The sequence below is a fragment of the Lynx rufus genome, unplaced genomic scaffold (assembly GCF_022079265.1).
Source record: "Lynx rufus isolate CCGP_SWC_20201006 ecotype Redwood Valley unplaced genomic scaffold, mLynRuf1.p SCAF_6, whole genome shotgun sequence".
Lineage (NCBI taxonomy): Eukaryota > Metazoa > Chordata > Mammalia > Carnivora > Felidae > Lynx > Lynx rufus.
Window position 1 is genome coordinate 91,936,427 of NW_025814878.1, and position 1,106,186 is coordinate 93,042,612.

General features: G+C 37.9%; 3 protein-coding genes, 2 non-coding genes and 2 pseudogenes across 10 annotated transcripts; 3 read left to right on the forward strand and 4 right to left on the reverse strand.

Moving 5' to 3' along the window:
• Positions 1 to 225: 225 nt before the first annotated feature.
• Positions 226 to 34,500, reverse strand: BEND6 (BEN domain containing 6). Its single transcript, XM_047101407.1, has 5 exons — positions 34,381 to 34,500; positions 17,293 to 17,470; positions 3,432 to 3,652; positions 1,206 to 1,398; positions 226 to 353 (listed from the first exon to the last, which is right to left on the reverse strand). Exons 1-5 carry the CDS (start codon positions 34,498 to 34,500, stop codon positions 226 to 228), a joined length of 840 nt encoding a protein of 279 aa, XP_046957363.1.
• Positions 34,501 to 60,017: 25,517 nt separating this feature from the next.
• Positions 60,018 to 556,515, forward strand: DST (dystonin). Of its 6 annotated transcripts, XM_047102584.1 has the most exons (104): positions 60,018 to 60,198; positions 60,796 to 60,830; positions 127,740 to 127,940; positions 185,191 to 185,398; positions 292,005 to 292,066; positions 327,751 to 327,840; positions 328,366 to 328,464; positions 330,113 to 330,190; positions 332,110 to 332,202; positions 357,112 to 357,278; positions 374,333 to 374,445; positions 374,538 to 374,644; positions 376,802 to 376,921; positions 379,265 to 379,360; positions 379,469 to 379,596; positions 382,953 to 383,046; positions 383,359 to 383,513; positions 384,792 to 385,257; positions 385,346 to 385,474; positions 385,636 to 385,713; positions 385,817 to 385,978; positions 386,069 to 386,173; positions 388,485 to 388,580; positions 389,183 to 389,308; positions 389,922 to 390,074; positions 390,471 to 390,625; positions 390,831 to 390,957; positions 391,439 to 391,622; positions 393,251 to 393,408; positions 393,901 to 394,079; positions 395,067 to 395,205; positions 395,959 to 396,152; positions 397,542 to 397,704; positions 398,423 to 398,506; positions 399,266 to 399,373; positions 399,901 to 399,999; positions 409,810 to 409,938; positions 412,122 to 412,210; positions 413,184 to 413,319; positions 414,397 to 419,877; positions 420,005 to 420,154; positions 420,341 to 420,556; positions 420,744 to 420,893; positions 422,214 to 422,447; positions 423,675 to 423,827; positions 425,503 to 425,736; positions 426,177 to 426,443; positions 429,750 to 430,298; positions 431,361 to 431,537; positions 438,209 to 438,332; positions 441,676 to 441,884; positions 442,509 to 442,826; positions 443,351 to 443,517; positions 445,126 to 445,282; positions 446,194 to 446,320; positions 448,826 to 448,885; positions 449,721 to 449,962; positions 451,167 to 451,296; positions 454,107 to 454,306; positions 456,232 to 456,727; positions 458,261 to 459,732; positions 475,747 to 475,908; positions 477,638 to 477,808; positions 480,381 to 480,547; positions 482,905 to 483,064; positions 483,260 to 483,586; positions 484,121 to 484,205; positions 485,418 to 485,659; positions 486,558 to 486,764; positions 496,501 to 496,620; positions 496,821 to 496,928; positions 498,951 to 499,169; positions 503,049 to 503,252; positions 504,932 to 505,163; positions 506,049 to 506,275; positions 508,192 to 508,314; positions 508,445 to 508,546; positions 511,083 to 511,184; positions 513,086 to 513,259; positions 513,593 to 513,748; positions 517,194 to 517,391; positions 517,739 to 517,867; positions 519,854 to 520,021; positions 520,856 to 521,011; positions 521,213 to 521,419; positions 524,958 to 525,077; positions 527,848 to 528,017; positions 529,689 to 529,848; positions 532,246 to 532,440; positions 532,955 to 533,083; positions 536,302 to 536,445; positions 537,554 to 537,742; positions 538,961 to 539,090; positions 540,948 to 541,111; positions 542,559 to 542,721; positions 544,027 to 544,181; positions 544,351 to 544,425; positions 545,316 to 545,333; positions 548,057 to 548,174; positions 549,492 to 549,563; positions 550,499 to 550,698; positions 551,124 to 551,234; positions 554,353 to 554,476; positions 555,297 to 556,515. In XM_047102584.1, exons 1-104 carry the CDS (start codon positions 60,018 to 60,020, stop codon positions 555,557 to 555,559), a joined length of 23,445 nt encoding a protein of 7,814 aa, XP_046958540.1. In that variant the 3' UTR covers positions 555,560 to 556,515. The 6 variants fall into 6 exon arrangements, with proteins under 6 accessions (XP_046958540.1, XP_046958541.1, XP_046958542.1 ...); XM_047102585.1 differs by lacking the exon at positions 549,492 to 549,563 and having other exon boundaries at positions 60,796 to 60,857; XM_047102586.1 differs by lacking the exon at positions 549,492 to 549,563.
• On the reverse strand, positions 232,008 to 232,178 carry LOC124528774 (40S ribosomal protein S29-like; annotated as a pseudogene).
• TRNAW-CCA (transfer RNA tryptophan (anticodon CCA)) lies at positions 340,725 to 340,809 on the reverse strand. The gene has a single exon. It is a non-coding gene; the product is annotated as a tRNA-Trp (tRNA).
• Positions 556,516 to 586,966: 30,451 nt separating the features above from the next.
• On the reverse strand, positions 586,967 to 589,587 carry LOC124529155 (eukaryotic translation initiation factor 1-like; annotated as a pseudogene).
• Positions 589,588 to 724,488: 134,901 nt separating this feature from the next.
• Positions 724,489 to 724,593, forward strand: LOC124529487 (U6 spliceosomal RNA). The gene has a single exon (XR_006966378.1). It is a non-coding gene; the product is annotated as a U6 spliceosomal RNA (small nuclear RNA).
• A 49,000-nt stretch (positions 724,594 to 773,593) lies between these two features.
• Positions 773,594 to 948,209, forward strand: COL21A1 (collagen type XXI alpha 1 chain). Its single transcript, XM_047102772.1, has 30 exons — positions 773,594 to 773,742; positions 821,756 to 821,881; positions 825,192 to 825,743; positions 842,545 to 842,713; positions 842,825 to 843,041; positions 845,589 to 845,762; positions 846,811 to 846,888; positions 848,674 to 848,682; positions 848,987 to 849,070; positions 856,422 to 856,484; positions 871,236 to 871,289; positions 871,380 to 871,433; positions 888,149 to 888,202; positions 889,313 to 889,366; positions 890,639 to 890,692; positions 890,810 to 890,863; positions 907,174 to 907,227; positions 926,847 to 926,891; positions 928,927 to 928,980; positions 930,179 to 930,232; positions 933,060 to 933,113; positions 934,712 to 934,783; positions 936,932 to 936,967; positions 939,831 to 939,875; positions 942,749 to 942,781; positions 943,361 to 943,507; positions 943,598 to 943,652; positions 944,146 to 944,346; positions 945,530 to 945,607; positions 946,930 to 948,209. The coding sequence occupies exons 2-30, from the start codon at positions 821,794 to 821,796 to the stop codon at positions 947,115 to 947,117; spliced, it is 2,874 nt and encodes a 957-aa protein (XP_046958728.1). The 5' UTR covers positions 773,594 to 773,742; positions 821,756 to 821,793; the 3' UTR covers positions 947,118 to 948,209.
• Positions 948,210 to 1,106,186: the final 157,977 nt, after the last annotated feature.

The window sequence follows — 1,106,186 nt, forward strand, 5'->3', positions numbered from 1 at the left end:
GAGAAACTCTGGGAAAGGAAAATCTGTATCTGAACTTAGCATTTCCCAAATTGAAATCCCCTTCCCCATCCTCACCTTCACCCCCACGAATACCTATTAGTGTTTCACAGGCCACTAGTATTCTCTAGAAGAGTGTTCACGGAAATCTACTCCAGGGATAAAAGTATTACATCTTTTGGCCCCATTGAGAGGATTGTGAAGATTGAGCAGACTTACCAAAAGGATCTACTTAATATCCTGAGAGTTCAGATTTTTGCTTAAATTTGGCTTCTTGGTACAGTTGTTTAGCTTTTGCCCTATCATTCTCCTAATTGAAACATCATCTGTGTTGGGAAATAACTGTTTTGTGACTCCTGTAAACAACAACAACAACAAATACACAAAAACACTTTTTGAGGCCTTTGCATCATAAGGTATGAACTGAGATAAAACATCAAACAATTCACATTATACTTTTGTCTCCACTTTGCAAAGGCAGCCCAAACACCCATGAGATATTTAAATAGATGAGTATATAGGCAGGGTTTTCAAAGCAAAGCAAGAGATATGGAAGGTCTATGTCTTCCTATGGTACCACTCAATTTTAACCTTGCTACTTGCTCTTAACTCTAGATCCCCTTGCTCCACAATGTTAGGAATTTATTTTTATCCATTCCCAGCAAACAGTTGAAACAACTAGATTCTGACTGATCCTTTTGTAGCTAAGAAATGGTATATTAAAATACAGAGAGCTCAGATTCAGTGATTTCCTAAATTTGTTTGACATTTGCAAAAAAAATTATTTGGTAATCTAGATTATTATATTTGAGGAGATTCATTAACTTAAAAACCATAAATAGGAAATTAGCCTCTATTTTTCTAGCATAAAAGATAAGGGATCTACAACCAAGATAAGAAACAGAAAATAAGATATAAACTGCTACTTGAAATTTTGTTTGAAAGGATTTTGAAAAGCATTTTTCTAAAGCTATGAATTTAAAAAGTTCAAACATGTCACTGAAATAAAATTTAGTTTTATTTTAATGACTGCTTTAATATAAAATTTTTCTGCAAAATACACCATATTTAATAAGAGGTTTAGGCTATCTTGAGATTTTCCTTTCATAGAAAAATAAACAACAAAAAGACCATGAAACGATGACTTAACTTGGAATGATAAAAGAATTTCAAATTAATGTGACAATGTACTACAATTATATTATCACCTATGATTTCTTGAACTTCATTCTGATTCATAGCTGGTTTTACAGCTTTGTCCCTCGAAGTAGAGGACTTTGCGCCAGTCAGGCTGTGTGTGGCCATGTATTCGTTCGTGTAAAGTACTTGCATTAAATCATTAATAAACTTCTGAGGCTTGCTCTTGTTACAACGGGCAATCTGCCATTTTTCAATCTTGAACTAAAAAATACAAAATAATAATTGAACCTGAACAAAGAAAAGGAAAGTATCTGCAGAAATATATTACTGATTGAGTTAAGACACACTAGAAAACACAATTAACGTTCTTTAAGGTGATGAATTTACTTTAAAAAAATTTTTTTTAAGGTTTATTCATTTTTCAGAGACAGAACATGAGCAGGGGAGGGGCAGAGAGAGAGGGAGACACAGAATCTGAAGCAGGCTCCAGGCTCTGAGCTGTCAGCACAGTGCCCGACAAGGGGCTCGAACTCACGGACTGTGAGATCATGACCCTAGCGGAAGTCAGACACTCAACTGATTGAGCCACACAGGCACCCTGGTGATGAATTTACTTTTAATATGTATTTTACATTTCAGGGGTTCAAGTTCAATGTTATCTTTGATATAACTCCCAATATTTATGTAGTGTTTGTCCCAGAGTACATACAAATTCTTGTATGTGATCTGGATTTGATGGTTTAAGAATGAGTCCCATCCCCAACACCTCCTACTAAATGTGGTAGGCAGAATAATGGCCCACTGAAGATACCCCCATCCCTGGAGTCTGTGAATATGTTACCTTATAAGGGAAAAACAACTTTGTAGGCGTGATTAAAGTTAACTACCTTGAGATGAGAAAATTATCCTGGATTATACAGATGGACCCAATTTTATCACAGAGCACTTAGATGCAGAAGAGGGAGGCAGAAGAGTGGATCAGAAAAAAGATGCAGGGGGCACCTGGGTGGCTCAGTTGGTTAAACGTCCAACTCTTGATTTTGGTTCAGGTCATGTGCTGACAGTGCACAGCCTGCTTGGGATTCTCTCTTTCTCTCTCTCTCTGATGCTCCCCCCACCTCTCAAATATAAATAAATAAATATTAAGAAAAAAATGCAGAAGAAGGAGGACAGAGTGGAAGAGTGAGAGAGGCTTTGCCTGTCATGGTGGAATGGACCACAAACCAAGGAATATGGTTGCCTGTAGAAGTGGGAATGGACTCCAGTGTATAGTCAGCAAGAAAACGGGAACCCAGTTCAACAACAACAAGAAACTGAATTCTATGATAACCTAGATGAGCAGGAAACAGATTCTTCCATAGAGCCTCCAGAAAGGAATGCACCTGCTGACTCCTTGATTTTACCATACTTCTGACCTATAGGACTCTGAGATAATGCATTTGTATTATTACAAATCACAAAGTTTGTGGTCTTCTGTTATATAGCAAAAAGAAACTGATATACCAAGATTCAAATATTCTCAATGTTAGATTGGTAGTATTTAATTATTGCTCTGGAAGGCATATTTTAAAAGCTGATACCTCATTCTAATGAAACTCTGTCTTTTCAGCTTCTGTTACTTGATGAAGAGAAATTAGGGAAGTAGGAAAAGAACTATGTTTATTCAGCATGCAGAGGCTGAAATTTACCTTCTCCCAATGATGTAATTTTGTAATCCTTAATGCAAAGTTACCTATCACTGGCTTAAGAGTTTTCTGGTTGGCTCAGTCGGTTAAGCATCTGCGTTTGGCTCAAACCATGATCTCATGGTTTGTGAGTTCAAGCCCTGGATCCAGCTCTGTGCTGACAGCATTGGAGCCTGCTTGGGATTCTCTCTCTCTGCTCCTCCCCCACTTGCATTTCTCTCTCTCTCAAAATAAATACATAAACTTAAAAAAAAGAGTTTTCCAGTTTAATAACCTCATCATTGACCACAATTTGACTTTAGTTTTCTAAATTGGATATTTGTGAAACAAATGTTGTTTTGATTTATTGTAAAAAAATTGTTTTATGTAATTGCAGTGTTATGGTCATGACCTAAAGTTACCTAAAGTTATCTGATAAAACAATGATTATTTTGTAGTCTTTTTTTTTTAGATTTAATTTTTGAGTAATCTCTATACCCAACATGGTACTCAAACCGAGTCCATGGACCACGGACCGAGCCAGCCAGGAGCTCCATCATTTTGTAGTCTTCTTTTAATTTTTGTATTTACTATATCCCAGAAAAAGAAAGGGCGAGTATTCCAACTCACCTGTTTCTCATCAGTATGATGCTCTTCTTCAGCCTTCAAGGAAATTGGTGAACTGGAATTAGAATTAGAATTACTGCATGTTGAGGCAAATGAATCTGGTGAGGAGTTGTTTGTTGCTCTCCAGAGGGTGGACGCAGATGTAGACATAGTTCCTCCACCCTTAAGTAGGGCCTCTGCCATACCAACCAATTCTTCAAACTGGGTGACTGCCTGTGGTAACACTAAAATGGCAAGAAAAAGTAACAGTTTACAAATACTTTTAATAACAGGGGCATGTATTCTTATTTTTTATTGTGGTATACGTATATTATATTGCATGTATAGAAATAGGTGGGACAAATTGTTAACATTTTCTACTTTTAGAAACTAAGCATGGCAAAAAAAGTGATTGGGACATACTCACTTTTTATTATTTAATTTAACAATGGCTTAATAATAGTAAGTCAATTTAAAAATATTTGGTTATTGGGGGTGCCTGGGTGAGTAAGTCAGTTAAGCGTCTGATTCTTGATTTTGGCCCAGGTCATGATCTCATGGTTTGTGGGTTCAAGCCCCATGTTGGGCTCTGTGTTGACAGTGTGGAGCCAGCTTAGGATTCTCTGTCTCTCCCTTCTCTCTCTCATAAATAAATAAATAAGTAAATAAATAAATAAATAAATAAATAAACAAACTTAAAAAAAATATATGCATTACTTCATAACTAAAATAACTAAATGAATTATAAAATAATGAAAATGAATTAAAGAGTTGATTCTTTTTTTCTAATCGTTAATAGTATTATCTGGAAGTTTTAAATCTCATTTGGAGACATTACTGATTCTATTATCAATCACCTTCCCAATATATCAGGCCAATTTAAGTGACCAGTAAAATAAACCATTTCTATTTAAATTTATTAAAATAACATTTCAATGATGCTTGTGTGTGGTTTTCCAAGGAGTCAAATTTCATCAAATTAATAAAAATCTATTGCCATAATTCTAAACTATGTTTTCACATATTAAAGATGAATTTTGGTAATCAGCTGAATGTTCTCTTTGTTCCTTTTTAAATGGAACTTACACATTCAAAGGTGATCATGTCTCCATGTAAAATGGTCTTCTCTGTTGTTATATCTAGTTTGTTTCCTAAGGACAAATAACATTTTGTTGGAGTTGGAAGACACACTGAACCCTATCTAATTTAGCTCCCACTCTATGGTTGAGGGTACTGGATGTTGGAGAAATAAAAAGACTCTAAACCACTTTTGGACTTTTCTTAAGCACATTATTAAGCCATAATCTTTAGACCAATATTTGATTTGAAAGCTGAAAACCAGCATATTGATAATATGTACAAATCAATACACCTGGTACCATATTAATAGAAAAATAGTAAAATCTACTAAAGAAAATCTTCTTTTATATTCTTTCAGTTGATATTTACTAAGCATCTCTCATGTGCCAGACACTAATTCAATAAGCATTATTTATTGAGCATTTAATAATAAACATTTATCTAGATTTTACTCTGTGTCAGGCACTATTCTGAGAACTTTACTGATGTTCATTCATTTAATCCTCATTGCTCTCTGAGATAGATATTATCATTACCCCTAGTTTACAGATGAGGACAATTAGGCAGTGAGACAGGTTAAAAAACCCATCCAGGGTCAACCCAGTCAGTGAAAAGAAGACCAAGATTCAAATTCAGACTTAGGCAATTCCATGCCATAAACAACTATGTTAGGTAGATTGTCAACATTTGCTAAACACCATATTAAATGCTAAGACTGAGACTGGGAGCAAAACCAAATGTGATCCTGGCCTTTTGGAACTGAGGTGGAGGAAAGAGGGGGAGGAGCACTATTTACCCAACCATGGTGTGGAGTAAGAATTTGGCCTGCTTAGAGAGAGATCTGGCCTCCACCTAACCACCTAGTTCCTGAAAGGTAGCCTGTAAACCCTTGGAATTTCCTGAGTGACAGGAGGCATGTCTTTGTTTTTCAGGGTAAGCCTCTCAGCCCACATCTGATAGTTTATGCTAAGATATATCTCAGTGTGTGGACAATCACACCCAATAGTCTTAGTGTAGAAGCAGACCACAGCCAGAAAGCTAGAATGATTTAGAGACTGAGTTCAACATACGCAACCAACCAATCAATCAATTAATCATGCCTACACAATGAACCTTCAATAAAAACTCTGAACATTGGAGTTCCAGTGAGCTTCCTAGATGGACAATACTCCATGCATATTGTAACATATAAATGCTAGGAGGGCAATGCATCCTGAAGACAACAGAAGCTCACATTTGGAAGCCACCCTGACTCTGCCCTATGTGTGTCTTCCAACTTTGGCTGGTTCTAATTTGTATTCTTTTCCTGTAATTTTCAGTGAGTTGTAAGTTTCTCTAGAAAATTAATGGAGCTGAGGGTGGTTTTGGAAAATGTCTGAGCTTATAGTTGGCATCCGAAGTGTTAGGCAAATGTAGCAGTCTAGAGGGCAGTGCCCTTAACTTTGCAGTTGGGTTAACTTGAGGTACATACAAAGAAATGAAAAATTACAATTGTTAAGTGTCACAAGAGAGGGGCATAATATGTTTAACTCAGCCTGGGGAGGGGAGGCATATGGAGGGCTTCTCTGGGGACATCAAGATTGACCTGAGAGCCAAAGGCTGAGCAGGGATTAAATAGCTGGAGGAAATGAGGAGGTCATCAGAGGCAAAGGAAATGCAAGTCCTATACTTGAGGAACTGTAAGAAGGCAGCTAGAATGTAAAGAGAAAAAGGGAATTTTCTATAAAGTGAGGTTTGAAGAATATTTACTGATTTTTTCCTAATAATGAAAGTTGGACATGTTCATTGGAATGTATCCTTCTTGTCATTTCTGTGTATCTTCACCCATATTCATGTATTTTATTTTAAATAACTAGGACTGTACTATATACATAGCATTGTGTCATGGTTCTTTTTTCCAATTAAAACTGTAAGTTTAATATTTGCCTATTTCACTAAATCTTCTTGGAAAATATGATCTTTTGAGGTCTAATTTACATAGACTCAAAGGCAAGATCCTACACAAAGTGTGAGCAGAAATTAAGTAGGTAAAAGGGGATAAGTTTGACAAAGTGATATACCCAACAAGAGTTGGACACCCAACAAGATATAGAACATTTCCATCCATCCAGAAAGTTGTCTCTTGTCCCTTCTGAGTCAATCTCTAGACTTGCCTTAGAGGCAACCACTGATTTGAATTTTTGGTCAGAGATAAGTTTTACCTGTTCTAGAATTACACATAAATGGTTTCAAATGGTATATTCTCAGTTTTTTTGGTCTGACTTTTTTTTTTTGCTCTGCATAATGTTTTGAGATTCATTCATGTTGTTGTATGTATCAGTTATTCATTCCTTTTCATTGCTAATATTTTAATATGTGGATACTCCATAATTAAAGTTTTCATTCACCTGTTGATGGGTTATTTTCCACTTGAAAACATGATTTTAATGGTTCCCTAATATTCTGAGGTATTGATGTTTTATAATGTATTTAAATGCTCCCTTTTTTCAAATTTAGGTTGCTTCCAATTTTTCTTTATTTCAAACAAAACTTTTATGACTTGCCTAGCACATACATCTTCATATGTATCTCTGATCACAACACTGCTACAAATTCCTGAAAGCATAATAATAGGGTCAAAGGTATAAATGTTATCCAACCTCAACTAATACTTGCTCTCGAGAAAGATTCTTCCAACTTATACACCCACTAACAATGTAAGAAGTCAGCATTTCACTCCAGCATCAACAACAGGTGTTAACCACTAACAATAATCTTCACTATTTAGATAGGTTGAAGTGTTAATAAAATTTAAATTGCAATTATTTTATTGTGAAGTTAAATATATACTTATTTATTGATTATTTGACCTTCTATGAATTATCTGTTAGACCATGGAATATTAGTACTTAAAAAACTTTTTTCTAATGTTTATTTAATTTTTGAGAGAGAGACAGAGACAGAGCATAAGTGCAGGAGGGGCAGATAGAGAGGGAGACACAGAATCTGAAGTAGGCTCTAGGCTCTGAGCTGTCAGCACAGAGCCCAACTTGAGGATTGAACTCATGAACCACAAGACATGATTTGAGCCAAAGTCAGCTGCTTAACCGACTGAGCCACCCAGGTGCCCAGTATTTTTTTTAATGTAATCTCTATGCCCAATGTGGGGCTCAAACTTATGACCCTGAGTTCAAATGTTTCATGTTCTACCACCTGAGCCAGACAGTACTTTTTCTATTTTTGATAATTCAGTTTTTGTGAAGTGCTTATAATTGTGCCTAATGTGTTATAAGCACAGTGTGTTAGCTATTGTTATTTACTCCCTTATATGTTAAGCATTTTAACCTTTTATTTGTCATAAGTTGCAAGCATTTTTCTTAGAGTGTTTATCTTTTAATTTCATGATATTTTGAAAGCATACACACATTTTTAGTTTTTATTGTAAAGTAGCAGTCTTCTTCAGTGTATTATTTATTTTATGCTTACAAAGTCATTCACCTTTCAGATCAGTAAAATAGTCATATATTTTGTATGGTTTGAATATTTTTTTACAAATGAGCTTTTTCCACCTGGATATATTTTTTAAACTTCTAATGGATAGTTCTGAACATAAACAAAAATTGTAAACTCCCATATATCCATCCCCCAGTTTCATCTCATAGCCAGTCTTGTTCTCTTTAAACCCCCATCCACTTTCTCTCCATCCCCAAGAATACTTCCAACAAATCATAGGCAGCATCTCATTTATCTGTAAATATTTCCATATGTATCTCTAAAGGCAAGAAAACATATAAACATATATGTTTAAAATATAAAAATATTACATAAATATAAAATAGAAACACCATTGTGACAATCAACAGTTCTTTAATAATGTTAAAAAAAACTAGTAAATGTCCAAATTTCTCTGATTTTCTCATCACTGTTGTTGTTTTCTTTATTTGAATCAGGATCCAAATAAAGTCCACATGTTATGATTAGTTACTGTCCTTTTATAAACTATAGATTTTTTTTCCTCTCTGTCCTAGTTTTTTCTTTTTTTTAATTTTTTTTTCAACGTTTTTATTTATTTTTGGGACAGAGAGAGACAGAGCATGAACGGGGGAGGGGCAGAGAGAGAGGGAGACACAGAATGGGAAACAGGCTCCAGGCTCTGAGCCATCAGCCCAGAGCCCGACGCGGGGCTCGAACTCACGGACTGCGAGATCGTGACCTGGCTGAAGTCGGACGCTTAACCGACTGCGCCACCCAGGCGCCCCTGTCCTAGTTTTTTCTTTGGAATTTATTAATTGAAGAAATTGGGTTGTAAGTTTTACAGGGTTTCCTGCAGTGGGATTTTGCTGATTGTATCTACAAGTCATGTTTAACTTATTATTCTGTTCCCTGTATTTGCTCTAAATTGGTAATTACATATAAAGTCTTGACAAGATTTAGGTAGTGTTTTAAATTCTATCAGATAGTGATAGAATGCATGGTTAATGTTTCTTGGGGTATTAGCTGTCACTGATGATCACCATTTATATTTCATTACATCATAAGGGGTTGAAAAATGGTGATATTCTAATTCTTCTTCAATTATTGGCTAGAATTCTTGTACAAAGGGAAACTTCCTCCCATCAACTGTTTGGTTATGCTTAGGTTCATTTCATATAATAAATAATGACAGGGCAAATACTTGACTTTTTATCTATATTTGCCAGTTTCCAGATGATCATTAAGTTTTTTCTTTTTTGAATACCATTATGAACTCATGCATTTAAATATACATGATAACCTGTTGCGGGTATCATTATTATTGAAACTCAAATTGTCCCATCTTTGGCCAGTGGGAATCTCTTCTGGTTGGCATGTCTACATAGTCTTTGCTAACTGCCTTGCTTGCTGGTATGACAAGATTTTCATCTATATTTCCTGTTCTAGGCCCCAACAAGGCTCATTTTGTACATTTCCTGTGCAAGTTCTGGAATCAGCCATTTCTCCAAGGAACCCTAGCTCCTTTTAGAAGGAAATGTTATTATAAGACCATATCTAGGTGCTAGAAGGGCTCTTTGCTCTTGAGTTCATGTTTCTAGGCCTATTCAATGAACAAACAGTATTAGAAAATACGTATTAATTTTTAAAGATAAATTTCATCATGTTTTTAAACCAGTACTTCCCACTCAAAATTCAGAAGATGGCATTTTTATTTAAACTGTATAGCTATGATTTTAGTGTGCCATATGGTGTGAAATGACCACCTAATTTGAAGCTGCCCAACCTTCCCCCCAACACGCACTGGAATATCAAGTTCCCCAGGGCCATTTGTTGAATAATTTATCCTTTTTCTGATTAACTTGCAGGACTTGCTACATAAATTGCCAAGCCCATTGCAAAAATGATAATGCAGCACTCCTTGTTCAAACCTTTTTAAAAATTTTAATATGGTGACAGCAGAGCTTTTAACCAGTATTTGGGACCTTTCTAAGAGTAGGGTTGTCAGGGACTGTACAGGTCAGGCATCCAAGAAGCTGGCCCTATGATTTGTGATTGTGAACCCTGGAATAGCAAATACTTACACAGCCAGGTTCTGTTCTGAATGCTTCACATGTCACCCAGCTAAGTACTTTTATTATTTCCAGTTTTGAGATGAGGAAACTGAGGCACAGAGCAGTTAAACAACTTGCATATGGTTACACAGCTAGTAGGTGGCAGAGCCGGGGTTTGGACCCAGGTGGTTTGGCCCCTCTAAATCTATACTCTTTACCTTTACGCCATATGGCCTCTAGGATAGTTTCTGTATCACATATAAGGTTCTGTTTGGGGGATATAAATTCTGTTCCACTGATCTGCTGATCTTGCACTAGCAAGTCACTTTTAATAATTGGAAATTTATATGATTTAATGTTGATAGGTTATACACATATTCTTTTTCAGAATGGTCTTTATTGATTTTGCCTATTTATTTTTGCCTATTATACTTTATAATAATCATTGCCAAATTCCCAAAAACAAAACAAAACAAAAAATCATTAGTATTTTTATTGGAATTCCACTCAAAGTATTAGTTATTTGGGGATGAATTGGTATCTTCTCCTCTCATCAATGAATGTGACAAACCTCTCCATTAATTTAGGTTTGTATATTTATCCAGTGAGGTTTTGGGTTTTTTTGTTTTGTTTTGTTTTTGTTTTTGTTTTTATTTTAGAGAGAGAGAGAGAGAGCACAAGCTGGGGATAGGGGAGAGGGAGAGAGAGAAAGTCTTTAGCAGGCTCCATGTCCAATGCAGAGTCCTGACGCAGGGCCCAATCCCATGACCCTGGGACCATGACTTGAGCTGAAATCAAGAGTTGGACATTCAACCGACTGATCCACCCAGGAGCCCCTCCAGTGATTTTTTAATTTTTCTTCGTTGATCACATACATTTCTTATTAGGGTTGTTAGTAGATATTTTATAGTTGTTTGTAATTAATGTGACTAGATTTTTTTTCTCTTCTAGAAATATAACTGGCAATTTCTGACCTATAAGGAAATTACTGATTAAAAAAAATGATAGCTGCTAGATTTGAACACCTATCATGTACTCGTTATTGATCAGTTTTTAAGTAAAATAAGGCTTATAATGAATAACAGTAGTCCTCTGCCCTGTCACTCACCTCTCTTGACTAACACTCTTAGAGACCACCAATTCCAATCCATTTACATGCTTCTTCTGGTATTTACCTTCATAGTCTTAAATAATAATATGCATGTACAACTATCTACTGTTTTTTTTTCAGATCCATATAATTCTTTCTTTCTTTCTTTGGTAAGCTGTACGTGCAATGTGGGGCTTGAACTCATGACCCCAAGATCAAGAGTCACATGATCTATGACTGGGTCAGCCAGGCAACCAACTTACTGATTTTCAACTATGTAGTATGACAATATTGCTCTCTTTCAAATCCTCCCCCAGCCACACAGAAACACACACACCTGCTAATCACATGCAAACATGTACACACTCTTCTCATCACCCCAGAATAATGGTAACACAATTGTTAGTTCAATAAATATTGTGCTTACATTATTATAGTGATGCAAATATTATTCACAATTACTTTTCTTTAAAACATTTTTCCATAGAGTTAATAATTACATTATTATTATTATTATTATTACTATTATTATTTTACACTATTTCTCTCACTTATACATCTCTAAACTTCCTGTCGGAGGTGTAAAATCTCCTTTCATTATATTTGGATACATCATGTCATTTATCAATTTCATATTTTTCTTGGAGTTCTCTCCCCTGGAGCCCTCCATACCCCTCCATAATCTGGGCTAGCTGCTTCTAGGCCACTGTATACTTGTCATCCTGGAGCTTCCCTTCACTATCATTCTATGGCCCCTCTTTGTCTTTCTCCTGAATTGGACCACCTATTTTCTGGATATCATGTTTTTATTTTTCTAGATTTACTCTCTCATTTGGGAGGAGTGCATCCTCTGTTACCTTTGAAAAAGAAATCATAGGAAGCACATTAGTGAGATTTTATAAGTGTGAAAGTATTATTATTCTACCCTCAAACTTGGCTGATAAATCACTGTGTATAGAAGTCTAGATTTGGAAGGCATTGCATAATTATCTTGGAGCTTCCTTTGTTGTTGGTGAAAAGGCCAATGCTATTCTGATTTCCAGTCCTTAGCCTGGGACATGCTTATTCTCTCTGAAAGCTTTTGGGTCTTCCCTTTACTTCTGGTGTTCTAAAAGTTCACAATGTTATGACTTAGTCAAGTCTTTTGGCTTTTGGTGGTATCTTTTAATCTAAAAGTTTGTGTTAGTCAGTTAGCTTCTCCTTCTTCTTTCATCTTTTAGAATTTTTTGTCTTTGGGGGCACCTGGGTGGCTCAGTCGGTTAAGCAACTGACTTTGGCTCAGGTCATGATCTCGCAGTTCATGAGTTAAAGCCTCGCATCTGGATCTGTGCTGACAGCACAGAGCCTAGAGCCTACTTCAGATTCTGTCTGTCTCTCTCTCTCTGCCCCTCCCCTGCTTGCACTCTGTCTCTCTCTCTCTCCCTCTCAAAAATAAATAAACATTAAAAAAATTAAGGGGTGCCTGGATGGCTCAGTCTGTTAAGCCTCCAACTTTGGCTCAGGTCATGATCTCACAGTTTGTGGGTTCAAGCCCTAGGGCAGGCTCTGTACTGACAGCACAGAGCCTGGAGTCTGCTTTGGATTCTGTGTCTCCCTCACTCTCTACCACTTCCCCGCTCTTGCTCTCTCTCTCAAAAAGAAATAAAATATTTTTTTTAATTAAAATAAAAAAGAACTTCTTCTCTTTGAGCATTCGACTTCCAGGACTAATTCTTTATTTTTCCCAATCTTCTCTATTTTCCTTTTCTTGGTCTTCTTACTCTAATATCTACAAGATTTTCTTAACTTTAACTTCCAGACATTTTATTGAATTTCTAGGTTTCTCCCTGCTTGGTCTTTGGATATTCATTTCTTTTCTTTTTCTCCTTTTTTTTTAAATTGTTTTTTAATTTTTAAAAAATGTTTACTTATTTTTGAGAGAGACAGAGACAGAATGCAAGTGGGTTAGGGGCAGAGAGAGAGGGAGACCCAGAATCCAAAGCAGGCTCCAGGCTCTGAGCTGTCAGCACAGAGCCCAATGAGGGGCTCAAACCCATGAACCATGAGATCATAACCTGAGCCAAAGTCAGATGCTTAAGGAACTGAGGCACCCAGGCGCCCCTGGGTGGATGTTCATTTCTTAAATTACCCTGTTCTTATATCATGTATATTTCTTCTGCTCCCTGAATTATCTGTTTCCTTTGACTTTATTTTTCTCTTAGTTTGTTTTGGTCTGTTTTCCATGATAGAAGATTTCCTCAAATAATCACCTTCCCTCAGGTGTGCCCAGTGTCCCTGAGTTCATAGCTCTGGTTCAACCCCTCCTGAGAGAAAACCTCCATCTTTTGCTGTGGTGAAGAGTGGTAGTTGCAGACAGCATGGGAAGAATATGTAACTTTGTGGTCCCAAAGTGTCTTTGTGTAGGTCTTTCAGTGACTCTTCCTTTCAGTGACCTCTTCATGTAGGTCTTTTCACACTACCAGCACTATCCTAATCCCTTTCACACGGACAATTCCTAAACCATTTATAGTTCTGTGGTGTGATAGGACTTATTTCTTTTTAATTTCTCTACCTCTATCCCCTCCTCACCCCCATCACAGACACTGAGTTTTCAGATTTCTACAGAGTTAGTCACTACTCATCCATCTGTTTTTCAGGTTGTAAAATTTTATTGGTATCTTTTATCTCCTGTGGTCTTCTTTCAGGTTTTCTTGTCATTTCCTTTTATGCATTTTAAGTTTATTTTTAGCAGGATTTCAAGAAAGAAGGGAGAGTCACACATATTTCACTTAAGCTTTATATCATAAAGAAATCTGGGCAAAACTTAACTAATTTTTTATTCTTCACTGTAATCTCATTAGTTATGAGACTTGAGTTTTTAGTCAATGCTTTCCTTTTTATGGTACACATTCATTTTCTAAAAATAATGACAAAATAAATGGATACCTTCTATACAATAGATATGTCACCTTTTTCTCTTTTATATCTTCTTTTTTTAGTGTTTATTTATTTATTTTGAGAAAGGGAGAGGCAGAGAAAGAGGCAGAGAGAGGATCCCAAGTAGTCTCAGTGGTATCAGTGCAGCACCGATGTGGCACTCATTCCACAAACCGTGAGATCACTACCTGAGCCAAAATCAAGAGTCAGGTGCTTAACCAACTAAGCCACCTAGGTGCCCCTTCCTCTTATATCTTATGGTGTTAGTCAGTTGTGGTCCACAAGATAAGTTTCAAATGCTTAACACATACATATATAGCACAAATACATTTGCCATTCTGAATGTCTAAAGTGGCATATATATATTCTGCTGTTTTTCTTAGTTAGTAGGCTTTATAAGTTGAAAAAGATCCCTGATTATTAGTTCAGAGAGTTTTAAAGAATTACTGAGCAAAAGATAACCACTTTGCAGTCTGCTCTTACAGGGTAGTTAGATGATCATTGAGAAATGGATTTCGAGGCTAGCAATATGTAATGTTATGGGTTGAATTGTGTCCCCTCAAGAAAGAAACTTTGGAGTCCTAAACCCCAGTACCTCAGAATGTGACCTTCTTGGGAAGTAGGGTCTTTACAGATGTAATCAATTTAAATGAGATCATTAGGGTGGGCTCTGATCCAGTATGATTGGTGTCTTCATAAGAAGGGGGACTTTTAAACATGATGAGAGAGAAGCATACAGGGAGAATACCATGTGAAGACTGGCATTATGTGGCCTCAACCCAAGGAACAACCAGAAACTGAGAGAGAACTTACCTGGCACCTTTAGTGGGAGTGTGGCCCTGTTGACACCTTGATTTTGGAATCCTAGCTTCTAGAAGTGGGAGACAACACATTTATGTTGTTTAAGCTACCCAATTTGTGGTACTTTGTTACTAGCAAGCTTATATATGGAGGTTATTGCTGATCAAGAGAAAAGAAGTTACAATAGAAGGAAAAGGAACTAATTTAAGTGGAGCCAGAGAGAATAAAAGGGGAAAAACTGAACACAGTGTGTAGTGTCAAGTCATTTAGGGAGTTCTTCCTCTAAAGGGAAGGAGACAAATAGGGTGGAAGGTGGAAAAGCAAAATGCCTGAAAGGGGTTTTGTTTTGTTTTGTTTTTTAAATGGGAGAAATAATGGTATGTCTGATTTTAATGGGAATGATTCATTAGAGGAAGAAAATTTTATCTTGTAGCAGAGAGCAGGGAGAACCTCCAGAGCTCTGTTCTTAGGTAAAAGAAGATGGTATCTGATGCACAGATACTGCCTTTGGCCCTACAAGAGGATAGGTCATCACGAGCGACAGGAGAGAGTGAAGCATTAAGCATGGGTACAAGGATAGGGCATCCAGCTGACTCCGTTGGTAGAGCATGGAACTCTTGGTCTTGAGGTCATGGATTCAAGCTCCAAGTTGGGCAGAGATCCTTACTTAAAATATAAAAAAATAAAATAAATAAAGCATGTGTGCAGGGAGATGACAGTCTCTTTCATATCCTCCAATTTCACAGTGAAGTTGGAAGCAAAGTCATCACCTGAAAGCGAGGATATGGGAGGAGGTATGAGAAATTGGCAGAGAGAGAAGAAAATGAAATGGCATTTGGGAGTATGGGAGAGAGAAAAAACTGGTCATAGTGATTCCTTTCATATACTATTGAGACTCATTTGCTACTCTTTCATTTAGAATTTTCTCATCTAAATGTGTAACAAAGATTGGTCTAATAATTTTCTTTTTGGGCTTTATGTGTCAAGTTCTGGTGTTGATAAAAACAGAGACAATAATAATAATAAATGCCATTACTGACCACCTATCATGTGCTCTGGGGAAAGCATTTCTTCCAATGATCTCTTTTAATCTTCATAGCAGGAAGGACATGACAGATTACCCTCATCCCCATTTTGTAGATAAGAAGATTGAAGGTGGGGCCGAGGGCCCAGGAAAGTGACATGGCCAAAGTTGTATAGCTAATAAGCAGAGATGGGATTCAAACTAAAGTCTATAACTCAAAAATCAATACTTCGAACCAGCAATTTATGCTATGTTTATAAACTAGCTTTTAATCATACTCTAAGTTCTGGAACAGATTAAATAAAAATGAAAATTATCTATTCTTTGAAATTTGCAAAAACCTCACCAGAAAAAAACATTGGTTACAAAAATTCAATATTTAAAGTCGAAAAAATAAAGAGATAATGGCTTGGTGATGCAATAAACATATTTAAGATGTAGCTGTTTCTATATAAAATTATGAAGTCTTCAATTTAATAAATATACTTAGGAAAGCATGTGAGTCATTACTTTGTAAATCTAGCTCATCACCATGTTCTATCTGTCTCTGATCATTTCTGCCTCCAAAAATATGTGGAACTATCCTCTTTGCATCCATGCTATCACCCTGGGCTAGGCTGCCATCTTGTTAGTCTGGATGACTGCAGTACTGTTAGAGAGTGGTCCTTCTTCACTTTCTTCCTTGTGTTATTTGCACTCATTTTGTGCAGAAGCCAGAGGGATTTATTTTCAGAATGTTCTGTGTATTTACTGTTTTACAACAAGATGCTGCCCAGCATAGCATATGATTGCCAAATATTCAGCAGCACAAAATAGTGCCTAGTGCTGAACTGCAAATGGAAAACATAATTTTTGAAAAATAAATACTTAAATACAATATAAGACCATACAGAAGGCATTATACCAAGTGGTTTTTAATTTGCAAAGATGGATCTTTCTCATTTATCAGTCTTCAAAGGAATGTGATTATTTCTCAATAATTTGTGATTATTTTCTTAAACCACTTTTCCCAATTACAAAACTACAATTTAATATATGGGATCTTTAATTCCAGTAATTCTGTAATAGATCATAACAGGCCTCATTTTCTAGTGCTTTCCCTGGCAGAGGGGAATGAGATCAATACATCATAAACACCTTTGTGTATTTGTTCTGTCTTAGTAATCTTTTCTTTCTGGGGCCTACCACACTAAGTAGCCTCTATTAAATGCTCAGTAAGTATCCACTGAATGTTATTAAGTGAATACAACATTTGGTATTTTGTAGGAATAATCTAAAATTGTCTAAGCTATAAATTAAAGGCTTCAATAGAGTGCTTAGAAAATCACAGATTTTTTTTAAATGTGATGTTTGATTTTTTTCTCTAAGGTAGTCATTTTCTTTTTCATTCTTGACAGGTGATTTGCAATAATTTTCATTTATCATATATTTTCCCTTTCATCTAAAAATGTCAGTTTTCTCAAAGTTTACCTTGAAGCATGACCAAAGACTGTCGAAGTCGGCTGTTTTCTTTCCGGGTGTTTGTTAGTTTTTGTTTCAGGCTTTTTATTTTCGTGCACAATTCCTCCTTTGACAATTCTGCTAAAGGCTCTTCTTCCTCACTGGAGCTCTCACCAGGCAGAAAGGCATTTCCTGAATATGGGTCTCTCTAAAATACAAGGCAGGCACAACAAAGAAAGCTTCAAAGTGACTTTAATGGTTTATCCCATGTTCTGTGTGCTGAAGGGACCTACAAAACCCTCATCTCCTGGGCATTTCCTGCTACAGATGTCTTACCTAGTGAACTAGCCTCAGCTTTGTCTTCCTCTCTCCAGGAGAGCTCAGAAAAAGGTAAGACATCAAAGTTTCATGCACACATCTCTCAGATAGCAAAAATCAGGATTCTGTCTAACTTCAGTGAAGAATATAAAGTAGGAAAATAGTATAACAGAGAAGGATCAACCAGACTGCCACTCAAATATTTGTAACTCATCCCCACCCTCCATTTTTCCCCTAACTCTTCACTCACAGTCTGTCTGTTGAGACTGTTAGAAATTTTGGGGTTTATTGCATCAGAGAAAAGAGAGGGAAGATTCACCTAGAACAAAACATTCATGCTTTCCTTTTAGTTTTAAAAATAATTTTTAAGATCAATAGCAAGACAATACTCTGAAACATACACATTTGAGTTGCAAAACACAGGCTGTGTTGAGACAGAAAAGGATTTCCTCAAATTACCAAATTTGCCTTGGTAATGAATTTATAAAGATCCAAACCTAAAAGGCTGGAGTATAAAGTTTTTAAAAATAAACATTAGAATATAAGAGATAAAGGTATGACATAAAGAAAGTTTCTGTTGTACAGGAAAGGAAGAGACATTCTGGTGCCAGGAGGAGCCTAGAGAATAAGTAGCTGGAATGGCAGGAAATCAGATTCAAGTGTCTTTGCTCTTCCTGACCCCACTATTTGAGGGGAAGGGAGAAGGATCACGGGGTAAGGGTATATGTTAGAAACATCCAGATAAATGAGGGGCAATCTTAGAGCAACAGGATTGGCTCGTTCCCTCTCAGTGCATTAAAAACTCCCCAAAGAGGCATGATGTCCAGCATTAGCATCATGTCAACATGGTCTTTCTCAGGGTCATAAATCTGAAATGGCCAATATTAGTATCTAGACAGTTGGACCAGAGAGAGCAGCCAGACTCTCCAGAGTTCTTACAAAGCAGCTAGAGAATCCAAATGGTCCCTTTGTCCTTGTCAGGAAACAGGTAAGTGCTGAGGAAACTGGTGAAACAGAAATAGTTCAGTGTGTAGACAGATCACACAATTCCAGAACCTTTTAGAAGGTGGCAGTGGGCCCCACTCCTGCTAGGGATCAAACAATGCCCACAGTAGGCAAAGAAAACTTTTGCAGACAACTGGACTGAAGGAAGAAAAGGCCAAGATTCAACAGCAGAGCACATGCAACACACATAGGAGACACTCCTTGAAGTGTTAGGCCCTGGGGAATAGGGAACACTGCAGTACAGAGCAATAGAGGACCTCTTCTTTGTAACGTTATTATTGTAAATGGCAAGAGAAGTAGCTGAGTTTTCTAACACAGAGAAACAGACACAGAGAGTTAAAATGAGGAGATGCAAGAATATGTCCCAAATGAAAGAAAAGGAACAAATACTAGCAAGGGACCTAAGCAAAATGGATATGAGTAATATGTCTGATAGAGATTTTAAAGTAATGATAAGGGGTGCCTGGGTGGCTTAGTCAGTTGAGCATCTGACTTTTGATTTCAGCTTAGGTTATGATTCCAGTATTGTAGGATCAAGCCCTGTGTCTGTGCTGAACATGGAGCCTGCTTGGGATTCTCTCTCTTACTCCTTCTGTCCCTCTCCCCTATGCATGCTCTCTCAATCTCTCTAAAAATAGATAGATAAATAAGAGTCCAGGACCAGATGGCTTCCCAGGGGAGTTCTACCAGACGTTTAAAGCAGAGATAATACCTATCCTTCTCAAGCTATTCCAAGAAATAGAAAGGGAAGGAAAACTTCCAGACTCATTCTATGAAGCCAGTATTACTTTGATTCCTAAACCAGACAGAGACCCAGTAAAAAAAGAGAACTACAGGCCAATATCCCTGATGAATATGGATGCAAAAATTCTCAATAAGATACTAGCAAATCGAATTCAACAGCACATAAAAAGAATTATTCACCATGATCAAGTGGGATTCATTCCTGGGATGCAGGGCTGGTTCAACATTCGCAAATCAATCAACGTGATACATCACATTAACAAAAAAAAAGAGAAGAACCATATGATCCTGTCAATCGATGCAGAAAAGGCCTTTGACAAAATCCAGCACCCTTTCTTAATAAAAACCCTTGAGAAAGTCGGGATAGAAGGAACATACTTAAAGATCATAAAAGCCATTTATGAAAAGCCCACAGCTAACATCATCCTCAACGGGGAAAAACTGAGAGCTTTTTCCCTGAGATCAGGAACACGACAGGGATGCCCACTCTCACCGCTGTTGTTTAACATAGTGCTGGAAGTTCTAGCATCAGCAATCAGACAACAAAAGGAAATCAAAGGCATCCAAATTGGCAAAGATGAAGTCAAGCTTTCACTTTTTGCAGATGACATGATATTATACATGGAAAATCCGATAGACTCCACCAAAAGTCTGCTAGAACTGATACATGAATTCAGCAAAGTCGCAGGATACAAAATCAATGTACAGAAATCAGTTGCATTCTTATACACTAACAATGAAGCAACAGAAAGACAAATAAAGAAACTGATCCCATTCACAATTGCACCAAGAAGCATAAAATACCTAGGAATAAATCTAACCAAAGATGTAAAAGATCTGTATGCTGAAAAGTATAGAAAGCTTATGAAGGAAATTGAAGAAGATTTAAAGAAATGGAAAGACATTCCCTGCTCATGGATTGGAAAAATAAATATTGTCAAAATGTCAATACTACCCAAAGCTATCTACACATTCAATGCAATCCCAATCAAAATTGCACCAGCATTCTTCTCGAAACTAGAACAAGCAATCCTAAAATTCATATGGAACCACAAAAGGCCCCGAATAGCCAAAGGAATTTTGAAGAAGAAGACCAAAGCAGGAGGCATCACAATCCCAGACTTTAGCCTCTACTACAAAGCTGTCATCATCAAGACAGCATGGTATTGGCACAAAAACAGACACACAGACCAATGGAATAGAATAGAAACCCCAGAACTAGACCCACAAACGTATGGCCAACTCATCTTTGACAAAGCAGGAAAGAACATCCAATGGAAAAAAGACAGCCTCTTTAACAAATGGTGCTGGGAGAACTGGACAGCAACATGCAGAAGGTTGAAACTAGACCACTTTCTCACACCATTTACAAAAATAAACTCAAAATGGATAAAGGACCTAAATGTGAGACAGGAAACCATCAGAACCTTAGAGGAGAAAGCAGGAAAAGACCTCTCTGACCTCAGCCGTAGCAATCTCTTACTCGACACATCCCCAAAGGCAAGGGAATTAAAAGCAAAAGTGAACTACTGGGACCTTATGAAGATAAAAAGCTTCTGCACAGCAAAGGAAACAACCAACAAAACTAAAAGGCAACCCACGGAATGGGAAAAGATATTTGCAAATGACATATCGGACAAAGGGCTAGTATCTAAAATCTATAAAGAGCTCACCAAACTCCACACCCGAAAAACAAATAACCCAGTGAAGAAATGGGCAGAAAACATGAATAGACACTTCTCTAAAGAAGACATCCAGATGGCCAACAGGCACATGAAAAGATGTTCAGCGTCGCTCCTTATCAGGGAAATACAAATCAAAACCACACTCAGGTATCACCTCACGCCAGTCAGAGTGGCCAAAATGAACAAATCAGGAGACTATAGATGCTGGAGAGGATGTGGAGAAACGGGAACCCTCTTGCACTGTTGGTGGGAATGCAAATTGGTGCAGCCGCTCTGGAAAGCAGTGTGGAGGTTCCTCAGAAAATTAAAAATAGACCTACCCTATGACCCAGCATTAGCACTGCTAGGAATTTATCCAAGGGATACAGGAGTACTGATGCACAGGGGCACTTGTACCCCAATGTTCATAGCAGCACTCTCAACAATAGCCAAATTATGGAAAGAGCCTAAATGTCCATCAACTGATGAATGGATAAAGAAATTGTGGTTTATATACACAATGGAATACTACGTGGCAATGAGAAAAAATGAAATATGGCCTTTTGTAGCAACGTGGATGGAACTGGAGAGTGTAATGCTAAGTGAAATAAGCCATACAGAGAAAGACAGATACCATATGGTTTCACTCTTATGTGGATCCTGAGAAACTTAACAGGAACCCATGGGGGAGGGGAAGGAAAAAAAAAAAAAGAGGTTAGAGTGGGAGAGAGCCAAAGCATAAGAGACTGTTAAAAACTGAGAACAAACTGAGTTGGTGGGAGGGAGGGGAGGGTGGGTGATGGGTATTGAGGAGGGCACCTTTTGGGATGAGCACTGGGTGTTGTATGGAAACCAATTTGTCAATAAATTTCATATATATAAAAAAAATAAAATAAAAGAATATTTTACAGTGCTAGGAATCTTGACCCGTAAAAAAAAAAATAAAAATAGATAGATAAATAGATAGATAGATAAAATAATAAAGTAATGATCATAAAGATACTCACTGGACTTGAGAAAAGAGGGCAGGACATCAGTGAGACCTTTAACACAGAGATAAAAAAACAATCAGATCAAGACCAAAATAATTGAAATTTAAAATACATTTGATGGAATAAATAGCAGTCTAGATGAAGCGAGGAATGAATTAATGACCTGGAAGACAAAGTAATGGAGAGTAACCAAGCTGAGCAAAAAGTAATTTTACTAAAAAAAGCTCATTTTCTTTCCTTCCTTTTGCTCAAATTGAGAATAGTCTTTGGGAACTCAGTGACCCCCTTAAGCATAATACCATTCATGTTATAGAGATCTCAGAGGAAGAAGAGAGAGAAAAGAAGGCAGAAAATTTACTTGGAGAAATAATAGCTGAAAACTTCCCTAATCTGGGGAAGGAAACTGATATCCAGATCCAGAAAGCACAGAGATTCCCCTAAGCCCCCAAATTCAACCCAAGAAGGTCCATACCAAGACACATAGTAATTAAAATGGCAAAAAGTAATGGTAAAGAAAAAAAATTTTAAAGCAGCAGGAGAAAGGAAGACAGTTACATACAAGGGAAACTCCATAAGGCTATCAGTGGATTTTTCAGCAGAAACTTTGCAGGACAGCAGGAAGTGGAATGATACATTCAAACTCCTGAAAAGAAAAAGCTGTAGCTAAGAAAACTCTATCAGAGAGTATCATACAAAATCGAAGGAGAAATAAAAAGTTTCTCAGACAAAAAATAAAAGAGTTCATGACTACTAAACAAGCCTTCAAGAAATATTCCTTTGAATATAAAGGAAAGACCATAAAGGAGAGTATGAAAAGTAAAATACACAAGAGCAGTAAAAGTAAGTATTTTTGTAAAAACCAGTCAAAGGTATTCATAAAATGAAAGGATGTAGAATATGACACTATATACCTAAAACGTTGGGGAGGAGTAAGAAATGGTTTCAAACTTAAGCAATCATCAACCTAATATAGACTACTCTATGCAGAAGATGTTATATAAAAACCTAGTGGTAACCACAAATAAAAAAACAGGAGATATGCAAGGAATAAAGAGAAAGGTATCCAAGTATTTCACTAAAGAAAGCCAACAAACCATGAAAGAGAGCAAGAGAAGAAAGGATCAGAGAAAATCTATAGGAACAACTACAAAGAAGTAAAAAAATAAAAGTGACAATAAATACATATCAATTAATCATTACTTTGAATGTAAAGGGACTAAACACTCCAATCAAAAGACATAGGGTGACAGAATGGATAAAAAACAAGACCCGTCTATTTTCTGCCTATAAAAGACTCATTTCAGGGCTGCCTGGGTAGCTCAGTTGGTTAAGCATCTGACTCTTGATATTGGCTGAGGTCATGATCTCATGGGACTGAGGCCCAGTGTTGGCTCCTCCATGCTGGGCTTGGAGCCTGTTTGGGATTCTCTCTTTCCTTCCCTCTCTGCCCCTACTTTGCTCATCCTCTCTCTCTCTCAAAATAAATAAACATTTAAAAATACAAAAAATTAAAAGTCTCTTCTTTAAAAAAAAAAAAGACACCTGCAGATTGAAAGTGAGGGGATGGAGGGCACCTGGGTGGCTCAGTCAGTTAAGCATCTGACTCTGGCTCAGGTCATGATCTTATGGTTCGTGAGTTTGAGTCCCACATCAGGTAAGCTCAAGCTCCACTTCAGGTGAACATGAGCCCCGCTTCAGGTGAGACCCACTTCTCTCTCCCTCTCTCCCTCTGTCTCTGCCCCTCTGCACCTCTCTTATACAACAATAACAACAGCAGCAAAGAAAGTGAGGGGATGGAGAAACATTTATCATGCAAATGGATGTCAAAAGAAAGCCGGGGTAGCAATACTTATATAGGACAAAATAGATTTTAAAACAAAAACTGGAACAAGAGACAAAGAGGACACTATACAATAATAATGGGGACAATTCAACAAAAGGATACAATTGTAAATAATTATGCATTCAAGATCAGAACACCCAAATACATAAAACATTTAATAGAAAACATAAAGGAAATAATCAATAGTAATAGAATAATAGTAGGGGACTACTGTGGTAACTAATGTAACACCCCACTTATATAATGATGGACAGATCATCCAAACAGAAAATCAATAAGGAAACAGTGGCTTTGAATGACACCCTGGACTAGATGGGTTTAACAGACATATTCAGAACATTCTATTCTAAAATGGCAGTATTCACATTCTTTCCAAGTGCACATAGAATGTTCTCCAGAATGGAGCACATATTAGGCCACAAAACGAGTCTCAATAAAATAAAAAGAAAATCAAAGTCTTACCATGCATCTTTTCTGACCACAATGCTATGAAACTAGAAATCAACCACAAGAAAAAATCTGGCAAGAGCACACATACATAGAGGTTAAATAACATGCTACTAAATAATGAATGGGTCGGCTAATAAATAAAAGAAGAAATAAAAAATTACATGAAAACAAGTGAAAGTGAAAATGCAATGGTCCAAAATCTTTGGGATGTAGCAAAAGTGGTGTTAAGAGGGAAGTTTATAGCAATACAGGCCTACCTCAAGAAGCAAGAAAAATCTCAAATAAACAACCTAACCTTACATCTAAAGGAGCTAGAAAAGAAGAACAGACAAAACCCCAAATCCAGGAAAAGGAGGGATGTAATAAAGATTAGAGCAGACAATGTCACTCCTCATCAGGGAAATACAAATCAAAACCACACTGAGATATGACCTCACACCAGAGTGGCTAAAATGAACAAATCAGGGGACTATAGATGCTGGAGAGGATGTGGAGAAACGGGAACCCTCTTGCACTGTTGGTGGGTGTGCAAACTGATGCAGCCGCCCTGGCAAACAGTGTGGAGGTTCCTCAAAAAATTAAAAATAGATCTACCCTATGACCCAGCAATAGCACTGCTAGGAATTTACCCAAGGGATACAGGAATGCTGATGCATAGGGGCACTTGTACCCCAATGTTTATAGCAGCACTTTCAACAATAGCCAAATTATGGAAAAAGCCTAAATGTCCATCAGCTGATGAATGGATAAGGAAATTGTGGTTTATATACACAATGGAATACTACTTGGCAATAAGAAAGAATGAAATATGGCCTTTATAGCAACATGGATGGAACTGGAGAGTGTGATGCTAAGTGAAATAAGTCATACAGAGAAAGACAGATACCATATGTTTTCACTCTTATATGGATCCTGAGAAACTTAACAGAAGACCATGGGGGAGGGGAAGAAAAAAAAAGTTAGAGAGGGAGAGAGCCAAACCATAAACGACTCTTAAAAACTGAGAATAAACTAAGGGTTGATGGGGGGTGGGAGGGAGGGAGGGGTGGGTGATGGGCATTGAGGAGGGCACCTGTTGGGATGAGCACTGGGTGTTGTATGGAAACCAATTTGACAATAAATTTCATATTAAAAAAATTTAAAAAAGAAAGAAAAAAAGGACATCAATGAAAAAAAAATTAGAGCAGAAATAAGTGGTATAGAAACTAAAAAAAACTCCAGTAGAACAGGTCAATGAAGCCAGGAGCTTGTGCTTTGAAAAGATCAACCAAATTGATAAACCCCTATCTGGACTCACTAAAAAAAAAAAAAAAAAAAAAGAGAACCCAAATAAACAAAATTACTAATGAGGGGGCACCTGGGTGGTTCGTTTGGTTAAGTGTTCATCTTTGGCTCAGTTCATGATCCTGCGATTCGTGAGTTTGAGCCCCACCTCAGGCTCTGTGCTAACAGCTCAGAGCCTGGAGCCTGCCACAGATTCTGTGATCTTCCTCACCCTCTGCCCCTCCTCTGCTTGTGCTCTGTCTTTCTGTCTCAAAAATGAATAAAAATTAAAAAAATAACTAATTAAAGAGGATAAATATCAACCATTACCACAGAAATAGAAACAAGTGTAATAGATTATGAAAACCTATATGCCAACAAATTGGACAACCTAGAAGAAATGGATAAATTACTAGACACATATAACCTACCAAAGCTAAAGAAAGAATTGGTCTGTTCAGGCAAATTACCAGGAATGAAATTGAATCAGTAATTAAAAACTCCCAAAAAACAAGAGTCCAGGAACAGATGGCTTCACAGGCAAATTCTACCAAACATTTAAAGAAGAGTTTATACCTATTTTTCTCAAACTATTCCAGAAGATGAAGAGGAAAGGAAACATGAAATTCATTCTACAAGGCCAGTATTATCCTGATTCCAAGACCATATAAAGACACCACAGAAAAAGAGAACTACAGGCCAATATCTGTCATGAATCTTCAACAAAATATTAGCAAGCTGAATCCAGTGATACATTAAAAAAGTCATTCACCACAATCAAGTGGGTTTATTCCCAGGATGTAAGAGTGGTTCAATACTTGTGAAACAATCAACATGATACATCACATCAATAAGAGAAAGGATAATAGGATCATTTCAATAAATGCAGAAAAAGCATTTGACAAAGTACAGCATCCATTCATGATAAAAACCCTCTGCAAAATACATCTAGAGGGTAACCCCAACATAATAAAGGGCTTATATGAAAAACACACATCCAACATCATATTCAATGGTGAAAAACTGAGAGCTTTTCTCCTAAGGTCAGGAAAAAGACAAGGATATCTGCTCTCACCACTTTTATTCAACATAGTACTGGAAGTCCTAGCCACAGCAATTGGACAACATAAAAAATTAAAAGGCAACCACATTGGTAAGGAAGAAGTAAAGCTCTCACTATTTGCAGATGACATGATACTATTTATAGAACACTTTCAAGACTACCAAAAAACTACTACAACTGATAAATGAATTCATGAAGTTGCAGGATACAATATCAATGGAGAGAAATCTGTTGCATTCCTGTACACTAATAATGAAGCAGCAAAAAGTGAAATTAAGAAAACAATCCTAGAGGTGGCTGGGTGGCTCAGTCAGTTAAGCATCTGACTCTTAATTTCTGTGCAGGTCATGATCTCAAGGTTTTGTGGGTTCAAGCCCCGTGTCGGGCTGTGTGCTGACAGAGTGGAGTTTTCTTGGGATTCTCCCCCTCTCTCTGCCCCTCCTCCCACTTACATTCTTTCTGTCTCTTTCAAAATAAATAAATAAATAAATAAATATTTATTATTGAGAGACAGAGAAAGACAGGGCATGAAATGGGATGGGCAGAGAGAGGGGGAGACACAGAATCTGAAGCAGGGTCCAAGCTCTGAGCTGTCAGCACAGAGCCTGAAGTGGGGCTCAAACTCACAAACCACAAGATCATGACTTGAGCCGAAGTTGGACCTTAACCCACTGAGCCACCCACGCACCACTCAAAATAAATCAACTTAAAAAAAAAAGAGAGGCACCTGGGTGACTCAGTCGGTTGAGCTTCCGACTTTAGCTCAGGTCATGATCTCACGGTTCATGGTTCAAGCCCCACACGGGGCTTTGTGCTGACAGCTTGGAGCCTGCTTCGGATTCTGTGTCTCCCTCTCTCTCTGACCTTCCTCCACTCATACTTTGTCTTTTTCTCATTCAAAAATAAACATTAAAAAAAAGAGAATCCCATGTATAATTGCGCCAAAAACAATAAAATATCTAGGTATAAACTTAACCAAAGTAGTAAAAGACCTGTACTCTGAAAACTATAGAACACTGATGAAAGACATTCAAGATGATGCAGACAAATGGAAAGACATTCCATGCTCATGGGTTGGAGAAACAAAATATTGTTAAAATGTCCATACTACCCTAAGTAATCTACAGATTTAATGCACTCCCTACCAAAATGCCAAAAGCATTTTTTACAGAACTAGAACAATCCTAAAATCTGTATGGAACCACAAAAGCCCTTGAATGGCCAAAGCAATTTTTTTTAATGTTTATGTACTTTTGAGTGAGTGCAAACAGGGGAGGGGCAGAGAGAGGGGGACAGAGGATCCTAAGTGAGCTCTGCACTGACAACAGTGTGCCCCAGGTGGGGCTCTAACTCATGAACTGCGGGATCATGACCTGAGCTGAAGGCAGACGCTCAACCGAGATACCCAAATGCCCCAAAAGTAATCATGAAAAATAAAAATAAAACTGGAATTATCGCAATTCCAGACTTCAAGTTATTATTACAATGTTTTAGTAATTAAAACAGTATGGTACTGACATTTAAAACTATACACATGTATCAATGGAATAGAAGAGTAAACCCAGAAATAACCCCTCAGTTATACGGTCAATTAATCTTTGACAAAGGAAGAAAGAATATACGATGGAAAAAAGACCATCTCTTCAACAAATGGTGTTGAAGAAGCCACATGCAAAACAATGAGACTAGGCCACTCATTTTCACCATATACAAAAATAAACTCAAAATTAGATTAAAGACTTAAATGTGAGACCTAAAGCCATAAAAATCCTGGAAGACAGTACAGCCTGTAATTTCTTGGACATTGGCCATAGTAACATTTTTTCCTGTGACAAGGGAAATAAAAGCAAAAACAAACTGTCAGGGCTACAAAATAAAAAAGTTTCTGCACAGCAAAAGAAACAGTCAACAAAATGAAAAGGCAGCCTACTAAATGGTAGAAGGCATGTGCAAATGACATATTCAATAATGAGTTAGTATCCAAAATATATAAATAACTTATAGTATAGGAGTGCCTGGCTCAGTTGGTTGAGCACCTGACTCTTGATTTTGGCTCAGGTCATGATTCCAGGGTCATGGGATTGAACCTTGCGTCGGGCTCCACATTGAACATGTAACCTGCCTAAAATGTGATCTCTCTCTCTCTCTTCCCCCCTCTGCCCTCTCCCCCACTTGATTTCTCTCTAAAAAAATAATAATAAAAGAAAAAATAATTTATACAAGTCAACACCCCCAAAAGAAATAATCCAATTAAAAATGGGCAGAAGACATAAACAGATATTTCTCCAAAGAAGACATACAGATGGCCAATAAACACATGAAAAGATGATCAACATCACTCATCATCAGGGAAATGCAAATCAAAACTACAATGAGATATTACCTCACACCTGCCAGAATGGCTAAAATCAAAAACACTAGAAGCAACAAGTATTGATGAGGATGTGGAGAAAAAGGAACACTTGTGTACCATTGGTGGGAATGCAAACTGGTACAGCCACTGTGGAATCAGTATGGAGTTTCCTGAAAAAATTAAAAACAGAGCTACCCTATAATCCAGTAATCATACTACCGGGTTTTTACCCAAAGCATACAAAAACACTAATCAAAGGGATACATGCATCCCTGTTTACTGTAGGATTATTTACAATAGGCAAATTATGGAAGCTGCTTAAGTGTCCACTGATAGATGAATAAATAAGTAAGATGTGGTATATATACACAACGGAATACTATTCAGGCATAAAAAAGAATGAAATCTTGCCATTTACAATGACATGGATGGAGTTAGAGAGTATAATATAAGTCAGTCAGAGAATGAAAAATACAATATGATTTCACTCATTTGTGAGATTTAAGAAACAAAACAAATGAGCAAAGGGAAAAAAAAGTGAGAGATAGAAACCAAGAAACAGACTCTTAACTATAGAGAACAAACTGTTGGTTACCAGAGAGGAGGTGAGTGGGGGGATGGGTGAAATTGGTGAAGGAGATTAAAGAGTACACTTATCAAGATGAAAAAAAGAATAAACAAGAGTATGGCAGTGGGGGCCAGGATGGCAAACTTTACCTGCTGTGCCAACAGAACCCTCAAAGGACCTGGAAGTGACTAAAACTAAAATACTAATAGTTCAAAGGGACTTTTAAAAACTAGAAAACTCTAAATGTAATTCACTGTGAATAAGCAAGTTGAAGCTTTTTTCTTTCTTGTTAAGCAGGGATGGAGAAATGAAAGCCCAGTAGGATCAGTTATAGAAAATACAATTACATTTTTGCATGATTTATAATGTGTACATTCAACCTCATTCCTTATTTTATAAATATACAAGTATATGTATATGTGCATGTATTTCATTATTATATATATGCATCTATGTGACATATATAATATATATAAGGCTAATGAAAATTACTATTATCATATGTAGGCAAGTAGCTAATGTACTCACATTAGCTACATAAATCCTAAAGGAAAAAAAATGATGGATTTAGCTAAATAAAAATGAAAGATTTTTTTTTTGAAAACTGAAGGATGCCATAAATCTATGGAGAGAAATTCGAAAAAATTAGAATCTGTGGCCTAGTTCTTACCATTTTTAGCAAATTCCTAAAAGAAATAAATGAAATGAGGCAAAAGCAAATCTATTTGTAAACATCAATGGAAAATATAAAATTAATAGACAAATATCAGATTGGGAGAAGATAATTTGCAAAAACAAAAACCATAAGGAACTAAATTTCTTCAGTAGAAATGGTATTTGTGCAAATCGATAAGAATAGAACAGGAAACCCTCTAGAATAGACTAAAAAAACCAACAGAAAAGATAAGAGTCCAATAGAAAAGTGGACAGTGACAGAGACTACTACTTCTCTCCAGGTATGTGTTCTCCCATTTTTCTTAGAGTGATAGGTTTTTACTTGGGCAGGTAGCTGTCAGCTGAAGATTACATTTCCCAGGCTCCTGTGCATCTCAGTGTGGCTATGTGACTAAGTGTCCATCGATAAGATAGAAGTAGAAGCAATGTGTACCACTACTGGATCATGACCTTAAAAGGAACGGGCATGTCTGCCACCTATATTCTTCTTCTTCTGTTGTCAGAGAGGAAGGCATGATGGTGGAAGCTGAAGTAGTCACTTTGGACCCAGAGATAGAGGCTCTGTGTTGAGTAAGGTAGACCAGCAAGATAAAAGAAAGCCCCAACTTTGTGGAGCTGCCATAGTAAGCCTGAACTGCCCTTGTTATGTGAAAGGGAAGTAAACCTCCATCATGTATAAAGCCACTGTTATATTTGGGCCTTGTTATAGCCTTTGAAACATGCATCATAACTAATACAGATTTTGGTACCTAGAAGCAAGATATCCAAAACCTGACATATGTTTGAATCATTTAGAGATCAGGTTGTCGTCCAAAAAAAGCTGAGATATAACGTGTTGGAAAGCTGTTGACTCTTGTCAGACCTTGTGACATATTTGGTAAACCTGTCATCTGGAATACTTTGGAAGGCAGACCAGGTGTTTACTGAGCCTGGAAAAAGAAATGTTGGTGTGTACCAGGGACTTCTTGTCAGTTAACCAGTTTGCAGAGAGGAAGGTTTTCTCTTTCTACCTCCTTTCACCTGAATGTAGCCTACAATCTAAATTTACCAATAATCAGTAATGTTAAATCTTCAAGGTTTGAAAAGCCAATTACTGCCATGTCTAAACAGCAGGAGGTAAGACTGACCTCGAGGCTTTCTCAAGAGCTTCTCTTGATATCTGTTGAGATCTGTCCCAATGGTAAGTATCAAATTCAGTGTGTTACCTTTGAGCTTATTGTTACGCATGGCCATTAGATAACTGCCATAAATTGGAGAGAAAAGAGGATGAACACAGATACCATAATAAAAGAGGAGAGTTTTCAAGCTTATTTATGACCAAATCTCTGGTCCAAGATCTCTGGCTGTAGTTACTAACCATGGAATCAAATAGAAATAAGTAATCTGGAAAGCTATTAACTTTCTGAAGAAAATAAATTGCTAAAGAAATCACAACACTGGCCTGCAAGATCTTGTGACTTTTTTACTCCTCAGTGAACTACTGAATCCCCGAAATCTGCACCAATAAATTGAAGAAAGATGTCATTTTCTCCCATCATTGCCAGAAATATAAAATATGAGTATAAATGTTAAGTGATGGTAGGGAAGTACAAATATAGGAGTCCCTCGTGTGCTGCTTCTGGGCATGTGGACTGATGTGGACATTCTGGAAAGTAATCTTATAATATCTGGTCAAATGAACTAGAAACAAACATATAACTTATAAGCCATAAGTCATCCTTCCTATGTGTTTATTCCAGAGAAACCCTCACATTGTTTCTTTTTTTTTAAAATTTTTTTTTTCAACATTTTTATTTATTTTTGGGACAGAGAGAGACAGAGCATGAACGGGGGAGGGGCAGAGAGAGAGGGAGACACAGAATCGGAAACAGGCTCCAGGCTCCGAGCCATCAGCCCAGAGCCTGACGCGGGGCTCGAACTCATGGACCGCGAGATCGTGACCTGGCTGAAGTCGGACGCTCAACCGACTGCGCCACCCAGGCGCCCCCCACATTGTTTCTTAAAAGGACAGGTATGAGGGTATTTTTTTTTCATTGTTTGTAGTAGCAAGATGGTGCAGGAAATTTAGGTATTCATCATTGGAGAAAAGGACAATGCAAGTAAAATCTGGTGCTATGCAGTGGTTAGATATGATGAATCAGATGTATAATAGCAATATAGATAAATATTAAAAACAGTGCTGACTGAAAAATCTGACACGGGTTGAGGTATATATTATACCAATGTAGTACTGGTAAGTAAAGACCAGTACATAGACACAGTGGAATAATATGGAGTTGTGAAAAAGAGAAAGTTCTGGGGCACCTGGTCGCTCAGTTGGTTAGGCATCTGAGTTCGGCTCAGGTCATGATCTTGTGGTTCATAAGTTCCAATCCCGCATCAGGCTCTGTGCTTTGGATCCTCTGTCTCCCTCTCTCTCTGCCCCTCCCCCACTCTCTCTCTGTCTCAAAAATAAATAAACATTTTAAAAAAAGAGAGAAACTTGTTTATGTACTAGCGGAAAGATCTTCAAAAAACATTAAATAAAGGGCTCAGTCAGTTACTCATTCTCTCTCTCTGAAAATAAATAGAGGTGCCTGGGTGGCTCAGTCGGTTAAGCATCTGACTTCAGCTCAGGTCATGATCTCACATGGTTCATGGGTTTGAGCACCACGTTGGGCTCTGTGCTGACAGCTCAGAGTCTGGAGCCTGCTTGGGATTCTGTGTCTCCCTCTCTCTCTGCCCCTCCCCCACTCATGCTCTGTCTCAAAAATAAACATTAAAAAACATTAAAATAAATAAACTAAAAAAATAAAGTAAAAAAGCAAAGTACTAAGCAGCATGTCTGGTAAGTCACTTTTTTGTACAAAAGAGGGGATAAAAATATCTATGTTTATATTTGCTTTACTCGAATAAGAAACACTGGAAGAATAAACAAGAAAGCAATAAATGTGGTTTACCTATAGGGGGTGGATGGGAAGTGGGAACAGGGTGGACGGGAGACAGGGATGTGAGGGAGACTTTTCACAGTTCCCCTTAAAAAATACACACACACACACACACACACACACACACACACATAAATGTGTGTATGTTTACATATATATATATATATATATATATATATATATATGCCTTTTGATTTTTTTAACTCAGAAAAGCTTTATAATTTATTTTGCTTTCTGACTCTTCCTGTGCCCTCAACACTTTCACAATGACTTTCAGCTCCTCAATAAAGAAAGTGCGCTTGATCCTGTCAAGCACACATTTGGAAACGTGGAACCACCATGGGCCCTGCTGACATGTCTTTTCATTTTAGAGAACCTCATAAGAACTTTAGGTCTTGTCTCACAGCACAAGCTCCTTAAAGATGGACCGAGCACACTCCACAGGCAAATTTTGGTGATTTACTAACTTTCTTAGTATAAAGGTAAACAATTCCATTACCAGGGTTTTGGAACAGCCTAGTTTTGCTAGAGGCTGTGTTGTACGCCTATGACAGTGTGTCAAATGCCAGACCATCCTGAATGCCCCTAGACACCATCCCCGGAGGACCAAAAGATATTTTAAACTATGAGAATGTATAGTATGTATTTAAAAAATTGTATAAGAATACATGCACATAAACACTACATGTATTATAAAGGCATACACAAATATATATATTGCAAGGACACACAAATAAAAAGATCCAGAATAAACACACTGATAGATTGTCCAAAGCATAAGAGGAGTATGGGAGTGGGGAATTCCAATCAAAAAGGAATAAACGAATAAAAATAAGAAAGGATCCTAGACCAAACCAGTGATGAACGTGGGCCACAAATTGGAGTTACAAAAGAAAAGAAACTGAATCCTAAAGAGATATCTCAATTTCTTCAGTACTTTTTGAGAGGAAAAATAGTTTCTGACAGTTTGCTGCTCTTTCATTTCCCAGAATATGAGGGAAAGTTTGAACAATGGCATAATTGGTCATACTTATATGGAAGGAGGTAAAATGACTTTTGAGTAAGTTTTTCACTCAACTTGTTCAACATCACAAAGAGAACAGGGCATTTTATTCCCTTAGTTGAATAAAGAATTAAAGGGAAGCATAAGTTAATAGAAGACGGGAAAGTACTAACTCATACATTATGAAAAGAATTATGGAATTGTGCTGGAGCTAGATACAAAAATGACACTGAGGTAACAGAACACCAACCTGTCCTTTATCCATGTCACTATTTGCATTCTCTGAGTCCATTGTCTCTGTCCTTTTCCTTTTTCCTTTTCTAAGAGCTTGGGTATTCGTAATGTCATCTGTTTGCAAGATCTTCTGCATTTTCTCAAGTAGTTATCAAATATTTTCTGAAATTGTAGGAAGTGGGAGTGCCCATGTAGATGATGCTATTCTGGACGTAGCCCCAACATCAATGTTTTTCCTTAAAAACAAAAACAAAAAGGGATACATAATATATTTAGCAACTATATGTTTCGTAATGGCACTAGCCACTCAAGTAGTACTTTTACTAAATGTTTCTTATCTTTCTCCCACTGACCAATTTATTACACATTTTCATTTGATTCAAAAGTCTTCCAATTTCATCATCACGAGGCTGTCATGTTTCCGTGATGTGACTGATATGCAGTGAGTTGTCACTTATAAAATGAAATAGTGTAAGAAAAATTTCCATTTTTCCAAGTTTTTTCTTGTCAGTCAGTTATGAGGAGTCTAAAAACCAACGTAGAAACATTATAAATTTATGCAAACAGTATTTCACAGGACGAAGTTGTAAAAGGCATTAATAATAGCAGATTTCATCAAGATCAAAATATTCCAAAGGAAATCAATAAGAATTGCTTAAAGGTTTTTTTCTTTTCCTGAAAACCTAGAGTTTTGAGGTGGAAGATTTTCCTTGGTGTAACTTTAAGAATTGTACCATAAAGAATGGAAGAAAAATATATCTCAAAGGCAAAAATACATTTCAAAAAAATTTTTGAGGGATAATCATTTTTTAAAACCTGATAAAGCAGATGATAATTCTTAGGTAGAACAGGGTTGAAATGTTCAAATTTAATTTTTGCTATACACAGATGATATGGTACATTTGGTCTTAGCATCCTTATTACTTGCATATATTGGTTTATTTCTATGAAAAGATATTTAATTATAAATAATAAAACTTTAACTACAGAAGGAAGTGAGCTCAAAGGGACTTCAAGAAATATGTACACTGTTGAGCAGAAGGTAATATATGCTCCTTACCAAATCACACTAAATAATCCTTTTATAATAAATATGGTACTTGTACCTACTTTAAGAGAAATTCATCATTCTCTACTCCAAGTGTGAAATAATATGTGGGATGGTCTTGCCAAAATTGCTTATTGTGACTCTTTGAAAACTTACTTTGTGTTTTCAAATATATGAAGAATACTCAAGCTCACACATGGGACTGGGCTATCATATCTGAACCACAAATATCAGAGATCTTATCAAGCATCAAGCTTTATTAACAATTTCAATTATACAAGCGATCAAGAGGCACAGGTCAAGTAGGGTGCACTCTAGGGCATTTTGTTGGCTTTGTAGGTCCTCTCTTTTCAGATCACATAGGTACTCTGTGGTCTAGAATAAGTGAGGCCTCTACATGAGGTTTGAGGGTCATCTCACACAGTGAGGAGTGTTTAGGTTGTGACACATCACCATTTTATAACCTCAGAGTTCTATACCTCGCGTGACCTTTTCCAGGAAGTTATAAAGCCATAGATTCTAGGTATGTTTGCCATAAGCAATCCTAAATCAAGGATATACAATTAAGAGCATTCCATAGATAAAAATTCCACTGCTAGCAAATATCATTAAACCATTTACCAGGAGCAAGTTTGACAAATATTTTCTGTTAAAGGGGTCACATAGTTTAGGTTTTGCAGGTCAAGAGGCAAAATCGAGGATATTATGTAGTTCTTATATAGCAAAAGAAAAATAAATTTTCACAAAATTTTTATTCACAAAATTGAAAATATACTAATGATAATTGAATACAACTTTTTGTATGACAATTCTAATGAGAATAGAATTTTTAAAACTAAGATCTTGTTTAATTGGGGTTCAAAGTTTTCCTTACCATCAAAATCATTTACAGGTGTTCATTGTTAATGCTGACCTGCAATGACATTTTATAAATTCCAGATCTGAAAATGTCTTTTACACCAATAGTTGCTGTCATATACTGATATTAATCCATGAGTTTGTAATTTTCTTAATTGAGGTAAAATTCACTATTTTAATCATTTCAATTGTATGTTCACTGGTTTTTTAGTATATTCACAATATTGCACAATTATGCTAGGAAAGATAGGATTCGGTAGGCAGAGAGGGAAAGGTTACAACCTGAGGTCCCTGAGTGGGGAAAAACACATTTTAAAACATTTCTTCTGGGAATGTCTGACCTCAAGCAAATTCCCTCAGCTGTAAGTTTCCTCTTAAGAATGTAACAGATACCACCGACTCCCCCTTCAGGTTCCCCTAAGGAATTTGACAATGACAATACCTAACTAAAGGGCTCCTGGGTGGCTCAGTCAGTTAAGCATCCAACTCTTGATTTCGGCTCAGGTCATGATCTCACAGTTCAATGGGTTTGAGCCCTGTATTAGGCTCTGTTCTGACAGTATGGAGCCTCCTTGGCATTCTCTCTCCATCTCTCTGCTTGGGATGCTCTCTCTCTTCTCTTTCTGCCCCTCACCTGCTCCCTTGTGCACTCCTTCTCTCTCTCAAAAATAAATAAACAAAATACCTAATACAAAATGCCTAACTAAAATAAATAAACCATAAAACTTATGTTATATGAAGGATGGTATAACCATAATCTGACTCCTCACACAATGAAGTCGAGCCAATCAGGAATGAACAACCCACCACCTAGTTATCATGCCATTAAGGGTAGAACCTGAAAAGGAACAAGGGAGAAAGGAAAAGGGAGGTGACCAAAACCTTATAAAACAAGGGACCTATAGTAGGCAAGGGACTATAGTGGGAGGGTATTCACTTTCAAATGTCTCCTCTCTGCAAAGAGAGCTTTCATAATATTCTTATTTATACTTATATAGGTAAGATATTCTTAGTTAGGATGTTCTTAATCTTATACTCTAATAAACTTTTGCCTGCTGTTCATTTTATTTTGTGTCTACTTCTTCATTCTTCAAAGCAGCAAGAAAACAAATCCCGGGTATTGAGTTAAAAAAAATCATGTAACACAATCATCCCCAAGATAGTTCATACCTCCCAATATAAGCAAATAATTTTAATTGAGGATATTCATCTCCTAGTAGACTTTTTAAAAAAAATTTTTTTAATGTTTATTTATTTCTGAGACAGAGAGAGACAGAGCGTGAGTGGAGGAGGGGCAGAGAGAGAGGGAGACACGGAATCTGAAGTAGGCTCCAGGCTCCCAGCTGTCCGCACAGTGCCCGACGCGGGGCTTGAACTCATGAACTGTGAGATCATGACCTGAGCTGAAGTTGGTCACTCAACCGACTGAGCCACCCAGGTGCCCCTCCTAGTAGACTTTTATAGAATTCTACTAAATTCTTTTGATATTTGCCTTTAGTGTGCGACTCCATTGCAACAATTAATTACTTCCAATTAAAGGTTAGGTGGAAGCTCCTCGTTGCACAGTTAAATGTATTTTGAAATAGGTTTTTGCATTTCTTTGCATTTTCTTTGCATTCATTGAAGTCTGAGACACAATACTGGAACTGTAATTTGAACTGGAAAATTACATCTGGTGTAAATCTGAATGGGGATGAACATCTCATTTCTTGTTTTAACTTATGGCAGCAGGGGAAGTGTATAAAGTAGCTGGAGACATTACGTATGAGTGACATATTTGTTGTTATTGAAATGAATTTACCTGAGTGTAAGTTTTGCATGTAAGTACATGTTTTGTCTTACAATTTTGTCTTGTAGTTTATTAACAAATTCATTAAGAAACATTCAGTCTGCAGCAAAAGCTAATTTCCCTTAGCCATTCAGGATTCCAAAAGCCATTCAGCCTTCCATAGGAGTGGTTGAGGGCAGTTCTCATTCACAAAAAATTTCAGTCTTGGCCCTGAATTCAAACATTTGCAGTGAAACTTCACCATTGCTAAGGTTACTGAAATGCTGTACAGCAGGGCAAGTTAGAATATTCAACTTCTACTTCTGAAAAAACTCATGGAACTGATGATGGCCAAGTCCACAAGAATGAAATTCACCATTGACACTATTGGTTCAATAATGATAATGATATTTTCACAAATTGCAAAATGATCTTAAAATTATAAGAAAATGCAAAAGATTGGGAATGGCCAAAACAATCTTGAAAAAGAAGAAACTTGGAATATGCTCACTTTCCAATTATAAATCTTACTACAAAGCTACAGTAATCAAGACAGTGTGGTACTGGGGCACCTGAGTGGCTCAGTCGGTTGAGCATTCATCTGACTCTTGGTTTCAGCTCAGGTCATAATCTCACAGTTTCATGGGTTTGAGCATTGGGTCAGGCTCCACGCTGACAGTGTGGAGCCTGCTTGGGATTCTCTGTCTCCCTCTCTCTCTGCCCCTCCCCTATTCATGCCGTCTCTTTCTTAAAGTAAATAAACTTAAAAAAAAAAGTGTGGTACTGGCATAAGGATGGACATATAAATCATTAGAGTAGAATTGAGAATCCTGAAATAAACCTTTTACATCTATGGTCAATTGATTTTTTTTTTTAATTTTTTTTTTCAACGTTTATTTATTTTTGGGACAGAGAGAGACAGAGCATGAACGGAGGAGGGGCAGAGAGAGGGAGACACAGAATCGGAAACAGGCTCCAGGCTCTGAGCCATCAGCCCAGAGCCCGACGCGGGGCTCGAACTCACGGACCGCGAGATCGTGACCTGGCTGAAGTCGGACGCTCAACCCACTGCGCCACCCAGGCGCCCCAGTGGTCAGTTGATTTTTGACAAGGAGGCAAAGACAATTAAATGTGGAAAGAAGAGTCTTTGCAACAAAAGGTACTGGAACAACTAAATATTCATATGCAAAAGAGCACATCTTACCTCACACAATACACACAAATTAATTCAAAATTTACATTTAGATCATAGACCTAAAAGTAACTAAAACTATAAACTGTTAGTAGCAAACACAGGAGTAAATTTTGTGATCTTGGGTTAACCAATGATTTTATAAATATGACAACAAAACCATTATCTTCACCATCTTGATGAGACCATCAAGAAAGTAAAAAAGGCAACCCATGCAATGGAAGAAAATATTTGAAAATAGATCTCATAAGGGGCTTGTATACAGGATACATAAATAACTCTTACAATGCATTTATAAAGAGACAATCCAGTTTTTTAAATGGGCAAAGGATTTAAACAGGCATCACTTCAAGGAATATATACAAATAGCCAATAATCACACAAAAAAGATGGCCAATGTCATTAATCATTACAGAACTGCTCATAAAAACTATGATGAGATGTCCCTTCATACCCACTAAGATGGCTATAATAAAGACAGCAAATAATAAGTGTTGGAAATTGGAACCCTTATACACTGCTCGTGGGATTGCAAAATGGTGCAGGCATTTTGGAAAAGTCTGGCAATTCCCCCAAAATTTAAACATTGAGTCATCCTGTAACACATCAATTCTACTCCTAAGTATATACCCAAGAGAAATAAAAAACATATATCCACACAAAAACTTGTATCCAAATGTGCATAGCTATATTATTCATAATAGCTAAAAAGTAAAAAACAAAAAACAAATGCCTATCAACTTATGAAGAAATAGATAAAATGTAGCATATCCCTAGAGTGAAATATTATTAGGCAATAAGAAATAAAGTTCTGATGCTACAATATGTATGACCCTTGGAAACATGCAAAGTAGAAGACACCAGTCACAAAAGATCACACATTATGTGATTCCATTTATATGAAATCTCAAGAATAGTCAAATTTATAGGGACAGAAAATAGATTAATGGGTTCTTAGGGATAAGAGATTGTGGCAAGGAAGGAGATATGATTGCTAATGCATATAAGAATACCCTTTCATGTAGAGAGAACAAAAATGTTTCTTAAAAATTGGATTGTGGTGATGGTTGTGCAGCTCTGTGAATATACAAATAATATTGAATTGTAAACTTCAATTGGGTAAATTGTAAGGTATGTAAATAATATTTTAATAAAGCTATCTTAAAAAGCATGGAATATGTTCAAAATATTTTCTGTGAAGTACCTGCTGATAAATTATAAAATGAATGACAGTAGCTTTAAACACCTTATATTTTCACGAGTTTGTAAATTTTTCCAGTGAAACCTTTTTCTGCTGCACACACATTTCTACCACCATCAATTGTAACACATCTTAGTAGATTCCACTTCAGGTTGTACTGAATCATTGTTTTCCCAGCCTCTTTGAAAATATTCTCTCCTGTGGTTGTTTCACAAAGAGTATTTATAGAGGCTAATTTGTCAGTCACTCTAAATTCAGCAATTCCTCCCAAATAAACAAGAACAACTGAGCAGTATCAGTAGCATCTGTTGAAATCATCAAGTGCCAAGAAAAACTCAGTCATTTGCCTTGTTTTTATTTTTATTTTTTTAAATTAAAACAATTCTTTTTTTTTTTTGAGAGAGAGAGAGAGAGAGAGAGAGAAAGAGAGAAAGAGAAAGAGAGAGAGCATGAGTGGGGGAGGGGCAGAGAGAGAGGGAGACACAGAATCAGAACCAGACTCCAAGCTGTCAACACAGAGCCTGACGCTGGGCTTGAACTCATGGACCGCGAGATCATGACCTGAGCCAAAGTTGGACACCCAACCAACTGAGCCACCCAGGAGCCCCTTATTTGCCTTGTTTTTAAATTGATTATTATGTTGTCCCCAATGTTCTCAGTTCTTTGAACACCTGTTTTTTGCTGAAAGTCTAATGGTCTTAAGTAAGTTTATTTTCTGGGCACATGTCTTCAGCTACTGGCATGATCTGTAAATGGTTTTCCTTGCTTGGATATCAAATGAACCACTCAGAAACTTATTTTGGTTGCATTTTCACTTCATTTTGTTTCATTTGATTGTTTAGTAAGCTCTATGCCAAATGTGGGGCTTAAACTCATGACCCCAAGACCAAGAGCTGCATGTTCTATTGACTGAATCAGACAGGAACCCCCCATTTCTTACTTTTGTGAAGAAATTCTACTGGGATGAGATATTTCATTTTACATTTTCTAATTTTTCTGACTGTTGCTGTCGTGTGAATTGTGAATATTGGGACGAATGCTTAGTTTGGTAACGTTGACATATATCATGTTCTTTTAGCACACCTATGGTGTCACTGTATCATAAATGCAATGCTTTGCCCAATTTGATGACAAAATAATCCACACTCCACTCTGCTTTAAAAGCATGAAACACCCGGGGGGGGGTGCTGGGTGCCTCAGTTGGTTCAGTGTCTGATTTGGGCTCAGGTCATGTTCTCATGGTTCCTAAGTTCAAGCCCCTCCTCCAGCTCACTGCTGTCAGATCCTCTGTCTCCCTTTCTCTTTGCCCCTCCCCACTCATTCTCCCCACCCCCCTCAAAAATAAATAAGCATTTAAAAAAAAGCATGTAATACTTGGGGCGCCTGGTCAGTTAAGCATCAGATTCTTGATTTCTGCTCAGGTCATGATCTCACAGTGGTTAGATTAAGCGCTGCTTAGGGCTCTGCACTGAGTGTGGAGCTTGCTTAAGCTTCTCTCTCTTCTTCTCCCTCTGTCCTTCCACCACTTGTTCTCTCCCTCTCTCTCTCTCTCTCTCTCTCTGTCTCTCAAAAAGAAAAAAACCTGAAATGCAGTTTTCTCTCTTTTTCTTTTTTGACATGATTGTCATGCACTGGTAATAAAAAATAAATAAAATAAAATGCCTTGGTATGACAATATGCATGACACTAAAACACTGTGAAGTTATTGTAACTGCATTACTGTGATTTGTGGGGTACTGAGCAGCAGTACAAAATGATGAGATTGCCTCGTATAGTTTCTGTCACAGCAACTCAACTCTGTCCTCATAGCATGAAAGCAGCCATAATAATACGTAAACATGTAAGTGTGGATATGTTCCAATAAAACTATTTATGAACACTGAAACTTTAATTTTATATGATTTTCACATATTATGATATGTTATGCTTATCTTGATTTTTTTCAACGATGTAAAAATGTAAAAAGCATTCTTAGCTTACAGGCTGTACAAAAATAGGTGGCGAGCAGATGAGCATTAGTTTGCTGAACGCCATAGGGGCTCAGTTACAGTATTTAAATGCAGTTTAAACCGTGTCACCTGCTTTCTTTTCTTCCATCTTCACTTCTTTTCCTGTAGAACAAGCCAGCTGCTTTAACTTTTCTCTCCTCAGTGCCTTACTTCACTGTACATTATTACTAATAAATTAAGATCAGTACTTGAGAGACATAATACGTACATAGAAGATCCTACGGCAAATCGTTATTATTTGATAAAACTGAATTTTGCCAGATATAACTGATACAGACCTGTTAAGTATCATTTAGTGATGGTAACGGATATTAGACTCCGAGGTCACTGGGGTTGAGGATAACTCCAGGATGGAGGGAGGGGGAATGGGGAGTTACTGTTTAATGGGTATAGACTTTCAGTTTTGCAAGATGAAGAGTTCTGGAGATGGATGGTGGTGATGATCACACGACAATGTGAGTGTATTTAATGCCTCTGAATTATATACCTTAAAATGGTTAAGATGGTAAAGTTTATGTTATGTGTTGTAAACACAATAAGAAAATTGGAGAAAGTTAGTTTACAAAAACGTTGCTTTTGTAATAACCTTACCTGTAATAAAATTTTCTCCTGCTAATATGACTTTTTTATATATAATTTATTGTCAAATTGGTTTCCATGCAACACCCAGTGCTCATCCCAACAGGTGCCCTCCTCAATGCCCATCACCCACTTTCCCCTCTCCCCCACCCCCCATCAACCCTCAGTTTGTTCTCAGTTTTTAAGAGTCTCTTATAGTTTGCCTCCTTCCCTCTCTGTAACTTTTGTCCCCCCCTTACCCTCCCCCCTGGTCTTCTGTTAAGTTTCTCAGGATCCACATAAGAGTGAAAACATATGGTATTTGTCTTTCTCTGTATGACTTATTTCACTTAGCATAATACTCTCCAGTTCCATCCACATTGCTACAAATGGCCAGATTTCATTCGTTCTCATTGCCAAGTAGTATTCCATTGTATATATAAACCACATCTTTTTATCCATTTGTCAGTTGATTGACATTTAGGCTCTTTCCATAATTTGGCTATTGTTGAGAGTGCTGCTATAAACATTGGGGTACAAGTACCCCTATGCCTCAGCACTCCCGTATCCCTTGGGTAAATTCCTAGCAGTGCTATTGCTGGGTCATAGGGTAGATCTATTTTTAATTTTTTGAGGAACCTCCACACTGTTTTCCAGGGTGGCTGCAGCAGTTTGCATTCCCACCAACAGTGCAAGAGGTTTCCCGTTTCTCGACATCCTCTCCAGCATCTATAGTTTCCTGATTTTTTCATTTTAGCCACTCTGGTGTGAAGTGATATCTCAGTGTGGTTTTGATTTGTATTTCCCTGATGAGGAGCGACATTGAGCATCTTTTCATGTGCCTGTTGGCCACCTGGATGTCTTCTTTAGAAAAGTGTTTATTCATGTTTTCTGCCCATTTCTTCACTGCATTATCTGTTTTTCAGGTGTGGAGTTTGGTGAGTTCTTTATAGATTTTAGATACTAGCCCTTTATCCGATATGCCATTTGCAAATATCTTTTTCCATTCCGTCAACTGCCTTTTAGTTTTGTTGATTGTTTCATTTGCAGTGCAGAAGCTTTTTATCTTGATGACGTCCCAATAGTTCATTTTTGCTTTTAATTCCCTTGCCTTTGGAGATGTGTCAAGTAAGAAATTGCTGCGGCTGAGGTCAGAGAGGTTTTCTCCTGCTTTCTCCTTTAGGGTTTTGATGGTTTCCTGTCTCACATTCAGGTCCTTCATCCATTTTGAGTTTATTTTTGTCAATGGTGTAAGAAAGTGGTCTAGTTTCATTCTTCTGCATGTTGCTGTCCAGTTCTCCCAGCACCATTTGTTAAAGAGACTGTCTTTTTTCCATTGGATATTCTTTCCTGCTTTGTCAAAGATTAGTTGTCCATACATTTGTGATCCAATTCTGGAGTCTCTGTTCTATTCCATTGGTCTATGTGTCTGTTTTTGTGCCAATACCATACTATCTTGATAATTACAGCTTTGTAGTAGAGGCTAAAGTCTGGGATTGTGATGCCTCGTGCTTTGGTTTTCTTCTTCAATATTACTTTGGCTATTCAGGGTCTTTTGTGGTTCCTACAAATTTTAGGATTGCTTTTTCTAGCTTCGAGAAGAATGCTGGTGCAACTTTGATTGGGATTGCTTTGAATGTGTAGATCGCTTTGGGTAGTATTGGCATTTTTACAATATTTATTCTTCCAATCCATGAGCATGGAATGTTTTTCCATTTCTTTGTATCTTCTTCAATTTCCTTCATAAGCTTTCTATAGTTTTCAGCATACAGAGCTTTTACATCTTTGGTTAGGTTTATTCCTAGGTATTTTATGCTTCTTGGTGCAATTGTGAATGGCATCAGTTTCTTTATTTGTCTTTCTGTTGCTTCATTATTGGTGTATAAAAATGCAACTGATTTCTGTACATTGATTTTGTATCCTGCGACTTTGCTGAATTCATGTATCAGTTCTAGCAGACTTTTGCTGGAGTGTTTTGGTAATATGATTTAAAGAGTAAATCCTCAAGTTTCCTCAAAAACACACAATTCTTTCAAGACCAACCAGAAGGGACATATCAAACCTCTTTTAGAATGACTACTTTTCAGGAGACTTCAGGCCAATATTCTGTTACACCATCTACAAACAGATGATTCAATGTTTATATTACCTGCCAATTAGCAAGTTCAGAAGGAATATTGTGAATTTGGTATTAAGCACTCTTAGTTCCTGATAGTAGAAGATTCACCTAGTAGTTATCTGCCCTTCTTTATTTTTTATTTTTTGTTAGAAGAAATCATTTCATTAACTCCCTAGATAGTACATGTAGAATGTGAAATTAAACATAAGCACAGCCATGAGTACACCTATGATATGTGGTTGGTTGAACAATATAAGTCAGTGGCTTTCAACCTTTTTTGGAGGCTTTACATTTTGTTCTGGGAAACAAACACACAAAATTAAAAGAAAATTTCATGAAACACTCTCACCCTTACTATATGTGATACACTCTCTCCATTTCTAGTCTATTTACTATATTGTTTTATTTTTAAAAGTGCTGATCATAGCATATTAAATTGATTTCACAGCTCACTAATAGGTTATAGCTCATAGTATGAAAAACAATGTTTTAAGCAACATCCAAATTATGAAAAACATACTATCTACAAAATGAGGCATAGAGAAAGGGTAGCTTTATAACTAAAGAAAGCAAATGAAGTTAATAAAAATATAAACTCTTAATGCATTTAGGTTTACTTTTAATAAGTTGATATAGTTAATATCGGAATTCAAAAGGCAAAAGCCCACCTCTGAAATTGTAATAAACAAAAGTCACCAAATTTAAGAAAAATAGATGAATATCAAAATATAATTCAATGTAATTCTCATTGGCCTTTGAATCGCAATATAAATTCTCTATTATGAACTGAATAAAAAATGTGAAAGGCAAGTACAGCACTATAGTAAAGCCTAGTTGCCCTTACATAATTTTCAAAAGTTTCAGATTGTTTTCTATACATATCAGTTTTGGAATGTTCAGACATAAAATGTCCTTTGCACTACCCAGGTCAGAATACGGGCTGAAGTGTTCCCTCTAAATGAGTTCCAAAGTTCCAAGAAGATGGTGCCAACATAATTCTAAATATTCACAGGTCAGTTTAATGTTCTCTGTGAAATGGGCTCCCAGTTTCAACTCAGCCTCTAGTAAAGTGGGACATAGGGGAGGAAGATCCATAGTATTTTTAGAAAATTATATATATGCTAGAGGAAGAGAAATCAAGATCAGAATGGCTTCTCCTGCAATACCCACAACACTCTATGAGCAAAACTGGGGTTTGTATGCCTTTCTCATCAAAGTGCTCTTGATTTCTGCATAGAAATGACTAGGTTGTACTAATGTCCAATAGGGAGCTTTTCAACTCACTCTTTTTACTCCTTCCATTTCCAAAGAACATCTAACCCATTTTCAATTTCCAAGTTATTCCAGCAATATCCTGATTAAAAAGATGATCAATATACTTTAGGATGATTCAGCAACACAGCCAAACTATAATGACATTACTTAGACTAGACTGAAGACTACGTGTGAGCCTAGGAAATGTAAAATATGTTTGAAGGACTATATACCTGAAACATTTTTAACTTTCCATGATGGGAAAAGAAAAAGACAATCCTACAGGCCCAGGGTTTGCAGAAATACTTTTAATAAAACTAATTTAACTAGTAAGCAGTGATACCATGCAATGGCATCTATGTAATCACTATCTAGGAAAGGAATTAATTTTGGTCACCCTACTGCCCTATATGACATCCTGCCCTATATGACATTTCTCCAATCCTGTCTCCTTCATTTAATAACAATAAAAATACAGCTAACATTTACTGAGTGCTTACTATACATAAGGTACTGTGCTAGCATTTTACCTCTACTATCTCATTTAATTCTCATAGTAGTTCTCTAGGATATGTACAATTATAATTCATACTTGACAGATGAGGAAACTGGGTTTCTAGTGGACCCTGACAACCACTCCTAATTGCTAACTCGTAAGCAGGCTAAAGAAGGTCTCTAGAGCCAGAACTTAGAAACTAATCATCAAATCACCTTGCAAAAGATTCCGTTAACTCCAGTAACTAGGTTTTTTGCTTTCTTTGCTTGACTAAGTCCTTTAAAGTGTCCTCCTTGCTGAAGTTTCTGCTTTGTAGTCCCATTCCCTGAGAGACAAGTCTTGACCTGCTTCTTAGGACTGTAGTCCTGCTCAGACACAAGTTCTGGAGACCCTCCCTTTATCCCTCCATCTCCCTTCTCTAGCCATCTCTATTCTGCTGCCTAATTAGGAAGCTGACCTGTTTGGGCTTCTTATCCTCTTCCCAGTTGGATTTAGCCAGTGGGGTGTCCAAACAGGAGATCAAAGGGAAGGAGGACAAAGAGTCAAAGAGAATTTAACCTCTTGCCTCCTTTCTTATGGGGTTATCTCAGACTTTTATAGTAGCTTTGTCTATATGATCTTCTCCTTTCATATTGGAATACCATTTCTTTTCCTTTCCCTTTGAGCCTATGTCTGTAAACATTTCCATTATGACTAACCCTGGGGTACAGCATTGTTCCTTTTGGTTTCCCCACACCCAGCTGTTATGGTCTGAATGGGTGCCCTCCACATACATTCGCCCCCCACCCAAATTTGTATTTTGAAATCCTACCCCACTTAGGTCACGGTATCAGGTGATGGGGCCTTTGGGAGGTGATTAGGTTATGATGGGGAGCACTCCTGAATGGAATTAGTGCTCTCATATAAAAGGCTTCAGAGAGATCCTTATCCCTTCTACCAAGTGAGAAGTCAGCAGTCTGCATCTTGGAAGAGGGTCTCACTAGAACCTGATCATGTTGGCCCTCTGATCTTGGACTTCCAGCCTCCAGAAGTTGGGGAAATAAATTTCCATTGTCTCTGTAAGTTACCCAGTCTCTGGTATTCTGTTATAGCAGCCTGAATGGACTGACACTAGCCATCCACATTAGCTTCATCATCTATACTAGAGTTTCTCTGTTTCTCTTGATCTGGCAAGAGAGCCAGATGCTAAATGATCCAGCTTTTGTCTTACCTGAAGTTAGATAGCTTACTTTCATCTTAATGTGTTTAGGAAGAAGACTTTTATAGCAGAGAGGTATTAGCACAGAAACCAGAGGCTGGGAATGGTGGAAGACAATCTTTACCTCCTCTACAATGTTACTTATCCCTATCAATTGTCTATGAAAAGCTTGTAGCCATGCATGGAGTTATTTGAAAGCCTGCACAAGAAAGTATATGCAAAACTTAAAAGGACTCTGGACAAGGCTTCCTGTGGTTCCAGGGTCTCCAAAATCTCTAGGAAACATCAGTTTTTGTGAGAAGTTGTGGCTATTTTTCTGTTACCATCTTCCCTGCACATCCACCAACCGTTGGTATTTATGTGACTTTTCCCCATTTATCAGAAACAGATGCAGAGTTAAGCATAAAGGAAAGTAAATCAATTAAAAGTTACATTTTAGAATAACTGTAAGTCATGTAAATCATCTTCCATTTCACATTTTTTTGATTAATGCAGAACATTCTATTCATCTTGAAAGTTTGAGGGCAAGATGAGATCATTATGCTTTTTACTTCAAGTAATCATATTCTAGAACATTAAATTTTAGACCAATTTCTAAAATTCACAAAATGTAATAATTCTGATGCAAGAATAAATGTCTATGCATAAAAATCAGGAGTGATTCAACTTTCAAATATTAATTTATCATATCAATTATAACATGAAAGGACAAAGTAATTTCTCTTTGAAATATCTGCCCCATTATACCCTATATTATATCATATATTAATGAAATAACTGGTTAGCATTTACAATGTCTCTATTAATTTTTTACTTTTATGGTCTCAAAAGTTGAGGTCTAAACATAATTAATATGCTGAGTCATATACTTGAGATAATTTACTTAATAAATCACCTTAAGTGGTTTGCCCCCTCATCTGCTACCAATAACTTTCTCATCCTAATATTTTTTCATACCATGTTAAAGCAACATTAAAATTAAAAAAATGATCACCTACATTTCACACTTTTTATTAAGTTATTTCCCTACCTCCTATGTATAGGTCATTAGAAAAATGCATTCATCTGTCTTTACAACTTATAGTATTTTTCTATCAATAAATCCATAGAATGATAAAAAGGGAAGGAAATATAAAGGGCCATGTCATCTCTGTTACTTGTATTGCCAAACCTGGGTGTGGGCAGCCATAGGGCAAGTCAGGACTAGGAAGTTAGTTAAGGGTGGAGAATGCAAGTATTGATCAAAGAAGGAAGCCCAAGGAAATGGAATGGATCTACTCAATCCAGCTAAAGTCTAGAGAGCTATATAAAAGCAAGGAAGGGTAGATGGGTACAGTGAGTTCAAAGTGTGGAAGTCAACTTCAAGGTTCAAGAGTGTCAAAGATTGAGAGGAACAGGAGGCTCAATGGTGGTGGCATTTTGGGATAATGTTGTGAATCCAGGATTCTGAATTCCAGTAGAGAAATTGCTCAAACAGTCAAGGGGGGACAGAACCTCAGGAAGATGTTCATCCTATTCACAGCAAGAGGGGGAAGACTAAACATCCTCCTACCAAAGGATAGAAAGCTGACTGAAATACCTTTTTCTGTGTTTTTTTTTTTTTTTGGTAGAGGTAAAGTCTTGCTACGTATGTCATTTGAGAGAGTTTTCCAGTCTGAATCTCTTCTAAATATATTAGATAATAAAGCAGTGTCACATAAGTGGTCACAAACACAGGACCTGGTATCAATCAAACTGTCTGGATCCATAACCATAGATCCAATACTTACTAACCATGTCACATGTCTGTGCCTGTTTCCCCATCTGTGAAAAGGGGACAATAACAGTATTATGTCTCATAACACCATTATGAGACTGTATGTTAGGTATATTAATAGCATATTTATTAATTTATTAATTTAGTTTAGTTTATTAATAGTAGCATTTTGATTCTTAATTGAAGGAAAAAGACCCAGATCCTCTTCATACAGCTTAGATTACACATATAGTGTGTGTGTGTTTGGTGAGTGGTGGCTTACAAGGGGCAGCAGTGGGGGAGGCATTAAGAAACATAGTTAATTAACTTGGATGCCTATGAACTATATAAGACAAACCACAATCTTACTTAAAAGTATAAAGAAAAATTATTAGACCAATCCCACTCCCTTTTTTAAAGTAGGCTCCACAGCCAATGTGGGGCTTAAACTCAAGACCCAAGAGTCACATGCTCCACCCACTGAGCCAAACAGGTGCCCCTTTTATGAAAGACAGAAAGATGGTCTCTAATAGAGGCCCTTTTCCAAAGTGGGACTCTGCTTGGCCCCCCAAGCCTGTTTAGCTTCCTGGAGGTGCTGGTTTGAATTTACCCAATGATGGGGCAATGAAATGGTAATTTTCAATAAAAGAAGTCTTGCTAGACTGAAGGATAGAGGAAGTACTCTAGGAAAATCCCTCAAAGGGGAGGAGAAGATCTCTTATGTGCTGGGAAACAGCTGATATACTGCTGGAGTATCTGGCTGGCCCTCATTCATCTGAGTTGGGTTAGCCTAAGGACAGTCAGATGAGAGAAAGGGTAGCTTCCCAAACCTAACTGGGAGGAATTCCTTCAGGGGAGGGGCTGCAGTGGGCAGGGAGGCAGTGTAAATGAAAAGCATGCAACAGAAACCATATGGTTTTTGAAGTGCTGGAGAATCATGGCACTTGCTGGCTGTATGATCTTGGTGGAAATTCTGTTCTCTATGCCTCAAAGTCCTTATCTATAAAATACAGATGAGTAGTACCTATCCATTGTTGCTGTGAAGATTAAATGAGTAAATGTATGTAAAGAAACATTTAGCAGAAGTATTAGCTACTTACTAAAACAACTTGGTTGTCCACCCCAGGACAGCCATTCAGTAATGCAAAAGTCCAGGACATGTTGTCTCATGCCCTTTGATTGAGTGAGAGGGACAGATGAATAAGATTGGACCAACCAACTCCCAGGGTGCTGCTGGTGGTGTCTCTTAATCCAGGCACTGAAACCCAGACTTCAACAGCTCACAGAAGGCAGACCACCAGGGGGTCTGGTACACTAACTGCAGTCCTATCGTGTCTTCTCAAGGTGGATTCCTGCCTTGTTTCAAATGGACACAAAAAGCAATTGTGCTTACTTGCAAAGAATAGTGCCTGCTAGACTCAGAGCGGGCTGGGACACTTAAGTAAGTAATGGCATCAGTTCAAAGTCTGTGTGGAACACATAAATGTTGTGTCACTAAACCCTTCACAGTCTAGAGGGTCAGAAGGGAACCTGGAGGAAATAGAACCTGAGAGATCAGAACACCCCTGGAAACTGGGCCTGTCCACTGGAATGAGAAAGTCAAATGATGAAATAACCAGCCTCGTGATGTGGCAGAATGGGATCACAGTGATGAGACATTGGGGCCAAGTGTTCTGAAAATATGGTGATGTTGGGGGGGCAGGGGAGTCAAAGTTCATAAGCATGGCAAATGTGGGAAGCTAGACGTAGGAGTAGATGGAGCTGAGTGCTTGGTATGGACAGGCAGTCTTCTATACCAAATGAAGGATTATCCTTGTTGGATTGAGGGCCCTAGTTACCAAGTTTCCACAGAAGGAAGAATGTTGAAAAGCCTCAAAGATTGTGGGTTGAGGCAGGATTTAGTAAGAGTAATTGCTACATTCACCAGGATGTCTAGGAGTAGTTTCGGGGAGCTGGATACTAAGTCCTTCTGCCTTTCTTTTAAGCCTTAAGACTATGGAGATCCTTGCAGACCCTGAGCTCAGAACTAAATTTTAGGACCAGTGTTTTTGGCTCAGAATAGACTTATCTATCCAAACATCTAGCTATAAATTGGGATACTTAACTGGCCTGAAGACAGCTCAGGAATCAAGTTAGCCCTTCTTTCCATGATAGAGGTCTATGGAAGTGGTCCTAGATAGTTAACCCAGTCTTCCCTTTCAGTGTTAGAACTGGCATCTCAATGAAAATTACCTTAGGGAACTCACTTGCCTCTTTCCTAACCTGTTCAAAGTTGTAAGAGGACAGGAAACTCACAGCAGATCATGTCCAGTTAGTCTCAGGGTGGACAGCATTTGCCTGCATTTGGGAGATGTCCCTGAAATTTTATAGGTTAGAGTTGAGAGTTTCCTCAACTCATCCTAGACTGACAGTGTTTATGACACTTCTCCCAGTCTCAGGGGAGGTACTTAGGTGATGCTAATGTCGATGAAACGAGAGAATCATTTGATACTGCAGAAACGTGGTATCTGTATGGTTCTGATGATTCTCTCTCTCTCCCTCCCTCTCTCTTCCTTCCTCTCTCCCCTCCCTCCCCTTCTTCCCTCCCTTCCTTCCTTTCTCTTTCTATCTCTCATCTCTCTCTCCTCAATAATTCTTTAAGAACCTGATGAAAACTATGGATCATGGTCCCTAAAAGGGACCCACATTTTTATGCATAATTTCAGGACCCTAGAAGTCTGTTTATGAATTCCAGATTAAGAACTCCTGCAGCAGATAGGACCAGCAAGAACAGGCTTTAGTTTCTTGGCTTTCTTCATTGAAATGCAAACTTTACTATATTCTAATATGGTGTGTTTGCTGTTTTGTTTCCCTATTTTACTCCAGAAAGTGTGTCGAGGTTAATCAAGACATTTTAAGATATACTTTTCTTTCTGTTCTAGATCTGTGGGATGTCATTATATTGGGATAATTTCAATAACCTGTGGAATTGTGTGTCACTGAAAACAGTTTTTCTAATCATCAGTTACTCATTAAAATTCTCTGTTCTTCTAGAGTGTATTATGCTACATGAAATAAGTCACTCAGAGAAAGATAAGTATCATATGATTCACGCATATGTGGAATTTAAGAAATGAAACAGATGAACATAGGGGAAGGAAAGGAAAAATAAGATAAAAAGTGAAGGAGGCAAACCGTAAGAGACTCTTAAATACAGAGAACAAACTGAGGGTTGCTGGAGGGGAGGTGGGTGGGGGATGGGCTAAATGGGTGATGGGCATTAAGGAGGGCACTTGTTTGGATGAGCACTGGGTGTTATATGTAAGTGACGAATCATTAAATTCTACTCCTGAAACCAATACTACATTATATGTTAACTAGCTTGGATTTAAATAAAATTTAAAAATAAAAAAAAATGAAAAAAAAAGTTCTCTGTTCTTCTTGGGATATTTGTTACCTCTGCTTAGTGACATTATTCTTTCAGGCTATCAGCATGCTGATGAATTAGCATATAAATCTATTAGCACAAAATATTTAATGCAAAAAGGCTACAAAATATTATTATAAGAAATGGAGGAAATTTAGCTGGAAATGTTGCTATCATTTCATTAAGATAATATGGGATTTTATGCAGAAACATTAGTCAAGATTTTATTCATCTCAAGGCACCTGGGTGGCTCAGTTGGTTAAGTGACCTACTTCGGCTCAGGTCATGATCTCATGGTTCCTGAGTTTGAGCCCTGTGTCAGGCTCTGTGCTGACAGGCTCTGAGCTGTCAGCACAGAGCCTGACAGCTCAGAGCCTGGAGCCTGCTTTAGATTCTGTGTCTCCCTCTCTCTCTCTCTGTCCTTCCCTCACTATCTCTCCCTCCCTCCCCCCCTCCCTTTCTCTCTCTGTCTCAAAAATAAATAACATTTGAAAAGATTTTATCATTGCATATTTACTATGCAACTATAAACCTCCTATCTTTTTTTCTTCTTTTACTTGAGAATGCAGTACAAATGCTTGTAACTTATATGACAAGCCTTACCTTGGAACTCGAAGGCACTAACTTCAGCTTTCAAACTTGCTTTGTAAATTGCCCTTACTTAGAAATGGTGGAAATATTTTACACTCTCTGAATAGTAATGAACAATGCTGCTCAGTGATTTATAACTCTAAGAGCTTTATAATTTGATTTATGAACAGCTCTCAAATTTTCCATTGGCAGTTCATACAACTATGAGTAAATTTTCTGGCCAAATGACTTAGTATTTTGCTGCATGACTAATCCCACACTCAATGTTAGAAACTACATAAATGAATTCTATTTGCTTGTGGATAATAAATGATTACTTTCCAAAAACTGTCTGCAAAGCATTCTAGAGTAGATGAATTCAATTACACTGACATTTTTAAAAAAACTCTCAGACTCCGTAGACTTTTTTTTGAGAAATCTGTAATGTTCACAAAAAATAACTTTCCCCCCATGCCCCAACAGCATTATTCTAGATTCTGTAACCCACAGGACAATAAATCCTAATTAGTCTCTAAAATTCCTAAAATGTCACAAGAACAATTTGGAATGAGTCACTTGAAATATTTTCTCTTACAATGATGCCTGTAAGTTATTTCAAAAGTTTTTATTATGGCAAGATGAGTCCTTTCCCATGTACTGAAAATAATATTGGATATTACTGCAAATAATCATTTTTCCTTCATAAACACAAATTTTAAAAAGACATCCACCCACATGATGGCTCCCTTGGTTCTGGTGGCTAGAAATTGCCTCCAAGATTACATTAGATGATGTAGGTTCTTCTAGATAATGAAGCTCCTTTACCTTTCAACACAAGAACATGTGCTTTGTTGGCACAGGTCTTGGTCTCACTCTGTCATGAAAAGCCATTTGTGAATAAATAGGTGATACAACACATTGCCTCAGATACCTCTCAATTTTCCTTTTATGTCATTTAAATTCTTTTTTTAATTTTAAAGAATGTTTATTTATTTTTGAGAGAGAGAGAGAGAGAGAGAGCACGCACAGGAAGGGGAAGGGCAGAGAGAGAGGGAGACACAGAACCCAAAGCAGGCTCCAGGCTCTGAGGTGTCAGCACAGAGCCCCACATGGGGCTCAGACCCACAAACTGTGAGATTATAACTTGAGCCTAAGTCAGACACTCACTGACTGAGCCACCAAGGCTCTCCTATGCCACTTAAATTCTGAGAGTGAAAAGCTTCACCAGTCCAAACTCAATAAGATCCATTTCTAAAACTTTGTTGCTAGAGCCATTCTTACCTACACTTTTTGTTTCCAAAGGGGTCATATTTTTATGTAGTGTCATTGTGTGATTATCAGTTGGGTAATACACTCACTTCCATTTAAGTTGTAATAAAAGCTTACAGATAACCTGGGCTACATTCCAAGACATTCCTTATCTTTGTCTAAAAAAAAAAAATCACTCTCCTAGTTTGAGTGTTAGTAGTCAGGGATGGTGGGGAGGAGACCATGGGCAGGGAGCCATCCTAACCAGTCAGGGTGAGTGTTAACTGCAGAGTCAAAAGCAGCTGGAGAGCAGAAAGAACCCATGGGGGTGGGGGTGGGGAGAAGACTGCAGGTAAGTTAAAAGAAACAGCTAAACCACACCTGGCCAGAAGAATGCCTTCTTCCCTCCTCTCTTTAACTCTCAATTTCCCCTCCCTCTGTTGGTTCCATTTCTCAGGTTCCCTGGAAACTTGTTTAGGTACCCCTATTCTGACCAAAAAAACAAAACAGAAACCAAACCAAACCAAACAAAACAAAAAACAAACAAAAACCAAAAAACCATTACTCAGGCTTTAATCCAGGTCTCTCTACTTGTCCCTTTTAGATGAATTAACTTTTAGAGTTAGAATTTAAGTTTTAGGGTTAAATTTCTCCAAAGATTGTGGACAGAGGTTCTCTACTGTTTTCACCTCCTACTCCCTCTTCAACATGTTGATGTTTGGTTTTAACCTCTCCCACCCCAATGAATCAGTACTCTGGAAGGTCACCTCATCACCAGTCCTCAGTCCTTGCACACCTTCCCCTCCCATTTGTGCCTCTGTTCTAGTGTGCCACTAAATTGGAACACTTCCTACTCTGGCTTCCGTGGACTTGCCTTCTGCTGTCCTCTGCAGTCCACAAATGAAAGTTGTCTCCAAAGTTCTGGTTCCAAAGTTCTGGTTTCCTAGTTCCTCTTCCTTAGTCTTTTTGTCCATCATGACCTCAACTATAATTCATGTTCATGACTCCCAGTCTGTCTCCGGTTCTGACTTTTCTACCCATGTTTCCGTGGGCTTGTTGTATAATTTTACATGGACATTCTGGTGCCTCTCTCTCAATGGGTCTAAGATTCAGTTTGTCCTCTTTTCCTACAGAATTGTCCTACCACCCTAGCTCAAAGGTTGAGTCATCTTCATTCCTCCCTTTCTCTAAGTTGGTCACCACAAAGCTTAGGGTGGAGCCTCCTTTTCTTCCTGATGCTTCTCCTGACCCATGAATTAGGAATTTGTGCCACAACTTCCCATCTCTTAGAGAAGTACCACAGAGCTTCTATCTTTATTAAAGTCCGTTACTCACTCTTACTTTGGGAGGCAAATGACTCAGTGATGGGTGAAGTTGAGGAGGGCCTTCCAGTTGATATATGAAAGGTCTCCTTCTCACATATGGTCCTGTCTCTTGTTCACTAATGCTGCAAACCTCATGACTGGGAGAGTGTCACACTCTTTTTGGCCTCTGGTCTCCTGGTAAGAAGTAGAATCCTAGTGCCCTAGCGTTGGGAAGGCCTGTAGTTCTTCAGCTGTGACTGGATGGGTGTGCAGAGTTAGGAGAAAAGAAATAAGATATCTCATTTTGGCCTTGAATCTAAGCCATGTTCTTCAATCTGACTTTACTCTGAATAAAGTTAATATTTTTGTTTCCTTTTGGTTCCTCATGTGTGTTCTCAATCCAATTTGGCTGAGAATCCAAAGGGAAGAAGGGCTGCGTGATAGGTCATCTTCTACATTCCTGACACCAAACACTCCTATTTTTATCAACTCATTTGTCTTTTCTTGGGTGACCATGCTAACTCACTATCATAAAAAGTCAAAATATTATATATACTTTTCCATCTTGATTGCTCATTTCTTCATATGAAACATTGACCAAGGACCTTCCTCCTCCATTCCTACCGACAAACCTTAATCTTTTTGTTACTTTGATACAATGTCAATTATTCTTTGTAATGAAAACCTAGCAGAAAGAAAATATATGAATTCTATTAAATTAACTTCCAAAAAGGATTGATTGGCTAATTTAATATTTATTAAATTCCACAATGCATTAGCATTACATAAACACACAGAAAGAAGCAATTAATAACATGCCATTATTTGGAGATGGAAATGATAAATTAGCAACAAATCAGAAAACAATGGAACCTAAATACTAAATTCTATCAATGATCTGGTTTCCTTATTATTAGTATCCTTGAGGTAACTGATGTAAAGAACAGACACAAATGCATCTAAAAAGAAATATCTATAATCCTACTGCACGCAGTTAAAGCATTTGTCTGCCAAGAGAGATAAATGATGTTCTTGTGTATACTTGAAACTTATAAATGGCTGCAGCAAGACACAGGATGATAACAATTGTGCTAAAGTAATAGCTCAGAAAACCATAATTGCTATTTAGTTGCTTTTTGTTGTTAAAAATGCAGAGTTTGGAGCAAATTGGTTACTATGCTGTGTTTGTGGTCTTAGACATGTTTCAAGGATATTTAGACCATTTTAGCTCACTCACAAATTTTAGTCAGTGAGAAGTATCAAAGTAAAACTGACCTTTCTAAATTCTATTAGTCATTTCTCCCAATGTTTGCAAAAGGTTAGTTCATTTTTGTTGTTGTTTTAAATTACTCTACCGGGCCACTGGGAGTCAATGCAGTACAGAATTCTTCCTTTCCTGATGTGCCACACATTGTGGACAGTCTTCAATACTTCTGCACAATGGACAGGAGTACAATCTCTCACTGCAGTGGGCTGCGGTATCAGGAGACCTTTGAGCAATGTGAACATGAGGCTATCCTACCTGTCAGACCGCGAGTGCCGGGGGCCTCTGAAGCCTATCCTCCTGACTTGTAGTATATAGCCTATTCTCTGACGTTCAACATTCCCATATACAGCATCTTATACAGCATCTGCAAGCAAGGTCCTTGCATCTTCAAACCCAAAAGACCGAATGTGATACAACATGTCAACAACTTGACTGTTTATTTTGTTTTAGGAAACATGTTGTACATAAGAACATTTAATCCGTGGTTTCCCACGTTTATGAATCTGGCATTTAGGAAATGCATTAGCCAATGCCTTTTGGAATTTCCTTTAATGCTTACACATGGTAACGTGTTCTAGGCCTTAAGAACATCAATGGTTAAGCTTTTATGCAGAGTTGCACTGTTGATTTTGTATAGTTAGAAAACAATACTGATTTTAAATTCCTACACGCAAATAAAACTTAAGTATTGTCATCTATTGTTTGAATGCTTTTCAGAATTTTACAAATTACTTTTCTATGACAATTTCTTCAGTGTCTCAAATGTTCCAAAGTAAGAGTCCACCTTTGTAGTTATTAGAAACTCCACAAATGCAGTAATATGTTACTTTATGTCACTATAATTGCAGTTGCCTTATGCGGGTAAATAAAACAAGTTAAAAACAGCCCCCCACAGGAAACGCCTGCATTGCCTAGGGTGCAGCTTAACGCGGTATAGCGAGCGCTGGGCCTGCCAAGGCCAACCGATGCCGCAGACTGCAGCCGCAGCGGCGTCCGGGCCAGGTGGCGGTGGCTGTCCGCAGAAAGGCACACTGCAGCGCTCCCGCCACACCTTCTGCGTTGGCATTGCACCAGCGACCACTGTAAAATCTCCCGGCATCAACAATATACTTTTTGCTGGTTATGAAGAAAGGGGAGGGGGCCGGAGGGAATGTGTTCATTTTGAGTGTGACAGATCATTATTTCCTCACACTCCCTGAAATATTTCTCCTCAAAATATTTACAAGCCAATCTCCAACTTCCTTTATCTGCCAGGTCCCTAAATCTTAAATTGCCTCTCTCTCCAAACGCACTAGATGAGTCAGGGCTTGACGGTAAATGCATGGAAGTGCCCGTTTCTCGGCTCCGAAATAGCACCTAGATTGGGGGTGTCACAGTTCACGTCTGCAGACCGGAGCGTTCTACCGGGGAGCGCTCCCACTTTAGAGAGGCTTGGAGAGGGTGGGCCTCCCGTTCTTGGAAAACCCCAATTCCCAGGGAAGGCCCTTCCCGGCATTCACGCTTCAGCGTGCGAGGAACCCCCCGCAAGCAATAGCTCACCCGGCTGCATCCTCCAAAGCCCCAACCTCGGGGCGGGGCGCGGGGAGGTGGGAGGTGGGGGTAGCACCGCCTGCAGGCTCCCGCCAGCGCCTCACGGTTTTCCCCCTGGCTCCTTGGCGCCCCCTGTCGCCGGGCTCCCCAGCAGTTCGGCCCAGGGAGGCTGGATAGGTGGAAGCCCCGGTGTCGGGGAGCGGAGAGGCGCGCGATCTGTGCACCCGCGGACCGCGCGGACTGGCGGGCGGCCCCGCGGGAGGGCGCTGGGCGCTCAGGCCCGGGCGCAGCCCGCGGCCGCCGCCGAAGCCGCCGCAGCCATGTCCGCGCGCCCGCGTTGCCGCAGCCCGGCCGTGATGTCATCAGGCGAGCCCCCGCCGCGGCGCCCCATTCCCGCCCCCCGCGGGCCGCCGCCGCCGCCGCCGCCGCCGCAGCCCGGGCGCCGAGTCCCCGCCCCGACCCACGTGCGCCCGGCTTGTGGGATGCCGAGGCCGGCGGCGGCCGCAAGACGATGCGCGGGACCCGGGTGGCCGCGGCGGCAGTGCTGCTCCTCCCAGCCCGCCGCGTCCCTGGCGGGGCTGCGCCCGGGGGCTGCGCACGGACGGGGGCGGGGGCGCCTGGGGAGAGAGGGGGGAGGCTCCCCGCCGCCAAGTCCCTGCCTCGTCGCCGTCTGCTGAGTCATGGCAAGCGCTCCCCGCAGCCCTGGATCACTCGCATAGCGCGGCTGGCGCGGGGTGCGCAGCCATTGGGCTGGGCGCGGGGCCGCGAGCGCCGGGCATGACGCGCTGAGCCGCGCTCGCCCGTGCCCGCCGCTCCGTGGTGCGCCCGGCGCGGGTGCCTGTGCCGCCGCCCTCCAGCCCCGCCGCCGAGCCGCCCCCGCCTCGCCCGCACCATGATCGCCGCGGCTTTCCTCGTCTTGCTGAGACCCTACAGCATCCAATGTGCCCTCTTCCTCTTGTTGCTTCTGCTGGGCACCATCGCCACCATCGTCTTCTTCTGCTGCTGGCACCGCAGGCTCCAGAAAGGGAGGCATCCGATGAAATCGGTCTTTTCGGGTCGTTCAAGGAGCCGAGGTAAGACACGCCGCGACGGCTTTCTTTCGGGCTAGGAGGAACATTTAAGCCGATTTGGAGAGTGAAGCGGGGTTCTCTCTCCCTTCAGCGCTGCGGTCCCTACCCCCATCGCTGCCCACTTCGCAAGCTGAGTACGTTTATGTATATAACGTTCTTTGCTTGCCCTTTTTGCCCTCACCGCCTTCCTCCGGTCTCTGTTGGGATACCCACGGTGATGCCCAGAGCTGGGAGGGGAGGAGGCACCGACGCCAGTTCTTAGCGGCAGTTTGCTAGAGCCCTAAGGGTAATTGGAGCGGAATCCGGGGCTGCGGCAGCCTCCCTCCACCCATCCATCGCTGGAGCTTAGGGGTAAGAAAGTAAGGCACGGAGAGTTCGGGGCTCCCCAACTCTCCCAGAACTTTCCCTGAAACTTCTCGCGGAGAACTCACCTAGAGATCGATGGCCTAGTAACCTCCCCGCCCTGTAGTATGTCCCCACTGAATTTAAGGCGTCCGGGATGTGTCTTCCCGACCCTTGTCCCTCAGGTAAGTCCTTAGTAACTCGGCAGGTGAAGAGCAAGGAGTTAAATGAAGTCTCGTTTTTCTCTTTTCTCCCCAGATGCTGTTATGAGATCCCACCACTTTCGTTCTGAGGTAATTTATTTAGCGCGCACGCTCAAGGTCAGAAGAAGTTCTCTTTCCTGAGTACCAATATTAATCATATGCGTGTTAAGAAACCAGCAGGGCATTGAATGGCGAGCATGCTGCCCCCAAGCCTAAAGTGACGTTTCTTTTTAAGCGATTCCCCACCGTTGGTGCCCGCCGAACCGGCGGTGTTAGCGGATTTCTTGTGTGGTGGAGCCACTGTACCGGAGGGAGAAAGACGGCCCTTAAAAGCGCTACAGACCTTAGGAAACTTCGCCACGGGGTGGATCTCAGTTTCGTTTACAATATGTAATTTGCGGGTGGAAGCTGTCTGGGTGCTGTGAGCTGGCTGTGGTGGTTCCCTTGGAGAGCCAACGACAGAGGGGAGCTCTTAGGAGGTTGGTGCAGAGCAATTTGATCCATATGCATTTCATTTTAGTCTTTCCAGTGTACATTCTTACTCACTCATAAAGCTGCCCATGTTTTATTCGGGCCATCTGATGCTTTTTGCAAAGGACGGTGGTTGTGATCCGGCCTTATCTGATCCCGTGCGCTGGTCTTTGCTCTCCGAATGCGGACCATCCCTACGTGAGCAGGTGATGTGGGTGCAGTGATTAGGTGGGGCTGTTATAGGACCAGCCCCACTGAAGGTAGGACAAAACGAAAAGCACAAGCTCTCCCAGGCCCAGCATTCCTTTATGAATTTCCAGGCCAACCCCCTACTTAGTGTGAGACAATTTTCCCTCTTTTTAGGAGAGTTTCACACAGCCAGGCTTGGAGGTTACTAGTAACGATGCTTGCTCTGGTTTACTCATTTTAGCAAAGACTTGGTAGTTAGACACCCTCCATTTACTTGCTATTTACCTGAGACGTTATTTCACATTTCGTTTCACTAGTTAATCAGATGTTTTATTGCACCATAGATGTTTTCTTGGACTCTGGTTGCTTGAAAGCTTTAATTGAATTATTACAACATCACTATAATGTTGCACAGTGAGTAATCCCACTGCACGTAGCCCTGGAGGGTGGGTGAGAACTCTCTTCTCAATTTAGGATACTTAAGAGAATAAATTAACCAGTCAGATAATCAAGAGGTTCCATTTCTGTCTTTTCACTAACTAGCTGTGTGGTTCTGGAAAACTCTCTTAACTTCTCAGCATCTCAGTTTCCCTATCTGTAAAATAGTACCTTGCAGGGTTACAGTGGGAGGGGAAATTTACAAGTAATTATGTTAAAAAAAAAAAAAACCAAAAAACAACCCACTTAGCTCATAGTAAATATTCAGTAACGGGTAGCTACCATTACAGGTTATAAAATTGAATTTAAAAATGTGTAAAAATAAAAATCTTTGCACAATTTAAATGAAGTCTTAATTCAACTAATTAATTCAAACTTAAAGGAAACAACATAAACTCTGTTATGAAGCAACATTTTTGAATATCTGCTTAATTAAATAGAATAACTCATTTAGATGTGACAAAAATAAATAATGGTCAGGGTGCAAACATCAAAATTTAGGATTTTTATTTTAAGAAGAGATTACCAGCTCCATACAAGTAAGTGATAGAACCACAATAATCCTGTTATGAATTACTTTATTTACCATTAGGCATTTTAGCTAAAACACAAATGAAAAAATGCTATGGGACTATGTCTTGTTTAGTTATCTCTCAGTTAAGCATTTATCCTGTGCTTGCATTTGGTTAGGAAAGCTGGGGACAGTTGTTTAATGCTTTAACTCATTTCACACAATTCCTAATCCAATTTGACATCTTGTCTATACTTCATATTTGCCTAATCTGCCAGCATATGAACTCTTTGAGGACATGAACCATGTCTCTCCTTTCAGGGCTGTATCCCCACTGCCTGGTATATAGTGGGTTCTTAATAAATATTTATTGAATGAATAAAAAAATTTCTCAGTGTGTGCCAGTTCTCATAAATTGGCAAATAGAACCCAGAGTTGGGCAGAAAAAAAAAATGCACATTCTCAGGATATTGCTTGGAATTCAATATTTGCTGAATCTCTTTCCAGCTTTTAAAATTGCCCTGGAGTTTGTATTAAAAATGTAAGTCACTAATTATAACAAAATGAATTTGGTTAGAATGTTTTTTTCTCAGGAAATTAAATACAGTATTAGCTTAATTTGTTGATGGGCTATCTGTGTGTCTTTCTGTACCAAGTTTCTTTGGTAAACTACTCAAAGAAAGTTATGTGAACATCCCAAGTGCATAAGAGTGCCACATTTTTTCACTGTTTTATGCTTACCACAAATAAAACATTTTCCTTTAAGGAAAACATTGGGAATTATTTTTTTTTTTTACTCCCTTTTTATCAAAATGCCATTTCTTGCAGGATTTTCTCCTGGAGAAATACCTCTGAATTTTTTGGATTCCAGCTTTTCAAAAAATTAGAATTTGAGTAGCATAATGGATATTCTTGTTGCTTTTTAGCAGTAGCTGCTGCAAAATATTTCTCAAAGAAAATGTTTTGAGTTTTTGACCAGTCATAATCATACTGAACTAAGAACTTAGTGCCTTCTTCATTCCAATCTCAGTAAGTAGATAATTCACTTTCAGCATTTCCATTGTGGTCAAATAAGGAAAATGAGTTTAGGATATGCTGACTCATTTGGAAATGTGAAAGAGCTTTGGGAAAGCCCTTGAACATGTGAAGAAGTTTGTTAGCCCTGTGCTGCTTTGCTTGGCAGAGGTTATTGCTTCTGCTACCTACATGCTCAGGAAGGAGTCCAACTGGACAGGAAATTTTAGGATGTTCCTTCCCAGATAGTCATACTTGTCCAGAGGGGAAAACCATGGCATCAAGACCCACTTTGCTTTGTGAAGAAAGTCACATGCCTCACCCGAGGAGCTCCAGCTTTGTTTTTCTCACAAAGTATATAATAAACAAATTTCTTCAACATGAAGTTAATTTCTTCCTCATGAAGCTACAACTAAATAACATAGGTGTTTATAAGATGTTTTGGAAGTGTAACCATCTACCAACACTTGCAAATTCATCTTTACTGCCTTAATAGTCCTCTAAATTTTTCTTAAATGTTTATTTATTTTTGAGAGAGAGAGAGAGAGAGAGAGAGAGAGAGCTCAAGTGGAGAAGGGACAGAGAGAGGGGGACAGAGGATCTGAAGCAGGCTCTGTGCTGATAGCAGTGAACCTGATGTGGGGCTTGAACTGATGAACTAGAAGATCATGACCTCAGCTGAAGTCAGATGCTCAACTGACTGAGGCATCCAGATGCCCCAACAGTCCTCTAAATTTTAACAATAGTATATGAAAATGTGAAATTATTAAACCAGCCAGCAAGGTCTGAACACTATAACTCCAACTTACCGACAGATATAAAGACCCAATAAGATAGATAGAAATGTGTGTTTTATGTCTGAATATAAAGAACTTGTGTAGTTTTTGTTTTCATAGCAAATGAAGAGAAGTGATTTCACATTGAAGTAGGACACAGTTTAGAAACCCAAGTATTCAATCTGAACATCTAAGAAGTGTACTTTTCCTGAGGATTTATAATGTTTTATGCTGTGACTTTACACAATGGTTAACTGTTACACTGGATTCCGGTGGTAAAAATCAGGCAGTGACAATCCTGATTTTAAGGAAATTTCAGAAAGTGATACGGGTAATTGAGGTACCATGAGATTTCAAGAAAGAGCCTTGGGAGTACTTCAATAGGATGAAGACAATTATAATGCCCTTTGAGAATACCCGGAGTGAACAGTGGTAAATGATCCCTATTCATCAGCTCAGTGGAATAAGGGGAGCCTTGTTTCATATAAGGAAGGGGACGAGTGTGTTGTGTGTCTATCAGGATTTGAGTAAATATCTTCACTTCCCGTTTCAGGTTAAGGAACCAAAAGAGTTAACTCAAGCTAAGCAGTTCTCAAAGAGTCACATAGCAAGATAAGTACTGAGTAAGACAAGAACTCCCTGGCTACATTTTGTCTGCCCTATGGTGTTTAACTGTGTCACTCATAGCTCAGAGAATAATATGCTCAACATTCTCAATGAAAGAGACAAGCTAAATTGAGTGAATTTCTTACAAAGCTGAATTAGGTAAATCCTTTAGACTTCCAATGATTATCCAAGTTATCGTAGATGAAAGGATAGTCCACACAAACTCTCTTGGCCTCATTATGTTCTCAGAGTGTTCCTTTAACAAACTGTGCAAGAATAGTCAGCAAAATAACCATATTTCATAGCTTCTCGTTAAACTTGTGTATTTCATTGAGAATTACCCAATTTAGTGAATTAGAGAAAGTGATAGTTTATTATTTAGCTCTCTTTTAAATTGGATTATCTTTATAAATAAATTCTTTGCTTAGAATTAAATTCTAGGTCTAAATTAATTTATACTAATTAAATCAGTCATAAATTGAAGTCTACACATGATATGGTATTAATTTAGCTTCACTCAGTTATTTTCAAAATAAATACATTTACATTTTTGTTCTGTACCAAGGGTGACGTTAGATAGTAGGGCTAACCGAAGGTCTGAGGTATAGCCCTGTCCTTGACGATTGCTTCTAGGTCATTTCCAATATCAGTGCTGAAATTGTATAGTTGCTGGTTTCTTCTGTTACGGTAACTGAACTGCTGTGCTGTTTCCAACTATGAATCACAAATGTGGCAAGAGCATCAAAGGCTAGGGTGTACAAGTACAGCCAATACATTTGTAAAAAAAGACAAATTCACCCTGTTCACAGAGCTTTATTATGCCAGAGTCACCACTACCATATAATTTACCCTTATATTAGCTACATGGCAACCAAACAGAATGCTAAAAGAAAAAAAAAGGAGAAAGAATAGAAACCCATTTTTTCCCCCTTGCAATCCAAGCCAGTTAAATGCATCTAGATAAAAGTTGTAACAAAAGCTTTTCCAGAGAAGTTTGAATCTTTGTCTAATCTTAAGGCTCAAGAGTGACTCTTTTTTGAGATTTGGATTACAAAATAGAACTAGGCTAACAACAAGTATTGGTTTAAAGAAAGGAAGGTAAGCGTAGAGTTTAAAATCCTGATTTGGGGTTCCAGCTGTGCCACTAACTGGGTGATCTTGGTCAAGTCTCTTAGTATCTCTGAGACTTAGACTTGGTGTTCACTGGTAACATGAAGATGATATCTGAAGCTCCTCCAGAAGTAATAGGCCATGTTTCTGCTATGTGCAAAGCATCATGCTAAAAAGGCATCATGTAAAACATGATTCCTGCCTTCTAGGAGATTAAGGCAGATGAAGATAAAGATATAATTAACAAAAATACCAAGGAACAAATTATGTATAGAAAAGGAATGGTTGGAATCGTCCTGGTGAAATGACTGCTTCTAGCTAGGGTGATCAGAAAGGCCTTGCAGGAGGCGGTGATATTTACACTGAAGCATTCAGGTTGGGTAGTATCTGGCAAGACAGAGAGAAAATGAGAGCAATCCCCCAGCAGAACACGTGAGGATAGGCAAAGATTTAGGAAGGCATGTGCCTCTTTTCAGAGCTCAGAATATGCTAATATGATTAGAAAAAAGGGTTCCTGAGATTGCAAAAAGAAGTGTAGAGGTAGAAATATAAGTGGATGCCAGCTACAATAACAATATTTTTTGCATATTACTTGACAGTTAGCAAAGGACTTTGACATGACATTATTTTGTTTGAACACTTTAGGAAGGCACCTGCTATGAGCCCTCTCAAGAGAAGCAAAAAAATCACTTTTTGATTTCTTTCCCAGCAACTATAGCAAAACAGCCCTATCACTGTTTTTTTGTTTTTTTGTTTTTGTATGCTCAGTCCATGTCCACTGCTGCAGAGGGCCTGGGAAAATGAGTGGGTATGGGCTTTTCTGGTCACCCAGAAGCTGCACTTTTGCAGGATAAACGTTTTTCAGGTCCAGTGCTCAAGTATCACTGGGTTGTATCTTAACTGCAGATACCATATGTCCGGGAATTTGTGACATCCTGCTCATGTGTTCAGTGTGGTCATTACAAATCCTAATGCCAAGTATAATAAACTTGCAGGTAATTTGTTATGTACAAGCCCATTTTGAACAGCTTTTGAAATATATTACAGTTTTTTAAAGTATTCGAAATATGTCTCTGCTTTTAAACTTCTTCCTTGCAAATATGTCTCCCATAGGAATTATTCTAAGTGTTTATGTCCTCCTTAAATCCTCAAGCTTACTCCTTCACCCTCAGCCTGTGACTTTTGTCTCCTCCTAACTCACAGAGAATATCAGTGCCATCAAGCAATAAACTTTTTGGCTCCTACAAACAAAGTATATCTTAAACTTTCCTCCTAGTCCGATAGACAACCCATCTGTCCTCCTTTCTAGTATTTCATGCTTATGTGGTGAGTTCCTTTTCTTCCTAGCTCTTGGGGGATGTTGGTCCATGAATCATCCCCTCCTCTGTTAACTTCTTTTGCTTCCCCTTTGTAGGCTCCTTTCCTTAACACATAAGGATCATTTGTACTGCCTTTTTTGTTTTTAAGTTTATTTATTTATTTTGAGGGAGAGAGAGAGCATGAGCGAGGGTGGGGGGGAGGACAGAGAGAGAGAGAGAGAGAGATCATCCCAAGCAGGCTTCATGCTCGGCACGAGGGAGTCCGGCACTGGGCTTGATCTCATGAACCATGAGGTCATGACCTGAGCTGAAATCAAGAGGCAGTCACTTAAGTGACTGAGCCACCCAGGAGCCCCTGTGTTGCCTTTTGAAAACAATACAAACCTCCCTATACCACCAGCTCTTCTCTTGGCAAGAAACATTTCCTGAAAAAGATTCTTTGTCACCTTCTGTTCCTCAACTCTCATTTATTCCTCAACTTTGTGTAATCTGGCTTCTGCCACTGCTACTAAAAATCACTTACTCTTGGGGCACCTGCGTAGTTCAGTTGGTTAAGCATCTGACTCTTGATTTTGGCTCAGGTCATAATCTCACGGTCATGATATCACAGTCACGAGAGAGAGCCCCTGCATTGGGCTCTGTGTGCTGAGCATGGAGCCTGCTTGGGATTCTCTCTCTACTTCTCTCTCTGCCCTTCCCCTGCTCATGCTCTCTTTCTCCCTCAAAATAAATAAATAATAATAAAATAATAATAAAAAAATAAATAAACAAAAAATATCACTCATTGTTAGCTCATCAATGATTTCCAAATTGTTAAATATTTCAGCCAGTGGGTTTTAGTGTATCTGCAAGGTTATGCGACCATCACACAGTTTACTTTTAGAACACTTTTATTACCATCAGAAGAAACTCCATACCTGTAAGCAGTCACTCCCCACTCCCCCTTCCTAGTTCCATCCCCCAGCCCTAAGCCACAACTAACCTACTTTTTTATCTTAATAGATGTGTGGGGCCTTAGTTTTGCCTGCCCTATTCAAACTCTCCTTGCAGGATCTAGCCATACTTACTGTTCTAGTTTACTTACATATAATGGTTACTCTGAAATCTGTACCTCAAATTCAGACTTCACTCTTGACCTCCAGATACAGACAGTCAACGACTCTTCCCTCATTTTCACGTGGAGATACCATAGGTATCTCAAACTGAACAGTGAACTCAGCAGTCCCAAACCCTAACTGCCACTGTTTTGAAGAGTGGCACTACCCTCACCCCTACCCTCTGCAGCTGCTCAAACTAGAAATCTGGAAGATATGACAGATCCCTTCCTGTCTATCCTGTCCTCTTTTAAATCTCTCTGGAGTCCATGCCTCCTTTACTACATCCACTATGGTTACCTTAGTTCAGGCCCTATAATAAGCCTCCAGAGCAGCCTCCCTGCCTCCTCATCCCCAGTCCATACACACTAATTTAATAAGGATCATTCTCAAATACAAATTCTTAAATTTTTTTTTAGTCAGGGAGACAATCTTATTCAAGTAATCCCAACATAAAAATGGATTATTAATAAACAGGAATTTGTATTCTCTCATAGCAAGAAGTCTGGAGATGCTGCAGCCTTTGCTTGAGCTTCATGGTTGCAGGATGGCTAGCATGGCTCCAGACATCATGGCCAAATTCAAGGAAGGGAGAGGAAGGGACAGGAAGGATGTTCATCAGGATCAAAATTTTTGCCAGAAGCCTTTCACATTAAGTTTTTTCTTACACTTCACAGGTCAGAACTGCGTCAGAGTCCATCTGAAAGGAAAGCTTGGGATATGAGCTTTTATTTTTCCTAGTTTCTGTAGTAGAGGTAGTCAAGGGAGGAAGGTTGGATAAGCCATATTCCTCTTCTATTTAATATCTTTCAGTGGCTTCCCACTTCCTTCAAGGTAATTCAACTTTTTTTTAGGTTTATTTTTTATTTTTAAGTAATCTCTGCACCCAGTGTGGCTCTTGAGCTTACAGTCCTGAGATCAAGAGTTGCATATTCCACAGACTGAGCCAGCTAGGAGCCCCAAGTTCGACTTTCTTTATTTCTTTTTTTTTTTAATTGTTATTTATTTTTGACACACACACACACACACACACACACACACGCACACACACACAATCTGAAGCAGTCTCCAGGCTCCACACTGTCAGCACAGAGCCCAACATGGGGCTCGAACTCATGAACTGTGAGATCGTGACCTGAGCTGAAATCAGATGGTTAACTGACTGAGCCACCCAGGTGCCTCCCAAGTTCAACTTTCTTAATATAACATCAAAATGATCCCTATACTGATGTCCTTGTGATAGTTCTATTCTAACCATTTGTCTACAGTTACAATTCTTGAAACAGACCATGACCTTTTAGGATTATTGTTTTTGTCCATATTATTTCCAGCTGAGAAAGCCTCTCTTTCTCTTCCATTCCTCTCATTGCCCACTCACTGCCAATAAAAACAAAAATACTCAGGCACGAAAGGCTAACTTCTGGCTTTCCTTAAAAATTTAGTTCATAAGTCATTGCTTTGAGAAACTTTCCTAGCTCCCTCTTCATAATAGTAATTGAGGTTTTTTGTTTGTCTCTTCTGCAAGATTTTGAGTATCTTGAGGGTAGTGTTAAGTCCCTAGTTCTTAGCTAACTGTCTGGCACAGACTAAAGCTCAGTAAATGTTTGCTAAATGATTGAATATTTGATGTTTTCTAAAGTCAGTTTAACTCTCAATTTTCATGGATTCTGTAACTTTCCAAATATTCCTGTATTTGGAATATTTGGAATATTTCCAAATATTCTTGTATTTCCAAATATTCATTTTACTTAAAGAGAAATATATGGTTTTCATTTTTTTAAATGATTTTCATTTTTTATTTCAGATAGTTATGCCTTAGTTAACATCGTGTGTTTACTTTGAAAATACAGATTCAGGCACTTTTAAAAATGAATTGAAAATATTCCCTGACATTTTTGTTTGTTATTGAAGGGATTTGCATACTTTGATGTGGGAGTTTTGAGCAAAAATTTTAATATTTAATGTTTTTACTCCAATTTATAGAATGAAAAGTCAATGTAAGTATATTCTGAATTGTCTTGTAATCAATATACCTTATCACCAGTATTGTCACTCAGTTCCAGTGCCAGAATTTTATGTTTTGTTTATAATCACATTGGTGTCAAGTGGTATTTTTTTTTTAACATTTATTTATTTTCAAGAGACACAGAGCATGAGTGGGGAAGAGGCAGAGAGAGAGGGAGACACAGAATCCAAAGCAGGCTCCAGGCTCTGAGCTGTCAGCACAGAGCCCAACACGGGGCTCGAACCCACGAACTGTGAGATCATGACCTGAGCTGAAGTCGGCTGCCCAACCGACTGAGCCACCCAGGTACCCCTCAGGTGGTATTGTTTTAACTGTCATGATCTTAAGGGAAAAGATTAGGGCAGTTTTAATGTGTAATTTATGCGTTCATGCCACATGAGGACCAAATGTGGTTTGGTAATCTCTGCTCAACTAGTTTTGAGAAATGTGGTGCTAAATTTGAATAAAGAGCATCAGATCAGAAATACCAAATATATAATACTATTTCATTTCTCTTAATTTCTTTGAAATACATTGTTTAGAGCATGAATTGTAACATTGTATTGGGGGATGTATGATGTATATATAGAGATTTGACAATATAGTATAGACCAGTACAGGGGAGTAAATGGACTCCCTATATGATTGTAACATTTCTACATTTTATATTAAGGGGCATATTAACTCTAAGTAGAGTGAAAAGTTAAGAATGCACATTATAATTCACAGAATAACCAATAAAAAACAATGCAAATCTGATGGATAAACCCAAATTGAATCCTAAAAGATATCCAAATGATCCAAAGAAGGAAGGAGTGAAGAAACAAAGGAACAAAAAAACAGAGAGGACAGGCTGAAAATAAAATATAAAATGTTAGACCTAAATCCATATTAATAGTTGCATTAAATATTAGTGGGCTAAACACTCCAACTAAGAGACAGATTATCAGAATAGATACATAGTAAGATCTGATTGTATGCTGTTTATAAGAGATTTACTTAAAGACCCAGTTAGATTGAGAGTGAATGGATGGAAAAAATAAATGATGCATATGATAATGAAAAGAACGTCACAGTGGCCATATTAATATCAGATGAAATAGGTATCAAGGCAAATAGAGATAGGTAAAGAGGGATGTTCCATAATGATAAAAGGGCTAAATGTTCTGGGAGACATAATCATGTATGTATCTAATAATAGAGCCTCAAAATACATGGAGTAAAAATTAGCAAATTTAGAGGTAATTTTAGGGGCACCTGGCTGGCTCAGTCAGTAGAGCATGTGACTCTTGATCTCAGGGTTATAAGTTCAAGCCCCATGGTGGGTGGAGAGATTACTTAAATAAAATCTTAAAAAAATATAGAGGGAGAAATAGACAATTTTGTAATCATGCTTGATGATTTTAACATTCTTTTCTCAGCAATTGATGGAATATGCATAGAGTAAATCAATAGAAATATAGGTGATGTTACTAACCCCATCTACTATCATTAACTAACTGATACTTATAGAACATCATACTCACATGACTCATTCACAAAGGCAGACTATATTCTGGGCCATAAAATATTTGGAACTAAATGGTAATGAAAACACAACATCTCAAAATAGTGGGATGCAGCCAAAGCAGTGCTTAGAGGAAAACATATAGCTTTAACTGCTTATATTAGAAAAGAAGAAAGATATAAAATCTTAATAAATTTTCAATTTTAAGTAGCTAAGGGATAAAAAGGACAAAGTAAACACAAGGTAAGTAGAAGGAAGGAAATAAGAAAGAGCAGACATGGATGAAATAGAGAAAAAACATACAACAGAGAAAATAAAGTTGGTTCTTTGAAAATATCAACAAAGTATTTAAATGTCTAGCTAGACTGATCAAGAGAAAAACAAAAATCACTGTTGTGATACATGGAAGAGAGTTTGTAACTATAGAACCCACAGACATTAAAAGACTAAGAGAATATTCTATACAATTTTATTCTACACAACTTGACAATGAAGATGAAATGGACAAATGTCTATATATAGCCTTAGGTTTTCCATCCTGAGCATATTTCATCATGTCTTAGAACTGCTGTAACTCCCAGATCTTGAATTCTGAAATATCTCTGATTACACAACCTCCTTTCTCTGTACTTCATCACATATTCCTGATGAGTTTCTTCCTTACCTTCATCAAGACCTCTGGTCTCAGTCTCTCCTAACTTTCAGCCTATCTGACTTAACTTCACTTGCCCTTCTGCTCAGTACAGACCCTTAGCTGACTGTATAAAGAAGTTTTTACTGTTATTCTCACTTTGCTCTTGCAGTGACTTGCTCTGCCACCAGTGACTTTGACAATTCCCAGACCTGAGTCAATCTCATTGACCCCTTTTCTATTTCTGTGCCTAGGAGGTAGAGATTGACAGTTTGGGCTCTGGCTGGGCAGTGGTTCTGGTCTGAGTCAGGCTTGGCTCATTGCAGCCAGAACTCCTGTGTCTTTGGTCTGCCTCAGGCACATTCAGTTTTCCTCGACAGGTCTCTCCTCTTCCAGTAAGGCAACCCAAGTTGGTTCACTTGTGGCTAGATTTGGGTTCCAGATGTGGAATAAGCGAAGCCTCTTGAGGTCTAGGCTCTGAACATATGTAGTGCCTCTGTTCACACATTATTTTGGCCACGGCAGGTCACAGGGAGTGGGGGAAATAAGAGTCCTGATGCAGAGAATTGTGGTCACATTTGCAATCTACCATAGGTAATCTTTTGATTTCTCTCTGGTTTGCTTGTGTACTACACTCCTCAAAGCACTCATTTTAAGGTTTTTCTATTGTTTTCCTTGGACAGCCTATTCCAATATCTCAGATTTCATATATATGTAAATTACTTCCACCTGAAATTTCTAACCCTGGCTTAATTTTTCAACATTTTTTGACATATAATTTCGAGTTTTAGAATATTTTCCATCACCTCAGAAAGATTTCTCATGCCTGTTTGCATTTAATTCCTTTTCTCACCTCTCACCCTATAGTGGTTCTTTTTTTTTTTAATGTTTATTTTTGAGAGAGACAGAGAGAGAGAGAGAGAGAGAGAGAGAGAGAGAGAGAGATGCAGAGAGAGAAGGGGACGGGGGATCTGAAGCAGATTCTGCACTGACAGCAGTGAGACTGACGCAGGGCTCAAACTCATGAACCTCAAGATCACGACCTGAGCTGAAGTTGGACACTCAACCAACAGAGCCATCTAGGCTCCCCAACCCACCCCTCACCCCATAAAACCTCTGATCTACTTTCAGTATTTATAGATTTGCCTTTTCTGGACATTGAATATAAGTAGAATCATATAACATGTAGTCTTTTTGCCTCTGGCTTCTTTCATGTAGCTTAATGTTTTTGAGGTTCATCCATGTTGTAGCATATTTTAGTACTTTGTTGTTCATTTTTGTTGCTGATTAGCATTCCATTCTATGAATATACCACACTTTGTTTATCCATTCACCGGTTAATGGACATTGAATTCCCCCTGCTCAGTTTTTAGCTGTTTATAAATAATGCTGCTATGAAGATTTGCTTAAAATCTTTGTGTGGACATATGTTTTCATTTATCTTAGGTAGATACCTAGGAGTAGAATTGCTTATTTATATGATAAAATTATGTTTAATTTTTAAAGAAATTGTCAAACTGTTTTCCAAAGTGGCTATACAATTTAATATTCTCACCAGCAGTGTATGAGGGTTCTAGTATCTTCACATCCTTGGCAGTACTTATTATTGTCTGCCTTTTTAATTATAGCCATTCTAGTGGGTCTGAAGTGGTATTCTACAAATTTAATTTGCGTTTCCCTGATGACTAATGATTTGAGCATCTTTTCATGTTCATATGGTTCAAATCTTTGGCCATTTTTATTTTATTTTACATTATTTTTTAAAGTGTATTTATTTATTTTGAGAGAGAGAGAGAGTGAGAGCAGAGGAGGGGTAGAGAGAGAGGGAGAATCCCAAGGAGAGAATTCCAATCCCATGTGGTGGGATCACGACCTGAACCAAAATCAAGAATTGGACGCTCAACTGTCTGAGCCACCCAGGCACCCTGGCCATTTTAATTTTTATTATTTTATTAAAATACTGAGTTATTTCACCTGTATTTTTTTGTCTCCCACCATTTCCATTTGTCTGACCACCACTAGTACAATATCCTGTTGTAACATTCCATACATACTTAAAACCAAGCAAAGCATGGACTTCCATCTTTAAAAATTAAACAGGCATTTTGGGGGTGCCTGAATAGCTCAGTCAGTTAGGCATCCAACTCTTGATCTTGGCTCGGGTCTTGATCTCAGGGTTGTAGGTTCAGGACCCGCGTTGGCCTCTGCACTGGGTGCGAAACCTACTTAAAAAAATATTAAACAGGCATTTTGGACAACACAGTCTTGGCAATGGAACCTGGACTACATTTATCAAACATGGTAGGGAAAGTTTTCACTCTGCATCATAAAAAGGACAGCCAGATAGAAACTTGCACAGCAGTGAAATAAGATGGGAGAATTTTAACAACTGTTTAGTTTATTAAAAAGAGACTTCCTGGGGCATCTGGGTGGCTCAGTCAGTTAAGCGTCCCACTTTGGCTCAGGTCATGATCTTGCGGTCTGTGGGTTCGAGCCCCGCGTTGGGCTCTGTCCTGACGGCTCAGAGCCTGGAGCCTGCTTCGGATTCTGTGTCTCCCTCTCTGTCTCTGCCCCTCCCCCGCTCATGCTCTGTCTCTCTCTCTCTGTCAAAAATAAATAAACATTTAAAAAAATGTTTAAAAAGAGACTTCCTCAGGGGCACCTGGGTGACTCCGTCAGTTAAGGGGCTGGCTTTGGCTCAGATTATGATCTCACGGGTCTTGAGTTGAGTTCGAGCCCAGCATCAGACTGCTGTCAGAACAAAGCCTCCTTCAGATCTTCTGTAACCACTTCTCTCAGCCCCTCACTGGCTAGTGGTCACCCTCTCTCAAAAATAAATAAACATTAAAAAAAATAGATTTCCTACACTGCCAGAGATCTTGAATATGCCACCTGGCCAGTCATCCAAAGCAATTCTTCTCATAATTGATGACTTTGGCTTCCACTTTGGGAAGATAACCACCTTTTTCTGAACTTATTTGCATTTTGCATTATTTAATGTCTTCTATGGAAGTAGGTCCTTTCTGTGTTTTAAGGTTTTTTTTTTCTTGTTTTTTTGAAGGATTCGTAACCTTTTGATCTTGGTATTAATGATCTTGAGTTTTTTCATTCTTGGTTTGATTTCTGTGCATTTTTGGCTGGAATATTTCATATAGATTTCTTTACTGGGGTTTTCCCTTTAGCTCTCTCATCAAAATCATCATCATTATCATCCTCTTCCTCCTCCTCTCCATCATATCATCATCTTCACTAGCAACAAGTTTTACCTTTTTCTGTGGAACTTTACTACCACTTCCAGGGGCAGATCGCTTTCCAGGTATATTTGGGAGTTTCACATCTTCCTCCTCTTCATCTTCTGACTGTGCATCTTCCTACATAGTACTAAATGCTATCCACAGAAATGCACAGCCTTGAATCACAGACCACAGGTGGTGTTATGCCAAAGCACCCAAAGGAAATCATTGACTGTACAGACAGTTTCAAAGTTGCCAGTGTTACTGTAATTGAGCTGCCTTCATAATTCATTGTCTCTGCCTCAACATTGTGCAATTCATCTCTTTTTTTAGACTGAAGATCAGATATATTTATTGTCACATACATATAAATTAATGAAACATACCAATGAAAAGGTAAAAGGCTATATAGGATTTAACAAAAAATAATGAACAATGGGTTATGTCCTACATATAAGAATCAAACATTTATATAATGTTCTCAAAATAAATCAATTGTGTAGAGGAACAGATTAATGACTTAACTTGATTTTATTATTTATTTATTTAATGTTTATTTTTTGAGAGACAGAGAGAGAGAGACAGCACATGAGCGGGGGAGGGGCAGAGAGATAGGCAGACACAGATCTGAAGCAGGCTCTAGGCTCTGAGCTGTCAGCTCAGAGCCCGACACAGTGCTGGAACCTACAAACTGTGAGATCATAACCTGAACCAAAGTCATATGCTTAACTGATTGAGCCATCCAAGCGTCCTTTATTTTTAATTTTTAAGTAGGCATAATGCCAAGCACGGAGCCCAGTGCCAGGCTTGAACTCATGACCCTGAGATGAAGATCTGAGCTGAGATCAAGAGTCGTAGACGCTTAATCGACTGAGCCACCCAGGTGCCTCTTAATTTGATTTTTTTAAATTGAAAGACAATTGACATACAACATATTAGTTTCAGGTGTACAACATAATGATTCAATATTTATATATGTTGTGAAATGATCACCATAATAAGTCTAATTAACGTCCATCACCACACATAGTTACAAAGTTTTTTTCTTACGATGAAAACTTTTAAGATTCACTGTCAGAGCAACTTTCAAATATACCATACAGTATTATCAACCGTAGTCCCCAGGTTGTGTATGACTTCTCCTTGGCTTGTTTATTTTATAACTGTAAGTTTGCATCTTTTGACCCCTTCCCATATTTTGCTTATCCTCCACTCCCCCTCCTCTGGCAAGCACAATCTGTTCTCTGTGTTTATGAGTTTGATCTTTTGTTTCGTTTTGTTATAGATTCCACATATAAATGGGATTATAGGTACAAGAAAAGAAAGCTCTCTGTTCAGATCTGCCTATTTTTTAATTGGGTTGTTTTCTTTCTCTTGAGTTGTTTGAGTTCTTTATATATTTTGGATATTAATGTGTTATCAAATACATGATTGTACAGTTCATCTTTTGCACTGGTCTCTAAACTGACCATTCTTTTTTTTAAAAATTTTTTTTTTCAACGTTTATTTATTTTTGGGACAGAGAGAGACAGAGCATGAACGGGGGAGGGGCAGAGAGAGAGGGAGACACAGAATCGTAAACAGGCTCCAGGCTCTGAGCCATCAGCCCAGAGCCTGACGCGGGGCTCGAACTCACGGACCACGAGATCGTGACCTGGCTGAAGTCGGACGCTTAACCGACTGCGCCACCCAGGCGCCCCTAAACTGACCATTCTTAAAGATAACTGGTGTTCATTTTCATCATTATCCATCTTAAACTGATAATTTTTGTCAGCTTGTAGTTCATACCTGGAAAGATAGTTCTGGGGCTTCAGTCCATACACAGGTAGGAGAGAAGGTGGATGGAGATAAAGGACTGCTGCTCTAGAGAATAGCCACACAGGGTGGACTCATACCAGGGCTGATCTTTGCCCATTTTTAAGCTGGGTTCTGTGTCTTCTTGTAAGAGTTCTTTATATAATCTGGATATAAGTCCTTTAACAGACATAAAATTTGTGAATGTTTTCTTATGGTCTGTGGTTTGTCTTTTCATTTATTTAGTGCTACCTTTTTAAGTGTAAAATTTTAATTTTTTTGTTAAGTCTAATTTATCAATTATTTTCCTTTATGATACCATATCTAAGAATTCTTTGCCTCCTAGAGTCATGAAAATTTTCTGTTATTTTTTTTCTGGAAATTTTAGAGTTTTGATTCTTACATGTAGTCTCTGATCCATTTAGAGTTTTTCTTTCTTTATTTTTTTTTTTTTAAATTTTTTTTTTTTTCAACATTTATTTATTTTTGGGACAGAGAGAGACAGAGCATGAACGGGGGAGGGGCAGAGAGAGAGGGAGACACAGAAACGGAAACAGGCTCCAGGCTCTGAGCCATCAGCCCAGAGCCCGACGCGGGGCTCGAACCCACGGACCATGAGATCGTGACCTGGCTGAAGTCGGACGCTTAACCGACTGCGCCACCCAGGCGCCCCGAGTTTTTCTTTATTTTATCTGAATTATTGATATTCTTTTAAATATTAGTAGAGTTCATCAGTGAAGCCATGTGAGGCTGGTGTTTTCTCTGTGGGACTATTTTAAGTTATCAATTTAAAATTAAATATTCAATTTCTTTACTTTTTATATGCCTACTCAAATTTTCTATTTCTTCTTGAGTCTGTTTGATCATTTGTATCTTTGTAGGAATTTGTTCATTTCATCTAAATTGCCTAATTTGTTGGCTTAATAGCATTCCCCTTTAGTTCTTTGTCTTTCTGTATAGTTGGCAGTGCTTTCAGATTTCTTTTTTCTTCTATCTGGTCAGAAAGTTGGGGCTTTCATTAAAAAGTGTGTGTTCTGTTGCACACTTCTGTGACTATGCCTGCATCCAGGGCTAAATGGCAGGAAGACAGAGAGAATATAAAGTGGTGAGAGTTGACCCCACTCTCTTGGGATCAGAGAGGAAGGTTTCCTTCCTAAGAGTTTTAGTTCCTATTCTTTTGGGACTTCTAATGTCACTGCCAGTGGGATTGCTTGAGGGCTGGAAGTTAGGAGAAAAAATGGGGGGATTTTTGCACTCCCTTCCTCACTCTGCAAGTCAGAATAAGGGGTCTTCTCTTGGAGTTCTCTCTCTCTGATCCTCAGTACCTAGCTCTGGGTTTCAGGGTGTGCAGCTGCATTGCATTCAGTCTGGGGGATACTGGAGACGAAAAATGGCAAACTCATGATTAGTTTGGTGATACTTCGAGTTCTGGCAGTTTTCCTTCAAGTTCGTTGTTACTAGTTGCTTTTCAGAATCCTCAGATAGCTAGTTGCTCTGTGCATTCTGTTCAGTTATATAGTTGTGTTCAAGGGGAGACATATGCTTATTCTACTTTACTGTACTCAAAACCCTGATATGTTTTAATTTGTCTATCCTCCTTCCACCTTAAGCCTGTTGCTTTTCTCCCTTTTATTTTTTTTTTTTTTGGAAAATCTTGTAGAATTTTGCCATCTAAAATGAAGTGTGTATTGCTACGTATAACTCATGTAACACTGCAGATTCCATTTATTTAATCATTATACAGAATTTTTAGTAACTTAACTTTAATATGTTTTCATTTGGAAAAGTTTCTTTTCTTTTCTGATCAATCTCATCATTCTCCAGATTGATGTGTTCTCTAGATTTCCTTCTAATTTCTGGAAACGAAATAGACTGAGATTAAAGAACACCCCTCAGATTTTGGAGAAAACAATATACATTTTATCATGTTATTGAAGTTACACAGAGAATAGAATTCTCACATTAAGAATTAGGCAGTCGACCATTAACAAGCTTTAAGTAACTAACTGGCCAACTCTGGAGAATCATTAACAAACGTTAAATAAGTAAATTCCTGCCACTACCCATTCTGCAGTGAACTGTATGGAGGAGGAAGCAGACATTTTCAAGCATTTCAGACGGGTGTAGAGTGTAGCTAACTGCCTTTTGTTTTAAAAGCTGCTAAAGGGCATCCCAAAGGAATCCCAAATATATTTGAGAAGATTTGGTGAAACTATCTAGTTTTTGTTTGTTTGAGTTCCTTTATTTTGAAGGAGAGAGCAAGTGGAGGGGAGGGACAGGAGAGAGAATCCCAAGCAGGCTTCACGCTGTCAGCACAGAGCCCAATTCTCCTGTGAACCGTGAGATCATGACCTGAGCTGAAATCAAGAGATGGATGCTTAACCAACTGAGCCATTCAGGTGCCCCAAAACTGTCTGGCTTTTCAAAAGTGATGTAATATAACAGAAATTTGCAATGAAAAAAGAAACTTAAAAGTTTAATAATTAATTTATAATCATGAGGTCTATTTCTACTGTTGAAGTCCTCTTGTGGGATCTCAACTTCTGAGGGACATTGTAAGAATCTGATGAAATCTATGGTCTATATCTCCAGAAATGTTAGGGATACATAGACATATACGTTTGCATATACGTATGCAAGTGACTAAGGAGGTCCTTTTAATGCTCATGTGTGAATTCCTAGGGCAGAGATAGATTCCAGTTAAGAAATCCTGCAGTATTGGGGCGCCTGGGTGGCTTAGTCAGTTGAGTGTCTAGACTCGTGATTTTGGCTCAGGTCATGACCCCAGGGTCGTGGGATCTAGCCCTGTGTGGGTTCCATGCTGAGTGTGGAGCTTACTTAAGATTCTTTGTCTCTTTCCCTCTGCCCCCTCCCCTTGCTTGTGCTTGCTCTCTAAAAAAAAAATAATAATAATAATAATTAAAAAAAGAAAAAAAAGAAGTCCTGCACTAAGATAACCAGGTATCTTTGTCTAGTTAGGGTTGGGATCATTTTCAAAAATCTCTGCCAGGTAAAAATGTGTCCTGGGTAATGCCTTCGGCAGGGTGAGGTGAGTTGAGCTTTAATTCCCACTATGGTTCAGGTGTGAGATGTTGTAGATAACTTCCTGTATATTATCTGTAATGCTTGGAGAGATAGTAATTCATAAAGTTATTTTCAATCTATAGTGTACAACTGGAAATTCTAGCTCACATCTTTTACTTACAGCATGGACGCTGATGTGCTCCAAGTTTGTTTAACAGTGAAGACATACATATTCAGGGACTATATGGGGCTACAAAAACTCCCTGGGGCAATGTGTCTCTGCTTGTCTTTACCATGCTGCAGTAATAGGGCTGCAGAAGTCAAGTGGTATAGTGGACATGATCCCAACTTAGTTGTTAAAAGGCCTAAGGACAGGGGCGCCTGGGTGGCTCAGTCGGTTGTGTCTGACTTTGGCTTAGGTCATGATCTCACAGCTTGTGAGTTTGAGCCCCGAGTCGGGCTCTGTGCTGACAGCCTGGAGCCTGGAGCCTGCTGAGGATTCTGTGTCTCCCTCTCTCTGCCCCTACCCTGCTTGTGCTCTCTGTCTCTCATAAACGAACAAATGTTTAAAAAAATAAAAAAGACCTGAGGACAAGTCCCATTCTTTAGCTTCCCTAGCATAAATCACTTAATATTGCCAACGCTTACTTTCTTCTTTGGTAAACCAGAAATAGTAATAACTGTTCTTTTTGCAGGATATTCTGAGGATCCATGAAAATAGTACATGTATGTGATTTTTTAAAATATATAAACCTATCGATTGAAACGTAAAGAGACACATAGCTGTGATGAATGGAAACTTCATTCATTCACCCTGCATTTTTTCATTAGCAAGTACCTACAAATCTAACATGCATAGGGAATTTTTTTACCTCCTTACACTCCTGGCTGGAAATATGGCCCTACTATCTCTCAGATACTTTTTAGAATCTGTCCATCTTGTATAGAAAAAAGAGAATAAAAGGATGCTTAGTGTTAGAGAATGAGGAAGTCAAACGATCTATGTAATATTTGAGTTGAAGAAAATCAGTAATCAAGTAGTTTATATTAGCTCTTAAATTGATAGTCAAAAAGAGCAGGGTGATTTTAGGCTTTCCTGGAAATAGTGAGATCTTATCCTGCCCCACGTCCTGGGTCAGAGATGGGGAAATGATAATAGCTGCCATTTCCTGAGAGCTTTCCTATCTTTACATATGTTCTATCTCATTTAATCATCACTTGCCTAAGGTCCTACAGAGGTTGTTCCAAGTTGAAATTCCAACTCTGGTCCTTTTTTTTTTTTTTTTTAAATTTTTTTTTTTTAACATTTATTTATTTTTGAGACAGAGCATGAACGGGGGAGGGGCAGAGAGAGAGGGAGACACAGAATCGGAAGCAGGCTCCAGGCTCTGAGCCATCAGCCCAGAGCCTGACGCGGGGCTCGAACCGCGAGATCGTGACCTGAGCCGAAGTCGGACGCTTAACTGACTGAGCCACCCAGGCGCCCCCCAACTCTGGTCCTTTCACCTGCATAGTCCATGCTCATAGCTACCCATCAGAGGAATGGGGCTGAATTAGAGCAAGCTGAACTGGCATTTGCCTCTTCTAAGATTCATAGGGATCAATGTTAATTCACATTTTTGAACCTTGAAAGCTCAGAGCAACCTTTGAGCTTGCTCTTTAGGACTTACAGACGGTGATAACTGCCATCTGAACACAAGATGGGATTCAGATGGGATCAAGTTTTAGCTTTAAGAAATATGGATCTCTGAGCTCCACTTACTAATTTTTGAAATTCTTAAATGAGTGAATTTACAATATTTAATCTATTTTCTGAGAGGTCGTTTTCAAGCATATTGGAATTTAAATTTCTGAGTTATTAGAATATATGAAGCAATATGATTATTATAACTTGTAAATATAGTGCATTTTGTCCATTATTATTAGAAAGAAAATGTGCTGGTGTTTTCCACAGGTGCAGTCAGATGCAGACTGAGGGGCTGAATTCCCCCTTGGTCTGCTCTTTTAGCTGTAGTCTGCTGGTTACAATACTGATGTGGCAGAACAGAAGAAACCAAAGGCTGAATTTTAAATAACATTCAGTTGTTTAGACTCTCTTAAAATATTTAGAATATCTAGCTATATGTCTGAATCATATGCTGTACTGGGTGGGAGGTAAAATTAGGAAATTTTGGCTGGCTACTGCTACATTATAATTTCTCTAGAAACCTCAAGAAAATAATGGACTCAAGCATGCCTTGAGCTGTTCTCTGAGAAACTATGGCAACAGGGCTTTTAATTAAAGCTGAACTAGTGTGTGTAGCTTAGAAAAACAGATACTGCCAAACTGATAGCAAGAGTGTATGGGAATAATCCAGGAAACTAAAAAAAAAAATCTTTTTAGATATATTTGGTAATTCTTTGTTATCTATATTGTTCAAAGAAATAGTAGGAAAAAAAAGAAACAGTAGGAAAGTCTTTTAGTGGATGTCAATATTTGGCCTTGGAATATCCTGTATTGATTTTCTGTAAGCAAATATAGTTTCCTAATTATGCTTTTTAAGGTTAGTATTCAAATTATGTTTCCTGAGTGCAGGTTAACTGACCTTGGAAGGGCTAGCCTGGAGGCCTCCTCCTTTGCAAGGGCAACCAACCCGGGATAGTCAAAAAGGATGATCTTTCCATTTTGATAACGGAGACTATATGTGTGCCACAGTGAGACAGCTCGTGGGCTGTTGATCAACAAATTAGTAAACTAGCCTCCAGCTGAGATGAACCATTTACAGCCAACATGCTAGAGTTTGTAAACTCAGAGCATACCAAAAAGTAGTTAAAAAACCCCAAAAAGTAAATGGGAAGTCAAGAGTTGCCATTTTTCTAGGATCAAAATATGTGTTATGCTCATAACTCCCAGTGATGGAGAGATTTTATCACCTTCTTTGCCATGGAAAGTTTGAGTTTATGTCTATTGCTTTGATATCACACCTGATTAGTGCTCCCATTCACTCTTAAAAATGTATGTTGTTTGGAGCATAAATTGTAAATCACTCGGTAAGGGCAATAACAGAGAAGATGAGCCTCTAATGAAATAAAATGCAATGGTGACAAATGTAAAGTTCATAAGCCAGAGACAGTGTAGGAACTGGCTCTTAAAATAGTCTGTTATCCAGTCTCCTTGGTTCTGGCTTGCAGTTTACCTTTTATTGTACTGTTAGCAGAGTTAGCTAGTATAGTATAGTATAGTATAGTATAGTATAGTATAGTGTAGCTAGTAACAGTATAATCAGATCTGATCTTCCACACCTTTTGCTTAATGGCTTCCCATTGCTTACAGAATTAGTATACCCTTTCTCAGTCTCAGCTTCACCCTACCTCTAATGCGTACATTACCTAAACACAAACAAGGCCCAGCTGTTCAATGTTCCCTGTCCTCCTCTGTGTGTTCCTACTTTTCCCAGTGCCGGAATTCCTCTACTCTTTGTGTGTGTGTAGCGAACTCCTACTCATACTTAAAAACGAGGACTGAACATCACCTTTTTCCTTCCTTTATCTCACAATCCCCACTTAATTCTCTCAAACATTCTCCTCTGTGGGACTAGGTGTAGGGATTTACACATCTGTCTTCCTAAGGCAGGTGCTCTGTACACCTTGAACCTTGATGCAGGGGTTGGGACATCAACCCCCACAGCAGTTGAAAATTCACGTATAACTTTTGGCTCCCCCCAAAAACTTAACTACTAATAGCCTACTGTTGACCGGAAGCCTTACCAATAAAATAAATAGTTGATTAACACATATTTTGTATGTTATATGTATTATATACTGTATCCTTATAGTAACATAGAAAAAATGTTATTAAGAAAACTCAAGAAAGAGAAAATGCATTTATAGTACTGTGCTGTATATAAAAAACAAAACAAAATTGTATGACCTGTCAGAATGGCTAAAATCAACAACTCAAGAAACAACAGGTGTTGGCGAGGATGTGGAGGAGGGGGGAAACCTCTTGTACTGTTGGTGGGTGTGGTCACTATGGAAAACAATATGGATGTTCCTCAGAAAGTTAAAAGTAGAACTACCCTATGGTCCAGCAAAGGCACTATCAGGTATTTACCCAAAGAATACAAAAATACTAAGTCTAAGGGATACATGCACCCTGATGTTTATAGCAGCATTATTACAATAGCTAACTTATGGAAACAGCCCAAGTGTCCATGGATTGACGGGTGAATACAGAAGATGTGGTATATACACAATGGAATATTACTCAGCCATAAAAAAGTACAGAATCTTGCCATTTGCAACAACATGCATGGAGCTAGAGAGTATTATGTTAAGCAACATAAGTCAGTCAGAGAAAGACAAATACCATATGATTTCACTCATATGTGCAATTTAAGAAACAAAACAAATGAACAAAGGGGGAAAAAAAGGAGAGAGGAACGCAAACCAAGAAACAGACTCTTGGGGCACCTGGGTGGCTTCTTCAGTTGAGCGTCCTACTTCAGCTCAGCTCATGCTTTCGTGGTTCATGAGTTTGAGCCTTGCGTCGGGCTCTGTGCTAACAGCTTGGAGCCTGGAGCCTGCCTCAGATTCTGTGTCTCCCTTTTTCTGTGCTCCTCCTCCGCTTGTGCTCTGTCTCTGTCTCTCTCAAAAATAAAAAAACATTAAAAAAAGAAGAAGAAGAAACAGACTCTTAGCTATACAGAACAAACTGGTGGTTACTAGAGGGGAAGGAAGGGGAGGAATGGGTGAAATAGGTGATGGGGATTCAGGAGTGCACTTGTGATGAGCCCTGGGGGTTGTATGGAAGTGTTTAAATCTCTGTATTGTATACCTGAAACTAACATTACCCTGTGTTAACTAACTGGAATTTAAATAAAAATGTAAAAAAGAAAAATCTGCGTGTGGACCTGCGCTGTTCAAACCTATATTATTCAAGGGTCAACTGTAGTTTTTATCTTGTCTCCACAGCCTTGTGTGGCGTGTGGCACAGAATGGGTACTTACTATTTGTTGAATATTTGATGTTTGGTAAATATTTGATGAATGGATGAGTGGGCTTAAGTGGGTAAAGTAATCGGAGTCACTAGGGCATATTTGAGAAAACACAGAGTAGTTGAAATTTGGTTCTGCTGTTTTCCCTCTTCCCTTTTTCTCATTCTTCTGCTCCTCCAGGTGCCTGTTTCTTGGCTTCTCGGAACACTTTCTTCAGGGTCTCACCTGGGCTTGCCTTACCCCTGAATTCTCCTCAGCTTCTAAAATCCCTTTTGCCTTTCTTCCCCAAACTTCTATCTTCACCTCCCATCAGAATGTCATTTCCATACTGAAGAATGCAGCTAGATATAATTAGAGGATAATCACTTCAGCTTAATTCATTCCAGGTTATAAAAGACTGACAGGGAGACAGCAGGAAGTGTCTGATATTTGAATTCCACAATAGAAAGGCTTGCTTTGTCTGTTCAGATTTCTGACTGTGTATAACCTTCCCTTTCATATAGTATATTAATGCCATCGCTAAACAGGTTTTCATGCCAGGGTTTCGGATTATGTCATTCAATCTTGACAAAGGAATATTTTGAGAGAGGCCTGACTGTAACCAGTTTCAGCAATATTAATGTCTTTGTTCAGCAGCATTTGTGCAATTATTTGGATATTTTACTGCTTTTTTTGGTATTTTTTTATATACATGAACAAACATTGGAAATACTAATGATGGTGATAAGGAAATTAAGTTTTATTCAGCTAATGAACTTCAGGCAAAGATATAAAAAAATCATGTGAGGCAAGAGTTGATTCTTAGTCTCAAATGGATGCTCACCAATTTTAACCCTCCGTGTAGTCTTTTATTATTTGGAAAAAAAAGCAAAAGTAAGGAAAATGTATGGAATTCTGGAACTCTACTTCAAAATTGTATACAAAAGGGGAGCTATAACTAAGGATTTTTTAATTTTATATTTTGGTTTCCAGGCCAGAAACCTAAGTCTCTCAGTGTGACTTTGCACATTTTATATCTTCTGTGTTTTCAAAAAACCGTTCGGTACAATTGAGGGGCCACCTGTAAAAGGGAAGGATATGCTTGGGTTTCCTTCAAGCTGCCCCTTCAACGTTGTTAGCTCTTGCTTTAAATCCTTCTAGCAGCTGAAATCTAGCTAATCGATACCTTTGCTGCAACTACTTTAGTAGATCCCCAAATCAGATCCCTGCAAAACCAGGATATGACACAGGCCCCTGGACTGGGTACTGAGATTTATGAGATGAGGCCAGAGGTTCTGAAACCATCACCACTTCCCTTCCCTGTTTTCCTCATCCATCCAGGAACCACCAGAGCCTGGAGGGCAGTTTACTCTGGGGCACGAATTCTGAAGGGCTCGGTCTTACTAGAAGAGTGAACTCAACTGACTGAGAGAGGCCTTTCTGTCAGAAGCTTAAGTGGAATAAAATCAGATTGAATAAGACCTGCCCTTGCCTTTGTGGAACTCTCTTTCCTCCCTTCATCTTATAGTGATGTATCATTCGTGGAGAAATTTGTCATTCATGAAGTTAGTGTTCATGTTTTCTTTTTTCTCTTCTTTGGCTATACCTGCATTTTCCTGAGAGTTGCTATACTTGTGCATAGAATCAAAGGGTAAATGGGGTTTGTTGTTATTTGTTTGTTTTTTCTGGCTTTGCACATGGGATTTTAGTAATGGGACTAGGAGAATGGAAAAAAGTAACCGGAAAAACTTTTTGTGTGCTGGTATCTCTTCTCTGTAGAACTTAAAGATTTAGTTAGGCAGTATTTGTGGTTAATTGCCTATTTATTTTAATTTTTGTTTTATTTTTGCATGTAAAACATTCACATGGTTCAAAAATTAAAATATAAAATAAAAATATATCAGTGAGAATTCTTATGCCATTCTTGTTCCTCATATATTAGGAAATCTTAGATTACCACTGTTCTAAGTTTATTGTGAATCCTTTATTATTTTTCTTTTTACAAGTAAATAAATATATATTTTGTTTTTCTCCTTTTTCATATGCATAGTAATGTGCTGTATTCACTGTTGTGCATCTTGTTTTATCCACTTAATGTATCTTGGAGAACTTTCTATTGAGAGTGCTCTAATTTTTTTTTATAGGTGCATAGCATCCCCTTTGATACAAATATAATTTAGTTAATCATCCCCTATTTATGACATTTGGGAATTTTCTAATCTTTTATTACAAACCATGCTTAAATATAAAACACATTTCACATGTGTGCAAATGTTGTCTGTAAGATGAACCCCCAGAAGGAGAATTATGGTGTCAAAGATTTATGTATTTCAATTTTGATAAATACTATCATATGGCCTTCCATAATGGTTTGTCTTAATTACTGATGCTTCATAATATGTCCTCTCTTATTGGGATGTTCTTTTACTTGGCTATTTTTTTTAAGTTTATTTATTTATTTTTAGACAGAGACAGAAAGAGAGAGAAAGAGAGCTGGGGAAAGGCAGAGAGAGAGAGGAAGAAAGAGAATCCCAAGCAGGCTCTGTGCTGTCAGTGCAGTGCTGGGCTCGATCTCAGTAACCATGAGATCATGACCTGAGTGGAGATTAAAAGTTGGATACTTAACCAAATGAGCCGCCTAGGCACCCTTTGCATTGCTGTTTTTATTTTTTCCTGTTTTATATGAATATTAGAACAAGGTTGTCTAATTCTAAGAGAAAGATTAGTATTTTTATAGAGATCATGTTAAATGTAAATTTTGTTAAAGGAGAACTGAGTCTTTGTGATCTTGAGTTTTCCCATCTAATAATTGGTATGCTTTTCTATTTTAATTTATTTTTTAATTAATTAATTTATTTCGAGAGAGAGAGCACGAGTGGGAGAGGGGCAGAGAGAGAGGGAGAAAGAGAGAATTCCAAGCAGGTTCTATGATGTCAATGCAGAGCCTGACACAGGGCTTGAATTCACGAACTCTGAGTTCATGACCTGAGCCGAGATCAAGAGTGGGATGCGCAACTGACTGAGCCACCCAGGTGCCCCTATGCTTTTCTATTTTAAACTCTTCTTTTGTGGAAGAGTCTTTTTCATGTATTTTCCCCACATTTCTTGTTAAGATTATTTCCAGTATTTTATCTTTTCGGTTGTGATTAAAAGTGGGTCTTTTTTTCATTATATCTTCTGTTTGTAGTTTCTATATATGAAAACTATTGGTTTCATTATCTTAACCTTATAGTCTGCTTACTTACCTATTTTACTGTTTGTAATACAGTGGAATCACTGTAGATTCAGTGGAATCTTTTGTGTTTTCCAGGTATACAGACATATCATCGGGGGTGCTGGCTGGCTCAGTCAGTAGAATGTGTGGCTTTTGATCTCAGGGCTGAGCCTCCTTGGGTGTAGAGATTACTTAAAAATAAAATCTTATAGTATATGTGCTGCCAAAGCGAGCACTAAAAATAAAATCTTAACAAAAAACCCCACAAAACCCCCAAACATATCACTTGCAAGTAGAGATTATTGTACATTCTCTTTTCCTATTGTGAATTTATTATTTCATTGGTATGTGTGGACATCCAGGAAAATGTTAAATAGTAGTAATGACAGTAGGTATCCTTTTCTAGTGCCTGACTTTACTGACGATATCTTTGGTATTTCCCTGGTAAGCATAAGCTGGGTATTGGGTTTAAATAAATACATTTTATTATGTTTCAGGACCATCCATCTGTGCTGGTAATTTATTTTCTGTTCTTTCAGCTCCACCTTGACCTTACATACTATAGTCCCTGGAGTTGGGGTCCGGGACTCTGCAGGCTACTTTTCTCAGATGCCTTTGACAGCTGCTTCCTATTGGGATCTGTCAATAGGGGGCACTAGAGGGAGTCTGGAAGTTGGGAGGAGGGAGAAGCACTTCCTGTCTCTTGTTGTTCCTGTCAGAGGTGCCCTTTAGTAAAGGTAGTTCACCTCAGACCTCCAGCTTTTTCTCAGGAATGCCAGAACCAGCTTCATCACCTCCCCTCATAGGTATCAGCCGAAGCCAGGCAGTGATCCCTCTTCAGAGGAATGAGCCCCAACTGAGAGGCACTTTCCTCCTCTGAGCCCCTGAGGAACTAATGGCCCCTGAACAGTGTGCCCCTTTCACCCTCTGAGCTCCAGCTTTGTGGAGCCTCTCCTTTGAGCGCCCACATTCATGTAACCTAATCTCTTCCCACCCTCACCCCAACTAATGGGTGGCAGCTGCATTTATTATGTCTGGGTTAGCTCAGTGTCCTCCTTTTGCTCTTCTAGTCCTCCAACACCTGTTTCACCAATTCCCTTTATTCAGTCCCCTCTGTTGAGCTTGCTGATGAGCTGATGAGCTGATGAGCTTTCTGCTTTCCTGAAAGGACCCAGTCTGTGACTCATCTATTCCTGTCTTACTGAATGTTTTGATCCAGATTGTTTTCCGAATCCTTTGCCCCAGTGCTTTTTCTGTGCCAATGGGGATGATTGTGTGGTTTTTCTTTATAGACCTATGAAATATAATAATGGATTTTTCTAACTAACACTGGACTCTTCTTGAATTTCTCTAGTAAGTTCCCCTTCATCATGTGTTCTTTCACTGGGCTGCTGATCCTTCTTGATGATATTTTCATTATGATTTTTGCATTAATCTTTATACATGAGATTGGTCTGAGGTTTTCTCTTTTTGGGTAGCCTATGTCAAGGTTCTATTTCAATGCTGTATTTGCTTCATAAAAGTTTTAGGTTTCCCATTTTTTTTTCTGAACTCTGGAACAGTTCCTATAGCATTTTACATCAGACTTTACAAGTTTCTGTTGTTTTGTCTGGTTTTTGCTTCTTAAAGTTTGGTGGCATCCCTTTAGGAGATTCCCTGATACTGGTGCTAGTTTGGTATCATATACTAGGAGATTATTTTATTAAATTAATCCAGAATGACTCAAAAAATGATGTTTGATGCTCCATTAGCTGGTCTGGTTGAGAAAAGCTGGTCCAAACCAAACTGAAATAGGCAGTGTGTCTCTGGTGCCCTTTAATCCCATAATTTTTGTACTATGTCTTTAGGTAATTCTGCCTCTTACCTGCTCCTCTTTTCCATCCTATTCTGATGCCAATGCCTGCTGAGGTTACCTACTCTGAACTGATACAGTTTTTGTTATATGACCCTGCATATATCACATATTTGCATTTTAATAACAGAATCATAAATATGTTCATGACAGAATCTTGGGTGCTGGTAGTTTATGTTTTGTGTCTCTTGTGTCTTCTGTTTTAAGTTCTCCAAGTGCACTTAACATCTGAGGTGAGACATAACTGTACTGGGTTGAGGAGAGTGTATCTTCCCACTGACTCAGTTAAATAGGTTTAATAAACTTAGCACTCAGAAACCTGAGGGGGGTCTCTAGCCTTCTTTTAAAAAAACTCCAAAACATCAGGGTCACCTTGGAGTGAATAAGGGAAAAATGGAAGAATGCCTTATTAAATTTCTGATCCCATCTCTAGATTCATGGCTCATCATTTATTTTCAGTGCTGTTATGCATCCTCCTTTCTCTGACCAGTGGCCATTTTCTTGCCCTTGACCTTGTTGACTGCTTTGCTGTGACCCTGGCTTTTCTTACACAGTGGATTCTCCCCTCCTCCCGCCATGAGCAGACCACCTCCTCCATTGCCCCATAATGTCTCCTGAGCATACTTCTTTATGTCCCCTTCATTGCATCACTTGTTTTTAAGTCTGTGTTCTCCTTTGGACTGGTTGTTCCTGAGGGTGCATTGTGTCTATTCATTTTTGTTTTCAGTGTTTAGTACAGTGCTGCACACATAGGAGGGTTCAGAAAATATTGGTTGAATTATTGAATGACTAAAGCCCAAGTAAAAGTGGAGAAAAAAGAAAAATAAATGGCGAATGGCTACATGACTTCAGTACTATGTGCTAGACGCTAAAAGGTAGGTTCTGAGTAATCTACTTGCACTGTATGAAAAGTAAGCATAATGCTTTCATTCAGAGTGGATTTAACTTATATTTGATTTACGCTTACAGTGCAGATGCTTTTCTGGCAACACACCTTTCTAAATCTGCTTCCTCAGAAGGTGTATATCAGAATAAATCAGAAAGACAGTTTTCAAGGCTATGGAAGTCTAAAAATCCTCTGGTAGCTTTATAATAATCCACCTTTTGTATCAGAAAATTTGTGTTTATTTTCCCTGCATCAGGAAATTTGGTCCTGCTTCAGGAAATGATAGTAGAGATAAGAGAGTGAACGGGAATAATAAGAGATGCTAAAAATAGATCCACTGGGAGATCGAGATGACCTGAAAGCAGAGGATTAAGTTGAGGGGTTTGAGGGAAATTAAAGCTCTTTCCATGGTGCCTCCACCTGGAAAGTATAAATATGGAGCATGGGATTATGTTTAGCTTGAATGTTTTTCCATCTTGAGCAGCTAGAAAAATTTTAATTGGCAATCTGTGTTTGGATGACAACGGGAGGATTTAGAATTCTTTGGACCCACTTTAGCTACAGAAGTTATTCATGAATATATAAATATTGTCACCCTTATCTTACTGCTGCACTGATGCTACCTGCCCAAGGTAGACCTTAATGTACTTAGGTATTCTTTATTCTTTATCTCTAGGTAGATATTTTATGTTTTAGTTTTCTCTTTCTTATCAGTGTACTAAATTATGTTTAGTTATGCTGAATTGTGTAGGGAGAGTGGGACAGTTTTGGAGAAAATTTACATATATGTGCTTACCATTGAATTACATTAAGAGTTAAAATTAATCTTTGTAAAGAGTTTAGCATTACCCCCAAATAAGGAAAAATTGTTTGACAGGGATGGTATAAATTCGCTGATTTTATAACCTTATTTCAGAAGTGTTTATTCCTTTTGGTGAGACAGTTTGGTTTTATCAACTGTGATATAAGAAGGCTGATTCTTACCTCTAAATCAGTATGAGTGCCTTCATTCCTATCCCACAGAGTTAGTATCTGTCTTCCTTTAGGGAGTGGGGAATGTGAGTGGAGGAGAGAAACCAAAGGGACTCTATCTTATGGTTTCTCCAGCTGGAGTGTCCTTCCCAGGGAAATGTGCCTCCTCTCCAAAAGGTACACAATGTGGAGACCACTGCTGCTGCCTTTACCTGAAATAAATGCACACTGGATCCCAGTAAAAGTTTTAGCAGTGTAGGGTTTAGGTGAATGCTCCAAAACTGTGGGGGTGGTGAAGGGAAAGGCCAGGGCTCTGTCAAGGTCAGGCCAGAACTCTTGGCCCAGGCTGTTCTGTCTCTTATTCTTTAACTCTTCTGTTTTTCTTTTTCTTGGTCTCTCTACATCCTAAGCAGAGGAATTTTCTCTTGTTTCTCTGTGCTAGACTTTGCATCCTGCTCCTTCCCACCTCCCACCACTAGGGTGAAGGTCGATGCCTTTCTCCTTTTCTGCCATCTCTGAGAAGGGTAGGTGAACTTTGACTTGTGACTGTTGGCTTTGCCAATCTCTGCAGGATCTAGATGGGAAAGTAACATCCTTCCTATTTAATGCTATTTTGACTATGTATTTTTTGTGACCTGTTGCCCCAGCATGACTATGCCAAGACAACTTTTTAAATTAGCCAACCATTAAGGTGCCCAAATCACTGATCCTTAATCCCTATGAAAAAAAAAAAAAAAAAAAAAAAAAAAGCAGGCACAGCTATGTTAGCCAATTCAATCAAAGTTTGGCCTGAAATAGAATATTGTAATCCATACCTTCTCCTACCTCATAAAATTAAATAAACTTTTTTTTTTTTTTAAGCAAGCATTTGTACTTTAAACTCAAATGACCACATCCAGTACTTGGTAGCTTCTTTGCATGTGTTTCCCACAATGCTCGTGGATATGTAGTTTTCACTCCTTTGTTGGAAGTATTCTAACCACAAAAGGGGTAAGCAGGGTCAAGTCCCTTTCCATCTTGCAAGAACATTGCCTCTCATTTTAGCTTACCTTTTTTTTTTTATTAAAAAATTTTTTTATACTATGAATGAAAAGTTATTTAGGAACATTTTAGGGTACACAGGTGAAATGAGAGAACTTTCTTGCATTGTGGAAACAGCTTATACTTCTGGTGGCTAAATTAAAATAAGGGACATGTTTAAAAATGAGAAAAGATGATTTTTGTACATTTGGTGCTAAAAATGTCTTCCTCTCTAGATATGTTTAATTTATTGCTTTCATCAAATATCCTCCACCATAAAAGAGTATTATTAAAAACCTTAGATGGCCAAAGCTGAGATAAAATAATATAAATTATGTCAGCCATCCTCTTAAAGCATGTTGACCTTAAAAAAAAAAAAAGCCAGCTCTTTTGCCAGCAAAATAAACTTTTTTGGGGAATAGCAGAGAATGGCATTTCAGGACAAGCAAACCATAGCAAGTCCAGAGAACAGGAGAGAGGGGCTTGCTTTTATAGGGGAAAGAAGGAAGCTGGAGGGGCTATTATGGCTTCTCACTGGCTGAATGTGGCAGTTTCCCATTGGCTGGGCTGTTGCTGGGCAAGTTATTCCTTCTTACTGCTGGGATAGGTTAAGTAAGCTTTCTCCTGTTGAGGTATGCTTCTTAAGGTGGGTAGTAGTGCATGAGAACTCTCCTTTCAGGGTTTCTCAACTCCATTTTTAATGAAATTTCCTTTATTTATTTTCACATTTCTCCCTTTGATCAAGATCTTTACTTGAAAGCATTGCTTGCTGATCAAGAGTTGGGGTTTTTGTATTTAGTGGTTTCGAACACTAAAGTGATTTCATCCCTTAGTGCCAAGAAGGACTTTTCTTGATTGTTATGGCCCAATTGTAGGGAAAGTGTGCAGACTGAAATCACTGAGGTCACATTTCAGTAACAGGGAAGGGTAGAAGGGAGAATTCTCAGGCATTTCCCATCTGAGGTTTGTATCTTAAGCGTTTGAGATCATCTTGAAGCACCAAGCTAACATCACCGTATTGGGCATGTCATTTTTACAAAAGTTTGACAGTCAACAGGTATAAAGCTTAAAAGCGATAATACAGAACAAGATAAAGAGCAGACATTCTGCAGGGAACTATCCTAGCTTAAAGGAGTCTTTTCTAAAAGCCTTGCAAAGTGGAGTTAGCTCGTTTACATTTCCCTTGGATGCAGGGGAACAGATAGAAGACTGAGGGATCTCCAACATCATGAGCAGATCAGAATTCTTGGTCACAGATCCAGTAGACAGAACGGTTTCTCCCTTTTGTGATGGATTGGGCTAAGAAAGAGAGGGAAGAAATAAAGTAAAATGCAATAGTGAGAAAAAAGTATACATGCTTGTTCCAGTCATCTTGGGAAAATGGTCTCTTTCAGCTATTAACCTGCTTCAATTCCTGGAAATCTTTATTTTCAGGTCACCACTTGGTGTGCAGGTCCAGTTAGGGTTTGGTGCTTTCTTTAGCTGTGACACATGGATCCAAGAGTCTTTTCCTTGGGGTTTGGCAGCACAAGCATTGGTTCCTTTGCAACATGGTTGAGAAGAGTCTTTGTGAAGATATCTTTTCCAATAGTTGAAATCTCCAGGCTGCAATCTGTGATGTTGTTGGTCTTTGTCTCCAGGGAACATGCTTTTGAGAGACTGTTCTGCTAAAGTATGGTTATTCTCAATAGAAACAAATAGAAGTATATCCCTCTTAACCAGCTATGGGTCAGAAGAAGCATGACCCAAGTGCATTGGGCATCCTGTGATTATCTCAAAGGGTGAGAGTTTATGGGTTCCAAAAATGGTAGACCTGAGATTCAGAAGGACTAATGGCATTGCTTTTGGCTAGCTTATTTGGAGAGTCTACAGATTTTGCCGGTTGAGTCTTAATAATGCTGTAGTGTGTTCTACTAACCCTGAAGATTGAGAGTGAAAGTAAGACTGGCCAAATGGCACAGGCTTGTTGAAGCATTTGGCTGGTGAAGTGAATTCCCTGGTTATGAAGTTTCAGGGGCATTCCCCAGGTAGAAGTGATATTTTAAAACATACAAGCCATTGCCAAGACATATTTATATCCATGAGACAGGGGAAGGTGTGTAAAATCCATCTGCCAAACCTCAAATAGTTTATTGGGAAATTTAAAGTGTCCGGGGGCAGTGAGGACAGGTTTTCTTGAATTGTATTTCGGGCATGAGGTGGCAAGCAAAGTAGGCACTCTTTGTGGCCTTAATATTTCCCCAACCAGTATTGGTTCATAAACGTTATCATTTCATCAGTAGACCAATGATTCAATGTCTGTTTAGTAGTCAGTAATGGAAATTTTAGTCTCTGGTGGGCCTGGATTATTATTTGGTCCAAGTTTTCTTTCTTTCTTTCTTTCTTTCTTTCTTTCTTTCTTTCTTTCTTTCTTTCTTTCTTTCATCAAACCAATGGTTTTTAGCTTTCCAATTTTTTTTTCCTTCCTTGGGCTGATTATTGGAAATCTGTAGTTGGTTCTTCTACATTATCATTTGGGGGAGCATCCCTTAGGATCAGGACAGAGATATGGTCATTGATTCCTTTGAGAGCAGAGTTCTCTGTGGAAATATCTATTAGGTTGTTTCCTTTAGCCTCTAAAGAATCAAATTTGGAATGCCCAGGGACCTTGATAATAGCTAATAATTCCTGGACATGAAGGCCATTTTGAATTTTGTCCCCACTGGAAGAGAGGAAGCCTCACTGTTTCCCATAGTATTCCAAAGTGATGAGCTACTCCAAAGCATGCCTGCTTCAGAAGGAATTGCAGTAGTATGCTCAGAATAATATTTATCATTTTCGTCTGTTAAATAAGAACTTTTGGTAAGCCATGAAAAGTTAGCATTATCAGGAGGCAATTTGTCAGAGTCAGGCAGTCATGAGGAGCATTATTGGCAAAAGAGGGAAGAAGGTTGGCAGGGTTTTCAGGAGGGAAAAGAAGAAAGAAAGTTAATGTTCAAGGGAAGTGGTATTTAACATTCTTTCCTTTAAGGCTTTAAGGCTAAGTCATCCTGATCTTCCCAAATGATAGTGTCAGGTTTGTTTTTTTTTCCCAAAACTTCATTTTGGGAAGTTCATGATGCCATGATCTAAATGGCATCTTGGGAAAGTGCCATTCCTGGAAATGACTTTGAGATCATGTGCCACAAATATCAAATCTGAGTTTGAGGAAACTGAAATTTTTCCTTGGATTCTTTGTGTACCTTTAAGTTTTAACATTGGGGCACCAGGCTCAGTTGGTTGAGATTCTGACTTCAGCTCAGGTCATGATCTCACCGTTTGTGAGTTTGAGCCCCAGACTGGGCTTGCTGCTATCAGCGCAGAGCCCACTTCGGATCCTCTGTCCCCCTCTCTCTTTGCCCCTTCTCCGCTCACACACACTCTCTCTCAAAAATAAATACTTTAAAAAAGTTTTGGGGTGCTTGGGTGGTTTGGTTGATTAAACAGCCGACTCTTGATTTCAACTAAGGTCATGATCTCTTGGTTCATGAGATCAAGCCCTGCTAACAGTGGGTTCCGTGCTAACAGTGTGGAGACTGCCGGGGATTTTCTCTCTTTCTCCTGTCCCCCTCCCTCCACCCCTCCTCTGCCTGCACTCTTACTTTCTCAAAAATAAATAAATAAACTTAAAAGAAAAAGTTTTAACAAGTGGATACTGTCTTCTTGTGAAGGGGTCTGAGCATCTAAGTCAGTCTTTAAAGGCTGGGAGAAATATGAAGGACTTTTTTCCCTCCCAAATAAAGACAAAGAGATATTGGCTGCCTTATCCTTAGGGATGGTAAGAAAGGTGCTACATAAATTAATTACAGTGAAAAATTTGCTTTCAGTGGGGATGTATGCTGACAAAGTATGGGTATTTGAAATAATAGGGTGACAAGGGATACTAGTACAGAGGATAATAAGGCCCTGAGCCTTATAATCTGTTGTAGGCTTGATGCCTTATGGCTGATCCAATAGGGACAAATAGTATCTTTAAAGTTAGGTGTAGTGTTTTCAGGGGTAGAACACACAAAATATGTTTAAAGGTCATTTGATTCACCTGCTTGGCTATTTTGGTTCTTGGTATCAAATTCTAGAATTACCCCTTTCAGGAGGAAGAAATTCTGGCATGATACTTCCCTAAGAAATCTTGTCCCAATAAATGAACAGGGGCAGAGGAGCTAAGAACTGTTTTAGTCCTCGGAGGCAGGGGCTTTTTAATGGCAGTGAGGCTGAACACCTAGAGTGTAGCTCTGGTGTTGATAAGATTCATTCCCCATCCGGAGAGTTGTTTCTCTAAGCGGAGTAAGAGGAGGGATTGAGAAAAGCTCCTGTGGTTGCTCAGGGCCCCATCATTGGGAGGGCACTGGAGAGACTGGGTAGAGGGCTGAAGGGACTTGGTGTGCTTGAGTTTTGTAACAATCCTTTTTCCGGTGTCCTGGCTTTTTGCAGTAATGAAAAAGGCCAGGAGAGATTTGGTTTTGTTTAGGGGCTTCCATTTGTTGGAGCTGAAAATTAAGGGTTTTAGTGGTCTTCCTTTTAGTTGAATCACCTAGGGTGTGGGCGAGCTGATTTACTAAATTAAAAAGCTGGAGTGGAGATGGTTTACCATTCCATCCCAGTCCTTTTAACTAGAAGGGGAAGGTCCTGGTTCAGCGCTACCTGAATGGATTTGACATCTATAGGAAGGCCAGATTTTTTCTTGAAAACTCTTTCCTTAAAAACAACAGCTATAATAATAGTAATAATAATTCAAGGGCTTATTGACTTTTTTTGTTTATTTTTTGAGAGAGAGAGTCAGAGAGCCAGCAGGGGAGGGTCAGAGAGAGAGATGGAGAGAGAATCCCAAGCAGGCACCGCATTGTCAGCACAGAGCCCTACGTGGGGCTTGAACTCACAAACTGTGAGATCATGACCCAAGCCGAATACAAGAATCAGACGCTTAACTGACTGAGCCACCCAGGCACTCCTCATTGACTTTTTTCTTAATGGCCAGAGTATTTTATTTTATTTTATTTATTTTTTTTAGTTTTAATTTATTTTGGGAGAGAGAGTACAAGCTGGGGCGTGGGGGCAGAGAGAGGAAGAGAGAGAATCCCAGGAAGTTCTGCACTGATAGTGCAGGGTTCAACGTGGGGCTTGAAACTACAAACCATGAGATCATGACTTGAACCGAAACCAAAAATCGGACGCCCAACCAACTGAGCCACCCAGGTGCCCCTCATTGACTCTTATTCCAATGAACAGGTTTTGAGAAAGCCCTAGGGATTTAGTCATTTAGTGATTGCCTGAGCCTCATTATATAACAAGGCAGGGGATTGGGTTCCTATCTGCAATTCCAGAGATTTTTCAGCATCAACCCAATTAGCTGTTTTCATCCAGTTGGTGGGCTTGACCTTCACCAACGAGCATGTGAACCATCTGGGTAGAAATCTGAGAAACCTGCATGTAAGTTTGAAACACTATATCAAATTCCTCAGCAAATCTGTGGGGATCCTTAGTTACTTTGGGAAATCTTTCACTATGGCTCATAGTTCAGGCTTAGTCCGGGGGACATGGGTTTCGTGTTGTTGGGTCAGCCTCTAATAACTGGACAACTCTATTTAGTCTTGGGTTATTAGTATTTTAACTCACTGCCAGCGTTTTGGTAGGGTTTTATTTGGAATCTCTTTATCTTCAGATGTTAGATTGGTCTACAGTTGCTTCTCTTGGATGTATCAAGGTTTATTTTTAGGCTGTGGTAGCATCTTAAAATGAATTAAGACATTTTTCATCTTATTCTGTTTCTTGGAATACTTTGAGTAATAATTATCTGTTGTAAGCTTAGATAGAACTTGATGATGCATGCATAGCCCTTTCCAACTCCTGGAAATGGCGGTGCTAACTGAGTCAGTGCTGTTGGGATGTGTTTCCTGCCAGTGTGAGTTGGCAATCATTCCCCTCTTCTCTTCAGATTCTGTGGAATGAACTATTTGTCTTAGCCATTCTTCTAGCTATAGTTCATCAAAGTGTTGGTCACTTTTTCTGTCAAGGATCTCCATAAAGTTGCAGTTAGTTTCAAATCTTTGTTTCCTATTTTTGCAGTCGTTTCTTTGAGGTTGCCTTGAGCCATTGTGAAACTCACATTTTGTTGCTCAGTGTATCCTACTTCCTTTGTTTCTCTTTGGCATACAGGGCTAGAGCTATCACTGGCACACTTTTTCGTCAATAATTGTGAATCAAAAATTTTAGCCAGAACTCTAATTAAAAACGGGCTAGAGTGGAGTAATCATTACATGTTGCAGCATATGCTCAATATACAACAACATGCTCTTTGGAGGATTTGTGGTAAAGGGCACTCGTATTTGTTAGCTTGGAGTCCATTTATTGTCTGAGAGCTATGCTGGCATACAGCATATGGGAAACACAGGAATTTTAATTGTTAATGGCAATAGGAACTTATATGTGTATTTTTAAAGGGATTATATATGATAATAATTTCCTTAAATACATACATACACATATATATGTATAAAGGGATATATATAGATGTATATGCATATTATATATGTAATATATAATATATAGCATTATATAATTGTATTATGTAATATACAATATGATATTGTGTGTTATATTGTATGTTATATATTACATAATATATGCATATATATAGAAAGGGATATATGAGATATATGATATAATTATATATAATATAATGTACATATAGATGTATGTGACTATATTTTTGAGGAAATTAATTCAGAAACAAACTGTAGTATAATAATTCGGTGCTGTGTAGTTGGCATTAAATGGGGGCTATGTGTGTAATATCTTTGTGCCTAGAACCATTTTTCATGTTAGAGCTTTCTTTTACCCTCTTTAGTACCTTCTATGATTACTGGTCCATTTAGAGTTCTTCCTCTTTTATATGTTAAAGACAAATACACAAATAATTGAAGTCCTTTTCTACGAGCAATCCTCAGTTTTGATTGTATATACCACCAGGAAAATATCAGCATGCACATTCAATATATATATGTATTTTTTTCTAAATTATATACTATATCCCCATATTAATTTATTATAAAAAATTTCACTCTGAGAAAAATGTAGTTAAACATGTTTAATCTTAAAAAAAATCTTTGCTTAACACTATGATTTAGAAATTCAAATATTATTTTAAGCTCCATTTATTTTGATATTTGGTTTTAGCCATTGTCATAGCTGTAAAAGATAACTTAAAAAAAGATTCAAATGGAAAAAGTGCATTGATGACTGCTCTTAAAATTATAACAGTTTTTAATTTTCATTCGTTGATTATGCAAAATTATTTAAAAATAAAATTTGGTAGTAAATTTTCATATTTCTTGTCAGTTGGTTTTGTTATGAACTAATCTGAAGGAATTGATTTTATATATTTTTTTATTAAAAAAATTTTTTAACGTTTATTTATTTTTGACAGAGAGAGAGAGACAGAGACAGAGAGAGAGAGAGAGACAGAGCATGAGCGGGGGAGGGGCAGAGAGAGAGGGAGACGCAGAATCTGAAGCAGGCTCCAGGCTCTGAGCTGTTGGCACAGAGCCGGACATGGGGCTGGAACTCACAGACCGCGAGACCATGACCTGAAATTGGACGCTCAACTGACTGAGCCACCCAGCCGTGCCTAATTTTATATTTTTAAACAGGATTCTAAAACTCACTGAAAATTTTTATTTGGGTGGTTTTTAAACTGACTAAAGAACTCTTCTCAAATTTTAAAATCTATAAAATTAGCTTTTCTAGATAATGAATTTACTTTTTTTTAGGGGAACAAAATCATATGTTAGTAGAAATATATTCAAATACCCATTTTCAAAACACCCTTTTTAATCCACAAATTTAAAAAACCAATTACTTTCCTGCTAATTATTCAACCATCACTTTTATTTGTTTGGTTTATTTGAAAATATCTGCTACTGATGGTCTCTTGTCATCACTGAAAGTTAGCAATTTGGGAATTTTGGACTTCTTGTCTTTCTATAATATAAAGCAGCATAATTTATTTCTATATTTGACAACTCGTTTAAGTGCCTTTAAAGATAATCAAACTCTGTGGTACATAAATTTTTTACACTCACTTTTATAGTAAAGACTGTGAATTTTTCCTCCAATTTCAATCTTCCCCTATTTTTGTAATACAAATACTCTATACTTATGAGTGGGCATATGGTGAAACAGCTAGAGCCTCCATTTCTCAGCCTCTCTGGCAGTACTGTTAAGTTCTGTCCAATTGGATATAAGTGAAAGTGATGTATGAACATTCTAGGTCAAGTCCTTAAAACAAGCTGCTTGTCTCCACAGTCCCTTTCTTTCTTTCCATGCTTGGAAAGGAATTGTGTGGTATGTCAAATGTATGGACAAGGAATACCTGAGGGGAAGGTAGAGCAGTGATAGGATAGAATCCTGGCTCCTTATATGACCTCATGGCTCAGAGCCACCTATCAACTGTGAACTGGCCACAAGAAAAATGAATTTCTATCTTGTTTGAATCACTGTAGTTTTGGATCTATTTGTTATAGTAGTTGGTCTGTATTTTACTATATTTTTTATTTCATTAGAATGCAGTATAAAGAGTATATTTGTATTGTTTTATGAACAATTTGTATTTATGTATGTATCATTATAAAAAAAACACACTGACTCAAGTACAACAGAGTGTTCAGATACATATCCAAATATATGTAGAGGTTTAGTAAATGATAAAAATGGCATTTGAAACATTTATTTATTAAAAATTTTTTAAAAATATTTATTTATTTCTGAGACAGAGAAAGACAGAGCATGAGTGGGGGAGGGACAGAGAGAGAAGGAAACAGAATCAGAAGCAGACTCCAGGCTCTGAGCTGTCAGCACAGAGCCCGACACAGGGCTCGAACTCACAAACCGTGAGATCATGACCTGAGCTGAAGTCGGTCGCTCAACCGACTGAGCCACCCAGGCTCAGTTTTTTTTTTAAAAAAAACAAACATTTTTTTAAAGGTTTATTTATTTATTTTGAGAGAGAAAGAGAGCATGCGAATGGGAGAGGGGGAGAGAGAGAATCTCAAGTAGGTTCTGTGCTGTCAGTGCAGAGTCCAACATGGGCCTTGATCCCATGAACTGTAAGATTATGACTTGAGCCGAAATCAAGAGTCAGATGCTTAACCAACTGAGCCACTCAGGTGCTCCCGAAAATGGCATTTTAAATCAAGAGGGATGGAATGATATGATAGTTCTTGAAGCTGGGTGGTGGGTACTTAAAGTTCTTTATTCTCTTTTACCTTCTTTTTTATATTTTGAAATTTTTTATAATAAAAAATGAACACATGTAAAAAATAATGGTAGAAATGGTTGTACATTTTTAAGGTTTTTTTTTAATGTTTTGTTTATTTTTGAGAGAGACAGAGCGCGAGCAGAGGAGGGGCAGAGAGAGAGGGAGACACTGTATCTGAAGCTGGTTCCCGGCTCCCAGCTATGAGTGCAGAGCCTGACACAGGGCTCAAGCTCACGAACCGTGAGATTATGACCTAAGCCAGAGTTGGATGCTTAACCGACTGAGCTACTCAAGCGTCTCAAAATGGTTCTACATTTTTGGAGACAAATCTGGTAGTATCTTTGCAATGTGATTTTTCTGAGGCCTGGCCATTCCATTTCTTTCTTTAAAAAAATATATTTTGAAAGAGAGAGAGCGCAAGTGCACGTGGGGGAGGGGCAGAGAAAGAGAGAGAGACAGACAGAGAGAGGGAGAGAGACAATCCCAAGTGTTGATGGTGCAGATCCTGATGAGGGACTTGATCCAATGGACTGTGAGATCATGACCTGAGCCAAAATCAAGAGTTGGACAAGATGCTTAACCGACTGAGCCACCCAGGCACCCCCTGGCAATTCCATTTCTAAGTAGAGATGTAGTTAAAGATACAGAAGTGTCTTGTTGATTGCACTGTTTATAATAGAAACAAACAGAAATACCCCAAATTTTAATCAGAATAGTTAAAGTATGGCATACCCATATACTAGAAAATCAGTTGTTAAAAATAATGTACTATCTGTATAATTTTGTTTTCATGTTTTTTTTTTTCTTAATTTATTTTTGAGAGAGACAGAGTATGAGCAGAGAGGGGCAGAGAGAGAGCGGGACACAGAATCTGAAGCAGGCTCCAGGCTCCGAGCTGTCAGCACAGAGTCCGAAGTGGGGCTCAAACTCACAAATTGTGAGATCATGACCTGAGCCGAAGTCAGACGCTTAACAGACTGAGCCACCCAGCTGCCCCTGTATAATTTTAAAATCTATATCTATGTTATTGTTAAATGAAAAGAGCAAAGTATAAAACAATATATATGTATATATAGCAAGATCCTATTTCTTTTAAAACTTTTTTGTACATCTGTAGGTATCTCTGCAAGCATAGGGACAAAATCAGGATGCTATTTACTAACTTTGCAGTTATTACTCTGGAGGGATGTGTTTGGAGATACAAAACAGGCACATTCATTTATTTATATAGTTCAGAAAGAATGTGGTATGAACTCTTTTTGGTAGGTTCAAGTTTCCAATTTGTTCTTTTCTGAAATTTTTAGACAAATGCGTCTTTGAAAAAGGAAGATCAAACCCAAAACATACTAAGAATATACTTGTGCCATATCTATAGGTAGGAACAAAGAAGGATACAAAGGGAAATGAAGCATGTCACTGCCTTTATATCCAGGAATGCATTTTAGATAAGTCAAACTGTAATAAATACTGTGAAAAAGCCACATTGAAATAAACACCACTCAAATCAATCAACTGGGAAAAGTCAACAGGATCATATGATCTAGGTTAAAAAGTTGATAGCTCTTGCCCGAATAACTGCAAGAGAGAGTAATACAATCTCTTTAAAGCTTTTAGCTACTATATCACCTTGGGAAAAAGGTGACCTCTAACAGATTTTTGCTGATGTCCATGTGATAGATGTCAAAGACAGAGCAGAAATAAGCAGTAAAAGATGTCATAGCTACCCTTGAAATGGACTAGCCACAAACATTTCTCACAATCCTCTGATTAACTGTCTTTGTTTGGACCTTGGTCCTGTTAGCTCTCTCTGCTCCTTCTTCTCTTTCTCTTTACTTAGTATAAATTATCAGAAGATTTTAGGTCATGAAAACGTTTTTTTTTTTTTTTTTTCTTGCTGATAAGTATGTCTTGAGAGTAAGCAGATTTTGAGAGGGCATGTGCTGCCAGAAAAGCATTTAAGACTTGAACACAGACCAAATACACATTCAATTAGTATCATCAGGGCAAAGGTTCAGCTTTCAGACTGGGGGCAGAAATGGCCAGTCCTTCCTGTTCTGTGCATCCTCAGTGGGGACAGTTTCTGAGACCTGTCTGATCAGAGCGGTGTTTGCTGGAAGCCTCTGCCCATGCTGTTTTTAGGCTTGCTTTACAGGCGTTGTGCCTGAGGCTTGCTGCTGGTGAGCTTGGCAAGCATCCATCTTGCCACTTCTTGCTTGGGGGCTCAGTAAATGACTATCCCACTTTACTGTTTTAGTCTGTAGCTTACCATTGGGACTTGAAATCCTGCCCTGAACTCGAACCCAAAAGCCTGAATAGCTTTTGTTAACTTTATACATTGTCAGGGTTGATGTTCAAAATTCAAAATATTTAACAACCTGTAGAAAGTAGGCATTGACTAATCAGAACATTTGACAGCTGAAGGGCTAATGCCTTTTATTTGCTAGATCCTGGGCAGGGTCAAGAGTGCAGTGTGAGGCTCCTGGGTGGCTCGGTTGGTTAAGCAATCGACTCCTGATATGAGCTCAGGTCACGATCTCACAGTTCTCGGTTCTATCCCCTGTTGGGCTCTGCGCTGACATGCGGAGCCTGCTTGGGATTCTTTCTCTCCCTTTTTCTCTGCCCATCCCCCACTCATTCTCTCCCTCCCTCCCTCTCTCTCTCTCTCTCTCTCCCCCCCCTCCCCAAAATAAGTAAAGTTAAAAAAAAAAGAGTTCAGTGTGGAAGGGAGGCTGGCAACAGTGAGGACGCTTATGGGTCTTGGGGCCTTTACCCATTATGGCTACCCAGGTCCTCTGCCTGAATCAGTCACCTAGTGCCTGCTGAACTTTTGAGTATTTGATGCCTGAAGCTCTCATGGTTGTGCCAACTCACTGGCTCTTGTCTGTTCCATACTCATAACTCTGACCAGGTCTGGCTTGCTGCTTGCCCCCATTACCTGTCTGCCCCTCAATCTAGTGAGACTCTATTCGTCTTGTGGCTGAATTGGCCTGAGTCATGATAGAATCAGCCTCAATTTAGGAATTTCTCAAACAATACTTTATCAGGATTGTTGTTGGACTTTAAGACTAAGCTATTACTTGAGAATAGCTGGTTGGGGATGATGCTATTGATGTAGCTGTAGTTGTAACATTGGTTTAACCACCCATTCTTCCTTGGTATAGAGTGTTAGCTGTTCAGCTTGCATATACGGTTAGGTCTTCATTTTGTCCTTTCTTGGGTCTTGAATTGTTTCTTTTTTTTTAAAAAAAATTTTTTTTTTCAACGTTTATTTTTTTTATTTTTGGGACAGAGAGAGACAGAGCATGAACGGGGAGGGGCAGAGAGAGAGGGAGACACAGAATCGGAAACAGGCTCCAGGCTCCGAGCCATCAGCCCAGAGCCTGACGCGGGGCTCGAACTCCCGGACCGCGAGATCGTGACCTGGCTGAAGTCGGACGCTTAACCGACTGCGCCACCCAGGCGCCCTTGAATTGTTTCTGATTCACAGTCTGATAAATTGACTCAATATTCTTAAAGGCTTTGATTTTACAATGGTATTCAGGATGTCTTTGAAGACTTAGTGACCATATCAGGACTTTGTTAGGACTTTGCTGTGACCTGTTGCAAATTAGCACACTTTTCCTCCCTTCTTTGTCTCTTGTTTTCTTTCCTTCCTTCCCTATTTTCACCCTTTTCCTTCTCCCCCATTTTCTCCTGCACTTATGGGCTGCACAGCCTCACCCATCTCTCTTGCCTTTCCTCCAGTGCTTTTCCCATGGCTCTCTTTTTCTCTCCCCATGCCCCTTTACACTGCTTTCTTTCTTATGATTGGTCTTGTGGCCTTTGCTTGGTGTGAGTAATGGTCTTTGCATAGTGTGGATACCATTTCAGAAGTCTTGCTGTTTGGGGGGGGGGGGGCGCCTCAGTGGTGGCTTAGTCAGTTAAGCCTCCAGCTTCAGCTCAGATCATGATCTCTGGTTGATGAATTCAAGGCCCACATCGGGCTCTCTGCTGCCTGCACAGAGCCCGCTTTGGATCCTCTGACCCCCTCTCTGTACCCCTCCTCTGCTCATACTCTATCTCTCTCTCTCTCAAAAATAAATATACATTAAAAAATATTAAAAAAAGAAATCTTGCTGTTTGGGTGGTATCTGGCTTCTTAGCATTTGCAACTGGGAAGTTGTAAACACCTCTTAAAACATGATTCCTTGTTTTATATTTCCTTGCTTCTTGTCTTGAAAAGGACATTGTCTCTGACATAATCATGTTTTAAACTGTGACTCTTTTTGTTTTGTAGACATGCTGTTAGTGATGATGTCTCTGAGTAGGTAGCTCAGAAAAGAGCTGCATGCAAACAGATTGTGCTCACATTTAAAGAATCATCTGTAGGACCTCTTGATCTGCAATTATGAAGGCTAGGTTATGATTTGCTGGTTGCTCTGCTATTTATAGAGCCTGTCATTGCGCATGACCGTCTGTGCCCAGGGCTGGAGCCTCGTTGCCAAGAGGCGCTGAGCTGAGCTCTGGCTGCAGCGAGAGCAGATTGCACTGACTGCTCCTGTTTCCCAGGCAGCCTTCCCCACTTGCCCTCCTTAGCTTTGAGTGGAGCTTCAGCTTCTCTCTAGGACTCTGTCTGCTCCCTGCTTCACTTCCCAATGACTGCTGCTTCTGCATCGTGTTGCCACTGATGTATATACACTGCCTGATATTTTGCTGTTACTCTCATTTTTTGTATTGATAGATTTTCTGTCTTCTGGGAAGCTCTTTATTGCTGATTCTTTGTTTTCAGTGAGTGTTAAATATGGCTCATAAGTTATCGATGGCACTGTTTAGGAAATCAGTCTCATGTTTGTTGCATGTCAGCTTCCTAGGGAGAGACTTGGAGATGGAGATTATATGCAGGGGATTGACTGGGGAGTGCCCTTGGGAACAACACTTAAAGGGATGGAGGGAAGCAGGATGGTCAGAGAGAGAAGTAGGATTGTGATGCATGTGCAACAGAGGCCTCAGCTGATCCCACAAGTTCTGCAGCTGAGAGGCCCTTCAGAAATGTCCCTAATTGAGGTGAGCGCTCACCTTTCCACGGACCAGCATTGGCCCTTGGAGAGGGGCGTTGACTCTAGCTAAGCTGCTAGCTTTCAAGCTGAGGGCAAGCTGTTTCCACCATGGGATTCTGCTAAAAGCCAGGATCTACCATCACTCCTGGCACCTGGGGAAATAGGCATCTGGCTCACAAATGTGGGATTTGGGTGGTGTCCCACAGCATCCTTTAAAATGTTCTTCTTATAGTTCCGCTATGGTGGATGCAATTTCTACCCTACTTCTAACTTGATTTTAATAACTAGTGCAAGGCAGGTTTCATACTCTGAGAGTCTCTTAAAAGTTAAGATATTTATTTTCTTCTTACGGTTTATTTTGGTAAAAAACATGATGTTGATGAATCCTAAGAGAAAAATGAGTATAGGCCAGTTTCAACAGAATAAGCCTTGCCTTACTGGATTGCCATTGCCCACAAAATTCACTGTCACTCTGTGCTGATGGCTTTCTCTCTAAAAACTAAAGCAGGAGGTGGGAATGCTGAAGGATTGAAACCTGTTGTACCAAAAACAGCTGGGTTGATAAACTTGTATAAACCTTTTGTTTGATAGTTATAATACTGATATGAAAAATATCAGGGAATAGTTATAATCTTTATTAGAAAGATAATGCAAATGCCTCCTTGAGTAGTATTGTTTATATGTTTGATGAAACAACATAACAGATGTTGTTTAATCTGCATGTGAAACCACAAGCAGATGGGGTAGACATGGCTGCCAGAGGGAAATTAGACGGACCTTATATTTCACAGACCAGGTTGTTGATGGAGAGCACAGATTAGCAGACTAAAACACCGAGTCAAAATTACTTTTTTCTCTGTGATAGAAGCAGAATGCTTAAGACCCTATGGGATATGGTAGAGCAGGGGTTGGCAGAGTTTTTCTGCAAAACCCCAAATAATAAAGATTTTTGACTTTGAGGCCACATGAACTCTTTTGCAACTATTCACCTCTGCTTTTGTAACACAGAAGTAGCCATAAACAATACATACATGAATGGGCATGGCAGTATTCCAATCAAACTGTGCAGAAAAAGTGGGTCAGATTTGGCCATAATTTGTCACCCCTGATAGAGAACATGGGTCAGGTTGCCTGGGTTTCAACCCTAGGGTAGATACTAAATGTCCATTTTCTTATCTGTAAAATGGGCATCACAATAGTATTTACCTCCTAGGCGTATTATAAGAAATAATGAGATCATGCATACACAGTGTCTGACAAATAGGAAGTGCTCTATGACTGTAAATTATTATTATTTATGCAACTGTAAAGAAAGTTGGAAAAAAAAAGAATTGAAGTTGGATGTAGTTTACAGCTGAACAATGTTGGGAAAAAGTTAAATAAATGGGGCTCAAATTATGTTTAACTATGTAATAAGAGTAAATGGAACTCTTCTGGCCTGAGTTTGCCCTGAGAGATGTGGTTGGTAAGGCTCATGTTGCCAGAGAGAAGAGCTAGACCCCTTCTTCAGGACTTGCAAAGGAGGTGGCTCTAAAATGGGTTTTGCCACTAGTTCTGTGGCAGTTTGCTGTTCCTCACCAAGATCTGTGCTCTCTTTTTCTGGGCACATGACCTAAATACATTTTTTACTTTTCTTTGCAGTTAAGTGATGGCCATGTAACTGAGTTCTAGTTAATGAAATGTAAGGAGAAATGATGTGTGCCATTTATAGGCCTGGACCTTTGCAACCCTCCCACACAATCCTGGTTCTTTCTCCACAAACTAGCAGAGTGGAGAGGACGTTGTGGATCTAGAGTCACAACATGGAAGGTGCCTCGTGCCCTAAATGACTCTCTGAAGCAGAGCACTTATCCTGCTTGCTGATCTGTGAGTGAAACAAACTTTTATTGTGTTGGTGTACTGAGATTTGGTGTCGCTCACCTTGACAGTTAGCCTACACTTCCATTTATGATCACCCATCACCAGTTTTGAGCTAAATGGATAAAGGCTGAGGATCAAGTTATGAGAGGTTAGAACAGTGCTATTAATAGAACCTTCTCTGATAATGGAAAAGTTCTATCTGCATCATCTGGTACCACTAGCCACATGTATATTGAACAATCGGAATGTGGCTAGTATGCCTGAGAAACTGAATTTGTAGTTTAATTTTAATTAAAATTTACATGCAAATAGCCACATGTGGCCAGTAGCTAGTGTATTGGGTGGCTCAGGATTAGAGTCTGGAAAATTCCTTAGCAGTGCACCCACGTCTCGCCCTAAGCCCTCTTAAGCCTAGTGAGAGTGAATTTAGGGAGACCATGGGGAGAGCTTGACTTGTGTCCTCAGAGTGTATGTGCCAAGGCTGGTGCCAGACCACGTGGGATGATTTCAAAGATTGTGGCTGGCGGGATGCTCTAATGATGGAGTGAGCAGAGTTGGCTGCATTGGGAATAGCCTACTTTCCCAGAATGTGTTGGGGCAAAGGATGCATGAGAATTTCTTACGGATCTCTTGGGAAAAAGAGCCTAGAGTCACTTTAAACTCTGTGTAAGAGGAAACCAGGAAGAGTGATATGACCTCATTGAAATGGCACTGGTTTTGTGACTAGAAGTGGCTAGAAGACTTTTTAATTATCTGAGAATGACCAGAAAAATTATAGAGTCCATTCAAAATTTTGTGTAGCATTGGGAGAAAACTAACTCTTCATCGTGGATTTGAAAGACAGCAGGGAGAAAGAATATAGTTGTTTTCTGAGTGTACCCTATGATCCCTGCTTAGGTTAATCTAACAGTTATAATTAAAAAGCACTTTAAGCTCCTTACAGGAGACGTATTTCCAATAGTTTTAACCTCAAAGTCTCCTTTTACTCTCTTCCCTGCCCCAACCATGGAGGCCATGTTTTGTGTCTTAGGCTCATTTGGGTGCAGAATCAGAGACCAACTGTATTTTAGGGTATGTTGTAAGGATGTATGTGTCATTTAGTGGAATTTAAGAAAAAGATTCATAGTTGATGCTGGCTTCGCAGGGATGCGTGGAGAGCTGGTGGTGGTTTCAAGGCTTCACTCCTCCCTGTAGTGAATGCCAAAGGTGGGGCTCAGAACTACTCCATTGGCTTCAGCTTTTCCTTCTGTTATCAACTGATTGTTCTCTCCTCACCATGGTTTCTATGCCCCATTCCTGTCAGCCTAGACAAGAGCCACAGAGTTTCTATCAGGCTTCTACAACCTTGTGACCCAAGGTTAGCTCTGCAGATTAACAGCATTAGAAGCTTGGAAGCTTGTTAGAAACTCAGAATCTCAGGTCCCACAATCTACATTTTAATAAGAATATAGGGGCTCCTTGGTGACTCAGTCTGTTGATTTTGGTTTTGGCTCAGGTCATGATCCTGGGGTTGTGGAATCGAGCCCTCAGTCAGGCTTCACACCGAGCATGGAGCCTACTTAAGATTCTCTTTCTCTCTTCCTCTGCCCCTTGCCCCCCTCTCTCTCTAAACTAAAAGAAAAGAAAAATAAATAAAAAAGTAAGAATCCTAGGCTATGCATGTACATATTAGAGTTTCATCACTTGTCTACAAATGATTTTTTTTTTTTTTTCAGTTTTAACTTCTGTGCTAAGTGGTCCAGGCTCTTGGTATTTCTCTCTCAAACTCTAAGGAGAGGTACACAGCTCAAGTATCAAGACCCAGCAACCATGACCGAGAGGGGTGGGATGCCATGGTACAAAACATGCTTTCCCAGGCAGCATGTGGGTGGGGCATGGGTCCAAGAAGGGAATGATTGACATCTGTAAGATATTTTAAAAGATTTCTGTTTACAAAACTGCATTTAAGTTAGAATTCACTTGCAATTAGAAAAATTATCAACGTTCTCTGTCCCCAATCAGAGCTTCTGATTAGCAGGAACTAATAACCAGTTGATAGCATATAGTCAGTATAAAAGAAACACTACAGTGCTAATCTGGGAAACCTTATCTAAAATAAGTGTTCAATTCCTTAGACTTTTTAAAGATTAGAAACTGACTTCTTGCTATCACCATACCTCTAGAAACTATACTAAAGAATGATTATTATAAAGTAAGACTTTAAAAGGGTAATATTTTGCCCCATTATCCCTTATTTGTCAGAGAATACATTCTCTGAAAACAAAAATGTAGCTCTAGATATATTATTTCTTACCCAGCTGATAGAGTGGCTTCCATGGCCATTCTTTTTTTTTTTTTTTTTGAGTGTTCACTATTTTTTCTTTTTCTTTTCTTTTATTATTTTCTTTTATTATTTTTATTTATTTATTTTTTTTAAATTTTTTTCAACGTTTATTTATTTTTTGTGGGACAGAGAGAGACACAGCATGAACGGGGGAGGGGCAGAGAGAGAGGGAGACACAGAATCGGAAACAGGCTCCAGGCTCTGAGCCATCAGCCCAGAGCCCGACGCGGGGCTCGAACTCACGGACCGAGAGATCGTGACCTGGCTGAAGTCGGACGCTTAACCGACTGCGCCACCCAGGCGCCCCTATTATTTTTAAATTAACATCCAAGTTAGTTAGCATATAGTGCAACAATGATGTCAGAGGTAGATTCCTTAGTGCCCCTTACCCATTTAGCCCATCCCCCCTCCCACAACCCCTCCAGTAACCCTCTGTTTGTTCTCCATATTTAAGAGTCTCTTATGTTTTGTCCCCCTCCCTGTTTTTATATTATTTTTGCTTCCTTTCCCTTGTGTTCATCTGTTCTGTGTCTTAAAGTCCTCATATGAGTGAAGTCATATGATATTTGTCTTTCTCTGATTAATTTCGCTTAGCATAGTACCCTCTAGTTCCATCCACATAGCTGCAAGTGGCAAGATTTCATTCTTTTTGATTGCTGAGTAATACTCCATTGTATATATATATACCACATCTTCTTTATCCATTCATCCATCACTGGACATTTGGGCTCTTTCCATACTTTGGCTATTGTTGATAGTGCTGCTATAAACATTGGGTTGCATATGTGCCTTTGAAATAGCATACCTGTATCCCTTGGATAAATACCTAGTAGTGCAATTGCTGGGTCGTAGGGTAGTTCTATTTTTAATTTTTTGAGGAACCTCCAGACCGTTTTCCAGAGTGGCTGCACCAGTTTGCATTCCCACCAGCAATGCAAAAGAGATGCTCTTTCTCTGCATCCTCACCTACATGTGTTGTTGCCTGAATTGTTTTTTTTTTTTTTTTTAAATTTTTTTTTTCAACGTTTATTTATTTTTGGGACAGAGAGAGACAGAGCATGAACGGGGGAGGGCCTGAATTGTTAATGTTAGCCATGGTCATTCTTTTAATGTAGGATTATTAAAACCACAAATGACAAAGTTGCTTTAATCTTGAAGGTCCTACTGCACATAGTACAATAAGGAACAGTGTTATCATGACCAACATCGTTCACTGATGATACAGCAAGGGGCAGGAGCTGGTATTAGAGCAGGGATTCTCAGAGTATAGTCATGGGGTGGCAGCATCAGCATTACCTGAGGATGTGTTAGACATGCAAATTCTCAGGGCACCTGGGTGGCTCAGTTGGTTAAACTTCTGACTTCGGCTCAGGTCATGATCTCATGGTTTGTGGGTTTGAGCCCTGCATCGGGCTCTGTGCTGACAGCTCAGAGCCTGGAGCCTGCTTCAAATTCTGTGTTTTCCTCTTTCTCTGCCCCTTCCCTACTCTCTTTCTCTCTCATTCTCTCTAAAAAATAAACAAACATTAAAAAAAAAAGAAATGCAAATTCTCAGCCACCATCCCAGATGTACTGAATTGGAAGATCCAGGGGTGGGGACCAGCACTTGGTGTTTTAATCAGTTCCTGGTGGTTCTGATTGTTCATAAAGTTTAAGAACCACTGAATTAGGGTAATGCAAGCTTCCATAGCAAATATACACTTTAATAGCTCAAACAGAGTAGAAATATGTTTGTCATTCATTTAAGGGTGTAGTGGGCGAACAGTTTGGCAAAGTGGCTTCCTCCACGCAGGTATTCAGGTATGATAAAGTCACTACTGTCTTCAATATGTGACTTTCAAATCTGCTCTGAAGGTCATCTCAGCCCAAAGAGAAGAGCATGGAGAAATGGCTGTGGGAAGTATTCATGGGCTAGTTTCAGAAATGGCATAAATTGGGGTGCTTGGGTGGCTTAGTCAGTTAAGTTTTCAACTCTTGATCTCATCTCAGGTCTTTATCTCAGAGTCGTGAGTTCAAGCTCTGCATTGAGCTCCTTTCTGGGTGTGAAGTCTACTTAAAAAAAAAAAAGCATACAGGGTGCTTGGGTGGCTCAGTTGGTTATGCGTCCGACTTCAGCTCAGGTCATGATCTCGCAGTTTGACGGTTTGAGCCCCACGTCAGGCTCTGTGCTGACAGCTCAGAGCCTGGAGCCTAGTTTGGATTCTATATCTCCCTCTCTGTCTACCCTTCCCCTGCTCATGCTCTGTCTCTCTCTGTCTCTCAAAAATAAATAAATGTTAAAACAAAATTAAAAAAAGCATACATTACTTATGTTCATATTTCATTGGCTAGAACTTAGTTCTACCTGTTGGTTCTACTTAAGTGTGAGGGAGGCTGGGAAATGTCCAGCTTAGCTTGTGCCCAGGAAAAAGAGGTAAGCATGGGTTTTGGTGAGCAGCTAACATATAACAGTATTTGTCATAAACTCATTTCTGAGATTTTCTCTATTCTAGACCCATTTTATGCCATAAACCTCTTTGGCAGTCTAGTGAAGCCCAGGGACTCAGTTTCAGAATGTTTTAAATGCATAACATTGTGTGTGTGTGTGTGTGTGTGTGTGTGTGTGTGTAATTATAAAGGAATCCAATTATATTGAAAGATTATAAATTATTAACAGTTTGGACAAAGCAGTATATGTACTTCTTTATTAATGAATTAAATAATAAGTTTTAGTGGCAGATATGTTGACTACTGTGGTTTTGAAGTAATGATGATTATAAATGGTATTTTAAATACCTGCAGTGACTATAATTAAATATGTAAATATATTTGATTCCTTTTGGTGGCAAAAGTCACCAATACTGCTAATAGTGTCAGGTTTATAGCCTACATTCATAATTGAGTGATGGCAAATTTCAAGTAGCAGTCAGTGAAAGTAAAGACATGATTTTTCCCCATCCAAGTAAATAAGTTGTCCTCTTGATTTGCCTAGAATTTTATCCATGGACCCAAGAACTTCTGCTATACACTATTTCTAGCTTGGATGAAGAGAATCAAAGAGTTTTTATGAGGAATTACTATATACTTTATGAAAATATCAGCTTATTGAGTATCATAATATTTGTATATGGTCAATTTGTATCATGTATACTTAACCTCAACCTTGGTGTTCTCAGGTATAGCAACAACACAAAAGCAATTTTATTTATTTTGTTGTTTATTTAAGAAACTTTTTAAATTTAAATTTTAGTTAGCTAACATATAGTGCAATATCAGTTTAGGAGTAGAATTCAGTGATTCATCACTTACATACAACACCCAGTGCTCATCACAACTAGTGCCCTCCTTAATACCTATCACTCATTTTTAACCCATACCCCACCCACACCCTAATAACATCAACCCTCAGTTTGTTCTCTATCATTAAGAGTCTTTTGTGGTTTGTTTCCCTCTCTCCTCTTTCCTCTCCTTCTGAGGAAAATAAATGTTTTTAATGTTTATTTTTGAGAGAGCGCAAGCAGGGGAGGGGCAGAGAGAGGGGGACAGAGGATCCAAAGTGGGCTCTGTGCTGACAGCAGTGAACCTGAAGTGGGGCTTGAACTCACGAACTGTGAGATCATGATCTGAGTCAAAGTTGGTTGCTCAACCAACTGAACCACTCATGTGCCCCTCATCTGTTTTGTTTCTTAAATTCCACATGAGTGAAATCATATGGTATTTGTCTTTCTCGTCTAACTCACCTCACTTAACATATTACCTTTTAGCTCTATCCACGTTGTTGTGACTGGCAAGATTTCATTATTTTTGATGGCTGAGTAATATTCCACATGTGTACCACATCTTCTTTATCCATTCATCAGTCGATGGATATTAGGGCTCTCTCCACACTTTGACTATTGTTGATAATGCTGCGATAGACATTGGGGTGCATTAATCCTTTGAATCTGTACTTTTGTATCCTTTGGGCAAATACCTAATAGTGCAATTGCTGGATTCTAGGGTAGTTCTATTTTTAGTTTTTTGGGGAACCTCCATACTGTTCTCCATAGTGGCTGCACCGCTTTGCATTTCCACCAACAGTGCAATAGAGTTCCCCTTTTTACCAACACCTGTTGTTTCTTGTGGTGTTAATTTTAGCTATTCTGACAGGTGTAAGGTGGTATCTCATTGAGTTTTGATTTACATTTCCTTGATGATGAGTAAGGTGGAGCATGTTTTCATGTGTCTGTTTGCCATCTGGATGTCATCTTTGGAAAAGTGTTTGTTCATGTCTTTTGCCCATTTCATAACGGGGTCATTTGTTTTTTGGGTGTTAAGTTTCATAAGTTCCTTATAGTATTTTGGATACTAACTCCGTATCAGATTTGTCTTTTGCAAATATCTTCTCCAGTCAGTAGTCTGCCTTTTAAGTTTCATTGGTTGTTTCCTTTGCTTTTTATCTTGATGAAGTCCTAATAGTCCTAATAGTTGTTTGATTTTGTTTCCCTTGCCTTTGGAGGTGTGTATAGTAAGAAGTTGCTCAGGCTGAGGTCAAAGAGGTTGCTGCCTTTGTTCTCCTCTAGGATTTTGATGGTTTTCCTGACTCACATTTAGGTCTTTGATTCATTGTGAACTTATTTTTGTGTATGGTGTAAGAAAGTGGTCCAGGTTCATTCTTCAGCATGTTGCTGTCCAGTTTTCCAACACCATTTGTTGAAGAGGCTTTTTTCTATTGGATATTCTTTCCTGGTTTGTTGAAGATTAGTTGACTGTATAGTTGTGGGACCGTTTCTGGGTTTTCTATTCTGCTCCATTGATCTGTGTCTTTTTTTTTTTTTTTTGTGCCAGTACCCTACTGTCTTGATGACTATAGCTTTGTAATATAGCTTGAAATCTGGGATCATGATGCCTCCAGTTTTGTTTTTCTTTTTCAGGATTGTTTTGGTTATTCAGGGTCTTTTGTGGTTCCATACACATTTTATGACTGTTTGTTTAGCTCTGTGAAAAATGCTGGTGGTATTCTGATAGAGATTGCATTAAATGTGTAGATTGCTTTGGGTAGTATAGACATTTTTTTTTTTTTATTTTTTTTTTCAACGTTTTTTATTTATTTTTGGGACAGAGAGAGACAGAGCATGAACGGGGGAGGGGCAGAGAGAGAGGGAGACACAGAATCGGAAACAGGCTCCAGGCTCCGAGCCATCAGCCCAGAGCCTGATGCGGGGCTCGAACTCACGGACCGCGAGATCGTGACCTGGCTGAAGTCGGACGCTTAACCGACTGCGCCACCCAGGCGCCCCAGGTAGTATAGACATTTTAACAATGTTTGTTCTTCAAGTCCATGAGCGTGGAATGCTTTTCTATTTCCTTGTGTTCTCTTCAGTTTCTTTCATAAGGGTTCTCTAGTTTTCAGAGTACAGATCTTTTACCTCTTTCATTAGGTTTAGGTATCTAGGTATCTTATTGTTTTTGGTACAATTGCAAACAGGATCAATTCCTTGATTTCTTTTTCTGCTGCTTCATTGTTGGTGTATAGAAATGCAACAGATTTCTGTGCATTGATTTTATATTCTGCGACTTTGTTGAATTCATGTATTGGTTCTAGCAATTTTTTGGTGGAGTCTTTTGGGTTTTCTGTATAGAGTTTCATGTCATCTGCAAACACTGAGGGTTTGACTTCTTCCTTGCTGATTTGGATGCCTTTTATTTTCTTTTGTTGTCTGATTGCTGAGGCTAAGACTTCCAGTAGTATGTTAAATAGTAATGGTGAGAGTGTACATCCTTGTCTTGTTTCTGACCAGAGAGGAATGGCTCTCAGGTTTTCCTTATTGAGGATGCGATTTGTTGTGGGTCTTTCATATATGACCTTTATGATGTCGAGGTATGTTCCATTTATCCCTACTTTGTTACAGGTTTTTATTAAGAATGGATGGTGTAATTTGTCAAATGCTTTTTCAGCATCTATCGATTGGCAAGATCACGTGGCTCTTTTCCTTTCTTTGTTAATGCAATGTATCATGTTGATTGATTAGTGAATATTGAACCAGCCCTGCAGCCCAGGAATAAGTCCCACTTGATCATGGTGAATAATTCTTCTAATGTCTTGTTGAATTCGATTTACTAACATTTTATTGAGTTTTTTTGTATCTATGTTCATTGGGGATATTGGCCTATGAGTCTCCTTTTTTGTGGGGTCTTGATTTTGGAATCAAGGTAATGCTGGCTTCATAACCATTTCCTTTGATTACTATTTTTTGGAACAGTTTGAGAAGAATAAACCAAATTCATTTTGAACCAGCCCTTCATTTTCATTGATCTGTTCTACTGATTTTTTGTTTCTTTGTTTCTGTATCATTTATTTCTGCTCCAGCCTTTATTATTTCTATTTTTTGGCCGGATTTAGGCTTTCTTTGCTGTTTCTTTTCTAGCTCCTTTAGGTATAAGGTTAGGTTGTGTAATTAGAACCTTTTTTACTTCTTGAGGTAGGCCTGAATTGCAATATACTTCCCTCTTAGGGCTACCTCTGCTGCATCCCAAAGGGTTTTCACTGTTTTTTCATTTTCATTTGCCTCCATGTATTTTTTTAAATTTGTTCTTTAACTTCCTGGTTAACCCATTCATTCTTTAGTAGGATGTTCTTTAACCTTCAAGTATTTGTGGTCTTTCCAAATTTTTTCTTGTGGTTGACTTTAAGTTTCATAGCACTGTGGTCTGAAAATATGCATGGTATGATCTCAGTCTTTTTGTACTTGTTGAGGGCTGACTTGTGACCCAGTATGTGACCTCTTCTGAAGAATGTTCCATGTGCACTGGAAAAGAATGTGTATTCGGCTGCTTTAGGATGGAATGTTCTGAATACATCTGTTAAGTCCATCTGGTCCAGTGTGTCATTCAAAGTCATTGTTTCCTTGTTGATTTTCTGATTAGATGATCTGCCCATTGCTGTAAGTGGGGTGTTAAAGTACCCTACTATTATTGTATTGTTATCAATGAGTTTCTTTATGTTTGTTATTTATTGTTTTACATATTTAGGGGCAAGTTGGGGGCATATATATTTACAATTGTTAGACCTTCTTGGATAGACCCCTTTATTATGATATGGTACCCTTTTTCATCTCTTGTTACAGTCTTTGGTTTAAAATCTAGTTTTTCTGATATAAGTATGGCTACTCCAGATTTCTTTTGACATCCATTAGCATTGATAGATGGTTCTCCATTCCCTTATTTTCAATCTTCAGGTGTATTTAAGGCTAAAATGAGTCTCTTGTGGGCAGCATATAAATGGATCTTGGTTTTTTGTCCATTCTGATACCCTATATCTTTTGATTGGAGCATTTAGTCCATATACATTCAGAGTGATTATTGATGGATACGAATTTAGTGCCATTGTGTTACCTGTAGAATTGGTGTTTCTGGTGTTGTTCTCTGGTCTTTTCTAGTCTTTGTTGCTTTGGTCTTTTTTTTTCTTCCCTTCATAAAGAGTCCCCCTTAAAATTTCTTGCAGGGCTGTTGTAATGGTCACAAACTCCTTTAGTTTTTATTTGTCTGGGAAAGTCTTTATCTCTCCTTCTATTCTGAATGATAGCCTCCCTGGGTAAATAATTCTTGGCTGCATATTTTTTCCATTCAGCACATAGAATATTTCCTACCACTCCTTTCTGGCTTGCCATGTTTCTGTGACAGATCTGCTGTGAATCTGATATGTCTTTTCCTTGTAGGTTAAGGGCTTTTTTCCCTTGCTGCTCTCAGGATTCTTTCCTTGTCATCGTATTTTGTGAATTTGACTGTGATATGCCTTGATGATGATCTGCTTTTGTTGAATTTAATGAGGGTTCTCTGTGCTTCTTGGATTTTTATGTGTGTGTCCTTCCCCAGATTAGGGAAGTTTTCAGTTATAATTTGTTTGAATAAACCTTCTGCCCCCTCTTCTCTTTTAATCCTCTGGGACTCCTATAATACGAATGTTACTATGTTTTAGTATATCACTGAGTTCTCTAAGTCTGCCTTCGGTTCCTTCGTAACCTTTGTTTCCTCTTCATTTCAGCTTCATTATTTTCCATAATTTTATCTTCTATATCACTGATTTGCTCCTCTGCATCATCCACCCTCATTTTTACGGCCTCCATTTGGGATTGCACCTCAGTTATATAATTTTTAATTTTGGCCTGACTAGATATTAGTTAATATATCTCTGCAGTAAAGGATTCTCTAGTGTCTTCTATCCTTTTTTCAAGCCCAGTCAATATCCTTACAATTTTGTTTTAAATTCTAGTTCAGACAGCTTACTTAAATCTGCACTGATTGAATTTCTGGCTGTCATTTCTTCCTGTTCTTTCTTTTGGGGTGAATCCCTCTGTCTTGTTATTTTGGAGAGAAAGAATAAGAAAAATAGAATAAAACCAAATAAAAATTTAAAAATCAAAGAAAAAAATTTTAAAAATGAAATATGTATCAGAAGCTAGATCCTAGGTATGTTTTGGGGTGCTTGTTATGAGAAGCTTGACAGAAAAGGGGTAGAAATAAAGAAAGAAAATAAAAGAAAATAAAAAGAAAATTAAAAAATTAAAAAAATTGCTCTTTCTGTATCAAACAAGCAAACAAAACAAACAAAAATAAAGATAAAAACAAAAAAAACTCAAAAAGAAACAAACAAAAAACCCAAAGGATGCTAGATCCTATTTCCCCTAGAACTGAAGCTTTGCAGCACTCTATCATCAATACACTTGGTATGCGTGAGGGGTTTGTGCTGGTCTTCAGGGAGAGGGGTCTGCTGCTCTGATTATTATGTGCAATCGCTCTTTTGGAGGGTGCAAGGGGGTGGGGCTTGGTGTAGCAGCTCCCTTCTCCACTAGGTGACGCTGTTTAGCTCACTGAGGTGGATCAAGCTAGGCGGTAGGAGAGAAAACGGCTTCACCCAGTTCTCTGGTCTTGGGAGTGGGAAATGGATGGCCACCCCTGTTAGGTAAGCCCTCACAGCTGGGAAAACAGTGACTTCACCTCTGTTTCTGGTTTCAGTCAGATCCCTGCCTTCATCCTGTGTCCAAGCTTTCCACCTGCCAGATGGTGCAGGACTCCTGTGTTTTAACTCAGGCACAGCTGTGTGTCAAAACCCCACACTTTAGAGACCTCCATGGCATGGATCCACACTGATCTTCTGGGGGAGGGTCTCTGCATTGTGTTGGGTGTTGGCTTGTTGCAGAAGACGGCTGCGCGACCGTGCAGTGGTTTGGATTTTATGATAAATTGCACCATACAGCTGGCACTAGGGATTGCTGCCCTCAGCTGGTGTGTTTGTATCTGTACTGGTGAATGGGACAGTTGGATGTTGGCTGCAGGATCCTTTGCTGGTGGAGAGGCTGTATCACCTCTACCAAATGTACTCAAAGCAGAGCAACCGCTTCTCCCTGTGTGACCCTGGGGATACAGAGCACTGCTCAGCTCCCCTGGGGGTGAAACTGGCAATGTCACAGACCTCTCAAATGTTGGAATCTGCACTCCGCTGTTAATAGAAAACTGGTGATATTGTAACCCTCTCCTTTTTCCTTGTCAAAGGTTTTGGGGAATAGTTTTCTCGTGCAGTCCCTCCCCTGAGTGTGTTTTGCTCTTCCCACCACCTCCATGCTTTTTCTCTCTTTGTTCCCTGTCACTGTCCCCACCATGGTCAGGGCTCCCTCCTCTGGCTGCTCTTTTCTCCCACAAACTCTGTGTAGTTTCTGTCTTCCATGGGTCTTTCTTCTGGTTTGTAGATATGCAGTTTTGTTCTCTAAGACCACCAATAGATTTCTTGGCTGTTAAGATTGATTTGATATTTATCTGTGTTCGAGGGAGGGGGCAAGCTTCTTACCTCCTGCCCCTCAAAAGAAATTCTATTTAAAAATTTTTTAATGTTTATTTTATTTTTGAGAGAGAGAGACAGAGAGAGAGAGAGAGAGAGAGAGAGAGAGGGAGAGAGAGAGAGAGAGAGCACAGGTGCGGGAGGGGCAGAGACAGGGAGACATAGAATCCGAAGCAGGCTCCAGGGTCCATGCTGTCATCAGAGAGAGCCCGATGTGGGGCTTGAACTCACAAACCATGAGATCACGACCTGAGCCAAAGTTGGGTGCCCAACTGACTGAGCCACCCAGGTGCCCCGAAAACAATTCTATTTAAATGCTCAGTGATTCAATGTGTTAAGTTTCCATTTGTTCAGTTGCTTCATCAGTAAACTAGATGGTAGTTTGATCTTATCCAACAATAATTCTCACCTGAAAATGTTAACTTTTTCAATTTCTTCTTCACTTATCTAAATTGTTTACAGACCCTTTTTTTGTTTTAATCAACCTACATATATTTCTGAGCACTTCCTTGGTGCTTAGTCCTGAGAATATATGTAGAACACTATCTCTGAATGCATTACTATCCTATATATAATCTGTGCTTCATAGCAGAGTGCTAAGGGCACTGGTGTTGAGTTGGAATTGGATAGACCTGAATTATGATCTGGGCTTTTCTAAGAAATTTCTAGTTTTTGCCTTATGTAGATTACTTAGCCCTGATAAGCCTCAGTTTGCTTGCTTAAGAAAGGCATATAATAGGCTTATGACCTAAGTGGTGTTAGTAAATTATTACTATTAATGTGTCCTCCTTTTTTATGCCAGTCTACACAACTAAACTGGGTTAGTCAGAATACTCAGCCTTCAAGGGAAAGAGCTAACCATCTAAAAGCGTAACAGAAGAGTATACACTGGGGTTTTTTGTTTGCAGGCAACAGAATCTGATGTAAACCAAAAGAGAATTTATTACAAATACATTATTAAACTCACAGTCAAGACTGAATGATTGGAACAGATTAAACCAGGCAGCTTCAGAAGGTCTTTGGCATAGTCACTAGACTGATGAATTCCTACTGATTTTTTTTTTTCAGGCTTTACATCCCTCAATTTAATATTCATTGTCCAAGCAGAGAAACTTTACTTGGTTGAGCCTTGGCCATGTGTCTACCTATTAACCGTATAGGTCATTAAGAGGCAAAATCTAGAGTGGGCTGTGGAGCATTCTGTATCAAGACTGCATCTCTTGAGAAGTTGTTACCCAAAAGGTGCTGATAAATTGGGGTGGTCTAAAAATGGCAGACATTCACTGCTGAGAGACTTCCAAGTGTTTATCACCTACTGGTTAAAGGTATCCAGGCAAGATCAAGTGAGTAGACAAAAATGGACTTTATACTGACACCATCAAGTCCTGTTAACATCTGTAAAAACCTGCTGTTTTAAAATTTTTTTTATTTTATTAATAAAATAGTATTTTTCAGAGTATTTAGGACAAGCAAATCTAATAAACATAGAATCCTATAATTCCAGGAAAACCATTAGGGTGATTGCCCAGTGATGACTCCATGTTGTTCATATGTTTGTAGTCATAACTGTGACCTAATTATGTGTGAATTGCTGCTGCAACGTCTAGGAAAGGATATAGTAATAATAATGGTGATAATTTTTTGACTTACTGTATTATTTGTACTGTTGTGAGGACCAAATATAGATTATCTCATTTAAGCACCATCAAACTCCATGAGAGAGTTATTATTATATGTATTTGACAGATGAAGAAATGGAGACACAGAGAAGTAATTTGCATACCTACTCAGTGACACAGCTTATATTCAAACCCAGATAGTTTGACTCACTAGGGAGTAAGTGCTCTGAATTCTCTGGAGAAAAGAACTCTCCCCTAATAATTAAGGGTGATTGGTCTCTCAGCCGTGCCTCATGTGTGGCAGTCAGTAGTGCACACCTGTGGTGTGATTCATTTTCCTGTTTACATCTGATTAATAACATACTTTTGTTTTCAAGAATATCTTTTATTCACGCAAGTGAAATACATAATAATCATAGCAACACTTACGTATCACTATATGCCACTCTTTTTTTTTAAATATATGAAATTTATTGTCAGATTGGTTTCCATACAACACCCAGTGCTCATCCCAAAAGGTGCCCTCCTCAATACCCATCACCCACCCTCCCCTCCCCCCACCCCCCATCAGCCCTCAGTTTGTTCTCAGTTTTTAAGAGTCTCTTATGCTTTGGCTCTCTCCCACTCTAACCTCTCTTTTTTTTTTTCCTTCCCCTCCCCCATGGGTTTCTGTTAAGTTTCTCAGGATCCACCTAAGAGTGAAAACATATGGTATCTATCTTTCTCTGTATGGCTTATTTCACTTAGCATCACACTCTCCAGTTCCATCCACGTTGCTACAAAGGGCCATATTTCGTTCTTTCTCATTGCCACGTAGTACTCCATTGTGTATATAAACCACAATTTCTTTATCCTTTCATCAGTTGATGGACATTTAGGCTCTTTCCATAATTTGGCTATTGTTGAGAGTGCTGCTATAAACATTGGGGTACAAGTGCCCCTATGCATCAGTACTCCTGTATCCCTTGGGTAAATTCCTAGCAGTGCTACTGCTGGGTCATAGGGTAGGTCTATTTTTAATTTTCTGAGGAACCTCCACACTGTTTTCCAGAGCGGCTGCACCAGTTTGCATTCCCACCAACAGTGCAAGAGGGTTCCCGTTTCTCCACATCCTCTCCAGTATCTATAGTCTCCTGATTTGTTCATTTTGGCCACTCTGACTGCCAGATGCTCTTCTAAGCACATATGTTAATTCATTTGTTCTTCTCAACAGCCCTATGAAATAAATTCTAGTTTTCATTACTATTTTACAGATGAAGAAATGGCTAAGTAACTCTCGAAAATCGCACAACTAGGAAGTGACAGAGGCAGTATTTGAACACAGAGAGTCTGGCTGGTGTCTGTGTACTGTATACTGTAGTGCTTATAAAGAGTTATTTAAAAATAGTGCAAGTGTATTTGGCTATAATAGAAATCACATGGTGGTGCTCAGATCTTTGAAATAATATGAAGGTGTAAAGAAAATTATGAAGTTTAAGGAAGGATGCTTTAAACTTTTAAAAAAATTTTTATTATCACAAATAATATGATACCTTAAATACCCTCATACTTGTTAGAATTTCTCTAGAGTAGATACAGGGATGCAGGTTTATTGGATTATTGCTGTCTGGAATGACTGCACCAACGTCCAACATGTTTTTTTTTTTTTTTAAATTAAAGTTTACTTATTTATTTTGGGAGAGACAGAGAAAGTGTGAGTGGGGGAGGGGCAAAGAGAGAGGGGGAGAGAGAGAGAGAGAATCCCAAGTAGGCTCTGTATGGTCAGTGAAGAGCCTGAGGTGGGACTTGAACTCACGAAATCATGAGATCATGACCTGAGCCCAAATCAAGAATCTGATGTTTAACCAATGGAGCCACCCAGGCACCCCTGCACCTACATGTTTTTTCTTAAACTTTTTTTGAGGGCATCTCATTAAGGGAGTTTTATGGTGCTTTTTTCCCAAGTGTTTTTAGAATTTGTAGGCCAGCAAGAAGTATTGGTAATAATACAGGTTAAACAAAATTTGGTTGCTTATTACTCATAGAAACATAAGAGAAGGAGGATCTACATTCTTACCAAAGAAATATACTCACTCACCCTCTATGACAGAAGTTAGTGTATTAGCAAGTACTTTGTTAATTCTACCAGTGCACTCATTTCTGAACCAGAAAGAATGCAGCGGATCTGGAGGTTAGTGCCACCTTGTGGTGAGACTAAGCTCTGACTCCTAGAAGTTCTCAATCTTCAAAGCACAGAAAAATTACCAGAGGAGCTTGTTAAAAACAGAAATTCTTTGTGCACTTGAAACTAATGTAAGGTTGTGTGTCAGCTATACGTCAATAAAAATAAAAATAAAAGAGAAAGAGAATGACCAAAAAAAAAAAAAAACCCCAAACCAAAAACTGATGCTCTTGGCCTCACCCCTACAGAGTCTAATTCAGAAAGAAGAAAGGAGAGGGGAGAGAGAGCATGTGCGTGTGTTCCTGTGTGTGCGGGGGTGGGGGTTGGGGGGAGGATGTCCATGAACTTGCATATTTAAAAGGCAGCCTGCGTGATTGTTGGTTCTGTTTGGTCCTAATTCTGATCTAGAAGGCATTTTAGTGATTGGCCCAGCTCCCTCTTTGTAATCCTCTTCTCTCCTAGCTGCTGTAGTATCTCTTGGATTATGTGGGAACTGTAGCGATCTTCTGGGACTGTTTTGGGCACAAGAGGACCCAGCTGAGCTTGCACACAGAGAAGGGATGGGAACAGGCTAATGTGTTTTGCCAACTCCATTTGCATCTTCTCCTTATTGATTTTTGATGACCTCAGTGCTTCTTTTGACTCTGTGGGTCACACCCTACTTTTGTCTTTTTTCTCCTTGTTCATGTCCTTCAGTTTGGTATTCGGGGTCTCCATAATCAGACCTCAGATCTTCTCCCATGTCTCTCACCGGGAATCCCCCATACATATTAATCTTTCATACTGCTTCTTCTCCTGAAATTCTTACCCTCCATCTTTTATGCTTTTACTGCAGTCTTTAAGTAGTTTTTATAAATCTTTTAAAAATCAGAAGACCTGCAACCCTCCTTGAAGCATTTAGCACCCCCTACACTCTGGTCTCCCACCATACTTTGTGCATAGCTTACTTATATGGTTCTCCTGGTACATCATGAAATAGTGTTTCCTATTGCTGCATAAATACGTTATCCATCCATCCATCCATCCATCCATCATTTTACTTATTCATTCATTCCTTATGTTGTTTTCCTTGCCTGGAATGTAAATTCTATTCATTCTTCAGATGCCACCCACATAACTAAGCCAAATATAGACTATCTTCAGCTTCATTCATTGATTCCTCCTCTGAGATCTGCTAGCACTGAGTGTCCTCAGTTGCCCACTTTAACTCTTAATTATACATGCCAATGTATACATGCACTTCTGTTCTTCAGTAAATTGTAAGCTACATGAGGACAGAGACTATTTTATGTAATTCTTTGGTATTTTCCAACGTTCTGTATTTCCAGATGCATAATATGGTTTAGCTAAACTTGTACTCTTTGCTTTACTGCATTGCCTCCATTTAGTTTTAAATCTTTATGGTGTTTTATAATGATGTTTTATATTCCTGCTTTCTTACCTTCAGAGTCTGCTCTCAGGAATATAGAGTAACACTTGGCCATGTAACAGTATTCAGTCCTGCTCGTATGCCATGCTTCATGCCTGAGTGGAAAGAAATATCCTTCTTCACATGCAGTCTGACTTATATACACAAAAGTAAATCAATGTGCTCACTTGCTAGTTTTTTTTAAACTGAATTAAAAGCATTTCTTTTTTTTTAATGTTTATTTGTTTATCTTGAGAGAGGGGGTAGGGGCAGAGAGAGGGAGGGAGAGAATCCCAAGCACACTCCTCACCGTCAGCGTGGAGCCCGATGTGGGGCTTGATCCCATGAACCGTGAGATCATGACCTGAAATGAAATCAAGAGTCAGATGCTTAACTGACTGAGCCACCAATTGCCCCTAAAAGCATTTCTTTTTTTTTTTTTTTTTTTTTTTTTTTTTTTTAAATTTTTTTTTCAACGTTTATTTATTTTTGGGACAGAGAGAGACAGAGCATGAACGGGGGAGGGGCAGAGAGAGAGGGAGACACAGAATCGGAAACAGGCTCCAGGCTCTGAGCCATCAGCCCAGAGCCTGACGCGGGGCTCGAACTCACGGACCGCGAGATCGTGACCTGGCTGAAGTCGGACGCTTAACCGACTGCGCCACCCAGGCGCCCCTAAAAGCATTTCTTAACATAGAGTAACTCTGGGCCCTGAGACCCTGAGGTGCTTGACAGAATACACAACGTTGCAGGTTGAGCCTCCTTCTACGTATATACTCCCTTTGGGATTGTAAATGACCTCCTTGAGCTTGGTGACTTTTGGAGCCCTTTGTGTAACTAGCCCCAGAGGATCACCAAACTAACTCAATACAAATCTGGATTTGTTTGGGTTTGTTTTCTGCCACAGGGATTCAGAGCAAGCCCTCGGCATCTTAGAAGACGTGCTGCTGCGGCCGCAGCTGCTCGCCTGGAAGAGGCCAAACCTGTGGTGGAAGTTCACCATCAGAGTGAGCAAGAAATTTCAGTGAGGAAACGAAGAATCAAGAAAAATAGCCGAGTCCAGCCAGAATTCTATCATTCCGTTCAAGGTGCTTCAACCCGAAGGCCTGTAAGTAGAGAACTTTTAGAAGATTATTAAATACATGGCGTGGTTGTTCTTTGAGAAAATTGCCAGATTAACTAATCAGAGTACTGTCTTGTCATCCTCAGCAAGTGCTATGAACCCATACGAATTCCAGGGAGTGTAATTTCACAGAAAGCACTGGGCCGGAGAGTTGTCAGAGAGGCCAGAGTTGATCACTGCAGATGGAGTGATTTAAAAACTGGTGGATATTGAGCCCCATTAGAGCCAGGGTCTAGATTTAGAGCAGGCACCACAGAGTCAACAGGCTGAGGTGCAATAATGACAGGGTCGGAGTTGGTGAAGAGGGGCAGCAGCCAACCTAGTATCAGTAAAGGAGAAGCAGTGCAAGGAAAGGTGGGGCTCCTCTCCAGGAGGAGGCTCTTGGGCCACTCAGGCCTGTGCTGCTCTCTGCAGCCAGCCAGGGTGATGGTAAGGGTGCTAGCCTTCTCTGGTTTGGCTTTTGTTTGGGTCCACGGCAGCAGGCAGCGTTGTCCTCTTCTAACTAAGTGCTCTGCGTCTCTGTTGGCTGCAGTGCTACCTTATCTGGGAAAAGCCCTCACCTGGGAGCCGGTCTCCACCTGTTGACCCCATTGTTCTATGTGTGCTGATATTTTTTCTTGGTTCAGGTTCTCACACGTGGACTTTTGACCAAGGCTGTGGCAGTCAAGGATTTGGGGCTTAGAAATGCCACATGAAAACTTTGTAAAAAATATTTCATAACTGCAATAGTTTTACATTGCTTTAGCATTTAGAAGAAGTTTCCCTGTGGTTCGCTTTTATGTTGGGGGGAGCCTATTTTTGTCGTTCCTTATGCCAACCTAGGGGAACCATCAAGATTTGACTTTTTAATAAGTTTTTGTACATTATTAAAGTGGAACTGCCCTTCTGTGGAGGTAACTGCATCACGGGCACGTGCGGAGATTGCTAGAAGGCCGGGAGAATGTCTGACTCAGTGAGCAGGCCAACAATGATGGCAAGAAGCTAAGTTCCTTTACAGAAGAGGTCCTGTTTGTCTTTAAACAATTATAAAATAAGCACATATTTAGAAATGAGAGTCTTCATGATTTAGTGAAACAAGCTATTAGGTATCTATGTGGTATCTAATATGAAGTGGTAGGAAGATTTATTCACTCTCAACAAATATAAGCTTGTTTATTTGGAAATAAGGGATACACAGTTATTTATTTATTCAAATAAATAGTTATTTGAATAACCAACAGTTATTTTTTTTAATGTTTATTTATTTCTGAAAGAGAGAGAGAGAGAGTGAGTGAGCAGGGGAGGAGCAAGAGAGGGAGATAGGATCTGAAACGGGCCCCACGCTGACAGCACAGAGCCTGGTGCATTGCAGGGCTCAAACTCATGAACCACAAGTTCATGACCTGAGCCTAAGTAGGATGCTTGACCGACTGAGCCACCTGGGTGCCCTGAATAACTAACAGTTATTGAGGGCTTACTGTATAATAGGACTCACTTGACAGCCCTATCAAGTAGATGTTGTTATTATTTGCATATTATGGGTAATGAAACTGTGGCTCAAAGAGGATAAATAACATGCCTACATTTACCTAGCTGTTTGCAGCAGAGTCTAGGATTTGGATCTAGGCAGCCCACTTCTGGAACCCAAGCACTTACCTCTGCAGTCTGCCACCTTGCTATAGCACATGGCCTCTAGGAACGCACAGCTGAGTCCATGGCCAGCATGCAAGCAAGTAAATATGATGCATGATTGTGTTACGAAAATGCTATTGTAGAGTTAAGGACAAGGTACCATGGAAGCATGTTGAGCATCTTGGAGGGCCAGCAATATTTACAGAGAAGCAGACACCTGAGATGAATTCTGACAGAGGAGTTTGTATCTCTGATGAGAAGCACATGACAAAAGCTCAGAGGTGTGACAAGGTGTGGCGTCCTCAGGGAACAGCTGGAGGTGGTGCTGGTTGATGAGACTGGTTGGGTCAGGCAGGGCCAGATCATCAAGGGATTGTATATTATGCTAAACAGTTGGGTTTATCTTCTGTGATGGGGATCTGTTGAAGGTAGGAAATAGGCACATTGATTCTTTTGACCGGAATATAGTGAATTCTTTGTTGCTTCTAATCTCAGATTTCAGGTTCAGGTTGGGTAAGTGAGTATCATCACAGTTTTGAAACCCTCAACCACCATTATTCTCTCATGAGCACTGTACATAACTGCCTTGGGTAATAAGACATATTCCTCTGTGACTTTTTTTTTTTAAATGTTTATTTATTTTTGAGACAGAGAGAGAGAGACAGAGAGACAGAGTGTAAACAGGGGAGGGGCAGAGAGAGAGGGAGACACAGAATCCAAAGCAGACTCTAGGCTCTGAGCTCTCAGCATGGAGCCTGATGTGGGACTTGAACTCACGAACCCTGAGATCTTGACCTGAGCCGAAGTCGGATGTTTAACCGACTGAGCCACCTGGGTGCCCCAGCTCTGTGACTTTGAAATTGGCATCCATTTTGTCCTTGAATGCCTGTCTTCCCTCTTTGTTTGCCTGGTGAATTACAATTCACCTCTTAAGACTGACCCATGATCAAGCAACTTGTTCAGAAAAGGCTTTTCCGGTCCTTCCTATCACAGTGAGATACCTTTTGTTTTGATCCTCAGCATTTTGTACAGATCTCCTGCATAGCAATTATCTAAGTGAAAAAGGCAGGCATGGGGCACCTGGCTGGCTGAGTCAGTGGAGCATGTGACTCTTGATCTCGGGGTTGTGAGTTTGAGCCTCACACTGGGTGTAGAAATTACTTAAAAATAAAAATCTTAAAAGAAAAAGTCAACCTCTGTAGTAAGAGGGACATGGGTTCAAGTTCTTCTCTGTGTACCTGGCAGGAAACAGGTAGCACGTAAGATAATTTAACTGAAGAGAATTTTTTTTTTTCAACGTTTATTTTTATTTTTGGGACAGAGAGAGACAGAGCATGAACGGGGGAGGGGCAGAGAGAGAGGGAGACACAGAATCGGAAACAGGCTCCAGGCTCCGAGCCATCAGCCCAGAGCCCGACGCGGGGCTCGAACTCACGGACCGCGAGATCGTGACCTGGCTGAAGTCGGACGCTTAACCGACTGCGCCACCCAGGCGCCCCTTAACTGAAGAGAATTTAATGAAAGTACTGTTTACAGAGGTGTGGGCAGGGCTAAGTGCGTCACTAACCTTCCGGTGGAGGCTGCCTACCTAGTATTCCTAGCCTGAAGAGGTGGCAGATGGCACTGGTCTTCCTGCATCCTGGTAAGAATGGCTGGGGCCATGAAAGAACCTTTCATAGGAACTGGGATGGAGGAGTGAAGTCACAGCCAGAATTCAGTGAGTCAGGAAGGGAGCAGGGCGAGTGTATATAGGTTGTAGGTTTCCATTGACCTACCCTAACTAGAAGCCAGAGGGCAAAGGGGCTTGGATGATTCGAAGTACAGAGATCATCATCCCAAGGAGAGAGCAAGGGAGACGTGGGCAGAGAGTTTGAGAGGGGTCAGGGACAGTGGAAAATAAAAACAAAAAACAAAAAGCGTATTAGGTAATCTTTGCCAGGTTGTTTAATTCTGTGAGACTCAGATTTCTTATTGTAAAGTGTAGCTACCTCAGTGAGTTGTGAGGATGAACCGAACTGACACATGGAAATACATCGCACAATGACCTGCTTAGAATAAACAAAAATTGGTAATATCTTCTCTTCCTTTCCTTTCCTACACCTTGACTTATTTGGGGGCTATGTCATCTGTCTAGAATATCTCCTGGAGAATGGCATCTGAATGCATTTTAATGAACACATGAATGAGTGATATTTATATATGACATATAGCTTATGCAATATAGGAATTCAGAGAACAGAGAGCGTCCACACCCCGCCTAGGGTGGTCATGGGATAACTGTTTCACAGATTGGGCTTTAAAATATTGGCAGGGCCCCTGGGTGGTTCATTCGGTTAAGTATCTGACTTCGGCTCAGGTCATGATCTCACGGTTTGTGAGTTCGAGCTCTGTGTCAGGCTCTGTGCTGACATCTCGGAGCCTAGAGCCTGCTTCAGATTCTGTGTCTCTCTCCCTTTCTCTACCCCTCCCCTACTTGTGCTTTGTCTCTCTCTCTCTCTCTCTCTCTCTCTCTCTCTCTCAAAAATAAATAAACATTAAACAAAATAAAATATTGGCAGGAATTGACTAAGCAGCAGAAGTTAGATATGATAAGTGGAATTAGTAAAAGTACTGAGAACCGTTGGACTGGATTTGGGGATTTATATGAGAGAAGTATAAGGTAGAGCTGGAAAAGAGGCTGGGGCCAGAACATTCTAGATAGCCACTGTGTTTAAACTCCATTTTTTGTGCTTGTGGAGGTCTAACTAGAAGAGGTATGATTAAAGCACAATTTTAGGAAGATTAAACATGAGCGGGGTGAGTCCGTGGGGAGCAGGAGAGGGGTCAGGTAAGTACTGTAGTACTGTAGGTATAATTAGGGCCTGAACTTGGGTCTAACAGGTGATGCTATGCTGGCATCTGGTGATCACTGCTTCTGGGGAATCAGATGATGACCTTGACTCTCACTTCTTCAGAAGGAATTGGAAGGGAGAGAGATGAGAGGCAGGAAATAGCAGTGGAAGCTACTTGGTTGTTTAGGGCAAAAAAAAAAGAAAATTCTGGAGAGGGTTCTTTGGGGGCAGGTAAAGCTCACTTCCCCCCTCTATCTGCAGCTCCTAGGGTAGCTTCATTTAAAAAACTTTTTTAATGTTTATTTATTTTGAGAGAGAGTATGCACAAGCCAGGGAGGGGCAGAGAGGGAGAGAGAGAATCCCAAGCAGACTCCTCACTGTCAGCGCAGAGCCCAACATGGGGCTCAAACCCACGAACTATGAGATCATGACCTGAGCCAAAATCAAGAGTTGGACACTTAACTGTCTGAGCCACCCAGGCACCTCTCTAGGGTCGTTTTAGAGATTGGAAATTGTCAGAGTTGGTGAGGAGGCTGTTGGTATCTTATGTCACATGATTCCTGTTCAACCTTCTGGAAACTTAGGGCCTCTGCTGACATGTCCATGTTTTTATTACCATATGTGGACTTGAGCTAAGGCCTTGTGCCCTCTTCTGGATTTGGTTATAGGTGCAGTCAGTAGTTCTTGCTAGAGCCACCCTATTCAACATGTGCCCAAAGCCTGTGCCTTTTCTAGCTTACACATTTGGAGAAAGTCATGGGTTGCCATCAAGTCAACTCTGATTGTGTCTTGGAGATGGAATAAAAATAAATCAGCTATGGTGATTCAGGATTATTTCGATGACTTTATATGAAGCACTCTAGGCATTTCTAGTAGCCATCTGAATAATAAACAGCCCTAACAGTGAGAAAGCCTGAAATAGGATGTGGCTGTGAAGGATGATGTGGAAATATTGGGGTTCAGAGAAAATGGTAAAGAAAGAATTCTTGAGACGTCTTTGGTGCAAAGAGGTGGTTTTATTAAAGCATGGGGACAGGACCCGTGGGCAGAAAGAACTGCACTGGGGTTGTGAGGAGCAATTGATTATATACTTTCAAGTTGGGAGGGGGTTAGGGATAGCGTAAGTCTTTTAGGAATTTTGGAAGCAAGGTTTCCAGGACCTTGAGGGGGCTAGCTATTGTTAGGAAGAGGTGGGTCATTTATTACTGTCTAGTAAAACCTCAATCAAGAGACCCTTCAGATGTATATCAGTAGGCCATATGCTTAGAGGATGATTGCTAACGTATATCTTGGGGGTTTGAGATAAAGAAAGTTTCCAAAGGTATTTTTCTATATTAAAGGAGACTTACAGGATCCTGGAGGTTAGGATAATATTAAGCTAAGATTGCCTTTTGCCCTTAGCAAAGTATTAACATCGAGGCACTTGAGTTCTTAAAGGAAGGTCACTCTGCTTGTCTCAAGGACTCATCAATGGGCTGTAAGTTGTAAGGAAATTTAAAAGTTGTAAGGAAAGTTTTTCTTTTGCCTTTGATTCCCACATCAAAGGAGATGGATAAGAAAATGTGACAGTACAGTTTCAGCCAACCTGCATTGGGACTAGCCCCTTGATGAAGTAGGCCACAGGCCACATAGAATGCATTATACTTTTGTATCCTTGGCTTCTCTAACCTATTTTTCTGATTCTATAATTAAAAAAATTTTTTTTAAATGTTTATTTTTGAGAGAGATGGACACAGTAAAGGCAGGGGAGGGACAGAGAGAGAGGAAGACACAGAATCTGAAGCAGGCTCCAGGCTCTGAGCTGTCAGCACAGAGCCCGACGCAGGGCTCGAACTCATAAACTGAGACTACGACCTGAGCCAAAGTTGGACACCTAACCGATTGAGCCTCCCAGGTGCCCCTCTGAATCTATAATTTATACTCAAATGTGCCTATATGAATTTGTAATAGAGATCACTAATATAAACTTAATTAATAATATATGTGCATTTTATTTCACTCCTTTGTAATGTTTCTAAGAGTGAGTTAGCTAAAAATTTATCCAGATTTTTCTCTTAGTTAAATATGTCTTGGGACTTATGTTAAGACATGTCACTGGAATACTTAGGAATTTTCCACCACTTTGGAGCAGAAAAGATACTTAGCACCAGATCTCCCTTTGTCCTTTAGTATTTTGACATTAGAAAACTTTTGTGTTGGAATCCTAGAGTTTTAAACCTCCTTTTCATCGTGATAACACACAATAGCAAGAGCTCTCACATTTATGGCACGTTTACCATGAGAGCACAGTCACTACCACGTGGGCAACAGTGGGCATTGTTCTCCTGTGTTTCCCTGTTTTTTCTCGCTTAATCTTCCCAGCTGTTCTCTGGGGTAGGTGCTCACTTTTCAGAAGGGAAAACTTATCAAGGTCACACAACTGGTAGATAACAGAAATAAGATTTAAGCCTAAACACCCTGACTGGACAATGGAGAAATTCACATGATCATATTTTTAGTGCTAGATGTTTATCCTTAGGAACCCTCCTCATGTATTTTAATCACTTTGAGTCTCAGTTTTCCTACCTGCACAGGTGGTAGAAATGGTATCAAAAACCGTAGATAAACTCCAAACCTCATTTTCGCCATGCATTTTATTGAATCTCCCTTTTTGTGGTAGGGAGTAGTAAGCTTGTCCTCTCATAGGAACCCGTTAATGTATAACAACACTCAGCCCCAGGAGGTATTTATGTGTTTGTGTTGGGGGTGGGATGAGGGGAAATGAAAATTTTACATCACTTGCAAATAATCAGGCACACTGAGTCCATTCTTGTTACATTTCGCTGCTTCTCATTTTTCGTACACTACAACAACATCGCCTCCATTTCCTTGTGACTTAAAATTTCTGAGACTTTCTCCCGGAGGTGCAAGAATATCTGATTAAAAATTGCTGGTGTTCCCAGGTCCCAGCCCAAGCTGTAGCTTGCTCCCCCTGCTGGCAAAACTTTGGCCCATGAGGCTTGCACGGCAAGTAACTGAATTATTGAGCCTGATAATATTGCAGGATTTCTTTTACCACAATACCCGGGATTCGTTGTCTCGCCACTTTGAAGAATGAAGAGGTGGACACAAAATGAGCAGCAGGGCAAAAGTTTATTAGAATATAAGATTAGGAAAGAAGAATAGTAGGAACGCTTTCTTTCAGAGAGGGGACATTCAAAAGTGAATGCCGGAGGACTCTAGGCAAGGGTCCTTGTTTTATACGGTGCTGGTGAGCCCTCCCTCTTCTTGCCTTCCTCCCTGTTCCTTCTCAGGTTCTACCCTTATTGGCTGGATAGCTTGAGGGGCTGGGTTGTCCATTCCTGATTGGCTCGTTTCCAGTGTATGAGGGGTGGTCTATGGCCATTCTTAGGTCTTGTGTCAAATTCCAGAGGTGAAACCTGAGGGGGAGTAGGAGAGGTCTGTTACATTATTAAGAGGAACCTTATGCCTGAGAGGTCTTGCTGTGGTCAGACACTCCCAGCATTTTTCAAAAATAGGTGTTTTTCCCCACCTGGGGACCTCAGGCCCTAATCTTTCCCTTTCTGCCTACTGACTTCTGTATTGTCCTATCATAATAATTTTGGCTCAGGAGTTAGAGGGCAGGTGGGCTTAGCACAGACAATTGGTGGTCTGGGTTTCTGAAATGGTGATCACTGAAGAAGAAGCAGGTTTGGGCTGATGGGTGGAAATCAAATTTCTGATTTGGATATGTTAAGTTAGAAAATATCTATTAGATATCCTAGTGTCTGAATTTCATGGAAAACCTGAGCCTGGATTGGGGGTCATGAGTACAGAAACGTTACCAAATTCATGAGACTGGATGGGATGACCCAAAAAGTGAATGTTGATGGAGAGGAGACTTGAGGACTGAGCCTTGGGGTTCTCCAGTATTGAGAGGTTGGGAAGAGGACTAAGGTTCATTTATAACTTCTAACTCTTCCTCAGAAATAGATGTAGGGGCGCCTGGCTGACTCAGTTGGGAGAGCATGTGATTCTTGATCTTGGGGTTGTGAGCTTGAGTCCCAGATGGGGTGTAGAGATTACTTAAATAAAAAAAAAATTTAAAAAGGGGGCACCTGGGTGACTTAGTCAGTTAAATGTCTAAGCATCTGACTTTTGACTTGGGCTCAGCTCATGATCTCACAAGCCCCATATTGGGCTCCTCACTGGTAGCAGGGAGCCTGCTTGGGATTCTCTCTCTCTCCCTCTCTCTCTCTCTGCTCCTCCCCTGCTTGTGCGCAGGCATGTGCTACATTCTGTATCTCAAAATAAATTAAAAAACATTTTAAAAAGTACTTAAAAAAAAAAAAATACAGATGCAGAGAACAGATTGGTAGTTGTCAGAGATGGGAGGTAGGAGATTAAAAAAAAAGTACACACATCTGAATACAAGTGTTATTTTCAGTGACACAGAAAAGTGAATCTTTGTGATATATACACACACATAAGAAATACAGATACCTTAAGGAGAGATGGGTTTAGGGCCCTTGAATTTCATTTAAGGATATTCATTTTTGGCCAAGAAAAGGCAACTCAGGTAGAAACTAGAGAAGGTAGCAGAAAAGGATTTCCCAAACCTACTGATTATTCTTTCCTGTTCTTTCTCCTACTAAACTGCTTCCTTGACTTCAGCCTTCTGTTGTTGGATTCTGGTTTCCAGCCTTGGGGAATTTTTCTGCTTTTCTGATTGCAGTTCAGGTTATTATAAGGCTGCAAAATATTTTGGAACATTGCATAGTTTTCATTTAAAAAAAAATAGTGTTAACAGGATTTCAGGTCATCTTTGTAGTTGGGAGCTTGCTGCAGTGTGGAAAAGATTAACCACACATCCTTGATCTCACTGAAAATATAGTAGGATGTTTCCCTGTTCCTTTCCTGCTTAAATTATTAAATGGTCTTCCTTTTCCTTTTCAAATATGTGGGACCAGGCAGCTTTATTTGCATAACCTCAGGACACTTCCCTTTCTGTGGAAGGCTTGACTATACAGCTTATACCTTACTTTGCCTTAATTAATTGGCAAGTATGAAGCTTCTAAAGGAAATGTTTGTTTTCTTTTTCTCTTTGGAGTTCTAGAGAGTGAATTGAATTAATAAAGTCAAATTTCTTTTGCTAACTGCCTCAAAAGGATTTTTTGAATTATGCCCATGCAACTTACTGAGTCTGCTATATATTGCTATGCCTCCCTTACGGTATCTTACAAAAGATTTTATGTACTATAAATTTGTTAACAATAGGTGAAAGAATAATTAGCACATAGCATGCCAGGTAGGTGGACTATGTTGAATGAACAGTGCTCATACAGGTAGAGTTTAATTTCTCAAACATTTCATGAAACCAAGATTAACTTGGTGAAGGGATTCATGCGCTTTGCTTGGAGAAGAGTAAGTGTATCTTTCTAACTCGTGATTCTTTCCTAGGTCAGCATTTTGACGACATCAAGGGCTGTTGCCATTCCATTTAAATCTTTCTTGTACTCTGGGTCATCTGTTCAATTCTTTAAGCTCAAGCAAAGGATATTTGAAGAAAACTCAAGTGTCAGATAGTCTCTGTTAGATAGTCACTTAAACTTTCCGAGTTTTCATGAACAACTGTGGATCAAAGGACTGAAAAGAAAGCCCCTTCAAAGATGGTCTAGTTTATTACTTCTAACCAGAACAATCTTTAAATTGTGCTGGGAATGTGGGTGGGGATAAATTCCTTTATTTTAAAGGACACACTCCAGTAGCTTCCTTTGGCATTTAAAAGCCCTCTTTGCCTGAGGTGACTCCTTGATCTTTGTCCTCAATCCCATGGGTTACAATAGAAGATCCTTCCCTGTTTGTATTGTTTGTAGAGAGAGTGAAGCTAGGCCCACCTGCTACTGTGTTACTGTCAGCACTTGTGGAATCAAAATGTTTTGAGGGGATCTTAGAGCTTAGCTGATTCAAAGGTTCTCCTAATGCAAGATTCTCCTTTGCTCCAGTCCTTTGAATGATAAGATCTTCCATTGTTAGATACCTCTAAAGTAACAACTTAATGTACTTGGAATCAAAAAGCTGTTTGTTTTCTAGGCTCATGGTTACATCTCTCTGGACCTTTTCTCTTTTTCTCAACTTTTCTACATATCACTTTCATTGCACTCCTCCAGACCATCTCCTGGTGAGTGACAAGGATCTGTTTGATTTCTCTCAGTAGTGTGCCCCCCTCCTCACCACCCCCCTGGGTGTGAAGTGATAAGTGTGGTTCCCGAAAATCAAACTATAGAAATTGAACATAAGCAAAGAGAGCTTAGTTTGTGCCTTGGGAAAAGAGAGGTCAGTTCTGGAAATGAAAGTAATGTTTCTGGAAAATTATTGTTTTGCAGTAGCACTTTGTCGGTAAGTAGTACTTCATATTTTTTAAAAGCATGTTCATATTCATTAGCTCATTTAATCTGAACAACCAATTTATGCATTGAGTAGGGAATATGTTGTTAACCGAATCTGACAAAACTGAGCCTCAAAGAGTAATGGACTGACCCAAAGTCATAGGTCTAAATAGAAGCAGATGTCCCTTATCCCTGTAATCTGTTTGGGTGAGCTCTAACTCAGATAACACCTGAGGAATTAGGTGAGAAATTTCAGGGACAAGACTATAGATTCCAGTAGATTGTAGGAATTAATCATTTTCTCTACCTGATTCACTCCTAGGGCGTATTAGTTATATATTTTTGAGAGCCTGCTCAGTCTGCATTGTCTGTACCGGCTATCCTAGGGCACCAATGCATTGGCAGGTCTGCCTTAGACTAATAGTACCTAGTTCGTGCCTCAGCCTTCACACATCCTGCTCAACTATCATATGGTAATGTAGGTAATTGACTCTGATGCTAGGGAATATCACTGACTTATCAGCATTGACCTCCACTGTGTGCAGCTCAGTGTCACTACGATGAATGAAGATTAGATACATAATTTAATCTGGTGTTAAAAATTAGGTTGAAATATTCTTGTGCATTGTTACTGGAAATGTAAAATGGTGCAGCTACTATGGAGAACAGTATGGCAGTTCCTCAAAAAATTTAAAATAGAATTACCATAGGATCCAGCAATCCCACTTCTGGATATATAACCAAAAGAATTGAAAGTAGGGTCTCAAAGAGATACGTTTATACCCATGTTCATGGTAGCATTATTTATACTAGTGAAAAGGTGGAAGCAACCCAAGTGTCCATTGACAGATGAATAAATTAACAAAATGTGATATATATGTACAGCTGACCCTTGAACAACACGGGTTTGAACTGCACAGGTCTTCTTATATGTGGATTATTTTCAATAAATACACGGGGAATTTTTTTGGTGGTTTTTGACAATTTGAAAAAAATTTGCAGACAAACCTATAGCCTAGAAATACTGGAAAAAAATAAGAAAAGTTAGGTATTATTGTAAGAATACCTTATATGGTAGGTACAACATATAAAATATATGTTAACTAACTGTTTCTTATTGGTAAGGTTTCTGGTCAACAATTGGTTATTAGTAGTTAAGTTTTTGGGGAGTCAAAAGTTATACATGAATTTTGATTGCGTGGGAGGTTGGTGCCCCTAACTCCTGTGTTGTTCAAGGATCAACTGTACAATGGAATATTAGCCTTCAAAAGGAAGGAAATTCTGACATGTGCTGCAATATAGATGAAACTTGCAGGCATTATACTATATGAAAAAAGCCAGTCAGGAAAAAGAATCCATACTGTATGATTACACTTCTATGAAGTACCTAGAGTAGTGAAATCATAGTGATGGAAAGTAGAATGGCGATTGCCAGGGGCTGAAGGGAAGAGAGAATGGGGAGTTGTTTAATCAGTATAGAGTTTTAGTTTTGCAAGATGAAAAGGTTTCTGGAGGTGGATGGTGTTGATGGTTGCACCACAGTGTGAATGTACCTAAAACTGCTGAACTGTACACTAAAAAAGGTTAAGATGAAAAATTTCTTGTGTGGTGTGTTTTACCACAGTTAAAAAAGAAATTTAGTTTAGGGGCGCCTGGGTGGCTCAGTCAATTAAGCATCTGACTTTGGCTCGGTTCGAACCCCATGTCGGGCAATGTGCTGACAGCTCAGAGCCTAGAGCCTGCTTTGGATTCTGTGTCTCCCTGTCTCTCTCTCTGCCCCCTCTCCCCCTTATACTCTGTCTCCCTCTCTCTCAAAAATAAATAAACATTAAAAAAAAAGAAATTGAGTTTAAACAGCAACTGCAGGCAAAGAGGCAGAAGAATTACAATAAAAGTTAATGGAATAAGGACTTGAATGATAGGAACATCAGAGGAGATATACATTTAGCTTATTTTAAATAAAATTATCACGAAGTAGGAGAGACAAAAGGTAAATAAGAGGTAATCATAAGTAGCAAATGCTTGGAAAAGGACTTAACTGCTAATGGGAGGATATGTCCTTGTAGGCACAGTGTGGGCATGACTGTGGATCAAGTATCAGGTGGCAAGACATATTTCATATAAGTGAAGTGACACTTGGTAGCATTACTCTTAAAAAAAGAGAAACTGGGGCGCCTGGGTGGCGCAGTCGGTTAAGCGTCCGACTTCAGCCAGGTCACGATCTTGCGGTCCGTGAGTTCGAGCCCCGCGTCGGGCTCTGGGCTGATGGCTCAGAGCCTGGAGCCTGTTTCCGATTCTGTGTCTCCCTCTCTCTCTGCCCCTCCCCCGTTCATGCTCTGTCTCTCTCTGTCCCAAAAATAAATAAACGTTGGAAAAAAAAAAAAAAAAAGAGAAACTACTTAGAATGAAAATTCTTAGTTGAGGTTTTAAAGGCTACTGTATGATCATTTGCATATGAATTAAAACATATTAGAATAAGCAATATTGATCTAAAACAATGTAAACCTGATATTAATTTCAAAGATTGTATTCTTTCATGATTGATTGATGTTCTGTATCGAAAAACTTGAGAAGCTTTATTTAGCAAATAGCTATGTTGATGTTTTTCAGTGGGGGAGGGAAGAGATGCAGGTATAATAACATCAGAGAAGTAAACCCTTATAATCGTAAAATTGAATTGGAAATATCAGTTTGAACTCATAATGAATTTTTTCATTAAAAAAAAGTATTTCCTGGCTCCGTCCACTGAACAGGTCTAGAGACAACGACCAATCCAGTAGTAATGCCATATTATAGTTTCCTAAAGTCATTTCTTATGTAAACAAACTAATGGTAGGGTTTTTCAAGCAGATCCTGAGGAGGGGACATCCTTGTGAAAGTGATTTATTGAAGGACAGCTCTCGGGAGGAGAATAAAGGAAGCAGGACAGGCCAGAGAGCAAAAGCTAATAAGCAAGGACAAAAGCTTGGCGGGAAACTAGTTACAACCTGGTCCTGTATTAGAATTTGGTGCACAAATTGCACTCCAGAATTAGTCTCAACTGGAAGTGACCCTTTAGTCCCCCACTTTAGTTAGCCACTGGCCATTGGCCACCAAGGTGGAAGTGGGAGGAAGCTGAGTTTAGCCCAGGGGAGTTCTTTGAAGAAGGAGCAGCTGTGAGCCATTAGCAGTCAGGACCAGCTGCAGCTGGGAGTGTACTGGCTGGGTTGAGGGGATCCAGTTGGGGCATCCTCAGAGGCCTTGGAGAAATGGCTGATGCAGATTTGGAGCAAGAAATATAGAGTGAAAGTGGCACGTCCTGTCAAATCAGAAAGCAAGGAAGCATCCAAGATTACTGAGGTCTTGTCAGAAGGACCAGGAGTAAACTTGGAGAGGTTCCTACTGCCTGATCAATAAGAATAATGATCACAGTGGATTGACACACATCAGTATATTTAGAATCCATGAATTTATGATATAAAAAAAACCCCACCTGATTAATGACCTTTGGAGAATGCTAAATCAACCAAGTCATTTTTCTGAAAAATGGTAAAGGGAAAGGAATCAAGCATTATCTGGTCTTGGCTATAAGAATTATTCTATACAGTAAATCAGATAGTTGTTGAGGGAAGAAAGCATGATGAAATTCCAGTGTCACCATTTTGCAGACCCTAATGAAATAATGAACTGGAACATTGATCAGCAGTGACTGCTAACCCCAACAATACACATTAGGTGCCTTATATAACCCTTAAGATTAATATTCTTGTGAAAAACAATGAACCTACATCAGATCAAACTACTATTTCTAATTAAAGACTTACACAAAATAAAGAGGACAGAGGAATATGTTGAACAATTTGCTGAAGATACAGTTAGTAAAATCCAGATTGTGGGAAACCTTAGTTGATAAACACTCTGATTTCTTCAAGAAACAAATTGTAAGGAAAAAAAAAAGCAGGAGGGGTAATCTATAGATTAAAAGAGATTTTAGAGACCTATCAACTAAATGTAATGTATAGGCCTTGTTTGGTTAAACAAACCACAAGTAAAAGAAGAATTCTTGAGAAAATTGGGGACTAATGAGATATTTGATGGTATTAGGAAATTTTTATCAATGTTTGAGATTGGTAATGGTATTACAATTTTGTTAAAAGTAGTCCATATCTTTTAGAGAGATGTACTAAAATAGTAATGAAATATTAAGATCTCTGGGATTCACTGGGAATCCAATGGGGTGGAGGAGGAAAGGTATGTAGGAATATAATCCCAACAGCACTGACCAAAACTTGTATTGGTGATGGTGGACAATGTGTAAATGGTAGTACTTTATACTACCAAATTTAAGACATTAAAAAAAATGAAACACTTATTTGTGTGAAATTTATATCATCACCACTTGGCTTTATTATGTCTCTCCTGTGACTTTTGTTTTCCAGAGAGTGAGCCTAAAGTTTTGTTAATAACGTTTCCAAATTTTAGATAATTTACTATTAGAAGGTTTTTAGAAAGACAGAAGGGGGAAATATTCCTATGGCCATCTTTTGAGGCTTTTTATTTCTTTTTTCTTTTAACAAAGGACTATTGCTTATTTGTCAGCTTTTTTGCTCAGAAAATTTTATAATAGCATGTTGGTGAATGGTGTAAAAGTGTGCTATTATTTAAAACTTGAACAAATAATGTAAAACAGGTGAAGAATTATATAGGCATATTCTTTCATTTTAATATCGAAAAACTGATTTTGTCTGAGATTGCTGTTTTCATTCTTGGTAGATTTATTGATATGAAAATAGAATCATTATTAAAACAAAACTGACTCAAAAGGCAACACTGCTTGACTTTGTCTTGCTGAAACTTAAAGTGATACCTCATCTTAAAACTTTTTCTTGGTAAACAGAATTCTTCTTTTGCAGTATTACCTTCTTCCAGCAAATTATACTTCTATCTTCTTACAGAGCTCATGAAATTTTGATGATGGTGGAAATGCAAGCTATTGAACTGCCTAATCGATTTTAGTTAATCTTTAATATTGACATTGCATTCCATTATGTGACTTTCTGTTCAGGAGATGGTTTTCCTGAAGTAGATTCTTTACTTTCATTTGCTGCTCATACTTCTATTTTTCTGTTGTTTAAATCGAGAGGCAAGCTGATGATTTACACATTTCTAGTTCTGTTTAAAGCTTAAGAAAGCTTGAAACTATTTTAATTAGGATGCTTTAGAATTATCTGTGAATTTTACTTATATATTAGCCCTATTAGAAGTAGGCATGGATAATTGAGAAAAGATTATAATTTTTAGCTGCTGTGCTAAATGCAAAAAAATAATTACTCTGTTCAGTTTTGCAGAAACTGGACAGCTAGGCATGGATCTTTAAGAAGCAATGGGTCCTTGGGGCACCTGGGTGGCTCAGTCGGTTAAGTGTCTGACTTCGGCTTAGGTCATGATCTCACAGTTTGTGGGTTTGAGCCCCGCGTGGGGCTCTGTGCTGACAGCTTGGAGCCTGGAGCCTGCTTCGAATTCTGTGTCTCCCTCTCTCTCTGTTCCTCCCCTGCTCATGCTCTGTCTCTCTCTCTCCTTCAAAAATAAATAAAAACATTAAAAAAAATTAAAAAAAAAAAAGAAGCAGTGGGTCCTTATAGGGCATGTGCTTTCATGCTATGAATTTTTATCACTTGCAGAAAAATTATTTTTAAATACCCAGCATAAATGTTGAAAATGAGCTCCTTTTTCTTAGCTATCAGAGTAACCATGTCCCTTGGACTGTGATTATAATCAGTTGTGACATATCAGTTTCAGCCTTTCCTGCATTCCAAGAAGGTTAAACATTATTTAGTATGATTCTTTGTCCCAGGAGTTCAGAAGGGCAAAAGTCATACATTCAGCATTCAAGCTGACCATATACTTTAAAGTGGAGTGTCATGTGTTCATTCAGCTCTTTGGAGTTTAAAGAAGAGACGTTAAAGAGTCATTAGTCAAGATTCTTGGCACCATGTTCCATCCTTTTGCTTGGTCCTGTTTCGTTTCATTTCGTTTCATTTCGTTTCCTTTCCTTTCCTTTCCTTTCTTTTCCTTTCTTTTTTCCTTTCCTTTCCTTTCCTTTTTCTTTTCCTTTCCTTCTTTCTCTTTCTCTCTCTTTCTCTTTCTTTCTCTCTTTTTCTTTCTCTTTCTTTCTTTGTTTCTGTGAAACAGCATATTAATCTCCCATTTAATAAAGTGTGAACTATAGTCAGACTTGATTTCTTCCACTGATGACAAATTAGAGAAATTTGTGATTTTCACCAATAAAGAAAAACCACCTGGATTAAATATATCTGATTGGTGTTGTCCTTTTGAGTTGTGTTATTTTTAGGAGTCTATTTTTTAGGAGTGAAAGACAGTATGGTTGGAGAGTTTAGAATTCTGTGGCCCATGGCCTACTCCTAAAAACTTAGATGGTTCATTTTGTAATATATATATAAACTGGTGGTTTGAAGGTGGGAGCTGGGGTGGGAAGATGAGTAAATGGGATATCAGACATTGTCTGATTCTTTAAAAAAAAAATTTTTTTTTTAATGTGTATTTATTTTTGAGAGAGACAGAGCATGAGCAGGGGAGGGTCAGAGAGAGCGGGAGACACAGATCGTGAAGCAGGCTCCAGGCTCTGAGCTGTCAGCATAGAGCCCGATGTGGGGCTCGAACCCACAAGCCATGAGATCATGACCTGAGCTGAAGTTGGACACTTAACCGACTGAGCCACCCAGGCGCCCCAACATTGTCTGATTCTTTTGGCAGTTACTTAGTGTTTGCTTTATATTCTCAGTTATTTTTGCTGGTTCTTTTTATTTCCCTAGGTATATATAACTTTGAGTAAGAGGCGTTTTTATTACAAGGCATTGTAGAAGTATTTCATTAGTTGATGTTTTAAAATATCTCTAATGGAAGAGCCAGATAAGTCAAAAAATAGAATTGCACTGCTTTCTTAGAAGCGTACTAAAATTATTTTTCCAAAGTAATTTCTTTGTAGTAGCTCTGTCTCGTGTTTTGACTTTAATAATGAGAAGAATTATGTTCCCCGAGGAGAAAGAGACTGTGCTCTGTGTTCTAACCCTTAGCCCTAGGGCATTGTGGAATTTCAATAAATTTTTAATAATGAATCTCTGGTCTACTTTTTTTCCTGAATAGTTATGTTTAGCCATCATGGAATAGGAGAAAGTCGTACGGTGAGAAATCAGACTGAAGAGGAATAGAAGAAAGAGAAGGAATACCAAGTTGGATTGTATTTTATACATCCAAAACAACTGTTCTTGATACTCTTTTGAAAGTTATTTCTCATGGGAACAGAAATTAAAATCTTTTTATGTCACATGCTATTAAGAGCACCTGGTTTATTAATGGGTTGGGCCCAATTTATTTTGCTTGGGCTAAGACTTAACCTTTCTGCAAATATAAACATTATGATGGAGTGGCTAAGAGTGCATATTCTGGAACCACACAGCCTATGTGAGAGTAAATTCTGGCTTTAGCACATATTACCTCAGTGCCTTTGGGCACTGTGAGTTATTTAGCTTCACTGTGGCTCAGATTCGTCAACTATAGAATTGGGGTCATAACTTCATAATGTTATTGTGCTAATTCATCTTTTTAAGGTGCTCAAAACAGTACTTGGCAGATAATGGATGTTATATCTGTTTACTATTATTACTTACATAGAACCTAGGTATGGAATAAGGTTCTAGATGTGTTGGAGATATGGAGGTGAATAACATAAGGTCTCTGACTTTAAGGATATTATAGTCTTATGGAAGGGGACAAACAGATGGTTACCATGTAGTGTGATAGAAGGTGTTCTAAGAGAATATTAGAGAGTCACTTATTTCAAAATAGGAAGTTCAGAGAAGGCTTCCTGGAGGAAGTGTGGTACTGAGCTGAGTATTGAAGCACTGTTGAAGAAATAGGGGAAAGCCTTCCAAGCAGAGGGAGCAGCATGTCCTGAAGGAACAGTATGAGAGAGCTCTGCTCCTTTTGGGGAACTAGAAATAGTTCCTAACGAAGCAGGTAGAGAGTTCGAGGCTGGAAATGGGTAAGGTCACAAAGGGCTCTGTTTGCCCTGCTAAAAAATTTGAACCTTTATCTTTTGGCATTGAGGGCCCTAAGGACAGTGAGTAAGGGAGGGTTATGACGAGAATTCCTGTTTAGAAAGATTAGTGCCAGTGTACCAGTTGGATTGGAAGGCTACAGGGTTAGAGTCAGGAAGACTAATACTTTGGTCCAAGTAAGAAATGATTAGGGCTTGAATTGAGTAATAATGTAGGTGAAAAGAGGAATTAATTTGAGAGCCATAAAGCAATAGATTAAATATAACTTGGTAACAAATAATATGTGGGATGAGGAAAAAAGAAAAATCTTTTAGTTGGTGTCTAGCTTTAGCAAACGGGTAGATTCTGGAGTCTCACTAAAGTGGGAAGAAAGCAAGATGAGAGGAACAGGGTGTGGTATAGGGGAGGGGGAAGATATGTTGGATTCTGTATGTGTGGTATATGAGGGTTAACTGCTGGAAGAGGAATCCATCAGGATGAAACAAACAAGACACAACCAGAGAAGAAAACCAGAGGAGAATGGTGTCACAGAAGCCAAGAGAAGACTGAATTCCAAGAAAGGAGTGGTAATGATGTAATATATTGCCAAGGAATTAAGAAGGGTGAAGACTGAATTTGTGTTCTGAATTTTAAGCAGCAACAAAGAGGACTTAAGTGTTTTTGAGGCGAGAACATTTTAGATGTATAATGTTGGGCAGAAACTAGATTTCAGTGTATTTACAAGTACCTGGGACTTTTGATTTCAAGGTGGCAAGTAGATGGATTTCAATTCCTGATTCTTCTTGCAAGATTGCTCCAAAATAACAAGGGGAACAAGAAACTGAGAGACAAAGTCAATCTTTGAGGAAAGTGAGAGACATTTGTAACCTTGAACCACAGTACACGAAGATGAAAGCAAATGGAGAAATGTAAATGACTTAGCCAAGGTTAGGTACCTAACCTCTGTTAGGTACAGAGAATCTAACTATTGCCCCCTTCTGAGCACCCGAGACATGGTTAGGAATAGGAATCACCTTGTTTTGTTTCAGGTGGAAATGAGGTGAGGACCACAAATAGGAACTGTTTGAAAGTCTCCATAAGGAGCATTTTGACTAGGCACGTTTTTTATTCATTCAGACACCTTCTTCCTCACTCCTACAGGAGATGAAAAGTATAATTTCTGAAGAAATTGGGTCAGAGAGACTATGGATTTGGGAATAACAGGTATTGAAGAGGCAGGAGTGAGATGTGGGGTGTGTAAATGTGATAAGACTTCTACACCTCAGGAACTTCACTCCCCTCCAAAATGCCAGCATCCAGGCTCATAGTTCCTAGGCAGGAGACTGGAAGACCCTTCTCTGAAGAAATCAAACCACCCTGCGGAAGGCAGATTTTAGTGGGTATCCTATGAAAAAGTCAACTGCTACCTTATTGCTTGGTAATGAATCCTACCAGTTGACAGATTTCATCATATCATGCTTTGGCCAAGCCCACTAGTTGGACAAACCTAAATCATGTTTCCAGAGTTTTCAGTGAGTTTTTTAGTATCTCAGTCCTGAATGTGAATGGGTGGGTAATCATCACCAAATATTGAAGAAAGCCTCCAACATAAAGGAGAGAAAACAAAAACCCCAGACTAACTAATAAAAAGAGGAACTCAGAGGAGATAGTGATAATATAGAGAGATGAAGAAAATTCTTAACATTCTTGAAAGAGTAAGAGGTTATATCTATTTAAATATAATTAAAGAATTAAAAACATGACCCTCCATAAATATAAACTGAGCATGTATTAAAGATTTTATTCAACTTATTAATGAATTAATGCAGGAGCCTGTTAGATAATAAGGTAAATTCAGACGAGAGTCTAAAGGAGATATATAATTAGTCAAGACTGCAGAAGTAAATTTGCTAATAGATGCAAAACAGATTAATATTTTACTGGTGAATAATATGTAATATTGGGGTTGTCATTTTTGCTGGGTGGAAATTAAATCAATTGGATCATTGGACAAAATTCATTTGCATTGCTATGGACAAGAATCATTTGTTTAAGGGGCGCTTGGGTGACTCAGTCGGTTGAGCATCTGACTTCGGCTCAGGTTATGATCTCAGGGTTTGTGAGTTCCAGCCCTGTCTCAGACTCTGTGCTGACAGCTTAGAACCTGGAGCCTGCTTTGGACTCTATGTCTCCCTCTCTCTCTGCCCCTTTCCTGCTCACGCTCTGTCTCTGTCTCTCTCTCTCTTAAAACTAAATAAACATTAAAAAATTTAAAAAAATAATAATTTGTTTTATTACAAGTTACCTTTATTCTTACAGGGTTATAAATAGCTTGGTCTAGTAGTTCTCAAAGTAGTCCAGAAGCACAGAATCACCGGGGAGCTTGTTCTTTGTTCTGATCAACTGAATCAGAAATTCTGAGAGCAGAGTCTGGCAGACATTTTAGCAAGCCCTCCAAGTGCTACTGATTGATACATTAGTAAGTGGGACAACCACTGGTTTAGTCAATAGAAAGTCAATCAAAGGTGCCCACCCCTATAGAATTAGATCATTCCCTGAGGGTTTGCTAGGCAGCACTCAACGCTCCATTGGAAGAACACCTAATATTCTCTTTTGCCCATTTCCAAGTCTTGAGCAGTTTTTCATGAGACATGCATGAAATGAAAACAATATGTAATTAAAAAATAATAAGGAGCAAAGCATAGCAAAGAGTTCTTGGAAGTTAAAAATGAGGGGTGTCTGGGTGCTCAGTTGGTTGAGCATCCGACTCTTGATTTTGACTTGGTTCATGATCCCAGGGTCTTGGGATCAAGCTCCATGTCAGGTTCTGCAGAATGTGGAGCCTGTTTAAGATTCTCTCTCTCTCTCTCTCTCTCTCTCTCTCTCTCTCTTTCTCTCTCTCTCCCTCCCCCCTTCCCCCACCACTTGCATGCTCTCTCTCCCTAATATAAAAAAGGAAGAAACTAAAAATGATAGCACACCCACTCTCTTGAAGTTTATAGTTAATGAAATCTTTCAGAAAGTAGATAGACAATTGGAGAGAAAAGATAACTTTATCGAATGGTTCCAGATGGTCCCACATCTGAAAAAAGAAAGAAGAGGAAAATAGTGAGGAGAAAATTATCAAAGAAATAAAACAACAACAAAGGTCTCAGAACTGAAGGATGTGAGTCTTTAGATTAAAAAGACCTACAAATGGGAGTGCCTGGCTGACTTAGTTGAACATGTGACTCTTGATCTCAGAGTCATGAGTTTGAGCCCCACATTGGGTGTAAAGATTAATTAAATAAATAAATAAACTTAAAAAAAAGACCAACTGAGTACCTAACACAATGAATGAATAAAAGACATTATGCTAAGGCATTTCAGTGTATGATTGCAGGACACTAGGGATAATAAGATAATCCTATAGAAGCTGAGAGGAAGAGGGAGGGGAGAGGGAGGGGAGAGGGGAAGGAGAAGGGAAGGAAGGTAGAAGGGAAGAAGACCTCACACAGAATGACTTAAAATGGGTATATTTATTGTATATAAACTATTCCTCGGAGCTGACTTAAAAGAGAATGAGGAAACAGAGTGTTATTGGACTTTAGAAAAATATCAGGAGCTTTAAGACAGTGGAGAATTGCTCTTAAAATTCTGAGAGAAAATGACTTCCAATCCAGAAAGTTAAGCCCAAGCTGTCAATAAAATGTGAGGATCAAGACATTGTCACATTTGCAGGGATTTGCAAAATTTATATCAGGTGAATCTTTTCTTACTTGACTGGTAGAAGATCTGTTCTCTCAGATGACCTAATAAAACAAGAAAGAAAAAGATGTGGGATCTAAGAAACTGGGGATTAACACAGGAAGGAGGTGAAGAGAATCTGTAGGATGATATAGAAGATGGTCCCAAACTCCTATCTGTGCAGCAGAGGTAGGTAACAACTGGCTGAGATGAGAGGATGGGAAATCTCCTGAAGAGATTTCTACAGGAATAACAAAGGGTCAGATTTGGCCATATGGAAAATCTACACTGAGACGAGTTGTACACAGCTCTTGGTATGTGTCAGAAAGCATAGTCAGAGCGGCAGGCAAACAGCGTTTTTCTGGGATGGGTGTTGAGGATGGCAGTCCAGGGGGAGACCTGGCACATCTTTGAAGCCAGTGTGGCTGCAGGTGAAAAAGATGCCAAATTAGGGCATTGCCTGCTCTCCTACCTCAGCATGGCCACTGTCTTCCTGGATGGCAGAGGAATTGGGTTCATTGGGTCCAGGCGAGTCTCCTCTGGGCATCATCCTCCAGTGCTGATGGGGCAGTTCTGCTGTGATGCCCTCACCAGGTCCCCTGTAGTTTCCCTGAGCCTCTCTAGTGTCTGGTTGGGCCTGATCCTTCCCTTCCCCATCCTGCTTTGGTACGCCAGTGCCTGAGCTGGGTCCCTGGAGCAAATCTTAAAGACAAACTGGAAATCATAGAGATTAAAATAAAGAAAATAGAAATAAATGAGGCAATTATTAACTGTAAGAAAAATGGAAGTTTGAATAAGCAAGGAAATTTAATCATGATATGCACTTGATTAAATCGTGAATAATATCAACATGAAATCAATCATGAAATCACTGAATGTGGATTTAAGCAAAATGTAAGAAAGGTATAATTTGTCTACCATGGTGGGAACTCAGTAGATAATACCTAAAACTAATGAATCTAGGGGCGCCTGGGTGGCTCAGTTGGTTAAGTGTCCGACTCTTGATTTCGGCTCATGTCATGATCTCACAGTTCCTGAGATCAAGCCCTGAGTCAGGCTCTGCACTGTCAGCATGGAACCTGCTTGGGATTCTCTCTCTCTCCCTCTCTGCCTCTTCCCTGTTCTCTTTCTCAAAATAAATGAATAAAACTTAAAAAAAATAAAATTAATGAATCTAGAGATACCACTATGTGCATATTATTCTACAAACATGTAGAACTAAAAGATAAATGTGGTAAGAACCAAAGATTTGGAAGTGGTTACATCTAGGAAGAGAGGGAGGAGAGCCCAAGACCACCATTTTTGTGTATAACCTGTTTATTGATTAGAATAGAAAGAGAAGTCAAACTTATTCCTTCTTCCCAATATCCATTTAAATCACTATCTGCTTCTATGGAAAAATGTAAGACAGGTTTCACAACTTTTTTGCAAAAGTGGAAAACCCCTGGGTTTCTTTCAAACATTAAAGATTTTAGCACAGTCTAGTAACAGCATAACCCCAGTCTGGTCTTGTGCATGATCACAACTCCTATTTGAAGTTAATATTCCTCTTTTCCCTCAGCCTGAGCTAGAATTGGGAAATGGCAAAGGACATAGTTGGCTTCTCTTTTTCTTCTTCATTTTCTCCCGTACTGTCCAGTTGTCCTGACTGTTCTAGGATTGGCCCAAGGAGAAGAGGGGACAAGACTAGGTTTGCACAGCCTATGTAGTTAAGATCTGGCATCGATACACTCTGCCTGTGTTGCAGTTCCCTTCATTGTGGGAAATATCTTTACTTCGCTTGTGTATTCTCCCTTGGCCCCCTGAGCTTCTGATAATTCACCTCCTCTATTTGGTCCCTTCTTCCATCCACAAAGTCCTTTTGGATAGGATCCCCTTGAATAGGAATCTAAATTAGGTTCCTCTCCCTTGGGACCCATGTTACATCCCCAAAAAGCTTGTGCCTTTGTCTGTCAGGATGGGCAGCTCAATCCCGGGCAGCTTTTTCACTCCAGCCACAGTCTTCACCTTTAGACTCTCTTGGTGAGAGTTATATTGTAGTCTTATATTCTGTAACCCCAGGGAGACATGTTTAGTCCTTCAGGAGATCTCCTTGTACTCTTTCTTATTATAAGGTGTAGGGTAAGCACACCAACTCCTTTTCCAGGAGGCAATGCTCAAGGCATCACTAGCTTCCTCCAAGGCAATTTCTCTTGGTTTTTGGCTTTGTCTGCTCTCTTGGAGTGGATGATGGACTCTTGTTGCTCCGATTCATATTACAGTGACTTAACATGGCTTTCATAGATGCTCTAGCAAAATACTTTTCACACACTTGTGGGGAAGGATTTTTGTTTTTCAATTTTCAATACATTGAAGATCGACATATGGTCCTTTAATGCATGACTGATTGTCAGCTTATGTCACGGGTGACTTACCACATGAATTCAGCAGCGCCTGAAATGATCTGTTCAACAAGGCAAGTCTACTGACCATTTGTATTTGCCGAGCAATGTCAAATTATTGAAAAAGTTTGTAAATATTCTCAATTTCTGTATTTACCTTGTAGCAAACTAGTAAAATAGTTCTCAGACTGGCATCATCCCATGGGAATATTTTTAGTTGTGCTGTTCTAGCATTTTTCTTTAGGATCCTTTTAGGATTGTAGGATAGGGGTCCTTATGTATCATTGCTGGCCTTTGGGGCATTAGCTAACACAAAACAAAAAGTTCTAGTTTAATATCTTATTACAATTATAATGTATCTTCATTAATCCCACTAAATATATTTTACTACATGTCTGCTCTGTGACACAGATCTTATAAAAATAGAGTATGTATTCTAAAAAGGGGAGACAGATAATAAACAAATAGCTAAATATACACTATGTTAGGAAATGATAAATGGTATGAAAAAAAGTCTTGAGGTAAGTGGGGGGAAAGATGGGGGTAGAATGGTGGGCTGAAAAGTTTTATATTGCATGCTCAAGGAACATTTTTTGATAAAGTTACATTTCATCAGAGATTTGTATTAGTGACAGAAGCATATATCTGCATAAAAGGCTTTTAAGCCAAATACTTTTTAGTGTTATTTGCTTCCTAGATTATGGGCTTGTCTTACTTTGATAAAGATGAAAGTAAATTTAAAAATGAATGGGGAAAAATGAATGGGAGATGAGGACATGGAGAGAGCATTCGTAGATTACCTAAGGAGGGAATGAGGAATTTAGGCGGTAAGCTAGGGAGGATGTAGGATTCAGAAAGTTCTTTCTTAAGATGGGAGACATCTGAGATGTTTTGGTAAGAGGAAAGGGAGGCCTTCTTTGGGCCTACACAGAATGAAGGTGGAGGTAAGAGCAGAAATAGAGACATTTTGGGATTGATGGAGGTTGTTAAATAGGAACAGTGCTGACGGCCTAATTTGACATTAGAAATTTGTACACTTGTCAGGGGATCAAACTGACTGGTTGAATAATATTTTCAAAGTAGGTTTTTGCAATTTAGGATCAGGAGTTAAGGTGAACATTTTGGTTGATACAACATGGAGGATGGAATTGATAGCTCTAGAAAAGGTGGCTAGGATATTGATGTCAAGAGAATGCTCGAAATGATACACCAGGAGATGAGGAAGATGAAGAAGAACAGGAAATCATAAGGGCAGTAATGGATCTGATGATGAACAAAGAGGGTTGGAGGTCTGATTAACCTGAAAAGTGCTGAGAAAATTAGCCAGAAATTTGAGGTCATCTTGTTGGATTGGAATGAGAAGTTTCAGAGTTGGTTCAGTTCCAGTGATGTCATCCAGAATGGGGCCATGGGTCAGAAGAGGAGAGAAGGTGAAGATTATTTGAGTTCAGAAGGTTAGGAACTTTTATGATCGAGGTGTTAGATGGCTCATCCAAATGATGTGGAAATCTTCCTGGATGATGATGACACTCAATGTGGTGATGAAGCATTGAGTCAGATGCCAAAGTCCTTAGTGAATGAGGAGGTGTGGCCAAAGGTTGGACAATTCAGAAAGGAGAAGGGAGTGGCATTGGATGATACTGGGATGTAAGAGAGGGGCAGGCTTTTGATGGGATACACGGGAAAAGGAGCAGCCTCTGGTAGAGGAATGCAGGGATGCCGGGAGTGGGCGCTTAATAAGTGATTAAGGTAAGGCAAGCAGTGGAGTTGGTATTTTTCTGTGAGAAGGTGGAGTTTGTTGACTGTGAAATGGAGGTTCCAAAGGGCATCTAGAAAAGTTGACAGGGAGGGCAGTGGTGGAGGAGGTATAGATAGGAGGATGATAGTCTTTGAGAGGACAGTTGCCCATGGGGCTTGAATTTGAGGCAGTAGCCAACGATGGCAGAGGTGAGTGAGTCCACCTGTACAGAGATGTCAGCGGCTTGAGAAATGCACCTCAGTGAAGTCATCTACACCAAAGGTCTTCAGCCTTGGTGCAGACCAGAAGGCCAGGTGGTCTGTCCCTTAGATTCTAGTCTGTTCGTAGTCTGACAGACTTAAATACATTATTGGTTCTAAAAAGGTTTGGAGCTTGAACTTTAACAGTCTTAAATTAAGTGACTGCAAAATAAATCACTATTTCAACAGGCAGCTGTAATTCAACGTTTATATAATTGTACGTAAATGAAATTTAAAATCAATTCAAAAAGTTATTTTAGCAAAATTTATGGAAATAAAGCTCTTTCAAACATTTGATGAAAAAATATGTAAAATGTATCTAATTGTAAGTCTGATGTGATATGGGAAGAACTTCTAAAACAGTCATAGGCCTGTAAACATCTCAAAACATCTCTGGTTTGGGTTCTAAATATAAGCTCCGTGAGGAGTTGTTCAGAAGGTGTTAGTAAAGATAGGAAGGGGATCCACTAATCTGAGGAATTGTCTCTCTCAAACACGTTAATTTTGGTATCTGCCTTTGGTGATTTGGAGGCTTAATTTATTATTTCTTTGAGATCTTTTCAATGTCATGTGATTTGCAGTGGGGGTGGGTGGTGAGAAAGGTTAGAAAGGGCAGGTATTCTTCAGGCTCATGTAGGAAAGGATAAAGAACTAGGAGTTTTAAGACCTAGATTTAAGCTAGAACAATCACTTTATCTCTTTGAGCTGTAGTTTTCTTAGATGTAGAATGAGAACAACAGCAATATATATACCTCATACGATTGTTGCAGAGAGTCAGCAAGATAATATTTTGACAATATGAGCTATAAAATGCCTCACAAATGTAGTTATGATTGACAGGGTTTTGGGTGGCATGATGGTAATAAAGAGGGGTAAAGAAAAGTAAGATGACTAATACCTGACACCCTCTTATCACTGGCTGCATGCCTGGCCTGGTTTGCCTTTCTGTCTATCTATCTATCTATCTATCTATCTATCTATCTATCTAGTACCCACAACCCATTGTTCAAAACAAAAGCTAGGATCTTGGCCAGGATCTCATCTCTGTCTAACCATATGGTCTCTCCAGCCACCTGTCAGTACTCAAGGTAGCCATCATTCAGAAATATTTATATCATTCTCTTGTGTGCCTTTTCAGAGTTTATTGCCTCTCTACGTATTCTTAAATAATTCATATTTAAAATTTTTTTTTCAACGTTTATTTATTTTTTTTTGGGACAGAGAGAGACAGAGCATGAACAGGGGAGGGGCAGAGAGAGAGGGAGACACAGAATCGGAAACAGGCTCCAGGCTCTGAGCCATCAGCCCAGAGCCTGACGTGGGGCTCGAACTCACCGACCGCGAGATCGTGACCTGGCTGAAGTCGGACGCCCAACCGACTGCGCCACCCAGGCACCCCCATATTTAAAATTTTTAGGTGTTTTTAACTTAATAAGAAAGATGACCATACCTTATGTAATTATTTGGAATGCACTTTCACTTAATATTGCGTTGCCAGTGTTCAGCCGTGCTGCTGCATGCCATTGCAGTGTATTCATTTCGACTTTTGTGTGAATGTGCCAGTTTGTTCATTTACTCTTGTAGATGGGCATTTGTTCCCAGGCCTTTACTTATTTCAGTGCTACTCTGCGTTTTCTGGCATATGCCATTTACACTGCATATGTAGGTTTTTCTTGGATATATGCTTAGCAGAAGTGCTACATCATAGGGCATACATGAAAGTTAAACAGTGAAATGATGTCAGACTGGTTTTCAGAGTATTTGTACCACTTATACTTCCATCTACCATGGGTAAGTGAGCAGGAGTAGTCTTGATATTAGACTTGAAACATTTTTGCCAACTGAATTCATGTAATGTGTTATCTCACTGTCGGTTTGATTTGCTTTACTCTGATCAGTAATGATGCCAAATATCTTTTCATATGCTTAGTAGCCATATACGTTTCCTCTCCTGCAAAATGTCCATTTCATTTGCCCCTTTCCCATTTGGTTGCTAATGTTTCTCTTATCGATTTGCGGGAGTTCTTTATATATTTCTGTCCACTGGGTTTTAACTTAAATTATTATATTTTTCATTGCTTTGTTCTTTTTGGTAATTTCTTATACCTAACTCCTATTTTTAATGTCTTTTCTACTTTGTTTATGTGGATAAAATACACTTGTTTTATATTTAGTGTCTGATAATATACCTGAAGGTTTTGTCTATGGGTTTGTGTCTGTATGTTGTGCTTGTAGTCCCACCAGTGGGGCCTTGTCTCATTATGCTTTGCAGCTTTTATTTATTTATTTACATTTATTTATTTATTCATTTATTTATTTTAAAATATTTACTTTTGAGAGAGAAGAGAGAGAGAGAGAGAGAAAACACGTGCAAGCAAGGGAGGGGCAGAGAGAAAGGGAGACAGAGGATCCAAAGCAGGCTCTGTGCTCTCAGCAGGGCTCGAACTCATGAACCATGAGATCATGACCTGAGCTGAAGCTGGGCCCTCAACTGATTGAGCCACCCAGGAGCCCTGTTTTGCAACTTAAAAAAAAATTGAGGTACAATTGACATACAACATTATATTGGTTTCAGTTGTATAACGTAATGAGTCATTATTTGTGTATATTACAAAATGATCGCCACAGTAAGTCTAGTTTAAACCCCCCTCCCCTTTTTCCAGAGTGACATTTTTTGTGTGTGTGATTAAAGCTTTTAAGATTTTTTTCTTAGCAACTTTTTCAAAATATGCAATACTACATTAGTAACTATAGTTGCCACACTTTATATTACATCAACATGACTTACTTTATAACTGGAAGTTTGTACCTTTTGACTCCATTCACCCATTTCACTCATCCCACCTATCTCGGCTTTGCAACTTTTTATCATGAGCTTTCCTCTGCTGGAATTTTGTGGGGGTTTTAGAGTCCTGGATTGAAGGTACATTTCTCCAGAGAGGATCTTCTTTTATTTTTGCCAGGCTTTAGTAACTGTGGGAAATCTAAAAGTAAACTTTTAGTGTCAGAGTTTTTCATACTGGCTAGGTGCTGTAGTTGGCCACAAAACACACATGAGAACCAGCTTGCAGTTGTGAAAATGTTTTTCCTACTGTGTCCAGCCTCAGGCCTCAGACAGACAAGTGTCCTTGCTCTCTGAGGGTATTTTGTTTAGTATTTCTAATTCATACTTCCCCTGGCTTTATTTGTGAGTGTTCTGATTAGACTGCCTTTCTTCTTTGTCTTCTGTCCTTGCCCTTGGTCATCAAAGTGAACCTTTAGGTCTCCCAGATTAGTGTGTCATCTCTGTTTTTGTGTTTTTGCTTCTTCATCTCTCTGGCTTCTGAGGGTTTCCTTAACTTTCTTGCCACCTCACTGATGCATTAAGATATATATATTGTTATTTTATCCAGCATTTTAATGTATTGTATAGTAGGAAGGCATGTTAGGATGCCAAGTTTGCAATATGTCTGGGAAACCCTCGTCTTATTTTTCTGACTAAATGGGTTCCCCTAAATGGGTTCTCTTAGGTCAGAGCTGTGGGTACCCCAAAGTTCTAGCTTCTGCCCCTAGAGCCATCAAGAGTTAAAAAAGCTGATCATTACAGTTCATTCTCCCCCCATCTCTGGCCAGGGGGTCAAGACATGACTTTTAGCATTTCTAGTATAATTTCATTTCTACGGAGGGCTGTGCAGTACACTGAGCCAGCTGCTTCTCATCTCTTATCCTTCGAGCAGATGACACAGCACCTTCATTTCCTGCAGACAGTAGAATTCATGCTCATATAGGGTATTGAGAAATACTCTAGTGACTCACTGATTTTCAAGTGTCCAATTTCATATTGACAAATACATATTTGTCATTTCAGTTAAGCCAAATCAACTTTTTTTTTTTAATTTTTTTTCAACGTTTATTTATTTTTGGGACAGAGAGAGACAGAGCATGAACAGGGGAGGGGCAGAGAGAGAGGGAGACACAGAATCGGAAACAGGCTCCAGGCTCCGAGCCATCAGCCCAGAGCCTGACGCGGGGCTCGAACTCACGGACCGCGAGATCGTGACCTGGCTGAAGTCGGACGCTTAACCGACTGCGCCACCCAGGCGCCCCAAGCCAAATCAACTTTTTAACGGTATAATGTTTTGTTACAGTTGAACATAAAACGTCAAATAGAGAAAATATTTCTGACAAAAAAATCCAGATAAATGAGTGAAATAGCAATTATGGTCATCAATTTATTTTATTTCTTAATTTTATGTATTGTTTTTGGTAACTAACAACTTTAAAAAAAATGCTATAGTCCAAAATACACTTTTTTGAGGGACGGATGAGTTATGGGATTAGGAGAGGATATTTTTTGTTTTCTTTTTTCTTCTTTTTTTAATGTTTATTTATTATTTCGAAAGAGAGAGGGGAGAATATGAGGAGGGGAAGGGCAGAGAGAGAGGGAGAGGGAGAATCCCAAGCAGGCTCCCCACTGTTAGCGCAGAGCCCAACACAGGGCTCGATCTCATGAACCATGAGATCATGACCTGACCTGAAATCAAGAGTCAGATGCTTAACTGACTGAGCCACCCAGGCGCCCCTATTTTCTTTCTTATATGTGATACTCAGTATATGCTATCTCTAATCCACTAGATTTTAAACTTAGTTCAGGATAAATTTATTATGTAAACAGGCTGTGTATAACTTTGAAGGCAAAACTTTAGAGATATTGGAATTTGGGCATTAAAAAAAACTTTAGAGATGATGGATCCATGGACAATTTAGAAATCTCAAGTCATCCAGCCTGAGTTGTCACTTTAAGGAATCAAGGCTCAGAAAAATGACCCAAGATGCCACATATCATATGTCCTGAAACCTTCAGAGTCACAACTGGAAAGAGGACCTCTAGGTTGAATACTTTTATGCTGTATTATTTCCCTGTTTATATGCCATGGTGAGCTAAGCTTGTCAAGTTTTTTTATTTCTATAAATTAAAAACATGAATATTTACATGTTTTATAAAATGAACTGACTCCCTCCCCATGTTTACAATTAATTTAGAAAACCTAGACATTTCACGTTAAAAAAAAAAAAACAAACTAATAATCTTCAGAATTTATGGAAGTATTAAGCAGGCAACAGAGATTTCTTAAGTGTGTTTCTAGAATACATGTAATCTCCATGACTCCAGGCAAACTTGTCTGTTTATTAGAGAAAAGAATGAGGAAGTCTGAGATGTAGACATTTCAGGATACTAGGGAAGCGAAAGCTATACCTTCTTCTGAAACAAGAACACTGCTTTTTATAAACAAATGACTACCATTGTTTCCTGTTTTAAATTGTCTCCGGTTTGGAGACATTATCAGCTCTGTGGTTCCAGAGATAACCATAAATAAGTGAAACTGTGCAAGAAAAGAAGTTATAAAGACACAGACATTTTATGATGGCAGCATTTTTATTGTTGCTCGTTAAGGACAGTAACAGTGGCTGGCATTTCTTAAGCACTTCCTGTGAGCCAGGCACCGTGCTAGGCAATGGGCAGTAGCTCACTTAATCCTAACAGCAACTCTAGGAAGTAGATTTTCTTTATACATTAGAGAACCCAAACTTAAAAGGGTTAAGTCCAACAGTCACATAGCCAATCAGTGGTGAAGCTGGACAAGGAGACATTGTTCTGTCAGACTCAAGACCTCAGTTCTTTATTTTCCCTCCTATAAGTCTGTGTTTTTTACAAGCCTGTCACAAGGAGAGGAACACTGAAGAGTGAATCTCTAATGGGAGAATTTCAGACATTATGGCACCAGTTTTGATAGATCTTCTGACTTCATTGGATCACGTGAAAGATTATGTTCTCACTGGAGAATGAGGAAGGCAGGTGAGAAGATAAGGCCATCATCTGCTTCTATGACTCTGCAAAGAGGTGATGAGGAGGCTGTACTCTGAACTAGGGAAACAGAGGAGCGGATTGTTGCATTTAAATGAAAACATGTGCCCTACACAGTATTTCCCTTGAGTAGTATTCTGAATTAGGGCCAGACTGTATTTCTGCTAGTATAGAGACTTGTTTGGCTCACTGCATCTCTGTACTGTGATAGACTGGCTTTAGGAAAAATTATGAGGTAGGCAAAGCTTAACTTGCTTTACCTCTAAGAGTGCCAGTGTTCCCTCTTCCTCTTCCTCTTTGTTTGTTTGTTTGTTTCTTCCTTTTTCTTTTTTGAGAGAGAGAGAGAGAGCGAGCATGTGAGTGAGGGGCAGAGACAGAGAGAATCTCAGGAGGGGCAGAGGGAGGGAGAGAGGGAGAGAGAGAGAGAGAGAGAGAGAGACAGGAGAAGGATTTACCCAAAGTGGGGTTTGTGTTTACCTGGAGCAGGGCTTGTGTTCACCCAAAGTGGGGTTCGAACTCACCTGATGTGGGACTCGAACTCATGAACCATGAGATCATGACCTGAGTTGAAGTCAGATGCTTAACAATTGAGCCACCCATGCTCCCCCTCTTCCTTTTATCAGAATATTTCTTCAGGGGGTGCCTGGGTGCCTCAGGCAACTAAGCATCCGACTCTTGACTTTGTGTGCTCTCTTTCTCAAAATAAATAAACTTAAACAATTAAAAAACAATATTTCTTTAGGATGTAGTCCGATGACCTTATTCACACTAAAGTATAAATGACTGATACCACTTACTGTTTTCTATCTATGAGAAGTTTGATTAGAAATAAAAAGCTTTAAACCCAAAGGATGAATCATTATTACTGGAAATTTAGGCATCAGTGTGTAGGTGATATGAAAGGGGGTAAAGTTTTTTTCAGGGTGATAGCACCAAGATGATGGCATAGGTCATTCCTGACTTTGCTTCCCCTCACAAGAAGAACAACTAACATATAGTCTAGAACAAGACATCCCTGAGAGGATCCTAGAATACAGGGTTGAGGTTGAAGCCCCCCTACACCTCAGAGACCAAGACAGACACATTAGAAAAGTAAGAGAAGCGGCTACTCTGTGACTGCACTGCCCCTCTCCCATGTCAGTGCAGTACCATGTAGATTGGTCTGCCCTGAGCCTGTGGTCTCTCCAGGGGGAAAAGAGAACCCAGGGGGACAACTAGCCTCTCCCAGCATTGTGGGTCATTTTGTAGGAGTGCCTACTCTGATCTTGCACTGCAGAGACTGCAGGGGAATCTGCATCCACTAGGAATCTGACTGATGGAGAATGGGGAAGGGTTTGCTTCAATTAGCACACGAATCTTAGCAGACTGACCTTATAGTAGTGCCTGAGTAGTAATCCCAACCAGCAGTTTTGTTTTTTGTTTTTTGTTTTTTTTTTTTCAACATTTATTTATTTTTGGGACAGAGAGAGACAGAGCATGAACGGGGGAGGGGCAGAGAGAGAGGGAGACACAGAATCTGAAACAGGCTCCAGGCTCTGAGCAGTCAGCACAGAGCCCGACGCGGGGCTCGAACTCACGGACCGCGAGATCGTGACCTGGCTGAAGTCGGACGCCCAACCGACTGCGCCACCCAGGCGCCCCCCAACCAGCAGTTTTGTTAATCTGCAGAACCAAGTTGGACATGTACTCTGACCAGGGAACTTGGCGGAGTGCAGATCTGCCTGATTGAGTTCCTCACATGAGGCGTTTTTCCAGTCCTAGAGCTCAGTTGGCACATGTCCAGGCAAGGTGCTGAGCCACCCACCCACTGTGGAGAGTGCCTTCCAGCTCCATCTGACCGGAAGGGCTAGCAACAACTCCTGGAAGCTGGGTAGCCCAGTGGCACTCAAGCCAAGAAGTGGGCTAGCAGAGCAGATTGTCCTCAGAGCAAAGCCAGTACTGGTTATGGAGCGTTCTTGTGCTACTGCCCAGGTAGGGAGATTAATTCATAGCCAAGATTGAGGGTAGTTCTCAGCCCCTGCTACCTGGAGAGCTTATTTGGGAAATTGAGAGGAGCCCAGAGTGGCCCTGTCCCTTCCTGCCCAGGCAAGGGAGCTGAGACTGCCTGATTCAGATTCTCAAATGAAGTTTTGCTGGCTCTAGAGCCCAGTTTGCTCACACCCAGGCAAGGTGCTGAGTCACAGCTTCACTCACTTGGAGAGAGAATTTCTGTCTCATCGGATCAGAAGGGCTGGAGACAGCTCTTGGAAACTCTGTAGGCCAGTGGCACTTGAACTGAGAGAAAGGCACACAGAGCCAATGGTTTGCAGAGCAAAGCTAGTGGCCCTGTTCAGCTAGGGAACTTGGGGTGCAGGTCAGCTTGAGTTAAGATAACAAAGAGCTTTACTGATTTTCAAGTGGCTTCCCCTGCAGTGCCTGGGCAGGGAATTGAATTCATAGTCCCGTTCATGCCTGTCTGACCATGGAACCTAACCAGAACGTTTGGGAAGCTGTGAAGCCCATATAGCAGTCCCATATACACTGACACATGAACAGAGAGCACAGCCCATGGATTTCCTTGTCTACAGAGTGAAACCAGTGGCCTCACTTGACCATGGAATTCAGTGCCCACCCAGGCCTGATTTGGGCTCCCAATTAGTGGCACAGACCCTGGGTTCTGGCCTGCTACTCTGTAAGGGCAAAGAAGTCAATTCATAGCCTCATCCATTACTGAATACAGTCCCCAGTCCTGACCATCTAGCAAGCCTCACCAGAGAAGTCAGGCAACTGCGGAGCCCATCCTACAGCCTCACTTGGGGACGGAACCAAGCCAGCAGTCCTAGCTAACTGTTCGCAGCCAGTGGCACATTCTCCCATCCCCATCATCATAGCTTGAACAGTTGCCTTGCCCCAAAATAGACCATAATAGTAGGTCTCTTCTGTCCAAAGACATTACCAGCAGACACACCCAGAAACCCAAACTGAGCTGACTGGTGAAGAACTGTCTCTCCCAAAGCAAATCTACAAAGTCTGAAAGAAGAGCCTCATTATTCAAATATTCCAATGTAATGGATGAAGGATCATGAAAAATTAAGTAAATATGATACCACCAATGGAAACTAATAAAACTTTAATAACTGACCCTAAAGAAATGGAGATTTATGGGATGTCTGTTGGTACGGGGTATCTGGCTCAGAAGGTAGAGCATGTAACTCTTGATCTCAGGGTTGTGAGTTCAAGTCCTATGTTGGCATAGAGCTTACTTAAAAAGTAAATAAATAAAAATGTGAAAAAATGGAGATTTATGAACTGTCAGACAAAGAATTTAGAATAATCCTCTTAAGGAAGTTTAGTGAGCTACAAGAAAATACAGATAGATAACTACATGAAACAAGGAAAACTGCACAAGCAAAATAAGTTTGATGGAAATAGCAACCATCAAAATAAAAAAACAAAAACCAGAGAAATCTTAGAGTTGAAAAGTTAAAAAAAACTGAACAGAACAATTCAATAGAGAGTTTCAAAAGTAGATGCAGACTATGCAGAAAAAGAATTACCCAGTTAAAGGAGAAAAAGAAAAGAGTGAAGAAAGCTGACTGGAATTATAGGACACAGTGAAAATAAACAATATTTGCATTATGGGAATTCCAGAAGAGAAAGGGAAACGGGCAGAAAATATATTTAAAGCAACAATACCTGAAAACTTCTCAAATCTGGGGAGAGAAATGGACAAACAGATCTACAAGGCCCAAACAACTCAAATAGATTGAACCTGAATAGGGCTACACTGAGACACGTTATAATTAAATGGTCAAAAGTCAAAGAAAGAATTTTATGAGCAGCAAGAGAAAAGAGAGAAGTTACATGCAAAGGAACTCCCATAAGATAATTGGTGGATTTCTCAACAGAAACTTTTTAGGCCAGGAGAGAATAGGATCACATATGCAAAATATTGAAAGAAGATAACTATCAACCAAGAATTTTGTTCTGAAGGTGTCCTTCAGAAATGAGGAAGGATAAAGACTTTCCCAAACAAACAAAAGGTGAGGATGTTCATGGCTGCTAGAACTGCCTTACAAGAAATGGTAAAGGGAGCTCTTTGAAGGGAAGTAAAAGAATGCTAATTAACATAAAAACACAAAAAGGTTATATTAATCTCACTATAATGGTAAATATATAGTCATAGTTAGATTCTGCAACATGTTAGTGTAATGGTACGTAACTCACAATTTTAGCTTAAAAGGAAGAAAAATAAAAATAGCAAAAGTATCTATAAATACAATAATTTGTCATTTAGTTACATGATATAAAAAGCAGGTCAATTGTAAAGCAATAACTTAAAATGTGAGGGAGAGAAGGAGTAAAAGTGTTGAGTATATGAATTCTATTGTAAGTTGGTATCAGTTTAAAATAGCGTGTTACAAATTTAAGATGTTTTTATGTAAGCCTTAGGGTAACCGGGAGGGGAAATTTTATAATAATTAGACAAAAGAATACGGTAAAGAAATCAAAGTATACCAATACCAAAAGATATGATCACACATACAAAACGACAGCAGGATAAGAAACCAGGAACAATGGATCTATGAAATAAGACAACCAGAAAATAATTAACAAGAAGGCAATGGTAGTGGTATCTTGTATGACCTAAATGGCAGGAAATCTATATAGATTTCAATAACAGGAAGTCGGTAACAAGAGGAAAATTGGAAAGCTCACAAACACATGTTAAGCAACACTCTTCTGAACAATCAAGGGATCAAAGAAGAAATTAAAGGATAATTAAAAAGTTTCTTGAAGACTGAGCCCATGTGCTCACCACTCAGTCTTTCCATCCGGGAACACCCATGACTGTGACCACGTGTTCAGTGATAAGGGAAATGGCCGCCAATGTCACAGAATCGGTGTGGTACAGCCCTTATTCTCTGAACACAGGGCAAGTGCACTAGAAATCAGCACTTAAAAGACAGCTGAATGCCCCCTAGATGATGGAGACTGGAGAATGCACCCTTAATGACTCATGCGTGAGAAAATCCAATGCAGGTTGTGAAATATTTAGACCTGAACAGCCCAGTGCCCACCTGTGGGAGGCAGCCAGAGCACCTCCGGGAGGACAAGAGGAAAGACAAGCTGGAGAGATGTCAGACACACAGGGGCAATGCAGCCGCAGCGAGACTGATGCGTTTCAAACCAGCGGGTAAACATAGAACCCCCTCTCTCTGATCCATTCTGGCTGGTATTCCCCTTGCACCAGTTAAATCTTTGAAATATCCCCCTGACTAGAGGAAACTTCCTTTCCCCAAACGTATTTAAAAACAAAAGGGATGTAAAATAAAATGACTTCAGTACTCAGCCCTAGGAGGGAAAAAAGGCAAATCTGAAGGAAGCAGAAGGAAGGAAATAACAAAGAGCAGAAATGGGGAAACAGAATCCTATGGATCAATAGGGAGGATCAGTGAGACAAAACTGGGCAAAATGGGCACACCACTGAGGACGACAGGCAACCCCGCTTTCCTTTTCGTAGCAAACTCCCTGCTGAGAGGCGTGTCTCACCATCCTGAGCCTGCATCCCGCACTGTGCTGCAAGGTCACTAAGTTTGAGCCAATGAGATGAGACTAAGACTGTGAGCTCCGCCCCAAGGGCAGAGTCACAGGGACTCAGTCACGTGCTAGGGGATGGGCAGCAGGACCCAGTGATCCAGGGGAGAGGTGGATGCCTGGCTTATTGAAGCCCCTGCATTTCTGTCACAGCAGCTTAGCATCTTCTCTAAAAAAATAGCAAAGCTGTGGAAGGCATAAGTAACAGCAAACAGCAATCCCAGGGCATTAAAAAACACCAGGGATACAGTGTGGTTTATGATCAGAATACCTCATCATGTGTCTGGATGTGTTAAGAGAAAAGGGAGGAGGAAAAACTCCTGTGATCTTTTTAATGAAAAGCAGAAAAAAACATTCTAAAAAAAAAAATCAGTATTTGTTCATGATTAAGAACCCCCCCGCCCCAAACTCTCAATAAATTAGGAAGAGGAAAACTTCTTAACCTGATGTGGCTCATCTGGCTTTTGTTCTAGTGTCTGTAGTGCTTTCCTGAAGCTGAAAGCCTTTTCCAGACTTCCCTGCGACCTGGGTTACAGCCCAGCAGTGCGCAGGTAGAACTTCCAGGTGGCAATGCCTGGAGGAAGTGGGGCAGGCAGGGGGAGCAGATTTTGGGGAGAGTACCATGGCTAGTACCCTGGTTCTTCAGGGGCAGCTGTACCACATTTGTACCCAGTTTTGTGTCTTCACCTAAACATTGTTAATAAACTTCTGTTTACCAAAAAAAAAAAAAAAAAAAAAGTTTCTTGAGACCAACAGAAATGAAAACACAACACACCAAACCTTAGAGGATGCAGCAAAAGCAGTTCTAAGGGGGAAGTCCATAGCAATAAAAGCCTGCATTAAGAAGCAAGAAAGCTCCTAAATAAACAATCTAACTTGATGCCTTAGGGAGCTTGAAGAAGAAAAAAATGATCCCAAAGTTAGCAGAAGAAAAAAAAATAATAAAGAGTGGAGCAAAAATAAATGAAATATGGGAGAGAAAAACAATAGAAAAAATTAACCAAACTCAGGGTTGGTCCTTTGAAAAGGTAAACAAAACTGACAAACCTTTAGCTAGACTTACCAAGGAAAAGAGGGAAGGCCTAAATCAACAAAATTATATATTAAAAAGTACACATTACAACTACACCTCAGAAATCCAAAGGATCATAAGATGCTAGTATGAACAACTATATGCAAGGAACTGGACAACATATAAGAAGTGGAAAAATGCTTAGAAACATACACCTTACCAAGACTGAATCAGGAAGAAAGAGAAGTATCAGTAGACCAAATACTAGTTAGGAGATTAAATCAGTAATAAAAAATCTCCCAATGAAGAAAAGCTCAGTACCGGATGCCTTCACTGCTAAATTTCAGCAGATATTTATTTTTTATTTTTAAAAAAGTTTTTAATGTTTATTTGTTTTTGAGAGAAAGAGACAGAGTGTGAGTGGGGGAGGGGCAGAGAGAGAGAGAGGGAGACACAGAATCAGAAGCAGGCTCCAGGCTCAGAGCTGTCAGCACAGAGCCCCACATTGGACTGGAACCCACTAACTGTAGATCATGACCTGAGCCGAAGTTGGACACTCAACTGACTGAGCCACCCAGGGGCCCATAAGCAGACATTTCAAGGAGGATTAACACAAATCTATCTTAAACTCTTCCAAAAAATGGAAGGGGGGGGGGTTGAAAACAATCCCAAACTCATGTTTCAAGGCCAGAATAATCCTGATATCAATACCAGAAAAATACACTACTAGAAAGGAGATCTACGAGCCAGTATTCCTGGTGAATCTAGATGCAAACATTCTTAATAAAATAATAGCAAACTGAATATAGCACATTAAAAGGATCATTCACTATGAACAAGTGGGACTTATCCCTGGGATGCAAGGATGCTTCAACATACACAAATTAATTATTGTGATAAATCACAGTAATAGGATGAAAGAAAAGAATTATATGATCATCTCAATGGATACAGAAAAAGCATTTGACAAAATTCAGTATCTGTTCATGATAAAAAGGTCTTAACAAATTAGGCATAGAAAGAACATATCTCAACATAATAAAGGCCATATATGTAACATACTCAGTAGTAAAAGGATGAAAACTCTTCCTCTAAGGTCAGGAATAATACAGGGTGACTACTCTCACCACTTGCATTCAACATAGTACTGGAAGTCTTTGCTAGAGCAGTTACTCAAGGAAAAAAAAAAGGTATCAGAATCAGAAAGGAAGAATTAAATTGTCTTTATTTGCAGACAACGTAATTTTATGTATAGAAAATCCTAAAGACTCAACCAAAAAATGGTTAAATCTAATCAATGATTTCAGTAAAATTTCAGGGTACAAAATTAACATACATAAATAAGTAGCATTTCTATATATTAACAACAAAATTTCTGAAAAAGAAATTGATCCCATTTACAATAGCATCAAACATAATAAAACAGGAATAAATTTAAGGAGGTGAAAGATCTCTACATTGAAAATCGTAAGACATTGAGGAAAGAAATCAGAGTAGACAAATAAATGGAAAGGTATCCTGTGTTCATGGATTTGAAGAATTAATATTGTTAAAACATCAATACTGTTTTTATAGAAGTAGAAAAAACACTTCTAAAATTTATATGGAGCCACAAAAGACCCTAAATATCTAAAGAAAACCTGGGAAAGAAAAGCAAAGCAGTATGTATCACACCTCCTGATTTCAAGCTATAGTATAAAGCTATAGTAATCAAAACAGTATGGTAGTGGCCTAAAACAGACAATTAGACAAGTGGAACAGAATAGAGAGCTTATAAATAAACCTAAGCATATACAGTCAACTAATATTTTACAAGGGAGCCAAGAATACTAAGTGAAGATGGGGCACCTGGGTGTCTTACTTAGGTAGTTAAGTGTCTGACTCTTGATCTCAGCTCAGGTCTTGATCTCAGAGTTGTGAGTTCGAGCCCGAACTGCATTGGACTCCATGCTGGGTGTGGAGCCTACTTAAAATACAGCAGCAACAACAACAACAACAACAGCAACAACAACAAAAACAAACTCAGTGGAGAAAGGATAGTCTCTTTAATAAGTTGTGCTGGATATTTATATGTAAATTGGATATTTACATTTAAAGAATGAAACTGGACCCATATCTTACACCATTCACAAAAATTAACTCAAAATGGATTAAAGATTTAAATGTAAGATGTGAAACAATGAAACTCCTGGAAGTAAACACAGGAAAAAAAACTCCTTGACATGGGTCTTGGTAATGATTTTTTGGATATGACACCTAAAGCACAAACAACAAAATAAAAATAATCAAGTGGGACTACATCAAACTAGTAAGCTTCTGCACAGCAAAATAAGCCATCAACAAAGTAAAAACAACTTATGGACTGGGAAAAACTATTTGCAGACCATATATCTCATAAGGAGTAAATATCCAAAACATGTAAATACTACAACTTAATTGCAAAATGAAACAACCTCCAATAACAAAAACCTCCCCTAAAACTTGCCCCTCCAAAAAAAAACCCTAACAACACAAAAATTAAAACCAAACCCCTCCCCCATATAGCCCAATTAAGAAACAGGCAAAGGATCTGAATTGACATTTCTCCAAAAAAGATATACAGAAAGCTAACAGGTATATGAAAAGATGCTCAACATCACTAGTCAGCAGAGAAATGCTAATTAAAACCACAATGAGATGTCACCTCAGGCCTGTTAGAATGGCCATCATCAAAAAGATAAGAGATGATAAATGCTGGTATGGATGTGGAGGAAGGGAACACTTGGGTACTGTTAGTGGGATTGTAAATTGGTACAGCTGCTATGGAAAACAGTATGGGGGATCCTCAAAAAATTAAAAATACAACTACCATATGATCCAACAATTCTACTTCTGGGAATATATCCAAAAGTAATGAAAATACTAACTCAAAAAAAAAAAAAAGGTATCTGCACCTCTGTGTTCCTAGCAGTGCTATTTATAATAGCTAAGGCATCAAAATGAACTAAATGTCCACTGATGGATGAATGGATAAAGAAATTATGGTATGAATATAAAATGGAATATTATTCATCCATAAAAATGAGGAAATCCTACCATTTGTGACAACATGGATGGGCCTTGAAGGCATTATGCTAAGTGAAATAAGTCAGAGAAAAACAAATACTGTATGATCTCAGTTATATGTGGAATCTAAACACACACATAAACACCGCAAAAAAACTCTAACTCAGGGGCGCCTGGGTGGCTTAGTTGGTTAAGCGTCTGAATTGGCTCAGGTCATGATCTCACGGTTCGTGGGTTTGAGCCTCACATCAGGCTCACTAATGTCAGCCTGTCAGCACAGAGCCTAGAGCCTGCTTCAGATTCTGTATCTCCCTCTCTTTCTGCCCCTCCCCTGCTCATGCTCTGTCTCCCTATGTCTCTCAAAAATGAAAAAAAAAAGTTAAAAAACAAAATATAAGGGGCGCCTGGGTGGCTTGGTCGGTTGGGCGGCCCACTTCGGCTCAGATCATGATCTCGTGGTCCGTGAGTTCGAGCCCCAAGTCGGGCTCTGGGCTGACAGCTCAGAGCCTGGAGCCTGTTTCGGATTCTGTGTCTCCCTCTCCCTCTGCCCCTCCCCTGTTCATGCTCTGTCTCTCTCTGTCTCAAAGATAAATAAACGTTAAAAAAAAAAATTTAAAAAAAATTAAAAAGAAAACAAAAAACCCAAACTCAGAAAAATACATCAGGCTTATGGCTACCAGAGGTGGTAGGTGGAGGGAGGGGAAATTGGAGGAAGATGGTCAAAAGTTGCAAATTTCAATTATAAGATAAATAAATACTAGGGATATAATATACAACATGATGACTATAGCTAACACTGCCGTATGATATATAGAAAAGTTTAAGAAAGTAAATTCTATGAGTTCTTATCAGAAGGAGACAATTTCCTCCCCTTTATTCTTTTTATTGTATCTGTTTGAGTTTTTTTTTTTTAATTTTTTTTCAACGTTTATTTATTTTTGGGACAGAGAGAGACAGAGCAGGAACGGGGGAGGGGCAGAGAGAGAGGGAGACACAGAATCGGAAACAGGCTCCAGGCTCTGAGCCATCAGCCCAGAGCCTGACGCGGGGCTCGAACTCACGGACCGCGAGATCGTGACCTGGCTGAAGTCAGACGCTTAACCGACTGCGCCACCCAGGCGCCCCTGTTTGAGTTTTTAAAAAATGTTTATTTATTTTTGAGAGAGAGAAATACACAGTGCAAGTGTGGGAGGGGCAGAGAGAGAGGGAGACACAGAATCTGAAGCAGGCTCCAGGCTCTGAGTTGTAAGCACAAAGCTGGACACGGGGCTCGAACTGCTGAAGTCCTAAGTTGGATGCTTAACTGACTGAGCCACCTAGATGGTCCTATTATATCTGTATGAGAAGATGGATGTTGAATCTATTGTGGTAGTCATTTCACACTATCTGATAATCAAAGTATCATGCTGTATGCCTTAAACATATACAGTGATGAATGTAAATTATTTCTCAATAATGCTGGAAATTTTTTTCAAGTCCTCAAAATGGTATACTTTTTGGAAATATAACTATAATCATTGCTATTCTAAGTACTCTTTACTTTGTTTTCATTTTATCTTTTCCTCTTAGAGTGAAATGCTGTAAAATATATTGAGTGTTATGTGCTAGGCAGGCATCATATTAGATGCTTTACATACATTATCTCATTTTTTAGGAAATGTTTATTTATTTTTGAGAGAGAGCTAGAAAGCACATGTGTCAGTGCATGGGTGAGGGGCAGAAAGAGAGGGACAGAGAGAATCCCAAGCTGGCTCTGTCCTGTCAAATGAGGAGCCTGATAATGGGGCTAGAACTCAGGAACCATGAGATCATGACCTGAGCTGAAACCAAGAGTTGGATACTTAACCAAGTGAGCCATCCAGACTCCCCCATTATCTCATTTTATACTGCCTAACATTAGTGAGGAAGATATGATTATCCACATTAAGAATCTGGGAAAGTTGGAGAAGTTAAATAACTTTCTAATGGTAGTATGGGTGGTGAATAGTAGAGTTGGAAGAACAATTGTAGCCTTCTGACCTGGCCTGATAAAAGTTCTGTATTGTTTTTCTTTCCATTAAAGTGTAAAATGTGTTTCTAGTTCCCCGAAATGCAGGAAAGGTGATTTATAAAACTCTGAGAAAGTAATATTGAAGCCAGTTGTATTACTTAGGGTTCTCCAGAGAAATGGAGCCAATAGGACAGATATACATACAGATTTATTCTAAGGAATTGGCTCATGTGTTTGTGGGGCTGGCAAATCCAAAATCTTAGGAGAATTTGACAAGATAGAAATTCAGATAAGAGTTGATGTTACAGGCTGGAAACTCAGGCAAGTTTCCTGTGTTGTAGTCTTGAGGAAAATTCCTTCATTTACAGGAAACCTTAGTCTTTGCTCTTAGGGCCTACAACTGCATTGCTGAGGCTGACCCACACCCATGATCTGGCCAAGTTGATATATAAAATTAACCATCACGCCAATAAACAATGATTTTCGCTGAACAGACTTTTGAAGATACCTGGATTCTTCACTGCCAACTTTCCAGCTGGTTCCTGTGCTGTGGATACATACACAGGACCAGTGCAGGAGGAAATGAAGTAGGGCACAAGGGAACAGCTCTCTGTTTATTCCATAGTGTGCATGTGTTTCTGCTAGAATTCATCATAGTGTTTTCTGGATGTGGAGCAAGCAAGTGTATTCCCTTCTACTATGGTTCTAGAGTACTTCAAGGTAGCCTTAAAAAGAAAAATGATGCTGGAGGAAGAAGAAGGAGGAGGAGGCAGCTGCTGTGGTGATTTTGTTGGTGGGCTGTGTGTGTGTGTGTGTGTGTGTGTGTGTGTGCGCATGCGTGAGGGGGGGGGTAGAGAGAGGCAGACAGATAGATACTCAGGACATTTGTAGCCCTAGTTGACAGAGCTTCCTCTTTGATTCTGTGCTTACATGAGAACCAGCTACTGAAGCTGAGCTACAAGCCAGTGGATCCATTCAACAGATAGTCATGAGGGGCCCACTCCCAAGAACTGGAATTCTAAAGTAAATATGAAACAGTCATGCTCATGCAGGGAGTGTGAATCTGTAAACTCTGGTGTAAGATATATCACTTTCTCTCTCTCTCTCTCTTTTTTTCATCTCAACTTAGGTTTTGACTCCCATTCTTCCATTATGCTGGGTTGGATGGTCCTTGCTTCATCCATCTTGGAGTTGTGTTAATGTTCTGGGTTCTTAGAAGATGCCAAAGTGTCAATGAATAGGAAAGAATATTTGTGACTCTAGGTTATGCTGACATACCCCCTGTGATGTGGCTGCCCCTTTGGGCCCTTTAGGCTGTTTCTGGGTTACTCTCTGGACACAGGGATCTTTTGAAAGGTGCACCATAGAGTTGGTACCCCTAGACATACCAGGCAGCCATGTCTGTATGGTTTATTTTCTCAGATTCAAGAAGTCCCCTGCTCCAGGATCCACAGATGTTCCTTGTAGCCCAAGTGGGCCTCTTTTTTAGGCTGGGGCAAGTCCTTTTCTCCAGAACTTTCTACCCTTTTCTATGCCCTAGTCTCAACGGCCAAGTGTTCTTGCAGGCTGTTTCTGCTGCCTGCCCTGACACATAGCTTCCCCTAGAGATAAAGCAAAGAAGGGACAGGCCCAGATTACCTTCTGAAAGAGACATCTGTTACAAAAAGAAGATGAAGTCTGAGGTAGCCCTTAGTGCAGATGTAGGGGCTTTGAACCACACAATTGTTCCAGATGGATCTCAAGTGTTCTCAGAGTGGGATGTACAGTGCATCTTTGGGAAAGCCCAAATACTACTTAAGGGCAAATGGAATGTACTTGGCATTTATTCCCCAGAGGAGAGGCTGCCGTTGGACTGGACTGCCGTCATCCACCGTGAAACATCCCAGCTGGGCAGAGTTTTCCACCAAGTCAGCTCAGAGGCATTGGGCCTCCTATGTTCAGTCAGTGATCCATGGTTCCAATCAGATGTGGCTCATGGTAGCAGGATCATCTTCACTTAACACACTGGGATCAAGCCCTGTTTTTCTCAGAAAGGGACAGTGGAAGTGCCAAGCACTTAAAATGTCATGTACTTGGTTTCAGTGCAATAGTAAGGCTCCTTTTTTAAATTAAAAAGTAATTTTTCCACTTCATTTAAGCAGTGACTATTTGAAGTGAGAGAATAACTCTGTAAAAGCTATTATCAAAAGCAATTTTCTGAAGTCTCATTAATGAAGACAGGTAATGAAAATGAAGGTATAAAGACAACCCTGCTTATGTTTCTACAGGGAAGAATTGAATACCTATAATTGCTTTTTCTTTTAATACTAATGTGTTTGTCTAAGTTTTTGTTGTTGTTTCCAACAATGGGGACAATGAATTTAAAAGAAAAAAAGAGGAATGGAAAGATACAAGGACATCTCAAAGAACTGAAGGTTCAACAACCAAGCTTGGGATGGATAGGAAGGATAGATACGGGAACTACATGGACCTTGTGTGCTGAGAGCTGTTACTTACGTGACCTAATTCCAATAACTTCCAGTCTCTGTCTCTGTTTGTTGCTTCAAATTCCCTGAAATGACAAATCATGTTGGCTTAACTGGAGTTAGTCATATACCTCTGGATCATGCCAATGTGATTAGCTAACATCACTTAATGCTAAAATTTACTTAATGCTTTCTGCATGTTGGGCATTGCTATAAGCACTTTTCATGTATTATTTATTCTGCTCCAACAACCTTATGTCTTATGCACTGTTACATTTCCCATTTCTCAGATGAGAGAACCAAAGCCCAAAGAGGCCAAACAGTTTTCCCAAGGTCATATAGCTTTTACCCAGCATTCAGTCTTTGGTGTGATATGCATATACCTTGAACTTTATGACTAGTCAGCATAGATAGTAGTTGGGGTTTGGTCTTTGCAAATGTCCTGTGCTTATATCTTAGGGCCCCACATGTGTGATCATAGCCCACATCTTCTTTTTAACAGAAGCCAGAGTTCTGTACTGGCTATTGAGAGTATTTGGAATCAAAACCTCTTCCATGACCTAGACAAAGGTAGGAGAAACATTTGGTAGCAGATTTGACCATGGGGAGGGGCAGGAGCGAACAATAGTGGGAGTCAGCAGCAGTAGCAATGGGTGGGTGGTCCTGCCAAGTTCATGGAGATCATGAGTCAGCATTTACCAAGGCATACGGTTCACTTCCATTTCCTGGGCATTTGAAATGTTAACCAGAGTTTTTGGGAATGGAGCAGAATGAGATCAGCACTTGGATGTCAGCAGGAACATAGAGTCCTCTGTTTCTGTTTGACACTAATTTAACTGAGATATTTTGATAACCCTTTCCTTTGTTTTGTCCCCTCTTTTCTGGTTTTCTTCTTATTGTTTTTTAAACTGCCATCCCCTTTCTAAAAAATTTTAAATGTTTATTTATTTTGAGAGAGTGAAAGAGTGTGCACTAGCAGGGGAGGAGAGAGAGAGAGAGAGAGAGAGAGAGAGAGAGAGAGAGAGAGAAAGAGAATCCCAAGAATCCCAATCCCAATCCCAAGAGAATCTGTGCTGATAGTGCAGAACCCAGTGTGGGGCTCAATCTCACAAACCATGAGAACATGGCCTGAGCCGAAATCAGGAGTTGGAGGCTTAAGCAACAGAGCCATCCAGGCGCCCCTAAATGGTCATCCTCTTTTTATTGATTACCATTATTATCCCCTACTTTCCTCACCTCTGTGGTTTACTTTCTGAATGCAACAGTATCACCCATACTTTCATTTATGCCTTAATTTATGCTGGATCCTATGCCAGGCATCATAAGTAAATGAAGTGGGCCAGGTACGGACTGTGTCAGACTAGAAAGCACATGTCCTTTCTGAAAAGGGGAAATACTATTAGGCTCAAAGCTCCATATCTTAATTTTCTTGTAAAACTCCCAGTTTTTAAATGTCTGTCATTAGTTTTAAAAAATGAGTAGGCCAGTCACAATGCATCTGTAGGATGGCTGTATCAGCAGTTGACAGTTTTGGATATGATACTGTTGGACGAACGAGGCAGGTACAAAATGCTTGCATCTCCATCGTGGCTTCTAAAGAGACTATAGATGCAGTAAACTGTTTCCTGACTCAGCATCTCTCTCCCAATTGACTTTATATTATTAATCATATCTTTATGTACACATTTACATTATCTTATGGAAGAGATATTTTTCAGCCTAACACATTAAGATGATAATATTTAGGGGCGCCTGGGTGGCGCAGTCGTTTGGGCGTCCGACTTCAGCCAGGTCACGATCTCGCGGTCCGGGAGTTCGAGCCCCGCGTCGGGCTCTGGGCTGATGGCTCAGAGCCTGGAGCCTGTTTCCCTCTGTGTCTCCCTCTCTCTCTCTGCCCCTCCCCCGTTCATGCTCTGTCTCTCTCTGTCCCAAAAAAATAAATAAACGTTGAAAAAAAAAATTTAAAAAAAAAAGATGATAATATTTAAATATAAGTTGGCTATTTTATCACCTCTGCTCTGCCAATTAGATTTTAAGCTCCTCCAAGGCAGGAGCCAATGTGTACTTCAGACATATTTATTTTTAAGATTTTTATTTTTAAGTAATCTTTACACCCAACGTGGGGCTCAAACTCACAACCCTGAGATCAAGAGTTGAATGCTCCACTGACCAAGCCAGCCACGTGCCCCTACTTAAGACATATTTTTAATTGATTGATATAAATAAGTAGCCATTTAAAATATAAGATTATGTATTCTCTGGTTAAAGAGATGTTTTTGGCATTTGAGTTTGTCTTCCTAATGTGTTTCTGTTATGTGGGGCTATTTTCAGCGTTGCATTTGCTTTTTCTTTAGGCAAATTATTGGAAATGTTCTTTGTCAGTTTGGAAAGACTACTTACAGGTCCTCAAATGCAGACTGTTTTTGATGTCTCTATTTCTATAATTTTAATATGACCAAATTAAGCAGGACTTGCAAAAAAGTCTGTGCTATTTTTAAAAGATTTTTATAATTTTAGAAAATTTTCATATTTTGATACCTAATATAATTTTTCTTTTATTTGTAATCCTTTTGGGGGGATGATTGGGGCAGTGTCAGAACACCTAGGACCAAAGAATCTTAGAGTTGGGAGAGACCAGAGTAAACTCAGTGTTCCCCTCAGCACAGACCTGGTCCCTTGCAGTAGGAAGGTGCTCAGTATCATACAAAGCAGTCTTTCCCAATTTTTTTTTCGAATTTTTAAAAAAAATTTATTTATTTATTTTTGAGAGAGAGAACGGGAAAACACAAACAGGCGAGGGTCAGAGAGAGAGGGAGACAGAATCTGAAGCAGGCCTCAGGCTCTGAGCTGTCAGTGCAGAGCCTGATGTGGGGCTTGAACCCATGAACTGTGAGATTATGACCTGAGTCAAAGTCGGATACTTAACCGACTGAGCCACCCAGGTGCTCCAAGTCCTTTCCACTTTTAAGGGTTGTTTATTTTTGTATGGTTTTTCTTTGTGAACTGACAACTGTCTCTGATCATTTCTGTCCTTTGGGCTTAGTACTGAGCACAGAACAAGTCTACTTATTTTGAGCTCCCCAAATAAATGGTAAGACCTCTGAGGGCTGTATGTTAAGATGTTCCTCCCAGTGCCTAAGACACATTTTAGGGCATTTAACAACACATGGTTGAGAGCACAGGCTTTGGGGTCAAAGGACCCAGATGGAAATCCTGGCTCTAATTTGTACTGATGGAATGACTGTGGACAAGTTACTTAGCGTCTCCAAACATCTGTTTCTTTCTTGGGTTGCAGTGAGTATTAAATAAGATATGAAAGAAAATGCTTAGTATTTTTCCTGACTATGGCCATTCAATAAATGATGTGTGTAGTTAGAACATGATGGTTATACTGAAAGGAAGGAAGTCTTGGAGAATGTTTTAGTACGAAGCCAAGACTGCCTAGAATCTCAGCCATACTCCTCCCAGAAATGAGTCTTTGATGCTTATCTTGTAGAGCTTCCTACACAGCTAGAGGAAAATGATGTGTGAGCTCAGTTTCCCCAGAAACATAATATCAAGGAACACTCTTTTTTTGTTTTTATTTTTTTTTAACATTTATTCATTTTTTTTTTTTAAATTTTTTTTTCAACGTTTATTTATTTTTGGGACAGAGAGAGACAGAGCATGAACGGGGGAGGGGCAGAGAGAGAGGGAGACACAGAATCGGAAACAGGCTCCAGGCTCTGAGCCATCCGCCCAGAGCCCGACGCGGGGCTCGAACTCCCGGACCGCGAGATCGTGACCTGGCTGAAGCCGGACGCTCAACCGACTGCGCCACCCAGGCGCCCCCATTTATTCATTTTTTTGAGAGACAGAGCATGAGTTGGGGAGGGGCATAGAGAGAGGGAGACACAGAATCCCGAGCAGTCTCCAGGCTCTGAACTACAGCACAGAGCCCAATGTGGGGCTCGAACTCACGGACCATGAAATCATGACCTGAGCTGAAGTCAGACGCTCAACCGAGCCACCCAGGTGCCCCCCATGGAACACTTTTAATGCACAATCTTTCTAGGAAGAATTTGTGTCCTGAATTCCAGTGTTCTTCTTTCAGAGACTGATGAACTCGCCCTGTCCACCTAAAAGAAACCTTTGACTTCCTTAACTCTTTGCCCAAAGCCTCCTCCATGGAGTGAGATCCAAGAGCCTTCTAGCTTCCCTTCCTTCTGACCTCTCTTTCCCCCTAACTCCACCTAGGCTCTTCTTCCCCTTTCAGTTAAGGGCTCCTGCAAATGTCCCCTAAAAGGAGAGAGTGGGAGATAGCTGATGTCTCATCAAAGCAGAAGCTCCCTCCCTCTTACTGTTTAAAAGTGGTTTCCAGTTGGGAGGCTAATTAAAAACTATTTATTTAATGAGATACACTGAATTGTTCAAATAGGTTTTAAAAAAATTTAAAACAAGCACATAGTCTCCACAGTTTATCATAATTCATTTGGTTTTCAAGGGTTTAAATACACTCTTACATTTTCCTTAACTGTTTTCATCAACATCTGTTTATTTGTGGTAGAGATTGTTTTCTCTAGGATCTGTAATATCAGATAATGGGCCCTTGCTTTTTTGACTTGTTTCCCAATAAAAAACTAGCATACAAGTTGTTTTGGGTCTTACTATATATTTACCTAATCAATGGGATTTTAAACAAAATTAGATCTTCATGGTTTTAATTTAATTTAATTAATTTAATTTAATTTTATCATTATTATTTTTAATATGGGGCTTGAACTCATGATCCTGAGATCAAGACCTGAGCTGATATCACGAGTTGGACGCTTAACCAACTGAGCCACCCAGGTACCCCAGATCTTCACGTTTTTCAAGTTTTGATGTCTTTTATTTTGTTTATATAAAATTTTTTTAAAAATGTGATTTTGAACCAACTTTGTGTTCACTGGATTGTATATTAAACGAATACTGGTGAAGTCTCTTTTATATCCTTTCATCTAAAACTATACTTAGGACTAAGGCAAGCACATCACCTTTCTCTGGTGTCTTGTTGATTTAGGCTACTGCTTTGGTGCTTCTCAAAGTGTATATCAAGAAATACTATGAAAAATTACTGAGATGGACACTATCACTGTATATTTGCAGTCCAGGGATCTCGATGTTGTGAGAACAGGCCTAGATTAAGCAACACTCAGAGAAACCGAGAAAGGTCTTACTTGTGTGTCCACCCCTGTCCCCCACCCAACTCTTCATTTTGAAAATATTCAAATGTGTAGAAAAGTTGAAAGAGTAGTATTGTGAATACTTATTATTTTTTATGTTCATTATTTTAGTGTATTTATTTTGAGAGAGAGAGAGAGAGAGAGAGAGAGAGGGAGAGAGAGAATGCCTGTGCATGAGCAGGGGAGGGACAGATAACCTGTTGGGCCATAACCTATTGCTATATTTACCAGTTCTCTCGTTTTTTTTTTTTTTTTTTTTTTTTTTTTTAACAATTGAAAATAAGCGCAGACATCAAGAGTTTCTTCACCCTGGAAGATAAGGATAAAGTGTCCCAGGATAAGGCACTTTCCTATACAATCACAATATCATTATCACATCTTAGAAAATAAACAATAATATCCCAATATTATCTAATAAACAATCCATAATCCATGTTCAAATGTTCCCAGTTGTCCCTAACATATTCTTTTTAGCTTAAAACAAAAGTATAGAATCTCATCAAGGTTCACAAATTTGTTAGTATGCTTCATTTATTTTAATTTTAATTTTATTTTTAAAAATTTTAATGTTTATTTTTATTTTTGAGAGAAAGAGAGACATAGCATGAGCAGGGGAGGGGCAGAGAGAGGAGACACAGAATCCGAAGCAGGCTCCAGGCTCTGAGCTGTCAGCACAGAGCCCAACACGGGGCTCAAACCCATGAACCGTGAGATCATGACCTGAGCCGAAGTCAGACACTTAGCTCACTGAGCCACCCAGGCGCCCCTGCTGTATTTATTTTTAAATTTATAACATGCTCTGTTTGTTTGGTGTGTATATTTCTCAACATTGACCATTATGAAGAGTACAGAAGAGTTATTTTATAGAATGCCCCACAATCTAATTGTTTATGTGTTTTAGTTTTTAACCTTTTGGTAAACTTTTGGAAATATATTTGCAGAAGTGTGCATAAAATATAGGTATGCAGGTTTGTGGAAGTCACCTGTCCAGTCTCTGGGATCCTAAAAGTCTGGCTCTTTTACAAACCCTTATCTCTGCACTTGTTTCTCCATTGCATTTAGAGAATGCCTAGTGCAGAGACAACTTCCTGGCATTTTCCTGCGGATCAGGGTGCTAAGACTGGGCGGCTTCCAATTTAGGCAGTTCCATTGTACTTATCTCAGATCCCCCACCGGGGTTTCAATTAGAGAAGTTATTGTTTAGATCCCCTTCTAAAAATGTTGCATTCTCTAATTATCTTGGCTTTAAGACATTTGGGTTGTTTTTATACCATGTGAATGCACTGGCTGTTAGGAAAGTCATTTTAGAGTTTTGGTGATCTAATTCAATTGTTAAGACTGCCTTAATAACTAGGTTGTAATAAGACATAATACAGGGTGTTTAGATTTCTCACAACCTGGTGTTTTTGGTTAGAGACCCAACATCAGTCCTGAAGTGGTTCACAGTCCTTTATTAAAAAAAAAAAAAGGCCAAATGTTAAAAATATTATGACCCAGGCCAACTTTGTCTTTACCCTCCTAATTACCCTTTCTTCTTCTTCTGCACAGTCCACAGTGCTTTCCTATTTCTTTTGTACTCAACATGAATGCCAAATGGTGATGACAGATGATGGTGTAAATTGGGGTCCTTAACCTGGAGTCAGTGTGTCAGTGAACTCCATAAAATCATGTGCAAAGTTTGTGTATATTTGTCCATGTGTTCTGTTCTAGAGAGATGTTCCCATAGATTTCTTCAGCTTTTCAGGGGTGCCTGTGAGCCCCAAATGGTTAAAAACACTGGCTAACTAGTTACTTCTTCTCAGGGCCTTTGCTATTTTCTCTGACTCTTGGCATAGTAGCTTTCTTTTTAGTAATATTTTTGTGTACTTGTTTTGAATTTAAAAATTATAAGGAATAAAATTAAGTCCATTTATTTATAATATTAGTCAACATTCTGAGAAACCATTGTTTATACACTGGTAAATAGTTATCTATCTACCTATCTTCTGTTTACCAATTTATCAATCACCTATCTATTTATCTATCCATCTACACACACACATACACACACAGACACACACACACACACAGACACACACACTTTTTAAAAGGAATCCTAGTGTAGATGGGTAACATTTTTGTTTAATTGCTGCAGTGTAGTTCATTAGTTCATTGTATGGATATACTGTAATTATCAAATCTCTTATTCATGGACATAGATGTTTATATTTTAATAGGAATCAAACCTTAGGCAATAAGAGATAAGATCTTGGGGCTTTTGCTGGTCACAAGAGCCCTCTTCCTTTGTCTAATCCCTGCAAACTCCACATCAAACGTGAGGCTATGGATTTGGGGCCAGAAAACAGGTTAGCTTTTTCGAAAAGAAAACTGTATTCTTTTTTTTTTTTAGTTTAATCATTTTATTTTGAGAGAGACAGAGAGAGAGAGTGTGTGCGCATGAGTTGGGGAGGGGCAGAGGAAGAGGGAGAAAGAGAATCCCAAGCAGGGTCCATGCTATCAGTGCAGAGCCCAATGCGGGGCTCAATCTCATGAACTGTGAGATCATGACCACAGCCAAAATCAAGAGCTGAACGCTTAACTGACAGAGCCATCCAGGCACCCCAGGAACTATATTCTTACACTCTTCCCTCCAGTCTCCAAGATACTGACATGAATCAAATCATTTCAAATCAATAAAAAATATAACAGTTTTATAGGATTGATTACCTTCAAAGCAGCTTCATTTAAATCCATTCTCAATTTTCAAGGTTCAAATGGGCCTAATTTTGTATAGTTTACTTACATTTTTAAAAGTGTTTATGGAAATTATTGTGTAAAAAACCCTAATACGTTCTTAAAATGCTTTTGTTATGTAGTTTGGGAGACTTGACCAAAGAGAAATATGCATGATTTCCCTTGGTCTGTGTATCTGTGTCTATATTTTCATATGATATATTGCTGAAAGAAGTGTTGCTGATGGTCTTTTCTTCCTTTTCTCTCTTATCTGTTTACCAGTGACACTACCAGATTAGAAGCTGCCCCAGTCAACACCCTTGGGTCCAGGGGTAGTAACTGTTCCCATCTGGCTATGTGTGATTAATGGTGTTTATGTCATGGCATAAATCACATTTTGCTGTTCAATCAGCTGAGACTCTGGCCATTAAAAAAAATTACTCTATCTACAAAAATCAATAACCAGTGGTTTTTGGAAAGGAGCAGTTCTTTAACAGTTACTCCCTAAGTCTGTCTGTAAAGATAAACAATCAAATTACTATAGTCAGTGAAATTGTGCGGGCAACAGCAAGAAATATAATCTCGCAGATAAGGGATGACCTTAAGTAAGGACAGGTAGGAAGCCATTTTAAGGAAGACAAGGCAACCAAAGAAACCCAATACCCTTTTGAAAGTCTTTAAGAATGTCACCCTTTTCCACAGATGTAGCCAATAACACGACATCAGAGAGTGCAAGATGAATTTTCAGAAAAGCATGGAAAATAAATTAGGTTGATAATGGCATTCTGTGACTGACTTAATACCCACTCACAACTCTCTGTGGACTCTAGCAACAATTTAGAAAATCAATTTTATTTATTTACCTCATGTTTGCCTCATACATTATTGCCATGAGGAAAACACACAAAAATCTAAATAAATAAATTAGCCAAGGCGATGACATTTCAGGTAAAATAAAATGGAGACCATTTCTTTGGGAAAGAATAGGGCGCAAGATAAATCTTAGACACTTTACTTGCTGGGAAATATTATGTGTACTTTTAAAATGGTGGTGTTGACCATGTGTAGCAACAAGCCTGAATAGACGGAGGCAAGATTAATAGTCCTGATTCACTTATAGTTTGCTTCACAGGCCGTGAGTGAGTGCTTTGGGATGTTGCTCACACAGCCTGTTTTGCTGCAGTCGCCACTGCTTTTGTGAGCAGCTCAGTGTTTTTGCTCAAATTGGAGTATGCCTCACTGATTCCGGTCTGCAACTTGCTTCTTAGGAGTCTGTGACTGCAAGATCCATTTCGGGAATTTGAGTTGCACCAGTTTGCCATCTTTACAACGAGCCTTACTTTTTTAGCAAGTGGAATTCTAAATGGGAAAGTACAGATTCCCCCTCGGTACTTTATTTATATCACTGTTCGCAGCACAGATAACATCCTTATTTCCACAGCAAGCCAGCAGCTCTCTAAATAATCACAAACCTACCTCAGTAAAGAAGGCAGGAATAATATCTCGTGCCTTTTCCCTGTGTGGAAGGTAGAACCTTTTGATGCAAGATATGATCCTGCAGATTTGTTCCTGCTGGACGAAGGGAGGACTAACCTTCAGGCAAAGTGCTTTGGTAGAAGCATCCTGTTTCTCATTTCACTGTGTAATGACCAGGAGCTGAGAAGAGCTGTTTCCTGTCACTGAGCTGCATCATCCTCATTTACATTATTGGCAGCTGTTACTTTGCTAGAAGTTTAAATTATCTGAAGAACTCTCAACTGAGTTCAGATGTTTGTTTATTGGATCTGTCTTGGGCTTCTGAAAACAGTCTTTTGTGTTCTCCCCAGTCTTAAGAAAAGCTCTTCTCAGAATCTGTCCTTCCTCCCTCCTTGCTCCTTTCCGGGAACCTGCTTCAATCTCATGAAGAAAATTAAGTAAAGAGGACAAGGGGCTTACAACTCATCAGAAAGGAGACTCCAGTTGTGAGGCGACTTGAAACGGAAAGGAATTGGGACTCAACATCCTGCATTTGTGCTTTGTTTTTGAAACTTTGAGTTAGTTGCATTAATGAATTCACCAGCAGTCTAGTAATGGAAAATGTTTCTCCTGTCCTGCTGGGGGAGCCAGATACTATAGATTTGTAACAGGAAGGCTGTTGATTCTGGCTTCATTGTTGGGCCAGTCATTTGTGAGCCGGTGGCCGGACCGCAGGCCACACACTTCTGTGCAAATCTCCTATGTATTGGGACCGCCTGGGTTTTGTTTCTGCCGTCCGAGACACGGCCAAGAAAAGATGGTGAGCCCTGGGTTTCATTTCTTGTTTGTGTTTCCCCTCAGCATTGAGGATGGTGCAGAATGCCAGACTCAGTTTGGGGGCAGGGAGGGGACTGTTGAAAGCGATGAGCATATGTGAGTGTTTTGCTATTAATGCTTTTTTCTGTGTCATCCTCTGTAGAGTTCCGGGAACGCGTCCTATCGCTGCTCTATGTCTTCCTCTGCGGATTTTTCTGATGAAGATGATTTCAGCCAGAAATCTGGCTCGGCATCTCCAGCGCCGGGAGACACCTTACCCTGGAATTTGCCTAAACATGAGAGATCAAAAAGAAAGATTCACGGGGGCTCGGTGCTGGACCCCGCTGAGAGGGCAGTGCTTAGGATAGCAGGTAAGCGCATCCGGGGAGAGGATGGAGCCTAGAGAGAGTTGCGAAATTCACCCTCTACCCCCTGGGGCCGGGGCTGTAGCTGGGAGCTGCTGATGCACCGGGCGGGCGTAGATTGGTGCTCTAGGTGGGGGAGGAGGATGACCATGTTTACTTTATGCCCGATTTATATCGAGAAAGCAGTTTGCCCAGCCTGCTGGTGACTAAGCTATTTGGCCTTGTCTTCGGGTTGGATGAATTGATACCTTTGAAATGCAAGGGGATATTTACAGACATCTGCATTAAACTTTCCTATTTACACGCTGTAGCTACTGTGACATTCTGAAAGTATTAACTTGTGTGATTCCTAGTGCATTTGCTAGAAGCTGTGAGAAAGCTGCCTTCTTTTCCATTTTTGCCCAGGGACACTGAGCTACGCAGATTTAACTGGGGTAGATTCCTGGCTTTTGGTACCCAGGATTGTAGAGGGTACTTCAGCAACTTGGATGCCATTTTTTTTTTTTTTAAATGTAGCATCTCTGTCAGCATCATGTGTCCGTAGCAGCTTTCTGTCCCTGGTGCTTTTCAGGGCTTAGCCATCATGCATTCCTGATTAATTAATTTATGGGAGGTGCCAACATTTCTGTTCTGTTACCGGTGTTCCCTTGCATTGGCTGTAAAAGTCGAACCAGAAGGGATGGCTTGTTTTACCCAGCTGAAAGCTGAGAACACTGAGGAAACCAGTCCTCCAACCTTGCAGTGCTAGTGTGGTTCTCTCTTCTGTGTTCTGTGCATGAGACTTGCTTCCTGGGGTGATTGTTCCTCAATTCCCTAATTCCCTCTCTCTCTCTCTCAGAAATGGTATAAGTCTTTTGGGGCTCTTGCAAAGGCCAAAGGTCAGGCTTTTTCCAGAGCTAGTTTCTGCAGTCAGTGGATCTGGCCTTCTTTCCTCTCCACTCCTGGGGTGGGGGTGCCCACCCAGTTTCTTTTGCCTCCCACTATAATGCAAAGTTGGTACTCTATCTTCCTCTGAGGGGGCTGGTGGGGAATAGTCCAGATCCCAGCCACCACAGCAGCTGAGACTCCCCCTATGGTCCCCCCAGTGGGATTTTCTGATTACGGGAAAAACAAACAGCGCCCAGCCAGCCATTCTGTAGTCTGGGTTTCTGGGGCAACAGCCTTGAGCTTCTTCTGTCTGTTGTGAGATGCTGGCTGGTCTCTTCCAGGCCTTTGAGAGGAGGGGTGGAGCCGGGAAAGGGTAGGAGGAGGGAGGATCTAGGAGGGAGACTGTTCTGGAGCCAAGTGAGAGTGAACAGGGGTGGCTTGGGGGAGCTGGGACAGACCTAGCTCTCACCGCCTTCCTCAAATACTAAAAAATGTTTAGTCACTGAGGCCTGACTCCTTGTACCTCCCCTCTTTTCCCCCAACTACATGCAGGTCCGGGGCATGGAGAGGAGGAGACGGTGACTCCACCCTATCTTTGGCTGTGCAGAAAGGGAAGATAGGTGAAAAGAGGGTACTGAGAGAAGTTGTTGGGTCTTTGTGGAAAGCCTGGCCCATCAGAACAGGATACCTGTGTTCTGTGCATTTTTGTGGAAGGAAGAGGTGCTTTTGGCTCGAGGGTTTTGATAGTGGTGGCAGAAATGGATATTTTGCTTTCATTAGTGCAGGAAGGGGTTATGGGAGCAGGACGGATCAGGTGTTTGTCATGGGGAATGACATTATATAAGCTGAGGAAGACAACTAGGCAGGAAGTCAGGAGAAGTTGGGGAGACTGTCATTGTACCCTGCAGATGGGGAAGAAATGGAAGAATTGGCAGTTCTGGTGGGATGCAGTGGGCAAGTAGCTGCTGATGTTGGTAGACTGGAGACTCTTTGAGGGCAGGAGCCATGTCTTACTCGTAAAATGTTTGTCGAGTTATTTGTGGGGATCGCTGTGAAGTTAGTGGTTATTAATGCACTTGAGACTTCCAAGTTACATACTTATAAAAATTTCTTTTAATGTTTATTTATTTTTGAGAGAGAGAGACAGAGTGTGAGCAGGGGAGGGGCAGAGAGAGGAGATAGAATCTGAAGCAGGCTCCAGGCTCTGAGCTGTTAGCACAGAGCCTGATGCAGGGCTCGAACCCATAGACCATGAGATCATGACCTGAGCTGAAGTCAGACACTCAACAGACTGAGCTACCCCAGGTACCCCTCAAGTTACATACTTTTAAGATATTAATCAAAAAGAAAACAAAATTATGAATAGAATAAGCAGCCCTACTATGGAAATGTGCTACTGTATTTAAAATAAATATTGGTAAGTTGCTGTTTTCTACACAAATCACAATAATCATACCTTGGGAGCAGAGACTTGGAGGCCGGTCTTCGAATAGCTATTTAATAATAATGTGGCTAAAATATGAAATTCAGATATATTATGTATTAAATACACTGCTGATCACCCCCATGTGAAGATAAGATCACTGCTGATCACCCCGTGTGAAGATAAGTGGAGGGAATTTGATGCTGTGGAGTTTGAAAACATACTATTAAAAGATTTTGACTCTTAACTTTATTAGACATTTTCAGTCTGCCCAAAACTCACCCCGTCTTTGAAATTCATCCCTAGTAAGACATGGGATGAGGTTCAGAAATGGTATGAGGCTGTCAATAGTGTTCATTACCTAGTAATAAAGGAGTTGAAAGTCCAATATTTTTATTTGTTTTTAAGGTCACAAAGATAGAATTGAACATGAAAATGCCTAGAGTCAAAAAGACCATATGGTCTGTGGGATACCTTAATTAATTCATATTTAATAAAAATTTATCGAGTCCTGGAATAAAATGAAGAAAAGCACATACTGTTGCCTTTAAGGAAGTTTTTGTTCAGTATGATAACTGGATGTGTTGTCAGATACTTACAACACGGTGTGAGAGATTAGCTGTAATGACTATAAGTACCTAGTATGAAAAGAATCTAGAGGAGAGTCTAACTAGCTTGGACAGAGAGGGAAGGTTCCTGAGAGGCTTCTGGGGGGAAGTGCCACTTGAGGTGAGATTTGAAGAGTTTGATGGAAATAGAGGGAACGGGAACACCACTTCAGAGGGATGGTACCACAAGAACAAAGGTAGGGAGATGTGTTTAAATGGAAACTTTAAGGCAATCTAGAAATCAGAGTTAAGTGCTTAAAAAAAGTGGGAAAATATGATAAATGGAAACTTCAAGTAATATGCGTAGTAAAGCATGGAGTTTGGTAGGGAATAGCAGAAATTACAGAGGAGCTTGTGTGCAATGTTGAGGAGATTGGACTATTTGTGTCGTAAGGGGTGGGGGAATTCTTGGAAGATTTTTCAGCAGTGCAGTGACATAATCAGGTTCACATTTTGGAGAATCTTATTGGTGCTGGTGTCGCATGTCTGACACTTTATGATTTTAAAAGTGCTTTTGCACTTGTTGTAGTTCTCTCATTTTAAAATCTGAGACTGTATACCTTTCCTTTCTCTCACAGGGTCAATGTGAGAATAAGATGACGAAGTGTGAGGAATGGGGCTTTGTAATATCCATTGTATAAATGGCTTTTACATAAGAACAATATAGATCTGCTGTTCTTAGTTACAGGGTTCCCTGTAAGTTGGGTGTTTTAGTATTGAAGTGCCCATAAAGGTACATGGTTTGTTGGTGACAGTGCTGTTTTAAAATAGGGATTTTTGTCCCATGTAAATTCTTTGAAGTGGGAATTGAAGGATCTAAGCAGAGTCAGACTTTGGACTCAGGTAAACTTGGATTTTAATTCTCCCTCTATCATTAGTCAGTTGTATTTTCTTCAGCAATTTCCTGAATTTTTCTCAGCTCCATTTTCTTTATCAAAGGGGGTTATAGCTGTGGTGAATAAATAAAGTAGTGAATGTAAAACCTTTTGTGAATTCCTTGGCACATGGCAAATGCTGTATAAATGAGTTTGTTGATGGCCAGATGCTCTTAGAAGCAGTTACTACATTATCTCATTTCGTCTCCCAACAACCTTATGAAGTAGGTATAATTATTTTCTCCATTTTCCAGTGCAGAAACCTGCTGAGAGAGGGAGAGACTCTTCCTAGGAAGAGGTGGATCTATGATCTGAATTCAAACATTCTTGACTCCAGAGGCCAGCCTCTTAACTGCTGTGCTTAACTGCTGCTTCCATATGGAATAGACTATTATTATTAGCAGGTTGACCCAGTATTACCATTCCAAGCATGCATGGGGCAAAGGCTGTTTTTACAGAAAAGCCCAAATGCTGCTGCTGTTCATTTTGACTGGTTCCTTAAACAGAGAGTTAAAATCAATTAAGAGAGCACTGATTATATTCACAAAACGGAGTGCTACTGGGTTTCAGTCTTTGATGAAGACTCAGACTGTACCCTCAATGACCCTACTCATTGTGAAGGACACAAAACAGTTTTGAGAGATCTGTGTACCTGTATGGTCTATAAATGGAATGAGTCTCAGGGATCTAATTGCTAACTCTTTCATTTTAAGAAGGTGTCACAAATAACGCATGTGTATTACTTCATGCACTAATGTGTACATAAACGCATATCAAGTTGCAAGAAAACTAGTGATCCTAAGTGCTTGGTGGGACATGGGCTCAAACTCAGATTATAAGCCAGTGGTCAGGGTAGAAAGGCGAGATAGGGTTTTGCTTTGTTTGGAATAACAAAAGTAGGCCAGTTGCTCAGGAGAAGTAAAGATTTCCAGTTATAACTCAAATAAGTCTTTTTCGAGAGCATATAGTTTTTCAATGAGTACTCATTCCCATCTAAGAGTTAATGGAAAATGTTCCAGATTCGCAACACTGAAAGGGAAAGGAAAAAAATATCATCAAGGACAAAAGGTCAGTACATATGAAGGGAAGAAATAGGGAAGGAAGATGTGGGCAAAAGGTGAAGCTGTCATAAGTCAGATGGTCAACAATGAGTTGATTTATCTATTAATAGTAGCTAACACGTATAAAGCCACAACTTTATAAGGTAGGCACTATTATCCCCCCATTTTACTGATGGAGAAGTTCTGAGAGGATAAGGAACTTGGCCGCGTCACACAGAAAGGAGGCAGGATGCCATCCAAGGCAGCCTGACTTCAATCAGTACTCTTAAACACATCCATTTACATGATCTGCGTACCCACTGGTTCCACCAATGGACCCTTAAAACTCACCACTTTAGTATATGACATGCCAAAGTTAAGAGAATTGTATCCATTTTACTCAAATTCAGTGGCTACCAGTACTGTGTGGAATGAATAATGGGTAGAGAGAAGAAGGGAGGGGACACAGTAGCCTGGGGGCGTTGTGAACTGACCTGGCTGTGGCCGCTTCCTAGGAGCCCAGCGGCAGATGCGCCGACAGGCTCTGGGGGGCGGAAGGGAGGGACCGAGGGCTGGTCCGCCGGCTGCGCAAGCGCAGTAGCTTCCAGGCTGTCAGGCCCTGACGCGCAGGGCCACCTGCAGAGGCCGCGCCGCCCCGCCCCCGAGATGTGCCCAGAGCAGGGACCCCCCCTCCCCCCCCCCACCCGGCCCCGTCCCGTGCTGCTACCACTGAGTGACCTGAGTCCCTCTATGCCATAAGCTGGGTTGAAGTGTATTTTCCACTCTCCTCCGCGTCACCCCTTCCCCGGGGAGAACTGCAGACTGCTCAGCGAGGGGCTGAGGGGGTGGGTGGGGGGGTATCCTGCGCTCGTCAGTGACCGCGATCTGCGGCTTTGTTTCCCAGGCACCTGTTGTGGGTCCCAAATAGAAACCTCACCCTTGGGGATCCGGGCTGGCCGGCCAGTGTCCGGGGGTGGGCGTGCTTGGCAGCAAGACCGACCTAGGTGGGCGGGCCGGGGAGGGGGCCACGGGGCGCCCGGCGCTGCCTGGGAGGGAGGGGCCGAGCCGCGCCGGGGTCGGAGCCTAGCCAGCCCGGGCGCTGACCGCCGCGCTTGCCCCCTCCCTTCCGCCCTCCGCCCTCCCCCTCCCTTTCTCCGGGGGCGCGGGCGAGTGTCTGCGGCGCGGCGGCCAGGAAATGCCGCAGATGCGCCGCGCAGCATCCCGGGCGGAGGCAGCGCGCCAGTCCTCTCGCACCGCCGCCGCGGCCTCGGCCCGGCCCGGAGCAGGCACCCATCGCAGGGCCAGGGTGGCGACCGCGTTGGCCGAAGAGGGTCCCGGCGCCTGCCGCCCTTCGCCTGTCCCCACCGTGCTCCAGGCTCCTCCGCGTGGTGTGGCGCTGCTTGTCGCCGCCCCCGGGCTTGCCGAGATTTGCTGCTGCTGAAACCTGAGAGGGACTCTGGCTCCCCGGAGCGGCAGCTTGGCACCCGCAGCCCGCCAGGGGGCCTGGGCGTTTCCTCTGCCGGCTCCGGCGCCCACCACCCCCTCGCGCCCCGGGCTCTGCGTCTCCGGCTTCAGTGCTCTCCACCAGCGTGCCGCTCCTTCCGCTTTTCCAGTTCCCTAGGCAGCGTCTTGCTGACTCCCGGGGTTAGAAGGGGGAAAGGGGAATTGGCCAGTCATCGCTTAGATAAACTTCGGCATGGCGGGGTACCTCTCGCCAGCTGCTTACCTGTACGTGGAGGAGCAGGAGTACCTCCAGGCCTATGAGGATGTCCTGGAGAGGTACAAAGGTATGTGGTACCCGGTGCTTGGGCTGCGGGGCTTGGCACGCACCAGCCGGGTAACCGTTATCTTTGCTTAACCAGAGCCACTACGGCTTGGGCATAGGTAAACAGGTGTCTGGACCAGTCTTGGGAATGGACCAGGTCTTTTTGGAAGGGATTCAGTAACCCTGACTCACAGAAGGGTGGGCGATGGTCTGGAGACGCCCTTTGATAGGCTGTGGCGTGGGGGGAAGGGGTTTGGGTTCTGAGCACATTGCATTTTTCTTTCCCTTGTAAAAGCTGTTAAGTACTATGCATAATCATAATTCTTCCTGGGAGGGTGGGTACCGATTAATTCTCCATAGAATTACTAAGGCATTGCTGCTCTTGCTTTGCATGGGGTATTGGTTAACCCTATACAAAAGGTTCTGGGGTTCTTAAATACATGGGCTGTTTCACCACTGAGTACATCACCAAATCATTTTTCTTAGAACGATTTTATTTGAAAAAAGTTTATGGTTTGTGACTATATACCTGTTCTTATGTGTCATAAAAATTATTTGATTGTGATGGATGAAAGACTTAAGTCAGCGACTCTTGTAAATTTAAATATAAAGCAATATATTTTGAGATTTTTTTTTTTTTGCCTATACTTTATGTTGGGGAAATTCTGTGCCAACCTGATAAATTTTTCATATTTTAGTATTGTTTACTTCGATCTTAAAGTGCACCATCTCCTCTTAAAGGGTCTTTTTGTCTCTGGAAATCATTTTTCAGTGCGTACAGAGACACAGTAAGGAGACCGAAACACTGCACACCCAAGGCTAGCTCACAGAGTCTTAATATATTAATAGTGAATAGTGGTCTGATTCATATCTTGGATTCAAATGGCTTTAGATCTTTCGAATATTGGCTTTGGGCTCAATTTCTGTAATTTGAATGGGCATTATATGGTTAAAAATGGCCCGCATTAATAGTTTTCTATTAGTAGAAATATAAAATGCTGAATTGAATAATTAAATTCCAAATCTCCAAAAATCTCAAAACCCATCCAGTAATATGTTTTATCTCTTTCTAGAAGGTGTTTTATTATTGACATTCTTTTAATCCACATAGAATTTTGTAAACAGCACAATCAGAATTCCTTTGTGCCAAGACTCTATTGTGTATAATACTGCCACTGAGCAAATGCAGTGGTATTTTAGGCGAAAGCACATTGGTAGCATTTATGTCTGCGTACATGTGTAATATTCTCATGTTTATGTCTTTCTTAATCAGTTGTCTCCAGAACGTTAAAAATGAGAAACATTGCAATATAGACTAGTAAACCTTATTGAAGACACACACCTGTGCTCTTTAAAATCCCAAAGAAAAAAGTTGAAAGTTCTAAAGCATAAACATTTTATACTTTCGAAAAAAATTATAGCCATATGAATTTTTGTCTCATCGAGTTTTGCCTCAGTGATACGTGGCTGTTTTCAGGTGACTTTGAAAACAGTAACTGAAGTGCTGATTAGACTTATCTTGCAGAAGCAGACATTATTCAAAAGCTTGTTTCTATTTGCCTTTGGAAATAAAAGAAAACTAAAGATCTGAAGGCCATTGCAGTTTTCATGACACTTCATTTTAATTATAACCTAATGATCAGTATTGCACTTAGGCATACACTTTTTCAAACACATCCAAAATTTCACAGAAAAAAGTGAGGATTGTTTCCTTCATTTTCTTTGTGGTTTTAAAATGCTTAGGTCATCAATTTGTACTTGGCCTTATAGATGTTCTATGTTTCATTTAGTTTTGTAAAGGAAAGTAAGAGTATTGGTTAGTGTATCATGTGAAAGACTGGAGACCTGGAAAACTCATTGTTTCCCAATGTGTTTTGAAGCCAGTTATGATTTCCCATCAGTATCCAATATGATGACTTCACTATAGTGCTTATGATCCCAATGACTTGCTGTGGGGGCTGATCTAATCAGGAAAGAATTGTAGGCTTTGAATAGGGAGTGTCAGTTCACTAAACTTTCAAAGTACAGTTGCTCATTTTCTGAAATCATGCATTGTTCAAACATCTCGCATTCCCATTTGAACTTAAGAGAGGTTATTTTGACTTTCATTTCTGACAAAGTTCCTTGGTTACAGAATGAGTTTGCATTCAGCTAGTGTATTATCAGGTTGCCAAGTTATCATATGCCCCAGCTGTTGAATAGTGTAAGTGGTGGAGTCAGCTGGAACAAATTCAAAATTTGTCTGTTGTCAGAAACGTAGAGTTGTAATAATCTATACTGTCAGCAATTATGAGTACTGGGTTTAGGAGCTGAGAGTTTTGTCAGGCTTAGTCCTCAGATGGCCTTGCAAGGACTTCCAACCTAGTCCTTTGTAGAAAACCCACTAGTGGCAAGTGAGTGAGCCCTAATTACTTACGGTGTGGCCTATTCTCGTGTCTTGCTTTGGTCCGTTACTTCTGAGTAAAAATAGGCAACTGTTTGCTGAATTAGAATAACACAGATCTATTTGCTGCAGAGAGGAGTGCAGTGCTCTGATTCATATTGTAGTCCTCTTATAAAACATACGGTCAGAATATTCAGGGTATCCAATTAAAAAAACATCACATTACTTCAGCTAACAGCACAGTCAGGGGGAGTAAAAGCATTTATTTACAAATAAAACATATTTACTTATTGTTTATGCTAGAAATTGCCCATGTCAGTGGCTTTCTTTAATATTTATTAGCTTATCTACTGTATTTACCATGTAATACAAAACATGTTTAGTAGCTTAGCATAAAAGGACAGAATAATCCCTCTTGGTTTTTTTTTTTTCTGGTCAGTGTAAGGAAACTAACCTGTATACTGTTATACTTAATTATATGTTTTTATGTTATTCATACTAATTAGCTGTCACTTTAATCCGTGAAATTCTGCTAGTTAGCTCTGTCATTGGAAGCTTTAATTTTCTCAATGTTGTTACTTTTTGAAAAGGATGTTAAATGTGAAAAATGACATCATTAATACGAACCCAGCAAATCTTATTTTATACAGTTTAGACTTAAAAAGAAGGTAGTTTATTTTGGTGCAACCAAATGAATGCCTTCCCATTGATCTGGAAATTAATTATCCCCACACAACTGTAAAAAAATGTTTCACTATCATTCTCTTTGAAAGCTGCATGCCAGATTTGTTACTTGTAAAAATCGTCTTTGATTACTTAGGAAAAAAAGGAAAAAAAAATTTTGTTTTTCATGAAAACTTTGAGTAATTGCTTCAGTCCCTTCTCTCAGGGCTATGTAATTCTGCTTATGTGCTTGGTGACTGAGAATCACTGCACCTGTAGTTTTCATTTCAAGTTCAGTTTTATGGCCTGCATAGATGTGTGGTTGGCAAAAATCCTGTCCTTTTGCTGTGTAAACTACTCTGGTGCCATCTGATTTGAAAGTTGGAGTGTAAAGGTTTCCAGGAACTTTCTTCCCTTCATACTGTGTAGTCTTTGATGATCTTGCTCAGTGGTTTTCACTTGGATTCCAGGATGCTGCAAAAACTTGATTTCACATTTCACCTGCTTATGCTCTGCTCACAGGTTAATGTAATAGTTGTATAATAGTGCACTTCAACTGTGCTGCATCCTGATAGTATTATATTGTAGCTAGTTATAACAGTATTAGTCTTGGTTTTTTCTTTTCCTTTAATGAATGAAATAGGCCTAATCTGGTAGTAAGTGTTAGGATTGTATTTGATTCTTTGTAACAGAAAACAGATGATAGTGTTTCTTTGTATCAGGTACTGAGAGGTCATGGTAGGCAGGTAGGCAGACCAGGGTTGAAAGATACCTGGATTTGCCAACAGGACCTGGACTTCTATATTGCTGCTTAGCCACTTGTGTATCATGTGGTCATTCTGTCATCACAAGATGGCTGCTCCTTTTCTATCCCTTGTGTCTTACTTCCACATGGAGGAAGAAGTGCAAGGACAAAGGACAAAAGGTGCAAACTAATTGAGTTGGCCTCCTTTTAAAGAGTTTTTTTTAGAAGCCCACTTAGCAACTTTCACTAGTATCTCCTTCACGGGAACTATTAAAATGGTCACTGCTATCTGCATAGCAGACTAGGAAAGTACCCGCTTGAACACAGTTGAACTTGTGTTGGTTTAAAGGATAAGAAAAAAATGGATATAGAGTTTGCAACCAGCAGTGTCTGGCACACAGACGGAAAAGTATCTGCCCTGAAATTCAAAACTTAAAGTTTAGGCACATGTTAACGACCATAACACAATATATTTGACTTTGCTAAAATTTAAGAGAATATCTGAGAGCTCTGCTGAAATCTTTGAGGATTTTCAAAATGACACAGTTGAATGTTTTATAATGTTACAACATGGATTTGAAAGTAATTTCAAATTGGCCAAATAATTTATTCATTGCCTCCTACCATAAGGAATACTATCAGTCTAGGAATGTTTGCAGTTATTAGATATTGTTAGTGAATTTAACATTGAACCCAAAATATCAGACTGATGCTCCTTTGGTTTCTTTTGTTTTGACTTAGACTTTTGTAGATTTCTCAACATTTATTTACCCAGGGACTTTTAAAAAAGCTTTATGCTTTTGAAAGTTTTTTTATTTGAGCAATGTGGAGATGCTTATTATCTGGCTCAGTGGTGATGTTTTAGGTAATAAATGACATGTAAGGAGAGGCAGTGGGAACAATTTATTGTCTTACAGTTAATTTGTAGCCAGGCAAAGAAACTTCAGTGTTTCTGCGTTTGGGTCATGTGTGCCCAGGAGCCTGGCTCTGGAGAGCTGGACTGTTTGACCAAAGTGTCTTCATGAAATTGAAGATTGTGAAAACATCCGAAGCTATAGAGGTGACAGAAAGATGGAGAGTATCGAGGCTGTTGGGTGTTCCTTTCTGTTTTAGCTCTACAACTGAGTATAAAAATGTGTAAGATTATCTGACCGTTTGTCTGATGAACGAATTGAGTGAGAGGATTTGTAGTTTAGAATATTTATTATTTCTTATTAATTAAAAAGAAACTTGGGTACTTCTGTTACATGGGACTTTTCTTTTGAAAAGAAAGGCTTTTGTGTCCATTTCTCAGCTCTTAGTAAACTAGGAAATCACATGCTACTTACTTCCAAAAAGGAATTTCAGGCAGCTATCTGCTGAAATACATCATTATTTCTATAACAGATTGAATAAGGATTTATTTATTTTTTGGTTTATTTCTTTTTTTATTGAAAATTTTATTTTAAACGTTCACTTTTGAGAGACAGAGTGTGAGTGGGGGGAGGGGCAGAGATACAGAATCTGAAGCAGGCTCCAGGCTCTGAGCTGTCAGCACAGAGCCTGACATGGGGCTCGAACTCACGATCTGAACTGAAGTCGGATGCTTAACTGACTGAGCCATCCAGGTGCCCCATTTGTTAGTTTATTTCTTTAATGTAATTTTATTTGCTGTTATTTTTCAACCTACTATTATCTCTTTCAGAAGAGGAAGCAAATAATTCTGCTCGCGTTGGATGTTGTACTTATGGTTGGAAGGGATTTTACCCTGTGAGGTGAAGGGTACCAGGGAGGAAAGCTCCAAGAGGAAAGACTAGTGTGACCATTCCATTTCATTACTATAACCATAGAATCCATTTTGAGCATTTGGCTAAAGTGCACAATAAGTTTTTGAGATGCAAGTGTGTAGAGGTTGTAGGAAAATGGAAGTGGGTGAATGTGGAGGGTTACGTTGGGGCAGATCGAAAGGGTGTTGAATGCCTCACTGAGGATCATGTTTGGGCTTTATTCTGTAGGTAGGGAAGGGAACCCTAATGATCTTCAGTAGAATGTTACCAGTGAGAATAGCTTTTAGAGAGATAACTTTGGTGACAGTAGGGAGACAGGCCGCTGTATAATTATGGTGGTTGGAATGGAAGGCTGATTCAAGAGAAATTATAGAAGTTGACAGGATGGCTGACTGGTTGGTTCTGTGTATGGGACTGGGAAGGGGTGCAGCAACTTTCATTGTTGAAGTTACATTTGAAGAAGCCTGGAGTGTTTTCTTTTTAATTTGTGTAAAAAAAAATGTGTAGTGTGTTAATTAGAAAGTATCTTTTTGAAACAGTTTTTTTTTTAAAGTTTATTTATCTTGAGAGAGGAGAGAAGAGTGTGAGTGAGCAGCGGAGGGGCAGAGGGAGAAAGAGAGAGAGAGAGAGAGAGAGAGAGAGAATATCCCAAGCAGGGTCCATGTGTGGACAGTATAAAGCACCATGCAGGGCTCGATCCCATGACCCTGGGATCATGACCTGAGCTGAAATCAAGAGTTGGTTGCTTAACCAACTGAGCCACCTGGGTGCCCCTGAAACAATTAAAAAAAAATGTTCGTTTGTTTTTGAGAGAGAGTGAGACTGCAAGGGAGGGTCAGAGAGGGAGACAGAGGGTCTGAAAGCGAGTTCTGCACTGAGAGAGCAGAGAGCCCGATGCAGGGGCTCTAACTCATGAAACTGTGAGATCCTGACCTGAGCTGAAGTTGGATGCTTAATCGACTGAGTCACCCAGGTGACCCAAAACAAATTTTTAATATAAATGATTATTAGATCTTCTTTGGTAATGAAATGGTATGAATGCTGTTTTGCTTGACTTTGGAAATACAGGAAGTAGTGTGACCTAGAAAACTGGAATGTTCCATTTAATGTAGGGCTCCTGAAGTAATGGCTTATCAATCTTGTTGGAATACTCTGAGCAGGATTTGTAATATCTTAGAGCAGTGAATTTGTTTTCTTTAAGCAAATAAAATTACCGGTTTAAGATCCTTTGTAGAAATAACTAAGTTATTAAAAACAAACCTTTCAATATATTTCAGTAATTCGTAGTGTTTGGTTTTATTTCAAAAAGTCTTTTTTTCCCTCCTATGTAAACTTCAGATTTGTAGTCAGTTTTGTTTGGTATATAAGAAGTGCAGTAGTTACATGATCTTGTAAGTTCTAAGCCATCCTTTAATTTATGGGTGAAGCTTTTAATTTCTAACTGAAAATAGTAAAAATAATAGCTACCATTTATATGCTTACCTACTTATATGCCAGACAGTGCTGGGTATTGCGAATGAATTATATATGTATAATTTCTAATTCTCATAACTCTTTCATCTTTGCTACAACTACTGCCATTTTGCCCATATGGAAATTGAGGCTTAGAGAAGTTAATTTTCCTAAGATCATATTGGTGTAAATGGTGGCCATGGCATTTGAACATAAAGTGTATATTTGACATACTATATATTTTGAGTTTCATTCCATTGGTAAATGTTGCAGAAGTTGTTTTTATGAAAAAATTTTTATTAAGATTGTGATTTTGATTAATACTACAACTGCTTGGGATGTGTTAAATGGATGCATGACATTAAAATTAATAGCTTCAGGGGCGCCTGGGTGGCGCAGTCGGTTAAACGTCCGACTTCAGCCAGGTCACGATCTCGCGGTCCGTGAGTTCGAGCCCCGCGTCGGGCTCTGGGCTGATGGCTCAGAGCCTGGAGCCTGTTTCCGATTCTGTGTCTCCCTGTCTCTCTGCCCTTCCCCCGTTCATGCTCTGTCTCTCTCTGCCCCCCCCCCAAAAAAAATAAATAAACGTTGAAAAAAAATTAATAGCTTAAAAATTGATAGACATTTATTTCAATTCAAGTGTTAAATAGACTTTGGAGATTGAACTGTTATATATCTTAGCTGGATTATAAATTCTAATTATTAGATATCCATGAAAGGAAAATAAAATTTTAAGATGAGCATTTTCGGTGTGTATTTAGGTTGAGATTTTGAAAAGAATTAAGTTTTGTAAATGTCACCAATGAATGTGGCCGCTTTGATACATGCCTGAAATGTTTCCTGGAAAGAATCGTCAAAGCGAATTGACAAAGTCTTGATTTTTCTCTAGTGGGTGAAAATATTTCCCAGTGAATCCTGGTATTAAAGACATTTTACAAAGATACTATTGTCTCAGTGAATTAAAACATGCCCTTATTTGCAGTGTTACAGTTCTCCATGCTGGCCATGCCAGTGTGACTGTATGCATTCTTGATTCTTGGCATGGATACTACTACTTGGTGGCTTATTTTGTCCTGCCTTTATTAACCTGGTGAGGTCTGATGCATCAAGTCTACCTCACTGGCTCAGTGAAGGTGGGATAAAGTAGTATATATGAAGTATTCTGAGCAGCAGAGATTACATAGATGACTCAAGTCCTCTGGCTCCTCCTAGGCCAGTAGCTTTTATTTTATTTTATTTTATTTTATTTTATTTTATTTTATTTTATTTTATTTTATTTTATTGAGTGAATAGACTACTTTGAAAGTACTTTTAATTCATAGAAAAATTGGGCAGAAAGTACAGAGAGTTCCCATATACTCCTTCCTCGCCCCTTACTGTTTCCCCTTTTGATATCTTGCATTGGTGTGGTACTTTTGTTATAATTGATAAACCAATATTGATGTATTATTATTAAGATCCATAGTTTAGATTAGGGTTCACTAATGCATGTATCACGTGTCTACCATTACAGTATCATACAGAATTGTTTCACTGCCCCTAAATACTCTGCATTCTACCTATTCATCCTCCTTCATCCCTGAATCTCTGGCAGCTACCGATCTTTTTAGTCTTCATAGTTTGCCTTTTCTAGAAGTTCTCTAGTTGGAATCATGTAGTTTGTAGCCTTTTCACAGTGGATTCTTTCACTTGGTAATAGGCAATTAAGGTTCCTCCATGTCCCTTCATGGCTTAATAGCTCATTTCTTTTTATTGCTGACTAATATTCCATTATTTGGATGTACCGCAGTTTATCCACTCATCTATTGAGGACATCTTTCTTGCTTTCAGCTTTTGTCAGTTATGAATAAAACTGCTATAAACATTTGTGAGCCGGGTTTTATATGGACAGAAGTTTCCAACTCATTTGGGTAAATTCCTAGGAGTACAGCTATTGGATCGTATGGTAAGGCTTTGTTATCTTAATAAACTGCTAAACGGTCTTCCAAAGTGGCTGTACCCTTTTGCATTTCCACCAGCAATGAATGGGAGTTCCTGTTGTGCTGCATCCTCACCAGAATTTGGTGTTGTCAGTGTTTTGGATTTTAATCATTCTAAAAGGTGTGAAATGGTTTTGAATTGTTTTAATTTGCAGTTCCCTAATGACATATGATGTGGAACATCTTTTCATATGGTTATTTGCCATCTTTACTCTTTTGGTGTGGTGTCTGTTTGGGCCTTTTGCCCACTTTTTAATTGGATTGTTTGTCTTATTGTTGAGTTTTAAGAATTCTTTGTATGTTTTAGATAATGGTCTTGTAGTAGATATGTTTTTTGCAAATGGCTAATGACTTTTTATACAGTTGCCTCCTTTTGACACTTATAAACCATTGCATATTATAGATATTATTTAAATAAATAAGGCCCTGATTATTTCCTTTCATACGGTCATGTTGTTTTTAACTACAATTTTTTTTGGGTACATGCATTAAATGTCGCCACTTCAGAGGATTGCATGTGGTGTCTCAGAGTTCAGCTATCTGACAGTTTGCTCAGTTATCTGCATATGCTGCTGCTACGATTCAGGTATCCAGTTGGTTGGCAGCTATGATGCTTTATAGCACTTGAGTCTAAAATTAGTTGAACTGTTCTATTTTAAGGATAAACTGCAGTTAGTAGTCCATGTCCTGCAAAACATATGAAAGTTCAACTCTTAGGATATTGGATTACTTATTTAAAATGTGATCAGAAGTAGGGTTACATAGATAATTGTTAGCTTTAGTTGTTTAGCAAGTTTTTGTTGTGGCGATTTGATTATAGCCTGGGTGTAAAGCTATATGTATGTAATATCTAAGAACACAAAGTTTTACTCTTGTCCCTTAAACTGAAGACAGTGCCTTTAACTAAGTGATCATGTTTGAGTTTTAAAATCATGTGAGTTAAGAGGTAGAACAAGATTACCTGATTTTTCTTTCAGCGTATTTTAGAAGAGCCACAGACTGTGAACATTGATGAATGCTGGAACACCATCGACTACTTTTGCTAGGGGAAAGAGGTGAATGATGAAAGAAATATTTGGTGGTTCATTTTATGATCTTCCCCACCCCCCTGACCAAAGCTTGTTTCTTTGTTTGTTTGTTTGTTTATTTATTTATTTATTTATTTTGAGAGAGACAGAGAGACAGAGCAAGGGAGGCATGGAGAGAGAGGAAGAGGGAGAGAATCCCAAGCAGACTCCATGGAGTCAGCGCAGAGACCAATGTGGGGCTCGAACTCACAAACCGTGAGATCAAGACCTGAGCCGAAATCAAGAGTTGGATGCTTAATCGACTGAGCCACCCAGGCACAGCTGGAATATGTGGTTTAATTCTAAATATTTGTTGATCATATGCTTTAAAAATGTGCAGAGGAACTAGGGTCTGCAGAAGGAAGAGGAACATAGGACTACAGGACTGTAGCCTCCCAAAGACACAGTTTTGGTGAGGAAGGTGGACCAGCTCTACGCATTGTAAGTGAGTGCCACAAAAGAGGAGTAATGTGAACATTCCAGGGTTTTACTAGCCGAGTTGGCTATTTGAGGAAAGCAGAATATCAGTAAGGGGAGGAGACTTGGTGTTGTTTGTGAGGGGTGTATGGCATCAGCAGAGGGCTTTCTCCACCTTACCATTTCATCTGGGCAGTATGACCTGGTGTTTCATTCACTCTGCAATTGTAGGAAAATATTATCAGAATGATTCAATCAATACTGAAAAATTTTTTTTTACATTTATTTATTTTTGAGAGACAGAGTGAGACAGAGCATGAGCAGGGGAGGGCAGAGAGAGAAGGAGACACAGAATCTGAAGTAGCCTCAAGGCTCTGAGCAAGCAGTCAGCACAGAGCCTGATGCAGGGCTTGAACCCCTGAACCGTGAGATCATGACCTGAGCTGAAGTCAGACGCTCATCCGACTGAGCCACTCAGGTGCCCCTGTTTAATCAATACTTTAAACCACACATTTCATTTTTAGGTATCAGTGTTAAGTCAAAAATTTTATCTTCTATTTTTAAGGACTCTACTAATATCACACATATTATCAAATCTAAGGACTTGGTAGTGAGAAATAATTCTAAGGTGTGGCTCAGCAAATGTAAAGGTTGAATGAGATACTCTTAACATGGTTTAGGAAACTCTGAATTAGGCTGATGATCATAATAACTATAGTACCTTATGTGTTTGTCATATCTTTATGTGTTTGATATAATATGATTCATATAACAATTCTCTCAGACAAGTAACATAAAAGCCAGTGCCCTTATTTTATAACCAAGGAAAACAGGTTCCTATGATTGCATTGATTCAGTGGCTGACTGGAGACTAGAATCTTGATTCTCTGATAGCTGGTCAGGAAGAGCACTCTACTATAGACAATTATGGCCCATCTTTATATACAAAGTTATTAATAATATAGATTATGAGTAATGTATCTGATAAGAGGTGAATATTCTTTGTTTGAGTGAATAGCCATTGAATATGTGCTGGGATTGGTACATGTCCATGTTTAGGAAGGAGAGAAGTATGGTTTACTTTTTTTTTTTTTAAAGTTTATTTATTTATTTTGAAAGAGAAAGAAAGTGTGAGTGGGGGATGGACAGAGAGAGAGAGACACAGACAGACAGACAGACAGAGAATCCCAAGCGGACTCTGCACTGTTATCATGGAGCCTGATGTGGGGTTTGAACCATGGGATGATGACTTGAGCTGAAGTTGTATGTTTAACAGACTGAGCCACCCAGGCACCCTGGTTTACTTTTTATGTAATGTAGATATGGGCTCTCCATAATCCGTAAGCTTTTATTTTTAACATGGTTTTGGTCTATCCATAATCCATCAATTTTAGTGATAAATTCTATTCCTGACTGTTGAGGATTTAGTTACTTGAGGGAAAAATTCTGTTATCCTTTATTTCCATCGTTAATAGAAGCAACTCTTAAAATTACAGGGTTTAACATTTAGGTGGAAAAACTGTCCTATTCACTAAAGGGTGTAATTTCTGTATTACTCAATGGAAAAGGAAGAAATGTGTAAGTACTTGGGGGAATGTGAGAAGAAAAATCTGATAGAAACTTGCTAACATTTTTGGAAAATAAGGAAATATACAAAATATGAATAAAAATAATATGTAGTTCTGTTATCCAAATATGTAATGTTCTGACATATTTCTTTATTTTTTTTTTTCATTTCTCTTTTCTCCTTAATATAGAACATTTAAGATTTTGGGCCACTGTGTGTAAAGCTCTGTATCCTGCTTATTATTCACTTAATATATCATGGCATTTTCTAATGCCATTAAATATTATTTCAAAACATTTTTTTTTTAAAGTTTTTTTTTTCAACGTTTATTTATTTTTGGGACAGAGAGAGACAGAGCATGAACGGGGGAGGGGCAGAGAGAGAGGGAGACACAGAATCCGAAACAGGCTCCAGGCTCTGAGCCATCAGCCCAGAGCCCGACGCGGGGCTCGAACTCACGGACCGCAAGATCGTGACCTGGCTGAAGTCGGACGCTTAACCGACTTAACCCAGACGCCCCTATTTCAAAACATTTTTAATGACTGATTTGTGTATTCCATTATGTAGTGGGATAAACAGTGTCATGAAAGTTTTGTATCCTGGTGAATTTTGGTTAATATTATTGCGGTGATATCTTTTGACCTAATTACAAACTTCAGAAATAAAAGTTTTCAAGATAATAAAGAAATCATAGATTATATAAGCCACTTAACAATGAACTACTTCTAAGGAAGTGCCTAATTCATGATTGAGTGGATTCTTGAGTTTTATATCTAATTTAAAAATTCTAATTACTCTGAGTTTTAGAAATTCAACAATAAAGAAAGCAATGACTAATAATCAGGTTTCCATTCCTGAATCTTATGATAACTAACTAGATTTGGATGAGTTTATAAATTAAAATAAATGATTGCCAAGGTTTCTTATCATCCTATAATACTTTAATGAATTGATACATCATTTATTCATTTAGAAAATACTTATTCTGTGTTTTTGTGTGACAACAAGTATGTTAGATCCTTAAGTGATAGATACAAGAAAGTTAGTGATCTTTTATGTTTTTGTTGAGTTGTGAATGTTTCACTTTATACTGGTATGATCTGTCCATTTATCCTTGACATCACTTTCTGACATATTTTCCATTTATTGTTTATGGCATCTGTCTCATTTTTAATTTTTGAAATGTTTACCATATTCATGATTTTTGTTTTTTTCAGAAACTATTACTGATTCTTTTTGAAACTTTTTTTTTAAAGTAGGCACCAAGCCCAATGTGGGGCTTGAACTCACAACCCCAAGATTAAGAGTTGCATACTGTACTGACTGAGACGGCCAGGCACCCCTGAAAACCTTTTTTAAATGCCTTCAGGGTTTTTGATATAGTTTGAAAATCATTGATTGCATGTGTATTTCATTTCCTTGTGCTTAGTCTTCAAGACTGTATTGTTTATTAATGGTACTGAATTAACCAGTGCTTTGGAGGATTAGGTTTATCTGTAACACTGATTGGTGTAGAACTTTGGAAGAAATTCATATTTTTAAAAGTTTTTTCATTCTCATCACATGAATTAATGATATGTAAACTTGGTGACTTCAGATGTGTGCAAATGAGCTCTTTTTGGAAGTTTTAAGATTGTCATCCGTTCTGTCACTATGCACTGTTCTTACATGTCTAGGTCTGTGTTTCTTTTGGGTTTACTTAAATGATAACCATACGTGATTTTGAGGAAAGGCCTAAAGTGTTGTTTCCTTCGAGCTTCCTTCTCCATCTCTGGTTGAACGGAAGATTTCTTTCATGGTACTTAGTATTCTTTAGTAATGAATGTGAGCAAATAGTTCCTGGATGGCCTTTTTTTGAGTCTGAGATGGAGCTACAGCCTCAGGATTATGGATTGTCATGTTTAGTTTTGAAGCGCCTTCATTCTGGGGGATTGCTCATGCCCATGCTTTTTAGATTTGTTTTTCCCTTCCATTGTTCTCCCCTACCTCCCAAAGGAACAGAGCTATTGGAGACTTCTGTATCTAACCCTGACTGTACTTTCCTACCTGCCTGCCTTTGAGAAGTACATAGCTTATGGTTGATGTATGGAAAAGATAGAAACATTGAGTGTGCTCACTTTCTGTCCTTTCATTTTACACTCGAGAAAACTTAAGTCCAGGGAAGTGGGACCAGCAAAGGGTAAAGCGAGATCTAATTTGGGGTCTCCTGATTTCTGGTTCTCCACATTGCTTGGTCTCCTTCTTTACTTGCTGATAGATAGAAGGGATGCTTTCATTGGGTATATCTAAGTCACTTAATGAAAAAGCCATGGCTGGCTAGGGAATTAGTAAGGAAATGAGTGGAGAAAGTCAGGCAATAGCAGAAGTCGTAATTACCGTGTTATTCTAGACATGCAGCAAGAAGAATGCTGAGTTTTCAGTGATGGATTTGATGTGTTTTTTTTTAAGTTTTTATTTAAGTAATCTCTACACCCAGTGTGGGGCTCGAACTCACAACCCCGAGATCAAGAGTCACCTGCTCCATGAACTGAGCCAACCAGGTGTCCTTGATGTTTGTATATTTTAGGGTCCCGTGTTAGGTCAGTAATGCAGCAGGCTCATCAGTGTTCTGGGGCTCTAAGAAATAGATTGGGCTTAATATAAATTGGAATTATAATATGCAATTAAAATATTCCTCCATGTTGAAAGGTCCTGTGACAATTTGGCTGCAGCTTTTTGATCAGCATGTAGATTTGGCTGTTTCCTAGTTAACTATCAGATGCAGGCTCCAGGAAGGTGGTATGTGGGCCACTGAGCACACCCATACTTTACCCCTTCCCTGTGGCCTGCATTCTGAGGATTGGGTGGAATCATACCCTTCCCTTCTGCTGTGGATCAGGACTGAAGAGGAGAATATGATGGTATGTGGCCTGAATTCTAATACATTTAGAAGGTAGGTAGGAATGGCAGTGGAAGGGATGGAAAGTTTGCTCACAACTCAAATAGGCCTGTGGTGTGTGTGTGAGGCAGGGCTGTGGAGAGGGAAAGAGTAGAGAAAAAAGGAGAGGGAGGTTAGCTCTTGGTATTTCTAGGAAGTTGGGAGATAGGGGTTTTTAGATGAATGGTGGCCTGACTCCATTCCTCATCTTTTACCCCCAACTCCTTCCCTGCTCGTATGCATTTCTTCTGAGGGTCCCAGTCTCCTCAGTTCCTTCTATGATAACAGCAGGTAAGTATATGGTTGGGAAGGATGTGATTTGGAAAGTGTATTTCCAATAGGAACATCCCTATTGTATGTATTTATGAAACTTTTAGAAAATAGATCCAATGTTATATATTTTAATTATTCTAGATTAACTACAAAGTGTCAGTATATATTATACATCAAGAATTTTGTTTACCGTTTTTTAAATTAAAAATATATCTCATCTTTATTTAAACAGCATTTTTAAGAGAAAATGTGTTATAAGTTGGTTGTTTGGAACTTATAAGTAAATTTCTATAGCCCTGCTCATTGGTTAACTGAAGATAACTGGCAAATTTTTGACAGTGGGCAAGTCTGTGGAGAAGTTTAAGGATTTTAGAAAACAAGAAATACTATATATTTTTAAAGTTAGTAATGACTTGGACTCCTGTCATCATCTTCCAAAAGCATTTAGCATAGTGTAACATCCAGTACTAGCAAGAATGTAGGGAAACACTACTCTCATGCATGCTTATAACGTGATTTGCTGCCATCTTTGGGGAGGGGAGGTTGCTGCTGAAAACACATTTACTCTTTGACCCACCACAATTTTAGGATCTTTGTGGCAGGTAAAACTCAAGATATTGAATATGACATTATTTATGATAGCGAAATACTGAAAACAACCTGAATGACTCTCAGTAGGGGAGAGTTGAATAAAATTTGATATTTCTATGTTAAACTAATAAAGAATATGAGTGAGGTCTCTAAGTATTTCCCTGTAACATTTCTCTGATATATTTTTTAAGAAAATTAAAAGAAGACTGATACATATGGCATTTTTATAAAAAAAGAAAAAATCTGTATTAAAACATAGAACTATAAAAGATAGGAACCAAACTGTTAAAAATAGTCAACTCCAAGGGGTGAGATTTTATTTTTCAATCTCTGTAGTTAACAATTGAAAAAAGTATCTGTTACTTCTGTAGTAAATATAAATACCACCACAAATAAAGTGGAAAGTTTAAAAGAAGAAAATTATTAAATATTGGCTTGTATATGATGAAACAGTGCTGGTTTTTGAGAAAAGATTCATCCATGGGATCTTGATAGGTATAATTTATAAGCAACATTGTGGGTATTAAGTGACATTGCCTTAATAGACCATCTGGCACTTTCATAAACAATTTACAGACTTATGGTTTGTGTGGTTGTTTATGGCTGAGGTGGTTCATTATGACCTCAGCTATCATTTTCGTCATTTGATTTGATTGTACACTTGCAGGCTGTCTTCTTAGGCAGAATCCACTGGGGCGAGAAGGCCCTGACTTGAGTAGGGCAGAGAAATGTAATAATGGTCTCTAAGAAGTGGGGCCCTTAGCCAGAGTTCCTGTTTGTTTTTAATCTCATTTAATTTTTCATTCATTTATTTAATAATATTGGGTGCCCATGATATACACAAAGATGAAAAGGGTGATGTTGCTTTCCTTAGGAAATCTCAGTCTATAAGGGAAAACCAGTAAGATGAATTCTGGAACAATTAAGGTGCAATATATTCAGTAGGAAAAAGTATCTTATGAGGAACTTTGTATGCTCTTTACCTGGTGAAGCTAGTATGCCCTATATTCCTTAGCTTGTTTCATCTAGTTTTATTTCTCTAACGAGTAGGAATAAAGAAGTTATGGTAGAGCCCCATTATAGCACAGTTTCTTTTTCTTTGGATTGGAATATAACCTAACCCCATCGTTATAATATACTTACTCTAGTACCTGATAGTAAACAATGATATGGAAATACAATGGGGAGATTAAGGAAAAAACAAAATGCATATTTGTTTATAAGATCATCAAATAAGGGAATATTGAAAACTCTTGAGGTTTGCAAAACTAAGTTGGGAAACTGTGGAAAATATTTTTTTTAATTTAAGTCTTTTAAATCTTTCCAGTGCTTATCATGATATTTGGCGTATTTTAGATACTCACTAATTATTTTGTTTTTTAAATTGTTGAATGAATGAATTTCCACTGAGGGTTTTGACCTTAAAATTTTCCATATTCAGTTTCTTAACCTAACTAACTAGAGTTACTAGCTTCAGGTTTATTACTCTTTTCTTTTACAGTGTCTAATTTACTGTTAATCCAACCAAGTGTATTTTTTATCTCTATTAAGTTCAGTTTGGGTCTTTTTAAATTTCTTCTGTGTCTTAATATGCTTTCCTCTATCTTTTTTAACATATGAAGTGTATTAATAGCTATTTTAATATCTTTGTCTACTACTTCTATTATTTGTTCTGGATCTGTTTCTTTGATTACTTTTCCTCATTATAGGTTTTACTTCCCAGCTTTCTTACATGCCTGGTAATTTTTTATATAGATGCCAATTTATTTTTTTTCTTTTTACAAAGTGTTTGTTTATTTTGAGAGAATGAGAGAGAGTGCAAGTGGGGGAGGGGCAGAGAGAGAGGGAGAGAAAGAATCCCAGGCAGGCTTCCTTCTGTCAGTGCAGAGCCTGACACAGGGCTTGATCTTACAAACTGTGAGATAATGACTTGAGCCAAAATCAGGAGTCAGGTGCTTAATCGACTGAATCACCGAGGCGCTCCACGTGCTGAAATTTTTTTTTTAATTTTTTTTTTAACATTTATTTATTTTTGAGACAGGGAAAGACAGAGCATGAATGGGGGGAGGGCCAGAGAGAGAGGGAGACACAGAATCTGAAGCAGGCTCCAGGCTCTGAGCTGTCGGCACAGAGCCCGATGCAGGGCTCGAACTCATGGACCACGAGATCGTGACCTGAGCGAAGTCGGACGCTCAACCGACTGAGCCACCCAGGCGCCCCCGTGCTGAAATTTTTTAATGTGTTATTTTAAGTGTTTCTCAGTTTTGTTTTGGGATATAGTTAAATATTTAGAATGAAGCAATCTTGTCAAGGGTTGTTTTTAAGGTTTTGTTAGACAGGACCAGAGCAGGCTTTAGTGTAGGGTTGATTTTCCCCACTACAGAGGCAATACCATTTTGTGTTCTGCCTGTTGCTTTCTGATGGTTCTTTACCTGATCTCTGTTAGTTTCCTTATGTATAGTGTACACAACAGTCAGATAAAGATACAATTGCTTGCATATCTCTAGAGTTTGCTCTTGTGCAGGTTTTTCTGGTTCTCTGCCTTTCAAATTCTGGTTGTCTTAACCTCTTCAGATTAACCCTTGTCTCCTCAACTGAGGGAGACTACTGGCTCTCTTCTCTTCCCATCTCTAGCTGTACCCCCCCCCCCCATACACACACACACACACACACACACACACACACACACACACACACTGTAGCCTGGGAACTCATCCAGGCAGTAAGCTGGGGTGATAGCAGGGCTCGCCTTGTTTTGTTTCCCCTTTCTCAAAGATCATTGTCATCTGTTCTGCCCACTGCCTAATGTTCAAAAGTTGTGGTTTCATAAATTTTATCTCTCTTTTTAATTTTTTTTTAATGTTTGTTTATTTTTGAGAGAGAGACAGAGCATGAGCAGGGGAGGGGCAGAGAGAGAGGGACACACACAATCTGAAGCAGGCTCCAGGCTCCGAGCTGTCAGCACAGAGCCTGACGCGGGGCTCAAACTCATGGACCATGAGATCATGACCTGAGCTGAAGTTGGGCGCTTAACTGACCGAGCCACCCAGGTGCCCCTTATCTCTCTTTTTAAAGGCAAAAATAGTTTTGTAAAGTGGAAAAGTAAATCCAGCCCCTGTTACTTTATGATGCTCAGAAGTCGAAGGTCCTCCCTTTCTCTTTAAGGCTCATGTGCATTTAAATTTTGTATTGATTTTTTAAAATTATAATTAGATAGACTATAGAAATGTAGACTTAAATCTTCAAGGTCTTTTATATAAAATTTATCCATGTTTATTAAGTTCTTTCTGTTTGATGGAAGTTCTGGAACTCAGCTTTGTGAAGGGTACAGAAAGGAAAAAAGTATGGTCTTTGTTCATGCATTTGCCTCTGTGTTGGTATAACCCTAAAAATGTAAAAGTTGGTAGCTGGAAAATTAAGATGGGATACATAACATTTCTATATTTTCACATTAAATGTAAATGTTTCTGTTTATGTGGTATTTAAATTTGAGTCAGCTTAATAAAACTATGTTACCATAGTAGGCCAGGCAGAGAGGAAAGATTCTTTAATAGTGACAGCACATTTATTCAGAACAGTAGATCAGAATCATAGAGCCGAGATTGTGTAATTTAGCTCTTGCATTTTATGTCTGAGAATTAAGCTCAGAAATATTAAGCTCATAGAACTAGTTAGCACCAGAGTTGGAACTGGAGCCCAGATATTCTGATTTCTAGATTAATGCTTTCTCTACTTAATCAAGCTGCCCTGAGAGAGTCATTGTGCTACTTAAGCACCCAGATAGATGCATGTGCTGTACTTCCCCTTCTCTCTGGTCCTGACCAAGTAGGGTAAGTCTCAAGGGCCCAGCCAACCTGTTTCCTTGGCAAGCTCCATTCTGTAAACATTGCCACACTTTTAACATAACTCAAAACATTTAGTTGGTCTCTTTGAACACATTATGTGTGTATTTATTGCATTAGGGCCTAACATATGACATGCAATGGGCAGTTGAGTACTTGACTGTTAGTTTGAAAGTTAATATTTGTGTTTCAGTTAGACTGACTGTGGGCTTGTTGATATTGACTTGAGTTGCTAAGTAATGTCAGAAGGTCAAAACAATTTTAAGAGATGTGTGGACTATATCTGATGACAGTTTGGCACTTAACTTTTATCTCCTTAAGGTGGCCTTCATAGTGAATCATGGCAGATTAGACTTGTTATTTTTAAAGAATACTGAATCTCTCTTGCTTTGGTAGACAGAAAAAGCGAGGCCCCTGTCTGGTGCAGTTAGAGACAAAGGTATGTGGTCCTTTAGGGACACAGTTTTGAAAAGGAACCTGAGCTTGGCAATCAAGTTTGCATACATAGTACCAACAGGGATAAGAAATAGACTACTGATAACTAACATTTTGATTTGTCACCCTTTTTTTTCCTGTGAAAAAGAAATTAAAGATGACTTACTATAATAATCGCTCGAATAACAGGCAGTGGTGTACTGATAAATATTTGACAACCAGTTAAAAAAAAAAGACTTGATTTATAGCATTTGCTCTTTTCTATAGTATAAATACTTTGACCGTGGTCGATTTCAAGCTACCTAGTTGACACCACTGACTGCCCCCAGTGACACCACAGATTGAAAAGAGCTGCGCGGTAACACGCTACGTATGGTGGATGCAATAGATGCAAATGAGTGCAAGATCATAGATAATAGTAACATGTAGTCAATTAGTGATGAGTTTTGAATATTTATTATTTTTTAATTTATTTTTGTTAATGTAGTTTATTCAAATGTAGTTTAAGTGTAGCTTTATGTAATTTAATTTTTAATGAAGTCTATATTTAAAAATTGGCTAACAAAATCCTGAAAATTCAACAGTCAGCTCTCACTCAAGCTGTTATGAGTTGGCACTAACATACTACTGAAAATAGGTAATACTTAGTGAGCACATATCTGCTGGGCATAGTCTAAGTGTTTTTTGTGCATTACATCAGCCTCAAAGTAAGCATATGAATTAGGTGCTTGAATTATCTCCATTTTGCAGTAAAGTTGAGGCAGATAGAGGTCAAATAACATGCCCAAATAGAAGTTGGCAAAAGTGGCAGAGCTGGGATTTAAAACTAGGCCACCTGTCTCAAAAGCCTGTGCTCTTAACCATCTTGCAAACTATCTCTTGAGAATAAAGATACTCTTTTTTTTTTTTTTTTAAGTTTTATTTATCTTGAGAGACAGAGTGCATGAACCAGCGGGGGTGAGAGGAAATCCCAAGCAGGCTCTGCACTGTCAGTGTGGAGGCCCATGTGGGGTGCAGACTCACGAACTGGGAGATCATGACCTGAGCTGAAACCAAGAGTTGGATGCTTACCTGACTGAGCCACTCAGGTGCCCCAAGTGTAAAGATATTCTTGAATGTGAGGCAGTAGTAGGTATGATAAATTTTAAGTAAATTACTCATGCTTCAGAATTATCTTTTGACTTGTTTAATTGCTTAGATTTTATTTGCATTTTTATTTATGACAAAGTACTACTATCCTTACTATATGCTATGTTTATATAAATAAATATGTTTATTTAAATCAACAAGAAAAGAGATACTCTTTTCAGCGGAAAAACAGACCAGAGACTTCAATAGGCAGTTCATAAAGACTAACAATGGCTTGTAAACATTGAAGGCAAGGACAGTATCTATTTTGTTCATCACAATAGTAACCCAACCCTTGCAGAGTGCCTGACACACAGCGGGGCTCCATAAATACTATTTTAGCACCTGTTAATTTTTGACATGTCTTAATGAAGCACATATAAAGATTTCTTGACCTTTTGCATATATAAAGCTGTTTCCTAATGTTGCCTTAAAGAATTGACATTTTTTAAAAAGGCACTTCTGATTATATTGTTAGAGACATTATTACAAAACCCTAAGTTCAAATAAGGGTGAAGAGGCCCAATAAATTATTTTTTCCTTAATTATAATTAAGAATCAATATATGCTGTCTTATATAATTTCAGTAAGTAAAACTGATACTCCTAAATTTATGAGACATAGTGGAATTATAAGAAATTGCTGTATAATTCCTAGAACCTTTAAGTTAGAAGTAGTAATGTGTTACTTCATTGAGCTGTTTTTCTGAAGACCTTTTTGACGAATGTACAGTCTCCCCTGGACGGTTAAGTGACTAATGCTTCACTCTGCGGTTTTCCCCAGTTGTCCATCTCTTCCTTCTCTCTGGTCAATGTTGTTTTGGCCATTTCAGAGCTCACTTGTACTTCTGGTGGATGTTGTGAATTATTTTCAGGAATGATGAAGCATATCAGAATAACATTTTTGGTGCTGACAGATGAATTCTGGAGATTAGGAATGTGAGACTTCTGAATTGGTTTGAACGAAATGTTTTTGTTGTGTTGATATACATGTCATCTAGGATTTGCTGTAGTATATCATTCTGAAGATGGAAAAGGCAATAAGGGGGGAGTAGAAGAGGAAAAGAGACAAATATTAATTGGATAATGACCCAGGGTCAGATCCAATGCTAAGTGTGTACATGTATTATCATTAAAGTAAAAGCTTTCTTTTATTCAGCAGCTGGAAAAAGATTGGGGGAGGTGGTGGAGAACTGGTTCCTTTAGAAAATGTGCAATTCACTAAAAGGTGGTGATATTGCTCTGTGTAGGTGGTTATACATCAGAGTACTTGAAACCCTTGGGATTAGGACCCTTCTCTGTATTCCAGAAACATCCCAAATAAGGTTGGCCAGATTATCAGGTTGCTTTGTTTTTGGCAGAGTTATATTAATTTACTCTGAGTTTTTAGGTTGATCACCATATCTGCTTGACAGTACAGTATATCAAATTAAAAAGGAAAATTATTTGTTAAATGTTCATTTGGGAGATGACACTCTCTTCATGGGACTCATGAGGGTGGGGCACAAGCTGAAGTAAAAAGGGTATTTAATATTGAAAAGCTTAATGACTCTTGCCCCATTTGGTTTGTCTTGTGACTTCTCGTGGTGCCACAGAATGATACGTTAAAAGATAAAAACATTCATGTTAATGTGTCCTTTGCTGAACCTTTAGGAGGCAGAAACCTTGCTCTCCTCCTCTTTTCTTCCTCTGGCCCTTCCTTTCATAATAGCATGATTCTTGTTATTAACAAAAGAAAAATGACAATTTGCCCTGGAAGGAAGTTGTATTAGCTTCCTTCTGCTCTATAATATATCATCACAAATGTACTAGCTTAAATAATACAGATTTGGTATCCTACAGTTCTAGAGGTCAGAAGTCCAAAATAGGTCTTAGAGGTTAAAATCAGACTGTCAGCAAAACTATTCTTCTAGATGTTGTAGGGGAGAGAATCTGTTTCCTTGCCTTTTCTGGCTTCTAGAAAGTGCCCTCATTCTGTGGCTCGTGGCCACATCACTTACACTTCTGTTTCTTTGTCACATCTTCTCTTACTCTGATCTTCCTGCTTTCTTCTTACGAAGACTCTTGTGATTATATTGGACCTAGCTGGATGATCCAGGATAGTCTCTTTACCTTAGGATCCTTAACTTAATCACAGTGGCACTGTCCCTTTTGCCATGTAAAGTAATGTATTTACAGGTTCTGCAAGATTAAGATGTGGGTATTATTGGGGGACTTTTATTCTGCCTGCCACAGAAAGTTTTAGAAGTTTCTGGTAAAATACCAGATAGCATAACTTTTCCTATATTAGTTGATCATAATGGAGACCAGAGGTGATGTCCACTAACCTTTAGAAAAATCATCGGGGCGCCTGGGTGGCGCAGTCGGTTAAGCGTCCGACTTCAGCCAGGTCACGATCTCGCGGTCCGGGAGTTCGAGCCCCGCGTCGGGCTCTGGGCTGATGGTTCAGAGCCTGGAGCCTGTTTCCGATTCTGTGTCTCCCTCTCTCTCTGCCCCTCCCCCGTTCATGCTCTGTCTCTCTCTGTCCCAAAAATAAATAAACGTTGGAAAAAAAAAAAAAGAAAAATCATCATGATTACCTTTAACACAAAAATATTTAATAAAAAATAAAATATGATAAGTTTGGCTAATTTGTATTATGCTGTTTTGAGTAAGAATGGGGGCAAATAGTCAAAGGAAATATGACTTCATTTCTTGCCATAGAGGTTAGTAATAAAATACTATTGCTATTGAAAAAAAAATAAAACCGAATGTTTATCTCACAGTACTTCATCAAAAGTCTCATTTTCTCAAATTGTTTTTCGGATATCCAACCTGCAATATAAACAATATAATCTGTTTTCTTCTGAAAAGAAAAATAAAATCAAATCAAATGTCCCTTAGATTCACTTGGAAAGGCTATGCTGTTTTCTCAGTTGGTTTAAACTGTGAAGTTGCCTTTAAAAATAAATTCTTGGGGCGCCTGGGTGGCGCAGTCGGTTAAGCGTCCGACTTCAGCCAGGTCACGATCTCGCGCTCCGTGAGTTCGAGCCCCGCGTCAGGCTCTGGGCTGATGGCTCGGAGCCTGGAGCCTGTTTCCGATTCTGTGTCTCCCTCTCTCTCTGCCCCTCCCCCGTTCATGCTCTGTCTCTCTCTGTCCCAAAAATAAATAAACGTTGAAAAAAAAAAATAAATTCTTCATCCAAGGAAATGATTAGATCAGTAAGGTTACCTGAAGAGAAGTATCTTTAGAAAGGGAGATGCCAAAGTGAAAAGTAATAGTCCTCTTTGAAATTTTCTTATAAGTACTTTTTAGGCGGCTGCTTCTTCTTCTTCTTCTTCTTCTTCTTCTTCTTCTTCTTCTTCTTTTGTTTTCTCATTGTTTTTCAGTATCTATTCCTTTTTTTTTTTCAAGTGGCTTAAAACAACACCCATTTTTTGTCTCAATTTCCATGGGTCAGAAGTCCAGACATTGCTTGGTGATGAGTTCTCTGCACAGGATCTCACAAGGCTGAATTTGTACTTGGTTTTTAGAACAGTGTGGAATTAGAAGTAAGCAGAGACCACAAAGATCTTGGTAGGACAGAATTAAAAAAAATTTTATATGAACATTATTTCTGACAAGCTACACTGTATATATAGTGTAAAGACCTTGGAGAGTATATATAAAAAGCAAAAAAGAAGTGTCTGGTTGCAACAGCTTCCAGAGCGCCTGGGTGGCTCAGTCCGTTCAGTGTCCGACTTCAACTCAGATCATGATCTAATGGTTCTTGAGTTCGAGCCCTGAGTCAGAGTCTGTGCTGACAGGTTGGAGCCTGCTTCGGATTCTGTGTCTCCCTCTGTCTGCCCCCCCGCCCTTAAATGAATAAACCTTAAAAAGGTTCTTGGGTGCCTGGGTGGCTCAGTCGGTTAAGCGTCCAGCTCTTGATTTCAGCTCAGGTCATGATCTCATGGTTCATGGATCCAGCCCTGCCTTGGGCTCTGCGCTAACAGTGTGGAGCCTGCTTGGGATTCTCTCTCCCGTTCTCTATCTGCCTGTCTCCCACCCCTCAAAAATAAATAAATAAACTTAAAAAAAAAACCAGTTTCTCTTTCTACTTAAAATATATGAAATTTGAAATTAAGGGAGGCATAGATTGACCAGGCTTGGACGTTTGAGCCTCATTGAGTGTTTCCTGCTTACTGTCACCACCACAGTCCTGCAAGAGAATAGGGGATTCCTTTCGTACTGTTTTTTCATAGATAAGGTCTGTTAATAATCTGCCAGGATGCTTATAATGAACAAGCAGAGCAATTACAGTAGAGTGCTATTGCTATGCAGTTGAACCATAGGCCTGTAATAATACTTGAGGGATGAAGATAAGTTTCCTTACACATGCCATAGCTCTTGGGTGCCTGGCTAACTCTGTGTACTTGCCTGAGTCTATAAATGGTGCAGCCTCCTCTCCTTGAAAGTGGGACATGTATAATAAAGGAGCTGTAGAAACACAGGTCTCCCTGTTCTTCTGAGGGAGTATCAAATGACTTTTTGCATTAGGTTGATTTTTACAGGAAGCTGAAAAATACCAGGTAAGCAGTTTCCCAAGGTTTGTAAATTTTTGTCAGTTCATTAACACCTTACACCCTGTGACTTTGGGTTCATCTCATGCTATGGAACCGAATTCATTAAATAGGGGTATAAAACTGGAACTAAGCCAGCAGTCAGGGAGAGAGGGGTCGGACTGTGACATTAATGAGATTGGGGCATATTCCTTTGTGTTATTTATTTTCCTACCTTAAAGTTGTCCTTTGGTCAAAACGCAGGGATTCCTTGTATAGACATTTTATTGTTAGAAACCCCTAAGTTCTTATGTAAAGCAGAGGAAGAAAGGAAAGTTAAATAAATTATTCAGTCTTAACTTTGTTCATAGCTGGGGAATGTGGCCATAAACTTCCACTGTTTTATTATCAAATACCTAAATTATGTGGAATAATCACTGTGGCCTAAAAGTCCGTATCTATCTAGATTTAGCAGATATTTGTAAGAGTAGATTATACTACATTTTATATAATTTTGCAGAGTTTTTTTTATTGAAATATAATTGAAAATACTGTTTGGGCCATCATTGGTTAAAGTGTTTAAATTGGAAAAAGTGGGAAATCAGATGTTTACAATATTTTATAATTAACTTTCAGGATTAGCTGTTTAGTTTAACCTCATTTGCACTCCTGTTGTCCTCTGAAATGGCCTCAAGCTCCAAATTTGGGAGAGCAGAGGTGCTGGGATTTAGGCTTCAGAGGTATCTTCTCCCCTTTGTGGTGATTGTTTTTAAAGGCACATGCACAGACCTTTCACCCAGTTCTCAAAGTGGAACACTTCCACTGTGCTATAAAAATTTCCTGAATTGGTCAAACTTCTTTGGCAAACTCATGCCGGGTAAATACCGTGCTTAATTAATTTGGCCAGCATAGACACCATCTACTAAAGATGTCTTGTCCTGTAAAAATGTAATGAGTATTAAACACACCAATTTTAGCTTTGAATTTTTATACCTTGGTGTAATGGGTAAAACTATGGCTAAGATGAAAACAAGTCATATATGTTATAAGGGGCTGTGTGCATTGGCCTTATTTGTGGATACATTTTCTATTCTACCTTATTCTCCTCCCCACCTCTCCCTTTTACGCCAGCATTTCTACGCAATTCTTTACTGGCCAGGTACTGTTGTAAATGCTTTATGTATGTTAAGTTAATCCGCATAACGGCCCCAGGAGCTCATTTTACAGACGAGGAGATGGGTGCACAGAGAGGGTAAGTGACTTACCCAAGATGACACAGGAATTGTAGTGAGCAGCAGGGCTGTGATTCCAGTGCAGGCTCTTTGCCTATGGAGTCTGTACTCGTCATCTCCCACCTGCACTACGCTGTCTTTACCACAGTCCCATTTCTCATTTATGGTATCTGGCTGTAATCTTACAAGTAACTTCAGATCATCTTTGCAATGTACATGGTGAATGTACCAGTGAACAAATAGTAAAACCCTTTAGCATGTGCTTTGCCTCTGACTATTTTTGTTCAATAATATTTTGATTGAGCAATTATACTTCTAAAATATCATGAGACACCTTGACCGAAATATATTTCTAGAATCAGCTTTGGAGTCCAGTCTTCTCCTCAGCTGGCAAATGTCTTAAGAGAATTTTTTGATATTTCTATTGTACAGTGCAATTAGGTTTTCTTTCTCTGAAAGCACAGCTGTAACTATTGTTGTGACAAATGTTGTTGGAGAAAACTGCTGTGTTGCAAACAGGGTTGAAGAGATAGGCTTCAATTAAGTGTTTTCTTTGGTCTGTCATAGACTTAATAGGAGGTCAAATCCTGCTCTGAAGGACTGTTAGCAGCAGGTGCTATTTTTGTCACCAGGATGGTCTCTGCTGATTTTTAATTCACTGACATCCCCAAATAGAAGCATTCTGTCATTCTCTCAATCCTTCGATTTGTGGAAGGATTTTGATCAAAGAGTGCTTTTTGCTTTTTATTTTTTTAGTGAGACACAACATCATATTTCATATAGAAAAACCTTGTGTAATAGTAAAAATAAAATAGCTTATTTTCTTTCCTCATTTTTCACATACTTGAACGTTATACTTTAAAAATGAAGTCCTATAGAAGCATACTCTCCCTATATAAACCTATTCATTTGTATAATACATAATAATTAGTAATTTCATTTGTGTGTTGGTACCATCGCAGTTATTGCATTCATATTCTTAAATCATTTTCTCTTTGGGAGTCAACTTATTTTGAATTGATACAAAAAGCATGTTTATGCTCAGTGATTTTTTTTTAAGTTTATTTTTATTTTGAGAGAGAGAGGAGGGGGGAGTGGCAGAGAGAGAGGGAGAGAGAGAATCACAAGCAGGTTCTGTGCTGTCAGCGCAGAGTTGATGCGGGGCGGGAACTCACAAACCGTGAGATCATGACTTGAAATCCAGAGTTGGACGCTTAACCAACTGAGCCACCCAGGTTCCTCTAGGTTCAGTAGTTTTTAAAAATGGGTAGTGAAAGATACTTATTTCATTTATTCTACTTGTAATCTGGTAAAAGATTGGTTGATAGAGGATAAAAGAACTGGAATTTTTTTAGTATTTATAGTTCATTTAGGCAAATATATTAAGTAGCATAAGAATTAAATATATTAAAACAGAATTTTAAAAATATTTGTTTCTTAAATGAGTGGCTTGAATGAGTATAGTTATAGCAAGGGTTGTGTAAATATCTGTTATTCTCAGGTTTGAAGATAAACATGTGATTCTTTCAATTCACTGTTAAAGGCAGAATTTGAGTTTTTGATAATTTGTCATATTTAAAACATTAATCCACTTTATTTAGCATAAATGTTTTAGAATATTAAAAGTTGTTTTTTGGCAAGTAGATATTAGTTTAGATTTGCCCTTTGAAAAATTTTGCGTTTTATAGGGCCTACCTCAGTATATTTTCTCCTTTTGTGGAATACAGTTTATGTTTCAAGTTTATATTTTCTTCTACTTTTTAGACTTTTTTTCTGAAAAAAATTTAATTAGGCTTATTGGTAAATTCTCATCTTAATTAGGATTAGTTATGATCTTTTTCTTAAGCAGGTAAAACATTAAAAAAGTAAATTTTTAAAAGACTAGAAATAGTTTCAAACAAGCAGTTGAAAAGCCTAATTTAAAATTAAATAAACTGTTAAAAAGATATGCCTCCCACATCTGCTGAGAATTTTTGTTAGACTTCAGTCATTTGCCATAATCATTAAGCAGTGCAGCATGTTTGTTGTTTGCTTACCCAGGAGTTCATGTTCCTCATCGCATCCATTTGTAGACAAGTGAATGTTTTCTTCTGTTTTCAGCACAGCCTTGACATTGACATCTCAGATTCTGACTTGTCCAAAAGGAGAAAGATCAGGTCACTTACTGTGTTTACCTGGCAAAAGGGAAAATGAAGTTGACACACAGTTTCATTATCAGCTTGTAGAACACCCCTCCCCCCCCCATTTAAAATGAACAACAGTCAGTATCTAATTAACAAATGGATTTGTTTCAAAGTTTCTTTTTAGATAGGGTTTCAGTACCACATAGCATGTTTCCTTAATTGATACTCTAGGAAGCCAAGGTGTCTTTTGTTTTACAACATCCTGTGGTTTCTGTGGGAAGAGTACATCTCCTAGTTCCTTTCAGAAAAATCAAACAGCTGGATATAGCATGGGGAGAAGAGCTGGCTTTTCTCTGGATCCCTCCCTTGGGTCAGCTAAGATTTGGCTTCCTGTTTTATACCCCACCAGGGGCCTAATACTTCCTGCTTATCCCCCAGGTTGGGGCTTTCCCCCACGATGACAGCGCTGCCCCCAGCAGCTGCAGGGGAAGTCTGGACAGGGTCCCTTGTAAAGCTGAGGCTTTCCAGCCTGAGGGGGGCCTGTGTCCTTATACTTTTTAATGAAGACAATATGATGTAGCAGTAGGAATGAAACGTGGGGTCAGGAAGTACTTGGAGTTGACCTGAAATGGCTATTTCTTCACTGTAAGACCTTGGGTAAATCTCTTAACTTTTTGTTGTTGTTGTTATTGTGGTAGTAGTTTAGCATATCTGGTGAGTGGATTTTCTTGTTACTTTTGTTTTTATTTAAAAAAATTTTTTTAATGTTTACTTATTTTTGAAGGAGAGAGAGAGTGTGAGCATGGGGAGGGGATGGGGTGGAGGTGGGGGGCCGAGAGAGAGGGAGACACAGAATCTGAAGCAGGCTCCGAGCTGTCAGCACAGAGCCTGGCACGAGGCTTGAACTCACCGACCATGAGATCATGACCTGAGCTGAAGTCTGGCACTTAACTGACTGAGCCATTCAGGTGCTGCCCCTGTACTAAGTTACTTTTAATGTTCTTTCCTGCTTTAACATTATATGCAATGATCATATATTTCTGAATGGGGATTACAAATGATTAGGTTCTTAAAAGATAGGAAAATAATTTTTTACATAGACCACACAAACATTTACCCATCGCTGAATGCAAATTAGGATGTTTAGAGTTGCATAATTATGAATAACTGGCATTATAATCTGTTACTAATAAGATGCCACAGTGTCTGGTGGGCAAAATCATGTTGCATAGAAATATGATGTTAATATTACATATGTTTTTAGCAGACATACACATTTTAGCTGTTTACTGAATATATAGGTTGTCATTCTTTTATTTTCTTCAACCTAACATTAAGTACAACTGGGAGACACACATACAAAAGTAAATTAATATTGATAAATAAAAATGGTATATTTCAAATTCCTAAAAAATTGCAAAATTTAATGGTTCATGAAATTTGTTATGTGAAAAGGAAGCAAAAAAAAGATTTTAAAAATTAAAAAAATTTTTTTAAATTTATTTTTGAGAGAGAAAGAGAGACAGAGTGTGAGCAGGGGAGAGGGAGACACAGAATCTGAAGCAGGCTCCACAGAGCTGTCAGCACAGAGCTTGATGTGGGGCTAGAACTCTTGAACTGTGAGATCATGACCTGAGCCGAAGTCAGACACTTACCCGACTGAGCCATCCAGGTGCCCCTGGAAAAAAGATTTTTAAAAGTTAAAGTCTTGGAATTGAAAGTCTATCTAAAATCTGTCTCTTTTCTAGTGTTAGTTCAGGGTGGTAGACCTAACTGAGGCTTTCAGAATCTGCCACTGAGTGAGTCAGCACTGGGAACATTTACTGTGATTTTACCAGCTGTCCAAGTGGAAGATGGGAGGTTGTGTTAACTGTGTGCTAACACCAACCGTCAGTTTATATTTTAATTATTTGCATTTTTTCTTTCTTTCTTTCTTTTAAAAATTTTTAATGTTTACTTTTGGGAGAGAGAGACAGAGTGCGAGTGGGAGAGGGGCAGAGAGAGAGGGAGACACAGAATCCGAAGCAGGCTCCAGGCTCTGAGCTGTCAGCACAGAGCCCGACACGGGACCTGAAATCACAAACCGTGAGATCATCACCTGAGCCGAAGTCGGATGCTTAACTGACTGAGCCACCCAGGCACCCCTGCAATTTTTCTTTCAAGTAGAGCTATGAAGATAGTATACTGGAAGCTCTAGTTTGTTGGGTTTCTGATGTTTTATTACATAATAAATTAATTAAAGGGGGGCAATATTTTAAAATTTAATTTATGCTACCACCCAAATGGCTAGGTTGTGCAACAGGTTTGTTTAATATAGAATTGAAAGATCCCTAGACTCCTTTCAGACTGCACCCTCAGACCTCCATGGGAAAAGATGCATGGAGCCATCCAGAAGTTATGCTTCACTCAGGGAGGGGCAGTTGAGGTTTGTTCCCTGAGGCCAGCCCCATTCCAGGAATACTTGTGACTGATGGGACTGACTTGGAGGAGGAGAGATTGAGGGAATTTGGGGTGGGATGGTATCATGGAGCTTAAAAGAGAGCATAAAGGAGCAAATCTAGGGGGCAAAAGCGGGATTAGTGCCTTTCAAGAGAGGGTGTGGAGATTTGGGCCAATAGCGTGGGTAGTCCTCACACACTCCTGCCTCCCAGCTGTTCCCTTTGCCATCAGATGCTGAGTGATTTGACATCACTGGCAGCCACAGAGGATGGTGGGCAATAGAGAAGGCTACACAGCACCATGGGATCCACATTGCAGTCTGGCATCTGCTTCATGTTAGGCCTCATGCAACAGATTTGCCTACTAACCATTATTCAGAAATTACCGAAATCCTTATCACTGACTAATAAACACAGACTACCAGCAGGTGGTAGAAAATGTCCAGTTTCTATTATTAGATTGTGCTCCATCTGCTAATTGTAAAAATATCAGTGGTTCTTTTTTTTTAAACCTCTCAAATGAAGCATACTAAGGGAAAATGTACTGTAGAATATTTTTTTTTTTACTGGTTATGTGAAATGAGCTTAATTAGAGTAGCATTAATAAATAGAATGATGTTTCATGCTGATTCTCGTAACCACTAGTCCATAGTCCATAGTTTTCTATGTTAAACAAATGCTGGTTAAATGCAGTTGTGTATAATTTCATTATTTAATTTAGGAAATGATCACAAGATATTAGGTAAATGGTGGGCCATTTTTTTCCCTACTTGTCCATTATTAATGGACTTATCTTGTCCATTATCCTACATGATAATGGCAAACCTGCATTGTAAGGGTTTTTTTTTTTTTTTCCTCAACTATATCAGATTTTGGTAACTTATGACTCTGGTTTTCTTTGTTTTTATTTCAAACTGTTCATTTCTCTTTGTTCTTTTTGTTCTCAGACTTGCTGGAGCATTTAGCATCAAAGTCAACTATTACATATCTTTGTTCTTAGGATATTGACACTGACGTATTTAAGAGTATGGGGAAATCATGCCTGTAACTTTCTCTCAAATGGTTTAAAAATTTTATACACACACATACACACGTGTATATATAGATATAGATTAGGTAGATAGGTATAGATATAGATAGGAGGAGACAAAGAAAATATGGTAAAATGTTAACACTTAGGGGAATGTGAGTATACAGAAATTCTTTTATTATTTTTGCAACTTTTCTGTAAATGTGAAGTAATTTAAAAAAGTTGGGATGCCTGGGTGGCTCAAACTCTTGATTTCAGCTCAGGTCATGATCCCAGGGTCATGGGATTGAGCCCTGCATTGGGCTCCACGTTGAGTGTGGAGCCTGCTTGAGATTCTCTCTCTGCCCCTCTCACTTGTGCTCTCTCTAAAATTAAAAATGATAATAATTTTAAAATGTATTTAAAATTAACCATTTCAGTAGACTGAAGCCAAATGTATCTTTGGGGGAAAAAATCAGTGTAGGAAATTTCAATTGATTTCTTAGAGCACCAGCTTGCAAAAGTACTGTTCATTATAGATAAAAAATAGATAGGAGACTTTACTGGGGTTTGAATGGGTAGTTTGGCAGTCATTGGGGTGTTACTTGGGTGAAGTTGCTGTAGCCCAGGATTTGGGTTTTAGTTTTTTTTTTTTTTAATTTTTTTTTTTAACGTTTATTTATTTTTGAGACAGAAATAGACAGAGTATGAACGGGGGTGGGTCAGAGAGAGAGGGAGACACAGAATCTGAAACAGGCTCCAGGCTCTGAGCAGTCAGCACAGAGCCTGATGCGGGGCTCGAACTCACAGACAGTGAGATCGTGACCTAAGCCAAAGTCGGACGCTTAACCGACTGAGCCACTCAGGCGCCCCGGGTTTTAGTTTTTTAGGTGTAGAGACTACAGCCTTGTCTCCAGTCAGGAAGACTGACCCGTTCCAGGTAAATGCACTCTCAGGACACTGATGTATAAACCAGGATGTCAGTTTATTAACATCCAGTGGAAAGAATGCAGTTGCCAAGTGGATTGGATATTCTTGCTAGATCGAAGACTAGTGCATTCCCCCTCTCCCCGGAGAAAAGCTACAGGAAAAGCCATGGTGTATATGGAAGTGGGGATGACATAGACCATTTTGAAGAGCAAACTTTTTTTATTTTAATGAAATCCACTTTTTCTTTTTTTTTTTTTTCTTTTCTTGTGTGGTTCATGCTTTTGATGTCCTATTTAAGAAGTTTTTGCCTAACCCAAGATCATAAAGATTTTTAGGATCACAAAACTTGGAAAAAAATTAACATTAAATATTGCTGGGAAAATTAGTGCACAGATAAGAAGTAAAACGGGAATATAGAGAATATTAAGGTAGAAACCAAAATTTAATTTTACCTGCAAAAATATAGTAGCAAAAGTTGTTTATTCTACTAGTTATGAATCAGGCATGGGGAAAAAGTATTTTTGTCAGGGTCTACTGATAATTATTATCATTAGATTAAAAGGCTTGCTCTAATAAGATCTGTAGAGGGTCTGTATTTGGTTTAATACAGTTATGATCCTCTCCTTTGTGAAAATGTATTTACTGGAGTTACTTCACTGTGGTCATTAGGTACTATGCCTTCCGTGTTAATGTTTCTTGAGAAATGTACTATTGCAGTGGGTTTCAGGGAAATAAGTATTTATTAACTTTCTCAAATTTTAATTGTCAGGAGACACTGATAATATATTTTAAAGCCCCAGGATGTTGGGAATTTTTTGGAGTAAGCAATACAATATTTCATGTATCTTGTTTTTAAATTGGTATATTAATGAGAAATTTCAGTGCTGCCAAAACACTTATCTCTGTTTTCTGTGTAACTAGGGCCAAAACTACCTTAAAGTATTTTTTTTTAATATTTATTTTTCATGTTGTTTAATGACCCATTTTTGCAGAACTGAATTTGAAAGTAATTGCAATAACCTGATGTTGAGAATTTGGAAATTTTCTAAATCCTTCAGATTGCAGAGTCACAGATGATCTATATCTGGTTACCATCCATTTAATCTTTAAGATAAAAAATAATTAGAGCCCTTAGCATGTTCTGCTACTTAATTACTGAGTATACATATATTAGTGTAGCCTGTGTCTTGATAACTTGATTTCATGAATGAAATCTAATTTAAAGATGTTCAGATTCATGCACTGAAGAAAACAACTTAATTGTAATAACTTGAAGATTGAATTTGGTCATGTGTTAGATACTCAAGACTTTAGGAGATTCCGTGAAATGGGATCACGGCCCTTGGCTTCAGCCCTTTGTGTTCATGTGATGGGAAAACCTTGCCTTGTTTCCTACACCATGATCCCCACTTTAGGAGAGTCGGTTACAAAGAAATTGTATCTGTGTTGTCCAGATTCCCCATGAACCACAGAAATTCCTGTGGCACTGCATGCTAGGGAGTTGTCTTAAAACTTTAACAGGAGGGTGACATCTTGGAATACTGTTAAACAATGTTTGAGCACTTGCTGTGTTAGAAGGAATGTGGACTTGCTGGCCAGCTTGGTCTGCCTGCTTGTAAGATCCATATTAGGGGCTGTATGAGATGGATTCTCTTCTCATAGCTTTCTGATGGGAAAGGGAGTTCTGCCTCTGGTTGTCAGGAAAATGGTTGGTGGAGATTCGATAATTATATCAAAAGAAAATGGCAGTGATGAATTTAAATAAAAGATGGTAGCACTCAGATTCAGTCCAAGACTATCTTATACATCCTTTATTATATTTTGCAGTCTCCTGAACACTTAAGAGACTGAAGGTATATTTAAGCAGTAGTGTTGCTATTATAGAGATTGAGGAAATTTTTAAAAAGCCTCCTTTAGAAAGCAAAGCAAGGTATCAACTAAGATTATAGGATGAATTTTAAAAGTAATTTCCAAAGGAATAGGCTATTTCCAAATAGTTAATGTCATTGTCCATGTTTTAAAGTCAATGGTAAATATGCCATAGTATTTTAAGAGCTCAAGGGTTTTATGACCTTGCTCTGCCAGTGTACCTAAGTTTTACTTTTCTTACCTGCAAAATATGGATAATATCCACTTACAGGAGTTTTTGAGGATGAAATGAGATGACGTATGTAAAGCGATTAGCTTAGGGCTTAGCACATAGTAAAAACACCCCCAAATGGCAGCTATTATTGCATAGATTTTCATGTCAGCTACAGTATTTTGGATCATTTGCCAGTATTGTACTGTATGATATTCTTACTATGCCTTGGACCTTCCTAAGTATAATGATTTTCCTCTTTTCAAATTGAATTTTGACCTTTTCAAAAGTCTGGAATTCACTGAAGACAAGGAAATATCCAATACTCCATGAATGGTGATGTTTATATTGGCTTGGCTGGAGGCCAGGTGGCAAACAGCATTCAAAAGCAGACATAAATTTTTTTCTTTAGAAGAGGCCACATGGTGCTCTTTCCCTGCATCAGGCTCCCATGGATATCAATGGGTGTTATGTGTGTAGAGCAAGGGAAAGGTCTTGCTCCTAAAAAGTAGAGCAATGTGCTATCTGAGATAAGTTAGTATGTTCCCATGAGCTCATGTGTGTCCTAAAAGATGTCTTTGTCTTGAGGTCCTTAGGGTCTGGCTAGCAGTGAAGAGTCAATATTTGGTATATTTTTCAGTGGTTGAGTGTTACTAGGATGTTCTGAGTTTGTCAAAAATCTAGTGGTATTAAAGTCCAAACAAAAATATTTATCAAAATCTTACATGCCTCTACTTTGTTTAAGTGATATTTGCTGAATTTGTTCCTCTTACCAAATTTAAATGATTTATTTAAATATCTTTTTCCAAGAGTTTTAAGACAAATGGTACTTGAATCCATAAATTTAAGAACCTTTTTGCTCATAGTCTATGGACATCAGGAAATGTAATCCTTATATTTCTCATTATAATGTCATTGAGTTCATGTCATGATTCATTGTACTTAGAATGCTGTTTTCAAACCTGTCTTCTGATTATTCCTTAAATATAAAATATAAACAGATTAATGAAAACACAATAAGTAAAACTGAGAGTAGTGTTAAGAAAGTAGAAATCAGCAGGGTGCCTGGGTGGTTTAGTCGGTTAAGCATCTGACTTAGGCTCAGGTCATGATCTCGCCATTTGTGAGTTCGAGCCCTGGTTCCTTCAGGCTCTGTGTAACAGCTCAGAGCCTACAGCCTGCCTCGGATTCTGTGTCTCCTTCTCTCTCTGCCCCTCCCCTGCTCGTGCTCGCTTGCTTGCTCTCTCGCTCTCTCTCAAAAACAAAAATAAAGACATTAAAAAAAAAAAAACACGAAATTAGGAATCAGCTTTAGTTTCTCCCTTAAGGTTTATTATGTGACATGTCCTTAAGATTAGAACACTTAGTAAGTTTCATGTCATTTCTTTTCACTCATCGCTATGATTCTTTTTCCCAAGAGTTCTTCAACAATTTTATATGTAGAAACCCTTTATGAATACGTCAAGAGTCTTTGGTTTCTCCATGTAGTTACAAAGATGAAGTTGCATGTTCTAGGGGAAAAGGAGGGTATTAGTTTTTTGTTAAGTGTATTTATTTATTTTTTTAGAGAGATGGTGAGAGCGTGTATGCAAGTAGGGGAGGGGCAGAGAGAGAGAGGGAGAGAGAATCCCAAGTAGGCTGGGCACCATCAGCGCAGAGCCCGATGTTGAGCTTGAACTCACGAACTGTGAGATCATGACCTGAGATCATAACCTGAATTAGGTGTTTAACCAACTGAGCCACCCTGGCATCCCAGGAGGGTTTTAATTTTTATCTGAACGTTTTGTAAGAGGAGAACATTTCTGATCCGTGTCTAGCTTGTGAATAATACATATTGAGCAAATACATACTCTTGATATAGAAAACAAAGTTTTAAGGGCCTTTTTGTATCATTATTTTATTAGATCTTCTCAGTAATGGTATTTTTTCACTTTACAGCAAAGTAAACAGAGTCTCAGTAAAATGATTTGCTTAAGTGTAGCAATTGACATTCCTTAAACAAGCTTCTCCCAAGTATAACTGAAAAATAGCCCTTGAGATGGGGAGATGGGACAACTAAAAAAATGCATTGTTTCACTCTGGATGTGGTCCTGGAGCAAAAAGAGGACTTTATGAAAAAACTAGTGAAATCCGAATGAAGTCTGGAGTTCAATTTTTAGAAAATGTGTAAAGAGTTAAAATTCTTTGGGGGCACACAGGACAAAATTTCTGAAGACAACTGAGCAGATGAAAATCTTACATGTGTACAAGTAGATACAAGAGGTTTTTTCAAATCCTGTTGCTTTTGGGGCGCCTGGGTGGCTCAGTCGGTTAAGTGGCCGACTTGAGCCCAGGTCATGATCTCGCGGTCCGTGAGTTCGAGCCTCGCGTCGGGCTCTGTGCTGACAGCTCAGAGCCTGGAGCCTGTTTCAGATTCTGTGTCTCCCTCTCTCTGACCCTCCCCCGTTCATGCTTTGTCTCTCTCTGTCTCAAAAATAAATAAACACCAAAAAAAAAATTAAAAAAAAATCCTGTTGCTTTTAATAGACAAACTTTGGAAATAACCTAAATGCCTGTCAATATTATAATGGATAAATAAGTGATTTTATAATTGGGCAGTGAGTACTACTATATATCAATTAGAAAAATGAGCTAGAATTGTTATCATCAGACTTAACTTTTAAAGTTAATTTCAGTGAGTATAGCAAACTATTAAAAAAAACCCTTTTTTTGGAATATGTTTTTAAATACATTCTTTATTTAAACATGATAATATATGCACATGGTTACAAAATCAAACAGTACAGAAGGATTTGTAATGAAAATGAATAGTTTCAGCTCTGGAGTTCTTCTCTTTTCTTCCCTTGTCCTTAAATGCCATTTGGAATCATGTTTTAGTTTTTCTGGTGGCTACTTACATGTCTCCAAATGAAATGTTTATATTGTTATTTTAAAAAATATGCTGTCTATAGATGTTCTATTTTTGTTGTGACAGATGAAGATGTACCTTGCTTATAGACTGCTTTTGTTTTTTATAATTTAGTCTTATTTTTTATTGGATCCATTTTTAAATGGATCATTCTTGTAATTTAAAAGTGAAATAGTTCTATAAAACTTATTACAAGAACCAGCAGTCCCTTCCATAACCATTTATGCCCACCACCCCAACTATTGTTTGCACCTACAGGCAAGTACTGTAGACTTTTGTCTGTTTTGGAATTTGAATTGTATCATTAAATAATAGATTTTTAGATTGCCTTATTGTTTTTTTGTTTTATGCATTGTATATTGGATTCTTTCTGTGGAGGGTGAGCATTTAACCCACTCTACCCTCTTCTGCCATCAGACACATCACACTCCCAATCCTGTCCTCCAGTGTAGTTGTGTCGTTCTTTTGTCCAGATCATTGTTGTGTCTTCACATTATTGTTTAGTAAATGCTATTTACACTGAGGGCACCGAGTAAAATATGATGACTTTTCTTTTCTTGTACAACTTATTGTGTTCTCTGGAGTTAATAATTATCTTTCTTCTTTGCTTAGTTTTCTAGGGACTTATCACAAATCCATCCCCAGATTGTCCCCAGTTGTTAAAATTTTCTCTTAATACGTTCAAATACATGAAGTATTTTGTCTTTTTGTTTACTGTCCTCACAGAATTGTGGGAATCCATTCTGGATTGGTTGCCCTCTATCTCTGGGGCACTTATCCATCATTCTGGGGATACCATTTGCCTGCCCCTGTGTTAGTTCCTTGTTTGCTGCATTCCATTCCTTCCTTTTCCTTGGTTTACAGCCTTCTTTTGGTGAACTACCTTTGTAAGTAGTATCCTGAGGAAAGATGCAGGGAACATAATCTTGTGAGACCTCAGTGTTCTGGAAAAGTTTTTGGTATGTGCTTACACTTAATTGCTACTGTCTAGATTCAGAATAAATTTTCCTTCAGAATTTTGAAAGTGCTGACATGTTGTCTTTTGGACTTTTCATTATTGCTGTTAAAAAATCTCAAAATTGTTCTCCCTCCTTCTCTCTCTCTGTTTTTCCTTAGCTTCAGGGCAAATTTAGGATGGTGGTTCGCAGTCCTGGCTGCACTTTAGAATCATTTGGGAACTTAAACCAAATCTTAGTATGAGAGATTTTGAGGTAGTTGTTCTGGACGGGAGCCAAAACATGGTAATTCAAATATGCAGGTAAAGCTCCCTAGGTAATTCAAATATGCAGCCAAGGCTGAGAACTACTATTTCAAGATCTTTTTCTCCAGTATGCTAAAATTTCATGATGATATGTTGTGATGTGGGTCTCTTTTTATCCATCGAGCTACACACTTGATTGTCCCATCAATATGGAGACTTACATCCTTTAATTTTGGGAAGTTGTTTTTTCACATTAGAGTACTTAACAATTAAAGTATTTTTATTTGAAGTACAATGAGTTAGCATTAAGGCAGGTATCTTGGATATCTGTACTTCAGGTAGATCTCTTAGAAGACCCATTCAAGGAAATTCACTTAATCCACCTTACAGAAGCCCATATCCTTCACATACTGATGGAAACACTGGCAGTACATATTGAGGCTGTATTTCTGGATCAGATTGTGCTAGTTTGAGCAGACACAGTAAGAGCGAGATCCCTGGCCAGATATCCTCGGATGGCCCCAACAGAGCTTCTGATGACCCATCTTGCAGTCTCAGATGCAAGAAGGCAAAAGGAATTTTGGGAAGTTTTTTATTTCCTTTTCTCAAGTTCCCCTGTTGTATTGTTTGTAGGTCCTCTGCTTGTCTCTTTTATTTTCTGTAGTTTATTCCTGTTGTTTTGGTTTCTAAGTGATTTCCTCAGTTTGACCTTTCAATCCTTCCACTGAAATTTTTCATTTCTGTTCTTCTTTTCCAAGAATTCATTTTTTATGGACTTCCATTCTCCCGACTCCGATCTTTATTGAGATAAAATTGACATATATCCTTGTGTAAGTTTAAGTTATACAATGTGATGATTTGATATATGTACATATTGTGAAGTGATTACCACAATAAGGTTAGTTAATACATCCTTCAGTTTACATAGTTAGTTAGCATGTTCTTTTTTGTGATGACAACATTTAAAATTTACTCATTTAGCAACCTTCAAGTATGAAATATAGCATTAGCTATAGCCACCATGCTGCTTACTCATTTTTCTGTTGAAAGTTTGTAGCCTTTTGACCAATATCTCCCCATTTCCTCAACTTTCTGGCAACCGTTCAGTCTACTCTCTGTTTCTGTTGAGTTAGGTTCTTTTCTTCTTTTCTTTTTTAAATGTTTTTATTTATTTTTGAGACAGAGAGAGACAGAGCATGAGTGGGGGAGGGGCAGAGAAAGAAGGGGACACAGAATCTGAAACAGGCTCCAGGCTCTGAGCTGTCAGCACAGAGCCCGACACCAGGCTCGAACCCACGGACCGTGAGATCATGACCTGAGCTGAAGTCCAAGTCAGATGCTCAACTGACTGAGCCACCCAGGTGCCCCGAGTTAGGTTATTTTAGACTCCACATATAAGTAAGATCATACATTTGTGTTTCCCTGCCTTATTTTACTTGGCATAATGCTCTCAAGGTTCATACGTGTTGTTGTAAATGGCGCTCAACCCAATGACCCTGGGATCACATCCTGAGCCGAAATCAAGAGTCGGATACACAACTGACCGAACCACCCAGGCACCCCTGCTCTAAGTTAATTTTTAAAAATCTATTACTTGTTTTAGTCCCCTCCTTTAACATTCAAAGCTTTCCTTAGAAGTTTTCCTTGGCTGCCTGCTTACTCATGTTTAAAAGCTGACTGTGGAAGCTCTGGCTGTGTGATGGACTTGTCAGTCTTAGCCTTTACTGTGGAATAATCTGCCTGGGCCATTGTGCTGCGGGGAACCTTGCTATCAGTGTCTTAAGGTCCTCTGTCATGGGCTGGTCAGATTCCGCAGAGAATAATGCTTTCAACTCCAGCTGAAGGAACTGAGTGGGCAGGAGATGGTTGGAAGCTGTTCGTTTTTAGTATATGAACTCATACTTAGTCTCCTGTCTTATCTGTGTCTCGTCATGCAGATTAGAGACCCTGTCTCTGTTTCACTCTCTCCAGACAATAAATCTCGCCTTTTGGGGGTTGGGAAATCATCTGAGGGAGGTAAATCTGCTTCTTACACCTTGCCCATCTGTTTCAAGTCCCACCTCCACCGTAATTTCCAAGGTTACCTGATACCATGAATTTCTGGTGTGGTTTTTGGGAGTTTCAAGGTATGAGTCAGGTTCATTCTCTCAGCTTTCCTCAGGACTGGCTTAGGATTCAGTTCTCTGTTAGTTCAGGTACCACCAGTTCGTTTGCTTTCTAGCTCCCCAATTTTTTTTAACAATTTCTTTTCCTTTCTCCTTGTTTTTGGGGTGTATCCTACAAACAGATCCAATTACTGTCAGTGTAATGTGTTTTCAGCAGAGAGGGGAGGTAAGCTGTTAGTTCAATTTGACCTATTCAATCAGAAACAAGTAATGTGATTGTAAATGAAATATAAAGAGATAGTGAAAGGCTTTAGACTGTCATAATGATTCCATTTTGCATGTCAACTCTGAATTTCAGATTACTTGGTATATGTAATGTCTGCAGAGGTCTGGCAATAGCTGGTGTTTGCTGTTCTTTGGTGGAGGATCATGCTGTAATTAGTAGGACTGAAAGTTAAATTTGGAAAAGTTATTTAAAGTCTTCTGCTGCAATGCAGGTTGACAGCCTGTATTAAAATAAAATGTTTAGTTTAGAAACCTTAAAAACACTGTGCGGTTTCAAAAAATTAAAAAAAAAAAGGGGGGCGCCTGGGTGGCTCAGTCGGTTAGGCGTCTGACTTCAGCTCAGGTCATGATCTTGCAGTCCGTGAGTTCAGGCCCGCGTAGGGCTCTGTGCTGACAGCTCATAGCTTGGAGCATGTTTTGGAGTTTGTGTCTCCCTCTCTTTCTCTGCCCCTCCCCCGCTCATGCTCTGTCTCTGAAAAATGAATAAACCTTAAAAAAAATTTTTAAAAACAAAACAACAACAAAAACACTGTGCAGTTTCAACGAAAGAGCTTGAATTATTATCCTTAAATCAGTCATTGACTATATTAGGATTTTTAAACATTCTCTTTTCTCAATCTCCTGTGTACCTCAGCCAGATGTCACAAAGAATACTCATAGATTACAACTCCTATCTATTTTTTCATTGTACATTTAAAGTATAGACTCTATAATGTAATAGTTCATTTTAAGACCTTTAGAGAATTGGTACAGGATCTTAAGGAACTTTTAATAAATACAATTTTGGGGGGGGCATTTTACTTATTATTACTTCGGTGTCAGGGGCAATGTGTACATTCTTCACTGAATATTTGTTCAAGTTTAGAAAGCAGGTCCTTTTTTTCTTTTTAAATATATGAAATTTATTGTCAAATTGGTTTCCATACAACACCTAGTGCTCATCCCAAAAGATGCCCTCTTCAGTACCCATCACCCACCCCCCCCCCACCCCCCATCAGCCCTTAGTTTGTTCTCAGTTTTTTAGAGTCTTTTATGCTTTGGCTCTCTCCCACTCTAACCTCTCTCTTTTTTTTTTTTTTTTCCTTCCCCTCCCCCATGGGTTCCTGTTAAGTTTCTCAGGATCCACCTAAGAGTGAAAACATATGGTATCTGTCTTTCTCTGTATGGCTTATTTCACTTAGCATCACACTCTCCAGTTCCATCCACGTTGCTACAAAAGGCCATATTTCATTCTTTCTCATTGCCATGTAGTACTCTGTTGTGTATATACACCACAATTTCTTTATCCATTCATCAGTGGATGGACATGTAGGCTCTTTCCATAATTTGGCTATTGTTGAGTGCTGCTATAAACATTGGGGTACAAGTGCCCCTATGCATCAGTACTCCTGTATCCCTTGGGTAAATTCCTAGCAGTGCTACTGCTGGGTCATAGGGTAAGTCTATTTTTAATTTTCTGAGGAACCTCCACACTGTTTTCCAGAGCGGCTGCACCAATTTGCATTCCCACCAACAGTGCAAGAGGGCTCCCGTTTCTCCACATCCTCTCCAGCATCTATAGTCTCCTGATTTGTTCATTTTGGCCACTCTGACTGGCGTGAGGTGATACCTGAGTGTGGTTTTGATTTGTATTTCCCTGGTGAGGAGCGACGTTGAGCATCTTTTCATGTGCCTGTTGGCCATCTGGATGTCTTCTTTAGAGAAGTGTCTATTCATGTTTTCTGTCCATTTCTTCACTGGGTTATTTGTTTTTCGGGTGTGGAGTTTGGTGAGCTCTTTATAGATCTTGGACTAGCCCTTTGTCCGATATGTCATTTGCAAATATCTTTTCCTATTCCGTTGGTTGCCTTTTCGTTTTGTTGATTGTTTCCTTTGCTGTGCAGAAGCTTAGAAAGCAGGTCTTAAATCACAGTGTATTTGCTGAAATGAGAATAAGCTAGATTTTTAATGTTTACACTAACCAGAAACCTTTTTTCTTTTTGCAAATGGTTTTCTTTTTTTTTTTTTTTAAGTTTATTTATTTATTTTGAGAGAGAGAGAGAGGGAGAGAAAGAGAATCCCAAGCAGGCTCTGCACTGTCATCGCAGAGCCTGATGTGGGGCTTGAGCTCATGAACCATGAGATCATAACCTGAGCCGAAATCGAGTCAGATGCTTAACCAACCAAGGCACCCCTGCAAATATTTTTCTCCTCTTCAAAGCATAGTGTTCTATCTCTGAACCTCTTTTGGTTGTTAGAATTCTTTGTGGGTAGATTGCTTTCCCTCCATTGTTTTATTTTGAAAAACTTAAAATCTGTAGAAAAATTGAAAGAATGTATACTGTGTATACCTTTCACCTAGGTTTACTGATTGCTAACATTTTGGTGTGCTGTCTCCTTATTTTTAATTTTTATTGAATCATTAAAAATTAAATTCATATGTCATGATACTTTGTCCCCAAATAATTATGTATGTATTCAGAATAAGGGCATTCTGTTACCTAATTGTGATACCATTTTCATCCCTAAGAAACTGGTCTATGATCTTATTTCCTAGATTTCTCCAACCTTTAGCTACCTAATTCTTTTCTATTCCTTAGGACTCCCAAGATCTAAATAAGGATCATATGTTGTATTGGTTAGTGTATATCTTTAGTCTCATTTATTCTATAAAAGGTGCCTTCTTATCAATTGTCTTAGAATGTCCCATAGTCTGTTTTTTTATTTTTTTAATCATTTCCTCATGTTTGGATTCAGGTTAAACATTTTTCACACAAATGTTGTAGAGGTGATAGGGTGTATTTCTCACTGGATTATATCAGGAGATACATGCCGGTATATCCCATTAAATCTGATCACTTAATTAAGGTGTTATCTGCCAGGTCTCCATTGTAATAATATCCTTTTTGGGTACTTTTTCTCTCTTATAATTAATGCATTATCTGTGAGTAGTTTGTACATATCCTCTTCCCCAGTAGCTTTTTACCCAATGATTAGGATCCTTCATCCTTGCCTGATTCAATTATCTAATAGTAAAAATTTCTTTCTCATTTATTAGCTGGCATTCTTCTATAAAGAATAGCTTTTCTTTGTCCCCTGTTGCCCCTGCCCCACTCCCTGTTTTTTTGTTTTTAAACTTCACTGTTGACTTACGTTTTCTTTTTTTTATTCAGTGTGTTAGAATCCATTGCCATTGCTATTCTTTTGATGCTTGAATTGTCCAAAGTTGAACTAGTGGGAGTTCCTTGAAGCTGACTTCTGTGTCTTTTTACTACGTTCTTATTAATCTTTAAGCATTTCTTTGCTTTCTGGAATAACAAGATGTTTCAAGCTCACTTTGTGCTTTCCCTGCCCCAGATCCGGAATCAATTATTTCTCTAAGGAGTTCTAGTTTATTTCAACGGGGCTTTGTATTTCAGAATCAAGATCTGGACACTAGATGTGCTTAATGCTGCCTGGTCATCATTGTTTCTAGGTCCTTTTAATAGAAATAGTTAGGATATAGATGTCTATTTTACAAATCATAAATTTATTACTGATACTCACTATTCAAATCTAATACCATGGGACCCTTTACCTTCTCCCATTCTTTCTTCGTGCTTCCCAGCAACATTCATATGTTTCCCCAAATGCTGTCTCCTACAGCATATATAAAATAGTGCATCAGTTACTGCACCTTATTCTAATTACCAATTTTACTTGGTTTCAGGGAACAGAGATTTCACTCAGACTACTGGAAAAGGATTAAAGGATAAAGGATTTAGTGTGAGGGTACATTGTGGCCTTGGATATAAGGTAGCCTTTGGCTTGTTCTCTTGGCCTAGAATGGTTTTTCTTGTTCATTCTAGGTGTCTCTGCTTCTTATCTCTCACCTTAAACTTTCCCAAGTGTGGAAGAATTTATTAGGTTGATTATTACTCTCTAATAAGTACCATTCCTGTTGGGCAGCTTCTGACCAAAGTACCTTTGGTACTGTGGGCCAAGGGCAGGGAAATGGGCATTTCTTTTGTTGAAAGCATCTGGCTGCTTTCTTTTGTTTGGTCTTTGTAATCTTTGGGTACATTTAGGTTTCTTGGGCTAGTACAAACCTATTTTTATTATTTTATTTTTTAATGCAGTTACAGACTCCTTCACCCAGGGATATGGTTAATGCTATGTTTTAAGCTCATGAGTAATTTAGAAAATAAGGTAATGAAACATGTTTTGTTTCTAACTTGCCAACTAGCACAATGTAGTTTCTTTCTGAACAAATTAAAGTAAATACACAGGGCAGATATATTTAGTTACTGATGACATATTCTTAGACGTAGCCCAAAAAGAGGAAAAAGGTGTGTGTTCTCTGTAGATTTCTAAATGAGAAAGTGTCCAAAGTGTGTAAACTTGATGTTCTGAGAATAATGGTTTTTATCTGCCGTAGGTGTTAGTGACAGAATTAACAAGAGAATTTGTAAGATGTAGCATAAAATAGTGAAAACCCTATAAGCTTTAAATTTTATAGACTTATTTTCCAAGTTTGGTGTGGCTTATTCAAATTTTTTGACATTGGGGGGCGCCTGGGTGGCTCAGTCGGTTGAGTGTCCGACTTCGGCTCAGGTCATGATCTCACGGTTTGTGGGTTTGAGCCCTGCATCGGGTTCTGGGCTGACAGCTCAGGGCCTGATGCCTGCTTTGGATTCTGTGTCTCCCTCTCTCTCTGCCCCTCCCCCACTCATGCTCTGTCTCTCTCTGCCTCTCAAAAATAAAGAAACATAATAAAAAAAATTAATAAAATTTTGTGACATTGGGTAAATGACTAATGCATTCTGAACCTTATTTTTTTTCTCTTTTGTAAAACGGGCATCATAGCACCTACTGTCTGTCATAGTAGATAGTAAGTATAAGTGAGAAACCATAGGGATTGGACAAAAAAAATATTTTTATTTTAACCTTCTGGCAAGTCAGAGATAACCAGCTCTGGAGAAATAATGGATTCCCAATGTTAGTAAGTGAAAGCATGGCCAGGAAGAGTAGCAGGACAGTCTCCAAGAAGTGTGATCTGAACACCCACGGAGCAGCCTGTGCATACGGAGAAATGAGGGAGTGTCTCTAGCTGGAGGTGGACTGCTGGAACTCCATCTGGTAGAGGCTGAAGCCTGATACCTTTTGAGGTCAGGCAAGGAAGAGTTCCTGTTCCCAGTAGTGACTCAGTGATTCCATGCTCAATATGAGAACTCTGGGGGCTGAGAGGTGGAAGGGATAGACTTTCCTGTCTCTTTCTCTACCATCCCTCACCACCTGCCTCTGTAGGGTGAAGTTGTAAGCCATATAAAGTGGAATTATCTGCTCTTCTTAATAAAATAATTGGAATTCTTTGTGCCAAGGACTCCTAATAAAGGATTTTACTGTGTTTATAAATATTTGTAAATAAGCACAGTATTTTACATAGCAGCCCTAGTCATAATAGCTAGGAGTTGGAAGCAACCCAGATGTCCATTGATGGGCGAGTGGATAAACAAAATGTTGTTTGTACATGCAGTAGACTATTATTCAGCCTTAACAAGGTAGGAAATTCTGACACATTGTGCAGCATAGGTGGGTCTTGAGGACATTATGCTAAGTGAAATAAGCCAGTCACAAAAAGACAAATACTGTATGATAACACTTATATGTAGTATCTACACTAGTCAAATTCATAGAAACAGAAAGTAGAATGGCAGTTTCCAGGGATGGCAGGTGGAGGTGGAGGTGGGGGCAGGAACAGAATGGTTGTTTAATTGGTACAGAGTTTCAGTTTTGCAAGATGAAGAAGTTCTGGAGATTGGTTGTGCAACAATGGGAGTATACTTAATACTAATGAACTCATAGTTAAAAATGGTTAAGATGGTAATTTTTATGTTACACAGTTTTTTTTTTAACCATAGCAATAAATAAATAAATAAGCACAGTATTTAAACAGATACTGCTTATATAATAGAGATGTATTTGTGTGCTGTGTGTATGTATATATGTATACATATACACGCAGATAGATACATTTCTATATATGTATGGTTATAAAATACAAATATTTAAAAATTAGATCTAAATGTGTTTCATGTTGTGCTATTTCAAATAATATCTCTGCTAATACTAAAAATGATATAGTCTTTTTGCAGGATAATGTATTTTTTCATGTTGCCTGAAATTTCACTTGTAAGAATTTATTATGAGGGAAAATAAGTGTACACAAAGGGCTAACAAGGGTGTCGTTTATAGCACTGTATATAATAATGATAAAAAGTTGGGAACAAGTATAATTGTTTAATATTGGGGAATTGGTTAAATAGATTATGGTGCATCCATCATTTAACTGAAACAGAGTGTTATAGAAATGTATATTCATGTTGAAAAATACCTGGATGCTGTTAATACTTGAAAAAAAGTAGATTCTGTGTCTAAATGACAGAACTCAAGTTTCTTAACTCTGCATTCTTCTCCATAGTCACTATACAGAGAAGGTTTCTCTTGATTGTGCAAATAATCTCCAGTCCTTTTTTCAAGACCTAGATACCAACTAATAGTGTATCTTGCACAATTATTTCATATGCTTTTGCTTCTCAAAATATTTGATGATGAAGAGCTTAATAGAGCATTTCTCTTTGTAACTGTCAAAATTAAATTTAAATGTTTAGAGTTTCATTTTTAAGAGAGTGTGTATTTCATGAAAGTTGTGTCTTTTTTCTTTCCTAATATTGATTTTATCAAGTTAATATTGTACTCACTTGTACAAAGGAAGTTATTAAACCATTCCAAGTTAGAATTCCTTAATAGCCATGCTTCTTTTTTTCTTTTTTAAAAACAAAGTCTGGCATTTATTGAATCATTAATAATCCCTAAGTATGATGATCAAAAAAACCCCCCATGAGTAATTAGTATTCTTCTCTTTGATTTTAATTCTGAAATGTTGGAAGTCTAATGTTATCTTTTGTGGTGTATGTTACAGTGTTTCACGTTTTTCCATGCTAACCCTGGTGAGAATTGTAGCCTGTCTTAGATAATGAAGTACTTCAGTTCATAAAATACCTCAAGCTATTTTGTATCATTTCTCCAGCGTCTAGGAATGCAAAATATTTAGTCTAGTTTGTTTTAGAGATCCTGTACTTCCAAGTCAAGTCTTGGTTTAAGTGGCCTTGGTTAAATTACTGTATCTCCCTGAGCATCAATTTATTCATCTGAAGTAAAAGCAAAGATGGTAAAAAGGATGCACATACTTAATTTTTGTTAATAGAATATTGTTCATTCCACGGGCATTTACCTTAGGGAAGTTTCACTATACATGCTCAGATGCAGAGTCCCCTGTGCTATCTCAGACTCTGGTAGCTTAAACACCCTGGTGCCTCATGCCCCTCATTTATAAGATGGAAGTAGTAATTGTACCTGCATCATAGTTATTGTGAGATGAAATGAGTTATTACATGTAGATTGCTTGGAATACTGCCTGGCACATGGTAACTCAATAAATTCATTGAGTGTTACTGTTAACTGTCTTTGTTCAGACTCTGATGACATTTTCTAATTCAAAACTCAACACTTCAATAAGTTAAAATCTACAAATTGGTAGATAATTTTTACTATGTAGTAAATCATGGTTTCAGGGAAATTGCACTCTGCCTAGTGATGAACTTAGATTTGGCTTTTTAGGCAACTAATTTCCCATTTTAGTAGACTAATAAGATCATAAGAAGTGCAAGATTCCTCATAGTGAGGATTTCTGTCTGACCTTGGAGTTGAGAATTTAGGCTATTTTCTCATGAATATAATGATACCCATAAAATATTTCTGAAACCATTTTCTCAGCCATCTGTGGTTATGGCAGTTGCTGTCTGATCTTCTAGGGTATGAGTTTTAAAAAGGCACGTGACACACATCCAAGTGATGAGTGATTTTCTTTCTCATTATTGATGGACCTTTGCTATCAATGCATGGGACACTTCATTATTCTTAGTGACATCTTGGGTTAAAATAGACTGGAATGTTAGGAGCATGATTTCAAGGGGAGGGATAATCAGGAACTCTAGGGCTTGGAGATGAACACAGAGATCAACAAGTAGGTCTTTGGCTTTCATTGTGGACTGATCAGGAACTTAAACACCGGAACAAGGTCAGACAAGATTAGTGTTCAATTCTGAAGAAACCAGGTTTCCTATCTGCTAGTAGAACAAGCACACATTGGTCAAATGTGAGGGATCTTTAAAAAATGGGGTGAACGTGAAAATTATAAGGGCTACCTCTTGTCACAATCTTAAGGCTTGGAGGTGGGGGAATGAATCATGTCCTGGAAGCAGACTCTTGTTTAGTTTTGTTTTTATAAAATTTGAGATGCGCGTGCGCGCGCGCACACACACACTTATTTAACTCATGTATGATAGGTACTGAGGTGGGTCTCAAGGGTGAGAAGGTGATTTCTCAGAGAGTTAGCTCTAACACAGTGATAGGGTTATAGAGTGATAATGTTGATATGTGAATATAGATAGATTGATGTAGGGGCCTATAGATGCTCCGCTTCCTTCAAGTATAAGGAAACTAAGTAAGAACAAAATAAAAAATAAGGAAGACTTTGGGCTCCAGCAGGCTCTCAGATCTGTAATCTGTTTGTTATATTCCTGCCTCAATTCTGCACAGTGATACTGCCCTGGACAATTGTGTTTTATTTTTGTGTTCGAAATTCATTGTGTTGATTAGGGAAGACAGAGATAAGTGAAAATCTCCCATTTCCTTGGAATCCAGTTCCTTGGAATCCAAGTACTTCTTAGATCTATTCAAACTTTGCGTGTGTACATACATAGAATAAATTTGCAACAATGGAATACTGAAGCCAAGGGATATGCATATTTAAATTTTGTTAGGCTTTCTTTTGCATTTTTTAGTATTTTATATAGTACCTAACATGATGCAACTAAATACATGTTGGTTGTTTCACTCTTTTCTTGTGGAGGGGGATGCTTATTCCTCATTCCTGTGATGGAGAGTCCATTAGTGTAGTACTTATACCTTCCTGCACCTTTTCAGGAGAGCAGAGGGGATTTAATCTGACTGGTGAGTTTGAAGTGAGGAAGCAGGCATATGTGGACCACTGCTTCTTCCTCTGTCTCTTATGAACAAGCTGCCCATAGCTCAGCCTGTTCCACCATGCCATAAGTTTTATAGGGACATGCTGTTCCATCTGCAGGGTACCATGCTGCCTGTGACTGGGACAGCAAGTCTGTTCAGTTATGAGTCTCAGTATTTGGACACTACCTACTTGTCTGTAGTAAGTAATGTTCTCCAATTTAGGTTTTATTGGCAATAAAGCTGAAGTTTTGGTCTCCTATTTGCTTTCTTCTCCTATCTTATCCACATATCTAAATTGTTTCTCTTAAGATTTATCTCTTTTATCCATTTTATCTCATTTCTCAATTGGTTCCGAGTTTGGGCAGGAAGCAGGGCTTGCTATTTGTTGCATCTCAAGACAAAAATGGCTTGTATTTCTTTGTTTATACTTCCTTGCATTTCTGAGTTTAATTACATGCCGTTTAGTATTTGCATAGAGAAAGCAGGGTTAATTCAAGTAAAGTGTTAGGAACCACTACCGAGGAAAGAACTGTAAGTAGTACAGATAGGCATTTTCATCTCAGCATGGAGATGAGCAACATTCATTCTTAATTTCTAGTAAATTAGTTTGTAAGACATAATAAGCCCTGTTAGGGTGCCCAAACTTGCCTATGTACTCCACTAGTGTAATTGTTAAAATTTTCAAATCAAGCTGTCGTAGTGTCTGTCTCCTCAAAACTCTCTTTCTGTTTGGTATGTAGAAGACCTTCAAGTCTTGATTTGACTGTGGTTTTTAAGTAGACCATTTGTGTTGTAATGCTATACACAATAAAATCCCTGGTGTGATAAAGGAGGTTTGGTGAGCAAGACATTTTTTTAAAGATTTAAAAAATAAAAATGAATAACTTAGGTGTAGAATTGGTCTATTTAAAAAATATTTTTAGTAGGAAGCTTAGGTCCAGAGTCTTGTTTTTCTCAGAACATTTTTCAAAATATGCAACCTCTTTGAAGTTTTTAAAAAATTTAAAAGAACTTTTTAGGAGTTTTTAAATTGTAGAAAACTTGTAGGACAGTGCAGATAGTTCCTGAATACCCTGTGCCCAGTTTTCCCTGTTGTTAACGTCTTATGGTAGTATGCACATTTGTCACAGCTAACTAACACTCGTACATACTACCTTTAATTAAACTCCATACTTGAGTTGGATTTCATTGGTTTTTCCTTAATATCCTTTTTCAATTCCAGGATCCTATCCAGGATACCACATTATATTTAGTTGTTATCTCTTTAGTTTCCTCTGGGCTGTGACATTTTCTTAGACTTTACAAGTGTTTTTGTTTGTTTGTTTTGTTTTTGTTTTTAAGATTTATTTATTTATTTATAAATTTAAATTCAAGTTAGTTAACATACAGTGTAATCTTGTTTTCAGGAGTAGAACCCAGTGATTCATCTCTTACATATGACACCCAGCGCTCATCCCAACAGGTGCCCTCCTTAATGCTCATCACCCTTTTAGCCCATCCTGCTACCCACCTCCTCTCGAGCAACCCTTCATTTGTTCTCTGTATTTAAGAGTCTTTTATGGTTTGGCTCCCTTTCTGTTTTTATCTTATTTTTCCTTCCCTTCCCTTATGTTCATCTGTTGTGTTTCTCAGATTCCACATACGAGTGAAATCACGATATCTGTCTTTCTCTGACTTATTTCGCTTGGTGTAATATGCTCTAGTTCCATCCATGTTGTTGCAAATGGCAAGATTTCATTCTTTTCATTGTCCAGGAGTATTCTATTATATATACACACACACACACATACATACATACATACATACATACACACACTACCTCTTCTTTATCCATTCTTTATCCATCATGGACATTTGTGCTCTTTCCATAATTTGGCTCTTGTTGATAGCTTTGCTATAAACACTGGGGTGCGTGTGCCCTTTCAAATCAGCATTTTTGTATACTTTGGATAAATACCTAGTAGCGCAGTTGCTGGGTTGTAGGGTAGTTGTATTTTGATGACCTTGACAGTTCAAGGAGTACTCTTTGGATATTTTGTAGAATGTCCTTCAATTTGTATTTGTCTGATGTCCTTTTCGTGGTTTGGAATTACAGGGTTTTGCAAGAAGGACCACAGAGGTGAAGTGCCCTTCTTAACTCATCATATCAAGGGCATATGCTTTCAACTTGACTTTCTGTGGTGTTAATCTTGAATACCCCTCTGAGGTCATGTTTGCTAGGTTTCTTCCTTCCCTCATCTTTACATACCCTGTTCCTTGGAAGCAAGTTACTAAGTGCAGCCTGTACACATGGGATGAGGAATTAAGCTTCACATCCTTGAGAGAGGACTATCTACATAAACTGTTTGGGGTTCTTCTTTGAGGAAAATTTTTCTCCCCCATTTATCTTTTTATTCCTTTAGTCATTTATATCAATGTGGACTTGTGGATGTTTATTTTGTACTTTGGGTGTAATCCAATACTCTTTTACTTGTCTTGTTTTTCAAAGTATTCCAGCATTGGTCATTAGATACTCTTGCAGGCTGGTTCCTGTGTGTCTTTTTTTGTTTTTAAAAATTTTTAAAAATGTTCACTTATTTATTTTGAGAGAGAGAGAGAGAGAAAGAGAGAGAGCGAGTGTGTGGGCAGGGGACAGGCAGAGAGAGAGGGACAGAGAGAATCCTAAGCAGGCTCCGCCCTGTCAGTGCAGAGCCCAATGTGGGACTTGATCCCATAAGCTGTGAGATCATGACCTGAACCGAAATCAAGAGTCTGATGCTCAACTGACTGAGCCACCCAGGTGGCCCCTGTGTGTCTTTGACGTGCCCCCATTGCTTTGTTTTTTGAGCACTTCCTTACTTTTCTGCCATTACAAGATAGAACCCATTGGGTGGCAGACAGCTGTTGCAGTCATCTCAAGGCTCGGTGGGGGCCAGAGACAGTCTGCTTCTGGGCTCTCTCATGTGCTTTTGGCCAGCCTCAGTTCTTTGCTTGCTGTTGGCCAGAAGCCACAACATGCTCACATCATGGCAGCTTGCTTTCCTCAGAGCCGGAGATCCAGGAGCAATGGCGAGAGAGTGGGCACCGGAGGGTAAGACTCTTTTGTTTATGACCTAATCTTGGATCGTATGCAGTTGGTCACACAGGCAGCCCTGGTACAGTGTGAGACGAGACTACATAAGGGTGTGAATAACAGAAGATATGGATTATTGGGAGTCATCCTGGAGGCTGGAGTCATCCCCAGTGACTTTGAGTGGACCTAACTATAGGCCAGCCTTTCTGAGGGAACTAGTTCATATTTGAAAAGTTATTGTAGGGCAGCCTATAATAAAGTTACTTGTAATTCTGATTGTTCTGTTGTACTAATTGACTCTCATTGTTTACTTTGGGTAGACTCATAAATTCAAATATAATTAAGATTGTTAAAGATCATATAGTATATCCCTCAATTTTATGACTTTTTTTTAGAATTGAGATTCTGAAAGGTAATGCCTTGATCAGAGTCACATGGCTACTCAGTTGCAGTTCAAGGAACAGATTGAAGGTATTTGACTCACAGTGGAGTGCTGTTTCCACCGTGCAGGCTCCTCCCCTGTGCTCTGCTAGTACAGAGAGTGTCATTGCAGTAAAAATGTCAGTTTAAGAGACTTATTCTCATGGCTTAGCTAATAAATAACTTATGTATTTTTATGCTTATTTTCTATCACATGAAATAATTCAGATGTTATATTGAAAATTTGCTCTACATTTTTTAATGCATAAATTTGACACTTCATTTTACCAAATGATAAAGTGCTCATGTAACAGAAATTGGCTTTAAAAGGTCTAAAATTATATCTACTTTAAACATTGAGATTTTGATAGGTCAGCTTTTTTCACAGACTTAATATTTATTTATTTATTTAATTCTTTAAATTAAATTTTTTAAAATTATAATTTATTGTCAAATTGGTTTCCATACAACACCACCCAGTGCTCATCCGAACAGGTGCCCTCCTCAATGCCCATCACCCACTTTCCCCTCTCCCCCACCCCCCCCCCATCAACCCTCAGTTTGTTCTCAGTATTTAAGAGCAGACTTAATATTTAAAACAGCCTGGACCCCACATAGTAGGGTGTAACTCTTCACTGTTCCCATTGCGGTTTCTTTTTCAGAGTGAATTTTGTTAGTGACACTGTTAATCTTCTGTTTTCTCACCTGCAGTATTAACACTTTACATAGAAGTCACTGTCCTAGTGTCTTGGAAACCATAGGGCAAGTCTAGCAGTCTTGCAATTGGGTTTTTCTCCAGGTTAGAAGTTTTTAAACTGAGGTTAAAAGTCAGGTACTCCATACACTTGAGGTAAAAGTTTGCCTTCATGTACATGTACTGTGTATATTTGGAAGAAATTTGACAGGTTTTATCACGTTCTTAAAGGGACCTATGATCCCTAAACTATTAGTGGCTCCCATTTACATGTTGCAGTTTGGTTCTGTAGGTGTGATTAGTATGTGCAGTTTGTGTTCATGGCAGGCAGTATACAGATATTTCTCGTTCTTTGGATAGGAAAATGGAATCTTAGCATTTTGCCCATAAGTACTCAAAAACAGAACATACACCTGACTGTTTTGAGCCAGGTTTTTGTACTCATTTGGTGATTATTTGTACATTTAGAATGGTTGGAAGTAATAATTTTTATTGTTTAATGGTTTACAAACATTTTAATAGTCTACATTCAACACAGAAAATTATAGTGTCTCCTTAAATGACACCACATTCTTTAACTATTACATTACAGACAGAGTCAGAATGTCAGTTGGACAACTGCTCTTTGCAGACAATTTTAGTCACATACCAGTGTGAGGATTAGCATTAGCTTAAATTGGGGACCCTTTGTGAAAGAATTTATGAACTTCTAAAGTAATACCCAGTTTTCTTAGGTAATGTTTATAATTCTATTCCCTTTTGAAGAGATTCTATTATCTAACAGGAATGTAGTTAAGATATCTCCTGATAATTGTGTGGTCACAGAGTTATTTTAAATGATAAGCTATTGTGGGATGTGGTAGCTCTAAGACCTGTGTGTAAATTGTCCAGAAGAGATACTTTTATAAATAGCGCTTTCCCTTTCTCAAACTCCTACCTTACCCCTTGATAATTTAGTTTCCTGGCTGGTTATTTGTTTACATTTTTAAAGGCAGCAGGCATGCGAGTCACATGTTAAAGGGTGTAGCAAAAACAAGTCTGGGGAAAATTCTAGTTCGTCTTGTGAAACACTAATTACTTTCCAGAACTCAAAGAGAACATGGCAGAGTTGTGTTCTATAAGCAGTAGACCTGAGCCCTGAGCTCTGGGCAGATGTGTAGAATAAAATAGGGCATCTCACACTCTGGGTTTTAATCTGTTAAGAGAGTTTGCAGTTAGGAACAGTTGTGGTATTTTTTGATTGAGTTAGGTTGATTTTCATCTGAACCACTGAGTTATGTTTATTGAATCACTTTGAAACTTTGACAGTTTGAAGATAACATACAGTGTAGAAATTATATCATACTTTATGGTGTAATGCCAAGACCATGAGGTTTTGAAGTCAGTTGGGTTTTGAAAGCCCAGCTATGCTATTTTTAAGCTGGGGCCTTTCATTATTTAACTTGTCTAAACCTCAGTTTATAACTTTATAAATTTATAACTTCCTGGTTACTATTACATTACTTAACTTCTTTATGTGCTTTTGAGCAATTTAACGTGAGCACAGACATTGATGAAATCATATAGGCAAAATTATAATTGGAATAGGTGCTCTGAAGGGCCGATTCACGGAGCAATGAGAAAATATAATGGGGTTCGATGGAAGGAAATAAGCAAAAGAATATTGAAAGTAACTCTTTAGCTGACATTTTGGTATAATTGTATTGCTTTCCTTAGACATGGTTTTTGATGTTTTATTTCTGCTTGTATTATCCTTTTTCTGTGTGTCATCTTAACTCCTTTTTGGAAGTGGGCAGGATATGTATAATGTAATGAGAGAATAAGGATTTTGAGGATAGGAATAATTATTTGTAGAACAGTTTTAAGTTTATAAAAAATTGGCCATAAACTATAGAGTTCCCATATACCCCTTCTTTCCCATAGTTTTCCTTCTTGTTAAATTAACATTTTGCATTAATGTGGTACATTGATTACAATTAATGAACCTATATTGATACATTATTATTAACTAAAATCCATAGTTTACATTGGGTTGTTGTACTGTTTTTTGGGTTTTGACAAATGTGTAATGTGTATTATCTACCTTTATTGTATCATACAGATGAATTTCACTGCCCTAAAAATAAAATGATCCACTTGTTTATTCCCTCTTTTCCGCCCTTTCCTTAGCCTCTGGAAACCGCTGATCTTTTACTGTCACTGCAGTTTTTGCTTTTTCTAATAGTTGGAATCCTACAGTATGTAGCCTTTTCATATTAGCTTCTTTCACTTAGCAGTATGCTATTAAGGTTCCTCCATATCTTTTTGTGGCTTAATAGCTCATATTTTCTTTTTCTTTATTTTTTTGTTAACAGTAAAAAATTAAAAAAATAAATTTATACTCCCTTTACCCATTTTTTATTAACACTGAATATTCTATTGTATGGATGTACCATAGTTTATCCATTCATCTGTTGAAGGACATCTTGCATGCTTCCAATTTTTGTCAATTATGAATAAAGCTGCTGTAAACATCAATTTGCAGATTGTTGTATGGACATAAGTTTTCAGTTCATTTGAGTAAATATCTATGAGGGTGTTAATGGATTATATGGTAAGACTGTGTTTAGCTTTGTAAGAAACTGAACTGACTTCCAAAGTGGCTGTACTGTTTTCCATTTTTGTCAGCAATGAATGAGAGTTTCTGTTGCTTGATGTCCTTGTCAGCATTTGATGTTGTAGGTTATTTTAGATTTTGGTTATTTGGGTGTTTAGTGGTATTTTATTGTTGTTTGTTTTTGCAGTTGTCTAATGATGTAAAATGTAGAACATCTTTTCATATGCTTATTTGCCATTTGTATATATTCTTTGGTGAGGTGTCTTCAGATCTTTTGCCCTCTTTGCAGTTAGGTTGTTTGTTTTCTTATTTTTATTGAGTGAGCTTTTTAAAAATTTATTTATTTTGAAGGAGAGAGAGAGTGCTCTCATGCACGTGCACAAGTGGGAGAGGGGCAGAAGGAGAGAGAGAATTGCCAGCAGGCTCTGTGTTCTGCACTCCTCACCAAGTGTGACATGGGGCTTGATCCCATGACCATGAGATCATGACCTGAGCCGAAATCAACAGCTGGACACCCAACTGATTGAGCCACCCAGGTGCCCCCTTATTGTTGAGCTTTAAGTGTTCTTTGTATAGTTTAGATAATAGTCCTTTTTCAGATATGTGTTTTGCAAGTATTTTCTTTTGATCTGTAGCTTATGTTTTCATTTGCTGAGCAGTGTCTATTGCAGAACAGAAGTTCTTAATTTTAGGAAAGTCCAATTTATTATTTCTCTTTCATGGAGTCTGTTATTGCTATTGTATTTAAAAAGTCGCCACCAAATACAAGACCACCTAGATTTTTTTGTGTTATCTTGTGAAGTTTTATAGTTGTACATTTTACATTTCAGCCTGTGATCATTTTGAGTTAATTTCTGTGAAAGGTCTGTGCCTCGATTCATTTTTCTTTACATGTGACTGTCCAGTTGTTCCAGCACCATTTGTTGAAAAGATTATCCTTTCTCTGTTGAATTGCCTTTGCTTCTTTGTCAAAGATCATTTGGCTATATTTGTGTTGGTCTATTTCTGGGCTCTCTATTCTTTTCCATTGATCTCTTTGTTCTTTTGCCAATACCACACTGTCTTGATTACTGTAGCTTTATAGTAAATCTTGAAATTGAGTAGTATCAGTCCTCCTACTTTATTATCCTTTAGTATTGTGTTGGCTATTCTAGATGGGATTAATTTTTTCTACCCCAGGGATAAGCACTTGATAAGTATTCTGTCTTGGAAAATCTCCCCCCACCCCCAATATAAAAGCTATAGGGATCTTTTAAAACATAAGTCGGATCTGTTATTCTTCTCCCGAAATTCCTCCAGTGGCATCTCATATCAGGAAGAGTCAAATTAAAGGTCCTTGAAATGACTTATGTGGTCCTTCAGTAGCCAGCTTTTCTGTTACCTCTCTGACCTCATCTCTTAATGCTCTCTCCCTCCAATCTCTTCCTTCTGGACACAGTGGCCTTCTTGATCTTGCTTGAATACACCAGGCACACTCTGTCTTAGGGCCTTTGCAATGTCCATTGCCTCTGCCTTGAATGTCATTCTCCCAGATATTTGCCTGGCTGACTCTATCTCTTTCAAGTCTTATTTAAGTGCGTGCTCTACCACTGAGCTACACCCCCTCCTTTTCAAGTCTTATTTAAATGTCTGCCATCTTCCCAATGAGGACTCTCAGATCATTTTATTTGAACTTATACTTACCTCCTTCCCTGCTCTGAACCTATACACTCTTACTCTTTCTTGACCTTCTCTGCTTGTTTCCGTAGCTATCATCACTTTTACCATCGGATATATTTACTTGTTATGTTTATTGTTATTGCTCATTGTCTCTCTTTTTCTGCTAGAATTTAGTTCCAAATGGCAGGGCTCTTTGTGTCCCCAGCTCATAAAACATAGCAGGTTTTTAATAAATATTAATTTTCAACAATGAATGATGAAAGAATGATTTGGTGACTGATAGGGCATTAATTGTGTGAAAGGATGCTTGGTGCCCAGTCATTTCATCTTACCTGATCCTTAAACCTAGGGACTTATAAGATGAAGTCAGTATTTAAACCAAACTAAAATAGTGTTTGAGAAAATTTATTGATTACTGACAAGGTGCAGCTGCTTGTGGTGGTAATAATAGGTTTTCCTTACTGTGTTATTTATGAGTGGCTTAAGGGCATCAGCCATGTTAAAATAGAAGAGAAACCACCAACTCAGTAGATTTCCAGAACACTAGTAGTCCACTTGTGCTTCTCGATTAAGAGAATTGGGATTCCCCTGTATAATCTGGACTATTAAAGGTGCTAGAACAATTGCAGAGAAAGGCCTTCTATGTCTGAGATGGGAGATGGCAAGTTGTAGAAAGCTGGCAATGCTTGATAGCCAGGATTTCAAAGCTAGATCTCCGCCTGGTTGGTACCTGGCACATAGTAGGTACTCAATGAGTGTTTGTTGAAGGAATGATTGTAAGAGACATTGTCAGTGAATGAGTGACATTTGTGATGTGAAAAGGTCATGAAACATGGGTCAATGATTGCCAGGCACTTTTGTTTTATAAGAAAATGCTCTTCATACCTTATCATAGAAATTGCATTGTTTTTGACTTAAAGATTCAGGCCAGTAAGCTTTAACAAAATGTGCGGCCATGTTTTGGTTAACATATCTTTGAGAAACGAGGTTCAGCTTCCACAGTTAGCTTAGGTGGATTGGGGTTCTTCGTCCCATGAAGTTGTGGTGTAAGAAGTTGTGCGTGTGCACAGCTGAGTGAGACAAATAGTTTCACTTAGATTTTCTTGGCCCACATACAGTTCATGTAAATGCAGTGAACCCCAAATCAAATTTGCCAAGTCTTGAGAGGAAATGTTATTCAGGTGTTTTTAGAATATTTAGAGTGTAGATATTTTTCAAAGGAACTGATGGGTTTTCTCTTGCTTAGGAAGGTTGAAGAGGAGGCCGTTGTAACTCCACTCCTGGAAAGTTTGCTTCTGGTAGTTTGTCAGGGACCAAGGATTTTATTCTCATTCAAATCCTTGGAGGTTTTTCCAGACACTAGTAATTCTTTAACTTGGGTCTGCTTGGTGGGCCTCAAGCTGTCTGTCAGATAACGGTAATTTATACTTCCCCACCATCATCACGTCCCCACTCTCTAGGCAGATTGGTTTCTGCTGCCTCTCATTACCTGTGCCTTAAAACTCAGACCCAAAATCAGTCTTGCATATCTTGACTTTTGCATGTACCTTTATTCTGTTACGTGGCCCTATATGATGTCTTGGCACGCTTGTGTTTCCTATGTTATTTCTACCGAATGGTTGATCAGAATTCATTCCTTTTCTTGGTAGATCCAGTTCTTACCTAACATCTTCCTGCAGTGACTTCTTACCATAATTGTACAAATAATGTACCATAATTCTTACCAAATTCATAATTTGAAAATAATTAAGTCCTCAATTACTGATTTCCATGTCCACTTCTATTGAAACTAAAAATATTTTGCAGCATAAAATTAGGGGAGAAAAGACATCTTCAGAGATATGAAAGTAGTGAAAGAGGTTGTAGAGGCTTTGCTTTTAACAATCTCATTGAAAATGGGTGTTTCTGTGGTGACCTTCACTAGCATGATGAGCATTTGTATAAGAGAATAAGACAGTAGAACGTACAGGTCATGGAATCGTAGAGGTCATAGACTGTAGTCCAGTAATCTTACAGGTGATGAAACCGGGCCCAGTGAATAAGCTGTCCCTGCCCATATAGCCAGCTAGTGGCAGGCAATCGTGTGTAGATTTGGGGTCTGAAACTGATGCTTCTTCCTTTGCCTACCTCCTTTTTAACACCCTTCCTAACATCTTTTCGTAACTTTCTCCCTTCTTTACAGAACTATTTGAATATCATCTCTGTGCTTATTGCTAGAACTATAAAGATAAATGAAACAAGGTCATTCTTCCATATAGTACCACAAATAGTGAGGTAGCTGGATTTGAAAAAAGAGGCCTGACCTGCAGCTAGGGGATCTCAGGCTGCTAGTGCAGATGGGGCATCGAAGGCCAACCAGCATGTGAATGGGGCACTAAAAGTTACCGAATATTGACAGAGACCAAAGGAAGTAGAAGAAAAGGCTGCCAGCCTGAATAGCAAATGTTATTTGCTGTTAAAGTAGTTGGACCAAAAATAGTCTTGGAAAATGTGCTTGTTGCTTTGCTTGTTGGTGACTTGCATTTTTCAGTTTAGCCACTGGAGAGCGCAGGAAAACTGGGCAGTGACGTTCAGAGAGTCCTGTCCAGGTGGAAGTGGTCCAACCAGATAGGTGTCTTTCTCAAAGCATCTGGGATTGTATGTGGCATGTGTACCTGCGTGTATGCACACTGGGAAGAGGTTTAGGTTATTAGGAAGGAAACGCAGGGATGGGTGTTTAGATTTGGGCTGGAGACTTCTTAGAATTGAAGTGTAACTACTGTTAGGTTGATTATTAACCTGTAAATTTGTGGTATTCAATTACGTTAGACAGATACTTCTATGCTAGATAGCAAAAATATTTGCAGACATTAGGTTAACTGTGTACTTAATCTGAGTACATTCTTGAAGGTAAAAAATACAGATGACAAGAAAAAGCACTGGAGTTCCTTGTTAGGTTGAACCTATATTTCTGGGGGTAAATGGTAATGACCCCTTTGCTTTTATTCTCTCTCTCTCTCTCCCCCTTTCTTTCTCTGTTTCTCAATTAATTGATGAAAGAGGAAAGCTAGAGACTTGATCCAAGCAGAGAGCAGAAGCATTTTCATATACTAGGCAAATGATCAGATAAATGAGGCATAAATTAATGCTTATGCTAACATGCCTGGTATATGTAAGGAGAAAATTAGAACATATGGCTATAGATGCCATATCCCTAAGGATAAACAAGGAGGAACTACTTTCTGTAAATGTGTTATTTTCGTAAATTTGTTTTAGCTATGGTACAGAGTACATAGTGGGTGTTAAAATAAGTGCTTGTTGAATGACCACAATAAACTAATCAAGAAAAAGAAATCACTTTTTTTTTTGGTTTTGACCTAAAAATATGTAAGAGGTAAAAAAAAAAAAAGAGGTAAGGAGAAAATAGTTGTGCAACTATTTTACAGTGTTTTGTTAAGCAGACATTTATCGCATGACTTGCTATTATTACTTGTCTTTTTTTTTTTTTTTTTTTTTTTTTCAACGTTTATTTATTTTTGGGACAGAGAGAGACAGAGCATGAACGGGGGAGGGGCAGAGCGAGAGGGAGACACAGAATCGGAAACAGGCTCCAGGCTCTGAGCCATCAGCCCAGAGCCCGACGCGGGGCTCGAACTCCCGGACCGCGAGATCGTGACCTGGCTGAAGTCGGACGCTTAACCGACTGCGCCACCCAGGCGCCCCAATTACTTGTCTTTTTTAAAGGTTATTTTTGTTTTTTAAAAAAAGCTTATTTGTTTATTTTGAGAAAGAGAGAGAGAGACAGACAGAGAGAGAGAATCCCAATCTAACAGTGCAGAGCCTGATGTAGGGCTCGAATTCACAAACCATGAGATCATGACCTGAGCCGAAATCAAGAGTTGGACGTTTAACTGACTGGGCACCCAGGTGCTCTGTTGTTGCTTGTCTCTTGAATGAAACTGTGAATGACATTGAAGGAAGGGGAACAAAGTAGTTAGGTGGGATTTCTGTCTTTAAAGAAGTGTAATCAGGAGAGGGATATGGACGTGCACACATACATAGTATGAGGGGATGTGGTGTGAACTGTGAGTGGAGATAAGTGTATTAAAAATTTGCAGATAGCACTCTTGTGCTAGAGTCTGGAGGAGCAGGTTTTAAAGCCCATCTCTGTTGGGGCTAGGAGAAGGCGGGTAGGCCACACAACATGGTTTCCAAGGCTCCTTTTTACTTTTGAATTATGTGAGTCTGTTTTAAAATTTCTACACTATTGCTCAAGGTTGACATCTGTGCCACGAGTAGGTAGAATACTGTTAAGTAATAGAAATAAATTGCTTTTGTGGCTTTGGATGCTCAGCTGTAAGGTGCATTAAATAATAATAGCACATGAATACTGAAAGCAAAAGCTTTGTTCATGTTCATAAATCAAGATTCCGTATGTAATTATTGGGTAAAAAATGATTTTGGTGGAAGATCTTATTTCTTGATTTGATGTGTCATTGAGTGAAAACCTGATTAATCCTTTTCTGAGTTTGTCAGAAGGAAGTGTAAGCACAGTTGTAGGATTCAAGCTTAGGTTTTTCATAGGTTTTTAACCTGGGGTTAACATGTCAGGACCCTAATCCAGGCATGTATGAATCTTTTAGGGTGAAGCCTAGCCATCTGTATTTTTAAAAAACTGTACAAATAATTGTTTCCAGTTTTATTAAGATAAAATCGGCATATAACATCGTGTAAGTTTAAGGAGTGCAATGTGTTGATTTTATATACTTACATACTACATGGTTATAAATGCATTTGGTGCCAGGGTGATTGTGCATACAAGCAAGTATCATGTTTGCCCTAGACTCTTGCCAGATTGCGATACTACTTGCAGGGCATCTTCTGATCAGTATCTGACAGCTACATTAGATCTACATGTGCAGTTGGAATTCTCATTTAGTAATTGACCAGGGAGAAGCCATTGAAAGAGTGTGTTGCCAGTAGGGACCATGTCAACCTCTATGTCTCCCCCTGCCTCCAAGAAAGGTTGTAATTTACGGAAATGGAGTATTTCTTTTAAAATTTTTTTGCCTCTCTGTAACAACATTTCAGGCAGGAAGAGTGTGTTGCTAATGTTATGACGGTGAAAGATCTTGTGATTTGGAGAATGTGAATGAAAGAGGATATTGGAATTCTTTGTACTATTTTTGTAACCTTTTTGTAAGTCCCATTATTTCAAAACAAAAAACTAAAAAATTGCAAATATAATATCTATAAGTAGGTTTGTAATATACAGTGATTGTCTTCATGGATTATGATGGATTTTACTTGAATTTAGGGAATGTTTCTATTTTTGTGTTTTAAAAACAAGAGTCTGTCACTTTTTCTTTTTTTTCTTTTTTCTTTAAAAAAATTTTTTTTAACGTTTATTTATTTTTGAGACAGAGACAGAGCATGAATGGTGCAGGGTCAGAGAGAGGGAGACACAGAATCTGAAACAGGCTCCAGGCTCTGAGCTGTCAGCACAGAGCCCGATGCGGGGCTTGAACTCACTGACCGCAAGATCATGACCTGAGCTGAAGTTGGCCGCTTAACCGACTGAGCCACCCAGGTGCCCCTGTCACTTTTTCTATATAAGAAATTAGGACAGAGTTGGCGGTCCTATATGTACTGAACTCATCAATACATCCTTTTTCTGCAGTATTATTTGGAAGTGTCATCCTTGTATAGTCAAAAATCTCATTTTAACCATGATTATTCTATGTCTTAATTTCTTCTGTAAGGAACATGTTTACAGAGAACTAACTATCCCCTAGTTTTGTTTTGTTTTTTTGTAATTGCTTTATTGAGATAGAATTCACATACCGTGTAATTCACCCAGTTAAGGTGGTTTTTAGAATATTCACAGAATTGTGCAACCATTACCATAGTCAAATTTAGAATATTTTTTTATCACATTGAAAAGAAACCCCATACCCTTTAGCAGTCATGCCCTATTTTCTCTATCTGCCCCAATGCTAAGGCAGCGCATAAGGCATACTTTCTGTCCTTATGGTTTTGCCTATTCTAGCCATTTCAAGTAAATGGAATTCTGTAATATGGGATCTTGTGTAACTGGTTTCTTTCTTTATTTTTTCTACCTTTTTTTCTATGGAAAAGGACAGAATGGTTCTCATGGCCTAACTATTATCACTGTGGCTGCTAAAAGGGTTGGTCCTTCAGGGAAAGACTGTTGATGTGATGGGAAGACCAAGGATCCAGGAAGGCCTGGTTTATGGACAGCATTGGGATGTGATGCTCCCTGTGTGTAGCAGAACCATCTTGTGATTTCATTAGTCATCTTGAAATCATTATAATTGATTTCTTTTTTTCCTTAAAAAGATAGTTGTAGATGTGGCAATGAGAAAGAATGAAATATGGCCCTTTGTAGCAACGTGGATGGAACTGGAGAGTGTTACGCTAAGTGAAACAAGCCATACAGAGAAAGACAGATACCATATGTTTTCACTGTTATGTGGATCCTGAGAAACTTAACAGAAACCCATGGGGGAGGGGAAGGAAAAAAAAAAAAAAAGAGGTTAGAGTGGGAGAGAGCCAAAGCATAAGAGACTCTTAAAAACTGAGAACAAACTGAGGGCTGATGGGGGGTGGGAGGGAGGGAAGGGTGGGTGATGGGTATTGAGGAGGGCACCTTTTGGGATGAGCACTGGGTGTTGTATGGAAACCAATTTGACAATAAATTTCATATATTGAAAAAAAAAAAGACAGTTGTAGCTTATACTGTTTATTTACCTGGTAGATAGATTTTGGATTAATTTATATTTGAATTCTATTTTTGTGGTTCTGTTTGCAGAGTTTTATGTGGTGTTTATGTGGTACATTTTCATTGAAAATTTTTATGTTTAAATTTTGAGAATTACCGTTCACTTGATTTTTTTCTGTTAAAGTAAGGTTCCTTTTGAATCTATTCTAATTGAAAGGAATATTCAAGGCCATAATCTGTAGCCATTTTCCAACTCCTTCTAGGTATTCAGCCAGGAATATGGCTAGAGGCTAGTATGACTTCTCTTGTAATGTGGCTTCTGGCATCCTTATTGTCATCTTTTCTTAATCTTCCCTACTTCAGAGATTCAAAGCCAGTGATGGTAGCTTTCTGGTTGAGCCAAGAGCCATGAAGTGCTTGTTTTCTTGCTTGTTTTCTTGCTTGTTTTCTTTCTTTCTTTCTTTCTTTCTTTCTTTCTTTCTTTCTTGTTAATTTTATTTTTATTTTGAGAGGGAGAAAACGAGAGAGAGTGTGAGTGTGTGTGTATGCAAACAGGGGAGGGGCAGAGAGGGAGGGAGGGAGAGAATCCCAAGCAGGTTCTGCTCTGTCAGCATAGAGCCTGACATGGGGCTCGATCCCACGAACTGTGAGATCATGACCTGAGCCAAAATCAAGAGTCAGAGGATGCTCAACTGGCTGAGCCACCCAGGTGCTCCTGAATACTTGATTTCTTAAAAAAAATCCTACTTGAATACCAAAAATTTAGTAATTTAAAACATTGTAATATTATTTAAGAAGGCAAACACAAAAATATCAAAACCATGGTACATACCTTTTTGATATGTAGGGTCCCTTGTCTTCTTAAAAAGAGAGTCAGTTGTTCCTTTGAGGATCTTCTCTTGTGCAAAATAAAAGGTATGTTTATCAGTTATCCTGTCCTGTGCTTCTGCAGGCTTAGGGAGTGATTTTGTAGTCTTTTGTCACTTTTCAGTAGTCAGTCCATCAGCAGTTCTCAGAAGGCACTATAATCCTAGTTTGTTTCTTTATTGCTGGCTTTTTATGTTATGGATGTTCTTTCAGCATCTAGAAGTAAAAGAAGCTCCTATTGTTCTTGGACTCTGAAAATTGTTTAACCTATATATTGTTGCTATCAATCATCAGCTTCCAAGTTAGGAAAGCAACACAAATTTGTTGTAACAAGCAGACCAATCAATACAAAGTTGTTTTCCTCTCTCCCCATTCTGCCTTTCCCACAGTAACTAGTATTTTTTTTAATGTTTATTTTGAGAGGGAGAAAGAGCAAACACAAGTATGGGAGGGGCAGAGAGAGAGAGAGAGAGAGAGAGAGAATCTCAAGTAGGTTCTGTGCTGTCAGTGCAGAGCCCAGTGCAGGGATCGAGCTCACGAACTCTGAGATCATGACCTGAGCTGAAATCAAACGTCAGAGGCTGAACTGACTGAGCCACCCAGGTGCCTCTCCTGCAGTAACTAGTATTAACAGTTTGTTGTACATTCTTCCCTTCTTTTGTCATAAAATGTGTGAAACTATGTATTCACATTTTTATGTTTTCCATTTATAGGTACTTATTTATTATTACTTTTTGAAACAAGATTATACCCTTTCTGCAGAGTATTTTTTAACTTATCACATATAGGGAAAAGGTAAAGCCAACATATTATTTGCTAAATGGCAAAAAATCTTTTAGTTTTTTTCCTCAAGTTTTGTCAAGTTGTCCTCTAGCAATTAGCATCTGGTTTACCAGAGAGATTTACTGACTAGAAAGCAAAGAATTTATACCAGAACTGAAAAACTAAAATAAAAGATGAATTTAGACTAGAAAAGCCAGCTGTTTTACTTGTTATGTGCAGAATAGAGCATCTTTTTCCCTATCAAGCTTTTCCTGTGTTCTCTCTGTCTGAAAACATGGCTTATGAAAATCTAGAAATTTAGAAATACAAAGCTTTCCTTCTTAATCCCCACCCCCTTTTTTGTCTGGCAGCCACCTCATCCTGGAAAGTTTTAGGAACCAACTCAATATTTGGAAACTTGAAATAAAGCGAAAGTATTAAGTGTTTATGTGTATGAACTTGTACCTATACCTGAGAGTAAACAAATATTTAATAGAAGAAAGATTCTCTTTACAGAAATAGTTTAGCTTTTATTTTTATTCTTTTTCCTGTGTATCGAGTTTATTTCACTTACTTTATTTAAAAAATTAAATTACATCTAAGTTAGCATATAGTGCAATAATGATTTCAGGAGTAGATTCCAGTGATTCATCCCTTATGTCTAACACCCAGTGCTCATCCCAACAAGTGTCTTGAAATAGTTTCGCTTCAAAATGAAAAATGAATGACAGAGTTGGAATGCTACTATTCTGTGCCTACTGCATTCAAGGCAATGATCATTAATGGCTGCTACAAAAAAAGAGACAGCCAGATTTTATGTGTTTGACTCTTATCAATTAGCTAGATCTAACTTCTGATTCATAGCAAACATTAGGAATGTGTTAACTGGTACATTGAGGGTGCAATCACCAAAATTCCAACTGGGAAACCATAGGACAAATGATCTGCCCACTTCAACAAATAAATTGCAAGGAGATAGAGAAGGAGGGGACCTATAGATTGAAAAAGAGTAAGGAGGCATATCAGGCAGCTGCAATGTGTTTAAGTCACTGAGATCCTACACCAAACAAAAAAATGTTGAACTTTTATTTCATGATATTAAGGAAGATTTTACTGTTTGGAGGCACATGCTGAAATATTCATGGATGACATGATATGCTGTCTGAGAGTTACTTTAAAATAATTCATGGTGGGAAGGAGTGGGTATAGATATACAGATGGATATAGATGGACCAAGGCTGTCTGTGAGTCGATAATTGTTTAAGTTCTGTGATGGATCCATGGCAGTTTATTGTGCTCTTCTCAATATTTTAAAATAATTCTTCTGTAACAAAAGCTCCTTTAAAAAAGTAATGTTCCTACATTTCCTAGGGAGCTAAATATATAGAGATCCATCTTGCAGGTGAGGTATCCTTTAAATAGGTAATAGACTTATGTTTCATAAACCACAAACCCCGTTCTTAATGTCACTTGCTAAATATAGGAGGAAACCTGTGAGAAAGATGAACCCCAAGCCCTGTTGGAAAAAACACTGTTAGCATTGCCTGACTGCCATGCTGTCTCCAGTGTGCTCCAGGAGACAGCACTGACATGGACCCGTTAGGGCCCATGCCAGTCTGCAGATGAAACAGCATTCTGTTGGTCCTGCCTGTGATTGACAGACAAAGACAGTATAGAGAATACAGATCTGTCAGCCTTCTCTTGGGGATATTATAGTCTGTGTCATCCAGCAACAGCAGCACACGAAATGGTCTAGTCACAGTGCCATTCTATCAAAGGGAACCTGTGGTTTTTCTATTTCAGTGAATGTTGCCTGTATTCTCTGTTTACTGGAACCCCGGCACAGTCTGATACCTTTTGCAAGTGAGATGGAATATTTTGTGATCTGGAAAGGAGGCTGTGGAGACATTAGGCGGTTTGCATAGTCATTTAGTGAGTTAGTGGTCCTTGAACTGAAGTGGATCTAACATACACCGAATATCTGCCTTGTGCCGGGTACTGTATTTAATCCTTGTGACATTTCTTGGCAGTTGGTTCCATTTCACAGACCTATGTGACTAAGGCTCAGGGAGAGCAAGTAGCTTCCCTCAGATCACACAGCTGGATCTGACTTGTAGAACTTCATTTTAACTTAACCTGTTTCAAAAACCTTTATTTTTCTGAATTCTGCATTCATGGATTTTGGTATTAATTATTCTCCTCTAGATGCATATTTACATATTTGCATCTAAGCAATATTTCAAAGCAATATGTGGTTTTAAGTGTATTTTGAAATCATCAGACTTGTACAGTTTATTAATTAGAATGCTTTCAAAGTTTGTTTCCTTTTTTTTTGTTTTGAGGGGAATGAAGGAACCAGTGATCCTTTTACATGCTTTGTTTTGAGAGGATTTGAAGATGTGGAAATTCTGTTTTTTGTTAATTAAAAAAAAATAAAAGGATAATGATATATCCAGTGTATATTAAATGATTAGAATATGAAATGATCCTGTAAAACTGTTAAATTCTGTTTGCTTAGTTATAAATGCATGACAAGAAAGGCAGGTGGAATGAGTGCTTTACTCGGCCTAGAGTAGGGTCTTTGGGGGGAGTAGCTTGATATGAAAGGCTTCGGGGCCCATTCAGTCACATTTGCACAGTGCATGCATCTGGAACTCATTGTTTTTCAGGCTGCAGTTTCTTGGCTATGTCAGCATCTTTATTGTCTGGGCTCAGAAACCCCATAATGCACCAAACCAGGAAGGGAAGTGGGAAGCATGCTAATGACTGGATTGTAGTGTATTAGGGGTTTCTAATTTTCATTAATAATATTGACTGAAGAAGATATGCCGACAGCTGATAATAGAAAATGAATTGTAACTACAGGGTCATTTTTGTAGGTGTAAAATTAGTTTTTTGAGATAGACATTACTGCTAATTGTGTTTGATCTGTTTCTAAATATTGGGGTGCATAGTATTTCTTTAAAATTTTACTGCAGAGGCCCACAATTAACAGTGGGTCAAAAAATGATCACTTTTTTTTTAAAAAAAAATTTTTTTTTTTTCAACGTTTATTTATTTTTGGGACAGAGAGAGACAGAGCATGAACAGGGGAGGGGCAGCGAGAGAAGGAGACACAGAATCGGAAACAGGCTCCAGGCTCCGAGCCATCAGCCCAGAGCCTGACGCGGGGCTCGAACTCACGGACCGCGAGATCGTGACCTGGCTGAAGTCGGACGCTTAACCGACTGCACCACCCAGGCGCCCCCAAAAATGATCACTTTTAATTCCACTTTAGTGGGGGAGTCCAGGCTGGTAAGCAGCTCAGGCCCATGAGTTTGGCCAGGGCTAGTATGATACTCAGGGTCACAGATTGTGGTGGTGGTAAAACATGTGTTTAGTTTCTTAGCTGCTCTTCACATTGAAAGGTTGTGGAGTCGTTGCCTTCTCCTCTTGAATCTGGTTGGACACTTGACTCAGAACCAATAGAATGTGGGGTTAGTGATGCGACGTGACTTCCTGAAGTTAGGTCAGGAAAGGTGATACAGCTTCTGCCTTGTCTGGGACACTTGCTTTTGAAGCCCTGAGTTACTACAAAAGCAGTTTGACTACCCTGAGGTCGTTATTCTGTGAGGCCAGTATGGAGGGTGCCTATGAGTGATCTGGCTGACTGCCCCAAATAAGGTCCCCTACAGTTGTGAAGATGCTGCCGAATGATTCTAGCCCCCCAACTGCCAGGCATTCTATCTGTTGAGTTTTACCAGCTGAGGCTCAGACACTGTGGAACAGAGACAAGATGTCCCCTTGTACTGGGTTTGAATTTCTGACCTATAGAATTCCTCAGGATAATGAAATGATTATCTTACATAGTTAAGCTTTGGAATGGTTTGTTACACAGCAGTAGTAACTGGAACAAGGTTCCTTCTATCATTTTGCTTTGCCATCCTACATTGTTACCCTCACATGGTTCTTAGATGCTTTGCCACTGCATCTGTATTCCAGCCATCTGGACGGAGGAAATACAGAAAAGGGCACTGCCTTTCTCTTTAAGGGTACTCCCTAGACACAGCGCAGTCATTTCTCACATTCACTGGCCAGAACTTAGCCAGGACATAGCCATCTCTAACTCGAGGAAGACTGGGAAATGTATATTTCTTCCCAGTGACCATGCATCTAGCTGAAAATTAGGGGATCTGTTTGACAGAGGATACATGGTATACATGATTATATGAATTCTTTACTTTGTACTTTATAAGTGCTGTCTATTTCTCTTCTCTGAAATTTTCCATTTTAAAGGACTCAGTAGCAGTTTGCTGGAAAACACTGTATTTGGTTAGGATGAGAATCAGTTTAATAATAACCCTATTTTGCAAATTAAAACAACACTGACTTAAAATGAAGTTTACTTCTCTATCATGTGAAGGAAGTACATCAGGAATTAGTCCAGGGCTGGCTAAGCTCTGTCTCATCAGCGCTGATTAATACAAATGCTCTTGAATACCACCATCATCAGCGACTTAGAGTCCTTTTACCTTGTTCCTGAAACAGCCTCGTGGTCTGAGATGACTGCGTGGACTTCTTCCATCAGTTTGGCTTCCCAGCCTGTAGAGAGGAGGAAAGAGGGAAGAAGGCATAAGGAGTTCACCAGGCCCTGGCAGGTGCCATATGAGTTGCCATATGATACTTGTGCTTTTATTTCATTGGCCAGAATTTTATCATTTGGCCACTCTTGCTGAAAGTAAAGCTGGGGAAGTATAGTTTTTATTTGAGGCAACCATGTGACCCCATTAAGATCAGGATTTCTCTTACTAGGGATTATGGCGAGAGTCATCAACAGTTTTTGCTACACACTGTTAATTTGAAAAGAACCATTTAGTTTGCCGGAACTTGGGCCACCTTATATGGTGCAGCATAGACAGAAAATGGTTAGAAAATGCACAGTAAGCTTATGAATGTTTTGATTTACATCTGTGTTCACATATGACTTGTAGCCATTCCTTCCTTATTATTATAAACACTTGGATTTGTAAGGACATCTGATGTTTACTAGCAGATGGCACACATCTGTGTACAGACTGTCACTGTTTTAGCTTAAATTCTTAAAGCCTTTCCTGAAAAAGAACAGTCCCATCTCTGGTATAGACATAATGGGGCTGTCTGTCATCGTTTCTCAGTAATGCAAAGTTGCATTGTTTCAGGTTCCACTTTTCTAAAGGTGTAGTTCTACTCCATCATGGGGTTTTGCCCCCCTTTGTTGTACACTTGAAATAGTCTGAAAGGATATATTAGCCATTATTGATGCAAGACCGAACTAGCTTCGAGTCAGTGATTCATCCCCATACCACATACAGTTGCTTGTAGAACTTTTGTCTTAATACCCCTTCTGAGAAAATAGCATGACTCTTCGTTGTGCTCTGTGTAAAGCAAATTTTCTGCCCTGTTGCGGTAGGGTTGAAAGATTTAATTCATGATTAAACTTGGAAATGCCAAGAAAAAATTTTCTTTAACTTTATAATGTCTCTGTCCGTCTTCATGAGTTCTACCATTTCTGATTAGTCGAGAAAATTACTAGAGTTGAATCTGTTGTAAAGCTTAGTCTGATGTGGTCTTTTGAACAATCTCTGTTGTTCTGACTCTCCTGGATAAAAATGCTTATTAGTTCTAGGGAGTAGTCTCTCTCCTTTTCTCTTTGGGCACCTATAAGTAGAGATGTGGCTTCTGCAACCTTGCCTTTATGGGGAAACAAGGTACCCATACTTAACCAGGGTCTTTATCTTCCTTATTATAACCTCTGCCTTCTGGGCGATGCCTCTTCTTGCCTGATGCCTGGCACCACCAATTCCCAACTCAGCAAACAGTGAACTGGGGCTCATTCTTGTGGCTTTGTCCGTGCCCATCATTTACTTGACTTCACCTTGGTTTGTTGGTGCTACCAAGTGTCTAAAGTCTGGCTGGGATCCTCAGTTGTTCCTGACTCACATGATCTGCTCTCCATCCCTTTTCTTGCCAGGGATGACCCCGGTGGCCAGTGCCCCAGCCAGACTCACAGGTACTCCTGTGTCTGGTCTATTCTAAGTAGAGCCACAGATGTCCCCCTTCACAGGGTACCCAATACAGAGCAGGGCTAAGAGCCCCCTCTGCCTTCCACATCACTCGTTACTGTGAATGAACCTCTTTCAGGGCCAAAGGCTGGGCCTAGAAAATTGGTCTAGCCTCTTTATCTTCTCTCCCACAATATACCTGTTTCATATTCCACATTTCCCTGTATCAAATATTCCCTTCAACTAGTCCTGTGGCTCTGCTGTTACAACTGGAAGGGGGGGGGTATCTTTTCTATGCTGGAGGAGAATTCTGTGAGCCACATGAGGTCCCTGATTAAAAGGAGGTAGGGATAGGGGAAAGAATAAAGCAATTTGTCAAACTCTGTCTAGATGAACAGAGAGCATGGCTAGCAAAGTTACACAGTGTTGCTTAATGATCCTATTTTGTAAGTCAGAAGTGATTATTCATCTTTCTGTAGCATTTCTGTAACTTTTTAAAAAAGTTTATTTATTTTGAGGTGGGGGTGGGCCCAAGAGAGGAGAGAGAGAATTCCAAGCGGGCTCCGTGCTGCAGTGCCCCATGCAGATCTTGATCCCATGAACCCTGAGATCACAACCTGAGTGGAAACCAGGAACTGGATACTTAACCGACTGAACCACTCAGGCACGCCTCTGTAACCTTTTTTTTTTTTTTTAAGGCCGATGAACACTTTATGCCAAAAGGCAAACGAAGATGTGTAAGTGATTTTCAAAATGTTATCTTATTACACTTGCTTTTAAGGTGTGTGAAAATTTTAGTCTTTTTAAATTTGACATCATTGAAATCCGTGTCTTTGCTGGACTTACATAGTTTACAGGACTATGGGACTTTGTAATCTAAAGACCTGTGTTCAAGTCCTACTTACCACTTAGGTGATGCTGGATAAATCACTCTCATCTATTAGTACCTTGGTTTTTTCATCTTTAAATGTGAATAAGTATCTTCCTCATCAAATGTATGTGAATATAATGTGGGATGATCATGTGAAAGCACTCTGCAGACTCTGGAGTACAGCATGATTTTACATATACTAGTTTCCTCATCTCACATTATGCTCATCCCCTTTTGTGTACTTCTGCTCTAGTTCCTTGTACCGAGTGTGTACGGCTTCTCCTACCTTCCGCAAGTCTGTCATGAGTGCTCAAGATTACACTGGTCCTGTGTTCTCAGTTCCCATGCTATGTGGGGTCAAGAAGCTTCCCATTTTGTGTCAAATAGTTAGATTTCTTTGATGGTAGAAGCTATATTTTATATACTTCTATCAAATCTCATAATATCCCTGTATTGCATGTTCCTTTCAGCAATCCACTCCACTTCTTCTAGAACATGCCCTCCTGGGTATTTTCTCTAGTCCTGGGATACATTTTGAAGCTGGAAAAAAAATAGGCATTGGGTGGCATTACCACAAGCCAGTGAAATAGAAAAGATAATCCAATTATATTTACTTTTATAATCCAATTTCCTGTCTGATCCATTTCTGATTCTGAAAAGTACCTAACCTCTAAATAACTTATAGTTAGCTGAAATTATCCAGGACTTATGAAATAAAGAACATATGTTTTAATTTCAATACTTTATGTGTAGTTTGACTGTTAAAAAATATTTTTAGGTCTTAGAGGGGCACCTGGGTGGCTTGGTTGGTTGAGCATCCAACTCTCAGCTCAGGTCATGATCCCAGGGTCGTGGGATCGAGCCCCATGTTGGGGCTCATGTCATGATACCAGGATCATGGGATGGAGCCCTGTGTTGCTCAGCATGGAGCTTAAGATTCTTTCTCTCCCTCTGCTCCTCTCCCACACTTGTGCATACTCTCTCTGTCTCTCCCCCTGTAAAAAAAAAAAAATATATATATATATATATATATATGTATATATATGTCTTAGAAATTTATCTTGGAACTATGATGTCATTTCTTTTATTACACTAAAATATTTATGGCTCAGTTTGTTTGAATCCAGAGCTAATATATGTAACATTTTGATTTTGGTGGTCATATTTACATAGCTCTTTGGTCTTTTCAAGGGCTATGTCTACAGTTGCTATAATTAAGCCATTTTAGATTTAGTTAATAAATCTTAGTTAGCTAATATATATTCATGAGGCTGCCAGGAGAGTGGAACTGGTGATAAAGGAGATGGTCTGACTGAACACATTTACTCTGAAGGCCCTGTGGTAGACGACATGCTAAAGTAAATTAGGTCTGGATTTCTTAGTTAAGAGCATAGACTCTAAAAAGAATGAGTTGTGCACATCCCATCTGCAGAAACAAAATTAAAAAATGTGCAAAGTCAGATAAAATTTACCTTTAGTATGAATGTCAGTGTATCTTGTTTACACTTTTTAAAAGGTCATTATCTGCAAAAAAGTTAGTTATTTCCTCTGCTGAATTAATTTCCTTTAAAGGGTTTCACTTCATAAAAGTTGTTATGCTCCTACCAGAGGTCAGTTGGAGTAGCATGTATCACTATATAATACTTTAATTTCTTTCTCATCCCTTTTGCTAAAACAGTCTTAATTTCTTTTGTAAGATCAGTAGTATTTAAGTGGATTTCTGAAATGGTTTATGTAAACAGAAAGGTCTTGTTTTAAAGTTTTTTTTAAAATTTGTTTATGAGAGAGAGAGAGAGAGAGAGAGAGAGGGAGCGCGCGAGACTGAGCATGTGCACATGAGCAGGTGAGGGGCAGAGAGAAAGAAAATCTCAATCAGGCTCTGCACCCATCAGCATGGAGCCTGACCTCGTGAACAATGAGATCATGACCTGAGCTGAAACCAAGAGTTGGATACTTACCTGACTGAGCCACCCAGGTGCCCCAACAGGAAGTTCTGTTTTAAAGCATTACTATCGTCTTTGCCCCACGGTAAAGCTAGGGAGCCTTTAACTGGCTATGCTGTTGCATCATTACTGTAACTGGACCATCAGGCTTGTTTCTTTAGGGTATCAATAACCTATGAACAAGTATCTAGTTGAATCTGTAGCCATGATGAATTTTCCGTTGCTGCTTCCAAACCTCATTTTGTTAACTTGTGCTCACTCTTTTCGTATCTTCCTTAAAAATCTTCTCCTGAGAAAATCGGTTAACTTAATTTAAAAATGGGTTACCAGAGATCTCATTGATAAATCTGCAGTCACTGAAGTAGTGTCAGATTAGCAGAAGCCATCAAGGATGCTTCTGATGTATTGCCGTCACTTAGATTCCTGTAAATGTTTGAGATGAGTGTACTAAAATCCATCAGACAGCATTAAGAGGAGCTACTATTTTATGCTGAGCATTCTCTTAGCTGCATAGCATTCATTATTCTTTTTTTTCCAGAATCTCTGCAAGTCTTTGAAATGGGTGGTATTTTCTCCATTTTACAGATAAAATAAATCTTAGGGAGTTTTACTAACTTGTTCCTGCCCACAGAGTTAGTAGTAGAGTGGGGATTTGAGGCCAGGTCTTTCTGCCTTCAAAGTTGGTGTGTTCTATACTGCCTCACTGAGGCTGAAAGGAAAACACTTCATTTTGAAAGTTCTTTTTACTGTTCTCCGTTGCCTTGCTGATGGAGTTCCCCATTCCTTAGCATGGCATATCTTTACAGACCTTTTAATTGGGTCTAACCATCCATGATTCTTCCAGATGCATCACATACTTTATCCATGCCTATTCACCTTTAATTCTCTCATAAATTTGCCTTCTCTCCCTTATCTATTTTCTTTGCATACCCTATTCATTCTTCCCTTATACTCTCCACCTTCCCTGCCCCCTACATTAAAGACACACAAATATAAATCTAAGGGTTGAAACAAAAAAGATAAAACTCAGCGTTATGCATAGTGGCATAAATTGCTGTCATATTGGAAAGTCCCCAACATCCATCAGGGGTGAATGAATAAACATCCATTTAATGAAATACCTCTTTGTGATCACAAGGAACAAATCACCACAACATGGAGGAATCTAAAAAAATATTATGCTGAGTGAAAGAAGCTGGACTCAGATAGGATCTATTTATATGACATTTTAGAAAAAGCAAAACTAATCTATAAGTGATAGAAATCAGATGACTTGGGTGCAGGGATGTGACAGTGACTGCAAAGCACCACAAGGGAGATGGAAATGTTATATATCTTGTTTTGGGTGCTGGGTATAGGATGCAAACAATTGTCAAAACTCCGAACTGAATGAACACTTAATATTTACTTGTTTTATTTTATTAGTTAAACCTCAATTAAAAAAAATTGGCTACGGGGTGCCTGGGTGGCTCATTCGGTTAAGTGACTCTTGGTTGTGTCTCAGGTCATGATCTCATGTTTCATGAGTTCGAGCCCCGCATCTGGCTCTGCGCCGACAGTATGGAACCTGCTTGAGATTCTCTTTCTGCCTCTCCCATCCCCCCAATAAATAAATAAACTTAAAAAAATCATTTAAAAAAAAAGTAAAAAGTCGACTAAACTCATTTGCACAGTTCTATCATAGCTTCTCATGTGGTTTCACAGTTTGGCTTCCCAATCTCTTTCCCGCTGGATCAAGGCAATTTGTATGACTCATTCATTCCATTTTGTATTGCCCATGTGTAGCACTCGCCTGGCACTTAGTTGGTTCTCAAGAGATGCTTGTTGAGCTAATGGAATGCTATCTTCTGAAGAAAGCATGGCCCATTAAAAGAAAAAAAAAGGACTGGGTTTGGAAATAGTAGGAGCTTTAGTGAGATGTTTAATACTTAGGGACATGTAAATCTAAGCTTTGTAGGAGATACAATTCAAGCCATTGCTAATTTAGTTATAGAGATTTGTATATTAAAAATGGAGACTGAATTTGTATATTTTAATCTTTGAGTCTTTTAGGCACTAGGTGTCAGTTGATGTCTGAGGTTTAAACTAACAATTTCTCTATGCCCTCCCTCCACTTTTTCTTTTGGAATAAGTTTGGTCTAAAGCAGATCCCCGAGTCACACCTCTGGGCTTAGGGGCCTTGAAAGTACTTGATTATTGACATAAATTTTAGTTACAAGTTCCATTTAAGTAGCCAGGCAGAAGTTGCTGAATGCTCAGTTGGTTTATAGCTAATGGACCACACGGTGGTGCCCTCTTCTCTGAGGGAACCTGGTAGCTGGTCTCCTGGGAAAAATTCCTTTGTATTTTAAATGGCTGAGTCTGGTAGTTCAGAAGTAGCTACACATTTTCAGAATGATACCAGTAGCAGTGAGGAAGGCAAGGCATGAGACATTTAAAAAAGTTGTAGAAATTGAGGAGGTCTCAAAAATCTCACAAGAATACCTGCTGTGCAACCCTCCCTTTCAGTTGTAATATATGTGTGTGTGTGTGTGTGTGTGTGTGTGTGTATATATATATATACATATGTATATATATATATATGTATATATATATATACACACACACACACACACACATAAGTGTATAAATGTATATATACATACATGTGTGTATATATATACATACATATGTGTTTCTTGAAGAAACAAATATACATACATTGTTTCTTGAAGAAACAAATATATATATTTATTTATTTCTTAAAGAAAAATTGGAAGAAAATATTGATGTTGTAAATAGACATTTTCACGTCACTGAAACTCTTAAGTATAATTTATTTAGTGAATGCATAATCATTGTGTGGCTATGCCATAAATGATTTGATCATTTTTCTATCCTTGGATATTTAGATTATTTTACATTTTTTCTATTAATAGGTAATAATAATACCTTAAAAATATTGAATATTATCAGACAAAAATTGTACTTAATGTTGAAATGAATATTTTCTTATATAAGTGGTATTCTGAATTTTGGATTTTCTAGACTGTATCCCAGAGGCAGTATAGAATCAGAGTTATGAGTCTGACCTTGAACAGATTACTTCTCATTGCCTCCATTTCCTCATCTGTAAATTAAGAATAATAATAGACCTCCACTGTGAAGATATAAAATGTTTAGGACAGGGCCTGGCACACAGTAAGTATTCTAGAAATGTCAAGCATTGTATTTACTATGTCAGAACACATGAATGTTACCAACATTTTAAAAGCTTCTTAATAGTATTGCCAAATTGCCACTAGAATTTCCCACCAGCACTACCTCAGGGTGCCTATTTTTACCACAAAGAATTAGCAAAACTTCCTTATATGCATCTGTTATTATTGGCACATCATTATTCAGTTTCTCCTTTGCTCTGCTAGCCCTGATTTTCGTTATATCATTTATCAACTCATTAATACACGTGGAAACAGAAAAAAACTGCAGTATCTATTCTTTTCTTACATATATTTTCTTTTTTTCTTCCTTTTAGGGGACTAGAGTGTGACATTTTACTTTCTTATGAAGATAGTTAGGAGAGTCATGGAATTTGAAAGTTTGAGATCACTGTTCTAATAGTAGAAACTAAAGGAGCATAGAATATTTTAAAAGTTGCTGGAAGGATATCTGAGAAGAGTATCCACTTCTTCAAAATTTTATGTTCAAGGAAAAAAAGCAGCTGGACAGGACAAGAGTCCTATAGAAAGTTGCGGTGTGGAAAGGTGATGTTCTCTAGGGGGTAATTTAGGGAGAAGCTCTTTTCTCCTGTCACTTCAGTCAGAGCTATTTCATCTCCATCCTTTTTACCTGTTGTGTTCTGGGTAAGCTTTGGTTGGCAGAGTGCATCTCTGGCTAAAACAAGTTTGAAGATCTTTTTCCCCCCAAGAGGAATTAAGCCTCAGGGAGAAGTCTCCTGGCACTCCAGAAGCTTATTAGTATGTGCGTCTTTCCTTTTGCTCATCTGCGCTCATGGGTGCGGCTGCGGGGGGGGGGGGGGCACAGGGAGGGGAGGGTGGGGGAGGTGCACGGTGGTGCCACCACAGCCCTTCTAGGATGAATTTAGGTCACTGGCTGCGTGGTTTCTGAAGCCCACTGGGGCTTGTGTGGTGATGCTATAACTGAAACAGTTGCCCTACATGCTGAAAACTACATTTAAACACAAAACTTTGGGTGGGAGATAATTTTATTATAAAACGAGCCCCGGCTGAAACTTTTTTCCAGTGGTTCAGAGTAGTTGTCTTGGGTGTTCCCTACTCTTTATTCCTGCTGTTGACTCACTCCATGACTGGCCTTGTTGTATCAAAGGAGTGAATAGTATTGTGCCTGTAAATCACCCTCTAGTTTCCTTTGACTTGAGAAATGTAGCCTCACAACCTGAAAAAATACTCAAATCCATGTTCAAAGTAAAAGAGATCACAACAGTATAAAAGAAGTTACTAAGACTCCTAGATGTCAATTATACCTCTGTTTAAAGAAAAAAGAATTGTAGGTCACTCTCTTTCATGGAGAATGAAATTTGTTAGATGAATATTAGACCATATATTAAGTTATATTTGGTTTTGTTCCTTGGGCTACTGTGACATGTTCATGGTATCAGCCAATACTTATCAAGAAAGACTGATTATATTCAAGGTAAACAGAATAAGAATGTTCTATTGTGCAATAACCCACTGTCTATTACCATAGAGAGATAGGAACTCCCAAGTTTTTTTTGTCCCTTGCATTGATTTACTCTGTCACCTTGAGAAGAATTAAGGATTTCTCTCTTTCGTTTTCTAGTTCGCTATATAGAGAAATTTTATGCAGTTTATTTACTGGAGGGATAGTTTCTTCAATAACTGAGGGCATTTTATTTTGTTCTTTTCTTTTTCTGGAATTGGTATGATAAGAAATTAAAGCGCCTGTTTGTCTTAAGTCCCTTTCTAGGTTCCTTGATTCTAGAGAGTATATGGGTTTGAGTCACTCTATGTCTTATTTGTAGTAGGAAAAAGTAGAAAGAGCATTCGAAATTCTGGGTCAAATCCCAGCTCTGCTGCTTCCTTGTTTAGAGAAACCTTGGACCGGTTTAAATTCTTTGATATGTACTTATTTTTAACGAGTAAAATGGAGGTCCTGATACACAAATACAGTAGTAGTTGTGAGATGATGTGAAATTCTGTAGCACATGCCATGGTAACTTTGACTTGAATTTGACACTTGACATTTGTTGTAGGTGCTTAATACATATTTGCTAATTGAATTAAAATGATTAGGAATCCCGTAGTATTTGTTGAGGTCTACTCTATCATATTTATACTATTCTCATCTTACTTAGTGCTTATATTAATACTGTGTACTTGGTATGTAGTAATGTACGTGATGATAGTCGCTCAATTTTATAGATGAGGAAACTTGAGTTAACACACGTTAAACCATTTTCCCAATCTGAAGTTGTTAGTCAGTGTTGATGCCAGGATTTGGACTCATGTTTGCGTAGGTCGTCTTTTATCCTTGTCTTCATAGCCTACCAAATGGAGTAGATAGTGAAGTATATAGAGGGAAATTACTTTTATTATTTTATGTTTTAAAGTCTAGAGGCACCTAATTACTTAATGAACTCACATGGGCACTCTTTTTCTCTCTCTCAAAATAAATAATAAATAAACATTAAAAAAAACGGGGGTGGCTCAGTTGGTTAAGCGTCCGACTCTTGATTTCAGCTCAGGTCATGATCTCATGGTTTGTGAGTTCAAGCCCCATGTTGGGCTCTTCGCTGGCTGCATGGAGCCTGCTTGGGATTCTTTCTCTCCTCCTCTCTCTGTCCATCCCCACCACCCCCCCCAAATAAATAAATAAACATAAAAAAATAAACTTACATAGGCATATATTGTCTAAATAAGGTATTGGTTGGGACAGAAAAAAACATAAAGGAAAGAAGAAATATTCTTTTAGAAACTAACAAATACAATCTGAAAGGAATTTGAGACACTGTATGCATTAATTATAATTTGTTGATTGTATCTTTCTCTGGGCTATTGGAGATCTTTGACAATTTTTGAGGATATCTTGTATTAATTTGAATTTTAAGTGAGTGGTTCTGTTTTTCCTTCCATATGGTAGTTATAATTGTAAAAGTTTTCAAAACTAAGGACTTTAAAACCCCACATGATCTCAGGTATTCATAATCTTGGTGAATTTTCTCATATATAAATAATGTGGAAATGATGTTTCTTTGTTTTGTCAATTTATATAATAACTATGTACTTTGGGCTATGAATTTTTTTTTCTTGAGAGAGAGAGAGAGAGAGAGAGAGGGAGAGAGAGCATGCACTCATAGGAGGGAGGAGCAGAGGGAAGGGGAGAGAATCTGAAACAGGCTCCATGCTCAGTACCAAGCCCTATGTGGAGCTTGAGCTCACAACCATGATATCTTGACCTGAACCGAAATCAATAGTCAGATGCTTAACTAACTGAGCCACCAGCCACCCCTGGGATATTATTAACCAGACCTTTGAATCTGAAAGAAAGGCAAAGATTGAAAACTCTAAAAGAACTCTAATTTCCTTAAGTTATGTAACACAGATAAAGAATTGCAGCAACTATCTACCTTTGGGGAGCCTGGCTGGCTCAGTCAGTAGAACATGTGACTCTCAGTCTCAGGATCGTGAGTTAAAGCCCCACATTAGAGATGGAGCCTACAAAAAAAAAAAAAAGAAAAAGAAAAAAAACTTTCTACCCTTAACTGTGACTCAGAATGACAGCATTTAGACCATATACAATTCTTAAATGTTCTAGCGGTGTAACTATAATTAGTTCTTTACGTGTGAGCATTTAGTGTGCTCAGGTAGGAGAAATTAGGTTAAAATCAGATTGTCGGTGTTTTATATCCCAGTTCTTGGCCAGTTATGAGAACAGATACCAATAAATCCGTCAGAGCCAGAACCCAATACTTTTTTTAAATTTTTTTTTTTCAACGTTTTTTATTTTTATTTTTGGGACAGAGAGAGACAGAGCATGAACGGGGGAGGGGCAGAGAGAGAGGGAGACACAGAATCAGAAACAGGCTCCAGGCTCCGAGCCATCAGCCCAGAGCCTGACGCGGGGCTCGAACTCACGGACCGCGAGATCGTGACCTGGCTGAAGTCGGACGCTTAACCGACTGCGCCACCCAGGCGCCCCGAACCCAATACTTTTTTGTTCCTAGCCACTGTAATGTGGATCTGATACTGTGGATCCTCAGCCCACAGCCACTGCGCTGGCAAGGAAGTAGGGGATTTGATCATTGATTGTGGGGAGTGGTGATAGCAGGAGAGGGGATATACCAAAAAGCATTTGTGTGGAGAGATTGATGGCCTCTATTGTTCTACATCTATGCCTCAGCTTACTTAGCACATTCTATCCTTGTCCTGTTTTTGGATTCCTGGCAAAGGAGAGCAGAACAATTCCTATATTTTGTTCTGTGGCAATTAAACTTCAAACAAGGACGCCCTCTGAGCATCGTGATTTCTGAGTATATTCTCAGTTATTGATTCTCCTTGCAGAGACTTTCTACAGTGTCATCACTTTGTATCCCAGCCTGGGCAATCATCCTCTGAAAAGACATCACCAATTGAGCCTCCGCCTCTTCTCCCAACCTCTTACGCACCTTTCTCCTTCCCATTCCCCTCCCTTTTCTCTTCCCCTCTCTCTCCTGCTCTCCCTTTCCTTCTGCAGCCAGCAGCCTAAGAGCAACCCAGCCATACCTGAAGTGTTTAGCTCCATCTTCAGATCTGAGTAGGGGTAGTCTGGCCCATGTCTTAGTTTTTTTTCTGTATCTTCTATAGAGTCTGCCAGAGTGTTGGATACATAAATGAATAAAAGAACTTGAAACACTTTTTTTCTCATAGTTATTATTCATGTTTTCCTTGTGGAAGATTCAAACACTCAGTATAGAAATATGAAGAATGAAATAGGCAGTATATCACACTGATTTCCACTCCTTCCAGCTTCCACCCTCTTCTGATGACATTGCTCTTTCCAACTTGATGGGCATCTTATACACACACACACACACACACACACACACACATATTTGTTCAGTATTTTGCTTTTTTTTTCTTGGAATCTTTTTCATGTCACTATGTGCAAGGTTTCCATTATTAATATTCTGTAGGATGGGTAACATATAATGCATTCATCTAGCCTCCTATTGATTGACATTTAAATAGTGTCAAATATTTTGCTATAGTAAACATCCTGGTATGCTAATCATTTATAAGCACATATTGCTTTGAATTTCCAACAAGTGGACTTGTTGGTTCAGGAAGTTATATGCATTTTAATTTATAATGTATACTGACAAATTCTCATCAAAAAAGTTTTTGCCAGTATATACTTTCACCAATGTTGTTTGGGACTACGAGTTTCTCTGCATTAGTTATTATTATAAATTTATGCTGTTATGAAATCATTTGATTCACATGCATTTCCTAATTAGAAGGGTGGTTGAGCATTTCCCCATGTCTTTTTTTTTTAAGTTTTTTAATTTTTTAAGTAATCTCTACACCCATCATGGGGCTTGACCTCATGACCCCAGAGATCAAGAGTTGCATGCACCACCAACTGAGCCGGCCAGGCGCCCCTCTCTGTGTTTTTATTTGCCATTTGCATTCCTTCTTTTTCAAATTGTATGTTCAAATCATTTGTAATTGGAAAGGGGCTGTCTTTTTTATTAATGATTAATAGAAATTATTCATATATTTTGGATATTCTTGGTGTATACTACATATGTAGCATATATTTTCTCTCAGTTATGCTTTCTTTTAAGCATCATTTATAGTGTCACTGTTATATCAGTACTTTGTCAAATTTGTCTGCCTTTTTAAAAAAAAATTAATGTTTATTTATTTTTCAAAGAGAGAGACCGAGCACGAGTGGGGGAGGAGCAGAGAGCAAGGAGACAGAATCTGAAGCAGGGTCCAGGCCCTGAGCTGTCAGCACAGAGCGACTTGGGGCTCAAACTCACAAACTGCAAGATCATGATCTGAGCTGCAGTCAGACGCTTAACTGACTGAGCTTCTCAGTTGCCCCTTGTCTGCCTCTATGTGTTCATTTTTTCCCAGGGGTTTTGTAACTTGTTTTGTAACACTTTTCCTACTCAACTATTTTTAAAACACAATTTTCTGTATTTTCTTCTAATGGTTTCATTTGTTTAAATAATTTTCTCATTCTCAGGATACCTGGCTGGCTCAGTTGGTAGAGCATGTGATTCTTGATTTTGGGGTTCTAAGTTCAAGCCCTCATTACTTAAAAATAAGATCTTTTTTATAATCGCCTGGGTGGCTCAGTTAGTTAAGCGTCTGACTTTGGCTCAGGTCCTGATCTCGGGGCTTGTGAGTTTGAGCCCCACATCGGGCTCTGTGCTGACAGCTCAGAGCCTGGAGCCTACTTAAGATTCTGCCTCTGGCTTTCTCTGCTCCTCCCCATCCCTTCTCTGCTCATGTGCACACACATACTCTCTCTCTCTCTCAAATGTTAAAAAAACCTTTTTAAAAATAAAATCATGAAACATTTTTCCTCATTTTCATTTCTAATATTGTATAATTTCTTCATATACTGCCAGATAGTATAACTCTTTGAGATGCGTTGTCAGTGCTTATCTTGAAATATCTCCTCTTTAAGCTATCTTCATTTTGTTGGCAGAAGGATTAAGGATTTTTGAAAATGTAAAGGACTTCTATATGAAGATTGTAATTTAGATATTCCAATAACCCTATTTTAAATGTGGTTTTTAGTCATACTTACTAAGGAGCTCAGAAGCAGTAGACTAATTATGCTCTCATCAAGGAGGGACTGCAACAGAAAATAATGTCAATTTCATTTAGCTTCAGATCTAAAAAATAATAGTTGTAAAAAACGAAAGCTGAGAAATCCATCAGCATTGGGAATTTAAATTTAAAGTAATATGAAAGTAATTAGAACAGAGGCAGAACAGTGCTTATTTATTGGGAGATCGGGTATAGGCTTGAAGTTTATGAGATTTTGCAGTAGTGACTAAGCTAAGAACTTACAGGGAATAATATTGGTATGCTTTCACCCATGGAGTCCTCCACTGTTTTGTAAAGTGTGTGTCTGTGTTTTTTTTAAAGATGAATAATTTCATGGCATGATTTTGGTGAAATTTTCCAAATGAGAATCTTGCTTTTTAACAAAACAGGGACGGGGGCAGGTGTTGTGGTTAAGGTCAGAAATGTTAAGTATCTTCCTGTAAGTCTGCAGTCCTAAGTCTGTGGTCACACAGAACAGTGGGGGAAAGTTGGATTAGTAGTAGCTCTATACTCATATAAACCATAATGATATTTCTTTGGGAATATTTGGTAAGATTTTTCAACTAAAATGGGAATAAGGACTCCCTTCCTCTTACCATTTCACCTACAACCTCCAGTCAACAGCTGATATTGGCTAGGGCCACTGTGAGGGTCACATCAAGTGGGCAAGGGAGTTGTTAGGAGAATGAGGGGCAGAGCCCCTGGGTGATGATTGGGTGCAGGCTGTCTGATCACAGGGCCATAGGTGGGACTGGGTAGAGGGAGGGGTGGTGATGTGCATCAGGTCTGATCCATTTTTACCTAGCTCCCTGGTCATCAACTGTACATTATCATCAGTTTCAGGAGCTGGTCTTCCCACTGATTCCAACTATTTATTCCAGCCAGTTTTCCTTCTATCATGAGAAATGTTAGAGCTTTTGCCTTGCTATTTTCACTGTATTATACTACAGAGCTATTTCTGGGCAGTGGTGGGGAAACTGACTAGACCCATCCCCTTATTCCTCCCTCCCCCAACTTTTTTCCACATGACTCAACACTTCATCTTTTCTTTCTTTTTTTAAAGATAGAGCGTTTTGCAAAGTATTGTCCAATCTTCTTTTGAAATTCACATCCGAACCTTATTAATAAACAGAAAACTCATCCTTCCCCTAAATTCTGATGTGACTTCTTGGTAAAGCATTGTGATTAGCCTTCCTGTACTCTTGAGAATGACTTACCTGCAGAAGGCGAATTCCATCTTTTGTGTATCTTCACCACTGAGGAATTGTCCAAGGCTCATTTTTTACTTTTTGTTGTTAACTTATTAAGAAGTTAGCATTTTGTTTTGCAGGTATGAAATTACAATATTGAATGTGCTTTTGCAAATTGCATCCTCTTCCTACCCCTTGCCTTAGTAACTGTATGATCCTGGGCAAGTTGTTGAACCTCTAAGCTTCTGTTTCTTCCTTTGTAAGTAGGCATAATCTCAAAGAATTGTTATGAGGATAATATGCAGTATATATATGTGTATTGTATGTATGTTGCTGAGAATAATACCTGGCAAATAGTAAGTGCTTCCACATTGCTACTATTAAAATCCTCTTTCAGTGAAATGGGTAGGCTCAGGTTATTCTATAGGGGAGACAGAGGCTCTAATAAAATAAAGACAATTCAAAAGGGAGAGAAAGGAAGTGAAGAATACTAAGTAGATACTTTAAACTTTTCTGTAGAAGTTGATATTTTTTCATTTATGATATATTGAGAATAAAGTTAAAGATCATATATGGATAATTTCAAAGCATATTGGCAACTGTTATATTTGCAGTTTCTTTTCCCGTGGCATGAGCAAATTTGCTAGCTCTCTTATTGCTGAAAATAACTAGTGATCTTTTTGTTATTGTTTGTTGTTTTTGAGTTATGGTTTGTACAGTTTCTATTCACGTAGATCTGTTTGTTTAATGTTTCAGACAACATCAGAGTCTTGAAGATTCTTGGTTTGTTGCCTCTTTGAACAGGGGTTCTCATTCTTTTCTCTCTTTTTAAAATTTTATTTCTTTATTTATTTTAGTAATTTCTGCAGCCAGTGTGGAGCTCGCACTCAGGACCAGCCAGGGACCCCAGGGGTTCTCACCTCTTGACATTTTTTCATTCATGCTCTGAAGTGAAGATCTCATAAATCTGAGGGGAGACCCCTTGTTTTTCTTGCATTATTAGATTAGGGGTTCTGTTGTTTGATAACATAGAAAAGAAGTGGGTTTTGGAATCAGATTTAAGATCCCACTTAGGCTGTGGAATCTTAGGCTGGTTTCTTAATCTCCCAAACCTTGGTGTGTGTGTGTGTGTGTGTGTGTGTGTGTGTATTTTTTAGGTTTATTTATCGGGGTGTCTGAGTGGCTCAGTTGGTTGAGCGTCAGACTCTTGGTTTTGGCTCACGTCATGATTTTGTGGTTTCATGGGTTCAAGCCCTGTGTTGGGCTCTGCACTGGCAGTGTGGAGCCTGCTTGGGATTCTCTCTCTGCCCCTCTCTCTGCCCCTCCCCCACTTTTGCTGTCTCTCAAAATAAATAAATAAACTTAAGTTTAATAATAAAGTTAGGTTAAGTTTAATAAACTTAGGTTTATTTATTTGTTTTGAGAGAGAGAGAGAGAGCACAAGTGGAGGAGGGGCAGAGAGAGAGGGAGAGAGAGAATCCTAAGCAGGCTCCGCACTGTCAGTGAAGAGCCCAATACGGGACTTGAACTCACACTGTGAGATCATGACCTGAGACAAAGCTGGACACCCAACCAACTGAGCTACCCAGGCGCCCCAGTTTTTCTGTCTTTAAAATGAAGAGGTACCGTCCAGCTCAAAGAATTGTGATTGAAGTGAAAATATTTGTGAAGTGTACACAAATTCTTGCTGTTGGAATCCCCCCTGAAGGATATGTATCTAGCATATAAAGTTGAGCTTTCTAAATCACCTTCATAGCATGGATTTCAGGGATGAGTTAAACAAGTTAGGCTGGGTGTTGTCTTTTATTCCAGGGGAATTCTGCCTGGGGTGTTAGAGAATGTGATGAGCTAGTTCAGCAGTGAAATGTAACATCCTATTGGTTTGCCTTATTGAAAAAAACTTAGGAAATCAAAACTCTGTTTTTAAATTAAGGGACTTCATGTGAACAGCTTAAAATTAAAAGGAAAAATAGATAATTAAGCTTTTTAAAAAATAATAGTTGTATATATTCTGTACAAAATAGTGCAGGAGGCTGGCTTTGCTCATGTTTGTTTAAAAGGGGGAGTTGACTAGTTTTCAGCTTGCAAGTGGGAGTGTCTAGTCAGTGTTTTTCTTTCTACATAGAAAGTTAACAGGACTCTGACACATCAGAGTTTGTACGAAAAGCTTAGGGAACTGTTGGACACATTTCTCGCAGAATGATGGGGCAGCTCATGAAAAATGATCAAGACTGGAACGCCAAGCTGGTGGGGCTGATGTGCTGTATGGGTTAGTAGTCTCACCTGTAATACCACTTTCATGTTTGCAGAACTGAGAAAGGAAAGTTGCATTCCCTATGTTGGTTCGTGTGGCGGGAGTTTAGCAGACTGTGGGGCACCCTTCAGAAATCTGGCCAGGCTCACATAACCACTTCCAAGGCTCCCTGGAGAGATTTTTCACCATATTGTTGTCATAGGATATGTGTTTAAATAATATTAATATTTACTTTACATGTGATACTAAGTGGATTTAATTTTGATTGGATTTTACTGAAAACCAGGCAGTGTAGTTTGTAATAATAATCAGTGCTCTTTTTGCACGTTTATTTGTGTTTTTCCAAATTCTCTTTGTGTTCTGTGTCATTACATGTTTTCAGCCAGGTTGTACTTTTTTAATGTGCTTGTAGATGTATATTTTTAGTTAGTACTTACTCTATAAATGAAATAGTTTTCCAGTAGAGGAATATTATAAAAATTCATTCAGAAAAATAACTGGATAGTCTGTAAAACCAGTAAAATCTGTTAAAATCTCAGGAATGGTTTTCCTTTTTTGTTGTCATAGTAACATTGCCCTAAATATAAATCTCAAAGTTAGACATCCCTTACTGAAGTGAAATAAAGAAGCATTATGAGACTTGTAATTGGAAAATTAGATGGTGTAATCTGGAATACTCCCTTTGAAATAACTCCCTTTTGAAATAATGCCTATGGAAAGTGGCAAATCACATTCTCCCCAGACTTAAATTATTCTCTGATTGTAAGTTGCTTTCCTGAGGAAAGTTGAGGCCCTTAAAGTTGACATTACCTCTTTCCTCATTATTGTAGCACTGTGGGAGGCTTCTAGCATTTAAAAGAACTTGATATACTTGAATGGGAGTCATCTAGGTTTATTAGGGTTTGAAAGAAAAGATTTAGGTTTGTTACTGGTAGAAAACGGTATCAGAACCTACAAATTGTGTGTGTTACTTAGCCTAAACCTTCTCCCCTTATGCATGTACTTTAGTTGTGAGTCATAATCCCCAGGTATTACCTCAGCATTACTTGCCAGATATTTAGCTCCCATCTTACATTTTCAGCGGTGTTTTTGAGTTCCTAGCAAAAACCACCACAGCCAAACCTGAGCAGTCAAAATAGCCTTTTTAGAGTTATGTATTATTTAAGTGAATCTCTTGTCTGTACTGGGAGGTAAATTGTTTGATTAAATCACCATTCTTGATAGATCATGTAGATAAGAAATTAATCAACATACGATTAGTTTTTAGAACATGTTCTTTTTCACATTCCTTAAAATATAGGACCATTTTTTATTAATTTAGAAAATAAGAAATATATTTTATTAACCATTATGTGCCAAGAGGAGAAGAGTTTATAAAATGTGTATAATATGTTAAATTTAATGATAGAGAGTAAATTTGTTAGAGTTTGTGTTATAACATGACGATTCAATAAATTAATAAAATTTTGGAGTTACAGAAATGCCTTAATCCCATATTCTGTAACGTGATATGGAAGCTGTCTATTCTTCAGTGATGAAGATTTTTAATTAATAATTCATGTTAATGTTTTTCTTGATGATTTAACATTAGGGTCCTAGATTATTAATTGGATAGGAATAATGCGGATATCGCTAAGAAGTGATTTTTCTTTTTCCCATACTCTGTTTTCTTTTTGCTGGAGGCTTGGAAAAGCACTGCCGAAAAGGTGATACGAGTGCTAGACTTTGGTGCAGGGGTTCTGTTGTTTTCATTCACTTGTCCAAAGTTCACTGGCATAGCAGGGCTAGATTCCTCAGCACCCAGTCTATGACTGAGTTGTGTTCAGCACTTCCATTTGAAAGTTGACAGTATGTTGGGATAGTGGAAGCAACTCTGAAGGGAATCATAACACGTGGGTTTTAACACATAGCTGGCTTCTGTCTTGCTAATCTACTTGTCCTCCTTCAAGCTCCGTTTGATTGCCCTGGGCAGGGTTGGTCTTTCTCTCAGCTGTGCTTGCTTACATGGTGAGTGCCACATCATTTGCTCAGTTAGTATGTTTATCACATTGCCTTCATGCCAGGTGCCTTATCTAGATGATGTCCTCCCGAGAGCAAGGGCCAGTGCTCTGTCAGCATGGTGGTCCAAGTACCACTATGACACTGGGCTCATCATATGGCCTGATAGATGTTGGAATGAATGAGTAAATGAAAGATATATAGAATCTACATTTTAATCGTAAGTAGGACTAATAGGTTGCTCCTTTTTCTTTGGTCTTGCCTTATGTACTAGTAATTTAGGTTCATTCTGAACTCTTTAGTAATGGCAAGGTTGAAAGACATTTAAAACACCATTATGCTTCATTTGCTTATTGTATGCAAGGATTTATGTGTGTAAATAATTACATATTATTATCTTGAACTCGATTGTGCTTTTTGAAGCATAATTCCCATTATGGGCATATTTATTTGTTAAGTGCATGAAAACATTTTGGCGTCTACTGTGGGGTAGGCAAAGGTGAGTGAGGTATAGATGATACCCCAAAAGGGCCAACGGAAGAATTAATACATATTTTGTGAATGATTATGTTGGTTAACAATTATTGATAGCATTGGTCATAAGGAGAGTCATACCTAGAGATTTTACATTGAGAATTAGTGTTTTCATTTTCTCTGAATAAATATCCAGAAGTGGAATAGCTAGATCATGGGGTAGTTCTATTTTTAATTTTTTTTGAGGTATCTCCATACTGTTTTCCATAATGGCTATACCAATTTATATTCCCACCAGCAGAGCATGAGAGTTCCCTTTTCTCCACATTCCCTCCCACACTTGTTATTTCTTGTCTTTCTGATAACAGCCATTTTAAATAGGTGTGCAGTGATATCTTATTGTGGTTTTGATTTGCATTTCTCAGACAATTTGTGATGTTGAATGTCTTTTCATTTGCTTTTGGTTATCTGTGAATTCTACCAAACATTCAAAGATTTAATAGCTATTCTCAAATTATTTCTAAAAATTGAAGGGGAGGGAACATTTCCCAAACTCATTTTGTAAGGCCAGCATTACATGGATACCAAAACGGAGATTAGGATACCACAAAAAAGAAAATTACAGGCCAATATCACTGATGAACTTAGGTGCAAAATTGCTCAACAAAATATTAACAAACCGAATTCAACAATACATTAAAAGGATCATACATCATAATCAAGTGGGATTTATTCTGAGGATGCAAAGATGGTTCAACATTTGCAAATCAGTCTAAATGAGGGGTGTAAGGATGGCTCGGTTGAGTGTATGACTCTTGATTTTAGCTCAGGTCATGATCCCAGGGTCACGAGATCGAGCCCTGTGTTGGGCTCCATGCTGAGTGTAAAGACTGCTTAAGATTCTCCCTCTCCCTTTCCCTCCACCTATCCCCCAACTCTCTCTCTCTCCAAAAAAAATCAAAATGGTACACCACATTAATAAAATGAAGGATAAAAATTATATTATCTCAATATTTGAGAAAAAGCATTTGACAGTTTTCAGCATCCATTATGATAAAAAGTAAAGTGGGTATAAAGGGAACATACCACAATATAATAAAGGCCACATATGCCAAACCCACAGCTAACATACTCAACAGTGAAAGCTGTATGGTCTTGGACTTTTGTTTGTTGGGACTATTTTTGGTTACTGATTCAGTCATCTTACTGATAATTTTTCTATTCAGATTTTCTATTTCTTTATGATTCGTTCTTGGAAAATTGTATGTTTTTTGGGAATTTATCCATTGTAGGTTTAATTTGTTGGTATATAATTTGTTCATATTAATCTCTTAATGATTCTTTGTATTTTCTTTGGTACCAGTTACAACTTCTCTTTCATTTCTAATTTTATTTATTTGAACTCTCTTTTTTTCTGGGTAAGTCTAGGTAAAGTTTGTCACCTTTATCTTTTTAAAGAGCCAGCTCTTAATTTCATTGATCTTTTTTATTGTGTTTTTGTTTTTGTTTTTTTTCAGTCTCTATTTTATGTATAGATGATCCCTGACATATTATGGTTCAATTTAGAATTTTTCAACTTTACTATAGTGTGAAAGTGATATGCATTCAGTAGGAACCATACTTTGAATTTTGGTCTTTTTCTTTAAAAAAAAAATCTTTTTTTTTAATGTTTATCTTTGAGAGAGAGAGAGAGAATATGAATGAGAGAGGAGCAGAGAGAGAGGGAGACACAGAATCTGAGGCAGGCTCCAGGCTCTGAGCTGTCAGCACAGAGTCCAACGCGGGGCTTGAACGCATGAACCGCAGGATCATGACCAGAGCTGAAGTCAGACCCTCAACTGACTGAGTCACTCTCTCAGTTTGGTCTTTTTCTGAGGTTGTGATAGGTGGTACAATACTCTCTCATGATGCTGGGCAGTGTCAGTTGCAGCTCTCAATCAGGCATGTGATCACAAAGGTAAACAACTGATATACTTAAAACCATTATGTTTCTTGTTTCAGTACAGTATTCAATAAATTACATGATGAATTGGCACTTACTATAAAATAGGCTTTGTGTTAGTTGATTTTGCCCAACAGTAGGCTAAGAAGTGTTCTGAGCATGTTTAAGGTAGGCTAAGCTAAGCTAAGCTTGGTGTTACATAGGTTTTGGCATAATATATACATAATCAACCTATGATATTTTCAATTTCTGATGGGGTTATCAGGATATAACCCCATTATAAGTTGAGGAAGTATTTTCCACTCTGATCTTTATTATTTTCTGCCTTCTAACTTCGGGCTTTGTTTGCTTTAGTTTTTGGTTCCTTTAGGTGTAAAGTTAGATTATTTGAACTTTTCATTGTTTCTTGAGACAGGCCTATATTTCTGTGAACTTCCCTCTTAGAACTGCTTTTGCTATGGGGCGCCTGGGTGGCTCTGTTGGTTGAGTGTCTGACTTTGGCTCAGGTCATGATCTCGCGGTCTGTGAGTTCGAGCACCATGTCAGGCTCTGTGCTCACAGGCCTGGAGCCTGCTTCAGATTCTGTGTCTCCCTCTCTCTCTGTGCCTCCCCTGCTCATGCTCTTTCTCTGTCTCAAAAATAAAAAAATAAAAAAAATAAAACATTAAAAAAAACTGCTTTTGCTGTATCCCACACATTTTAGAATGTTGTATTTCCATTTTCTTTTGTCTCAAGGTATTTTTTGATTACCCCTTTGATTTATTTTTTAATTGACCTATTGGTTGGTAGCATGTTGTTTAAGCTCCATGTACTTATGGTTTTTCCACTTTTGTTCTTGTAATTAATTGCTAGTTTCATACCATTGTGGTCAAAGAAGATGCTTGACATGATTTTAATCTTAAGTTTATTGAGACTTGTTTTTTGGTCTAATATTTGATCTATCCTGGAGAATGTTCCATGTGTACTTCAGAAGAATGTGTATTCTGCTGCTTTTGGATAGAATATTCTGTATATATGTATTACATCTATCTGGTCTGCTGTATCAATTAAGGCTTATTGTTTCCTTATTAATTTTCTGTCTGGATGCTCCATCCATTGATATTAGTGGGGTGTTAAAGTCCCATACTACTTACTACTGTATTGCTTTCAATTTCTCCCTTTAGGTCTTGTTAATATTTGCTTTATATATTTAGATGCTTCTATGTTGGGTGCATAAATATTTTAAGTTTTACATCCTTTTGTCGGATGGACCCTTTATCATTATGTAATGTCCTTCTTTGTCTCTTATACAGTCTTTGTTTTAAAGTCTAGTTTATCTGATGTAAGTATAGCCATAGCAGCTTTTTTTTGTTTCTATTTGGATAGAGTATGTTTTCCATACCTTCACTTTCAGTTTGTGTGTGTCCTTAGATCTGAAGTGAGTCTCTTGTAGGCAATGTATAGATAAGTCTTATTTCTTAAATCCATTCAGCCACTCTGTGTCTTTTGATTGGAGAATTTAGTCCATTTACATTTAAATCTATAATTGATAGGTATATACTTCCTGTCATTTTGTTCATTGTTTTCTGGCTATTTTCTTAGTTCCCCTGTATTCCTTTCATCTCTTGCTTTCTTACCTTGTAATTTGATGACTTTTGTTTAGTGTTATGTTTAGTTTCCTTTGTCATTATCTTTTGTGTATACACTCTAGGTTTTTGCTTTGTGGTTACCATGAGGTTCAGCTATTTCATTCTTATGTATAACAGTCTTATCAATTTTATGTTGATAGTAAAATTTGAGGACATTCTCAAAATTGTACCTTTTTACTTTCCCCCCACCCTCATGTTTTGTGTTCTTGATGCCATATTTTACATATTTTGTCCCTTAACTTGCTATTGTAGTTATTGTTCATTTTACCACTTTTATCTTTTAACCTTCATACTAGATATATGAGTGGTAAATCCACTACCTTTATTATATATTTGCTTTCTCAGTGCAATTTTTACTTTCATATGTTTTCTTCTTGCTATTTAGTGCCTTTTCAGCTTGAAGAAGTTTCTTGGAAGGACAGTTCAGTGGTGATGAATACCTTTAGCCTTTGACTCTCTAGAAAACTCTTTGTCTCTTTGAATTCTGAACGATAAACTTGCTGGGTAGAGTATTCTTGGTTGGAAGTTTTTTCCTTTTTTCCTTTCTTTTGAATATATCATGCCACTCCCTTCTGGCCCACAATGTTTCTGCTGAAAAATCAGCTTATAGTCTTATGGGATTTCCCTTGTATGTAGCAAGTTGTCTTTATCTTGCTGCTTTTAAGATTCTATCTTTTTCTTTAACTTTTGACATTTTAATTATAATGTCTCTTGGAGTGGGTTTCTTTGGATTCATCTTGTTTGGGATTTTCTGTACTTCCTCGACCTGGATGTCTCCTTCCTTCCTTAGGTTAGGGAAATTTTCAGCCATTATTTCTTCAAAAAAGTCTTTTGCCCTTTTCTCTCTTTCTTTCTCTCTCTCCTCCTTCTGGGATTCCTATAATGTAAATGTTTCTGCTTGATGTTGTTTTATAGGTCCCTTAAGCTGTCTCCCCTTTAAAAATTATTTTTTTTTCTTTTTTGCTTTTGTGTTTGGGTGAGTTCCACTGCCCTGTTTTCCAGGTCACTGATCTCTTCTTCTGCTTCGTCTAATTTGCTTTTGAACTCCTCTGATGTGTTTTTTAGTTCAGTTGTTCTATTCATCAGCTCTATAACTTCTATTTGGTATATTCTTATATATATATGTTTTTATCTTTGTTGAAGTTCATCTGTTCTTCTCTCAAGTCCTGTATCTTAATGACCATTACTCAAACTTTTATCAGGTAAGTTACTTATCTCCATTTCATTAAGTTTTTTTTCCTGGGGTCTTATCTTGTTCTTTTGCTTGGGAGATATTCCTCAGTTCCCTCATTTTGCTTGTCTCTCTGTGTTCATTTCTGTGTATAAGGCAAATCACCTACCTCTCCCAGTCTTGAAGGAGTGGTTTTGTATAGGCAATGAACTTTATCATTCAACCTTGCCCTACCTCTTGGTTGTCTCTCAAACCTTTGTGATTATTCAAGCAGCCTACTTTATTCTTGACAGGTCTCAGTTGTTGAGATTGTGCGAATTCCTCTCAGTGTTTCAAAGGGAGTAATCTCAGCCAGCATTTATTTTCCAGCTCATTGGAAACCAGACCCTGAGGCAGGTCTGGCATACCTTTTAAAGTATGCAAATATATACAGTCCTGTGGGACCACAGTCATAACTTCTGCTGGGCTTGCAGACCACATGATTTAGAGATGTCCTTTTGGCAACAGTTGCAAAACTCAGGGCTCCAGATAAGTGTATAAGCTTCTGTCTGGGAGGTACCTGTGAGCTGTAGCAAGGCAGAGGGAGAGTGCAGAGATGCGTCTTCCAGACTATATTGTCTGAGAACTCCTCTGTGGTTTACAGCCGTATGGTAAACCTGAAGCCTGCCCCTCTGGCTAATGCTCCAAGAACAGTAAATAGGCATTTTTCACAGGAAGACTGGGGGCGTGTTTCAGTCTAATATTTGTGCTTTGCCCTGGGGGTGGTAGCTTGCCAGAAACTATCTCTTCTGTTGTTTTAGTTTCATGGAGCCCAGCAATGCAGTCCACACTGGCCACCAGAGACAAGTGCTTAAGGGGTCACTCCTGTGTGCACTGTGTGTGTCCACTGGCTTTGGCTGAGTCAAAGGGGAGCCTAGGGCTGGGGCTAGCCCACAACCTTCAGCAGTGCTTTGGGGGAGCCTGGGGTGGTATAAGTCTGCCTGCCGGCTGAAGTGGAGCTGGGCCACAGGGCACTTGGCTGCCTCAGTTGGAAGAGCGACTCTTGATCTCAGAGTTGTGGTTTTGAGCCTCATGTTGGATGTAGAGATTACTAAAAAAAAAAAACAAAAAAAAAACAACTTAAGTAGCTGAAGTGGGGCTGTAGTGGGGGGAGGATGGTGAGGGGGGTACAGAGAAGTTGTGTGGGGGTTGGGCAAGCCCAGTAGGATGAGCAAGATGAGGGAGCCCAAAAATGGTGCCTGCCAATACTGGTGCTAGCAAACTGGTGTGAGAGTAAAAAAATGACACTTAGTACCTCCATATCCAGAGAAATTTTCAGTATGCCCCTGCACCTCCAGCGGAAGCTTTAAGATGAGCTAATGAATCTTCTCATGTGGTCTAGGTGCATTTTTAAATTGCTGCTTTTGTGCTGAGTGACTGGGTGAGTGAGTCCTTTAAGGGTAGACTTTCTCTGTTCCTCACAGCCTTTTGGGTCTCTTGGATATAAGCCCTGTTATTTTTTAAAGCCATATGTTTTGGGGGCACATGTCTCTGGTGCAGGTTCCAAAGGTTGTGATGTCTGATGTGGGACACAGGTATTTTGCCAGTCAGAGAGATGCTCCATATTTGTGAGATCTCTGCTGGTTGTGGGTCATTGCACCAGCGAAACCGTGTCTCTGCCTCTCCTACCTGTCTCAGTGTGGTTCTTTTGTCCTTTGTTGTAGAGGAGATGTTCAGCTAGTTTTCAGGTCCCTTTCAGAGGGAATTCATCCACATGTGGCTGTAGATTTGGTGTGTCAGTAAGAGAAGGTGAATTTAGGATGTTGCTACACAGCTATCTGAATCCAATCCCCTTAACAATGTCCATAAATACTTTTAATAAATAGAACAAATTTTTCAAAGGCACTTCTGTTCCATTAAAATAGTTTAAGGACACTCAGGGATGAAGAATGAGGAGGAAGAGAGTGAGACATAGCCTACCCCTAGGGAAAGAATAGAGAGCTTCAAACTGTGGCAGAGAAGGAGAGAAGACCACCAAGGAAGAAGAAAGTACTATCCCAGATGCATAAAGGAGGAAGAATGGAAACGAGTATGTAGGGAATTGCTGCCTAGAACCAGGAAGGAAGAAGGTAGTGTAGTTTTGAATGTCAGTTCTGGGTGTTGGAAGATTATGGTTCTCTTTTGAAATAATTATTGAAGAACCACAATATTCGAGTGCTCTTTCTCTTTAAATCACAAGAAGCCATCCCTCACCCTTCTGTGTACCATGTCTGTGTTAACTAGGGTGTATCATACTGAGGATCTAGTTGGGGTATTCTTTTTTACCAAACAATTCAAAACTGGGAGTCTAGGAGAAAAGCAGTATGGTTAGTCATTAAACCAGAGTTTATTTCAGCCAACGGACCTGAATGTAATTATCACAGTTTTAAATATTTTGTTGAACATGCATAGTTTAACCTCTCTTAAATCTTGTTTTCCTCTTTTGTGAGATGGCAATGACACTACCTACTCTTCCCTCTTTTAGTTGGAAGACCAGATGGGATGTAATATGTGGTCAAGTGCTTTGTGAAGTTCAATGCAAGGGCTCACCTGAAGGTAGTAAGGTTTTTGTTACACAACTTCCTGGTTGTGGTAGTTGTGATGGAGTATATGCAACAGAATGCGCAGAGGGGTTTGTTTAATGGAGTAGCACTGGCAAATACAACACCGGGCAGAGACCAATCTGACAGATGGATCTCTAACCTTCTTACAGATAGTTGTAAGTTGGCAAAATTTAACAGGAAAATTCAAGTGTACTAACTGGTATTTTTTGAATACCTTTCATAATCACAGTTGAAGTCATAGTTTTTACCAACCTCATTTTATATCTTTTTTTCCCCCTTCCAGATGAACGGGACAAAGTTCAAAAGAAAACGTTTACAAAATGGATAAATCAGCATCTCATGAAGGTCAGTTTATTATTTTCACATCTTGGAATTGTTTTGCTTACTTTAATTTATTGTGCAGTAATGTATAACTCTGAAGCATTGCTTTTCTTTTTTTTTTAAATAAATTTTTAAAGTTTATTTTTCTTTGAGAGAGAGAGTGACACAGTGCAAGTGGGGGAGGGGCAGAGAGAAGAGACACAGAATCTGAAGCAGGCTCCAGCCTCTGAGCTGTCAGCACAGAGCCCCATGCAGGGCTCAAACTCACAAACTGTGAGATCATGACCTGAGGCGAACTTAGATGCTTAACTGACTGAGCCACCCAGGCACCCCTAGCTTTTCTTTTTTAAAATTTTTTAAAATGTTTGTTTATTTTTGAGAGGGAGAGAGAGACAGACAGACAGAGTGCGGGCGGGGGAGGAGCGGAGATAGAGGGAGACACAGAATCCGAAGCAGACTCCAGCCTCTGAGCTATAAGCACAGAGGTTCGAACTCACGAATACAAGATCATGACCTGAGCCAAAGTTGGAGGCTTAACCACCTGAGCCACACAGGTGCCCCTGAAGCATAGCATTTCAGTACCAACTTGAAAGTTTAAATTCCAGAGCATTTCACATGCATTTTAGGCATCTGTGATTATCTGGTGTGTGGCCTGTAGGTAATGATGAAGGTGAGAAAATAAGTACCCAGTGATTATAGTGCATTCTGTGATGTTAGGAAAACCTATTATTATCGGACTTAAAAAAAATCTCAGCAGTTTAAGAAGTATGTAAATATTTATGTGTTAGGGCATGGAAAAACTGTAATTCTCCAGTAAGATTTTTTCTCTCTCAAGATTCAGACCAGGTTCTGGCCTCAGATTTATGTGGATGGCAGACAGTTACTTATATGAGAATAAAGATGGATTGTAGAGACTGAACTCTAGACTTATTTTTCTTCTTGTACTTAGTATGACATTGATATTGGCTTAATGTCTATGTTTCTCTGTGTAGTAAATAGTTGTGGTTCTCAAATTAATATTTATTTGTGTGCTATGGGACACTTTGAGGATCTGATATAGGCTCTCTAGAAAAATACACATGCACACAAAATTTGCATACAGTTTCATGGAGTTATTGGATCCCACCCTATAAATCTCAGCTAAAGCACTTGTGTAACTTCACAATGGACTATAAGTCACTTTTTTCCCCTCTTACAGACAGTCCTAAATTTGGGAACAGGTAATGTTTTAAGTGTGAGACTTAGAAAGAGTTCTCTCACAAAAAAAAAAACAAAACATTATTTTGAATGTGGTTACATGCTTAAAGCTACTCTACTAATCGTATTTAAAGCATCATGTAGCAAAGTAGTACCAATAATGTACTAGCATCTAATAGCCTTCTATAAAAGTGATTCTTATTTCAAGGGACATACCAAAATTACCTGAGGGATGTTGTAGTCCCCTCTGTCTCACTACCCATTGACAAAATTCTTTCCCCAAATTCTGATATGTCCTTCAGGGAGGCCATGTCACCCACTCTCCAATTGAGAATTTCTATAAAAAAAAAAAAAGAGAGAGAATAAGTTCTGTTGTTGATGGGAGCTGAATCCTTTGATGTGTTGGTAAGAGATAAGAGGTTGAGACATTCTGCTTTATGATGGTTTTGTTAGGAAATATATTGTGAATACTAACAAAAGATACCAGCCGTGTACCTACCCTCTTTCAAGCTTTTGTCTAATCACACACAAAGTGTGAGTGGGACTCTTCCACAGGCTGGGGCATAGGTGGGCTGATTATGAGGGTAAGGGTATGGAACTTTGGAGCTGAAGACTGACAAGATTTCCCCATTTCTGAGGTGAATCCAAGGGAAGCAAAGTTTTTGATGAAGAGGTTCCCTTTTGGTGGCTGATGCCCTAGCAACCTTTGTAGCTGTGGCTCTGTAGGGGTGGGCATGTCAGTGGGCACAGAGGGTTGTCCTACATCTTCTGGAGCATAGCTGCTATACTTCCAGGTTGGTAATCACGTTACAACTGCTGGCAGTGGATGCCAAAGAGAAGTAGAAGTAGAAACACAGGCCCTATAGGAACCATAGCACGGGCCCTGGATAGGTATTTATTGAGAGTCTACTGTGTGCCAGGTGTGTTGGATCGGGCCATTCATTTTATAAGTAGTTCATAAATTGAATGGTTGAGTAAAAGGAGACTTCCATTGCTAAAAATGTCAAAATACCATTCGAGCTGCTAGAGGACAAAGGCTATATTATTTACTCTTAGGACCCATTGCAGTGTTTGGCAAGAGTATTCTCACTGTGTGTAATATATGTTGTATACATTAAATCATTTAATTCTTCTAGCAGCTGCCCAAGGTGGTTTGATTTAGTGGTTATACACACATAGCCTTCAGAATCAGACAGCAAAGGTTCAAAGCCTGATTTACCTGGAATATGTGACCTGGTTTTGTTTTGTTTTGTTTTTTTAAATAAAATGACAGATCTCAAGATTTAAAGTTTACTTTTGCTGCAACACAGTAAGAATGGGGAAAATATGTTATTTTTATGTGCAATAGCTATTAGATAGATGCCAATCCAACTGATGAGGGTTTCAGTCAGATTAGTTTATTTGTTTTTGTTTTTTGGAGTATGTTATAGGGTCAGAATTTAAAATTAACTCTTATTAAATGAGAATTTATTTTAGGGAGTGGGGGAAAGTCAGACTACATAGTCTTGGCTAACTACCACTGTCAGTTACTTACATTCTTGTTCTGATTTGGTCTAGTATCAGCTCAAAGTAGTCTTCCCTTATAATCTTAAGAATTGTGCACTGAGATTTCTGGCACAAAACTCAAATATGTGAGAACATAGTTTTTAATCTTTAATTCTTTTATGTCTGAAGTTATAGCTTTAACCTCAAGTGAAGAAAAATAATCCAATATCCTAAAACTTTTAGAGGCACCAGGCTGTTAAGGTTTGTTTTGTTGTTAGATAACCAGAGAAAGGGCAGCCTTCATGAGAACTTTTCCATGTTTCATTCAAGCAGTGGTTGAGGAATGTTGCACTATGTTGTCAGCCTCTTTTGTCTCACTAAAAAAAAAGAAAAAAGAAAAAAGATGCAGGATGCTTTTGCTCTAGGTAGCCATTTGGTTGTAATCCAATTAGTGGGAAATATAAAATAAGTATATGAATTTTAAGTAAAAATTTTCATATTTGAAAGTAGTATTTTTTCTGTATTGATTTTTTTTATATTCTTCACTTGAAATATTGAACATCTTCAAGGGAGAAACAGAGAAAGGAGAGTAGCAGGTCCCATATATTTTTTGCCTTACCATATTCCTTTTCAGTGAATGAGAAGTATGTTATTTATAGAGTTTGCAATAAAATGGGATCATGGGAAAGGAGGACCACGACAAAGTGGTCAATAAAGTAAAAATGGGTAAGGAGAGAAAAAACTGGGAATGAAATCATTTAGATAATTGAATAATTCTACATGCCTTCTTTATGTTTTGTCACTTTTAACTGTAGTCACAAGTAGTCCTTAAACCATGGGGAAGGGAGGAAAATTACAGGAAAGGGGGAATTATAGGAAAAAAAAGAGAGAAGGAGAGGCGAGGGAGGTGGTTAAAGGGGGAAGAGAGGGCAGGAATGGCTGTCTTGTGCACTAGGAGTGCTCTCTCACAGCCCCAGAGTTGTGCCTCGGGATGGCTCTGTGGGGCCCAGGGTCTGGAGACCCTGCCCTTGCCTCAGCTGCCTGGGAGTGCTAATTCCAGCTAGGAATTATTCTCCATCTTCTGAAATAATTCTTACAAAGTTTGCCTTTTCTAAGTTATTGTTTTATTTATTTTAATTTATTTTATTTTACCCTGTTCTCTGCACCACAGTTTTGCCTCCAGGGAGAACTGTCCTTGGGAGTTCTGCTTGTTTGGGCAGTGAGGTGATTGAGAGGTTTAGTCCCAGAAGAGACTTTCCTTTACTGAGTTTTTCTTCTCAGGTGATAACTTACATATTCTGGTAACTTAGAGCAAATTGTCTTTGAAAGAAGAATGTCTCCTTCAAAGTTGCTAGTCTGTGACATGTAAGCCAAAGATGGGAGGCAAGAGAGGTTAGACAGACAGGGGGTTGTGTCCAGGCTTTGCAGTTTATTATTTGTGTGACCTTAACCTTCTTAGGGTTCTCATCTGTAAAATGGTGGCAGTGATAGATTACTGTGAGGAGTTAAAGGACATAATCCATTTAAGCATAAAGCATGGTAACTGGCACATTGTATAAGTTGCCTCTGGAACCCTTCTGCCTCCCTCATCCAAGTCCCTTTCCTTGCCTCAAGTACTTTCCCTTTTAGTTTATTCATTTTAGAAAAAGCTGGGGTTTAGGTTCAGAACCTGTTGAGGAGATAGATGGACCTATTGCCTTCTTGCCTTAGAGTCCTGCTGGGACACTGAAGAATTACTTATTTGAGGTAATCCTGTTAGCTGTACCTTCCTCTCCTCCCTATACCCTGCGCCCCAGTCATTTATGGGTTGATCTTGGGGCTCACAGGTCTTTTTTATTCCTCTCTTTCCTCTTCTCCCACACACTCTCCTCACAGAAAGGGAATCAGTGAAGACCCACCATACTTCTGAAAGGTTGGCCATTTTTATTCCTCAGTTGTGATTTCACTTAGATTCACAACTGGAGGGCATCTTCCACATCCTCCAATTTTCTTCCTTCATTTACAGAAGGGAAAGCTTGCCACACCAACTTTTACTGGGGAGAGCTGCACCAGAAGTCCTGGGATGAGAATACAAATTAGAATGAGGGGCTGTGTCCGGTGTTTGTTTTCCGTGTGCAGTGTGAGATGTTGCAGATCTGCCAGCAGGTCCCCCTTGGCTATGAGGTTGTGTTTACTTTTTTCTACCTATGGTTTTAACTACTTGTAATTACTCCCTGTGATTTAGGAAGTTATGGTTTATGCAGCTGCAAAATAGCATATGCCCAGTGCTTAGGGGATGATTCTGGCATGGTCAGTTTTTAAAAGTTTATATGACTGAGAAAGGTAAACACTGTAAAGTTTACAAATGATTGATTGAGTTACTATTATATCCATGTGTATAAACATTTTTTTCCTTAAAATATTTGGTTAGGATTTTTTTTTGGAGAAAAAAAACCATATTAAAAATATAGCCTTGATTTATATTCATCATAGCTAAAATTACATTTTAAAGTAAATAGATTGCTTAATTAAAACTTCCATTTGCTGTGAACAAGATGACTCTGGCATTTTTCTAAATATATTTAAATTTTAGTGTTCTGGTATTTCAGTTGTAGGACTAAGCCTGTCCTTAAACTGATTGTTCTGGCAAGAGTGTTTTCCTTTTGAGTCATTATTTTTCAGAATACTTTTATTAAGGGGTGCGTGGGTACCTCAGTCAGTTGAGTGTCCGACTTCAGCTCAGGTCATGATCTCATACTCCGTGAGTTCGAGCCCCGCGTTGGTCTCTGTGCTGACAGCTCAGAGCCTGGAGCCTGCTTCAGATTCTTTGTCTCCCCCTCTCTCTGCCCCATCCCTGCTCATGCTCTGTCTCTCTCTCTGTCTCAAAAAAAAAAAAAAAAAACATAAAAGAAAAGAATACTTTTATTAAAATCCAGTTGACACATTCAAGTCTGTTTTCCTCTGTAAGTCTCTTCACACCCTGAGTAGACTGGATTGTTTACCTTGCAAATTGGATATTGAGGTAAACTACTGGTTTAGGTAACATTTATGTATTGTTCTTAGCATAATTTTAATTATAGTATTAAAAAACATGAGCTGGTTGTTACCAAAAATGTTTGTGATTTCACTTAGCTAAATTTTACCCAGAGGGTTGTTCTAAAACATAAAATTGATGACAGTCTTCTATTACTTACAGTATTTTTTATGTCCATTTTACCTATGGAAGTTTATAAATTAGAGGATCTTCTATCACTTTTTAGTTTTTTTGTGATCACATACAATTCTGTCTTGCTGTCTAGAGATCAACAAGACCATAGTATAAGAAATAGCACCTAAGGTTTAAATACCCGTGATTTAACTTTTGCCTTACTCTGGTGAAAACAAGAAACAAGGAAGCCATTTTTTTGTTTGTTTATTGTTTATTTATTTATTTTTAGAGAGAGAGAATGCATGTGTATGTGTGCCTGTGAGATAGGGAGGGGCAGAGAGAGAGGGAGAGAGAAAATACCAAGCAGGCTCTGAGCTGTCAGCGCAGAGCCCAACCAGGAGCTTGATCTCATAATTTATGAGATCATGACCTGAGACAAAATAGTTGGATGCTTAACTGATCCACCAAGAGGGCCCAATTTTCTGAAATACTTTAACAGTTATCAAAGATCAGAAGATTCTCTTTAATTGTTGACTTGGACCCAGAATTAGCATTTGAGCCGTGGCTGAGAAGCTGCATTAAAGAGGAATAATTGAAGGGGCTGAACAATTTTTAGAACGTTGGAATCCTTACACGGGGCTTTCCTTACCTTGGATCCATCTAACTGGCAGTTTATAGTAGAGATAGATTCCTCAGTACTGGTTAGCTATACTGTAAGTTTATTCCTTAACGTTGTATAATAGAATATTTGGTCTGAATTTTAATTTATTGATATATAAATGCATTTGGAGCGGAAGAGGCCCCGGGTTCCAATATTGCACCACACCCTATTTGGTATTAACCTGCTTGGTTGCCACATGGGAGACACCCAACTGACTATCTGATTTTTGTCTCTGTTCCATCATATCTTTGGAACTCTTCATTTACTCATAGCATGGATATTCTTTGCCTACATTTTATTTTATTTTATTTTATTTTTTTTAATTTTTATTTTTTTTTTTCAACGTTTATTTATTTTTGGGACAGAGAGAGACAGAGCATGAACGGGGGAGGGGCAGAGAGAGAGAGGGAGACACAGAATCGGAAACAGGCTCCAGGCTCCGAGCCATCAGCCCAGAGCCTGACGCGGGGCTCGAACTCACGGACCGCGAGATCGTGACCTGGCTGAAGTCGGACGCTTAACCGACTGCGCCACCCAGGCGCCCCTTTGCCTACATTTTAAAGTCAACGACTTCATGGCTACACTGAATCAATTACACCATTCTTTATTTTCTGATTTGGTGGCTGGAAGGAAATGTAAATCCTCATGCTGAGAACATAGTGATAGCATTCAGAGAATAGAGAAAAAGCTCTAATTTGCTCCGTGTTCTTGACCATCACATTCTTCTTGAGTGATTTTATATCTGTGGGCACAGATGAGATGGGAGAAAATTTGAAGCATTGACTTCATAAAGGGTAATGATAAATACACCTTCTGAAAGTATAAGACAGTGCTTTGGTTCTTAGAATCTGTAAATAAGATATATTTTTTAAAGATCTTAGACTTATATGAGTGGTTCTTAAACTCTAGCTCCATCAGACTCACTTGGAGGGCTTGTTACAGTAGATTACTGGGCCTTACCTGAGAGTTTCTGATTCACTAGACTGGGGATAAGGCCTAAAAATTTCCATTCTAACAAGTTCCAGGAATTTGTGTTTCTAATAAAATGCTGATGCTGGTAAGTTGGGGGCATATTTTGAGAACCCCTGTCATAGACAAATGGATAAATATTTCAAGAACCATCAGTTTTATTATAACCAGCAAATATTCTAATATGGTTTAGAAAATAATAGCAATGTTTTTAAGTTTATTTATTTTGAGAGAGGGAAGGAGGGAGTGTGTGAGCCAGGGAGGGTCAGAGAAAGGGAGAATCCCAGCGAAGAGCGTGACGCGGAGCATGATCTCATGAACCGTGAGATCATGACCTGAGCTAAAATCAAGAGTCGGATGCTTAACCAACTGAGCCACCCAGTACCCCAATAGCTGTGTTTTTTTTATATGCTAGGTACTTTACAATTTTAAGGCCAATATTTAATAATAGCTGCTAATAGTACTTGAGAGGTAACCATGTGCCAGGATCTGTCACTCTCATGTCTTAGTGTATTTAATTCTCACAACTATTCTTATAGTCTGGCCTGATAATTTTTATCCCCATGTTATAGATGGTGAAACTGATGCACAGGGAATTTCCATAATTTTCCAAGGTCATGCACCTAGTAATTTTTTGGACTGTGTGGAAACTAAGGCTACGAGAGCTTATATAATTTTCCATAGGTTAGACAACAGTCTAAAGGGGAAGTAAAAATGCATTCCAATCTGCCTCACTACAGATCTTTTGCTGTCTTGACTACACTGAATTCTTAAGGATGAATTTAGAGTTGCATGATTAAAGCTGAAAGAGAAGCTGAGCTTGACATTTGTCTGATTTCTTTACAAATATGACTTGACATTTAAATTATTTCTATTGTGATATAAGAGATTAACAGTGTAGGTAGAGAGGAAGGTTTGAAAGCTTTTTGGGGAAATGTCTGGTTAAAGGCCCAATGTGTAGAATTGAGAAGTAAGTCAGGACTTACAAATGTGAAGAGATCGTTGATTTCAAGATAGTAAGAGATGTATGGAAGAGTATGAAATGGTTCCATGTAGATAAATATAGCTTGGGATTGAGAAATTCCGAATGTCTTCTCATCATGAAGAAGAATGATACCTTGGTGATAAATTCCTCATCAAGAAAAAAGTTCAGATTAACACTATGTTTACTTTCAACTTTGCTGTAACTTTAGTATAATAAGAGCTGCATTTGAAATACAGTTTAGGAACTATTCTGTTTTCATGCAACTATTTTATTTTTTTAAGTAAGCTCTATGCCCATTGTGGGGCTTGAACTCAGGACCCTGAGATCAAGAGTCACGTGTTCTTCCAGTGGAGCCAACCAGGTGCCCCCATTGAGCTATTTTGTTGGAGATAGTAAGTATCTCCATATGTGTAAAACCATTAAACATTTAAACCATTAAAGTTAGGCAGGGCAGCATAGGATAAAGTGTGCCAGGAGTGGCAAAGTGTAAGGGTTTTAAGAGATTAGATATGGGAGGCTTGGGGTGCCTCTGAGTAGTCAGAGACTGTGTCAGGAGGAGGAAATGGACTTAAGCTGGGTGCAGAGGAGAGGGTGGCGGGGGCGGGGGAGCACAGTGCCTGTGAGGTAGTGGATTGCTAGGATTTGCTGGAAGGAGATCAGATTGGATAGAAAATAATGAAGCCAGGTAAGAAACAGATGTGAATGGTTAGCCAACAATGTTGGAAGTTTTTGAGGACAAGAGTGTCATAATGTAACTGGCATTTTAGGGAGAATCTTGTATTTCATACACAGGCTTTAAGGAAGTAAGTGTGGCTATTGTGAATTTTATGACATGATTGACTGTGTGTTCACATAATAACTCCATATTGTAATGAGCATACAGAGAGATGACTACTGGCTTACCCCAGGGGACTCTTAATTTAATAAATCTGCTTCGTAGCAGATAGTTGAAGTCAAAGAAGGCCCGCTGTTCAGACCTGTAGAGGGGAAGAATACCCAGTGTAATAGATCAAGAAAGCTAGATCTCTAGTCTTATCAAAAAGACAAAATTTGACAGTGAAAGATGTAAAGTTCTGTTTCAAAGATTGACATGTTCATCTGTATGATACAGAAGGTCTGGTATAGAAGTAATTCATGTGACAAGACCTAGGGGGGTTGTTGACCTCAGATTTATAACAGTGGTGTACCTGAATGCAGTCTTAATAGAATTAGGCTGTCTTAATAGAGCTGAGAGTATATAGCTTTTTTGTACTGTTTGCTGATTGGGCCATATCTAGGGTATTTTTTGTTTAGTTCATGGCAGTGCATTTTAAGAGACAGTAAAAGGGAAAGTCTATAAGGAGGAAGTCATGATGTTGACGGCATGGAAACCATCTCTTGGAGGAGGAATGATAGAAACAATGGGGAAGTTAGTTTTGAGAAGACAGGATCAGGAGAAATGTGATGGGTGTTTTCAGATATTGGTAGAACAGTCCTATAAGAAAGAGTACAGTTTTGGTTTTTTTTAAATCTAAAAAGAGGATAGCTGGATAATTTCAGATTTGAAGATTTTAAACTGGGTGTAAAAAAGTATCTGCAAACGGCCTCAGTGCTAGTAATAGATAGTCAAGAAAGTGTTTTGATCTCAGGGTATATTTTTATAGTTTCCTATGGCTGCTCTAACAAGTTACACAAACTTGGTGGCTTATAACAATATAACCTATTCCCTCACAGTTCTGGTGGTTAGAAGCCTGAAATCAGTTTAACTGGGCTGAAATCGAGGCGCTAACAAAGCCGTGCTCCCTTCAGAGGCTCTAGGGGAGAATCTGTTCTTTGCTTCTTTCAACTTCTACTGGTTGCTGGCATTCCCTGTCTTGTGGTCACATTATTCTCATCTGCCTCTGTGGTCACATTGCCTCCTTCTGTTCAGTGTTATCCTCTTTGCCTCTCTTTGCATAAGGACACTTAGAGTTAGGACCCACTGGGATAATCCAGGATCACCTCCCCATCACAAAATTCTTAGCACATTTGTACAGACTCATCTCCAAATAAGGCAACATTCACAGTTTCCAGGGATTAGGACCTGGTTTCTTTCGGGTCCCCACTCAGCCTAATGCATGTATGGACAACTCTAACTCTCTGATGTGCAATTAGCCATGGTTTCACTCCCTAGCCAGTAATAAATTTCCACCAGAATCTCATGGGGATTTAGTTAGAGTCTATCAGAGATGGATTAGAAATGATTAGTATTTTGGTTGGAGGTTGAACTAGGTGGTATCTAATATCCTTTTCAAGACCAGGAAGACATATTCAAATGACTTAGATGACAGGTTATGTGAAGTACTAATTAATAGGGATAGATCAGAGATTTATTTTTATATTTTTAAGTTATTTGTTTGGAAATAATTTTACATTTTAAAAAGTTGCAAAAATAAAAATAGGACAATGATCACTGTATGCTGTTTACCCAGACTGACCTCTTACTAACATTTACCCTCTTTGCTGTATCATTCCCCACATTGTGCATATGTGTGTATGTATGTAAGTGTATATCTATACTTTTAAAATCTGAACAGTTTGAAGGTAATTTATATAGACCATAGCCCTTTGCCCCTAAATATTTCCCAAGAATAGGCATATTCTCTTTCATGGTTATCAACTTCTTACATTTACATTGGTATGATACTTTAATATATTGTTTACATGCAAGTTTTGTTGCTTGATCTTTTTGCACCATTTTCCTTCCTGGGTAGGATCCACTTCATGGTTAGGTATTGAATTAATGAATGAACAAATTAATTAATCCATCCCTCTGCAGATATTTATTACTTATTTATTTTTATTTAAATTCAAGTTAGTTAACATATAGTGTAGTCTTGGCTTCAAGAGTAGAATCCAGTGATTCATCTCTTACATATGACACCCAGTGCTCATTCCAACAAGTGCCCTCCTTAATGCCCATCACCCATTTCCCCACCCACCTCCCTTCCAGCAACCCTCAGTTTGTTCTCTGTATTTTAGAGTCTCTTATGGTTTGCTTCCCTCTCTGTTTTTATCTTATTTTTCCTTCTCTTCTCTTCCCTTATGGTCATCTGTCTTGTTTCTTAAATTCCACATCTGAGTGAAATCGTATGATGTGTATCTTTCTTGGACTGACTAATTTCACTCAGTGTGATATCCTCTAGTTCCATCCACATTGTTGCAAATGGTAAGATTTCATTCTTTTTCATTGCCAAGTAGTATTCCATTTATATATATATATATATATATATATATATATATATATATATACACACACATATATATATAGACACACCCACACCCACACCCACCACATATACCATATATATATATATATATATATATATATACACATATATATATATATATACATATACATATATATATATACACACACACACACCACATCTTTATCCATTCATCAGTCGATGGACATTTGGGATCTTTCCATATTTTGGCTATTGTTAATAGTGCTGCTGTAAACACTGGGATGCATTGCCCCTTTGAATCAGCATTTTTGTATCCTTTGGATAAATACCTAGTAGTAGTTAAATCATCAGATGTTGGCAAGGATACAGAGAAAGGGTAACCTTTTTGCACTGTTGGTAGGAATGCAAACTGGTGCAGCCACTCTGGAAAACAGTATGGAGGTTCCTCAAAAAATTAAAAATTGAACTACCCTAGGTACTGCATTTAGTTGGCATGTCTCTTTAATCTGTTCTGGGAACAGTTGTACAGCCATTTTACAGACTTCTATGACATGAACATTTTTGAAGAATACAGAACAGTGGTTTATTGGGATAGAATGGAAGATGAATTAATAGCAAAATGCCTTTTGAACTTAAAGTTGCTTTATGACAAGAAGACAAACTTTTTTCCTGTGAGAGTCATTTAAACACTTACAAGTGATTTTAGTGTTTGTCGAGAATATAGTGGACTACCTTTTCAAATTAAGGACACCAAATTTTACTCAGTAATTTCATCAGAGATTTTAATTCTATCTTGTGATCAATAGCAATTTTCCTTCTTTTTGACTTCTTTATTCATTATTATCATTATTCTGTCACCATCACTACCTTTTATTGAATGCTTACCATGTGCCAGATCCTGGACTGGATACATAACATACATGATCTGATTTAATCCTTGTTTTTACCAGTGAGGAAACAGGGGCTCAGGGAGGCTAAGTTATCCACCCAGCATGAAGTAGGTAGGATGTGTCAGGACGGAGCTTTTTAGTCTGTCTCTACAGAAAAACTTTGTCCTACCACTACATCATGCCACAACAGAATGACACAAAATTAAGGAATGATTAAGAAGAACTGAAGATAGAGAAGTAAGGGAAAAAAGCAATATGTTGGGATACATTGCACTTTACTTGGTTCTGATTTCTCTCAGCCATATCCCTATATACTTTAAGTCTTTGCTATTATGGCTTGGCCTCTTCACATGACCATAAATTTTTATTTGCATTCTTCCCTAATCAATATACTTTACAAGAATTTGGAGATACAGATAAAATTGTACAAAGAAGCCAAGCAGCATTCCTGAAAGTAGTTGTTTTACTTGGAGGAAGGGTATTGACTCAGGCATTTTTGAAGAAGAAAAAAATTACACTTTGATTAGTGGAGCTAACATTCTTTTTTTTTTTTTTTAATTTTTGAGTTTATTTTGAGAGAGAGGGAGCGAGAGTGGGGGAAGGGCAGAGAGAAAGAGAGAGAGAGAAGAAACAGAATCCCAAGCAGACTCCACACTGTGAGCATAGAGCCTGATGTGGGATTCGAACTCACACATTGCAAGACTATGACCTGAGCCGAAGTTGGACACTTAACTGACTAAGCCACCCTGGTGCCCCAGTGATGCTAACATTCTAAATCATATTGTATGGGCCTTGACATCAGAAGTGTATGCATTCTGTAGTAGGTAGATTAAAGCAGAAGATTTGTTTTATTTGGTACTAGACTGTAAGCTGCATGAGGACAGAGCTGTGTCTGTCTTAGGAAATAGTGTGTCCCTGGAATCTAGTATAGTGTCTGTTACACTGCTGTTTTCCTCAGACCATACTGAGGAATTTGGTTGCTTAATGAATGAATGTAAAGCCAAATGAAACTTTCTCCCAGTTTATAGTATAGTATAGTATAATATAGTATAGTATAGTAACTACTATGATGGGGAAAGTGAAAAGATTGCTTTGGGTAGGAATGAGATAAAAGTTAGCTGGGGGAAAAATAAATTTATGATGACTTTCTTCTTTTAAAGCTGAAAAGATCTGTTTCATTGTAGGTGTAAAAACTGAGGTTCCAAACAGGTCATGATTAGCAGGGCCAGACTTTCCATGTTCTGACAGCTTTTCATGTTATTTCCACTGTGTAATTCAGTTTTTCTGTTTGTGGCTATGAATACCCATAGTCATAGATGAGATTAATTTATCTAAAAGTACTAATTAGTTTTGCTATACTTATCCACTATTTTCATTAATTCAGAATTTAGAAGAATATTGGCTAGAGCTAGATACCTTGGAAATTCTTAATATATTAATAAAATTAGTAGATTCTCTGCAGACTTACTGCATGTAAGGGAGAAAAAACCCTTTTTACCTTCTCTCCTTCTAGATTTTTGGTTGCACTGTGCAATAAAAAATAGTTTAACAAGAGAAAAGCATACAAATGTATTTAATAAAAGTTTTGGGATACAGAAGCTTTCATATGGAAACGAAGGCCAGAAAATATGATTAAGCCTGAGTGTTTCTATATGAGATTTGATGAAGAGTAGAAAGTCATAGAAAAATGTGATAGCACAAAAGGGTATGAGCTAAGGGTAATAAACTGATGGGAAACTTAGCAAGGCTTAGTTGTTCAGTACATTTCAGTGTCCCTTTGTCTTTAGAGATAAGGATGCTCTTTTCCTCCTGGTACAGGGAGGGAACCTCTCACATGAAGGTCTTATGACCTGCTTCAGGGAAGAAGATGTGGGGAGTCAGAAAATCCTTTCAGGACTTGGTGTTTTCCAAATCCCTTCACTGTAAAACATTCAGTATGCTAAAGTGCTGTATTTTGGGGTCATGTGCCCTGACCTCATCATGCAGATGTAGTTAAGTTTCTGTGTAGGTCTGAGATACTCCTTTGCATAGAATGCAAGAAAGCCCTGTTTCCAGGCCCTAATCAGCATTTGCTGTAACTGCAGATCCAAGGGAGAATTCAGAAACTAGTTATCAAAGGGGCTGACAGAGCAAGACAAGTAGCAAAGGAGATAGAAGTCAGTAATCAGAGAGGGTTCAGAATTTGAGATAATTTGATAATGAAAGTGGTCAGGGTGTCAAAGGTGGCAGTGGGTCAAGTTCGACTGTTCCATACACTAGAACTATTTGATCTTAATGTAATATAAAAGAAATTTCTGCTTTCTGAAAAAGGGAAAGAGGGATGACTTCAGAGGGAAATTGTTGGAGCTGGGAAAACTATTGCATACTTCTGTTGCATATATGCCCGATGGCACTGAACTATTGATTTACTCTGCTAATATGTTCTTACACTGATGTTTGTGTCAAGAATTTCTTATCAGAATTGTTCAGGTACTCTTCTTTGTCATTCAGTAAAACTCCATGGAAATACACTACTGATTTTCAAATAAAATTTAGGGGGACCATGGTATTCATTAAAAGATCAGTTTTTGAGGGGTGCCTGGGTGCCCCTCAATTGGTTAAGCATCTGACTTCAGTTCAGGTCATGATCTCACAGTTCTTGGTTCAAGCCCCATGTCGGGCTCTGTGCTGACAGCTCAGAGCCTGGAACCTGCTATGGATTCTGTGTCTTCCTCTCTCTCTGCCCCTTCCCCACTCACACTCTCAAAAATAAATAAAAATTTAAAAAAATAGGTCAGTTTTTGACTCTACATTCGTACAGAATACTTAACATATGAATGGGGACTTTTGTAAGTCATTTTTAGAGAACTGCATTTCCCAAATGGCTAAAATATGTGGTAATGCTGCTTGTTCTCAGGCTAGCCCACTAGATCTTATTGGATTCATGTCCTGTTTTACAGATGTTAAGAGCTCAAGTCCTGACATCAAGGAGACTTAATACACTAGAGGAGAAAGAGGTCTCCTCCCCTCACCCCCAAATAGGTTTAAGCTTAAACCTCACTCTAAATCTTTATTCCTTAGAATCACCCTCTTTTTTTTTTTTTTTCTAACCCCAGGCCCCAGTGCATGTATGTATCCTCCTAAGGCACTGTTTTTCAGAGTGTTCATGTTCCATCTTGGACTCTCAGGGCAGTTGGTCTCAGTTAGGGTCAGGAGGGAAACCTGCTGGGAAAGACTGGTGGGAGCCTAATTCACCACAGCCCATGAATGGTAGAGCCCTCTGGCCATCCTGCTGGAAGGTAAATCCCTGGTAGGGTTTCAGACAGATTCAAGAAAAAAAGTTAGCTGTAGGTAGGAGGCCAGGATGGAAGTAAGTTGGTCATGACTGGAGTGTGCCTTGGCTTAGTTTTTCTAGCCTATACCTACTTTTTATAGCATCTTTCGTCACTGTCCTTTAGAATCCAGGGAAGGCAGTATATAGTGTAGTGGCTGAGAGCACAGGCTTTCAGCTGAGCTGCTTAGACTCACATCTTCCCTTGACTACTTACTAGAGATGTGACCATGACTTTTCCTATGCTTTTGTTGGCTCATCTGTAAAACAGAGAGAATAGCGCCCTCTTTGTATTTATAGATTTTTAAGATCATCATAAAACTTCAGGTTTGTCCTGTCTTCTATAGCAGTGGTTAAAATGGTCCTGATGTTTGCATTTTCATGGGATTGAGTCCTAATGTTGCCTATATATTGAAAAGAGGACACTGCCTAAAATGTACAGTTGTGGTGGTTTTATAGTAATATTAAAATAATGGATACCAGTTAAATGGTGAATTCTAAATAAAGAATGTATTTTTCATGGTCTGGCAAAGCCTCCCTTTAACACCTTTTTTTTCCCCCTCCCATGGGCCATGACAGTTTGAGGTGAGATGCTATGAGTGTTTGGCAGCTAAATGTATTATTTATGAGCCATCACATCACTGATTGAGTTTGCCTAGATAAAGTAGTTCACAGAGCCACAAACACAACACAGCTTGTGTTTGCTTGAGCAGAGAATCTGACGCTTATGTTTTCTGTAAGAGCACTGGCAGCTTTCTAGTATTTCTTAAACAAACAAACAAAAAGCCCCCCCCCCAGTATGTTAAAATCTCCAAAAAGGAGTACTACCTGCTGAATTCTTGAACAGTGTATAAATCCCATTTCTTAGATACAAGTACAGTTATACCAGAAAGATAAATATTGTTGCTCTGACAAGTTCTAAAAGTAGAAATGTTTCCTGTAGATCTGCTGTCCTGAGTTAATGAGTTTTGGTCCTATCCTTTTATTTCACAATTTGTTACTGTTCCTCTTAATCGTAAAAAATAAAACTGCAGGTTATTTTATCAGCAAAAATGGATTTATTCAGGAATAGCAGAGAATTGTAATATGGTACAAGCAAGCTACTTAAAAACAACAACAACAAAAAACATAGGCAAAACCATAGGCAAGTCCAGAGAACAGAGGAGAGGAGCACTATTTTATAGTGGAAAGGGGTGAGTTGGGAGGGCTGTTATAAACAAAAAGTCCCTTGGAGTCAACTGGGAGTTGCAAGTACAGTGGCTTTTCATTGGTTGAGTTGTGATGGTTTCTCATTGGCTTGGCTGTTTGTTGCTTGTTGCTGGGGGAAGAGGAAACCTTTTCTTTCTCCTGCTGGGAGAGTAAAGCAGTAGTAAGAGTAATATTGGCTTGCAAGGTATGTCTCTTCCTGTTGGGTCTGCAGTTGATCACGAGTATCAGGGTGTGACAGGTCTCATTTTTGGTCTCTCAACTCCATTTTAGTGAGGTTTCCTTTTATTAATTTTCACAGTCCCAAATGTTTTAAACATTTAATTTTTATTTTATATCAACTTCAACTTAAGAAGCTGTTTGCAGACACTTTGATTTTACTTAAGTTAAGGAAGAAAAATTCAGCTGACTAAATTTGAAGATCTAATTGGCTTTATTAAGCAGTTCATGGATTGGCAGCATCCCATCTAGCAAGTAGAGGGGAGCTCTAAGGAGTCATATTAAATAGAAAGTTTTTATAGGAAGGAGAGTGGGGCAAGGAAGTTATTAGCAAAAGAAAAGATTATTCCAGGCAGGGTCACCTTCCCTTAGGGGGAAGGACTGGGGGTTCTCATTAGGTGGATTACCTCATCTTTCTTTGGGGGATATCAAGGGCTTTTGTGACAGATTACCTCATTGGTGCTGACCAGAAAATTCCTGACTGACCAGTTAAGATTTCATTTGTGGGGGAGGGTGAAATTGCAATTAGGTTAGGTATTAAGCCCCAGTATTGTGACTTTGCCTGGCCCAAGTGGCTCCATCTTGGGTCTGTGGCTTTCTTTTTAACACTGAGCATTGTATATAGTAGAGTAATTTTAATGTTTAATCCAGGTCATTAAGTTCCACACTTTTTTCTTGTAAAAACGTAATTTCTTATTGATACTTTTCTTGCTGAATTTAAAAATTAATTTTCCAGAGTTGACAAGATCAGATAAAAACTTTTTTTTTTTTTTTTTTTTTTTTTTTTGCAGAGAAGCAGCATTTTTCAAATCAGGTTCCCAGGAACACCAGTGTGATGGTGTGAGATGTCCTGGTGGAAAAAAAAAAAAAAGTTTCCATTGCCAAAGGAATTTGGAAAGCAGCATTCCCTGGTTGAAGAGATTTATGGTATAGATTAGCATATTAAAGACTGAGAACTTCTGTGGTAAAGAACCCTGTTTAATTCAGTGTGTCACAAATTCACTTGGTCATGGATTCTTTTTATCAAAGAGTATCTACTAACATCCCTTTGGGAGATCCTATAGGAGTTTTAAAGTGACTGCTTTTAAGCAAATGTAATTAATTTTAATTTAATTAGAATCCGGATTTGGACAGGATCTAGTTAATTTGGTTGTCATTGCAGGAATATTTTCTCACAGCCTTTCTTATGGGTCACTGATTTTCTAATTAATGGACAACTTATACTTTTGGTTCACTTGGGTTGTAACTGAGCTGTGTTTTTCATTGTCTAAAATTCGCTTATTGTGACTTCCACTCATTTATCTTGGGCCAGCCCTCCAGAATGATAGAAACTATATACGGCAGCTCTTAAATATCTGAAGAAACTATTTTGTCCCTTTTTAGAAAACTTTTCTTGTCAAATTCTATCATTTCCTTTATTAAAAAAATTTTTTTTAACGTTTATTCATTTTTCAGAGACAGAGAAAGACAGAGTGCGAGGTGGGGAGGGGCAGAGAGAGAGGGAGACACAGAATCTGAAGCAGGCCCCAGGCTCTGAGCTGTCAGCACAGAGTCCGACGCGGGGCTGGAACTCAAGGACCGTGAGATCATGACCTGAGCCGAAGTCGGACGCTTAACCGACTGAGCCACCTAGGCGCCCCTCCTTTATTTTATTTCTATGTGATGCAATTTTTATTTCATACATATCTTTTTCTAGCATATTCTTTTTTGGTTTTCTCCATTTGAAATATTTAAGACTCTTGAGTTGAAGGCAGAAAATGAGTTGAAGGAAGTCTACCAGGTAATCAGTTATACGGGAAAAGCATGGGCTACTGTTATCCATAGAGCCCAAGTCTGTTTTTATCATCCAACTCCCTTTCACCTCTCCACCTTAGTACATATTGAGCTGTTTGCCTATTTACTTATATTTTCTTTCTTTCTTTCTTTCTTTTTTTCTATTCCATTGTGGAATAGCTCCTTTAGTCTTAACTGTTTTCCAGTTTTTCTGCAAAGACATGTATTGCTTTTATTATTAGAAAAGAGCAAGTTTTATAAAAACCGTTGCTTCAACTCTTAACTTGCTACAGCAAGAGAAGGCAATTGAATGATTCATCTTCTTTCCTATAGTGACGGACTGATAATGATTAAGGGGCTGCTTGCTAGTCCTAAAGGTGTTTGTGTTTCAACCTGGAACTCTTGGTGGGGGAGGGCTTAGAGGTGTACTGCCTCAGGGCCAAATCTGGCCACCGCCTATTTTTTGGTACCGTGAATGAGGTTAAGAATTGTTTTTACATTTTTAAAGAATTGAAAACAAAAGAAAAATAATATTTTGGGACACATGAATATTGTATGAAATTTCACATTTGGTGTTTATAAATAAAGTTGTATTTTTAAAAAAAATTTTCAATGTTTATTTTTTGAGAGAGAGAGAGAGAGAGGCAGAGTGTGAGCAGGGGAGGGGCAGAGAGAGAGGGAGATACAGAACAACAAGCTGGTTCCAGGCTCCACGCTGTCAGCACAGAGCCCGACATGGAGCTTGGGCTCACAACCTGAGTTCATGACCTCAGTCCAAGTCAGATGCTTAACTGACTGAGCCACCTAGGTGCCCCTATAAATAAAGTTGTATTGACTCCAGCTGCCACCATTCACTTTTGTGTTATCACATCATATGACCTTAAAACCAAAAATATTTACTATTTGGTTTTTGTAGGAAAAGTTTCTTGATTCTGGTGGATGGAATGGTTTTACATATATTTTAGGAAAGGTTTTGTGTATATTCACTTTAGTGATGAGATATGACACCTTGTGTTTCCCTGAATCCCTTTATGAAGATAGCATTCCTTTCCTATATGTAAGGCTAGCTATGGTTCTGTGAATGTGATTTTATACCATAGCTGCTTTTCTGAATGAGCTTCCCTCTTTGGTTTATTTTAAAATACGGTGTTGAAAAGGCCAGCTCAGTATAATGCTTTATTAAAGCAAAATTTTATTTCTGTGATTATCCTCTTTGAGTCAAGACAGTCACGGAGGATAATATGCATTGCAAATGCCACTTCAAGTAGCAAGTTCAATGAACAATGCTGATAGAGTGGATGAAATGTTTCTTCTATCACTTAAATTAGAGGTTTCCTACTAGATTAGTAGGTAATCCTTTATGATTATTGTATTTGCTTTTTGCTCTTTTAATATATACCTCCTTTCTGGCATAAAGGTTTTATAGTGATTGGTATTGACAGCTTTTCCAGCTTTATTAGTACTATGATCCGCCCTTTTATTTAATTATTAATTGATTATATTTATAACAATTTTTCAGTAAGTACAAGTCACGCTCTTTTTAAAATGTATCTTAGCTGACTATACTGATGCATTAGAACAGTCTAACATCCTGTCCTATGTTCTGGGCACTATTATTAATTCTTGTTGAATTGTTGTGAGTATAAACATTTCTCATGTGCAAATGTTGCTGCCATTCATTAACTCGAAGGAAGTGTGATCAAAATATTTTTAAGAACATATTTCCTTGAGGTATAATTTACACGCAGTATTCATTGGTTTTAATTGTATAATTGAACTATTTTTAATTGAATGATTAAAAAACCTTTTTTTTTTTTAATGTTTAGTTTTGAGAAAGAGTGTTGAGTAGGGAAGGGGCAGAGAAAGGGAGACACAGAATCTGAAGCAGGCTTCAGGCTCTGAGTTACAGAACCCGACTTGGGGCTCAAACTCACCCAACCTTGAGACCATGACCTGAGCCGAAGTCGGACGCTTAACTGACTGAGCGACCCAGGTGCCCTTTTAATTGAATAATTTTTAATAAACACAGAATTGTGCAGCTCTCACCACAAGCAAAATTTTACAACATTTCCATCACCCCAAAAAGAAACCTGTAACTATCTGCCCTGTGCACCCCACTCCCCCTGGCCCTAGGCAACCACTGATCTATTTTCTATCAATAAGATTCACGTTTCCTGGATATTTCACAAAAATAGAATGTGTCCTTTCTCTGGCTTCTTGCACTTAGCACAGTGTGTTTGAGGTTCACCATGTTGTAGCATGTATCTTCATTCCTTTTTGTTGTCAAGTAGTATTTCCATTCTAAGGATGTGTTACATTTTGTTTATTCATCTAAAAGTTGAGTGGCATTTGGATTGTTTTCCACTTGGCTATTATGAATAATGCTGCTGTAAACATAAACATGCAAGTCTTTATATGGTTATGTTTTTTTCACTTCTTTTGGATATTTATTTAGGAATGGAATTGCTGGATCATATGGTAAATCTAGTTTAACATTTTAGGGAATGCCAAACTGTTTTCTAGAGTTGCACCATTTTATATTTCCCCTAGCCATGTGGGGGCAGGGGTGGGGCTTCCAATTTCTCTAAATCTTTTCCAGTACTTACTGACTTTCTTTTTGATTTTAGCTATCCCAGTGGGTACAAAATGCTCTCTCATGTGATAGTGATTTGTATTTCTCTAATGATGTTGAGCCTCTTTTCACACGTTGATTGCTCATTTGTGTATCTTCTTTGGCAAAATGTCTATTCAGATCTTTGACTATTTTTAAGTTGGGTTGTATGTCCTTTTATTATTGGGTTTTCTTTTACCACTTATGCCCTTGGTGCTATATATAGGTAATTTTTGCCTAACCCAAGGTCAGAAAGATTTGCTCTTATGTTTTCTTCTAGCAATTGTATAGTTTTTAGCTCTCACGTTTTGGTCTCTGATCCATTTTGAGGAAAAGGTTCTTTTTGCATGTGGATATTGAATTTCTCAGTATCATTTTGTAAAGATTCATCACAGAATTGTTCTTCTCTTCCTTTTGTCAAAAGCCATAAATATGTGGGTCTCTTTCAGGACTTTATTATGTTTCAGTCATCTTTATGTCTATTTTTATTTAAAACATTTTGTTATAGATTAATTATTAAGTTCTGATAACCTGATTTATCAGAACACCAAACTAATTTAGATGGGTTCAGGAAAATACTTAGACGGTTGGCATGCCAAAATGAACATTTCTCCTCTGTGTGTTAATCATTCAGCAGCATTTATTTAGCTCCAACTGTGTGATAGGGCATGAAGCTAGGTACTAACTCTCATAGATGCCATGATAGGCCCTGGGAGCAAAGACAGATCCCTTGCTAGGAAATGGCCCAATGGAGTTCTTGATCTGTTTTCTCAGTTGCTCTTTTCTTCCTGTAACTGGGCAGGCATTCAAGGGCCCACAGCTGAGGGCATGCCTACATTCACAAGCAAAGTGCAAATGACTAATCTTTTATTTATTGAACAAACCGTCTTTGAATGTTTACTATATGAAAAGTACTGTGCAAAAAAAGCATGCCACATTTACAGTGAGGACCTAAGACAGGGCCCTGTCATTTTAAGGGGCTTATGTTTGAGTACATCATGTACATAAAACGATTCTATAAGGAAAATGATTACTGGTGTCCTGGAATAAACCATGGAATATATGAACATAGAAGAGAAGCCTTCTTAGTCTGGGTGGCATTACAGGTTGACCTGGAAGGGAAAAGTAAGATTTCAATAGCCAGAAGAGGAGGGGGAGCAGAGCAGCATTTTAGGTTGGAGGGAATACCATGAGTATAAGTGGAGAGAGATGACAGGGGTAGTTTCAAGAATGTGACCTCAGGGCGCCTGGGTGGCGCAGTCGGTTAAGCGTCCGACTTCAGCCAGGTCACGATCTCGCGGTCCGTGAGTTCGAGCCCCGCGTCGGGCTCTGTGCTGACGGCTCAGAGCCTGGAGCCTGTTTCCGATTCTGTGTCTCCCTCTCTCTCTGCCCCTCCCCCGTTCATGCTCTGTCTCTCTCTGTCCCAAAAATAAATAAACGTTGAAAAAAAAAAAATGTGACCTCAAGCATTCAGTTTAAAAAAAATTTTTTTTTAACATTTATTCATTTTCGAAAGAGACAGAGTACAAGTGGGGGAGGGGCAGAGAGAGAGGGAGACACAGAATCCGAAGCAGGCTCCAGGCTCTGAGCTGTCAGCACAGAGCTCACCATGGGGCTCAAACTCACGAACTGTGAGATCATAACCTGAGCTGAAGTTGGACGTCTAACTGACTGAGTCACTCAGGCGCCCCAAGCATTCAGTTTTCTTTTCACATTCTCTTCGCCTTTGGGATTAGAAGGAGCGCTCTATTGTTCAGGCACTGGCCTATATGTCTTGCACTATACGCACAGCTGTGTCCTGTGGTTCACCTTTGCACATGTGGTCTCTGATTTGCTAGGTGTTACTTAGCTCAAGCCTACTCTTGGTGAGTCTTGTCAGCTCAAAAGAGAGAGTGCTCAGAACTGAGGCTGGAGAGAAAATCACTCACACTTAGATTTGAGGCTCCAGTATGAGGCATAAATACAGCATCTCCTCTGGTCGTGAACAGCTGGGAGGATTAGCCGTTGAGTATTTGTGGTGCACAGGACTTGGTTGAGTAAATGGAATCTGGAAATTTGGCAAAATTGTAATGTCATTTAAGAAGTGAATCAACTTGAAGAAATTAAAGACATCTTTGAGAGTTTTAATCTTCCTACAGAAGGTATAATTCTGTTACAGGGATTACTTTTAACAACAGTTAATAGAACCTCTGTCAAAAAATTTTTATTAGGTGACTAATAGAATAAAGCTGTGTTTGTAACTCTGTGCAAAGTTGCCAGTTTCCTAAATATGTTTTTCAGTGTTTTTATTTTGGAAATATACATCATGGTACTGGGGAGTTGGAATTTCATCTGGATTTAAGGAAGCTTTTTTTAACAGGGAAGAGGTGTTAAGCATCAGCATGGATTGTAGCAAAGATAGAGGAATCTCATCATCTAGAAGTATCTTTAAAAATAGTTTCATTGTTCATCTCCCTGTGACAGTTGTCTTGGTCATAATCCAGGGTTATTTCAAAGGTTTAATGTAGAGGATACAACCAGTTGTTCTCAGTGGTTTGTCAGGACTCGAGGAAATGGGCTTATGTTTAAAGAAGAGTGAATTAATTTATGTATAAAGTATCAGAGAGTGTCAGAGTATTGTAAAGGTCTTAAAACTATAAAATATGAGGTGCCTGGGTGGCTCAGTCAGTTAAGTGTCTGACTTTTGGTTTTGGTTGGGGTCATGATCTCATGGTTCGTGGGTTCAAGCTCCACGTCAGGCTCTGTGCTAATAGCACAGAGCCTGCTTGGGATTCTCTCTCCTCTCTCTCCCTGTCTCTCCCCAGCTTGCTTGCTCTCTCTTTCAAAACAAATAAATAGACATTAAAAAAAAAACTATGAAAGAAGCTACTGAGAGACCCCATACATTTTCCACCCCTTGATACTTAAAAAGAGATGAAGCTACCACTTGTATGATGGCCTCCCTTGGTAGTCTCTTGCCCAGTTCTCCTAAAGGGAAGTAGCCGGGGTGCTGTGACCAGGAGATATCTGCACTTGCCGGCTCCACCTTCCCTGGCCCCTTCTCCACAGGTGGATTTGATTACTCGCCTAGCACTCCCCCTTCTCTATGAGGGCCTTGCTTCCTCCCCAGCCTAGAGCCTGACTCCTATTGCAAGCCTTCCAGCAAGTGGCTCACTGTTTGCTTGAGGACTGGCAGAAGCATGCTGGACATCATCCATGAAGTAAGATGAAGTTCCTTTTTGAAGGCTTAGCCGATTCTCCGTTTTTTGTGTGTATGCTGAGATAGTACCTATTTTTTTCTATAAGCAACGGTGTTGTAAAAGGTATTTTCTTAATTTTTATTAGTTTTTAAATTCCAGTATAGTTACCATACAGCGTTATATTCATTTCAGGCATACAGTGTAGTGATTCAGTAATTCTGTACATTACCCAGTGCTCATCAAGATGAATGTACTCTTTGATCCCCATCACCTATTTCACCCATGCCCCACCCATCTCCCCTCTGGTAACCATCTCTGTGTTCTCTATAGTTGAGAGTCTGTTCTTTGCTTTGTCTCTTGTTTTCTTTGTTTCTTAAATTCCAAATATGAGTGAAATCATATGGTATTTGTCTTTCTCTGCTGACTTATTTCACTTAGCATTATACTGTCTTTTTCCATCCATGTTGTTGCAGATGGCAAGATTTCATTCTTTTTATGGATGAGTAGTATTCCATTTTGTGTGTGTGTGTGTGTGTATGTGTATACATACACCACATGTTCTTTATCCATTTATCTATCAATGGACACTTGGGCTCATCCATAATTTGGCTATTATAAATAATGCTGCAGAAAACATAGGGGTGCATATGTCTTTTTGAATTAGTGTTTTGTATTCTTTGGGTAAATACCCAGTAGTTCACTGGATTATATGGTAATTCTATTTTTAATTTTTTGAGGAACTTCTGTATTGTTTTCTACAGTGGCTGAACCAGTTTTCATCCCCAAAAGTGCATGAGGGTTCTTTTTTCTTTACATCTTTAGTACTTGTTGTTTCTTGCATTTTTGATTTTAGCCATTCTGACATGTGTGCAGTGATAACTCATTGTTTTGATTTGCTTTTCCCTGATGATGAGTCTTTTCAGCGTCTTTTCATGTGTCTCTTGGCCATCTGTATGTCTTCTTTGGAAATGTCTGTTCATGTCTTCTGCCCATTTTTAATTGGATTACTTTTGGGGGGGCATTGAGTTATATAATTTCTTTATATATTTTGGATACTCTTTATCAGATATACCATTTGCAGATATCTTCAGCCATTTAGTAGCTTGCCTTTGAGTTTTGTTGATGCTTTCATTTGCTGTGCAGAAGCTTTTTATTTTGATGTAGTGTCAATAGTTTATTTTCACTTTTCTTTCTCCTGCCTGAAGAGACAGATCTAGAAAAATGTTACTATGGCCAGTGTCAGAAAAATTACTGACTGTGCTTTCTTCTTGAATTTTTATGGTTTCAGTATCTCACATTTAAGTCCTTAAATCCATTTTGAGTTTATTTTTGTGTATGGTGTAAGAAAGTGGTCCAGTTGTAAAAGGTATTTTAAATGGTGCCACAAAGAGAGAGGACAGTTCTTTTTTGGGGACAAGTATCTACTTAATTGTTGAATTACTGTGTAACATGTCAGCCATTGACACTCTATAGGGCATCTGACAAATGCCCTAAAGGAGATAATTCAACTCAAAAGTATTCAGTAAGCAGGTGCCATAACAAGCACTTTAATCAGAATTGTGAAGTAGCTGACATTTTTGTCACTTTTCTATATCTCTTTCTTGGACTCTTCTGTCTCCACTCACCAGCTACCCAGAGTTCTCCTGCTGCCTTCTTAGTGTTAAAAGCTCTTACTCTGGAATCCTACCATGCCCTGCACTGCAGTGCTTCCTTCAGACTCTCTGCCCACCCCCCTCCTCCCAAAAAAGTTATGCCATCTAATCATCAACCATGTAAGGTTTCTCTGAAATTGATAATGGGTGTTAAGAAGAAAATCAGTCAGATGAAGTGACTTGGCGTTAAGGGGCGAATGACTGATAGGTTTCTGTATTCCAGGAGCTGTCTTCATTTTCATATGGGAACTGAATATATTTACCTGAATGCATCACCATTTTCTAGTAACTAATCTGATCTTGACTTATGATACCGGTGTAACCTTCCCAAAGTCCTTAAGTGGGGATTTATTGAGGAAATGCACATTTTGTGAACTAGTTGTAAATTTTGGTCATGACTGTAATTTAAATAAAAGGAATTAACAATTTAAAAGAATTTACATGATTTTTACTGAAAAATATGCACAATTCTGTTTCAAACTTTTTCATTTGAAACTAGAATTTGAAAATACAGTGGAATCTTTCAAAATGTTGGTGGTGAAGGGTAGGACTTTGATGCTGTAGTTACAGACCATCTAGGTTAAATAGGCTTAATTTATGTCTAGTTATGTTTTTTAGGAGTTGGCACATATGAATTCATGTAGTACCTAGCTATTATAATAGTATTCTGCTCAGCTGTCATGATTTGTCTTATTAAATTATTATTGTTGTCACATATTTACATCAAAATTTAGTTTCTAATGAAAAAAAATTTTAGTCTCATTGACTAGCTTGTTAATTATTCATTAGAAGTATTGTGATTATGACCCTCCCCACTTTGGCCAGCCTTTTCTTTCTTTTGCCCAAATTGTGAGAATGTGAACCAGAAAGAGGTGAGTATAAAAATGCCAGTGATGAGGGGTGTCTGGCTGGCTCAGTTGGTAGAGCAAGCAACTCTTGATCTGGGATTTGTGAGTCCAAGTCCTGTGTTGAGTGTAGAGTTTAAAACAAAAATGCTAGTGATTGGTTCCTTCTCTTTAACTTATGTTATTATTGAGAGCTGCTCTTGATAGAATAGCTTTTACTGTGATTTTTTTTCAAGTCATAAATGGTTTAAAGAAAGATATATGTAAGTAATGAGCTAGGAGGATACTTGAAAAACTTCTAAAAGGTGATATCCATATCCTCCTGCCAAACATCATTAGATTTTACCCTTGGTGACAGAATACTGGACAGAAACATCCTTTAAATCTCAGCTAAAATAGTGCACCCCATCCTTCCTTTCCCTACTCCATTTAAAGACTACGTGGAATGGATAATGCTGGTTTCTTTATAAATCAGTGTTCATTGGTCTGACATTATAGTACAGAGGTTGTCTAGCTCACATCTTTAATAAAAATTAACTCCAAAAAAAAAAAAACAGTGGACAGATGCAAAAAAGTAAGTAGAGTAACTGATTTTTGAATTCATTTTTCTCTTTCAGTGACATTATTTGTAATTGCTCAGCACAAGAACTATACAACTCTGCAAGTGATCAAAGATCTGCAGGCTGATGGGGAAATAAACACAAAAATAAATTTTCCCCCATCTTCCCTTAGAGGGAAGAACTGGAAGGAAATGTAGAGGATTCAAACCCAGACTAAACCAAACCAGAACCAACTATCCCAAACCCAAAACAGATTTTTATGGAAAATAGTTGCATGCTTGCAAAATTTTAAAAATTGAAGGAGCCTTTTGAAAAGATTCCTATGATAATAGTGAAAATGTGCAAAAGAGAATATAAAAAATATGTAGGTGAAGACTAAACTGTTCCCAAATCTTAAAGGTGTTTATTAGTAAAATAAATGCTTTTATTTTATTTAACCATCTAATGTTCTACCTTTTAGTGGAAGACTAGAGAAGACCTTTTTGCTTTTGTTTTTTAAATTGATTATAGATTATAAACCTGAAAGTTTAAAAGAGAAATCTTCTTTGTCAAAGAACTTACTGGCTCCAACATAAAGAAGACAGATTATTTGTACTGCCCAGGATCAACATTGATTTGTTTTAAACGCTTCCTTATTTTATTCATTAATACCTTAAGATTTATGATAAATATCTTTATAGTTTTATAAAACAGTAAAGAATATGAATTAAGTATGGCCTTAATGCTGACCTAATATATTTACTAAAAAAAAAGCATGACACCCCTTTTATTATAGCAGACAAGGATATTTCCCCATTATACTTGCTCGCACCAATTTAGAATTTATAGTAATTTAAGTAGAATGTAAACTGTAGCTTTTATTCTTTCACAATTCTTGAAGAAATAGTACTGGAGTAAAGAAAACTGTTCAGATAAAGCAACTAACTGATGCAGGCAGGCTGGTCTGAGGACCCAGAGGGGTCCCTGCGGGACCAGCCAAGAGGATCTTTGGCTTCTCACAGGATGAAAATCAAACAAGAGCCATGTTGGGGTACCTGGTGGCTCAGTAGGTTAAGTGTCTGACTTCAGCTGAGGTCATGATCTCACGGTTTGTGAGTTCAAGCCCCACGTCAGGCTCTGTGCTGACAGCTCAGAGCCTGGAGCCTGCTTCAGATTCTGTGTCTCCGTCTCTCTTTGCCCCTCCCCCGCTGTCTGTCTGTCTGTCTGTCTGTCTCTCTCTCTCACACACAAATAAATAAACATAAGGGGCGCCTGGATGGCTCAGTCGGTTAAGCGGCCGACTTCGGCTCAGGTCATGATTTTGCGGTCCGTGAGTTTGAGCCCCGCATCGGGCTCTGTGCTGACTGCTCAGAGCTTGGAGCCTGTTTCAGATTCTGTGTCTCCCTCTCTCTGACTCTCCCCCGTTCGTGCTCTGTCTCTCTCTGTCTCAAAAATAAATAAACGTTAAAAAAAATTTTTTTTAAATAAATAAACATTAAAAAAAATTAAAAAACAAAAAAAAACAAGAGCCGTGAGCTGACAGGAAAGAAGAGCCAAGTTTATTGACGACATAGAGCAGCTACAGACAATGGTGTCTAGGAGACTCAGGAAAAGGAGCATGAGTCTCATCTTTGCTTAGGGGTCTGGAGTTTTTGTTTTTTAAAGATTTTATTTTTGAGTAATCTCTATACCCAATGCAGGGCTCAAACCTACAACCCAGAAATCAAGAGTGGCATGTTCCAATGCCTGAGCTGGCCAGACACCCCAGGGGGAGGGGGTCTGGAGTGTTTAACTGAGGTCGGTGGTCTGGTGTACATGTTCTCTCAGGCATCCAGGAACTTGTCCAACTAGGATGAGTGCTCAAGTGTCCTCCATAAGTCACTAATGCTCTGGAGCCAGGGGTCTTGACATCAAGGTGTTTGGAGTCAGTGGTCTTGGAGAACATTCATGGCAACCTACCTGGTCACTCCTTAGATGTTATCTATTGGTTGGAAGACTCCAAAGAAATCATTAACTCCTTGTCCTTTATTAGGAGGATATACATTAAAGCGTGTGTAAGAGGGGCGTGTAGGGTCTTAGCAAGAACAGAAGCATGAAAAGAAGCAAAGGAAAAAAAAAGCCATCTCTTTCTTTCATGGGGTCCCTTTGGTTTTCCTGTCTCATAATTACCCAAGAATATATATTGTTTTTAAACATATCTGTGTATTTTAAAAACATTAGTTACTTATCACTAGTTAGTAAGGTAATATATTGATAGATTAATTTAATTTTATGTTTGCTCCTCTTCCCTATTTTTATTTTTTGAACTAGAATTTCTAAGGATCTCTCCCAAGAGAATGTGGTAGCTTATTTTTCATGAGTGTATTGGTGTGAAGTAAAAAAAAAATTGCATTGAAAAACATTTTAGGGCGCCTGGGTGGCGCAGTCGGTTAAGCGTCTGACTTCAGCCAGGTCACGATCTCGCGGTTCGTGAGTTCGAGCCCCGCGTCAGGCTCTGGGCTGATGGGTCAGAGCATGGAGCCTGTTTCCGATTCTGTGTCTCCCTCTCTCTCTGCCCCTCCCCCGTTCATGCTCTGTCTCTCTCTGTCCCAAAAATAAATAAACGTTGAAAAAAAAATTAAAAAAAAAAAAGAAAAACATTTTAATTCATAGTTTTCACTGAAGCTGACTGTCCCTCTTAACTCAATTAGTAGGCTGTGAGGCGATCTTATTTGGGACAAGCCTTCTTTTATTATTTATGTTCCTTCCTAAAGATAGCTAGTTGTTTTCCAGAATACTGTATCCTTTGGATGTAGGACTTATTTAAGAGAGGACTTTGGATGCTTCTTGTGGCTGCTGTTGGGCCCCTTGCTGTACTGGGATGTGTGCATTTTACCCAAGATTTACTGATAGAATGCTCCCTCTGCTTTTTTCTGAGACACCTTTCCTCATTATTGTATATAGATTTGACCCTCAATAGCTTTATCTGTGATTAGGGTTTAAGATAATACCTTATTTTACTTTATTTTTTGCTCAAGATAATACTTTACAAGGAAGCTTTTATATTGGTCAGACATACTGAGTCCTTGTTCTGCTTAAGAGCCTTCTGTGGTTCTCTTTGCTCAGGAAAGGTCTGAGCTTCTTCCCAAAGTGGCATGCAAAGCTGTCACGCCGGGTCTCCCAGCCCACCTTTCCCCACCTCACCTTCTGCCTCTCCTTTCACTCATTTCACAGGCTGCTTTCCTTCCTTGGAGCTCACAACACAGTTGTGTGCGTGTTTGCCTGGTTGTCTTTGTTCTTGCTCTTCCCTCCGCTTGGAACATTAAGCTCTTTTCTCCATTTCTGTCACCTCAGTCTGAAGGCTTCGAGAGGCGGCACTCTCTGATTATTCATCTTTGTACCCTTACAAGTTAAATGACACCCGGGCATGTAATGGACGCTCAGTAAAGATTTAGTGACCTGAACCGAACTGCAGCTACGTGGTAACTTTAAGTTTAAACGTGGGAAGTAACATTGTGGAATTTTCCTAGATTAACAACAACCACTACAAAATCAGACTTTTAAAAAAGGCAGTCTTAAACGTATTTAAATGAACAGCTAGATGATGATCTTATCTTCAAAGTTGTATTTGACTTAGGCAACAACAAACCAAACAATCAAAAGTTAACAAATTTTCAGAGTGGGGTTTTTGGTCATTTAAGCCATTTAGATGATGTAAATCTGGCAGAATATATACATATATATCTTAAAAATGAATTGCAGTATTGCTTATGTCATCATCACTATCACCTTGTTTACAATCTCTCTCCTGGTGTGCCCTCCCCACCATTTTGTACTTTATTTTCCTTCCTTAGGATACTCTTCTTAAGCAAAGGATTAGTGCCCTCTAGGGGTGAACTGCAGATGCAACGCAGTGCGCACCTTTTAAAAAGCACTGCAAATTCTAGAATTGTATGAAATACAGAAAATGATGCTTCATCCTTATTATGTAATTCAAGTTATATAATTTAATCCCAGAGTATCTCAGACTGCTTTCACTTTGCTCATCACTTCCCGTAGCACGATTTATTCAGACAGTTCTTTTGCCCCACGGGGGAAAATTTCCAAAATGAGAAGAAAGAACGTTTTATTAAAAATTGAAGCAGAAGGTTAAGACTGCTGGCAGTTAGTATAGTCATCTGTGAAGGAAAGTTACCAGGCCAAATGTCTATGACTCAGGCTTAGGACAAAATAAAAAGCTTTTCTGTGTCAGTTTAACTATTTAATTCCTTTTTTTCTTTATAAATTGGTCACTAGATCAGCTATTTCTAGAGAAGCCCAATTATTTCCACTCATTTCATCCACAACCACTCATTCCCCATAATGCAGATTTGCTGACTTTTAATAGTTGATTAACATTTTATTTCATCCCATTGTTTGGTGGTCAGGAAAATGAGCAAATACAAGCACTTGAACACAGACAACCTCAGGTGCCTAGGAATAGTTCATTGTGTATGTATTTGTATTTATTATTATTACTATTATTATTATAACTCCTTTTTTTTCTTAAGATTTTATTTTTAAGTAATCTGTACACCCAAGGTAGGACTTGAACATACAACCCTGAGATCGAGTCCTATGCTCTTCTGAATGAGCCAGCCAACTGTCCCTGTATTTATTTTTGTTAATAACGGTAACATTTGCTTGACATAGCATGATAAAGATGGTGATAATGGTATCGCTTGCAGTTGTGTAGCATTTTTTATATGTAGTATTTACGTGAACCTTCAGAATAATCACTTGAGGCAGGAAAAATAGGCAGTATAGCCTCAGGATTTTTTCAAGTATTACAGAAATCAGATTAGTGTATTTCTGTATTCTCTCCTAAAATTCTTAAGAAATTAAGCCATAAGACTTAAGGACAGCTTTCCATTGTACCATTTTCCCATCACAGAATTTTTGTTCTCTGGTTTAGACTAGAGGCCTGTGTGCAAAGTTTTATTTTGAAGATGAGAAAATTGAGGCCTAGAGAGGATAGGCAGCTGGTGCTAGTTCATGAGACCCGTGGCAGAAGCAAGACTAAAATGCAGGTTTCCTCATTCTTTTTTCCCTTATTACATGTTTTCTTTTTTCCTAACTTGGTTTTGCATGGCATCATATTATTATTATTATTATCCTTCTCTACACATATCTAACTTAATTTTTCTTTACTGTTGGCATATATATGATGATGAAAAATGGCACCTGATTTTGGAAATTGTCCCTGATGTCAGAAAGAAGGTTTAGTTTGGTTTGGCAAAAAGCAAGTTGTGAAATTGCCTTCCTATGAAATAAGTGTTCAGAATCACACTTCATCTTTAACTGTCTGAGAGTGAGAATGACAAAGGAAGTGGATGTGGATTGAAATGTGGCTTTGGCAGTGCGTGGGCGGGTCCAGTGGACCAGCGAGCATGGAATTCTCAGCACTATGTGTTAGTTCCTGTCATGGCAGGCCACATCCTGATCGTGCGCTGAGAATGTCAGACCTGTACAATAAAGTCATTTATTTTGAGAGATTAAGCCAGGATCAGGAACTGCATAGTATTATTTATATAAATGTGATCTCTTTTAGGTTCAGGCTCTTTTAGAGTTAGGCTGCCTTCTCGTTACACTGGAGATGCACAGGGAAGTACTTAGATCTAGATGGCATTGATGTGCAGAAATTGATAAGCATAACTCTTCTGCCTTGTTTTTAAGTAGGTCCTTAGTCTTGTAAATTAAATTCATAGTTTGGAATGGGACTAAAGGAATTCTTACAGTGCTCCAATGAATGAGTAGAAAAGTAAGCATTAAGGGTGCTGGGTGACTGTCAGTTGAGCTTTCGACTCTTGGTTTTGGCTCAGGTCATGATGTCATGTTTTGTGCGTCAGGCACTGCTGCCAGTGTGGAGTCTGCTTGGGATTCTCTCTCTCTCAAAAGAATTAAATAAACTTAAAAAAATTAAAAAAAAGAAAAGTATTAGTACTCATTTCTCTAGGTTGCTTATTTGCATGCATATGTGTCATGCGTGTGGTAGATGTGTTCCTGAAAATATTCTTGAAAATTGATTCATCTCTGAAATATAATTGAGAACTTGAGGGGATTGTCATTTAATGGTATCCCAAATGGAAGGGATAATCACTTTATAACTTTTTTGGATATTTACAGATTTTCTAAATTAGAACTGCCTAAAATATGTTATGCTCTTTTTTTTTTTTTAAGGAAACTAAAACATTTTTTAAACTATATTTTACTGTTGCATTGTTATCTTGTGACACCAAAGATTCAGCTGATATTTCTCAGGAATTAGGAAATCAAAATAAAATGTCAGTCTGTGAAGATGGGGACACTTGTTTTAAAGTAATTTGACTCACTTTCAGTGTTACTGGACATTTTATAGGTACTATTGATATTAGCAGTTATTTAGAGCTGTTGAGCCTACGTTTAATACTTACATTATTTGTGGCTAATGATCCCTAGATAGGTAATCAAATATTGAAAAGTTCTGTGATTTAGGCAAAAACACATAGGAATTAGTAAGTTTAATATGAAACAAGGGAATTTTTCTTCATTAATAAAAAGTATTTTCTGACACAGACAAACTGCAAAATATGTATGTAGTCAACTAAGATAATAAAATGTAATAGTATTTGAAGTTTTTTAGGATGAAAAACTTAACCATCAAAAGTTTGTTTCCAGTTTACTTTAGCCCTTGCTTGTTATGCATTCAGATAGTTTTGATCATAGTTTAGATCTTGTTATTATTTTGTGCTGTATATTCACTTGACATTTTGGAAATGCAGAGAAGTTTGACTTATATGTACAAAACCTTTGAGTGTTTACCACACCAACTGGCAAGCATATACGGCTTGTGCCCTATGTGTGATGTAGGTGGGATTCTGGTCTCTGCCTCTGGGCCACTTTCTTAACTCTTTTAATGAGATCAACACAAAGTAATGCAGCCTGGAATCACTAAAAGGTGAGAAAATGGAAACATGCCAACCCGCTGTGGAACAGCCATCTTAATAGCCTGCTTTGACATTTGTCTCTCTAGCACAAACCTTAGAGCAGGCCAAGTATTTACAGGAGATATCCCTACTTGGCAGACTGAACAAAGCTTTTGGGAAATCTTTGGTGTTTTGTGCTCTAAAGTCACAAGCTTAAATCAGGCCTGTGGAATGGAGGAAGAAGCTATTATAGATTAGGTGTTAACTTTGTGCTAGTGTTAATGTGGTTATAAAAACCCCCTGTCACAAGAAGATTTATGTTGTGCACAGGATGGTTTGGGCAGAGGTCTTCTAACTTGACATACGTGAATTAAAATTTTTTTTGAAATAAATATAGAGACTAAGGAAATTTCAAAAATAGTAAGAATATAGTCTCATGGGCCCTTCACCTAGCTTATATTTCTGGAATTTTGAAGTGTGGAACGTGTATATCTGGCCTCCTGGATCTAGTGGCACAAAGAATAGGAAGAAAGACCAGCTCGGGTTAGGGGGAGGGGTGAAAACTTGCTTGTCTTGCTAAGGTGGCTCTGGCTGTTATATCAGGAATCATGAATAAGGTTATTGCCATTGCCTGTATTTAAAAAATTGTAACCCTATGTAGTTGTCCAAGCTTATTTATAGTAACTCTAGTATGTTAAAAAGATAACAATTTTGTTTGTCTTTAGGAATTACTAATATGAAATTTACTTTTTTTAGTTTTTTTTAAATTCAAATTTAGTTTTTAAGTAATGAGAAAATCAAAGTGAAAATATTGCTGCAAGAATGAACACTGTATGAGGAATGTTTCCTACTTGTCCTTGTTCTTGTTTTAGTGTTAAAGATGATCTACGTTCTAGGCCCAAAAGTTAAATTGCTTTTCTTTGTGTAGGTTCGAAAACATGTGAATGATCTCTATGAAGACTTAAGGGATGGACACAATTTAATCTCTCTTTTAGAGGTTCTTTCGGGAGATACCTTGGTAAGTTTTAAATTTCCTAATTTAGTTTGAAGAACACGTAATGCTGTCTACGTAGGGACCAGTGTGTTGTTGGTAGAGACTGTTCAGATTTTGCAACATTCACCTTTAGAGCTGTGAATTCTGCCTGAAAAAAAGAGTTCTGGTTAGATTCCTGATCATTTTCAGACTTCAAGTGATGTGAATTTGGGAGATTGAAGCCCTTTGACTACTTTGCTTATGTAATCAGTTCTATAATAAAACTACTATTTTTGTTCTTGCTTCTTTTTTTACCTTTGGGTTTTTTTGCTTAGCAGAGGTTGGATGCATAATATAACCACATATTAAAAGACTCACAAATAGCAAGGAAATAAACATTGCTTTCTGGAAAATGGTCTAACCCATTCCACAGGTGTCATTTCCTTTTTTGTGAACATTACTTCCCCTTCTTGGTTACTTGTTCTCCTTCATTATGTTCTGTTCATGCTCTTCATTTCTGGTCTGTCTTGTGTCTTTGCTGTCCTATCTTCTGTCTGTTATATTCATTAGCCAAGGGAGCGAGATTTTTTGAAGACCTTACGATTGGTGAGTGCAACAGAAGCATGCGAATATGAACAGCATGAGGATGTGGAGGATGAGGATAAGGGGGTAGGTGTCGGCCCCCATAACTCGACTAACCTAGCCATTACAGTGCGGTGAGCGCTAACGTGATAGAGAAGTAACCCATGGGTTCGGGCTCCTTTTTAGAAAATTGTAGAAAGGACCAAAACCCATAGTGAGGTAGATGTGTGTGTACCAAAAAAATTGGACAAAGGAAATATTTTCTCTTTAAATTTATTTAGACATTACTGTGCAGTGCATGGTAATTGAACATATGTGATTGAATTATATGATGCCATTTTAGCTAAAGAATTTTACATGCATTTTATATAAATGTGGAAATCTTGACAACTAGCCTGCTAATTTTTATGCAAATTTGTTCCACTTCTGGAATTTATATTTCAAATGTGGCAACTATTGCTTTATTTGAAGGGACTTATGGAAATTTATTTCCTATTTAAGTTTATGCTTTAAATCATACTGGCAATAGGTATGTGATGGACATTATTTATGTATTTTCTATGTCTTATTTTTATTTAGAAGGGGGGAAAGTTTTAAAATCTGGATTCCTGGTAGAACCTATAGAACTGTTTCATCTTCATGACACTTAGTTAACTTCAGCCCACCTTTGCAAGACAGATAATGCTTCTTTTGTCATCTACATCCCAAGTGCCCCTGATTTGGAAATTGTGCTTTTTTTTTAGATCCATTGGGTGAATTTACCAACATTATTTCTACCTGTTTATATAGAACCTATTTTTCCGTTCTGTACTCTGCTGTCTTTTCATTATGGTGCCTTGGCTCTCAATATTCATATTTGAGAAGCTAAGCTGTCAGTGTTTTTTTTCTTTTCTTCCTTTTGGGAGATTTTATGTGAAAAATTTCAACTCCATTCTTTGTATTTTTGTTAAGCATCTTCTCAGCTCTATCTCCTTATGTTTTCTGTCTGCTAACTTGTTACATTTCTCAAGGAAAACGGCACCAACGAAAAGAATTATGGATTGCCAGTTTTCCTGAGATCATAAACAGTCATGTCCATCCCTAAGCAGTAAAACTATTAGAGTCCAACTGATTTTGTGAAAAAGCTAAAATAAAATAAAGAGGAAATATATGGCTTTAATTGCTTTTTTCTCTTCCTCTATCATGGCTAAGTAAGACTCCATCTTTCTCCTTCTTGGTGATTTTTATACTAACTGCATGCTACTTTACCTTATTTTCATTAACGTGCCATACATATATAATTATAAAAACCCGCTTGACAATAGACTTTATTAAGAAGGCAAAATGGGGAATGGTATTTAATTCTTTCTGTGCATCCAAAGCTAATAAACTGTAGGCTAGAATTGTAGTATAATGACTATAAAAAGTCTGTATGTTCTGTGGCATTTTTTCTTTTCCTTTTGTTTAAATAAAGCAAAATGGAATAAAGCATATGTTTAAATAAAACATTTGGAGAAATCCCTATTTGTTTAAATTCAATTTCAAATAATACAAAACGGTTAAAAGTATTTAATGTAATTTAATTTAATTTTAATTTAAAAAATCTAATGGGTTTACCCAAATATTAAATCCTGTTTTGATACGTTAAGATGAGCATAAAGTATATTTATAGAGTATACGTCATAAGTGTATTTAGCATGGTCAGTGGTATCAGAAACTATAGTGTTTTTTATACCCTGCATTTTTCTATTCTTAGCCCAGAGAAAAAGGTCGGATGCGTTTTCACAGACTACAGAATGTACAAATTGCACTTGACTATTTGAAAAGACGCCAGGTATGATGTTTTTCAAAGACTATAATCATATAAACATATGTGATGGAGTACATCTAGATAGGAACATGTCAGGGGATGAAACGGTTACATTTGTCAATTATAATGTTTAATTTTGTGCTTTTGAGAGACAAATATTTAAAAATATGTTCAAACATTTGCTCCAAAGAAAAGGAAGTTAATAGTAGGTGTAAGCCCACAGGAATTATAAGTGGCTGCATTTCCATCTGAATAAGAGCTACTGATTTTCCTTCTGTTAGAATTGGAATGCTTTGCCTAGGAAGTTAATGACCTTTTAGTAGCAAGAGAATGTTAAGAATGCCTATGAAAAGTTCTTAGTAGTGGGGCAATATTTTATTATTTATACTTAGTATATAAAATTATTTTTATAAAAAATAGTTGATGGACTACTTTCAAAAAACTTAGTGTAAGCATTTTTAATACTTAGTGATACGACAATATTTTTTTTTATAAATAGATAATATTGGGTAATTAAAAGCAGTTAAAAATAAAACAACAACCTCCAACTAACTTGAGGTTTTAGAAGCAGTCATGGTTAAAGAATGAAAACCATATTGGATATGATCTTGATTTGGTGGCATTGTGGTATTATAGTGGTATAAGCCAAAATATTGGTAATTTTTCAAATAGTAGAGAAAAGGAAAGAAAGAAAATCAGGGGAATGGAAAATTACTGCGAACAATGAGAAATCAGAGGTGGCAGCAATTTAGCTTGTTAATGGAATAAAGAAAAAAGGGAGGAAAACGGGGAGAGGTAAACACCATTTTTTTATTCATTTATTTAGTTTATTAACATTACAGTGATTTATTTAAACTCAGATAAACACTGCGTGCTTAAATATGTTAAATGTTACTTTTATTTACCTTATTATTCTTTTTTAAAAAATATTTCTGAGGTTTATTTATTTGGAAAGAGCGAGAGAGTACAAGTGGGGGTGGGGGCCATAGAGGAGAGACAGAATCCCAAGCAGGCTCCGCACCATCAGCACAGAGCAGGATGAGAGGCTTGAATTCAAACTGTGAGATCATGACCTGAGTTGAAATCAAGAGGCAGATGCTTAACCAACTGAGCCGTCCAGGCACTCCTATTTACCTTATTATTCTTAATTCTAGTGGAAGTTTTCAGAAGGACTGATGGTTGATTATGTTTCCTTGTCTGAAGTGTTTTTGTCAGTGTTTTGTCCAGGAAGTGAGATGTCAGTTATTATTGTGTTTGATTCATGATATTTAATTATTTTTACCCAGGATATAAATGATAGGTATCATTACTATATTTGTTTACCTGAAAATGCATAATTTGATAGTTAATAAGCTTTAAGTCTAAGTATTATTATTGTTTGTTTTTATTTTTATTTTTATTTTTCATATTTGAGCAGCCTTCCAAATATCCAGTGACTTATATATTTATTTATCTTGGTAACAATTTATGGTAGATAAATGGAAAAAAGATGCTAGTTTTTTTTTTTAATTTTTCCCTACTTTGTGACAGAAGTATGAGAAAGTTGTTAAACTATTTTATGGTTCAGAACAGTATCTTAATGGTTAGAGCAAAATAAAGCTTATTTTCAAGTGATAAAATTGTGTCTAATTTTAAAATCTCAAGTATTTAAGAATTCCCAACTTCAGTAGTATTTTTCAATTGGAAAGTGATTACTTATAATACTTGTTCTAGAAGAAAAACCAGAGTAACGCCCTTTTTTTTTTTCCTTTGTGGTGACTCTATAATTTGCAATCTAAAGTGAGTAGAGATAAGGGAGTAAGACAATATTTTGAGGATTTACTTGTATTTAGATCACTCAATTTTTTTCTTTGTGTAATTTAGAATTGATTTTATGTAGGTAAATATAACTTATGTGCTGGTTTGAAAAAGTTTTCTTTATTTCTTCTTTCCATATAACACAGGTGAAACTAGTGAATATTAGAAATGATGACATAACAGATGGAAATCCCAAGTTGACTTTGGGATTAATATGGACAATAATTTTGCACTTTCAGGTAAGCTTAATTTTTCTTAGTTATCATTTCTTTTAGCCTCTCATTGCTGATTTTCAAGTGGTTCATATGAAGAATAAATTATGCACTTACATCCTATGGAAGAAAATAAATTTCAGGCTTCTTAAAAAGTACATTTGAATTTTTCCTTTCAAGTAACATACTGCCTGTGAACCTTGCACCCTGTCTCCTGGTATTGATGAGCTTAAATATTCTAAGATGCTTGTAATCCTGTTGTGGAAAACTGGCCTCTATGCTCTGGAGCCCAAATATGTATGGTGAAGACAAGAGTTTGGATATAAAGAGGAACAATAGCTTTAAGAGGAACAATAGCTTTGTTGCTTTGAAGACTGCAGCAGGCTCAGGCCCTCAAAATACAAGCCCACCTGGAGGAAGGGGCTCCAGGATTTTATAGGGAAATACAGGATCCAGCTGGTTTCCACAGGAATTGTGTACCTACTACTAGCCAAGTTCATCGTGTTTTCTAGGTGGCCCTGGGTTCCTGAAGCAAAAGGCTAAGAAGGGATGAAGGAGAGGTTTACGGAAGAGAGGAAAAAGGTTACTTAGTTTAAAATTGAACCTCCCTGAAGCATTAATGCAGCCATTTTGATTTTAACTTCTGCTTTTAAGCGGTTTCAGTCTCAGTGTTGGAAGACACAGATTCTTTTTATGGAATGCAGACTCATTTCTTTTATTTATTGGATAGTATTACTTGATTTAGATACATAAAAATTTTATGATTCAATCCTTAGAATGGTTTTTATAGGTTCTATGGTTTCTCAGCTATGCAAACTCCTTTTTCCTGTTGATAGACACTAGATGGCAGTATAATTCTCATAACGGTATCTCCTGAATTAGAAGAATCTGTATTTTGTGTAGACCTGTACTTTCTCAAATTGGATTTGAGGAGAGTCAGTGCAGATTTGTTAACTATGATTTATATAAAAAATCTGTGCTCGTTGAGGGCTTATTTTGATTTTTTAGTTTTTTTTTTTTGAAAAAAAAAATCTTTATTTGATTTAAGGTGAATCCTAACTCTGGAACTTTCTTTCGTTTATGAACCATTTTCCTGCTGATGCATATTCTCTGTGCAGCCCACAGCCTGACCCATAGTAGGCATGTGGCAAGTCATACTGAATGACTGCTGTTCAATTGGACCTTAAAGGAGGAAGAGGTAGCTTGCCAGCTTCAGGAAGGAGCTGGGATTTGGAACCAAATCACAGGAGGAATAATACTTATTTCTTAATTTGTGCAAGTTTTATTGGGATTTAAGATTTGTAAGGGAATAGTGGGAAATAGTGTACCTGGGGCTCATTTGGGAGCAGGATAAATGTGACAGGTATGGAGAGCTATAGGAATTAGAGTCTAGGTAGTCCCAGCACCTGAACAGGCAGGTGAACAAAATTACAGCGGTAGGAAATTGGAGAAGACCCAGGTGACTAGGTGTCACCAGGCTGACTACAGGGTAGCTAATACAGGTGAATGTTCCCACAGTGTGGGGGTATTGCTGTCAGGGTGATCCAGTAGCAGGAACTAGAGGCAAGACCCTAAAGATCTAAGGGTCCCAATTATTAGAGCACTCCTGCCTTAGGGGATTAGGGGACTGAGCACTAAACCACAGCAAGGATTTGGGCCCAGAGCCAAGACCTTGTTTCTAGAATTGGGTAAAGGCTAAGTAGAACTGGCTGAACAGCACATTTCATGTGTAGTTCCTCAGCATTCTCAGTGATCCTTTAATTATTATTATTTTTTAAATTCTTTTAAATGTTTATTTTTGAGGGAGAGAGAGTACGAGCAAGGGAAGGGCAGAGAGAGAGGGAGACACAGAATCTGAAGCAGGCTCTAGGCTCTGAGCTGTCAGCACAGAGCCCAACACAGGATTTGAACTCACAAACCGTGAGATCTTGACCTGAGCTGAAGTTGGACACTTAACTGACTGAGCCACCCAGGTGCCCCTGGGGATCCTTTAATTAGTCCTCAGTGGATCAGGTCCCACAACTTTTAGTAGGGTAGAGACTGCAAGAACCCCACATGGGAAGACAAAATGCCTGTTGGAGCAGGGAGCCAATCCCATCATTACCGACACAGTTGGGAAACAGGCTGTGGCTGGAGTTTGAATGTCAGAGTAAGAGCGCTATGAGGCAGTAGGAAGCCACCCAGACTGTGGTGGGAGGCAGCGCTAAGTGTCACCATTAACTCTTACTTATGGCAGTTGATTACATTGGGTGCATCACTTAACCCTTCTGAACCTGAAAAATAATGTTTTAGGAAACTAAATCTATCAATTCTACATGAAATAAATTGAAATGAGTAGAGTCTGTAGTTAGGGAGACAAAGGTGGCTAAGAAGCCGAGGTGGTGATCTCAGAGTAGAGTGATAAAGGTCAGGACTCAGATGGGGATGAAAATTGAATCCAAGGGATGGCATTTTGAAAGAAGAAAGGAATGGGCTTAGCAACAGAGCACAGAGAACAAAGGAGAGGGATTAAGGCTGACTCTGAACCGTTGCGCCTGACAGATAAAACAAACAAGAAACCAGTAGATGACTGAGAGAAACAGAGTGATGGTCAGGGGAGAATGAATGACCTCCCGGGTGGGTTTGATGGTGTGGCGGGCGTCCTGTGCGTCTGTGCACTGAGCAGTTTGGGAAGTCGGCTACAGGTGACACACTTGGAGTTATCAGTATAAAAGTGTTGGAGAGAGGGATCTCCAGAGGATTTGAGAGAATCCTCTTGAATACATGAAGAGCTAAGGACAGAAGTTTAGGGAAGGCCCATGATTTGGGATGCAGGAGGAAGAAGTTCCATCTGGGGAAACAGAAAAGGAACATTTGGAGAGATAGATGAAAGCAACAAGAAAATCTAGTATTGCTGAAGCCAGGGGAAGAGAGTTTCAATTATAAAGGAATGATGAGCAGTATGAAATAAGAAAATGAAGACTAAGCCATAGTTTTGTCTAGGAAGGAAGACTTTGGAGACCTTGGAGAAAACATTCCCAAGCGACTGGAGACCTTGGAGAAAACATTTCCCAAGCAGAAACCAGAAAATGTCAGACCAAAATGTGAGAAAATGGTTGGGAATTAGAATCAGTCTATATAGAACCTTAAGTTTGAAGAGATATAAAGCAAAATGTCATTCAAAAAAGAATTATATACTGGGGAGCCTGGGTGGCTCAGTTGGTTAAGTGTCCAACTCGATTTCGGCTCAGGTCATGATCTCACGGTTTGTGGGTTTGAGCCCTGCATCGGGCTCTGCGCTGACAGCACAGAGCCTGCTTGGGATTCCCTCTCTCCCCTTCTCTCTGCCCTTCCCTTGCTTGTGCTCCCACGTGCTCACTCTCTGTCTCTCTCTCAAAAATAAATAAATAAACTTTTTAAAAAAAAATTCTGTATTAAGAAACTCTGCGTTTTGTCATTGGGAGAAAAAGGAAGACCAGCCACAGAAGTACTTCTAATATAATCCTAATGGTCCTGTGGCATGTATTATGAGTTCTAGTGTATTTTAGGACCTGAACTACAATAACTACAGCATATTAAATTAAATTATCACCAATATTTAAAAATTAGACCCAGATCTGTTTAAAGTGGAATGCAACAATGTTTTGGTAAAATAAAAATTTTTTTTTCTTATTTGAATGAAAGAACTTTTCATAGTACTTTGAAAATTTAAGATTAGAATGATTCTCTGATTATGCCAAGATAAAAGGCTATTTACAGCAGTGGTGATCATCCTCACTCCAAGTGAGTTTTGGTTGTTTTTGTTTGTTTGTTTTGTCTCTATACTTTGCATAAATAAGGGAAGTAACTTTAAAAGATCAATTAGTTATTAAAAATAGATTTATTACCAGTATCACAAGTTGAATCTCTTTTCCAGTCAGGCTGTCTGAAGATAAGCATTATCAACACAGTAATCCTCTATCAATAGTTACCATATGCTAGATTCAGAGATACTAAGATAATGAAGTATGTTGTTCTATCTGTTGGGACAATGTTCATAAATCTATTAGTGACGAGTCCAATGCAATATAAATAAAAATGGGGATCCTTGTGGTAGGATCAGCAAGGTGTTAGAGAGTAAGGGAAATTTTTACTGATATTAGAGCTAGACTTTGCAGGACGAATGCTAGCTTCCAGGCAGAGACTAAAGTTGGGCCATTTCTGGGAGAGGGGGCAGTTGCTCAGACTGGCAGGGCTAGAAGGAATGGCGGATGGGATGCACATCACTGGTTAGTTGTGCCTTTATCTTGCCAGTACAGACTCTAGCCATTATACTTTTAAATTCTCGTGAATAATGTTCCATTGCCAATGAAGACATTGAAAATCAAATTAAAAATAAACCCACATCTGAGCCTTTATTTTTGCCGGTTTGTCTCCTAGGATACTCAGTTTTGCCATTGGAGATTGTTTCATTATCTCTTTGAATCATTAAGGAAAGCCTCATCACACAGGCCTATTGACAAGTATCAGCAACATTGCTAACTTGCCTATTTAATTGGATATTCTTATTTAGAAAAGTATAATGAGTTCCGTCTTCTGATCAGTCTACCTAGAGAATGGCAATTATTTTTTTTTTCTAATGAGTCAAATGATAATCTGCTTACGTGTAAGTCCAGTCATGCCATACTAATTTTCTTTTTACCACATCTGTGACTCAGTTTTAGAAATATGCACACCTTAGATAATCAGGCTCCATACTGATTTACTATTTTTACAGCAAGACCCTAGTAAAATTGCATAATATTTAACTAGGGTACAATTACAAAAGTTATATATGAAGTTTAACTGCCTTCCTTCATGTAAAAGAAACACATTCATGTGTTTCTTTTGGCTAAGCATTTTATGCTTTAAATCATAAAATTTATCAATTTGCTTATGTGAAAATACTAATGATCACATAAGGAAAATGACTTGGAAATTGGTGTCATGTGAAAATGTGAAAAATATTAGAAACTATTTTGTAAGATTTTAGAAATAATTTTAATTGATATTTTTAGGAATTTAGCATTTATTATCTCTCCTTCAGCGATTGACTCATCCTGTTGGTTTTTTTTAATGGCTGATGTTTTTAAAAAGTCTGAGTATAATTTACATAGATTTTTGAGCCTTTTTTTTTTTGGCAAGTACCAAAATTAGTTGTTTTTTCTTAAGAAAAAAATTATATGGTAGAGACTCTCTGAAACTAAATTTGAAAGACATTTTGTTAAATTACTCCTGTATTTGCTTTTTGTTTGCTCTCAGATTTGTTGAACCACCAGTAGTTTCAAAGGTTAATGCAAACTTTGGTAGCGTAACTGCATTTCTGAAAATCGAAAGTTAGAGTGAGGGTCAGAGTCTTCTCGTGTGATAAAGCTGAGGTTTGCCTTGAAAGCTCAGCAGCGCTGTAATTTTACCGTGAACACTAATGTTTGTCTAAAAGGATTGGTGGCCAGAAACAAGCCACGGTGTCTAATGAGACACAGGGACCCAGCTGGGCAAGATGCCATGGCATTTCTTGCGTGTGTTTTTCTCATAAGCAAAATGGCTTCATGCTGAAGAGGATGGTCACAAAGTCTGAGGAATTAGAGGTCAGAGTGGGACTTTCAGACTTAATGCGGAAGATCTAGGTAAGCCCTGGATTTTGAAATGAGTGAATCTGTGGAACTGTGATTTCCTGCAAATCAAATGGGGAATGTCTGCAGATGTGTAAGAGCTGAGAAAGAAGAACAGTATTTAGATCCTGCCAAAACTCCTTTGAGCCCTGAAAAATACTCTCCCAGAAGAAAATATTTCAGGAGAAAACCAGTCAAGACAACTGTAGGTGACACAGACTCAGTAGAGCCAAGCCAGGACAATGAAGACAAGAGGGAGAGCAGCGTTCAGCTCTCAAGAGAACAGCCTGCTTTTTCACTCAGGGGACTGGTGCGGGAGGGATCTGCCGCCCCAAACCTCACACCGGAAAGTGGTATTCGGCAAGAGGGGACAGCAGTTGTAGTTGATGATATGAAACAGAAACTTGTGCCGAGTACCGTGAGCATTCGGTCTTACCATGTGGACACCTCTCCTGCTGATGACAGTGAAACAGAAGTAAAAGTTAGTGATCTGGACGAAAGGATTCCAGAAAAGAACAGCACTCCATATTGTGCAAAGAGGAAGGAACATTTAGATGCTGTCAACAGGAGAGAAATAACATTCCAAAGGAAAACTGAGGTTTTCTCTTTACGAAAGGCAGCCAGCTTAAGTTCCATTCACTATGGTACAGAGAGATCTTCTGAAAAAAGTGGGCTTTCTGAAGACCCATCAAAAAATTATAGCAGTGTTCAAGAAAAGCATAACACTGAGAGATTCTGCCCTCGTGAGATAAACAATTTTCACTTTGGAAAAAAGAGATGTCATTCCCTCTGTACTATTGTGTTCTCTGCTTCCAGGGGCACAGATGGAAATGAGGTAAGTGAAACACAGAGTCTGAGTTGCAGGTGTAAATAAGTACTCCTGGTGCTTATAATCCGAGGGAGGTTCTGTAATTTGTTTTAAATTATTTTCATATTAGCTTGTGTGGAAGTTGGAGAGTTCTTGGTGCGTTTTATTGTCTGTAATCTTAGGTTTGGTTATTGTGATTTTTATTTTCTGTGATTTCCACATTCTTTGATCACACTTTAAACCCCTATACATTTTTGTTGTCGTCGGAAGACTTAAAAAAGCTTCATTGAAAGAGAATGCACATCTTCTGAAGTTCTCTAGTTCACATCTCTTGACTTTTCCTGTGGAATAGCTTTTGGAAACTTGTAGGCAAAATTGAATCAGAAAATAGTCATGAGAAGACAATAGCCTCATGACAAATGTAGACAGAATACAATACAGTTATCGGTCAGTGCTGGCTTGCTAATTGAGAAGTTTGGAAAAGTCAGTTCTAGTTCTCTATCAGTTTTCATGCATAGGAACACTCATATACTTGCTTTAAGTTTGTGTGTGTGTGTGTGTGTGTGTGTGTTGGGATGGGTAGCACGGAGGAAATCACCCAAATCTTTTGTCTCTGTTACATGAGTTGTTCCTCAGCCCCCATCTAAAATCAGAAACCATTTGGGCAGCATGTCATAGGAATTTCAGTATGACACCATCTGGCAGGAAGTTGAGATCTTTATTCCTAACACTGATATTTAGCTTCAGATGAGTTATTTCTCTGGGGTTTCACTTGTCTTTAAAACGTAAACATAAGCGCAAAATGTATATTTACTTACATTTAAATGTAAGTAAAATTTATTTACTTGCTTGAGACATGTGTTACCCAAACAGCCTCTACATGTTACTAGTTGGAATTTGATGGCTTTTTCTTTAAGCTACTTCTAACTTTGTCTTTTTACACAAACTCCGGACATAAATGGGGTATGTGATGATAAACAGTCTTGGCAAGGTCAGCAGAGATCATTGGCACAGTGATAGAATCAAGTTTTATGAGGGTCAGTGTGCATGATCATTTTGGGCCTTAGCTGCTGAATTCGCTGAAGATGTTTTTGTTTACATACATCACCACACCTTGCCAATATTATGTCATCCCTTAATATTTACAGTTTTCAGTGGTTACCTTTCGAAAAGAAAGCATATAGTCCATGTCAGCGTGAAAAGAAACGACTTAGCTGTTCCGTGTTTACTAATGCAACCTCTTGCTTTGCTTCATGTTTTCCAGGTGTTTTTTTTTTTGTATAATTAGGCTTCTTGTAAGCCTTAAAATTTTTTCAATATTGGAAATTCTTAAAATCAAAGTCTGTTTCCTAAGTGCTACACAGACCTTCTTTCCCCCCCCCTTGTATTATTCTCATGCCAAGGATTTTACTTTTATAATTGGAATATTTTTGAAGATTTTTGAAACTTCAATGGTAAATATATGTGAAAAGAAGGTGCAAACCTGCCAGTTAGATTTGTTAAATAATTGTGATGTGGAAGTACTTACCAAAGCGTTACATCTTTCGGGGTGAAAACTGAATAGGATAGTCATTGTCTAAGGAGTTTGATGTCTTATTTTTCTGCAGTCCAGAAAAAGACTCTTCATTCTGGGGCTTACAAAGTGTCAGAACCGACAGCTTAGGTAACTTCTCTTAGGACATTCTTCCTGTCACCTTTTGAGGTGTTTGATTCTGTTTGCTTAATTACCTTGGTTAGAACTATTTATCTTGCATTGGACTCTACTTTTTTTTTTTTTAATCTTTTTTAATCTTTATTTATTTAAAAAAATTTTTTTTTCAACGTTTATTTATTTTTGGGACAGAGAGAGACAGAGCATGAACGGGGGAGGGGCAGAGAGAGAGACACAGAATCGGAAACAGGCTCCAGGCTCTGAGCCATCAGCCCAGAGCCTGACGCGGGGCTCGAACTCCCGGACCGTGAGATCATGACCTGGCTGAAGTCGGACGCTTAACCGACTGCGCCACCCAGGTGCCCCGAATCTTTATTTATTTTTGAGAGAGACAGAGACAGAGTGCGAGCAGGGAAGGAACAGAGAAGAGAGGGAGACACAGAATCCAAAGCATGCTCCAGGCTCTGAGCTGTCAGCACAGAGCCTGACGTGGGGCTTGAACTCACGAACTGTGAGATCAGGACCTGAGCTGGAGTCAGACGCTCAACCAACTGAGCCACCCAGGCGCCCCAGACTCTACTTTTTTTGTTGGAGAATCAAATGCAAATGAGAGCCCTCAACCCCTTTATTAGCATTACAGCTCAGAAATGACTGGTTAGCTAGCATTCCTTTTATTTAATCCTTCAGGATCTTTTTCATATCTTCCCTATTGATTCCACTCTTTCTCTTGGTCATTGTCTGCAGGATTGAGGTTGATGACTTTTAAGTTAGCTTCCAAGTAGAATAGTGTACGGTTCTCTGAACTTTTATTAAACTTCGACTTAGTGCAGGCCTCTGACTTTAACTTCCCTGGTCCTATGAAATTTATCATTCTTAGTATAGGTGATCGGCCTACCTCCCCTTTAAATCCTTGCCATCCTATGCTGACCTAGAATGCTCCTCCAGGCGCAGGGGTTCTGTGGAGGTGGCTCAGCCAGCCGCTGTTTGAGTGCCTACCAAATAAAATCTCAGAGTCATGTTATATCTTGCCTCTGATCAGGAGTTGAAAATAAAAAAAAGGAGTATCTTAGATTTCTGTATTGCTTTGGAATTAGAAAAAGGATTTTAGAAACATTGTGGCTTTTGATTATCCTGACAACTGTATGAATAGGCAAAATTGACAGTTCTTCTTTTATAGAATGAAGAATTCAAAATTAAGGTTAAGTAATGTCCTTAAAGGCAGCACAGTAAATGGCAGTAGCTGAGTTGAGCTGCTCAGCAACCTACTTAGATTAATTGTCAAAGTGCTGAAGGATATTGCTGTGAGGTCAGAGCAGGGGTTGATGTTTATAGGAGTTGATGTTCATCTGTGAAGGATGAGTATTATAAACAGTGGTGGAAAAGGCAGATCATGTTTGGGAACAGGGAGGAATGAGCTCATTGCAGTCACCTTCTTCAGGGATTTATTTGTCTAAGACTTACATGCTTCCTGTACCTTGTGACAAGGTCTCCTACCTTTATCCTTGAGCTTTTCCCACAAAGCTTTCTTATTTCTCTAGTTTCATAAATCCCACCTCTTTCTAGTCTTGTTACATTGATCTCAGCAAAGATGGCTGTCTTCTCTGTTTATAGGCCGTTGAATCTCTAACTGACCACATGTAAGTGTCACCTGAGGGCCTGGGGGCACCTGGGTGGCTTAGTCCATTTAGCGTCCAACTTCAGCTCAGGTCATGATCTCATGGTTTGTGGGTTCAAGCCTTGCATCAGGCTCTGTGCTGACAGTTTGGAGCCTGCTTCAGATTCTGTGTCTCCCTCTGTCTCTGCCCCTCCCCTGCTCACACACTCTCTCTCTCTCAAAAATAAATAAAATGTTAAAAAAATTGAAAAAACAAACAGGTGCCTGGATGTCACCCCTGTGATTCTAATGTAATAGATAAGGGTACAGCTCCACAGATGATTCTAATGCCCAAGACTATGGGTAGGAAGGTCCCTATGCTTCTTATTTCTACAGCAGTGCTTCTCCAAGTGTAACTCCAGGGTCCTTGCAGTAGAATTATCTGGAATGTTTATGGGAAGCACCTTACCCTTGAGTTAACTTGATCAGAGTATCTTTTAGTGGAGCATAAGAGAACGTGGCATATGTTTTAGACATATACTTCTTAAAAGCATGTTTCCGGGTGCCTGGGTGGCTCAGTCAGCTAAGTGTCCAACTTCAGCTCAGGTCATGACCTCGTGGCTTGTGAGTTCAAGCCCTGCGTCGAGCCCTGTGCTGACAGCTCAGAGCCTGGATCCTGCTTCGGATTCTGTGTCTCCCTCTCTTGCTCTACCCCTCTCCTGCTCAAGCTCTGTTTTTCTGTCTCTCAAAAATAAATAAATGTTAAAAAAACATTAAAAAAAAGCATGTTTCTTAAAAATGCTAAATTTTGGGAACCAGCATCACCCTAGCTTAGCATTTGCATCTTGTTCTCTTCTCAATGTAGTTTTTCCTTTTTCTTTTCTTTTCTTTTCCTTTGTTGTAATATTTACTTATTTTTGGGAGAGTATTAGTGGGGGAGGGCCAGAGAAAGGGGGACAGAGGATCCGAAGCAGGCGCTGTGCTGACAGGCTGACAGCAGTGAGTTCGATATGGGGCTCAAACTCATGAACTGCCAGATCATGACTTGAGCTGAAGTCGGATGCTTAATTGACTGAGCCACCCAGGTGCCCCTCAATGTAGGTTTTCTGATAAGCAGTGCGGATTTGGGGCCCAGGAGGCAGGAGGTCTGAGTTCTAGTCAGCCTTTGCCCCAGAGAGCTGTATGACTTGGACTTTTTAAATTTCTTTAAGCTCAGTTTCATTTCCTAGAAGAGGAGAATATTGGACTAAATCATGAAACTGCTATTAATAATAATGGTATTTGTTGAGTCCTACTATATGCCAGACACTGCACTGTTGTGATATTTAATCTTCAGAGCAAGCCTATGGAATGGTTCTGTTTTTAGCTCCATTTTACAGAGGAGGAAACTGAGCCTTAGGAAAAGTAAATAACTTGCTTAAGTCACTCAACCAATAAGTGGAAGAGCTTGACCCACATATTTTTACCAAGCTGAACTCTTAACCTGATACAAGTTACCTACCTTTTCCCATATACCTCTCTTTCACTTTTAAATATCTATGAATTCATGTATGTAACTGCGTACCTTTTTGTTTGTTTACTGTTTTCACCCTTTCCTCCATCTCTCTCTTCTTTTATTTCTCTGTCAGGCACTTATTATGTACCTGTTATATATTGAACCAAAACGAGGCACTTTGAGAGTAATAAAACATAGCTCTTTTCTGCGTGGAGTATATCCCATTGTTTGTGTAGAACAAATGACAGGGACCATGACTGTAAACTTAGTCACCTGGAAGTTAGGCCTCTGGGATGGTAATCATGAAGAACTTTAACTTCCCACCATACTGCATAGCCACATATTAACTAATGAAAGCCAAACTCTTCCTATGTTCCTTTTCATCTTTTGGTGAATTGCCAACGTATAGTTCAGTAACCAAGGAAAGAAGCCAAGGAGAGAGGATGAGAAATAAGGAGTGTGGATATTGTATAAATTATATTATCAGTCTCTAAATAATGAAGAGTTTAATTTTTAATTAACTTTCGTATTTTAAAACTTAAAAAAATTGAGAACCACCTCAAAATGTTAGAAGAATATATTAATGTTCAAACTCGCTAAAATATAATTATTTGATATTATTTTCTTTGGCCAAGTCTTTTATGAATCTTAGACTCCAGAATTCTTTATTAGAATTCAAGCACTAGGATAAAATCTAAATGCTTTTCCTTTTATATGATAGCTTTGGTCTACTAATTTTGAAAACAAAGGTAATTTGGTTTACAGTTGACTAACTCATTCCTTTCTGAACTATTTCATCTTTTAAAATGAGAAGGCATTTATTAATTTTTAAAAATGTTTACCATTGTTAGTTGTTACTTGGATTTCATAACCAGTTTCTGAAAATTTAGTTATGAAATAGTTGCATAGAATTTGGGTCTTTTTCAGTATTACAATGCTTTGATCTTTTCAGTTAAATGAAGGACGTGCAAAAATTTAAAGCCTTTGGTGTACAAGGAGAATAGTTATATTTTCCCCCTTATTTGATTAAGAAATAAATGAGCATTTCCTAAATTTAAAGCATTAGTACTTGAACTTTATCAACTTTTTGCTTTTGTCCTTTATTTAACTCTTCCTTTTAGGGAGACCATTATAGCCAGACAGAATTTTCAAAATATTTGTGCCATCTTTGCTGTTAAAAATATTTTGTGGAGCATTTTCACACATTTTTGAAACTTGGAAGCACTGACTAAAAATGTGTTGATTACATTTGTTTCTGCCAAAATAGTTAAAACATCTTTGAAGAGGTTGTCTTTGGAAGCAAACATCTTGGCTTGGAAATACTTGCCTGTGTTGACAAACTCAATATGGGATTTGCTTTTGTCTGACTACATTGTCGAGTAGTGTGAATCAAAGAGTTTATGCAATAGTCCCCACCTGGTGCACAGTTACCTCTGCTCACTGGGGGCAGGTGCTGTTCTGAACCCTGTGTGTGTGTTGTTTTAGGCTCTCAACATCTCCATGAGGAGATACTTTACATGGGAAGAAACTGAGGCCCAGAAAGCCCACAGGGCTAGTATGTGGTGGGGTCCGGAATTGAACACAGGTCACAACCTTCCACGGCTCTGTGCCAGTCTTCCTCTCATTGTTACACTTTTACTCGTGAAACAATTATGTTAAGAAATTCTGGAGGTAGAAGAATTTTGAGGTCCATTTTTTCCAATGTGCAGCTTTCATTCTTCTTCATACCAGAACTCTCTCAAATAGAATATAACCTCTTTTATTTTAACAAATATATGAAGGAATTGAATTTCCTTTGATACCACTCTTGTGTCCAACCCTCTGAAACCAATAGTTGTTTTGTGTTGTACAAGGAAGAACATTTGATTAGCTATCATTTCTGTATTTACTGTGTCCGTTAAATCAGTTTTTGCTTTTATAAAATGAGATGGTTCACTGGTAGGCACAGCTTTTTCTGGAATGTTTTAAGAAGTCAGTACAGATTTGGGGTGGCAGAGGAAAGGGAACTTAGGAAATCTTGAATCAGAAGACTAAAATTTAACCCAGTCTTATTTTCCCCATCTGTGAAACAGGGTGGTGTGTTTTGAGCATTAAATGAGGTAATATATGTGAAAAGGACTTACTTAACTTCTGGTTAAGTACTTGATAACTTCTATCTTATTAGTGTCTTCTGCTGCTGTGGAAAAGAGGAAACATCTTGTAACCATCTGCTGAGTAGAAAAGCTATATGTTTTCCAAATTCGTAACAGGGCATTTCTTTCGTTCCTATGGACATGAGGCATTATGCATAAGCAGAGTAGGCTGCCTCCTTCTGTCTCCCCAACTCTACTCATCCTCTCACTATATTTTAAGCAAATATTTACTGAATACCTATCATTTGTCAGACAGTATATTCATCTAACTCTGTAGTTAAAGATTTTGTCAACCTGTCAGAATAGAAATAACCCCTGGGATGAGCCAATTCTTGGAGCTCATATTGGTTATGGGCACCTTAGTACATGTACATTTCAGAGACATTATTGTTAGTAGTTCTGGTATGAGAGTAGAAGAGAGCATGATGCCAGGGAGAAATCTACCATTCTGTGGGGGAAATGCTGTCAGTTAAGGTGTTGTGTTTAGTGAGGAAAATTACTGTGAACCCTGACCTTCAGTTTATGTCAGAGATCCAAGGGTGTAGCTTCCTCTGAAAATGTGTAGAATTTTATATATCAGCTACTTTGCCAGGATAGAGACTGAGAAGCTCCGGTGAAAAGGGTCTTGACTTCAGGGGTTAAGGCAAAGGTAGAGGGTGCTCTTTCGTGACCTATGTGTGGACAGCCATTTTCCCAGCAGAAGGCACACTGAAAGGAAGCACCCACTGTGGCTACTGACCCAGAGAAAAAATTAGTGGGAGTTGTAAGGATAGATTTCTTTTGTAAATGTGAAGGAGAAACTTCTTGCAGATTCTAAATTGGAATTTAGAAGACCCAAGTCCACACCCTAGGCCTTCTACTAGCATAGGAGATGCTGGTCAAGTCACTTCACTTCTTGTAGCCTCAGCTTGCTCACAAGTGAAACGAGGGAATCCTCCAAGTGCCTTTGGGTACTTTCAGCTTGAGTTCCCCTGATTCCTTAATCCTTAAGTATAGTTATAGCTTTCTCTAAGCTAAATATCTTAGTTCTTTTTACTTCAGAGATGTTGCCTTTCCCATGTTACACATAAGTTATTTAAGTAGTAAATTTGATTAAGCTTTTTAATCTTTTCAACAAATTGCAGTTATTAAAAAAATAAAAAAATAAATGTTGCATGATTTGCCTTGTATAGAAGAATGAAATACATGCATTTTTTTTAAAAGTGAATCTTTTAGGGAGTATCTGACTCAGCTTTGCAGTTTGGCTGTTCTTGTGTTCTTAGTGCATGCCAGAACCATGACAACATCTGTAAAAATAGGGTGTTCCTATCTCCCAGTTGTCTGGTGGCATTGACTTTGCTCAGAGGACTTTCACATATATGGCCTCAGCTGACCAGCACAGTGAGGCTGTTGCAATTCAGTTAGCAGTAAGTGGGTCATCTAGTAATAAGCTGTGAATAAAATCAGAGTGTGCTATGAGATGGGTTATGTTGGCTTGTTTTCTTTTATTGGAAAGGCATTTTGAGGTAGTCTGTTGTGTCAAGTTTATGGAATTGTTTTAGAAAAATGATTTAGATGAAGCTCAGTTTCACTGCTTAATGTTGGGTTCTCACTGAGTAGTCTCTGGGCTTGAGCTTGCTGCTGGGTACTTTTGTGCAGTAGTCAGGGCATTCTATTATTATTGGAAAGCGAGCTTAATTGGAAACGTTTTACTTTTCTAAAATGACAAGTCTTACATGACATGACAGGTTAAAACTCATCTCAAATGAAAACATGAAACATGTTTCTGATCTTGCATTATATATTCCCTCCCTCCACTTATTCAGCAGATATTGAGCACCTAATCTGTGTCATGTTAGGCAGAGTATGAGGAGAATGTTCCAAGGGGAGTAGTAGCTTGAACAGAGGACCCTAGGAGAGAGGGAGCATGTGGTTCACATGGTTCAAAGTTCAGATGGTTCGATCATAGAATAGGAAGGAGATGGCTTGAGTCTAGAGAGAGCAGCCAGGGGCACCTGGGTGGCTCAGTAGGTTGGGTGTCCGATTTCGGCTGAGGTCGTGATCTCACAGTTTGTGGGTTCGAGCCCCGCGTCGGGCCCTGTGCTGACAGATCAGAGCCTGGAGCCTGCTTCGAATTCTGTGCCTCCCTCTCTCTCTGCCCCTCCCCCACTCGCACTCTGTCTCTATCTCTCAAAAATGAATAAACGTTAAAAAAATTTTTTTAGAGCAGCCAAAACTGAACTGGAAAACTGTGGCTGTGGAGTCAGGAACAACCTGAAATGGCATTTGAAAGTAAGCCAAGACTTGGTGCAGTGAGACTAGTTAGGAGACTATTACTAATCCAGACACTGAGGCTTAGTTCCAGAAGGAGGTGGAAGCTCGCTTGAGCCCAGTATTATTCCAGGTGTCTCATGACTGTGTCTTAAAGGATGTCCTTAGTATTGACATTGGAGACTAGAGGTGATGGTCCAGACCAAGGATAGAAATTATTGCCACTCGATAGTTTGTAGTGGGAAAAGAGAGAAAACAGGGAATATAAGACCCTCCTCTCCCCTAGAAACAGTCTTGGGACAGCTAATATATCCATGTTACTGATGCTCGTGTCTTCCTTAGGGATGTGGGAAGCTAGCAGATGCATGAGTTTGAGTGACACAATGAGTCAACGCCCATGGGGAGGTTTCAGGAGAATTGGAGCAACTCATGCTTTTATGTTTTGAGAATTCCAACACTGGATTCTTTGGTTCCATTTGCAGAAGCAAACAGTCCATTTGTTGTTGGGTGTGTATTGTGTCTCTGAGCTGTTTGGTGAGACTGTGGTTCACATTTCCTGATGGTGCTCTATGAGGCATTTGGTCAGATGTGCACTATGAAACAAAGCTCATCCCTGAGCAGGCACATGCCTGGTTCTACCGCAGTTAGAACTGTGTGAATTTGGGTCAGGCTTTCTTTCTTCTCTTTGAATAATGTCTGCACCCTTTCCCCCTCCCCTGCCCAGAGACTTCTCCTAAAGCCCCTTGGGCCTTCTTTTAGTTCCATTTATTAATGTTTCAATCATTGTATGTTGTCTCAGCTCTGCCAAGAGGAAAAAGGGAAATTATGTAGTAAAATCTTAGTGTTGAGTGTAAGGGTAGAGGTGATGTGGGAATAAGGGATGTGAATGTAGGAAAGAGTATGAGGATTTTTGTTTTGTTGGTAGCATTTTTTTTAGGCTGAGGTTTTTGGTTTTTTAATTTCAGTTTTTGATCTTATATGGAGTGAAAAGAAAAAAAACAGATATGGTGACTTCTTTATTTTCAAGGCTCAGGATCCTGAACTATGAAAATGACTTCATATACTTGGTATCTGGATTCTTTTTTAATGCCCTAAATGGTTTAAAATAATTTTGCCAAAATATATAGCCAGCAGGCATATTTTTAATTCAAATGGGTTTTGGGACTTCCTATCCAAATGGTTAGATTTTTCTGAGATTTACCAGTAGGAACAATACTTTTAGAATCCACATTTGGAGAACCCACTGTCTAATAACATGACCATGCCATTTTTGAGAATGCCTTATGTTGTGTATTTTTAAAGCTTGGAACTGTTCTCTGTAAACCAGCTTTTGTCAGGGCTCTGGAAAATACTTGCTCTTCACATAAAAACCTTGTAGATTTCCAAATTTCGGTTTGGACTGTCCTCTTGGAAGAGGAATACACATAAATAGAGTGGTGGTAGACAGCCAATTACCCTTTCTTGCTCTGGCCATGTCACGGCACAACCACATTCTTGACTTTATGGGAAGGAAATAACGTTTCCTCTGTAATTCAAGTGAAAACTACTTACTGAAATTTCACATTTAAAGCAGATAAGCCAGAAAAAAAGTCAGTGAAGTTGCTTAGTTCAAAAATTAAGGAAAATAAGCAGAAAGAATTATTTTGATTATAGGTAAAGTGGAAAGCCAGACCAAAACTTGACAGTTCATACGAACTTCAAATTTCCAGTAGTGAGACTCAGTTCTAGAAGAAGGTGGAAGCTTTGCTGAACCCCATACCATTCTAGACTTATCATAATTTTGTCTTAAAAGATACTGTAAGATTGACATTGGCATTCACTTGGACTTGGGATATAAAGACATTTTAATTCAAACATGTCACCCTCCTCCCATCATACTCTTCCTTGAACTTGGAGAATACTAGATTTAGGTTATTTTTACACAGTGCCAAAATAAGTTTTTTGGAAAATGCTGCCAAATATGTCATTTTTACTGTTTGGATAGTAAGCAAAAACCTACAAAAAATGGTTGAGTGACATTTTTATGGGTGCATCAGTTTTTTTGCTTGGAGTTTGCACAGTGTAGGTAATAAAGCCTCTCCTTCCTGTGTGGGACCTTGACGTATATGCTAAAGCAGAAGTGATCAAGGGTATCCTGGTTGCCTGAATGAAATAATTTAAATTCCAGAGGTGCCTAACTCAATCACAAAGATATATGCTCATGGGCATTTACTGTCTATTATGTGCCAAGCAGTGACAGAGTTAAGACACTGTAATGCTAAAATGAATAAGACATTGTCATTTTGTGTACGTTTGCTCACATATTAGAGGGACAGAAGATAAATCAACAGATGATAATAATACACAACACGTGCTATTACAGTAGTGTGTGTATGCGCCGCTGTGGAAGCAGAGAGGATGGTGGGACATCTCTCACAGACCCTGGAGATTGAATCAGCTGGGGCTTTTTCAAAGAGATGGATGAGTGAAGGGGTTGAGTGGGATGGCAGCTGGTGAGGGCATTCTGTAGGTAAGTAGTAGCATATATAAATGCATAGTGTCCTGTGGAAATGTATTGTTCTTGAAGGAACAAGAAGTGGTTCAGTGGGGCTGGAGTATGAGGAATTTTGGGGGGTTGTGTGTTGAAGGGGAGGGAGGAGAGAAGAGGCTGCATAGGACTGTGTGACCAATTGAAGATAGGTACAGATGGAGATAAAGGCATCGAGGATGACTTCAGCGTTTTTGATTTCCGAGCAACTGGGTAAATGATGAGGCCATCCTCTGAGCTACAGATACAGAAGGAAGAGTGAGATGGAGAAAGAGAAATTCAGCTTTCTCTATAGTGGGTTTGAAGAGGTTGTGAGATAAAGCACAGTGAAGCCAGGTAGATGCAAGTTCAGGTGTTACTTCTACCTGTTAGTAGTTTGTGTGCACTTGAGCAAGTCACATAACCACTTTGTGCTTCATTATTATTTGTAAAATGAGATTGTATCTAATGATGATGAGATGATATTTGGGAAGTGCTTCAACACACTGGCTCCCTGAAGTGCTCAATATATGATTGGTTTTACTATTCTGACAGAAGTGTTCATTAGGGAGTTAGAATTTATGGGTCTTATGTTCAGGGGTAAGTTTTGGGAGCAACATGGGGATCCCAGAGTCATTGGTATGAGGGGGGAAGTTGAAACCATTGTAGATGGTGAGATTGTACAGGAGGCGTGAGAAGAAGCGGGGGTGCTGAGGACTGAGCCTGGGGAATAGCACTAAAGGAAGGGTAGCAGTGGAGCCTCTACTGCAAACTGAGAACGAATGGCCAAGGATGCAGGAGGAAAACCAGGAAAGAGTGACATCAGGAAAGTCAGGGAGGAAGACTGCCAGTGACAGATGCCTCAGACAGATCAGGAGTGGAGAATGGACAGATTGGAAAGCAACCCTTGAGCTCTTCTCTGTGATGTTTTCTGTCATTAAATTGCAGGCTCCATGAGGGTGGTTGTATGACCAACTCCTCGTAGTGGTACTAGCAGACATTTGTGAGTGCTTATTGATTAAGTGAGACTATGGAAGAGGAGGTCGTAGATGATTGCTCACAATATCTTTCAGCTCTTCAGGTACCACGTGACCTCCCTCCTTTTGTGCTTACAACTTGCTCTGTTACATTTTACCATCTGATTTCCTTTTTCTCCTGGGAAAATCGAGTCACAAGCAGGAAGCTCCCTCACTTTCCTGTCTGGTCACCGCTACTTAGTTTTAGTGGAGTGATTGGGATGGAAGCCACATCACAGCAGGTTGAAGAGTAAAGATAATAGAGCTAAAAAATACAAAAATAAAGTCTATTTAAAAAACATGAAAATTACACAGGGTTTTTTTTTTTTTTTTGTTCAGTTGCTTTACTGGAAGAGAGAGACAGTGATAAGAAAAGAGGGAATTGAGTTTATAAATCTTGTTTATTTTTGTTTTAGGATGGAAGAGATGGGCATTGTCAGTGTGGAGCCTGATGTGGGGCTCAAACTCATGAACTGTGAGATCATGACCTGAACGGACATCAAGAGTCAGATGCTTAACTGGCTGAGCCACCTAGGCACCCTGAGATGGGCATTTTTATTTTATTTTATTAAAAAAAAATTTTTTTTTCAACGTTTATTTATTTTTGGGACAGAGAGAGACAGAGCATGAACGGGGGAGGGGCAGAGAGAGAGGGAGACACAGAATCGGAAACAGGCTCCAGGCTCTGAGCCATCAGCCCAGAGCCTGACTCAGGGCTCGAACTCACGGACCGTGAGATCGTGACCTGGCTGAAGTCGGACGCTTAACCGACTGCGCCACCCAGGCGTGGATGGGCATTTTTAAATACTGAGAGCCAAGACCCAGATGTGGAGGGGATGATTGATAGAGTGAGAATTCCCCAGGAGACAGGAGGTGGAAGGATTCTGAGCATATGAGAAAAGCAGGTCATGCAAAAGCCAAGTTTGTGGGTAGCAAGGCAGGGCAGTGAGGGAGTTCTTACTCATGTTGCTATTTTCTCGATAAAGAAGGAGATTAAAAAGTGAACGCTAAACGTAAATAAGGAAGTGGTACGGTAGGGAATTTCGTGCAAATGGTAAAGAATATTGAAAGAGAGATTGTGAGGGATAGAAAAACCGGCCAATTAGGACACCAAGAAAAAGTGCCAGCTTTCTTAGCGTGCTTAGCTGAATTGCAGACCTGGAACCTGTGGTGGCAGCAGTCCACATGGAACTGCAGTTTTCTAGTAGAGCTTTATAGCATAGGGAAGAGTAGGGGAGACGTGCAGCTGACTTGGCCAGGATTGTGGTTTGGCTGGGGGCTTGCAGGGCAAGGAGAAGGGTGTGAGGGAGTTGAGGAAGTTGGTTGAAGTGGTGGATCACGTGTTGCAGGCCAGCTAGAGAAAGAGGTGAAGATAGAAGAGGGCTCATAGAATGGATCATAATGAGGCATATCAAGCAATGTGAGATGTAAGTGAAGCCAGATAAGTGGTTTTTACCTAGGGTTGGGTAATGAAAGTGGTAGAAGAACAGGAAGTCACTATCGGAAGTTAAATATCGGAGGCGGACTAGTTCTGGTGTAAGATGATGAGGTCCAGGACGTAGCAATAGATGTGTGAATGGATGTAGTGGAGAGAAGAAGGACTGTGAGGATGTGGCACAGCATGGAGCCAGGTACACACTGAGCCAGGTGTCAGATCTTTGGGGGATGCAGGAATCTTTTTTTTTTTTAATTTAAATTTTAGTTAGTGCACAGTGCAGTGCTGTTTTCAGGAGCAGAATTCAGTGATTCGCTTACATACAGCACCCAGTACTCCTTACAAGTGCCCTCCTTAATGACCATCACCCATCTAGCCCATCTCCCACCCACAGGGATCATTTTTAAGGAGAAGAAGGTGGTGATATAAGAGTGAGTGGCCTACAGTGTAAAAGTGAGGTCTTCATACCTATGGGTCACGGTTTGAAAACTATCATTTTTGCATCACTGGGGGATTAGAATATGCTTGCCCTGCCTGGTGGTATGTGGGACTTGACCGGAGGTGAGAGGGACAGACCAAGTTCAGTAAAATAGTAGAGGCAGTGAAGGTACTGAAGTTTTAGGAGCCTTTGTTTACCCTGGAATAGATATTTCTGGAAAGCTTGAGAGTGGTGGCAAGCTGGGTCAGGAGAGATGAGACAGGGATGAAATATGAAATACAGGCTCAGGAGGCTCAGTGACAGGAAGAGCTCGAATTTGGGTGGTAGCCAGCAATGACCTGGATGTGAGGCATGAGGGCTTCAAGTTTCCAAAAGGAACTCTGGTGTAAAGGATTTTGTTTGCTTTAGGTGCTAGCTGACAGATTGTTGGTGAGAAACTTTAAGTGGCAAATACTACTAATAAAATTGTGGTGGGAGAAGCTAACATTTGTATGCCAGGCACTGTGCTAAGCATTTGATGTGGATTTATTTTACTGAATCTTTAGAACCACTCAAAAGAGGTAGAAATTCTGTCATAATTTAAGTTTTTTAAATGAGGAAAACGGATTTTAGATGATGTGGATGGCTCTGGGTTGTGGTCCCGTTTACTCTTGGAGCTGGAATTTGAACCCAGGCAGCATGAATGGAAACCTTCTCTGGTCTCCGTATTGACTTCAGGGTCTGAAAGGAGGAAGCTTGATTACTTCCTAGAACCACACCTGACCTTTCACTGAGGGAGGGTTCAGACTGTTGTGCTGAATGCATAGATTTTAAATCAGGGGTCATCAATGACAACTGCAGACATAAATTTTAGAGTTTAATTTATTTTTCATTTTGGTTTTGATTGCACAGTATCATGAAAAGTTTGATATACTCAAGAGAGGTAGTAGTTAATGGTAACAGGACATTTTAAAAAATACCTTGAGTTTCCCTATAGGAATAATACTCAGGTAATTGGAAATGGCAGGAAAAGCTGAAAATGAGTCAGTGTGTTAGTAGTCCTTAATTATGTTAAAGTTTGGTTCATAATATTTGAATATACATTTGAAAATCATAGCTTTTTAAATAGTGTATGCATGTGTAATAACCTGAAGTAGTGTGTGGGAGTAACAATCTGAAATTCATCCATTGGAAATTTATTTAATTAGACTATACTGCTTTCTCCTGGTTGATGTTTAGACCTTTTTTCGACCTCAGAACTCCCCCTTTAATATCCTTCCTGGGATAAAATGCTGAGCAGCACTTGAACCTATTAAACTTACCTTGTAGTTGAAATTTACTGACTTCCCTTGTGAAGAGATAATTCAGTGACTGGACTGGCATGGAACGTTCTTGACCAACAGAAAATAGTCCCCCGCCTTTCCAACTCTCTCCCTTTTCTTTATTTAGTTGTGATTACCACCCACGGAGCTCCCTTGTGGTAAGGGTTCCCAGAAGCAGTTGATTTTATAATTTGTAAAGACTAAGAGAAGCCTCTTGTGAGATTTTGCCGGGAGGCATAACTTTCTTGTTTATAGTTTCCTAGATTTGTTTCTCTGAACCCTTGTTTTTATAAATGTTGATTTGCTTGAGGCAACAAATTTAAAAACTTTTTACTTCTCAGGGCACCTGGGTGGCTCAGTTGGTTGAGTGTCCAACTCCTGATTTCAGCTCAGGTCATGATCTCATGGTTTGTGAGTTCGAGGCCTGCATTGGGCTCTGTGCTGACAGTGGGTAGCCTGGTTGGGATTCTCTCTCTCCCTCTCTGCCCCTTCCCCACTTGTCACTCATGCTCTCTCTCTCTCAAAATGAATAAACATTAAAAAAAAACCTTTTTACTTCTCTTTACAGTAGGAGAATTGGGAGAATAATAAAGCCAAATTTTTGCTTCTCCCTTTGTAAAAAATAATAATAATAACCACAACAGTAAGGTTGCTGACATTACACTGTGTTCGTGTTGAATTCTCATGACATAGCTTAATAACTATTACCATCATTATTTTACAAGTCAGAGGATGGTCTTGAAACAGTTGAGTAACTCGAACATAAATGGTGGAGATGGAATTTAAACTCCTGGGATGTACTAGAAGGGCTCTCTAGCATAATTTCAGATCAAGGTATCAGTTGGAAGTTGGGGGTGGAATAACATTGGTGATTTTTCTGCTCTTTTTTTCCCCACATTAAAAAAAAAAAGGAATTTGTCCTGTATATACTATATAATGTGTTCATGCATGCACATAGTTCTTTTCATGCTGTGGAGATTAGCACAGGTTCTTAGAAAAGATGATTAAATTGAGACCGTGAGCTCATATTTATTTCTTTTTTTGTTATAAAAATAATTAATTAATTTAGATCGAGCAAGGGAGGGTCAGAGGAAGAGGGGAAGAGAGAGAGAGAGTCCCAAGAAGGCTCCACACTGTCAGCACAGAGCTGGACAGGGGCTCAAGCTCACGAATCGTGAGATCATGACCTGAGCCAAACTCAAGAGTTGAACCCTTAACCAACTGAGCCACCCAGGCACACCCTGAGCTCATCTTTCAAATCATTTGTCAAGGAGCATGTCTCATACTGTGGCTGAGAGCAAGCTCCGCAGGGCATGGAGATCTATGCAGAATATTGGAGAAAGGGTGTGTGTGGCTCCCGCCATCATGTCCAGGTGGTGGTGTTAGAGGCTGCCAGGCCTGGCGTGGGCTTTTGCTGCTGCAGCCTGCACCAGGTTCCTGGTTGGCCTGGCCTCCAGCCCTTGTGGCAGCTGGGAGGAATAAAGGGCTTCCTGTCTGAGCCTAGCACTGCTGCATGTCAAAGGCTTTCTTCAGTCTGGGACGGTAAAATGTTCTACTTTCAGTTCTTTGACTCTGGCTCTTCTGACCTCTGACTTCTGTGTTGTATTTACAGTCTCTGGGCAAGACTAGATTGACGAGAGTCTTAAACATGATCTGCTTCTCCCTCCTACCTCCTCATTTTATAGATGAGGAAGTTGACTCACAGACATGAAATGTATTATTCAAAGCTGTGGAGTAGTGGCCAGAACTAGAAGCCAACCTCATGACTTGAGTGATTTTTTCCTGTTACAAAATGACTTGTGCCTCCCTATATATTGCTTCCAATTCTTTATTTACTCATCCTGATCCTGGCTTCCCGCCTGTCTTTCTTGATCCCTTGGCTTTCATCCTGCACTGATGGAAGGAACAGTTGTTTCTTGGTGTTAATCCCAGCTTTGGAATCACTGTGTGACCCCTGGTAAAGTCACTTTGTGCCTTAATATCATTATCAGCAGATTAAGTAGGACCCTTGTTAGAGAGGTTCTTAAGAAAATGTCAATCATTATCAGCAGATTAAGTAGGACCCTTGTTAGAGAGGTTCTTAAGAAAATGTCAATCATGTGAACTGGTGACCTGTTTTATTTAGTGAAAGAGACTTATAGAAAATTAAATGAAAATGAACAAAGTATAGGGAAAAAAATCAGTTAATGAAGGTATCCTGTTGAGTAAACTGAGAAAGGACTCATGAGAAAATTAAAGAGACTTTAGGTCAAATTGTTATGTAATGTAGTTAATTGGGGAAGGTACTAGTTTCCTTCTTTGTTCTTTACACAGAATACCTGTCAGATCAAATCCTGCTCTGCAGGTGGTAATATAGATTAGTTTGTAGGTTTTACTTTGGATCCATTTGAACTTGGCAAAACCTTTGGTTGGATTATTTTACAGATCTGATTAGTAAAGAGGAATGTAGAATTCTCAGTGCTGTGACATTTTGGCATAATAAAAAAAAATTAGGTGCTTAAGTTAAATCCTCCTTTTCTATCTATGAACCTCTTTGAAACTCAGTTTCCCTGTATGTAAAATGGGAAAAATACATTTAGCTTTCCAATGAGAGTTATGAGGACTAAGTAAAATAACACTGATGAAGTGCTTGGTACATAGTAGTTTCTCAGTCTGAACTGGCTTTCTTCCTAATATTTTAACACTTTCTGTTGTGTTTAGATATCTGATATCCATGTTACTGGAGAGTCAGAGGATATGTCTGCGAAGGAGAGATTGCTACTGTGGACACAGCAGGCAACAGAGGGTTATGCTGGAATACGGTGTGAAAATTTCACTACCTGCTGGAGAGATGGAAAACTATTTAATGCCATCATTCATAAATACAGGTATGGAATTTGTGGGGTCTGTTTTCTTAGACAAATATGAGAAGTGTTTCTTCCATTTCCAGATTTTAAAATAACCTTTTATTATTATAGAAGCAATACATGTGCATGGCAGAAAGTTAGAAAATACAGACCAAGTACAAGTAGAAACATCAGATTCTTACCACTGCGAGATCATCACTCTAAGCTTGGTGCATACACACAGACCACAGAGCTATATCATATCTTTGGATTTTGCTAGTAACTTGGAAGACAGTAAGCTCTGATATATAGAGTCTTCAAGTGGATGAGCATGATTGTACAAATGGAGAACTGATGAGTTGTAGGGTAAGGGTTTAGTTCAGACTTAGAGCTCACACGTGCCCAAATTACAGTCTCCTACACTGGTTACTCTGATGAGTAGCTGGGTTCAAAAGAGGAAAACTTTGGGGTCGTAAACAGTTTTCTGGATGAGAATTATTAACAACTGAATCCCCGTTAACACTGACATAGCACTTACCATAAAGTGCCAGACACCACCCTAAGCAGTTTTTACATATATTGATTTATTTAGTTCTTACAGCATCCCTATATCATCATTCCCAGTTACCATACAAAAACTGAGGCACTGAGTAAATACTTGCTTGCAGTCACACAGAGCAAGTGGCAGCTTTGAGATTCAGACCTGGGGCCTCTGGCTTTTGACTCTATGCTTTTAATGTCTTCTAAGGAGCTAGAGCGCCAGAAAATATTTATTGAAAACAATACGTGTGTTGATCTCAGTAACTTTTCTTAGTTTTCAAAAAATTATATCGTGTTGTTGAAGGATGTCTTCCTAAGTAGAGTAAGCTTAAGCTATAGCTCATTGGACTAACAAATTTATTTGATAAAAATAATAATTATATAGAATAGTTAATATTTTGATAACTTTCTACATGTGGGGCATTCTGTTCATTGTTTTCCATATGTTATCCCATTCAAATCTCCTAACAGTCCCACAAAACAGGAACTGTTATTATCCCACTTTTGCAGAGGAGGAACCTTGGGTTTGCCAAGGTCTCGCTGCTAATACATCATAGAGCTGAGATTTTAATCTCGGTCTGCTTGATTTAAAATCCCATTCTCCCCATCTGTCTCCCTTCTCTTTCTTTTTTTCTTTTCACTCCCCTGAGGACCTTACTCTCTTTCCCTCTTTTTTTTACAAAGGGGAGAGATCTTTTTCTCTTTCCCTCTTTTTTATTTTGGAAATTTTAACATCAATCAAACTGTAATGAATCTCCCACGCATCCGCACCCAGAGCCCCTTTATAACACTGTAATAGTCTGCTTCTTTATGGAACGACATTTCAGTAGAGGTAGGTATAGTTTGCCTGATTAGTAAGAAAAATCAGAATCAACTCGCCTACACTTGTTGAAAATAAAGTACCAGATCTCCTTAAGTAACACAGTGCCAAGAGGGTTTAGTCGGTACAGACATTGCTGTCATCATACTGCACTTCTATGTGACTTAAAACATGAGGCCATCAGAAGGCTGCATAATTGGATATATTTTATACCTGGGATGGTAAGATCTTGGCCTTTAAATAAAAATATTTGGATTGTTATACCTGAAGGATTTATGTCATGATGTACCTTTGAGTGTGTGCTCTTTTCTCTTTGAAGTGTTTTAAGTAGAAGCAAAGCATTTAGAAGCCAGCTATTATTCTAAAATAATTGACTTTTAAAAACAATGGTCTCCGGACATTGTCTCTTCAATACTTGTGAAAGAGTATAAGTACAAATTAGTATATACATGCTGTGTGTTTTTCTCCTACATATGTGTCAGAAATGCTGAAATTTCCTGGGGAAGTTTAATATTATAGAGCTCATATTGCTTTAGGAGAGAATTTGGATCTTTTGAATATTATTTGCTTTGAACTTTTAATTTGACAGAGTGATCATTTTAGAAAATTGTTTAGCTTTATTGGAGCACCTGGCTGGCTTACTCACTGGAGCATGTGACTCTTGATCTTGGGGTTGTGAGTTCAAGCCCCACGTTGGGTGTAAAGATTACTTAAAATCTTTCTTTTTTTTTTTTTTTAAAGAGAAGAGGGGCATCTGGGTGGCTCATTTGGTTAAGCATCTGACTTCTGACTTTGGCTCAGGTCATGATCTCATGGTTCTTGGGATCGAGCCCCATGTCGGGCTCCACACTGGCGGTTTGGAGCCTGCTTGGGATTCTCTCTCTCTCCCTCTCTCTCTCTGCCCCTCCCCTGCTCTCACATGTGCATACGTGCGTGTGCGTGCTCTCTCTGTCTCTCTCTCTCAAAATAAATAAATAAACTTAAAAAAAAAGAATTGTTTAGTTTTAACTTTGAACTTTGATTTCCTAGTTGGCTTTGTTTTCCCTTGTTAGAATTCATGGTAGAAATACTGAGTATCAGGTTTAAGTGCTCACAAGATTTCTTTGTTGCTTATGTTCATCATCATGTGCCTCATAAAATACTACTGTGGCCTTTTTCACTGGAAGAAACTTTTCATGTGTAGAACTGTTTTTAGCTAAAAAGTACTCGGGCTTTTCTTTTTACTTAAAAAATGATCGAGTACTTTTCTTCTAGCATGTGTAAGAAATGGATGGGGTTGAACTACACATAGTTTTCACTGTTGAATGCTTTAAAATACTCTAAAGGGGAAAGAGAAAGTTATAAACAATTGAAATATCACTGTAAGAAGACTTTTGGATATTGGACAGCAATAATCACATTTAGAGAGTAGTGTCTAATTTATAGTTGTTTTTACTTGATAATTATTCCCCTAAATTTTGTGATGTATTTGGACTTGCTGTGGAAACATATCCGTTTAATTGGGTTTGGGGGTCTAGTTCTAGATTAAAAGTTGTTTTTTATATATGAGTTTCATGTGACTTATGTAATAAAAATGATCTGAGGTGGTACATGGGTTTGGTTTCTACTTAAATACCAAGCCTAACTGTATGGAGTACTCGGTTGAGAAGGATCTTGACAGGGAGTGAGGGCTTAGCAGGAAAGAACCTTGAGATTCCTGGAGTGGATGGGCGGAGGATTGTGGTGCCACTCATGAAGCAAGTTTGCACGCCCCAGAGAGCATATGAAAGATTTCTCTGGGGATTGCAAGGAAAGTGGATACTCTTTGTCATTTCAACTACTTTTTTAAAGGTTTTATTTATTTATTTTGAGAGAGAGAGAGAGTACTAGCATGAGTGGGTGAAGGACAGAGAGACAGAGAGAGAGAGATAATCTCAAGCGGGCTCCACATACAGGCCTCAATCTCTTGGAGCATGAGATCTTGACCTGAGCCGAAATCAAAGGGTTGGACGCTTAACCTACTGCATCACCCAGGTGCTTCCTATGCCCCGTATTTGTCATTTAAAAATAAACAAGTATTGTAGTAAATGATCTGGTCAGATTTTTGTGTACACATCTCCTGAAGATTTAGAAATATTGGTCTGAAATGGGGACAGAATAATAGCACCCTTCAGATTTTGTGTTGCTGTCAATACTGTCAAAACTTAAGTACATTAATTTGGATTGCCTAGCATAATTTTATTAGTGTTCCCACATAGAATATGACTTATGAAGTGGAGAGAATGTTTGTTAACCCCAGTAAGCAGTACTCGACTAACATGAAATAAAAAAGAAATTTTTATAGTAAGAGTAATTTATAGACATTACACAATAAAAACCATCCCTGAAGTTAAAAAGAAAGTAACTGTTGCATAGAAGGCACCCAAGAAATATGTGTGGACTGTTGACCATGTATCAATTTCTGTGTTAGCTGTTTTTATATATGGTAGCTTTTAAAATGATCACAGTCCTGTGAAATAGATGACACTATTTCCATTTTTATCTGCGTATTAAATGATCACATTATTAAATTACTGAAGAAACTGGGGCTCAAAAGGGAAACTAATGTACTCGACATACCTTTTAAATGATGGAGGTGACAGTTCAGGAGTCTCAAGTCCTCATATGCTTCTGTGTAACTACTTACCATAATACCCTGCAGGTAAACTAAAGATCCAGAAATGGAACTGTTGACCTGAGCAACTGTGCTAGGGCAGTGTTGAAAACTAATGATATTCAGCAAAGATACATGAGAATTCTCGATGAATTTAAGAAATGTCTACATGAATAGTATATATATAGATGCCAACTAAGATCTTTGTCCCTCGTAAGAAATTAGTGAGGGACATCAGTCACATAACTTAGAATTAGCCGTCAGTGAAAATGGCATTAGCAGCAACTCATAATGTGAGGAAAATTGTAGATAATAAGAGAACATTAAAACACTCAACATAAGTGAGAGCAAAACCACAAATGAGCTGTTCTGTAGTTTTGGGTATGTCATATTATCCCCAAGAAGGTGAAGAGCCTGGATTATGCAACGGGTAATAAGAATGATAAAGTACTATGATATAGTGGAAGAGATTACAAAGGATAGCTCTTACAGGTTCTACTTAAATAGGTCATTGATTCAGATGGTAACCATGATTATTGCTTATCGTTGTGAGCATGGTGTAATATATAGAATTACGGGATCACTATGTTGTATGCCTGAAACTAATACAACATTGTATGTCAACTATCCATCAATTAAAAATAAAATAAATAAATTTTTAGGAAATTCTGTTCCTGATTCCTTCTAGGAAATTCTGTTCTATTTTAGGAAATTCTGTTCCCGATTCCTTCTAGGAACGTCTGTTTTTTGTGTTCAGTTTTCAATGGAAAGAATTCAAATAATAAAACTACCACATATCTGTACTAGTTTGCACTTGTTTTGTTTGTATAGTTTAAATTTTCTTGAAAGCGTATTAAAATCTTTACACTGAAAACCACAGCTGGTAAGAGATCTTAGGTAAATAAGCCTCACTCTTGCCCCTAACCTTGGTTTTCATTCAAAAGAATAACAAGGTAGACTGGATTTGATGGACTTAGATCAAAAGGATGTCACAAAAGCATCTGATGAGTAAGTAGCTTATGAGCAAGAGAAGTAGAGTTAACTGAGAATCAACAGCCTCTGGGATTCTAAACTGCAGTAGATTAATCATTCTCCTAGAGTTTGGATACAGAGGACTAAAATTCCCATTAGTAACACATGTTCTTCATAGTAGGTGTTACAGTCAGACCGTTCAGCTGATTTTTCTGTGCTCTCATTTAAGAGTGTGCTCAGTTATCACAGTAAAACTGATTTTGTTTTTCTTTTTGAGAGAAATAAAGCTCTGGCTTCTAGCTTGACATTCAGCCCCTGACTTGTCCTACTTTATCAGTCACTGCATGCAGATAACTGCCCCAGAACATTGATGAAAGCCAAGTTCCCAAACAGCAGCACTCACTGTGAAAACATGTCTGCCTGAGCAGGCATGAACATGAATGTGCGCCCACAGGCCACAAAGAACAGGGCAACATGTGCAGTAGAGCCAGGTGAAAACCTAAGGTGGTAGGATGGAAAGGTACGAATATGTCACGACTCACATGGTAGAGGGGTGGTGTGTTTGGCAGAGAGATTATTTCTGCTTGATAGTTTCTGTTTGTCCTAGTCTTGTTTTTAGTTTATGCCATTCACTGGTTTGAATTTCCTTTTGAGGCCCTTGGCATTCTTTTCACAAGCATGTTTTACATACATTACGTAACCAAGGAAGAGTCCACTTTCTTAGGATAGATTGTGTTCAGGAGCACGCCATTTAAATATTTTCTAATCAGGCAGCCAGAAGCTTTTCACTTGTCTGAGTGTGTAGTTTGATAGCAATTATTTTGTTCATTGTTTGCATTTTGAATTAGAACTTAATGGGACCATCATATTTCATTACATTAAATGTTTAAAGATGCTGTAATTGGGAAGATTAGACTGTAAGGCTGTGGTCAGAATCATCATGTTTAATAGTCTGACCTGGAGGCCTGTGATTAAGCCGCATGCTTGGATTCAGTCACACCTTACAAGCTGAACTGGATTGGACTGGTTTAATACTGGGAGGAGGCCCTTTAGGGTTTGAAATGTTCCCATAGGAAGTTGGATTAGTGTTGATGAGGGGATTTTTTTCCCTTCAGAACCAGGTCTGCCCTTAGGCTGCAGAACCCAGAAATCTGAGGGTGTGTGTATGTGTGTGCGCATACACACAAGTATGGTCTCTGGTGTGTGTGCGTGGCCATGGGCTAGGCAAAGACACAGAGCCCTGAAGGTTATAATTTTTGGAAAAGTCACAAGTATTTCAGTTTTTGAGGCAAAATCAAATTGCTTATTTGCCTTACCAGATAAACTCAACACAGTTGAATTCTGAGAGCTCACCGTGAAAGCCTGGTAAATTTTATAGTAGGTTCTCCTGTAGGTATTTCTTGCCACAACCCTACTTCAACTTGCATCTGTGACTTTTATATAAAAAAAAATAGCAACTAACAAAATGTAATACATTAACATAGTAAAATTCTCAAATAGAATAAAGGCGAATGCATTGAAATGTGATCTCTTTCCCCAGATACCCAGTCCCCTTCCCTAGAGACAACTGTTCAGTTTCTTTCATAGTCTTCCAGAAATGTTCTGTGCATATACAAACACCTGTTTTGGGGCAGGGTGGGGGGAGGGTCAGCTTGTTGAGGTATAATTTACATAAGCACCGAATCTTGAACATTATTATAATCTTTTCTAAAACACAGTTGAGAGAATGGCATATATGTTATTTCACATTTTTCTTTCTCCTTAATTTATTTTGGATGTCTTTCCATATCAGCAGAAATGGGTTTACCTTATTCTTTTAAAATGCTACAGAGTGTTCTGATGTATGGATGTAACATTATTTAATAGTATTGTGTTGATAGACTTTACATTTTTTTGCTATTAAAAAGTGTTGTATTGGACTTTGTATGTGTGCTTTGCAGATGTGTGAGTGTGTTGGTTTGACAAGTTCCTAGAAGTAGAATTTCTAGGTCGAAGGGTAATGCATTTAAAGTTTTAAGACCTATATCTGAATTGTCTGCTAGAAGAGTTGCACTGAAATACCCTTCTGTACTGTTTCCCCTCCATGATGCCTTTAAGAAAGAAACATTCAATTATTTGTTAATGACATCCTAGCAGATATTAAACCCCATTCATTTTTTTTCTATTCTTCTTTTAAGTTTGTTTATTCATTTTGAGAGAGAACGCGAGCATGCAAGTGTGCACAGGTGGGTGTGGGACAGAGAGAGAGGGAGAGAGAATCCCAGCAGTGCAGAGCCTGACACAAGGCTCGAACTCATGAACCATGAATGAGATCATGACCTGAGCTGAAATCAAGAGTCAGACACTCTACTGACTGAGCCAGCCAGGTGCCCTCTCTTCTTTTTTAATTTACCCTTTTATTCATACAATTTTTTTTTCAGCTTTTAAGGTATGTGCCAGAGCTGAAATTGCAGGCTTATGTTTCCCTCTGGTGTGCAAGCTATTAGTCTAAACATGTATGTGTTGAGAGTTTAGGGGAAAATGACCAAGTAAGTTGGCAAATTTGAGAGTGATGTGATCATTTAAGACGTTAGAATGCCAGCAGTGGGGGTGGTCTTGAGGTAACATACAAGAGAATGTGGGCCACAATGCCAGAGGTTTGGGAAGTATGTAATAAACATCGGATTCCTTCCCTTCCTGCTGCCCACCCACTAATAACAGGGCACGTGACCGTAAAGCACAAGAGAAGCTGGGCTTTGCTGAAATACTCCCCTTACTTTGAAACTTGACATATGCTTCCTTCGTCCTGGCTCCCTTCGGCATTTTCTTACCTTTCTCTAACACTAAGATTTCTCTTATGTTGCAAGAGTAGCTGACATATCTTCTATCCATCTATTTTTCTTTGATAGGTCCGTCTGTTTTGTTGCAATATGTCTTTATTTTGACTCATTTTCAGATTCCTGTTCCTATGTTATTTTGTGATATGAAGCGGTTTAATATTTTCTATCAGACTAAAAAGTGAGTTTATCCCTCTTTTGGAGGCATATTTATCCCCTAGAGAGTAAGATTTACTTAAGTTCACTAAAATATAGGTATTGAAAGAATTAGGTCTCTATCAAAATCAATACTATTCTCTGTGTTTGTTAAAGTGTATGAGGCTGTTATGGGGTTAATTGTTCTTTGTGAATTGAGACTTGTAACTCCTTAGGTATCTTTTAATTTCCATTGGTAGGTTCCAATCTTGAAGTACTAACAAAACTCGCTGTAAATCATAGCATTTTTCATACTTTGCTTTCTGTCTTGTTGATAGAAAGTTACTTTATAGAAAAAAATAGGAAGAAAATTTGAAATAAATTGAGGCATCTAGTTCTGAGAAAGGGAAAATTACCTTCATGGCTTTGTTTCCTTCTACAATACGTGGCCAAATAGGAGCATAAAGGAATATATACACCCATTTACAAAAATATGGGTGGGTCTCTTGCATGTTCATCTTTATTTGCTGTCCTTTTTTTTTTTTTCCGCTGAGGGGAGGGGGCTGAGGGGAGATACTTTTTGTACCAATAAGAACAGTAAAAACATGCTAAGCCTGAACATGATTTAATCCAAACAGTCATCTACGGGAATTTGTTATGGTAACTGCTGAACTGCCATAGGATAAGTGAGGCATATTGAATACATATTGTTATTGTGTGATCTATCAGAGAACAAATGTTGAGTAACATATGTGGCTTCATGCATCTGTGTGTGAGTAGGTGCGTCGTGTTCTGGAGTACAGACATTGTTTTAAGACTAATTTCTAGGTAAATGGAGGTTTTGGTTTTTTGTTTTTTTTTTTATTTCCATATAATTTCCTTTCAATTCCTTGCATGCTGCTGAGTACATACTAGTTTTCCAGCAAAGCCTGAGCCTGTGCGCGCCCAGCTACCTGCTTTGTCTGTGCATGTACTCAAGCAGTGAAACGTACCAGGAAAAGTCATATGCAGATGATCAGTTTCACTGTGACTTCATGCTTACCAGCTTCAACTGGTTCTGATCAGCAGTCTTTTCCTATCTGTGTTAATTCACACCTTCTCTCACTCATACTGCCTTTTCTCCCCTTACTATCAGCTGATGATCTGCACTCCTGCTCTCAGAGAATACTGACACCAGCAAGTGAAATGTCTTTCTCTTTGCTACCAAAGATACAGACCTGACTTCGTTTGCATCCATCCCAGCCCATCTTTGCTCCTGTTTGACAGACGAATTCCTCCTCCACCTCTCCAAGGCCTGTATCCCTCCTCCTGTGCTCTGGATCCCATCTCTACCATTGCCTCAGAAAACTTCGTTCTCATTACACTAAACCTTTCTCCCTCAACAGATCTTTCTCCTTGAATTTTAAGCACGCTGAAGCCTCTTGGCTAATAAAACAACAAAAAAAAATTCCTCTCTTAACTCCATGCTTTTTTCCCGTCTACTGCCTCACATCATTCCTTTCCTTAAAGGCCAGACTTGTCAAAAGAATTGTCTGTACCCTCCATTTACATTTCTTTACTCCATATTTATTCCTCACCTCACTTCTTCTGGCCTCTGGCCCCATAATCCACCAAAACTCTTCTAGGGTCAAGAATGACTTCCATGTGGCTAAATCCAATGGGTCGTTTTCAGGCCTCATTTTTCTCCTCTGTATTTGACCCTACTGACCATTCTTTTCTTCTTGAAATACTAGTCTTTTTTCTTTGGTTTTTATGGCTCTACACTGCCCTGGTTTTCCTCCTGTTTCTTGGGCTCTTCCTGCTCAGATCTATTTGTAGACTCAGCCACAAGGCCAGTACATGTTCGGAGTTTTTGGGGGGTTGCCTGTTGACTTTCTTTTCTCTCTGTGTTGACTCCCATCCATGCCCACACCCCTAAGTTCTGTGGATTTAACCTTCGAAATATCTCCTGCCCTGTCTGCTTCTCTCCACTGCTGCCACATTCTTTTGCAGTCACTATGGTTCCCTACTGGCTTCTGTGGGAATACTTTGAACACTTGAGATTTCTTCTGCATCTAACCTCAGATCTGATCATTTAGTCCTGTCACCTCCTTAACGCATTTCAGTGCATTAGTTCTTAGAAAAATATTCAAAATCCTTTAAGAAGTTCATGAGATTTGGGGCCTCTGGGTGGCTCAGTCAGTTAAGCGTTTGACTTCAGCTCAGGTCATGGTCTCATGGCTCATGAGTTCAAGCCCGGCATTGGGCTCTGTGCTGACACCTCAGAGCCTGCCTTGGATCCTCTTCTTCCCTCTCTCTCTGCCCCTTCCCTGTGCACACGTGTGTGCACATGTTCTCTCTCAAAAATAAACATAAAAAAAAAAGTTCTTGAGATTCTGCATTATCTCTGCCCCTGCGTCCTTCCAGTCATCTCTCACCATGTGTCCTCCTGATGTTGGCTCCCATCCCAGGCAGTGGTCTCCTTGTTCTCACGTGGCCTCCAGGCCTGAACATGTGCAGGCTTTTCCCCCTCTGCCTTGGTGCTCAGGGTGTTCTTTCCAACCAGGTTTTCTCCTGGTTTACTCCTGAACTCCCTTTAGAGCTCTGAGCTCTTCGTATGCCCAGTGCCTGTATTCTTAGTGCCTCTTTGCCCAGCACATAGTAGGTGCTTATTAAATGATGAGTGAATGAATGAACTTTCTAGTTTGTTGACTAGGAAGAATTATTTAGAATTAGTGTTCTGTGACATTTTCATTACATTGGTTACATGCCAGTGGATGCTTTTTAATAACCCGTGCATATAGTGGTTTATATTTAGTTTCACAGGTACTTTCACATGAATCTTCTCTTGAGACCTTGGACAAATCAGTTGGCTTCTTCAGACCTAAAATGGCTTTCTTCCACTGCCACACAAATCTCAAGACACTCCCTGGAATTCCAGACGATTCTTATAGTTCCTGATTTTCTGTAATCCTTGATTTTCATTTTTTTGTAGGAGAAATGAAAAACCTGAGACACGGGTTTCTGGATGCATGTTCACAGTCAGAGAACAAGTTAGGACTAAGTCACAGGACACCTGAGTCACAGCCCTGTTACTTCTTTCTATCTCGGTAGAGCCTTTTCGCTCAAATATGTAAAAATGGTCTTTTAAATTTTTTTTAAAGTTTGAAAAACTGTGGTAAAATATACGTAACATTTACCATTTGGTATGTTAATACACTGTTGCTAAACCATCACCGCCATCCATCTCCAGAACTCTTCTCCCACCCCCCAAACGCTGGCAATAACCATTCTACTTTTTGTTTTTTTGTGTGAGAAAGAAAATTATTGCTCAGTGTCCTTTCACATGATCTGATATCTCCTATCATGAAGTTTATATAAGTGGTTTTTATTTCAATGAAACAATCTGTCACCAAATGCTGTCTTCATCAGCTACCTTGTTTTACAGTCTATTCCAGAGTTGGGCCAATATGAAATGTGACTCCGCCCCATCCCTCCAATCCTAAACGTGTTCTTTTCCTCTTGATTTAAGCAATAAAAATCAGCACTGGAAAAGAGGGAAAAGGCTTGCTGTCTCCTACTGAGAGTCTAAGGCAGTAGGCATGTTTGTGTTTGTGTCAGCTTTGTGTTTGTCTTGTTACATAATTATCTGATAGTGTTATGGATTTTTTTTTTTGCCAGTGCAGAATATGGATGATTTTGAAAGAAAATGAGAAATGTATTAGAAGCAAGAAGGATTTTAAAATGATTTAGTTCCCAGACTTGCCTGATAAGAATCACCCTGGGGGAAGGGGAGAACCTTGTTAAAATACAGATAACCAGGCCTTTCTCTACATTCTGTCAGTCTAGAGTAGGGCCTAGCACCATTCCAAGTGTGGAAAACATTGTTACAGTATATATTGATGAGTACTGTTTGGGTGACAGTCTGGAATTACATCTTATTTCATACAGTTTATTTTTCTGGATATGCCAGCACGCACAGACACACTCTCTTGTGTTTCTTGTATTACCATCATCATTATCACTTTCCCCACCAGCAGAAGCATAAATTCTTCTCTGTTTCCTTTATCTTGATTTTTCAGCTTCATATCGGATGTTACGATTTAATTAGATTTCAGTTTATAATGCCAGCACAGCGTAGCACGTTGCTCAGACTTTGTAGAGAGATACACCTGGGTTCAAATCCTGACTGCCCTTGTCAGCTTGCATTCTTCAAATTACTTAATCTCTTAAAGCTTAAATTGTTTCATCTGTAAATTCAGAGTGATAATTATACTTCTTGAAACTTTGTAATTTATCCCTTGCTTGTTGTTTTCACTGCATGCCTGTTTTCAGATTGTTTTTAGCAGAGAAAGCCTTTAGGAAACCTTAAGATGTGTGTTTGTTTAGTTCATGGAGAAGTTAATGGCATTGTGTTCTGTCCCATGTGGATTTTGATAAGGGTGTGAAATCCTGATTGGAAGCTATCGATGGTAGCTTTAGCTGTAGAAATTAACAAAAAGAAAAGGAACAAACCTAGGAATCAGGAATTTGAACCAGGTGCCAAATAGTACCTTCCAGTCCTCAAAGCTATTCATTTCTTTATAATTTATTCATTTTTCAAATATTCGTGTGCCGAGCATCATGCTAGATATTGAAGGTACAAACATGGCTAAAACAAGGTCTGCCTTCAGGCAGCCTGCTGTCCATTGTGAGAGGCAAGTGCAGAGTTAGAATGAATTGTGGCAAAAGACACATGAGGATAGTAGACAGCATCTGGGAATGTAGAAAAGCAAGACTTACAGGAAGAATCTGAGTTGATCAGGTCGTGTCATGTATGGGGGTGAGGTATGCAGTGGACATTTGTTGAGCAAAGGAAAGAGACAAAAACCCGATGTGTTTTTGCTTTGAGAAATGGACTCTGCTCGTTTCTCTTTCTGTCGTGATTCCTAAAAGGGAAAATTTCTCAAGAGGGTTCAGATCCTGGATAGCCAAAACTTACATCTATACCCGCACAGTAAATAGTGATTGAATGCCAATTGAGAGCCAACACAACCCAGTAAGCCCTATGAATTTAAATAAATTTTGCATACTTTGAAAAAACATCTTGATTTGGATTCTGACTACTAATGTTAGATCTATCCTTGCAGCCATTATCATACTTTTGGTTCGGAATTTGTTAATCTTGTGTCTGCACTAATGCTCTCTTAGCTAACTTTTATCAGTGTCCCTTCAAGGATGTTCCAATGGCCGTTTGTAAGTCTAAGTATTCTGACTTGGTTTCATGTTCCTTGTAGTTGAGCATTTCAGTGTTTGGCATGATGTAATGTGGAAGTCTTAGGTAGTGTCTTGTGCTAATCTTTAGCCATTTGTAATACTGCATAAGTCAAATTTTCTCTCAGAATCCTATCTAATTCTCATGTGAGCTAATATAATAATAAAGAATTTGAGGACTGAAAAGTTACTTTGGGGTGTCTGTACCAAAAAATACCTTACATAGTTTTAATGTTATGTTAGTTTGGCTATCTATTAATGTGGGTGGTAACATATATAAAATATATGTCTGTCTATATATGTGTGTTGTGTGTGTGTGTGTGTGTGTGTGTATGTATATGTGTGTGTATATGTGTATATAAATATAAACATAAATAAAAATGCCCATATACATGTATATATGCCTGCAGTTTTGTATGCGTGTATGTGTGTGTGTGTGTGTGTGTATGTATGTGTATAGCCTATTGTATAATTTTTTTGTTTAGAGAGAATGCTCTTTTAACATGGGTGTTATATGAAAGATAAACATTACTTTTATCCAAAATTATTTTGTATTATGGCAGTAGCCACTTTGAGACCTTTTGGTCCTATGTTTTTAAACAAATTAAGGGCACTAAGCATGCGTACAAGTGCTTTGCACTTTTGGCTTTGCTTTCAGTTTCATCTTATGGTCTTATCTTGATTTTATACTCACACTATATAATTTGTGGTATCTTCTTTTTTTAAAATTTGTTTTATGTTTGTTTATTTTTGAGAGACAGAGCACACGAGTGGGGGAGGGGCAAAGAGAGGGGGACAGAGGATCCAAAGCAGGCTCAGTGCTGACAGCAGAGAGCCCAGTGCTGGGCTGAGAACTCATGAACCATGAGATGGTGACCTGAGTTGGACATTTAACCAACTGACCCACCCAGGTGCCCCTACTTTGTGGTATCTTCTTGTGTTTTTCTTTGTAAGCTGTTTTTAATCATTTATGGAAAAAAAAGTAGGATAAAAATGTATGTTTTTTAGAAGTGCTATCTGTGAACATTGAGTCATTCAGAAAAGATTATATTATTCCAGAATAATGACACAAGTTAAGAGTTAGGATGGCCCTTTTCCCATAAAAGACTAACATATGTTACTTTCAGTGGCAGAGTATTACATTATACGATTTTGAAAGGTTTGAAGAAAATAGGGAAACTAGAAAAATTAATGCAATATAGGAACATGGTTGTTGCCTTGTACCTGTTTACAATGTAGTGTAGACTTGGGTTAGTCAAACCTAAGATGGGAACGAAATTTCCTATTAAAGTTCCACAAAAAGGAGATCTTAAGCTGGAATGAAACCTTTGAAATGAAAATACAAACCTGTAGGTGGAAAATAGCTAAAGTTTTAAAAAGTTATATGATCCCAGTGAGCCTGTAAAGAAGAAGAAAGATAGGTCACAACACAAGCGTCTTCTGGAAGCTCCAGACAGTTAGAGGAAAGGCAGAGTAGAAGACTGAAAATGACTGAATGGTTAGGAGATGAGTTTGGAGAGGGATAGAATTTTGAAAACGTTCAGGCTGTTCGTTTCTCATAGTGGTTTTACAATTTTTTTCTTTTTTTTTTTTATTAATTTTGTCTACTGCAGTCTTTTAATAAAGGAATGTCACTTCGTTTTTTGTTCCATTAAAGTGTTAAATATCATGATAAAAGAGGTGACTTATCTCAACTCAGTGTATTATACAGCTGCCTTTGTGCTGAAATGACTATGTCATTCTGAAGGAAGTTTTATGTTTTATTCTCTTAGTCAAAAACTTGGTTCTTCAATGACTTTATTCATTCCCTCTGGGATTACTCACTGTTTACTTTCTTGCTAATGGCAGGGTTCGTATAACAACATGCCCTTTCTTGTTGGGAGATTTGGCAAACCCAGAAAGGCTGGTTTTTATTTCTTCAAAATGTGTGAACTTTATGGAAGCAAAACAGTTTTTTGAACTTTAGGTATTTGTTTTTGTCTAGACCTAAATTCACCTGTTTAGTAATCTTGAAGTTGGCAGATTCTTCAAAAATACTTCTTTGGGAGTAAAAAATATTATTTTTAGAGGTATGTAACTTACCTCTATTGTTGTCAGTAGATTTATTGTTCCTATAATAAATGTAGGATCACTTTTAAGTAATCATGTTGGTGCATATGAAAAACATTAACAAATTTGCTAATAATTTCCCGGGAAATAGGTAGGTAGGTCATGGCGGCTACATTTCAAGGTTCTGAACACTTTGAAAGTTCTGTAAAACTGTAAGTAGATTTCTTTGAGGTCTGCTTTCTTATCAGATAAAAAGAAGACTGCAAATTGTTGTTTACCTTCCTAAGAGTTTTTCATGTAAACAGCTTTCCAAGTAGTATTCAAAATAATTTGCATTTCAGTCCTTCTCCATGACCTCTGAGCCCTCCCACTCATTCTGCAGTTCCCAGATGACTATTCTGAGCAAACCAGAATATCTGTGGGACATTGTTAAGAGCCAGCCTTAGAACTTGATAAGAGTGGGTTCTTAGTGATTTTGAGGGTGGGTACCACTCTTTTTGAGCTTTACTGTTTCCACATTTGTTTTTGCATTCTTTTAATGCTTTGCTTTTGAGATGAACATTTCCTGACTGGCTTTTGGCCTTGTGTTAAGTTTCCAACTACCACATTTTGCCGCTGTCTATGCAAGGAGTATTTGGGAAGTCTTTCCCTTTTCCTGTCTTGTATATAGACAGAGATAGCTTTAAAGTATCCCTGTGGTTTAGTAAAACATGCAAGTCTCACAAAATAGAAAGGGTTGAAGTCTGGTGTATGAGTGTGTGTGTGTGTGTGTGTGTGTGTGTGTGTGTGTGCGCGCGCGCGCGCGTGCGTGCTTGCGCCTGTGTGCATGTACACGGGCATGCACATAGATGCTTGTGAAGATGTAAACTAGTGCTTATTTTAGTCTTTCATTTATGATTCAAATTACTAATTAGCCAACCTACTTACCAACTTACTGCTAGATATTTGTTGTCTGCTAATTCTTTGTCATTCTTTGTCTCAGCAGAAGGATAAAATACAAAAGTTTATTAATACATGGTTCTTGCTGACTTAGAGTTAGCTGGTTGTGAGAAGCAAGATGTGCATGCACATTAAATAGTGAATTAATAGGGCAGGGAAGCGTATGATTATTCTGAGGGCCAAAGTGACAAGCACAGGCCCAGGAGTGTGTAAAGAGTTCAGGCAGCAGAGAGAAAAATGAAGGTTGGGAAGATGAGTGAAGGCTTCATAAAGGATGATAGTGCTCGCAAAGATGAGTCGACAGCAATCACAGCACATGACATCCTGTCCACTGGTCAGTGGGTGCCAAGGAAGCAGCATTGAATTCATCATAAACCTTTGTGTTTGGGGAGAAACTGAGAGGATGCTAGTTGGATTGGAAGGATGCTGTTGGAATAGTAGAGTTTATGATTATGAGGAATTTGTAGATTGTGTTGAAAGTTACCAACTTTTTATAATTTCCTTGCTACACTTGGTTTTGGCACACAAAAGTTTTCTTTTTTTTTATTGGGAGAGAGAAAAAGCACATGCGGGGGAGGGGCAGAGAGAGAATCTTTTTTTTTTAAGCTTATTTATTTATTTTGAGAGAGTACACAAGCAAGCGGGGGAGGGGCAGACAGAGAGAATCCCAAGCAGGTTCTGTACTGCCAACTCAGAGCCTGATGTGGGGCTTAAACTCAAGAACCGTGAGATCATGGCCCAGGAGTTGGACCCTCAATTGACTGAGCCATCCAGGCACCCCAGCACACAAAAGTTTCTGAGAAAAGTAAGCATTGTTAAATATTTGATGAAAGTCTCTGTATTTCAACATAGGCTTAGTATTAGTATTTGCAGAGATGGTATGTAAATAGATAAACAGGTTCGTGTAATGTTGAATTAGCACGTGAGAAAACTTAACTGATTGCAGTGAATTTTTTCCTAGGCCGGACCTGATAGACATGAATACTGTTGCTGTTCAAAGCAACCTTGCAAATTTAGAGCACGCTTTTTATGTAGCAGAAAAAATTGGAGTTATAAGACTTCTGGATCCTGAAGGTGAGTTGTTCTGACTAGATGTAGACTGGCATGAAAGTCTGGTCAGAAGTAATCTGTCAACATTTTGAAATAATTTATGTGGCTGCTTTTAGATGTTGATGTCTCCTCACCTGATGAAAAATCAGTAATAACTTATGTGTCATCTCTCTATGATGCATTTCCCAAAGTCCCTGAAGGTGGCGAAGGCATTGGTGCAAATGTGAGTATTGATTTTTCCCTACTAGAAGCTGCGGATTCAGTAATGACCAATTAATGACCAGTTAACTGAATTCTTTGATAGAGCTTTTTACAGTATTTAAATGTGAAATATTCTTTAAAGAATTTGAGTTAAGATGCTATTTAATGAACCAGTACTGTTTGCATTTTGATGACACTATTCTACCATTATGATTAAAGTATAACTCAAAAAAATTTGTTCTGTGTCATAAAGTAAGCTGTTTAGAGTTACATATAATTTTATAATTAAAAGCTCTAAAGCACCGAATTTTGGAGTTTTTCCTTTTTAACTTGCTGCTGTTTTATATTTGCTCTGTTTGATGTCCTTCTGTATCTGCAGAATATCTCACCCCTGAGATCACTTTCAATGTTACTAATTCTCATAATCTCATGAAATAAGTTGGCTAGGAATTGTTTTTCAGATTTAAAGGTGATTATCTAGAGGAAGGTTATTTGATTTTGCCAAATTAACAAGCTACTTCATAAGCAGAGTGAAGTGTGGTACAGAGATCTTTGGGCTCCTCATTTGTCCACTGTTTCCCAAACATTTGTGTAATTCAGTTCAACGGTGCATTTTGTAGTGGTCATACGAACACAGATGGAAGCATTTATGGAAGAGAACGGGAAACCATCAGTTGTGCGTTAGAGGATGAGCCCCTTCACCCTGGACTTCTCACCCTTTCCCTTGCAGATGTCTTTATTCCTAATTTACTTAGAAGATTTTGGAGCTCATCTTTTTCACCTCTGTGTGCTTTTGTTTCTGCACTTACTTCCATTCTCTTCTCCCTGTTCTTTCTCTCAGAGGTGTATCGTCTTCTGATCCCTGAGTAACTTGCTCTCCTGTTCATCCTTTACTGTGATGTCTGCCAACAGTTGAGTGTTGAGCGTTGCTTGAGAATGTTTCTCGTGGCCATTCCTTGCCTTATCTTCTCCCTGCCTTCACCCCGTTCCTGCCTCGTACTCCTTACTAGGATGACAGCTTTTCTACACTTTTCTGCCTCTGTTTTATTTCTCTTCCCATCAGCACTGCACACGGTCGCCAGATTGATCTTCCTAAAACCTGATGTCTTTGGCTTGAAAACGTTCAGTGATTACATATAGCTTGTTAGGTGAAGTCCAGCCTAGATACTCTGACATTGAAAATTCTGCGTACCTCCTTTTTTAGCTACAGTGTTTCAACACAGGCTGTTTGCTGGTAGCCAGGGCATTTCTAGTTCAGAGTCCTACTCACTTGGGGCTCCCTATCTTTTATCTCTTCCTCCCCCCTTCCCCCAACACTTACTGGTTGTTGCAGAACTGCTCAAGGACTTCTCTCCCAAGAATACCTTGGTGATTGTTTTGAGGCACATATATAATCACCTGATTCTTATCTCAGCCTTTATCATATACTACCTGTTTCAATTATTTCAGCACTTAATTAACTACTGCTTTTCATTTTGCTTAACTGTTTATATTATGACTCTCCTGCCTCCCTATCTAGACAGTAACTCTTTGATAAAAGGTATTATGTTTTAAAGTATTAAATTCTTATTACAACACATAGTATAATGCTTTGAATGTAATAAGCACTTGTCAAATACTTTTAATTCAACAGAGCAGGTGACAGCCTTCCAGTTTCTTTCCATTTTTATAAAAGGTTTGCTTAATGAGTAATCCTACCACATACATTTTCTATAATTTTTATTCCTGTCTGCTTTCCTGCATACTCTATAGACCATTGAGTTCAGGTATACAGTGGATTTAGATCTAGAAAGGTTGGAGGACATAGCAGCTAACTTGGCTTGTGCACGCTCTTACTCCCTCATTGTGGGTGCCTGGAAAACCCCAAAATGATCACAGTGTTTCTTCCTGCTGCATTTGGATGCAGCCTCAGAAGCCATCTTAACATAGTGCCCCAGGCAGCCACCATCTCTGGATCAGAAGTGACACTCATTAGGTCAGTCTTCGTTGTCAGATGTTGGTGGCATGTTTTCACATCTCTTTATGTGGGGCTGTGTGAAAAGTGAGAAAACAATGAGCTGGTTCTGACTGACCAGCTTAAGGACATATACATTCACAGAATGACCTTTGACTAAATTGTGTTAGATATGAATGTTATTATTTGCAGACATGGATCTTGTCTGTCATTTTATTGTTCCAGGATGTTGAAGTCAAGTGGATCGAATACCAGAATATGGTGAACTACCTCATTCAGTGGATTAGACACCATGTGACCACAATGTCTGAGAGAACATTTCCTAATAATCCCGTAGAACTCAAGGTCTGTGTCACTGTAGAAGTTACAAAGGATTGGGCTTGATTATTAAACTTTTAAATAATGTTATAATAGTTCCATAATTTCAGAAGTTCAAGAAAAATTTCCCTTGGCAAGCCACTAATAAATAGGCGGTTTTTAAATTTATTCATCTCCCATTACTCAAAGAAAATGGAGGTAAACGTTAATAATGAAAACATAATAGCAATAACACCTTAAAGAAATTTATAGTCCCTTAGCTTTGAATTGTTGGGAGTTAAAAGATATAATTTGGGAGACCCTGGAACTGACATTGCCAAATTGCTTTTGGTGCATGGGGAATGCTTGGAACCCACCATATGGCTCAGGCAGGAAGGGCTCTGGGAAGCTGGTACAAGTTTAACCATGGTTGGGATTGTGCCTGTGGTTAAACCCTGTTAAAAACTCCTGTAGAGGTTTCTTTTTGTAAAGCAAGAAGCACATACTCTATTTCACCATGAAATGAGAAACACATACCTGACTTCCATTTTGTAAGACATTTGCTGCTACCTAAAAACAGGTCCAACTCTTTGAGGCAAAGACACCCTAGAAATATAAAAGAATTATAGATATGTAAAATTACTGATGAGTATCATCTCATTTTGTATATTTGGATTTGTAATAACAAAGTAATCTGCTTTATTTTAAGAAACGGATAATGTGAATATTAACAATAAAGTCTTAATTCCTTGAATTATAGGCTTTGTTTTTTGATCAAACTGGAATTGCAAAAACTGTAATAACCCAGGGTGGGTCCTGTTAAAATTATTCATCGTGTTCATGCATCCGTACAGAACATCTGTGGAACAGTTTTTATTCACATTGCCATGGGGAGTTTGTCCTTGGCGTGAAGTTACTTGGCATGTGTTGATATGATGCTTTTTAAGTGTCCTGAAGTTGTTTGTGTGATGTCTCCCTTTGTGGATGCAAAACTTCCCAGGGCCAGAAAGATGTCCCCCTTCTTTCACCACATCTACCAGGAATGGTGGTTAGCACATAACATAATGGCACCCCGAGCTTATTTTCTAGTGGGTGTCCTGAAACATTGCATTTTGAGTTCAAAGCAATTTGCAGATTTGAGGTTCAGCTTATTTCCAAGTGGGTTCCTATTGTCCAGACACTTGGGTAAATTTGTATTGGCTTCTGATTAATGCAAATTCTTAAGGTTTTGGAAGAAATTTGAGTGGCTACACAGATTATTTGCTGGTGCCTAGGACAGCACATGATACATAGACGAAAACATCATGGGGAAATGCCAGTAATTTCATTAACCAGTAAAACGTTGAATGGAATCCTTCAGAAATCCTGCCTGAAGATTTATATGGAATTTTTTTAGAAAAACAACATGAATGAAAATGAAATAATTTGTATATACTTATTAATGTGGATATGTTTTATCTATATAATTTTTATGAAGGTCCTTTTTAATATTATATTTAAGATATTTTCAAATTAGTATCTACAAAGTAGATAATTGAATTATGTAGTTGAAACTTCTATAATAATAGCTGCAACAAATAACATCTATGTTTGTTTATTAAAAGATCTGTTTAGGGGCGCCTGGGTGGCGCAGTCGGTTAAGCGTCCGACTTCAGCTAGGTCACGATCTCGCGGTCCGTGAGTTCGAGCCCCGCGTCAGGCTCTGGGCTGATGGCTCAGAGCCTGGAGCCTGTTTCCGATTCTGTGTCTCCCTCTCTCTCTGCCCCTCTCCCGTTCATGCTCTGTCTCTCTCTGTCCCAAAAATAAATAAACGTTGAAAAAAAAATTAAAAAAAAAAAAAGATCTGTTTAACTTGGCCAACAAGTTAAAGTACTATAATGGAGCATGGGGTCGTTTTACTGGGACACTGGAATCAAGATTTAGCCTTATCTATATGATAAGAATTCTGTTTTCAAGGATATATCCATAATACAGAAGAGAACATTTTTTTCTTTTTGGGAATTGCATCAGATTATTTTTCCAAAAACTGAAAGCTAAAGGGCAGCATTTGGAAAGTGAATCTTTTAAAAGATATGTTTTCTTGTTTGTATGATGAGAGATTTTTAGTTAGAACCATATTAAACTCTGTCATGGCTTATTATTATCCAGATCCCTGCATGGCACATGTTAAATCACAACGCACATCAGTAATTACACCCTTGTCAAATCTTGCGTTCTGCAACCTAGTCACCAACTAGCTGGGAATCAGTATTGTCCTTGAGTGTCAGTTTTATAAAGCAATTCCACTGAATGCATATAGCATAGTAAGTGAGATTTGAAGTGGTACACTGTGCGGTAATGAAAATAGGTCTTTGAAGTTTGGGCCTTCATTTATTTTCCCTTTCATTCTAGGCACTTTATAATCAGTATTTACAGTTTAAAGAAACAGAAATTCCACCAAAGGAGACAGAAAAATCAAAAATTAAACGCCTATATAAATTATTAGAGGTAAGTAGGAATTTCCTTTGTATTGTCAAGCATAAATCTTTTTTTTTTTTTTTTTTTTTTTTTTTTTTTACATCCTTGCTTCATACTACATTTTTTTGTTTTCTCAAGATTTGGATAGAATTTGGACGCATCAAACTACTTCAAGGTTATCATCCAAATGACATAGAAAAAGAGTGGGGGAAACTCATTATTGCCATGCTCGAGAGAGAGAAGGCACTTCGACCAGAAGTAGAAAGGTAGGCCTGGGGATGTTTTCTGCCATGGGTATCAAGTTGGGCACGGGGAGGTGTCTCTTTGTTCTCATAGGAAGAACTTAAGTTTTGGAGCCAGGCAGGCCTAGGACCAACATTTATATTTTTCATTTCCTTTGCTGCATGACCTTGGATAAGTCACTTAGTCTTTCTGATTCTCCCATTTTCTTATCCAGAAACTCATTCAAGAGATGTGAAGAGTAAATCAGTTAAGTAATGTTCAAATAGGACATGCTAGGCTGGGTTGGTGTGTGAAGTCTCCTCTAATAATCTAAATTACCTGTGGGCATTTCCCATATATTTAAGTCATCAGGGCCTGGATCCATTTTCAGGTCAACAGTTAATTTACTTCGTTTTTTATTATAATTTTGCCAAGGCCATCCTTCCGTGGGGCAATGGAAGCCAGACTCGAGTCTGTCTCCATTTAAAGGGCAGCGAAGTGGCCTCTAGAGAACACTCAGGATATGCTGGTTCAAATTCCTACTCCCACAAACGCAGTTATTCCATGAAATCATCACTGACTATCATTCTCTCTCTCTCCCATTCTCTCTCTCCCAGTGCCTGGGAAAGCACTGCTTAGTCCTTAGGAGATATTTGTTGAGTGGATTTGCCTCCATCATAGTACTTCCCTCACAGCCTGTCCTATGTATGGCATTGGGGAAGGGAGCTCCGTAGGGGCTGACCCTCACAGTATAGGCCTGTGTGGTCCGGTGCACCTCTCTGGCCTTCTCACTCCACACCCTTCTTGCTCCCTACCCTGTGGCCACACTGGCTGCCTCTCAGGAGCCCTGATGTGCCAAGGTCCCACCCTCCTCCATACACAGGATCTTTGCACCATCTGTTCCTTTGGCAGGGAAGTCTCTTTCATCCTCCATGTCTCTCTTCACTCCTGATCAATCTCAGATCCCGGCTCCAGTGTTACTTCCTCACGAAACTTCCTGTGGTCTCCCACGCTGGTTCAGATGTCTTGGTTATAACTCTCATATTTACATGTATTGTTCTTTCATATCACAGTTGTAATTTTATATTTATTTCTGTGATCGTTTGAGTCAGGGCTGCCTGTTCACAGTTATGAGCCCCAGGAATGTGGAGACAGACTTGGTTTTGCTGTCTTTTGTGTTGCCAGTGCTTAATGCATTGCCTGGGACACAGGGAGCGCCTAGTGTACTCAAGTTCTTTGTGTTCCACACATGACTCCCGTGTTGTTGAAATAGGAAAGAATAATGCTTTGAAGATATGAGAGCAAGGCTAACGTGTCAGTCATTTATGAAAATACTGATTACACTTCTGTTAAAGTATAATATTCTATCTGCATAACTGGATCTAGATCCAAAATAAGCTTGAAATACCCAGGGTGAACCTTTTATGGAGGAGATAATTGTGGGTGATTAAAATTATACACTAAACTAATCATCAGAAGTAATGGAAAAGTATGTCTCAGAAAGGATAATGGAGTAGATTTTTAGTTGTCAGAATAGTAACCGGATTTTAATGCAGTGGTTGAGTTCAAGGTCCAGGAGCTAGTCAATCCTGGATTAGATTTTTAGCTTAACTTGCAAGCTGTGTAATCTTAGACAAGTTCATTAACCTCTCTAAGCCTCAGTTTCCTTATTTGTAAACAGGATGTAATAGTACCTACCACATTTGGTGCTTATAAGTATGTGATGAGGTCATGCATATGAAATGATCAGTTAATTTCCTGGCACATAATAATTGCTTAATAAATGCTAATGCTGCTGTTATTATTTCAAGCTTTTCTGCTTACTAACTATATTTGATATGATACTCTCAAATTTCCCCTTTCTTGCCATCTGAAAAGAAAAATAGCTACCTTTAGAGAGGAGAAACAACAGTTTTGCTTTGTAGTGTTGGGTATATGAAAATACTCTAGGAGCTTGGTTGGATAAACGCCTTCATTTTTCTTGATGCAAGTTTTTTGGCATTAAGTATTAACTGCAAGTAATAACCATGTGCAGTGAGAGTGTATAAAAGGTAAATGAGAAGTAACCAATGTTCTTTTGCCATGTAATAACCTATAGAAAGGAAAAACAAGCACAGACAAGTTGAATTTGCAAGCATTGCATTGATATTTTTCTACTTTAGTGCTTTGGCATTCTTTCTTTCTTTCTTTCTTTCTTTCTTTCTTTCTTTCTTTCTTTCTTTCTTTTTCTTTTCTTTTTTTTTTTAAAGTTTATTCATTTATTTTGAGAGAGAGAAAGCATGAGTCAGGGAGGCACAGAGAGACAGAGAGGGAGAGAATCCCAAGCAGGCTCCACACTGTCAGCATGACACGGGGTTCGAACCCACAAACCGTGAGATTGTGACCTGAGCCGAAGTCTGAAGTTTAATAACTGAGCCACCCAGGCTTCCATACTGCTTTGGCTTTTAAAAATATAAAGTAACAGTAGTAAGATTAAGTAACGTTCTTGAGAGCACATCATGTGAAAAAAGGCAAATGGATAATTTTCCAGTTAATTTAATCTAATAAACAAATGACATAGAGGTTAAAATGGAAATGTACTTTGTTTCTCATCAAACTCACTTGTTTACATGTGCTTATAAGTACCAGCTTTTAGCCAGGAGAGACAGACCTGGCCCTTTACAAAAGTCCGGCTGTGATTGAATATTTGTATTTTTAAGCTGGTGATTGGTATTGCCTGAATAACCTTTACAATTGTACCTGGGCTTCAGTGAGAGGCACCTGAGTTGTTTTTTAGGTGACTGCAACTGGATGACTCTTGATGAAAATATTTGGCAAATATTTTTCAGTGACGCCCTGATGAGCCTGCCTTGTCCATACTTGTAGAGTTTTCATGCAGGCTACAAAAGGCAAACCTCAGCTAGCAAACGCATGGCTTTAGGCGAGATTCTTTTGAATGGTTACCAGCACATTATTTGCTGTATGTTGAATATGCAAGTTGGAGCGTATTTAAGGAGCTATTAAAGCTGTAACATTTAGCTGTGGTTTTCACCGTTAGAAGTAGAGCTTTCAGCAGACCTTCTACTTTTTAGTCTACTTTTAATGGTCAAAGAAAGAACATCGTTTCAGGAACAAAAATGCACAGTAGTAGTTACAGCTACCGTAGCAGTGATTCTGTGTTTAGTAACACTACTAGCACTCGAACCAGTCTTGATTCAAATGAAAACTTTCTCTCGGTTAATTGTGGTCCAACTCTGATCAACTCCTGCATTAGCTTCGGCAATGAATCCTTTGATGGACACAGGTATGGAATCATCGTTGTAGGATTGTGTTTTGCTTTTGGTGGGGAATTATTTTTCAGGGGCGGTAAACTTTGTACTTCAAAGGGCAAGGCTTTAATTTATTTTGTCCCTTCTTGTAGGTTGGAAATGTTGCAGCAGATTGCCAACCGAGTTCAAAGGGACAGTGTCATCTGTGAAGACAAACTGATACTTGCCCGAAACGCTCTCCAGTCTGTAAGTTAATTTTAGGAGCCATTGGGATTATGGTGGAGGGGTCTGTACCTTTGGATGAAATATAATTTTTGTGTAACACTTAGTTGATTCTTGGTATTGTCTTCTACTGAAACTTAAAGTTTGTTAAAGATTGTGATCACTGTTTCCTCTCTTGAGGAAGAGTGAGCAAAGAGAAAGCATATTTTTGAACCAAAAGGGAAAACAGAGAAGACCTAATAAGTAACTTTGCATTCCAGTATTTTGAGTTTCATATTTGAGGCTAGTTTGGAAACTTGTTTCATAGAATTAATATTGAGTTCTTTTAAAATACAGGATTCTAAAAGATTAGAATCAGGAGTACAGTTTCAGAATGAAGCAGAAATTGCCGGGTATATACTTGAATGTGAGAACCTTTTACGCCAGCATGTAATCGATGTACAGATTCTTATTGATGGAAAATACTACCAGGCAGATCAGTTGGTACAGAGGTAAGATTGCTACGTACTCATACCTTATCCTTTTGTGTAATCACTTCATGGGTACTTGTGATGGGAATGCAGAATGTGGCAGTTTTATGAAATACATTTCTTATGCTCTTTTCAGTTGAAAATGGGTGTTGCCTTAATTCAGATGTATTTTGAGATGTTAAATAGGTATTTGTTTTTCAAAGATAAGTAATAGAAAAATATAGCACATACAATATGGAATACTGCAGTAATATACTTACGGTTAAAATAGTTGTATGACATTTGAAAAAGGGAAAATATAAGAAAGTATCCTTTATAACTGATTTTTTAAGTTATCGATTTATCCTATCATGAAAATATTTATAACAAAATGTTGAAAAAAAATGTATAAAATTCTGTGTCTCTGAGAAGTGGGTTTAGGGGTAGGGAATGGAACCCTTTCAGGTTATAGACTGTATATATTATATATAATATATATATATATATATATATATATATATATATATATGAGATACATATTAAGCAAAAATTGTAAATGATGCTTTGACCCAGTAATTTCACTTCTAGGAATTTGTAATAATTTTAAATATAGAAAATATATAAATAAATAAAGAAAAAAGTTTTTTGTTCATGTCAGAAATCTTTTATAATAACAAAATTTGGAAATATCCTACATGTCAAATAATAGAATGATGACATTGTAGTGCAGTAATTATGTTCACTAGAAAGACTATGTGATAATATGGAAAGTGCTTACTGCACAAATTCAGTGAAAAACATTGTGATGCCAAATTTTGTCAGTATGATTATAAGGACTTTTTTTTTTTTTTTTTTTTTTTTTTTTTTGAGAGAGAGAGAGTGAGCACGTGCAAGTGGGGAGAGGGGCAAAGGGAGAGAGTGAGAGAGATTTTTAAGCAGGTTCCACACCCAGCGTGGAGCCTGTCTCAGGGCTCAATCTGAAGACTGTGAGATCATGACCTGAGCCAAAAGCAAGTCAGACTTTTAACCGACTGAGCCACCCAGGTGCCCCATGATTTTTTTTTAAATAGACTATTTTTTGGAGCAGTTCAGGTTTACAGAAAAATTGATTGGAAAATACAGAGTTTCCTTATGCCCCTTTATACACACCTTTCCCAATTAGTAATATCTTGAATTAGTGTGATTCTGTTGTTATAATTGATGAGCCAGTAATTGATACATTACTGTTAACTGACTAATTTCCATAGTTGGCATTAGAGTTCACACTTTGTGAAAAATGCCTTTTGCGTTATAGTTTATGTCTTCTGATGTTCTTTCCAGGGTTGCAAAACTCCGCGATGAAATTATGGCCTTAAGGAATGAATGTTCCTCGGTGTACAGCAAAGGGCGCATGCTGACGACGGAACAGACAAAACTCATGATATCAGGAATTACTCAAAGTTTAAACTCAGGATTTGCACAGACCTTAAACCCCAGTCTGAACTCAGGGCTGACCCAGGGTTTAACGCCTTCCCTGACCCCTTCTAGTGTGACATCAGGCCTGTCATCAGGTCTGACTTCCCGTCTGACTCCATCTGTCACTCCAGCTTATACACCTGGTTTCCCATCAGGAGGATTAGTTCCAAGTTTCAGTTCAGGAGTAGAGGCCAATTCATTACAAACTCTGAAATTGATGCAGATCCGAAAGCCCCTTCTAAAGTCTTCTTTGCTGGATCAGAATTTAACAGAAGAGGAAATCAACATGAAATTTGTTCAAGATCTTTTGAATTGGGTTGATGAGATGCAGGTAAAAAAATGTTTACCTGAAAGTTTTAGTCTTTAGTCTTTATTGCTCTTAGTTTCTTTTTTTAAATCTAGTATCTTTCTGTTTAAAGGTGCAGCTGGACCGCACTGAATGGGGATCAGATTTGCCAAGTGTTGAAAGCCATTTAGAGAATCATAAAAACGTTCACCGAGCTATTGAAGAATTTGAATCTAGCCTTAAAGAAGCTAAAATCAGTGAGGTATATGAATTTAAAATCTGTATATATTTCATTTTAGTTAGCTATTGTTTTGCTCTTTTTTTTATATATAAAGAGCCTATAACAAAATAATAGATACAGTGAGTATGAGTCAGAATTCCTTAGGATCCCTAAGCTTGATGTCTTTTTATCCCATGTTATAGATCCAAATGACGGCACCTCTTAAACTAACTTATGCAGAAAAGTTACACCGATTAGAGAGTCAGTATGCAAAACTCCTGGTAAGTTGTGTTTTTTGTTTTGTTTTGTTTTGTTTTTACTTTCTGTTTCCCTTATCTCTATTTGGCAAAGACATGATTCTTAACAATGATTTTTCTTACGAAGAATACATCCAGGAATCAGGAACGGCACCTTGATACACTCCATAATTTTGTAACTCGTGCAACTAATGAACTTATTTGGTTGAATGAAAAAGAAGAGGAGGAAGTTGCCTATGACTGGAGTGAAAGAAATAACAACATAGCTCGGAAAAAAGATTACCATGCTGTGAGTATGGCCTTTGTCATTGAATGCCAAGGTTGTATATCAGGTGTAGATCTTTTTCTAACCTCACTTCTTCATTCTTTGTTAAATTAGGAATTAATGAGAGAACTTGATCAAAAGGAAGAAAATATTAAATCAGTTCAGGAGATAGCAGAGCAGCTACTTTCGGAAAATCACCCAGCCAGACTGACAATTGAGGTAAGTCAGGAAGCGTAATGGTCATGGTCGAATATTGACATTTGATAGTCACTCTTTAGATTCTTTTATTGCTGATAAATTCAGAAATACAAACTATCAAACTTTTAATACAACGTGACTTAAAAATAATGTTTCTGACAAATCATAGTGCTTCTTGCCTTTAGCTCTCTTGCTTTTTCTGTGTTACTCACCTGTCACTTAGAATAAGGTACCTTTGTCAACTCCCATGGCTAAAGGGATGTATTATAGTAAATATGAAGGCTCTTTTTTTATTCCTCCCTCATACTGTGGTATTGTGCAAGCCATGTAACCACACTTAGCCTCCTATCCAAAATGGGGGCTATCCTCTAACCCATAGCATTGTAGTAAGATGAGGCAAATAATGTACTCTTACTACTTAGTACAGCTCTGGTTACATATGTTCCCAGGAAGTATTTACAATTATTATTTAACTTAACAATTTTATTCACAATCTAGTTTTGTGAGGTATATTGGAACAACAGTCTGTCAAAGCCACATGGCATAGTGCACACATTTCACATCCAGAAATGGAGAAGTGGTGTGGGATTTATCAGGTTTCCCGTGCGGTAGTGGTAGTGTGTTTACTTTTTAGTCCTAATATGTACTAGTTAGAGTTAGTGACTTTCTAAAAGTAAAGGGGTGTTATATAAGAGAGACATGCATCAAACATGGACAAATGCGGTATATTGCCAGAGGGAAAAAATGGAGCTGTGCTTAAAATGTGACATGCTTCAAACTCTCACAGGTGAGGAGAGGAATCTGATAGTCTTTGTTCACTGAAATTGCCACAAAACAAAAGATTAGTGAAATTTTAGGCCTCAATAGGAAGTTTTGGGAATGTTATATTTGACCTGCTTCATAGAAAAATGGAGTCTTAGGGCACCTGGGTGGCTCAGTCAGTTAAGCGTCTGACTTCGGCTCAGGTCATGATCTCACAGTTTGTGGGTTCGAGCTCCGCGTTGGGCTCTATGCTGACAGCTCAGAGCCTGCTTCAAATTCCGTGCTTCCCTCTATCTCTCTCCTTTTTCCCTGTTTGTGCTCTCTTTCTCTCAAAAATAAATAAATAAACAAACATTAAAAACAAAAAAAATTAGAGTCTTGCATGCAGATGAAATGCCAATTAAAGAGCCAGTTAAAGAGCTAGAAGAGTAGTGGGGAGCACTAGGGAAAGCTCTTTAGAATAACGAAGGATTTGGATATACTTTTGTATGATACTAAACTAAAAATAGAGTATTCTTCAAGGTAGAGATGAAACTGTTAGGAAATATGATTACAGGCTAAGAATTTTAATGGGATTGGATAATGTGAATGTGAACCTGATTACTTTTATGTAGAAATGCTAATCTAATTAAAAATTTCTTGAGGGATAAAATTAAGCTTGAGTCATCTTTATGATTCTTTTGGCCTATCCAATGTCTTGTGGGCACATGGGTAATATTTAGTTAATTATCAACACTTCTTCATATGTTATGTGAAAAAATAAACTAATAATCTAACAACTCACAATGATATGTCTTTTACAGCCAATTTGCTCAAAGTAGCTTAATTTGAGGGTGCAGGTAATATGACTGTGATATGTTGCCAGATTTCCATTCCTACACTGTATATTCCGTTCAGAAAGCCTGCCTGAGCATAGCTCAGCAGAAATAACTTTTTCCAGGAGGGGAAGCGTGACAGGCTTACTTAAGAGTCATTAAAGTATCTAGATCGCCCTCTTCTGGAAGTCAGTGAATTGCATCTTAAATATGAAAGGGTGTTTTATGTTTTCTTTATGAAGTAGGTGTTCTGTTACCTTTTTGCTCTCACAAGAGATTCACTTTATATTCAAAATTTAAGTGAAAATATTTGTAATAAAAATTCCTAGTACTATAATAATTATAGTTCCAGAATTACAGAAATAAAGGATTGCCCTCTCTCTTGTTCACTCTTCCCAAACCTCTCTGGCAAAAACAAATATGTAAGTCACCCCCCTGACCCCAAGAACTGCTGGCCTAGTTTTAGAAACAAAAACAAGTGAAAACTACAGAACCATCTATTTTTATGTGCATTTTTAAATATTTATTTTAGATTTAATTTAAATTTAGATTTAGATTTTTAGGACTGGCTTTGTGCAAGTGAGAGCTCTTGTATTAGAGGGACATTTCACTACCCTAATTTTCAGGTCTTGCTCTGTTAAAATGATCTCATCACCTATTTCGATAGCAGAGTTTCTCATCCTTTAAAAGCTTTGTCGAATGTATATGTCATTCCTCTTCAGCCAGTTACAATGGCTGTGATTTTTATCTTCAAGGCCTATCGAGCGGCAATGCAGACACAATGGAGCTGGGTCTTACAGCTGTGCCAGTGTGTGGAGCAGCACGTCAAGGAAAACACCGCGTATTTCGAGGTATGTGAATGGGATCACAGCGTGATTTGGGCCGATTTACAGAAAGCATCTCCCTATTTATTAAGGACATGTATGTAATGTGCAGGGGAAAGAAACTGAAATATTTTCTTTGTAGGATATATGGGAAAAATGTCCTATAGGATAGACTGAAGCATTGTATTAAGGAGGAAATCCTTTAAAAGCCTTTTAAAATGTCAGAAAATCTTTATTTTATAAATGCCTTTTACAAGGAAATATTTCATTATAAAGAGTCATTACAAAGAGCTCTTTTTTTTTTATTCTTCAGGAATTGTAAAATATTGGAATTTCTCTCCTACTCATAAATTATTTGGACCCTCAAGTAAAACAAAGCTTTAGCCAGAATAATATAGTGCCAAAGCACAATACAGATATCAGCTTTAGACACTTAGCATTTACTGACAATCATCCAAATTCAACAGTGGTTGTTTGGGTAAAGGAGGAATGTGACTATTAAGTTGTCTTGTGATTTTATTCTCTTCGCACTCATGAGGGGTCCACGGGGCTCTGGTACTTGGACTTGACAACTCTGTGCTTGACTGGCATTGAATAAACTTGAGCTGCCGGTTTTCATCTTTTTATAGTTTTTCAATGATGCCAAAGAAGCTACTGATTACTTGAAGAATCTCAAGGACGCCATTCAGCGGAAGTACAGCTGTGACAGATCAAGCAGCATTCACAAACTGGAAGACCTGGTTCAGGAGTCAATGGTACCGGTGCAAGAACCTTTGCATTTCATCAGTCACGTGAATCAGGAGTAGATTAGTATTTCATCATATTGTTATGTGTGCAGAACTTTATATTTTATTGGTACTGTTGGTATTTCATTTGATCAGGCATTTAAACATTCAGTTTTATTGTGTTTTGGTAACAATTACAACAAAAGTGTTTTTTATGTGATTGCCTTCATATTTTAAATACATGTTTTGATAGTGGTGTGTGTGTGTGTGTGTGTTTAGTCATGCACTTCACAAATAACTGTAAGCACTTTGTATATGGTAGACACTATTTTAAGTACTGGAGATAGAGCAGTGAAGAAAAGAGACAAGAATCCCCACACTCCTGGTGCTTCTGTGTGAGAGGGGGAGCAGGCAGTAAACATGATAAATGAGTAAAATATAGGTAGCATAGTGGTAAATGCTAAAGAGGAAAAAAAAAAACATAAAGACAAGGGAAGAGAGATGCCAGAGGGGGCGGGGAGGGCTTGAATGTTTAAACCAGGTGTCAGGGACTTTTGTGATGAAATTTTGTTTGTGTAAAGCCCTAAAAGAAGAGAGAGTACAAGTCTTTTATTTTTCAATATCTGTCTTATGTATTACTTAGGAAGAGAAAGAAGAACTTTTACAGTATAAAAGCACAGTAGCAAGCCTGATGGGGAGAGCAAAAACAATAATTCAGCTGAAGCCGAGGAATCCTGACTGTCCACTCAAAACTTCTATTCCAATCAAAGCTATCTGTGACTACAGACAAATTGAGGTATTGTAGAAGTAGACCAATTTCTGGCATTATTCTTGTATTTCTTAATTTATTTTAAAGTTTATTTATTTGAGAGAGAGAGAGGGTGAGCAGGGGAGGGGCAGAGGGGAATACCGAGCAGGCTCCGTGCTGTCAGTGCAGAGTGCAACTTGGGGCTTGAACCCATGGTCCGTGAGATCGTGACCTGAGCTGAAATCAAGAGTCAGATGCTTAACCATCTGAGCCACCCAGGCTCCCCTATTCTTAATATTTTAAAAATGAGGTCATATTGCTTGTTCTCGTGGTAGAGTTTTCTACCTCAAAAAACAAACAAACAAAAAATCCCAAGATTGGGTATGATAAAGGATTAGTTGATAGTGACCTCATTGCGTTATTCTTTTCTTCATTTAAAACCAGATAACCATTTACAAAGATGATGAATGTGTTTTGGCCAACAATTCTCACCGTGCGAAATGGAAGGTCATCAGCCCCACTGGGAATGAGGCTATGGTCCCGTCTGTGTGCTTCACAGTCCCTCCACCAAACAAAGAAGCAGTTGACTTTGCAAACAGGTGTGTATGTGTTCACTAAACACATAGAACTGGGTTTGGAGGCTCTCTGAAGGTTGAAGAAACAATCAATACTTTGTCAAGGCCCATAGGATCAGAAGGATCTAGAACTAGTAAACACGGGATAGTTCACAAACAGAAAAATTGTAGCATGTTTTCAGAGGGAGTGAAAAGAATTAAGTGTTTGTTTGTTTTTCATATTTTTCAGAATTGAGCAACAGTATCAGAATGTCCTGACTCTTTGGCATGAGTCTCACATAAACATGAAGAGTGTAGTGTCCTGGCATTATCTCATCAATGAAATTGATAGAATTCGAGCTAGCAATGTGGCTTCAGTAAGTATAAATCTACACATCAGCCTGATCTGTCCAAAAATGTGGGGCACATTAGCACGAGGGGTGGAATTTTGTTTTTGTTACAGGATAGGATGGAGCCCAGCAGATCCATGCTAATGTTCATCCATTTAATGATTATTTGTTACATACCTGCTACAGGCACTTTGTAAGAATTGGAGAAATCTGGAGATCACATTTCATTCAGTGCTTAATACATTTTGATAAGGAGACAGGGTATAGTGTTTGAACTTATGGGATAATTTGATTTCATTTTTTGATGTTTTATAATCTTGTTTTTCCTCATCTTTTAAAACTCAAAAATGTTAATTAAGAATAACATTAATTTCAAATGGTTCTTCTATTTATGGCTATCAATATGAACTGATGTGTACCAGGAGACCCTAACTTAAGCACTGTCCTGTTTAAATTTAGCTCTTAGTACCATAATCACTTGATTACATGGATCATTGGTCTTCCTTAGATAAAGACAATGTTACCTGGTGAACATCAACAAGTTCTGAGTAACCTGCAGTCTCGTTTTGAAGACTTTCTGGAAGATAGCCAGGAATCCCAAATATTTTCAGGCTCAGATATAACGCAACTGGAAAAGGAGGTTAATGTATGTAAGCAGTATTATCAAGAACTTCTTAAATCAGCAGAAAGAGGTAAAGCATGGGAATCTTTATCTTTTTTTCCCTCCATAGGTGTTTAGATCAGGCTATTTTCTGCTGTCAGTGGGAATCCTGATCTTAGGAGTGTTATATTACCCAACCTATGATAGATAGGCACAGTGCTACCTATCAGACATAGAAATTAAAAGTATGTTTGTGGTAGGAAGATACAAGAGAGGTTCATTTATTTCTAAATGATCAACTAATTAAAAAATGCCAACCAAATAATATGACAAATGGTGAATTCTTAACACATCGCTTTTCAGCATTTCCTTTCTTTTTTTTTTAAATTTTTAAAATTTTTTTTTTTTAATTTTTTTTCAACGTTTATTTATTTTTGGGACAGAGAGAGACAGAGCATGAACGGGGGAGGGGCAGAGAGAGAGGGAGACACAGAATCGGAAACAGGCTCCAGGCTCCGAGCCATCAGCCCAGAGCCTGACGCGGGGCTCGAACTCACGGACCGCGAGATCGTGACCTGGCTGAAGTCGGACGCTTAACCGACTGCGCCACCCAGGCGGCCCTTAAATTTTTTAAATTTTTATTTATTTTTGAGAGAGACAGAGACACAGGGCACAAGCAGGGGAGGGGCAGAGAGGGAGACACAGAATCCAAAGCAGGCTCCGTACTCTGAGCTGTCAGCACAGAGCCCAACGTGGCGGTTGAACCCACAAGCCGTGAGATCATGACCTGAGCCAACGTCAGGCACTTGACACACTGAGCCACCCAGGCACCCTCCAGTATTGTCACTATTTTGTAATGCAATGTTCCGAATGATCTTTTAGTTTCAGTCATTTTTCTATGTACCGAATCTGGATTTTTTTTTTTAAAGACTTTATCTTTTGGAGCAGTTTTAGATTCATAGTAAAATTGAGAGGAAAGTACAGAGAGTTCCCATAATCCAAACTGGATTTTATACAGGGGTTAGAGGAAAAGGTTGTGTCTAGTTAACTTTTGTTAAATATATATTTTCTGAAATCTTTTGATATTACCTAGAGACAAGAGAATTTATTAGTAATCTATTAAAAATTTTTTTAAAACATTAACAAATTCTTTACCTACCTTTCATTTTTAAGGATTTTTAATTTAAAAAATTAATCTGCAGCTAATATAATTCACATTTTTGTGATCATAAAACAGCATAATATATTTACTTTCCTTGGACATCATATCAGAAATTGGCGGGGCACCTGGGTGGCTCATTCAGTTAAGCATCTGACTTTGACTCGGGTCATGATCTCACAGTTCTTGGGTTTGAGCCCTGCATCAGCTCCGTGCTGACAGCTTGGAGCCTGGAGCCTGCTTCAGATTCTGTGTCTCCCTCTCTCTCTGTCCCTTCCCCACTTGTGTACTCTCACTCTCTCTCTTTCAAAAATAAATAAAACATTAAAAAATAAATCAGAAATTGGCACTTTTGGGGAAATATTATTAACTGTTCATAAACTGTGATGTCACTGTTTCGAGATTTATATCTTTAGGGTGGGATTTTGGTGAATGCCTGGTAACAGTGGTTCTACCAGCGATGTCCCAGTAGTAGTAACACTGCCACATTAGGATACGAACAGCAGCATCCAGAAGATGGAAAACAAGGTGTTTTCTAAACGTCACATTTACGTTCACAGAGGAGCAAGAGGAATCTGTGTATAACCTGTACATCTCTGAAGTTCGAAACATTAGACTTCGGTTAGAGAGTTGCGAAGATCGGTTGATTAGACAGATCCGCACTCCACTGGAAAGAGATGATTTGCATGAAAGTGTGTTCAGAATCACTGAGCAGGAGGTGAGATTCGTAAATGTGTTGGGACAGAATTAAGGTAAATTACTGTCTCGGTGACCTTCGCTGTCAAACTCCGGTGACTTCATATGCTCAGCTTTGCCCACTGGTCACGTTGTGAGATCTGATTATGTGTTTATTTCTTATTGTGAAGCAGGATTCTGTAATTCAGTTCTATATTTGACTCCGGTAAATGTAGAAATGTGTACCCTCTTACTGGACTTGTCATAGTGAAAGTCATCATATGTTTATTGACCACCTGCTGAATGCAGAAGCACGGAGTTAGATATTTGTGCCCAAGGAGATGGGCAGTAAGGGAATTACTGATTATGAGACTTGAATGCTGTGGCTTACTTTCCATGATAAAGAAAAAGTAAAGAATATGTAGCTTTTTAAGTCAGTGATTATAATGTAAATTGTGTGTTTTTAAACTGTTTTAGGAAAGATGCCCCATCTGGAGTGACAGCCCAATACCTATGTTTATTCTCTGTTTTATAGAAACTAAAGAAAGAGCTGGAGCGACTTAAAGATGATTTGGGAACAATCACAAATAAATGTGAAGAATTTTTCAGTCAAGCAGCAACCTCTGCATCAGTGCCCACCTTACGGTCTGAGCTCGGTGTGGTCATTCAGAACATGAACCAAGTCTATTCTATGTCTTCCACTTACATAGATAAGTATGTAATCTCTGTCTTTTTATTTATTTTTATTTTTTTACAATTTATTTTGAGAGAGAGAGAGAGTGTGAGTGGGGGAGGGGCAGAGAGAGGGGGAGAGAGAGAATCCCAAGCAGGCTCCATGCTGCCAGCACAGAGCCCAGTGTTGGGCTCAAATCCACAAAACCGTGAGGTCATGACCTGAGAAGAAACCAAGAGTCGGATACCCAACCTACTGAGCCACCCAGGCACCCCTGTAACCACTGTCTTAATATAAATTTGCTTCATGGGGTGCCTGGGTGGCTCAGTCAGTTGAGTGACCGACTTCGGCTCAGGTCATGATCTCATGGTTTGTGAGTTCGAGCTACACATTGGGCTCTGTGCTGACAGCTCAGAGCCTGAAGCCTGTTTTGGATTCTGTGTCTCCCTCTCTCTCTGCCCCTCCCCGACTCATGCTCTGTCTCTCTCTGTCTCAGAAATAAATAAACATTAAAAAAATTTTTTTTAAAATTTGCTTCATACAACTGTCCTATATACACATGCTGTTCATTTAAAACATTCATCTTTATTAAAGTAAATACTCCCTTTTTTGTTTTAATAACAAATGTACTAAATATTTCCATGGATTTATTATGCTTCATATTGAAAGGAAATGTGCCTCAGATTAGAGCATATGTGGACAGGTGTTCCCACATTTTGCCCATAGTTTTAATCCCACATCTGTTGGAGCCCATAGTATTTTTTCCTCTAGAGCTTGGTCTAAATAAGGTTTGAAAGAAGACCACCTTATGTTGCAATCTCTTGCAAAAGAGCATTTGCAGGGCAGGGCATGAGAGCACATACCCTCCATTAAGAAGAGAGTTAGTTGAATGTTGATCTCGTAGTAAATGTCTCAGTGCTGCAAGATGAAGAACAGCTGTATCGTCCGTCATTATGGTGCATCAGGACTGTGTTATTGGAAAATAAACATTTACTAATAGGAAGCTGTTGTTGCATTCTCTTTTTTAGACTGAAAACTGTTAATTTGGTGTTGAAAAACACTCAAGCAGCAGAAGCCCTGGTAAAACTCTATGAAACTAAACTGTGTGAAGAGGAAGCAGTTATAGCTGACAAGAATAATATTGAGAATCTAATAAGTACCTTAAAGGTATGTGTCTCATTTCTGGCTCTTTTATGAGGTCACACTTTATTTCTCCAGCACCTGGATCTTCAAACATTAAGTAAATAACTTATTTGAATATATTTATATTCATTTCATTTCATATCTCTCTATAGCCATACCTTAGCATAAATGAGTCATTTTTAGTTTGTGGATAGTTTTTCTCATTTGAAATTTGCATCTTTTTGATAATAGCTTTTTATAATCAGTTCATGTGAGCAAAAGGAGTTGAAGCTAAAAATTATATTATTTTTAGTAGATTCTCTTGCTGAAAGAGGCAGTTAAGACATTAAGGATGTAAGTAGAGGAGTTAATTCAAGAAGGGAAGTAGACAGGTAATTGTACTCGTCTGTATTGATATTTCTATGTATAAAGCATGAGTATAAAATTATTGCAAAGGAGTGAAAAATGGTCTCTTTGATTTTTAATGCAAGTATTCATTTTTAACCAATGAGATTAGTAGATACTTAAGAAATAGTCTTGCTTAATTTTGTTTTATTGATATGCAAATTATTTTAGGCTGAACTTTATAAAATTGCTTTTTTTAAAGATCAAAGTGCAGTCAGATATTGATAATTTCATATGGTTCAAACTAATATATTATTTTTCTTTATGAAAGATAGTCTGTATTTTATTTTATATCAGTCATTTGTACATAAATTGTAAAATTAGGTAAAGAGTGTGTTTGCCTAGTGAGTGGTTGACACATTTTTATAACTTTCACCCATTAATGTATTTTAGCAATGGAGGTCTGAAGTAGATGAAAAGAGAGAGGTATTCCATGCATTAGAGGATGAGCTGCAGAAAGCTAAAGCCATCAGTGATGAAATGTTTAAAACCTATAAAGAACGGGACCTTGATTTTGACTGGCATAAAGAAAAAGCAGACCAATTAGTTGAAAGGTGGCAAAATATTCACGTTCAGATTGACAACAGGTTAGTATCCTCTTGTGTTCAGTGTCAGCACAGATGTAATGTTTATCCTTGTGTTCTAGTAAAATCTAAAGTTACTAGGTTTTTTAAAACTTCATATATAGTTAATTTCACAGAGTTACTTTCCATGTATAGTTAATTTGATTAATTGCAAGGGCTCTATCTAATTATATTTCTTTTTGTTTTGGTGGACTTTAGCAAGACAGTTAACTTCAAAATAAATGTTTTTCAACTCTTTTAATTAAAAAATGTTTTCAATGTTTATTTTGAGAGAGAGAGTGTGAGAGAAGGAGAGTAGGGGAGTGGCAGAGAGTGGGAGAGAGAGAGAGAGAAAGAGAGAGAGAGAATCCTAATCAAGCTCCATACTGGCAGCAGAGAGACCGATGTGGGGCTGAAACTCATGAACCCTGAGATTATGACCTGAGCCAAAATCAAGAATTGGATGCTTAACCATCTGAGCCACCCAGGAGCCCCTTAACTCTGTTTCTGTTTTGTTAAAACTGCTGATGTATTCTGGCATTTGTATAGTAAATCTACTTGTCTTTTCTGAAGGAAAAAAATATAGTTCTATGAGTTATTACCAACGTACAATATTCAAATAGCCAAGACTTAGTAAGAACATGGATCATGTGTTTGAGAGGGCTGTATGAATCAATCTACACCTAAGAAGTGTAAAGCGATTCTAATGACCTGATGTTCATTTTAATTTAGGTTACAAGAAAGTTGAAATCATTCACCCAGTGACTGAAGTAAAAAAGTGAAAGCAAATGGGATGGTTTTAGGGCTCATCTTAAAGGAAATCAAGTCCTGTCCTTTATCATTCATTGTAATGTTTATATTAATGCCAATAAAGTGCTTTTATAATACAGGGCCATTCTTGAGAAGTAAAATTATGTCCAAATATATGTTACCTAATTTCTGTAAAATATGTGTTATGTAGTAAATGTTTAATGTAGTAGTCTTAAAATCATAGAAACTGAGGTGTTTTTTTTTTTTCTCACACTTCCTAGAAAGCGCTGAGTCCATGTTGAACCACCTATTGAAATACTTTGTCATTATTTCAAAAGAGAACTGCCATTGGATGCAAGCTTTGGGTATTTAAGATACACCAATTGATAATAATTATGGTTAAGTTTCCAATTTTCTTGATTTTTAGCTTTAGTCTGTTGGGCTTGAACTTAGAAAAATCAGAACTACTAAGTTGTACAACCCCAGGACAAAATGTTTATATTCAACCTAAGCCAGTATGGAGTGAGTCCCTTGGAGATAGGCCTTGAATTATTTACACTTATCCCTATTGTTGTACCTAGTGTGTTGTGTGTCTCACTATACCTTGCACTCTCTTAAGGGATACTGTTGGAAACTATGAGTATCTTGTTTTTATTTTCTTAGGTTACGGGACTTAGAAGGCATTGGCAAATCACTGAAGTACTATAGAGATACTTATCACCCTTTAGATGATTGGATCCAGCAAGTTGAAACTACCCAGAGAAAAATTCAGGAAAATCAGCCTGAAAATAGTAAAACTCTAGCCACACAGTTGAATCAACAGAAGGTATGTAAAAACAGTTCCTTATACTAAGGTTGTGCCTGCATTTGGTGAGTCATGACCCTTATCTTCCTTTACCTCGTTAAAAGAAAAAGCCAGCAACTATCTGGAGGAAGGTAAGGAGTAAATCATAAACATTAAAATCCTATAGTCCAAACTTACATCCATCATGTACTTTGATTTCTTGGAAGTCATTTTTGAAAATATAAGGCATTAGAAAATAGCATGTTGGGACAGTGTTCAAATGTAATCATTTACTCATAAGTATGGTCATTTAATCATTAGTATGGAAATCTCTTTGGCACTTTTGTGGCCACAATAGTTTTGCAGTATCTTAAAAAAATAAAAATGGCTAGTGTCTGTAGAAAATTAAACAGCCACGTTTGACAGAGAATTGAATTCTTTGAGATTTCTGTTCCATCTTGAGGGGACAATAGTGTCCAGTTCCACTTTGATCAGGAATGGGGGGGGGCAAGGCCTTCAAGTCCACTTTTGGATAATTCCTGGGGAGTTTAGTAATTTTTGCTTTGGAAGCCCCCTGAGGCTGGGTCACTTATGTGGCTTAATCTAGAAGTTTGTAATTTGCCTCACTACATACTAAGTACAAAGGACTAAAGAGCTTTATTATTAAAGGGTATGGTTATTTCTTAGTTCCTGAGCATTTTAGTAGTTAAATAGCATAGAGTTCCTTGTTCTCTTTCTTCTAAACTCTATGTGTTTATAGATGCTGGTGTCCGAAATAGAAATGAAACAGAGCAAAATGGATGAGTGTCAAAAATATGCAGAACAGTACTCAACTACAGTGAAGGTAAGAAGATTCAGTTACTTGCATCAAGTTCAATGTTCAGGTATGTGATTCAGCAAAATACTGAAGAAAAAAAAAGCCTCTGCAAATAATTTCACTGTGTTAAAAAGTAAAAACAGAGAATCTTCATTTGAACCCTGTGACACTTACCTAATAATTCTTTGTGACACGTGAGGCACATGTCAGCCTCGGGTTCATTCATTTTCTCCCAATCACACACGACACCCCGGAATAAATGCATAGGTCTGAAGTTGTTTTTTTGTTTTTGTTTTTGTTTTTTTATCACTTTGTGCATGTTTGTGTATGTTCTGTCTCTCTCTTTCTCTCTCTCTGTCTGTCTCTCTCTTCTTTACTATTGCTAGAATATTCCCTGGAAGAGCTTGGCTTTCTTAGGAGACAGTTCCCATGTGTTTTGAAGCTGTTGACAATGCCTGGGCTTTAGCCATCAGACCTACTCTTCCATTGCCCAGCCAGAGGAAAGGGAGGCTGAATATAACTAGGATATTGTAACTAAATGTTCCCATGAACTTCTAAAGAGACCTAGGAAACTTCTGATCACCCTAAGTGTTTCTTATTTTTATTACCACCTTGGAAACATTCCAGGATTAGATAGATTCCTAAAAGTGTAGTTTTGCAGTAATTTCGTAATGTTGCTCAGTGAAACTAGGTTCCATTTCTCTGTATCGAGTCACTGAGTCACTGTAGAATGAAGTGTTAATGCTTTGCTTTAAATAATTTAGTCTTATTGACTCCATTATACAGGACTATGAATTACAAACAATGACCTACCGGGCCATGGTAGATTCACAACAAAAATCTCCAGTGAAACGCCGAAGAATGCAGAGCTCAGCAGATCTTATTATTCAAGAGGTAGTAAAAGCATGAAAGAAGGGAGGGGACATAAAAGAGAGAAACACTACTGAAAGAATTATAATTATCTATTTGTATTGTAGTAGAATACATATAATAGGAAATGTACCATTTTAACCATTTTTAAGTGTGCAGTTCAGTGGCACTCCGTATATTCACAGTGTTTTGCAAACATGACCACTGCCCGTTTCCAGAACTTTTTTCCTTGTCCCAAAAAAGAAACTCTCTGCCTAAAACAATACATTTTATTAAGGGTTCTAGAAAATCCTTCAGAAAGCTTTATTCCAAGATTAAGTATTAATTACAGAGAATTATAAATGTACTTCATCATTACATTTAGAGAATTGTCATGTAGTATGGTTTGCACAGCAGTAAGAAGCTCATTCCTGCCTACTTACCACTATTGGGCAGTTGTGTATTTTACTGTCACAAAGCCTAGTTAATGTTATAATTATTAATCAACATTCATTAAACTCACTTAGAGCCACTGGAGGTTGTATTTTTATTATTTATTTCATTATTTGCAGTTCATGGACCTAAGGACCCGATATACTGCTCTGGTCACCCTCATGACACAATATATTAAATTTGCTGGTGATTCATTAAAGAGGCTGGAAGAGGAGGAGGTAACCATTAACTATGAACAGCTAACTAAAAGGAACTATAATATTTTTGGGAAAACAAAAAAAAACTGTACATGGTTGAGAAGTAATTATTTAATTAGAAAATCACAATGAGAAAGAGTAGAAGCCTAGGATTTTTTAGTTTGTTTCTGAGATTCTCTCAAATAGGAAGACATTGTTGATTTTCACTCTAAGATGCTAATATTATTAGAGTCATGACTCTATTTAAATTATGGAATGTTGGTAGTTTGGCAGAATTTTTTAAATTTTTTCTCACATTTGAGAAGTATACTTCTTTGAAGTATAGTTACTACTGTTAAAATGTCTACAGAAATACTACTTAAACACATTTCTCTTAAGCATTTTAAAGTGATTTACATCTTTAAGGATTTAAAACATAAAATCAATCAATTTAGAAGAAAGGTTTTTGCACAAAATGATACTACTTTTTAAGAATTGTGGAGGTTTTTATTTTGATTTTTCCTAAAGATCTATGGTGAATGGTAAAAAGACTATTTAAGTACCATTCTAATTTGGAGGATTTCTGTGTTTTTATTCTACATTCACAAAATATATTCAGAAGTAGAGCAAGCAGTTGATGAAGATACATTGTCATAAAAGGCTGTTGTATCTAATTTTGAAGGGATAATGCTATGCTTTATTATCTTAATATGTTTTCTATGCCTAACCTCAGAACAGACAAAAATAGTACACAGAATGCTAAAGTAAATAAATTGCAAGGCATTAGCTGTTTTAAATTAGGCTGTTGATAATTCTGAAGATGATTATACTTAGTGTTAACACTTCTTATAATGAGAGAATGTAAATGGTAGTGAATGTCTAATAGATGTTACTTTATTTTCTACTATTTTAGTCTGTTCAGAGTTAACAGTTTTCTGCAACTAATTCACTAACGTAGCTAATTGCAAGTCTTTATAACTAGATTTCTTTGCACTTAGAAAGGAGAACCAGAATATTTGTGACCAAATAATCAGTATACATCTCTCATCAGTGAAAGAACATCTATAATTTTTTTTTTACCCTTTTAGTTTTTGAGAGCTATGATTCCACTTAAAATGATATGTAGATCTTTTAGATTGCATATTTAGTAGTTAAATATAAGTCCTTTTCCTTTCTTAATAGTGTATATGTGATTTGCACATACATGAGCCACTTTGCTTAGTTTATCTGATGAGGTATAATACTAGAAGTTGATAGAACCAAAAAATATTTCAGAAAGCCTGAGATAATATACAAATTAGGCTTGTCATCTTTTGAAATGTAAAAGATTCATATTGGATTGAAAGTCAAAACAGTAGAGTTTATGGAGGACCATGCAGGGACTATAACTCAAAATAGATAGAACACATTCCTGATTAAAAATTCACCAGTAAAGGATCATATTAATGCAGTGTCTTATAAAAGATACATAGTTCGGTTTTCAGACCCAGGAAACAGTCTGCAAAGACTTACATTGGATGTCTTGGTCTGATAGCAGAATTTTTTAAATAATAAACATAAAATCAAAGAGGGATACAAGTTAATTTCAAAAGATGAAACCCAATTAAAGAAATGTTAGTGGAGTATAATGGGTATTAGATGGATAAAGAGATTTTCTAATCTGTGTTGAGAGAAAAACATATCAAGCATTAATTGATGGGATTAAAGGACAGCATGTCCTTTCTGACTTTTCATTTTTCTAACCTCAGAACATGACAGAAGAAAAAAACAGCTTAAAACCTCTTAGCAACAGCTAAGTTTTAAAAGATTTTAATAAGGAATTGAGATGAAAAAAAAAAAAAAACAGAAATCACCTCAAAAAAAAAATACTGAAAATTTGATATTTAAGCAGGTAGCATGATTCAGTGTCACCAGTTGATCCTGATAACAAAATAAAATAGAGCACTAATTTTTGCAGGTTGTGATGAGATTTGTTTTTATATTCATATTCTTATTAGGAGAAACCATATTTAGGTTAGCAGGAAACAACTGATATTCTTGTCAAAATTATTGGGGATCAAAAATTAGAAGAAGTGGTATAAGATGTGTGGTCTATGATGTAAATTAAATTCTTAAAATGCAAAGCCTCTCAAAGAAAAAAAAATCTGCTACCTAGAATAATTTCACTTTTCCTGTTTAAATTGTTTCTAATTATGATAATTTTGAGTTAGTGATATGAAACTAATAGTCTTATGGTATTAATAAAGAGAAATTAAATTGGAATTATATACTAGCCCTGATTATGTAGTCCTGTAGTCAATGCAGAATGTATTCCTCTTAGCTGAGACTGATTCTTCTATCATTTGAAAAATAATTTTTTTTTATTCTATACATTGGAGCTGACTCCCTAATTATATTTTTAAAAGCATTTGTATTTAACAAATATCTTTATATTTATGGAGTATCTAAAGGTACTTGTCAAGGTGGATTCATATGAGACATGTCATTAACAACAACAAAGTCTGTGAGTATATGAAGCACATCTTTTCTAAAGGGACTATAGCTGCCTTTGCATTAGCAACTCTGATTATTATAATTGTCATAATATGGCAAGTATAAACAAATAAGGAATTTGGCTTGAGAAATTACAAGTTTTTATATAATTTTCCTCCTTCCCCATGTTAGGTATTATTTCTTGTTTTGACTCTTTAAAGTAGTACCAAAACCCCATATTTTGTTTCTTTAACCATAAAACAGAGAGATGTAAATATCATTTTAAATTTCCATTGGGTGACATATTGAAAACTAAATTCTTAATTGTCATTCGGTTCCTTTATGTTCTTAGCTTGTAGGACTAAGTTGTGAGTGAAAGCTGAAAGGGCGCCGTTGTGAGTCTTACTTCCCACTTTGTCACTCACCTGTTGTGAGGGTTTTCAAAAGTATTTGACCTCCCTGCAACTCAGTGTCCTCATCTGTAAAAGGTTGGGGTCATGCTGTATGTTTTGTGAGGTCCCTCCTTTCTTGCTGTAAAATCTTGAGCCTACCTAATTTTTAAAATGAAATTGTTCTTGAGAGAAAAGAAAAGATTCTTTGGGTTAGCAAACCTGACATGAAGGATTTTTTTTTCGCTTTTCCCATTGCCAGCTTTCTGAAGCTTCCTCTCTGGAAGGTGGTGGTGGTGGTGGTGGTGGTGCTTGTTCTGCGATTTGTTCCCCTTGTTTTTATAAGTACTTTTATGAGCATCGCTTCAGGTTTTTGTGGATAAATTTGAATAGAACACTTTGACACTTTTAAACATCTCTTGTAGATTAAAAAGTGTAAGGAGACTTCTGAACATGGGGCATATTCAGATCTGCTTCAGCGTCAAAAGGCAACAATGATTGAGAATAGCAAACTTACGGGAAAGATAAGTGAATTGGAGAGAATGGTAGCTGAACTAAAGAAGCAGAAGTCTCGAGCAGAGGAAGAACTTCCAAAGGTCAAGGAGGCTGCAGAAAATGAATTGAGAAAGCAGCAGAGAAACGTAGAAGACATTGCTCTGCAGAAAATCAGGGCCGAGAGTGAGGCCAAGCAGTACCGCAGGGAGCTGGAGACCATTGTGAGGGAGAAGGAGGCTGCAGAACGGGAGCTGGAGCGGGTGCGAAGGCTCACCCTGGAGGCCGAGGCCAAGAGGGCAGCGGTGGAAGAAAACCTCCTGAACTTCCGGAACCAGTTAGAGGAGAACACCTTCACCAGGAGGACCCTGGAAGATCATCTTAAAAGAAAAGATTCGAGTCTCAATGACCTGGAACAACAAAAAAATAAATTGATGGAAGAATTGAGAAGAAAGAGAGACAACGAGGAGGAACTCTTGAAGCTGATAAAGCAGATGGAAAAAGACCTAACATTTCAAAAACAGATAGCAGAGGAACAGTTGAAAGAAAAGCAGAAAATTGAACGGGAAGCGAGAAGAAGAATAACTGAAATGCAGTATTCGTGTAGAGAAAACACGTCGCCTGCCTGTGCAGTCGCCCAGGCTACGTCATACAGGGGAACAGCAGACAAACAGAAAACAGAAGAACTCAAACAGCAGGTAGATGAGCTAACTGTCGCCAATAGAAAGGCCGAAAAAGACATGAGAGAGCTGAAGTACGAACTCAGTGCCCTTCAACTTGAAAAAACTTCATCTGAGGAAAAGGCTCGTTTGCTAAAAGAAAAACTGGATGAAACAAATAATACGCTGAAGTGCCTGAAGTTAGAGTTGGAAAGGAAGGATCAGGTGGAGGAAGGGTATTCTCAACAGCTCAGAGAACTTAGTAGGCAGTTGAACCAAACCACAGACAAAGCTGAAGAAGTTTTGCAGGAAGCTAATGATCTCAAGAAAATAAAGCACAATTATGAACTGGAATTAGAATGTCTTCAACAGGAAAAAGGGAAGCTGCAAAGAGAAGTAGACAGGATCACTAGGACCCGTGCTGTAGCGGAGAGAGATATTCAGCATTTAAATTCACAAGTGAATTCTCTTCAGGCTGAGAAGGAATCCTCTAATGAAAGAGTACGATTCTGCCAGAGAAAGTCGGATCATCTAAAAGAACAGTTTGAGAAAAGCCATGCACAGTTGCTCCAAAACATTAAAGCTGAAAAAGAAAATAATGATAAGATCCAGAAGCTTAATGAAGAATTGAAGAAAAGTAATGAGTGTGCAGAAACACTAAAACAAAAGGTCGATGAGCTCACGAGGCAGAATAATGAAACCAAGTTAATGATGCAGAGAATTCAGGCCGAATCGGCGAACGTGGTTTTAGAGAAACAGGCTATCCAGCAAAGATGTGAGGCCCTGAAAATTCAGGCAGATGGTTTTAGAGATCAGCTACGCAACACAAACGAACACTTGCATAAGCAGACAAAAACAGAACAGGATTTCCATAGAAAAATTAAATGCCTCGAAGAAGACCTGGCCAAAAGTCAAAATTTAGTCAGTGAATTTAAGCAAAAGTGTGACCAGCAGAACATTATCATCCAGAATACTGAGAAGGAGGTTAGAAACCTGAGTGCAGAGCTGACCGCTTCCAAAGAGGAGAAGCGACGAGGGGAGCAGAAGGTACAGCTGCAGCAGGCTCAGGTGCAGGAGTTAAATAACAGGTTGAAACAGGTACAAGACGAGCTGCACTTAAAGACCATAGAGGAGCAGATGACCCACAGAAAGATGCTTCTGTTTCAGGAAGAATCTGACAAGTTCAAACGCTCAGCAGAGGAGTTTCGGAAAAAGATGGAAAAGTTAATGGACTCCAAAGTTATCACTGAAAAGGATATCTCAGGCATCCAGCTTGACTTTGTGTCTCTCCAGCAAGAAAACTGCAGGGCTCAAGAGAACGCCAAGCTGTGTGAGACAAATATTAGAGAACTTGAAAGACAGCTTCAGCAGTATCGTGAGCAAATGCAACGAGGGCAGAATGTGGAAGCAAATCATTACCAAAAGTGCCGGAAACTTGAAGATGAGCTGGTAGCCCAGAAACGTGAAGTTGAACGCCTGAAGCAAAAGATGGATCAACAGATAAAGGAACACGAGCATCAGTTAGTTTTGCTCCAGTGTGAAATCCAAAAAAAGAACCCAGCCAAAGACTGTACCTTCAAACCGGATTTTGAGATGGCAGTAAAGGAGTGTCAGCACACCGGAGAACTGTCCTGTAGGAACACGGGGCAGCTTCGCCCAGCGACCAGATCTCCATTGCTGAGAAGGACGCGAGAGTCACAGCAATCAGGGGAAAAATGGCAACATCGGGTTGTTGACCAGATACCAAAGGAAGTCCAGTTCTGGCCATCAGGGGCACCGCTTGAGAAAGAGAAAAGCCAGCAGTGTTACTCTGAGTATTTTTCGCAGACAAGCACTGAATTACAGATAACTTTCGATGAGGCAAACCCTATTACAAAACTGTCAGAAATCGAGAAGATAAGAGACGAAGCTCTGTACAATTCCAGGCCACCGGTTAGGTATCAGGATGACAAATGTGCAATGGACCTGGCGAAGCTTTTGGCCCCCTTAGAGGTATACTCTGGATTCTGAGACCTTATCAGCTACCTCATGTCAAGTTTCCTCTTGTGTTTTCTTTCTCTGCTACACTGAATTTTTTAATAACATTGAGCAAGATTGGCCCTTTGTAGTTCTGGCAGAAACTAATGCTATCATTTTCTAGTGATTGACTTGAATCTTTACTACAAATTATCATTCTTTAGTTTTTAAATGTTTGAGATCAAATACACAGATGTAATAGTTATACTGTGACATCTATGGTATTATATTCTGATGGACATTTTTTTCTTGAATGTTTATGTTGAGAAAGAGAGCAAGTGCACACATGTGTGAGCAGGGGAGGGGCAGAGAGAGAGGGGGAGAGAGAGAATTTCAATCAGGCTTCATGCTATCAGCACAGAGTCGGCCCCAGGGCTCAGCCTCTGGAACCATGGGGTCATGACCTGAGCTGAAAACAAGAGTCGGACGACTGAGCCACCCAGGCACCCCTGAAGAATGTTTTTTTGTTTGTTTTAAAAGCTAGGAAAACCAAGAAGTTCACTTTAATTTCTAACAGTTTCTGGGGACACATTTCATCTTTTTTAAACATTTCATTTTTTTAAGATTTTATTTTTAAGTAATCTCTATACCCAGTGTGGGGCTCGAACTTAAAACCCCAAGATCAAGAGTCACACACTCTACTGACTGAGCCAGCCAGGTGTCCCTAAACATACCATTTTAACACCTTTATTGTCATCCAGGTAAACCTCACACTCTCAAAATAATATTACTTGTCCCTGAACCCTCTTTGTTTTGAAAATTTTCTTCTCTTTACTTATTTTTGTTATTGTAGGAAGTATATTTGGATTAAGGATGGGTAAAGTGACGTCACGTTCTTTAGATGGCCTTTAACGTCTCATGAATTCCTGTTACAGATAGCTAAGAGCAAGCAGTATGATATGCACACAGAAGTCACCACATTAAAACAAGAAAAGAACCCAGGTCCCAGTGCTGAAGAATGGACGCTGGAAGGGTGCAGAGCATCCAGTGGACTCCAGAGAGAGTTTATTAAGAAAGGCTCAGAACGAGAGACCTTCCAGAATTTGGATGGCGATCACGTGTGTTCAGTTAGGGACGATGAATTTAAATTCCAGGGTCTCCGGCACACTGTGACCGCCAGGCAGTTGGTTGAAGCTAAGCTTCTGGACATGAAAACAGTAGAGCAGCTGCGACTTGGTCTCAAGACCGTTGGCGAAGTTCAGAAAACTCTTAGCAAGTTTTTGACGAGAGCCACCTCAATTGCAGGGCTTTATCTAGAATCCACAAAAGAAAAGATTTCATTTGCCTCGGCAGCCAAGAACATCATAATAGACAAAATGATGGCTTTAGCATTTTTAGAAGCTCAAGCCGCAACAGGCTTTATCATCAATCCCATTTCAGGTCAGACCTACTCTGTTGAAGATGCGATCCTTGAAGGAGTTATTGACCCCGAATTCAAAATTAGACTCCTTGAGGCAGAGAAGGCAGCCCTGGGGTATTCATATTCTTCTAAGACATTGTCAGTGTTCCAAGCTATGGAAAATAGAATGCTTGACAGACAAAAAGGTAAACATATGTTGGAGGCCCAGATTGCCAGTGGGGGCGTCATTGACCCTGTGAGAGGCATCCGCGTTCCTCCCGAAGTTGCTGTGCAGCAAGGCTTGTTAAATAATGCCATCCTCCAATTTTTACACGAGCCATCCAGCAACACGAGAGTTTTTCCTAATCCCAATAACAAGCAAGCTCTCTATTACTCAGAACTACTGCGGATGTGTGTGTTTGATGTGGATTGCCAGTGCTTTTTGTTTCCCTTTGGGGAGAGGAGCATTTCCAATCTCAATGTAGGGAAGACCCATAGGATTTCTGTAGTAGATATTAAAACAGGAGCAGAACTGACTGCATACGAGGCTTTCCAGAGAAACCTAATTGACAAAAGTACCTATCTTGAGCTTTCAGGGCAACAGTATCAGTGGAAGGAAGCCACGTTTTTTGAATCTTATGGGCATCCTTCTCATATGCTGACCGATACTAAAACAGGATTACAGTTCAATATCAATGAGGCTATCGAGCAGGGAACAGTTGACAAAGCCTTGGTCAAAAAGTACCAGGAAGGGCTCATCACACTTACAGAACTTGCCGACTCCCTGCTGAGCCGGTTGGTTCCCAAGAAGGATTTGCACAGTCCTATTGCGGGGTACTGGCTGACCACTACTGGGGAAAGGATCTCTGTCCTAAAGGCCTCCCGCAGAAATTTGGTCGACCGGATTACTGCCCTCAGATGCCTTGAAGCCCAAGTCAGCACAGGGGGCATAATTGATCCTCTCACCGGCAAAAAGTACCGAGTGGCAGAAGCTTTGCACAGAGGCCTTGTTGATGAGGGGTTTGCCCAGCAGCTGCGACAGTGTGACTTAGTAATCACGGGGATCGGCCATCCCGTCACTAACAAAGTGATGTCAGTGGCGGAGGCTGTGAATGCAAATATCATCAGTAAGGAAATGGGAATGAGATGTTTGGAATTCCAGTACTTGACCGGGGGGTTGATAGAGCCCCAGGTTCATTCCCGGCTGTCACTAGAAGAGGCTCTGCAAGTGGGTATTATAGATGTTTTCATTGCTACGAAACTCAAAGATCAAAAGTCCCATGTCAGAAATATAATATGCCCTCAAACAAAAAGAAAGTTGACATACAAAGAAGCTTTAGAAAAAGCTGATTTTGATTTCCACACAGGACTTAAACTCTTAGAAGTATCTGAACCTTTAATGACGGGAATTTCTAGCCTTTACTATTCTTCGTAATAGCACATGTTTAAGTAACTGTGCATGGGGGTGATGCTGTCTACTTCATATCTGTCCAGAGCATGACGACATGAGTTAAATAGACAGTCTAGCAACTATGTCACATACTCAAAAGGGCTGTTTATTTCTTGAGGGCTGGAAATGGCTGACTGTTCAGAAGAGAGAATAATTTTTAAATTGAGAGTCGCAAAATATTTACTCTTCTTCAAAATGGTTTCCTTTGGCTTTTAGGTTAGTCTTGTCTACCACCCCCCTCCCCCAAAAGGTATTTTATCTAGAATATGGGGTAAACTTGATGAACTCCAGCAAGTTCATAGCATCCTTTCTTCAGAATTCCTCGTCACTGAATAGATCCAGCCTGAGGTTAGGGCTCCCATTTGTTAAGTGATCCATTACACTCATTGAAAGAGCACCTCAAAAAGCACCATAGAATCAAAGAGAAAGATGTAAATTTGTTCCCACATCCCTGAAGCTATTGTGTTTCAGATGGCCGTGAAAAGTGAAAAAGTTTTTAATTTTTCAGTACATTGTAATTTTCTTTACATATTAAATGTTTACCACAATCTCCCATTTCCAGGTGGACTCTGTAATTAAAAGTAACATTGTGTGTTGGAAAAGGGGGAAAGATTTTTCTTCATTCTGTGCATTTTTCATATGTATGTACACATTCACGCCTCTTTCAGCTTTCACTTGTTTGATACTTTTCTGTGAAGACAATTGTGATTGTAATGCGAATGCAAAGGCAGCAGCAATTCAAAGATCTTCTAGTGCTTCATGAATAAAATTGAGTTTATTTGTCATATTGGTAGACCAGCTGGGAGTTTAGACTGATGATTATAGAATGTCACAGCTTCCTTTGCCACCATAAACATTTTGGAAGTACATCTGCTATGTGTTGTGATAAACATGGTTAAGGAAATGAATAAAATACTCAGTAACCTGGTGTGATGAAAAAATATTTCTACATTCTTGTTTTCTGTGGAGAGGTCAGTTTCATAGCTCAATCATTTACTGGAATATATATTTTTTTTTACCACTCACACTTGTCAGAAGTCACTGGAAGAAGAAAAGAAAGAACATGTTGAAAAAGCCAAAGAATTACAGAAATGGGTATCAAATATCACCAAGACATTGAGAGATGACGAGAAGGCTGGAAAATCTCCCTTCTCTAAGCAAAAGGTATTCAGTGAGGTTCTGGTTTAATCATAATAATGGTAGAATTTACTGAGTTGAAGCAGTCAAACTAAAAAAAACCACTTTAGTTCTTTACCTTAATTTTCCCCAATTTTATAGGCAATTACAATGATGGCCAGAGAGGTTAAACTTGCCCAAGGAATTACAGTATGCAGCAGAAGAGGTGTCTCTGATTCCAAAGCCTGAACTACATCTATTAGTCTTACTATTAGTGCTTCTTCTAATGGTTAGATCTGCTTCTTGATTATAGTGAAGAGAGTCGCTAAGGAGCAGAGTCATCCTATTTTGTGCCCAGATTAAATCCATGCACTCCTTATCATAAAGATATGGTCTCGTTCTCACAAAGGTTAACAAAAAGGTTCAGGAACAATGAATACAAACTAGGATATCAACATTTTTGAGGATTTAATTTAGCTGTGCTTTGTATTTTACAAAGAAGTGTTCTCTATAGTCAGTCACTGGAAATTCTAGATTATTTCCCGCACCTAAATGAATTCTTTTGTGCTGTGGGCTGTATTCTCCAGCTGCTCAGCACTAGTTGGATAGCTGCAGCTTGTGAGATGTTAGTGCTCCGTGATGGCCGTTGGAAGGTGCTACTTGAATCTCTCAGGGCATCGATAGCTAAGGTCCAGTGTTGATGATGCTGGCCTTGACACCGGAATTGAGGCTGTATTTAAAAAAAATAATAAGTTTCCACTAAGTTAAGCAGCATTTTTCTCAACTTGCCCTCCTGCCGCTGCCTGACCCTAGGAAATGATGGGGCTCTCATTAGCTTCCTCTTCTAGCTTTGCATCAGTGTTCAGTTGTCATCAGTTGAAACAGACATTATTGACATAATTAAATAGAAAACTTCAGTGTCTTGTCTAATTTTGCCTGTGATATGAGGGCAGATGTAACTTATCTGGGGTTCCCCTTAGAGAAGTATATAGACCCAAGTATATGCTTGGATTAGTATTCAACTGAAATAAAGCCATATTAGCTCATAGTCTTACATACTGTATTTCATATTAGTGTGGAAGAAATCAGAAGTTGGCAAGCAATTACATTTTGTGTCTGAAACCCCAAACCATCAAAGCAACTTTATACAAATATTTAGCTTAAACTATTTTCTCCTTTTCCCCCCTATCAGAGAAAGAACTAAAATATGAACATAAACCTTAGCAAGGATTTCTTGGGGGAACAAGTTTCTTTTGAGAAATGTGGATGATAAACCTTGGTATTTTCTTATTCTGCACTTTTAAATTGCCCAAAACTTCACTAAATTCGTTTTACTAGATCTAGTAGACACTTTTTAAATGCAGATCATGCCCTAAATCCTACATCTCTAGTAAAGATTGCCTTTGTGTCAGGTGAAATTTAAGGAAATTTGATGTGAGTAAAAAATGTGTGTATTAAAAATCAGTATGGCCTCATGATTACCTGTAATCATGAAAAAAACAGACTTTAAGTTGACTTTGTTCTGAATAGAGTACATTGGGAGAAAATAGACTTTTCATTTGTCCATCATTTCCTCTCATTTCTGCTTGTTTAAAAGAGTGGCAGTCCATTTCTGAAAGTATTCAGAAGTAATACACTGCGTAATTGGGAAAAAATGTTACAACTTCTTGCTTTTCCCTAAACAGATAAATTTTATTCCTCTGTCATAGATGAATTTTGCAAAGTTTAGAAATCGAAAATATTTAATCTTGGTCTGCAGATCTACAGATTAATGCTTTCACCATAATTTTTTCAAAAAGAGCAGGGTATACAAGAGCATGGGAGAAAGAAGACACTCTTTTGGAGTAGTGTTCCACGTTCATGTATCTTTTTGATGCAAGGATGACGTTGGGCCAGTGAAAAATCTCTGGCCACTTGGGATGTTAAGGCAACCTTTATTCACTGTTGGGCTGTGACAAATGCGACAACCATATGATGTAGTAGTATTATTGCCTATGAAAATGATGGCATTATGGTTAGAGAGAGAGACTTTCCCTAATTGGCATTCTAAATAAAGTACTCTTCTTATTCAGGCCTGTACACTGGTAATCACTGATCGGTTATTGACTTGTGCCACCCAGAAAGTAGTCCCTTCATTTGGATCTTAATTAAAACTTGATTAATGTTTAAAAATTCCTATTTTCTAGTCTTGATGAGGGGGAGAGTTTGAGCATGTTTTCTTAACCTTGCAGATTTCCAGTGAAGAAATATCAACCAAGAAGGAACAATTATCTGAAGCACTTCAAACCATGCAGCTGTTTTTGGCAAAACATGGAGACAAGTATGTTGGTTTTTATTAGCTCTTTTATTCAAAATAGAGAAGTGATGTTAATGTTCAACAAAGCAAAAGCTGATAAATTTTAATTGAGATTTAAAAAATGGAAGCCAATTAGAAATTTACTTAATATAATAACATACAACTATAAAGTTAGCAATTTAATTGTCACTTTTAGTCACGTCTAATGTTTACCAAAACCCTGAAATGTACCTATTATTCCCAGATATTAGTGAGAAGAAAATGAGTTCAGGGAGATTAAAGATCAGTAGCTAGTGAGTAGTAAAGATTCTAAGGCAAGAGTAATTCTAAGTAGTATTCTCTGTGACTTTACTTTTCGGAAAATGTGTGTGGATATATCGTTCACTTTCTTTGCTGAGACTTGCAGCAACCTGATTTTGCATAGTTTGGTCCCACTTTTTCCAAAAGAGCACTTCATTTATTTCAGCTAGTGCCTCAGGCAGGGAAGAAATCTACCCTTTTCTTAAATCCTTTTTGGGGCTGTCCCCAGGATCATTCCACAATGACTTTGTATTGTACCTTAGAGAATCAGGTTAATCTCCTTGTAAATTTTTTATCTTTATTCATACTTCAGCCTGAACAAGTTTCATCTTGAGTAATGGTATCTTTCTGTCTCATTTCTGTGTTAAACTAACAGTAGGATATTTCCCTCTGTCGGATAACAACAATTGTTATTTTAGGAATGTGTATATGCTGGAGAAGTGCTGATCTATTAATTCATATCCTTTCCTCCAGTCTGTTTCTCAGGCAAGAGAAGGATTCCTGGATGTGTAAGGGCCATTCTTAATTTTCATACACAGTCATTCTGAGGCTTGAGCAATCTGTATCTGAGGGTTTATTTTATGACCACGTGCTTATTTAGAAAAGGATTCTACTTTGCAAAATCATTGAGCCTAATATGTCGTCTTCATCACTTGAAGCCTTGCATTCCTTTTTTCATACTTTCTGGTTATTTTAGAATGACAGATGAAGAAAGAAATGAATTGGAAAAACAAGTGAAATCTCTTCAAGAAAGTTATAATTCATTCTTCAGTGAATCTCTGAAACAACTACAAGAATCACAAACCTTAGGAGATACAAAGGTAGAGGAGAAGGTAATATAATTTTTTTAAAACACGATGCTTTTTCAAGATTCTTAGCTTTACTGCATGGTTGTAGAAATATATGTCAATGAGGAAGAAATGACCTTGAATTTGTGTACATGGAAAAAACATGGATGGAATTTATCTATTTAGAGATCTCAGTGTTGTGTATTAAATGCAGTCCTACACTTGCCGTCATCAGTTTCTGTGACATCTTAATCTCTGCCTTGCATGGTAAAAGAAAAGAATCATTCATTTTTCTAACTCTTCTCTTTAAAAGCCATTCGTCTGCTATATTAGGTATTTTACTATGTATAAAGTAACCTTGAGTCATCTCTAAAGATGACATTAGAATGTTAGGAACTTTTTTGATTTTTAGAGATAACCATGAGATTTATTTGAGCGAAACTGGGCCATTTGCCATGGTGAGGATGCCCTAGCATCTTCTTACAATATAACAGAAATCGCTTAAAATTTGGCCTGTCCTTAAACTTTTGAAACGTGACAATACATATTCACAATTTGCAACACAATATTCAGTATTGAAAAAGTTATCTTTATATTCAATTTCCTTACTCCCTGGAATACTTTACACACTACTTGTCACATTTTGGGGGTATGTAACAATTTTTCTGGTTCATTTTTACTGTCTGCGAACAAGGTCTGTATGCTGTAAACATCAATAGCATGGGGTTTGATACTCTCTTTCATGTCAGTCGACTAATCTCACCCAGTTGCAGAGAGCATGATTTGCCTTCTTAGGTATGTGTTCTGTTTTCTCACTATCATCATTTACTCTGTTGTGTCCTCACTAACCTTGTTAATGTACACAATATTAAGTTTTCAATTCACAGATGCATGTTGTTTTCAAAGCTTTTATCACATCCTGTGCTGTTGAATAGATCACTGACATAGATCACTTGTGCATTTGAGCTGCCTAACATTCACAGCATTGCTGCGCCTTGGTAAGTAGAGGATTTTCATGTTGAAGTGTATTATTTATTAAAAAAAAATGCCAACTAAGTTTCATGAAATTCTGCCCACCCTTGGCTCACACACTGACCTGAGAATTTTGTATTTTCCTTTCAGCTGGCTAAAGTGATTGCAGGCACCATTGATGAGACAACTGGAGAAGTCCTGTCAGTCTTTCAGGCAGTTTTAAGAGGCCTTATTGACTATGACACAGGAATCAGGTTGCTTGAGACACAGCTGATGATTTCTGGTCTGATTTCACCAGAATTAAGAAAATGCTTTGACCTCCAAGATGCCGAAAGTCATGGCCTTATTGATGAACAAGTTTTATGCCAACTCAAAGAACTAAATCAAGCAAAGGAGATCATTTCCACCATGTCATCTACCACAATTCCAGTGCTGGAAGCTTTGGCTCAAGGCATGATATCAGAATCTATGGCCATCAGAGTGCTTGAGATACTACTTTCCACTGGCTTTCTAGTTATTCCAGCCACCGGAGAACAGCTGACCCTACAGAAGGCTTTCCAACAGAACTTGGTTTCTTCAGCGTTATTTTCTAAAGTCCTGGAGAGGCAAAATATGTGTAAGGATCTTATTGACCCCTGCACCGCTGAGAAGGTGTCTTTAGTAGATATTATACAGAGAAGTATTTTACAGGAAAACACTGGGATGCGGCTTCTACCTGTGAGACCACAAGAAGGAGGTAGAATAACATTAAAATGTGGAAGAAACATAAGCATTTTAAGGGCGGCTCATGAAGGTCTCATAGACCGGGAAACCATGTTTAGGTTATTAGGCGCACAGCTGCTATCTGGAGGTCTGATCAATTGCAATTCTGGTCAGAGAATGACTGTTGAAGAAGCTTTGATGGAAGGGGTGATTGACAGAGACACGGCTAACAGTATTCTCACATATCAGGTTCAAACAGGTGGAATCATCCACTCAAATCCTGCTAAACGTTTAACCGTGGATGAAGCAGTCCAGTGTGATCTCATAACTTCGAGCAGTGCTCTTTTGGTACTAGAGGCTCAGCGAGGCTATGTGGGACTCATCTGGCCTCACTCTGGTGAAATATTTCCTACATCTTCTTCCTTGCAGCAAGAATTGATTACAAATGAATTGGCATACAAAATCCTGAATGGCAGGCAGAAAATAGCTGCTCTTTATATTCCAGAAACTTCTCAAGTCATTGGTTTGGATGTTGCTAAGCAGCTGGGAATTATAGATAATAACACGGCATCGATTTTAAAAAGTATAGTACTTCCTGATAAAATGCCAGATTTGGGAGATTTAGAAGCTTGTAAAAATGCCAGAAGATGGCTCTCTTTTTGTAAATTCCAACCATCCACAGTCCATGATTACAGGCAAGAAGAGGATGTTTTTGATGGAGAAGAGCCAGTGGCAACTCAGAGCTCGGAACAAACTAAAAAATTATTCCTGTCTTATTTGATGATAAATAGCTATATGGATGCAAACACAGGGCAGAGGCTTTTGTTATACGATGGAGACTTGAATGAAGCTGTTGGTATGCTACTGGAAGGCTCTAGTGCCGAGTTTGAGGACACACCCGTAAAAGAATGTCTTGATGTCTTAGGACTCCCTGGTGTATTTCTGAATAATGCTCCAAGTAGAGGAAGGGATGACAGCGTAGCTTCACTGACTAGTTTTGATAAATGTTATTGCAGAGAACCTAAGTGTAAAGAAATCCCTGAGGAGAGAAAGAATGCCGTAGATGAAGAGTTTAATGAAATGGGAAATAACATTACCAGTAGTGAATTTCATCAGTCAGAAAACCTGGCAAATATAGTAGCAACTGATCATAAAGTTAAGAATTCATCCAGTGTGCGTGTTCCCAATTCTGTATCGTGTTTAACACAGCCTGGACTTGTACCAGTTAGCATGCTTAGACAAGACTCTGAAAACAAAAACTGTGAAAATCAAAGTCAAGTTGGAATAAATGAAGATGCAGGTGAATGTAGTCATTCTAAACATACTCAAAACTTTGCAAGTGACTCGATAACAAATCCTATTATGAAATCAAAAACTAGTAGAACCAGTGATTTGAATGAAAAAGAGAATGAAGATAATATAAGCAGGGATTTGACAACCTTTGACTATTCTCCCAGGCTGAGTGCCTTGCTAAGTCATGATAAACTGAGGAATGATCAGGAAAGTCTTAATGATTTACATACCACAGAGAGCCATGGAAACAAATGTAAAGACTCTACTTTGTCATTCAGTGACCAAACCATGTTATCGGGTCAAAGAATGGGAGAAAAGTTTCAAGACCAGTTTCTGGGAATTGCAGCTATCAGTATCAGTTTACAGGGAGAACACTGTCAACAAAATCCTTTAAATATAGGTGACAGTGATCCTCAGGTACCATCTCACAATGATAAATATAATTCAGATATTTATGGTGAGGATGAAGAACCGCACGCTGCTTCTCAGCAGAAACCTGAAGCCGGGAAAAATGAGTCCCAAGTGGAAGAGTACTCCTGTGCCACAACTCCACAGGGTGACACTGATAATGCCAACCCATCTCGTATCTGTGGTACATCGCTGCTTGAAGAAACTATCTGCGCCGGTGACTATGAGACGTCACTGCTGGATGATCAGCACAGTGTGACAGAAACAGACACAGATAGTGATGATGATTTTTATGATACCCCCTTGTTTGAAGACGACGACCACGATTCTCTGCTTCTTGAAGGTGATGATTGTGATTGTCTACAGCCTGAGGACTATGCCACACTGCAAGAGGAAAATGATGGGGCTGCTCCTCCTGGTGATGTTTTTTATGATGTTTCAAAAGAGATTGAAAATTCTGTGGTGACCCAGGGAGCACTGGTTGATAGCTTAAGTGTGAGGGAGGACACACGGTCTCCTCAGGGTTTTCTCCCAGGTACTGAGAAAGCTGAATTCGATTCTGGTGAAAGAGTACGCTCAAATTCAGCTGACTCAGACAAGGACAATGGACAGTTGCTGGAAACCGTCTCAGAAAGTGAAAGCGCAAACAGCCTTGAAGGTGATGAGTGTGACTCATTGGCTGATTATGGAATTGTAGAGGGAAAAAAGAGCTTCACTGCTTCTCTAACATTTGATGACACTGGGTGTTGGAGAAGGAGACAAGAAGAACATATAGCTGAACAAGAATTTAAATCTGATACTGAGCATTTAGATTCTGTGCAAAGTGAAGAAAGTTATGGGTATTATGTATGTGACAGTAATGATCAGGATGATGACAATTCTGATGATGATGATGGTGACAGTGAAGAAGGAGTAGAAGGTGAAAATGGAAAGCCCCCATACCAAGATGAGGGTATGAATAGCCAGCTGCGTGCCACCACAGTAAGTGAAAAGGAAAACGGTCGTGAAAATCAAAGGGTTACTAAAGTAATTCTCCCGGATAAAGCGCACAACTACAGTTGTTCAGAAAAACAGCAAAGTGTAAATGTTTTACAACTAGAATCAACTAGTAAAAATAGCTTAGTTACTGAAAGAAGCAACCTTCCAGAATGTACACCCGAGGCTGTTGGAAAAAGCAAAGAAGACCTGTTGAATCATGACATGGCTCTTAAGGATATATTGCTAACTATCACTAAAGACACTGAATCAGAAAACACCTCTGGCTCTGTAGGTGTTTTAAATAATACTAATGCCTGTTCGACTTCTGAAGTAGATAAGGATCCCATGAATGTAAGGTTTCAGTTGATTCAAGAGCCAGAGTCTACTGACACTGTGAAAGGTGGAGGTCAGTATTTTGAGAATGTGACAGTTCAAGACTCCTCTCCTTTTGATAAAATCATTTGTCCTGAGCCTGATTTAACAGGAAAACCTGCTGAGGAAAGCCATTTGTCATCCGTAGCCTGTGTAAGTGCCAAAGATCATCAAGTACCTGAAAGAGGCCTAGTTAAAAAGAACAGTGACCAAAATGGTATACTAGTAGAAGATGAAACATATGTTCATAAAATGTGCTCAGGTAAAGGAGATGTGCTTAGAGAAGGGCTAGAAGAAGAGAGTAGGTCTCTCAGACCTCTGCCTGGTGAAAGTACAAGGAAGAATCTTGATTTAGTGAATGATCAATTTCCATTTCCACCAGTCACAGATAGTGAAGAACATAATGTGAAAGGAAGCCTGAAAAAAACAACTGTAACTCTTGCAGATGAACCACAGAATCTACAAACAGTGGTCAGCAAAAGTCCCGTTCAGTTTGAGAATCTTGAAGAGATATTTGAATCCTCAATTTCCAAAGTGATCAGTGATGACATTCTTTCAGACATTCCATTGTCTGAAGGGAATACAGATACTGAGAAAGATTCATTCACTGATGGACCTGACAAAGAATCTGACCTGTTCACATATTTAAAACATTGTGCCAAAGATGTAAAAGCAAAAGATGTATTGAAACCAAATGGAGATATACCAAGCTGTGTTCTAATGGCTTCCCCTGCTGTGAAAGAAGACATACAGTTCGGAATAAATAATGCAAAAGAGAAGACAGCTCTTACCCAGGAAGTCTCACCTCTAAATGAGACGGCCCAACAGAATGATCTTTGTAGTAACAAAAGTGCCTCAGAAGGGGGAACAGAAGTTGGTCACTTCACACCAGAAAGGAATGAAAGCACACTTTCAATCTTTCCTCTTAAAAACGTGGAAGACTTTGGGGAAAATACTGATTTTGTGTCACCAGAACTCTGCACAAATGTGATAAGAAATGATAACTCCAGTAGCCCTTTAAGCACGGACTACTTATTTTCAGAAATTCACGGTAAGATGGAAGCAATTGAGCAACGGCAGCAAAAAGAACAAGCTTTGTCTCTAGGACTCCAAGAAAAGGAGGTTCACATTCCTGAGTCATCTCAAGTATTTGTTGAGGGTGTAGAAAGTAGATTGGAAGAAGGTCCTATGAATCCTCAAGAAGTTGGAGAATCTCCAGTCTGTTCAGACACTGAAATTTTAATTCAAAGCTTAATTAAAAGGGTAAACACATTACAGTTGGCAAAAGAAGCATCTAGTGTGCCCAGTGATTCTAAAATTGGTGACTGTTCTAGAGTTTCCCCCATGAATAACTCACCAGAACTAAAAGCAGAGAGTAGAGATGATCCATTCTGTATTGCCGATCTTAAGTCTGAGTTTCTCCTTAATATACTTAAGCAGAATGAGTATAGCCAGAAAATTACTGGAGCATTTGAATTGATGAAAGAATTAACCCAGATGGAGTATGAGCTCGAGAAAAGAGGTATTACATCCAAAGTACTTCCATTGCAACTTGAAAATATTTTCTATAAGCTGCTTGCTGACACATACTCAGAGAAAGTAGAACAGGTCAGAGACCTGAATCAAAAATCATCCACTGCTTCTGAGGTTGTGGATGAAAAGTCACACATTCTTGATGATCTTAAAGGTGAAGAAGGAAACCACTGTTCCCGTAATTTACAAAACCTAAAAGATACCGGACTTGAAAACCCGACTGCGTGTGCATCGGCATTGCCGAGTGATGAGAAGCTGGGGGAGCTATGCAGTGATATCCCAGAACATCTGGAAAGTATTTCAGGGTCAAAACGAGTGACTTCAGGAGATAGCTCAATGGAACAAGTAAGTTGATATTACATTTCAAATGGCAGTAGCTGCATGAAGCATTTGGGAATAATCCCATTTATTTTATTTGCTTTGAAAAACGATGTAAAGGCTATTGATTTAACATGTCCAAATTTGTGTTTAGTTTTCCAGTGAGTTACAGCAGTGTTTACAGCACACATCAAAAATGCACGAGTATTTGGCTTTACTTCAAGATATGAAGCCCCCCTTAGACAACCAGGAGTCTCTGGATAATAACCTGGAAACATTGAGGAACCAACTTAAACAGTTAGAGGTGAGAACTGTCTGCTGCCTATTATGAATGGTAGTCAGCTGGTGTTAATTTGGAAAAAATAAGCATTGTGCTTATTTTATTTATTATATTCTAAATATGTAATATGCTACATATGCTATTACGTATAAAATAATAGTTATATTTGTGTTTCTCACTGAATAGTTCTGGGATATATATTTTTTGCAGACATTTGAATTGGGATTGGCTCCAATTGCTGTTATTTTAAGAAAAGACATGAAGTTGGCAGAAGAGTTTTTAAACTCCCTTCCCAGTGACTTCCCCAGAGAACAGCTTGAGGAATTGAGTCTAGGCCACCAAAGTTTGCAGACTGCTTTCTCTTCCCTCAGCAGTGTGTCTTCAGAAAGGATGAAACGCGTCACGCTCGCAATTGACTCTGAAATGGTAGGCATTGAAACTGTTCACGCTGAGTCAGAATTTGAGTCTTGAAGAGAATTTTGATTGTTTGAAAATTTAGTCATAAGATGAAGTCTTTTATTTTCATACTATTAGCCCTTGAAACAGAACCATTTTTTGTAGGAATTCAAAATTTGGGGATTGACAGAAATGAACACGCAATTTTATTTTCTAGTCTAAACTAGCAGTTTCCCATGAAGAGTTTCTGCAGAAACTTGAGTTGTTCTCACATTGGATATCAGAGAAGAACAAATCTGTGAAGGATATTGAGATTGTGAATGTTCAAGATACTGAACATGTGAAGAAAAGTTTGCAACTTCTCAAGGCAAGTATCAAAATAAATGAGATGAAGTGCATTGAAAAACCTCCATATTAAAAAATTTCTTTTAATGTTTGTTTTTGAGAGAGAGAGACACAGAGTGTGAGTGGGGGAGGGGCACAGAGAGAGGCCCAGGCTCCAGGCTCTGAGCTGTCAGCACAGAGCCCCACATGAGCTCACAAACTGTGACATCATGACCTGATCTGAGGTCAGATGTTCAACCAACTGAGCCACCCAGGCACCCCCCTTTTTAAAAAAATTTTTTTTTTCTAAAAACTTCTGGGTTTAAGATAATAAATGTGTAGGGGCACCTGGGTGGCTCAGTCAGTTGAGCATCCAACTCTGCATTTTGACTCAGGTCATGATCTTACAGTTTGTGAGTTCGAGCCCTGTGTCGGCCTCTGCACTGACAGTGTGGAGCCTGCTTAGGATTCTCTCTCTCCCTCTCTCTGCTCCTCCTCCCCCCACCCCTCAAAATAAGTAAACATTAAAAAACTTAAAAAATAAATAAAATAACAAATGTGTAGAACAAAACATGACTGCTAAATCTAAAATGATTATTTCCTTTCTTTGTCTCTAGAAGATGTTTGTGTCACACACGTTTATGGTTATAGACACAACTGTAAAATAATCACAACTTTGTGGATGTCTTTCTGATGCTGTTCCAACTGCCTTACCACTCTCTTCCCACCACTTACATCTTGAAATTTGTATTTATTTATTATTCACATAAATACATAATAGTTAAATTATTCTTATAAATACATCATAGTTAAGTAGTATTTATGTACTGGTCACTTTTGTCATGGCTTTTTTTTCTCCCCAAGTTCTTAATTTGAATGGCATCCCTCATGAATGATGCTTAGGCTCCTGGCCGGTGAGTCAGAAACTGAAATTCTAACTCATTGAATTTATGTTTCAAATTCTCCATTGGCTTTTTTATGAGCAACCATAAATAAATGGATATTGTAAATATTAGCAAGTAATAGTTTAATGTTGATTTCCCCCTTTAACGTGCCATGTATATGTAAGTTGGGTCTTTGTTTTTTGTTGAGTTACATTTTAAATGTAATGTGTCAGGCAAGATTAAAATGTTCTTACAGGTGTTGTCTTTCCATATAATATTAATTACCATAGTAATGAAGTAATTTTTATCATTGCTGTCTGTTACTAGGTGATGAATAGATTTTTGACTAAACAAATCATGAAAAATGTCAATAAAACCTTCAGTCCATGATATAAGAAACATATTTTAAAAATATTATTGATGTAAACTTTATATTATGGCTTAGCTCCCTTTTGTACCTTGTACTGTTTTGTTCACAGAATGTGTTAAAAGACCTTGGACCTACCAAAGTGCAGCTGGAGACCACGGCTTTTGATGTACAGTTCTTCATTTCGGAATATGCACAAGACCTGTCTCCCAACCAAAGCAAACAACTGCTGAGGCTGTTAAATACAACTCAGAAGTGTTTTCTTGATGTACAGGAATCAGTAACTACCCAGGTGGAACGTTTAGAGACTCAGTTACAGCTAGAACAAGATCTTGATGATCAGAAGGTTTGCCTTTCTTTGTCGAGTTGGCATTCTTTGTTTTTAGTTCTTCCGTGCGAAACCTGTAATGAGGATACCTAAGGATAATGGTGTAATATGCAAAGGCAATATGGAAAGGCAGTTAATGGAGAGGGTTAATGTAGAGATCCTGGAGGATACAACAATATTGTTTTCCATAATAATGCTGTAGTTAATTTTGATTTTTTGTGACTCCTTGAAACTACTGTTTTCAAGTGGGAGTCTTGATTTTTTTTTTTTCCGTGTAGTAGGAAATATGAAAGTACTCAGAAATTTCGATAAATTGATGAACATATGGATAAAGAAGGTTACGGTGTCTTCTTCCTCTGGGAGTCAGTATGCCACGGCAGTGCAAAGTATGGGCTGTGGAGCCAGACTGCTTAGTGCGTCCCAGCTGCACCCAGACGGGTGTGGTCTAGGGCAAGCCGCTCAACCACCATTTTCTCAGTGGTAAACTGGAAATAATCACTGTGCTTACCTGGGTAGGATTGTGAGCATCGATAAAAAAATGAATATAAAATACTTAGTGCTTGCCTGGTATGTGTTAGGCTCCTAGGAAACATGATCAGTGGCTATCAGATGAATAACTAGTGTATGAGTAATAGGAAAGTGAAAAATGCAAGTATTAGTATTGACTTACTAAATTCATCTCTTAGTTTAGTGAATTATATTAGAATACTACATCTAATAACAATAATGAGCAAATGGGTGGGAATGGAATTAGGCATAGTGGTTAAGTAAAAATATTGCATGCACATGCTTTTATTATTTCTTGAAGCGCCTAGGTTTTGTCTCTAGCATGATAACCTATATACACGTATTAAGTATGTTCACAGACAAATCACAACTAACTTCTGTTTTGATATCCTTTTGCAGAATTAATTGTGTGTATCGCAGGTTTCAAGAGCTTAAGAAAATGGAATGTTTCTTCCTGTCGGTCAGAGGTTCCATCTCTTACACATATGCATGGCCAGTATTCTGCTGAGCAGTTTCATCCACACATCTCCTCCTTTGTATATGGGACATGCTTTCACTTTCTGTGTCACCTTGCTCAATTCGTTACCCCACTGCTATCATGTTTACAGCATACTCAGTAAATCTTGCAAGATATGTTCTGATTTTTCTATTAGAACTTGCAAAGTGTGTTCTAATTAGGAGTAATCACAATAGTTCATGTGCACACATTTAAGATGCTTTGATTTTGCCCCGCTTTAGATCGTGGCAGAGCGTCAGCAGGAGTACAAAGAGAAACTCCAAGGGATATGTGATCTCCTCACCCAAACTGAAAACCGCCTGATCGGTCACCAAGAAGCCTTTGTGATTGGAGATGGAACGGTCGAGTTGAAGGAGTACCAGTCCAAGCAGGAGGTAAAATTTGGTTTTGCATCAGCAGGTCTATGTTGCTGTTAAGTTTGATTGCTATTATTACCAAATCGTTTTAGCTTTTCTGAGCCAAGACATACTTAGATGGCTCCAGGCTTGAGCTTTAAACTTTATACTAAGAGTTACATTTCCATTTCAAGAAAGCCAGGTAATTTTCTTGACTGGTTTTAGTGAGATACTCAGGGAAGGAGATACAAAAGGAGGTTGCTAATGGAAATACCTTGTGTGAGGAGTTAAAACTTGGATCTATTTAAGCCCAGCTCATTCACTTGCACGTCAGGTGAAATAGCCATTTATTTGGGCTCGTTCTCTTTCTTAACGCCTTCTTATTCCTTTCCTCTTTCTCTACAATTTGTTCCTTTTCAGTGAACAAATAGTGATGGCAGGTAAAGATATAATTTATATTGCTATCAGGAGAAAGAACACTCTCATTGTAACTAGTTAGCTCTTGGTTCAAATCCCAGACTCTTCCACACTGTTAGCTTTATAACCAAATCTGTTTGAGCCTCAGTTTCTTCATCGGTCACACTTCATTGATTTTAAGAGTTAAGTAAATACTGTGTGTTAATTAAGTGACTAGCACAGTTAATGTCACATAGTATTGGCTTAATAACTAGTATCTCTTTCAGTTCAAATGCTTCTGTTTTTGCAAGTTTTATTTATTTATTTTGAAAGAGAGAGAGAGCATGAGCAGGGGAGGGGCACAGAGAGGGAGAGAGAATCCCAAGCAGGCTCCATTCTGTCAGTGTGGAGCCTGATATAGGGCTTGAACTCCCAACCCATGAGATCATGATCAAATACTTCTTAGAATAATTTGATGAGGCTGAAATTAAAAATATGAAAAAATAATATGAAAGTTCAAACGGTGTAATATGAAGAACGAAAATGCAAAGTAAAGGAGGAAGAGAAGAATAAAAATTCCATAAAGAAATCTAGATTGAGAGGAGCTGTAACAGCTGGGGCAAAGAAGCAAACATTGCATTTTAGAGAGCTTTGGGGTTTAGAACTTAATGTTAGTTCACTGGGAGAACTACTTTGTTTTTATCCTGAGTAGAGATATATATTAAAATAAATGTAGGGGCACCTGGGTGGCTCAGTCGTCTGACTCTTGATTTTGGCTCAGGTCATGCTCTCACGGTTCGTGAATTTGAGCCCCACGTTGGGCTCAGTGCTGACAGTGTGGAGCCTGCTTGGGATTCTCTCTCTGCCTCTCTCTCTGCTCCTCCCTGGCTCAGGCATGCACGTGTGCGGGCACTCCCTCTCTTACTCACTGAAAAATAAATAAACTTAAAAAAATGTTTAGAAATTGAATAAATAATATTACCATGTATTTAAAAGCTCTTATAAATGTGCTCACATGATGTAAGAATACCTGGTGTGTGCCAATTTGTATAGATTATATTATTAAATTCATTATTTTCAGTGTTTTATAAACCATATCCCTTTGTGAAATATGAAAATCTGACACCTTTCTTTAATGCTGTTTGAGATTTTGAATTATGTTAAATATTGTGATTTAAGTAACCAGCTCAAATCGACTATCTTTTGTCAAACTCTGTATGCTAGATTCTCCTTGCTCACACCCTCTTTTGGAATTACAACTCTGGAAGAATTAAATAGGTAATCATTTAATAAGATTTTTTTTGTTTTGTGTTATAAGGAATTACAGAAAGATATGCAAGGAAGTGCACAGGCTTTGGCAGAAATAGTGAAAAATACAGAGAACTTCTTGAAAGAGAATGGTGAAAAGCTGTCACAAGAAGATAAGGCTTTGATTGAGCAGAAACTTAATGAAGCCAAGTTAAAGTGTGAACAGCTTAATCTAAAGGCAGAACAGTCAAAAAAGGAGCTGGATAAAGTTGTGACAACAGCAATCAAAGAAGAAACTGAAAAGGTCTTTATTCAAATATATGGTACACTGTTGCTTTGTTGAAAACGATTAGTGTAACAGCCACTTGAATTTTTAAGTGTTCCCAGGCAGCAGTAAGCAATGCTGAGCACCAGAGACTAGAATTCTGGGCTTCCAGTTATGTAAGTGACCAAATACTACAGAAGCTTAAAGAATTGGCTTTGTTTAACTTTAAAAAAAAAAAATTAAGTGGGATTCTAAGACTTTCTACTTGGGAAATACATGAGGACTTATCAATTGTAGTTAAAATTTTTAAGGACAGTGGAAACTTCCAAGTAATTGCCTGTTGCTCTAAGGTTTAATTTCACTGCATTCAGTTTTCAGTGTGTGTCAGCTTTTAGTATCCCCACTCTAAAGTTAAATGATCTTAAAACTAGTGCCTCAGCCTGCATTCAGAATACCTACTGTGAACTTTCTCTGCCCAGGTTGCAGCTGTGAAGCAGCTGGAAGAGAGCAAAACCAAAATAGAAAACCTTTTGGACTGGCTGTCAAATGTGGACAAAGATTCAGAAAGGGCAGGGATGAGACAGAGACAGGTAATTGAACAGAACGGGACTCATTTTCAAGAAGGTGACGGCAAGTCAGCGATTGGAGAAGAGGATGAAGTTAATGGTAACTTGTTGGAAACTGATGTTGATGGACAAGTTGGAACCACTGAGGAGAATCTGAACCAGCAATACCAGAAAGTTAAGGTTGGTTATTTTACACATAGAGATATTGTCAAATTCTGTTTTTCAGGTCGGTTAAAGAGAGGAGCACTTGAGTTATCTTTCACAGCCTTAATGACCAGGGCATCTGGGTGGTTCAGTCAGTTAAGCGTCTGACTTTTTTTTTTGTTGTTTGTTTTAATGTTTGTTTATTTTTGACAGAGACAGAGCATGAGTGGGGGAGGGGCTGAAGAGAGAGGGAGACACAGAATCTGAAGCAGGCTCCAGGCTCCCAGCTGTCAGCACAGAGCCCGACGCAGGGCTTGAATCCACGAAGCACGACATCATGACCTGAGCCGAAGCTGGATGCTCAACCCACTGAGCCAAGGCACCCCAAGCGTCCGACTCTTGATTTCAGCTCAGGGCATGATCTCAGTTAGTGAGATCAAGCCCCACATCGGGCTCTGCACTGACAGCGTGGAGCCTGCTTAGGATTCTCTCTCCCTTTCTTTCTGCCCCTCCCACTACCCTGCTCTCATGTTCATTCTCTCTTTCAAAATAAATTGTCTCTCAAAAACCATTAAATGTCTCTCAAAAACATTAAAAAACCTTAATGACCATTAAGAGTAAAGTCCCATTTTCTAGGTTCATCATGTCAAATGTAAGTTACTGTGAGAATTCTAAGTAACTCAAAAACAATGAGAAATCATTAGCTATGGCATTCTTCTAAGTGAAGCGACTTCTAAGGAATTGATAGAAGTAATAATAAGCTGATACTTATAGAGAAGTTATGGTGGGCCAAGTACTCTTCTTAGCTCTTTCCATCTCAACACATTTAGTTCACCCAGCTCCCTCTGAGGCTACATACTACTCATGATTCACAGGTAGGGAGACTGTAACTTTATAGAAGAAGTCACTTGCCCAAGTTTATATATCTAGTGAGGGCTGGAGTTTGGATTTAAAACTAGGCCATGAGCTCAGTTGCTGTGCTAAGTTCTACTCCATATTTGCAGACCAGCTCGCTGTGCACTCTTGAGCTCTCTAACGTTCTCCCTGAGCCTTGGCTCATCTCTATAGTCAAGGGCATTGCTGAGAAGAGGAATGAAAAGCCTTTTAAAAATTTGTGGTGTGAGTGCGAATTGAAGTGAACAGTAATGCTACCACAGGACCAAAGGCAACTTTGGAAAAACCTTTTTCACAGCGTCACACAATTGATCATTTTATTTCTGCATTTGGGTTTTGTAGTCAGATGACTGGACTTTGAGGCACTTTTGCAGTTTTGTGTGTTTTCCTCCATGTCCTTGTCTTTGTAGTCTTTGGAATAGAATGCTGTCCGGGAGGTTTTTATATTACAGGAAATCTAAGTTAAACCAGAAGAAAAGTGGAAGTATTTATTATATTTATGGTTTCTGGGGGCTCTTACAGAACCTTGCTATAATTATTTCTTAAAATGAAAAACTTAATGAATTCCTTTAGGAATGCCTTATGAGTCCATTACATAACAGTCAGGAAAGGTTAGTAACTTGACACAAGGAGTGAAAAATACGGGTGGGTGGATTGAGACATAAAGATGTTTCACTGCATGAGGTTTGCCTTCTGATCTTTTTGCTTCTAAGAATACGGACTCTGAAAGTGCTGTAGGAATTCCTGATGTCCTGGCAGAGTGGAGAGATAGCCCCAGTGCCCGTTTCTAGCTCTTTCTAGTTGTGCCACATGTCCTCAGCCATGGCATTTCTTCCTTCAGCCCGAGTTGCCTCACCTTAAAAGGAAGGGGATGGATCAGAAATTTCTAAGGTGTTCTGCATGTCTAACTTACTATGTTCAGAAGACCCACTGGAGAATAGTATGTGGTTCCATTTCAAATGCCAAAGACACAGTCTGTGGGAGAAATGTTCTTTAGACGCAAATATTTATCTTGTGCCCACAGTGTGGCAGGCGTTGTTACGGATAGTGAGAATACAAGTAGTTCGCTGCTGACTAGTGGGGGATCAGACTTGAAAGTGAACAGTTGCCCTACAGCGGTGCTTCTCGGTCCTGTCTACTTCACAGCATATAGTTATTCTTATTTAGCCCTTGTTGCCAACACTGCTCTAGGTGCTTGGGATTCCCCAGTGAGCAAATGAAATTCCTTTTCATGGTGTTTGCATACTGGGAGAGTGAGGATGATAGGTCAGACAACAAACCTAAATGTTATGCGATATGGGATGTTAGAAAGTGGTGAGGTTTTGCTGAGTTGGGTACAGGTGGGTGAGCGTGGGGTTGGGAGCCACTCTTCAGCATTAAATAGGATCATCTGAGTAGGCTGCATGAGAGGATGAGATCTGTGTGAAGACATAGAGAGGACATGTCAGAGGGAAGGGGGTTGCGAGGCAGATACCTGCGGGAAGAACCATTTGGTGAGAACAGCCAGAGGAAAAGGTCCTAACATGCCTAACAAGGTGAGGGAAGAGGTAGTATTTGAGAGACTGGCATGCCTCAAGTAGGGTGGGAGACAGCCAAGCAGTAAAAGAGCTCGGCGTTAATGTTACCAGGCCCTTTGACTCCCTGTAAACCATTATGAGAAATGTGGAAAATGACCCAAAAGGATTCTTCTCCTTTTTGCCACATTTATATGGCATATTGCGGGGAATGGAAGGAGCTGCTATGGCTGGAGAGAAAGGGACTCCAGTGTATTTTAACCCCTGGCACATGCCAGGCTCGTCAGCAGGTATTCTACACGTGTGACCTCATGTACTCCTTTCAGCAAACCCATGACGTGCAGGGGTAATTGTCTCCATTCTCCCCATGCAGGAAGCTGAGGGCCAGAGAAGCAAAGTAGCTCCAGCATTCTCTTTGATCTCATTGGGCTCCTCTGAATGTGTATTGTTCTCGCTTAATTGTTGTCATGGGATTTTTATAGCTTTAAAAGGAACAAATTCTCTTTTTCCTATGTATGTGTCTTTTCAGGATCATTTCTCAATTAAAATATTGTATTTATCTGCTCAATAATTAGCTGAAGACATGAGCAGTCTCTTTAAGGTGATTGTGAGGAAGCAGTGAGTAAATTGAGATTATACTGTAGATGTTTGTTTTAGACGTGGAAGAGAAATTCATTACATTTTTTCCAAACTTCTCAAAAACAGTACTTGTCCTATGTGATCATCTAAGTACTTTCTAGAGAAGATTGGGAAACCTCCTCAGAAGTAAGGTTAGGGTGGTCAGAGCATGCTCTTCTGAAATGCACCAGTACACGGGACACACTGTGCACCTTGACAAGGTTGATGAGAAGCAAGTCTGTCAGTCCTGGGCTCCTGACACCTCAGTGTCACCCCATCGCCGCTCTGACCTTACGGCTCATTTGTTTTCACGCAGGCCCAACATGAGAAGATCGTCTCTCAGCACCAAGCAGTCCTCATGGCCACTCAGTCTGCACAAGCCTTGCTTGAGAAACAGGGTCACTATCTCTCTCCTGAGGAAAAAGAGAAACTGCAGAAGAACATGAAGGAACTGAAAACACATTATGAGACCGCCCTGGCCGAGTCGGAGAAGAAAATGAAATTAACGCATTCTCTGCAGGAAGAATTAGAAAAGTTCGATGCAGATTATAGCGAGTTTGAACACTGGCTGCAGCAGTCAGAACAAGAACTGGAAAACCTGGAAGCAGGTGCTGACGACCTCAGTGGTTTAATGACCAAACTGAAACGGCAGAAGAGTTTCTCAGAAGACGTCATTTCTCACAAAGGGGACTTGAGGTACATCACAATTTCTGGAAACAGAGTGTTAGAAGCGGCCAAATCTTGCAGCAGGAGAAGCGGCAGTAGCAAGGCTGACCAGGACAATATTGATACTTCTGCAACCCACAGAGAAGTCCAGAGCAAATTGGATCATGCTACCGATCGCTTCAGGTCTCTCTACTCGAAGGTAATTTCATTTTTAAGGGAAGATCAGACTATGACTAGAGTTTTCACCCTGTCCCTCTTAACTTTTGTTTTGGAATTAGAGGCGAGAAATCTAAGAACTGAAGCAGAGGAAATAAGGTGGTTTCATCCTCATTCCGTCTTTCTTATGCATGTGCTTTACTTCTGCAAACCTGTTTAAAGGTTAGGAGCCTAAAGTTATACCTAGTTAGTGTTTTGAGATGCATTTTCCAGGCAGCCTGAACTCTAGAATGCCAGCATCTGATTTGACCACCAGGTGGCGTATATGTTTTGGTTCCGAGCCCAAAGCGTGGCTTGCTAATTTGCTTGCTAATTTGCGTCCTCTCAGGCTTGGGATGTGACGTTTCATCTCGGATAATTCCCTTCACATATATGACTCTTGTTTGTTTTGCAGATAACTTTGATCAGTGCACTATTTTAATACTTAATGGCTAACAGACTGTTTCAGCTTCTTGTGGACAAGCAGAAGAGTTCTGTTTAAAAACAAAACAATACGAAGAACATTTCCCTGTTTACAGTATAAGCTGAACACACTGGCCAAGTTGCACAGATGGTTTGAAGAGCATCATTGATTATTGGCCTTTGCTTCATTCTGATCTAGATTATTTGCCCTCCTTGTGCAACATCAGTCTTGTGTAACATATGAGTGATTTATTATAAGCACTTTGAAAACCTTTCCATCAAATACATGGCTGTACACATGGTGTATAAAACTCCTTGGGAATGTGCCCTGGTAGATTAGCCTCCTCTGGTGACTGATTCCTAAATCCTTTGTTCTGGGGTAAGACCCAGATCTTGTAAATATGTTTTTGAATTGGTATAAATCTAGAACTACCTCTTTGTTTTTATTGTTACTCTTTGAAGATGCTTCTGCATGTAAAAGAGAAAATCTTAGTCCTGTAGGTTTCACTAACTTTGGCTGAAGTCTGGTGTTTTCCAGGTTGCATTGCTCATAGGTCCTAAGGTTTTTAATACATGCGAAGATAGTGGGATTTTAATCCCTCATGCTTTTTTTCTTCTGATTTTTTTTTTTTTTTTTTTTTAGTGCAATGTCCTTGGGAATAATCTTAAAGACTTGGTGGATAAATATCAACACTATGAAGATGCCTCATGTGGACTTCTTTCTGGGCTCCAAGCCTGTGAGGTCACAGCAAGCAAACACTTATCTGAACCTATTGCTGTGGACCCTAAAAATCTGCAAAGGCAATTAGAAGAGACCAAGGTAAGAGAGAGAGCAAGAAAGAAAGAGAAAAGTGAGAGATCAACCCTTCTGTCGTCTTACTGAAAGCCATCCGTCTCCCCACACTCGTGTGATGGTTTCACGTAGGAAAGGGGAATAAAGTATGGGAAAAGTACTTGTCTTTCTAAAGGGAGGTGCAACTCTAATTCACCATCCAGTTCAGTTCTCTTTCTAATAAGATTGTTTTTTCCACTGTTGTTTAACTGTTGGATGTTGCTGTTATGGCTGACATCCCACTGCTCCCTCCTCCCTAAAGAAAAACCACTATTGCCCTGGCCACTTACTTATCTTTACACCTCTTTATTTTGTTCATTGCAAGTAAGTTCCTTGAAGGTAGGTGTGTTTTCCTCCGTTTTGCTCACTGCTACCTCCCCAGCACCTAGAAGAGTACATGGTCCAAAGTGGGTACTCAGTAAATACTTGTTCAAGAATGAACAGGTGAAAAGGAAGAATGGATGTCACTGTCCCATCTGGGGTCTGAGGGCCAGGATTGGTGTTCCTATTGAGTATCCCTGTAATTCTTAGAGACATAAACTTCAGTTATTACCTAGCACAGTTCTCAAAAAGTCTACCTGCTCTTCAAAAAATGCAGGCTTGGTGTCAGACTGAATAATTGAAGTCTCGGAATACCCACAATGGAAGAGTGGGTATTAATCTTCAATTTAATGCGTATATTATTTATTTTTCAAAAAAAATTAAGTTTATTTATTTATTTTGAGAAAGAGAAAGAGTGCACAAACAAGGGAGGGAGAGAGAGAGAATCCCAAACAGGCTTCTTGCTGTCAGCACAGAGCCCAAAATGGGACTTGAACTCACAAACTGGGAGATCATGACCTGGGCTGACATCAAGAGCTGGAGGCTCAACCGACTGAGCACTTGTGCAACCGAAAGCCTATTTTAAAATCTTAATGTAGTGAGATAACTTTTGAAGTGTTTTACTCCTGTTCCATGTGACTGATAATTTTGAATTTGAAAGTTTCATTTCATAAATCTGTTCTGTCTTTTCTTTTAGCAGGTGGGTAGCAGTCACTTATTGCTGCTGTAGCTAGAAAGTAAACACAGTATTGCCCGTCAAACAACTAACTACAGTTCAGAGTTTAGTTGCCTCTGTTAGTTACAGAATCAAAAAATCATTATTATTGTGCTATTACAAGGAAAACAGGTACTGTAACATTAGTTACTGCCTGAGACTGGCAGCTTCTGCCTGGAGGTCATACCAGAGTGAAATGTGGCAGGTTAAGGCCAAGGCAGAGAGATGGGGATGGGAAGCACGGGATGAAAGGAGGGAGGTGAGGTGCCCAGAGGAGAGGAGAGTGGAGGGCGCTGCTTCTGTCTTTACTCAGGGTCACATTAGGCACCTGGGAGAGGTCCAGTTCCAGGTCAGAATCCCTGCAGTGGTGCTGCCTCCCAGGGGTTGTTTCCTTCCTTTAGATGTGGATTATCAGTCCTGGACCTCTTTGCTTTTACCCTTTCTTTTTTTCTTTCCCACGAGCACTGGAACAAATCTGCCTTAATTAAGTTTTCAGGTCACACTTGATTACGTGTCAAAGGACAGTATGGCTCAGTGGGTTGAGCATCTGACTTCAACTTACGTCATGATCTCACAGTTCATGAGGTCAAGTCCCACATCGGGCTCTGTGCTGACAACTCAGAGCCTGGAGCCTGCTTCGGATTCTGTGTCTCCCTCTTTCTGCCCCTCCCCCACTCATGCGCTCTCAAAAAGAAATAAAACATAAAAAAAAGTTAGGTGCTTTTAGTATAGGAAAGTATATAAAATACAACACATTTCAAGTTAGGTCTCTATCAGGAAACTGATTACATACTATATGAAAGTAATTTTTTTATAACTGGAGCAAAAAGAGAAAGAAAAACCCCAAAGAATGCTATGGCTTTTAAGTTAAACAGATACATGGATTAATTCTAAAACAGGAAAACTTACTTGGTATGTGCTGTGGAAGAAGATTCTTTCAGTCACAAGGCAGCCAAAGAAATAGTAAAGAGGAGAGCAATGTCTCAAAAGAGGATAAATTCTAATTAAGCCACAGCATAATTTAAAAAATTAAATGTGCAATTGAAGTTGTTCTTGGCATACGTTCATATTTTCCTCACAGATGATCTCAGCATGTAGCAAGGATAAATTTTTATGAGGGTTGGGTAGTCTCCATTTCTTTCATTTTTATTAACATGTAAAATTATTTTTCTTTAACAGTAATATAAACACATAAGACTACCACATTTTGTTTTGTCTACATTTGCAATGCTAACATATTCTATTGGGCAGATAATGTGATTTGGGGGTACCCAAGTCGGTTCATGTGAAATAATTCTCCCAATAGCACATTGTCATTATCATTATTATTCAAATGACTGTTAGCTGAGTTGTCTGCACTCTGATACCACTGAGCTATAATGACCTCCTCAGGATCGGCTTCCAGGAAAATCCATGGACCAAACAAAATTTTTGTCCCATCTGAGGCACAGAAAGACAAGATTTGGGGACCAGCTGAGAGGCCTGGGTTTGGGAGCAGGTGTGGAGCTAGGTCATGCTGCCTGGCAGTATCTACCCTGTAGCCTTGCCTTGATCTCAGGCATAGTGTCAAGTCAGGAATCTTCTATGAGTTGGACAAGTGCCCTTTACAGATTTCACGCTTCTCTGGTCCAGGCAAGGGGCCCAAGGTCATAATCTTTCAGTATTTCCGGTCATAGATGCTCTTTCATGTTTTAATGTCATTGAGATCCATTAAAAACTACATATGGTACCCTTTTGACTATTTTAATTTGCAGTTTTATCCTAAAGTAGTATTGTAAACCACTGCTATCACCAAATTATAACCCAATACATGTTGGGAATTAAAAACTGTTGACTCTCTTAAACATAATTATGCAGAGAAAAGACATGGGATGTTTTGAAAAGGAGAGGGGAAGAAAAAAAAATGCTGCTCTTGTAATCCATTTCTAAGTTTTAGGATGTTTAGTAGGGCCATCTTTGGTATTGGATGTTTTTGTAGAACTTTGACATATATTTTTTTGGTAGACATTTATGTGCTAGGCCCACTGTAAGATTTTGTGAAGACACAGATGTTGAAACCCTGATTCTCCCCTTGGAGAACGCACATTCTAAAAAAATCTGGTTTTGGAGGTATCCATAACCTTATTCCATCTCTTAAATAAGCATGCAATGCAAGTAAGCTGTGTCTTACATTTCAGTCTGGTTCTAGGTAAAGTTCCTGTCTTGAGGAATTTTTTATACATTCTATAACTAAACATCTGGAAGAATTTCCTAGACAGACCCACTCTGACACAGATTCTTTGGCTTCTTGGGACAACGTTAGGATCTGGTATACAGATCACAAATCACATGTTGGCCACAGCTTAGTGGGCCTTTTGACATATATGTACTGCCCATATGTCATTTAAGTTTTCTTGAATATAAAAATTAGTGGAGGAAATAGTTGTGATTGGCTATAGGCATTTGCTGTAGTCTGAAATGAAGGCTGAAACAGAAGAGGATCTTTCTGGATCTTATACTTGATATTTTTATTTATTTTCATTTATTTACTTATTCTAGAAATGTTATATGCCAGACATTGTGTAGGCAGTGATAAAAGGAAGCTGAATGGAATGAATTCCTAGTTTTCAAGGAAGTTATAGTTTAAAAGAAGAGACAAACCCAGTAATATTCACAGGGCATTTATGGGAGAACCTGCAGGGAGTACTTAGAACTAGGGCTGAAGAGAAAGTTAGGAGGGTTACCAGCTGACTATGAAGGGCCAGGCTCAGGATAACAGGGAGGGGTAGGTTGCATGAGAAGGTTAGTATGTAGAGATGTTAAACATTGGGTCCCGCTTGAGCAAAATAGCTGTGTTTTTGTACATTTCTGGAACAGGAGGTGGAAGATGATATTGAAGATAGAATTAAGGAATAGATTTCATTGGACCTTTTAGAGTATACTCAAGTCTGTCTTTTTTATGAAGGCACTGGGAAGCTACTGAAAGATTTTAAAGAGAGGAGTGATCTAGTCAGTATATATTTTAGATAGAACACATTGGGGAGGCTATATCAGGGAAGAGACTGGAGACAGGGAGCACAGTTAGGATGCTTTTTTGAGTTGAATGAGATATTATCCTGCAGTGATCCAGAAATACAGAACAGAGGTCTGATTAAAGAAAAAACAGAAACACCGTTAAGCAGGTAAAATTGTCAGGGCCTGGTGGTGGATTTGCATGTGGAAAGGAGGGTTGAGGGAGGAGCCTCAGAGTTACTACTTGGATCACCTGATGCAACACCAGGAGAAGTGCAGGTGTAGGGGATGAGATGATGAGTTCAGATTTAGTGTTTTGAGTCTGTGGTGACTGTTTACACCCAGATGGAAATGATCAAGAGCCAGTTGGAAACCTGGGCCCACGGCCAGGGATGAGTTCATCTACAGTTGGACATAGGGGAATTTGAATTTGAAATCCGAATGTGAGACTGGAAGAGGACCTTGAGTAGCTTCAGTGAAATGAAAGCCAAGCATGGGGCCCATGTGGACAGTGGCCCATTTGGACACAGCTACGTCAGAGGGGTTAGGAATGCCGGGCCAAACTTCTGGAAGACTTATCTGTGGTTCTTGCCTCTACTTCTCTCTTTGTCCTAGCTGTTGAGCTGCATCTGCTTAGAGAAATGGGGGCTTCTCTTCAGATTCAAGGTTATAGTATCCTTTCTAAAGCAGATGACATCAATAACATTTTCCACTTTCTGTCTTCCTGTAACCTTTGGGGACAGAATTGTTCCAGGCAGATTTCCATCTCCTTGATGATAGGTTTTTTGTGTTTGTTTTTTCCCTTCTCATCACTTACATAGAACTCTCTGTGATTCCTTATGGCCTTCTTCTCCAGTGTTTTCCCACTTTCTTCTCTAGCAGTCTCACCATGGGTCTTGGCTTCCAGTGCTTTATGTCTAGTTCCAGCCTGTGTTCAGAGTCAACTCCCTTTCCAACTTCACTGTTTTTTTTTCGTTTTTTTTTAATTCTTTTTTTAATGTTTATTTATTTTGAGAGAGTGTGCAAGTGGGGAAGGGGCAGAGAGATAGGAAGAATCCCAAGCAGGCTCTGCATCATCAGTGCAGAGCCTGATGGAGGGCTTGATCCCACAAACTGCAAGATCATGACCTGAGAAATCAAGAGTCAGATGATTAACTGACTGAGCCACCCTGACACCCTTGGGTTTTTTTCCTATATGAGGGTCCTAAGAGTACTTTGAAGTCATAAATTCCCAGACTCTCCTTTGCTCCCACTTTCGCTTATGAATTCCATTAATTACGTAAGCTCAAAAACTCTGGATATTTCTCTTGTCTTTTCTCTTGTTCCTGCCCCCTCAAGCAGTGATGTCTGATAGAACATTCTGTGATGGTGGACATATTCTGTAATCTCTCCATTGTGGTAACCACTCCTCACCCTTGGTTACTTAGTGCTTGAAATGTGGCTGGTGCATCTGAGGAATTGAATTTTTAATTTTGTTTGATTTCAATTAATTTTAAATTTAAAAAGCCCCATGTAGTTAGTAGCTATCATATGACACAGCACAGTGTTAGATAACCAGTTATCAAGTGCTGTGGTCCCTCCCCTACTCCATCACCAATTCTACCTTCCCAGTCCAGAACGTGGCCTCTCAACTGCTTAAGTTGCCCCTAACTGATGTCTCTCCCTCATTTCTTACCCATTTAGTTTATCCCACACAGTGCTACAAATTTAGCCTTCTCTTAAGACAGCTCTGAGCATGTCAGTCCCTATTCAAAAGCCCTGAATAACTTTCCATTGCTGCAGGGTAAAATGTAAACTCCTTAGCAGACATTTGAAGCCTTCCCGGTCCTGGTACTGTTTATTCACCCATACACATTCTCTAACTGGTTGGGACCCTCCCCTTCTCCTAGGATGTTTCTGTCCCCATCTGTCCCTCTGCAGGGAGCTGTTACCCCTCTCCACTCCTGCATGCCTCAATCTATGTTTTCTTCAGGACTTACCTCAGTCTCACCACCATGGAGGTGGATGTCAGTTCCCTTCCCAGTTATTCCTCTTCTCAGTTTCCAGTAGCACTTAACACTTTCTGACTGTAAGATCCCTGTGGGTGAGCTTTGTGTCTGGTTTGTTTGTTTGTTTTTTGTTTTTTTTGGATCTTCACAAACATAGCAAGATATTTTGGATTTGTTAGATGTTAAGTAACTTTTGTTGAATAAACAGATATAAACATGATTTTGTCTTGAAATGGAAATCCCTAATTGTTTCCTTACTTGGAGTCAGAGTCCCAGAGGTTTTTTGTCAGGTTGATTTTTGTTGTTGTTTTCTGGTGGTTAGTGAGGGTATCCTCTGAAGTCTCAAAGTGGGGACTCAAGGGGATCTCAGGCTAGAGGTAGAGGGTTGCAAGATCGAGAATCAGGCCAAGTATCATGAACATATGCTCAAGGGTTAATTTCAAGACTGAATTTGTATCATCCTGACTGGTTGATATCTTTGCTAACACCACTTTATAACTGGCCTTACTCTAAGGACTCTAAGTTTGTAATGATGAAGAGATTATTCTGTCCAATTTAACTTTATCTTACTGTAAGCAATTTTTTTATACTGGAAATACACCATTTAGTCCTACTGAGTATAACTGAGGCATTCAATCCTCCAGGCTCTGCAAGGGCAGATATCAAATCAGCAGGTGGCTGTAGAGAAACTCAAAAAAACGGCCGAAGTCCTTTTAGATGCCAGAGGATCTTTACTTCCAGCCAAGAATGATATCCAGAAAACACTGGGTGAGTATTGATTTCCTTGTTCACTTTCTCCCGGGTAAATCCTAAATGAAGATATTCTGATATGGAGAACACGTTCACTAGTGTATATTGTGTTGTTTATGGCCTTTCACTGTGAAATGGTGCCTCTCAATCTGGGAAGAGGCATGGCTTTTCTCGGCACGTATATTGGGAGTGGGGGTTGTATTCTTTGAGAGGAGTATATTTAAAGTTTAGTTTTATTTTTAGAAAATGTAACAAAAACTCTATGTAATATTCACCACAGGAAGTAGAACTTCAGATTCTTTTGGCTGATGGCATTGGGCAGAGCTAGCCTCTAATCCTGTAGCCCAAAGAGACTCTCTGGAGGGGTCTGTCTTTGTTGAAAGCAGGAGCGTGGGGCTAAGAGATGTGCTTTAAACCAACATTTCCAGCTCTCCATTTTCTAGAAGCCTTTGAGGGGTCTCACAGGGTTCCAGTTGCCCCAGTTCTTTGGTGATACTAGAACTTGTATCCAGTTATGTTGGTGCTTTTGTGCCCTCTCAGAGTCAACATTTCTTTTTTTTTTTTTTTTTTTTTTTTTTTTTTTTTTTAAATTTTTTTTTTTCAACGTTTATTTATTTTTGGGACAGAGAGAGACAGAGCATGAACGGGGGAGGGGCAGAGAGAGAGGGAGACACAGAATCAGAAACAGGCTCCAGGCTCTGAGCCATCAGCCCAGAGCCTGACGCGGGGCTCGAACTCACGGACCGCGAGATCGTGACCTGGCTGAAGTCGGACGCTTAACCGACTGCGCCACCCAGGTGCCCCTCAACATTTCTTAAGAAAAGAGCTATTGCATGTTATTCTTCGTATCCACTCATAATGTTTAGTTTATAGTAAATGCACAGTGGGGGTATCGATAAATGCTTGCTGTCTTACTGTATGTTTTGCTTTGACTTTGCTGCTTTTCATATTATTTAATGTGTGGTTTCAGGTTATTATATATTTCTACATGTGAAATAGAAAACTTAATGTTTTGTAAGATAATTGGACCTGTGTTTTCACATCAAAGAAAGTGTGAATTAAAATCTGAGCAGAAATTTTAGATGAAGAGAAGGACGAAGCTTTGCTTTTCTAAAACTGCTCTGTAGAAGGAAAACTTTTTTTTACATTCTTAAAGATGTCTAAACTTCTTTGATCACGCACCTCTATCAAATAATTTTCAGCATACACCCTCATATATGCATGTGTATTTATAAGTTACGTACACGTTACTGTCTTATCGCATTATGTGTATTATAATTATAAAATACAAAAACATAACATTTTAAAGTATAAGGTAAAAAATATGAATGGAAGGTCTAACATTTTGTTCCTGTATGCCAGTGTACCATTTTGACATCCCACATTTGCAACCAACTGCTTTAAAGACTTGGGCACAGAGATTTGGAGAAGAAAGAAAGACTATGTTATATGTGTTGCTGTTATTTGCAGAGGCATTTTGACATTTTTCCCACTGTTAATTGTACATAGTCTCATTTTTATTAGCTTAAAACTCCACATATTACACATTATTTTAAGACTTAAAACTTTTATGTGGTATTAGTTTCTAGGAATATGTGAAAATATATTTAAGATAGAGAGGAATTTCTCTAAGATCTATGTGACCTCTAAGAAAACCAATCACTTAAAAAATTAATATTCTTACAGTAGATTTCATTTTGTCACTTTTTATAAAACAATATTCACTTAGTAAAAGCAAGAATTGACTTCAGTGACAGTATTTGATCACTAAGAAATACGAAAATAGTAACATTCAAGATGTGTTAATTTTATTAAAATAGCTGACTTTGTGTGGGACGTCCCTTAGCAAGGCTAAACAGATTGCCTACGTTACCCTGCTGATGCACAGAATTGCCCATTTGAGAAGCAGTTCACCTGGTAATCAATCACTACCTGCAATTCAGAGTATCTTCTCTTGTGACTTTCAAAGCAGGGCTTATATTTGAACTTGCTGCTTGTTTTGTCTGCTGATAGAATCTTGGTGCATATTCAGTGCACTTCCCTATGCCCCCCACCCCACTCCGCCTCCACATTCTCAGGGCTTCATTATGTTCTGTGGCAGAAGCATGATTGTCTCTTTAAATTAAATTTAACCTCTCAATTTAGTGAAAATTTGTCAAACTGTTTTCTCATTATATATTAAAACAATCAAAGGGAAATACTGCTTACATAGATTATGTTCCATGGACCAAACACAACGTGTAAAATATTTCACTTTTAGAGAGGGGTTTCAGGTCAAAGTTTTCTGCTAACTGCACATACAATGTATCCAACTAAAGCATTCAGAAGTAATTAAAATATGTTTCAAATTATTGTACAGTGAGTGACAAATTGATGATTATTCCAGAGAGAGATTAATACATTTAAAATCATTGTTCTTTGAACTTTTTTTGGTCTGCAGTACAGAATGTAGGATGTTAAAATATAGAACTTTATATTTGAGTGAAAAATTGGCTAGAATGGGCTTTTTTTTTAGCATCTTAATTGAAAAGAAAGTTAATCTCATCTGAGATAGGTCAAGCTGTTAACATTTATTTTTCCCTTTTGTCTGCTATCAAACTTTTCAAATACATTCTATTTATATTTTAGAAGCATAACCTCAACCCTCTTTATTTTGAGTGAATTTTCATTATCTGTTTTCTGATTATATTTATTTATTTTCTCATGTTTGGATCTGTCAATTTCTGTGCATTTGAGTACTTTGCTTAGGATGTGAAGGATGACAGAAGGTTAATTATGTGTGTGTGTGTGTGTGTGTATGTATGTGAGAGAGAGAGAGAGAGAAAGAGAGAGAGAGGGAGGGAGAGAGACGGAGAATGTATATGTGTACATGGGAGAGATAACTTTTTATACGTGAGGGTTAATTCTTGATAAATCTTTTTATAGCTGTGTATTGTTTCTTGAGAATAGCTGTATCTGACTGTCACCTTTTCCCCCCCATATAGTTACCAAGTATGGCTAATTTGAAATGTCAGGTTGAGAACCAATATTTATTCCAAACATCAGCAGTTTAGACCACTTAACAGTCTCTGCGACAATTCAAATATTTATGCATCCAAAAATCTCTTTTCAAATGCAGATGGCATATATTTGAACTATTTTTTAAGAAATAATTCTTTTTTTTATATTCCACTGAGATACTTTCCTTCTTTTTTTAAGTTTTTAGATGGTCCTCTGATTATGTATTTTGAATTTATCATTTAAACTTTTTCCTTTTTCCAATTTTGGTATGGAAGTTTTGTGACTCACCTTAGTGTATTTTTGAAAAGGAATAGGTCAAAGAGAACTTCATGGTTAACATTTCCTGATCTCTTTGGACTAGATGACATTGTTGGGAGATATGATGATCTGTCCAAGTCTGTTAATGAACGAAATGAAAAACTCCAGATAACCTTGACCCGCTCACTGAGTGTGCAGGATGGCCTGGATGAAATGCTGGACTGGATGGGAAGTGTGGAAAGTTCTCTGAAAGAACAAGGTCAAGTGCCCTTAAACTCTGCTGCTCTTCAGGATGTGATCAGTAAAAACATTGTAAGTGACATTTAAAAAGAAAAAAAAAAAAAACACTTTTAGATGAAAAAAAAATGTTTAAAAAGTCCCAAGAAGGGGTAGATTTAAGATCAATTTAAGGATATAGAAAAAGGGGTTTCCTGAGTATAACTGGACAGTATTGCTTGCACCAAAACACATGTGTCAGAACAGTTTTTCTGTGAAGTATAGAGAGAGCTTTGTATACTTTTTCATGAGTGTAATTCATTTCAGAGGGCTTACACATACATGAGCCCTATCGTGTGTATCACAGCTTCAGCCAGCTGCACATGAGGTTAATCAGATCAATCTTGTTGTTGTCTAGCCTTTTAAAAATGAGGACCATGGATAATCCCGGGGCTCCATTAGATCCCAGGGGCTGCTGAGTAGCAGCCGCCTCCTGCCTTGCTCAGGCAACTTGCCAGCTGTTCTCCAGTCTCTCTTGAAGAGATTTGGGATTGTGTTCCTCCAGGGACAGATCAGACTTGTCAGTCAGTTGCAACGTTAACTTGCCTCAGTCACAGGTGGTTCAAGCTCATGTTGTTATGAATAGTGATGTTTTTAACACTCTGTGATACTATTTGTAAACATCATTGTGAAACATACGCATTATTTGGTTCATTTCAGATGTTGGAACAGGATATTGCAGGTCGTCAGAGCAGTATAAATGCCATGAATGAAAAAGTGAAGAAATTTATGGAGACCTCAGACCCATCCACTGCATCCTCACTGCAGGCCAAGATGAAAGACTTGTCTGCTCGGTTTTCAGAAGCTAGTCATAAACACAAAGAAAAACTGGCCAAGATGGAGGAGCTCAAAACCAAAGTAGAACTCTTTGAGAACCTCTCAGAAAAGCTCCAAACGTTTTTAGAAACAAAAACTCAGGCTCTTACTGACACAGATGTGCCAGGAAAAGACGTTAGTGAATTGTCTCAATATATGCAGGTGTGTCTTCCTTAATAATCACGAGGTTAATCAAGCATATTAACATTTAAGACCAGCTCATACATGTATTAGCAGAATTATAATTAACGATCATCATTAATGCTGATAGATTGCTGATGGATTAATTGCTGATAGATTGGTAAGGATCTGTGCTTCCCTCCTTTAAAAATCCCAAACCCCATCTTCTCCTTAACATGTTTTGCTCATTCATTAGAAATGAACACCATGTCTCACATACACAGTTTGCACATATTAAAGATCTTAAAAGTACCTTATATGCCAGAACCCACAAAGAGACAGAGTATGAAGAGTACGTTTTTAAATTAAATAAATTTACTATGTTCTCTTTCAAACAGCCTACTGCATGTTTATTTATATTTAGAGTACTGACTACAGGCGAGATCATTCTTCTGTGAAATTCTGAGGAGAGCCATTCTGGCTCCATACATACCTCTTGGTAGATAGAATGCCATCTGAAAATCTAGCAGTATCTTCTATTAATTAAATATCTAAATCCTTTGTAGGAATCAACTTCTGAATTCTTAGAACATAAGAAAGATCTTGAAGTTTTACACAGTCTTTTGAAGGAGATATCTAGCCATGGCTTGCCAGGTGATAAAGCTCTGGTTTTTGAAAAAACAAATAATTTGTCAAAGAAATTCAAGGAAATGGAGCATACCATCAAACAAAAGTAAGCACCCCTTAAGAAATTGGATTTTAGTCTACTTGACACTTAAAGAATGAATTATTTTTCTTTGCTTATGTCAATACCTGAAATAAAACTTGAGAATAAGCATAGGACTACTTTGTAAGTGCTTTTATATTGATAACATTTTTTTTTGCGATTAAAATTAAGTGCATTTTTGTTAAAATATTTAGGAAGGAAATTTGGTACTTTTTCCTAAAAGTAGAGAGTATTATGAAGAAAAATAGTGGTGGTGGTGTTTTACTGAAAATAATCTAAAGTCACTGTAGTCTCTGAAGTTTTTGGCGAATAGCACATTTTATTTGCAAAAGCAGAAATAACCTTGAAAGATAGCTCATGGCTCATTGCTTTTTGGGCTCAATTTAGAAGCTATGCGCAATTTTAAAATAATTCTTGATGGCCTTTTTTAAAACGTAAAATAGTTTACCTTTTAAAGAGTTGTAGAAAGAAATGATTCCGTAAATAAATAAGAAACGAGAAAATGAACTTAAGTTGAGCTAAAAAGCTGTGCTTTTTAGAAATAAACCTTGTGGCTAGACTTTTACATATTTCTGATCTCATGTTAGTTTGGAATATACATTTGGTTTTGCTAAAGAACCCACAAAGATGGAAAACACTTATCTTTTACCTATACTTAATTTCTTCAGGATCCTCTACCTAAAACTTTTGAGTGCTATTATCTATACTATTTCCAGAGCTACATTTTCCATCTTGTCACATAATATTTAATTCACATTGCACGGAAGTAATATTCTTTTTCCTAGGTCAACTCTAGGTTTTTTCTTCCTTCAGAATGGTCCAGTTTTAAGACCACGTAGTCATCAGTAATTAGTCCAGCTTCAGTGGACTCTTCTATGTTGCTATTCCACATACATGCACATGCGCACATGCCATCCATAGGTCATCATCCATGCACCAAATGGGACTGTCCTCACAGCTGTTCCTTGCTGGGCATGTGCCCTCCCTCCAAGGTGCTTAGTGTACAGAAAGATCCTAGAGTTCATTGGGGAGCGTTCTGACGATCTGTGGGGGAGGTGGTGGTTAACATTCTTGTAACCAGGTCTCACCTCATGTTTGGAGAGTTTGGAGAGAACTGTACTCTCGGAGGCACCTGGTTTATCCATCCACTAGAAGGACTGTAGTGTCGTATAGAAACCACTAGATGGCAGGATGTTTTCCTCATGTCAGTGATGTGTAAATGTTTCCCTGCCCGTTCTGTGCCTGCTGGCATTAAGCACCATATAAAGTGGACAGATCAAAGTTTGCTGAATCTAAATAATGTTAAAACTGTTTATATAGCCTTAGAGTTTATGTAGCATTATAGAGTGCCATTACCATATGGGTTACAGATTTCTTAACTGCTCCTATCTTTTTCTGTGGAGTGTGCCTGAGGAATAAAATAGTTATTTAGCTGATTTCACTTGGATCTATGACACCTTTCCTCTTCTTATCAAGGGTTAGAGAGTGCTTAGGGGAATATTTTTTTCTTAATAGTAAGCTTGATACAAGAATAATAATTTATTTATTAGTAATTATTTCTTTGGAGTATTTTCTGTCGGAGACTTAAATTCTTCAATAATTTTTGTTATCTAGAAAAGAAGCTGTATCTTCTTGTCAAGAACAGATGGATGCTTTCCAAGTCCTTGTTAAGTCATTGAAGTCATGGATAGAAGAAACAACAGAAAGAGTTCCTATTGTGCAGCCTTCTTTTGGTGCAGAGGATTTAGGAAAATCTTTGGAAGAAACTAAGGTGAATCATTATCTAATACTAATTCTTACTTGCCTGTGTGAGTCATGAGAGGTTAAAAGACTATTAGTGGTTTCCTTTTATCTAATATCATATTAAGTTAGATCCTCATTTATGTTTGGTATATTTTGGTGATACTTGGAAGTCATAACATAGCTGTGATCCTTTTGAGGAAGAACACAAACTTTGACTTAATTTGATTTTTGAAATATATTTATTAGTGGCTGCCTGTTCTAGTACCCAAGTTTACTTCCCCATCAAATCTCTACTTAGCTTCAGTTTTTATACCATTTCTCATAACGTTATGTAAAAGACCCTGCTCTTCAACTCAGCAATTAACTCTAGCTCAGATACATCACTGTAACCAGTATTTGAATCCCTAGTACAAATAGTGTACAAGTCTTGTCAACTGATTCAAATCATAAAACTTATGACCAGTTACAGCATTTATCCCAACTCCCAACTTTGTGGAGATGTATGTTTTTAAAAATTCATTGAAATTTTGATGATTAAAACTCACTATTAAATAGAATTCTAAATTCCCATTTTTAAAAAAATCATTTCTAGTACCTTTCTTCTTGTAATTTGGCTACTACTGTGAGTATAGTCTTCAGACTGGCAGTTGACAGTTACTTTAGAATCCATGGCAGCTAGAAATAGCCTGACTTCCACTGTGGCTAGGAGCAGAATGCAGGATGGACCATACCTCACTCCTCACCGCTAACAGTGTTAACAGTCACCTGGGCACAGTGTTAACAGTCACGTAGGGATGGTGCCTTTTTTTCTATCCATGCCCCCATGAATCAGGACCCACAGTCATCATTGCTTTAAGATATGTTAAAGAAATTGAATTATAATGTGTAACTTTGAAACTATTATGAAGACTGGAAAATAATGTGTTTTTATATCTCAAGAAATTACAAGAGAAGTGGAGTTCAAAAACACCAGAGATTCAGAAAGTAAACAACAGTGGGATCTCACTATGTAACCTAATCAGTGCTGTCACTACCCCTGCAAAGGCAATAGCAGCAGTCAAATCAGGTATGTGCTTTACTTACATCCGTGGAGAAACCCCTAAGAATTGGGTCTGACCCTGTTACTTTCATTTACCTTAGTTTTTAAATTGATGCATAAAGTAAACACAAAAGAAAAGTGACAAGAAAGATGGCATGTATATGCATGCACTAAAAGTATGCTCCCCATATGGAGGAGTATCTGTAATGAGTCAAATTTCAGATTCCTCTTCTGTTCATTTTCTTAGAGGCTACAGTTGAAATGTAGCCAGATTGATACGTAAGAATAGGGGGAGCTTTAGATTGGGGAAGAGGAAAGAGCAGATTCTAATTTGTTTTTTTTACCGTAATTAATGGAGATGCTCAAATCCTCTTTGAAATATTTGATAAATGAGTCTGGTCTCCTGGGAAAGGAGAGGTGAAAGAAAGAAGCAGTTCTTTTGTGTAGGGTGAATCTCTCCTTTTTTAAAAAATTAAAGTCCCATCTAGGGGCTTCTGGGTGGCCCATTCGGTTAAGTGACCAACTCTTGGTTTTGGTTTAGGTCATGATCTCAGGGTTCGTGGGTTCAAGCCCTGTGTCTGCTCTGCACTGACGGCGGGGCCTGCTTGGGATTCTCGCTCTCCCTCTCTCTCTCTGCCCCTCCTCTGCTTGTGCTGTCTCTGTTTCTCTCAACAAGATAAATAATAAAATAAAAAAATAAAAAATTCCCATCTCCTTTAGCATCTACTTTATTTTGTACAGAAAACAACTATAGTATATCTAAATTGCAGTCATGACTGAGCCACTTAACACAAGGGGAGAGTCATGTATAAGTAATGATTCTACAGTCCATTTAAGTTGTGGATATGCTTTTAAGTTTAAATTTTTTTTTAATGTTTATTCATTTTTGAGAGACAGAGAGAGACAGAGCATCAGTGGGGAAGGGGCAGAGAGAGGGAGACACAGAATCTGAAGCAGGCTCCAGGCTCTGAGCTGTCAGCACAGAGTCCGACACGGGGCTCAAACTTACCAACTGTGAGATACGACCTGAGCTGAAGTCGGATGCTCAACCGACTGAGCCACCCAGGCACCCCAATAGTTTAAAACATATTTATGTTGTTAAAATTGGTGTTTTTTTTTTTTAAGTACAAGAACAGATGGAGGCAAACCTTGTATCTTTATTCTGAGAATCTCTGAGTATCCTTTGTGGTTTATCTGTCCCTCCCAGCCCCCTAGCTGCCCCTTTTGTGAGACTGATGTTCCCGCTGGGCCTCTCTCAACCATTTATTCCGCTCTATTAACCCCATTTAAGGGTCCACTTATGTTATATATGGTGTGATGACCTCTCCTTTCTCTTCTAATCACATTTCCTGAAATGTCAAGTGTTTTGTTTGGCTTTGTTTTTAGAAAAGGAATTCTATTGTGTTTTTAGTTCTTCAGGTCCACTTTGTATTTGCAATAGGTACAAAAAAAAAAAGTTTTTTTCCTACTCTTGATAACTAACAAGCATGGTAGGAATCATTTTTGAGCATCATCAGGATATGTTCACTTTCAACCAAAATGTCAATGTGTGATTTTTTTTAAAGAGACCAAACTTAGATTAAGATTTAGATATGAAATATTATTGTTTTAATCTTGTTCTCATGTGTCTAGTGTTTTAGATAGGAAGCCAATGCAAACTCACATGAGAAAGTCTAATTCAGTATTTTAATACTCTGCTTATGAAAAAGGAACCAAGGCTAGATGTTTAGATAATTAGAGAGGAGTAATAATTACTACTTACTGAGTAGTTCCTATTTGCTAGGCAGTCAGTTAACTGTCTTGAATACCTACAGTGTTCTTGCATTTAAATTAGGTATTATTATCCCCACCCGTTCGGTTGGGGTGGTGATTAATTTGTCCAGTCACCCAGCTAGTAATTAGTGGGGCTGGGATTTAAATTCAGGTGACTCATACGCTGAAGCCCAGGCATTTCTAACCACTGTGCTCTTCTCTCTCTGTGTTGACATAATGTGGGTTTTAGTAATAGGGTTTGTGTGTTTGTTTTACTTTTAACTTTTCATGTCTTTGTACCTCATTCTGTTTCCATTAAACCCATAATAACACTGTGTAACTGTACCAGACAATTTTCAAATTTTTAAGTAAGGATTTTTCTGTCAGTCATTTATGCTTCATGCAACACACTTACATAGTGAGCAACTTTTGAGCTTCAAGGACATTATCACTAAAATTTAGCAATAAAGCAATTTTATCACAAAATTGTTTTATAATTAATACTTAATGATTACTGTATTAATCTAAAGTTATTGACACTAGTATTTAAAGTGATCATGTTACCTTACCACTTTAAGAATGAATTTTATAGACAAGAAAGTTTCTTAAAATTTTCGACCTTTATTTGATTTAGAAATTGAATCAGTGGTCTACATTTTCAAATAGTAATAACATTTGTAAATGACTACTGTTTATGGGGTTTGAGTTAATGCAGTCTACTGTTAACGTGTAGAAATACTATTGAAATCTATGACTACTTCAGTGTTAATAATTTTGCAGGTGGAATAATAAATGGTGAAGGAGCAGCCACAGATACTCAAGAAATTTTGGCAAATAAAGGTGAATAGTAACTTTAAGTGCTTATTGATTACAGTAACTTTGTTTTTGTTTTTGTTTATTTTTTATTTTTTATTTTTTTTTAATGTTTATTTATTTTTGAGACAGAGTGAGACAGAGCATGAATGGGGGAGGGTCAGAGAGAGAGGGAGACACAGAATCCGAAACAGGCTCCAGGCTCTGAGCGGTCAGCACAGAGCCCGACGCGGGGGTTGAACTCACAGACCACGAGATCATGACCTGAGCTGAAGTCGGACGCTTAACCGACTGAGCCACCAGGCGCCCCTTATTTTTGTTCTTGAGAAAAAATCTTTAGAGATGAACAGTACTTATATCGAAATTTCAACCTTGACTTAAAATAATTATTTATTATCATAGTCATTTGCCATAAGTATCATATTAATATAACATTCCATGCAATTTTGTTCATCTGAAGTTAGTGAAACCTGGTAGTTCAGTTTGGTATTTGGTTATGTTCCTTTTTTCTGGTTAAGTAATTTAAGATATTTTGTCACTTGGAATAACATTCTTTGAGCTATTTCCTTGAGTTTGATTTCTAAGAAATTAATATATAGCATTTTATAGTTTTGGGTATTATGCAATGTACCTAAATTGTTTGTTATTAAATAGTATTATAATTCTAAAAAAATTTTTAGAAATATTAACCCTTTAGTTCTAAAAATTCTATGACTTTATCATGGTAGGCTTAATATAGAGAAAATACAAGGGAATAACATGTAAAGCAAACTTATTTCTAGTGTTCTAACTCTAAACTGTCTTAAAAATGTGTCCATCTGATTTTATTTTATTTCATTTTATTTTATTTTTTTACTTTTAGGGTTAACATCCATTAAAAAGGATATGACTGACATAAGCCATGGTTATGAAGATCTTGGCCTCTTACTTAAGGACAAAATATCTGAACTGAATAGCAAACTCTCCAAATTGCAAAAGGCTCAGGAAGAATCAAGTGCAATGATGCAGTGGCTACAGAAGATGAATAAAACTGCAACAAAATGGCATCAGGCACCTACACCTACAGATGCGGAAGCTGTGAAGACTCAAGTTGAGCAGAACAAGGTATATTCTGTGGATATATTTATTGAAGAGCTAAAAAAGAACAGACTAGCATTCAGATGGGACCCTCAGGACCCCTATTGTGATTTCTAGCTCTATAACCTTCAGCAAATAATTTGCCAGTTTTGTTTCATATGTTTTTCTGTAGACAGTGATGATAATAGGAATCTGTTTTACACACAGACATTACAAAGATGAGTGAACTGTTTGGGGTAACTTTGCCACCTTTCTTTGTTTTTTTTTTTTAAAGATTTTGTTTTTAGGAGTGCCTGGGTGGCTCAGTCGGTTAAGTGTCTGACTTTGGCCCAGGTCATGATCTCATGATTAGTGGGTTTGAGCCCCATGTCAGGCTCTGTGCTGACAGCTCATGGAGCCTGGAGCCTGCTTCAGATTCTGTGTCTCCTTCTTTCTCTAACCCTCCCCCACCCACACTCTGTCTCTCCGTCTTTCAAAAAATAAAACGTTAAAGATTTTATTGTTACGTAATCTCTACACCTAACATAGGACTTAAACCTACAACCTACAATGATCATGAGTCGTATGCTCTACTAAGCCCACCAGATGCCCCAGCTTTGCCACCTTTAAATCATGTTAAGTCTGGGATTTTAACCAGTCAACTATTAGAAAAGATTTATGTAGGTGTATTAGGGATTTGTTCTGTCCAGCATAAAATAGGGTAGCTTATGCTTTCCCTTTCTTCAATAGATGGCATTTCTTTCTGCAACTGTCAAGATGGGGGAAATGACTTTTTGTGGCAATTATGGCAAAAATGTCTACAAATATGATTACCTATATCTGAATTTTATAATGTGTTATCCAGAAAAGCATTGACTCACTAGTAGATTCTCAAACCTGGCAGCTTTTATCCAGACTGATTTTCTTCTCAGTTACAATATTGATGCCATCTTCCTTTTTTCCAAAGGGGTTTGTTTGAGGATAATAAGAAATTATTCCTAGGTACTAGGGTGTAGAGTAATTTTCTCCACAGAAAGTGGAGTAATTTTCTCCACAGTAGTAGTGTTCCTCTTTGGGATTCCTTTATCAGATAGTTGAAGATTGGTTAAGAAGAGGAAAGGAGAATAATTATCTGCTGAATTCTGGTCCTCACTCATTTCAGCACCTAACAGTAGATATTTTCGTCTGTTGTAATTGTGTTTTTGTCTTTTGATATTGACATACTTTAACACAGTTTTTTTCCTTTTGTTAGTCATTTGAGGCAGAACTGAAGCAAAATGTAAACAAAGTGCAGGAGTTGAAAGACAAATTGACAGAGCTGTTGGAGGAGAACCCAGATACTCCTGAGGCCCCCAAATGGAAACAGATGTTGACAGAAATTGGTATGTTATGTTACTTAAACCAGAGTCCACCAATAGAAAGAAGCACAGTTACTTTTTAATCACAGTCTTTATCAGAAAAAAATTTATCCAACAGCCTCGGTGTACTTTTGAATTTGCCTTAATGTTTCGTGTTTAAAATGTTGCATATTTAAAAATACCATTTCAAATTATATTGTACTGAGACTTGGCATATCTTGTATTTTTCTTGCTAAACACCATAACTAAGTTTATTTTTATGAAGAGGGTAGATACCGGGAAATAAAATGCTGTGCACTGAGTAACATGTTTTCATTACTGGTTTTTACTTGATTTTTGGTGTTTCTATTTTTTTATACTTTATTATATTTTAGTTTAAATATTCCTTACATGTGTATATGTGTGTGTGTGTGTGTATGTATTATGTACACACACACACACTATATATATATATATATATATATATATATATATATACATACATACACACACACATATATATTCCCTTTGGTCTGGAAAAGACAAACTCCCTTCTCCTTCATGAAGTTCCTTCTGGGACTCGTTTGGCCCCTACTGTGTGTTCTTCTCTTCCCCCATCAGGGTTAAAAAGTAGCTCCCTACAGAAGTCTAGTGATTTTCACTCTTTATCTAGAGTTATCCTCCCATCTCTATCCTGTCCCCATAGAAACGGTTTCTCCTAAACAAGGAACTTCCTTCACAAGCTCTATTATCTTATCACCCCATTTCACTATTATAATGATAAGGAAAATGCGCGTAAGACAATGGTACTAATTTTACCTACTTCATAGTATTGTTTGGAGAATTCAATGAATTAATGTGTGTACGGCTCAGACAAGCTGTACCTGGCACATAATAACTGCTGTGTGTTTACTATGATTATAAGAAGAATTCTTTTACTTTCAATTGTTCCATTATGTTTAGCTAAATATTGTCCTTCCATTAGAGTCAGATATGCTATGATAAATTTAGAAATCTGTAAATATGTTTTAGTTTCAAAAGTTATTTTAAGGGATCTTAATGTTCAAAGCTATATTTAGTCCAACTATAGACTCCTATTGCATTATAATTAATTTGTCCCTAATTCAGTGGCTGTCACCTGGGGTATCAGAGTTACTTAGGACAGTATTATCAAGATATTTGAGAATAGGGGTGAGAGTAAGAAATGCATATTTCAAAAAATCTTCCCGATAAGATTTTGATATTTCTCCCTCCCAATTCATTATTTGAATTGCATTATTTTGTTGTCAGATTATATTTGATTGGAACATGCCATATAGAATGATGCTATTAGGTGAGGTTTTCGGGACTGGGTTCTATTAAAAACAGCCATTTATTGTACTGTGCTAGATGAAAAAATCTGTCAGGTCAACTAATCATGCCCATCAGTAACTGTTTATTGAGTGACTAATGTGTTCAAATGCTGGTCAATAACTCTTGGCCTCAGAGAGCATACTGTGTGAGGGTGGGAACAGCTTGAAAGCCTTCCTGGCAGAGAAATCTAGTAGAATTGTGATGAAGGACAGAGCTGGGGTATACAGAGAGGAGATAGGGCTGTGTTAGGTATGGGGCTTATGTAAGCAGAAGCCTGTTTGGATGATAATGGTAGGATAAACAGGGCTAGGTTAGAGGTTTCATCTCAGACTGCATACCCTCTACTGTTAGTAGATTAGGGTCAGTTTGTGGGAGGCCTTGAATGTGAGGCAGAAGTCTTCTGATTTTATCATCTAGGTGGTGAGGAGTTAGTTATTGAAGGATATGAGCACAGAAATGACATATTTAAGTGACTTTTTAAGGGAAATTATTTTAGAACCAAATTGGTTGCAGGTGGGATACCCTAATTACAAGGAAACCCGTGGTAAGACTAGTAGTCTAGGACTATAGTTCTCAAAGGTGTGCTCCTGGGAGCAACAGCATCAGTGTCACCTGGGAACTTTCCAGAAATGCAGAATTTCAGCCCCCACTTCAGACCTCCTGAATTGTAAATTTTGGGGATGGGGCCGAGCAACCTGTATCCCTCCAGGTCATTCTAATGCAGCTGGGGTTTGAGAAACACTAGTCTAGGCACACCATGATGAGGACCAAAATGGAGTTAGGACACTAGGAATATAAAGGATGGGTTTCAGGTTTTATGATCAAGGATATAGGAGTTCGGAGAGTCATGAAAGAACATTCTGAATTATTGTTTCTCAGTGACGTGGAAGAGAGAATAACCTTTCAAAGTAATCTAAAATCGGAAAAATCCGCCAGTTTCAATAGGAATAAAAAGTGATTTTTTTTTATGTTAAGTGTGAAGGGTTGGTGAGATTTCCTAGTGTAACTTTCAAGCAGCTGCTTGTCAGTGGTGATTTAAATAAAATAGAATGGGCGTGGATATACAAACGTGGGAGTCATTTGCCCAGAATTGATCATTGAAGATTTCCTATTAAAGGAAAGAATTAATGTTCATTGTTCTAGTAGGGCAGTTATTGTTGAATAAACAGACTGTATAGGGCCTCTAGAAGAAATGAGGGTCTCCAGATCCTGTTTGATTTAAGGAATATTCCATATTATTCTACATTATCTTCTAGGGTCAGATTCAAATTTATTTTTCATGTACTTCGGTTGATACCCAGCACCAGCATCATAAAATCTGTATCATTAAATGCCATTAACCCTTAGAGTAGGCTTTAATCGACTGTGTAAGAAGAGTTACAAAGATGGAATGATAGCCACCTATGTACCATTCTGAGTCCTATCCTGCAGTCTTCATACATGTAGTGATGTTAATGTATAAAAACCAAACACCTCTTTTATTTTTTATCTTTTTCTTTTAGATTCTAAGTGGCAAGAACTCAATCAATTAACAGTTGATAGACAACAAAAATTGGAAGAATCCTCTAATAATCTAACCCAATTCCAGACTGTAGAGGCTCAGTTAAAACAGTGGCTTGTGGAAAAAGAACTGATGGTCAGTGTTCTTGGGCCCTTGTCAATTGACCCAAATATGCTAAACACACAAAGGCAGCAGGTGCAGGTGAGTGTTACATGACTTGACTTAATAAGACAAGTGTTTTCATTATAAATACATTAGCTGTGGACAGTATGTGCTGAAACTGCCTTGAAGTGTATTTGTAATGTTTCAGATGCCCATAAGATAACATCCTGAGGTTAGTGGGGAAACCCCCAGGGAACCAAAGCCAGGAGGCATCAGTCTCCTGAGCCCATGAGTGTGTCAAGTCCCTTGATCATTTGAGTCATATTGTGGTTTGTGCAGACCCTGTTAAAAAGGGCCTTCTTTGAAATATTAATGTGATTGTATAAGTAATTACATTTTTATGAGAAGCTGGTATATGCTTTTTATTGTTTAGAAATTGCTCCTTTGAGGTTTTATTCATTTTGATTGTGGTAGAAGATAATGAAACTTGTAAAACTCATGCAATACAGCCCTGAGGGGTGGAAAGACAGAATAAGAAGAGGAGAAAGAGTAAGCAAAACAGAGAGGGAACCTTGAAACAGAGTGGGTTAGACCAGTCTAATTACAAAGTGGATAAATCCACAAGGAGAAAAAAAATACATGAAATTTAAGTCAGAGAGAAAAAGCTCCATTGTGGTTCCAGTTAGATTTCCTCCTGTATATGTAGTGGTATTAGAGCAGTGCGGCTAATCCTATACTTTTGAAAACACAAATCAGTCTTGGTAGTTTAGAGTCAACATGTCCTAGTTCATATATGTTCTTACCCTGAAGACAGTGAAAACAAAAGATATAAATAAATATTTGGCAGAAATAATTGCCCCTAGTCTTGGTAGTCTCCCTAAGATAGATAAAATATTATACTACAATTTAGGGGGTGCCTGGGTGGCTCAGTTGCTTAAGTGTCTGACTCTTGTTTTTGGCTCAGGTCATGATATCACATTTGGTAGGATCAAACCCCACATCAGGCTCTGCGCTGATAGCACGCAGCCTGCTAGGTATTTTCTCTCTCTCTCTCTCTCTCTCTCTCTCTGTCTCTCTCTCTTCCCCTCCCTGCCCAGCCACCCCTCCCCACTGGCTCACACACATGCACGCACACTGTCTCAAAATAAATAAACATTTAAAAACTTAATATAAAAAGGAAATTTTTAGATCATTCATTTTATAACGAGAGTCAGTGTTGAGCCTGCACATTCTGAGCAACATGATTTATTGGCCAAAATTTTTATATAGGGTATAAATGTCAATAATCTTATATTTAAAAGAGCTTTTAGGGGTGCCTGGGTGGCGCAGTCAGTTAAGCGTCCGACTTCAGCCAGGTCACGATCTCGCGGTCCGTGAGTTCGAGCCCCGCGTCGGGCTCTGGGCTGATGGCTCAGAGCCTGGAGCCTGTTTCCGGTTCTGTGTCTCCCTCTCTCTCTGCCCCTCCCCCGTTCATGCTCTGTCTCTCTCTGTCCCAAAAATAAATAAACGTTGAAAAAAAAAAAAAGATTAAAAGAGCTTTTATAAATCAATGCACCATGAGTTAATGTATTCTAACATTGTTATCACTGAACATTTCCTTTGGTGTAAAATGCTATAGAGCATTTAAAATATCCTACCAAGAGACAACTACAAGTAGGAAAATACAAATTTGGTGTTTGTGTGATATGAACTTGTCCAATAGCAGTGCTTGTCTTTGTATATGAAGATTTGTACATGGGTTTTTGTTCATTTTGCCCAGACTGCTATATTTACTCTCTTTTCCCCTTTGAGAGATATTATTTTAGACAAAATGTTATCTCTGTGAAGCACCACTGCTCTTTGGATTAATTTAAGATAATTGCACTGCCCTTGAAATAAAAGCTAGGAAAACAGGAACTAAAAAACAAAAGTAAAAACTAGATAAGTAAATACCATTTATGTCTGTTTAGAAACTCAAAGCTCTGTTTTCCATAATTATCCACTAACTTGTATGTTTATTTACCCTTGTTACCTCTTTGCCTTAGATCCTGCTGCAAGAATTTGATACTCGGAAGCCTCAATATGAGCAGCTAACTGCAGCTGGTCAGAGCATTTTGAGCAGACCTGGTGAACACCCCTCTTTCCATGGGATTGTGAAAGAGCAACTGGCAGCTGTGACCCAAAAGTGGGACAGCCTAACAGGACAATTGAGTGACAGATGTGACTGGATCGACCAAGCCATTATTAAGAGCACACAGTATCAAAGCCTGCTGAGAAGCCTTTCTGATAAACTGAGTGACTTGGATAATAAACTCATCACCAGTGCGGCCGTGAGCACGCACCCTGATGCCATGAACCAGCAGTTGGAAGCAGCCCAAAAAATGAAGCAGGAACTGGAGCAGGAAATGAAACAGATAAAGGTGGCCCAGGCCCTCTGTGAGGATTTGTCAGCACTGGTTAAAGAAGAGTACTTGAAAGCAGAACTGAGTAGGCAACTAGAAGGCATCATAAAGTCATTTAAGGATATTGAACAAAAAACAGGTTGGTCTGTCTTCTTTTAATACATATATTTCCTGGAAATAGAGATCAAGTATTGCCTGCTCTGTATTTCCAAGCTGTTGCCAGGAAGCTAGGACCCTAAAGAGAGTCTGCCCTCACTGAAATTGTAGATGGAGAAGGGGCCACTCACATGAGCACAGAGAGTCATTCTGTGTTCACATGCAGATGCAGCATCGGGGAAATTCTGCACACATAATTGGCAAAAATCCCTTGAACGAAGGCCCTTTCAAATTTCAGATATTTCAACCTGGTTTTTAAAAGATATAAATGTTTGGGGCACCTGGGTGGCTCAGTCAGTTCAACATCCGACTTCAGCTCAGATCATGATCTCACAGTTGGTAAGTTCAAGCCCCACGTCAGGCTCTGTGCTGACAGCTCAGAGCCTGGAGCCTGCTTTGGATTCTGCGTCTCCCTCTCTCTCTCTGCCCCCTGCTCTGCTCACACTCTGTCTCTGTCTCTCAAAAAGTGAATAAACATTAAAAAAAATAAAAAATAAATAAAATAAGGTAAAAGATCTAAACGTTTTTGTCTTGTGACAGTTTCACTGCATCAGAAAAACAGATGAATACAGTTATTAAAAAGGCTTTGTATCATTTTCTCATCTACAGTTACTTTGTTTCATTCTGCCGCAGACAGCTTTTCTAAAGAAATGTGTGAAAGAGAAGCATTTGGCACTATGTTTCTCTCTCACCTACTGTGGCCATAATTCTGTGACAGATGAGCCAGGATGTGTCAGAGGCAGTGGTAGTGAGTTACTACACGTTAGAATGGCCTGCATTTGGCTGCTATCTTCGTTCTGTTTGAAAGTAACAGTGAGTGCCTTGCACCTAGTAAATACTCAGTTTATACTTTTTTAATTGATTGGATTTATTTATTGATCATAGCAGCTGTTTCAGATTTACTCCTTTATTTTGACAGGATATTGGTAATGAATATTAGCTAGCGTGTTGGTGATTATTCCTGTTACGACCACTTTTATGTGACAGGCAGTAAGCCAAGAACTTTACATGTGCTATCATTTAATCGCCACAATAGCTTCTATTGATTTTGCCAATTTACATTTGGGGAAATGAGGCTCAGAGGTTTAGTCATCTGTCCAGGGTCTTCCAGCATTTTGAGAGGCCAGGCTGGAACCCTAACCCCTGTAGTCCCCAGGTGCTCCGTAGTGCCCCTATGACAGGTACAAATCACGGAAGTGGAAAAGTCAGATTTTACAGGAGGTGGGTTATTTATCAGAATAACGTGAACTCTGGACAGTTATCACTTCCTCGTACTGGAATGGAGTTGGCTCCAGGGTCTGGCCTTGACAGCCTCTGTTCTTCCGGTGGTGCTCCCCTGCTGCTCCTCCTCAGCCTCCAGGTCGGACTTGAGCTCACTTGTAGTTCTTACAGTTAGTGCTAACAGGCTTTCCTTTTAGCCAGTTCTGTACGTTTATTTGGGGGTCTTTCTCTTGGCTTTTCGCAGACGGAATTACATTTTGATGAAAAATAAACATGTCTGTGACTTCATTTTTAGAGAATCATGTTCAGCACCTTCAGTCTGCCTGTGCGAGCTCTCACCAATTTCAGCAAATGTCTCGAGACTTTCAGGCTTGGCTGGATACAAAGAAAGAAGAGCAAAACAAGTGTCCCCCCATATCAGCCAAACTCGATGTCTTGGAGTCCTTAATTAAAGATCAGAAAGACTTTAGTAAAACTTTGTCTGCTCAGTCTAATATTTATGAAAAAACCATTGCAGAAGGTGAAAATCTCTTGTTAAAAACACAAGGGTCTGAGAAGGCGGCCTTACAGTTACAACTTAACTCAATTAAAACCAACTGGGATGGATTTAATAAGCAGGTGAAAGAACGGGAAGACAGGGTAAAAGATTCACTGGAAAAAGCCCTCAAGTACAGAGAGCATGTAGAGACTCTCCGGCCATGGATAGTCAAATGTCAAAATAACCTGGAGGAAATAAAATTTTGCTTGGATCCTGCTGAAACAGAGAATTCTGTTGCCAAGTTACAGTCTCTGCAGAAGGAAATGAACCAACACTTGGGGATGGTAGAACTGCTAAACAATGCAGCCAATAGCTTGCTCAGTGTCTGTGAGGTAGATAAAGAGGCTGTTACAGATGAGAATAAATCACTGATCCAGAAAGTAGACATGGTCACCGAGCAACTTCACAGTAAGAAGTTCTCTCTGGAGAACATGGCCCAGAAGTTTAAAGAATTTCAAGAAGTTTCCAAAGAAGCTAAAAGGCAGCTTCAGTGTGCAAAGGAGCAGCTAGATGTCTATGATTCCTTAGGACCCCAGGCCTACAGTAACAAATACCTGACTGTGTTGCAGACTCAGCAGAAGACCCTTCAGACCTTGAAACATCAGGTAGATTTGGTCAAAGGGCTTGCACAAGACCTTGTGGTAGAAGCTTCAGACTCAAAGGGAACCTCTGATGTTTTATTACAAGCAGAAACCTTAGCTCAAGACCATAGTGCATTGAGTCAACAGGTTGATGAAAGGTGTTCATTCTTAGAAACCAAGCTTCAAGGCATTGGGCATTTCCAGAATACCATCCGAGAAATGTTTTCTCAGTTTGCAGAGTTCGATGATGAACTAGATAGTATGGCCCCAGTGGGGAGAGATGTAGAAACATTGCAAAAGCAAAAGGAGGATATCAAAGCCTTTCTGAAGAAACTAGAAGCCCTCATAGCAAGCAACGACAATGCTAATAAAACCTGCAAGAGGATGCTGGCCATGGAAGAAACCTCTCCTGATCTTGTTGGAATCAAAAGGGACTTGGAAGCTTTAAGCAAACAATGCAACAAGTTACTGGACCGAGCACAAGCCCGAGAAGAGCAAGTTGAAGGGACAGTTGAGCGTCTTGAAGAATTCTACAGCAAACTGAAGGAATTCTCTACTCTGCTTCAGAAGGCTGAAGAACATGAAGAGTCTCAAGGCCCTGTTGGTATGGAAACAGAGACCATTAACCAACAGCTTAATGTGTTCAAGGTAGGGAATTCTTCATTTTTATATTTAAAAAAATTTTTAATTTTCACTTTTAAAGAGAATTTTTATTTCATATCTTTATTTTTTATTTTTATTAGAAAAATAAATTTTTATTATTTTCGTTATTAAAATAAATTTATAATTGGTATCTGAAGGAGATTGCCTATTTTGTAGAACCTTCTAATATGGCTGTCATGTAGCGAGCGTTTGAGCCTGAAGGAGCATGTTATGGGGGTAACATCCAGGCATGTGGGGACTTGCAAGCTTACTAGGGATTTGGGCCCTCATGGAATAAAACCTGAGATAATATCAAGAGGTCAAAGGGTACTTGAAAAGTTTTAGGCAAGCCTAAAACTAACATTTTAGAGTCTGCGTCTGATGTCATTTACAACTGACATCTGGAGTGAGCAAAGCCATGTTTTGAACTCTGCTGCAGAGGCCAGCGTATAACACAAAAAGCTTGTTCTCTTCATGTTTGTCTCCCAGCATTTTGTTTAGATGGTGAATTATAGTCTGTTCCTGCTCTTTCCCTTTTTATAGTCTTCTTATCCTTCTTAATTTAATTTCTTTTGTAAACTTTTTCTTCCAGAAGTTCATATTTGTAAAAGCAGAGTGGAGTTCCATGTTGTAATCCTGGTTTTATAAAACAAAGATCTTGGGCTCACACTCCAGAGGATTAGGAAAAAAATTATTTTTGATTGGACTGCAAGCTCCTTCGTGCCGAGAAACGTCTGCCGCTTGATGGCACTGAGTGATGCTTAATAAATGGAACATTAGATAAAAATGGTGGGCAGCATTCAGTGTCACTGGTTTTGACGTCATTTATGACAGTATGAGTGAGAGTTGCATCTCCACAGTGGACAAAGACGGGTTCAACCCTGCACCGAGGAGGTCCTAAGTATTGGGAATGCATGGGACCTATATCAGTCTTTGGGGTTGGCGTGGGTCTTGTTCTATTCATGAGGTATGTTTTGCTTTGCAGTAAAGACCAGTATGACGGTAAGTCCCACCACTAGCACATAAAGGATAAAACAAGGCCAAATGAAAATAGAGCTTGCAAAACTATAAATTATTTCCCATGAGAAATGAATATGAATCAGATGGACTATCATATTCTACGTTGTTATACTTGGCATAGTGTTTCCTTTGCTCATCTTTAATAACGCTATTTAGGTGACTGACTTTTGAAAAATAACTTCTTATTACTATTATGGTCATTTGGTATTTATAAAATGTGTTTAAGGCCTGGTTCCTTCAGGGCTTAAAAATCTGTGATTCTGTATAGATCTTGATTTCTGAAGGTGAAGGAAGTGTTAACCTTAAAAAATAAAACTGGCAGGTACTTTACCATCAAAAGATAGACTTACTAGAGAATAGCAGAGAATTGCGATGGGGGACAAGCATGCCGGGGCAAAACCATAGGCAAGTCTGGAGAACAAAGGAGAGGAACATTGTTTTATGGAGGAAGGCTAGAAGTAGAGAAGGCTGTTGTCAACAAAAAGTCTATTGGAGTAAACTGGGGTTTGAAAGTGTAGCGGCTTCTCACTGGCTGACTTGTTCTGTCTCTCCTTGGCTGGACTGTTGTGGAGATCGGGGTGGAGGGGTAAGTCCTTCCTTCTGCCTGCCCTGCGGTAGAGTAGTATCCACTTGCGAGGTCTGATTCTTCCTGTGGGATTTGCAATTGAGGACTGAGTGGTAGGGCATGAGAGCTCCCCCTGCTGAACTTCCCATTTTAGTGAGGTTTCCCTTAATTAATTTTCACAAAAGCTACCTTACAGTTGATTTGACTTCCCTAATTACTCTGTCAAACTTTCCTATTTCTGCTTTGCAAAATAGAGATTTCCTATGAGAGAATTCACTCTCGGAAAAACAACGTTCTGGGGCACCTGGGCAGCTCAGTCGGCTAAGCGCCCGACTCTTGATTTCTGCTCAGGTCATGATCTCAGGGTTCACGGGATTGAGCCCCATGTTGGGCTCTGCACTGACAGTATAGAGCCTGCTTGGGATTCTCTGTCTCCTTCTCCTACTGCCCTTCCCCTGCTTGTGCTGTATTTCTCGCCCTCGCCCTCGCCCTCGCCCTCGCCCTCGCCCTTGCCCTCGCCCTCTCCCTCGCCCTCTCCCTCTCCCTCTCCCTCAAAATAAATAAATAAACTTTAAAAAAATAATAAAAAATAAAATGTTCTGTGGCCATTGCTGCGTCACAGGTCTGGGGGAGAGCTTGATAAGTGAGTCCCTGGAGTTTTCTATAGAACCCTGACAAAATCTGAATGCTTAAATGACAGTAATCAAGTAGTCTTCTTCCTAATGAAATTGAAGCATGTTCAGTGCTTTTGTGAAACCTATCATTTCTCTGGATTTTTCTGTGAATTTGTGTAGGAAAAAGGCCTTCATTTCTCTTTACAACTTGAACTACTTGTAAGAAAATGGGCAAAAGTAATAATATTGGTGCCGCTGCTTGTCGATACCTCCTTCTTTGTGTTCCCAAGCATGAATACAGTGAAAAAAATGGGCTCTCCATGCAGAGAATTCTTTTGAAAGTAAGAAAAAGCAAGGTAGGACGAGCACTCTCACCACTGCATGGAAAGTGTTTTGCAAACTGAAAAGCACTAAAGCATCATTACCATTAATGTTACAGATTGTTCTGTTTGATTGTGAAGAGAAATAAAGTGGTCACTTCTTCTAAAATAAACCACTTAGCATGCTGTGTTGTCTCTTTTCTGATTACTTTGGAAGCAGTTGATTGATTTTAATGAAATTTAGTAATAGAGAACATCTTGACATAACTTCAGTGTCTTGAGACCTAGGGACTCAAAAAGAAGCTTCCAAGTGGACAAATCACCTGCATTTAATATATTTCAGCAACAGAGGGCAAAAAATAACAAGAATGTTGTTGTGGTAAATAACACATGTGGCATACAGTCACTAATTCTGTTTATTTGTATATGTATGTTTTTTAAAAAGCAGTTACAAGCAGTTAACATTTACGGAGGGCTTAGTATGTGTTAAACATTATTCTAAATCCTGTCTTTAGTTCTGTTAACAGTCCTGAAACATGGATGCTATCATTATGATCCCCATCTTGTGTAAGGAAGCTGAGAGCCAGGGGTTAGGTGACCTGCCCAAGGTCACACAGGTAGTAAGTATCACAGCTTGGATGTTTTGGTGGAAATAATGCAGAACACTGTGTCAGTTTGACTCATCGTGATGCACATCTGATACTTTCTCTGGGAAATTTTGAGTCATCTCTTCTGTAGCCTAATTTGGGTGAGCTAAGTAACCATTGTCCATTTCGAACCAAAAACACCAGGAATACTTACTTGATGAAAGTGTTTTATATAACCGGCTGTGGTGAGAAACATGAAGTAAATGTGTGTGAACCTGGCTTAGAACCTGATGTGTGGATGCTGTAATGACATCATCAGTGATGCAGTGATGACGGTGACCACCACCGCTGCGGTGGAAACAGAACCAAACAGTTCATGGTCTTCCTGATGGTGTCTCCCTTGATTAAGTTGGCCAATTAATCTGTGTACAATTCAGATTCTAATTTAGTTTTCCTTGGACAGTTAGGCTTTGGTTGAACATTAGTTTTGACATACTATTTTAGGAAAATTAAAACAAGTAGAATAATCTGTATCAAGTGAAAAACTAATAGTTTGCTAAAAATAACTATTAGTTTTTATGATTTCTAAAAATAGAAGAGAACTGAAGTACTGGGTCTATTTTTATTATAGACTTTGAAATGTAATTTAGTTTGACATTACTCTATCTGGTAGCTTTAGTTGAACCCAATCATGGATAAAATCTTATAACCATTTTCCATAATAGCAAGTTTGGAATATGACTGAAACTTAGTAGGTATCACCCAGTTACTCAGTAGGAGGTGTCTTCTATTCACTGGGAGGATAATGGATTATTTAAACTAGATAAGGCAGACCTCTCTGCTTCCATTTTTTTCCCCCTAAAAATTATCCTAAGAAATAGCAGCTAATATCCTTGAAAGTTCAAAATTAATTCATGTTTAAGATACCAACCCAAACATAATAATTAAAAACAAATGCTATTCTCAACCAAATGTCCTAATTCACTGTCAGTGAAAGCTATTCCAAGTCTTTGAAAATATTACCTTTTGTGTTAGCTTGAAGTCTTTAAACTATTTTGATTGTGTGAGTTCTGTTTACCATATGTTTTCTGACTTCTAAATATTTGTCATTGGACTAAAATGTATGCAGTGTGAGGTGTTTTCTATTACTGTTGATAACTAAAGTATCATTTTTCTACTTATACTTCTCTATATTACATTAAATTCTATGCACATTGTCATCGATTCCTAGGCAGAAAGGGAAAAATTCCCTTTGGTGTTCCCCCATCCCTACCTCCTGGTAAAGATTACTAGCCTAAGATTATCTTCAAGTCTAAATGACGTTATTAAGTAATATTAATATTTCCACATTTTTATTTATCAAAGACACATGTAACCTACTCGCATACAAGGAACATGTCCCAGCAGTTCCTGTGATGTCATCAACAGCCAGTCAGATCTTCTGATCATCCTGAAGTAATCACTATCACTGTATTGAATTGATTTAACTTCAGTGAAGATCAAAGAAACTTGATGTTTCAATAAGCATATACACCCTTCACACCTCTATCTAGGCCATGGTAAAATGTTTTACCTCAGAACCTGTTTACTGTTTATTTTGGCCACTCTGTTGCTGCCCCAAATTGTCATTCAGTTTGTCCCCACAAATGAACATATCACCAGTACAAAGCTCTCTAACCCAATTTCTTTTTATTTTCAAAATTGAAATAGTACTACATAGAGCAAAGAATTTTTTTAATGTTTATTTTAAAGAGAGAGAGAGAGACTGTGCACATGCGCTAGTAGGGGAGGGAAAGGGGGGGAGACAGAGGTTCCAAAGAGGATCCTATGCTGACAGCAGCGGGCCCTATGTGGGGCTCAAACCCATGAACTGTGAGATCATGACTTGAGCCCAAGTTGGATGCTTAACCGACCGAGCCACCCAGGTGCCCCCCAAATTTTTAAAAAAATTTATTTATTTTGAGAGAAAGAGAGAAATGGGGAGGGGCAGAGAGAGAGAGAGAGAGAGAGACGAAGAGAGAGAATCCCCAGCAGTCTCCACACTGTCAGTACAGAACGCGATGTGAGGTTCGAACTCACAAACCATGAAGTAATGACCTGAATTGAAATCAAGAGTCTGACACTTAACCTGAGCCATCCAGATGTCCTGGGAGCAGAGAATTTTTAAGCCAAGCTGAAACCATAGAACACCTGCCTAATTTGCTGTGATACATGTTCTCTGGTCCAGGTAAAGTCATTGTTTAACCCAGGTGTCTTCATTTGGATAGTGGGTGAGCTACAATGCCAGTTATCATGAGACAAGTGAAACCAGGCAGTTTGAGCCTTATTTGTAAATAGTATTGCTGAAATAAATCACTTTCCAAATATCTTCCTAAGATATTTATGAAATGATCCTAAAACAACGTCTGTGATGTCACCATATTTTTAAAGATAAAATTATCCAAAGATATGCTTTAATACAGTGGATTTTAAAGAGGGTGCCCGTGTTGTTATGTAGAGGTCCATGACAAATCGTTCCCCATTTTTGTTGAGAACAGGAGGATATTAAATAAGGCTGTTGCATAAGAAGTTTTTCTTAGGGAAAAAATTCTTACTTGACTGGACTTCTGTTAATTAGAGTATATTAGCAAGGCACTTGCACGATGCTTTTCCTCTAGTATTTTTAAAAATGAAAATGTTCTCACTATAGAAACCATAACTTGATGCATAGACCTTATGGGAAGATCACATCATTCAATCAGCTACATCAACATGGAATTTAAGATTTTAGGAAGAAGGAATATCATACATGCTGGGTAAGAGAAAAATCCTACCCAAGCAGAGACCACCATAATCATACCACAAAGAGCTGGCGCTGATCTGTGTGCTATCAGTAATCCCTCATATTCTCCTGTGAGAATATGACATAGCATAACACAGGGGTGCCCTCCTTCATACATCAAACACAAGAATGTACTGTACTGAAAGGAGTGACTAAAGGGAAGTTGGCACTGTGTGTTCTCTTCCTGCTTTTTGCTAACTAACGCTGTCACTCTTTATGCTGTGTGGTCCTCTCTTCTCTTGCTTCAATTAAGATTGGGGAATTACAGTAGGTTGTTCTGACGGCAGTTTTAGCCAGAGATTTTATAAGGCAGGGTAGGGATGGGGATTCTTTTTTTTTTTTTTTTTTTGGTTGTTTTGATGGTAACGGGATAAACCTGTATCACCATTTTAAAGCAATCCCCCATGAGCACAAAACTGCAGCTTCTACTGTCATTATCATAGGCGTCCCTTTAGATAAAAGGTGTTCTACATAATTTATTAATGTGGAAAGTTGCTTAAAGGTGCATGTGTGTCTTTGTGCATGTGAGACAGAATTTGCTTTGTGGCTATAAAATTACACATTGGTTTCCTGTTAAGAAAAGTTTGACCTGTAAATGTTTTATAAATGGTTGTCTCCGTCTACAGTCGTTCATAAAACAATGTCTCACAGAGGTAAATGCTGTGATTGTAAGTTAAGGGAAGAGCTTTTGGAGCTGTCCAGGAACCAGAATACCCTGAGAAAATCTCTGTGCTCACATATCCTGTTCCTCACTTGCCTTTAATCACCTTAATTTTAAGACTACTTTATTTCTTTGGTAGTGTTTTAGTATGAAAAGTGTTTTCAGGTTTTGTCTGGTTTTTGGTTTTCTGAAGGAAGTTGAAGGGGATCATTAACAGGTGCATTGGTTTTGCTTACTGGATGGCTTAAAAAAAAAACTTTACCTTTTAGAAGTTACAGTGCACATATGCATATATTTCAATTAATAATGTTACATATAGAATCATTTTATGTTAGGTAGAATTTTTTTATCCACTGTCATCTGAAAACCATATTGAAGATAGAAGAAAAACAGTATTTCCATAACTCACAGGAAAAATAGCAAGTGCCGATTAAAGCTATTAGCTAACATTCACATCAAGATAAATTCCCGTCAAGATCAAACAGTAAATCTGTTAAGTGTTTCTAAAGTTATTTCCTTTGTGGTGGGGTCTGCATATCCTACTTTATTTTAAATATAAACTATTTCCACTGAAATAAATAGCTATTGCATATCCATCTGATAAATACCCTCAAAAATCCTTTAGTCATTTATGTGAAGAAGTTTATTAGTTTGAAAACTAAAAACATGGGTTCTTTCAGTTTTCATTATCTAGTGGTGCATCTGTTTGAGAAAGAACAGAATTTGTTGCTCCTAAGGCTTATTTTTGTATCACGGCAAAAAACAAAAAACAAAAAAACCCCAACAGATCACATGTTTCTTGTTTGCCTTCTGATCCAGATTTCAGTAGCAAGCCATTGGGCCGGGAAAATACTTCTGTCAGTTTTCATGGATAATATTGCATTTACTCACACATTTTCTACTTACTGCACATTGAGTTTCTTAATATCGCCAGTCTTTCAGCTCTAAAAACTCCATGTATCAGTTGATAAAATTAGCCTTTAGCTTTTCTATGAAATGGATTGTTGCACTTAATTCTAAGAGTTTTCAGTAATTATTCTTTTCAAAGACTTAATTTAACTTTAGAAAAATAAAATGAGAACGTGGTTCTACTTTGCTCATTTTTCAGTTGGAATTTGTGTGCTTTTCCAAAATCATCTGCCTTTAGAAGATACTTTAGCTAGGTCACATCTAGTAGGCAACATAAAGTAAGTAAAGTCACATTTGGGGAACATTTAACATTATGACTTTTGTATATATGAAATAACAGTGTTGACTATTTTTCAGAAAAACTTGGTTTATTTTATTCATTGTGTATTTCTCTCTTATGAAAATGTGAGAGATCTAGATATAATGATTAATATTTAACAGTTTAACAGTTTAATATATCTTAATTTTGTTAGTATCAGAAACTTTAACATTTAAAGTATCTGTAAACAGGGGCACCGGGTGGCTCAGTCGGTTGAGGGTCTGACTTTGGCTCAGGTCATGATCCCACAGCTTGTGAGTTGAAGCCCTGCATCAGGCTCTGTGCTGACAGCTCAGAGCCGGGAGCCTGCTTCAGATTCTGCGTCTCCCTCTCTCTCTGCCCCATACCCACTCATGCTCTGTCTCTCTCTGGCTTAAAAATAATAAAACATTTTTTAAAAAGTAAAAAAAAAAATAAAGTAGCTGTAAATAAGTCAGATTTGGGAGGAAGAGATAAACCAGTCTAGTTTTGCTCTAAATGTAAGAGTTCTTTAGTTATCCAGATAGATTTTTGGAATGTGATTTTAAGTAACAAAGGTATATCTATATATCCATATCTTTATAAACACACGTAGGTATGTATATAATTGTCATAAATACCAGTATAACATTAATAGTTCAAATTTTAACTTGAAACAATTATTAGGCTCATCATTTATAGGATTAGTTGAAATTAGTTTAATAAAACAGGAATTCTGTTATTAAATAAATGTCATGTACTTAAACATAATCACCAAAGAGCATTTTTCCACAGCACTCCTTACTTCCAAACTGTATATTGTACCCATTTTCCCATCCGTATTCTCCACTGTACCGTAAATTGTATAAGGACAGGGGTGTCCTTGTATAAGGACTTGTATAAGAAATTGTATAAGGACAGGGGTGTGCACCAGTGTTTTGCCAGTGTTTACTGTGGTGTTTGATAGATAGCACTTTTTGATGATGCTTGTATTTATGAACAAATTATATATGTAGTTTAAAAGTGTAGTTAAAAAAAATACACTAGCCACCTCAACTGTGAAGGTTACATTTTGCTTTTCTTAGCATTACGTAAAGCCAAAATAATATTGTGCTAATAATTCAGAGTTAGAGTTTAAGGTGATTTGGGGCCATTTTTGGGAAAAGTTCTCAGAATGTTTAGGGAAAGGTACTCATCCACATTTCATGGAAAATTTAATATTAATATTACCATGAATACACAGCTTTCCAGTCTTACATATCAGTACAGTGACAGTTGGGAGTAAAACCCGTGGTTTCTTCTAATTCTCAGCCTAGTTCCCAATCTACCGTTCAAACAAGGAAACCGTGTGCACTTTTTTTAAAAATCTTATTAGTATCTCACAATAGCCTCTGTGCTTAAGTACCATAGGATTTAGTGCTTGTTGAAATATTTCACTTCTTGACTATGAAAAATGGGCATTGATACTGTGATACTGATAGGTGTTTTTATACATATTTTTCTTTATAGATGGCTATATATGTGTGTGTGTGTATATGTATATATTTTGTTTTTTTCCCCAACCTAATGATAGCCACATACTGAATTGCATCAAATAATTGTTGAATGGGTGTTATTACATACAGAGTTCCGGTTACAGATAGATTTTTTAAAAGATTTAATACTTAAGTTTATAAAAATAATTTTGGAACAGTATTTCATATTTGGAATAATAATTTTGTTATTATTAAAAGTACAAAAGTTCCCTGCCACATCATTTATGTTCAAATGATGATTGTTTTGTGAGAGTGAGAAAAAACAATCTACCTTTATTTGTAACTCTGCTACTTCTGGTAATGTTGCTTATTTTGTAAACTAAAGAATAGATAGATTTTATAATATTTAATTAAAAGTATTAATTTTTCTTACAGAGGTTAAGGTTTTTCTTGCTGAATTTATTTTCAGTGTTTTCAAAGAGCGTTCAATAGATAACAATCTGTGGAAGTGATTTTGTTTATTAAATATCCAGAGTTACTGACTGCCCTTGATCTTTGCCTGGGCCTTGCATTAAGCTCCAGGGGACTGTGTGGGGTTATTAGTAACTACTGATATTCATGGCAGCGGTGCTCAGGGCCGTGCCCACAGGAATAATTTGCTCTGGAGAACAGTTAGACTTGAACTTGGGCTTTTAAAAGGAATGACTCAACATTGGATCCAAAGTGATCCGCACTTTGCATCGCAAATGCTACTTAAACGGTGTGCAACTGCAGCATATGAGGGTGTGGTTTCAGCCGAAAGGTGGTGACCTGTGTAGTCCCTTTCTTCTTACCTCCCCCCCTCCGCCCCCGCTATTTAATATTCAAATGAGCGCCGTGACCGGCGTTGACGAAAGGATACCTTCGGGGAGCCCCTGGTGTCAGGTTCTGCCTCTGCAAGCCCTTCGGATCTCTCCCCATGTTGAACTCCATAGTTGGTGGGATTTCGAGGATCTCTGAACTCGAGCCGCCCCTCTCCCCAGCTCCATGACTGGGTCTGATGTGCGCTGATGTCACCACCGAGCTATTGCATTGCAGCCGCTCGGCCTCTAGGTACCTCCCCCTGAAACAGCCCGCCGGCTCCCGAGAGGGGGCCAGGAGTCAAAGAAAAGATGACGGCGAAGTTAAGTCGCGGGAGGGCGTAGCAGCGAAGAGAGGGAGCTGCATGCCCGGAGCGCTGCTCTGCGAAGGGACGTAGCAGCTGTTGCTTGAAGAGAGAGGGCGTTGCTGGAAGCGCCCTGGCTCGGGAGGATGCCTCCCGGGGACCGTACTGCCCTAAGGAGCTGGGGACCGCGCAGGACGTCCCTGCTGGAGTTCCTTTTCTGCCTCCTCCACCGGCCACCTCTGCCTCTCTCCAGCTGTAGCTAAAATGAAAGCCAAACCGCGGCCACAATTGGTCAATTTCAAAGGTTAGCGTAGACTTGGTTTTGAGCTGAATGTGAATTACGCTGCTTGTGCCTTAGAGGAAACCCGGAGCTCTTCTTTGCTACAGTTTCCTCAGGTGGAATAAGCCTTAAGGAAGATCAGATAAGACTCTTTGGAAATGACTTTCTTTTTTCTTTTTCTTTTCTTTTTTTTTTTTTTTAAAGGGGAGTTTATAGCACACCATGCTTTCTAACTGTTTACTTTAAACGGTTGCTGGATTGTCCTGGCTTGGCTGTCCAAAAGTCTATTTTTTTCCTTTGGGTAGCCTCGAAGAAGCTTAATATGGGAAGAAAAACTGCCTTTTGAATCAAGATTATTTATAGCTACACCCAAAAAAAGTAAAAGAAAAATTTAACTTTCTTAACAGCATTCGACAACTTATTTTTCGCTGAGGATTTGTTTTTGTGCCTTGACCTGAACAATACATGGTCCCTGTGTTTGTCTTTTAAGTTTCTGAAGCATGGTTTATTTATGAAGGAGATGGAGTTTTGCAAGCCTTCTTTAAGTGGATTACAGTTAACCAGAGTTCTGCCGATATTAACATTCAGCCTAGCCTGTTAAAATGCTTGCTCATTTGGAAATTTTAACCTGGAAATCTCAGATGCAAAATTAGACTAAAAAGGGAAATGGACTGACAGTGGAATGTTTTGAGTGTTTGAGCCACTGTTAAGTGTGTGTGTTTGTTTGTTTTCTGTGTTTTGGAGTATGTGAAAGGGAACCTGGGGGGATAAGGGAAGGGGGGAGGAAGGAGATTTCTGTTCTTTGTTCTCAATGCACTTTATTTTTTTAAGAATCATTTTAAAAACAACCAGGTAAAAGGATAGTTGCATTTAAGACTGATGCACTGATGACCTTAAACACCTCCTATATCACAACCTATATTGTTTGAGCGTGTCTTTATGCTGACGACACTTCATAGTGCTGTCCAGAAGTATACTTTTTTGAAAGATGCTTTACCTTATTTCTTATTTTCTGTGTCAAGAGCTGCAATATTTGTTTTAATTGTCTACAAAATGGGGAAGCCACTCAGCAGACCAGACTGTTTACGTCAGAATCCCCCATGTGTAGGGAAAGGTGAAGAAGAGGAGGACCTAAATATCGAAGACTGTTATGTCCCACAGCGGTCAATCTATGATACTGTTAGGCTGAATGAACAGATAGACTCTGGTTCAAAGGGTAGCCTCTCTTCCAGGCATTTTACAGATCGGACTTTACCCTACAGTCACAGAACACTGGATGTTAGTTCTCTATGCTCTAACGGTGCCCTTGCTTCTTCCAGTGTATTTGAGCTGAGAGGTCGTGAAGCTAACAAACTAGATGAAAAGATGATCTTTGATGCGCTCAAACTAAATAGTGATATCATTCGAACCACCGGATTACCCAAAGCCAAGTCCCATGCAGAAAAGAAAGAACATAGACGGTCATGGCGAATGTTTGTCCCAGCCAATTTTATGGATTATGCAAACAAAAGTGAAAGCTCTTTTGTTGAACCTACTGATATGTCAGATGCTGTTCCCAAGGCCAGCAAGTGCAGATGGGGTACTAATTCTCTAACGTCGGAGGAGGATGACTCTGGTTTATGTAGCCCTCCAGCAGAGAGGGAAGAAAAACAGGGCATTTTAACTGGAGACCAGTCACGAATTAGAAGCTTATCTTCAGCTGAAGATATTCATATGGCAGAGCAATACAGGCCATTTTTTTCTGTTTATTCCATTAGTGAGCAGAAAATCCCATTGCTTTCATGTAGAAGTGCCCACCCTGATGAAAATTTCAAAATGATTTTGCATGATGTTCCTCCACTAGATGAAACAAAAGGTGCAAATGGTCAAAGGGAAATCCATGGTGAAAATTGCTTTCTGCAAAATGATTTAGAAGAGAGCACTGTAAAGTGTGATCCATTGATTATGTCAGGAGATGGGGAAAGCCAGTGTATTTCTAACACTGGAGAAGAATGGAAAACCTATGGATCAGGAGAATCCCAAATCACGGCACAAAGTGGGAAATTTCTGGAAAATTCTGAGGATTTACATCTCTCTCTCACAGATGTGGAGGGAAACGATGCAGATTGTGGTAGCACAAGTTTAGTAAAAAATGTGACCGTGTTGACACCAGATGATTCGGAAGAATCCAACGTTGCATCTAAAGAGGCAGTGGAGGTGCCCCTTTATTCCCGGGAGATGGAGGTGGTCCAAATAAAGTGTTCCCCGAAATTCATACCAGTAAGAAAGCAAGCAGCTTCCAGAAAAGCAAGGGCCCAGGCAGGAATATTGGACACAGTCTGTAATGGCTTTCAGTCAGCTCAGGTAATTAATGGGGAATGTAAGACTGCAATGCCGGGCGTTTGTGGTTCCTTTTTAAAGTGGTCACTAGTGTTTCTAATAATGATCAAATCCAGTCTTTTATTTTGGGAGTTTGCCTAATACCCCACAAGATGCCAGGTATTGATAAGGTGATCACTGTAACAACTTAATTAGGGACCTTTTTTAAAGAATGATTATTCCCAGCTGTTTAGATTCCTACTGTTGCTTGTGCAGGTGCTGGGCTGTTCCCCTGCATTTAGAGTGCTTCCACTGTGAGTTTATGTGAACATGAGGCTTTTACACAAATTGTGGTTTAAGACTCTGCCATTTAAGGGTAGTTCTGTTGTATTTATTAAGGTTGAGCAGGCCTAGTCATGAAGGTACAAACACACAGTATTCTATTGTTGTGGTCTGCGAAGTAGGCTACTCAAATTAAGGACACTTAAAATGTGCTGAAAATCAGAATTCTGTCAGTAGCTCTGGACACGGAAGTAGAGAAGCTGTGCTGTATTTTGCAGTCATTATAGCTGCTAACTTTTTGTGAGCGGTGAAGGAGGTAAGAAAGTAAAGGGTGCAGCCTTGTAATAAGTAGAGGCTGTTTGTCAAGCCTGTAATTTTTTTCTTCCCACTCGGATTGAAGTTCAGCTATTTTGGTGTTTTTACAAAGCTCTTCTGGTAAACTTTGCCTCAGAGGTAATTTTATTTTATTTTAAGCTTTGTGTTTGTGTACTTATGGGTTAGATTAGGGGGAAAGTCTCTCTTCATAGGTATTTGTTACCACTGAGAGATAAGGAATTTGGACAGTATCAGAAATGTTCCTCTTCCCAGCCTATGAAGTCATTGCTCTAGGCAGCATTGCCCTTTCCTTCAGCTTGCGTGAGATGACATACTAGTTTAAAAGCTTAAAAGTACTTTTTTTTTTTTAATGTAAAGGATTTTGCAGTCTATTTGTAGGAAGTAATTGAGCCCTTAGGAATATACAGATTCCTTAGTAGTTTTCTTCTTTAACCCTTAGTATATTTTTTGTAGCACTTCAGAAAATTACGACTCACCCAGACCTACTCCGATATGCAGCCTTAAAATTGATTTCTTTAAAACCAAGATCAGGGGTTAAGGCAATTTACTAGAATGTTATCTTAGGTTTTTTTGCCCTGAGCATTATCTGACAGGAAATGTAGAACTTTTCCCTGAATCCTTCTATACCAGACAAGTTCCTGGAATTAAGAATGCAGCAGTTTTCTTACTGTCCCTCCTTCTTTTTTGTAAGTAGTAAAACCTCTCCAGAGCTCTTAGTTCCTAGAAGTAGTTAACTTAGAAAGTGGTATAGAAAAGAAGTAGCATCTCAGTTTCAAATTCTATTTTTACCACCTTGCCACAGAATTATGAAAACTTTTTTTTTTCCTCAGTGATTTGAGGAGTTCTTATTTCTTTGGTTATGTGTAACTGACTTTTTATATTCAGCACTGCTGTATAGAAACAATTAGCCAGTATGGAAATTGTCTATGAGGATTTTATATACAAGAAGAAACTCGGGCTTTTAGCAGAGAGACTTCTAAGGGAAATGATCATTTATTTGTTTGCTATTCCTAAATTTACTCATACATGCAATAACACAGAACTATCTTGTGCGCCATGCCTTAGGCCAGAGTCTAGACAGTTTTTCTTGTAGCCTCTCCATTATTTTCCATACTGTGTAAAATTATTTTCCATACTACCTCTGTAATTTTTTAAGTATTATTTTGTTACTTGCCTTTTTAATGTTTCCATATATTCTGTTAACTGTTCATTTACTTGGACTATTGGTATATTATATGGTGCCCTGTGGTGTAATGACTCAAACCCCAAACTCGGTCATGTCTTAGTATCTAGCTGAAACTTCCCTTCTTTGGTTAAATTCATCTCTTTTTCTTCATGGAATCCTTTAAGTCCTGTGTTTTAAACATTTGTATGTCTATGAAAGAGTTAATGTATTCTCTTTTGTGGAGTTAATGCCATCCACTCCGAGATGTAAATACAATTTTTCTGTACTGACACGCATTCGGCAAATAATTATTAGGTACATATTACATACTAGGTACTGTGGTAAGTCCAGGACATAGAATGACTATAAGGAAGACAACTTTCTGCTTTCATGGAACTTGCATTTTACTCTAATACATGAGATTTGTTTGCCAGTTACAGGCACTGGAGGACTGTTAGTTGGATGAGACTGAGAGTCAGAGGGAGGGCGTGGGAAAATGGTTGGCGGTGCAGGGGGTGACCATAGAGTCACTGGAGTTGCTGTGCTGGCCACGTGTGTGAGCACGTCTGTGGGGTGAGGTCTCTGTGCTCTTGCAAGTCCTTTGGCATCTCACTAGGCATTGAGGGGGCTGGATGGGTATAAAATTTTTCTATAAAAATTTTTCTATAAAAAATAGAATAGATGGCTATTCTATTTACTATGCCTGCCTAAGTCTTTTCTCTTTTCCTAACTCTGTATTTGGGCTCCTCTGGCAAGCTATAGATTGGCCTCTCGGCTCATCTCATCGTCTTGTCAGTTATCTTCTTTCCCAGTTTGAGTCTCAAACTTCAGTTGTCAGCTAGCAGCAGTTATCCTTAGAGGAGCTTGTAAGGGTCCATGCCCAGGAAGACTGATCTTGGGCCCATCTTACCATTTTGCCCCTTTGCATTTTCCATACTGTTTTTACTAGAGTTATATTGGAATGATAGAAAATATCTGGTTTATGCTAATGAAGCAGTAGAGAGAGGACACAAACTCTTTTCTTGGTTTTATAGGTAATCTGATTAAAGGTACTTAGAATATCATTCTTTAAAATTCCTGAGTGGTTTTGATAATATGAATTTATATTAAATTTAGTTTCTTACTGTTATTCATAAGGTAGCTGTCACATATGAATAGCCAACAAAAATTCTTAACTCTGATAACCGATACTCGATCATTGAACAAATGTTTGTATTTGTTGTTAGATAAGGTAATTTATATAAATGATTGCTCTTCCAACTGCAGGTATTCCAAAAAGAAGAGATTGAACCTTTGCAGGTTAAACAGCAAGATGTGAACTGGTTAGGTCAGGGCCTTATTCAGAGTGCTGCTAAAAACACCAGCACCCAGGGTTTGGAGCATGACCTGGATGATGTCAACGCACGGTGGAAGACTCTCAATAAGAAGGTAATTTTTCCATTCCCTTCATTGTCATTTCTGTTGATTATTATTCTCTAGCATTTGTTGTGACTCGTCATATTTATAGTAGCTAAACTTCCCTAAACATGCCTACCTTTTTATATTGCTGTCAACTCGGCAGCCCAAACTCGGATGCCCACAGGGCTTCAGTGGGCAGCATAAATGAAACAAGTAAGCTGGATGAAATAGGACCTCTCCCTGCCGTTAACTTGACTTTCATAGAGGCCCAGTAGTGCCAGGGTGATGGCAGGCGGCCCGTGATTCATGACCTTGTGTTGAGCGAGCACATACACCTTCAAAGGTACAGCTGGTACTTAGCTCCAGCAAATCATTCCATGTGGGGATCTAGGTTCACTGTTGCCAAATAGTCTGCTTATTTTCAAAGGAACCTGAAAATCTCACTTTTTCTGTGAAGCCTAATTTTCAAATGTCAGCAACTAATTTTACATTGTATTTTACTTGTCACGCTGTGCAAGTGAAAGCCACCGTGTCTCTCTGTCAGTCCTGGACTAAGGGTTTACCACCCTCACTATAGACTATTAACTCTAAATGGCATTTCATTTATGAGATGTAGATCCCACTTTTTTCTAAATGCCCACGAAGGAAAACACTGGAAGACAATGCTCTGGTGTCTTAAGGAGATCATGCTGAAACACAATGGCAGCCCTTTGCATGACGTAAATTATCAGGACATTGTTAGGGGACAACTGTGCTTATCTGGGGGTGGTGGTTTTTGTTCTTGTAGTTTTCTGTGCTTTGAGATCTGAGGTAATTGTGGCCAGATCTCAGAACTACGTTTATCATTCTTTAAAGTCTGATTCTTACTGTAGTGCTCTTCAAACACAATTGGAATGTAGTGTCAGGTGCAAATATATTCAATAGTGCTTAAAACATCTTGCCAACTACTTTTTCAGTCCTGAAGGAAAAGGTCTGTGAGAAGGGCAATAGGATATCTCTGTGTAGGACACAGAGACTCCATTTACTAGAATACAAAGGGTCCGGTTTGTCCAAAAAGCCTGTAGGACTTGGAGCTGGCAGAATTTAATTGGATACTTCACAGGCAATTTTCCTAGCAAAATAAAAATCTGTTTCTCTCTACTATAAGTTTTTTTAATGTAGTGTTTTAAAATATTCATCAATAGGAAATAAAATATGAAGTCAAAGGATAATAATAAAAATGAATAAGACATTGTTTCTTTCGGTAATCTTAAAATATTTGAATTATTCATTGCTAATCATAAATGTACTGGGTATTTCCAAAGTCTCAAAGATTTCATCTTTTACATTACCGTTTGGGATGGTAACCTTTTCTTCCTGGCTTACTTGCTAAACTTTGACTCCTTTCCACCACAGTCCTGGCCACTGTCAGTGCTTTGGGCAGATTTTAAGTGAAAAGGAAAAGAAAAAGCATTTTTTAATGTTTATGTATTCTTTTGAGAGACGGAGGGGGAGAGGCAGTGGGAGAGGGAGACAGAACCCCAAGCAGGCTCCATGCTTTCAGCACAGAGCCCACTGTGGGGCTCGAACCCACAAACCATGAGATCATGACCTGAGTTGAGACCAAGAGTCAGAGGCTTAACCAACCAAGCCACCCAGATGCCCTGGAAAAGAAAATTTGTGACCAGATAGGCAGATGAGCATGAACAGTGGTGGCTGGTGGGCAAACTGCATTTTCTGTGAAACCAGTAAATAAGCCGTCGCAACGGAAACTCCGCAGGTAGCTCAGCGGGCAGCCCAGCTGCAGGAGGCACTGCTGCACTGTGGGCGCTTCCAGGACGCCCTGGAGTCCCTGCTCAGCTGGATGGCAGACACTGAGGAGCTTGTGGCCAACCAGAAGCCCCCATCAGCCGAGTTCAAAGTGGTGAAGGCCCAGATACAAGAGCAAAAAGTAAGTTCGTGATACTTCTGTATTGTGTTTCATGTCCCATCATAACCATGAGAGTAAAGATTTACCTTGTGACTCTCTGTAGTGATAGGATATTCTAGTTGACTGGTTGTTGATGCTCTAGGTATTATTTTTTAGTCATTCAACAAATATATACTCAACATCTGCCAGGTTTCAGACTTTGTTTCAGCTGCTGGCAGTGATCCCTGAACAGAAAAGATGCAAGTTCCTCACTGAGTTTAAGGTTTAGTGGACAGGGAGGAAGAGGGAGAGACTGTAAACAAAGTAAGTACATGGTGGAAAGTTAGCAAGTGATAAATAAAGCAGGGGTGGGAGATAAGTAGGAAGTGACAGAGCAAGGATGGACAGGAAGTGCTGGAGTGGAGTCTGGGGGTGGGTATGTATGCAGTTTCCAGTAGAGTCGTCAAGGAAGATTTCACTCACTGAAAAGGTAACTTGGGCGGAAATGTCGTCATTCCCTTACATAGCAGATTGATCTGTATGAAATTGCCTTTTTTAAAAAAAAGTATAGTTGACACACAATGTAGCATTAGTTTCAAGTGTAGAATACAGTGTGATTCAACAAATTTATATGTTACGCTATGTTCCCCAAAAGTGGAGGTACCGTGTATCACCATACAATGCTTTTACAGTTCTATTGACTATATTCCCCATGCTGGCCTTTTATCCCTGTGACTTACTCATTCCATAACTAGCACCCTGTATTTCTCACTCCTTTTTTTTTTTATAGATTAAATACAGGCCGTTTCTTGTGGCTCAGCCTGTACGAAAGAAGCAAATATTTGATTCATATATGCTAAAGAATGTGTTGTGTCTTTTGACACTACTAATACAGGACCAAGTTGGAAAGAAAGACACACTTGCTGAAGGGGTGATAACATACCAAAAAAACCATTTTGTGCTCCAGATGGTGATGGTCAGTTAGGACGTATTTAGTGACATTTTCAGTACTAATTTGTCAGCCATGACTTGAAATGGCACATGGGAGGGGCCTAGCACACAGCACATTGGTAAGGTTTTTCCCGTGTGGAATCTTAAAAAGAAAGGAATGGATTAAGAGGCTTAATTTAGTTTTGACATTCAGTACTATTTCTAAAAATTCTTTGAGGACTCTAGTATGTTGGGAATTAACCTATTAGAAATAGATTTGGAGATAAGGATTAAAGAAACATAAACGTAAAAAATGATTTTTAAATAGTATGTAATTCATAATATGTAATAAAGTAATAAAGAATAAGAATGTAATAAAGTAATAAGGATGTATAATATTATATATGGCAATATAATTGCTACCATTCACTATTTAATTTAAACCTTTGTTATTCTCCCAAAGTTAATGAACTATGTTTAACCAACAAGACCTATATGTGGATTTTGCTTTCTTAATTGCTAGAGGCTTTGCTATTAAAGTTTATCAGAAGTAATCCACTTAATGAGTTCTCTCTACTGCCTCAATCACCTGTGGTTCGTTGATTTTCTAATGACTCTAACCTGTGTCAAGAGAGTTTGCGTTTCTTCCTCTTCTTTTTAAACATGTTGGTTCCTCTTACCACCTGATTTGGCAGTCTCAAAGTGAAAGGGAGAGGGTGCTGTCTTAGCTTGTTACCTGTAGGTAACTGTACATTTCTTTAATCTTTAATTATCCATCAGGGTCAGAATAAGGAATCAGTGAAGTATTTAGCGTTTTACGTACCTGTGACTTCCTCACTGCTCTTGACCAGTGCCTATGCATAGCACTTGCTCATGAAATAATTGTTTTGATTAGATGAGAGCAAAGTAATCCTGGGTTCTGGCCACTTCTTTCAAACATTCCATTCTGAGTTTTTTGAAATGCTTCTTAGAATTAAATTGCATTTTTTTTTCTGCCTCTAAATCCTGAAATACTAGTCTTATTTAGCCAGCTTTGGGGGATTTCTGACTTGTTCCATTCCCCGTTCATTTTGGACATGATACTTGAAGTCTCTTTTTTAGTTTCTATCCTAATGAAGGATTGTAGGAGCTAGTCCCACCTAGTAAAGGGAGGCCAGAATCTCTATCTAGATTTAGCATCACTGGCTTGTGAAGTTGGTCTGAGTCTCAACTTCCCTCTCTATAATGATTTAACATGGGGAGAGGTTTTGAAAACAGTAATGATTTATAATATCTTAAGCTTGTCTCAAAAGGACATGATTGTTGAATGTTTAAGGTATTCCCCATTTCTTTACAGTAATGGGAATTTTGCGCTTTCTGTGCAGTGGACTTATACTGAAGCAGCACTTTCTACCCTATTATTTTATATTAAAAATTAATAGTGAATGGCTTAGCGGGCTTATCAATATTAGTTTTATCTGCTATGAAAAGCCCCCGTCACAGTGTCTGACACAATAGTAATGAATCACTAAACAAAATGAGCCATTTTTAAAATCCTACTTCTTTTTATGTGAATCTATACAGAATATGTATTTTGTCACATATCAAAAGTACTTAGACTGTGTTTTCCATTCCGATAACACAATTATTTCTTTGTCCCTCCCGCCTCCCCTTTTGCTTCTGGTATTTAATGTTCTGTGTCAAGCTTCTCCAAAGATTGCTGGATGACCGCAAATCGACTGTGGAGGTAATCAAACGTGAAGGAGAAAAAATTGCTGCAACAGCAGAACCTGCAGACAAAGCAAAGATTCTGAAGCAGCTGAGTCTCTTGGACAGTAGATGGGAGGCATTGCTTAATAAAGCTGAAACACGGTAACTTACATACTTCCGGTCTTTTGAAGAAGTAGCAAAGTCTTTAATTACTGATGTTTTGCATTTTGATATTGCTTTTCTTCAAACTGTCATTTTCCTACGTTTATCATGTATGTGAACAGGTAGCAAGGGCTGTGGTGCCGCTCTCCTCCCTCCTCCCTTGGTAAGGTCTTGTAGTCACCAGATACATCTCAACACTTGGTTTTATAAAAATAATTCCCTCAGGAGTAATTCATTTATTTATTAATAATGCAGTTACTGCCTGCCCACTGTGCATCAGGCATAGAGCTAGGCCTTGGGCTTTAGAGGTGAGCTGGACAGATCATTTCTGTCCTCAGGGTACAGTCAGTGTTTTATAGCCATTGAAAAGTAATGACAAATGTGATATTTCAGAGCAAAAATATAGAGTGCTATGGAAGCATGTAATGGGCTTTTGCACTCAACATGTTTCTTGATTACATTTTTTTTTTCATTCTCCATGTTGGGATCACATTGACCTGTGTTGAGTAGTAGCTACACTGGAGTGTAACCACAGCCACATAGACTGGGTGGGTTGAAACTAGACGAACCACTGAACAGAATGATTATCTCCATAAATTGCTACCTTCTTTGGAACTACAATGGTGAAGAGAAGAGGATTTGTCTAATCTTGAATACTGGAGTAGAATTAATTATAGTTTATAGTTGTATGACCATAGAATGAGATGCTCCTAAGGAGGCTAAAAGCTTCATGTCCTTTAGTCTCGTTTCGGGAGATTATTCCATTTGTGGAATTACCAGGACATTGTACCCTGACTGCCATGACAGATACTCTCAGTACTTTTTAAAAATAAATGAATTAATGAAATGAATTAATGTCTAGATCCCTGCTTTACTACCACAATGGCTTTCTTTTCCTAAACCTTCCTCACAGTGGTATTAAATAGAAGGATAGTGGTCATATTATGATTTATATGCTGATTAATAAAGTCACTCACAATTTAAATCACAGTAAACTAAATATGGTCACAAAATAGTTTATTTTCACTGATTCTAGATGATTGAATATTTGAATTTAGAAAAAAAGAATGTGGAGGATCTGGGTAGCTGAGTTGGTTGAGCGTCCAATTCTTGATTTCGGCTCAGGTCATGATCCCAGGGTCATGGGATTGAGCCCTGCATTGGGCTCTGTGCTGAGCATGGAGCCTGCTGGAGATCTCTCTCTCTCTCTCTCTCTCTCTCTCTCTCTCTCTCTCTCTTACATGCTTACATGTGTGTGTTCTCTGTCTCTAAAATAAAATTTTTAAAAAAGGAAAAAAAGAATTTTAGTAATAATTTAGAAGTCAAAAATAATTATATTCATTTTTTTAAAGATCAAATATGTTTCATCTGAAAGTTTTAAGAGATATATAAATGTGTAGTTTATGATATACACAGAAATTATATTCAGTAGCATGTGCCAATTTTCCAGAATTCCCTTGGTCTCCATAGAAAGCAAATTTCTTAAATCATGCAACTCCCTAAGAATTATGCATGATAAAAAGTTATGACAACCACTCTTGGTCCCAGGATCTGGTACAGAGTCAGGTACTCTGTATAGAGACCGGCACAATCTCTTGCCCTAGGTAAAAACTGAGGGTGGCGGAAGGTAGGTTTTCAGTTACATGGTACCATTTTAACTGAAGAACTAATGTGTTTTTTAAGAGCATTTCAAACTATATAAAAGTGTATTCAAATAAGTAAAAGTCTAAAGAAATCCTTTTTCATGATATTTTAATCCATAAAATATTAAGTGTTGCTTTTGGGAAATATACCTGACACTGTACTTTTTTTTTTTGGCGGGGGTTGGGAGGGAATAGACCCGACACACTACTTTAGAAGGAGTCACTATTCATTCCACTATGGGGGGAGCTACAGATGGTCTTCAAAATTTGAGTCCAATTTTGACCAGTTGATTAAGGAAGTCACAGTAACTGGTGCTCTGATTGAAGTTAATTAATATATAACACACTTAAAACAGAGGCTTGGCACAGCATGTGTGTTCAATAAGTTTTTTTTATTGTCATCATTGTCATTATTATTGCTGCTATTGTTATTATGACATTACTATTATTATTATTACATAGCTATTATTGTAACCAGATTTCTTAAGAGTTTCATAAGATTTAGCTGCTTGGGATTGGCCTGTGCTTCACCTTTAATTTTATTTAATAGGATAGCTATTTTAGCATGTGCTTTAAATGTGACAGATCTTAATTTTAACCTTAGTTGTTTTCCACAAAAAAATGTTTAGAATGCAGGAGCTTGAGTAAAGAAGTTTGTTGACTATTTCACACATTCTTCATCCCTAAATGACCTTTATCTTGGCACATTTATAGGAATCGTCAGTTGGAAGGTATCTCAGTGGTAGCACAGCAATTTCATGAAACCCTAGAACCATTGAATGAGTGGCTTACAACCATAGAAAAGAAGCTGGCGAACTGTGAGCCCATAGGAACCCAAGCGTCTAAACTTGAGGAACAAATTGCACAGCACAAAGTAAGATAACCATTGCACGTTAGTAAGATTCAGTTTTCCATTTCCTTTGTGGTTTTATGTCATAAATTTGAGTTATGTACTGTTGTGTTATGCATAATTGTAAACTAAGCCCATTTCAAATGCCATTCTTTCATTTGATTTATGTTTTCATTTTTATTTGTCCATCCTTTTTGTTTCTCTTAAACTTTATTTTAGGCCTTAGAAGATGACATCATCAATCACAATAAACATTTACACCAGGCTGTTAGCATTGGCCAATCCTTAAAGGTTTTGAGCTCCAGGGAGGATAAAGATATGGTGCAAAGTAAACTAGACTCCTCTCAAGTGTGGTACATTGAGATTCAAGAGAAAAGTCACAGCAGGTCTGAGCTCCTCCAGCAGGCCTTATGTAATGCTAAGATTTTTGGGGAAGATGAAGTTGAGCTGATGAATTGGCTGAATGAAGTGCATGACAAACTGAGCAAGCTCTCAGTCCAGGATTACAGCCCTGAGGGGTTATGGAAGCAGCAGTCTGAACTTCGGGTATTTTTATTTTTCTTTTCTTTTCTTTTCTTTTCTTTTCTTTTCTTTTCTTTTCTTTTCTTTTCTTTTGTTTTTTCATTTCACTTGTCATTATTTTCTAAGTCTTTCTCATTTCTGGATTATTTTATGTTCTTATGATTTAGGGGAATTGCTATACCCAAAAAAACAGACTTTGCCTGTATATACAGATTACTTCTAATGGAGTCACTTTAAAAAGAGATTGAATTTATCCAATAGCCAGATTCCCCCCTTTCCTTTGCTATTTTATTGTTGTACATGAAGACTCATAATTAACAGGTAGTCCAATATCTTCACAAAGTCTGTTTTCTGAAAAGGAGAGAGCGTGTGAATTAGGGTAGATGAACATGGGCCATAGTGGTTTAAAGAGAAGGCGAAAATAAGGGAACAGGGATTAATAGTTGAAAATGGGAGGTGTCTACTTAAATCTCTGTGAAACACAGAGTTCTCTAAGATTAACCAAAGCTAACTGTGATTTTTTTCCCCCCCAACATAAAAACCGTACCTGTGTCTTAGGTTCTGCAAGAGGACATCCTACTCAGAAAACAAAATGTAGATCAGGCATTACTAAATGGTTTAGAACTACTGAAACAAACAACAGGTGAGAATCTTTCGAATCAGATCATCATGCAATTAGCATTTTTGCATTGCTTTCTAAATATTTTAGGGATAAGAGAAAAACAAAATCCTTTATAATTCTGAGGCCACTCCAAGACTTCATTCTGCAGAATTCTTTGAAGACTGATCCAAGGGGGTTTTGGGATATGAGCTCACTTTTTTTCTCATGATCTCACTTGAGTTCCTAATGGAAGTTGTGTGTATTACTCATAGCACATAGCAGGGTTACATTCATTTTCCACTTGCGGGAGGCAGTTGTTCTGCATGAGTACGCAGGTTGTAGACCAGTTTTTAAAATTTTAAGATAGTTTGCGTTCAGTGACAAATTCTCTGGCTATACACACACTTCATTTCTCCATGCTTACACTTACTAAGAAAACAGATACAGACTAATTCGTTTTAGTAATTCCTTTGGCCACAAGAAAGTTTCACTGTACCTGTGTCCAGTTAGCATCTGTATTGAAGTATGGGCCAGTAACATTCATTGTGAGTTGCGAGGGGTTCACTATAGTGTCTAGAACCTTGAACCAGGAGTCTGAAGCCCAGGATGCAATTTCTCTGGGTGTCTGAAAATGAGGTAGAGGAGAGCGAGGACCTACTGGAATAGTGCAGATGAGTTTATTATTTTTAATATATACACATTCACATCCCATACACATGTACCATGTACACACATGCGCACACATTTGCACACATACATATGCACATGCCAGACGCTGGTCTAAACGCTTTGCAACTATAAACTTGTTGAATTTTTATCACAACTTTATGAGGTAGATTCTTTCATCCCTGTGTAATAATGAGTAAACCAAGGGCACAAAGAGGTTAAGGATCTTATGCATGGTAACGAGTGGCAAAGTCAGTGTTGGAACCCAAGCAGTTTTTAGCTCCTGTGCTTGAAGTCTGAAAACGCCATATAGTTAGTTGTGAAGGTGGTGCTTTCCCATAACTGCAGGCACTGTAGCCCCTTCCGGTTTTATATTGGCATTTTCAGAGCTGTTTAGATTTGCCAGAAATCCCGGGAAGGATTAAAACCTAGAAAAAGGCTTCTCTTGGGTCAGATCATCTTTGGAAAAATGTCTCTCCTCCCTCCCCTCCCTGAGAAAATCTCATCAGTGTACAATAATATCTGAAGAAACCCTCCCTCTAGCTTTTCTTTGCTTTCTCGAGATATAACACGCCTTTGAAATTTTAGGTGATGAAGTTTTAATCATTCAAGATAAATTGGAAGCCATTAAAGCAAGGTACAAAGACATTACTAAATTAAGCACGGATGTAGCCAAGACCTTGGAGCAGGCACTGCAGCTTGCCAGGCGCCTGCACTCCACACGTGAAGAGCTCTGCACCTGGCTGGACAAAGTGGAGGTGGAATTACTTTCATACGAAACTCAGGTTCTGACGGGAGAGGCAGCAAGCCAAGCCCAAGCGAGACAAAAAGTAGGCTTTTATTTACGCATTTTGGATCCGTTTGTTACCGTTTAGGGTGATAGTCTCGTGTCGTTACTAATATGCTGAAGGATGCCTTGATGGGGACCCAATAGAAATTGGCAGGAGATCAATTGTGTAACACTTCGAAGAGCCCAGAGATGAAAGCCCTGCATTTATAATTTGTTTCCAGAGTCTTATGGTTGGGAGTATAGTTTATTACACAAGAGACAGAATGATGAAAACAGAAAGAAAAAAAAAGTCATTGTTTCAGAGATACACATAATTTGCTTAGAACAACAATATTTATGTAAGATAGATGCGTAGCATGAGGTAGCTTTTCTACTTATATTGCAGAAGTGGTATTCTGTCATGCTGTTTTCTTTTCAGAGATAGCCTCTGTTTTATCATCCCTGAAGTATGATCACATGTGGGTGGAAGGGAGACGGGGAGGTCAGGCTCACTGAGCCTGTAATGATTCAACAGGGATGATTTAAAGCCACTACGTTCTCATTTTGAGGGTCACTTAGTTCTGGCTTGGACTTTACTCTTTATTTTACTTTCCTAGTACCTGATTACTTAGAGGTTACCAGAAAGCAAAGAATAATACATGTGAACCTGCTTGGTTTTGTTTCCCAAATTTTAAACATTTATATTAAAGTTCAAAGATAAAATCTTTGCCGTGTTGACAAATGAATTGTTCTTTGGAACTCCTCAGGAAACACTTTTCCTTTTTACAAAATAGCTCTAAATAGCAAAGGTTTCTAGAACTTAACTGAAACTCAGGGACCCATGCCTGGCATAATTGACCTGCAAAGGATGTTAGCCCCGAGGACAGTTAAAGGAAAAGCCTGTTCTAACTCTTAAGCATTACCCACAGATTTGTATCTTTTCTGAATTCTGTTTTCAGGAACTGAAAAAGGAAGCTAAGGACAGCAAAGCCTTATTGGACTCCCTTAACGAAGTGAGCAGTGCTTTACTGGAGTTGGTACCCTGGAGGGCGAGGGAAGGACTGGAAAAAATGGTGGCCGAGGACAATGACCGCTACCGATTAGTGAGCGACACCATCACTCAAAAGGTGGAGGAGATCGATGCGGCCATTCTGAGATCACAGCAGGTAGGGACAAGCGGTTTGTTGTCTAGGCAATAAATTTCCCCCAGTTGTTCTCAGAGCCTTTACCTGAACAAAGATTTCTATTAATAGTGTTTCCATTCATTTGTTATGCTTCAAAAATGAAAGGAGGGATTTGAAAAGATTTTGGGTTACTTCGACATCTGAGTGCGAGGCAGGGCAAGGCTAATCTGTACATTGTTAACAGCCATCTGCCTCATTGTAGCCCAGATTTATACCCTTACCAAATCGGTCACTGGGAAGATCAGCCCTGCTTTCCAAACAAAGTGCTTTTCGCTTACATATATGTGAATTGCTAATGCTAATTTTATGCCTTGGCTAAGTCTAATCTGTATGTGAGTAAATATTTTGAGTTATCACATAAGTCCACACTGACTATTCATTTACATACAGCAATGGCAAAGAGAGGCTGTGTTCTTTCTAAAAAGGAAACAGTCGTGTTGGTGATGTCGTGTTTTTTCTGGACTGAAGGGGGGGGGGGGCGGCGGGAAGGGTTGTTTCTGACCTGTCTGTGACTCATGCAAAGTTTAGAGTTCCAGAGAGTTTTGTAGGCACCCAGCCCTCACCACAGCTCCCTCAGAAAACTCTGGGTGATGAGTGGGGTCCTGGAAATAGAAATTTATAATATGTGTTTTGATGAACTTTTATTGACTATCTCGGACTATTTACATTAAGTCATCAGACTCTTACTGCAGACCTTCTGTGACAGGATTAGTGTGCTATTGCAGGGTACTTCAGAGCAGAGCTCTGGAAGGCACATAACTAAGCCTTTACTAATACATGCTGAACACCAGAGCCACAAACCAAGCAGATTGTGTGGGAGCATCCAAAATTAATTTTCTAAGGTTGCTGTAAAAGTGTAATTTATATAGTTCTATATTATAATTTATGTGGCATAATGCCTCACTCCTCATTTCAGGGCCATGCTCTAGAATCACAAAAGCTGATGAAATACAATGATAGCGGAAGGCCTGCCTTAGAAATTTTTGTGAGGGAGAGCATTCATGCCTGAGGAATGTATTTGCATGACTTCAGTTTTCAAAGTTCGGCACAATCTGTATGCCTCATTATTACAGGAGGATAAATGCATTTATCTGTGAAGTTTATTCAACTGTATGAAAACACTGGATTTTTTCCCCAAAACTTATATCCACATTTCAGAATTGGCACTGAAGATTTCCCTAAATAGCAAGACTACTATTCTGTACTCTTGGAGTACGATTTTTCTTGAGAGGTTGACTGTGGGTGGTTAGTTCAGTGAAGTAAGAGCATAAAAAGGGCAAGATGACAGGTTGAGCTTATATTTTTTTAAATGTTTATTTATTTTTGAGAGAGAGACTGTGAGTGGAGGAGGGGCAGAAAGAGAGAGACACAGTCATTATAGAAAATTTTAAGATTTTCTGAAAGAATACAGGAAAAACTCATGGAAGAAATAGTGTGTAAATAATATGATCTCTGTCCTTCCAGTCTTCCTTCTGAGAGAGGAAGACCTAGTGTCTTACTACCAATAAGTCATACAGCTAATGCTAATGCCATTGATATTTTCTGGTTGTTCACATGTTTCTAAACTCATAATTTTCAAGTTTATAAAGGAGCTAATTTATGACTGAAGTCATTTCATAACTTTGCTCACTTATAAATATTTGGAATTAGCACCAGAGTACAGTTTGGCACTAAAATATTTGTTTTCTGTTTTCACAATAATAATTCGTCTCTGCAATATAGAAGAGATGGTGCAAAAATATCTGGAGACTCGGATGTTAGCCACACATTTTGTACTGTTTTAAGGTGTATAAACAGACCAAGGACCATTCTGTGTCTCTTCACCATCTAAAACAATGGACGTGATCTGACCTCGGTCCCGTCTTTTTAGACATACCTATAGTCACATACAATTTGTTTTATTAACAGCTACTCCTTTCCAGGTCCCTACCTTCAACATACCCACACCCACAAGTTGACAGGGTAGGACGTATGTCTTGAACACGAAGTGGTAATTTTTACATGTATAGATTTGATGCTTTGTTTCTTAATAACCTGGCTAAATTAGATTTTAAATAACTGAATGTTTTGTTTCCAAGTAAATTTCTATTAAGATGTTTCACCTTTTGCCCGGCATTAGGGCTGTTTGTATACAGATCTACCTCCTGTATAATGTTATAGCCTGCTTTTTGGAATTCAAAAAAAGCGTAGGGACTTTGTGAGTCAGGTCACTGTTGCAGAGTATATTGGCTTCCAAACATCGATGGGAAAGATGTCTAGGAGTGCCTGGGTGGCTCAGTCAATTAAGCAACTGACTTTTGATCTCAGCTCAGGTCTTGATCTCAGGGTCGTGAGTTTAAGCCCCGTGTTGGAGCCCACTTAAAAAAAAAAAAAAAAAAGATATCCAAGAAAACATAGAAAAGAATTAGTTTGAAAAGGACAGGGAAGGGAGCATGCAGATGTCTAGTAATTGGCATGACTTTGTAACCACCCTGTTTAAACATAGTTTTTAGAAAAGTTCTGATTTGATGTGGTTAGATTTTTTATGGTTATCCTATATGATAGTAACAGTTTTGAGAATATGTGTCACTGAATTTTGAAATCATGGAGGCCTATGACAGAACCCTTTATAAATTTGAGTAGTATATATTGCTGTTTGAAAAATCATCAAACTGCCTCTATTATGGACAAATGAGTGAGGACTGTATGCATCTGACTCTACAGATTGGCAAGCATTGACATTCTGAAGAGAGTATGCTTTTTTATAAGAATTAGGCCCATTCATTACTTTTAGGAAATATCTGAGGAGAACAAGGCAGCTTTAGTAAACAGTGATGGTGAGCTTTATAAACAAAACAAAACAGGTCTCTCCTTCTCACAGTACATGCCATCATCTGAGTTAGAAACTGTACATATTTTTGCCTGTTAAACCTGCACGAAGTAGCATCTTTTTGTTGCTTTCTTTCTCTAATTGCAAATTGAACCAAATGAGCAATGTGGAAATAGGGGGAGGCACTTTCGCTTAAAAGATGTGCAGACTTATAGCCTGAATTCACACCATTGTGATTGTTTTAACCTCAGAGAAGTTCATTGTCCTTTGCCTCATGTTAATATGCACAATTGTCAGAAGTTGCTAAAATGTGTGTATTTCACGGGGTCTGGGAATCCCAGACACTCTTCAACAGTTCTAATTGCTTGGCTTGAGTGGCCATAATGACCCTTTTATATTAAAGGCACGTAGGTTGGTGATTTGGGTGCAATTAAAATAAGCAACTCATCAGGTCATTAGGAATCAGCCTTGGGAAAAAAAATAACACCTGTTTGTTTCTTTTAAAGAACTAGTAGGAAACCTCCCCCACGGAAGTGAGATTAGTTTAGACCCTCCAGGTGTTGGGGGTGGGAAAATATGGGCTGTGTTATGAATAATGCAAAGCAAAATGGAAGGAAATGCTAATCAAGGAAAAGTGATAAGATCCTCAGCCGGGGGAAGGGAGTAAAAGGATGTCCTTGAAGTTAAGGTTCACTTATCATTTTGCCTTTCTTAAGCCTCTATTTCCACTTAAAAGAAACCCTCTAGATAAACACAAAAGTAGTTTGTCAGAGACTGGAGAAATGTTTAAGAAGTTAAAACCTACTATTTATTGACAGTTGTGGTATATGAGCCATTTTTGGTGAAACTGCATGCATATTTTGAGTTCACGAAGCCCGAACTGTATACGAGCACCAGTGATAGGGCAAACTAGCAATGCAGTCTCTGGGGTCAGACCACCTTGGTTTGAGTCTCAGCTCCAACAGTTACTAGCTGGGTAAGCCCTGGTAAGTCAGGTAACTTTTCTCTACCTCAGTTTTCTCAACTGTAAATGGAGTAGATGGTAATACCCAGATGATGCAGTTGTTGTCAGGATTAGAGAAGATACTGCATGTGAAGCACTTAGTGTGTTCAGTAAAATGCTGGCCATTATTGTTTTAGAGCGTTTTTCGGGAATAGAGATAGCCAATTAAAATGTCTTTCACTATTAGGGTGCCTGGCTGGCTCAGTTGGTGGAGTGTGCGACTCAATCTCAGAGTTCTGAGTTTGAGCCCCACGTTGGGTGTAGAGATTACTTAAAAAATAAAATCTTTAGGGGTGCCTGGGTGGCTCAGTTAAGCACCCGACTTTGGCTTAGGTCATGATCTCATGGTTCATGGATTTAAGCCCCACATGGAGCTCTGTGTTGACAGCTCAGAGCCTGGAGCCTGCTTCGGATTCTGTGTCTCCTCTCTCTCTGCCCCTCCTCTGCTTGTGCTCTGTCTCTCTCTGTTTCTCAAAAATAAATAAACATTAAAAAAATTTTTTTAAATAAATAAAATCTTAAATGTCTTTCACAGTCTTGTTGGAAATTTCTGAAATACTGGTTCTACTATAATAAGAATTATAGTAGGTCAGTGGTTAGATTCCACTGATAAAACCTAGTAGAATATTTCCTAGAATGCAATTATGGATGGTAATATTATCTACAATTTATTTGAAGTCAATTTCTGCTACTTGAGTGAGCAGTAAACAAGTTTATTAAAATTTGGTCTAATAAACTGGTTCTCCATATTGTTCACATTGTAAAATAAGCAGCCTTTATGGTCTATTAGAAATGTACACATATAGTCATTCGAAAATTTATAGGTGTAAATAAAATGCCTTGCTTCCCTGTAAATTGCTTAATGAAGACCCTGGGGCTATTCCATTTGTTGCTAAACAATAAATATTTGCTAATTTAATTAAAAAAATCTCAAAAGACAGGAGGGAAATTTCTGCTTGCAGTCTTGTTTTCTTTTAGCAGAGCAAATATTTGCCTTGGTTGAAGAAACAGTGTTTTAGTTTCAGCTTTCCATTTTGGCAACTTAGATGGTATCCCCATACTATTTTTCACTGGATTCTTTTTTTTTTTTTTTTTTTTTTTTAAGAGAAAGAGAAATAGATTTAAACTAACATTAACACTAACAGGCTGACTTTATTTACTAGGACTGTCATATAAGTGCTGAAAATTGCCTGATCACAAACAAGCGGGGTGGTTTGTCACTTTGTTTTTTCAGGGACCAGTAGAGGAAAAAAGTCATTACTGTTAAATTTTATTCAGATATCTTGCAGCACTTGCACTCAGGTACAAAGGCCTGGACTGTTCTGCCCAGTTTCACATTTGTTAAGGGAATCACATAATAAAGTTTTACCTTGAAGTTTCATTGTATATATCTTGAAAGTGAATAATCTAACTATGAAGGCTCTTCTACTTGTTTTTCATGAGGATTTCTTTTTTCTACATTGAAGCTCCTGAATTAGTTGAAATTTTTTCCTTTCCTTTTCTTTTTTTTAAATTTTACTTTTAAGTAATCTCTACCCCCAACATGGGGCTCAAACTCGAAACCCCGAGATCAAGAGGCACACGGTCCACTGACTGAGGTAGCTAGCCAGGTGCCTCGAAATGTTTTGTTTTGTTTTTTGTTTTGTTTTGTTTTGTTTTGTTTTCTTTTCTTTTCTTTTCTTTTCTTTTCTTTTCTTTTCTTTTCTTTTTCACATTGGTGAATAATTGCTAATGAGTAGTTCCGTTTGAAACTAACATCATAAAAATTACTGAACCAGATTAAGATACAGTTTTTCATATGGTCTTTCATATGGATTCTTTTCTGGAAGCCACATTGTTCTGGTTTGTCCCAGTAGCAGAAAAAGTAACAAATCAATGAAAAAAAAAATTTATTAACACTACTGTCTGCAAACCAGGAGCCTTTTCAATAAGTTTTATGAAAAATGTGGCTTCGCTAAAAAAATAATGTATAAAGTTATGGGAAATACAGGAAAAATGAGTAATTCTGTTTGAATGTATAAATGTACACACAGTCATTTTAGAAGTACTGCCCTTATAAAGGAGCTCACCCCACTCTGTGGACTAAAACTCTGAATTTCTGTCTGGAACAAGTTCAGCATATCATTGGTCCTCTTAAATGTGTGACACTTGAAGGACAGCCCAATGTGGCAAATGTGTTCCAATCTGCTGTCCAGACACTATGTTAGTCTTAAAGCAGCCTGATTTTGCATCGTGTTTGTTTGTTTGTTTGTTTGTTTTGGTAGGTATTGGTTTCTATCAGATTTTATTCAGGCAGCAGTTTAGAAGTTGTTAAGGAAAGGTCTGTTAAGCCCTATCTCCTCCTTCATATCCTTATGCAATTGAGTTTTTTTTTTGTTTTTTGTTTTTTTTTTTGTTTTGTTTTGTTTTTTTACACCTCTATTGTATTCCTGGCTGGGACCCATTATTTACATGATTACTAAATTTTTCTTCTATCTGAACCATTGACTAAAAGAAACTGACCTGCAAATAGCGTCAGTATTTATTTACTCATTCATTATTTGGCAAAGGTGAAAACAAGTGGGTTCATGATATATAGGAAAAAACTATAATAATTTATAATATTATTAAGTATTTTTCACTTCTATAATTTGTTATTCTTTCTTTGTGAGATTGAAAGTGTAACATTACTCTTAATCAGTGCTATTCAAGTCTGTGCCAGGTTACTGCTGGCAGATTATTTCCTTATAATTAAGGGAAGTCCACTGATAGGCTTGGAAAATATTATTTAAAAATAAATTGTACCCCATGGTGATGAGGGTACAGAAGAACTTTCCTTGTGGCTGTATAAATCAGTATATCCTACCTGAAGGGCAGTTTGGCAGTATATTATCTAAAAGGAAAATGTGAACTGGAGCTCACACAGAGGTTATCCACACAGACCTTTTGTTGTTGTTGTTTTTAACTAACTTTTATTAAGATACTTGTAGATTCACATGCAATTGTAAGAAATAAGATAGAGACAGTCACATTGTACCCTTTACCCATTTTCCCCGGTGGTGACGTTTTGCAAAAGTATAGTACAGTATCACAGGCAGGATGTTGATGTCGATGCAGTCAGATACAGAACATTTCATCACCGTATGACTACCTCATGTCTCCCTTTTATAGCCTCCCACCTCTGCTCCCTCCTTAACTCCTGGCAACCAGAAGTTATATCTGCATTTCTGTAATTTTATCCTTGTTTAAAATATTTGAGGGTTTTTTTTTTCTAAAATCTCTTTCTCTTCTCCTTCTGAGACTCCAACAACAGGAATGTTAGATCTTGTATTATAGTTCCACAGGTCCCTGAGGCTCTATTGATTTTTTTTTTTTTCCTCCAGTCTGTTTTCTATTATTCAGCTTGGGTAATTTCTGTTGTTGTGTATTTTGCTTCACTGATTCTTTCCTCTGTGCCCTTCATTGATCTCATCCTCTGACCTTATTTGTTATTATATATTTAAGTTCTAAAATTTCCATTTGGTTCTTTATATATCCTCTTTCTTTGCTGAGGATTTTTGTTGCTAAGGCCTTCTGATTTTTCACATTCATTTCAGTGGTGTTTAAAACTGCTCATTAAAGCATTTTTATCATTGTTCCTTGAAAATTTTTGTCAGACTGTACTAACATTTCTGTCATCTAGGTATCGGCATCCATTGATGATCTTTCTTTAGTTCAGTTGGAGGCCTTGGTTCTTGCTGCTAACTTAGGAGTTTTGGGTCGTAATTAAACTTTCCGTTTGGACTGGCCTCCTCAGGCACCACTCTGGCAGAAGAAGCTGGGGGTACTGCCAGGTGCAAGCAGAGGTCTACGTTCCCCACTCAGCCTCTCGTGACACCTGACAGGGGTGCTCCTCATCTCTGCCGGCTGGGAGTGGGGATTAGACCTCCAGCTGTCAGAGCAGTCTTTTCCAGCAGCTCAGTGAAGGTGGCTACGTTAACCACAGAGCCGTGGTGAAAATCCTGACTCTCCACTAGGCCTTCTCTGAACCACCCCGGAGGAGATAGGGAGGGGCAATTCATGACTGCTTGTGGGGGCTCCCCACATGATCTCCACTGATACTGTGGGCAGGAGCTTTGTTACTGGCCAGTGGCACCAAAAGTTGCATCTCCCTATTTGGCCTTCTCTGACATCACCCTGGCAACAGTGCCAGCACCTTGATATGTAGGCTCATGAGCGCGAAAATGTAGGCCTTCCTTGGCATGAGTGTGGGTGAGACCACAGCCTTTTTTCCTGTGGAGTCTAGACAGAGTGGTTATTGTTTGAAAGTTCTGTGTCTTGCTAGGATGCCCCTTTCCTGGTCATCTGGCTGAGGGGGCAGACTTCTCTTGGGGTTTTGTCTGTGCCTCTTGGTGTTTCCGGGTTCCATTTTCTCCAGTGTCCAGTCTAGGACGTGTGAGGCAAGAAGAAAACCCAGAGAATTCACCACTGTGTTGTTCCCCGGGCGCCAAGGTCCACAGCAGTTGTGCTGTCTTCTGTCTCCTTTCACAGTCTTATGTGTGTTTCGTATGTAACGTGGGCGTGTATGTAACGCCTGGGGATTTGTAGGTGTGCTTACGAGGAACAGGGAAAGCACATCTCCGTCTTCCCGTGAGTCTGCATTGTGTCGCAGAGTGTTTTAGAAGTATGAATTATTTTCTAACCTAGTGTCTTATCTCTACTCTTCTCTCTCGTCACTTATATATCCCCTGCTCTCATCTAGATTTCCAGATTCTCTTGAAAAATTAAAAGTTCTGGCAGTACTGTAACTGAGTGCTTGCAATGTCTGTTTCCCATTAAATCTTCCAACTAAGGCCAATGTTAGTTACCATTTACCATTGGTGCTTGTGGGAGCACTTTGCTCATTTATGATACCTGTTTGGTCCTAGAAGGCATCAGGTTCTGTCTCATGCAAGGTAATGAAGAAGTTCATGCTCTTTGACTTGGTAGTTAACTTCTAGGAATCTACCCTGAAGAACTAATTGAAGATGCCAGCAGAGATTTATATTTATTACAGGTCTGTTTATATAATAGCAAAAAATGCAGTGTGCCTAAATGAAAATATCCACGTATGCTAGAATACAATGATGTTATTTAAAATTCACATTTCAAAGAATATGACATAGGAAATGTTCATAATAAATGAAAGAGCAGGATATGAAACTGTTTATACAGTATTATCCCAGACTTTTATAAATCTTTTTCAACTTCTGGAATAAAATTCACTAAAATACCAACAGTATTAAATCCAGGTTTTAATTTTCTTCTGTATATTTTTCTGTACTTTATGAATTTCTACCATGAATTATTGTTAAGATCAGGAAAATAAAACCTCGTAAAATATTTAAGAACGCTCTTGGAAGTGAATTATTAAATGAGATATAAAAAATTTTACATGAGACATTTGCAGGTATACTCTACATACACAATCATACTTTGCACATACATTTATACACACATAGTATGATAAATAAATGGGAATATTTCATGAGTTTTGCTAGGAATCTTATATGTCAGTAGCGGAGTGCTGTCTGCATATCATATGGATTAAAGTGATGAATGCAGCGATTGAAAGATGATACCCACTTTCTTAGCTGTTTAATTTGGATAGTATTCTTACGGAGGAAATTCTTATAACAACCAAAAAGAAGGTAACAGACTTAGCTGTCCCAGAATAATTAATGCCATGTTACAGATTCAATGTGTTTTAAGAGCGTGTGTTTAATTATTCTGTGGGAACTTCTCCTTTATAACTTGAGTGATTACCATGAATTATTTCAGGGTGCCATAAAGAGATAAGCTCAAATTTTCCACTTGTGTAATTAGGATATTTTAAAAAATCTTAGGTAGGTATTTTTCTGGCACCAGTTACAGGAACTTACTGACCTAATTATTCATCTTCTGTTTAGTTTGACCAAGCAGCTGATGCTGAATTATCCTGGATTACTGAAACCGAAAAGAAATTGATGTCTCTGGGTGACATCAGGCTTGAGCAAGACCAGACCTCTGCTCAGCTGCAGCTTCAAAAGGTGAAGAAGTACATTTCCAGTTATATCAAAATTGCTTGTTAACGTGCTCCAATCTAGAACGTGGGATTGCATGATTTACTTTACAAGACCCTTCTAGTGTAACTTGGTATTTTTAACTACTTTGCCTGGTTGTTTTCATTTTAGTCACACAGCCTCTCTTTCTCTCTCTCTCTTTTTATCTTTATTCTGGTAAATCACAGAAATTCACCATGGAGATTTTGAGACACAAGGATATTATTGATGAGCTTGTGAAATCTGGACATAAAATCATGACCACATGCAGTGAAGAGGAAAAGCAATCAATGAAGGTATAATCTTGTCTGTGTGGCTGCTGCTGAGACCCTCAAATAAATGGCATGCATTGAGTGCTCAGTCCTAGAGCAGCACATTTTCTTTATCCACAGCTGCCATTTGGACATCTGAATCATGAGATTTAAATAAGGCATTTTTTCAAACTTACAGAGTAAAAGTAAAAGGAATATTCCTTAAGGGAATCACCCTGGGGACACTTTTTTTAATAGACACTAAAGCTATTAAAATTTGCATCCTTGAATAACTGGCACACGTTAAACATTCAGTTAATGTTAGCTGTATTATTGCCATTATTATTGGTATAAATTATCACTCTATATGTCACCTGTTGTCTGTATGCTTCAAAATATATGCTTCTCTTTAATGCTGAAATCCATTCTGTATAAAATTTTGGTAAGCTATACAGGAAAAAAATGAGCTGAATAATTAAGAAAGCATCTGGTTTCTAGACTTCTAATGATCCTTTAAATTGATGGAAAACCAGTCACAAGTAAAAATGTTTAGTTCAATTCACATTCAGACATCTCAGCAGACTAAAGAAATTAATGTATACTAATGCTTCTGATAGGAAACTATCCCATAGCAAAAAAAAAAAAAAAATACGCAAATGTCTATGCCTAAGATTACTCTTTAAATAGTATGCATTGGTTTCAAGGTGTACCGTGGACAAAGTAATAGAATGTAACTGTATATTGATACTACTTTTATTTATTCTGGCAATTTACTTATTTATAATTTAATCTTCCCTTTATTATTTTTATAAAGACTGACATGAAAAATAGAGATCATCATGAAATATTTTCTGTGTCATTCTGTGGTTTATTAGATTCCTGTTGTGCTTTATCTTCTGCTATTAGTTTATGATGTAAATTTATACCGTAATCTAGATCACTATGATCACCCCATAAAATACAGTGTATAGTATAATGTTCTACTCTGATTCTAATATATGCAATTAATTTTGCTAGCAATTCCTCTTATAACTTCACTTGTGAGAGGGAGTCTTTACTTTTGGCCAGAAAGTAATGTTAATGTCGCTAGACTTATATGAGACTTGTTTTCTAGCCCAGAAAGCCTATAAGACCTAGAAGGATAGTTGAAGAATTTGGCTTATTATGTTTGGAGAGCTCATTGTCTTTTTCATAAAAACCTGAGTCTGTTTATTTATTCATATTTTGGGTTTTGTCACCTAATATTTCTGACGGGGGGAGGGGGGATGCTTGTTCTCTGTCATTAAATCCCATGATTTTTGATGATAATATAAAAACCTGTTGTGTGGATATATCTTGATCTCCAGTTGTACTTTTATGGTTCCACATTTTTGCTATTTTTTACATATATATGTGAAAGGTTTTTTTGTTGTGGTAAGATACAACATTAGCATAGAAGGGATTATTATTCAGCCTTAAAAAGGAAGGAAATCGTGCCTTGTGCAAAAATATGGATGAACCTGAAGGATCTTTATTTTTCTTTTTAAGATTTTATTTTTAAGTAATCTCTACACTCAACGCTAGGCTCCAACTTACAACCCCGAGATGAGGAGTCAGATGCTATACTGACCAAGCCAGCGAGGAGCCCCCAAAGGGTCTTTTTAAATTTAAAATGAATGTTTATACATAGAAATAGTTACAATCTAAATACATTTTAAAATTTTTAATTAATTTATTTATTATTGAGAGAGAGCAAGAGCATGAGCATGTGAGCAGGGGAGGAGCAGAGACAGGGAAAGACAGAATCCCAAGCAGGCTCCACACTGTTAGCACAGAGCCTGATGCAGGGCCCCATCTCACGAACTGGGAGATTATGACCTGAGCTGAAGTCAAGAGTTGGATGATTAACCAACTGAGCCACCCAGGCGCCCCTAATCTAAATAGGTTTTAATGATTTTTTTCATTTAACATTCATCTGTGAGTGCCTGCTTTGCACTAAGCATATAGTGCTAGAAAAAACATTCTGGAGCATATGTGCTGTTTGGCCTGTTTAGCCAGCTAAGCACATTTCATTATCTTATTTTCTAGAAAAAACTGGACAAGGTGTTGAAGAACTATGATGCCATCTGCCAGATAAACTCAGAGAGGTATCTACAGCTAGAACGAGCACAGTCCCTGGTTAACCAGTTCTGGGAAACATATGAAGAACTTTGGCCATGGCTGACAGAAACACAAAGAATCATCTCTCAGCTTCCTGCCCCAGCCCTCGAATATGAAACTCTAAGACAACAGCAGGAAGAGCACCGGGTAAGCTGGGGATTAAAGAGAATGTCGTATTCCCCATTGAAAGAGAACCACGATGGTTATGCTGTTTTTCTAGTATATGTGCTGCCAAAGTGAGCACTGGGATGGTGTTTTTTAAATGCAGTTAGATGTTTTACATTATTTTGGGGGGTTTTAGCAATATTGTATTCTGGTCTGCACAGTTGCTTACCTCATATTGCTCACCTGTTTTCCAGGGTTACAGTGAGAAAGACTCATGTGGGGAGGCCACATTGTGTATGTCATCAATTACATCCCAGCTTTCCTAGAATAGTATGAAGTATAAGCCATCCTGGTACAAAAGCAAAGTGCTCATTTTTAAATGTTAGCAAACTAAGCTTTTTGAAGTACTTTGAATTGATGCATGTTGAATTGCTTTTAATTTACATATGTCGACTAAGTTTTATACTTAATATATATTGGTTGGAGACATCTAGAATATAAGCAAATAGTAGAAATACATCAAAGTGGCATCATACAGACAAGGCCATTGAGCTTGGAGGAAAATGACAATATGACAGCGTGTCAAAACACAAATAATGTAAAAGCTAAGTCAGTGAGAAGGGAGAATGCTAAAGGTGCAAAGACAAGTTGTTTCCCATTTTTTTTTTTTAATTTTTTTTTTCAACGTTTATGTATTTTTGGGACAGAGAGAGACAGAGCATGAACGGGGGAGGGGCAGAGAGAAAGGGAGACACAGAATCGGAAACAGGCTCCAGGCTCTGAGCCATCAGCCCAGAGCCCGACGCGGGGCTCGAACTCACGGACCGCGAGATCGTGACCTGGCTGAAGTCGGACGCTTAACCGACTGCGCCACCCAGGCGCCCCTCCCATTTTTTTTTTAACCTTATGTGCATGGAACTCTTTTGATGTTTGTTTTTGCTCCTATAAGCGTATACGATTAAGCTAGAGAGTATATTTACATATACAAATATATCATGTTTTAAACATAAATAAAATGGCATTATGAAGCCCTCATTTCAGCAGCTACTTAAATATTAACATGGCTTAAAATTTTGCAAGGGTTTGAATGAGAGAGAGGATTCAAGACTGTCAGAAAAACTCTGGAGTTGTTGCTGTCATGGATGTGTGAACCTAGTTGCTGTCTCCCCGATCTATACAAATGTACTCTGAGATTAATCATGTGTGTGTGCAAGTGTGTGCATGTGTGTGTGCGCGCACACAGGAAGAGTTTAACTCAGTGGTGTATTACATCATTGTTTGAAGAATGTGCCACCCTTATTTTGTTTGTTTACTTTTTTAATGTAGTGGCACTGAGGAATATCCCTAAGCGTTTGTTTAGAAGGGCTTTAGTCAACACTTTAATGCAAAATGGAAATTTTAAGTTCTATCTAAAGCAGCAGGAGAAAGACCTAGAAATTATGTAGAATTGAATTTAATTTTGGTATAAAGGTTTATTCGTGGCAGAAATCCTGATGCCTATCCACTGAATAAGTTTTAATATAAAATGTTAACGTGGATTTCTTCAATTCTGAGGTGAGATTTGAGCAGCTGTGTTTCTGTCATAACATCAAATAATGGAATGAGATTATTATTGAATTATTACTGAATTTCAAAGTGGAATTAATTTTCTCTTTTTAGCATAATCTTTCAGCTCTCAAATGTACAGTTTTATGTATAAAGGAACTACAAAACTTTGTAGCTGAGTCTTCAAATTATTCAAGTAAATTATTCATAATATTTACAGCCTTGTAGAACAGCCTTTCTTCTGCAGCTCCACAGCCTTATCCTCTGCTGTATTTGTTTGGGAAGATCTTCTAGTTCATTCTGATCAGGAATGAAAAATGGCTCCAAGAACCAGTTATTATATGGTAGATACATTGAGGTCACACTCATTATCCCCATTGTGACTTGACCCTTATGACAGTATGTTGCCAAGAATCATTTTGTTACATATGAGGCAGAAGACATCACCCATTGGGCCCTTTCTCCACACACACACCCAAGTAGGCATCTGGTAGTACCAGATGTTTAAAAAAGGAATGGTCTGAAAAAGGGTCATCTCAGTACTTCCCAAACTAAGGAGTTTCACAGTGGTGCTACACAAATGAGATCTACCTAGATGCTAGGCAACTGGGGACATCTCAGCAGAGATCTCTCATTTTACCTGAGAGTCTCTTGATAACTCAGAGTGTAAACTTGATTTACCAACATTCCTTGTAGAGTACTGAAACCAGAACGTGTGTAACACATTGCTTTTTTGTGAGATTGTTTATTAGCTGTTACTACCATTATTACCTCCATTCCTTAAGGCAGCATGAATAGATGATCTCATAATATGAAACAAAAATAAGAAAATCTCAGCCTGGACCACTCAGGAGCTAGATCACAGACATCCTTATGAGCAGCATGTTAGATTAGGACCAACCCCTTCTTTTTCTTTTAACGGAATTTATGTCTATTTAGCTGTTTTTTAAGAGTTTGGAGGGCATCTTCAGAAAAACTTCAAAAATAGCATTGTATTCAAAAATACATCATTGTAAATTTTAAAAAATAAAAAAATAAAATTAAAAATAAATAAAATAAAGGATTTAAACCTTGAAAAAAAAGACATCATTGTTAATGATATGCCAATTTCCTTAATAATTTTCAAAATAATTTATATGACTGATTTTTGTGAGCACTTTCAATAAGTATCTAGATATGTGGCTATCTTGGCGATTCTTCTTGATGAATGATAGAAATTAAAATGTTTACAGGAGAAGATTGGTAGCTTTTCTCTAGACTGTCTTTCCTGAATATAATTTCTCTCGGAGAAGTTTTTGTTAGGGGCTAGGTAGCAAATAATTTGGAGATAAACCTTCTGGTGAGGACAAGAAGCTTCTGATTAAGGATCCTAATCACTACTGTGGTGCAAATGGAAGGCGCCTCAATGCTGCAGGGAGGCTAGCCTAAGAGAGACCTGGAAGCAAAGATGGATGTAGCTTTGGATCCGGTCCATGAACCACTGCTCAGTGGAGGCTCTGGGTTCTATGGAGTATAGATATTCTAGATTTGTCTTCCTAGAAGGAATGGGGCTCCATTACACACCCACTTATTGGCATAAATATCATTGTATCTCTTGATTAGATGACATTATGCAAAATATTTCATGTGTCATATATTTTTCTTTAAACACACCTTACCAATAATGCTCAGTATACAGACATGTCTGATAGATTGATTACCCTGTAGTCTTTAACGTTTTAAAATACAGATGGATTTATTCATATGTGTATATTATAGGTATCACATATATACATATAATGGAGTCATACTTAGGTATATGTAATGTAACCTATATATACACATTTTATATTGGTTTAAATATATACATAACTACAATGCCTTATGGCCTTATATCCTCTTAACTTTTTCTCTTGGCATTATGTCTGCCTTCTGCTGAACTTCTTTCCTTTTCTTTCCTTCCCTTTCTTCCTTCCTCCCTTTTAAAGAATTTTTGCATATATCATGAGTGTACAGAAAGGGACACCGAGAGTTATGGCTTAATCTGTATAGGTTGGGGACATAGTGAGTTCATAATTCTTTATGTAATATGACCCTTGTCAGAGTGTGTACTGCTCTTGATAGGAAATGCATAATGAACTGGGATTCATTGTTTCACTCAACGAGCAGTTTTGTATGTACCCTTAAAGAGACTTTGACGTGACCAGACCATTGTTTATTCTTTGTGTCAGGGGCATCTCTTGCTGGCAAGGAGCAGTATGAGCCGTCCTGTGTTAAATGCCTTGTGATGGGAAGGGTGTTTGGAGTTTCTTGCCAGCTGGATGCATTGGGCATGTAGACAGCTGTAATATGGAAGTGTGACCCTGAGATACTGAGAAGCTGTTTGGTTTGTTATAGCAACTGCGAGAGTTGATAGCCGAACACAAGCCTCATATAGATAAGATGAACAAAACTGGGCCACAGTTACTGGAATTGAGCCCAGGGGAAGGCTTTTCTATCCAAGAGAAGTACGTGGCAGCTGACACCCTTTACAGTCAAATTAAAGAAGATGTCAAAAAGCGAGCCGTGGCATTGGATGAAGCTATTTCTCAATCTACTCAGGTAATCATTTATACCAGAAATATGACTGAGTTCGTTTAAATGGCAGAGCATGGAAAAACATTTTCTTGGATCTCCTGATTAAATTTGAACCAGAATTATTTCACTACATTAAATCTGAGTACTGATGTTTTTGCCTCTCAAAAGGGGTATTTGCTCGGTCCAATCCTTATATTTCTCTCTGCCTGCTTGCAGATACAATACAAAATAATTTTCAATGCCTTAAAAAACATACAACTGACATCACTGTTCAAATATTTAATTAAGTGTCCATCTAAAGTAGAATGGAATATTTGCCACTGGGAGAGCTAAAAGAAAAGTGCTATTATCATTATTAATGAGACACTCCCATGAAGGCAATAAGAAGAAAGACTGTGTAGACTGAATTAGAAGGAAACAATATAGAGTTGGAAATTCATGGTTTTCTTTTTTTGAAAATACCTGTTTTCAAGAAGTTGAATTGGAAATTACCTACAGATTTTCCATCTGCACAGTTGGGCTTTTGTTATTATATACACTGACAGTGGAGTGGGCCATTTTTCGTAATCCTGAATGATGATTCTTTTAAAACTGAGGAGAGTGTAAAATCCATGACTGAACAAGGTTTTATGACTTTGCTTTATTGCCCATGGTACCTTTGCAAACAAAACTTTAAAATTCTTTCATGAATCTGATTATGTGTTTGACCATGAATGGAGCTCAAACTTCTGTTCTGTCTGGAGGTTTTTGTTTGGTCTCATTTTTTAACATTTTTCAATTCAGAAAATTTAGAACTTAAGAAATTCATGTATTCTAATAAAAAATGTCCTTGAATCTTACATTTAATAATATAACGTTTTTAGGATGTCAAAATAATGAATATAGATGAATAAAACAGTTTTGATAGAAAAACACACAGCTTATTGGGCTTAATTTTTAAAATTAATTTGAATTATGATAAAATGAGGCAACAGGTAAAATGCTGATGTCAGCTAGTCCAATTATATATTAACGTATGCTGTTTCTTTTTTTAACGTATACTGTTTCTTAACGAATACACTCATTTGGGTAGATATGTTAACAAAGTAGCTAAGATTTAATTCTTTTTTTTAATTTAAAAAAAAAATTTTTTTTTAACATTTATTTATTTTTGAGACAGAGAGAGACAGAGCATGAATGGGGGAGGGTCAGAGAGAGAGGGAGACACAGAATCTGAAACAGGCTCCAGGCTCTGAGCAGTCAGCACAGAGCCCGACGCGGGGCTCGAACCCACGGACAGTGAGATCGTGACCTGAGCCGAAGTCGGATGCTTAACTGACTGAGCCACCCAGGCGCCCCTAAGATTTAATTCTTTTTTTTTTTTTTTTTAAATTTTTTTTTTCAACGTTTATTTATTTTTGGGACAGAGAGAGACAGAGCATGAACGGGGGAGGGGCAGAGAGAGAGGGAGACACAGAATCGGAAACAGGCTCCAGGCTCCGAGCCATCAGCCCAGAGCCTGACGCGGGGCTCGAACCCACAGACCGCGAGATCGTGACCTGGCTGAAGTCGGATGCTTAACCGACTGCGCCACCCAGGCGCCCCTAAGATTTAATTCTTGATTGTGACATTAACTATATGGGTTTTTTTTTGTTTTCATTTAAATATGACATTTGATATCACAGGTCTTTTCCCCATAAATGACCCCTTTGATTCACTTCTAGTTCCACGACAAGATAGACCAGATCCTTGAGAGCCTGGAACGCATCGTGGAGCGTTTGAGGCAGCCGCCTTCGATCTCAGCTGAAGTAGAGAAGATTAAGGAGCAGATCAGTGAGAATAAGAATGTGTCAGTAGACATGGAGAAGCTACAACCATTGTATGAAACACTTAAAAAGCGGGGAGAGGAAATGATTGCGAGATCTGAGGGCACTGACAAAGACATATCTGCCAAAGGTAATAATTTCAGAATAAGGAAACAACTGAACTTTACCTTTAAAATAATTCTAAATAATTCGAAACATTTAGAATTGTCCTGGTGTTTACGGACGGTCCAATTGCATAACAAAATGCCAGAGTTTAGAAAAGGTACTACCATTGGGGTTGAAGAGCTATGTACAAAAATCCCTTGTTAATGTTTTTCTGTGTTACAAAGTGTGCCATTATGCAAAAGCCATGTGTTCTTTGGGACTTCTAAACCAGTTTTTTAAAGCATGATGCTAAGGGACAAATCTAGGTTTTGTTTTTGTTTTTTTTCTCATTACTAATTACACGCTACTTTTTATAATGCGTACAACAGACTGGGTATCCTGTAGCCACAGAAATGGCAACCACGACCTTAGCCAGCCATCTTAAAGATAAGAGCTGGGGGTCAAAAGGAGGAGTACATACATGGATTAGAGGAAGTTTATAAGGTTACTCTAGAAACAAGCCCAAAATACATATCCTACATTGTTATATTCCTGAGACTGAACAGACATCAGTATTTTTGATTTGGAGAGCTTAAGTGGTTATTTCATTTTCTTTGGAATGAAGGTCAGCCTTGGTGAACTTCAAACTTGGTAAACTTAGGTCTAGTCTGAGCTCACTTACCCTTGAGTGTCTACTTTTGTCAGAAAGAGCCTTGGTTCAGGAGGAGTAGGATACCCTGAGAGCTTGCATTTGTCTAGAATATGCTATATTGGGTCTAGTGATACTCACTAGACTGTGGTCAACTAAAATTGGGTCCAGTTTTAGATACTTCGCAAATTGAATCACTGTTTCTGTGTAAACTAAAACATTCTGCTTTATTGCTTAAATGAGGCTAACATATTGCCTTTTTGATACTCTTTTGTGCCATAGCTGTTCAGGATAAGCTTGACCAAATGGTTTTCATTTGGGAGAACATACACACACTTGTGGAAGAAAGGGAAGCCAAACTACTGGATGTAATGGAATTAGCAGAAAAGTTCTGGTGTGATCACATGTCATTGGTCGTAACCACTAAAGACACACAAGATTTCATCCGGGATCTGGAGGATCCTGGAATTGATCCCTCAGTAGTAAAACAGCAGCAAGAAGCAGCAGAGGTAAGCAGAAAATCTCCTTTAAAGTAAAAAAAAAAAGTAAGTTGTAATGAAACCTGGATTCCCTTGGTAAATATTTGGAATTACTCTATTACAGTTTATATTTGGTTCCAAAAGTAGAATGCATAGTGATATAGTAAGAAATAGATTATACCCACATATTTCACAGAGAGAGTATGTATTTTTAAAGTTTCCCTTCATCTCAACTCCTCCTGCCTTATTTCAGGCCCTTGTTCCCTCCGTTTTTGGCTTCTGAAGTAATCCATAGTGGTATCCCTACCTGCAGAGTCTTTTTCCTTGCCCGACTTCCAACCTTGTCCTCTCTCTAGATCTACTCTTACCGTATCGCCACTCAAAACCACTCGGAGGCATCCACTGCCTACAGAATGAAATCCAGACACCCGATAGTAGTGTCCTGGCCTTTTACATCCCAGCATAGCCCATGCCTGTGTTCTCGAAGCCATTTGGTTGAGTGCTGCTCCTTTATTAGAAAGTGGCTTCCCCTGACACTGCGGTGTGCTCTTTCTAGTCTCTGTTATCTTTGCGGATTAGTTACCTCACCCTCGTATGTTCCTACCACTCTTCTGGCAAATCCCACTCAAACTTCAAGGGTCATTTGGGTTGTAAGCCTTCATGAAAAGTCTTTTCTTGCATACTTAGGAAAGTTTGTGTTCTCATAATGCTGTCCTCATGCAAAAGACTCTACACATAGTATAACTTATTGATTATATCTCTCTTTTTCCTAATGGACTTTGATCCCCTTGAGTGGAATAGCCCTATTTTTATTTATATCCCCAATGCCTAGTTTGGGCTTGGTTTATGCTTATTAAATGTTTCTTGAGTGAATAAATATATTTAACCAAAAAGATTAAAGCAAAAGTAGTACACTGCATTTTTCTACTATTTTTTTTTTGTAGTTTATAAGTCCTAGGGAAATGACATAATAAGCTAGATTATCTTAAATCTACTAACATTGTTAATTTGTTAGAAGTTTTTGAACTTGTGCTTTACTTTTGCTTTTTTAAGTTCTATTCTTAACAACTTTAAAATATACAATGCAGTATTATTAACTACAGTTACCAAGCTATACATTGCTTCCCATGACTTCTTTTTTAACCAATGGAAGTTTATACCTTTTGACCCCCTTCACCCATTTCTCCCACCCACATCCCCTGCCTCTGGCAACCACCTTATCTGTTCTCTGTGTCTGCAAGCTTGGTTTGGTTGTGTGCATAGGGATAGGAGTACTTTAGATTTGTTGTTGTTGTTGTTGTTGTTGTTGTTGTTGTTGTTGTAGATTACTCAACCTCTATTTTAAATGTATATTGCTAGGGCATCTGGGTGGCTTGCTCACTTGAGTGTCTGACTCCTGATTGCAGTTTGACTCATGAACCTAGGTTCGTGAGTTCGAGCCTCACATCTGGCTCTGCACTGACAGTACAGAGCCTGCTTGGAATTCTCTCTCTCTCTCTCTCTCTCTCCCTCTCTCTGCCTCTCCCCTGCTCATGCTCTCTCTTTTCTCTCAAAATAGATTTTAAAAAACTTCAAAAAAATAAAGAAAAATATAAATGTATATTGCCCAAACTATTTTGTTTCAAAAACAAAATATATCTCTACACTTTTCATTGTTATTGATATTTAAAGGAGCTTGTTCTGGTATTTGTTATGTAGAATTAATTCTTTAAATACTGTTTTTAGAATAAAACATGTTTATTACAAAGGATGCTGTTTTTCTTTAAAATATTTCTTCTTTCTTATTCAAAAAATTGATCGCAGAAAGTTAGAAAAGAAGAAGAAGAAAATAAAATTGATCATAATCCCACTTCCTAGAAATAACTATAATTAATGTCTCTGTGTCCATCTTTTTAGTTCCCGTGTGTTTTTGCTTAAAACTCTCAGGCTGTCATTTCTTATTCTAGGCCATTAAGGAAGAAATTGATGGACTACAGGAAGAGCTGGATATAGTTGTCAACCTGGGTTCTGAACTCATTGCTGCATGTGGGGAACCTGATAAACCCATTGTCAAGAAGAGTATAGATGAGGTACAGCTAGTGTATTTCCTTCTCTCATCAAAATGGTTTTTTAAAAAAGATTTTGGTTAAAGCATATTTGGAAGAAATAGTTGCAAACTTAATAAATGACACTAAAAGAGTTCTGATATTTATATTGTAGTTAAATTCAGCCTGGGATTCTCTGAATAAGGCTTGGAAAGACCGGGTGGACAAACTTGAGGAGGCAATGCAGGCTGCCGTTCAGTACCAGGATGGACTACAGGTAAGGGCGTTGCGGCGTGTCTCCTGGCAGGAGAATCGGGCTGACTGACGCGTGCGGATTTACACATTGACACCACCCAGCACCGCAGATATGTGTGCAGTAGGCTCACCTACTTCAGTGTATGTTTTGCCTTTTGGAAGGTATTTCTGACACTGGATAGATGTGTAGATTTATGCACATATCTCACTACATTTTTATACACACAGTGCAATTTACTTGGAAAAGAAAAATTTTGATTTTTGGAAAATGTTAATGGTTCCACACCAGACAGTGAAATGAGAGCTGAATCGGAGTTCTCTTCTAAAGTTGAGTGGAGTAAGATGAAAGGAGTAAACACTATCTAAAAATATCCCTGAGTTTAACTAAAGTCAGAAGTAAAAGAGATTTGATTTGAAGCCAGTGTTCCCCGTTGAACTAAAATAGATTTCTGTTTCATTAGGTCATAATCTGTTGTGTAAAATGTTTTTCTTCCTTTCCATCCACGTAATTCCTTTTCACAGTTGTTTTTCACACCCCTTAACAGTTCTCATTCAGTTTATTAACCATGTTTTAAAGTTTCCCTTTTCATATGAAAAATTGTCTTGTTGGTGGAGGCCAGCTCAGGGACATTTCTCTCCTTACCTTCTTCAGCTTTATTCCATTTCCTAACAGGCTGGCCAGTGTTGAATCTGTCAACCCTCCTACCGTATGGAAAAAGCCCTTCTGAGTATTTCCATAACACCAAGTGAATATTATTTTTAAAGCTCAGATGAGAACATCTTTTCCTTTTTATTATGCCATTCCATTTCTATATTTGTAAAAGTAAATATCAGAAGCCAGGCTTCATGCCAGTTGAAAGTGTTTTGAACTTTGGAAATATATGAAAAAATTCACCACAAATAATATCTTATATAACTTTCCTCCTTACCCCACTTTTTAACCGAAGAGTTAAATGATTGGTTAGGTTTCAGTGGCCAGGAACTAACTAATCAGGCTCCAGCCTTCAGTCTGTGGGAGCAGGTCATGATTTGTATGTATTATTAATAAATGGCTGAGTTGTGCCCTCTTCTGTGGCTGGAGATGGCACTGCCACCATTTGCAGCCTTTTCACCTCAGGAGCCATTAGCCACAGAGGTCACTGGCTAGGCGCTATGACTTTCCTTTTTTTAAAATTTTAATGTTTATTTATTTATTTGTTTTTGAGAGACAGAGAGAGAGGGAGGGAGAATGCAAGTGGGGGAGGGCAGAGAGAGAAAGGGACACAGAGAATCCCAAGCAGGCTCCATGCCGTCATTGCAGAGCCTGATGTGGGGCACAAATCCTCGAACCATGAGATCATGACCTGAGCATGAAATCAAGAGGGAGGCTTAACCAGCCAAGCTACCCAGGTGCCCCGAGGCACCTTAACTTTTACTCTCTCATTACCCCTGCTAGACAGACAAGGCCCATTATAGGTTAGGAGCATCATCTTCGGGAATGAAGGTCCTCTTGATTTATTAAATAGCTGAGATTGGCTAGAACGAGATGTTGAAAGGTCCAGAAGCTCTAGGCATTTCAGGGTTTGACTGTAAAGTAAAAAAATATATATATATGTTTTTATTAATTGAAGAGCTAAAGGTATGCGTGGGGTTCATTAATTTATCGGAGATTGTATTTTTATGTTCTTTATTCATGCAACTCTTGACACAAATTTATTTTACATAACTGAAGTATTAACATTTTGATTGTGAAACTGGTTTAATATAGCGTAATTACATAATAAGCAGCTTATAAGTTCTCATTAAATATATATATATATGTATATAATTTCACAGGTTACTGCTTAAGTTATTGGGTTTATTAATGATAAATGAAAATAACAGATAGTTTCCAAGATTCTTCCTCCTACTATATGGTCTGGCAACTTCATTAAAGTCCAGAATAATTTTGTGCATTCAGTATCTGAAAGAAATGTGAGTTGTGCCTTCCTAAAATGTTTATATTACATAAAAAGAACAAGAAAAATAGATTCTGTAGTCTATGTTGTAATTCAGAATCATGGTCATAATATTAATTGTGGTATGTGCAGGATTTTTATGCTAATCTAAATAATGTGTAAGGCTTTAGCTGGGCCAAATATTTTACTCAAGTGCTAAACAATAAACTTCTTGCTTTATTGGAAAAAACAGATGGCTTTGAAATCTTTTTCTTTCAATATATTTACATAATCTTCCTCTTAGAATTCTCTATGCTTTCTTATGTCTATTTCATGTGATTGAATTTATAGAACTTTTTCAAATGCACTTTTTTGAAAGTTGTTAATATTCTAAGATTCCATTCAGAAAAGAATTTCCTTTGCAAAGTTGGTTGCAGAATTGAAGGTTCTATCTATTGCATATTTGGGACAACTTTTTCATCATATTGTTTCTTTTACTTATTTAGGTGAACCATCTTAATTTGTAAAATAAGCTCATTCCATAATATCTGTATAGATTTATGATTGTACTTTTCTGTAGCACTTGGGATGTTATAGCAATTTCAGATGTACTAATAACTCATGGGCTAATGTGTTTTTCAGGCAATATTTGACTGGGTAGATATTGCAGGTGGTAAATTAGCTTCAATGTCACCAATTGGAACAGATCTTGAAACTGTCAAGCAGCAGATTGAAGAGCTAAAGGTATGTGTGCGGTTCATTAATTTATCAGAGATTGTATTTTTATGTTCTTTATTCATGGGACTCTTGACACAAATTTATTTTACATAGCTAAAGTATTAACATTTTGATTGTGAAACTGGTTTAATATAGCATAATTACATAATAAGCAGCATATAAGTTCTCATTAAATGATACAAAATACTGGTTTTCTTCTTATTAAATCAATACCTATTCATTATAGGAAAGTCAGAAAATGATAACCAAAAAGGTGGCTTTTTAAAAGCTACCCAAAAATGTTACATACAACTTCTCTTAAGATTTGATCTATAGCCTTTCAGAAATCCTTATGCTGGGAGCACACTGAAGAGGGGAAGGGGATGGGAGGGTGTGGGTGTATACTTTATACACATGTAGCTCATAGTGTAAGGATTTTTATAACGTCATTATTCAATGGTGTATCATTGTCCTCGATACACATATAACATTTTTGTTTTTTTCAGTGGGTCAGAGTAATCCATTTAGTCTAACAGGCTGAAGAAACATCCTTGGTATAATAGTGTTTCCCAAAATGTTTGTTTTGTAAAAATGTTTATTGTTTTCTATCTGCTTTCCTCTGTAATTTTTACTTTCGTGGTTCTTGATCTCCAGCTGTGTAAGTGGCTGGACTGTTTCCTCTTTGAATTCCTCTGTGCTGATGATCATTTATCCAAGTGGGATCAACTGTTTCCTTCCTAATTTCAAGTCCCCATCCAAAGAGACATCATGCCATTTTCAATGAACTCTACTAGATGTTTATATACATTTATTATCTGGCTTTAAAATTATAACATTTTCATCTCTATGTGTGATATAGAATATTTCATTTAGAAATTATTACCGTTGCCATTATTAGATTGTGTTTTATTTTCTTTACCTTTATGTGGTCATGTAGTAAAGCACATGATATACTTTTTGTACATTTACATGTGTACTTTTTTTTTGATATTTGCATATATCTCAGTAGTTTTCATGCAGCAGGCTGCTTACGAGTGCTGTCTCTGAGATTCGGTTGTCTTGAGATTACATCCCAGTGCATTCACTTACTTAGCCAAAGGACCTCGGGACAGTTCTCTAACTGGTCTCACTTTTGTGTCCTTAGCTTGAATTGAGAATAAAATTATTTTCTTTATAAGTTTGTTAGAACAAAGAAAGTGTTCATGATACCTTAGTTATTATTTTTTAATTAGTATTTTCATGTTTGAAAAAAATTAAGGGACTATTTAGTCATTAATAACGTACTACTTAATGATTTACTATTACAGATAAAAAATAAATATTTTGTGAAGGACAGTTTCCTACTACAAGCAACCATTTGCTAACCTGTGTTGGTTGCCAAAGCCAAGATCATTAAATACATGTTAGTGAGCGCTGGGAGAAAAATAATGTTATTCTGAGTCAGCAGTAGGTTAGGCATAGGAATAACTGAATATCAACGAACACAGCATAGCTACAGAAAACATAAAATGTTCAGTGGATGCACTGTTTTTGAGCAGGAAATAAATGTTAATCTGGGTTTCTTAGAGATTTTTTTGGGGGGGGGTTCATATAGGTCAGTGTATCAAAGCTCATTTATTGAATATAATAGGCATTGGAATAAGGTTAACCTGGAAATATCTTAAATTTGTACTATAGAGAACAAAAGTGAGATGTCAAAATTATAAATAGAAATATCTTCCCAGCATTTATAAAACATTGAATAAAGAAAGTATATTTCTCTCATCTTTTTTTATTTGTAATTCTTTTGTGTTAGATTTTATTCCTCTTCATCTCCCTGGCCATAGTAAATATGAATTAGAATAAATATTGAATCCATAGAATTTTTATTGTTTAAAGTTTTGATTTAGAACACATTTTCCTTGTATATCTCCTTTTTTAAAAAATAGCAATTCAAATCAGAGGCCTACCAACAACAGATAGAAATGGAGAGACTAAATCATCAAGCAGAGCTTTTGCTGAAGAAAGTAACAGAAGAGAGCGACAAACACACTGTTCAAGACCCATTGATGGAGCTGAAATTGATATGGGATAGTCTGGATGAAAGAATTATCAACAGACAGGTAAACACCAAGACTTTTGTTAGGAAGTAAGAGAAGTTCAGGTAAAATCATTATTAAAAAATAAAATAGGTGATTAAGCACATAAACTTTTGAAGCCCCTGCATAAATTCTTATTTTATTAGAACTCTTCCTGCTTCTCGACATGCCATTTTTAACCACAAGGAATGTCAAACGTAGAATGTAGGGTATAATTGGGCTTCATTGGATATGCTTACAGAATTACACAGTGTGCAACAATTGATTTTTCTTTTTTGCTCTTGTTATTTTTATAAATGTATGTCATTCATGATATCGAATTCATATGGATTTTCTTCCTCTCCACTGTTTCTGTAGCATAAGCTAGAAGGTGCTCTGTTAGCACTGGGCCAGTTCCAGCATGCCCTGGATGAGCTGCTTGCCTGGCTGACACACACTGAGGGCCTGCTGAGTGAACAGAAGCCTGTGGGAGGAGACCCTAAGGCCATTGAAATTGAACTCGCCAAGCACCATGTATGTAGCTGTGATTGCGTGTTGTGTTTCTTCTCTATGCGTTTCTAATGTCATCAGAGTTTTGTTTTGGTATGTTTCCTCTTTATGTATTTTTCAAGTTGAATGGTGATAGCTCAGGTTCATATTTGACATTTGTAACTGAAGGCTAAACTCCTTAAAACCCACCTTTTAAAAGATTATAAACAATTTTTTTTCCTCATTGTTCAGGGCAGTTATCCAAAACGGCAAGGGTGGGAAACTTCTGGCTAAATTTCCAGGCTGCGTGGCATATATTGGTTTAAATCCCTGATTATCCCTGTCACTGGATTGACATAGCCTAGTTTTTAAAAGTGGTTGGGGATACCCTAAAAAAGTCATAGGCTCAAAATGTTCCGCTGCAGGCTGTGTGTATGTTTTTCCTCTGGTCGCCCTTAGCGCCATTTGTGTGTCACCTGCTGCGTGTTTGGCATGTCTAACATCTTTCTGCTTGCCTGTGCATCTCTCACTCTGTGGAGGTTTGTTCTTTAGTCTCCGTGTCTCCCTGACTTCTCATTGGCTTTCTGTGTCTTAGTCCTTTTCTTTCTGAATTAGTTTTAAACAATATTTATTATGTTTAAAAAGGTTTTTATATATCCTGAACATGATGGATAGCTTTAAATTAAAAATTAAATTAAATTAAAAATTTTAATTATATCTTGAGGTACATACACAACAACTTTATGTTGTCATCTTTGTGATACTTGATTGACAATTCTTTTTTTTTTTAAGTTTTTTTTTTTTAATATTTTAGACTATTTTTGAGAGAGAGCCAGAGAGAGAGCAGGGGAGGGGCAGAGAGAGAAGGAGAGAGAGAATCCTAAGTAGGCTCCACACTGTCAGTGCAGAGGCCGATGCGGGGCTCCAACCCACAGACAGTGAGATCGTGATCTGAGCTGAAATCAAGAGTCAGATGCTCAACTGACTCAGCCACCCAGATGCCCATTGTTGTCATCTTTGTGGCCCTTGGTTGACAATTCTTAATAGAAAATACCCTATCTCTGTACAACCTGGAGAGTTTAGGGAGGAGGAAAGCATGGAGCTCAACATAGTGGGCCCCAAACTGATAGCCGGAGGCATCTTCAAGGCTTAGATGATATCCAGCCTAGGTAGGTCATCAGAGCAGAACTTGTGGGGGGTTGAGAGCAGAATTCTAGTTTATTACGATAAAGTTCATTTGACTAGAAACATAAATCCTGAAACCCAGTTGTTAGAATCTTTGTGCAAATGACCAAAGCCATTGACTTGGCCAGGAGAAGTGAGATAAATGATTTTTTTTTTTCAGATGAAAAGAAAATTCCCTCTTAAGTCAATAGGCTTAATGAATAAAAGGTGATGCTTGGTCGAGTTTATCCTGACAGTCCAGTCTTTCTTAGAACTTGAGCATTCACATTAATAAGGCATCTTACCTAAGGTTATGTTGTAAATTCTGACCTTAAATAAGTTTTCCTTGATTATCAAAGAGAAAATGTTTAATAATTTTTATCATTTTAAAATGAAAGGTGAGTTTTTGGCACTTTACTATTATGATAAAGAGTTTTTTAGTATTCTTGCTGTAGTTTTCCTTCTTTCATACTTTTCCCCACAGTAACCGTACCCTAATTTAAATTTCTTTCCCTCTCTTACCTGGTTCTGTCTTATTTATGATCATTGCCCAGCCATATCCAACTGCCCAGCAGTTAGGACCTATTTTGTATCAATATTTTTATTATTTAATGTCTATTTTATACCTTTCTAAGAATAGTAATGACTGGTCAGACTGACTCTGCATAAAAAAAAATATGTTCATTCCAACTTAGCAGTTGTCCTTAAATGCAACATACATCAGTGACAGGAATTTTTGTGGAGTCCAGTAGAGGTGGGACAGTGAGACACCACGATCCAGTTATTTTGGCCGGGCATGAGGTAGGGATCTTTTATTTCTGTTTATCTACCTTTGAGCAGTTAGAGATATGTCCTCCCTTCTTCTTCCATTTTTCAAAGGTCACAAGTTAAAGGGCTTAAAATCACTAGCACAGTTGCTGGAGGAAGGGAGGGAATGTTTCCTCAGTTGATTTTATAGCCTTTAACTTCCTTAACAGGTGCCTCAGAGAATGAGTGCATATCGTCAGAAAAACAGTTATCACAGATGATTAGTGCTCTTCACTAAAAATCCCCCTGTTCTGGATTTCCCTCCAGATGTGGGATGCCTTATGTAGGATGATACATGATGTTTCTTTTCTCTCCTGTTGTTAACCCTGAGTCAGTGAATCTAGGGAAAGATTACCATTGGCCCTTACTAACATGAGAGGAAGGTTTCTTCTGGTTTCCAAAAACGTAACTGCGGTTTTCTTGAAACTATTCCTAACCTCTATTTGTTCTTTTTTTTAAATTTTTTCTAATGTTTATTTATTTTTGAGAGAGAGAGAGAGAGACAGACAGAGTGTGAGCTGGGGAAAAGGCAGAGAGAGGGAGACGCAGAATCCAAAGCAGGCTCTAGGCTCTGAGCTGCCAGCACAAAGCCCGAAGAGGGTCTCGAACCCGTAAGCTGCGAAATCATGACCTGAGCTGAAGTCGGATGCTTAACTGACTGAGCCACCCCAAATAGGTGCCCCAGCTCTGTTTGTTCTTTAAAGTGCAATTCTTTTCAGTGTAATTTCAGGGTTTTTTTAGCCTTGTGGTTGCTTTTTGCACTTAACATTCTTGTCCCATGTTAGCACATTTAAGCATTATTGGTCTATTCTGATATTTTCACTGTACATAAGGAAGGTGTTATTTATTGTAATCTGTAGTGAACACTTCAAATGTGCATTTTCTCGTAAAGGAACAGCTACACTTTTGATTGCTGGGCTTGAGTATTCCTGATGTCCAGTGAAATCTCTTTTCCTCTACTGTCAGGGCATCATAAGATTCCTGTCTACTTAGCAGTTAATTGTAGCATCTTTCCAATGAGAGAAGCTTGAAGAATAGTCTGTGGTATTTTTTTTGTTCCTCTTAGAGTGTTAATTGTAAAGCATGGCATTATCTAAGAATGTAATAATTTTGTATTTGAAAATGGATTTATAGAAATCAAAATATTTTTCAAGTTATTTACTTAAGACATGAAAATTAAGTTCAATCAAAATGATTTTGAATCAAATGAAAACTTTCATAACCTTTTAATTATAATCTCTAGATACTTAATGTCCTTAATATAAGGTTATTCTAATGGGAAGAACTAGCAAAATGTTCTTTGATAATCATTTCAAGGTAGACTAAAGGTATATCCAGGAAAGCTGCAAAGTTAAGGGAAAAGAAGTCCACCATTTGAACACTTTTTTAGTATTAAGACTTTCTGTAGACGATGGTTTTGTTTCCAAATGTTCTATCTTCAGCAAATAAAACAGTTGCATTAAAAGCACTATTAACATGTTATGAGCTAGCAAACATAGTGTTCGCTTCGTATTTTCAGGTGCTTCAAAATGATGTACTAGCCCATCAGTCCACAGTGGAAGCCGTTAACAAAGCAGGAAATGATCTAATTGCATCAAGTGCAGGAGAAGAAGCAAGCAACCTTCAGAACAAGCTAGAGATTCTAAATCAACGATGGCAAAATGTTTTGGAAAAAACAGAACAAAGGAAGCAGCAGCTGGATGGTGCCTTGCGCCAGGTGAATAAGAGTAGATTCTCAGCCTTTCATGGCCTTCCAGACCAAAATAGTATGGAATTCTTTCGTTGGTTTGCAGACCCTGTTTAATTTGTGTACCGTAGGAGAGGAGTAAAAATAAGTGGGATAAAGAACACAGCAGATGAGAAGGCAGCCCTCTGGCTCTTAGTGTAATAGTCTTATCCGCCAGAGCTCTCACCATGAAAAAAGGCAAGGCAAATCCACTTGCACCTGCCTGTTGTTAAGAACGCAGAGAGAGGCTTAGCAGGCCGGGCTCCTTCAGACATTGTTTTCTCCTTAAAAGTGACAATGTGTTTATGGCCCAGACTTAAAATTCTGTATCACTCCAGGCCAAAGGGTTCCATGGTGAGATTGAGGATTTGCAGCAGTGGCTGACGGACACGGAGCGTCATCTGTTAGCCTCCAAACCTCTGGGGGGGTTACCGGAAACAGCCAGGGAGCAGCTTAATGCCCACCTGGTAAGTATATTATTTCCTACAGCTCTAGCCTCAGAATAAGAAAGACACTGACCATTTTGTGTGGGTCCTGGTGACCAATAAATTGTGGGAGAAAGTTTAAAGGATATACAGTTTTACAGCAGAAATCTTTATGTGTAAGTGCTAGAAACACCATTTATTGATTAAATTTTTCAAGTCAGAACTTATTCTTTATTTCAGAGATGAGTGTGCCAGAAGTATCTAGAAGTCTAGGTATTTTTTAGAAGCTAATTTGCCCCATAAAATGATGAACTTGTATGGATAGTAATAAAACGTTGTGTAAATTATAAACTGTTGTACCTTCAGTGAAAAGAAAAATCCCGAAAGCCGTCAGAATTGACTTAAAAATTATTGCTATAAGCATGATACTCCCGTCTAGTTTCATGGAAGGCTGGAAAATATATTCTTGTTCTGTTCAACAGTGACTTATTTGTTTTACTTTCTTAAGTTTATTTATTTTGAGTGAGTGAGACAGAGAGAGAGAGAGAGAGAGAGTGTGTGTGTGTGTGTGTGTGTGTGAGAGAGAGAGAGAGAGAGAGAGAGAGAGAGAATGGGGGAGGGGCAGAGAGAGAGGGAGACAGAATCTCAAGCTGGCTTTGCACCCTCAGTGCAGAGCCTCACAGTGGGGCTCAAACTTGGAGACTTTGAGATCATGACCTGAGCTGAAAACAGGAGTCAGAGGCTTAACCGACTGAACCACCCAGGCACCCCTGTTTGTTTGTTTTAATGGTGATAGGGCTGTATCTTCAACTTCACACCTATACGAGCTGTGAACAAGGGGAGGCTTCTGTTTAGTTCATTGTCCAGTGGGAACATTGTGCCTATGGGCTGTTCCCACCCAGATTCTGTGGCACTGTCCACTCTTAAAAGAGGAAAAAATAATGAAACTTGAGACTCTGGCTTTCTTTCACAGAAATGGAGACTGACAAATTGAATTTAGACTTTGATTTATTGGCATTTCCTATTCATTTACATTATAATTCAGGTTTAGAAGTTTTAAGATAAAACAGTCTGTTTCATATTTTGAAAACTAATCCTCTTTTATACTTGTGAATTTGCATCAGAAAGTTTTTTTTAATATTCAAATGCTGACAATTAGTATCTTGAGAAATAAGAGTAGATATTGGGGATTGGGCAAAAGAAATGGGCCATTATACATCCAAGCCTGTATTCTTTATCAGATGTATAACGTTGTTGTGAGAGCTTATTGAAACCACACTTGGTTGTAAATAATTTTGAATTTGGGGATTTGGATAGGAAGTAACCATCATACAGGTGTTGTGGAGAACTGGTCTTAAGTTTTTACATGAATGTAACTCTTGTTTTGATATTAAATTCTGAATTTGTTTTCATAATTTTTTTGTATTCTCTGTAGAAGAAACACATTGCATTCCAGTTGAAAGCTTTAAAGATGTTATAAATGAGAGTAATATTCATAGTATCCCGAATTTGTCTTTTGTGATTCCAAAGTCCGAACAATCAACTTAAAATATCTTACTGTATTGAGCCTTCACTTTCTATTCGTTGTGTGCCTTCTGAGCACAGAAATAAACTATCCCAAAAATTATTATAGCCACTGTCATAGTCTGAGGTGAGACTTAGAAAGCCCATGTTACAGAGAAGGAAAACAAGGCTCAGAGAAGCTAATCACTTGCTCGGGGTCACCGAGCTGATTGGTTACTGCACAGTGAAACCTTTCTTGATAACATAAAAGTTACTTACCAACTTTACCATGCTGGACTGAATTGATAATGATAGCACCATTTCTGAGATTTCTGGCAGACGGATATGTCTACAGGCTTAGGTGTTGTTTTAATATAGTGAAATATTTGAATGTGTCACAGTTATTCTGTATGTTAGATAAAGGTGACTATATGATGAGGGGCTTGGGATTGATGACCTGGGAAAAGAACTCTTAGATTTTATTCTCTTAAAAATGATTTAACTTGGGGGGATATCTCAATGTAGGAAATCTGTGCTGCCTTTGATGTTAAAGAAGAAACATACAAAAGTCTGATGCAGAAAGGCCAGCAGATGCTTGCAAGATGCCCCAAATCTGCAGAGACAATTGACCAAGACATAAATAACTTGAAAGAAAAATGGGAATCGGTGGAAACCAAACTCAATGAAAGGAAAGTATGTGCTTTAATTAATGTAATAGAATGAATGTTTTATTTCATGAGATTTACTTAATCTCTGAGTAGAATTAGCAGTGGAACTTTTAATGACCCCATGTTTAAATTTTCTTTGTATACATTTGGAGGTATCATGGGGTCAATTGAAAATAGTATTCTCTTTCACACAGGAGGATAGAGTTAAAGCAGTCTGTTCCAACACAGATCATAGATCAAGTGTTTCTAGGTGTATTTTTAAATTTGTGAACCACTCGAATTCTGGATTGTTAAATAATTCTAATCACACTTACTTATGTATATAGTGGGAAAGGAAAGAGGGAGGTCAAGAGAGTGAGATGATTGTGTATATAATAAGCACTTCCATGACAAAAGTCCATGAAAAGGGATTAAAAATATCACTGTTTAATGCTGCAAGAATAATGATAGGCGAGGAATACTAGATTGTATTCCCTCACTGACAGACCATAATGTATATATATTTCACATCATTTTGACCCCCCAGATTAATCATGTGAATGTCAAGTTTTCTTTTTATATAAAGATATAAAAACATCTGTTTAGTGATTGCATTCTGTGGTTCATTGACCTCAAATCACAATTTTAGTGTATATCAGATTATTTTTAGCTGCAGGGAGATCTTCTCACTATACTAAAAGGGATTTGGTTTGCCATTACTTTAGTGAAGGCCCATTACACTCATAAACTGTTTAGGTAATACAGAAATACAGATTAGGTATAAAGAAAGGGTGGATGGGAAGGAAATCTGCCAGAGAGTGGTTAAACTGGGGGGAAGACACTTAACTATCATCAAATACTAAATGATCTGCCTTTGCAGACTAAACTGGAAGAGGCCCTCAACTTGGCAATGGAGTTCCATAATTCCCTCCAAGACTTCATCAACTGGCTAACCCAGGCTGAACAGACCCTAAATGTAGCTTCTCGGCCAAGTCTTATCTTGGACACAGTCTTGTTTCAAATCGATGAACACAAGGTATGATGTAACTCAGATGGATAGTATTCTTGTTTCAGACCTTTTTAGACCACAGACTGTTTTCATGTCAGAAGTATGAATTTGGTAGTTTAGAAACTTTATTTTGTCCTTTAAAATGGTTTCAGCTTATGACACCAGAAGCACTTATAAAACAGAACAGTTTTTCATGTGTTTCTAATTCCACCCTTCTTTTTGGGAAAGGTCTTCGCCAATGAAGTAAATTCTCACCGTGAGCAGATAATAGAGCTGGACAAAACTGGGACCCACCTGAAGTATTTCAGTCAGAAACAAGACGTTGTCCTAATTAAGAATCTACTGATCAGTGTACAAAGTCGGTGGGAAAAAGTGGTTCAGCGGTTAGTAGAAAGAGGGAGATCTTTGGATGATGCAAGGAAAAGAGCCAAGCAGGTAAACCTTTCTAAACTAGTCAATAAATCAGTTCTAGGTATTGAAATATATATGATGACATTCAAGTACTTTTATCGTAGGCTGTATTGGTTGTAACAATCATGGCACAGGGCCAAGGTGTTTATATCCGAAAAGGGCCTAAGTTTCAATGATAACATCATGTTTTGCCCTAGCACCTTCTGGTCCTGGGGACTAATCTTGAAAAGACTGATTATAGCTTGGCTTCATAGACCCACTGTTACTAAGATCCAAAAAGAGGCTCAAGTTTTTTGTTACTGAGTTTGTTTTTTTCCTTTGTGCTTGCAATCTCCACTCTCATAGCTGGAGTAAGTCATCAGACTTTAGTATATTGCTACCTTGTGTTTAGTCCTAAGCCAGACTTTGTCCACAAACTCTGAGGGCTGAGAGGCAGACACCGGCCCTCCAGACAGCTTCCTGAAAGGGCTGATTCTGTGTCTAAGCTACTCGGTACTCCTCACCTTTCTGAATCTTTACGCTTGTTGACAAGCTCTCATTTCTTCTCTGGTATTTTGATACAGTTCCACCCTGCTTTTATTTTTTTATTTTTTATTTTTTTCAATATATGAAGTTTATTGTCAAATTGGTTTCCATACAACACCCAGTGCTCATCCCAAAAGGTGCCCTCCTCAATACCCATCACCCACCCTCCCCTCCCTCCCACCCCCCATCAACCCTCAGTTTGTTCTCAGTTTTTTTTTTTTTTTTAATTTTTTTTTTCAACGTTTGTTTATTTTTGGGACAGAGAGAGACAGAGCATGAACGGGGGAGGGGCAGAGAGAGAGGGAGACACAGAATCGGAAACAGGCTCCAGGCTCTGAGCCATCAGCCCAGAGCCCGACGCGGGGCTCAAACTCACGGACCGTGAGATCGTGACCTGGCTGAAGTCGGACACTTAACCGACTGCGCCACCCAGGCGCCCCTGTTCTCAGTTTTTAAGAGTCTCTTATGCTTTGGCTCTCTTCCACTCTAACCTCTTTTTTTTTTTTCTTCCCCTCCCCCATGGGTTTCTGTTAAGTTTCTCAGGATCCACATAAGAGTGAAACCATATGGTATCTGTCTTTCTCTGTATGGCTTATGTCACTTAGCATCACACTCTCCAGTTCCATCCACGTTGCTACAAAGGGCCATATTTCGTTCTTTCTCATTGCCATGTAGTACTCCATTGTGTATATAAACCACAATTTCTTTATCCATTCATCAGTTGATGGACATTTAGACTCTTTCCATAATTTGGCTATTGTTGAGAGTGCTGCTATAAACATTGGGGTACAAGTGCCCCTACAGTACTCCTGTATCCCTTGGGTAAATTCCTGGCAGTGCTATTGCTGTCCACCCTGCTTTTAAATGAATTGTTTGAACCTTTTAAGGCTTCTTTTTCCCTTTTTCTTTTCATCTAGAGAATCTCACGGGTCTCACAAGGAACTCCCCTAACTCTCTTCACCTACTATTAATATGCCATTCTTAGGCTAAACACAAAAAAGAAGTAGAATTATGTGTCTCTTTACTCTGGGAGAGAGATGTGCCCACCTTGTTTGGCAACTATCTTTGAATTTTACTAGAAACTCTGTGTAACGTTGAGGCTGAATTTTATAATGAGTCTTTTTGCCCCATTCAGTTCCATGTTTCTGTAATTGGTATTGGACTCCATTCTTCTGGGGATCCAGGCTCAGTTGGGTGATGTAAAAGATGTCTGGGAGTCAAATGTTTCTGTGATTAATGCTCTCAGCATACATTTGTTAAAAGCTTAGAAATGACAAATTGCATTGTTGTAGGATTACATGCCGTATTATTTCTTTTTTTCAGTGGGATGTATGATGTGTTCAATGTTATCAGTGAGACTGTGGAATAGAATCGGTCTCTTCTTGTTTTATGAGACAGTATTAATGATAAGCCTGACATTCTTCTCTGCACCGAGCAGTGTCCTCGGTAGTATGGGCATTTCTTGAGTTATGAACATCTAATTTATAGAAGTCTTTCTCCTTTCTCCATGTTGTCAATTTTATTTTCTCATTTGGCTTAATCTGTAAGAATTTTCTACTGCTTTTAGGTACAAAAGTATGGCATTTCTTGTATTTATGTGGCTTAAAAATAGTTTTTAAAGCAGGACCAGTCTTAGAACCTATGCGTTTGTATCATTAAACTTACCATCTGTTATAGCCTATATTAATTGTGGTAAGACCACCAAACACTGCGACTATTTCTTTATTTCTCACTATCCCACTTTCTTAGTTTGGGGCTTAGATGTTGATCATAGTTCTCTGACTTTGGTGGTTTATATACCTCTTCTGGCCTCTTTATTTTTGTATTTAAATTGATGGGAGTTGTGGGAAGGAGGGGTCAGGAGAGCAGGTTTGTGATGAGGTGATCTCAGCGGGCGCTGCCAGCTCTGTGATCCCGTGCTCTTATTGTGCTGATTGTTAAATGTCTTCTTGTTATTTCTTTATTAGTGTGCTTTGATATAAAGCAGATTTTATTTTGATTACTTCTGTTTTTGTTATGTATCCGTTCACTTAAGTTTATTATGAGAAATAATTTATAACCAATTTCACAATTTGGGATCCAAAAATAGTACCCGCTAGTTCTCTGTGATGAACAGAAAAGAGACTGTGGCTGAAGCCAAGTATACATAGCACCAGAATATTGCAAAATCATGGAGGCCAAAGAGAATTCTATTTTGTTAGAATTCAAGTGCTGTGGGTGCTCTTACATATAAAACCAGTAAGTGAGGCCCAGGCGTTAAGTTGAGGATTTTGGTAGTAGCAGTAAAGATACTGAAAGCCTTTTGTATTAAATAGGAATGTTATGGACTTCTATTGTTGTTATTCTTTTACTTTTTAAGGCGAGCTTATTAACTTTATCCTTTGTCTTTCCCTTTTTGTTCCTGTTCCTTAACATGGGAATTAAACACCTTAGAAGTAAACCTAGATCTGTCGGTGACAGCAGTGGGCAAATCAAATTCTCTTGAGAGTTTACGTTAATTGCTAAGCAGAAGGAAAGGGAGGGAAATTCTCCCTGGTGTTCCCTGTTTCTAGGCTCATTTCTATTTTTGTTAAAGTTTATATGTTTCAATGAGTTACAACAAAGTGACCGTGGGGGCCCGACCACAGAAGCCAAGAGTTAGTAAGACATGGCGAACCCAATAAAGCTACTACTTTCTTCTTTTTTAGGGGAAATTTGAATTAAGTATTTTAAACATTTTCATTAATACTAATTCCTATTTTATTTATTTTTTTAATGTTTATTATTTTTGAGAGAGAGAGAGAGAGAGACAGAGAGAGAGCAAGCAGGGAAGGGGCAGAGAGGGGGAGACACAGAATCTGAAGCAGACTCCAGGCTCTGAGCTGTCAGCACAGAGCCCGACGCAGGGCTTGAACTCACAGACTGCGAGATCATGACCTGAGCTGTAGTAGCTGCCCAACTGACTGAGCCACGCAGGCGCCCCTATTAATTTCTATTTTAAAAATATAGGGAGAATACCAGGAAATTCTCTGGATTGAGATGTGTATTTCTTTTACAGTTCCATGAAGCTTGGAGTAAACTTATGGAGTGGCTAGAGGAGTCAGAGAAGTCTTTGGATTCTGAACTGGAAATTGCCAATGATCCAGACAAGATAAAAACACAGCTTGCACAGCATAAGGTGGGTCTATAATTAGGAATAGCATATATGTCATTCTGTATCTCAAGATCACCTTTTAAATCCTTACTTGGTTGTGTATTTATTCATCACTAGAAAAAAAAAAAAAAAGGTGTCCTCTGTGGATCTCTGTTAAATTTAAAACCAGCTGCCCATCACATTGGTCAAGTAGCAATAGTATCTTTACTCTCTGCTGACCATCCCACCATCATTCTAGGATTACTGTTAACAAAAAATATACAAAATTAAAGCTGGCAGTGTTCTACAATCTAGAACTTAAAAGATTGAGAGGGGGTCAAGTGTTGGCGTCTCAATTTTTCACTTATCTGTCTTGTCTTGTAATTTCTTTCATAGACCAAATGCTATGCAGAAGATAATTTTATAGCAAAAAAGTAATATAAATTTTGCCATATAGATTCTTTCAAACAGTTATGTGGGGAAAATTGGTTGCTTCTGCACAAACTGGTGTTTTGTTATGTATATGTGGTATATGAAATTCTATCCTTACCCTCAAAGACATAGAGTCAGTGGCTTCCTTATGTAGACTAGAAGATGCAGAAACATATTATTTTATATGTTCTACCTTTTATATTCCTACTACATTGCATTCAAAGAACATCCCCCCCCCCCATCTTTCTCAACTCTTTTGAATTTGGGTCTGTCATTCTGGTTATAAAGTGATCATCAGCCTTCAGGGTGAGTGCAGTAGGTAAAAGGAGAGTGGTTCCTGCAAAAACTATAAAGTTTTAAGCATCTATCTATCTATCTATCTATCATCTATTATTGCTTGACACATGATAATTTTTTGAAAGCTGGAAAAAATGGGGTGATGTAAGGTTTATCATCATCAGAAAATTCTAGCCATCATATTCATACCGATTGATAGCTTCCATGCTGGTTGTTAAGTCACCTCGGGAGGTCACGATCCTAGGATGACAGAAAGAAGCTGTTCTTTGACTAGCTGAGGGCGTGTGAGTGGCTCATTCTGCTGGCACCCTCTACCTGTTTGCTGCCACCATGTTCAGTACTGAGAGCACAGTGAGGGGGAGCAGCACCTTCCTTCCTTCCCCTGATGGAGAAACGAGAGCCTCCTTCTCAAAATACACTGCCTGTTTGAACTTGAACATAGATGTCATGGAGTCTTAGGAAAGTATATTGTGTGTTTAAGTTGGAGAATCCTAGAAATAAGAACATGTGAGGAACCCTTCTAGATCCTCTCTTTTTCCTGGTGTGACTTGTTACCAAAGTCAGCATTTGTCTGAGATAAGGGTACAAGGCAAATGAAGCCAATTTTAAAATAAGTCTTTTCTTTCCTCTTTTGGCTATTTTTCTGTCTTTAAAGAGTGTTCATCTATCCTGTATTCAGCTGTAACATTGTTTTATGTATCTTCTTTTTTGAGGAAAATTTGTCAATGCCATGATTCTAAAACTAATATTCTATTTAGAATAACAAGAAAAAAAATAATAATTACAGGAAGCAAACTTTAGAAATAGTGTGGTATTGTAATAGTGTTTATTGCTAAAAAAAAAAATCCCAGGTGTAGTGGCCTCCTATTATAAGACCAAGTAAATATCTTAGTCATAATAAGACACCTAAAGTGTCTGGGTTTTAAAGGCAATAAAAATGCATTAGGTAATGATAACCAAGATTATTTTAGAAAATTATACATTTGCATAGCATTTTACTCTCTAAGGTGATTCTAATGTGCTACCAGGAGTTAGAATCACTGTGTTAGTGTTTCCATAATATGTTATGAGCTTGTAACATGCCCATTAAGTTGACCTTCCTTCCTTCCCATCTCTGAGATTGTATATGCAATAGCAGTGGTCTCATTCTTGCTATTACACACTTACAAACACACACAAAATGTAAGATGATAATGAGAGAGGCCTGCAAAGACGGTATCCCTACTTTAGAAAAGCTTTTAATTGAGTTGTGTAGACAGATTATATAATCCATCTCTCCCACACATAGAAATTTTCATACACAAACATGCAGATTAACAATATAAAAAATAGGAAAGTATAGATGTCACATTAGCAGTATAGCTATTTGATACTGGAAAAGTAATCTGTAGATCTTGAGAGACGTTCGTAGGGCATCATAGTGGTGGGGAGGAGGGGTATAGGCTTGCCAAGGGGTGTGAATTGAAGGGGCAGTAGGTCAGAACATAGGAATCTTGAGATGTGGTTCTTATTTGCCCCTCACCCTGGCTCACAGATGAAATTATACGTATCATCATTGTAAACATCCAAAATGTGTGACAGCAGATCTAGTTGACCAAAACAAAACAAAACGAAACGAAAAAACCAAAAACCCACAAACAAAAAACAAAACCTGTAGTAAATTTACACATTATGAGTCACTCTGTGTCCACATAGACCTTTATTTAGTTACTCATTGAGTGTTAACTACTTTTTCCTCTCCAAAATCTTGGGTTTCTCAATAGCAGATTAGCAATTCCATTTTATTATAACTAGTATACTATTTGTGGTTTATAGCTATGAAAGATTCAAGATTTGTTGTGCTTTGAAATCACTTACTTCATAATAGTAGGCTTCTGGGAAAAATAAGTTCTTCAGTTTGAAAATATAAGGATTCTTTTCCACCCTGGTGTGTTCCTGTGTAGCCAGCAGCACTACACCATCTGACCTGTTTGCTGATGTCTTCCTCTGTTTAGATTCCTTTTATTAGGGATGCCTTTTGTGAGGTCTGTTACCTATTTAACAGTTCTAAGTAGAAATGCACATTGTTTTCCTGTCAAATATATAGGAGTTTCAGAAATCACTCGGAGCCAAGCATTCTGTCTATGACACCACCAACAGAACGGGACGTTCTCTGAAGGAGAAAACCTCCCTGGCTGATGACAACCTGAAACTGGATGACATGCTGAGTGAACTCAGAGACAAATGGGATACCATCTGTGGAAAATCTGTGGAAAGGTAAAATGTTTTTTAAGGCAGTTTGGTTACCTTGTAGGCTTCTTTCAAACATACAGTAGTGATGCTTTGTGGGAACTTTCTAGGAACCTAAATACCTCCTTTAAGAAGTTGTTTATTCTCTCTAATGCCCCACTTACACAGTATCTGCACGGAGAAGGCTTTGTTGTTCATTTTTACTTATTTTTAACTCCTCAGTTCACTCAAAAGTGGTATCATTCTCTAAGCATATTATCTGATACCTGACTTGCTGTTGTTTTCCATAAGCTAATTTCCATGTAACTACTGGGGTGGTCTCTTTAAAAAATAAGTTTGATCTTATCATTTCCCTTCCTCATACCTTTTAGGAACTTATTATACCTTGAGTGTGAGCCAAAACACAGGCTCCTTTATGTGTCGTGCAAGGTCCTACCAATCTGATCCCAGTGTTCGCTTCCAACTTCCATCTACTCCTTCCCAGTCTTCTTCCTCATTACACTTGAACCAGTTGAAATATGTAGTAGTGGAAGAATTCAAATATCTTAGAAATGTTTTCAAGTATTTCATAGATCCATAGTCTAATTACTTTTGTCAGTATCAAGATTGAATGGAATATTATATTCTAATAATAAAATTATATTAGAAAAGGAAATTAAAATATATTCTAAAGAATATATGGAAGGAATGTAGAAATTTGGGGGTTGGGTTTTAAAAAGTTTTAAAACCTGGGGCACCTGGGTGACTCAGTCGGTTAAGTGCCTGACTCTTGATTTCAGCTCAGGTCATGATCTCATGGTTCACTAGATCGAGCCTCTGGTCCAGCTCTGCATTGACAGCATAGAGCCTGTTTGGGATTCTCTTTCTCCCCTGACTACTCGTGCTCTCCTTCTTTCTCAAAATAAATAAATAAACATTAAAAAAATATTTAAAACCTTCAATATCAAAAGGTTATCTGCTTTTTTACTAAGTCATATAAATGACTTCGTGGCAGAGAGATACGTGAATACAAGGGGATGAAGATGGGGCAGGCTAGGACTATAGACAACATTTGGCAGATTGAGGGATGATGAAAATGTTCAGTTTCTTGATCATGATGATAGTTACATGAGTCTATACATGTGTTAAAATTCATAGAACTGTACACCCAGAAAAGTTAAGCTTACTGTATGATAATTTAAAATATAAAAAAAAATTTAGGGGTGCCTAGAAGACTTAGTCGGTTCAACATCTGACTCTCGATTTTGGCTCAGGTCATGATCTCATGGTTTGTGCGTTCAAGCCCTGCACTGGGCTCTGTGCTGGCAGCATGGAGCCTGCTTGGGATTCTTTCTCTCCCTCTTTCTCTGCCCCTGTCCATTCATGCATGTTCTCTCTCAAAATAAATAAATAAACATTGAAACAATATATTAAAAAATTTTAAGGTATATTTTTTTACAAAGAAACCAAAGGGCTATTGATTTCTAGAGGTGATGATGAGGGAATTTTCTGAGAACACATGCTATGTATTTAAGGAATAAAAAAGAAAATTTGAGAAAAGTTTTGTTATTTTCTAAGGAAAGCAAAGAAACAGCAGTGAGTACCAATATATTATTTTTTCTTTGAGTACTCTCAACCTTCATAAATGGATTTTAGATTTTCAGGTATGTAGGGTGGCTTTTTTGTTCCTCACATTGATTTTTCCACCTTCTTCCTCAGACAAAACAAACTGGAGGAAGCCCTGTTATTTTCTGGACAATTCACCGATGCCTTGCAGGCGCTCATTGATTGGCTGTATAGAGTTGAACCCCAGCTGGCAGAAGACCAGCCTGTCCATGGAGACATTGATTTAGTGATGAATCTGATCGATAATCACAAGGTATCATTATTTGGGACATTTTATTTATCTCATTTGATTATCATGAGTATAGAAGAAAATGTAACCCCTTAACTCAGCCTTTTAAAAACTAGAGACTGCATATCATACTACATACCAGTCTTTAATAATGATATATGTGTACCTATGAGCAGAATCAGGAAGCCAACTTTAAAAGTGAGTCAGAAAAGGTACTTTATCAGTGAGATACTTTTTTTTTTCTTTTTTCAACTTCCAAATCTAAACCCTTTTAGAACTTAGAAAATGATTTTATTCTCTGGTGCTTCATGTTCCAAGAATGTTTTACAGTCTTTCATTATTCGTGGAAAGAATATGGAATATAATTTAAAATTCTTCATTTACCCGAAACTTGGTCATTGCATAAGTGTATGGATTTGTAACATGATCTCTGGGGGTCAAGACAGGCTGCTTTTTTGTTTTTAAAAACTGTTTTAAACTTGCCCCTTTAACTGCAGCAATTGATGAGATATCAGTATACGCTGTGAGGGACTTGATTATTACTTCAGAAAAGCGGTTTCTTGCAACCTCCTGAAGGGTATTCAAAATTTTTGTGCCGGTAAAAAGGAATGTACAAGACATCCAGCTGATACGGAGTGTAAGGTCCTAAATTATGGTAAAATGTTGTATTACAACCTAAAGAACCTTGAAAACAACCTGGCGGGCACAGTACTAACGTGGAGTGGTGGTATCAGAGTAGACTTTATATACAGGTATCATACAGCACTGTATGTGAATCCGTGTTGTGTTTCTTTCTCTTCGTTATTTTTGAGTTCAGGAAATTCATTTCCTTTTAAAATGTTTTCTTTATATTTCCCTAGCTATCCTGTTTTGATCTTACCTATTCCTTTTTAAATGGTTGGTCCTTTCAGCATATTTATTTCCCCTCTCCTGGTTCTGTTATCTCATTATATCTATAAAAGAGTGTTACATTTGAATATTATCAAAAAATCAAAGAATAAATGAAGGACAGGGATCAGGCCTACAGAAATCAAAATTTTTAAGTTTTGTTACTTGCCTGTATTGAAACAAATGTTTTGTGCATGATTAATATAAACTTTTTTATGCCCTGGCATTCATTCAATGAGTAATGAATAGTGTAATGTTACTTTTTACATAAATGCCATTTGTATAAACTCACTGTCTAAACATTTACTCCCTTCGGCACTTGCCAGGTTTTTTTATATATTAAAGGTCATCAAGAATGAGTTAATCATTCAGCATTAGTAATGCAATTGGAAGGCTCAGGCTTAAGTATACAAAGTACATTGGAAAGTCTTCTCAGAACTATTGGACTTGTCCTATCACAAACAGATTGTATAGACACTGTATTTCCTATGCCTGTGTATGGATGTGTGTCTCTGTGTGTCTGTCTGTCTATCTGCAGGCACATCTCATTGAACACTATCAGAGTGAAATCAAGCAAAGAATTCATCACACTATGTTTGGTTTGTTTTAGATGGACTCCTTTTTATGAATGATTTGATTGTCAGAATAGAAACTCATGGATATAGCCAAAATTATAAAATGTGATTAGTGATACTCATTTGTGACCATTTTTTAGGAAAATAAGTTAACTTTATTCTATACATAACATTAGTTACTTGAAAGATCTAGCTGCATATACAGAATTTTGGATCAGAAATGAAGTACCCTGGGCTCATTTCTTGGATTACGTCTGTGGTCAAAGGAAGCCAGTTCAACTCCTGGCACCTCAGAGTTCATCAAAATTAGGCAAGGGGTGGGGGGAAGCTTTTCTTCCAAAATGACAAAGATTTAAGCCTCTAAAGTTTGACATTCTAGGTTAGCTCTCAGGATACTGTGAAAGTTGAAGCCATGCTACAGAGAAGAAGACTGCATGGCAAGTCCCTGTACAATTCCCTGCCATTACCTCCAAAACCCCCATGTGACAGCCCAGGACTGCTTAGTTATTTGTTAGTCTGTTAGATATGTTTATTAACTAAGAGTGATGAGGTAGTCAGCACATTCTAGGCACTTAGAATAATGATTTGAGAGGAGCTGGGATGCCATACTAAAGAATCGTAGAAAAAAAAAGAATTTGATTCTTTTGTGTAAACTGAAATAAAGAATAGCTGCCAATATTTAAATCCAATGTGTCATTAAAAAAAATCGGGTTTGTTCACTCAGGAGAATGTTACAAGATTGAACAGATTTATACAAGACCGTGTTCTTAACAGTGCTCTGGTGGGAGCAGTGTGCCACGACTCAGCTTCTAAAGATTCTGTGAAAAGTGTGTGTCATTAAGCTGTAGGTCTTAGAGATTGGTACATGATGTCATGTGTACGTATATTCCAAGCAGTGTCTTTTACTGGCTTGATTTTATAATTAAAAATTAATTTTTCTAAAAACATGGTCTTTTAGGCTTTCCAGAAAGAACTGGGGAAGAGGACCAGCAGCGTGCAGGCCCTGAAGCGCTCGGCACGAGAGCTCATAGAGGGCAGCCGAGACGACTCCTCCTGGGTCAAGGTCCAGATGCAGGAACTAAGCACACGCTGGGAGACTGTGTGTGCACTTTCTATATCAAAGCAGACCCGATTGGAAGCAGCCCTGCGTCAGGTAAATGTCATGCAAATTGCATCTGGACATAGTGAGAAAGGTTTCGAAGCCTCAACGAGAACTGCTCTTGTGAGGAACTGTTCCGTTCCCCCTTTTCTTAACTGGGACAGTCATGAGAAGGAGATTCTTAGAACATCCTTGCCTTGGTCTTCCTGACAAGAATTTAAATTACTCACAGAGGAAGTTGCCTCATCTTTACGTAAAAGTGCTGCTCTATTAATTTTTCAGCTTCAATGTGCAATGGGCTGCCCTGTATCTAAAATCAGATTGTTCAAATGGTGAATTAATCTTCATATAGGCCTCTGTGATATATTAGAGGTATTACATTTGTAAAATGTAGTAGCACCATATATCTTTATCTTTTTAATGGGAATAATGCATATCATTAATCAGTTTAAGACTTTTTTTCACTGAGAAGAGAAATCTATACTAACAAGCATATTTGGGGATCTTATTTGCGGTGTGTGTGTGTGTGTGTGTGTGTGTGTGTGTGTGTGTGTGTGTGAACTATTAGGCAGAGGAATTTCACTCGGTGGTGCATGCCCTCCTGGAGTGGCTGGCCGAGGCGGAGCAAACCCTTCGTTTCCATGGCGCTCTCCCAGATGATGAGGATGCTCTTCGGACTCTCATTGATCAGCATAAAGTGAGTTATATAGATGCTAAGTAAAACTAAATGAGAAAATCAAGTAGACCCAGGATCATAAATATCAAATGCATGAATATTTCCCTCCCTGAGAAGTAATTAAAGATACTGGTACAGTTGAGAATTTACCTGTGTCCTCCTGGCTTACATAGGTATGTTCCCATGCCCCTACATATGTATAGCTATCTTTTCATGGTTTCTTTATGAAGAGGGTGGTTATTCTAAAATCAGGGAATTTTCTAGGGAGTTATTTGGCTTCTGACCAAAACTGCCCGATTTCATTGCACTTGTATGTGCATTTCAAAGACGAAACTTCCGTAATGAGCGTTTGGCATTTATAAATTTATTTATAATGCATTAGAATTGTAAGTTAATAATTTTGACCTTTGTAAGTAAGACAAGTAACTGAATAACTTGTTCAAATTTTATTTTTAAATCTCTGTCAATTCTGGTTTTAATTGAGATCCACTTCAATTCTTTTGAGAAGTAGCCTGTAGTATAAATTATAAATTAAAAATGAATTCTGTAAGTAGATGCACTATTGAACGGTTAACCAAAGTAAAAATCTGGCCACTGAGTTTTCAGGTCATCCTGTATTTTGTAACAGTGCGTAGAACTAGCAAAACCCTTAAGAGAGTGGTCCAGATACATGTTAACACATGTTTTTTGTTTGTTTGTTTTTTTAACCCTTGACTTTAAAGAATTAGGAATTTGCAATGCTAACACTCAATGCAGTATTGATGTCAACATTTCCACTTAAAAGTTCTGTTTAACACCACAGAATAAACTTATCTTTCATGGTCAAGTTGGAAATACATCATGAGTTCTGGTGTCACATGGATTCCATCATTTGTGGAGACTGCTTACAGTGATTACTGATGGATTGCCTAACCTATAGCAATGAAATCTTGCCTTGTCATTAACAAAAGTGATGCGAGCTTGTCTAACATTATCTGGAAGAATGAAATGCTACATAAACCATTTAAATTTGAAGCAGAATATAAGAGTAGGAAAATTGCACCAAATTTATTGTGAATTTTTGATTCAATTCAATGTTTTGAAAATCTCTTACATTACTCTTGGCTGACCATCAGCCAGCATCGAGTTCCACTAACATACTTTGGTCTTAGAATAGCCTCTTGGAGCCCAGGCTGCATGTCTGACACCTTACAGAAAGGAGCCTCGTGGTGGTATCTCCACCCTCACAGCAGCAAGGAACCCTCAGAAACACCAGGAGGCAGGTATTGAGAGCAGAGGTAGTGTTGTGGGGTTTTTTGTTTGTTTGTTTGTTTGTTTTTTACAACAAATTATCTTTATAAATATTTTATTTATTTATTTATTTATTTATTTATTTATTTATTTATTTATTTATTTTATTTATTTTAGTGAGAGACTGAGAGCAAGCAGGGCAGGGGCAGGTCCTAAGCAGGCTCCCCACTGCCAGCATGGAGCTCTAACTCATGAGCCATGAGATCATGACCTGAGCTGAAATAGAGTTGGATGCTTAACCTGTTGAGCCACCCAGGCACCCCAATATTTTTAAATAGTGAAAAATTACATGTAATTTTATAAAAGTGGTGCTTAGTAATAATAATTTGCAGTAGCATCATCCATTCTTTCTGATCTCCTGCTTCCTTCACACTCCGACCAAATAAAAGTAAAACAGAGTATTTAAATTCTTAGCTCCAGGACTAGAGGCTTCTCGGTATAGTCCACTCTGTAAAACTGGCAAGCTTTCCCAGGTGAGCACTAACCACTTAGCACTCAGGGTTGGAAGAGCACAGAATGCAAGCAGGGAGTTGCTAGTCCAGTCGACAGCATTCTGGGCAGGACTCTGGCTCTGCTAGGTTAGGAGTGATGTAAAAGTACGTGGTCAGGTCACCTGTCCTTGGAAGAGCACAGCTGTTGTTGACCTCTTCAAGTAGGTCAACCTGTTACTGACCTGTTACCTTTTTCCCAGTAAAGTTTTTGTTTTCCTTCCAGTGAAGTGGATCTATATTGGGGAAAATTAAAATACTTTTAAAAGTAGGTCATGGTATTTAAAAAGTAGGTCGTGTTAATGGAGTACATTGTTAATCAAGCCTTGATGCCACAGCAGGAAAAATGTGTAAATAAAAGTGAAAAAAAAAAAAGCATTTATTCAGTCACAAAGACTCACAATTGAATAAGACACAGCCTTCTGATCTTGTGGACCTTAATATCCAGTAGATATCTATATGAACAGGTTAGTTTAGCAAAATACCAGAGTAGGAGCTATGTGACAGCTTCACAGACCTGGAAAACAAGACACTGTAGGAAACACATTTTCAAATCATCACCTTGATCACATGGCATGAGTAGTACTGATCGTCAACTGTGTCTGCAGCCCCTTGTCAGCCTGACTGAGGGATTGGGTGCTAGTAGATGCCTGACATTCATTATGGGGTTTTGGAAGCATGTGACCCTTTTTAAGGCAGAGATGCTCATTTGTAACCACACTTTCAGAGTTCTGTGACCCATGTATCTATGAATTACAGTTCAGATGGTGTAAAGTACAGGTATATGTGTAAGACATTTGCCAAAAGGTGATTCGAAAGCTTCTCGAAGCCTTTTAAGGTTTATTCACCCCTCCAGGGCAGAGAATGGCTGTTACTAGCCTCTGAAAGGGACTCTTCTCACACAGGCTGTCTGGTGATCAGGCCCCCAGCACCTCTAGCCTCTCCCTGACTCCTTCCTGCTAGACATTTGGGCCCCCTCATCCCAAATATTTATCATTTCTTGTTGAGCCTTCTCTCTTCCATGGCACTTTTTTGGTACATATCCCTATAATTCCTGGCACAGTTCATGCTATTTTAAATATACAACCTTCTTGTCTTCTTTGTTAGAACATATTTTTTTGCAATCAGTATTATTTCTGTCTGTGCTATTACTGTCTCTCTTGGTCCTGTTCTCCATTAATATAATATATCCAGATCTAGAAGAATGTATTTTTTGTGTAACATACTTTGTAAAGCAGGAGATGTCACCCTATCCTCGAACTTTGAAATACTTGTTAGAAAGTACTTCATTTCCCATTTTTGTCCCTTCTCTCTTAATGCCCCAATTAGTGAATTTCTTCCAGCTGTGAATAAACCAATTGAAGTTCTTCTTTATTTAACTCTGACAGTCACATACACATCCCTGGAGTTTTGTTTTCAGCCAGTGCCAACAGCTAATCGAAGTCTTTCTTTCTGCTGTAGGAATTCATGAAGAAACTGGAAGAAAAAAGAGCCGCACTGAATAAAGCTACCAGCATGGGAGATGCTGTTTTGGCCATGTGCCATCCTGACTCCATCACCACCATTAAGCACTGGATAACCATCATCCGGGCCAGGTTTGAGGAGGTCAGTGTGTCTGAGGGCATCATTAGAGCAGCAACAGCTTTGAGAATGAGGGTGTGGAGACTTGGGCAACTGCGATACATTTATGACCGTGGGAGCATGAGGCCTCTGCAAAGAAAAATGCTCTTTAAAATACCTTCCAGCGTGCATTACCTGTCTCTGAAGTCCACTTTTATTTTTAAAAGTTGAAATAGTTTTGCAGCTGTGCCCCTGCAACATGGAAAGGCAAATATTTGGTTCACTGTATTACTTTCTGTCCCACTTACATACTGTCTCTGTTGGATAAGCCAGCACTTGAATTGTATTTCAGACGAGCGTATGCTTGTGGAATGAAGTGCATGCATGAACTGAATTCTGTATCTTAAGATTTTAGCTATTTTTATTTCTGCTCAGTGCTACATGGAATAAGCATACCTGATCCTTCAGAGAATGCATGTTTGAATTTTTTAACGTTTGTTTGTTTATTTATTTATTTTAACATTTATTTATTTTTGAGAGACAGAGAGAGGCAGAGCATGAGCAGGGGAGGGGGAGAGAGAGAGAGAGAGGGAGACACAGAATCTGAAGTAGGCTCCAGGCTCTCAGTTGTTTATTAGCACAGAGCCCAACGCGCGGCTCGAACTCACGAACTGCAAGACCATGACCTGAGCTAAAGTCAGACACTCAACCGACTGAGCCACCCAGGTGCCCCAATGTTTCTTTTTGGGAGAGAGAGAGCACAAGCAGGGGAGGGGCAGGTGGAGAGGGGGCCCTGAGGATCCATAGTGGTCTCTGTGCTGACAGCAGTGAGCCTGATACAGGACTCGAACCCATGAACCGCAAGATCATGACCTCAGCCCAAGTCGGACACTTAACCGACTGACCCACCCAGGCGCCCCCAGCAAGTGCATATTTGAACTTAAATTAGAAAACAAGAGGAAAAACCTGGGATGTGTATGACATCCATCTCTGCAAGCTGGCTCTTGGTACCACGGATGGGATATAGAAAGACTGGAAGTATTATGAGTCCGGCCCAGGATGATCCCAATTTACATTTAAATTTTGTGGTTTTTATATCAATTAAATAATTAAGATGAAAGATATTCAGGGAAATTTTTTTTTTCCCCGACAGGTGTTGGCCTGGGCGAAGCAGCATCAACAGAGATTAGCAAGTGCTCTGGCTGGGCTCATTGCTAAACAGGAATTGTTGGAAGCTTTGCTGGCTTGGCTGCAATGGGCTGAAACCACGTTGAGTGATAAGGACAAGGAAGTCATCCCCCAGGAAATCGAAGAGGTGAAAGCCCTCATTGCAGAGCACCAGGTAAAATAAATCTCATCCTAACCCCTGGTTCTTTATTTCACCACCATACTGCTCAAAAGATTGCTTTGTGCTTGTTACCTTCATGTCCTCAAGTTGTTCCTCCTGGGTTTCTAATTCCTTACCTTTATTTTCAGCTCTGTCCCATCCTGTTCTCTCTTTCGGCGATCTCCCTTCTTTATTGCTCCCTGCTTGTGTATTCCACTGTCTGGTGCTGAGCATCTCCCATGATGTCCACCAATACGCCAGTATTTCAAATATATCCTGTCTACAAGGGAATGCATCGTCTTGTTAAGAAAAAAAAAAAAACTACTGCTCTATCCTAATCTGTTTTAAACTTTGAAATGATGGGCATCACATTAACGCTGACTTATTTGTTTGCTTGTTAGTCTGTTTAATATACATTATTAAAGGTCAGCTTAGTTGGCTAAGAGTTAACATCGCTATTATATCTTAATGAAGGTATGAGCCATCCATGTCCAAAATGGCCCTGAAGTGCCTCACACCATGTTCTCTGTGATGAGAGCTCTTCCATATGACAGATACTCCAGAAATGTGTTACTCCACTTTTCACTTTTATCCCCCTCCTGTTTTTTTCACCCCTTTTCACCACAATCTGTGCCTTTGCCACATATTCCAGATATTGGGATATGTAAGTCAGTAAGCCTAAGGAGATGAGATAAGAAATGGCAAGATAGTCAAACCTGTTAAATGGAAACTTTAACCTGAATAACTTTTATCTGCCTTGGCATAGCATATATGTTAACAGGACTATTTAAAATATATCCACATTTAATGTGGATGCTTTACATCACTGTACATCAGAGCCATCTTAAATATTTCAAGTATGTAAGTGAAATGTGCTACAAAGAAGTTCTAAGCACCAACTCAGTTAACTAGTTGCTTTGCAGATAAATGCTCACGTTAAGATTCTTCAGAAAGAGCTTGGGCTGATACCCAGGCAGATTATGTGTGGTCTTCAAACTAAAACAAATTACTGTTACAATGCTGAAATTACTTAACAGGTATCACATTTTATATTCTTTACATATGAGTAAATGCTTTGTTATGTGGGCTTACATTTTTTTCCCCCAAAGATGCAACATGTTTATTCCTTTTTCCAGAAATAATAGCATGGTCCTTTTATCCTTTTGTTTTTAGTTCACTTCTAAAGATAGTTTTCTCTGGTATACTTGTATTTAATTGACATTGACATTTCAGACCTTCATGGAGGAAATGACCAGAAAACAACCTGATGTGGATAAAGTTACCAAGACCTACAAGAGGAGGGCAGCTGATCCTGCCTCATTACAGTCCCATATTCCAGTCCTGGATAAGGGACGAGCAGGAAGTAAGCAGTGGCTAATTTCTTTAATTATTATTATTTATTATTTTTTCTTTTTAGAGAGAAAGAATGCGAGGAGGGGAGAGGGGCAGAGGGAGAGAGAAAGTATCCTAAGCAGGATCCACACTCAACACAGAGCCTGACATGGGGCTCGATCCCACAACCCTGGGATCATGACCTGAGCTGAAAGCAAGAGTTGGACACCCATCCTGCCGAGCCATACAGGCGCCCCCTAATTTCTTTAAAGTGAATATGGTTAAGCAAGGAAGTTAGTTTTGAATTGTCGTTTGAAATTTTAGAACAATTGGTGATTCTGTGAGCTCTCTATCATAAAAGGTTTCCTTGAAAGAATACGTGGGCTCAAATATTGTAGCAACTTATTTAAAAATAAAGAAAAAGATATATCCAGGTCTCTGTGTGTAAATTTATTTGCTTGAAGGGTATCTTTTAGATTAGTTAGAAGAAACTGGAAAAAATTTGCAACAAGAACAGAAATCATCATCTCCATTTGCTTTCATTATATAACTAGCCCTAAGATGGAATATAACAGAAATAACCATGACTTGGGTAAAGTTCATGACCTAACTATTCATTGGTGACCAGCAGTCCAATAGATTTTGCCCATGTTCATATGACTTCAGGTTCTATTTACTTCTCAGACTATCTTGACTCCACAAAAGAGTGTCAAAAGTGACACTTAAAACAATAATAGCTGGTTTGGAGAAGATTTAAAATAAGCAAAATTTATCTCTGAATAGTGGTATATTTGATGTATTTCTGAATAGTGCCTTAATTAAAAAAATGGTTTCAGATCTTTTAGTTACTGTATTGCACAAGGGGGCAAGGTAACAATGTGATTAAGAACTCTGGAGACAGACTCCTTGGCTCTTCTCACGACTTACCAACTAGGGAGATATAACCTTAGACAAGTTACTTAAACTCTGTCTGAGCCTCAATTTACTCATCTGTATAAGGGAATAATTATAACTTCATTGGATTCTGGTAACAATTAAATGAGCTGATGTGTGTGAGGTGGTTAGCATACTTCTTGGCATGTAGTTAAATGCTCAATAAATACTAGCTATTGATAACTCCAATAGGAGTTAGGAACTCTGGGCATTTCCCAGCTTGGACACTCACTTCCTGTATGACTTTAGGCCAGTAGTTTTTCTAGGCCACATTTAATCAGGTAGATGAGGAAAATGCATTGAGACAATTGTTCTGTGACATTATAAAAACTTGTGAAAAATAGCCAGAAAAGAGGGAGAAAACTTTAGTAAGGCAGGAAATTGGGGTATGAGACTATGCACGGGAAACATGCAATCTCAGCGGGAAATGGATTTGGATGAACGCTGGGATTTGACACACACTTAGATATTTGATTGGAATTTGTAAAGTATCTTGCTCTGACTCTAATGAACGGCCAGTGTCTCCTGCCCTCACCTGCCCTCCTTTCAGCCTTTTTTTCTAAGAAGGGCAGCTGAATTTGTGTAACTTATTCTAAGATAAGTCTCACTGTCCTGGGAGATCTCTTTTATCATCCCTTAACAAGAGAGAAGATCACAAGGTAATTCATTGTCATTGAAATGGCATGGATTTTAAGCTGGAAAATGCTTTTAAACATAATTTTATAAGAGATCATTCCAGTATTTAAATGCCCTTGTCAAGATATGTTTCTCTAATTTATACAGAAGATCCTTGGTAAGTAAAACAGATTTGGACTTGAACATTATGCATCATCTAAATAGGATATTTCTAAATTATTAAGGTGATTCAGTCTTAGCTGGGAATGATAAAGGCCCGGCCTTAACATAATTCAGAACCCTGGAAACTGCCCTCCTAACTAAAGTTGTATTTTAACAGGAAAGCGCTTCCCAGCATCAAGCTTATATCCCTCTGGATCACAGACACAAATCGAAACCAAGAATCCCAGGGTCAACTTGTTGGTGAGCAAATGGCAGCAAGTTTGGCTCCTCGCACTGGAAAGAAGGAGGAAGCTTAATGATGCCTTGGACAGACTGGAAGAGGTTAGAAAACTCATACATTCTGCACCCCTGATATGTGGGATATGGGTTTAGGGAATCAGTATAATAAAAAATTATAATTGACCCTTGAACAACATGAGCGTTAGAGGCACCAACACCCTTCCACACACCGCATAGTCAAAAATCTACGTATAACGTTTGACTCCCCCAAAACTTAACTGCTTAATAGCCTACTGTTGACCAGAATCCTTACTGATAACAATCAGTTAACACAAATTTTGTATATTTGTTATATACTGTGTTCTTACAATCAAATACGCTAGAAGAGGGGAAATGTTATTGAGAAAATCACAAGAAAAAAATCACAAGGAAGAGAAAATACGTCTTTTTTTATTTTGTAAAAAACCTGCATGTAAGTGGATCCACACAATTCAAACCCATGTTGTTCAAGGGTCAAACTATAATGTTTAAACATAAGCAGAAGCTCACTCCTTAAGAAAAGGAATCAGATCCAGCTTGGGGCGCCTGGGTGGCTCAGTCAGTTGAGCATTCGACTCTTGATTTTGGCTCAGGTCATAATCTCATGGTTCATGAGTTCAAGCGCCATGTTGGGCTCTGTGCTGGTGGCATGGAGCCTGCTTGGGATTCTCTCTCTCCCTTTCCTCTGCCCCTCCCCTGCTTGCACACTCTCTCTCTCTCTCTGTCTCTCTCTCAAATAAAATTTTTTAAAAAATTAAAAAGAAAAGATCCAGCTTGACATATGTTTGCTTGGTATTACCTGGAAAACGTAACCGTTTATAGTTCAGATATTTTCATTATTTATATTCTGTGATCTGAGATTTAGAGTTTCAGATTCTGAAACTGGGAAATTTTTAGAAGCCTAAAGGAGGTAGAATGACAAATAGCAGAGAGAAAACAGAGGTAAGTGCTACCACGCTGGGCCTGGTGCTCAGTGGGCAGAGAACTTTCTAGAGGTGTTATTACTTTGGGGCATGATCACATTGGCATGATCAGAAATTTTCAGTTTGAGGGTGCCTGGGGGGCTCAGTTGGTTGAGCATCCAGCTCTTGATCTTGGCCCAGGTCTTGATCTCACAGTTCGTGAGTTCAAGCCCCACAATGGGCTCTGCACTGACAGCACAGAGTCTGCTTGGGATTCTCTCTCTCTCTCCCCCTCTCTCTGCCCCTCCCCAGCTTGTGTTCTCTCTGTCTCTGTCTCTGTCTCTCTCTCAAAATAAATAAATAAAAACTTAAAAAAAATTTTTTTTCAGTTTGACTTTTTGAGGAACTTTTATTTGTAAAGAAAAGCCAGTGACACTAGTGAAATTACAGGAAAAATGTTTCTGAGTTCACTGTGCAAGATCATACCTTTGTTTGAAGTGGGAAAGATAGGTGCTTTATCTAGAAGATCATTAAAAATAACTTTATTCATAAAGTGTAAGGTATAATTTGAGCACTGAATTAACCAAAATACATTTTGTCCTTTCCAGCTGAGGGAATTTGCTAACTTTGATTTTGATATCTGGCGCAAAAAATACATGAGATGGATGAATCATAAGAAATCTCGAGTGATGGACTTCTTCAGGAGAATTGATAAAGATCAGGATGGGAAAATAACCCGACAAGAATTTATTGATGGAATTCTTTCCTCAAGTAAGTGCCAACAGGGGTGACTGTAAATGATGTAATTTTTAAAGAAAATAAGCACCGTTTAAACTTGTGTTACCAATAAAGCATCGCCTTTAAACTTGGCTGTGAAGTCACAGCCCTCAGTGAAAAGTGCCCTTGGTAAAATTCATGGGTTTGGATTCAGGCACACTTGTAATTGTGTAACCACAATTAGTATATTCCTTGTTCCACTGCAGCTGTGTCCTCATTAGGATAATAAACTTAATAATATTTGATTCTTAGATTGTTTGGCCTGACATATAATGGGAAATCAATAAACGCAAGTCAGTCTCTTCCCTTTTTTTGTTCTAATTGACATTCTGATCGTTGTCATTAGTAGGAAATTAGAACTCTTTAAAAATTCTTAAGGTATTTGTCACTTTATTGGTAGTTTAGTCATATGGATATGCCTTCTCTGGAAGGTGTTACTGGAAGTAATTCTTAAAGGAAATTTAATACAATCATATGAATGTGTATATTCATATGTATAAAATCCATATATTCCTTAAGTAAAGTGGTAGTTGAACCATATGAAACTTACTAATATGAAACAGTTTTTGAACTAGAAAAATAGCAGTTTCAAGTGATTCACCCTGGTGTAGTCATTAAAGATAAATGTAGGTCCTATACACTGGTTTCGTTTGTTTCGATGTCAATCGGCTTCTTAAGGATTTTAATATATTTGATGACCCTGATAATTTAACTGGCAGCATTAAGATCAAAATAATACAATCAAGAATGTCTTGAGGCAGAATTAACATGTTACACCTCTTCCTTTTTTTTTTTTAAAGCTTAAATCTTTTTGTCAAATATTACTGTAAATAGCTAGGTTTTTAAAAACTTTCATTGGGAATGTAGTATGGCTTATTCTGAGAGGATCCTAATTATCATTCATATGTGGAATCTAAATACAGAGTTAAACTCAGAGTGGAAAAGTGGTTGCCAGGGTCTGGGGGTGGGGGTGAGGGGAAATAGGGAGAGTCTGGTACAAGAGTACAATCTTTCACCGTAAGGTCTGAGGTTCTAAAGTATAATGTGGTGACTATAGTTGATAATACTGTACTGTGTCATTGAAATTTTCTAAGTGAGTAGAACTTAAGTTTTCAGAAAAACAAAACAAAACAAAAAGATAAATATGTGAGGTGATGGATGTGTTAACTAACTTGATGGGAGGAATCCTTTCACAGTGTGTACGTGTATCAAATCATCACAATATACACTTTTCATTGTCTTACAATTTTATTTGTCAGTTATACCTCAGTAATGCTATTTACTATTTGAAAATTTTAGAGTTTCCAACCAGCCGCCTGGAGATGAGTGCAGTTGCAGACATCTTTGACCGAGACGGCGATGGATACATTGACTACTATGAGTTTGTAGCGGCCCTGCATCCGAATAAAGACGCATATAAACCTGTCACTGACGCCGACAAAATCGAGGATGAGGTATCGTTATCTTTCCGCCACCTGCAACAACATCTTGTGCTGCCAGGATATCCTGCACAACCCATGCAGCCGTTTTATTTATTTCATTTTGAGTTGTCCTGTCAAGGTTTTAAGGATTCCACAGTGTGTAATAACATTAAAGTGGACATTTCATTGTTCTTTTTGGCAGGTGACAAGACAAGTAGCTAAGTGTAAATGTGCAAAACGATTTCAAGTTGAACAGATCGGAGATAACAAATACAGGGTAAGTCTGCAAAATAACGGTTTAGTTCTCTTGAAGGAGAAGAATTGAAATTTGTATGCAATTTGATCTGCATTGCTTTCCAGGAATGCTAATTACTTTTACCTCACATCACAATATAGTGGTCTATAAAATTCCAACTTTTGTCATTTTACATTCTGTAAACATATCCTGCATTTTGTAAATTAGGACATATCTTTGACATGTACGTTACTTTTAAGGAGGAAAACACATCTCACATACTCAAGTTGGTTCGTGTGACTTATAATATATTTTATTATGACTACAGGTAAGTTTTCATATTTCTAGTAACAAAGCTATTCCAAGCCAGAACCATAAAGTTAAAAATGTTGACTCATTTTTAGAAAAGTGAAAAAAGAGACAATGTTTTCCACTTGTACAGTTATTTTTCCTTTCATTCGAAGTCTCAAAAGCTCAGTCCACCTTCTTCAGAACAATTATTTGAAGACTAATGTGACTTTGTCACTCCTCTCTCTTTTTTTTCTCTGTTTTGGGATATCTCTTATATGTAGTAGCTAGACAGGAAATGTGCTGAGTTTCCCTAATACAGTTTGTTACTTACAAATGAAATTTTTTTAAATTTTAATTTGTATATTTCCACATTGAAAAGATTCATCTACATATTTAAATTTCTAACCTAAATTTGAAACCCAAAGCTTTTCAAAAAAACTTGTATAGGAAATTTTCTGCCTATTTGGTTTGAAGTCTGAACACATGGGTACCTGCACATTTCTAAACTAGGTACTGTATCCAGGAGCCCTGAGTGTGAAAGATTGTGTGTGTGTGTGTGTGTGTGTGTTCTAGAGTCATATAGAAAGTTTCCTATTGAACTAATTGTGTCTTTCTTCCATTTTTCATTTTTTTTTTATCAGTTCTTCCTGGGAAATCAGGTATAAACCAGTGGAATGTATTCTCAAGTTCCCAATGATTTTTTTTTTTAACTTTAATTCATAGCCATTAAAGCTTGCCATGGCCAATCTTTCCCATGCTGTTGCCCTAGCTACTACATTGTTGGTTGGCGTGGTGTTTCTGTAAATGCTGTAAGGATCCTTGATCCAGGATTCCTTTTTGCAGTGTGTCTTAAATGAGGAGATTACTTTTAAGCAAACCAGATAATAAATTGTAGCTTGACTGGTCACAGTGTTGCAAATGCAATTTTTAATTCCAGTTTATAATAATATGTTATATGTATTTTATGCAAATACTCATTGCAACACAAATTTGATTCTGCACACATCTCTACACTGTATTTAACCATTGAGGTCACATGGTCTACAGTAGCTAGAGAAGGACCAGCGTCAGGCAATGACGTGGGAAGACAGAGAAGTGAGAAATCTCCCTGGCACTCAGCCACAAGTAATGTGTTCTCTCCAAAGCAGCTATTGTCCTATTTGTCCTAAATCATCAATTTTAGGGCTTTGCATTTTCCAAGTAGAAATTTTAACTCTGGAGGTTTTAACTGGTATCATTCATTTTGAGGACATGTATGTATCTCCCATATGAAATCCTAACCCATGCTTTATCCCATTTTGACTTCACATTGAAGTCAGTATAAACTGTCCAGTGGCACTGTGTCATGATGATCACAAGTTTTAGAACTAAAGATAAGAGAAATTGTGTTTTGATTTAAACAAAGGAGAAGAGTTCTTCCCTCTATGCTTTTGGAAAGAAGCATACTATTTGTAATACCTGACCATATCATATTAGATATTCCTCTGCCTCTCAGTTGTTAAGCCATATTGTAGCTTAAGTTTCAAATTCCCTCTTACTCCCATTTATTGCAAGCACGTAATTTTTTCAAATAGAAATTTTCAGGTCCTTCGAATTGATGTCTTTAAAACTTGGCATTAAGTATAATATATAAAAAGTTACTGTCATATTCACTTATTATTATTTTCTGGTTAACATTTGGGGTAGTATTTTTTATTTGTGGAAAGGATGAGAAAAATGCTCACTTTAAATGGTTTTATTTACTGAAAACACAAAGAGCAACATTAATCTATTTTTTTCTTACATCACGATTTGGCTGTTAGGAAAATTAGAGAAATTCTGAAGGCAATGTTATTGTCTAGAAAATACATTCTCAAAATAAAAATTTATATTTATTAGACTTGAAATATCTCTATAAAATAGTAATTCTCCTTTTGTTTTGAACATAATCTTGGATTGAAAGTATCTTGTTTAATTATCTGGTTTCTTAAGGGTAATTTTCTTTAAATCCCTTCCTTTTCCTTTGCTTATTAGCAGCACCAAATTTTTTTCTAACAAAATAAATATATATTTTAATTTCAAAATTTTAATTTACATTTCAGGAACCGGTTCAATTATAAGAGAGTTTAAATCTCAAGGCTTGAAAATGGACTACTTTAGAAATAGCAATATAAAAAGGGTTGATGTAAAACGCATGAGTTCCTGCTGGTGCATTTTACATGCTTTCCAGGTCCTTTTGAGTTTCAGGGTCATGGGTTGGCTTTGTTTTAGGTTCTATTCCTGAAACTCAATGTTAAAGCATATTGAAAAGCAGCAGATTGTTTTCTATTTAAAGTGAAGTTTTCTGTTTACCCATCATGAGTCCAGACAAATAGTCAAAGTCACAATTGCATCTTACCTGCCTTTAAAAGAAACTATGTTTACTTGACTGTTCATTTTGCTATGGTATCTGTTGAGTTGGCAACCATGAAAATCAGTATGGTGATTTTTACAAGCTGAACATGAGCCTATTAGAAATGATTTCAAAGTATAAAATTATTTCTCATGGGCTTTCAAAACAAATCTTAGGATCAAAAACTATCTGTACTCTAGACGGTTATTCCAGACTCGCAGAATTTGTAGCATATCCAAGTGATTGGAAATCCATTGAAAGGGTAAGAACACAATTGCATATTAGTGTCAGTAATTATGGTACAAACAGCTTTAAGACAAAGCCTTTTAGATTCAAAAGCTGTATCACTAATAATGTGTCACTGGCTGTTCTAATATTACAGTAATCCAAAATGGCACACTAATCCAGCCTTTGACAGATTGGTTTACCAGATCATTAGTGATCCAGAAATTTTAGTTGACTGTGAAATTTTTGCTGGTCATGTTCATTTACTGCTTTATCTCTCTAAAGTCAAAACTGCTCTTAGGGAAAACCGAATGAGCTTATGGAGATTATTCCTGCAGATTTCAGTGGAAAATAGTTTTAGTATAAGAGAAAGTTTTAATGAAGAAGAATCAGAGTTTACTAAACTTTCTTTAGAATCTTATTTTGTATAAGCCCTGGCAGGTGGGCCAGTGCTTATTTTGATGTCTGTGTTTAATTTCTAGAAACATCTTTCAATTACTGCCTTACTAATGTTTCTATCATAAAGAAAATTCATTTCTGGAACAAAGCTTCAATATTACACTTGATAACCTTGGTAGCTTTTTTCAAACTGTTTCCTTTGGGCTAAATCAGCATGCAGCAGTCTAACGCAGATAATTTCAAACCCCTTTTTATGAGATTTTACTAATCGCTGTGAACTAAGCAAGAAATTTAAGTTGGTTGCTTAAGCTACTGCAGATTGCATATAATCCTTAGGTGTTTAGCCTTACTGTTGACAATTAGAGGTTCTGTCTTTCATCTTCACAGTTTGGGGACTCCCAGCAGCTGAGGCTCGTTCGAATCCTACGAAGTACCGTAATGGTTCGTGTTGGAGGCGGATGGATGGCGCTTGATGAGTTCTTGGTGAAAAATGATCCTTGCAGGGGTAAGGAGATGCTATGTTATGATAATAATACCATGAAAGTATACCAATTTTGTATTACTTCCCAGCATCAAAAACATGCTGGGTCTAATTTTGGTTATTTATTACGATAATGAAAATTTCACATTCGTCTCTGTCAGCCTAAAGTTCCCAAAGAACTTTTGGCAATCATGTAAACCATGTTCTTCTCATTTTTTTTTCTTACTTTTTCTGGATAATTATGAGAGTGATAGACAGGAAATACTAGAGTAGATGTATTCATTTTTTAATGAAATGCTCCCATATGCAATTTTCAAAGTCAGTAATTACATCAACTAGGGAAAAGAGTTCATCTGTCATTAAATAGCAAAGTAAAATGAAAGGAAACTGAGGTGAAGAAGACTGAACATGCTGGATAGTAAAAGTTTAAAAGTGAAAGGTTTTTTTTCCTTTAAATTGGGGGAAGGTAAGGAAAGTAATACCTAAACATTTAAAAATTATCAACTGCTAACTTGACGCTTACTTGGAAGCTGTAGGTTAGCACATTAAAAATATAAACATATGCTACTGTATAGCTCACTCCATATCTACCAGCCACAGAGTCCTTGATTATCTTTTAATTTTCCTTATCTTTCAGATCCCATAGTCGATTTTGGAATTCTTAACTGATTTACCTTACAACTGGTCATTTGATTGCAGTCTCTAGTTAGGTCCCCTTTACTTAGTAGGTCCATTTTTCTTTGAAAAAAGGAAACAATAAAATTCTGTGATTTTCTTTAACCTGTGAGCTCATTTTACTCCTCTTAAACAAACAACCACAAATGTTTGTGCTGATACTGATAGGCTACCCTGCGGGAGGCCAGGGTTCTTCCGGTGGGGCCTGTTTGTTAATTTAGTGCTGGCACCTGGATGCACAGGTGTATCAGAGTGAGCCCTGCTCTGCCAAGGGCACCTTCGATCAGCATACAACCCTACAGGTAGCTCTGCTCTCTGCAAGTTACAGATACACCCCAAAAAGGGGCAAAATAACAAAAACTCCCTTTCTTAGTAAATGCAGCCTGAAGTAATGTACCTTCATTTATGAAACAAAGAAATGAGAATGTGTAGCATCCTGTCGAGTTGCTTAGAGAGGCTGTCGTGGCTGCGGCCAAGTCTTCCAAATAGGTTTTTCTTATGGAGTCAAATCTCAGAGTGCTTCTTTTCCTGATGCAACTTTTCTTCTAAAATGTGTGCTAAAAGCCGGATCTGAGCACCCTTTGCATATTCAACTACTGTACTTTGTTTCTTCTCTTGCTAACAGTATTCTTTAATGTGATTGGTATCCTGTGTCATTTTTTCTAGTTCATCATCATGGGAGTAAAATGTTACGTTCGGAATCAAACTCTTCAATTACTACTACTCAGCCTACTATAGGTTGGCAACCCCTCTCTTTGCCTCTCCCCTCTTACCTTTTCTCTTTCCTACTTTTACATTCTCGCTTTAATCATTTGTTTTAAGATAACACGCTTCATCCATCGCGTATGGCTTAACTCATATCCAACTGAGCTGGTGCTTCCAAATTTAAATTCTGAACCGTTGACACACTTCCGGTGTGTTGCACACGTAGGTGTTCTGTAAGTGATCAAACACATGCTAACACGTTGCTCATTGGGTTCTTGTGGAGTGTTCTCCGTGTGCATATGTGTTTGTATGAGTGTTGCATCACTGATTATCTCCTATCCTTGGGTCTGGTGTTTGTTATTTGCATGTTGGTTAAACAGACTTTTTGGAGGCATAAAATAAAAATACTAGTTGCCTCATTTAAGTGAAGAACTTGAGAGTTTATATGTTGTCATCATGATTAACAAGCCATCTCTCATTCTGTGTAATTCTATTGTTTAATTAATTCCAGTGTTAAAAAACTGGCATTCTCCTTACCTCAGTAGTACATGCAAAAGACACAGTCCCCGCCTTACTGGCTTGTCTTCTCAGTGTGCAGAAAGGGCGATGAAACCATGTGGGCATCAGTAGCTGGTGGATTAACAATATTTTAGCATGAGCTTTCCATTTTCATGCTGACTCTTTCTTTAATAGTGGTTATTCTTGCTGGTGTCTAGTGTTAGAATAAACACACTGTTTTTTTTTCTTTCCCAAACTTACTTGTATCCAAAAGGAATGCATTGTAAAGGAATGCATTTAACTTTTTGTTATGCTGAGTTGGAGTTGGCATGGCAAAAAGATGTTCTTGAAATCCTCAACTTAATCTGTGGTGCCAGCTGGTTATTCTTCCCATAAATTGATTGAGCATCTCTTTTTTTCTCCCCCTTCCTCTTTTGCTTGTGTACCTCGTTGTGTGCCACGTAATCCAGCCAAAGGAAGGACAAACATGGAACTTCGGGAGAAGTTCATTTTAGCAGATGGTGCCAGTCAGGGTATGGCAGCCTTCCGGCCCCGGGGCCGAAGATCTCGGCCTTCGTCACGAGGAGCTTCACCCAACCGCTCAACGTCTGTGTCCAGTCAGGCTGGCCAGGCGGCCTCTCCACAGGTCCCTGCCACCAGCACACCCAAGGTAGGACTCAGCTGGGAAAGGTTGTCTTTCTCCCATGCAGTCACTGTCTCCGGTATACTTTTGAATGTTTTGGGACCCCAGCATTTGAAGGACCTGCCTTCTCCATTTGTATCCCTTCTCACAATATGATGCACGAAGGATTTAAAAACATGTATCTACATATGTGCTTTTGCCTTGTGGCCCATATGGAGACTGTCTATTTAGGGGCTTTGGTTACCTTTCAGGTTGGTTTTTCTTTTTAAATAAAGCTTTATTTTTTTTATTTTATTTTTTTGATGTATATAATTTGCCATCCAATCTTTCCACTTATTTTTAATCGTTATCATTCTTACTGTGAAACATTACTCTTTGCTATGAATATCTCTTTCTGTGGTTTGTTTTTTATCTGCTGTCCTTTACATTTGATTTGCCATTGTTCCATACAGATTCTCCATCCTTTAACACGCAATTATGGTAAACCATGGTTGACAAACAGCAAAATGTCAACTCCTTGTAAACCAGCAGAGTGCTCAGACTTTTCCGTGCCGTCTGCAGAGGTATCGTAAGGCCCAGATTCTAGTCTAACAGTCTCCTTTAACTGAAACTGTCACCCACTAACATTGCTTTACCTCTCCCTTAACACATGCACTTTTGATAATACCACGTCTTTTTACAGACTTCTATAAAATAATAAACAACTCTGCATTTCTGGGAAGACATGAGAGTGTCTTTTCTCTCTTGGGAGAGTGAAATACAGGAGATTATATTAGACTTATGTCAAGTTTCTTTTAGAGCTCATGGTATGCTTGTGCTTCTAGACATTATTTGGGCAAGAAATGCAACAATACCCCTTCAGGTGAGAGTGAGAGGCAGTGTCATTTACAAGTATTTGCTTAAAAGAATATTTATTAAGTGTAGACTGTGAGCAAGGTCCTTCCAAATGTATGCTACATTTATGTCTGCACAAGAACACTGGGTGGGTAAGACATAAGCCTTTTAGTTTCCAGTGGCGGGGGGTGGCTTAGGTATGAAAAAAGTTATCTGGCATTTTCAATAGGTATGTGTCTTTATTAGACTTTAAGGATTATTATTTAAGTGTGCTTCAGCTTTTTATATGGCAGGATTTATGGAGATAAGACATTTAGGTCATGTAAAATGTGCCCAATTAGCTCATATATCAGACCATTTCATTCAAGTGAAAATCAACCAAATATATTTGAAAGAAAGTTCTCTGTAAAATGACACACACATAGGTATCAAATGATCACATACTTGATTAGAGGTACAATAATTGGGGTGATGTCCCTAAATAACTTTGCTTGAAATGAAGTCCAGGACCCTTTTATGAAAGTGTTATATAGTACCTGTAAAAAGCCCTGTATGCTTTTCAAAACACTTTCTAATCTACTATTTAATCCTCACATCAGTAGTAAGAGGTAAGCAGAGAAAATTTCATTACACTCATGATTCAAAATGTCATTACTGGTAATGGTAGAATTGAGGCAGAAACAACCCATTCTTCAATTCTTCCTCATTCCCTGACCCTTCATTTCCACCCTGTCACTTATGGTGAATCTAGTGTAACAAAAACTGAGAACAGTTCAAGAGGCCTCAAGCAACATGTATGTTTTAAATATTTAGGGCTATGCTGCTATGTTCCAATTTTTTTAAAACTAGAGATTCCCCCAGGTTAGAGTTTAAGTATGTTATTTTAACTACTATAAAACTATGTTTCGTTTCAAATAGCCTCATTAGACAAAACAACCGAAGAGAGAAAACAACTAAGGTATATACCTCTATGGAGGGGTCTGTGAGAATCCTAGGTAGGGTTGGTGACCCTAAAATAAGAGCAGTCAAGGTCTTCCGAGAAGAATGATTTTACATGGCAATGAATTCTGCCACCTTGGGTGATATGTTTCATAATTTGGGGGTCCTCACTCTTTTGTGGGTTGTCAAGATTCTTTTAAACTTAGGAATTTAACTAGATGAAAGTTGTCAGATCTTGGGCAGATCACTGCCCTCCTCAGGCCCTCATTTTTCACATTTGCCAAAAAAGTTGTGATTAGGGGAATGTAAGGATTAATTATCCTTACGTGGATGAAAGTATTTTGAAAAGTTAAGGTTTTTTTTTAATGTTTATTTTGAGAGAGAGCGAGTAGGGGAGGGGCAGATAGAGAATCCCAAGCAGGCTGTGCACTGTCAACATGGAGCCCATCACAGGGCTCAGTTCACAATCTGTGAGATCATGACCTGAGCCAAAATCAGGAGTCTGATGCTCAACCTACTGAGCCACCCAGGCGCCCCGAAGAGTTAAGTAATATACATATACAAATCACATATTAATTCTGTCCTTAAATGTATGTATAGAATACATATGTAAATGAATTTTGAATATTACATTTATATTAAATTGCAACTCTAATATATCAAAATGTCTTACATACACTTCATTACACATTTACAACTAATATAAGAAAAACTAATTAAAAAAAAAATGGACACATGGGGTGCCTGGGTGGCTCAGTTGGTTGAGCGTCCGACTCTTGATTTCAGCTCAGGTCGTGATTCCAGGGTCGTGGGATCAAGCCCCACATTGGACTCTGCACTAAGCATGGAGCCTGCTTAAGATTCTCTCTCCCTTTGCCCCTCCTGCCCACTCATGTTTGCTCACTCTGTTTTTAGAAAAAAAAAATTTTTATTTAAAAAATGCCCATATACACCTGTTGGGATGAGCACTGGGTGTTGTATGGAAACCAATTTGACAATAAATTTCATATTAAATAAACAAATAAAAATAAATAAAAATAAAAAATGCCCACATAATTTGTACAGGTTCATTTCCTCTGAGCAGCTCCCTGTGAGTTCATTGAGGCAAGTGGCATCCCTTATACTTCATGGGAGATTTGCTTATTTTGTTAACTTTGGGGAAATTTTCAGAATGTTGTAGTGGTCTGGAAAAAAATGCAGTGATTTTAGGCTTATAATAAAATCTCATGGTTGTGATTGCTTTAGGCATTCTCTGTGAACTCCTGTAAGAATTTTTAAAGAATTTTCCCTAAGTGTTGCCCACGTGTCTCCTGCGTAAAGACCATAGAAGGAAATGAAAGTAGATGAAGTGATGTGGTACCAAGTTGTAAAATGTCACTGCCTCTTTTTTGCAGTTAAGTTTGTTTAAATGAAGACTGTTGAGGCATCATTTACTTATTGTTCTGTCAGTTTTATTTCTGGCTGGTTCCCTAAAAGCATTGGAGGCACCAGAATATCCAAGCACAGCTTTTTCAGAGTCCCGTTCTCTCTCTGTACCATGTACTCCCAACCTTTCTGGCAAGACTCTTCTAACTCCATAATGTTCACTGACAACCTGAAAGATACTAATATGCTCACGGTTTAATTTGCCTTTTTTTTTCCCTTGCTATCTTGCTATCCTTTGGGGAGCTCTATTTCTGTGTTTTCTCTTCCATATGAATTCCTTTTTAACTCAGGGAGGGAATAAGGAATGAGTGGGAAGAAGCAAGTGGAGAGAACCCCATGCCACGTCTAATCGAAAAGCCTCTCCCACTCCCCCTCCTGAGGAGGCCCAGTGCAGGGGCTTCCACCAATCTGTAACGTGGTGTCAGTGGAATATCGTGGAACAGGAACGATTTCTTGAAATGTCCTTTCACTGATTAAATACAGGGAACACCAATACAAGGAAGCAAGCTTCGACTTCCAGGATATTTATCAGGGAAAGGCTTCCACTCTGGGGACGACAGTGGCTTGATAACCACCGCAGCCGCCAGAGTCCGAACACAGTTTGCTGGTAAGTGTGATGTGGCTCTTTCTGTGATAGCTTTTTGCGGTATGATCTGAAGGTGAAAGTCCCTGTTCTTCTTCATGGCGGATGAAATAACAAATTGACAGTGCTGTATTCTTTCAAAACGACACATAGCCCTGTCCTCCAACAACGGTAGGGGATAAATGACAAGAAAATCTCTTTTGGAAAGTACCAAAGGAAGATGAGCATAAAAAAAACTAGAGCAGTATCCGATCCCTTTACGCTGGAAGCTCTTGGCTCTTCTGTCTGCTTACAAGTTTCCTGGGCTCCATTTTGGGTGGTTGGAAAAACCCAACTGGACTGGGCCTTACACCCGTGCTAGTCCTGCTTCTTCACAGAATAGTGAACCTGGTCCCTGGGGTTGTGGGCTCAGCAAGCATGAAGTTTCTTTAAAATTTCAAGACTTCTCTTTTAAATTCCTCTGTGCTTCAAATTACTTATCCTCGGGTAAAGCGTTTGCCCCATGTCTGCCCTGCACACATCCCTAGGTACACATGTTAAACTTTGGAAAGCATAATGTTAAATTCTAGGTATATTCCTTATATCTGTTTGTAGGAAATGGAATCCTGTCTAAGCCCAAACCTACCTTTTGTCTGTAAGCCTACCTTTTTGTATATTACATCGACTTAGAGTGAGGCCACCGACCCTAGTGGAATGCAGAAAGGCCACGAATCCACAAGTGTCTGCTGAGTGCCTGCTAGGTGACAAGAAAATGTGTTGAGATTAAAGGTGGCATTAGGTTTCAAGAATGTGTTGTCGATGGACCCGGGAATGAGGGTGGTTCAACTCCGTCCTCTCTCCTCAGATCCCAAGAAGACTCCCAGCCGACCAGGAAGCCGAGCCGGAAGCAAAGCTGGCAGCAGGGCCAGCAGCCGCCGAGGCAGTGATGCGTCAGACTTTGACATTTCGGAAATCCAGTCTGTGTGCTCAGACGTGGAGACTGTCCCCCAGACACACAGGCCTACGCCCCGAGCAGGTTCTCGGCCATCCACAGCCAAGCCTTCCAAAATCCCCACGCCCCAGAGGAAATCACCTGCCAGCAAATTGGACAAGTCCTCAAAGAGATAGTGCAATTGGTTCCACCGCAGCCCTTCCTTGAGCGTTTATTATTTAAGTTTGAAAGATGTAAAATATGATGTAGAAATTATTGTGAAATAATTGCAAGGAGTTGAGTTTAAAATTCTGCAGATGGCCTTATTTGTGTATTTGTCTTCTTATTTTATCTGTATAATTTCTTGTCAGATATTCTGGGGATTAAAGTCACATCATATGTGAGGGGGAGGAAAGAGTCTAACATGCACTAACATTTCCGCACTGTAAGGTGTGGAGCACACACTAGAATCGGTGACTGTACCTACAGGTAAGTCCTCATCCTCTCCGACAGCCACAGCACGACAGCCGCAGCTAACGTTAAGGATACCTCATGACATTTTCTTGCTTTTGTAGACACTCTGAGAAGCCAAAAGACACACACCGGGCATACATTTTGAGATCATTAAAATGTAAACTAAAAGGGGGAGGGCAGACAGACAAACACAACCACATATAGTTCTTTAAGCAGTGTCTGACAGAGAACTCACAGGAAGTTACTTTAGGCACTTGCCAGTGCTATGACATTCGAGAACCTTACAGCATTTCTGTGCCATCGCTTCACATGAGGCCAGAGGCGTCCCGGATATTAGACCTATTATACTGTAAGAATATAATTATAAAGTGCATTCATATAAATGTGAGGTTTTCTTTTGCTTGAGTGGACAGTAGCACCTGTATCATTGAACTCATTTTGTATCAAAGCAATTTTGCTTGCAGAAAGCTATGAAATAAAACATGTCCCTTAACTACATTGCTATGGAATTAATTTTTTTCCCCAGGGAAAATCCGTGTATTTTTTTATGAGCAATATCAATTTGGAGTGACCAAAAGATACTTAAAAATGGGTTTATTTTGATTTCTCATCTGAAATAATCATGTTCTGGTATTATATCTATATTTAATAAATATATACATTTTAATTTATTATGTATACTCACATACTATAGAAAGATATTAGTATGCATTTAATAAAACCTATTCACTTGAACATGTGGAATACCTGATTATTTAAAGAACTTTTTCTATCGTTTGTTTGTTTTGAATAAAGGTTGTACGTTTGATGTATTTTTACTAATAGTGTGACAGGGTAAGTTTGGGGGGCATCAAAACACAGGGACACAATAAGGTATGTATTAAGAATGACATTAACATATATTCAGTATTCTACAAATATTTTTAGTACCAACCGTGTGCAAGCTCCTGTGTTCCCCTGAGGCTGTAGGTTCCTTGCTGTCTTCTATTCAAGGGGGAAACAGTTCATCAACAAGCAAATCACTCAAATCACTAAAAAACGTGAATTAAAACCAGCGGATGTGTGACAGGGTGCTGATTTTATTATTAAGGCAATATAGTGATATTTTTCTGGCCTGTGTACATTTAAAAATCGAGTGATCAAATTTTCCTAGATACAAAAAATGGCCATTAGAAGAATGGCCAATCCTGATTAGGGCGTGACAGGTTATGACTCTCCCCAGAACTCCATAAATTTATCTCAGCAAATGTTGTTGAGGCTCAAGGGGATAGTATTGTTTTCCCTGCTTGGCCTTGTTCACAGAGGCCAACAGAGAAGGGCCTGGAGTCTCCACTAACAGAAATTAGGTGCCGCTTTTAAGTGATAGTAGTTCCTTTTCTCTCCAAGCATGGGTCTCAGGTGGGAGTCCATGATAGAAAAGGGTAATCCTAACCTAACATATCACGTGTTGTCATTCATGCATTTATAAACATGTCATCTGAGAAAGCAGTGGGAATTGTCCTTATTCCTTCGGTGATTTGCGTGTGATCACATTTCTACTTCAAAGACAAATTTAAGGGGATGTTTTTTATCTTAGCCTCTTTGAATGCCACCCCTGTTAAAGACCTGGGGATTTTGCTCTCTCTCTCTCTCTCTTTTTTATAAGTTAAATAAGCTTTTGAAGAAAGACAAGTGGTTTAAAATACTTCAGAGAATTCTTACAGAACTGCTCCTAGTTATCAGCAGTTGCCCTCATGGGGAGCTTTTCAAACTTTGATGCCTGATCTTTGTTTCCTCTTGAACTAACCCTTTACCCACAGGTTGACTTCTGAGGAGTCCTCCCATAAATTTCAGGGAATGTAGCAGACACACCTCTTTCCCTACACACACACCTTCTTCCTTTTCCTTGTCTCTTCTTCCATTTTTCTCTCTTTTTTAAAAAAAAAACATGACATTGAGGGGCACCTGGGTGGCTCAGTCGGTTAAGTGTCTGACTTCGGCTCAGGTCACGATCTCGTGGTCTGTGAGTTCGAGCCCCGCGTCAGGCTCTGAGCTGACAGCTCAGAGCCTAGAGCCTGCTTCGGATTCTGTGTCTCTCTCTCTCTCTCTGCCCCTCCCCCGTTCATGCTCTGTCTCTCTCTCTGTCTCAAAAATAAATAAACTTTAAAAAAAAAAAAACCATGACATTGAAATGAATCTCAACTCTAAAAATCTTTTTTTTTAATATTTATTTTTGAGAGAGCGCAAGTGAGGGAGGGGTAGAGAGAGAGGGAGACAATCTGAAGCAGGCTCCAGGCTCTGACCTGTCAGCACAGAGTCTTTGTGGGGCTTGAACTCCTGAACCACGAGATCATGACCTGAGCCGAAGTCGGACACTTAATGGACTGAGCCACCCAGGTGCCCCATCAACTCTAAAAATCTTAAAAGTTTGGTTCTGTTAAAAGATAAATGAATTTTTAAAAAATATTTATGTATTTTGAGAGAGAGCATGAGTGAGAGAGGGGCACAGAGAGAGAAAGAATCCCCAATAGGTTCCCAGCTGTCAGTGCAGAGCCCGACGTAAGGCTCGATTTCAGGAGCCATGAGATCCTGACCTGAGCTGAAACAAAGAGCAGACGCTTAGCTAACTGAGCCACTCAGGTGCCACAAACTGAGGAATTTTTATAAAACTTTTAGGAGTTTTATAAAACCTTTAGGAGTTTTGTGGTGCCTGGGTGGCTTAATTGGTTAAGTGTCTGGCTCTTGATTTCTGCTCAGGTTACTATCTCACGGTCTGTGAGTTCAAGCCCTGTGTCGGCCTCTGAGTTGACAGTGTGGAGCCTGCTTGGGATTCTCTCTCTCCCTCTCTCTCTCTGCTCCCCCACTTGGGCACTCTCACTCTCAGAAATAAACTTTTTAAAAACAATGTAGGGGTTTATTTGAGCAAAAATCTATTGGAATCAGCACCAAACTGGAAGTGGTTGGGAGTGCTCCACTGACAGGAGCTCGGGAGAGATAGAGAGTAGACAAAAGCGAGGAAGGAAGGAAAGTAAGGAAATTATTGATTGACTATAGCTTAAGCCCTAGTTGGCCGTTTGTAATTGGTTGTCCTTGGTATTTTGATTTTTTAAAATTTTTTAATGTTTTATTTATTTTTGAGAGACAGAAACAGCATGAGTGGGGGGAGGGGTAGAGAGAGAGGGAGACACAGAACTCAAAGTGGGGTCTAGGCTCTGAGCTGTCAGCACAGAGCCCAACGTGGGGCCCAAACCCATGAACGGTGAGATCATGACCTGAGCCAAAGCCAGAATTAACTGACTGAGCCACCTGGGTATCCCAAGGTATTTTGATTTTTAACGTTGAGGCATTTACAGGTTTAAACTTTGGTTTGCGAAGTTAGGCCATTAAGACATTACAGCCCCCTTGGCCTAAAGGTCTGCTTGTTTAAATAACAGTTCTTAAGCACTAGGGAACCATGGAGTAGCTTTTTTGTCTTAAAAAATCAAAACTTACTAGTTCTGATGTACTGCTACCTTGTTTTGAAATAATGGAGCATCCTCTTTGATTTCAGTGCAGAACTAGATGGGCCTGGCCAAATATCAGATCTGGTTCCTTTTACGGCACATGCTGGTGGAAGGGCTTGGGAGGTGCCCTGTGACTGTCAGGAATTGACCTGTAAAGCTGAAAAGGAGGAGAGACTAGGAAAGGATGTTGCTCCCCCCCCCCTTTTTTTTATCCATGTAAAACTTGCTTTCAGCATTTACAAGGGAAACTGTAATGTAGTGCAATGATTTACTCCTTTTTTGACAAGATGCTTTGAAATGCATGTGCTTTATTGTCGATTGGGTGAGCAGATAACCACCCAACAGTACAAGTGCCCAAGCTGTTGTGTGTGTATCTGATGACACTGCCACTTGGCCGTGACTTACCTTTGGGGGTCCCACAAAGAAGGCAAGGATGGACACTTTGTCTTTAAGTACTTTAATAAGTTCCCTTCAGTCATGTTAGGGATTGACTTCATGCTTATCAAAATCTACTGGGAAGAGAATAGAGTCATGGGTAACACGTTTGTGCAAGAAATAGTTCATATGACAAAAATCTGACAACCTACCGAATTCTAAAACTTGGGTTGATTTTATGTAATTTCAGAGCCTATGGAAATGTTGGCTATCTAGTTAGGATGAAGGATGACAAAAACGGAATTCTTTCTGCTTCCAACATGCTAAGACTATGTGCAAAGCACAATGTGTTCAAAGGGATTTTGTATTGTTTTACCACACTTCTATTATACTCCATTATTTGAAATTAAAAGACTGCATAGGATATGAGAATAAAATAGAGATTAAGAAGATTTCAAAAGTTATCCTCACCTAAAAACAAACCATTCGTTTAGAATATTACTAACATATAACTACTTTTACCCCAGGGCAAAGACTAGGCTATTTAGTTCCCAGGGCCTTATACTCTAACTTCCATGCCCGTAGTCTCCAGCCCTCTTTGATGGCATATTTCTATCAATAAAAGTTTTTTGAGCAAACCCTTCCAATATATGCATGTTAATTTCTTCCAAGGTATTTTTTGCATGTATTTTATCATTAGCTAATTTTGCAAGACTCAACATAATCTTAGAGTATGATCTATCTTTAACAACATCAATACAGGTATATGTACATATTTGAAATAGACAACGTAAATGTTCGTGAAGGTTAGTTTCCTCCTCTTTCTTTTAAACAAAATGAAATTCGAAATAGATATCTTATTTTCCCACATCCCCTGCGGTCACCTTGTGTACAACCTGCTTTAGAGATCACTGTTCTACACTATTTTCTTCTGCCACTACTCGCCCATTTTTCCACAGGGTAGAAGTATGTTCTACAGTTCCTTTCTCCTCTGCTCCTAGTTAAGCAAAGATACATGCCTTTGCTAGTGGTTATCTGTGGTTGTAGCCCTGCTTAGCTAGTCTCCAAAAATTCAGGGTTGGGGAGGGGGAGGAACACATCAATATTTCCAAAGCCACAGTTTCCTTCTGGCCCTTGTTACCTCTCACCTGTCTTACTACAACCAGTGCCTGTTTATTGCCTTACTTCCCATGTCTTCTCCAGACATCATCATGTTGGAGAAATTGGCCTCATGGGGAAGGACATGCCTTTTTGAGGTGAAGAAAGAGTGATTAAAATGGGATAAGAGAAGTTAAGGGAGTTACCCTGCACTGGCTTATTTCTCTCAGCAAATTAGAAAATACAGTGTCCTGCCTGGGGTTAAGGAAAAGGTTATAGGTTAAGGTTTTGGAGTTGAGCAGAGAAGATTCAAAGTAGCTGAGACCATGGGTTTATAGTTACCCTGATCTACAGGGTGCAACGTAGTATAGGAACAGAGGGGACAGAAGGTTAATCTACAGCTGGGCTCCTTCCAGTCAGGTTCAACAGGAAGAACAAAGGGTTTGAGCAATGGAAGGACACAGAGGGCAGAGGCTGGGTTTTTACCTCAGAATCAGGTTGTAGGATTGCCACAGGAAAGAGTTTGGGAGGAAGGCACACCATGAGTGGAGTTTCGATCAGGGCAGTAGGAGGCTAGAGCAGTACGAATGAGCACACAGGAGCACATGTATGACCACGAGTGATTTATATTTGGGGCATTGTCTAAGGGTTACATGAATGTGAATTTTGGTGGCCTCAGTATTTTGTTAAAAATTAGTCTCAGCTCTTCCACATCTTGATTTTTATTGTGCTTATGGCAGAATCTGCATGTAGAACACAATAATAGTCACCTCCTAGATTTGAGGAATGGGTGGAAGATACTGCCTTTCAACTGACTAGGTCGTGCTTCAAAGCCCCAAGTAGGCTGGTGTGTGTTGGTGTGTGTGTGCATAGCTGTGGCTTTTTAAGAAGGCAAAAGTCTCTGGCCTCAGGAGTGTAGTATGTTGATACATACTTGTTAGATCTGGCTGTAGGCAAGAATTAAAAATGAACTGCCATAAAGACTAGGTTTCTGAAAGAAGCAAGATGGCCTTTCAGAAGGAGGACTGACCAGAACATAACATAGTTGTGTTTTTAATTACTAGTGTAGAAAAGTTTGTTTCAAAAATAAGCAGTTGTGGAAATATGATCTGGTCAACAATTTAGTCACAATATGCCTATTTGGGAATTGACCAGTCAATTCAGGGAAATAGAATAGGTTTGAAGCAATGTCTTCAGATATAAACTATATAGTATCCCATCATGGGGGGGCCTGAGTGGCTCAGTCTGTTAAGCGTCCGACTTCGGCTCAGGTCATAATTTCATGGCTCGTGAGTTCGAGCCCCATATTGGGCTCTGTGCTGACAGATCACAGCCTGGACCCTGCTTCACATTCTGTCTCCATCCCTCTCTCTCTCTGCTCTTTCCCTGCTCATTTTCTCTCTCTCTCTCTCTCTCTCTCTCTCTCTCTCTCAAATATAAATAAACATTAAAAAAATTTACAGTATCTCATCAGTGATTGATTTGGAGTTGTTTCTCCTTGGGAAATCTTTTGCTTCTTCAGGTACTTGATTATGCCCATATTGATTCTTTTAGTCTTAACATTTGTATGTCAACTTTGGTCTGTAAAGCTCTTAACATAAATAAATATCTTACTGAGGTTCTCAACCAGTCATTGAAATAGGAGATAAGTATTATTTGCATTTAATGAATAATTTGAATGAAGCTAGAAGGGGGGTTGTTTTTCCAAGCTTACACAGCTAGAACATGAGTAGATAAATATTTTCATACTGAGACCAATAGTCATTCCACTACACGTCACCATTATGTCAGGGCCTACACATTCTTTTCTAAAGATGGCACCTTCATAAAGAAGACACGATCGTGACCTCTCTCAGGAAGCCACACCACATCTGGATTTTCCAGAGCAGCAAACTTCATCTTAAGATAATTGGAGTGTTGGAAATGTCTTGTGTTCCATAACTAGACTAATTTTCCATTGTTTCATGTCTCATCAAATTATCTAGTTCCAAAAAAAGTAGCAACCTTTTAAAATTGGCTTGCTGAGGAAGATGGTCTGTTTTGAGATAGCTAATATTTAACATCCCTTTTCCCTCCAACCACTACAAGATGCGTAAAATGTTTCCCTGTAAAGTTGATTCATCGCTTAGTTACCAGAGCCCTGATTCTTCTTGCTGCCAGATAAGTAATCTAAATGCCTTACCTGAATTAAACTTTTGAATATTCTGCCTTTTGTTTAAGTTCATTGAAAATAGGGGCGCCTGGGTGGCGCAGTCAGTTAAGCGTCCGACTTCAGCCAGGTCACGATCTCGCGGTCCGTGAGTTCGAGCCCCGCGTCAGGCTCTGGGCTGATGGCTCAGAGCCTGGAGCCTGGTTCCGATTCTGTGTCTCCCTCTCTCTCTGCCCCTCCCCCGTTCATGCTCTGTCTCTCTCTGTCCCAAAAATAAATAAACGTTGAAAATATATGTGGATAAATATTGTAACTCTTCATTCACCATGTCATGGTATAGTATTCTCAAGGCAAGTGTTTTTCAAAAATTAACTTCAGGTGTGGAAACATATATAATGTGACCTAAACAAAAAATATCTAATTAAGATATGTAAGGAATGATGTACATTCAGATTTTCCTGCTTCATTTTTTACTTAGTTTGACAATAGGGCTTTACAAGGTGGTCCTAGGCATTTATCCTGGATCTATCACTTAAATATATTTCAGATTATGTTGGTACTTTCACGCATATGTTCTTTTGCTCATCTGGCTCTCACCCTACTCTGAAAATGCATCTTTTAAATGTCAGTTTATATAAAAGTGTCAGAATCCTTTGCTTTTGTCGAACCGTGTATAAAAGGTAGTTAATTCAGTGAATAATTTTGTTTAGTACAATCCTTTGATTTATATTGACTGCATTTTGGAAGTGGGATTCTTACACATTTAGTGATATCTTTCATTATCAACTTCTATTATAAAGCTCTGTTTGTTAACTGTAGAAAGTTTAGTAAATGCACAAAGGTACAAAGAGGAAAATAAAGTTGCTAATCACCCCACTACTCAGAATAAGTTACTGATAAATTTTGTAGGTAGTTGTTATTTTGTTTAAAATTTTTGAAGTCATATTGTACTTTCTGGTTGGTATCCTTAGTTACATACTTAAACTAAAAAAAGTCAAAGACGCTTGAGTTGTTTATCTGTATTTCAGTCTTTAGAAGTAGAAATAGAATGATACCTATATTGCTTTCCTTTTCTGGACAATGATTTCCCTAAAACTGGGTGATTTCAAACAATATATCTCAGAGTTTCTGTAACCAAGAATCTGTATGAGTCTTAACTGGCTCCTCTGCTTTCATGATCTCTTATGAGACTACGGTCAAGGTTCCCACTGGGGCCTCATTCATCAGTGTCACAGTTGATTTGGGACATGATCCACTCTCAAGTTCACTCATTGGTTGGTTAGTTTGTTGTCAAGTTAACTCATAGACTGTTGGACTAAGGGACTCTGTTCCTCGCTAGCTGCCAGGCTAGAGGCCACCCTCAGTTTCTTGCCATGTGTGCCCCTCCAACACAACAGCTTGCTTCATCAAAGTATGCAAGCTAAAAAGGCCAATAAAGTCCAACAAGATGAAGTCACACTCTCCATGACCTAAGCACAGAAATGACATCCTATCTACTTTTGCCATATGTTATTAGAAACAAATCACTAGGTCCAGCCCACACTCAAGAGCATGACTACCAGGAGGCAGGGATCACTGAAGGCCATCTTTGAAGGCTGCCTACCATCATACTAAATCATAAAAGCTGTATTCTAATCTCTTGACCCACTTATGTAATGAAGAAACAGGTTTTAAAATCTCTAAAAAATCTCAAAGTCCTTTTCATCACACGTGAAGAGTATGACATATCAAAATTCAATTGCCGATTCAACATAGTCTAGTTTGGAAGAGGAATGTTTCTCCAAAGCTTCACTTTCTTAAAAAGTGTCATATTGGGAAATAAATAAGACAATCATCCAGGCAAAGATTGTTTATCCCAGGCCACAGGAGTGTTATCTGACATTTTCAACAACAAAAACAGGGTAGAGTACAAATGGACATGAGTGGCTCCCTAATAGGGACAATGGAGAAGGCACTGGGAAATTAATGAACATTCTTCAAATACAATGAGAGGATTGATGGAGTGAAGACTCTAGGCTGGCAACTCACTAGAACCCACCTCACCCCTTGGTTAAATGTTGCCTTGTCTCAATTTCCTTCTTCTTAATTCCCCTTCCTTTGTAACTCTGGAGGCTCTAGGTTGCTGTTCTATGGACACATTAGATTTGCTCTACTGGAGAACACCCAATGTTCATGGCTGGGAATATGTGCTTGTCACTGGCACCTAAATGTTCCTCTGCTGGCCTAGAGCTCCAAGGAATTAACTAGTTGGTCGTAGTTAGTATCTCGTTCAAATTTTTTTCCCAAGGGATCTTACATTTGCAGCATATGCAGTTTAAAAGACACATACTCTTTTGTGAAGCAGGGGAAAGTTTGGCAAAAGATAAAACATGCTCTTATGGGCCCTCCCTCCTTGTATACATGTCTCAGTGTGGTTTGACATTTGCTTGGTGCCAGTAGGATCACTTTCATATTCAGAGGAATGGCTTCATAGCATTGTCTAGAAAACTGAAGTGCACAAAACACCTCAAGAGCAGGCACAGTTTTGTGAACTTCAAACCAATGTTTATCCGAGAAATGTCATGTAGAATGAAGCAACACTAGAGTTTTTCACAGTAGGTATATGCCAGCTTGCCTCTGAGTTATTGTTAACCCAGAGACAATCCAGATAGCACTTTTCATACCAAACACATACATTGGTTTTCAGGGGACAGAGCTATTCTTTAGTTTTTATTACTTCTATTACTTGTTATTACTTCTATTACTTTTTTTTTTCTTTTAGCTCTTTAATTATTACCTTATCATGTCATGCCATTTTAGGCATATCACACAGGTTTTTAATGCAAGCGTAAGAAAATGTTTTGGTTGGGGTCTTTCAATATATCAAGGCATAAGAAATGTCCTTGGACTCTCTGGATCTCTGAAGACATAGCTCATATAGCTAGTGTCTGATGATTAAACGTTTCCTACATGTACATGTTCCAGAACAACTGGATCAATAGATCCAAGCAAGCTCCATCCTCTCCCCTAGCTGCTGTACCAATTCCCCTAGCTGCTGCTTTTCTAGGGAAAAGCTAAAGGAATATTAGAGCCATGTTGGAGTTTGACTCCTCCCACCCTCACAAGGCTGTTGGCAGATAGTAGTGGTATGAAAGGAATGGGGAGTGAGCTGAGGCTCTGAGAATTACATGCTCAAAATCACCTAGTTAATAAGTAGAAGAATCCATGTTTACTAGCCAGTTCTGGTTGAACCCAAAGCCCATCTATTATACCAAGCTACTGTGTGAGTGGTTATTTCTTGGCGTTATTGTTCGTGTCCTGGCCCACATCTTATTAATCAGTTTCTTGCTTTATCTGTTCTTAATTTGAGTACTTTAGGAACTTAAAAAAAAAAAACTAAACTAAAAACATATTATTCCCCATCCTGCTTCTCCTGCCAACAAAAAAGTAAAACATTTTAAAAAACAGAATTCACCTGGTTCATACAAACATTAATTACCTGACAGCTAAATGTGGGGAAAGATTAGAAAGAGAAAGGCAAAAAGAGAGAGAGAAAGGCAGAAAACGACAATTGGGAAGCAGCAAGGAATGTGGTCCTTTTACACTATGATGTATATTCAAAATGCACAATTTGTGCTCAGCTTTGCAAGGAAATCCTTAGCTTTAGAGGATAATATATAAACGTGTTTAGGATTAAGCTGAATTATGGCTCCAACTGGATGGAAGAGTCCATCTTCTGTGCCAAGAATCAGTGATCTTGGCTTATAGTTGCCTCTTCTCTTTGGTATGTCGGGCTTAGGTCTCTTAAGATCAAGGATGGCCTTTGGAGAGAAGTCCCTTTTCTTCCCCACTGCCAGATAGAAAGCTGTTCCAAACCTATATATAGAACTTTAAATGCCAGAACTGAACTATGTGACGTGTATCTACTAACAGATTTGTAGACAAATATTAAGGAAAAATGATCACCTGATTCTAGAACACATGTTTGAAAATGCAAAATAAAGCTGATCTGCTTTTCTACTAAGCTCAGAATATTGCAAAGACCTGTTATCATCTTTATTACCTCCCTTGTATGGCCTCCTGTTAGGTAGATACACTAGAGTGATTAGCCATCTGGTCACGCATGTCTGTTAATTGACCTGAATGTTAGTTACCAAGCAACTGGTGGTAAGAAAAACCCCTTCCCTCTGATATACTGCAACACAGAAGGAATCTCTTTTAGCTTTAAACCTAAAATTCCTCAGTCTTCCTGCCTCAAAGCTTGAGTTTCTAAATCACAAAATATTTTTAAAAACAAATATATAGATTTAAAAAAAGCATGTCGCTTTGTGACCAATGACAACAAAAAAGTAAGTATATGGTAGATAAAGATTTAGAAGAGTACAAAAACAATCTGGATATGCTAGATTTCCACCTACAAATCAAAGCTACAATTTAGCAAGTTTTATGAATTTAGGAACAAAGAAACCAAATGCAAAATATAAGAAATTTATCCATAGCATATAGAAGAACAAAAAGTGGTTGTAACTGAGTAACTGACAGCTCTGTGGAAGTCAGTTGGTGATGTTTCAAATGATCTTGAGCTTTATTACTGGAAATATAAGGCCCAGCACAAGAGAGGAGAAAGTCCTGCTTCACTGTGGCACATCTTAACGTGGGCAGCTTCAGGTAAGGGACTAGGATACAGCATAGAACCCTATTGGAAAAGGCTGTAATAATATGGAAGAATACGAGTTTATATTGTGTGCTTAATATAAATTCCTTCAAGTTAATTATTCCAAAGAAATTTCTTTTTGCAGGAGAATCTGCACAGTTTGTATGCTAATTACTTTGATTATAACAGATCAGTGAAATCATAGTTAATAGGTTACTTAGCACAACTTTGATGAAAAAATTCACTTAAATTATTACATGGACTGACAACAATTGTTTTCCAACAACTAACATTTATTCTCTATGATGAATATAGTCTCTCAAGATCACAGTTATTGTAGTTCAGAAATAACTATTGACACCTGTGAATACTATGTAGCTGCTCTTTGTACTTTTGAGACAACAGACCTAGGAGCCAGTGTCATGATGACTGGATACAGAATATAGAGAGAGTAATCATCAGTTAAGCATCCTCTAACTGTTCTAAACATTCTCCAACTGATATCCCCCTTCATCCTCCAGGACAGGTTAACAGCAATCTTAGTGTTTTACCCTAGTGAAAACAGTCTTCTCTAAATTTCCATTAACATTACTCAGAATTGTGGCTGATTCCAACCATCACTTTGACTAGGCTGAACGACATTATTTGGGGCTTTTAAGAGCTACAATAATAACGGTTTCCCTGTAAGGCAGGTAATATTATCTCATTTTGGAGATGGAAAACACAGAGGTTAAAGAAACTGCCCAAGGTCACAAAGTAACAAAACTCAACCTAAGCTGTCTGACTTTAGTGCTTCCTCAGCTTTCTTTAAATATCTGAAGGACCACCAATGGGTAGAAGACAGATTTTTATTTCATTATGAGAAAGAATTTTTATTCATTTAACTGTTCTAAGGTGGCTGCCTTGGGAGTAGAGTTGTTATATAAGATATAGGACATCAGCTAAATTTGAATTGCCGATAACGATGAAAATTTTTAGTCTGAGTCCCAAACATGGCATAGGATGTTCTTCTTTAAATATTATTAATTGTTTATCTGAAATTCAGAGTTAACTGAGCACCTTCCATTCTTATTTGCTGAATCTGGTTACCCTGCTTGGGAAACATTATGTTTCCAGGTGCTGGTGATTAAAAACATGTATGATCACATGCAGACGTGTTTTTGAGGCTCTGAGGGGCAGAAGAAGCAGAGGTGGGGTGTTTTGGAGAGTGGAATCCAGATTTCATCATCTTCATGGGCTAGGGGTTGGGGAGGAACAGAATGACTTTACAGTTTATGGCTTTGAGGAACAATAGCTTTTTATGGTCTTTCCATTTTCTCTGTTTCCTGTTCCTTTGGCAGGATCATCTCACTGCTGTCCAGCCCCTGGTAGGTACAGGGGACAGTGGAGATATGAAAGAGAACATTTTGCTCTTTATTGATATTTCTTGAACTGATTGGTGGTGGAGATCCTTGGAAATATATTTATATGGAGGGTTGTGTTCCTACCACGAATTCTGGAATTTTCACCACCAAGATGCAGTATCAAGTATGTTTTCTGTTTTAGTCCCTAAGGATAAAACACTGGGAGTATTCCTCTTAGAGGTAGGGATTAGAATAGTTCTGGGAGACTCTCCAAATCACATAAGTAGGTAAGTTATAAGTTGGCCTTACTTTGAAGTTGATGAAACCATTGCTTTGGAAACATTTCTTAATGTTTCTGAATGAAACCCTTTAGGACAATTCTTCCTTAATGGACATCTTCTAGCCCATGGTATTAAAGACTTGTCACATGAAACCTTTAAGTAGCTTCATGCTAATAATTGACAAATAATGGAAGTTCAACTGGGGCCCCTTTCAAATTTGGTTCTCCCACGCAATGTAATCTGTTTACTGGAAACCGTTGTTAAGACTGTAAAAACAATCTCTGTCTGGGTGCCAGAACAGAATGCAGGCTGCCCAAGGCATAAAAACTCAGTTGTGCATATGCGCGGAGGTAGCAGTATTTCTATAGATGTATTTTTAGGTCACAATTATGAGAAATACTTGAAAATTCCCCTAGAGAGGTGAAACCAGAGCCATAACTTCTTGGGGGGAACAGCTATACAAGAAATATGCCCAGTTTTATAAAATGTTCTCATTATTTCAACTGGCGGAAGCCTGCCTTACCTAAAAATAAGATTCTGTTAAGGCACCTTACCAAAAGCAAAACTGAAAAAGCATGACAATCCAAGAGATGAGTTTTTTTTTTTTTCAACGTTTATTTATTTTTTGGGACAGAGAGAGACAGAGCATGAACGGGGGAGGGGCAGAGAGAGAGAGAGACACAGAATCGGAAACAGGCTCCAGGCTCTGAGCCATCAGCCCAGAGCCTGACGCGGGGCTCGAACTCACAGACCGCAAGATCGTGACCTGGCTGAAGTCGGGCGCTTAACCGACTGCGCCACCCAGGCGCCCCAAGAGATGAGTTTTTAAAATATAATTTTAGAGTGGGAAAAGCCTTTCTAAGCAAGATACAAAATATAAGAATCACGAAGGAAAGACAGACAAACACCTGCTCATCGCAAAAACTACCACAGAGTCAAAAGACAAATTGGGGAAAATATTATAATGGCAAAGGCTAAAATGTTCTTAACGGACCAGAAAATACAATTCACATTCGAATATAAATGGCTGGGGCATCTAGGTGGCTCAGTTCATTAAGTGTCCAACTCTTGACTTCGGCTCAGTTCTTCAGGCTCTGCACTGACAGCAGAGAGTCTCCTTGGGATTCTCTCTCCCTCTCTTTCTACCCCGCCCCCGTTAACATGAACACACTCTAAATAAATAAATAGATACATAAATACGAATATAAATGGCTAACTCTACTCAAATATAAGAGTTATGAGATCACATTCTCCCCTAGTAGTTTGGCAAATATAGAAAAGTCTGATTGTATACAGTGCTGGCAAGAACATGATAGAACAGACCCTCAAAATGCACTGTTGCTGAGAGTGAAAATTGAATGGCCTCTTTAGGAGACAATTTGGCAATATCCATCAGAATCTTAAATGCACGTATACTTTGACCTAACAATACTGGTTCTGGAAATGTATCCAACAAGAATGTGTGCTTCACGGGACAGTTTTCCAGGAAAAATAATATTCCCCTAACCAGACCCACTTTGCTTTGCCAACCAAAGACCAAAGGGATGAATTAGCATTGCCTGGGTGTAGAAGGAGAGGGAAATAGAGAAGACATCCGTGGTTTCAAGCCTGCCGGGATGCTGGTCAAGCTGAGCTGGGGTCCAGAGTGAGTGTACAGTTTGTAAACTGAGTCTCCACAGGGAAAGCTGGTGCATCAAGGTGTTAGTTGGGGACACTACATTTCAGTATGGGGAGAGAGGACTCGATGTACATTAACTTCTTTCGCAAAGAGTGGCATTTGAGACACTCCAGGATTCTTCCTCTTTGAATCTAGCTTATTTAGCTTACAGCTTATTTTTTGCTCTTTCCCCTTTGAGTCCTATGTTCTCTGCTCCTCCAGGGTGACATGGCCTTCACTCCCTCCTGGGACTGTGGTTCCCTTCAGATGTAATATGCAGCTCAGTGGGAACATTTCCAGGCCCTAATCCCATGGATTCCTCCATCCTCAGCAAGATGCTGGGCCTCAAGGAACCCCCGGGCAGGCTGGCACTCCCCTGCCTCCAGCTCTGCAATTCTCACGCCTTTGCATGCTGTCTCCTAGGAGAGTTTCCCTTTAATCTCACATTCGTCTCAGCCAAAGACAAATGGGTACCACAGACACTTGGAAGAAAGCCACTGTTGATGTGTCTATTAAATATTAGGCCCCAAGAGGCCCACAGAGGATCAACCCTTGCTCCACTGCCTCTTCTCTGTCTTTGGCTTTGCCCGTCCTTAGATTTATTATTTTAACAATATAATTTTTAATAGGCCATACATTTACTTGACTCAAAAGTCAAAACTATTACAACGGTGTCACAAGAAGTCTCAATCTCTCTTCCCTTCATCCCATTTTATTCATTTTGTTTATTTTCCCACTGGTTCTTGGTATGAATACAAGTACATACACATATACACACGCACACACACATACACACACACACAGAAATATGTATACACACAAATACAGCAAGAAATAAGAGATTATACGAACTTTCATTCCTCTTCCTTGGCCGAAAGTATTTGCATCATAATATAAACAATACTACACCTTGCTTTTTCTAACCTAAAAATATCTGGTTATATATAATTTTTATTTTTCACTGTGGCAAAATACACGTAATCCAAAATTTACCATTTTAACCAGGTAATCATACAAGTTGGTCTTTTTAAGACTAGGTTATTTCACTTAGCATAATGTCCTCAACGTTCATCCATGTTGCAGCGTGTGTCAGAACTTCCTTCGCTTTTTATGGCGGAACAATATTCTACTGTGTGTACAGACCACATTTCGTTTATCCGTTCATCCATCAACGGGCATTTGGATTGTCTCCACCTTTGGGTTATTGTGAATAACGCTGCTATGGATGTACATACATCTCTCCAAAGCCCTGCTTTCAATTTTTATTTTTTGAGTATATCCCCAGAAGTGAAATTGCTGGATCATGCAGTACTAGTTTTAATTTTCTGAGAAACCTCCATACTGTTCTCCCAAGCTGCTGCACCTTTTGCATTCCCTCCTGCAGTGCGCAAGAGTTCCCATTTCTCCACATGCTTGCCAACACTTTTGTTTTGTTTGTTTTTGACAGTAGCCATCGTAATGGGGGCAGGGTGATAGCTCCTTGTAGTTTTGATTTGCACTTCCCCAATGGCTAGTGGTCCCGAGCATCTTTTCATGTGCTTGTTGGCCATTTTGTCTCATCTTTTAACTAGTCTAGACCTTGAGTAACTTACCAGATTTAATAGCAACAGAATCACTGGGCCCCTCTACTAACTACATCTTTCTCTGTAGTAGTGGGATATTCCATAAAGCTTCATTTCCCTACTCCTTTCAGCTGCCTGTGTAAAATCTTCATCTGCTTCTGAGGCTGGTTCTTGCCCGTCTCCACTAGCTGTGATCCAGTCTGACACAGTCCTTGAGATTCTGCAGTAAGCGGGCACCACAGTGAGGAAGAGATGAAGTCAGCCAGTTCTGGGTCCCCTGAGAACCTCCATTGTTTAAACAAACCCCACGGACCTAGATTTTTACTTCTGAGACCTAGATCTCTTGTTATCTGCTGCTTCCCATCTGCCAGGTCTCACTTGTACCTGGTATGTTTCCTTGGAGACATCAATACTTCCACCTTCCCCAACTAATTTTTTTTTTAATGTTTTATTTAATTTTGAGAGAGAGAGAGACAGAGTGTGAGCAGGGGAAGGGTAGAGACAGAGGGAGACACAGAATCCGAAGACACAGGCTCCAGGCTCCGAGCTATCAGCACAGTGCCCAGTGCGGGGCTTCAACTCACCAACTGTGAGATCATGACTTGAGCTGAAGTCAGACGCTTAACTGAAGGAGCCACCCAGGCACCCTATCCCCGCAACTAACTCTTGAATATGAAACTCACCTAAATGCTCCAAATAACATGTGCTGATCTTCTCAAACTTTCTTTCTCAAATCTTGCTCAAATCAATGGTTCTCGGTTTTGGTTGCACATTGGACTCAGCTGGGGAGATTTTTAAACAACTGAGGGCTGGGTTCCACCCCCAGAGGCTTCTACTTAATTGGCTCCATTGCAGCCTGGGCATTGGAATGCTAATGTACAGAGTCAAGGTTGAGAACTACTGACCCAAATTTTACAAAAAAAATTAATTAATCTTATTAATGAATGTTATTAATAAATCTTAATAGTTCTCTGTCTCTTGGTAGTATCCTAGATTGGGCTGTCCCTATGGAAGTTATCATAGTTAGCTCTCTGAGGTTTTATCCTCTTTAATTATTTCTTGCATCCCAGGCTTCTCCTATGATCTAATCACTCAAGGATCTTAATTCCATTTGTGAAAGGAGTATGCCCCTTTCATCTTTTCCTATCTCTCTAGCCTGCCAGTAGAAGAAAATATCTTCTCTACCCCACCCTGGAACCCCTTCTACATGCAGGAAGACACAGTGGCAAATATTAGGTCCAAGACTTGTTAGAAAACCCTTGGGAGTCTGATTTCTATGATTCCAGAATTCTACTAGAAGCCACTTATTTATAGGGCACCTGGTTGGCTCAGCTGGTTAAGTACCCGACTTAGGCTCAGGTCGTGATCTCACAGTTCGTGAGTTTGAGCCCCATGTTGGGCTCTGCTGCTCAGAGACTGGAGCCTGCTTCAGATTCTGTGTGTCCCTCTCTCTCTGCCCATCCCCTGTTCATGCTCTGTCCCTTTCTCTCTCTAAAAAAATAAACATTAAAAAATTTAAAAAGAAGCAAATGCTACTTATTTCTGAATATATTGAGCTGGCATCTGCTGTTAGAGACACATGTGCAGCTGGGAAGGCAAGAAACCTCTGAGTCCAGCAGAAAAATGGTAGAAATAATACAGAAAGAAGATTGGCAATCTGAATGATTTGAAACTAAGTTGACTCATCTCTCTTTGGAAACTTCAGAATTTTTGCTTTTAGATCAATTCATGTGATTCCTCTCAGGTGTACCACCTCTAGAATCTGTGATTCCTGGAACTTTCATTCCTTAAACTCAAGATGTCATCGAGAGTCATCCAATTATTCTATGAAAAGGTAAGCACAGTTCATTTTGACACTATATTAATTAGGGTGTGTGTTGTCTGCTTACTGGTCAGAGCCAGGGAGAAGACCTTTTATTCAAAGCACCTTCTCCTGTTGAGTCATATGAGCTGCTTTGTGGAAGTTGTCCTTGCTTTATTTTTTATTTTTTTAAAATATGAAATTTATTGTCAAATTGGGTTCCATACAACACCCAGTGCTCATCCCAACAGTTGCCCTCCTCAATAGTCCTAACCCACCCCCCATCAACACTCAGTTTGTTCTCAGTTTTTAAGAGTCTCCTGTGTTTTGGCTCCCTCCCTCTCTAACCTTTTTTTTTCCTTCACCTCCCCCATGTCTTCTGTTAAGTTTCTCAGGATGCACATAAGAGTGAAAACATATGGTATCTGTCTTTCTCTGTATGACTTATTTCACTTAGCATAACACTCTCCAGTTCCATCCACGTTGCTACAAAAGGCCATATTTCATTCTTTCTCATTGCCACATAGTATTCCATTGTGTATATAAACCACAATTTATTTATTCATTCATCAGTTGATGGACATTTAGGCTCTTTCCACAATTTGGCTATTGTTGAGAGTGCTGCTATAAACATTGGGGTACAAGTGCCCCTATGCATCAGCACTCCTGTATCCTTTAGGTAAATTCCTAGCAGAGCTATTGCCGTGTCACAGGGTAGATCTATTTTTAATGTTTTGAGGAACCTCCACACTGTTTTCCAGAGCGGTTGTACCCATTTGCATTCCCATTTGTATCCCGTTTCTCCACATCCTCTCCAGCATCTGTAGTCTCCTGATTTGTTCATTTTAGCCATTCTGACTGGTGTGAGGTGTTATCTGAGTGTGGTTTTGATTTGTATTTCCTTGATGAAGAGTGACGTTGAGCATCTTTTCATGTGCCTGTTGGCCATCAGGATGTCTTCTTTAGAGAAGTGTCTATTCATGTCTTCTGCCCATTCTTCACTGGATTATTTGTTTTTCGGGTGTGGAATTCGGTGAGTTCTTTTGGATACTAGCCCTTGTCTGATATGTCATTTGCAAATATCTTTTCCCATACTGTTGGTTGCCTTTTAGTTTTGTTGATGGTTTCCTTTGCAGTGCAGAAGCTTTTTATCTTCATGAGGTCCCAATAGTTCATTTTTGCTTTTAATTCCCTTACCTTTGGGGATGTGTCAAGTAAGAAATTGCTGAGACTGAGGTCAGAGAGGTTTTTTCCTGCTTTCTCCTCTAGGGTTTTGATGGTTTCCTGTCTCTCATTCAGGTCCTTCATACATTTTTTTTTTATTTTATTTATTTTTTTTTTATATATGAAGTTTATTGACAAATTGGTTTCCATACAACACCCAGTGCTCATCCCAAAAGGTGCCCTCCTCAATACCCATCACCCACCCGCCCCTCCCTCCCACCCCCCATCAACCCTCAGTTTGTTCTCAGTTTTTAACAGTCTCTTATGCTTGAGTTTATTTCTGTGAATGGTGTAAGAAAGTGGTCTAGTTTCATTCTTCTGCATGTTGCTGTCCAGTTCTCCCAGCACCATTTGTTAAAGAGGCTGTCTTTTTTCCATTGGATATTCTTTCCTGTTTTGTCAAAGTTTAGTTGGCCATACATTTGTGGGTCCAATTCTGGAGTCTCTATTGTATTCCATTGGTCTATGTGTCTGTTTTTGTGCCAATACCATGCTGTCTTGATGATTACAGCTTTGTAGTAGAGGCTAAAGTCTGGGATTGTGATGCCTCCCACTTTGGTTTTCTTCTTCCATATTTGGCTATTCGGGGTCTTTTGTGGTTCCATACAAATTTTAGGATTGCTTGTTCTAGCATCAAGAACAATGCCGGTGCAATTTTGATTGGGATTGCATTGAATGTGTAGATTTCTTTGGGTAGTATTGACATTTTAACAATATTTATTCTTCCAATCCATGAGCACGGAATGTTTTTCCATTTCTTTATATCTTCTTCAATATCCTTCATAAACTTTCTATAGTTTTTAGCATACAGATCTTTTACATCTTTGGTTAGGTTTATTCCTAGGTATTTTATGCTTCTTGGTGCAATTGTGAATGGGATCAGTTTTTTTATTTGTCTTTCTGTTGCTTCATTATCAGTATATAAAAGTGTAACTGATTTCTGTACATTCATTTTGTATCCTGCAACTTTGCTGAATTCATGTATCAGTTCTAGCAGAATTGTGGTGGAGTCTGTCGGGTTTTCCATGTATAGTATCATGTCATCTGCAAAAAATGAAAGCTTGACTCATCTTTGCCAATTTTGATGCCTTTGATTTCCTTTTGTTGTCTGATTGCTGAAGCTAGCACTTCTAACACTATGTTAAACAACAGCGGTGAGAGTGGACATCCCTGTTGTGTTCCTGATCTCGGGGGGAAAACTCTCAGTTTTCCCCCATTGAGGATGATATTAGCTGTGGGATTTTCATAAATGGCTTTTATTATGTTTAAGTATGTTCCTTCTATCCTGACTTTCTCGAGGGTTTTTATTAGGAAAGGATGCTGAATTTTGTCAAATGCTTTTTATGCATCGATTGACAGGATCATATGGTTTTTACTTTTCTTTTATTAATGCGATGTATCACATTGATTTATTCGCGAATGTTGAACCAGCCCTGCAGCCCAGGAATGAATCCCACTTGATCATGGTGAATAATTCTTTTTATATGTTGTTGAATTCAATTTGCTAGTATCTTATTGAGAATTTTTGCATCCATATTCATCAGGGATATTGGCCTGTAGTTCTCTTTTTTTGCTGGGTCTCTATTTGGTTTACGAATCAAAGTAAATGCTGGCTTCATAGAATGAGTCTGGAAGTTTTCCTTCCCTTTCTATTTTTTGGAACAGCTTGAGAAGGATGGGTATTATCTCTGCTTTAAATGTCTGGTAGAATTCCCCTGGGAAGCCATCTGGTCCTGGATTTTTATTTGTTGGGAGATATTTGATAACTGATTCAATTTCTTCACTGCTTATGGGTCTGTTCAACTTTTCTATTTCTTCCTGTTTGAGTTTTGGAAGTGTGTGGGTGCTTAGGAATTTGTCCATTTCTTCCAGGTTGTCCATTTTGTTGGCATATAAGTTTTCATAGTATTCCCTGACAATTGCTTGTATTTCTGAGGGGTTGGTTGTTATAATTCCATTTTCATTCATGATTTTATCTATTTGGGTCATATCCCTTTTCTTTTTTGGAAGCCTGGCTAGAGGTTTATCAATTTTGTTTATTTTTTCAAAAAACCAACTCTTGGTTTCATTGACCTGCTCTACAGTTTTTTTAGATTCTATTTTGTTTATTTCTGCTCTGATCTTTATTATTTCTCTTCTTCTGCTGGGTTTGGGGTGTCTTTGCTCTTCTGCTTCTATTTCCTTTAGGTGTGCTGTTAGATTTTGTATTTGGGATTTTTCTTGTTTCTTGAGATAGGCCTGGATTGCAATGTATTTTCCTCTCAGGACTGCCTTTGCTGCATCCCAAAGTGTTTGGATTGGGGTATTTTCATTTTCATTCATTTCCATATATTTTTTAATTTCTTCTCTAATTGCCTGGTTGACCCATTCATTCTTTAGTAGGGTGTTCTTTAACCTCCATGCTTTTGGAGCCTTTCCACACTTTTTCCTGTGGTTGATTTCAACTTTCATAGCATTGTCTGAAAGTGTGCATGGTATGATCTCAATTCTTGTATACTTATGAAGGGCTGTTTTGTGACCCAGTATGTGATCTATCTTGGAGAATGTTCCATGTACACTTGAGAAAAAAGTATATTCTGTTGCTTTGGATTGCAGAGTTCTAAATATATCTGTCAAGTCCATCTGTTCCAATGTATCATTCAGGGCCCTTATTTCTTTATTGATCCTGTGTCTAGATGATCTATCCATTACTTTAAGTGGCGTATTAAAGTCCTCTGCAATTACCACATTCTTATCAATAAGGTTGCTTATGTTTGTCATTAATTGCTTTATATATTTGGGGGTTCCTGTATTTGGCACATAGACATTTATAATTGTTAGCTCCTCCTGATGGATAGACCCTGTAATTATTATATAACGCCCTTCTTCATCTCTTGTTATGGCCTTTAATTATAGTCTAGTTTGTCTGATGTGGGTATGGCTACTCCAGCTTTCTTTTGACTTCCAATAGCATGATAGATAGTTCTCCATCCCCTCACTTTCATTCTGAAGGTGTCTTCAGGTCTAAACTGAGTCTCTTGTAGACAGCAAATAGATGGGTCTTGTTTTTTTATCCATTCTGATACCCTATGTCTTTTGGTTGGAGCATTTAGTCCATTTACATTCAGTGTTATTATAGAAAGGTATGGGTTTAGAGTCATTGTGATGTCTGTAGGTTTCATGCTTGTAGTGATGTCTCTGGCACTTTGTGGTCCTTGTAACATTTCACTCACAAAATCCCCCTTAGGGTCTCTTGTAGGGCTGGTTTAGTGGTGACGAATTCCTTCAGTTTTTATTTGTTTGGGAAAACCTTTATCTCTGCTTCTATTCTGAATGGCAGACTTGCTGGATTCTTGGCTGCACATTTTTTCTGTTCATCACATTGAAGATTTCCTGCTATTCCTTTCTGGCCTGCCAAGTTTCAGTAGATAGGTCTGTCACTAGTCTTATTGGCCTCCCTTTATATGTTAGAGCATGTTTATCTCTAGCTGCTTTCAGAATTTTCTCTTTATCCTTGTATTTGCCAGTTTCACTATGATATGCCATGCAGAAGATCGATTCAAGTTACATCTGAAGGGAGTTCTTTGTGCCTTTTGGGTTTCAGTGCCTTTTCCCTTCCCCAGATCAGGGAAGTTCTCAGCTATGATTTGTTCAAGTACACCTTCAGCCCCTTTCTCTCTCTCTTCCTCTTCTGGAATTCCTATTATATGGATATTGTTGCATTTGATTGCATCACTTAGTTCTCTAATTCTCCCCTCATACTCCTGGATTTTTTTATCTCTCTTTTTCTCAGCTGCCTCTTTTTCCATAATTTTATCTTCTAATTCACCTATTCTCTCCTCTGCCTCTTCAATCTGAGCTGTGGTTATCTCCATTTTATTTTGCATTTCATTTATAGCATTTTTTAGCTCCTCACGACTATTTCTTAGTCCCTTGATCTCTGTAGCAATAGATTGTCTCGTGTCCTCTATACTTTTTTCAAGCCCAGCGATTAATTTTATGACTATTATTCTAAATTCTTGTTCTGTTATATTGCTTAAATCATTTTTGATCAAGTCATTAGCTGTCTCTACTTCCTGGAGTTTCTTTTGAGGAAAATTCTTCTGTTTCATCATTTTGGGTAGTTCCTGGAGTGGTTCCAAACTGCAGGGCACTTCCCCTGTGCTGTCTGGAGTAACTTGTGTTTGAGGGCGGGGCTGAAGTCAGACCTGATGTCTGTCCACAGGCCACCACTGAGGCCACAGTCAGACTGGTGTGTACCTTATCTTCCCCTCTCCCAGGGGCAGGACTCACTGTGGAATGGTGTGGCCCCTGTCTGGGCTATTTGCACACTGCCAGGCTTGTGGTGCTACTTCGATGGGATCTGGCGTATTAGCCAGGGTGGATCCGCAAGGTGCACAGGGGTGGGAAGGGCAGGCTCAGCTCACTTTGCCATCGGTAGTCCCCTGTGGGAGGGGCCCTGCAGCATTGGGAGGGAGGCTGACCCGTCAGAGGGATGGATCCACAGAAGCACAGAGTTGGGTGTTTGCATGGTGCGAGCAAGTTCGGTGAACTGGTTCCCTTTGGAATTTTTGCTGGGGGATGGGAGAGGGAGATGGCGCTGGCGAGCGCCTTTGTTATCCGCCAAGCTGAGCTCTGTCTTCCAGAGCTCAACACCTCTGTCTGCCGGTGTCCTCTTGCCCTCCTGCTCTCTGAGCAGAGCTGTTGACTTATAACATTCCAGATGTTAAGTCCTGCTGGCTGTCAGAACACACTCGGTCCAGCCCCTCTGCTTTTGCAAGTCTGACTTGGTGGCTCTCCCTTGCCGGGGGGCTGCCCCTCCACCGCCCCGGCTCCCTACCACCAGTCTGTGTGGCATGCACCACCCTCCGCCCTTCCTACCCTCTTCCATGGGCCTCTTGTCTGTACTTGGCTCCAGAGACTCCGTTCTGCTAGTCTTCTGGTGGTTTTCTGGGTTATTTAGGAAGATGTGGGTGGAATCCAAGCAATCAGCAGGACGAGGTGAGCTCAGCGTCCTCCTATGCCGCCATCTTCTCCAGTAATCCTGTCCTTGCTTTAATTCCAACAGCAGCACTGGTTCCATGTTGTTTGAGCCACACAAGGACAGAAGGTGTCATGATAGACAAGCCTCTAGGCAATGAGTCATCGGGTCAGACCTCTCTCAGGAGTCAGAGGTGAGTGTGCTCAGCACAAAACTGCAATCAATCAGGATGCAGTTAACATGCTAAGTGGAGCCCTTCCTTTCCCTGGAAGGGATAAAGGACTGTCTAGTTGGCAGTCTCTGCCAGGCCTTTAAGAGGCCCTTGTCTCAGGCTGTTTGGGCTGTTGTACCAAGTTACCACAGACTGGGTGCCTTAAGCAGCAGACTCTTGTTTCTCACAGTTCTGAAGGCCACAAAGGGTTCTTGGTGATGGCCTGTTCCTGGTTTGCAGATGGCAGCGTCCTTGCATCTTCACCTGGTGGAGAGCAGAGAGGCAAGCTCTCTCGTGCCTCTTCTGAGAGGGCACTAATCCCATCATAAGAGCCACACTCTCATGACTTAATTTCCTCCCAAAGGACCCATCTCTGAATACCGTCACTGGGGTTAGGGTTTCAACATATGAATTTGGGAAGGACACAAACATGGGGTCTGTAACAGCTCTTCTCAGGGTTCTAATGTTAGTGTTGAGGAATCCTATTGATGAGCTTATCCACTCCTGTCCATCTGCCAGCCTGCCTGCCTGCTCCAGGATCCATCATCCTTGTGCCCAGTGGACACCCCCAACAATTCAGATTAACGTACTCAACTGCTCATCCCAGACACTAAGTTTCTGCCTCCTGCCGAGCTCCTTCCCAGGTCACATTGCTGCATGTGATTCCTTGGTACCTGCCTCATTTTAGTGAGTCAGCTCAGGCCCAGGCCCCAGCCCTGCCCTGGCCTCACCCTGTAGGTGCACATGTTCATGCCTGACCTTGGTGGTGATGAAGAGCAGCAACATGGGGCAAGGCTTAAGATTCAGGTTCAAATGATTTTCTGCCACCTGCTATCTGTGACACCTTCCCAAGCCTTTTATTTTCCTCAGGTGTAAAACTGAGAAAAAACAGTAATTACCTAGTAGGATTGCTACGATGTTTAAATGAGATAATCCACATAAAGCCCTTGGCACATTGTGAGCGCTCAATAAATGCAATAAATGTTATCTGCATTGTTTCAGTTGCAAGAAAAATAACCAAGTCAATCCAGCTCTAGAAACAATAGGGCTTGTTGAAAGGCTACAGAAGAATTTCATAGAACCTAATTTCTATTGCAGTAAGGACAGATGGGTGTCCAGGAACTGGGAAATCACAGGATCTCCAACATCCATTTTTCTTTTTTCCTTTTAATAACAGAACCCTAGCACTGAGGTGAACTCATGGCCTTCCAGCAAAAGATAATATTTTCTAGACACTCTTGCAACTGGGTGTGGCCATGTGACCAACTTCTGGTTTGATGTGGAAGTGTTGTATGCAACTTTGTGACCCTAAGGGGGCATGTTCCTTACTCCATCCTTCTTCTGATGGATGTATATGGTAGGGAGCTATTTTGGACCACGCAACCCTAAGGATGAGGCCACAAACTCCAAGGAGCCTGTGTCCCCAGCAATGAGGTTTTGCTATATCAAGTGTGGACAATTTTTGTTCCAACTATTACCTGGGAGAGAAAAACAAGATCTTCTATCTAATTTAAGCCATTTTATTTTTGTCTTTATTGTGGTGGTTGAACCTGTGTCATAATAGATAAATCACTTGTTCTCATTGGCTTATGGAACTATGGCTTCCCTTGACCCAAAATAAATACCACCTTGACCCAAAATAAATAAAGTGCAGGCACTCAAAATTGTATATTCCATTTCCAAATTCCAACAAGAAGGAATCTGATTGGCCAAGCTTGGGACTGATATTCAGCCTGTCCCCTGTCATCTATGGTTTTGGGGTGTAGTGAGAGAAGAGGAGGGTCTTGTGGTGTAGCTACCCTATACAAAGATCATCAATGTTGCAGTTTTATTAATAATAGAATATGAATTGTTTCTGGAATGGAAAATTGCTTCCGTTAAGTTGTTAGCTTAAAAAGTTATAATTATCGGAGCACCTGGTGGCTCAGTCAGTTGAGCGCCTGGCTTCGGCTCAGGTCATGATCTCTCGGTTTATGAGTTCGAGCCCCACGTTGGGCTCTGTGCTGTCTGCATGGAGCCTGCTTCGGATCCTCTGTTTCCCTCCTCTTTCTGCCCCTCCCATGCTCATACTCTCTCAACAATAAATAAATATTAAAAAATTTTTTAATTTATAATTATTAGTAATAGAATATGGGTGTTAAGATAATTATTGGCCTTCCTAAAACCCTAAGATATAATGCATATGTCCAGAAAACAAACTTTTGGTAATGTAACAACAACAACAACAACAACAACAACAACAAAGCTTCTAGGACATGTTGTAGATCAGAAAAGATTGAAGACAAAACCCCAGAATCTTCTACTTGTGTAGGATGGTATTATAATCACTGGATAATACACATTCTGCACAAATAAAAAAACTCGAACATTAAAACATGCTTCAATTGTGTTTACTTACTGAATTGACAAAGTCCAAAAGTATACCTATAGATTTTATAAATATTTTTAGCCTAAATTAACTAGAATTAGCCAGAAAATTCAATATATTCAGGAAAATTTAAGTTACTCAAGATTTTGCTGTCTGTGAATTTTTTTAGCTGTGATATTATCAAAATGATTTTTATGCTCATGTAAGTAAACTGGGTGCTGTAGGTAATTTGGCTCCCATAACTTCACACGTAAGCTTAAATATCATTCCTAACCTCTGATCAGTATCAGAGGACAGTGTGAGATTACTGGGGATATGGTCTCTGAGATTCTCCTTGTCTTTAGCTGTGGAGCATTTCATTTCCATCAGGCCTATACAGTAGCATTTCCAAATGTGTGTTCTGTAGACCACTGGGACCCACATACACCGCAAGAAAAGTGAAGTTCCATTGTAAAATAAATTTGGAAAATATGCTGTAAGTTATAGATCCCTCTTAGAAGGGCATAATGCCATACATAACGAAGGCTCTGAGACATCCTGCTGAAATGAAATGTGTAACATCTGTTGACCAATGTTTAATCCTGTGTTTCCCCCGAGTTTCACATTTGGGAAAATGCTGTGAATATGTATATATTAGCATTGGGTGCAACAGATGCAATAATGAGGCCACGGATAGAATTGTAAGAACCAGAGGTCAAAGTAGCATAATCAGAGATGAGGTTGCCCAAGAAAGATATGATACTCATGCTTTTAAGCTGGGAAGGGCTACAGATATGTTTAAACAGATCAAAAGGTGTGAAGAGATATGTACATATTAGTCTTTATCACCAGATATGCCCAGGCCTGAAAACAGCCATTTGTATACTTTGTCATTTACAAGGCAATACATATGTATATAAACTTTTACTCAATCCCCATATTAAACCCATAAAAATAAGTGTTACTCTATTTTGGAAATGAGAAAGCTGAATGTTAGAGTGGATGGTGATCAGCCCTTCAGGGGAACAGACACACTGCAAAGGAAAAATGAAGCCAGGATCCTTGGGCGTGCGGGTCGGGGGGGTGGGGGAAGTGTATATTCAAATAAGTTTGGAGAGGCACAATAGACCATTGAACATTCTAAAATATTGTCACAAACAACTCATTTACCTTCAATTTCACTTGGCATTTGTCAAACTTACTTGCCTGCAAGACATGTTTTAAAGTTATTTTTCCATATTAATTTCCTATCAACTTTCTGCGGAATATACTTTGAAAATGGCTGCTCATTATCACCAGCATTGGTTCCGTACTGGCTAAAGATAAGAATCATCATGGCTGTAGCCCTCCCATGATTCATGGCTTGTTAGTCAGGCTACATGACAGAAATCGACGAGGATTCCTGGAACTGGATTCAAGTTTACTTTTGTGGGTTCTAGAAAGAACACCCTTGCTATGTAATTAGTATCAACCTGATTCCCCTCCCCACAGCAATCTTCCCGCATTACGTGAATGTGACTTTGCTCACAGGGTTTTTCTGTTGTGAGTCCTTTCCAAAAATTGAGCCAGGTTGACGCCTGCCACGGATTGCTTAAAGTATTTGGAACCTTATATACCTTCTGAAAAATAAATGGGAAGCTTGGGCCAAACTTTAAAAATGAATATTCCAGATGAAAACAAACTGATAACCATACCCAGATGTTAATTCAGTGAATACATCTCATGTGGTGCCATTGTAATGGCACATTCCAAGTTTTTGGTGGGCCAAAGTGCGGAATGCTTACAGTCTCCCAGACTCCAGTTAAAAGCCACATGTCCTTTGTTGGGGAAGTCCTGCTTCTTTCAGTTGCCATATTTAATTAGACCAGTCTCCAAGCAGTCTATGAACAGTCATTATAAACACATTGAAGGATAATTCCAGGAAAGGTACCTAACAGCATACCGTGAAAATGCAAATACAAAAAGGCATAGAAGTCACAGACTTCACCCTGGAAACAGGTTTTGGTGGGGAGGAAAAGTTAATCCCACTTCACTTTTCCTTGATTCAAATTTTCCTTTAATTCATATTCATCCTTAGTGACTAACTGAACAGAAGAGGGAGTAACTTCTAAGGAATATTTACATGTCTGATCTTTTGAGTTTTTTCCCCCCAGCTTTATTGAGATATAATTTATATAATAGCATTGTGTGAGTTTAAGGTATACAATGTGTTCATTTGATACACTTATATATTGCAAGATAATCACCACAGTAGAATTAGTTAACATTTCCATCACGTCACACAATTGTCTTTGTATGTATGCACGTATGGTGAGAACAATTAAGATTCACTCTCTTAGCAACTTTCAGTAAAAAATATAGTATTGTTAACTGTAATCATCATGCTGTACATTAGATCTCCAGAATTTATTCATTGACATATAAAATTGTAGAAGTTTAAGGTATTCAGTGTGATGGTTTGAAGCATGTATATACCACAAAGTGTTTTCCATGATAAGTTTTTTTAACACATCTATCACCTCATATTTGGTTGTTAAGGCGAGAACATTAAGATTCTACTGTCAGAGCAACTTCCAAGTATACAATACAGTATTGTTAGCTACAGTGACCATGCTGTACCTTAGATCCCTGAAATTTATTCATCTTATAACTAGAAGTATATACCCACTAACCAACATCTCTACATTTCCTCAGTCCCTTGGCCCTTGGCAAGTACCATCCAACTCTCTGTTTTTATGAGTTCAGTGTTTCTTAGATTCCACATGTGAGTGAGATCATACGGTATTGTCTTTCTCTGTCTGACTTATGTCACTTAGCATAATTACCCTCAAGATTTATCCATCTTATCACAAATGGCAGGATTTCTTTCTTTCTCATGGCTGAATAATATGCAATTATGTGTATGTCTATACATCTGTATCTATCTCACATCTTTATCCATTCATCTGTTGATAGACACTTCGATTATTTCTATATCTTGGCTATTGTGAATAATGCTGCAATAAACATGGGAGTGCAGATTTCTCTTTGAGATAGTGGTTTCATTTCCTGTGTATATATATATATACCTAGAGCTGGGATTGCTGGAGCATATGGTAGTTCTATTTTTAATTTTTGGATACTGTTTTTCGTAATGTCTATACCAATTTACATTCCTACCAACAGTGCACCAGTGTTCCCTTTTCTCCACACTCCATTTCTCTGGCCATTTTTTAATTTAATTTTTTGTTTCTGAAAGCAAGTTTTGTTTAAGTAGGGGGTTAAATACATTACATAATATTAAAACTGAAGAAAAGTTAAATAAAAAACCAGCCTGTTACTTCACATGACATTGGGTAGCTTTTGCTAGTAAGTTGCAAGGTCTACAGCCAGCTACATGACTGATACATCAGTTTGAAATTTGTTCCCTTGTCAAAAGTTTAACTCTGATAGAAGGTTGGCCTCACATTCTGGTGTTTGGATATCAATTAGCTACGGATATGTCTGGTCAAAAAAACCTTGGTGGCAAGCCAGATGTCCTATCACACTTCACTAGAGAGAAGATGGTGACTCTAAGCCCTGTCTACAGCAGGTTGGAGACACCAGGGATCTTTCTTTGACTACCAAGGACTCCCTCTAGCAGCACGACTGCCACAGACGTCTTACCTCATCCTGTCCTCTCAGCTCTGCCGCGGGCTGTTCAGGTGGTGACATTCTCTTAGGTCAGGGAACTCTGAAGAGGGAGAGCTGATGAGCTTCTGGCCAGATGTAGCCTGCTGTGATCTTGGGGCTTTGGGATTGACTGAAACATCACATTACTGCTTGGTTTCAGGCCAGATACTGCCAGACGCCTACTGCTTGACCTCTGTTTAAATGAGGGACTTCAAGACTAGACAGCATGGCTCTTTTCAGTTTATCGGATGAAGGAGTTACACTAGTCCAAGTTAAAAGCAGACCCCAAATGGTTACATTATACAAGCTGTGAGGTTTTCAAACTTATGACATGGGATAGAAGGGAAATTCTGCTCATTGCAAGGAAATCCTCACTTAAGCTTCAGTGAGCCAAAAGCACTTAAAACCCATGAAACTTCAGCTGGTCGTCCTTAGCCAGTCCAATCTCTGTGAGGGAGGAACTGGCATATATACTTGTACTGGTCTCCCAGTAGCTGAATTACTTCTCCATATTCTGGAAGCTCACTTATAGTACCATTGCAGGCAAATTTCTTTTTAAATGCTTTCATTAGTTTCTTTTTATTTATTTTTTATTTTTTTAAGTTTATTCATTTTTGAGAGACAGAGAGAGACAGAGCGTGATTGGGGGAGGGACGGAGGAAGAGGGAGACACAGAACCTGAAGCAGACTCCAGGCTCCAAGCAGTCAGCACAGAGCCTGATGCGGGGCTTGAACTCACAGACCGCAAGATCATGACCTGAGCCAAAGTTGGTGGCTCAACCGACTGAGCCACCCAGGCACCCCACTAGTTTCTTTTTATCATAATCATTAGTGATCCCTCAGACAGTACTAGGGGTCTTCCTGTTGTTGCTCTGTTGAATTCCTTTTTAATATAGATTTTTAAATGTTTATTTATTTATTAAGAAAGAGACACACACAGAGAGAATTCTAAGCAGGCTCCACACCCAGTGCAGAGCTGACAAGTGGCTCTATCCCAGGACCTTAAGATCATGACCCGAGCTGAAATCAAGTCGGTGTCTTACCTGACTGAGCTACCCAGGCACCCCTCTCTGTTGAATTCTGAGGATATAATCCTCAGTGCCAGTAGGAAGCAGATCATCACCCTTACTTGTATCAGTAAAGGGATCAAAAGAGTGAAGATTTTGGATAGTGGATATTCTATAGGATTCCTTTTCCTCAGTGGAAACAGTGGAAAAATGGTGGGAGAAGGTGGGCGTGGGGATGGAGCCTTGGGAAGCAAAAGGCTCAAGGAGGAGGCTTCTGAGTCCTTGTTGATCAGTGACTCTGTGACTGGGTCTTTGACCATTTTTTAATTGGTCAGTTTGTTTTTGCTTTGGAGTTGTTTGAGTTCCTTACATATTTTAGAAATGAACCACTTATTAGGTATATGATTGACAAATATTTTCCACCCTTTCTCTGACCCTCTGTAGGTTGCTTTTTCATTTTGTTGATTAGTTCTTTTGCTGTCCAGAAACTTCGTAGCTTGATGTAGTTCCACTCGTTTTTGCTTTTGTTGCTTATGCTTTGGTGTCATATCAAAACAATTATTGCTAAGACCAATGTCAGGAGCTTTTTTCCTATATTCTTCCAGGCATTACAGTTTAAGGTCTTAGCTTTCATTTTCGTAAGGTTGTTGAAGATAAGGGTCCAATTTCATTCTTTTGCATGTGAACACCCAGTTTTTCCAGCACCATTTACTGAGGAAACTAGCCTTTCTCTGTTGGATATTCTTGCTTCCCTTGTCAAGTATTATGCAAGTGTTTATTTCTGGGCTCTCAATTCTGGTTTTTAAGTCTATGTATCTGTGTTTATGCCAGTACCATACATACTGTTTTGATTACTATAGCTTTTTAGTACAGTTTGAAATCAGGAAATGTGATGCCTCCAGCTTTGTTCTTCTTTCTCAGGATTGCATTGTCTTTTTGAGGTCTTTGGTCCCATATGTATTTTAGGATCACTATTTCTATTTCTGTGAAAACTACCATTGGAATTTCCATAGGGATTACACTAAATTTGTAGATCGCTTTTGTTAGTATGGGCATTTTTTTTTTAATATATGAAATTTATTGTCAAATTGGTTTCCATACAACACCCAGTGCTCATCCCAAAAGATGCAGTATGGGCATTTTTTAAAAGTAGTCTTTGCACCAGTGCAGAGCCCAACATGGGGCCCGAACCCATGACCCTGAGATCAAGACCTGAACTGAGATCAAGAGTCGGATGCTTAACTGACTGAGCCACCCAGGTGCCCTGGTAGCATGGACATTTTAACAATATTAATTCTTCTGATCCATGAACATGTGATATCTTTCCATTTATTTGTGTCTTCTTTAATTTCTTTCATTAATGTCTAATATTTTTTGTCTTATAGTTCCTCTCTTAAATTTATTCATAAGTACTGTATTGCTTTTGGTGCTATTGTAAATGGGATTGTTTTCATTATGTCTTTTTCAGAGAGTTCACTGTTAGTGTATAGAAATGCAACTGACTTTTATATGTTCGTATTATATCCTGAAACTTTACTGAATTTCTTTAGTCTAACAGTTTTTTTGGTGGAGGTTTCTAGGGTTTTTCTTTCTGCACAGATTATGTCATCAGCAAAGATGATTTTATGTCTTCCTTTCTTATTCTGATTTGGGCACACTGAAAGCTGGAGGCCTGCAGCCATGGCCTCAGGGTCTTGGCACTGGTGCACACACTGCATTATAGGCAGGTGATTAGACTCGGTCAGCAGGGTGCAGGTGCACAGCTAGTTGCAAGCAAGCCCAGGAGGGGAGGCCAGTGACATGAGAGGCCTACATCCAGGCCCAGGAGCAGCTGCAAGGGCTTTGGCTCTCCATCGTGCCCCTGTAGCTGCAGGATCTCCCCACTGGCATGTATACAGCGGAGGAGACTGGTGTTGGGATTCAGGGCAAGGGTGTGCAGGTGCACAGCCAGAGCGGCTAGCTTCAAGCATGCACTTGTGAGTGAGGGCCCACTACAGGGACTATAGCCGTGCCTTTTGTACTTCTACAGCTGCAGAGGCTGGGGGTTGCTAGTGGGGATTTTAGGCTCTGCTGGGGGTGGGCAGGCTAGGAAGTGGAGAGGAATCAGGTGGCTGGAAAATACCTGTGGGATGAAAACCCAGGAAAATCTGCAGGTGATGTACAGCAACTGTGCTTGTCATTGAGTTTTTCAGTGGCAAAAGCTGCTGGGCTCCTTGGCAAAGCAGGTCACTGGGAACCTCCTGTTGCATGGCTGATACTGGTAGCCCTTGCTCTTCCTTATTCCCGACTGTCTCTCTACATCTAGCTTTGCCGGTGTCTAGGTAGAGTGAGGTAGAAGCTGGTATCTGGAAAGACTGTAGAAGCTGGTTGATCATCTGCTTTTCCTTTCCCAGCAAGAGAACTTTCTCTAGCTAGCGCATTTCCTCTCCAGAATAGAACAGCGCTGGCCTTGGGGTGTGGGGTGGGAGGTTGTGAAATGATGTAGGATGAATGGAGCTGTTCTTCCTTCCCTTTAAATGCAGTTATTCTCAATTTTTTTGTTCTACGGTGTTGCTGAGGTTTCTAAAATGGACTCCTGAGCTCCCCCAGAGTTATTTTGGTTTGTGGATAGCTATGTAATTGTTGATCTTTGTGGGAGGCAGAGGCTGAGGTCTCCTACTGCACTGTCATGGTGTCACCACCTAAATGTTTTCTTTTTCTCAAGTTTGTTTATTTATTTATTTATTTATTTATTTATTTATTTATTTATTTATTTTGAGAGAAAGAGCAAGCAGGAGACGGACAGAGAGAGAGAGAGAGAGAGAGAGAATCCCAAGCAGGCTCTGCACTGTCAGTGCACAGCCCAATGTAGTACTCGAACCCACAATGAGATCATGACCTGAGCTGAAGTCGGAAGCTCAATCGACTGAGCCACCCAGGCACCCCCTAAATGTTTTAAAATAAAAATCCATAGGGACACTTGGGTGGTTCAGTTGGTTAAACATCTGACTTCAGCTCAGGTCATGATCTCCCGGTTGGTGAGTTCAACCCCTGCATTGGGCTCTGTGCCGACAGCTCAGAGCCTGGAGTCTGCTTCGGATTCTATGTCTCTCTCTCTCTGCCTGTCCTCAGTTCATCCTCTATCTTTCTTTCAAAAATAAATAAGCATTAAAAAATCCATAGATCTATAATTTCTTTCTGTTCTTTTCAGCTCTTGTCTCACATTCATAGTTGACAAAGATAGGATGTCACTTTATTACAAATTCTCTCAACTTCTGAAAGTCTCAGTTTTTTCACACTCAAAATAAGAAGATTAGATGCATGTAAGGCCCCTTTGTTCTTTAATTTTGGTGCACTTTCTGGCCCACAGTGAGTACTGGATAAACATTTGTTAAATAATTCTGGATATTCAGCCACATACACTGACCCCTACCAAACACAATATTCTGCCATCTAGCAGACCCTTGTTAATACTGTGGTTCCACAATTTATTAGTTCTGTGAACTTGAGCAAATTGTCCTTTCCAAGTCTTTGTGGCCATTCTATGATATGGATTCAAATATGCCCACTCCATTAGGTTAGTAGAGCATGAGGTGAGGTAGCCTCCATAGTCCTCAGTTTAACGCCTGTTACAGAGCAAGCATGCAACTATTATTATCTTAACAGGCACTAATAAGAAATCATTATCACTAACTGTAGTTCTATGGGAATTTCCTAAGAGCCTCTGTAAGAATAGTTCTCATTATGGGTGCTTGTCAGCCTCGCTTGGCATCCATTACACTGGGCAATGTGTTGACAGTCAGAAAGTTCTGATATTTCCATGTTCCTACTTTCTAGAGAGTCTCTTGCCTCATTATGAATCCTCTGACTTCTTCACTTCTCCTCGCCATCTCTGCCCCATCATCATCCACCAGCCCCTGTGCATCTCATTCTCTCCAGCTTTGCATCCTGCCCTTTCCTAATGTTAGCACTCACTTACTCTCCTGGCTCTGTCACTCTTCTCAGGCTCTTTCACTGAGCCTGGGTTGCTTCCTTCCCTGGGAAGGGATATGGAAAATGTGGATAAGTAAGAAACATATATGCTTCAGACTAGATCTTCTTCAAAGAGCAATACTAAGACAAATAGTTAACATTTCAACAAAACTTATGGAAGTAGGAGTCAGTGGGATCATATTTTTAAAGTGCTGAAGGGGGGCAAAAACCCCCTGCCAATCTAAAATTCTATATTCTCAAAAAAAATCCTTCAAAAATTATGACAAATTAAAGACATTTTCAGACAATTAAAAGTTGAGCAAAGTTGTAACTAGCAGAACTTGAATACAAGAAATCTTAAAGGAAATCATTCAGAGTAGAAGAAAATGATCCCAAGGATCTTCAGGAAGAAAAGAAGATCTCCAGGAAGGGTAACTGAGGGTAAATGTGGGAAAAAAAATATTTGCAACTTAAAGCAGCAATACTAGTAATGTCTTATGGGGTTTATAACATTTGTGAGAGAAAAATATTCAAAAGCAACAGCACAAAACCAGGAAAAAGGTACATGGGGTTAAACTGTTTTGCACTATTGACAAAGTGGTGAAAGTACTGATTTAAGGTAGATTATAGTCAAGAGTGAGATGCATATTAAAATCTTTAGAGTAACCACTAAAAGAATAATATGATAATGCTTAATTAAAAGCCAACAGAAAAGATAGGGTAGATTACTGAAAATACTTGATTAAACAGAAGTTTAGAAAGCAGGAAAAAGGAGTTAAAAACAAGAAGGTTAAATAGAAACAAAAAGCAGGATAGTAAACTTATGCTATTGGTATAATAGTAATTACATTAGTTAGTAATTAAAATTGTTAGTTATTACATTAAACATTAATGGACTAAATACTATGATTAAGAGACCAAAATTGGTAGACCAGATTTAAAAAGTTATCCCAAATATTTTGTGTTTGTAATTTACACATTAAATATAAGGACCTAGATAGGGTGGAAGTAAAAGAATGGTAAAGATATACTAACACTAACCAAGGGAAAGCTGGTACAGCTATGACTCTCCAAGTACATTTAAGGCAAGGTAACTAGGGATAGAAAGAGGGATATTTCATAATAATGCAAGGGTCAGTTCAGTAGGAAATCATAATTCTAAATGTGTATGTATCTAATAATATACACTTAAAATATATGAAACAAAAATAAAAGAACTATATAAATACACAATCATAGGTGTAGATTTAAAAATACCTCCCTCAGCAGCTAATAAAATAAGACAAAAGAAATCAGTATTCCCAAACTGTAGCATACATGATACTAAAGTCAGAACCAAAACAGAACATATGCTGGGACAAAAACCAAGTTTCTTTTCTTCTTAAAAATTTTTAATGTTTGTTTGTTTGTTTGTTTGTTTGTTTTGAGAGAGAGATAGCATGAGCAGGGGAGGGGCAGAAAGAGAGGGAGACACAGAATTCGAAGCAGGCTCCAGGTTCTGAGCTGTCAGCACAGAGCCCGATATAGGGCTCGAACCCACAAACTATAAGATCATGACCTGAGCCGAAGTCCAACGCTTAATCAACTGAGCCACCAAGGTGCCCCCAAAACCAAATTTCAACGAATTAGAAAGGATTACAATAATACACAATATATTCTCTGATCAAAGTGGAGTTAAACTAGAAGCAAAAACAGAAATATAGATGCTGTCTTCAAAAACAGAACGATAGATTTCAGCAGAACAAAGATCTCCAACTGTTTAGAAATTAGGCAACATATTTCTAATTAGCTCATGAGTCAAAGAAGAAATCACAGTAAAAATTAAGAAAATATTTTTAAGGGGTTCCTGGGTGGCTCAGTCAGTCAACCATCTGACTTTGACTCAGGTCATGATCTCCCGGTTCACGAGTTCGAGTCCCGCGTTAGACTCTGTGTTAACAGCTCAGCTTGGAGCCTGCAGCCTGCTTCAGATTCTGTGTCTTCCTCTCTCTCTGCCACGCTCCCACTTGTGCTCTGTCTCTCTCTCTCTCTCTCAAATATAAACATTAAAAAAATTAAAAAAAATATTTTGAAGTGAATGATACTGAAAATATGGCATATCAAAACATGCCAAATGTAGCTAAAGCAGTGCTTAGATCTATTGCTTTAAATAAAATATTAGAAAAAAAGAAAGGTTGAAAATTAACAATCTAAGCTTCTGTTTATCAAAAGTATTTGATTAAAAATAACAAATTAAACCCAACGATAGTAAAAGAAACAAAACCATAAAGACAAAAGTAGCATCAGTAAAATAGAAAGCAATTATAAACAGAGAAAATCAAAATTAAAAGTTGTTTCTCTGGGGGCACCTTTGTGGCTCAGTTGGTTGAGCATTCAACTCTTGATTTCAGCTTAGGTCATGATCCCAGAGTTATGGGATTGAGTCCAGTATCAGGCTCCACACTGCGTTAAGTAAAATTCTCTCTCTCTCCCTCTGCCCCTCTCCCCTCGCATGTGTGTGTGCTCTCTCTAAAATAAAAATAAAAATAAAAATCCAAGCAAAGTATTGTTTATTTTTCTTTTGGTAGAAATGTACAAGTTGAATTTAAAATTTGTGGCACCTGGATGTGTCAGTCTGTTAAGTGTCTGACTTCAGGTCAAGTCATGATCTCACCATTTATAGTTTGAGCCCCATATTGGGCTTTGTGCTGACAGCTCAGAGCCTGGAGCCTGCTTTGGATTCTGTGTCTCCCTCTCTCTCTGCCCCTCCCCTGCTCTCTCTCTTTCTCTTTGTCTCCCTCTCTCTCAAAAGTAAATAAACATTAAAAAAAATAAAATAAAATGTTTATGGAAATGCCTAGAATCCTAAGACAATTTGAAGAACAGAATTGGAAGACTTGTACACCACCAAATTTTAAAACTTATGAAATTATAAAACCATAAAACTACCATAATTAATTCAGTATGGTACTAACAAAGGATAATCAAATATACCAAAGGAACACAGAAAGCCTATTAGAAAGTCCAGAAACAGACCCTCGCGTAGAGGTCAACTGGTTTATAATAAAGGTACCTCTGCAACTCGGGGGAAATGACAGTGTTTTCAATAAATAGTAATGAATGAATTGGATTATAAAATAACTTGCCCCGTAGTTCATTATATACACGCAAAAATGTATTTGAAATGAATCATAGACTTAAGCATGAAAAGGAAACAATAAAGCTCTCAGAAAGAAAAACATAGAAAGGTATCTTTTTACGAAGTTCAAGAACTCACAAAACTGCTTGATAGTGATGGAAGTTGGAGAGTGGCTTAATCCCCTTTTGGGAAAAGAAGGGGCAAGTGGACCCTCCAGGATGCTAGAAATGTTCCTTCTAGCTTTGGATCTGGTGGTTTGGAACAGTTATGCATCTGTAATATGCATCGTGCCATACACTTGGATTGGGGCACTTTATTCAATAAAAAGTAGAAATAAAAATTAACAAATGTATCAAAGAAGAAATCTTGATGGAAATGAGAAAACATTTTGATATTTGTTCTCCTCTTCCCACCTCCCACTCTTGTGCTCCAGCACCAAGTGAACCTTTGTCAGTTCCTTTTCTCCATATTGACTAAAACACTTTCAAAAAGCATTTAAAGAACTAAATCTACATTTCTGTGAGACTTCTCTTGTAACTCTAAATAAACTCAGAAAAAGTTCTCAGAGAATCTAGTGACTTGTCAAAAGTTCAAATTTGTGTTAACACTGATGAGGGAGCTCCATGAGTCAAATATTGACATCAGGGTTGCAGTTGGATGGCTCAGGAGGTTAAATATCAGACCCTTGATCTTAGCTCAGCTCTTGACCTCAGGGTCGTGAGTTCAAGCCCCACATTGGGCTCCATGCTGGATGTGAAGCCTACTTAAAAAAAAAAAATAAAACAAATATTGACATCAAACCAAAGTAAAACCACTTGGGAGTTTAATCACTGTCACATATTCTGGGAGTAATTCCGTCACTATGCTAGGCCCAGGGAAATCCGTAACAATGAGATGAAGCTTCTTTCTCCAAGGGATTCACGCTCTACTTAGAATAACTGAGATTTCTATAGTTCTTCTTGTGTGCAAGGAATTATTCTCAATGCTTTGCCTGCAAGTGAATTCATTTCATTCCTCCAGGGACCCCATGAAATGGGTTATCCCTCATTTTACAGATGACAAAACTAAGGTACTGAGAGGTTAAGTATATCTAGATCACACAGCTAAGACAGGGTGGAGCTGGATTTGAACGCAAACATCCTGGTGCTATTCCATGTATCTTACCCCCTTTGTCCTATAGGAGAATAAATGCTTCCTGTCCCTTAGGGTTGGGTGAGTGTATTTCGGGGAAAGGACCCCTCTTTGGAATTCCTTAAAAGCCCAAGAGCAGCCTACACCCAGAGCTGTGCAGCCAGGAAAGCGGTTGTCATGTCATTCCTGTGGAGGCCTGGTCTGCAGGAGGTGGCCTCTGCATCTGTATTTAATCTCTAAAATAGAATGGGTATTCCTGAACCAGGCATCCTGTCCACCTCAGGTTTGGAAGGAATGTTTTATCTTACATGAAGCAGTTTCTCATTCTAGAACCTCAGCTCTGTGGCACGCAAGGAGGGCTAACTAGCAGATTTTCCTAAGAGAATTGGCTAAGAGAAGGCTAGAAATTGAATCTTCCTCCTTCTGGCACACCAGCACCACTGACAGCATTTGCAAAATTCCCGGTAATTAGATTAATTTGCCAACACTGCAGATTAAAGGATATTTTAAACTTGATTTTATCTTACTGCATATGCTTTGTTTACTTCCTTATCAGTGCTGTGGCTTAATTTATTTTTTTCAATTTTACACAGGCCTTTCTTTTCCTTGAGAAGTCTGGGAGGTACCTTAAATGAGAGCTTTTTGTTCATCTCTGATTCTTAAAAATTGAGTTATATTTGCCATACGACCTTGTGTTAGTTTGAGGTGTATGACATATAGATTTGATACATTTATGTTGCAGTATGATTATCATTGTAGCATGACCTAACATGCCTATCACATCATAAAATTATCATTTTTTCTAGTGTTGGGAAAAATCAAGATCTATTCTCTTAGCAAGTTAAATGTTTATAATACAGTTCTATTGTCTATAATCACTGTACCGTGTATTAGTTTTCCAAGACTTATTTATCTGCTAGTTGACTCTTTGATTTTTGGATACAGGATTTTTTCTTTACGTTTTTGGTACAAGGTTTCTTAACCTCAGCACTATCAACATTTGGGGCAATAGAACTCTTTGTTTTTGGGGCCATCCTGTCCTGTGCTTGGTAGGATGTTTAGCGGCATCCCTGGGTTCTACTCACCTGATGCCAGGATCACCTACACCCCCAGTCGTGACACCAAAAATGTCTCCAGACAGTGTCACCTGGGGAAGGGCAAGTCAACCTAGATTGGACACTGCATTAGTCACTGGTTCACAACTGCAAGGCAGCCAAGTACAGTGAGTTATAAAGTTCCAGACATTGTGTGTCTATGTAACCAACCCCAGTGCAAATGGTGGACATCTACAAGCATCTCCCACTGGGTTGTGTGAGTTCTCAAGGGCACAGATTCATGTAGCTTCTAGCTCTGGGCCTGACACAGAGTCTGCAGAAGATTTTTGTTGGATGAATAAAATAAGTCAGTGATGACTCCATAAAAATTCCTTTTAATGCTATGAATTTGAGGCAACTGGATGTCAGATAAACCAAATGCTGTGACTGGCCTATGTAATTAAAACAATTTTTTTAATGTTTGTTTTTGAGAGAGAGAGATAGAGGGAGAGAGACAGAGAGAGAGAAAGAGAGACAGAGTGTGAGCTGGGGAGGGGCAGAGAGAGAGGGAGACACAGAATCTGAAGCAGGCTCCAGGCTCTGAGCTGTCAGCACCGAGCCGGATGCAGGGCTCGAACTCACCAACTACGAGATCATGACCTCACCCGAAGTCGGACATTTAACTGACTGAGCCAACCAGGTGCCCCATGGCCTGTGTAATTTTACATTAAATTGATTGCTTTGCATTCATGCAGTTGTATATTCTTTCATTCTTTGACTCAGCAAACACTTATTGTGATATCGCTATATGTAGGCAGGTTGGTCCATTGGTTCATGGCATGGGCACTGGTGCTGAATTGCCTGGGTCAAACCCTGTCCCTGCTACTCGTTGGTTTTGTGACCCCAGGCAAGTTTACTGATGTCTGTGCTATAGCACATACCATATGGAGTTATTATAAGGATTCAGTAACTTAATATATGCTAAGTGCTTAGACTATTCCCAGACACTTAGTAAGTGCCATATGTGTTTGCTATCATTATGCCCTCACTGGAAAGGTAAAAAAAAGGTAAAATATGTGCATCAGAATTGCTCTAATTTGGGGCAGAATGTGTTATGTATTATAAGAGAGTTCAAACCCATCTTTGTGTGGAGAGTGGAGAAAACAGAGATGGCCTCATGACAGAGAAGACATTTGAGCTGCGTCTTCAAACATGGGTGAGTAGAATAGAGCGTCAAGCAAGAGGGGCTTTCAGTAGGAGGCAATAGGGGAGCAAAGTTGTGGGGACACGTGAAGGGAATCCTGGTGGTGCTCTTGAATTGGCGTGTGGGGAGGTGGTGGAAAATGATTCTGGTAACCCAGGGTAGGGTCTGGCTGAAGGACTCACATGAGATTCAGTCTGCTCCTCATGGCACAGCAGTCAAAGGGCTGAAACCAGTGGGTTTCAGGTCCCACTTTCATTACTGATTAGCTATGTCCTAGGCATGTCGTGAAACTTCTCGGAGCCTCAGACTGTAACCTCAAAATGGGAAAAATAATGCCTACCTCACGGAATTGTTGTGGGAATTAATGCAAGCAATGAATATAAAGGGCTTAGTACAGTGCTTGTAATCAGCATTCATTATTATTCTGGGATAAATGGAAAAGAAAAGAAAGAGGGAAGTGCCGGAAGTGTGCTGGAAGAGAGAATGCTGGCCGACTTACACTGGGTCCCTTACAGGCTTTGCCAATGACAGAGCCAGGAGGTAATGGCTAGAACATGAGGCTGGATGACATTTACTTGATGAGGGACTTCCCCATGCTACGCAGCACTGCATACAGAGATAAAGTAAGTAGGGTCCAACCACGGCCCTCCTGGAAACTACATTGCGGTAGGGGAGACCAGACCATTAAGAAATGGTGGCAGTCTGATGTTGTAGGCCATCCTGTCTCTCCTTCTGAGAGTACCTTAGTGGATATAAACACAAGAAGTGGGGGTGGGGCTAGGAGAAGGGCTGGGATGTGGGCAAAAACTAGGCACCCTTAGGCCAACTGTTAAATGAAATTGTATAATGCCCTGTTGTCATACGGCACAGTCACTGTGGAGGTGGGGGGCGGGGCTGGGCATTGAAAACACAGACTAGCAACAACAGCACATAATTAAAAGAAACTGAAATCTTTCCTATCATCTCTCTCAAAAGACTAAGTCGTTTTTGTTTGTTTGTTTTTAATTTTTTTTTCAACGTTTATTTATTTTTGGGACAGAGAGAGAGAGACAGAGCATGAACGGGGGAGGGGCAGAGAGAGAGGGAGACACAGAATCAGAAGCAGGCTCCAGGCTCTGAGCCCTCAGCCCAGAGCCTGATGCGGGGCTCGAACTCCCGGACCGTGAGATCGTGACCTGGCTGAAGTTGGACGCTCAACCGACTGCGCCACCCAGGCGCCCCCGAAGTTGTTTTGTTTTAAGAGAGCAAACAGGAGAGAAAGGAGTGTGCTTTCATAAAGCACAGGAAAACTTGAAACTGCTTTTCCCTTATATTATTCATATCCAAGTTCTCTACCTACTACAACAGCTGCAAAGTCTCCTCTCACTTCAGACTCATCTCCAAGATTGGCTACTCTAAACCTAATTGATGTAGAAGCCCTCTTTTCCCTCCCCCATCTGCCCTGGCTCAACTATCATGTGGGTTGACTTCACCTTCCATGAGCTTTTAATTGCTATCGGCTCTCCCACTCTCTTCATTTTGTGCAATCAGCAGCCCAGAGCTCATCAAGCCAGTCAGCTTCTTTGCTACTTGGGAATGTAAAATAAGAACAGAAGTATGCCTAGAATCCTCCTTAGAGAGAGACACAGGGAAAGAGCCTACAAATACACATTGAGTATTAGTTTTTGATCCTGTTTTTTTTTTTTTAATTTTTTTTTTTCAACGTTTATTTATTTTTGGGACAGAGAGAGACAGAGCATGAACGGGGGAGGGTCAGAGAGAGAGGGAGACACAGAATCGGAAACAGGCTCCAGGCTCTGAGCCATCAGCCCAGAGCCCGACGCGGGGCTCGAACTCACGGACCGCGAGATCGTGACCTGGCTGAAGTCGGACGCTTAACCGACTGCGCCACCCAGGCGCCCCGATCCTGTTTTTTTTTAATTAATGTTTATTTATTTTTGAAAGAGAAAGTGAGACAGAGTGTGAATGGGGGAGGGGCAGAGAGAGAAGGAGACACAAAATTCGAAGCAGACTCCAGGCTCCGAGCTGTCAGCACAGAGCCTGACACGGGGCTCGAACTCCTGGGGCTCAAACTCGAGGACCATGACATCATGACCTGAGCTGAAGTCTGATGCTTAACTGGTGGAGCCACCCCAGGTGCCCCTGGAGATCCTTTTAAAAATCCTCATTTCAACCTTTGTTCTATAAATGGAGAGTTCAGTGGTGCTATTTTCTTAGTTTAATGAGATTCACCCCACAACGAGGTATCTAGTTTTTCATGGAGCGTCTTACCTATTTTTAATTTTTAAAAGCCTTTCCAAAACGTGATAAACTGTCTTCCTGGGCCTTGCCACAGTTTGCCTCCAGACACAATTTCATGGCTTACTGGGTAAGTTTGTGGTCGGCTGGAAAGTAAATGAATTGCTTGTGGAGGAACTCGTTTTTCAGGGCCTGTCCATTGAAGAAAGCTGTGTGACTTTTCTGTCACCTTGGGCACTCTGACCTGACTAAATGCTACACAGAGTTCATTTTCATCTGTCATCTCAGCCCATCTCCCTTGGAGTCGAATACTTATTTGTAAAATTTTCCTTCTGCACGTACTTTGTTTATGATATGGATCCTTTAAACACCAAGGCTGCCAACTCAATTCTCCTCAGCATATGGTCGTCCTTTAACAAAAATACACAATTACGCTTTCCACAAATAGACGGTAATTGGGTGGTGTGCACTGAATGGCTCTTGACCTCCTCTTGAACTCTACGACCAGTGTGACTTGCGTGTCTCAGCCAAGGTTACCTCGCAAGGCTCTGTTATTCTGGGATTCCTGGCTGCTGGAGGAAAATGGTTTTGAGGACGTCTCAGTGCCTCTGTGACCTCGGGTCTCTGGAGGATATTTCGTCACACGTGGTCCTCTCCAGAGTTCGAAAGCCTCCCTGGACCCGTGGGTGCACTTATGAGACAGAGGGCAACAAAGGCTTTTAAGCTTTTTTATATGCTTTTAGCATTGAAGGATGCTGGATACTTTTGCCCCTTTAAAAAAATTTTTTTTAGTGTTTATTTATTTTTGAGAAAGAGAGAGACAGAGTGTGAGCAGGGGGTGGGGCCAGACAGAGAGAGAGAGGGAGACAGAATCCGAAGCAGGGTCCAGGCTCTGAGCTGTCAGCACAGAGCACGACATAGGGTCCAAACCCATGAACCGTGAGATCATGACCTGAGCCGCTTAACTGACGGAGCCACCCAGGCACCCCTGCATCTTTTAAATAACAGACTAAGAAGATTTCATAATTCTCTTGTTCATCTTTTTACCAAGAAGTCTATCCCACGTGACACCAGATGATTGTCTCTGGCTTCTTAGCGAGATTCCTTTCTAAAACTGTAAGGATTGCCATTGTACCAGGTCCTTGATGAATAATACCGCAGGTCAGAGCTGCTTGACACACGTACTTGGCTTTCTAGGGCCCTTTGGGGTTTGTAACTAAAGCTGGAGCTTACGCAGCATGAAGCTTTCAGGGCCAATGGAAAAGAGCCTGCAGGCAGCCGAAGTAGGAGACGGTCTGGGTCTTCAGTGTGAAGATGAGAGACTGAACATGCAAAGGGACAAGGATCCGACCACCTATAAAGATAGAACTTTGACCCACAATCTGTGGTGACCTCCAGGAGGCCAGATGACCGCTCTAACTTCCCCACAGGTGGGAAGAGGTTCTGACAGTCCCTGAGGAGGCAGCAAGACTCTGCTCAGTTTCCCATCGTGTCCACCTGTAACTGTCAGAGCCAGCTACGGATAAGGAAGAGCGTTCTCCTGTGAGGCCTTATGGAAGGGACGGTTGCAGCACAGAGGCTTCTGTAAACATAGACATAATCTGTTCTTGAAGCATCCTGGGAAAAGCCTATTGCCCAGCCTTGAAAGAGATGCCTTTAGACTAAAATGCTTCCCCCCACAAGTTCCTTTATATTATCCAGCAGGGTCAGTCTAAAGAAGTAATAATGCTAACTAACCATGATGCCATTGCACCGGGGAAAACGTCTTAGTCACTAAAGAGAGCCTGGGAGAGGGAACCTCTAGGTGCCCTTGGCCTTGTCCTGGCTCCCCGGGGGGGGGGGACTTCCCCTCTACCTGGGACTGTCATTGCAACCTTGTCCTTCCCCCAATAAAAGGAGCAGCCTATGTCCAGTATTATCAGAACCCTGTTTTCCCATTTCTATAGTAGCAGGTGGTTAGGCTTATGCCTAGTGGCTGTTATATTACCTACTTGATTTCTGTTACCCAAGTCAAATGTATTCAAACATGACGTAGAAACAGTCCTCTATCGGTGGCTGTCTAATGTTATGGTATGTAGGATGGACTGGATATGACAAACCCCAGGATGAAGGAGATCAGGCCCAGCCAGGTTCCTTGTCAGTCACTCTGGGGAAGGAGGTGATTACCAACCAGCCTTGCACCTTAGACCAGTTACTTCTCTGGACCTTAGTTCTCTCATCTTTAAATCTGGTGAATAATAGTTATACATTGTATTTATCTAATGCTCACTATTTCTCAGGCACTGTTTTAAGCGTATCATATATCTGTTGACTTACTGAGACCTCACAACAATTTTAACTTCAGGCTCATTACTTCATTTCTCCAAGATTGTGCATGTGAGTGTGCGTGTGTGCGTGTGTATGCTTTAATCTGGAAAATATAGATAATTCTAACAACATCTAAGAATTGATGTAAATATTCAAGTGAAAATAAATGTAATAGGTCCTACACATAGTGAATCTGTGTGTGATAAATGGATATGAGAAGTACTGTGATGTTCATTGTTCTTTGCTAGATTTATGGTATATGGAAAACCCACTCTCTCACTTGAGAAATACATCAAAGGAGCCTGATTTTTTTCCTTAATGAATTAATAAACTTTCTTCATAATGTTAAGCAGTGCCCTATCTCAGTGTATTAGGTTTGGGGTCTTGCTCCTTCAACTAATTATTTAAATCTCCTTCTATAATGAAACACAGAAAAACTAAGCTATTTGCCATTGATGGGCCCATAACTAAATGGATATATGTAAAACAGTTACATCGTGTTTCTGAGGACGTAAGTACCACGAGGACAGGGGTTTTGTCCATTTCTTTTTCCCACTGCTGTATTCCCAGTGTTTAGAATAGCTTCTGGCACCTCGTAGACAATAAATACTTATTGAATGAATGAATGAATGAGACAGGAAACACGAATGCATGCCCTTTTATCTTTGTAGAATTGCTCTAAGCAGAGCTATAAGAAGCTTAAGCTTGTTATTTTTTTACCAAATGAAATAATGCAAATGAATGAATGAATGCTCTTTGTCAAATGAATGCCCGTTAAAGAGTTTTGAAAACTATAAAGCACTACAGAAGTAGAGGCTATACTTTGATTTCCTGCTGGGGAGGTGGTTGGGGAAAAATTTTCTATAGGAAACAATATCGGGCTTTCTAAGTTTGTTCTGAGTTTATTTAAAGAAAATGCATGTAAGCAATAACTAGAGCACTGGATTCTATTTGAAAATTGAAAAGGGTCCAAGAAGTAAAATGTGAAGAAAGTCTGGCTTCTCTGATAGTTTGCTGGGTGTGTGGCAGATGTGTATGTAATTTTGCATAATTGTTTTTCCACCAAAAGCCAATACTAATCTTTTAACAGCTTCTTACCACATTAGACTCAGTCTTTCACTTTCTATCAATTCCATCTGAAGAGTCAATTTTGTCTGTTTGAAAAAAAAAAAACAAAAAACCCAGAATGACGCTCACCCAGATGTTCCGGGAGGTGCAGGGAGCTTGTGGGATCAGCGTCCTCTATTCCTCACTTGATGTGTTGAGTGCTATCCTTGCAACAGGCTGGAGCCCATGGCAATGTGACACTACCTTTGACTCTTGGGCCTCTACTCCATGTTTACAGTTCATTTAAAAAAAACCTTGTTGTCTGTGCAAGTTGGGGAGACCTTGCTCTCTGTAGACACCTCTACAGTGTTCAGGAGCCTATTCATACAAGTGTGAGTTGTATATTTTAATGCTGATAATATACAACTGGTGATGAAGTTGTTTTTTGCCCCTATCCATTGGTAATTTTAAAATACGATTTATTTAGAAGGAAAACATTTCAAACAAACTATATTAAGTTCCTTTGGCTGAGGAGAACTATATCCTTGTGTTACATTTGCTATTGTTTTTTCATTTTATCCCTCCCTATTTTACCCTTATTTCTATGACTTGTAGATAGTTCTTTGTTTTAAGAATTGTCACTTTTTTCTTCAAACCCCCAACATGAATGGGTTATTGCCCACAAGATCACTCTGTCGTTATAATTTGGTTTCCAAACTTTTCCCAAAGATATACCTTAAGATCTTTTCAGGAAACCCGGCCTATTTCAGGTGGCATTGAGGGAAATTTTATGAGTGTTCTGGTCTGGATATTTCTCCCTTTGATCTTTTTTAAACTACTTATTATATCCGGAGAGTGGGAATTATGAGAATATTAGCAAGGAAAAAAGCAGAGACCAAAAGGAATATCTTCTGGGTGAAGGTCCTCTGGATTTTATCCTCTGAATACGTTAGCCTGCTGTCTGCTGAAAGGGTCAGAAAAACCGCACCCAATTCGCTGGAACAATAAGGGATTCATTAATTCAAATTACAGGATGTCTTGAAGGAGGGCAGGTTTCAGGCATAACTATTAGGCTCTGTCTTTGCTTCTGTGTGACCCCCTTGGCCCTACCAGCCGCTGAGAATCAGCTTTATCTTTGAGCTGGTAATGAGAGGTGACAACAATCCTCAGTATCCCTTCCAGACAGGACGATGTTCCCAGAGAAAGCACGGATCTTTTTTGTTCTTTTTGCGTTTCTTCTTAAGACCATATTTTTCCCATGTGGCCCCCAGAGGACCTCTCTTGGTGAGTGAGTGGCCAAAATTGCATCACAGGACTAGTCCTAAGCCAATCAACAGCAATGGGATGAGATTGCCATGGAAGGTTGGTGAAGCCTTTGGCTTTTTGGAGGAAGCAAGTAACTCAGATGCAAACAGGGTTTAGTCTAGGCAACTAAGAGCTTCAGCTATAACCTTGTAGGGCAATCAAGGAAAGAGTCTTGAAAGGCAAGAAATGTAAATGGAGTTCTTGACTTGTTCCAGGTATATGTGGATGGGTCCAAAAAACACAAAGCAGTCTCTTAAATATTTGAAGTAAAGAAGAATTAGGCAAGACTCTGAGGCATTGGGATTACAGGGCTGAAGTAGATTTATATCTTTGGTCATGCCATCCAGGAGAATGTTCTAACTCTAAAGTTTGATAGACCCATCCATCTTCCAGTTAGCAAACCAGTAAATAAGACAAGTAGGGGAAAACTTTGGTGGTTAGTGAGTGTTAATGACTTTAGTGTAAATAGAGCTTCTGACTGACTTATTGAAACATTTCATCTACTTTTCTAATTGCCGTTCCTCACTGTTTAAAAAGTATTGTTAAATAGTCCCTTTCAAACTGTCCTGTTGCGGGTAGTGAAATAGGTCAGTGAAAAAAATCTGATAGAATAAAAAATGCACTTTTAGTTTGCTTCTCATTAAGGCCGAGTGTGCTGGTGAGGCGCACTGGTGAGCTGGTATGTTTGGGATCTGACCCATGATTCTGATGGTCATGGTGATTGTAGGTAGTGGAGCCTCTTAAAGACTTCTTCTCTAAACTGCTACTAGTTAAGTGCTGAACTATTTGATATGTCTTTTATCATGTCCATATGATTCATTGCATGTGATTAACATATACCTTTTTCCAAATTTTACTCTTAATTCTCATTAAAAAAATTTTTTTAGATTCTTTGTTTATTTTCATTTAATATGGAAAACATATAATAAGGCAAGCCTCATAATTGATAGTGAAAAATAACTGTATCAAATATTCCTGTTCATGAGGCCCTTTTTTGGAAAGAGCAAAGAAACGGAGAGGGCTTTGGTGAAATTCAATTGAACAAAGGCCCAAATATGGAAAATGAGTACTTTCTGAGGTAGCTTTTTATGATTTAAAAAGAAAAATGGAGAGGAGAAGATAGCTTTGCAATTGACCAGTTCTAAAAAGGCTAAAAAATAAACAAGGCTTATTTTCTTTTGTGTGAGCATCTGGCAAAATCTTACTAATTTCTTTCAGGTAGGGAGGCCTGCCAACATGAAAAAAAGAGCAACTTAAATTTTCTTCTGCATTTTGTAACTAATGTTATTTGGCATCCTTTTAATTTGGCAACGGGCTGCATGTGAATCACAGATTACTAAAGGGGGTGATTGGCATTAAGTCTTACTCAACAGATAGTCATTGTACAACTGTGAAAACTCACTGGTTCAAAGACGCTGCAAACTAGTACTTTACCTCAGGCTTCTTCACTTAGTTTTTCTTTTCTTTTTTTTCTGTGCATGTATTCTATAACGTGTTTCAAAAACCCTAAAATGGACCCAAATGACACAAAATCTGGAAAATATGCTTTCTTAGCCAATTCTGGTTTGCCTCAGTAGTTGTTTTGAAAACTTTCTATGCTAAGTGCAAACATTCATATACCAAATTCCATGGGGCCTTCATCATTTTTAATGTGAAAAGAATCTGTTTTTGGTTTCTTTAATCTTTTATGGCCAAATTGGGTCCAGAAGATGAAACTGTGGACCTACACTTTCCAACTAAACAAAGCATTGCAAATAGACAGGAAATGTGTGGAGATCCTGTGCAATCAAATCTCCAAAGTATGCTTTCTTTTGTTTTGAAACAAAGAGATCTATTTAATATGCGAGAGAAACACCGCCCTCTAGTCTTAAAACCACTGAGAGAAGGAAGTAATTTCAGAGGCTTAAAGTCTGGTGTTATTTGAGATCTACTTGGAACAGTAGACCTGTATGGGAGATGTAATGGCTCACCTCTTGCTTGTGATCACAGCCACTTTTGTAAATGCCACTCAGGTGAGTAAATTTCATGTGGCCCATTTCAAGGCTTTGACATTACATGAGCGTATTTATTATTTTCTCTGAAATAAGGGTTCTTAAATTGTGATATGTGGGTATCCAGAAGATTTATGAATGAGCTTCAGGAAGTCTGTGAACTTTCTGGAATTTTGAGTTCACTTTTCTGGGTAGAGAGATCTTGATTCACAACAGATTTTGAAAGGAGTCATTGATCGTCCTCAAAAGTTAATGACCACTTCTTAAAGACTTATATTCAAGACTTATAGTCAAGATATTTTGAGCCTGTGTTTTAAGATTTTTCTTTCCCTGTGTAGATTTGAATACTGAATAGTAGCTAGAATTAAGTGAGTTCTGACTATATGTGTATACTTTTATATTTCTCATAAAAATTATATATATATTTTAAAGTTTATTTATTTTGAGAGAAAGAGGAGAGCATGTGTGTGAGTGGGGGAGGGCAAGAGAGAGGGAGAGAGAGAGAGAGAGAGAGAGAGAGAGAGAGAATCCCGAGCAGGCTCCATGCTGTCAGCACAGAGCTGCATGCAGGGCTCGATCCCAAGAACCGTAAAATCATGACCTGAGCTGAAATCAAAAGTTGGTTGCTTAACCAACTGGGCCACCCAAAATTTTGGCCCCCCAAATTTTATATATATATATATATATTTTTAAAAATTTTTAGCGTTTATTTATTTTTGAGACAGAGAGAGACAGAGCATGAACAGGGGAGGATCAGAGAAAGGGAGACACAGAATCTGAAACAGGCTCCAGGCTCTGAGCTGTCAGCACAGAGCCCGACGCGGGGCTCAAACTCACGGACCATGAGATCATGACCAGAGCCGAAGTCGGCCGCTTAACCGACTGAGCCACCCAGGCGCCCCCCAAATTTTATATTTTAATCCAAGTTATATTTTCAGAGTCAAACAGTTCCACAATGTTTATTATAAAAATATAGCACTCCTCACCTTAATTTCTACTTCACAAAGGCAAACATTTTCAACTTTCTTAGCTATTTCTTTTGGAGTTTGCCTCCATCTTTCTAAACAACATAACTAGGGGCACCCCTCTCTACCCCTCCTCTGATTGCTCTCTCTCTCTCTCTCAGAATAAATAAATAAACCTAAAACTTTTTTTTGAAAATATAACTATATTGAGAGTTTTGGTTTATGCAGTGTTAGCTATTTTCTAGTGACGTCTCCTTTGCAGAAGAGGATGGAGTTCTCATAGCTCCCTCTCAAATAGGCCTAGGGTATTGCAGATGTTACAAATGCAAGTCTTCACACATTCACACAACTTCCCCTCTCCCAGCCCCCCCATGTATTTATATAATAATAGTTCAGTATACATTGCTTATATGATTATTCTCATATAAAACTTACTAACTGCTAAGTCACCTAATGTACTATTACATTTCTTATTTTGCATAACTTTATTTTCTCGTGGAGCTAATAATTTTTTAAATTGAAGTATGATTAATTAATACAACATTATATTATATTAGTTCAGGTATAAAGCATAGTGATTTGACATTCCTATACACTACTCAGTGCTCACCACGATAAGTGTAGTCACCATCTGTCACCATACATTATTATAATAGTACCAACTATATTCCCTAGGCTGTCCTTTTCATCTCTGTGACTCATTTATTTTATAACTGGAAGTTTGTACCTCTCAATCATTTTATCTATTTTGCCCCTCCCTCTGGCAACCACCAGTGCGTTCTCTGTATTTAAGAGTGATTTTTTGTTGTTTCTTTTGTTTTGTTTTCGGAGTCCACATAATCGTTTTTGTAGTGTTCAAGAAAAATACTCCCAAAATATTTTTTTGCTGTGTTTTTTCTTTAAAAAAATTATTTATTTATTTATTTATTTTGAGAGAGAGTGCACACATGCACGCAAGTGGGGGAGGGGCAGAGAGAGAGGGAGAGAGAGACTCCCAAGCAAAGCCTGACATAGGGCTCGAACCCATGAATCATGAGATCAAGACCTGAACCGAAATCAAGAGTTCAAAGCTCAACAAACTGAGCCCCCCAGGTTCCCCATTTGCTGTGTTTTTTTCTTATTTATTCTCAGACTGTCCTCCAGAGACATAGATCTTCTCTTAAAAAGGTGGTTACCTATCAGGTTGTCCGTCACTGTCACCAGTTCTTGGAGGATAGCTCCTGGAGCCTTGGGTCCCTGTGGCTCTCTTCTGGGCCTATTGTCCTTGGGTTTGCTTTCAGCATCACCTTGGACTCTTTTCATCTCTCTTCTGGTTGGATCACCTGCTTAATGGATTTATACTTCTCTTTTTCTTTGTTTGCTCCCTCATTTTCTTAGAACATATTCTTTGATAACTTCCCAAGAAAGTTTGCATGAATAATGAATGTTTTGAGAGCTTGCATGTTCCAAAATGTCTTAATCCTACCCTCACAATTGATTATTTGACTTATTATAGAATTCTAGGTTGGAAATTATTTTCTCTCAGAATTTTTGAAAATATCTAAGCCATAGTATTTTATTGAAAATAATTAGTTTGGTGGATATAATTATTATGTAAAACAAGTATTTATATAGTACATTTTTATGGGTAGAAATTAGTGATATCTTTGTAAAATAACATATAAGATATCATAAGTGAAATCATTTTTCTAATTTTAGGCAGCAAAAAAAAAAAGTGATTTAAAATGTGTAGATTTTCCCTACCCCTACAAACATTATTAAATGTTAACTTCTGCTGAGTAACAATTTTATTAAATGTCACAGGGTTTAGTTTATAAGTGGCAATTTATAAATACTGTTTTAAGACAGTTTTCTTTAGTATAATTAACAAATATCAAAATAACTAAAATAACTGATCTTTTAAAAAATTTTATTTGAGAGAGAGAGAACACATGAATAGGAGGAGAGACAGAGGGAGAGAGAGAGAGAGAGAGAAAATCTCAAGCAGGTTCCACACTCGGCACAGAGCCCGACATGGGGCTCTATCCTACAACCCTGAGATCATGACTTGACCCCAATTCAACAGTCAGATGCTCAGCAGACTGAGCCACCCAGGAGTCCTGAGATAACTGATCTTCTTCTTCTTCTTTTAAATATTTATTTATTTTTGAGATTGAGAGAGAGAGAGAGACAGAGACAGAGACAAAGCATGAGCATGAGCAGGGGAAGGGCAGAGGGAGAGGGAGAAGGAGACAGAATCCAAAGCAGGATCCAAGCTCTGAGCTCTCAGCACAGAGCCTGACTCAGGGCTCAAACTCATGAACCATGAGATCATAACCTGAGCCAAAGTTGGACGTTTAACTGACTGAGCCACCCAGGCACCCATGAAATAAGCGGTCTTCTATGCAGTGTACCAAAGTCATAGGATACTTTCTGTTGGTAAGAATGTGTGAAACATTTGTGAAACAAATGTAACATTTTAATCATGTTCCTAAAGGTAAATGATAAAATTGTTCCTTAAAAACAAACCATATTCCATTTGACCTTTCATAGTTATTCAGTGGTAAAGATACAGAGTTAGGGAGAAACTTGATTATTTTTGAAGTAACATCTCTTCAATACTCATATTTTTAAAAAAAAAATTTTTTTTTTCAACGTTTATTTATTTTTGGGACAGAGAGAGACAGAGCATGAACGGGGGAGGGACAGAGAGAGAGGGAGACACAGAATCGGAAATAGGCTCCAGGCTCTGAGCCATCAGCCCAGAGCCTGACGCGGGGCTCGAACTCACGGACCGCGAGATCGTGACCTGGCTGAAGTCGGACGCTTAACCGACTGCGCCACCCAGGCGCCCCTTCAATACTCATATTTTTAATTGATTTTTTTCTTGTGACCAAATATAAAACAAAAGTCTTACCTCATCCTTAATTAAACTTAAACTTCTTTTCAATCCTTAAACTTCTTTTCAATCTCTGTATCTCCAATTAATGAAAGTGAAAATACAAATAAACCAACGCCCCCTGCTGTCTTTATTCCCATTCTTTTTTTTTTTTTTTTTTTAATATATCCATTTTGATTTGAGTCAGGAAAAATGTTGAGAAAGAGCAAACACTTTGAATAACTCTCATGTTAAGGTACTATAGTAAGACATTAAAAAGGAAAAAATGACCATTAAGGCCGCACTTTGAACACAATCGGTGAAAAATGAGTAGCTTTGACACTTGGCAGCCATTTATCATCAGCTTGAGCTAGCATTGATTTCAAATATATTCCTGTACATCATATGGAGAAATGTGTATTACCCAAAATTAAAGGGATGGGAATGGGTGACAATGGATGAGACGATCTAAATATGGCATAGCCATTATTACTAATCACATTCCATCAGAAAACTATTCCCAAAGGAAACAAGTAAAATTCAGAAGGCCTGGAACGTATGAGGACTCCATTTGGCCAAAGCCACTAATGAATTCTGGGTCTGGAATCCCAAAGACTCATCCCAGATAAACTTGATGTCTGTTGCTGAGGCTGATCTTTAAAATGGTTTTTGAACAGGTCTAATTAAGGCTTTTAAAATTATTTTTAGGGGTACCTGGGTGACTCAGTTGGTTAAACCATCCAACCCTTGGTTTCAGCTCAGGTTGTGACCCAAGGGTCCTGGGATAGAGTTCTGCCTCGGTCTCTGAGCTGACAGCACAGAACCTGCTTAAGATTCTCTCAGCCCCTCTCCTCCCCCCAAATAAATAAATTAAACATAAATAAAATAAAATAAAAATCTTTAAAAAGAGAACATTATTTTCAAATTTAGTTAGGAAAAAAAAAAACTTACTGACTCTTATTTTGTATGTGAGAATCTTAACTTAAAATCCAACAGCTGGAAATTACAGGCTATTTTACTCTGTAGCACAATGTAACCAAGATTAACTTTCTAGGGATAAATATTTGAGAAGACTACAAGTAAAAATAAAAATGGCTTATAATGAGTTTGCTGCAATTACTTTTACTGTTAGTTATTTGGCATCAGAATCTAGAAGACTTTAAAAAATTACCCTCCAGAAGTCTCTTTTTTTTTTCCCTAAAAGCTCTTTAAGTATATTGTTTTTCACTGTTTTGCTTGGTAAGGAGATAAATGTATAGTTAAATTATCTGGTTCAAATGGTAGCAGCAAACTGGTTTTAGGTGTTATGCTCACACATATACAGCAAGAACAAAGTGGGAGACTTGAAGCTGGACTGCATGCTGAGCAATGTACTCATTGTTGGCCCCATCAGCTCATCTTTGTATCCGTAGATAGGAGTCCTACCACTCAAAAGTATCTTAGATAAAAAGGAATTTTTCCTTGATACACATCAGTAGTCTTAATCAATGACTGACTAGTTAGGCCTGTTGATCTCAAAGAAATTTATTATTAATGGTACTTGCTAAGCAGTCATTGAAAACTGATTCCAACATTCATGGTTAAAAAGGAAGGAAAATGAAAATAGGCATTCACAGCATGCATAAAAACCACAACAATGACAATGTTAAAGTACTTTTTAGGAAAAGTTACAACAAAGATAAAACCACAATAAAATTTCATAGGAACTTAGGATGAGTATTCTTCCAACAATCTCAGAAAAACATACAACCAAATTCCTGCTCTGGTGTGTTGTCTTACACAGGTGCTCACAGGCACTGCCATCGCCATGTGCGGCCTGCGTGCATGTGATTCAGGTGCATTCATCTTTTGCATGAGACAAGCATTTCCGGCAAGGTGCAGTCTTATATTCACATCCTTACTTTACACTTTTTTGTTGTTTCTCTTAAGCCTTTTCAACGTTTTTTTTTGTTGTTGTTGTTGTTTTTTTTTTTTTTTTTTGAGACAGAGAGAGACAGAGCATGAACGGGGGAGGGGCAGAGAGAGAGGGAGACACAGAATCAGAAGCAGGCTCCAGGCTCTGGGCCATCAGCCCAGAGCCCGACGCGGGGCTCGAACTCATGGACCGCGAGATCGTGACCTGGCTGAAGTCGGACGCTTAACCGACTGCGCCACCCAGGCGCCCCATCTCTTAAGCCTTTTCAAATGAATGTTTCCATAGGGAAGGCTGGGATTACCCCTCAAGATCTGCAAGTGAATGATGAGTGTCATCCTCAGCCACAGTCATTATGTTCTGGAGTCTTCATGCCCACAAAGCCCCATGGAGAGAGATGAAGTCTAACCCTTCATCATTCATTTCCATCAATCAACTGGATCCTACCACAAAAATTGGAATCCTAGACTTGAGAGAACACAGTCTGATCTTTAAACTCTTCATCTTCATCTGATTCTTATTCAGGTAAGTGATAAACTTTCAAAAACAGTGACAAGTTTGATGTCATGTTTTTAACTTTCATCAATAATCTATGTCTTCAATTGCTGTTTCATCGGAGTAAGGTTGTTAGCTTTTTCAATGACAGGTACAGTAATTCACCTGAATGTGTATTATCTTCATAAACTTAGCTTCTGAGGATTCAAGTTCGTGCTGAAAAAGTGAAGTAGAGTAAAAACAACATTGCACTGTGTTCTCTGTGATATGAGCACTGATTCAAACCATTTTTATCATGCAGAGATCATTCAAACTGCTCATCAGTGTAAGAGATACCAAAACAGACTCTGTGGTTGATTGCTCATCATGTCTTGGTGTAACCACTGCTCTAAGTCACAGTTTGACTCTCTGTCTCTCTCTTTAGCTTAACCCCTTGAGCATCACTTTGAACGGTTTTTCAACTTTCTTTGTTCTCCAACTGAAAATAATTTTATATAGGTGAGTCAAGAATAGGCTGTCTATGAATGTGGATTTTTAATCATTACTATGAAGTCAGAATGCATTTTCACTAGATTCAGTTGGGAAGATTGCAAATCCAAAATAGTTAAGAATTTCTGGATTAGTAAATTGAGTAGGCTGCTTGAATACCTTTAATGATGTTTGGCTAATCAGCAAATAAGACAAAGAGTAGATGCCAACTGATTAAGCCACAGACTGCACCCAGCATCATCACTCACGGTCACATCTTCACAATATTTTAAATAACAACTCTATTGAGGTATAATTCACACACCATAAAATTAATCTATTTAAAGTACACAGTCGAGTGGTTTTTAGTATATCCACAGAGTTTTGCAATCACTACCATTATCTAATTCCTGAGTATTTTTGCTACCCTCAGGAGAAACCTTGAATCATTTGTAGTCATCTCCCACGTCCCAAGTCCCTAGCAACCGCAAATCATCTTTCTGTTTGTGTACATTTGCCTATTCTGGGCATTTCATATAAATGGTATTATATAATAAGTTCTTTCTGTGACTGGCTTCTTTCATTTAGCATAATACTTTAAAGGTTCATTCATATAGTAATATCAATACTTCTTTCCTTTTTATGGCTAAATAAAATCCCTTTGTAAGAATATAACAGCTTTTCTTATTCATTTATCAGTTAATGAAACTTTGGATTGTTTCCATTTTTTGGCTGTTATAAATAATGCTGTTGGGGTGTCTGGGTGGCTCAGTCGGTTAAGTGTCCAACTCTTGACTTTGGCTCAGGTCATGATCTCATGGTTTGTGGGATCAAGACCTGTATCATACTCTACGTTGACAGCACAGAGCCTGCTTGGGATTCTCTTTCTTTCCCTCTCTCTCTGCCCCTCCCCTGCTTGTGCTGCTCTCATTCTCTCTCAAAATAAATAAATAAACATTAAATAAAAAAATAATGTTGCTATGGACATTTGCATAATATATTTTTATGTGGATGAATGTCTTCTATTCTTTTGCATATATACCTAGGAGCAGAATTGCAGGTCATATGGTAACTCTATGTTTAACAGTTTGAGGAACTACCAAACTGTTTTCCAAAGGAGCTGCACCATTTTACAATCCTGCCAATGATGTTTGAGGGTTCCAACTTCTCCACAGCCTTGTGAATACTTGTTATTGTTTGTCTTTTTTTTTTTTTATAGCTGTCCTAGTGGATGTGAAGTGGTATCTCAGTGTTTTGATTCACATCCCCCAGTGATTAATGATGTTGGGTATCTTTTCATGTGCCTACTGGAAATTTGTGTATTTTTTTTTTTTTGGAGAAATGCCTATTCAAATTATTTGCTGATAACTTAATTGGTTATTTGCCTTTTTATTGTTGAATTGTAAAAGTTCTTTTAATATTTTACATACAAGTCTCTTGTTAGTTATATGATTACAGATACTTTCTCCCATATTTTGAGTTGTTTCCACAGAATTTTGAAGGCACTTTTTCATTGTCTGATATCAGGTTTAGTATTTAGTCGTCCAGTGCCTTTATAATTCTTGGTCTTTTTTACAGCACCTATTCTCTCTCCCCTCCCCCTTTCTCTCAGCTTTTAGGACTTTCATTTTGTCTCTAGTACATACTAATTTCTGGATAATACACATTAATGATAGTAATAAAAACTCATTGTGTTTGAAATAAATATTTTATTATAGTAATTTCCAAATATAATAAAAAGTAAAGAGAATACTGTAATGAATACTTGCATACAATGTTGTTTAATCATATAGATTAAATAATTATAAACATTTTCCAGGCTTACATCAACCATCCCTTTTTAAAATTTTTTTTGGGAATATTTTAAAGATAATACAAGGCATCTATTATTTCACCCATAAATCCTTCAATATGCATCTCTAAGAGATAAATTTTTTAAACATACTTATGATGTCATTATTACCTCTGTAAAAATAAATACTAATGCCTTAATATTATCTAGTTTTCCATTTATGGTCACATTTCTTCTATTGCTCAAACATTTTACTTACAACTGGATAACATAGTTTATTCAATCATTCTCCTATTGATAGACATCTGGATTGTTTTCAGCATTTTGTTATTACACAAATAACTGTATAACAAATATCCCTGTGCATATGTCATTTGGCATATTTGCAAGTATCTCTTTTGGATAGAGTCCTAGAGTGGGATTGCTTGGTCTAATGGTAAATACATATATATTTTGTATGATATAGCCCAATATCTTTACATGAGTGTTGTGTAATTTTGGATTCCCTTGGTGCAAACATTAATCTTGAAACACATGTCTTTTGGTTCTGGGAAATTTATTGAATTCTTTCTTTGATTATTTATTTGCTCTTATCTTACTTTTTAGAATTCTCAGAATTGGGGTATTTTCCCTTTTATTCCAATCCTTCAATTTTGTTATCTTTTGTCTTCTATTTTCCATCTTCTTGGGTTTCCCTTGTATTTTCTGGGAGAAATTTTTCTACTTTATCTTCAAACTTGTCTAATAGATTCTATTTCCAGCTGTTGTATTTTAATATTCAAGAGCACTTTAGTTTGTTTTCTAACTCCTCTCTTTTATAGGCTTCTGTTCGTGTTTTTCAACTTATTTTCATTCTGTCATGTATTCAACAAATAGTGAGCACCCATTATTATGTCCCAGGTATTTTTCTAGGCTCTGCATAACTGGCAGTGAATAAACAGATAAAATCTCTGTGCTCAGGGAGCTCAAACCCAAAAACATATTTAATGTGTCAGTTAGGTAGTTATAAGTCCATGAAAAAAACAAAGCAGAGGAAAGGGAAGATGAGAGTCCCTGGAAGAGGGGCTGCAGGGTTACATGGGAGAGTCGGGAAAGGCTTCAATGATGAGGTGATATTTGTGAACAGACTAGAAAGAAGTGAGAGAGTAAGATGTGGTATGGGGAAGAGCTTTTCAGGCAGAGGAAATGAAAAGTATAAAGGCCTGGAGGCAGGAATATGGAAAGTTTAGGGAAAACCAAGGAGACTAGTGTGTCCAGAGCCCTTAAGGGAGAGAGAAACCAGAGATGAAGTCAGAAAGGGAACCGGGGTGGAGATCACAGAGGATGCTGAGCAGAGGAAAGTCATGATCTGACTTACACTTTTAAAATATCATTCTGGCTGCCCCATGGAGAATGGGCAACAGGAGGGCCATAGTGAAAGAAGGAATAGTTGGGAGGCTTTTGCAATAATACAGGTGAGAGGTAATGGTGACTCAGACTTGACTAATTGAGTAAGAAGTGGCCAGATTCTGAACAAGAGTTCACTATTGAGGGTTCAAGAATGAATCCAAGGTGTTAGGACCAAGTACAGAAAGAGTGTTGTTGCCATTTATAATTATGAGGATGATATAAGGAGAGCCAGGTTGCGAGGGAAATTTAAAATTTCAGTTCTAATCATGTTCAATTTGAGAAAAAATTAGAAAGCCAAGTTCATTTATGAAGAAGTCAGTTGGATATAAGAGGTTTCAAAAGAAAAGTCTGGGCTAGAGATATAAATTAGTAGTGCAATGTCTCATGGTATCTAATGAAAAGGAAAGAAAAGAGCTCCAAGAACTGAGTTTCAGTCTACTCCAACATTCAGAGTTTGAGAAGGTGAGGAAAAACCAGCACAGGAGGCTGGTTATGCTTGGTTGGCCTAGCAGGAGGAAAACTGAGAGTATTATCCTAGAAACCAAGAGAAGAAAGTGTTTCTGGAGGGAAGAAGGAATTAACTATATCAAATACTGCTGTAAAATTGAGTAAAATGAAAACTGAGGATTAACCTTTGCATTGACACAGAAAAATTCATTCTGACTGAGTGATAAGGGCCAAGATCTGATTGTAATGGAATCAAGGGGGAATAAAACAGAGGAACTGGGTACAGGTACTATAGATGTTCTTTTGTGGGTTTCACTGAAAGGGTGGCAGAATAATGCAGTGATAGCTAGAGATAGATATGAGTTCAAGTATAGTATCTTTTGTCCTCCTCCTCTTCCTTCTTTTTTTAAAATTATTTATTTTTGAGAGAGAGAGAGAGAGAGAGAGAGAGAGAAAGAGAGAGACATAATCTGAAGCAGGATCTAGGCTCTGAGCTGCCAGCACAGAACCTGATGTGGGGCTTGAACCCACAAACCACTAGATCATGACCTGAGCTGAAGTCAGCCACTTCACCGACTGAGCCACCCAAGTGTCCCTCTCCTCCTCCTTCTTTTTTTTTTTTTTTTTTCAACGTTTATTTATTTTTGGGACAGAGAGAGACAGAGCATGAACGGGGGAGGGGCAGAGAGAGAGGGAGACACAGAATCGGAAACAGGCTCCAGGCTCTGAGCCATCAGCCCAGAGCCCGACGCGGGGCTCGAACTCACGGACCGCGAGATCGTGACCTGGCTGAAGTCGGACGCTTAACCGACTGCGCCACCCAGGCGCCCCATCTCCTCCTCCTTCTTAATTGCGGTACCAATAGGAATGATCTAGCTGAGAAGGAAAATTGATGGATGCAGTATAAGGGAGAGGGCAACTATATTCCATCTGTTCTTGAGAAGGTGGGGGTAATGGTGGAATCCAGTAAACAGTGAAGGTGCTGGTCTTGGACTAGAGCTAGGACCACTCATTCATTTTTAATGGGAGTAAAAGCAGAGTGTAAAAGTACAGATGCAGGGTAGACTAGGAGATTTGGTGATAGTAGCATGTAGAAGTTCTCTTCGGACTATGTCTATTTTTATTTTTTTTTTTTTATGTTTATTTTTGAGAGAGAGACAGAGAGAATGTGTGTGAGGGCAGGGAAAGGGCAGAGATAGAGGGAGACAGAGGATCTGAAGTGGGCTCTGTGCTGACAGCAGAGAGCCTGGGGTGGGGCTCGAATTCACACACCATGACCTGAGCTGAAGTCAGATGCTTAACTGACTGAGTCACCAGGCACCTCTAACCATGTCTAGTTATTTGGTGAAATAAGAAGCAAGGGCATCAACTGAAGGTAAGGATGGTGATGGAGATGTTGAGGATTGAGGACAAAGGAGAAGGCATAAAATACTAATCTAGGAAAGCAGGAGTGAAAAAGGAAGAAGAAAGTATTTTGGTGCTGCAGATCAGTCCTGAAGGCCCATATGGGGTTATTGATCACAAATTTAAAGTAAGGTCAGTTAGCATGGCTGCCTGATTTTTTTCCAGCCATGTTCAACTGCAAAGGTGCCTATGTGGAGTAGGTGGAACTGGACTTGGCCAAGAGGGCTTGGCAAAATGGAAGAGCAGATCACGTATGCAAAGTAGTAATGAAGGACTCTGGGAGCAGGTGGGCTGGAGAAAGGATCATTGGAAGAGGGCAATTCAAGGAAGTGAGCAGACAAGATATTGGATTGGTCATCTACATGTTGACATTGCCAGGTGTTCTAACTGAAGTAGTGTAGAAGAAAGTGACCACAAGTTAGATGCCAGAATTGTCATGGAATGAGAAGCAACCCAGAGATATAGAGAAATCTAATAAAGATGGTAGATAATGGAGTGTGTGTAACTGAGCTTCAGAGGAACTGAAGGCTTAGGTTCAGAGGAACTGAGGGGTTAGGAGGATGAACAGATAGAAATGGCAATGGTGATGAGAAGCAGAAGGGTGACCCTTCTTTCCTCCAGGCTCTTTGGTGTGTGGGATGTGGGAGACAAGCAGCCGCCACTTGCATTGGGCATATAGGAAGCTATGGCTTTAGGATAAGCCTTTTCTTTTTGAGAACCAGAAAATGATGGGAATTTTCAGAAAAGAAGTAGAGAATGGAGGATTGAGTGATTGCTGTGATTGAGTTTGTATTTGATCCTATGTTCTAGAGGTCACAGTAGATGTTTAAGGCTTGGAAAGAGTACAATTGGGCCAGTTTAAGGGAATACAAAACCATTGGGCTGAGATTCTAGTATTGCTGCTTTTCTCAGTTATGAAGGACCCCAGACTCAGGCCTAATGGTAGTGAAATGTGGGAGGTGGACAGTTTCTGCCATGAGCACACAGAACTTTGTGGAACCATCCTATAGCAGTATGGAAGATGGTGTCAATGGGAACATGTAGAACCTCTTTAAGAGGGGATGTTCTTAGATGGAACATGAGAAACTCTGAGGGAGCCCTGTTCACTCAAGTTAATGGTGCTGTGTAGGTCAGGAAAGAGGCAGAGTCACTGGGAGGGGATGGAACTCTGTTCTCTTAGCAGTGTCTCCTCCTATCTCTTTTCCCTCAAATATCATTTATTTTTTTCTCTTTTATTTATTTTTATTATTATTTAATGTTATTACTTACTTATTTACATCCAAGTTATTTAGCATATAGTGCAATAATGATTTCAGGAGTAGATTCCAGTGATTCATCCCCTATGTATAACACCCAGTGCTCATCCCAACAAGTGTCTTTCTTAAGGCTCCTTCCCCATTTAGCCCATCCCCCCACCCACAACACCTCCAACAATCCTCAGTTTGTTCTCTGTATTTAAGAGTCTCTTACATTTTGTCCCCTCCTTGTTTTTATATTATTTTTGCTTCCCTTCCTTATGTTCATCTGTTTTGTATCTTAAATTCCACATATGAGTGAAGTCATATGATATTTGTCTTTCTCTGACTAATTTCTGTTAGCATAATACCCTCTAGTTCCATCCATGTAGTTGCAAATGGCAAGATTTCATTCTTTTTGACTGCCAAGTAATACTCCATTGTATAGATACACCACATCTTCATCTATGTGTCTGTCGATGGACATCCTCAAATATCACTTATAGTGAAGCTTTTTGTTGTTTTTAATATGTTCCCTATATTGTCCGTGTTCCTCAAGATTCCTTATTCATGTTTGTTTGTTTTGAATTTTGTTTCTTGAAACTGAAGCAGAAATATAAATGGAGACCCACATGCTATATCTGTGTAAACATAAAAACTTTAAAGCTAACAAAGTGTTAATAAAGTATGTTCAATTCTTCTACCTCAACAACTATATATTCATAATAACCTGGAAATCCAGGACCAAATTTATGGTGGTAATCCTAATATAAAAATGTATCAAATCAATATCTTTCACCTCTTAAGGTCACACAATGTTATATGTCAACTATATCTGTATTAAAAAAATCAAATTTAAAAATCTTTGGGAGAAGGGAGCTGGGAATTCACTTCTTAGTATAGGTCTCTACTAAGGCCCACATGTTTTCAGAACTCTATTCCTACACTTAGCAATGCCTGGGGTGCCAATATTCATTCTCCTTCCTCTCACCTCTCCAGTGACTACACCTCCAGTCTTCTACCTGAGTGCTGTAAGGTTAGTCTCCATGCTACTCTGGCTTGGAAGGCAGGTCCGGACATCTCTCTACTCCACTGCCTAACTTTTATCAGATTCTTCTGCTTTTGGACCCACCTGAACTCCACTGGGTGCTCCTAACCTCTCATCCATTCTGCTTTGATTTGACTTGCTTCTGGGTCCTGTGTCCACTGCTGGCCAAGTTTTCACCTTTTCAAAATCGTGTCCATCTGCTTTCCAGCTTCGAAAATCCTTTTGCTGTCATCTCTTCTACGATTCTGTTTCTACTAGTGAGTTTTTGCTTGAAAAATTTTACTGTGATTTTGGTAGACTTTGGAAGATGAGATAAATATGCCACTTTAACTGAAATTATTAACCCTTCTGTTTCATTGGTGCTGGTCTTCTTATCATTGTGATGACTATAGCAAGCTACTGTATTGGTGCATACAGTGACAGCATACTGTCTGGGAAGAGAAATGTTTGGATTCCATATTTCAACACAGTGCAAGGTTTCAAATATTTCTCACTGACCTGATTTGCTGACTGAATCATATGGTTTATTTGAACACAGTAGATGAATAAGAAGACTCAAGAGTCAGATCCGGTTTGTGAGGATGCCTGATTCTCCAAACTATCTAGGGAGTGTAACGGATATTTATTTTGTGTATCTGCCCATAATACACCACTATTTTCTGGCAGTCAGTTTGATTTTTCCACTGGGAACTACCCCTCCCCAACTCTCGGTCCAAGTATTTGTGTGAGCCTGGATCTGGGAGCTACACACAACCTGGCTTGTTCAATGAGTACACTCTCTGGCTACAGTGGTTGGTTCAGGGAGATCACCTAATCCAAATCAGTCTAGTGTGGTACAGTCTCACTGTGGTCATTGAGCTGGCAGACTTTATAGCCAAAGGTGCTACTGGCCATCCTGTCCCATAGAGACATGCCTGTGCAAGAATGAAGGAAAGGAGAAGAGAGATTGAGATTGAGGCCTAATGATGTTACTTATTGCTAGAGCCCCTAGGTTTAAGGTAGCTTGTGTTGGGTTTCTGCTTTGTACAACCACAGAGGTCATAACTATATTATAATATTTACAATCTTGGATGTGGTGTGTGTGTGTGTGTGTGTGTGTGTGTGAGAGAGAGAGAGAGAGAGAGAGAGAGAGGTCCAAAGAAATCATGGATCCTTCTCACTTTCTTAAATATAAATATAATGCCATGGTGTTCATAGAAATAAGTAAAGCTAAGTTGTTCATGTGAATATGGACTTTTTTTATGTGTGAATAAAACAAAAAAGCACGATGCTAGAGGTATGACTCTTTGAAAAAGTTCTTCTCAAAGTCTTTGAAGATGATTTCATCTAATGCTAACAGCTCACAGGGGAATTTCAGAGGTTAAGAAAAAGTGAACATTACATGATTCTACCAGATGTGGGATAAAGGAATAATTTTAGAATTTAAATAAATAAAAAGTGCCTCTGGTGTGCTTCTAATGTTTCAGTATATGCAAATTAGATTTTATATAATGCATCTCATAATATGGCCAACAATGGAGTGAAATTGAGCTTTAATTGAAAGCAGAGCTAGAGGAAAGCTGGGGTTGGGAAGCACAATTTCCAGTTCCAACAAAAGCCATTTACACTGCATATGAAAAATGGGCCATAATTTTAAACAAAATCAGAAATAGATCAATAGGAAGGAATCCATTCCAATGTTGGAAGCATATTGAGAGACACAGGATAAAATCCTATATATTTGGTAATTATTTAAATATAAGTAAGAGAAATTATGATACAGAATTTTAAAAATTGTCCATAGCAAAGCAGTTCATGGGAAAAGAAGTGGAATAATGCTAGACTGAGAAGCACAATTGATATAAAATACTATTACACCACACGTCCCTTTGGCATGGATCTGTGTTCCTAAGTTATTTTTAAATTGCTTTTTTTTTTCAGTTTTTGCATTACATATCAGCTTAGAATCGTAATCCAAGCAAACATTACACTGAGACCTAATTATAGGACTATAGAAATCTTCCCCCATACATTACCCATACATTACCAAACACCTATTTACAACAGTTCCTTTCATCCAGTAAGTCATGCTAGACTCTCAAGAAAATATTTTAAGACCTACCAAAAGACAAAATACAGTTTAAAGAGACAGAACAAGCATCAGAACCAGACTCAGATATGGCAAAGATGATGGAATGATCACAGTGGGAATTAAAAAACCAAACAAACCTGTGATTAATATGCAAAGAGTGCTAATGGGTAAAGTAGACAGCATGTAAGATCAGGAGAATGTGAGCAGAGACATGGAGATTCTAAGAAAGAACCAAAAAGCATGGTAGTGACAAAAAACAAACAAACAAACAAACAAACACTAGAACAGGAACAGAGAATATCTTTAACCGGGTTATTACTAGATTGGGCATAGCTGAGGAAAGAATCTCAGAGCTTGAGGATATATCAATAGAATGCCTAAAAACCAAAAAGCAAAGAGAACAAATATTGAGAAAAAGAGAACAGAATATCCAAGAACTGTGGGCCAAGTACGAAAGGTGTAGCATATGCATCATGGGAACAGAGGAGAACAGAGAAAAAGACAGAAGAAATATTTGAAACAATAATGACTGAGAATTTGTCCAAATTGTCAGACACAAAACCACAGATCCAGGAAACTCAGTGAACATCAAGCAGGATAAATACAAAACAAATAAACAAAAAACTACAAACACCCCCAAAACTATAACTAGACATATCATTTGCAAATTATAGAAAAGCAAATATTAATAAGGAAAGATCCTGAAAGAAGCCAGAGGGAAAATACTTTATCTATATAACAAGAAAGATAAAAATTACATTTGACTTCTCGGAAATGATACAAATAAGAAGAAACTGGACTAAAATATTTAAATAGCTGAGAGAAAAACCCCTCAACCTAGAATTCTGTGAAATTATCCTTTAAGAGTGTAAGAGAAATAAAGACTTCCTTAGACAAACGAAAACTGAGGGAATTTATTGCCAGTAGACTTGCCTTGCAAGAAATATTAAAAGTTATTTAGAAAGAAGAAAAGTGACATAGATCAGGAACTTGCGATTCTGAAGGAAGAGATTCAAAGAAGGAATAAGCGAAAGTAAACTAAAAACTTATTTTTCTTATTCTTAAATGATCTAACAGATAACAGTTTTTGTCAAATAATAATAACAATGAAACACAAGCTGATTCTTTGAAAAGATAAGCAAAATTGATATACCTCCAGTCAAGCTAATCAAGAAAAAAGGAGAGAGACAACACAAATTACAGTCCTATATCTACTAAATAAATTGAATCAATAATTAATAATTTTTTAAAGCAGAAAGCACTAGTCTCAGGTGGGTTACCTGGTGAATTCTACCAAACATTTAAGGAAGAAATTATGCCAAATCTCTACAATTTCTTTCAGAAGATATAAGCACAGGGCATATTTCTTAACTCATTCTATGAGGCCAACGTGACTCTAATATCAAAACCAGACAAAGGAATTACAAAAAAAGAAGACTACAGACCAATATCTCTCATGAACACAGATGCAAACATCCTCAGTAAAATATTAGTGAATCAAACCCAGCAATGTATATAAATAATTACATGCCAAATCCAGGTGGGATTTATCCCATGTATGCAAAGCTGGTTCATCACTGAAAAGTCAATTAATGTAACCCATCACATCAACAGGATAAGAAAAATCATATGATCATATCAATAGATTTAGAAAAGGCATATGACAAAATCCAATACCCATTCATAATAAAAACAGTTAACTTGGAATAAAGGGGTATTTTGTCAACGTGATAAAGAATATCTACAAAAATCCTAGAGCTACTGTTACATTTAAAGGTGAGAAACTCAAAGCTTTCTCTCTAATATTAGGGATAAGACAAGGGTGTCTGCTCTTACCACTGCTTTTCAATAGTACACTGGAAATGCTAGCTAATACAATAAGACAAGGAAAAGTAATAAAAGGTATATAAACTAGGAGGAAAAAATGAAACTGTTTGCAGATGATATGATTGTAGAGAAAATCTGAAAGAATCAACAACAAAAATCCTGAAACTAATAATTGATTATAGCATGTTTACCATTATGTAAAGTCAATTCCTTTCCTTTATACCAGCAATGAACAAGTGAAATTTGGAATGAAAAACAGTACCATTTACATTAACATTCCAAAATATAACATACTTAGGTATAAATCTAACAAAATATGTATAAGATTTGTATGAGGAAAACTACAAAACTTTGATGAAAGAAATTAGAAGAACTAAATAAATGCAGATATATCCCATGTTTGTGGATAGGAAATCTCAAATATTGTCAAGGTGTACATTCTTTCCAATTTGATCTATAGATTCAATGCATTCCCAATCAAAATTCCATCACATTATTATGTAGAGATCAATAAACTTATTCTAAAGCTCATATGAGTAGACAAAAGACTCAGAACAGCCAACACAATATTGAGAGACAAGAACAAAGTTGGGGAACTGACATTACTGACTTCAAAAATTAGTAGACAGCTATAGTGATCAAGACAGTGTAGACAGTGTAGTATTGGTGAAAGAATAGACAGAGAGATCAATGGAATAAAATAGAAAGCTCAGAAATAGACCCACAAAAATACAGTGAACTGATCTTTGACAAAGAAGCAATGGGAATATGATGGAGAAAAAAATAGGCTTCTCATAAAATGGACCTGAAACAACTAAATGGTTATCATTGCATTAATCTAGATGCAGAAGATACACCCTTCATAAACATTAACTCAAAATGGCTCACAGACCTAAATGTAAAATGCAAAACTACAAAACTTTGAGAAGATAACAGAAAACCTGGATGACCTCGGGTTTAGAGAAGACTTTTTAGATACAACACCAAAGGTATGATCTATGAAAAAAATAATCAATAATTTGGATTTCATCAAAATTACAAATTTCTGATTCGGAAAAGACACTGTCAAATGAATAAAAAGAGAAGTCACAGATTGGGAGAAAATATTTGCAAAAAACACAATTGAAAAGGACTGTTATCCAAAATATGCAAAGAAGTCTTAAAACTCAACAGTAAAAAAACAAAGAAACTAACTAAAAAATGGCCAATGTCCTTGACAAAAGAAGATATATACAGATGAAAAATAAGCATATGAAAAGATGCCCCACATCATATATCACCAGGGACATGCAAATTAAAATAACAAGGAGATACCACAACAGATCTATTAGAATGGTCTAAATCCAGGACACTGACAACACCAAATGCTTCTGAGGGTGTGAAGCAACAGGAACTCTTACTCATCACTGGTGGAAATGCAAAATAATTAACCACTTTAAAAAATAGTTTGGTGGTGTTTTACAAAATTAAACATAGGCCTATTATACAGCAATCATACTCTTTGGTATCTAGCCAAGTAAGATGAGAATTTATGTTCACACAAAAACCTGTACACAGATATTTACAGCAGCTTTATTCATAACTGCCAAAACTTGGAAGCAACCAATATGTCCCTCAGTAGGTGACAGATAAATAAACTGTGGTCCACCCGGGCAATGGAATGTTTTTAGTGCTAGAAAGAAATGAGCTATCAGGCCATAAAAAGACACGGAGGAATCTTTAATACCTATTACCAAGTGAAAGAAGCCAATCTGAAAAGGCTACATACTGTTTGATTCCAATTATATGACATTCTGGAAGAGGTGAACCTATGGAGACAGTAAAAAGATCAGTGTTTGCCAGGGGCTACCAGGGAGAGAAGGAGAATAGGCAGAGCACAGATAATTTTTAGGGCAGTAAAACTATGTGTTTAATACTATAATGGATATATGTCATTGTACTTTGAAAATACTCTGTATGTTTTTATAGTGATATACATTATTATACATTTTCCAAAACCATAGATTGTGCAACGCCAAGAGTGAACCCTAATGTAAACTATGGACCCTGAAAATGATGTGTCAGTATAGGTACATGGATTGTAACAAAGGTGCCACTTTTGTAGGGGATGCTGATAGTCGGAAAGCTATATATGTGTGGCGACAGGGGGTATATAGGAAATCTGTGTCTTCTGCTGAATTTTGTTCTGAATCTAAAACTCTTCTAACAAATAGAGTCTACTAAAAAAAACTAGGACATTTTTTCAGTAGTTATTCAAAACTTTAAAAATATGTATTCCTTTCACCCAGAAATTCTATGTTCATGAATTTATTCAAAATAAATAGACTTCTGTTCTAGGGTGTTAATCATGGAGTTATTGATACAACAATAGTCTAGTATCTATTGATTAACTGGCAATTGATTACATAAGTTATGATATACCCACAGTACGACCCTTAAAATTGTACTGTGAAAATATTCATTGATATAGGAAGACACTCATGACTTGCTAAATTCATTTAGCCAACAAATGTTTATTGTCATGGAAAGTATGCATTTTCTTTAATAGGTATATTTCAAGAATGAGATGGGCTATATAATGTCACACAGAAGAAATAGATGATTCGTGTCAAAAGATTTTCTTAACCTTTCTCAGAAGTGGCTCACCCTTCTCTATTTATTGATTCAACCATCCATTTAGTTGCTAAGTTCCCCTGGGGGGTTAAAACATGTTCAGACACCCTTTGATACTTCCTCCAAGAAGGTGGATTGCAGTTTGTGCTCCCCATAAATATGGCTTGGCTTGAGTGACTTGTTTTAAAGAAATAGAATGTGGTGGAGGCAATGCTACATTTTCTAAGGCTAAGTCATAGAAGGTGATATTATCCACCCGCAGCTGTACACAAGCCTTGGGAACCCTAAGTTGGCATGTACTAAACCCTGCCTACCCAAAGCTACCATGCTGGAGGGGCACCTGGGTGGCTCAGTCAGGTAAGCATCCGACTTTGGCTCAGGTTATGATCTCACTGGTCATGAGTTTGAGCCCCCACGTTGGGCTCTCTGCTGTCAGCACAGAGCCCACTTGAGGTCCTCTGTCCCCTTCTCTCTCTGCCCCTCCCCTGCTCATGCTCTCTCTCCCTCTCTCAAAAAGAAATAAACATTAAAAAAAAAGTTACCATTCTGGGGACACCATGAGGACAGAGCACATAGAAAACAAGAGATGCCCAAGGACAACCAGCTGTCCAGCTCAGCTCTTCCAGGCTAGGCACCAGGTTTACATAAGAGAGAGTCTTCAGATGATGCCAGTCCTAGTCTCTAAGCTGCCTGGCTGACACAGGGTAGAGGAAAGATAAGCTGTCCCCATCAAGCCCTGCACAAACTGTGAGCTTCTAGATTTGTGAGAAAAATAAAGGTTGCTGTTTTTAAAGCCCCTAAGTTTGGAGGAAGTTTGTTGTACAGACTTAGATAACTGGAACCAACCTTACCTGCCAGCCAGGTTACAAATGTATGTACAAAAGTATACAAAGGTATGGTTTATCTCTCTCTCTCCATTATGAAAAGACACTAGAAGTACATCAAATAAAAATATGTTGGTAGGATAATATTTAGGTGGTGGAATTATGCAGAGCTTTTGGCTACTCCTTTGCTATTTTCTATAACGTACAGATGATCTGAAATCAGTAATATAGTTATTAGAGGGTAAATCAATAAAGGAATAGCCAGACAAATAAGTAGGGAAGAACAAATGACTTCTGGAAAGGCCGTGACAATTGTTTTAACACTAATCATTGGCTAAAGGATGACACATATCCCCTCTCATTCTTGTTATGTGCTTATTAAAATGCATCTTCTGTGACAGTCACAGTGTGCTGAACTCTCAGGCTTCATAGACGCATTCACAACCTAGGATACGTGACCGGAGAGGAGAGAGACACAACTCCTGGTGGCCGCCCAGTAATTTGTACCCACCAGAGCTACCATCAATTCTATTTCTATTAATACTCATGTATTTAAAAAAATAAATGGCTGGACAGTCTCTGGGTTCTGGGTATTTATAATTATGCTCTTTATCCTTCATATAATGACTCATGGAAAAGCTCAGATGCATGTTTTATTTACACCAGCATAAGCTGATCATTGATCATTGGTCAATGTGCTAGTGGCAGAAGAAGATTGCTGGGAAGATAATAATTAGTCTTCCCTATACACATTTTAGATGCTCCTTGCACAAAGGGGAAAATATGAAAATAGCTATACGGGCTGTGATTGTACAGGGTGTTTGGTGGGTGATGACATTTGCTTTCTATTTCCACGTCAAATACGGCTGTCAAACATGTTAGGGAAGCTGGTCTTAGTAAAAAATAATTAACGTTTTCATCCCCAGGGAAAGACGTCATGGACACATAGGCCTAGATTTGGTCTGAAAACATCAGGCAGTTCATGTGGTAACCTGTGAAAGTATGTTGTGTATTATTACAATGTCAGGATGAGAGCAAAACCTAGACAAACAAGCGTATAAAATTTATCTTGCTTTCAGAACCCTGGAATATGTTCATTTTAATAACGTTTGAGGTAAGGGTAAGCTGGTTTCCCAGCCCAGCTATAAATAGCTTGTTCTTTAGTCCAAGTTCAAGCTGCAAAAGGTCTTCAGGCATCCTCCAACCAGCTGTGCCCAACCTCTTGACATCACAGCAATATTTTTTCTCCCTTTTATTTCCTTCTATTGTGAAAATGTTGGCTGTAGTGTGACATCAAATGACTTGGGGAATGAAAGAATTCACTTTCACTTATTTAGTGATTACTGTGTGCCAGACACTAAGCGTTATGCACTTATTAAAGCCTTATTAATTTTCACAATGGCCCTGGGAGGTATTATCCTCATTTTGTAGTTGAGAAAACTAGAGCAAAGAGAGAACACCGCCCAAGATCAGCCGGCTAGTATGCAGCAGAGCTGGGTTGTAAAGATAGAAATAATAAATATGCTGGGGCGCCTGGGTGGCGCAGTCGGTTAAGCGTCCGACTTCAGCCAGGTCACGATCTCGCGGTCCGGGAGTTCGAGCCCCGCGTCAGGCTCTGGGCTGATGGCTCAGAGCCTGGAGCCTGTTTCCCTCTGTGTCTCCCTCTCTCTCTCTGCCCCTCCCCCGTTCATGCTCTGTCTCTCTCTGTCCCAAAAATAAATAAACGTTGAAAAAAAAAAAATTTAAAAAAAAATAAAAAAGAAATAATAAATATGCTATCATATTTTCAGCACTAATTATGTAGAAGGCTCTGTGCTAAATGTGTATTAAGAAAAATTATCCAAAACTTGGAAATAAGGCAAAATGATGACTGCATGTCTTACCATGCTGTAATATTGTCTGACGGGACCATTCAAGGATTATCTAATTGTCTAGGAATACATCTTTGTTTGACTTTCTATTTACTCTTGGTGCAGGCCCAGATGGAATCAGATGAAAATTTCTAGCAGACTGATACATTTCAAATAATTTTTAAATGGTAGAGATGCAAATAATTTCTATGGAAACGATAACTTCAGTTTTGTTACTCTATAAGATAGTAACCAGTTTTCTAAATCATTTAACAATCTTATTCCAACACTTTCTTTCATTTTATTATGTGTACGAGCCTCTCCCGTACCCCTTTGAATCAGCTTTGTCATTCTGCTGGCTTCTTCACTAATGAGTTAAATAACTCTTTGTCTCATGTTCACCATAAGTTTGGAAGATAGTCCTGTCTTTAATGTTTTGAGAAATATACTGTTTAACTCCCACAAAATCCTGTGAGGTAGACAATGTTTTCTCTGTTATACAAAGAACCTGAGGATAGAAGAAGTCAAATAATCAGCCCATGATTTCACCTTAATAAGGAAAGTTGCTGGAACATAGACCTAGGGCTGCCTGATTCCACAGACTATGTTTGAATCAATGTATTCATCTTTCTGTTTGAGTCATTGAGGTCAGGGTCTTGTTCTATTTACTTACATAAAAAAAAAGCCTGTTGTAATGGACACTTAGTAAATATACGTACCAAAATATATTACGGAAATAATCTCAAACCTTATTGGAATAAGATGGAATACAAAACTTTAAAAAGCTAGTATTCTGGGAAATCATCCAACTCCAGATGTGATCTGTAGATACTACTTTGAAACCCTCATTTCTTTTTTTTTTAATTTTTAATGTTTATTTATTTTTGAGAGAGACAGAGTGTCAGTGAGGGAGGAGCAGAGACAGAGGAAGACACAGAATCTGAAGCAGGCTCAAGGCTCTGAGCTGTCAGCATAGAGCCCCATGTGGGGCTTGAAATCACAAACTGCGAGATCATGACCTGAGCCGAAGCTGATGCTTAACCGACTGAGCCACCCAGGCGTCCCTGAAACTCTCAGTTCTGCTAAAGGCTTAAGATATTCTAAATGTTAGAATTTTCTTCAAAATTATTTGGAGTTGGGAAAGTTAGTCATATTCAGGATAATATTTTTACTAAGATAATGTTCTTATGTAGTTCCTATTAAGGGTAAGAACTATTGGGCCGCTAAGTCCTAGCTTGAAGTCCTTGCTGTTGACTTCAGACTAGTGACAATCTCTCTAATTAGGAAATGAGGATGCTTTCTCTTCTTTTTATTTCCCATCCTTTAATTTTCCTTGCTAGGCTGTTGTTCTCTTCCTACTGCTTTTGAACATGTAATTGGTTGTCCATTATATTACTATTCTCAGATTCCCTGTACTAGAATCATCTGAATTGCTGTCAAAAATTCAGATGCCTGAGTTTTACCTCAATTGTTTTGAATCAGAATGACTAGAGTCAGGAATCTGAATTTTTAACAAATCTCTAGGTGATTCTTATATAAACCCAATAACTGGTTTGGTTAAAATTCTGAAGATCCGCATTCTAGTCCTTCATTTTCTAAACAAACTACTGCTCAATTCTGAATTTAAATTTTCTTGTTTATTTAAAACAGGAATAATGGCATTTGCCTTACAGGTAGTAGATAGTTGCAGCATGACTCCAAAGATGCTGACCAAACTTCCATGAAATTTGGTAGAGACAAGGTCCTGAAATCTCTCAGGAAGGAGTAATTGGGGATCAAGCTTGGGTCAGTTTAGAAAGGCAGAACCAAATTGCTGGGTTTAGGAAAAGAAGCTAACAGGAAGTTATAGATGAACTATTCTTATAGAAATCTGCTAGAGGGATTCAACAGACTACTTTGCTGGTAGGAGAAAAAAAAATCAACAGACCTGAATCTAGATTAATAGAGATTATACAATCTGAGGAACAGAAAAAAATGATGAAAAATGAAGTCTCAGAAAATGTGAGATAGCATTAGTTGCATAATTAATGCTTAATTATGGGATTAATATAATAGGGATCCTAGAAGAAAAGAAGAGAGAAGAGTCAGATAAAACTCGGAAGGAAATAATGGCTGAAATTTTCCAAGTTTGATAAAGCAAAACAAAAAAAAATATTAGCTTACTCTTCAAAAAGCTCAGTGAACTCCAGGAAAGTTAAACACAAAGGTATCAACACTCAGATACATCATAGTCAAAGAGAAAGAGAAAATCTTGAAAACAGCAAGAGAAAAATGACTCTATGTGTACAAGTGAATCCCAATAAGGTTATGGCTATTTTTTTTTGTCAGAAACAGTGGAATCTGGAAGAATGTGGGATAACATGTTAATGTACAGAAAGAAAAACTTTTCCATCCAAGAATCCTATACCTGGGAAAACTATCTTTCAAAAATGAAGGCAAAATAAAGAATTTCCAGATAAACAAAAAATGAGATAATTCCTTGCTAGCAGACTTAGCTTATAAGAAATACTGAAGGAAGTTCTTAATGATGAAAAGAAATTAAAACAGAGAGTAATTTGAATTCATATAAAAAAACAAGGTGTGCTGGTAAAGGTAATTATGCAGGTAGCTATAAAAGAAAGTATAATTACTTTGGTGAACCTATATCATATAGGTGTAATATATTTGACAACAACACGAAGAAGCAGGAGAGGAAAGTAAACTACTGGATTAAGAAAATGAAATCAGATGGTAACTCAAATCCCCATGTAGAAATAAAGAGAACCAGAAGTGGTAAATAAAACAATTAACATAAAAAAAACTCTATAAATAGGGGCACCCGGGTGGCTTAGTCAGTTAAGCATCTTGACTTTTGCTTTCGGCTCGGGTCATGATCTCAAGGTTTACGAGTTCAAGCCCTGTGTCAGGCTCTGGGCTGACAGTGGGGAACCTGCTTGGGATTCTCTCTCCTTACTCTCTGCCCCTTCCCCATTCATGTGCTCTCTCTCTCTCTCAAAATAAATAAATAAACTTAAAAAAACCCTCTATAGGGGCACCTGGGTGGCTCAGTCAGTTCAGCGTCCAACTTCGGCTCAGGTCATGATCTCATGGCTCGTGAGTTCGAGCCCCACATCACGCTCTGTGCTGACAGCTTAGAGCCTGGAGCTTGCTTCGGATTCTGTGTCTCCCTCTCTCTCTGTCCCTCCTCCACTCATGCTCTGTCTCTCTCTGTCTCTGTCAAAAATAAATAAACATTAAAAAAATTTAAAACCAAGAAAAATAACCCTCTATAAATAGATGTTTCCCCTTTTATCTCTTAGACATAAGATTGTACAAAATAATAACAATAACACTGTAATCTTTGGGTTTGTAACATACATAGCTTTAATATTCCCAACAATAATAACACAAAAATTAGGAGATGGGAATAGGGTTATATTAGAGCAATGTTTCTATATATTATAGGAATTGAGTTAGTGTAAATCTGAAGTAGATTCTAACAAGTTATTATTGACTCTAGAGCAAACACTAAAAAAAAATCATTCAAAAATAATCCAAAAATTATTAAAGGATAAAATCATACACAAGAAAATGTCTATTTACTACAGAGAAACACAGTATAGGAAAAAACAGAAGAACACAAATGACATAAGACATATAGAAACTTTAAAGTAAAATAAGATATCAATCCAACTATATCAATAATAATATTAAATGTGAAGAAGTAAAACAATCCAGTTAAAAGGTGGTGACTGTCAGACTGATATAAAACAAGATCCAACTATCTGTCATCTTCAAGATTCATGCTTTAGTTTCAAAGATACAACTAGGTGGAAATTAAAAGATGGTGTGAATTTTTTTGGACACCAGATCTGTGTTGATTTTCCACACCAATTCAATTCTCTCACATCAACTGGATGTCTAACAATTCAGTCCTATTCTGATGCTATCTACCTGGTGTTAGTGTCAGACCCCACAGTTGAAAGGGCTTAGTCCCATAAGACTGTCTCCACTTCAAACACCAACTCTAAATGGGATTCCCAAGCAACCCACACTTCTTCCCAGATGACAACAAATTTGGGGGTTCCAACGACAAGCACCCCACTACCTCAGGTCTGGTACTTCACTAGAACAACTTACAGAGTTCAAGAAAGTGTACTACTTACTGTTACAGTTGATTATAAAGGATACAAATGAACCACTAGATGAAGAGGTACATAGAGTAGGGTCCGGGAGGGTTTCAAGCCCAGGAGCCTCTTTCCTGCATGGAGTCAGAGTGCACACCCTCCTGATACATGGATGTGCATACCAACTCAGAAGCTCTCCAAGCCCCATGATTTAAGTTGGTTTTTTTTTAATCATTTATTTATTTTTGAGAGACAGGGTGTGAGTAGGGAGGGGCAGAGACAGAAAATCTGAAGCAGGCTCCAGGCTCTGAGCTGTCAGCATAGATCCCGACCCAGGGCTCGAATCCACAAACTATGAGATCATGATTTGAGCAGAAGTTGGATGCTTAACCAACTGAGCCACCCAGGAACCCTTAGCATTTTTTTTATGGGGATTTCATTCTGTAGTCCTGGCTGATTAAATCATCAGCCATCAGATAATTGGCTTCAATCTTCAACTCCTCTTCCCTCCCCAGAGACTGGAGGTTAGGGCTGGGAGTTCCAACACTCTAATCAATGGTTGGTTTTTCTGGCATTCTTAAGCTATTTATGCCCCTGCCCCTCTCCCCACCTGAATCATCATCTCATTAACATACAAAAGACAGTAAATTCCAAGGGTTTTAGGCATTCTGTGCCAGGGACTTGGGATAAAGACCAAATATGTACTTTTTATTACACCACAGATGGAAAAATATATTCCATGCAAGCAGCAACCATAAGAGAACTGAAGTATCTATATTAAGATGAGAAAAATAGACTTTAAGATGGAAAATATTACTAGAGAAAAAGAGGAACATTTTCTAGTTCCCTAATATCCTGCACAAAGGAATTGGTGGATGGGAAGAAAAGGAGGATCAGAAGTTATAACGCTTGCTTACCCCCATAGGACTGGGTCAGGACCTGAGGCAGGCCTTAAACCCAGCAGAGCCCATGGGGGTGAAAATGTTCCTGGTATATGAGCTGTGGGAGACAACACCAGGGGAAGATGTTTTCTCTAATTCCTTTCCTCACAAACCTCACAGTTTAACCTTTAACTTTTGTTATGGCCTCTCTATGAACCCTCAGTGGAAACGGTTTTATGATCAGGTTGAATACTAGAAAAATGTACATTTTATATCCTATTAGGAATAAGATTGAGAGAATATAAATTACTTGGTAAGATGGTAATTCAATTTAATGGTTGAATGGAATGTGTGCCTCCAAGGTGACTAAGCTCAGAGAAAGAAGTGATGAATAATTGTGAATAAATGGGAGAAAAGCACTTGAGAAAATGAAAGATGTTTTAATATAGCTTATGAAGGGCAAAATCTCCCATTCTTTTGCTGTCTTAATGACCTAGTGATAATAAAACTAAAGGATTCATCAGTCTTTGAAAAAAGACAGTGTTACAGTGATTGTGTGGGTTTTAGCACATAATCTCATGTGTTCAATTCAGCACAAACTGTTTTGATTTGGCATTAGCAGACATAATAATATTATCACTTTTACCTTTTACAAATGGGTACAGTTCTTGCTTGTTGGGATTATGCCACTTAAGTTTATTTATGGATTTGATTCATTCCTAAATTTTTAAGAGAAGGCTTGTATAAAAAACAACATTCTGTTGATTCATTTATAGCTTTGAAGAACTGTTCTTAATAAAACTGTTTGGGATCTAATCAAATCAGGTCTAAGTTTTAAAATGTGCCAACTTGAGTATGTTTTTGTAAGAATAGAGAAAGCCAGATCTCAAATTAAGAGAATTATAAATTATAAAATCTGTTAGTCCTTATGTAACTGTGCCCTTATCATCAGGGAATTATGCTATTTTAGAATAAAAATTCTATGCCTTTAATTGGGAATTGGAGCATTGACATATTTGCATTTGGTAGATCTTAAAAGGTAATCTCCATTAGAATTCATATTCCCCTTTTGATAGGGTAATAGACTTTATCAGAGTGATAAATCCTTGGCTCTTGAATTGTGGAATGTTGTCTGTAACACAATGACTGATATTTAGAGGATACTTTGGTTTAGATTAATTATTTAAATTAATTAACAATTAAATTTTAAATAATTAAATTGTTTCCACTTAAATTTTATCCTGTCTCATCTGTTCCTGCGGTGGAGAAGGGCCTATTTTTATAAGCAGTTAATATATGTGTGCAACATCAATTTTGAGAAGCCCTGAGTAAATTTCACCTCATAAACCTCTTTGATATTTGCAAGGTAAAGTCATTCTGAGACAGAATGTTCACTGGGCAGCACTCCGTGTCATATGGCCCACCGTTTTGTTTTACAGAGGAGGATAGTAAGGGCAATTTGACTTCTCCCTGTCCTCCAACCCCCGCTTAACTGGTCTCTAAATTCTGATAATTTTACTTTCTAAATATTTCTCCAATTTATTTTTCCTTCTCTTTCCCTATTCTCATCTTTTATTCCTTGCCTCACCAGATTTCATCTGGAAAACTCGTTTTCCAAACTTCTTTTCACGTTCTTTTAAATCTATCTTTCACACAACTTCCAAATTCAGTTATTTAAAACAAATTTTGAGAAGATACCCACAGGACCTGGGTGGCTCAGTTGATTGAATGTCTGACTCTTGATTTCGGTGCAGGTCATGATCCTGGGGTTGTAGGATCGAGCCCCATGTCGGGCTCTGTGCTGACAGTGCAGATCCTGCTTGGGATTTTCTGTCTCCTGTCTCCCTCTCTCTCTCTCTCTCTCTGCCCCTCTCCTGCTCATGCTTGCACTCTTTCTCTGTCTTAAAACTAAATAAATAAACTTAAAAAAAAAAAAGAAAAGATACTCAGTATCAATAGTCTTTAAGGAAATGCGAATCAAAACCACAATAACACCACCTCACACCTGCTAGGTTAGCTATAATACGTACACACACACACACAGACCAACAAAAATAGAAATTAACAAGTGTTGGCAAGGATGTGGGGAGATTGGAACCCTCATATGTTGTTGGTGGGAAGGTGAGATGGTGAAGATACTGTGGAAAACAGGTTGGGAGTTTCTTAACATGTTAAACATAGAGTTACCATGTGACCCAGCAGTTCTGCTCCCTAGTATGTATGCAAAAGAACTGAAAACAGGCACTCAAAGAAATACTTGTACACAAATGTTTACAGTAGCACTACTCATATTAGCTAAAAGTGGAAACAACCTAAATGTTCATCAAAGGGTGACTGGATAGACAATGTGGCATAGTCATAGAATGGAATATTATTCAGCCATAAAAAAGGAAAGAAGTACTGATAGATGCTACAGCATGCATGAACCTCAAAAACACGCTGAGTGAAAGAAGACAAACACAAAAGGTCGCATATTATATGATTCCATGTAAATGAAATATCCAGAACAGGTAAATCTATAGAGGCAGAGAACAGATTGCTCGTTACCAGAAGCTAGAGCTGGGGGAAGTGATTGATTTGTGGGTCTGGAATTTCCTTTTGAGGTGATTAAAATGTTCTAAACTTGGTATACATTGTGGTTGCACCATATTGTGAGTGTACTAAATGCCACTGATTTGTATACTTTAAAATGGTTAATTTTATGTCACACGAATTTCACCTCTCTAAAAAAAGTCTGCGAGAATGTGAGGACTGGCTTGCTTTTGCTAACTTTAAAGATGGAGGAAGGAGGTCATAAACTAAACAATGTGGCCAGCTTCTAGAAGCTGGAAAAGACAAGGAAATGGATTCTCCTCTGGAGCTTCTAGAAGGGAACTCAGGTCTGCCCACACCTCGAATTTAGCCCAGTGAGACCTGTGTCTCTGACCTGCAGAACTATAAGATAATAAATTTGTGTTAAGTTGTTTAAAAAAACAAAAAAGCAAACCTAAGCATACAACTTCTTCCACCAAAGCTTTTCTAGGGTATTAGGAGCCAATACAAGCTGCACTGGATTTGATTCCTGCCAGCCTCTCCAGGGTCCTCATACATCACTTCTATTGCTAGTGTTGCCCCCTTAGTGCCAACCTTTTAGCATCCTTGACCTGCATGTCACCTACTCCTGCAAGACTCAGCTCAGACTGCTCCCCTCCAGGCCATGTTAAGTTCCCTTCCTTGGTGCTCACCTAGCATCTCAGGCACATCTCTGTCCTTGCAATGACACCCTTTGGCTTATTTGCTGACTATGTGCGACTTGAGGTCAAGGCATGTCTTTAAGCCCCAAGACCTATATCACACTCTCTCCAAATTCCTGCAGTGAATAGGCTTATAAAAGTTCACTGAATGCATAAATGGAAAACTCATTTCCAGAGAGGTGAAATGGTTTATAGGAAATGATTAACAAAGTAGGGAGTGAGTCTTCTCCCCAGGCTGGTGCTGTTATGAGCTACCTAATCACATTCAGCAAGAACTTGTCTGTAATTGTATCAGATATTTCTACTCAGGACCTGTTGTTTGGGAACCAGGATAATTTAGGAAAATATTACTTTTTCTCTCTGTATTTTCCCTTTCCCATTTCCCCAAGTGTAACCAATCCTTTTGATGTTCCTTTGGCTTAGAGAAAGTTTTTGTTATTGGGCCGGAAGCAGAAGTTGTCTGTGACACACTTCTCTTCCTGGCTTTTGTTTTCCTAAAGCCTCAGCTCTGACAAGTTTATGCTAAGCTCTTTGAAGGTCAATCAGAGGAGAAGAGCTTTTTTTCCCTTAGATCAAATCAGAAGGTCAAAGTGGGGTGCAAATGGTCATTGTACCTGAGGCATCATCCACACTCCTGGTGCAGGAGCAGACGCCTGTTCAGGGAAGCAGTGTGGGCTCGATGATGAGGACATCAGGGGCACCTGAGAGACACTGACCATTACCGCTCTTTCCCCCAATTTCCATGCTACCTAGCCTTTTGGATTCTGGTGTGACTGTAGGTCAAGAAGGAGTTTGGGAGAGATGGATGCCACACAAATGAGCAGGAAGAGGGCTAGGAGTTACATTTAGTTTAATCTAAGGAAAAATATTTTAAAATGGGTATTTCTTACATCTTTGACTTTATAGACTAAAATTCATACTCACTTAAAAATGGATGAACAGGGGCGCCTGGGTGGCTCAGTCGGTTGAGTGTCCAACTTCAGCTCAGTCATGACTTTTGGGAGTTTGAGCCCCACATCCGGCTTGCTGCTGTCGGTGTGGAGCCTGCTTCAAATCCTCTGTCTCCCTCTCTGTCTGCCCCTCTTCTGCTGGTGCTCTCTATCTCAAAAATAAATAAGCATTAAAAAATGGATAAGTAAAAATGTCGAACTATGGGGAGGTGGTCTGAAAGATTCCCTTACTCTCTAAAATCTCTTCTGGCAACCGGCTTCAGTGTCTGAGATGATCACTTTTCAACTTTTTAAAAGTTATTATTGTAATAAAGTTCCTGATGGAGGCAACAGGGTAGGCTGGAAGGACTGTTAAATAGGAAGCCAAAGACCTGGGCAGTTTCCCAAAAGTACTGGGCAAGATTATGAAGGAAGTAGATTGCTTTCAAAGTTACCCTTTGCGGGGTGGTGCTTCTTCATCCCCCTTCCTCTGCTCAGCTCCAGAATAAGCTCAGGATTGTCAGGTTTGTTCTGCCCTTATCAAAATCTGTGAGGGGAATGTGGACGTGTTTCAGGAGACCTGCTCTGCCTCTGATGTATCTGAGGGAGAAATGAATGTGACATCAAATCATTACCAGACATTGACACTATAACAGGAAGTAGTTGATTGGATCATCCAGTCATCTTCTCCAAGGGAACAGAAGTCAGAGGCAAGGTTTTGATTAACTGGGAGGAGGAGGAAGTTGCTCGAAAGATTAGGACTTTGGGTGCTATTGAGGTAGGGGTGGGGGACAGTGTGGGGAAATGTGTGGCTGCACACATGCTGTTCAGAACCAGCATGAAAACACCAGGCCCCAAGTCAAGGACAGGCAGGGTTTTAGTTGGGCTGGCATAACGAAATATCGCAGACTTGAACAACAGACATTTATATTCTTATAGTTCTGGAGGATGGAAGTCCAAAATCAGGGTGCCAGTATGGTCAGGTTCTGGTGAGACCTCCCCTCATGGCTTGCAGATGGCCACCTTCTCCATGTGGGGTACATGGCCTTTTTTGAGTGCATGTGGGTGAAGAGAGAGCCAGAGTGAAAGAGCTCTTTCTCTTCTTATAAGGCCACCAATCCTCTTGGATTAGGACCTTACCCTTATGACCTCATTTAACCTTAATTCCCTCCTAAAAGCCCCATCTCCAAATATAGTCACATTGGAGATTAGGGCTTCAATATATGAATTTTGTGTTGGCTGGAGATGGGGACACTGTTCATCCTGGTGCAGGAAGAGAGAGAAGGGGGCTGGGGGGAGCAGAGAACCTATTTCCCAACTTCACCTCTGATGATGCCTGCTTCTTCATAAAGTGGTTTTCTTTAAAAAGACAACAACAAAATCACCTGATTTGTCTACAGAATTGTGGGGCTATGGAGAAAATACAATTCTTTTGTTCCATATGAAAGACAAGTATATGCTGGAATGACTAGTGGTTACTTAGGAGGGAGGACTTGGGCATTTCCAGTGCAGTTCCAGGGCACTTAAATTACACTTACCAGATTAATCACCAAAATAAAAAAATTCAGTGGTGCAACTGTACAGGTCATACATAGTAAAGCTCGCCAGCTCTGACAGGTATGGTCTGCTTGCCGCCCTAGTGGTGATAAACTTGACCACGTATCAAATCAGGTGATTTTGTTTAGTCTCCTTTTACAGTTCTGTATGCATGTCATCAAGAATTATTTGCATGTAGGTCACAGATTCATATCTGTTGCTGAAGCCAAATTACTGGCAGAGAGGACAATGGACAAGGAGAAGCTTTCGCATGGTGTCATTGTGTAAGGGTGTTGCTATCAGAGTCTGAAAATCAGCCATCGCCTGAGATTTGACAAGTGGAGGGGCTAGAAGTGTGACTTATAATTTGGAATCAGTTTGTCACTTTCAGCTTCATTTAAATACGACTTGTGGACTCTCTTAGCTGGTAATTGACCAAATAGTCCTCATTTTGCTAGAAGGTAGGTCTTCATTCTTTTGGAGATGATCCCAGTCAAAATTGATTAAAGGGAAAGTTTTATTATAATTGCCCAAAGTAACTTTTGTAGCTTATTTGGGTGAAAGTTAATGTGACCTCCAAAGTATAACAATATTCCTACTGCAAATTTTGCAGAAATGGAAGTGACCATTTTCATGCATTTCTTTGTAACTGAAGCCATGGGCTCATGCCATCCCCAAGTAAATATTTCAAGGATAAAGTGAAACAGCACTCCTGGGAATCTAATTGCTTCCCTTTGAAGTAGTAGACATATAATCTTTCTTTTCCTCTGTATCAGGTAGGTTTTATTTGAGTGGATGGAGAGATATCTTGTTTCTGCTTGGGCAGAGCTCCACAGACCAGATGGCAGGTAACACCTGGATTCAGGTGTTTATTCCACTCATTCTTCTTTTTCTTCTAAACAAGTCACAATAGCTGGAGATGTATAGTAAACAAAACTTCATGAATATGACTACATGAAGAAAAAAACATATATCCTTGCCAAAGAAACCAAACTAAATGACAAATGACAGGCTGAGCACAATAATTACAGCTTATATCACAGAGGGTTCACTTCCCAAGTGGTTATCATTATTTACATTAGTCTTATGTTCTATAAAGTCACTGTAAATACTGAATTAGCAAATGCTGAACCATTCTCTTAGGGGAAATTCAGGAGTACTTTCCTGTTAGCTTTGGTCACAACATTTTTGTCAACCAGTCCATACATAACCTCGTTCTATGCATGTTTCTGTGTAAAGACACCTTGTGTAATATAACCAATAGCACTATAACTTGTGCCTGCACGGAGCTTATCAAACATACATATTTTCTCAATAAAACCCATCGTAACCCTCTTGCTCCTAGAAAGACTAGGCAGAGCTTCAGCACTGTGGTTAGAGGGCCATTTAAAACAGCCAAATTACCAACAAAAACTCAAAAATGTGAAAAATGTGGTGTGAAGTAGACCATGAAAAGGATACTTGTTTACAGAATGGAAGCTGAAACAAGAAGGCAGAGCATGGCCTTGTTTGACCTTGTTTGACCTTGTTTGCCTGGGAGCAGGGTTGGGTGACTCACACTTTTCACCTCTCTGTGCTTATCTGAGAATGACCACAAAAGCACTGCAAATATTGACTTGGGGATTACAAATGCATTTTCATAAGTGGGTGAATTTGCAAATACGGAATTCATGAATAATGAGGACCTAGTGTATATAGGTAAAAAGAGTTTATTAAAATCAGTAAGAGAAAAAACAACTGCCTAGTTGAAAAATGAACGGGCAAAGGCAATGAATAGACAGATCTCAGAACAGGAAACACAAATGGCTCCTGAGTATGTACAAAGATGCTTGATCTCCCTCAGATTAAGAGAAATGCCAATTAATTTAAAATTATCAGATGTAATTTTATTTTATTTATTTATTAAAAAAATTTTTTTAACGTTTATTTATTTTTGAGACAGAGCAAGACAGAGCATGAACGGGGGAGGGTCAGAGAGAGGGAGACACAGAATCTGAAACAGGCTCCAGGCTCTGAGCTGTCAGCACAGAGCCCGACGCGGGGCTCGAACTCACGGACCGCGAGATCATGACCTGAGCCGAAGTCGGCCGCTTAACCGACTGAGCCACCCAGGCACCCCCAGATGTCATTTTAAAACCTATCAGACTAGTGTAGATAAAAATTTTGTTAGGGGTACCTGGGTGGCTCAGTTGGTCAGCAAAAAGCATCCGGATTTCTGCTCAGGTCATGATGTCACAGTTCATGAAATTGAGCCCAGGTTGGGCTCTGCACTGACAGTGAGGAGGAGTCTTCTTGGGATTCTCTCCCTCTCTCTCCCTCTCTGCCCTTCCCCCACTTGCACTCTCTGTTTCTCTCTCAAAATAAATAAAATTTAAAGAAAAGTAAGTTTTGTCAGAGTGCCATTTCAGAGAGGTTGTGAGGAAATCGGCACTCATATTTTGCCTGTGGGAGTGTAAAATGATACTATATTAAATAATAAGTCACATGCCCTTTCACTTAGCAATCCCACTCCCAGGAATTCATTCTATAGATGTATTCATTTCTCTGCAAAATGACGTACATATGATGTTATTTACTGCAGCAATATTTATAAAAGCATGAGTCTTAATAACAAGCTACACGTCCGTCAGTAACTCTCTGGTTAAAGAAATAATGATACATCAAGACTGAAATATGCAGCTTTATAAGAGAATGAGACAGCTCACTGAGATACTGAATTAAAAAAGTATGTAGTGTGTTACCACTGCGTGTGCTTGCGTGTGTGTGCTTGTGTGTGTGTGTGTGTGTGTGTGTGTTTACTGCCCAAATGACATTCAAAGTTTAGCATTCTTCTAATTTCCAGTTTATTTTATTTTAGCCAAGGTCATGTCTACTGTTATGTGATCACATCTTGGTACTGGAGGATACTAGAGCATTCCCTCCACCCTCGCCGTCCCCTCCTCCTCTAAATTTAACAGGTTCTTTGTATGAATATAAATTTCAGGGAAGGAGAGTAGGTGGGGAGAAGGGAGGAAACTGATGAGTACACATTATTTTGCCTTAGCCTAATTATCTATATATTATCTAACTTCATCTATATATTATCTATATTTAATTTTCTTCCTGCTAGTGGACACCACACAGTCCTCCCCATGGGTCTTTAATTATAAAAAATTTAGGTCATGCATCATCCCCCTCCATCTTCAGAGTATTTCCATGTACCCCTCCATTTTTTCTCTGACTATTCACAATCTCCTAAGACTCCTATCCTATTTCAGTGCCTCACATCAAATTTCCATGACCCTTAACGTATTGAAAAAATTGAGGCCATAAGGTATAAAATGTCTGAACTTGTTCTCCATCTCTGAGACTTATCTATACATCCGCTCATCCTTACTTTCTTCCCCTCTTCTACATGAGGGATGAAGGCCCTCATATTCAAGTTCAACTTTCGGGAGCCCGCCTCTCCTTGGCCTGTTGTAGGGTGAAACTCTTCCTCTCTATTGAGATATTTCTCTCTGCATAGAATGATTCTCATGTTTCTCCCATTACAAAAAAAAAAAAATGCCCCCTTCCCCTGTTCCTTCTCTGGTTACTGTTGAATCTTAGTCTACCTTCTTTTCTAATCCGGGGTGCCTAAACACAAGTCTCTACATTCTGCCTCCGTGTCCTCTTCTTCCTTTTCACTGTGGATTCCCAGGCAGCTGGTGTCCACAGTCCCACTGTTTGGAAATTTCTCTGACAAAGGTGGTAACTGTCTCCTCAAATGTTGCAGCCAATAGATAAGCTTCAGTCATTATCCTACAGGTCTTTTCTTAGAATCATACTGACAACCAGTCAGCTCTTTCCCCTTAAAAGCCCTACTCCTGACACTTGAGTGTCATCTCTCCACTGGCTTATTCCTCCTTCTTGATTGCTCCTTTTCAGTTGCCATGCTCCCTTTTATCCATTAAACACCCATGTCCTGGAGAATGCATCAGCTGCCCACAGAATTTCTCAACATTTTTTTTTCTTTAATCACTTTTGTGGAGGTATAAGTTTTGTACAACAAGTAATGTCCTCTTAAAGTATCCAATCCAATGACTTTTGACAAATGCATACACTCATGAGTCCACTACTACAATCCAGACACAGAATAATTCCATCACACTCGAAGTTTTCTTTTCTGTCTATCTTGGTCTGATTCGTGACTCCAGCAACCAATGAAATCTTTGTTTTGTCACTACAGATTAGTTTGCCATTCCTAGAACTTTATATAAATAGAATCATACACTGTGGCCTCTTTTGTTTCTGGCTACTTTCACGCAGCGTAATGTTTTGATTCATAGTGTTTTTGAGTATATCAGTGGTTGGCTTCTTTTTGTTGCAGAGAACTACTTCATTGTATGGATGTATCATATTTTATGTATCCATTCATGTTTTCAAAACCCTGTTTGATATTTTTCACCAAGTCCTGTTCTTAGTGCCACCTGCTAATTTGTTTCATGTCCTTCAACCTAAATTTCACTCATCTTTTGTCATTTATGTGGATATATAGTTTCACTATACACTACAAGAAAAACAATATATGATTGAAAGTTTATAAAGGACATGTATATTTAAGTGGAATTATTTAGGATTTAAAAAAAAAAATTTTTAATGTTTATTTATTTTTGAGACAGAGAGAGACAGAGCACGAATGGGGGAGGGTCAGAGAGAGGGAGACACAGAATCCGAAACAGGCTCCAGGCTCTGAGCTGTCAGCACAGAGCCCGACGCGGGGCTCGAACTCACGGACCGCGAGATCATGACCTGAGCCGAAGTCAGCTGCTTAACCCACTGAGCCACCCAGGCACCCCTATTTAGGATTTTTTAAAGTTTTGAATTCTTAATGATTTCTTTCTCAAAAGAAATTGCTTCTAATCAAGAATGTAATCTTTTCCTCCGGAGGTCACTTTTATCTCTGGGCCATTTTGTCACCTGGATGACAGCAATGATGAGATCTCTGTAGAAATGTATGCTGACATTTAAGTGGAGCAGAACTTTTCTGACAAGGCACTTCCTTGCTTCAAAGAAACATTATCTCAAATTTACAGGGACTTCGGTTATAAAAGTTGGTGATCGCAGTCTGTCTTCCCCATTTGAAATTTAGCTCTTTGAGGCTTTTGTTAGTTTTTTAAAAATTATAATCAAGAGTCTCTTCTCACCTGTTATTTCCTGAACCACTTTATCTACTTTCCTAGTTTTATTGTCTACCTACCTGTGAGGAATTCCTAAACTTCCATCTCCAAAAATGAAACGTTGACCCTCGTTCACATATTTGACATCTCTACTTGGATGCAATGTAAGAACATGTCTGGACTGAATGTAACACATCTACTACCCTCATCCCAATTCTGCTTGTTCTCTTGCCTTTGAATCTATCCATTCCCCCACCCCCCACCCCCTACCCTAGGCTGCCTGTGGTCAGTCATTGGGTCTTTCAGAGAATGTTTTCATTTTGTGTCAGTCACAGACCCAGCAGGAAACTGATGGCGATACTCAACTGATGTAACTAAGGGGTAAACACCACTGTGTAAAGGGACCTGTTTACTCTATGGGGATTGATTTAGGGAAACCAATAAGGGATGGAGCAGTGCACTAGGGCTAGAACAGAAGACAGTGCCTTCCACCCCGGCCATGAAAGGGCCTGGGGAAGGGGCAGTGAGCAGAACCCAGAACAAGTAGCACATAGAGACGACTTCCTGATGGGGGCTGTGGTCTTGCTGGGAGAGAAGCAGGAAAGTAAAATTTCAGACCTCACTCACTTTCTTCCTACTTTTCTATCTTCTGCTGGTGCCTCCCACTGGCTGAACCCAACTGGAAGCCAGCAGAGAACTGACAGATGCAGTCCACATGGCTCAGACTTCTCGGTCAGTGAACAAAGCGGGGAAGCATGGAGAGTGGATCTGGAAAGCCAAATGGAAAATATCCCACACAGACTCCTTCTGCAGGGACTCGGCATACAGCTGTTACTATTTATATTAGGGTTTTGCTGACCTTGATGCAATTTCGTACATGTTCCCCCCCCTCATTCTCTAACATTCTTTCTATCCTATTCCCTCTGGCCCTGCTTTTCTCTCACTTTTCTTCTAAACTGGCTTTCTGCCTTCGGCTGAGTCCTACTTCCCAAGAGTTCTGGCAACATGTAAGAGTCTACTCAGCATGTGGTGGGGCTCCTGCTCTCTGGGGTGCAGCGACACTATGTAATGATTGGAGCTGGGTTTTTTTCCCTCAGCAAAGCCTGGTTTCCTGGCAAACGTCCACCAGGAGAATCATCTTCCCATAGACTAAAGAATCTCACCACATTCTAGGTGACCAGAAATGGGGAGATAATTAAAAGAGAGCAGGGTGGGGATTTTGTTTAGAAGTGATTTCCTAATTATGTCTAGATGTTATTGAAAATATGTTCTACAAACTTTCCAAGGCCTAGAGAGAAGAAAACATAGTTTATCTTATTTTGAGAAAATCCATACACAAAGTCCCTCCTACTTCTCCTATTCCTTGCCTTTTTTACTTTACGGTATCCTATTTTATTCTTCTGAAGAGGTAAACAAGATTTGTTCTTTCAATTCTTTGTAGTTTGGTGTTTGTCAGTTTTAAAAGACTGGTCAATGAGCAGGGAAAGTTCTATGTAACAGGAAAGGGTTTATCACAGACATCTATTTCCTTTGGGGAGAGTTTACCTCCTCCATTCTGTAAGATCCTTGTGAGGTTGTCTTTCATGAGGTCCATTGTCCTTGGCCACAGACATGGACATTTCACACAGGTTAAGCCGATCTTAGAGTCCCATTCTTCTAGCAACATGATTGGGGTAGAAGTGGGTATGTGATCCCCAAAAGATTGATAGGAATCCTTGCCTGGATTGATATACACTCTTAAAGAACCTCCTTTTCAAGTGGAGTTAAACTGAGTCAGTGCGAATCTGGGGCAGCTGTTTGCAGTCAGGTTCTTATGTGCAAGCAATAGAAACCCATTCTGGATGATTTAAGTAGAAATATGTTTGTGGATAGCAGAAGGAATCCCTGGGATGGCCAGAGAATCAGATGCTTTGTTCAAAAACCAGAATTATGGTCCCATATTGCCTCAGGATGGGTCCAGCAAGGACAGCATTGCCATCATAGCTGAGCACAAAATCCTCCAGGTTCTAGAGCTGACACTATGAGAATAGGACCCTAGAAACCACCACAATGTGGCCACCAGTGTCCCAGGAACATGAGCTTGTCAGGGAGGCCCTCAGATTGTTTTTTCTCTTTTTTTTTCCCTTTGCTCTTTCTTTGCTTTATCTGTGTCTGGTTCCAAATTTAGGATGGCTGTGTTTGACTGGTGTCGTCTGGGTTACATGTCTGAACCCCAGCTGCAAAGCAGTTTGGGAAGACAAGCATCTGACATTTGCAGCTTCCGCAATGGGAGAGCACGTGTCCCACCAAGACTTATGAGGTTGGAAATTCCCTAAGCAGAGAGAGGAGTTCCAGATGCTGCAGAACAAAAGAATGACCAACACCGTTACAATAACTACCTTTGCTAGTCATTGGAGAACAGGTCTGCAGAAGTAAGCCAACATAGAGAAGGAAGAAAAGCCAAGAAGTGAAGAAACAGACAAAACCCAGACGATATTATTGAAGCCTCTGAATCTAGATGTGCCTGAGCCTTTAAAAAAAAAAAAACAACTCTGGCCTATTTATGTAAGCTGATAAATTCCCCTTTTGGCTTAAGTTACAAACTCCCTTTTAGTTGAGCATCTGTCACTTGTAAACAAGAGACTCCTGCCTTTTATGGTGCTGCTTTCATTATTGTTGAAATCATATTCTTGTTTCTTTATTGGGGCATTTTTACTGAGTTTCCTCTGCCAATACTTTCTGAATACTCTTGGCGTGTTGGCACATGGACAAACCAGGGTGAGGAGGGAGAGAACCACCACGCCCATTGGCCAACCTTATAGATTGGGCCTTATCCTCAGATAAAATTCCCCAGATTTTCTCTAATTTTGCTTCTTTTTCCTGTGTTTGAAAAAATATTGTTTCCAGTTGTAGAGACTCTGAGAGCCAGTGTCCAACTGCAGGGTCCAGGTGTCTATTTTGATTATTTCTAAAATTTTTTGGTTTTGTACAGGGATCCATTTGTAAGCACAGGATCAAGGGTTGAACCTTTCCTTTCCAGGAATTGGCATACCTGGAACCCTGTGGAATTAGTTTTCTGGTGTAAGACACATCCCAAGGATTTACTCTTTGGAGGGATGAATACCTTGGAGCTGTCCTCTCAGTCCTCAGGGCAGGCAGGACATGTATAGCCTTGACCCCCTTGGGTCTCTGGTCTCCGTCTTTCATGGGCTCACCCTGGACATGAGGGGGCTTATCTCAGCTTCACAGAGCAGGGTTTTGGCGATGGGTGATGGACACTACTTCCTGCTTGCCTTATATCTTTCCTTCTTTGATGGCGCAGGGGGCTGAGGCCTTTGGGGCTTTAGCCCAAGGGAAATGAGTAAGAGGTCAGGAATTTCTGAAATGGAAAAAAGGAAGTCTAATGTCTTCTTAGCATCCAAAGAGGTACTCATTGCTCCTGAATGGCTGAGACACTCCTATGGAGACCTTGGTTCTCTTAGCTGGTCTCAGTGGGAGGCTGGACTGTAGATTTTGCATGGCTCCAGCACATTTTGGGTTGGTGAGAACTGGCCCTTCAACCTAAATGTCCTCTCCTAGGGAACCGTGATAAATTCCAGGCTACCAAGCGGGGGCAAACCAGTAGAAGAGGAAAGGATGTTCAGGGTGGCTGGGTAAGTCTAGGCTGGAGCTAATCTCTCTTTATCTAGTAGACCCTAAATGGATGGGGCACCTGGCCCCGGACATGCCTGTGAGCTGATAAGATGTTCATCCTCAGGATGCAGCAGGTTGAACATGATGCTTTGTCATCCAGCTGAACTGAAGCCAAATAACTCTTAAGACATACCTCATCTTACACTATCTTGGTGTACACCATTGGACTGTAAATCCTCTTCTGCACTGGGATTTGCAGCGAATCTACTGAGTAAATAGCAGAGGCTGAAGAATTCCACGATGATACATTTTTACATTTTCAAACATGGTTGGCATTTAACTTCTCTTGAGGTTTCTAGACTCTGGAATATATCATACTTGTTGACTAGATTTCCCTTTGAACCTGGAGGTTTTCAGCAGACATGAGTAACTGGTGAGCAGAGGCTGTGGTCAGCATATGGTGTAGATCCCGAAGGAAGTGAAAGCAGATTTGTTCAATGACTATTCAATTCTTTAAGGCATTTCCTTTTCCCATAAAAAAAAAAATCTACATTAACCTGATTTGGAATATGTAAATAAGCCACCTCCTTCCTCTTATTTTCATCTGTTGCTCTGCAAAATCCATTCTTCCTCTGGAAATGGAAGGAACTGATGTAATTGCTCTGTGTGGAAGACAATGAAGAGCTGTGGGAGCCTTGCCAAGTATATTTCCTGCCAGGGCTGCTCCTTCACTCAGTTTAATTATGAGCGATTGTTTGGGCTGCGATGTGAAGAAATATTAGAGAATGGAAAAAAAGAAGAACAGAGCTCAGAATATTCTGCTGCAACTGATTCATGTTTTGGCAAGAACTCTTAACTAGATTTTATGCTTTAGCCTTGTGACGGTATCGCAAGGAGCAACCTTGCCATATAAGCACATAAAGCCCAATTCTAGGGTTTATTTTGAAAAGGTCTGAGTAAAAGCATTTGAAAAATGTAGGAATAACATCAGCCATCGGGTAAAGTTCTGCGTTAATCATGTAGCGGTGCCCTCATCCGAGGGACCAAAGTTATTGTAAATGGGATGTTAGCACTCCCTGTATTTAGCTGCTGTGTCTATCAAATTTTACTGCTTAATTTTCATATAGTTGACAAACCTCACATTTTACAGAAAGATTCTGATTAGTTCTCACTGTATGTGCTCAAGGAGGGACCTAAAGCTGGGGGAAGTTGAACCCTGGGAAGAAGGCTGGGAACAGAGATTTTTTTGTTCAGATCTGGGTCTGAATCAGGCAGTTCTGAGCAGAAGTATCCTCAAGTGGCTGCTCCTGAGAGAGTGAAATCAGACTCCAAGGGGGGAAAAGGAGGCATTTGTGGTTTCTGTCTTTGGATCAATAAAGTAAAAGACAAATACAGAAAAGATAAAAAGAAATCTATTTTTTTTAAGAAATTTAAAATAGCCTAGAATCCCATAACCTATAGATAAAATCCTGTGAGACTTCAAGTCATTTTCTATGCATATATTTACACATAAGCATATATTTTTGAATACATTGGTCTCCCCATTATCTGTGGTTTCACATTCTGCAGTTTCAGCTATCTGCTACGTCACAACGCCCACGTCATTGACGTCACTGATGTCCGGTCATCTCATCACGTGGGCATGTTATACTCACATCATCACAGGAAGAGTGAGCGCAGTACAATAGGGTATTTTGAGTGTGAGAGAGCGACCACATTCACATGACTCTTGTCACACTATATTGTTATACTTGTTCTATTTTATTGTTAGTTGTTGTTAATCTCTTACTAATTTATAATTAAATGTTGTCACAGTATGTATATATAGGAAAAGGTATAGTATACAAACGTGTCAGTACTACCCACAGATTCAGGCATCCACTGGGGGTCTTGGAAGGTATTCCGCTCTGGTAATGGTGGGGGGACTGCTGTAATTACAAACCTTCAGCACAACTGTTTTGTAATATACTTTTTCATGAGCATTTTTCTTGCATTTAATTCACAGGACACACATGTTTGTGCCTGGCAAAGATTACATCTAACATCTCTGCAATCACTCTGAATATTAGATGGTTCTGCATAAATCTGTATTATGGTTGTTTTAATTTGTGTTTATTTGAGTATCATTGAGGTGGAGCTTTATTTTCCAGATTTATGGACGTTTATGTAATTTGTGACCTTTGTTCACAGGGCATGGAATTTATCCTAAATGATTTGAATGATCTCTCTCTGTTAAACCTATAACTCCTTTTATCAAACCTTGCAAAAAGATTTCACAGTTGTTTACCTTCTTACTTTGTTCAGGATTTTTTTTTAATGGAAAGATTTATATTCTTGTGCAGTCACATACACCAGGTTTTTTTTTTTTTCTTTTCTTTATGTTTTCTTCTGCTGCTTTTATGCCCAGAAAAGCCTCTGGGCCCCAAGATCAAATACTTTCACCCGTGTTTCCTCCCACTTCTTTCATGGATGCAATTTTACATTTAACTCCCTCATACATCTGGAATTTCTTTTGCTGTGTGATGTGCAGGATGGTTTTTGATGGTCTAGGCATTTGCTGAGTCTTCTATTTTGAATTCATTTGTCTCTTCTCATACCATTACCACAGTGACTGAACTATTGTAACTTCATTATATGACTTCATATGTGAGGGTAAGACTTCCTTCTTTTTCACTAGTGTTTCAGAATTTGCTTGGCTATTTGTGCCAGTTTAGTTTTTGTGATAAATTTTAGAATCATTTTGTCAAATTGTCTTTGGAAAATGTTCCAATTTGGGAACATAATGTTTCTCTCCATTTACTTAAATAGGCTTTTATATTCTTCCTTGATATTTTGTAGTTTTCCTCACAGGTAGTCTGTGAAAAGAACAGCTTAATTTAGTGCTTAAAAAAATCAGCTTTGGATGAAAATAAAACACACTAGCTGGTAATTCCCGTTCTGATATATTCTGAGCACTTGTAGAATACAGACTTATTTTTAATATCTGAATAATATAAAATCAGTAATACTAAAATATTTTTCTCCTTATCAAATATGTTCAATAAGATCAGATATTCAAAGCATTCTATAATTTCATATGTATTTACTGGAAAATTTCAATAAGCTTTCTCCTTGTGGTCTTGCATATGTAATCAGAAAGTGAAAACGGTCATTCTATTAACTGATTATTCCTTCTCTACAACGTCATCAATGATTAAAATACTTTTTTTTTTTTTTTTACTTAATGGGATGTTTTCAATTGAACAAAGGGATTAGCTAATAAAGATGACTAAAGCAATTGTATTTTGATATTCAGCGAAAGGCAGATATTCTGGATTCATACCTAGGATTTATTTGCAGTGACTTCTAAGCAGTCTATACTCAACCTAGTTCGTTTCCAAAGATGGAAGAAAATACTGTGCTGCCCATTTTACAGATAGAGGCTTAGCAAGGACTGAGACTCTCTCTTATAGTAGAGAAATTATGTTGACATTTTTCTACCGAGATAGTTAAGATTAAATCAAATGGATGGCACACCAGCACATATTTGCAAACTGCTGTGGAGGACTGAAAATTAGAGACCATTGAGAATTTCTCTTCCTCAGTGCTATTGCGAGTAGGAACAGGAAATGCCCTGAGTGACACTTGCTGACAGGGAATTAATGGTAGGAAGTGACCTTGAAGCTTTGCTCCCAAGAAATATAAACGGACTTTCCCTGGCAGCTGAAAGCAGATAATTCTGAAACCAGGGAAGTGTAAATGAATTTTAATGGGAGTGAGAAGAAGGGAGTGTGGAGTGAGGACCAGGTTCCAACTATGACCAACTGGAATTTTAATCAAGCTACAAAGCGGTCACTGCCTGGCATGTCACATCTGCACTCTTAACCAAGCTTTTCTTTCAGCTACAGAAAAACCAAACTGTTCAGTATTTAGTTTTCTCCATTGCCATGAGTCAGGTTGTGCATTTCATTATTCATCTAAAATCGTTATGGAAAATGCCATCTTATCTCTTCCTGATTAATCCACGTACCTAAAGAACATACCTTTAAAGTCTGTAGCTGTAGAGCTTTAAAATTTTATTTTTGTCTAGTCCATGAATAACAGATTATAGATCAATAAATGAGGGAATAATTTAAAAGGGTGAGATTATTCTAGAATGATTTATTTATCTTAATTCTTAGAATCATTTATACAATACAGAAATACAAATATGCTGCAAATACCATTCCCAGTTCCACCTTACTGAGTCAAAGGACAGATTGCTGAATAATTTCTGACTGGAGTGTTGAGATGACTACAAATTTGAAATGCTTGACTTCATTATGTAGTGTTTTAACTAAAGCAATTGTACTCAAAAGCTTATGGGTATGTATGATGAACCTTTAAGAATTATTTCACTTCTGGGGCACCTGGGTGACTCAGTTGGTTAAGGGTCTGGCTCTTGGTTTTGGCTCAGGTCAAAAACTCACGGTTTGGGAGTTCAAGCTCCACATTGTCAGTGTGGAACCTGCTTGGGATTCTCTTTCTCTCTCCTTCTCTCTGTTCCTCCTCTGCTCACTTTCTCTCTCTAAATAAAAAAAAATAAATAAAAGTTAAAAAAAAGAATTATTTCACTTCCAAGGAATAGAAAACTGGATAAATGGACTTAAATAATGAGTATATTTATTATTTCATGTAACAAGACGTCCAGAAGTAGATGCTCTAGAGCAGGCTAATTCATTCATCTAGTTACTTTCTCTCTGCTCTGGTATTTTCAGGGTATTCTAAGAGACTATTATCTCCCCTCCTTGTCTCAAAGTATCATTTCAGACACAAAATTATCCTGTAGAAAATGTGACTGTTTTTCCTTACTTCTGTTTGTTTTTTTAGATGGAGGAAATTTTTTCCAGAAGTCCCCAGAAGACTTCCCCTCACATTTCATTGGCCAGATCTGGGCCACATGCCCACTCCTACACTAATCACTGGCAAGGGAAATAAAATGACCTTTGTGGGTTTAGACTAATCAGGTTTACACTCTGAGTCATATGGGGAAGGGATGAGCAAACAAACAAAATTAGGATTCTATCAGCAGCAATGAAGAAGGAGACATTAGAGACTGATTTCCCCATCTATCATACATACAATCAATGAATAATGGCATTTTCAATCAGTTCTAAATATTTTAATATCGATTCAACTAAAAGGGAAAGCTACTAAATTTACATATTTCTGATGTGCCATTAAACTTTGTAAGATCCTAGAGACCTCATATATTCTTGAAATTTTAAACTTCTTTTTAATTTTTTTTTATTTTTTAACTATTTATTTTGAGAGAGAGAGGGAGGGAGGGAGGGAGAGAATGTGAGTGGGGGAGGGGCAGAGAGAGAGGGAGAGATAGAATTCCAAGCAGGCTGTGTGCTGACAGCTACTCAGGACCAAATCCCATGAACCATGAGATCATGACCTGAGCCGAAATCAAGAGTCAGATGCTTAACCAAATGAGCCATCCAGGTGCCCTGAAATTTTAAACTTCTGATCTAGATGTAACTTTGAGGAGATTATATTTTAAGTAAATGAAGGTGGGGTGTATACAGGTGTGTTCTTAATAGTAAAAAGAACACCCCAAGACCTTAGAAATGCCATTAGTCTTGCATGGTTGACCATCTCTCTCTCTGAACACAAATTGGCCCAGTGAGAATTAAATCTCTTACAAGCTATTGCTTCATCAGTTGCTAAAATCATTCTGCTTTTTCTTGCCATAAAACAATTTTCCACTCGTGGTACTGTGGGAACACTCATCTGGAAGAAACCTGCATTTGTCCTTTTGAGAGATGTTGGCCTAGAGTTCAAACCAAATCCCATCAACCTAATTGATCCTGCCACATGGCCTCAGGAGTGAAGAATTCTCCCTTTGTTCACAACCTGACAGAGGGGCAGAGTTCCACAAAATATATTGCTTGCACAAAAAGACAGAAATATGACTTTAGATGACATCCTCCTCCCGGTTAGTTGCTTTTTTGGCACTGTCTGGGCATACATTTGGATGTTGCTGCATTCAAAAACAAAACAAAACAAAACAAAACAAAACAAAACAAAACACAAAACCAACATATTTCTTTTCAAATGGAAGCAGCCCATTCTCATTCCTGATACTCAGCTTCTGAGAATTGACATGATCTCAACCAGACACTCGTAAGATTTTCCTGTTGTAAGACTTGGCCATCAAAGCTAAAAGCCTGTTCCTGTACAGGTCCACTCGTCTCCCCAATTTGCAGAAAGGTGTCATGGGATGAATGTGAGCACTGAACAGGCTCAGCTTTGTCAAGGCTGTGCCATCATCAAGGTTTTGTCTGGTGAGCCAGATCTTCTTACCTTTTAGTCTTGTTTCCATTCCCATGTTTCCTCCTGCTGCAGCTTCTTCTTTTTTTTTTAAATTTTTTAAATTAATGTTTTACTTATTTTTGAGAGAGAGAGAGAGAGAGAGAGACAGAGCACCAGCGTGGGGGAGGGGGGGAGAGAGGGAAACACAGGATCTGAAGCAGGCTTCAGGCTCTGAGCTGTCAGCACAGAACCTGACACAGGGCTCAAACCCACGAACTGTGAGATCATGACCTGAGCCAAAGTTGGACGCTTAACTGACTGAGCCACCCAGGTACCTCCTCCTGCTACAGCTTCGGTATCTGCAGCCTTTCTAATTTTTTTAAACCCCTTTCCTCCTATCAAAATGTGATTTCAGAAAAGGAATCCAATAAACTCAATAATATATATTGAGTTCCATAAATTCCATAAGGTTAGAGACACATTTGCATTCATCCTTTCCTTGACTTTTCAAGTGAGACAAATCTCTAAATCAAAGGATGCATCTCTAATGGTGACATTTTCTTTTCTTTTTTTCTTCTTTCTCTTTCTTTCTTTCTTTCTTTCTTTCTTTCTTTCTTTCTTTCTTTCGAGACAGCGAGTGAGTGTGCAAGCAGGGGAGGGGCAGAGAGAGAGAATCTTAAGCTGGCGCCATGCTCAGCATGGAGCCTGATGCAGGGCTCAATTTTACAACCATGAGATCATGATCTGAGTTGAACTCGAGAAGAGGATGCTTAACCAACTGAGCTACCTAGGCTCCTCTAATTGTGACATTTTAGTCTTCAGTAAAAGCTAGTAAGAAAGGTTCTCTTCTTTTTTTAAATTTTTTTAACGTTTATTTTATTTTTGAGACAGAGACAGAGCATGAACAGGGGAGGAGCAGAGAGAGAGGGAGACACAGAATCTGAAACAGGCTCCAGGCTCTGAGCTGTCAGCACAGAGCCCGACACGGGGCTCGAACTCACGGACCGTGAGATCATGACCTGAGCCGAAGTCGGATGCTTAACCGACCAAACCACCCAGGCGCCCCAGAAAGGTTCTCTTCTATTCCTAGTTTTCTTTTCTTTTCTTTTCTTTTCTTTTCTTTTCTTTTCTTTTCTTTTCTTTTCTTTTTTCTTTTTTCTTTCTTTTCTTTTCTCTTTTTCTTCCTTCCTTTCTGTCTTCCTTCCTTCCTTCCTTCCTTCCTTCCTTCCTTCATTTGGAGGGGCTGTTGAAATTCTTCATGGGGACTTTAAAATCCCATGTACTGAGATGGGTTCCTACTTTAAGAGAAGAATGTAGTGAAATGAAAAGAGACTTGGAAAGAAATAATTGTTACAGAGGATGTAGAAGTTCAGAGTCAAATCCATGAAATGAATGAACTGTTCAGTGGCAAACCAGCTCACCACCCTCCCCATCTGTGAGGCTTTAGCATACGAGGATTGTGAGAACATTTTACTGCCACATTGGAACTCATGGTTTTATAACCTTGGATGGTCTTCTGGCCTTAAGGAAATAGATAAACTATTGGGAATAAATCTGAGATTATGAATATTTTAGAAAATCCTAAACACTATATTTGTATCATACCTATAGCCAAAGCAGGGGCGAGAGAGCTTACATTAACACATCTCAAGCAGCAAACTAGCAAAACCACTAAAACAAGAGGGTGGGAAAAAGGACTCAAGAACCAAGAAGTTAAAGGGTAAGAGTGGTTTTAAATATCAAGCTATTTAAACGGGTTTAATATTAAACTATTCTTTGGAGCATAAAGGTCAGGTTAGCACTGACCTTAGAATCAAGAGACAGTTAAGGGGTACACAGGTCTCTTTATCTTCCTTGTCCATCCAGTAGGAGGGAGAGAGAGGGAGAGAGAGAGAGAGAAGAATCCTAGCTTTCATCTCAGGAAGGAATCTATCATGTAGGCTTTTATATGGGGAACACTGAACAATAAAGAAGATAAATTATTACTGATGAGTCATTTTGGTCAAGTACAGATAGCTATTTAAAATTATTAGAGATTTGAGAATCTCTAATAATAGATTGGGGGAAGGCTTGTGGTGAGCTGTCATTGTTTTTTTCCTGATAAATTTGACTCCTGACTGTTTAATATTCCTGAGATTAAAGGATGTATTCGAATCTATTTTAGGAACCTCAAAAATTATGTTTTCTGGAATTGTTACCTATGAAACAATGTTTTAGATAATATGAGCATCCCAGCATCCTCTCTTGGGGAAAGAATTTTACACAACACCCCAGGGCTTTTAGAGAATTCAATTCTCCAGCGACTCAGAAACAAAAATGGAACCAAAATACTTTCTTGAAACCTGTATAGTCCCTCTTGTATAAGCCTGAAAAGTGCCCCAATCGTAGCTATGGTAAATGATTATGCCTTCTGTGAGAGAGAGCAGGCTGCTTGAATTTCTGAATCCTTTTTTTCTGGGCTCTTTAAAGAGTGAGATATCATCTAGCAAACTGGGTAGAATAAGATCAGAGCTGCTTTTGCCATGTAATCTTTACTCATGGCAAAGCAAATTGTAGCCCTAAAGCCATCCAAGAGAAAATGAAAGGCACCCAGTTTGGCTGTCTGAGAACCAGGCAAGGCTTGTGATGGGAAAAACAGCACAGCACAAAGCTCTTTTCACCAGCTGCTTGTGTGATTCAGATGGTTAGCTATGGATGGAGATAAGTTGGATTTATGGGAGGGGTCTCCCCAAAGGGTCTAGCACACAATCCCCTCTCCTAGTCAAACAGGAAAGCTCATTCATCTGTTAACAACATCCAGGAGAAAATAGCCCTTGAAGATGGTATCTGTGTAAAAGCATTGTGTGCTAGTAAAAGAAACTACTTGTTTCCATGGAGGTGGGGGATCATTGAGGCTTCTAATTCTTGTCTGCCTCTTTTCTGAAAGGTTGCTGCTTAGATTCTCTCATTTACAGCACCTGACACTGCTACTTCTGCCAGGGTCCATTAGTACTGTCTCGATGACTCCCTTTGCCAATTAGAAAGAATTTAACATTAATGAGGGTCTGGGACACTAAAGAACTCATCCTTGCCAATTCAAAGGACAGCTGAGAGAGACACATACTCTGTCAAAGATGTAGATATTTGTTTTTTTCCATTCTAATAAAATCACACAACACTCATTATGCTCATAATACATTTATCCTGGCAGCCAACCTATTGAGAGCTTGTTGATTACATCAGCCATCAAATCTGATGTTCAATACAAACTCCGACTTAGTCCAGGTCAGCTCAGTTCAAATTATCTGCCCTGTCTAGTAATTTTTTTCCCACTGGTACAATTATTGTTTCCAGTTGTCACCTATTAGCAATACAGGCACAACTTTTAGATCAGAGGTTCTCATCTGGAGAAAGCATAGTCCCTCCAGGGGTGTTTAAAAATGTGTGGAGGCACTTTGGATTATCCCAATCAGATTTTAGTGGGCAGGTATCAGGAATGCTGAACACCCTGAAACATGGAAGACTGCCTCACCCAAAATGTGTAAGGTGAGTACAAATTGATAAATATTACCTCATGTCTACCTCTCACACTCAGGTAGGTTTCTCCCAGGATTCGCTTATTTCCATCTGAAGCAAATCTTCTGAAACACACAACCAGCTGGTAATGCCACAGGTGACCAAATTTAAAATAACTCCCACAGTGAACTGTGATACAGCAGAGACTCTCTGGTACAAAGCCATATGACTTGTATTTAAGTTTCTCTCTAACATTTACCAGCAGTGTGACTTGTGCTAACCTTCTTAACTTCTGCAAGCCTCAGTTTCTATATCAGCAAAATGAAGGTATAAAAGCCTATCTTACACAGCTATGAGCATTAAAATAGATGGTAAGTGTATGATCCCAAGATACCTATGATGTCTGTATGGCCTGGTCCTTCTGCTACCTGGGACAGTGACTTAGTAAAAAGAGGCTTAAGCCTTGTCCCCAGAAGGTCGTGGAAGTGAGTCCTCACTCTCCCAAAGCATGCTTTCATTTATTAGTTTAATTTGTTTCTCCATGCAGGTCTACACATAGTAGGTGTCAGCCATTCCTGCTTCATGAAAGAATGCCTCAGAGAAATTACTGAGCCACTGCTAGTCTCCTGTGGCCTTTGATCATACCTGGCCCTGACAGAGATTCAGAGTAGAAACATTTCATAGAAGTTGAGATAGAGGTATAGCTGTAGTTGAGTCCCTTGGGACTCAAGGGACAATGTAGGGTGGGGTGAGGTTCAAGCCTGTTCTGTCATGTGGAAGAATCACAAAGCTTCCCAATAGGAAGACTTGCACTGAAACCAGGGAAGGTTGCTGGGTCCTTCATGGAAGGGCTAGGAAGCTGGGGGGGTGCTGGGAGGTAGAAGTGGTGAGGGTGGATCCTTGCTTATAAAAGTCAGCAGGAATGGGAGATGCAGGGTCCTAATATAGAGAAAAGTGTCTTCATTGTGATGAGGGAGCAGAAGGCAAGCTGACACCCTGCAACCTGTCCCCGCCACCCCCACTCCAGGATGTATGACATTCCTCAGGCACTCTTGGCTGCCCAGGAACAAAGGTAAAGGGAAAACCAATGGTTAACTGATAGAGATCACAGTCATGCAGGGCAGGAGTCTCCATCAGTTTACAGATGTCTTAGTAAATTACAAGAAAAAGGCAATCTTATCAATAGCCTAAATTCCAGAAACATATAGACTCAGTTTTCTGGAGTCCCAACCTTACCCTCCCCTCCATACTGATGTGGGGAGCAAAGAAGGAAATGGCAGGTAAAATGAAAATTTTTTAGAACCTGCAGCCCATTGACAAATACTTCAGGCAAATACAGAGTATAACATTTCTTCAGGAAACCCCTCCTGTCTTAATGTTGATGCCTTGCTAGAGGAAAAACAACTTTAGCTTGACAATAGCAAGGCCTCAGATATCTTCTGAGTGCTCTTTAGCATATGAAAGTCCTTCTGGAGGCATCTGTTTTGCCTTTACTTCCCCCAACTCCATAGTATATAACCAGTCACTCTTCACAACCCCATTGCAGCTCTTTCTGCCCATGGCCCTGTCGCCATGCTTTAATAACACCACCTTTTTGCACCAAAGACATCTCAAGAATTCTTTCTTGGCCATCAGCTCTGGACCCCCACTACTCCAAAACCCCATCAGTAGTGGGTGAGGGAGGAGGAACATTCCTTCAAGGACAGACCCCAGATGGGATGCCAGTAGTGAAAGCCAAACCTGGCCACCATTAAACACAGGGCCATTTGAGTAAATTTAGTAAAAATCCCAATACTGTAACCATTCAGTCTTTTAGAGAGCTATTACTTATATTTCATAAGTATAAATTTATACTTATTTATAAATAATTATAAATATGGGCTTGGATATGGATGTATTTATAACCAGGGGATCCCAAATTATTGGCTTGATTAAAATGACAAAATGACTCTTAATCATTGTATTTATTTTTTATTTATTTATTTATTTTTAAAATTTTTTTAACGTTTATTTATTTTTGGGACAGAGAGAGACAGAGCATGAACGGGGGAGGGGCAGAGAGAGAGGGAGACACAGAATCGGAAGCAGGCTCCAGGCTCTGAGCCATCAGCCCAGAGCCTGACGCGGGGCTCGAACTCACGGACCGCGAGATGGTGACCTGAGCTGAAGTCGGACGCCCAACCGACTGAGCCACCCAGGCGCCCCTTAATCATTGTATTTAAAATTATAAAATGATACATATTTATTGTAAAATATTTAGAAAACAGAGATCAGCAAAATAAGAAAATTTAAGGCACTCATAGTTCCACCACACAGAGATAATCATGACTAACATTTTGGTGAATTTCCTTCATATGTTATTACTGTTATAAGTTTTTAAAATAAAACACTGAGATCGCACTTTACATACTTTTTTCTTCTTTCACTTGCAAGACTATCTTTTGAGTTTGGCTGAATTCGCTACTTGTCAGTGTTCCCTCATCTGGTAAAATCAGGTGGGGCCTCGGCTGGTGTGTGAGGCATTGGATGGGTCATGGGACAGGTTCACCGGGGTTTCCAGGGGCAAGCGCTCATTGTGTTCCATTAACCTAGAGACCTGATTCATATCCTCTCAGTGACCAGGAAGGTGGTTGTTCTTGCTGGGAGGCCAAATGGCCAGTGAGCCAAAGGAAAAGGTTCTGTCTGCTTGAAAACAATGTCCAATATCCTTGTAAATGACCCAAGGGCACTCTGAGCTTGGCTTTCTTGCAAGGGCTATAGTAGAAGTGGGACTTTTGGAGTTTTCAAAAAAATATCAGTTATCTTTGTGTTGTTTATATTGTAGAAAAGCACATACACACACACACACACACACACCCCATAAAAAATCCTACAAATCAGCAATTGCTGTTAACTTTTTAATTTTTATGCTTTAGCCTCTGTTCTTAATATAAATGAATCCTGGCAACCAGAGATGAACATTGTTAGCATTTCGGTGTCACTAAAAAAAAAAAAAAAAAAAGTGTGATCATTCTGTTTTGCAGCTTCCTTTTCTCCCTGTGATTAAACTAGTATGAGCACTTTCCCCAAGCCACTGTATGATCTATGTCATTTCAAATGGATATCATTTCAAATGATAGTCCAATGATATATCACAATTATGAAAAATAATATCCTATCATTGAGCATTTAGTCTATTTCCAACTTTGGACTTCTTTTAAAAAATGTTTATCACATTAAAAATAAAGTTAAGCAAATAACTGTGCAACCTGCAATCAAAATCATGACTAATCAATGCCCTGGTTATTCATGTAGGAGACAGAGCATGAACTGGGAGAAACTCAGAAGATGGACATTCCCCTGGCTCTGTTTTGAAGGATGTAGTGTAGTCTAACCCTCTTATTTTACACTGTGGGAATCATGAGTCGGCAAAGCTAAACTACCTGTCTCAATCACATAATGAGCAAATCATAGAAACTACAGGTTTCTGACTTCCTGTCTTGTGTCCTTTATCTGATTAATATTTAAATTCATATTATTATAATTAAAAATTAAATAAGAAAAGAAAAAGGTGGGGGTTGCTGCTAATAATTCCGGCATTCTCTCTACCTGAGGCTTATAGAAATAGGTTTTGTTATTCAAATGTACCCATTTAGTTCCCAGGAATGGTGCCCTGGGTATTTGCTCTCTTCAACTGATACCATTTTTATTTTAAAGCTTTTCAGTCAATGCCTTTTAAAATCGTGCTGCCAACTTTTTGCCAAGACATTTTCTTTTACCTGTTGCTCTTGCATGTTGCATCTCCTGCTGTCTTAGTTTTGTGACAAATAAGCTCACTGACCCAATCAAAGGAGGGATGTGAAGACTTGGAGCACTGTGAAGTGAGGCTTTAATCGACATTCTTGCAAGAGCCAGTGTCTGACAACAGACACACTCAGGGCAATTACAGCAGACAATTTATCTCCTAGTGGAAAGACCCTCCCCTGATTCCTCATTGGCTGAGTAGTACAGAGGTTACAGCTTTTCAGGGGTTGCCTATGCCCAGGTAAGGCAAACAGTAGTCTGATTGGAACAAATGTCCATTTCCTGAGGTGACCCAGAGACTTTCAGTCCCTCCTTTGTTCTTTGGCGCATGCTCATTGAAAGCCTAGGAAAATATGCCCCCATTAGTCGGAGAGGGGGAAGAAGAACCAGGAAGTGAAGTGTCTAAGGGTTTGGGACTCCATTATGTGGGATGGGGAGTTCATATATATTTCCAATAGGTTGTAAACCCAGTGCTAACTAGACAGCACAGCTTTTATTTGGTATTTCGGAAAATGAATCATCTCCCTTACCTCTCACAGTTTCTATTTCTGTGAACTCTTGTGGCCCCATCACTTCCATTAGTTCTCAGGTTCACAACACTTATGGTGGCAGGGATTTTTTTTTCTTTTTTAACAAAAGGGCCTTTTCATGTCTTTCATCAGGTTTGCAATAATCTCATGCTCATCCCTGGTCTGTAGCATCTGTTCTCCCTGATGTTGCAATTTTGAATTCCGCTATTGTAACCTGCAGAGTGGTCCACGTTGCCACACCAGTGTGAAGCCGAAACAGATGCCGTGGCACAATGCAACCAGCTTTATTCCCTTTCTGTGCATGGAGCACACACCCTCCTGGCCCTCCCTGGTCGCTTTTATTAGTCTCTGCCCTCTGCTTTCTCATCACCATTGTGTTTAGAAGGACTTCTAATTCCAGGAGAATGATTTAAAATCCTATGAAAAAGAATCAGTGCTACAATACCACTGTCTGTCATTCTTTTTAGGATAATCAATAGGCATTCTTTGTTTTGTGGTTATTTATTTGCAGCGCAAATAAGATTATGCAGCGGTGTTCCGGACACATCATATCTCGCTAGTTTATTGTCCCTCAGTTTCCAACGACTTTATACTTAAAGAGAATCTCAAATTAGATTAAGGAATACATTTCATTTCCTTTGATGTAAGACTCGGATGAGACTTCAGAGGCGCCAGCAATTCTCCTTTGTCTTGCTTTTCAGACTCACATAATAGAACATCAATCTTGCAAAGAACCCTTCTGCCAAAATCACCCAGTTTAATTTAATATGCTACTTGGTTAAGACTGGAAGTCTTTATCTTTCATCCTGCATTAATATGTCAATCTTTTCTTTTAAGTTTACTTATTTTTGAGAGAGAGAAATAGAGAGTGAGTGGGGGAGGGGCAAAGAGAGAGGGAGAAAGAGAATCCCCAGCAAGCTCTGTGCTGTCAATGCAAAGCCTGTCGTGGGGCTCGAACTCACGAACTGGGAGATCATGACCGGAGCCAAAACCAAGAGTCAGACGCTAAACCCACTGAACCACCCAGGTGCCCCTAATGTGTCAATCTTAAGCACTACTAAAAAATGGGAATATTACTCATATGGAGAACTTTGGGGGTGTGCTCAGACATAACTTTTAGGAAAATCAATGGCAAATGTCTGAATACCTCTTATTTCCAAGTTAAAAAAATGTAATTCATTAACTGATATAATAAAAGGCTCACAAGAAAACCAACAGCCTCATTCCATGATCCAACTTGGTGAATGAAAAACTGAAGGAAAGGTATTATGAGATGCTTTGCTGCCCTCTGATGGTTAATCATCTCAACAACACAGACATGGCTCAGAGGTTCATTTTGAAGAGGCCAATCTCCAAGCTTTATAGGACAGGAAAGGGAGCAGGTGGGGCCCTATGACTGGTCCAGACTACAGGGAACAAAATCCTGTTGGGGTTCAACTGCAAGCGTTCATATTAAGGTTACTGGATGTTTTTATACATATATTGTAGTGCATATTATTATATGATGTGATATACATTTGAACTAGTTTTTGGAAAATACCTATTATCGGAAAAATTCTACTACAGAATAATTTTGATGCCAAAGGAGTGATATATTCTATGCTTTTTTTTTTTAACATTTATTTATTTTTGAGATAGAGAGAGACAGAGCATGAATGGGGGAAGGTCAGAGAGATAGAGGGAGACACAGAATCTGAAACAGGCTCCAGGCTCTAAGCTGTCAGCACAGAGCCCGACACGGGGCTCGAACTCACGGACCGCGAGATCATGACCTGAGCCGAAGTCGGACGCTTAACCGACTGAGCCACCCAGGCGCCCCATTCTATGCTAACTTTTGACAGAAAGTTACATTTGGGGACTGAATTCATCATCAAAATTCTTGTTAAATTTCAGGAAAGTTTTAAGAAACATTATTTAGTGTATTGTAGGTAGAAAGCTTAACACTGAAAGAATACAAAATATGCTTTGCTTTAGGTAAACACGTATTAAATGGAAGTCATGTCTTTGAGAAGGGAAAACACTTCACATTTTACTGTTTGTATAGAACAAAAGTTCCACATACATTCCTCTATGTCTTTTTATCCATTTGGCCATAACAGGTATTTTCATACAATTAAAAATATCAACAAATGTGACTTCTTTTCCCAGAACATTTGGAGATTTTAGATCTTTTCTTTTCTTCTTTAATTTGTATTCTTTGAGTATCTCTTCTGACGTGGGGCTATGTTTGGGGGAATTCTATACTCAGAAGCTGTTCCTTTCTTCTGAATTCCTTTATATTCCATTGAGATTTAACTAAAAGTACTAGAAGCTTAACAATGTACAGGATTGTTATGGGTGTGCAAGCCAGTGGGTGAGTGTGGCTTTAATTTCTAGTTCTCTCACTCTGCCTGCCTCCTGATGCTGTTGGACTGTCTGCTACATGGACAAGATAACTAGGGAAAGAGTGTAAGAGAGAATAGGATTGAAATTACACTTTGGAGTTAAGTTATTATTTGAGGATGCAAATTCAACATGAAATCAATAGCTTAGAGAGGACTTTGATGGTTAAGCCATTATATAGCATCATCTGTATCACACCTGATTTGGGAGATTTTTTTTTTACAGAATAAATTTGTATTCTCAAATGTTGCCTCTCGATTTGACCAGATTTGACAACTATGAAATCCTAGCAACAACATCTACAGTTTGTTGATAACCAGCTAGGTGTGAACCATGGTATTGGCCTTCTCTGTGTTGTATTCCCTCAAATCTAAAACAAATGTGATGTACACCATCATTTTATGCATCATTAAGGAAGAAAAAGTGTGCAGTTAAACATACAATTTTTGTTGTATACATATTGCAAGAGCTATTTTGGACTTAGCTAAATGTTGTTCTTTTTTATTACTGATTACCCTTGTGCATATACAAGAAGCAAAGTACAAATTCGGTTGGTTAAGGAATCCCTGAAAGATTGTTGTTGTTGTTTTGTTTGTTTGCTTTGTTTTGTTTTTGCATTCAGACTCTATTGAAATCCTTTTTGTTTCAGAGTTGTTGAGATTCTTGTTTCTCTACCCAACATTTTCTTTGTTACCTGTGAGAATGTGGGTGACGCAGCTTTCCTTAGAAGATGCTTCCCTATGACCTCTGGGATTTCTTTCCACACCACTGACACCTTTTCTGCAAAATTTGGTGTGGTGCTTCCTTTAAGTATCAGCAGAGGGTTTTCAGACAACAACCAGGACTCACACTCCTTCCTCAGATGATTCTGGAATGGTCTGTTCGCTGAAAGCTGAAGAGTTGCCAGTCGTGTCACCGGGGTCAACAATACGTTAGTGCCAGTCGTGTCACCGTGGTCAACAATACGTTAGTGCAGGGGCAGGCGATGACAGCTAGACTGTGGCTGCTCCCTCCTGGTGGAGAGTTAGATGCTAAAGATTTTAATATACATTCCCATTCTTGAGATGCTCAGATGCAGAGGAACTGTACTTTTCCAACTCAGTGAAGTACTGTGTATGACCCTTTAGTCTTTATTATAACCCCCTGAGGTAGGTATTGCCTTCTCTGATTGACAGATCATTCAGGCAAACTACAGCACTGAGGGAAGATTCAAGATTACAGAAAGCCGACTTCATAAGAACTATGGCTAGTCCTTTCATAAGTAGCTGGAAGAAATGAAAAGTGATCATACCCGTTCATGTTACCTGGCATCAGGTACCCTACTTATAAGGAAACCAGTTTATTATGTATGGCATGTTCAGAGAACCCAGAAAACATTTCAGAGGGTACTGCAGAATTTGGTGCGAGTGGCCTTTGGCTGCGATTTCTGGGAAACAAATGGAGGCATTCCATAGTATTTCTGCACCATACTCCAAACCAGAATCACTGATGCTGCCATGATGATGTTTCAGGATTGTGAAAATTGGGCTGTTGACGTTATTTTTGTAAATGGGCAGCAGGACTCCTCCATGGAGAAATTTTAATCATCTACAGCAAAGGCACAATAGCCTCTTCAGAGGGAAGTGGTTCACAGCAGGACTTGGTGGCCAAGGGATTCATCCTACAGAACAAGAATGTGTCAACGTATTTCCCAAGGCATGCTCCAAGGAACTGCTTGAGGAATTTAAGTTGCAAGCAGGCTGTCAACATTTGGCTACAAAGGATACCTTTTATGAGGAAATCACATTGTTATTCCATAAGGCAGTCATTATTTTACGTTGGCTGCATTTCATGCAGCCCACCCCTCCCTCTATGGTTATTATGAAGACATTGGGTAGAAACGGTAATTTTTTGCCCCCTGTGGGACATTTGGCACTGTCTGTGGACATTTTTTATTTGTATGGCCGCTGCTGGTGGTGGTGCGACCAGCATCTAGTGGGTAGAGGCCAAGAATGCTGCTAAATATCCTATGAGTCACAGGACGGCCCCCCTACAACTGAGAATTATCAGCCCCACAAGTGTCAGTAGTGCTGAGGTTGAGATTCTCTGGTCTAGCCCCGCCATTGTCCTTCAGTCCCCACAGTAGCATGGCTTCTGGAAAGCTTTTTTTTTAAATTTTATTATTATTTAAAAAAAAAATTATATCCAAATTAGTTAGCATATAGTGCAACAATGATTTCAGGAGTAGATTCCTTAGTGCCCCTTACCCCTTTAGCCCATTCCCCCTCCCACAACCCCTCTAGCAACCCTCAGTTTGTTCTCCATATTTATGAGTCTCTTAGGTTTTGTCCCCCTCCCTGTTTTTATATTATTTTTGTTTCCCTACCCTTATGTTCATCTGTTTTGTCTCTTAAAGTCCTCATATGAGTGAAGTCATATGATTTTTGTCTTTCTCTGACTGACTAATTTCACTTAGCCTAATACCCTCCAGTTCCATCCACGTAGTTGCAAATGGCAAGATTTCATTCTTTTTAATTGCCGAGTAATACTCCATTGTGTGTGTGTGTGTGTGTGTGTATATATATATATATATATATATCCACATCTTCTTTATCCATTCATCCATCAATGGACATTTGGGCTCTTTCCATACTTTGGCTATTGTTGATAGTGCTGCTAGAAACATGGGGTGCATGTGTCCCTTCGAAACAGCACACCTGTATCCCTTGGATAAATGCCTAGTAGTGCAATTGCTGGGTCATAGGGTAGTTCTATTTTTGACTTTTTGAGGAACCTCCATACTGTTTTCCAGAGTGGTTGCACCAGCTTGCATTGCCACCAACAATGCAAAAGAGATCCTCTTTCTCTGCATCCTCACCAACATCTGTTGTTGCCTGAGTTGTTAATGTTAGCCACTCTGACAGGTGTGAGGTGGTATCTCATTGTGGTTTTGATTTGTATTTCCCTGATGATGAGTGATGTTGAGCATTTTTTCATGTGTCGGTTGGCCGTCTGGATGTCTTCTTTGGAGAAATGTCTATTCATGTCTTTTGCCCATTTCTTCACTGAATTATGTGTTGTTTGGGTGTTGAGTTCGAGAAATTCTTTATAGATTTTAGATACTAACCCTTTATCTGATATGTCATTTGCAAGTATCTTCTCCCATTCTGTCAGTTGCCTTTTAGTTTTGCTGATTGTTCGCTGTGCAGAAGCTTTTTATTTTGATGAGGTCTGAATAGGTCATTTTTGCTTTTGTTTCCCTTGCCTCTGGAGACGTGTTGAGTAGGAAGTTGCTGTGGCCAAGATCAAAGAGGTTTTTGCCTGCTTTTTCCTCAAGGATTTTGATGGCTTCCTGTCTTACATTGAGGTCTTTCATCCATTTTGAGTTTATTTTTGTGTATTGTGTAAGAAAGTGGTCCAGGTTAATTCTTCTGCATGTCACTGTCCAGTTTTCCCAGCACCACTTGCTGAAGAGACTGTCTTTATTCCATTGGATATTCTTTCCTGCCTTTTCAAAGATTAGTTGGCCATACATGTGTGCGTCCATTTCTGGGTTCTCTATTCTGTTCCATTGATCTGAGTGTCTGTTTTTGTGCTAGTACCATACTGTCTTGATGATTACAGCTTTGTAGTATAGCTTGAAGTCTGGGATTGTGATGACTCCTGCTTTGGTTTTCTTTTTCGAGATTGTTTTTGCTATTCGGGGTCTTTTCTGGTTCCATACGAATTTTAGGATTATTTGTTCTAGCTCTGTGAAGAATGCTGGTGTTATTTTGATAGGGATTGCATCGAATATGTAGATTGCTTTGGGTAGTATTGACATTTTAACAATATTTGTTCTTCCTATCCAGGAGCATGGAATCTTTTTCCATTTTTTTTGTGTCTTCTTCAATTTCTTTCATAAGCTTTCTATAGTTTTCAGTGTATAGTTTTTCACCTCTTTGGTTAAATTTATTCCTAGGTATTTTATGTTTTTTTTTGTGCAACTGTAAATGGGATCGATTTCCTTGATTTCTCTTTCTGTTGCTTCATTGTTGGTGTATAGGAATGCAACCGATTTCTGTGCATTGATTTTATAACCTGCAACTTTGCTGAATTCATGAATCAATTCTAGCAGTTTTTTGGTGGAATCTTTTGGGTTTTCCATATAGAGTATCATGTCATCTGCGAAGAGTGAAAGTTTGACCTCCTCCTGGCCGATTTGGATGCCTTTTATTTCTTTGTGTTGTCTGATTGCAGAGGCTAAGACTTCCAATACTATGTTGAATAACAGTGGTGAGAGTGGACATCCCTGTTTTGTTCCTGACCTTAGGGGGAAAGCTCTCAGTTTTTCAACATTGAGGATGATATTAGTGTTGGGTCATTCATATATGGCTTTTATGATCTCGAGGTATGCTCCTTCTATCCCTACTTTCTTGAGGGTTTTTTTCAAGAAAAGATGCTGTATTTTGCCAAATGCTTTCTCTGCATCTGTTGAGAGGATCATGTGGTTCTTGTCCTTTCTTTTATTGATGTGATGAATCATGTTAATTGTTTTGCAGATATTGAACCAGCCCTGCATCCCAGGTATAAATCCCACTTGGCCATGGTGAATAATTTTTTTAATGTATTGTTGGATCCGGTTGGCTAATATCTTACTGAGGATTTTTGCATCCATGTTCATCAGGGAAATTGGTCTATAGTTCTCCTTTTTAGTGGGATCTCTGTCTGGTTTTGGAATCAAGGTAATTCTGGCTTCATAGAATGAGTTTGGAAGTTCTTCTTCCATTTCTATTTTTTTGGAACACCTTCAAGAGAATAGGTGTTAACTCTTCCTTCAGTGTTTGGTGGAAATCTCCTGGAAAGCCATCTGGCCCTGGATTCTTGGTTTTTGGGAGATTTTTGATTACTAGCTCAATTTCCTTATTGGTTATGGGTCTGTTCAAATTTTCTATTTCTTCCTGTTTCAGTTTTGGTAGTGTATATGTTTCTAGGAATTTTTCCATTTCTTCCAGATTGCCTATTTTATTGGCATATAATTGCTCATAATATTCTCTTATTATTGTTTTTATTTCTGCTGTGTTGGTTGTGATCTCTCCTCTTTCATTCTTGATTTTATTTATTTGGGTCCTTTCCTTTTTCTTTTTGATCAAACTGGCTAGTGGTTTATCAATTTTGTTAATTCTTTCAAAGAACCAGCTTCTGATTTCATTGATGTGTTCTAGTGTTCTTTTGTTTTTTTGTTTTTTTGTTTCGATAGCATTGATTTCTGCTCTAATCTTTATTATTTCCTGTCTTCTTCTGTTTTTGGGTTTTATTTGCTGTTCTTTTTCCAGCTCCTTAAGGTGTAAGGTTAGGTTGTGTATCTGATATCTTTTTTCCTTCTTTTGGAAGGCCTGGATTGCTATATACTTTCCTCTTATGACTGCCTTTGCTGCAATCCAGAGGGTTGTGGTGTTATCATTTTCATTGGCTTCCATATACTTTTTAATTTCCTCTTTAACTTCTTGGTTATCCCATTCATTCTTTAGTAGGATGTTCTTCAGTCTCCAAGTATTTGTTACCTTTCCAATTTTTTTCTTGTGGCTGATTTCGAGTTTCATAGCATTGTGGTCTGAAAATATGCATGGTATGATCTTGATCTTTTTGTACTTGCTGAGTGCTGATTTGTGTCCCAGTATATGGTCTGTTCCGGAGAACGTTCCATGTACACTGGAGAAGAATGTATATTCTGCTGCTTTAGGATAAAATGTTCTGAATATATCTGTTACGTCCATCTGGTCCAGTGTGTCATTCAAAGCCATTGTTTCCTTGTTGACTTTTTGATTAGACAATCTGTCCATTGCTGTGAGTGAGGTGTTGAAGTCTCCTACTATTATGGTATTGGTATCTATGAGTTTCTTCATGTTTGTGATTAATTGATTTATATATTTGGGTGCTCTCACATTTGGGGCATAAATGTTTACAGTTGTTAGGTTTTCTTGGTGGATAGACCCCTTGATTATGATATAATGCCCTCCTGCATTTCTTGATACAGTTTTTATTTTAAAGTCTAGATTGTCTGATATAAGTATGGCTACTCTGGCTTTCTTTTGTTGACCATTAGCATGATAGATGGTTTTCCATCCCCTTACTTTCAATCTGAAGGTGTCTTTAGGTCTAAAGTGGGTCTCTTGTAAACAGCATATAGATGGATCTTGTTTTCTTATCCATTCTGTTACCCTATGTCTTTTGAGCATTGATTGGAGCATTGAAGCATTGATTGGAGCATTCAGTCCATTGATGTTTAGAGTGAGTACTGAAAGATATGAATTTATTGTCATTATGTTTCTTGTAGAGTTGGAGTTTCTGGTGGTGTTCTCTGGTCCTTTCTAATCTTTGTTCCTTTTCATATATATATATATATATATATATATATGTTTTTTTTTTCATCTTTTCTCCCCTCAGAGGGTCCCCCTTAAAACTTCTTGCAGGGCTGGTTTAGTGGTCACAAACTCCTTTAATTTTTGTTTGTCTGGGAAACTTTTTATCTCTCCTTCTATTTTGAATGCCAGCCTTGCTGGATAAAGAATTCTTGGCTGCATATTTTTCTGATTCATCACATTGAATATATCCTGCCACTCCTTTCTAGCCTGCCAAGTTTCTGTGGATAGGCCTGTTGCAAACCTGATCTGTCTTCCCTTGTAGGTTAGGGACTTTTTTTCCCTTGCTGTGTTCATGATTCTCTCCTTGCCTGAGTATTTTGTGAATTTGACTATGATATGCCTTGTTGATGGTCAGTTTTTGTTGAATCTAATGGGGGTCCTCTGTGCTTCCTGGATTTTGATGTCTGTGTCTTTCCCCAGGTTAGGAAAGTTTTCTGCTATGATTTGCTCACATAGCCCTTCTACCCCTATTTCTCTTTCTTCCTCTTCTGGGACCCCTATGATTCTGATGTTGTTCCTTTTTAATGAGTCACTGATTTCTCTAATTCTTAAAGCGTGCTCTTTTGCCTTAATCTCCCTCTTTTTTTCTGCTGCATTCTCTATAAGTTTGTCCTCTATATCACTGATTCTCTGTTCTGCCTCATCCATCCTTGCTGCCACGGCATCCATTCATGACTGCAGCTCAGTTATAGCATTTTTTATTTCATTCTGACTAGTTTTTACTTCTTTTATCTCTGCAGAAAGGGATTCCGATCTATTTTAGACTCCAGCTAGTATTCTTACTATTTTGATTCTAAATTCTGGTCCAGACATCTTGCTTGTATCTGTGTTGGTTATCCCTGGCTGTCGTTTCTTCGTGCTCTTTCTTTTGGGTGAATTCTTTTGTTTTGTCATTTTGAAGAGAGAAAAGGAATTAATGAGGTAGAAAAATTAAAATAAAAAAAATTATAATTAAAAAATATTAAATTAAGAAATTAATTTACACACACACACACAATCAAATAAATGATGCTAGATCCTAGGTGTGTTTTGGTCTGGGTGTTGAAAGTGGTTTGACAGATTAGAGAGAAAAAAGTGTGGGGGAGGAAATCATTTGAGAACTTGAAAAAACGAATACACTGAAGTAGACTAAAATGAGACGATAGGAGTAAAATAGAATTTGAAAAAATTTACACAAAAGTAAGGAATATAATGGAAAAAAATTAAAGAAAAATATTTTAAATAAAAATTAAAAATAAAAATGAATTTTTTCTCTTTCTGTATTCAAAAAAAGAAAAGAAACAAAAAAGGGAAAAAAAGGAAATCATTTGAAAATTTGAAAAATGAATACACTATAGTAGAGTAAAATAAAATGATGGAAGTAAAATAGAATTTGAAAAAATTTACATAAAAGTAAAAGTATAGTAAAAAAATTAAAGAAAATATTTTTAATAAAAATTGAAAATAAAAAGGATTTTTTTCTTTCTGTATTCAAGAAAAAGAAGTGAAAAAGAGAAAAAAAAGAAAATTGAATGGATAGACCTGCTATCAGATTGAAATAGGACTGAAATTACTTCGTTTTCCCCTAGAAGTTAGACTATGAAGTGCTTTATAGTCCATAAACTAAGCAGGCAGTGAGACTTGTGTTCTTGAAGAGTGAGGTTGGCCCAGTTGGGCAGGGATTAGTGTAACGGCTCCATTCTCCACTAGATGGCACTGCTAGCCTACTGGGGTGGAGTGTTGTGGTGCTTTTAGGTGTGTATGTGCATGCATGGGAGCAGTGAAAATGGCGTTACCCAGCTACCCAGTCTCTGGTATCAGAACTCTGTTCTCCCCGATCAGCAATTGCGTATCTGTCCTCTGTCATCAGCTTTCGTCCACTCCTCAATTCTTCACTGTCCGTGACCAAGCCTCAGGCAGTACCTCTCTCCTGAGTTTTGTCTCAGATGCAACTGGTTTCCATGGCCCTTTACTTCTGAAGGATTTTGGCTTTGACCCGTTCAGCTCCTATGCAGGAGGGTCTCACCGAGCAATGGCCAAATGTCAGCTGCACCCAGGAACGCCTGCTAGATCCTGCTGCTGCTGCCGGTGCCCTGAGACTGTGGCCAGGTGCCAATCTGCCCAAGAAAAAGTTCGCGAGATAGTGTAGCAGCAGCGTTTCAGGGATTATGAAAATCACAACACACATCTGGCACCAGGCTTCACCCTTAATGACCTTGTTCCAGCACCAGCGAATGTGGCTGTTTTCTGGGGTCTGCTTGGACCTGGTGGCTTCAACAGTCTCTACCAAATGTCCTTCCAGCAGTGGAACTACTTTTCCCCGTGTGGCCCAAGAACCTCCTGGATCCCATTCTGTTCCTGGGGATTCGCCCTTCCCACCAGAGCACCACCAGGTATTGATCTGCTGAGTTGCAGACTTTGCACTCCCCTTGTTTACAGTCTTAATGGAATTTAAACCCTCTCCTTTCTCCTTTCTCCCTTTTTAGTTTAGTCCCTGTGGCTGTTTCCAATTTTCCTCTTTCTCTCCAGCTGCTTTTGGGGAGGCTGCTTTTCCCGTATTCCACCCCGCCACCCCCATCTCTGTCCTCTGCCCACAAAAGCAGCTCCCTGCCCTCTGTGGCTTCTAGCTCCCCAAGTTCACCTCTCCACGCCACGGACCTGCTGAATTCTGTGGTTCAGGTTGTGCAGATTGTTGTGTTAATCATCCAATCACTTTTCTAGGTATGCAGGATGGTTTAGTGTTGGGCTGGCTGTATTTCATGGACACGAGACACACAAAAAACTTCCATGCTGTTCTGCCATCTTGGCTCCTCCCCTGGAAAGCTTTTCTGGGTGCCTCTTCCATGGGCTGCATAGTGCCCTGTGCTCACTACCTTCACAGAGCATATCACTCTGTTCTGAAGTCAACTGCATTTTTGTACCTGTCTTCACATTATTCTTTAAGCGTCTTGAGGGTGGGGTGACCATGGCATTGCGCCTGATTACATTAAATTATTACAAATAAATGATAGCTATCAATTAGAGCTAGGTTTCGCAAAATAAAGAATCCCAGGAAAAGTTGAAATATCCAACTTTAGCAAGGCTCGGGATATAGCTGGAGTTCAGGAAGAGTTCAGGAATAGCAAAAGCTGACAAAGCTCTCACCCTTTCTTTTTCTGTGTTCCTCTCTCTGTGTGACCATTAGTCTCCTACATGGGAAAATGTGGCCATGGATAGTTACTGAGTTTTTAGTCTTATGACTGCCTCCCTTGCAGAGGAATAGGGCCATCTTTCTCTGGGTCTCAAATTCAAAAGTCTAAGGAAATTTGTAGGTTTCACTCATTGGCTGTCTTGGATCAGTTGTCCACCCTGAGCTATTCAATTGTGGATCAAGCTAAGAGCAGGAGCAGTTTCTACAAAAAGAAGACTACTGGGCAAACAAAACATAGATGTCTACTACAACTGGTAGATACTCAGTGATCATCCATTCAGTGAATGACTATTGAAAAGCCCAGAGGAATATAATGTGTGCCAACATATTAGAATAACCCCCAAGGACCTCTAATTTTGATAGGAGATGAAATTTCTAAGAAGTGGCATGGTTGTCTGGGAATCCTGAAATTGAGGGAAAGCTTCCATTAGTTGGTGTTCTTTGGCCCCAGATGGCTAAAACCTGACTTAAATGAGCTTACCCATAACAGAAACTTTTTGTTCCTGTAATTCTGAAGTCTGGAGATAGATCAAGCTACAGTCATGATTAGATTCTGGATCTCAAACAATCTTATACCCTCTTTGCTTAGCCTAATTCTGTATGCAGACTTTCTCCATATTTTGGAAAAGAAGGACACGGGAAGCCCTAGACTCACATCTTACCAGTTTAGCCATGAAAAAGAGAATGGTCTCATATGCGAATATCTGAAAAGATTCCAAGTGACTCTTTTTGGGGTTTGGGTCCAATATTGATCAATTTCTGTGGTTAAGTGCATAGGGATGTCTAACTGGTGCATCTGCATCTCATGACCACTCTTGTGATATACACTGAGTTTGTAGCCACATGGAATCAAGGAGTCAAGGAGGAGTTTCTTTAAATTTTTTTTTAATGTTTATTAATTTTTGAGTGACAGAGAGAGAGAGAGAGAGAGAGAGAGAGCATGATTGGAGAAGGGCAGAGAGAGAAGGAGACAGAATCTGAAGCAGGCTCCAGGCTCCGAGCTGTCAGCTCAGAGCCTGATGTGGGGCTCAAACTCATGGACCGTGAGATCATGATGACCTGAGCTGAAGTGGATAGTTAACTGACTGAGCCACCCAGGCGCCCCAAGGAAGAGTTTCTTTAAGGTGCTAGAAGTCATGATAGAAAGACAGATATAGCTATCACAGTTCACTGCATTGCTCTACTGCTTTTCACTCACATGACTATGGAGAAAGAAACTTAAAAAATCTGAGGTCCTTATTCAAATAAAATATAAAGACTGCTTACTAAATATGAATAATAACCATAAAATTACAGACATTTTATTTAGTAAATACTTAGTCTTGCAATTAATTGCCAGGGGCTTTGGCTTTGACCTACTCTTTTGAGATAATGGTGCCTTGTTGCTAATTAGCCAAGAGAGGAGGGAGATTACTACACAGAACCTTGTGTTTCCTTTCTCCTCCTCGGCTTCTGCGCCTTTCCTCTTCCGCTCTTTGAAAGTTCAAATTTGGTGCCAAAGCCCTCAAGTTGGGGGCTTGTACATTTAGGAACTTCATCAGTGTTATTTTTTTTTAAATAATTGTAATACATGAGATGAGAAAAGGCCTTTATATTAAATAGAACATTCTAGTATAATGGCCCCTTGGGGCCCATCCCCCTGCTCAACAACCATCGACTCTTGGTTTATACTGCATCATTCATAATGGCACCCTCTTTGCACATCTTTACCAATCATCCCAAAGCAATTTTTTTTTCTGAATTTCATGTGTGTCTCTGAGAGATAAAGACACTTTAAAAGAAAATCACAATGCCATTATCATGCCTGAAAAAAGAGCAATAGTTTTTAAATAACATCAAATAGGCCACAAGGTTTACATTTCTTTGATTGTCTCATTCATGCATTTGTTTATTTATTTGTATTATTAATTTATTTATCTTTTAAATTTTTTGAGGGGGGAGTTATGACTCATCTAAGGTCCAGGCATTACAATTGGTTGACAGGACTCTTAAGTCTCATTTAATCTATAGGCTTCCCTTTTCATCTTTCTTTTTTTCCTTGTATTTTTTTCATTGAAAAACTGGTTATTTGTCCTGTAGAGTTGCCCATAGTCTGGATTTTGCTGATTGAATCCCTGTGTTGTTGTTTAATGAGCTTCTCTGTCTGCTGTGTTTCTGGAGATTGGCAGCTGTATTTAGAGGGCTGATCAGATTCAGGTTCAGTCCCCTGAACAAGACCATTCCTGTAGGTGGTGGCAAATACTCCCATCATGAGGCACGTAATGACTGCTTGTCTTTCTTTTTGTGATCTTAGTAACCATTGTTCCATTAATTTATTGGGGATTGCAAAGTGATGACACTTTAGTTCTATCATCCCTTATAATTGATTAACTGGAGTGATCTATAAAGAGAAATCTCATTACCAACTCCTCACTCCTTCTGAGGTTTAATTTGTATAGGAATGGTAGAATTCAGGCCTGATTCTTTCTTTTTACTTGAAGCAATGAATTGGTTTTCCATCATTATCCAGGGTGATCAGTGAGAACTGCTTTTTATTAGCATGGACTTTACATGTTAGATATGTTCTATTCCACTGTATTTATTCTTCTTCTTATCCTTAACACTTAATTTAAGTTGTCCTATATGTGGTCAGTGGAAATCTATATGAGTTAGGTCCTGAGTCTTTTTTTTTAGTCTTGTCTTGTAGTATCAATACATGTATTGATTTTATCCCTTAATTTTTAAAATGAGATTTTAATTATAGTAGAACATATACACAGAAAAATGCATAATTCATGAGTGTAACAGCTCAAATTTTCATGAGGTGAACACACCTATAAGCCTGATGCCCATACCAAGAAACAGAAAATTACCTGCATGTCTTGGCCCTTCCTGGTCATTACCCCTTCAAAAACAACTGCTATCTGACTCTTAGCTCCAATAGATTCATTTTGCCTGTTTTTGACTTTGTGTAAATGAAATCATGCAGTGTGTTCTTTTTTATGTTTTTATTTTTTTAATTCAACATTTGTTTGTGAAATACATCTATGTTCTTGTATGCGGAAATAGTTTATTCATTTTCTACCATCAGATGTTGGGCCTCTTGGATAGACTCTCTACCTTTTCAATTCTTTTTCTCTTGCACATTTAAAAGTTTTGGTTCTACTTTTTGGTAGATTTTCTCAAACTTATGTTCAGGTTTTCTTCTGTTCCCTGCATTGTCTCTTTTTGCTCAAAGTTACTTCTTTCCTGATTATTTTGGTCCTTACCTTTTATTTAATAGCTTTCCTGAGATGATTTGTAACTGGTTATTCATATTTAAATGTAAAGACTAAATAGCCATTTGGAAACAACTGTGGGATAACTGGATGGAAACCCACATTTTTATTTGGGAGAACTCCAAATGTTGCGGTTCTGATTACTTAATTGCTTCATAACAAACCACTCCAAACATAGGTGTCTACCTCATGGCAAAAACAAAACAAAACAAAAAAACAAGAATACTTAAATGTTATTGTTGTCTCTCATGATTCTGGGGATTGAGTGGACTCAAATAGGTGGTTCTCCTCCACTGGCTCTCATAAGATTGCTGTCAGAGTGTGTGGAGCTGGGGTCCTCTGGAAGCTTCTGTATTCACATAGCTGGCTCCTGGGCTAGGAAGACTCAAATAGCTGGAGAATAGAACTCCTGGGGCTCTTCAGGCATTTCTCTGTCTTGCTGTGGTCTCTCCAGTGTGGCAGCTAGAGAGTAGATAGACATTTTACACAGAACCTCAGCATTCCAAAGGCATGTGTCTCAAGATGGAGAGTGAGATGAAAGCTGTAGGAATGTTCTCTTCTGACCTAGTCTGGGAAATCTTGCAGCATCACTTCTATAACACTGTAGTCACTATGAGGGAGCTACTAAGGAAGCCCATGGTCAAAGAGAAGGAAATTGGACTCCACTTCTCGATGGGATAAATGCTAAATAATCTGCAGACATGTTTTACCACCACTGAAGTTGATATCTTCAGGTCTTTTCTTTAGGGTTCTTGGGTTCTTCCTAAGATGAAATATCTAGTCTACTGTTGAGGATGGGAGATAAGTCAATGCTTGATTAGCCTCTCTGTTCATATTCTTAGACCAGGGTGCAGAGAGAAAGGAGATTGCAATTTTCTGGTGGGAATGTCCATGGTTTAGTATGAAGATTTTAATTCAATCCTCCCTTTCATCAACTGCATTTTTTCCTTAGTCCTATTTTCTTAATTTAAATTCCTTGGGAGCTCTGGTTTCCTGCTGGGTAGAGCAAGGGAGTCCAACTGCTCCTTGTAAACCCTTTCAACATATCCTCATTTTCAGAGGCACACCTGTCCACTTTTGTGATATATGATGGCTGCAGTACTTGAGTCACCAATACTGGTGTCCTGGATATGTTCTGTTTTTCTGTCTGAATTTACTTTCCATCCCTCTCTGTTCTGCCTCGGACTTTGGGATACTGACCATATAGACTACATGAAGGGGCTCCTTTCCATATTGCTTCCAGCATCAGTAATGGTGCTCTGCTGAGCCATATTAGAGCTCCATACAAAAGGAAAAATTAATAATACTGATTCTGTCTTTAGTTAAAATTTTTATATTTTGTCCATCATGGAAGTTTTTGGATCAATTTTGACTTTTTAAGATATTGTGTTAAAATATCATTTATCTTGATCACTGAGTCTTTTGGTCCTGCTCTCCTTTAAATTTTGCACCCAAAGCAAATATTTAATTTACCTCACCCTAGTCCAACCTCTGACATTCAGAATATTATGTGGCAAGACTCTGTGTCCTGTTAAAATCATCTGGAGAATGTCTTTTTTTTTTGCTTTATTTTGTTTTACGAGGCAGTGAGCCCATGAGGTTCAGACTGCCAATTCTGTCTCACCTTCTTTCAGTGGTGGTTCCAATGTCAGCACAGACTTCAAAGGCTTTGCCATGCTTTGGGGTCTCTGCTCTTGGCCACCCAGGGTTAGTCTGGAACTGGGTTATAGTTTATCTCATAACTCAGTTCTCAAGGCCCTCTCCTGAGGGAGATCACAGGACTTGTGTCAATTCATATACAGAATTAGGGAACCCCTTTCTGAGATTTCAGCCATACTCCCCAGCTCCAGGTCCTGGTTACTGATTCCTCTATCCAGAAAAATGAGGCTTCCTCTGAGTTTCAGCCTCCTGTGTGTTGTGCAGTTACAGTGAATGGGCCTGCCCTCTGGAGAAGCTGTAAGAGGTAAGAGAAAGGGAAAAATAATGTGAATTTCTTCCCTTCTCTTTTGATAGTCAGGACCTTTTTTCTTGTATCTCTCTTAACATTAGTCACTTTACGGCAAAAATACTTATCACTTTCTTCTGCAGTGGCCTCCGGGGAATACAATAAAGAACCCAAAGGAGAATTCGGCAGAGCTACCAAAGTCATATAGAACATAAGCTCTTTGCACCAGTTTGGGCGTCTAATTATAGATTCTAATATGTAGAATCTGTAGTACCTGCTAGGTTATAAGCTCATGCCTGGCATGAGCCAGGCACATGGCACAGGGCTTTAACACACAGCACAGGGTTGGACACAGAGTAGGTGTTAAATAAATACTGATTAAATGTTCCATTGACAGATTTCACCATAACCATTTGAAGTTTGACTACAGAAAATTGTATTTCCAAAGTTTTAAAATAATGAGCCAACATTGCATCAGGCAAGTGTTTCTACTGTCAAAGACAGAAACCTGGGGCCTCTGTGGGTTGCTGAAGGAATGGGCTAAGCTGAGGCTGGGGTGTCTTCTTGGGTTTGGGGGTTTAGCCATCACTGCCATCTTGGCTCTGCAGTGTCTCCTCTCTAGTCCAAAGCCTCAGGTTACTAACTGGTAGAAAGCAGTCCCAACTGGTTGTGAGTCTTTGAATACAGTTCTGGTACATACCCAATAATATTTATATCCTCTTCTTCTAGATTACTAATTAAATTAAGTCATCTGGAGGAGAGATGTTAGAACTTTAAGTCCTTTGACACAGGTTCAGAAAACAAAAGCAAACTGGAAAATCACTGATATTCTTGAATATTTCCCTGAAATGTATTTTAGCTTGCCTTTTCTTTATTTTTTCAGTACTCACCGCTTAATGCCTTAATGTTGTGAGAGACAACACGCAATACCCTTTGAGGAATAAAAAGAAACACTTATTTAAAAAGCTAAAAAGAGGGGCCGTGGGTGGCTCAGTCGGTTAAGCATCCCACTCTTGGTTTCAGTTCATGTCATGATCTCATGGTTTGTGAATTCGAGCCCTGCATCAGGCTCTGCACAGGCTTGGGATTCTTTCTCTCCCTCTCCTCTTGCTCTGTTTCTGCTTCTCCCTCTGTCTCTCAAAAAAAAAAAAAAAAAAAAAAAAAAAAAAGCTAAAAAGGCATTTCTCTGCTCTTCTCTTACCATTAGGTAACATTCTCTTGGAGGATGAAACATCGAAGCCCTGGTTGTTCAAGAGAACACAAGTGCTCTGAGAGGTTGCCAACCCTTCCTCACTCACCTCTCCTTCATGTGGCTCTTTCCACCTGCCTAGGCTTTTTCAGGCTTTCATCTGGGGCAGTCTCATTCCTGCTGAGCTGGCGGCAGGTCACGTGACCCTCAGCACACACTCCCCACTCCAAGTTTGGAGTGGACCCGAAGTGCATACTTGATCATTGCTGGCCAGTTAGATTCCTTCTCCTTATAATTTTGAGTTGGGACCAAGATTTGAATTGGCTAGGCTTACATGCTGATGTGGACTCTAATGTGAAACTGCCATTTTGAGCAGACTTCTGGGGACATGTGACTAATTAGTAAGGAAGTGTGTTGACCTACACTGTGGAAAGAAAGGGGGAATGTAGAAAGGATCTGACAAAGGATCCATGTCAGTGCCTGAGAAAGATGGAGACAGAATCCTGCTTGGTTCCTATTGGTGTCCCAGGCCCCTGTACAGGCCATTGGTGTTTCTGCCCTTGGATTCCGGCAGATGCCCTAATTCCTTAGGATAAAACCTAAGGACCAACTCGAGTGGACTTCTGGATTGTTTTCTTTTAACAACAAAATGCTTCTTGATTAAAATAAAAAAAGAATGAAATATAAGGTAAATAATAATAATGGAAAAGAAGAAATGGCAAATAATTCTGGCTGGTTAATTCAAAAGACAGGAATATTATTTTATATTTTCTCTAAATTATTGCTCTACTCCTCCTCCTCCCCAGATTTTTAAGCAGAAAAGTTCAAAATCACTGCTCTGAAATTTTGAATTATTTTCTTTCTGATTGATGATTTTTAAAAGTTGATCACTTTGGTGATAGCCTTAGCATCTCCAATTTCTTTGGTGAAAAACCACTTGCTGGTAAGAATGCAACTGGAGATAATTATGGTTTTGCATGCTGAGTTTGTTTTCTAAAGGTTATTTTGATTTATGGTGACTCAACCCCTCAGTCTATGTGGTTAACTTTTTGGGGGTGGGAAAAGGTCTTCATGGATTCCCAAACTCTGTCTACAAAAAGCATGAAATTTAAGGAACTCTAGTTTCATTTCTTATCTCAATTCATTTTGCTCTCTCTGGGGTATTTAGTCTAAAGGTGCCTGGGAAGAAAGCGTTTGTCTCAATAAACTGGTAATTATCAGTGTAGTGGGTTATTTTCAAGGCTTGTTTGATTCCTAGACAAGGATTAAAAGAATGCCTTTTTAATTTCTCTTAATCAGAGTCAATTCTCTGCTTTTTTCTCTGCTTTAGGAACATTTTCCCCCTGAGGGAACATTCTATAAAGGAAAAGTCTATTTTCCTTCCTTCTGTAAGTGATAAGGACAAGTGTAGCATTTTTATCTTCTGATTTAACCATTCTAAACTTCCACATTGAATTTTTATCCCCCACCTTGTTCTATTTTTTTTTTAATTTTTTTTCCAACGTTTTTATTTATTTTTTTGGGGACAGAGAGAGACAGAGCATGAACGGGGGAGGGGCAGAGAGAGAGGGAGACACAGAATCGGAAACAGGCTCCAGGCTCCGAGCCATCAGCCCAGAGCCTGACGCGGGGCTCGAACTCCTGGACCGCGAGATCGTGACCTGGCTGAAGTCGGACGCTTAACCGACTGCGCCACCCAGGCGCCCCATCTATTTTTTGAAATTGAGTGAAAACACCAAATCCTTTTGTCTTTCTGAGTTTCATAGATGACGTGAAAATTTTTATAGTAAATTCTGACAAGAAAATTCACAAAAGGAGAAACTTATAGGGCTATAAAGGGCCACCTCCCTGTCTTCCCAAAGGATGGAAATTTCCCTCTTCTCTAATCCTAAAGTGTCTGGAGGGAGGCTGGCCCAGTCTGAATTATAAAGGAGAATAAATTTGTCTTCTCTGCTTCCCTAACGTTTCTGACTGAGATTCATGGCTATTTTCAGTGCTCAACTCTTTCTGGTCTCCTAGCAAGTTGTCTCTCCCTGCTGGCCTCTTTTACTGCCCTGAGTTCCAACCAGCTGACCTGCTAGGATTACAGACCAACCTCTCCCTCCTTATCTTCATTATTCCTTATCTTACTTTGGCTGGAAGAATTTCCCATGACTGAAGCAAGGGCTCCCAGAGTGGTTATGTGAAAAGTGTTTGTGGGGGCAGGAGTGGGGGTATTGGGGAAAGTGAAATGGAAATGAGGGAGATGGAAGGTGGGGTGTGCCCTGAGCTGCATCCCATATATCACCTTAGAACTCTTCACCTTGCCCCTCACAGTTATATGCCTTAGTTCCTTTTTCAATATGACTGCCTTCTCTTCTGGGCTCAGCTTCTTATGAGAAGAGAGCAGGTTTCTCCAACTGCCCTTCTTATATGCTAAAGAACATGAGCCCCAGTAAGCACTCAGTAAACAGTTGTTCAATAAATGAAGAGAATCCTCTCTTTTACTCTAATCATGACATCTATATAGCACTATAACACTAGTCCCGACTACTCTTTAATGGAATGATGTGGGCCACAGTAGGTGAATGAATGGATAAATGAGAAAAATGAAAGGAATATGGGGATGATATTTTGAAAATGTTATTTGAGAACACTTTTGTAAACTATAGGGTTTGAAGGCAGATGAAATGACTATAGCACAACCCCATCACAAAGGAGAGGGAGAAGTAGGAGAACAGGGCAAAGAGGTCAGACAGGAATGATTTGGCTTTCTCTTGAGGGATGAACCTTGGCATGGGGCTGAGTAGGGGGCAGCAGGGAACACCCAGAAAGGTTAGGAAATGCCTGGTGTGGGACTTACTCAAAGCTTCTCAAATGCTTCATAGGAGAATCCCAAGCCATGTAGGTATTGTGTTCAACATGATGCTGAGCATGGGGCTGCTCTGGTGATACTTTAAGAATATCTGAAGAATCTAAGTTGATGGGCCAGAAATAAGTCCTCAAAGCCCGTATTTCTCCAGTTTGGTACAGCAAAGGCAGCTGAGAATTTTTGGGACCCAAGGGGGATGCAGATGTGGTGACAGGACTGGTTGACTACATAGGGCTGAGGTTGGGATGGGGAGATTGCTGAGTGTAGAAACCTCTTGCAAGAGGCTCTGGCAGGGACCAGAGAGTGCTACAGTGAGTGGCCGTGGCATCCTAATACCCAAAGGACTAGATTCTCCGTGGGCAACAGACCAGCAAAGACCTTGGGTGTGGTTCTTGTCTGAAACCCCACTGCCTGCTGCTCTGAAGACAGGAACATCTTCCCCTCCATCCAGCCACAACACTGGGAAGGCAGAAATAGCCCTCATTGGGGATTGGACCTTTGAGTTGAATTCATATTCTCTCCAAATCAATTTGGACCAACATACATTGTTTTAAGCTGGAAGGTATCAAGTTATATTTAATTGTTATTTGTATGTTTCTGCTGCCAGTGAAAGTAGGAACAACAGGGCAAGATGAGATGGTTATAGATAATAAAGTTATATGTCTTGTGTGTCTGGTTTGTTGTATGTAAATTTTTGAGGTGACACAAATAATACAAAAGATGAACTCAAATATTGACCAAGTAGATCTAATAATTTCTCATTACTATTTCATAAAAGTACAGTGGGATAGTACTCATCAATGATAAAGTAAATGCTAACACATACAACAATCTGAATGAAATGCAAAAACAATGAACAAAAGAAGCCAGGTCCAAAAGAGTGCATATAATTTGTTAATATGAACTTGGGGAATGGGAAAAGTAATTGATATGATAGAAGTCAGAATAGTGATAATTGTGGTTATTGACTGGAAGGGCATGAGGAAACTTTTTGGGGTGATGGGTATGTTCTACATCTAGATCTGTGTGGTAGATAAATAGATGTATACATATGTAAAATTCCACTGAGTTGTCCACATAAGAGTTGCATATTTTATTGTATATAAATTATAAATAAAAGTACTTTTATAAAAAAGGTAGGGGGTAAATGAAAAAAAGCAGCCCTACTCATTTTTCACCCAAAGATTAAGTTAAATTTTCAGAATACAAAGCCAAGTGTTGAAAAGTGAATGGTGCCATATAAAAATATATGTGGTGCTTAAGTTTGCCAGAGGTTGACTCAGTCAGGCTCCTGGAATAGTTGAGAGAAGACAGAGATTTAGACATGAGCAATGAGGAAAATGTGTTTTCACCAAAAAGCCCCTTGGGCTTCCTCTGACAGCTTCTTTCTCTCCCTTGGAAATTTTTAGATGCATTATGTTACCACAGCATTTTTCCAAAACTCTCCTTCTGGAATTGATTTGTCTAAAGACATACTGGCTTCTTTAAAATCAAAACTAAGCTGTCAACACATCTTAATGGCATTTTTTTGGAGAGAAGATTGGTGGTGTAAGTGGCCCTGGAAGACACAGAAATCATGCATGCATATGTTCTGAGTCTTTAGGAAGGTTGCTTGTTTTTGTTGTGGTGTAGTGGGAAGACTGTGTTGGTTTCGACATGAAAAAGATGTGAGGTCAGCTTCCAACTTCACTATTTCCTATCTGGGTGATCTTGGGAAAGTGGCTTGTTCTTTCAGTACCTTTGTTTCTTTACCTGTAAAAAGGATATAATATCTCTTTCACAGATTGGGGTATGAAGATTAGATTAGATCATGTATTGGTGCTTGGCATAGGATAGGCTCCCTATAGATGAGTACTGATTATTATTGCTATTATAAAATTACAAACAGTCACCTACCCAGATATCATCCTCATCAGTCATGGACCTTAGTTCATACGCTTCTGTTCTTTTAGAGTTCTCTTCCTCTTTCCAATCTCAACCCAAACGCTATCTGCCTCAAATCATATTCTGCCTTTTGTCTCCTTTGTTACCTTAAAAGGCTCTTAAAGGAAGAGTCTTTTCTGTTCACCAGTGTGCCCCACAGAGGGGTGAGCTCAGTGGTATATGGGAAAATACCTAATGTTTGTTAACCTGAAGGATTTGTTAAAAATACAAAGGTTTTAGTAGAGAAAATATATACTATTCACATATTTGCAATGGTTTACACAGTAACCTCTATCAGTTTATTGTATCAACTGCTTATGAACTTCCAGAGAGCATTCCCTGAAGTTAGGAAGAGGATATTACAACAAGTACCTTATGGGTGAGATGGTAGTGTCTGGGCACTTTCAAGAGTTCGGCTGATACTAAGCCTGTTGTACTAGTTATCTATTGCTGCGTAAAAATCTCTCCAAAACTCAACGGCTTAACACAACAATAAATCATTTATTTATCTCTCACAGGCAATGAGAGTCGAGAGTTTACAAACAGCTTGGCTGAGTGGTTCTGACTTGAGGTTCCTTGTGGAATTACAGGTAGGTGTCAGATGGTGCTACAGTCATTGGAAAGCTTGGCTGGAGCTCAAGGTTCCACTTCAGGGGGCTTATGGTTATCAAGTTAGTCCCAGATGTTGTGGGAGACGTCGGTTCCTCTCCATGTGGGCCTCTCTACAGGGTGGCTTAATGTCCTCACAGCACGGCCACTAACATCCCAGAGTTAGCAATTCAAGAAGCCAAGCAGGAGCTACAGTGCCTTTGTGTAGCATTGGGAGTCATGCAATGTGACTTCTGCCACATTCTATTGGTCACACAAACCTACCCTGACTCAGTGTGAAAGCAGGGCATGTGCTGGGCATGTGAAAGCACGATGCAAGGGCATGAATACCATGAGGTGAATATTGTTGGAACCATTTTGGAAGTAGGTACCACATTCTGGCACTAGGGACTGGGTAGAACCTATTCTATATGCTTCCTGCAGGATGGTGAGTTGTACTACATTTGTCTCCACTGAAAGAAGTGCTTTGTTGTGTAGCTGTGGAGATTTTCTTGGCATTTGAGTATGCGTGCCCTCTTGAGTTGTATAACAAAGTAGCCCGCTGGAAGGCCCTTAGAAGTCCTGCTTTAGAGAGACTTTTGGACCGGAATAAGGGGACTAGAAATTTAAAAAGCAAAGGACAATGTTAGAAAATACCCTCCTATGGAGCAATCTTTCTGAGGGAGGATTTTTTTCTACTTGTACACAGCTTTATCCCCAGAGTCAGAACAGTGCCTGACATATGATCAATGCTCAAAAAATATATGTGGATAAATAAATGCATGAGTTTGAAACCTGGTTAATAACTGATGTCTAGTACAACTTGTCATAAGAAAACTGTAGGAACCTTAGTCTGTTATGTAAATATACATATGATTTATGATGAGACATTGTTAATCATTAATGTTTAGAAAAGGTTGTTTTGTAGTTAGATGAGTGTTACTTGAAAAATTACCTAAAATATCTGAAACTTAGTTTTATAAAATTATTTTATATGGCATTTTCTTGTGAAACATCTCTTTTCTTTTTTCTTATTTGTAAATCATTGTCATGGGGAAATAATAGGAAATTGGAAATGCTCTTGGAAACACTGATTCTGGAAATAGAGTTTTTTGTATTTTGATTATTACAGTAAGTTGTAAGTGACTGTTACTATTATATGATGGCAGGCACACTGTAGGAAAATGTCCTTGGTGAAATATGTAAGATAATGAATTTAGTTGCTCTATCTCTATGATATTGAATAATGTATTTTATTTGAATAACTAGCCACAAAAATAGAACGTAGGAGGGGCACCTAGGTGGCTAAGTTGGTTAAGCAACTGGCTCTTGATTTTGAGTCAAGTCATAATCTCACAGTTCATGAGTTCCTGCGTCAGAGTCTGTGCTGATAGTGTAGAGCCTGTTGGGGATTCTCTCTTTCTGCATCCCCCCCACCCACCCCTTCCCTGGTCAGGTGCACATGTGTGTGCACAGTCTCTCAAAATAAATAAATAAACTTAAAAAAAAGAATGTAGAAAAACTCTGAAGGTAAATTTGAACTCTGAAATTGGGGTTGCTCTTCACAATAAAAACTGGCTGAAATCAACAGTCAAATACCATTATCCACCACTCTCAATTTCCCACTGGTTTATCATCAACGGTTATTGTGAAAATGACTTTGCTCCTAAAGTGGAGGGAGGCATCTGAGAGAGGCTGAGGTAACCTTCACGTCCATTCCAGGAAATGTATCAAGAGCCATGGGCAAAAGCAGATAAACAATGCTCCCCTAACCAGAAAGAATAATGTGTTGTCAAAAATAGAGCTAAGTTTCAGCATTTAAGTTGTGATGGAAGTTGACAGTTTTTGCTTCCATATGCAAGAAAAATGCAATTTTTAAAAGCTTGTCATGAATTATTATTAGGCGTTTTGGAGGTTATTACAATGACAGACTGGGAAGTTAGGGGGTTCTCGGGCAATGGGACTAGAGTGGCAAGTCTAATTTGTACTGGTGAACAGCTGCTCCTTAGGACAGAAAGCAACATATATTGTGGATCTTTTCAGAGATCAGATACAGACACTCAGTTGCTTATCAAAGTCCTGCCTTGTCTCTTTGGGTGGCCCCAGTGGTGATTACTTTGAAAGGAAATGCTTCCTGTTAGCCTTGGAGACAGATGTTTTATAGGTGGGTCCGTAGGAATGTGGAAATATCACTTTCCTGGGGTTGTCTTGAGAAACAGCCCAAAGTTCTGTTCATATACAGGTAATGGAGTCCCTCCCTTAGCAATTTCCACCTTAAAATTTAATTTGATTTTATCAGCTATGAGTTGTTAACAATGGGTCCTACAGCACTTAGCTCTAGGGGAGTCTCTTCCTGCTGAGGAACTGACTGGGGTCCCAGGAAATTTCTGGTTGAACATGTTCTGCAGGATTCCTGCCCCCAAATGCTGAGAACCGACAACAGAAGACCCCATTAGCCCAGAATTTTCAGTTGGTGTGTTGGCAAAAGTATACGTGTGCAAGAAAGAAAGTCCAGATTTTCCTTCCACTAGTCTTATTAATTTGCACGGTGACTTTAGCTTTACAGTTTCTTTCTGTGTCTCCATTTCTCTTTCCATTAAAAGGAGATAATTTTAATTTTAAATTGCTGCTTTCCAGTTCCAGTATGTTCTAGCCAAGCCCCTGTAGGCAAAACACATTTGAGTGTTTTCCCATCTCTAAAATGGAAATAGAAATGACATATAAGCCAGATGGTAAAATTCTAATATATGTGGAAGCATGTTATAAAGCATAAAGCAAGGTATACACATTGATTTTGTCTTGTCAGTGTAAAATCCAGGTGGTTAGCACATAGGCAGGTCAGCTGCCCTCTTCCTAGGGGATTCCTTTGCTCACTTACATGGAGTCGGAGTTAACTGCAGTGTGGATGACTGAGTTTCTTCCTCAGGCCAATGGGATTTGTGAAAGAAGAAATAATATGAAATAATATATTAGAATGAATTGAAGTAAAATAACAAACTCTTGTGTGGTCTAGATGGAATTCAATTATGCCATAATAGTAATCCAGGATATTTACGGCTCTTTTCTAATACAAACCATGTATATGCATGTCTGGAATCAAACATTAATTTTTCCTAAAGTTTGCCTGCTCCTGACTTATCTCCTTCCCCAAGGTACAGAAAAAAACATGTTATTCCTTTTCTTATTTTCATATGCAAAAACTAGAACCACAGATGAGAATGTATATGCAGAACTTCCAAACCAGAGTTCAGCATAACTTTGTTTAGCATTAAATACACCCAGTCACTCACTGTTTGGAACTCAGTCATGTAGCAATTGGAATAGGGAAAGGAAAATGACAAGTTTAAAAGCCAGTGACTGTTAATGACACTTCAGGTGGAGAAATGAGCATTCAAGTGGATGTGAGACTAACTTTACATTGGTCTGGACTAGATTGAATTAAGAAAAATTCCAGTATAATTAACATATAGTGTTATATTAGTTTCAGGTGTACAATATAGTGATTCACCAATTCTTTACATTACTCAGTGCTCATCACAAATGTGCTCACAACCCCCTTCACTTATTTCACCCATCCCCTCTCTCCCTCACCTTCCCTCTGGTAACCATCAGTGTGTTCTCTATACTTAAGACTTTGTTTTTTGTTGATGTTGTTGTTTTTTTCTTTCCTTGTTTTGTTTCTTTTTTTTTAAGCTTATTTATTTATTTTGAGAGAGAGAGAGAGGGAGAGAGACAGAGAGAGAGCAAGCAAGAGCATGAGCAGGGGCTTGGCTAGAACATACTGGAACTGGAAAGCAGCAATTTAAAATGTTGTTGGTTTTTTATTTCCTTGTTTTGTTTCTTTTTTTTAAGCTTATTTATTTATTTTGAGAGAGAGGGAGAGAGAGAGAGAGAGAGAGAGAGAGAGAGAGCAAGCAAGAGCATGAGCAGGGGAGAGGCAGAGAGAGGGGGAGAGAGACAGAATCCCAAGCAGGCCCTGTGCTGTCAGCATAGAGCCCGATGCAGGTCTTGATCTCACAAATAATGAGATCATGACCTGAGCTGAGATCAAGAGTCAGACACTTAACTGACTGAGCCACCCAGGCACCCCCCTTTGTTTTGTCTCTTAAATGAGTGAAACCATATGGTATTTGTCTTTCTCTGGCTTATTTCATTTATCATTATACCCTCTAGATCCATCCATGTTGTTGCAAATGGCAAGATTTAATTTGTTTTTATGGTTGAAAAATATTGCATTGTATTTAAATACATCTTTTTTATTCATTCATCTATTGATGGATACTTAGATTGCTTTCATAATTTGGCTATTGTAAATAATACTGCAAAAAACATATAGGTGCATATATCTTTTTGAATTAGTGTTTTCTTATTCTTTGAGTAAACATTCAGTGGTAGAATTAGTGGATCATATGGTAATTCTATTTCTAATTTTTTTGAGGAAACTCCATACTCTTTCCCACAGTGACTGCACCAGTTTGCACCCCCCCAACAATGTATGAGGGTTCCTTTACATCCACATCCTCATCAACACTCATTGTGTCTTGTGTTTTTGATTTTAGTCATTCTGACAGGTGTGAGGGGACATCTCATGGTGGTTTTGATTTGCATTCTCCTGATTATTAGTGATTTTGAGCATATTCCATGGGTCTGTTGCCTGTTTGTCTTCTTTGGAGAATGTCTGTTCATGTCTTCTGCCCAATTTTAATTGAATTATTAGGTTTTTATTTGTATGGTTTTGAGTTGTATAAGTACTTTATATATTTTGGATACTAACCCTTTATTGGATATGTCATTTGCAAATATTTTTGTAGATGGGACTTTTAATTTTAATACCTGCAAATGACCCCAAATCAATGGAATATCTCCAAAACGAAGTTAAAAGGGTTTGCTATAGCACATTGTGATGGCAGCACACGGAGAGAAGGAAAACCATTTCTGTGTGTATTCCACTGTATTTAGACATATCAGTAAGCTGGTTACATGTGCATTATCTCAATTTATCCTCACTACATTTCATAGACATTAAAACTGAGGCCTAAGAGGCCCAAGATTACATGGCATGGAATGGAATGTGTGGTTCCAGAGCTGAGACCGTAATCAGAAACCCGGATTGGTGGTTGAGAGCAGGATTTAGGAGTCACAAAGGTAAAGATTCTTAGTATGTTATAACATTTTCATGTCAGCCAAGGACTGTTTATGGGCAGGACGCCTTACAGAAATTATTTATTTTCAGGGGAATATATCCTTTCACTGTCCAGCCTGGGAGGGTGGAAATGAGAACTAGAAGATCTTGGAACATCCCAGGGCTTCATTGAAGGTAGTAGTTATTATTGCTATTGTTATTTTTATTATGTAGTGGAGCCCTTGTGAAACCCGTTGGAAATAATAGCAAAGAGGTTCATTGCCCAGGAAATTTTTAAAACTCAGGTCATACGATATTGTCATGTCCACTCATAGTTGTTATGCTGGCTGATAGAGAAAAACATCTAGGAAAAATGCATTGGTAGAGCATGTTGGGAAGAGAGAAAGAAGTGTGACAATATTTTGGAAGAGTAAGCTGAGGTCTAGCTAAGAACAATTCCATGAAACAAGGGTGGCAAAGGAGGATTCATGGAGACTGAAATGTGGAAAAAGGCATAGAAAGTATTTACTTAGTCAAAACAAAGCAGCTGGTTTTGCCAAAATAACTGGATGGAAAATGATCTACCCATTGTTTTGGACTAGACAGTACCAAATAACTGCTTTGACAGATTTCTTTCTCCCAGTACATTGACCAACATTTTGGCATTGAGTAGACACTACTTAAATCACAGGGCAGAGAGAGGGACCAAGGGGGATCATTTGCAGATACTGGGTCTAGCTGACAATAATGGTGGTAACTTGAATTTGTATAATTCCTTAAAAAGTATTTTCACATAAGTGATCTCATTTGTTTGAGACTGATCTCAGTTTGTGTTTTTGGGTAATTCCCTGTTACATAGCCTTAAGGCAAAAGTGGTTACTGGGAAAAATAGTTGATCTTGGAAATTTATATAATCTCTAAGGCTGGTCTTTCTTCAGGGCTCTGAGGGGAAAATATCTTTAATATCAGAATATTTTCTTTTCATCCATTTGTCCTTGTGCCACTTTAATTCCAGCTCACAAAGTGAATAGTATCCACATAGACCAAGTAGATAAAGAAAATTGGAAACTTTTCATATTTTCTCTCGGAGCTAGAGAGGCAGTATAGAGAATCAGACTGTCCAGGTTTGAACCCAGCCTTTATCTCTTTCTAAATGTGTGAATATGGGCAAGTTAGACAGCTGCCTTGTGCCTCACTGTTCTTATCTTAAAATGATATGAATTAAAATGATGTCATGGGGTATTCCATTGGCTCTCAAACTTTAGTGGCATCAGAATCACCTGGAGGACCAGTCAGTAGATGGGGGGAAGGGACAGAGAATTTATAGTCCTAACAAGTCCTCAGATGAGACTTGATGTACTTTGAGAATTTTGGGGGTATTCTATGAGTTAATTGTGTAACCAAAGTGCAGAGAACTCAGAATACTACAAGAGTTCAATAAACATTAGTTGTTGTTATTCCTCTTGTCCTCCTCGTCCTCATCACCATCGCTGTCATCATTACCATTGTCATCAAATAAATGATAGTGAATTGAGTCAATAGCAAGGCAGTCCCCAAGTTCTCCCAGCTAAAATAATAAAATTTACACAAAGTAGAGGCATTTTTCAAGATTCCTGAGCAATTACCAACGAAGAAACTAAACTGGTATCCATGGCAGGTCTCCCTGTGGACGGCTCAGCCTGGCTTACCCATACAGCTGTGGAAATAAACCAAGACAATCAGATGAGAAAAGTAAAGGCTGTTTATATGACTCTTTATATGTTTATATGACTACCTTACTATAGCAAGGTAGTCAGCCACCACTTGTGTTTTGGCAGACTCGAAGGCAAACAGAAGAGTAGAATAGCCAAATCGTAGGAAAAAAGTAAGACTTCTGGTATGCCCTGATTGGAGGCTGTTTGCAGGGGAAAGTGGAAGGCAGGCTATGTAGAATTGGGGAATTCTGTGTGATTGGTTAGGGTGCATATTTGGTTTTCTCTGGTTGGTCCTAATTTTGATGCTGTCAGTTATTAATCAAGTCCTGATCATTTGGGGATGATTGTTAGAGAGTTATTGTTCAGCTTCCTGGATTGTCACCAGAGATGGCAATCTGACTTCCCACACATTTGACTCATAGCAGGCAGGCTTCCTGGGTTGTTTAATGCAGATAAGGAGTTGATTTCCTGTTTAATGGAGATAACCTATAGATTACTTCAGGTTGTGGGTCAAATTTCAATGTTTATATATGGTCTGGCTATTGTCTATTTTTATATTCAGTCTCTCATAGTGCAGGGACAATCCACAGGGAGAAGTTCTGGCTACATTGACTAGGGATCCAACCCATGTGGCACTTATAATTATTATTACAGCTCACACATTGGCTTTCTTCTGCATCAGTTACTTGTGATCCTAGCTAGTGTTAGTCTCTCTAAGGAAATGACTTACTCTTGGCACACTAGCAAATCAAGACTTACCAAAACAAAGGAATAGCTTCTATAATTTACTAAGTCATAAGCTAATGCCACTTGACAAGCTTCTTGTTGGCCATGCAGCCATTCTTTCACGGGCAACAACCCAACTTCATTGTCATTTATGTTTAACTTATGACTGTCTTGCTCCATACAGCTGCTTTAAGCCACCACACCAGGGTCTAGAAGTAATGACACTTATAACTCAAAATTATTGTGTTTTGTATGTCAGGCTAAAGTGTACAAAAGTGCTTTACATACATCATTTCACTTAATCTACATAGCAATGCTGTAAGGTGGTAAATGATTCAATTGCTCATTTCAAACATGTATGTGAGGTGGGCTTCTGCCACACCAAAAGGCAATTCTAGGGACCCTAGATGGGTGTTCTGCAGTTTAACTCATTCTGACTCTACCTACTCCAAGATAATGTCATATCCCACAGGTTAAGGGGTCAGTCCTACATATCTGCCTCCCCCGCCCCACTTGAGATTCTAGTCACAAGCCCAGGTTGTTACCCATACTTTTGACTGGCTCTAAATCAGAGGCTCCCATGACTCCCTCCTGAGGTTCTATTCATTTGCTAAAGTAGCTCATGGAACTCAGAGAAACATTTTACTTACTCAATTACTGTTTATTAAAAAAAAGAGGATGTAACTCAGGAACAACCAGATAAAAGAGATGCATAGAGTGAGGTATGGGGAAAGGGCACAGAGCTTCCCTGCCCTTTCTAAACATACTCCTCCCCAGAACCTCCATGTGTTCATCAACTGGAAAGTTTTCCAAACACCCTCCTTTTGAGTTTTTATGGAGGCCTCATTACAGAGGCATGATTGATCACATCATTGACCATTGGTGGTTGATTCAATCTCCAGCCCCTTTGCACTCCCTGAAACTCAGAGGGGTAGGATTGAAAGTTCCAACCCTCTAATCACATGTTTGGTTTTCCTGGCAACCAGCCCCCTCTTTAGGTGATTGCCAAAAGCCACCTCATTAACTTAACAAAAGACACTTATATCTTTCTATGCACCTGGGAAATTACAAAGATTTTAGGAGCTTTGTGCCAGCTGGGGATGAAGACCAAATCTCTGGAAACAGGGATGAAGACCAAACAGATCACAATGTCACTGGTGGGTGATAGATATGTTCCTTATCTTGAATGGGTGATGGCTTCATAGGTGTATGTGTTTGTCAAAATTTATCAAATTGCACACTTTAAACTTGTGCAGTTGATTGTATGTCAGTGATACCTCCATAACACTCTTTCAAAACATAAAAAAATGAAACCATAAGTTGGAGGAAAACATGGCAATTTCTTATCTCCGAGTGGGAAGACCTTCTTAAACATAAGTGCAAAAAAAGTACCATAAAATGAAGAAAAGTTTAAAGAATTAAACTACATGAAAATCTAAAACTTATTAAGGAAAACACAATAGAATGAAAATTAAAGGGCACATGACAAATTGGTAAAATATTGACCAACATGTCCTTGCAATTTTTAAAGTATAAAGAATTTTTACAGAGAAATCAGATGACTAAGAACATGCCAATTGATTAATGGGCCAAGGACATAAATAAGCAATTTGGAAAAGGAGGACTACAAATGGTGAAGAAACATCTAGAAATGTTTAGGCTGTTTAACTGACTTCCTCCATGCCCATCTCCTTACCTACAGCCCTGTAACTTGGGTAGTGCTCATAGAACCAGAGAACATAATTAAAACTCATAATTAAAACTCATAATTAAAGCTCATAATTAAAACTGAGCAGGGTGATAATGTCACTCTCTACTTTGTAAACTCATATGGTAAATTCACTTTTAAAAACTGATATAATTTAGTGTTGACAATGGCAATAGAAGAAAAAAAAAACCACCTCATACTGTCCCACTAATGGAAGGACAGGCATGCAGCCCATTTGGAGGACAGGTTGGTGGCATGTATTACAAGCCCTCATATTTTGAGTTAGAAATTCCACACTAGTAATACATCCTAAGAAAATAACTCCAATTTAGGAAAAAATGTTTTACCCAATTCACAGCTAAGTTTGATACCTAAAGGGTGTTTTGAATATCCCACCATCTTACTGATTATCTACGATAGCTCTTCCCAGCCTGGAGCTTGTGTTCTAAAACTTAAGGGGTAATTACTACCCAAATGTTACTTTTCTTTATGATTTATGTAGTTAGATAAAGACTATATTTACTATTAACTTATTCTTTTTTTGTGTTTCAGAAATATTAACACTGTATCTTCTGTGTCCATTTGCAAGTAGTTTTATTTCTACAATGCAGCAGTTAATTTGGTTTCTACTAAAAGTCCAGCTTAATAATTTCCAAATTTACTTGGAATTATTTCAAATAAACTCCAAATTATTTCCAAATAATTTTAAATTTTAATGTTTACATTTTAAATTTAAATCCATGAATTACATTTTCTTAAACATGAATGATATATTTTGAGATCAATATATGCTTATATTCAGAGAATTGAGTTTGTTTGTACAATATAGCAAACCAAATATAGTTCTAGACTTCCAGTGGTTTTAAGATATAATAGGTTATATTGAACAGAATACTTTAAGAAAAAGCAGATCATAATTTTTATTTTTATAAAATTATTTTGCCATGTGGTGTTTGATTGTCAAATGAGACAATCAATGAGAAGTTTCATTGGTAAGATTCTTTAAAGATTCTTTCCTTGAAGAAAATTAATTTTGTGGTATCTTTGCCATGCTGAAATTACAGATGTCTAGATTATCCTATGAATCACTGGCCTATATGTGAACCTTTTATTAAGCTTAGCTCAGGAAACTGGGACCACATGCCACACCTATGATAAAACAGAAGGAGACTAGTTGAGATTCATCCAAAAGTTTTATGCGTTCCGAGTTTGTCATTGCATTAACTACATCTGTGACTTAAGTTTGTGGTATTACTTAGGTATATTGCTACATAAACAATTTTTGTTGAGTGCATATTCTCAGCTGCATACAGAGAACTTATTTCCTGACAAACAACCCTTTTCATTTCCTCTCACCTCTGAACTAAACTGTTGTAAATGTAGAGGGAAAAAAATCAGTTTATATTATTCAGGCAGTAATATTAAATATCAAGAGAGGAAATGGTCCAATGTGGTTATACAGATTTGGCTTTTGACTAGTTACTAATGTGAACTACTTTTCTTGACTGCCTCCACGCTGACTTCCTCCATGCCCATCTCCTTCCCTACAGCCCTGTGACTCTGGTAGAGCTCACAGAACCAGGGAACCGGGGAGGGTGGTGCTCATAATTATCAGATGTGTGAGAGTGTGAGTGTATGACTATATGCACACAAAATATTAAGAAGTTAGTTTTTACAGTTAAAGAATCCTTAAACTTGAAATGGCAGTAGATACACGTCGTATAATAATCATAATGATAATAGCTATTATGTTTGAGCCTGTGCTATTTGCCTCATGCTATTGTAAGCAATTTGTGAATAGATACTGCTTTTCCCGTTTTAAAGATGAGAGAGCTGAGATTAGAGAGGTTATATCACTTGCTCTAGGTCATTCAGCTATAGTAAGTAGGTGGCCAAGCTGGGATTTGAATCCAAGTTTCCTCTGGTCCTAAACCCAGGCTCTGAACTGTATGGCCTTTCCTTTTCAAAACTGTATCCATGAAGCAGGAGCCTTGCTGCTGGGGGAAGATTTGGATTCATCAGGCCAAGTGATCATGGAGCAGCAGACTGTGAGCTCAGTTAACAGAATTTGCTGATTAGAATTTTTCTCCCTACTTACCACTTGATAGTATGCTTTTCAGTTATATATTTTAAAATAGTAGATGTAAAACATACAGTACTGGTAGAGTTCCATTATTTAAAGTTTATTTATTTATTTATTTTGAGAGAGAGAGAGAGCATGCAGAGGGGAAGGGGCAGAGAGAGAGGTAGAGGCAGAATCCCAAGCAGACTTTGCTGCTAGCATAGAGCCTGACATGGGCTCAAACCCACCAACTGTGAGATCATGACCTGAGTCAAGATCAAGAGTTGGACACTCAACCGACTGAGCCACCAGGGCACACCGGTAGAGTCCCATATTTACAAAGAATTACAGAGAATATCTCGAAAAAATTTGGGAATCCTCTAAGGAAATAATTCCAAACACTGATAGTTATCAGTTCTTCCAGGTGATTTTTGTAGATAAGATCTAAAGTGTTTCTACCTTTGACATGGTTCCAAATGTATAGGTTTCATCAAACTGAAAGAGGTTTGGTCTTTCTGTGACTCACATTAATGCTTTAATAGTGACTTATTAATTCAACAATATTTCCTTGGCTTTGGGGATTTTGTGGAAAACATAACAAGCAGAGTCTCTACTTGATTTTTTTTTCCAGTTCAATTACTGCTCTTGAGATTGGGAACATGACTTAAAACTAATGGCAAATGAAGAGACAATTATACACTGGCTTTAGGAGTACAAAAGCTATTGAGTCTTATACCTAGAATTCAGTATGAATACTATGATATCAAATTTGAACTGGGATAGATTTTAAAATATGTAAGAATTTTTTAATGAAAAGAACTTGTATTTTAAAAATAGTTAACCTTAAAACTATTTGCGGCTGTCACTATAAAGACAAGTTTATGTACTTGGTTTATATAATGACCAATTTATTTTGACTTATGTAATTAAAGATCTGAGAAATAATTAAAGAATCTGGAAGAAAGGGAGTAAAAGGTGAGCCTCTTAAAACAGAAACATTTAAAATGTTCCTAAAGGCAAAATATGAGCTACAGTTTGCATCAGAATGTCAAGTGTCTGCAGCTAATTAATCAACTAATTATTTTCCATATTTGATGTCGCAAGTTGGAAGATAAGGGAGTAAAAGTGAGTTTTCACTTGTAGAAGATAAAGAGGGGCATTTTGCAAATTGTGATACTGAGCTGAGCTTAATCTGTGTGGACAAAGACGTGCACTGTCTTTCTAGATGAGAAGTTATTAAACCTCATGGTCACACTGGGCAGTCTGCAGAGAATTAAAGATCTAATAAGAAAATGTTCAGATCTTTGGCAGAGGAAGAGGTTGTGACCTTTGGAAAGCAAGTCTGCTTAACTTAAACAAAGCAAGATTTAAAGACATTATACAGTTAGGGCTGTTAGAAAAGATGACTCATATTAATTCTTCACTCGCATTCTAGAAACCATGTGATTATGAGTCATAGAAAATGAATTTTTGAATTAATGATGTGAATATAACCAGAATGTGGGTTGGACAAATTTATATATTGTAACAACTACTAGGTTGCTTCCAAGTCATATTTGCGTGTAAAATGAGAAAATGTGCTTTTTTATTTTAAAGCAGGTAGTAAATGACCCAACTCCCGATTGTGCAGTGGACAGCCTGACCCCCCGTTTATGGGTTTTTACTGTGTCTTTTTTATATTCCTTAAGATTGCAAATTGGTTCCTAATTACCAACTTCCCTCTTCTCAACACGACTCCTCAGCTGCAGGTGCTGCTTTGTGACCTGGCCTTGTGCTAAGTGTATTATGTGGATGATTGTTCATTGTTCCTCATAACAATCCTAGGAGAGAAGCATTGTGATCATCTCCATTTACAGTTTTTAAATGTTTATTTCTGAGAGGAGGGAGGGGCAGAGAGAGAGAGAGAGAGAGAGAGAAAGAGAGAGAGGGAGAGAGAGAGAGGATCTGAAGCAGGCTCTGCACTGACAGCAGAGAGCCTGATGAGGGGCTCGAATTCATGATCCACAAGATCATGACCTGAGCCAAAGTCAGATGCTTAACTCACTGAGCCACCCAGATGCCCATCTCCATTTACATTTTGAAGAAACTGAAGCTCTGAGGACAGTAGCTGGCCCAAGAGTATCTAGTTACTAACTGGTAAAGTCAGGATTTGAGTTCAGGCCTGTTGGATTTGTCGAGTTCATACCTTCAACCATATTCCAAGGTGGGCATAATTCTCTGAAATTATCCAAGTGCCTCATTGACTTCAGACCACCCCTATCTCCCCTTGGACTCTTCTACTGGGGGACTTATAGCCACTGACCTGTTACCTGATATTTGTTCTTTACCATGGATAGGCTTCTGGAGACATGCTCATTTCCTTATTTTTGAACCTGTTACTTTAGTTTCTTCCATTCCTTAGGTGGAACTGTGTTATTCTATTGTTGAAATTCACTGCAGACCATGTGGCATGAGTCTCATATTTTTACTTGCTTTTAATGAAATTAGACAATAATTTTTTATTTCTGCCCAATGTATTCCCAAATTTCTGAAATCCAGAGTTCCTCTAAAACCAAGCTGTCCATGTTTTAAAATATTTACAGAGCTTCAGAACATTTGAAGAAAATATGTAATATTAGGAGGCTCACAAAAATAAAATCAAAGTAATTAAGTTTTATATCATCTACTGCAAATTAGAATGTTTAACTTGATCATATTGGTTTATGTAAAAAGGAAAAAAAATCCATGCTGAAGATGCATGCATTTCCACAAACCATTTCCCAAGTATGTAACTAGAATGGAAGAAATTCCCATTTTCTGTTAAGATTTCCCTCTATCAAGCCCAGGTGTCCGGTGCAAGTAACTTTTGGAGATAGTTTTAGATTTTTCTGTCTAGTCTCAATTAAGATTAAATCACTCCTCTATTGATTACAGTTGTTCTCGATCGAGTCAAGATAGAAATTTATGTTTTTAACTGAACAGATGAGTTGAATTAATGGTTATTTTATTAAAGGTCTTTCAGAATTTCCTAACTTAAAATAGTTACTTTGCTAGCAATAAATATCTTGAAATATTGTTAGAATCGTTTCAACTGATCACCATGTAACATTGTTAACCAGGGAGAAAGACAGGGCTGTCTTTTTGATTTGTGACGCAATATCACTGAATTGCAGTTAGATTAGTTTTTAGAATCTTTCCTCTGGCAAAGTTTGAGAGCCTAGTGAAATGAGGAAGAGGGTAGTTTTATGTAAGAGAAAACAACAGGTAAGCTAGGACCCATGTTGCAGCTACTTTTTGAGAGGGAGAATTATGATTATCTTGTTGCTTCTAACTCAGTATGTTTTTCTAATTTCTCAGGTTTGAATTAACATATGTGAATTATAAAGTATATTTTTAATATAATAAATTTAATGTAAATGAAGAATCCATTATTAAAAAAATTGCCTTAGATTCCTTTCAGATAGATCAAAAGATTTCAATGCTTAATTATCTTTTCATTTTGTATATATACGCTTAACTAAAATGTATGAAGAGCTTTGATAATGGAAGATAACATATCTAATCAAATATTACATCAAAATAGAATCATGTGTTTCTCCCAGTTTGCTCTTGCCTTGTATTAAAATCCGTAGTCAGTCATCACAACTAATGCTAATTAAATATCTGTTGGAAGAATGACACAGTCATATAGAGGGTCTCAATTTTTATATTACTATGATAGAAGTGGATGCAATTTCATGGCTGTCCAGATGTGGTGGGACATCTGGTTCTGTCTCATTTTCCCTTAATCAGGTGTAGGGGTGGGTCTGTCTTCCATGCTGCTGCCATTTTCCTGTCCAGGTGTCTAGGGCCATGTCATGTTCAGGGCCAGTGAATGGAGAGATTGTCCTCCTAGGGGAGTACTAAGCAATGTGTTAGCTCTAGGAACTGGATGCTATTTGGGCTAACAGAGACTACCCTAAACAAGTTCATGATTATTTGATCTCTGAGAGTTTCTCTTAAACCCAGTCAATGTTCAGTCCCTACTGCTTTGAGGAAAGTGTAAAGCAGGAAACAAAGGTGGGACTCAGCTTCAAACTAGCAAAGCAAGCTTTTCCTGTCCCTAGACTAGATAAAAGAGATAACAGGCTACTATACAGGGGACACCACCTAGAATGGAGAAGAGTGAGGACAACATAGACAAACACCAAATCAGTGCCCAATTACTCTTTTCACTAAGGTCCAGTGAGCAGCCTGAATATTGCCCTGGCTTGTCTAGTAGGAATGGCCCTCATTTGTGCCTCAACACATTGCTTAGGGTTTACCTGGCACCTTGGGTTAAATATAAACATTGGCAAAAATCAAGTCTTTCATCTATTGCCAACAACAGAGAATTAAGGGATAACTATAACCAATATTCTTGGTAAATTTAGGGATTCTAAGAATCAGAGATAGAAACTGCTAGAATTTACTTGGGGCACTTCAGAACAGTAGTATAGTGTTTGTGAAGAACTGTGAAAAGTATGAGATCTTACCTACTTGCAAGCTCACAAGTTAGCCTGCCACAGTTTTGATGATGGCAGAAGGCACAACTTCTGACTCAGAGACAAAGGAGTTTATTACTCACAGCATAGCAAGCAGCATGTTTGTGTGAGTTCTGTGTGCCCAACATTCCACTGGGCCAATGTGTTGGGTTTAGATTTGTGCCTATACATGTGGTAGGTTTCATTACAGGAGAGAAACACTGAACTTAGGGAATCCAATTTTTTAAAAATGACCAGCAAGCATGCCTTCCCTTTGTTCTGGAGGTAGATTCCATCTCTAATTTCTAGGACTGATCAGTATGTAAATACCCTTGGAAATATAGCCTGGAGCAAAACCAGTTAGTGCCTCTGCTCATAAAATGTGCAGAAATGTGAGAGACCCATGAAGAATTGATTCCTAACTATATTCTGATGAAGATGGTGGGTTTGTGTGTGTGTATGTGTGTTGTTTTTTTTAAGATTTTATTTGTTTTTATTTTTAAAAAAAAATTTTTTTTTTAACGTTTATTTATTTTTGAGACAGAGAGAGACAGAGCATGAACAGGGGAGGAGGAGAGAGAGAGGGAGACACAGAATCTTAAACAGGCTCCAGGCTCTGAGCCGTCAGCACAGAGCCCGACGCGGGGCTCGAACTCACCGACCGTGAGATCATGACCTGAGCCGAAATCGGCCGCTCAACCGACTGAGCCACCCAGGCGCCCCGATTTTATTTGTTTTTAAAGTAATCTCTATACCAACGTGGGGCTTGAACCCAAAGCCCTGAGATAAAGAGTTGCATATGCTCCACTGACTGAGCCCACCAGGCACCCTGAAGGTCACGCTTAATTTGAAGTTTTACAATTTTTACCAGTTCTGTACTCCCAGTGGATGAGCCATTGCATGTAGTGTCTGTAAATTTGGTTTCCTTGTCTGCAAAATTTAGTATTCGTTCAGCTAATACATATTAAATGCTCCTGTGTCCAGGCACTGTGGAATAAAAGCAATAGACACTTGGAATAAAAGCAATAATTAAACCAGACAAAAATCCCTCTCCTATGGAGTTTACATTTTACTGGTGTGTATCAATAATTTTAAAAATTTAGAAGATGCTAGGGGCGTTCTGGGTGTCTCAGTCAGTTTAGCATCCGACTCTTGGTTTCAGCTCAGGTCATGATCCCAGCCAGAGTCATGGGATGGAATACTGTGTTGGGTTCTGTGCTGAGTGTGGAGACTGCTTGAGATTCTCTCTCTCTCTCTCTCTCTCTCTCTCTTTCTCTCTCTCTTTCTCTCTCTCTTCCCTGTGCCCCTGTCCTCTGCTCATGCTCTTACTCTCTCTCTCTCTCTCTACAATAAAAAAAATTCAGAAGATGCTAATGCTCTGGGAAAAAAAATAAAACAAAGCAGAGAAGGGGGAAAGAGAATCCTGGGTGGAGTGATGGGAGAGAGCTCATTGTTGTTTTAGAAAAATTTGTTAGGCTTTTCTGATAAGGTGACAATTGAGCAGAAGTCTAGAAGAAGTGAAGGTATAAGCCACGTGGATATGAAAGGAAAGAGATTTCCAGGTAAAGGAAACAAAATGTGAAACCCTGAGATAGGTCCTGATTAGTGAGTTGTAGAAATAGCAAAGAGGCCTGTGGCTAGAGTGGAGGGAGAGAGAGGAAGAAGCAGGAGATAGTGTTAGAGAGTTATGTGTGTGTGTGTGTGTGTGTGTGTGTGTGTAGTTTCAGACAAGTACAAACAACTCCAAGAGGTTTTATTGAAAACTAGGCCCAAGAGGGGTGCTTGGGTGGTTCAGTCAGTTGAGGGTCTGACTTCGGCTCTGGCCATGATCTCACAGCCTGTGGGTTTGAGCCCCATGTTGGGCTTCTGTGCTGACAGCTCAGAGCCTGGAGCCTGCTTTGGACTCTGTGTCTCCCTCTTTCTCTGCCCCTCCCCTGCTCACACTCTGTCTTTCTCTCCTTCAAAAATAAATAAACATTAAAAATTTTTTTTAATAAATTAAACCAAAAAGAAAGAAAAATAGGTCCAAGAAGTGGGATAATAGCTAGTAGGATCGATACTAAATATATACTTTTTGAAGATAGGAGTGTTTACAGCATGTTTGTATGTTGATGAGAATAATCCATTAGAGAAGGAAAAATCACTGATGTCAGAAAAGGTATGGTGGAGAAGGTAAGAGGGAAAGGATCTGGTGTACGCATGGGAAGACTGGTCTTATTTAGATACAAGATTAACTATAATGGGAATAAAGGCAGAGGACATGGGCACAGGTGCAGGATAACTGGGTGGTGGTGGTTGTAACAGAGCATGGAAGTTTTCTCTTGATAGTTTTTCCCCCTGAAATAGTAATCAGAAGTATGGTTGTCAGTTGAGAGTAAGGAGGCAGATGAAGGTTTGAAGGTTTGAAGACCCAACATTTATGAGGAAGAGTCTAGGGGAATGGAAGAGAAAATGTACTAGCAAGTTGTTGGATTTCCAGGTATTACAAAGTGCTAGTGGACACATATTTGACTTACGACCCGTCAAGGTGGTTGAATATTCGTTTTTAGTCACAGGTACAGGGTTAGATTTGACTTCACAGGTACAGGGTTAGGATTAGGCAGAGTTGGATTTAACCAGAGTGAAGTTGAACGAGGAGAATCTAATGAAGAAGGCATGTGACTTGAGGCTCTAGACAAGAGTCTAATTATGATGATGGACCATGGATGTAGAAGAGCATGGATGATGAAGACAGCAGGGATCAGTGAAAAGTATTATTAAGAGATTGAGAATCTGTTGTATTTGAAGTGTTTTGGAGGGCAGAAGAACTAGAGGGATTGAGCTGAGGAGGTAAGAGGTAGTGGTAGAAAAATTCAAATTTGAAATTGAGATCATGGAGAGGTTCATATTTGTCATGGTAAATCTGCCAGTGATATGACCATGCAGGTAGGTAACTGAGATTGCATGAAGGGCACAGTCAACTATGGAGAGAAGGGAGATCGAGGGACTGAGGGTCTGGAATATTGGAATAATCACCTACATGGATCTCGAAATTGCTAGAAGTTACAACAGGAGAAACTGCTGTACAAGGAATTAAAATCCTCACACAGTGAGGAGGACTCACCCAGGGGTCTGCAGCTGGTTGCAACAAGGAGGCATTGTGGTAGTATGGAGGTTGCAGCACAAAGCCATAATGTTATGGGGAGAATTAAAGACATGGACGCTTATGAAATGGGTTGCATGGCACCAGGTGCATGGTAAAGGTCAGTAAGTCATCTTTGAACTTGTAGTTTTAGTTCTGACATGGAAAGAGCTCATAAGTCATCACTCTCATCCTTACAAGAAAAAAAAGCTGAACAAACTAAAAATCATTGACTTTTCATGACCCATCAGAGAACTGAGCTTGTGGAGCAAACTGCCACCCTGAGATGTGGAGAGAGGTGAATTCAGACATTCACAGGTGGATTGAGATAGATGGATTCAGACAGTCACAGCCGAGATTTGCTTAACGGGAGTAGAAGCCACTAGAGCCATAAACTGGTAGGGACATTTGAATGATAATTTTGATGAATTGCTAGAGGTTGAGTGTGGACCAGCATGATAGCGAGAAACTCCAGGAGGCTGTGGTCTTCAAATCCTACATGACACTTCTGGAGAAGTAATATGCCTCAATGACTAGAACAGGCTTACAATTTGGATATTTGCAACACACTCTGCTGCTCAAAAACATCTCAGCATTCATATAAAACTATAATTCTTTTAATTATAATTCTTTTAAAAATAAGAATAATCTGTTTGAAAATGTATATTTTTGTTTTTTTTTTGAAAGAGAGAGAGAGAGAGAGAGAGAGAGAACTTGAGCAGGGGAGGGGCAGAAAGAGAGAGAACCTCAAACAGGCTCTATGCCCAGAGCAGGGCTAGATCTCAGGGCCCTAAGATCATGACCTGAGCTAAAATCAAGAGCTGGACGCTCAACTGCTCAACTGACTGAGCCACCCAGGTGCCCCCCAAACGTGTATTTTTAATTGTAGTTTTTCTTAGCAAGCATGTAACAAACTTATGACTCCTTTGTAGTTCAAGGACATGTTTGTGTTATTGCAATATAGTAACACTTAATTAAGTACCATGTACAAAAAGAAAATCAGTTAGCAATGACATTACAATTACTGTAAGGTGTGCTTTTAAGCTCCCTTTTCAGGGAAAGGAAAGAGGACCCAATTAGCCTAACTCAGGTAATTGAAAAAATCTATGTGTAAAAACAGAGGAAGGCAAATACAGAGGGAAGAGAAGGGAAAGAGGAAGAGAGAGAGGAGGGAGGGAGAGAGGAAGGGAGAAAGAAGAGGAGAGAAATCTCAAAGGAAGTGAGGAACAGCTTCTAGAAAACAGGAAATGTAATTTGGAAATGAGAAAGATTCAAGATTCAACCTGGATCTAAAGATAAGCGTTTCTAGTGGCCACTCAGCAGCAGGAATCCAAGATCATCAGCATTTACTTTCTTCTCATGTATATATTCCTGCAATCAACTGACTGATTCTCTCCATAGGTCTAAATTTAAATTTCAGAGTGAGAGAAACTTGTTGATGCAACCAGTCATCCCTGGCCACATTTGTGAAGAACTTTTGTGTGAAGCTACCTCATAGCTGGTTGGTCAAGCTATGGGTTATCTGTTTTTGTGGGATCCAATCAAGGGGAGGAAGTTAGGCCTGCAGGCCCAGGAGGGCTGTCACAGGCGGAGGACACAGGCACCCTGTTCAGGGAATAGGTCAGGGTGCCTTCATGAGGCAATATCCTTTAAAAGGAGCTGAATGTAGCCGTACTGTACTGTATGGTCAGACACCTAGATAAAAAGGAAAGAATCCATTATCGGGATTGATATTCATGCATTTGCCTTGTTTATAATCAGTCGAAGTGTCTAAATTTATCATGCTGGTATTAAATAATTCCCAGTTGCATTGATTTTTTAAAATTTTTATTCTTTTAGTTTGGTTTCTGCCTTTGCAGTGACATCCCATAATAATGGCAGTGCTCAGGCATTCAATTACATCATGTTTACAGGTGATCCACCATAGGATAAAATGCCAAGGTACAAAACAATCTATGTTACTGTATTGCCCTCTAGTGGTATGCTCTTGGGTTAACGGTCACTGTTCTGCCATATGTAGAAAGCAACCTTGTGCACTAATTAAAAGTTATAAAGGAAACTCTTTGCTTCTGTTCTACTTAGAGAATGCATTGTGTAAGAGCCATAATATCACAGTCTCTGCCTATTTCTTACCATGGAAAATCACAAACTAGGCTTATCGAACTCTAATAGACAATTCGAGTTGGAGACTATGGAAACCTTAGTTTTGAAACTTAGAAACTTTTTGACATTGTTAGAATTATATAACATTAGGAATGGAACAAAGTTTAAGACCATTAAATCCAACCCAGCCATTTTACATTTGAGAAAACCAGCTTCAAGATGTAAATATATTACCCAAGGTGCTGCAGATGATTTACAGTAGAACTGAGCCTAGAATCCAAGTTTCCTGCCTCCCAGGCAGGGAATCTTCTTTCACACTTTCACAACTCACATGTTGCAGTTACATATATTCAATGGGGGGAGGGCTCAAGGTCCTTGATGTTATTTAAAAAAATGTGTCATATCTTGAAAAGGAAAATTAATTCATGGGTTATTTTAAGGAAGGAAGGATATATGTTCTTTCTCTTTTAGGAAAATAATACAATTTTAAAAACCTTATTCTCTTTATTAATTCCATAGCATTATTTCTGGGCAAAGCAGGAGAGAAGGGAAAATAGGCTGGGCAAGGCAGAGGCAAGGGGGGGAGGGTATACAGGAATACCTCTATCCATGTTTCTGTCCTCAGGTGCTTATTCTTATTCAAAGAATATGTTGTGAGGGAGGGTGACTTGACTGGAATATCCATTCCCTTCTTATCAGTGATCCAAATGGCTATGCTATGGACTGAATTGTTTTCCCCACCAAATTCACATGCTGAAGCCCTAACCCCCAGTGTGACTATATTTGGAGACAGAGCCTATAAGGAGGTAATTAGGGTTAAGTGAGGTCATAGGGTGGGTCCATAATCTGATAGAACTATCTTCTTATATGAACAGGAGGAGAGAGAGGGAGAGAGAGAGAGAGAGAAAGAGAGATAGAGAGGGAGATCTGTCTCTCCACTATGCAAGGACATATCCAAAAGACACTATCTATAATCCTGGATGTGTTCTCACTAGAACCTGACCATACTGACACCTTGCTATCATTATTTCATTTTAACTTTGAAAATTTTGGAAACTAAGGATCAGAGAGTAACTCACCACCCTTGTAAGTGGTGGAACAAGAAATCAAATCAAGCTTTGTGTGATTCTGAAACCCAAAATCATTCCAGCCCATTGTATTTTGGCCACGTTAGTTTCCTACCAGCTGCGTTAAAGACATGTGTCATTTGGCCAGTCTTCCTAGTGTAGGAGGCTGTGAACCCAGCGTCTTTACTGACTTCTCTGATGCTTTTGCCACTCTGGACTATACCTTCCTTATAAACCTCTCTTCCCTTGTTTTCTTTGATACCAATTTGTATTGGCTATCTTTCTTCCTAACTAACCCTTCCTTGTCCCTCAAGGACATGCTTTTGTCCCTTTATGTACCTTAGTGGCATTGATGTGTCCCAAATGGTGTTTGTCATTGTTATTTTTGGCAACCTCATGTCTTATGCATTATTGTATTTTTTACTACCAGTCATATTCTTTGAACTTCCCAGTAGTTTTCTCTTTCTTTCTTTTTGTCTTGAAGTTTCTCTTGAACTTCAGATCCATGTAGCAAGCATCTGCTGGGTATTTCTATCTGAATCTCTGACAGATACTTCAAAGCAAATTATAAATCTGAACTTAGAAGTTTTCATTCAATGAATGTTCTTACTCAAACTCATCACTCCCTAACAAATACCAACATCCTCTTAATCACCCAAGCAAGAAAACTGAGGGCCAGTCTCAATTCTTTCTCCTACTCCTTCTCCAATCATTCATCAAAATCTATGTTTTATCATCAAAATAATCACAGACTCCATCCCTTCTCTCTTTCCCAACTGCCATTACTCTAGTTGATGAGGTTTCATTGCTTATTCGCATTAACCTTGTAACTCATCTTTCTGCTTCCATTATTTATCCGCTTAAATCGTTCATAGTACAGCTAGACTGAATAATCTAAAATGCAAATATGAGTGGTTGCAGAAGAGAAGTTCAGTCTTTAAAACAAGGTCCTTGTAATCTAGATTCTGCTTTTCCTTCCAGCCTCATCTGCAGTCACTTTTACAGCATATTCCAGGTTTGCTTAATTTTTTATAGTTTCCTGTTCACAAAGTTTTGTTGTCAGTTCATTATGTTCTTTATTCTGTCCATAACTCTTTAGTGCTCACCCTCACTCAGCAAGAATGATGCATATCATGACTCATTTTTTTTTTTCAGGACATAGTTAAGGTGTCACCCCCACCAAGAAGACTTCCTGATATCACATTAGGCTACATGTCTTTCCTCTATGCTCACACAGAGTCCTGAACATTCCTCTGCCGTTGATGATGCCACTGTAGTTACATGTCTGTCTTATTTGCTCCTCAATGGAAGTGGAGTCAGGAATCAGCCGAGCATTTAATGAGTCCTCATAAGTGTTTGTTAAGCTGAAGTTTTCTAAGGGCAAGTTTTTTTTTTTTTTTCAGTCAGAGCCTTCAGTTTCAATATCTTGTGGTTCACTAATTATTTTTACAGATCTATATCTATATCTATATCTATACATACAGATATACATTTGTGATTTTAAATCAAAATGATTAGTTATATAATATGATGACTTACATACATATACGCACATGTATATGTCTGTATATATGTATAACATATACATTTACACAGCTATAACCATGTTAGTTAGCTGCTGTCTTTCAAAGTAGAGTAAAACTCTTTTATAAATTTGTAGAGCCATACTGTGGATCCACTTGAAGGAAACTTACCTTATTGAGATCTAACCCTCTCATGAAAATAAGGAATGTAATTTTTCTTTACCCCAACTGCGAAGGGGTCTAGCAGCCTTCCCAATGTTCTTTCTTCTTTTCATTGTTTATCGGAGAAAGGACTAGAAAAGGTATTAAAATGCGCGGGGTGGCAATGCAGGGGCCCAAGTGACTCACTGCCAAGGGGCTATGCTCTGGACCGCTCCCATCATTATCCCAGGAACACATGTTTTCTAACAAATGCTCTAATCTAACAACTCATATCCTGGAACTGGTCTCTGCTCACTAATCCAAGAATTGTATTCTCTGGTTTATTCTTTTCACTCACAATCTTTGTACATTTGTCTTGGCCAGGAAAAGAGTCATTGTATTCTTTAGAGCTAGAGTTTGATGGGCTAGCACAAAGAGTTTTGAAAGTTTTCTCCTTATCCAAATGGTGTCTTTTAAAATACATTGGTAGGAAATAGAGTCAATACGATTGTATTAACTTTGTTTTTTTAAAAATGTTTATTTATTTTTGAGAGAGAGCGAGTGGGGCAGGGGCAGAGAGAGAGAGGGAGATAGAGGATCTGAACTGGGCTCTGTGCTGATAGCAGAGAGCACAAGGTGGGCAAAAACTCACAAACTGTGAAATCATGACCCGAGCTGAAGTTGGAACTTTAACCAGCTAAGCCACCCCGGTGTCCCTATGTTGAGTTAACTTTGTAAGGTAACAGATAGTAACAAGACTTACTGTGGTAACAATTTCACCATGTATACAAATGTTGAATCACTATGTTGTACACCTGAACCTAATATAGTATTCTATGTCATTTATACCTCAATAAATTTTAAAAAATGCATTGACATTTCATTGCTAAACCCATACTCTATCTTTTTTTTTTTTTAAATTTTTTTCCCCAACGTTTATTTATTTTTGGGACAGAGAGAGACAGAGCATGAACGGGGGAGGGGCAGAGAGAGAGGGAGACACAGAATCGGAAACAGGCTCCAGGCTCTGAGCCATCAGCCCAGAGCCTGACGCGGGGCTCGAACTCACGGACCGCGAGATCGTGACCTGGCTGAAGTCGGACGCTTAACCGACTGCGCCACCCAGGCGCCCCCTCTATCTTTTAAAAGATAGCTGAGCAGGGGCACAAGCCATGCAGCCAGTCCCTGGAAAAATGTCCTTTTGCCCGTCATCTCCAGCATGCTTGTTCTCAACATGGTCTAACAATGTGAGACTTTGACATTTACACTGGCAGCTGGACGTCAGCTCTCACTTGGCTAAGCCATCTCTCCCAAGTACCAAGTCCTATAAAGGTACACACAACTAAATTCGAACTTTATTCTTTTCATCTCCTCTTGCCTGGAGCAATTGTGTGATTGATTAATCTAACGTTAATTAAAAGACATTATCCTTAAAAAAAACCCATAAGTGATAGTTGTTTATTATTCCTGTTATCTTGTTCAGTTGCAACATCTGAGCCAGGTATTATAACTCACGTTTTAATGTTTATTTATTTTTGGAAGAGAGAGATACGCACACAGAGTGTGAGTGGGTGAGGGGCAGAGAGAGAGAGGGAGACACAGAATCTGAAGCAGGCTCCAGGCTCCGAGCTATCAGCACAGAGCCTGAAGCAGGGCCCTAACTCACAAACCTTGAGATCATGACCTGAGCCGAAGTTGGATGTTTGACTGAGCCACCCAGGTGCCCCTAAAACCCATGTTTTAAATGTCTATTCCTAAAGTATGCTCATGGACCAAATAGTCAAATAGATTTCTGGTGAAAGGAAAAAAGATTAACATATATACTAATAGAAATATGTTTATATACTGTGTTTTAAATATTCTATAACATTATAAATATTAGTAAATATGTAATTATATGTAACATATATATTCAAATATATATTTATATTAAATATATAAATGTATTAATGAATACATATTTCTTCATTTGTTCTGGACATACTCCTTGGCATTAGATGGTAAGGCTTTTGCTATGAGACTTTTTTTTTTCACCAGTACCATATTTTATTTATTTATTATTTATTTATTTATTTATTTATTTATTTTCAATATATAAAATTTATTGTCAAATTGGTTTCCATACAACACCCAGTGCTCATCCCAAAAAGTGCCCTCCTCAATACCCATCACCCACCCTCCCCTCCCTCCCAACCCCCATCAACCCTCAGTTTGTTCTCAGTTTTTTTTTTTTTTAATTTTTTTTTTCAACGTTTATTTATTTTTGGGACAGAGAGAGACAGAGCATGAACGGGGGAGGGGCAGAGAGAGAGGGAGACACAGAATCGGAAACAGGCTCCAGGCTCTGAGCCATCAGCCCAGAGCCCGACGCGGGGCTCGAACTCACGGACCGCGAGATCGTGACCTGGCTGAAGTCGGACGCTTAACCGACTGCGCCACCCAGGCGCCCCTGTTCTCAGTTTTTTAGAGTCTCTTATGCTTTGGCTCTCTCCCACTCTAACCTCTTTTTTTTTTTCCTTCCCCTCCCCCATGGGTTTCTGTTAAGTTTCTCAGGATCCGCATAAGAGTGAAAACATATGATATCTGTCTTTCTCTGTTTGACTTATTTCACTTAGCATCACACTCTCCAGTTCCATGCATGTTGCTACAAAGGGCCATATTTCATTCTTTCTCATTGCCACATAGTACTCCATTGTGTATATAAACCACAATTTCTTTATCCATTCATCAGTTGATGGACATTTAGGCTCTTTCCATAATCTGGCTATTGTTGAGAGTGCTGCTATAAACATTGGGGTACAAGTGCCCCTATTTTTGCTATAAGACTTAACTAGCTAGACACATTATTTTGACAGCAATTATGTATTTGTAAATGGCCTCCAAGTAACTTTTATGAGAATAAAAAGAAAGCCCTTTCCAATACTAGTACTTATATTTAAATAAAATTATTGCTCAGTGATAGTCCTATTAAAGAGTTATCTGGAGAACACTAAAAATACTGATACTCAAACTCGCCTAGAGATTCTGGTTCAGTTTATTTGGAAGGGCTTGAGCATTAGTATTTTTAAAAACTCCCCAGTGCATTCCATTGTGCAGCCAGGATTGATAATAAAAGACTGAGCACAATTAATAACCAATCGAAGGTCAGATGGAAGCCTCTGCATTTGCCGTGTTCCTGTGCCCATCACCCTGGCTAAGATAATATATCAGAAGCATAGTATATCCCAGGGGAATAACAGAAATTGTTGTCATTTTTAAGAATCCTAAGTCGGGCTGCCCAAAAGAATTCTCTATAATGAGGGAAATGTTCTATATCTATCTTGTCAAACAGAGTACCCATCCGCCATGTGTAGCTATTGAGCACTTGACATGTCGCTAAGGCAACTGAGAAACTGAATATACATTTTTTTTAAATTCTTTTTTCCCCAAATTTTTATTTAAATTCTAGTTAACATACAGTGCAATATTGGTTCCAGTAGAAGTCAGTGATTCATCACTTAGATACAACACCCAGTGCTCATCCCAACAAATGCCCTCTTTAATACTCATCACCCATTTATTTAAAAAATTCTTTTCTTTTAACCTTTATTTATTTTTGAGAGAGAGAGAGACAGAACGTGAGCAGGGGAGGAACAGAGAAGGAGACACAGAATCCGAAGCAGGCTCCAGACTCTGAGCTGTCAGCACAGAGCCCGACGCGGGGCTCGAACACACAAACTGTGAGATCATGCCCTGAGCCCAAGTCAGACGCTTAACTGACTGAGCCACCAGGTGCCCCAAAACTCATCACCCATTTAGCCCATCCCCCACCTCCCTCCCTCCATCAACCCTCAGTTTGTTCTCCATCGTTAAAAGTCTCTTATTTTTTGTTCCCCCCTCTTTTTTCCTTCCCACAAATTCATCTGTTTCTTAAATTCCGTATGAATGAAATCATATGGTTTTTGCCTTTCTCTGACTAACTTATTTCATTTAGCATAATACACTCTAGCTCCATCCATGTCATTACAAATGGCAAGATTTCATTCTTTTTGACATCTGAGTAATATTCTGTTCTGTATACATACCACATCTTTTTATTAATCAGTTAATTAGTTAAATTTTAATTTTTTTATACTCAAGTTAGGTAACATAAAGTGTAGTCTTGGCTTTGGGAGTAGAATCCAGTGATTCATCACTTACATATGTAACATCCAGGGCTCATCCCAACAAGTGCCCTCCTTAATGCCCATCACTCATTTCCACTTTTTCCACCCCATCAACCCTCAATTTGTTCTCTGTACTTACGAGTCTCTTATGGTTTGCCTCTCTCTCTGCTTTTATTTTATTTTTCCTTCCCTTCCCTTATGATCATATCTGTTAAGTTTCTCAAATTCTACATATGAGTGAAATCATGTGATATTTGTCTTTCTCTGACTTATTTAGCTTAGCATGATACCCTCCAGTTGTTACAAATGGCAAGATTTCATTCTTTTTCATCACTGAGTAATATATATATATATATGTCACATGATGATATATATATGTCCACTGATGAATGGATTATGAAGATGTGGTGTGTGTGTGTATATTTACATATATAAATATATTAATATATTAACATTTATATTATATATATAATATACCACATCTTCATAATCCGTTCATCAGTCGATGGACATTTGGGCTCTTTCCACAGTTTGGCTATTGTTGATAATGCTGCTATAAACATTGGGGTGCATGTACCCCTTTGAATATATATTTTTGTATCCTTTTGGTAAATACCTAGTAGAGCAATTGCTGAATCATAGGGTAGTTCTATTTTTAACTTTTTGAAGAACTTTCATACTATTCTCCAGAGTGTCTGCAACTATTCGCATTCCCACCATGAGTGCAAGAGGGTTCTCCTTTCTCTGCATCCTTACCAAATCCTGTTGTTTCTTATGTTACTTTTAGCCATTCCGATAGGTGTGAGGTGGTATCTCATCATGATATTGATTTGTATTTCCTTGATGATGAGTGATGTTGAGCATTTTTTCATGTCTAATGGCCATTGGGATGCCTTCTTTGGAAAAATATCTTCATGTCTTCTGCCTATTTCTTAACTGGATTATCTCTTTGTGGGTGTTGAGTTTGATAAGTATTTTATAGACTTTGGATACTAACACTATATATAATACGTTATTTGAAAATATCTTCTCCTATTCTGTAGGCTGCCTTTTAGTTTTGTTGATTGTTTCCTTCACTGTGCAGAAGATTTTTATCTTTAAGTCCCAATAGTTCATTTTTGCTCATTTCCCTTGCCTCTGGCAACATGTCTAGTAAGAAGTTGCTCCAGCTGAGGTCAAAGATGTTGCTGCCTGTGTTCTCCTCAAGGATTTTGATAATTTCCTGTCTCACATTTCAGTCTTTCATCCATTTTGAATTTATTTTTGTGTATTGTGTAAGAAAGTGGTCCAGTTTCATTCTTCTGCGTGTTGCTGTCCAGTTTTCCTAGCACCATTTGTTGAAGAGACTGTCTTTTTTCCATTGGATATTCTTTCCTGCTTTGTTGAAGATTAGTTGACCACATAGTTGTGGATCCATTTCTGGATTTTCTATTTCTTCTATTGATCTATGAGTCTGTTTTTGTGCCAGTACCATATGGTCTTGATGAATATAGCTTTGTCATAGAGCCTGAAGTCCAGAATCATGATGCCTCCAGCTTTCCTTTTGTTTTTCAGGATTGCTTTGGCTATTCAGGGTCTATTGTGGTTCCATAGAGATTTTAGGATTGTTTGTTCTAACCCTGTGAAAAATGCTGGTAGTATCTTGATAGGGATTGCATTAAATACAGATTGCTTTGAGAAGTATAGACATTTTAACAATGTTTTTCCAATCCATGAGCATGGAATGTTTTTCCATTTCTTTGTGTCATCTTCAATTCCTGTCATAAGTGTTCTATAGTTTTCAGAGTACAGATCTTTTACCTCTTGGTTAGGTTTATTCTTACGTATCTTGTGTTTTTTGGTGTAATTATAAATGGGATCGATTCCTTGATTTCTTAGTCTGCTGCTTCATTATTGGTGTATAGAAATGCAACAGATTTCTGTACGTTGATTTTATATCTTGTGACTTTGCTGAATTCATGTAATAGTTGTAGCACTTTTTTAGTATAGTCTTGTGGGATTCCTATATAGAATATCATGCCATCTGCAGATAGTGAATTTTTAACTTCTGCCTTGCCAATTTGGATGCCTTTTATTTCTTATTGTTGTTTGATTGCTGAGACTAAGACTTCCAGGACTATGTTAAATAGTAATGGTGACAGTGGACATCCCTATCTTGTTCCTGACTGTAGAGGAAAAGCTCTCAGTTTTTCCCCATTGAGGATAATAACTGTGGGTCTTTCATATATGGCCGTTATGATATTGAAGTATATTCGCTCTATCTCTACTTTGTTGAGGATTTTTATCAAGAATGAATGCTGTATTTTGTGAAATGCTTTTTCTACATCTATTGACAGCATCGTATGGTTCTTATCCTTTCTTTATTAATGTGGTGTATCATGTTGATTGATTTGTGAATACTGAAACACCCCTGTAGCCCAGGAATGAATCCCACTTGATCGTGATGAGTAATTCTTTTAATGTATTGTTGGATTTGATTTGCTAGTGTCTTGTTGAGAATATTTGCATCCATGTTCATCAGGGACTTGGGCCTGTGCTTCTCCTTTTTAGTGGGTTCTTTGTCTCGTTTTGGAATCAAGGTAATGCTGACTTCATGGAATGAGTTTGGAAGTTTTCCTTCCATATCTTTTTTAAAAAAAACACTTGAGAAGAGTAGGTATTAACTCTTCCTTACATGTCTGGTAGAATTACCCTGGGAAGGAATCTGGACCTGGACTTTTGTTTGTTGGGAGATTTTTGATTACTGATTCAATTTCTTTGCTGATTATGGGTCTGTTCAAATTTTCTATTTCTTCCTGTTTCAGTGTTGGTAGTTTGTATGTTTCTAGGAATTTGTCCATTTCTTCCAGATTGCCCAGTTTGTTGGCATATAACTTTTCATAATATTCTTTTATAATTGTTTGTATTTCTGTGGTGTTGGTTGTGATTGCTTATCTTTCATTTATGACTTAATGTATTTGGGTCCTTTCTTTTTTCTTTTTGATAAGTCTGGCTAGGGGTTTATCGATTTTGTTAATTCTTTCAACGAACCAGTTCTTAGTTTTGTTGATCTGTTCTACTGGTTTGTGTTGTTGTTGTTATTGTTTCTATACCGTTTATTTCTGCTCTCACCTTTATAATTTCCCTTCTTCTGTTGACTTTAGGCTTCATTTGCTATTCCTCTTCTAGCTCCTTTAGATGTAAGGTTAGGTTGTGTATTTGAGACTTTTCTTGCTTTTTGAATTAGGCCTGTATTGCAATATACTTCCCTCTTAGGACTGTCTTTGCTACATCCCAAAGGTTTTGGACTATCATGTTTTCATTTTCATTTGCTTCTATATACTTTTTAATTTATTCCTTAATTTCCTAGTTAATTAATTCGTTCTTTAGTAGGATGTTTTTTAACCTCCATGTATTTGTGGTCTTTTCAAATTTTTTCTTGTGACTGACTTCATGTTTCATAGCATTGTAGTCTGAAAATATGCATGGTATTATCTCAATCCTTTTGTACTTATTGAGGACTGATTTGTGACCCTCAAATGTGTTCTATGTGCATTCGAGAAGAATTTATGTTTTGCTTCTTTAGGATGAAATGTTCTGACTATATCTGTTAAGTCCATCTGGTCCAGTGTGTCATTCAAAGCCATTGTTTCCTTATTGATTTTATGCTTAGATCATATGTCCCTTACTGTTATTGTATTATTATCAATGAGTTTCTTTATGCTTGTTATTAATTGATTTATATATTTGGGTGTCCAAGTTGGGGACATATATATTTATAATGTAATATCTTGATGGATAGACCCCTTAATGTAATGTAATGCCCTTCTTCATCTCTTGTTACAGTCTTTTGTTTAAAATCTAGTTTGTCTGATATAAGCATGGTTACTTCAGCTTTCTTTTGATGTCCATTAGCATGATAGATGGCTCTTCATCCCTTCAATTTTAATTTGGTGGCATCTTTGGGTCTAAAATGAGTCTCTTGTAGGCAGCAGATAGATGGGTCTTTTTATTTTTTATTTTATCCATTCTGATAACCTTTGTCTTATGATTGGATAATTTTTTCCATTTATATTCAGAGTGATTATTGAAAGATATGAATTTAGTGCCTTTGTGTGGCCTGTAAGTTGTTTCTGATCATGTTCTCTGTTCCTTTGTAATCTATTGCTTTTAGTCTTTTTTCCCCCCACTTAAAGAGTCCCCTTTAATATTTCTTGCAAGGCTGGTTTAGTGGTCACGAACTCCTTTAGTTTTTATTTGTCTGGGAAACTCTTTATCTTTTCTTCTATTCTGAATGACAGTCTTGCTGGATAAAGTACTCTTGACTGCATATTTTCTCATTCAGCACATTGAATTTATCATGCCACTCCCTTCTGACCTATCAAGTTTCTGTGGATAGGTCTGCTGTGAACTTTATCTGTCTTCCCTTGTAGGTTAAGGATTTTTTTTTCTTGGTGCTTTCAGGAGTTTCTTCTTGTCTAAGTATTTTGTGAATTTGACTATGTCTTCATGATGGCTGACTTTTGTTGAATTTAATGGAAGTTCTCTGTGCTTCTTGGATTTTGATGTCTGTTTCCTTCCCCAGATTAGGGAAGTCTTCAGCAAAATTTGCTCTAATAAAACTGCCCCTTTTTCTCGCTTTTCATCTTCTGGGACTTTCATGATATGAATGTTATTACATTTTAAGGAGTTGCTGAGTTCTCTAAGTCTACATTCATGATCCAATATCTTTATTTCCCTCTTCCTTCCAGCTTCATCTTTTCTCATAATTTTATCTTCTACATCATTGATTTATCCCTGTGATTCATCCATCTTTGTTGTCCTGGCATTCATTTAGGTTTGCATCTCGGTTATAGTGTTTTTTATTTTGGCCTGACTAGTTTTTTTTTTTTTTCTTTTTTTGATCTCTGCAGTAAGGGATTCTCTATTGTCTTCTATGCTTTTCTTTTTTTCAAGCCCAGGTAGTGTCTTTATAATTGTTTTAAATTCTAGTTCAGACATCTTATTTATATCTGTATTGATTAAATCCCTGGCCATTACTTCTTCCTGTTGGGGTGAATTCCTCCACTTGTCATTTTGTCAAGGACACTCTTTTTGTTTTATTTTGTTTTGTTTGTGGTTGCTCCTGAGAGTGATAGCTATATTAAAAAGAGGTAAAAAAAAAAAAAAAAAAAAAAAGGAAAGGGAAGCTAAATCCTAGGTCTGTTTTGGTCTGCTTGTTAAAAGAGGATAGATCCAAAAAATTGTAAAAAATAAAGAATAAAATAAAATAAAATTTAAAAGTTGCTTTTTCTGTATCCCATAAAAAATACAAAAACAAAGGAAGTTAGATCCTGTTACCCCTAGAGCTGAAGATTTTCAGCACCTATGATCCTTCAACTTGGGGCGTATGAAAGGTTTGTGCTGTCTTTGGGGGAGTGGGGCCTCCTGAGCTGATTCTCAAAGGATTTGACCTAGTAGAGATGCACCTGCAGGGCGCAGGTGTAAGCAGCTCTAACCTCCACTTGGCATTGCTGTTTTGCTTACAAAAGTTGGTCAGTGTTGTGGAGGGAAATGGCTTGGCTGTCTCTCATATCTGTCTTGGGAGTGAGGGCTGTGTGCCTGCCACTCCTCAGGAAGCCCTCACAGAAGAGCAAACAATCATCCCCCTTGTAGCTGGCTTCCACCAGATCCCTGCCTTCACCTTGCCTGCCTCTGAGCTGTCTGCCTGCCAGACGGCACAGCACCCCTGTATTTTATCTCAGGTGCAGCTGGGTTTCAAAACTCCAAACTTCGGAGACCCCCGTGGCATGGACCCACTCTGATCCTGTGGAGGAGGGTCTTGCTGCACAAACAGTGTTTGTTTGTCCCAGAAAATGGTCATAAGACCAAGCAGCAGCTTTGATTTTATGACAAAGTGCAAAAGAAAGTTGGCACCAAGGCTTACTGCTTTGAGCCAGCATCCCTGTTCCTATGCTAGTGAATAAGGCAGCTCAATGGTGTCCACTGGGTCTTTTGTCCCTGAAGAGGCTGTGCCATCACTCCCAAATGCATTCCAAGAAGAGGAACTGTTTGTCCACCTGTGACCCAGGGGATCCTCAGACCATGCTGCCTGCTCCAGGGTCCCTGCCTTTCTTCCCCACCAGAGCATCACAAATCCTGCCAGGTATGACATTGGTGATGATGCAGAACTCTACAACTTCAGACTTTGAGTTCTGTTGCTTATAAAAACTTGCAGTGGTCACCCCCTCTCCTTTTCCCAGTCAATGGTTTTGGGGAAGTTTTTCTTGTACAATTCCCTGTGCATGTTTTCACTCTTATTCTCTCTCTTGCTCCTTTCTCCGTGACCAGGGCTCCCTCCCCTCTGCAGCACCTGCAGCTCTTTTCTCCCCCAAATCCACTCTCTGCAGCGCCTGCTTTCCATGAAGTGGTCATTTTTCTACTGTGGACATGCTGTTTGTTCTCTCAGTTCTCAGATTGATTTCTTGTGTTTGAGGGACAAGGCAAGCTTAGGGTCCCCCTATTTCTATGCCATCTTAAATCCTCTAAAAATTTTATTTTTAGTTCTAGTTTAAATTTAGTCACATGTATTCAGTGACTACTGTACTAGACAGTACAGATCTAAAGGATGCAGAAGTGAGATCTCTGTTATATTTCCATTTAATCTCCTCCAGAAAACTGTTCCTGATGTCTCTAGTCAGAAGTAATTTTGTTCCTATCTGTTTCCTATTTCTGCTGTAACAAATCACCCCAAACTTAGTGACTTAAAAACATAAAGTGGCTTAAAGGAACATAAATCAAGTTCTGAAGGTCTCAAGTTTCTGGAGGTCAGGACTCTAAATGGGTATTATGAGGCTAAAACCAAAGCATTAGAAGGATTGTGCTCTATGAATCAATCTGTTTCCTTACCTTTGCCAGCTTCCAGAAGTCACCTGCATTCCTTGGCTTATGGGTCCTTCCATCTTCAAAGCCAACAGCATAGCATCTTCAAATCTCTGACATTCCTGTATTCCTCTCACTTATAATGACCTTTTTTATTACAGTGTGTTAATCTGGATAATCCAGATAATCTCCTCATCTCAAAATCCTTAATTTAATGTCACCTTCAGAGTATATTTCATTATGTAAGGTAACATATTCGCAGGTCTGGGGGATTAAGATGTAAGCATTCTGAAGGAGCCATTATTCAGCCCACCGTAGTATTGTACTTATTCTGCTTTGTCTTATAGTTTCCCATGTGCTTTTCTGAGTCCTTTTCTATGAGCAGCAAATGAGCCTTAGTATAATTCCTAGGTTAAAACTGTGGCCTGCACACTATAGGTGCTCAAAATATATTTGTTGGAATGAGTTGGTTAAGGTTAAAAAAAGAAGAGTATTTGATAGATGCTGACTGAGTGAATAAAGCATCAAGGGGAGTCCTGATGCAGCAAATTAATTTTGAGCATCTGCGTGGATTAAATATTCACCAATCAACCAACCCATGGAACAGATTTGGGGGCAGTGCTTATCAGTTGCCAATCAAATACAGACTGAATAATTGTACCCTGGTCTGTTCACTTTAGCTCAGTGTGTTTTGAGCTAATAAGAAAGCAATGGGAAGCCAAACCTGTTTGCGTAATTCTCTAGGAAATAAAAAGAAAAAAAGGTAGAATGATAATTATTAGCTTATGTTTGATGAATATACTCCAAAATGTCGCCAGCACATTTTAAGATTAATACATTATTTGATAAAGGAAGCTAGTGTATAAAAATCTATGATTACTTTATTAAACATTTATATTTAATGAGTGAATAAGTTACTGTAGTTTGGTTTTTTTAAAAAGATATTTCAGGATAAAAAATGCCTAGTTTAATTATTTATAAAGTAAGCATTTAGTGTAACAGACTAATATTTTTTCTACAAAAATTTAAATGTACACAAAAGTTGAAAGGATCATATAACAGACCCCATGTACCCATCACCCATGTTAAACAACTATCATCCCATGACATATAGTATTGTTTAATCTGTACTCTATTCCCCACTCCCTATCCCCACCTTCACCCCCAACCCTGATTATTTTCAAGCAAATTCCAGAACCATATCATTTTATTCATTAATTTAATCATTTATAAACACATTTGGGCAGATTTGTTCATGAATTTCCTCATATTCATGTTGGCTTCCTGCACACTTTGGCGGCTCCATAATCTTTCTGATATTTACTATCTTTTCTTTACCTTATGTGGAGTTTTGTTCTGAAGGACAAAATATAACAACTAAATATGGAAAATGCTAAGCTGGCCAGATTTGTTTAATTTTCCTATTACTTTGATTCATATTTTAGAAAATAGCTTACAATGTGGAAATATATATGAGAATGCAAGTAAAATTAAAACAATATTTGGATTTTTGGGGAGTAGAGAAAGGGGATCTCTTAACCACAGGGGAGATATGAGTTAATATGAGTGGAAACCTCCAAACTCTACTCTTCTTATTTAAAGAACATATTAAATAATGTTAAGGTAAGACATATATTACTCAGTTTAAGAGGAGCTTAGAGAAAGTTCAGGATTAGGGGACATTCTGAGGGAAAATTTTTCATAGGCATAATTAAGTGAAGCCTAGAACTGAGTTCACTCAGTTCACTAGAACTGAGATAAAAGATGTTGTTGAAGATGAAAGTCTAATCAGAAAACATTAAGCCATATAAAATATGGTTTCATAAAATATGAAAATATGAAATGTTTCTTTGGGAACTAAAATACTATCTTCTCATATTTGTCTATATACAGTGATTATAAGCGATATTCCTCAATGTATTAAATATATTAACAAAAGTATGCATTATCAGATTTGGCTGGGCTGGAGGAGGATGATAATTTTATTATTTTAAAATTATATGTCATTAACACGTGTGATATATCTTTATGCATTTCTATCTTTCTGTATTTCTTTCTGTCCCCCCCCCCTTTTTTTTTTTTGGTCTTTACCAGGAACCATTCAGTGTATCTGAGTCACAGTATTTTATCTATGAATATACAAGTTAAATATTTGGAGGAATAAACAAAATCAATTTCTAATTTTCCAAATCCAAATTTAGCATTCTAAAATTTATCGAGCCAAAATTCCCTGTTGTGCCACTGTTCTAAAGAAGAAAGTTTCTGTGGGCCTGTTCCTTTTGTGGGCTCAAAGATTTTTAGCTGAACAGAATCTATGAAATGATCGAATTCAGCTCCATATTTGGAGCTGGAGGTCTGTGGATCAAATGAATTGCTAAAGGTAACACAGCTAAAAGTGCCAGTTCAGTGCTCACTTAGCAGCACAGATACTAAAATTGGAACTGTAAAGAGAAGATTAGCATGGTCCTGCATGAGGATAACCTACAAATTTGTGAAGCATTCCGTCAAGAAAAAAAAAAGTGTCAGGTCAGAGAAATGTAAGCAACTTTCTTGCCTTCCACATTGATGATCCCCTCCCAGATATTACAAAATATGAAGTTTTTAAATTTTTTATTTTTGTTTTATTTAAACATTCTTTTTTAAGTTTATTTATTTTTGAGAGAGAGACAGAGAGTGTGTGTGCACGTGAGTTGGGTAGGGGCACAGAGAGAGAATCCCAAGTAGGCTTTGCACTGTCAGCACAGAACCTGATGAGGGGCTCACAATCTATGAGATCATGACCTGAGCCAAAGTCAAGAGTTGGCCACTTAACCAACTGAGTCACCCGGGTGCCCTAAAGATGACGTTATTTTTATCTCCAATGGCACATGAATAAAACTATTTTATTCTTAGGACGGTATAGAAATCTGTACTTTAATAATATGGCCTTGAATGCAAGTCGTTTCAAGGAGTTATGTGATTTTAAGGTTTCTTCAAGCTCTACGATGATGAATTTCTTTTTAAAAATTTTTATTTTGGGGGGCGCCTGGGTGACTCAGTCGGTTAAGTGTCTGACTTCAGCTCAGGTCATGATCTCACAGTTCATGGGTTCTAGCCCTGCGTTGGTCTTTGTGCTGACAGCTCGGAGACTAGAGCCTGCTTCAGATTCTGTGTCTCCCTCTCTCTCTCTGTCCCTTCTCAGCTTGTGCTATCTCTTTCTCTCTCTCTCTCTCTCTCTCTCTCTCTCTCAAAAATAAATAAATAAAAATTTAAAATTTAAAATTTATATTTATTTTATTTTTGAGAGAGAGAGAGAGAGAGAGAGAGAAAACACAAGTGGGGGGAGAGGGGTAGAGGTAGAGAGAGGGAATCGTAAGCCCTGAGCATGGAACCTAACATGGGGCTTGATCCCACTTCCCTGGGATCATGACCTGAACCGAAATCAAGAGTCGGACACTCAACCTACTGAGCCACCCAAATGCCCCAAAGGTGATGAATTTCTAAGAAGAGGTTCTGGGTTGCATTTTTAAAATTGAATACTATGTTTTTGCATAAACTAATGCTATAAAACTATAAATGCTATAAAACTATAGTGCCAAATATTTCCAAAAGAGCAAATGTAAATGCAAAGACGAAAGGGTTAGTTGTCTGCTTCTGGTCTCTGTGGTTGATGTCCGTGAAGTTATGGTATGTTGATACCTCTGCTGTAGCAAAAGAGTTCTAATAACAGCAACCTCCCCACATCCCCAACTTCTTCTCTAAAGACTTCCTTTACCTCCTTTACTTAATTAAAACTTGGTTCACACTCAGATATCACCTCACGCCAGTCAGAGTGACCAAAATGAACAAACCAGGAGACTATAGGTGCTGGCGAGGATGTGGAGAAACAGGAACCCTCTTGCGCTGTTGGTGGGAATGCAAATTGGTGCAGCCACTCTGGAAAACAGTGTGGAGGTTCCTCAAAAAATTAAAAATAGATCTACCCTATGACCCAGCAATAGCACTGCTAGGAATTTACCCAAGGGATACAGGAGTACTGATGCATAGGGGCACTTGTACCCCAATGTTTATAGCAGCACTCTCAACAATAGCCAAATTATGGAAAGAGCCGAAATGTCCATCAACTGATGAATGGATAAAGAAATTGTGGTTTATATACACAATGGAGTACTACATGGCAATGAGAAAGAATGAAATATGGCTCTTTGTAGCAACGTGGATGGAACTGGAGCGTGTGATGCTAAGTGAAATAAGCCATACAGAGAAAGACAGATACCATATGGTTTCACTCTTATGTGGATCCTGAGAAACTTAACAGAAACCCATGGGGGAGGGGAAGGAAAAAAAAAGAGGTTAGAGTGGGAGAGAGCCAAAGCATAAGAGACTCTTAAAAACTGAGAATAAACTGAGGGTTGATGGGGGTTGGGAGGGAGGGGAGGGTGGGTGATGGGTATTGAGGAGGGCACATTTTGGGTTGAGCACTGGGTGTTGTATGGAAACCAATTCGACAATAAACTTCATATATTGAAAAAAAAATAAAAAATAAATAAAATAAAATAAAATAAAATAAAATAAAATAAAATAAAATAAAACTTGGTTCTACCTTGAATTATATCACCTACCAACCAACCCCTTAGACTCAGGGCTAAGGGTGGAATGGTATCCCTCACTCTCCATTACTATTTTCACACCATTTCTCCTTCTACCTCAGACCATATATCCAGCTTCCAATTGCACATATGGGTTTTCTATAGGCATAATAAAACCAACTGCTTTTAACTCTCATCCCTCTGCCATCCCACTGTCCAATCTATTCCATGTCCTATGCTCACTCTCCCACAGAAAGACACCCTAAGTTTATAACTGTCCAAGACAGACACCCGGGAACAATACTTAGCCCTTCCCTACCTCACCCAATTAAAAGTCAATTCCTGTTGATAGTACCAGTTAAATACATCTCCAGTCTGTTGCTGTTCTCCAAACTTGTGGACTTGCATTAGTTCTACTTACCATCATCTCTTTCATGAATTGTGGCCACAGTCTCCCTTGCCATTAGACTTGGCCCCTTCTAATCTGTCTGTGTTTGATAACAACCGTGTGCAAGTTATTTTTTTCTTTTAGCATTCATATTGCTTCCATAATATAAAATGAATGTCATGAAAACCAAAAAATTGGCTCACACTAACACAACTTTTGAGTGTTTGAGCCAGATATTCTTACTCTTTACTAGGATTTCACTTACTTCCATTTGCCCCTTTTGCAGGTCTGGAGATATGTGTACCCCTGAAGAATACACACTGCAGAATTGAGGCCTAACCGAGGGTAAAATAATAGAAGGCTCCCAACTTTTAAACCCTAACTGTAACATAATGTTCAGCTGTTCAAAGGACACATTCTGAGTCATAGTAATGGTATTTAGAGGCCATCAGTCTACAGCATTGTGACCTTTTGAGAACCATAACTTCATTGTGTATAACTTGTTCCTATTTCCCAATATCTCATTTTATCGTCATTATAAATCATGTTTGTTTCTTGAGGACTTTAGTTTTCAGGTTGCCATAAATAAAAAACTAAGTTATCCTTTGGAGTTATACCAACCAGTTGCCCATGAAGTCAAATAAAAAGAAATTACAGTCAGTGAAAGAACATAGTAAATAACTATTCTTGACCATTCTTTTCAAATATTAGAATTATTTGACAACATGACAGAATATTAAGCAAAGTAAAAATATGTATGTTGGCTCACATATAGGGACCTGCCCATCTTTGTAAGGCCAGATGGCTACTAACCAAGTTTTAAGGTCAATGAAAAGCAATCTCAGGTTTCACCTTATTTAAGCTGAAGAGAATAAACAAAACAATGGATAACTAGAAGGAAATTCTGAGATATGAAGGTTTTGGGGGGAATTTACTGAGATGACTTTGAAGGGTAGAAAATGATAGAAACTGGTTTTCACTTGTGCAAGATTATATTCATTCTGCATAACTCAGGTTCATTGTAAACTTGATCCGTACTCAGTCATTTTTCTACCCATGTATATTGTCATTTCAACTTGTTTTTAATTCCCCCCTCTTTAAAAATTAGAAAATATCTGAGATCCATATTGGATCTCTATGGGAGATTAGCAATTTAATATAGTAGTAGGCTGTATTATCAAGCTGCAACAAGAGTTCTGTTGACTGTGAAAATTCAAGAAATGAGTACATGCTCAAAGGGGTCTTAGATATCTCATGGATGGTAATAGCTAAGGTTGAGCCTTCTTTGGATTGCTAGATAAGTCAGTAATTTTGGAAATATATCCTCACTTTGATAAAACATGTCATACTTTCATTCCTGTAATCTGTTTCTTGTATTTAATGCCTGTGGTAAAGCATTTCTTAAGTGTTCTATGGACACTTATGAATTACTTTTGTGAGGATAAAATGTAAGAGTAGTTTATTGTTCTAGAGAGCTCTTCTTGGTGGTTAGTATTGTGGGAATTTCACATGAAATTTTCAATCTGGCCATCCATGTGGTGGTATATTCTTTCCCAAGTGTTGGTTTACCATAACAGAAACAGTCCAGATATTGTCTCAAGGAGAAGTTTGGCATAATGTACAGTGTATCTGTAAACAATCCAGAGCCAATGATAAAAATTATAAAATTGCTTTGGATGTTTATTGCACATGGCACCTATGATTGTATTGAGAAAATTAGAGGGAAACATAATAGTAGTTTAAAAATATTATTATATGTGTTGAGGTAATTGGAGACATAGCTAAGTGTCATAGGCAAAAATTTAAAATCATTAGTATACATAATGGTTTAAAGAAGTGATTTTGATCAAGAAAATTGGAGGGTTATTTTGCTTAAATATAGTTTTCATTCAAGACTGGAAAATGCCATTGCTACTTATCTACACCCACTGGAAGTTATTTGGATTATCATTTTTTTTTCTTCATTTAAAAATATGATGTATGTTGGACATACTCTTATTTTAGAAGTTTTAGGTTAGAAAAGGAAAGATGATATATTGCCCACCATGCTTTAAGACAGATATTCCTGAGTTTAATGCTGAAACATACTAATATTAATTAAAGTAAATCAAGATCTCAGCAAACTGAGAATAGAACATCTTTAACTTGATAAAAAAAATCTATGAAAAATCTACAGCTAAAAATCATACTTAGTGGTGAGGAATTAGATACTTTCTCACTAAGCTCAGGAGTAAGGCAAGGATGTCTCACCACTCCTATTTAACATTGTGCTGTAAGTCCTTGTTAATCCAGTAGGTCCAAAAAAAAAAGAAAGAAAGAAAGAACAGAAGAAAGAAAGAAAGAAAAAGAAAGAAGAAAGAAAGAAAGAAAGAAAGAAAGAAAGAAAGAAAGAAAGAAAGAAAATACCATTTAGGAAGGAAGAAACAAAAATGTTCTGATTCGTAGATGATAGGATTGTCTATGTAGAAAATCCTACAGAATAACAAAACAATTTCCAGAACTAATAAGGAATTATAACAAGTTTGTAAGATGCATAGTTAATACACAAAAGGCAGTTACTTTCCTATATAACAGCAATGAACAATTGGAATTTGAAATTGAAAACACAGTACCATTTACATTAGTACAAAAAAAAAAAGAAAAGAAAAATAGGTATAACAAGATATATCTAACATCTATATGAGGAAAACTGTAAAACTGTGATAAAAAAAACAAAAAGAGATTTAAATAAATAGATATTCCATACACATGGATTGGGAAACTCAATATTGTTGTCTGCTTTTCCTGAGTTGATCTATAGATCCAGTGCAAGGCCACTGGACATCCTAGCAAGTTATTTTGTAGATATTGATAAACTGATGATAATGTTTATATAAAAAGGCTAAAGGCCCAGGATAGCCAGTCAAATATTGAAGGAAATAAACAAAGTTGGAGGATTAACGCATCTGAACTTCAAAATTTACTATAAAGCGTCAAGTATACTCAAATAAATAAATAATTTTTTTGAACATTTATTTATTTTTGAGACAGAGAGAGAGAGAGAGAGAGAAGAGCATGAGTGGGGGAGGGGCAGAGAGAGAGGGAGACACAGAATCTGAAGCAGGCTCCATGCTCCGAGCTGTCAGCACAGAGCCTGATATGTAGCTTGAACCCACCAACCATAAGATCATGACCTGAGCCGAAGTCGGTCGCTTAACCGACTGAGCCACCCAGGCGCCCGTACTCAAATTAATTAATTAATTAATTAATTAAAAAAAGATGTACTATAAAGCTATAATAATCAAGACAGTGTGGTGTTGATGAAAGAATAGAAAACATGTAAGTGAAACAGAGAGCCCAGAAATCGACTCACACAAATATAGTCAATTGATCCTTGACATAGACAATTCCATGGAGAAAGGACATTTTTCACAAATGGTGCTGGAACAATTGTATGTCCACATATGGAAAAAAGAAAAGATTCTAGACACAGAGTTTCATAAAAATTAACTCAAAATGGATCATAGGCCTAGAGGTAAAATGAAAAGCTATAAAACGTCCAAAAGATAATGGCCATACATTTGTAGGTCCAATCCTGGGTTCTCTATTCTATTCCATTTGTCTATGTGTCTGTTTTTGCGCCCATACCATACCGTCTTGATAATTACAGCTTTGTAGTAGAGGTAAAGTCTGAGATTATGATGTCTCCCACTTTGGTTTTCTTTAAAAAGAACTCTTAAAACTCAGTAAAAAAAAATAATCCAATTTTAAAAATGAGAAGAAGATCTGAACAGACACTTTAACAAAGAAGATAAACAGGGAGATGACCATATCATTTGTCATTTGGGAAATTGCCAATTAAAACAATGAGATACCACTATATACTGATCGGAATGGCTAAAATCCAAAACATATAACACCAAATGCTGGTGAGGATAGGAAGTGACAGGTGATAGGAATGCAAAATGATACAGCCTCCTTGATAGGTAGTTTGGCAGTTCCTTATAAAATTAAACATGCTGTTATATGATTCAGCGATTGTGCTCCTCAGTATTTACACAAACGAGTTGAAAATTTATGTCTACATATAAACCTGCACGTGAACACTTACAGCAGCTTTTGTCATAGTTACCAAAACTTAGAAGCACTAAGAAGTCCTTTAGTAGATGAATGTATATATAAACTGTGGTATATCCAGACAATAGAATATTATTTAGTGATAGGAAGAAATGAGCTATCAAGCTGCAATAAAGACACAGAAATGCATATTGCTAAGAAAAAGAAACTAATATAAAAATGTTGTGTATTACATAATTACAACCATATGACATTCTGGAAAAGGAAAGCTGTGGAGACAGAACAAGGATATTCATTTAGTGTAACTGAAGCTTTACATAATTTAACAACCCCCCTTTAATGTCTAAAATATATAAGGAACTCCTACAACTCTATAGCAAAAATGAAACAAAACAAATGGAACCTGTGGAATGGGAAAAATATTTACAAATCATATATCTGATATGCATTGTTTCTCAACCCTTTACAAACTCTTGTGCTGTGGATTATTAATTGATTTTTCATTTTGACTGAAAAGGCAAAAAATGTTAAGCCCTCACGCATTGCAGCGAACTCATAAAGGAAGCAGAAAATTGCTACTTAATTTAATCTTGCCTTTTTGTACGATTCAACATCAAAATGCAATTGTAATGATAGCCTTATTTAGTTTAGTAAAGTGAAGATAGGAGTTTGGAATGATTTTGATTGGTAGAGTAACAAAATAATTTGGGTCCAGTTCTGGTTCAACTAAATTGCCATTTCAAATCAATTTTCTGGTCTTATTTTAATTGAGTTTGACTCACCACATGCAGTTTTTGCCATATGCACTTTGCAATGAACCAGGATAAATTCCAAAAGGAGCTGGTGCATCTCAGCTGTTATAGTTCAAGTTCAGTTGAAACATAACACGATAAAAACCTTTCTCCCTTTTCATGATAGTTTCTAATGCCTGAAATCATTTTTGCATAAATAGCTAACTGCTTGGAAATTGTCATGTAACTTTTTATTTATTTTAATGAAATTTAAAAACCAAATAGCTTTCATGTGTTTTCGCTATCTCCTTAAACTTTTCTTAATGTTTCTTAAATTTCTGTGATTTTTTTTTTTTTTTACTCAAGAGCAGGATTTCTATAATATGTTTGCTAGCAATTGAGTCAGAGTTGCCTAAGGATATGAAATTTTCAGAAGCATCTTTATCTATAATCTCATATTTTATTTCATTAATTATCAAAAATCATGAATAAATTCATAAGATGATTTAAAACTGGGGTTTCCCCCCCTTTTAATGTAAGACATCTGGCCTTCTAGTTTCTACATAGTAAATACATGATTATTAGGAATTACAATTTTTTGTTGTTCTTTGAAGAATGTCGTATAATATTTTATCAGCATATTTACTCATCAATTTACTCATCCACATTCAGAATAATCCCTAAATTTCGCATGGATTGTCTTAAAGAACTTAAAAATCTCAGAATCCATGGTTGATAAAATAGGTGAGAAAAATAACCCTATACACAAACAAAACAATCTCATAAAATAAAATATTTTGGCAAGCCTGCAACAAATGTGAACCTTTGAATCAAAATACTTGACACTTTTTGTGTTACTTGATTTTTTTACTTCATGCGAAAGTTGAAAGAGAATTTATAATGTTTGAACATAAAAACTGAACATGTACCTATATATGGAACTCTGATCTTATGTATTTTGGAACTATGAAGAATCTTCCCACATTTGAAAAAAAAAGTCATTTTGTTTTCATTCACACTTTCATATGAGCTGTGTTCTCACTATAAAAGCATACTATAAATTTCCATTTATGTAAAATTGAATATGTGTGCATATGTTGTTTACACTTGCCCACATGTGTGAATATATTCCATTTAAAATAACTTTCTAATGCATTTATTAAAAAGATTGGCAGTTTTTAGGAACGATTATACTTCAGCTTTAAATAAATTCAAAACGCTAGACTTCACAATTGAAGTCCAAGCATAAGAGCTAAGGATGTCCACTGGGTGGCAGAAGCGTACCAGGAACGTTCACCAATAAACCCCCTGTCCTGGGAACGTGCTGGCTATGCCAAGGTGATGCTATGGAGAACATGCTGATACTCTGGAGGAGGACGTTTGCGGACCAGTTATGTTCTTCAGCTGCGTCCGTGTGTGGGCACTGAGCCGCCATGCTTTCCCACCTGGTATCTCTTGTGGTGAACAAGGCACATTTGCCAGATGCCTGGTGGAGTGAGACACTCCAGCCTCTTTCCCGGAGAGAAGCTGAGGCGGCTGTGTGGTAAAGAAATACTCAGTTCTCAGACTTACTGGTCCCCTGGTGAGTTAAAGGACCCAGAATCTCCTTGAGGGCTCTTGTTGTGTTGATATTAATTGCACACTTGAAGTTTTTGGATTTTACTTAGCCATTTAAGGAAGTACTAAGAAACAAAAGAATGCCGACTTGCTTTTGCTTGTAATACTTTGAACTAGAAGGGGAAAAACAGAGAGGGAAATACTGAGTTTTTAAGAGAACACAGAGCCTGAATTCATTTCTTTCTCCCTTGACATATGAGACGATAAGACGTGTAAAACCACAATAATACACCATTGGCATTGTGATTATTTGCAAGTAGGGGGTTGCCGCCAAGCTACTGACTAACTTCTAACTTGTTTAAGGTAACTTGTTTAAAAGTCAGGATTGATAAAAGAAGTGACAGACTCTGCAGCAGGATTTCCTACACCTTGATGTGCATGGGAACCCCCTGGGGATCTTGCTAAAATGCAGATTCTGAATCAGTGGATGTGCCTTTGTTAAACTATTGTCTGTCAACTCCAAACCCACACTTTCAAGCTCCCCTTGGTGTTGCAAGGGCTGGACTCTGCAAACCACATTTATGCTTTGTCAGCTGGCTCCATGCTAGATAGACTTTTCCAGTTGGGGCGCTAGAGGGAGATTGCAGAGCTGGAGGAGGGAGAAAGGATCTGTCTACTTGCTGCCCCTGTGAACATCACCTCAGCAGTGCTTCTCCCATCTGGGAGCAGCGCGTCCTTCCTGTGGCAATTTTCAGTTTTTCCAGCCTTCTCAAGATGAACTTCAATGTGCCCTTCAGAGACCCCAGCACTGGCCATGCAATTCCCCTGTCAGAGGTTTCAACCTCTTTCCTGTATTTCCCTAAGCTTAAAGGCGGTCACTGCTTTCTGCAGTTGTTATCTCCCGAATATAGTTGACCTTTATTTTTACTCTTTCAATTACCTACTTAACAACTTTAATAATTTAGTGAACAATTAAAAACTTTTTTTTTATTTAAGTGTAGACGCCATACACTATTATATTAGTTTCAGGTATACAACACAGTGCTTCAATGTTTATATACATTATGAAGCGATCACCACTAAATCTAGCTAAATCATACACAGTTGCCACAATATTAACTAAATTTCTTATGCTTTACATTACATCCCTGTGATTTAATTGTTTTATAACTGGAAGTTTCTACCTTTTCATCTTTCCTTATTTTGCCTGTTCCCACACTCTCCTACCCTCTGGTAGTCTCCAGATTGTTCTCTGTATCTATAGGTCTGTTTCTATTTCGTTTGTTCATTTGTTTTGTTTTTTAGATTCTGCATTTGAGTGAAATCATATGGTATTTTTCTGTCTGATTTATTTCACTTAGCATAATATCCCCTAGATCCACCCATGTTGTTGCAAATGGCAAGATTTTATTCTTTTTTATGGCTGAGTGATATTCCATTGTGTGTGTGTGTGTATGTGTGTGTATACTACCCTTTATCTATCCAGTCATCTATTGATAGGTACTTCGATAGGTTGGCTATTGTAAATAATGCGATGAACAAAGGGGTGCAAATATCTTTTCAAATTAGTGTTTTCTTTTTGTTCTTACACCATATAAAAAAATAAACTCAAAAATCATTTTGGTGTGAGAAAGTGGTTCAATTTCATTGTTTTGCATGTAGTTGTCCAGGTTTCCCAGCATCATTCACTAAAGAGACTGTCTTTTCCTCCTTGTATATTCTTGCCTCCTTTGTCAAAAATTAGTTGACCATGTAAGCATGGGTTTCTCTCTGGGCTCTCTCTATTCCATTCTATTGATCCATGTGTCTGTTTTTGTGCCAGTACCATACTGGTTTGATCGCTGTAGTTTTGTAGTATAGCTTGAAATCAGGGAGTATCGTACCTCCAGCTTTTATTCTCCCTTTTCAGGATCACTTTTGCTATTCAGGTTTTTTGTGTTTCCATACAAAGTTTTGGATTACTTGTTCTACCTCTGTGAAAAATGCCACTGATCTTTTGATAGGGATTGTATTGATTCCGTGGATTGCTTTGGGTAATACGGACATTTTCACAATATTAATTCTTCCAAACCATTAGCATGGCATATCTTTTCAGTTATTTGTGTCATCTTCAATTTCTTTCATTATTATCTTCTAGTTTTCAGAGCATAGGTCTTTCACTTCCTTGGTTAAATTGATTCTTAGATATTTTATTCTTTGATAAGTTGTAAATGGGATTGTTTTCTTAGTTTCTCTTTCCGGTAGTTCATTATTAGCACATAGAAATACAAATCTATTATATATAATCTATATATTAATTTTATATTGTGTGATTTTACTGAATTCATTTATTAGTTCAAGTAGTTTTTTTGGTGGGTTTTTTTTTGAGATGCAATATTTTATTATATTACCATATTTTATTTTATTTTATTTTTTTTAATATATGAAATTTATTGTCAAATTGGTTTCCATACAACACCCAGTGCTCATCCCAAAAGGTGCCCTCCCCAATACCCATCACCCACCCTCCCCTCCCTCCCACCCCCCATCAACCCTCAGTTTGTTCTCAGTTTTTAACAGTCTCTTATGTTTTGGCTCTCTCGGTGGGCGGGGGGGGGGGTTTCTATACATGGTATCATGCCATCTGCAAACAGTGACAGTTTTACTTCTTTTCCAATTTGGATGCCTATATTTCTTTTACTTATCTGCTTGCTGGTGGCTTGGACGTCCAACACTATGCTGAATAAAAATGGCGAGAGTGGGAATCTTTGTTTTATTCATGATTTTAGAGGAAAAGCGTTTAGCTTTTCACTGTTGAATATGATTTTAGCTGTGGGTTTATCATATCTGACATTTATTGAGTTTTTATCACAAATATTGAATTTTATCAAATGCTTTTTCTGCATCTATTGAGATGATCATATGATTTATGATATTCACCATTCTTTTTGTGAATGTGGTGGATCATGTTGATTGATTTGCAGATACTGAAACATCCATCCTTGTATCCCTGGAATGAACCTCACTTGACTGTGGTATATGATCCTTTCTTAATGTGGTTTGAATTCAGTTTGCTAATATTTTGTTGAGGATTTTTGCATCTGTGTTCGTCAGGGATATTGGCCTGTAATTTTCTTTTTCTTTTTTTTTTTTTTTTGTGGTGTTTTTGTCTGGTTTTGGTATCAGAGCAATGCTAGCCTCATAGAATGAGTTTGGGAGCCTTCCTTTCTTTGTCCATTTTTTGAAATAGTTTGAGAAGGATAGGTATTAACTCTTTAAATGTTTGGTAGAATTCACCTGTGAAGCCATCTGGTTCTGAACTTCTGTTTGTCGGAAATTTTTGAATACTGATTCAATTTTATTAATAGGGATAAATCATTCAGATTTTCTATTCCTGAATCAGTCTTAGTAGATTGCATGTTTCTGGGAATTTATACATTTCTTTTGGGTTGTCTTATTTGTTGGTATATAATTATTTGTAGTAGTCTTTTATGATCCTTTGTATTTCTGTGGTATTGGTTGTAATCTCTCTTTGATTTCTGATTTTGTTTATTTGGGCCCTCTCTCTCTTTTTCTTTTTAAGTTTATTTATTTATTTTTGAGAGAGAGAGACAAAAAAGAATGAGTGGGAGAGGGGCGGGGGTGGGGCGGAGAGAGAGAGAATCCCAAGTAGGCTCTGCACTGTCAGCACAGTACCTGATGCAGGGCTCGAGCTCATGAAGCGTGAAATCACGACCTGAGCTGAAATAATCAAGAGTCAGACACTTAACTGACTGAGTCACCCAGGCCCCCCCTTTTTTTTCTTAATGAATCTTCCTGAAGATTTATCAATTTTGCTTATCTTTTCAAAGAACTACCTCTTAGTTTCCTTGATCTTTTTACTTATTTATTGAGACTTTATTTCCTCTGGGTGTGATGGGGCAGGGAACTGCTTGAGAAGTGCCCTGTCTGGGGTAGGCAGGTTGGGCAGGGTGAATGTGCAGGGGAACCCCAGGGCAGAGCCAGTGGTGCTGGCACAGCACATGGACCGTATCAGAAATGGCTCCCACCAGTGCCAGGCCAGGTAGTGGAAGGGGAGTAAAAAAAAGAGATGCCTGCCAGTCTTTCCATCAGACAATATTCTAACAGATCCCTGCCCCTTTGGCATATGCCCTAAAATTTGTCAGTGATTCGCCTTCAAGTGTAACCACGGTACTTTTCAAACTGCTGCCTCTGCACTGGGACTTAGAGTGAGTAAGATTGTACTTGTGCCCTTGGAGAGCAAAGTCTTGGTTTCCTGCTGCTCTCCAGCTCTCCTGGACAAAAGACCTGCTCATTTAAGTCAGACCTTAGCGGGTCTCTTCTTCCTGGTACAGGTCCCCTGGGCTGGAGAACCCAATGCTGGGCTCAGACCCCTCATTTGTCAGGGAGGGTCTCTATGATTGTGATAGCCATCTCATTTGCAGGTTGCTGCTCCAGCGATGTGCATCCTGATTAGACTGTGTCTCTGCCTCTCCTGTCCATCTCAGTGTGAGTTTTCTTTATGTCCTTAGTTGTGTGTGAAGTCTTTTCTGTTAATCTCCAGTTATCAGAGATACTAGTTCTGCAAGTAGTTGTAGTTCTGGTTTGTCTGCGGGAGGAGATGAGCTCGGCGTCTTCCCACTCTGCCATCCTCATCTTGTTTCCAGTTAACAATTCTTTATATGAAATTCTCACTGTTTAAATAATTGGTGCGGTTTCTGTCTCCTGCCTGGACTCTGTCTTGAGTCTGAGTCTCAGGTAGGGCCTGAGATTCTCCATTTCTCCCAAGGTAATGCCCAGCTGCTGGTCCAAAGACCACAGTGTTAATAGTGAGCAGCTAGAGAAGTGATTCTCAACATTTGGCTGCATATGGGAATCACTTGAGTGCTTTTGGAAACTACTGATGACTAGATGCCACCCTGAATGAGTCTGACTTGATTAATTTGAAGTGTGGTCTAAGCCTTGGGTTTTTGAAAGTCTTTCTAAGTTATTCTAACCCCGCAACCATAGCTGAGGACCTTTGTTCTAAAGTGGAGGTTCTTAACTAGGGGCAATTTTGCACCCCTGATTGGGACATTTTTGATTCTCACAATTGGTGGGGGATGCTAATGGCATCTTGTGGGGAGAGGTCAGGGATGCTACTAAGCATCCTATAATGCACAGACAGTCCCCTACAACAAAGGATTGTTTCTCTCAAGATATCAATAGTACCGAGGTTGAAAAATCCTGATCTAAAAGATGTGCCAAGGTCAACCAAATTCATCTCTTCATCTATTTGCTCATTTATTTGCTCATTCAGATATATTTACTGAGCATCTACTGTGGGCTTATCTAGGTGTCAGAGACTATTAAAAGATTTGTGAGCCACATATTTTCAGATAACCTTAGGAGAGAAAAGATAGTCCTATAAGGTGCTTGCTGGGTAAAGATGCCTGCTTTGTCACTTATTTTAGGTCCTGAATTTAACCTCATATATTCAAGGTCTGAATATTAGAGTGTAGACATTGTAGGAGGGCATTATTCTTCCCACTGCCTGGCCACAATGTAAAAGAGTTTGAAAAATACTGCTTTATGATAAAACATTCTGCTTCAAGTATATCAAGTAGCCTTGAAAGGCTTAGATGTAGTTGTGGATCAGGTTTAATGTCATGTCTCATGTGTATTTGAGCCTCAATCCGAGGATCGTGTTTGGTTTCTGTTAACATGCAAATCCATTCACAGGCCTGAAATGGCCTCAATAATTCTGCCACTTTCTATTCATTATTTCCCTAAGAACAATTAGTATGATACTGTAACATGGAACACTAAAGTCAAATCAGCATTATCTTTAAACACGTAAAAGCCAAAAAGCAAACAAAACAAGGCTGCTCTTTTCAGAAAAGAAAATCTAAACTTCCTGCTCCTCAGATTATTCCATCTCTCTCTATGAACATTCCTTTCATCTCCAGTCTTATTTTATATAGAACTTGATGAGATTATGAACCTTATCAAACTTGCATTCCCCTTTACAAAAGTGCATGTGCTCCAGGATCAAGAGCTTTGAGCATCCCTATAATTTTATGAGAAAAGTAGGGGTTTATCACAGTTTTCAGTTGGGAAAAACAAGATATGAAGTTATATAAAGAAGGCCAAATGATTAGTAAATTTAGACATACCAATGTAGAAAATTATGTAAACGTTTTGAGTTAACTTGTATTTGTTGAGTACTTCATGTGGGCTCAGCTTAGTGCCAAGTGCTGTGGAAATTTACAAGTAGAGGACATGGTACCAGCCTCATGGAACTTAGACTTTTGTTTGGGAGGTAAAATAAGAGTGTGAATACATGTGCATTTGTGTACATGTGCATATGTGTGGATATGGATATGTGCAGCTATGTATGAGTAGTATATGTGTGTTTTTTTTCAAGTATGTTAGTATGTATCTGCGTGTATGTGTATACAGACACGTGCAAGTATGTGGTTGTGTCTCTCTGTGTGTATGGACATGTGCATGTATGTGTGCACTTGTACTTGTGTGTACATATGTTTGTGCGTGTGCGTGTGTATGTGTAACTGAACTTCAGTGGCAGCAGAGTGCTCAAATGCATGCACTTTTGAATCAAACTGACCTCTCCTCAACCCGTCTTTTATGGATATCCTCTTCTCTAACTTGTTTTGAGTATGTCCTTTTTAAACTTTGCATGAAATCATACCTGGGCATAGTTATTAGCCTAAACACCAGTATGATTTCTGATTGGCCAGTTAATTAGGACTTATCAAGGGAGACTTTAAGTCCTTTGCTCTTTTTGACTTTTCTGTTTCCTGAAACAGATTGAGCTAGTGGAAATCCACATTTAATTAACTGCCGGTATGAAAGCCTGAGGGAAAGGCAAAAAAAAAAAAAAATAAATAAATAAATTAGTATTGCCATTCCTTTTTCATGTGAGAGCCCAGAAGGGAAGAATGTGTATGGCAGGAAGAAAAGAGTAAGCAAACCATGTTTGGGAGATTAGCAAACTTTATTACAAATAGTGCCTTTAGGAGAAGGTGGGCTGAGGAGGAGAGAGGGGTTGGAAGGGGAGGGAGCACGGCCCTGAAGGAAGGGTTTAAAGAGTGGGAACAGCCTTTGGATTTTACTCAATAGAGAACAGGGAGCCTCAGGAGTTTTCAGTTAAATACCATATCATGTGGGTACTCGAGAAGACTTTACACTAATTTAATAGATGTCACCTTTTTGTCACGTGTTTCCTTCTTATCCTAACCAAAAGGAAATGAGGTTTCTACTTCCCATGTAAATATTCTTTTGTGAAGTCATTGTACTTACATTTTAAATGTATGAACTGCTTGTGTTGTGTGAGATGGACTGTTCAGAACAAACACTATCCTTAGAGTTGTATCCTAGAGACAGTTGGATTTTAAGATCCTTTCCAGATCTAAAATATACAAAGTTAGTATAATGTTAAAAAGAAGTTAAGTGCCTGACACCTTAGCTAATTGACACTCTTTTAAAGAAGAGCAATTTAAGACAGTGATTAAGGGCTGGAAATCCCTAGTGATGATTTCAGTGAATTAAAACACAATTTTATTGAGTTTTTATTCTAATCCAAGCTATATGCTAGATGTTGAATGGGCAGGAAGAAGGAGACAAAGGAGATCAGATATGAAAATTAATAATGCCTCGCACATAAAGGCACATAGTAAATACCCATTGGATGAAGGAATGAATGAATGGACAAGTCCCTGTTATTTATTGATTCAATTTGTGGGAGATGGTAAGGGGTGGTGCTAGGGGGACAGACACAAAAATAGAAATGAACAGAGACCAGATAAGTGATTCCCCACATTTGGCTGCACATTCAAATTACCTGGGAACTTTAAAAATTTCTAATGACCAGTTGCCTCTCTAAATCTGACTTGGTTTGAAGGCAAAGAGAAGGGGAGAAGGGAAAAACGTGACCATAGACCCAGGAACTTGGAAAAACAAGGCATATTATGGAGCAGGATGAGTGTTTTGGAGTAGGTAAATTGTAGGGTAGACAGATCTTAGCCAGAAGATGGAACTTCTGGGCAGACTATAAACAGGTTGATGGAGTTCAATTCCTGAAACACCTGGCTTGGCACTGAAAGCTAAAGAATTATGGCCACTCTTGTTGCTTTTCCTGTTTGAGGTCTCTTTGTCTCTGTCTCTCCTTCTCTCTGTTTCTCTCTCTCTAGCTGAGGAGGTTTTGTGTGCGTGTGTGCATGTGTGCATGTGTGTGTGTGTGTGTGTGTGTCCCTGCTCTGCCTTCCTGAGACTACATCTCTTTTATTGGAATTTTTGAGTTAAGGCATACTCCTCAGCAAGGCTTCTTTATTTAAAACATTGGTTCCTGCTACAAATGGCTGCTCACATTTTTCTATGGCTTTCATTCATCTTTTGGAGACTGGCCTTCTTTCCTTATTTGTGGTCCCCTCACACACCAACAATTATACCTGTTTTGCTATCACTGAGCAACACTGACAGAAATGGTGTTGGTCTATGTCTTTCTGTAAAAAATTAGTACATGTTCATTGTAAATACTTTTAAAATATAGGAAAGTTAGAGAAGAAAATGAGAATTATTCATAATAGAGCTCTTACACTTTTAGCATCTTGGTATATTCTAAGCATGCATTTGGTTCATGCCTATACTTATTTGTGAAGTTGGAGATGGCTTCCCAGCGAGTTTTTATTCTCCCTCTTTAATTTTTTTTCTTGTAACTTTGAATTATGAGAATTTCTCTACATGATTAAATATTTGTTAAAAAACATTTTAATGACTTATATTGTTCCAACCAATGGGTTCATAATGATTTTTTACTATGGTAAAAATTGGACTTTGTTTTTTTTTTTCAGTTTTGTGAATAGTATGACACTGAGAACATTGCACATAAATCTTTAGGCACGTTCTGACTTCCCTGGGACATATACTTAAAAGGAGGATTTTATTGGGCTAAGGCTTTTATCTTTGAAGATCTTTTATAAAGATTGCTAAATTATTTTTCAAAAAATTTGAGCATATTCAATGAATGTTAGAGTACATTGTTTATAATGGATTGAAATAGAAGTTTCTCCTGACCTACATGGAAAATTTTCTAAATGAGATTCATCCATAAAACAACATCTTTGCTGAGAAAGCCATGGGAAGAAAGTTCACATGAGTAGGCTATTATGTAGCCTGGTAAGTGGATACAGCATATTCTTATTTTTTTATAGTGATGAAGGGGATTATTGACATAAATAATTTTTAAGAACCGGAGTTCATTAACTCAGTGGCCCTGTAGTAGGTTTGCAACATGGTTTGGGATGGCAAGGAGTCTTATTTACTGTATAAGGAAGGATGATTTTTGTTGGAGGAACATAATCCATCATCTGGGTAACTTGTGTACAGATGATAGCCTTCTTTGCAAGATGGTTAACATCAACGTACACATTTCTGGGGAAACATCAATGTACACATTTCTGGGGAAACCCTCCTATATTGAAACTTGTGTGAGCTAAACAAGTGTCTGGATCTGGTTTACATAATTGAGCATGTAATCAATGCATCTGGAAGAAGTCTACATGCTGCTCAAGGCTCTGCATTCTGGTCTGAGCACAGAGGAGCGTTTCCCATCGTAAGCTGGACACACTTTGAACCATTTATATCAGGTATCTGGCATCCAGGGGTCTTCTCATGTTTCATAATAATAGAACAATAGAAAAATGGCTCTATTCTTTGCACCTTTGTTTGTGATTTTCTTTTTTTTTCTCTGGGAACATTTGTTCTAAACTTATTTTCTCTTATTATAGAAAGACCATGTGTGTAAGAGATGATAAAATCTTATTTTAAAATGAAACTTACCACCAACCCCCAATAGGAGCTAATGTCTCTCTCTCCAGCTTAAATTTTTCCAATTTTTTTTTCTTCTTTCTTTCAGGGTTCCATGAAAATCTTCATTGCTACCTATAATTGTAATACAATTTTGATGGCAACCAATACTAAGTCTTTCTGAAGCACTTCTCTAATCTGGGAACACAGACTTTTTGTGTGTGACCCCAATCAACAGTTGCTTATTTGGCATTCCTGGAACTATAATTTGAAGGCACCAGGGCTTTTAGAATTCCTCCAAAAATACTTAGAATGGAAACTTACCACTTAGAAAACAGCAATTCTAAAAACCCACTCACGTCATCTTCCAAAACAACAGTGAAATTATTCCATTTTAAAGATTTTCTAAGAGTTTCTAGAATTCAATAGTTCTCCTTTTTGAACTCACAGATTATTTTTTTCCCCATACCCACTTATGACACTTGACCTTTTCTTGGAGTATTGGAGTTATTTAATTATAGACTTTATCTGCCAAGTCTAGGTGCCATCTGATTCACACCTGTGCTCAGCCTCCCACATATTCATGATCAATTGATACAAGGAGTGGGTACTTCTTTTATTTCTTAATTTTTCTGTTTGAGATCTGGAGGCAAGCACACTCACCTCACAGGCCTTGGAAATGCCACTCCAAGTTAGCAGCAGGAAGTTAATAGGGATAAAGAAGGAGACAGATAAGTTAACAGAGCACTGGTAAAGCATTCTCTTGGCCCATGATGAGGAAGAGTATCAGCAGAGCTGGACATTTTACTCTTATAAAATTCTGAAAGTATTCTTGAAGTCTAGAGCTCATATAGCAAGTGCTTGTTTAGGTCGATGATGATAATGTTGGTGGTGGTTGGGGGTGAAGTTTCTTTCTTTTTTCCATATCACACTATTTTTTTTAAAAAAAAACCTTTTTTAGTATACTCCCATAGCATTTACCATGTGTGCATTAAATGATAAATGACTTTGTAAACTGTAACTTTGTCATTGTTATTTGATATTGTGACTATCCTTTAAAAGGTCACTCTCTTCAAAGACATATAAAAGCTCCCATTTTCTTTCTTTCTGACAGATTGTGGCCCTGTGTCTGAAGCCTCCCCATCTGGGAGCATCTGGGATATAGAAGCTGCAGGGAATACGGAAGGCAGGGCTGTTGAGCTTTGACGACTGTGGGAAAGTCTGGTGTAAAGGAATGAACATTCTTGCCTTGTGGGTCAGACAGACTTAGGTAAGTTATTTCACCCTTCTGAGCCTCAGTTTCCTCACACATAGAATGGTGATCGTAAAATTGTTCATATGCAAGGTCATGTGTATTAAGTTCCCGGCCTGGTCACAGAATGTACAAGCTACACATGTTTCTAGCCTGCTTTCTTTCCTGCCTGCAGCCTTTGATTGGGCTTCTCTGACTGCCCTCCGCACAGCATAGTATAGTCACCTGCTGGACTGGGGAGGCTTTGAGGGGCAGGGATAGTGTCTTGTTCGTTTTTCCCCTCCAGTGACTGGTTCAGTGCCTGGGAGACTGGAGGCTCCATGAGGGACAGCTACACTGAGCTGTGTCCAACTGTGCAAAAGAATCCACAGTAATAGCAGGAATTTGGAGAAGAGTTGAGACACTTGGAGGGAAGTAGAATAAAGCAATAATAGCCTGGTTCTGTGCCACCTATTCAAACTTACCTCTTGATGGTTTGGGGCTTAGTCAATACTTGTCGAGTGAATGATATTAATAAGAAAATTTGTAAATGAGCCCCACAGGAAAGGTATGTGGAATTGAGATTAGCTGACCTAGCCAAGGACCTGGCCCATACTAGACACTGGATAAATATTCACCGAATCAATGAAAAAGTAATTAAGCAAATGAAAGACATGCATGGATAGTAACTCATGGATAGTAGTTAAGTAAAATAGATTATTTGGAAGGTAATGGATGTAATGGAAGGTGGTACCCACATTATCTGTGTGTGTTTGTATTCATGTAGGACAAAGGAGGTAAGTGGAGGGACGAGAAGGTGTGTTCAAATGAACATCTGAGGGATTGAATGATTTATCAGGCTTAGTTTCCTTTCATTGCTATTAAACACTAATTTAATTACTGGGGGAGGTTGGTGGTCTTAGAGACAGAGGAGAAATTCTCATCTGATTCATACAGCCAAAATATAAAACTATCTGACCTTGGTGGACAGAAGGCACCTCCATGCTCTTGCTAACACCTTTTTCTGGTTCATCTCTTGCTCGCGGACAGTATTGTTCACAGGCATAACCTAACACTCATAAAAGAACCTCCTTTGATATTGTAAAGCAATTAAATGAACACAGCTTTTATTTTGCACCTGAGGTTTGTGAATCACCCTTAAGCATTTCCAGTATTTTTCCTGCACGACCCTGGAGTTATCAAATCTGGCAATAGGAACAGGATGGTTCTCAGGAGGGCTGCCTCAGAGAGGAGTGGCTCTTGCTTGGCTGCCAGGAGACAGGCACTCCCGGCCCCTGCTGTTGCTATCAGAGATTCCAGGAACTGCAGGGGGTCCAAGCAAAGATGTGGCAGCCAGCTCTTCTACACACAAGTCCCCAGTCCATGGCAGCCTCCTTCCGCGGCCACTGATTCCTAGCTCGGGCTAGGCAACTTCATTCTCGTGCATGAGCATAGTTTATGTAAAGACTAGGAGATTAGAGTTTTTTATTACTATTTCAGGAGAGAGGGTGTTCATGGAGGTGGAAGTCTTCAGGTGTTTAGGAAGGTGTTTAAGGAGGTCTGTGGAGGGTCCTGGCGCAGTGGCCATTCTTCACCAGGCATTGGTGTGATGTGGGGAAGCTGCTGCCATTCCTGAGCCTCAGTTTTTTCATTTGGATTATGACCATGCACCTCTTCAGCCACAAGGAATAGGACCTTATTGTCCTACAGATTAGCGAAAACAGATTTGAACAGGCTTTGTAAAATGCACCATGCTGTATACATACACGAATGTGTAGTTTATATCCTGCATATCTGGAGGAGGGGGAAAAGGGAATGGGGAGAGGGAAGCCTCTCAGGCTATTATTAGGAGTTTGGCTCATTGTAGGGAATGTTGACGGTGCAGTGTTTATAGACTCCTGGGTAGGCAACACATAATGAGAGCATGAGAGGACAAAAATGACATTCTTATAAAAAAAAGGCTTCTTTTCCTTTCCATTTCTAACCCCCTACTGTCATACCTCCTGCTCCCTTTTGGCTTTTATGTAGGGTTGTGTCAGCTGGAATGCTTTTTGAGATCATTAAGTGTAACCCCCAGGCAGTTATTTTACAGTTTTTCAAACATCCCACGGTTATTTTAGCCTATTCACATAAGCTGAATAAGACGGATCTAATGCTCAAGGGAGAGGAGAGTGGTGGTAGGAATTCTTATGGGGAAAGGAAGATGAAAGGTTCTGGTGCTTGTTTAATTCTGTGCTTGCCAAATAGAAAATATACAAAAAGAAAATTGCAATGTAAATAGCACAAAGTGTCCAGAATTGTTTTGAAATAAATCCAGGTTTAAAGGACCTAATTTGCCACTTTGAACATATTATTTCATGCTCCAACAAATAAAAGATGCTCGGAGCTCTTTAATTTTGGCCAGTATTAAAAAAAAAACTTATGGAAATTAACCAATGATAATTTGAGTCAGATCTCTGTTGCCTTTGTATAATTAGCACAAATATCATTTATTTGTCAGGAGTGGAAATATAAGTCTTGCTTTATTAGCCACTTCCCATCTCTTCTGAATTCACAAACTAATATTGGCATTGTTATAGTTCACATGCTTATCTGTAGTTTATTGAGTATTTTCTGGTTTTAACAAAGATATTTAATATCTGAAATGACTATGCAAAATGTGATGAAAATGGTATGTGGGTTTCTAAGATCAAGGAGTTTTAGGACATTTTAAGAATCTGCTACACATTAGTGTGGCAATATTAATAAAAATCACTAGTGTATATGGTAGACATTATAAATACATAGCAGTAATAACAAAAATATCTTTTGATTAAATGAGAATACCTGTTGGAGCTATGCTACCTGTGGTAACAAACAAGTCAGCAAAGGTATCATGGAGCAAGAATTACAGAGGATAATTTCTCACTCACAGAATGTACAAAATGGGGAATCTTGATTGACAGCAGGCTTTCCTCCAAACTGTGGTTGGAGAATGAGGTTTCTTCCATCTTGGAGCTCTCCCCTCTTTAACAGTGGTTTTTCAGGTTGCTGGGATCATCTCCTTTGAATCAATGAGAAGAGAGAGTCTGGAGGACCATGCACCAGAGACTTCTGTGGACCAGGAACAATCCATTAGTGGGACCTCCAGCTGTGTCCCTAGAAGAGGAGGAAGCAGATTTGCTGAAGAGTTAGACAGTCTCTGGGGCACTGGCACATTGTTAGCTTTCAATGACATGGCTACTAATATTATTACATTGAATGTCAATGTACAGCTCTTATAACCCCTTTTTATTTTAGGTGATATGAGAGATAATTTGTGTGTGTGTGTGTGTGAATGTGTGCTGTATTGAGACTCATGATTAGTAATTTAGATCTCTATTTGGAAGGGGAATTGAAGAAGGTGTTTATTATCTGTTCCTTACATTAAAGTCAAGTTTAAATTAACCGGATTTTAAAGTGAATTATGTACATTCAGCCTGAGCTGTATGCTGTAGAAAATATATTGATGCAACTGAGTCAATACATTCTGTTAATAGTTAACTGAACAAAGGAAAAGAATGGTAAAATTGTTTTCTTTTCTTGAACACAGTTTGAGGTAGATAATCTTTGTCAAACACATTATCTAAAGAATAAAAATGATTCTTAAAATGAGATTAGTAAAGCACTTTAAATGTCCTTCCCCCCATTTCCTTTAGATGCTATTAATGAAAATATTATATGTAGTAGAAACTTCCTTATTCATCTATCATTTATTATCTATCTATCTATCATTCTATCTATCATTCTATCATTCTATTATCTATCTATCTATCTATATCTAAATGAATCCTACCAGAAAAGATTTAGGTACTCAGTTACTTTTCTTTCAAAGGAGAGCAGCCATTCTAGCATAACTAGAGATAATGCATTGCAGCGAGAACAGGAGTTAGCAAGTTTTTTGTAAGACGGCAGGTAGTAAATATTTTAGCCTTTGTATGCCATACAGTCTCTGTCACAACTACTCACCTGTGCTGTTTTTGTGTGAAAGCCCCTGTTGACAATATGTAAACAAATCACTGGGGTTGTCCTTGATAAAATTTTATTCACAAACACAGGCAGTAGCCTGGATTTGGTCCATGCACTGCATTTTTCTGACTCCTGGTCTAGAATGTTCAGTACTTTCTAAAAAGGGTACATTTTCTAATTTTATATTAGATGTTTATGTTATTTATGAAGCTAATTTCTCTCTACAGAGTTGGAAATATTACTGTCAGTTTTATTTTTGATGGCAAGAATAACCACGACCTAAGATAGCATTGACTAAATTCACTGTCCTTTGTCATCAGCATTAATGAAGCTATAAATCATAATTATGTTGGCAATTTTTGTTAGATAACAGGCCTATAAAAGTGATTGGTTATTCAGAGTAAAATTGCTTTATTAAAAGCACTTGGAGACAGGCTTTAGTAACTGCTAAAAAAGAATTCATAAGGCTTTCGTCTTTCAGGAAAGTTTAGTTGGTGTGTATTTGCTTACTTTTTCTTCTCATTGGTAGATGGAATTTAATTTTTATATCTCACAAACTTTACACTTATAAGACTCCAACTAGCATACAGAATTTTATTTAATGTTTTCAAACTGTCTAGGAGAGGGTTTTTTCCTAAAATGTCATCAGCAAGTAGAGTGAAAATATAAAAAGCAACCTTGTGCACCCTGCAGAAGCACATAAAGAGGTCTAATTAAATGACACAGATGGAAGCAGGCCCCCTGTTCACTGAATTAAGATGACACGATCTGTCACATATGGGAACTATGAGATATAGAGTCTTCTTTAAGTACAGGGATTTGGAATTCTGATACCTCCCACATTTGTTTATGTAACAAGTGTTTTTGAAGTAGAGTTTAGACCCACTTTGCACTGGGGGTGGGGAGTACAATTGTTTGTTCTTGGATCAGGCTGTTCTGGTAGGTGGAGTAGGGAGGAGAGAATGGAAAAGGACAGTGTCTCTTTCTTGGTTGGCTCTGTTACAGTCCTTGAGCTGTTAGTTCCTGTTTTTTTTTTTTTTTTTTTCTGTTGGACTAACACTGACTAACCTTTAGTGACGCATATGCAAAAAGCATCCAAATTCTGGCTCTTCATGAAGAACTTGCATGCATTCTATTACCTCTTCCAACTCCCCACTTAGCATCTGCCCTGGCAGTCCCCTCCAGAGCCTCTTTTGTCTGGGATCCCCATCAAGAGTTGTGGGACATCCACTTGACCCATGGCAAACCCACACATTGCTGATTTTTCCAAGTTGCCTGTGGACTGCTTCAGTGCCAGCCCTGTCTCAGCCTTGGCATCTCACTCCAACTGTCCTCTCCTCTTGCTCAAATAAGCACAATGGGCAAATCCACAAGACCTCTGTGTAAGCAGATATCTGCCATGGACTGAGACGCCAGTCTCCCCTTGTGTAAGCATCTCAGTTCTCTGAGTGATTCTTTTCTAGTTTGTCCCTCACTGGATTGCAAGAGGTACCTTTCCTTCTCTATGTGTAAAGAAGGGAAAAAAACCTCATCAAGAACTACTGATGGCTCCTGGGCAGCAAGAAAGTCCCATTCAACATCCTCCTTCAGTGTCTTGTGCTAGGCAAATGGTGACAGTGAAGGATAAAAGTGGATAGATTAGAAATATTGAGGAGATAATATTTATAGGACTTGGTGATTAGATTATATTTGATTAGACATAGGGTTAAAGGAGAAGGGGATGAGAAAGGAAAGCATTAGAGTAGGATCAGGTTGAGAGTTCATGTATTACAAATTCAGATTTTGATAAGTTGAGTTCTAGGTGCTAGGTGGGCATTCAGATGTCAATGTCACATGGGCAATTAGTTACATGTACAGGGGACCTTTGAACAACATGGGTTTGAACTGTGCGAGTCCACTTATATTTTTCTAGTATATTTTTTACTTATATTTTTTCAATAAATACAGTAAAGTACTCTAAATGTATTTTCTCTTCCTTATGATGTTCTTAACATTTTCTTTCCTCTAGCTTACTTTACCATAAGAATATAGTATATAATACATATAACATACACACTATAATCTAATTGGCTATTTATATTATTGGTAAGCTTCTGGCCAACAAGAAGTTTTGGGGGAGCTAAAAGTTACAAACAGATTTTTAAGTGTGTGGGGGTTGGCATCCTGAACCCCACCTCATTCAAGGCTCAGCTGTACGTTAGCAGCCAAGTCTTGAGGCAGATATAACTTTGCAAGTCTTATGAAGAAAATCTTCTAGGGAACCGGCATAGGATGAAAAAGAAGAAAGTGTCTAAGATTGGTCCTTGAGGAATTCTGACACTTAATGGTTGGGGGATAGTAATAAGCATTCCAAGGAGACTGAGAAAAAGCAGCCATAGAAGTAGAAGGAAAACCAGGCGATGGCTTCCAAGGTACACAAGATATTTAAGTTGAAGGCAAGTGGTGGGATTCGGAGTCAGTGGCAGAAGGGTGACTTGTGGATTATTCTATTTATGTTGCTCCTACTGATGCATGAAGCCATTAACCAAATGGAAATGCAAATGAAAATGGAAGCATTATGAAACTCTTGTGAATTTATTTGGAATGTTCATGCTGCTAAATAAAAATTTATTTCAGCAATTTACTTCCCATGTGTGTTATAATCAGTTCCAGAGAGACTTCATTTATCACAAAGACAATGCTTTATGTGTCACAAGGAAAACATTATAAACTAAAGAGTTTCCCATAAGGGAATATAATTTCATTCTTTATAGATTTTTTAAGAAGTTTGTGTGCGTGTGTGTGTGTGTGTGTGCGCGTTTCTCTTTCTAAAGCCAATGTTATCATTTGTTCTTTCTGCTAAGATTTCCTTTTTAAAAAAATATTTATTTATTTATTTGAGAGAGAGATAGAGAAAAGTGGGGAAGGAGCAGAGAGAGAAGGAGAGAGAATCCCAAGCAGGCTCTGTGCTTGTCAGCTCAGAGCCCGATGTGGCGCTCAACCTCACCAACTGTGAGATCATGACCTGAGCCGAAGAGTCGGATGCTTAACTGAAATCGAGAGTCGGGGATAAAGCATTTCTTGCTTTCATGGAGTTTGCCTTCTTGTAGCAGTGTAGTAGTTGAGACTACATGTTCTGGGATCACTTTTCTTGGTTTTGCATCCAGGCACCCCTTTCTTCTAATATTTCTTATAGTATCTCTTATGCTCTATGCTGAGTGAATGCTCAAATAATCAGGAAAATGTTTAAATAACTGCCTAAATTGTATGAAGCGTATTATAAAGAGAATGTTAAACAGCTGTTTTCCATTTCTCCTGATAGAAAACAAGGCCACAGCTTCATCTTTAGCCATAGAGATGTGGGTAACAATAAAATGGAACCTTTGCCTAGAACAGAGTGAACAATGGTGGGTTCCTGGAGTACAGACTAAAACATGGCTTAAATGAACCATGATTTGGAGATATTATGGGGCACACTTTTGACTTCCTTGGCTGTGGGCATTGTTACAAGTGGAAATGTCTTTTGGAATGTACAGTTTTGAATTTCTCTCTGACTTAAGCATCTTGTGATTGAATATGGTGAGGCTTCCACAATTCAATACCAATGTACTTTTTAAGCCTTATTTCCTACCACTCCCTTATTTCAACCTTCCATTTCAGTATGGAAGCCAAATATGGCTTTTGTGCTACTGGGTCAAACTTTTTTCTAGATCTTTAAAAAATCTAGCACAGAGGTCACTTCTGCCATGGAACCTTCCACAGCACCCCAGTAAAATATAATCTCTCTTTCCTACTGATCTCTTTAACTTTTCCTGAAATACCACTTATTTAAGCCTAAACGTATTCATTTGCTCAGTAAATATTTACTATGTTTACTATGTGTCAGACTATATTTGTGATGGGTTCTGGGGAGAAAGCATTTCTTGCTTTCATGGAGTTTGCACTCTTGTAGCAGTGTAGTGGTTGAGACCACATGTTCTGGGGCCACATTTCCTGGCTTGTATCCTGGTTAGTTTCTAGCTGTGTAATCTTGTTTAATTGTTATGTTTCTGTGCATTAATTGCTTTAGCTGAAAGCTGAAATAAATCACAACTACCTGAACCACATGTTTTTGGCATGGGTTTGTCTACTACCCCAGACCCACATTTTCACCTTGTTTTCTAGCTGGAGCAGTCCTTGTAACCGTTTGTCTTCTTCTCTTGGGCAGGAAGCCAGGCTGCAGCGACTAGGTCTAGTGTCTACGGAAACACTACTTCCAGTCTAATTGGAGACTGGGATGAACTTTTCAGAGAATAGTACTTTTCTGCCTCTCTCAGTATCTCTTGATTTCCTGTGAGCACCTAGCATGTCACAAAACCATGGCCAGCTCTGTATGCCGGTTCCTTATATGTCTTCCCTGTCCTTCCTGCCCCTTTGGCCTCTTCTTAGGCTCCAGTGCTTCTGGGATTGCCCACTGAATAGAAGACTAGCATATACATTTTCATCTTAGGCTCTGTTTTCTAGGGAGCTTGGGCTGCAATACCACCTCATTGGCTTATTGGGAGGATTAAATGGAAAGTGCTCAGAACAGTCCCTGGTGGAGAATAGGAAATAAATGCTAGCTATTATTATTGTGACAAAAGCAAATGAGAACACAGTAGAGGGTCTAGGTTGAAAGAAGGAAGGTTATTTAAGGATTCTTGGAAGAAATGCTGTTTAAGCCAGGACCTGAAGGTTGAGCAGCCAAATGTAGGATTTGGCAGTGGGGTGCATTTGTGGTGAATATGCCAGGCAGAAGGAGCCTTATGTTTCCAAGCCTGGGGTTAAGAAAGAGCCTAGGTTTGAGTAACCAGATACATTAATAACTAAAATTCATATCTGTTGTATTCATTTGTAGTTATTTATATATGTGTGTCTAGCAGAGACAGTAAGGTTTACCAAATATTCTACTTTCTTCCTTATCTTTCCCAATCCTCTTGCAGTTCTGGATAATGAAATGTGAAGGAAATGACATGAGTCACTCCTGGGCTGAGGCAAGGTAAAGTCTACATTCTTCCTCCACGATAGTGACCAGAGACCACATGTTCCAGAGAGATGGGATACAACATGATAAAGCTGCTATCACTAAGTTTCTTGAGTAATTCCCTAGGTAAAGCAGAGGGTCCTGCTGGCCTGCCTGTGGTGAGAATAAGAAATAATTCTTTGTTGAATAATGCCACCAGAATTTGGGACTGGTTTGTTATTGCAGCATAACTTAGTTTAACCTGACTAATACAATGATTAATCTTCCCGACTGCAGTGTTAGCTTCTGGATTAGAGCCATGCCTAGGGTGAGGCAAGAGAGATGCCTGTGGTACAAAATTGAAGAAGGCACTTCCTTTCAGGTTTATGCAAGTGGGTGACATTATGACCAAAGCAGATTAAGTGAGAGGGAAAGTGTGGGAGAAGAGGTCTGAGAGGTTGTAACTTCGAAGACCATTGGAAGATCTTTGGATTTTTAGTGGAATTATATTTTTTTAAAGATCTAATTGGCTTTATTAAATGATTCATGAATCAGGCAGCATCCCATCTTGCAAGAGGAGAGGTGCTCCCTGTAGTGGAATTATGGTTAACTCCTTATTTGCTATAAAATAAGGCAAGAAAACCAAAAGACAAAGGAGTTCATTTAGACAGTGAAAATTTGCTTTTATTATTTAAGGCAAAATTGTACTCCAAAACTTCTTTGGGAAGAAAGTTATCTTCCATTTCCACTTTCTAAAGAATCTTCACTCAAGTTACACATTGCCTGTAATGTTTAACAGTACCTCACAACTTTCTTTTGGGTTAAATCCATGGTTATAGAAGAATCACTCCATCAGGTTTTGAGTCATTTCTTGAAGGAGGATAAAAAATAATTCAGCTTGAGCCTGGGTTCCTAAATAATATTCTCCTGTGAAACCAGACTCATTATTTGGTTAAAACTTTCTGCCTTTTCCCTGTTGTTGAATTTGAAACATGCTGTGTATGTGCGTGGTGGAGTGGCAGTGGGTCACTCCTGCTGGGTTAGAATCCAAATGTTAACGTGAGAAAGAATGTCATGCTTTTCCCCCTTGATAAAGAGACTTATCTGAAAATTTCCAGAAAAAAATCCAGAATACCATTATGTAGCCTGGAAACCAATAAATACTGAACTGGCCATATACTTCTTTAAGCTCTAGTTATATGGGGCACATATTTACAATCTAAAATAATAGGTTTCATGAAGGCTGTTGTAAACTGAAGCAATATTTTATTCTGTATCCTTTGCAGACTGGCTGTAGAAATTTGCTTTTGGAAAAAGTACATGTTTTTCTAAGAAGCTATTAATTGAATTAAAGGTTAATGCAGAGCTCCCTGGTGATTGGACATTTGAAAGATACTGCCAAAAGAGAAACAATGAGATGCATTCAGAGAAGACTGTATATTGGATGTGTTCAATTCTTAGAAAAATAAATGTGGGAACATCTAATCTCATCACAGTTGGATACATATGTTTTTGCAAATGGAATGTAATTTTCTAAAAATGTCAGCTGTGTATGTCTCATGGATACTGAAAACATATGCTAATTTTTGGCAGAAGCCAAGGAAAGCTATGGTGCTTTTAATTTAAATTTAAATACACAGTTGGTGAGTGAGCACTCAGTAATGATGGGAATGCACTAGAGTGATAGCACATGTGGCGAGGAATCAGAGAGATTGATAGAAAGAGAAGCAGCAAGTGGAGAAGGAGGGAGTTGAAGGCACTCAGTAGTCTAAGTAGAAATGCAAATGGCGGCAGTGCTAGAGCAGCCAGGACAATATGGTGGAACCTGGGCCAGAATGGGCCAGATTTAGAGTCTGAGACCATCACCATCCAATGCAGAATGATTTGAGGGATGCTAAGCATATTAGTTTCCCCACCTCCACTTTCCCAATCAGCTCTTCTATTAGCCAGGTCAGGGTATCTCCAAGAGTGTTCCTTGGGAACACTGCTTCTGCTGGATGTTTTTGATATTTATATGTTTCTATTAAAACAAAGTACAGAGGCAGGGAGGGGGCAATACAGAGGGAAGTCACAAATAAATTTGGGGTACAATGAATTACACAAGTTAAATGGGTTACCTTTACTTTTGGACTTTGCAAAGCCTTTAAAAGCCTTTATATTTATGAATACATATTATGAATCATGAGTCTCAAAAAATGGAATACTGTAAGCAGCATCTCTCAAAATGATCTGAACACAGATCTTATTTTCCCCCCTGCAATATCTCCTAAGACAAGTGTTTGTGAAATACACTTGGGAAATGCTGGCTCAGATGCCTGAAATTTGTGAGTCAGCTAATTATTCAATTGAGTTAAGATATTAAGATTCCATCCCCCTTTTAAAATAAATATAAAGATATTTCTGGAGGTCCTACAGAGTGAGCCCTTATCTAGTATGTACACCACAGCACTGACACAGCAGGTGACAGGCTGCTTGTTAACTGACCAGGAGCCAATAGCAGGTGAGCAAGAGATGAGGGAATAGGGTGCGTGAAGGTGGACTTTGAATGGCAAGCCTCGGAAGTTAGAGAAAGTATATTGGCGATGCAGACAGAGGGAAGTAGTTGGAGGATTTTTGATGCCAGGATGGGGAGCTGGGGGAGCATGCACTTGCTGAGTAGCTGGGGAGAGCTGAAGGGTGTGCAGGGCTGGGAAGGGAATGAAAAAGTAAGGGAGACACCCTGACTTTGAGGCTAAGATCTAGTATAATTTAAAATAATTTAAAAAATTAATATAATTGAAAAAATGATATGCCCTTAAAAATAAATGAATTGAGAGCTTCTATTTACACAAACGGTGTTGTTTAAATGTTATTGCTGAAAAAGAGTGCAAGCTTTGTCAAGAATTTCAGAAAGTCCAAAGTTTCTGAGTAATGTTTAAAGAATGAGAAAGAAATGAATCCTTTTAGCCAAAAAAGTTGTTCTTAAAATATCATTTTAATCATGGAATTACATATGCTTATTGTGGGAAATCCAAAAAAATACAAACTAAAGAATGAAAGAAAAATTATACATATCACCCATAATCTTTCAATCTAGAAATAGCTACAATAAATATTTTAGCATACTATCTTCCAGTCTCTCCTTTGTCTCCTTTTTCCACCCTCTCCACCTCCCTACCAAATTGTATAATTTTGGCTGATAGTAAACAGGAACATATAATTTTAATGAGGATACTATAATTTAATCAATCAGTTGGAAAATCTGGCCTGTTACCTGTTTTTGTAAAACCCATGAGCTAAGGATGGTTTTATATTTTTAAATATTTAAGATAATCAAAACAATAATATTTAATGCTATTTGAAAATTACATGAATTCAAATTTCAGTGTCCATTAGTAAAGTTTTATTAGAACCCAGCCACACTCACTTACTTACTATTGTCTGTGCTGTTTTCACATCAACGATGCAGAGTGGTAATTGTGACAGAGACAGCATGGTCTGCAAAGCTTAAAATATTTCCTATGTGGGCTTTTATAGAAAATGTTTGCTGACCTTTCATTTAACCAACCCACAATTTGGGGGTATATTTGTTTTTTTTTAAATCTTTTCCCCATTATAAATAATGTTTTAACTGATATCTTTGGGCACAAATCTTTGCCTACTTTTCTGATTATTCTATTTGGGTATTTTCCTAAAAACAAAATTACTGTGTCAAAGGGTATGAATATTTTAAGGCCTCTGATGCATAATGCCAAATTTCTTTCCAGAAAGCTCAAACTAAGTTCTTTTCCCACCAGAAGCATAAGAGAGCTATAAAGATTTTCTTTTTGGCAATACAATCTGTATCCTACCCCACCTTAAACTATTTTAAGTTCAATAATAAAACAGTGTTAATCAAGTCCAACCTTGCTAGTTATGAGGATTTGCTGAGCAGGGGGGGGGGGAGGGATAAGTTTCATATGCTCTATATTTTTATCTCTCCTTTCAATACAGCCCTGAATCATGCAGCCTCTGCTCTTGATACATCCTGTTGTGAGACCTCATTGCACTTGCTTACTCCTCAGTCATTGTAAATAGAAGTATGTAATGGAGAAATACCTACCTATAGTATGAAAAATATGATTCATCCAAGTTTGTACGTGATTCTGTATAAATTGGAGATGAGGGTTGCTTTGCCTATCTACATGAATTTACTTGTATTTTGAATGACTGATTTTAGACTTAACATTACAAATTATTTTTTTATATGAAATTTATTGTCTAATTGGTTTCCATACAACACCCAGTGCTCATCCCAACAGGTGCCCTCCTCAATGCCCATTACCCACTTTCCCTCCTCTCCTCCCCATGAACCCTCAGTTTATTCTCAGTATTTAAGAGTCTCTTATGGTTTGTCTCCTTCCCTCTCTATAACTTTTTCCCCCCCTTCTCCTCCCACCAGGTCTTCTGTTGAGTTTCTCAGGATCCACATATGAGTGAAAACATATGATATCTGTCTTTCTCTGCCTGACTTATTTCACTTGGCATAACACTCTCCAGTTCCATCCATGTTGCTACAAATGGCCAGATTTCATTCTTTCTCATTGCCAAGTAGTATTCCATTGTGTATATAAACCACAATTTCTGTATCCATTCGTCAGTTGATGGACATTTAGGCTCTTTCCATAATTTAGCTGTTGTTGAAAGTGCTGCTGTAAACATTGGGGTACAAGTGCCCCTATGCATCAGCATTCCTGTATCCCTTGGGTAAATTCCTAGCAGTGCTATTGCTGGGTCATAGGGTAGATCTATTTTTAATTTTCTGAGGAACCTCCACACTGTTTTCCAGAGCGGCTGCACCAATTTGCATTCCCACCAACAGTGCAAGAGGGTTCCTGTTTCTCCACATCCTTCCCAGCATCTATAGTTTCCTGATTTGTTCATTTTAGCCACTCTGACTGGCGTGAGGTAGTATCTGAGTGTGGTTTTTGATTTGTATTTTCCTGATGAGGAGCGACATTGAGCATCTTTTCATGTGCCTGTTGGCCATCTGGATGTCTTCTTTAGAGCAGTGTCTATTCATGTTTTCTGTCCGTTTCTTCACTGGATTATTTGCTTTTTGGGTGTGGAGTTTGGGGAGCTGTTTATAGATTTTGGATACTAGCCCTCTGTCCAATATGTCATTTGCAAATATCTTTTCCCATTCTGTCAGTTGCCTTTTAGTTTTGTTGATGGTTTCCTTTGCAGTGCAGAAGCTTTTTATCTTCATGAGGTCCCAATAGTTCATTTTTGCTTTTAATTCCCTTGCCTTTGGGGATTTGTCAAGTAAGAAATTGCTGTGGCTGAGGTCAGAGAGGTTTTTTTCCTGCTTTCTCCTCTAGAGTTTTGACGGTTTCCTGTCTCTCATTCAGGTCCTTCATCCATTTTGAGTTTATTTCTGTGAATGGTGTAAGAAAATGGTCTAGTTTCATTCTTCTGCATGTTGTGTCCAGTTCTCCCAGCACCATTTGTTAAAGAGACTGTCTTTTTTCCATTGGCTATTCTTTCCTGCTTTGTCAAAGATTAGTTGGCCATACTTTTGTGGGTCCCCAATTCTGGGGTCTCTACTCTATTCCATTGGTCTATGTGTCTGTTTTTGTGCCAATACCATGCTGTCTTGATGATTACAGCTTTGTAGTAGAGGCTAAAATCTGGGATTGTGATGCCTTCCGCTTTGGTTTTCTTCTTCAATATTACTTTGGCTATTCGGGGTCTTTTGTGGTTCCATACAAATTTTAGGATTGCTTGTTCTAGCTTCGGGAAGAATGCTGGTGCAGTTTTGATTGGGATTGCCTTGAATGTGTAGATAGCTTTGGGTAGTATTGACACATTTTAACAGTATTTATTTCAGTCCATCAGCACGGAATGTTTTTCCATTTCTTTGTATCTTCTTCAATTTCCTTCATAAGCTTTCTATAGTTTTCAGCATAGAGATCTTTTATATCTTTGGTTAGGTTTATTCCTAGGTATTTTATGATTCTTGGTGCAATTGTGAATGGGATCAGTTTCCTTATTTGTTTTTCTGTTGCTTCATTAATAGTGGATAAGAATGCAACTGATTTCTGTACATTAATTTTCTGTCGCGACTTTGCTGAATTCATGTATCAGTTCTAGCAGACTTTTGGTGGAGTCTGTCGGGTTTTCCATGTATAGTATCATGTCATCTGCAAAAAATGAAAGCTTGACTCATCTTTGCCAATTTTGATGCCTTTGATTTCCTTTTGTTGTCTGATTGCTGATGCTAGCACTTCCAACACTATGTTAAACAACAGCGGTGAGAGTGAACATCCCTGTCATGTTCCTGATCTCAAGGGGAAAGCTCTCAGTTTTCTCCCATTGAGGATGATATTAGCTGTGGGCTTTTCATAAATGGTTTTTATGATGTTTAAGTATGTTCCTTCTATCCTGACTTTCTCGAGGGTTTTTATTTAGAAAGAATGCTGAATTTTGTCAAATGCTTTTTCTGCATTGATTGACAGGATCATATGGTTCTTATCTTTTATTAATGTGATGTATCACGTTGATTGATTTGCGAATATTGCAACAGCCCTGCAGCCCAGGAATGAATCCCACTTGATCATGGTGAATAATTCTTTTTATATGCTGTTGAATTTGATTTGCTAATATCTTGTTGAGAATTTTTGCATCCATATTCATCAGGGATATTGGCCTGTAGTTCTCTTTTTTTGCTGGGTCTCTGTCTGGTTTGGGAATCAAAGTAATGCTGGCTTCATAGAATGAGTCTGGAAGTTTTCCTTCCCTTTCTATTTTTTGGAACAGCTTAAGAAGGATAGGTATTATCTCTGCTTTAAATGTCTGGTAGAATTCCCCAGGGAAGCCATCTGGTCCTGGACTGTTATTTGTTGGGAGATTTTTGATAACTGATTCAATTTCTTCTCTGGTTATGGGTGTGTTCAACTTTTCTATTTCTTCCTATTTGAGTTTTGGAAGTGTGTGGGTGCTTAGGAATTTGTCCATTTCTTCCAGGTTGTCCATTTTGTTGGCATATAATTTTTCATAGTATTCCCTGACAATTGCTTGTATTTCTGAGGTATTGGTTGTAATAATTCCATTTTCATTCATTATTTTATCTATTTGGGCCCTCTCCCTTTCCTTTTTGAGAAGCCTGGCTAAAGGTTTATCAAATTTGTGTATTTTTTCAAAAACCAACTCTTGGTTTCATTGATCTGCTCTACTGTTTTTTTTTATTGTATATTGTTTATTTCTGCTCTGATCTTTATTATTTCTCTTCTTCGGTGGGGTTTAGAGTGTCTTTGCTGTTCTGCTTATATTTCCTTTGAGTGTGCTGCTGGATTTTGTATTTGGGATTTTTCTTGTTTCTTGAGATAGGCCTAGATTGCAATGTATTTTCCTCTCAGGACTGCCTTCGCTGCATCCCAAAGCGTTTGGATTGTTGTGTTTTCATTTTCATTCGTTTCCATGTATTTTTGATTTCTTCTCTAATTGCCTGGTTGACCCATTCATTCTTTAGTAAGATGTTATTTAACCTCCATGTTTTTGGAGGTTTTCCAGACTTTTTCCTGTGGTTGATTTCAAGTTTCATAGCATTGTGGTCTGAAAGTGTGCATGGTATGACCTCAATTCTTTTATACTTATGAAGGGCTGTTTTGTGACCCAGTATGTGATCTATCTTGGAGAATGTTCCATGTGCACTCGAGAAGAAAGTATATTCTGTTGCTTTGCGTTGCAGAGTTCTAAATATATCTGTCAAGTCCATCTGATCCAATGTATCATTTAGGGCCCTTGTTTATTTATTGATTCTCTGTCTAGATGTTCTATCCATTGCTGTAAGTGGAGTACTAAAGTCTCCTGCAATTACCACATTCTTATCAATAAGGTTGCTTATGTTTGTGATTGTTTTATATGTTTGGGGGCCTCCAAATTTGGTGCATAGACATTTATAATTGTTAGCTCTTCCTGATGGATAGACCCTGTAATTATATAATGCCCTTCTTCATCCTTGTTACGGCCTTTAATTTAAAGTCTAGTTTGTCTGATATAAGTATGGCTACTCCAGCTTTCTTTTGGCTTCCAGTAGCATGATAGATAGTTCTCCATCCCCTCACTTTCAATCTGAAGGTGTCCACACGTCTAAAATGAGTCTCTTGTAGACAGCAAATAGATGGGTCTTTTTTTTTTATCCATTCTGATACCCATTCTGTGTCTTTTGGTTGGAGCATTTAGTCCATTTACATTCAGTGTTATTATTGAAAGATATGGGTTTAGAGGCATTGTGATATCTGTAGGTTTCATGCTTGTAGTGGTGTCTCTGGTACTTTGTGGTCCTTGCAACATTTCACTCACAGAGTCCCCCTTAGGATCTGTTGTAGGGCTGGTTTAGTGGTGATGAATTCCTTCAGGTTTTGTTTGTTTGGGAAAACCTTTATCTCTCCTTCTATTCTGAATGACACACTTGCTGGATAAAGGATTCTCGGCTGCATATTTTTTCTGTTCATCACATTGAAGATTTCCTGCCATTCATTTCTGGCCTGCCAAGTTTCAGTAGATAGGTCTGCTACTACCCTTTGTGTCTACCTTTTTGTGTTAAGGCCTGTTTATCCCTAGCTGCTTTCAGAATTTTCTCTGTATCCTTGTATTTTGCCAGTTTCACTATGATAAGTCATGCAGAAGATCAATTCAAGTTACGTCTGAAGGGAGTTCTCTGTGCCTCTTGGATTTCAATGCCTGTTTCCTTCTCCAGATCAGGGAAGTTCTCAGCTATGATTTGTTCAAATATACCTTCAGCCCTTTCTCTCTCTTCCTCTTCTGGAATTCCTATGATACGGATATTGTTCTGTTTGATTGTATCACTTAGTTCTCTAATTTCCCCTCGTACTCCTGGATTTTTTATCTCTCTTTTTCTCAGCTTCCTCTTTTTCCATAATTTTATCTTCTAATTCACCTGTTCTCTCCTCTGCCTCTTCAAACCATGCTGTGGCCACCTCCATTTTATTATGAACCTCATTTATAGCATTTTTAACATTAAAATTCTAACTGAACCTGCCCACACTTATTTCTCCATCAATTGATCAATATATTTACCTCCAGATGAGGAAGCACTATTAGTTTCACTCTCATGTGAGACTAAAAAGCATATAGCTTTGCCCTTGAAAAGGGCCATAAAACCCTCATTTTAATGTTATTTGGTTGGTGGAGTGAGAAAATAGATATTTAGGGTTCAAAATCTTAAGTCTAGATTTTACTCATCCTTAGTATGAAACTAATTTATATCATGGAGGATATAATTTTGAATCTCTTTTTCTTTGAAGCTTTACTTCTGGCACTACATAAAAGTGATGTCTTGATTCTGATTCTGACTATTTACTTGTTACGTTTTCAAGGATCTAATTTGACACTAAAATTTTTCATTTTTTTCTATTCATAGGGAAAATATATTTCTTTTAAGTAAGAAACTTTTAGGGACACTAGACATGAAAGTGCAGGAAGTAAGATTCATTCTGCTAGTATTTGAAGAGAAAACACAATGGATGCCTATGAAATGAATATTTTCCATCTCTGTCCACATTCCTATATCCACCAGAGATAAAGGGGGTAGATCAGAAGCCCTGGAAGTCATCCTCAGACTAAGCTTTCCAGATCCTTAAAGAAGAGCAGGGCGAGTGTAACTAGGGTGGAAAAGAGATATGAGACCATTGAATTAGCTTTAATTTTAGCCTGGTCTTAGGCTGCTTGGCATCGAGAGAGCTTCATGTTTATTCAGCAACTATTTAATGGGTTAAAGTGCCTCCTAAAAATACTCCAGAGTCTTGTAACTTGTCCTTACGAAAAATAATCAGAAAAACTTATAGGGAGACTCTATAATCCTAATGCCCTTATAATTCATCAGTCACTAGATGAGAACCTTGGGTGAGGATCTTTTAGCTGAGCCAAGCAGACCTCTCAGAATTGTCACGGTTCACGTTTGCGGAAAGTATATAGCGATTGTGATTACCCTATGTATCACATCTCTCAGAGCCCAGCTATGGTGAGAAATGGGCTGGGATTCTCTTTAAACCTTTGTTGTTTTCCTTTTTTTTTTTTTTTTTTTTTTTAAATCAGGTACATTGTGGCTTTTTCAAATTCAGGCTCAAAGGCTTTATCAAAGTTGAGCTCCTGAAATGCCTGAGGGGAAAGCCACATCTCTCCAGTACACAGATTCTAGCAGATGAATCTGCTACAGAAGAGGGACTGCTCTTTTGAATAACTTGGCATTTCTGCAAGGTAGGCAGACAGCCAAGCCAAGGCATTCATCCCCGCCCTTTGCTGCTTCACTGAGGCTTCCTGAGTATGCTTTTGGCCAGGGAAAAACCTTGGCAGAGCGAGAGGGAGATATTTCTCTCCCTGTTCCTTTACAACAAGATGTCAGGCAGGCAGGTGGCCTAATTTATGATGGCAAGTTCTAGAGATGCATCTAATGAAAAGAGTCATGTATGTCTTTAAGAAAAGATTAGTTTTACAGGGCTCTGTGCAGTTAGACTGGGGCAAAATCTATATAGACACTAAGTACACATACATTCTCCCTTTTAAGAACAACAATAAGTCTAGAAGTTTAGAAAAGAAAGATATTATACCCAGAATTGAAAAAGAGAGTAATGAATCTAGAATACAGTTTGTTCAATTAGCTCTGATTTAGAGAACATGAGAAGTAGGAAAACAAAATGCAGGTTATAATGTCTGATTAGGACTATGGCTTGCCTGTCCCACAGAGGTTCAAGCACTTTAGATCTGGGAAGGGACCATAGGTATCATTTCATCAACATCCTAATTTTTCATAAGGCATATGATGAAATCTCTCTTAAATCTGGTCAAAGTGACTTATATAAAAACAAAGTATTGGGAATTAAACAGAACTGAAATGTAAGGGAATGAGTGTGAGCCATTTACCTGGGGGAAAATGTAAGTTGGATAATAAATGACTTATTATGACAGAAAAAAATCTAGGATTATTAACATGATTTGGGAAATTAAACAGTATAGGGTTATCTCTCTTTTTTATTTATTTATGTATTTATTTATTTTAAAATAGGAAGAGAACACAAGTAGGGGGGGTGGGCAGAAAGAGAGGGAGAGAGAGAGAATCCCAAGTGGGCCCGACACTGTCAGCACAGAGCCTGCCGTGAGGCTTCAACTCATGAACCGTGAGATCATAACCTGAGCTACAATCAAGAGTCAGAGATGCTTAAATGACTGGGCTGAGACACCCAGGTGCCCTGGATTGTCTTTTCTTTTTTTTTCTTTTTTTTTTTTTTAATTTTTTTTTTCAACGTTTATTTATTTTTGGGACAGAGAGAGACAGAGCATGAACGGGGGAGGGGCAGAGAGAGGGAGACACAGAATCGGAAACAGGCTCCAGGCTCTGAGCCATCAGCCCAGAGCCTGACGCGGGGCTCGAACTCACGGACCGCGAGATCGTGACCTGGCTGAAGTCGGACGCTTAACCGACTGCGCCACCCAGGCGCCCCATGTCTTTTCTTTTTAAAGCAAGCAGAACACTGTAGGATGTCTTCTCCAAGTGGTTATCACTGATAATTCCCTGTATGAACTATTTATTATTCAGAGTCCTATGCAACCCTTGAAGCAATCTCAGAGTGATGCTAAGCAAACCCTCAGGGGAATAAAATATGACCTTTAAGAAAAGTTAAAGAACCAGTATTTCTAGAAAATACAAAATTTTTAGAAAAATACATTAAACAACTTCAGTATCTTCAAATATTTCTCATTCTACCCCCCCTCCCCACACATACACATGCACACTCACACATCCATTGGAACTTGAAACACTAATTTGATACATATCACTGCCGACTTCAAAGTTAATGGGAAGTGAGCTCTCTCTCTCTCTCTCTCTCTTTTAATCTATCCCAGCCCATTACTAACCATGTCTATAAGGAATTCAGGGACTTGTGGAATCCTTGTGGACAGGCCTCTATTTCCAATTTTTAAAAAAAGTTTATTTATTTTTGAGAGAGAAAGAAAGAGAGCGAGAGAGAGAGAGAGAGAGAGAGAGAGAGCACAGTGGGAGAGGGTCAGAGAGAGAGGGAGACAGAGAATCCAAAGCAGACTCCGTGTGCAGAACTCCAACTCATGAACCATGAGATCATGACCTGAGCCAAAGTCAGATGCTTAATTGGCTGAGCCACCCAGGCACCCCTCTATTTCCAACTTTTAACTGTAACTCAAAGGAACACCAGTACTGAATATGTACTTTCACTTTAGATACAAAATTTCAATCATAAGTAAATTAACCAACAAAGAATTTATCTTCCTTTTACTTTTGATGATGCCTGTATATAAATGACTTCACCACAAAAGCCAATCGCCTCTTCCATCTTGACAATAACAACCATAATGAAGCATCTTTTGAAGAGTTTCTGTGGAAAGGGGTCTAACAAGAAATCATTGCCACAGCTGGCTGGAAATAGGGTAGTTACTCATTTCTGTTATGGTTTAAATCTAGGGAAGTTGAATTTGCCTTTTAGCCCTAAAATAAAAATGTAAGAAATGTGACCCAAACTTTGGGGAATGTGAATTCATTCAGTGTTCTCTTGGCTAGAAGAACTTGGGAGTCTGAATGAAAAAGAGAGAAGCTATGAAATGGAATAATTAACTCTTTCTGACTGCACTTTTGGTGTATTTGTACTTTTTTGCAACTTTTCCTGCTGATTTAGGTGTCTCACATTTCGATCTGAGAACCTGCCCTCGGAAATAATAACTGTAGGTCACCCAACAAAATTAGAATATGAGTCAAATTATCTTGAGCTTTTGGGCTTTTATGTACATTTGTTACTTTGAAAACATGTTTATTTATTTATTTTGAGAGAGAGAAAGAGTGGGAGAGGGGCAGAGAGAGAGAGGGAGACAGAGAATCCCAGGTAGACTCCATGCTGTCAGCTCAGAGCCCAGTGTAGCAATCTCACCAATCCTAGATCTTGACCTGAGCAGAAATCAAGAGTTGGACACTTAACTGCTGAGCCAGGTGCCCTGGGATCTTGGAATTTTAAAGGGAATAAAAATATTCATTTTTGATGTCAAGCTCTAATATTAAGCAATGATATTTAGCATCTCAAGCTATAAATTTAAGAAGGATTTAAGATACAAAATGATTTTTTTCATGTATAACAAAACATGGTATTTATTAACTAACTTATATTTTTATTTAAATAATTCAATTTAGTTAACATATAGTAAGTACTGGTTTCAGAAGTAGAATATAGTGATTCCTCACTTACATACAACATCCCAACAAGCGATCCCTTTTATGCTCATCACCCATTTAGTCTATCCCCTCACCTACCTTGCCTCCAGCAACCCTCATTTTGTTCTCTGTATTTAAGGGTCTCTTATGGTTTGCTTCCCTCTCTATTTTTATCTTATTTTTCCTTCCCTTCCCCCATGTTCATCTGTTGTTTCTTAAATTCCACATGTGAATGAAATCATATATTTGTCTTTCTCTGACTAGCTTATTTCACTTAGCATAATACACTCTAGTTCCATCTACATTGTTGCCAATGGCAAGATTTCATTCTTTTAGATTGCCTAGTAATATTCCATTGTGTATGTGTGTATACACACACACACACACACACACACACACACACATCTACTTTATCCATTCATCAGTTGATGGACTTTTGGGTTCTTTGCTTAATTTCACTATTGTTGATAGTGCTGCTATGAACAGTGGGGTGCATGTGCCTCTTCTAGTCAGCATTTTTGTATTCTTTGGATAAATACCTAGTAATAGACACTAAACGATTTTATATTGACATTCTGTTTTCTTAAGGCTCTTTCAGCTTTGAGTGTTCAGTTTAGGACTCTTCTCACTGAGAGTAACAGAAACCCAATTCAAATTGGTTTAAACAAAAGAGGGATTTATTGACTTAAGGGAAAAAATCTAGAAGTAGGACTAGGTTCAGTAATGGCTGGATGTAGATATTCAACTGATATCTGTTGATTGTACTTTCTTCCTGTGTTTCTGTTGATGTCTGTGTTGTTTCCATTCTCAGTTATAGTCTTCCAGGAAGATTCAGACTTACATGGTCCCTAAGGTTCAAAATCCAAGAAAAACAACAACAAAAACTCCTCTTTCCCTCCCTTCCACAATTCCAGAGAGATCTCTGCCTGGCCTAATTTGGGTCATTTGTCCATCCCCAAACCAGTCTGTGTGGATGATTTCTTCCGTGGATTGAGTGGTCCAGTAATGTCATCATGGGGGCCAAAACTAGGGACCATTAGAATCACTACTGAAAAATCATGGACCTTTGGGATGTGAAGTATTTTCCAGTTATTTCCACGGTAGGGCTATTATATGCCATACCTACTTAGAATACAATCAGTGTATATTAACCCTTTGGATTTAACCATCAAAGTGTGTGTATGATACAAGAATGTAGGTGTTGAAAGGAATAGAAAGTAGTCTCTATAGTTGGTTCTGAAAAAGTCCTAAGGAAATAGCATAGCTTTCCTTTCTCCATAGTAGCTGTATTATTTTGTCTTGCACACACAGCACTCATTCCTTCTTTTTATGGTACCAGGCATCCTGATTTCCTTTGTGGATTTCTTCTTCCCCATGGTAGGCAGTTTTAGTAGGCCAGTACAATTAGATGTCTTGTTCTTTCCTAATCTAAGGGGTTGACTAATGACCCAACCTAGGCCAATAAAATTCACTATCTTTATACATTGAGTAGATTAATATATAAATGGGAAAAGTAGCTCATTTCTACCACCAGTGGTATCCTTTTAAACATGCTAAATAGTTCTGTTATCTGTGATTTCATCTGGTTCTTCTTTTCCTAATGTAGTTTTCCAGACCTTCTGTGACCTACTCATATATTTCAAAAGGATTCATTTTCTGTGTAGATTGGAAATAGTTTCTGTGCTTGTAACCAGAAAGCCCTAATTGATACAGAAATTGGGGCCAGAAGTAGGGTGATACAAGTCACAATGCTTAAAATGTAAAATTATCTAGGCAAGGGAGGATGGAGGGTGGAAAAGATGCTATCCAGGGCTAGGAAGTTGGCCACCATTATTATGCAATAGGAGGAAAGGTTGTTAAGCTGTAGCCTGTAGTAAACTGGGATTCAGACCATTTGAGTCTTTCAGAAACACAGAAGGTAAATGTGAAGGTATTGATGTTTTGGGGATATATTTTAGTAGGACACTAGAAGAAATTGACACGTGAGCTAAAACTCATTTCAAAAACAGGAAAAGTTGGGTGAAAGAAAGCCTTTTTATAGTCACTGAATGCAGCCTATAAAATGAAATGGCATAAAGCCTGGTGCTCTGGGGACTTGGATAGTTGGAAAAGCCAAGTTCTGGGGCGCCTGGGTGGCGCAGTCGGTTAAGCGTCCGACTTCAGCCAGGTCACGATCTCGCGGTCCGTGAGTTCGAGCCCCGCGTCAGGCTCTGGGCTGATGGCTCGGAGCCTGGAGCCTGTTTCCGATTCTGTGTCTCCCTCTCTCTCTGCCCCTCCCCCGTTCATGCTCTGTCTCTCTCTGTCCCAAAAATAAATAAATGTTGAAAAAAAAATTAAAAAAAAAAAAAAAAAGAAAAGCCAAGTTCTCTGGCCAATGATAAAGCTTGTAGGATCAACAGTAGGAAGGTAGGAACCACAGAAGGAAATAAGAAGCCTACTCTCCAGGACCCTTGCATGTACCTCTTGTTATGAAGTGTCTGATTGTCAGAGGGGATAATGACATTTATTGCAAAAATGTAGTTGGCTCTTGTTTGGAGTCAAAGGTCAGACTGGACAAGACTCTCCACCCCACATTCCTGTTGATAATTGCTTAAATGGAGGCTAGGAGATGGTCAGAACACTGAAACTACTTTCCGGAAACTGGAATCCTCAGTAGATGTTTAGATTCAAGGACATGACTCGATAAGTTAATGACCTTTAGTTTCTAGCCTCGGGAATTGAAAGAAGCCTCCTAGAGTTTAAAGGAAGTTGTCTTCTCAGATAGACCTCAACCTTGGCAACAATGTCCTTTGATCAGTGATCAAAGGAGATGCTCCTGGGAGAGAATTAGCAGCTACTAGTGTGATGACCAGGACACCTACTTCTCTTCCGTGGAACAGTCTTGGCTGTTCCTGCTTAGCAGGATATATTGACAGTAGTGGTGGTATATATTTTATTCTCTCTCTGTCTCTTTTTTTTTTTTTAACCAAATCGGGGGTCTTTATTGAAGTTACTTGTTCTCTCTCTAATATTGATATTGGTTAATTTTATCATTTAGTCATGGTTGTTGGACCATGTAAACCTGACCAAGAAAAATGCACATCTTGGATTTGGAGCTGCATGTCTGATGAGGTTTTGGGTTCTCTTCACTTGGGAAAAAAACTTTATTTGGAGCCTGAACAGCAAAAGGTGTAAATGTGGTGAACATTTGTTGCTTTTTAATATCCCCTTCTCTCAGGTTTGTTTCCTCTTTTTTAGTTAACAGAGCCCTGATTCTATCTGAAGAAACGCCATCTCCCTCTTCCAGTCTGTGGGCCCTGGGTCGGCTCCGCTCCTGACTCCTAGGATGGAGCATGTGACCTAAGCCTCTTCATTTAGCACCCTGGATAGTCCTCACATGGGAACTGCCTCAAGGTTGGCCACCTGGTCAAGCAATTTCCTCATGACTTTGGGAACTACTTAAGTCCACACTGCATTTGAAGGAGTGCTACTGGGTACAGCTGATTTTACGGTCAGGTTGATCAGACAATGCTTAGTTTCTGGTTGTCAGCTGGTGTACTAGGATCAGATGTTTCTCCACCACTGGCTTCGGGTCTGTCAGATCCCCAGATGAGGGAGTGGGCTTAGAACCCAAGCCAGGCTGGCTGGACTCTCTCTCTGGACTTTGGGTCTTAGGCAGAGTGCTGCATGAGCAGGAAGAATAGACACAGTTTGTTTTCTCATGCTGTGTTGCCTTTACCGGACTGTTGGGCAGTAATCGCCGCACAAATCTTGGCCCGACCAGTCTGTCTTTGTCTGAGCCTGATTCTCCAGGCTTCCTATCATTTCTGTGGCCACTATCTTTCTAATACATTCCTTTGCTGTTGAACTCATCCAGAGTTGCTTTCTGTGATGTGCATTGCCAAGACTGTCAGGTAATTCACCTTTTCCTTTTCAAGCTGCCTATCGTACTTCTCACTCCCTTCATGCCTGCCTTTGATTTAAAGGGTAAGACTGGCTTGGGATGATCCTGCCTGCAATCCGAGAGAGAGTATTGGAGAACTGCTGCCTTTGTGAATGGTGCATTAACTGAGGGTGATTTTAGCTACTTCTGAAGGAAGACAGGGGCTTGTTTGGTTCGCAGCTCTATCCCAAAAGACTAGCCTGATGCTTGGAACAACATCAGTGCATTCAGTGTATGTACACTCATGTTATTCTCCCTTGGTCTTGTCACATTAGCCAATTTGTTCATTCAATAAATATTTGTTTATTGTTCACATGGGAATATAATGGTGAGCAATACAGATATGACACTTGCTTCTCAATGGTACTGACTTTTAGTTGTCGCTGTGTGGCTCAGCTGTGGTAGATTGGTTAAATATGTTTTAGCTGTTGCAAATTTGAGATTTTAAAATGCAATAATATAGGCTTATTCTTCTGGAGAACAGGAAAAATTATTGGCTTGAGCAGGATTAAGCCCTGAATAGTCAGGGCAGAAGGCATTTCTAAGAGAGCAATATATCAATTATAGGCAATCTTTTTGTAACACAGTTCCTTCTATATCCATATTCTGGGTTTGGATGGGGCCAAGATGAGATAAAGGGGACTGTAAAGGAAATGAAGGATTTTTTTGGTCTCTTCTGTTCTGGTTTTGGGATCTATGACTAAGCTCTCTGTTACCGAGGAGGAAGAGGCTATATTATAGATTTGATACAGTAATGTCCTAAAACAAAAATTGGGAAATTTTATTTGGCAAGCATGTTCTGTTTTCTAAATTTTAAATTTACATGTTTATGGACAAGTCTTAAAGTGTTTAATAGATAATAAATACGTTTATTAAACAAATAAAAATTAAATAAATATTTTTTTAAGTTTACTTATTTATTGACAGAGAGTGAGAGAGAGAGAGAGAACGAGCTGGGGAGGGGCAGAAAGAGAGGGAGTCTGAGGATCCGAAGCAGGCTCTGTGCTGTCAGCATGCCAGGCTCGAACTCACGAACTGCAAGATCATGATCTGAGCTGAAGTCGGATGCTTAACTGACTGAGCCACCCAGGGGCCCCAATAAATAAGGTATTTATTGAGGAATACAATAATTTATTTTTAATATCTAATTAGTATTATTCGAGAAAATAGCCCAGGGAATTCAGACTTTGCCAGAATATCTGGGTTTATGGTCACCGTATTCGTTTTCTATTGTCACATAACAAATTCTCCAAAACTTAGCAGCTTAAAATGACACAAATGCATTATTTCAGAGTTTCTGAAAGTCAGAAGTCTGGCCACGGAGGGTTCGAGGCAGCGGAAGTTAAGTATGGCTAGTGTTTCAAGGATAAGGGGGTGAGAAGGTGGAGAGGAAGCGGCAAGTCCTAAGTGTGGAGAAAAGTCGTGGAGACACGTTAAGGAATTCAGAGCTTAAGAGCAAAGGAAAACCATGTTAGTGTTTTCATCAGGAGAGGGTCATATTTACTTTAGAGTGAAGACTGAGGCAAAGTCCTAGCTTGAGCAATTGGATGACTGGTGGTGACTTTGAGAAAGGCAAGAAGGCAGAGAGGAGGAGCAGGTTTCTAAAGAGGAAAACAAAGATAATAAACTCAGGCTTGACCACATTTTATTTGAAGTGCTTGTCATTCATACAAATAAAGATGTCCAGCTAAAAGTTGGAGAAAGAGAGTGGGTTGGAGATGTAGACATGGGAATACATGGAAAGCTTTTAACCATTTAATACATGAAAAGCAGAGGGTCATGCTTTGAGAATCTAAGAAGTCATTGAATATGTCCCCAGATAATTACAGCTATATATATATATATATATATATATATATATATATAGCTGCTATCTATGTCTCCTTATTGGGAAATTGTTGTTTTCATTGATATGACCTAGGAAGAAACATATTTGCATACCAATGGACTATAACATGAATGTATAAATGAATGAGTCAAGAAATGCAGAAAATGACAATTCTCCCAAGATGTTTGTATCTGACCTGAATTTAGGATTCAGTTATTGAAGGAAGGCATTTCTTTGTGAACATTCTCCCCTGGAGATAAATTAGTTCACACATTCATTCAGCTGATATTTACTGAGTACCTACTATGTTCCAAGTATTGTTGTAGATGCAGAAAGTGAGGCACAAAACCAATTCTCGCTCATAGAGCTTACCTTGAGATGGATGCAAAACAAAAGAACACATAATACAATTTCAAAGAGTGGTGAGTAATCTGTTGAAAATAAAGTGGGGTTGGGGAATGTGAATGGTTGTGTGAATTTCATTTGGCTATAGTGTTCAGGAAGGACTGTCTGGAAGAGGCATGTGATACCTGAATGAAGAGAAGCAGGAACTGAAAAACACACTGGTGGCAAGCAGGCCACATGGGGGTGGGGAAGCAGTGTGAGAAGTGGGGAGAGTGACAGGTGAGGGGGGTAAAGGGAGCCAGGGCACAATGGAATTCTAAACACAGGACAGTGAAATAACTTTCTTGCGCTCTGTGAGTAATGGACAGAACAAATGAGTATTCCTTTATTGTCACAAAGGCAGTCACCTTGTTCCAGGACTTCCTGTAACTTTTAGGTCTGCAAAGGCAACCGCCTACCTATGTGAAAGTGAACTCCCCTCAAGTGTTCTGGTAGCTGTTACCTTAGGTCAAAGACAGGTACCACAGTCAGCTGCAGGGCGGAGCAGGGTGACTAACCCTGGCGACCCCTGGGGGCCGTTCTCAAGGGCCAAGAGAGGCAGGCCACCTCTGATGAGTGCAGGCGACGCTCCCCAGGTCCTCGCTCCCTTGGTGCTTTTGCCCTCTCACCCTCTGAAAGTCGCCTTTAACCTTCCCGCTTCCCGGGGAGTCCCTCAGTCCGCCCCTCCAGTCGTCTACTTTCTGGTCCTGGCAGGATTTTAACTGAGCGTGTTTCTACCAGGGTTCCACTAGTTTGGAGATCGCGATCCAAAACCCACCCTCTGGCCTTGCCCACCGGAAAGGGGGCGGGTGGGAAGCGCGAACCTTATCTCCCGGGCTCCGCCTCCAGGGGGCTGAGAGCAGGCTTCACAGCCGCGGCGCTCGGCACTGGTCGCTGCGGGGAGACGGGGCTCGGGGCGGAGGGCAGCAAGCCCGCTTCGGCCCAGATTCTGCCCCGGTTGGGGCAGGTCACTCCCTGGGACGCCCCCGAACCCTTGGTGCAACACGCAGCTGGTTGCGACGCCACCCCGACCCTGCACGCTGCGCCAGGTAAGGTGACACTGCCTTCTCCCCTCTCCCTGCTGGCCCTCCAGGGGGGCTGCAGCCTGACTGACGTTTTGGTTGGCCTGAGGGTACAGTTTCTCCCTGCGCTGAAACGGTTGGTGAACTGAGAGGTAAGTCCCGCACCCAGGCTGGAGGCTGGGATGTCAGGGTTTGTCTTGCAAAGTTACTGAGTGCTAACGGATCACGGGAGGTTCGCTGGGTGCTGATTTCTGCCTCGAGGTGTTTGGCCCCGAGAACGAATGCTGTGCGGTGAGGTACCCCCTAAGCCCAACGTCCCCCTTGGAAGAGGCGGTGGCGTCCACACGTGGCGCGCCGGGAGCGTGGGTGAACGCGCAGGACGCTGCCCAGAGGCTCTTGAAGATTCCTGCGCTGTACGCGCGCGTGGGGGAGCTTCACAAACTTGGTGCTTGAGCAGGACCCCAGGCCAATTAAATCAGAGTCTCTAGGAGTGGGGCTTGGGGCGTCCACATTAAAAAAAAAAAAAAACCAAAAAACAAACAAAGCAAAACAAACAAACAAAAAAAACCCCCAACTCTTTTCAGGTAATTTCCACGTGGAATAGTTTGGAAACCAGTGAGTTAAAGCAGTGGTTCTCAAAGTGTAATCTCTGGCCAGCAGCAGGAGCCTCACCTGGGAACTTGAAGGGACACTTTAGGGCACAGACTGAAACTCTCAAAGTAGGGCCTAGCTCTCTGTGTTGAGTCCTCCAGGTGATGCTAGCATTTGCTTGCTTTTGAGAACTATTGGGTTGGATCTCAGTTAAGGGCAAACACCTGCAGATTCCCCTCCACAGAAGGAGAAGGAAACCATACTTTTCGGAAAATCCGAGGTATGCATTGGTAGGGTTTTACCCATATTGAAAAAAAAAAAATCATACTGGGAACTTTGGAGGATCCTATAAAGGGTATAGAGACTTAGCTATCATCTTGAGCAATTTTGACATAGTGGAATTTGCATACTTTAGGGGAGAATAGGAATTTTATATTCTTAGAGTTGAAATGAAGCCAAAGAAGAAATGTACATAGGAGTTTTCTAGTTGTAATAACATGAATCTTTGGCTCCCAGCGACAAGATTCCAGATCATCCCTGTCATCAGTGTACATTACAGGACTTTTTTTTTTTTTTTTAAAGCAGTTGGAGGTTTAAGGAATTTATGCCAGTTCTCCAGAGTGAAAGGGAATTCGGCATTGCAGGTCTCTGGATTATCTGAAGTGGTTCCTTTTTTCTTTTAGTAGAGATCTGAGATTTCAAAATTTTGGCTGAAAAGATTCCAGCTGTTTCTAAGTCATTAGTACAGAAATAGAATGACTTTGCAAATAAGCTTAAATGGATTAGAAAATCTGACATTGGAATAAAAAGCTAGAATAGGCATGACTCCAGCCCCAGCACATGTGTGGTGTGGTGAACACAGTGCTAACTGTAGCAAGACATCCTGTACAGAGAACGTTTATTTTCCAAGCTGGTATTTGCTGTGCGAGTTTGTGACTGTAGTATATAGGCTTGCTAAGGGACAGGTACCGAGCTTGTGTTTAGAGAACTGGGGAAAATACAGGTAGTGGTTACGAACAGGAGGCTTTGAGGCTCAAGTCTCAGGTTCAAAATGTGCTCTTCTGCTTCCCTGTGCTCTGGGAGGGTTGCATAACTTTTCTGAGCCTCACTTTCCTCATCTGTAAAATGGGGACTGTGGTAGTACAATAATGCATACTTTTAATTCTCACATTGTTGTCAAAGTTAAATGAAATAATACTGAAGTGTTTAAAATAGTAAATATTTGTTAGCTTGAAATACACACACGACACTCAAACTAAGAAAAAACCTAATCCCCAAATACTTTTTGAAATGAAAAATATGTTGATAATGTTGTATTCACATGTCAACCTAACCCTTAGAATTTACAGTATTTGCTTTTTACCAGAATGTGAACACAGGGATATTTTCAAATTATTTTTGTAATATTATTGCATGTTTTTCATGGAACTTTCTAGAATGTTTTTTTTTTTTTACTTGATTAGCTTCAAATCAACTAGTCTTTATTCACTATCTGTGGTGAAGTATCTCAACATCTGGTGGATTTTATAATCTATTAACATTCACATTTAAATAGTCTTGAACTCTGGCCCTCCACAGTATCATTCCTTACAAAAGAAAATTCAGATGGTAAAAGAGCATCTAAAAGTGGCATGCTGTGGCATTCAAGAGAACCAGTTGAGAAGTACCATCTGGTGTTTCTTAAGTATTTAAAAAACTTTTTTTTAATGTTTATTTTTGAGATAGAGAGTGAGTGGGGGAGGGGCAGAGAGAAAGGAAGACCAAATCTGAAGCAGACTCCAGACTCTGAGCTGTCAGCACAGAGCCCAACACGGGCTTGAACTCCATGAACTGTGAGATCGTGACCTGAGCCGAAGTTGGACTCTCAACTGACTGAGCCACCCAGGCGCTCCTGGTGTTTAAGTACTTGTGAGTGAGAATAGAATGAAACCTTATCCAGTTACATCAAGGTTTGTTCAAGACAATATCAGGGAAAGCAAAATGAGGACACAGCAAGGACAGGCCTAAACTGGCAAAAAGGGTAGGTGAGGTAATTTAAGAATCCTTTTCCTCCTGAACTGCAATAACTTCAGAATGCTTCAAACCACATACACAAAAAGCAATTCTTTGCTCGGTATTTGATTGGAACTGATCTGGACCAAAAAGTTCTCATGAAAAAATAGGGTATCAATTCCAAAAAGGATGCCAGATTATTCTGTACCTGGAAATTAATCTTGATTATCCTTTGATTTCAGGGATAAAGCGAATATTAGATTTTGAACTTAAAGTGCCTTTATCTTGCATCTTTGAATGCAAGAGGTTATACTATTACTGTGTCTAATGAGCTTTCTTTGTGACCTTAAAGGTACTTATGGGCAAGTTGCACCTTTTGCGCTCATTCTCAGCTCTTAAAAGTCCCCTTGTGACTTTTGAGTCAGCTCTGTGGCTAGGCATTTCCTGTTCTTTTAGCCCTTAGAAGTGGCTCTGAAGGTGTGGATTATAACCCTTGGGGTGGCTCTGAGGGTGTGGCCAGCGTCTGCTTTATTACTCCACCCTCACACCTAACTAACAATACCTGCCTATTACGAATCTTACGTTTCTTCTGGAAGACTAAACTCTAATGGAGGTTCCAGCACATAAGCATCTTAGTAACTCCTTCATTTGCGAAATCAGGTCTTTATTAGGATACTTTTGAAATTACAATTGAATGTTATCAAATTGAATATAATTAGAACTTAATGTTGGTAAATGTCATTACAATTTCATAGAAGTACAGTGTTCTGTTTCACTCATTATGAGATGAGAAGTAGCTGTGGGGGTGGGAGGAGAGATCAGAAGCACATCTCTTGATGGGGAAAATGAAGGGCATGTGGAAGAAAATTCAAACTTCCAGTAATCAAATTATGTGTTCTGGATAATTTATCTGAAGAACCAAGAGAGCCTGTGATGTCGCAATTTGCAGTGACAGGATGTGGCAGCACTGCTTGTGGTAAGTGGCCAATTAGGAATGATCAATGCTGCAATGCCCCCACGGTGATTTTAGGATTCTCAACTTTTAGGCATAAGGACTGGAGCAGAGATCCTCTTTGAGAGGCTAGCTTAATTGCATTTGATTTACATAACCTGGCTCACTTAGAGAAGGGTTTTGATGAGAGTTACCTGGCATTCATTTACTTGGTTTCAGGGGCCTATTTTGTTCCAAAGTGGTTGGTTTTACTATGAAGGCCAATCTTGAAAGTCTTGTGAGTAAAACACATCACTGGAATGGATCTATGTTTTACTTTGTATTTATTATCTTTGGATTATATTTCTTAGCATGCAGTAGTAATTCTTTAGCTAGATTCATTATCATTTTTGTGAGAAACAAAGGAGGAATGTTTATTCCTGGCACATGATCCGGTCTCACTCAGAGAATCAGACATGGAGGCCGAGTTCCCTAACTTTCTTCTCCATCTTATGGTTGAGGACACTGTTCGGCCATGCTGCCTAGCCACTAATTAGTTGTTTGAACTTGGGTAAGTTATATACCTTTATTTTTTGCATCTGTTTCCTCATTAGTAAAATTGGGGAAACACTACCTCCCTCAGCAGGGTTGTATGGAGTAAATGAGCTAGCATATATAAACCTGACTCTTAGTAAATGCTTAATAAGAATTTACTGTTATTTTATCTTGGAATTAATGAATGGTTTAAGTGGCAGCTCTCTTTTCTGTTTTTACCTCTGAAAATTGGATCCTAAGAAAAAAATAGTATAGGTTATGTTCATGTGATGGCTTTTCTGTATTAAATAGTGGGGGAATTTGTTTCATAATAAGTGAAGTACTTCAAGTTTCTCAGAAAATAATACAACATTTTGAATACCATTTCTAAAAGTTCCCAGATGCTTTTGCTGCTGGCCAAAGACCACACTTTGAGAATCCCTGCTTTAACCCACTGGTTCCCAGGCTTGACTGCACGTTGGTATCACCTGAGGAGATTTTTTTAGAATTTTGGTGCCCAAGCTGATTTAAAAAATAATCAGTTGGGTTAATGTACTGTGAAAAGGAGTAATCATGTTCTTAACATGTTCTGTAACATCACACATTAATATCCGTGGGATTCCCAGGTACTCAGAATTTTTAGAATGCTAAAGGGTATTATAATTTTTGTAATATAAAGAGGAAACGGAGGCTTGGAGGCATCATTCTTGGTGAAAGGCTCATGTATAGCACTGGATAACAAATCAGATTTCCTGTGTTCTACTCAGTACATTTTTCATTCAACTACTTTGCCTTCTGAAAAGTCAGATGATGTGTCAAAGGCACATAATCCAAGATCGAGAATGCTTTTGGAATGCTACAGATCTACCCATCCCACTTAACCAGTTTGCATTCAGAGTTATTTATTCAAAAGATTTTCTTAATGAAAACCACAGAAAACAATATGTCCACAATGCCAAGCTAATAAATTTATAGCTGTCAGTTGGGAAAAGGATTTTTTTCCTACTAGGTTTGTCTTTTCTAATGATTCAATTTAGTTTTTTCTCTTTGTTGTTTCTTTGGCATTTTGGTTTTTCTAATGAAAAAACTCAGAGATATCTTTGAAAATTTCAGGAAACGTTGACAATTTTCTCAAGTCCAAGTTTAGTGACCTTCTGGGAATACTGCCAGTTGCTTGTGTTTGATTCAGTGTTTAGTTTTTGTTTTGATTTGTGTGTGTTGTTTTGATCTAGGTCAATTCAGCCATGATTGCAAAGTTATGCTATTTGTTAACTGTTTTTAGAGTTATCGGTGGCAAGAAGAAAAGATAAAGGACCAACAATTTTTTTTAAATCCAAAGTAAAAGGAAGTTCTAGTGAAGTTTTAGCTTTTAGAAAGTTGTTCTAAAAATATTCTTTGGAAATTTAGTTTTTAAATGTTTTATTACACTGTTGGGGCAAATATAAACACCAGAATGTAGGTGTCATATTGTTATAACTTTCAAATCCATAGATGATTCAATGATTGAAACAACTTTTGAAATACTTTCAAAAATACAAAATCCTATTATATATGTATTTTGCTACTTTATTAGGAAGAGAATTTGATTCCACTTTGTGGGATATGTCTAGGCCTGTGTTTTCCAGTAGTATCCAGAATTAAATAGAATATTAAGACAGGAACATTCTTTGTAAGTGTTCAGCCAGTCATCAAATAATGATCAAGCGCTCACTCTGTGCTTGGCTATCCTAGGGGGATTCTTAGAAGTTGCTAAGTTCAGTTTAGTAAGTCTATAAATAGCCAATTGGCAGTTTTCTTTCTTTCTCTTTCTTTCTTTCTTTCTTTCTTTCTTTCTTTCTTTCTTTCTTTCGTGAGAAACTCCCTTCAATTTATTATATAAAAATAACATTTTGTAAATTTCTATAAGTGAAAAAAATGCATAATACAAAAATAGTTCTGATTTAAATTTAGAATTATCAGTCACTGCCTGATGTGTCACTTAGTTTCTTCAACCATTTTTGACTGACACTTGACATGCTACCATGTATCAATCTTTAGAAAGGGTTGAATATGATTTGAAGGGTATCTTGGCAAGAAGGGAGAGTTGATTCTAGAGAGAGGCACTGTGGAGAAGATTAACACCTAGGGTCCTGAGAATGTATGCACTTCACCACTTTCTGGAGAAATTTCCCTTTGCCTTGGGCAGTCTGCCTTTTCTCCATTTTATAGCTCCTTTGACAGTTCTGCTGTTCAAAACACTTGTGAGCTAGCACCTTTGGACTAAGGTTTGAAATGAAAAAGAGTGAAATAAAAACTGGGGGAAGCAGGGATGACACGGTCACTGTCTTCACTAGAATGGTATAGGTAGAGTTCCTACTTGGGTTTCTTTGGAATGAGGAGGGAGCAGGGGTGAAAAGAAGAGGCAGCGTTCATATTCTTGCAGGGAATTAGAGGCACCTGGAACCTAATTCAAAGTCTGTCTATTTAATGGAAGCAAGCAGGTGAGTAGTATGTAGTGGGCCAAGTAGGTACCTACTGTCTAAGTTATGTGTCACTTCTATACTGCCATTTAAACAGTAATAGTAATACTTACATGTCAAATACTAAATCAATAAATGCTCTTACTATTCCCAAGAAGGCCCTAGACTAGGAAACGGGAAACCTGGATTCTCATCCCAGCCTGCCACCAACTCCCTGAAAGGTAGTAGCTTGGAAGAGCCTACAGTAAGGGACAGCTGGGCAGGTGTGATTGTAAAGTCTTTCATTTCGCTCTTTGTATGTTTTTACATACCAAAACACCGTTTGAGGCCATCATGGGGCATGTAAAGAATTTCAGCGTAGGACATCTATATATAGAGTTTAAGTTAACGTGGGATAGAATCCTTTAGGAAATTAGTCTACTGGGAAATGTAGAATGCATTTCTAAAATTTCTATGAACATGCTTTTTCAGTGTTCACTGAAGATGGACAACAGTGGACGAGGAATAATGAGATAACAGATCTTTTTATTTCAAGAAAATTGTAAATGCCTTTTCATGATGGCTAAACAAAATTTTCTTCGGCCTCCTTGTGGGGGATTATATTTAAAGAAATTGGTCTTGTCAACACTTGAAAACATTTTTTTTCCTGATGCTGAATTATGGGTTTGTGGGGGAAATCAGGTTTATATGAGTAATGAAATTATATTTTTGAGCTCTGAATTGCCTGTTTCTCAAAACGTTAACAGTTGTGTTTGGTTGGTAGAATGGTATTTTCTTTCTGCTTTTCTGTGTTTTGTCTATTTTTTAATATACGTGTGTTACTTTTATAATGCAAAAATGAATGCCTAATGACTTATAGATGGAAACACTTGAAACTGTAATTTGGATTTCTCATACAAATGAGAGATGATATTACAGTGTGATTAGTTTATGTTCTTGTAATTCATAAAGTACATATTGTGCCACATATGCTTTTAAAAACAAGACACAGACGGTAAAGCATGGCTTTACTATGAATTACAGATGGTAAATCATGGCTAAAATGACAAAGAATGTTTTTCTAACAGCAGAATATCAGTTTATTATTCCTTGTGAAGGACCAAAGAATATTCTGTGTTCTAAGATGTTGAGGGCATGTAAGATAATAGCTGAGATCATGGGTGTTGTGTAGTCGTGTCCCTGACACCTAGCACCTGTGTGACCTTGTGCTTGGTATTTAACTTTGTAAAGCTTAATTTGCCCTTCTGTCAAGTCAGGAGCATAGGACCTACTTCCTAGTGTGGTCAGGAGGGTTAAATGGAATAATTCAAATTAACACCTCAGCATAGTGCCTGGCAGATAAAAAGTACTCAAGTTAGCTCAAATTTGTTATACTAAGTATAGTATTCTCCCTGCTTCTCAGCTTTATCACACTTGGGACTTGGATATCTATCTTTTGGAAAACATGTTACTAATTTGGATGAAAATATCCTCTGTACAACTTGGGTCATGAAGAGGCACATGTAGATTTTTGCCATTGTCCATGTTGGGATGGGGGAGAGGAAAGTGTGGACGCAGGGGATGGAGTCTCCTGAAGTTGGCAGTGCACTAGCAGCAGTAACAGAGGCCTTTGAGAGCAACACCTTTTGACTGTGAGTATTGATCTAGAGTCTGCAAGACTGTCCTTCTTTGCTAGATGGCACAGTCCCAGAAGGTCACTATGGTGGTTTCATGGGATTGAGGGTATCCTCAAGTCTTGTTTGTAGTTCGAGGTGGTTTGTGACGAGCTCCTGGATTTAGCAATTACAGAGATCTCTTTGGTCAGGGCCATAGATAGCCCATTATCACAGCTTTGTGAAAATTAGAAGACAGCCATTTCAATGTGCAGGTGTAGCCCTGGATTTGAGTATCCATTTGCTTTGTCAGCCAGGTGCCTTTGTACTGTTGCAGCCTGGATTTCAGTGCATTTGTATAGGAAATGCATTAATCCATCCACACGGAAAATATATTTTTTACTTCTTTCTGTAGTTTAAACTAGATCTTATTGATGTAGCAATAAATGAGACACGATCCCTGTCCTCAAAGACTCGTATTCTCTTAGCAAATTTCCCCATGGATGCTTTGGACATCACATCACAAAGCCCCTCACCCTGTTTTATTGCTGCTTACAGTAGGGTCCTTTAAGAAGGTTGTTTTATTTGCATTCGTGTATTAATTGCCCCCACTAGACCTGTTAGTCTGAATGTTTACTATTAGCATCTGTAGTTGGATCTGTGTTCTCAGAACCGTGGTGAGTTCTACATATATGATATACATAGGTTTCTACAAAGTATTTGGACTTAATACTTAGTCTATTAGATGAAAAACCAAACCAAAAAAAAAAAAGCCCAGAAAACAAAACAAAAAAAACCCCATGATTAATTGAATTCAACTGACTGAGGCCTGACAGAGGAAAGTTAGGGAGGCACTGGGAGATCAGAATCAATTATTTTTAGGCTATACATGTCAGAACCCTGGAAGAAAATGTGAATATTTTTGATCTTTTTTTTTCAATATATGAAGTTTATTGTCAAATTTGTTTCCATACAACACCCAGTGCTCATCCCAACAGGTGCCCTCCTCAATACCCATCACCCACCCACCCCTCCCTCCCACCCCCCATCAATCCTCAGTTTGTTCTCAGTTTTTAAGAGTCTCTTATGCTTTGGCTCTCTTCCACTCTAACCTCTTTTTTTTTTTTTTTTTTGAAAATGTGAATATTTTTGATCTTTAATTCATTTTAAATCAATTAAATGAATGGCCAGTTACCGATATAGAATAGTTAAAGCCATTTTGTGCATCTGTGTTTCCTTAACTATACCTCTAAATATTTTTAATTTTTAGCTGGGTAGTGTAATTTCACATTGGACAATTTTTAGCCAGACGTATTACATTGTTAAATACTAAGTTTGAGTAATGCAATCAGTTTGTGCATTTAAACATTTTGGATATGGCTGCCAAGCTGAATCTGAAATTTCCCTTCTAGTAACCTGCCATGTTTCTGAACTTTGAGCCTAAAGCAGCCTAAGTAAGACTAGAGAAACAAAGATAATTTTACATTTTCAAACTTAATTTAAGTACTAATGACTTAAAAAATAAATGTGTGTACACTTTCTACTTCATCCTGTCTTCCAGTTTATCTTCAAAGATGAGCATTTATCATCAAGTGAGCTGTAGGAGAAAGTTTTTACTGTTTCATTGTTTTTGTACTTCGAATTCTTAGAAAGGCTGGTCTAGCCAGTATCCTAAGGGATCCACTTATATACTGTACTGTTTCCAGACCTTAGTGATGAGGACATGTAGCCTTGCTTCTCTTGAGTGCAAGACTTTGCTAATCTTTATTACTCTAGACTCTAAAGAACTATATGTTTTGATTTTTCTCTCTTAAAAATCTTCTGGGATTTCTGTTTCCTCAGAGCCATCTATCGGTATGTTCTAAGGTAAAAGGAGAAAGAAACAAGGTGTATTTTATTACCTGCAAAATCCACAAGAATGGGTTTCAGTTTCTGTATCCGTGATTCTCACTAGGGAGTTGGGAAGTTTTAAATGGAAAAATGCAGCAATTTTGATATATCAAGGGGGAGGGGAGATATAGAAACTCCCAAGGAAACCATTCCTGTGTATTTCATTATTTTCACAACAAGGACATGTTGCTGATTATAAAAACATTGACTATGTGCTATATGAAGAGGAAAAAAACCCAACAACAACCCAAAACAAGAGAAGTGATGAGTCAGCAAGTTTAATTTCAGTGGCTACCAGGGCACCTAATAGATTGACGTTGATCATGACCCCAGGTTGCTTATGATACCATTTGGAGATGGACTATTTCAAGTATAATTTTTAGGAGGCAAAATAAAACTGTAATGGAGCTCTAAATGGTCTAATACTGGTGGTAGGCACTGTGGACGGTGTGGTCTGTTTTTGTCATGATGTGCTTCATAGAACCTGCTTCTAGAAGCATGGTGCAGTTTGGATAAATGATTCAGTTTAGATACACACCCCAGTCAACATAAATCATAGGTTTGGAAATTATCTTAAAAATAATTGTTTACAGTATAAATGCTGTTGATACCAGTAATGCTTATCCCTGTAGCGTACCTACTGAGTATTGTCCAATTGCAGACACGTCTAGTGATGGGAAATTTTCAGTTTGAGGGACATCTCCATTTATTAAAAACTTTTTAAAATTAAACTGAAAACTTCCTTCCTGGAGTTTCCAGGCACTGGTCCTAATTCCGTACTCTGGGAGTGACAGGGAGAATCTTAATTTCTTTTCCACGTGGCAGCCTTGCCAGTATTTGAAGACAACTTATGAGAAGTAAGGGAGATGATTCATTTTCAGAAATACAAATAAAAGCTGAGCCGTCTAGTTAACAGTAGATTTACAACCTATTGGAAATATGTATGAATTGCCCCCCACCCCTTGGCGTCCCAAACCCCTGGATACTGCGCTTCTGGTTCTTCTTCCCCTCTCCCTTTTGCGGGCTTATTTTCATGGGCTTTGCAATGAGCATGTGCCAAAGAACTGAAGTGTCTGTGTCACCTCAGGGAATGTAGACTTGTTCCAATCAGACTACTTTTTGCCTTATATGGGCACAGGCCATGTCTGGGTAAGGCTGTGACCTCTGTAGTACTCAGTCAATGAGGAATCAGGGGAGGGACTTGCATGCTGGGAGATAAGTTGTCTGCTGTAACTGCCCAGAGTGTGCCTGTCCCTCAGACATCCACTCTTGCAACAATGGTGATAAAAGCCTGGCTTGGCTGTGCTCCAAGTCTCTGTGTCCCTCCTTTGATTGGGTTGACGGGCTTATTTCTAACAAAGTGAAACATCAGATTTCTGACACTGCTTCTTTTTTGTAGTTGTTTGCAGTTACATCTCCAGTCTCCTCAGCCTTCTCTAGACACATTTGAAGCTTGATTCTGTCTGACCATTGGTTGCTGAATAGAAAGGGTGTAGCCCAAGAGCAAACTAATTGTTGGCAGCCAGTTTACAATAATGACTTCAGTTTACCATTAGCTAAGACCTTTTAGTCTATTTGGACCTCCAGCTGTGAGGCCAACAGATTCCTACTGAGCCTTCTATACTCCAGATTTTGGAGCCCAGGATTTTTTTGTGTTTCTTTTGAATTTTGTCTTGTGGCAGTTGGTCCATTATTTATCCAGGTGTGATCTTTTAAAATCCAAAGTCTTTTATTCATTCATCCAGAGGTCTTTCTTAGCTCTGCTTTGTTTGGAATTTTCATTTGCAGGTCATCAGTGCTCTTACCCAAATTACAGTAACCAATTAACTGGAAGTGGCAGAATTCTAAACACCATCACTAGAAACCTTCTACCATGTTGGCATTAGGTGTTACTCTCCGTTGGGGAGCCATTTTGTTTTATATTAAGCTTAGATTTAATTTGTTTTCATTTTTGTAATCTCTTGAGCACAGTATTCTTCTGATGTCACCTTAGTACTCCCATCAAAGAAGTACAGGTGAGTTTGATTTGAAGTGTTCTTGGAACTTAACACATGTTGTAGGTGGGTTTCTTGTAAGCAGCATGCAGGAGGACCTTAAAAAAAAAAAAAAAAAACCTACAATTTGAAACCTCTAAATGCTAAATACTAAATTTAACCCATTAAACGTTTTATGATTGCTAAAATGTTTGGACTCTCTTTCTTTGCATTTTCCTTTGTTTTCTGTTTTTATCATGCTTTCTTGTTCTTGATTATAATTATTACTGTTATTTTTTCTGTCTTTGTTTGGAATTAAATTTGTTTCCTTTTCTTCCCTTACCAGTTATCTCTGGAAATTTTATTCCTGTTTATATAATAATAGTTATCATTCTATTTCTTTATATAAATTAAAGCATATTTTCCTACTAATAGCTAGTTAGTATCTGTTCCCCTCCCTCAGATAACTTATCTTATGTACATGATTTCTCTCATCTTGACCACCCTCCATCTCCCACTCCCCACCAGCTACCAGTTTGAGAGCTTGTATTTCTAGCACATTATTAATTTTTTTTCAGTAATAATTTTAGACAGAAGTTTAACTTGGAGGAATGTTAGGGGTAGGGGGCAAATCCTTTTAAGTGAAAAAAAATTACATCTTACAACTAGCTCTTAATTTTGTTTATCCCCTAGTAATTTTTTTTGGAGAGAGCAAATAAGTATCCTCTCTATTTCCTCTCTCCCCCACCCCATAAAAACACTTAAGATTTTTTTCTTTATCCTTTGAATTATGATATTTCACCAGTATGTGTCTAAAAGAGGTCTTTTTCCCCCCACATTCAAGCAATTTGTAACTTGTGAGACACTTTAAGTCTGAAGATTCAGGTCTTTATTTAGCTCTGAAAGCTTTTCTTCCATTATTTCTTCATATGTCTTTTAATTTTTTTCCTTCTGAAAATTCTTTTTTAATATTTTATAAAATTAATGTCCTTTCGCATCGTAACTTGGTAGAATTCTTTCACTTGACTTTCTGTTTCACTCCTTTCCTTTTCAGTTATCTCAGGTATCTCTCAATATATTAATGTCCATAGTCAAATATTCTCACATATACTTTTGAATATATTAAGTACATTTAAGCCAGTTGTCTTTTGACTGTATTAACTCTTTCTATGGGTGTTAGTTACTATATTTTCTATTTTTGTGTCTTCCTCTATGATGATGGTAGTTTTTATTGAATATTTGTTCATATCTTTGTGTTTGTGATTTTGTATTTACTACCATATGGATTTTTTGTCCCGTTTCCCATAGCTTGCCCCTAATGATTGTGGAGTTGGGCATTCTAATCTCTTCTGGACATGGCTTTTTCCTGTTTCTCTCCGGTTTTGCTAGTGGGGAATTTACCTGAAATTGCTTTGCCAATTCAGTCTAAGAGCCCATACTCAGGGCTTCCTGTGGATACAAATGGAAAAGAGTTGAATAATGTCCAACAGGCCATTTGTTCTTCCTCATTCGTGCAAATCACTTCCTACTCTATCTCTTTCTGGGAACTTTTCCTCCTCCTGCTCTGAGAATACTTTTTCTTTTAGCTCTGAGTAATATGTTTCCTCTGACCTTCGCAGCAGTATAGGGCATGGAGTTGTGAAGACATCATGTTCAGTGCTAATCCGACAATATTCTAAAACACCTGTAATTGTTGAAAGGAGAAGAACTCATTTTGGTACCTGCTTTACTACTTCTGCTATGAAATGAATATTTTGGACCAAACAATATGTGGACAGCCATAATTGTTCCTTTGGGACACTGGTTAATATGACTTCAGGGATCTTGTTTGCAGTTTCTTCTGAACAACATTTGGATGATGTACGAAAATAAGAGCATCTCCTTTTGGATAAAGTCTGACATACTGTAATTCTGAGACTGCACTTGGCGCTTGCTAGAGAAATGTCAGTTTTCCAGCATGAACAAAGTCCAGTGCAGCTGTTTCTGCTTTAGACGATTGAATTTGAAAATCTCTATAAGAGAATGGAACCAACCAAGTTCAGAGTGAGCAGTGAGTTATGAGAGTTTCCCAAGTCATGAGTATCTTGCATTGTAGGGGGAAATTATATAGTAATAATACGATCTTGAGTTTGTGTGTTGTGATCCCTGTTAGGGCTCCTTTCTGCAAGAATTTTTATAAATATTTAATGACAGTGTCACCTCCTATAATTCATTCTCTTTAACACACTAGTCTTATATAGCAGGGATTTAAAAATACTGTTTTAAACAGAGCATACTCTTCTCAATTCCAAGATGTGAACCAAAATATTTACAAACTAAACTGTTTTCTAGTTCTCTTGGGTTGGTTTTTTCCTAGGATAGTTTCATTATTTACTCAGTTTGAAGTACATTATTGCCAATTTCTAGAGTGCCAGGAATTGTTTTATTCAAATAGAAGAATAAAACACATTCCAATGCCCAACTGTATATTTTCCCAAACTCTCGACCATTTAAGAAGATCTGTACTACTTGTTTCTTGCCACCCAGTTGTCAGATAATCCAGATTTGATCCAAATTTGACTAGTATGTATTTGCTGTCGTTGTGTGTGTGTGTTGGGGGAGAACTATGTAAAATAGTTTAAGAAATTATACATTTAGGGTTCAAAACCAAACTATAAGCATTTAGTTGGATTTGTATAGTGCTTTTCATTTGTTTAAAAGGAGGAGGATTTCCAAGGAGCTGCTTTTTGTCTGATTACCATAAAAAGAGTAACTATCACAAAAAGAGAATGATCAGAATGATACTGTGCTTGTCTTTGGAGCTCTCTGAATGTAAAAGAAATGCTATGGGTATGGTAATTTTGATTACAAGATGTTAATTTATAGAAAATTCATAATAGTAGATCCAGTTTGGAATAATGGCAAGAGATGACCTTTTGTTTTTTTTTTTTGTTTTTGTTTTTTTTTTGGTTTAAAGAAGCTAATTATTAATCTTGTATTTAATGGAATAAATAATTAGGTAAGTTATTTAAGAGAGTAGGACTGCAGAAAATTTAAAGTGGAAGAGATCCTCACTCGTGTCCTCACCTCCTGGTCTTAAAGAGGAGCTACTGACATCCTGCTGAGCTTGCTTTCTTGCTCAGATTCTTGTAGTGTCTTAGAGGCCTTGCTGGGATGTGGAGGGTCCAGCTGCCAGTACAATCCTCTTTTCCCCTCACCTAGCTGCATAAGGCCAGGAAGGAACAGAGTATTATGATTCATCATTTTTAAACAAGTTACTGTTACTAAACTGAATATAATGCTTCCTCAATTAACAAATGCGGGATGTTCATCATTTTTCCATACCAGAGCTTCCTTTTATATGGTAAAAAATTGCACACTAGTTTATTTTTGAGGATGGTCTTTTCATTTTCCATTCTTTTAAATGCACTGAGTCATGTTTTATTTGGTTCTCTTGAATGTCAGGACGGTAGATTGTATTAGCTCCCGTTGACTCTTTTTTTCCCTCAGGAAGCCTCTCTGGCATATCTAATTAAGTGGCAGTGGAGCCATTTGGGAGGTAAAAGAAGCTTGTACTACATGAGGCATTTCGTTATTCTTGGCGGTTTAACCAGTATTTTCTCTGTAGAAACAAAAGGATGGCTTTGGAACTGGTAGTGCTGTGAAGGGGAGGTAGGAAAAAGTATGGCAGGGTATTTGGGGGGAAGGGTTGAAAATAATGACTGGTTGAAGCTCATGCATTTACATAAGCATTTATAAACATTTCCCATGGATGGAAGAAAGAGTAATAGAAGGATTCATTTTGGAAATGAGAAATTTGAAATTAAATTGACAAACATTGTACTTGCCCCAAAAACAAACATATGGAGTATGCATATTTCAAATTTGTATCTCCTTAGTTGAAGATAAAAAGTGGAATATTGAAAATTGGGAATATTAATTCTGTGACCAGAGTTGCGTACAATAGGTATTTTGCCATTTTGAAATGTGGATTCTCCCCTTAAACATCAAAACATAAGTAAGCCTGATAATCATTCATGATAATGTTTTAGAAGTTAATACCCATACAAAGTAAAAAAGTTTTATTACCATTCTCTTGGTCAAGAATGCCATTTAAATTAATATAAGATTGTGTATATTCCTAACAAACCAATAAAGTGAGGATCTGTATAATTAAGGGAAATATTTTGAAACTTGAAATTTTTTATTTTAGGAGAAATTAAAAGTAATGAAACTAATACTCTCAGAAGGTGCTAACAACATAAGTTACTTCATGCTGTCTTAATTTATTACTGAGAGAGCGTTATACCAAAGAAAAGGTAAAAATTGGACTTAGTTCTTTGAGATGGATACCATGGAGGAAGAACAAGTTTTCCCAATCATTCATGGTAGTCCAAGAATATAGGATTAGAAGAGCCTGGTATGGAAATTGTTATGTTTCTGTCTACGTGGCTATGTTTCTATCTACGTTATGTTTCTGTCTACCCACAGAATGATGACTTTGAAAATGTTTTCACATGACCCACAGGAATATATTTTACATTGTGACATATCTGGCAATGCATTCATTCATTCTCTCTCTCTCTCTCTCTCTCTCTCTCTCTTTCTCAAAAAAAAATCCATAGGTTTTTTTTGGGGGCTGATGAATTTCTAGTTGTATATGATCATTATTAGCTCTGTTAATAAATAGATTTCAGGTTCATGGTAGGTTTACATCTCCTAGCCCTATGTTCATTCTGGCCAGTGAGTTTGATGGAAATTGACTAGTGTTTCTGGACTGGCACATATAATTGCCAGTTTGAGACATGTTAGAGCTCTTTACTTCTGCCATGGCAAGTGACCATATGCTTCAGATTGGGTCTTAAAATGAGGAATGTGGAACAGAGCCCCTAGCCAGACCAGGGTGGACATATCATAGGAGCAAAAAGTAAACTTTTGTTGTTACAAGGCACTACAAGTTTTGGAAATCTTTGCTATTTAGCATGGCCTAACATCTCCTGATTGGTAGGGAATAATTATGTTTCTGCTAGTGGTGGGAGAGAGCCTTTTTAAAAAAATACTAACTTTGCCTAAAAACATATACCAGTTTAAAAACAAGTTTATTTCTGGTTTTAAAACAATATGTTCTTTATAAAAAATTTGGAAAACATGAGAAAACAATGCAAAAATTACATATTTGTAATGCCCCTGCCTGGAGGTAACAATTTTTGACAGTTCTATGTGAAAAATATTTTTATAATTAGCTTACTATATAGTTTTGTATTTTGCTTTTTCTCTCTTTTTTTTTAATGTCCTTAACTATTCTTGGAATGCATGAATATCATGCCTCTGTAATGCTCCATCATATAAATGAACCAGCATTTATTTAGTTAATCTTGTACTGTTACATGTTTAAGTTTAGTTCAATACAAAGAATTTTAATGGATGAAAATCTCAGCCTTTGGCATTCAAAAGCAGATAGTAAGCCAGAGTAGGATCCATATCCATTCACTCTGCTTAGCATCAGTTTTATCTCCCATTACTCTACTCCTGGGACATGGTGAGTTCGTATACTCCGCTGCCAAGTAAACAATTCCATATGTACATACCACATATGAAACTTATACTTAATTTTCCTGAAAACTGATAAGGTTTTAATTTTCTCTCCTATATCCCCCAGCAAACAAATTGGGTTTTCCTTCTTGAGTTCTTTCTTTCAGGAAAGAACATTGCAATCTTTTAGATGCATAAGCCAGAGCTGGGGTCATTCTCATTTCTCCTCTCCACACTGATATAATCAGTCAAACTTGGCCTGTTTTTGCTCCTGAATATCTCTCACCTCTATTCTTATTCCCTCTGTTGTGCATCAGGCCCTCACTGCCTCTCTGTGGCCCATCTGATTTCCCATGCGTCATTCTCCCTTTTGAAGCCATAGTGAGCTTTCTAAAATGTGAGACAGAATATGTCACTCCCTGCGTCAAAATCCCTCCGGAATCCTAGAATGAGCTTTACAGACGAAATGGATCCTTCTTTACTTGATACGAAAGGCTCTTCATGATTTGTTTCCTAAGTACCCACCCCATCCTTGTCATTCATTTCCCTCACCACCTGCTATGAACTGAATGTGTCTTAAGGGTGGGGCTCTGATATGATAGGAATAGTGTTCTTATAAGAAGAGACACCAGAGAACTCACCCTCCTCCCTCTCCCCTCCACCCCTGCTCCCCACAGATGAGGTCTAGTGAAGACATAGCCAGCAAGATGGCGCCCACCTATAGTGAGGTCTCACCAGAATCCAAATATACTGGCATTCTGATCCCAGATTCCAATATCCAAAACTGTGAGAGAATGAATGTCTGTTGTTTAACCCACCTGGGCTATGGTATTTTGTTATGGCAGCCCAAGCTGGCTAAGATACTGCCTCCCATACATACCCCACAGGTACTTCACTCCGGGCACCTTTACTTAAGAAATATTGTTTTGCTGAGCACATCTCGCTCTTTGATGTTTCCAGGCATAACCAGGTACTGTCTTCTTATCTTCCCAAGAAGATAAAATCCCTGATTCTGCTTAGGGTACAAGTCAAACTCTACCTCATCTTGGAAAACTTTCCTGTCTCCTCTCTGCCAGGCGGATTTAGGTATTGATTTCTCTGAGCTCCTCTTGCACCTTGCCCGCACCTTCATTAACATTTTTGCTTCTCTGTGGTAACTGCATGTTTGATGTCTTTCCACCAAACCCTATGCTTTTTGAGGCCTTTATGTATGCTTTTTCATCTTTGTATCCTCAGTACTTAGCATATTGCCTGAAGAATAGTAGGTGCTCATAAATATTGTTGAGTGAATAGACAGATAACAGTGGTAATTATTCATTTATTAACTTGTATCTCTTGAAGATTTTTTCTCTCTCTTACAATCTAAACAACCAAGCTTCATGTATTCTTTTTATCAAAACCAGCTGTCAAGACAGGCTTCGAAATTCATTTACACTGAAGTATAAATAACTGATAACAGTTTATGTCTCCCAAGAGAATTTCCATTTTAACAGGGATGGAATTATTTTTTCTTATTTGTAATTTTTTTTTAAAGTTTATTTATTTTGAGAGAGAGAGAGAAAGATTGAGAGAGAGCAAGCGCACATGAGCAGGGGAGGGGCAGAGCGAGAGGGAGAAAGAGAGAATGCCAAGCAGTTTCCACACGGGCAGTAAGAAACCCAACATTGGGCTCGATTTCACCAACTGTGAGATCTTGACCTGAGCTGATATCAAGAGTAGGACGCTTAACAAACTGAGCCACTGAGGCACCTCAGGAATTCTTAATTTAAAGAAATAAATTTTGGTGGGATTTCGGGTTTAACAAGCATATGAGATTGGTTTTAATTGGAGGTGGAGCGGAGTTGAAGAAGTTTTCTCTGCTCAAGTTCAAACTTCATAGCTTTGCTTTAGACCAGGCCTATTCCCTGCTGGCTCATAGAATGAACTGGCATGTCAGATTACACAGCAAATTCATTTTTGTTTCTATTGCTTAGCATGGATCATATGAACTTCACATCTGGTAAGCCTTTGCACATAAGATGTGCATCTGCCAAGAATTGTGGTTTCCTAGTGCATCCCACTGACTCTGAGTCAGGGTCACAAACCAGCATCACAGAGTTTTGGTGGTCTGGAACTGCATTCTGCATTTAGTTGTTGAGAAAGAGTTGTTCTCTTAATTTCTTTGAAGAGCCTCCATGTCACCATTATAGGCTTGAAAAAGCACTTGGGTGATTCCAAGTCCATTCAACTGTTGGTGGCCTCCCCTTAAAAAAAAAAAAATCTCCACAGTATTTTCTCAATGGCCCATTTTCATGTCTGGTAAGTCTCATCAAAAGTTTCATTCTCAAACTAATTTAAATCTTGCCTAATTTAGTTTTGTCACCTTGTTTGGTTCTTTGTGGAAGTGAGGAGCATCTGATTTTCATATAAACTGCAGTACTGGAGTTACTAAGCAGTACATCGTCCCATAAAAGCAAAGCAAACCAAAGAACACCATCACAAAAACAATTCAAGTTAAATTAAGTTAGGAAAATGGGGTTTCCTGAATACAGTGTGACTAAAACCAGATCAGCTAGTTAGCAGGTTTGCTAGTGAGACTGGAAGTCTGACATTTTGGTGTATTTATATGGTCAACATCCCCAGTGAATTCTGTCCTGAAAATCCAGGTAACGTTAATATAATTGAAGAACTAGTTCATTTTATATAGTTTTAATTCAGAAAGCATTTAAAAAACATTCGATGGTGGTTTCATTTCCCTCCACTATCATGAACGAGATGGGCAAAGGCTTATCTCTCAAAAAGTGGAATCATTTAATTGATCTGTGTAAATTAAATGATAGGGGGCATTTGGTAAGAAATTACCTTTCTCTAATTCCTAGAAAGATAAATTACATTCCTGTTATTCTAGGTGAGGAAATTAAAGTGACTTACCTTGGTATATATTCTTGATTGTAAAAGCTACCAGGTTAGGGAATCCACTATCGCTAAGAGTTTCATGAATGCATTAACCACTGGTAATGTTTCTAATGTAGGGTTTAAAAATGTAAAATTCAAGACCTATGGATTCTTTGAACAATTTTGTTTGGTGTTTGTACTCTATAAACAAATTCTATTTAGTATTTGTACTTTGTTGATTCTTGGGAATAGTATTTGAAATAAGCTGACGAAATCACAAAATCGCATTGTAACTTCTATAAATACGTTTTAGAGATTTAAGATTAAAAAAGGCAAGATGCTCTCTTAATGATTAATATATTTAAAAAGTAAAGGCCATAAACAGACACATGGAAAGATGCTCAACATCGATTATCATCAGGGAAATACAAATCAAAACTGCAATGAGATCCCACTTTACACCTGTCAGAATGGCTAAAATGAACAACTCAGGAAACAACAGATGTTGGTGAGGTTATGGAGAAAGGGGAACCCTGTTGCACTGTTGGTGGGAATGCAACCTGAGTGTAGCCACTTTGGAAAACAGCATGGAAGTTCCTCAAAAAATTAAAAATAGAACTTCCCTACAACCCACCAATTGCACTACCAGGAATTTATCCAAAGGATACAAAATTGATGATTCAAAGGGGCACATACGTCCCAATGTTTATTAACAATAGCCAGATTATGGAAAGAGTCCAAAAGTCCAGTAAGTGATGAATGGATTAAGAAGATGTGGTTATATATATACAAAGGAATACTACTCATTAATGAAAAAGATGAAATCTTGCCATTTCCAACAACATGGATGGAACTGGAGGGTATTATGCTAAGTGAAATAAGTAAGAGAAGGACAGATCTATAATTTCACTCATATGTGGAATTTGAGAAACTCAACAGATGAACATAGGGGAAGGGAAAGAAGAACCATACAAGACTCTTAAATATGGAGAACAAACTGAGGGTTGATGGAGGGGTAGGTGGATGGAGAGGTGGGTTAAATGGATGATGGGCATTAAGGAGGGCATTTTTGGGGGATGAGCACTGGGTGTCATATGTAAGAGATGAATCCCTGGGTTCTACTCCTAAAGCCAAGACTACACTGTACATTAACTTGAGAATAAAAAAAAAGAATGTAAAGGCCATAATATATTTAAAAATTTCAAAATTTTGCCTGTGAGTCATATCAGTGACACATCCTTGCCAGTTGAAGTCCTTTTCTTTAAAATGATATTTTTGTGCCAATATCCTGACCTAATTCTTTTATGATGTAGGTTATTTTCATTGAGTCCCTCCTTTGTCCAGGAAGAAGCTGAAAATTTACTCAAGTGGCATCCTTTATGCAGTCAAATGCCAGGTCACTGCTGTCAGAGTAGGTGTTGGTTGCCGTCATTCCACCAATTAATGTAGGTTCCCTCTGTACTTGAGCAGAGAACTTAGCTGCTTAAAATTTTCAAGTTTACTTATTATGAACCAGTGGCAACCACTAAAAGTGAAACAAAAGAGTCTCAGAAGTGTTGAGTCATTGCCTCACTCAGCAGCAGGTGTTCTGAATCAGGGATGATCAGTTGGTCTAGTGCTTTGTTTCTTGATAGCTCAGGGTCTCAAAATGACTTAAAGAAATGGCCACTTCATGCAGAGGAAATTGTTTGCTTTAATGGAAGCCTTATTGTAACTTGCATAATGTGAAAGGAAAATGGAACACTTTAAGGGTTTTGTGGGAAGAAAATTTAAATTGTGGCTTCGAAGGAGTCAGTGGTGTTTAGATTAATTTAGTGGTTAGAGTGATTTTATTTTTAGAATTTTGAGAAAAGGGAAATCTCTTCCTGATTTTTTTTTCCTGGAGGTTTGGGGATTTTGTCTTTCTTTTCCTGTTTATTGTTTGTCTTAAGTGGTTTTTTTTTTTATGTTACAATTTATATTGCATGTATCTTACTCAAGAGCCTCGCTGTTCTCCATCATCATCAGTATTGAAAAAGCTAGGAAAAGTGGTTGGTGGGATTTGGTTCACTGGCTGTGATAGTTAAAGCAGTACTTTTTGTTAACTGCGTTTAAATAATGCAGTTACACAGAATCGGATACTATCCAACTGTAATATTTCAGCATGGTTGTCCAAGTGAAATCTAATACCATTATTTTCATCAAATGGCTCATATTGATTTTTTTTTTTTTGCAGTAAGGGTAAAATAGAGCAATGTCAGGAAAACAAAAGCCTCATAGTGTCACTGTTTTCCTTTTTTTTTAAGTTTATTTACTTATTTTGAGAGAGAGAGAGAGACAGAGAGAGAGAGAGAGAATATCCCACGCAGGCTCTGTGTTGTCAATGCAGAGCTCTATGCAGGGCTCTACCTCACAAACTAAGATCATGACCTGAGCTGAGATCAAGATTTGGACACTTAACCAACTGAGCCACCTAGACACCCCAAGATTGGGACTTCAGTAGTCACCGATGGAAATGAAGAAGGTAGGTGTCAGAATAGAAAATATTAAAATAATCAGTATTTTTTGTTTTGTGTCTAACATGAAGTATAGACTATAACATATACTTTTGCTAAGGAAAATTGTAAATCTACATGATAAATCATGGAGTTCAGTTATACATGGTGATTTGGCCTCTTCATTTAACGTTTACAATTCCTGTTCCTCTTCTGTGTTTGTTTGTTTCAAGAACTGTGAAGGTTCTGAGATTTTAGCCTACTTGATATCTAACAAGTTAGTCTGACACAGTTTTAGGCAGAGTGGAGACTCTTGGGTCAGAGATAAAGGACTTTATTACTCACAACACAGCAGACAGCACGAGCTTCATGTCTACATGGGTTCTTCTTGCCCATGAAAGTCCCATGAGAGCAGTGTGGAGGGACCCAGGTGGATACTGGAATACGCAGTGGTTTAGGTCACAGCTGAGGAATTTTGAACTTAAGAAATCCCTGTTATTAAAAGGGTGCTAGTAGACTTGTCCAACATTTGTGCTGGAGGGAGAAATCATCTTTACTGAGTCAGGAAACAAGTCTGGCCTCATCTCAGGAGGGAGACGCTATCCATCTCCCAAGGCTGTTTGGGATTTCTCCTGCAATCTTTGGAAATAGTCCAGAACAACAGCTGATTCAAGAGGGTGCAGAAATACCATGTAGAATTGTCTTGTAACACTTTACAATAGAAAAATCAATTAAAATGCAAAATTTTATATTTATTTACATATCAGCTAATCAAGAGGAGGTGTGGTGCACTTTGTTACTCTGGCAATAGCTAACGGCATTACATTCCCGAGCATCTTTGATTTAAGGGTAGTTTACCATGAGTGCATTGTGCAAATACAGTTTTACACTGTTTAAAATTTTTATATAATTTTTGAACTTAGAATTACTCCTTCACTGGTGTAAGACCAATGTAATAACTTTCCTTATCACCAGAAACCATTTACTGCTGGCCTCCAGGAAATTTTAATGTACTTTATTGGCCACCATATATAGAAAATGACATAAATCTAATACCTACATTTTTAGAAGAATTCCGTATATTTTTAATTTTTAAAATGTAATGATTTACTTACCTGGAAAAGCAAACAACTCAGTATTTCTGCAAAGCATGGTATAGAGTGAAGAATATTGCTTAGGCATCAAAATAAAGCATGAATAGAAATGTGAGATAAGAGAGTACAGACCTTTTCCTTCATATTGTCTTCATGGAGGACACTTTTACTCTTCAGTGGAAAGGAAAAGATATGATCTAGACAATAAAGAATCAAAGAATACAGGAAAAAATATGGTACTGTCCTCCATTCTATTGATATTATTGTCAGTCACTAGCAGCCGTTCTTCAGATGAACACAGCTAATACATGGACTGATAATCATAGAAAGTGATATTGGTAGGACTACTGCATATCTCATAAGTGAGTGGCCTCGTGTAGTTTGTCCAGGGACTGCAAAAGTTTTTTATTCTGAATAGACCAAGGATATCTCTTCCCTCTTCCCAATATGTACCTTTTCAGCATTTAACAGAACATAAATATATGAACCATTCACATATGATCTCTTTGGTGTGAGAGCAGAAATGTAAGGGACACAGAATTAATCCACTTGGCTACCATTGCCAAAGTCATCAAGGAGGTTTAGTTTTTTGGGATCTGGGTGTTCTGATCTGTGTGATCCACTTTGAAATTCTCTTAACACCTCCTGGGGAGCCCCTGTTTTTGAAGAATATGAGCTTAAACTGAATGAAAATATATCCAATTGACAATCACATGAAAATCCTCTAGGCTGAAAGCCAAAGAATCTTTTTGTACATGATTTTTTCTGAGCCTTAAATGTAACCAGATGAATTTTCTTTTTGTACTGTGCTACTCAACTGATTTAAATGAATGATTTGTCTTCTAGTAGGAAATCTGCATTTCATCATAGAGATGGATTACATGCCTTAAACTTTACTCCCCAGAGAAGCGGTACTTCTTTATCTTTGAATGCACTAAAGACTCAAGATTATGTAACAATTTCATTATAGGTATGAGATTTTAGAGCTTTGCAGAGGTATGGATTGAGAAACATGAAAAATATAACCACCATTATCATGTGAGTGAGTGGAATATAATAAAAATCCTCATAGAGAACATTATAGTCTTTTACAATTAGTTTTCTGTGAACACAGAATAAAATAGTAGGAGAATGCTTCCAATTTTAAAAGAATTTTGTTCATGACCAAAGAGTAAAAAGCAGGGGTGCCTGGCTCAGTTGATAGAGCATGAGAGTCTCGATCTTGGGGTTGTGAGTTTGAGCCCCATGTTGAGGGTAGAGGTTACTTAAAAAAGTTAAAAGCAAATATAAGCAAGCCATGAATTGTGTGTGGTGAGTTTCTTTATTTGCCTGATCATTTTGGGGGGGGGCAGAAATATCTTCTATTATAAGAACACTTGATTCTGAACTAGAAGCAAAATCATGGAAACACTGATGGTAAAAGAATAGACTTTATGTCACATCTGAAACTGAAGGGCTATCCAATAAGCTTAAATCTTTTTAATATTGTAAACTGATGCTTTTATTTTTATCTTAATGCCTTATTCTTTGGGTGAAGGACTATAAATAAGGTGGTTGATTTCTACTATGAAATCTAAGACTTAACCAAGTTCAAAAGCAATTTTATTAAGTCTTCTAACTGCCAATCATTGAGGCAAGCCTCTTTTGACTAAATTTGTGATTTTCAATGGCATTGATTTTATTCTCTGGTCATGTCTGGGAACATTTTTGATTGTTACAACTGGAAGAGGGTACTACTGTCATCTTGTGGGGTGGAGCTCTGGGATTCTGCAAACATCCTAAAATGCACAGGATAGACCCCATGATAGTCATCTGGTCCGAAATGTCAACGTAAGTTGAGAAGCCCTGAGCTAAGTACACAGTAGTGCATTTAATGCAAAAAGAAGAACTGGACCTACAGAATATCACTTAACAAGAGAGGTTTTTGCCTCAAGACTAGCACTGAATTGTAATAGGAAGCAGAGGTCATATGACCTCAGAGGGATTTCCTTAAGACTTCCGGCTCTGCCTTTGTGTGACTACTTTCCTTTAAATCTCTCTAAGCCTCACTGCCCTATTGTCAAGCAGAGCTAATGGTATGGTTGCTACTTCAAGGGTTTACAGGATTAAATGAAATTATGTAATTGTTGAATCTATTGCCTGGTTCGTATAGGATCTCAATAAAAGTTAGCTGCTATTCAGGATACTATCAGGAAGAACCTTGTAGCATTTAAGAGATAGCAAATTTTCTGTTTTTGGATGAGTTCAAGCAGAGTGTGGACAACATTTTGGGTTTCATCTGACTCTATAATAAGTGTTCAAATGTTATTCTCTTTCTTGGTTATAAAAACCATTCCTAAATAAAACATAAAATGACTGATGGTCTTCCTTGAGTCTTGAGTAAGAAATAGATAAGGTTGACATCAGATAGGCATAGGTAGCACTGATATCATTCAGTGATATTAAATTTGCTTTGTGTTTTGATACTGAGGCATTGACTCTAACTTTTCTTTCATAATGTTCCCTTAGTTCCCTCTGTTAACCAGTATTAGTTAATTGCTTGGATTCAGGCTATTTTCTGTGTTTCTGTAGCATCAAAATTCTTTGTACGTATATTATGTGCCCTTTTCCTGATAGAAGCCGTAGCTGGCTTGCTATTTATCTCTCCATCTAACATGACATGTATTAAGCACCTCCTGTATGCCAGGTGCCATGCAATGTGCTAGGCATGTATTATATCATTTGAAAGGCATGTAATAAATAATCAGTGAATGAATGAACATATAATTAACCATAAAAACAATATTATTTGAGCTTCTACTATGTATTATGCAGTAATACTGTTAATAAAAATAAAAAAAGTTACTACCCCATAAAAGCTCTTAGTTTTTTGAAGAAGCAAGATGCATTTATCATAAACTTCTTCTACATAGTTAAGTGCTTTGATGACTACATCTTCATAATACCTCAGTGCTTATCAGGCATTCAATAAATCAGGTACTCAGTAAATGCTTAAAAATCACTATTTCAGTGGATCACATTCAGTGAATAGAGAAACAAAATATTCATCGCAACAGAAGTCAGCTGTTTGACAAAATACTATTTTAACTGTGTAACTAAATGGAATTTATCTTGATGATACCACAAAGGATAGATATGGTTCACTAAAGCAATAGATACAGTAGATGTCATTTTTGCTAATTACATTTCTATAAACCAAATCAGGTTTTTAAATTTTAAATCATCTGAATTTGTAAGAGGTTTCACCACTTTGGTTTTACCATTACTCACCCCACATAAATTGGTGAAAATTTTGCAAATTTTCAGTGCAAAATTATAATGGGGACAGCCTCCTTCCTCTAGAATAATTTTTCTCCGTGAACCTAATCACCCATTTCGTCATTCAGAGTACTTAACGTACATACTAATCAGTTGAAACTTTTTTTCCTTCCTGCTTTCTGTGGGCAGAGAGAAATACTAAGATTGTGTCTGAGATAAAGACAGCACCCTTTAGTTTTACTTCCGAATATAAAATGAATCCAAGATTTAAAAAGTGTGAAGTAGTAAATACCAGTTGAGAAATCCCAGACAGATGTGTTCAATATATTATAATATATTCAACACAAAGAGAGGAGACATAAAACCTACTCCAAGAATTAAAAGGCATTTCAAGAATTTATGCAATAGGCCCTCATTTCACACAAGGTAAACAGGTACTATTTTAAAGTGGTGCTCATGTGATGGAACTACAGAGTACTTACTGTATATTGGGTATTTTCTCTGCAATGGAAATGAATGAGGGACGTGTTTTATTTCCATCTAAGTGGGAGCTGTTCCTTGTAGATGTACTGCAGTGACAACCCACGTAGTGGTCTCATTATGCAGTTAAGGAAATGCCCATGACTTTAAGAAGTGTTGGGAAGTGTATTAAGAACAAAATAATGATATGGTTAACAACTTCCATGAAGTTACTCATGATGGTTTTCTTACACTTTATTTTTACAAAGTGAACTACTTTTATGCCTTGGAGTAATGTTAGAGACCAGTTAGGAGTAGAAGACCCCTGAATGTTCATATTCATCAAGTATGTTTTCTCTACTTTGAAAGCAAAGTACTTTAGAAAAGTTTGAGGACCTTCCTGATATTTTATATCAAGCTAGTGTTGTGTTAAGTGTTTTAATGCATTCCTCTTTGAAGAAAAAGGTAGTAAGTTGTGTTCAGATAGTTTTATCGTACAGATCAAGGAATGGGTTATCTTCTCAGTTGGGGACGTAGAATTTTTAATAGCGTGTTTCACGTGTCACAGTATGTGAAATGCTTGAGCCTCCATGATCACATGTAGTCCTCATGACATTGATATTTAATAGAGTGGGCTTCCGATCTCTGTACACATGTTGTGGCCTGCAGCTGTCAGAGGGGCCCAGTGATGAGGAGAATTGTGCATCTGCAGCTTTGCAGAGCTGGGGCTGGAGTGGGATTGTGTCTTACTACGTATTAAAGAGTGGGTGGAGCTGTTTTGAGGTTCCTGGGATATCTTCTATCTGTGGATAGAAGCCTTCTTTGTGCTTAAGCCATGGGCTGACAACTGTAGGTTGCTTCTAGAGCAATAACATTAAACCTTCTCCCAGGTAAGGGAGGCAGTATGTTAGATTGGGGAGAACATTGTTTTGGGAACCACTGGACCTTGGTGCTGATATTGGCTCTGTCATTGCATTTGAAATTGGTTAGAATATTTAAGCTCACTGAGCTCCAGCTTTTTTTTTTTAATTTAAAAAAATTTTTTAATGTTCATTCATTTTTGAAAGAGGGGGAGAGAGAGAGACAGAGCATCAATGTGGGAGGGGCAGAAAGAGAGAAGGAGACACAGAATCTGAAGCAAGCCCCAGACTCTGAGCTGTCAGCACAGAGCCCGATGCAGGGCTTGAAATCACGAGCCATGAGATCATGACCCGAGCCGAACTTGGACACTTAACACCGACTGAGCCACCCAGGTACCCCACTGAGCTCCAGCTTCTTATCTGTTGGTAAGAACAGACAGTGAAACAGGGTTGGAAGGACTTTCTGGTACCTTTCAGTCAATAAGTCCATTTTTCTTAAGGGCCATTCCCTTTATTTTTCTTTTAGTAGGAACTGTCTTATTTGTTGATGGCATTTAATGCATGCTATACTGAGTCTCAGAGAAAAGTCAATCCTTAGTTGTCACTGCTATGGAGCCCACAGTTAGGCTGGATTTCTGTTCTAATCTGGTGATTGAGTTAACTGAGATAAAAGCTTGACTTAATTGGTAGTTTGGCTTCAGATGACCAAATAGTGGGACTCTACCAAATTATGTCTTCTGTTTACTGGCCAAATTATTCAGACAGAGGATACCATTCAGCAAAACTCGTAACATGTCCTTTCGTAGAAATCTTATTTTAATTAAAAAGCTAACATCATACTTCTATCACATTTGAGAATATTTTGAAACTTGATATATTTCTTCTTATTTTGAAACTTGATATATTTTATAATTACCACTAAACTCTACACTTAAAAAGTTTCTTAAAAATATGGACTGGCCACATATTTTTTTTATAAGAATTCACACATTTGAAGAATATGCATATCACTGAAGTTGCTTTGGAAAATGTAATTAGGACTTACCTTATAAATATACAAATTTATTTTCTCATGTACTTGATTTTCAGAAAGAAATGACTAATTCATCTTGTTATTTAAATATGAAGAATGTTGAGTCAGAGGTCCTCGAATTTTTTCATTGTTTCTTTAAAAAATATAAATGTATAGAAAAATGCAGCTTAGTCCTCATGTGTTAAGTTTTGCCCTGAGTAAAAAGACACATGTTAAGAAAAGTATAGCTCTAAGACTCTACAGGTGGTTAGGGACAGGAATTGAACTGGAATCTTGCCATGGTCAGAGGCATTGAATAATGATGACATAGTATTGGCTGTATATAACTATTGAGGCTCTCACATCTGTGTGAGGCTGACTGTAATCAAGAGGTCTGTTGATGATTCCAATGGGTATTACTTGGATAACAGAATAGAGCAGGGGAGAGGACGGGATTCTCAGCATTTCTTTGAGTCATCCTAGTGTGGATTGGGTTTTGAATGACATCCTTGGCCAAAAAGAAATTTATGTGTGTGCGAATAGGGGATGGATATCTTTTTGTTGTTTTTCCTTTTGGTTCTATCACCTTTTGGCTCTATTCGGTTCACAATTTCAAAGCTAAAATATGAATTTTCTAAAAATAAGCTCTTCTCCAAAAACAATATTGTTGGTCTTCTGTGTGGGGTTGGATGGTCTCTGGACTGGTTTGGTTAGTTGGTTGGTTGGAACATAGCTACTAGGGTAGCAGTAGGTCCTGTGTGCCAGTTGACTTTTAGTGTTCCACAATGGCATTCTGTACACTTCGTCCTAGCCAATCGTTCCACTGTTGTGTGACCCCAAAGGAAGTCATCTCAGAAAATGCAGATGAATTAGCATCACTCTATCGTTGTGAAAAAAAAATACCTTACAGTGGCGGGTGAGCCATCAATGTAATTAACTGATTGCCTATAATATGTAAAGCATAGTGTGGCTTGGGGGAATTGGTGGTTTTAAACTCTGTGTCTGGGAACTCGATAGTCAGGCAACTAAGAGATACACATTTGCATGTGAATGTATATTACCTTACAGGAAAGTGATGGATGCCTGCTTAAAATTTGCATGTAATCTATAGTAGTTATGACAGAATGGGGAATTCTTTTCAACTAGAGCAATCAGTTGTTTTTCCACTCATGTATGCGTTGTATTTTATATATATATATTATATATATATATATTATACATATTATATATGTATGTATTATATATATATGTATTATATATAGTTTTTTTAAATAAATTTAAGGAGGAGTGAAAAAAATTACTGAGTTTTGACTTCTTATAATGCGTGAGAGACTTTATAAGGTGCTTTTATGCCATTTCATTTAGCATTCACAATAACCCTTCAAGGTACATAGGGTAGACTTCTCACTTTAAAAGAAGAGGACAGTAAGATTCTGAGAGATGAAGAAACTTGTTTTAAGTCACACAGTAAGTGTAAGTAAGTAAGTGGTAGATGAAGGATTTAAATCTATTTAAGTAAAAGCCTATGATCTTTTAGCAGTCTGTGCAGGAAATTACAGAAATGCCTAGATATGGACAAATCTTCAGAAATGTTTCCATCTTGATCTATAGGTAATTGCACTGCCAGGTCAGGATGGTGGACACTTGTGCACATTGAGGTTGTGGAACAGGAATGGGAGGCCCCAAGAGAGTACAGGTGTAGTTTAAGTAGCAGCACCACTCTTTGAAAACTAGAAATCTGGGTTAAGTGAACATGTAGGAGGAGGGATAGTGGCCACCCAAACTCCTAGAATCACTTAAAGTCATACAAGTGTTTATGCCCAGTTCTTTACTGGCAAAGAACATGTCTCTGTGAACTGAAAGGTGGTAGGAAACAAGGCTGACATTCAGCAATGGATGTCTGTGTATAGGTATCTATCCCCCATTTAATGAGTTTCTAATATATGATCGCACTCTGAAACACATTTTGGTGGAGGAAGATGGACATGTGTATAAGCAGTTGTTACATCAAAGGTTCTCTGAAGTTCTGGTGTGAGGCAGAATCCTACGTCCCTCTGAGAGTGGGAAAGATGTCATTACGGAAGGTAGCACACAGATTGTGATGTTTAGCAGGAGTGGATAATTCTTGAATGTTAGGTGGGGACTGAATCATGAAAGGGCTTGTTTGAGGAAGGCTAGAGCTGAGTCCTGAAGGCAATAGGAAGCCATTAAGGGATTTTAATATTGTTAAATTTAAACATTTAATTAAATATTAAAAATTAGAGAATATTTTAAACATAGATAATAGAAACACCAATGAACCCATCACTCATGTTTATTTGTTTCAGATATTTCTGTATTAAAATTTTTTTTAAATGTTTGTTTATTTTTGAGATAGGACAGAGTGCAAATGGGCGAGGGGTAGAGAGAGAGGGAGACACAGAATCTGAAGCACGCTCCAGGTTCTAAGCTGTCAGCACAGACCTTGACATGGCTTGAACCCATGAACCGCGAGATCATGACCTGAGCCACCCAGGTGCCCCAGTCCTGTATTTTTTTAAGTAATAAATTTTCAGATAAACAGCTAGAGATCTATCTTCATGCCTTTCATTTCTTCAAGCCCAGAAATGATTGCTATTTGAAGGTTGCTGTGTTATTCCCAGGTATATATTTGTACTTACTCTATACTTATGTACCCCCAAACAACATATATTGTTATTGTGTAAAGTTTAACATTTATGTAGATGGCATCATACTGTTTATTTCCTCTGGGAACTTACTGTTTTCACTTATATTGGCACACATAGCCCTAGAACATCCATTTTTACTGTCTTGAAATAAGTGTTCACCCTCTTATTGATGGACAATTAGGCCGTTTCCATTTTTTTCTGGTTACACATAATGCTGCAGTGATATATATGTCTCCTTGATAAGTCTACTTTTGTACATAGTTATATTTTTCACAGGGTACTCCTTGAAATAAAATCATGAGATTATAGCATATGCTTTTTTCAACTTTACTAAGCATTGTAAATTGCTCTTCAAAATAGCTGTACTAGTGTATTCTCATTTTTAGGAGTATGAATTGCTATTTTCCTATATCTCTTTAATTTTTGTTAACATATTTTTATGGGTGTGAATAGTATTTTGTTCTATTTTGTATTTTTCAATTATGAAGATTGCTCATATTTTCATTATAGACATCTAGGATTCCTCTTGAGTGTCTCATTCACAATCTTTACCTATTGTCTTATTGGATTATTTCTATTTTTTCTTCTGAATGTAGGCATCAATATCCAAGGCATCAATATTTGGTTGGAAGTGCACCTGGCAGATATTTTATTGCAGGTTAGGTTTGTCTTTTAACTTTATGATGTCGTTTGTTATGAAAATATAAATTTCCTCCTTATCTGTTGTTAAGAGGGTATCCTATATATTCTTCGAAGCGTTTTGAAGTTTTGCTTTATACATTTAGGTCTTTAATCCATCTGTACTTGGCTTTGGTATATGGTGTCACTAGGGGTACAATTTTATCTATAATTCCCCTCCCCCATATGATTGCTAGTTATCATAGAACATTTATTCAATAGTCCATCTCTTCAGAACTCATTTGTAATGCTACTTCTCTTTTGTAACAATTTCTTATATGTAGGTGGATTTGTTTCTAGGGCCATAATTTATTGATACCCACTGTTTTGGACTAAACTTTTGTCAATACTGAGTCTTTATAAATATTGTAGTTTTAAAATAAAATTTGATATCTGGTAGTATAAATCTATTCCTCCGTATTTTTCTTTCTCAAATTGGCTACTTTTGGCCTGTTTCCCCCCCATTTGATTTTTTTTATCAACTTTTCAACTTGTACACCCACAATCAAACACCAAACACCAGGGTTTTGATGATAATTACATTAAATGTTTAGATTAATTTGAGGGAAAATCTGTTACCTTTTTGATATTAAGTCCTGTCATGAACACATTTATTTTCCCTATATTTAAAACTTTTTGTCCTTCAATTATAGTTTTGTTCTAGTCTCCCTAGACATGCCATTATTTTTACTGCCATTGTGAATGATCTCAGAATGTAATTTTTGAAATTTTTTGCTGCTAGAGTAAATGGAATGGTATTTGATTTTTAAAAGTGTAGTTTTATATGCAGCATCTTTCTTAAAATATGTTATTGTTAATTATTTTAATGTAGATTTTTAAATTTAGATATTTTCCCTAAGAATATTGGTAATTTTATTCGTTTCTCAATCTTATACCTTATTTTTGTCATCTTCTTAGATAGTGTTTATTACAGAGCTAAATAAAAGTGGTGATTGCAGCATCCTTGTATTATTTCTGGCTTTATTCAAGGAGAATTCTTCTAACATTTCACCATTAATTATTATGTTTACAAAGATTTTTGGTTTTATCATACTAAAAAACTTTTTACTTTCATATAGTAAATAGTATTGTGTATTTCAAGGTAATGAGTGTGTGTTGAAATTATCAAATATTTCTTCTGAATCTATTTCACTAGTTTGGATGGGTATGGAATCATAAAGCCCCAGCCTCTGAATATGGTGGTGGGTTTAGAGCAAATAGATAGAACCTTGGGGATTTTGTTATTAGTTGTGAGAGGGGATGGACGGAAAACAGCTTTTGCAAGACACACATGATGCTGATTTAGGATAGCTGGGTAAATGGTAGGGTCATTTCTTGAATAGGGAATAGAGAATAGCCATTTTTTACGAGTAGATTTTGAGCTCACTTTAAGATTTGTTGAAACGGAGATGTATGTTGGTTGTTTAAAAGTTGATGTTCTGCAGAGTTTTGAATATAATTATTTAAAAGTCGACTTTTGGGGCACCTGGGTGGCTCAGTTGGTTAAGCATCTGACTTCTGCTCAGCTTATGATCTCGTGGTTTGTGGGTTCTAGCCCCGCATCGGGCTCTCTGCTGTCAGCACAGAGCCTGCTTTGGATCCTCTGTCTACTTCTTTGTCTGCCCCCACGCTCTCAAAAATAAATAAATAAAAAAAATAGAAATGGACTCTTGAATGCGAGAGTTAAGTATGCCCTGGAGATAAACATTTGTGATGTGGTGATATCAAAGTGGAAGCTAAAGCTGTAGGGGAGGATGAAGTTCTTCAATGAGAGTTTGAAGAATTAGAAAAGCAGAGGCTCTGGCTAAACCCCAGGAACCTAATCACATAAAGGTTAATATAGGAGGGACTCTAAGAGAAGTCTGAGAATAAGTCACTCCTAGGGAACGTGGTGTCAAGGAAGAGTTAGGGGAAAAATTTCAATAAAAAGAAAAAGCCATCTATATAAGCCAAATGCAGGGGAGGTTAAGAGAGATGGTTAGAAAGAGTTGACTTAATTTGGCCCTTAGGAAATCACTGGTGCCTTAAACAGGAGTGCTTGAGTCAGACACTGGATTGTAGTGGGATCACGCTTTAGCAGGAAGTGAGGGATTGGAGGGAAAAAAATGAAGACCTCTCTCTCGCATGAAGCTTGGCAATGAAGGCAAGGAGAGAAAGGAACATGCAAGTAAAAGAATCAAGGGAAGCATAATCTGTTAAGAACTAGTTGTAAGTTTCCCAGTTGCGGAATTGTCATATGAATGACGCATAGGAGGTTAAGCTTTAGTTGAATGTGATTGTGGGATAGTTACTGGATGTTGGGAAAAGCTGATCAAGGTTGTATGACTGGACAGTTTGAATTCAGAGTTGATCAGGTATACGTTTGCTTGCCTTTTGGCTCTTGTTGTGTCTAAAGGGCTTGAGATCATGCAAAAGAAATCCATATGAAACAAATTCAAAGGCTAGAGCTAATCCTTGTATAACAGTGAGGTCCTTAAAGAAGGGTAAAACCTTTAGTAAGTGTAAAACATAATTTAAATGTTTAAATGTAAAATGTTTAAAAATATTTTAAAGATATTACTATAAAACATAAATACTTTGATGCCTTATTTGGCTTAACAGCCATATGCCAATAATCAGCTGGATCTTTAGTTTGGAAAAAAATAATCTAAAAAAAACCCCAAAAACAAACGTAGCCTTGCCTGTTTGGAATCGGATGTTGGGTCTATTTTGGTTATCATGATTCAGTAAATGCTATTAAACCCACAGACTCTGCTAGTCTGTAATAGAGGAAGTTCTTGTCCCTGTTCTTGCTCCAACATTAGAATCAAAAGACAACCATATTCTAGATTCTGTTTATTCTGGCACAACTTAGTTCATTGGATTTGTTTCCAATTTAAATGATATCTTTGCCAGGTGAAGTTGGCAACAATTAAAGAAATTAAAAATATGTGTTTAATCTAATGAGATCCTTTCCGTGTATTTAGCTATCATTTGAAAATTACTTTATGATGGTATGGATAAATTTTTCAAGTTGCCAAATTTATTTTTATAGTTGAAATTAGCCAAAATTGCCAACTTAAGTTGGGCTGCAACAAACCAATTCAGGGTTTCCATGGAAACATGATTTCATCCCATCTATGAAAACCCATTTTGTTTTTTCTTCTTTATCATGGAACTTGAATCTCTACAATGTTTTTCCTGTGATTTCCTGCTCCAAGAAAAAGAAAACAGGTTTCCAATTAGACAAATATTCACATTTGCCCATTAAAGTTTAACCCCAAGGGACATTTTCATTTAGGGAGATAAACAATGGTCACAGACTACAATCTTTCCTATTTAGTTATGACAATGACTATGTGTTTTTGTTATTTTTGTTTTGTATTTTTAAATACTTTGGCCAACCTCCAGTCACAATTATTCCAAGTTATGTTAAAATTACTTCATACTTCTAATATTCTTGTTACTGAGTGTGTAGCTGATTTAAAAATCTTCAGCGAAAGAGCTGTGACATTCTTCTTCATTTTTATTTTCTCTCCATGCCTACCCCAAAGCCTGACACAAACTGGTTCTCAATAAGTATGTATTGAGTCTATGATGCCACAAATATTTCGTTGCCTTCTGTGGGCTTAAAATTATTAAGGGCTCTGTGGAATTCAAAAGACATATATAAGATACTTTCCTGTTTGTGACTGGGCATCTAGTGAGGGTAAAGGATGAAATGTAAGTCCTTGCTGCTATTTAACCTCACACAAGCCAGACCTTTGCTATATCGTTTAATCTTTATAAGAGTCCTAGAAGGGCTGTGGTATCATACTCATTTTTCAGATGAAAAAACTATGGCTCAGCAAGAGTTGAGAACTTTGCCAGCGATTAGTGACCATGGTTTGAATCCTTGTCTTGCATGGACAAGTACACTTACTTGCTGGGGAGACCGTTCTTCTACACATAAGTCCATTAGTGAAGTAGTTGATGTGATTGGTTGTGAGGAGTTTAGACAAGGAAGAGTTATGTGGATGAGAACAATCAATAATATAAATGAAAGCGCTCTGTACTACATGATGAACTTCTGTAAATCTCACCAACACTATGTGTTTGTTTCTTATCCAGTGAAATAAAATGTCTTGGCTCTTAAACTTGTTTCTTAAATGTCTGTGATTTGGTTTTTTTAATCATTTTTCTTAAGTTTATTTATTATTATTTTTTTAATAATTTTTTTTAACATTTATTTATTTTTGAGACAGAGAGAGACAGAGCATGAACGGGGAAGGGTCAGAGAGAGAGAGGGAGACACAGAATCTGAAACAGGCCCCAGGCTCTGAGCTGTCAGCACAGGGCCCGATGCGGGGCTTGAACTCACGGACCGGGAGATCATGACCTGAGCTGAAGTCGGACGCTCAACCGACTGAGCCACCCAGGCGCCCCTTAAGTTTACTTATTTTGAGAGAGAGACAGAGAGAGTGATGGGAGAGGGGAGAGAGAGAATCCCAAACAGGTTCCAGTGCTGTCAGCGTGGAGCCTCATGTGGGACTTGAACCCAGAAACTGTGAGATCATGACCTGAGCTGAAACTAAGAGTCAGATGCTTAACCAACTAAGCCAACCAGGTGCCCCTATGATTTTTTTTTAAAGCAGCTTACACAATGGTGTAATTATACTTTTGTTAAAAACAAAACAAAACATCAGGACTTCATGTAAATTGATTTTGCTGATTATCACAGACTGACTGGTCAACCTTTTTCTTTTCATGGAAAAGAAAACCAAGTCCCAGGAAGCAGTCCAGCTGATTTCTTCCTTTCTCTCTTGCTTAAATTCATATGATATAGCAGAATCAGGCCTAATACAATCTTGCAAAACCCAGTCTAATATTTTCTAAGCCACATAATGCTTGCATTCCTTGATTTTTAGCAGATAGATACACGTCATTAATGGATAAAAATAGTTCTAATAATTTTTGAGAATATAATTTTCTCCTGCTTCGCTAAGCTATTACAGAAACATCTTTCTGTGGAAACCATGCATTTCACATCCTGTACAAAATATTCTTAAAGATCACTGAGAACTTTAAGTATATTATTAAATTAGATGATAATGATGCTTTGTATCTATCCTTTGCCTGTTTTTTGGTACCTTTTTCTTGGCGATATTTTGTTTCTTTGTCAATGACTCTAAATTTTACTTTTTACCCAGGTTTTCTCTTGTTAGGTCTAATACATGTGTCCTAATTTCCTGTCTGACCTTTAGCAGCATTAGTGATCCTTGCCTAGATCCATTATTTCATGAGAGATTGCAAAATGTGATTTTCTTTTTTTTATTTTTTATTTTGAGAGAGAGAGAACGAGAATGCACAAGTTAGGGAGAGGGGTCGGGGTGGGGGAGACAGAGAGGGAGAGGGAAAGGGAAAGAGAATCTCAAGCAGGCTCCATGCTCAGTGCAGAGCTTCGCGTGGGGGTTGATCCCACACCCCTGGGATCACAACTTGAGCCAAAATTAAGAGTCAGTCGCTCAACTGACAGAGCCATCCAGGTGCCTTGCAAAATGTGATTTTCTAATTCTGTTATTCTCCTGGCATTTATTAACTGTTGCTTCATCAACTGTTTTATTACCCTGAAGTATCACAGATGTAGGAAAAGAAAATTCTTGTCTTTCTTTACTTGTATACTAGCAACCTCCAAAGGTGACCCATGGTGTTTTTTGTATTTCTCATTATGAACTCATAGGTTTATCAAATTGTTATGCTTCATTCCACTGTATTATTATTTTTAACGATCAGATGCTTTCATTGCTACCCAGTAGGAGCCCCTCAATTTAGTTCTCTGGTCCTTTTGATCTAATCCCAGTAGTTTTTGAGACTTCCTTGTTGTAATGACAAGATTTCTGTCGTTATAGATCTGGAATCTGCTGTTTTCCCAAAGAGCCCTGGTTCCTTTTAATGGAAAATGGTATTTAGAAACCATAATTGGGATGAACATAAAATGTTCATTTCCACCTATTTCCTTTACCCTGGCTCCTCTTTTGTTTATACCATATATTTTGTATTTATTATCCCATATTGCTATTTAACTTTGCATATGGTTATGTTTTATTTTCTAAGTAGGCAGACAGGGGACATGCATGACTAGAACTCACACCTCATGACTTGTTATCGAGCATTCTTTTTGGTGTAACATGGATGAATTGGAAGATTAAGTTGCTGGAGAATAATTTGACCTGAGTTAGATGTTGAAAAATTTTCTTAGCTATCTCTTTGGAAATTGATGTCTTTACCTTTATAATAATTTGTTTTAAAAACTAGAGGTGAATTAAAAGAATTAAAATTAGGCTAATATATGTTAATATAAGAGGAATTTAGGGATGGAAAAAAGGGCTACATTTTAAGCATAGCTTAAATTACTGACAGAATCCTATGGCCTGATTTCAGTGGATTTGCTGGCATAGGCAAATAAAATATACTTGCTCCATGTTCCTTGGCTGTCTTTTACTGGCCTCAATTTGAATGCCTGCACAGATGTGTGTATTTTGTTGCTTGAGTATTCAGAAGCTCCTATGGCCAGATGGAGTTTTAAACCACTCCACCAAACCACAGACAACCGAGTTACTGCACTTCACTTTGTCTTGTGTGGGTTTAATGGATGCTGTGTAATGTACAAATGATTTGCGAAAGTAGTCACCCACTCTGCAGCAGGAAGGTAAACTCTGCAAGGTATAACATAATATCTTTGAATTTGTTAGTCTATTTGTGAAATGGGGATTTATAATTACCCATCTGCCCTACCACACTAGATTGTTGTTTAGAGAAATATAACCGATGTCATTTTTTAGATATCCACAAATTGTTACACACAATCAAGGTAGCATTGATTAGTTATTTATTTTGGGGGGGCTTGCTTGGATCTGTGAAATGGCAGATGTTATAACCATAGTTCTGTTGTTTTAATGATAACTCAGACTCTAGACCAAACTCTACATACATCCATATGTATATAGGTGAATTATTTCTTAATTTGTTTTCTGCTTTGCCAGCATTTTGCCCTTTTAAAGTCTATCTGTCCCACTTAATGCTTCTTTCTATAATAATGTCAGAAATCTAGAACACAATAGATGTGTGTGTGTGTATGTGTGCATGAAAGTGTGAGGACTGCCATTTGTTTCTCCACCTTTTCCTGTTTTACAGTGTAGTTTAAAGGCAGAGCCTATAAATAAGCCTGAGTGTTAGTGTCCCAGGAGGGGACTATTTTTAGTCTTCAGTTTTATGTGAAGGTTTTATAGCCGAGCACAGCAACCAGATTTTGAGATGGCATCTTTCCTGACAGTCCCTTATTTTGAAAGCTTGTATTACATTCCTGATGGCTCCTCCTGCTGATTCCCATGCCTTTACCACTGACCCACTGCAAGAAACATTAACTGCAAGGAGACAAGAGACACAGAATTTGCTTTCATTTGTATCCACTGTTCTCACAGATTTACTCACAAGTAGTTACTTTGATTTTAATAAAATGTTAGGGACTGTGACAGTGAAATGTGATACAACACAGAGGGTAAAGAAATGGAAGAGAAGTGAAAAGTAAAAAAGGATAATAATTGATCAGTTGATCTTTGTCTTGCTTTCTCTGAGAATCAAGTGTCAAAATTTATAGAGCTCTTGGGGTGCCTGGGTGGCTCAGTCGGTTAAGCATCCAACTCTTGATTTTTGTCTCAGGTCATGCTCTCAAGGTTCGCGAGTTCAAACCCTGTGTTGGGCTCTGTGCTGACAGTGTGGAGCCTGTTTGAGATTCTCTCTCTGCCCCTCTTCCCACTTGGGTGCACACACCTGCACATGCTCTCTCAATAAATAAGCTTTAAAGCTCTTTGATTTGGGAAGTGGGACGATATACTAAATGTGACAAAAACTTGATCATGATGCACCTATCCTTAAAACCTTCCATTGGATTCACTTGGCATTTAGGGAAGATAGTCCTAAATTTAACATACTGCATACATGCCTTGGTACATCATTTTAGTCCTGCCATTTTTCCTCTTGCTCTTACACTCATGCTTCACTGACCTTTATTCTGTTCATAGAACAAACCAAACTTCTCCATCTGTAAAAGGGAAGGTTTATCCTCAGTTCCGGGCAAGGATGGCTCCTTAACATTACTCAGCTGTCAGCTCAAATGGCATCTTTCTAGAGGCCTGTTTGGACTTATAAATCTACAAGAGCCCTTCCTCTCCTGGCCCCAAGTTACATGTTACTATTTGTATTTCTTCATAGCATTTACCATTATGTGAAATTATCTCACTAAGTTACTTCTTTAGCCTCTGGAACAGGAACTGCATGAAAACAGATCCCTTACCTAGTTTGGTCACTGCTGAATTCCCAGACCTATCTGTCACATAATAGGCACTTATTAACTGTTTATTGTTGAATGAAAATAGTCAAGAATTCTAGGTGAGAGAACCTGAGTTTAAGTGTTGGGTCTGTTGTTGATTAGAGCTCATGTGACAGGCAAGCCATGGTACCTAAGCAAACCTTATTTTCTTCAACACTTGCCAAGATTAAATGAAGTGCTGTAGCCTCAACCATTGTAAACTACACATTTTCATTATCACAAGAATGTGAGGTCAGAGAATATGGATCATTATTTCTGTAGTTGAAAGGAAGATTATGGATCATCAATTTCCTTTTTTTTTTTGAACATTATGGGAAAGATATTAAGGTAAAGTTAGTGGCAGTGTTAAATCTATACCCTGGATTACATGGTGTGCATTTAGCCTAATGCATATCCACATTAACAGGTGAACTCAGTTTAATTCCTACATTCTGCTGGATCAAGAATTATTCCTATAGCATTAAAAGGTTAAATGTTTCCAAGACATTCCAAGACATTCCAAGACATTGTTTCCAGGATTTTCCATGTTTAAGGGTGGCATATGAACACTCTTTGAGTAGCAAATTTTGAGACATTTTTGCTTGAAGAGATTCTCTGAGTAATGCTTTCCAATTTGGGGTTGCTAGCTAACTTCTCTACCAGGGGAATAGGAACTGTAGGAGTTTAAAATTTTTTTCCTTATTTATCATTTTTTGTATTACCTTACATCAGAATTTCTAGAACTTTGGCATACAGTAGCATATGGATATGGGAAACTTTTTATTTTTAATGTTTGTTCCCTTGCTCTATAGTCTGAAGCTAGTGGGTAGGGCTAGGGCATCCATATGTTTAACAGACTCCCCAGGTTATTGACGTAAATGCTAACAGGGGATATGTTTCAGTTTATATGCATTGCACTTAAGCATATGTACAATGAAATAGTTATAAAACATATTTATGAAACATTCCAGTTATGTTTGTTATGTTTCAAAGGCTAAATAATATGACTGTAACATGTATTTAATGTCCTTTTTATATCACCTACTTTAATAGCTGTCTATCTAGAATTGAATAAAATTAGACAATTCACTTTAGCCCAGGAATTCTGAAGGAATTAGATACTACCTAAAAATAGTAAGGATGATTTTGGTAGAGGAGCAGAATAACTTAACTTTGATGCTTTTGGGGTGGAAGCCAGTCAATATTTATTAGCATAACTTATTACCATAAAATACTACATCCTGGTGATGACTCACCAAAAATGCTTCTCATTGACATTTTTCGACCTTTATAGCTCTTTGTCCAGAGGGGCCAGCCTAATTTGAAAAATGACAGTGATGATGTTGGATTGTCTCTCACCGAGGTATAATTTATATACAACAAATTATATAATTATCAAGCCATAAGCTTAATGGGCTTAGATAAATTTATACACCAGAATAACGTCACTGCAAGTGTAGATGTTTCTATGACCCAGTCAGTTTACTTATGCCACTTTCCAATTGAATTTTTTTTAAGTGTTTTTATGAATTTATTTTTGAGAGAGAGAGAGAGAGAGAGAGAGAGAGAGAGTTAGTTCAAGAAAGAAGGAACAAAGAGAGTTCCAAGACCACTCAGAGCCCAGTGTGGGTCTTGATCTCATGAACCGTGAGATCATGACCTGAGCCAAAATCAAGAGTCATACACTTACCTGACTGAGCCAACCAGGTGCCCCTCCAGTTGAATTCTTTCATCTAAGTCAAATGTTTCCTGATTTCTAGAACCACGGGTAGGTTTTGTGATTTAGGACTTCGCATAACTGGAATCATGCTTTATGTATTCTTTTGTGTTTGACTTTTTTCATTACACAGAACAAATCTAAAATTTGTTCATGTGTTGGTTATAACAATAGTTCACTTTATTGTCATTGCTGTTGTGTTATTTCCTTATGTGAATATACCACACAACTTGTTTGTTTGTTCTCATGTTGATAGCACTTGAGTTACTTTTAGTTTGGGACAGTTATGAATAAAACTACTATAAACATCCTTAAAGTCTTTTTGTAGGCACATGTATTCATTTCTTTAGGTTTTATACCTAGCAGAGGAATTGTTGGTCATAGTTTAACTTTTCTAAGAGACTGAACCTAACAGTTCTCTAAAGTGGTTATTTCATTTTCCACTCTCACCAACAATGTATGAGTTCCAATTTTTCCACATAGTCTCAAAAAAACATTTGATACTGTCAATTTTAAATTTTAGCTATTTTAGTGGGTGTGAAATGTTACTTTATTGTGGTTTTAACATTTATTTCCCTGATGACTAACGATGATTTCTATTTAATAGGTTTATTGGCCATTTCTATATCTGTCTATGTAATGTATCTGTTCAAGAATTTTACCCGTTATTAAAAAAAATGGATTGTTTTCCTTTTTTTAAAAATGTTTATTTTTGAGAGAAAGAGAGACAGAGAATATGCAGGGGAGGGGCAGAAAGTGAGGGAGTGAGGGAGACAGATGATCAATGTGGGGCTTGAACTCAGAACTGTGAGATCATGACCTGAACTGAAGTCAGATGCCTAACTGACTGAGCCACCCAGGCACCCCAGATTATTTTCCCTTTTATTGTTGATTTTTAGGGTTTTTTTGCCAGTAAATTATTATTATTATTATTTTTTTTTTAATTTTTTTTTCAACGTTTATTTATTTTTGGGACAGAGAGAGACAGAGCATGAACGGGGGAGGGGCAGAGAGAGAGGGAGACACAGAATCGGAAGCAGGCTCCAGGCTCTGAGCCATCAGCCCAGAGCCCAACGTGGGGCTCGAACTCACGGACCGCGAGATCGTGACCTGGCCGAAGTCGGACGCTTAACCGACTGCGCCACCCAGGCGCCCCAATTATTTTATTTTTAAAAAATGTTTTTATTTTTATTTGTTGAACTATGATTGACACAAATATCTTATTAGTTTTAGGTGTATCACAGTGATTCAATATTATACATTACAAAATGATCCTCACAGTAAGTGTAGCTACCATCTGTCACCAGACATGGTTATTACTGTACTACTGACTATATTTCCTGTATTGTTATATCCTCATGACTTACTCATTTTGTAACTGGAAGTTTGTACCTCTTAATCCTCTTCTCCTGTTACCCCAGCCCTTCAACCCCACCCCTGTCTGGCTGTCAGCAGTTTGCTTCCTATGTCTCTCAGTCTATTTCTGTTTTCTTTATTTGTTTTGTTTCTTATATTCCACATATGAAGGAAATAATATGGTATTTATCTTGTTCTGACTGACTCATTTCACCTAGCATAATACCCTGTAGGTCCATCCAAGTCATCACAGATGGCAAGATTTTATTTTATTTTTTTATGGCTGAGTAATACTGTAGAAGTTTAAAAAATATATGTATTCTGGATATGGGTCACTTTTCTTGAGTATTGTGAATATTGTCTTAAGGGTGTTTTTTGAGGAACAGAAGTGTTTATTTTGGCGAAATTGGATGTATCCATGTTTAAAGTTGCTAGTGGTTTTTGTGTCCTAAGAAAATTTGCCTAATCCTGAGGTCATGAAAATATTCTCTTAAGTTTTCTTTTAGAAGCTTTATAGTTTTAGCTTTTACATTTAGGTCTATGCTTTATCTAATTTTTGTATGCAGGATGAGATGGTTCATTTTATTGTGTTTGTCCAGTTGATCCAGCACCATTTAGTGAAGAGACTCTTATTCACTTACCTTGACACTTTTATTGAAAATCAATTGGCCACGTAAGTGTGGATCTGTTTTTTTTTTAAGTAATTTTTTTAATGTTTATTTATTTTTGAGAGAGACAGAGTATGAGCGGGAGAGGGCAGAGAGAGAGAGAGAGAGGGGTACACAGAATCAGAAGCAGGATCCAGGCTCTGAACTGTCAGCACAAAGCCTGACATGGGGCTTGAACCCATGAACTGTGAGATGACCTGAGCTGAAGTCAGACGCTTAACCAACTGAGACATGTGTGTCTGTTTTTGAACTCTACTGGGTTCCATTCTGTATGGTTATCCTTATACCAAGAGCACACTTTCTTGATTATTGGAGCTTTATAGTAAGTCAGAATCAAGTAGTATAAATTCTCTTAATTTTGTTCTTCTTAATCAAGATGGTTTTTTGTTGAAAATTGTTCTTCATTTAAGATGGTTTTTCTAATTCAAAATCATTTGAATTTTATATAATTTTAGAATAAGTTCATCACTTTCTTTTAAAAATATGCTGGAATTTTAATTGGGATTGTGTTGAATTTATAGGTCAGTTTAAGAAGGATGGACATGTAACCAAGACTGAGTCTTTTAATTGATGAATATAGATTCTTTTTTGCTTTTTTTAATTGCTTTCAACAATGTATTATATTTTTTAGGGTAGAGGTCTTTCACATTTTTCATTAGGTTTAGGATGCTTCTGATACTATTAAATAGAGTATTACATTTCTCCTTTCCCCCCAATTTTATTGCTAGTATATAAACTTAAAAAAACCCTACTACCCTTGTTTCTTGTGGCCTTGCCAAATTGACATAGTCAACTAATGTCTTGGTAGATTTCAAAAAGTTTTCTATGGAAAAATCATATCTATAAATACAGTTTTATTTCTTTATAGGCTTTATATCTTTTATTTTCATTTTGAGTATGACAGTGGCTAGGACTTCCTGTATGGTTTTGAATAGAAGTGTATTCACATTTTGAATAGAAGTGGGAAGAATGTATATTATGCTGCTGTTAGGTGTTCTGTAAATGTCAGTGAGGTGAAGTTCGTTGATATTTTTGAAACCTGTACAATCATTAATTTTTTTGTCTAATTCAATGATTACTGAAATGTGAGCATTAAAATGTCACATTTTTATTTGAATTAAAAAAAATTTTTAATGTTTATTTTTTTTGAGAGAGAGAACGAGAGTGAACAGGGGAGGGGCAGAGAGAGAGAGGGAGACACAGAATCTGAAGCAGGTTCCAGTCTCTGAGCTGTCAACACAGAGCCCGACACAGGGCTTGAATTCATGGACTGCAAGATCATGACCTGAGCTGAAGTTGGCCACTTAACTGACTGAGCCACCCAGGTGCCCCTGAATTATTTTTTGACATATTTTTCATGGCAAGCATTTCAGTTTGTATCTTTTTTTAATGTTTCCATCTCTCTTCTGAAATTTCCCATATTTTTGCCCATTGTTGTTTGTCTTACTCATTAGATCCTTTAACATATTTATGATAGCCATTTTACATCATCTCTGGATGTGCTTATACTATTTTAATCCTGATCAAAAATCAGATTTTTCTTGCTTCTCACATCTTGGGAGACCCTTGGGAAATTTCTTTCAGCTTGTCAGTATGATTTCCAGCCTTTTGTATTTACAAGTTCTGTTTTTCTCTCTTGACCTTTCTTTGGCTTTCTGCTTTTTTTTTTTTAAGCTTATTTATTTTGAGAGAGAGAGAGAGAGAGAGAGAGCGAGCGCTCAGGAGAGCAAGAGAATCCCAAGCAGACTCCGCACTGTCAGCACACAACTCCATGTGGGGCTGGAACCCATGAACTGTGAGATCATGACCTGAGCCTCAGTCAGATACTTAACTGACTGAGTCACCCAGGTGCCCCAGCTTTCTGCTTTTTGAATTCTCTTTCTTTCTCCACTGTAGTTTAGAACTGGCATGCCTCCAAGGGATTTCTGTTGAGTTCTGTTGCTTCTCCCCCCCCCCCCCCCCCACCTTCAGCATGCCAAAGATTTGCATTTGAGGAATTTCCTGGATACCTGAACAGGGAGAGGAAGGTAGATCTCTCTTGTTGTTCCTTGTTGTTCTCAACTTTCTCTGTAGTACTTGTCTGTTCCATGTACTCTGTTAAGACTCATAGGCAAGTATTGCTGACTAGGGGCATACTCTTTCTGTGTCTGGGACCCTCCTGAAGTGGATTCCCTTTCTGCTAGGGATGAAATCAGCCCAGAATCTCTTCTATCGTATAAAGGATTGCTAACTTTTGAAATTTTACTCATTTAAGTTTCTTTAAATCCTGTCTTTCCCAGTGGGTATAAAAGACTATAGTTGTGTAGTTTATCTGGTGTTGGTGGGAATGATAGTGTCTTGCAACTTTCCACATTCTAACCAGAAGTGAAGTCCTTGGACTAACTTAGAAGACGTATTAAGGTCATATAACTGAGTGTTTATGAATCAAATAAAATAGCTCTTAATGCTCAAAAAAATTAAAATCCGCTTGCTTTATTATGTAAATATTTTTACCAGATGCCCTTTAAGTGTTTCTTAAATGCAAATTCATTTTTAAAAGAAAAATGTTTGCTCCCAGTGAGATAATACAAAGAATGTGATAAGGCTCTACAGGCTATGCTGGAAGGAGGAATTCTAGTAAATATTTTGAGCAAAGCCCAAAGTTTTAGAAAAGTTTATATCTTTTCAAGATAGTTATGAATTAAAAGACTTACAGTTTTCCTCAGCTCCTATTCATTGTCTACTTGCATAACATATTTAGAATATGGTTATTTCTGGGGTGCCTGGGTGGCTCAGTGAGTTAAATGTCAGACTTCAGCTCGGGTCATGATCTAGCATTTCACGAGTTCAAGCCCCACGTCAGATTCTGTGTTGCGAGTTTGGAACCTGGAGCCTGCTTCGGATTCTGTGTCTCCCTCTCTCTCTCTCTGCCCCTTCCCTGCTCACGTTCTCTCTCTAAAAAATAAATAAACATTAAAAAATATGGCTATTTTGGACATGTAAATTATTCTAAGGCTACTAAAAACTGTACTCCAGCTGGATATTACAATGAAAAAATCCAGACTTATAATAATGACTAGCTATTTGTCTTTATTTTTCTAATATAGTTAACTTTCCTTTTTTCTCTCTCTCTCTCTTTTTAGGAATCCTAAAACCAAAATATTAGAACGAAAGAAGAAACATGGCTCACCATAATATGTTTCTTTGGATAGTTTCGGTCCTGCTTCTTCAGAATTCTGTATTAGCTGAAGATGGGGAAATAAGATCAAGTAAGAACTATCAGCATTTTTGTTATCAACAAATCGATTGTAGAAATCAAATTAGTGGAGCTCAAGCAATTCTTTTAAGGACCTTATTCTTATTGTCTTTAATGTTGTAATGCCCTAAAATAAAATGAATTGCTGTGTTATGTATTAACTGAGAGGAAAAACTTCTATCAGAGGTAATTTTGAGAAAATTCTGTGGTAATTGTTTATTTTACCCATCAGGCTTTGGAATAAATGGTCTCATATTGAGTTCATGCTCAGCCGTTTATGAGGTTAGTGATGTGAAGATGAAGTATCTACCTCATAGGATGATTATCAGGACCATCCTATGAAGTTACCTTATAGAGATAATGAGATAATCCACGTAAACAGGATAATGCATTTTAATGGCTTAGCACAGTGACATCTGAGTAAATGGTGATTATTATTCTGATTGCCTGTAGGAGAGCTTGCATCAGAGAAGGAGGGTTATATTAATCGCTGTTCTGCTACCCAGGCCATTATTTATAGATATCATGCTTTTTAAAAAAAAAAAACTTTACTTATAATCATATTTGAAAACTCATACACACCCTACTGTAAATTAATTATGGTTTCTCTAACACTTAAATCATATGGTTTGACAACTTGCTAAAAATTTATTAAAACAATAATAAATTTAATGTTTATATAACACTTTTATAGGTTAATCAACCCAAGCACTATAGAAGGTAGATATGCTTTGGTTTTTTGGGTGGGAAAAGAGATTCAGCAAAATTTAAGGGGCTTACCTAATGTCACACAGCTGATTAGTGCCATAACTAGTATTAGAACTATGCCTTTGCTCTTTAGTCCATTTTTTTTCCCCCGGTGACACTGGTAATTCATCTCTCTAAGGAAGAAGTCTCTTGGAGTGGTATTTTGCCTAGCTTTTATAAACGGCAATACTTGCTTTTGTACCCATGTTCTTGGCTCACCTGGCAGTTGTGAAATATATGCTCCATGGCTCTGGAAAGGGGTATGAAGGGCCAAGAACAACCTGGTTAGAGTTTATAAACACTGAATCAAGTGGCACACAAACACTAGCAGGTCTAGACAATGAGTCTCATAGCATTGAGGAAGGACAACTCTAAAGAACTCTGTAAACATAACTTGCCTGTCCTTTTGTGTCTCGAATGAAAGCAGATGTCTGTAATCCCAGTCCAGCTTCCAAAAAACCCCAGAAGAATTGCATTCCCTTGGGTTAGAAAATTCGCCTCTGGGGCAGAATTCCATTTCTGCTGTCCCTAACCTGAACCCTGGCTGTGGTCACCATGGCAGAGGATGTTGGAATAGAGTCCCTCAGGCTTTTTTGGACTTCCCCACCACCTTAAGAGTGGCATCATAATCATGGTTACAGTTTTGAGATAAATCTGTTTTGGCATTGAAAAAAGTTTTTGGGAGGGGGGAAGTAATTTCTTGACTGCATGTTCACCTGACAATAGTGTTTCTTTTTGCTGGTTACTGTGTTGGGTGAGTTAATTTTAAAATTGAGGCATCTTCCTGTGAGCCCTGTTATCATCCTAGATATGGAAGTAGACAAAGATGAGGAAAAGAATGGAAAGGAAAGCAGAGAGAGATTGATTGATTGATTGATTGATTGACTTTACTCCTAAGGAGATATGAAAATGCAAATACTAATTGTCAGTAAACATTGCTTTTTCCTTCACGACTGTCCTTTGCAATTGTGATATCTCATTTGCAGTGTCTATGGAAAATAAACCATTATAACTTTAAATTGGGCTTCTGATCACTACTTAAGGGAGACCACTGATTTGAGTAAAAACACAAGACTTGCAACAAAATTTGTTGTCATATTACCTTGACTCATCTCATTCTCTTCCAACTTACCATCTCCAGGGATATGTGGGCCATAAACAGTAGTATTTTTGTTGCTTTGCAGAAGTGAGAGAAAGAGAAAGCAAGTATGGCTGTTCAGCATGCTCTGTTTCCATTTCAAACTATTGGAATTACTCAAATGAACCAGTTTGTCTTTTGGGCAGTGTTTGACTCTTATCTCTGGGCCTTGGCACTTGCTGTCCCCTCTTACTAGGAGGTCCTCCTCTTCACCTGGCTACAGCTTTCCTTTCAGACCTCAGACTCCCAGTCAGCTTTCCCACAAAATCTACCCTGGTTTTCCACAGTTAGGTTGCTACCCCCCTCCTAAATGTTCTCAGAATACTTTGTACTTTCTCTAAGCAGCCAGTTGTCTGTCTTACTAGACTTTGATATCTATTTGAGATATCTTATGTATCTTTGAAGCTGGTACCTAGCAGGATATCAAGCACAGAGTAGGTATTTAATATATATAGACTGAAAGAATGAAATAGGGTTGGAGGCATGTTGTGCAGTGTGGAAAAGACCAGTAAGATTTTTTCCCCCACAACTGCTTAGAACTTGTCTAAGTGTAACTTATACCAACGGTAGTTTTTTATTTTCCTTAATAGAAATGTAAGGTGTGCTGATCACATGTGTTTCCTGGCATCTTGAAACGAGAATCCTTATCGCTCTGGAGAAATAAATAGCTTTATACTTTTGAACATAGATTCGCTTAGCACAAGTATATTATTGGCTGACAATGAGATATTGGACCTGCATTGGTGATCTCAGTTCATTAAGCTTTTATTAACTATATTAAAGAATATGGATCTTTTTTGACTAGATGAATCCTGAAGTTGGCAGAAAATTTCTTTTTAAATTTCTTTCCCTTATTCGTTGGTTTATTTTATTATTGTAAATACTTCAGGTTATCAGTAAACGAACCATATTTCATTGATAACTTAATGCTACTAGTGTATAGCTGAAAATAATTTATTTGCTTATTTTTGTGTTTTCATTTATTGGGTGGAGAAATAGAATAAAATGGTGCTTTATGGTAATACCTGCCCCTACAAAGAGATATCTAGATATCATGTCATATACAGCATGTCTTTTTTATTCCCTACTTTTAAAGCTCAGTCATTAATCCTTAAATTAAGATAAAAGAATTAAAAATGTCAACAAAAATAATAGCCCTCAGAAAGAATTTTCATGAGCTAGGCGGTATATCTTATTTAATCCCACATAGCTCCAGTGAACTGGTTACTTTAAAAAAAAATTAAGCTTTATTGAGGTATAATGGACATAGGAAATAGTAAGATATTTGAAGTGTACCTCATGGTGATTTGATATACATGTATGTTGTGAAAGGATCTCCCTCCCCCAGTTGGTTACTTAAAAATCATGCAGTAAAAACTGCCTATGCTTTTCTTTTTTATACAGCAAATGTGCTCTGATGGTTTTCTTTTTCTCTTAGGTTGTCGTACGGCTCCAACAGATTTAGTTTTCATCTTAGATGGCTCTTACAGTGTTGGTCCAGAAAACTTTGAAATAGTGAAAAAATGGCTTGTCAATATCACAAAAAATTTTGACATAGGACCAAAGTTTATTCAGGTTGGAGTGGTCCAGTATAGTGACTATCCTGTATTGGAAATTCCCCTTGGAAGCCACAATTCAGGAGAGAACTTGATTGCCGCGATGGACTCCATACACTACCTGGGTGGAAACACAAGGACCGGAAAGGCCATCCAGTTTGCTCTTGATTACCTTTTTGCCAAGTCCTCACGGTTTCTGACTAAGATAGCAGTGGTACTTACGGATGGTAAATCTCAAGATGAAGTTAAGGATGCAGCAGAAGCAGCAAGAGACAGTAAAATCACTTTATTTGCTATTGGTGTTGGCTCAGAAACAGAGGATGCAGAACTTAGAGCTATCGCCAATAAGCCTTCATCTACTTACGTGTTTTATGTGGAAGACTATATTGCAATATCCAAAATAAGGGAAGTGATGAAGCAGAAACTTTGTGAAGGTAAGCCTTAATAGAATCTGGAAACAATTAATAATTGCATTTTCTAACATTTTGGTATAACCTGTGCTTATTATACCAGTGTAGTTATATTTAATGTCAAATTATCTATGATGTTAGAACTGAAATGAACACTTAGTTTTGTGTTTCATTTATTCTGGATAAAATTACTTGAAAAAAATCTACAGTTGGAAAATGTCATACTTTGTTATATTTGTTGCTTTTTCTTTTTGATCACAATATGTGTGTTGTAGAGATGGTAGAAATAAAGACACATAAACAATATGAAGAGGGGTGCCTGGGTAGCTCAGTTGTTAAACATCCAACTCAGGCTCAGGTCATGATCTCACGATTTGTGGGTGCAAGCCCCACGTGAGGCTCTGCACTGACAGTGTGGAGCCTGCCTGGGATTCTCGCTCTCTCCTTCTCTCTCTGCCCCTCCCCCAGTTCACGTTCGCGCGCGCGCTCTCTCTCTCTCTCTCTCTCTCTCTCTCAAAATAAACTAAAAAAAATAGGAATCCATGTGGGGTGCCTGGGTGGCTCAGTTGGTTAAGTGTCCGACTCTTGATTTTAGCTCAGGTCATGATCTCATGGTTCATGAGATGGAATCTGCATCTGGCTCTGTGCTGACACTGCAGAGCCTGCTTGGGATTCTCTCCCTTTCTCTCTCTGCTTGTCCCCAGCTCTCTCTCTCAAAGTAAATAAATGAACCTAAAAAAAAAAAAAAAGATCAAGAATATGTATAAATTACACATGATCATTATTACTCCTGTTAATGAGTTTTTGTCTTTTTCATTCCAGTCTTTCTCTTTTATTTCAGCGTGTCTGAGAATTTATTCATGTGCCTAAATGAGAATAATATTGTATATATTATTTCATACTCTATTTTCTTATTTATATTCTATTACTGTGTGTATAATTTTCATCCTCTATTAATGTGAAAGCAGACAATCTCAGTCTCCTAAGATAATTTATTGAATAATTTTTCTATTTTTGCATGTTTAGTTTTTTTTTAAGTTTTTATTTAAATTCTAGTTAGCTAACATACAGTGTAATATTAGTTCCAGGTGTACAATTTAGTGATTCACCACTTACGTACAATACCTAGTGCTTATCACAAGTGCCCTCCTTAATACCCATCACCCATTTAGCTCATCTCCCCACCCACCTCCCTCCAGTAACCATCAGTTTATTCTCTACAGTTAAGAGTCTGTTTCTTGGTTTGCCTCCCTGTTCCTCCTGTATTCATCTGTTTCGTTAAATTCCACATATGAGTGGAATCGTATGGTATTTGTCTTTCTCTGACTTATTTCACTTAGCATATACACTCTAGCTCCATCCGTGTTGTTGCAAATGGCAAGATTTCATTCTTTTCTGATGGCTGAGTAATGTTCCATTGTATGTATGTATGTGTATATGTCATCAGTTGATGGTGTTTAGTTCATTTCTAAGTTTTTCTACTATAAATAACAGTGAATATTCTTGTACAGAATTCTGAATGAGAATCTCTCATTTCTTCCAAAAACAAAGGTCAAATTACTAATATTATTAAAGCTCTGGAAAAATGTTAAAAATTGCACTTGAGAGAGACTTAAATTTCTATGGTTAGTGAGAGAACATTTGAAAATATAGTACTTATCAGTCAGTTATTTTTATATCATTCCATGAAATCTAACTTTGTGTTTATGATAACTCCGTGGAAATGGAAAAGTTTGTATTTTTAGTAAACATTAATGTTATTAGGATATACACATGCTTCTGTTCATATTACTCCCTAAGTATCTTTTATTGTATCTCTCTTGTATCTTTTATTTTTAATATTATAGTCATTTAATATACAATATACCTAAAAATAATATTTGTGTAACATGGAAAGGCTTTTTTGCCCCCAGTTTACCTACAAAATCTTCAAAAATAGGTTGGTTAACATTTCATAGAAATATTTCTAGGGGTGCCTGGGTGGCTTGGTCGGTTAAGCGTCCGACTTCAGCTCAGGTCATGATCTCATGGTCTGTGAGTTCGAGCCCCGCGTCGGGCTCTGTGCTGACAGCTCAGAGCCTGGAGCCTGTTTCAGATTCTGTGTCTCCCTCTCTCTGACCCTCCGCTGTTCATGCTCTGTCTCTCTCTGTCTCAAAAATAAATAAACGTTAAAACAAAATTTTAGAAATACTTCTAAATGATTGTGGCTTAGAAAAAGTTTCATTTCTCTTTTTTCTTCAAATTTGTTTTGGGTATATAGTACAGAAAAAACATTTAATCATTTCTTTTATATTATTTAAGAAGGTATAGAAATTAAGCATTTTATTTAATCAAACTTCTAAAAAGGTACTGTATCAAGTAGAAGAGGTCATCACAGTTTTTTTTTTTTAATGTCTCTAACAGACTGTGTTGACTTTTGTCATCTTGAACAGAACAGAGGGGTGTAGATTTGTTTCCCAGTTGTATTGAGAAATAATTTGACATACATAGATGTTTAAGTGCTTTGTCATATTAGAATTAGAATTCTGTGGTTTTGAAGCTAGGTATATATTATTATTAAAATAGACTTTTCATGGTGATATTTTACTATTTTGTATCCTAAAATAAAATTTGATTAAATATATATTTGTACTACTTCAGAGATTTTTTGTAGATAGGTATTTTGGTAAATGTATTCTATTTAAAAAATTCTAATTACACATGAAAGAGTAGCTGTGCTTAAAAGGGGTAAAAAATTCTTTTTACAGACTGGAAATGTCCAGTCTGTAAAAAAAAAAAAAATTAAATTGGAAATCTTGCCAAAAATCTTCATGCACACTCAAAGAAAGAATGTAAGTAATGTCTGTGTCTATTCAGTTCACAAACATGCTGTACAATAGCCATCTTTGAAAATGTGGTTTTTTGAAATTGTACTTAGAGCAGTATATGAGCTTCTTTGAACTTGACTTTTTATTTATTTATTTATTTATTTATTTATTTATTTATTTTCAACGTTTTTTATTTATTTTTGGGACAGAGAGAGACAGAGCATGAACGGGGGAGGGGCAGAGAGAGAGGGAGACACAGAACCGGAAACAGGCTCCAGGCTCCGAACCATCAGCCCAGAGCCGGACGCGGGCCTCGAACTCACGGACCGCGAGATCGTGACCTGGCTGATGTCGGACGCTTAACCGACTGCGCCACCCAGGCGCCCCAAGAACTTGACTTTTTAATAACTGTATTAAAGTATGATTAATGCATTGCTGTAATCATGTAATTTGTATTTGAATCATTTGACAGTTTCCTTTTTTTTGACAAATGGTTAAATTTTACCTTGAGGTGCTTATCATATAGGATTACCATTTCCTAATATTGTTCACCTTTATACTCTTGCTGTGATTTGATCCACATTGAGCAAAATATTATTCACCTCTTTGTTCTCACATGGATTATTTCATCTTCATAGACTACCATTTCCCTGAAGGTGCATTCTGCAATACATTTCTTATTTCAGGATGATCTTTTTATAATGGGCAATGATTTCTTTATCTGTCTGAGAGTCTAATTTTTTTCTTTTTTTCCTGTTCTTTTTTTATTGTTGTAAAAAACCAATAAGATCTAATCTCTTAAACATTTTAAGTGTATACTACAGTATTGTTAACTACAAGCACAGTGTCATACTGTAGATGTCTAGAACTTTTTCATATTTCGTGACTGAAACTTTGTGCCCATTGAACAGCCACTCCCCATTTCCTTCTTCCTCCCACTCTGGCAGCCCACCATTATACTTTCTGTTGTAAGGAGTTTGACTCCTTTAGATATTTCATAAAGGTGGAATTATTCCGTGTTTGTTCTTCTGTGTCTGGCTTTTGGGATTTTGATAGAGATGCATCACTTTGGGTGATAGGGAAATTTTTACAATATTAAGTTTTCCAATCTGTGAACGTGAGCTGTTTCTATTGTTGGTGATTTCTTCAATTTCTTGTAGCAGTGTTTTGTCATTTTCAGCATTCAAGTCTTTCACCTCCTTAGTTAAGTTTATTCATTAGTATTTGATTACTTTTGCTTCTCTGCTAGTACTTTCAATATTAAGTTGAATAGAAGTGGCAAGAGTGGGCATCCTTGTCTTGTTCCTGATCTTTTTTTTTTTCCATTTGAAATTTATTTTATTTTTTTTTTCAATATATGAAATTTATTGTCCAATTGGTTTCCATACAACACCCAGTGCTCATCCCAAAAGGTGCCCTCCTCAATACCCATCACCCACCCTCCCCTCCCTCCCACCCCCCATCAACCCTCAGTTTGTTCTCAGTTTTTAAGAGTCTCTTATGCTTTAGCTCTCTCCCACTCTAACCTCTTTTGTCTTGTTCCTGATCTTAAGGGAAGAACTTTTAGTTTTTCACCATTGATTATGATGTTAACGGTGGGCTTTTCATATATGACCTTTATTATGTTGAGGTAAATGCCTTCTTTTTTTATTTTGTATTTTATTTTTGAGAGAGAGAGAGAGACAGCGTGAGCACGGGAGGGACAGAGAGAGAGGGAGAGAGAGAGAATCCCAAGCAGACTCTGCTCTGTCAGCACAGAACCTGATGCAGGGCTCCATCTCACCAAACTGTGAGATCATGACCTGACCAGAAACTAAGAGTCAGATGCATAACTGACTGAGCCACCCAGGCGCCCTGGTAAATTGCTTCTTAATTTGATGAGCGTTTTTGTCACGAAAGAAGGGTGAATTTTGTCAGATGTTTTTTCTGCATATATTGAGATGATCACGTAACTTTTATGCTTTATTAATGCGGTGTATCACATTAATTTCTTAGGTTAAATCATTTTTGCATCTCAAGGATGCTGTTGAATTCATTTTGTTAGTATTTTGTGTAGGATTTTTGCATCTGTATTCATGAGGAATATGGACCTTTAGTTTTCTTGTAGTGTCTTTATCTGGCTTTTGTATCAGGGCAATGCTGGCCTCATTAAAAAAAAAAAAAAGTTTAGAAGTATTTCCTCCTCTTCAGTTTTTTTAAGAGTTTGAGAGGGATTGGCATTAATTCCTTAAGTGTTTGTTTGAATTCACCAGTGAAGACACCTGGTCCTGGGCTTTTCTTTGTTGGGAGATTTTTGATTACTGATTCAATATCCTGACTAGTTAGAAGTCTTTTTCTGCTCTAATCTTAATTATCTTAAAGATTATTAAAATAGATTATTTCCTTCCTCCTCTTAATTTTGGGCTTAGTTCTTCTAGTTTTTTGATGAATAAAGTTAGGTTGTTTATTTGAGATCTTTATTCCTTTCTAATGTATATTTTTATCACTATAAATTTCCTTCTTAGTACTGATGTTGCCACATCTCAAAAGTTTTGGTATGTTGTATTTTAGTTATTGTTTGTCTCAAGATATTTTCTAATTTCTTTTTTGATTCATTTTTTGACTCAGCATGTTGTTTAATTTCCACGTATATGTGAATTTTCCATTTTTCCTATCATTTATTTCTAGTTTTTATTCTGTTGTGATTGGAGGATGTACTTGGTATGATTTCGGTCTTCTTAAATTTGTTAAGACATTTTTTGACCTAACATGTGATCTGTTTTGGAGAATGTTTCATTTGCACTTGAGAAGAATGTGTATTCTGCTGATATGTGGTGGAATGTTCTGTATATATCTGTTAGCTCCTTTTGGTCTATAGTATTGTTCAAGTCCTGTGTTCCCTTTTCAATCTTCTATCTGGATGTTGTGTTTATTATTGGAAGTGGCCTATTGAAATCCTTATGACTGTGTTTTCTGTGTCTATTATTTTTCTCTTCAGTTCTGCCAGCGTTTGCTTTAGATACTTGGGTGGCATGATACTGGGTGCCTATATATTTGTAATTGTTATGTCTTGTTGGTGAATTGACTCCTTTATCATTGTATCATGTCCTTCTTTGTGTCATTTGAATTTTTGACTTAAAGTCTGTTTTGTCTAAGTATTGCCACCTTTGCTGTATTTTGGTTACTATTTGCGCAGAGTATCTTTTTCCATCCCTATACTTTTAGCTTGTGTGTTTCCACAGTCCTAAAGTATATGTCTTATAGACAGTATATAATTGGATCTTGTTTTTTTCCATTCAGCAATTTATTTCGGAATTTAATCCATTTACATCTGAAATAGCAAGAGGGAAAGATTTAATATCACCATTTTGTTAATTGTTTTCAGTCATATGTTTTTTGGTACCTTCTTTTCTTTCTTTCTGTCTTTGTCTTTCGTTGACTTTTTTTTTTTTGGTAGTGACATATTTTGATGTTTTTCTTATTTTTTTTAATATATCTTGTATAGGTATTTCCTTTGTGGTTACCATGGGGCTTATGTAAAATATGTAGTTATAGCAATCTATTTTAAGCTGATAACTTATTAACTTAATTTCATTCACATATACTCTACATTTTTGCTTCTCCCTGCCCCCCTCACACTTTGTCATTGGTGTTATAAATTACAACATCTTATATTGATGTGTGTGTGTGTGTGTGTGTGTGTATGTATACTGTATTAGCATGTTTTTACAGTTACGGTTATTGTTTATACTTTTCTTAAACTTCTATTTCAGAGTTAAAAGAGGCTTACATACCACTATTACAGTATTATGGTATTCTGAATTTGTCTATATATTTACTTTAACCAGTGAGTTTTATATTTTGCAATGTTTTTGTGTTGTTTAATGTTTTTAAATTTCAACTTAAAGGACTTTCTTAATATTTCTTATAATGTCGATCTGGTGGTGATGAACTCCCTCAGGCTTTTTTTAATCTGGGAAGTTGTTTATTTCTCTTGTGTTTTTGAAGAACATTTTTGCCAGATATAGTATTTGCATTTGGCAGTATTTTTCTTTAAGCAAACACTTTGAGTATATCATCCCATTCCTTTGTGGCCGGAAAGTTTTCTACTGACAAATCTGCCAATAGTCATGGGGTGGGGGGGCTACCCTTGTATATAACAAGTTGCTTCTCATGCTGCTTTCTAAATTCTCTCTCTCTCTCTCTTTTGACAATTTGATTATAGTATGTCTTGATGGGGATTTCTTTGAGTCCTTAAATTTGGATGTACATTTCATTTCCTATATTTGAGAAGTTTTTGGTTATTACTTTAACTAAATCCTATCTCTTTCTCTCCTGAAACTCCCATAACATGTATTTGGTATATTTAATGGTGTCCCAGAAGTCATTTAGGCTTTCTTCAATCTTTCTCAATCTTTTAAATTTTTGTTCCTCTGCCCCAATAGTTTCAAATGACCCATCCTTAAGTTTTCCGATTCTTTTTGTCTGCTTGGTCAAGTCTGATTTGGAGCCTCTCCAGTTCTTTTTTTTTTTTTTTTTTTTCCCCTGTTCAATTACTGCATTCTTCAGCTTTAAGATTTCTGTTTGGTTCTCCTTTATATTTTATATCTCTGTTGGTATTCTCATTTTGTTTATGCCATCATTTTTGTTGAGCTCATAGGGCATCTTTATGATGATTGTTTTGAATTCTTTGTCAGATAATACACCTCCGTTTTTTTAGGGTTGATTCTGGAGAGTTATTCTATTCCTTTGATAGGATCATGTTTCCCTGTTTCTTTGTGTATCTTACAGCTTTGTTTTGGGATCCGCACATTTAAAAAAAATAGTCATCCCTGTCAATCTTTACCAGTTGTCTTTGTACGGGGAAGTCCCTCATCAGTTAGTTTGTCTAGAGGTTTGAGGGAATCTCTGAAGCCTTTTTATGGAGGGATGCCATTTCTTTGGGATTGAGTGAGCAATTTCTTAATTAGAGAGGCTTGTTATTTTTTCCCCAGGAGCTCATAATCTCTCACTCCCTTTAGTATTTGTTTGTACCTCTTTAAGTTTTCTAGTTCTGTAACCAAAAGCTTCCCCACCTTGTTCCCAGTGGGCATTAGGCATCCAAAGTGTTTTGGTTCCCTGTCATCATGCTTAGGCAAGAGCAGTATCATTTCCTCAGGTAGCCCTTGGAAAAGCTAGAGTGCTGGATACATGCTCCACTATTTTCTCTTTCTCCGGAGGGAGAAGATTCCAGTTGTATGTTTCTCTTGATCATGCTGAGCCATGCTAGCCACAAAAAGCTCCCTCCTCCAACCTGCAACTGACTCTTCTTTGTTTTCAGCAGTTTCCAGGCATCTAATTGTTTCTGGTTCCGTCAGTGCTCTAAATGAGGTGAGACTAAAACCTGTCTCTTGGGAATCCCCCTGGAAGCATGCTTCACTCTTCTTTTTTCCACCCAAGGACAATATAAGCTAGGGCTTTCTCTCCTGGCACTTACTTGTACAGGCTTGGGGGAGGGAATGTTGTGGGTACAGTTAATTACTCATATTACTTGTTTCAATGAGGCTGTTCTTAGCTTTGTGTTCACTTGGGATATTTCAACTTCGCAACCCAAATATGGAGTTTTCATAAAGGTATTTTTGTCTGTATATTATTGTTAAATCAGTGTGTCATTGGGGGAATGTGGACTGGGACTTCCTATTCCTCCATCTTGCTGACATCACTCTTCTGTTTCTTTGAGTAAATCAGGTTCCTTATGTGTCTTTAAGAGCATCCAGCAGCCTGTGGCTTGAATTACTTGGTTTTAGGACCCATGTTTTAATTTAGGTATGTTGAGCTTGACTATGCACAGGTTCAGGTAAAGAATAGTCTCTCAGAAACTACTTGTGTATTCTTACTGTTCTGTTTCCTGCCATCTTGTCTTTTGGATGATGCAGGAAATTTATTTTTTAAGAGAGTATATTATGTTGACTTGCTCAAATGGGGGCCAAAGGCCAGATGTCAGAAGATAATTAACTATGCATCTTCAGCCTTATCTTCTTTGAGTGAGTCAGTGAGAAAGAGAGACAGATAGAAAGAGAGGGTGAGTGCCTGCTTGAGTGGAACTTTGGTATCTTACATGCGATAAAACTTAGAGGCTCTTTTCCTGCCAGTGCTTTCTACCATAATGCAGTGTAACTTGGAATGATGTTTAGGACTTCTGAATTTCTTTTCCTCCCATCAAAAGCTTCTCATACTTTGTATAACTGCTCTTTGCTTAGAGATTGTTGGATCTAATTCAAGCCTTACAGCGCTTTGCCATAGTGGCCTAGTGCATTGCCTTATCCTACTTCTATAATTCTACCTGTATTTCATTAGAAGTCACAAAGGGTAAGGATACACATATCAACAATCATGGCCAGGACAACTGAGATATTTTTGGAGGTGGCCAGTATTTTAGCTTTCACGATTTTATAACATGTATGTGATTAACTTCTCTGCTCTCTTATAAAACTGACTGACTTACATTCTTCCTCTTTACTATTGGTATACATATAGTATGAATTTCTGACCACTGAAGTTGGGCAGGAAGAAATGGGGGATGGGGAGGTGGGATAAAGTTTCATGGATAGGAAAGGATTGAGTATAATATTCCATAAAATCTCAACAAACATCAGGGGAATCACTTTGTATTCTATCTGTAGATGGAAAGGATTTGAATCTAATCTGAGTTGAAGGGAACTTACATTGTGAGGGACTTAGGGTATATCCCAAAATAAGAATTTTCCATTTAATTGGAGAGGCAAGAGCTATGTTTGCTACAAATAAAGAAACACAGTAAGCTTATAGTTTACTTGAGAAGTGATATTTGATTATTCATTGGAAAAGTAGAATGATTATGGCATGATTTAGAAAATTGACAAATTATGGCATACAGATCTTGTTGTTAGTGTTTATGATTAGATCTAGATGCAGTTGTATGAGTTAATTATGACTAGGAAAGGAATGAAAGGCAAAATATTCAGAATAATTTTCATTAGGAGTGTTTAAAGCTTGTATGGATAGCCCATTCTCCCCCTCTTTTCTCTCTTTGAAATATCATGTATAATCTCTGTCCCCTAATTATGTATTTCATTTTCATAACACCTCCTTCCTTTTAAAGTAGCAGCAGACATGCTGGTAGAGATAAAAAATTGGTACAACAACTTGGGAAAAGCTTGTGGCATCGTCTGCTAGAGTAAAGCATGTAGATCCCCTATGAAACAACAGTTCTACTCCCAGATATATGACGACGAGAAATAAGTTCATATATTTACCAAAAAGCATCTGCAAGAATGTCCATAACAACTTTATTAAAAATAGTCAAAAACTGTAAACAACTCAAATGATCGCCCACATAAAAGTGGATCGATACATCATAATACACTATAATTCATACAGTGGCATACTACACAGCAACAAAAAAAGAACAAGTCACCGTTAGGTGCAACAACATGGATAATCCCACAGATGTTTGTTAAGCAAGCAAAGCCAAGTAAAAGAGTATACTCTATGGTTTATTTATATTAAGTTCAAGAATGGACAAAACTAATCAATGATAGAAATCCTAACAGTGGTGGCCTCCGGTCGTGGTGGTTATTGTCTGTGAAGGAACTTGAGGTAACTTTCGATGGTGTTAGATGTGTTCTTTGTCTTGTCTGGGTACTAGTTATATAAGCATGTAAATATGTGCCGGTTGATGTGCAGTTGAAATTAGGGCATTTTATTGAATGTAGATTGTACCTTAATAAAAACATTTTTAAAAACTCCATACAATGTCTGTTAAAGTAAAGCACTGTCTGCTGATTTTTTTTCTATAGACCTGAGGCTGTATGATTATATGGTGCTCCAGCCCAGTCTCTGGAGTCAAACTCAGGTCTAGGTTTGATTCCTAACTTTGTCAACATCACTTTCTTGAAGTGTGATCTTGAGTTAAGTAACGACTCTAACTTTGGTGATAAAGGTCATGTTTTATGAACATTAATATCCATGTATAGGAGGAACATTAGGGACATGTTAAGATGGTTAAGGAAAAAAAAGCAATGGTGTGTATGTTAAAATGATACATAACTGCAATATCTTACAAAAGCTCTGCCAAATTAAAAATGAAACAAGGAGTAAAGAATGAGGTAAAGGAATTATACACATACTATTGTCTGGGTGTAAAGGCAAAACACATTACCCTTTCTCCATCTATAGTATTCAAGCAGGAATAACCAAGAAAATTCATTACATTACATTACATAATCAGTGCTTTTACAATGAAAAATGGCAAAACCAGATGAGTTATTTGTATAATTTTGTAAAACTTTAAAATTGTACTTTCTTAACTATTTATTAAGCCAAAAATGATTTTTACTTTTTGTATTTTTCTTATTGTTAAAAATAATATATTCTATGATCAGTGAGGCTACTGAATGGTGCAAAAGATTCTGACTTGTCTGGTTGGTGCACAAGTTATACTAAAGAGTAATAAGAGTCTCTTGTTCTCATTGATTTACCGCTGAAATCTGTACTTACTGTGTCCCATTGCCTGTCAGCCATGCATCCGGCAGACATCTTCCTTAGATGAGAACTGTTGACTCTAATTAACCTAGATTTCAAGGCAGTGGGATTACTTGATGGTGAAGGAGAATGAAACTATTCAATCTGTAATGAGAAAAGAAATTGTGTGATGATGGGGCTACCTTCTTTCTTATTTAACTAATCTTTGGTAAGAGGCTCTGTGCTTCCATAATTTATTTTGATTTTGCGATTTTATATTTATTATTATTTGCTATTATATTACTATGTTATATTAATTAATTATTAATAATATAATTAATATATTAAATATATTATTATATTTTTAATATGATGTGATTTAGTACCTTGGTACTAAATTGAAACAATGGTGACTGTACTTTCTTTTAATGAACCTGTACATGATATTAAAGTACATGATATAATAGACATTCAGAAAGGCAAATGTATTAAATTGCCTCTGAATACCATTGAGGGGTGTGTATCAATTGGACATATACTCATGTTTGCCTTATCATGAAAGCCAAGTTCAATCCGGGAAGTCTTAAGAAGTTGGCTTGCACAGATCTGCACCAGAGGCCCCAAAGGCAACTCTATTTTATTGGACTATCAGATGTGGATCAGTAAAATTACTTTTGGTTTCTGACCACAGATCTTGATAGAATTCCTTTGTTCTGAATAAAATATTTGACTTCTGGAGAGGGGCAACATATAAATAATGTGGCAATGTGGAATTAGATTAAATAGGCACTTAGAAAGTAGGCCAGATATATTTTGGAATAATGTCTTCATTAGTGTTCCTTTTTTTTTTTTTAATTTTTTTTTTTTATCATTTATTTATTTTTGAGACAGAGAGAGACAGAGCATGAACGGGGGAGGGGCAGAGAGAGAGGGAGACACAGAATCGGAAGCAGGCTCCAGGCTCTGAGCCATCAGCCCAGAGCCCGACGCGGGGCTCGAGCTCACAGACCGCGAGATCGTGACCTGAGCCGAAGTCGGACGCTCAACGACTGAGCCACCCAGGCGCCCCTTCATTAGTGTTCCTATGATGTTAACTTATAGGTGGAAAAGTATAGCTGGAATTTGTTCTAGTTAGACTCAAGACATAGGTTTTGTGTCCTTGTCTGTGGCAGAATTTTAAATAAAACGTGTTTTTATGACCTTGGTAAGACTGTATTATATTACTAAGCCCTGAGATTTAATAGAAAAGCAAATTTTTTTTCTGTGTTCTATGGATCATTTAAAAATTTTTTGATTCGAGTATAATTTTAAGGCCAGGTGTACAACATAGTGTTGGAAAAGTTTATACATTATGTTATGCTCACCACAAGTGTATCTACCATCTGCCATTATATGACACTATTCAAACATGATCAGCTATGTCTCCCACTCCCCTTTACCTGTATTGACCATCTCCCTACCTCCCTCTACTCTGGCAATCATCGATTTGTCCTCTGTAATTACAGGTATGATTCTGTCTTTTGTCTATTTCTTCATTTTATTTTACTTAATTTTTTTAGATTCCACATGTAAGTGAAATCATATGGCATTTGTCTTTCTTTGACCTAATTCCCTTAGCATACTACTCTTTAGGTCCATCTATGTTGTTGCAAATGGCATGATCTCATCCTTTCTTATGGCTCTGTAATATTCATGTGTGTGTGTGTGTGTGTGTGTGCGTGTGTGTGTGTGTGTGTGTGTGTCACATTTTCCTTATCCATTCATCTATCAGTGGACATTTAGGTTGCTTTGATATCTTGGCTATTGTAAACAATGCTACAACAATCGTAGGGATGCATCTAATCTTTTTGAATTCATATTTTTGTTTTTTTGGGGGGGTAACTACCCAGTAGCAGAATTATTGGATCATATGGCATTTTGATTTTTAATTTTTTGAGTCACCTCCGTACTGTTTGATATAGTGGCTGTACCAGTTTACCTTGTCCTCTACACTGTTCCTTACCAACACTTGTTATTTCTTGTCTTTTTGATTTTAGCCATTCTGACAGGTGTAAGTTGATATCTCATTGTGCTTTTGATTTGTCTTTCCCTGATGATCAGTGATCTTTTCATGTCTTTGTATGTCTTCTTTAGAAAAAAATGTCCATTCATGTCCTTTGTCCGTTTTTTAATTGGTTTGTTTTTTGGTATTGAGTTTTATAAGTTCTGTGTAAATTTTGAATATTAACCCCTTTTATTGTATATATCATTTGCAAATATCTTCTCCCATTCTAAAGTAAAGTGGATTAAAGTTCTAAATGTGAGACTTGAAGCCACAAAATTGCCAGAAGAGAATATAGTCAGTGATATCTCTGATATCAGCTCTAGCAACATTTTTCTAGATAATTATCCCCAAAGGCAAGAGAAAGAAAAGCAAAAATAAGCCATCCAAACTGAAAAGCAGACATTGCTGGACCCTAGTGTTTAAAATAAATAGAGTAATCTTTGCTCATCCCAGAAAGCATTCCTATTCTGAATACTCTGAACATATAAGTGTAAAATGAAATTGAAACTGTGTAGTTGGTATAGGAAATCGTTTGTGAAGTTAGGTCTTCTGTTTTGTTTATCCTTGTTCCTGAATGCATTCCTTTAAAATAACTTGGTATGTCTAGATTGTTCTAATTACTTATTGTGGGTGTTATAACAGGCTCCCAACTGAGTCTCTCTTAGCATTTGACTTGCCTCGTATTTAGAATGATAAGTTCCACGTTTCAGTTCTTATTTCCAGTTTCCATACTTCTCTCTAGATGTGGTTTATATACTTATGCATATATTCCTTTTTTCTACACAATGGGGGAAATTATTTCCCTAGGTTTCCGCTGAAGTTTGTGCAGAACTGTTGGTTGTTCCATACATAAAATAATTGTTCCATCTATAAAACGTAGCATTTTATGTATGGAAGCTTCTTTTACCAGTTTCCTATAACTAGGTATATACAAACATAATACTGGTATCGGAGCATCTCAACTACCTTTTTTTTCTTTTTTTTTTTTTAAATTTTTTTTCCAACGTTTTTATTTATTTTTTTTTGGGGGGACAGAGAGAGACAGAGCATGAACGGGGGAGGGGCAGAGAGAGAGGGAGACACAGAATCGGAAACAGGCTCCAGGCTCTGAGCCATCAGCCCAGAGCCCGACGCGGGGCTCGAACTCACGGACCGCGAGATCGTGACCTGGCTGAAGTCGGACGCTTAACCGACTGCGCCACCCAGGCGCCCCTCAACTACCTTTTTTTTCAGTTCCCATGTATTAAGATATCTTACTGTTCTCCTTACAGGTGAACAAATTGGGAAGAAAAATTACCTTCAAGAAAATATAGTTGGTTAAATACATTTTTCCTAATAAGATGTGCTAGGTAGAAATGAAAACATGGCTGTATGGTACATTCTTGATTTCACAAGCCATGCTACACTGTTCCCCCATGAAATTGTGGGGATTACAATACAGTGTAAAGGACTTTGTTATAGCAAAAGAATGAACACAGTAATTGCTTTATCCCCTGCACTTATGGGCCATTTTGGAGTCACAAAGCACTTTCACATACATCACATTTGATCCTCAGACAATCCCTGTGAAGGAGATCATTGTTCCCACTTCACAGATGATAATCCAGAGGTTCAGGAGAGGTTAAGAGCGAGGCTTAAGTCTAAAGCTAAGGTTCTTGTTTGAAGTCTGAGATCTTTATCTAACATCTTAGGATTTCTCATTTGTAAAGCAAATCAAAGGAGTAATTCAGATCTAAATATTCTTATGATGTAATGTTTCACACATTTTCTTTCCAGCTGACCTTCTTTCTTTTGTAGTTTTAAATCAAATGCGTCTGAAATGAGGCTTCATATATTGTTCTGCATACCTCCCCCCACCGCCTGCCAAAAAAGAACCCCTGCATCATGACAGGAATTATTTAATTTGATTGATTTATGATTTAAACTCTAGAATATAGTGTTATTAGGAACACATTCCCTGCTGTTCATGTTTTCATTGGGAGTAACTTCAACTAGACTGACTCTTCTGACCTCTCTCATCCCTTTCTAGCTCCTTACCGGTGAATGAGAAAATGAGTTTTCAGATTAGTGAGTTTGTTAAATGTCACTGGTCATGGTTGGCAGCGTGCCTTCGGTTTTCTTCTCCTTGAGTCAGTGAGCCTGGGGAGCTAGTGTATTCTGGCTTCCTCTCTAGACCATGTATGAGCTTAATGGGCAGACCCTGCTTCTGAGGTGGGAGAGGGAATAAGTGAGCCCTGCGTTGCTGGGATGGTGTGGGGGTTAATCATGGTGTGCAGTCTCATGAAGCTCACTGGATCAACGTGTTTGCCTCATTCCTGTATCTCCCCATAAGTTAGCTCCAAGCTTACCAGAGAAAGACGGTTGTAATTCATTGGGTCACTTCAAAACTTAAGACCCGAAGAGAAAAATGTCCCTCCTTTTCCAGGAATACTTTTTATTTTATTTCTATCAAACCTTTATTTTATTTCCAGTATTCTATGGTGTAAGTTATGACTGTATGTGTTAGGCTCATAAAATCCATCTCATTACTTTTTATTGTATTGTAAATATGATACTTTTCCCTCTTCTTAATGTTGTGTAAGAATGATTGTTTTAAAGTATGTTTAGTGGAGTTCTTGTTTTATTTTGTTAGCTGCTCTATAAAATGTAAGCAGTCATGCTCAATATGTATGTTATATGAGGACTTTGGAAGAATCTGAAAATACTGCAACATATCTACAGAACAGCTTAATTGCATTCAACCATGTAAAATTTTCCACGTAATTTTAGGTGCTAGTTTCTCAGCAAAAAGTATGCCATATTTTTATAACATATAGACGATTGTATAATAGAAATCTTAATGATTTTTCTTAAGGAAATAGTCTTTATTTATAAATATGATTAATGTAATAATATAGTTAATAATAGATGAGATAATAGCCTCATTTTGAGTACTTTCATGAACAGAAAAGACCCACAGTTTTTTCCAGAGTAATAGAAACAATGTGCTTTGAACTGTGGAATTATTAACTGCTTAAACTGGAAAGAATATCAAGAACGACACCTACTTTTTTTTACCCCTCAAATGCTGTGAATGCAAGAATGGAATCTTAGAGTTCATCTCCTAGATCCAAGAAATTTAGAATTCTGCAAGGTCATGTGACAAATTAACACCAAATACTGGATGAGAATCGTGAATGCCATTCCAGTCTTCTCCTACCCCCCCGGTATCAGGTTGCTTCGTGTTCAAAATAGTGAAGTAAAAACATCAACATGGTGTTCTTAAAACAGTACATTAGCAAGTGTTTCTTTTATATTTCTGTTTTACTTTTATCCCTTTTTAGGGGGAAAAAGACTTTTGAGACTTCGAATGCCAAAATCACTCCTGCATATTTTTTCAGACAATGCATTTACATCCATTTGTGTGCATATGCAGATTTTATTATTTTCTCTAATATTTCTCCTTTGACATTTTTTCTTTGTCGAAGTAATCTGTGACTAATTAACGTTTACTGCTTTTGCTTTGGATTTGTAGAATCTGTTTGTCCAACACGAATTCCAGTGGCAGCTCGCGATGAGAAAGGGTTTGATATTCTTTTAGGCTTGGGAGTAAAGAAAAAGGTTAAGAAAAGAATCCCGCTTTCACCAACAAAGATAAAAGGATATGAAGTAACATCTAAAGTTGACTTATCAGAATTCACAAGGTAAACATTATGACATTATGTGTTGATCTGACTTCTTTTTTTTTTTTTTTTTGGTATGTCTGTAGATATGTTGAGAATTCTTTAAGCTTATGCATATTCTTCTTTTTCTAGCAATGTTTTCCCAGAAGGTCTTCCTCCATCATATGTATTTGTCTCCACTCAGAGATTTAAGGTCAAGAAAATGTGGGATTTATGGAGAATTTTAACCATTGACGGAAGGCCACAAATAGCAGTTACCTTAAATGGTGTGGATAAAACATTACTGTTTACAACAACCAGCATAATTAATGGCTCACAGGTGGTCACCTTTGCTGACTCCCAAGTTAAGGTAAATATGCCTGGGTATGAGTATGGTGGTATTCATGGTGGTATTAGCAGGTTTGTGTGTGTTTGGAGGAAGGGAGCCATAATTTTAACACGGCTGAAAAGATACTTCATAATTTAATGTTGCTTTACTGAATAAAAGCAACAGATGAAGGAAATTTGTTTCTTTTTTTTTTTAATTTTTCAATATTTATTTATATTAGAGAGAGAGACAGAGTGCGAGCAGGGAAGGGGCAGAGAGATGGAGACAGAATCTGAAGCAGGCTCTAGGGCTCTGAGCTGTGAGACATCAGGACTGGAACTCATGAGGAGTGAGATCATGACTTGAGCCGAGGTTGGACTCTCAACCTACTGAGCCACCCAGGTGCCCTGAAGGAAAATTATTTCTTAAATGGGATTAAGGGGTGGGGCTAATTCACATTTTTTGAGTGCCTACTACTAGATGCCCTGAACGCGTAATTATAATATCCACCCAAGGAAGAAGGTATTGTTCTCATTGTACAGACAGAAAAAAAAAAAAAATGCAGGGATATTAAATCCCACCTCAAAATAACACAGCTAGTAAGTGGTGACATCAGGAATTGAAGTTAAGTCTTGTCAGTTTCAAAGTCTGGTTGGTTGTTCTTACATTACCATGTCCTACAAAATGCTGAGATCAAGACATTTGTTAGAACATCAGATACAGGTAGATAATGGGTAAAGAACTCACAATTATTGGGAGGACATTTTGTTTCTCCAGAAGGAAGCTGTATTTAATAAAATTGATAAACTAAAAATAAAAGTTTATTTTCAAGTCAAATATGTTCGGAATACAGATGTAGTGATAAAAACAGTTATGTTTTGGTCATTATTATAATTATGGTAGTCTAACACTATATTGTATAATTTAGGAAGTGTACAAGGTTGTATATGAAATTATGCATCTATGCAATTTCATATGGTAAGCAGATTAAATTTTTAAAAACTTTATTTTTATTACAGGCAAATTGCTAGGTTCTATAAGAAATCACAAATGAATAAGGCATATTTCATACCTCGAAGGAACTTATATATAATGGAAGATTGAAGGTCTCTGATATCTAATAGGAGTACTAAGTATTAGTGGAGTGTAGAGGGAAAGGTAGATTCTAACACAAAATGTGGACAAGACTTATTAATGAGCTGCTTTTTGGATGGGACTTTGAAGAACGAATAGGATTTTGATGAAGAGAGCTAAGGATATGTAAGTCAGTGGTTCAGTATTGAGTAATCATGTATAATAAAATGCAGGGTTTTTATTTAAAGGGAAGAAAGTGGTGCCCCCTGTGTTTGGAGTATAAGATACATGAAAGAAAGAGCTAACAAGGTGTGAACTCAATTTATGGAGACCTGGAAACCATACACAGGGTTTTAGACTTCATTCAGTGGATGACAGGATTCCATCTAAAAGTCTTTAATAGGTGTGCCCTAGTCAAAGCAGCTCACTCTCCTCCTTTTGCTTTCACAAAGAATACTTGCATTTCTTTCCTGGAATTGGCATAGGTCCTGGGAATCCAGAAATGAATAAGATGTGGTATCTTCTCTTGATGAAATTCTAGTGAGAGAGATTAATGGTAGTAGAGGTATGAAGAATGGCTTAGAGAGAGCAGGATTAGAGATGTGTTTGAAAATTATTTAGATAAAGCAAGATATCCATGAACCTAAACAATGGTAATGAGAATGGAAAGGGAGAAGTGAATTTGAGTCAAAAGACATATTTGGTAGAACTTTGCGTCTGGTTATTATTAGAACTGAGGGGAGGGCAAGAGGTAAAGACGCTTGTTGCAGTTTAGAAACTGAAGATATTATTATCTGAGGGAAACTGAAAGGAAGAAAGTTTTGGGGATAGTTCAAGTTCATTTTGCTTACACATTCTCTCAGTCTGATTGTGAAATATCCTGGTAAAATTATACTAGCCAGTATTAGAATTGTAGGTCCCATATGTAGGAATGAGGTCCAGGCTGTTGATGTAGATATGGGAGTTACTCCATCGAAGTAATAATTGTCCTGTAGAAGTGGGTAAGATAATCAAAGGGGAGAATGAAAAAGGTCAATGACAAACCTGTGGAGAATGACCTCATCAAAGGGCAGGTGAGGAAGAGGAGCCTTTGAAGAAACAGAATAAACAAAGGGAGAAAAAGAAACGAAGATGATCAAGATGGTTTGAATCATGGAAGTTGAATGAGGATATCAAGGAAGATGGACTCGTTAAGGGTGCAAAGTTGCAATGAAGTAAATAGGATGAAGAATGGGAGAAGCCATTTGGATTCAGACATAAGGAACTTTTTTGTGACCTGGAAGGAATTGCTTCAGGAAATTGATACATCTACTAATATGTAATGAATATGTAATGGAAAATGGGGATTAATTAATTAGTGGTGTTTAAGGTCCCGCTTGGGTCAAGGTGAATTAGTATATGGTACAGACCGTCTATGTGGTATGGATTTATGGTTGGCAGCGAAGGAATGGGAACAAAGAAAATGAAAGATGGTTAGCATTTTGTTCATGAATGTTCCATACTTTCTTCCTATAGACATTATTTGATGAAGGCTGGCATCAAATTCGTCTCTTAGTAACAGAACAAGATGTAACTCTGTATATCGATGATCAACAGATTGAAAACAAGCCCTTACATCCAGTTTTAGGGATCTTCATCAGCGGGCAAACTCAAATTGGAAAGTATTCTGGGAAAGAAGAAACCGTTCAGGTAGATGAACAATGATTTGCTTTTTGCATTGTATAAAGTGGAGCTCTTGCTGTCCTTTGTGGTAGTATTTATGACATTTAACTGCATTTGACTTAATTATTAATTCCTTTAAGACACTTAAAATGTATTCAGTTTATTGGTGGGATTTTGTATTTGAGTGTGTATTAAAATGCAAAGTTAGACTTAATAGATTTTATAGGAATTCTTAGAAAAATGTTCCCCTGGGTTAAGGGTAGAATTCTACATTCTTAGGAAACATTTATTTCATATTTCCCAGGAGATAACGAATTTGGAAAAGAAAATGTAAGATTGGAGCTGTGAGTAGGGGCTATAAAATTTGTTTGCAGCTGTGAGGATACAATAAGATGAATGCATCTTGGTGTTCTTTCTTCTTAAAACTAATTTTTGATATTTTTGAAATATTTTTGAAGCTGGAGTATCTATCTGGTTTGAGAAGTGTGTGTATAAAAAGATAGCCATTTCTTGAAAAATGCTTTGTTTGAAAAGGTGTGTCTTTCCCACTGTGTTTCTATTAAGGGAAGACTGTCACATCCAAATTATGCACATGGTCTCTCTGTATTAATGTTACGTGTCAAATTGTAGTAAGTGTTTAAATAGAAACAGGTGTTTGGCCTACTCATCACATAACACTCCATGCCATCAACTAAGTGTCTGAAAGGAAAGATGACTTCTTAAGCCGACTCTATTGTAATCAGAAATGTTGCAGAGATTTAGGATAAACACAGAAAGCCTGGGAAAGCTTTTAAGTGTCCTAGGAAATGCTCTCTAGACTAGCTCTTAATACAGAGATAATAATAAAAGCTCCACTGGGTTCCTGAAGGACATCAGAGATTTGTTTTTAGTGCTAGAGTTTTCGTTATGAATTATGTTGCATCACATCTTTAAACTGTATCTTAGGTATTCAGATTTAGTGTTTTTATGTTTTAGCTGAGTGCTAAACCTTACATAACAGCTAATGTATTTGGGTTGCTTTTATTAAGCTATTAGCTTGTGCCTCAATTTTAACTTGAGTGGGTTTTGTTCCTAGTTTGATGTCCAGAAGTTGCGAATCTACTGTGACCCAGAACAGAACAGCAGAGAGACGGCATGCGAGATTCCTGGATTTGTGAGTAGGATGGATTGTTTTCCCCCAAGTGTTGCTTCAGTACTTTCAGAGCAATAAACAAATGATAATGTGTGAGCCTTAATTAAATATACAGCGTTAATTTGTTTGTTAATTGTCAGTGCAAATAAAGTTACATTGATTAAAACATATTTCATAATTGAAATAAAATTATAATGTATCTCTGTACACATAGGAATGGAAGAGCACAAGGAAGTATTTTTTACACATCTCAGCATGTGATATTTCCAGTACTCAAGTGAAGCAGGACTGGGCCTGCTCTAGAAAAACATAGGATTCTTTGTCTGAATATCTAGAGTGTAAATACATTTCTATATTTCATTAAATGTGTGGACAGAATACCCCACACAGCAAAATTCTGAAGAATAGGAAGTGATTGATTTTCCTGTGCATCAGCACATTTTCTCAAACCATAAGTAATATATAGGTTTCTTTTTGTTGTTGTTACCTAAGTAAGATTTTCTTGTTTCTAGGTTATAAGCCACTTTCTATTTATGTAGCTATATTCATTAATGTGTTAGGAGGAAATAATTATAAGCTAAAATATTAGTCTGATTATATATGTCTGCTCCTAGTATGTGTGTGTGTAATCAATCCCTCTCTCCTTGGACCTATATGTGTGTGTGTGTGTGTGTGTGTGTGTGTGTGTGTGTGTGTATATATATATATATATATATATATATACATATATACATATATATATGTATTTGTAATGCAAATAAGGCAGAATATTGTAAAAGTTTCCAGTGACATTTGAGCTCATGCTATAGTTCTTTTAGTTTGTAAAGTCATACTGTCATAATCTCCTTTTTTCCTATCAAACTGAATAATCTGCAAATCCACATGTTCTGAAAACTTGAGGATGTGGAGCAGTGCTATGAAGGATCTATAATAAAATCCAACATAGAACCTTTTAGAAATAATTTATTCTTGGTCTTTTAGATAGGTAGTTGTTTAAACACTGTAACTTTTATTTTAGATATTTATAGCTTAGAATATGAATCTCTAATCTCTCCTAAAAGTACTAATAAGTGATTGCATTTGAGAGTCCATCTTATATACTTACTTGTTGATATTTCTTCATCGATGTGATGGCCATTACCATTACCCTCCCACATCATGAAAGCCCAGGATTAAATGGTGGATTCTCAGTCCTCACAGCCACTGTTTTGTGTTTTTATGTCTCTTCCCTTCCTCTGAGGTGTGAGTTCATGAGGCTTGTTTGCCTTTTGCATCTTATTCCCACTTTCTTATCTTCTGATTGAATTTATTATTGTTTGGAAAGATTATTAACCTATTTAAAATCATGTGTTATTCACTGAGAAACAGATTGTTGAGTGAGAAGTTCTCCTAAAGTAAAAGGCATAAAATTTAATGCATGGAATTTGTGACTCTCTCAGATGTGTTTTGGCTTTTTCCTCTGGTTCTTAAATGACTTCCAGAAATTTCGAGGGGGCATATAAATCTCACCGAGGTACTTTTGCTCCTGAGTGGTCATTATACCAAGCTGCTTTGGCATTTTCGTTTACTCCTTTCACTCGTCATTGTTGTTCGTTTCCTTACTTTATCCTACTGTAAATGTTGTCATGACATGTATAAATAGGTACTTTTTTTAAGGATAGTTGCAAGCAAATGTTTTAACTCTTGCCGGTTCCAATACTTCATGTATCTGGAACCTGGACGATGAAATATCTGTAAATTAGGAAGAAAATTTAGAAAAAATTAAAAGCATCTTTTAAAACCCATTTGTTCTTCCTTTTCTTTCAGAATGGTGAGGTAGGCCTGGAAACTATTATTCTCCTTAAGGTAGTATTTGTACTGTGGGACTGTTTAGCTTGCTTCCATCAACTGTGAGTATATTAGACAAATAGAACTCATTTTTTATGTCATTGGAGTGTATTTCGTTTTCATAGCTTTTTGTGATCCAGAATTTCGTATTGGATTGGTCTGAATAAAATTGGAAAGTCAGTGTGAGATACCTTTACCATTTCGCATGCAGGTGCATACACATACCTGTGTACACATGCATATGTATGTGTCTTCCCACATTTGTTGTTTTTTTCCATTTCTGTCTTTGTAGTGCCTCAACGGTCCCAGTGATGTAGGCTCTACTCCAGCTCCCTGTGTTTGTCCTCCGGGAAAACCAGGACTGCAAGGCCCCAAAGTGAGTACTGCCTAACATGCTTTTCTTGTTAAAACCCACAAACAAAAGAGCTGAGCAAATGCGCAAAATTCCTAGGCACCGCTGACCCTTTTTTGAAATTTCTACCTAGTGTCTTAGAACAGTTTAAAACCTGACTTATAGTGATTTTTTTAAAAAAGCATATTCTAATCTATAAGTGCCTTTGAACCTAGAACTGATTCCCCTGGCCCACAGTAAAGTGAGGGAACTTTATTAGTTTGCTGGTTTATCTGGTTCCCTCCCACCACCCTTAAAGACTGCTGCCAGATTCCAAGAACCATACCTCCTTGCAATCTAATAAAAAATGAAGAAAGGGCATTTGTTGAGATGTGTTCCAAATTCTCAGTTTGTCAAAATGATTTTCAGATAGGGGGTGCCTGAGTGGCTCAGTTGGTTAAATGTCCAACCTCAGCTCAGGTCAAGATCTCACGGTTTGTGAGTTCAAGCCCCACGTCAGGCTCTGTGCTGACAGCTCAGAGCCTGGAGCTTGCTTCAGATTCTCTCTCTCTCTCTCTCTCTCTCTCTCTCTCTCTCTCTTTCTCTTTCTCTTTCTTTCTGCCCCTCCCCCACTCACACGTTTTCTCTCTGTGTCTCTCTCAAAAATAAACATTAGAAAACTTTTTTTAAAAAATAAACAGAAATGACTTTCAGATAGAAAAATGAAGTAGAAATATTAAAATTGACTTCAACATTATGTTTGATGTCTAATTCTAAAAAACAGGCATATAGAGATTTATTAATTTTACTTAATTATGTGATAATCACTTTGGGGGAGTAGGTCTATTAGTGATACTCATATATGCACATCTTCCAGTTGCATATATTGAGTTGTGTGTATATATGTTAATTGTGTGTATGTGTATATAAACATTTACATATTTATGTATTATACATTTTTATGTGATTGGAGCTATGATGTGCATACTATTTCTCAACTAGTTACTTTTTATATAACTAAATATTTTGAATATGTTTCTATGCTATTAAATATGAATGATTAAGTGTAAGTGAATACTTACTGTGGCATCACTTAGACCCAGCCTGATACTGAGACGTTAAGTGGTTTGTCTACTCTATGTGAATCTTATTCATTTAATAGTATTTTACAGTATCACTTAAATAAAAATGATGTCTAACTTGGAAGCAGGTATGACTCCCTAGCCAAAAAGAGTGTTTTGTGTATTGATCATTTATTGCCTGAGGTGACCAAGCAATAAATATGAATTATGATGTTCATTTTGATGGAATTTCCTTAAGTGTTTTAGTCACCATCACTGAAAATTTTAGATTTTAAATTGCTCATCTGATTTAATTCTTCCTATCTTTTATGCATGTTTCTCCTGTCCATTTTTATGTGATAGCTCATGACACACTCCAGGTCTAGCATTAAAATCAAGAAACAAATATAATTTAACAAATAAAAGTACACATTCATTATTTTATTTAAAGAAAATCTATTTGGTTTGGAATTTGACTTCAGTATATCATAATCAATTTATTATTATAAAGTATTTTTAAATGGCATTTAGGTAAGTTAATCTAAGTGTTCTTCCTTTTAAAGTTTATTTATTTATTTTGGGGGGGTGAATGAGTGGGGAAGGGCAGAGAGAGAGAATCCCAAGCTGGCTTTGTGCTGTCGGTGCAGAGCCCCACACAGGGCTTATATGTATATGTATATGTATACACATACATATATGCACATATATATACATACATATATGTATGTGTATATACATACATATATACATATATGTGTACATATATACATATACATAGAATACATACATGCATACATATATGTATACATATATACATACATATATATATAAATTCAATTTGAAATATTATACATAAGAATTATTTGATCTGTAAGATATATAATATGGAAATGAGAGTCCCATTATGTCTGATCTCTCAAAGCCCAGAGTGCTTTCCTGACTCCCAGGGAGGTTCTGGCCACCCCTAGGGTATCTTAAGGTTTGTCTTCTTTTGGGGAGACATCAGATGCCTCTGATGCTTTCTGAATCTTTATTAGTGATCTGTTAGGTGTCTTGAAGTGACATCAGTTTTTATTCACATGTGTTTCTACAGAAAAGTTCCAGAGCACCCTTTGTCTTATCTGGTAAAGCCTCTGACATCCAGTGTTTCCAAGTTCCATGTGTTCCTCATGTTCATTTTCTTAGTCATAATCTCACACTATTGCCACCTACTACTTTAAGTGAAATTGCAGTTTTCCACCAATCTTCAAGTTGGCGTGCCTTCTCGATCTGCTTTCCATTTTCTTCAGAAAATCTGGCAGGAGAACAGGAACACACACATACTCTTCCATCCTTTTAGGGCTCTTTCCCCTGGAGGTGGTTCCTAGCCCACATCAGGGACCTGCATGTGAAAAACAGAATTCCTAGCAACACTCTGAGTTGTATTTCCTTTAGAGAATTTCTGGCTTGGGGAATTAATAGGGTTTTAATTAGATCAGCACAACTGGAACTAAAACAGATGAAGTGTTTTTACTTATAGATTGAACTGAAACTTAATGGGCATTTTTGTTAGATGCTCTCTGGAAAGTTTTGTAGATAACCATCAAATAGAGTTACCTGTGAAAAACAGATCTAGTATTCCTGCTAACCAGAAATAGATTTCTGGGAGCTGATAGTTGAGTCCTGAGACTGAAACTGAGGTGAAATTCTTGTGTGGGTAGGTGGGTAAATGCTTATTCTAGGATAAAGAAAGTCATCTGTTTAGAATTCTCTGAGTTTCCAAAAGATAGGACAACCCTATTGGAAAACTAGGTCAAATTGACTGTGGTAGCCTGTACTTAGACTTACCATGGCATTATAACTCTATAAAAAGCATAGAAATATATGTCTGTTACTGGATTGCGAGTTCCTTAAAGAAAAGCTAATTCATTTTGCATTCTTAATGTCAAATATAGGGAGGATCCAATAAACCTGTTGGAATAATTTTTCTACGCAAGCACTTTACATTTAATAAAAACTAAATTCTCCTTTGAAATTCCAGTGTCTAACAGTGCTTAATGATGGTAGTTTTTTAATTTAATGAATTATGAAATCATTGAACAAATAAGATTCACCCCTCTTCCCAGTTGACTTGTGTGGGATGGAATGCCTTTGTTGTGCTGTGGGAGATCCAGGCAATCCCCAATTTACAAACACCCCCTTTCAAAAGACCTTTGTGATTGGCAGGTTCTCTCTCCACTTGAGTAGTCATAGGAACGTTTGTGGGGGCAGACTCCCACATTTGATCTAACCTTGATATTAGAGCTATTAGTTCAGAAGTGGAAAGAAGGCGTTTTGTCCTCTTTTTAGGAAGGAGCAATTTCTTACTAATCCTTTCCTCTGAAATTACTGCCTCCCCCTCTCCAGCTGTATCTGTCTGTATTGACTTCCTTTGTTTCACCCTCATCAGTCCACTGATTAGGGATTTCTTTGAGCTATCAAAGTATCCTCTGTTTAAAATACAAAAGCCTTTGGAAAATTTCAGGGGCCACCGGGCATTCACATTTTTATGTAGATTTCCCCAGACTAAGTGGATTCCTTCTAGCCTGTGAGTGGGTGTTTGAGTTTTGAGGGAGGGAAGAGGTTGGTTTGGGAGGAGGGAATAGGTCGTAGGTCAGGACTCCTGCAAGTCTTCAGGGGAGCATGAAGGCACAAGGATTTTTGAGAAAAGGGCTTGAATACCTGGGATGTGGGCCTAGGTGAAGGGCTCCAAAGACCTTTGTTTCAGATGAGCAACTTAAACTATTAGCTTGCTTCTGCAAGCACAACTGTTTCTTACTTTAATTATTCATATTTACATGACTTGAGAGGCCAGATGCAGAGATGTTTTAGCTTAGTCCATGACATTTCCACTCCTGTCAACAACTCAAAAATCCTGTGGCGCGAGTTCAGTTCAACATAAGTAAGTATTGCTTTTCAGCTGAACACATAGTTTCTAAAATTCAAAATGTGCAAATGTTTCAACTAAATTAGAAGAAACTGGATTGGGAATTTAGTCACAGTTGTACAATAGGCCCTATGTCTCATGTAATGTATTTGGAAATTGTTTTCCATGTTAAGTTTCTTAGCAGTCCCCAGGTCTGGTTCTAATCAGTGTATGCGTTTTAATGTGGGCAGGGACAGTGGTGTTTAGGAGCATGGACTCTGGGCCTGCATTGGCTGAGTTCAAGTGACATCTTCACTACTGCTGTGTGACCTTAATCAAGTGACCTAACCCTCCGGGCCTCAGTTGTCCTATACAGAAAATGGGAATAATGAAATTACTTGTGTCATGGGATTATTAAAAGGATTAAGTAATTTAACATATGTAAATCTCTTACAGCAGTGTGTAGCATATAATTAACGAAGGTTGAGCATCAGCTTTTATTATAGTAATACAATTGAATTTTTATTCTGATTGTTCGTCCCTCCAAAATTAGTGTTTTACTTTATTCTCCCAATTTTATGGAAACAACACCAACCCTTCCTGAGTTTTTGCAAATAAATAGTAGGGCAATAGTCAAAATAACCAGTAAAACCTACCAGAAATAATAGAACCTGAAAAAGAGATTATTTTCCCTCTTGGGGCCCGTTTACCAGTGTTATGGTCCTTACAAAGTCACATTGGATTTATCTTGTGAGTGATTTTTTTTTTGTCTTGAAACCTAGTTTTTATTTATTTAAAATGTTAAGTATGTTTTGTACTTTTATGCAGCATTAAACCACAAATCTCGTTTCTTCTTATCCCAAACCTGTATTTCAGCTTTGTCATAAAAAATAAACCCTCTAAGATCCTTTTAATATCCTAGATTTTGCTGATGATTAATATGCTGCAAATAAAGAGGGTCATTAACAGGAAATTTGACTTAAGTCAATTGGTAGGGTCACGTTGGTGGCTCAGTTGGTTAAGTGTCTGATTTAGGCTCAGGTCATGATCACATAGTTCATGGTTTTGAGCCCCTCCTCTTGCTCTGAGCTGACATTGCGGAGCCTGCTTGGGATTCTCTCTCTCTCCTTCTCTTTCTGCCTCTCCCTTGTTTGTGCTCTCTCTCTCTCAAAAATAAATAAACTTAAAAAAAGTTTAAAATAAATCAACTGGCAAATAGTTCTTGAATCTCTACTTAATAGCATTTTCAACCCCTGCCTCTTCTGCCAAAAAAGGAAGAGTTTGCACAGTTTCAGTTCAAATGATAAATGCAGACTAATCAAGGAAAAACTGAAAGAATTCTACTTAAGAATAAGGAAACAGTTAAGAGCTGCTATCACATTTCAAAAGAAAAAGACATCAAGTAAAAAGGAATAATTGATTCTTTTTTTTTTAAATGTTTTCAAGAGAGAGAGGAGAGCAAGGGACAGGCAGAGGGAGAGAGAGGGAGACACAGAATCCGAAGCAGGCTCCAGGATCTGAGCTGTCAGCACAGAGCCTGATGTGGGACTTGAACTTGGGAACTGTGAGATCATGACCTGAGCCAAAGCTGGACGCTTAACCGACTGAACCACCCAGGCGCCCCTTAAGAATAATTTTTTTTTAGTGTTTATTTTCGGGAGAGAGAGAGAGTGAGAGAACAGGGGAGGAATTATTGATTCTTAAGTGGATAAGGAAGGAAAACTTCTTGCCAAGAGAAAAAAAAAATGGAATGTGTTGAAAGACCTCAGGTCCAATCTGAACATGGATAAAAGATGGCAGGGAGGCCAGAGGTGAAGGTGGATCCTCTCATAATAAGAACAGTAAAACTCAGGGCGGCTGGGTGGCTCAGTCAGTTAAGAGTCGCATTCTTGCTTTCTGCTCAGGGCATGATCTCGTGGTCATGGGATTGATCCCCATGTAGGGCTCCATGCTGAACATGGAGACTGTTTAAGATTATTTCTCTCTCTCCCTCTGCCTCTCTCCCCTACTCATTCTCTTTCTCTCTCTCTAAAATTAAAAAATAAAAATAAAAAAGAGAAAACGCTAACTACCTAGAGAACCAGAGTGTTACTCCTTAATGGAAGTCCTTGGGTTAGAATTATAAATTCTGTCTCTTCAGGAAGACATTACATGTTTCAGCATTATTTTTCTCCCTGGATTTATAGCTACTCTTCCTCTCTTTTAAAAATGACATTTCCATTTTTCTTAGCCTTTCCTTGTGCTATGCCTCGTGGGCAGCTCCTAAGTGAAAAGCCCATCCCTCCTTCATTGGCCACTTAATAGAGTTCACATAGTTCTTTCCATTTTTCCTGTTCCATTTTTCAGGAACAAATCTCCCTAACCAGTAGCCTGAAGTAGTATTTCAGACTAGCAGATCTGGCTCTGTGAAAGTACCCTTAGTACTGGTGTTTAGTTAACTTACAATTATTGGGGTCCTGTGTGAATGATTTCTTAAATAATTAATTATTGAACTGAAATCAGTTGTCTGACCTCTAGGCAGGAGTTTACTGATAGTATATGTTTTTAAGCAAGATGCCCCATGTGGATCTCATGGACTCAGTAATAGATTAATACATTAATTTTGAGGTATTTCTTAGAATTAAATTATACAACTCCCTTATCTCACAAAAAACGTTCCCTTTTTTTATGGGTGGTGACCATCTGAATGCCATTGGGCAACATACTAGAGTTCCATAAAATGTGCCTGGGTGAATTGTCATATTGTAGGGAATAGTGTTCTTTGGACATCCTTGGATTGTGAGGGCAAAGGTCATTTCTTCATTTCTAGGTATTAAATGTGTTAAAGACTGTGGGGGTTGGGCAGATTTATTTGGCTTGGCCATGCTTTCATGTAAATATTCAGATTTAAAAATTTTAACATTATTAAAGAGACGCATTGACTGGAATAAAAGAAATGAGTGTCATACAGCTTTAAACTTGAGTCCCATGTGTAAGATCATAGAGCCTGTGGACTTAAAAAAAAAAATTGTGAATTGAATTATGACATTATAGGTCATTGATATCTGTAGTGTAACATTTAGAATAAAGACTGTAGACTTACAAATGAAAGATGGCTATTATTGAAACCATATTAGCTGTGACACTTAATTTGTTTAGAATTCTAAAAATGTCCTGCCATAAATACTGACATTTTACATTAGTGAAAAGTATCTCACTTGTTATACTTGATATACTCACAGAAATAAATCCTTGAAAATTTTGCATAATAAAAAGCCTTTATTTGGTAAAGTGGGTGTTTAAAATATGGCATTTTTCTAACCCTATTTTGGGACTTATGTTTTGTTTTGTTTTGTTTTGTTTTTTAACATACAGAGAGGTACAAATAATGGAATTGGTTTGAACCTTGAAGGCGTCTGATTGCATCATTATGGTTGGTCATTTTGTACTGAGGATTTTTTTTCCTTTCTAGGGTGAACCTGGACAGCCTGGGAACCCCGGCTACCCTGGACAATCTGGTCAAGATGGTAAGCCTGTGAGTACTGAAAGCTTAGTCATCTCCAGTACTGGGATTATGTCAAAGTAAAAACTGCACTGGGTAAAGTTAAACAGGCAAGGAAGACTTTATTCAAGACTGTTGTAATAGGGAGAGAGATTGATCTCTATTCAGTGAAACAAAGGAAGGGTTCTTGCGTGCTGGCCTGAGCTAGTGAAAAAGTACTGGAGAACTTTAGGTGGGTGATCAATGGGGTGGCAGGAATTGAGTTATCCTGAGTTTGGCAGATGTTTTCCTGTGTGATTAGGGCAACTGTCTTTGGTAATTGGCACTTCTCAAAGTTAGGGTCCTACCCTCCCTCAGAGACTGGAAGATCCGGGTACTTCCCTTTCTTGATGAGTGTATTTCAAAGGGATGGCTCCTAGGTCCTTGAGAAAGACGTTCGTTGCTAGTTGCAAAACTGACAAGAAATTTTGAAAAGGTTTGCCACTCAGAGGGTCAGAGAAAGTGACAAATTTTCTAGAGTATAAATGCTCTAAGAAGAGGGAGATCAGGAGCCTAGGGTCAGGAAGAAGGCTGTCTGAAGTTTAGTTAAGCTGAGGGGAACATTAAGCCTGGTTGGGTCAATAGGATCAGCTTTCCAGTCACTTTTTAGGTGCATTATCCCCAAATTGCATGCATCTTTGTTACATTTAAAAAGTTGTCTAGTGAGTATCGATGCATAGCTAGGTTCAGAAATCTTTTTGTCTTTTTCCTTCATGTCTATGGCAGTTTTCAAGTTGAAGATCTTTTTAAAAGTGATATTTTCCTAAGAACATACGTGCACTGGAATATATTGACTAAAAAAATAGTGTCTTGTAAGTTTCAAGAGAACTGTAGGGAGACTTTTGAATTAAGGAAACATAAAGCAAATCCACTTTAAAGCATTCTAGGCAAATATTTTCAGATAGCTCAGCTGTCAACATGTTTATAACAGCAAATAAACATGAGGAATTTGCTTTTAAATGTTAGATAATTGTCATCCAAAATATCTCTTTATCATGAAACATTAACTTATTGCATGAAATATGGGAAGGTGTGTATTGTGAGTCAGTAATATTTAAGGAATGAAGGAACCACAGCCTGATGTTAGACTATCACTATCCCAACCATCAGGATAGAGGAGCTTGTTAGTTCCTGAGAGAGGTTTGCTGACAAATTCAATACAAAAATATAGCCAACTTTTGAAGAAGTAGTGATGTGCTGGGGTCTCATACGCCAGTTTTGTGTGGGAAAATGGTACACAGGTGAGCCTTTCTGGAGAGAGATTGTTGGAGAAGGGAGTTGGAAGAGGTCACAAAATGGTCACAAAAAGCTGTAGGGAGCTGAGGAGCTGCCGGGTGGCTGGGGTGGTGCTGCTCAACTGACACACTGGGATGCATTCTAAGTGTGATGACAATGCATTTGGGAATTTTGAGATAGGAAGTAACTTGACCTGGCTTATGTTTTAGAAGGATAAATATGAATATTATGTGGAGAGTAGATTATATAGGGCAAGAGTGGAAACAGGAGATGTGTGGGAGGTTATTTCAAGATTCTAAGGGAGAAGTAAGAGTGGCTTGGACGGGTTAATGTGGTGAAAGGGAAGATAAGTGGTCATATTCTGGATTTTTTTTTAATGTAAAGCTGACCAGAATTGCTGTCAAATTAGGTGTGAGGCATGAGAGAAAGAGTCGAGGAAGACTCCGAGGATCTTTGTGTGAACAGCTTACTGAGCTGGACAGTCCTGGGAGAGAATGCCTTGTTTCTCCTAGGATGCCCATGGTGCTTGCTAGGATATTAGAGGAATCTTGAGTTCAGGGATGTGAGTTCAGGGAATGAAAATACACAGTTGGGACTCCTTCGTTTGTAGATTTATCTATATCAAGCCACCAGAGTGGATGCGATCATTTAGAGAGTAATCACAGATTAGAGAAGAGAAGAAGGCAGAGGACTGAGCCTTGGGCTGTCTTTAGAGGAAAAAGGGGAGGAAGATGCAGCCATGGAAACTGGGAAAGAAAGGCCAATGAAGTAGGAGGAGAATCAGCAGGGGGTGGCATCCCCAGAAGCCAGGGGAAAAAAACATTTTGAGAAGGGAGTGCTCAAGTTGGGTCATTGTTACTAAGAAGTTTTGAAAAATGAGCTCTATGCGTAGTCCATTGAATTTGCTAGATGGAGGTATTGGGGCCCTTGATAAATGGGGTTTAGGGAAGGTGGGTATAAAAGCTGGATTGAAATGGGTTCAAGAGAAAGTGTGAAGTAAAATGATGACTGAATATAGATGCTTTTTCTGAGGGGTAGAATGAGGAACAGATGAATGGAGCAGTTGCATGGTTAGGATGTGGGATAAAAGGAGGGTTTTTTTAAAAGATGGGAGAGAGGTGCCTGGGTGGCTTAGTTAGGCCTGCGACTCTTGGTTTCTCCTCAGGTCATAATGTCACAGTTTGTGGGATTCTCCCTCCCTCCCTCTCTCTATGCCCCTCCCCCAACTTATGCACCTGAGTGTTCTCTGTCTCTGTGTCTCTCTCTCAAAATAAAAAAAACTAAGAGATGGGACATGTTGTAACATGTTTTTATGATGATGAAAATGAGGCAGAGGGGGAAAATATCTGTGATTTGGGCGATAATGGATGTTTTCATGAAGAAAACCCTTAGGTAGGTGGGAGGACATTGGTATACAGCATGGGCATTTGAATCTTTCTGTGCCGTTGTAGGCCAAGCTGGTAAGTACAGAAGTAGCTTGGTAGTGATTTGTGGGAAAGAAGGTGAAAAATGTATCATCAGACATTTGAATTGAATGAAACAAATAGGTTCTTAATCTAACATCTCCTCTTTGCCTTTAGCCTCAACTCCTGTAACATGGCAACATTTTCCTTGGAGTTTCTTATATCCCAGCTGTTCTCACTTCATAACTTAAAGTGTCATGTGACTTGGTGGCATTCCTCACTGTGACTCCTGCGTCCCAGTAATGGTGCTGCCTGAGCCCCTGTGTGAACTCTTTCCTAATCACACTGGGTGGTGGGATGCCCTGGAGACCCTTTCCTGGGCCCTACTCTGTCTGGGTACTGGTAGCTGTGGTGCTTTCCCCCTCTGAAGCAGATACACTTGACATGCTGAAATATCATCTGCTGGCACCTCGTAATGACACAGAGCTCCTCTGAGAGCACTACTAAATTATTCAGTAATAATAATTTAGTATAACAATTAATTATAATAATATTAATTAGTTATATAATTATAAATATTAGTTATATAAGTACTTATATTAATATATTAGTAATGTTAGTATATGTAATATATTAATATACATGGATACATATTAATGTATGTTAATATATTGTAATAATTAATATATTACTATATAATTAATATATGTTAATATAAATTCAATAATATAGATAATATATATAAATTATAACTACATATAAGTGTATTAAATTATATTAAATTAGTTATAGAATTAATATTAATTAATTGTGTAATAATAATTTAGTATAAGTTATTCAATATATTGAGGTGAGTGCTGAGCAAGCTTTCACAGGCTATCAGCTCTAGTTTGCTTTTTTTTTTTTCTTATTAAATATTTTGTCAAGAATGAAGTACTGGAAACTAGTTGCAATAAGCCTGATCTAATAATCATGGATATTGCTTTATGACTTTTATCTAAGCTATAATGGATTTATTATGTCATCTCATTGAGTACATGTGTATGTGTTTGTATGTGTATGACTTTATGTATAGTTATAGGGATAGGTACATAGTACCTGATATTAGAGGTTAGATGGTATTAGAGACTATCTGATGTTAGAGAAAAGACAGAATAATGTCCACATCCTAATCTCTAAGACCTGTAAATGTATTGATTAGGAACTCCGGACACATGATTAAATCAAGGATCTTGAGATGCAAAGATTATCCTGTGGAAATTTTTTTTTTTTCAACGTTTATTTATTTTTGGGACAGAGAGAGACAGAGCATGAACGGCCGAGGGGCAGAGAGAGAGGGAGACACAGAATCGGAAACAGGCTCCAGGCTCTGAGCCATCAGCCCAGAGCCCGACGCGGGGCTCGAACCCACGGACTGCGAGATCGTGACCTGGCTGAAGTCGGACGCTTAACCGACTGCGCCACCCAGGCGCCCCATATCCTGTGGAAATTTATCTGAGTGGCCGGTATAATCACAGTGATCTGTATAGGAGGGGGGTGGGGTGTCAGAGTCAGGGGAGGAGATGTCATGACAGAAGCAGAGATCAGGGTGAGGTGTCCATGTCCAAGGAATGTTGGTAGCATCCAGAAGCTGGTAAAGGGAAAGAACACTTTTTCCCCTAGAACCTTTAGAGGGAATGCAGGCCCGCTGACATGATGAGTTTAGCTCCCTAAAGCCATGTTGGGCTTCTGACCTACAGAACTACAAGTGTGTGTTCGTTTAAGCCATTATGTTTGGGATAATTCGTTACAGCAGCAATAAGAAACAGTTTCTCTAATGTTAATCTGTTTACCCAAAGGTACAGCTTTTCCTAAATCTCTCCTTTTCCCTGTAGGAAATCTGTAGGAGATAGGAGTTGGGGCAGGAAGAGAAAGTGAGTCTGGGAGCCAGAACAGCTGAAGGTCATTAGTATGTGTCCAGGGCCAGTGCACAGCGGGAGTGGGAAGGTGTGGGTGGAGTCTCTGGCTGGCGATTGAAGCCATCTGGACCAAGGAAAGTTGGATGGAACAATTCGAAGGGAATTCTGCTTTGTTTGGATTTGGTTCTGTGCAATCCCCTTCAATAAGCAGCTTGAATCTCTTTCACATAACCAGGCCAAGTCAACTAAAGCTTTAAATAGGAATTATTCCATTCTGGAGAAATACTGATTTTCATAAGGAAAATGCCTTCAAACAAAATGAAAGAGCGATTTTCAAATTCTTCCCCTCCTTTCTCGATTTCTATCAGCAGTGTCTGAGCATATTACTATTTTGCTATTCTATCATTATATAGAGAGAAGCAGGGGAAATATTTCTATATCCTGCTAGGTAGTTCAGAGTAGTGCTATTAGTAAAGACATTATACTGTTATGACATTGATTTTTTTTGAAAGAAGGCCTACTATGAAAATATATAGGACTGTTTTATGATTTTGTAGTAGTGTTTGTTTCTGTTTTCTGTCATTATTAAGTACTCTTCATGAACTAAAGTACTTTATGAAACCAAAGCCCTTGCTGGCTGCTGGAGAGATCTGAGGCTGTTTTGCCCTCTGTTTTGCTTTTAAAAATTGCTTTGGTTTCATGGGCCTCAGTTTCTTCATCTGGGAAATGAGAAGATGGTGCCAGATGAGGCCCATGTTCTGTCCAATGTTGATTTTCTAAGATTCCATGAAGGCCATCACATTTACTGAGAGAGAAAGGTAAGCTAGAATAAACTGTCAAAATCTGGAGTTGGTTTTCTGTATTATTGGCTTAAGTGATTCAGGAATATTGATAGCACAGTGCTACCAATAGACAGAAGAATAGATTGGTCAATGAGCCACACTCCATGATGCAGCACCCCTCTTTGTCCCCACCCCCACCCCTTCATTGTACCCCTGTGTCATCTAGAGGTTCCAGAAAGTGGCTAGCTGTCTATGGAGGGTTCAACTTTACAGAAGTAGTCAACACACATGGGGAATTTCAAAGTTACCTGACTTGATCAAACTACAAATACGAGGGATGGGCAGGTTAGTAGGAGATGAATTTGTGTACATAGGAGGGAGAAAGGAGGGGAGATCAAATAGGGTTCTTCAGGCCATTGTGATGACTTTGGCTTTCAGTTGAAGTGAACTGAGAAACCACTGGAGGATTTAAGTAAAGGACTGATGTGATGTAACTTACTTACAAACAAAAGTACTCTAACTTCTGAGTTGAGAATAGATTTTAGGGAGATGAGGACACAAGCAGGATCAGTTAGGAGGCTCTTAAAATAACCCAGGAGTAAGATGATGGCAGCTAGCATCAGGATAGTAAGTAGTGAGGCAAAGAGAACTGCTGACTTTCTGGGGGTATTTTGAAGTTAGAGCTGATGGAATTTGATGATGTACCCTGCCTGAGTTTGAGGGAGAGAAGTCAAAGGAGACTCCAGTGAGATGTGGAAGGATGGGTACGGAAACTAGGGCAAGGGAAATTAAGAGTTTGGTTTAGGATATATTAAATTTTATCAGATGGCCAAGTAGAATTTTTTTAAAGATTATTTTTGGGGTGCCTGGCTGGCTCAGTCATTAAGCATCCAACTCTTGATCTCAGGTCTTGATCTCAGGGTCATGAATTCAAGCGCTGTGTTGGGCTCTGCGCTGGCTGTGAAGCCTACCTGAAGGAAAAAAATGATTAAAAAATTTTTTTTTAAAGTAATCTCTACATCCAGCTAGGGGCTTGAATCCACAACCCTAAGGTCAAGAGTCACATGCTTAACTGATTGATCCAGCCAGCTGCCCCTGTTCAAGTACAAATTTTAAGTGGTAGTTGAATATAGAAGTCTGACAGAGTGATTTTCCTCTTGTCCTTTTCTATAGGAGTGATAGTATGTTTCATGTTGATTAGTAAGAGCTTCCTATACACTAAGAGAATCAGTTCTTTGACATCTATGTTGTAAATGTTGCTTTTAATTATTTATTTGGTTTATAGTTTTGTTTTAATTTTTAGTAATGTAAAATTTTCTCACAATTAAATGTTCTGTTATTTTTTCCAGTGTTTTTTTTTGAACATTACTGTATTCATTTACTGTATTATGATTTTTGAGAATTTTTAATTCTTGATTTCATTTTTGGAATTTATTTTGGCATTTGGGGTGACATGGAGATCCAAAAAGATTTAGCGAACTTGGAGAATGGCTGTTCTAATGTAGTGAAATTCAACCCAAATAAACGTATGGCTCTTACTTGTCTGGGATGTGTTATTTAAATTTAACCGTGGTGAAAAGGGATTTGTAATGGGGTTGCCTGAAAGGCTGATGCAATACTTGGCATTGTTAGTAAATATATAATGTCTATATTAAGAAAGATGACAGTCCTGCTTTTGAAGTGTTAGATTTGGTTTAGGATACTATGGGGAATAGTAGAATTTGGATTTGACTTACAAGAGAGAGATGGGGAGAGAGTGAAAACTCAGAAGAATGTCTGTCAGGGAGAATTGACTGTACCTCAGGTGTAATCCAAACAAGAGGTGCTGTTTTAAAATTAGTCGAGAATGATGGTAGAGAATGGAAGGAAAGGGAAGAAATCTGGCAGTTACGCTTGCAGAGTAAGCGTGACAGGAGGTGAATAATTAGTAGTAGAACAATAAGACCCATGAGACAAGTTTTTATGTTTTCCTCAGACTCTTTTTTTTTTTTTTTTTTTTTTAAATTTTTTTTCAACGTTTTATTTATTTTTGAGACAGAGAGAGAGCATGAACGGGGGAGGGGCAGAGAGAGAGGGAGACACAGAATCGGAAACAGGCTCCAGGCTCCGAGCCATCAGCCCAGAGCCTGACGCGGGGCTCGAACTCACGGACCGCGAGATCGTGACCTGGCTGAAGTCGGACGCTTAACCGACTGCGCCACCCAGGCGCCCCTTCCTCAGACTCTTAACATGGTGCCAGTTGTGGACTCAACAGTTTAAGAGCTGTGGGCAATTTGGGGCTGAGTGCCATGAAGATTAAGGCCTGGAAAATGGGGTACGTGAGGTTACAAGCCAAAGGAATGGCTGTTACTTAGCTTAGAAAAGAGAATTGTAAGAAGAGGCTTACTGAAATGTGTATACGATACACATCTAGAGAAAACTATTTCTACCTGAGCTCTTACTTCACCTCAATTTGGATTCCTTTAGCAAAAAGGTTTATTGTCTCACTGTCTCCCCGTGCTATAAAATACACGCACACGCATGATCAAACCCCTCGTGAGAGTCTTACTGGTAAACTAAAATTTGGACCACTTGCCTCAAATGAACTATCTTCCACTTGGGCAGTTTATCTCCCTTTTGTAAAATAAAATGTGATTTAAAATTTTTCTGTAAAGCTTTCCTAGACAAAGCTTGGTCCACTAGCTAATTCATTTTTCTCGAACACACCCCTTATGTAAATCTCCTGTATGGATCTCTCTATGTTTTCCTCATGGGCCTCTTAAGTACATTACTTATTTTTTTTTTTTATATATTATGGGTAGTATATACAATAATGATGTGTGTGTAGATATTATATAGAAATGTTACTTGTCTGTTTTTTTTAATTTTTTTTTTTTAATGTTTATTTATTTTTGAGACAGAGAGAGACAGAGCATGAACGAGGGAGGGTCAGAGAGAGGGAGACACAGAATTTGAAGCTCCAGGCTCTGAGCTGTCAGCACAGAGCCTGACGCGGGGCTCAAACTCACGGACCGCAAAATCACGCCCTGAGCCGAAGTCGGAGGCTTAACCGACTGAGCCACCCAGGCGCCCCATTACTTGTCTGTTTAAATTCTTGAAGGAATTGATTGATAACACAACTAGCATGTGTGATTTTAAAGATAAATTTGTGCTTATATTTTGTATTGTTTTGATTGTAATCTGTATGAATGCAGGGCTGTTTCTGCCATTATTTTAGAGCCATCAGTAGTAGTGACTGGTTGGGCACCATAAACATTTATATGTTTGTTTTCTTATTCATTCTTTCATTCATCCATTCATATACCTGATATTGATTGGGTATTTACTTTGCTCTTGGCACTGTTATAGTTTGAGGAGATATGTAATGAACAAAAAAGACAAAACCCGCCATTTTGAAGCTCACATTCTGCTAGGGAGGGACAACAATAATGAATATACAATAATAATAATAATAATAATAATAATAATAATAAGTGATATCAGATTTTGGTAATTACTATGGAAAAAATATAGCAGAACAGAAAGAGAATGAGGCTAGTTATTGGTCACTTCTCTTTGAATAGAAAATGTTACTATTAGAAATTTAGGTTAGGAAGTTAAGAACTATTAAAGATGCTATTGGTTACCTTAAAAAGTTGCATATTCTCCTTTTGTTTTTTTAAATGTTTACTTATTTTGAGAGAGAGCAAAAGCACGAGTGAGCAGGGGAGTGGCAGAGAGAGAGGGAGAGACCGAATCCCAAGCAGACTCCACAGTCAGCACCAAGCTCGATTCAGGGCTTGAACTCATGAACTGTGAAATCATGATCTGAGCCAAAGTCAAGAGTCAGACCTTAACCGACTGAGCCATCCAGCAACACTGTACATTTTCCTTTTGAAATAAGCTTAGTATAACTTCAAGTGCAGTCATACTCAGGGAATGAGGCAATTTACCTAAGCTTAATTAAGTTTTGTGAATCTGAGAACCAAGCTGCATCTATAGAGGTTGTCAAAGGTAGGCAGTGTTTTTCTTTTATGTGCTTAGCTCAAGGCAAACTATCATAGGAAAGCAGGTGATGTGTTCCATATTTATCACTCATCCACTCTTACTTAAGGGTGGGAGAATTAGGTATAAATTTCATTTATAGTAAATGTAGTCTGCTTTGAGTAGAAATTTTGTCCCCCAACAAAAGTCTATAGCTTCCCATTGTCAAATGTAAATTTTTTATGTTAGTCCACAAAAATACATTAAAAAAATGTGCTATTATTTGGCAACCAAATAATAGTATTTTACTCCAGATTCCCCCAGTTAGTGATACATTATCTGCCATCCACTGCACAAATCAGAAACCTGGGCATCATACTATAACTTCAGATTCCTGACATCCTGTAGCTCATCATCAGGTTGAATTAAATACACCTGGAATGGACTCAGGTTCTACCTACCATTATCTCTCTCCTGCAGGAACCTCCCACTTGGTCTTTCTGCTTCCCCCTGCCACTTAGAATTGTTATCTCCATAGTGTAGCAAGCAAGCTTCTCAGAGCTCCAGTCTGACCTTCTGGTATAGTGGATTGGTTAAAGACCAAAAACCTTCATGGAGCACCTGGGTGGCTCAGTTGGTTAAGTGTCCGACTTTGGATTAGGTCATGATCTCACGGTTCGTGGGTTCAAGCCCCACATTGGGCTGTGTGCTGACAGTTCAGAGGCTGGAGCCTGCTTTGGATTCTGTGTCTCTCTCTCTTTCTGCCCCTTCCCTGCTCACACACTCTCTCTCTCTCTCAAAAATAAATATTTAAAAAAATCCTTCATAAGACCCACAGGCTGTGCATGAAAGCTGCAGTCTACTGGTCCAGTCTTGTTTGCAGCATGCTTCCCCATGTGCTGTCTCTTTTGTCTCCATGGATATGTCTCATCTTGTCATGCTTCATGGCACATTTTGAAGGGCTTCCTCTTCTGCACTGCGCTTCCTTTAGTGTTCCTTTGAGCTTGTCTCTTCAGAAAGCTTCCCTGACTATCTACTCTTCACCTCCCATAGCATTCCAGTTCTTTCTTAGATCTTAGCTCGGGTTTAATTTTATATATATTAATGAGATGTATTGGTCAAGTAATTTGAGCAGTCAGTTAAAGCATATAAACTACTGGACTGGTAGTTCAATTAGGTGGCAAATGAGTTGAGTTTCTACATTAGCTACACATGAAAAGACAGATTTATGAATATTTTTTGAATTTAGTTGTGTTGAGCTATAAAGTGTGCTGGTGGCAAGAAGAATCCACAGTGGATATTAAAAATATACACTTGATTTAGGTTACTTAGTTACCATGGCTGTACACTTAAGAGTATCTGTGGGAATTTTGGAAAACTTTGAAGAAAATTAATGTAATAGAATAAACTTTGAATCACATTCTTACATTTCAGAAAGAAGAGTGACATCCAAAATGATTTCTCTGTATTTTATTCTCATTTTTAGAGTTTAGAGCACTGAAAGAAAATTGATTACTCTATCCTCCTCACTACTTGAGAAGATCTGTATGTTTAGATTGGCAGAATATTTTATGGCCTGATCAGAATTGGGCTCAGAAGAGATTGTGACCCTTGCACATTTGCTGATTTTATTTCCTTAATTTCCATTTCAATGCTATACATTTTTCCTGGAGCATTATAACTATGAATCATGGAAGGAAATTAAATTGATTCTGTATTCTTCAACCCTACAATTTGGCAGTGAGAATATTTTTTTCCTAAAAAATGACTCATTTACAAAAAGACTTTCTGTGAACGTGGAAAAGACTTTACTGTCAGAAATCTTGCACATGGCTGTAGGGTGGATATTTGGACCTGCTAATAATTGCAAAATGGCAAAATTAGTGTCGAACAGTATTGATCAAAGATCATGTGAAATTTGCACACCCACCTGAAAACACAGAAGCCTGTGTGTTCAGAACAATAAAAACTCAGCGAGCTATATGGAAAGCTTATCATTTTTTCTGTTTCAGGGCATTTTCCTTGTTCAAGTGTACCCTGCTATGAGTCAACCAGTGTTTAGTTCTTGCTCCTCTTGGAAATTGTTGTGTGTTGTAATATTCCTCCCTGTTAACCTTTATTTTCCTGATTTTTAGTCCAAATTTCATTTTTCTGAATTTCATCCAATTTCTTCTGGTGGTTTACCCTGGGATCCCCCAGCTTGGATGTGGTTTTGATTTTTCTTAATTTTGTTACTAATCATGCTTCCTCTAGCTTTTAAAATAATCTTTGAATTTCTTTATATAACTAAGTTTTCTAGAATGCCTCTCACCGTAAGTTAAAAAAAATCCCACATCAACTTGGTTCTCATATTGTGGGAAGCATTTGTTATTTTTTGTATTGCAATTCTTCAAAAGACAAACAGGGCCATTATAAAATACACTGAAGCCTTGTTCACATGTTCACCATTAGATCTATATGAATGTTGCAAAAGGGTTAAATCATGATGATGACTGGATCTGCCATTCCTCATGTGCTTGTGGTGCTACACATTTTGCAGAAGTGTTCTCATGGTTTTGTACAATAGCCATTGAATCTGAAGAACAGAAAAAGAAAAACTCACATTTGAGTTTTTAGCATCTGCCAGGCATTTTCACCTGTGACTCCGTTTGTTTCTTTTCAGAAGTGAAGTGGGCACTGTTATCCTGGTTTGTGGTAAGAAACTGACACTTAGCTAGGCAAAGTTAGTCAAAATCCTGTAGAAAGTAAAGGGAGGAGCAAAAATTCAGCCCAAGGTCTTCCAATTTCAAGATTCATTGTCTTTCCACTTTATTGAGTTGCCTCCCAGGATTTGGGGATATGATCACTCGGCCTGAGGTCACATTATGAGTCAGAGGTGAGCTGGGAACACAGTCTGGGGCATCTCCACATTGCTTTAATCCATTAAAATGTGATGTGTCTTCTCTAACAAATGGATCATATTAATTTACTTCTTCGAAGAAGAGAACAGCTTTTGATCTTCTACAAAAGATTCGTTTTGTAAAAAAAGTAATAAAGCAGATACGACATTTGGCTTAACTTTTGAAAAAATGTGAAAAAAATAATTCATTACAGTGAACTTTGCAGATGACCGGCCATTTTTTTAAATAGCCAATCTCCATGGTAACTTTCTTTTGAGGAATTTTATGAACATTCATGTTCTTTGGGCACTCAGAATTCTAAACAATTTAAAAGCAGCCTGGCAAATATGCTTTTTTGAATCTGATTAATTATCCTAGAATCATAAGATCAGATCTACCATGAAGCTTTTTCTGATAAGAGAGTGTTCCCACTGACTCTATCAACTAACGAATAACTTTCGGCCAGTTATTTAATCTTATGTGCCTCAGATTCCTCATCTGAAAATAAGGATAATACAGCACCTACATTAATTAAAGGGTGATTGTGAGGGTTACATGAATTAAGTGAAGTACTTAATCTGGACTCTGGTGAATTCTGTATAAATCATTGCTATTATTGTTTCTCCCGATTACGGCAGCCTGTTGTAAATCCTATCAGACTGTCCAGAGAAGTGCATACAGGGTTTTGAAGGATCTGGAGGCATCCTAAGTGGCAGCAGTTATAAGTAACCTAACTCTCTTGGGCATGTGCTACCAGTGACAGAGTTGAAATTTAATTCCAGACCTATCTGATTGCAAAGTGGTTGAAGGAAAGAGATTCAGTGGTCACTAGAGTGGTAGAGATAAGAGGCTGAGCAAACGGTGTGAATTGACTTTGTTCTTTCTTCCTGCCATTCTTGGGAACACGAACCACATGGCATGACTAAAACTTGAATTTGCTACCGGTAGTGGCCCAAACATAACCTCGTTCCTTCGGGAAAGGGATTTTTCAGACTTTATGCAGTGTGGATTACATGAAGGTAAATTCTTCCAAAGTTTGATTAACCCAAAATGCCAAATGCTCTGTTCAATGCTGCAAATAAAGAAATGAATTGGACTGGGTTTCCCATATCAAGGGGGCACATAATCCCATGACACTTGAGACAGTGGCCACCCAGAGAGCATATGTTGGGCTTGAAAGCTGCAGGTTGTTTAATATGGAGCGTGGAAAGGTTTGTTACGAGACTCACTGGTGAAGCAAAATGACGAGTGACTCACTCACTGGTGAAGCAAAATGTTTAAGGATTGGGCACAGGGATTCAAGAGAAGAATTTGTTGAGAAATCTTGGAGGAAGCATGATGATACACTCTGATAAACTCTGAAGAACTGAAAGAGTATGAAGGAAAGGATCATGCTTGGTGGTAGGAATTATATAGTCTATCATTTGGAGAGTGAGAGCATTTTACAGAATAAAAAATGTGAGTGAATGTAAAGGGAGAAAACCAATAAGACTGATGTTGCTGAGACAACTATTATTGTTATTAGTATTGTTAGACCTAGCAAAGAATAGTAAAAGGAATATTTGAAAATGGGAGTGGTAAAGCAGGGAATTTTGCTATCTCTAAAATCATAGCTAAAAATGTGCTGACAAGTGAGTGGGTGAATACAAAAAGCAGCCGTAAATAGCCACATGGAAGTGAAGCTTTTGGATTTAACAATGAAGATGTAATTGGAAACACTAATGACATCTGTTTTAATATTGTTGACAACAGAAAGCTATATCCAAACAGTAAGACCCGAGAGAGATGGGATCTGAATAAGAACGTGAACTGTGTTTGCAGGTGCCAGGTGGTCTAAGTCAACGTGACATTGACCTAGGGAAACCTAGACAAATGTTGAGGGCCTGCAAGTTTGTTCTGGAGTTTAATTGCCATGTGCTGAGTGAAGAATGAATAGTTTGCCTTGTTGAAACAGTTGTGCTGTTTTGCCAAAGGCCCGGTTTCTGGAGGGATATGTAAGAAGCAGTGGAGACCAAAGTGACCCTTGCCTCAACAGACAGCCCAGCCTTGGGAGGTGGGGGAGACATGTCACAGCCATGCTCATGGATAACATCAGCAGCTTTCTAAAATGAGCAGTCCAAAGGCTGTTAAAAACTTACTCTGAGGAATAACATTTATCAAGTCTTAATTCCAAGGATTAACTCAAATGACCATTAATCAGGTGGTTTCAAAATGTAGTCCATTTGTATAATCCTCCAATCTTATGTGTTTTTCTCTCGAATATGTTAAATACGTTTCTGTGTGCAAAACATTTTTTTGGGGGGGAGCTGTGAACATTGGCTCTGTTTTTGCAAATCCAAAGCTTCCTTTTAACTGAAGCATTTTTGTTTATTTTTATTAATCTAGAGATATTTGAGACCTTTTCCCTAAAGACTGGAGGATATTAATTCCTTATTCAGCATTTGAAACTTTGTTATTTTTGTTTCTTAAACAGTCACCAAGTGAAGTCTTAAGTGTAAGACATTCCAGACAAGAGTGAATCCTGGATTCCTGTTCTTAGTGAGTATGATGAAATATTAATTATTTTGTGTTTACTTTTCTTTAGGGATATCAAGGAATTGCAGGATCACCAGGTGTCCCAGGATCCCCTGGCATACAAGTATGTGATTCATAGATACACATTGTAGAATTATCGTTTCTAGTGAACCCAAAACATAACTAACCGGATTTTATTTTGTGCTTGATTTAGGGAGTTCAAGGACTACCAGGTTACAAAGGAGAACCAGGGAGAGATGGTGAAAAGGTAAATGCACACAAACAAAAATGTGTCCAGTCACTTTGGTCATTCAAGGAAGACAAAGGATGTTACCTATGACGACTCCCATTCAGTAGTGTTCACCTTGGTGAATTGCAAGATATGTGGGCTCAGAAATTTGTCAGTGGTCATTGGCTAATAAAGCTCACAGCAGGTTTTTGTCACTAGATGAAATTGGTTGTAACTAGATGACTACTGTCAGATGGAACAGGCATTGGCATTGCCCTGATGCCATGTTCTCTCCTTGTGGTTAAACTCTGAGGGGGGGATTACCTTCTTAGAAGGGAGAGAACTATGTGAATGGAATATGTTCCTGTTAGCCACAGATAGCCCAATTCTAGTATGTCCCTCTCCTTAATAGATACCTATCTGGTGCTTCTTTCATAGGTTTATTGAGGATCAAATGAGACAATATAATGTGTGATGTGTGAAAAATATTCAGTATGTTTCCTGGTGCAGGGCCTGCCTGCCTTTCTCTCTTCTCTCTCTCTCTCTCTCTCTCTCTCTCTCTCTCTGCACAAGTGGGGGAGAGGGAGAGATAGAATCCTCAGTAGGCTTCACACTCACCAAGGAGCCTGACGTGGGGCTCGATCTCACGACCTGATCTCATGACCTGAGACGAAATCAAGAGTCGGACACTTACCCAACTGAGCCACCCAGGTGCTCTGGTACAGGGTCTTGCTTAAATAAACAGTTGTTTTTGTACTGTTCTGTTTTGTTCATCCAAGTAGCATGGTTGCAGATGGGATGTAGCATGGGGTAGGTTGGCATATGTCATGGGCATAACATGGGTTGAAACAATCCCAAGGGCAAATAGGAGGTTTAGTGGCCAGAAAAGATGGAATAGGTCAGGGCAGCTTTATAATCTGGGGAGAGTTAAAGGACAGAGCGCAACAGTAGCAGTCAATAAAATTCCTGAAGAAGAAGTGTAAAATCCTCCTGTCTTCTATGTGGCCTCTATGAATCTTTTTAGCCACTGAGAAATCTCTGCCTATCTTAAACAATGGAGGTATATATTAAGAGGTGATAGGGAGCATGTCTTATACTTTCATGCTGTGGCAGTGTTGAGAGGGATAGCCTGACCTCTGCCAGGTGAATGGGGGATTCCACTGAGATCATGAAGATACCTGTTCTGAGGAGTCCATGTGGCAGACACCTCACTTATATTCTGGTTTACAGGATCACTGCTGTTTTTTAACATTGTCACAATTAGTCTGATTTGGGGATGGCAGGGAGGTAATGAAAGTGTGAGTATATGAATGAATATATCTATGGATGAATGCATAAATTTGTCTATTTTTCCCTTGGGTTTTAGAAACCAGATATAAAAAGGAGGGTGTTTTTTATTCATCTTAAAAGAATTGAAATAAAGTGCCTGTTTGAAGGTAGAAGAATAGCAATAATTTGATTAGTCACATCTTTAACTGCTCTGTTGGATGGGGTCATGGTACTGTCTTCAACATAGATGGGCATGAGTTTTACAAAGTCATACATTCTCTTGAATAAAATAAGATGAGTGAAGATGATGTGAAGGTCTCTGTTTTCAGTCCAGTAATAATTCTACTCAAGAGTTGCTTGTTTTCTGAAATTTGTTGTTTGGGTATAAAGTCTGATCTGACACAGTCCCTGTGGGCCTGAGATCACCGTGTGCTGTGCCATCTAAATTTCCTCCTCACATTCCTTGTGGCTTCAGAGTGTTCTTTATCTAGAGTTGCAGTAAATGAATAAGTTAAAGACTTTTCCTTGGTTCTTCCTCTAGAATATAGTTCCTTAATTTTCAGAAATAGGAAGGTTGAAAAATAGACCCTGAGATGACTTTGACTTGTGGTGGTACAGGACATTTTTTCCAGGGATCACTTAGCATCCTCTGAGAGATTGTTCCACACAACACTGTTCTCCATTAGGATATTTTCCCAGAATCATTTCCATTTTGTGGATTTCTTCTGAGAACTCCCATAGTAGGAGTTTCCACTTAAGATAATTAAAACTACATGCACTTTCTTGCTGGCTTTAGCATTGGTTGCTCACATATCAGACAGTGGAGTGTGTATAGATTTTGCAGGCCCCCCCCCACCGATTTATAAAGTTAAAAAGGAGCACTAATTCACCAAATGGTCTTCAATTGGTAACTCATTTTACAATATGTTTTGAAGCTATTCTTTGGAATTTAAGAAAAAGTACTTCAAAACTTCCTCAGCTTTAAGGAGACCCATGTATTTAAATCATAGGGAGAAATATATTTTGTTAAAACTTATATTAAGTTGTGTTGATGGGATGATACATATTTATGGGTTTTTGAGTTGAGTATGAAACTTTCTATGGAAAATTCAATTCTCAACACATGGGAGATAGTAATTTATTTTTTTTAACCTATCTAAACTTGGTACAAACTCATCACTTCATTTTTCTGGATTTAAGAAATAAGTTAATTATATCTAAGGTCTCATTATGGAGTGAATTACACATTTTGCTTAATTTCCTCTTTAGATCATTTAACATTGAAATTGTCCCTTCAAGACTTTACTTTCCCATTGTCCTTAGTGTCCATACAAGAGTACAATGTGATGAATAAGATTTCCTTATTTCAAATCAATCCCTTACTTTCACGACTGCACTTCCAAAGTCAAAAGATTAAGTGGTATTACAGTGATTTATATGGTTAATTATAATTAGGGAGTGCCTATATACATGTGGAGAGAACAGAATAAAGGACCAACTTAGTATATATTAGTGGTTTTACTTCTTACAATGTCTGAAGACAAAAAAAAAAAATGTTTAAAAAATTAAAACAAAGCCAAGAGTGACAGGAGAGGGAGAAATAGAATTGGCTTAGTGAAGTTGCCACTTTTTTCTTCTTTCTCAGAAAAGGAGGGTAATCAAACTGTGTAGCTTTCTGATAACACCACCACCCAAGGCCCAAATACTGGTGTGCTCATGGCCAAGGTTGGAGGGGGGTGAGGGTGGGAGGCTTAAAGCAGTTATGGGTTTATAGACTGGGCTCTGAATTAAGACTGCTTAACTCCCTAGCCATGCTTCTTAATCTATTTAAACCTGGATTTCAAAATCTGGAAAGTGAGTGCTATTGTATTTCTTCATAGTTTTGTTGTGAAGGTTAAATAGGCTATGCATGTACTTGGCCAAAATTAAACACCTATAAATTAGTGATGATAAAGATGATGTCGATGACTGTCTACCCTCTTACTTGTGTATGTGTCTAAATTTTGCCCTCTTTCCTGTTAATATGGATGAACTGTCCATAATGTCCAGTCCTCCTCTTATGTTCTGGATCCTATCTTTCTCCATTACTTTGTGTTATTAGTTAGCCCTTCTCTGCTATGTCACGGTTTTTTCTTTCTTAGTTAATTTTTTACCAATAGCCTAAAGGCTGATCCATCTAAAACCAACCAAACTGAACCCCCTCCTCTACCATATAGTCTCCTTTAGTTACCACCCCATTTCTTCTTTCCATTATAGTAGAAACACCCTAGAAAAGTTTGCCTTTATTCTCTCTGCACTTTCTTACTTCCCTTTCTCCCTTTAATTCACTCTAGTAGGATTTCCACCCCACACTTCTGCTGTGTATTTAGATTAGTATCTACCATCTTTGAAATCCAGTGGTCATTGTTTTCCAATGATCTCTGCTTATCTTGCTATATGTCCCAGCAGCATTTGACACAACAGACTTTTCCCTTCTTCTGGGAACAATTTGTTCTCTTGGCTTCTAAGATAGCACATTTCCCTAGATTTTCTCTTGCCTTCATTGGTTACCTTTTCACTGTTGACTTGTCTTCTATATTCATTCACTAAATGTTGGAGTGTTGCCGACTGAGTTCAGTCCTATGCCCTTCCTCTCCTTCCTTAATGAGTCCATTTACTGTAATATTATTAAATATAAACCTTAATGAATATAAATTTATTTGTTAACTATATAAACATATTTGTGATAAGTATATCAATAGTAATATATTTATGTGATCAGTGTTATAGTTAATAAAGTAAAAATATTAGATATACATGCATACGCATGATGTTTTCTTTTTTTTCTTTATTTAAAAAAATTTTAATGTTTATTTATTTTTGAGAGAGAGCATGAGTGGGGAGGGGAAGAGAGAGAGGGAGACACAGGATCCGAAATAGGCTCCAGGCTTCAGCACAGAGCCCGACATAGGGCTTGAACTCACAAACTGTGAGATCATGACCTGAACTGAAGATGGATGCTCAACTGACTGAGCCACCCAGGTGCCCCACACATTCTGTTTTCTAATAAAATACTTTACTTCATCTGAATATGAAGAAACTGGAATTGTTAAAACCAGGGATTTTCGGAAAAAACTTGTATTTTTTATGGATGGTGTGGTACCACATTTTCCTTCTACATCCTTTTCTTAGAGGCTTTTCTTCCAAAAAAGCAGCACTAATTGTGCCTTCCTTAAATATGCTCTGAAGTCAGGTTTTGTTAAGTGCCTCTTGTGTACATAGGGTGCTGACCTGTGTGTGCCCAGGTGTTTATTACTTCTGTGGATACTTTTACAATGTCTTGATTGTTTTCTGGTCTTGCAGCTTCTTTTCTTTTAAGCCTTTGTAATGGATTCAGCATCTCAGTTTATTAAAAAGAATCATTAATTCCAGGTCCCGCCTCATTTGTTGGCTGCAATGCCTTTTTCTGTCCCATTTTGTTTTTCTCTACTGGCATCCCTTGAGAAACTTGAAACTTACATTTAATTTTTACAGAGTGCTTCATATTTTGTTGGTTCTAAATGCCATTTCTCATCTTCTCTTTGGGTGTACTCTGTGGTCACTAAGAAGCTATGGCAGTGCCTCTGTAGTAGGAGCTTACGAACCTACCTTTTTTCTAGGCCTGACCAGTTCAGTCATGATCTCCAAACCCAAGGGGATTGCCCATTGCTGTATTAAAGAGAGGAAACATTTTAGCAGATTTAAACAATTTCCAGTAAATCATTAGTGCCTGAGCCTCCCATTTGTTTTTATGGGAGAGAACAAAGAACAACCTGAGATATGTAAGGCTTCTGATGTATTGAGTGCTTGAAGGCGTTCATTGTTGTGTGTACACTTTTTCTGTTTTATTTTTAGACCTGTTTTGTATCGATATTATCCATATGCATTTCTTATCACATGAAGTCCTCCCAAAAAGCCCTATGAAGTTACTAGAGTAAGCCGTACTATGCCGATTTTTTTTTTTTATATGAAGTTTATTGACAAATTGGTTTCCATACAACACCCAGTGCGCATCCCAAAAGGTGCCCTCCTCAATACCCATCACCCACCCGCCCCTCCCTCCCACCCCCCATCAACCCTCAGTTTGTTCTCAGTTTTTAACAGTCTCTTATGCTTTGGCTCTCTCCCACTCTAACGTCCTTTTTTTTTTTTTTTTTTTTTCCTTCCCCTCCCCCATTTTATATTAATTGTGAAGTAGGTGATTCCTACTTAACAGCTGGGATGACTGAAGAATGAAGAACTTAAATCATTTGTCTAAAGTTACTTAAGAATCAGGGGGTTGAAATAAAATGTCTTGATTTTAGTCTGTTTTTTTTTTGTTGTTGTTTGTTTTTTGCATTGGCCAGAATAGTTTTGAACCATGTGACTTGTTCATTTTTCACCCTGTTGCCTGCACTGTGAAGAGAATTCCTGAATGCCTGTCAGTAGCCATGCAGATAGGTGGACGGGGGAACTGGATGAAAGAGATTAGATCATACCGATTGTGCCATGAGAGACGACTCCTGTTTCTCCATCTCTCTCAAGTGAAGGGAGATTGTTCACTCTAGATCATAGATTATCAGACTTTTAAGTTGTGAGCTCTTTGCAGTAAAAGACTTTTGGGCATGTAGTTCCATGTACATCTATGAACTATATACCTATGCTACTGAACAAAGCATTATATGCATTAAAAACACATGCATACACTGAGAAGTTTTTGAAGAATGAGGTTTTTAAAATAATAGTTTTCATATTCTCTTAACAATGCACATAAATAATCTTGACTTTGAAAACGATATGATTCTAGATCAGATTATGGGATGGACAAGCTCATCAAAGCCATGTTCATGAATCATGAGAGTTTTGGAAGCAACCTGTGGAATTGGAACCATCTTACTGTAAATCTTGGTATACTCTTAGAATCTACTCTCTTGTAAGCTTGGGTGCAATCAGGACTGTGACTCCTCAAAATAATTATTTTATTAGAATATTTTTGGAAGACTCAAAAGTATTTACCTTATTTTAGAAAATGAAAATATTTTGCATATTCAGCAAATTATCATTAATTAGAAGCACGGCATCAGCTTAGGATACAGTAGTAGAGCTCTGATCTGACAGCATGAAGCCTACTTAGGATTCTCTCTCTCCCTTTTCCTCTGCCCTTCCCCCGCTGGTGCTTGTTCTTTCTCTCTCAAAAAGAAGAAAAAAGTTTCATACTCTAAATCTCTATAAGTTACAGGGGAGTTAACAATTCATGAAAGAAACTATAGGCAGAAGGTTAATCACAGCTATATATTTTACGGGCTGTACTTATCCACTGTAAGAAATCTCTAAATTAGGGACGTTCTGGTTCTTAATATGTTGCTGTGTGTGTTTGTGTGTGTGTGTGTATGTATGTATTAACACTACTGGAATGAACATCTTTGTATATATTTCTCATTTCTCAGTATTTTTTTTCTGAGAATATCCATAGGAAAACATCCTGGAACTGGAATTTATTACAGGATCAAAGGATTAAATGCATAATTAAACTTTGATACAAATTGCCTGTTTAACTTGTAGTAAGTTTGTACCTCCAGGCAAGTGTGTGAAAATATGTTTCCTCACACTCTTTTTCACAATTTATTTATTTAGAGAAAACGCATGCATGGGAGAGAGGGAGAGAGAGAATCCCATGCAGGCTCTGTGCTGTCAGTGCAGAGCCTTATGTATAGGGGCTGGATCTCACATGTATAGGGGCTGAGAGATCATGATCTGGATGAAATCAAGAGTCAGACACTTAATGAACTGAGCCACCCAGGTGCCCCATTTTTCTTCATACTCTTCAAATTCAAACTGAATTTCATTAAGGTTAATTGTCATCAGTACAAGTTATAAATGGTATTGGTCTGATTTGCATTTTTGTATTAGTAATTAAGGTAGAGTACTTTGTCATAGACATTTTGTTACTTCTTTGTAATATACTTTTTAGTCATATCTTTTTTTTTTTTTTGCTTTCTACTGGGCTGTTGATTTTTTTAAAAGCTGATTGTTATTACAGTTCATAAATTGTATGAAAATATTTTTTCCTGGTTTATATTATGTATTTTGACTTGGCTTTTGGAATCTCAGCCACACATAAAATTTAAATATTTATGTAGGTAGAGGTATTTTTTTTCTCTCCTTATGTTTGTGTCTATATAGAAGGATTCCACATTATAACATTTTGAATATATATTTAGACCTTGTTAATTTATATTTTAGTCCTTAAAATTTTGTTGTTTTGAGTAAAGGTAGATGAGCAGTCATATTTTTCCCTCTCTTTTCCTAAATGGATATCCAATGGCCACAACATTTATGGAATATCACTTTTTTCTCCATTTATTTGAAAACTCATCATTATTACTAAATTTCCATTTTCATTTGGGTCTGGTGTTTTTGGCTTTCCATTCTGTTCCATTTATCTGTCTACATCCTCTCCAACACCAAATTGTTCTTAATTGTTGTCACTTCATAATATGATTTAATATTGGCAGTCCTAGTACTTCCTCATTATTCTTCTTCATCAAAATTTTCCTGGCTATACTTGCATGCTTATTTTTTCCAGAAAAGCTCAATATCTTTCCTTCAGTATTTTAGAAATTCCTATTCATGTTTTAATTAGGATTCCTTTGAATTTATAGATTAATTACAGAATCATTGACATAATTTCAATATTGAGTTTTCCTATTTAAGATTATGACTTATTTAATTTTTTATTTTCAATCTTGAAACTTAATAAAATATTAGAGTTTTTCTATAGTGGTCCTAAACATTATTCAGGTTTATATCTTAGAATTGTTATGTCCTTTGTTTCTATTATAAATGGAGCCTTTTCTTTAATATACTTTCATTTTGGTTAGTATTTATATATAAAAACCTTTTTATATATTACCTTTTTAAAGCAGCAATTAACTGAATTAGTTATTTAGGGTATCAGGTATATTGGTGTATTAGATGTATAATCATACCTAACGATGATTTGTTTTCTTCTAGTTTTTAATCTCGCTTTGTTCTGTATTTTGTCTAAATTCAGTGGCTAGTCACAACTGGCTAGAAAAACATTAAAAATGGTGATGCTGGGTGACTGTTTTTCTTAAAGTTTCAAACAGTTGTGGAGTCTTTTATGGTTTAGGGCTTCTTTGGCAGTACAACTCTCTCAACAGCAGATGAATATTTCTAATTTTCTATCTTTGGCTTTTGATTCCAGCCAACAGCAGCATCCACAGTCCTTGCTTTAGTCATGGCCCTCTCTGCATTAATTAATTAACTACTGATAATTAATGATAGATGACTTGAATTTATCAGACATCCATTACACTCTTAGGCTTTTTTTTTTTTTCCTCTTGAGCCATTCTGTCCAGCCTGAAGGAATTTATTGGACCCACTTTCACTGATTCAGAGCATTTAAGAGTAGTGTTTATGGCCACCCCCTTGATTTGATTCTTCACAGAGGCTATTTTAATTGAACTTCTTTTAAAGGTCCTCTCCAGTTTCAATTTTTACCTATTAGCGATGAGAACAAAGTTGTATCTTACAATCTCCATGTTTTTGGACTTGGTCTATTGCTTTTCATTACTGCTTGCAAATTGGCTGATTCTTTTCTGAGCTTCTTTCTTTTACAGGGTCTTTCAAGTATAGCCAATACCAGTCACTTCATGTTACTAACATTCTGTTTTCTTAATTCTTTGCCTCTAGCTCTAAGTTAATTTGATGTATTATTTACCTTTGCAAGTATTGCAACATTTTTATCAAATATTTACCATTATATTAAACGAATTGCCATTTTCTAAACATAAACTAATTTTTTTCATTACTCAAAGCCAATGCCATATATATTATTTAATATTGTTTTGGCAGACTCCTTTTCCTACTCTACCAAGTTTTGTATTAATTAGCTTAGATTACAGTAGCAGATGACCAAACAAGAGCATTTATTTGTCTTTTGCATTACGTGCCCATTGTGGATATTTTGGCTTAACTTTACCACTTCTTTGCAACCACTTATATTAAACCATGGGTATAACTTAGGTGAACAATATGGGTTTGAACTGCATATATGCACTTAAACATGGATTTCTTTTTCAGTAAATATCGTATAATATTATAAACATATTTCCTCTTATTTTCTTCATGGTTTCTTTTTTCTAGTTTACTTCATTTTAAGAATTCAGTATATAATACGCATACAAAATATGCATTAATCGATTGTTTATGTTATTTGTAAGGCTCCTGGTTAACAGTAGGCTATTAGTAGTTAAATTTTCAGAGTCAGAACTTATGTGTGGATTTTCAACCGCATGGGAGTTGGTCCCCCAGCCTCTGCATTGTTCAGAGGTTAACTGCAGTGTGGATGGGTAACACTTTGTGTTCAGTATTTTGTAGATTGTGTCAATATTCCTCAACCATTTCCTCACTACATTTCTCTCCTCTCTCTCCTCTCCCCTCTTAACTGCTATGTGTTAACATGTATGCTTTGCCTTTTTATTTTACTTAAAAACTCTTGCTTGTACATGTGAGGGTAGCTTTGTCCAGATTTTCAATTTTTCCATCCAAATGTCGGTGCATGCTGCTGGTCTTTTCATTTCATCTGAGATTTGTTTGTTATCTCTGGTAAATTAAAGTTTGAAGAATATGTCTTCTATAACCTGTAACCAGAGAATGGAAGTCTTAGTTGGGACTTTGTCCAGTCTTAATAGGGAATCCTAATTTTCCCCCTTTCTTCTGTATTTTTATCAAGTATTTATTATCCCCCTAAATTCCATTTTATCAAGAGTGTAACTTAGTCTATCCTGACCATCAAGGAGTTGTCTCAGCTCAGTCAAGAGCTAGCTCAGGTAGTCTTTAATCTTTTCTCTCTATAGAAACGGTTACTATTCCTACCTGCCCCAAGCATAAAGGAAAAAAAAAATTTTCCAAAAGGTAGTTTTGGTTCTTGAATTAGGAGTCTACATATATATGGTAGGGGAAAGAAATACCCAAATACCCAGTTTTCTTGTTGTTTCTCTTGGTTTCCCCCTAAATTTATTTTTTTCTTTTATTCCTTGGTTAAATTGTTGGATTTTAGGACTAATAAGCTCTGGAATGTGTGGACTTTTAGTGGATCTTCTCTCTCTGTCTCTCTCTCTCTCTCTCACTCTGTCTCTGTCTCTCACACACACTCAGATTGTTTTTAATCTTTACTGGAAATTTAAGTAGTCAAGGGAAAGCTATTACCCATGAGAAAACATTCTTTACAAGCCAAAAAAAAAGTATTCCTGTTTAGACCAGAAACAGACCCTGAAATGCAGTGATGTAAATGAGAAAGAAGTTTATTTTTCTCATGTAGTCAGTTTATGTACTTATTCAAGGACTCAAGTTTTTCCTTCTTATTGGTCTAGTCTCCTTGAGAATGTTGTTCTCTTCTACACAGTCAACGCTGTATCACTGGTCACTGTCTTACCTGCATTGTAATCTGATGGGAAGGGAGAAAGAGAAGTCATAACAATAACTTTATTTTTAAAATTTTTTTTTCAACGTTTATTTATTTTTGGGACAGAGAGAGACAGAGCATGAACGGGGGAGGGTCAGAGAGAGAGGGAGACACAGAATCGGAAACAGGCTCCAGGCTCTGAGCCATCAACCCAGAGCCCGACGCGGGGCTCGAACTCACGGACCGCGAGATCGTGACCTGGCTGAAGTCGGACACCCAACCGACTGCGCCACCCAGGCGCCCCTATTTTTAATCAATTATGTGGAAGTTGCATGTCATAGTCCCCCACACATTCTGCTAGCAAGAACTTAGTTATGTGGCCATTCCTAACTGCAAAGAAGACTGGGAAATATAGTCACTAGTTAGGAAGCTATGTGCCCAGATAAAAATCTTCTCTTGGTAGTTTAAGGCGAATAGATTTTTGGATATAACCATTAGCTAGTATACTTTTTGTATCAGATACACTTATAAAGTAAAGGATCCAAATGTAATACAGATGGATCTGAAATATAATGTAACTTTTGTTTTTTATTTTCCATCAATTATTATGGGAGACGATAAGGGAATTCCTGGACTTTCAGCCCTGGCTCCTTCTCTGTAAAAATTTATTTTATAATGGCTCTCATTCTTTCACTAATGGAAAATAAAGGAATATTTCTGTGGAAATAGATCTGTTGTTAAAATTAAGGCTGCTTTTTTTTAATTAAGGCCAATATTGTATTAGTCTAGACAGATAAGTACATTCCCAGATTTTCCTGCAATTAACCAGAGTGGATAAGGAATGAAATTGGTTCAGAATAAAACAGGATAAGTCTGAATGAATATTGGGGCCCTACACAAGAGGTCATAGCAACCCTGTCCAGGAGGTTTAAAGCCTCCTGGTGGAAAGTGTCCATGGGAATAATTGGAATGGGAATAATGGGAATAATTGGAAATGATACCATGTACGTACTTTTTCAACTTGTATCTTCCTTCTTTTGTGTCTGTCCTGCTGTCTCCTGTAACAGTGGACTGTTGTGAACCTATCTCCTACAGGGCAAGGTACTCTGGATATTACTATTGAAGTATCAATAAGTCACTAGGGCTTCTTGATGAAGATGAAGGGTAGAACATACACATTTTCTCTATTTCTTAAACTCCCATGAAGACCCAAGGAAGCTCAATCTTAAAATAGAAAGAGATACGATTCATTTGAGAGAGAATCCTGTTTGTGTGTGTGCACACACATACATGTGCACATATGCACGCAGGTACCCCAAAAGCTTAGGAAATGGGAATACAAAGTATTCTTGAAAATAGAGGTGGATTGAAGGTAGAGCTAAAAATGAAAACATGGTTGAATATTCCTTTAAGAACAGTGAGATCCTGCTATCCCTTCCTCACCTCTGTGTAGTTAAGTGAATTTCCCTTCTACCGTAGTAGGACTTGAAAGTTTACTATCTGGGGAGGATAAGACTGAGGGTTTCTAGACTGGAAAGAAAAGGTGGAGATGTACAAAACTATAGGCAAAGAAGATCTTTCTATGGGGAATCTGCTGATATCCAGAGCTGTTTAGTGAAATGACCCAACCACACCATGTATAGAGAATCTCAATGAACAGTAGTCAGTGAGAGCTTATCATCAGCTTCCAGGTGAACTGACCATGAGGAACCAGAAAATATCTTAGGAAAATTAAAGACACCAAAAAGTCTAAAAAGAAACTGACAAAAGATGTGTGAAGAAGACTTGGAAAAATGGTCATTAATGCCCTCAGAGATGCAGAACTCCTGATAGATCCTGCTTCAGCTGAGCTCCTTGATAGGACACACTGCATCTTCAGGGCCAACACAGAGACAGTCCTGTAGCACATGATCCACTTGTACACCACATTCCAGATCCTTGGTCCTGGCACTCCTTGTACAGACCACCCCAGGCCCATTCCCACGGTCTGCAGGCCTCTTTCTTGTCTCTGTCTTGCTGAGGGCCTTCTAACACAGTATGCTTAGAGGTGGCCGAGGGAAGGTTGTTTATGTGAAATGTGGATGGAGTTGGGTGTGTGGTCTGAGTCCACATGTGTAAGCATGGGGTCATTATGGATGAAAAGTCTTCCATAGTGCTTAGCATAATGGATGATTATAGACCACATCCATGCTTAATATTATACAGTTTTACATTGTAACACACCCTAACCAAAAGGAAGATCCTACAAGCATTCCAAGAGGGAAAACACTACAACCACCCCCCAAAAAGATGCCATATACAAATGATCAGAATCAGAATGGCTTCAAACATCTCACTGGTGACACTGATGTCAAAAAGCGAATGGAGCAGGGCCTTCAGACGTCTGAAAGAAAAATCTAAACCATACTTTTATATGTGAATTAATTAATTACTTAAGTGAATATGATAAAGTTATTTTCAGAAATTTAAGGTTTCAAAAGATTGTGTCCCATAAATTCCTTTTGAGGAAGCTATTGGATGATGTATTCTCCTAACAAGGGAATAAATACAGATAGAACAGCAAATGTATATTGAAACAAATGAGAAGGCTGGAGGAAGGACAAAGAATATCAAATTTGCAATGTATGTGATTCTGTTTTGAAGTGATCTTGACAATTGGAGATAGATTGGAGTTCAATATTACAAAAAGTTTATAGGAAACTAGGTTACCAAAACAGGTTATTGTTAACTGTAGGTAAAACAAACATTTGGTCAGGAAAAGGCAAGCAGTCAACATATTGATGGCTTAGTTGTGAATCTTAATATAAGAAACACTGACTATTGATTTAACCAAAGCTTTAATAGAAAGTTAAGGGGATCTCTGCTTCTTACAAGTGGAGATGGGGAGAGGATGTTGGATGGTATGAGAGGTTGATTCTCTTCTTTCACAGAGGAAGGTCAGTAGATAAGCCTGGAAACTGAAACTGTGGTAGCAGTGTGACCATGTGATTTGAGCTCATAGAGATACGGAAGCTTAGAATAAAAAAAGAGCGGCCTTGGGAGGGTTTTAAAACACTCTAATAACTCTTTAAAATTTACTCTTTAAAATATGTGAATAAATAATTTTCTTAAAAATTAAGATTTAAGTTTCAAAAATGTTTTTTTTTTTTTATTTAAGTGCAGCTGACACACAACATTGCATTAGTTTCAGGCGTACAGTATAGTGATTCAGTGTCTCTTTATGTTATATTGCACTCCCCACAAAGGTGGCTACCATCTGCCATACTACAATGTTGGAGTTCAATATTACAAAATTTATCGACTCTATTCCCCGTACAGTGCTTTTTATTTGCTTGACTTATTCATTATATAACTGGAAACCTGTATGTCCTACTCCCCTTCACCTATTTTGACCCTCCCTCCACTGCTGTTCCTTCTGGCAACTATCAGTTTGTTCTCTGTATTTATAGATCTCATTCTGCTTTTTGTTTGTTTATTCATTGGTTTTGGATTTAGATTCCACATATGATATTTGTCTTTCTCAGTTTGACTTATTTCACTTAGCATAACACCCTCTAGGTCCATCCATATTACTGAAAGGTCCAAATAGCATTTTTCTTACATCTGCATAATATTCCATTATATATGCAAGTATATATACATATCACATTTCTTTATTCATTTATCAGTGGACACTTGGGCTGCTTCCATATCTTAGCTATTGTAAATAATGCTGCAGTAAATGTAGGAAGCCATATATCTTTGAATTAGTGCTTTGGAATTTTTTGTGAAAATACCTAGTAGTGGCATTTGGATTATATAGTATTTCTATTTTTAATTTTTGAGGAAACTCCATACCGTTTTCCACAGTGGGTGCACCAGTTTTCTTTTTCACTACATCTTTGTCAATACTTGTTACTTCTTTTTGATTTTAGCCATTTTGACAGGTGTGAGGTGATACTTCATTGTGGTTTTGATTTGCATTTTTTGGATGATGACTGACATTGAGTGCCTTTTTATGTGTCTGTTGGCCCTTTGTATGTCTTCTTTTGAAAAATGTCTGTTCAGGTCCTCTGCCCATTTTAAAATCAGATTGTTTTTTTGGTGTTGGGTTGTAGAAGTTCTTTATATTTTATTTTTAAATATTTTTTAATGTTAATTTATTTTTGGGAGAGACAGACAAAGCATGAGTGGGAGAGGGGCAGAGAGCAAGGGAGACAGAATCCAAAGCAGGTATGGTACTGGCACAAAAACAAACACACAGATCAATACAACAAAATAGTCCAGAAATAAACCCACACTTACATGGTCAATTAATCTATAACAAAGGAAGTAAGGCTATACAACAGGGAAAAGACAGTTTGTTCAATTGATGGTGAAAACTGGTCAGTTACATGCAAAAGGATGAAACTGGAACACTTTCTAACACCGTACACAACGTGTCGAGGGTTTATTCAATGGAGTGATCTTTTTTTTTTTTTAATGTTTATTTATTTTTGAGAGAGAGAGAGAGAGGGAGAGAGAGAGAGGCGGAGTGCAAGCAGGGGAGGAGCAGAGAGAGAGGGAGACACAGAATCCCAAACAGGCTCCAGGCTCTGTGCTGACAGCTCAGAGCCTGACTCAGGGCTCAAACTCACAAACCCGTGAGATCATGACCTGAGCCGAAGTCGGATGCTTAACTGACTGAGCCACCCAGCTGCCCCAAATTCTTTACATTTTAAAAATATTAAACCCTTATTGGATATATCATTTACAAATGTCTTCTCCCATTCGGTAGGTTGTCTTCTTGTTCTATTGATAATCTCCTTTGCTGTGCAAAAGCTGTTTATTTTGATGTAGTCACAAAAGTTAATTTTTGCTTTCATTTCCTTTGCTTTAGCAGACATATCCAGAAAAATGTTGTGATGGCCAATATAAGAGAAAATACTGCCCTGTTGTCTTCTAGGATTTTTATGGTTTTGGGTCTCACATTTAGGTCTTAAGTCCCTTTGAGTTGATTTTTGTGTATGGTGTTAGAAAGTGTTCCACTTTCATCCTTTTGCATGTAACTGACCAGTTTTCACCATCAGTTGAACAAACTGTCTTTTCCCTGTTGTATAGTCTTACTTCCTTTGTTACAGATTAATTGACCATGTAAGTGTGGGTTTATTTCTGGACTCTCTATTCTGTTGTATTGATCTATGTGTTTGTTTTTGTGCCAGTACCATACTGTTTTGATTACTGCAGCTTTGCAGGGGATCTTTAAATTTGGAATTATGATACCTCCAGCTTTGTTCTTTGTCAAGATTTCTTTGACTATTTGGGATCTTTTGTGGTTCCATGCAAATTTTAGCATTATTTTTTTCTAGTTCTATAAAAAGTTCTGATGGTATTTTGATAGGGATTAAATTGAATTATAGTTTTCAGAGTATAGGTTTTTTACTTCCTTGGTTACATTTATACCTAGGTATTTGAGTTTTTTGGGTGCAATTGAGAATGAGATTCCTAATTTCTCTTCCTGCTGTTTCATTATTAGTGTGTAGAAATGCTACTGATTTCTGGGTATTAGTTTTGTATCCTGCAACTTTAGTGAATTCATGTATTACTTCTAATAGATTTTGGCTGTTTCCCCCAAATTTTGGAACATCATGTTTACATTTTCATTTGTCTCCATGCTTTTTGATTTAACCAAGGAGGTGAAAGACCTTTACTCTGAAAACTATGAAACATTTGATGAAAGAAATTGAAAATGACACAAATGGAAAGATATTTTATACTCAAGGATTAGAAGAATTAATGTTCAGATTCCCACACTACCCGAAACAATCAACAGATTCAGTGCAATCCCTATCAAAATACCAACAGCATTTCCCACAGAACGGAGCAAGTTCACCTAGTCTCCAAATACTTTCCTTATTTGATCATAAAGGAAACTTTGATAAATGAGGATTGATCTTTCATAGACATATGGTTTTAACGTATGTATGCGTATGGAAGATTTTTCTTCCAGTAGACTTTGACCAGGGTGAAGTTAAAGAATGGATGATGACATTTTTTAGGCTGATGTATTTTCTTTCATTAATTTTACTTTTATTTTCAGGGTGACCGTGGATTTCCTGGTTTTCCTGGGCTTCATGGAATGCCAGGATTAAAGGTTGAAAAAATCTAGTCTTAATATTCACCACATCATATTTTATTTTGAATTTAAAGTTACTTATGCTACAAATGTGTTATAAATAAATCCTCATGTGTAAATGAAAGTATATTAAAATAAATGGGTTACTATCATAGTGTACAGAAAGCTTTTACAAATTTTCTTTACAATTTCCAGACACAAATTTTATGGTATTTAAACATTGATGAGTAAAGTTTACCATATGGAAATTTTTTTAAGTTTGTTTATTTATTTTTGAGAGAGGGAGAGAGAGAGCGTGTGCGCGAGACAGGTGTGGGGGGTGGAGGGGTAGAGAGCAAGAGAACTCCAAGCAGGGTCTATGCAGAGCCGGATGTGGGGCTCGAACCCATGAACTGAACCGTGAGATCATGACTTGAGCCAAAACCAAGAGGTGGAAGCTTAACCCACTGAGCCACCCCAGCACCCCTCTATGGAAATTCTTTTAATTATAAGCCCTGAACTGTAGGTCCTATTTTGGTACCATCTGTCCTTGTTTTTCCTTGTTTTTTTTTAATAAAGCCTTAAACATAGGGCTTTTGTAAACTTTCAATTATTTTATATTATGTTGACATATTAAACCTTGTTTATAATTGGTGTTGCTTTTTTTCTTTAATCTGTAAGGGACGTTTTCATACTTTTAAAAAATTCACTATTTTAATTCCAGTTAGTTAACATACCGTGTTATATTAGTTTAAGGTGTATGATATAGTGATTCAGCAATGCAATATACTACTCAGTGTTCATCATAATGAGTGTACTCTTAATCCCCTTCACTTGTTTCGCTCATCCGCCCCCGCCTCTGGCCAACTTGCCGTCTGATATACTTTATTTTAAATGAGGACCCTCAGTTAAAGTTATTTTTCTTCCAACAAGAACATTTTTTACTAGAAGCATACTTCAAATTACATGGTTTGAAAAGATATATATAAAACCACTTTCCATCCAAGAAAAATAGAATATACATTTTCTTCAAGTACCCACAGAAGAATCACTTGGTTAAATCACATAAAAAGGGACATAACAAATACGGGAATTGAAATTAAAAATTTAATAAAAAACAAAACCCAATATTTATATTTTGCCTTTCAGGGTGAAATGGGCCCCAAAGGAGATAAAGGATCAACTGGATTTTATGGCAAAAAGGGAAGTATGGATTGTAAAACAAAGTATCTGTATGGAACTTTGAATGTCATGGAAATGCAAAACTTGAATCTTTCCCAGCCACCATTTCAGCAATTAGCTTTGTTCATCTTTCTCAGGAGATTTATTTAGAATAATGAAAAACCCTAAAAATAACTGGTTTAGGTGTACACTGTGTTAATGATTATTCTGAATTTTTTTTTAATTTTTTTTTTCAAAGTTTATTTATTTTTGGGACAGAGAGAGAGCATGAACGGGGGAGGGACAGAGAGAGAGGGAGACACAGAATCGGAAACAGGCTCCAGGCTCTGAGCCATCAGCCCAGAGCCTGACGCGGGGCTCGAACTCACAGACTGCGAGATCGTGACCTGGCTGAAGTCGGACGCTTAACCGACTTCGCCACCCAGGCGCCCCGATTATTCTGAATTTTTAAAGTATTTATGGAGAACAATTCCTTGGGAGAAGTAGTAACAGCATGTCCCTGGAGAATCAATGTTATGGGCCTTCTGATTTCTTCACATTGAAGGAAGATTATATTCTCTTCATATTGTGTTTAAAATACACTGCTTTTTAATTTTGTGAGATGTGGTTTCTGTATTTAGATGCTTATAATAATCCTGCATTCACCGTAATTTTGATGTCTTCATGTTGTGTCCACTGGCCCAGTAAAATAATGCTTTGCCAAAAGTCATAGAGCCAACACAAGCTATAGTTCCATGAATTCTGTCATTACATAAAGAGTTTCACTTACTCACTTTTTAACTTAAGTTTGAGTTGCAATTTAACAATCATTGTTGTACCTCCTCTGAGGATGGTGTCTAGAGACATTCACAGCGGTCCAACTGCCGTCATAGGCTATTCTACAATACAGCCTCTAGCAAAACTAGGCTGTCCAGAATGCCTGGTAATAAGATTGTTTACCTTACTACCACCAAAGTTGGGAAAGCACCAACATCTGCGTGTGTGTGCCCAGGCAAACGTCAGTTTGTGCTGTGAGACCTAAAGTTCTTATGAATTTGCCTCAAATGAAAAAAACATGTTAGAAGGGCCCATGGTGGTTCCATGTGTGCTAAATGTGCCCATGCCAAAGTCAAGCCTGTTTTCTTTATTGAGGAGCAGAAAATCTTTGAGGAAGTGTTGAAGGCACAAGCACAGAGTCAGAAAGCTAAACAAACAAACAAAATGAAGCTTTTCTGAGCAATAAGAACAAAAAAATAAAAATAAAAGTTTTGCATGGATTGTTTTTTTTTTTTTAAGTATTTATTTTTAATACAGGGTGCAAAAGGTGAAAAGGGAAATGCTGGTTTTCCTGGCCTTCCTGGACGTGCTGTGAGTTTGACAGAAAAAGTTCTTGAGTATTTTACTTAAAAATTATCTTATACTTTCTTTCTTTAGAAATAAAAATTAGTGCAAAAATGTATTAAACTACATGTATTTATTTTTTAGGGAGAACCAGGAAGACATGGAAAGGATGGACTAATGGGTAGTCCGGGTTACAAGGTATTTACATTAAAAAAAAAATTCTGTAACTTGTGAGTGAACATTTGAAAAATGTACTGACGTTTAACTTTTTACATTATGACATTGGTATAAAGTAATGAGCTAAAAGTTATTTTACTGTAATTGAAAAATGAAGTAAGTTTCTTTGGAGTCTGTTGTGAATTCTTATGTCTTAGAAATAAAATCCTTGGATATTTGAAAGTTGAACAACTTTGATAAGCCATTGAAACTGAATTTGTTTGGTGGGTTAGAGGCAGAGGTACACAGCTCTTAGCTCCCAAAGGATTGAAGTTTTGGGTGGGAGGTAGGAAGACTTCATCCTTAACCTTAAAAACTTCTTTATCAATTCTGTGGTGTCAGTATGGGAGAAATAAAGCAAGAGGTACTGGGATGTCAGTCCTTCACCAACCCTGAAAAAGTCAATGGCTCTGAAAAACACGATGGTGGGTTAGCACCATCTTACTGTTACATAAATGGTTGATTGGTTAATTATCAAATAGGAATGGGCTTTCTGTGCTATAGCTTGTTAAATGAAAAGATATCAGTCATGTGTATATATTTAACTCCATGTATCTGTAATATGCTAACAGCCCACATCATTGTTCTGCTATAAGTTTCTTGAGTATTTAAGGAGAGGATTTGTGTAATCCATCAACCAATGAGGCTGCTTGGTCAAGCATTGGATTTAGAGATGTCATCAGGTTTCCTAATCATGAGGCCAAACTTGCTCAGAAATCCAGTCCATATTTTCTTTGTCCACCATTGTTTTCTTTTCCTTTGGACAAACTGTTCATTTATTTGCTTAAGTATTATGTAAGTTACCCAAATATCCATGATTCTTAAAGATTATAAATAGTGCTTCCTGAATGTAAAATATTGGGGCTCATTTTTTTAATTTATTTTTTTAACATTTATTTATTTTTGAAAGACAGAGACCGAGCATGAGCATGGGAGGGACAGAGAGAGAGGGAGACACAGAATCTGAAGTAGCTCCAAGCTCTGAGCTGTCAGAACAGAGCCCGACAGGAGTCTCAGACTCACAAATAATGAGATCATGACCTGAGGTGAAGTCAGACACTTAATCAACTGAGCCACCCAGATGCTCCTGGGGCTTAGTCTTAAGGGCTCAGTCATGTGTTGTTAATTATATTTCAGTGATTCTGTATTTTATTTCCCATTTGTTAATTAAACAGATATTTATTGATGTTTATTAGGTGCTATATGTACAGAAGGGAACATAACTATATCAGCCCTTATTTTTGTGGAGTGTATAATCTAGTCTCTATTAAAGAACACAGATTTTTCTCTTTAACTTCAAATTTTGCATTCATCTAATTTAATTTTCCTTTGTCTTCTGTTATCAAAAGCCCATGTGCCACAAGAAATGAGATTATGGTTTTCTGGGGTAGTTAAGTCTGGAGAATAGAACTGAATGGGATTTCTACCCCTCAGTGACGTTTTCTAATCAACTGTATGTCTTTTGGCAAATTTTTTGACCTTCAGTTTTCTCCATTTAAAATACGGGATAAATATTACTTACATAGGTTGGTATGGTGTAGGGACTGAGAAAGATAGAGCACCCAGCATAGTACCTGTCAGAGAATGTATTCAATAAGGAATTAGTTTCTTTGTACATTTTTTGATTGGAGCTTTGCATGAAGATCCCTTTTGGAGCCTTAAAAAAAAAAAACTTTATTGAGGTATGATTGAGATGCAAAAACTGTACATATTTCATATATACAACTTGGTGAGTTTGTAGATAAGTATATACTCATGAAACCATCACCACAGTCAATGCCATAAACATATGTCACCTCCAAAAATTTCCTCCCTATTTATTATTATTATTATTTTTGTGATGACAACACTTAATATAAGGTCTACCTTGTTAGGTCATTTCAAAGTTTACAATACAGCATTGTTAACTCTGGGCATTAAGCTGTACAGTAGATATCTAGGACTTACTCATTTTGTATAATTGAAACTTTGTACCCTTTGACCAGTCTTCTCTCTCTCTCTTCCTCTTCTCCATCCCTGGGAAACCACCATTCTATTTTCTGCTTCTATGAGTTTGTTTGGGATTCTTCATATAAGTGGGATCATATAGTATTTGTCACTATGTGTCTGGCTTTTGCTTAGCATTGTCTTCTGGGTTCATCCATGTTGTAACAAATGACAAGATTTCCTTCTTTTTTTTGAGGATGAACCATATTTCTATGTCTGTGTCTGTATATCTTATCTGTATCTATCTAGATATCACAGTTTTTTTATTCAACTAGTGCACATTTAAGTTACTTAATGTCTTGATTATTGTGAATAATGCTGCAATGGACATGGCATTACAGATATGTCTTTGATACCCTTATTTCCATTCCTTTGGATATATACCCAGAAGTGAGATTGTCATATTACATGATAGTTATCGTTTTACTTTTCTGAGGAACTTCTATACTTTTTTTCCATAGTGGCTGCATCAATTTACATTTCCACTAACAGTATACAAGGCTTCCAGTTTCTCCACATCCTTCCTAAGACTTGTTACTTTAATTTTTTTGGTTGTTTTTAGTAATAGCCCCTAATGGATTTGAAGTGATATTTCATTGTGGTTTTGATTTGCATTTCCCTGTTGATTAGTGATGTTGAGCACTTTTACATATACTTGGTCATTTGTATGTTGTTTTACAGAAATGACCTTTCAGTTCCTTTGCCCATGTTTAAATAGGGGTGTTATTACCGCTGTTGAGTTGTAGGAGTTCCTTCTGTATTTTGGACATTAATCCTTTATCAGATATATGGTTTGCAAATGTTTACTCCCATTCTTTGGGTTGCCTTTTCATTTTGTTGATGACTTTCTTGTTTGTGCAGAAGCTTTTTGGTTTGATGTAATCCCACTTGACTAATTTTGCTTTTGTTGCCTATGCTTTTGGTTCCTGGATCGAACATACACATTTTAGGATTCTTTTTTCTATTTATATAAAAATTTCCATTGGGATTTTGATAGGGATTGAACTGAATCTGTAGGTCATTTGTGGTAATGGATGTTTTAACAATAAAAAATATTCCAGTCCATGAACTAGAGATGACTTTCATTTATTTGTTTATTCCTTAATTTCTTTCATTAATGTTTTATAGTTTTTAGTGTATAAGTCTTTCTCTTTTTTGGTTTAGTTTATTTCAAAGTATTTTATTATTTTTATGCTGTTATAAATATGATGTTTTCTTAATTTTCTTTTTGTATAGTTTGCTGTTAGTGTATAAAAATGCATTTGAGTTTTATATGTTGATTTTGTATCCTGCAACCTTATTGAATTTATTAGTTTGAACGGTTTTTTTGTGGAGTCTTTAGGTTTTCCTATATATGGGATTAGGTCATCTATAAACAGAGACAGTTTTACTTCTTTTTCCAATTTCGATGTTTTTTCTTTCTTTTTCTTGCCTAATTTCCCTAACTAGTACTTCTAGTACTATGTTGAAAAGAAGTGGTAAGAGTGTGCACCTTTGTGTTGTTCCTGATCATAAAGGAAAAGCTTTCAGTTTTTCATCATTAAATACGATGTTCACTGTGGGTTTTTCATATATGCGATCTTTATTAAGTTCCTTCTGTACCTAGTTTGTTGAGAGTTTTGATGATGAAATGATGTTGAATTTTATCAAATGTTTTCTCTGCATTTCTTGATCATGTGATTTTTATCTTTATTCTGGTAATGTGGTGTATCACACTGATTTGCGTATACTGCCATCTTTGTATCCCAGGGATAAATCTCACTTAGTGATGATGTATGATCCTTTCAATGTGCTGTTGAATTCAGTTTGCTACTATTTGTTGGGGACTTTTGCATGCACCTTCATCAAGGATATTGTGGTTTTCTTTCCTTGTGGTGTTTTGTCTGGTTTTAGTAGCAGGCTAATACAGGCCTCATAAAATGATTTGGAAGTGTTCTCTCTTCTACTTCTTGGAACATTTTAAGGATTCATATTTAAATGTTTAGTAGAATTTACCTGTGAAGTCTATGGTCCTGGGACTTTATTTATTGCAAGATTTTTGATTACTCATTCAGTCTCCTCATTTGTTTTTGGTCTTTTTAGTCTTTCTCTTTCTTCTTATATCACTTTTGGCAGGTTTTGTGTTTCTAGGAATTTATCCATTTCTTTTAGTATGTCCAATTTTTTTTTTTTGCATACAATTATTCATAATAGTCCCTCGTGATCTTTTTCATTTCTGTGGCATCAATTGTAATGTCTCCTCTTTTGTTTCTGACTTTGAGTCTTCTCTCTTTTTTCTTTGTCTAGATAACTAAGGATTTGTCCATATTTTATATCTTTTTAAAAAATCAACTCTGGCTTTGTCTATTTTTTCTATTTTTTGTATTCTATATTTTATTTATTTTTGTACAGATGTTAATCATTTCCTTCCTCCAGCTAACTTTGGGCTTCTTTTTTTTTTTTTTGAGTTTATTGCCCTTTTTGATATTAATCTGGGTAGCATGATTGCATGCGTATACCCACAAGTGTAAACTATAGTTCAGTTTTTAACAGCTTTATTTATAAATAAACCACACATTATATAGTTTACCTATTTAACTTATTGTACACACAATTCAATGGTTTTCAGTATACTTAGAGTTATTAAATTGTCACTTCAATCTAATTTTAGAACATTTTAATCACCTCAAAAAGAAATCCTATACTCATTAGTGGTCTCTTGCAATTTCCTCCCAGCCACTCCCCCTCTACTTTCAGCCCTATGCAACCTCTAATGTACTTTCTGTCTCTGTGGATTTTCCTGTTATGAATATTTGCTAGGGAATTTGGCAGTATGTGGCCTTTTGTGGCTAACTTCTTACACTTAACAGAACATTTTCAAGTTCTTTCTGTGTTTTGGCCTATACAGTACTTTATTCATTTTTATTGATGATATTTCCTATTTATTCACTCATTGGTTGATGAATATTTGGGTTTAACTTATTAAGAAACTACCAAACTACTAAGCTTCAGTATACTTTTTAGTTTGGAATAATTCTAGATTTATACAAAAGTTGCAAGTAACAGTATACAGAGTTCCCTTACACACTCTGTCCATTTTCTCCTGATGTTAACATATTGCTATGGTACATTTGTCAAAAGTAAGACATCAATATTGACACATTGCTATAAGTTAAACTCCATACTTTATTTGGATTTTATTCATATGTCTTTTTTCTATTCCATGATCTAATTGAGGATATTCCACATTGCATTGTTTTGTTATGTCTCCTTAGTTTCTTCTAATCAATGATAATTTATCAGCCTTTTCTCGTTTTTCATGACTTGGACAATTTTGAAGAGCTTTGATTACGTATTTTGTAGAATATCACTCAGTGTGGGTTTTTCTGATAGTTTCTTCATGATTAGGCTGTAACTGTAAGTATTTTATTTTTTATTTTTTATTTATGGTTTTGGTGGGAAGGGAAGAATAACACAAAGGTGAACTGTCCTACTCATCAGAGAGTATATATGCTTTCCACTTGACTAATCATTGATTATATTAACTTTGATCATTTGGTTATGGTAGTGTTTGTCAGGTTTCTTCACTGTGAAGTTACTGCTTTTTTCCTTTTACATGCTTTACGGAATTGAGTTACTATGTCCAGTTCCTACTTATGATAGGACAGAGGGGCTGAGATTAAAATTTCAACTCACAGAGGGGAGAGTATGTACATATCTTTACATTTATTAGAGGAGAGTTCTGGTTGTAACAATATTGAGTTCTTCCAGTCCATGAACATGGTATATCATTCCACCTAGATGGTCTTTCTTTAATATATCTCAGAAATGTTTTGTAGTTTTCAGCATGCAGATCTTGTATGTGATTTTGTTAAATTCATATGCAAAAATTTTATTTTGTTAAATGCTCTTGTGAATAGATTTTTAAAAATTTTCTCTTGCTAACATGAAAATACGATGGTTGGTATGTTGATTATATACCCTTTTTAAGTTTGAGGAAGATTTTAATTACTAATTAAATTCTTTTACTAAATATTGGGATACTTAGTGTTTTTCTTCCTTCTTGGGTAAGTTTTGCTAATTTGTGTCTTTGAAGGAATTTGTTCATTTCATTTTCAATTTGTTGGCATATTTTATTTATAATATTGCATTATTCTTGTCTGTTTAATTAACTAATTTTATGAAGTTTGAAATTTTAATTCCAGTATAGTTAACATACAGTGTTACATTAGTTTCAGGTATACAAGATAGTGATTCAACACATCTATGCATTACTCAATGCTCATCATGAAAAGTATACTCTTTAATCCCCATTACCTGTTTCATCCAGTCCCACACCTACCTCCCCTAGGGTAATACATCAGTTCTCAAAAGTTACAAGTCTTGGGGTGCCTAAGTGGCTATGTCATTTGAATGTCCGACTCTTAATTTTGGCTCGGGTCATGATCCCAGGGTTGTGGGATCAACCCCTCTATCAGGCTCCGTGCTGAGCATGGAGCTTGCTTAAGATTCGCTCTCTTCTCTCTCTCTCTCTCTCTCTCTCTCTCTCTCTCTCTCTGCCTCCAAAATAAATAAATAAATAAGTAAGTAAGTAAGTACAAAACAAGCAAGCAATTTTTAATAAATAAATACTTTATTTTTAGAGAGAGAATAGGAGAGGGGCAGGGCGGGCTGGTAGGGAGAATCTTAACCAAGCTCCATGCTCAACTTGGAGCCCAACAGAGGGGTTGATCCCACAGCCCTGGAACAGTGGGATCGTGACCTGAGCCAAAATCAGGAGTTGGATGCTCCCCAGACACCCCACAAATCTTTAAAATAAAAGATTTTCCTCTGTTTGTTTCTCTTTTTCCTTTGCTCATTTGTTTCTTAAATTCCACATATGAGTGAAATGATATGGTATTTGATTTTCTCTGACATTTTGTTTAGCATTATACTCTCTGGCTTCACCCGTGTTGTTGCAAATGGCAGATTTCATTCTTTTTTGTGGCTGAATAATAGTCTGTTGTATGTATATGCCATCTCTTCTTTATCCATTCATCTATAGATGGACACTTGGTATGTTCAAAATTTGGCTATGGTAAATAATGCTGCAGTAAACCTAGGGGTGCATGTATACCTTTGAATTAGTGTTTTTGTACTTTTTAGGTAAATATCCTATTGCGTATTGCAATTATGTATCATAGGGTAGTTCCATTTTTAACTTTTTGATGAACCTCCTCACTGTTTTCCATAGTGGTGTTATCAGTTGACACTCCTACCAAAATTGCATGAGGGTTCCTTTTTCTTTAAATTTTTTTTTTTAATGTTTGTTTATTTTTTAAGGAAAGAAAGAGCATGAGTGGGGGAGGGGCAGAAAGAGGGGAGATATAGAATCTGAAGCAAGCTCCAGGCTCTGAGCTGTCAGCACAGAGCCTGATGTGGGGCTTGAACTCACGATACATGAGATCATGACCTGATCCAAAGTCACATGCCCAACCTACTGAGCCACCCTGGCACCCCAAGCGTTTCTTGTTATCTACATCCTCTCCAACACTCGTTTCTTTTATTTTCTATTTTAGCCTTTCTGATAGGTGTGAGGTAATATTTTATTGTAGTTTTGATTTGCGCTGAAGTCAGATGCTTAAACAACTGAGCCACCCAGGCGCCCTGAGAAGCTTTTTATTTTTATGTACTCCCAGTAGTTTATTTCTGCTTTTGTTTCCCTTGCCTCAGAGGACATATCTAGGAAAAAAGTAGCTATGGTTGATGTCAGAGAAATTACTGCCTCTGTTCTCTTTAAGGATATTTATAATTTCAGATCTAACTTTAGGTACTAAATCCATTTTGAATTTTTTTAAAGTTTATTTTTTTGAGAGAGAGGGAGAGTGAGTGCACCCGCATGTGTATGGGAGAAAGTGGGCGAGGGGAAGTGAGGTAGAGGGAGAGAGAGAGAATCTGAAGCAGGGTTCACACAGTCAGTTTAGAGCAATATGTGGGGCTTGAACCCATGAACTGTGAGATCATGACCAGAGCCAAAGTCAGACCCTTAACCAACTGAGTCATCCAGGCACTCCACCATTTTGATGTCATCTTTGTTTTTGGTGTAAGCCAGCAGTCCAGTTCCATTCTTTTACATGTTGCTGTCCAATTCTCTCAACATCAGTTGCTGAAGAGACTTTTTCCCATTGTGTATTCTTTGCTGTTTTGTCAAAAATCAATTGACCATGTAAATGTGGGCTTCTTTTTGGGTTTTCTGTTCCCTTGATCTTTGTGCCTATTTTGGTGTCATATTCTTGTCCTTTTATGTAGGATTTTTTAATGTGCTCTCATTCCTGATATTTTGTAATAACTTAACACAGTTACAGTTGAATTCATGCACCACAGGGGTTTTCTTCATTTTTTCCTTTGTCATCTTGGCCTGATGCTTTTTGTGTTGAATCGTTTCGTGATAACTTTCTCTTATTTCTTACATGGAAACTGGTTAAGTTGAGCACTGTATCTCTCATAGGGTCAATAATAGTAAACTTCATTCTCATAGGAAATGAGCCATTCCATCTAGATTTTTCAAAGGACTTGTATAAAATTGTGCAAATTCCTCTATAGTTTTTAAAAAGTTCTTGGTTTCAGTAATTTGTCTCTCTTTGTTACTTGTTTGAATATTTGTGCTTCCATTTTCTACTGTTTTTTTTTTGTTTTGTTGTTTTTTTGTTTTTGCTTGATTATATGAGATTGTGGTTTTTCTATTTGTGTTTTTTTTTCACAGAACCAACGTTGTAATTTAATTATTAACTTCACTGATTTTTCCATTTCTGGTTTTTGGTGTGTTTTTTGTTTTTGTTTTTTTGTTTTGTTTTTTGTTTTGTTATTACATTTATACTACTTCCTAACTTCTTTCTTTTTTCTTATATTTTTCTAGGTTTTACAATTGGGAATTGAATTCATTTATTTTCATTCTTTTCCTATTTTTTGCTTCCAGTATTTAAATTATACGTATTCTTTTTGATTATTACTTCAATTGTATTCCCTTGATATTAATGTGCAGTGTTTTCTCATTAATGCTACTTTTAGAGGGGCACCTGGGCGGGTCAGTCACTTAGGTCTTGATTTCAACTCAGGTCATAATCTCAGTGTCATCAGATCAAACCCCGTGTCAGGCTCTGTGCTGAGCATGGAGCCTCCTTGGGATTCTCTTCCTCTCTCTCTGCCCCTCCCCTGCTCTAATATTTATAAGCTATTTTCCACTCTTTGCCCACCTTTGTTTCAAATCTGCATTTAAATATATTCAGGGTTCATCCCCAGGTATATTTATCAGTTATAGTCATCATTGTGGTTTATAGAAGCTGCTTCTATAGTGTATTTCTTAGGAAATGCTTGTGAATACAGTGTTCTCTGAATTCTTATGTCTTAACATGTTTTCTATATTCTTGTTAGTTGAATGACAATTTAGCTGTCACTGTCTTGTCACTGACATTATAAGCTCTTGTCTCACTGTTTTTCTTTGAGTATCTTTGAGATGTTCCTCCACTGCTGTCATGTATGTTGCTGGTAGCAACCTAATTATATTTCTTTTGTAAGTGGCTTCAGGTTTTTTTTTTTGTATGGTAACCCAGAGGGTTAAAAAAAACCCAAAACAACAACAACAACAACAAAACACCTTTATGTGTAAAGTCTGATAGCATAGCTTGTCCCAGAATTAAGAATTTATTGCCCCAGAATCCTTATAATAAAGTAGATCCAGGACTTCTTTTAATTTTGGAGTATTCTCTTGGATTGTAGTTTTTTAAATTTTTTAAAATGTTTATTCATTTTTTCAGACAGAGAGAAAGAGATGCAACACAAGTGGGGGAGGGGCAGAGAGAGGGAGACACAGAATCTGAAGCAGGCTCCAGGCTCTGAGCTGTCAGCACAGAGCCCGATGTAGGGCTCAAACCCACAAACCACGAGATCATGACCTGAGCTGAAGTCGGATGCTTAACCGACTGAGCCACCCCAGCGTGCCTCTTGGATTATAGTTTTAAATAGAAGTTCTATTACATTATTTTGATTTATATCTTAAGGACTCTAATTTTGGATGTGTTGCGACTTCTTTGACTCTGTTCTCTCCTTCTGACCCTTATTATCTTTTTAAAAAACTCATTTTTATTGGGTACGTTTAGTTTTTTCCCCCCTCAGTACCTTTAAAAATATTAAATCTATTCTCCCTTGTTTTCAGGTAATTTAATCGTAATATCTGAGATTATTTTGTGTTGTCATTTTTTTCCTTACATCTGAAAATGCTTGTGTAACATGAATCCAGGTTATAGCATTTGTTGCAGTTTTTTTTTCTGCTTAATGTTTATTTTTGTATGAGGGAAATTGACTGAAATGTTTGGGTTCTTATTTTCTGTTTTTCATTTAGTAGTTTTGTTTGAATATTGTCTGCAGATTCTTCTCAATTTGAAATGTTTTATGTGTATTTGGACCTACAGTAATAGGGGTGTAAAAGTTTGAGCAGCTTACTAGGCTTCTTAATTCTAGAGCATCTCCTTTTTATGTATAGTGAAGTTAGCTTTTTATTTAATTATTCTTAATTATTAGAGTGGAGGACAGGGGCAGAGGGAGAGAGAGAATCTTTTTTAATGGTTGTTTATTTTGAGAGAGAGCGTGAGTGAGGGGCAGAGAGAGAGGGGAACAGAGGATCTGAAGCAGGCTTTGCACTGTCAGCAGCAAGCCTGATGTGGGGCTCGAACTCATAAACCATGACATCATGACCTGAGCCGAAGTTGGATGCTCAAGAGACTGAGCCATCTAGGTGCCCCTCGATGTTTATTTAATCAATGGAATTAATTATTGGGATAGGTTAAGTATGCCTTCGGTTGGGAAGGTGGAGAAATGAGAAGTATAATGTGTGCATTTAATTATAATGTAGCACATTTAAGAGTACATGTCCAGCAAGTAGTTAAATACTGATAACTGTCTCATTTGCAGAGGGGAAGGAATGGGAGAGTGAACGGAATTGGAAGGGACTATCTTAGGTTGTGGGAAAGAGACCCTTTCACTGTAAAAAAAAAAAAAAGAAGGAAGGAAAGAAGGAAGAAATGAAGGATGGAAGAAGGAGGGGGAGGAAGAAAAGAAGAAGAAGAAAAAAAGAATGGGTGGATGTAAATTCAGGACAGTTTGTTGGTTTGGTGGCAAGATGTCTAACTTCTCTTTCCTCTAAGGAAGTGTAAATTATCACCTGTTGAGAGGCAGGGAAAAGGGAATTTCTGTTGATTAAAGAACTTTTAGCTCTGTGGAGAATGTGGTACAGAAGAGATTAAGAAAATATAGAAGCTGCTTTGAAGTGTAGTTGAAGCTGGAAGTTATCATCTGGTCAACAGTGGTACTATATTTCCCCTCCCATTGCTATACTTAGAAGCCCAAGAGTGGGTCTGAGGAGGCTTTCTGTTTGATTAACTCAATATTGAGGTTTGCATAAGCAAGTGCTGTGCTTGAACAGTGAGGCAAAGGGATAAGAATCTCAGTTAGCAATTGAAATAGTGAAAAATGGCGTCGAAACTGGATCTGGAGAGAAGTGAACACAGGACAGGACACATGATAACAGACACAATTTATGGATACTTCCTACATGCCTAGCTCTTTTCCCAGCATTGTATATGCATTCTCCCATTAAACTCAAAAGTCATTGAACTACAAGTGGAAAAAAGAAATTATCCTCTTAGAGATGAGGCAACTAAAGAATGAGGAGATTAATAATGTGTCCTAGATCATGTAGCCATAATTTAATAACCACTGAAAATGTCTTTCACCAAATTGTTGAAAAATCATGTTATAGCCAAATAATCTTTCTCCAATATAGGAAATGATGATGGAACTATGACCTCTACTATTTTTGTGGTATTTTAGCTAGATTAAAATATTGACCATCTTTTTAAAAATACTCATGTTTTCTAAATGATAATACTAAGCCATAGCAGTACAAATATGAAAATACCATATTATTTGAAAAAAGTGAAGCCTAAAACAAATCATAAGGTAAAGGATTGTTGAAACCCCAACTTTTTGATGACAATAAAATAGCAAACTTTCATGAATCTTCCCTTCTGTGTCTTGAGATGTGCAAGGTACTTTCACAAAGCCTCTTAATTTGTTTTCTTAATAAAAGAATCTTGGGAGTTGGGAGTATTAATGCCACTTAGCCATTATGGTCAGATTAATACAGATTAATTAATTTATCCACAAGTGTGGTCATTTACATGGCAGGGCTAGAATTCCAAGCCTAGTTTGTGTGATTCCCCTCTATGCATGATGGGTCCCAAACTTCTTGTCTATTTATTTGGTAACCTGGGAGAAGCTTCCCTAGTCTTATATTTTCAGTATATCCTTTGGTATGGTAGAGATTTGTTTACAAACTAAGAATAAACCATTAATTCAGATCAAAGTCAAAGTATTTAGTAACAAAGTAAGGAACTTCCTCAAAATTAAATTATATTTTAGTGGTCACACACCTGATTTTGAGGGTTGCTATGACCACAAACTAAATTATTCTCCATTATTTTAATTTTTTTTGTGTGGGTAAGTACCAGTGACCACAGCATGAAAGGAAATACACAACAATGCAAGTTTTACGTATCTGTTTTTGGTTAAATTTCCTTCTTAAAAATAGCTGCTTTTTGTGGAATAAATCGTCGTTGACATTAGCTGTAGAAATTGGATTCAGGGATAATGTTTAGCATAGCATCTTTTCAGTTATTTTATATCAACTAAGAAGCTAATAATAGAATGCAAAATGATAGATTAGAGCTAGGGGCATTTGCTTTCCACCAGCTAAACAAATTAGCATGTGTCAGGTTCTCCAGGTCATGAAAGCAATCAGATGATCAGGTTACGTCACAATACTGCACTTCACAGGTTAGTTGTGTACTGCATTTAATTATTTTATGGAGAATGGCTCCAAAGAAATCATCCTTCATCTCCCAATGAAACATTATTCAGAGAATCAAGAGCATACTTCTAAGTAAAGATTATTTGTCATTGTCTTATGATAACCAAACTCCGTAATTTCACAACAGCGAGTGCTGTAGTGCTGTGCATAAATGTTTCTCCCCATTTCCTTTATCCTCTTGGAACCAAGTATTTAAGAATAAATAGCCAAGTCCTCCTTCCTTCATATGCTCTTTAGTTGTTTCTAAAGAAGGGGACATAAAGCTTTACATGTAGTCATGCATTTCATTCAGCACAATTCTAAATATTGTAGGTGATAAAACACTCATGTAGGTATGTTCCTTGCCTTCAAAGAATGTACAACTCAGGAAAACAACACTTCCATAAACAAGATACCTGTTGAACAGCATAGCCATCATAAAACTCAGTGCCAAGTGTAAAACTGTACAGTGTCATTATAGTTCACACAGAGAGGTGTTGGTAAGCGAAACCAAGGATGTATAAGTCTCTTGAGATGTGGGCTAGAGCAGTGGTCCCAGTGGCCACCGTCCAGCACTTTCTGGGAACTTGTTGGAAATGCCAATTCCTGACATCTACCCCACACCTATTGGATCAGAAACTCTGGGGTGAAGTCCACAATTTTCAGTCTAACAAATTCTCCAGGAGATTCTGTTGCAGCTAGTATGAAAATCACCGCTGTAGATAATAAAATAGTGATATTTTATTACTATTTATTATCTAGTGATAGATAATAAAATAGTGATATTTTGTTCATATGATGATGTATCATTATGTTTAAGAAGTAGGAATAGAAAGAAAATAAATCCTCAAATAATTTGGGGACTTAATTATTGATAATCCTTGATGATGATTAGTAAGCTTTTAAAAAACCCTCTGCTAATTAGAATAAAAAAATAAGATGAAGTCTTCAGAGTAGTAAAAGGAGACAGTTTTTTTTGTCAGCTCAAGTAGTCATGTAATTCCAGATTACTTGTTTCTCCTATTTGACAACTGCCCTCCTCCCTTTATATACAGAAGATCTGAACTACAGATTTGCTTAGCAAGTCACATATGACAGTACCTGGAGGTATGGGAAGGTAAGTGGCCTAATGATTTAAAGATACACCATGTCCCTCACATCATCAGAGTCAGCTGGGTGTGTTAAAACCGACTGCTGGGCTCCACCATCCAGAGCTGCTGATTTGTTAGGTCTGAAATGTTGTGTTTTGAAGTTCCCACATGAAGTGAGGCTGAGCTGGCTGATGTGGGGGAATGAATCGTCCTGTTAATGTTGAGTTTAGATGTAGTCATTGTAGGATTTCTCTGTTTTATTAAGTCCTGACAAATCCCTTTTCTTTAATTCTTCAGACTTGGTAACCTATAGCTTTTAAACTTAGTGGATCCTACATATATCCTTGTTTCTCTGATATTTTCATTAGCTTTTCTGTAGAACCATCAGGCCAGCAGCACTCCCCCTCCCAATGTGGTTAATTTACAGGAAACATCATTCTTTGCTCCCTCTGTCATCACTTGTCAGCTGGTGTTTGTAAATAAAATTGGAACAGATGAAATATTTGGCTTTCGCTGGTATTTCACTGGGCCTATGAAATGCAAGAATTCATAAAAGTGGGAGAACACTGGTTACATAAAGTGAGACGGTTGAGTTTTTTTTCTAAGTGCTGATTATGTTAGCCAGGTTCTTCCTTTTGTGGTTCATTTTTTACAGTTTTGGGAAATTCATTAGAATCTGAAACTCTGGAAAACAATGTTGGCATATGCATCGGTACGTGTATTCTGAGACTCTTTACCCTTAGATCTGTTTCCACTCAGGCATTTGAAGCATTTACAAGAAAAATGCTTTTGTTTTACTTTCTTGCTCTCATGTAGAATGAAATGTTTTTTTCTGGTATGAAGGAAAGTGTGGCATAATTGCAGAGAACTTTGCTTGTTATGATGCAACATTTGGCTGAACAGAAAACAAAATATGGCTCCTAATGACTGTTAGGTTTCAGAAAGCCTAAATGTTTGAGGGTGTGTCTGTCTGTGTCTGTGTGTGTATTTTAGGAGGCTTCTCCCCCACTACCCCTTATTTGTGTCTTGGCAGTTTAATAGCTGTATTGATCTGTAAATGTTACATATTTTATGAATAAATTCAGCCAATATTTATAAGCAGAGTGTCAGATACTTTTCTATACACTGGCATTTTGGGAAAAAGTTTGAGGATGCTAAAAGGTGGATGTAAAATAAGATGCTTAAATAATTTGAACATAGTAATTTAAAGGCATAAAACTGAAAACTAGGATAGTTTTTATAGCTACCTAAAAATAAGCATTTTAAACATATAAAATGTTTATTTTAAATAAGTAGATACTATGGGGCACCTGGGTGGCTCAGTTGGTTAAGTGTCTGACTTCAGCCCAGGTCATGATCTCATAGTTTGTGGGTTTGAGCCCCGCGTCTGGCTCTGTGCTGACAGCTCAGAGCCTGGAGCCTGCTTCAGATTCTGTGTCTCCCTCTGTCTCTGCCCGTCTGCCACTCATGCTCTGTGTCTCTCAAAGATAAATAAACATTAAACAAGTTTTTTTTTTTTAAATAGGTAGATACTAAATGAAAGTGCCAAATAATTTCAAGTAATAGCCTATAAATCCATTTAATGAAAGCTTTATTTGTTTTTAAAATGCAACTGTTGCTTGCAAGGTCAAATTAGAATGATCAATTCTTATAGATCCAAAAGAATGTTCCAATTCATTGGGTCCAGTACAACAGAATGATCATTTTTAAAGTAAGAAGGAAGATAAAAATATGAAAAGATTCATTTCACCCTCTTGGTCTTTTTCTAGATTGTCTATATTTTGGTAATTTGTTCTTCTATTGAAATCCTATCATTGTTTTGCCAAATTACAACAAAAGTCTCCTTGGAATTTCTATTGAAATTGTACTAAATTTTGATTAATTTGGAGACATCTGACATCCTTATGCTATGAAGACTTTATAGCTTCAAAACTATGAAAGAGATTTTCTATCCATAAGGAGGATATGTATCTCCTTTTATTTAGGCTTTTTACCTAATTTGTTAATGGAGATCTATAATTATACATAAAAAATCTTGTATTCTTGTTAGAATTTTTCTTAGTCAAAGTTTTGTTTGCTATTTTATTTATTTAACTTATTTTTTAATTGAAGTACAGCTGACACACAGTGTTATAGACAGTTTCAGGTATACAACATAATGATTCAACAATTCTGTATATTATGCTGTACTCACTGTAAGTACAGTTGCTGTCTGTCACCATGCAGCGTTATTAATAATCTGGAAGTAATTTTTATGTTTGTATCTAACGTGCTTTAATACTCACTTATATGTATTTGTTTTATAAGCATGCCTGCAAATAGAATTCTCTATTTTCTTTTTTTATCTTTAAAAGGGAGAAGTGGGACCTCCGGGTGCTCCAGGTCAGGATGGATCACGGGGAGAGCCTGTGAGTATCTTCTTAATTGTGTTCCAAAAGATGAGGTTCGTTTCCTGTCGTGAAATCCTCTAAGTGCTCCTGTCAGATGCCCTGTTCTTGTTCAGTAACTTTCAGTCTGAGATGTCGTAACGTCTCTTTATGGAACACTGTAAAAGAGTGAACTATTTAGTCCTTTTTGCAAAACAGGAAGAATGTTGCCAGCAGACAGTTCCCGTTCAGTATGAATTATGATCACAAGGACTCGCGCCTGTGCAAACTAATGGCTAATACGAACAACAGGGTCTGTTGCTGACCCTTTAGTCAGTGTCACCTTGTCACTGGTTCGCTGTTTTGTAGTCTGCTTTCTGGGATCATGCGTTCAATAAGAATTAGGGTAAGAGGGGCGCCTGGGTGGCTCAGTCGGTTGGGCGTCCAACTTCAGCTCAGGTCACGATCTCACGGTTTGTGAGTTCGAGCCCCGCATCCGGCTCTGGGCTGATGGCTCAGAGCCTGGAGCCTGCTTCCGATTCTGTGTCTCCCTCTCTCTCTGCCCCTCCTCCATTCATGCTCTGTCTCTCTCTGTCTCAAAAATAAATAGACATTAAAAAAAATAAAAAAAAAAAAGAATTGGGGTAAGAAACATGATGGAGAACGTACCGATTCTGAATCCTCAATATATGTGTCGTTAGCAAGTGCGCCAGGGGACTCGATTTCACTTACAGTCTCCCCCGCCTTTTATTCCTACAACTCCTGGCCGACATTGGCCAACATTTAAAGATCAGCAGGTCTCATTTTATTCGTCAAAGTTACTTATTGTTAGGGAATTTGCAGTTTGTTTTGGGGATAACTAGATTAAGAAATTTAAAAAATCGCCAAGATATATTGCAGTTTATCACAGCATGTTCACGTGAGCCCTCAGAGTCTAAATACTGGACAGAAGAGGGAGAGAGGAATCATTAAAGTCTCTTACATGGACAGACTGAACTCCTCTTAGGATGCTGCAATCAGATATTGATTAACTTCTCATCTTGTGTATTATAATGTATTAGCGCAAGTTCTCTACACAGCTACTGCCTTCAAGGAATTTATAATCTAGTAAAAAAAAAATGCAAATCCTTGCCAACCTGCAGCAATTTTTAGTAAATGCCAAGTAGGGATTTAACGTGGAATCTGAAGGCCAGGGTTTAAAGATAGTTTCTGCCACACTCCAGCTGTGCAAGCTTGGCTAAATCAGTTTGCCTCTTTGAAAACTTTTCTCCTTATCTGTGAAGTGTGCATACTTAACCATACCTACTTTGCTGTGTTGTTGGGAGGCTTACATAGGAAACATGAAAAAAAATGTGAGAACATTGCACAAATGCATGGAGTTATCTCAAGTGCAGAAGCAGTATGGAAAGGGAATCTTGTATCATGAGAAATATTTACCAAGGATTTGGGGCTAGATTTTATCTTGAAAGGGTGACTGGGAAAGAAAGGAAGACAAGAGGGAGAAAGAATATTAGTAAAGGCACACAGGCTGGGATGGTTTAAGTGTGTGCCCAAGAAATGATGAAATGATTTTTTTTTTTTTTTTTTACTGTTTATTGAGAGAAAAGAAGAGAGAGAAAGAGAATCCCCAGCAGGCTCCACAATGTTAGCGCAGAGCCTGATGCAGGGCTCAATCTCAGGAACCATGAGATAGTGACCTGAGTGGAAACCAAGAGTGGATGCTTAACCGACTGAGCCACCCAATGCCCCATGATGAATTGATCTTAATGAGGTCCTGAGGCTGCACTGATAGGTCCTTACTGGGCGGTAGGAAGTGAAGTTGGGAAGTTGGATAGAATCATAATATGGAGATCCTCAACTCCAATTTGGGAGAGAAGTAATTCGGGAAGTAAACTTTTTTCACTTGCCATGGAAGTGACATGAGAAAACAAGAGTAATGTGATATAAAATAGTGCTTTAGAGGCAACTATGAGCTCCTGATAGATTCAGGATGGATTGAAAAGAGAAGAGACTGGAATCAAGACGTCAATTTGCTAACTATTTTGACAGACTGGGCATGGGCAAAATAAGGCCTCAGGGTGTGAATTGGAATGGAATGTGAGCACCGGATGTCTGACTCATAATTTTTATTATTAAGGAAGAATTCTAGGACTTGGTAACTGGATATGAGAGTGGGTATGTTTATTCTTATTTCAAACAATATAAAGTGTGTGTGTGTGTATGTATGCACGTGTGTGAGCACATGTGCATGCATGTACATGAACACGGGCAGGCCAAGGGAAGACAGACAGGTGAGAGAGAGAAAGTTCAAATGGAAGAGGAGAAGGAAATAAGAGACAACTGAAATGAAAAACAGGTTATAATTGGAGTCGAGTGTGTTTTAAGTCTTTGAGTCAGTTATTTGGAATTGTGACTCTTCCCACAGAAACAATGTTAGAAAGGGTAGACTGACCAAGTGTAAATGTGAGCAATTGTGCAGTGTGAGCAGCATATATTTACTTTAAAAATAATACTGTTGGGATCCTGTTAATTAAACCAGATAGGATAAATAGGAAATTAGGGGCCCTCAGGGGCTCTTTTCCTCTCCCAAGGATGCCTGTTCCTTACAGCAGCCAGAAGCAGATGCCCATCTGTGTTTTCTTGTGCCCTGCCTGCTCCCACTTTGTTCAAGATTTACCTTCATCTAGAACTTTTGCACTAGGATAAAATTCCATCCCATGCAACGTGGCCCTTCGGATTTAAACCTTTTCTTTCTTTGCTCCCTTCCTGTTTTCACTGTGTTCCCAGAATGTATATGGCATTGGTTTTAGTGAGAGAAACACCGGGACTGCCCATGGAGCCGTACAGACTCGCAGGGGAGGTAGACAGTAAAGGGATAAAGAAACAAAAGCTAATTACAAAGTTCCAAGGCAATCAAGGTGCTGGGGCAGGGAATCATGGTAGTGGGACGGTGGAAGTATCTGGAATGTAATCTCTTCTAAACCAGCGACATAGAAGACTGGGAGTTACCAAGTGTAACTCTTTGGACTCTCTCCAGTTCTGTCCCACCAGATCAGGGAAGGCAAGAACGGTCCCTACCCCTCCTCTCCCTCTCTTTCTCTTTCCTGCATACCTCTGGAGAAGAAGCCAGGATTCCCAGGCCAGAAGACATATTCTCGTAGGAAAGCAATTAATAGATTAAGCATCTAAAATTGGCCCACGTTATCTGGATAGAATTCTTGTGATGTGTATTATTTTACAATAAAGAATGTAATTACAAATTATTCCCTTCCTTTGGCCATTAATGAAAACGTGGTTGTTAGAAGTAACATCCTGGGAAGATTGATCTTTACCGTTTGTGGAAAAGCTTTGAAAACAGGAGAAAATGAAAGTTTTTATATTTGGTAATGCAAACAAATGAATATTCTTCCATTGCATGTGGATGTGGGTTGTAAGTATTTATGATGAATGATTTAGCCCCGCTAAAAAGGACATGTTCACTTTGTTTTATAATGTGACAGCCAATTAATGGAGCTTAAATTGGAAGGGCAGAAGCTCTTAGAAAAATGCTTTAAAGCTAATTAAACACAGCTTGTAGCAGCCAGATCATGGTTCATCCCTGTAAGCAGATTGATAAATATGAACCCTAAATCCTGGAATTCAAATTGAGGACAAAGGCTATATTTCATTGGGAAAAGATTATATTGTCTAAAGTATAATTACATTCAAATGCCCATACTTTGAATTTTAAAGTCTAGTATAGGCCAATTCTAATGGCGATTTAGTCCAGTCCCAAAGGTGATTTACTTTCTAAGTGCCAAATTATACGTACTTAACTTCAACCCAGGTGACCAGATACTCAGTTCTAACACTTGGTGGACATATTATAATTGGTTTCAACCACGGAATGCTCCGTTTAAGGATTATAGTCTGATCATTCATTGTGCCAGACATTATACTATTCCAGGAGAACGTGAAGATTAATTTGTGAGGGCCCTGCCCTCAAACAGTCACATGAGCCAGTAGATAGTTTAGTAGAAATGTTAAGGAGGTAGGCACATGGGGTCTTGCAAAGTTGAAGAAGATGTGTGTAACACTACATGAGTTTGAGATCATCACTTGGCCCAATTCATTCTTCTTTTCTTTTTAATAATAGCATTATTGAGATATAATTCACATACTGTACAATTCACTTGTTTAAAGCACATAGAGATACATTCCTAAACAAGCTAGTCTCATGGCCAAATCCTGGAAGATAAATAGGAGTTGTCTTGTTGTTTGGCCTGGCAAGGCAGGAACCTGTAGCATATTCCACAGTGTCAAAGCAAAAGAAATCATGATACTTTACGAAAAGCTGACACTAGTTCAGGCTGCTTAGGATACATGAAAAGGATGGGATAGAAATAGAAGATGAGGTTGTGGAGGTGGGTAGCAGCCAAATCCAAAAGGGCCCCAAATGTCTCTGCTGTTCGCCCTTAAATCTGACAGCAGTGGGACCTTTTCAAAGGTTTTGAGTAGGCAAGTGAGTTGATCAGAGTTAGAAAGTTTAAAAATTTTTTAATGTTTATTTTTGAGAAAGAGAGAGAGTGTGAGTGAGAGAGAGGTAGACACAGAATCTGAAGCAGGCTCCAGGCTCTGAGCTGTCAGCACAGAGCCCTTTGCAGGGCTTGAACTCGCGAACTGTGAGATCACAACCTGAGCCAAAGTCAGACGCTGAACCAGCTGAGCCAGCCAGGTGCCCCAAATTCAGAAAGTTTTAGAGAGGCGATTCTGACAGCAGAAAAGAGAATAGATAAAGGTGAGCTGAGGTAGAGGACAGAGCCTTGCAGCTGTCTAGCTGGGCTGTGCCCCAGTACAACTAGGGCATGAACATTGAGAGTGGGAGGGAGTGGGGTGGGACTGGTTTGAAATGAACTGAAAGGTGGACCAGCAGGGTTCGAGGATCAATTGCATGTGTTACTTAATGATGAAAAAGGATGACTCTCAAAGTTCTGCATGGATGATAGCACAGGGAGACCAAGCAATAAATAGGAAAGAGAGCAGGGAGAGTAGTTTGTACTGGGGGAGATGATCGTACGATATTTTCACATGGGACTTGCTAGATAATAACAAAGACATTTACATAGGTGTCCTGTGCTTTGGGTAATGAGAAAAGAATAGACATGTACAAATGGAGGCTAATACAATTCCAATAAGAGATAGTGGGTCAGATTCAAGGAAATTATAGGCGGATTTTGTGAATAACTAGGGTGTACTAGGTTGAAAATGCCCCCCCCCAAGATAATCAGACCCTCTAATGCCTGAAACCGGTAAATGTTATCTTAATTGAATGAAGGGCCTTTGCAGATGTGATTAAACTAGGATATGGTGATGGAGAAACAATCCTGGATTGTCTGAGGGGTAGCTGATACAAGTTCAAAGGTGCTGAGAGCAGAATTAAAGTCAGAGGCAGAGGTGAGAACGTGGTGGCTGAGGTGGGAGTGATACAGCTACAAGTCAAGGAATGCTGACAGCTACCAGAAGTTGGAAGAGATGAAGAATGGATTCTCCCCTAGAGCTTCTGGGGGGAATACAACCCTGTTAAGCTCTGGACTTCAGACTTCTGGCCTCCAGAAGTGTGAGAGAATAAAATTCTTTTGTTTCAAATGACCAAGTTTGTGGTGACTTTTTTTTATAGCAGCCACAGGGAGGTAGTACACGGGGGCTTGTTATCAAATCATTTGTGGAATGGACCCGTGTCAAAAGGCATGTGAGCACATACTGATACCTATCACACACTTAGTAGTAGCACATGTATCGATTAAAACCGTTTGGGATTAAAGCACATAGGTAAACAAGTTTCAGTGACAGTTTGGTTAAAAGCAAGGCTCCCCAGCCACAGGTATCTTCTGATTTAGAAATTTTGCTAAACTGTCAAGTGTTTTTAAAACCTTAATGCATCAACTTCTCATTTTTCTATTTTTTGTGTCATTCGATTTGGTAACTTTTGGCCCATAGGTCTTGCACGGTTGGAACAGTGTAAATGTCTGATACTTAATGTGTTATATATATAAACTGTAAAATGTATATGGATTTAAACATAGTTTAAAAAAATTGATACTATATGAATGTGTATGTATAAAAAATAATCTGCACGGTAAACATACAGTTTAATCCTGTTTTGGTTACTTGGCTTATTTTTTCCCCAGGTTGGTTTTTGATGTCTGTTATGTTCCATTTATTTATCTGTATTTTATTTTCTCCCCTGAGCATGCCATTGTTTTTGTAATACATTATAAAAAAAATTGAGGTCTGGATTGTGAGTGGCTTACAGTGTTTCCTTTCTGTTCTGTTTTTAAATATGTTAAGCTTGTCAGATGACATTTTCATTTTTGTGCCAAGGAATAGAGAACAATCAGATTGCTTCAAGGAATCCTCATGTGTTTTCACAAATCACTCCGATTTTATCTTGGGCAGTTAAGTGGATGGGATGACAGGGCACCGACACACCAAATTCAATTAGTTGAAAAACAAAAACTGGAAACATCCATATTTGACCGAATGAACTTTTAGGGCAAATCATCATGTTGACCAGCTACTTTCCCATGGCCCATTGTTGCTGGCCAAATTATCTGTGGTGTCAACATTTCCACTGCTTCTTTGTCAGAGCTGTTCTTGTCCTGCTGCTCCATCCTGATGACATGCTGTATTTAGGGTAACATTTTTCCTCAGACGGTCTGAGGCGTTTGCTCGCTACTTCTCTCCTGATCAGCCAGCCCCTTGTGGCTCATGGCGAAGATGTGTAAGCAGGGCCTGGACTCCACTCTTTGAGCCAAGATCCCTGGAGCTCCATGAGGATGAGAGAAAGGATGGCACTTTTTCTGGAGCTATGGAGGTGAGCACACGTTTCTAAAATAAGGATGTGTTAAGCCTTTTTTATTCTGGAAATGTTCGCTGTATCATTTTTCTAGGAATGAAGATGTGGTGTTCCCTGTACTATATATTCGAGGACATTGGCTCATAGAGGTTTCTGTTTCCTTTCCTCATGTCTTTAGAAAATTTATAAACCCCTATGTTGTGCTTGTGTGTATGGTGTAATGTTAGCTGCTGAACTGGTCCAAGTCATCATGTACTTAAGAGACGAGTAGGTGTTTTGTTTAATTGCCTTTTCTCTGGTGTGGTGATTTGACTTGTCATTTTTCTGCTTATAAGCCAAAGACGTCCATAAACTTCTTGGGAGAAAGTTAATGTCAAAAGGCTATGGTGGTTTCCCATGTGGAATAATTCACTTTATTATATTAGCAATGTGGAGGTATCCTTATTTACCTACTTGACTGTATTTTTTAATTTATATTGAGAAGGAAGAAATTATTAGGAAGAGAAAAACCCAAGTTTTGTTTTTGTTCCTATTTGATTGGCATTTGAGTAACAAGCTTTTTAAAATATTCTGTAGAGATTTGTAACATCTTTTTCCCACTCTTCTTTCAGGCACCAGGAAGGACACATCCTTGTTATGTGTTGAGTGAAACAAGCTTAACCCGATGTTTCCTGAGAATTTCACATGGCATTTCTTAGTATCAAGGCAGCTGGCATTTAACAACTTAGAATATTCGAAAAATTGAATTGTATTTATTATTGTAATAATCCCCTGCTGATTCCAGGGTGGGTTATATTTTAAAACCTGATTGAGAGTAAACCCTTAGAATGAATTTTGAAGTTGGTTTTATCTAAATTAAATAATGTATAAGTCTGATTTATCTGCAGGAGTGATTGACTTTGTTTGGTGATATCTGCAATTGTTTGGTTTCCCAAAATAAGGCCTTTGGCTTTGTAGTGACTATGAAAATATTGTATCTGTTTCTTTAAACATAAAAAACAAATGGCCCATTATCTGTATAAATTAGTTAACAAAATCCCACTAGATTTAACAAAGGATTCACTTAATTCTTTCCATTATAAATGATTCCACTGGCAGAGTAAACCAGACCACTATCAAACAACTTTAAATTTTTTTTTTTTTCAACGTTTATTTATTTTTGGGACAGAGAGAGACAGCATGAACGGGGGAGGGTCAGAGAGAGAGGGAGACACAGAATCGGAAACAGGCTCCAGGCTCTGAGCCATCAGCCCAGAGCCTGACGCGGGGCTCGAACTCACGGACCGCGAGATCGTGACCTGGCTGAAGTCGGACGCTTAACCGACTGCGCCATCCAGGCGCCCCTCAAACAACTTTAATAAAGTGACTTTATGGATTTTAAATTTGGGGGCTCTGTGTTTATGGTACTGATCATTTTTCTGTTGTTCTGAAGAAATCTTTTAAATATGTTCATTGTAAAATTATTGATCAGCATTAAAATGGATTTATTTCAGTTTTTCTCTTGTTTATTTGTTTCCTTATAATTCAAAAAGGCTTTATCGATTTCTGAAATGACAAGAGCGTTGAATGTAATTGAACCTAGGAAATGACGTGTGATTAGTTCTTAGAATGGTTAACATATAATATGGGTAAATAGAATCTTCATGTTGCTTACATAGGCTCACTTCTCACTGACATGGGGATTGATTACATCCACCTCTGGAGAATGGGTGACAGGAAGCTTACATCACCATATGTACAGGATATTTAGGTTTCAAAGCTTTCAAGACTTTGACTTTAAAATTATGTTCTTTAGTCATACAGGGGCTGGGGTTGTTTTGTATACTTTTAATCTTGTTATAAGGTATCATACGATACTTTTGAATTAGTCCAAATACATTCTCCATTTTCAAAGCATGAAACTACAGAATTAACAGTGTTGTTTAAGTCAAGGCATATTTATTTTAATACTGGATTCATGATCCATATTAGTGGCTATTTTAAAAGCAGACGAAATGAGAATGTTTTCCATTCGTTCTATTTTCACAAGTGTGGAAACTAATACATTGTTGATGTGATGTGGAGTGCACACTTTGGTAACTAGATTATTTCATTCTAAACAGCTCTTGTTTTTATATTTTAGGAAATATTTTCAAAATGCTTGAGTGTGGTTACCACATTGAGCACTAGACAAATGTTTGATGTCCCTGAGAACATCAGAAAATCATTTATATTTTCAGTATGTTAGGGTGTGTAAAATACATATGGGGAATATCTGAGAAAGAACACTTAAAAATACTTGTTTATACCAATGTGCATTTTTATTTTTGATGATGAGGTAAGCTCCTAATAAGTAATTGATTGCCAATAGTTCTAGGTACTTAGATGGTTTATAAAAATGATTTCTATAATTTTGAATACTGAGGTGTTCTATTGTTTGAAATGTATGCTTAGTTAAGTCATAACTGCTTTGCTGTTTTAATTTTGGTTCCTTAAAAATGTGTGGCTTTGAAATGCTTTTGGCATAGATAGATAATTCAGGGGTTGTAGGGGAAAAACCCAAGGTATGTTTTAACAAAAGAGTGTGTGAATCATCAGTAGACTAGTATTTATGAATATATTCTAGAAGTCATGTACTACCCTAATGGTTCAATCCAATGTAAATTATCAAATAATATTGGAATATTAATTTCTTTTAATAGTTTTATTAGAACATAGGGACTAGGATTTTTCAGTGAAGATCTCTTGCGGGTGAAGTATAAAGACTGATTTGATAAACTAATACTAAAATCAGGGCTAAAGAGTTTTATGATCTATCAGTTTTAAAAACAATGAATAATTTCTTTGTTGTGATAGAATTTTCTTTCTGCTGGCTACATAAAAAGAGTGCACTTAACTGATGGATTTAGGTGGAATATGGAGAACTTCTGAACAATGGATTTTAAGAATAAAATGACTAATCACACACCATTAGAGAACTTTAGAATTGTTGCAGATTCTTTTTTTTTTAATTTTTAGTGTTTATTTTTGAGAGAGAGAGAGAGAGAGAGAGACAGAGCACAAGTGGGGGAGGGGCAGAGAGAGAGAGAATAAGAGAGAATCTTAAGCAGGCTTCAGGCTCTGAGCTGTCAGCACAGAACCTGATGGTGGGGCTCAAACTCATGAGCCGTGATATCATGACCTGAGCCAGAGTCAGACACTTAACCAACTGAGCCACCTAGTTGCCCTGAATTGTTGCATATTCTTATTGAGATGTGGAGTCAGGTGTTAATATTTGCTAGCAATCACAGAATGTACAATACTGTATCCGGTGGCTTTAGATGGAACAATTGTTCTCCAGTTAGGAGAAATAGAAAATTTACTCAATAAACATATTGTACAAAGGTTTATATGAAAAGCCTGTGGTAGGTTAAGACTCTTAAATGCCATTAAAGGCAAATGAAGTTAATCATGAAAGGCTGAGTATTAAGAATTTTGATGAAGGGTTAAAAATTGGTGGGGAAATGATCTATAGTTGTTTTTGACCAGAGAGACATAACATGGATTATAAGAAAATTTAATTGGTAGATAATCATAAATAAAAAACTCTTTGATGACTATTCTAGCTTAACACCCCAATGCAAATAACGTTCAAGAGTCTTTTTTTTTTTCAGTACACGTAGAGCAGTGTTTCTCCAGCTCTGATCCAGAGTACCTTAACCAGAATCTCCAGAGATGGTTATTAAAATTCCATTTCTTGGCCCATTCCAGTCCTAATGTATCAGAATTAGGAACTGAAACCAAGGAAACTGCATTTTTAATGGCTATCTTATGTGTGTCTGAGAAAAAAAAAACAAACAAAAAAAACTAGTGATATTAAAGACTATGATACAGGTTAATCAAAATAGAGAAATATGAAGGTAGTAGAAAGACAAAGTTACCTATTCCAGGAGAAAAATTAATTTTAGTGACATTAGTAAATGAAAATGAAATTATTATCTTATTATCTACCTCATTATTTTTTTTTTAATTTTTTTTTCAATGTTTATTTATTTTTGGGATAGAGAGAGACAGAGCATGAACGGGGGAGGGGCAGAGAGAGGGAGACACAGAATCGGAAACAGGCTCCAGGCTCTGAGCCATCAGTCCAGAGCCTGACGCGGGGCTCGAACTCACGGACCGCGAGATCGTGACCTGGCTGAAGTCGGACGCTTAACCGACTGCGCCACCCAGGCGCCCCTACCTCATTATTTTTTAAGGTTATATGTGCTTTAATATCTTTCTCTGACTAAATAAATTTCAATATTGCCATGAATAATAATATGAAATTATATTTCCAAATGGATTCAGTATTCTTGGTGTATTTAAAATCATTTATAACTTTTTGACAAAACTTCAGAAGCAAATCTGTCTTGGAAAATAGAGATAAATCTACATGCAACTGAATAAGACTAAAGTTATTTATATGAAGATAGATAAATCCTCACAAAGATAGGAATTTGGTCACTTAAATTTATTTTGTTGTAACTTGAATGAAACTTTTGGGTTATTAGTTATCCTAGATATTTGCTTTGAAGATGTTTATAGTCTTAAAAAAAACAATTTTTAGACCTGATGTGTTACCATTTTTATTTAGAAAAGTTCTGTTACTTCTGTTACAGAGAAATGGAAGAAATGGTGAGGAAGAAATGCCAAATTCCTGTATCTTTTTCAAGGAAATTGCTTCTTAAACACAGTATTTATTATTCTTCCCTAGATGAGAAGACTGAGGCCTTTGTCTAACAGTATGTCTTTAGCAACGTGTGAAAAGTTATCTGTGCGAATAACCTACCAAGGTGTGAAAACTAAGCTATCATGTTACCCTCTCAGGTCACAGCAGTGAGTCAATCTCTGAGGTTGCACTGTACTTCTTGTTATTTTAGTTTTTTTTTTTAATTATTTATATTGAGAGGGAGAGAGAGTACATGGGGTAGGGGTAGAGAGAGAGAGGAGAAAGAACCTCAAGAAGGCTCCATGCTGTCAAGACAGAGCCCAATGTGGGGCTGGGTCCTAAGCTGAAATCAAGAGTCAGATACCCAAATGACTCAACCACCCAGGCACCCCTATGGGTGTGTGTGTGTGTGTGTGTGTGTGTGTGTGTTTAGCCCAATAGCCACAACCATTAGAATCTTTACTTTTTTATTTTGAAAAATAAATATTTAGCAGTCGTTTATTGAACGACTTAAATGTGAGGGGAAATATATTTTTTTTCTGAGAAAGTTTTGAAATGTAAAACTGTGGGCAAACTTTTATTACTTATTGTACATTTAAAAAAATGTTACAGAGTATGAGCAGGAGGAGGGGCAGAGAGAGGAGAGCGAGAATCCCAAGCAGGCTCTGAGCTGTCTGTGCAGAGCCCAATGTGGGGCTCAATCTCACTAACCATGAGATCATGACCTGAGCTGAAATCAAGAGTTGGATGCTTAACTGACTGAGCCACCTAGATGCCTCTATTTATTGTACATTTAATTTTATTTATATTTATGTATTATTCATTTTTATATACTTTAACTTCTCTGAAATAGGCAAAAAAATATAGAAGTTGTGTTGTAAATTTTAAAATCTGCCTTCATTTACCCAAATCCCATCCCCATGCCCAGAGATAACGATCGTTATTCATTTATTAAGATTCTTTCCAAACTTGTGTATACAAATGCATAAACAGAACACATACACATTTTTAAGATAAAAAGTCATGTCTGTTGAAATTTTATTTAACTTCACAGTATTATAAATGTTTTGCCATATCTGGGTATTAGAGAATATAAAGTCTATCTTGTTTATAGCATGGATGATGTATTTCATCTAACTTCTCCTATTGATGTTATATATATTCCCATATACTAGGCAATATTTTGGGGAAGGATGCATTCCTGTAAGTGGAATCCCTACTTCTAAATATAGCTTATGCCTTTATTACTGATTTTAAGCAGAAATGTCTAGTGTTTCACCAAGTATGATGTTTGCAATCGGTTTCCAATGGATTGAGATTTAGGTTTACCAAGTTCTAGTCTTAGGTTCTTAAGAATTTTTAGTAATGCATGATAAATTGTGTAAAATTCACTTTCAGTACTTTTTAGATGATTTTTGTATTGTTCTTCCTTTAAACTATTAATAACTTACGTGAATGTATCATATGGGTATAGTTCTTAATGTTGAACATTCATTCCATCCTGAAACAAGCCCTGTTAATTCTCTGCTTTTCTAATGCGCTGCTATATTTGATTTACTAACATTATAGTAAATCCATTTGCATTTGTATTAAATTAGATGAGCTTGGAGGTTTCTTTTTTAGGTATTATTCTTGACTGGATTTGTTATTAGGGTATGGTGGCCTCATAATTTGAACTTCAATGATCTCCATCTTCAGTACCCTGGAGACATTTAAATAAATTAGAAACTATCTGGTCCTTGGATTTTAGGTAATATTTCTGTGGTAGGCAAAATAATGACTCTCTTCCTCCCCCTGAGAGATATCTGCATCCTAGTTTCCAGGACATTTACCTCACATTGTAAAGGGACTTTGCAGTTGTGATTTAAGTTCATTGACCTTGAGATGGAGATATTATCCTGGATTATCTGAGTAGGCTCAGTCTAATCCCAAATAATTAGAAGTGGAAGAAGATGGTTGAGAAACGGGTCAAAAAGATTCAACTCCAGAAGGACTTGACCAGCCAGTTGCTGCTGTTGAAGATGGAGGAAGGGGACCATGATCCAAGGATTGTGGTAACTTCTAGAAGCTGGGAATGGTCTTTAGTTTATAGTTAGCAAGAAAACAGAACAATTTGTTTGTTTCCCCCATCCCCCTGAACTACAGGGAATTGAATTGTGCCAGTAACCTGAATGAGCAGGAAATGATTTTTTTTACTACTGATTACAGAAAGGAGTGCAGCCTTGACAAATCCTTGAATTTAGCCCAGTGAGACCCGTGCATTACTTATGGCCTACAGAACCTTAAGAGAATATGTTGATGTTCTTTTAAGCCACTAAATGTGTGTAATTTGTCATGAGTCAATAGAAAACATAATTTCCTTTAAGTTTTTTCCTTTTAGTGAATGCTTTTTAGTGTACTATCTCCTTTTTCAATAGGAAAATAGGGACATACATTTTATAAGCAGAGCAAAATTCACAGTGGGCTGAGTTGCACAATAAATATGATTTGGTGTAACAATATATGCATGTTTAAAAAATAGGTTATAAGTAAAAGATACATGGACAACTAATTAGATGTAATTTTCATATAATTGGTTTTTATTTTATTAAGGTTAAAAATTCATTTGTTTTCATCATCAAACTAGTTTCACCTTTGATGTTAAAATTTTTTTTGGTGACTTCTATCATATGAAAAATTTTAAAGAGTAATTCAGTTTCTCTAAAAAGTGTATAAATTCTAAGCAACTGAGTTGACTGTAAAGGTCTTTGAAAAATTCATTTTTTTTTTCCTTACTGAGAAATTCATCACACTTTCAGTTGTACGGTGAAGCTCCATGTACCAAAAAATATGGTCTATATTTTTTAGGTTCTCAGAGGATCATAAATTCTAAAGCAGAAAAAAGTTTTGAAACTACTTTCAAATGGAATTGAATGTGTCTATATGTATACATTCATTTTAACTCACTAATATATTTCACGTGCATGATATCACTTGCTAATAATGTAAAGGGACAGGTTATTTTTCTGGATTCCTGGGTTCAGGGTGGTTATGTAACTTTCCCATGATGTGGGTAGTGCAGAGACCATCCCTGAGTCTCTGAAACCTGTCCGCCTTCTCTTCTGAGTTTTTAGGTATGTTAATTTGTTAAACATTTGTCTCTTTTTTGTGTTGTCCCTCAAAATGATACTTGCACAATAACAAAGTTGTTTAGAATATCTTTTTGGCCTTTAAAAAATGTAGAGGGGTGCCCAGATGGCTCAGTCAGTTGAGCGTCCATCGGCTCAGGTCATGATCTCCCGGTAATGGGATCGAGCCCTAAGTTAGGCTCTATACTCAGCATGGAACCTGCTTAGGATTCTTTCCTCTCTTCCTCTTCTCATTCTCTGCTTGCTTGAGTGTGCGAGCGCTCTCTCTCTCTCTCTCTCTCTCTCTCTCTCTGTGTCTCAAAATAAATATACTGTTTAAAAAAACATAGAAATGCTTTTAGATGTCAAAGAAAAATGCCTGTAACATTAAGCAACTTTGTACGGGGCTCCCAGATCACTTTTTCCTTCTGATAATATCCCTGTTAACTTTTTATGTCAAACTGGTGACATTTTCTGTTGTATATAAACATGAGTATCCCAGAAATATTTACCAAAGCATTTTTCTGTTGAAATGACTTATCTTTGGATACTTTGGGTCCAGTCCCATATGGGTCCTGATCTGTAGGCTAGGGAAGAATAAATTCATCCAATGTTACTCAGATTACTTTTTTCCCCTTGATGATTAAAGGCAGTTGTAAAACTGTGTTAAAGTATTCAGGGACATAGTAAAGCTGGTGATTTCCTTATTATGGGTTTATTGCAAGTATTTATATATTGGTTTCTTTTAGGTTTGGCAGCTATGTTTGTGAGTTACTTGTCTTTAGACTTCTCTTACCACAGAATAATCGTTCGTACATCATTCATAGTGGTCTGTCAGTTAGTGTGGAATTTTATAAAAGGATTGAAAACCATGAAGATCAGCTGAAAATATATTTGAAACTTTTGGTTATATTTTTTTCTGAAACAATTGTGATGAACTACATATAAATGTTTAAAAAGCAAAAGTCCTAAAGTTAGCCAAACAGGAAAAGGCACAGTTAATGGATGAGGGGCAATACCATCTTGGCACCCCCAAGGGGAAGCCTTAGATTGCTGGAATCAATCATGGGTATACTGGGAGATTTTGGAAACAAAGGTAGAGAAAGGTGGAAAGACAAAAAAAAAAAAAACCCCAACAACACAACAAACAAACAAACAAAACATCCTGCATTGGAGAAGGAGGACAAAGTTTGAGACATGGGAGAGAATTGACTTCATCTATTTCACAACTTTCAAAGGTCAGGGAGGAGCTGTGAAAAGACAGTCATGAAGATGTATTCATTAATGTGCAGCATTGAGCTGAGCACTTGTGAGAGTTAATATAATGTACCAACTCTGTGATGCAGATCCTTTTACTTTCATCATATAAAAAATGGGGATACTAAGATTCCACAGTTTAAATAACAGGCCTGGAGTCCATCAGCCACCGGATAATGGGCTGGCTGACTTCATTGTCAAAACTTGTAACTGCTTCCACTATGCTTTTTACTAATAATCCTAATCATTGTGATTTTTTGTAGCTAATAAGAACAATACTTTCAACATAGGTTCTTTTTCTTCATGAATCTTTAGGAACAAACACATCACTTCTTGATATAATAGAAAACATAACATGCTTCTAATATATTGATAATTGTATATTAAATCTCTCTACCACTCTACAAGTTTTGAAAAATACCATTAATGGGGGTGCCTGGATGGCTCAGTCGATTAGGCGTCTGACTCTTGATTTCAGCTCAGGTCATGATCTCACAGTTTGTGAGTTCCAGCCCTGCACTGGACACTGTGCTGACAGCTCCGAGCCTTCTTGGGATTCTCTGTCTCCCTCTTTGTCTGCCCCTCCCCTGCTCATGTGTGCATGCATGCACACTCTCTAAATAAATAAAAACTTCTGAAAAACACCATTAACAGGTTAGATTTGTTTTTACTACACTGAAAATATTCCATTACTTACAGGCAGGTTGGATCCAAGATGCTCTGATTTCAGGGGTAAGGTAAATGCATTCATGGGACGTGAGAAAGTATCAAGTGATGTTTTATCTTTTCCAAGTAATGTATCATGGACACATTTCTTCTTTGTAAAGTAGTCTTTAGGAAATAAGGGCCAAACTTTTTATTCTAAAATATGTATTTCAACTCTTAATTACTTTTTTGTTATACATCAATGGTTTAACGGTTACAGAGCTTTTAGAACATTTTTTTAATGTCTACATTTTTTCACCACAACATTATGCAGGATTTTCCAGTTGACTTTCTGCTCTTGCTCAAACCCAAACTGAAATCACAGAAGGGGGGGGAATATGCCCCTTTACTCTTACCAAATAAAATGCTTGTTTCTGTCTTTATTTACACATTATCACAGTTGCCTGAATCCAGAACCACACAGGCCAAAAGTGAAACATAAAATAGTTTGCTTGGAAAACATTTATTGTATGAAGTAATTGTTACTAAATACTTTGGATCAGCAAACTCTTAAATTTCAAGTGGTTTTGAATAATATTTCTGCTAGTGTAAAATTGGCAAAATTTAGTGAATTTCAATAAGTGGAAGCCCAGGAAAATAAAATATAGGAGAATTTTATTAACTAATATAGCTCTGATTGGTTTCAGTTCTGGTTAGTCTGTCAACAGTCTTTATTCTAGGCATGCTCATGGTATTATGTTAGTTTTGCCAAGAATTGCTTTCATAAATCAGGTTTACATTTTCTTTTTTAATATTATGTAGTTTTACATATTTTTGGTTGATATTTGTAAAATAAGAGTTCTTGGCATAGTTGGGCATAAAATACATGACTTCATATCTCTGAAATATATTTTAATGTTTTACTAACATATTAAGTAGACAATAGGAAAAAGAATTGTTTTTTTCAGATCTGGAATCCCCCCAGAATACCCTCAATATCTGATATGCTGAAATAACATTTGAGGCTCTATTCAAATATAGACCAAGTTTAGTATTATAATTATTTAGATAATAAGATGTCAAATCGGATCCAGAAAATGAATTGTGGGGGCTCTCAAGGCTTCTGGGAGGTGGAGGCCAGGGTTCCTTGGTGTAACTCCAATTTTCCTCCACAGTGAGGATGTAGCCTTTCTGACCCTGAAATTGGCTTCAGAAATGGGAGTAGGGGTAGGATATCTGTAACTGATTCATACTGATATTGATTGTGTGAGGGCATAGAGACTTGAATAGTGATTAAACTAAACAATAAAGGGCACCATGCAGCAAGATATTCAGTTCCTCAGGTCTGACAGTATCATGAGCAATTGCACAACCCCTTTAGGGATTCGTGGGGCTAAAGGACACTGAATGGCCACAGCTGCACCTCTTTCATTATAGAACAATGTATGGCCATCTTGTATCTGATAAGAGTTTACAGATTTTATTTAAATTCAGAAATTAGTCTAAACCTATAGTGGGTTTGTGTATATGTGTATTTGAATGGGAGCTGATTACAGATGGTTTCATGCCAAATTATGGTCTATTGAAATGGAGGCCTTTATTTGAAACAATATTAGTCTTAACTAATTACATTAAAAATATGTATTTCCCACCTTGGAAGGATATAATTCATATCATTTTATGTTCTTTATACATACAAGTCAAATATTTTAATTTTACTTTATTTTTTAGGGTACAACATGCTCATATTTTATAACGTCACTTTAAAATGTATGCGGTTTTATGTCATTTTCTAGTTAGTATGTTTTTAAAGGTTTGTGTTTTCAACTAGACTACAAGCCCTTGGCTGATGGTCATTGCTCAGATACATCTTTTCTCTGCAAAGGGTATGGTGCTGTGGCAAAATAAATGGAGCCAAATAGAATCAAATTGAATTCCAATTTATGATTCAAGTTCAGATTTTAAAACTAGAACTGTATGCATGTGTCTTGCACTATAATTGTGGCTAACACATTGACCAGTATTGTGCTAATAAAATCAAGATGTGAAAATCAAGTAAATGGCCGATTCTCCCTGGAATAGAAGATAATTTGATCTCATTGACAGTGGCCTCTCCACCACCTGCCTGGCTTTTCTGAGGAGTACTGCTGTTCTTCGAAAGCCCTGATGATGCAGAGGGCTTTCAAAGAAATACGGATGGGGCCCAATTTCCTGGTCTTTCAAGTTCCTTTTCCTGCCCGAGTCTGTCTACATAGATATATACATACAAATGTTGCTTATTTCAACTGCAGTGTAATCAAGAAAGGAGCTAAGAGAAATGAATAAAAATGAAAATTGATTAGTACCATCACTGTTTGCTTTGGGTGGTGAAAGATTATTTTGGTAAATTCATTGACTGTAGAATTGCTTTCCGGTTAACGAATGTGCTGTTATTTTCAAATGTATACAATGAGCATTAATCTCTGAAACTTGCTAGAACTTGTACATGTGGATTGTACATGTGAAAGAGCTCTCTGTATTTCTTTCTCAAATGTGATCTGCATATTCTTCATGATTGTGTCAGTAAGGAAATCATTAGGACAAAGATTGACGTATTTCATACAAGAAATTAGGTTCCTGGGTGTTTAAAGGCTCAATTTGGAGGATATTGGTTAGTCTTGTTAGTTTTTAATTATGGTTGTGAGACAGTGGGCGCCTTTGGAACTGTTGTACTGAATCTGAACTCCTATGATGTGATAGTTTTTCTTGCATTATTCATTTTAAATAATATAGGAATATGTTCAAATGAAATCTCCTTCTTATTTTATCACTTATGTTGGTCTCAAAGAAAAATCAAGTTAATTAATACCCTCATAAGCTTCTCTTTCTGAAAGCCTTTATTTAAAACTTTAAATATCAGTGGATGTTCATATAATAATGAATTTCATAAATATTCTCTTTTCCAAAATTGGATTATTATCAGTAGCAGTGTTATAGTGTAAGTGGATGATACAGGTTTGAAATTATGCATTATTTACCAGTTAAAAATCTGATTAGGACTTACTCTTCTTTAATGATACAGTCTCTCTCTCAATCAGTCAATCTCTCTTTCTCTCTCTATATATGTAGTTTTGTTTTTTAATTAAGATTCTACTTTATTACTTTTTAGGGACTACCAGGATTTCCTGGAAATCAAGGATTAATGGGACAAAAGGTGAGTATTAATGAAAGTTGAAAGATTTGGGCCTAGATCTGTTTATTAAAAGTGCAAAGTGTTGATATCTTCACATAGAATGCATTTTTACCACATTAGTGGCAATAGTTAATTGTTTAAATATGATATAATTTCAGAAAGTATTGTCCTTATAATTAGTTTTTGTTTTGTTCTATATGGATAATATTAATTTGGATTTATACATATGCTTTCTGTTTTACTTGGTTACTTTTCTATCTTGTGCTCTTAGACCAGCCTTTTGGGATAATTTTCCTGTTTTCTGAACTATTTCTTTAGCATTTCTTTGAGTACAGATATCTTGGTAACAAACTTTCAGATTTATCTAATTCTAAATATGTTTATTTTACTCTTGCTTTTGAGAGATAATTTTGTAGGGTATACAACTCAGAGTTGATGATTATCTTCACTTAACGTGTTGAGGATTTTCTTCCATTGTCTCCTGACTGCCATTATTAACTATGAAACATCTGATCTCATTCTAAGTATTGTTCTTTTGTAAGTGATCTGTCCCTTTCTTTGGGAATCTTTTAAGGTATTTCATTTGTTTTTTTGTTTTTTTGGTCTAAAACTCATTACAGTATATCTAGATACACAGCCTCTTTAGTCGTCCTGGGGAGAATTCAGTTTGATCCTGGCTGTGTGGTATTGTTTCCATTAACTCTGGAAAACATCATCCATTATCTCCAAATTACAATTCTTCCAATTTTATTCCTTCCTTCTGGAATTACAGTTAGAGAAATTTTATTCCTTCTCATATTGCCCTCCATGTTTCTAAAGAGTATCTTATTTTTATATCTTTAATTCTTACATTCTGGTTAAATTTTTTTGATATATTGCCCAATTATTCTTCCTTTACCGTGTCTAATCTGTTATTTAAGCAGTTGATTAAAAAAAATACTTTTCTAAAAGTTTAAATTTTTAATAACATCTTTTTATTCTTGATAGCCTCTTGTTTCATTTGCAGTCCTAATAGTCTTTCATGATTCCATTATTTAATTAGTAAAGATCTCATGTATTGTTCTTAATTCTGTTTTAACAATTCCACCAAATGCCCTTTGTTATTTCTGTTAACTCTCAGTCTTGTGGCTTGCTGCTTCCTCTTTCTTGTTGAATATGAGCTCATTGCTTCATGTTGATTGGCATGGGTTCTGTCAGCCTAATTGGGGCATGGAGAACTGCCTCCTGTTGGTTGCCATGGGTACCATGTCAGCCCCCTTTAAGAGTCCTGGGTCATCATAGGTATTAAAGATTCCTGCCCTCTTCCCACTGTTAGCCCACCATTCAGTTTCCCAAGAGCTGAACATACATTCTAGATGCCTCTGGCCTTTTCTTGGCTTCTGCATCTTGACCTCTGGCAAGATTTCTGCATTGTTCGTAATCCTCTTAATCATAGCCCCAACCCAGAGTGTATTTAATTAAAATAAGGGATCTTTGAAGACTTCACCCATTTCTTTAAAGACCAGAACTCCCTCACAGAAGATGTTCTTTCCAGAGTTGGTTGTTGTTTTTTGTTGTTTGTTTGTTTGTTGTTTTTTTATGTTCAAGATTCAGACTCCCTTGGAGTACCTAGTTAGCTTGTAGGGTATAGAAATCTGAGAAATTGAAGTAAAAATGCTATTATTCTCTATCCTATTTTTTTATTAATTTATGTTAACTGTCATACTTCTTAATCTATGATAAATAAGAAATTTTTTCATGTGATTTTTACCCCCTCTTGTCTTTCCTCACCAACTCTGTGTGAACTTCCAGATCTTCCTTTCAAACAATGACAGTATCACTCATGATTTTCTAATAAAAATATTTGACTTAGTGATTCCATAGACCCTTGGCTCAGATCTTTAAGATACCATGTACCATGTTTTTTACACTCTGTTGCTTCTGTTCTACAGTAGAGAAAGGGGAAGCAGTTGGGCTGATTGGTATTGAATTTTTATTCTATAATGCTTTGGTAGGAAATTCATTGAAATGAACTGATAATTTACAATTTTAAATTTGATCTGTATTTGATTTTTAGGGAGAAATTGGGCCTCAAGGACCACTAGGAAAAAAAGGAGCTCCAGGGATTCCTGTAGGTTAATGTCATTATTATCAGGATATATGAAATATAGTTATTATGTGCCATTTCTAATATTTTGCACCCTATGCTATGAATTAGTGTATTTTACATTTTACAGGTGAAATAATATACTAAATTGATAGCAAAGCATAATAGTGATGACATGGTATTTTCAATATGACCATACTGAGATTATGTTTCCTGATGATATTAATTGAATATTTTTTGCTCATCACATTTCCTTGGCTATATTTAAGAGAAAGCAATGGTTTTTAATGTTTGTTTTGGTATTTAAGGTAGAATCCAGAGGTGCCTGGGTGGCTCAGCTGGTTAAGCATCCTAACTCTTGATTTTGGCTCAGGTCATGGTCTCATGGTTGTGAGACCGAGCTCTGTGTCAGGCTCCACACTAAGCATGGAGCCTGCTTGGGATTCATTCTCCCTCCCTCCCTCCCTCCCTCCCTCTCTCTCTCTCTCTCTCTCTCTCTCTCTCTCCCCCCCCTTCATTACTTGTGTTTTCCTCTCTCTAAATAAACACTTAAAAAATAAAGTAGACTCCAAATTAAATTAGTTCCTTGTTGCTAGTTATTGTTGTTTTGTTTTGAGTCATATGGCTAGTTAAAAATATGACTATTTTGTAACTTGAAGAGAGATTGTTATATTCAGAGAATTTATTAGATTGTCACTCTTTCAGAATATCATTTAAGAAAATAGAAATTGGAAGTAAAGTTGACCAGGATAACATCTATAAAGAAACCTAATTCTTAATTACTTTTAAATTTATTTATTTTTGAGAGAGAAACAACATGAATGGGGGAGGAGCAGAGAGAGAGAGGGACACAGAATCTGAAGCAGGCTCCAGGTTCTGAGCTGTCCGCACAGAGCTCAATGCGGGGCTCCAACCCAGGAACCCTGAGATGATGACCTGAGCCGAAGTTGAATACTTAACCAAATGAGCCACCCAGGCACCCCAAGAAACCTAATTCTTAGTCATCATGACATAAGGAAGAAAGTAAGAATGTAGAAAAAAATTAACTTTCCTTTACATTTGTCTTTTACTAGCTCTCCAGCAATTTTTGCTATTTGTAGGTTATTTGATTAACCACGTTAAGAGGTCTTTGCTGGCCTTCAGGCTATCTTGCATAGTTAGATTTTTTATTTTACTTTATTGAAGGAAATAAAACTCTTGAAACTTCCACTTAAAAATATAGGGTATGATGGGACGTGATGGCTCACCAGGTCAGCCTGGAACACCAGGATCTAAGGTAAATAAAATGAAATTAATAAGACAGAACACTTTGTGCAAAATTACCATTTGTGTGCCTCAGCAAAACTTTCAATTATACTGATTTTAAGTGTGGTTTTAATTCTATGAACAGTCATTTGTAAGAATGAAACCTTAGACAAAATGAATTGTATAAAGTAGGCTAATGTAATGCAGGTCTTGTTTAAGCTGGAAAAAGTCCAGAATCTCTCACTACTTGACCCTCTTCTCCTTTATTGTCATCTCACGGGCACTGAGGATTATGTGGAGTTCTGTGGAGTTTCATGTCAAACCCCACCAATATAGAGGATTAGTGGTTTTGATTGAGGATGACTTTTGCCAATTTCTGAGTCCTCTTCTTGATATTTTTATTTAGTGGAATGTATATGGAGTTTTTATTGTGAAATGCCTTTTAGTGGGTTTTATTAGGCATTCTCTCCTTCAGGACTGTGGGTAAAATAGTGTATTATCTTTACTTTCATCTTTAAAAAATGTCAGGCAAACCTGACATACATATTCAGGATGTCAGGTTAGGTTATTTTCAAGATAGAATTGCAACTCCAAATACCATGGTTTGACCATTTTCTAGGTGTATAGAATCCTGTGCTAAGAGAACTATTTTTTTTTTCTTGGTTTACTAGAAGGGTCAAATCAAGTACATTCTGGCTAGACTCAAACTATTCTCAACTATTTAATGATTAGAGAATGTAGGACAACCTTCCAAAGGAAATGATGGAATTGCTGTTTTAGAAGCATTGACCTTCTAACTAGACAATGTTGCACGGAAATAGACCCTGGCATGCAGAATGAGTAGATGAGTAGACAGCCTAATCTATTCTACTTTTAATTTCTAAATTACTTAGAGAAAGAAATAGGATAAAACATCATGGGGAAAGTATCTGCCCTTTCACCAATGGTAGACCCTCGTGAATCTTTGGAGTGTGGAGTCCTGGTAGTAGTAAGTGTGCACAGAGTTGGTATAAAACCCTTGAGTGACTGGGCCTGCCAAGTGGAGATTCTCCATAATTTCTCAAAGTCATTTTCTAAGAAGATGCTGAGTAGTTGTATATTTCTTAAGTAACTGGGATACGATGGATCCCCCAGGGTGTTCTGGATGCTCTAATTCTTAAGAATTCAACCTAAGATTTCATCAGCCGCTTCACATTGTTAGCTCACACTGAGCAGGAGGTCAATTAAATCTACTGGAACTTTCGTAAAATGTTTTATAACAATACTTTGTGTTATCTGCCATTTGAGTAGATTCTGCTGATATGGCTGGGAAGGCAAGTGGCTGTTTCCAGAATCACTTTGTTTATTTTGACATGAATTACTAAGAAGTTCATTTCCTCTCATCTTGTACTTGTGCAATTATTTTGTTAAAAATAGATTTGAAGTGTTAAAATCCTACCTTTTAAATATAATCTCTTCAGTGAAACACTTCAAATTCTCCTCATGTAGTATGTTAGCTCAGGTGTTCTGCAAATGGCCAGATAGTAAATATTTGAATCTTTGAGGGCCATATAGTTGCTGTTGCAACTACTCAACTCTGCTGTTGTAATACAAAAGCACCAGTGGACAAACAGGGATGTGCCTGTTTCTGGCAAAACTTTATTTACAAAAGCCTGCATTAGGCTGGAGTCAGCCCATCAACTGTAGGTTACTTACCTATGTGTTACTTTATCCCTGCCTATTTTGTCAACTAATATGTTTGTGAACTATGCCTTATCAGTTGCTATGAATTCTAGAGTGGGACCAAAAAACAAAGCTGTATTAAACAGGGCAAAGATGAGGCTGAAACTTTGTGGTAGATCTTTACAAAACTTCTAATTTGGTTTATAATACCTTTTTAAAAAATAGCTACTGAACCATACTAATCACTTGTAAAATTAGATATTTTAAGGAAGCAATGCTCCACGGCTTAATAACGTTGTTATGTGCTCAATGCTTAATGAACTCCACATATTGTGTTCATATGTTTCTCAACATGAGCTACCTAGAAAACTTTTCAAAAGCTGAAAATGCAGTTGGTTACCTTAATTATTAGTGTACCCAGTTTGGTTCTGGCTTTTGCCAGAACCAGGTTGGGATTTTAGGCATCAGAATGTGTATGAAAACCAACACTACCTTTGACAGTCTCTCTTATTAGCCAGCAGACATATTCTCTCTGTATATCCCACCCTTTTTATAATTTTATATTCTTTGTCAAGTTGGTCTTGTCCTTCAAACTTTTGTTGGAAAGGACTTCACTTAAATCCTGACAACACAAAGTTTTCTTTTCATATATGCATGCATGTGTGTGTGTGTGTGTATACACAATTCATACATTTATACATACATATGTAATACATACACACACACACACACACACATATATATATATATATATATATTTTAAAGCCACTGTACGTTTGAATCTAATTTTCTTTCCTTCAATTGCACACCGAAGGTGAGTCATCCTGAGAAAGTGACACAGGGAAATAGGAAGATTCTCAATGTATAGGATGTTGTCAAAATACATGGCTCTGGCCTGTGCGGTATGGAGACCCAGCTAATTAGCACTGGTGCCTGAGGATTTGAATTTCTTCCCTTACTTGGAGCTTCTAGATTTAAAACACAGTTTTGGAAAGCTTTATAAATGTGCAGACCCATTCCTTGTTTATAAGAGTTTTTTCTTAATAAATAGGCTTAACCTACAGAGTCTGTGTTTCAAACAGGTGGAAAGTTGGAAATATAAAAATTATTTAAAAGATGTTCCCTTAAGTGTCTATATCAGATATATTATGACTTTTTTTTTTTTTTTTAACTCAAATGGTTTGATGCATTGACAGGGAAATAAAGGTGAACCTGGACTTCAAGGGATGCCTGGGGCTTCTGGGCTAAAGGTAATTATCATTTGATACATTTGGAAATACTTTCAAAATATTATAAGTCCCCTTTATTATTTGATGAGATTACCACGTGTATCCCTCAAGAAAAGTTACATGAAATTAAGGATTACCTCTATCACAGAGTTCTCATTCAGGAAAGAAAATGGCCAATGGGGGGTTTCATTTCTTTTGGGGACACTTTCTCACAGTTTAGGTAAAAAAGACAAAATATATTTTGGCTTGATTTTCCTAGAAATGGTAAAAGCCCTATGCTTATATGAACCTACTCTTTGGTTCAGAGAATATCCCTGTCTTCTGTAACTGAAAGGAAGTGTGTATGACTCTCAAAAGTGATGCTATTCCTTTGTTTACTGCTTGATGGGACTTCAGTGTGGGGACTCAGAGCTGCTAATACCAGTTTCCTCCAAACCAAATAATTGATGTTTATTTCAATAGGATTTTTAATTCTTTTCAAGCCTTTAGCAATCTAGAGTAGTAATCAATACTCAGGAGTGGGCCTAGTAAGTAAAGAGGGCAAAACTGTTTCCACAAAAGAGAGTAGGCTTTAGTTAATGTGATAGAGTTTGGGACTAATGGTAAAACTCAAACCAAAAACCATGAGGCAAATTCAGGTTTGCGTCCCCTGTCTTACAGACATTACCTAAATGTCATTGATAATTCGTCACTATATACTTTCAGAAAATGTTCTTACTTAAGACTTTTAAGGAATCTTTATTCCATGAAGGAAATAATCCCTGTGGGATGATGCAGAGTAGAAAAATTGGGATAAGTCGTGGAATATTCCCTGTACTGAAAACAACTCAAGAATTTACTTCTAAGAAAATACTTTTCCCTGTGTATGAAGAACCAACATAAGTGTGCATATGATTTAACTACAAAGACATTCACCCCCATATTGTTTATAAAAATAAACATTGTGAAAACTAATTGTAACAATAGGCATTTTATTAAAGATGATAAATCACTACAGTTAAGTACTATTCTGTAATTTAAAATGTTTTAAAAACATAATGGCATATAAAGAACATCACAATATTCATATGTCTTGGTGAAAGATATAAATTAGGCCTTATGTAGTGAGAAAACCTTAGTAACTAAATTGTGTATTGTGTGTTTGTGAGAAAATATACAACAAAGTAAAAACAATGAATAATGAGATTTTCAGCAATTTTAGTACTGTTTCCTCACCAGTTTTTAAACAATAAAATAGGTTCTTTAAAGTAGCAGCATGAGAATAAGCAGTCTCAAGGAGGAAGAGAAAGTGTTAGCAAACAAAACGAGATACCTACGTTTATCATCACTGCTTTACTATTTATTGTTGAAGCTATAAAATAAAGATGAAAAATATGTATAAAATTTTAAAATCTATGCTATCAGAATTATTTTAACTTACAAAGATAGGAAAAGGTACAGGAAGTTTTGTTGGGACTCCCATAAACTTTTCATTCTTTACTATTTCTGCAATAATAACTAAAGGTCAACAAACTTTGTAACCATCAGTTATACATTTGGGATTTATGTAGAGATAAAAACAGTGGTGTCTTTCATAAGCAATAGGTCTGCAATCTTTATGTAATTTCTATGTTACTTAGGGAGAACAAGGAGCAGTAGGTCCCCCAGGAGAACCGGGATACCTGGGTTTGCCGGGAGTTCAAGGAAAAAAGGTATGCATTGTTTAGGTGATATAATTAACTTTTTTCTTTTTTTTTTTTTTTAAGTTTATTTATTTATTTATATAGAGAGACAGAGACAGCACAAGTCGGGTAGGGGAAGAGAGAGAGAGGGAGAGAATCCCAAGCAGGCTTCGTGTTGTCAGCATAGAGCCCGATAAGGGGCTTGAACCCATGAAATTTCAAGATCATGACCCGAGAGGAAACAAAGAGTGGGTCGCTTAACCGACTGAGCCACCTAGGTGCCCCAGGATAAAATTAACTTTTAATCAGCTATTAGCACGTAAGTCTTCCTTTTGTGAAAGTAGCACAATTTGGACTGACTGTACTTTTAATGACCTTTATATTTGGTATATGTGTAATATGATCAACCGCATGGCCATAGCTGTGTCTCATCTTTCACATTCCTGCATGGGTATTGTCTCCTAGATGAAGGCCTTGGATGAGGCATGCAGCTCAGAAAATATAAACATTCTATTAAGTAAAGCCTGTAAATTCAGATTGTTTTGCAGTCGGTCCAAGTGAGTCAAGAGTATTTTAGGAAAAGTATTCAATGTCTGGCACTCTTACTAAAATGTGAATATTACTCTTATCAAAACTGGGACAAAGGTCTAAAATAGTAAAAACTACACCCAGAACACTTGACCATGCAGTTCCTATTTATGAAAGATTATATTGCATAGAATTTCATTTGAAATTAAGGAGTTTAAAATACACATCATGTATTCTGATATAAAATGTTTTGGTGAGGTAAGAGAGCAACATTTTAAAATTTTTTTTTTTCAACGTTTATTTATTTTTGGGACAGAGCGAGACAGAGCATGAACGGGGGAGGGGCAGAGAGAGAGGGAGACACAGAATCAGAAACAGGCTCCAGGCTCTGGGCCATCAGCCCAGAGCCCGACGCGGGGCTCGAACCCACGGACCGTGAGATCGTGACCTGGCTGAAGTCGGACGCTTAACCGACTGCGCCACCCAGGCGCCCCTGAGAGCAACATTTTAGATTCATGTTCTCTCTCTCTCTCCTCAAAAAGGAACCGTGAAGCTGTATCTATATAAATAGTATTTGTTTGGTGGTATTAAGCAACAACTGACAGCCCGTTTGCCAAAGAAGTTCATGCCACTGCAAATATATACATTTCAGTCTAAAAGTAAATATGTTGACTTTGATTCTGGAAAAGATACAAACTCTTACATCTTCATCTTTATATCCCTTGCTGTTTGGTTTTGCTACCATTTCATTTTTCTGTTTCTCATGTATCATGCACTTGGCCCCTAGGTTATTATAACCAGTATGATCATTGACCATTTTGTTCCAGTGAGCAGTAGGCAACACTTGCTGAGACAGGGATGACCCTCAGGGCAGCAATGAAGTGTCAGAACCTTGGTGAATATTACATAAACCTACTGGGACTATATGTTGAGGTTTTGAGAAATTTCTTGTTCAAAACTTGCCCTTTAAAAGAACACCTGTATTTTGTTGGCTGTAACACAAAACTCTTAATGTTTAGAGAGCATGGTGAGGGAGGAAAGAAATTTGGAAACAGTGTCCAAGTTCATCTGAGGGCAAGTGCTTATCTTTCCTAATTTGCAGATTCATGATCTAAGAACAAGGACATTGAACTTAGTTGGTCTGGAAGGTTTACTCTAGCTGAAAAGTGCCAGGAATATTTATATTATGGAATATGGATTTTACCCCCAAAATTCATTTTTGAAGTGTATGTTTTCAAAAATACCATTTCAATATTATATTCTGCTTCATTGTTTCCTATAAATTTGTGGCTACTACTAGCTCAATGGAAGATTTTTCAGTTTGATTTTGTAAAACAGTTGCCGAAATGAGTTTTCTCATGTTTGTTTGCTAAACCTCAGATTGTGATCAATATAGACAAGTTTTCTTATTTCTGGTAAACTAGAAATTATAATAATTTTTCCTTTGAAATGTAAGAGCACAAGAAAGTATTCACTTAGAACATTTTGACATAATATGATTTTTCTCCTTTTGGAGTCTGCTTCTGCATATAAGGCACTTGTGGAATTTGTAGGAGACCATATATATTTCTTTCCTGCAGAAAAATATGTTTACTTGAAAGGATACAGAATATCCTAGATTATGATAGACATTAAACTGCCTTTTTGCAGGGTGACAAAGGAAGTCAAGGTGAAAAAGGCATTCAGGTATGTTGCTGGCTTTTTTAAAATTTTTGCTTGGCAATAAAATCAGGGCTTTGTTCTTTTTAGTTGTAGCGTGGTTTTTCCGGCTCCTTCCTGCTTCACCATCAGTATCTAATTGTTAAGTCTCAGCTTTCTTCTTTTCTTCTAAACTTTTCGGACAACATCAGATCTCCTTTTAAGATTATTCTCTATTTCACTGTTGTAGAAACTTGGAAATCAAGTGATTCAACCAAACATATGTAGATTGTATTACATACTTCTAGTATGTTTATTTGAAGTATTACATATCTATATTATGTATGTTTCCAGAAATTATTTGAATGGCTTATGGCACAAATAAATGTGATAAGATTTTATATTTAACACCAAATATAAAACATGTTCAAACTAATCATTGGAAGCAGAATTATACTAAAAAATTAAATCAGGTTGAGGAAATCTAGGGTGATTTAGAAAGGATATTTCATTTGGGTGTGTTACCACAAGGGCAAAGTGTCCTAGGATTTCTGGAGGCATAAAAGGAGATTACAAATTGAAGTAATAGTAGAGTGAACATCTGCTGAGGTCTCAGTGTCAACAATTGTTTTTTAGCTGTTGATTCAGTACCTTTTACTAAAGATACTCAAGTATTATTATGATTTCTGTAATTTGGAAATTAGGAGTGAGGTAGATTTTAAGCAAGTGTCTGTGAACTCTAGACCCACATATTCTGGTTTCCCTCTTGGTACTGAGTTTGAATGTGTCATGTGCACACATCAAAAGGTCCAAAACAGAGCTTATCACCTTTCCCCATAAACCAGCTCCTACTCTATTCTTGGTCATGGTAATTGGTAGACCCATGAAATGATCTCAGGGAAAAAGGCTTGAAAGCCATCCTAAAACTCAGTCTCTTCTCTCTTCACAGGTAGTTTCACATCTAAATCTCTCTTGAACTTGGCCCCTTCTCCCTGTCCGCACTGTCCTAATCATTTCTTGCCATGGGTCTCAGATTACCAGTGTCCTCTCCGCTTCCTCTCATGCTCCTACCAGCGTGCAATAACTAAGCTACACATCCGCTTAGAAATCCATCTGTGGTGCCCCACACATTTCAAGATAAAGTCTGTTCCATGAAGTGCTTCCTGACTTGACTATTTTGGCTCTCTTTTACTTATCCCTAAAGCCTACACTTAAGGTTGAGTAGTTTTCCCCACCCTGTAGGACGCACCTCTCTCAGATGCCCCCTCCTCTGTCCCCATAGTACCCAGCCCAGAGGCTTAATTATGCATTTTCATCATTCTTGATTTAATGACTTAACTTTACCACCACACAGTAAGCAACTTGATGATGCCAGTTTTTGTTTCAGTACCCCTATGAACCAGCAATAGGTATCATTCAATAAATATTGGGAATTCATTTAAGTAAATAAATGAATAAATCAACAGTGCTAGAGTGATTTAAAATTTAGGTAACTAGATAAGTCACTGTTTTATTATCTGGGTATATGTTTTCCCAGAAACTGCTAATTATCTCGTCCCACATGGGGATGAGGTAGTACTTTCAGGGTTAGTACCACGCATTATATATGATGGATATCCACAAGTATGTTTTAAATGGACAAATGTGTTTATACCTTTGTTAATTTTCCTCTCTTCTTATTTGTCCTTATTTAAAGATCTTCATTCAAAATATTTTTGCAGTATTTTTTAAATTGAAGTATAATTGACATATAACAGTATATAGTTGACCCTTGAACAATGCAGGTTTGAGCTCCTCAGTTCCACTTACATGCAGATTTTTTTTTGATAAATACAGTATTGTAAATGTATTTCTCTTCCTTATGATTTTAACATTCCCTTTTCTCTAACTTGTAAGAATATAGAATATAATACATATACAAAATATATGTTAATTTATATGATTGGTAAGGCTTCTGGTCGACAGTGGGCTATTAGTAGTTAAATTTGGGGGGAGTCAAAGTTATCCACAGATTTTTGACTTTGAGGGAGGTGGTGCCCGTCACCCTACCATCGTTCAAGGGTCAGCTGTATTGCAGGTGTACAACATAATGATTCAAATTTGTATACACTGTGAAATGATCACCATCATGTGTCTAGTTACCACCTATCACCATACATAGTGACAACGTTTTTTCTTCTTTTGATGAGAATTTTTAAGAATTAATCTTAGCAACTTTCACATACACATTATGGTATTATCAACTACAGTAACCATGCTGTATACTCATCCCCATGACTTCTTTGTTTTATAGCAGGAAGTTTGTATCTTTTGACCTCTTTCACCTATCTCACCCTCCCCTCCCTCCTGGCAAACATTATTCTGTTCTGCGTATCTGTGAGCTCGAGTTTTTTGTTTTGTCTTGTTTGGTTGTTTTTGTTTTGTCACACTCCGCATGTAAGTGAAATCATACGGTATTTGTCTTTCTCTATCCGACTCATTTCACTTAGCTTAATGCCCTCAAGTCCCATCCATGTTGTTACAAAAGGCAAGATTCCTTTTATTTTTTGTGTATGAGTAGTATTCCACGTTTGTAATATATTTTTCATCTTTAAAAACTCCTTTAAAGATGTCTTCTTGTCCTTGCATGTACATAATCAAGACTAAACATAATTATGTCATTGAAATTAATAACATATCCATAACCATTGGGTTTTTAAATTATTTTTCACGTTGTTAATATTAGGGTTGACTCTCTTTTTTTCTTCCTCCAAGAGACTAACTTCTTTATCTCTTACATCATTTTGCATATTTGCATCACTGCTTTTTGTGACCTTTCTTCTTGACACCAGTGTTATACATAGTTTGTGCCTTATATGAGATTGCATTATATGTGTGCAAGCTAATCAATGATGTTTATTAAATTTTAAAGGGTCAAAAGGGAGAAAATGGAAGACAAGGGATTCCAGGGTCACAGGTATTTTTGTTTTCTTTAATGGACAATGGAATAATGAACCACATAACTGGATGGTGTTGGGAGAGGATTATTTGCAAATGGAAACGAGTGGGGAGAAGGGTAGATAGATGGTAGTGCTCATTCTAAGCATCTGAGGAAGAAAATGCCAGATGGTGGTGGTGATAATGGTTTGCTTTAATCATATGTTTTATGTTTTCATTTTCCTATACTGATTGGTGACTATGAAATTTGCTTCTCCATGCTTTTTTCTCTTCAAGCAAATGGCTAAAGGTAGACAATTCCACTTACTTCCTGCAATAGTTATTGGCCAAAGGCAGCCATACAATGATAGTATCTCCATATTTACTATTCACTCTTTATTTTTTTCTTGAAATGGGAGTAGTTGAAGCCTATAAGTAGTGGAAGAATATTCTTGTTTCCCTCTTGTGTGTTCAGAGATACAATTTCCTACACTAGAGACTTTTTCAAATGTTATCTTCAGTGAGATTGCCATGTGGGATGTAAGTACAGTCACAGCCAAATTGGACCAAAAGTGGCATAAAAGTGATTTGTATGTAATGGTAGCTTGTTTGCTGCTGCACTGCCAGTAGTTAAGCTCAGATCCAACTTGGTCCACACTGAAAGGACAGACTGTACATATGATCCCCTCATGGGATAGACCTCTTTCGAATGTGACATTCAAGACAGATTCAGTAATTACACTGGTTCTGGAGATAGGCGGATAAAACTGTGAGTGATGTCTTCAAGGACAGGGGTCTCTATGTCCCTCGCCTGGAGATATCGGAGACCATTGGAGAGAGGTGTAAAAGCATGTGGTCCAGGGTTGTCTGTAAGATAGGATGGAAGGTGAGTGCTAGATATTCAAAAGAGTTGAGAATTTAGAAGCCAACAGCAAGAGCAAAAGAGGAGAAAGACGAAGTTTGTCTGTCTACGTCTATGCTCAGTAAAATGTGTCTTTTAATTTTATTGCTCCTCCACTTAGATCCACTTGATGACATGACCAGCATTGACCCCATTCTCTTCCCTGGCAGCACAGACTGACCCCCTAGGTTTCTCTAAGTCAATCACCCAGTATCTATAAACTGCTCTTCTCATAGGACAACCTTAACTTCCTCGTCCATTCAATCTCCACAACCCAGGCCCTTCACCAAAAATTCTTACAGGAACTTTCTGAGAGGAAGGCTATTTCCTGTGGAATCTGAGCTCACAACTTAGCTAGCTCACTGGCTTACAGATAACACTCTCTTCACACTTCCCTAAACATGTTTGGTTTTTTCCCCCTCACTTCTCAAGGGAAATAGTGGTCGGCCACCCTAGGGCAGGGTTTGGGCTTCCTAGAAAACTTCTGCCCAAGATTTGTTGGATGCTGGTGTTCTCACCACCGGTAACTGAGCCCTAATGGAGTACCTGGGGGTCAAAGCAAGTGTTGCTTCTCAGCAGCTGAATAGCTGTCCCAAGTTGTTTAAGTAAACATTATTAGTTACCTGTCATCCTACAAAGGACTGCAAGTGTGCGATTTCTTGGCCTTCATGTTGGGTTCCTCTCATGAAACCATCCCAGTGGATTCTCAGATAACCGGTGTTTTCAGTCGCAGCTCTAACTTAGTTCTAGTCCTGAGAACTTCCTATTCTGTGTTTCCTCTTACACAAGCTCCAGTTGTAGGGTTATGTCTGGGAGGGAACACCTCAGCATTTCTGCAGAAACTTCAATATTTAAAGAACAATCTTGAAGTGTTTTACTCACTAATATATTTTTACATGAAAACTTAGTGTTTTTATGCTCTTGTTTTAATTTGAGAGTATGCCTCTTTCTGTGCCATACTCTGATTTTACCCCATTTGTCTTCCCTTTTGTCCAATCTGGGTATCCATGTTTAAGGGACCTAGAAATAAAGCAAAATAAATATGCAAATTCAAGTTTCATTGTGTGAAATGTCATATGCTAAATTTTATATTGAATTGCAGAACTCTGACTTTTAATTTGAAACTTGAATAATGAAATCCTACCTGTGTGTGTGCAAGCTCTACCCTTTCCCAGAACTGATATCAGGTGATTTTGGAGCCCAAGTGTACAATGAATTTGAAAAATGGGAAATTTTCATGCCTTTCCTGAAAGCTCTTATCATCTATAATTTGCTATTGTAATGAATATGTGAGAGATGAGTGGGAAATCATTTAATAGAACCATCCAGATGTATTCAGTGATTCTAACGGTGAATGAGTTTCATGCGTGAGCTCCCCAGTGTGTATAATATCACTTGGGAAGAATACCATATTATACATCACACTGCTTTTCTAATCTCTGAATTGCCAGCAGTGAGTGGTTTAGGCATAGGACAAATGGGTATTTTCTTCCCTATTAATCGCCTTTAATGGCATCTTTGCTTTATTCAATCTTTCATAAATAGTACTCAATTGAAATTTAATTTTAAGAACATAAACTTGGGAAAATGGAATACTTATCTTAATCACCAAATAAAGGAATAAACATACCTTATATTACCTGATTGAGTTTAATTTACATTAAAATAGCAACATATTTAAAATCCAGAATAGAACTGAAATAGAATTCACATAGAATCCCATTCTAACCTACATATTTGACCTGCAGCATATAAAAATATTCATATCTAAGAATGAAACAATGACATAAATTAACAATTTTATATTATCCAGTTAGCATATCACCTAGTCATTAGCCTCCTTTAAAAAGGCAGAGAGAGCATCATGTGTAATTCTTTCACTAATTGTATCAGTACTTTTCAGATTGAAAAGTAAAGTTTGATTAAATGTGTGGTAACAGGTGCACACCATGCTAATAGTACTGTACCTTGCAGATTTATTATGTTTTTTTTTCTCCTATTAATTTTCAAAGGGAATTCAAGGTCATCATGGTGCAAAAGGCGAGGTATGTTTCTTCATGTATTATGCTCTCTCTTCAGTCCATACTGCTTCAGTTTTCAGTGCTGAATAAATCTAGCTTTGGCAGAAAATGCCTTTCACATTCTTCAGTAGTTCTTTAATAGTGATTTTCAGAATATGTAGATTTGTTGAATTAGGTGGGAAATGTTGCATATTTGTGAATATTATTGGTTCTTCATCTGTATTAGGAGCTAAGTTTTTTTGTGCAAAAATTTAACAAAGAATATTGTGTTTCTGTATTTGTCTCTCTAGAATGTAATCTCTTTGAAACAAGACTGGCACGTTTGTTGTTTCTCTAGTGCTACATGTATCTCCTATACAATATGTTGAATAAATTGAGGAGATTTGTGGGGTTGGATGGATGGGTGGACGGATGGATAAATGGCAGTTTAATATGATATGAAAATTCCCCTCTGATCAATAACAGCATTTCACAGCTGTTCTCTACATAATGTACTTTATATATATATGTATGTATATGTTCATATCCTTAAGGACTTTTATGATGAAGTTATACCTTCTGAAATATTGAAACAGAACTTTTGAAGATTTCTTCTGATTTTAGAGAGGTGAAAAGGGAGAGCCTGGCATCAGAGGTGCCACTGGACCAAAAGGAGAGTCTGGGGTGGACGGCCTGATGGGGCCTATGGGTCCCCAGGGGCAGCCGGGCGAAACAGGTCCTCAAGGACCTCCAGGATTGGATGGAAAGCCTGTATGTATTCTGCTTCTTTCCAATTTCTCATGTTTTCATTGCTTTTTACTTGGTATGTACATGTTATAACCCACTAATAATTTGATGCAGGGAAGAGAATTTTCAGAACAGTTTATTCGACAAGTTTGCACCGATGTATTAAGAGGTAAGTCTCAAACAGATTTTAATAACTTTTTTAAAATTGGTAAAATAATACTAATTATTGGTAGAAATTATAAAATATATAAGTAAGATTAGAAGAAAATAAAGGAAATTTATAAACTCCTGTTATTTTCCCTAGATGAGTAATTTTTTAAAAATGAAAATAATGTGTACTCTTTTGTAATCATTTTAATAAAACAATTTATCATTATTTCACCATGAATTAAATTTTCTGACATAATTCTGATAATGTAATTCATAAATATGGATGTCTATAATTTACACAATTTATTTTTTGGGGGGTGCTTTCACTCCCCCCCCATTTTAAGTGATTGTAATAATAAAATGATTGCATAGAACAGAGTATTTCCACAGTTAAATTCCTAGAAGTGAAGTTATTGGTCAAGAGATGGGCATCTATAAATTGTGAAAAAAATGGTTAGTGATTTTACCAATGCCTATTTAAACTTAAGGGGTGGGGCTTCTTTGTTTTTAAGCTCAGCTACCAGTCTTACTTCAGAGTGGAAGAATTCAAAGTTGTGATCATTGCCAGTCTCAACATGGTTCTCCTGGTATTCCTGGGCCACCGGGTCCCATAGGCCCAGAAGGTCCTCGAGGATTTCCTGGTTTGCCAGGAAGAGATGGTGTTCCTGGATTAGTGGGTGCTCCTGGACGTCCAGGTGCCAAAGGATTGAAAGGTGCTGAACTTGTGTACATATTTTGTATTCACTTTCTAAATTGATTTAATAGACAAGGGTTTATCTTTGGTTTTATGATGCCAAAAATCTTTTTGTATCCCTGAGTCTTTAAATAATTTGTCAGGGTGCCTGGGTGGCTCAGTCAGTTGAGTGTCTGACTCTTGATTTTTGTCTCATGTCATGATCCCAGGGTTGTGGGATTGAGCCCCACATCAGGCTCCATGCTGAGCATGGGTCTTGCTTAAGATTCTCTCCTCTCTCTCTCTCTCTCTCTGTCTGTCTGTCTCTTTTTCTCTCCGTCTCTTTTTCTCTCCCTTCCCCTCCCTCTGCCCCTCTCCCCTGCTTGTTCTCTATCTCTAAAAAATAAAAAAATAAAATAATTTTTCAACTAGTTAAAAAGCAATTCTGTTTTCTTAAAGCAATATTCTAAAGTAGAGAAAAATTAAAGTTTGAAGCTTGTGAAGTTACAAATTAGAAATTATTGATAGTGCACTTAGAGATTTTGCCTGAGTCTTTGATAAGGTCTTTAAATAGAAAATCACACTTTCCTTTATTTTGACTCTAGTAACTTCTGTTACCTTAAGAATTTTTCTATTATAGCAAAAATTATATTTTGCCACCAAACTTCTTAATAGCCCATTGTCTTTGAATGTTTATGTGAAATGTCAGTTGATAATTCTTTCCTTTTTATTTAGTATTATGTGAACAATTGAGATGTTCAATCAAAGTAATAAACAACTATGAATAACACAAGGGTTAATAATCCCAAACCATTTTCCTTTTCAATATTTCAATATTAGATCCTTCTAGATCACTGATAATCTTAGAAATTTTTGCTTCAAAAATTCTGTTTCCCATTAGTAATAATAAATAAGTGGCAAGCTTTTTTAAAAAAGATATTTCTTTTTTTGTTAAAAAAAATTAAGTTTGTATTTATTTTGAGAGAGAGAATCCCAAGAAGTCTCCACGCATCAGTGCAGAGCCAGATGTGGGGCTTGAACCCATAAACCTTGAGATCTTAACCTGTGCTGAAATCAGGAGTTGGACGCTCAACTGAGCTACTCACGCACCCCAAAATTTATTTTTCTTCCAATGTGTATATTAACAGCTTTGAAAGAAGCAATCTAGCAGGATGTGATTTTATAGGAAAAGTAAGCTTATTCCCATCTTTGACACTCTGCAGGCCTACCAGGAAGAAACGGGGCAAAGGGGAACCAAGGGTTTGGGTACCCTGGAGAACAAGGTCCTCCTGGTCCCCCAGGTAAGAACTGGTACATGCTCCTAAGTGTTGCTGCACATTTGGCTTTAAGAAAATCTGCATAAATCTATGTCAAAAAATTTGAAATCAAGACATTTGTTTCCTTTTTTGAATGATTCACATTGAACATATTGAGCTCTACTAGAATTTTCTTCCTCCAGCTTATTGATCAGTCATCCGGATTTTTCTCTTGTTTATCATTTGGATGCCTTAGAAGACTAGTCCTTAGAATAGTTCTGGAATGGTTTTAGTCACCCAAGCTTATCTAGTGTATATCAGTGTTCACTCTTTATGATTCTCAGGGAAACAGAACACCTGCAGTGGTGGACTCGTAGGGCAGCCTTGGCTAGCTGTGTTATTTTAACTTCGTCGGGCCTCCATTTCCTCATTGGTTAAATGGTGATGAGATGTTGCCTGCATCATGACATTATTGTAAAATGATGTGAATTAATATATGTGCTTTTGGAACAGTGTGTAACAATCGTGTTTTCAGTAAATGGGTGCTATTACTGTTATTTTAGATGTTAGAACATCGTGAGGCTTTTGCGGGGATGAAAGGATTCAAAAGTCTTCATGTAAAATGCTTGGAACAGTATCTACAGTTGTAGTTAAATGCTGACTAAATGTCTCTTAGTGGTAGCGGCAGGAATTATTAGTAGTAGAGAGTGCCTCAACCTATGCTGCTCCATTTCACACCCTGAATGTTTTTTGTTACTTTGAGTCATCACCTTTCACATAATATCCTGTTAACTCTCCTTCCTTTGAGCATGCTAATTGAGCTAATTAGGCTGTGGTTCTCAAATTAGTGCTGTAACACCTTTGTGTGTATAATGATCACAATTACGCCATGGTAATAGCACTGTATTTAAATATGGAAACCTAAAAACGTGTGTAATGAAAAATCATTTTACTGCAAAAATGGCACAAAAGTGACTTCATTAGAGTTGTAGAGTTTTAGCTTACTCATCTCTCACTTGCTAATTTATAATAATTGGCGGAAGATATGCTGGAAGGAAGAAATAAGTTTGGACAACCCACCAATTAAAATATTAGAATGTTAGCTCAGTGTCTTAATCAGCAGGGTGATTGCTATATTGATATAGCTTAGCCTGGTTTTATAAAAATTACTGATCATTTCTCCATAGTCTTCTAAATGGAAGGTATATAGAATTAGCAAGAGAGTACTTCTCTTTTCACATTAGTGCAAATATGTAAAACTTTTAGGATTTGTTTTTTTTTCCCATTTCCATTTCTTACAGAATCACCTATATCATCATCAAAAACCAAAACTCCTCTGTTCATATATTAATCATGTCCCTTCTTAGGTCCAGAGGGTCCTCCTGGAATAAGCAAAGAAGGTCCTCCAGGAGACCCAGGTCTCCCAGGCAAAGATGGAGATCATGGAAAACCTGGAATCCAAGGACAACCAGGCCCCCCTGGAATCTGCGATCCATCGCTATGTTTTAGTGTAATTGTTGGAAGAGATCCATTTAGAAAAGGACCAAACTATTAGTGTCTGATGCCTCATTCAGCAACCTAGGCGTGGTGCTTTTCTTTTATGGTCTTTTGCATCTCAGGAAGATAATAACATAATCCCTTGAAAAGAAACTAAAGTACCTCGGTGTTTTTATTATTACTTTTTCTTAAGGAAAAATATATGAAAGGTCACATATACTGATTTTAAAGGCTCCTCAGTAATTCAGAGCCTTTGGATTAGTAGCATTAACTAAATCTCAAGGGTGTCTTATAAGTCCATTTATTTTAATCAAAGTTGAATTATATATATAAAAAAAAAACAACACCATTGCCTGTTAGCCAGTCAATTTCAGTCACTGTGAAATATTTCACATTCAGCCTCCATGCAGCAGAGTATTTGAGTTCAGTTTCATGTCTGTGTGAATTTCATGTTTCATATCTCATAGCACATGCTTGTACATTAGCCAAAACATGTGTCTGGTCATTGGAAATAACATCAGGGCTGATATTCAGCTAGGACAGACTGTATTGCCATGCCAGTCATTTACTCCAGCATCTGTGCTTGGTGGGTAGGGACAACGGGCTGCTGGTTGTTCAGTGTTTTGAATGTCACCTCTGTATGAGAGTAACGTGTTTCTTAAGTACATTTGCAAATTCTCAAATTTGATTAATGAATATGCTAAGAAAGACTATTGGTTCCAATGGGAATGGTCCAAATTATATAACATTAAAAACATTTTGGAAAACAGTTTCATTGTACCTGGTGTTGTCAAAGGAAATGATGGTTCAGAAATAAAAGACTTTATTCTTCATACTTGCTTAGCAATTGGAATGTTTGTTGGATGCCTTCATTTTCCATTTCATTTATTACATGTGTATGGTCCTATATGTTAACTTTCATTGTAGCAAAGCTAATGGGAATAAATGCTCTAGTTGAGAGGAAAGTAACTCCACAGATTCTAGTATGTCTTGATATTTTTAGCAGACTTTAAAACATTACAAACAGTCTTTGTGTACTGTACTTACTGCCTTTGTAAGGAACATATTTGAGATATTTTATCCTAATCATGCTCTAAATTTTGTTACATGCTTGTTATTCAAAGTTCAATAAAGTGTTGTACAGGCCTGATTGCAGTGTTTTATTTTTTTAAAATACATAATTTTGTTGAGTGTAGTATCCATATCACATGGTCATTGTTTTCAATGGTTATACTTTATTGAATTATTTACCCTATTCTTGAAAAGCTCAATCATCTGAAATAAGAACTTAGAAATTCATTTGGTATACTATGCACACAAATGGGTGCAGCACCTGCTTCCTGGAGTGACTGTTGATCAGCGTTTAGTTTAACTGACATGTCATCCTGCCACTTTGATGAGGACGTTGGGGGAGACTCAAGTCATAACGTTCAGTAGCAGAGTTAGCGCACAAGAATTTTTTGTCATTTTTGGTTTTTTTTTAAATTGAACTATAGTTGACCCACTGCTACATTAGTTTCAGGTGTGCGACGTAGTGATTCAACAAGTGTATACGTTATGCTGTGCTCAGCACACGTGTAGCTCCCATCTGTCACCATACGACGCTATTACAGTGCCATTGACTGTATTCCTTGTGCTGTGCCATTGATCCCTGTGACTTAGTCATTCCATAACTGGAAGCCTGTATCTCCCACTCCCCTTCACCTATTTTTCCTGTCTTCCCATTCATCTCCTCTCTGGCAACTATCAGTTTGTTCTTTATATTTATGGGGGTGTTTCTGCTTTCTGTTTGTTCATTTTGTTTTTTAGATTCCTCTTATAAGTGAAATTATATGGTATTATTTGTCTTTCTCAGACTTATTTTACTCAGTGTAATATCATCTAGGTCTGTCCATATTGTTGCAAATGGCAAGATTTCATTGTTTTTTATGGCTGGATAATATTCCATTGTATATATGTGTACCACATTTTCTTTATCCATTCATCTATCTGTGGACATTTGGGCTCCTTGCATAATTTGGCTACTATAAATAATGCTGCAGTAAGCATAGGGGTGTGTACATCTTTTTGAATTAGTGTTGTTTTATTCTTTGGGTGAATACCCAATAGTGGAATTGCTGGGTCATATGGTATTTCTATTTTTAATTTTTTTAGGAATCTCCATACTAGTTTGTACAATGGTTGCACCAATATACATTCCTACCACCAGTAGGGTACCTTTTTTCTCCACATTTTGCCAACACCTTTTATTTCTTGACTTTTTTATTCTAGCCATAGCATGAGGCTTATTTGGATATTCAATCTCCAGCAAAGCCCTAGGTATGTTTAGGCTTAACTCCTAGGTGATTATGGCATTTTCTAAGACATGCTAAAGGAGCAGAATAGGTAGTTAGTGTTACCTATTAATTCATTTAGCCACCACTCACCGTGTGGCCAAGGATATAGTGGCAGAATAGTTGCATTGTCTAGCCTGCAGTTACTTGTGTGTAGTGAGATGTAGGTAAGTAAACAGGTGATTCCAATACATTCATCCTAAGAAAGGAGAAGTGCTATAGAAATGTATAGGATGATGCTATGTCCCTCCCAAGTTCATATGTGGAAGCTCCAACCCCCATGTGGCAGTATTTGGAGACAGGGCTTATAGGTGGTAATGAATCCTATGGGACTGGTGGCCTTATGAGAAAAGAAAGAGGACAATCTCTCTCTTTCTCTCTACAGGCATGCAGGAAAGGTCCCGTGAACACGTACTGATAAGGCCACTGTCAACAAGCGAGGAAGGTAGCCCATCTTGATCTTGAATTTCCAGCCTGCAGTTGTGAGAAAATTAATTTCTATTGTTTAAGCCAGCCAGTCTTAATACTGCCATATAAAATATTATTTTGTTATTTTCTGCACAAGCTCATAAAACAGATGTGAAAGTAGTGAAAACTTCCCTGCAGCAAAGATTATAAACACATTTGAAAGGCGAGGAGGCATTAACCTAACCAAGTCATGTCAAGATAATGGAAATGAGCAAAAGCTGGGGAGTTAGAAAAGCAGGGAGAATTCTGAGAACATCACCTGTGGAATATAAACCATATTTACTTTTAGTATCCCTACTTTTAAAATTGATATCTCAAGATGAAATACTTCTGTGATTTATCATGGTACATGTTATGTCCTAACATATTTCTGCCTTTGACAAATTTGAAATTACCCATGGTGTACTGACTTTCACAAATGAATACGTGAGTGAATTTTTCCTGCAAGGACATTTTGCATTGTAATGTCCATCATCACCATTTTACATGTATACCCTTTAACATAGTCACAAGAGCATGACTTCTGTAATGAATTTGCCTGAGTTCAAATCGCCACTTGGTTTTTCTGCTATGGGTCTTCAGAAAATTTATTTCTTTTTGCCTAGATTTCTGTATATGTTGAATAGGAAATACTAATAGTACTTACCTAAAAGCAAGATTAGTATTAGGATTAGGTGAAACAAAAAAAATTATTTCATGGAATAAAGTTAGATAATTTACCAGAAACATACAGTGTGACATTAGCAAATCTTGAGATGAAATTTTAACTATTCAAAACATTTTATATCTGTGTAACTAATACTGATAAAACTGATTAATCTGATTTGTTTCAATTCAGAATGAAACTCTCAGTCTTTAGGATAAAAATAATTCTGGGGTGCCTGGGTGGCTAAGTTGGTTAAGCGTCCAACTTCAGCTCAGGGCATGATCTCGCAGTTCATAGGTCTGAACCCCACATCAGAATCTGTGCTGACAGCTCGGAGCCTCAAGTCTGCTTCAGATGCTGTGTCTCCTTCTCTCTCTGCCCCTCCCCTGCTCATGCGCTCATTCTCTCTCTCTCTCTCTCTCTCTCTCTCAAAAATAAACATTAAAAAAATTTTTTAAAAGGATAAAAATAATTCTCAGTAAAAGCTCAGCCAGATTTTTGATCATCTTGGTCTAAAATGTAAAGTGGGAACAATTTAGGGGAAAAAAACCCATCAAACCCTTGGGGTTTATTGTCTGTGGTATTTTATCTGTATTTTGTTAATTATTTTTTTTTTATGAACTGTATTTTATGTTTGGTTCTTAGAACTTCACCAAGTAATTAATTTCCATTGTGAAAAGATTTTTAATGGACATGGAACCGAAAATCATTCTTTGATGCCCAGTAGAGGGCAGCAGAATACACATATCCACTCATATCTGGAACCAAGCTGTGATGATCTTTTTCTCATTGTATTTATTAATTATATCAACTATCACTGTATATATACTTAATGTGTACATTTTCTCAGTTTTTCAAGCATGGTTAGATTTGTATCCTCAAAACTTTATTATCCCAAAGGTAAAAAAAAAAAAAAAAAAAAAAAACTCACGAGGTTTTTGTAAGTTGCACACCTAAGCCACAGTTAATGAGGTTTGTTTATATTTTGATGTCTTGCCTGACTGCTTTATCTTTGTAGGATTCAGTTCATCTGGTTAAAGTGCTATGGCTAGGAGCTTTGATTGTATCTTCAAACTGATAACTGTGTTGTCAAAGGAGAGATTTGAAACTCACTCCTGCTCTTCCTCAGTTACGAATCTGGCCAGTTGACTGGTATTTTAGCTTTGTTATGCCCGTGGCAGGCAGAAAGGTGCCCTTATCATTATCTAGAGTTTATAAGTGAGTAAACCACACATCCTATCGTCCTGGTACAATAGATTGTATAAAATGCCAGCACAAGAGATTATTAGCAGCTCTGTGACTAAAGCCTTGAGAGCTTAATCTCTGAGGAGGGTGGGGCGTGATGGGGGACACAGAGGGAAACTCAGATTAAAAGTCTCTGCAATTTTAAGGGAAAAGACCAGAAATAAGCCCATAAGTTAGTTAAATTGAGCTGTAAAGTTTTCTCTGGAATGTCTTAACAAAACTTTAGTTTAAAAGGTACGTAGAAAAATTTTATCTTGCTCCAAATAACACATTTGAAATAAGGAACATTGCTGTCTCTACTCACTAAATTATTTCTGGGTTCTGCATTTTCAAAAGTAGGTTTTCACAGAGGAAACATCTGTGAATTTTTAACATCTATTTATTTTGAGGGAGAGAGAGATAGAGTATGAGCAGCAGAGGGGCAGATAGAGAGCAAGACACAGTATCCAAAGTAGGCTCCAGGCTCCGAGCTGTCAACATAGAGCCTGATACCGGGCTCAGACTCATGAACCGTGAGATCATGACCTGAGCTCAAGTCAGACACTTAATTTACTGAGCCACCCAGGCCCCCATGATAGATAGATTTTAAAAGTCCCATATTGATATACTAGATGAAAATGAGCATTTGAAATAGCTGACTGGAGTATCATTCTGCATAAGGGAGAACTGAGACACAGTGACAGTTTTTCCATCATGTCCCCAATTCAGTTGCTATTTCAAAATAGTATTAAAAGATCAAATTTGAGGGGTGTCTGGGTGGCTCAGTTGGTTAGGCATTCAACTCTTGATTTCGGCTCAGGTCATGATCTCACGGTTGTGAGTTTGAGCCCCAAGTCCAGCTCTGTGCTGAGAGTAGAGCTTGCTTAAGATTCTCTCCCTCCCTTTCCCTCTGCCCTCCCCCACTTGCGTGCAATACACTTGCATGCACTGTCTCAAAAAATAAAAATGAAATCAAATTTGAGAGGTGTATAGCTCTTACAGAATGACATTCAAAGTGAAATCTTAAATCATTTTGGGGAGCCTGGGTGGCTCAGTCGGTTAAGCATCTGACTTCAGCTCAGGTCATGATCTCATGGTTTGTGAGTTCAAGCCCCGCATCAGGCTCTGTGCTGACATCTCAGAGCCTGGAGCCTGCTTCGGATTCTCTGTCTCCCCTTCTCTCTGCCCCTCTCCTGCTCATGCTTTGTCTCTCTCTCTCTAATATAAACATTAAAAAAAGTAATCATTTTGACAACAACAACAAAAAGGTAAAGAGAGCCCTGAGACATGTAATATTGGATGACTCGGATAACTTTTCTGAATTTGTTTTCTTATCTCTGAAACAAAAGGTTTAAGTTACTGTGATTTTTCAACCTGGGCTGTTACATTACAATCACCTAGCGCTGAAAAAAAATTCCCTTGTTTCGGCTCTACCGAGATTCTGGTGTAATGGATTTGCCTTCCATGCAGAGGCAATAGCTATTACAAAGGCCTTGGGCCAGAGAACACAGCTCAATGGAAGTGGAAGTAATTCTCTATTTTTAGGTTTTAGAAAGCTGCTGCTAGAGGTGGCAAAAGATAAGGGTGGAAATAGTGGGAGTAGGAAAAAGGGATAAAAAGGGAAGGAGAAGATACTAAAAAATCTTCCAGGATTTTGAGATTTGCCTCACAGATACATCACTCTGAGTACAGTGTGAGTGGATGAAAACAGGCAAGTTGGAAGTGGAGAAGCTAATTAAATTTCATTACAGGGGTGCCTACGTGGCTGTCAGTTAAGCATCTGACCCTTAATTTGGGCTCGGGTCATGATCTCACAGTTGGAGCCCTGCATCTAGGCTGTCAGAGCAGAGCCTCCTTAGGATTTTCTCTTTCTTCCTCTCTTCCTGCACCTTCCCTGCTCGCTCGCTCTCTCTCTCTCTCTGAAAATTAAAAAAAAAAAAAAATTAAAAAAATAGTTAAAATAACTTCACTACAGTGGCACTGAGGACAGAAGTGTAGATAAAAGAGGAAAAGACAGAGGCAGAGGGGAAAATAAAAGGCCATCAATTTATTCTACTAAAATCACAGATAACTTTCAGAATGTACCCCAGTGACACCAGGAAGGTGAGGGCTTGCTGGTGTAGCACGAGATAGGAAATGAACCAAACATTTTGGGCTTCCACCTGGATGTCGACCTAGGAAGAGCTGCTTTGCGGGGCTCAGGACTGCATCTTCTAGGGGCCTCTCCTGAAAATGTTGGCAGGGTCAGCGTGAGAACCATGGTTTGGAATTGCATGGAAAGGTATTCATTTCAGGCTTCCACTGGGGCAAAACATGCCAGCTGGTTTCTGATGCTGGCTCTGACTGTGACAAAGTCTCCACGCCTAGGTCTTATTCACACCAGTCTTTTGCCGATAACAACAGTAAATTGTATCTGTTTTCCTTTTGTCTCTGATGCCTCAGGATGCAAGAGAATACGATTTCACTCCTGCTGGGACCCATTCGGAACAGCCGATGCTGTAAGTGCTGTGGCACCGGTCATCCGCGGGAGTGTAAAGAGTGATGGGTAAGCTTTTTTATTTTTATGACGTGGTATGTATTGGTTTGATATGATTTCAAATCCACTTGTTTAGGACAAAGACCAGCAAAGTGAAGTTGTTTTTAGGAAGAAAGTTTTCATGTGAGAGTGAATTAAGCGGTGTCAGGATGCCTCATCTCATCTCATCTGTTGTCAGAGATAAGTATTCAGGAATCGGCCAAGCCTTCTCACTCAAGCACCAACTCGTAAAAAGGTTCACCTCAACTAAATGTGGGCTTTAATCTTTTCCTCGTCCCTTGCCTGCAACAATAGTGTGACTACCCTATCGTTGGTTAATCACAATAAAGTAGGTGATTTCTTCATTGGCTTTTGAAGTGACGTTATCCTCTATGCTACGGGTTGTGAAATTCCTGCAGGGAACCTGTGTTAAATAAATTTCTGGCAAAGACAGACTTAGTCTCTGAGCATGAATTTGCCACCCCAGAGTGAAACAGGTGGACCCTAAGGTAACACAGACTGTTTGCTGTGGAGCGGAAAGTCTATGGGTGTCATCCTGTCTGGAAATGGTCAATAAATCAAGTTGGCTGATTCGATAAAAGGATGTGCTCCCATCTCCCCAAGGCGTCCGTAGTCAGCCTAAATTCTAGGAGGAAACACCTTCCAGAGGAAAAAGTCCTTAAACCAGAAATGGGAAATGGAGGTTTTTAGAGCCAAATCCCAGCAATTGTTAATAATTGCCTGGAGGAAAGCAAAATCTAATTTAGATGTGATTTTCCTTGTCTTTGGCTGAAGTGGTGAGGTTAAGGGAATTGGGGGGTAAACAGAGAGGAGTATCTGAGCATGTGGGTTGGATTTAGAGGGAAATCAATTTGAAACTGTGTGTGTGTGTGTGTGTTTCCATTTCTGACCTCTCCTAGGGATTTTCCAGAAATAAACTTAAATTCTGTAAACTTGAATAATACCTATTATTAATTTAAGAATTAACTGTATGAACTATGAATTTTATACATTTTACATACTAAACTCAGGTGCAGATTTTTCAAGGCTATAGACGACTTAGGGGAACAGGAGGGATTGAAACCTAAATCCTGTTTTCAAAGACGAGGCCATTCTCCATCTTAACTCCTATGAGAATTAAAAGCTAAATAAGTTGTTTTAAGTGTTTTACTCCCCTGTTTATTTTAACTGATTTCCCCTCCTGATGAATTTAGTGATAACAGAAATCTTTTTAAAAATGTTTTTATTTATTCTGTGAGAGGGAGAGAGCATGTAAGCACGTGAGTGTGTTTGGGGCAGAGGGAGAGGGAGAGAGAGGATCCCAAACAGGCTCAGAGCTGTCAGCGTAGAGCCGGACCCAGGGCTCCATCTTACAAACTGAGACGACCTGAGCCGAAATCTAAGGTGGGATGCTTAACCAACTGAGCCATGCAGGTGCCCCAACAGAAATCTTTAAAATAAAAATAAGCTCCAAATTTCCTTAAGAATTATTAAAAAGGTGAGCAGCTCAGGCAACAGTGTCTAATTCACATGTCAGTTACTGGTGTGTTAAAAGGTAAACTGAAACATAGTACAAATTTTAAGATTTGAGCAAAAAATCAATTGTAATTAGGCAGCACCAAACTGGAAGTGGTTACTGGTATTCCACTGGACAGGAGCTGGGGAAAGACTTATAGACAAGAGGTGGAAGCAAAGCGAGAAGAATATTTGATTGGAGATAGCTTATGCAGGTGCCTTATTTGGGAAAGGCTAGTTGGCTATTTGGGAATGGTTGTCCCTAGGTTTCAATTTCTTAATCTTGAGGCACTTCAGTCTTTGGTTTTGGTTTGCTTGTGCAGGCTACAAAGACATTAAAGCCTTCTCAGTCTAATGGTCTCTTTGTTTAATTAATTTAACAGTAGTTACCTTGTAAGGCTCTTAATGTAAATTTCTTTCTCTGGTGATTTAATCAAACAAATATTTCCAGATCCAGAGATTAAGAAATGTATTCAGTAACTCATTCTCAATGACAAATGAAGAAGTGAGAGAAACTAAGAAAATCAGGAATGTTAGATGTAATTCAAAAATACTGTCAGGAACATATTTCTTTTTCTCAAGTCTCATTAAACTTTTGTACTAGAAAGAATTTATTGGACAGTTGAGCCTTTGAGAATTGCTTAGTGCTTTGGAAAAATAGGATTGTTCCTTTTACAAGTGAGAGGCAATATGGAAAGTGTGGAAAGTGGCTCAGTAGAAAGAGCACAATCCCAAGGGTAACTTTGGGCAAAGATCAATCATAGTTGGGAAATGTACACTTCAAATATTATTCAGAAAGGAACAATGATGACACAGAATGTTAGTGATTGGGGCTGGGATGGTCTTGCCATGGAGAATAGGCTTTCATCATAGCAGTGGACGCACATGTATTCAAAGGATGAACCCCCTTCTTCCACATTAAGTGAGAAGATTGAAATATAGCTAATATTCCCCCATGTTGTGTTTCTGTATGGGCCCAAGGAAACAAAAGGTCTGGTTAAAAAAAGATTGAGAGAATAGAGAAGAGTAAGGAACAGAATATAATGTTGGAGGATTGCTTTGATCACAGTTCGTGTGAGTTAACCTACCATTTTTAGATGCAAAATGTTAATGTTAATTAGCATTTTGTTTATGCAAATGAGTAATGCTGAAGAAAAAGAAAGTCTATGATTAAAGATGGTATTGGTGAGGATAAAAGGAAAGAATGTTAAGCACCAAGCAGACATTTTCTTTATTTATTTTCTTTAAAATTTCAGAAACACCTAAGATTCTTTAATCTACCTGCCCAGGGATCTCTTTCATAATAATGTATTTAACCCCACTTAAGAAAACTTTTCCTTTTTAGCTTCCCTAAATAAGTGTCAGCAGGCGTCCTGGCTGGCTTTCATTTAACTGACAAACACTCCTTCACACCTTACCGAGAACATCTTTTTAAGCCTTCACAGGAATAAGTGGCACCCACATAGAAAAAAGGTGGGAGGTGGGAGGACAGTTGGCTCTGATTAGTTTTATGCCACATCATACCCTGATTCCATTGTTCATTTTAAGGCAAACTAGTTAAAATTTTAGAGGCATTAGCTCACGTAAGAAATGATCACTGTCTCCAATAACACCCAGAGAGTAAGAGATGAATGCTGTTGTCTGTCTCCATGAAATGTTAATGGCCCCAAGGCAGGTTTTAGAGTCCTGAAAGCCAAAAGGGGAAGAAACAGGGATCTACTGAGTTCTTGGGTTCTGTCAAGGACAGTTAAATTAGGAAGCCAGAAGAAAGACATTAATAACAACAGCTATTATTGATTCATTGACTTCAAACGTCCCTTCTTTAGTATTTATAGCTTCCTTAGGACTAGGTAATAAGATTTTCATTTTATAAATGAAAACACTGAGCTTCACATGACTAGACGGTGATGAATCCAAGATTCGATCCAGATCTGCGAGGCTCCAACGCTCATGTTTTCAGTCTGAGTATCACTAAAATGTGTTCTCTATATAGTCCATGTTGCAATACAATATTTAGTTGGCAACTGGAGGCCATCCAATCATTCTACGACTGTGTCTGGCACAGTTTTTCACTGCCTTAAAATTTATCCAGTTTAGTTGGAGGATGTTGCACTGTTTTTGTCCTGTCCTTTGGAATGTTATTTGCAGGTTTCTTTCAGAGTGACTCTCCTGGGTCAATTTTGGGACCTCTTCCAAGTGTCCCACTAATATTCTGTGCATTTCCCTGGGATGGCATTTTTGTTTTTAACCCTGTTTTGCTACTTTTCTTTGTTAGCCTCCCCCATGAGTCTGTGAGCTTGTTAAAGGCAAGCTTCCTGCACTGTTTCAAAATATGTTTTCAAGTACACCTCTTGCCAAGGCTTGATTTGAAATTCTTTTTGAACCATATTTGTTAGTATGAAGATCACATAAGGGGGGGTAATGGTGGTGCCAGAAACCTAGGATATTGGTGAGTTGAGTAATATTCTTAGAAGAGTATCTGTGACACAGTTAGTGCTTAATAACTACTAGCCATCTGATGATTATTCTTGTAAACTTCTGCACTGACGACAAGAAAAATGCAAGGGAACCAGGGAGTTCTTTAGCAGCACAGGTTTTGGACAGAATTGCCCTTTTCCAGGAGTTTTGTTCTGTTTTGGTTTTCTGAGAGAGAGAGTGTGCACACACATGAACCGGGCAAGGGCAAAGGGGAGAGAGGGCAAAGGGAGAGAGAGAGAGGGAGAAAAATCTTAAGTAGGTCCCATGCTCAGTGTGGAGCTCAACTTGGAGGCTCGATCCCATGACCCTAGGATCATGACCTGAGCCAAAATCAAGAATCGGACACTCAACTGAACCACCCAAGAGCCCCATCAGAGTTTTATTTTTAAATGTGGTAATTAATTTAAAAATGCAGAGCAGTGTCTGACATGTAGTAGGCACCCCTTTGAGGCGAGCTGTTTCTGTGATTACCAGTGGAGCTGGTTTCCTCAGGCTGGCTACCACCTTGTCTTGTGTGTAATCACTCAAGTATTAGGACAAATTTAGCCCATGCAGACAGTTACCAGATCTTACCTCGAACTTTGATCACGACTCTTTCTCTGATCTTCTATATAACAAAATCAGTGAAGCCTCTTCAGTGGAATATCGTACCATCACTTAACTGTGAATATGTAAAACAGAATTCATTTTTCCACCCTCGCTGGTTTAATGCCTTCAGTAATGCCAGTCCCCTAGCTCAGCTAGAGAACTGCCTCTATTTACAGTAACGAAACAGGCAGTCTGCAGTCCAGATTGTGGCCCCTCTGGTGGCTATTGACAGTGCCATCAGGCCGTGTCACAAAGTTCCTCTGCTTCCTGAAATATGTGATGACATTTTTTCCTGAATAAATCCAGCTGACTTGACTAAGATACTGTGGAATCAGGCCTCACTGTTGCTGAGAATTGCAACTAATTGTGAATTTTCAGGAGATTTTCGATGTACTTTGTAAATGTTTGCTCCTGTTTCACTATTCACTCATTAAATTCAATCATGAAATAACTCCTTGGAAGTAAATGTAAGTATTTACTTTCTTCTGTGATTCTGGCAAAACTAATTCGTATTATTTGAATGGAATTTACTGTATCTAAATAGCAAGTAATGTACTCAGACACATTTTTTCCATTTTAAAATATGTGGAAAACATGTACTGTGTTGTCTTTTTTAACATCCCCAAATCCCATATTGTTTTTTAGCAATAGGAAAACGAGGCTTTTAAGCATTTTAACGAATGCTTAACGAGAATTTTAAGCATTAAGTCTAACCTAATGCCTTGAAAATATTGAACCCTAGATAGAAAAGGCACTCAGTTTGAGGGGAAAATGGGGGAATAGACAATAGGAAAAAATACATATGTTGCTAAGGAAAATCATAATTCACAGTTTCATTTTTTTTCTGATTTTCCACCAATTTAATATTGGTGCTTTCTAAGGACATGACCACGTTGTCCAATTGTCAGTGGACTAATGTGGTTTTCGGGTGCCAAATTCTGCATTCCATAAGGCTAACTGCCGATGAAATTAGAAGAGCTTGTTGAGTATTAGAGATTCTGGTCTTTTGGCATGGAAATGAAAGAAAAGTGTTCCACCACATAACTTTTTATGTCTAGAATTATCTAATTTCTGTATTGGAAATTGGCAAGAAAGCATTCTTTCCCAATAATGTTATTTACATGAAAATCTGTATAAATGCCTATGAAATGAAATTTGTACCTAATGTTACTCAGGGGAAAGAATATTCTGAGGTCAAAAATAATTGCAGTGGTTTTGTACTGCTGATTACACAAAAGATAGTTCAAATAAAAATAAACAAATCAAATAACCACTCCCCACCTCATTTCAGAATTTTGAAATTGCCTGAAATTGATCTGTATTCTGTTTTTCCTGTTCTGCTTTTCTATTTTCTCTCCTTTTCTGCCTTTTTGCTGATATAAAGACCAAAATGTAATCTAAATTTTTGTCTTTAGTGTGTATGTTTAATAAATATAATAGGCTAGCCTGAAAGAGCACTTTATGGAAGTGTGAATTACATACAATATAATGCGTCCATTTTTTTTAAATTTTTTTTTTCAACATTTATTTATTTTTGGGACAGAGAGAGACAGAGCATGAACGGGCGAGGGGCAGAGAGAGAGGGAGACACAGAATCGGAAACAGGCTCCAGGCTCCGAGCCATCAGCCCAGAGCCTGATGCGGGGCTCGAACTCCCGGACCGCGAGATCGTGACCTGGCTGAAGTCGGACGCTTAACCGACTGCGCCACCCAGGCGCCCCTAATGCGTCCATTTTTAAGTGTATATTTTGATAGGTTTCAACAATTGTATGTGCCCATGAAACTATCATTACAGTTAAGATATAGAACATTTCTATTATCCCTGAAAAGTTTTCTTGTGTCTTTCCCCAGATAATTTATCCCTCTTCCAGTTCTAGGCAACTCCTGATCTGCTTTCAGATTAGAATTTTCTTTTCTAGAGTTCTGAATAAATGGAATCATACATGATGTAAGGCTTGGTGTGGGGCTTCTTTAATTCCGCATAATATTTTTGAGATTCATCTATGCTCTTATGTCTATCAATAGTTTAGTCCTTTTTGTTGCTGCATAGTATTCCTTTATTTGACTGTATTTCATTTTGGTTACTCATTTATATGTTTACGGAAAGTTGGGTTATTTCTGGTGTGGGAAAGTTGTAACGCTTCAATGGACACCCATTTACAAGTCTATACGGAGATACATTTTCATTTCTCCTGGGTGTTAGGAATAGTGTTACTGAATTGTATTGTAAGTATATTCTTAACTTTGTAAGCAACTGTATTTTCTGGATACAAATCCTTTGTTCTATAATGCACATATTTTCTCCAAGTCTATGGCTTGCATTTTTATTTTCTTAATACAATCCTCTTAAGAGTAGACCTTTAAAATTTTTATGATGTACAATTTTTATTGCTTTTATACCTTGTACCTTTGTGCTTCATCTAAAAAATCTTTGTGTATCCTGAGATCATGAAGATATTTTTCCTTTGTTTTCTGCTAGAATAGTTCTGTCTGATAAAAATTTCTGCAATGATGGAAAACTTGTATATCTGTACTGCACCACTAGCCACACAAGGCTATTGGGCATTTGAAATGTGACTAGCACAGCTGAAGAGCTGAATTTTTAATTTAATTTGAATTTATTTAAATTTAAATAGCCGCATGTATCTAGTGACTTATTATACTGGGCAACACAGGTCTAGAAGTTTTTATGGTTTTAGCTTTTGTGTTTAGGCAGGCCTACAATCTCTTTTGGGTTAAATTTTGTATAAAGTGGGAAATAAGGCTCAAGATACATTTTCCCCCAAAAGGACTAAAAGCACTTTATTGAAAAGACTGTCATTTTCCCATTGAATTACTTTGGCACTTTTGTCAAAAATCATTTGATTATAAATATATGGTATGTTTCTGTTCCACTGATGTATATTTTTCTCCTTATGCCAATACCACACTACCTTGATTACTCTGAGATTGAGATCAGGTAGTATGAGTCTTCCAACTTCATTCTTCTTTTCCAAAGTCATTTGGGCTATTTTAAGTCCTTTGCAGTTTCCATAATATTTTAGAAACAATTTGTTAATTTTTACAAAAACAGCCTACTGGATTTTTGATGGGGATTGCAATGAATCTATTAACTATTTGGGGGAAAATTGACATTTAAAAAAATATTTCATCTTCCCATCCCTGAGCATCTCAGCTCCATTTATTTATCTCTCTATTTTATTTCTCTCAGAGATATTTTATAGTTTTCATTATATAGGACTTGTACAAATTATTTAGAAAAATTTATCCTTAAGTAATTTATGTTTTGGGACGCTATTGTAAATGCATTATTTTAAACTTCAATTTTCTTTGTTCCTTGCTAATATAGTTTAGGTAAATACTGTTTTTTTTTTTTTTTTTTTTTTTTTTTTGTACATTGACCTTTTATTCTGGGACCTTACTAAATGTACATTTTATTATCAGTTCAAATAGCTTTTGTGTAGATTTGTAAGAATTGCAAAAAAAGAGGTAGGTTACATAAATTTTCTGTATTTTCTTCCATTTTATGCTTCGTTAATTTCTGCTCTTTATTGTGTCTTTCCCTGACTTATTTTGGACTCATTTTGCTCTATGTTTTCTAGTTTCTTAAGGTAGATACTGTTTAATTGATTTTAGACCTTTCTTATTTTCTGATATAAGCATTTAAAGCTACCAATTTCCCTCTAAGCAGTGCCTTACCCGTATCCTAAAATTTTTATATGCTGCTTTTCATTTTCATTAAGTTCAAAGTATTTTCTAATTCCTCTTGTGATTCCTTTTTTGATAGATGGATTATTTAAAATGGTATTATTTAATTTCCAGTATTCAGGTATTTTTCAGATTTCTTTCTGTTACTGAATTCTAATTCAATTTTGTTGGCAGAAAAAAAAAACTCTATCAATTCTTTTAAATGTAATGAGACTTATTTTATGGAGCAGCATATGGTTTATTCTGGAAATACACCATCTATACTGAAAAGAATATGTATTCTGCTGTCCTCAGATGGAGTATTTCATAAACCATATCAGTTAATAGTATTTTTCAAGTTTTCTCTATTCTTCATGATTTTCTGTCTGCTTGTCCTCTCAGTGCTAAAAGAGGAGTATGGTAACTTCCAACAACAATTTTGGAGTTTCCTTTCCTTGTAATTCTGTCAGTTTTTGCTTTATGTATTTTAAAGCTCTCTTACATAGTGCACACACATTTAGGGATGTTATGTTTTCTTGATGAATTGATTCTTTTTTGCTTATAAATTCTCCGTTTTATCCATGGTAATAGTCCTCATTATGAAATACATTTTGATGTTAATATAGACACTCAGCATTCTTTGGAAAATAATTTGCATAATAATACCTTTTTCATTTGATTTTTATCTCATCTACATCTTTACATCACAAGTGTAAAGATTTCTTGTAGGCAGTATATAGTTGAATCTTGCTTTGTATCTAGTCTGACTATTTTCAGCTAAAGGTTTAAATCAGAGGTCAGCAAACTTTCTTTATAAGGAACCAGATAGTAAATATTTTAAGCTTTGCGGGTCTCTCCTTTCATCTACTCAGCTTTCTCATGGCAGTACAAAAGAATATATAGACAATGCATAAACACATGAGGCTGGCTGTGTTGCAATAAAGCTTTGTTTACAAAAATAGATGGCAGGCTGGATTTGACACGAGTCCTAGTTTGTTAACCGCTGATTTCGACCATTTAAATTTAAAGTAATTATTAATCTGGTTGGGTGTATAGCTACCATTTTCTATTTGTTTTCAGTCTGTTCCATCTATTCTTTATTATATTTTTCTTTATTCTCATCTTCTAATGGATTTAATATATTTTGGTGTTTCATAGTATCTTCATTATTGAGTTACTGGCTATACTTATTAAATACTTTATTATTGTAGTAGTACCTCTAGGGTTTACAACATGCGCTTATCTCTAGTTCTCTTGTTAAGCCAAAGAAAAGCCTAGGTTCTATATCATCTTTACTTCATAAGGAATGTATTTGTTCTGTATATGCATTACCTCTTTTAAAAAATTGATATTCTTGGCTTATTTAAAGTAAGAAAAGGGGCACCTGAGTGCCTCAGTCAGTTAAGCGTCCGACTTTGTCTCAGGTCATGATCTTGCAGTTTGTGAATTCAAGCCCCGTGTCAGCCTCTTTGCTGACAGCTCATAGCCTGGAGCCTGCTTCAGATTCTGTGTCTCCTTCTCTCTTACCCCTCCCCCACTCACGCTCTGTCTCTGTCTCTGTCTCTCTCTCTCAAAAATAAATAAAAACATTAAAAAAATAAAGTAAGAAAAAAGGCCAAATTCATTTTATAGTTATTTGATTTCAGCACACTTAAAAAGTAGATATTTGAAAAAAAAAACCTACAGTAAGCTAATTGACCATTTGAAAATATGTTATTGAATATTTAGCAAACACAGTTGATCTCAAAATCTTATACATAGCAAAGCAACAAAGAAAAAGCTATGAAAAATGTTGAAATGACTAACAGGTTATATTAACATGAGCTAGAGAAGCCCATAAAGCATAAGTCTGTTGCAATCCTAAATTATAGAAAGAGGAAGGAGATTCTCTTAGATAAGAGATTTCATGAGGATCATGAAAACTTTACCTATATGTATCAAAATGAAAAATATGAAACCAAACCCAGTAAGACTCCTTGGTGATCATGTTTGTAAAATGGAAGTCAGGAATAAAAAGGAGCTAGCAGAGAGACTCAACCGAGTCTGACTTTTTCAACAACGTGAAAGAAAGCTCTCAGATTTTCTTTTGAAATGACCCCTGCATTTGTTGTATGACAGGTTATAGTCCCACACCAAATTTGACAGCTGTGGAAGCTAAATTTTTAATTGCCTTCCTTCCACTGAATCTGCATCCTATTCTAGCCCAGCATCTGGTTCAGCTTCCCCCAATTAAAGCCTGACTACATTCTGATAGCCTCTGTGTTTACTTCCAGCAAATCTCATCTTATGTTGAAAAGAGGTGGTTTTGAGCTGAATAAAGGCAAATGCAATGCCACATTACTTAGCAGGTTATAAATTTACAAAAGTTATTATCCCAGATGATCATTAAAACAAAATTTCAAAGAAAGATTGATTTGTAAAGGGACACTGGAATTGTCAGATACTATCTTCTCATCCTACAATGTCCTTCAGGACCTCTTCTAAGAGAGCTATAGAAGGGCCAGCTGTTTGTTTTTTTATGGCTATTTTGAGAAAAAATGGAGGGGGTAGAGAGAAGAGAAGAGAAAAGAAGATAAAGTTGATTGTGAAAGAAAAAGGGAAGAGAATAACAGTACTTTACGTGAAAGTACTTTCAAAAGTCAAGTTAAGTACCATCCTATTTGTGGACTTCAGTAAGGAGCAGAGAAGTTGGCTGAACTTTGGAATGAGGACAGTGGGTGTCTCTAAATTAGCAGCAAGCACTGTACCACTGTATTTCAATCAGTGTGTGGAGAGAGTGGTGAAATCCACTTGGATGTGGTTGTGACTGGAAAGAATGACCTTAGTCCATTGTAGAAAGCCATGGTTCCCTCAATGTTTATAGCCACCAAACTCATGATGTATTGAAAACTTGACCATATGAGCTTTAGAATACAATCACTTTATTTAAATTCAAAACGAAATGTGTATGCCTATAATTTTTGCAAAAGAAAGGAGAAGAGTAAGTTGTAAAACAATTACGTTTGTTTAAAACAGCCTGTCAAACGGATGGTATGTTTGGGAAATATTATTGGTATCTTTAGAGAAGTCTCACTTTACAAAGAAAGCTCACACAACCCTCTGAGCTAAGTGGAGCGAGTATTTTCATCTCATTTTAAAGAAAGATATGGAGGCAAATAATTATTGACTTCCCTAAAATGAAGTATCTAGTTAAAAACACAAAGTATACCAGGACTTTCATCTCTTAATTCCCAAGGCAGTATGTTTTCTTCTCAACTGTGCTGCCTGGCTCTGTGCCCATGCAAAATACTAACAAATCTTGCTTAAATTAAATCCATGTGATGTTGAAATCCAAAGTAATATCAATAAACAGGTTACTTTTAATAGCCGGTGAATGGTTGCAGTACATATTGTAGACACTGGATTTGAACAATAAGAATTTAATCATTTATTTTAATAGATCGGTATGCAAGTTGGTTTCTTAAAATAATCATGTTTCTCAACTGTGAGTTTCATTATATCCTTCTTTTATAATATGAGGATTAGAGCATATTTGATTATTTTTTATTGATATATTTTTGATAATGAAGCACATTTGTATGAACTATGAAGTTCTCCACTCTGAGGATTACAAATATTTTTTACTTGGAATTTCAAGATATGAGAATCTTGGCACATTATCTGTAGTTCTGCATTCCAGTAAATAGTCTGAATAATCACGATATTGAAAGAAGATCATATTTGGAACTAATTTTAGTCCAGCTTTTGCTTTCATAGCACATGTATTCATAGTTCCTCTGAAATTCTTATAATTCATAGGATTTTTAAATAAAATTAAAAGATACTATGAATAGAGCTTGAAGGCTAGAATAAAAGGTAAAACAATAATAATCTATTACTTTTTCAAACCTTGTTTGGACCCTTTGTTCAGGCATATCAATTGAAACAAAATATCTTTGAGGCAACTGGGAAATTTGAATATGGATTGGTATTATATAATACTGTTAATTTTGATGATGGTATGGCATCTGTGTTTTTAAGAAAGTACTTATTTAAAGATGCAGACTGAGGCACCTGGGTGGCTCAGTCGGTTAAGCGTCAGACTTTGGCTCAGGTCATGATCTCGCAGTCTGTGAGTTTGAGCCCCAAGTCAGGCTCTGTGCTGTCAGCTCAGAGCCTGGAGCCTGTTTCAGATTCTGTGTCTCCCTCTCTCTCTGCCCCTCCTGCGCTTGCACTCCGTCTGTCTCTCAAAAATGAATAAATGTTAAAAAAAATTTAAAAAATAAATAAACATTAAAAAAGTATTTTAAAGATGCAGAATGAAATACTTATGGATAAAATACAATGGATTATAACAACACTGATGAGTATTCATGGTAGATATAGATATGTGAGGGAGAGTCTTAAGACTATTCTAATTTTGTGTGTTTAAAATTTCCATAATACAAATCTTTTTTAAAAAATAGAAAACAATGAAGGCGATAGAGTGGATATGTAAGACATGTTTCAGGAGAAATAGGGAGATCAGGGGAGGCCTTACTAAGAAGGAGACATTAGGGTGAAGATTTGAATGGGAAAGGTATGTGGATCTCTGGGAATGTTCCAGGCAGAAGTAGGAGCTAGTGCAGAATCCTGAGATGGAAGTGCATCTGTCATATCCAAGGAACAAGAAATCCAATGGCTAAATAAGAATGAGTAATAGATAAATAGTAGGAGGTGGTATCAGAGAGTTAACAGGATGGGTGGGAGGAGAGAAAATTCCTAAATGCAAATACGCAAAATACATGAAGAATACCTTTAGGCCAATAAGAAAAAAAAGGCAGACAACCTAATATAAAAAGCGGGCAAAAGACTTGAACAGACACTTTACAGAAAGGAAATGGACAATAAGAATATGAAAAGGTGCTCTACTTCATTAGGCATCAGGGAAATACAAATTAAAACCACAACACTACAGCAATACATACCCACAGAAAGGTTAAAATGTAAAAGGTAGGGAATACAGGTAGTTGAGAGGAAACAGAGCTTTCATATGCTGGTGTTTAAAATGGTACAAACTGCAGTATCTATTGAAAATGAAAATTATGCATACCTTCTAAGATATCAATTCTCTTTCTAGGTGTATCTCCAGCAAAAAAAGCATATACGTGTTCACTGAAAGAACTGAATGATTAGAGCAGCACTGTTCTTAACATCCCAAAACAGAACTACCCATATGTCCATCAACAGTTAAGTAGATCAACAAACTGTCTTATAGTCACAAAATGTATTCTATACAACATTTAGAAAAACAAAGTAAACAGTATAGATACATCTCACAAATGTATTAAACACAAGATGCAGACACACAGTACTTAATACTTTGTAATTCTATTTATATGAAGTTCACAAACAAGCAACAGTAATCTATATTGTTAGAGCAGTGTCTACTCTTCAGGAGGAAGTGCTTAGAAGGGAAGATGGCAGATGGTGGGGAGCTGGTAATGTTCTGTTTCTTGGTCTGGATGTTACTTTAATAGGGAGTTTAGTTTGTGAACAGTCACCAAGCTGTATACTGATGATTTGTGCACATTTCTGTATCTAGATAATATATCATTAATAGTTTAATCATGTAGGAGTAGCTTATCATGTCCAGCACGTGGGCATCACTGTCCATGCTGAATAAGAAGGACATGGGACATGATGGATTGTTGGCTTAAAAAAAAAAAAGAGTGGAAGTCTTGCTTTTTCAACCTGCAGCTGTAACCCCTGTAGTCAAAGATAATAAACCATATATACATAGTGAGTTCTTTGGCTCTTGGAAAGGAGATATCTGTTCCAAAGCAACTGGGAAAAACTGTAAATAAGAAATGAAAATATGATGAGAGGTATATTCTTGTCAACTTTTTGAATGATAATATATCTTACTATGTGTTATGCAACAGAACATTTTGTATAGCATCATGATGCCAGTTAACTTTTGGCATCATTTAAAAAAATTTTTTTTTACATTTATTCATTTTTGAGAGAGAGAAAAAGAGCATGAACAGGGGAGGGGTAGAGAAAAAGGGAGACACAGAATCAGAAGCAGGGTCCAGGCTCCTAGCTGGCAGCATAGAGCCTGGCACGGGACTCGAACCCATGAACTGTGAGATCATGACCTGAACCGAAGTCGGATGCTTAACCCACTGAGCCACCCAGGCACCCCAACTTTTGGCATCATTTAAGTCCAATCACTAAGAGTTTACAAAAAAAATTGAATATGTAAGTGTAGATGTTATGAGTTCTTTGAAAATCAAAAATTATTACAGTTTCTTAAACTAGACATCAGAATGCCACAGAAGCATTTTAAAATTTTTGATTCTCAAGTAAATATTGACAGCTGTAACCCACATAAACAAAAAGCTCTTAGGGGTTTTCGATAAAGTTGATTTTTAATGTAAGCTCTAGGCCCAACATGGGGCTTGAACTCACAACTCTGAGATCAAGAGTCACATGCTCTAACCACTGAGCCAATCAGGTGCTCCGTGGGGTCTTCAACAATTTTTTAACAGAGTAAAGGGTCCTTCAGACAAACATGAGAAAACCACTATGGATAATCCCCATTCTTTGCTCATTGTTAGTTCATTGTCATGGAATTCCAAGCCTGCTTTTAAATCCTTGGTTGGGCCTAGGTTTGTGGTCCTTCCAGCTTAGGAAGTTGATTTTCAGTAACCTACGGGATTTTGATTAAAGATAGTTTGCTCTTTGGCATTGTGGGTATCTTGTCTATTTTGTTTGTTGTTATTATATTTTTTACTCCTGAATTTGTGTCTCATTTTTTTCTTTATCCTTTTTCTCAATTTTCCTTTACTTTTAGAATACCTTTAAGCCAAAAAGAAAAAAAGGCAGACAACCCAAGAGAAAAAATGTGCAAAGGACTTGAACACTTTACAGAAAGGAAATGGACAATAAAAATATTTTCTTATTTTTAAAATTTAGCTTGCTAGGTCTTTTGTTTTTTTGTTTGTTTTTGTCTGGCAATTAGGTTTTGATTCTTTTATAAAGATCAGCTCATCAGGCATGCTTGGGAAATGTTTTTCTTCTAAGGTGATTTGGACCAAGTTTCTAAAACCAGCTTTTCCAAATCTTAAGCTGCCTTTGGGACACCTTGACTCCAACCCCATCAGTAAGTCCAACACACTGCAGTGCCTCTCAGCTAGTCCCGTCTGATGAGCAGGAGGCCCAGGTTGGCAACTGCTGGTCTTTCAAGAACATTGTCAATGGTAACCTCACCAAGCATAACTTCACCAAGGTGAAACTGACCCAGCACCTTTTGACTGGGAAAGAGATAGATGTGAAGATCATTGATAAAACTCAACAGAACTCAGCCTCCAGAAATGATTCCATGAAGTAGATTCATGAAGGCATTGAATCACCCCAATGTAGTGAAATTATTTGAAGGGATAGAGACTGAGAAATACTCTATCTTCCCATAGAGGATACTAGTGGAGGAGAGGTATTTGAGTCCCTGGTGCTGCAGGCAGTAGCCAAGAAAGACATCTGAACCAAATGCCATGAACTAACATCTACTGTACAGTTCTGTCACCAGAAGCTTATTGTTCATAGAGACTTAACTGCAGAGAACCTTTTTCTTGGATGCTGCCATGAACATCAAGATTGCAGACTTTGTGTTCAGCAAAATATTCACCTTTGGCAACAAGCTGAACACCTTCCATGGCAACCCTCCTATGCTTCCCCAGAGCTCTTCCAGAGTCAAAAGTAGGATGTACCCCTGGTAAATATGTGTTGCTTGGGAGTTATCATATATACACTGATTAACAGTTCCCTGCATTTTGCTGAACAGAATTGTGAGAAGCTGCATGAGCCAGGACTGCATGTATTCTATTTTACACGTCCATAGAGTCTTAAAACCTCAAGAAATTTCTCATTCTCAGTCTCAGCAAGAGAGCCTGACTGTGCCAGGGTCTGAGGTCTCTATGGCCTCTGTTTCTCCTACAGTCCCCCAGGCCCAGCCCACCTGCACGAGGAATCCAAGTTAGCCTGATTGGCCCAGCCAGGCCTCTAGGCTGTGACCGGCACACAAAAACCGTGAGGTGCTGCAGTCCTTAGAGTGGCCCTATAGCCTCCTCTTCCACCCCCATTATCAGCAGCAGTGATAGAGGCCCATATGGAAGCAACTTCCGCATGGGAGAGGTGGAAATTTGTTCATTCTTGGCATCTGGGACAGATGCATGACCACCAGAATTTTCCCTGTGGGTGACCCAAGCCTCTCTCTCTGGCAACAACCATGACCAGCAAGGAGCCATTGGGAGCTTCTTCAACAACCACAGCTTTGAGTTTAAATGCAGATATATGTATTTCAGGTTTGCCAGAAAGAACTTGAAAACACAGATGATGATGATGATGATGATGATGATGATTGTTTTTAAGGTAACTTTTTAAAAAAGATTTTATTTTTAAGTAATCTCCACCAAATGTGGAGCTCAAACTCACCACCTTGAGATCAAGAGTCACATGCTCTACTGACCAAGACAACCAGGTGCCCCTGAAAGCACAGATTAATTGGAGATGCTCCAACCTCATGTAGTGGGCAGCCATGACAGTAATGAAAGGAAGCTGGGGAGGAAGGAAGGATAGAAGTTAGGAGAGGTGGAAGCATGGATGGGTGGATGCATGGATGCATGGATGGATTTCCAGAGGCTAGCCCTGCTCATTACACTTTACATAGAATATGGAGATCACCAGCTCCTACGTGCAAGGAGATGATGCAGGAGATTGTCTTGTGTGAACTGAAACACAAACAGGTTCATCTGTGCGTGTGTAGCTGGCAGGGCCAAGAGGACCTCCAGCAGTGGAAGACAGAGGTGTGCAAACCACTATAGAGGTCTCTCACCCTGGTTCATTTTAAGTGAGTATTGGTACCCTTACAGCCTTCATAAGCATTGCCTCCAAAATAACCAAGAAATTAAGCTTTAAAAGGTTGTAAGGAGAATCCTCAAGGCAAGAGGTGGGGCTGGCTGGCCCTAGCTGCCCACTGGCCACTCTACCCCAATCTAGGAAAAATTGCAGAGACTAGATTGGTGTGTTTGCCCTGGGACACTACCCTACTGCCCTTTTCCCCCACCCCTATCTCCTTTTCTTCTATTTGTCCTAGAGGGGAAATGGTTCATGGAGACAAATGAGTTTCCTATTTCCTCAGAAGAAAGGAGGAATAGAGATAAGGTAATGCTAATGTCACAACATCTTGGTTTCTACCACTTTAACATTTGCCCACACAGCTGCTCTCCAATAAAGAGCCTTTGGCATGGAAGTCTGTATGGGATGAAGATTATGTCAGTCCTCTGAAGATGAATTTTCATCTTCAAAATGTAAAACTATAATATACAAGGCTTTGACTATCCATTTGCATATTTAAAGATTTCTAGGGGCGCCTGGGTGGCGCAGTCGGTTAAGCGTCCGACTTCAGCCAGGTCACGATCTCGTGGTCCGTGAGTTCGAGCCCCGCGTCAGGCTCTGGGCTGATGGCTCAGAGCCTGGAGCCTGTTTCCGATTCTGTGTCTCCCTCTCTCTCTGCCCCTCCCCCATTCATGCTCTCTCTCTCTGTGTCCCAAAAATAAATAAATGTTGAAAAAAAAAATTAAAGATTTCTAGCATGCTCTGCTCATGACAAAATCATCCATTTTTTCTTTCTCTCTTAAAAATACTTCTGGACCTTGTGTTAGAGACCACAAAATCCCTTCAATCTATTTCTCCTTCTTACACAAAAGCCAATAAACTCTGAGAAGCCAGGGGCATGAAATATTCCGTCTTCCATTTCATTCTAGAAAGATTTTGTGCTCAGATCAAGCCCTTTGTGGGGCTGGTATGAATTTTTAACCCCGTTCACCACTTTTGATAATTGCTACTTGAGGGTAAGGTGTTGTAAAAGTAGGAATTGCTCCTATGAAGTGGAGTTATGAATAACTACTGCTGGAGAGATTTGGTCTTTGCTCTGAGTTAAGTTCCTGTCTGCCATGAGAGTTAAGGGCCACCAAAGTGGGACATAATATGGGTATAATTTGTCCCAGCTTGCATAGCTGTTTCCTATTCCTTTCTGTCTTCTCTTTTTTCAAGGGTGGGATGGGTTTTTTGTTTGTTTTTTGGTATTGGTTTAGGTATTTAAAATCTGTGATCATTTTTATAAACTGTCATCTCTGTTTCAACTCCTGAGCTACACTATTCTTCCCATAAATTATGTATCTTTCTGTATGATGATATACTTGCATTTTGTTGTTGTGAAATGTCTCACTAGGAAGCCATTGAAATGGAGCTGATTTAAGTGGATGCTTGTTTTGTACTGAGGAGGGAAATCGTCAGGGTAAATGATACCTGTTGGACCACAGGGATTTGTGCTGGACAGGAAGCACTGGAGACTGAACAGGCACAGTTGCAGTTGACATCATGTCTATATTGGGTCATGAAATTTAGAGATGCTCATTCTTCTGGGTGGAATTTAGTTGCAAAAATTTTTAGGCTGAGCATAATTTATAGATGGCCTCCCATCGAGAGGCCTTTCATTTTTATTCTTCTTCTCCAAGGAAGAGTCTAAAAACATCTAACATGGTGTTTTGCATAAAGCACTTGATTGAAAAGACAATTTCTTGTTGGCTTTCTGGGTACATCACATTACATGCATAAACCCCTTCTGCCCTAGCATGCAGTCATGAGTCTGTCACTAATGCACGATAGAGTGAAAGGGAAAAGAACTACGCATTGCAAAACTTGAGTTCTGGTCCTAATTTTCCAAATTTGTGACTTCATACAAGTCAATTGTAATATAGGCCTGCTGTTAGTTTTGAATATTAAATGAAAATAAACTTCAACATTGAAGGCTTAGTATAGTAACTAGGTGCTTAATATATGCCATCTATCTCAGTGTTGATTATATTTTCTATCTGCCTTGCAGCTCTGTGTGGCCATGTGACTAAGTTCTTCCCCAAGGGATGTAGTCAGAAGTGAGGTGGGCTATTTATGGGTTGTACTGTAAAAGGAGGGAAACTGTCTTCTCTGGTCTCCTTCCTCTATCCTGCCTCTTGGAAAGTGGACATGGTAGCAAGTCCTCAGACCATGTAGAGAAAGACAATATGCTCTGGACATCAGATAAGATGACTTGGTGGAACAAATTCTTTCTAGATTATGAGACAGAGAAATTTCTAACTCAGTTGAGCTAGATTCTATCTTAGCTAGAAATAGATTCTATCTAATAAACACCAAATAAACTACTAAAGTATTTGTTTTGTCAATATACAAATAATAGTAATTATAAATAAATAATTATAAGTAATATAAATAAATTATAAGTAATTATAAATAAATAAAATTATTTGTATTCATGTACTAATTATACTAAGAGAAAATTAGTATTATAATATTTTTAATATGAAGTACAATAATACATGTGCATATTTTATTTTATTTTATTTTTTATTTATTTTTTTTTTCAACGTTTATTTATTTTTGGGACAGAGAGAGACAGAGCATGAACGGGGGAGGGGCAGAGAGAGAGGGAGACACAGAATCGGAAACAGGCTCCAGGCTCTGAGCCATCAGCCCAGAGCCTGACGCGGGGCTCGAACTCACGAACCGCGAGATCGTGACCTGGCTGAAGTCGGATGCTTAACCGACTGCGCCACCCAGGCGCCCCTACATGTGCATATTTTAAATGTAGGTCATTATTTTATTTAGTTTGCATATGACATTAAACACATTTTCTGTGTCCACTATCATATCTATACCTTGTTATTTCTATATTTTCTCACGCACACATATCATAGAGTTATCACACGCATATGCATCAAAATATAGACTATAGTCTTATCTCTAATACCATACAATACCTATTTGAGACAATTGAAGTGTGCAATTAAATTACTTCAAGTTATAAATATTATTTGAGATGTTACTTTATTACAATAAACTGGTATTTGAAAACTTCATTAGGATTAGAGATTTGTTTTATCCAAGTTTATGTGAAGCCACTTTCTAACAGTCTAACTCCTTTTTAGCCACACAAGTCATCTTACCATTTCTTAATCCATTGTTTACAAATCCAGAGCATCTTGAATGAAAAAAGATCAGGAATCCTTGAGAAAGAACACTGCAATGCCAGCACAAAAGGAAAACAGAGAGATATTTCAGAAAGGGGTTGGGTCAGAGTGATTCAAAGCATAAGGAATTCATCAGCCATTGCTGGCTTTGAAGGTGAAGGAGGTCATGAGCCAGAGTATGCAGGTGGCATCTACAAGCCAAAAATAACCCCTGGATGAAAGCCAGTGAAGAAATGGGGACCTCAGTCCAACAAGTACATGGAACTAAATTCTGCCAGCCATTGGATTGATCCTTGAAGCAGCATCTTGATTTTAGCCTGGTGAGACCCTTAGAATTCTAACCTACTGGTTGTGAGATAATGAATGGTATTGTTTTAAACTTCTAAATATGTGTATTTTGTCACATCTCCAAGAGAAAACTGATAGCACCACCCAGAACATTCTTGTGGTTTACTAGTCATGATGGGCTTGAGGAGAGTTGAGGTCAGGTGATACATGGCGTTTTGGTATAAGACCATGTCATAGTGGGCCTATGAGATGGGAAAACACAGCCCTCCCATTATTTGTTCTATTTCCTAAGTATGTGATTGAATTAGGCATTCTCAGCAATTTCAAAAATAGTATGAAGATTGTCAAGGAAGAAGAGTCAAGTGGTAGATCGTGGAATACCAGTTCCCTACCAAAATGTAAGTCAAAGAAGTACTGTATCCCTAAGAAATCATACAGATTAATTTTATCCAAAACTTGGAAGATGCAGGTGTGATTATCTTTATTACAGGTTCATTTACCTTACATGTTGTACTTGGGCTTTGGGAAATAAGGGTTATGAATGTCAGCTTAATAAAGTGATGACTCCATTGAGGATGTAGTTTTTAACTAGAGCAAATTCACTGGTACTTGATGTGGTGCTATTGATCTGGAAAATACATCCCTCTCCCTCTCACTTCAGTAACTGTACCTTAAAGAGTTGGCTTTTACCATGTGGAGATGGCAGTACACCTTCAGGGTCAACAAGAATAGGATCTGTTAGCGTGAGTCCCAGATATAATCATTGCTCCAGTTTCTTAGCTCTCATTTGAGAAGAGCACTTAAACCAGGGAGGCCAAGGGTGATGAATGAACCCTTAATAATGGATCCTCTGATTGAACTATATTATTATATTTTATAGCACCTAGATTGATGAAATCTGCCCACCTTATATGATATTGCCTTTGGCATATAGCCATATGAGCCTGTTTGAAGAACCTTTTCAGGTTTTAGTATATGACATTGGGGTAGAAGGAGAGCATTTGAGCTTTCAGAGAATTGACATAACTTTCAATAAGATTTTTCACCTGCAATTTTTCCCTTTTTTGGAGAACATAAGTCATATGAAAATTTATTAATGGATAATGCTGCTGATTGTTGCAGTTCTGATTGCTACATTCTAATTTGCAGTATTCTGATTGCACTGACTTCTTTCTATACTAAGATAAGTAAACATTACTTAGAAAAGTAAATTTTATTTTACATACCTATGTCATGTTTGTGTCTGTTTATGTCCGAAATGACTATTTGCTATTATGGTGGTTTCATAGCTCAACATGGATGTCCCTTCATGAAAGGTGACCAGGCTACTGCTAAATGTTAGATTTCTAGCAGCAGCGCCCGACCCCGACATAACTGCCACCACCCCTTACTGGCTCCCCACCTCTGCCCTGTGAGAATGCAGTTGCATACCATAGGGGACTAGCAGCCAACTGATGTTGAGTTGAGTGGCATGGACAACTTCTGTCACGAACAGGAAAGCACTTTGTCCTTAATGGAACACACACTTGGATGTAGGTAAGTCTTTCCTGTGCACCAGAGGTCTTAAAGTTTCCTCCCATCAGATGTATTCATGCAGGTCTTGGATTCAGAAATGAGCAAGTTGAAGAGATGGCTACATTTGGAAGAAGTGATCTGGTGCTAGGTGCAGAAGCACACTGCTCAGATCTTCCCTTGAAGTTTAAGGAGCCATCTTGAAGTTGCCAGAATGTTGCTAATGATAGATGTCAGCTGAGTCTTTCTCCAGGAATTGCTCTTGGAGGGCAGCTCTTCCCCAGAGACAGCTTGTAAACAATGACTGGTCAGTTCTAGGGGTATAAACTCTTAGTCTAAATTTAGGACAATTCTAAATGTCCACAGCTCTCTAAGGCATTGACTGAGGCCTCTGTTACCATTTTATTACAGTTCAATTTCTCCCTCTATCTAAGTTACTTCCCTCACTTTCTTAGAGGTTCTGTTCCTGAGAGTATCCCCAATAAATATACCCCACAGAAGTCTCTGCCCCAGAGCCTTTTCCCCCAATACCCTGACCAAGGCATCTGATTAGTACAGTGGTGATGTACTGTGTTTTGGGGGGGGGGGGAGTGGTGTGTTGGATTTTCTAGTACCTACTCCCAGGGACTTGTTGGGGTTTAATATTCATCTTTATTAATCTTATTCTGAATGTGTACATAAAGTGATCTGATCAGGGAGATTTCATATTTATTACTTTATAATTAATAGGTGTGTGATTCCTCCTCACCTGAATTCTTACCCCTGAGGTGATGTGATGAAAGCCAGATAGAAAAACTCTCTACATATGTAGCTGGACATTCCATTGGTGAGGCACAGGGAAAATGGATTCCCTCCTTTTATGCAGGAGAGCTGCCTTCCCTCTCCTCTCCTGGAAGGAAGAAGAAAAACCTTTGCTCTGTGGAGATGGGATGGAAAGGATTCTGGGTTCTCACTTGAGCCTTTTGGAATATACATACATGTCTCTAGGAGTCATAGAAGCCTCATGTATCTCTCTAGTTTTTTGTGACCTACAAATGTCTCCAAGGTCCTGGGCCTTATTTTCTTTTGAAATATACACACATACCTCTAGAATTAGGTAAATATCTCTGGAAATCTACTACTCTCCCAGGATCCTAAGTTTTCAGCAAAATTCATCCAGAGTGCCCAGACACAAAGTTATTTTCTTTACATCCCACAGCTTCACAGTTACTGATTAGAAGCCTTGATGTTTTCATTAGAGAAACTTTTGTGATGTGGTTAAACTGTGCAGTTTTAGACTGCCTTTTGAGAATCCTGGAGATTCTATGAATTATTTAATATTCTATAATAAAATCCTTTTCTGTTTAAACTAACCAAAGCAGATTCTTTTGTATTTGCAGCTAAGATTTTCAGCTGCTAAAGATAAAATTTTTATAATGTTATAAAACATTCAGATATTGTTTGAGAAAACATACATACTTAGTAAAATATAAAAACATGACAAGGAATATTAAGCATCAACTTCAAGATTACTTGGTATATACTTCAGAGGTTGAGGAAAGACAGAATCTTGATTGGTAAAAAGCACACAGGACCATAATCATATTGGTAATGTTTTATTTATCATGAGAGAAGGGTACAGGGATGGTCGCCGTCTTATTATAAGTGTGTGTGTGCATACATATACGTGTGTATGTATATATATATGATATTACAATGCTATATGCAATATCATAAATGTAAATATAATATAAAATATGTAAATGTAAAATGTAAATGTAAATAAATGTAAAAATATCTGGAGAAAATCTTTTAGTTCTCACTTAACCTGCTACAATAGAGCTTCCCAAAAACCATGGCTTAAGGAAAAACATTCATTTACTCCTCTCTCACATAATAATCTTTAGGAAACAATCCAGGTTTTGGGGGTATCTCTGTTTCACGTTGTCAGAGACTCAAATCCCTTCCTCTCTTACTGCTCTGTCCTCCCCCCAGAACATTAACCTCATTTTCATGGTAAAATCTGGGTCACAGGTGTGTGTGTGTGCATGCCAGCTCATAGGAAGGGAGAGAAGATCACAAATGTCCAAGGTTAAAACAAGGCCAAGAGCAGGAAGTGGCTCACATCACCTCTGCTATCTCCATGGTACAGAGAACTGATGTCTATGGTCAGACCATAGGCCTGGCTGGGAGGTACCTTTCCAGCCAGAGGATATGCCCAGCTTCAATTTTCTTGCTGTGAAAGAAAGGAGGGATGCATTTTGATGAAAAGTAGCAGCCTTCTCCAAAGGAACTTTAGGAAAACTGTGTACAAAAAATAATATTTTAATAAGACACAAATACCTAAGTGTAATTTTCTTCCCGTCACAAGTCTACCAATATTATTGGTCACCATTTAATCTTACCTTAGAGGTAAAATTCTGCATCTGAGCCAGAACAACTCCAGAGAATATGCCTTGTCTTGCTCTTTGTGGGTTTAAGGACTTTGTGTGAGTAACAATCTACTTAAAAGGAAAAGGATTAGAGGGCACCTGGGTGGCTCATTTGGTTGTATGTCCAACTTTGGCTCAGGTCATGATCTCACAGTTCGTGAGTTCAAGCCTTTCATCAAGCTCTGTGCTGACAGCTCAGAGCCTGGAGCCTGCTTCGGATTCTGTGTGTGTGTGTGTGTCTCTCTCTGCCCTTCCCCTGCTAATGCTCTGTCTCTCTCAAGAATAAATAAGCATTAAAGGATTAAAAAAAAAAGGAAACAGATTAGAGCTTTCATGAATCTCTTCATTGGATCTCCTGCCATTATTGACCAAAGCTCTCCACAAGTAAACTTGAGTGTCTGCTGTGCAGAGTGCTTTCTCTGCTGTTTGGCTTGCTTTTGTTGGGTTTTGTTATTTGTTTGGCTTGGTCTTGAATTCACCTTTCAATTACATGTTCTCACTTGTCTTCTCATAACAGAGAGTGGAGAGAAAATTGTTTCCTTTGTATTTGTTAGAACGTGTGAAGATCTTCTCCAAAGTAGAGAAAGGTTACTCATCAACAGTGCGTCTCAATTACTATTCTCTCCAACTAACTAATCCTGGTTCCTGTCCATGCTTAAATAAAAGCAATGGTTTGCCGAAGCAGAATTCCAGCTGGTTTACAAATTAGTTTGAGCGTGGTTTGGGCAGCACAGATTTTTCTCTTTCAATATTTGTGGTCCTCCCTCTGAATATTTAAACCCTTTTTGAATAAAACAGTCTTTAAATTGAAAAATGTGGTTATTTTCACATACTCTTTTCAGAAATAAAAGAACTAGAGATAAAAGAACTAGGAAGAAATAGAGATAAAAAATAGAGGCACACCCCTCCCTTCATCCGCATTCTACAAATAGGGTAGGGCTTAAACTGGAGTCCTTATTTCAGCAATATTGCTGAGGACAGGGATTCCACACTTGACCCTTACCTCCATCCCCAAACACATTTCCCTCTATACCTACCTAGGATAAAAATTGCTAATCAGTATGTTTCCTGCTGAATCCAGCTGTAGTCCATAACTCATTCTCATCAAAGTGTTTTAAGTAGGTGCTATATAATTTGGAATTGGTACTCGAGTTGAAAGTATTTGCCAGCCCTAGTCTAACTCTTTGTCTCTTGAATTCTAGTCCAGTATCTTTATATTTACCACTCTGCAATTTTTGCTGTTATACAGATGATTTAGCTATTTTATTTTAGAGCAGACTAAATGAACTTTTTAAAAAATGTTTATTAATTTTGAAAGAGAAAGAGAGAGAGAGAGAGAGAGCATGAATTGGGGAGGGAAAGAGAGAGAGAGAGAGAGAGAGAGAGAGAATCCTAAGCAGGCCTCACACTGTCAGTGCAGAGCCTGCCGTGGGACTCAGACTCACAAACCATGAGATCATGACCCGAGCCAAAATCAGGAGTTGCATGCTTAACCGACTGAGTCACCCGGATGCCGCCAAATGAACTTTTTATATAAATCAAACTACTTTTGTTATATCCATATAGCCAGTCATGCACATTTTTCCAAGGCACAGTTATTTCATTGATAAGTAGTAGTCATAAAATAGTAGTCATAAAGTTCAGAATTCTGCCTCACAATTTTTACATTTGAATTATATTATAGTTGCATTCTTTTGTTCAATTATTTTTCCTCTTCTTGGGTCATTTTAGCAATGGATCCCTTAAATGCGTGGATGTCGTAAAACAGTTACCTACAGGTAAAATATATTTGCATAACATGAGATACTGATGACTAAAATACATATACACTCATGCCCAATAGAAAAAAATCCCCAAACTGAATAAATTCTTAATATCTCCTCTTTTCAAAATGTTTTGTGTAACTTTAGTCTTTTTCAGAGTATTCTAATAGACACAATAACAAATGACAGTTAAGGGGCGCCTGGGTGGCGCAGTCGGTTAAGCGTCCGACTTCAGCCAGGTCACGATCTTGCGGTCCGTGAGTTCGAGCCCCGCGTCAGGCTCTGGGCTGATGGCTCGGAGCCTGGAGCCTGTTTCCGATTCTGTGTCTCCCTCTCTCTCTGCCCCTCCCCCGTTCATGCTCTGTCTCTCTCTGTCCCAAAATAAAAAAAAAAAAAAAAAAAAAAAAAACGTTGAAAAAAAAATACTTGCTATTTAAAAAAAACAAAAAAAAAACAAAAAAAAAACAAATGACAGTTAAGATAATGGCTATTGAACCAGATAAATGTGACAAACAAGACTGGATCTGCCTAACACAGGATATTGGGCCAAATTCTATCATAAATCCACACATGAGACTTTCTCTAAGGCATCCTGTCTTCAGTTAAGGGCACAATTTAGTTCTTGGTGGTTATGTCTGTGTACAGCTTGAGTGGTGAAAAAAGAAGGGGTTTGGAATAATTCAGAGTTCCACCATTGTTCCTTGCTATGTTTTGGTAGATTTTGTAAATAGTTTAAATTAGACTTCAAGAAGAGAGACCACACAGAAAAACAATCTTGCATCTTGTTCAAACTTTACAAGTCAGTTTCTCCATCTCTTGTGATCATGCATACACATTTAAAGACAAGGAAAGTAGCTATTCAAATTTCCATGCACTCACCACCCAATGAGGAATGCCATGCTAATTAGATTACAATTTCTAGATTCAGAGTGACTGTTGCCTCCTGGTGCCTTGAATTGACGTTGACATTTTGAGTTACCATTTTATGCCTAAATATGAACCCAGAATAGCGCTTCTTTTATAAAGGAAACTGATATTAAGTCTCCATTAGATTGTTGGTGATTTTTGTGTATTAGTAATTGTGATGATGGATGATGTAGGATTAATTATCAATCATAGTAAATAACAACTCAAACTTATACCTTTGTGTATACCAATCCCCCTCCAGATTTATAAATGTCTTATCTGAGTTTTTCTTGCATCAAAGCATCTCTTTCTTTTAACTTGGTTTATTTGTGATATTTAATGTAACTGGGTTTCTAAGAACTAAGAAAAGGCTTAAGGCATTGCGTCTTCCTTCTCTTCCTTTGTGCTGCCCTCTTCTGGAAGTAGTTGGAATGGCAGTAGTGTAAATGGAATTTTCTCACCTTCCCCCCCCCCCCCCCCCCCTTATAATAAGTTCTTTGTACGGTCATAAAATTTATAACTTTAAAGGAGGTTAGGATACATTCTGTCTAGTGTATTTATTTTACGAATATACAGATGAATTTTTATCACATCTTATCCTTTCCTTATTTCTCATATTCTGAAAGAAAAAAAAAGTGCCTCTGCATTTTGGGTATTATCCTCTCAAAATTATAATTTTAATCATTCTCCACTTACAGCTCAAATTATTATCATTCATTGCTTTTTTAACGTTTATTTATTTATTTTGAGAAAGAGAGAGAGAGAGAGAGAGAGAGAGAGAGAGAGAATTCTAATTCAATTCTAGGCTGTCAGGGCAGAACTCAAAGTGGGGCTGGATCTCATGAACAGTGAGATCACAACCTGAGCTGAAATCAAGAGTTGAACACTTGACTGACTGTGTCACTATGCATCCTTCACTGATCACTTTTTTTAACCAAGTGCCATGATTAGTACATGTATGTATATCCTGTATTCCCAAATTTCATGATCCACGATGAAAACAGTTGGCAAAAAATTGTTGGCCACAAATTTAACTCAACTCTTCCCCTAATATAAAATGAAAGGCTAGGGCTATAGGACTATAAATTTCTGAACTTATTTTCTCACACCTATATTATTATTTTAAAGGTTGTATGGATAAATTCAAGTTTTGTAATCTAAATATGTAGGAGTTGTTTTTGAAATCCACCTACTTTGCCACTGCCATTGGCATAAATATGGTTTTTCGAATTATACCCTCAACGTTAGGAGTTCTTCAACCTTTTTTCTAGAGTAGCACTAGTAATGTGACTTACCTCCACTCCATTATCTCTCTTTTCTAAATGTTAAATTCTTGGGAGACAGATTCCAAATGGCCTAGTTCAGGTCTGAAAACTACCCATGAATTAACTAATAGTGTGGCCAGAGTGCCTGGTTTCTTAGCCCAAACACCTACACTTGTATGCAAAAATCATTCTCAGAAAAGAATGAGTGTGAATTGAGTACCTCTTCATAATACTATTTATCTATTGCTATGTAATAAATTGCTACAAAGGTAGTGGCTTAACATATTTATTATTGTACAGCTTCTGTGGTGTCAGAGTCTGGGCATGGCTTCTCTGGCTTCTCTGACGTAGGGTCTCTCATGAGTGTGAAGTCAAAATGTCAGCCAGGGCTGAAGTCTCATCTGAAAGTGTGACTGAATGAGGATTTACATCCAGATTGAAAAACTGACAGAATTCATTTGCTTCATCCCAGTGTACAAGTCCAGAAGGCAACACGGGCTGCTAGTAAGATGGAAGTTGTAATCTTATCTAATTTAGTCGTGGAAATGATATTCCATCACATTTGGCATATTTTGTTGGTTAGATACAAGTCACAGTTTCTGTCTACAGTCAAAGGAGAGAATTATATTAGGAGGGACCACTGAAGGGTGATGCCTACTATAAGCACTATTAATCAACCATAAAGACATTTTAGTTAGTTCAGCAAGTACCATATATCTACATATATCTAACAGAAGGCATTATATTTAAAAAAAGGACAAGATTCTTGCTATTGCCCTTATAGAATTTCTAGCCCACCACATTATTCAATAGACTCAAAACTATATAGAAATAATAGTTCAGACTGTATATTCCTCTTCTTAAACCTTTTTAATTGGTTCATGTTGCTCTGAGACGAAAATACAATTTCTTATCAAACCTCAGCATGGCCTGTATTATCTAGTCCTCAACTACTCTGACATTTTCACCTTGTGTTTCTTCCCCTTTTCCACTATATTCTACCCATCTAAGCATCTGACAAATCCTAGGACATGTGTATCTTTGAAAACATTTAAAAAAAAAAACTAAAAAAAAATTATGTCATTAAATTCCCACCATTAAAACCTCAATCATACAAAGAATGTTTGGCTTTAAACAATATAATTTCATATTGTGACCACTAAGATAAACTAGTTGTCAAAATGTACCCTTTGATAATGAACTGCCCTGATTTGCTTTATGGGACTGTTAGTTGTACGCTGGTTGATTGCTGAACGCAGCTTTCCATAGATGAATGTTTTGATCCAAAGAAGTAACTTAACTAGACCTCAGAGTCCTTGGGACAGTGTGCAAGAGTTGGAAGGATCCCTATAGGTTATGTACACCAATCTTATTTATTTATTGTTCACTGTTTTTGTTTCCTGCATCAAAAAATGCCTTCTTACCAAGCAACTGCAGAAGTTCTCTTGGCTCTAAGAGAAACTTCTTAGCAATTGTTTTTAGCTCATCTTATGGCCACTTACTGACCAGGATCCTTTTTTTCTTGGTCAAAAGACACATTTGAAGTTACAGCCACACTGAAACCCACCTATTCTGACTCAAAAGCTCATGGTCTTTCTTTACATGGAATTTACATCTTCTCCCCTAATTCCTTTGTCTTTGTCTTAAAGTTCACCTGAGTCAGTAAGATCTTTCTGCATCGTCCATCAAACTGACCCCATGATCTATTTAAGGTTCTGGAAGACTTGAGGTGACATGTATTGTTTCTCTTACACATTTTTCCCCCATTTTTTCCCTTGTTACTTACTTTGATCTGAAACATCTGATTCAGGAATTACAAATGGGTAAGTAGAAGAAAATGATCTTTCTCTCTCTTTCTTTCTCCTTTGCTTCCTTTTCCCTTTTCCTTTAATTTTTCCTTCACCATCTATTACACAGGAGACATTTTTGTCATATCCATGTTCAAGGTAGAATGCATAGAATTTGAACAAAAAACCTGTTGGTTTGTATCATAAAACCTATAAAGAAATTGGCAGATTATGCATATACTTTGGCCCTCCTTCTTTTTCCATATAATTGTTGATGTCACTTGAGAATGTTTTATACCTGGTATAGAAGAAGAAAAGAGAAGGAAAAGTCAAGGACAGAGTAGGATGACTTCATAATTAGCTGGAGAATATAGGCTTTCTGGGTGTAAATTACATAGGGGCAGTGTTTTCAGTCAAGTGAAAACTGACTTGGAAGTAGATTTAGCTACACGTTTTGGGTCTCTAAGGGACCCTGATCTTTATGCTATTTAAAGATGATCACTCTCTGGGTGAGCCAAGCTGAGGCCAAAAGAACAAGGCTCCCCTGCTTCTCCTGAAAGTGTTGAGATTTATTTCTCTGGGGTGGCCTAAGTGAGTACCGATTCATTCCAACAAATCATCCTGTTTTCATTTAGAGATTAATATGTTACAATATAACACCCAAAGAAAACTGGAGGAATTAGTAATGATATATTTCAAGAACCATCGTACCATAAAATAAATTGAAAACATAGGGCCTGTTGTGTGTTTAGATATACAGAGACTTGCATGAGATTACCTAAAGGAATAATTTTGAAACATAGGCCAGGGTGTTAGAGAATTAAAGTATCTGGGTTTCACATACATTTATGAGAAATCACAGTTGGAGTTACATTTAGGATTAACAATCTGTGTTATATAGATTTCCATTTTTACTTTTGGGATTTATTTACATCAGTTCCTTCCCATTTAAACATGATTCGTTCACTTATTCATTACATTAATTCAATAAATATTTATTGTGTGCTAAATACATGCTAGGCATTTAGGATAAAAAGATTTATAAGTGTGGCATCCTGCTGAGAGGAATTTATAGATGTTGAGACTAGAAGTCTCTGAGGAGACTTGTTCTGCTTCTTCATCCCTCCTTCTTCCCTATGGGAGGAGTAGAGGAAAATAATGATGAGGCAAGATATAATGCTACTTTGCAGTTAAAACATAGATCTGGAGTATAATCCACTCATGATCATATTATTTCATATTTTCAAAATCCTCCAGTTCTTGGGGCGCCTGGGTGGCTAGTCAGTTGAGCATACGGCACCAGCTCAGGTCATGATCTCATGGTTTGTGAGTTCGAGCCCTACATTGGGCTTGCTGCTGTCAGCGCAGAGCCTGCTTCAGATCCTCTGTCCACCCCCCCTCTGCCCTTACCCCACTTGTGCTCTCTCTCTCTCAAAAATAAATAAACATTTAAAAATAAAACAAAATAAAATAAAATAAAATAAAATAAAATAAAATAAAATAAAATAAAATAAAATCCTCCAATTATTTACCTAAATATTTGGGCCAGAGTCCTTCCAGTTGCTCTTCAAGATCCATTTCCTTGATTCCTGGCTTTTCCAGCTGGGTTTTACCAAAGGGAAACCCCAGCAGATCAGAAGGAGGCAGGAAAGTAAGGTCACTAAGACCCTGGCACTGATTCCTTCCTTCCTGGGTGATCATCTTGGGATGGTAGCACCCTTCTACCAAAAGTCATTGCTCTTCTCTAGGCACACTTCTCTGCAAGACTCTGATTGTCGGTTCCACCACCTGCTGTCACCTCTGTCTTCTGAGCTTCTGCGTAACAGGCTTTAGTGTTACTAACTCTAAGTGCTTCAGCGTTACTGTGGTTTATCTGACCCTCTGCCTGTGCTTTTGAAAATAGTTCCTTCGTCAATAAATGTGCCTAGTATTTTTCTATTTTGACTATTGGAACTCTGATTATTACAGTGTTCATGTCATCCTACTGTGGTTTCTTTATTAATTTGCTTCCTGACTTTGTTCTAAAAAACCCCAAGGCAGTTTGTGGTACATGTTTACTGTTTTTAGATACAAAATTATAATTTTCAAAGAATCCAAATCTAAGTAAATATAATAAATTTAAAATTTATTTTAATTTTATTTATTAATTGATTAAGTTAAAATTAATTAAAATTTATTAAAATTAAAATGTAAAATTTAAAAATAATACTTAGAACAATAAATATATTCTCACCTATTTTCAAACTTCATAATGATAACAGTATAAACATAAAGATCTCACATACAAAATGAGATGGATAAAATTGTGCCCTAAACAGAAATATTTTACTCTTTGGTTTTTTTGGTATTTCTCATTCTTGATTTAGTTTCTTTTCCATTCTTCAAAACAGAAATGAAACAATACTTCTTTCATTTCTTATTTCAGGATTGTTACGGTATTCTCTGACTTTTAATGGAGCATGTGTAGCCTCACAGTCTGACAAATCTGGCAAGATTTCTTAAAAGAAACAGAAGTAACACTCTTTGACCAACAGGTGTTTTGTTATTCTCACAGGTCCAATCAAATGAGTTAAAAATTCAAATGTAGTTTAGCAAACTTTTTTCAGCTTAAAGAATTTTTTTTTGTTAAGATGGTTCAACCAATACTTCTGAAAATAAAGCATAAGTCCTGGTATATTAAATGACTTTTTAATTCACATGTATTACAAATATTGAATATATTTATATTTATTCCATGGGATATGTTGATATGTTTATAAACAGATTAGAATTTTAATCAATCAAATTGGAGTACATTCTGTTTTTCTCAAAATATGACCTCTCCACTCTGTAAAATTTAAAATAACCTGAGATTTCTCCTGGCCCCAAAGATGTAGAACATCAAAGCTATATAATCAGAGGTTTTTAATCTAGAGTCTATGGCCTTTGGTCCTTGGGTAAACCATAGGGGTTCACAATGCCTAGGATATTACTGTATGAAAAATATCCATATTTGTTGCATATTTGTACTTTTCTGTAAGAACTTCTTAAGAATTCAAAAGATTAAGAACCACTGATTTTTAATTTTTATTGAGCATCCACTAATTTATAATTTTTATTGAGCATGATCGATTTTTCTATTGTTGAAAACATTCAGGAGACTTACATTATAGGGCCCCTGCTTATACGGTCCTATATCCAGATAATAGGCACGTGACTAGTTTTTGTCAATAGAATATGGGTGAATGTGATGTGCACCGTACCTGAGAAGAAGCAATAAAACATTTTGAAGTTTTGGCACTTTTTGGGTTAACCTTGACTATCAAACTAGAGACCCCAGATACAGGCTGTTACACCAGCCTGGGTCCTCTGATGGAGCAGTACATAAAATTTTGGGGGTATCTTTGTTTCTGCAGGAAAAATCACCCTATTCTGACTCAAAATAAGAGGTCAATTTCCACATAATTTCTTAAGTAGACTAAATTAATTTTCCTGTGCTTGGGTTAAATAAGTAAATCAATGAAATATTCATTTATTATTTTCCACGCCATTCCACAATGGCTGGTATGTCATCATCTACAATTGCCTCAGCAGCGCTTTCTCTCTTCCAAAAACTTTTCACGAATCCTTTCTTGTTAAAATCAGTTCACACACTTTGCTTCCATTGTAGAAAAAGTAATAGAGACCATACTGAATAGGGACCTTATTGAAGCAATAAGACAGATACAGACAAAATCTATGAAACAAAGCTTTTCAAGATCCTAGATAACACTCAACAAAAGACAGTGATCCCAAGAGATAGGAAACAGATGAGGTGCATCTTACCTGACAAAAATCCTCCCACTGGTTTATTAAACTACTATTATTTAAAGTTACAAATTAGTTTAGCCCATGAAATAAATTTAAACCCCTAACTTTGTTTCTTTAATATTGAAGATATTTTCATTCCTTGGGTAACCTCATCAACAAAAACTAGAAAGTGGTTTAAGCATATGTTGATTTAATGATAAAATAGCTGAAGTCATTCATTCTGCAGCCAAAAAAATGCGTGTTGAACTGTAGAAAAAAATTACATTCAGATGACAAACAGCTTCTGAGTATGAGTGATCTTCGAGGATTCTAACCTGAAACTCTTGGAAAAGAGCTTCCACATGAGCTGGCTTACAAAATTCAGCTTGTTTCTTGTTACAATGAGCGTTGCATTTGCAAACTCAGGTTTCATCCCAGTATTAAATCATGACGCTTTTGCTGTGCAGAGGGCAAGAACAATTAGGAGCTCTTTCATTGAAATTAAAGACTTCATGACTCTGGGATTCTATTAGGAAATGATACTCCTAGCTTTATACACTTAAATTATACTTTATATACTTTAAGTATACACTTAAGGGAATTATTATTGGGCATTTTTATTTAGAAAAATCCCCCAAAGAAGAAAATATGCAAGACTTTGAATGTGTAAATTTGCTTTCAAAAACGACAATTACATATAAGTTTCAAAACAAATACAAAATTATTTAAAATTTTTTGAAATTCTTTTTGGAATAAGCAGCTATCTATAAGGATACTTCAACGAGGAGAGAAAAGGGGGGAAGCTAGACACTGGATTCTCTTCCCAGATTTGTCACTGGGTGTCTCTAAGGCTTGCAGCAAGGCAACTAATCTAGCTATGCCTTTGTTTCTGCATTCTTAAAATGATAATTTTTTAATCCTCTCCCAATTAGGAAAGTCTATAACATTATGAAACAACCTAAGAAAGTCATGCCAAAGAATAAAACATAACTGCCAACAATGTCAAAATGTTTCACAGTTCTCAATTACCCTGTCATAGTGTTATGTGAGAAAAACAAAATGAGAAATTTGTAGTTTTCATTTTGAATTCAAATTTAAACAAATTTCCATAATAAATGAATAAATAAATAAATAATGTCCTGAGCTAATAAATTCTAGATATTATAACGTATAAAAATGCTAATGAAGGATGAATTCAGTTGTAAACATTTTGTTTTTGTTAGAAACACACACATATACGTATATTCCCAAATGATAAACATTAGTTAGAAATCTTAACCAGATAATAGTATGCATTTGACAGCATTTGTATTAATTCTTCTCTAAAGAATATAAAGAGAGGTGCCCACATTTCCACATACCTTGGCCAGTGTAAAATCCATTTGGAAATGGGTGGGGATTCAACTTCACTGCTTTCTCTGGTATTGACTCAAGTATTGACACATTTACTTTAGATTCAAAAAAGCCATTATTTTTCATCAGTGAACATTTTGGGGGTGGCTACTGCACAAATAAATGTACAGTTTCCAGAATCATTATAATCAATATTTTGATGTCTTAGAGTAAACGATCAGTAATTAAAAATTGATACATAAGCTTACAAATAAGACTCTACAAATGATTTTTCAGCTTAATCATGAAGATATTTTTACTCTAGTAAGGTCATTTTTTTGATTTACTATATATTTGAGCATGTCCCTTAAAACTCTTATGTTTCAAATAGCTATAAAGGGAATATATTTGTCTGGATAATTAATGCCAGCAACCCTCAAAACTTGGTAGCGTAACACAATAAAAGTTAATTCCCTGCTGACATCCAATATCATGAGAGTCAACTAGCACTTTCGTTGGTTTCCTTCAGGCAGTAATTCAGGAGTCCAACCTTCTTCCATTGAGTGCCACCAGCCTCTGAGGAAGAGGAGAGGGAGTACATAAAAAAGGCCCATAGCGATTTCAGGGCCAGGCCTGGGGGTGTACTTCTCCCCTTTCCACATCTCATTCACTGGAAGCTACTCACAGGGTCTCAGCCTGATGCAGAGGATGGCTGGGAAATGTCATTTTCCTGACTGCCTAGGAAGAAGTAACAGATCAGAGAACATCTAGTCAGTCTCTAACACAAAGAATGCAATTTTAACATTTTAAAATCAATGGTGTTCCAGTATTCTCTCCTCAAATTTATGTTCCCTATTAGCCATTCTGGCATTCCCTAACTTGAGTCATTATATCTGTGTGGGGATAGGAGATCATGGCCATGCCAAGTATGGAGCTGAAACTAAAATCTCAATATAAGCCAAGTTCCTGTCAAAGCTAGAAGAAATCTATCCACTGGGGAAGAAAGATGACAAAGAAGTTTGTCTATATCAGTGTAGACCATGGGTGATCTATTTTTTTTTTAATTTAAACTATCTTTTTGCAATACTACATATCAATTATTCTTCAATAAAAAACAAAATTCATAAAAAGATGAATTGAAATGTTTTTTACATTAAATCTCTATGACTATATTATTATTGGCATTGAGAAATAAAATATGTTTGACTCATTAAAAAATGTCTATCCTTTTCAATGTCAGAATACTTTCTACTGATTTCATGACTTATCTTTATTACTTTCATTTCTTATTCTGGAAAGTGAGAGTGCAATGGGGAAGGAGGGGTGGAAAGGGAAGGGGAAGGTGAATACCAGTCAGAAAAGGAGTTGTTTCCAAATTCAAGTCCATATTGTACAAGCTAGGTGATGTTGGGCAAGGCAAATTACTCAGGTTCCTCTTCTGTAAAATGAGATAATAATACTACTACTCCATGGTTTTCTTTGAAAATTTATTTATATATGTAAAGTGCTTAGAACAGTGCCTGGTATAATGTAAATGCTAGCTACCAATATTAACATACTATGTGTTTTATAAATATGTAATATAAGATATCAAGATAATCTAAAATATTTGTAAATTTGCTGATATCATAAAACATTCATGCTCTTAGAAAGAGTTTTATCTTCTTATTCTGCATGTTTGCTTTTAAAAGTTTTGCTTGTTATGGAGAATGTCTCCTTACTAGTGTATTTAATATCTGAAGGCATAAGATACCCTTAAAGATGAATTAATAAACACAGATTTCAATATCCTCTTGTATAGTAAAAACAACTTACAATAGCTTCTTGGGACATACCGTTAGATCATCATTACTTTACCTTTTAATGTGTCTGAATAGAAGTTCATACTAGGAACAGAACCATAAACTTTCCTATTCTCTTGTGTTTGCACTATTAGGATTATATATTTTGAAGATTGTTTTTGCAGGAATAATTTAAAACCACATGACCTTTTTATTAGATTAGATGATACGCAAGAATTTATCTGAAATCCACTTATCAGATCACAGATAAACGGAATAATTCTGTTTCTCCTTCATTAACTCATATATTTCCAGTTCCAGATGCCATAGAACATTTTGTATCATTACTTTTGGTCTCGTATCTTTGTGCCTTGATGTTGGGTAAATTGGAGGAGGAAGGTAGTTCCTGGACACATCATTTGTACACTGAGATGGTTAGTAAGTATTCACCTCTACATGAGAGTACCTGCGAACTAAATGAACGTAGCCCACCAAGCCAAAACTAAAGGAATCCCTTAGGGCAAATCCTAGCCAGATGGTCAAAATGCTGATGGCCACTCCTATACTGCCTGGTGTGAGGAGAAATATGATGGAAAGGAGTCTGTGAAATGAAACAGGGATCTTATCTGGTTGCAGTTAGATTATCAAAAACAAATACCCTGTACATTTATTACTAGAGTCCCCTTCAGGGGCCTTGAAAGAGGCCCATGCACATGAAAGATCCTGAACTTCAAGTTTTACTAGTGTTTGAGTAAATATACTTTTGGGTTAGCAGACTTCATAGACAGCAGAATTTGATAATTCCCAGTGCAAAATCCAGATTAACTTGAACTGCCCCACAGTGTGATTTCCTGAAGATCAAGGCCAGGACGGTTTAATCGGCTCTTCACAGTGACAAGAACGATGCTCGTTCTGGTGGATACTTAGCAATTACTTACCTAAGAGTATTAATTTAATTAATTTATTCGATTTCTTGATCTTGAAGCCAAACAGTTGTACATTTTGCTGTCAAGTAGCATACTCTGTTACAGCAGGAAAAGGAGAATTTTTGACTACCAGAGTAGACTGTTTTTTTCCAGTTAAAAAAAATTTATCAATGTTTTTATTTATTTTTTGAGAGACAGAGAGAGACAGAGCATGAGGCATGAGTGGGGAAGGGGTAGAGAGGGAGGGAGACACAGAATCCAAAGCAGCCTCCAGGCTCTGAGCTGTCAGCACAGAGCCCAATGCAGGGCTCGAACCCACAAACCGCAAGATCATGACCTGAGCCGAAGTCAGATGCTTAACAGACTGAGCCATCCAGGCACCCCATGTTTTTTTCCACTTTTAATTCTTATTCGTGCACTGTGATTTGTATAGGCATTAGAAGCTCTTCATGGTTTTCGGCTGAATGAATTACTTAGTACTGAGCCATAAATGTCAACCATGTATTTCTATGTTTACCTGTAGATAAACAGTTGAGCAGTATTGTTAGGATATTCTGCAGAATAATTTAAAAACTACATTTAAGACTTATACTGCTGGGCCACCTGGGTGGCTCAGTCGGTTGAGCATCCAAATTCACTCAGGTCATGATCTCATGGCTCCTCAGTTGGACCCCCACGTTGGGCTCTGTGCTGACAGCTCAGAGCCTGGATCATGCTTCGAATTCTGTATCTCCCTCTCTTTCTGCCCCACCCCACTTGCACTCTGTCTCTCAAAAATGAATAAATGTTAAAATTTTTTTCAAATAAAAAAAGACTTCTAGTGCTATTGTTCTATGGACTTGGATTTTGGAAAGTGCTCAAGAATGTTTAAATTTGTTCTCGAGGTCTCATTTGAGATTATAGCTTATTAAAAGTTTAAAATCTTTGAGAAAGTCATAAAATATATTAATAAGATTTATAAACTATTAATGTGGCTAGGAATAATTTTAATCTGTTAATGCCTGATATTATTTCTAATTTCTTCCTTCCCCCCTCCCATTCTCTCTTTCTGTTTGCCTCCCCTCCCTTCCCTTCCCTTCCCTTCCCTTCCCTTCCCTTCCCTTCCCTTCCCTCCCCTCCCCTCCCCTCCCCTCCCCTCCCCTCCCCTCCCCTCCCCTCCCCTTCTTCCTTCCTTCTCCTCCCTCCCTCCTTCTTTCTCTTTTTCTTTCCAGACAATATCAGCTGTCGAACAGATATTGGCCGGTCATTGGCTTCTGTCACTTAATAATTCCTTGCTCCAAAAGAAGTTAATTCTCTTATAGAAAAATCAGACTTCCTTGATTTGTTATAAATGAATAAATTTTCTGGAAAGTGATGGGTTCAGTGCATGTATTTTGAGCAGTCATCCATACTAAGTGATTAAAGATATTTTATATATCAAAAATCTATTTTTACCAAAGATCTACAAAGATATTTAAAAATGAGAAGTATCTGATACTTGTATATCTTCACTGGGGGTCCTATTCATGAAAATAATTGACATACCTGATACAGTATTTCTGATGAATCAAGATTCTTTAAATGGTGTTCAAAAAATAATGAAAGGACAAGTGTCCAAGATATAATGAACAAATTGTTCTTGTTTCTTTCTGGGATAAATCTTAGATCAGTTTTGCAGAGACTCATTGGGAGTTAGGAAGGAATCGTTTCTTCTTCAGACCAGGATGTGAGCATTCAGAGAATAACTCACATGCATGAGACCTCTTTACAACTTTCCTTTCCTTTAAAACTTTCCTGTATATAGGAATTAGTTCTACAGAACAGACTTCCTCAAAGTACTTACCTTTAGCCCATACATGCCATGGATGTTGTTACCACTGTTGATATGGTCGTAGGTAGTTAAAATAGAAAAGTTGGTTGACTGGACATTTTATTTTGTTCATATCACCAAAAGTCAGATGCTATGTTTTCTCATGGGAAACTTCTTTAAAAATATCTCTGCCCTGGGAATGGTTTTGGCATTCACACACCAAGGTTAATACAGAATGTCTTGGACAGTATTAGAGTTATTATTTGTTTTTAAATTTTTTAACATTTATTTATTATTGAGAGACAGAGAGAGACAGAGCATGAGCAGGGGAGAGGCAGAGAGAGGAGGAGAAACCAAATCCAAAGCAGGTTCCAGGCTCCCAGCTGTCAGCACAGAGCCCAATGTGGGGCTCGAACCCACAAACCGCAAGATCATGACCTGAGCCGAAATCAGACACTCAACCAACTGAGCCACCCAGGCACCCCAGTATTATAATTATTTTAAACACATGACAGAAGTCATGCTGTGAGAATTCTGAAATGTGAAATAATAATTCTGTCTGCAATCATATCTTAGATAATAAAAATAGGTAATGTCCACTCCTTGTATCCAATCTTGATTTTTCACAAATCTAAAAATAGCAATTCTCTCTTGGAAAATAAAAATTCAGCATCAACATTTACTAAAATGAATGAGATTTGGGGCACCTGGATGGCTCAGTCGGGTAAGCATCCAACTTCAGCTCAGGTCAAGATCTCATGGTTTTTGGGTTTGAGCCCCGCATTGGGCTCTGTGCTGACAGCTCAGAGCCTGGAGCCTGCTTCAGATTCTGTGACTCCCTCTCTCTCTGTCCCTGCCCTGCTCATGCTCTCTCTCTCTTTTTCTCTCAAATATAAATAAAATATAAAATAAATAAATAAAACGAATGAGATTTGATACAAGAAGGGTTCAATTTAAGCAAGTTAGGTGGAATTAGATGTCAGTGTAGAAAAATAAGTTCAATATTTTCCTTTTTATTTCTTTTTCACTACCCAACCCTCAACTATGTCAGAGTTAAAGGAAATGAATTAAACCTTTAACAGGTGTTTTGCAAATGCCAAACATCAACAGAAGCCAGTATTCACTCTTTTAAAAAATAGCAAATTTGTTACTTATTTTCTGGTTTAACAGGAAGAATATATTTATCATATGGCAGACAACTAAAAAACCAAGAAAGAACAAAAATATCCCATTTAAACTACCAGCTAGAGGAAACTACTATTAACATAGTGATGTATCACTTTATAGACATTTGTGTGTATAAGCATATGAAAACATTGGTACTTTGCAGATATTTGTGTATGCATGCTTTTGAGAGTGTTGCTATTTAAAAAATTGATTCATACTCTTTTTGTAATATTATTTTTTCATTTAATTCCAGGAGATAAGCTGTCTTTGCTTTATTCACTGATGTATCCTAGTGCCTGATACATAGTAACCATCAACAATTATTTATTGAACTCACTGGTACAGTATGACTTTCATTCGTGTATCAGCAAGTATTTTTTGAATATATTATACTTAATGGCTGTATGGCAGTGCATTATAGCTTAAATAGTAAACATACTACTGCTGGGAATTTAGATTTTTTTCCAATTTTTGATGCATAAAATTCCAGGACACCTTTTGTTCATGATTCCTTTTTCTGTACAACTTTGATTATTTGAAACAAATTTAAAGAACTAGAATTATTTGAAATTCTCCATGTTAAAAAAGCTTCTATAAAAAATTGACTCCTACGCCTCCTTCATGGAAATAGTATTTTCTATTTCCTTTGATGGACCCTCCCTCTGATATTCTCATCCAGAAGGTATTAGAGGGATTGGCCCCATCTCTGAAGCCATTCTCCGGGCCACAGTGAATGGGCCATGACTCAGGAATGGATACATAATTTAATTCCAGCCATTGAGGTGAGAAATATTGACTATTGGGAAAATAATTTCTTGGCTCCTTTGTGGAAAGGAGAAAGAATACAGCTATGAGAATTATTGTGTATTGGGGTTAACTTTAGGGTAAACACTACTGAAGCAAAGACATGGCAGAAAGCATCTGGATTTTTGTGCACTGGGGCTAGTTCTCACTTGAAGCTTGACCTAACTTGGAAATTTTTAGTACCTGAACTGAAAAATTTCCTCTTTTCTCACTATGAGGTAAGTTTGCTATTTGCTATAATATAAATATCCTGATACAATGATAGTTCCTCACAGCATAAAAAGAGATAATTTTCCCCAAATCTACTCAGTATTGGTTGTCATTATATATTGGCTGATTTCATAGGAAGCACATTATATTTCACAATGTTTTGTGTTTTATACAACTGCTAGTGAAGTCGAATATTTTGCTTATGATCATTAGCACTATTTAATTCTTGTATGGTTCTAATTCCTTGTAAGGCATTCCAAACACTTAGGTTCCATGAGATACATCAATATCCTTTTGTTTATTTTAATCCTTTATTTTGGAATAATTTTAGATTTGCACAAAAATTGCAAAGATACTGCAGAGGGTTCCCATATGCTCTTCAGTCTTCTTTCCCTGACATCAACATCTCACAAAATCATGCTGCATTTGTCAGAACTAAGAAATAAACATTGGTACAGTACTATTAACTAAATTACAGACTCTTTTTGGGTTTCAACAGTTTTTTCCATTAATGTTGTTTTTCTGTTCCACGATCCAATCAAAGTTATATTTAGAACATTTATCCTTGTTAGTGAATTTCTCTCTGAAGGTCTTCAAATTCTTGCAATAGAATTTCATTTGCTTAAGTACATCGTAAACATACAAAGTGCTAAGTGATTTTTAACATTAAGCTAATTTGAGAAAGAACTTCCTATGATAATGCATTCATTATTTTTGTTTTTATTGTCTTGTCTGTAATAACAGTCAGCGAGTATCTCAAATGATACAGAGAAGACTGACTCGTGTTTGGCTAATAAATAGGCTGATTCTAAGTTGTGGGTACAAGATGAGTACCATAATTTCGGAGGTCCCCTCCAAATTTGCATTTGCTTTGGAATAAGAAGGGCTGAATTTCAAATACTAGAACATGTACCCGCTGTGTATGATTGTGGGCAACTTACTTAAATATCGACTTTGGGTTCCTTGTGTGTAAACTCTCACTGGATTAGGCATTCCAAACGTAACATGCTGAACTAGGAATATTCGATTCCTTCTCCCTCCTCTTCCTTGTGCTCCCAGCTGTTGCCTCTTAGAGAACAGTATCACCTTCAATCCTCTGGAAGCCCTGTAGGTGTCATGCACTCAATTTTGTCTTCCTCATCCTCCGCATGTGGCCCGTCACCTTGTCCACCCCCCACCCACAGCTGACTTTCCCAAGAGACCTCAAATTTATCAATTACTTTGCTTCCACTATTAACATCCCAGTTCACGTGATTTTCACCTCTTATTTGGACTACTGCAACAGCTTCCTCATTATCCTTTCTGATTCTAATTTTACTCTTATAATCCATTCACCACATTGTACTCAGGTACTATTCAAAAAATGTAAATCACAGCTTGATTTTTTAACTTAAAATTTTTTACTTAAAAATTATTTTACTTAAAAATTTCCAATGGCTTCTCACCTCCCTTAGAATAAAATCTGATTTCCTTTTTGCTGTCTGAAAATCGCTGTAAGAGCTGAGTCCTGACTTCCTCCTAATAATCTCCCATTATTCTTCCCTTCACTCAGGAGGGAAGCTGCACTGGCTTTTGGGTTGTTTCTTGAACAACCTTCGCTTTGTGCAACCTTAGGGCCTCTTGTCCTTGCTATTTTCTCCCCTGGAATATGTTCCCCTTAGACTATTTCAAGGCTGGATTTTTTTCTTCTTATTATTACTGAAGATCACTTCCAGCTTAAAGAGGTCCTTCCTGTTTGAAATTTTTGTGGTGTATATTTTTACATTTATTTTCTCTTTGTCCATCTTATGCCTTTAAAGTGTAAGCTCCCTGAGAGCAGGAAACGTGTCTGTATTTTTCTCTTTGGTGCTAGTATAGTGAGGGGGACCTAACAAGCTCTCAACAAATGTTTGCTGACTGAAAAATGAAGGATAAAATGATGCCAGTTTAACATTCTGCTGAAGTTGGGAGGAGAAAAGGGAGAGAAAATACGACTTTAAAACATGTATTTAACGGAGACTCTTGCCTACTAGATTTTTTTCATGACATATCTGGAATGACCTAAATTGGTACCTTATGGCTAATTAATGAGCTTCCCTTCTTGGAAAACACTCACATTTTCCAAATTTGTATCAGTTGTGAACAAACAAGGAATTGCTAAGTGATTCAGTTCCAGGAAACACTCTTTGTCAATCAGCAATTAGGGGGTTTGCACATGTAAGGAAAAAGTGTGTGCTTTTGAGGCTGTGGATTTGGTGGTCAGCTCAGGCATTTTGTTCCAAAAATATAAAAATATAAACAGAATGATGTGGTCCTTTCATTAGCACGTGTTCTTGATAGCAGCCATAATGGAATATGTGATTGTAGTGTTTCAGCTAAAATATACTTTTCATTTGGATGCTATTCCTTTCTGGGAAATCTTGTTTATGTTCTATGGATTGTTAACATTTTAATATTAAAACTGAATTCTAATCCCTACTATTTAATTGTTTACTTATATACTTTTAGATTTTAATTTTTTTAACATTTATTGATTTTTTGAGACATAGAGTCAGAGTGTGAGCAAGGGAGGGGCAGAGAGAGAGGGAGACACAGAATCAGAAGCAGGCTCCAGGCTCCGAGCTGTGAGCACAGAGCTGGACGCGGGGCTCGAACCCATGAACCATGAGATCATGACCTGAGCCGAAGTCGGACACTTAACCAACTGAGCCACCTAGGCGCCCCAACTTATATCCTTTTAGATTTTAAAAGAGGCTTTCATGCTGGTTCCTGCAGCTATTGTCTTCCTCAAAAATACCCCTGTACCCTACCCCCAATACATGTGTATAGGCATCTTTAATATATTTAATCTATTTTGGTTTCCATGAACACTGGTAGGTAATTAACAGTGTTTGATTTTTTGAGAGGATGTTGGCCTGGAGACTTCTTCTGTATCCACTGGCTATCAGGCCTTGTGCCATGCACTGACAATATTGGGTGAGAAAAAATAGAAGTATTTTCTGCTCTCATGTAGCTTATAGATAATAGGAGGAAGTAGGCATTTCTCACAGGAGCACATGAATATCCAACCACAGTGGAGGACATATGCTGTGAAGGAACAGTTCAAGCTGCTCTTAGTTCTGAGAGGCAGGGGCTGGCCAATGGTAGCAGATGTACTTGCTGAGGAAGTTGACATTTGTCTGAGACCCATAAGTGCAGATGGGAGGTACTGAGTAGATGGGGTGTGGAATGGGGTAAGGTGGGCATCAAGGGCTGTGGGAGGTGTGGAGAAATTTCCAGGCCGAGACTAGTATGTGCAGTAGCTTTGAGGAGTGATGGAGGCACGAACTAGGATTGCAAAGTGAGCAGATAGGTTCAAGAGAGAAAGGAAGAGGAAGCTTCCTGTCAATAAGAACCTGAGAGGCTCAGAGAAATGGATGAGAGACATCACTGAGTGCTGGGCCTGGGGACATGGGGTGGACATGTGTGTGGATATAGTAGGGAATTTTATTTGAGGTCAGCCTTGCCCTGATGTCCATTAGATATTCTATTAAAACTTTCATACACGGGGTCTAATCATGATAAAAACATCAGACAAACCCAAATTGAGTACATGCTAAAAATAACTAACAAGTATTATTCATAACTGTGACCCATCACAACTGTGCCCATCACATGTCATCGAAAACAAGGGAAGTCTGAGAAACTGACAGAGCCAGGAGGAGTCTGAGGGGATATAACAAATAAATGTCAAATGGTATCCTGGTGGGATTCTGGAACAGAAAAAGAATGTTAGGTACAAACTAAGGAAATGTGAATAAAGTATAGACTTTAGTTCATAATAATGTATCAGTACTGGTTCATTAATTATAACAAATGTATTTATATTAATGTGAAGATGTGAACAAACTAACATCTTTGCTACACATCTTGATTAACTCAACTAAAATTTCTTACTTTAAATTTTGTGTTCTACTCATGGTAAGCCATTTTCAGTTCTCTCAAGTTGGGCTATCTCAGACATTTATTCTCCTCAGTTCTTCCCTCTACCAGAACATATTTCTGTCTTTTCTGGGCCACAGTAACTCCTACTCATCCTTCAAGGTTCAGCTTTTGTGTTGCTTTCTCTGGGAGGCCATCTGTGATTTCCTCAGACTGGAGTGGGCTCCCTATTCCCTCATAGCAACTTGCGCCTCATGGATTACATCACTCATCACATTACCCTGGGGCTAACAACTTACTGTCTGTAAGCTCCTTCAGCACAGGGGTTCATATTTATGTTTCTATACTCAATGTCCATCACGATGCTTTCACCTACCTCAAGACATTCTAGAAGAGTTTGCTGAATGAACCCCTGAATAAAAGCTGCTAATTCTTTTAGGCTACCTTGAATCACAATGCTACAGAAATACCCAGGAATAACTTCTAAAAAAACATCTCTTGTTCATCTTGAGATGCTGTGATGAGGCAATTTTGGTTATAAAAATCAATAGCTCTGTGAGGTTATCGAATGGATCAATTGATATCCTGGAGTTGGTATTACAATGGCTTTTAGTCTTCTTCCAAAATGAAATAAGCTGGAGAATAAACCACCCTCTTCCTCTCCCCCCAGATGGAAATTGAGAACAAGGGTATTTGGCAAAGTTTATTGTGGACTTGGATAATTATCTCCAAACTCCTTTTTTTTTTTTTTTGAAGGGATCCACCCTTGAGAAGTACAGTTACTGCTCTATTTAATGATGTGACTCACTATATCAGAGGAGGCAGAGGTACCACCCAAATTACAAAGCAGCCAGGAGGCAGTTGGGAAACTTTTGTGCTACTTTATGAATTCAAGCTATCTGACAAAAGTCTGATAATTTGTCTTTGCCCTGGAGAGAAGTGTCCTTGGTCCACCAGTCTGCCTGTGTCATAAGGGCCCTATGGGACTTGGGCCACCAGCTGGCTTTTGTCCTCAACTCACACAAGAGCCATGTTTAGGAAAGGAGGGCTGTGCTTCTTATCAACTATGTTGCTGAAGCCCCCTCCCCTTCCTTGAATATTATACAGATAGAATGAATCCGGTTTATGGTACTGTGCTGGTAGGTTGAGAATGGGTAGGGAAAGTGGTTGGATATTGTGAATAGGAAATTGAGTGTTTCCAAAAATAGAATGGAGAGTCTCATGGGGGAATGGAGAGAGTCATAGGGGAGCCAAGAAAGAGTTATTTTGGAGAGTGCACAAAAAAGGAGACAGAGGGTAGGGCCCAATTTTTTAGAGTTCTCCCCTTGGGCCAGGGGAGAATTTAAAAGTGAATGTAGTTTGCATTGTTTTCTCTGGAACCCACAAGAAGATAGCAGTGCTTACTTAGGGGACTTTGGAGTGTGGCAGGCTGTGAGCCGCTCAACTGACAATGGCTCATGGCTGGAGGTGGGTGTGGGAAAGAAGAAAGCAATGAGGAGCAGGGCAAGGGAGTTTGCAGTAGGTGCCCATGGAAGGTAACTCTGCAAAGAGGTGGGAATGATGTTTGCATTAAATAATAATGAATCTGTTAAAGTCCAAATTGGCATAAATCAGTACTAAACCTTCGTCCTTTATCATTTTACATAAGAATAGAAATGAAAGCCAAGATGAACATGCCAAATGAAATTAAGAAACTTTGGGCAGCCTATATTCTTTTTTTGACTTCTATAAGGATTCTTATATTGGCTTTCAACTATGCATTACCAAATTTACATATCAACGTACTACTTACTACTTAGAACATGAAGTTGTCTAAATTGAGACTTCATTTCCTGGAATATACATTCCAGGAAAATGATCAACACTGATGAGTAAAAGCAGTACTTTAACATTAATCTTTGTAGAAGAGAACCTGCACCAATTGGCAGGAAATTGTCCATTTGTGTAGTGTTTGGCTTCTAATTGGCACCATTCAAAGATGGATCTTGCTAGTTGGGAGTCAAGAAGAAACAGGAAAAGACCAGATGTAGAGGTCACATTTGGTGTTTCAATGAGGTTAGTCTTCCAGAGGATATATTTTCAGATTTCTCTTATGAAGCTATAGCTTTTCTTAGAATTAACCTGTCCCATCCAGCCCCAAAGTAACTGCACTCTTTTTCTCCTTATCTTCTCCATGAAGTGTGAACATGTAGACACCATCTCTGTAGAGAGAGGTTCTCCTGACTTGGGCCCTGCATTCTGTATTCTTCTCCTGCCTTTGTGATCAGTCTTTCTCAGTCACCTTCTTTCCTCTTAGGCTAAAATGTTGTTTCTCAAGGTGCTGACTTTGGCCTTATTCTCTTTGTACTCTATATACCGTTCTTGGCCTCTTTGCTTAAATTCTCAGCTATCCATAGATGCCTCTAAATGCATGATCTAGTCTGGACCTGCCTCTTGAGAGCTCCACTGGAATTTCTGACTGCTTTTGAGATATTTACATATGAATACTACATAGATCCTCAACACAACTCATTCTTCATAGAATTTATCATCCTTATACCACATCCTCAAATTATTCCCCTTCTTAAATTTCTAATTTCATTTGCTGATACTAGTATTCAACTAGTCCCTAAGCCAACAAGGTAGAGACAGAACATTCATTCCCTTTCACCTTCTACATCTAATCTGTCACCAAATCACATTGATTCTACTTCCTGTATCTTTTCCTCTGTATTTTAAAAATTCTATAATTAATACATAATTATTATTCAAAATGATGCAACTTGGAAGTATAAGGAGTAGAAAGATAAAATTCCCCTTCCATTTCTCTTGTCCATAAATCTGAGCTTGCACAATGAAACTCTGTCTACATTCTAAAGAAATAGCTTCCCATCAGCTAGCCTTTGGGTCTAAAGGTATCCACACTCACAGCACAATCTGCTCAGGTAAGATGTGCTCAGAGAAGCAGACCACACAGCCTCAGAATGTGGATTCCAGTTAATTCTGTGTCTGAGTTATCCAAAGCATGATGTAAAAGGGTGATCATAGACTTTAGGTGACCATGTTGTGTTGACCACTGAAGGAAGAAGAGAGGGTATTCTAGCCTGGTGGAGAGGGGGTGCAGCTTGAGGAGGGCAAGTGGAGCCTGCAAAAGTGCAGGTCCTGAGACAGGGGAACCTCTTGCTTAAGGGCAGTACTAGTTCCTAGGGTAGTATCAGGTTTCATGTGAATTAATTCAGAAATTGGGCAAGGCTGAGACTACAGATCATTTAATTTCTTCATGAAATATTTGAATTGTTACTATTAACTGGATCCTATACATGTACTGAAGAAACAACTGGTTAACAAGACGCGGTTCCTGCCTTCAGGGAGTTCTCATTCATAGAGGGTACCATCTATTTTCATGTAGGTCTTCTGCAGTGGGGCTGTGTAGGCAGAAACTTACATATTAATTAATATTTATAATTTAGTGGTGACTATTTCTAGAAATATTCTAAATACATGCCATATTGCTAATATCAGAATAAAATTTTGTAATTATAGAGGTTAAAGTAAACTTATAGTCTATTGTTACTCTTTTTTTAATTTTTTAAAAATTTTTATTCATTTTTTGACAGAGACAGAGTACATGGGCAAGGGGCAGAGAACAAGGGAAACACAACCTCAAGCAGGCTCCAGGCTCTGAGCTGTCAGCACAGAGACCAATGTGGTGCTTGAATTCACTAATTGCATGATCATGACCTAAGCTGAAGTGGGCCACTTAACTAACTGAACTACCCAGGCACCCCTATTCTATTGTTATTCTTAGATAAATTTGATCTTCAAGTGAAACGGCTTTGGAGACCACTGAAGTCCATTATTTAGATTGTACTGCCCTCTGGTGGTTAAACTACAGTTTTATTTATTTATTTATTTATTTATTTATTTATTTTTCAGTTTACCAGAGGTTCCCTGGAAAGACCCATGAGTCTTTTCTTTACCATGAGATTTTTGACATTCTTAATTTTCTCAGTAGGACTTATTTATTTACTACTTGCTTATTTAAAGTTATTTAAATTCCAGTTAGTTCACATACTAGGTGATATCAGTTTCAGGTGTACAATATAGTGATTCAATACGTCCATACAACTTGCAGTGTTCATCACAAGTGCCCTCCTTCATCCCCATCACCTATTTAGCCCATCCCCCCACCCACTTCCATTCTGGTAACCATCAGCTTTATTTTTCATTTCTTACTGTTTTCTTGAAAAGATTCTATTATTTTTGAAACTGTGTTAAAATTACACAAAATAACTACCTTGTGGAGAGTTTCAAACAATACTCTGAGAATCCCAGAACCGATTCCAATGAGATATTGGGAAAAAAGCCTGATTAAAGGAGTTTAAAATTTATCAGAAAAGAAATAACATTAAAGAATGGTGCAGAAACTGGAATAATCCACCTAAAAAGGGGAACTTCTTGATAAGATATAAACACAAAGAGTATTATAATACAAAAGGTACTGAAGAGATACTTTAATCTCCTTAAAGATACTTAACGATACTCTTAAAGAAGTATACTGTACACCTGTATACTTCTAAGAAGGTGGTACCACCATTAAAATACATAAATGATATAGAGCCAAAAAAATCGAGAGATAATCATAATAATTTTTTTGTATTACAAATGTAGCATTTCAAGGCTATTGGTCTACATATCGAATGATATTAGAACAATTAGCTCATTGGAAAACCAAATTTAAATTTATACCTCACAGCTTAGATGCAAATACTTTCTTGACGTATTGAAATTAAAGTGGGAAAATGCAGCTAGGAAAAGTACAGGCAGATAATTACATGATCTTAGGTCGCTAGCGGCCTCTGGTGTGACACCAAAGTCAGAAATCTAAAGAGAAATTTTTGTAGGTTTGGTTAGAGTAGATGACATTAACAAACAAACATAAAGATGGAAAAAAAAAGGCAATATATGGTAGATAAAGGTACTATATAACAGTGTTATGTAAAGAACTTCCAATTTCATAAAACGTTGGAGAAGGAAACAAAGCCAACTCATAAAGAACAATTAAAGGTCAATGAACAAAAAATGTCCTTTCTATTTTGTAATTAAAACAATACAAATGAAAAATAGCACTGGGAGTTTATTTGTCACATACCAATATCCCAGTGATGAAGTATAAAATAATGTAAACTTTGTGGCAGATGGTAAGTCATTGTACATTACAATGTAAAACATGAACATAATTTAAACACGATTCTAATTATAGCAATTTTCTAAGAAGACAGTCACATTACTGAGCAAAAATATATACTTTGGTGGTGTTTATAAAATTGGCCAAATTGTATTTTTCTTTTCTTTTTTTTTTAGGTTTTTATGCATTAATCTGAATTCCTTTATTAATTCAACTAATCTTTACTGAGTGTCTACTATTTATCAAGAATTGTGATAAATGCTAGGGATACAATGCACAAGACAGACACAGCCTCTGCATTTGGAGGGTTTTTCTTTATCACTTTAAAAATTACAATAGGGAGGTGCTTGGATGGCTCAGTCAGTTAAGTGTTTTGACTCTTGATTTTAGCTCAGGTTATGATCTCACTGTTGTGGGATTGAGACCCATGTTCTGCTTTGAGAGGACAGAACCTGTTTGGGATTCTCTCTCCCTGTCTCTCTTCCCTTCCCCTACTTTCTCTCTCTCTCTCTCTCCCTCTCTCTCTCTCTCTCTCTCTCTCTCTCTAAGTAAATAAATGTTTTAAAAAATTAGAATAGGAGAACCACGGATGTCTCAGTCAGTACAGCATGCGACTCTTAATCTTGGTGTTGTGAGCTCAAGCCCCACATTGGGAGCACACATTACTTAAATAAATAAAACTTAAAAAAATTAGAAAAAAGCAATATAATTACTTAAACTTACTTTGGAAATAGCTTTAAAGGGTTAATTACATCTTTATGTTGTTTGTAGAATATTGACATTATTAAAGTTACAAAGCATGAAAAGTCTCTGCAAACCATTATCAGTAGGCTTTATAGGATTTTGTGTTATGATTATGTATATGGATGCCTATTTCTCTCCTTTAAAGCATTAATCACTGTCACTACTTTACCCAGAGTTTTCACATAGGAATTTCTTAGTAGATATGTGTTTTGGGGATGAGACAAAACTGAAAAAAAATTTTTGATTTAAGAACAAAGGAATCGTGACAAATAATAATTCAGATTTTACTCTAAGTGTTATCTTAGCTCCAAACACATACCTATCAACTAGAAATTCTATACCCTGGATTCTTTCTCTGTAAAAAACCATTAGTAAACATTAATCTCGTGGGCAAGTTTATAATTTATGGTCTCGGATAGCCCACCTTTTTCATTTTGCACGTTCTGTCGGTCATCTTACACAGGGATCACATCATACTCAATGGACTTCTTGCTTCTGAGAACAGGTAGAAAGATTTTAGTCTTTGCTGATGTTCACTTAGAGAATCGTTTTTGCTAAGTCACTTCTGTTGAAGATTTTCCTTCCATTCTGTTTTATGTTCAGAATGCTCCATGACAGTTTTACAACGTAAAGAGAATATGTGGTGTTCCAAGGTATGGGCATTTGGCCTATGGTCTTTACCTTTTCATTTATAGTCAATGGGCCCTGCACTTAGAGACAATGGAGGAATACTTTAAAACACCCTTTAAGGCGCCTGGGTGGCTCAGGGCTGAGCATCTGACTTCGGCTCAGGTCATGATCTCACGCTTCGTGAGTTCAAGCCCTGCATCAGGCTAGCTGTTGTCAGTGCAGGGCCCCCTTCAGATCCTCTGTCCCCTTCTCTCTCTGCCCCTCCCCCGCTCATTCTCTAACTCTCTCTCTCTCTCTCTGTCTCTCTCAAATAAGATAAATGAACATAAAACCCCACAAAAACTCTCTTTAGAAGTTGGGATGTAACCTGAGAAAGATTTCTTGGTAGGGAGAACCATCATCCCACTTCCTTTGGAAGATGATTATAATATGCCCCTGAGGCAGCAGCAAGGGGGTTCCTGATTAAACATTTCATGCTAATGTATGTGTGTGCGTGTGTGTGTGTGTGTGTGTGTGTGTGTAAGTGTATCACTGTGTAGGCATATACAAACTTGAGCAATCATTGATTTGGAGAAGTGCTGGCTGACTGACTATATAGCTACACCAGGTCTGCATATGTATCTGCATTTCAAACATGTGCTTCCTATTCTGAGACCTAGTGAAACATGATCCTCTGGGAATCGGTAAGCAAAAATGTCAGAAAGCTTCACAGCATATATGATTGATCGATTGAACCACAGTAAATCCTCTTAGTTCCTCTCTGTTATTTCTGGTTAAATTTGACTATCACAGGAAGAATCTTGCTGCTTTACTGGAGAGGAATTCTTTCTAGCCAAGTGAAAGGACTATTATCAGGAACTGTTAGTTGTTTTGAGAGTCATCCTTAATAAATCTAACTATTCTTTTAATGACAGAAAATTTGGACTCCCTTTGAGGGAGAATTTTCCAATATTTGCTAAAATTTTAAATAAGTATATGTTATGACTGGTCCATTCTGTTTTTAGGATTCTGACCTGTAAAAATATCAACATGTGGGAATAGTTAGACATATGATTAAGGATTTTCATTTTGGTATTTTTGTGATAGCAAAATAAAAAGACAAATCAATATAAATGCCTATTGATAGGAGGATAAATAAATAAATTTTATTATATTGGAATACCATGTACTCTTACAATGGGAATTAAAGAGGTATTTTTAACTGACCTGAGAAGCTATCCATACTCATAGGTTGTGAAGTGAAGAGGGAGATTTTAAAAATATGTATCCACTGAAAACCTTGTAAATAAGGTTTACCTTGTAAATAAGAACCTAATAAATGAGTTCAGCAAGATTACAGGATATAAGATCAGTATATAAAAATCAATTGCATTTCTGTACGTTATTGATGAAAAATCTGGGAATTAAATTAAGAAAGCAATTCAACTTACAATAGAATCCAAGAGAATAAAGCTACTTGGGAATAAGTTTAGCAAAAACAAAACAAAGCAAAAAAAAACAAGGCTACACTTGAACTACACTAAAAACTACACAATATAGCTTAAAAAAGTTAAAGAATATCTAAGTAAGTGGAAAAGCATCATGTTCATAGATTGGAAGACTTAATATTGATAAAATATCAGTATTTCTCAAACTGATCTACAGATTCAATAAAATTCCTATCAAAATCCCCATTGATGCCTTTTTTTTTCTTTGCAGAAATTGGCAAACTGAACCTAAAATTCATACAGAAATATAAGGAACCCAGGCTAGCCAAAAAATGTTCACAAAGGAATAAAGCTGGAGAACTCACACTTTCTGATTTCAAAACTTACTACAGAGCTGCAACAATCAAGACAGTGTAGTATTGTAAAATAAACATCTAGATCAACAGAATATAATTGAGAGCTGAGGAATAAACCCTTACCTTCATAGTCAATTGATTTTCAACAAGGTGCCAACACAATTCAATGGGGGAAAAGACTCTTTTCCGCAAATGGTGCTGGACAACTAGATAGCCACATTCAAAAGAATGAGTTTGGGCCCTATTCTCACTCCATTTGTGAAATTTAAGCTCAAGATGGATGAATGAACAAAGCGCAAGAGCTAAAACATGAAATCTTAGAAGATAATACAAGAACAAATCGTTATGATTTTGGGTTGGTCAATGATGTCTTAGATAAAACCAAAAAAGCACAAGCCATAAAAGAAAAACAAAAGTTGGATGTCAGAATTAAAAACTTTTGCTTCAAATAGTACCCTCTATGAAGTGAAAAGACAACTTACAGATGGGGAGAAAATATTTGCAAATCATATATTGAATAAGAGACTTGTATATATGAAGAATTCTTGCAACAAGAAAACAACCCAATTAAAATTGTCAAAGGACTTGAATAGAAATTTCTCCAAAGATGATAGAAGAATGATTAACATGCACAGGGATGTATGTGTAACAACATGAGTCATTAGGGAAAAGGTACATCAAAACCACAATGAAATACTACTTCATGAGTACTATAAAGTCTACAGTCAAAAAGGCAATAGCAAGTACAGATAAGAATAGGGAATTAGAACTCTCGTATATTTCTGGTGGGAATGTAAGAGGGGGCAGCCCCTTTGGCAAATACTTGGGCAGTTTATCAAAATGTTAAACATAGAATTACCACAGGGTCCAGCAATTCTGCCTCTAGGTATCTACCCAGGAAAAATGAAAACATGTTTACCAAAGACTTGTACATGAATGCGCAGAGTAATATTATTCATAAGAGACAAAAAGTGGAACAACCGAAATATGCATCCATTGATGAATGGATAAACAAAATATGTTAAATCCATACAATGGAATACTATTGGTCAACAAAAAGGGTCCACATATTGATACATGTAGCAATGTGGATACATTTCCAAAACATTATTCTGAATGAAAGAAGTCAGACACAGAAGCATACTGTGTCAAGGTATGTAAATTTCCTCTCAGTAAAGTGGTTACAAAAACATGTATAATAAGATTCTAGTTCTGTTTAACAGCACATATATATCTAGGTGCTTAAATACCTCTATCTATTTTACTTAAATATATGTATATGTATTTAAATAAGCATGGAAAAATATGGGGTCACAAACATTCAGTAAACTGTTAATGGTTTTTCCCAGGGGAGGGAGGAAGAAAGGTTGAGAAACAAGTATTCATATCCTACTTTATTCAGTTCTGATTCATTTACATAGGTTGTAATACACAAATTGATTTAATGTGTTTTTCTTAAAAAATAGAAATGAATCCATTACAAATGAAGAAAGAAAAAGAGAGAAAAACAGAAAGAACAAAATAATGAATTGCTGTAATGTATCAAGATTGCAGCTCTTGTTAGTAATAGATCTGTTCATTCATTTGTCAATTAAATGACAAATAAAAGAGGTCCTGGAGATAAACATTATAGGACAGGATTTTAAAGACCTGCATCTAGTTCGTGTATAACTGTAAAAACAAAAACTGTAAAAACAAACATATTTATAATCTGAACACTGTTCCTTTTTAAAAATAATCAGTATTTCTGATCATTAATGTTATTTGGTGGCAAGAGGGAAAGTGGTATATTTTTTACATATTGCAATTTAAAATATTTTTCCTTATGATGTTAAATAAAATAAACCTCAGATCCATTTTTGTGGATCTACATTGTGGAACTACAATGGTCTTTTGGATGTTTCTGTGGTTATACCAAACAAAACTGTGGCATGCTGAATTTACGTCTAGATCCCTTTATTATCACTATTTCCTATTCCTTTAACATTCCAGCTGCCTCACCATTCTTTAGGATGAATTATCAGTTATTTATCTAATAGTTATTTATGTAAATATTTATCAGTATAACAAACCAATAATTGGTTTTTGATAGCAACAGCAAGAGTTCTGAGGTAAGAGAAACAAATGAACTTTATTTGCTTAATTTGCAGTAAGAGTACTTGGGTATTATTCATAACTCTTTTTCAGTAGGTCATTGGCAAAATAATTAACAGTTTGTAGTTCTGAGTTCACTTTAGTCAGAGTAATTGCAAATACAGTTAGCCCTTGAACAACAGGGATGTTTGAGGTTAGGGGCATTGACTCTGGCTCAATCAAAATTCCTCATATAACTTTTGACTCCCCCAAGACTTAACTGTCAATACCCTATTGTTAATAGGAAGCCTTACTGATAACATAAACAGTCCACTAACACAAATTTTGTATGTTATAATAATAACATACAATATAATAAAGTATGTTCGAGAAAAAATGTTATTAAGAAAATCATAAGGAAGAGACAGTACATTTGCAGTACTGTATTGTATTGAAAAAAAAATTGTGTGTAAGTGAACCTGAGTAGTTCAAACTCATGTTGTTCAAAAGTCGACGGTAATGCATATACCATCCTCTCTGCTTAGTGGTTTTCTATGTAACGATAAACTGTTACATTTGAAGAGGTAATGGTATTTTACAAAATTAAAAATATTTGATATAAATTAAAATAGTCCTCTGGAATTGAAACGTGACATATATAGCATAAGAACCAAAATATTTTTAATATGCTTTTTTATATTTTAAAATTTATTTTAATTGTTATAGCCATATTTCCTGCATGCACTCATTCATTATATATTTATTGAGTTATTCTAATTTTCTGGCATTCTACTAGGTGATGTAGGAGGGAAAGTGAGTAGGATATTGACCCTGCCTTCAAATACTCATGATCTTTCTAAAAAGACAATCTTATAAACCAGGCATTGAAGTCACTGATAAAAAAGTATAAAATTGTAAACTACCTCAACTTGGATTTTAAAATACTGTGTAAAAAGAAAATATATCTCATTAAAAATGACACAAATTTAAAATATATTTTTAAAATCCAGTACTGTGGCATCACAAAGAAAAGCAATGTTAATACTTTCTATTTTCCCTTTTACTCCCCCAGAATTTAAAACAACCATTTTAAAGTGAACAGATACTTAAGTTGACTTTGAAGAATATTAGATCCAACTTTACATTTTTAAGGGTAGCTCATTAGAGTAGTTGATGTCACCCAACTCTAATTGTCTGATCTCCAGACCCCCTCCCATTTTCACTCAAAATAGAAGTAATAGATTCTTTTGTTGCTGGGGTCCTCAGCTCACATCTCTTTGGAAGCTCTTTATCATTTTGAGTTATAAGTATTTATATATACATTTTAGCTCCTTGTGCAGGCTATAAGGTTATTGATAACAGGGGCTCTGCCTATTTATTCTTGCATTTGCCATAGAATCCTGTGCAGTTCTTGTACAAACAGGTGCTCAGCATTTATGGCACGCATAAATGATCTGCTACCAATCCAGGAAACTCAAACTTCTGAAATTCACATCCCCTCTCAATGAAAAACTTTGACTTGGAGAATGTTTCTCTGAAATCCCTGGGAAAAGTTAATCAGAATCTAAATCTACTATGTCACTTCCTTTATACAGTCCAGTGCAACTATTCTTCTGGCTCCATAAAAGTGTCTGGGACATTTGCCAGAATGTATTGCCTTCAAATGTAAAGTTTCAGCACTTTAGATATTGTTTTCCCTTTTAAATACTTTTCCAATAATTAGAATTTCCTGCCATCAGGTAGCACTAACAAATGCAATACCTTAAAAAAAAGAAAAAGCAGTTTTCCTTGAGATCCAGACTCTAGTTTTCAAAATAACCTAAAATTATCAACTAAGCATAAATAACAGTAAACACATGTATTAACTAAAGGTATTTGAAAAGACCATGAACAACTTTGGGATTTGCTCACCGCATTTTTTTTTAAGTTTTATGTATTTTGAGAGAGAGAGAGAAAGCACGAGTGGGGGAATGGCAGAGAGAGAGCAAGGATCCTAAGCAGACTCTTCACCACTAGTGTGAAGCCTGATATGGGGCTCGAACTCGCCAACTGTAAGATCATGACCTGAGCTAGAGTCCAATGCATAACTGGCTGAGCCACACAGATGCCCCTTGCTCACTTCATTTTGAGTATAAGATGCCTTTGATTTTAGCTGGCACCAGTCTTTTCTGTACCTCTAAGAAGGAAAAGATATTGTCAATTAAACAATACTATAATGCTTTCTTATCATTTAGAATTGTTTTCAGCTTTATTGAGGTATAATTGACAAATAAAATTGAAAGATATGTAAACAGTACATTGTGACGATTTGATATATGCATACTGTGAAAGGTGTCCCCCCCCCAATAGAATTATATCCATTTCTTTCTTTTTTTTTTTTTGTTCAGCTCTAGTATATAACATGGTGACTATAGTTGATAACATGATATTATATAACTGAAATTTGCTGAAAGTAGAACTTAAGTTTCTCACCCCAAAATAATTTATTTTATAATTATTGAAAAGGGTCTTTTGTAATTATTAGATATAGGTGTTTATATTATATTACACTTCTCCATTTACGTGCTTTTTTGGGAATATGGTAACTTTTTATTCAGTGCTGAGTCAGACCACAATCTTTTTGAGGGTGTTTTGTGGCAGTTTAACACAACATGCATACTCAAAGTGCACAGAGTTATTAAAATTATGCCGAAACAAATAGGTACCTCAAAGTCTGTGCACGCTTAGGCATAAGTTACATTGCTAGTGCCACAAGAATGACAGCAACTTTAAGATGACTAATAAAAATACTGATTTCAGAGATCATTTACCATTTTATCATGAAAGAATTTGAACTTAAAATCAATGAAATACAATATCCTTAACTTTTACTGTGTTAATTCAACTTGAATTTTAGATGATGAACAAAATCCCTTCTCTGAAATTTGGGCTCATTTTGTTCAGCAATGTCTATTTTTACTCTCTTTTTGAGAGCCCTTATTTCCAACCTAATCAAAAAAGTTCTTTAATTTGTTCTCTCAGCACTGCTGAGTATCTACGTTATAGTCTTGGACCCAAATGAATGCTGCTTCTTCTAATCTCATGAAGTACAGTGTGCTCTCTCTAAGGATTGACAACAGTTAGCATTCATTTAGTTGTTCAGGCCAGAAACCAGAAATATCTATAGGCTTGTGCCATCAAGGCCCATATGGTGTCTTTAATTATCTGCCTGTCTCTACTATGGACAAATGTTTGTATCCCTCCAAAATTCATAAAATGAAATCCTAACCCCCAATATGATAGTATTAGGAGCTGGGGTTTTTGGAAGGAGATTAGGTAATGAGAATGGAGCCTTTATGGTTGAGATTGGGGCTCTTATAAAAGAGACCCCAGTGAGCTCTCTCCTCCTCCTCACCAAGTGAGTATATGATGAGAAAATGGCAACTCAGAAGATGGTCCTCCTTAGAACCTGACGATGCTGGCACGACGGTTTCTATACCTGTGAGAAATACATTTCTATTGTTTATAAGCTATTCTGACTGTGGTGTACTATTTTACCTGCCTGAACAGAATAAGACACCCACTCTAGACTTTAAATTCTGATACAATAGAGACCATCATATTCTGTTTGTCTTGCAAACTCAGTTGCTGGTCCATAATATACATATTAAACTAAAAACCCAAATGAGAATTCACTTACCTTATTTCTTTGAACAAGTGAACCCACATATTACTAGTTAAGGACTAAGATTGAAGGGACACTTGGATTTTAAGATAAGATTTTATTTTGTATGTATTTTGTGCTTCATGGGGCAAACCATGAGGATACCTAGTAAATGCTTACACTGCTCATAGTTACATAGAATTTTAGAATTAAATTGGAATTTAGAAATCAGTGAATTCTAAATACCAGATCCAAAGAAGTTCTGAATTATGTGAAGTTTTAAGAAGGAACACCAAGGCAGTTGGTTAGGCACTAGACTTGACTTTGTGTCTCCTCAGTTGGTGGGAAAGAGTCAAATGTTGCTCATAGAACAGCTTTATATATATATATAAATAATAAAAATCGTTGAGCAGAACTTGCCTCTGATAGAAAGCTAACAAAAAATTAAATATTTAGCTCAAACCTTGTTTGACAAAGTTAATATATTATGGACATTTCAACATTCAAATTCAAAGAATATCCAAATCTGGTTTTCTTTGGAGTATAAAAAGCACTTTGGAGGATATTGAAAGATATAATAGATGGAGTGGGAAGAAAAAGTTATGGGAAGTTAAGTCTTTCATTTGTTACTTTTGACAAGCTAAGCCCAAGTAATAAGAGGCAAGGTAGTATTCTAATAAAGCATGCCTCACTGGTTATAATCGAGTTAATGTGTTCTCATCTCCAGCACATCAAGCTGCCAAGAATTTTAATAATCACAGTGCACAGGAGGATTAGGGAAGCGATATACTGTTAAGTTGGTTAATGAAGTAAAGTGTTATGAGATATGTTTTCTCAGATGGGGAAAAAAAACAGGCAAAAACTGACTTTGGTTTGTATACAATAGCCATTTGCTTCTTATTTTAAAATAAGTTATCTAGAAAGAATGCTTGCAGTCCTCTGTACCTTACGTTTTTGTCTTTGCTGGTGCCAATAGTTTACCGAAAGTGTCCTTGTTAATAACAAATATTTTGGAGGGAAAGGGAATAAGGAGTATTCTTTTTTTTTTTTTATTTTTGAGAGAGAGGGAGAGACAGAGCACGAGCTGGGGAGGGGCAGAGAGGGAGACAGAGAATCCAAAGCAGTCTCCAGGTTCTGAGCTGTCAGCACAGAGCCCGACTCAGGGCTTGAACCTACGAACCTTGATATCATGACCTGAGCTGGTCAGAACTGACTGAGCCACGCAGGCACCCCTTGAACAAGGAGTATTCTAATGCTTATGAAACTTTTTGTATGCACCAGGTTAAGTGCTTAGCCCTACAGTGACCCTGTTGGATAGATATTATTCCACCTTAGAGATCAGGAATGTGAGGTTCATGGACATGAAATATCTTGCCCAAAGTCAATTGGAAAACAGGAGAACAGGTAGAATCAAGGCTTGATTTGATCACAGGTCTGTGTCAGCTCCCAGCTGGTTTTTTCTCTAGGTCCTCCTGTCATTTCTCACTCTGCTGCAGCCCCATACAAGTTCTGTGTGTGTTTTAACTCAGATTTTGGTTTAGTGTGTGGAAAATTGTGTTTACAGGACACAATAACATGAAGTGAGTCTTTCTTGCCATCACAAACAGCACTTCCTACCACAACAGTGATAGGAAAAACATGGATCATGTAAAAGTTATTCTTACTATTTGCCCCAGAGCTGCAATCAAATTTTACTATATCTAAAACTAATAGACGAAATTTAAAAAGTGATTAAAATAAAAACAAAGACATACCACAATCAAAATATTTATTTTTGAAGGTTAAATCAGATAAACTAACATACTGGTAAGAGTGAGCAATGGGGAGTCCTAAAGGAATAAAACTTCAATTTTAATGTATTTCCTCATGTGCTTGTCCCCTGCCATTACACTATTTTACAAGAAAAATAAAGAATAAAGCTATCCACTTTATCCCTTATCCCTCATTCTACTCTGCCTTCATTGAACCAGTCTTTTGGTTAGCAAAGCTTTCTCCAGGCCTTTGGCTCATCTGTCATTTTCATAGCTAGAAACCAAATGGTCTAGTTAATGTTTCCACTTCATTATTAAAGAGCTAACTATCACTCGATCAGAGTGGAATTTGTTCTTTCTCTTCTAGAAGAACAAATGTTTAAAATACCATAATTTAAATCAGGACAGAGTTAATCAATAAAAATGTCATCAGAAAACTGAAAATAAAGGCCGATGTACATACTGATAAATTCAAACCCATCTATCTAAGACCGAGAAGCTATTAATAACATTTGCTTAGCCATAATTTGTACAATTTTATTGAATATAAATACTTGCATCAACCACTTAGGGAGGCTATCCATTTTAATTACTTTCTGTTTTTAAAGTAATGTTTCACAGCCTTATGTCCAAGGTAGTAACTAGGTCAGCAATTTATACAACTTGGATATTATCTAATTTTCAGTGAACTCATTCTAAATCAAAGTGGCATATTTTAAGCCTGGATTTCTTCAGGTCAACATTCTTATCTGAATTTCAGGGAAACCTATCTAAAGGCTAAAGAAGAAAATCAACCATGCTAATGGCTTATGCTTAAAGAGTAATCTAATGACTTGACATGAATCTATAATAAATATATATTTCTCCAGGCAATTGTTAACATGTTCAGTTAATTCTTTGTTTAGCAAAGTGAGTTAGAAAATACCATTACCTGTAAAAGGGACCATAGCATAGTTTTGATAATTAATTAAAAACAACTCTTCCATTTTCAGTCATTCATCCACACAATATAAATCTATACACACCCACATTTCAACATCATAATCAATTTTAGAAAAAAAATGTTAAAAACTCCAATATCCCAAAACTTTAGGACTGATATTTAAAGTTATTATCTTCTGTATTCCAAACAAAAATTACTCTTTTGGTTAGTTCTGTTTATTAAACATTGCCACCAAGAAAGTGTCTGCATATGACCAACAAAAACTTAAAAAAATAGCTGTGGTTCAATATAGATATTATGTTGGATCTTTGAAGGTTTGAGAATTGGTGTATATATATTTTTAATTTTTTTAACGTTTGTTTATTTTTTGAGAGACAGAGCATGAGTGGGGGCCGGACAGAGAGAGAGGGAGATAGAGAATCTGAAGCAGGCTCCAGATAATGAGCTGTCAGCACAGAGCCTGACCTAGGGCTCGAACCCACAAACCACAAGATCAATGACCTGAGTCAAAGTTGGACATTTAATTGACTGGGCCCCCCAGGCACCCCTGAGAATTGGTAGATGTTAAACAGAACAAAGCTATAGCTGTATCTCCTTACAGAACTGGCTTAAATTCTAAGATTCTAGAATTCTCTCATAAAGTTTGTTCCTTATCCCTTAATTTCATGTGGAATTTAAAAATCCAAAAGTAGAAACAGTTTTGGAAAATTTCTATATCAGTAACTATAAGGAAAATAAAACCTCTACTCTGGGCATAATCCTATCCTTTTAACCAATAGTGTGGGGTTTTGGAAAGGGTTAACCACAACGATATCCTCAACTCCAAATTTGAAACCAATTGAGAGATAGGCACAAATCAGACAGAAGGAGGCTCAAATAGAAGTTTTAGTGAAGATTAAAACTGGATAAAAAGACTTGGTGCAGGTATATGGCCACACTGGGCTTTCTAAACCTTGACCTCAGAATTAAACAGGTTTGCCCACCCAGGGGCTGGCACCATGGAGCCACTGCAGGGCCCCTGACAGAGGCAGGGTGCTTTCCCCTGCGGTGGGGAGGGCTGCTGTTATTGGAAGATGTGTTGATTTAATGAGAGAAAGAGCCCCAACAGTTGAGCACAGCATCATAAACTCCTTTCCCCAAATTTCCCAGTCCAAGAAGAAGAGTGAGAGAGTGTGCAAAGAATATGCCTACTGGGCACTAAAAAGGTCCTCCCCATCAAGACAAAGGGAGGCATGGGGAACCCGTGTTCCCCCTCAACTCTAAATTTAAGTGGGAGACCACTGCCTCATCCTTTTGGATTGCTCATAGATTATTTGAAATGGATGGCTAGAAACCACGGCAGGAATTGGACTGAGGGAGTGGGGGTGCATTCTACAACTGTGTTTTGCAGTAAAAGTTGACACAGGACTATTGCATCCTACACTGATTTCCTCAGAAACAACAAATTATGGTTTAAATCACCATCAGCAGAGGTGCTTAATCAGCAGAGGTGCTGGCTAAAGGGAAGGAAAATAGGAAATCAAGAATGAAGGAGGGAGTATCAGTCATAGTTTAGAACAAGTTGCTGAAAATGACTGTGGTCTCTATATATCCTTAGTGCATTTCCTTTCCCTTTTCATTCTTTTTCTATTGCATCCACGGTATGTTTAACACTTTGCCCAGGATATGGAGGAGATGCTGGCAAGAAACTGTAGGTATGGATCTTTCTTAGAAATTCAGGATTCAGGGAACAGAATTTCTACATCATTCTCTTATGGATGGTCCCTACTCTGTAAAAATTATTTTAAAATTCTAAGAAATATAAACTGTATATGTTGCTAAGTATAGAAATTAGTACAAGATGGGAGTGCCTGGGTGGTTCAGTTGGTTAAGCATCCAACTCTTGATTTTGGCTCAGGTCATGATCTTAGGATCATGAGATCGAACCCTATATTGGGCTCCGTGCTGAGCATGGAGCCTCTTTAAGATTCTCTGTCCCTCCCTCTCTACCCACCCCTCTCAAATAAAAAGAATACATCATAATAAGAAATCAGTACAAGATAGAACAGAGCTCTGCATGTTGAAGGAATTAATGGAACACAGAGAATTGTGGTTCTCAGTGATGATTTTCATTTTGTTAATGCTTGGTTGCAGCAAACTAACAGAAAAATACCAGAAACAAACGTTGGTATAATATTTTCATGAAATAGTAATAGATACAGATTTTGCCTCATGAAGTTCCATTGTATACATAAAAGTTTCTGGCCATTATTAGGAAGTCACATTTTTATTTTTAGAATAATCTTTGTGTGCTACATCAAAAGAGATTGACTGCAGATGGTGATTGTAATAAAACTGACTTTCTACTTAATCACAGTGGTTCCTTAATTAGGGGACTCTCTCTTCTTTTCATTCTCCATTTTTTGAGGTTGATTTAATACTCATTTCTAGTATCCAAATAATGGTACCATCCCCACCAAAGAAAGAAAAGATACATTTAATGCAAATTCCATCCTATGATGGTATTTTATAAAATGTACCTTCCTAATGAGTTCAGATATTTTAACCTGGTGTGTGGCCTCTAATGGATCTAGTTAGATTTTATATGACTATTTTTCTTCCCTACAGAATATATCTTTAAATATACATTTTCCCCTTTTTCTTCTCTCAGCATGTATATTCATTTATACATTTTTTCTTTGTTTTCTACTTTTCCTTTCCATCCTTTCTCTCTCAAGAAAAATAATTATTCACATGGGACAACAAAAGAAAACCCAGGCAGGAAAGAAAAGTTCCATGGAATCTAATCAAACATGGAAACTGAAAAACAGTGGCCTCTATTCAGAGAAAGATAGAACACCCTTCCCTGGTGAGGGCTTAGGACAGAAGAGGCTTTGTGAAGAATTCTGGAATAGATGGCGAGTAGATTGTAGCCAGAGTGGCAATGGTAGCCATTTTCATTCCTGGAACAGGATTCTCTCTGACCTACTCTAGACAGAATAGTGCTCTTGTGAGACTATTCCCTGAGTCCCCTACTCCCCAAGAAAATCAGGAGCAATATAGATCTGATTCTTCTTTTCCTTTTTTAATTCTTTAAATGTTTATTTTTTTGAGAGGAGAGAGAGAGAGCGAGCACGAGTGTGGGGGGGGGCAGAGAGAGAGGGAGACAGAATCCAAAGCAGGCTCCTGGCTCTAACCAACACGGGGCTTGAACTCACGAACCACGAGATCATGACCTGAGCCAAAGTCAGACCCTCACCTGTCAACTGACTGAGCCACCCAGGTGCCCCTGTTTTTCTTTTAAATATGCATTTCCAAATATGACATAAAATGTATTGCAAAAACGCTGAACAGAAATAAAATATGATGGCAAAGATTGTAGGTGATTTTAACCATTTTCTTCTGAGAATTTAAGTTTTTTTCAACATTTTTAAATAATATTCACTATTTTCAAAACCAGGAAAATGTGTTATTAAAAATTAAATACAGGGGCGCCTGGGTGGCGCAGTCGGTTAAGCGTCCGACTTCAGCCAGGTCACGATCTCGCGGTCTGTGAGTTCGAGCCCCGCGTCGGGCTCTGGGCTGATGGCTCAGAGCCTGGAGCCTGTTTCCGATTCTGTGTCTCCCTCTCTCTCTGCCCCTCCCCCGTTCATGCTCTGTCTCTCTCTGTCCCAAAAATAAATAAACGTTGAAAAAAAAATTAAATACAGTTCAAGCATACAACTGCATCTTCCCTTTGGGCTGGGAAAGCTCAGAGTATAAGTGTACTTTCTGAACTCTGTCTTGCTGTTGTGATTGTATGAAGAAGAGCTACAACAGTTTCCCATTCTCAGTTATTTGCAGGAGAGTTTTCCAAAGTCTCCAAACCTGATTTTATTTTTTTGTTTTGTTTGTAATTTTTATTGGAAAACATTTAGAATTAGCATTACTTCGATCTTTTGCAACTTAATTTTTTAAAGAATCATATTAATCCAGAGTCTTAGATAACCAATAGGTTTTCAAGGGTAAGAAGTTAATTAATTGAAAGGAAGATCTGACTTTTATGATACAGATTTTTAAATAAAGCTGTTTCAGTGATATTGAAGTAATTTGTCACTTATCTGAACTTCATGAACTGAAATAAAGCAAAAGTGTTTTTGTATTCCAAGTATTATAGGCAGTTATTTAAATGGTGGTCTTCATTTACTTAAAAATATATGATTAGAATTTAATTATTTGTGCATATGCCAGGGTAGTGAAAAATAAGTTCTATTAAAGAGCACATACATAATAATCAGGGAAAAATTAATTCTTGAGTAAATTTCATTCTAAGGGTCCAGCAGGGAGGTATGTTAGGGCCCAGATAAGATGTACGAGTTGGTCTAAAAAACTAATGGGATTCTCTAAATCAGGAATGTTCTCATCATAAGCTAAGAGCATAGGTTTCTTAGACTCAGAAGAAAAAATGTGACTGCTAAAGTGACGTATTAATTCTTGGCGGGGAGGGGCAAAGTTTTGTGCTTGTGGAGATTGCAGAAAGAGGGAGTCATAACAAGGGCCTTTCCGGATTTGCACCCAGAAAGCGTGATTTTATCCTATTCATGTTAGTTCTTCCCTGTACCTATGTGGAACCCCATTTAAAATCTCATGAGAGTGTTGAGGCATGTCCTTTACATGCAGAGAAGAGACATCTAACTCAGATGCTGAGAGGGACCATATTATTGGTTTGTCTGAGAGTGTCCTGAGACGTGGGAACTTCAGAGCTGAAATCTGGGTAGTCCCAGACAAACCAGGGCAGTTGATCTCTCTACTCCATTTTCAGTAGGGGATTAGACATTTGTCACTCACACAGAGTGGGCAAAGAAATGCCACTGTGCATCAGTGAAGTCACCCTAGTATCCAGATGGGAGACATATATTTTTCTTTATCTCTCAGTCCCACAGTACCAGAGGAGGCAGGTCTGAAATCTTCATACAACGTCTTGCCATATCTCCTTGATCAAGAGGTAATTATGTGTTCCACCATTCACAGGAAAAGAACAAAAACAACTCAACAAAAAGGTGATCTTGATCACATCACAATAGTAATTTACACTGGAGCTCAGATCAGAGAAAGATGTGTTTCCAGAAAACTCAGCTGCTGTACTAGACCCAAGTGGGTGATTGATTATCCAGAGGCACAAGTTTATTTTAGGCACTTCCTTTGATAACATTTAGAAGAGAAAGTTGCTGGATTAACTATCAGGTGTAGGTATAATCCACCAGTTTAGAGTAACTGAGCCAACTGATGTTTTGGACATCTTTCTGTGGAGGGGTATGATGACCAGATGTTTTTTAGAATCGGATTTACATTTATTAATCTTTAAAACATTGTATTGCATTCTGTTTCAGGAAGGTAGTTTGTGTATTCTGTCTAAAGCTTTCTTCAGCAGAAATATTTAGTCAGTTGGCATGGACTTTCTGATTAACAGTAATTTGATATCTTATAATCTCCTTCTATTCTGAAATTTATGGTTTATTTATTGAATGTTGTATTAGCCTAAACTTCTACATTTGTCAACTGCTGCTTGTTTCCTTCCAGGTCACAATTTTCTTGAGTAAATTTCTGGTGCAGAATTATATGTTGACTGATTGAGCTTCCTAAGATTCTCTACTTTGACCTGAGGGTTTTTCCTTGAACATCTTGGAGATTTGGCCCATTTCAGTGAAGAAGGGTCATGGTGCATTGTCTTTATTTGTTTTTCATACTTGCAGCTCATTTTTATCCAGTTTGGACTAGAACATAGTATGGTCTCCATTATCTTCACTTTTTGTTAATATGTTTTGTTTTCCAGAGAGAAGGAAGAAAAAGAGGGAGGAAAGAAAGATCAAGGAAAGAAAGAGAAAGAAGAGAGGGAAGAAGGACCGAAGGAAAGCCGACTAGGAAAAAAAAAGTGCTTCTATCAATTTGGTTACTTCTTCAAAGACTGTGAAAAGTCCCTAACAAAAGTATACAAGACTTTATTATTTTGCTGAAGAAATGGACATGTTCAGCCTGCTATTTGGGGCAGGACTTCAAGGACTGGGTATCTATTAATAAATTCTCATAGGATAGATTTCTTGGTCTGGGTGGCTTAAAATCTAAATTCTATCATTTGACTTAGGTATGATCAGGCTGCTAGTGAACTCAATGAACTCAATTAAAATATATTGAAGGCCCATGTCTGCTGTGGAACCATCTGGTTGTGAAATACAATTATAAAACACAAGGTCATCTGAACAACAGTTTTAGAATCTAGTTAAAATAGATTGGGTGTCTACTATGTTTCAGGTGCTATGCTAATTATAGTCGAGGAAGGATATCAATTTGAGGAAGATGCTTCAAAAGGGTATGTGTATGTTAAACACAACCAGTTAGTTATTATGTAATATTTTCCCTAAAAGATCCTTAGAAAGATGACTATATATATAATCTGTATTCTTACTAGCATCTTGCTAAAAGAGTGACACTTTCAATTCTTTTTCCTAAAAACTCTGATTTAATTTGGCACACAATAGCATGCTGTTAATTATTAATTTTCCTATTATTGGCAAATTGTACTAAGTTTATTTTTATCATCATGATTATTACTAATCTTAAAAAATAAAAACTTGAAATATTAAAAAGTAGACCAGAGCATTTATCGTGTGCCAAACGTCGTGAAAGTCTAGTTATTATTTTCTGTCAAATCACAGTTTTAATAAGGAGTGGAAAACATTTCTGTATGTTAACATATTTCAGCTCTTTCGACAAACGGTATTTGGCGACCTGCGAGAGGGTCTATTATAAAACCTGGGAACTGTGAATCACAACAGAAGGGATACAAATAATGTTTTATATTTTAAATTTTAAACATTGATCATTTTTTATTATAAATTTATGTGTACCTTTTTTGTTTTCCTTTTCCCCTCCTTACCTTCCATCGCAGAAGACTTAACAGCGATGGTGCAGATCTAAACTCGTTGACCTGACACCTACTTCCTAACTAATTAATTATTACATCACATGGTCAACAAAGGAAATTACTTAACTTTTCTGGCCTTTTTCTCTTTAGAATGAAAGACACAACCCTTTTCGGATATGGAATCCTTGGATGAAATGTGCTTTGAACAAAATTCTTTCTCCGTTTAGTTTGTTTGACACTACTCAGCCTTGTAATAGGGTTGTCAAGTTTAGCTAATTAAGAAAGCTTTATGGAGGGGGCCTGGGTGTCTCAGTTGGTTGAGCCACATTTCTCTTGGTTTTGGCTAGTTTGTTTGACACTACTCAGCTAAACTACTAGTTTAGCTAATTAAGAAAGCTTTATGGAGGGGGCCTGGGTGTCTCAGTTGGTTGAGCCACATTTCTCTTGGTTTTGGCTTAGGTCATGATCTTATGGTTTGTGGGTTTGAGCCTCGAGTTGGGCTCTGGGCTGACAGCCTGGAGCCTCAGAGCCTCGGTTGGAATTCTCTCTCTCTTTCTCTCTTTCTCCCTTTCTCTCTCTCCCTCTCTGCCTCTGCCCCCACCCCCCACCCCCCCCCAGCTCGCACATACTCTCTCTCTTAAAATAAATAAATAAACATTTAAAAAAAGCTTCAGGGAATGAAGATATCTCTTCTTTTTTTTTCAATATATGAAGTTTATTGTCAAATTGGTTTCCATACAACACCCAGTGCTCATCCCAAAAGGTGCCCTCCTCAATACCCATCACCCACCCCCCCCATCAACCCTCAGTTTGTTCTCAGTTTTTAAGAGTCTCTTATGCTTTGGCTCTTGAAGATATCTCTTCTAAGAGATACAATTCCTGTGTATGTTTAGAGTGAGATTTACTGAGCACAGTCCTAAGAGGCACTTGTGTTAGACTTACATTGACCTCGTTTGCTGGTGTTTGCAAAAGGAGTGTTTAAGTTATCTGTTGTGGGAGATTTGTGCCTTAAACAACTTTCCTTTCCCAATCTAAAAGGGTTGAAAATCTGTGAAGCTGAAATTAATGACAGTTCCTAATGTGATGTGTCCAAATTTTTGTCTTCTGACTGGTTGTGCTTTTATTGCTGTCACTGGTAAAACTTTGAGACCTATTGCTTCTGGGGCAGGTCAGGTGTGATTAATGTGCTTTGTGAGACTCATGTAATAAATCTATATACTTGTTAACAAGTATATATCTATCATTACACAGGCCAAGCCATGGATTCCTTTGCAACCTGCCTGTGAAAAAGACATCACCTGGTTACTTCAGAGCTCTGCTCCCCTCCTGTTAAGGATGCAGAGTTGACTCTTGGCACAACGAAACTTAGAGAAACCTGGAATGTTTTATGGATGCTGTCTGGAAGTTTTGATTCAGAACTAGAGGAAGACCAACAGGTGTGAACTCGTCTGCATCTGGCATCAAATAGTTCATAACTTGAAGTCTGCAACCTTATTTTGGTGAGACTCTTGAGGACCACAAAGGAGAAAAAGCACATGGAATTCTTAATAAAATCCAACAAAACAACATAGGAATAGGTAGTCACTTTAAATGTGGTAGGAAAACATATGCTTCAAATGAAAGGTCGCTCAGCATTATTGCCTTCAGTTTTACGGAATGGAGAGCTGCTGTTATCACCGTTATTAGTCAGGGCTGTTCCAGAGTCTTAGCTCAGGCATTTAAAGGTGCACAGAATAAAAGGCAGGAGTGCAAATCATCAGCATTTGTAAATATTATCATTGCATACCTGAAAACCATGGAGTGATGTTTTCCAAACTGTAAAAATATTAAAATGATCACAGAATTAAGGTATTTAGGAAATGGCAACAAAAAAGTATCATTCTTTATACAAATAGTAACTAGATAGGAAAACAAATATTGTCATAATAAAAACAAATAAGATTGTCATAATAAAAACAAAAATAACTTATCTACAAATACATTTAGCAGCAATTAGGTACTACTGTGATAAAGATAGCTGTAAAACTCTAATGAAAGGAATAAAAGAAACTCAAAGCAAAGACAAAACCACCTCGTTCCTAGATAAGAATATTCAATATTTATAGCTCCCTTAATGAATCTCCAAAAGGCAGTAACAAATAAAATTAAAAGATATTTTGTTTTATTTAGAGATAAAGTGATACTACAATTTATTTGAAAAGAAATTAACATGTGAAAATTCAGAGGGCAATTTCTCAAAGGGTGAATAGTAAAAGTGCACTAGTCCCCACTGGATGTTAAAATATTTTATAATGCAGCAGAAGCTAAAACTGTGTTTTACTGGAATCTGAATGAAAGACGGGTAAAGGGAAATGAACACAGAGTTCACACACTATTCATGGATGTTTGTGTCCAGCTGAGGTGGGTTAATGAAAAGAATCAGAACAGATTCTGTCACTCACCTGACACTGCTTACCATCTTCACTGCAGCAAAACAAGCTGGTCCCAGGTCAGCTGAAAAAAGAGCTCACCAGTAAGATGGACTCCAGAAGAAATAAGCACCATGTAGGAGAATTTTCCAGGTATGTCACTGCTACCACCTACATGAAAGCATAGCAGAGTCCCAATGTGGTTATGCTTAGGGAAAAAAAAAAAAAAGGAAGGAAAGATGGCAAAAAGCAACAAAAGTGGTTGCTAGCAGAATAGGGCTCTAAATGATTTAAAATATTTTACAGTACCTTAATTGTACTTTGGTTTTCAAATATTGTAAGAAATTTCCAGGTCTCTGTTCAGATAGCGGGCTGTGTTTCACTGTCCCCGCTGGCGGGAAAGGAAGGTCTGGTTGTCCTGTTCTGGTCCAGGTTGTTTAGATTTGGTGATGAAAGGAAGAGCTACTCCCAGATCTGTCATTTCTTTGTACAGGTATATTCCTTTGTACAGGTATATCCTTCCTTTCACCAAATCTAAACGTGTTTGCCTCTCTCTTTTCCTCCCCTTTTATTTATTCCCTTTTTTCCTATGGGGGTTCTTCTCCATCCTTGATTTTCTTTTAAGAATTATAATCATTTATGCCTCTTGTCTTGAGGACCAGATATTTATTTTAAAATATATCACATTCATCCATGGGATCTCCCCCTAAGTTGGTGTCCTTAGTAATAGGCTAATAACATGTAGGTGAAAAATGTATAGGCATAGTTCTTTGCTTTTTGTTTAAAATTTATTGGAAAGCATTATATTCTCATGGCACTTGGTTTGATATCATTTGTGAAATAATCAAGTTACATGAGCTGGAATGAAGAGTCCGGTCTCCTGTGCTACACAGTTCAAGAGTGTGAGAAGCGGTGAGCCATTGACACAGAGGACAGCAATATGGTTTCCGTAGAGGCTCTTTGTCTTCTGTCATTCACTCTCCGTTTCTCAAATTCTCCGTCTTTAACTATGCTCGACTCTGTATCTTACAACCTCTCCACCTCCTGTTCCAGCATATGCTCTTCTTGATTCAGTTTATTTCAGTCATGCCTGTTTGCTCATGGATTTCCTTAAGGACCTCCACTTCTTATGCCAAGGTTGTGCATTTATTTTCTCATCAAAGGGGGAAATCATCATTTGCCAAATGATTTTTCTGTTTTTCAGTTCATCTCTAAATGACAGCTCATGATTCAGCCTGCGTTGTCAACAGCCTCTATCTTCCACTCTTGTTACTATAGTTATTATCTGTGAGACATCTATCATTTTCAATTTTCTCACACCAGTGGTCTGCTAGTTGGCTGAATTTATTCCATCTCTAGCCATTTCCTTTCTTATTAGATATGCCCTTAGATTCAGAGTCAGTAGCAAGCCCTGTCATCAGTAACAAGCAATTATTTACACTTTAATTTTATTCATTTTGTAAGCTAGAGGGTGGATGTTTGAGACTTCTGGTTTAATTTAGTTTGTTCACTGAATTCAGTTGATCAGTCCGGCTATCTGCTTCCTGTTCTATGCCTTTCCTAAGCTCGATATTTTCTTACCAAACACAAAGATTTTGTGTTTTATTTTCTCTTCATTTAGTTTAGTTTCATAAGGGGAACTTGCTACTTTTGAAAATTTTATTGACTTCCTTACAAAGGTAGATAAGCAGCAATAAGAAATAATACATTATAGTATAGCACGATATAATACTGGTTCTTTTATCGCATAGTTAGAACACATTTAAAGTATTTTTTAAAAATTCCAGCTTCATAAAAACCCTTGATGATGTCAGTTGTAAATAATTCACTTTGCAACCTCCACCTGTAATTAATATCAAACGTATCAGCATTACCATGTGATAATGTAAGGTTTTTTACTTCTTTCACTTTAAATATCCAATGTTAATTTTGTTTCCTTATAGTCTTCACCAGTGTTTTTCAAACTTCAGTCAGAATCACCTGGAGGGCTTGTTACCCCACAGACTGCTAGGTACCCCCCCCCAGAGTTACCAATCCAGGAGATCTGGGTTGGAGAAGAATTTGCATTTCTAACAGTTCCTAGGTGATGTTGACACCACATTATATGAATCTGTGCTAATGTAAGTGTTTTGGTAAAAAAAAATTGTATTTTTTTCACTCAATTTAAAATTTGTATCACTGCTCTCCATTTCTTAAGCTTTAAAATCTGATGTTTTATATATAAAGCTATATCTAAAAGCTCATTACAACACAGAGCTAAGTATATTCCTGACATTCCTTGCATATTTCAATTCCTTTTCCCAGAAGCAAGCATTTTTGGCTCTTAGGGTTTCATGAAAATCAGATCATTCTGGTGCTGATCTGTCAGGCAGCCAAAGAATGATGTCTGAAACTACTGCACAATGAAAGGCACTAGACTTGGTTCTTGTTTGTAGCTATTGCTCTGAGCCTACAGGGGTATCTTTGTTTATAACTATACTTATGACCAAACCTTCCTTAATACTCTGTTCCTGGGTGACTTCTTAGATTACTAGGCATTGATGTCTCTGATCTCCTAAAGTTAAATGATCAGCATCTTTAAGCATGTTGTTACCCTCTTCAGGCATTTTCATTCAAAAGTCTACTTTTGTATTTATCCTGTTAGCCTAGTGGAAACCTATTTTCACCTTCTGTATGCTACTGGTTTGATTTCCTGACATCCTTATGTTGGCTTTACAGTCTTAAGTGGGTGTCACTGTGTTCTTCTATAGGTTCAGCTGTGGCCAATGAGATACCTCCTTCCAGTGAAGAATTATGGTAATTGACAAAACGGGTTAGGGTTTAAACAATATCCAAAGAGGGGGCGTCGTCAGCAGGCTTACAGATAACCTCCTTTAATTCTCAGGTTTTGATTACCTGCCACTCTGGCAGCTACCTTTTTTTCTATTAACTCCACAACGTGCGACTTGGAAGAGAAAAATGTCTTGTGTGGGCTCACCTACCGAATCATTATGAAGTGTAACTCTACGGCATGCGGATGTCTTCTATCTGGAGAAACTTGGATACCACAGGTAATTACTGTACTGCTCTCCAAGCCTTTTTTTCATCCAGGAGGGCTTGAGGCATTGTCTGCACTGTGTCAGTGCTTTTGGGAGTCTGGATTGTTAGGTAAACTTTTGTATGTGTCCTTAGAACCGGTTGATGGCTTAAATTCGTGAATTCACTCAGTTCTTGGGGTCCTCTTGGGAGAGTTCTTTCATTTTGGGTTTCCTTTCATTTCTCCTTTCTCCTTTCCTTTCCTATGTGTTCACTCCCAACATTATTATAACTCTCTTTACCTAAGTGTGAATCTTCTTAAAAATTATTTTAATTATTTTTATATAGTTAAGATTTTCTTTTTAAGACTGTGAGTCTTGTATGCTGAATGGTTCTGTTTGCAACTTTTCACACTTTTTCCATTGGAGATCATAACAGAAGCAGTGTATTTCACAGATCATGTAGCATGATAATTATGAAACTAAAGCCAGGTCCGTCTCAACAGTTAGAAAAAAAAAGAAATCATTATTAATAATCCATAATGGCGTCTGAGGGGGCTAATAATAAGAATAATTTCTTTGCCTCCAAATTTCAGAATTTACTGAGAACCAAGACACAAGCATTGTCAACTGCCTATCAATATATCAGCTTATTTCAAATAAGGTTTAATGGGAATTATGGCTGGGATCTGGGGCCAAATGGATTTTTCAATACTTCATTCTAAATTTAAGTTACTATCCGTAGCCAGAGTTGGATTACGACTGCTCCCTTCCCCACTCACTCCAGCCTTGGTGACAAAGGATGCTTCTATAAACTTACAGCTTGATAGAGCAGAAAATGTGTGTTTCTTGAGGAAAAGCCATTATGAGAGAGAAAGATAGAGGATCCCAGAAGAGGGCAAGTAGAGTGTGCTTAATTCCTTCTCTTGAGTTCCCTAGTCAAGATGAGCTGATGGGATTCTATATGAACAGGAAATTTACTTCTGTCATCTCTAAATTTTCTGGGACACACAGCTGTCCAAGAAATAGTAGGTATAGACCATGCATGTCATAGAGGTCAGACACAAATTGTAAAATAAACTAAATTTCTTAAGAGTAATAATGCTTTTTTTCTCTTCCTGCATTTTCAGTATCACAAGATAGATGGGGATAATGCTCTGGGAAATATACAAATATGATTAACAATCCAAAAAAAAAGTACTCAGGTTTGTTTTCTTTTAAAGCAGAGGTATTAAAATTAAAATAAAAACAGCTGCACGAGGGAACAGAATTTGGTAATTTCAATAAACCACAAAACTGGTGAGGTCCTTATTTGAACTTCTTAGAATGAGCTTGGATATAGTAAAATTAAAGAAGTATGTAGGTAGATTAAGAGGCCGTGTAACTATTGTATAGTACTAATATCAATAGAACTTTTAGCGCAGATTTTATGATTTTGAGGTTTTGTTCATAATCATTATCCATAAGGCAGTGAAATACTCTCTTGGGAACAATTTCATTTGACAATCTGAAATAGCATGAGTTTATGCATTCTGCTGGCATATGATCATGCAGGATAAAGATATCCATAAGGCATGCTCACTTTGAGATCATTTCAGCATTCAAGTTGAACAGATGGACCGCAGAGATCTGCCAAGTGAAAGAAGTTGACAAGGCTGGGAATATTGCCATTACCTATAAGGACAAATTTCAAAGGAGGATTTTTGTCTACCTAACTCCAATAATTCTAATGAGCATACATCTATATTTTAGGGCTCTGTGGGTACTCAGGCAATATGTTCAGTCTTGTCTCTGTTAGGCTTAATAAGGGAAGATGAGTGCAGTGGTTGCTTATTTTAAATTATATGTGAATTTAATTTGAATTAGAATTAATGACATTATAAATATCTGCCATTAATTCAATTGAATAATTTCAAATCATTTATTCATTAAAATTTATTGAAAGCAGTAGGTACTGTACATCATGAATTACAGGAGATATAAAACTGAATATGACATTGTATCTTCAATCAGGAAATTCATAGGTCCTTTGGGGAGACAGGCTTGCAAACCAATAATTAAAATCTGTATATGAATGAAGTATGATAAGTAACACCACACATTAGCAACACAAAAGTACATTAGTTCATTAGCTGCACGAAAAACAAGTAAACAACTCAGGAGAAATCAATGAAGCATTTATAGAAATATAGAGAAAACACATTTTTCATGATATTCTTCCACAACATTCACATACAATCTCTAATGCATCACATAAGACAATTTTTCAGATGATGAAGTTTTGATAATATTATTAAGCATAGCTCATTGAATGGACAAAGACCATTTACTTAAGGATATTTTATGACAAAAAGAAATGAGTAAAGATTTTGTTCTGTGTTTGTGTTTTTATTGTGGTGGTTTTTAATGGTGGAACGGGGTGGCATAATGTAAAGGAAACTCTCAGTAATTTTCCCTATGATTTTAATTACATCAATTTTCAAGATGAGCCCAAGGTCAAATTTTGGGATTTAGCCGATAGGATCCATGCTTTCATTCTTTCCTCTGTGTTTAAAAATTAGATAATTATGAGATTGGATTTTGCTGAAAATGTGATGCATTTTCAGGTTACTTTTCTATGATGTGGAAACTCTAAAAAGACATCTGATGAGAAGCAAAAAAATTGTGTTTCTTTGTTCTGAAGAACCAATTCACAGGCCAAGTTGCACAAATAATTGTTGTTCACTAGATGGCAGAATACTAAAAGAATACTCTGGCATAGTGAGGCTAGTTTCCTAAATGTGCTGGGCAATTTGATTTAAGGGCCTTTGTGTCACTGCAAAATTCAGTGACTCATTGTTCTGTGACATTAAATATATATGAATCTTCTGAAATATCCCCTACCACAGATGAAGGTAGTTTCAATAAATAAATAATAGAATCTTAGATTTGTAAGGGACTTTTTATCATCCTTGTTAACTCTGGCATGACCGCAGACCTATGCCTTCTTCTGTGTTTCCTAGGCCAGTTATTTTCATTATAATTCTCCTGGCTTCCTAACTCATAAACCTAGGAAATATCTAGGAAATATTCTTGAATCCTTTCTCTCTCTTGCCCACCTTTAACACAATATTAAATATCATGAACAAAGTTCTGTGGATCTACTTCAACAGCTGGTCTTTGTGATATGCTCCCCCTTCCTCTTATTTTTTCCTCCTAATACATTCAAGGCACTTCTCTGGTTAAGCCATCCATTTTTTCCACAGTCTGTTGTAACTGTTTCCTACCTGTCCTTTCTGCCTTGAGTCTTGGTGTGGCCAAGGTAACCTCCAGACTGCCTCAGCTTATCTTTCCAAAACACACATTTCAACACATCAGGCTATTTTTAAAATACTGTGAGGATCACTTTTCACCCATCAGGAAAAAAATTTAAAAACAAAATTTGGTGAAAACTCCCATTAGCAGGAATATGGAGTAGAAGGCATTCTCTTACACTCATGGTAGGGCTACTGAACATCTCTATTTGTGACAGGCAATTGTGCAACATTTTGATATTAAAAAAATAAATTTTTTGAACATTTCCTCTGCTATTAATTTTGTTGCAGCATTATTTCTAAAACCCAAGCCCGTAATGAACCTTAATATTAATCAATAGAGAAATGTTTTAGTTTGGAATGTTTACATAATGGACTATTGTGTAGTCAGAATAAAGTGGATCAAATGTGTTGATAAGGAACCATCTTCAAGGTAAATTACTACTTGAAAGAACAAGGTGCAGAGTAAAATGTAGTGTATGAGTCATTTGTGTTAGAATATTTATTGCATGGTTTTCCCACATATACCCATGTAAGTGTGTGACACATCATAGCATAGTGGCTAACAGCATAGATCCTGGCGCCCTAGCTGCTGGGTTCAAAGCCTAACGTTGCCTCTTACTAGTTCTATGACCCTGGGAAAGTTAGTCTTTCTGAGCCTCAAGCTCATCTTTGTGAAACGGAAATGATAATAGTAACTACCTAATAGCACTGTGGTGAGGATTAAATGGGTTAATACATGTAACTTGCTTTGAATGGCATCTGATACATAATAAGCTCTAGTGTTCACTGTGAATTTATACAGTAGTCAATATCTTCCTAGAAGGATCTGTAAGCAACATTTCTGGAAGTTAGGTCCAAGGGGTAAAGGATATCTCTTTTTTTTTTTTTCCTAATATACTGCACAAATACTATTAAAAGGGAATACCTCTAGAAAAAAATCTTTTAGTGGTTCTCTGTTGCTTTTGGGTGAATTTGAAATGAATTGTGTCATCAAGACCTTTCATGATCACTTATGGTTTCCCTGTTTGGTTTCAATTTGTGTGCCTCTCCTATCCTCTGATCACAGATTTTATCCAACACTCTTTGAATTTGTTATGTTCTCCTGGATATTCTTTCCTCCGATAGAATGCCCTTCTCACCCTTAACAGAAAGCCCTCACCTGGGCCCTGTGCTTCTTCACAGGCTCTCATAGCACTTGGAGTGCTCCTGTGTTATATAGCTTGTTTACATGATGATTGCTAGTCCAAATATTTACCTCATCCATTTATTGTGAACATTTAAAGCCAGGAATTATGTCATTTTTTATCTTCTGCATTCATTGTTCATGACAGTGACCAAGTATTTGCTTGATAAGTATTAAATTAATGAATAAATGAACTGTAAACAAAATCTACTCCCCCTACAGACACACCCAGAAATTCCTTCTAAAAGAGTTATCAATGCTGGAAAACAGAAACCTCACTGCATACTTCAAACTGAGTGGATTAGGGATGTGGTTACACAGGTGTGGGCAGGCTTAATGAGTAAAAAGATGATACTAAGGTATCTAAGTTTAATAACTGCAAGATGTGAGAGCACTACCGGGAAACAGTAGGGTTATGGTACCTAGGGGTCTGGTGGAAGGACTGGATGGGGATGGTGCTTTGGAATTTGAGGGAAACTACAATTTGTCCTGGGACTCTGGACAGGGGGTGTCTGGTCCGTGTCAGATCTCTGAAGGTGGTGTGGCCTAGTGGGCACTCACGTTGCTGATGTGGAATGATAGATAGGTGTTGAATTGCCCCAGACCATGGCCCAGTTGGTAGGCATATGGCTTGGCTGGCTCTCCAACTACCAAGGTAGTGCTGCTGGCTACGGCTGGTAGCTTGTTTGGAGAAGCTGGGTCTAGGAGGGAGGATTGGTCCACAGTCTGCAGCTACACAGGCAGTGCAGAGAGGAAGTGGAGAATAGGAAAGCAGTCTTTTCTTCCTTCCTCTTCCTTCCAGTTCTCCTTCACGGCAGAATTTCTTGCATCTTTTCTTCTGCTGCAGTTTTCCTCCATTGGCAGATCTTAACAGGAAGCCAGTTGATAAGGGAGTCTGAAAACTGTAGTTTGAAGAATTTCATCTCCACCATCTCAGAGGAGTCTACAGAAGGTTAGACTTGTTTCTGAAAGACAGCGACTGCTTCAAAGTGGAATGTGTTAAAGATTTCCTATCCTTCCCAGAGTTGAATTTGTAGACCTGCAATACAATTGACAATATCTATCTCCCCTTTAAGTTCCTGCCTCAGAATTTCTGCAAAAATACTTCAAATTTATGTAACACTTCATGATTTTTCAGTGTAGTTTCACATATGTTTCCATCTTACATGTGAGTTTAGATCATCCTGTAGTTCTTAGTCGTTTTTGGGTTTTGTTTTTGTTGGTTGTCTTGTTTTCAAATTTTATTTAAAAAATATTTCTAGAGTTACAAAGAATTTGCAAAAATATACAGAAATGTATTACCAACAGCAATGTATGAGTGTGCCTGTTTACCCCACAGCATTTTTATCAGGTTGTGTTTGCATACTTGCAGAACTTTGCCATTCTGAAACACCTCAGTGTTGTTTTAATATACATTTCTTTAATTATCAGTGAGTTTGAACATTTTTTCATGCTTTCAGAATTATTCCTATTTATTTCTTATGAATTGTCTGTTTATATGTTCTTTTTTCTTATTTTTCTGCTTGATTGGATCTTTGTCCTTCCATTTTTAAGAGTTACCTATATATTGGAAATTTTAGCCCTTTGTAACATATGTTGAAGATATTTTCAATTGCTTTTTGATTTTTGATATTCTTTGCAACAAAACATGTATTTTTTTTAAATGGTATGTAATCAAATTATCATTTTTAAAAAATCATCCCTGGATTTGGACTCAACATCAAAAAACCTTTTCCTACCCAGTAATTAAAGAGGACTCTTCGATGCTTTCCTCTAGTACTTGTATGGTTTCAAATTTTACATTTAGATCTCTAAACTATTTGTAGTTTATTCTTGTGTGTGATGCAAAATAAACATGTAATTATCTCTTTTCCCAAATGACTACCAAAATGAGAAAAATTTATTAAAATATCCATCTTTCCCCTGATTAATTTAAGATTCTACCTTCATTATATACTAAAGTTCAGTGTGTGTGTGTGTGTGTGTATAAATATATTTGGATCTGTTTATGGGCTTTCTATTTATTTCACTGCTGTATGTGTCTCCATAAGCCAGTACCAAACTGTTGTAATTATACACACTCTATATTATGTTTAAGTATCTGATTGGGTTATCCCTCCCTAATAGTTTTTCTTTTTCATTTTTGCCCTGAATATGTATGGATTTTTCATATGAATTTCAGTATCAACATTTCTAATTCCATTGAATAAAAATACTTCTTAATGTTTTTGTTGGGACTGTATTACATTTATAAATTAATTTAAGGAGCACAGATATCTTTATAATGCTGCATTGTCCTATATAAGAACATATGTATTTTCCCATATGTTCAAATTTTACTTTTATGTCTTTGGAGTTTAAAAAAAAATTTGTTAGAGAATGAAATACGTTGGACACATTTCTTTTTTTAAGTTTATTCCAAAATATTTAATCTTCCTTTCTGTTAGCATAGGTGAATCATATATATCTACTATCATATATAACTACTTGGTTATTGTTTGTATATGTAAAGACCATTAATTTTTTGTCAGTTTTTAATCCTGCTGCCTTACTGAATTATTTTTGAGTTAGTTTTATGATTGATTGTAAGATTTTCTGGCTATATTATTATGTCATCTGTAGATAAAAATACTTTCACAGCCTGTTCTTATGACTTTAATTTATTTTGTCTATAGCAGCTAATACTTCTAGTACAATGTAGAAGAGTTGTAGAGTTAATGGGCATACTTGTGTTGTTCTCATTCTTAGAGAAATATCTCCAATGTTTCTCTACTAAATTAGACACTAGCTTTAAGACTAAGTTACACATATTTTACAAGGTTAAGAAAGTATCCCTCAATTCCTATTTTTGAGTGAGTTTTTTTTATCATGAATGTTTTTCAATCTTAACAAAAGCTTTCTTATTATCAATGGCAAAAAATTGTATGAATTCTTTCCCTTAGAGATTCATCAATGTGGTGTACAATATTAATCAATTTCCTAATGTTGAACCAACGTGCATTCTACAAATAGATCCGGTTGTTGATTATTATCTTCTTATTCTGGTGCTGGATTAATTTGCTAGTATTTTATTTAATGTTTTTGCATGTACATACACTGGTGATAATGGTATGCAATTTTCTATATTTTTACTATCTTTGGGAGATTTTGGCATCAGTGTAATATTTGTTTCCTAAAAGGAATTTGCACCTTTCCTTCCTTTTCTCTGGAATAATTTATAGAGCATTGGGTCTATCTGGTCTTTGAAGTTTGGTAGTATCCTCATGTGAAACCATTTGAGATTCGTACTTTTTTTGTGGAGTAGTTCCTGTAGTCGGTTGAATAATGGCCCCTCAAATGCTGTTTAGTCCTAATCCCCAGAACCTGTGAAGGTGACCTTATTTGGAAAAGGAGTCTTTGGTTCTTTGCAGTTGTAATTAAAGATATCAAACTGAGATCCTCTCAGATTAGTGTGGGCTCTAAATCCAATGGTGTGTGTCCTTACAAGAGGTGGAAAAAAGGGAAGGGCACACAGAATCAGAGAAAGCAGGTGAAGACAGAGGTAGAGAGGGGAGTTATCCTGCTGTGAGCCAAGGAATTCCAGGAGCCACCAGAAGCTTCAAAAAGCAAAAATAGGTTTTCTCCTAGAAACTTTAGAGGGAGCTTGGCCTGATGACACTTTGACTTCAGATTTGTGGTCTTCAGAACGGTGCTAGAATAAGTTTCTCTTGTTTAAAATGACCCAGTTTGTGATAATTTGTTACAGCAAACTTAGAAAACGAAGACAGTTCCTTAATAACTTTATTACGTTTATGGAAATGGTCTTTTAAAGCATTCTAACTCTAATGGGGTCAGATTTGGTAGTCTGTGTTTCCTTAGGAGACTAATTCATTTTATCTAAGTTTTTCAATGTATTTGTAAAGATATCTGTAAATTATCCTCCTATGATTTAATTTTTTCTTCTGTTTCAGTATTTTTCTCATTGACATTTATTATTTATTGTATTTATGCTTTCATTGGTCAAGTCAGCTAGTGGTAGCTCTATTTTTAATTTTTTTCAAAAAAATAAGGATTTTAATTTACAAATCAGATATACTGTTTTCTGTATTCTGCCTCAGTTTTCGCTTTTGAAAATTATTTCTTTTTTTGCACTTTCTTTTGGCTTACTTTGTTGTTCTGGTTTTTTTTTTTCCAGTTTTTAAAAATGGGACATAAATGCATCTATTTTGATTTCATTTTTACCAATGAAAGTGTATAGTGCTATACATTTTCCACTGATCGCTGCTTTAAATGTATCCCACAGACTGATACGCAGTGTCATTGTCATCATCATTATTTTCACCCAAGTTCTTTAACAGTTTTGCTTTTGCTTTTTCACTTTCTGTTTGGGAAGATCTGTGCTTGGAAATATAAATAAAATTGGTCTAAGCCCCCAACCCTCATACCATCCTGTGTGTAATGGTCGTCCTGTGGCTCCTGTGAATTCTCAGCATCCGAGGTAAGTGCTACCTAGTCCAAAGTAGGTCAGCCACATCTAATCTGAGAAGCAATACAAATATTTGGGGAATTTCTTCTCTTCTATTTAGAAGGGAAATATTAGGGAGTGAGACAATTGGTCCCATGTTCTTTCCCCTATTTTCAACTGCATCCAAATAAATCGACTTTGCCCATGACCTTTTTCTCATAGTCCCCCCTGGGAAGATTGTTTATTTTGTTAAAACATGTAAGTGGACCGTGGAAAACTAAAACAGGGTAGATTTAAATTACGAAAACTACCTCAGAAGTCAATTCACAACATATGTTTATTAAAAGGGTAAAAGTTTTTTTTTTAACATTTAGAAATGAGTTTTTAAAGAATCTACAGTTAAAAAAATTTTAAGGACCCCTTTGTAAGAAATTGTGTGTATTAAAGTTCCTAACTGAGTAATTAAATTGTTTGACTTTATAAATTAGTAAGCTTTATAAACTAGTTAGTTTAGCTTTAATTTTAATATTTGGATGAAATCTAAAACCAATAATAACCCAAGGCATCCTAGAAAATTTTAATTGAAACCTAAATTCAAAAGGTTTAATTGAGTCATCTGAGAATATTGTTGGCTTTTTAAAATTATTGTTATGATAAAAAATAGTGCTGGTTACCGTACATAACACCTTTCTTTCCTGAATCCTAATATATAACATGAATGTCAATTTGAGAGTAGTTCTAAATGAAGTGAAAAATCAGAAGCTAAAATTATTAAGGTACAAAAATATTTTATCAAATGAAAGAATATGCACTGAATCTTATGTTTACATAGGAGAACAAAACAAGTGAAGACAATCTTGGCCTATTAAATTATCAGTACAATATTGTGGGTATTGACTGGATATGATGAGTGGAATCAAAATAGTTTAAAAAAAGAATAAATCAGCAACAGACTGAGAGAATGCAAAATTAAAATGAATAATTAGTAATTTCTATTGAAGCTGATTACTAATAGTAACTTCATCTTTAATTGTATAATGGAAATATAACAGCTCAGTAGCATTCTCAGTAATGTGCACTTTGATAATATTCAAATACAAAATCCATGAGATGTGTTGAATAAAATACAGAATATGTACCCTTCTTTATAAGGAAAATTAACTCCTGGTTAAATATGCCAGGTTTACAATTTACAACATTTAATTGGGCATTAATCAAGTATAACATAGCACATTAGCTCTTGTGTATTTTAAATAAATACTCTGAAAGGGAACATTTAAACAAATCATCTAAAGTTTATTTGGATGGCTTGTGGGATTTGGAAACTGAGAACTAAAATTTATTATTTAGGATCTTTAAACCTAATTCCTGCTTTGAATTGTGTTGGTAGAACCATGTAAATTTTAGTCCACGAAGGGTGATTTAAGTCCCAGTTTCTAGATGAAATAGAGAAAGGAAATAGAGTGAAATCTATCTCTACATAAACAAATCATGTCCCTTATTAATAGTGCTTCAGCTCTACAGGATAAACTGGTAGGATTTATGATACCTCAATCCTATTACTCAGTAAAATCAAAAGAAAATGCAAATCGTAATCCAGGATTTTACTTGGCTAAATAAGAGGTTATTTGGTTCAAGGGACCATTGTGTGTAAGATGAAGAGGAGAAATGGCAATTCTAAACAAGAACTCCAAGGGTGTAAAAGGAGATCATTTTCACCATCTCACATTTAATACTAGAAGTACATGGGAAAAATGAGGAAGGCAGACTGAGCAATGGTACTTTGCTTGTCAACCTTGCAGTTCACCTACTTTCATTAGGATGATGATGAGTTAGCATGTTGGTCTCCAGATGTTTTCCAGTGGTTATTTCATTATTATGTACATTTATATATAGTATACTTTATACTATATATAATTTTCTAGAAATTCTTGGAAATTATCAGACTATTGGAGATGTAAAGAACTGAGCTATTTTCTGCAATTTTCAGATTTAGTCCCTGCTAACACAATTCTGTGACTTGAATACTTGCTAGTTTTAGGTGAGGTACAGGGACAGTAGTGAATCATGCAGTTGCTTAAGAGTCATTCAAGCCTAAAACATCTCGATTCTGTGAAGTCAATGCTTCCCTGAACACCTAATTTGAACTAAAGTGCAGATCTAATATGTACCGTGTAACTATTTAGAATTTTAACATAGAATTCCCTGATTTCCACTGTCAGAAAATTGGGCTGAGTTTGCTGCTACAGGATTGGGAAACTAAGAAGAGGAGATTCATATCTTCAACAAATATTTACTGAGAAACTACGAAGAGACAGGCTATAGGATGATGTTGAAAGGTTGTTTTAATTCTTCAGAAAACCTCTAGTAATGCCTCAAAGATTTATGAAAGAGGGAAGAGTTCTAAGCAAAAATCATTAAACCCACACCCACTGGGCTAATCCTGTTTTGGAGGAAAACAGTGACCAGTCATCTGAAACTACAGTAAACTTGCCAGATGTCCAGCAAAATGAGGGCTGTGCTCTGTTTTCTAATATTCCAATATTGCAGTCTAACCAGTCCAACACTTTAATATATATGTCAGCCCTTTTTCTGAAAGGAAAAGCGAACGTTCACACTTCAAGAATTTTTATGAAATTCAGCTTCACCATAAAATAGTTGTTTATTTTATGTTTATTTTTATGTTTATTTTAGGGATTTTAGTTGATTTCATATTTCTGGCTTCTTCTGTTACTAACAACTTTCCCCACAACATGGATATTATATCATTTGCCAAATTCATTGAATACACTAACCTTTCACAGCCATGTGACATGGTGAATCAGTAATATGTAATATGTAATATGTAAATTGGTCCTTTTATATGTTCTTGTACTCTCAGGCTATTTTAATATTCTGGTGCCAGATAATATGAACAACTATTTATTCATTTGTTCATTCATTCATTCTTTGACAGACTAGACTCCAATGGGAATGTCTGTTCATTGTTTTCTTCTAAGACTTGCTGCCTCCCCTGCCCAAACTCTACTAGAGAATCTGGACTAGGGACAAACTAAAGCATCCTTGCTACATCTAGTGAAAAACTACAACATTTAGAATTTTGCCTCTGCTAGTATCGCTGTGTTCTTTTGTATGAACTAGAGAAATGGATAGAGAAGGAAGAAATTAAAGAGATGTGTAGAGAGGAACTAAGAAAAAAAAGATGGATGAAGAGCCTGATTGCATTCAGATTCCAGGTATATCTGAGACCCAGTTCTAGTCCTACTTTGGAATGGTGAGAGGTTCCTGCATCCTTTCTATAAAGTCCCTTGCATTTAACCTACTCTCAGTGGGGGAGCCTCTTACGTGTAAGCTATTTACTTCGAGCCAATACAGTACAGTATCACTAAATGGATATTATTAGACTGCTAATAGTTACTGGGCTATATAGTAGGTGCTGGGAAACAAAGACAAATGAGATATGGCCATTGATCTCAAACACCTCTGATTTATACAAATGCTCACTAGCACAGGGGAACGCAGAGAAAGTATTGTTGTAAATAGCGATGGATTTCTCATAATACCTAAAAAGGTCAATAGGGGTCTCTCATGATTCACTGAACCACTCTTCACAATGACTTACAAAAGCACTAAGTATTAATGAACTCAACACCCTTTCTTTTCATGATCTTGGAAATAAGTTATACTAAGCAATTGTATATGAATAAATGAGAAGGATTTGACTTTATGGTGCTAAAACAGCTTTTACAATCCACTACAAGTCTGAAAATATTTTCCTTGTAATTTAAAAGTTCAAGTTTTCATTTCAAATACAGAATTATCATTAGAACTTTTGTCTTAGTTGTTAGTGATGGGATTGCAGTATACTCATGGGGTGCTAGAAGGCACTCTAAGCTAAGAGACTGTCTCACATAAGGTACTTACATATGTATCAGGACTAAAGAACACATAATCTGCAAGGAACAGAAAATGTAGATGAAAACGAAAAAGTTGCCTATATTCCTATTGGCAGTATTCTCCCTGGTTATAGGATGAATTACTTGCCTCATTTTTCCCTCTTCTTTTGTATGTGCTTTTAACTAGGGCTATGTGAAGTTCTTAACTATTGGAGAGAGCTTAGCTCTTGATTTTCAAAAGTATTTTGCTGATTTCCCTTATTCAGTTCTTGTTATGTGAAGTTGCATGTATGCTGTGGACTCAGGGCCAGCTTAACTATATTGCCCTCTATAGATTATTAGCTGGGTAGGTGATTATAATTGGCTTTAGCCAATAAGTTAATGAAAGATTGGTCATGTGATGTGCCCTAGGATAGGTATCTGTGAAGCAGACCTGTATCTGTATACATCGGCTTAGACTGCCATAACAAAGTATCCCCACTGGGTGGATTACACAACATAAAATTATTTTTTCACGGTTCTGTAGGCTGGAGGTCTAAGATCAAGGTGTTGTCAAGGTTGATGTCTTCTGAGGCCTCTCTCCCTGGCCTATAGATGGCCATCTCCTCCTCTGTGCTTTCACATGGTCTTTACACTGCGCCTATCTGGTGTCAGTATCCTAATCTCCCTTTCTGATAAGGATACCAGTAATATTGGATTAAAGCTCCCCTGTATGACCTCACTTTATTTTAATTACCTTCAAATCCAGTCACTTTCTGAGGTAGAGGGGCTTAGGACTTCAACATAGGAATTTGGAGGGACCGGATTCAGTTCACCTAACTGACACTTAACTATAGTGCCATCTATAGATGATTAACTGGTAGGCACTTAAAGATCACAGAGTAGGGTGCCATGTCACAGGATATGCCCTGGGCTAGGAATCCCATGAACCGGACCTGTTTTGATATTACCTTAAAAAGAGAGGCAGATAACTAGATATGTGGCTTCCCAGGCCTGGACTTGGGCTTAGAAGCTGTGTGGGGATACTGGTTTGTCTAAGATCTGGCCCTGTTTTAAATCACAGTGGAAAAATTCTTTCTTAATCCTTTCATGTGTAAAAAAATATTGACAAACCTAATTAATGTCCTAGATTAAAGCATGCGTGTGTGAGCACCACTTTCTAAATTAAGTATTTCTTGGATGTTCATTACTAAGTACTCTTCAGACTTTTAGCTTACAGGGAGTATGACACTAAAATACACATAGGTAGCTTTTGTGTTTCTCTTTAAGGGTGGGTCCTTAGAGAATTGTATTCTCTGTTAAACACCAAAAACAGCCCACTAGGTTCAGGGACTGCTAACCATCAGCTATTAAGTAGGACTGCTTCTAAAAAATGAAACGCAAAAGAAGAGGGCCATCTGGGATACAAGAAAATGTTTTTATGAGTCTCCACAGGATCTTAACAAAAGTGCATGCAGTGAGAGAGAAGTCCAAATTTTTGGAAAACCAAAGGGCAATTGAGAAAAAAGAAAAATAGTTTCTGAAGAGAAGGCTGACAAAATCACTTAATACTTCCCATATGATAGATGTTTTTTTCCCAGTTAAAATCAGTTTTGTTGTTAATCTGTTTGTGTATCTAATGTGTAAGTAGTTATTTTGAAAAATTTCTTTCTGGCTTTCCAATGTTTTCTCAAAGATTATTCTATGCACATGCCGTGTACTTTACTACTAAAATCGTTAATGGGTCAGGCGGTTGGTAGAGCTTGCATCCTGAATGAGCCGCTAGGCTGTGTAAGGGGACCCTGGGAAGTTACAAGAGGTGCTTTATAATCACCAAAATCTCTAGTAGTTTTGCCCATGAAACTGTAGCACATCGACAAGCATTTGAGGAATAGGGTATTTTCCATTAACTATAGAAAGACTATTTAAAGGTGACTGATTAATGCAATACAGATTTCACTAATCTGTTGTAAAAGTGTAGCATCTTCCATTGAATTAGCCATTAAATGTAGGTCTGGAAAAAAATTGGATGAGCCGTCTTCTATTGAGAGGGAAAATACTGGTCAAATGCCGTTTCTCTTAATCATTTGTAGCAGCACATAAAGAGACCTGAATTTAAGAAAAATTAATGTAGAATCTTAGAAGTTGGACTAGCTGCTTGGAAAGCCTATGCTTGTTGGCTTTCTGAGAGTAATGATTTCTTATACCTTGGTTTGTAAGCAGGGAGGGCGTAAACATTCATTGGAGAACTGTTCTTGGGTAGCTCTAAATAATAATAGACAGTAGAGTATGTTCCCTGGTAGGAATCTTATAGGCCTGACCCCAGCTCCCAGTTGAATAATTGACCCATGCTTCACAGGCACTCCTTGCTTTAACTCCTGGCTGCTCTCAGTATGAAAAATCATTTCACTGCCGTTCCCAACTGTTTCCTGATGGTGTGTGTGTGTGTGTGTGTGTGTGTGTGTGTGTATGCATGTGTAGTTTGTGGGGATTTTTTTGTTTGTTTGATTGTTTTTGTTTGGCCCATCTCATAAAACAAATATGAACTAAGAAGTATTTCTACAAAGTGCTAAGCCAGTGATTCAGCATAAACAGAAGTAATTAAAATTTGTACTGCATGGTGGATTGGAGTGCAGGCTCGTAAGTCAGGCTACCTTAGGTTCAAACCTCCACCTTGCCAATGTACTCTTGAGCAGGTTATGTCATCACTTCCTGCCACAGGTTTCTCCTCTACAAAACAGTATAAAAATAGCGTGATTGATCTGGATGCTCGTAAGAACTGAATTGATGAATACACATCAGGAACTTGGGGTAACATTTATCATCTTGTGAGCCTGGTTAAAGTGATAGTTAACGTTGTTTGCCGTATAAAGTATGTTATAATTAGCCATCCTAGCAGACATTTTTGTTCATGTTCCAAATCTATATGGTGCTCCTGATCTTCCTTGATGATCTTGATCAGAGTCTGTGCAGATCTGTTGGGCTTGTAGGGACCTCTGGAGAGTATCTTTAGACTCTGATTGCTCTAGAAGGCCAGCATCCCTCCCTCTTTCCTCCACTTTTTCATCTCTTCTTCCCTCCATCATCAAATAGATACGTTCCAAATTGTAGGCATTACACTGGGGTTACAGGTATTAGTAGAGCCAAATCTTGACTTCAGTGAACTCACAGTTTAGGTGGAAGAGGGAACAGAGTTTGGGAAACAGATAAGTAAATAGACAATTTCAGTACATTCTTGCACTGCTGTGCTAGAATTCATCCCAAGGTTCTAGACGAGCTGCTATGAGGGGCGTCTAGTCCAGAGTAGGGCAGTGGTCTGGATGGGAGGAGAGACCCTTGGGGGAAAAGCTTCCTGGAAAGGTAAAATCTGATTAAGCCTGGGTACTGAATGATGAATAGGAATTAGCCAGGCTTGAGGGGAAGGCAAACAGGTGGGTAGGCAAGGGAGAGGAAGGACGTCATAGTATAGGGAGATGCATGTTAGCATGTTTAAAGATCTGGAGGTGAGAAGGTGTTCGGCATATTTGGAAGGTATAAGTAGATCAGGGAGGTGCCAGAGTTCACCAAGGAATGGGGGGGTGGTGGAGTATCTTGTAAAGGCCTTTTTCATCCATGCTAAAAAACTGGGAGTTTTCTCAAAAACCTTGAAGAGCCATTAGAGGTTTTAGGAAAAAGAATGGTAGGAACTGATTTAGCATCTTCCTAGTACTGCGGAGAACAGATCTGAAGGTGCTACGATTAAAAGTAAGCAGGTTGGATGTAAGGACACTACAACAATGTGCATGGGAAAGTACAGCCTGAGCTAAGGCAGTGTCAGTGGGTTAAATGAAGTAGACAGGATCAGGAAGGTAGTTCTCAGAACTCTGTGGTTGTTCAGATTTGGTAAATGAGGAAAGAGCGGATGTGTGAGGATAACTTTCAGTGGCTCAATTGCAGCAACTGTGTGATGATGAAACCAGTCACTGAGATAAATAACTGGGAGCTGGGGTCAGGCCTATAAGATTCCTACCAGGGAACAGGTTGGCACAGCTGCATTCATTTCTCAATCTTTGAATGTGTTTAAGTGGAAATATCTATAGGGTCCGGAGCTCAAAAGTACATGGAGTAGAAAAACTTAGGAGCCATGAGCATATAGATTGTACACGAAGACCTAGGATTACATGGTCTCATGCAGGGGTGTGGGGCAAGGTGATGATAAACCAAAGACAACAGATTTAGAAGCAGTAACATTTATAGTGTGGTAAACTTTACACTGGCAGGTGGGATGGTACTATGAGTTTGATATCAAAATCCAAGTGAATATGGGAATATCCTAGTCATAACAATCAGGATAGCACACATAAATTTCAGAGGAGCAGAAGCTTTGTACATGAACATGGAGAGGCAAAGGACTAGGGTGTGGGAGAGAAGTCACCACCCAAGAAGGCTGTGGCAGGAACTATCTCTGAGAAGAGCCAGGTTTTACTGAGAAATGTAGGTGCAGGGTTATGTAGGGAAAGTCTGGTGAGGAAGATCAATTTAGTTTAAATAGAATGAAGCTCTTCAGGAAATAGAAATAGTTGAGTGTTAAGAGAAGTGGACAAATGATTTTGGAAGCATAGCATAGCAGTGTAAGAATGACAGTATGGGAAGAGGGAAGGTGGTCAGAGAGGTGATCATTTGGTGGTAACCAAGCATGTCAGTAGAAGTCTGATATAAAAGTGTTCCTGGGCAAGTCCGGGCTGAGGTGGAGTTGAGTGTGTTTTGACAGTAGGACTGTAGACCTTGATGTCTTAGAGCTGCAGACTTCGCTCCTGGCACTAGAGCCTTGGTTCGATCCAATGTTCTTGTGATTGGGTTGAACTAGTGGTTTTGTCCTTGATTCAGAGTTGAGGAGCTTAGCAGAGTGTGATTTTGAACAGGCCCATTCTGCCCCTCTCTTCTCCCTACCTGTTTAGGGATGAGAGTTTTTTTTTTTTTAATTTATAGGGTGTACTTAAAAGGATAAAGCTAACTAACCTTTCTTGAGTATCCACTATATTTTCAGCACTTTGAATAGTTTATATGACCTCAGTTATTTTACAAATAAAGAAACAGCCTTATCAAGTATAAGGGACTTACAGCCACATGGATATGAAGTCACAGAGCAGGAATGACAGACAGAGTATGTCTGTTACTAAGTCTTGTTCATTCTCAATTGCATTCTGGGCAAACAGCTTTCAAGTGCCATCTGAGTTTCCTGGATGCCTTGACAACCACTCAAAGCATCTTAGAACACAAGTGTAAAGAGCTAGAAACTGAGTTGCTAAAACTTGACCTCTAGATGGTTGGAATTCTGGACCAGGCTGGGAGCCATCCTGACACTCTCAGGAATTGTCATTATTGACAAAGAGCCAAATGACTCATGACCAGCCCATCTTATCATTTGACCCTTAACTCACTGGGCATGTAAGTGCCTATTGGTTCAGAAACTGTCCTAGGTGCTCTAAATGTGAACATAATGACAATAATATTGACAATATTTATCACATTTGGCATTTATTCAATAATTACTAAAAACTAGGTGCTGGTAAAAGTGCTTTATGCGTTGAGAATTCAGTGAGTTACCATACGAAGAAGGAACCATGCTCACCACTATTTTACAGATAAAGACTCTCATCTTTTTGTATTGTATTGATACTTAATACTTTTTGTATTGTTTGTATTTTCAACAGTAAGCATGTGTTAACTTCCTAAAGAGAAAAAAATAACTAAAAGGTAAATCAATCATTGAATATATATATATTGTATCCACCTACTTGAGATCAAGGTTTGTCCGCCTGCCTTGGAGGAAGGAGGGTCTGGAGTGTGCTTTTCCACCAGGTGCATTTATCACATAATTGGCACTTCGCTAAGCCCATTAAACACCTTGTTGATTGGCCCAATAGTCCTTAATTAGAATACCAGTTACTTGTTATAAAAATAAGGCTGGGACAAAATAATCACTGTTGTTTCTTTAGATCACTGGCATATAGTATTTGCCTACAAGATTGTGCTACCCATCCATCCTTTTTTTTTATGGGTAAGCCTGTATTTCTGAGAATAAGTGTCTCCTTTTTAGGTCTGGGGGCTTTATAGGCTTGAATTCAAAGTCATAAATGACACTATAATGAATTCTACAGGTGTTAGGTAAGTATTCTGGGACGAGGCCAGTGTGTTCAAAAGATAGAGAAACTAGAGAAGGAAAAATATTTACCTAAATGTAAAATAAGAAGTGTTAAGGTGATGTGAAGCTGCAGCAAATTTAAAGTTATTTAGTCTTTAGAGGTTGCTCTGCCCTGGATAGTCATATGGGAGGTAAAGTATTCTGTTACCCTAATAGATTGTCATACCTGACGTTTTAGTCTTTTCTCTTTTTCAGTGTACCATAGGTCAATATCATTGTTAATATTGGTAGCATTATTTTGTCATTAGTTGTAAAAGTAGGGTTTTCTTCTCATAAATACATCCTCTAAAAAGATTTCCTCTTTCTCTAATAATTCAATTATTCTTTTTTTTTTTTCAACGTTTATTTATTTTTGGGACAGAGAGAGACAGAGCATGAACGGGGGAGGGGCAGACAGAGAGGGAGACACAGAATCGGAAGCAGGCTCCAGGCTCTGAGCCATCAGCCCAGAGCCCGACGCGGGGCTCGAACTCACCGACCGCGAGATCGTGACCTGGCTGAAGTCAGACGCTTAACCGACTGCGCCACCCAGGTGCCCCAATAATTCAATTATTCTAATAGTTCAATTAAATTTAGAGGCCATGATATTTGGTAAAATATATTTCTGGTTTGCCTTTATACATAATGGCACATGATTTTTATGGAAGTAATTTGGGGAATATATAATTGGGGAAGCAATTATAAGTCTATCTGACATACTGAGAAAAAGAAACTGGAAGATATTAGTGAAAGTTATATCCTACTACATTAAAAAAAAGAATAGGTTATCCAATAAATTCAGAAAGATTATATGGATTATTCAGAAGCCTATGACTTAGCATACATTGTATATCATTTATTAGCTATTAATTATCTTAATAATTCACTTTGGCCATATGTCTTTAGTGTATAACACGTTTATGCAAAATCCTCCATTAATCAAAATCTTTATCACTTTCACAACAATTTTACATTTGTTACCTTATTTGATGCTTACAAAGATGTTCTTGAAGCCTGGGGACAAATTATTAGTCCTGTATTATGGTGTTCATGTAATTATCATGAATAATTTGAAACTGTAGTTAAAAAAAAGAAACGAGAACCCACCTATCATTTCACTACATTACAATTATTCCCATGTATTTTAATTCTTTACAAGTCTTTAAGCCTATGTGTTAGTAATGTGTAGCATATGCAGAAAGATATAGTCTAGTTCACGTATTCAGTAAATAGACCTTGTATGCTAGGAGTACAGAAAGAGAAAGACTATGTTTCTATCTTTGTGGGGCTTTTATGTTCTAGTAGGTAAAATAGTATGTGGATCTATTTATTTTGTTAATATTAAGTAAGGATATAATATTAGGTAATTATTGGTGCTTCGAAGAGAAATAAGGGAGAACAGAGGGAACAGAGTGAAGGGAGGTTATGTTTTACAAAAAGTGGTCAAGAAATACATTTCTGATGGGTTAATATTTGAGCAGAAACCTGAGTGAATGCAGAGTGTGAATTTTGTGACATGTAGGGTATAGGGCATTTCTGGCAGGGGAGAACAGCACGTGCAAAGGCCCTGAGACAGGAGTCTCCATGAAAAACTAATAAGGTCAAAATGGTTGTAAAGGACTATAGGTTAAGACAATATTATTAAAGGGGATTATTTACCTCATTTTCTATTGCTGGTCACCAGAAGCTTGACTCTGATTATCGGAAATATCTACCCAATTCAAGTATTTATTTGTAAAAATATTTAAAGTGAAAATTTAACTTCGACTTTTCAAGGACTTCTAGATATTTTGAGAGTGACTTAATCTATACCCTGTAAAGATATTTATATAAATTATATTAAGTCCTTCAAAGTTATAAAAGGGTATATAGTAGGTTTTTTTCCTTAGAAATGAGTTATTAACCTTAGATATGATGATGACAATAATTTCTGTGATAATTTAGTTAGGTGTCTCTTCTATACGTTCCACTTTAATTTGTCTTAGTTTTATGATAGCTCTCCATTTGACCTCTATTGCTAAATCTTTGCTTATGACTTTGGTCAGAGTAGCATCTCAGCATTGGGACTTTTCAAATTGTTCACTCTACTTAGTTGAGGGTGGGAGGTATCTATTTTCTTTGGAAAGATACTACCAATGTTCGTATTGTTCCAAAAATTCACTATGGAACCACTTCTTACAGGGATAGTGAACCTTAAATGTTCATTACCTAATTTCTTCTGTAACCCCTCAAATTATTCTGAGACTGAAGCTCACTTTCATCTAAAAGGAATGCATCATTAAGGAAATTCTTATCTTACTGGCATGGAAAATGGAAATCCTTTTCCCTGCTGGGAGGTAGACCCGGAGATAAAGAAAGTAAGAATCAGGGATAAGAATTCACCCTTCCCTGGGAGGAGGACACAAGGTCCAGGAGAATCTTGGACAAAAGGCACATTCATGGTTCATCTCTAGATATACCTTGAAAAATTCCAAGCACTATACTCAGAGTAGTTTGAAAATGATAAGGCAAGGCAATAAATTAGAATTGGTTGAGGTAAATGTCTAGGTAATTGGGACTGAGACAGTAGTCTGCATATGGAGTCTAGGCAACCTAGTAGGTTCCTGTACCCTACTGGCTGAAACAGTGCCTAAAAGAACCAGATTGTATGAGGGGGCTACAAAGATTGTGTCTTGGTGCAGTGGATAGGCAACGACTTCCGCAGCTGACACTAGCACCGAGATGAAATGAGCCAGATGTGGCCAAGTACATCTGAGCAGATATGGGCAGAGAATTCTGAGAGACTAATTCAGTTAAACTTGATTATAGGAGAAGGTAGTTTAACTCCTTGAGTCCAGAGTTTCCCTTGGGAAGGAAGCAGGAAGAGTGAGGAAGGGAATAATAAAAAATTCAGTGAGTTTATATAATGAAAAATCTGAGTTACTAATACCAAAAAGAAACTATTTTAAACATAAAAGGACCAGGCTCCCTTGAAAGTATTTAAAAGATTTTTTTTAATCTACTGAGTGGAAATGGAAACTTGAGACAGATGACATCATCTTTGGATTTTAAAAGAGCTTTTTTTGTATATCTGAGTTATAGTGTGCAAATTTCAACTCTCACCATAGTAGTATATTTGGCATACTACAGAGTAAAAGACTTATTATAAGGCATACAAGCTGCCATGAGTCCAAACTGATGAATTTGTAGCTTTTCAACCACAAACAATCCTCAAGAGAGGACATTTATGAAATTTCAACAACTCTTCCTTATTTTTATGTCTTTGAAAATTTCTACTCCCATCATCATATGGTCAAATTATGGTTGGAATTCCTCCCAGGGCACCCCTAATGTATCTTTGTGAATCTTTTAGTTTCTAGAATTTAGTAACATCTACCTTGTTTCTCTAGTGTCTGCCCCAGCTCAGCAATCCAGGGTCTTGAGGTGGCCTCCTACATACCTTGAGCCCATCCCAACTAGTATCAGCATATCATCCGTGGACCTATCTTCCCTCTCAAAGCTAATGTTGTTGACTCTGGATAATACAAAGCAAATTGTACAGCTAGATAAAATCTTAGTGGTTTATTTTACATTGCAATCTGAAGCTGGTTTAATGATTCTCTGGTAAGCAGTCACTCAAGAATTCCACCATTTTCCATCAACGTGACTACCATCTCAGAATCCTTTGGTCCTAGCCACGTAGATAAAGGAAAGAGTATTCAAGAGACATTTTGGGGGTTAGGTCTGGAGGGAACATACATCAGTTCCATCCACACATAAATGGACTTGCTCTCCTTCTAAGGAGGTGATAGGACTTTTTAAATTAAGTGCATGCCTGAAGAGAGGCTGGGAAATATATAATAGCATGTGTGGGTGGGTATACAGTTGTCTGTCCTCTGGACTAGAAGATCAGGTAACTTTTTACCTCTGCTCACATACCATTCTCAGAGGAGACAACAGGAAATTCAAGCAGTCACTGAATCCAACTCAAAGCTCAGGATCTTAGGGCTCTGTCATCCTTGCCATCAAGCCCAAATATACCTTCTCTTGGTCCTTTAGTCAATAAACGAAAATAAGGAATCATCCCTCCCTCCTCTCATCCCTTATGTACAGTAATGATCAGGATAGGATAAACTTGGTAACATTCTTATTGCTAACATTCTTATTTAAGGAGGAAGACCCTCAGAAGTCATAGGTCCATGGCCATGATGGACTCTTGTGCAACAAGCACTATAAACTATTTGGGGTGGTGGGGAAGACTCTCGGTCAGCCTCCTGTTTGTTCTCCAGGAAGGAATCTCTTATCTGGTATCATTTGAGCCTCTTTGCCCTGTGAGAGGATTTTCCTTATCGATTTTCTCCTTGACCATATCTGAAATAGCTGCTGGTGTCTCTATCCCTTTAAAACCTGCCTCTTACTAGTAAAAGTTTAGGAGCCCATGGAAACTTGTAAGTCTTGATCAATCAAGGTGTTATTATTTTTTTCATTTGGACTCTTGGTTGTTTAGATAATATACTTAAAAAAATTTGACATATATTTATATCTGAGACAGCACAAGCAGCAGAGGGGCAGAGAGAGAGAGAGAGAGAGGGAGACATAGAATCTGAAGTAGGCTCCAGGCTCCGAGTTGTCAGCACAGAGCCCATTGTGGGGTTCAAACTCACTTGCGAGTTCATGACCTGAGCTGAAGTTGGGCACTCAACCAACTGAGCCACCCAGGGGCCCCTGGATAATATATTTTTCTAAAAACTTCAGTGGGCTTCTGAAATCTTTGCTTCCAGTCCTTTCCACTAGGGAATCATCATGCTCAAAGAACTCAAAGTTCTTTTCCATACATGATTGATTGATTGATTGATTTCTTTCTTTTTTTTATTTCTGATTTATTTCTTTGTTTCCTTACCACTCTACCTCTCAACTTAATGGGTGCTTGCTTGAGACTGTCTCAAACATTGTATTTGGGTAGGGAAGTCACACTTGTATTATGATCATTGCTACAGACTTAAAGATTAATGGTTAAGATCTTTTTTTTCCCTCAAAGTTTCATTCAATCTTTTTTTTTTTCTCTTGCTGTTTGATGTCCAAAAACAAATGGTCTTCCAATGCTTCTAGGCCCAGTTCACAGTCAGGGAGAAAATTTGGAGGCATGAGACCTGAATTCATATGGCTTGTTCACAAGACTCAAGAAATGTACTAATGAAATTATTTTAAGTCAACAGGCAGGCATTGCCTTTGTGCCGAGGGAATATGCTAGAGAAATTTACAGAATTTGAAAGTGGAGGAAAGGCAGTGTCTTGAGGAACATGTGGCATCAGTCCAAAATCTCAATGTCCCTTGGGGCACAAGCGTCAATTGTAACTTTAGTTCACATATTTGCTGAAGGTGATTGTTCACTTGAAACAAAGGTAGAGCAGTGAGCATCTTCTCAAATAAGAAAATTCCTGCAGGGTGCCTGGGTGGCTCAGTCGGTTGAGAATCTGACTTCGGCTCAGGTCATGATCTCACAGTTTGTGGGTTTGAGCCCCACATCAGGCTCTGTGCTGACTGCTTGCTCAGAGCCTGCAGCCTGCTTCAGATTCTGTCTCCTTCTCTCTCTCTGCCCCTCCCCCGCTCATGCTCTGTCTCTCTCTGTCTCTCACAAATAAATAAATGTTAAAAAAAATTAAAGAAAATTCCTGGGACACCTGGGTGGCTCAGTCAGTTAAACAGCTGACTCTTGATTTCAGCTCAGGTCATGATTTCACGGTTTGTGGGTTCAAGCCCCACATCAGGCTCTGCACTTAGTGCACAGAGCCTGCTTGGGATATTCTGTCTCCTTCTCTCTCTTCCCCTTCCCCACTCACTTTCTATTTCTCTCTCTCTCAAAGTAAATAAGCATTTTATAAAAAAAAAAAGAAAGAAAGAAAATTCCTAACAAAACATAGTGACATTACTTTTAGGGTATATTACTAAATGGCCATTAGCTGAATTCCTCCTCCCTGAATTCAAGCTGTTTGCAATGACTTTGTAGTTTCTCTAATCAAGAGAGGCTCACATTCAAATGTCACCAAAAAAATAAATAAAACAAATTACCGACACTGAAAGTAAGCAAAAATAACAATTAGATTCTCAAGGGCCTAATAATCTAAAATGACTATTTATAACATATTTGAAGAAATGAAGGGTATGATAGAAAATTGGGAAACATATTATAAAATATCCAGCAGAAATGAAAAAGAATCAGAGAACATTTAGAAATCAAAAATGAAAATTTTCAGGTTGAAACTTTAATGAATGGGTCAAACAACACATGAGACACAGCTAAGGAAAGAATCCTTGGACTTACACTTTCCCAATTGTAGATGATCCTAATATTAAATGTTACCACAATTAAAAATATTTACCATATATAGACAAGTAATATCAATAAGGAATTTAGGGGTGCCTGGGTGGCTCAGTTGGTTGAGTGTCCAACTTTGGCTCAGGTCATGATTTCACCATTTGTGAATTTGAGCCTTGCATCGGGCTCTGTGCTGACAGCTCAGAGCTTGGAGCCTGCTTCAGATTCTATGTCTCCCTCTCTCTCTGCCCCTCCCCACGCATTCTCTCTCTCTCTCTCTCTCTCAAAAATAAACATTAAAAAATTAATAAAGAATTTAGAAAACAAAAAAATATACATGACCATTATAGACAGTATTTAAAAAATTACATTCTCACATGTATTTTAAAAATGCAAATAAGTAACAGCATGTGTTGTGTATTATTTTGGCAAAAATTAAAGGGTGATAACAAATGTTGGCTTGGAAAACTCCACACACTCCTCTTAGAAGCAAAATTTGACTTAACTTTTGTGAAGGACACTTGTTTCGAAGGGTGTAATCCTCTAAGACTTTGACTCAGACATTTCACTCAAAATTTTTTTCCCTTAGGAAAATAATTACACAAATGTACCAAGATGTTAGGTAAAAAAACTATTCCTTGAAGGATTCTTTGTAATAGGAAGGAACTGTAACTATTATAAACAGTTAAAATATCCAAAAGAGGTTTCCTTAAATGCATTTTGTTGTTACATTGAGATGGCAAATAGCTGTTAACAACAGTTGGGTGGATATTTATTGACAAGAAATGATATTTGTGGTGTAGTCAATGAAAGAAGCAAGTTTTATAAAAATATTTGTGATACTTCTATGTATTTCTAAATGTGGGCACACTTTCATACATATATGTGCATAGGAAAAAATCTGAAAGCAGATAAAGCAAAATTTAAATGGCCAATATCTCTGCGTGTTTGAATTTCAAGTGATTTTAAATCACTTTTTCTATGGGACATTTTATTTTTAACGTTCCTTTTATTAAATGAACATACATTACCCGTGTGATAATTTTTATAGAAGAACACAACTTCCTGATTTGAGAGGCAGAAATGGTGACATCATTAACTTACTCGATTACTGATGCAGTTGAAAAATTCCCCCCAGTATGTTTCCTTTTGTTGTTGTTGTGATTTGAATGCTCACAGCCTTTACAGATTTATTATTTTAGCTTTTTCCTTACTGAAGGAATTTAGAATCTTCATGTATTTAAATAAATAAACTTGGCTTCTCATTACACTTGCATTTACATGACATCATATGACCATGTTTACGTGCATAGCATTAAGAAGGTAAATTGTGCCAGTCTTCATAATGGAGAGAGTACTTTCATATACTTATCTCTGACAGCCTGTCGCCCCCAACAGCTACTCCAAACCATCACAGCTCGACTCAAGCCAGACTCTGCCATTTCCTCTCCTCACACTCAGCAGATAATCTACTTATGCTGTAGACTGAAACTTTCATAGCCCACCCTATCTCACTCCTCCACTCTTTTCCGTTCATGGTCACAGAGACGTTTATCTGCATCTCCATATATCCAGATGTCCATCACACCTCCCTCCATTCAATGGAAACTATTGTCCTTCCAATTGTGTCCCAGATCCCATCCCTGGTCACCTCCTTGGTAATCTTCAGTCCATCTGTGGTCTCCCATTTTCTTCTGTATGTTTCTCTTTATTACTTTACTTTCCTCTGCACATGAGCAAGTTAAATTTCTATCAGCCTAAAATGAAAACAAAGCAAACAACCCCCCTCTGCGGAAAAACCCAAACTTTTCCTTGAGATTTTCTTAGCACAGTTACAGACATAGAACATTTATGATCATGTTGATCTCTATTAAATACTTAGAGTCTGGCACTATAATAGTTTATGGGTTTACATAGACAAACAAGGCACACACCTTTGAGGAGTTTATTATTGTCCTTGTGTGTACTAAGAAAGAGCTCTGGGTGGGATTGACACAATTGCTTACAAAAGGAGCTTCACCTGGGTTAGGGTCAGGTTCTATGAATTCTATTGGGGAATCTTTGAATAAGGAGGAGATTACTAATTAATTAAGTGAAGATTCTAGATCATCTTCTAGTCTTAATGTAAGGGAACTCTGGATGTCAGTTGGCTAGTAGATGCCATGCCCCTTCTTCACTGTCAAGATTCTGAAAAGAAGGCTGCAGGATTATGTCTACTGCCATCAGGCTTTTGTTCTCTTCACTGAACCAAAATGACAGCGATTTTCTGTATAGTTCTCTTTCTTGACTTCTCAGACATGTTTGGCATTTGACCCCCTCTCTCTTCCTGAAACTCCTTTCTTCCTCCATGTCAGAAATGCTTCCCCAGTCTCTCTGGCTACCTTTCCTCAGAGATCATTTATGGGGCTCTTCTATTTTTTCCTCTTCCTTGTTGTCTCTCATTTTTTATCCGGCCTATTTTGTCTTCGTTTGTGACTTCTACTCCCACATGTATGTGAAAAGTATTGAGGAAGGAATGGATTAAAGATGGATTTAATCCATAAACAAATCTTAGGAGAACCAAGGAAAGGAGAAGCTAAGTGTCATTTCCAGGATCTCATGTGGAATAAGCTAGAAATTTCCTGAATTCACCCTGGATGTCCTAACTCCACATCCCATCCAAGTATTCCTATGCAATCCTGAAAATAGTGGAAACCATTTCACCCCACAAAGTACTAATATGAAACATGAGCGATATTTAAGTGGGTGCTTTCACCCTCTTTCAATGGCCCTTTTTATAATGTGTTTATTATCACCTGTAAGAATAAAACTTATCTTGGATACCCTGATGCTTTAATGATAAAATTCTCAATATCAGTGAGACTAACTTAAAACCATGCAGTGAGCAACATGGGGTAATAAATATTAATAAATAAGCTCACATTGTCCAATGTTATAATCAAGTATATGCATATATATGCACATAAGTATATATAAGTGCATACATAAACTATACCAATAGGCAGACCTATTGTATGGAATTTCTACAGTGTATACACTTTTTTAAACTTTTTTTAAATGTTTATTTTTGAGAGAGAGAGAGGTGTGTGCATGAGTGGGGGAGGGGCAGAGAGAGGGAGACAGATATCCAAAGCAGGCTCCGCGCTGTCAGTATTGGGCTCAAACTCATGAACCATGAGACCATGACCTGAGCCCAAGTTGGATGCTTAATTGACTGAGCCACACAGGTGGCCCCTACAACTTATACATTGACATGATTAACATATATGTGTAGTTTTGTAGAGAGTTAATTTTTTGCAGAATGCTTTTGTGGCCTCACGAGGTAGGGCACCAGAAAAGGGCAGGTTGCCACAGCCTTGGCAGTGTGTTTCAGCTGGTTTGTAGTGCTGCTGGCCCCATAACTCACAAGACAGAGCCCTTCCCCAGCCCACCAGGCCGCCCCACTCTTCTGATGATCCAGACCAGTTTGTGGAGCGATCTCCACGCCTCGTAGGCCCCATGACTATACAAAGAGGTAACTCAAGCTTTACTCCTGTTGTTCTTGCTTCCTTCATGGTGGACAGAGGGCAAGATGCGGGTAAACTGAGTGGCAGGTGGCATTTGTGTGTGTGTGTGTGTGTGTGTGTGTGTGTGTGTGTGTGTCTGTGTAGGCAGTCAAGCTGGGTCCCTCACATAGGTGGTCACAGTGAGCCTGGCTGGCTGAGACCCATTCCGTCAGAATGTGTGCAAGGGAAGAACAGCCCGTTCTCTCCAGCATCACTTAGGCACTCAGCATATCCAGGCTGGAAAGGGCTAAGGAGCTTCTGCTTCTGTCCTTTGCAGAGAAATTGAGAGAAGGAGAAAACAGCCCTGGTCAGGAAGCCACCGTAGGGTCTTCTTGTTGGAGGTCCTGTGTGCCTGTGTTAGTCTCATCTGCCAGGTGGATAAGCCTGGGCCCACTTGAACTGTAAAAAGTAGCCATTGTAATATGTGTGTGGTGTGCACATGTGCATGCATGAATTTAATTCTTTGTGAATATAACCTGATCTGTTAATGTAGAGTTTAAAATGTGATTATTTAGGTTGCTGACTTTTAATGCATTTCCAGGAAAGCAAATACATGTAAATAGAGGAATTCCTGAACGTGCATAGGGGGGAAAGTAAAGCAGACAAAACAATCCTGAAAGGATGAACAGTAAAAATCTAACAGTTTGTTTCTGAGCATTCTATATGCTTAGTGTTTTCTTTGTTTTACTCTTTCTGTTTTTCTGAGTGTAAAAAAGTGTCAAGTACTATTTTTATATCTAGGAAACATGTCATGAATACGAAAGTTCAGTCTGTTTGCACTAAGATCGGTGGCCTCCAATCTGCAACACCTAGTAATAATTAGTACCTGTAATAGTGATTAAAAGGATTAGATGGTCAACTATTACTAAGGTTTGTTTGGCTAGTCTTCCTTAACTAGTCATTTTGCTGAGGTTTTGCAGGATTTGTTTTTAAAATAAAATTTTTATAGGCAAATACTTTGGGTATTGCTCAATCAGAACACTTTATTCCATCAAATTCTCAAGCTGTTAACCAAAGAATGAAATCACGATGAGATCATTAAAAAGGCAATTTGGCACTTTAGAAGTCATTCCACACACTATTTAAGAAAGGCTCTTATCTATGCCAATGAAATCATAATGACTAATAGTTCCAAAATCGATATTATTATGATGCATTAAAGTTCCACCTAATTATAATATGTCAACATTTGAGCATGATTTACAAATTCTATCTTGTCAGAGAATTTATTGTCTTCATTACCAGAATGAGAAAAATAAAGAAAGTTAAATGACATACCCAAGGACATACATCATTATTTTAAATATCTGGAAATGGAACTCTGGTCCCTGACATCTAATTAAGTGTTCTATTCATTAGAAGCATATTTCCCACCAACTGTGCCCTTTTCATTAAATAATCCTTATGGAATTCACTTACTTAAAATGTGCTCTGTGAACAGTAATCATAATTTGGCTTTTTTTGTATAGTTTGGGTTTGGAGAATTACTCAAATCCTTTCTCAGAGAGGTCATGAGAAGAGAGAGTCAGACTATGGAGAAATAGCATATAATACTAAGATGTAAATTTGAAAGTGTTTGGAATAAAAATCTCATTATAAGATTTTTCCCTTCCAGATATTAATTCCATTTAAATCTGTTTTCTCGAATTTTATAGTAAGCGAGACAGATATAGAACTTTCTCCTAGGCTTTTAACATTTGCTTCAGATTTGAGCTGTCACTGTTGCAAACTTTCTTCCTTGCATTATTTTGGTCCCATTGTATTTTAGTGCTCTTGAAACCACGAGGAAGTTAAAAAAAATGGAATATTTTAATATTTTAAAATTCGTGGGTAAAGTTTGGGATACATGGAGGTCTTGCTTTATATTTGGTTTGAGTTACTTTGTTCACTTTTAGTTTTAATAAAATGTGAAACAAGACCAAACTCTCTAGTGTATAAGCCTGTTTATTTTATTGTGCTCTGTTTAGTTATTCAAGAAAAAAAAAAGTTACAGAAGTGTAATCGTTGCCATCTGTTGTATTTGAAGTAAAATGTAGCCCAAAAGTCAAAAAAGTCATGGCAACAACCTATGAAAACAACTGCAATAATATCAACTCACTATGGTTACTGGTGAAACTTTATTTTTCTCCCAAATGAAGTAAGTTTCCTTAGAGGATTATTTTAACATTTGATTTATATCATTATTAAATTTGCCTCCAAAATCATCAAAGTCTCTAATAACGCTGTTATTTAACTCTGCCTGATAGGAGATTAGCAGATTTTTCTGTCACTCTGACTCAAACCTCCTTAGAACTCCCTCTTTGGAGAATATTATTTTAAAGAACTTCTTAGGATATGATTTTACAGAGAAATTTGTGTATATATTCCTATGCATTTTCCCAGAGTATTCAATGGTTACTGTTACAGGAAAATATAAAAAGCATGCAAATTTGGTCTGGTATGGGATTTGCATTGTGGCTTAAAACATTTGTTCATATAGTGGTGCTGCCTGAGGCCATATTTTTGTCATGTTTTTCTTTAGAAATTGTTCTTGTAAAACATTAGGTGGTCTTCAAGGTAGACATGTCTCATATAAGATTGCTCTCTCTTGAGACAATAAAGGCATATATATGGCACCAACTGGCTTCTTTTGAAATCAGCAGAGCTAATATTTAAAGACACTCATTGGAATTGCCAATGTATTTACTTGCGTTTTTACTTTCCAAAAGGAAACTTGAATTACCCTACCAAAGGGGAAAAAAAAGGTGTTCTGCTACATCCATACATACATATTTTAAAATCATTTTAATCCCTCTAAATATTTTTCAAAAGAAAATATAATCAGGGACACCTGGCTAGCTCAGTCTGTGGAACACACAACTCTCAATCTAGGGGTTGTTGAGTTCAAGCCCCACAGTAGGTTTAGAGATTAGTTAAAAAAATCTGGGGCGCCTGGGTGACTCAGTCAGTTAAGCCTTTGACTTTGGCTCAGGTAACAGTCTTGCGGTTTGTGAGTTGAGCCCCCGTCGGGCTCTGTGCTGACAGCTCAGAGCCTGGAGCGTGCTTCAGATTCTGGGTCTCCTCCTCTCTCTGCCTCTCCCATGCTCATGCTTTGCCTCTCTCATTCCTTCTACCTTTTATAGTGTATACGACACTAATACAAGATAGAGTCCTTAGGAATGGAGAAGACAAGCTGTATCAAAAATCACTCATATCTTCACCTAAGTAGGGTGTTATTGGCTCAATCTTGTATGGCTACCCTTATTTCCCTTAAAGTGTTTCCTACAGCTCACTGCCTTCATGCAGATGTATTACTTGTGCCCACCTCATCTGTCCTGAACTTGTCTAAATCCTAAAATGAGAACAATTTATCCTGTGCCACAAGAATTAAGAAATAGACCCTGAGTGACAGGACTTCAGAGAACAGAAAGAAAACCTTTGTCTAAGAACATTACATAATTTGATACTTGGGCTGATAACTGAAGAACTGAGGAGAGGATATGGCCAGATATTAGAGTTATGAAATTTCAAGTTGTAAATGGGAACAACAAAAAATCCAGTTTGTGTGGCAAATTTTATTCATAAACGACTTAACACAGGGAATTAAAGTCTCCTAAAATGTACAGCAGGGCTGAAAGAGTTTGCTCTAAGCTGGTCCTTTAAGGATAAATTCCCAGAGCATCACAAGACTGACACAGGAGAATCTTCTCATGCTTCTTCTAAGATTGCCATGGGGACTACTGTGTTTAAGAACACCCCGAGGGAGCTGGTATTCAGGGGGTGAGAAAGCTGCTCTTGCTGCTGTTGTAGACTCTGGGCACTGAGCAACCTGGAAAGCGAATGGGGCAGTGATTTACAGAACATCTCACATCCTTATGGACTTTGCTTTTGGGCGGTGGAAATTGCCTCTGGCTCACTTTTCTCATGCTAAAATTTGTGCAAGGACATCTAACTGGTGACAGCTAATTTGCATCCAGAACCCCAGCTGAAAGATAGATCAGGGCATAATGACACCACAAAAAATTGGAAAATAATACACAAGAGAGCTTCCCTTTCCACCTCCCTCCAGAAAACTGGTGTTTTAAACATTTATTAGCACATCACTGATACATTGACTCAGTCTACAGTATCTTTCATAATCTTGCACAGCATATGTAATATGCAAATCAAAGTGTAAAATTAGATTTATAAGATTAAAATTTTCACAAAATATTTGATGTTGATGGATAAAAGCAGTTCCTTTTTTTATTTTTTGTAAAGATTCACAAAAACAAAAGCACAGGACTTCACAACCTCATTCTGACGTGGTGGAATAAGGAACTAAAGTGGAAACTTTAACAGCTGGCACTTTGAGGCTCTTAAATCATTAAACCTACTTATATATTCCTTTTCAAGAATACCACATTTATTAATAACCTATTGTCTCTGTTTTTGCTGAATTGTATAGTTTGAAGCTGTCTAAAAATGGAGATATTATGTAGATATAATGTGAGACAGGGACCTTTTTTCCTAGTGTCCAAACATCATAAATATTATCATGTCCAATTGGAATGAAAAATATCCTCAGCAGCAAAAAATACATATCATTAATGGCTGAGGCAATTTATGAGTATAAATATTTTCAGTTTATGCCACAATGAAAATTATTCTAATATTAGTCTTTTTAAAAAGTTGTATGTAGGTTGGTAGAAAGGATTTTAATAAGCCCTTGACCATTTTTTTAATAATTAGTGATAATTGGATTTATTTTCTGTTTTTTAGAATTAAAAAAAATTTTGTAATGTTTATTTACTTTTGAGAGAGAGACAGAGACAGACTGTGAGTTGCGGAGGGGCAGAGAGAGGAGACACAGAATCCCAAGCAGGGTCCACGCTCTGAGCTGTCTGCATAGAGCCCAATGTGAGGCTCGAACTCATGGACCTCAAGATCATGACCTGAGCTGAAGTCGGATGCTTAACTGACTGAGTCACCCAGGCGCCCATAATTGGATTTATTTTGATTCAAGCCAAAGTTACCGTTTCTTTTTTCTTTTAAGTTTCAACATATTCCTAAGTGCTATATGGATATAAATTGAAGAAAAATCAAAACGGCTTGGTTTTTGTAGAATTAAGGTTAGATCTTGTATGGGAAGACACTCTACCCTCTCGTAAGCTGTATTTAAGGTCACTAAAAGGATGGAGCTTTAAAGAACAGTGGAAAGAACCACACCTTACACAGAGTTAATGACAAGAAGCAAATGTGATTGTGTGGACTTGACATTTACTGAGCTCTCAGAGCGAGTCTGACATTGTACTAGATTCTGGAGCTAGACAGATGAAAAGCTGCCTAATTGTGAGGAGATCACAGTTGCCCTTCTGTATTCTTTGGCTCTGAAGATGATTGACCTGCCTGAAATCTGAGCTTCCCTCAGGCAGCAGCAGCTTCTTTGGGTTATGCTGGGAAATGTTTGAATAGGAGGAACAACAGCTAATTAATCAAGCAAAACTTTAAGATGATCTGAAGTCTCCAGGAGAGAACTAGGGATGTCAGTCGTGGGGTAGGAGCCTGCCTTACAGCAGTGTTAGCAGCCTGAGGCGAGTCTTCCGCCAGTGTAGCCTGGTGAGCAGGCAGACACTGTAAGAAGAGACTTACCTCTGAAAAGCTGTGTATCAAGGAAGTAAGAGAGCCTGAGAGAAGGTTCTACAGGCAATGACTGTACTAGACTTTGAGGAGGTTACTTCCCTTATTGCCAGTGAAAGCAGGGAGACTTGCTTGTCAACTATTACCGATGAGCCAAGCAAATATTTATGTTTTCATCGTGACAAACGGGAGAGACTGCGCTTGTGTAGATGGGCTGATTTCCCAAATTTCCTGAGTGAGAACTTTTGGCAAGAGAGAGCGGATAGCCCTAAAAATAACCAATCCTTGGTGACATTGGCCTTTTTTGAAGCTAGAGTTACAATTATAAGAAAAATAGACCAATGTCAGTGACATGAAATCCTGTAAAGTTAACTTTACTCTTCCCTGCTTTTGAAAACATTTAATTGGAAATCTGTTTGAAGGCCTTTCAGATAAAATTATTTCCTGAAATCTAACTTCCAGCTTCACCTCTTCCATTCTGGTGGTAATGACAAAATAATAAAGAAACCCAGAATTAGTGCTGGCAACTAGGAAAAAATGTAGTAAATTTGCCATAAAATTTCAGGAACTTATGCTCGATATGGTGTAGTTGGATGGGATCTCTAAAAGCCAAATTTGAAATTTTCCCTTTTGGTGAGGTAGGTTAGCACTGAGAATTCTGGAAAATTCTGAGGCATCCTTGGGAGAGGAAGAAACGTTCCACTTGGACTCACTTTCACATCTGAAATTGAAGGCATTTAAAAGGACCTGCATCCAAGGACCCATGAGACCCAGCTAACTACAGACCAAGAAGTAAGATGCAAACCTTATTTGACAGCTTTATGCTAATAAGATAATTTGAAAAGTAATGCAAGACAAAAAACTAATAAAATAAATGGAGTAGAAAGGAGAACCACACTAGAAACAGGTAGATATACAAAGGGAATTAGCTGTGTGAGCTAACAAAGTTAAGCATTCAATAACATAGTTAAAACCCACATTATAAGCTTCAAAGATTATAGTCTAAGGTCAATCTAATGAAGGAAATTTAAATTTCCATGGAAGGCCTGGTAGCTGGGGATTAAAAAAAATGAAGAACTAAGAGCAGACCTTGAAAACAGATCGCTGCTCTTATTTAAAAAAAAAAAAAATAAGAAAAGGCAGTAGACAATAGTCAAATAAAGGAAGAACACTCTCTCAGACACAAACTTTAATCTACACAATAGGTCTCCCCTGGAACAAGGGAAATATTAATGAAGAGAAACTAACATCTAGACAGAATCTAGTGAAATCTTTGAATTTGGAAATCAGAGAAACCATCCTATAGCATTTGGTCAGTAGATAAAATGTCAGTTTTAAAGAAGGTGAAACCAGCAGAACCCCCAAACTTAACACATTAAATACATGGAGATAATGAAAAATCATTTGTATTTTTAATTAAAAAAACCTTTTTTTAACATTTATTTATTTTTGAGAGACAGAGACAGAGCATGAGTGGGGGAGGGGCAGAGAGCGATGGAGACAGACTCCAAAGCAGGCTTCAGACTCTGAGTTGTCAGCTCAGAGCTCCATGCAGGGCTTGAATTCACCAACCGTAAGTTCTTTACCTAAGCTAAAGTCAGATGCCTAACTGACTGAGCTACCTAGGCACCCTAAAACATTTGTATTTTTGAGAGAGAATTTGTGATCTAAATTTATCAGCTAAATTGGTATTCATTTGCATGAATATGTCTTTTTATAAAAATGTTAGTGAAAATTGAAACAAAAAAGTGAAATGTAGTTTAAATACTTAAAATATATGCAGAATACAAATGTCACGAGAATACTAAAAAGTGTGACGTACACTGAAAAATAACAACAATAATTAACTGGATCTAAGGTCTCTGATGATATTATTTGTAGCATAACAAGGATTTAGAAGAAGTAATATATGGAGGAATTATACCAGCATGAACATACATGACTAATAAATAATTTAGTCAAAATTTAGAAAATTTTAAAATGAAAAAGTAAGATGGTAATTTTAATAAGCATAAAATCAGAAATGAGTAACCAGAAATCACAAAAATGAGACAATTATAAGTAAAAGAAATGATTTGCCATATAAAAATATATAAAATCTTAACTAATCAAGTAGAAAAGAATACACTTCTGAGAACAGACATATGGAGCTTAGAACTAAAGTCAAAGATAATAGTTATAAGATCACAACTTTTATAATTTTTATTGTAAACTAGTTACAGAGTGTTTTATGTCAAGCACTGTTTGAGAAATAAAAGATATATCCATGTTCTACATCTAGCAATAGGGAGAGAGATAATAAGGTATAACTATAATAAGTAAGTACATTGTATTAGGAAATGATAACACACTCAGGGAAATATTAAAAGTAGAGTAGGAGAAAGGTGACTGGGATTATGGAATGCAACTATCAGCTGGATAATTTGGTCTGAGAGCTCTCAGTAAGAAAGTGTTATTGGGACAAACACTTGAAGAAGATGAAAAATTTCATCATTGATATTTTAGGGAAGAGTGATCGAGTCAGGGGAAAGAGGTAATGCCACATCATTTCCTCCTGGACACACAGCTAGATGATTCTTTGTAGTCTGAGAGGGGACATAAAATGAATTGTTGAATGTGGACCGAAGGGATTTATGCCTTTTGTAGAGGGTGCCCTTAAAACCTGTAGTCCAATTTTTGACTGACTCACTCTTCCTTTTTCTCTTGGTTGGTCTCCTCTTTCTCTATCTTCTTTCTCTCTCATCCCTCCCTCCCAACCCCCCCCCCCACCTATTTTGGTCCCTTGGATGGAGGAGATTAGGCAGAACACTCTAAGATGGCCTTAGGAAACAGCAGAGCCACAAGGTGAAAGAGTCTAGATTCTTGAGTCATCCTTGGGAGGGGAAATATTTACAAGCCACTCAACCTGCATCACACTGTAACACTGTGTTGAGCTATCAAGGATTTTGTTTTCCTGTTTGTTTTTAAGCAGGAAACTATTGTTACTTACACTGACTAATGCAGAAGCAATTATAAGGACTTTATCTTTTCCTGTGAGTGAAATGGGGAGCCAGGGAAGGCTTTTGAGTAGAGGAGTAAGTTGACCTTACATTTGAAGACTTTCTCTCTGGCTGCTCTGTTGGTAGTACCCTGTTGAGGTGCAAGAGTAGAAACAGAGAGATCCTGTAAGAGGCTGAAGCCATAACTCTAACAAGAAATGATGGTGGTTTACAACACTCCACCAGCAGTGGAGATGATGAAAAATTCTTAGCCTCCAGTTAGATGTTGAAGGTAGAGCCAGTGGAGTTTATTTTCATATTGAATATGGGAGTGAAATAAAGAATGATGCCAAGGTTTTTGACTTGGGTAACTGGGAGGATAGTGTATTTATCCCCGAGATGGGAAAATTGGTAGGTAGAGGGGGTTCGGTGGTAAGATGAATTTAGTTTTAGACATGTTGAGTTTCAGGTATTGAGTAAGCAGTTGGATATGAGCCTAGTTTCAAAGTGATTTGATAAACTGAAAGTGTTAAATAAATAACTCAATTGTATTATTTATTTTAATCACATAAACTTTGAAAAATACTCTATATGACAAACTGTAACTATCAGAAATAGTGTTTGGATAATATCAGATGTTTCTATTAGCAAATGTGATCCTTGAGGATGATATTCATTTTAGTTTGCATTTCTTCAGTTGCTATTTAAAATAGGATTTTTCATGTTTAGTGCCAATCTGTGTTTCTAAGTTACTTAATATCAATTTACATGTTTTTCTTTTTTAAAATCTTTATTTATTTATTTATTTATTTATTTATTTATTTATTTATTTTTATTTACTTTGAGAGAGAGACAGGGTGTGAGTGGGGGAGGGGCACAGAGAGAGGGAGACACAGAACCGGAAGCAGGCTCCAGGCTGTGAGCTGTCAGCACAGAGCCCATGTGGGTGAGGCTCGAACTCAGGAACCAGGAGATCTGAAGTCTGATGCCCAACCGACTCTGCCACCCAGGCACCCCACTATCAATTTACATGTTTTTCTTTGAGGTATATGTCTCTGTATACAGATTTATCAAACCCTTAGTATATTATGATATTCGATCATTTGTCTCTGATGTATTTTGCCAGTATATTCTCTCAAAAGCTCAGAAATCTGGTCCCAAATCACAAATAAAAAAATATTAATCTTTTTTCTGTCTTTTAGTACCAATGAGAAAAGAGAAGAAAATATCTCTTTTCAGCTTCATTTACTTCTCTAATTTGGATCTTTATAAAGATATGTTTTCCCTTAAACTGTTTCAAGAAATTGGCTCCCCATTTTCAAAATAATCTTTCTATTTTGACATCAAATCCCACATAATGCAGAGATTGGGATCAGTGGAAACGGAGGTGGTTGATAGCTTCAGTTTATGCTTTGACATTTTGTTGGATAGCAAGTATCATCAATGGGTGACTATTAGAATCTTCTAAGGATGTTCTGAAAGCCGAGACCCCAGGATGACTTTGAGGTCAGTCCTAGAGAGCACTTTCAGTAGTCAGGAGACTAAAATGTGAATTGGTAGCAGAGAAGACTAAAATATTTATTTATAAATATTTTTACAAGACAATAAAAGTCATGAGAAAGGTACAGAAAAAAAGATTTTTTATAAATGCCTCCCCCCCTCCCCCCCTGCCATTTTAAATGTGACAAACTCCTCACAGGTAGCTTTTGCCTCATTGTGAAGCCAATACTTGGTATCTGCCAGTTGAAATAGTTTTGTCTCTAACTTTCAATCTGAAGGGATTTCTGAAATCCAGAACCTTTTCTGTGACTTGTACCCTTCCCCTGTCCTTGAACAACTTAACTTTTTCTCCTCTTCTTCATTCCCTTCCTTCTCTCTTGCTCTCTATCTCCTTCAAGGGGAATATCTATTTTAAGTATCAAAATGGCTTTGTCATCTATATTCTCTTAGTTTTATATTGTTCATTTATTTCTGATCCTATTGTCATTTCCTTTTTGTGTTGTTTAGTTTTGCCCTATTCTTTTATCTAATTCCTTAAGTTGTATAATTAATGCATTACTTACCAGCTTTTACTCTTTTATAAAGCAAACATTTAGGCTGTCCACTTCCTTCTGAATTCGCTTTAATTGTATTTAACAAGTTTTACATGTTGTAATCGCATTATATATCAGGTTTAGTATATGGCTATTTTCATTATAATTTCTTTATTGGCTCATGGGTTAAGATGTGTTTCAAAACCCTTAAATAAAATTATAAAACATTTTATTTTATCAATAGTGATTTCTAACTTAATTACATTCTGATCAGAGGATGTGTTCTGTACTAAACTAATTCTTTGAAATTTATTGAAAATTGACCATGTAATTGATTTCTTAAATGATCTATATGCTGTGTTCAATTTAGTAGCATATGTGTTCCTTAATTACTATTTTAAGGTTTAAAATCTCATTGATCAAACTTGTTAATTGTGCTCTTCAGTGTTCCATGTACCCCCTACTCTCCCCCACCCCCCCACCCCTGCTTGATGTATCAATTACTAAGAGATACATATTAAAAACTCTACATTGGTTATTTTTTTCTCTTTCTGGTGCTCTCAATTTCTTTGCCTTATCTGTTTTGTGACTTTATTAAGTGCATGGAATTTGAGAACTATTTTAACTTTCTTGGTAATTAAAACTTTTATTATATAGTAAATCTATTTATGTCTAATCACAGTTTTAGCTCTAAAGTTTGTTACTAGTAGAATATCATCAGCTTTCTTTTGCCAAATATTTACATAATTTATCTCATTCAGTTCTTTGACTCTCAACCCTCTGGTTCATTAAATTTCAGAGTGTCTCTATTTAAATAGCTTGAGTTTTAAATTGAATCAACATAGTATTTTCTCGGATTTCATTTGTGACAGTAACCATTTAAATGTATGATGTATGATGTATTATGACGTATTTTAATGTATTGATGTACTTGAATTTATTTCATTTCTACAGTTTTGTATTGTTTCCATCTTTTTTGCTGCTTTTTTAGATTCAATTTTCTTTTTTCCCCTTATTTCACACTTTTCCTTTCTGTTTAATATTCTGTTAATATTCTTTTAATTAGTATCCTAGAAATTATAGCATGCAACATAAATTTAAAGTATTCTGAAGTGAATTAATATCTTTGCTCTTCTGAGATGGCTCTGACTGCCTTGAGCCTATTTTTGGCTCCCAGGCCATTCTTATCTAGTGTTAATGCAATCTTACTGTTTTGTTTTTTTTAATTCTCACAGGCAAGACTTATTCACATACCATTTTCACTGCTCGTTCCTCTCTGCATCTCAAGTCTTCCTTTTAGAATCTTTTCCTTGCCTTTTAAATGAGGCTTAAGAATTTTTTTCATGAGGAGCCCCTGGGTGGCTCAGTCGGTTAAGCATCTGACTTCAGCTCAGGTCATGATCTCACCGTTGAGTTTGAGCCCTGCATCAGGCTCTGTGCTGATAGCTCAGAGCCTGGAGCCTGCTTTGGATTGTGTCTCCCTCTCTCTCTGCCTCTCCCCTGCTCATGCTATGTCTCTCTATGGTCTCAAAAAATAAATATAAACATTAAAAAAATTATAAAAAATAATTTTTTTCATGAAGCTCTGTTTCTGGTATGCAAAAATCTTAGTCTTTTTCACTATTCTTGAAAGATGGTTTTGTTGGAAACACTTTTTTTTGCTGTTACTAAGATACTGAGAGACATTTCTCTTCAAATTTGAGGACATTCATTCCTACTTTCTGTGTTGCTCTTGAGTATTTCAGCTGAGTTTAGTTAGTGTTCCTTTGTAGGTAATCTTTCACTTCTTTCTCACTGCTATTAGTTTCTCTTTATTTTTTCCATATTTCTAATAGTGGATTTTCTTTGTTTTTAGTTTTTCTCTTTTCAATTTTGCTTGAGATTTATTCAGCTTCCCAATTCTGACACTTTTGATAAATTCTATTTCTCTTAATTCCCAGCAGAAAAAGAAAAGCATATTTATGGTGCACTTATGATTGTTTATGTTGCATTTTCTAGTGTAGTCCTGTCATAAGACAACTTCCATTTTGACTATGTATCATTGTGAAATCAATTGTCTACCTATAATTTTATACATGATGATTGGAAGAATTTCCATGGACAGTTTCTGGCTTTGTTCACTTTTCCTTGTTTTTTCTCCATTATCCAAGTATTTCTAGTGCCTACCACTAGAAGAAAAACTTACATTGCCATGTGACATCTGGCTCTATACCTTTATGTCATGAAGCTAAGGAATTAGCACAGTGAGTGGTAGAATTATTCCTAGAAGCCAGTCCTACTCTGGAGTGGTAGCAATAACTTAACTATACACAAGAGTGATTGTTAACCCAATACATATATCCCACTAGAGTCAAACTAAATGAATAACTAATTCAATTTCATTTTAGATAGATCCCTTGAATACCTATCACCTCTCTAAGGCAGCCAATAAACGGTGAAGTGTGACAGAAGGGAATTTGGACAAGAATGAGCCATCAGTCTTAAACGTTTGCAGTTAAATGTATTTCTTGAGAACATTTTACAAAAACATACGATCATGTGAACACAGTGATCAGGTTTCCTTGGGATCCTGAAAGGGTCTTAGGCAAGTGGGGGCCCAAAATTTGTCCTTCTGTGGCTTCATTGTAGCTCTACCTCTGTCTAATCTCTACCTTCTTCAAAGGTATATCCTCCCTTAAGGTCACCATTATTCTGCATTTTTCTTGACTTTATATAAATGGAATTATACAGTATATATTCTTTTGTTTCTGGCTTCTGTCATTGGACATTATTTGGTGATATTCACCTATATTGTTGCACATGACTATGATGTGTTAATTTTCTGTGTAGTGTGACATCATGTGAATAAACCACATTCTTCCACTGATGTAAATTTGAGTTATTTTTAGTTTAAAAATATTACAAATAATGCCACTATCAGCATTTCCATTGTGTCTCTCAGTGTATGTGTGCAGGTATTTCTTTTTAGTTTATACCCAGTTGTAGAATCCTTAGATTCTAAGCCTCTTCAACTTTAGTAGATAATTGCAAACTCTTTTCCAAAGTATTGTATCAACCTCACTTCCACAATCAGTGGAATCAGAGTTTCCATAGCCAACACTAGTCATTCTCATATCTGGGTAATGAAATAGCATTCAAGTTATAATTTTCATTCCCTCTATGACTTTTATGTGTTTACTAACCATTTGGATGTCACCTTTGGCAAAGTGTCTGTTAAACTCTCTTGATCATCTTTCTATTGAGTTGTTGGCCTTTCTCCTATTGATTTGAGGAGATATTCATAGATTTCAGATAAAAGATAGTTATTAGTAATATAAGTTGCAAATATTTTCTCTCTTGTACTGAGTTTGAAATTTTAGTAATTCTGCTTTTATATTTCTAGACAATCTGTTCAGTTCTTTCCAAATATACTTGATCCATTTTTGGGAGACTTAATGTCTTCATGTTTTTAATTTGTCCTTTTTATTTATTAATATTTTGTACACAGAACTTCAATATTTGAAATGTGAGTTCAAATCTACTTTTATTTTTTTTTTCCTTTTGTACATTTTCTCTCATGATTTCCTCATTTATTTGTGTTTGGGAGGGGTGAGGTAGAGGTAAAAGGAAATGAAATCTTGGTTGTCTTTTGCTAGTGAGAACTGATTGTTTTTCCTGTTATATGCCTATGTGTGTTAGCAATCTTAGAGTATGTGAATTCATTTCTTATAACTGATGTGATACACTGGAGTTTGTATTTAATTTGCTAAACAAACGGAGACACTGAGAAGTTAAATGTGTGAATAACACATTTAGATTTCTGATATTAAAAAGAAGAGAGAGAGAGAGAGAGAGAAAGGGAGAGAAAGAGTGTATAAAAGAATTTGCATAAATAGTTTTAAGTTGGGAATCAGGATGTTGCTGTAATCATATTGGTGAGGGATAGAATAGACAGGTACAATAATAGTGGTGGTAAGAAAGGATACAATGACTCAGAAGCAGCATGTATTTATAGTTAACATTGGTATAAGGAGAAATGGAAATAATAAGAAATACCATTGGGTCAAGACCCACATCTTTTCAAGAGGTACTTTCGTTCATTGTTGATGGAAATATAAATCAGCCAAATTTCTAGGTAGGGAATATGGTAATATATACCAGAAACTATAAATACAAAAGTATAACAGTATACCTTTTTCCAGAAATTTCACCTATAGTCATAACTAAAGAACTATTTAGACAAACATGTAAAAATATATGAACAAATGTTTTTACTGTAGCTTTGTTTCTGAGGTAGCAAATTAGAACAAATCTATACATTAGAACCACCAAAAATGAAGATATAAATCTACATATTTGAACATGGAAAAATTCACAGTCTAATAAAGTAGGTCAGAGAATAGTATGTAAAATATTATACCATTAAAACAATATTATGCACTTATAGGACGTACATGAAAAATATGTAATTTAATAATGCATATATCAGTATATTTTTTCTATTGCCTTATATTTTGAGAATGACAGGGATTACCACATTTTAGAAGAGCGGTGATGCCATTAATGTTTACTTCAAAGAAGCCAGTTTGGGCTACTGGTTTAGTGGGGGATGTGACGAACTTAGATATTGTATGAGGCTTGGTTGAAAATACAATTGGGTGTATTTGAAACTCAGTTGGAAAGAGTCTGACTACAGAGAATTTAAGATTAAGTGGCTGATTGCAAATTTTTTTCTAATGTTAGAAAAATATTTCCAGGAACTTCCATACTAACTTCTAAATACTTAGTTAAAAGAGTGATAAAAGTCTCTCTTTTGGCAGTATTTATCAGCCTCTTTCTTTTATGGGATTAAAGGTAACTCTTCCCCCATCCCTCATACTATTACATATTATTATATTTATCATGTATTAGTAATTCCATATAGATTAGGTGGGCTATACATTTAAAAATATATATTGTATAATAAAGTAATTCTGTTGGTCCCTATCTATGAACAAGTCACCTAAGAGGGTGCTGTAATTAAATTCCACAGTTCAGTAAAAATCCTGTCACTGACACTTCCTAGCATATCACTTTTCAAGGCAAACTTTGAATAACAAATTCTTCGATCATTATTTTGCCAGTTTGAAGTCTAGCCTTTATTTAAAAAAAAAAAACTTAGCCTGTTTCCGATTCTGTGTCTCCCTCTCTCTCTGCCTCTCCCCCGTTCATGCTCTGTCTCTCTCTGTCCCAAAAAATAAATAAACGTTGAAAAAAAAATTAAAAAAAAAAAAGGGGGCGCCTGGGTGGCGCAGTCGGTTAAGCGTCCGACTTCAGCCAGGTCACGATCTCGCGGTCCGTGAGTTCGAGCCCCGCGTCAGGCTCTGGGCTGATGGCTCAGAGCCTGGAGCCTGTTTCGGATTCTGTGTCTCCCTCTCTCTCTGCCCCTCCCCCGTTCATGCTCTGTCTCTCTCTGTCCCAAAAAATAAATAAACGTTGAAAAAAAAAATTTAAAAAAAAAATAAAAAACTCCCAACATTTTTAAAAATTTTATTTTTATTTTTTTTAATTTACATCCAAATTAGTTACCATATAGTGCAACAATGATTTCAGGAGTACATTCCTTAGTGCCCCTTACCCATTTAGCCCATGCCTCCTCCCACAACCCCTCCAGTAACCCTCAGTTTGTTCTCCATATTTATGAGTCTCTTCTGTTTTGTCCCCCTCCCTGTTTTTATATTATTTTTGTTTTCCTTCCCTTATGTTCATCTGTTTTGTCTCTTAAAGTCCTCATATGAGTGAAGTCATAGGATTTTTATCTTTAACTGACTAATTTCACTTAGCATAATACCCTCCAGTTCCATCCACGTAGTTGCAAATGGCAAGATTTCATTCTTTTTGATTGCCGAGTAATACTCCATTGTATATATATATACCACATCTTCTTTATCCATTCATCCAGCGATGGACATTTGGGCTCTTTCCATACTTTGGCTGCTGTTGATAGTGCTGCTATACACATCAGGGTGCATGTGTCCCTTCGAAATAGCACACCCGTATCCCTTGGATAAATGCCTAGTAGTACAATTGTTGGGTCATAGGGTACTTCTATTTTTAGTTTTTTGAGGAACCTCCATACTGTTTTCCAGAGTGGCTGCACCAGCTTGCATTGCCACCAACAATGCAAAAGAGATCCTCTTTCTCCACATCCTCACCAACATCTGTTGTTTCCTGAGTTGTTAGCCATTGTGACAGGTGTAAGGTGGTATCTCATTGTGGTTTTGATTTGTATTTCCCTGATGATGAGTGATGTTGAGCATTTTTTCATGTGTTGGTTGGCCATCTGGATGTCTTCTTTGGAGTGTTTTGTTTTTTTTAAAGAACAAAGTCTTTCATTTATCATAATATTATGGAGATTCACCTAGTGTATTTATGGATCCTGTAAGAATTTGGTAAATCGTATGGACTGAAGAATTTCAGTTTCACAGGTAGGATATAGTTCACAAATCTAAACCAACCAAAAGTGGGATAAAAAATAAATGTGTATTTTTAAAACTATTAGAATTTAGGGGTGCCTAGGTGGCTCAGTTGGTTAAATGTCTGACTTTGGCTCAAGTCATGATGTCATGGTTCACGAGTTTAAACCCCACATCTGGCTCTCTGCTGTCAGTATGGAGCCTGCTGTGGATCCTGTGTCCTCCTCTCTCTCCGCCCCTCCCCTGCTTGCATTCTCTCTCTCAAACATAAATAAAAACATTAAAAAAATAAAAAATAAAACTATTAGAAATGGTCTCTGCAATATAGTTAAAAAGCACCCACTTTTCTCCATTTTCCTAGTTCATGAACTAACTTTTTCCCCTTGAATTATTGCCTCATCTGGTCTTACTTCTCTCAATGTCTCCTTATTTCACTCTCTTTCACATTACTCCTATGGGTAGTTGGTTAGGTAAATAATCCGCTAAAAAAAATCTTCGCCCCTCCCCACCAACTCCTGAAAGACCAAATTTTCTTGCGTGGAAAGCAAGATCGTCTACATTTTGACTCCATCCCGTTTTCCTGACTTAATTTCCCTATGTGCTTCAAAGCATGCCCTACAATTTAGATACTCAAATTTTCTGGTGGTATGAAGTGAATTCTCTTGCCTTTTGCTTATCTACAAGTGCTGGAAATTTCTTCCCCATACCCTCTTTACCTTCTTAAATTCTTATTGATAGGCAGGAGAACCAGTCTGCAAAATCTGTTGTGGCAATTCATTTATCTAATGAAAATTTATGTGTCTAATGGCTAAGTAGATTTCCTGATTCTCCTCCCAATTTTGGCTCAAGCACAAGGTTGAAATGAGTGACTTTTTCAGTTAAAGGAAGACTATTCTGTAATAAAGAATAAAGTCTTCCTGGAGAACTCAGGTCGAGTGTCACTGAAATTGTCACAAGTTCGCTTTTATCCTTTGGGTCCATGCATATTTCTGCTCTTACCCATGTATTTTCCTCCTAATCATGTCAACACCCATGATGAATAGGTAACATTATTTGATTGTACTGGTCACAAATTCCATCCTTGTTCTTTGGTCTGGGGAGGAATTTTTCTGTGCCGTTTCATGAACATTCAAATGAATAAAATAATTATTAAAGTATAATTAATAAAGAAAAAGACTTGAGGTCCTGGAGGAGGGAGAAATGAAGATTTTAAGTAAGAAAACAGGAAATAGCATTTAGCTCTCTATTTTTTCTCTGGCATTCTGACAATAGGAAAAGTTATTAATGATACATTTGAGTTCCAACATTAGTGTGGTATTGGCTTTATTAAGTTAACACATGCATAAAATACTAGTGAGAAAGTGTTCCTCTCCAAATTCAACCCCCATGCCCTTCTCCAAAATAATAATAGTAATAATAATAATAATAATAATAATAATAATGATAATACTTAAAAAGAACAGAATGGAAAAATCTGAGTGTCTAGAGAAAAATTTAAATGTATCCACTTCCTCAAATTGGCCATGACCTTGGAGTCTTGCATTACACTCAGGGTCATTGCCCTTCATTAGTCCATGGAGACTAATTTGGGTCAATGCCTGGGAGTTTTCTACATAGGGGAAAAAATGAATGGATGTTTTGCATTTGTAAGATGCTTAATTTTTAAATAGATTATTTCTAAATCTGTGGGAAATGTTCTGTTTCAAATTTCAGTTGGAGCAAGATGAATTAAAAAAAAGCGATGATCTTCCTTGGATCCCTTAATAATTTTCTTTTAAAAATTAATTCCCTCCAGATACTTTATTACGTAATAGATTCTCACTACTAAATGCTTTTAACAGTAATGATTTTCTTCTGGGCAAAATGTTTTCATTCTTTGTTTTTATCATGATTCCTTTCGAATCAGGCATTAAAGTACCTTTAGAGGTGTTGACATCATCCCTTCTTCATTAATTATGTCTTTTGGTGCCTCTCATTTCTGTAGATAGACACTTAGAGAATAAGATATAGATAGGCTTTTGTCCTTTGGTTTTCCTTTAAAAAAAATCACTTCATGAGACTACAAGTATTTTTCTCTTAAATACGGTTTATTTCAGTTTGAGTACTTTTAAAACCTCCGTTTTGGTATCTTTATTTTTAACGTTTTTTAAAAAATGTTTATTATTTTTATTTTTGACAGAGAGAGAGAGAGAGAGAGAGAGAGCGAGCACGTGTGTGAGGAGCATAGAGAGAGGGAAACACAGACTCTGAAGCAGACTCCAGGCTCTGAGCTGCCAGCACAGAGCTGGACTCGGGGCTTGAGCTCGTGAGCCTGTTCATGAGATCATGACCTGAGCCGAAGTTGAATGCTTAACTGACTGAGCCACCCAGGCGCCCCTAACTTGGTATCTTTTGGCAGAACACTGAATATTCAAGTTTGGCTGCTGTCTGGCTGCCAGCTGTATCATTCTATGCTGTCATGGGCTTCCTGACCAATTCTGAATGATTTCTTGGTTTATAAGCTCTCTTTGCCATAAAATCTCTATTTGACTTTTTTGATCCAATAGGAACTTATTTCCTTGGTTCTTCAAAACACTGACCCAGCCTGAGCCCTGTCTCTGACTGTCCTCCTCCTCAGGGGTGATCTTTTCCATTGTCTCTTTGGAATTCAACCCCTTTTCTCTGAACAGATGAGTCACGTTTATCTAAACCTTACCTTTCAACTCCCCCCCCCTCCCGCCCAACCCCTTCTTCTTTTTCTGCTTATGTTTGGGGCCCCTCTGGAAATCTGAGCCTGGGGAAAAGAAAAACAAATACGCTGAGCTTTTCCTCACAATGTCTTGGCTCTTACCCTTTCTTCGCCTCTGCAGCAGATACAAAGCCTCCGTATCCATTTCACACAGATCCTTCTCCCCAGAGCTCTTTTATTCCAAAGTAAAGTGAAGAATTTATAGTCATCTGGTGAATTCCAACATAGTAATTCAGTTTTTAAATAGAAATTTTACTGCTTAATATTTTGCCTGGGCTTATCTTATTGGTAAATATTGTTAATTACATTAATAATAACGATTGCTATCAACTGATTGTTTTTTATGTGCCTAGCGATGACTTAAGTAGTTTATATAAGAAGAGTTTTATAAGAAATCTAGCTTTATCTAATAATAATCATCTCCTCATTTAGACAATATTGTTTTCATAAATATGCTACAGATAATCAATAAAACACGTTTAGGATCAAGGCCCTTGGATCAGAGACCTGGGTTAAATTTGAGCCTGCCAAGTAGTACATGTACAAGCTGTTAAACATTGTTTTATCCAACAAATATTTTTGAAAGTATACATGCCTTTATTTATTTTTAAGTTAACTTAAAATTGTCTGTTGAATGTGTAAATTTCATTACCTAAGCTGCATCATTAATCTAAACAAATGCTAATATCTAGCTTAAAGAGATATTGTGGAAAATAAATATGATTATATATGCAAAACACATAGTTTAATGCTTAGCACATAGCAGTAGTCAATAAACTGTAGTTATCTCCCCCTACCCCAGCAGTTGTCAAGTGGCTAAATTCCTGGGGCCAGGAATCTGCCAGAATCTCAGTACTTATATAGCACGGTAGTTTATAAAAATATTTTAGCATTAAACTGGCTAGTATAGAAAAAATGTAAAGTTATAATAAAATGAAAAAAATAATTCAGATATATATTCAATCAGTCTTAAAGAAACTTCTAAGTTTTCATACTTTTCCATTTTATTTCTTGTTTTCCACATAAAATCATTATTTTATCTGATGAGATAAGTGTTTAATTATGGGTTTGATTCTCTCCTTTCAGATAAAATTTAAAAAGCAAAGGCATTCAAGATATAATACAGCCTTTGGCTAGTCCCTCAGAACATTTTCAGAACACAGTAGAAGAAGGGCATTATAAGTTTAGAAATTTTTGAGAAAAGCAGACTAAGGGAATATAATACATGCTGACTTATAATATTAGGCAGTCCTATCAAAGAACAAAGATAAAGAATCAGTTCTATTATTTTTGATATCCTGCATGTAATTAGTAAGATTAGGTCCAAATCCTTAGCATGGAATTACATTTTCCAGCCTGCTTTCCTATTTTTCTGTATTTTTCCATGCAGTGCACGCAGGCTGGACCATTTACTATTCCAGGAACATAGTACACAAGTGGGTGCTTTTGAAACTTTGCTCATGTGATACACTGGGTTAGGATTGCCGCTTCCTCTCCTACCCAACTCCAGTTGCCCTCCATCAACATTCTACTCAACTTTCACATCTTAAGTCAGGGTTACAGTTGCTACTTTTCCATTTCTCCTTGGCAGTGTTGATCTTCATGTTTCCATAGCAGTTTTGTCAGTATCGCTGGTATGGCTTTTACTTGAGTCTGTCTTTTGTTGTGATTTTTTTAAAATATAAAATCTGAGTTGTTGATAATATTGAAAGAAATTAAATCATTAGTTAATCTCTTCTCAAAGGATACATCAGATCAAGGCAATTTTATGAGTGAGCTCTAGAAACCTTTAAATAAATGAATCATTTCAGTCATATAAAATTTTCAGATAAGGGAAAACCAGGAACACTCCCCCATTCATATAAATAACTTTGGTATCAAGATTAGATATAGGCAACAAAGAAAAGCTAATTATAGACCAATCTACTCTTGAACACATATGCAAAAATAAAAATCCCAAGCAAAATATTGACAAACTGAATTCAGATGATATACTAAAAGTATATATGGAAATTCTTATATTCCAGAAATTCAAGTTTGGCTTGATATTAGAAAATCTATTAATGAATTTGCCATAATACCAGATTAAGGAAGGGAAAAAAATAGATGCTTTTCTCAATAGAAGTACATAAGTGACTTGATAAGATTCAAAACCCATTGATGATTAAAAAATAAAGACCTTGGGGCACCTGGGTGGTTCAGTCAGTTGACTGTCCAGCTTTGGTCCATGTCACCATCTCCTGGTTCACGAGTTCCAGCCTTGCATCTGGTTCTCTGCTGTCAGCACAGAGCCTCTTTCGGATCCTCTGTCCCCCTCTCTGTCCCTCTGCCTCTCTCTCTCACACACACACACACACTCTCTCTCTCTCTCAAAAATAAATAAACATTAAAAAAAAAGAAAGACCTTAACAAATTGAGAACTAAAGACTGTATATACTAACCATCTAGAACAAATATTGTGCTTAATGGGAAAATGTTAGAAATGTTCGTTTTTGAATCAGGAATAGGAGGAATACCCAGTGTCACTTTATATTCAACATTGGGTAGAATCTCCAGGTCATAAATATAATTATACATGATGATTCCCATTTAGAGGACCACATGTCTTTGCCAGGAGCTGGTTATTGGAGCAGTCTGGGAAGAACAAGGCAGACAAACCCAACTGTGTTTTGTTGAGTATTTTTTTCTACTTCAGTCTCCCTATGGATATCAATGTCTAGCACTATGCTGTGCAGTATGGTAGCTAACATGTACATATGGCTATTCAGCACTTGAAATGTGGCTAGTCTACACTGAAATGCACTGTAATTGTAAAGTACAACACTATATTTCAAAGACTTAATGTAAAAAGTACAAAATGAGTTACTAATATTTTTTTGAAAACATGAAATGCTAACATGTTGGATATATTGAGTTAAATGATTACATTATTAAAATTAATTTTACTCCTTTCTTTGTACCATTTAAAATTGTGGCTACCAGAAAATTCAAAATTACGTGTGTGGGTCACTGAGTCGCATTATACTCCTACTAGACAATGCTGGTGTAGAATTACTCCAAATTGCAAGATGGGAGGGGCGGAGGGAAGAGAAATGCTGGCAGGATGGCGGGAGAGCTGAGCTCTCCCTCTGTAGTGGGCAGCAGCCATCACACCTGGGAGGCCCCAGCTCTACAATGAGAAGCCAGGGCTGAAGGTGCCCGAGTTGTCCAGTGCAGGATTTCTGGTTCCTGTCTGTAGAGGCTGAGGCGGTGCCACTATGGCTGCCTCAGATTGCAGCCAGTTGGGAGCTGCATTGGGGCCATGACTGTCATCCCTGGTGATTGCCATGAACATCTTAAGTGTGTGCTGGGCCTTTGAGGCTCGAGCAAAATAATATCCTGCTGTTAATAACTTTCTGTCTCTCTCATTAGGCTATACAATTCTTGAAGAGGTCTTGTATCTTGCCATCAGTCTATTCCGCACTATGTAAATGCAAGTATTTTGCACATGAAATACACTCCAAACTTACTTGCTGAATCAGAGTGAAATTATTTCTTAGTTTAAAACTTTCCATGGGACCATTGTTCTTAATCTTTTCATTTGCTTCTACATTTCTCAGGATCATAAGCAAGGACGCTTTCTATAGGTCCCTAACACTGCTCAGAAGACATAGGATCCCTTTACAGTATGCAGATCCACAGTGCTCTTAATGTATGCTGGAGACTCTACTGTTAGTATCATTCTTATTTGTGTATATTGAATTCATTTTTTTAAAACTGATTTTTACAGTCCTAATTAAGAGGGCTCTGTACATATGATCTGTGAAATTCCAAAATGATGATGATGATAATGATGATGATAGAGGCATTTGAATGTCTCGGTTCCTGAATAGATAGTAAAATAATTTTATATTAGTTTTTTGCAACTGCTTTTTTTTTCTTGACTCTTCTTGTACTCCTATTGCTGACAAATAGATTCATGTACTTATAGTATTATTGGACATGTACTATATAAGGAAGGCTCAGTGAGGGCTGAGAGATACACAAAGCATGTTATCTATCTTCAAGCTGCTTACTCTCTCACAGGAAGAGTTAAACACACCAATAGCTTTAGTACATACGGTGTGTGAAAAGTGTGATAGGAGCTGTTGGAATTCAAGACTCTCAGACAGTCTGGGAAAGAAGGATCTCTTCCACTTGAGGAGATCAAAGGCAAATATCATTGTTGAGATGATGTCTGGACTGAATCTTAGATGGTGAGTGGAATTTGGAAAAGTGGGGAGGATATTATCTTTAGACAGAGGGAATGGCATGACAAATGGTAGAGTGTGGTACAAATGAAGTTTAATTCCATGAGCCAAGTGGGAATTTTGAGTGCTTTTTTGTTTTTCTCCATAAGTAAAAGTAGTGTCTGTCTTATGTGATAGGCAATAGGGAAGTATTGAAAAAATGTGAAGATGCATGATGTGATGAAAGCAGTACTTTGGTAAGATAATGTAAAATTGTTGTGTGAGGTGACTTAAGGAAGGTTAAGAAGGTATTACACTTTAGAAGTGTGTTAGTAGGGGGAATGAAATAAGCAATGTGAGAAGTGTTTCCCAGAAGGAATTGATGTAGCAAATGACATTGCTATAGGTGATGTAGAGAAGGAAGAGATTAAAACCAGAGATCTGAGACTAACATGTTGACTGACAAGAGAAAAAAAATATGTTTTGCCATTCTAAATGCAACCAACTCTCCAACTTTCTTTTACCGTAGCTTTTCCTTCAGTAGCAAACCTATCTCTCCCCTTCTTTTACACTTAAGATTTTTTTTTTTTTTGTAAAATAGTCGTCCTCACTTACTATTTCATTTTCCATACAGTTTGAAATCTGTTTTCCATCAAGGCCACCCCACCAAAATTTTTTAGGTAAAGGTCTTTGAAGATCAATCTCTGGCTTAATACAACAGGCAATTTCTATTCCTTATCTTACTTGACCTCGCTGAGCTATTTGAGAATGGTAATTAATCCATGCTTTTGAACTCTCTGGTATCTTGGGTTCTGTGACACCACTATCTCTTTGTTTCTTTTCCTACATATGTGGCTCTTTAAAGAGCTATGCTTCCTCAACCTGTTTCATAAACCTTGATGTTTTTAACCTTCTATTTTCAGCCATCATATCTTATTAGTCCACACATGAATTCCTACGGTTTCACTCATCATTTCTAATGTTTTTTAGATAAGAATTTATTGAGCACCTATATTTGCCAGGAATTCTGTTGATAAATCCTAAATCCACATCACCATCTGTAGCTCAGCCCTTTCTTCTGAGGTCCAAATCCCAGATGCCTTTCTGCCTGCTTGAGTTAATCTCTTGATTGTCTCCCAGGCTCTGCAAAGATAGCATTCTCCACTCTGATCCTTCCACAGACCTGCTCATATTCCTCTACTTTTTTTCTTGGCAAATGATAATATCATCCATCCAGTTAACCCATTTAAAATCCTGGGAACCTACCTGACTCTGCATTTCTGTAGATGGTAGTATGGATAGAAGCAAAAGGCCAGAAATGAGATGCCTTCCTTTCATGACATAGAATTAAATATCCCCTGCAGAAATGAGAGTAGAAGGAAGGAAAGTTTTGAATAGAAAGCATTTAAATAAGAAATAACCATGTTTCCATAATATTTAGTAAAGTATGATAATAGAGATTAAAAATTGAGACTACAGTGAATTATCAAAAATAAATGTTAAATTTATTATTATTATTTTTTGCCCACCTGAGTTTATGGCTTATCATTATGACTTAAATTTGTTCAATTACACAATACTTGTTAACATTTTCTTCAGAGGCTCCCCATAACTTTTAGGATAAATTCTCAAAAGTATAACATGAGATCCAATACCCTTTACAATTTTGAATCATGCTTACCTCTTGGGCCTTATCCCTGTCTACAATCATCTTTGCATCCTATCCTTGAATATACATGCTTTTTCTGACCTCAAATAATTTATATTTGCTCTTACATCTTCCTAGAATATTTCTCAGCTAGTGTTCATTGGTTCTCATTAGCTAATTAATTAATTCATAAACATTTACTGAATAGCTAACAATGTATGTAGCATCATCTAGCTCTGAAGTCCCCACAGTGAAAAAGCAAAAAATCTCTACTTTCAAGGATACCAGGTGGTCTTGGAAGTCGTGGAGGGCTTTTTCTAAGAAAAGAGCGTATGAGAGTAGCCCATGGTATTCTTTCAGTTTTTAATGTTCAGGAATTGCTTTCCCATGTTTTGAGGAACTCTTCCTTTCTGTAGTCGATCCTGGTTCTTGCCAATAAGGGAGCAGTCAATAAGATTCTAAATAAGTATGAAGGTTTAAAGTGGAGAAGTTTGGAAAAATAAAATGTTTTTAGCTCCACTCTGACTCTGTTAAATCAGGATCTTCAGTTGGGGTCCAGGCACTTTGTGGGGTCCACAGTTCTAGAGGTTATAGTGATGTACATATAAGCTTGAACACTATTGCTAAACAATCTCAAAGAAAAAATGAACAGGAGCTCTTTTAGTAATTTGCATTTTGTTCAGAACATGGCAACTTGGAGATGATCCTCTTAGAAATTCTTCTGGGATCACTTTAAGTCTGCGACAGACACCCACAACAATCTGGGCTTAGCTCTATCAAAATACAATAAATCGTATATTTCTATCTTCTCCACTAGACCTAAGGGTAGGAATTGTTATTGCTAAGGGTACAAAACTGTATTTTATATCTTGGTATTGCTCAAGGCATCTATGGCATCAGAGTGCAGAAAACTTAACAGATAGTGACTCTTTATGGAATAAAAAAGGACTCTGGGTTTGAAGGAGAACAAATAAATTTCATTTTGCACATATTGAGACCAAGGGGCCATTGACTTATTCAGTTTTAAGTACTCAGTGGGCAACTAGAAATGTGGGTCTTAAAGTAAGAAATAAGTCAGAACTAAGAATGTTAGTTTGGTAATAATCTGCAGGATGGTATTCGTTAAGCCATAAGAAATAGACATTATCTGTTTGGGAAAAATGAAACTAAAAGTGGACAAATTGCAAAAGTTTGTACATATATTATACAAATTATAAATAACTGCATGTACATGTATGTCTACATATACTTAGTGGGGCAGTAGAAGATGAAGAGATAGTGAAAAAGACCCATCAGAAGCTTTTCTAAATATACAAAGAGAAGGAGGAGAGTCAGTGGCATATGACTCAACAGATGAAATAGTGTCAAGGTGAAATAATGGGTTGACATTGTTAAATATTGCAATTATAATGTCAAATGCTATTGGAATATATCAGAAAAATCAAGAATGGAGAAAATACATTTTATAGTATAAACAGGATTTCAGAGTTGGCATGTAAGAAAACAGTTTCAGCTACGTGGTGGGAACAAAATATTAATACTGGTAGTCTACAAAATGGATAATGATCAAATGGTGGAAGTTCATCTGAGAGAGAGATTGATAATTTGAGGGACTGGAAGGTGGAAACAAAAGTTTGTATTATACTGAGACCAATGTTGGATGGTAGAAAACATTAAAGATGGAGTTGGTGGTAGAGGATAACCTCAGGCAAAGTAGGCTTGTATGGAATTATTCCACGTGTAGGAGATTGGAAAGGTTCCAGGTAACTTTTTGCATGACACAGAAAAGGAAAAGAAAATATCTGGTGTCACAGAATCATTTGAAGATAGAAAGGGAATTAATTTCACAGTTGTTAAATGTTCTCAATAAATTACCACACGGGCTGAAGAAGGGTGTTGAATCGGGATGGGAAGTTGAGTTTACTAGGCTAGCCTGGAGAAGCCACTGTAAAAATATTACTATCTACAATGTGGTAATAGTAATAAATGACTTGTGGTGTGGTGATGAAGGCCTGACTGATACAGCATGACTCTGTGAACAGAAGCAGAGAAAATGTTCACTTGGTAGGCTTCAAAGAAGTAGATTTGTGAGATGGGAATGTTAGAAATTTAGGGAGATGAGGAATTCAGAGACTTGATGAAGGATGGTTCTGAAGTGAGTCATCATTTGGACTATGCCGAGTAAGGCAATACTGAGTGAATGGATTGAGAAATATGGTAGAGGGATCAAAGGTGAATATAGAAATAATAGGTTTAGTAGCTGTGAGGGTGACAGAGTAAAACACATGGGATAACAGGCAATAGAAGTGAAAGGAGAGTACTTTTAGTATAATGAGGGTTTTTCCATGTTTTTTTCCCCTTGTGGCCTGAAAGGTGTCTTACCATTAGATTCTGTGTGATTCCTAGACTTTTAGTTTCATAAGCCAATAAAATTTCAAATTTTACTTACATGATGTTGTCAGTTTAAAATTTTTTATGTATTTTTGACAATTCAGGACAATAAAGAAGTCTTGCCATCTGCTAACACTATAATGTGCTAACATAAGGTATATTTTAATATTAAAAAAGCGAGAAAGGCAAAATCTCAGAATAAAAAAAAATAGTCTTTCTCAAGAAAGCACACTTTGCAATTATATTAATTCCTGTGCTTAAATTTACATACACATGCATACACATCTGTCTCTCCATCAATTTACTGATCTATCTTTATTGTGGTATCATCATTACCATAGTTAATTTTTTGTTCATTTTGTCATAAAGCCTTGCCATGGACTGGTACAAGACTGATAACTAAAGTTTGGGTCCTGAGAAGGTGATATTTCATGTGAATTCTGAAGGTATGGACAGTGGACATAATTTCAGTGCATATTCAAGAAGAGTATTCCCAGTAGAAGGATCATCCCTGTGGCAGGAGAGAATGTGGCAAGTTTGAGGAACTGAGAGAATGAACGTGACTGAAAGAGGGTAGCATAACATGAAAATGTAGAATTAAGCAAGAAAAGTGAGCAAGGAGTTGGGGGAGAGGTTGAAGGTGAAATGATCAGAATTTTTTCTTCTCATTAACTGCTCACCTCCTGCACCACCAGCTACCTTTGAAAGATCACTTATAGGGGAGCATATGTGGTTCAGTAGTGTCCTCAAAAATTCATGTCTACTCAGAACCTCAGAATGCCTCTTTATTTGAAAATAGGGTCCTTATAGATGTAGTTGGTTGTAATGAGGTCATACTGGATTGGGGTGGTCCCCAAATCTAATATGACTGATGTCCTTATAAGAAGAAGAGAGAGACACACACAAGGGAGAAAACCCTGTGAAGGAGGGAGATATTAGAGGGATACATTGATAAACCAAGGATTACTGACAATAAGGAAAAGTTGGAAGTGACAGAGAAGGATCCCTGCCCACCCCCCCTCCCCACCCCTCCGAGACTTTAGAGAGAGCAATGGCCTGGCTGACATCTTGATTTCAGACCCGGAGCATTCAGCGCTGTGTTGTGTGTGTTGTTATAAACCAGCCAGTTTGTGGTAATCTGTTATGGCAGCCTTGGGGAACTAATGCAAGGAAATAAAAGCAGCAGATTGGAATTTTTCCTGTCCTTGTTTCCTGTTCTCTGGGCCTACAGATGTTCAACAGTGACCCTTTTCTTTTATAAAGTATTTACGTGGATGATTTAGGCCTGTTGCTACGCCCCATCACCAGGGGCCTCTTACGTACTATCTGATGTAGGTGATGCTTTCATTTGTGGTTTCTTTCTTTTGTAGGCTCTAAGAAGCCTGGGGTGATTTTAAGTTGTATTGACTGTAACCAGGTCACTCCTTATGTAGCCTTTCTGGGCTAGGCTCTAACACAGCTCAGCATTACAGACTCTCCTCCATTTGTGGCCCAGATCTGGCCTATGAAAACCCCCCAAAATATCTGTGGCTTTATCAGATGCTGGGAATACAGGCCTATCTCAACTCAGCCACCTCCCTTTGCCCCATTATCAGAGCAGTTAGCCATTGGTTTCTCGCCTTTACATTTTTTAGGTCAAAGTAGAACACCAGCCACTGTAAATCCCAACTCTAAGGCATACATGACCATGTTCTCTGAGGTGTCTGAATGAAATCCTTGTAATTAAGTTTGATGTTAGAGGCAGACACCCTCCCCAATTCTTTCCCCTGAAAAGGAGAAGGAATTCACAACGTGACAGCAGTTTTGTTTTTTTTTTTCTACTTTTGATCCTCCTCTACTCCTAAGGTGAAGAACTTACTGGGTGTTTAGCTGGTTTTTATAAACCTCCTTTGAAAATTCTTATGTTTGCTTAGCACTTCTTGTTGATGTCTGATATTTGCCATTTTAAGGGGTTGGTTAAAATTTCCACTTTCAAGATCTTTTTCCTTGTGATCAGTGTTTATTGCTGGCTTGTTTCTTAGACAGCTACTTCTGTGAGAGCAGATACTTTTTTTTTTTTTCTAGCAAATGTATTCCCAGTATCAACCTAAAGGCTTCACTTATGGTAAGACACTAAATAAACTCTTTATTGTATAAATGAATGAATGCAATTATAGAAGAAACATGTTTCCCTAGTACTAAATTTTAAAATAAAAACGTTATGCAATGTTTTGAATAGGGACATACTTAGAGATGGACAGTGTTTTCAACATCAGTGTTATAGCAATTCTAAGTTAACATTCTGAGCTTACATTATACTATATTCTTTGATCAAGTTGTCTCAAGGAATGTATGGATGGCATGTCCGTTAGATTCTTTTCTTTTTTTGAGAGAGAGAAGGAGAGAGAGAGGGAGAGAAAGAGAACAGGAGAGGGGCAGAGGGAGAGGAAGAGAGAAAATCTTAAGCAGGTTCTATGCCTAACATGGAGCCTGTTGTGGGGCTCGATTTCAGGACTGTGAAATCACGACCTGAGCCGAAATCGAGTCAGATGCTTAACTAAATGTGCCATCCAGGAGCCCCCATTAGATTACCTTTCCTAAATACCTTGTTTTTTGGCAATTTTGAAAACTTAGAAAATGGATTTTGATAACTAATTTCTTTTATGAGTAAAAACTGTTGATATCTCTAGCTCTTTCCACCATCTTTCTGTGTCACCATAATGGTGTGCATGAATGGCCTGGCAGATGCTCTCAAGAGCATGAGCAATGCCAAAAAGAGAGTCAAATGCCAGGTGCTTATTAATTAGGCCATGCTCCAAAGTCATGGTCCAGTTTCTAACCGTGTTGATGAAGCATGGTTATATTGGCGAATTTGAAATCGTTGAAGATCACAGAGCTGGGAAAATTGTTGTGAACCTCATGGGCAAGTTAAACAAGCGTGGAATGATCAGCCCAGATTTTTTTTTAAAACTTGAATTTCATTTATTTAATGAAATCAATTCTAAACAGGATATTAAAATTAAAAAATAGAGCCATGAAATCACAAGCTTATGTTATGGGTAGAAATATGATAAATTATATATGAATTAAAAAGATATTAAACACAACAAAATCTTTTCAAAAATGTTTTCTTAGAATTCAGAATTTATATGGGGCGCCTGGGTGGCGCAGTCGGTTAAGCGTCCGACTTCAGCCAGGTCACGATCTCGTGGTCCCTGAGTTCGAGCCCCGTGTCAGGCTCTGGGCTGATGGCTCAGAGCCTGGAGCCTGTTTCCAATTCTGTGTCTCCCTCTCTCTGCCCCTCCCCCGTTCATGCTCTGTCTCTCTCTGTCCCAAAAAATAAATAAACGTTGAAAAAAAATAAATAAATAAAAAAAAAAGAATTCAGAATTTATGAAGGTAGATGAAGAAGAGGTGAAGTTTCCAGGAATGAACTTTGATGAAGTAATTGATATCACACAGGTAACAAAGCTTAGAAACCATGAGAAATTATTTTTCTACCAGCATTTTTTTATGTGATTGATTCTTTTCTTTAAAGACTTTATTATTATTTTTTAGAGCAGGTTTAGGTCCACAGTAAAAATAAGAGGGAAGTACAGAGATTTCCCATATAACTTCTACCCCCACACATGCATAGACTTCCCTGCTATTAACATCCCCCTCTAGAGTGGAACATTTGTTAAAATTGATGAACCTACATTGACACATCTTAATCACTCAAAGTCGATAGTTTACCCTAGAGTTTACTCTTGATGATGTATATTGCATGATCAGCCCGATTTGATGTATAACTGAAAGATCTAGAAAAATTGCAGAGTAATCTGCCCTAATTCTGCCAGTTTGGTTTCATTGTACTAACAATCTCAGCTGGACCATGGAGAAGCAAGACAAAACACACAGGAAAGAAAATTCTGGGATTCTTTCTAGGGATATGATACATATGTGCAAATAAATTGCCTCAACTGGAAAAAAAAAGTTGATATCTAAAGTTGATTGATGGCAGATCCACATTCTTTAGAAATTGGACTATCAAGTAATATTATTTAACTTTCCATTGTAAATGTTGAGATATTAATGCTAATAACTCTCCTAAACTAAAGGGAGTATTACTCATGTAAGAAACTATACATTAAATGCAATCCCTATCAAAATACCAAGAGCGTTTTTCAGAGAACTAGAACAAATACAACTCAAATGAATATGGAACCACAAAAAGCCTTGAATGGCCAAAGAAAACTTGAGAAAGAAAAACAAAGCTGGAGGTACCACAATTTCGGGTTTCAAGATATACTACAAAGGCATAGTAATCAAAACAGTATGATATTGGCACAAAAACAGGCACATAGATCATGGAACAGAACAGAAAGCCCAGAAATAAAATTATGCTTTTGTGGTCAATTTATGACAAAGGAGGCAAGAATATAGAATGGGGAAAAGATCGTTTCTTCAATAAATGGTTTTGGGAAAACTGGATAGCTTTATGAAAAAAGAGTGAAACTGGACCACTTTCTTATACCATACACAAAAATAAACTCAAAATGTATTAAAGATCTAAATCTGAGACCTGAAATAAAAATCCTAGAAGAGGACACAGGCAGTAATTTCTCTGACATTGGTCATCACAACATTTTTTCTGGATATGTCTGCTAAAGCAAGGGAAACAAAAGCAAAATAAACTATTGGACTACATCAAAATAAAAAGCTTTTGCACAGCAAGAGGAACAATCATCAAAACAAAAAGGCAATCTACTGGATGGGAGAAGATATTTGCAAATGATGAACCCACTAAGAGGTTAATACTTAGAATATACAAATAAACAACTCAACATCAAAAAAACAATCTGATTAAAAAATGGGCAGAGGTTCTAAATAGGTATTTTTCCAAAGAAGACTTAGAGATGGCCAAAGAAACGTGAACAGATGCTCAACATCACTCATCATCAAAGAAAATCAACCACAATGAGATATCACCTTATACCTATTGGGATGGCTAAAATGAAAAACACAAGAAATAACAGGTGTTGGTGAGGAAGTGAAAAATATGGAACCCCGTACACTGTTGCTGGGAATGTAAATTGGTATAGCCACTGTGGAAAACAATATGGAGCTTGCTCAAAAAGTAAAAATAGGAATAATATATGGTCCAATAGATTCTACTACTGTGTATTTACTCAAAGAAAATGAAAACATGAATTCAAAAAGATACGTGGATCTCTATGTTATGGTAGCATTATTTACAATAGCCTAGATGTGGAAGCAACATAAATGGCCATTGATAGATGAATGGATAAGGAAATGTTGTGTGTATGTATATGTGTGTATACATACACACACACACACACACACACGCACACACATATAAACTGGAGTATTACATAGCCATAAATAAGGTTGAGATCGTATCACTTATGACAACATGGATGGACCTAGAGCTTATTATGCTAAGTGAAATAAGTCAAACTAAGAAACAAATATATGATTTCACTGGTATGTGGAATCTAAAAAAAAAAAATCAAACGAATAAACAAGCAGAATCAGACCTATAAATAGAGAACAAACCGATGGTTGCCAGATGGAAGGGGTATGGGCAAAATGGGTGAAGGAGAGTGAGAGGGACAGGATTTGAGTTACAGAATGAATAAGTTACAGAAATAAAAGGTACAGCATAGTGAATATAATCAGTGGTATTGTAATTGTATTAAATGGAGACGGATGGTAGCTACACTTGTGGTAAGCATAACATAACATAGAAAGAAGTTGAATCACTATGTTGTACACCCTGAAACTAACATGACATTGTATGTATGTAACTAATGTATTAATGCATTAACTAAAGTATTTAATATATTAACTACTACATAAAATCAATGCCTAACTATATTCAAATAAAAATTCTTAAAAAGAAATAATCCATCACTACATCATACCTTCCAAACTAAGAAGCTTAAGCCAATAAACATTTCTTATTTTATAATACTTTATACTTTCTGGGTCAAGAATGTGACCCCAGAATAAGTAGATGCCCATGGCTCAAGATCTTAGCTGTTGGTATTTGTGGTATCATCTGATGGGTTTGATGGGGATGGATGGGGCCAGAGATTTTGCTTCCAAGATCATTCATGTGGCTGTGGATAGGCCTCAGACGATCTGCTTCTAAGTTCACTCACGTGGTGGCTAGTAGGCCTCAATTTCTCACCTCATAGGCTGTCTGAATGTCCTCACAGCAGGATGGCTGGTGACTTGAAAGAGAGAGCCAGAGAGTGGGAAAGACAGAGCACCTGAGGTAGAGACTACAATCTTTTTTTAACCTAATATTGGAAGAAAGTCCCATTACTTCTGTATTTTACTCATTAGAAGCAAGTCCATAAGTTCAATCCACAATTAGGGTGGTGATTATTCTAAGGCATGAACACCAGGAAGTGATTTCTGAGGCTGCCTATCATGGCAAGAGTATGTAAAGCGAAAGCTAGAATTTTCATGAGCAATTCAAATTTCTGCATTGTAGAATGTGTGAAAATTCTTAACTTCAATAATTTGAAATCCATGCTTACTATTTGGCAATTCTCGCAGAAAAGTTTTTCTATAATTATTTCAAGCAATTTTTGAGAGTCCAATGGTGGGGGATACTAGTCTAGTTGGTCTTGAAATTGGTTTATAACTATTACACTGAGGCAAACAACCTAAATTTGTTGAAGAGAAACCTGCCACGATGTTTTGCAGAGATATCTAATACTTCATTTTCAAATATTTTCCTCTTTATTTTTCGTTGTGCATATGCATAAACTTTCTAAATCTTATAGTTTATTAATTTTTCTTTCAGCTATGTCCAGCTGGTTTCTTATTTTTTTGAATGTTTATATAATTTTGAGAAAGAGAGAGAGAGAGAGAGTGCAGGAGTGGGGGAGGGACAGAGAGAGAGGGAGACACAGAATCTGAAGCAGGCTCCAGGTTCTGAACTGTCAACAAAGAGCCTGATGCGGGGCTCAAACCCATGAACTGAGAGATCATGACCTTAGCCGAAGTCAGCTGCTTAACCAACTGAGCCACCCAGTCACCCCCAATTGGTTGTTTAAATCATTCATTGATTTTTTAAAAGCCAATAATTACATTTTTAAAATTTCTGTTTGTTTTTCATATCTTCCTTTTTGTTTCAATGTCCTGGTGTTTTTTTTTTTTAAATTATGGTTTCTATTGTCTCTAACTATTTTAAGCATAGTTTTTAAAATAGTCCTACTTCAGATGGTTTTATTGCCTCCAGTTTTTGAATGTATTATACCACCCACTATTTATTTGATGACTCCTGATTCTGTTAGATCATTTCTTTATGTGGTTTGTAATTTTTGATTTTGAACTTCTCTTAAATAAGGATTTTACTCCCTGTTGGAATTCTGTGGACCATAGGTTGTTGAAGGGACAACAGGTAGTCATGTTTGTTCAATTGGTTTAGGACTAGTTTTTAATTTCTCAACTTGAGGATTTTGCTACCATCCTGAAAGAGGGCATATTACCATGAAGTCTGTAGTTTTCATCTTTACAGGAGAATTTTATTTTTTTCCACTTAGACTCTCAGGCTAAATGAGATATCCAGACTTCCCCAGGTGTAGTGATCCTATTCCATTCCTCTACCACTCAGGAATCATTCTTTCATTCTCCTTGTTTTTAATAGGGATCTCAGGTACTACATATAATCTCACATAAGTCCCAAGGTCATGTTCATATCCCAAATGGCCATTTAATCTGAAGTTCCTAGAAATGAGGCTTTACCTGAGCCTGATAACTTCTTGAACATCTACTGTGTCACTTTATAAATTCGTGCTTTTACATTTCTTCTTTGTTGCTGGCACCTAAGATTTTATCTTTCTTTTCTTTACATTCATATATATATATATATATATATATATATATATATATATATATATGTTAAATATTTATTTTTATTTTTATTTACCTTATTATTATTTATCCTTTATTTACCTTATTTATAAGGCTGTCTATTATCGCATTCTTAATTTTACTTGTTTTGTTTTGTCCTTATACTTAGACATCATAACTTCAGATCTTGCCCTAAATGAAATCTATGTCTATGTATAGCCTTTCATTTCTTCTCACCCACCAATTACTCCCTATATGTGTCTAGGCACCTACTGTATCATTTTTTTACCCTATAATTTAAAACTATATACATAAAACACTTATGGGGTGAGAAGGCATAAATCCTTCTAGCTAAAGAAATGCAATTAGTGCTTTGGGGAATTTGAGTGTATCATTGAAAAATCCTGTTATTTAGGGTGGTGGTGTGGTATGGTATAAAGAGAAGTAATAGAAATGTTCACAACAGAGCCCTAGGATATAAAAGTCTCTTTGTGTTTTTCATTACGAGGTCATTACTTGCCCTTCTTTACAAAATAAACAGGAAGAATTGTTTCCAGGTACTAAAGTTCAAGAGTTGGGGGACAAAGTTGCAAAATAAAAACTGAAATACTTAAAGGACTACAACTGAGAAACAAAAATTTAAAGATGGAAACTTTCATATGTTAACAGAAATAGGATTGCTATTTCTAAAAGCTGCAAGTGTGTCTAAATATTTTCATTGAAACACTGTACAGTAAACTTTTGCAACTTTACAAATTATATAACCAAAAGGTGGCAGTGTTCCATTTGCTTTCCTTTGGAACCTCATTTGTGAGAGGTATAATTTACACATGTATTCTGCCTCTAATTTGCTTTTAAAACAATATTAAGTAATATTGCTATTACCACATGTGCCAAAAAATAATTATGATTGAAAAGAAAAAAAATTTGACAATAGGAACCTTAAAGGATTCATTGTATAGAATGCTTTCATTTGAATAGCCCCCAAATAGACATTTTCAAAAGTAGTATATGGGTGCTTCACATCTCAGATAATTTATCTGTTACTAGATTATCTCTTTGGTGTTCTATTCTGTCTTGACTACTGATTGATGCATCCTGTAACACTATGCAAGCATTGATTTCTTTTTTCCAGGTCTAAGTTGTTAATGAGGGAAACAATTTGGTTTTTGTGTTCATAGCAGACAATATATTTTCATCAGTATGACTAAAAGTTTTCTTCAGGGAGCAAATCAGTATTTACGGCCATTGATGAGCATGTTGGAAATCTCCACAAATGTATTCTTAAACTATTAATATTACAATGAATGCTAAAATAAATGACTGAAAAAGATTTCAATTCCAAATTTTAAATCTGTTCCAAAATCTTAAACGAAAGCTTACTTGAGGCAAAAATTCTCTTTTACAAGCCTATCCTGGCAAGAACTGACCTAACAGTCAATTATTATAAACAAAGTCCAGGTTTCTTAATTAAAATACAAAATATTGGCTCGCCTGCTTAGCCTGAAATAAGTTATGTTTTGAGGAGACTGCAATTATGGTGGCGCCTTCTAGTGCCACTGATGGTCAGAGCCTGTCAGTGTTTGTATAAAACCCCATTTTTTTTTTTTAGCTTTGCAACAGTGCTGTGGATTGTTACTTCATTAGTTAGAGATTGGCATCGAAATTATAAAACAGAATTTGAGCGATTTTGTTTCGAGTTCGGCCTGAACACCAAAAGACTTTCTATTTTATTCTCATAAATGTGGGAAAAAGTAAACTCTTCCATTTATTATGGTCACGTTTTTGGGCGTGGGGATTTTATCTCTGTCTACCTATGACATATAAAAGTTAGAGTTGGCTATATTTGGCAGATGATACTAAATACAAATTAGTGAACCATTCATGGCACTTTAAGTTTTAAAACAACTTATAAAGGAAGCCTTTATGTGTTTGAAGGATAGCTATTTTTAGTTGGTGAAACAAAATTCATTTTTATGACTGATGTTACCAAAATGAATAAAAACTCATTTTCCAGCTATCTGTGATAGTGTTCAAAGTCTTTTTAAAGGGATTTATTCATCCCTTTAAAGCCCCTTTACCACCTAACCTAAGAAGAATGTCTGAGTTAGAACAAGTTTGACTTGTTCTTTAAATTCATCTTTCTTCCACTCCCGTGCCTTCCAATTGAGAGAAGGGAAATGATAGTAAAACTGTCTCCAGTTGGTCAGTGAGAAGAAGAGAAAGATTGATGAACTGATTTTTAGATCTTAGACTCCTATGATGGTTGTTTACTTCTCCATAGTAATCTCACGGCATCTATATAACTTGAAAAAGTGAAACTATATCTTTTCAGTTCAAGAAAACTACTGTTCAAAGCACACATTTCTAGATTCATATTTGTTATAGTTCATCTGGTGCACTTGGCTCATGTTGTTATAGGTCACATTGGCCTAAGAAAACGTCCTTTAGGAGATAAACATTCTGACCTTTTGTATATTAAATCTCAGCATGTAGCTTGTTGAGTTGTGTTATCAATGTGATAACAGTTTATATGTACCAGTCACAATCATGACTACATTTCTTAGAGTTTAATACTATATTGGTAAAGTAATAAGGAATGTGAATACTTACTAAATTTTGCTTAACAGTGAGTATTATTTATCTACAGGTAAATACTTAGTAAATATGTTTAAATTTTTTTAAATTTTTATTTATTTTTGAGAGAAAGAGAAACAGAGTATGAGTGGGCGAGGGACACAGAGAGGGAGACACAGAATCTGAAGCAGGCTTCAGGCTCTGAGCTGTCAGCACAGAGCCAATGAGGGGATCGAATGCAGGAACCTTGAGATCATGACCTGAGCCGAAGTGGAACGCTTAACCAACTGAGCCACTCAGGTGCCCCATTAGTAAATATGTTTTAAACAAATGAATGAGCATTCATTCTATTGGGCATCTATCTGCCAAACGTTACATTAGGCATGGGGATAGAATGATACATAAAAAGAAAGTCCAATCCTCTAGGAATTGGTCACTAAGTAATAAAATCTAATGGTACCTGACATTTATTATGTGTCAGGCCCTGTGCTAAATCTTTTTACATTTGTTAACTCATTTAATCTCATAAAACCCCGTGTGTTAGAACTGTTATTGTCCCCACTTTCAAGATCGGAAAACTGAGGTAGAATATGGCTACATATCTACGAAATAGTCAAGCCAGGATTTACATTCGTTCTGATTCCTGAGCATAGGCTCTTTGTCACTGTTTTATCTTGCCTTTCCCATTATAATATATAGATTAATTATTTCCCAAAATGTGCAAGTTGAAGACCAGCCCTAGGGTGTGTTTTGCAAAACAGCAATTATCTACTTACATAAATGATTCCATGGGAAAATTTGTATGGAAAATACTGCATACTACCACCATTGCCACTAAAATATCTTTACTTATTCTAAATGTGTACCTGCATGCTAAATCCTTTGGGTGGTCTCTCTGTAAAGGTATAAAAATTGTCCAGTACACCTCTCAATGACAGCATTCTGAATAACACATCTTCCAAGTGCTGTCATAATGATTAGTTTGCACTTATGAAAGAACTGTGCCATTTAAGAATCATAACAATATTCTAGAATACATATTAATAATATACCACTTTTTTAAGATGAGGAGACTGAGTGGAAGTGTTGAGAGTCCTTTCTCACATGTAACAAAGTAGGCAGAACCAGACCTGCTACTTGAAACCACGCTGATGCAAAACCCGATGCTCTAAATGGTCAAGAGTGAATGTCTTCATTGTGGACCACATCTTGATAGACTTGGACTATATCCTTTGGACCATCCTTTTTCCTAGCCTTTGGTCATATGTTGCTTATTTGAGCTAATTCTTCCTCTCTTTTTACTCACCAAGTTCAGATGTGGACTACCTTCTTAACACTAGAGGAAAACCTCAGGGGAGATGTGCATTTAGAATCTTCTCCCTTGTACAATGGAGGAACAGTTAGTTAATCAAGCTTATTTTTCTGCCACTGCAATGGGATACCATAAAAACAGATTTGAGATGGACTGATAAAATAAGGAGGGGATATCTCTAGGGACAGAGATGCTTTATGTCCTTCAAGATGTTAGGATATTGTGCATAAAGATAACAGCATCGAATCCCTGGCTTTGTCTAACTGTCTGCAGACATAACGACCATCTTTTGGGGAATAATCTTTTCATGATAAGTTTTACATGTTTTTCTCCCCATCAAGGGATTAAACAGGAATGCAAACACTGAGTCTCAGTTTATCAGTGTGGACCAACCAATGGAGAAACTTACAGGAATCTAAGTTCTGTGCCATGAGCTTATGATAATAAGTTATGAAACACACTGATTTTTTATGAAGCAGTTTCTCATATAGTGTCTCATTTTAATGGATTCCACAGCCTCATGGTGAGGTATTTTTCCCCCATTTCACAGATGAAGGAATTTAGATTCAGAAACATGACTCTTTACTATTGCTCCCTAGTTGTATGATTCCAAAGTGACCTCTCCAAGGTCATTCAGACAGTAAGTGGCAAAACCAAGATATAAATCTAGTTACCTGATTGACATTCTCTGAGTACAAGTGATAAAGTGTAGTGAATACTTACTGGAAGATTTAAGCATCCAAATAACATAAGGACACTTGCAAAGAAAATAGTATACACATTATAGGGCAATGAGTCTAAGCTGCTGTGCCATGACTTTATTTATTTTATGCAAAAAATTCTGATTCAGCATATATAGAAGAGTCAATACTTATGTTTGGTTGAGGAATCACACCAGTGTATTTTTGGTCTTATAGTTTTAGAATCAAGCACCCATTAACATCTGTAGATTTAGAATAGTAAAAGCTCAGAATAACTGAACTGTTCCAGAATTCCATGGAAATAACTTTTACCACCTAGAGAGTGCTTGAAAACCTGACCAGTTGTGAATGTTGACATTTGTACCACTCTGTTTAAGGGACATTATCAGATTGGTCTTTGTCCAATGGGTCTTTCTTACTGATTTAAGAAGCATGTTTGAAAATAAATGTAAATGAGTACAACATCTACATATGAAGAATTCCTGGATTACATTAGAAATTGTAGACTGTTTGGTTTAACTTTATTTACTTAAAAATGGTTGGAAGATAACATGCAATTGATAAGCATCATTTCCATCCATTTTCTAGAGAATTTTCTAGCAGAAGTCTTAAAAGACATTTTAGAAGACAGTATTGAGTGGTATTGCATATTGGGGGATTAGAGCCTCCTATTTAGAGAACTGTATTTCATATTCAGAATATAAAAGTAATGAGAATAAAGTGTTCATCTTTGGACTCAAGGTAATTATCCATTATGCTAGGTATGAGCTGGCATCCAGATATAATTTCAGTTGTAGGCTAGGTTATTTTCTTATACTTTCAATATAAGGCTACATATCTCATTAAAATTTAGTTATTATTATTGTTACTTTTTGGCTACAAATATTAGAAAGTTGTGAGTGTTTCCAAAGGATTCATATGTGTATCTGAAAACACTGACTGAGATTTGGATTGATAAGCTACAATATTTGCTTCCATTTCTACAGTAGCAATTCATTTATCAGATGGGAAAAGTATTATTATACTGCAGTCTGATGCTATCATTGCCTTGCTGGTAAACCTGCAGTGATAGAAGATTTAACTGTTCCAGAAGGAGGGAGAAAGAGCTGGAGATTAGGAATAGGGAGGTAGGATTCCCCTGAAGAAAGAGAGAGGTGGTGAAAGGGGAGAGATAAACAAACAAACAAACAAACAAAAACCAGTTACACACTTGAAAGAGGGTTCTAGATAAGAGAACTAGGAGGATAGGCTTTTAAGACTAGAGACACAGATAGAGTTTATTGTAAAATGGAGGAACAAAGATGTCAAGAGAATGCAAAGTTTAAGAAGAGAAAATCAATAGCTTTTAAAAATAGAAAGTAACTGGGGAATGAAGATGGAAAGGAGATCCCGTGCAAGAGGGAACTTCAGAGATACACATGGACATAGGAGGCACCCACAAATGTGCATGTGCATGTGTGTGCATGTGTGTGCATGTGTGTGCGCGCACACACACACCACTCTGAAAACCCAAGAAAGTAGGAAAATTTCAGAACTGAACATATCCAGCATAGGCATGAAGGACACCTGTTATGTGAGTTCTGATGACTATTTTAATTGAATTTAAAGACTTAAGTAAGGGGGAAAACCTTGTTCACATTCTATTATAACCCAAGAAAGAGCTGCATAGAAGTGAGATGTCACCTTGAGGAACATATTCTTGTTCATTCTGTGATACGACAGCATTTTGTGTATTAGAAATTGAATTTTTAGCTTGATGTTCAAATACAAAATATCTAAGGAGACTGTTCTAGAAACAAGTGACCTCTAAATTTGGGAACAGCAGGGATGGTGTTTTTATTATTGTAGTAGGTGCTGAATAAGCTGTATTCAGTGTGTAATGGGTGAAAATGTTTTTTCTGGATGCAAGCATTGTGTATTTGTTTAAGGAATTTATTATATACCATGGAATCTTAGCAGCAATCAAGGAAAAATCAAAGGTCTTGTTCTAATTTGGAAACTCTATTATGACACCGAAACATAGCCTTATTATGTATGTAATGGTTTTGATATTTCCAAGACTATTTGCTACGGGTTCTTAACTTTGGCTACATATTAATCAGTACTAAAAAAAATACTGATGCCTGGGTCCCTCAAGAATTATGATTTAATTAGTTTGGTGTGGCCCAGCCATTAGCATTTCTTAAAAATCCTCCCTGCTCCCCATTTGTGATTGAAATGTTCAACTTGATTTGAGAAACTTTGTGTTAGAGGAATCTTACGTTTATATTTTGAATATTGGTAATTATTGTCTATCATCCTCATTATTATATTTCTTCAGCATGTTATGTCTTAGGAAAAAGAGTTTACATCCTCTCATATTTCAGAATATTAATGGGTTTTGGGTGACATATGCATACACCTTTTTTCTGTTGTTAATGGACAATTTTTGTGATATAGTTGGGGTTAATGTATTAGGCTCAAAATTTATCTTAAACCTTTTGATGAGGATCTATGAAATACTATCTGTTTCCTGGGGGGAAAAAGACGTTATGTGAAAGTAGGGCCATTTAATTAAAATACTATAGATAATAGGAAGCATGGTATCAAGGTAGTTTTGCATTAGGTAATTTTAAATTTTATCATGCGTGTATATATTTATTTATTTTGCACTAGATAATTGAAAACTTTCCTTAAATTGTCTTATTTGAACATAACATGACTAGTGCCATTTATAGATTTATTTTCCACTGAGGTTAATTTGCTCTTCATGGTAATTATTGGGGTAAATTGGCAGCTGTCCCCTTTCTTGAACTGTCACAGTCCTATAGATTTTGAATTTGTCCATATGTTGGTAAAGTCTTCTCTCTGTAAAAGTGTAAACTATAGAAAGTATGAATTTAAAAACCTTTATTTTGGTACTCTCTAACTTGTTCTATCAAGTGCCTTTTCCCATGGTCCAGGCATTTTCAGGTCTCAACTCATCCCAGTGTCTACTGGGTGTCTCAACTCTATATGTACCAGAATGAGCCTTGGCATGGGTAGCGTTAATTACTAGACCACTAGAGAGTGGTCTCTGTCAAGGTCTCTTGCATTGTAAACAGCACCTAAAAGGACCAAACAAGTAAGCCATTGCAATTCAAAAGAATGAGGTATAAAGAGCTCACCAAACTCCACACCCGAAAAACAAATAACCCAGTGAAGAAATGGGCAGAAAACATGAATAGACACTTCTCTAAAGAAGACATCCAGATGGCCAACAGGCACATGAAAAGATGTTCAGCGTCGCTCCTTATCAGGGAAATACAAATCAAAACCACACTCAGGTATCACCTCACGCCAGTCAGAGTGGCCAAAATGAACAAATCAGGAGACTATAGATGCTGGAGAGGATGTGGAGAAACGGGAACCCTCTTGCACTGTTGGTGGGAATGCAAATTGGTGCAGCCGCTCTGGAAAACAGTGTGGAGGTTCCTCAGAAAATTAAAAATAGACCTACCCTATGACCCAGCAATAGCACTGCTAGGAATCTACCCAAGGGATACAGGAGTACTGATGCATAGGGGCACTTGTACCCCAATGTTCATAGCAGCACTCTCAACAATAGCCAAATTATGGAAAGAGCCTAAATGTCCATCAACTGATGAATGGATAAAGAAATTGTGGTTTATATACACAATGGAATACTACGTGGCAATGAGAAAAAATGAAATATGGCCTTTTGTAGCAACGTGGATGGAACTGGAGAGTGTGATGCTAAGTGAAATAAGCCATACAGAGAAAGACAGATACCATATGGTTTCACTCTTATGTGGATCCTGAGAAACTCAACAGGAACCCATGGGGGAGGGGAAGGGAGAAAAAAAAAAAAAAGACGTTAGAGTGGGAGAGAGCCAAAGCATAAGAGACTGTTAAAAACTGAGAACAAACTGAGGGTTGATGGGGGGTGGGAGGGAGGGGCGGGTGGGTGATGGGTATTGAGGAGGGCACCTTTTGGGATGAGCACTGGGTGTTGTATGGAAACCAATTTGGCAATAAACTTCAAAAAAAAAAAAAAAAAAAAAAAAAAAAAAAAAGAATGAGGTATTAATTGACAGGGACAAAAGTTGCTCTTTTGGGTCAAGGACCACATTAATTGAATAGGCAGTAACTTAACCAGCTCTCCCTGTAATGATAGACCAAGGTATTTTGCAATTATTAATGTAATTCATTGCATGATGCTTTTCCTTCTAAGTCATTATGATTATCTAGTATTGACAGAAGTTTGTACTTCAATTTACATCTGGGATGAGGCATATAATAAGCAAATTTCTTCATGAAAGTAGTAACTACTTCATGAAATGAAGAGCCTAATCACTAAGAGATAAAGTGATTGGTCAACTAGTATGCCTAATGAATCCTTAGCCCTATGCTTCCAGAGAGTACTGCCTTAAAGACAAACAAATAAATAAAAACAAACAAACAAATCCTCTGGAATATTGTTCATCATTGTTAAAAAATAGATTGTGTGACCAGTATTAATTGAGCTGCTAATATGTACGGTTTGACAGTGATGAACAAAATAAAATAAGCTCCTAGTTTTATGCAGCTTACATTCTAGCTCATTTCTCAGGAAGTAGAAATATCTCAATTAATAACCATATTTGAATAATTTGATGCCCTTAGATCAATTGAAATGATAGTATATGATTATAAACTCTGTGGGGACAAGAAACTTGTTTGAAGTTTTTGTTGTACCTAAAGTATATAGCACTTAGTAGGCATTTAATAAGTATTTGCTGAAGGAATAAATAATTCCAAACGGTGGGCTATTGCAAATGAGTTTTGACATTATAAATTGCTTTACCAATGAAGATATTCTTACATGGTTAACTGCATAGCATACCCAACTATTTAAAATATTATGTCATAATATTATGACATATTATTAAAATATAATGTCAATTCATAATTTGACCAATTGTTCTCAAGGCAGTTCATTGGAGTCTATTTGTCAGATATAGTCCTTAGGTATTTCATTAATAGTGTTTGATTCGTAATGATTAAATGTTGGCTTATTCTCCTTATGTAACTATTAGAAAACCTTCTCTCATGAAATGATATAAAACTATCTTAGGAATGTGTAATAATGCAAAGCATATTGAAAAATTCTGTCTTAACTTAAAAATATTCACTAATGTCACCATTCATTAAAAATAATAACAGACATTAAAAATTTTTGGTGACCATATTTAATTATTCATTTCCAAGTTTTCCTTAACAAATATTAATTAGGTAGAGGGAAAAGTGTAGGCTGTCGTGTTTGCGACCCCTTTCAGGTACTGCAGACAAATCTAAGGCAGAGAGTGGTAGGATAGCACCACTCAGCCTTCCTTTGGACCACTGCTAAGTGTGCCATATTCTTGTATATGTGCTATGTTTTGGGCTCAAAAGGAGTGAGTTGAAGGCAATTTAATATTACAGATGCTGCTCTGTTCGGTACTTGTGCATGTATTCACCAAGAAGATTCCAGAAGCCTACGTTTTCCCCGAATTCTCCCATTGCTGCCAGCCTTTCCAATCTCCTCTGTGATCTCCTTTCCAACCTCTCCCCTGACTCCCTCCAGTTGATAGCTTCTTAAGAATTTTAGAATCACATTAAAATTATTTTGGAATATTTTCCAGACTTGAGAGATAATTTAAGAATGCGGATATCATGTATCTTAAGGTATCTTTCACTGCAGTCATACCTTTCACTTAGGAATTTTTGTTTCAAGGAGAAGACAACAACAAAAACAGAAGTGAAACAGAAGTGAAAGACCCTTCCAGACAAAACAGATTTACAAATACTTTAGCTTTCTTTTGAGCGAGTTTCTTTTGAAAGTCTGTCTACTGGATGTAGTTAGTTTACATATTCACAGATGAAATGCATCAAATTTTCATGAAGGAAAGAGAAAATGAACAGAAAGAATGGCAGTGAAGAAATACTTCTTATCTGGATTCAACTGTATCTGTACCCGACCAGAAGGTCACTTCCATTAGTATATACCTCAGACAAATATTATATTATGAGAGGTAGGTTTTTATGAAGGCTCCTCTTCTTGAAATGTAATTATCTGTAGGACAACTCTTGTGATGCCCTGGTCTTTCTCCAGTCCCAACTGCTTTCTCAGCATATATTTATTCAGTGTGTTCAAAGACTTATACAACTCTTAAATACATGCTCTGAAATTTAAAATGTTTATACTTTGCAGTTGCAGATACTTTATCTTTCAAATTGCTCTCATGCAAATAAATAAAAATCTACCTGGGAATCCAAATGATGTAGTAAAATGCTTTTAATTGAAAATGAATCTGACTTTTCATTTGGTGGTTAGCATTTCCCCTTTATTCCTGGCAAGTTTTTTGCTTCTTTATTTTTTTTCCCTCTCATTGCACATGTTGATCCTTTTGAAAAATGAATGTTTGCCAAATCTAGTCTGAGTTGGAAGGGAAGGTGGGGGAGAGTAGATACTAAAAATTCTGTCCAGAAATATTGGCAACTGATTTCCAATGTACAGGTAGGCTACATGCCTGGTTAAGCAGTTAAATTACAATGACACTGATTGATATTATAAATCACGCTTTGAGAAAATGAGTTTTTGAGACTAGTGACACCTAGACTCATTTTTATTTTTCACTTGTATCTTAAGGAAAAAAAGTCAGCACGTGTGGAAGATAATAAAAGTTGTTCTTCCTCTAGTGTGGCCAATTTTTACTTATAACTTTATGCTGTACTCTAGAGACATGAAGCATATCCAGAACTTGATAATTTATTTTAAAATGTAGACAACAACTATAGTAGACTTTATCTGGGATTGGTTTTATAAAAGAAGAGAAAACGATTTTTTTGTTTGTTTTTGTTTTGTTTTGTTTTTTGGTCTCAAAGTGCTTGATTTGAATCCACAGCAATGACCAAAACATTCTTCCTTTGGTTTGGATATGAAATAAACAATTTCAAGAATTTGAGTGGTTTAATCCATTTCTTATTGAAACAGTATTCTTTCACTGACTTATAACCTGTTTATATGATGTGTCTTTTATAGAGGTGTTCCACGTATGTCAGTACTTGGGTCTGCTACTGTGTGTACATCCTACATGACTGTCAATAAAGAAAGTTCAGCAGGGCAAATATTAAACAGAATTATCAAGTCCAGGGCAATGAGTTTGTGTGAGAAAAATGAGGCATACAATAAAATTCTGCAAGTCCTTTCAGTATCTTGCCTTCACCAATAAACTGAAGACTTGTGAAAAATATGACTATGCTTTAGACACTCTGAGGAAATATTTAAAAAGAAATTAAACAAGAAACCAGGCGCCTCTAGGTAGAGTAAAAGAAAAACATTAAAATTTCATAATAGTTCTAGAATTTGCTCGATAAATCTACACTGGTATCAGAATAATATCCCAGACAATGAAAGTACTGTGAGCCCTAAGGTTAAGTGAGAGCTTGTAAGGAAAATTATAGCTGCACAAAAACATTGTAGACTTCCAAATTTTAAAGGCATTAAACATTAAGGATAAACACATACTTTGCTCATTTCCTTGGATTAAGTATGGTAGTTTAGAAAGGTGTGCACTTTCCCCATTATGCCCATCAAATTTTGAAAACGCAAATTTCAATCTGCATGTAGTCATAAAGAATATTTGACTTGTGTTTATTTGCATGGGTTAAAACAAACCAAAGTACTGAGTATAACTTATGGGAAAAATCTAATTTGTAAG

Bases quoted from the DNA above. Each gene is read 5' to 3' on its own strand.
- COL21A1 (XM_047102772.1), top strand. From the start codon at position 821,794: ATGGCTCACCATAATATGTTTCTTTGGATAGTTTCGGTCCTGCTTCTT. The intron at 825,744-842,544 runs GTAAGCCTTAAT...TTGGATTTGTAG, and splicing joins GAAGCAGAAACTTTGTGAAG to AATCTGTTTGTCCAACACGA. The intron at 871,290-871,379 runs GTATGTGATTCA...TGCTTGATTTAG, and splicing joins CAGGATCCCCTGGCATACAA to GGAGTTCAAGGACTACCAGG.
- BEND6 (XM_047101407.1), bottom strand. From the start codon at position 34,500: ATGCAGAAGATCTTGCAAACAGATGACATTACGAATACCCAAGCTCTT. The intron at 3,653-17,292 runs GTAAACTTTGAG...TTGCCATTTTAG, and splicing joins GTCTTTGGTCATGCTTCAAG to TGTTACCACAGGCAGTCACC. The intron at 1,399-3,431 runs GTGAGTTGGAAT...TGTATTTTTTAG, and splicing joins ATCATACTGATGAGAAACAG to TTCAAGATTGAAAAATGGCA.
- DST (XM_047102584.1), top strand. From the start codon at position 60,018: ATGATCGCCGCGGCTTTCCTCGTCTTGCTGAGACCCTACAGCATCCAA. The intron at 420,894-422,213 runs GCAAGTATCAAA...TTTTGTTCACAG, and splicing joins AAAGTTTGCAACTTCTCAAG to AATGTGTTAAAAGACCTTGG. The intron at 499,170-503,048 runs GTAAGCTGGGGA...GGTTTGTTATAG, and splicing joins AACAGCAGGAAGAGCACCGG to CAACTGCGAGAGTTGATAGC.